Source organism: Eurosta solidaginis, chromosome 5 (genome assembly GCF_040869045.1).
Source record: "Eurosta solidaginis isolate ZX-2024a chromosome 5, ASM4086904v1, whole genome shotgun sequence".
In the NCBI taxonomy this organism is placed as follows: domain Eukaryota; kingdom Metazoa; phylum Arthropoda; class Insecta; order Diptera; family Tephritidae; genus Eurosta; species Eurosta solidaginis.
Genome location: NC_090323.1, coordinates 130,082,432 through 131,235,864, shown reverse-complemented (window position 1 = coordinate 131,235,864; position 1,153,433 = coordinate 130,082,432). Strand labels below are relative to the sequence as shown.

The following is a 1,153,433-nucleotide window of genomic DNA, read 5'->3' as shown; positions in this document are numbered from 1 at the left end:
TTTCTACAACAGCAGGTATAAAACTTAGAAAAAATTCGCGAGCTTTTATTGCAGTTTTATATTTTCATTTCTTTTGTTTATTTTATTATATTTACATTTCTTGTATTTATGTGCTCTTCTTCTTGCTTGCTTCGCTATTCACCGTGGATTTTTAAACGTCAAAATTACTTCCATACTACTATTTTTCACGCAAGAAAAAAGGCAAAATTTTTCTTGAGCAATTACTTGTGATCTGCGTACCAAGCTTTAGCCGTAAAAGGGAGCGAATTTTTCAACTTGCCTATTTATGTATAGATATTTCAGCTTTCATAAAATGTGATGTTTGTGACATTTTTCCCTAATTTCTCCTTGATATACATATATTTATGTATATGTAAATATCGTCGCCTCCTTTCTTGCTGTTATCCAAAAATCAATTGGGCTTTTCACGAGAATGTCATATTCACGTAAAATGTTAGGACTTAAGTTGCTTCCATGTTTTCCAATAGATCTTGTGTATTGCTTATGTATGTATATATATTTTTTTCACATCCGCCTTCTTCTGACCCTAAAAGTGTGTTTTTTCCTATTATGCTTGGTACTCGAAATTTTCATATACCTACATATGTACATACATATGTATTTACATTATATAAAACATTGCGTATTCAAGTTCCTGGCAAGAGGGTAACGATACTGAGATCAAACAGCTGGGTATATTATGTTCGCCCTCGCGCGAACTTTGGCCTCCTTACATGCCAACCTAATATAAACGCACGCAAGTCATTTTCTGTCAAAAATGTCTCATGCACATACAACTTGTATGAGAGCAACCCAAATTAAATTTGCTGCGTAAAAACCTAACTCGATTTCCAATTTTTGTTCTGCGTGACATTTAGATTTGACGTTTGCACACATGCTTTACATTGTCGCAGCGCATGCTTATTTGGGTTCGGGCAAAAACGCCGGTTGTTTGCGTGCGCTAAAAGAACGCAGTGCGGTTTTATTAGTTTGGCATGTTAAGCGTTTACAAATATTTACTATAAGTGTTTCCAATGCTTTGGCATGCTTGACAAAACAAAAACATGTGAACATAGGGTAATATGACCAATCATTTGAGTTTTATAGCCTGGACTAAAGACCAAATTACGTAAAGCAATGTTATACGATTGTTTTCTTGAATCAAAAACTTTGAACTACTTTGAGCAGATCAGGGTTGCCCCAAGAAGTCCAGAAAACTATTCGGCCTTTGTCTAAATGTCATGTGAGCACAGCGACTCAGACGTAACAAATCAAGCATTGAATCAGTTTTCGCTTGTATTTCAAACAGTAAACATCTTTATGCTCAAACTTTCTTTCACCCTTCTCTTTTCATACACATACTTATGTACATGCATACACAATACTACAAAATATGTTACGTTTGTATTAGAAGCTCTGCCGGCGTTGTGCACCACTGTTTTACAGCTTCGTATTCGCTAAAATTCAACCCAGTTTGATGGAGTCTCTGGAGTGTAGTAAACGAAACTTCTTATTTGCACCAAATTATGTATATCTAAGTATGTAAGTGCCCTCGCAGAATTTTTCTCAACCGGCTATCTTGGATCCCTTCCCCTCTTTGTTGTTATTTAGAGCATTTACTTCACTAATTTCGCTGCTCCTCAGACACAATATTCTCATTAGTTTTTACTACCATTTATAAATATTATGTACAATTAAAGTGCTTCAAAAAATCTGTAAAGATATCGATTATTAAGAGAAAAGATCGTTTCCTCCACTGTGGGTATACTGCATTTTCCGCCATATAAAAATAATACTGCTTATGTCTTGAAAAAGAGAATATTTTGGTCAAAAAAATTATAAAAATACGGAAACACTGCGTTATCGGGGTTTCTATTAAAGGGTTATCGAACCGTTTTTGAATTTTTAAAAGATAGGCACAAAATTTTGGACTTAGGTTGTACTAGTCTGAGCTAAGATTTCTATAACAAATATTTTGAAGTTAAACCGATACGAAATAAATGTTCAGCAAAAGCGGCGCGGGACATCAATTAATTGTGCGTAGGTATGGTATATACGCATATTTGCCGGCAATAAGTTCAGAAGCGCATTCGTGTACATAACTTTAATTTTAGAATTTTTAAATTATCTCCCTGTAGCTCTAGGTGTTCGCATTAATATCTTTTGGCCAATGTCTTACAAGAAACAAATTACAAAAATAAATTAAACGTTAAAGCTTTTTAACGAAATAATGAAACTTATAAATGGCATTTTTAAATTTGGCATTTTTTCGCAAGATACATATGTTGAAATGTAATAACTTATCCTATTTATGTATATTGTATACAAAGATGCATGCGCTTATGCCACTGACGTGGTTTCTTTAAAAAAAAAAATTTTAAAAACTGTTTTCATTAACTCAGTTTTGAAAGCATTTGTATACTTTGATATAAAGTACATCTTGATGGCATTTCTAGGATCGCAACATTTCTTAATAAGCCACCTTAATGCAAATGTAACCCATATGCACTAGAGGAATACGCCGATAATGTTGTCGGCGACGGCGACGTAGATTCCGCTGTCGTACCTTATGATTTTTATGGTGGAAAAAAGAAAAATGATAGAAAAGGTTGGGAATTATTAAAATGTATCAGCGAGCAAAAGACGCGCAACTAATTTTCGGAATTTTGGGATGATATAGTGATTGTATATTTAAAACGAAGACAAAAACGTCAGTTGTGTCGAAATCGATATTCCATTGTTGTTTTAGAGAGTATAGCCATAAATGTAGAAGCAGATGATTTTTTGCTTTGCGATTAGTCGGACTGTTAATATATGCGGGTACTACCACAACGATCTTGGCTTAATTCCTCACGGAAGGGGAGATGAAATTACCTAGATGGTCCGATGTGGCCATATCAAATCGATCTCGGAATTTTCGGATTAGTATATTAAATGAGTATGCGGCGGCCGCGGCAGTGTTTGGCAAGCACTGCGAGTGTACTTCTGCCATGAAAAGCTCTCAGTGAAAACTTATCCGCCTTGCCTTTCGGAGTCGGTATAAAACAAGTAAGTAAGTCCCATCCCGCCAATTTGTAGGACGCAAATTGGAAGAGAAGTTCTGCCTAAAATCTCTTCGAAGGCTATCACGCCTTACTTTTCTTTTTTATGTGCAAAAAAAACATATTCAAAAAGTTTTACTTCAAAAGTGCTGTTTATTTTATAAATAATTTCAAATATTTTACAAAATGTTCACCGCTTTGAGTATATTGGCCCGCCGCTATATTACGTTATGGTGAACTTCGTCGTGTCTTACTTTCCACATAATTACTTTTACATTCGAACATTTTTGACAACGTACCCTACCATTATGTAAGGGCCGCTATATAGCGGCACCGCTTTCGAGGAAACCAACACTTAGCAGTGCATAGCTATAAATCCAATGTCACTAATCAAATTCTGTTGAACGAGCCTAAAAATACTCTCTACAATTTCGATTCAAAGACATATGGTATATGTATATGTACATACATATGGCTGTACCAAATTGAATATAAAAGGAATAGCAACGAGAAAGGTAATACTAAGGACAAATCACATGTGCCATAATACCGGTATGAGATGCAGGTGATTTCCAGTTCAAAACTCAGTACTAGAAAAGCTAGCTGATAAAGAAGTGTAATTCAGAAACATATCCTAATAACGACGCCTTGTGCAAATTTTTAAATTTTTCTCTGATATCAATAACAAAAAAAGTGTAAAGCAATATGAACCTGTCTCGCTAATTACATACATATAAATAATACTATGTCTTCTAAAACTGCTAAAACAAATCATGGACGACAAGTATGGAAATATTTCTTCCTTAATATATTTTTATTTCAAGAAATTAGTTCACATTAAATTGGAGATTGATGTACGCAACATATTGTGTTGATTGGACCTTTTCAAAGGGTTAAATATGTAAATGGAGACATTTATAATGGTGGGGCTTTTTTCGAACGGTTAAAAATTGTTAAATTTCGCATTCAGTTTCTAAATACTGGCAGTGCTACATATTCGTGGATACCCATTTTAGATTAAACGTACCAGACCAACTAAAATATGAACAAAATCTGGACCTACGCCGAATGGCGACGCGGCGTAAACCTCTAATGCACACATGAGATTTTATTGTTATTTTTAGTGGAAATCATAAGCCTCCTTGGCTCTCATTGAGTATAAGCTACAGCAAAATCGATTAAACAAAATTGAACGCCTTGAAGTTAGAACTAAAAAAAATTGAGAGCTTGATCATTTCTTTTAACCTTGTGAAAGTTCACCTTAGTCAATAGTGGTATAGTGGTATACTGTGGATACCGTAACGCACAGAGCGGCGAAATTTTCAATGGGTACCGAATTTGGTAATCCCCTTAGCACCCTGAAAGTTTAAATGTTGGTGTGGCGTGTGGTGGTCACGTATGAGATTTTCTCATTTATTACATTTCCCTTTGGGTTTATTGCTTCCGTGTGCTTTCGACGTCATGTCCACTTGCATTCTTCTTGTTGCCGTCAGAGCTACAAAAGTACATACATACACCCTCTTCCTCAGATGTACTCGATGTATAGACGTCAAATGTACGTATGCATTAATACAAACTTATGCTCCACAAACAATTTGCACATTATATAAGGCTTATACCTGTTATCATTTAGGCTGTCACCAATAGGTCTGAATTAAGTAGGGAATTCATTGGGATTATATTTTTCTTATATCAGTTAGTTTGCATCAGATTATCTTTCCGCTTAGACGGCGAATCGCCTATTAATGATGGTGACGTTATTTTGAGTCCACCAGCGGGTTAGGGGGCTAAGAATATACTCGCAGCAGGTTTGCCTGTCGTAAGAGGCGACTAAAATATCAAACCGATTCAAGTAGTTGTGTTGCGCAAATCTTTCAAGTGGTTGCAAGCGCAATTTATAGCTTCTCCAACCCAATTGTCAACTTTACCCACCCGTGGCGAATCCTGTTTCTTTAAAAGTCGAGGCTCTGGCGGCCCCAAGTTCCACATGGATCTAAGAGACGGGGGGTAGTACGGCCTTGAAGGTAGGTTTCATGTGATCATACAAAATCTACTAATGCTAGTACCTTAATGGTGCTTGTTACCGGAACGTACCGGATCGACATCCGGCAAAGGACCATCAACATCGATAACACTCCCCAAAACCTTCGGTCAGTGTCCTTATCGCCACAGCAACAACAACATCTTATCTTGAACCTTATGGAATGTCATTCAACAGTCTGCTTAATCAATTAAATAGATTTTATATGCATTTTCGAGCGTACTTTGTTCATTAGCCAAATGAACGCAAAAGTTGAAAAGATTCACTTTTGAAAAATGAGTAAAAAAAATAAGGCTGGCAAAGTTCGGGTGTAACCAAACATTATATACTCAGCGTGAGTTTCAATTGTACAGTTCATTTCATATAAATTACTTTTCTAATTGATATGCTAATTTTTCTTAGAGTATAGCTCCCGAAACATAAAAAAATTGCTTGGTCAAAAAGGGGGCAGTGCCACACACATTTTCAAATTTTAATATTTTCTAGCCTTTTGTTATTCCAATTATAAAGTAAAGTACCATTGATATTTAAGTCTTTTTCGCATTGGTATAGCTTATTATATTCGTCCACAACCCTTTTCTAATTTTTTTATATAAAAGTGGGCGTGGCCCCAAACCGATTTCGTTAATCTTTCTGCGAAGCATTCATTTTAGTAAAGGCAACCTCTGCCGAATTTTGTTATGATAGATTTAACGGTTTTCGATTCAGTCTCAATGTGAGTCCACACATCAAATTTCAACATTCTAGGTGTATTAATCAAGTTTTTTGTGTTTTCCAAAATGTTATATACTCGCACATAAAAAGTGGGCGTGGCTATCATCCGATTTCACTCGTTTTAAACAGCGTTGAGAGATGAGTGCCACGGAACCCATTTACCAAATTTCAATGAGATATAAGATAAGGACGGTCAGCCGGATGGACGGACGGACGTGGCTATATCAACTCCTTTTTCATCCTGAGCAATTTGATATATGGAAGTCGATATTTATATCGATTCGTTTATGCCGTTATGTAACGAAAGTTAATTTACTCTGAGTGCAAGGTACGCTGAGTATAAAAATGACTATTATTGCCAGGTTAATTCCAGGAAACCCAGCCTCAAAATATTTTCTTACTTACGTTTATGCATATAAAGGGGGATTTTTATTCAGTCGAAAAAGTCAGGGTCAAACAATTGCTCCAGTTGGAAGTTTATAAGATCCCGGTGATACCATTGATATTGGTGATAGCATTTTCATGACGAATATCCACAGATAAAAGTTAAATTCAGACCTTTACTATTTAAGCACAGAAAATATATCCAGCCCCCATAACTACTGAACGGCTCATCGAAATAAAACGAATTTTTCACCAATCGATTCTCCTAAATATATGGTTTTGGAAACTATTTGAATACTTCAAACTGTTTGTTACTAATACTAGACATTTGTCATCGAAAAACATAACCACATAGTACTATACTTATACTTTTCTATAGCAAACTTGCACTTTTTTCGCCAAAAAATTTGATCAAATTGAGATATTGCTCTGAAAATTAGTACACCGCTTTCTGATGAAACAAGGATTCTGTTCGTTTTAAGTGGGATTAGCCTTTCCACAGTTAAAAGGGCTTAGTCACGTTAGTGCCCGCGATGTTTTGTACTTATGTATGTAAGTAGGGCATTGTATCTTTGACGCATTCGATATGCGGGTCATTACAATAAAATAAAAGTCCGACTCTAACGATTCATCCAAATACTTTCGTTATGCGGGTTCCAACATTTTGCTTAAAAATTAAAGTCCGGATTTAACTTTTTCGGAGTTATAAAATAAAAGTCCGGATTTATCAATTTCTTTCGGACTAAAAAATTAAAAGTGCGGGAAGGACTTTAACTATAAAGGGAACAACAGTTTAGATCCATAATATAAATGGTATTGTATTTACTAAACCGATCAGTGAATGTCGTTCCTTAGTCGGATCTAAGACGTATATACCAGTTGAAATAAGTATCACCTACAAAACCAAATTGTTGGTAGATGAAAAAAACCATGGTAGATCTCCAAAAGAATGGGGTCGAATTATGGAAAACTCTAAAGTACAAAAAAGCATAGGTGAATCCCAAATAATACTACATGTGGGCAATTCCCAGAAAAGAATGTCAAATACTGAAAATGTAAGGTGCCCTGGTTAAATTCATTTGAAAGACGTACAGTGTTAATTCATTAAAAACAGCGCCATTTTCAAGTTGCTATTACATCTAGGTTTCAACCGGTATCGATTGAAGGTGTACGAAGAAGAAGTTTCCTATTAGACAAATTAATTCAAATTTACTGACGTTTAGGTTTTTCTTTAGGCCTGCTAAAATAAAGGCTACGTACTATGTAAGTGACGCGAAAATATAGAACAATTTTTTTATTTTCAGAAATAATTTCGTAAATAATTTAATGTCTCTGAATGACTTGCAGCACAAAAGATTTACAGATTTAGTTACAAAAGTATTGCAAGTTCAAAGCTAAACCTAAGTCTCACATACAAAAAACTAGCTTATTATCTAAAAAAATAAAAAAAGATTATAAAAAAATTTTAACGACTACCTTTAGAGTGCGTGTCTCCACCTTTATAGTTTTAAGTCCCAAAATTCTTTTACAAGTGCTATTGTTAAAGTTTTTTAGTCAAAATTCAACAAGACTATGTCTGTATTAAAGGCAAAATTGCCTTCTATTTTTTGGTCCATTTATATAAAGGTAGTCCTTAAAATTATTTATCATCTTTTTATTTTCAATTTTTTAGCACTGCCTACAAAAAGGCAATTTCTACTTTGATTAGTAATTTAAGTAATTCCTAAGTGAAAATACTTATCTTTATTTGTTTGTTCAAAATAGCAAGATTTAAGAGAATTAGTGGAATTTTCGCTGACAACACTGTCAAAAACAACAGAATTCCACCTCGCATCATAACAAGAGAATTCCACCTCGTTTGTCAGCTACTTAATTTGCACAGCTGAAAATCGTGGTGAAATTCGCATACGCCTAAAAGTCTAAAAGAATCGTGGTGAAAGTCGTGTACGCGTAAAAGTATGCAAGGACGTGCTTGAGTTGGGCCTTCAACGAGGTGGAACTCTACAACGCCTGCAACACTCAGGAGGCTAGCCATGAAGGTATGACCTAATCTTCTAAATAGTTCGAGTTTTGCATTACGTAGCTCAAATTTGTTGATCAAATATCGCACTGTCACCGAGTTTTAAACTATATTTCAGGTTTCAAGTCTCTAGATATCCAGGAAGTTAGTTAAAAATCGATTGCAAGATTCCCAATTTAAAACCACTTTTCTCAATATCTCGATCCATGCGCCACCTAGCGGATTTTTTTGATAAAATATTGCATTGTCACCGGGTCCTGATTTACGGCCCAAATTTCATGTCTCTAGCTCATCGGGTAGTTACTCGAAAATCGATCGCAAGATTCCCCCTGTTTTTAAAGGATTTGCAGTTATCTTCACTAGCGCACCACCTAGCGGAACTTTGTTTTCTATAAGTTGCATTGTCAACAGGTCTCTAACTAAGTGCCAAGTTTCAAATCTCTAGGTAACCGAGAAGTTAGTTAAAAATGGATTACAATATTCCCAATTAAAATTAATTTTCCTAATATCTCGATCTATGCGCCACCTAGCGGAATTTTTTTTATAAAATATTTCATTAGCCGTGTTTTTTTTTTACACGTATACGTCTATACGCTTAAACTTTATATGGACTGCTAAGCGTCAAACTTTAAATACACCTCTGAAATTGCTGCGCATAAAATGTGTACTACTAAATTTCAATACGCATTATACTCAGATGTAACTGAAATATGTGTTTTTGTTTCACCCTCTACACCAATTCTATGTATTCTATGTGTGTCCACAATTCATCGCAACTGATTTAGCTATATGTTGTACCCTATGGCCATCAGAGGGTTGTGTCTCCGCTTTTCGCTACACCCTGTGGCTGTAGCTAGTTATTTAACCACTGCCGCTAGATGGGTCTCCTAAGCATTATCTAAGCGAGGATAGGCGTTTTTTTTCAAGCGCAAACGTAAACGTATACGCGTGTATACAAAAACACGGCTATTGTCACCGGGTTCTGACTTACGGCTCAAGTTTCATATCTCCAGCTCACCGGGAAGTTACTCAGAAATGGATTGCAAGATTCCCTGCGTTTTTCAGGGATTTCGTTTATCTCGATTCGTCTGCCACCTGGTGGCATTTTGTTTTCCGCGAATTGTAGTGCCATCGACTTGCAAACTATGTGCTAAGTTTCAAGTCTCTGGATCACCGAGAAGTTAGTTAAAAGTCGATCGCAAAATTTCCATTTTAAAAAAAATTTCTGTATATCTCGATCCGTGCGCCACCTAGCGGAGTTTTTTTCACTTGCATTGTAATGTCTCTCAGATCTGAACTATGTTCTAAGTATAAAGTGTCTAGCTCAACGGGAAGTTACCCAAAAAGACTTTTCCGTGGGTCAAAAATTCGTATGGAAATGAGGGGACAAACGTGAAAGCGGCTTAATGTAATGGTAAAAAAATTGAAAAAAAGATTACAGTATCATTCATCTTGGATTTTATAAAAAAAAGGAGAAATGATATTCTTTTTATCTTAAAATCCCTAAATGAATGTGAAAACCTCCCTCTCGCTCAAGTATTTCAATATTTTAATAGGAAAAACTTATACATATAACTCCATAAAGTTAGCGCCATCTATCGAAGAATTAGAAAACATATTCGACGTTAAAATGGGTTTTATATACCTGAAGCAATAAATTATGAGTAAAAATCTTGACATTCAAGTCATTGACACCTGGAACTACCACTAACTTTTGTTCCACACAAAATAATGGAGTTGAAAAATCTGCTTTGGAATGGTTTTTCTCAAAACTGATCCAGGGAATTTCAAATTGTATCTTCGCTACTGCTTAACGTTGCTCGTATTCACTAAGCCATTTAAGAAAATTAGCTAAATTCATTTCTATTTAAATTTTATCCTAATACTATGTTCAAACAGAAAAATAAATTGAGGCTATTTCGATTTAATTTGAGTGGTGTTCGTACAACTCTATTTAGCTTACACAATAGTAATTTGATAGCTGGTTGGCTCATCTCTACAGTAAGAACATATCTTTGTTGAGACTGTCAAAATGTGCGTGCTGGTATTAGGTGCATAGAATGAAATGAAAACATAAAATTTTGAAATTCTTGTGTTGTAAGAAAATGTGTTCAATGTTTTGGTTTCATTTTGATTTAGCCATCTTTTGACAATCCCTACTCCAGTGAAATGAAAGGCATAAAATCAGCTGATGAGATGAGCCAACCATATAGTTCAGCCATGCGTAACTGACTTTTAATATACTCAATAAACACACTTTACAATGTTGCATTTGCAGTTTTAAACAATTTATTACGCAATTGTTTTTAAATTGGCAATTTATTATATGACAAATTGCGTAATAAATTGCCCAAATAGTATAAATTGCCAATTTGGTGTGTGTTTGAACCTAGTATAAGAAAAATGTTTGAAGTCATTTGGAGAACGAGAAAAAACACGTCAAAAAATATTATTTACTATCGTAACGTTATCTACATCTATTAATATGTAATAAGTTGTAATAAGTATGTATTTGACAAGAAATGAATGCGTTGTGGTATGGATATGATTGAAAAATTGTACGAGTATAAATTCGTCATTGCGGGAACGCGGAAAACATGTAAAACTTTTTCATTTAAGATGCAGATTCCATTAATAAGCCTTTCTGAAAAGAATCTATCGTCATATTGAAACTAAGCTGATGAGAAAGATAAAGGAAAATAACATCAGCTTAAGTGCTATAACTGTATGTCATATGAACATAATGAATCATGCCGGAAACGATGATATAGAAGACATCGATATTGAAATCATCTTGGTATGGGTATTGATGGAAGGTATACCAAATTAAAACAAAAAATAGTTTTATATCATACCGAGAACAATATTTGCCTTAAACTCGTTCCGAGTTGACGAATTGACGAGCCTCATAAAATGATGATCAAAAGGATTTCAGCAACTTTTAGCCTAGTTTACACGAATATTTATTGATGTCAGATGCCGTGGTTACAATTAAACGTAAAAGGATTACAAATTAATCATAATTAGTATGTTTAACCCTCACTATAGCAGGCATCTTGCCGGGCTTAGCCGAACGACATAACTCCCGACTATGGGGCTTACCTGTTTAGGGGAGCCTGCATCTACGCCGTTTCGCTTCATAGGAGGGCGACGGGATGTCGATGACCAAGAACTACCAACCTTCTAATCCAGGGTGTAATGCGGACAGTGCTTATTGGATGATTTTCCACGGGTTATTTTCGGCTGTATTTGACCGGAGTCTTCCCGATACCGGGCCGGATCGGGAAGCAGTGACAGCATTACCACAGCAAGGCGCGCTGTTGTGGCGGACGGTTTTTATCCCCATTTTTAACATTAGACCGCTGAGTCCACCTTGTCGGGCTGGGGGTCGTACGACCAAGACGAACTCAAACACTTTAAAACACACTAAGGATGAAAAGGAAAAGGCTTGGGCGTCGCAAGCCAGGGAGGACGAAATCGCTATAAGCGATAATTCGGATGCAGATAGCGATAATAATATGCAGTCAGTGCGCTCGATGAAGGAGCGTCAATTAGCCCATCAAAGAACGAACGTTAGGACGGGAGCAACAGGATAAGGAACTTAAAACAACCCTATCAAAATATCGGGCAGCATTAAGAATTATACACTTCTTGGGTCCAGTGGTTGGCCCAACCAACTCCTCATCGTTGGTGGGCAGGGCCGGATTAACCATCAACGGGGCCCTAGGCAACCATCAATTTGGGGGCCCTTTTTCACGTCCGTTCTCTTCTTTTTTCGATTAAGAAATACAAACTTATATCTTTCATAAACATTTTTTTCTCACAATGTAATAATATCAATAAAATTACTATCTACATTTTAAACATGTCGTTTTCTACATTTGTTTCCGGCAAATTCATCAACTACCTCATCAAAATCGATTTTGTTCTGACTCATTGCAAAGTATGCCTAATATCTCGAGTCGCTCTTGTCGCGTTGTTGCAGCTTTGATTCTTTTTAATTGCAAGAAGGATCGTTCGGCAGAACAATTTGTGAGCATTAATGTTAAAAAAATCCGGAGAGCTATTTCTGTGTTAGGAAATGCGTCGGCTAATTGATCTTCCATTAGAATCTTATACAAATGACTATGAGTTTTTTGTGCATCAGTGTATCTGGAGTTCACGTAATTTTGGAATTTTTTCATTTTGATGAAAATCTCTTCTAAATCTCCAGAATAAAAAAGGGAACTGTATTGCTTCGTGGAGGTCTCCATCACTTGATGAAGAAATGCAACTTCCATCTATACTTTCGCTCGTGGTTTGATTTCACTGTGAACATTGTCGATGATTTCGAGGAAACCTTTTGCCTTAAAATCATCGCGAGGCGAAAATTCTACTTCTGGAGCATTTCCGTCATTATGTTGTTTTTTTCTACGACGAGTACGTTTTACGATTTCTATATAGCCTACACCAGGTAATAATTGTTTTGTTTTTTCCTCGAAATCATTGAACTTTTCACGGAATGAAACTAAACTCTTTTCTAACGATCCGTACAAAGAGCACACGTTTGCAAATCTGCTTTTTCACTTTGCAATTACTTACTCACTGAACGCGTAGCAGTCAAAATAGAGTTACATAAAATCAACATGGAACCAATCTCGAATATTCTCGAACATTCATGAAAAGGTATTTGTTAAATGATACTAAATGATACTGTGGAGAATATTAGCATCACCAAGCTGTTAGTAATAATCGCAACAACAAAACCCAGCAAGCAGAGACACTTATGTACAAGTCAACGAAGAACATTCCACAAATATAACCATCAGCTTGAAGTGAAGAGATATCTCACGCACACATATGTAGTCATCAGCCGAAGTAGTTACTCACACACACACGCGCATAAACTACAAATATACACCGAGAGTATATAAGTAGCGCAAGCTGAGGAATCAGTAACCAGTTTGATTTAACCACGCTTTTGTGAAGTATGCGATATTGAAGTATAATTGTACTAGACCCAAAGTAGATTAAAAATAAGGCCACCTTACAATACTGAATATTGGAGTTATTTATTCGACAGTTCAGCGATACGAATGTTAGCAGAAAGTGCAAACTATCAGAAAATCCGCAAAAACCGTTACAATATATTCATTTATTTGTCATCCATCATTAATCATTCACTCATTCATCATTCTAGTTGAAATTTCCGTTTGAAGGCTTCTACACCCTCTGTTCCAAAAATAGCCGAAAATTTTCAAAATAAAAAACAACGAGTGTACATTTTGAGATAATTCTTTTTTATTATTCAATATACTCCCGTTTCACTTCTATACACTTCTTTGCACGTTAATACAATTTGTCAAATGAGTCGAAAATGTCCTTTTTGGGAACCTTGTCTAGTTCGTCGGTCGTCGCCTTTTGAATGCGGTCAATTGAGTTTTATTTATTTGAGTAAAATGTATTTTCAGTTCTGATTATATTTTTCTTTCACTCTCTAGAATTTTATGTTTGTAAGAAAATTTTAGAAGTCTTCTTCATTTTTCGGGGGCCCAGGCAACTGCCTATTCTGCCTACTTATTAATCCGGCCCTGAGCATGGGCCCGTGAGACGTGTAAGAATGTCGAAAACAGTTCACTGATGAAAACTTTGCTACGAGCAACCCTAAGTTTTGCAAACACATCGAAGAGGAAGAAACCCCAAGAAGCAAGATGCAGCGATTTGCTGAACTGGACAAGCCTGCTTTTAAGAGGCAGAAGGGGGAGGGAAAATACCCCAGTCCCAGAACCAGGAAGCGAACTAGCCGGAATGGCAGGATCCAAACTTCAAAATGTGCCAAGCGAATCGAAGAGGGAAATATAAGGACTGGAAGCCATGCACCTCAAAAGCTGTAATACACGAAGTGCAAGGCAATAATGGCTTAAGAAAAAAAATACAAATGGTAGTAAACTAAGTGGAGATAACGAAGAGACTCCAGCTAACTCGATGATACTAAAGGAAGCTAACGCTGAGACTCCGGTTTTCACCGAGAAGAAGATGAACGAAGTTGTGAAGCAGTCCCTGGCTGTTGCACTACTGCGTTCCTAATGGGCAAATAGCAACCGAAAGGTAGCGATCCGTAGAAGGGGAGCTGATTAGTATCATGGTGCAGTGAAATAACTCCCAAATGGAATAACTCCCAACAAAAAAATGGAATAACTCCCAAATATTTTCCATACAAATTGGGACTTATTTCATAATTTTTGATGGTAATTATTTCATTATGAAATAACTCCCAAATGAAATAATCCCCAATAAAATTTCTTTGGTAGTTATTTCATAATTTTTTGGGATTGGGCGTTACTTCATTTTTATTGGGACTTATTTCATTGTTTGTAATTCAGGCATTGGGAGTTATTTAATTTTTGTTGGGAGTTATTTCATTTTCTTAAAAATACAATTTTATCAAACTTTGACGTAACTGGTGTAAAGAAATCTGTATCAAAAATCAATCTGTACGCCATCAGTTCTTGTTAGAATTTTACTAATATAGATCGGTGCTTAGTGAGAGTGTAAAAAAATGTCTACCGCCACGGTGATGTCCTTCTGCGTACAAATTTTTTCCAGTGCACAACAACATTACAACAACCACATGAAAATTGCCAACTTCAACTGCAAATATCCCCGCCTTATTTTCCGCCTTCGGATTATTGTTGTCGAGGACAATACGCGTCTTTTGACTCCTCTTTCGATATTTTTGGACACGTATTAGCAGTCGACCCCTTAAATAGACTTTTACAGAAATCTCATACATGTCTCGCGTATAGTTCGTTGTTGGTTTTGTTTTTTGCTTTTTATTTATATCGAATAAAGATTGGACCAGATGAAATATCAGTCTTTGCGACAACAACACGGACGACATCGGCCATCGAGGGATATAATGGAGCGCTGGCAAAAATGATACCAAAACAAGGAAACTTTTATAAATTTATCAAAATTTTGCAAATAGAGGAGTTCAATATGTGCCGAAATTTCGAAATGTTGGCTAATAGTAGTGGAGCTTTGGGAAAAACTAAAAAAAGACGGAAATTTATTGAAAAAGCTTAACTGATTGCAAAAGCCAACGAAAATCTACGTTCTGGAATCATAACAGCTACTGCGTTTGTTAATCGAATGGTGTATCCAAAAAATAAAATTGTCAGTGAAATGGAGCCAGAAGAAGATTTTTTTGAGGATCAACCGTATCTTGAAGAAGAGGAGGAGGAAGAACAAGATTCCGCATCAAAGCCATCAGAAATACCGCGCTCTCTTATTTTATGCGTAATTTGTTTCGAGGTTGAGCCCAATGTACTATTGATGCCGTGCAAAGCATTTAAAAATATGCAACGCTTGTGTTCTAATGCTGCAAGCTAAGAGTATTTCCGAAGGACTAGAAAGCTTTAACTGTCCAATTTGCCGTGAAAAGTTCGACGACACTATTCAAGTTTTCTTGCAATTGTAACTTTTACATATGGGTATTCTATCCCATTTCGACCAATTTTGAACCCGACCCCTTTAGAACTGGCTGAAAGTTTTTCTTCTTTTTCTAGCTTACGAAAGACGTTTTTCGGAATTTTTTCAAATTTTTTCATCCAACTCAAAAAAAGTTATGAATTTAAAAAAAACACCGTTTTTGTTTTCAAAATGCTATAACTTTTTCAAAATTGGCCATTTGGGATATTTTTTTTTAATTTGTTTTTAAATGTACTTTTCGGAAAAAATACAAAAAAATTTTTAAAGTTGTTTTTTTTTTAATTTTTTAGTTTTTCGAGATTTTTCGAATTTTGCCATTTTTTTCTCATAAAAAACTTCAACCAATTCTGCAATCATCCCCACTAATCCCGGAGTGGGCCGATTTTTTTTTTATATTTTTTTTAATTTAATTGAAAAAAAATTTTTCAAAAATAAAAATTTGTTTTATCAATTTTATTTATATAACAAAAAAATGTAAGAAAATGATTTTTAAGTATTCTTTTCTTTATATATTATGGTATCTAAAGATACCATTTCAAATTTTGATTTGGGATTTATTTAATTTTTTTGGGACTTATTTCATTTGGGAGTTATTTCATTTTTTTTTTTGGGACTTGTGGTTTCATTATGAAATAACTGGAAAATATTGGGAGTTATTTCATTTCCTTCTTTGGGAGTTATTTCATTTATTAAAGTTGGTAGTTATTTCATTTTTACTGGGACTTATTTCATTGGAACTTATTTCATGGGAGTTATTTCATTTGGGAGTTATTTCACTGCACCTAGTATCATTATCAAAATGACGCATGATGAACCAAACAGACGGCTACCAGCCTTCGAAACAGCTGAATGGCATAACGGGGTTAAACTGATGACCTGCACCAATAACGTGATTTAAGAATGGCTGCAGGTAGTTGTTCCAGACCTTCAAAAACAAGAAGGCGCATAGGTGGTGGATAGCGCCCTGATCACCACGACACCAACGCCGAAGTTCAATACCCCGAGTGGGGAAAGCGGAGGACACGCTTAACATGCTGAAGCGGCAGGACCCGAATATACCAACACGGGATTGGGAGGTACTACATGCAACCCCACTAGTGGAGAAGGGCCAGTACTACATCCTCTAAATTAATAAGGAATCGGAAGATCTGTTTCACTCACATCTTAGGAGAATGTCCTGGGATGCAGGTAGTATTTTTATGCGCCCAAAGAGAGTGGTCCTCAGGACACTAACCCTAATATGCTAAAAGCACCGGAGGTGGACCTCGAGAACCTGAAAGTAGCTATAAATGATGGGACAATGGCGCAGTGGCAGAGGTGCACAAGCAAATCAATGATGTTGAGAACCTTAACAAAAACCACAATATGCTAAAAGTAGGAGAGGTAGGAAAGGACATAAAGAGCCTGGCAGTAGCAGAAGGAGACAAGGGTATAAGCGTAGAGGCGGCGATGTTGGAAGGGGACAAATGACGCGATGATGCTGCGAATCTGGCATAGATGCTTCGTGCAGGGGTGGGGAAACGGAACTCCGAACTATGAAAACAGCTGAAAAATCCATTGCGTGAGCGCAGTGGCGATCAATTTGGAGAGAACAAGCAGCTCAATGGCGCTGCAAGTTTTACAGATAAACCTCCAACACAGTAAAGCGGCATCGAGCGAGCTCCTCCTGACTCTTGAGGAGGGTTCGTTTTATGTGTCGCTGATATAGGAGCCATGACTCTCTTCTGGAGGAAAGGTTTCTGGATTCAGCGCTTGCGAGTTCAGCGTTTATTACGCAAAGGTGGGAGGCAGGGTTAGAGCTGCAGTCATGGTAAGGAAACACCTATACTCGTGTATAATATCTAATTTCAGCACCGAAGACCTAGCGGTAGTCGCAATAGACGCGAAGAAAAAACCGTCGCTTATCTTGGCATCTTGCTAGATGGTCTATAACGTGGACGCCCCACCAGGGAATTCAAAAAGCGTGCAGAGGACGGCTTCTCATAGGCGCGAATGCGAATGCGCATCATAGCGTATGGGGAAGGAGAGGGGGCGATATTAAAGACAGAGGCGAGTCCTTTTCGATTATATACTACCGAGTAGTCTACAGGCGGAAAACAGGTAGTAGTGTGCCTACATATGTTGGGCCAACGTCAAGCAAAATGCTGGATATCATATTGAGTTCTAAGCAGAATATATCGGGTTATGAATGGAGGGTCCTTTATATGCCATCTTTTTCAGACCATGCATATATCAGCTTCAGAACACCCCAAAAGAGGGTAGAGAAGGGGAAAAACTTTAGAAACCATAGGGCAACGAACTGGTAAAAATTTGAGATATGTGTATCAAGAAGACTGGAGCAGCCTAATAGGTTACCACCATAGACGAGTTGGAGGAGTACAAAAACTTCTTATCAAGGGTGCTGAGAACTGCGTAGAACAAAGCCTATCCTCTTAGAAGATTCAAGGGGAAAGCAAACCCACCATGGTGGAGTAAGAATCTGAGTATTCTTAGAGGGCAGGTGAAAGAGATTTTTATGCTAGCAAAAGTTGCGGAAATCGAAAATTTGCAAATACAAAGACGTGTTGAGGATCTATAAACGTGAAATCACAAGCTCAAAGCGGGTTTCGTGGAAAAAATGCTGTGCCGACATAGAATGCTCCACCGCAACGGCGAGACTGACGAAAGTCCTACCTAAAATAAATGCAGTCCAGAGACTGATAAAAAATGACGACGGGGAATGATCACAAAGTAGTGAAGAGTCCCTTGAGGTACTTCTTAATACACTCTTCCCATCAAGAGATGATCCGGAAGAGTTATGTAAACACGTCTACAATCCTACTACGAAGCGAGAGGTCGCAGGATTGGTGACAAATGCCAAAATTGAATGGGCAGTAATAACGTTTTCCAAGTTCAAACCGCCGGGGCCAGATGGGATATTCCTTGCTACGCTGCGGATGACGGGTGGAACGATTATAGAATGGCTAAGAATAATCTATGAGGGTTGCATAAAACTGAACCACGTCCCGCTATTTTGGAGAACGGCTGGAATAGTCTATATACCGAAAGCTGTAAAAACCAGTCATCTGCACCCGAAAGACTAAAGGCTTATTAGTTTGACACTTTTTCTGCTTAAAACTCTAGAGAGATTAACAAATGGGTATATAAAATCAAATATGAACGAATAATTATTATCTTCAGCACAGCGTGCTTACACCAGAGGCAAGGATTCAAGGGGTTGTGTAGCGCAATATATAGCTTCTCCAACCCAATTGTCAACCTCACCTTCGAGCGGCAAATCCCGTTTCACTAATAGACGAGGCTCTGGCGACCCGAAGCTCCTCATGGAACTTGGGGGTGGGGAGGTAGGGATGGCCTGAAGGTTCAATGTGGCCATATAAATCGTTCCCGAGATGGTCGGGCCAGCACCTTAATGGTGCTGTGTTACCGGACAATGGACCATCACATCGATAACACTCCCCAAAGCCTTCGGGGAGTAACCTAATCGCTACAACAACAACAACAACCAGAGGCAAGTCAGTTGATACTGCATTGCATAGGGTGGTCATGAATATACAGAAAGCCCTGGAACACAAGGAATATGCCCAAGATGTTTTTGTGGACATAGCCGGAGCATTCAACAATGTCTCGAAAAAAAGCAAACATGAACAGTCTCAAAGCGGCTAAAACCAAAGAACAAAAAACACAAGGAAAGCTAGATGTCGAAAAGCTTCAATCACAACAGATTGCCAATGATTTCGCAACTCGACTCTCACACTTGCTCTCTGAGAGCACAACTCATCCTTAAGGAATACAGGAGCATTGGGAGCATATTTCCAAAACACTTCGTACTGCGCCGAGGAAAGAATTGGTTACCGGCGGCCACGAAAAAACAACTGGTACGATGAAGAATGCCGCGTTGCAACTGAAAGAAAAGACGCTGCCTACAGGGCTACGTTAAAAGCGAGCGCGACAAGACGAGAGTGTGAACGCTATCGTGAATTGAAAAAGGAAGCGAGACGCCTTTTCAGGAAGAAAAAAGCAGAAGCAGAAAGGCGTGAGTGCGAGGAGCTTGAGATGCTAGCCGCCAGGAATAACGGCCGAAAATTTTACCAAAAAATACGGCGACAGACGGAAGGTTTTAAGACCGGGGCAAACTCCTGTAGGAACGAAAACGGCGACCTTGTGATGTCCAGAGAGTGCTTAGATTATGGAGGGAACACTTCTCTGTTCTCCTAAATGGAGGCAGCAATTCACCGCGCAGAAATGAAGAACCCGATTCCGCAATCGATGATGATGGAATATATGTCCCCCCGCCCGATTATGACGAAGTTAGAATAGCAATAACCAGATTGAAAAACAATAAGGCCGTGGGCGCTGATGGATTGCCTGCGGAGCAGTTCAAATACGGCGGCGAGGAGTTGGTAAGACGCATGCAGCAGCTTCTTAGCAAAATATGGGCGGACGAGTGCATGCCCGGCGATTGGAATCTAAATGTTTTTTGTCCAGTCCACAAGAAGGGGGATACTGCAAAATGCACCAATTATCGTGGAATCAGCCTTCCTAATATCGCATATAAGGTCCTTTCAAGTGTATTGTGCGAAAGATTGAACCCCACCGTGAACCGGCTGATTGGACCTTATCAGTGCGGCTTCAGACCTGGTAAATCTACCATCGACCAGATTTTCACAATGCGCCAAATCTTGGAAAAAACCCGTGAAAAAAGAATCGACACACATCACCTCTTCGTCGACTTTAAAGCCGCCTTCGACAGCACGAAAAGGAGCTGCCTATATGCCGCTATGTCTGAATTTGGTTTCCCCGAAAAACTTATACGGCTGTGCAAAATGACGTTGAGCAACACCATCAGCTCAGTCAGAATTGGGAAGGACCTCTCCGAGCCGTTCGAAACAAAACGAGGTTTCAGACAAGGTAACCCCTATCTTTAATTTGATGCTGGAGAAAATTATACTAGCTGCAGAACTTAACCGCACTGCAACAATATACTATAAAAACGTGCAATTACTGGCATATGCTGATGACATTGATATCTTCGGCCTAAACACCCGCGCTGTTAATTCTGCTTACTCCAAACTGGAAAAAGAAGCGGTAAAGATGGGTTTGATGGTGAATGAGGACAAAACGAAGTACCTGCTGTCATCGAGCAAAGAGTCAGCGCATATGCGCCTTGGCAACCACGCTACTGTTGGCAGCCATAATTTCGAAATAGTAAAAGACTTCGTTTATTTGGGAACCAGCATCAACACTAGCAACAACATCAGCACTGAAATCCAGCGAAGAATCAATCTTGCCAATAAATGCTAATGAAAAGTAAAATCCTCTCTCGGCGAACGAAAATCATACTCTACAAGTGACTTATCGTACCCGTCCTGCTATATGGGGCAGAAGCATGAACCATGACAACAGCAGATGAAGCGGCTTTGGGAGTGTTCGAGCGAAAACTTCTTCGAAAGATTTATGGACCTCTACGCATTGGCGATGGCGAGTACCGAAGAAGATTTAATGATGAGCTGTACAAGCTATACGCAGACATCAACATAGTCCAGCGAATTAAAACGCAGCGGCTGCGCTGGCTAGGCCATGTTATGCGAATGAAAGATGATGCTCCGGCCAAGAAAGTGTTTCTATCGGAACCCGCTTATGGAAGCAGAGGTAGAGGGCTGCCCCCACTCCGTTGGAAGGACCAGGTGGAAAACGATTTAAACTCCCTTGGTGTGACCAATTGGCGCCGGTTGGCGGAGCGAAGGAGCGACGGACGCGCCTTGTTGGACGGCCATAACCGTTTAGACGGTTAAGCGCCAATTAAGTAAGTAAGTAAGAACAGTCTCAACTCGATTTAAGTTCACTTAGCTTTTAGAAACAGGATCGGCTCCATGTTAAGCTGCAGAATGATCACATCGCATTGGGGTCTATGCGAGGCAACGAAATCTATAAACAGAGGAACGCCGCAGGTTGGGGTTCTATCAAAAATCCTGTGGACACTGGTTATAAACCAATTGCTTAGGTGGTTTGACAGAGGACCTGCCAAACTTACGGCATAGCAGATCACGCTTCAGTCATCATAAGCGGCACATGCCTCACAACAATTACCTCTCTGATGGATCATGCCTCGGCATCTGGAGTCGAGCCTACCGCCAACGGGGAAAAACCGGAAAAAGGAAAAACTTCGATCAGGCCGGCCATAAAGGGATAGACGGTAACGAATATACTGATGAGTTGGCAAAGGTGGGTGCAGCACTCGCTGAAACGACAATAGACGTCCCAATCCATTTGGGAGAAATTAAAAGAAGACAGAAGCTGCATATGATCCATAAAGCGGGAAAGGCGTGGACAAAAGCGCGGAGCTGCATAATTTCTAACATCATGTTCAAAGCCTACGATACTAAACTCTCAATGTGGCTCATATCTCTGAAAAGAAGACTTAAGACAAAAATTACAAGTAAGGAGCTCAGATTTTTGTGTCATATTTCTCAAAAGAACTTTTTAACAAATAAAACGTAGATTACTTAATTACACTGGACCACGAATTTCAACTTTTTCTCGTTACCAGAAACGCCGTTATGAAATTCGTATGTAAAACCACCCCCTTGATTTCGAAAATCGAGTTCATTTTTTATTCTATGGTACCGTGTTTGAGATATTTGCAATTTACCGTTATTCGAAAAAACCAAAAAGATGGCTCCATTTAATTACGTATATCTCACGAACGGGTCAAGCGATTGCAAATAAGTTTACAGAGTCGGAAAGACGATAAAATTTGCTATAAATGCATCATACATTGTTTTTTGCTCAACCAGATAGTTTTCGAGATATTAGCTTATCATTTCATATCTTTGTTTTTTTTTTTATGAAAAAATATGAAAAAAATTACCTTTTGCGAGGGCAGCATTCCAAAACCACAACTTTTTTTCCAAATATTTTTTATTTACGTAAAGCTCTGTTTAATTAGAAAAGAAGAAAATCGATGCAAAACTACGTAAGTTATAAGCGATCAAATAAAAAATACCCAGGTTGCGCAATTTCAACGTATACCTCAAAACGTATGTATGGTATAAAGAAGAGTGAAATATCTAGCTATGCTCTGTTTCTATTTAGTTAAAAGTTCAATTTATGAATAAAATTACCCATATTTTTAACTTTTTTTTTAATTTATTTATGTTTGTACTATATTCTAACAATCTTTATCTTGATTTTATTTTACTATGTAGTCGAAATAATTATGTGTTCGACTTTGACGCTTATTCAGTTTAGGATCGGTTTCTCTTATGAGAAACCAGCAGTAATCACCCATCATTGCGACGTCCCAGAATCCTTGATATCGATTTTCAATTAATTTCATTTGCTGATGAAACTTTTCGCCATGTTCGTCACTTTCGTCGCCAAGATTTGCCGGAAAAAAGCTCAAATGTGAGTGCAGAAAGTGAATTTTTAACGACATGTTTACGCCTGGAAAGAAAATATTAGTTAGGTAAACAAGTTATAGAATTTTGGGAAATTAATTTTAATAGGCCTTTAATATTTACCCATTTTCGCATAATTATTGATTAAGTCATTCACTATCTGCTCGTAGTTAGGGCTTTTGTGTCTACCGAGAAAAGAAGCAACGACCTTTTCAAAGGATTCCCGCGTTGCTGCCTCAACTGATGAGAGTAGTCCTTTGAATTGATTATTGTTGATCAACTTTTTTATTTGTGGTCCGACAAAAATACCTTCCTTTATCTTGGCTTGAGAAATATCTGGAAAAATTGTTTTCAAATAGTCGAATGCTTCGCCTTCTTTGTCCAAAGCCTTAACAAAGTTTTTAATGAGACCGAGCTTGATGTGTAAGGGTGGAAGTATGATTTTCTCTTTCTTGATAAGAGGGGTGTATTTGATGTTATCCACACCAACGGTAAACTCGACTCTTTCCGACCAATCTTTCTGACGTAGTGGTCCTTACGAGTTTGGCTATCCCACTTGCAGAGGAAGCAGCAGTGCTTGGTGTAGCCACTTTGTAGACCGCATAGCATTGCAACGACTTTGAGATCAGAACATATTTTCCAATCATGCTCTTCATATTTGATAAATTTGAGTAGTTTTTGCATTTCCTCGTAGGATTCCTTTGTATTTACTGCATGTGCGATCGGGATAGAAGGCTTTTTGTTACCAATATGCAATAATACAGCCTTCAAACTCAGTTTATTGCTGTCTATGAACAATCGCCACTCTTTTGAATCATATATTTGACCAAACTCTTTGAATAAACCAGGAATGTCGTTGCAGTAGCATATACTGTCTTTCTTGGTATAGTGTTTGGAAAATGGTTCGTGACGAGTTCTACAATATATCACCTTAACATCGGATGACACAAATTTAAATTGTTGCATACGAGAAGTGTGGATCTCGGCCTTTTCCTTGGATAGTTCCAAATCTCTTATCCAATCATTAAGTTGTGCTTGTGACAGAACGTTTCTCTCGTTTCCCATGCGAAATTCAGTACAACTTGATTCCCCGCACTCAGATATTACTGTTGACAATGGAACTGGATCCGCAACTGCCGTTGAATGTAGTACTGGTAATGTCACTGTAGGTACGCTGGCATAGGTTACTCTTCTTGATCTTCCAACGCCAAGTACTTTTGTTTGACAAATATAACACTCTATTAAATGGCAAGTAGGTTCTCTCCATATCATTGGTGTATCAAATTTTATTATGAATCAATTCTACTCGACACGATGTACACAAAGTGTTCGGTGTCCATGGTTTTTCAGCATTTTTAGGCTCAATGCCAAAATACTTGGAGTATAAAGTTTTGATATGATCTGAGAACACTCGTCGTCGCCTTATGATAGTATATTGGCCACACATGAAACAGAACATATCTGGATCGTTATTACACTCAAATTCTCGCGTCCTTTTACTCATTTTATTTATTTTTTTTAATAAATCACGGTTTTGTAATTTGACTTATGAACTGAACTATCTCCGGCGAGCCTTGCAGATGTTATGAAGTTTAAAGGCGCATTAACTCATATTTATACTCGGAACAAGAATAAAATTGAAAAAATTAAATCTTACCTAGACAGAAAGGTTCCTTTTTATACGAAGTCGGGAAAAGAAAATACTACCTGATTTAGATGTAGGCTTTAAAAATTTTCTGTGTCTAATAGTTTTGAAAATCTACCTGGATACTTACCCATAAGTGACGGAAATACATGTTTATAACTACATGCCTACAGCAGGTTTCGAACCCAACCACTCTTCCTTTCGATGCAACCACTCTACCTACTATAAAACAATTCGAGTATTAAAAGTGCTAATTGATTTATTTAAAGAAAAAGTATTATCATTGCTATGGTGTTATTCGTTTATTCGGAAAATATCCCATTTGCACTTTATACCTTTTATATATGTATGTATACATACATTGAAGTTGCGCAACCTGGGTATTTTTATTTGATCGCTTATAACTTCGTAGTTTTACATCGATTTTCTTCAGTGATAGCTTATCTTTTTTCTAATTAAACAGAGCTTTATGTAAAGAAAAAATATCTGAGAAAAAAGTTGTGGTTTTGGAATGCTACCCTCGCAAAAAGTAATTTTTTTCATATTTTTTCATAAAAAAAACAAAAATCTGAAATGATGAGCTAATATCTCGAAAACTGTATGGTTGAGCAAAAAACAATGTATGATGCATTTATAGCAAATTTTATCGTCTTTCCGATTCTGTAAACCTATTTGCAATTGCTTGACCCGTTCGTGAGATATACGTAATTAAATGGAGCCATCTTTTTGGTTTTTTCGAATAACGGTAAATTGCAAATATCTCAAAAACGGTACCATATAATCAAAAATGAACTCGATTTTCGAGATCAGGGGGTGGTTTTACATACGAATTTCATAACGGCGTCTCTGGTAAATTTTGGCCGTCGACCAGTGTTATCTTTGGCATGCTCAACTTACTGTCGCGTAGTGTAATGTATCCAAAGTGAATGTATACATATCTACTCACATAACAAGCGCTGTCTCTAAGTTGTTTAGTCTGTAACTAAGAGTTTGCTGACACCCGCGTATTCCTCTACCCCAACATTTTCACACGCTTTCAGCAAGTGCATTGAAGCAACTTATGAATGTGTGTACGAATGTGTATGCATACGCTTGGCTACATGACTTTTGTTATTTTGTTAGACTTAGTAAGAATGTAAGAATTAGAGTAAATATGTATATGTTTATGTAGTAACTAAGTAGCGCATAAGAATTATGTATAAATACGCTGAAGTTTTTATTAATAAAGAAGATTCGGTATTCGGCACCCAAGGGTGCTACCTCTTTAAATAATCTTGTTTAATCATTTAGGGGTATTCGGCACTTAATGGTGCCTCCACCCAAATAAATAAATAAATTCATTTTACATGGCGATCCTGCCACTTGACAATCGGCACCAATAAAGGACATAAACATTACCAGTTCCTGAGAGCGACGGTTTCGAAAAATAAGGTGGTAATTTATATAGACGTGCCCAGTTCCTGAGAGTGACGGAATCAAACCCCAATGGGATAAAAATAGAGCTACATATTAAGCAAAAGCGTTCACAGTACACAACATTGAAGGGACATATGTAATTGAACATCCATTAACGTAATAACAGACAGAAAATAATAAGCGGCATACAAAGTAAAATAACACTAAAAATATTATGGCAACCTAGCGGCTGCCTATTGACTACCAAAAATTATATTTTTGCTGTAAAATTTTTTTTTCTTTTCTAATTTTTTCCCAGAAGAGGAGATACAAAATCAAAGCCAGTTTGACCAAGTATTTAATAAATTAATTAGATTAAGTTTAAATTTGCAAAGAAGCGAAAAAGAAACTACGAAACAAGTCAAGCAAGGCCCTAAGCCACTGACAATCGAGGAATATAGGAAGAGAAATAGGGTTCAAAAAATTGAGGAACCAAAAATCCCAAAGCCTGTCAAATTGAAGAGAAAAAGAGGAGGAAAGCAGGTAAACCTTAGAAGATCCATATCTAAGCTATACGAAGAAATAAACTTAAGTACAAATAGGGAAGAAAAAATTAAATTAAAGAAGAAAATACAGGAGTTAAAGAATAATAATAATAAAAAGAAAAATTAAATAATAATATAATTGTTATTAATTAAAAAGGATTGTTAAATAATGCCCCCTAAAAGCCAAATTGAAGACCTTAAAAACGAATTAGAAGTAATAGATTACAATAAAGAATTAAAATGGCTAAAAGAATTCTGGAAAACTATAGGAATGACTAGGGAGCTGTAGCCGTCAACTTAACGTGAGGTATCATTGACGGTGGTGATTATTAGGTGACTGGCTATGACCGCTTAAAATGGTAGGCAGCCACCCAGTGGTTCCTAGGTGGCAAGAGTAGGAACCGATATTTACCTAATGGCAGTAGAAGGGTCGCGGCGGGTGGAATCCTCTGTTGTCTTAGCTCTCGCGGCGTGGGGTGGGTTTTGCCTTGCGTCCACTGCATTCACATAAACTTTACATTTTCTAGGATTCCTAACAGAACTAAATGATTTAAACTACAAAGAAGTAGGGCCGCATGAAAGAATCGAAAAAAAAACGAACCCATTGAACGTTAATCGTGCGGATTGGTATACGATGTCCAAGATGATGTTCGACAATCGCATTCTTAACCCTTTCCCAACCATGATCCTCAATACAACTTGATGGTGAAGATCCCCTCTAAAATGAACTTCCTTACCTCTTTACGTCACCATATGCCTTCAGGAAAACTCAAAAAACTTAACACATTATAAGTAAGTTATAAACTGACTTTATAATTTTATTTATTAAAGGAAAAACCTTAAACTAGAGTGATAAGCGATTCTAAACAAATCGTTCAATTCTCATTAGATTTGGATAAATGCTGATGTTAATTAATCTTGCTCGTAAAGAGTAAAACTTGGCTTAGATATAGATTAACAATATTATTTACATGAAGGGTATCATTTTTGGGGTTGTATAGTATGCTAACCCAATTTAAAGACTATATTAGTTTTATTTGTTAACATTGTTGACACTTTTTAACAACATATTGGTTGAAATTAAAACTTATTTGAACTCTTCTACTCGGAAATCAGAAACGGAAGCTAACGGCAGTTGTGTTAGGGATCGATCTCGTAGCGTTAATCAAAGGAACTGGGCTGATTTCCCTTGTTGCTTTAGACTTAACAAAACAATCCATGTAACTTCAAGGTAACCCGCGTGAGCGTTATTAGGTTGACAGAATTATATAGCTAGGTATCAGCATAAATTGTACTGACTTACATACGTACGTACAAATGTATATGCTTATATCTTCAATATTTTAGGTATACCATTTACTAAAGATCTATGTACATAATTATGTCAATCCGCGAGAAAAAAATCAATCAAAGATAATAGGCAAAAAGGTAAAATTGACTTACATGCATGTGACCGTGCGTATGTAGATATGTTTGTCCATAATATCTCCCGTTGAAAGGCCTTTCAGCGTCGAGTATGCTGTAGCGGTCATTTAGTTGATGTTGTTTTAATTTTCGTGTAGCTAAAATTCTGGTTTTGATAACTGTGACGTCATTACTTTGGCAAAATTCTATGCAACCTTTGCCGGTTCAAAAAAACTGAAGTTCCTTTCTCGAAACTTTAAGATTGAATTTTTAAATTTGCACTTCTTTTGGCTTTCAACATAGGTAGTGGTTATAGAGTCATTTTTCCAAAAAAAGAGCCAAACAAGAACCCTAACACAACCACAATCGTCCTACTCTCCTCTCTCTAATTTCACATCTTAACATTGTATTGCAACTATAGGTATATAATAATTTTTTTTTCTTCTTTGTGTGAAATTATTTCCTTAAAATGATGTCACTTTAACTCATAACTTTAGCTTCATGCTATACATATTTTAATAAGAATTTTTTGTCTTTGAACATATTTTTGTTTAAAGATTGTAAAGTGTCTATTTCATATACTTCATATATAACAGTCCTAACTAGTGTTCCTACACTAGGTAATCCAAGATTTTTGTCTTGTGTATTTTGGACTTTTGTCCTTTTGTTAACCCACTTGCGGCTGACTGTACTACTAATGCGCGCCTGGTATGCACTTTATGAGGCGATGCACGTTGGGATGAAGGGTGATCCCTGAGGATCTAATGCACCCGTAGGGGAGTCATTACTCCAAGCAGGAATCTCTAGGTACTATTTTCCTCCCACCAAACCTTAGATGATGTACGGGTACATGGAATCAGATGCGTGGATTCCATAATGAACTAGCTCCTAAATAAATTGGTTCACACCTGTACCAATATGAAAATTGACGATTTGGTGAAGCGGCCTCTAGCCAGGAATCCTGTTAACAGGTGTGGTTGTTGTAATGATAATGACGTAGGTATTTAAATACGTGAAATTGAAAATGATGATGAGTGATTGAAGTTGGTGGACAAGAAGAAGTTTTTACTCCGACCAGAGCTATCTTTCCAGCACGTGGTTTTCCGATTTTTCAGGATATATCGCGGGAATAGGATGTCGCTGGTTCGTCTTCTGTAAGACCACTATATATTTTCTTTTTTGCTGCTACTATTGCTTTTATAATTTCGCGATAACTGACGGAATATATCAATAACTCACTTGTTCACTTGGTAGAGAAACTTTCCAAAAAGAGAGGCTAACTGTAGCTGTGTGAGCCCTTTTATACCTTCCGGTTTCATGATTTTTGGTTTCCAATTTTGACATTTGCTTCTATTCTTTCTTAGGTTCAGCAAATTGGAGCTTTCGCTGGCTTGCTCTTCTTAATTCAGCACCTTAGGCTGACCGGATGCTCAATTTTATCGCATGCAACTTTTTTTTTTGTTGCGAAATGAAGGCTTTGATGAAAAGTGACCATTACCGAGCCAACTATTAATGATGTTATTAGTCCTACAACTAGAGAGGATGAAACTAGGCTTATGATGATATTGTATAACAAAAAAAAATATAAAAAATAAAACAATTTGTATATCTATGTTTCGACAATGGCGGCCAAGAATCGAAAGTCACTAATCTAACTGCTAACGTGGCAACACAGTCCAAATAATAGACCACACTGAAGGCTTGGAAACCATAACAATTTATCTTCTGGCTATTGCCATTATTGGCGCTATGAACTTATTTTTGAGATGTTATTCAATACATAAATAAATTTGAAAAAGAGGTATCATAGGCGTTCTGACGGCATAGATAAAATATAAAAACCTAATTTTTTTTCTCTTTTTACCTCAATGGGTAAATGGGAAACTATTTTCAACACACTTTTTGAAGAAAAAGCTTTGGCCGAAAAGGCTTATAAATGCATTAATAAAAATTCAAGCATAAGATATGACAATGTCTTGAAGCATGTCACGATAATATTACAGTAGTTGAATAACATAGGCAAAGCTATACAAGAGTTAAATAGCCTATTAAGAGACAATCGTCAGCTGGAAGCACAACAAAGTTTTTCCAGTGTTAGGGATAAATTAGTATCCTTACAAGCAAGATATAATATAGAGGCAACCGTCCCAATCACATTTAAAAACGTAATAGAAATAGACTTCAGTACCCTCTTGGAATCTCGATCCAATTTAGAGGACACTCCGAAAATTGAAACAAAAAATTACAAACAGAAAATTTCCAAACGAAAAAGATGGCGCAAACAACAGTAGGATTTTTGAAAACAGCTTCGTCAATTCTGCCTGAGTTTGATGGTAGACCTGGTTTCTTAGACGCACTAGATATCCTAAAACAAATTAAGGATATTCATGAGACCATAGCAGTCTCCATGATAAAAACTAAGCTGAAGGGAACAGCTAGAAACCTTTTGAGCACTGAAAATTCAATACTAGCAATAAGGCAAAAGTTGTGTTCAGCAATTAAAGCTGAATCTGTAGAGGTTTTGACAGCAAAACTCTTAAACGTCCAACAGCGCAGTAAAATAGCTAACCAGTACACTGCAGAAATCGAAAAATTTACAAAATCGTTGGAGGGTGCTTACATATCTGATGGTCTTGCATCTGATTTGGCAATCAAATATGCTACACAATCAGGTGTAAAGGCTATGTGTAAGAACTCGGCTAACGAAAGAGTTAAATTGATAATGCAAGCAGGAACGTTCACATCTAAGTATGAATGAGGCTATTTCAAAATTTACGAATAGCTGTACTGAAGTCACGGGTAACTCAAATACAGTGTTAAGTCTGACGCGCTCACAAGGCAATTACCGGGATAACTTCCGAAGAAGCTACCAAAATAATAATTATCGAAGTAACCAAAACCGAAGATATTATAATAACTCTAACCGGTATAATAATAATAACAATAGACAAAATAAAAATTTCCCAAGACGCAATGGAGGTCAGTCAAGATCTTCTAATCAAAGTAACACGCGAAATCTCCGTAATATAAATCAACAGGAAAACCAGCAAACTCCACTCCAACAGTAAACTTCAAGGGTAATAAAGCATGTACATTCAACTTGAATCTGAACAGCTACATATATTCCAATACTACTCTAAATAAGTCAACTTCAATATTTCTGATAGATCCACGAGCGGATATTGCAGTTATAAAGAAGGGTCAAATTGACAGTAATGCCACAATAAATAACTCACAGATCACAGATTTAAAAGGTATTGGTCGAGGCATAACAAGCACACTTGGAACAGTAAAAGCAGATCTAACAGATGATAGTATATGACACAAATTTCACATAGTAGAAAATGATTTCCTAATCCCATGTGATGGAATTTTGGGACTCGATTTCATTAAAAAATATAATTGCATTTTAGATTATAATAAAAATGGGGACAGCCTAATACTACGACCATATGATTATTCAGAAGATATAGTTATAACAATGACGAAAAAACCAACAATCAATAGCATTACAATACCCGCAAGATCCGAAGTAATTAGACAGGTTCATACCAACAGTAACAATAACGAACTATTAGTACCTCATCAAGAATTGACTGGTGGCATTTTTTTAGCGAACACGATAGTAAACTCAAATCAAGCTTTAATAAGAATAATAACTACAACAAATAAATTTGCAATCATTTAAGATTATGACATCGGAACAGAAAATTTAGAGGATTATGTAATAATTGAAAATACATCTCACAATAAAGCTAATAATAAGGAAAAATTAGAAAGATTGAATAAAAATTTTCCGCCATTCGCTAGTAAATCACTCAACACATTATGCTCAGAATTCGTTGATATATTTTCATTAGAAACATAACCAATCACGAACAACAACTTTAACAAACAAAAGTTGCATATGAAAGATAATACTCCTGTCGATATTAAAAATTTTAGACTACCTCAACACATAGGAGTGAGATAAACAAACAAGTAAACAAATTAATTCAAGATGATATTGTAGAGCCATCAACTTCAGAATATATATATATATATATATATATATATTCCCGGTAAACAAGAAAAAAGGTGGAGATTAGTTGTTGATTTCAGACAAATAAATAAAAAATTAACAGCTGATAAATTCCCTTTGCCTAAAATAGATGATATTCTGGATCAATTAGGAAGAGCGAAATATTTCTCATGCCTAGATTTAATGTCAGGATTTCACAAAATAGAACTCAGCCAAGAATTAAGGGATATTACATCCTTTACATCGGATAACGGTACTTATCGTTTCAAAAGATTGCCTAATGGCCTCAAAGTTACTCCAAACTCATTCCAGAGGATGATGAAATTAGCGTACGTAGGTCTAAAACCATCACAAGCATTTTTATACACGGACGATTTAGTCGTATTGGGCTGCTCAGAAAAACATATGATACAAAATTTAAGAAATGTCTTTTCAACTTGCAGAAAATATAATTTAAAATTACATCCCGGTAAATGTTTATTCTTCAGTCAAGAAGTTACTTATCTTGGACATAAATGCACAAGTACGGGAACTTTACCAGACCCAAATAAATTTAAAATTGTTAAAAATTACCCAACTCCCAAAACTGCAGATGAAGCAAAAAGATTTGTCGTATTTTGTAATTATTATAGAAGATTCATACCAAATTTTGCGGAATACGCTAGGATACTAACAAGGATTAGTAAGAAAAATGTCTTCTTCAAATGGACCGACGACTGCGAAAAATCTTTTAACTACCTAAAAAATGCATTAATTAGTCCAAATATCCTACAATATCCCGATTTTGATAGAGAGTGCTGTATTACAACTGACACAAGTGGTTATGCTTGCGGTGCTGTGCTAAGCCAAGAGTATGAAGGAAAACAATTACCAATTGCCCATGTCTCAAGGTCATTTACAAAAGGCGAAATAAATAAAGCCACGACCGAAAAAGAATTGGCGGCCATACATTGGGCCATTATAGTATTTCAGACCATATGTTTATGGCAGAAAATTCACAGTGAAAACGGATCATCGACCTTTAACATATTTATTCTCAATGACAAACCCTTCGTTTGGAAGAGTATGACTTTGGGGTGGAGTACATAGCTGGAAAAGAAAATTACGTGGCAGACGCTCTGTCACGAATAGATATCAATGATATGAAGGAAATGTCAGTACAGGCATGTAAAATAATGAAAGTTACGACAAGATCGGAAACTAAAAAGAATTCCATTAATAACAGTAATAAACATGAAGAGAAGAAAAGTCACACAGAGAACTCTATAGTATATGAAGCGCTTTATAAATGTGAAGTAAAAAGACTAGTCCAGCTCGTTTTCGGTCCTCCGAAATTATATTTCAAAAAAGGAAGGAAAATTGGCAGTGAAATAAATATAGATAATCAAATTGTTGAGGCGAAGATTGACCTAGATCAATTTTTTACCAGGCTTATGAAAGAAGCCGGCAAATTAAAAATAAATAAAATTCAGTTGTCCTTATGAGACAAATTGTTTAATTATACTCGAGTAAACACATTTAAAGAGATTGGTATCAAAGTTCTCAGAAACTTAACTATTCCATTAACTCCGGAGATTGTGCATGTGAGGGAAAATGATAAAATTAAAAAGATTCTTCAAAAATATCACGATGATCCTGGTAATGGTGGCCACCGAGGAATCAATCGTACAACTAATAAAATTAGACAAAAATATTACTGGCAAATATGAAAAATGATATAAGAAAATATATAAAGAAATTCGTAAATTGTAATAAAAATAAAATTAATAAAAATTTAAAAGAACCAATGATTTTGACTGAAACACCACCGAAGGCGCTCTGATATGTGATTTGACTAAATACCCAGTTGCAATTCCTATACAGAGCAAACATGCAAAAACAGTAGCCAGAGCCATATTCGAAAATTTCATCTTAATTTATGGAAGTATGAAAACAATAATAACGGATATGGGATCTGAATATAAAAATAGCTTGTTTGAGGAACTATGTAAGCTTCTCAATATTGAGCACAAAACATGTACGCCGTATCACCACCAAACTTTAGGCACTGTTGAACGTAGCCATAGAAATTTCAATGAATATGTGCGTTCTTACATATCCATTAACAAAGATGATTGGGATGAGTATCTCAAATATTTCGCATATTGTTACAATACAACCCCATCTACAGTTTATTATTATTGCCCGTTCGAACTAGTTTTGGGTAAACACCCCCCCAATCTTACGAATTTTTACAAGAAAATACGGTAAGCCCATTACACAATTATGAGGCTTACGATAAAGAAATTAAATATAGGTTACAAATAGCACTGGATAGAGCCTTTAAACCAGTAAAAGAAGCTAAAGAAATACAAAATATTAGTTATGATAAGAATATTCATTATAAGGAAATAAATATAGAAGATTCAATGTTAGTTAAAAATGAAGCAGGCCATAAGTTACCCTCCTAGTAATACCCTATAAGGTAGAAAATATGCATAAAAATAATAATTCTACTCTAATACCCTATAAGGTAGAAAATATCGATAAAAATAATAATTTTACTCTAATACCCTATAAGGTAGAAAGTATAGATAGAAATAATAATAATTACGCTTTAAGAAATGAAAATAAGAAAATTATAATACACAAAAATAGACTTAAATTACTTAAATAAAAACATCTGATCTCGACTTAAATGTTCACTTTATTCAATTTCTACTAAACATGTACAAACAAATATATAAATAAAGAAAACTATTGTACGCAAGATAGCCACAAATCATTAAAAATAAAATCATTTCATTTTTTACTATCATAATCATAACCCTATGCTTAAGCAAAATGTTCAAAAAAAAAAACAAGCAAGGAAGGCTAAGTTCGGGTGTATCCGAACATTACATACTCATCTGAGAACTTTGGAGAAAAAATAAGGGAAAATCACCATTTAGCAAAATTAACCTAGGGTAACCCTGGAATATGTTTTTATGACATGGGTATCAAATGGAAGGTATTAAAGAGTGTTTTAAAAGGAATTGGCCATAGTTCTATAGGTGGAGACCATTTCGGGATATCGCCATAAAGGTGGACCAGGTGTGACGAGAATGCATTTGTACGATATGGATTTCAAATGAAAGGTGTTAATGATTATTTAAAACGTAGTGGGTCTTAGTTCTATAGGTGGACGCCTTTTTGACCCAGAACATCATCTATTGGGTACCGCTAATTTACTTATACATATAATACCACGAAAAGTATTCCTGTCAAGATTCCAAGGGCTTTTGATTTCGCCCTGCATCACCTTTTAATTTTTTTCTACTTAATATGGTAGGTGTTACATCCATTTTACAAAGTTTTTTCTAAAGTTATATTTTGCGTCAATAAACCAATCCAATTACCATGTTTCATCCCTTTTTTCATATTTGATATAGAATAATGGCATTTTTTCATTTTTCGAAATTTCGATATCGAAAAAGTGGGCGTGATCATAGTCGGATTTCGCGCAGTTTTAATACTAAAATAAAGTAAATTTAGTAAAGATATATCGATTTTTGCTCAAGTTATCGTGTTCACGGCCAAGCGGAAAGACAGACGGTCGACTGTGTATAAAAACTGGGCGTGGCTTCAACCGATTTCGCCCATTTTCACGGAAACTAGTTATCGTCATAGAATCTGTTCCCCCCATCAAATTTCACATGGATTGGAGAATTTTTTTCGACTTATGGCGTTAAAAGTATTCTAGACGAATTAAATGAAAAAGGGCGGAGCCACGCCCATTTTGAAATTTTCTTTTATTTTTGTATTTTTTTGCACCATATCATTACTGCAGTTGAATTTTGGCATAATTTACTTATTATATACTGTAAAGATATCCAATTTTTTGTTAAAATTTGACTTAAAAAAAAATTTTTTTTAAGTGGGCGTGTTCATCATCCAATTTTGCTAATTTTTATTAAGCAGACATATAGTAATACGAGTAACGTTTCTACCAAATTTCATCATGATATCTTCAACGACTGCCAAATTACAGCTTGCAAAACATTTAAATTACCTTATTTTAAAAGTGGGCGGTGCCACGCCCATTGTCCAAAATTTTACTAATTTTCTATTCTGAGTCATACCAAGTTTCTTAGTTTTATCCGTCTTTGGTAATGAATTATCGCACTTTTTCTGTTTTGCGAAATTTTCGATACCGAAAAAGTGGGCGTGGTTGCACTCAGATTTCGTTCATTTTAAATAGCGATCTGAGATGAGCGCCCAGGAACCCACATACCAAATTTCATCAAGATACCTCAAAATTTACTCAGGTTATCGTATTTACGAACGGACGGACGGACATGGCTAAATTAATTTCTTTTTTAGCCCAGATCATTTTGATATATAGAAGTCTATATCTATCGCGATTAGTTTATGCCGTTACGGATTGCCGTTAAGCGAACAAAGTTAATATACTCTGTGAGCTCTGCTCAGCTGAGTATAAAAAAGGCAAAAATACAAAGTAGCAAAAACAAAGTAAGAAAAATGTATCGCATGAATAAATATATAAACAAATAAAAAACTGAAATAAATAAAAATTACCAAAAGCCATTATTAAACTTCTTTGGATACTCACCTTCGGCATTACGGACAGGACAATGTATCTTCCACAGAACCTCTCCCTCGAGTACTCGAAGAGCCATGTTGTCTTCTCCCGACACCGTCCATGATTCCGAGCCATACATATAGTATGACGAGAGACTTTTAGTGCGTCATTTTTATTCGTCGGGAGATAACTTTACTTTTCAATTGACAACTCTGTCCAATGTAACACTTCTGACAAGAGTTATTATACTGTAACGAATTTTCTGCAAATCCTCTTATTTGCAATCCTCTGCTAAGTTCGAATCACTAAACTGTTGAATAAATAACTCCAATATTGGATAATGGAAAAATGGCCTTTATTAAAGTACTTCACAATAACACTTATACTTTGCTACTCGCTGGCTTAATAACCAAACTGATTGATAACTCAAATGTAACTCTACTATTGGCCGCCAGATCGCGTGCTTAATTAAACTGATTGATAGCTCAACTCAAACTGAATTACAGCGCCTTTACATCTGTCGCCTTTTATACTCTTTGGTTTCCTCGTTCGCATTTTTCTAGAATCTACTAGCATTGTCCATGAGCTCTCAAACTTCTCAGCTATAACTAAAATTGCACAATTTTATACACCTTTTAGACGCTTCCAAGATCTACTAGTCCAGTAGCTCTCAAACTTCTCAGATATATGCATGTGTTAGTGTATTGACTCTCCGCTGCTCGTATACGTACATGGTACATATATGTAGACGCAGTTATTGTTTCGTTTATGTAGATACATAATGATTGAATTATTGATGTGCATTAACGTCAGTGCTTAGCATCGGCTTAGAGACGATAGCATCGCTCAGTGCTGCTAACATTCGTTACACTGCCCTCCCCTAAGTCTGATCGTCCCGATTAGACAAATCTCTCGATCTAAACGCTGCTAGCATCGCCAAATGTACCACTCTTCTATTTCGTGATTTCCCAATTGCTTGTATGCGGTAGATGACATCACTGATCGTCTTCACAACTCTGTACGGGCCTTCCCAAGTGCACCGATATATGGATGGAACACCTTTCCGCCGGTGAGGGTTGTATAGAAGTACCAAATCTCCCTCCCGGAAACCTTCCGAATTATTTTCCTTGTCGTACCTGTGTTCCATCTTACTACTCATTATTCTGGATCGTTCTCTCGCTTTCTGTTGTTTGGCCAATGAAGAACTACTTTGTAGAGCTTGCTCTTGACGGATTAACTTCACATACTCAGTATCGTTCCGATGTTTCCCAACAGAAGTGCGCGCCAGTGAAACCATCCTTGCATTCTTTCTGAAAAATTCTTTCAGTCATTTTAGTGCATCCATTAGGGTTTGTCGATGCCGGTCTTTTTCTCGCAAGTACTTTTAATTTCGCTTTATTTGGCACATTCGATCCATCAACCTTTCCTTTTGACTTTCGTGGCCTTTGTCGAGTCTTCTCCACCAGCACTCGCTTACTGCTGAACCCTTTTTCCAAACTGAAGTTAAGTGGCACATCTTGGTTCTCATAATGCATCACCCTTCTCTGCATATCGATCTTGATGTCATGGTCAACCAAGAAATCCACTCCCAATATAACTTCATCAACAATCTCCGCCACAACGAATTTGTGTAAAACCATGACTTTTCCAATTAATACCTCACATACCACTTCGCCTTGGACTTGATTATACTCGCCTGTGACCGTACGCAACCTTGCTCCAGGTAATGACTTTACTCTCCTATAGACCAAATCAGATCGAATCAAGGAATGAGATGCCCCATATCAACAGTCAGTACACGCTCTTTACCATCCACATTCCCTCTGATGGTAAGACTGCTTGATTTCCTTCCAATCTGCGACACAGATATCACAGGACATTCAATAACCGGGGCAAGTTTTCGTTCTTTACATCCGATACGCTCTTGCTCATTTCCGCCAGCTTTGCGTTTACGGCCACCCACATTGTTGGAACTATTAGGACCAAGATCGCAATGACGTGCAATGTGACCTGGGTTGCCGCACTTGAAACATTTAATAACTCCGGCATTCTTCTGTTGAGATCCCTTCAGTGCTTCCAAAATTGTGTCTACCCACTCTGGCCTTTCTACTTCCACACGGCGTGCTTTGTATGCTGGTTTACTCAATAGTGAGGCCGTTTCCTGAGTCAATGCATGTGATACCGTTTCAGCAAATGTCAGCTTTGGGTTTGCGTATGTAGCTCGCTTCGTTTTCACGTCCCTATTCCATTTATGAAACTCTGGATTTTTACACTTTCAGTGTATTCCACGGGTGCGTCCGCATTTGCAAGATGAGCCAATCTTTCAATATCTGAAGCAAACTCCTGCAATGTCTCATTTGCTTTTTGGTAGCGGTTTTGCAACTCAATTTGGAATATCTGTTTTCTATGCTCGCTTCCATAACGTCGTTCTACAGCAGCCATCAATGCTTCATAATTGTTCCGCTCTCCTTCGGGAATCGTCTGTAGAATTTCCGCTGCTGGCCCCTTCAATGACACGAACAGTGCAGCAACTTTATCTTCCGCATTCCAGTTGTTCACTGCTGCGGTCTTCTCAAACTGTAGCTTAAAGACCTGGAAAGGAACAGAACCGTCAAAGGATGGTGTTTTTACCTTTGTATTGCTTGCTGAAACAGCTGGGCGGTTTAATTGCAACTCTTGTATACGACCTCTCAAAGCATCCACCTCGGCTTCGATTTTTTTCTCAAACTGCGTTATTTTCTCGTCCATACGTGCTTCGAGTTTTGATGATATACGCGCCTCTTGCGCTTCGAGTTGTACTGTTATGCGTGCCTCTTGTTCTTACAGTTGTGTCTCCATCTTTGATGTAATCTGTGTCGACATTTCTGCCATACGCGTTTCTTGTGCTTCAATCTTCGATGTAATCTGTGTCGACATTTCTGACATACGCGTTTCTTGTGCTTCAAACTTCTATGTAATATGTGTCGACATTTCTGACATACGCGTTTCTTGTGCTTCAATATTGGATGTTATGCGTGTCTCCTGCGATTCCAGTTGTAATGACTTAGATTTCTTCTGTTCTGCCAGTTGAGATGTTATATTTGTCTTTTGTTCTTCGAGTTGAGATGATATTTCGGTTGATATTTGTGACGACATTTGCTTCAACACTGCTAGTATCGCGTTAGTATCAACACTTGCCAATGGATTTGGAGTCTCTATGTTCTCCTCCATTTTAGTCGCTGACTCTTCCACTTCACTCCACTTTGCCATGTCCTTCTTGTACTCTGCAACTCTGATATTTATTCAACAATTCCTCTTCTGACGCCTATTGTAACGAACTAAGGGAAAATTCGCTTATTTGCAACCTTCTGCTGACGTTCGTATCACTGTTGAATAAAACACTCCAGTGTGTTACTTGTTAAGCCTACACATTTTTACATAAGGGCAGTATTTTACAGATTTTGCTTTTTTCGTAATGAAATAACTCCTTATATTTGTGAAACTATTGTTACGAATATTAGCAACACTAGTACCCTTAATGTCATCTCTAAGCCAATGCTAAGAGTGACTTGTATGCACATCCATAAATTAATCATTATGTATCTACATAAATAATTCAATCATTATGTCTACACATATGTATGTACTCGCAGCGGAGAAGCAACGCACAAACACATGCAGATATCTTATCTCAGATATGCATTATAATTGTGGAAGTGTCGCTCACAAACACACGCGCATGAGCTGTGAGAGAAGCTATAAAAATTGTGCATCTGTAGTTATAGCTGAGAAACTTATAGCAGATAACCAACTAGTAGATTCTAGAACAGAACGGCCTAGAAATGTCAATGAGTAAATCAAACAGTATAAAAGGCGACACCAGTAGAGGCGCGGAAATCAGTTTCGATTAAGCACGCCATCTGTCGAGCAATAGAAGTGTTATTTTGAAAGTACTGGAATAAAGGCCATTTTGCATTATTAGATATTGGAGTTATTTATTCAACAGCTTAGTGATTCGAACGTTAGTAGAAGATTGCAGATAAGAGGATTTGCAGTAAATTCGTTACAATTGGTGTCAGAAGAGGAATTGTTGAATAAATTCTGAAGATTTTGAATACAACTTGGACATGGCAAAGTTCAGTGAATTGAAGATCCAGCAAATGAAGAAGGAGTTGGAGAGCCGTGGATTGAATACAACCGACATTAAACTGGACCTTCAGGCACGACTTCGAGAAGATATGGAAGCAGAAGGAATTAACGTGGAAGAGTATGTCTTTCCTCTTAATGGCGAGGAGACAACAAAAATTGAAAAGAAAAATTAAACATCGCAGACGGTTACGAGCACAGACTTGAACATGATATTGGCTGCAATATCTGCACAAACATCGACAGTAACATCAATGTCGTCGCAAATGTCCTCTCAACTGGAAGAACAGAAGACATATTTGGTATCTCAACTGGAGTCGCAGGAGACACGAATAACATCTAACATTGAAGCACAGGAGACGCGTATTTCCTAAATGTCGGCACAAATTTCAGCACAGATATCATCTCAGATCTCCGCACAACTAGAAGAGCAGGAAGTCCGTATATCATCTAAACTGGAAGCGCATATGGAAGAAAAACTAACCCAGTTTCATGAAGGCTTCAGTGGTCGACAAGATAAAATAGCGGCAGAGATGGTTGCTTTGAAAGATAGGATCCAGGAATTACAATTGAACCGCCCAGTCACTTCAACGTCTCATCCGAAGGTAAAAACTCCATCCTTTGACAGTTCTGATCCTTTCCAGGTATTCAAGCTTCAGTTTGAAAAGACGTCAGCAGTGAACAACAGGAATGCGGATGATAAAGTTGCTGCATTGTTCGTGGCATTGAAAGGAACAGGTCCCGAAATCTTACAGACTATTCCAGAATACGAACGGAACAGTTATAACGCATTGATGGCTGCTGTAGAACGAAGGTACGGAAGCGAACACAGGAAACAGATATATCAAATAGAATTGCAAAACCGTTACCAAAAAGCTAATGAGACTTTGCAAGAGTTTTCTTCGGATGTTGAAAGGTTGGCTCAGTTGGCAAATGCGGAAAATGCGGACGCACCCGTGGAGTACACCGAGAGGGTAAAAATCCAGAGTTTTATAAATGGCATGCGGGACATAGAAACGAAGCGTGCGACATATGCAAACCCAAAACCCACATTCGCAGAAACGGTATCCCATGCACTGACTCAAGAAACAGCGTCACTTTTGATTAAGCCCGCATTCAAAGCTCATCGCGTGGAAGTGGAAAGGCCAGACTGGGTAGACACAATTTTGGCATTAAAAGGAACGCAGCAGAAAAACGATAGTGCCGTCAAATGTTTTAAGTGTGGAAAGCCAGGCACATTGCACGTTATTGCAGTACCAATCCCAATAGTTCCAACAATGTGGGTGGCCGTAAACGCAATCGTTAAACTAAAGCGAGTCAGCCGCAAGGGGCGACAGCTATCTCCCTCATTTGAATGCCCCATAATCTCTATCTCACAAATTGGAAGAAGGTCAAACAATCTTACTGTCGGAAGATATGTTGATGGAAAGGAACGTTTACTGACTGTAGATACGGGTGCATCTCATTCCAAATACGACCACTGCATGGAGCAAGATTGCGTACAGCCACTGGAGAAGACACCACGGTTCTAGGAGAAGTATCATGTGAAGTCGCAATTGGGAATGTCACGGTAGTACACAATTTTATAGTGGCAGAGATTGTTGATTAAATCATAATTGGAGTGGACTTCTTAATTGACCAGGGCATCAAGATCGACATGCAAAGCAAGGCGATGGATGTACCACTTAATTTCGGCTACAGCAGTAAACGAGTGCTGGTGGAAGAGAGCCAGCAAATACCACCAAAATCAGAAGCAGTCATCTGGGCAAAGGTTGATGGAGATTGTGGGACAAACAAATTGTGGGTTGTCGAAGCAGCAAACAAATCAGCACTGAACATATTTGTAGGAAAAACCCTGGCTATGACAAAACAAGATGGACGTAATCCGGCAAGAGTACTCAATGAATTCAAGTCACCACTCAGACTGGCCAAAGGAGCTATTTGGGAAGATGCCAAGAGGCTGAAGTAGTTATTAACTTTAAACAGCTCCAGGAACACGTTTCATACTGGTCTTCCTAATGACATCACGGAATGGACGGAGGGGCTAGAGGAAGATTATCAGAGTAAGGCAAAGCAACTGCTCCTAAAGTACGCAAACATATTTGACCAGGATGGTTCCAAACCAGGCCGCACCAATATTGTGAAACATCAAATTGACACTGGAGACGCGAGGCCGATACGTCAAGCTCCTCGTAGTGTTCCACTGGCAAAACGGGAAGTTGTTAGTCAAATCGTACAAGAAATGAGCGACAGCGGCGTCATCGAACCATCAGCTAGTCCATGGATCTCACCTGTGGTACTTGTGAACAAGAAGGATGGCAAAATGAGGTTTTGCGTGGACTACCGCAAGTTGAACGACGTAACGAAAAAGGATAGCTACCCATTGCCAAGAATTGACGACACTCTGTACTCGCTATCTGGTACAAAATGGTTTTCCACACTGGACTTGAAAAGTGGCTACTGGCAAGTGGAGGTGAAGGAGGAAGACAAAGAAAAAACAGCCTTTAGCGTCGGAGATGGTCTTGGTCAGAACAGATCAATCAGAGTTGAAATAGCTTCTGCAGTTCCGTAATCCAGAAGGACAATTGGCACGGTGGATCGAGCGGCTACAAAGCTATGACTTTTCCATTGAGCATCGGAAAGGTAGTACCCATGGGAGTGCCGATGCAATGTCACGAAGACCATGTAGTTTGAAATGCAAGCACTGTTCAAAGGCCGAGGCTAAAGAAGACATTATAGATGTCCGGCTAATGACTATAACGTGTGCGGATGAATGGGACAAGGAACAACTAAGGAAGTGTCAGCTAGAAGATACAGATCTGTCACATGTTATGCAAGGGCTCGAAAGAAACGAAAGACCAAATAGAGAGGAGATGTCAGCAGAGAGTCCCATTTTCAAGTCATATTGGGCACAGTGGGACAGTTTGGAATTGATATCCGGTTGCTTGCATCGAGTATGGGAGAGTGAAGATGGTCAATACAAGAAGAAACTGATATTTGATCCCAGAAAGAGGATTCCTGACGTACTCAGCGAGCTGCATAATGGTCCACGCGGAGGTCATCTTGGAATCAAGAAGACGCTCGAGAAGATTAAACAGAGATTCTATTGGGTTGGTTGCCGTCAGTCGGTCACTGAGTGGATTGCGAACTGCGAGGTTTGCAGCAGAGCGAAAGGGATTAAAACCCGAAGTCATGGCCAGCTGAAGCAATATAACTCAGGTGCGCCATTTGAAAGGATCGCTATGGATGTCGCAGGTCCATTTCCTACTAGCAACTGTGAAAACAAATATGTACTGGTAGTTATGGATTATTTCAGCAAATGGCCAGAGGTATACCCAATCCCAAACCAAGAAGGGGAAACAGTAGCAGAAGTGTTTATAAACAATTGGGTTGCAAGGTATGGTGTACCAATGGAGTTACATTCCGACCAAGGCAGGAATTTCGAATCAGCTGTTTTCCAGGAAATGTGTAAGTCAATGGGCATTCGAAAAACACGGACAAATGCATTGCATCCTCAGTCCGATGGTATGGTGGAACGATTCAATAGAACATTGGAAGAGCACTTAAGGAAAGTAGTGGACAAGTACCATAAGGAGTGGGATACCCGCGTACCATTATTATTGATGACTTACCGATCAGCAGTGCATGAGACAACGGGCCAAACCCCTGCAAAAGTAATTTTTGGCAATGACCTTCGACTGCCAGCTGATTTGAAGTTTGGGATAGATGCACGAAAGTCAACTGTGTTATACAAAACACTAATTGGAATAAGTAAGACTACTAGTGCAATAAAACGAATAAAGTCATATCAGTCTCCTGACGCTAGCGACACAACGATGTACACGAAACTAAACTGAATACAGCGCCAAAGTAAAACCGATGATAAACGAAGTATACAGTGTAATCAAAGTGCTACTGAGTTAAAGCAACTATGACATCAGTTTATACCAGGGATGCACCTTAACGTTAAGCTAATCGTTTATCAAAAAATTTCCACCGTTTCCGTTGAAACACTTCGAAATATTATCGATAAAGAAATTATCAAGATAAATTGTATCTCGTTTTTAACCGAAACGAAAAGCTTTCGTTAACGTTAAAAACGTTAACGAAAACGTGATACTTTATGTTTGAATTGTGCTGGCAATGCTATAGCCATGGTGAAGCCGTAAGGTGGCAACAACGAGCGCACATACACACACAAACTCTATGTAATTTGTTTGTGTAATTCGTTGGTGGTAATGTCAAAAATACTCTGAGAAATGTTCGTACTGTCAAAATTCATGAGAAAAGTTGCAATCAGCTTGGATAATGCTTTCACCTTTAATGACTCCGCAATCAATCAGCTTTGCCAGCATAGTTTGAAATTAATAATCAACATAAACGATTTGATTTCGTTTTGATATGGCAGAAAACGAAACGAAATCATTTCGTTAATTTGACGATCTTAACGTTAATAAACGAAACGAAATGACTTCGTTTCGTTTATTAACGTTGATTATCGTAACGAAATGATATCGTTTCGTTGGTTAAGCATGCCTGGTTTATACTCAACAATGTCATATATGTATGAGACATATGTGCTACGGGGCACTCGTATGTATTTTCTATTTTATGTGCTAATCATTCATGGTATTTGTCTGTACTTGACTAAGTACACATTTAGCATGCACTAATTTTATTAGTACTGAAAGCAGATCTCTGGTGTGTAGATGATTGATTTATTTACGTACATACTGCTTAGTATCGGCTTAGGGGTGGTAGTAGCGCTTAGTGATACTAATATTCGTCACAATATTTTGTCGGGCATAACTCCCGAAAATTACAAAAAACTCTATTTTGGGTATTTTCGATGGGAATGTGCCACGTCTTAACCTGGAGTAGTCTGAATACAAAGGCCTAATTTGGGGGGTGGTACAGTATTTTTGTGGAAAGAAAATTTTTGAGTCCACTCCAATATACATACGTATGTATGTGTAATACGCTTTATATGTTTACAACCGTGCTTTACTAGAAACTATTCTTGTCTAGAGCTTACCCACAGGACAAAATGAACAGACGACGCAAATATCTCAAGCGGAAAAAGTTGAAAATTAAACTTAAATGTTTCAGGATATGGCAGCAAGTAAATACAACAACAACAAATAAGGAAGCCAATGTTCGAGCAAAATCGAAAATTATATACCCAGCTGTGTGTTCCCACATATATATAAGAATTAAACGAGAAAATACAATAAATAAATAAATGAAATAAAAGCTGAAATATTCTACTTATACTTGGCCATTCTACACATCCTGCCTGCAGACCTAATGGCCAAAAGCATCGGGCTAGCAACGGAAGCTTGCGTATAGCGCCATCTAATATCGGGCAAACGGAATATATGGTCCCATACCTGAGCTTCGAAAGAGATCTTGGGGCCACAACTGAGCCGGAGGATTGGTCCCAGGGTGCAGAAATGGCAGAAAATACTATACATGTGCGTACGGGTGGTTCCAAATTAATGGAAGGGGTCGAGCCTGCTGTTGGCTGCGTCGATCCAGAAATAAATAGATCCTACAGCTGCCAGATTATTGCAGCGTATTTCAAGCAGAAATTATAGCAATGAAAAAGCAGCAGAAAGTCTGGATAAAGCGTGTTTAAGATGCAGTCGCTTCAATATATACATATATTGATAGTGAGGCGGCGATGAAGGCAATATTCTCACACAGTACTTCATCAAGAAGTGTTCTGGAATGCAAAGAAGCATTGGAAAAACTTTGCTCAGGCCGAACCATACTGGGTTTCCAGCCACAAAGAGATAAAAGGTAACGAAAATACCCATGAGTTAGCAAAGGAGGGTGCAACACACGCTGAAACGACAATAGGCGTCGCAATCCGTTTGGGAGTAATTAAAAGAAACAAGAGCTGCATATGATCCGGTAAGCATGAAAAGCGCGGGGCTGCAAAATTTCTAAGATCATGTGCAAAGCCCACGATATTAGACTCACAAAGTGGCTCATATCTCTGAAGAGAGAAGACTTAGGTCTCGTAAGTAACATCAGGTGAAGGAAGTGAGAGCTGCAGGAAAAAACGGTTGAGCACGTTCTGTGTTCGTGTTCTGCGCCCGCTAGGTCAAGGCTCCAGTTATTAGGGGTGGTGGAGTTGCCAGATCTTGAGGCAGCAATTAAGCTAGGTCCTAGAAAACTTCTAGTATTTGCCAAGAGGACGGAGTTATTCTATAACATAAGTCCTGGTACCTGATTTGGGTTCTTCCGTTGGTCGTCAAACAAATTCTGGTAACACTATGGACACATTCAATCTATGTGAGGTCTTTATTGAACGGCCAGTTCAACCTAACCTTACCTACTTATACTTATACAAATATCATCTTCCGTAAAAAACTATAAAGCATCTGCCGTCATAGAAACAATATTCTTAAATTTGGAAGATTTGTTATCGCCTTTGAGATTAAACGTTTTGTTAAGATTTTAACAAAAAAGAGCGGACCCGCAGCATTTAAAATATTTTCAATTACAGTTTGCACTAACGTTTGTACATATAATGGTGATGTTAAATATATTGCAAATTTTGTGAAGGTTAATACGTTAAGCAGTTTTCTTTTAAAGTTAACAAAGTCCTTTCCGAACCACGACCAAGATCCGTTATTCTGCAAAAAAAGATGATTTACGACTAGCGAAACTTTTAAATATTCTTTTCCTAACATTAGGTTCAATATGCAGCCATCTGTTGACTTCGGTAATTTAGTACTACCTTTAAAAGACTTTTTCAATAGTATTATTCGGCTTCCCTTGCCAACGAATACCGATGGTGATAATCTGTCTGCAATTTTGTTCAATGTGATTCCCTAGCCTATCCATTGTTGTTCACTTTCAATGATTCTTTAATTAAACCTATTTTCAAGAGCGGTAATAAAAATTCCATTTCTAGTTTTAGGCCTATTACAAAACTTTCCACCACTGCAAAGATCTTTGAATGCATTATCCAAGATAATTGTTTTTCTTTGTTTAAAATAGCTATTGAGCGAGCAGCACGAATTTTTTCCGGGATGCTAAACTGTGTCTAACTTAGCTATTTCTATGATGACTGCATCGCAACTTTTCATTCAGTATATCAAAATGACACTGTATACACTGACTTTTCAAAAGCTTTACATTAGGTGCCCCATGTTATTCTGAGTAAAAAGTTAGCCTGTATGGGTTTCAACTCAGGGGTTTTGAGTTGGATTGAGTCCCACTTATTTGATCGTGATTGCATGGCTGTAGCTAATAATGTCAGGTCTCATCAATTCGCTGATTGCTCTGGTGTTCCACTACGAAGCATTCAGGGCACTGTTATTTGTCTTGTTTATCAATGATATTCGTCCTTGCTTTTCACCTATGAAGCACGGTGCTTATTGATTAACTTAAAATCATTGCAGAACAGAGAACAATTTTGTAGCTGTCGTTCATTTTATACTTGTTGCGTATGGCTGTTGATTGCCCTGTGCTCCTTGAGAGGATTTTCATTAATAATCCGGCAAGAGCTATTCGAGGTTCCAAGTTTTTTCATATATGTGTTTTTAACCATTATTACCAGAAAGATCGCTTTCTGAGTATTTTAAATACTACTTTAAGGTAAAGTAGTTTATTCTAAGATTTATTACTATGTTGTGACTTTTTTACTTAGCCTATAAGATTCTTTACTAATTGGCTTAAAGAAGGAAATAAATATAAAATTTTTAATTTGCGCTACAAGTTAATCAAAACGTAAAGCTCATAACTTTACCAGTATTTTTTAATACATTGCTCCATTTTTTCCATTTTTCGAAACATCCGAGCATGAGTGGTTGTTATATGATTTCGACCATTTTCAATGCAATTATAAGTTGAGCTCCGATAAGCTCTTTCTTCTAAATTTGGTGAAGATATTTTAATATAATTTAGTTATGTACAACAAAGCTGTTGAGTTATTTGATAAAATTAGCCTCGGAAAACTTTGTTTAAAAGTGGGCGTGGTAGCCAACCTATTTTGTTATTATTCATAGAGTATAATAGCAAGCACAATATACATGCCAAATTTGGAAATGATATCTCTAACGGCTTTTGGTTTAAGGCTATCAAAACTTTAATTTTCTTCTTCAAAATTTGGGCGTCCATTTTCAATCATTTTACCATACTTCTATGTTTTTACCATAAGGTTAACCCACGTTTAAAGTTTCATCATTTAATCGGTAGCTGATAATGAATTATCGTATTTCCATTTTTCAAAATTTTGATATCGAATTTTTCAAAATGTGCGCGGTAGCCACCTTATTCTATTAATTAAGCAAGGACAATCTCTGTGCCAAATTTCGACATAATATCCTCAATGGCTTTTGATATACGGCCTAAGAACTTTTAAGCTTTCTTCCTTTAAATGTGGGCGGTGTCAATACCATTATCCTAAGTTTTACCAAATTTCTTTTAATTGTCATAAAGTCAACCAACAAATCTAGTTTCATCACATTACTCCTTTTGGGGCAGAATTGTTGCATTTTTGAAATTTTTGAATATCGATATCGAAAAAGCTCGATTTTTAATACAATCTATTCTGGGTCGCATTAAAGATATCTCAATTTTTGCCCAAGATATCGTGTTTACGAACGGACATGGATAGCTTAATAAAAATCTTTGTCGATGCTGATAATTTGATAAAAAGGAAGTCTATAACTTTTCCGATTTCTTTATTCAATTGCGCACGACCGTTATCCAATCAATGTAATAATACCCTTGAATAGACGCTGGATATAAAAATAGCCTAAACAAATAAGGAAGCCTAAGTTCGGGTGTAACCGAACATTACATACTCAGCTGAGAGTTTTGGACACAAAATAAGGGAAAATGACCATTTAGCAAAATGAACCTAGGGTAACCCTGGAATGTGTTTGTATGTCATGGGTTTCAAATGGAAGGTATTAAAGAATATTTTTAAAAAGTGAACGGACCATAGTTCTATAGGTGGACGCCATTTCGGGATATCGCCAATAAGGTGGACCAGGGGTGACTCTAGAATGTGTGTTGTACGATATGGGTATCAAATGAAAGGTGTTAATGAGTATCTTAAACAGGAGTGGGCCTTAGTTCTATAGGTGGACGCCTTTTCGAGATATCGCCATAAAGGTGGACCTGAGGTGACTCTAGAATGTGTTTGTATGATATGGGTATCAAATGAAAGGTGTTAATGAGTATTTTAAAAGGGAGTGGGCCTTAGTTCTATAGGTGGACGCCTTTTCGAGATATCGCCATAAGGGTGGACCAGGGGTAACTCAAGAATGTGTTTGTACGATATGGGTATTAAATTAAAGGTATTAATGAGGGTTTTAAAAGGGAGTGGCCCTTAGTTGTATATGTGAAGGCGTTTTCGAGATATCGATGAAAATGTAGACCAGGGTTACCCAGAACATAATTTGTCGGGTACCGCTAATTTATTTATATATGTAATACTACGGACAGTATTCCGGCCAAGATTCCAAGGGCATTAATTTTCTACTTAATATGGTAGATGTCACACCCATTTTACATAGTTTTTTCTAATTTTATATTTTGCGTCAATAAACCAATCCAGTTACCATGTTTCATCTCTTTTTTCATATTTGGTATAGAATTATGGAATTTTTTTCTTTTTTGTATTTTTTGATATCGGAAAATTGAGCGTGGTCATAGTCGGATTTCGGCCATTTTTTATACCAAGATAAAGTGAGTTCAGATAAGTACGTGGACTAAGTTTAGTAAAGATATATCGATTTTTGCAAACGTTATCGTGTTAACGGCCAAGCGGAAGGACAGACGGTCGACTGTGTATAAAAACTGGGCGTGGCTTCAACCGATTTCGCCCATTTTCAGGGAAAACATTTACCGTCATAGAGTCTATGCCCCTACCAAATTTCACAAGGATTGGTAATGTTTTGTTCGACATATGGCATTAAAAGTATCCTAGACGAATTAAATGAAATAGGGCGGAGCCACGCCCATTTTGAAATTTTCTTTTATTTTTGTATTTTGTATATCATGAATGTTGACAATATTTACTTATATACTGTAAAGATATTACATTTTTTGTTAAAATTTGGCATACAAAAAATTTTTTTTTTAAAAGGTGGGCGTGTTCGTTATCCGATTTTGCTAATTTAGTTAGCACACATGCAGTAATAGTAGTAACGTGCCCGGCAAATTTCATCATGATATCTTCAACGACTGCCAAATTACAGCTTTCAAGACGTTTAAATTATCTTCTTTTAAAAGTGGGCGGTGCCACGCCCATTGTCCAAAATTTTATTAATTTTCTATTTTGCGTCATAAGTTTAACGCACCTACCAAGTTTCATCGCTTTAGCCGTCTTTGGTAATGAATTATCGCACTTTTTCGGTTTTTCGAAATTTTTGATATCGAAAAAGTGGACGTGGTTGTAGTCCGATTTCGTTCATTTTAAATAGCGATCTGAGATGAGCGCCCAGGAACCTACATACCAAATTTCATCAAGATACCTCAAAATTTACTCAAGTTATCGTGTTTACGGACGGACATGGCTAAATGAATTTTTTTTCGCCCAGATCATTTTGATATATAGAAGTCTGTCTATATCTATCTCGATTAGTTTATGCCGTTACGGATTACCGTTATGCGAACAAAGTTAATATACTATGTGAGCTCTGCTCAGCTGAGTATAAAAATAGTCTGAATGCCCGAGAATAGTAACGACAAATATAAGAACAAAGAGAATTTTGTGTGCAACCAGACTGTTATTGAAGTATTGGAATGTTGTGAATTCTTGAATATAAACACAAACACATTCTCGCTTTGTCTTTAAGAAATACATATATTTATTTATATATATTTATATATTAAGATACATATATTTTGGTTACATGAAAATGCTAGCGAAAATCCATTGTTCATTGCCACTGACCACATCGGCAGCACAATTTGCAATTTTGGTATTTTGTCGTTATTTGGTCACACAATTTTAACTAAATATATGATGATATAATCATTTCCGGTGATTTAGTGTTGAGAATGAATGAGTATGTATATGGGGAACCACCAAAAATGTGTACCTTCTATAAGGCTTATTTCATTTGGCCAAAAAACTTATGTCATCAGTAGCCTGTTTCATAGACGTGAGAGTTGCCGTTTTAATGAAAAATTGTATGAGAGAAAATTATTGCAGACATATTTTTTTGTTTCATAGATACCTGTACGACAAACCTTGAAAATCGATAGTTACTAAATCGACAACTGTTGGATAATGAAGGCTGACAATTGTCGGTCTGACGAAATTGTCGTCATAACAGTGACAAAACATAATAAAAATCGTAGAGATCGGTCATATATAATATAACTTATATCACATGTTTGCAAAGCATCAGCAAAAATAAACTACGGTTTTTGAGGTTGCGTATTTGCCATGACGTAGCAAATGCAAAGCCGTATATAATTTTTTGGAGAATGCAATGCTAAATATCTATTGCTATTGGAATGCAATCCACAAAGCATGTTTTCGATCCAATTTGTGTAGTATATTTACAGGCGCGCATCAACAGATCCTAGTTACGTTGGATTTTTAGCAGCGCTTTATTTAACAATGCCTCCGCTGTTCACTACCTCTTACTTACTTACTTACTTAATAGGCGCTTAACCGTTTAAACGTTCAAAAGCTATAAAACAACGAATTATTTTTTATGTACTAGCTTTGTGGGAAGCAAAAGGAAAGCAAACTTTGCAAATTGCATGATAAATAAAAAAAAATAAATGTAAGGCGCGATAACCTCCGAAGAGATCTAAGGCCGAGCTTCTCTTCCAATTTGCGTCGTGCTCCTCTTGATTTTTCCCTACAAATTGGCCGGACGGGACCTACATGTTTTATGCCGACTCCGAACGGCATCTGCAAGGCAGATGAGTTTTCACGGAGAGCTTTTCATGGCAGAAATACAATCGGAGCGCTTGCCAGACACTGCCGAGGGGCGACCCCGCTTAGAAAAATTTGCTTCTAATTGAAAAATCTTATTTCTAAAATTTTGATGTTGCTTTGCCCGGGAGTTGAACCCAGGGCATACGGTGTGATAGGCGGAGCACGCTACCATCACACCACGGTGGCCGCCGCATTCAAAAATGATTCAAAAATCTCAACCAAAACGATTGAAATATATTCACGGATATGATCAGAAAATGACTGAAAAGCAGTCAAATATTACTCTAAAACTATTATAGCTCAATTTTACAATGATATCAATTATGAATAAGAAGCGTTTCGAAATAGGAATCATAAATGACAAGAATAATCACATTTATGGTATATTTTTCTACCGACGATACGTTGATTTTCGAGCAGAAGATGCTTTTAAATTTGAACGTTTTTAATCATCTTGGGGTATGATACTTAAATATTTTTTGATCAAAATTTTCAAAAAATGTTGGCTGGGTGAGTACTGGGCTGGCTGCTATTGGTGTTGAAATAATATCAATTTTTTTTTATTTTTTTTTAACGTACTCTTTTCCGTCCGTGCTTTTTTTCGTTTCAAAAAACAAACGAATATCCAAATAAAAACTTATTGCTTCCTAACACAGCTGTGTCCGGTGATCATTAAAGATGTCATTGCTAAATAAATGTACAATACTGATAGAAGCAAGACGGCTTGTTGAAATATGCATATATTTAAGCCCCTTTTTTACAAAAATTTAACGACAGCCTTGAGATTTTGTGTCCTTCTCTCATTGCATATCTGTACTGTAATGTTTGAGAGACTGCACAGTTCAGTAGTAGTGATATAGAAGTATTACATATATGTTTCCACTGCAGTTCGCGCATGCAACATCTTTATATAAACTCTTTGAACGTACTGCACGCTGCTCCGCAGTTTTATGCAGACGATGGCAGTTTCCTATATGCAACAGATACATTGGAAGAATTAATCTGTAATAATGTGGTTTACCAGAAACCTTCTGCATATAAATGTGTCGAAAACCAATTTCATAATTTTCAACAATTAAAAAAAATCCCTCCTAAAAGTGAGCTACCTGGAATCATTTATTTCAAGATTAGAAAAGTTAAAATATTTGGGTATTTGGTTCGACGAAAATCTTAATTGGAATGGACAGATCAATAAGGTAAAAATGAAAGTAGGTAGCACTAAACTAAACTTTTTCAAATGTATATAGAAACCATAAGAAAGAAGGAACTATGGCTTCTATAAGACTCCTTCTTTTCTCTCATATTAATTATCTAAACCCAATTTGGAATAGATAGTCAGAAGAAAGATTAAGTAATATTGTTATTATCACCACAAATAGTGCATGCAAAAAGGGATCTTCTTTGAAAATTGCGTTTTGAGATTTTCGTGTTTTAAACATTTAATATAGCATTTTTGTTGTTGCAGTATTTAAAATATTTTCTTAATATAAAGTTTATTTTATACATAAAATTTCCAATGTAAATGTTGACAAAATCCATTTCTTACAATATTCGCCAAAAAGTACGAAATGCATTTGGGATAGATGTTACCCCTAGAAGCAACAATGGTACGTTAATGAAATTTCTGTATGTCTCGCTTCTCATGTTAAAAAGCGCAAATATAAAATTTCAGCGAAATCGGGAGACGTTTACAAAGCATATATTGGGAGGCACATTATATGGGCGTGTGAGGAACTTGATTTTTTTTTAAGAACAAAGAGAACAAGTAAAGGTTTCTAAGTTTGGGTGTAACCGAACATTATATACTCAGCGTGAGTTTCAATTGCACATTTCATTTCAGATAAATTACTTTTCTACATAACACGAGGCACCGACCGTTTAAACAAAAAAATGCCTCCCCATTTCCTCTTACAATAAAACTTGATAAGAGAAATACATATCATTGATTCAAAACTATTTTTTGCTAAGTTATAGCTTATTATTCTAATTTGCGACCCTTTAAAACTTGTTTTATATCTAAGTTGCCGTGGTCTTTAACCGATCCCGTCCAGTTTTACTAGAAATATTCTCTATTATAGGGAAAATTTGTGTACCCAATTTTATTATGATCCGTTAATTGTTCTTCGAGTTATGGCTCCCTAAACATAGAAAATTGCTTAGTCGAATGTTATAATTCAATTTAAAAAGTAAAACTCCGTTGATACAAAGCTCTTTTTCGCTAAGATATAGCTTATTATTTTCGTCTACGACCCTTTTAAAAATCTTTTATATAAAAACGGGCGTGGTCTTTAACCGATCTTATCCATTTTTTTCTAGAAATATTTCCTGCTATAGGGAAAATCTGTGTACCCAATTTTATTACGATCCGTTAATTTTTCTTCGAGTTGTGGCTCCCGAGACTAGAAAATTGCCCAGTCCGAAAGGGGCGGTGCCACGGCCATTTTTTAAAATTTGAAGTTTTTCCTATTTATTGTTATAAATCCATTTGGGAAATGAAATATTTAAAAATATAAAATTCTTTTATATAAAAGTGGGCGTGATCCTTAACCGATTTCGTTAATTTTTCTTCAAAGCACGGACGGACAGACGGACGGACGGACATGGCTCAATCACATTTTTTTTCGACACTGATGATTTTGATATATGGAAGTCTATATCTATCTCGATTCCTTTATACCTGTACAACCAACCGTTATCGAATCAAAGTTAATATATATATCAAAATTAATATATAAAAACTAGCACATAGTTTTACAGTTGTCACGAAGTCAGTTTAGAGACATAACAAAAATTTATAATACTCGAACTCTTCTTCGTATTGAGTTGTTTTGCACAAAAAAGGATATTCGATTGATCCCTTTTTGCAAACTCCTCAATTATAATTCACATATTTTAAATGTTTATTTAACTATCCAAACTACTAATTAGGAATATTTCCTCTAACCACAACTGATTGGTGTAAAATGAGAAAATAGTATTCGCTGTTCTCTTGATGTACATACATGCATAAATGTATATACTGCATATCAAAATTGTTAATAAATGAAAAAAAAAAAAAAATAAACAAGTAAGGAAGGCTAAGTTCATGTGTAACCGAACATTACACACTCAGCTGAGAGCTTAGCTGCGTTGATTTCGTAGATGGTTTATAAGTGGTTTTTAATTCCATATCACATACATTTGGGAAATATCGACCAAACTGTAGACCAAGGGTGACGTTTTTTGGAACGATAGTCCTTCATCCTTTGTCGAATAAGGGAAAATCCCCATGTACGAAAATGAACCTAAACCCTGGAATGTGTTTGTATGACATGGGTATGAAATGAAAGGTATTAAAAGTGGAGTGGGCCTTAGTTATATAGATGGACGTCTTTTCGAGATATCGCCATAAGGGTGGACAAGGCGTGCCTCCAGAATGTACCATATGGTTATAAAATGAAAGATGTTAATGAGTATTTTAAAAGGGAGTGGGCCTTAGTTCTATAGGTGGACGCCTTTTCGAGATATCGCCATAAAGGTGGACCAGGGGTGACTCTAGAATTTGTTCGTATGATATGGGTATCAAATTAAAGGTATTAAAGAGGGTTTTAAAAGGGAGTGCCCTTAGTTGTATATGTGAAGGCGTTTTCGAGAAATCGACAAAAATGTGGATCAGGGTGACCCAGAACATCATCTGTCGGGTACCGCTAATTTATTTATATATATAAAACCACGAACGGTATTCCTGTCATTATTCCAAGGGCTTTTGATTTCGCCTTGCAGAACTTTTTCATTTTCTTCTACTTAATATGGTAGGTGTCACACCTATTTTACAAGGTTTTTTCTAAAGTTGAATTTTGCGTCAAAAAAACCAATCCAATAACCATGTTTCATTCCTTTTTTCGTATTTGGTATAGAATTATGGCATTTTTTTCATTTTTCGAAATTTCCGATATTGAAAAAGTGGGCGTGGTCATAGTCGGATTTCGCCCATTTTTAATACCAATACAAAGTGAGTTCAGATAGGTACGTGAACTGAGTTTAGTAAAGATATATCGATTTTTGCTCAAGTTATCGTGTTAAGACCGAGCGGAAGGCAGACGGTCGACTGTGTATAAAAACTGGGTGCGGCTTTAACCGATTTCACAGTTATCGTCATAGAAGTTATGCCTTTACCAAATTTTACAAGGATTAATATATTTTTGTTCCACTTATGGCATTAAAATTATTCTAGACAAATTAAATGAAAAAGGGCGGAGCCACATCCATTTTGAAATTTTCTTTTATTTTTGTATTTTGTTGTACCATATCATTACTGGAGTTGAATGTTGACATAATTTACTGATATACTGTAAAGATATTAAATTTTTTGTTAAAATTTGTCTTTAAAAAAAAATTTTTTTAAGTGGGCGTGCTCGTTATCAGATTTTGCTAATTTTTATTTAGCACATATACAGTAGCAGGAGTATCGTTCCTGCCAAATTTCATCATGATATCTTCAACGACTGCCAAATTACAGCTTGCAAAACTTTTAAATTACCTTCGCTTTTAAACGTGGGCGGTGCCACGCCCATTGTCCAAAATGTTACTAATTTTCTATTCTGCGTCATAGGGTCAACCAACCTACCAAGTTTCATCACTTTATCCGTCTTTGGTAATCAATTATCGCACTTTTTCGGTTTTTCGAAATTTTCGATATCAAAAAAATGGGCGTGGTTATAGTCCGATTTCGTTCATTTACATAAATACCGATCTGAGATGAGTGCCCAGGAACCTACATACCAAATTTCAACAAGATACCTCAAAATTTACTCAAGTTATCGTGTTAACGGACAGACGGACGGACGGACATGGCTCAATCAAATTTTGTTTCGATACTGATGATTTTGATATATGGAATTCTATATCTCGATTCCTTTATACCTGTACAACCAACGGTTATCCAGTCAAAATTAATATACTCTGAGTGCAAAGCACGCTGATTATAATAATAATAATAAGGCGTTATTACAAGGCATATGATGTAGAATATATATCTTGTTATATAGGGCACACATATACATATGTACATACCAGGAGTAACAGCAGCGCTGTCGCCGTATTCCTTATTGCTTTCAACAGATTTTTGGGGGGTACCTAAGCCGGTCGCATTGTTCATAATCATTTTACCGTCGACTCAGTTCTTTATTGTGTGGGACAAAATAAATATTTTATAACAAAAAGCTTCCTGTAAATTATATAAGAATGGTCAGTAAGTTTCCTTATAGATCTTGTTGAAGAATTCAAGGAATTTACCAAAATCACTTTTTCCGGTTGTTTTATGCGCAGTGACAAATGGTACAAAATAGACAAAGTGGATGGAGTACTTGTCAAATTGTATGCTCATCCTTATGAGCATAGGGAGTACATAATTTGACCATGATCTACTTAATACCAGTTAACTACTGGGCAATTATGGCAGTGAATATGAATACGCCCGACATGGTTGCCACGCTTCATTTTTATTCGGAACCGTACTTCAATATGAAAACGGACTAAAATGTATAACTTTTAGGAAATATTTAAAATAACACTGGCACACAAAAAAAGCTTTGTGCATTGGACCAAAGCCACATACCTGTATATTCTGGAGCGCTGATTCCAAATTTATAGTGGGAATTGCCAATATACGCTTAGAGTCTCAAGATATTTTTAATTTTCCATTTAAAATAATGATATTTCTAGTTCATTTAAATGTTCTGAAGAGGCACATTGTTTCTTATCGAGCGAAAAATTGCTAAAAAAATTGAGCCGAAAGCTGACAACACCACTTCGTTTCAGATTTTCTCCTGGTTCTGTTGAAGCGAAAATCTCAGCTGATCCTTTTTGAAAAATATGCGTATTTTTAAAATTTCCACAAGAATAATGCTGTAAAATGTAATAAGATAGAAATCATGTCTTCATCTTATTATAAAAGCGAGGAAGTCATGGCTTGCATTACCAGTGAAAGAAAAAAAATTGATTCGTATCATACCGAAAAAAAATTTTACATAAGGAATGCAAAATCGACATTTTCGTTAAGTTCCAGCAACGGAGAGTGTACCCGAAAAGGCGATTAACAACGCCTTTTGAGCTTGGATTAAAAACAAGTAAGGAAGGCTAAGTTCGGGTGTAACCGAACATTACATACTCAGTTGAGAGCTGTGGAGACAAAGTAAGGGAAAATCACCATGTTGTAAAAAGAACCTAGGGTAACCCTGGAATGTGTTTGTATGACATGAGTATCAAATGGAAGGTATTAAAAAGTATTTTAAGAGGAAGTGGGCCATAGTTCTATAGATGGACGCCATTTAGGGATATCGCCATAAAGGTGGACCAGGCCTGACTCTAGAATTTGTTTGTACGATATGGGTATCAAATGAAAGGTATTAATGAGTATTTTAAAAGGGCGTGGGCCTAAGTTCTATAGGTGGACGCCTTTTCGGAATATCGTTACAAAAAAGGACCACGGTTGACTCTAGAATGCGTTTGTACAATATGGGTATCAAATGAAAGGTGTTAATGAGTATTTTAAGAGGGCGTGGGCCTTAGTTCTATATGTGGACGCCTTTTCGAGATATCGCCATAAAGATAAACCAGGGGTGACTATAGAATTTCTTAGTACTATATGGGTATCAAATGAAAGGTGTTAATGAGTATTTTAAGAGGGCGTGGGCCTTAGTTCTATAGGTGGACACCTTTTCGAAATATCGCCATAAAGGTGGACCAGGGGCGACTCTAGAATTTGTTTGTACGATATGGGTATCAAATGAAAGGTGTTAATAAGTATTTTAAAAAGGAGTGGGCCTTAGTTCTATGTGTGGACGCCTTTTCGAGATATCGCCATAAAAGTGGACCAGGGGTGACTATAGAATTTGTTAGTACTATATGGGTATCAAATGAAAGGTGTTAATGAGTATTTTGAAAGGGAGTGGGCCTTAGTTCTATAGGTGGACGCCTTTTCGGAATATCGTTATAAAAGTGGACCAGGGTTGACTCTAGAATGCGTTTGTACATTATGGGTATCAAATGAAAGGTGTTAATGAGTATTTTAAAAGGGGGTGGGCCTTAGTTTTATAGGTGGACGCCTTTTCGAGATATCGCCATAAAGGTGGACCAGGGGTGACTCTAGAATTTGTTTGTACTATATGGGTATCAAATGAAAGGTGTTAATGAGTATTTTAAAAGGGAGTGGGCCTTAGTTCTGTAGGTGGGCGCCTTTTCGGAATATCGTTATAAAAGTGGACCAGGGGTGACTCTAGAATGCGTTTGTACAATATGGGTATCAAATGAAAGGTGTTCATGAGTATTTTAAAAGGGCGTGGGCCTTAGTTCTATAGGTGGACGCCTTTTCGAAATATCGCCATAAAGGTGAACCAGGGGCGACTCTAGAATTTGTTTGTACAATATGGGCATCAAATAAAAGGTGTTAATGAGTATTTTAAAAGGGAGTGGGCCTTAGTTCTATAGGTGGATGCCTTTTCGAGATATCGCCATAAACGTGGACCAGGGGTGACTCTAGCATTTGTTTGTACGATATGGGTATCAAATGAAAGGTGTTAATGAGTATTTTAAAAAGGAGTGGGCCTTAGTTCTATAGGTGGATGCCTTTTCGAGATATCGCCATAAACGTGGACCAGGGGTGACTCTAGAATTTGTTTGTACGATATGGGTATCAAATGAAAGGTGTTAATGAGTATTTTAAACGGGAATGGGCCTTAGTTCTACAGGTGGATGCCTTTTCGAGATATCGCCACAAACGTGGACCAGGGGTGACTATAGAATTTCTTTGTACTATATGGTTATCAAATGAAAGGTGTTAATGAGTATTTTAAAAGGGCGTGGGCCTTAGTTTTATAGGTGGACGCCTTTTCGAAATATCGCCATAAAGGTGGACCAGAGATGACTATAGAATTCGTTTGTACGATATGGGTATCAAATGAAAGGTGTTAATGAGTATTTTAAAAGGGCGTGGGCCTTAGTTCTATAGGTGGACGCCTTTTCGAAATATCGCCATAAAGGTGGACCAGGGTGACTCTAGAATTTGTTTTTACGATATGGGTATCAAATAAAAGGTGTTAATGAGTATTTTAAAAGGGAGTGGGCCTTAGTTCTATGTGTGGACGCCTTTTCGAGATATCGCCATAAACGTGGACCAGGGGTGACTCTAGAATTTGTTTGTACGATATGGGTATAAAATGAAAGGTGTTAATGAGTATTTTAAAAAGGAGTGGGCCTTAGTTCTATATGTGGACGCGTTTTCGAGATATCGCCATAAACGTGGACCAGGGTGACTCTAGAATTTGTTTGTACGATATGGGTATCAAATAAAAGGTGTTAATGAGTATTTTAAAAGCGAGTGGGCCTTAGTTCTATGTGTGGACGCCTTTTCGAGATATCGCCATAAACGTGGACCAGGGGTGACTCTAGAATTTGTTTGTACGATATGGGTATCAAATGAAAGGTGTTAATGAGTATTTTAAAAAGGAGTGGGTCTTAGTTCTATGTGGGGACGCCTTTTCGAGATATCGCCATAAACGTGGACCAGGGTGACTCTAGAATTTGTTTGTACGATATGGGTATCAAATGAAAGGTGTTAATGAGTATTTTAAAAGGGAGTGGGCCTTAGTTCTATAGGTGGATGCCTTTTCGAGATATCGCCATAAACGTGGACAAGGGTTGACTCTAGACTTTATTTGTACGATATGGGTATCAAATAAAAGGTGTTAATGAGTATTTTAAAAGGGAGTGGCCCTTAGTTCTATAGGTGGATGCCTTTTCGAGATATCGCCATAAACGTGGACCAGGGGTGACTCTAGAATTTGTTTGTACGATATGGGTATCAAATAAAAGGTGTTAATGAGTATTTTAAAAGGGAGTGGGCCTTAGTTCTATAGGTGGATGCCTTTTCGAGATATCGCCATAAACGTGGACTAGGGGTGACTCTAGAATTTGTTTGTACGATATGGGTGTCAAATGAAAGGTGTTAATGAGTATTTTAAAAAGGAGTGGGCCTTAGTTCTATGTGGGGACGCCTTTTCGAGATATCGCCATAAACGTGGACCAGGGTGACTCTAGAATTTGTTTGTACGATATGGGTATCAAATAAAAGGTGTTAATGAGTATTTTAAAAGGGAGTGGACCTTAGTTCTATAGGTGGATGCCTTTTCGAGATATCGCCATAAACGTGGACCAGGGGTGACTCTAGAATTTGTTTGTACGATATGGGTATCAAATGAAAGGTGTTAATGAGTATTTTAAAAAGGAGTGGGCATGCCTTTTCGAGATATCGCCATAAACGTGGACCAGGGGTGACTCTTGAATTTGTTTGTACGATATGGGTATCAAATAAAAGGTGTTAATGAGTATTTTAAAAGGGAGTGGGCCTTAGTTCTATAGGTGGATGCCTTTTCGAGATATCGCCATAAACGTGGACCAGGGGTGACTCTAGAATTTGTTTGTACGATATGGGTATCAAATGAAAGGTGTTAATGAGTATTTTAAAAAGGAGTGGGCCTTAGTTCTATGTGGGGACGCCTTTTCGAGATATCGCCATAAACGTGGACCAGGGTGACTCTAGAATTTGTTTGTACGATATGGGTATCAAATAAAAGGTGTTAATGAGTATTTTAAAAGGGAGTGGACCTTAGTTCTATAGGTGGATGCCTTTTCGAGATATCGCCATAAACGTGGACCAGGGGTGACTCTAGAATTTGTTTGTACGATATGGGTATCAAATGAAAGGTGTTAATGAGTATTTTAAAAAAGAGTGGGCCTTAGTTCTATGTGTGGACGCCTTTTCGAGATATCGCCATAAACGTGGACCAGGGTGACTCTAGAATTTGTTTGTACGATATGGGTATCAAATGAAAGGTGTTAATGAGTACAAACAAATTCTAGAGTCACCCCTGGCCCACCTCTATGGCGATATCTCGAAAAGGCGTCCACCCATAGAACTAAGGCCCTCTCCCTTTTAAAATACTCATTAACACCTTTCGTTTGATGCCCATATTGTATAAACGCATTCTAGAGTCATCCCTGGTCCACCTTTATGGCGATATCTGGAAAAGGCGTCCACCTGTAGAACTAAGCCCACGCCCTTTTAAAATACTCATTAACACCTTTCATTTGATACCCATATCATACAAACAAATTCTAAAGTCAGCCCTGTTCCACCTTTATGGCGATATCTGGAAAAGGCGTCCACCTATAGAACTAAGCCCACGTCCACTCATTAACCCCTTTCATTTGATACCCATATCGTAAAAACAAATTCTAGGGTCACCCCTGGTCCACCTTTATGGCGATATCTGGAAACCTATAGAACTAAGCCCCACGTCCTTGTAAAATACTCATTAACACCTTTCGTGTTCACTAAAAGCCTTCAGCTGCGATAAGACTTTGGTTTCCTGTGCCTCCAGCTGCGTTGAGATACGCTCTTCCTGTGCTTCGAGTTGTAATGTTATGCGTGCCTCTTGCTCTTTTGATTGTTCTGCAATTTGTGACGCCAAGTGTGCTTTCTTTTCGTCTAATTGTGGTTCAATCTTCGATGTGATGCATGTCTCCTGCGATTCCAGTTGGGATGACATTTGTGACGACATTTCTGAAAAGCGTGCCTCCTGTACTTCCAATTGTGATGCCATATATGTCTTCTGTTCTGCCAGTTGAGATGTTATATCTGTCTTTTGCGATTCCAGTTGGGATGACACTGTCGATTTTTGAGCAGATATTGCAGCCAAAATCGTGCCTGTCAAGTCTGTGCTGGTAACTGTCTGCGATGTTTCGTTTTTCTCTTCAATTTTTGTTGTTGTCTCGTCGACATGAAAGACATACTCTTCCACGTTAATTCCTTCTACTTCCATTGCCTCTCGTAGCCGTGCCTGAAGTTCCAGTTTAACGCCGCTTGTATTCAATCCACGACTCCCCAACTCCTTCTTCAGTTGCTGGATCTTCAATTCACTTAACTTTGCCATGTCCTTGTTGTATTCGAAATCTTCGGAATTTATTCAACAATTCCTCTTCTGACACCAATTGTAACAAATTTACTGCAAATTCTCTTATTTGCAATCTTCTGCTAACGTTCGAATCACTAAACTGTTGAATAAATAACTCCACTCTTCAATTATGCAAAATGGCCTTTATTAAAGTACTTCAAAATAACACTTATATTTCGCTTACTTGCTTAAATCAAACTGATTGATAGCTTAAACGAAACTGACTTTCAAAATAATACTGCTATTGCTCGCTAGATAGCGTCTTAATCGAAACTGCCCATAGCGCCTCTACCGCTGATGCTTTTCTACTCTGTGATTTCCTCGTGGCATCTCCTAGGCGCTTCCAGAATTTTACTTAGTTAGTTACAAATTTCTCAGCTACAACTACAGATGTATAATTTCTCATTTGAGTAATACTTGCACAAATTATTGACCTCTCTTGTGACAACTGAGATAAGATATATGCATGTGTTTGTGCATTGCTTCTCCGCTGCTCGTATACGTACATATGTGTAGACGCAATTATTGATTCGTTTATGTAGATACATAATGATTGAATTATTGATGTGAATTCACGTCACTGCTTAGCATCGGCCTAGAGATGGCAGCACCCCTCAGTTTTGCTAATATTAGTAACAATATATTATATTATAAATAATTATTTTAATTCACATAAACCAACTACAACAAATAAACACTAACACCAATAACAACTTATAGTAATCAATATACACTGTAAATTAACATTTAAAAATAAATTTTCCGTTTCACTGGAGGGGGAGTAGATATAGGGTTATTTAGGTACTTGTAATAAATATACTTTGTTTTATTATACTCAGTTGAGCAGAGCTCACAGAGTATATTAACTTTGATTGGATAATGGTTGGTTGTATAGGTATAAAGGAATCGAGATAGATATAGACTTCCATATATCAAAATCATCAGTATCGAAAAAAAATTTGATTGAGCCATGTCCGTCCGCCCGCCCGTCCGTCCGTTAACACGATAACTTGAGTAAATTTTGAGGTATCTTGACTAAATATGGTATGTAGGTTCCTGGGCACTCATCTCAGATCGCTATTTAAAATGAACGATATCGGACTATAACCACGCCACTTTTTCGATATCGAAAATTTCGAGAAATTGACAAAGTGCGATAATTCATTACCAAAGACGGATAAATCGATGAAACTTGGTAGGTGGGTTGAACTTATGACGCAGAATAGAAAACTTGTAAAATTTTGGACAACGGGCGTGCCCACTTTTAGAAGAAGGTAATTTAAAATTTTGCAAGCTGTAATTTGGCAGTCGCTGAAGATATCATTATGAAATTTGGCAGGAACGTTACTTCTATTACTGTATGTATGCTTAATAAAAATTAGCAAAATCGGAGAACGACCACGCCCACTTAAAAAAAAAAATTTTTTTAAAGTGAAATTTTTACAAAAAATTTAATATCTTTACAGTATATAAGTAAATTATGTCAACATTCAACTCCAGTAATGATATGGTGCAACAAAATACAAAAACAAAACAAAATTTCAAAATGGGCGTGGCTCCGCCCTTTTTCATTTGATTTGTCTAGGATACATTGAATGCCATAAGTCGAACAAAAATTTACCAATCCTTGTGAAATGTGGTAGGCGCTTAGATTCTAGGACAGTAACTGTTTTCTGTGAAAAAGGGCGAAATCGGTTGAAGCCACGTCCAGTTTTTATATACAGTCGATCGTCTGTCCTTCCGCTCGGCCGTTAACACGATAACTTGAGCAAAAATAGATATATCTTTACTAAACTCAGTTCACATAATTATCTGAACTCACTTTGTATTGGTATAAAAAATGGCCGAAATCCAACAAAGACCACGCCCAATTTTTCGATATCGAAAACTACGAAAAATGAAAAAAATGCCATAATTCTATACCAAATACGAAAAAAGGGATGAAACATGGTAACTGGATTGGTTTATTGACGCAAAATATAACTTTAGAAAAGAACTTTGTAAAATGGGTATGACACCTACCATATTAAGTAGAAGAAAATGAAAAAGTTCTGCAGGGCGAAATCAAAAGCCCTTGGAATCATGGAAGGGATACTGTTCGTGGTATTACATATATAAATAAATTAGCGGTACCCGACAGATGAAGTTCTGGGTCACCCTGGTCCACATTTTGGTCGAAATCTCGAAAACGCCTTCACATATAAAACTACCACCACTCCCTTTTAAAATTCTTATAAATACCTTTAATTTGACACCAATATTGTACAAACACATTATAGAGTCACCCCTGGTCCACCTTTATGGCGATATATCGAAAAGGCGTCCACCTACAGAACTAAGGCCCACTCCGTTTTAAAATACTCATTATCACCTTTCGTTTGATACCCATAATGTACGAACGTTTTCTAGAGTCAACCCTGGTCCACCTTTATGGCGATATCTCGAAAAGGCATCCACCTATACAACTACCACCACTCCCTTTTAAAATACACATTAACACCTTTCATTTGATACCCATATCGTTCAAACAAATTCTAGAGTCACCCCTGGTCCACCTTTATGGCAATATCTCGAAAAGGCGTCCACCTATAGAACTAAGGCCCACTCCCTTTTAAGATACTCATTAACACCTTCCATTTGATACCCATATCGTACAAACAAATTCTAGAGTGACCCCTGGTCCACCTTTATGGCGATATCTCGAAAAGGCGTCCACCTATAGAACTAAGGCCCACTCCCTTTTAAAACACTCATTAACACCTTTCGTTTGACACCAATATTGTACAAACGCATTGTAGATTCACCCCTGGTCCACCTTTATAACGATATCCCGAAAAGGCGTCCACCTATAGAGCTAAGGCCCACTCCCTTTTCAAATACACATTAACACCATTCATGTGATACCCATATCGTACAAACAAATTCTAGAGTCACCCCTGGTCCACCTTTATGGCGATATCTTGAAAAGGCATCCACCTGTAGAACTAAGGCCCACTCCTTTTTAAAATACCCATTAACACCTTCCATTTGATACCCATATCGTACAAACAAATTCCAGAGTGACCCCTGGTCCACCTTTATGGCGATATCTCGAAAAGGCGTCCACCTATAGAACTCAGGCCCACTCCCTTTTAAAATACTCATTAACACCTTTCATTTGATACCCATATCATACACACGCATTCTAGAGTCACCCCTGGTCCACCTTTATGGCGATATCTCGAAAAGCCGTCGGCCTATAGAACTAAGGCCCACTCCCTTTTAAAATACTCATTAACACCTTTCATTTGATACCCATATCGTACAAACTAATTCTAGAGTCACCCCTGGTCCACGTTTATGGCGATATCTCGAAATGGCATCCACCTATAGAACTAAGGCCCACTCCCTTTTAAAATACTCATTAACACCTTTTATTTGATACCCATATCGTACAAACAAATTCTAGAGTCACCCCTGGTCCACGTTTATGGCGATATCTCGAAAAGGCATCCACCTATAGAACTAAGGTCCACTCCCTTTTAAAATACTCATTAACACCTTTTATTTGATACCCATATCGTACAAACAAATTCTAGAGTCACCCTGGTCCACGTTTATGGCGATATCTCGAAAAGGCGTCCCCACATAGAACTAAGGCCCACTCCTTTTTAAATGAAAGGTGTTAATGAGTACTTTAAAAGGGAGTGGGCCTTAGTGTTATAGGTGTACGCCTTTTCGAGATATCGCCATAAAGGTGGACCAGGGATGACTCTAGAATGTGTCTATGCAATATGGGTATCAAACACAAGGTGTTAATGAGTATTTTACAAGGACGTGGGGCTTAGTTCTATAGGTTTCCAGATATCGCCATAAATGTGGACCAGGGGTGACCCTAGAATTTGTTTGTACGATATGGGTATCAAATGAAAGGGGTTAATGAGTATTTTAAAAGGGAGTGGGCTTTAGTTCTATAGCTGGGCGCCTTTTCGAGATATCGCCATAAAGGTGGACCAGGGGTGACTCTAGAATATGTTTGTACGATATGGGTATCAAATGAAAAGTGTTAATGAGTATTTTAAAAGGGCGTGGGACTTAGTTCTATAGGTGGACGCCTTATAGAGATATCGCCATAAAGGTGGACCTAGAATGTGTTTGTGCGATATGGGTATCAAATTAAAGGTATTAGTTATGGTTTTAAAAGGGAGGGGTGGTAGTTGTATATGTGAAGGCATTTTCCATATATCGACCAAAATTTGGACCTGGGTGACCCAGAACATCATCTGTCAGGTACCGCTAATTTATTTATTAAATATGTAATACCACGAACAGTATTCCTGCCAAGATTTCAGGGGTTTTTTATTTCGCCCTGCAGAACTTTTTCATTTTCTTCTACTTAATATGGTAGGTGTCCCACCCATTTTACAAAGTTTTTTTTTAATTTATATTTAAACCATGTTTCATCCCTTTTTTCGTATTTGGTATAGAATTATGGCATTTTTTTAATTTTTCGTAATTTTCGATATCGAAAAAGTGGGCGTGGTCATAGTCGGATTTCGGCTATTTTTTCTACCAATACAAAGTGAGTTCAGATAGGTACGTGAACTGAGTTTAGTAAAGATATATCGATTTTTGCTCAAGTTATCGTGTTAATGGCCGAGCGGAAGGACAGACGGTCGACTGTGTATAAAAACTAGGCGTGGCTTCAACCGATTTCGCTCTTTTTCACAGAAATAAGTTATCGTCGTGGAATCTAAGCCCTTGCTAAATTTCACAAGGATTGGCAAATTTTTGTTCGACTTATGGCATTAAAATTATCCTAGACAAATTAAATGACAAAGGGCGGAGCCACGCCCATTTCGAAATTTTCTTTTATTTTTGTATTTTGTTGCACCATATCAATACTGGAGTTAAATCTTAACTTAATTTACTTATATACTGTAAAGATATTAAATTTTTTGTTAAAATTTGACTTTAAAAAATTTTTTTTTTAAAAGTGGGCGTGGTCGTTCTCTGATTTTGCACATTTTTATGAGTAATACATATAGTACTAGGAGTAACGTTCCTGCCAAATTTCATCATAATATCTTCAACGACTGCCAAATTACAGCTTGCAAAACTTTTAAATTACGTTCATTTAAAAGTGGGCGGTGCCACGCCCGTTGTCCAAAATTTTACTAATTTTCTATTCTGTGTCATAATTTCAACTCACCTACCAAGTTTCATCGCTTTATCCGTCTTTGGTAATGAATTATCGCACTTTTTCTGTTTTTCGAAATTTTCGATATCGAAAAAGTGGGCGTGGTTATAGTCCGATATCGTTCATTTTAAATAGCGATCTGAGATGACTGCTCAGGAACCTACATAACAAATTTCATTAAGATACCTCAAAATTTACTCAAGTTATCGTGTTAACGGACAGACGGACGGACGGACGGACATGGCTCAATCAAATTTTTTTTCGATCCTGATGATTTTGATATATGGAAGTCTATATCTATCTTGATTCCTTTATACCTGTACAACCAACCGTTATCAATTTAATATACTCTGTGAGCTCTGCTCAACTGAGTATAAAAATTGGATGTACTATTGTTAATTTGAATAACTTAATGAAACCAAATATGTGTAAGAAATTATTAAACGACGTAAAACAAGTAAGGAAGGCTAAGTTCGGGTGTAACCAAACATTACATACTCAGTTGAGAGCTATGGAGACAAAATAAGGAAAATCACTATGTAGGAAAATGAACCTAGAACCTAACCCTGGAAAGTGTTGTTTGTACGATATGGGTATCAAATGAAAGGTGTTAATGAATATTTTAAAAGGGCGTGGGCCTTAGTTCTATAGGTGGACGCCTTTTCGAGATATCGCCAAAAAGGTGGACCAGAGGTGACTCTAGAATTTGTTTGTACGATATGGGTATCAAATGAAAGGTGTTAATGCGTATTTTAAAAGAGAGTTGGCCTTAGTTCTATGGGTGGACGCCTTTTCGATATATCGTCATAAAGGTGGACCAGGGGTGACTCTAGAATTTGTTTGTACGATATGGGTATCAAATGAAAGGTGTTAATGAGTATTTTAAAATGGAGTGGGCCTTAGTTTTATAGGTGGACGCCTTTTCGATATATCGCCATAAAGGTGGACCAGGGATGACTCTAGAATGCGTTTATACAATATGGGTATCAAACGAAAGGCGTTAATGAGTATTTTAAAAGAGAGTGGGCCTTAGCTCTATAGGTGGACGCCTTTTCGGGATATCGTTATAAAGGTGGACCAGGGGTGACTCTAGAATGCGTTTGTACAATATGGGTGTCAAACGAAAAGTGTTAATGAGTATTTTAAAAGGGAGTGGGCCTTAGTTTTATAGGTGGATGCCTTTTCGGGATATCGTTATAAAGGTGGACCAGGGATGATTCTAGAATGCGTTTGTACAATATGGGTGTCAAACGAAAGGTGTTAATAAGTATGTTAAAATGGAGTAGGCCTTAGCTCTATAAGTGGACGCCTTTTCGGGATATCGTTATAAAGGTGGACCAGGAGTGACTCTAGAATGCGTTTATACAATATGGGTATCAAACGAAAGGTGTTAATGAGTATTTTAAAAGAGAGTGGGCCTTAGCTCTATAGGTGGACGCGTTTTCGGGATATCGTTATAAAGGTGGACAAGGGGTGACTCTAGAATGCGTTTGTACAATATGGGTGTCAAACGAAAGGTGTTAATGAGTATTTTAAAAGGGAGTGGGCCTTAGTTTTATAGGTGGATGCCTTTTCGGGATATCGTTATAAAGGTGGACCAGGGATGATTCTAGAATGCGTTTGTACAATATGGGTGTCAAACGAAAGGTGTTAATAAGTATCTTAAAATGGAGTGGGCCTTAGCTTTATAGGTGGACGCCTTTTCGGGATATCGTTATAAAGGTGGACCAGGAGTGACTCTAGAATACGTTTGTACAATATGGGTGTCAAACGAAAGGTGTTAATGAGTGTTTTAAAAGGGAGTGGGCCTTAGTTCTATGGGTGGACGCCTTTTCGAGATATCGCCATAAAGGTTGCCCAGGGGTGACTCTAGAATTTGTTTGTACGATATGGGTATCAAATGAAAGGTGTTAATGAGTACTTTAGAAGGGAGTGGGCCTTAGTTTTATAGGTGTACGCCTTTTCGAGATATCGCCATAAAGGTGGACATGGGATGACTCTAGAATGTGTCTATACAATATGGGTATCAAACGAAATGTGGTAATGAGGATTTTAAACGGGAGTGGGCCTTAGTTCTATGGGTGGACGCCTTTTCGAAATATCGATATAAAGGTGGACCAGGGGTGACTCTTGAATTTGTTTGTACGATATGGGATCAAATGAAAGGTATTAATGAGTATTTTAAATGGGAGTGGGCCTTAGTTCTATAGGTGGACGCCTTTTCGGGATATCGTTATAAAGGTGGACCAGGGTTGACTCTAGAATGAGTTTGTACATTATGAGTATCAAACGAAAGGTGATAATGAGTCTTTTAAAAGGGAGTGGGCCTTAGTTCTATAGGTGGGCGCCTTTTCGATATATAGCCATAAAGGTGGACCAGGGGTGACTCTATAATATGTTTGTACAATATGGGTGTCAAATTAAAGGTGTTAATAACGATTTTAAAAGGGAGTGGTCTTAGTTGTATATGTGAAAGCGTTTTCGAGATTTTGACCAAAATGTGGACCAGGGGGACCCAGAACATCATCTGTCGGGTACCGCTAATTTATTTATATAGATATGTAATATCACGAACAGTATTCCTGCCATGATTCCAAGGGCTTTCGATTCCGCCCTGCAGAACTTTTTCATTTTCTTCTACTTAATATGGTAGGTATCACACCCATTTTACAAAGTTTTTTTCTAAAGTTATATTTTGTGTCAATAAAGCAATGAAATTACCATGTTTCAACCCATTTTTCGTATTTGGTATAGAATTATGGCATTTTTTTCATTTTTCGTAATTTTCGCAATCGAAAAAGTGGGCGTGGTCATAGTCGGATTTCGGCCATTTTTTATACCAATACAAAGTGAGTTTAGATAAGCAAGCGAACTGAGTTTAGTAAAGATATATCTATTTTTGCTCAAGTTATCCTGTTAACGGCCGAGCGGAAGGACAGACGATATTCTGTGTATAAAAACTGGGCGTGGCTTAAACCGATTTCGCCCTTTTTCACAGAAAACAGTTACCGTCCTAGAATCTAAGCGCCTACCAAATTTCACAAGGATTGGTAAATATTTGTTCGACTTATGGCATTAAATGTATCCTAGACAAATCAAATGAAAAAGGGCGGAGCCACGCCCATTTTGAAATTTTGTTTTGTTTTTGTATTTTGTTGCACCATATCATTACTGGAATTGAATGTTGACATAATTTACTTATATACTGTAAAGATATTAAATTTTTTGTAAAAATTTCACTTAAAATTTTTTTTTTTAAAGTGGGCGTGGTCGTTCTCCGATCTTGCTAATTTTATAAAGCATACATACAGTAATACAAGTAACGTTCCTGCCAAATTTCATCATGATATCTTCAACGACTGCCAAATTACAGCTTGCAAAACTTTTAAATTACCTTCTTTTAAAAGTGGGCGGTGCCACGCCCATTGTCCAAAATTTTACTTATTTTCTATTCTGCGTCATAAGTTCAACCCAACTACCAAGTGTCATCGCATCATCCGTCTTTGGTAATGAATTATCGCACTGGACATGGCTCAATCAAATTTTTTTTCGATACTGATGATTTTGATATATGGAAGTCTATCAGACCAATTCTAAATATTCTCGCGGAATTTTGTTCACGCAGATTTTTTTATTCCCGCGGAAAAATTCCTCCAATTCTGTTCTCCTAGGGAGAACAATAATTGGGGAATAGGAATTTCGAATTTTCGAAGTCAGCTGTTTTGTCAATTGAAATTTCGTTGCACATTTCTTATTTTGTTTAAAAAATTGAAAAGTTTAATTATTGTTGCAAATTTGTTGGAAATTAAGAAATAAAATATAAACATTGCACAGTATTTATTGCATTTCATGTGGTATTCACTGAAATGAGTAATGAATTGGTGCCACAGCAACATCAACAGCGGAACATAAGAAGAAGACGGCCGCATAACACAAATCTGCCGGAGTTGCCTGCTTCCATTCAGCAAAGCAATTTTCTGGCGGCCAAGTTGAGTTGAATTCGTCCTTTATCATATGCCAAAATCTATTTAAGCCTTATTAAAAAATCCTCGCGCAATTTCTGGATGGCTGCATCAAATTTGTATACCAAGAGCTCTACCGTTGCTTATGATATACTTTTCAACTTAAAATAAAGAATATTGTGGTTGTAGTTGTTGTTGTATTAGAAGTGAGAATATTGTGGTAGAATATAAATACATCTTTTAGCACAAATTTGTACAAATAAGTGTTCTTTCTTAAAATAACCAATTTCCTTTAACTATTTTGATGCATTCCCTTTAATTTAACTAGTGAAAAAACTCCTATGAAATGGCAAAGAAATCTCCCTCTCCCCCATATTCATAATACCTACTTTTCTCCCGTAACCGGTTTCCGCTTTTTCGAACATTGTTCAGAATAGGAGGAAAGGGAGAAGTGAAAAAACTCACAAGGAATTTTTATTTAGAATACGAGGAATGGGAGAAGGGAGAAAACCCGCACGGAATTTTCGTTTAGAATTGGGCTGTATATCTATCTCGATTCCTTTATACCTGTACAACCAACCTTTATCCAATCAAAGTTAATATACTCTGTGAGCTCTGCTCAACTGAGTATAAAAATACTAATAAATTTAGCCCTAAAAAATAACGGTCTGATATACGTTTCCCTTGTTGTTTTGTCTTGCATTTTCACGTATAAAGTATATTGAAGTGAACTTTGTTCAAAACACATCAGCTATTGGGAGAAACAATTACTGACTGAAATCGCCCCGGATAACGGTTGGTTGTACAGGTATAAAGGAATCGAGATAGATATAGACTTCCATATATCAAAATCATCAGTATCGAACAAAATTTGATTGAACCATGTCCGTCCGTCCGTCTGTTCGTTAATACGATAACTTGAGTAAATTTTGAGGTATCTTGATGAAATTCGGTATGTAGGTTCCTGGGCACACATCTCAGATCGCTATTTAAAATGAACGATATCGGACTATAACCACGCCCACTTTTTCGATATCGAAAATTTCAAAAAATCGAAAAAGCGTGATAATTCATTTCCAAAGTCGGATAAAGCGATGAAGCTTGGTTGAATGGGTTAAACTTATGACGCAGAATCGAAAATTAGTAAAATTTTGGACAATCGGCGTGGCACCGCCCACTTTTAAAATAAGGTAATTTCAAAGTTTTGCAAGCTCTAATTTGACAGTCGTTAAAGATATCATGGTGAATGTTGGCAAGAACATTACTCCTATTACTATATGTGCGCTTAATAAAAATTAGCAAAATTGGATGAAGAACACGCCCAATTTTTAAAAACAATGTTTTAAAAGTCAAATTTTGGGAAAGAATTCAATATCTTTACAGTATATAAGTAAATTATGTCAACAATCGACTCCAGTAATGATATTGTGCAACAAAATACAAAAATAAAAGAAATTTTCAAAAAGGGCGTGGCTCCTCTCTTTTTCATTTAATTTGTAGAATATTTTTAATGCCATAAGTCGAATATAAATTTACCAATCCTCATGAAACTTGGTAAAGGCCAAGCTTCTCTGACGGTAACAGTTTTCTGTGAGAATGGGCGAAATCGGTTGAAGCGACGCCCAGTTTTTATACACAGTCGACCGTCTGACCTTCCGCTCGGCCGCTAACACTATAACTTGAGCAAAACTTCACGTACTTATCTGAACTCACTTTATCTTGGTGTTAAAAATTGGCGAAATCCGACTATGACAACGCCCACTTTTTCGATATCGAAAATTTCGAAGAATGAAAAAAATGTCATAATTCTATGCCAAATACGAAAAAAAAAATGAAATATGGTGATTGGATTGGTTTATTGACGCCTCCACATATCCAACTAAGAGCCACTCCCTTACAAAACCTTCAATAATACCTTTAATTTGCTACCCATATCGTACAAACACATTATAGAGTCACCCCTGGTCCACCTTTATGGCGATATCTCACTCCCTTACAAAGCCTTCAATAATACCTTTTATTTGATACCCATATCGTACAAACACATTATAGAGTCACCCCTGGTCCACCTTTATGGCGATATCTCGAAAAGGCGTCCACCTTTAGAACTAAGGCCCACTCCCTTTTAAATAATCATTAACACCTTTCATTTGATACCCATATCGTACAAATGAATTCTAGAGTTACCCCTGGTCCACCTTTATGGCGATATCTCGAAAAGGTGTCCACCTATAGAACTAAGGCCCACTCCCTTTTAAAATACTCATTAACACCTTTCATTTGATACCCATATCGTACAAACACATTCTAGAGTCACCCCTGGTCCTCCTTTATGGCTATATCTCGAAAAGGTGTCCACCTATAGAACTAAGGCCCACTCCCTTTTAAAATACTCATTACCACCTTTCATTTGATACCCATATCGTACAAGCGCATTATAGAGTCACCCCTGGCCCACCTTTATGGCGATATCTCGAAAAGGCGTCCACCTATAGAACTAGGGCCCACTCCCTTTTAAATCATCATTAACACCTTTCATTTGATACCCATATCGTAAAAACGCATTACAGAGTCACCCCTGGTCCACCTTTATGGCGATATCTGCAAAAGGCGTCCACCTATAGAACTAAGGCGCACTACCTTTTAAAATACTCATTACCACCTTTCATTTAATACCGATATCGTACAAAAACATTCTGAGTCACCCCTGGTCCACCTTTATGGCGATATCCCGAAATGGCGTTCACCTATAGATCTATGGCCCACTCCCTTTTAAAATACTGTTTAATACCTTCCATTTGATACCCATGTCATACAAACACATTCCAGGGTTACCCTAGGTTCGTTTTCCTATATGGTGATTTTCCCTTATTTTGTCTCCAAAGCTCTCAGCTGAGTGTGTAATGTTCGGTTACATCCGAACTTAGCTTTCCTTACTTGTTATACCCAGTTGAGCAGAGCTTACAGAGTATATTAACTTTGATTGGATAACGGTTGGTTGTACAGGTATAAAGGAATCGAAATAGATATAGACTTCCATATATCAAAATCATCAGTATCGAAAAAACATTTTATTGAGCCATGTCCGTCCGTCCGTCCGTCTGTCCGTTAACACGATAACTTGAGTAAATTTTGAGGTATCTTGTTGAAATTTGGTATATAGGGCACTCTTCTCATATCGCTATTTAAAATGAACGACATCGGACTATAACCACGCCCACTTTTTCGATATCGAAAATTTCGAAAAACCGAAAAAGTGCGATAATTAATTACCAAAGACGGATAAAGCGATGAAACTTGGTAGGTGAGTTGAACTTATGACGCAGAATAGAAAATTAGTAAAATTTTGGACAATGGGCTTGTCACCGCCCAATTTTAAAAGAAGGTAATTTAAAAGTTTTGCAAGCTGTAATTTGGCATTCGTTGAAGATATCATGATGAAATTTGGCAGGAACGTTACTCCCATCACCATATGTATGCTTAATAAAAATTAGCAAAATCGGAGAACGACCACGCCCACTTTAAAATAAAAAAATTTTTAAGTCAAATTTTAACAAAAAAATTTATTTCTTTACAGTATATAAGTAAATTATGTCAACATTCGACTCCACTAATAATATGCAACAAAATACAAAAATAAAAAAAATTTCAAAATGGGCGTGGCTCCGCCCTTTTTCATTTAATTTGTCTAGGATACTTTTGATGCCATAAGTCGAACAAAAATTTACCAATCCTTGTGAAATTCCGTAGGTGCTTAGATTCTCGGACGATAACTGTTTTCTGTGAAAAAGGACGAAATCGGTTGAAACCACGCCCTGTTTTTATACACAGTCGGCCCTCTGTCCCTCCGCTCGGCCGTTAACACGATAACTTGAGCAAAAATCGATATATCTTTACTAAACTCAGTTCACGTACTTATCTGAACTCACTTTGTATTGGTGTAAAAAATGGCCGAAATCCGACTATGAGCACGTCCACTCTTTCGATATCGAATGTTACGAAAAATGAAAAAATGCCATAACTCTATACCAAATATGAAAAAAGGGATGAAACATGGTTATTGGATTGGTTTATTAACGCAAAATATAACTTTAGAAAAAAACTTTACAAAATGGGTGTGACGCCTACCAGATTAAGTAGAAGAAAATGAAAAAGTTCAGCAGGGCGAAATCAAAAACCCTTGGAATTTTGGCAGGAATACTGTTCCTGGTATTACATATATAAATAAATTAGCGGTACTCGACAGATGATGTTCTGGGTCACCCTGGTCCACATTTTGGTCAATATCTCGAAAACTCCTTCACATATACAACTACTACCACTCCCTTTTAAATACTCATTAACACGTTTCGTTTGATACCCATATTGTACAAACGCATTCTAGAGTCACCCCTGGTCCACCTTTATGGCGATATCCCGAAAAGCCACCTATAGAACTAAGGCCCACTCCCTTTTAAAATACTCATTAACACTTTTCATTTGATACCCATATCGTACAAACAAATTCCAGAGTCAGACCTGGTCTACCTTTATGGCGATATCTCGAAGAGGCGTCCACCTATAGAACTAAGGCCCACTCCCTTTTAATATACTCATTATAACTTTTCATTTGATACCCATATCGTACAAACAAATTCTAGAGTCACCCCTTGTCCACTTTTATGCCGATATCTCGAAAAGACGTCCACCTATAGAACTAAGGCCCACTCCCTTTTAAATACTCATTAACACCTTTCATTTGATACCCATATCGTACAACACACATTCTAGAGTCACCCCTGGTCCACCTTTATGGCGATATCCCTAAATGGCGTTCACCCATAGAACTATGGCCTACTCCCTCTTAAAATATTCTTTAATACCTTCCATTTGATACACATGTCATACAAACACATTCCAGGGTTACCCTAGGTTCATTTTCCTACATGGTGATTTTCCCTTATTTTGTCTCCATAGCTCTCAGCTGAGCATGTAATGTTCGGTTACACCCGAACTTAGCCTTCCTTACTTGTTTTTTATTCACTCCTCTCTGCGTCTCCTTCGCCTACTCCGTGAAATTACAGAAGGCAAACAAACCAACAAAGTTAAACATTTATTAAAATCAATTGAAATTCAATATTCTATGGGTGTTGTGCCTGAATCGCCATGCGTGGTTAAACGTCAAAATTTCTAAGCTGCTCCTATTCCCAATCAAAAGAAAGCGTTTACTTAAGAGCTGCGAAGGGCCTTAATAAAAAATGCACAATCAATTATGTGCTAGCAAAACCAGAGTTGCCGGGTGAATTTGTTCCTAAAAATATTCAAAAAATAGTAGTAGAAATTGCCTAAGAGCTGCGTACTGGATACGAAAATTTGATCAACCAAATTATTTAAGCATTTCTTGAAAATCATAATGCATGGATTTTTTCGCTTTCTTTAGAACTGCAAATCTAAGCATTGATAATCGCATTTCGAAAATTCGTATGGCGGATGCTTAAATATGACATTTGTACCATCCCTAATGTGCACCGTGCCGCAATGCTTTGTATCGTGCACAACTTAAACGGCTTAATATGAGTTCGTTTTCTTTTCTAATTGGAATATGCACATTCTTCTTGTCCAATTGAAATATACAGCAACATTAACGCACTACATGATTCCTAGATGGCGCTTAAAACAGTAAAAAGCAGTGATTGCAGCAAGGGTAGTCAGAGCGCTAGGAAAAAAAGATATTGCACGAACAACGAAAAAAGGTGAATCGTAACACAACTATAGTAGGACACATTCACCACAGTTCTTAATTTTTATACTCAGTTGAGCAGAGCTCAAAGAGTATATTAATTTTGTTCGCATAACGGTACCCCGTAACGGCATAAACTAATCAAGATAGATATAGACTTCTTATATATCAATATGATGTGGACGAAACATGAAATTTATTTAGCCATGTCCGTCCGTCCGTCCGTCTGTCCGTTAACACGATAACTTGAGTAAATTTTGAGGTATCTTAATGAAATTTGGTATATAGGGCACTCATCTCAGATCGCTATTTAAAGTGAACGAAATCGGACTATAACCACGCCCATTTTTTTGATATCGAAAAACCGAGAAGTGCGATAATTATTTACCAAAGACGGTCAAAGCGATGAAACTTGGTAGGTGGGTTGGCCTTATGACGCCAAATAGAAAACTAGCAAAATTTTGGACAATGGTCTTGGCACCACCCACTTTTAAAAGAAGGTAATTTAAAAGTTTGGCAAGCTGCAATTTGGCAGTCGTTGAAGATATCATGATGAAATTTGGCAGGAAAGTTACTCCTATTACTATATGTGTCTTAAATAAACATTAGCAAATCGGATAACGAACACGCCCACTTAAAAAAAAATTTAAAAGTCAAATTTTTACAAAAAATTTTATATCTTTACAGTATATAAGTAAATTATGTCAACATTCGACCACAGCAATGATATGATGCAACATAATTCAAAAATAAAAGAAAATTTTAAAATGGGCGTGGTTCCGCCCTATTTCATTTAATTTGTCTAGAATACTTTTAATGCCATAAGTCGAACAAAAATTTACCAATACTTGTGAAATTTGGTAGGGGCATAGCTTCTATGACGATAACTGTTTTCTGCTTTCTTTTATACACAGTCGACCGTCTGTCCTTTCGCTCCGCCCTTAACATGATAACTTGAGCAAAAATTGATATATCTTTACTAAACTTAGTTCACGTACTTATCTGAACTCACTTTATCTTGGTATTAAAAATGGGCGAAATCCGACTTATGACCACGCCCACTTCTTCGATATTGAAAATTTCGAAAAATGAAAAAAAAAAAATGCCATAATTCTATACCAAATACGAAAAAGGGATGAAACATGGTGATTGGATTGGTTTTTTGACGCAAATTTCAACTTTAGAAAAAACTTTGCAAAATAGGTGTGACACCTACCATATTATGTAGACGAAAATGAAAAAGTTCTGCAAGGCGAAATCGAAAGCCCTTGGAATCTTGGCAGGAATATTGTCCTTGGTATTACATATACAAATAAATTAGCGGTACTCGACAGATGATGCTCTGGGTCACCCTGGTCCAGATTTTGGTCGATATCCCGAAAACGCCTTCACATATACAACTAAGGGCCACTCCCTTTTAAAACCCTCTTTAATACCTTTAATTTGATACGCATATCGTACGAACAAATTATAGAGTCACTCCTGGTCCACCTTTATGGCGATATATTGAAAACGCGTCCACCTATAGAGCTAAGGCCCTTTTAAAATACTCATTAACACCTTTCATTTGATACCCATATCGTACAAATACATTCTGAGCCACCCCTGGTCCACATTTATGGCGATATCTCGAAAAGGCGTCCACCTATACAACTAAGGTCAACTCCCTTTTAAAATACTCATTAACACATTTCATTTGATACCCATATCGTACAAACATATTCTATAGTCACCCCTGGTTCACCTTAATGGCGATATCGCGAAAAGGTGTCCACATACAGAACTAAGACCCGCTCCCTTTTTAAACACTCTTTAATACCATTCATTTGATACCCATGTCATACAAACACATTCCAGGGTTACCCTAGGTTCATTTTCCTACATGGTGATTCTCCCTTATTTGACAAAGGATGAAGGAATATCGTTCCAAAAACGTCACCTTCGTCATCACGTATGTGATATGGAATTAAAGACCACTTATGAACCATCTACGAAACCAACGCAGCTAAGCTCTCATCTGAGTATGTAATGTTCGGTTACACCCGAACTTAGCCTTCCTTACTTGTGCATAAATAAAAATGTATGCAAAATGTATTGTTAACTTTAAAACTCAATATCGAATGAACCGATTTGAAATATTCGTATAGTTTCGTAGATGTTTTTTAAGTGCGTTTCATTGCGATCAGTTTTCAGAGATATCGACCAAAATGTTGACCAATGGTGACCCAAGAATGTGTTTGTATGTTACAATGGATGTCTTTACTGGGAGAGGAGATACATTGCAGGCAGGAATATTAATCGGCCTGGAGAAAGTCTGAGTTGTCTGTCTATATATGTATATCTTATATATATGAAAGCTGCAAGCGATTTTAAAACTGTGCCTTCGTTAATTTCAACAGAATTGAACAAGAGTAAGAAGAAAAATGAAATATAAAGAAGAAGAGAATTGGATGAAAGTGAGGAGGGGAAACGAGACTATCTTTCTAAATGTTAGCAAACTAATTTTCGGGCAGAGTAAAATCTGATGGATACTTTAGCTATTTATGTACTCAAAACTTTCCAAAACTCTAATTCGTTTGTGCTTTGTGATAAATTATGTTAAAAATTGTGTTTAAATTTTAGTGTTGTGAAAGTGTTATTCTAGAAATTTCCACTTGAAAATGGAATGATATTCAACAACTTACATCTTTATAAATGATATTTTCATATATGCATAAATACGATCAACTGAACCTTAATTAGGTTATGCTACGCCTCACGATTTTAGAAATTTCACGCGCCCAACGCTTTTATTTATTTTTCTGATCAACGCCCTAGATTGGTGAGGAGTGAGATGACCAGTAACTAGGACCTACCTAATTATTTTATAGCTTTTAGTATTATCTTATAACTTTAAACGAGCAATTCCTGTATATTTGTATGTTTGTATAGCCGAACGATCTCGGGAACGGCTCAATCGATTTAAATGAAATTTGGCACAGAGATAATGCGTCACCTTTTAAGACTTTCTACCCAGGTGTTGCCACTCAGAATGTCTCACAAGGATGCCACCTATTCGAAAAAAAAACAAGTAAGGAAGGCTAAGTTCGGGTGTAACCGAACATTACATACTCAGTTGAGAGCTGTGGAGACAAAGTAAGGGAAAATCACCATGTTGTAAAAAGAACCTAGGGTAACCCTGGAATGTGTTTGTATGACATGTGTATCAAATGGAAGGTATTAAAAAGTATTTTAAGAGGAAGTGGGCCATATTTCTATAGATGGACGCCATTTAGGGATATCGCCATAAAGGTGGACCAGGCCTGACTCTAGAATTTGTTTGTACGATATGGGTATCAAATGAAAGGTGTTACTGAGCATTTTAAGAGGGAGTGGGCCTTAGGTCTATCGGTGGACGCCTTTTCGAGATATCGCCATTAAGGTGGACCAGGGGTGACTCTAGAATGTGTTTGTACTATATGGTTATCAAATGAAAGGTGTTAATGAGTATTTTGAAAGGGAGTGGGCCTTAGTTCTATAGGTGGACGCCTTTTCGGAATATCGTTATAAAAGTGGACCAGGGTTGACCCCAGAATGCGTTTGTACAATATGGGTATCAAATGAAAGGTGTTAATGAGTATTTTAAAAGGGCGTGGGCCTTAGTTCTATAGGTGGACGCCTTTTCGAAATATCGTTATAAAAGTGGACCAGGATGGGCATCAAATAAAAGGTGTTAATGAGTATTTTAAGAGGGCGTGTGCCTTAGTTCTACAGGTGGACACCTTTTCGAAATATCGCCATAAAGGTGGACCAGGGGCGACTCTAAAATTTGTTTGTACGATATGGGTATCAAATGAAAGGTGCTAATGAGTATTTTAAAAAGGAGTGGGCCTTAGTTCTATGTGTGGATGCCTTTTCGAGATATCGCCATAAAGGTGGACAAGGGGTGACTATAGAATTCGTTAGTACTATATGGTTATCAAATGAAAGGTGTTAATGAGTATTTTGAAAGGGAGTGGGCATTAGTTCTATAGGTGGACGCCTTTTCGGAATATCGTTATAAAAGTGGACCAGGGTTGACCCCAGAATGCGTTTGTACAATATGGGTATCAAATGAAAGGTGTTAATGAGTATTTTAAAAGGGCGTGGGCCTTAGTTCTATAGGTGGACGCCTTTTCGAAATATCGCCATAAAGGTGGACCAGGGGCGACTCTAGAATTTGTTTGTACGATATGGGTATCAAATGAAAGGTGTTAATGAGTATTTTAAAAAGGAGTGGGCCTTGGTTATATGTGGGGACGCCTTTTCGAGATATCGCCATAAACGTGGACCAGGGTGACTCTAGAATTTGTTTGTACTATATGGGTATCAAATGAAAGGTGTTAATGAGTATTTTAAAAGGGAGTGGGCCTTAGTTCTGTAGGTGGACGCCTTTTCGGAATATCGTTATAAAAGTGGACCAGGGATGACTCTAGAATGCGTTTGTACAATATGGGTATCAAATGAAAGGTGTTAATGAGTATTTTAAAAGGGCATGGGCCTTAGTTCTATAGGTGGACGCCTTTTCGAAATATCGCCACAAAGGTGGACCAGGGGCGACTCTAGAATTTGTTTGTACGATATGGGTATCAAATGAAAGGTGTTAATGAGTATTTTAAAAAGGAGTGGGCTTTAGTTATATGTGGGGACGCCTTTTCGAGATATCGCCATAAACGTGGACCAGGGTGACTCTAGAATTTGTTTGTACTATATGGGTATCAAATGAAAGGTGTTAATGAGTATTTTAAAAAGGAGTGGGCCTTAGTTCTATGTGTGGACACCTTTTCGAGATATCGCCATAAACGTGGACCAGGGGTGACTCTAGAATTTGTTTGTACGATATGGGTATCAAATGAAAGGTGTTAATGAATATTTTAAAAAGGAGTGGGCCTTAGTTATATGTGGGGACGCCTTTTCGAGATATCGCCATAAACGTGGACCAGGGTGACTCTAGAATTTGTTTGTACTATATGGGTATCAAATGAAAGTTGTTAATGAGTATTTTAAAAGGGAGTGGGCCTTAGTTCTATAGGTGGATGCCTCTTCGAGATATCGCCATAAACGTGGACCAGGGGTGACTCTAGAATTTGTTTGTACGATATGGGTATCAAATGAAAGGTGTTAATGAGTATTTTAAAAAGGAGTGGGCCTTAGTTCTATATGTGGACGCCTTTTCGAGATATCGCCATAAACGTGGACTAGGGGTGACTATAGAATTTCTTTGTACTATATGGGTATCACGCGGCCACCGTGGTGTGATGGTAGCGTGCTCCGCGTATCACACCGTATGCCCTGGGTTCAACTCCTGGGCAAAGCAACATCAAAATTTTAGAAATAAGGTTTTTCAATTAGAAGAAAATTTTTCTAAGCGGGGTCGCCCCTCGGCAGTGAATGGCAAGCGCTCCGAGTGTATTTCTGCCATGAAAAGCTCTCAGTGAAAACTCATCTGCCTTGCAGATGCCGTTCGGAGTCGGCATAAAACTTGTAGGTCCCGTCCGGCCAATTTGTAGGGAAAATCATGAGGAGCATGACGCAAATTGGAAGAGAAGCTCGGCCTTAGATCTCTTCGGAGGTTATTGCGCCTTACATTTATTTATTTTTTTTTTTTTATATGGGTATCAAATGAAAGGTGTTAATGAGTATTTTAAAAGGGCGTGGGCCTTAGTTCTATAGGTGAACGCCTTTTCGAAATATCGCCATAAAGGTGGACCAGGGATGACTCTAGAATTCGTTTGTACGATATGGGTATCAAATGAAAGGTGTTAATGAGTATTTTAAAAGGGCGTGGGCCTTAGTTCTATAGGTGGACGCCTTTTCGAAATATCACCATAAAGGTGGGCCAGGGGTGACTCTAGAATTTTTTTGTACGATATGGGTATCAAATGAAAGGTGTTAATGAGTATTTTAAAAAGGAGTGGGCCTTAGTTCTATATGTGGACGCGTTTTCGAGATATCGCCATAAACGTGGACCAGGGGTGACTCTAGAATGTGTTTGTACGATATGGGTATCAAATTAAAGGTATTAATGAGGGTTTTAAAAGGGAGTGGCCCTTAGTTGTATATGTGAAGGCGTTTTCGAGATATCGACCAAAATGTGGATCAGGGTGATCCAGAACATCATCTGTCGGGTACCGCTAATTTATTTATATATGTAATACCACGAACAATATTCCTTCCAAGATTCCAAGGGATTTTGATTTCGCCCTGCAAAACTTTTTCATTTTCTTCTACTTAATTGGTAGGTGTCACACCCATTTTACCAAGTTTTTTTCTAAAGTTATATTTTGCGTCAATAGACCAATACAATTACCATGTTTCATCCCTTTTTTCGTATTTGGTACATAATTATGGCATTTTTTCATTTTTCGTAATTTTCGATATCGAAAAAGTGGGCGTGTTCATAGGCGGATTTCGGCCATTGTTTACGCCAATACAAAGTGAGTTCAGATAAGTACGTTAACTGAGTTTAGTAAAGATATATCGATTTTTGCTCAAGTTATCGTGCTAACGGCCGAGCGGAAGGACAGACGGTCGACTGTGTATAAAAACTGGGCGTGGCTTCAACCGATTTCGCCCTTTTTCACAGAAAACAATTATAGTCCTAGAATCTAAGCCTCTACCAAATTTCACAAGGATTGGTAAATTTTTTTCGACTTATGGCATTAAAAATATCCTAGACAAATTAAATGAAAAGGGGCGGAGCCACGCCCATTTTGAAATTTTCTTTTATTTTTGTATTTTGTTGCACCATATCATTACTGGAGTTGAATTTTGACATAATTTACTTATATACTGTAAAGATATTAACTTTTCTTTTAAAATTTGAATTAAAAAAAAAAAATTTTTTAAAAGTGGGCGTGGTCGTTCTCTGATTTTGCTAATTTTTATTAAGCAGACATATAGTAATACGAGTAACGTTCCTGCCAAATTTCATCATGATATCTTCAACGACTGCCAAATTACAGCTTTCAAAACTTCTAAATTACCTTCTTTTAAAAGTGGGCGGTGTCACGTCCTTTGTCCAAAATTTTACCAGTTTTCTATTCTGCGTCATAAGTTCAACTCACCTACCAAGTTTCATCGCTTAATCCATATTTGGTAAAGAATTATCTCACTTTTTCGATTTGTCGAAATTTTCGATATCGAAAAAGTGGGCGTGGTTATAGTCCGATATCGTTCATTTTAAATAGCGATCTGAGGTGAGTGCCCAGGAACATACATACCAAATTTCATCAAGATACCTCAAAATTTACTCAAGTTATCGTGTTAACGGACGGACGGACGGACGGACATGGCTCAATCGAATTTTTTTTCGATACTGATGATTTTGATATATGGAAGTCTATATCTATCTCAACTCCTTTATACCTGTACAACCAACCGTTATCCAATCAAAGTTAATATACTCTGTGAGCTCTGCTCAACTGAGTATAATAAAAATTGCACGAGATATGCCGATATGGGTATCCAACGAAAGGTATTTCACTCCGCATTACAATAGGGACATTTTTGAGTAGGGTTGCCATATAGGGTTTTGGCTAGCAAAGCTCGGCTGCCCAGGTACTTATTACTTAATGTAAATATTGTTTTCAATAAAACCGTTTAACTTAAACATTTTTTTAATTATTTTATTTTCAAGTTTTTAGTCTTTATTTAATTGTCCATTATTTCTCATTCTATTTAGTTCATTTAGTGACTCATTATTACATTGTCTCTTTCCTTACAATTTGTTACAATCTAAATCCTCAATACATAATCCTTCCAAAGACTTTACTCGACTCAGCGCCACGTATGTTTGTCCTCGTCGAACTCCAAAGTATACTGATGTCACTTCTACCGAACTGTATGTAATATTTATACCAAAAATGAGCCAAATAGAGTATTTTTAATATCTCGATCCTTGCGCCACCTGGCGGCGATTTTTTCATAAGTCGTTTTCTATTCATGTATGTATTATGTGTCCCAAATATGAGCCAAATCGGATCAAAAATAAAATTTTTTTAATATTTCGATCCATGCGCCGACTAGCGGCGATTTTTTTCATAGATCGCTTTCTTTTCATGTGTGTATTATGTGTTCCAAATATGAGCCAAATCGGACCACAAATACGATTTTTTGAAATATTTCGATCCAATGCCACCTATTGGAGTTTTCTTCTTATTATTGCATTGTCATCGGGTTCTGAACTATATTCCAAGTTTGAAGCTTGTATCTTATCGGGAAGTTACTTAAATTTTAATTACAAAATTCGTGTCGGCCGGCCGGCCGGCCTGTCAAATCAAGCTAAATAAAACCGTTTAAAAATAACAATTTGTATACGCATACCCAATTTTTATTTATATTTTACTTTATAATATCAACACCTTCACTTAAAATATATATAGAAAAAAGTACTTCCGGGAATTTTCCACCTAATACAGTATTAGCCAAAGTTAAGAATAATGAACGCCGGGTCTTCGACAGATGCGAACTGTCGGATGATATTACTGCGGCGTGTAGCACTGCATTGCATTCCAGTTATGGTGTATACTAACGTTTATTAAGTAATTTGATATCTGTATAGCTATGCATCTAAGCATGTATGTACATACAATATACTTTGTAAAATATTGTTACGAATGTTGGCGGCACTAAGGGGTACTGACATCTCTAGGCCGATGCTAAGTAGTGACGTGAATTCCATTAATAATTCAATCATTATGTCTACACATACGCGTGCACGCAGCGGAGAAGCAACGCACAAGCACATGCAGATATCTTATCTGAAATGCTCCTAAAGGTATGCAATTGTGATTGTGGAAGTGTCGCTCACACATACAAGCGCATGGGGTATGACAGAAACTATAAAAATTATACATCTGTAGTTGTAGCTGAGAAATTTGTAACTAACTAAGTAAATTCTGAAAGCGCCTAGAAGTTGCCACAAGGAAATCACGGAGTATAAAAGCACCAGCGGTAGAGGCGCTATAAACAGTTTCGATTAAGACGCTATCTAACGAGCAATAGCAGTATTATTTTGAAAATCAGTTTCATTTGAGCTATCAATCAGTGTGGTTATTAAGCAAGCTATTCGTTGCAAAGTATAAGAGTTATTGTGAAGTACTTTAATAAAGGCCATTTTTCCATTATTCAATATTGGAGTTATTTATTCAACAGTTTAGCGACACGAACGTTGGCAGAAATTTGCAAATAAGGGGAATTGCAGCAAATTCGTTACAATATCTTAGAATGATTCTTTGGCCCAAAAAATGTCTATCACAAATAATAATAATCAAAATAATATCGGAGTTATTTATTCAACAGTTTAGCGACACGAACTTGGCAGAAAATTGCAAATAAGGGAATTGCAGCAAATTCGTTACAATATCTTAGAATGATTCTTTGGCCCAAAAAATGTCTATGACAAATAATAATAATCAAAATAATATCCAGCTGCTTAAGAGACATTTTCTTCTAATTGAAAAACCTTGTTTCTAAAATTTTGATGTGGCTTTGGCCGGGGCGTGAACCTATGATCTTCGGTGTAGTAGGTGGCGCACGCTACCATCACACCACGGCGGCTAACCTATCTATTAAAACCAGATGTACCAAGCTGGCTTTATCAGAATGTTTCAACAATGATTAAATATTGCGTACAACTGTCCCACCCGTGACGATGGAACATTCCTACATAAATAAAAAGTGTGCATTTTACAACTCACACTTACTGCATATACCCACAGGGCTCCTCCCGGAGTAATTTGAGGCTAATTTCGGAAACTCCATGGGAATCTTCCCGGTGTCAATTCGAAATGAATTTAAGACCCCTCGGGATCTTTCTGGGATAATTTGGGCAACCTTTCGTGATGATTTGGGAGATGCTCTTGGGGCCTCCCGGGGTCATCTCTGTTTGATTTTGGGGACTCCCACAGGGTCATTCCAAGATATTTATGGGGACTTTTTCAGGATCTGGCTGGGGTCCTTTGGGGATAACTTCGGGGCCGTTCCGGGCTTATTTCGGGTTAATTTCGGGGATTTTTATCGGAGTTCTCGCAGCGTCATTTCAAAAAGATCTTGTGGACTTTTTAGGACTCCTTCCAAGGTCATTATAAAATAATTTAAGGGACTCTCTCGGGAGCTTCTCGGGTAATTTGGGGTCACTTTGGGTTCGTTACGAGGTCATTTCGGGGATTCTCTCGGGGCGTCCAGCGTTTATTTAGGGATCATTTTGGGTTGACTTTAAGGACTTCTTCGGGATCCTCCCGGGGCCATATGAGGATCATTTCGAAAAATATTGTAATATTTTATTTTATTAAGGTGCCACGCCAGCCGCCGTTTTTAGAAACAAGTTTTTTCAATTAGAAAAAAGTCTTTATAAGCAAGGTCGCCCGTCGGCAGTGACTTGGCAAACACTCCGAGTGTATTTCTGCCATGAAAAATTTCTCAGTAAAAACTCATCTGCCTTGCAGATGCCGTTCGGAGTCGGCATATAAACATGAAGGTCCCTATTGAAAGAGAAGCTCGGCCTAAATCTCTTCGGAGGTATATGGCGCCTAGTTTCTATTTTTTTATTTTTTATCATTTTGCCATATTTAGTTCCTATCGCAATCTTTTCGTTTCTGCATAATTATTTTAGAAAATAATGTCGACGTTCCACATCTGCCATTTATAAGGACTACCCTAAGACTGCATATATACTTTACGTTTTTCTGTCCAGAGTATCATCGAAGGAACAGAAAAGGTAAAGTTTTCGTAGATTTGTCTTTAAGAGAGTAATAATCCTGCAAAAATTGTGATTAGTCTGGATAGCCGGTTTTGATATCTTTTTATGCGTTGAAGAGATCCCTTTTGTTTGTCCTATGGAAAGATCAATTGTACCTTTTTATGCCCGAACGGGTAGTGTCGTACGGGTTCTCTTTATACCCTTACAGGTACTGTCGGACAAAACTTATTTCTACCTGTATGGGAATTCTTGCATATTTATAATTTTTTCAATCTCCAATTCACTTTTTTTATTGATACTATAGAAAACTAAAAAACAAAAAAATACTACGATACTGAAATATATGGTACTACTAGTGTTCGAGCGCAACATGAAGAATGTGTGAACACTACAGCGAGTTGAGGGGAAAAAAGAGACGCCTCTTCAGAAAGAAAAAAAAGCAGCGGAAAATAGACGTGGCGACAGGCGGATGGTTTTTAGACCGGGGCAAACTCCTGTAAGAACGAAAGCGGCGACCTTGTAACCGATGTCCAGAGAGAGATTATGGAGGGAAAACTTCTTTGCTTTCCTAAATGGAGCCAGCGATAGGGATAATGAACCCGATCCCGCAATCGATGATGATCGAGTTAAAGAACCCCCACCCGATTATGAAGAATTCAGTATAGCAATAACTAGATTAAAAACAAAAAGGCCGCGTGTGCTGATGGATTGCTTGCGGAGCTATTCATATACGGCAGCGATTGGTTGGTAAGGCGCATCCATCAGCTTCTTTGCAAAATATGATCAGGCGGGTGTATGCCCGACGATTGGAATCTAAGTGTTCACAAGAATGGGTCTTCTGCTAACTGCACCAACTATCGCGGAATCGCATATAAGGTCCAGTCAAGTGTATTCTGCGAAAGATTGAAGCCCACCGTGAATCGGCTGCAGGCCTGGTAAATCTGCCATCGACCAGATTTTCACAATGCGCCAAATCTTGGAAAAATGTCTGACTTTTGTTTCTCCACACTTATACGACGTTGAGCAACACCTCAACTCCGTCAGAATTTGGAAGGACCTTCCGAGCTGTTCGAAACTAAACAAGGTTTCAGACAGGGTGACCCCTATCATGCGATTTCGTTAATTTGATGCTGGAGAAAACTATAATAGCTGTAGAACTTAACCACTTTGGAACATAATTCTATGAAAGCGTGCACTTTCTGGCATATGCTGAAATTGATCTCATCGGCCCGAAAACCCCCGCCGTAAGTTCTGCTTACTCCAAACTGGAAAAAGAAGCGGAAAATATGGGTTTGGTATTGAATGAGCACAAAACGAAGTACCTGTCGTCGTCGAGCAAACAGTCAGCGCATTTGCACCTTGGAAACCACGCTACTGTTGGCAGTCATTATTCCGAAAAAGTAAAAGATTTCCTTCATTTGGGAACTAACACAAACAACAACATAAGCTTTGAATTTCAGCGAAGGATCGCTCTTGCCAATAAACGCTTCTTTGGACCAGGTAGGCAATTGAAAAGTAAAGTCCTCTCTCGGCAAACGAAAATCATGCTCTACATTTCACTTATGTACCCGTCCTGCTATATGGTGCAGAAGCGGCTCTGGGACGATTTAAACTCCCTTGGTGTGACCAATTGGCGCCAGTTGGCAGAGCGAAGCGACTGCGCGCCTTATTAGACGGCAACACTCGTTTAAATGGTTAAGCACCACTTAAGTATTTATTATTATTTATTATACAATTCGTGTAAATTCCATCAAATTTTGTTTTATTTTACCCATTCAGGTTTTCAGAAATGATCGCAAGAACAGCTAGAGCTAAAGGTTTCGAACTTTAATTGTACACTTTTTCAGTCTATTGGAAAAATATGATCCCAAACGTAAATATTCCTATGATGAACGCAAGCTTGGTTCACTGAAGAGCTCAAATCCTTAAAAAACAGAAAAACGCGATCATTCAATTTATATAAAAAATCAGGATTAAATAGACATTTTTGCGTCAGAAATACTACGAATTGAAAAAGTGTTACAAAGCTTATATCTGTAAGACGGGAAATAATATCATCTCCAACCCAAAGTCTTTTTATGGTTTCGTAAACTTTAAACGTATATTGTAAGGATTTTCTGCAACCATGAACATAAGTACATCTAGCGATACCCTTAGCATTTCAAACTTCTTTGCAAATTTTTTCAAATCGAACTATTCCGCTAAGGCCAATTCTCTACCCCGCAGTTATCCATGTCTGCAGCACTCGAACATCTCAGCATATTACCCGAATGTTTTACTTTATCTTAAAACTTTAAAAGAATCTTTTAAATACGGTCCTGTTAGTATCCCTACATGTATATTTAAAAATTGTGCTGTCCACATCTACCAGGCACTATCTGACTTATCCAATCTATCTGTAAAGCAAGGCGTTTTTCCATGGAGAGAATATTTTCGTATACCTCTTCACAAGAGTGGGAGTCGGCCTGCTATTGAAAACTTTAGCGGAATTGCAAAACTTTCCGCCATTCAAAAATTGTTCGAAGCTATAGTTACCGATCAGATACTGTTTCTATTTCTACAATGATTGCTGGCTGCCAACACGGATTTTGTAAGGACAAATCAAGTGTCACCAATTTACTTGAATTCATAACACTTGTATCAAATGGATTTAGAAAAGGCATGCATACGGACGTTATTTATTCTGATTTCAGTAAAGCGTTTGACCAAGTTTGTCACTCGTTACTCATCTATAAACTTGACCAGTTTGGGGTTCAACCGAGTTTAACTCGTTGGATCTCTCTTTATTTTCTTGGCAGGACCCAAAGAGTGATATTTAAAAATACACTGAAACAATGTAGGACCAATTTTGAATTAAATGAGCCCTTTCGCAGTCTGTGTCAGGATTATAACTCTCACTTAAGCATAATTGATAGTTCGGAATCAGTTTCTAGCATTTAACAATATATTATTTCCTCTCGTAATAAATAACAATTCACTAATCCTTCTAACCTGATTATTATTATTTTCTAACTTCTTTAATAATTTGGGAAAAATTTAAACAACGTGACATCAGGACGGACAAGGCGACAGCTGTTTCGATTATACCTTGTAAATCTCTTCAAAGCCTTTTCTCCCGGGAGTGGGATTTGAACCCGCACTCCTACGATGGTTGAATTGTTACCAACGCATTCAGCTAAAATATCTTAGAAATAAATTTTACAAAACATTTCAGAAATCTAAATGCCAGAGTTTTTTTTTCATGTATCAGCGGTACTCAAAAGAATTCACTAGGGTAGATAAACTTCTTCGAAAAAATTACATCTGCTGAGTCCACCATTAAACATAATCCTAAATTCTTTTGGACTTATATCAAATCCAAGAGATCGTGTTCAATCATCCCTAAATCGGTTTGCTTAAATGATAATTTCCGGAGGTTCCTAAAGGCGTGGCTGACATCTTCTCTGAGTTTTTTAACTCCAACTTCGTAGCGGATGATACCGATGCTTTACTAAGCTTTTCTTCTGACGAAAACAGGTGCCTCAACTTCGGGCTATCGTTGCTAAAGCCCTCTTCGGAAACTGATGTCGATCGCTCCTCTTGAAAAGTTGTCCAGCTTTTGCTGAGCCTTTGAAAATCTTATTTAATAAGAAAGAAAAATAACGAGTACAGGCCCATTGCTATCCTACCATTTTTGTCTAAAATTGTTGAGCGTATCCTTCATAAGCAAATAATGTCATATGTGCATGATAACAGACTTCTAACAGACCGTCAGTCCGGTTTCAGAGCGAAGCGAAGTAGCATTTCGGCTCTGTTGGATGTTATAGAAAGCATTAGGATGGAAATTGATGGTAATAATCTTGCTTGTCTAACTCTACTCGATCATTCCAAGGCGTTTGACTCAGTTGATCATGAGCTTCTATGTCGCAAACTACAAAATCTTTTTAATTTCTCTTCTCGTGCCACTGCTTTGATTAGGTCCTATCTCGTGCAGAGATCTCAGGCTGTGTATGTTGGTGGAAATAGGTCTAATTTTGTACCTGTACTCAGGGGTGTTCCGCAAGGTTCAATCCTGAGCCCTTTATTGTTTGTGTTGTATGTTAATGACTTACATAATGCGCTAAGATATTGTAATGTTCATATTTATGCTGATGATGTTCAACTATATGTGTGCTGTCCTCTTGATCGTGTTGGCATGTGTATTAATGATATTAACTCTGAATTGACGAATGTAAGTGCATGGGCATCTGCAAATGGTTTATCAATTAATCCTGCCAAATCTAAATGTATTGTCATTCGCAGAAAAGCCTTCGATACACGAAACTTAGACAAGGTAATGCTAGACGGTGCAGTTATTGAATATGTTGACTCAGCGAAAAACCTTGGTTTGGTATTTAATCAAACTCTGATATGGAAAATCATATTATTAGTAGAGTAGGTAGAGTGTATTGAATGCTTCGTACACTATGGCTAACACAGTAGGGGGACTCATGATAGCATATAAACTTATAAGGTGTAAAATTATATCCATTTACACACGCGGTTATATGAACGCACCTAGTAATACTCTTGATAAACTTGATTGTTTTTCAGCTGTATTATTTCCAAAAAAAGTTTTTTGATTGTTATACAAATTAAAAAATACCAAGATTAAGTGAAAAATCAAAACTAAAACGCCTTTACTTGCTGATGTTGGATATTTTTGATGAAAATGCCGTCTGTAATGTCTGCAAGGTTGCATTCCTTTGAGTTTATCGCGTTTACACAATGAAATGTGCGCGTAAATTTATACAAATTATGTAAATGATTTTTCATACAAAATTTGACAGCTCGTGCGTAAACTAGATAAATTTATACGTTTACACACTTTATAAGGCATTTATACGGTTACATGAGTCCCCCTAGTATTTCACTCCTTTACACATTAGACTTCTTCTTGCAAAAGCGTACTTAATACCTACGCTACTGTATGGCTGTGAGATTTCTGCTAATTGCGACTCTGTATGTAAAACTAAGCTTAATGTTGTTTATAAAAACATTGCCAGATACGTATTTAGGCTAAAATGACTTGACCACGTGTCTGCGAATGCCGTAAAGTTGTTAAATATTTCTTTTGAAAATTTGTTAAAATTCAGAACAGTGTTGTTCATACATAAGGTTATTCATACGCAGGAACCAAACTATACCAGAGGCTTCAGTTTCTTCAATCGTCAAAGTAGGCACTGCTTATTTACACTAGACACCAAACTCTGACATCTGAACGTCAATTTTTTATCTACGCGGTACGTCTTTGGAACTCACTTCCAGTTAATTTAAGGATTATTACTAATACACTGCAATTTACAAATAAAGTGTTTAGTTTTTACAATGATTGTTAACCATGTAACTATTTCTCTTTTTCTTACTTCCCCCTTTTTTATGTTAAGTATTTTTAATTATCAAAATACCTTATTGTATCACACGTGACTGGCACTGTTAAATAATTTTTTCAAAATTGTTGTGTCAGGATGAATATATATGTTAATAAATAAATGTAAATGTAAATAAGTCGCTGGCGTCTGGTATATTCATTGATGAATGGAAAGTCACTTCTATAACTCCCATTCTAAAAAGGGGTTGAAGAATGACGTTAGAAACTATAGGCCCATAGCAAAGCTTTTGCTACAAAGTCCATTATATGCCATAACCAACATAGCTTTGTTCCCGGAAGGTCTACAGTTTCAAACTTAGCGGTTCTTAGTGACTACTGCATAACAGCGTTTTCTGACGGTCATTAAGTAGATTGTGTATACACAGACTTTTCAAAAGCTTTCGATAAAGTTTCGCATAAAATTCTAGTTAAAAACTTGCTTGTTTAGGTTTTCATTCCTACTTCTTGGAATGGATTAAATCCTATTTATAGAATAGACGCTACGTTGTTATTATTGACGACGTGTGTTTCGTGGCCACTTCAGGCGTCCCGCAAGGAAGCGTTCTTGGACCTTTACTCTTTGTCCTATTTATTAATGACATTGGTAGGAGTTTTTCATTCGCTAAGTTTTTGCTTTATGCAGATGATCTTAAGTTATTTGCTGTAGTCAAAGATTATTTCGATGAAGCCAGGCTGCAGCAGGATGTTGATGCTCTTTTTCTATGGTGTAGTAAATCAAATTTATCTTCAAATATCAAGAAGTGTTTCAAAATGACCTTTGCGGAAACTTTGAATGTACGAAATACGTCTTACAACATTTCAAATGATATTCTGCAGAATGTTAATGAAGTTAAAGACTTAGGAGTTATATTTGACACAAAACTCTCTTTCAACAGCCACATTAATTTCATTATCGCGAAAGCATATTCAGTTCTGGGGTTTTTACATCGTAACAGCGCTAATTTCTCAGACCCATATACTTTGAAACTATTATTTACAAACTTTGTGCGCTCGCATCTTGAGTATGCCGTCTTCGTGTGGAGGCCCTATAATCAACTCCCGATTAAGAGGATAGAGCATGTACAAAAGGGTTTCCTTAAATTTGCCTTACGGTCTCTGAAATTTGAAAACCCGGTTCCGGCATATACAGCTCGTCTTCAGCTGATAAACTTGCAACTTCTGGAAAGTCGTAGATCAGTCTTGTTTTTAAAATTTACGTAAAACTTGATTCAAGGCATCGTTGATTTCCCATATCTCTTGGATAAAATAAGTTTCAATGTCCCCAGACGTAACCTTCGTGTATCTTACCTATTTTATCTACCCAAAGTAAAAACGACATTTGCTGGAAATGCACCTTTGGTGCGCTCTTTGAGAGAATTCAATATTTTGTCAGAAACTACTGTCATTGATTTAACTATGACAAAACAAGCTGTTTTAAATCTTCTTTACTCTATTTTGTAATGTATTGTAATAATTATTAGCAAACTTTGTGTTTATTATTAGTCTGTAAGAAATTATGTTTCATGTTTCATTGACTAAAATTAAATTAAATAAATAAATAAATAAATGTTTTCATACATTTAAAGCAGTACGGGCAATCCCCGCTTAACTCATACAAACATGTTTACTTAGCTGATGAGCTAAGATCTTCATAAGGCGTATAACACACACGGATTATAATTATCTTTCAATCCTTTCTATGATTTTATGTTGGGTATGTGTATTTACACACCAAGAGCTCCTCGCCTTTTTGGGTATTGTCATTGTCATCAGTTGAACCAATAAAAACCACGTTGGCAGAAAAAACATTCGTCAGCAATTTAAAGAAGCCGTTATCATTCTTTCTTACCTGCGACCTTTCAACTATTTATTGGTTGTATACTGTTGCACATAAGTATGCTTATATGTATGTATGCGTGCGTATGAATTTATGACATACTCAATATCATATACGGTGTGGTAAAAAAATCAACAATCTCCAACTAAGAGTGGAAGGGATATATACATATATGTATGTATGAACATGTTTTTATGTACCTATCACACTTTTTTTTACTTTCCAGCCTTTTCATTTGATTGTTCCTGTTGTCACTTAACAACACCCTCGAGTCCTGTAGAATCAGCTCGATGCAAATCCACTCCATGTCAATTTCTTCAAATTTGATTTTTTTTTGCATTGGGTCCAATATTTGTTCAACGTTGTTTTATCTTCTTTGTTTTTAAACCTATCATAGGTGAATTTAGTATTTTTTGCTGACATTTGAAACATTCCAGTGATTGGCTTTTCCTACAAAATGACATTGTAAATAAACTTTGGTTGTTGTATATCGCAAGTGGAAATAATGCTTCTCTAATGTCCTTCGGAAAAGTTGCTGACATGCAAAATCATTTACGTAATCGACTTGTAACCCCTTTTATTTGCAATTGCTTTCACATTAAGGTATGATTTTATATAGAACGGTATGATCGCATTCAAAGCAATCAAAGAGCGTAGCACACAATTGTGCTACATACAATTTTGATTATATCTAAAAAAAGGAATTTGTTGCTAAAGGGGTTTAAAATAGCCAGAATCCGTTTTTGGTTTTGCCAACAAATAAGTAGTGAGGTACATTTTTAAAAATTACCACATCTATTATTTTTGAAAGTTTTGAGCATAAATGTATAATAATATTTTGGGAGTCTCATGCCAAAATTGTATCAAAAATTGTAACGTCTTAGTACAAATCAAATAATAATCTACATAAGTTATCTTTATTAGCCTTATAGCCTTCACGACCTATTATGTTGACATTGCAATGGAGGATACGATTACGATAAAATCCGAAAAGAATTCCTCATTCATAACTTTTTAATGGCTTTAGAATATTTTAATTTTTTTTTGTATTTCAACACTAAAAAAAATTCCTGAAAACGAAGAAAAAATGTGATTTACTTTGCGCCATAGAAACGCTTTCCTAAATCTAGACAATTAATTTTCTCAAAAACTAAATGTTTTTTATTGGCAGACGTTGTTCTGCCCCAAACCAAATTTGGTCTATCTGCATACATTTTAATAAGATTTTTCCGTATAACTCTGCCCTTGTCCCTCTACACTTTTTCCTGGGCCTTTTATTCACTCCTCCCTCCGTATTTTTCGCTTCATCTATCTCCATCTTCGTCTCATTCTATCTGTTTCTCAGTCTCCTTCTCTCTTTTCTCTTCTCTCAAGTTTTTCTCATTCTTCTTCATATCTTATTGCCAGTCCCAGAGGGTGGTCTGTATTTTGTTCCAGTCCCATTCCGAGTCTCAGTCCCAGTCCTAGTCCTAATCCCAGTCCCAGTCAGGCGCGGATCTACGGGGGCTTGGGGGAATAGGGGAAAAAGAGTACTTTTATTCACTGAGCTTACTCGTACACATTGTGAATTTATACAAGTGAAAAATCTTTCTATTTCTCCATTGCCATACCTACCTGTCAAATAATAGCTGACAGGGTGAACGGGTGTTGCGAATGGCCGGAAAATGGAAGGAAGGTTTGTTCTTTGCTCGCGGTTAATAAATGAAAGTGTCATGAATTGCCCATTCATGTTTCAAACGAATTTTTCTTTTACATGAGTCTACAGAAAATGGGACTACAAATTAATATTGACTTTAAAAATCTAGTTAATACAGAAAATATGAGCATCCAGCTAAGCAAACATTAATAAATATATGAGTAGCGCAATGTACCAGCCGTTTATAAAAATGTTTGAAAACACTATTGAGCAAATGATTTAAGTAATCGAACAGAGATTGAACAGGTGATCGAGGCTGTGTACTATTGTGAACGTTTTTTTCAAATATTCGCAACTTGTATGAATTCACAATGCTCGTACATATAAATATTGTGAGAAATATTCAATCAAGTATTCTTGACTAAAAAAATTAAAAAAAAAAATTGTTCCTCAAATTAATAAAAAACTGTATACAAAAATCAGAAATTCTCAATATAAGAGATTTTTTTAGAAAATTTTTTCCTCATTTTGGGTTAGTGTTTTTTTGAGTGTACCTTCTTTAAAATGAGTTACATAATAAAGAAAATCAGGGATACTCTTTTGGCAGGCACAACTTATTAATTGTTTTCTTTTTATCGACCTATTGAGAAAAGATTCCAGGCTTGGTTCGAGCTCAAGGTCAGAACAATAATATTTATAACAATTATTGTTTTTTTTCTGTAATTGAAAAATTATTTTTTTATTTTTGGAATAGAAGATAGAACATTTTTCAGATACCTGCCGTAGCTGCGCAGATAGATTCATTTCGTTGCTAAGCCTTCATCATCAGCACCGCTTAAGGCTCCATTACTGATACTTAGCATAGACTTGACTTGACTTGGCGTAAACTTGGCAACTTAGCCACGATTATACTCCACTTAGCGCATACAATCTGGCATCATAATCAATAAATGTCAATTTGTATGACAAAATGTCAAAACGAAATGGTAACAAACAAATGGCATCTCAAATATAAACGTCACTTAGAACTTACATAGAAAATCAAAATTCAACAGACTTCTAAGTCAAGTTAAGTGTTGCGAAGTTTTGAGTAATCAGTAACATGCAATGTTCATTTAACAGAATTTTAAGTGACAGTTCTCAAGTCAAGTCAAGTCTATGCTAAGTATTAGTAATGGAGCCTTTAGGCACACTGCGCTTACAATTTCTATTCCAAAAACAAAAACTAATTTTTGAATTATAGAAAAATTAGAAAAAAAAATTATCATAAAAATTATTGTTCTGAGATGGAGCTCGAAGCGAAAACCTGGGCACAACTTACTTTTATTTTGCTTTTTAAGAAAAGCCATTCTCAAGAGCAGGACTGTTCAAAAATCTTTATATTGAATTGCAAATCACAATACTTATACAAAATTATATATACACTGAAACTTTTTTAAACTGAAAAAAAAAAAAAAAATTTTCATGTTTAATAAATGTTGATGGTCCCCTTAATGAATAGATTTTGAATTAAAAATTTTCTCTGTGCTACAATATTTTTGAAATATTTTGTTTTGTCAATTTGCTAGTGTAAATTAAAAATCTTACCGAAGTGCCTGGGCTTCATATGGTAGTGCTTTTTCTTTGCACTTTCATGTCAATCCAATTTATATGTGAGGACATATGGCAGTGCTATAACATTTTTTTTCTATTCAAAGTGAATTTGTATCTGTGCCTATTCTTCAGCGCAAAACAAAAACAAAAGTGTTATAAGTGCATAGGGGTTGAGCAACTCTGCTCAAGGGCACTTGGACGGTGGGGAAATACATGGGGATGCAACGATACTAGCACAAGTAGGAATCTATACTTTTGGTTCGATACGAAGAAAATTTGTAATCGTAACTTTTGTACCGAGTATTGAGTAGGTATAGAAAAAAATATTTGTATTGAAACACGTTTTATAGAAAAATTGATTACTGAACATTTTTCTGCGCTTCATGTATTATTGGGAATATTTGGAAATATTTTGCGGATATAAACCGCATGAAGTCTCTAATAGAAGTCTACAAATACAAATTCGAGGGGCTCGCTCGATCCACCCGCATAAATTAATTTAAGGAGGTTTAAGATGCTTATTAAGGGACATACGCAGTTCTAAGCCAAACGCTCAAGAAATATTTGGAGTTTTTTGCTTTGCATGCAAATAGAAGCAGCCAAAAAACAATTCACATTTCTATGCGTTTCTTGGTTTTCTTACAATCCAACCTAATATAAACGCACGTAAGTCATTTTCTGTCAAAAATGTCTCATCCACATACAACTTGTATGAGAGCAACCCATATTGAATTTGCTGCGTGAAAACCTAACTCGATTTCCAATTTTTGTTCTGCGTTACATTTAGATTTGACGTTTACACACATGCTTTACATTGTCGCAAGGCATGCTTATTTGGGATTGGGCAAAAAACGCCGGTTGTTTGCGTGCGCTAAAAAAACGCAGTGCGGTTTTATTAGGTTGGCTTGTTACGAACTGCGTACGGCTCTTTAAGGAAAATTCCTTAAAACTTGGAATTGTTTCACAAATCTGTTGAATACATTCTAAAACAAATTCAATCTAAGTGCTTCCCCACTCATTCTAGCTAAGGTAAGTGATATGTTTTTTACCTATAATCTCAAGATTTTTGCATTATGCAAAAACAAGTTGCACGTTTTCATGTGCTTGTTGTCTTCCGTAGAAATGTGTTTTGCGGAGAAGCCTTTTTGCATTGGCGGACTTCGGTGGCTCCTTAAAAAATAACCCTGGGTGGGTACACCACTGGGTGGGTACACCACTGGGTATGCGATCCATAACTAACTTACAACTGTTTGTCAAATATATGTTTACATAAGTGCATTTTTTAATTTCCGCCTTCGGATTATTGATACCAAGGTCAAAATGCCTGTTTTAATACATTTTTGGACGTGTTTTATCAATCAAGCTATGTTATAAATGCTTACCAAAAAAGTACCGATATAAGGATCAATACTTTTGGCCGATTCTTAGTAGGTATCGATACTTTCACGGTATCGTTTCATCCCAAGAAATACAAAATATTCTAATAAATGCTTTTGTGAGCATTGTAGGTAGGCGGGATATCGCATTCTTTGATAATATCGGCGAATTAGAATTACAAGGCGTGCAGCCTTTCGTTTACGATCGGAGTATTTTTACTTTCTCCTATCGTTGTCGTATCGAGATTCTTTTTATCCGATCGTTATAAACACAATGAATAAAAATTTGCAATCGAAATTTTCTATGCTGGAAGAAAACATCCTTGTTTTCACACCGCGCATGAAAAGTTCCCTTTTTGACCTCAGATTTAAGTCTATAAAACGTCAGAATTGATCCATGCGCCCCTGGCAGCAAAAAGGGATAGTATGAATGGAAGAATAAATGCATGAAGATGTGTAACTTAAACATAATCCCAAGTTTTTTTAGCCACTCTTTGTTGAACTAGGTCAATATTTCAAGTTCATTAAAAGTGAAATTATACGCTAACGTGCATAGTAACTAATCTGCACAACAAAAGCGAAGTCATAGATTGACACTATAACAAAATCAACAAAACAAACAAACTTAAATACACAAGTATAGTCGACAGCAGACAGACACAAAACTGCAGGACCTCCATGCGTCAGACAGTAGCGACAACAACCATACTCGGCACAATCTTCACGCTTTCATAAATAAGTTGTTGGTCAAAAACCAAAAACTCTGAAAGGTTTATAGAAAATAACACATAATCATCATAATATAACAAAACATATACATAAGCAGGGGAGAAAAGGCACGACAAGAAGTCAAAGTAAAGTAAAAAGCCCAACCAAAAATTAACATAAAAATTAGAATTGCTAATTAGAATTGCGCGAAGTTGAGTGGCATTTAACCCATTTTAAAAGTGCATAAAATTATTTCCTTATGCAGCGTCTATACACATCTATGAATCTCTTTATTTGCGAGGCGGGCGTTAAGTGGTACAATAAGATGGGTACTTGCAGAGGTGCGTCGCGCATGCGCCTTAATTAAAATGCAAGCCTCGCATAAAGGTTCTCTGAAGGCAATCATATGGGCAATAATAAATACAAATGTAGGCATAAAATTACAACTTTTTTCGAACTGGATATATGTTGTTATGTGGATCAACGACCTCTTTAGAATCCGAAATGAATTTTTTCCATAAACACTATTTTATAAGATTGAGGTCATAAAGGAGCAAAAAAAAAAGAAATAAATAAAAAGCATGACATACCTTTTCTTTCAATTTCAGTATTGCTCCTGTTTAATTTTTTCTACAAATTGGCTGGAGAGACCTACATGTTTTATGCTCCGAACGGCATGTACAAACAGATTAATTTTCTTTGAGAAGCTTTTCATTGCGGAAACACGCTCGTAGTGTTTGCCAAACCACTCGACGAATCTACATAGAAAAATGTTTTGTAATGAAAACTACTTTCTATGGTTTTAATAATCGGGGATTGCCCGTATTGCTTTTTTAAATGTATGAAAACATTTATTTGAAGCAATTTTTTAATTTTTAAAAAAATTTTTCCCAAATTATTAAGTAAATTATGAAAACTACTTTCTTCTAAAGATTTTGTTTGATGTTGCTTTTTCCGGTACTGCAGCCTAGCGCCTTTGGTGTGGTAGGCGAGCGCTCCCTCCATATCATGGTGGCTGCTCGTGGTCTTAAATCGGAGGGATTCACGATTGACAAAGGTAGACTTGAGTCGCATTGAATCAACTTTAATAAGGATGATGTCACACGATAAACACCTACTTTTAATGTCTGTGCTGAGCAAGCGCTTCTAGCATCAACATCTTTGTAGTCAACAATTGTCTAAGCAATGAAGGTGCTACTACAACATTCACCCGCCAGTCATCTCTGATGTGATCATTTTACAGATGCCACTTCTGAAACTTAAAGAAATGCTCCAATTTGTTCCCCATTTTTACATTTCCCTTCAAAGGCAAATCCTTTCCTGTGTATTGCTTTTTTCAGCTATTAAACTAAAAAGTATTAAACAGATCTTGAAAAAACTAACGACGCTAAATCACATAATCCCACAAAAAATTGCGGATCTGCATTTAATGCTCTGAATTCAAATTTGCAATCAGAATTGGCGAATTCGATTTGGCTAACCCTTTCTGGCATTAGTGTCAAATAAAATAATTTTAAAAAAATTTTATGTTAAACGGTTTTATTGAAAACAATATTTACATTTAGTAATAATAATACTAAAACCTAGAAAATAATTAGGTAGGTCCTAAGAACTAGACATCACACTCCTAATCAATCTAGGGCGTTGATCAGACAACTAAATAAAAGCATTGGACGCGTGAAATTTCTATTGATAGTAATAAGTAAGACCAACTGAACTTTAATCAGGTTATGCTACGCCTCACATTTTTAGAAATTTCACGCGCCCAACCTTTGATTTAATTGTCTGATCAACGCCCTAGATTGATGAGGAGTGTGATGACTAGTACCTAGGGCCTACCTAATTATTTCTAGCTTTTAGTATTATTATTACTTAATGTAAGTATTGTTTTCAATAAAACCGTTTAACTTAAAATTTTTTTTCTAAATTATTTTATTTTCAAGTTTTTAGTCTTAATTGCCTATTATTTTTCATTCTATTTAGTTCATAAGGACTCTTTCCTGACAATTTTTTATAATCTAAGTCCCCGAACTCCAAAGTATTTTGATGCCACTTCTACCGGACTCTATGTAATATTTGTTCCAAATATGAGCCAAATCGGAGCACAGATACGAGTATTTTTAATATCTCGATTCTTGAGCCACCTATCGGATTTTCCAAGTTTCAAGCTCGTAGCTTTTCGGGAAGTTACTTAAATTTTAATTACAAAATTCGTGCCGGCCGGCCTGTCAAGTCAAGCTAAATAAACCCATTTAAAAGCGCTTAATTGCCAACAATTTTTTTTTCTTGTTTTGAGGTTAGGTCAGAACCATAACTTGCTAGGCCATATCTGAACGCAGGTTTGGATTGAGTGCATCAAAATGCATGATAAAAGATATGTCGCATTACCGCATCTGCTAACTATTTTTATATACTTGTGTAGTTTATCCCTTATAGTTTTTTCGATAATATGACATTTGACTACTTATAATACCTGATATATAAGTTTGGAAGAAAAAAAATGTGTACAGTTCAAACAAGAAAAGAAGGCAGACAGTGCCTAGGTGTTTACTTTTTGAGTCTTTTATAAACACAATATATAAAAAAGTATATTTCGAGCTTCGAAACATAATACTTGCATTTTTGAGGCTAACTTCTTACTTCTTTATTATGATCCAATCTCTACCAGAAAATTGGCTTGGTCCAACATTCATGTTAATGTTAATATTTTGATGATAGATCGGCAGATTATCTATACATTTTTTAACCAATAAGATCATTAAATTATAGTTTTTTTAACAAACCCCTTTTTGCCTCAATTTAAGTTATTTATGGTTATTTGTTAGCGCGTTTGTTCGAGGTCAGTATCGCGTCATACCACTAGGGACAACGCGTATTCAATAGACCCATAAAATATTATTATTTTTATACTCAGCGTGCTTTGCACACAGAGTATATTAATTTTGATTGGATAACGGTTGGTTGTACAGATATAAAGGAATCGAGATAGATATAGACTTCTATGTATCAAAATCATCAGTATCGAAAAAAAATTTTATGAGCCATGTCCGTCCGTCCGTCTGTCCGTAAACACGATAACTTGAGTAAATATTGAGATATCTTCACCAAATTTGGTATAGAGTAGATTGGTATTGAAAATGAGCGAAATCGGATGATAACCACGCCCACTTTTTATATATATAACATTTTGGAAAACACAAAAACCTGATTATTTAGTAAATAAGACACCTAGAATGCTGAAATTTGACATGTGGACTGATATTGAGACTCTTGATAAAAAGTTGAAAAAAATTTTTAAATGAGCGTGGCACCGCCCACTTGTGATAAAATCAATTTTACAAATATTATTAATCATAAATCAAAAATCGTTAAACCTATCGTAACAAAACTCGGCAGAGAGGTTGCCTTTATTATAAGGAATGCGTTGAAGAAAAATTAACGAAATCGGTTAAGGCCACGCCCACTTTTATATAAAAGATATTTAAAAGGGTCGTGGACGAATAAGATAAGCTATATCTTAGCGAAAAAGAGCTTTGTATCAATAGAATTTTACTTTCTTAATTGAAATATAACACTAAATTGGAAAATACTTAAATTCGAAAAAATGGGTGTGGCACCGCCCCTATTTTGTATAAGCCATTTTCAATGTTTCGGGGGCCATAACTCGAAGAAAAATTTACATATCGTAACAAAATTGGGTACACATATTTTCCATATAGCAGAAAATATTTCTAGTAAAAATGGACGGGATCGGCTAAAGACCACGGCAACTTAGATATAAAACAAGTTTAAAAGGTTTAAAGGGCCGCAAACTAGAATAGTAACCTATAACTTATTAAAAAATAGTTTTGAATCAATGATATTTCACTTATCAAGTTTTATTGTAAGAGAAAATGGGGAGAAATTTTGTTTAACGGACGGTGCTACGTGTTATGTAGAAAAGTAATTTATCTGAAATGAAATGTGCAATTGAAGCTCACGCTGAGTATATAATGTTCGGTTACACCCGAACTCAGACACCTTTGCTTGTACTAAATAGTTTGATAGCATCATTTTTATCGCTTGAGTGAAAATAGTTTTCGAATCGTGATCGTAAGTGACGATGCGGCCCCTGGACTTTTGGTGAAAAACTACATAAATAATGGACGGGGTAGGGCATGCGGTGTACTATCAGTGGCGTAACTATACCATCTGGGGCCCATGGCAAATTCTTTCGATGGACCCTATCAATAATAATTAGTATCGCCCGTGGTCGAAATTCGACCGACTTCTTTTTTTTTCAACTCACTCTATGCATCCAGTGTTGGGGCTAGCGCAATACTGCGTTAATAGTTGAGCAGTGCGTGGAAATATAGCAAACTGGTCAAACTTACTTAAAGTTTGAAAACACATTTTCGGGCAAATTTTCAATTAATTTTTATAAATTAATTTAATTAGTTTCAACAACAGTTAACTCATTATTTGTGATTTCATGTTTTTTGAAAGCAACTCAAATAAAAAACAAAGAATCTGTTAAATAAAGACCTATGCATTTAGGGGTAAGTGTGATTTGCCAAAAAATGGGCCGGTTGAAAATTACTTATTTTTATAGTTTTTTTTTTGTGCGCTAACAATTATTTTGGAACAATTTTTTAGAATTTTGGTACAGGCCACTATAGGTAAGTGGCAACCATAGGGAAACCATGTTTTATTCGAACTCGAAATGAGTAAGAGAGTAGTTTTCTCACCGTCTGGCGCGCACGCATATGTATGTAGGTAAAACATTTGAGCAACACGACTACGCAACTTTCCGAAATTCGAATTAGAGCAGGCTTACCATATATATAATACTTCTATATCAACACCTTCCTATCTTCCTAATGTGCAAAATTTCTGTTAATCATTATTTGCTGAAACTGTGGAAATGTATGTTCTGCGCATGCGCGGGCGTTGTTAGTGTTAGTGAATTGTAGTAGCGTGTGTAAAAAAGTATTAAAGGGGTAACAACGGGTCATCGCCCCCTTTACCCAACTTCTGCATACTAATTATTATAAAATCTCAGTTTAGTCGATTAAACAATGAAAAGGCCAACAATACAATACAAGGCTTGATGTATTTATTATTTAAACATGGGATGCAGCCATACAAAGTACATTATTTACATAAATATTAAAAAAAAAAACAAGGCGAAGAATTCATATTTTTAAAATGAAAAAAATTCAAATATACATGTATAAAAATATACTTATATACATGCATCCCAACAAGCATTTCTTTAAACGTTTTGAGTTTTTTATGGAGTAAATTTTTGATGAAGTAAACAAAATATGAGTCCAGTACTCACTGGCTGCTATTGGTGTTGAAATAATATCAATTTTGTAAAATTTTTTCAACATACTCTTTTTCGTCCGTGCTTTTTTTTTTGTTTCAAAAAACAAACGAATATCCAAATAACAATTTATTACTTCCTTACACAGCTGTGTCCGGTAATTATTAAATAAATATAAATGCTAAATAAATTTTCGATGGCTATGTGATCGTCCATGATACTAGCCGTGTTTTTTAACACGCGCGTATACGTTTCGTTTGCGCCTGTTAAAAAACGCCTATCTTCGCTTAGATACTGCTTAGGAGACCCATCTAGCGGCTGTGGTTAAACAACTAGCTACAGCAACAGGGTGTACCGAAAAGCGGAGACGCAACGCTCTGATGGCCATAGGGTATAACATATAGCTGAATCAGTTGCGATGAATTGTGGACACAGATAGAATACATAGAATTAGGGTACAGGGTGAAACAAAGACACATATTTCAGTTACATCTGAGTATAATGCGTATTGAAATTTAGTAGGACAAAATTTATGCGCAGCAATTTCAGAGGTGTATTTAAAGTTTGTCGATTAGCAGTCCATATCAAGTTTAAGCGTAAACGACTATACGCGTGTTAAAAAACACAGCTACTATTGGAGAATGCATCACTTGTATTTTGAAAAATTTTATATATTAAACTTAATTTTGCATTTCCAATTGGGCATGCCTTGAGAACTTGTCTTAAAGCTTTCTCTGACACTATACAAATATTAAATACGTCCACAGATGGTGCGACAAACGGACCTTTATTTTTGTGCGCTGAAAGTAAAGGTATTTCTTTACCTATCAATTGCCTTTGATATGTGGAACATTTTATTTTCTTTTGTACCTTCATTTTCCCTTTTGAACGAAATAGCCTAATGTAAAATATTGACGGCTTGTTAAAATATACATATATTGAAGCGCCTTTTTTACAAAAATTTAACGACAGCCTTGAGATTTTGTCTCCTTCTCTCGTTGTATATCTGTACTGTAATGTTTGACAGGCTGCGCAGTTCAGTAGTAGTGATATAGAAGTATTACATATATGAGGCTTACATAAAAGGTTTGTGGCTTTAAATTTCTGAGAGACGCCATAAAAATTGTTCGATCCTACAAATGATGTGCTTTTGGGCACGAAAGTAAATTATGATATTTGGAGAGATTGTTCGAATTTGCAAACAACTTTTTCTATTAATTATAAACAAATAGAGCAATATTTGTTTACAAAATAGGCGTATGCCCTGCGGCTGATCCACACGAATCGATTCATATAGGTTAGGTTAGATTAAAAGGACTGGGCCAAGAACACTGCTTCCCAACCCAACACTTAGGCCACCAATGGGCCCACTGTGATGCCCTAGAAACGGTTTAATCAACCCTTGCTCTATCAGCTACTGCGGTTCGAACCACTTTGTGGAAACAATAAATTCAACTAACGCCCTAATATCCAGCCTGGAAACCTCAGCGAGACCAGTTAAAAATTGTTGACCGAAAGCGACCAACCTCCTTTTGCTCAGTGCCGAACAGTGGCACAGCAGGTGCTGCACGCTTTCGTCCTCCTCCATGCATCTGCAGCTGCGGAAATAATCGTGCGATATGACGCCCATCCTAGCGGCGTGAGTACCTATCAAGCAGCGACCGGTAAGAACCCTTATCAGGGTCGAAAGTCCTGATTTATTCAGGGTAAATAGAGTGTTAGTGCGACCTTTATCATAGGATGGCCACACCAACTTTGGTGTCTCGCATGTAGGAAGCGCTGATCAGAGCATATTCGCCCTACCTATAGTGTTCGTGCTCACACGGAATTTAAAAGAGGCCATTGGTATACCTACCTAGTCATTTTCAGAAAGGATGTGGGCAGTCGTACCTTTCCTGGCCAGCTCGTTAGCTACACTGTTGCCTTCAATAACCCTGTGACCAGGTATCCATACAAGGCTAATCCTGAATTGCTGGGCCATCTCATTACGAGATCTGCGGCAATCAGTGATCGACTTTGTGTTGTCGACACATGAGTTCAAGGCCTTTAGCGCGGCCTGGCTGTCCGAGAAATTATCACCCTTCTCCCATCTTTAGGCACAAGTGCCAGCTGATTTACAGCACTGCGTATTGCTAAGACTTCCGCTTGATATACGCCACAATGGTCAGGAAGCCGGAAGGAGATATCCAGTCCCAGGTCCGGTGAAAAGATACCACCCCACCTTCCCGTCGAGCTTGGAGCCATCAGTAAATATGTTGATGGCACCACGAACAGCGTGCTGCATGCTCGCCCATTTATGTCGTGTGGGAATGCACACTGTGTAATACTTAGTGGAAATGTTGCAGGGAGTGCAATAGTCAGTGAGTACTGGTATTAAAACTGGGGCTTCAGTGCTCAAGATATTAGAGTGGCCACCACCTCTATTCCTCCAGCCACCAGTTTCTCTAATCCGTAGGGCCACGATAACGGCTAGATGTTTAGCCATCAAATCAAGTGGTGGCAGGTGCAGAATAGTGTTGAGTGCATCCGTGGGAGTGGAAACAAGAGCGCCGCTAATACAGAGCTCCGAACTCCTCTGGACTATTTGTAAGCGTTTGAGGTTCGTGGCCTTTGTGAGCGCAGGCCACAAGACCAGAACTCCTTACAATAGAATTGGCCCACAATGGCTGTATAGATCCAATGTGCTAATTTTGGAGAGAAACCCCACGAGACTCCAATTACCCTTTTGCAAGAAAATAACGCAGTTGTTGCTTTCTTTACCCTGTCCTCTATATTGTCTCTCCAGAGTAGTTTCCTATCCAGAATGACTCCCAGATACTTCACCTTATCGCTGAAAGCTAGGTTTACGCTGTCAACCTTGGGAAGTATGAGGTTCGGCATTTTGTACCTTCTTGTGAAGAGGAAAAGTTCAGTTTTATCCGGATTTACCCCGAGCCCTGAGCTTTTTGCCCAGTTACAAATGGTTAATGAAGAAGTCTCCATTATGTTGCAGAGTGTTTGAGGAAATTTGACCCCGCATAACACAAATATCATCTGCGTAGGCAATCACCTTATGACCACTCAGATCCATGATTTGTAGTAGTTGGTTGACCGTCACCACCCAGAGCAATGGACAGAGAACACTTCCTTGCGGGGTGCCTCTATCTACCATCCTCTGGATCGTATGTCCACCAAGCTCCGTGCAAATATTTCTTTGAGTAAGAAGTTTGTATATAAACTCAACTAGACATGCGTCTATGCTCAGATTCGTTAAAGACGAGGTAATTAACTTCGTACTAACCTTATTAAAGGCCCCTGTTATATCCAAGAAAACCACCAATGTATATTTTTTGAGGTCGATGGACCTTTAAATTACAGATACCAGTGAGTGCAGAGCAGTTTCGGTTGATCTGCCTTACAATACGCATGTTGAGCTTGTAAAAGAAGCGATGGGTCTATCGATCTTCTGGAAAAATTCTGAAAAAGTCTTTCTAAGGTCTTAAGGAGAAAGGAGGATAGGCTTATGGGCCTGAAATCATTGAGTTTAGAGTGATAGGCTTTCCCCGCCTTTGGTATAGACTATACCATCCATAAAGCGGGTACGTAATTAAGACGTAGGCAGGTTTTAAATATAACTCTTAACCATGGCATTATTAGTTCGGCAGTGTGTTGCAGTTGGGCCGGGAAGAAGCCATCCGGCCCCTCTTATTTGAAGGGCCCAAAAGTAGATAGGGCCCAGTCTAGCTTTCTATCATCCGTAATATAATCAATTAACTGTTGCGAGGGTGCCGCTTCGCTGATTACGGTTGCAGACACATCCTCGCATGCTGGAAAGTGTGTATCTAGGAGGTAGGTTCAAGGTGTCCGTGCTAGAAACGGCCCAGGTGCCATCTCCTTTTTGGACCCAACCTAATGGTGTTTGCGTTTTGGCGAGCACCCTCCTCAAATGGGAGGCAGCAGAGTGGATTCAATCCCGCTACAGAGGCTTGTCCAGGAAGAGCGCAGGATAGATTTTTTGTAAGAATTCAAGTTGGTCTTGTAGAGTACCCACTATGATTCGTGGCCGTCATGCTTAGCTTGTTAAAAGCCCCTCTGAAAGTTGTCCTGAGTTTATTCAAGTCAGAAGACCACTAAGGTGGCTTATGCGATTTCTTCATCCTCTTGATGGGACAAGCTCTATCTAGAACAGACTTACACCTCTGACTAAAGTATTTACGAGCTTATCAAGCTCTTCCTTATTTCTGGGTTGGTGCACCACCTCACCCCTTAAACTTTTATCAATGAGTTTCAGTCACCAAAGTGATATCAAGCACCTCCCTTCGGTTGCTTGTAATAAAAGTGGGGTCATTCCATTTATTGCATATACTAAGATTTGTGCTCAATAAGTATTTATAGAGTAACTCACCTCGCTCATTTGAGTCAGAGCTGACCCACCGATTGTGGTGGGCATTTGCGTCGCGTCCTAGCTCTAGAACTTCGTTCCGTGGGTTTTCACATCCCACGAACTCTTTGAACGTCGCCGATGGGGGTGGTCCCTGGTGATCGTGGGCCAGATAAAGGATGCTACCTTGTAATTCCTCTCCGGTCATTTGCTGATAATCGCTGTCATATCACCGTCACTAAATTGAGTTAAAAAGAAAGCATTTAGATTAGCCTTAGCTAAAATACATCACCCTTATTACCTACGAGTCGACGCTTTGGGATGACGCTGTAGTGTGCAAAGCAAAGAATTCCATCAAAGGCACCCATCGATTCCTATAACGTATTTACGTATGCTAAGTATACGAAACAGCCTGCTAGTTGATTGTATGGAAAATTTGTTAGCGTATTAATATATAGATAATAAAATACAGTTAAAAAAAAAACTAAACAACACGCCGTAGCACAGAGTTTTGTGTCTCAGCTATTAAGCGTAACTCGTTATGTAGCGAGTTATTTAACCACTGCCTTCTTCAATAATTCTTCAATACAAGTGAAGCTAATATAAGCGTATTAAAAATCGTCACGTTGTACTCAGTTTAGTTTTAATAAACTTCGGGAAACGTTGTATATGTCCCACTAAAGACCATAGGCCACCTCTATTAGGCGAGAGAGAATGGTCTTTAGGCCATGCTAGTCCAATGCGGAGTCCCGAATACATTTGCAATGAAATAAAAATAACAATTTAATTTCAGTAAGATATGTCTTTATAAAAAAAAAATGTTTTTCCAGATTTCTGTTCCGCAAAAGCGCCTATAACTTCATTAAAGTTTAAAGATCGGGCTATAGAATTTTCAATAGACAGAATAGCCAAGTTACATAACCTGCCTTGTGCCACAGAGTTTCTTTGGTAGGTTTTTATCAATTTTAGTTTTGAAAAAGATCCTTCACCACTGGCTGTAGTTACAGGAATTGTAAGAAATAAAAGTAATGCAGGCAAAAGTACTTCAGGAAAATTGCTAGACATAAAATAATATTTTACCATTCATAAATCAGCAAAGTGTCTAACACACGACGATTTTTCTATTTCTTTGTCTTTCTCTGTCTTTTTTATGCATATATCTCAACAAATTCTACATAGAGCTTTTTAATAGATCAGTGCCATTTAAAAAGTGGATGGCTGCAAAACACTGGAATTTGAAACAATTTCATTAATTGGAATCAAACGCGATTTCAGTTGGTTTATATTAATGTTCAATACTCAATAAAAATATGTTTATTTTGAACAAACTTTCCGGATCTTGGAGACGCTCATCTTCGCATAGCTGATCAAAATGGCGTTTTCCTATTCTCTGGCGAGTTTTAGAAAATTCAGGGGTGATGGACCATTTAGGTGCTACACTACTCGCTTCTATTTTTAAATGGTTTTATTTAGCTTGACAGCTGGCTGGCTGGCTGGCTGGTAAGAATTTTGTAATTGAAATTTAGGTATCTTCCCGATAAGCTACAAGCTTGAAACTTGGAATATAGTTCAGAACCCGATGACAATGCAATAATAAGAAAAAAATCGCCGCTAGGTTGCGCAAGGATCGAGATATTCAAAAAAATCGTATTTGTGGTCCGATTTTGCTCATATTTGGAACACAAAATACATACAAGAATAGAAAGAGACTTCTGAAAAAATCTCCGCTAGGTGGCGCGAGGATCGAGATATTCACAAAAATCGTATTTGTGGTCCGATTTGGCTCTTATTTGGAACATATAATACATCATGAATAGAAGACGGCCTGTGAAAAAGTCGCCCCTAGGCGGCGCAAGGATCGAGATATTCCAAAAAATCTTATTTTTGGAACACATAATACATACATGAATAGAAAGCGAGCCATGATGATATTACATATAGTCCGGTAGAAGTGACATCAAAATATTTAGGAGTTCGAGGAGGGACAAGCATACGTGGCCCAGAGTCGAGTAGAGTCTTTGGAAGGACTTGAGGACAAATTGTCAGGAAAGAGTCCCTGTAATAATGAGTCACTAAATGAACTAAATAGAATGAGAAATAATAGGCAATTAAATAAAAACTAAAAACTTGAAAATAAAATAATTAAAAAAAAAAATAATTTAAACAAATATGTATTTCTTCAGCGACTTAAAAATTATGTTGTAAAAAATTATGAACTAAATAGAATGAGAAATAATAGGCAATTTAATAAAGATTAAAAACTTGAAAATAAAATAATTTAAAAAAATTTTAAACAAATATGTATTTCTTCAGCGACTTAAAAATTTTGTTCTAAAAAAATTTTAAGTCGGTTTTATTGAAAACAATACTTACATGAAGTAATAATAATACTGAAAGCTAGAAAATAATTAGGTAGGTCCCAGGTACTAGTCATCACACTCCTCACCAACCTAGGGCATTGATAAGACAATTAAATAAAAGCGTTGGACGCGTAACGGCTATGTGATCGCCCATGATACTATTGGAGAATGCATCACTTGTATTTTGAAACATTTTATATATTAAACTTAATTTTGCATTTCCAATTGGGCATGCCTTGAGAACTTGTCTTAAAGCTTTCTCTGACACTATACAAATATTAAATACGTCCACAGATGGTGCGACAAGCGGACCTTTATTTTTGTGCGCTGAAAGTAAAGCCATTTCTTTACCTATCAATTCCCTTTGATATGTGGAACATTTTATTTTCTTTTGTACCTTCATTTTCCCTTTTGAACGAAATAGCCTAATGTACAATATTGACGGCTTGTTAAAATATACATATATTGAAGCGCCTTTTTTACAAAAATTTAACGACAGTCTTGAGATTTTGTCCATTGTTTACTATATAGTTTGGCAGCTTAAGTAGAGGTTATGTTGCGAATAGAGTGGAAGGCAGTGGACTAGGCAGTCGAATGTCATATAATGAAGGAATGGTGTTCGGAGATTTTTCAAAGTTAAAAAAAAAAAATGATAAAAGCTTAATATAAATAAAACTATTGTTTTAATAACAACAAAAACGCCATATATATTCTGTATACATAAATTTGTAAGGATTATCTCACTTTAAAATTTCAATTAAATAATCTAAAGTTTTGTTTTGAAACTGAGTCGAGAACTGTGCGTGTGAATGTGCGAATTTTCGCCGATCAGCTGTTAGTTGCGCTACTTGGTAAAATTTACAATGATTTTGTCTCCTTCTCTCGTTGTATATCTGTACTGTAATGTTTGACAGGCTGCGCAGTTCAGTAGTAGTGATATAGAAGTATTACATATATGAGGCTTACATAAAAGGTTTGTGGCTTTGAATTTCTGAGAGACGCCATAAAAATTGTTCGATCCTACAAATGATGTGCTTTTGGGCACGAAAGTAAATTATGATATTTGGAGAGATTGTTCGAATTTGCAAACAACTTTTTCTATTAATTATAAACAAATAGAGCAATATTTGTTTACAAAATAGGCGTATTCCCTGCGGCTGATCCACACGAATCGATTCATATAGGTTAGGTTAGATTAAAAGGACTGGGCCAAGAACACTGCTTCCCAGCCCAACACTTAGACCACCAATGGGCCCACTGTGATGCCCTAGAAACGGTTTAATCAACCCTTGCTCTATCAGCTACTGCGGTTCGAACCACTTTGTGGAAACAATAAATTCAACTAACGCCCTAATATCCAGCCTGGAAACCTCAGCGAGATCAGTTAAAAATTGTTGACCGAAAGCGACCAACCTCCTTTTGCTCAGTGCCGAACAGTGGTACAGCAGGTGCTGCACGCTTTCGTCCTCCTCCATACATCTGCAGCTGCGGCAATAATCGTGCGATATGACGCCCATCCTAGCGGCGTGAGTACCTATCAAGCAGCGACCGGTAAGAACCCATATCAGGGTCGAAAGTCCTGATTTATTCAGGGTAAATAGAGTGTTAGTGCGACCTTTATCATAGGATGGCCACACCAACTTTGGTGTCTCGCATGTAGGAAGCGCTGATCAGAGCATATTCGCCCTACCTATAGTGTTCGTGCTCACACGGAATTTAAAAGAGGCCATTGGTATACCTACCTAGTCATTTTCAGGAAGGATGTGGGCGGTCGTACCTTTCCTGGCCAGCTCGTTAGCTACACTCTTGCCTTCAATAACCCTGTGACCAGGTATTCATACAAGGCTAATCCTGAATTGCTGGGCCATCTCATTACGAGATCTGCGGCAATCAGTGATCGACTTTGTGTTGTCGACACATGAGTTCAAGGCCTTTAGCGCGGCCTGGCTGTCCGAGATTTTATCACCCTTCTCCCATCTTTAGGCACAAGTGCCAGTTGATTTACAGCACTGCGTATTGCTAAGACTTCCGCTTGATAGACGCCACAATGGTCAGGAAGCCGGAAGGAGATATCCAGTCCCAGGTCCGGTGAAAAGATACCACCCCACCTTCCCGTCGAGCTTGGAGCCATCAGTAAATATGTTGATGGCACCACGAACAGCGTGCTGCATGCTCGCCCATTTATGTCGTGTGGGAATGCACACTGTGTAATACTTAGTGGAAATGTTGCAGGGAGTGCAATAGTCAGTGAGTACTGGTATTAAAACTGGGGCTTCAGTGCTCAAGATATTAGAGTGGCCACCACCTCTATTCCTCCAGCCACCAGTTTCTCTAATCCGTAGGGCCACGATAACGGCTAGATGTTTAGCCACCAAATCAAGTGGTGGCAGGTGCAGAATAGTGTTGAGTGCATCCGTGGGAGTGGAAACAAGAGCGCCGCTAATACAGAGCTCCGAACTCCTCTGGACTATTTGTAAGCGTTTGAGGTTCGTGGCCTTTGTGAGCGCCGGCCACAAGACCAGAGCTCCTTACAATAGAATTGGCCCACAATGGCTGTATAGATCCAATGTGCTACTTTTGGAGAGAAACCCCACGAGACTCCAATTACCCTTTTGTAAGAAAATAACGCAGTTGTTGCTTTCTTTACCCTGTCCTCTATATTGTCTCTCCAGAGTAGTTTCCTATCCAGAATGACTCCCATATACTTCACCTTATCGCTGAAAGCTAGGTTTACGCTGTCAACCTTGGGAAGTATGAGGTTCGGCATTTTGTACCTTCTTGTGAAGAGGAAAAGTTCTGTTTTATCCGGATTTACCCCGAACCCTGAGCTTTTTGCCCAGTTACAAATGGTTAATGAAGCAGTCTCCATTATATTGCAGAGTGTTTGAGGAAATTTGACCCCTCATAACACAAATATCATCTGCGTAGGCAATCACCTTATGACCACTCAGATCCATGATTTGTAGTAGTTGGTTGACCGTCACCACACAGAATAATGGACAGAGAACACCTCCTTGCGGGGTGCCTCTATCTACCATCCTCTGGATCGTATGTCCACCAAGCTCCGTGCAAATATTTCTTTGAGTAAGAAGTTTGTATATAAACTCAACTAGACATGCGTCTATGCTCAGATTCGTTAAAGACGAGGTAATTAACTTCGGACTAACATTATTAAACGATGGCATTATTAGTTCGGCAGTGTGTTGCAGTTGGGCCGGGAAGATGCCATCCGGCCCCTCTGATTTGAAGGGCCCAAAAGTAGATAGGGCCCAGTCTAGCTTTCTATCATCCGTAATATCATCAATTAACTGCTGCGAGGGTGCCGCTTCGCTGATTACGGTTGCAGACACATCCTCGCATGCTGGAAAGTGTGTATCTAGGAGTAGGTTCAAGGTGTCCGTGCTAGAAACGGCCCAGGTGCCATCTCCTTTTTGGACCCAACCTAATGGTGTTTGCGTTTTGGCGAGCACCCTCCTCAAACGGGAGGCAGCAGAGTGGATTCAATCCCGCTACAGAAGCTTGTCCAGGAAGAGCGCTGGATAGATTTTTTGTAAGAATTCAAGTTGGTCTTGTAGAGTACCCACTATGATTCGTGGCCGTCATGCTTAGCTTGTTAAAAGCCCCTCTGAAAGTTGTCCTGAGTTTATTCAAGTCAGAAAACCACTAAGGTGGCTTATGCGATTTCTTCATCCTCTTGATGGGACAAGCTCTATCTAGAGCAGACTTACACCTCTAACTAAAGTATTTACGAGCTTATCAAGCTCTTCCTCATTTCTGGGTTGGTGCACCACCTCACCCCTTAAACTTTTATCAATGAGTTTCAGTCACCAAAGTGATATCAAGCACCTCCCTTCGGTTGCTTGTAATAAAAGTGGGGTCATTCCATTTATTGCATATACTAAGATTTGTGCTCAATAAGTATTTATAGAGTAACTCACCTCGCTCATTTGAGTCAGAGCTGCCCCACCGATTGTGGTGGGCATTTGCGTCGCGTCCTAGCTCTAGAACTTCGTTCCGTGGGTTTGCACATCCCACGAACTCTTTGAACGTCGCCGATGGGGTGGTCCCTGGTGATCGTGGGCCAGATAAAGGATGCTACCTTGTAATTCCTCTCCGGGCATTTGACGATAATCGCTGTCATATCACCGTCACTAAATTGAGTTAAAAAGAAAGCATTTAGATTAGCCTTAGCTAAAATACATCACCCTTATTACCTACGAGTCGACGCTTTGGGATGACGCTGTAGTGTGCAAAGCGAAGCATTCCATCAAAGGCACCCATCGATTCCTATAACGTATTTACGTATGCTAAGTATGCGAAACAGCCTGTTAGTTGATTGTATGGAAAATTTGTTAGCGTATTAATATATAGATAATAAAATACAGTTAAAAAAAAACTAAACAACACGCCGTAGCACAGAGTTTCGTGTCTCCGCTATTAAGCGTAACTCGTTATGTAGCGAGTTATTTAACCACTGCCTTCTTCAATAATTCTTCAATACAAGTGAAGCTAATATAAGCGTATTAAAAATCGTCACGTTGTACTCAGTTTAGTTTTAATAAACTTCGGGAAACGTTGTATATGTCCCACTAAAGACCATAGGCCACCTCTCTTAGGCGAGAGAGAATGGTCTTTAGGCCATGCTAGCCCAATGCGGAGTCCCGAATACATTTGCAATGAAATAAAAATAACAATTTAATTTCAGTAAGATATGTATTTATAAAAAAAAATGTTTTTCCAGATTTCTGTTCCGCAAAAGCGCCTATAACTTCATTAAAGTTTAAAGATCGGGTTATAGAATTTTCAATAGACAGAATAGCCAAGTTACATAACCTGCCTTGTGCCACAGAGTTTCTTTGGTAGGTTTTTATCAATTTTAGTTTTGAAAAAGATCCTTCACCACTGGCTGTAGTTACAGGAATTGTAAGAAATAAAAGTAATGCAGGCAAAAGTACTTCAGGAAAATTGCTAGACATAAAATAATATTTTACCATTCATAAATCAGCAAAGTGTCTAACACACGACGATTTTTCTATTTCTTTGTCTTTCTCTGTCTTTTTTATGCATATATCTCAACAAATTCTACATAGAGCTTTTTAATAGATCAGTGCCATTTAAAAAGTGGAAGGCTGCAAAACATTGGAATTTGAAACAATTTCATTAATTGGAATCAAACGCGATTTCAGTTGGTTTATATTAATGTTCAATACTCAATAAAAATATGTTTATTTTGAACAAACTTTCCGGATCTTGGAGACGCTCATCTTCGCATAGCTGATCAAAATGGCGTTTTCCTATTCTCTGGCGAGTTTTAGAAAATTCAGGGGTGATGGACCATTTAGGTGCTACACTACTCGCTTCTATTTTTAAATGGTTTTATTTAGCTTGACAGCTGGCTGGCTGGCTGGTAAGAATTTTGTAATTGAAATTTAGGTATCTTCCCGATAAGCTACAAGCTTGAAACTTGGAATATAGTTCAGAACCCGATGACAATGCAATAATAAGAAAAAAATCGCAGCTAGGTTGCGCAAGGATCGAGATATTCAAAAAAATCGTATTTGTGGTCCGATTTTGCTCATATTTGGAACACAAAATACATACAAGAATAGAAAGAGACTTCTGAAAAAATCTCCGCTAGGTGGCGCGAGGATCGAGATATTCACAAAAATCGTATTTGTGGTCCGATTTGGCTCTTATTTGGAACATATAATACATCATGAATAGAAGACGGCCTGTGAAAAAGTCGCCCCTAGGCGGCGCAAGGATCGAGATATTCCAAAAAATCTTATTTTTGGAACACATAATACATACATGAATAGAAAGCGAGCCATGATGATATTACATATAGTCCGGTAGAAGTGACATCAAAATATTTAGGAGTTCGAGGAGGGACAAGCATACGTGGCCCAGAGTCGAGTAGAGTCTTTGGAAGGACTTGAGGCCAAATTGTCAGGAAAGAGTCCCTGTAATAATGAGTCACTAAATGAACTAAATAGAATGAGAAATAATAGGCAATTAAATAAAGACTAAAAACTTGAAAATAAAATAATTCAAAAAAAATAATTTAAACAAATATGTATTTCTTCAGCGACTTAAAAATTATGTTCTAAAAAATTATGAACTAAATAGAATGAGAAATAATAGGCAATTTAATAAAGATTAAAAGTATAGGGAGCCATAAATATAAAGTAGAAAAGAATTGGATACAAGTGAAGAGGTGAAGGCAAATAATTTTCGGGCACTCTAGTTGTAGCATAAAAATTAAATTATTTGTACGGGACACGGCCGCAATTCAGAGTACAGAAAAAGTGATGCTGTCGTTACAATAATTTTAATTTACATAGCAAACATTCGAAGTCAGAAAAGAATCAGAAAAGTTATTTAAGTCAAAGGGTTTACACTCTTTATGAGCTCATTTGGGAGACCGGAATAAATGCATTTCCCTGGTTGCGATGGTCGTCCTATATGAACCTATTTTCATTTATCATACCAGCCTAAATAAACGTCCGATATAATTCCTAAAACACTCATAAACAGCGGGTATTTCGTCTCTTATCCTATTTGGCATATTTACTGGGCATTTTGTATATGTGCAAAATTATTAGAGAAATTTCAAAAAGTATGGTAAAGGACACATTTTCGGCACTGGAGTTGAAGAAGTATACCTGGAAGTCTTGTTTAGACAAAATATTTAGGAAGAAACCCTTAAAGGTAGGTTATACCGACGTCAGCGCTCATTGGAGGCATACACCAGAACAAAGTGCGGCAGTTTTGCGGTTCCATTAAAAAATTTTCAAAAAACTTACATTTCTGAAATGTAAATGACTATAGAGAAGCGCATATAGAAATAATAGGCAATTTAATAAAGATTAAAAACTTGAAAATAAAATAATTTAAAAAAATTTTAAACAAATATGTATTTCTTCAGCGACTTAAAAATTGTGTTCTAAAAAAATTTTAAGTCGGTTTTATTGAAAACAATACATGAAGTAATAATAATACTGAAAGCTAGAAAATAATTAGGTAGGTCCCAGGTACTAGTCATCACACTCCTCACCAACTTAGGGCATTGATAAGACAATTAAATAAAAGCATTGGACGCGTAAAATTTCTATTGATGATCATAAGTAAGACCAACTGAACCTCAATCAGGTTATGCTACGCCTCACATTTTTAGAAATTTCACGCGCACAATGCTTTGATTTAATTGTCTGATCAACGCCCTAGATTGATGAGGAGTGTGATGACTACTACCTAGGACCTACCTAATTATTTTCTAGCTTTTAGTATTATTATTACTTCGAGAAAGTATTGTTTTCATAAAGCTGTCTAACTTAATTTTTTTTAAATTAATTTATTTACATTTTAAAATTCATGTCGGTACCTTTCCAATTCTTCTAGACAAATTTTCAAACGTTTTGAGGCATTTGACTGAAGACTGAAGTAAGTAGGATCTTGCAATGGAAAACCAGTAACAACAAAATTTTAGTTTTCGATCTTCTTTTTGAGTGAAACAGATTTATTTCTTTCATCCGATTTACAATTTAACAGAATATTTTTGCAAACGCATTTTGAATTTCAACAAACCGCATTTAAATATCCTCTCTAACGTGTAGCATGTACATCTCTAAAAATGAATCAATATATTTTTGTTTAGTTTGTTTGAAATGCCTAACGATTAACTTGAAATTGTATTATGGTTTTTGGTCCTTAGTCTTTGCATTTTAAGCAAAAGTTACAAAAATATACTTTTCAAAGAAAATAAAAAAACTCAGGTACAATGTGAGTAAATATTTTTGACCTTGTGGCCTCTTGTTGCGGGCCCTCTTGGGTCAGGAGCCCGTGGAATTTTCCCAGCCCTGCCAACCTATTGTTACGCCACTGTATATTATACTAATCCGGAAATAAACAGATCGTTTAAGCTAATAGCCGTGATCAAAGCAGCAGGAACACTGGAGGGAACCAGCTTAAACTGCAGTCGTGTCAGAATTTATATTGTCAACCAAGCAGCGAATAAGGCAATAATCTAAAAGTATGTTAAAGGGCTAGCAGCCCCTCGAATGAATAGGGATAGGTATAAACATACATTTTTATTGGGTCCTCGAGCATGTTGGAATAGATGGAAATGTGTCGGTGTTTGTGCCGTAGACATCACTACCATATTTTGCGAGATAAAAAGAAGGCAAGAGTTGCACATCGAGTTTTACGATCGAAATTTTTTGAAACTTCAAAATGATGATTCGGATAGGTGAGATATAAGATCCATAATTTATTTCTAGATTTTGTTGGCCTTATTTGGTATGATTAAATATGTTGGTTTGATGAGCTTGAGCCCGTAAGGTAAATAAAACGCGTTTATTTTCATTTTTTTTTTAATATTATTTGGTCGATATTTCGACTTCAACCTGAAGTCATCATCAGGAACGCAAAGATGTGCTTGATCGACTCGATATAAACGAACTCGAAACTCGAAAACAAACGTGTTTTATTTACTTTACGGCCTAAAGCTCATCAAAGCAACATATTTATCCATAATTTATTTTATAATCTATATCTATAAAATTCAATGTCTCGTCGTTTCGGCACTTACTTATAACTTTTGAACCACAACATGGAATGCCATGAAAATTTGTATAGTGATTCTGTGCGTTCTTGGAAATAACATAGAAAAAACCTTAACCACTCCTTAAAAAACATCGGCTAAGCCGATTAGATTCGAATCGAAAACCAGCTCTACGTTACTTTACATAATAGATCTTAGTTTATCAGTAGAACATATAGTTTGTCTGAAATTGGAAAGTGAGGGCATTCACTCACGTAGTTACGTTAAATTTCCGTGTAAATTACACACTGCAATTGTATATTTCATAAGTATTGGTTCTAAATGAAAAGAATTTCAAAAATTCTATAAAGAGAAATTATTCAAAGTCGAGTGAAAACGTCCCACCCATCACTATGTAGTGCTCCATATGTATTGACCTTGTAAGCGAAAATATTTAAATTAGGTGGATAATTTAGAAATCCAGGAAATTTTTAATTTTATCTAGATTTCTAATTCACGTAGGCGCTATTCAGCGACACTGGCCGTGCGCTGTGGTGTGGTGGTAGTGTGCTCCGCCTACCACACCGAAGATCCTTAGCTCAATTCGTAGGAGAAATTAAAAAAATAAGGAGCACGACGCAAATACGAAGAGAAGCTAGGCATAAAATCTCTTCGGAGAATATCGGGACTTGTATTTATTTATTTTTTTATTTAGCGATACATTTAAGAATCTAATCTAATATATCTAATATATGTATATATTATAAATGGGAAAGTTTGGATGTTAAGATGTTTGGATGTTTGGATGTTTGGATGTTTGTCCAGACGTTTGTCTTTGTGACTCAATAACGCAAGAACGGCTGGACCGATTTGGATGAAATTTTGCACACATATAGCCAATAGTCTAGAAGGATCTACTAGCTATATATTTTTCAAAAGGGGCGTGGTCCCCGCCCCCTAGGAACAGTTATAATTTAATTATTATATTTTTTCGTTTTTGCGACTGAATCACGCCAGAATGGCTACACGGATTTTGATGAAATTTGGGACACAGACAGTAGTCTACTAGCGAAATTTTTTTCGAACATGGAAAGAGGGGTGGGGTCCCACGACCCTTTCGAGAAATTATTTTTCATAATTTTTACACATTATAACTTTACGTATACTGGCCTTCACCAATATCACAGACTCAAGGGGTCAAATAAGTCGAGAGCTTACAAAGTAAGCAGTGACACCCTCCGCCCGCCCCCCTTTATCTCCCCCTCTGGTGTAAAATCCATAAATTGTTATAACTCAATCTAAATTTTCTCCTAAATCAATAGTTTTTGGTATCTGGTACATACAGAACGATATCTAGACAATTTTGGAGGAACGATCAGTGGTCCTCTCCTCTACTCCCGCCATCCGCCCTCCATCAATTGTTTTTATTAGCACGCTTTTATTAGCTTTACCTGTATGTTTCTATCTAACTTTTTATTCGCTCCAATACGCCTGCTGCCTTATTAACATGGTTTTATAATTAGCTTCACCTTATTTGTAATCCCGTAAGGGTCATATCGAGACCCTTCCGGGATCATTTCTGGATGGTTTTCGGGATCGGTCCGGGATTACGCCGGGGTAATTTCGGGACCTTTTCGGGACTATTTCGGGATCATTTTGGGACCCTTCCGGGATCATTTCTGTATAGTTTACGGGATCCGTCCGGGATCCCGTCGGGGTTATTTTGGAACATTTTCGGGACTATTCCGGAATCATTTCGGGACTATTTCGCGATCATTTGGGGACCCTTCCGGCATCATTTTTGGATGGTTTTCGGGATCCGTGCGGGATGTCGTCGGGGTCATATGGGGACTTTTTCGGGATCATTTGGGGGCTCTTCCGGCATCATTTCTGGATGGTTTTCGGGATCCGTCCGGGATATCGTCGGGGTCATTTGGGGACTTTTTCGGGATCATTTGGGGGCTCTTCCGGCATCATTTCTGGATGGTTTTCGGGATCCGTCCGGGATCTCTTCGTGGTCATTTGGGGACTTTTTCGGGATCATTTTGGGGCTCATCCGGCATCATTTCTGGATGGTTTTCGGGATCCGTCCGGGATCCCGTCGGGGTAATTTCGGGACTTTTTCGCGACTAATACGGGATCATTTGGGAACCCTTTCGGCATCATTTCTGGATGGTTTTCGGGATACGTCCGGGATCCCGTCGGGGTCATTTCGGGACTTTTTCGCGGCTAATACGTGATCATTTGGGAACCCTTTCGGCATCATTTCTGGATGGTTTTCGGGATCCGTCCGGGATCCCATTAGGGTAATTTCGGGACTATTAGGGGATCATTTGGGAACCTTTCCGGCATCATTTCTGGATAATTTTCGGGATCCGTCCGGGATGCCGACGAGGTCAATTCGGGACTATTTCGGGATAATTTGGGATACCTACCGGCATCATTTCTGGATGGTTTTTGGGATTCGTCCGGGATCCCGTCGTGGTCCTTTCGGGACTTTTTTTCGACTAATACGGGATCATTTGCGGACCCTTTCGGCATCATTTATGGATAGTTGTCGGGATCCCGTCACGGTCATTTCGGGACTATTAAGGGATCATTTGAGGACATTTCCGGCATCATTTCTGTATTGTTTTCGGAATCCTTTCGGGATCCCGTCAGGGTCATTTTGGGACTTTTTCGGGGCTAATACGGGATCATTTGGGGATCCTCTAGGGGTCGTTTCGTGACTTTTCTCTTTTATTTCGGGATCATTTGGGGACCCTTCCGGCATAATCTCTTGATGGTTTGCCGGATCCATCAGGGTCATTTCGGGACCATTTTGGGATCATTTGGGGACCTTTCCGAGATCATTTCTGGATCCGTCCGGGATGCCGTAGGATCCATTTCGGGATTTTTTGTTACTTTTCCGGAATAGTTTTTGGACCCTTCCGGGATCATTTCTGGATCTGTGCGGGATCCCATCTGGGTCATTTCCGGACTATTTCGGGATCATTTTGGGATCCTTCCGGAATCATTTCTGTATGGTTTTCGCGATCCGTCGTTGATTCCCTCGGAGCCATTTCGGAACCTTTTCTGGAGTATGTCGGGGTCATTTGGGGACTTTTTCGGGATCATTTGGGGCTCTTCCGGCATCGTTTCTGGATGGTTTTCGGGATCCGTGCGGGATCTCGTCGTGGTCATTTGGGGACTTTTTCGGGATCATTTGGGGGCTCTTCCGGCATCATTTCTGGATGGTTTTCGGGATCCGTCCGGGATATCGTCGGGGTCATTTGGGGACTTTTTCGGGATCATTTGGGGGCTCTTCCGGCATCATTTCTGGATGGTCTTCGGGATCCGTCCAGGATCCCATCAGGGTAATTTCGACACTATTAGGGGACCATTTGTGGACCTTTCCGGCATCATTTCTGGATAATTTTCGGTATCAATCCGGGATGCCGACGAGGTCATTTCGGGATTATTTCGGGATCATTTGGGATACCTACCGGCATCATTTCTGGATGGTTTTTGGTATTCGTCCGGGATCCCGTCGGGGTCATTTCGGGACTTTTTCTCGACTAATACGGGATCATTTGCGGACCCTTTCGGCATAATTTCTGGATAGTTGTCGGGATCCGTTCGGGATCCCGTCACGGTCATTTCGGAACTATTAGGGGATCATTTGAGGACCTTTCCGGCATCATTTCTGGATAGTTTTTGGAATCCTTTCGGGATCCCGTCAGGGTCATTTCGGGGCTTTTTCGGGATCATTTAAGGATGGCTTTCAGGATTCGTCCGGGAACCCGTCAGGGTAATTTCTGGACTTTTCCGAGACTATTTCGGGATCATTTTGGGACCTTCCCAAGATCATTTCTGGATGGATTTCGGGATTTGTCCGGGATGCCCTCAGGGTCATTTTGGGACTATTAGGTGAGCATTTGAGGACCGTTCCGGCATCACTTCTGGATGGTTTTCGGTATCCGTTCAGATTCCCGTCGGAATAATTGCGGGACTTTTTCGGGATCATTGTGGTCCCTTCCGACATCATTTCTGGATGGTTTTCGGGATCCGTCCGGCATCCCGTCGGGGTCATTTCGGGACTTTTTCTCGACTAATACGGGATCATTTGCGGGCCCTTTCGGTATCATTTCTGGATAGTTGTCGGGATCCGTTCGGGATCCCGTCAGGGTCTTTTCGGAACTATTGCGAGATCATTTGAGGACCTTTCCGGCATCATTTCTGGTTAGTTTTCGGGATCCTTTCCGGGTCCCATCAGGGTCATTTCGGGACTTTTTCGGCATCATTTAAGATTGGTTTTCAGGATTCGTCCGGGATCCGTCAGGGTAATTTCTGGACTTTTCCCAGACTATTTCGGGATAATTTTGGGACCCTCCCAAGATCATTTCTGGATGGATTTCGGGATCTGTCCGGGATGCCGTCAGGGTCATTTTGGGACTATTAGGTGATCATTTGAGGACCTTTTCGGCATCACTTCTGGATGGTTTTCGGTATCCGCTCAGGATCCCGTCGGAATTATTGCGGGACTTTTTCGGGATCATTTGGTGTCCCTTCCGGCATCATTTCTCGATAGTTTTTGGGATTCGTCCGGCATCCCGTAGGGTTCATTTCGGGACTTTTTCTCGACTAATACGGGATCATTTGCGGGCCCTTTCGGCATCATTTCTAGATAGTTGTCGGGATCCGTTCGGGATCCCGTCAGGGTCTTTTCGGAACTATTAGGTGATCATTTGAGGACATTTCCGGTATCATTTCTGGATAGTTTTCGGGATCCTTTCGGGGTCCAGTCAGGGCCATTTCGGGACTTTTTCGGGATCACTTAGAGATGGCTTTCAGGATTCGTCCGGGAACCCGTCAGGGTAATTTCTGAACTTTTCCGAGACTATTTCGGGATAATTTTGGGACCTTCCCAAGATCATTTCTGGATGGATTTTGGGATCAGTCCGGGATGCCGTCAGGGTCATTTTGGTATTAGGTGAGAATTTGAGACTCCTTTCCGGCATCGCTTCTGGATGGTTTTCGGTATCCGATCAGGATCCCCTCAGAATCATTGCGGGACTTTTTCGGGATCATTTGGGGTCCCTCCCAAGATCATTTCTGGATGGATTTCGGGATCTGTCCGGGATCCCGTCAGGGTCATTTAGGGGTGCGTTCGAGATCCCGTCAGGGTCATTTCGGGACTATATCGGGATCATTTCTGGATGGTTTATGGGATCCGTCCATGACCCCTTAAGGGTCATTTCGGGACTATTAGGTGATCATTTGAGGACCTTTCCGGCATCACTTCTAGATGATTTTCGGTATCCGTTCTGGATCCCGTCGGAATCAATGCGGGACTTTTACGGAATCATTTGGGATTCCTTCCGGCATCATTTCTGGATGGTTTTCGGGATTTGTCCGGGATCCTGTCGGGTTATTTCGGGACCTTTTCGGGGCTAATACGGGATCATTTGGGGAACCTCTGGGGGTCGTTTCGTGACTTTTTCTGTATTATTTCGGGATCATTTTGGGACCCTTTCGGCATAATTTCTTGATGGTTTGCCGGATCCATCAGGGTAATTTCGGGACCATTTTGGGATCATTTGGGGACCCTTCCGAGATCATATCTGGATCCGTCCGGGATGCCGTAGGAGCCATTTCGGGATTTTTTTGCACCCTTCCGGGATCATTTCTGGATCTGTGCGGGATCCCATCTGGGCCAATTCCGGACTATTTCGGGATCGTTTTGGAATCCTTCCGGAATCATTTCTGTATGGTTTTCGCGATCCATCGTGGATCCCCTCGGAGCCATTTCGGAACTTTTTCTGGAGTTAGTCGGGATAATTTAGGGACCCTTCCTGGATATTTTCTGGATGGTTTTTGAGATCCGCCCGGGAGCCCGTCAGGGACTATTCGGGGAACTTTTGGAGACCCTTTCGGGGCATTTCTGGATGGTTTTCGGGATCCGTCCGCGATAGCGTTGGGGTCATTTCGTAGCTTTTTCTGGATAATTTCGGGATCATTTGGGATACTATCAGGTTATCAGCTCATTTAGTTCTTTTTTTTACTCAATTACAAAAATAAAATGCATTAGACAGAAAACAAAATTTTAAACAGATAATAAGCAGGCTAACGCGAATAGCCCATATATTTAAAATTTTCCTTGCGGACGGGGCCGCGGGTAAAGGCTAGTCTAATCTAATATATATTATAAATGGCAAAGTTTGGATGTGAAGATGTTTGGATGTTTGGATGTTTGGATGTTTGGATGTTTGGATGTTTGTCCAGACGTTTGTCTTTGTGACTCAATAACGCAAGAACGGCTGGACCGATTTGGATGAAATTTTGCACACATATAGCCAATATTCTAGAAGGATCTACTAGCTATATATTTTTCAAAAGGGGCGTGGTCTCCGCCCCCTAGGAACAGTTATAATTTAATTATTATATTTTTTCGTCTTTGCGACTGAATCACGCCAGAATGGCTACACGGATTTTGATGAAATTTGGGACACAGACAGTGGTCTACTAGCGAAATTTTTTACGAACATGGAAAGAGGGGTGGGGGTCCCACGACCCCTTCGAGAAATAATTTTTCAATAATTTTTACACATTATAACTTTACGTATACTGGCCTTCACCAATATCACAGACTCAAGGGGTCAAATAAGTCGAGGGCTTACAAAGTAAGCAGTGACACCCTCCGCCCGCCCCCTTTATCACCCCCTCTGGTGTAAAATCTATAAATTGTTATAACTCAATATAAATTTTCTTCTAAATCAATAGTTTTTGGTATCTGGTACATACAGAACGAGATCTAGACAATTTTGGAGGAACGATCAGTGGTCCTCTCCTCTACTCCCGCCATCCGCCCTCCATCAATTGTTTTTATTAGCACGCTTTTATTAGCTTTACCTGTATGTTTCTATGTAACTTTTTATTCGCTCCAATGCGCCTGCTGCCGTATTAACATGGTTTTATAATTAGCTTCACCTTATTTGTAATCCCGTAAGGGTCGTATCGAGACCCTTCCGGGATCATTTCTGGATGGTTTTCGGGATCGGTCCGGGATTACGCCGGGGTAATTTCGGGACTTTTTCAGGACTATTTCGGGATCATTTTGGGACCCTTCCGGGATCATTTCTGTATAGTTTTCGGGATCCGTCCGGGATCCCGTCGGGGTTATTTTGGGACATTTTCGGGACTATTCCGGAATCATTTCGGGACAATTTCGCGATCATTTGGGGACCCTTCCGGCATCATTTCTGGATGGTTTTCGGGATCCGTCCGGGATCCCGTCGGGGTACTTTCGGGATCATTTGCGTACCTTCGAGAGATAAATTCTTGATGGTTTCCGGGATCATTACGGGACTTTTTCGGGGTTAGTTTGGGTCCCTTTAGACATCATTTCTGGATGGTCCTCGGGATTCGTCCGGCATCCCGTCGGGGTCATTTCGGGACTTTTTCGCGACTAATACGGGATCATTCGGCATCATTTCTGGATGGTTTTCGGGATCCGTCCGGGATCTCGTCGGAGTCATTTGGGGACTTTTTCGGGATCATTTGGGGGCTCTTCCGGCATCATTTCTGGATGGTTTGCGGGATCCGTCCGGATCTCGTCGGGGTCATTTGGGGACTTTTTCAGGATCATTTGGGAGCTCTTCCGGCATCATTTCTGGATGGTTTTCGGGATCCGTCCGGGATCTCGTCGGGGTCATTTGGGGACTTTTTCGGGGTCATTTTGGGGCTCTTCCGGCATCATTTCTGGATGGTTTTCGGGATCCGTCCGGGATCCCGTCGTGGTAATTTCGGGACTTTTTCGGGATCATTTTGGGGCTCTTCCGGCATCATTTCTGGATAGTTTTCGGGATCCGTCCGGGATCCCGTCGGGGTCATTTTCGGGACTTTTTCGCGACTAATACGGGATCATTTTGGAACCCTTTCGGCATCATTACTGGATGGTTTTCGGGATCCGTCCGGGATCCCATCAGGGTAATTTCGGGACTATTAGGGGATCATTTGGTAACCTTTCCGGCATCATTTCTGGATAATTTTCGGGATCCGTCCGGGATGCCGACGAGGTCATTTCGGGACTATTTCGGGATCATTTGGGATCCCTACCGGCATCATTTCTGGATGGTTTTTGGGATTCGTCCGGGATCCCGTCGTGGTCATTTCGGGGCTTTTTCTCGACTAATACGAGATCATTTGCGGACCCTTTCGGAATCATTTCTGGATAGTTGTGGGGATCCCGTCACGGTCATTTCGGAACTATTAGGGGATCATTTGAGGACCTTTCCGGCATCATTTCTGGATTGTTTTCGGAATCCTTTCCGGATCCCGTCAGGGTAATTTTGGGACTATTTCGGGGCTAATACGGGATCATTTGGGGATCCCCTAGGGGTCGTTTCGTGACTTTTTCTGTTTTATTTCGGGATCATTTGGGGACCCTTCCGGCATAATTTCTTGATGGTTTGCCGGATCCATCAGGGTCATTTCGGGACCATTTTGGGATCATTTGGGGATCCTTCCGGGATCATTTCTGGATCTGTGCGGGATCCCATCTGGGTCATTTCCCGACTATTTCGGGATCATTTTGGGATCCTTCCGGAATCATTTCTGTATGGTTTTCGCGATCCGTCGTTGATTCCCTCGGAGCCATTTCGGAACTTTTTCTGGAGTATGTCGGGGTCATTTGGGGACTTTTTTGGGATCATTTGGGGGCTCTTCCGGCATCATTTCTGTAGGGTTTTCGGGATCCGTCCGGGATCTCGTCGGGGTCATTTGGGGACTTTTTCGGGATCATTTGGGATACCTACCGGCATCATTTCTGGATGGTTTTTGGGATTCGTCCGGGATCCCGTCGGGGTTATTTCGGGACTTTTTCTGGACTAATACGGGATCATTTGCGGACCCCTTCGGCATCATTTCTGGATAGTTGCCGGGATCCGTTCGGGATCCCGTCACGGTCATTTCGGGACTATTAGGGGGTCATTTGAGAACCTTTCCGGCATCATTTCTGGATAGTTTTCGGAATCCTTTCGGGATCCCGTCAGGATCATTTCGGGGTTTTTTCGGGATCATTTGAGGATGTCTTTCAGGATTCGTCCGGGAACCCTTCAGGGTAATTTCTGGACTTTTCCGAGACTATTTCGGGATCATTTTGGGACCTTCCCAAGATCATTTCTGGATGGATTTCGGGATTTGTTCGGGATGCCGTCAAGGTAATTTTGGGGCTATTAGGTTTGCATTTGAGGACCTTTCCGGCATCACTTCTGGATGGTTTTCGGTATCCGTTCAGGATCCCGTCGGAATAATTGCGGGACTTTTTCGGGATCATTGGGGTCCCTTCCGACATTATTTCTGGATGGTTTTTGGGATTCGTCCGGCATCCCGTCGGGTCATTTCGGGACTTTTTCTCTACTAATACGGGATCATTTGCGGGCCCTTTCGGTATAATTTCTGGATAGTTGTCGGGATCTGTTCGGGATCCCGTCAGGGTCTTTTCGGAACTATTGGGAGATCATTTGAGGACCTTTCCGGCATCATTTCTGGTTAGTTTTCGGGATCCTTTCCGTGTCCAATCAGGGTAGTTTCGGGACTTTTTCGGCATCATTTAAGATTGGTTTTCAGGATTCGTCCGGGATGCCGTCAGGGTCATTTTGGGACTATTAGGTGATCATTTGAGGACCTTTCCGGCATCACTTCTGGATGGTTTTCGGTATCCGTTCAGGATCCCGTCGGAGTAATTGCGGGACTTTTTCGGGATCATTTGGTGTCCCTTCCGGCATCATTTCTGGATGGTTTTTGGGATTCGTTCGGCATCCCGTCGGGGTCATTTCGGGACTTTTTCTCGACTAATACGGGATCATTTGCGGGCCCTTTCGACATCATTTCTAGATAGTTGTCGGGATCCGTTCGGGATCCCGTCAGGGTCTTTTCGGAACTATTAGGAGATCATTTGAGGACCTTTCCGGCATCATTTCTGGAAAGTTTTCGGGATCCTTTCGGGGTCCAGTCAGGGTCATTTCGGGACTTTTTCGGGCTAATTTAGAGATGGCTTTCAGGATCCGGTCGGGGTCATTTAGGGGCGCGTTCGAGATCCCGTCAGGGTCATTTCGGGACTTCTTCGGGACTATATCGGGATCATTTCTGGATGGTTTATGGGATCCGTCCATGACCCCTTAAGGGTAATTTCGGGACTATTAGGTGATCATTTGAGGACCTTTCTGGCATCACTTCTGGATGATTTTCGGTATCCGTTCGGGATCCCGTCGGAATCAATGCGGGACTTTTTCGGAATAATTTGGGATTTCTTCCGGCATCATTTCTGGATCGTTTTCGGGATTTGTCCGGGATCCCGTCGGGGTTATTTCGGGACCTTTTCGGGGCTAATACGGGATCATTTGGGGATCCTGTAGGGGTCGTTTCGTGACTTTTTCTGTATTATTTCGGGATCATTTTGGGACCCTTTCGGCATAATTTCTTGATGGTTTGACGGATCCATCAGGGTCAATTCGGACCATTTTGGGAACATTTGGGGAACTTTCGAGATCATTTCTGGATCCGTCCGGGATGCCGTAGGAGCCATTTCCGGATTTTTTGTTACTTTTCCGGGATAGTTTTTGCACCCTTCCGGGATCATTTCTGGATCTGTGCGGGATCCCATCTGGGTCATTTCCGGACTATTTCAGGACCATTTTGGGATCCTTCCGGAATCATTTCTGTATGTTTTTCGCGATCCGTCGTGGATCCCCTGGGAGCCATTTCGGAACCTTTTCTGGAGTATGTCGGGGTCATTTGGGGACTTTTTCGGGATCATTTGGGGCTCTTCCGGCATCATTTCTGGATGGTTTTCGGGATCCGTGCGGGATCTCGTCGGGGTCATTTGGGGACTTTTTCGGGATCATTTGGGGGCTCTTCCGGCATCATTTCTGGATGGTTTTCGGGATCCGTCCTGGATATCGTCGGGGTCATTTGGGAACTTTTTCGGGATCATTTGGGGGCTCTTCCGGCATCATTTCTGGATGGTTTTCGGGATCCGTCCGGGATCCCATCAGGGTAATTTCGGGACTATTAGGGGATCATTTGTGGACCTTTCGGCATCATTTCTGGATAATTTTCGGTATCCGTCCGGTATGCCGACGAGGTCATTTCGGGATTATTTCGGGATCATTTGGGATACCTACCGGCATCATTTCTGGATGGTTTTTGGGATTCGTTCGGGACTTTTTCTCGACTAATACGGGATCATTTGCGGACCCTTTCGGCATAATTTCTGGATAGTTGTCGGGTTCCATTCGGGATCCCGTCACGGTCATTTCGGAATTATTAGGGATTATTTGAGGACCTTTCCGGCATCATTTCTGGATAGTTTTTGGAATCCTTTCGGGATCCCGTCAGGGTCATTTCGGGGATTTTTCGGGATCATTTAAGGATGGCTTTCAGGATTCGTCCGGGAACCCGTCAGGGTAATTTCTGGACTTTTCCGAGACTATTTCGGGATCATTTTGGGACCTTCCCAAGATCACTTCTGGATGGATTTCGGGATTTGTCCGGGATGCCCTCAGGGTCATTTTGGAACTATTAGGAGAGCATTTGAGGACCGTTCCGGCATCACTTCTGGATCGTTTTCGGTATCCGTTCAGATTCCCGTCGGGATAATTGCGGGACTTTTTCGGGATCATTGGGGTCCCTTCCGACATCATTTCTGGATGGTTTTTGGGATTCGTCCGGCATCCCGTCGGGTTCATTTCGGGACTTTTTCTCGACTAATACGGGATCATTTGCGGGCCCTTTCGGCATCATTTCTAGATAGTTGTCGGGATCCGTTCGGGATCCCGTCAGGGTCTTTTCGGAACTATTAGGTGATCATTTGAGGACATTTCCGGCATCATTTCTGGATAGTTTTCGGGATCCTTTCGGGGTCCATTCAGGGTTATTTCGGGACTTTTTCGGGATCATTTAGAGATGGCTTTCAGGATTCGTCCGGGAACCCGTCAGGGTAATTTCTGAACTTTTCCGAGACTATTTCGGGATAATTTTGGGACCTTCCAAAGATCATTTCTGGATGGATTTTGGGATCAGTCCGGGATGCCGTCAGGGTCATTTTGGTATTAGGTGATCATTTGAGGACCTTTCCGGCATCACTTCTGGATGATTTTCGGTATCCGTTCGGGATCCCGTCGGAATCAATGCGGAATTTTTACGGAATCATTTGGGATTCCTTCCGGCATCATTTCTGTATGGTTTTCGGGATTTGTCCGGGATCCCGTCGGGGTTATTTCGGGACCTTTTCGGGGCTAATACGGGATCATTTGGGGATCCTCTAGGGGTCGTTTCGTGGCTTTTTCTGTATTATTTCGGGATCATTTTGGGACCCTTTCGGCATAATTTCTTGATGGTTTGCCGGATCCATCAGGGTCATTTCGGGACCATTTTGGGATCATTTGGGGACCCTTCCGAGATCATTTCTGGATCCGTCCGGGATGCCATTTCGGGATTTTTTGTTACTTTTCCGGGATAGTTTTTGCACCCTTCCGGGATCATTTCTGGATCTGTGCGGGATCCCATCTGGGTCAATTCCGGACTATTTCGGGATCATTTTGGAATCCTTCCGGAATCATTTCTGTATGGTTTTCGCGATCCATCGTGGATCCCCTCGGAGCCATTTCGGAACCTTTTCTGGAGTTATTCGGGATAATTTAGGGACCCTTCCTGGATATTTTCTGGATGGTTTTTGAGATCCGCCCGGGAGCCCGTCAGGGTCATTTCGGAACCTTTTCGGGATCATTTTGGAACACCTTCAGGGATCATTTCTGTGTGGTTCTCTGGATACGTCTAGAATCGTGTCGCTCTCATTTCGGGTTTTTTTGGGACTATTCGGGGAACTTTTGGAGACCCTTTCGGGGCATTTCTGGATGGTTTTCGGGATCCGTCCGCGATAGCGTTGGGGTCATTTCGTAGCTTTTTCTGGATAATTTCGGGATCATTTGGGATCCTATCAGGTTATCAGCTCATTTAGTTCTTTTTTTTTACTCAATTACAAAAATAAAATGCATTAGACAGAAAACAAAATTTTAAACAGATAATAAGCAGGCTAACGCGAATAGCCCATATATTTAAAATTGTCCTTGCGGACGGGGCCGCGGGTAAAGGCTAGTATATTATAAATGGGAAAGTTTGGATGTTAAGATGTTTGGATGTTTGTCCAGACGTTTGTCTTTGTGGCTCAATAACGCAAGAACGGCTGGGCCGATTTGGATGAAATTTTGCACACATATAGCCAATAGTCTAGAAGGATCTACTAGCTATATATTTTTCAAAAGGGGCGTGGTCCCCGCCCCCTAGGAACAGTTATAATTTAATTATTATATTTTTTCGTTTTTGCGACTGAATCACGCCAGAATGACTACACGGATTTTGATGAAATTTGGGACACAGACAGTAGTCTACTAGCGAAATTTTTTTCGAGTATGGAAAGAGGGGTGGGGGTCCCACGACCCCTTCGAGAAATTATTTTTCATAATTTTTACACATTATAACTTTACGTATACTGGCCTTCACCAATATCACAGACTCAAGGGGTCAAATAAGTCGAGGGCTTACAAAGTAAGCAGTGACACCCTCCGCCCGCCCCCCTTTATCTCCCCCTCTGGTTTAAAATCCATAAATTGTTATAACTCAATCTAAATTTTCTCCTAAATCAATAGTTTTTGGTATCTGGTACATACAGAACGAGATCTAGACAATTTTGGAGGAACGATCAGTGGTCCTCTCCTCTACTCCCGCCATCCGCCCTCCATCAATTGTTTTTATTAGCACGCTTTTATTAGCTTTACCTGTATGTTTCTATCTAACTTTTTATTCGCTCCAATGCGCCTGCTGCCTTATTAACACGGTTTTATAATTAGCTTCACCTTATTTGTAATTCCGTAAGGGTCATATCGAGACCCTTCCGGGATCATTTCTGGATGGTTTTCGGGATCGGTCCGGGATTACGCCGGGGTAATTTCGGGACTTTTTCGGGACTATTTCGGGATCATTTTGGGACCCTTCCGGGATCATTTCTGTATAGTTTACGGGATCCGTCCGGGATCCCGTCGGGCTTATTTTGGAACATTTTCGGGACTATTCCGGAATCATTTCGGGACTATTCCGCGATCATTTGGGGACCCTTCCGGCATGATTTCTGGATGGTTTTCGGGATCTGTGCGGGATCTCGTCGGGGTCATATGGGGACTTTTTCGGGATCATTTGGGGGCTCTTCCGGCATCATTTCTGGATGGTTTTCGGGATCCGTCCGGGATATCGTCGGGGTCATTTGGGGACTTTTTCGGGATCATTTGCGGGCTCTTCCGTCATCATTTCTGGATGGTTTTCAGGATCCGTCCGGGATCTCGTCGGGGTCATTTGGGGACTTTTTCGGGATCATTTTGGGGCTCATCCGGCATCATTTCTGGATGGTTTTCGGGATCCGTCCGGGATCCCGTCGGGGTCATTTCGGGACTTTTTCGCGACTAATACGGGATCATTTGGGAACCCTTTCGGCATCATTTCTGGATGGTTTTCGGGATCCGTTCGGGATCCCGTCGGGGTCATTTCGGGACTCTTTCGCGACTAATACGGGATCATTTGGGAACCCTTTCGGCATCATTTCTGGATGGTTTTCGGGATCCGTCCGGGATCCCATTAGGGTAATTTCGGGACTATTAGGGAATCATTTGGGAACCTTTCCGGCATCATTTATGAATAATTTTCGGGATCCGTCCGGGATGCCGACGAGGTCATTTCGGGACTATTTCGGGATCATTTGGGATACCCACCGGCATCATTTCTGGATGGTTTTTGGGATTCGTCCGGGATCCCGTCGTGGTCCTTTCGGGACTTTTTTTCGACTAATACGGGATCATTTGCGGACCCTTTCGGCATCATTTCTGGATAGTTGTCGGGATCCCGTCACGGTCATTTCGGGTCTATTAGGGGATCATTTGAGGACCTTTCCGGCATCATTTCTGTATTGTTTTCGGAATCCTTTCGGGATCCCGTCAGGGTCATTTTGGGCCTTTTTCGGGGCTATTACGGGATCATTTGGGGATCCTCTAGGGGTCGTTTCGTGACTTTTTCTGTTTTATTTCGGGACCATTTGGGGACCCTTCCGGCATAATTTCTGGATGGTTTTCGGGATCCGTGCGGGATCTCGTCGGGGTCATTTGGGGACTTTTTCGGGATCATTAGGGGGCTCTTCCGGCATCATTTCTGGATGGTTTTCGGGATCCGTCCGGGATTCCGTCAGGGTCATTTCGGGACTATTTCGGGATACCTTCCGGCATCATTTCTGGATAGTTTTCGGGATCCACCCGGGATCCCGACGGGGTCAATTCAGGACTTTTTCTCGACCAATACGGGATGATTTGGGGACCCTCTCGGCATTATTTCTGAGTGCTTTTCGGGATCCGTCAGGAATCCCGTCGGGGTCATTTCGGGACTTTTTCGGGACTAATACGGGATAATTAGGGGAGCCTTTCGGCATCATTTCAGGATGGTTTTGGGATCCGTACGGGATCCTGCCAGGGTCATTTCTGGACTATTTCGGGATCATTTGGGGTACCTTCCGGCATCATTTCTATATGGTTTTGAGGATCCGTCCGGGATCCCGTCGGGGTTATTTCGGGAATTTTTATCGACTGGTATCGGATCACTTGGGAACCCTTTCGGCAGAATTTCTGGATGGTTTTCGGTAATTTCAGGACTATTAGGGAATCATTTGAAGACATTCCGGCATCATTTCTGTATAGTTTTTGGGATCCGTGCGGGATCCCGTCGGGGTAATTTCTGGACTTTTCAGAGATTGTTTCGGGATTATTTTGGGCCCTTCCAAGATCATTTTTGGATGGATTTCGAGATCTGTCCGGGATCCCGTCAGGGTCATTTGGGAGTCCGTTCGAGATCCCGTCAGGGTCATTTCGGGACTATTAGGGGATAATTTGAGGACCTTTCCGGCATCATTTCTGGATAGTTTTCGAAATCCGTCTGGGATCCCGTCGGGGTCATTTCAGGACTTTTTCGGGACTAATACGGGATCATTTTGGGACCCTTCCCGAATCATTTCTGTATGGTTTACGCGATCCGTCGTGGATCCCCTAAGGACCCTTCCTGGATATTTTCTGGATGGTTTTTGAGAACCATCCGGGAGACCGTCAGGGTCATTTCGGAACTTTTTCGGGACTATTTCGGGATCATTTTGGTACCCTCCAGGCATCATTTCTCTGGATAAGTCTAGAATCGTGTCGTTGTCATTTCGGGTTTTTTGGGACTATTCCGGGAACTTTTGGAGAACCTTCCGTGGCATTTCTAGATGGTTTTCGGGATATGTCCGCGGTAGCGTCGGGGTCATTTCGTGGATTTTTCTGGATAATTTCGGGATCATTTGGGGATCCTATCAGGTTATCAGCTCATTTAGTTCTTTTTTTACTCAATTACAAAAATAAAATGTATTAGACAGAAACATCTTTTTAAACAGATAACTTGATAAGCAGGCTAACGTGAATATCCCATATATTTAATTTTCTCCTTGCGGACGGGGCCGCGGGTAAAGGCTAGTATATTATAAATGGGAAAGTTTGGATGTTTGGATGTTTGTTCAGACGTTTGCCTTTGTGACTCAATTACGCAATAACCGCTGGATGGATTTGGATGAAATTTGGCAAACATATAGCCAATAGTCTAGAAGGATCTACTAATATACATATATATTAATCTAATATCTAATCTAATATATACTATAAATGGGAAAGTTTGGATGTTAAGATGTTTGGATGTTTGGATGTTTGTCCAGACGTTTGTCTTTGTGACTCAATAACGCAAGAACGGCTGGACCGATTTGGATGAATTTTGCACACATATAGCCAATAGTCTAGAAGGATCTACTAGCTATATATTTTTCAAAAGGGGCGTGGTCCCCGCCCCCTAGGAACAGTTATAATTTAATTATTATATTTTTTCGTCTTTGCGACTGAATCACGCCAGAATGGCTACACGGATTTTGATGAAATTTGGGACACATACAGTAGTCTACTAGCGAAATTTTTTTCGAACATGGAAAGAGGGGTGGGGGTCCCACGACCCCTTCGAGAAATTATTTTTCCTAATTTTTACACATTATAACTTTACGTATACTGGCCTTCACCAATATCACAGACTCAAGGGGTCAAATAAGTCGAGGGCTTACAAAGTAAGCAGTGACACCCTCCGGCCGCCCCCCTTTATCTCCCCTCTGGTGTAAAATCCATAAATTGTTATAACTCAATCTAAATTTTCTCCTAAATCAATAGTTTTTGGTATCTGGTACATACAGAACGAAATCTAGACAATTTTGGAGGAACGATCAGTGGTCCTCTCCTCTACTCCCGCCATCCGCCCTCCATCAATTGTTTTTATTAGCACGCTTTTATTAGCTTTACCTGTATGTTTCTATCTAACTTTTTATTCGCTCCAATGCGCCTGCTGCCTTATTAACATGGTTTTATAATTAGCTTCACCTTATTTGTAATCCCGTAAGGGTCATATCGAGACCCTTCCGGGATCATTTCTGGATGGTTTTCGGGATCGGTCCGGGATTACGCCGGGGTAATTTCGGGACTATTTCGGGATCATTTTGGGACCCTTCCGGGATCATTTCTGTATAGTTTACGGATCCGTCCGGGATCCCGTCGGGGTTATTTTGGAACATTTTCGGGACTATTCCGGAATCATTTCGGGACTATTTCGCGATCATTTGGGGACCCTTCCGGCATCATTTCTGGATGATTTTCGGGATCCGTGCGGGATCTCGTCGGGGTCATTTGGGAACTTTTTCGGGATCATTTGGGGGCTATTCCGGCATCATTTCTGGATGGTTTTCGGGATCCGTCCGGGATCTCGTCGGGGTTATTTGGGGACTTTTCGGGATCATTTTGGGGCTCATCCGGCATCATTTCTGGATGGTTTTCGGGATCCGTCCGGGATCCCGTCGGGGTCATTTCGGGACTTTTTCGCGACTAATACGGGATCATTTGGGAACCCTTCCGGCATCATTTCTGGATGGTTTTCGGGATCCGTCCGGGATCCCATTAGGCTGATTTCGGGACTATTAGGGGATCATTTGGGAACCTTTCCGGCATCATTTCTGAATAATTTTCGGGATCCGTCCGGGATGCCGACGATGTCATTTCGGGACTATTTCGGGATCATTTGGGATACCTACCGGCATCATTTCTGAATGGTTTTTGGGATTCGTCCGGGATCCCGTCGTGGTCCTTTCGGGACTTTTTTTCGACTAATACGGGATAATTTGCGGACCCTTTCGGCATCATTTCTGGATAGTTGTCGGGATCCCGTCACGGTCATTTCGGGACTATTAGGGGATCATTTGAGGACCTTTCCGGCATCATTTCTGTATTGTTTTCGGAATCCTTTCGGGATCCCGTCAGGGTCATTTTGGGACTCTTTCGGGGCTAATACGGGATCATTTGGGGTTCCTCTAGGGGTCGTTTCGTGACTTTTTCTGTTTTATTTCGGGATCATTTGGGGACCCTTCCGGCATAATTTCTTGATGGTTTGCCGGATCCATCAGGGTCATTTCGGGACCATTTTGGGATCATTTGTGGACCTTTCCGGCATCATTTCTGGATAATTTTCGGTATCCGTCCGGGATGCCGACGAGGTCATTTCGGGATTATTTCGGGATAAATTGCGATACCTACCGGCATCATTTCTGGATGGTTTTTGGGATTAGTCCGGGATCTCGTCGGGGTCATTTCGGGACTTTTTCTCGACTAATACGGGATCATTTGCGGACCCTTTCGGCATAATATCTGGATAGTTGTCGGGATCCGTTCGGGATCCCGTCACGGTCATTTCGGAACTATTAGGGGATCATTTGAGGACCTTTCCGGCATCATTTCTGGATAGTTTTTGGAATCCTTTCGGGATCCCGTCAGGGTCATTTCGGGGCTTTTTCGGGATCATTTAAGGATGGCTTTCAGGATTCGTCCGGGAACCCGTCAGGGTAATTTCTGGACTTTTCCGAGACTATTTCGGGATCATTTTGGGACCTTCCCAAGATCATTTCTGGATGGATTTCGGGATTTGTCCGGGATGCCCTCAGGTTCATTTTGGGACTATTAGGGGAGCATTTGAGGACCGTTCCGGCACCACTTCTGGATTGTTTTCGGTATCCGTTCAGATTCCCGTCGGAATAATTGCGGGACTTTTTCGGGATCATTGGGGTCCCTTCCGACATCATTTCTGGATGGTTTTTGGGATTCGTCCGGCATCCCGTCGGGGTCATTTCGGGACTTTTTCTCGACTAATACGGGATCATTTGCGGTCCCTTTCGGTATCATTTCTGGATAGTTGTCGGGATCCCGTCAGGGTCTTTTCGGAAATATTGGGAGATCATTTGAGGACCTTTCCGGCATCATTTCTGGTTAGTTTTCGGGATCCTTTCCGGGTCCCATCAGGGTCATTTCGGGACTTTTTCGGCATCATTTAAGATTGGTTTTCAGGATTCGTCCGGGATCCGTCAGGGTAATTTCTGGACTTTTCCCAGACTATTTCGGGATAATTTTGGGACCCTCCCAAGATCACTTCTGGATGGATTTCGGGATCTGTCCGGGATGCCGTCAGGGTCATTTTGGGACTACTAGGTGATCATTTGAGGACCTTTTCGGCATCACTTCTGGATGGTTTTCGGTATCCGCTCAGGATCCCGTCGGAATTATTGCGGGACTTTTTCGGGATCATTTGGTGTCCCTTCCGGCATCATTTCTGGATGGTTTTTGGGATTCGTCCGGCATCCCGTCGGGTTCATTTCGGGACTTTTTCTCGACTAATACGGAATCATTTGCGGGCCCTCTCGGGATCATTTCTAGATAGTTGTCGGGATCCGTTCGGGATCCCGTCAGGGTCTTTTCGGAACTATTAGGTGATCATTTGAGGACATTTCCGGCATCATTTCTGGATAGTTTTCAGGATCCTTTCGGGGTCCAGTCAGGGTCATTTCGGGACTTTTTCGGGATCATTTAGAGATGGCTTTCAGGATTCGTCCGGGAACCCGTCAGGGTAATTTCTGAACTTTTCCGAGACTATTTCGGGATAATTTTGGGACCTTCCCAAGATCATTTCTGGATGGATTTTGGGATCAGTCCGGGATGCCGTCAGGGTCATTTTGGTATTAGGTGATCATTTGAGGACCTTTCCGGCATCACTTCTGTATGGTTTTCGGTATCCGATCAGGATCCCCTCGGAATCAATGCGGGACTTTTTCGGGATCATTTGGGGTCCCTCCCAAGATCATTTCTGGATGGATTTCGGGATCTGTCCGGGATCCCGTCAGGGTCATTTAGGGGTGCGTTCGAGATCCCGTCAGGGTCATTTCGGGACTTCTTCGGGACTATATCGGGATCATTTCTGGATGGTTTATGGGATCCGTCCATGACCCCTTAAGGGTCATTTCGGGACTATTAGGTGATCATTTGAGGACCTTTCCGGCATCACTTCTGGATGATTTTCGGTATCCGTTCGGGATCCCGTCGGAATCAATGCGGGACTTTTACGGAATCATTTGGGATTCCTTCCGGCATCATTTCTGGATGGTTTTCGGGATTTGTCCGGGATCCCGTCGGGGTTATATCGGGACCTTTTCGGGGCTAATACGGGATCATTTGGGATCCTCTAGGGGTCGTTTCGTGACTTTTTCTGTATTATTTCGGGATCATTTTGGGACCCTTTCGGCATAATTTCTTGATGGTTTGCCGGATCCATCAGGGTCATTTCGGGACCATTTTGGGATCATTTGTGGACCCTTCCGAGATCATTTCTGGATCCGTCCGGGATGCCGTAGGAGCCATTTCGGGATTTTTTGTTACTTTTCCGGGATAGTTTTTGCACCCTTCCGGGATCATTTCTGGATCTGTGCGGGATCCCATCTGGGTCAATTCCCGACTATTTCGGGATCATTTTGGAATCCTTCCGGAATCATTTCTGTATGGTTTTCGCGATCCATCGTGGACCCCCTCGGAGCCATTTCGGAACTTTTTCTGGAGTTAGTCGGGATAATTAAGGACCCTTCCTGGATATTTTCTGGATGGTTTTTGAGATCCGCCCGGGAGCCCGTCAGGGTCATTTCGGAACCTTTTCGGGATCATTTTGGAACACCTTCAGGGATCATTTCTGTGTGGTTCTCTGGATACGTCTAGAATCGTGTCGCTCTCATTTCGGGTTTTTTTGGGACTATTCGGGGAACTTTTGGAGACCCTTTCGGGGCATTTCTGGATGGTTTTCGGGATCCGTCCGCGATAGCGTTGGGGTCATTTCGTAGCTTTTTCTGGATAATTTCGGGATCATTTGGGATCCTATCAGGTTATCAGCTCATTTAGTTCTTTTTTTTACTCAATTACAAAAATAAAATGCATTAGACAGAAAACAAAATTTTAAACAGATAATAAGCAGGCTAACGCGAATAGCCCATATATTTAAAATTTTCCTTGCGGACGGGGCCGCGGGTAAAGGCTAGTATATTATAAATAGCAAAGTTTGGATGTTTGGATGTTTGTTCAGACGTTTGTCTTTGTGACTCAATCACGCAAGAACGACTGGACGGATTTGTATGAAGTTTGGTATACATATAGCCAATAGTCTAAAAGGATCTACTAGCTATATTTTTTTGAAAAGGGAGGAAGTCCCCGCCCCCTAGGAACAGTTATAATTTAATTATTATATTTTTTCGTCTTTGTGATTGAATCACGCCAGAACGGCTACACGGATGTTGATGAAATTTAGGACAGAGATAATAGTCTACTGGCGAAATTCTCTTCGAACATGGAAAGGGGGGAGGGGGTCCACGACCCCTTCGAATAATTACTTTTTAACAATTTTTACACATTATAACTTTACGTATACTGACCTGCACCAATATTACAAACTCAATGGGTTAAATAAGTCGGGGGCTTACAAAGTGAGCAGTGATACACCCCCCCCTCTCTCACCCTCTGGTGCAAAATCTATAAATTGTTATAACTCAATGTAAATTTCCTCCTAAATCAATAATTTTTGGTATCTGGCTCATACAGATCGAGACCTAAACAAGTTTGGAAAAACGATCAGTGGTACTCTCCTCCTCCCGCCATCCGCCCTCCTTCAATTGTTTTTATTAGCACGCTTTTGTTAGCTTTACCTATATGAGCCTTTTATTTTGAAAGTGGCATAAGTCATTTCATGTCGTTTAGGTTCAGTGATAATTTGTTTGTATCTCTCCTCGCCTCCAGTTTGTTAGAGTCCAATATCCAAAAGATGCAATTCTTATTATTATTTTATAATTGTAGAACCATCTATATATGCATTCGTTCAAAAATAACAATGCATTTAAGACCATGAGTTGGAAATGACTTATGGCCACTTTCAAAATAAACGGCTCATATGTTTCTTTGTAACTCTTCATTCGCTCCAACGCGCCTGCTGCCTTATTAACATGGTTTTATAATTATCTTCACCCTATTTGTAATCCCGGTAGGGTCATATCGAGACCCTTCCGGGATCCTTTCTGGATGGTTTCCGGGATCCGTCCGGGATCCCGTCTTGGTCATTTCGGGACTTTTTCTCGACTAATACGGGATCATTTGGGAACCCTTTCGGCATCATTTCTCGATGGTTTTCGGGATCCGTCCGGGATCCCATCAGGGTCATTTTGAGACTTTTTCTCGACTAATACGGGATCATTTGGGGACCCTTTCGGCATCATATCTGGATGGTTTTCGGGAACCGTCCGGGTTCCTTTCGGGACTTTTTCTCGACTAATACTGGATCATTTGAGGTACCTTCCGGCATCATTTCCGGATGGTTTTCGGGATCCATTCGGGATCCCGGTAGGGTAATTTTGATACCTTTTCTCGACTAATACGGGATCATTTGAGGTACCTTCCGGCATCATTTCTAGATGATTCTCGGGATCCGTCCAGGATCCCGTCGGGGTCATTTCTGGACTTTTTTTCGACTAATACGGGATCATTTGGGGGCCCTTTCGGCATCATTTCTGGATAGTTTTCGGGTTCCGTCCGGGATCCCGTCAGGGTCATTTCGGGACTATATCCGGGATCATTTAGGATATCTTCCGGCATCATTTCTAGATGGTTTTCTGGATCCGTCCGGGATCCCGTCGGGGTCATTTCGGGACTTTTTCTCGACTAATACGGGATCATTTGGGGTACCTTCCGGCATCATTGCTAGATGGTTTTTGGGATCCGATCCCGTCTTCGTCATTTCGGGACTTTTTCTCGACTAATACGGGATCATTTGGGGACCCTTTCGGCATCATATCTGGATGGTTTTCGGGATCCGTCCGGGATCCCGTCGGGTCATTCCGGGACTATTTCGGGATCATTTGGGGTCCACTCCGGCATCATTTATACAACAACAATAACATGATTTTCGGGATTCGTCCGTTATCCCGGCGGGGTCATTTCAGGACTTTTTCGGGATCATTTGGGGTACTTTCCGGCATCATTTGTACATGGTTTTGGAGATCCGTCCGGGATCTCGTCGGGGTCATTTCGGGACTTTTTCTCGACTAATAAGGATCATTTGGGGACCCTTTCGGGATCATTTCTGGATGGATTTCGGGATCTGTACGGGAACCCACCAAGGTAATTTTGGGACTTTTCGGGACTATTTCGGAATCATATGGGGACCCTTAAGTGGTCATTTTGTGACTTTTTCAGTATTATTTCAGGATCATTTGGGGACCCTTCCGGCATCATTTCTTGATGGTTTGCCGGATCCATCAGGGTCATTTCAGGACTATTTCGGGATCACTTTGGTACCCTTCAGGGATAATTTCCGTGTGGCTCTCTGGATAAGTCTAGAGTCGTGTCGTTAGCATTTCGGGTTTTTTTGGGACTTTTCCGGGAACTTTTGGAGACCCTTCCGGGGCATTTCTGGACGGTTTTCGGTATCCGTCCGCGATAGCGTCGGGGTCACTACGTGGCTTTTTCTGGATAAAATATGGATCATTTGGGGATCCTATCAGGTTATCAGCTCATTTAGAAAAAAATTTTTAACTTTATAAGCAGGCTAACGTGAATAGCACATATATTTCATTTTCTCCTTGCGGACGGGGCCGCGGGTAAAGGCTAGTAGTTAAAATAAGTTCGTTCTATTTAAATTTTATTCGAAGAAACATGCTTGAAAAATCATTTCGAAAACGCTAAAACTTGGGTTGTTACAATAGAAAATAAATTTTCAGTGCAAATATATTTTAAACATATCACACGTCAACGAAACAAGGAACAAGAATTCTCAATTAATATCAGGTTGATAAAAAAAATTAAAAAAAAAAAATATAATATAAAATAAAATAAAATAAAACTGGTATAAAGAAATGAAAAAAAAAAAAAATTGAAAACTCAAAATGTTTTCAAAAAGTTTTCAAAATTTCCGCAAAAATGCTGAATATTTCTTTCTGAAAATAGATTAAGCCTGTATCTGGCATATACATATATGTGAATATAAGTAAACTGGAGTAAATTTCCAGAAGAGAATTTAGGCGGATCTTCTCTTCTAATGTACGTCGTGCTCTTTTGAATTTTTCCTACAAATTGGCCGGATGGGACCATCATGTTTTACACCGATTCCGAATGGCATTTGCAGGCAGCATTCTACGTTACTAAGTAAAAGAGAAATTTAAAAACTGATTTTCACACGCGTACAAACAATTTATTTGTAAATCAAATTGTTTTTTCGAACAAACCTTTTTTAATTTTTTTGTTATTTTAACAAACCTTGATACAACTACTATCATGTAGTATTTGTTTCTTTTTACCATATATGTTATAGTGTCGCTGAAGTTTCACCTGACTAACTATGACCAAATAATTTGGTGATTTTTTGCTGTCCCGTACAAACTTAGGCTTACCGGCGATTTCTCACACACATATACAAATATTTCAAGAGCAGGTTTCTATTTTGATTTAGACGGGTACCACACAATATTAATGCACTAAATAGTTTGTCTGAAAAAGTTACGGGTTTTCCGTTAATTTAAGGTGTAAAAAATGAAAAAAAAGTTGAACGATTTTTCCAGTACCAACCGTCGAATGCTCCAGCAGCAATTATTGTGAAGAGCGAGTGAAATATTATCACTTTCACTGGGTGCTTTATCGCTGCCACATAGACATAGACGACTTCCCTCTAGAATCTAAGCAATCTCTGAGCATTGGTTATTATAGTGTTAAGTACTTTGTATTCTTTACTTGAATTTTTAAAATAATTTTTAATTGAGTTTTCGTGTTAACTTAAAATTTTTGAATAACTTCAAAAAAAAAAGAAAATTCTAATTAGTTAGAAAATATCTAAACTCAAAAATAAACAAAAATAAATTTTTAAAAATAAAATAAATATTTGGCTTATTACCAAATATAATAGTGTTAAGTACTTTGTATTCTTTACTTGAATTTTTAAAATAATTTTTAATTGAGTTTTCGTGTTAACTTAAAATTTTTGAATAACTTCAAAAAAAAAGAAAATTCTAATTAGTTAGAAAATATCTAAACTCAAAAATAAACAAAATATAAATTTTTAAAAACAAAATCAAAATAAAAGATTTTTTAAATATCAACTTGAATGTTGATATAGTTATCAGGTCGCCATTTTCGTTCTTTCAGAAATTTGACTCGGCCTTGAAACCTTCCGTCTTTCGGCGAACTTTTGGTAACATTTAAAAATTTTCCTATACTCTTTTTCGATCGGATGACAGCCAAGTATGTAGCTTTATGGATCTTTTAATATTTAAACTTTAAGCTGGATATGACAACATACCAGAAGGAGCGATTCGATCGTCCTCACTCCAATTGGGAAGTCACCTTAAAACCGATCTCAAGATTCAAAGCCTAATATGAATTTTTCAATTATATTAAGCCGTGCGTCACCAGGCGGTAATTTTTTCTAATTTTGATGCACTGTCACTGTGACCTGAACGCACAGTTCAAGGTTCTAGCTTAATAGAAAGTTAAATATCTCTAAATGTTTAGGTCCCTGTCTTTCTAGTAGGTTTTTTTATTCCAAACATTGCGTTTTAATAGGGCTCAAAGTTTTATGCATTTAGCACATCGGGAAGTTCTTAAAACTTCCTCGCAAATTTTCCAAATTCGGAAATTTTTTTGATTTTCACGATATCAGCGCAACCTAGTAGTAAATCGGGTTCATCGAGTTCTAAAAAGTGTCAAGACCCTGCTCCACGGGAATATGGTGCCGTTTTAGTATCTACAATCCACTCAGATATTTGATGTTCATAGCACCGTAGCACAGAGGTTCGTGTCTCCGCTATTAAGCACAACTCGTTTTGTAGCGAGTTATTTAACCACTGCAGCGAGTTTTCAGTAATTGCCGCTAGATGGGTCTAACTCTCCATTGCGCGCCTAGCCTAGAGAGTTAAGCGCCAAATACACGACGCGAACATTTACGCGAACATTCCCGTTATGTCATGTTTCTGCGACCTTTTCTGTCGTGTATGGTGGTGTTTGCCAGTTTGCGCAAATGTTCGCCAAAAATCAAAATATTTTAATTTTTGGCGAACATTTGCGCGAACTGTTCGTGCGTGTATGGCGAAATAGCTCATAATCGTAGTAATTTCTGAACGGAACAGACGTGCGCGGAAAAGCAAAATGGACAATAAACAAGTAAGGAAGGCTAAGTTCGGGTGTAACCGAACATTACATACTCAGTTGAGAGCTATGGAGACAAAATAAGGGAAATCACCATATAGGAAAATGAACCTAGGGTAACCCTGGAATGTGGTTGTATGACATGTGTATCAAATGGAAGGTATTAAAGAGTATTTTAAGAGAGAGTAGGCCATAGTTCTATGGATGGACGCCATTTAGGGATATCGCCATAAAGGTGGACCAGGGCTGACTCTAGAATTTGTTTGTACGATATGGGTATCAAATGAAAGGTGTTACTGAGCATTTTAATAGGGAGCGGGCCTTAGGTCTATCGGTGGACGCCTTTTCGAGATATCGCCATTAAGGTGGGCCAGGGGTGACTCTAGAATGTGTCTGTACGATATGGATATCAAATGAAAGGTGGTAATGAGTATTTTAAAAAGGAATGGGCTTTAGTTCTATAGGTGAACGCCTTTTCGAGAAATCGCCATAAAGGTGGACCAGAGGTGACTCTAGAATATGTTTGTACGATATGGGTATCAAATGAAAGGTGTTAATGAGTATTTTCAAAGGGAGTGATCCTTAGTTCCATAGGTGGACGCCGTTTCGAGATATCGCCATAAAGGTGGACCAGGGGTGACTCCAGAATGTGTTTGTACGATATGGGAATCAAATTAAAGGTGTTACTGAGCATTTTAAGAGGGAGTGGGCATTAGGTCTATAGGTGGACGCCTTTTCGAGATGTCGCCATTAGGGTGGGCCAGGGGTGACTCTAGAATGTTTGTACGATATGGGTATCAAACGAAAGGTGTTACTGAGCATTTTAAAAGGGAGTGGGCATTAGGTCTATAGGTGGACGCCTTTTCGAAATATCGCCATTAGGGTGGGCCAGGGGTGACTCTAGAATGTGTTTTTACGTTATGGGTATCAAATGAAATGTGGTAATGAGTATTTTAAAAGGGAGTAATCCTTAGTTCTATAGGTGGAAGCCTTTTCGAGATATCGCCATAAAGGTGGACCATGGGTGACTCTAGAATGTTTGTACGATATGGGTATGAAACGAAAGTTGTTACTGAGCATTTTAAGAGGGAGTGGGCATTATGTCTATGGGTGGACGCCTTTTCGAGATATTGCCATTAGGGTGGGCCAGGGGTGACTCTAGAATGTGTTTGTACGATATGGGTATCAAACGAAAGGTTTTACTGAGCATTTTAAGAGGGAGTGGGCATTAGGTCTATAGGTGGACGCCTTTTCGAGATATCGTCATTAGGGTGGGCCAGGGGTGACTCTAGAACGTTTGTACGATATGGGTATCAAACGAAAGGTGTTACTGAGCATTTTAAGAGGGAGTAGGCATTAGGTCTATAGGTGGACACCTATTCGAGATATCGCCATTAGGGTGGGCCAGGGGTGACTCTAGAATGTTTGTACGATATGGGTATCAAACGAAAGGTGTTACTGAGCATTTAAGGATGGAGTGGGCATTAGGTCTATAGGTGGACGCCTTTTCGAGATATCGCCATTAGGGTGGGCCAGGGGTGACTCTAGAATGTTTGTACGATATGGGTATCAAACGAAAGGTGTTACTGAGCATTTTTAGAGGGAGTGGGCATTAGGTCTATAGGTGGACGCCTTTTTGAGATATCGCCATTAGGGTGGACCAGGGGTGACTCTAGAATGTTTGTACGATATGGGTAAATAACGAAAGGTGTTACTGAGCATTTTAAGAGGGAGGGGGCATTATGTCTATAGGTGGACGCCTTTTCGAGATATCGCCATTAGGGTGGGCCGGGGGTGACTCTAGAATGTGTTTGTACGATATGGATATCAAATTAAAGGTATTAATGAGGGTTTTAAAAGCGAGTGGCCCTTAGATGTATATGTGAAGGCGTTTTCGCGATATCGACCAAAATGTGGACCAGGTGATCCAGAAAATCATCTGTCGGGTACTTCTAATTTATTTATATATGCAATACCACTAACAGTATTCCTGCCAAGATTCCAAACGCTGTTGATTTCGCCTTGTAGAACTTTTTCATTTTCTTCTAGTTAATATGGTAGGTGTCACACCCATTTTACAAAGTTGTTTCCAAAGTTATATTTTGCGTCAATAAGCCAATCCAATTACCATGTTTCATCCCTTTTCTCGTATTTTTTATAGAATTATGGCATTTTTTTCATTTTTCGTAATTTTCGATATCGATAAAGTGGGCGTGGTTATGGTCGGATTTCGGCCATTTTTTATACCAAGATAAAGTGAGTTCAGATAAGTACGTGGACTAAGTTTAGTAAAGATATATCGGTTTTTGCTCAAGTTATTGTGTTAACGGCCGAGAGGAAGGCCAGACGGTGGACTGTGTATAAAAACTGGGCGTGGCTTCCACCGATTTCGCCCAGAGCAGAGCTCACAGAGTATATTAAGTTTGATTGGAAAACGGTTGGTTGTACATATATAAAGGAATCGAGATAGATATAGACTTCCATATATCAAAATAATCAGGATCGAAAAAAAATTTGATTGAGCCATGTCCGTCCGTCCGTCCGTCCGTCCGTTAACACGATAACTTGAGTAAATTTTGAGGTATCTTGATGAAATTTGGGATGTAGATTCCTGAGCACTCATCTCAGATCGCTATTTAAAATGAACGATATCGGACTATAACCACGCCCACTTTTTCGATATCGAAAATTTCGAAAAACCGAAAAAGTGCGATAATTCATTACAAAAGACAGCTAAATCGACGAAACTTGGTAGATGAGTTGAAATTATGACGCGGAAGAGAAAATTAGTAAAATTTTGGACAATGGGCGTGGCACCGCCCACTTTTAAAAGAAGGTAATTTAAAAGTTTTGCAAGCTGTAATTTGGCAGTCGTTGAAGATATCATGATGAAATATGGCAGGAACGTTACTCCTATTACTATATGTACGCTTAATAAAAATTAGCAAAATCAGAGAAGCACCACGCCCACTTTAAAAAAAATTTTTTTAAAGTAAAATTTTAACAAAAAATTTAATATCTTTACAGTATATAAGTAAATTATGTCAAAATTCAACTCCAATAATGATATGGTGCAACAAAATACAAAAATAAAAGAAAATTTCAAAATGGGCGTGGCTCCGCCCTTTTTCATTTAATTTGTCTAGGATACTTTTAACGCCATAAATCGAACAAAAATTAACCAATCCTTTTGAAATTTGGTAGGGGCAGAGATTTTATGCCGTTAACTGTTTTCTGTGAAAATGGGCGAAATCGGTTGATCCCACGCCCAGTTTTTATACACAGTCGTCCGTCTGTCCTTCCGCATGGCCGTTAACACGATAACTTGAGCAAAAATCGACATATCTTTAATGAACTTAGTTCACGTGCTTACTTGAACTCACCTTATCTTGGTATGAAAAATGAACGAAATCCGACTATGACCACGCCCACTTTTTCGATATCGAAAATTACGAAAAATGAAAAAAATGCCATAATTCTATACCAAATACGAAAAAAGGGATGAAACATGGTAATGTAATTGGATTGTTTTATTGACGCGAAATATAACTTTAGAAAAAACTTTATAAAATGGTTGTGACACCTACCATATTAAGTAGAAGAAAATGAAAACGTTCTGCAGGGCGAAATAAAAAACCCTTAAAATCTTGGCAGGTATTACATATATATATATAAATTAGCGGTATCCAACAGATGATGTTCTGGGTAACCCTGGTCCACATTTTGGTCGATATCTGGAAAACGCCTTCACACCACTCCCTTTTAAAACTCTCATTAATACCTTTAATTTGATACCCATATCGTACAAACTCATTCTAGAGTCAACCCTGGTCCAGCTTTATGGCGATATCTCGAAAAGGCGTCCACCTATAGAAATAAGCCCCACGCCCTTTTAAAATACTCATTAACACCTTTCATTTGATACCCATATCGTACAAACATATTCTGAAGTCACCCCTGGTCCACCTTTATGGCTATATCTCGAAAAGGCGAACACCTATAGAACTAAGGCCCACTCCCTTTTAAAAATACTCATTAGCACCTTTCATTTGATACCCATATCGTACAAACAAAGTCTAGAGTCCCCCTGGTCCACCTTTATTGCGATACCTCGAAAAGGCGTCCACCTATAGAACTAAGGGCCACTCCCTTTTAAAATACTCATTAACTCCTTTCGTTTGATACCCATATTGTACAAACAAATTCTAGAGTCACCCCTGCTCCTCCTTTATGGCGATATTTCGAAACGGCGTCCACCTATAGAACTAAGGCCCACTCCCTTTTAAAATACTCATTAACACCTTTCGTTTGATGCGCATATTGTACAAACAAATTCTAGGGTCACCCCTGGTCCAACTTTATGGCGATATCTCGAAACGGCGTCCACCTATGGAACTAAGGATTACTCCCTTTTAAAGTACTCATTAACACCTTTCATTTGATACCCATATCGTACAAACGCATTCTAGAGTGACCCCTGGCCCACCTTTATGCCGATATCTCGAAAAGGCGACCACCTATACAACTACCACCACTCCCTTTTAAAACCCTCACTAATACCTTTAATTTGATACCCATATCATACAAACAAATCCAAAGTCACCACTGGTCCACCTTTATGGCGATATTTCGAAACGGCGTCCACCTATAGAACTAAGGCCCACTCCCTTTTAAAATACTCATTAACACCATTCGTTTGATGCCCATATTGTACAAACAAATTCTAGGGTCACCCCTGGTCCACCTTTGTGGCTATATCTCGAAACGGCGTCCACCTATGGAACTAAGGATTACTCCCTTTTAAAATACTCATTAACACCTTTCATTTGATACCCATAACGTACAAACGCATTCTAGAGCCAACCCTGATCCACCTTTATGGCTATATCCCTAAATGGCGCCCACCTATAGAACTATGGCCCACTCCCTCATAAAATACTCTTTAATGCCTTTCATTTGATACAAATGTCATACAAACACATTCCAGGGTTTCCCTCGGTTCATTTTCCTACATGGTTATTTTCCCTTATGTTGTCACCATAGCTCTCAACTGAGTATGTAATGTTCGGTTACACCCGAACTTAACCTTCCTTTCTTGTTTTTAAAATAATTTTGTGACGTGAATTCCAGTTCTTTAATAAGCTCACTTTGTCCAAGAATTGCTCGTTTTTTAAACCATTCTTTGCACCAAATTCTTTTTTTGCGATCTTCTCTCTTTTTTTTACGCTTAATTGCCACAGCGAGCAATATTGCTGCAGCACAATTGTTATCCGTATTCATCGCTGTCTGAAAGAGAATTAATGTTCGGCCAAAAGTTCATATGGTGTATGGCCAAAGCTGCGAACAAGATTGCGGAATGTTCGCGGAAATGTTCGTGTCGTGTTTTTGGCGCTTTACAAACAAACATGTATATGTACAAGTGAAGCTAATGTAACCGTGTTAAAAAATAAACTTTTAGTCTTAATTAAAAATCGTGTCTGAGATTAAAAAGAAATTTTTTAGGGGACACGGGTTAATATTTTATTATAAAAATTTACTGTATTGTCAATCTAAAGCTTCCCTCTATATATCTTACTTATAGCACATCTCCACCTAGAGCTTTCACTGTAAAGATTTATTAAATCTATTTTACTCTATCTATTTTAACCTATACTGTCTCCATTGTAGTTTTGTTTGGCGTTTTATTTTTTCATGTTGAAAAAAGTATAAAGTGGGACCTCATGCACAGTTTAAATTTTAGTGAAGTTTATCATCCCCAAAAATAATTAACATTTTTGATCTAAACACATAAATTTTCAGAAAGCAAAAACATATCTGAGTATTTTATTTTGAAACATTTTTCATTGTACTACGTTTGGCAATAAAAATCCAAATTTGAAAATCTTTCCTAAAATATTGTAATGATTGATAAATTAACAAAGATTTTGCATTAATCTTCTGCGTCTTCCGTCAAATCAATCTTCAGCACTCTAAGGCGGCTTCGCAAATTTGTTGCCCTGCCTTGAAAAAGGCTGGGTGGATATAGTCCTTGTCCAGGAGCCGTGGCTGAGTAGTAACGGCAGAAAGATTTCTGGATTAAGGGCGGGAAAATTCCACACCTTGGTGCATGGGCGAGGCAGGTAAGCCTAGATCCTGTGTGCTTGTTAAAAAGGAATTTAAAGCTTTTATTCTCTCTCATTTCAGCAATGCTGACGTAACCACGGTCTGCCTCAAGCGTGGCAGTAACGAAATGTGGGTGGCGGAGACCGCGGGACCACCACCTGCGATACTGGGCGAAATCACCGCTGAAGCAAGGGAGAGGTGTTGGCGTGATCATAGGTGCCGATGCTAATGCTCACCATAGCATCTGGGATAGCTCGGATACGAACACCAGAGGTAAGTTTTTCTTTACTTTTATTGTAGATGAGGGACTTTGTATATGTAATAGGGGGAGTCACGCGACTTTTATTGCTGCATTAAGGGAGGAGGCCCTGGACCTCACGCTGGTTAGTAGAGAATTGGAAGATCGGATAACTGGCTGGAGGGTTCTCAACGAGCACTACTTCTCTGGTCATCGATATATTCAGTTTTCGGTGAACGAAGAACGTCTCGGTAAAATATCTTCCAGGAACACTAAAAGTACTAACTGAGACTTGTATTGTAGGAAGCTGGGAGAGCTGTTGCCTGCGGCGCCTACCGTTAGTTCGGACCTGTCCGAATCTGAGATAAACGTTCTGGTGGAAAACTTCACCTCGGCAAGCAATAGCGCCTTTCAACTGTCCTGCCCATTGAAAACTTACAGGGGGAAAGGCAAGCCGCCCTGGTGGTCTGATTCTCTTGGCGACTTAAGAGCGTCCAGTAGGCGGCTCTTCAACAGAGCCAGGAGGAGTAAATTACCCTCGGACTGGGAGCAATATAAGGTGAGGGATTTATAAATATGAAATAAGAATAGCCAAGCGAGATTCATGGCGAAGGTTCTGCGAAAACGTAGAAGGATGCAATTAATCCGCGAATTAGAAGAATACTCTCTAGAAATCCCGTCCCTCTGAGGTAGCTGAGAGATGATGGTGCGGACTGGTCTATGAGTAGCTAAAGCTAAAGCTCTTATGGGACAATCATTTTCCCGATGTCCCAGTTGCGCAGGGATCTTCGCCTGCTTGGTCGGCGGTCGTTGGGCATGGAGAAATGCCTGCCATCCCACTACGGGAAAGTCAAAAAACCTGGGCTATAGGCTCGTTCAAGGTCTATAAGTCTCCGGGCCCGGATGGCATCATTCCTGTGCAATTTCAAAAGTCTTTAGGGATTTCCTGCCGCTGGTTGGCCATCATCTACACTAACTGCCTCAGGCTTAATTATATCCCGAAGTCTTGGCACACGGATAGGGTCACCTTCATTCCGAAGGCCGGCAGAAGCTCTCATGTATCACCTAAGGATTTCAGGCCATTCAGTCTCTCGTCGTTTCTTTTTAAGACGTTTGAGCGGTTGACTGACCTGTACCTACGGGAAAGGATTCTTCGGGGGTTACTGTCGGCTTCACAGCATGCCTACTGCAAGAGCAGATCGACGGAAATGGCTCTCCATTCGATTTTAAAGCAAATAGAGGGGTCCCTAGAACACAAAGAGTTTGCTCTGGGTGCCTTACTAGACATCGAGGGGGCTTTTAACAATGTCTAACCGGAGGCAACCGAAAGAGCTCTGGTGGGTTTAGGAGCCAAGGCGGCTCTGGTTGAATTTATTAGCAAACTTCTATGCATCAGAATTGTCGCAGAGGAGTGGAGAAGGACCATAAATGAGAGGAAGGTGTGCAGGGGCACGCCACAGGGGGGTATCTTCTCTGATCTGGGTTGTGGTAGTCAACGAGCTTCTTGTGGAGCTGGAAGCCAATGGCTGTCGGGTGGTTGCCTATGCAAATGACTTCGTTATCCTAGTCAGAGGCAAATTTATGGACACCCTGTGCGATGTTCTGCAGGGCTGCCTGGATACTGTGGCTAGGTGGGCTGAATCATGTGGATTGGCTGTCAACCCCGGAAAAACGGAATTGGTTCTTTTTACAAGGAGATATAAGATGCACGATTTCAGAACTCCCTCGATTTGGTACCTTCTGATAGGGTCAAATATTTGGAGATTGTTTGGGAAAAGCAACTGTCCTGGAGGCCCAATGTGGAAGATAGGGCCAGGCAGGCCGCGGTTGCATTGTACTGCTGCAGGGGGCTATCGGAAAGAGATGGGGACTCTCGCCAAGAGTAGTATACTGGATTTATGAGATGGTGGTCAAACCGATTCTATGCTATAGGGTCTGATCTGGTGGAAAGCACTGGACACGGCGAGCACCTCCAAAATGTTAGTGTCAGTGCAACGGACGGCCTTGGCACTGAATGTCATGCTGAACGTACATCCAGTAGATATTACGGGAGAGGCAGTCGCGGCCGGTCGTTGGTCAGGCTTCGTGGGCTTTCTGACTTCGGACACTCTAGCCTTCTTACTATGTTCGATTAAGGATGCGGTGAATAAAATGCTATCCAGTGTTATCTACTTTGATAGCCAAGCGGCTATCAAGGCCTTGAGTTCGACTACAGTGGGATCGAGGGTGTTCTAGCATTCTTCGCTTGCGATTGCATCGAACTATTTTATAATTAAGATTATCTGGGTCCCGGGATATAGTGATATCCCGGGCAAGTACCAAGCGGATCTCATAGCCCGCATCGGTACAACTGAACCGGACGAAGATGGCTGTAGGGATCTCGGGATTCAGCTGGTCACCTGTGGTTTGCTCTTCCATAGCTGGGCATCGAGTCAGCTCAGAAAACGTTGGGCGGACACCACCTCTTGCAGGGTAGCAAGATCTTTCTGGCCGAAAGTGGATCGGTTCACTAGGGCTCACCTATCAGTGGTCATTGGCGTTTTGACAGGGCACTGTCCCATGGGTATCCATGCAGTACGTCTCAATATACTGGAAACTCCATCCTGCTGCAGCTGTATGGAGTATGATGAGGTGGAATCATCAAATCACTTTATGCTTGATTGTCCAACTTTTGCCAGAACAAGGCGAAAGTACTTCGGTCGCGACTCACTTGGATCTCCCGAGGATTTATCCATAGTTGAGATCGGTATCATTCGGAACGTTATCGTTGCTACACAACGATTCTCTAAGTAGCTAGATCTACGTCACCGTTATTTTAGTTTTTTGTATGCGGTATCACAACGGACCTTCACGTTGGCCAAGTGAGCTTCCCCTATCAGGGTAGCTACCACCAAACCTAACCTAAGTATATGGGTATTTTCAACCATACAGACGTACACGTACCTCATATTTGAGGTAACTTAATGTTTTCTTGGAATTTATCGGAACGGTATATGCTACATAAAAACAAGTAAGGACGGGACTGCCTTCGGCTGCGCCGAAGACTTCATATCTTTCATGAATGGGGCTGAACAATAATCTTATCCGATTCGTAATATCCAAATAATCGGCTGTATAAGATAAGAAATATATAGTGAACAGATGTACATACCTAAACGATTTTTAAGATAAATATAAAATAAACAAGTAAAGGTGTCTAAGTTCGGATGTAACCGAACATTATATACTCAGCTTGAGCTTCAATTGTACATTTCATTTCAGATAAATTACTTTTCTACATAACACGTGGCACCGCCCGTTTAAAAAAATGTCTCCCCATTTCCTATTACAACAAAACTTGATAAGTGAAATATCATTGATTCAAAACTATTTTTTGCTAAGATATAGCTTATTATTCTAGTCTACGACCCTCTTAAATTTGTTTTATATCTAAGTTGCCGTGGCCTTTAACCGATCTCGTCCATTTTTACTAGAAATATTCCCTGCCATAGGGAAAATTTGTGTACCAATTTTTTTTACGATCCGTTAATTTTTCTTCGAGGTCTGGCACCCGAAATATAGAAAATTGTTTAGTCATAAAAGGGGCGGGGCCACGCCCATTTTTTAAAATTTGAAGTTTTTCCTATTTATTGTTATAAATACAGTTGGAAAATGAAATACCGTTGATATAAAGCTCTTTTTTGCAAAGATATAGCTTATTTTATTCGTCCACCACCCTTTTAAAAATCTTGTATATCAAAGTGGGCGTGGTCCTTAACCGATTTCGTCCAATGCCTTCCCTATAGTTTGATTTTATCACAAGTGCGCGGTGCCACGCCCATTTTAAAAATTTTTTTAAATTATTATCAAGAGTCGCAGTATCAGTCCACACGTCCAATTTCAACATTCTAGGTGTATTATTTACTAAATAATCAGGTTTTTGTGTTTTCCAAAATGTTATATATATAAATAGTGGGCGTGGTTATCATCCGATTTCGCTCATTTTCAATACCATTCTATTCTGGGTCCAGATAAGCGCGTGTACCAAATTTGGTGAAGATATCTCTATATTTACTCAAGTTATCGTGTTAATGGCAGACGGACAGACGGACGGACAGACATGGCTCAATCAAATTTTTTTTCGATACTGATGATTTTGATATATGGAAGTCTATATCTATCTCGATTCCTTTATAACTGTACAACCAACCCAATCAAAGTTAATATACTCTGTGTGCAAAGTACTCTGAGTATAAAAATAGGTAGGTACTTTGTGTGAGGATGCAAAGTTTCACGTTTTTGTGGTCTGCATGTAAAAACGATGACTACGAATCACGTATCTCAACAATATATGACGTAAACATAAGTATTTGATGAAATTTGATGAAATTTTAAGCTTCTATCCGTAAAAAAGGGGCAAAAATGACAGTTTATATGGGGTATATAATATATATACAACCGATCTCTATGATTTTTTTCAGACAACATATATGCTATATACGTAAGCATTCGTTGAAATTTGAAGTTTCTAGCTCTTAAAATGGGGCAGTAATTACGAAAAGTTTGTTATTTGAACAATCGGTTGTGGGGAATATATACTTTATATAGACCGATCTCATCCATTTTTCAGACAACAATATGTGCAATATACGAAAGCATATGTAGATGTTTGAAGCTTCAATCTGATAAATTGAGGAAGATATGACAAAAATCCTCTTTTTCTGAAAAATCGGTTGTATGGAGGATATATGCTATAGTGGTCCGATCCGGCCGGTTCCGACAACTGTCTAATCGGACACCTAAATACACCCGCTCACCAAATTTTATCAAGTTATCTCAAAAATTGAGGGACTAGTTTGCATACAAACATACAGACGGACAGACGGACATGGCTAAATCAACTCAGCTCTTCATCCTGATTATTTCGGTATACTTGATGGTGGGTCTATCTATTTTCCTTTAAGGACTTACAATTTTGAGATTCGTGCCAAAGTTAATATACTATTTCATTTTCATGAAAGGTATAATAATGGATAAATGGTAAATGGAGGAATATACAAGGATTATAATCGCATAGCTTTTAGCTCTACAGCGATGTTTTGGGTCGGTAAAATATCAAATTGAATCTCTTCGAAATTCCGATTTTTTTTTCGTAGCAAACCCTGGATTTTGAATGTATGTAAATAACAAACGGTATGTTCATATTTTATTGTAAATAAATCTGCAAAATTATATCGAAAATTCCATAATTGCGTCCAAACGCTTTGCAAAAAATTAAGTATTGTGAAAACATCTCAAGCTTTAACACGGATGTTTTAATGCGTTTTTTTATTAGTTTGACGGAACATATTGTGTACTAAATACATATACATATGTAGATAACTATAGACGATTTGGTGAAGCTTGCTTAAAAAAATTCTAGTAGTTTTCTTCTGACTAGGTTAAGTTAGGGCCTCCGCTGCCCAAGAGGATTATATCACTTTGGAAGTAAAATAGTGTTGATTCAACCAAAGTATGGTTATAGATATTGCCTGTTATATAGCGGCCGCCGTGTTGTGGTGGTATCATGCTCCGCTTACCACAACGAAGGTTCTGTGTTCCATTAATTTTTTTTTTAGTTTGAAAAGAACATTTTCTGAGCGTGGTCGCTCTACGGTGGTGATTTGGCAAACAATCCGAGTGTATTTCCGCCATGAAAAGCTTCTCAGTGAAAACTCATCTGCCTTGCAGATGCCGTTCGGGGTTGGCATAAAACATGTGGGCTTCGTCCCGCCAATTTGTAGGAGCATATCGCGTCTTGCATTGCGTGTTATATAAGATCCACGCAGCGGAAATACAGTCACGCAAAGCACCAGTTTTGCACTAGAGGTTTAATTACTACCTCCGAACTGGTGATAATCGTACGCAGAGTTGGACTGTTATTAGCCACACTTGTACAAAGAGCGCTTGAGTCTGAGATATAAGTATGCAAATTGATTAATCAAAGGCTGTGACTATTTAAGAACCGCATACGACTGAATCAGTTCAGAAGGTGTTCGAAAGGTCTGTAAAGGGTACAATTGCTGTTTCCCAGGACATCAACCTGGTTAAATAGTCAGTTGAAAGCACTGCTACGGGACAAAACTAGTACCGTCTCTAAATGCGATAGTTCTGCGCAAGTTTGGAAGTAGTGCGATACGCTGCAGGGGTCATTTCCTCTTCCATATTTTTTCTAAACATTTTACTCCATTTAAAGGAGATATTTGTACCCAATTTTTTGTTGTTTTAATTTTTTTAACTTTCGCCGAGAAAATGATTATTTATAGTTATCGGTAAACAGGCACATTATATAAGTATGTACATATATATTTTATTATTTCTCCATACACGACAACCTAGCTATATACACACGGGCTCTGTGGACCTAAGGATGACAGCGTAGATTAACCTCGGAGGTTATACGAGGCAAAACAATTTCCTCAAACGAGCGTCGGGCCAGTACCACATTCTTATCAGGCAAAGGACAGACAAAGGAGATGATACCGCCATAAAAGTCAGCAATAATAAGCACATAATACATTCTCACCTCAAACTTTCCGTTAGAAAATTTTGCAGAGCACTGTTATTAAATCTGCAAAGGCAACATCCAAACACCGTGAAAAGAGTTACTCTACTGATAGATAGACAAAAAAAAGTACGTTATCTGTCGTTAAATAAATCGATTAACCCTTTTCGCAAAATAGGTTGCAAGTAATTTGCATTTCTTTAGCAGCGTGGGAAAAATTTGCGAAGCTGAGGCAAAAAAAAATTATAATAATATAGAATAAATAAAAGGCGAAAATATATACATATTTGTGATTATCATGTCTTTGCTTTGCAAAAGGATGCGCCTCATGTAACCTTTAATCAATAATAAGAAAGTTAGATAAAAAAAACAATAAGAGGAATTTTACTATCATTGCGACCTATTTGCAAAAACCCGTCCCTACCCATGGAAGCATAATCAAGCTAAGCATAAAAAGGTGCAAGAGTATGATGGAAACAATTTTTACTTGCATACAAAAACTACATATTGTCATACATTTGCACATCCTGCCCAAGTGTTCGGCGTCAAATTCAAATTTCGTTATCATTACCCTTCGCTTAATGTGGCGGTGCTGGGCTGACATTAATTTGAATGCGCCGAAACGTCACATGCAAAGTCGGTTGCGCAGCCGTCGTTTTTTATTTTTGAAAATTTCATATTATCCTTGATTGTATCATCTGTTGAACTGTCTGCTGCGTTTTGTTGTCTTTGCCAGGATCATCGATTGATGCTTTAATGAGCAGAGACACATGCACTCAAATACCCAACCAAAAATTGTATGAGCGATTATAAGATAAAAGGAACATTGCGGCAGCAATGCTTTGTAATTGTAAGGGAATGAGGCGAATTTTATAGCATGAAATAAACTTATATTGGTCCTTAATATAAAGGCAGTCAACTTCCTTTACTTTCTCTTATGAATTTCGATGATAGCCATAACTGAACTAAAAGAAATAGTAATAGTCAAAATAAAATAGGTTAGTAAAGGAAGTTAATGGTAGCTTTTTAGGCTATGTGTCAAAAAAGCTGCAACTAAGAACCTGTTTTTTTACTATGACTATGCGCCATTTTCTTCAAAAATTAATATTAAAAAATAAAACAAAGTTTTAAGTGTGATGCATATTTGAAATGTATCAAATTTCCCAAGCATAAAAGCAGTAAATCAATTGTCAAAGACAAGAAAGAAGCATTGAATAAATTATCTGACATTTTTTTACATAGTAAAAGATATTTTAATAGCGTTATTCACATATAGCTCGTTAAATCGTTAGTCAGCAGTCGGTAGTCTTTTTATAGATATGTATTTTTTATTTTACAAAGGTAAGTCGATACTACTCACAACTTAACAAGCCAAGTGCGATTTACGCTAAAAAAAATTATTGTAAATATAATCGGATCGGTAATTTAATAACTAGATTTCCAAAAAAAGGGGTTTTTGAACAAATTTCAGAGATGACGAATTTTTTCCTGGCCTAGCAAAAATCTCTAGGGTTCATCTATAAATCTATGCACGAAAGAAAAGAGAAACGTAAAAATTTGACAACTGATAGTCCTCTTATATCGTTAAAACAAATTAGACTTCAGGGTAATATTTCTAGATGTGGCTACATACATTGTTTTCTTAACATAACAGTTACATATAAAAGTTAGGAGTTGCCTAACTTATTTTTCGAGGAAAATTTGTTGAGAACTTATGCAGAAATAACCACCCCTGCCTTATTTTCCGTAATTGCCATACAAAAGAAGTTAGCTTTTTCGAAGGGTAGTTTACCGGTCAATTTTCATAGTTTTAGGTAGAGCCGGTACTAACAGCCTTCTAGTTGATCTTTCCGATTATGTAATAGAACGTATGGACATAATGGACATTGCTTCGAACTATATTTGTAGCTTGTAATAACTGTAAAACGTTAAATATGAGGGCAACTTATGAAAGGTCGCAAAGCCCATGAGCCGTGTTTACCTAATAAACTTATATGAAAAGTTGCTTGAATTACGAGGTTTCTACGCAACTGCGACTTTGAGTGACTTGCCATTTTTGTTGTATCACTAAACTTAAATAAATCTAAGATTTGTTAAGCATTTGATTTTTAACTCAAGTGGACGAAAAAGCTAGTGCATATATAAAAATAAGGTCTTATGGTCCACGTTATACATACAATAGCACTCCTCAGAAAAGTCAGGTTAATGTCCTTTGTCAAATTAAATCAGCCTTCTCTAAGGCACACATTTTTTGGTTACTATAATATACATGTGTATGCCAATATGAAAATTTTCATGGGAAAAATTGTTCGAATTTCCTTTTCTAAGCTTTTTTTAACCCTTCATTCTTCTATACGTAGTAGAGCTAGGTGTTGTTGATTATTTGAAGATCAACGATCGGCTGCTGAGAAAATTAAATAATATGCAAAACCCCTGTCGATGCCTGCCCCGCACGCATACAACCACATTTACACTTACATACAAACGAACTAGCATTTGTTGTGTGTCATCTTGCGTTGTTGAAAGGACATTATCTACAACAACATATGTAGTTAAATAGGGCAATCAGAAAACAACCCTTTCGTAAAGTGATCTTTTCTTTAAGAGGATCCCTTATTTGAATACTCATCCTTTGACCCGCAACTGTGGATTGCAAAAATCGCAAGACATGAATAATTTTCACAATGTGCATACGCAAATACGACATGTTTGCCAGTTTTGTTGTTTGCTGCGAAATTTCACCCTTTTGTCTGCTCGTTGCGCCGTTCTATCGTTTACCATTTACTTACCGAGTCACCCTGAATACACAGATTCTTCATTTCCTAAGCGATCCGAACCAAATATCAATTTTCCTTTTCTCATGCAAATCAACTAAGATTTCTTAACGATTTCACGAGACAAACAAAAGATGAAAATCATTGAAAATAATGGTACAGCGTAAGGTCTCCTTCGAGGTTAATGCCAACCACACAACTCCCTCTTCCTCATCGTAAGTCTTTTTGCTACGGCATTGATACCGAAGCATAAATTCCACCCTTAAACCTTCTCCATGCATACAGGAAAACCCGGGTGTGCGGCGAAGTGAATGTTTTGGGTGTTCTTTTGCGAAAACTAATGCCTATGATTATTATTTTAAATTAATGAAAGGAATTCATTATATAATATTGCTGATCGTAAATTCGCGATCACCCCTCCGGAGGAATCGCTTTGGTGATCTAAAGGTAAGGATAGGTACATACATTGTTTAAAAGGCTTATATTACGCATGAATGTACACACACACATTTATATTTATATACAGATATATATGTATATATGCACGTTTGTCGTTATTTTCACCTTACAACGCTTTTTTAAAAGGATTTCGTCAAGTCGATTCCGCAAAAATTTGTGTTTGATATGCAAATATTTCACACCACATGTATTGCAAAGCACGGTCCTTATTATGTGTTTGGATGTATGTAAACGTCTTTTTGTATATACCTTGTTTGCTCACTGAGCAATATTTATAGAAAGGATTGATCCTTAATTCATGAATAAATGCGTTTCACCGTTGGCAGCAGTGAATTAATAAAAAAAAGTAACCATAAAAAAATTGGCAACAAACATACAACTTCCTTGAAGGAGTTTATTCAATGTAGCTAAAGCAGGAAATGTGCAGTACACTCAGAAAAAATCGTTCCTAAACGAAAGACACAAGTCAATGTTTTATGGGTCAAATTGGACGGGTACCAAAATTATACATAGCTTATGTTTTAGCTGGTTACCAAACGCAGCTCTTGTGAAAATTTGTGAAAAACCGGTTAAGGGTCCTGCATGCCTACAACGAACACACACAAATGAAACATTTAAATATCAACCTATCCAATAGCAAGGTCGTAACTTAAAAGTTTTGTTAAGAAGGACATATCTCACACATTCTGTTAATAGGGCCGTATTTGACCGAAGTCGTTAATAAAGTCCTATCTCACGAGACCGGTTAAAAAGGTTGAAACTGAAAGGCCTTTCTGTTAGGATAGGTCGATATGTATGTATATCGAACAGAAAGGTCTTGAATACTGCAGATAATAACTTTCACCTTTATCATAAAAATACCTTCATGAATATATCTGGTCCACATGTTTGCATGGATAAAAGCTTGAGCATAGATCTGAAAATGTTTGGTACTATTTATATTGAAAACGCGAAAAACTTAGGTTTGGGCCTCGCACAGTGATGCAGCTCTATACAAATAGTGGGCAAAAATATACGGTTTCAACTAAAACTTCGTTTCTAAGTGGATTAGCGTGTTCGAAATATTAAATTTGTTGTCTCTTTTATATTTTTAATGGAATACACCATTCTCAGTTGTAAGTAAGAAAGAATATACACAACAACACACACGCTCATGTGCATGTACGAGAGATTAATAAATGTGTTGCACATGTGCGTGCATCTACGAACCCCGCTTGAAAACAAGAAAAGGCACTTGTAAATGAGAAACCGTCATATGGAAATAATATTTGTTAGTTAGAACGCGTCAAATGTAAACGAGAAAGTATCTCATCGATATGAAAATAGTCATTTGTTTAGGCAGTGACACAATGACATTTTTCATAAAGATGCGCTTAACACAAGCTTATGCATTCCAATAACATCGCCACAATCAACTAAGATGTTGCGTATGTAAATATGCAAGAACTTCAGACTTGGAAATTGAATTTTATTTCGCCTTGCCCATTCACATAAAAAGTTTTGCAAAGCACTGGTATAAACATTATTCCTATAGAACAAAAATACTTGCTAACATATTTTGTGTCGTATTCATTTGTTATATTACAGTTTTTACTTGCGGAAAATGTTAGAAAATTTACCAACCAGTGGGAAAAATAATGTCACTTGCAAGTGTGTCAACACCCTTAACCAAAACAAATGTCACATTCTTCTTCTTACGCTTCCCTTGTAACAAAAGTTGGGAGATGGCTACTTTTCAATATCAGATGGCGCCAGTGTCGCTCATTCTAAATTAAAAGGATCACGACGCAAATTGGAAAAGAAGCTCGGTCTTAATCTTTTCGGAAGTAAATCGAGATTTGTATTTTATTTTTTATTTTTATTTAATTCTTCTATCGAGTTGCCGGGTTTGCTTTCCCAATTGACTACTCTCATTTCTTTATGACCATATGGTGCTTTCTCATTTACAACTGGAAACGATGCAGATTGAAATTTAAACTTGTTATTGCTTTGTAGCAGGTGTAGCCGCAGTATATATACTTCATATTCGCTTTTAACGCTGGCATATCTTTGTCCTGCCATACAGTGCAGACTTTAGGTCACATATTTTCTCAACATGCCACAAACTACAGACTTTAGGGTATATTTTCTATAAATATCGCCCACATTGTAAACTAAATGCCTTGAGAAATATCCACCGAAGGGGTTTATTAATGGGCGTGGTAATGGGGCCATGAGCGAGTGCTTGGAAATTTGGATATCTTGCCACTGCTAGAGAAACAGGGATTACTTCAATACAAAGTAGGTTCCTACACATTCACTTTTATGAGTATCAGAGATAAAGTGCGTTTAGGCAACTTCAAAATCAGATAGCATTGCCGCTTCTTATACATCAACTAAATAGTTTTTCTCTCTCTCTTCTTTCATGTGATTATGCAAAGACTCCAGAGATTGCTCAAAAAGATGGTCTGTAAGGGTAAACTTGTATAAAAGTAAACGACAGTAAAGCACCGAACGGTGTTTCTTACCAATTGGTAGATCAAAATACTTAGTAACTTCAGAACCATGCATGAATATTTTATACACTCTGTGGCACCATTTCTAATGAGTCAAGTACAAAAGTAGCACTTATGGCTTTGAGGAGCTCCTTAAAAGCGGCGGTTGTAATAATTTTGAATTAGTTCTACGTTACTGCTGGTAATAGACGTTTTTTTCACGGATCTACGTTTACGTTTGTGCGTAAAAAAATGCTTATCCTATCTTAGATAATGCTTAGGAGACCCACCTAGCGGCAGTGGTTAAATAACTAGCTACAGCACAAGGTGTACCTAAACTCTGAGACACAAACCTCTGGTGGCCATAGTCTATAACATATAACTGAATCAGTTGCGATGCATTGTGAACACGCACCATTTTAAGAGGTGATACATAGAATTAGTGTTGAGCTATTGTCAAAATCCATTTCTATATTTGAAAACAGTTTTCGAGACATGTTTCTATCATAACTTGTCCCGAATTCTGTTTTTACTGGATGCACTTTTAAGCTTAGTTTAGCCCTACACTGAGGGGGGCAAACAGTATAACATCAAGAAAAACGATCTTATTTTAAATTCAAACGTTTTTAATAGTCTGTTAAGCTTGAAATATCTTAATATAATAATGAAAATCTTATTTTTAGACTACTTAAATACAAAATAATTTCGGTCTCTTTTTAAGAACCAAAAAAAGATTGATCGATCTTGTTATAAGTTTGAGGGATTCCTTACTTCATGAACGTGTATTCTTGATACTTTCCTGCTTTGTTCTTAGCTCTCACTTTGGAAATTCGAATTCCGAAATATAGCTTACTCTGTAGGAATGGAATAAAAACAATTCCAGAGGTTGAACTTCACATTCATTTAATTCAAGTATTTATAGAAAAAATTACATACAATGTTTATTCATATAAACATACCTCAGTCTTACAAAGGTTTTGCCATTATTTACATACAATGCATCGGAGGGCCTATAAACTTATATATATTTATTATTCGTGAAGTCTCAATAGTAGAGCCTACTTCGTATGACTGAAAATGATTGCTGAAATTACAATTACTATTGCAGTTAAAAAAAAAAATAGCTTAACTTAATGTTGTTGGCATGTATTACACAAATTTTAGAAGAAAGAACCTATCAAGCTTCAAAACGACGGTTAAAGTAAACTGTCTGCAGCCAAATAGTGAAATAAAAAAAATTGTGTCTTTCTAGTTCATTTTCCGTTTTCCGGATATGGTCACTCTTGAAACTGGTCGCAATTAAGTTGTACTTGCCCAAAAACTAGATATTTTATGCGCCTATTACACGGGTCAACACAAAATTTGACTTTGACTTCAAAGCATTAAATTTTAATTCTTTATGGCATGAAAAAGTTTGCCTTCCTCTTTAGGAAACCGCTTGAACGAAATTTTTAAAAATCTGTGGTTTTAATTTTTACTTGAAAATTAAACAATTTATTTATTTATTAAAAAGTAGCCTACGGCTAATTTAATTAATTTCAATACAATTATTATTTCTTATTAAGTTTAACAGCCAGCTGTATATAAAATTTAAAGTTAAGTATTATTAAAAACTAAAATAAATAGATTTATTAAATATTATTTTATATCACATTAATCATCAGCCATTGCATTGGCATCTAACTAGAGACCTTTTCCCTAAACAATCCAACGGTTCTTACATTTTTTATTTCATCTGGGACGGCATTATACATTGCTAGTACATTATTAAATACTGATTTTAAGCGCTTAGTTGTACGTGCAGGCTCCAAGTGAAACTGATTTGCCTGTCTAGTTAGGTACTGATGTACATCAGAGTTTCTTCTAATTAAAGATCATAAATATTCAGGCAATAGGCCATTTTCAACCCTATAGATCAAAGTTAGTACATCTCTTTTCACTTCATTTTCTATCGATAAATATCCTAAATCTCTTAACATATTTTGAACACGTTCAGTATGAATTTTGTTCAATACTGCCCTCATAACTTTATTAAAATTTTTTTGCAACTTGCATATTGCTTGTTTACTTGCCATTAATAGTATTGTAGAACAATACAATATGAGCACCAAAATCATTTTAAATAATGTAGTTTTTCCTTCTTTCGAAATATTTTTTCTCAATCTACGCAGCAAGTTGACTTTCTTTGCTATTTTTCCACTTATAAATTCAACGTGTTTTTTGAAACTTAAACTATTATCTATAATTACCCATAGATACTTGTATCTTAGGACCCATTCCAGCTGTGACCCTGAAAGTAAAACTGATCTCATTTCAGCTTCTCCCTAAATCCAGGCTTTTGTAATACCATACATTTTGTTTTCTGCACCTTAACACACAGTTGGTTCATATACCATTCGTATACAGTAAGTAAATCTTCATTAATCTTTCCAAGCCCAACTTGCACATCCTTTTCCATTAAATAAATTAGTGTATCATCCGCAAATATATGTATTTTGCAATGATGTAATACTCCTGGCAAATCATTGATATACATTATGAACAACAACGGACCAAATTTACTTCCTTGTGGACCACCATATTTTACTCCTATCACCTGTGAAACTTTATTATTAAATCTTACAGTTTCATATCTGTTACTTAGATAATCTTCTATCCATTCATAAACTCTTCCAGTGATGTTATATAATTTCCTTAACCTTTTCAACAACAGATTCCTATTAATAGTTTCAAATGCTCTTTTGTAGTCTAGAAAAACTGCTAATACGCCTTCACCTCCATCAATGGCTATTAACCAGTCTTCTATAACTAGTTGCAAAGCCGATTCTGTGCTGTGTTTCTCTCTAAAGCCTGAATTGTGCTTTGCAAGTAATCTATTTTCAGATAAATGCTTAAGCAATGTTTCTTGTACAATAGTTTCAAGGACTTTTTCTATCACTGGAAGGGTATCATTGGCCTTAGATCATTACAATACACACTTCCCTAGATTTTGACGCTGGGCACAATCATTGACGTTTTTAGTGCATTCGGCATACTTTTCTGTGTAAGTGACTGATGTAGTTATTTCCCACAGTTTTTTAATTGTATCACAACCTATTCCATCAGGGCCATTTGTATTTTTTAATTTTTTTACTATTTTTGTAATAGATTCCTAATATACTTCTGGGAATTCACATAATGCAGCATATACAGCTCTTTCTATCCATTTCGTAGCTATTTACATTAGGTATATTTTGAACTATCTCCTCCACACTACCGACAAAAAACTGATTTATTCTATTAGCTATTTCAGAAGCATCAAATACCTGTTTGTGTTCAATTATCAGGCTATTCATTGGCTTAGACTCAACTTTATACAACATTTTAAGATATTTCCAAAGTTTCTTCGGATCTTTCTTCAGTTTTTCAAAACTATTTTCATGATACTTCCTTTTCGCAATTCTCCAGACGCTAATAAATTTATTTCTTTTTTGCTTATATTGCCCCCACGCTTCAAATTGCCCATATCCCGTTTCTTTCAACAGAAGAAACCTGTTATAAGCAATATCCCTTTCCACCATATGTTTATTTATTTATTTATTTATTATTTAAAGTGGACGACAAATTATGGTCGAATGCATATTATAAAAGACATATAAATATACAACTCAAAAGATAAAATTTAAGATATATCGAGATTTCAACAATGTTATATTACAAACAAAGAAATATTAATGAACATTACTCTTTAATTTAAGAATATAATAATAATAAGAAATATGAGCAGAAATAAGATCTTATGCCGAAATCTTATACTGGAGGAATGCATCAGATTCCACTCAGCATGAATTCGGAATGCAGTGGATTCCAATCTTCCTGTTGGAATGCAACAAGATTCCAATCAGCATGTCATGGGAATCCGGCAGTGCTAAGAGTAGTGTGATGAGGATACGCCATCACAAGGCATAAAAAAGTAACATGACCTGTGTTGTTGGAATGCACCGGATTCCAATCAGCTCGATGCCTGGCCCATAAGATTATACTGCCGGAATGCATACGATTCCGGTCAGTGACTCATGAAAAAGCATGTTTTTTACATTGTTGGAATTCACCAGATTCCAATCAACACAGTACTGCCTTGTTCCTTCTTAATGATACATGTTGATAAATGTTCTTCCATCCTTAAGTGAGATAGTTCCTGTTTTTTGTGGAAGGAATAAAATGCCGGCAAATTACATTAGCTTGTATCTCTTAAATTAGATAGGCAAGTATTGCACTACGTATAGTGGCAAAAGTACATTCAAGACTGACACAGCTATACAAGTCATTGTAGTGCGCGCACCAGATAAGAGGAGGATTATTTTTAACAAAGTTTCGTCGACAAAGGGGTAAGGTAGAAAGGAACGTAGTGTCTGGATACTCTAGGGGCAACCGCAAAAAACAAGCGGCTGAGGAGGTCCGCAATCAATTTCTCCAATAATGAGCTTATGGATGAACAATACTCCCAGTAATATTCTCCGATTTTCCAGAGTGGGTAAGTTAATAAGAAGAAGTCTATTTCTGTATGGAGGAAGGTGGAGACTTGAGTCCCAATTAAGGCCGCGCAATTCAAATATCAAAAATTGCTTTTGAACTGACTCAAGACGCTTTATATGCTTTTGAGAAACAGGGGACCAAACGCATGAGCAATACTCGAGTATTGGACGAACCAGCGATGTGTAAAGAGACTTAGTGAGGTACGGATCATCGAACTCTTTAGCCCATCTTTTAACAAATCCAAGTAAACCCAACGCTTTGTTGGCTATAGATGAAATATGCATGTTAAAATTCAATTTTGGATCAAAAAGGACACCTAGATCATTTGCAATAGATATACGATCCAAAGGCGTACCATCTATTACATAAGATTTCAATGCTGGCTTCACTCGGTGAAATGTCATATGCTTACATTTAGAGCAATTTAAAGCTAGTAAATTTGTTGTGCACCAACATTGGAACGAGTCCAAGTCGGCCTGAAGAAGATCCAAGGAACTCAAATCGGTAGGACAGTAAGTGTAGCAAAGTTTTACATCATCCGCATACATTATAGTATGGGAATATAATATTGTCTGTGGCAAGTCATTAATGAAAGGGCAAAGAGCAAAGGGCCTAGATGACTTCCCTGGGGTACACCGGAGGAAACACCGAACGATTCCGATTGCACTTGAACAGGACTTTTTGGGTCCGGTTAGAAAGATAGCTTTTCAGCCACATTAATAGGTGAAACGGAAAGCCCAGTAAATCAAGCTTATGAATAAGCAACTCATGGTTGACGGTATCAAATGCTTTGCTGAAGTCCGTGTAGATGACGTCCGTTTGCTTGTTCGCTATAAATCCTTCCATAACTATAGAGGTGAATACAAGCAAATTTGTAGTGGTTGACCTTTGAGGAATAAAACCGTGTTGGCATGGAGACAAAATACTAGAACACTGATATTGGAGTTGACTGGTAACAATCTTTTCAAAGACTTTCGGAATGACTGAAAGTTTAGCAATACCCCTGTAGTTTTCAACTTTTGACCTACTACCTTTTTTATGCAGGGGTATAATAAAAGGCTGTTTCCAAAGTGCCGGGAATGACGCAGATCCCAGAGATAGCTCAAATAATTTTAAAATTTTTTAATGTTTTCGGCGCAGTACCTAAGGACGCAACTAGGAACACCGTCCGGTCCCTGAGAAAAGGTGGGCTTCAAAGATTGAAGACTCTGAAGAACAATATTACCATCAATAATAGGATTCCTAATGTAATTCGAGCTATCTAAGCGATAGGGTTATTGACCGGAATGAAAACCACTGGATGAATAAGTGGACTTAAAGAACTCAGAAAATAGTTCAGCAACGTCGTCACCAGTGCAAGCTTTTTTACCTCCAAAGGTTAATGAGGAAAGATACCCAGAATTTTTCCGCTTTGAATTTACGAAACTGTAAAACTTTTTTGGATTTCTAAAAAATTGGGCTTTACAACAACTCAAGTAATTTTTATTGCAAAGCTGATTAAGACGGTGAAATTTAGAACGAGCTATTAGATATTTAGAGAGGTCTGCAGATGCTCCAGATTTCTTGAATCTCTTATAAAGCCTAGATTTAATGTTATTAAGTCTGATAAGTTGCCTTGAAAACCAAGGGGGTTTATTCGAACATAGGGTGTAGCGAGTAGGAATGCAGGTATCAAAGAAGCCATCAAGTGTACTGTAAAATATAGAGACAGCCGAATCGACATCAGTGCAAGCATAGAGATCCGACCAATCATGGGAAGCCAACAGATCATTGAGCATAATGAAATTCGCTTTGTAGAAGCATCTAGATCGGGGACGAGACTGTACTTGAATCCTACGGGGTAGGCTGATATCAAGTGATATCTCTAGCGTAGGGTGAAGGGATAAAGGTGGTATTTGCGTAAGAGCAGTACCCACCGAGCCATCCACAAATACTAAATCCAGCATTTTATTTCCACTATTTGGAACATTGTTAATTGAGAAACTCATGTTGAGCAGTGGGAGTTAGAAAGTTTGAATCACTTATATTAACCCAATTAACTGTTGGAAAGTTAAAGTCACCAACAACAACAAGTCGATCGTTATCTCCCAACTGCGAATGCAAATCGCAGATGGCCGAGCTATGACTAGCATAAACATCCATATCCGAACGAGGTGGTATATACGAACAGCAAACAATTACGCTATAGCTACCGACTGAAAGCCTAACTGCTATGAATTCGATATGAGAGATATTGTCCAGCAAAATCAACTCAGATGATAGGTTAGATTCAACAGCAATTAGGACACCTCCCGCTCTAGAGATGCGATCACGCCGATAAACAGCATATTTATTTGAAAAAATCTCAGAATTGTAATTATCAGGCTTTAGCCAGGTCTCCGTAAAAGCTACAACTTGTGCAGAAAAGTTGAAAGAATTAAGGAAGAATGGAAGAAGTTTTGATCGTAAACCACGAACATTTTGGTAATCAATGAGAAGACGGAATAGATCAGCAATTACCTTTGTGTTGTTATTACTGTGTTCGTCATACCGTTTTTTGGCTGTAATAAAACAGGTTCGGCCCTCGCCTTTCTTGTGAACAAGTGAACCACAGTATGCTTAGGCCAAAAAGAGGAATCAAGTACCTTATCGAAATATTCATCTGAAAGGGATATTTTAAATGAGAAGATGTCTCTCTCATATTTAAAGTTAAATTTATACACATTGATGTTACTAGTGGGTGTAACACCAAGTCTAGAGCAAACGTAATGAGCAATGTCATTTTCGGTAAGCGAGGCGTGTAATCGGGACGCAAATACAGCCCTACGAGGTGGCACGGCAGTCACCTGCAAAGGAGTAGCGGGTAGCGCACCAGAGAGCTGGGAAGGTGCGGCCGTTATAGAACAGTTGACAGAAAACGCATTGCTTGACCTAGCGTTGGTTATCGAGCCCGTCAAAGAAGTACTATTTTTTTCAGGTACACTTGTATCGCCAGCAACAACCCCAGTATCGGTAACTGTTATTGTTGGAGCTAAAGATACCGGTGGAGAAGTAGGATGAATTGGGGAGTCCAGCGAAATCAACATTGGTGACGTAGAACAAATAGCCGCAAAGGTACCACTATTAGTTCGTGCATCGTTTAATTTGCCAGAGATCGTCTCACTCGAAGTTTCCACACAGCCTTGTGGAGATTCTTGTGGAGATTCCTGAGCTGCATTGTTCATAACGTCTTTGGTAAGCCTGTTCGTATCAGTCAACGCGGTTGAAGGGACATTCGTAGGAGGACAGCTATGCCCCTGACTCGAAGACAAGTTGGAGTCATTGTTGGGCATACATTTCTTACGTTTTGGGGATTCAGATATCACTTTCAATTTTTTAAAGTGAGCCTCCATCATTTTGAATCTTTCGTTAAGGTCACGAAACCCAATAAAAATGTTGTTGAACTCTTTCTGAGTTTGCCTCATGAAAGCTCACATATCATTTTCTACGGAACGACAATCATGACATGTCCAGTTCAGTCCAATTTTGCTGGATATTAGGTCAACCACCCGACCGCCTATGTGAGAGAAACCGGCACAGATAACATGTGCCATATTATCACAGGGCCAACAACAAACATAAGTATCACCACGGGAAATTTTCTTTTGATTGGTGCACTTCTTGACACAGCAATCCAACATAATTGCAAAGTTAAACAAACCCAAAAGAAAAATCGGCAAAAGAAACTATAAGTATAGAATAAATTGAACAGCTGTTCAAAAAATATAGGCGAGAGTTATTTTGGAGCACTGGATGCAAAAATCCACTGTGTATATTGCACTGTGTAAAGATTTAATACGAAATTAAACTTATAAACTGTTTTCTATTATATTAATGAATATTTATAAAAGATAAAATTGTTTACAAAGTAAAAAGAATAACAATTCGAAGAGCGATCAAAAACACGTCCGCGCACGGCAAGGTTACCAGATTGTAATATGTTGTTTTATGTCTGCTGAATACCATGAACACGGTTTACTTTTAACCCATATATTTGGTTTTCTCCCCTGCTGTATACCCTTAGCTAGTATTTGTTTTAACACCTGATACCTACACCCACAATCAGTACTCAACCTTTCTTCATTTCTTAACTTATCCTGTACTACTCTAAACAATCCTTCCCTTCATAAGAAACTATATTTGGTTATCTTTATAATAGTTAATTAACCCTCCAATATCCATATCAAGTATATAATGATCCGATGTCCTTGGCGTTTGTAATACTGTACATTCTATGTTTCTATTATCAGTTATAATCAAGCCAATCAGGGTTTCACTGTCTCGGGTCACTCTAGTAACATTTGACACAATTTGTTTTCATACCTATTCCCCTAACATATGATTTAAACTTTCTGGTATAGTAATCATCTTCTTTCAGCCAATCGATATTAAAATCTCCTCCAATAAAATAATCCTTTATACTACTATCGAATAGCTCTTCTATTATCATATAATCCTTTATACTACTATCTAACAGCTCTTCTATTATCAAACATAACTGATCAATAAATTCACTTTTACTAGAACTTGGAGATTTATAAACACCCACAAGCGTATATATTTCGTCTCCCTTAAAAAGTACCTTATTGGCCAATATCCACCATCCGTTTGGTTTGCTTTGATTTTGTACTACTTCATTCGACAATTCTTGATTTGCATATATGACTATTCCTGCTGTATGTACAGAATCTGAATCGCATCTTATACTAGTGTATCCATTAATGTCTACTAACGCATCATCATCAACATCAGTTACGTGAGATTCAACAATTATTGCAATGATCGGCCGAACTTCATAAAGAAATACCGATACAATTTCTCTTTTAGCAACCCTCACTAGGGTAGGCACCTTGTCGTTGGTGTGAGGGCTTAGCCGAACTCCATTGCGCCCGACTATGAGGCGGAGCTGTTTAGGACTGACATCTACGCCGTTTCGCCTCATAGGAGGGCGGCGGGATGTCGGTGACCAAGAACTACCAACCCCCTAATCCAGGGTGTTATGCGGACCGTGCCTATTGGACGATTTGCAGCTAGGGATAAATTCGGCTGTATTCGAACGGAGCCTTCCCGATACCGGGCCATCTCGGGAAGTATTTATGGCCTTACCGCAGTAAGGGGCGCTGCTGTGGCGGACGGTTCTTTCCCCGTATATAATACTGGACCGCTGAGCCCGCCTTGTCGGGCAGGTGGTCGTACGACCAATATGAACAACTCATTACCTGAATGTAATAAGGAGGATGTAAAGAGGAGGACTGAGTCGCAATCCAAGGACGACAAATACGAATTAAGCGATGCGTCGGACTCGGGGAGCGAGAGTAGTGCTGATTCAATGAACTCCGTGTTGGAGAAGCACACAAATGAAAACGGAGTAGAAGAGTGGAGAAGGGTACGGAGCAGAGGAAGTAAAAGAGCTCTCTCGCAGTACCGTGCAGCACTAAGAATTGTACAACGCTTGGGAGCAGTGGTCGACCCAACAGAAGTGGAGATCGAGCGCTTGGAATGGGCCCATGAAGCGGTAGAAGTAGGTCGAAGGCAGTTCAAAAGGTTTGCTGCGAGAAACCCTCGGTTCTGCAACCGGTACGAGGAGGAAGAAGCGTCGAATGGCAGAATGAAGAGGCAACGTTCGGCAGAAGGCGACAAGCCTGCTTTCAAGAGGCAGAAAGGACCCAGTCCTAGAGCCGCGAGGCAGGGCAGTCGCATAGACAAGACAAGTAGGCCCAAAGCTGTAAGACAGATGGGTTCCAATAGCGAGGTAGCAACTACCTCGAAAGCTGCCAGTCAGAGGGAAGTTCCAACTACGGAAGTAGGAGATAAGCCAAAGGGAGATAACGCTAAGACTCCGGCTTTCTCGGAGGCGCTAAAGGGAGTTAACGCGAAGACTCCGGTGTTCTCGGAGGTTCCAAAGGGAGATAACACAAAGACTCCTGCTTTTCCCGAGAAGATGAGTGATGTGGCAAAGCAGTCACTGACTGTGGCGCTGGTTGATCGTAGCAGTCCGTTCGGACAAATGACTACTGAAAGGTGGAGATCTGTGGAAAGGGAGCTTATTAGCTTAATGCTTAAGATGATGCGGGAACAACCAAGTAAGCCCCTTCCAACCTTTGATTCGGGGGGATGGTATAATGGTGTGAAGATGATAGCGTGCGACAACATCGCGAGCTTGCGGTGGCTGGAGGAAGTCGTTCCAAACCTCCAAAGGCAAGGCACGAACGCGCGGTTTGAGGTGGTGGATAAAGCGCAAATCCCCACGGTACCAAAAGTTAAGGTTTGGATACCATGCGTGATGAAGTCGGAGGATACACTGCGACTTCTGCAGAATCAGAATCCGAACATACCGACACAGGATTGGAAGGTACTTACTGTACCTCGGCCTACCGAGGATGGTCAGTTCTACATCTTCCAAATAAACAAGCAGGCGGAGGATATTTTGTACACGCAGCTTGGTAAAATGTCCTTTGGCACTGGCAAAATTTACATGCGACTCAGGAAAAGAAGTCCCGAGGATAAAAATCCTAACACGCTGGAAGTGGGCGAAGTCGAAAAGGACCTCAGAAGCCTAAGGGAAAAAAGACAGGTGGAGGTCCCCGACGTCACCACGAACGTGCTAGAAGAGGACCAACCGCTAAATGGTGCTGTGACTCGCACAGAGGAACACACGGCACAACATTCACGAGGGGCTGAAGGGGGCCTCGAATACTCTAAACCAAAAGGGCAAGAGGAGGACGACGACGTCAAGACGAAGGTGCTGGAGGGGGACAAACAACCCAATGGTGCTGCGAGTCCTACAGATAAACCTCCAACACAGTAAAGTGGCGTCGAGCGAACTCCTCCTAACCCTTGAGGAGGGTTCGTTTGACGTGGCGCTGATCCAGGAGCCGTGGCTCTCATCGGGAGGAAAGGTTTCTGGACTTAGCGCGCGCGGGTTTGGCGTTTACTACGCACAAACGGAAGGACGGGTGCGAGCTGTAGTAATGGTAAGGAAACAGCTGCATTCATATATGCTGCCTAATTACACCACCGAGGATCTCGTAGCGGTGGCCGTTGAGCAAAAGAATAAGCAGGCATTTATCCTGGCGTCCTGCTACATGGCCCATGCTGCGGAGGTTCCACCGATGGAGTGCAAAAGGCTAGAACAGGAGGAAGGGCGCAAAGGGCGGTTGGTCATAGGCGCAGATGCAAATGCGCACCACAATGCGTGGGGAGGAGCAGATACGAACGAGAGAGGCGAATCTCTATTTTGTTACATCCTGCAAACCAATTTGCAGATAGCCAACAGGGGAAATGTTCCTACATACATTGGTCCAACATCCAGCAATGTTCTGGATATTACATTGAGCTCCGAGCGTGATATATCAAGGTATGATTGGATGGTTCTCGATAGACCATCCTTCTCCGACCATGCGTATATAAGCTTCAGCATCCCACTAAAGAGGGTAGAGAAGGGAGGAACCTTTAGAAACCCTAGGGCAACGAATTGGACTAAATTCCAGAAACATGTAGAAACGAAACTGGGACAACCCAAAGAGGTTGCTAATGTAGAGGAACTGGAGGATTCGAATGAATTCCTAACAAGGACGCTTATGACTGCGTATAACAAAGCTTGCCCTCTAAGAAGATTCAGAGGAAAAACAAAGCCGCCATGGTGGAGCAATGAGCTGAGTCTTCTAAGAAGACAGGTAAAAGAAATGTTTAAACTCGCAAAGACCGCGGAAAGCGAAGCGTGTCGGGACGAGTACAGGGATCTACTGGGAATCTACAAGCGTGAAATTACCAGGGCGAAGAGAAACTCATGGAAAAGTTTCTACGGACATAGAGTGCTCCAGTGAAACAGCACGGTTGAAAGAAGTCCTAGCAAAGGGAAACATAGTCAAGGGACTAATAAAGAAAGAGAACGGGGAATGGTCACGTGATAGTGAGGAATCCATTGAGGTGCTTCTCGATACACATTTCCCATCGGGAGACGGTTTAGAAGAACCAGCAGACATCACTCACACTTCGATCAAGGAGCTAGTGGTGCCGGGCTTGGTGACCGATACCAAGATTGAGTGGGCAGTGAAGACGTTTTCTAAGTTTAAATCGCCGGGCCCAGATGGTATATTCCCGGCCATGCTACAAGTCTCAAGTAGGGCGGTCGTGGAATGGCTTAAAATAATATTCGATGGGTGCATAAGACTGAATCATGTACCGCACTCTTGGAGAACTGCTCGTGTAGCTTTTCTACCAAAGGCGGGGAAGATCGGTCACGTGTATCCCAAAGACTATAGACCCATTAGCTTAACATCATTTCTGCTCAAAACCTTTGAGAGGCTGATAGATGTGTACATAAAGTTCAACGTGGATGAAAAGCTGCTCTCCACAACACAGCATGCGTACACCAAAGGCAAGTCGGCAGACACCGCATTGCATAGGGTGGTAATAAGCATAGAGAAATCCCTGGAATATAAGGAGTATGCTCTAGGAGTCTTCTTGGACATTGCCGGGGCTTTCAATAATGTTGCAAAATGGGCGATTATGGATGGTCTTAATTACATTAAAGTACATCCTGCCTTAATCAGATGGATCGGCTGCATGTTAAATTGCAGAAAGATTACATCACAATGGGGATTGTACGAGGCCACGAAATCAGTGTACAGGGGCACGCCGCAGGGAGGGGTGCTATCACCTCTGCTGTGGACACTGGTCATCAACCAACTGCTCAGGCAATTCGATGAGGGACCCGTAAAACTTACGGCTTACGCAGATGACGTTGCAATTGTCATAAGTGGAAAATGCCTTCCAACGATTAGTTCTTTGATGGATCGGGCGCTTCGGGATATTCATACCTGGGCATCTAATGTCGGGCTGAAAGTCAATGCGGAGAAGACGGATATGGTCTTGTTTACAAAGAGGTACAAGGTCCCAAATTGGACCAGGCCTAAGTTAGGAGCGGTGACCTTACAGGAGAAACCTTGCACAAAATATCTAGGAATCATCCTAGACAGTAAGCTGTCATGGAGGCTCAACGTGGAGGAGAGGGTCAAGAAGGCCTCAACGGCACTCTATGCATGTAAAAGAATGCTGGGGTGTACGTGGGGCCTATCGCCCTCTCTTTCTCATTGGGTTTTTACAGCGATTGTAAGCCCTATTCTATACTATGGAGTTCTTGTTTGGTGGAAAGCCACACAAAAAACAACATACCTCAAAAAATTAGAGGGGGTATGCAGACTATCGATGCTTTGCATTACGGGAGCCCTGAAAACAACCCCGACGGCTGCACTGTATGCCATTCTGCACATTCCACCTGTAGACCTGGTAGCAAAGAACAAAGCGTTAACTACCGCAACCAGGCTCGATGCTTCGGGGCAGCTTGAGCGCCGACCATATGGCCATAGTAGTATAGCGTCCTCAGTCACAAGACGAACAGACTACATGATTCCCTACCTGCACTTTGAGGGAGATCTTAAGGCCACAATAGAGGTGGACGGTTGGCGCAAGGGTGCGCAAATGGCGGACGAGGCGATACATGTGTACACCGATGGTTCCAAAATAGTGGAAGGAGTAGGGTCTGCGGTATACTGCGCTGATCCGGAATTAAGCAGATCCTACAGGCTGCCGGATTACTGTAGCGTTTTCCAAGCGGAAATATTAGCCGTAACCAAAGCAGTGGAAACCCTGGAAGAGAATAGCTTAAGCTGCAACCGTGTTAACTTTTATATTGACAGTCAAGCAGCAATTAAGGCAATAATCTCGCATAGCACAGCATCTAAATGCGTGTTAGAGTGTAAGCAGTCTCTGGAGAGAATCGGAACAGGGAGAAGCATACATCTATATTGGGTCCCAGGGCATATGGGAATAGATGGGAATGAAAAAGCGGACGAATTATCTAAAAAGGTCGCATCCCTTGAAGCTTGCTCCGTAGACGTCCCAATTAGATTGGGCGAGATTAAGCGAAGGCGAGAGGTGCACATGATCGACCAAGCAGAAAAGGCGTGGGTTCAAGCGCGGGGCTGTAAAGTGTCGAAGATTATGTGTAGGTCTTACAACCTTAGACTAACACAGTTGCTTCTATCATTAAAAAGAGAGGACTGTAGACTCATGACGGGTATTCCGACTGGACACTGCCTTCTGGCGTCACATGCCTTTAAATTAGGCTTGGTCAGTGATAGCAGGTGTAGGAAGTCCGGGTTGGAGGAGGAAACGATCGAGCACGTTCTGTGCTCGTGCCCTGCACTTGCCAGGCTAAGACTCCAGCTATTAGGAGTGATACAGCTGTCAGATCTAGAAGCAGCAAGTGGCTTAAGTCCTAGGAAGCTTCTAGTATTTGCCAAGAGGACGCAGTTATTTTATAACATAGGTCCTGGTTTTTGATAGGGTTTTTCAGTTTGGTCATTAAAACAAACTTCTGGTAACACTACGGACTCAATCAGTCTATGTGAGGTCCTCATGGACCGGCCAGTTCAACCTACCTACCTCTCTTTTAGCAATCAAACCGTTAACATTTAAAACTATTAGACGTTTATTAAATTCTTCTACATTGCGCCATTTGATTTTTACTTTTCCCTCCTCCATTATTCTTCGAAATGTCAGTTGATCATTTTCCAGCACAATTATGTTTGCATTCCCTGGTTTCTTATTTCTCTTTACTTCGATTTCTGACTCTGTAGTGATTAATTCTGGGTTTTGATTTTTTATTGCCTTTAATAACTCGCCATCATCCAATGCATCTTCGACGCCGTATATTCTTAACTTTGGTTTCTTCCATTCTGGTATCTTAGCTTCATATTCTTTTCCCATCTTCTTTACAATTTCAGCATTTATTTTCTGAATTTCATCCTTGGTCTTGCAAGTTATTGCAATGCCACCATGTTTTATTTTTCTAACATTTTCAATTCCAACTTTCATTTCTGTTGGATTGAATTTTTCTTTGCATGCCTTCTTAGTAACTTCACTTGTTTGACTTTGTTTTTTTGGTTGTATAAGGATAACTTCTTCATTTCTCTCCGCAACCTTCTTTGCATATAATGGTGAGTTTTCCTTGTAGTTTTTGCCAGTGTTTTTGTGTTTCTTCATTATCTCGGTTAACTTGCTTGTCACCATTTTTTCCATAGCTACCTTCATGGTTTCCATCATCTCACTCATAATTTTCTTCACGGAAGTATCTACCATATTTACATTCTGGCGATTGCAGTCATTGCACATCCATTTTAGGTTTTTTTTTTTGAGATCATCCTCATCTCCGTTGCTGTTAGGGAACGTACCCAAATTACGTGACCCATTTAGGGGGGAGTGGGGTTTCTTTAGTTATTACAACTGGTCACAGGGAGGAGGGGAGGGATTGAGAAATTGTCACGTAGTCAATAATCTCTAGAAAATCTTGCAATTTTTGTGTGGAATTTATTTTGCATCAAAAATTGCCATGAAAAAATCATCAGAAATACGTGCACGGTAATGCAGTGGACGACGTGGCTCGCGTGCGACCTCTGCAGGTCCTCTCCAGGAGACCAAAATAGATCTTTTGTATCATGGAGCAAAGCGCGCAGTGGATACATCGAGGCTGTCGACGAGGAAAAAATAATTACGTCTGAGGAAACTCCTGATGCTACTGCTCCCATAATCTACGCTGTATCCCAGTGGATTGATGCTGGAAGCGTTATCGTTAAAGTTGAATTAGATGAAAAGAAAAAGACTTTATAAGTTAAGTTGTTGTTCGAATATGTTTTTAAATACATTTTTTCTTCTTAATATTATTAACTTATAATTATATGTATCAAATAAAATAAATCAAATAAATTTTTTTTTTAAATTAGCAAAAAATAATTTAAAATCATACTTATGAAATACTACGTGAAAACTAAAGGGGGAGGGAGGGCATCTTAAAATATACTACCTGTGGTCACCGCGGAGGGGGAGAGGGATAAAAAGTTGGAGAAAATGGGTCACGTAGTTTCGGTACGTTCCCTTATGTTCACGCAATTAGCATGAAACCACTTTTGGCATACCCGTTCACAACCAATATATTCGTCGTTTGTAAATTTCTTTTTGCATTTACCGAAAGTTTCACCTCCGCCGCCATCCATACTGTATCGAGTCAATGTCCCAAATTAAAGATTCTTGTTGATTTTTAATAATTTCATGTTACTTCATATAATTTCTCTTTTTTCGGTTTACTTATTTGTAATTTACTGTTTATACAAATATTACACTTTCTATTGCAATAATTTTTATATATTTTGCTGTTAAACATACAAGCGAAAAATTTTCCAAACAATTGTTAGTTAGAGTTGCCAGATTTCAAATAAATATTTTTATTAAGTTTTAATATCGAAATAACTTACAAAAAAGTGGAAAATGGTTTAAAAGTGTACACTTTTACTTTTTCTTTTATGTTCAGATGTACTATCCCTCAATAAACCCCAAATATAGTCTCCCATCATGTTTTCATTATATTGGCATTGATAACGGTGTTCGAAGAAGAGCCTAAAAGCTCTGCTTTACTTTTTGGTAAATTTAAATCTCTAATCAAATCACTAAAATCTTCAGTAGTGATGAAATGATGTTTTGGTTGTTCTGGTGTCGGTAAAAACTCCTTATCGGCATTGCTTTTATAAAAACTAAGAGATGATCCACTTCTCTTGAATAATTTTTTATTTTTTCGGTGCTCTGGTACTGGTCGTGTCACATCGTGTGCGACTGGAGCAGAAGAAGATTCAAGATCAGGATATTTGATAGGTTTTGCATTTTTACCTCTACGTCTTTTACTCGGATTCACAATGCAAAAGTAGGAGTCTTTAACGTGACCTTTTGCACTCGTCAGATTTTGGGTATTGCATATTTCATAAATCTTTTCTCACCTCGATACCAACCTAAAGTATAGAAAGAAAAATCAATATATCTACTTTATTTAATTTACTATTTAAGTAAAATTTGCTTCCAAACATCTTTTACAATAACTACAAGCAACATGTGGAGCCCATGTCTTGTCTTGATTCCAAACAGGACAGCCAAAATATGCTTCGTAGGCTTCAAAGAGGATGAGAGATTTATTTAATTCATATTTTATATCTCGAACTTTAATATATTGCCCACATATACATTTTAGGTTATTCTAGATTTGTACAAAACACCTCTAGCGCCATGAGTATTGTTACTATAATTATTACGAAAGCAAACTTTATACCAAAAAAGGTATTTTCTTTTCGTTTTTGTTTATAATAAAACAGAAAATCATGAAATGAATTTTAGGACAAAGAAAAAAATTTTTTTTTGTAGAGTCGTGTCAATTTGTTTTTTTTTTTTTGTTTAAAACACCTATAATAACTACGTTTATATTTGCGCTTTCAAGTTCGAATTCATTGAAGCAGGATCTATAATGTAGTGGTTAATAAATTTACAAATATTTATTTAAATAAAAAGAAATTTTATTTTCTCACTCCTAAAAATATGTTATTTTTATTTTTATATTTCACAACCGAATGAAAATGTTTGAAAGAATAATTTGAAAAATAAATATTTAAACAACTTGATAAATATTAAAACAGCTCAAAGTGAAACATGAGTTAAGTTGTGTTAAGGTTAAAATAACAAGAAAAATGCAATAAAAGTACCCTACAATGTGCTTTATTTTATAAACTTCAATAGTATTTGATATACTTATTGCTAAGTAGCTGCCACTTTTATAAAGTGTTCCTCTAATATAAACTTCTTTAAAAATTTCACAGTTATCAAAATTAAATCCGTTTTCTTGAATTAATATAGAATATAATTCTTGTTGAGCTAAATCAAGTTTAGCAGCTGAGTTAAAAAAAATAAAATTTGCTCTACCGAACTCTGATGATTTAGTAAAAATTCGGAAAGTTTTATTCCAGACTTAATAGCTAAAGAAAAGGACGGGTTAATTCTGAATGTTATATTACTGAAATATATTTTAGCATCCTTATGCTTCAAAACACATCAAAGGTATTTAAGAGAGCCACATTTTTTATTGCACTTGCTTAGTGCACTAAAAGTGGTGCAATAAGCCATATATGTATGTGCATAATTGTGTATTAGGCAGGGTCGATTTGTAGGGAGGCAAAAAAATCGCCCATTGCTCTGTGAAAATCATATTCTAGGGATAAAAATAAGAAACTTTGCCGAAGGAACCATACCTCTAAAACGAATTTTGATGCCCCCCTTTGGGTCGTAGGGGCAAATTTTGAAAAATCCCACTTTGAAATGCCTTTGTTTTTTTCTTTTTGGAGTTTATTTTTCTCTTTAGAAATTTATTTAGTCAGAACATATGTAAATGAAAAAATGAATTTAACTTAGTAATAGAAAAGAAATTAAAAAAAATATTAGAAATTAGCGTTTTTACAACCCCCTTTGCATTTCCATGTCGTAAACATAGTTGTGTGGGTTTTTTATTCAACCGTTTTAAAAAATGAAGGTATCACTGTGACACAATTGCAGATCGTAAAATTGCTTGTGTTGTTTTTTTAAGCCACCACAAGACACAGCAGGTAGAATTGAAATTGCTCTACCCAAAAGTTCGACCCAAAGGGGGGAACATCAGAATTCGTTTTAGAGGTATGGTTCCTTCGGCAAAGTTTCTTATTTTGATCCCTAGAATACGATTTTCACAGAGCAATGAGCGATCTTTAAATCGACCCGCCCTATTGTGTATATATGTATAGTATGGTGCGTTTCAACTAATATATTAAAGTGGACGATTTGCTCAACTACATACGGCTTTGAAGGAAAGTCAATTATTTCTAATAATTCAAATCGAATAAGAAAAGTTTTCTTGCACTAGTCGCATATTTCGGTCCAGACAGCACTATTTCTACTTAAAGAAGTTTTTAAGCCCATAGCGATAGATTCTTTTCTTTACATTTTTATACTCAGTTGAGCAGAGCTCACAGAGTATATTAACTTTGATTGGATAACGGTTGGTTGTACAGGTATAAAGGAATCGAGATAGATATAGACTTCCATATATCAAAATCATCAGTATCGAAAAAAAATTCGATTGAGCCATGTCCGTCCGTCCGTCCGTCCGTCCGTCTGTCCGTTAACACGATAACTTGAGTAAATTTTGAGGTATCTTGATGAAATTTGGTAAGTAGGTTCCTGGGCACTCATCTCAGATCGCTATTTAAAATGAACGATATCGGACAATAACCACGCCCACTTTTTCGATATCGAAAATTTCGAAAAATCGAAAAAGTGCGATAATTCCTTACCAAATACGGATAAAGCGATGAAACTTGGTAGGTGAGTTGAACTTATGACGTAGAATAGAAAACTAGTAAAATTTTGGACAATGGGCGTGGCACCGCCCACTTTTAAAAGAAGGTAATTTAGAAGTTTTGCAAGTTGTAATTTGGCAGTCGTTGAAGATATCATGATGAAATTTGGCAAGAACGTTACACTTATTACTATATGCCTGCTTAATAAAAATTTGCAAATCGGAGAACGACCACGCCCACTTTTAACAAATTTTTTTTTAAAATTCAAATTTTAAAAGAAAAGTTAATATCTTTACAGTATATAAGTAAATTAAGTCAACATTCAACTCCAGTAATGATATGGTGCAACAAAATACAAAAATAAAAGAAAATTTCAAAATGGGCGTGGCTCCGCCCTTTTTCATTTAATTTGTCTAGGATACTTTTAATGCCATAAGTGGAACAAAAATTTACCAATCCTTGTGAAATTTGGTAGAGGCTTAGATTCTAGGACGATAACTGTTTTCTGTGAAAAAGGGCGAAATCGGTTGAAGCCACGCCCAGTTTTTATACACAGTCGACCGTCTGTCCTTCCGCTCGGCCGTTAACACGATAACTTGAGCAAAAATCAGTTGACGTACTTATCTGAACTCACTTTGTATTGGTGTAAAAAATGGCCGAAATCCGACTATGACCACGCCCACTTTTTCGATATCGAAAGTTACGAAAAATGAAAAAAATGCCATAATTATATACCAAATACGAAAAAAGAGATGAAACATGGTAATTGTATTGGTCTATTGACGCAAAATATAAATTTAGAAAAAAACTTAGTAAAATGGGTGTGACACCTACCATATTAAGTAGAAGAAAATGAAAAAGTTTTGCAGGGCGAAATCAAAAGCCCTTGGAATCTTGGCAGGAATACTATTCGTGGTATGATATATATAAATAAATTAGCGGTACCTGACAGAAGATGTTCTGGGTCACCCTGGTCCACATTTTGTCGAAAACGCCTTCACATATAAAACTAAGGGCCACTCCCTTTTAAAACCCTCATTAATACCTTTAATTTGATACCCATATCGTACAAACACATTCTAGAGTCACCCCTGGTCCACGTTTATGGCGATATCTAGAAAAGGCGTCCACATATAGAACTAAGGCCCACTCCTTTTTAAAATACTCATTAACACCTTTCATTTGATACCCATATCGTACAAACAAATTCTAGAGTCGCCCCTGGTCCACCTTTATGGTGATATTTCGAAAAGGCGTCCACCTTAAGAACTAAGGCCCACGCCCTTTTAAAATACTCATTAACACCTTTCATTTGATACCCATATCGTACAAACAAATTCTAGAGTCACCCCTGGTCCACGTTTATGGCGATATCTCGAAAAGGCATCTACCTATGGAACTAAGGCCCACGCCCTTTTAAAATACTCATTAACACCTTTCATTTGATACCCATATAGTACAAACAAATTCTAGAGTCACCCCTGGTCCACGTTTATGGCGATATCTCGAAAAGGCGTCCACATATAGAACTAAGGCCCACTCCTTTTTAAAATACTCATTAACACCTTTCATTTGATACCCATATCGTACAAACAAATTCTAGAGTCACCCCTGGTCCACCTTTATGGCGATATTTCGAAAAGGCGTCCACCTATAGAACTAAGGCGCACGCCCTTTTAAAATACTCATTAACACCTTTCATTTGATACCCATATCGTACAAACAAATTCTAGAGTCACCCCTGGTCCACCTTTATGGCGATATTTCGAAAAGGCGTCCACCTATAGAACTAAGGCGCACGCCCTTTTAAAATACTCATTAACACCTTTCATTTGATACCCATATAGTACAAACAAATTCTAGAGTCACCCCTGGTCCACGTTTATGGCGATATCTCGAAAAGGCGTCCACATATAGAACTAAGGCCCACTCCTTTTTAAAATACTCATTAACACCTTTCATTTGATACCCATATTATACAAACGCATTCTAGAGTTACCCCTGGTCCACTTTTATAACGATATTCCGAAAAGGCGTCCACCTATAGAACTAAGGCCCACTCCCTTTTAAGACACTTATTAACACCTTTCGTTTGATACCCATATTGTACAAACGCATTCTAGAGTCAACCCTGGTCCACTTTTATAACGATATTCCGAAAAGGCGTCCACCTATAGAACTAAGGCCCACTCCGTTTTAAAACACTTATTAACACCTTTCGTTTGATACCCATATTGAACAAACGCATTCTAAAGTCAATCCTGGTCCACTTTTATAACGATATTCCGAAAAGCCGTCCACCTATAGAACTAAGGCCCACTCCCTTTTAAAACACTTATTAACACCTTTCGTTTGATACCCATATTGTACAAACGCATTCTAGAGTCAACACTGGTCCACTTTTATAATGATATTCCGAAAAGGCGTCCACCTATAGAACTAAGGCCCACTCCGTTTTAAAACACTTATTAACACCTTTCGTTTGATACCCATATTATACAAACGCATTCTAAAGTCCCCCCTGGTCCACTTTTATAACGATATTCCGAAAAGGCTTCCACCTATAGAACTAAGGCCCACTCCCTTTCAAAATACTCATTAACACCTTTCATTTGATACCCATATAGTACAAACAAATTCTAGAGTCACCCCTGGCCCACCTTTATGGCGATATCTCGAAAAGGCGTCCACATATAGAACTAAGGCCCACGCCCTCTTAAAATACTCATTAACACCTTTCATTTTATAGTCATTTCGTACAAACAAATTCTAGAGTCACCCCTGATCCATCTTTATGGCGATATATCGAAACGGCGTCCATCTATAGAACTTAGGTCCACGCCCTTTTAAAATACTCATTAATACCTTTCATTTGATACCCATATCGTACAAAATAAATTCTAGAGTCACCCCTGGTCCACCTTTATGGCGATATCTCGAAACGGCGTCCATCTATAGAACATAGGCCCACGCCCTTTTAAAATACCCATTAATACCTTTCACTTGATACCCATATCGTACAAAATAAATTCTAGAGTCACCCCTGGTCCACCTTTATGGCGATATCTCGAAAAAGCGTCCACCTATAGAACTTAGGCCCACTCCCTTTTAAAATTATCATTAACACATTTCATTTGATACCCATATCGTACAAACAAATTCTAGAGTCAGGCCTGGTCCACCTTTATGGCGATATCACTAAATGGCGTCCATCTATAGAACTATGGCCCACTTCCTCTTAAAATACTTTTTAATACCTTCCATTTGATACTCATGCCATACAAACACATTCCAGGGTTACCCTAGGTTCTTTTTACAATATGGTGATTTTCCCTTACTTTGTCTCCACAGCTCTCAACTGAGTATGTAATGTTCGGTTACACCCGAACTTAGCCTTCCTTACTTGTTATACACAAAAATCACGTGTCAGATTGTTTGTCCGCGATGGACTCCTAAACTACTGACCGATTTTGAATTTGTTTTGTACCCCGTATGTAGTTTCATCTAATTTGAAATATGGAATAGGCTATATCTCAGTATATAACCGCAATATTATTTAATTGCAAATTTTTTTATATATTTATACGTAATAATAAAATGTTACGTATACGCACCGGCACTCAGGTGGTGCGGATATACTTTCGTGTAATTGGTTGGTGTTTAATTAAACAACGTGCTTATCAATAAAAAATATTATAGCGAATGATATCAAGTATAGCACATCACATCATTTTGATACTCGATTTAGTCGCATTAACCTGGCAAAACTGATAAATATGCATGCGAAGCCGAAATAGAGACATGAATTAATAATACCCACATACCTATTTACATACGTCCTATGCGATTTGCCTGAAACTTGGTATATAAATTTGCCTATATTAGTATTTACGATGCTTTTTTCCGGGAAGTAGACCAGGGACGGACTGGGACTGGGATTAGGACTAAGACTGGGACTGAGACTTGGAGTGGGACTGGGACTGGGACTGGAACAAAATACATACCACCCTCTGGGACAGGCAATAAGGGATGAAGAAGAAGGAGAAGAACGTGAGAGAAGAGAAAAGAGAGAAGGCGAATGAGACTGAGAAAGGAATAGAATGAGACGAATATGGAGATAGATGAAGCGAAAAAGACGGAGGGAGGATTGAATAAAAGGATCAGGAAAAAGTGAAGAGGGGTGGGGGAGGGCAGAGCTAGACGGAAAAAGCTTATTAAAATGTATGCAGATAGGCCAAATTTAGGGCAGAACAACGTCTGCCGGGTTTGCTAGTATATATATATATATATATATATACATATATAAATGGATTTGTGAGCGTTAGGACGTTCAATGCTGAAAAACGACTATACCTGCCGATTTTAGTAATTTTATCTCTGTTATTTTCGAACTTATTCTGGGATCATTTAAGGCAAAGAATTTTTTTAAAGAACCCTCAATTGAAAAATATTTTAGCTAGTACTCAAAAACGGGTTCACCGATTTCAATAATTATTCATTTCCTTTATTCAAACGGAACAAGTGTTCATTTATAGCAAAAAAAATTTTGAAAAGCCTTAATTTATTAATGTTTTAGCTAATAGAACTAATTTGGCTGTTATTATCTGCTGCTTTGGCTATTTTTATACCTGCTGTTTGTTACACCCCTTTCGTATATGCAACATTTCTCTATTTCGTTTATAAGATGTGATATAAATTAAACTTTTTCTTATGCAACCACTGCTGCAGCTGACATATTTTTCTTCGTATCAAAAAACGGACCAAAACGCTTTTGAGAGTACCAAAATAATTTGTTCCCAGTTGTAATATTGTTAATATATATAAATTTCGTGTCATTCAATGTACAACGTGTGAACTTTGATCCGACTTGAAGATAGGATAGCGTTCTTAGGAATTTTATTTCCGGGAAGTGGATCAGGGACCGATCTATTCGGCCAAATTCTATTCACGGTTCGATTTGCCTGAAATTTGGTATATATAGTAGTATTAGTATTTGCGAAACTTTTTTTCCGGGAAGAGGAACAGGGACCGATATTTTCGGACAAATTCTGTTCTTGGTTAGATTTGCCTGAAATTGGGCGTATAGGTAACCCTTTGCCTAAATTAGTATTTATGATTTTATGGAGCAGGGATCGATTGGGGACTGGGACTTGGACTAGAACTGGGACTTGGACTTGGGGTGGGTAGAGAAGGGAAGGGAGATTTAGACGTAAAAACTGCTTTAAAGTTATGCAGATAGAGCAATGCTGGGCAGACTACCGTCTGCGGGGTCTGCTAGTTCTAAATAAATATTTAAAAAGTGGTAAATTATGAATAATAATACCGGCAAACAAAAAAGTGCCTTTGAACCAGTCATGTATTTTCGATAGCACCACCATTGTTTCGTCTTCAATTCAAAACTTAAAAAATATACCATAATTATTTTTTCATACATTTGTACATCAGTTTCATAAACATTGTTCTATTTAGCTTTTGCTTTCTCCAATCGAATAACTTTTCACGAAACTCTATGCGGAGGCCAAAATGTGGGACTGTTACCTTCAATTCCTCTTTTTGAACATATTACAGGGATTTGTGCAGCTCAAAAACATTTATTACTTTCGACTCTTCATGTATCTATGTACATGTATCACCAAGTAGGCAATACCTTTCAAGTTGTCAAAAACACATTCCAGATTTAATTCATTCAGCTAAGTTTTAATATTTACATCATCTTCGATAGTTGTTTTTTCTTTCGTTGTTTTTCGGCAAAACCGAACTTCCTGCAGTTTCCATTGCCCCTGGGGATCGGTTTGCGCTTTCTTTGGAGGTAACTGGTTGCTCCGTCGTTATGAAAATCCAATCACCAACTAAATTTTCATCACAAATAATATTATTTTAATAAACACAATCTTTTTCCATTTTTATACTCAGCTGAGCAGAGCTCACAGAGTATATTAACTTTGTTCGCATAACGGTAATCCGTAACGGCATAAACTAATCGAGATAGATATAGACTTCTATTTATCAAAATGATCTGGGCCAAAAAAGAAATTCGTTTAGCCATGTCCGTCCGTCGGTCCGTCCGTCTGTCCGTCCGTAAGCACGATAACTTGATTAAATTTTGAGGTATCTTGATGAAATTTGGTATGTAGGTTCCTGAGTGCTCATCTCAGACCGCTATTTAAATGAAGGAAATCGGACTCCAACCACTCCCACTTTTTCGATATCGAAAATTTCGAAAAACTGAAAAAGTGCGATAATTCATTACCAAAGACTGGAAACTTGGTAGGTGCGTTGACCTTATGACGCACAATAGAAAATTAGTAAAATTTTGGACAATGGGCGTGGCACCACCCACTTTTAAAAGAAGGTAATTTAAAAGTTTTGCAAGCTGTTTCTAATTTGGCAGTCGTTGAAGATATCATGATGAAATTTAGCAGAAACGTTACTCATATTACCACTTGTGTGCTAAATAAAAATTAGCAAAATCGGATGACGAACATGCCCACTTATAAAAAAAAAATTTAAGTAAAATTTTAACAAAAATTGAATATCTTTAGAGTATATAAGTAAATTATGCCAACATTCAAATCCAGTAATGATATGGTGCAATAAAATACAAAAATAAAAGCAAATTTCAAAATGGGTGTGGCTCCGCTCTTTTTCATTTAATTCGTCTAGAAAACTTTTAATGCCATAAGTCGAACAAAAATTTACCAATCCTTGTGAAATTTGGTAGAGGCATAGATTCTATGACGATAACTGTTTTCTGTGATGGGCGAAATCGTTTGAAGCCACGACCTGTTTTTATACACAGTCGGCCGCCTGTCCTTCCGCTCGGCCATTGACACGATGACTTGAGCAAAAATCGATATATCTTTACTAAACTTAGTTCACGTACTTATCTCAACTCTCTTTATCTTGGTATAAAAAATGGCAAAAATCCGACGCCCACTTCTTCGATATAGAAAATTACGAAAAATGAAAAAAATTCCATAATTCTATACCAAATATGAAAAAAGATACGAAACATGGTAACTGGATTGGTTTATTGACGCAAAATATAACTTTAGAAAAAACTTTGTAAAATGGGTGTGACACCGACCATGTTAAGTAGATGAAAATGAAAAAGTTCCGCAGGGCGAAATCAAAAGCCCTTGGAATCTTGGCAGGAATACTGTTCGTGGTATTACATATATAAATAAATTAGCGGTACCCGACAGATGATGTTCTGGGTCACCCTGGTCAACATTTTGATCGATATCTCGAAAACGCCTTCATATATACAACTAAGGGCCACTCCATTTTAAAACCCTCATCAGTACATTTAATTTGATATCCATATCGTACAAACACATTCTACAGTCACCCCTGGTCCACCTTTATGGCGATATCCCGAAATGGCGTCCACCTATAGAACTATGGACCACTCCCTTTAATACCTTCCATTTGAAACCCATGTCATACAAACACATTCCAGGGTGACCCAAGGTTCATTTTACTAAATGGTGATTTTCCCTTATTTTGTCTCGACAGCTCTCAGCTGAGTATGTAATGTTCGGTTACACCCGATCTTAGCCTTCCTTACCTGTTCTATTTATTTACTTCCATTAAAACGCGCAATGTCGCAAAAACAAATGACCACACAAAGTAAATTGAAGTTATGTATAACATCACAATTGCAAAATCCAAAGCCAACTGAGATAAGTGATAGTTTTGAGCACTATCGTTTATAGTTTATTAATATTGTAGCGTTCTTAAATTAAGAACGCAGTATATATTCAAGAACGTATAGACGATATTTAAGAACGGGTATTCTCAAAATAAGATTGTATATTTTATAAATAAGAATTTTGTTCTTCATACTAGAACTGAGGTCTTATATTAAGAATTCTCTCCTAATTTAAGACCGTCTCCTTTGGAAACAAAACACTGTAAAATTAAGCCTAAGGGGCTTAAATTTTGAACGTAATTTTTCTCTGGGTGTAAATGAATTATTGCCTTGTTTTCTAAAATGCAACTTTGTTGTCTTTTCGCTTTTGTATTCGCGAATTTGAAATATTTTTAAATATTTGGTACAGATCCATCAATTTTGGAGCAATGCATTTCTTAAGAGACTTTATTCAGGGCCTGATTAACCCTCAACGGGGCCCTAGGCAACCATCAATTTGGGGCCCTTTTTTCACGTCCGTTCCCTTCTTTTTTCGAATAAAAAATACAAACTTATATCTTTCATAAACATTTTATTGTCAGAATGTAATAATATCAATAAAATTACTTTCTACATTTTAAACATGTCGTTTTCAACATTTGTTTTCGGCAAATTCATCAATTATATCATCAATGTCGATTTTGTTCAATAAATCTGACTCAATGCCAAGTATACCTAACATCTCGAGTCGCTCTTGTCGCGTTGTTGCTCTTTCAGCAGCTTTGATTCTTTTTAGTTGCGGGGAGGATCTTTCGGCAGAACAAAGTTATTTATTGCTTCGTGGAGGTCTCCATCACTTAGAGAAAAGTTGATGAGAAATGCAAACTCCCTGAAGCTTCCACATACACTTTCGCACGTGGTTTGATTTCAATGTGAAGATTTTCGATGATTTCGAGGAAACCTTTTGTCATAAAATAATCGCGAGGCGAAAATTCTACTTCTGGAGAATTTCCATTATTAAGTTGGTTTTATCTACGAAGAGTACGTTTTACGATTTCTGTGTAACCTACACCAGGTAATAATTGGTTTGTTTTTTCCTCGAAATCATTGAACTTTTCCCGGAATGAAACTAAACTCTCTTCCAACGATCCGTACAAAAAATCATACTCACTGAACGCACAGCAGTCAAAATAGAGTTCCGTAAAATCAACATGAAACCAATCTCGAATATTCTCGACCTTTTCATTGACTTCTATTCTCGAACATTCACGAAAAGGTATTTGTTAAATGATACTGTGGCGAATATTAACATCACTAAGCTGTTAGTAATAATCGCAACAACAAAACACAGCAAGCAGCGACACTTATGTGCAAGTCAACGAAGAACATTCCACAAATATAACCAGCAGCTCGAAGTGAAGAGATATCTCACGCACACACATGTAGTCATCAGCCGAAGTATTTACTCACACATACGCATAAACTACAAATATATATGTATATATGTAGCTGGTAACCAAGCATGACTTACAACTGTTCGCGAAATTACTAGATCTTAGGAGAAATGGGTAAACGAGAAAGCCGAGAGTATAAAAGCAGCGCAAGCTAAGGAATCAGCAACCAGTTTGATTTAACCACGATTTTGTGAAGTACGCGATATTGAAGTATAATTTTACTAGTCCCAAAGTATTGGAGTTATTTATTCGACAGTTCAGCGATACGAACGTTATCAGAAGGTGCAAATATTAGGAAATCCCCAAATTCATTATAATACATTCATTTATTTGTCATCCATTATTGATCATTCACTCATTCATAATTCTAGTTGAAATTTCCTTGAAGGCTTCTACACCCTCTGTTCCAAAAATAGCCGAAAATTTTCAAAATAAAAACAACTAGTGTATATTTTGAGATAATTCTTTTTTATTATTCAATATACTCTCCTTTTACTTCGATACACTTCTTTGCACGCTCATACAATTTATCAAATGAGTCGGAAATGTCCTTTTTAGGAACATTGTCTAGTTCGTCGGTCATCGCCTTTGAATGCGGTCAATTGAGTTTTATGTATTTGAGTAAACTTTATTTTCAGTTCTGATTATATTCTTCTTTCACTCTCTGGAATTTTATGTTTGTAAGAAAATTTTAGAAGTCTTTTTCATTTTTGGGAGGCCCCCTAAAATCGGGGGCCCCAGGCAACTGCCTATTCTCCCTACTTGTTAATCCGGCTCTGACTATTAATATTTTGTTAGATTCTTGTTTCGGCTCTTCAAAATACGTATCAGAAAGATATTTATTAAGTGTTAAGCACAGTATCCAGATCAGAAGAAAATGCTAAATAAATTTCTTTACTTTTCTCTTATAAGCGAAACTTAAAAACCTTTTATTTGAAAATAGGGGAGTTCAGTATTTTGTTAAAATGTCTAGCATCATTGCATTTGCAATCTGTTGTAATATATTTAAACAATTCACTAACAAAATATACGTCATATCAAATACTCAACATCAAAAACTGGAGTATATTATTTCAACATAGAATAACAGCATGATTCAATAACAGGAGGTTGCTCGGCTGACAAATTTTTGACAATTACAGCCATTTGGCTCCCAAATCGAGTTGACATCCGTTAACTGTGTTGTTTCTTTGCGATTTTTCGAATAATATTACTAGTAGAAATAGGAAGCAATCAGTTTACAAATACCCGATAAGTACTGAACTGCATAATTCCTTAGAACAATTCTTTTATTATACTCAGCTGAGCAGAGCTCACAGAGTATATTAACTTTGTTCGCATAACGGTAATCCGTAACGGCATAAACTAATCGAGATAGATATAGACTTCTATATACCAAATTAACTGCTGGGTGAAAAAATAAATTAATTTAGCCATGTCCGTCCGTCTGTCCGTCCGTCTGTAAACACGATAACTTGTGTAAATTTTGAGGTATCTTGATGAAATTTGGAATGTAGGTTTCTGGGCGCTCATCTCAGATCGCTATTTAAAACGAACGAAATCTGACTACAACCACGCCTACTTTTTCGATATCGAAAATTTCGAAAAACTTCAAAAGTGCGATAATTCATTACCAAAGACGGATAAAGCGATGAAACTTAGTAGGTGCGTTGACCTTATGACGCAAAATAGAAAATTAGGAAAATTTTGGACAATGGGCGTGGCACCGCCCACTTTTAAAAGAAGGCAATTTAAAAGTTTTGCAAGCTGTAATTTGGCAGTCGTTGAAGATATCATGATGAAATTTAATAGGCACGTTACCCCTATTACTATATGTGTGCTAAATAAAAATTAGCAAAATCGGATGACGAACACGCGCACTTAAAAAAATTTTTTTTAAGTCAAATTTTAAAAAAAATTTAATATATTTACAGTATAAAAGTAAATTATGTCAACATTCGACTCCAGTAATGATATGGTGCAACAAAATACAAAGATAAAAGAAAATTTCAAAATGGACGTAACTCCGCCCTTTTTCATTTAATTCGTCTAGAACACTTTTAATGCCATAAGTCGAACAAAAATTTACCAATCCTTGTGAAATTTGGTAGGGACATAGACTCTATGACGATAACTGTTTTTTGTGAAAATGGGCCAAATCGGTTGAAGCCCAGTTTTTATACACAGTCGACCGTTTGTCCTTCCGCTCGGCCGTTAACACGATAACTTGCACAAAAAACGATATATCTTAACTAAACTTATTTCACGTACTTATCTGAAACCACTTTATCTTGGTATAAAATATGGCCGAAATCCGACTATGACCACGCCCTCTTTTCCAATATCAAAAATTACGAAAAATGAAAAAAAATGCCATAATTCTGTACCAAATACGAAAAAAGAGATGAAACATGGTAATTCGATTGGTTTTTTGACGCAAAATACAACTTTAGAAAAAACTTTGTAAAATGGGTGTGACACCTACCATATTAAGTAGAAGAAAATGAAAAAGTTCTGCAGGGCGAAATCAAAAGCCCTTGGAATCTTGGCAGGAATACTATTCGTGGTATGATATATATAAATAAATTAGCGGTACCTGACAGAAGATGTTCTGGGTCACCCTGGTCCACATTTTGTCGAAAACGCCTTCACATATAAAACTAAGGGCTACTCCCTTTTAAAACCCTCATTAATACTTTTAATTCGATACTCATATCGTTCATACACATTCTAGAGTCAACCCTGGTCCACCCTTATTGCGATATCTCGAAAAGGCGTCCTATAGAACTAAGGCCCACTAAGTTTTAAATAATCATTAACGCCTTTCATTTGATACACATGTCATACAAACACATTCCAGGGTTACCCTAGGTTCATTTTTCTAAATGGTGATTTTCTCTTATTTTGTCTCCAAAGCTCTCAGCTGAGTAGGTTAGGTTAGGTTAGGTTAGAGTGGCTGCCTCCGCTGTCCGAGCGGAGACTCACGTAGGCCGTTGTGGCCCGTTGTGCTACCACGCGGGGGGGCCCCTATTTCCTATTACCCTACTTTCGAAGAAGAGGAGAGTTTAGACCCCAGTGAGGCTAAACCAGCGCGTTTGCCTAATGAAACGCAAGATATCGATTGGGTTTATAGATTCAAGCTCCGCAAGGCACCCAAAAGAGTGTCTGTGGAGGCATTGGTACCTGGTTTTTGACAGTGCGGGACAGTGGCACAGATAGTGCTCAACGCTTTCTATATCCTCCTCGTCCCTACAGCTGCGGCAGAAGTCATTTGTCTGCAGGCCCATATAGGCACCGTGAGTGCCCATGAGACAGTGACCTGTAAGAAGGCCCACTAGTGGGCTTATAGAGATACGGTTTAATAATATCACCGATCGTGATCTCTTTTCATCCAGCTTAGGCCAGATTTGCTTGGATATACTACATGTAGGTTCCCGCGCCCATCTGGCGTTTGCCTGATCCGTGAAAAGAGATCGCAGGTGGTATTTGCAAGTGTTTAGAGGAGGCTGGCCCAATCCGCGGAGGTTGTTGTTTGCAATTTGGTGCCTTCCCTAGCTAGCTCATCCGCAGCGCAGTTTCCTGAGATGTCACAGTGGCCAGGAACCCATATTATGCTTAGGTTGCAATTTTCAGCTAGTTTGTTGAGGGTTTCTCTGCACTTCAATGCCACTAGTGACGAGGTGTTACTGCATTGCAGGGATTTTATTGCAGCTTGGCTGTCAGAGAAAATTGAAATAGAATTGGTTACCTGCAGGTTAGCCAGATAGCGGGCTGCTTCCCAGATAGCTATGAGTTCAGCCTGAAAAACACTGCAGTGATCAGGTAGGCGAAAGCTCTCGCTTAGATTGAGCTTCTCCGAGAATATCCCGCTGCCGACTCTGTTGTTTAGTTTAGAGCCATCTGTAAAAACGGAGATTTCGTGTGATTCCGGCTCTACGCCGTTTGCCCACTCGTTCCTCTCTGGGATTCTTGTGGAAAATTTGTTGTCCCAGTAAGGGGGCGATGTTGTATGATCCAATTTCAAGAAGGTTTCAGGGACTTGCTTCAGGATCCGGGTGTGACCAAACCTGCAATCCCTCCAGGGTTCGATAGCGTTGAGCCTCGCCGCGTTGCAGGAGGCACAGTATCTGCCATATAGATCAGTTGGGAGAAGGAATAATATGGTTTCAAGAGCTTTGGTGGGAGTGGAGGGAAGGGCACCGCTGGTGAGCATTGCCGCCATCCTCTGCACTCTCGTTACTTTACTCCTGTTAGATTCGGTATCGAGTGCCGTCCACCATACGGTGACGGCGTAGAAGAGTATGGGTCTCACCACTGCCGTATAGATCCAATGGACTATGCGTGGCTGGAGACCCCACCTTTTTCCGATTGCCGACTTACAAGCGTAGAGAGCCATTGTGGCTTTCCTGGATCGTTCCTCCACATTTCGCTTCCAGTCAAGCTTCCTGTCTAGAATAACTCCGAGATATTTAACCTCGGTAGAGAGTTTGATTTCCTTCCCGTTTAGGGATGGGAGGGTAAATTCCGGTATACTGCGTTTGCGGGTAAAAAGCACCATCTCAGTTTTTTCACTGCTGATGCTGAGTCCGCATTTCATAGACCATGTGTTTGTTAGATTAAGAGCATTTTGCAGGAGTTCGCCAAGCACCGGAAGGTGTTTGCCTGTAACTGTCAAGGCTACGTCGTCGGCATATGCAATGACTTGGCATCCGGTGGGCCGTAGTATAGATAACAGAGCGTTCACCGTCAGGTTCCATAGTAGAGGAGAAAGAACGCCCCCCTGGGGGTTCCTCTGTTGGTATACCTTATTAACGATGAGCTGCCCAGCTCAGAGATAATGATTCTCTTGTTTAGAAGGAGCTCGACGAAATTCACAAGAGGCTCTTCCACCCCTAAAGAACGTAGAGATTTTGTGACCGCTGCTGGGAGAACGTTGTTGAAGGCTCCTTCTGTGTCGAGAAAGATACCCAGCGTAAATTCTTTAAAGGCAAGACCCTTCTCTATCTTAGTAGTGATAGCATGTAGAGCTGTCTCTACGGGTTTGCCCTTAGAGTAGGCGTGTTGGTTGTTGGAGATGAGTGCCTTATTTGCCGATCGTCTAATGTAGGCGTCCAGCAATCGTTCTAGAACTTTTAGGAGGAAGGAGGTCAGACTTATTGGTCTGAAATCCTTTGGACTGTTGCCCGATATCCTGCCTCTTTGGGTATGAAGACTACCTTTGCCTTGGTCCATTCCGTGGGGATATAGACCAGGTTGAGGCAAGCCTTGTAGATTTTAGCTAGCAGCGGGCTTATAACATCGCTTGCAGCTTGCAATTCAGCGGGAAATATTCCATCCGTTCCCGGAGATTTGAAGGGTTTAAAGGACTTGGTCCAGGGGTTGAAATGGCCCTGGGTTAGATTGCGTGTTTAAGATGTATGGTTGAGATCTGCAGCCCGGAAAGTGAGTGCTGATCAGGGTTTCGAGAATTTCCGTACTAGAAGTGGCCCATTCTCCGCTCGTTGTGCGAATGCAGCGTGGAGGTATGGGGTTTTTGGAGAGGACCTTTCGTAGGCGATTGGCCTCTGAGACTTCTTCGATGTCATTAGTGAAGTTCTTCCAGGAGTCCCTTTTGGCCTTCTGGATTAACTTCTTAAAAGATTTTAAGGCGTCCCTATAATGGGACAAGATTCCCGTGCGCTTAGCCTCGTTAAAGAGTTTTCTGCTGTTTTTCCTCTGCTCGGAGATTTCTTGGTTCCACCAATAGGGTTTCTTCTTTCCCCTCACCTTAATCTCCGGGCAGGCTACTGTGAAGGCAGCGTTACAAGATTTGGTGATAAGATCTACTGCTTCTTCTATTTTTGACGATGAGTCTAGCTCACCTAGAGAAGCAAATGTTGTGTCTAAAGGAGGCGCTTCATCAGTTGTTAGCGGTAGGCTCGGCCTACCGTGAGAAGCGTTCTTTAGGAGAGTAGAGGATAGGACTTTTTTATAAAGGTTCCAGTCCGTACGTCTCCTATTCCTGTAAGCCACCCTAGGCGGTGTACGCAAGAGCAGAGTGAAAATGATATACATAGGATCAGAGTAGGAGTTTTCGTTGGAAACTCTCCAATTTTTGACAAGGTCAGAGAATGCCCCAGAAACTAGAGTAACATCTAGAACCTCCTTCCTATTTGAGGTGATGAAAGTTGGTTTGTCTCCAGAGTTGCATATACTTAGATTGTTACTTATAATAGAATCAAAAAGAGACTCACCCCTACTGTTAATGTCGGTAGAGCCCCAAGCAGTGTGATGTGCATTGGCATCGGCCCCAATTATTATCGGGAACCCTTTACTGTGGGCCTCCCGTACCGCTTTGCAGAGCCGGTCCTGCACAGAAGTTGGGCGATCGTGCGATAGATATGCGGACATCAGCCAGATTGTTTGCCCCTGTAGCTCGAGGCTAATACAGGTAAAGTCCTCGTCGCTAAAAAGAGATAGTAAAATAAATACTAGATTTTTCTTTACTAGAATACAAGATCTGATTCTACCTGTCACGGGCGGTGTCACCAGCCGGTAGTCCTTAGAAAAGAGTCCACAGACCTTGCTGCCAACGACCCAAGGTTCCTGGACTAGAACGACGTCCTCATACGTAGCGCTGAGGCGTAATATTAGGGCAGCCGAGGCTGCCTTAGAATGGTGCAGGTTTATCTGTAGTACCTGCGCGCCCGTTACGATTCGTTTGTGGCATCGACGTCCATCCTCTGCTGATCCGCATCGTCGGATGCCTCCTCTACGATAATATCGTCGAATTCGGCATCCGACGGGTCGGATTCCAGCAAAAGCTGCTCGTCCATGCCCGTAAAGAACTGGCCCGCAAACTCAGATACCGAGAGTGTATCGCTCTCGGCATCCGGAGTGCTGCGTGCCAGTTCGATATCGGCCCCATGTCCACTCAAGGCGTTGCATGGGTCCGTGAGATTCAATGTGGCGATTGCGGGTTCGCTCGAGGCGGTATCCCCGATCACCAGATCCTCCGGAGCGGTGGCGGTCCCTTCCGCAGTGCCATGGGCAGCAGATCCACTCGGGGTGTTTCTGTCTGACCCCTCGCCTTGCGGTACAGGCTCACCCTCGTCCGGTGTTTCCTCCTTCGCACCATCCCGTCGAATTTTCAACGTGATGGAGTAGAAGCCGTAGCTTAATACTCCACCACATTCGTCAAGACAAGGGAGAGAAGCCTCGTTTATGATGAAACCAACATAACGCTGCTTCGCCCTTGTCTCGCCGACCCGGACTATCCTCCAATCGCTCGAAGGTAGCCCCGGATTCGACTCCGCGATGGTATCAAGGATCTCGCCAGGATCCGCTATGCCGTCTGGGACCCAGGCCCAGGCTCTCGGTCTGTTCGGAATTTCTTCCACACCGACCTCATCCAACCTGGCCCCAGGCCACAGCTGTCCCAGCGAAGCTATGGCGAGTTTGTAGAGCTTGCACGAGCGCTCATCGACGCAGGAAACAAGTTTGACCCTACCCTGGTACCAGCCGGTATCACGGATAGTGGGAGCCGGCCCCGGATGCTTGGTCATGATGTCCTTAAAGATCTTGAGAAGGCCGTTAAGGACATCCTTCCAGTTATCCGGGGTCATGTTCCCGTCCGGGTGACCGCGGTTCAAAACCGCCAGCGTAAAGTTGGCCTTAGCCGCCTCGCTGAAGGTTTTGGTCAGGGCAGGGGGAGTAGAGGCCGAAGGCCGGTGCCTTTTGGGATCGCTCGAGGCATTTCCCATAGACCTTTGCCTCTTAAGGGCCGGCATCTTCGGGTCAGAAGTTTGTTTGGTGGCAGAAGAGGAAGGGGTGGGGTTGTTGTTGCTGCTCTTCTTGGCAGCAATAATCTTCCTGGCCCAGGCCAGAGAACTCTTTTGCTCTGCCGTCAACTTGTCGCTGGGAGAGTTGCCAAGTTTCTCAACGATTTTGACGGCATTGCGAATGTTCCGCTGGTTGCGGACCGAAGTCGGGATTCGCTTATTTGCCTTGGAACCCTTAAGGGGTTCAGCCGGCTTGCGAGGTAACTTTGCAGCGGTGGAGGCAGTACTTTTGTCCGTGGAGGATTTAGTGCTGTTACCAGCCACCTGCTGACAAGAGGTGCCCGGTACGGGCGTGGGACGGGCCTCCTGTGCTTGCTCAGTCGGACGTTGCTTTCCCTCTTTGGGGCTAGCTTTGCCGGCTGCTGCGGAATTGGACTTGCCCTCAAGGGGTTTAGTTCTTCCGCTAGCTTGCACAGTTGGCCGAAGATTTTTTTGTTGCCGTGAAGGCCTGGTCGGCGCCGTCGGTGCGGTTCCCGACGAATTGTGGACTTTTTTAATGCCTAGTCCAAGGGCGGCATCTTTACCCGTGCAGGGATCCGAGGCCAGGTTTTTGTTATTCATTAATATATCTTGTTCTTTAGCTGCCTACTAAGGTGAGACCGTTCGGCAGCCTGAAGTTAAAGGGATAGGGGAAACAATGCGGTCGACTGCGGTAGAGCCCCATACCGCAGCAGGTCGCCGTTACTCCCGGAGGTGGACCGGTATCCGGGAGGCTCCGTAAGAATACAGTCGGATGCCCCTGACTGCAAACCATCCAATGGGCACGGAATCGCATAACACCCTGGATTAGGGTTGGACCACCTTTTCAACTGGGCGGGGTCCAGTTCCCACCTTGAGGCCACGTTTAAAAACCATTTCCATATGCCTAAGCTATTGAGGAGCTGGGGCACAAATGGAGATGATTCCTAAACTTAGCTAGCACTCCCCTGGAAGGGGAAACTGTTGTGCATATTACCAGCCGGCACCCTCTGGGAGGGTTCAGCCCAAGGATTTGCGCCAGCCTCTCAGCTGAGTATGTAATGATCGGTTACACCCGAACTTAGCTTTCCTTACTTGTTTTTATGATGAATTTATTAACTATGCCATGATCTTTTATTGTGGCTGAACATAGGTAATTTTATGAAAAGTACGGGCACGAAGGAATGGTGCACTGTCGTAAACCTATGAACATCCGAAACCGAAACCAATTTAAAATTCATCATTCCACGTCAAAAACTCGACTAGTAAATCGATTCACCTAAAAATGTCATTAGTAAATAATCATTGTGTATGTTAACTTATTCATTACGTATGTTCGGAACATTCGTCTGCATTTAAGAATTTGCTTTATATTTGGAATATTATGTATGTATTTATTTGGAATATTCAGACCTCGTGAGGTAGTACCAAACGAACGCGTTCCGAATAATCTAAATTAACGGTTTATCCGGAACACTTCCATGAACACTTAACGGAAAAGAGCTTTCCGAAATTTCAGAATAAAAAGGTGAATACTCCCTGTGTAGCACGAAAGCTTAACTCTTCTGACAAAATCAAGGCAGGAATATAAAGTTATAGGACAATAAGCCATTTTGTTTTATTCTTTTTTTGACAGTTCATTGCGGCTGCTGAGTAGAGTATCACCCCATGTCGGCTGCCAGTTCGAAATCGTCCTATCAAAAAATTTTCAAAAATTTCCCATTTCAAGATTTTTCACAAAAGCGCCCTATACCAGAATTAGGTTTAAGAACTCCCACTTATGTCAAAGTGGATTGAACGTATGCTCAGATAGGAAGTTTTTGAAACAAATTTTGAGATTGTGTATTTTTGAATAAAATTCTAAAGTACAGCATTCTTCAAACAAATACTGAAAGAATGACCAAACCAACATGCCTTTTTATCAATTAGCGAAATATTTAATAGAAAATGAATTATTTCCTCCAAAATCTATTGGCATTTACAAATTTATTATCACTACTTATATACTACTAAAGGTAATTTTCTGCTACAATTTTCGCTGAAGGGGACTGGTTTCCTTACTTCGCAAAAGCAACACGTCCAGATTTTTAAATTTGGGAGTGTCAAGGCTATGTCATCATTGGAGAACAAACCTCTAGTAATTGAATCATGAAATAGCAACTGTAAATACAAAACAAAATGTGCTAAGAAAAAATTAAAAATATGAAATATACAACGTTTTCAATATCAAATACACAAAACTCTGAACTGCCTTAATATGGTTTTTCCCTTTTTTCATTTTCTTTACAAAATTGCCTCTGATATGCGTGCAAGCTTGCAAGTATTTTTTGAGCACTTCTTGGAGCCTTGAATGAATGCCCAGGAAATATTTGCCCGTTTCAATTGAAACATGCAGAACGCATTTCGAAAGAAATTTAGTAAAGAAAATAATATAAACGGAAAATACAAATTTAAAATTAAACAAGTAAGGAAGGCTAAGTTCGGGTGTAACCGAACATTACATACTCAGTTGAGAGCTGTGGAGACAAAGTAAGGGAAATCACCATGTTGTAAAAGGAACCTAGGGTAACCCTGGAATGTGTTTGTATGACATGTGTATCAAATGGAAGGTATTAAAGAGTATTTTAAGAGGAAGTGGGCCATAGTTCTATAGGTGGACAGATATCGCCACAAAGGTGAACCAGAGCTGACTCTAGAATTTGTTTGTACGATATGGGTATCAAAAGAAAGGTGTTAATGAGTTTTTTAAACGGGCGTTGGCCTCAGTTCTATAGGCGGACGCCTTTTCGAGATATCGCCATAAAGATGGACCAGGGGTGAATCTAGAATTTGTTTGTACGATATCAGTATCAAATGAAAGGTGTTAATGAGTATTTTAAGATGGCGTGGGCCTTAGTTCTATATATGGACGCCTTTTCGAGATATCGCCATAAAGGTGGACCAGGCTTGACTCGAGAATTTGTTTGTACTATATGGGTATCAAATGAAATGTGTTAATGATAATTTTAAAAGGGAGTGAACCTAAGTTCTATAGGTGGACGTCTTTTCGAGATATCGCCATAAAGGTGGACCAGGGGTGACTCTAGAATTTATTTTGTACGATATGGGTATCAAATAAAAGGTATTAATGAGTATTTTAAAAGAGCGTGGGCCTAAGTTCTATAGATGTACGCCTTTCCGAGATATCGCCATAAAGATGGACCAGGGGTGACTCTAGAATTTGTTTGTACTATATGAGTATCAAATGAAAGGTGTTAATGAGTATTTTAAGAGGGCGTGGGCCTTAGTTCTATATGTGGACGCCTTTTCGAGATATCGCCATAAACGTGGACCAGGGGTGACTCTAGAATTTGTTTTTACTATATGGGTATCAAATGAAAGGTGTTAATGAGTATTTTAAAAGGGAGTGGGCCTAAGTTCTATAGGTGGACGCATTTCGGAATATCGTTATAAAAGTGGACCTGGGTTGACTCTAGAATGCGTTTGTACAATATGGGTGTCAAAGGAAAAGTGTAATAAGTGTTTTAAAAGGGAGTGGGCCTTTGTTCTATGGGTGGACGCCTTTTCGGGATATAGCCATATACGTGGACCAGGGGTGACTCTAGAATGCGTTTGTACGATATGGGTATCAAATGAAAGGTGTTAATGAGTATTTTAAAAGGGCGTGGGACTTAGTTCTATAGGTGGACGCCTTTGCGAGATATCTCCATAAAGGTAGACCAGGGGTGACTCTAGAATGCGTTTGTACGATATGGGTATCAAATGAAAGGTGTTAATGAGTATTTTAAAAGGACGTGGGTCTTAGTTCTATAGGTGGACGCCTTTTCGAGATATCTCCATAAAGGTAGACCAGGGGTGACTCTAGAATTTGTTTGTACGATATGCGTATCAAATGAAAGGTGTTAAGGAGTATTTTAAAAGGGTGTGGGCCTTAGTTCTATAGGTGGACGCCTTTTCGAGATATCGCCATAAAGGTGGACCAGGGGTGACTCTAGAATTTGTTTGTACGATATGGGTATCAAATGAAAGGTGTTAATGAGTATTTTAAAAGGGCGGGGGTCTTAGTTCTATAGGTGGACGCCTTTTCGAGATATCTCCATAAAGGTAGACCAGGGGTGACTCTAGAATTTGTTTGTACGATATGGTTATCAAATGAAAGGTGTTAATGAGTATTTTAAAAGGGAGTGGGCCTTAGTTCTATAGGTGGATGCCCTTTCGAGATATCGCCATAAAGGTGGGCCAGGGGTGACTCTAGAATTCTTGTGTACGATATGGGTATCAAATGAAGGCGTTAATGAGTATTTTAAAAGGGTGTGGGCCTTAGTTCTATAGGTGGACGCCTTTTCGAGATATCGCCATAAAGGTGGACCAGGGGTGACTCTAGAATTTGTTTATACGATATGGGTATCAAATGAAAGGTGTTAATGAGTAATTTGAAAGGGTGTGGGCCTTAGTTCTATAGGTGGACGCCTTTTCGAGATATCGCCATAAAGGTGGACCAGGGGTGACTCTAGAATTTGTTTGTACGATATGGGTATCAAATGAAAGGTTTTAATGAGTATTTTAAAAAGGCGTGGTCCTTAGTTCTATAGGTGGACGCCTTTTCGAGATATCGACATGAAGGTGGACCAGGGGTGACTCTAGAATTTGTTTGTACGATATGGGTATCAAATGAAAGGCGTTAATGAGTATTTTAAAAGGGTGTGGGCCTTAGTTCTATAGGTGGACGCCTTTTCGAGATATCGCCATAAAGGTGGACCAGGGGTGACTCTAGAATTTGTTTATACGATATGGGTATCAAATGAAAGGTGTTAATGAGTATTTTGAAAGGGCGTGGGCCTTAGTTCTATAGGTGGACGCCTTTTCGAGATATCGGCATAAAGGTGGACCAGGGGTGACTCTAGAATTTGTTTGTACGATATGGGTATCAAATGAAAGGTGTTAATGAGTATTTTAAAAAGGAGTGGGCCTTAGTTCTAGATGTGGACGCCTTTTCGAGATATCGCCATAAACGTGGACCAGGGGTGACTCTAGAATGTGTTTATACGATATGGGTATCAAATTAAAGGTATTAATGAGGGTTTTAAAAGAGAGTGGCCCTTAGTTGTATATGTGAAGGCGTTTTCGAGATATCTACCAAAATGTGGACCAGGGTGATCCAGAACATCATCTGTTGGGTACCGATAATTTATTTATATATGTAATACCACGTACAGTATTCCTTCCATGGTTCCAAGGGCTTTTGATTTCGCCCTGCAAAACTTTTTCATTTTCTTCTACTTAATATGGTAGGTCTCACACCCATTTTACCAATATTTTTTCTAAAGTTATATTTTGCGTCAATAGACCAATACAATTACTATGTTTCATTGCTTTTTTCGTATTTGGTATATAATTATGGCATTTTTTCATTTTTCGTAATTTTCGATATCGAAAAAGTGGGCGTGGTCATAGTCGGATTTCGGCCATTTTTTACACCAATACAAAGTGAGCTCAGATAAGTACGTCAACTGAGTTTAGTAAAGATATATCGATTTTTGCTCAAGTTATCGTGTTGAGGGCCGAGCGGAAGGACAGACGGGCGACTGTGTATAAGAACTGGGCGTGGCTTCAACCGATTTCGCCCTTTTTCACAGAAAATAGTTATCGTCCTAGGAGCTAAGACTCTACCAAATTTCACAAGGATTGGTTAATTTTTGTTCGACTTATGGCATTAAAAGCATCCTAGACAAATTAAATGAAAAAGGGCGAAGCCACGCTCATTTTTAAATTTTCTTTTATTTTTGTATTTTGTTGCACCATATCATTACTGGAGTTGAATGTTGGCAGAATTTACTTATATGCTGTGAAAATATTAACTTTTATTTTAAAATTTGAATTAAAAAAATTTTTTTTTAAAAAGTGGGCGTGGTCGTTCTCCGATTTTGCTAATTTTTATTAACCAGACATATAGTAATAAGAGTAATGTTTCTGCCAAATTTCATCATGATATCTTCAACGACTGCCAAATTACAGCTTGCAAAACTTTTAAATTACCTTCTTTTAAAAGTGGGCGGTGCCACGCCCATTGTCCAAAATTTTACTAGTTTTCTATTCTGTGTCATAAGTTCAACTCACTTACCAAGTTTCATCGCTTAATGCGTATTTGGTAAAGAATTATCGCACTTTTTCGATTTTTCGAAAATTTCGATATCGAAAAAGTGGGCTTGCTTATTGTCCGATATCGTTCATTTTAAATAGCGATCTGAGATGAGTGCCCAGGAACCTACATACCAAATTTCATCAAGATACCTGAAAATTTACTCAAGTTATCGTGTTAACGGATAGACGGACGGACGAACGGACGGACATGGCTCAATCAAATTTTTTTTCGATACTGATGATTTTGATATATGGAAGTCTATATCTATCTCGATTCCTTTATACCTGTACAACCAACCGTTATGCAATCAAAGTTAATATACTCTGTGAGCTCTGCTCAACTGAGTATAAAAACATCAAGTTTGGCTTACAAGGACAAAATAAAAAAGTAAGGAAGGTTAAGTTCGGGTGTTGCCGAACATTGCATACTCAGTTGAGAGCTATGGTGACAACATAAGGGAAAATAACCATGTAGGAAAATGAACCGAGGGAAACCCTGGAATGTGTTTGTATGACATGCGTATCAAATAAAAGACATTAAAGAGTATTTTATGAGGGAGTGGGCCATAGTTCTACAGGTGGACGCCATTTAGGGATATAGCCATAAAGGTGGATCAGGGTTGACTCTAGAATGCGTTTGTACGATATGGGTATCAAATGAAAGGTGTTAATGAGTATTTTAAAAGGGAGTAATCCTTAGTTCCATAGGTGGACGCCGTTTCGAGATATCGCCATAAAGGTGGACCAGGGGTGACCCTAGAATTTGTTTGTACAATATGGGCATCAAACTAAAGGTGTTAATGAGTATTTTAAAAGGGAGTGGGCCTTAGTTCTATAGGTGGACGCCGTTTCGAAATATCGCCACAAAGGTGGACCAGGGGTGACTCTAGAATGTGTTTGTACGATATGGGTATCAAATTAAAGGTATTAATGAGGGTTTTAAAAGGGAGTGGTGGTTGTTGTATAGGTGGTCGCCTTTTCGAGATATCGCCATAAAGGTGGACCAGGGGTGACTCTAGAATGCGTTTGTACGATATGGGTATCAAATGAAAGGTGTTAATGAGTATTTCAAAAGGGAGTAATCCTTAGTTCCATAGGTGGACGCCGTTTCGATATATCGCCATAAAGGTGGACCAGGGATGACCCTAGAATTTGTTTGTACAATATGGGCATCAAACTAAAGGTGTTAATGAGTATTTTAAAAGGGAGTGGGCCTTAGTTCTATAGGTGGACGCCGTTTCGAAATATCGCCATAAAAGTGGACCAGGGGTGACTCTAGAATGTGTTTGTACGATATGGGTATCAAATTAAAAGTATTAATGAGGGTTTTAAAAGGGAGCGGTGGTTGTTGTATAGGTGGTCGCCTTTTCGAGATATCGCCATAAAGGTGGACCAGAGGTGACTCTAGAATGCGTTTGTACGATATGGGTATCAAATGAAAGGTGTTAATAAGTATTTTAAAAGGGAGTAATCCTTAGTTCCATAGGTGGACGCCGTTTCGAGATATCGCCATAAAGGTGGACCAGGGGTGACCCTAGAATTTGTTTGTACAATATTGGTATCAAAAGAAAGGTGCTAATGAGTATTTTAAAAGGGAGTAATCCATAGTTCCATAGGTGGACGCCGTTTCGAGATATCGCCATAAAGGTGGACCTGGGGTGACCATAGAATTTGTTTGTACATATGGGCATCAAACTAAAGGTGTTAATGAGTATTTTAAAAGGGAGTGGGCCTTAGTTCTATAGGTGGACGCCGTTTCGAAATATCGCCACAAAGGTGGACCAGGGGTGACTCTATAATGTGTTTGTACGATATGGGTATCAAATTAGAGGTATTAATGAGGGTTTTAAAAGGAAGTGGTAGTTGTTGTATAGGTGGTCGCATTTTCGAGATATCGCCATAAAGGTGGACCAGGGGCGACCCTAGAATTTTTTTGTACAATATGGCTATCAAAAGAAAGGTGTTAATGAGTATTTTAAAAGGGAGTAATCCTTAGTTCCATAGGTGGACGCCGTTTCGAGATATCGCCATAAAGGTGGGCCAGGGGTGACTCTAGAATTCGTTTGTGCAATATGGGTATCAAACGAAAGGAGTTAATGAGTATTTTAAAAGGGAGTGGGCCTTAGTTCTATAGGTGGACGCCTTTTCGAGGTATCGCAATAAAGGTGGACCAGGGGTGACTCTAGACTTTGTTTGTGCGATATGGGTATCAAATGAAAGGTGTTAATGAGTATTTTTAAAAGGGAGTGGGCCTTCGTTCTATAGGTGTTCGCCTTTTCGAGATATCGCCATAAAGGTGGACCAGGGGTGACTTTAGAATATGTTTGTACGATATGGGTATCAAATGAAAGGTGTTAAAGAGTATTTTAAAAGGGCGTGGGGCTTAGTTCTATAGGTGGACGCCTTTTCGAGATATCGCCATAAAGGTGGACCAGGGGTGACTCTAGAATGAGTTTGTACGATATGGGTATCAAATTAAAGGTATTAATGAGAGTTTTAAAAGGGAGTGGTGGTAGTTGTATATGTGAAGGCGTTTTCCAGATATCGACCAAAATATGGACCAGGGTGACCCAGAACATTATCTGTTGGATACCGCTAATTTGTTTGTATATGTAATACCTGCCAAGATTTTAAGGGTTTTTTATTTCGCCCTGCAGAACATTTTCATTTTCTTCTACTTAATATGGTAGGTGTCACAACCATTTTGTAAAGTTTTTTCTAAAGTTATATTTCGCGTCAATAAAACAATCCAATTACCTTACCATGTTTCATCCCTTTTTTCGTATTTGGTATAGAATTATGGCATTTTTTTCATTTTTCGTAATTTTCGATATCGAAAAAGTGGGCATAGTCATAGTCTGATTTCGTTCATTTTTCATACCAAGATAAAGTGGGTTCAAGTAAGCACGTGAACTAAGTTCATTAAAGATATGTCGATTTTTGCTGAAGTTATCGTGTTAATGGCCATGCGGAAGGACAGACGAAGGACTGTGTATAAAAACTGGGCGTGGCATCAACCGATTCCGCCCATTTTCACAGAAAACAGTTAACGTCATAAAATCTATACCCTACCAAATTTCAAAAGGATTGGTTAATTTTTGTTCGACTTATGGCGTTAAAAGTATCCTAGACAAATTAAATGAAAAAGGGCGGAGCCACGCCCATTTTGAAAATTTCTTTTATTTTTGTATTTTGTTGCACCACATCATTACTGGAGTTGAATGTTGACATAATTTACTTATATACTGTAAAGATATTAAATTTTTTGTTAAAAAGTGGGCGTGGTCCTTCTCCGATTTTTCTAATTTTTATTAAGCGTACATATAGTAATAGGAGTAACGTTCGTGCCAAATTTCATCATGATATCTTCAACGACTGCCAAATTACAGCTTGCAAAAGTTTTAAATTACCTTCTTTTAAAAGTGGGCGGTGCCACGCCCATTGTCCAAAATTTTACTAATTTTCTATTCTGCGTCATAAGTTCAACTCATCTACCAAGTTTCGTCGCTTTATCTGTCTTTTGTAATGAATTATCGCACTTTTTCGGTTTTTCGAAATTTTCGATATCGAAAAAGTGGGCGTGGTTATAGTTGTATCGTTCATTTTAAATAGCGATCTGAGATGTGTGCTCAGGAACCTACATACCAAATTTCATCAAGATACCTCAAAATTTACTCAAGTTATCGTGTTAACGGGCGGACGGACGGACGGACGGCCGGACATGGCTCAATCAAATTTTTTTTCGATCCTGATTATTTTGATATATGGAAATCTATATCTATCTCGATTCCTTTATATATGTACAACCAACCGTTATCCAATCAAACTTAATATACTCTGTGAGCTCTGCTCAACTGAGTATAAAAAGTTTCTTCAGAGTTTTCTCATGACCTGGATACCGTGCTTTAAATGAGAAAATTATTATTGACTTAAACGAGCGATGGGTAAAACGGCTCGTATGAGCCTATTGCTCATACGGGCATGCTTTGTACACTTAAGTGCTAGGTGAAGGACAATCAAGTGCAGGTATGTGGCACAGAACACAGAAAGAGAATAATATACAAACACACATAAGATTAATAAAGAGAGAGTATTTGGCTTTATACACTGCTCATCTTGCTTAGTTCATATTGCGACGAATATTAGTACCCTAAGTGAAACTTACATCACTTGTCTGATGCTAAGTAAATCAAGCCACAACAACAATAAAGCAGGCAGTCACTTGTATCTACATAAACGAATCAATCATTATGTCTACACATATGTACTTACACGCAGAGGAGAAGAGACGCACAAACACATGCATATATTTTATCTGAGATGCTCCCAAAAGTAGGAAATTATCTGTGGAAGTGTCACTCACATATACACGCGCATATGAGAAGCTATAAACGTGCATCTGTAGTTATAATTTTGTAGCAGTAACTAAGTAAATTCTGGAAACGCTTAGAAGTATGGAACGAGGAAATCGAAGAGTATAAAAAGCAGCAACAGTAGAGACATCACAATCAGTTTGATTTAAGCAAGCTATCCGTTGCGAAGTATAACTGTTATTGTGAAGTACTTTAATAAAGGTCGTTTTGCATTATTGAATAGTGGAGTTATTTATTCAACAGTTTAGTGATTCGAACGTTAGTAGAAGGTTGGAAATAAGCGGAATTTCAGTAAATTCGTTACAATTGAATGAATTCCGAAGCTTTCGAGTACAACAAGGACATGCCAAAGTGGAGTGAATTGAAGATCCAGCAATTGAAGAAGGAGTTGGAGAGTCGTGGACTGAATACAACCGCAATAAACTCGAACTTCAGGCAAGACTACGAGAGGCGATGGAAGCAGAAGGAATTAACTTGGAAGAGTATGTCTTTCATCTTGATGGCGACGAGACAACAACAAAAATTGAAGAGAAAAACGAAATATGGCAGACAGTTAGCAGCACAGACTTGAACATGATATTGGCTGCAATAACTGCTCAAACATCGACAGTGGCATCTCAGCTGGAATCGCAGGCGACACGTTCAACATCCAAGATGGAAGCACGGGAGACACACATAACAGAAATGTCATCACAAATATCCACAAATATGGCATCCCAACTGGAATGACAGGAGACACGTATAGCATCTCAACTGGAGTGCTGAAGATAAAGTTGCTACACTATTCGTGGCATTGAAAGAATTTTTTTTCTCGGACGTTGTGGCAGCGCACTGTTTTCAAGTGGCCCGATGAAACCAGGCTAATCCTGTTTTTGATTTTCATTCATACATACTTTTTTTTCTCTTTTTTTTTTTTTTGTTTTTGTATCCTAATTCTTATTTATGTGTTATTTATAATTTCTTTTGTTACCGAGTCTTTGAGAGCCAGTGGCTTCTTAAGCGCCGAGATCTAAAACAGCTCAGCTACAGAGAAACTCATCAGCTGAGAAATATAGATTCACAAAATACAATAGATTAAAAGTATAAATATAATTTTTTAATTATTAAGAGAAGATAGAACCGTCTTTTTTATGGGAAAGAGCGAGTCCGAAACAGCAATTATTCTCGAGTGAGAGTTATAATCTTCACACAAACATTGAAAAGGTTCGTGTAGTTGAAAATTGCTTCTGCATTGTTTAAGAATTATAGGTTTATAATGCCTTGAAGCTCGGCATGGAACATTCAAGTTTACTTCGTTCAAAAGAAATGGGCTTGAAATCGAACCATTCAAAAGTCTAGCCATAAATAGTACACCTAGCATTTCTCTACGACTTGCAAGGGTAGGAAGATTTATTAGTTTTAATCGATTAGTGTAAGGAGGAAGATTATACGGAGAGTCCCATTGAAGATTTCTCAAGGCGAAAAGTAAAAACTGTTTTTGAATTGATTCTAGTCTATCCACATGAAGTTGATAATGCGGATTCCAAATTATCGATCCATATTCTAATATAGGCCTCACCAATGATGTAAAAAGGGTTGTAACGTAAGGATCACTAAACTCTTTTGCCCATCTTTTCACAAATGCTAAAACTACTCTCGCTTTATTGACTGTGGCATTAATATGAGGGTTGAAACTAAGTTTGCAATTCATTGCAACTCCCAAGTCGACAAAAACATCAACACTTTCCAGAGTTTGGCCATTAATTGTATAGGAAGCTGGCTGTATGCTCCTACGTGAAAAACACATGGATTTACATTTTTCTATGTTGAGAGGCATAAAATTCGCATTACACGAAGTAACTAAACGATTTAAATCCGCCTGGAGTACAGAACTGCTGCTGCTGAAATCCAACAGACTATTCCCGGGGGGAGCGGAACAACTACGAAACATTGATGAGCGCTCTAAAGGGACGATACGGAACTGAGCATAGGAAACAGATATACCAAATGGAGTTACTGAACCGTTCACAGAGGCCTCGTGAAACATTGCAAGAGTTTGCGTCGGATGTTGAAAGGCTGGCACATTTAGCGAATGCGGACGCACCCGAGGAATACACTGAAAGCGTAAAGATTCAGAGCTTTATAAATGGCATACGGAACGTCGAAACAAAGCGAGCTACTTACGCAAACCTAAAGCCAACATTCGCAGAAACGATATCACATGCTCTCATTCAGGAAACAGCGTATTTTCTGTGTAAGCCAGTTTTCAAAGCACGCCATGTGGAAGTAGAAAGGCCAGAGTGCGTAGACGCAATTTTAGAAGCTTTAAAAAGAACGCAACAGAAGAATAATGGTGCAAAAAATGTTTCAAGTGCGGTAATCCAGGTCATATTGCTCGTCATTGCAGCTCTGGTCCTGGTAGTTCCAACTTGGGTACCCGTAAATGCAAAGCTGGAGGAGATAAGCAAGAGCGAGTCAGATGTAAAGATCGAAAAGTTGCCCCAGATATTGAATGTCCTGTGATATCTATCTCGCAAATTGGAAGAAAATTGAGCAGTCTTGCCATCAAAGGAAAGGTTGATGGCAAGAAGCGTGTACTGACTGTAGATACGGGTGCATCTCACTCCTTAATCCGATCTGATTTAGTCAACAGGAGAGGTAAGCCATAACCTGGAGCAAGGTGCGTACGGTCACTGGCGAGTACAACCAACTCCGAGGAGAAGTGATCTGTGAAATCTTAATTGGGAAGGTCATGGTTCTACACAAATTCATTGTGGCGGAGGTTGTTGATAAAGTCATATTGGGAGTGGACTTCTTAGTTGGCCATGACATCAAATTGATATGCAGAGAAGGATTATGCGTTATGAGAACCAGGATGTGCCACTTAACTTCAGTTTGAAAAAAGGGTTCAGCAGGAATCGAGTACTGGTAGAAGAGTCGACAAAGACCACGAAAGTCAAAGGTAAAGGTTGATGGAACGATGGGGCCAAACAAATCAAAATCGAAGGTACCTGCGAGAAAAACACTGGGATTTACGTATCCTAATGGACGCACTAAAACGACTGAAAGAATTTCCCAGGGTGCAAATGGATGGTTTCGAGCCAGCGCGTACTACTGTTGGGAAACTTCAAAACGATACTGATTACGCAAAGCCAATTCGTCAAAATCAAGCCCTACGAAGTAGTTCATTGGCCAAACAACAGAGTGTGAGTGAACGAACCAGGTTAATGAGTAGTAAGATGAAACACAGGTACGACGAGAACAACAATTCAGAAGGTTTCTTGGATTTGTTACTGTTATACAACCTTCACCGTCGGAAAGGTGGTCCATCCAAATTTTGGTGCAGTTGGGAAGGCCCATACAGAGTTGTGAAGAGGATCAGTGATGTCATCTACCGCATACAAACAATTGGGAAACCACGAAATAGAAGGGTGGTTCATTTGGAGAGGCTAGCAGCGGTTAGATCGAGAGATTTGTCTGATCGGTACGATCAGACTTAGGTGGAGGGCAGTGTGACGAATATTAGTGGCACTAAGTGATACTCACATCATAAGTATGATGGTAAGTAAATGAAGTCACAACAACAATAAAGCAGGCAGTCACTTGTATCTACATAAACGAATCAATCATTATGTCTACACATACGTAATTACACGCAGCGGAGGAGACGTAAAAACCATTGCATATATCTTATCTGAGATGCTCCCAAAAGTAGGAAATTATCTGTGGAAGTGTCACTCACATATACACGCGCATATGAGAAGCTATACACGTGCATCTGTAGTTATAATTTTATAGTAGTAACTAAGTAAATTCTGGAAACGCCTAGAAGTATGGAACGAGGAAATAGAATAGTATAAAAAGCAGCACAGTAGAGGCACGACAATCAGTTTGATTTAAGCAAGCTATCAGTTGCGAAGTACATATAAGTGTTATTGTGAAGTACTTTAATAAAGGTAATTTTGCATTATTGAATAGTGCGGTTATTTATTCAACAGTTTAGTGATTCGAACGTTAGTAGAAGGTTGCAAATAAGCGGAATTCCAATAAAATCGTTACAAAATTTATCAGTTATCAAGCTATGTGGAAAATAGGGCTGCCACCGCTCTAATCATGTTCAAATTGTTAAGTGTTTTAGGATAAACTAGCCTTTACCGGCGGCTTCGCTCGCACTAAAGGCCACAAATATGTAATGTCGCTTTTGTGATTCACAACTCGAACTGAATTTTCAGTTGTAATTTTAAAAGTTCCTTAATGATTCAAATCATAAACAAAGCATGTTTTAAAATTAGAAAATGGTCGCCGTAAACTAAACACACATGCAACACATGCTCCAACAATTTTTGCAGTGTGGATTTAACTATATATGTATGTGAGCTGAAGAAATTTGAAAATTCCTCCATAATTTAAAATTTATAAATGAAAGCAGTTATGTTTATAATAAAACTGGTAAAATTAGTCGTTGTTTATGCGATTTGTACCTTTTTTTATTTGTAAACTGATACATTTATTTCCATGCTCACGGCAACACTGCCAACAAATCTGAAAAGGGTTTCGTTTTCCCACGATTGTATACGAAACGTGCATTAGTACGTTTTTCTATTACTACTTCCTCTAATGCTACCAATTTAAAAATACTTTTTTAAATACTTTTATGTATATATTGCAAAATGAATCGGCCTGCATATAATTAAATGTATGTGAAGGCGAAATGAAGGTCAATAATGCGCTGCTTAACATAAAGTGGACTTCAGTCTATGGTTATTCCGTTTTCGTATTTCGTGCCAAAAAATGTGTGTTTTTCTTTTCGTACTATTGCAACACAGTTTGGGAATTGGCAAGGTGATATAACCATCTATCTGAAAAATTTTCACCAATATTGTCCCCGAAAAAGTGTTTTTTTTTTGCATTTTTCAGGAGTAAAATATGGTACTTTTAGTATTTTTTTCACATAACCAGTAGGTGAATATCGATGGACCTTTACCGGATTTAATAACAGAGATTCATATTTGGGTATCTTTGGTGTTGGTCTTGCTTAACTATTATATTCAGTTTTTTAGTGTTCCCGCAACCTTCTTGCTATGAATATCGCTTGAGACGAAGCGTACGATATTTCCAATGTATTTTTTTACTCCCTTAACACCCCAAAACACACAAACGTCTCACCAAGCACTCGCTGGCACTGAAACTGATTTAGGAGCCCAAAATAGGCCCATCCCTGATTTAAACTATAGTCAATATTTAAGCTACGTTAGAACTTACTGATCTAATGTCTTTTCTTACAACCCTTGGCATATCTTGCAAAATGTGATTTGTAAAGTGTTGTTGCCTTAAAGAAACTGGAGCAATGACAAACTTTAACTTGTGAGGATATTATTCGCGATGAAATTTTGTTTGAACCGGCTATGGCCTGAGTCATGGTCATATTCAGATAATTTACGCTGTTTTACACAATATATAAATGCTACACATCAGCTTCTGCGGAATGGTCAGCAGAAGTTGTCGTAAGCAATAAACTCTTTTTTGATTGCAATGTTTTTAAACTTGGTATACAATCTTTATCACGTACAATATTATTTTTACATTCCTACAAATCCGCTTTTTCCTTTTTTTTTTAAATGAAGGTCAATATATTTTATTGAAAGAATAAAAAAAACATAATTTTACACAAGTTTTAGATAAACCTCTCAATATGCTTGTTAACCTGGGTCGATTTGTATGGACGAAGAAAGTTAACCGATATCGCGCCATTGATTTTTCGATAGGATTTGGGCTCAGGAAAAAGTTCCACTACGCATACCCAAAAAAATAATTTTGGAGCTTGCGAAATTTAATTTTTTTGACTTTTCCACTTTGATTTTTAACGTTTTTTCGCAGGCTCGAAAATTATTATTTTTTAGGGCACTTAAGTGGGTAGCTAATTTTCTGTAAAAGAATATTTTTATAATAGTTTGAAGAATTTGTTATAATTTTCCTCTGCATTTTTCATTAAAAATTAATTGACTTTACTATAAAAAATTTCAGAATAAATTCAAACGGAGTATTTCTGAATACATCGGTTTAGTATAAAAATATAGTAATAAATCATGTTTTTATGGTGTTTCATATACAGATTTATTTCGGGTTGATTCATCTTACATTTAAAAATCAAAGCATTTTCAATTACCAAAATTTATAAAACAAAGATGCATAGACATCTATTTCCGCTAGTTTCGTCTCATTGTGTGTAATACGAGACTGAACATAATGTCGTCAGCCAGTTCATAATATTGTATCATAATATCTCAGAAAATTAGAATTTCAAAATGCATCAGTTTACAATAAAAGGTACATATTTTTTCTTTTTATTCCAATTGTGGTTCATATATTCTGTATACTAAACTAAATTAATGTATAACATTCAATCTACTCCGGTAAACAAACTTAAACATTCCTTTTTTATATCCAACTTATTAAAAGTAAATTGAAGCGATCGCTATAGCTATAAAAAATAGCTATAAATAAAAAATAGCCGCGATTCAAAAATATCCATCACTATTTCACTGATACTTCAAAATCGCTGTATCGGTCATCACTACTGGGTGCTTCATCGCTGCCTCCGTTTAATAGGACATAGAATATTTCCCTCTTGAATTTAAGCACGACATTAGTTAGCTGGTCGCCCTATTCTATCTGACAGAAATTTAACCCGGGCTTGAAAACTTCTGCCTCTCGACGAATTTTTGTTAACATTCTACATTTTTTTACGATCGGGTGACATCCTTGTAGCTTTATGGATTTTCTAGTGTTCAAATTTTGAGCTGGAATTGAAATTGCTCTCTTAATGTATTTTTATGAACAACACATTTTGTCATATACGTACATGGGAATACGCGGTAGAGGTACAGATTTCGAATTTGTATGTGTGTTCTATATATGTATTTCATTTATTAATAAAAAAATAATTGTTAAAAGAAATTCTTTTTAGTACAACAATAGTAATTTAAATATTTTAACACATATCAAGGAACATTATTAGACAAAAGTGAAATAAAACAATAAATAAATAAAACAATAGTAATTTAAATATTTTAACACATATCAAGGAACATTATTAGACAAAAGTGAAATAAAACAATAAATAAATAAAACAATAGTAATTTAAATATTTTAACACATATCAAGGAACATTATTGAGCAAAAGTGAAATAAAACAAGTAAGGAAGGCTAAGTTCGGGTGTAACCGAACATTACATACTCAGCTGAGAGCTATGGAGACAAAATAAGGGAAAATCACCATGTACGGAATGGAACCTAGGATAACCCTGGAATGTGTTTGTATGACATGAACAATGAAAGGTGTTGATGAGTATTTTAAAAGGGCGTGGGCCTTAGTTCTATAGGTGGACGCCTTTTCGAGATATCGCCATAAAGGTGGACCAGGGGTGACTCTAGAATTTGTTTTTACGATATGGGTATCAAATGAAAGGTGTTAATGAGTATTTTAAAAGGGAGTGGGCCTTAGTTCTAAAGGTGGACGCCTTTTCGAGATATCTCCTTAAAGGTGGACCAGCGATGACTCTAGAATTTGTTTCTACGATATGGGTATCAAATGAAAAGTGTTAATAAGTATTTTAAAAGGGAGTGGGCCTTAGTTCTATAGGTGGACGCCTTTTCGAGGGATCGCCATAAAGGTGGACCAGGGATGACTCTAGAATTTGTTTGTACGATATGGGTATCAAATGAAAGGTGTTAATGAGTATTTTGAAAGGGAGTGGGCCTTAGTTCTATAGGTGGACGCCTTTTCGAGATATCGCCATAAAGGTGGCCCAGGGGGACTTTAGAATTTGTTTGTACGATATGGGTATGAAATGAAAGGTGCTAATGAGTATTTTAAAAGGGCGTGGGCCTTAGTTCTATAGGTGGACGCCTTTTCGAGACATCGCCATAAAGGTGGACCAGGGGTGACCCTAAAATTTGTTTGTACGATATGGGTTTCAACCGAAAGGTGTTAATGAGTATTTTAAAAGGGAGTGATGGTAGTTGTATATGTGAAAGCGTTTTCGAGGTATTAACCAAAACGTGGACCAGGGTGACCCAGAGCATCAAATCGATTTCGCCCTTTTTCACAGAAAACAGTTATTGCCCTACAATCTAAGTCCCTGCCGAATTTCACAAAGATTGGTAAATTTGTGTTCGACTTATGGCATTAAAGGTATCCTAGACAAATTAAATAAAAAAGGGCGGAGCCACGCCCATTTTGAAATTTTATTTTATTTTTGTATATTATCCCACCATATCATTACTGGAGTCGAATGTTGATATAATTTACTTATATACTGTAAAGATATTAAATTTTTTGTTAAAATTTGACTTTAAAAAAAATTTTTTTTTAAGTGGGCGTGGTCGTTCCCCGATTTTGCTAGTTTTTATTAGGCATACATATAGTAATAGGAGTAACGTTCCTGTCAAATTTCATCATGATATTTTCAACGACTGCCAAATTACAGCTTGCAAAACTTTCAAATTAACTTCTTTTAAAAGTGGGCGGTGTCACGCCCATTGGCCAAAATTTTAATAATTTCCTATACTGCGTCATAAGTTCAACTCACCTACCAAGTTCTATCGCTTTATCCGTCTTTGGTAATGAATTTTCGCACTTTTTCGGTTTTTCGAAATTTTCGATATCGAAAAAGTGGGCGTGGTTATGGTCCGATATCGTTCATTTCAAATACTGATCTGAGATGGGTTCCCGAACCTACATACCAAATTTCATCAAGATTCCTCTAAATTTACTCAAGCTGTCGTGTTAACGGACAGACGGACGGAAGGACGGACGGACATGGCTCAATCCAATTTTTTTCGATACTGATTATTTTGATATATGGAAATCCATATCTATTTCGATTCCTTTATACCTGTACAACCAACCGTTATCCAATCAAAGTTAATATACTCTGTGAGCTCTGCTCAACTGAGTATAAAACAAGTAAGGAAGGCTAAGTTCGGGTGTAACCGAACATTACATACTCAGTTGAGAGCTGTGGAAACAAAGTAAGGGAAAATCACCATGTTGTAAAAAGAACCTAGGGTAACCCTGGAATGTGTTTGTATGACATGTGTATCAAATGGAAGGTATTAAACAGTATTTTAAGAGGAAGTGGGCCATAGTTCTATAGATGGACGCCATTTAGGGATATCGCCATAAAGGTGGACCAGGCCTGACTCTAGAATTTGTTTGTACAATATGGGTATCAAACGAAAGGTGTTAATAAGTGTTTTAAAAGGGAGTGGGCCTTAGTACTATGGGTGGACGCCTTTTCGGGATACCGCCATAAACGTGGACCAGGGGTGACTCTAGAATGCGTTTGTACAATATGGGTATCAAATGAAAGGTGTTAATGAGTATTTTACAAGGGAGTGGGCCTTAGTTCTATAGGTGAACGCCTTTTCGAGATATTGCCATAAAGGTGGACCAGGGGTGACTCTAGAATTTATTTTGTCCGATATGGGTGTCAAATGAAAGGTGTTAATGAGTATTTTAAAAGGGCGTGGGCCTAAGTTCTATAGATGGACACGTTTTCGAGATATCGCTATAAAGATGGACCAGGGGTGACTCTAGAATTTGTTTGTACGATATGAGTATCAATTGAAAGGTGTTAATGAGTATTTTAAGAGGGCGTTGGCCTTAGTTCTATATGTGGACGCCTTTTCGGTATATCGTTATAAAAGTGGACCAGGTTTGACTCTAGAATGCGTTTGTACAATATGGGTATCAAACGAAAGGTGTTAATAAGTGTTTTAAAAGGGAGTGGGCCTTAGTTCTATGGGTGGACGCTTTTTCGGGATACCGCCATAAACGTGGACCAGGGGTGACTCTAGAATGCGTTTGTACAATATGGGTATCAAATGAAAGGTGTTAATGAGTATTTTAAAAGGGCGTGGGCCTTAGTTCTATAGGTGGACGCCTTTTCAAGATATCGCCATAAAGGTGGACCAGGGGTGACTCTAGAATTTGTTTGTACGATATGGGTATCAAATGAAAGGTGTTAATGAGTATTTGAAAAAAAAGTGGGCCTTAGTTCTATATGTGCTCGCCTTTTCGAGTAATCGCCATAAACGTGTACCAGGGGTTACTCTAGAATGTGTTTGTACGATATGGGTATCAAATTAAAGGTATTAATGAGGGTTTTAAAAGGGAGTGGCCCTTAGTTGTATATGTAAAAGTGTTTTCGAGATATTGACCAAAATGTGGACCAGGGTGATCCAGAACATCATCTGTCGGGTACCGCTAATTAATTTATATATGTAATACCACGAACAGTATTCCTTCCAAGATTCCAAGGGCTTTTGATTTCGCCCTGCAAAACTTTTTCATTTTCTTCTACTTAATATGGTAGGTGTCACTCCCATTTTACCAAGTTTTTTTTTTAAGTTATATTTTGCGTCAATAGACCAATACAATTACCACGTTTCATCCCTTTTTTCGTATTTGGTATATAAATATGGAATTTTTTTCATTTTTCGTAATTTTCGATATCGAAAAAGTGGGCGTGGTCATAGTCGGATTTCGGCCCTTTTTTACACCAATACAAAGTGAGTTCAGATAAGTACTTGAACTGAGTTTAGTAAAGATATATCGATTTTTGCTCAAGTTATCGTGCTAACGGCCGAGCGGAAGGACAGACGATCGACTGTGTATAAAAACTGGGCGTGGCTTCAACCGATTTCGCCCTTTTTCACAGAAAACAGTTATCGTCCTAGAGGCTAAGCCTCTACCAAATTTCACAAGGATTGGTAAATTTTTGTTCGACTTATGGCATTAAAAGTATCCTAGACAAATTAAATGAAAAAGGGCGGAGCCACGCCCATTTTGAAATTTTTTTTATTTTTGTATTTTGTTGCAACATATCATTACTGGAGTTGAATGTTGACATAATTTACTTATATACTGTAAAGATATTAACTTTTCTTTTAAAATTTGAATTAAAAAAAAATTTTTTGTTAAAAAGTGGGCGTGGTCGTTCTCCGATTTTGCTAATTTTTTATTAAGCAGACATATAGTAATAAGAGTAACGTTCCTGCCAGATTTCATCACGATATCTTCAACGACTGCGAAATTACAGCTTGCAAAACTTCTAAATTACCTTCTTTTAAAAGTGGGCGGTGGCACGCCCATTGTCCAAAATTTTACTAATTTTCTATTCTGCGTCATAGGTTTAACTCACCTACCAAGTTTCATCGCTTAGTCCGTATTTGGTAACCAATTATCGCACTTTTTCGATTTTTCGAAATTTTCGATATCGAAAAAGTAGGCGTGGTTATTGTCCGATATCGTTCATTTTAAATAGCGATCTGAGATGAGTGACCAGGAACCTACATACCAAATTTCATCAAGATAACTCGAAATTTACTCAAGTTATCGTGTTAACGGACGGACGGACGGACGGACGGACATGGCTCAATTGAATTTTTTTTCGATACTGAAGATTTTGATATATGGAAGTCTATATCTATCTCGATTCCTTTATACCTGTACAACCAACCGTTATCCAATCAAAGTTAATATACTCTGTGAGCTCTGCTCAACTGAGTATAAATAAAAATGTAAATAGAACAAAATAACAAGAAAATACTTTAGGTTTTAGGAAGCACATCTCAGGGTAAAAAGAGCAAAGAATCAATCAAACAAAAATCTGTTAACTTACAAGGTTACTGTAATATTAGGCTAAAATAGCATTAATGTTGCTCTTATTTAGACTACTGCGTAGAGTAAAACGGATTGAGTTCGATAAACGACAAGCATTGATGAAAAATAGTTTAGCAGATGAGAGAAAGTTATATTGTGGCACAATCAGATCATAAGAACGAGCAGAGCTAGGAAATATAAGCTTTTCATAGACATGACTAGGCGAATTCTCCCTTAGAAGGTGAAAGAGAAATATACAATTTCCAGATCAGAGTTCACATCGGAATAGACCTGTCCTCCAGGCAGAAATGTGAGCAAATCTCGTTAGCCCGAAGACATGCCGCGTAGCATGGTTGAAAGTTACATCCAATTTGTGTGCAGACTGAGATCGCATTAAGAAACTATTGGTATTATAATTTGAGTGGCGGCTGATATCCAAATACTCCTTAGGTAATAGTATATCTTGCCAACAGAAGAACTTAAACGATCCATGCAGGTAAATTCAGTGTAAATTACATAATAATTTCATCTCCAATGTATAGAGGAGAGACAGTTACGAAACGTTTTTTTACTTATTGGTAACACATAATACTTATCAACATTGAGCCGTATGCCCAGGACTTAAGAGAAGATAGATCTTCAAATAAATTTACGCACATTTTAGTTGGTTGGGCAAGAAGGCAGGACATATATAATTCGATATCATCCGCATATGTATGCTTACTTGCATGTTGGCATTCAGAGAACACGTCATTAGCAAAAAGACTAAATAGAAGGGGTCCCAGAATAGACACCTAGGGAACACCAGACGGCAGTGGACCTAACATAGCCAGTTTCAAGTCAACCTTCACACGCTGGGACATATCTGTAAAGCATTGTCGCTTTATTTAATGACGGATATATGTATCCCGTTAAGTATTGCATTATAACAGAATTAAATTTATTTTGAAATAATATTTGATTTACATATAAAAGAGTGCCTATTACGCCCATTTTTAGCAGGAGTATTAGTCGCGGTCAGAAGAAGTTGTAGGTTGAATCTCATTCCAATTCTTTCCTTTAAATGAAATTTATTTCGAAAAAATATGTGATAATAACCCCTCAGATAAATAGGCTGACAGATATACCAATGAATGGCTGAACAGTGCTAATTTTAACTTTTTTTCATTTGTGGCTAATGATTTTTTCGATTGACTTAAATAGATTATCAAATAAAAAATAGGTAGGCGCTACCCCCGATGAAGTCGATAGTGGCTACAGACAAAATCTCTCTGGATCGGCCTATGGGAATATGCTTGGTTGCTTGTACTTATCTAGCCCTGCTGCCACCTTGAACCATTCCGCTAGATTGTGAGGAATTAGAAACCACTGAAGGCCCACTTGCAGCTGACTTTTGAAACTTTTGAATCGCTTTTACTCAACAAGCAGGTTTTCGTGTAAAAACATTTTACGAATTTTTCAGATTTTGCGCTTCACTTAACTTCCAAATTTTAATCTTAAACAAGCATACTTAATTCTCATCCAGTTTACTTAATTTTAATCCGTTCCATATCTAATCAAAAGTAAAACCGCTCTCAGTTGAACGAAAACAAACAATCCGTGCCTATTCATATTCTATTATTTGTTGAATTATAAACCCCTCACCGATATTTCTGAATTAGACCTGCAACAGAATCATTTCGCTAATTCACCGCAAATAATAATAATGAACTTTAACATTTTGTGCTTACGCCCTCTTCCACCGTGTTTGTTTGTAAATACAATGTTCTCTTACTACTTAAATTGCTTCTGCATGGCGTTTACAGTTGTTCATTGGCTCACCGCAAATCTGGCAAAAAGTCAACAATTGCAAACGTCAACAAAACCTTTTAAATTATTATTTATTTTACTGTTTTGTTGTTTCATTTGACTTATCATCCCCCCAAACCATGTACCTTGCAAGTAAATGAACGAACATGCAGACAAGAACTCAGTTGAGATATCTAGCCCCGTTTATATTAAGAGTTCACCCTTCTGCTGAGCTCAAGAGCATATTTACCCCGTTTCACAACCAAAATCCTCTATATACCCTGTAGTAGAACACCAAAGTAGTCAAGAAAACTTTAAAGTAATTCGAATGTGTCTAAAGTTGGAAGAATAAGAGGAAAAGGGGGAAGATTTACGGTAGAATGAAAAAGATAGGGAAGTTGAAGAGGGCAGATTATGGTAAGCTGGAAAACACGGAGGAGAGGGGAAATAAAGAGGAAGACGGGGATGAAACAGAGGAAATGCTGGTAGATAAATACAGAAAGTCAAAGCAACGTCTGTCGGATTTGATCGTAAGGCTAGAGGTATTTCATGCAGTTCTAAACGCTTCCAAAGCTAGCCAGAACTGTTTAAAATAACAATATTTTGGTACATCTATAAGCTGTGATTTTTTGAAGCATTGTTGCTGTGAAACCTTTTCCGCTATATGTTTTTACACCAATCACCACTTTCTGCTCAATAAGCCTATCTGTTAACAGATCGTCGGTCATTTCATTGACATTCCTTCCTTATTCCTGAGTTGTTGACAAGTGATACTCTGAAATCCCAACCATTCAGTTCCGTTGACTAAAACTTTTTCATCTCCTATCAGGAGCTAAGTGAATCTGGTGCAATTAAAAAAACCCTCGGGATTTACGCCTGAAAAATGAAAACTATAGCCTTATTTCATATATTTATGTAGGTTTTAAGGTACAATTAGTTGTTTTCACTGCAGGGTATGAATGAGCATATTTACGACATACAGATATATGTGTGTATTTATAATCACAAAGCTATATATTGTAATATTCTAAGAAGTTGTTGTACCATTCTTTTATGGCAAGTGCTTTCGTAACTACTCTTCCTAATGTACTTCAACTTTTTTGTTTTATTATCCCCCAGTTAAACGTAACAGCCTTAAATTCAGTAAAACTGGGGCTTGCTCGGTTAACGACATAACTCTTTGGGTCTAGGCCTTATAGCTGTATCACTCCTAAATAGCTGCAGTCTTGATCTGGCGATGATATATTTAGGTATGATTGGCGAGTCCTTGATAGGTAATCCTTCTCAGACCATGTATATATCGGCTATAGCATCCCACTAAAAAGAGGCTAGAAAAGGGAGGAATCTTTAGAAACCATGGTGTAGCAAAGAGCTAATTCTTCACAGGGGAAATGTTAAGGAAATGTTTAAGCTGAAAGCGTGGTGTACAGGGACGAGTATAAGAATCTGTTAAGGATCTAAAATCGCAAAATCTACAGGGAAAAGAGAGCCCCAGTGAAACATAGTGGTCGAGGAAAGTCCTAGCTAAGGCAAACAAAGAGAGAGAACAAGAAAGGGTCACGTAGTAGTGAAAAGTTACTTGAAACGCTTATCGACATATATTTCCCATCGGGGGATGATGCAAAGTGTGCTCTGCAAAACCTGATGATATTGGTATTATTATCCTTCACAAACGCGCTGTCAATTCTGCGAGTGGGTCTTGCGGTAAACGAGGATAAGACGAAGTACTTGCTGTCATTCAAGAAAGAATCAGCGTATTCCCGCATTGGCAGCCACGTCACTGCTGACGGATATAAATTCGATACTGTGCAGGATATCGTCTATTAGGGAACCAGCATGAACAGCAAAAAATAATGTCAGTTTAGAAATCAAACGGAAAATAGCTCTTTCAGTCCTGCCGACGGCGAGTATTGAATGAGGTATAATGATGAGCTGTATGAGTGTTACGCAGATACAAGATAGTGTAGCGAATGAAGACCAACGACTTCGCTGCTAGGTTATGTTATGCGAATGGAAGAAAACACTGCGGTCCAGAAAGTATTTCAATCGACACCGCAGTTTGGAAGCAGAGGAAGGAGGAGAGTTGGGAGAGGCAGGTGGAAGAAGATTTGACTTCCTTGGCGGTCTTAATTGCCGTCAGTTATCGCGAAGCAGGAATAGCTGTCGTAACTTGTTACGGTAAAAATCGCTAAGGCCATTCAGCGCCAGTTAATGATGATGATGTTGATGAAAAGAGCCAGCAGACAACACTTAAACTTCTCTTACGGAGTGGGTAGTGCAAGGCTTGGTGACCAAGATCAAATGGGCAATGACGGCATTTTCTAAATGTAAATCGCTTTAAAACGCGAGTAGAACGATCGCGGAATGGCAGGGAAAAATATTCGACGGGTGCATAATACTGAACCCTGTACCCAACACTTGGATTGCTGCTCGTCGTTTTCCTACCAAATGCGGGGAAGATCAGTCATATATATGTATCCGAAAGACTACAGACCCATTAGATTAACATCAGTTCTGCTCAAAATCTTTGAGAGGCTGATGTATGTGTATATAAAGTCCAACACGACAATGCACCGGGTGGTTATAAGCATAGAGAAAGAGTTGGAGTTTAAAGAGTACGTTGTCGAAAGTTGTCGTGAAAGCTCAACATGGAGGAGAGTGAGGTATGCTCGGGTCTATTGCCCTCTCTCTCTCTCATTAGATAATTACAGCGATTGTCAAGCCTATCCTGTACTATGGTGTCCTTGATTGGTGGGCGGTCATACAAAACAGAAAGAACCTCAAACAATTTGAGGGGGTATGAAGGCTACCAATGCATAGCATAACGGGAGCCCTGAACACAATAACGACTCCTGAATAGTATGGTATTCTGCACATTCCACCTGTAAACCTAGTGGCGAAGAGCATAGCCCCAACCACTGCAACCAGAAGCAATGCTTCGGGCAACTTGGATCGCACACCATACTGCCAGTTTACCTTGTTCCCCACCTGCGATTCGATGGGTCCCTTAGAGCCATAATAAGAGGTGGCATGTTGGCGCAAGGGCGCTCAAATGGCAGACCAGTCGATACACGTGTACACCGATGGTTCCATAGTAATGGAAGGAATAGCAACTGCAGTATATTGCGCTGATCCGGAAACAAACTAATCCTACGAACTGCCAGATCACTGTAGTGTTACTTCAGGAAGAAGTAGTAGCCGTGACTATTCGGAAAAAACAGTGGAGGCAAATAGCTTAAACGTTAGCCGCTTAAGTTTTTTTATTACCAGGAAAGCAGCAATTAAGGCAATAATCTCTCATAGCATAACATCTAAGAGTATGTTAGAGTGTAACCATTCACCACTGCGTAGTATCGTGATAGGGAGATGTATATATCCGTAATGGGTCTATTGGCAAACAAGAATAAGCATCCGTCGAAGCTTGTACTGTAGACATTCCAATCAAGCCCGGGGCTGCATAGTGTCGAAGATCACGTGCAGGTCTTACAATCTTAGACAAACAAAGCTTATCTTATCATTTCACCATGCCTTCTTAGTGCTAGATATGTATAGGAAGTACGGGTTGGGGGAGAAAACGATCGACCACCTTTTGGGCTGGTGTTCTGTACAGCTATCAGATCCAGAAGCCACAAGTAGAATAGGTCCTAGAAAGCTTTTGGTATATACCACCTCTTGATCCCTTTATATTCTCACAATATTCGACGGTTTCTCCCTTCTTAGTTACCTCATTTGCTTTCATTTTCATTTATTCCCGTGTAAATGGATATTTTTCATTATCCCGATTCCTTCTAGGGACTGTTTACACTCTGTACACACTTTTATGTGTTGTGTGATATTATTTCCTTAAATGCCGATTGGTTTGGCTACAGTTGAAGATTTTTCCTATTTTCATTTCCGAATCAGCTCAATATACCACAGACTCGACCCATTTCCGTGTTCTTGCGCCAACCTTCTGGCCTTATTGTAGTACATTCGCATTGAATTGTTTTAATCTGAGGCTTTGTGTGCGAAACAAAAATTTTAATATTTAAGAAAATTGATTGAGGGTCATTTTTCACAGTGATCTAAGAAAATACTTCGGTAGGGTGTGTTGATACATTCTTATACACAGAAAGATACGATGACAATCCCATCCCCCCAGCGGGTTAAGGGATCAGAATATACCCGCGGTAGGTATGCCTGTCGTAAGAGGCGACTAAAATACCAGATTGAAGGGGCTGTGTAGCGCAACCCTTCAGGTTGCCAGCGCAATATATAGCTTCTCCAAACCCAATTGTCAACCTCACCTATCCGCGGTTTCTATCTGTTTCACTAACAGACGAGGCTCTGGCGACCCCAAGCTCCTCATGGAACTTGGGGGTGGGGAGGGAGGGAATGGCATGAAGGTTTAATGTGGCCACATAAATCGTTCCCGAGATGGTCGGGCTAGCACCTTAATGGTGCTATGGTACCGGAGCGTACCGGATATGTATCCGGAAAAGGACCATCACATCGATAACACTTCCCAAAGCCTTCGGGGAGCAACCTTATCGCTACAACAACAACAACAACAACAACAATATGACAATCCCATACTCCCAAGAGATCCTCCCACTCTATTCAAACAATGCGAAATTGTTTCTTGTAGTTTGTTCGGTACAAATGGTTGTGTGGTTGTTCGAGTCAGTCCAAGAGTACTTGATTTAATATTTCTCAAAATATTAGCGTGCGCGCGATAGCTCAGTGGGTAGAAGCACTGGACTATGAAATAAAGCACCACAACTGAAAATCCACTGCGGGGACAGTTACCCAATTTAGTTTTTAATACGATTTTTCGTAATAAAATGATCTCGAAAAACAATTTCTAAGCAAAGAAAATAGTTTTTATTTTTAAGAAAATAACTTGCCTATTGTCCTTATTTTAAAACGCATTGTCAATTTCTACAAGTGAATAATCTTTCTATTTCTCCTGTTTCGGACAAGTCAATCCAGCAACCCCGGTTTCGCGATAACTTACGACAATCGGGAGTACCAGGGGAGGTCGCGTCTTCCTCCACCTGCCTCTCTTAACTCAGTGGAGGTCCTTTCTTCGGTGTCGACTGAAATACTTTCTTGGCCGGAGCGTTTTCGTCAATTCGCATAACCTGACCTAGCAAGACAGCGATGTTTTGGGTCTTTTTTCGCTGCACTCTCGTCATACTTGCGTAAAGCTCATACACCTCATCAATGTACCTCCATCGATACTTGCCGTAGAACCATAAATCTTCCGGAGAGCTTTTCTCCCGAACGCCACAAGAGCCATCTCATCTTATCTCGACACCGTCCACGATTCCGAGCCATACATACAAAGTGAGGTAATACATTGAAGGAATTGCAGATAAAGGTTTTCTTATTTTCCAACCGGTTTCTATTGTTCTATCAAAATGTTTCATAGTACCGTTTATGGTTTTGGTTTGGGAAAAGGAAACGATTCCAACTGTTATGGCTACGGTGTCGGTTACTAATCTTTAATAAAATACATTAGACTGGGTCAAAAAAAAAGTTGCCAATGTCCGACCCTAAATTTGAAGACTATGTTGAGAGGGTTTTGGAAAAATTTTTTAAAATTTTGTTTTTGACACATTTCCGGTTAATGTCCTTTTAAGCTATGTAGTCGGTTTCACATGATTAGAATAGCTAACAAAATTTTACCCCTAATGTATGCTTTTTTCCTTACCAAACGAAAGTACTTAGAAATTCAAGAAAATGTTGATTTGAAACCATATTACTAAAATAATGAACAAAGAAGTTATAGCACTTTCAATATTTATTGCAACTGTTATTTTACCTGGCTCTTATTATACTTGGGAAACTCATGATATTTTTGGAGGAAAAATTGCAGGGTTTGCATTGAAAAGTTAACAAAGATATGACAAATATCATGAATAAGGGAAGATAAAGTAAATAAGTGAGTCAAACCTGTTGTTTCGTATTTATAATAACTAGTATCGCCTGTGGGCGAAATTCGACCAACTCTTATTTTTTTCAACTCAGTCTATGCATCCAGTGTTGGAGGTAGTGAAATAATGCGTTAATAGTTAAGCAGTGGACGGAAATATAGCAAACTGGTCTAACTTACTTAAATTTTTCATTAAGACATTGTAATTTTTATTGTATTTTCTTAAATTTTCTACAAAATTTTCAAATGTAATTATAACCTTTTGGTATGGAGCTCCTTAAACAAAGATATAAAAAATATGTAAAATCAAAAGAAATTGACATAGAATTAAGGTGAAATTACTTGACATTTAATTGAAAAATAGGTTTTTCCACACCACCCGGGAGGTCCCCGTTGGGGCGCTACCGAAGTTAGTTTTGTGTGCTCGGTTCCCCAGTAGGCCTATATCTCCCATATACATATATCGCCCATTTACTTCAATAGTGTCATAATTCAAAACATGAACTTTTAGTTAAAAACGAAGAAATGTGCTTAAGGAATTTAGCCTATTTCACGCCACCCGTTAGGTATGCAATTGGCGCTTTACCGAGTTTAATTTTGTATAAATACATATGTATGTAGTATGTACATAAGTGTGACACAAAACGAAAATTTCGAATAGAATAGAGGATACCTTCATAAAAAATAAAAATATAAAAAAATTATGTAATGAGAAAGAAGACAGAGTTTAATAAAAAAATTTAAATGAAAGAAAAAAAATAAAGTACTTAAAGTGCGACAAAATTAAGTGATGTGAATAAACAGTTCCATATAAAAACGCAATAAGTGCACTTGGACCTTTTTCCGGGTTTTAATGTTATCATTGTGGAAATATGAAGATTATAATATTCGGATATTTAATGTTGAGATTCTCATTGAGATCTATGTACGTAATTAATTTGTAAACATTCATATTCATGAAATGGAGATAAATATATATGACCATATCTACCATAAAATATCGTCTGTGAACGATATAATACTAAGATATAGCAAAGCAGAATAAATTAGAAAAAAAAGAAAAAGAAACAAAAACATTGAAATTATTCACGCAAACATATTTACTAAAATAAAATTGATTTCATAATTTTAAGCGACATAAACAAATTAGGATTATGGGATCTAAGCATCCGATTAATGGGCATATAATCAAACAAAATTAGCCTAATAATAAATATATACTGCCTATGCAATATTTCGACCTAAAATCGAAAACGTTTTTGGGTCGTTTTTTTCGTTTAATATACAACGTGAAATTTTCCGATTCAATCAAGTTGCATTTAAGTAATAATAAACTAAGTTGAAATAAAAGATAATATAATAAAATAAAATAAGAAATATCAAAATAAATTAGCATAAAAGACAATATTCAAATTTTAATGTAATATCTTTGTAGCAAATTTATTTATTTTTTGTTCACTATAAGACGTGCTATATCTAAAATGAGCATAAAATCTGGAAATGAAAAAACATTTGGGTCAAATTTGCAATTAATTGTTATAAATAAATAAATTTAGTGAGTTTGAACAAAAGTTGACTCATTATTTCTGATTTCATTTTTTTAAAGCACCTAAAATGAAAAACAAAGAATCTGTTAAATAAAGACCTATGCTTTTACGTGTAAGTAAAATTTGTCCAAAAAAATAGGCCGGTTAAGTTATTAAATAAAAAAATAAATAAATGTAAGGCGCGATAACCTCCGAAGAGATCTAAGGCCGAGCTTCTCTTCCAATTTGCGTCGTGCTCCTCTTGATTTTCCCTACAAATTGGCCGGACGGGACCTACATGTTTTATGCCGACTCCGAACGGCATCTGCAAAGCAGATGAGTTTTCACTGGGAGCTTTTCATGGCAGAAATACACCCGGAGTGCTTGCCAAACACTGCCGAGGGGCGACCCCGCTTAGAAAAATTTTCTTCTAATTGAAAAATAAGTTATTACTTCTCTCTAAAGTTTGTTTGTGCGCTAATAATTATTTTAGAACAATTTTTTAAGGATTTTGGTACAAACCAATATAGGTAATTGGAAACAATGGGAAACAATATTTTATTTCAACAGAAAATGAACGAAGTAGTAGATCTCTCACCGTTTGGCGTGTACAAATATATACATATGTAGAGATGAAACATTTGAGCAACGCAACAATTGGAATTTGGAGCCATATACTCAGGGGGGTTTGTGAACATAATGCGTCCTACAGATGGCAATTTCGATAGTTGCACAGATTTTCGAATTTACAAAAAACTTTTTCTATTAATTATAAACAAATAGAGTAATATTTGTTAACAAAAATAGGCCTATGTACTGCGGCTGATCAATACGAATCGATTCATATAACTTTTATATGATTTTACGTATGATAGGTAGGCGAAACAGCCTGTCAATTGATTGTATGGAAATTTTGTTAGCGTATTAATATATAGATAGTAGAGTAATATACGGCCTATGCAATATTTCAACCTAAAATCGAAAACGTTTTTGGGTCGTTTTTTTTTCGTTTAATATACAACGTGAAATTTTCCGATTCAATCAAGTTGCATTTAAATAATAATAAACTAAGTTGAAATAAAAGATAATATAATAAAATAAAAAAAGAAATATCAAAATAAATTAGCATAAAAGCCAGCACACAAATTTTAGTGTAATATCTTTGTAGCAAATCTATTTATTTTTTGTTCACTATAAGACGTGCTATATCTAAAATGAGCATAAAATCTATGCTTTTACGTCTAAGTAAATGTTGCCCAAAAAAATAGGCCGGTTAAGTTATTACTTCCCTTTAAAGTTTTTTTGTGCTCTAACAATTATTTTAGAACAATTGTATAAAGATTTTGGTACAAACCAATATAGGTAATTGGAAACAATGGGAAACAATATTTTATTTCAACAGAAAATGAGCGAAGCAGTAGTTCTCTCACCCTTTGGCGTGTACAAATATATACATATGTAGAGATGAAACATTTGAGCAACGGAACAATTGAGAATTTGGAGCTATGTACTCAGGGGGGTTTGTGAACATAATGCGTCCTACAGATGGCAATTTCGATAGTTGCACAGATTTTCGAGTTTACAAAAAACTTTTCTATTAATTATAAACAAATAGAGTAATATTTGTTAGCAAAGATAGGCCTATGCACTGCGGCTGATCAATACGAATCGATTCATATAACTTTTATATGATTTTACGTATGCTAAGTATGCGAAACAGCCTTTCAATTGATTGTATGGAAATTTTGTTTGCGTATTAATATATAGATAGTGGGTAATATACTGCCTATGCAATATTTCGACCTAAAATCGAAAACGTTTTTGGGTCGTTTTTTTTCGTTTAATATACAACGTGTAATTTTCCGATTCAATCAAGTTGCATTTAAATAATAATAAAATAAGTTGAAATAAAAGATAATATAATAAAATAAAATAAGAAATATCAAAATAAATTAGCATAATAGACAATATACAAATTTTAATGTAATGTCTTTGTAGCAAATTTAATATACAACGTGATAAAAGATAATATAATAAAATAAAATAAGAATTATAAAAATAAATTAGCATAAAAGACAATATAAATAAAAAAAATAAAAATAAATGTAAGGCGCGATAACCTCCGAAGAGATCTAAGGCCGAGCTTCTCTTCCAATTTGCGTCGTGCTCCTCTTGATTTTTCCCTACAAATTGGCCGGACGGGACCTACATGTTTTATGCCGACTCCGAACGGCATCTGCAAGGCAGATGAGTTTTCACTGAGAGCTTTTCATGGCAGAAATACAATCGGAGCGCTTGCCAGACACTGCCGAGGGGCGACCCCGCTTAGAAAAATTTTCTTCTAATTGAAAAATCTTATTTCTAAAATTTTGATGTTGCTTTGCCCGGGAGTTGAACCCAGGGCATACGGTGTGATTGGCGGAGCACGCTACCATCACACCACGGTGGCCGCCAATATCTTTGTAGCAAATTTATTTATTTTTTGATCACTATAAGACGTGCTATATCTAAAATGAGCATAAAATCTTGAAATGCAAAAAACATTTGGGTCAAATTTGCAATTAGTTGTTATAAATAAATAAATTTAGTGAGTCTGAACAAAAGTTGACTCATTATTTCTGATTTCATTTTTTTTAAAACACCTAAAATGAAAAAGCAAGAATCTGTTAAATAAAGACCTATGCTTTCACGTGTAAGTAAAATTTGTCCAAAAAAATAGGCCGGTTAAGTTATTACTTCTCTTTAAAGTTTTTTTGTGCGCTAACAATTATTTTAGAACAATTTTTTAAAGATTTTGGTACAGACCAATATAGGTAATTGGAAACAATGGGAAACAATATTTTATTTCAACAGAAAATGAGCGAAGCGGTAGTTCTCTCACCGTTTGACGTGTACAAATATATACATATGTAGAGATGAAACATTTGAGCAACGCAACAATTGAGAATTTGGAGCTATGTACTCAGGGGGGTTTGTGAACATAATGCGTCCTATAGATGGCAATTTCGATAGTTGCACAGATTTTCGATTTTACAAAAAACTTTTTCTATTAATTATAAACAAATAGAGTAATATTTGTTAACAAAAATAGGCCTATGCACTGCGGCTGATCAATACGAATCGATTCATATAACTTTTATATGATTTTACGTATGCTAAGTATGCGAAACAGCCTGTCAATTGATTGTATGGAAATTTTGTTAGCGTATTAATATATAGACTAGTATCGCCTGTGGTCGAAATTCGACCAACTCTTATTTTTTTCAACTCAGTCTATGCATCCAGTGTTGGGGGTAGTGAAATAATGCGGTAATAGTTAATCAGTGGACGGAAATATAGCAAACTGGTCTAACTTACTTAAATTTTTTATTAAGACATTGTAATTTTTATTGTATTTTCTTAATTTTCAAATGTAATTATAACCTTTTGGTATGGAGCTCCTTAAACAAAAATATAAAAAATATGTAAAATCAAAAGAAATTGACATAGAATTAAGGTGAAATTACTTGACATTAAATTGAAAAATAGATTTTTCCACACCACCCGGGAGGCCCCCGTTGGGGCGCTACCGAAGTTAGTTTTGTGTGCTCGTTTCCCCAGTAGGCCTATATCTCCCATATACGTATATCGCCCATTTACTTCAATAGTGTCATAATTCAAAAACACGAACTTTTAGTTAAAAACGAAGAAATGTGCTTAAGGAATTTAGCCTATTTCACGCCACCCGTTAGGTATGCAATTGGCGCTTTACCGAGTTTAATTTTGTATAAATACGTATGTATGTAGTATGTACATAAGTGTGACACAAAACGAAAATTTCGAATAGAATAGAGGATACCTTCATAAAAAATAAAAATATAAAAAAATTATGTAATGAGAAAGAAGACAGAGTTTAATAAAAAAATTTAAATGAAAGAAAAAAAATAAAGTACTTAAAGTGCGACAAAATTAAGTGATGTGAATAAACAGTTCCATATAAAAACGCAATAAGTGCACTTGGACCTTTTTCCGGGTTTTAATGTTATCATTGTGGAAATATGAAGATTCTAATATTCGGATATTTAATGTTGGGATTATAATTGAGATCTATGTGCGTAATTAATTTGTATTAAATTTGTAAACATTCATATTCATGAAATGGAGATGAATATATATGACCATATCTACCATAAAATATCGTCTGTGAACGATATAATACTAAGATATAGCAAAGCAGAATAAATTAGAAAAAAAGAAAAAGATTGAAATTATTCACGCAAACATATTTACTAAAATAAAAATGATTTCATAATTTTAAGCGACATAAACAAATTAGGATTATGGGATCTAAGCATCCGATTAATGGGCATATAATCAAACAAAATTAGCCTAATAATAAATATAGTGGGTAATATACTGCCTATGCAATATTTCGACCTAAAATCGAAAACGTTTTTGGGTCGTTTTTTTCGTTTAATATACAACGTGAAATTTTCCGATTCAATCAAGTTGCATTTAAGTAATAATAAACTAAGTTGAAATAAAAGATAATATAAAAAAATAAAATAAGAAATATCAAAATAAATTAGCATAAAAGACAATATTCAAATTTTAATGTAATATCTTTGTAGCAAATTTATTTATTTTTTGTTCACTATAAGACGTGCTATATCTAAAATAAGCATAAAATCTGGAAATGAAAAAACATTTGGGTCAAATTTGCAATTAATTGTTATAAATAAATAAATTTAGTGAGTTGGAACAAAAGTTGACTCATTATTTCTGATTTAATTTTTTTTTAAAGCACCTAAAATGAAAAACAAAGAATCTGTTAAATAAAGACCTATGCTTTTACGTGTAAGTAAAATTTGTCCAAAAAAATAGGCCGGCTAAGTTATTACTTCTCTTTAAAGTTTTTTTGTGCGCTAATAATTATTTTAGAACAATTTTTTAAGGATTTTGGTACAAACCAATAAAGGTAATTGGAAACAATGGGAAACAATATTTTATTTCAACAGAAAATGAACGAAGCAGTAGTTCTCTCACCGTTTGGCGTGTACAAATATATACATATGTAGAGATGAAACATTTGAGCAACGCAACAATTGAGAATTTGGAGCCATATACTCAGGGGGGTTTGTGAACATAATGCGTCCTAAAGATGGCAATTTCGATAGTTGCACAGATTTTCGAATTTCGATAGTAGAGTAATATACGGCCTATGCAATATTTCGACCTAAAATCGAAAACGTTTTTGGGTCGTTTTTTTTTCGTTTAATATACAACGTGAAATTTTCCGATTCAATCAAGTTGCATTTAAATAATAATAAACTAAGTTGAAATAAAAGATAATATAATAAAATAAAAAAAGAAATATAAAAATAAATTTGCATAAAAGACAATATACAAATTTTAGTGTAATATCTTTGTAGCAAATTTATTTATTTTTTGTTCACTATAAGACGTGCTATATCTAAAATGAGCATAAAATCTATGCTTTTACGTGTAAGTAAAATTTGTCCAAAAAAATAGGCCGGTTAAGTTATTACTTCCCTTTAAATTTTTTTTGTGCTCTAACAATTATTTTAGAACAATTGTATAAAATTTTGGTACAAACCAATATAGGTAATTGGAAACAATGGGAAACAATATTTTATTTCAACAGAAAATGAGCGAAGCAGTAGTTCTCTCACCGTTTGGCGTGTACAAATATATACATATATAGAGATGAAACATTTGAGCAACGGAACAATTGAGAATTTGGAGCTATGTACTCAGGGGGGTTTGTGAACATAATGCGTCCTACAGATGGCAATTTCGATAGTTGCACAGATTTTCGAGTTTACAAAAAACTTTTTCTATTAATTATAAACAAATAAGGTAATATTTGTTAACAAAGATAGGCCTATGCACTGCGGCTGATCAATACGAATCGATTCATATAACTTTTATATGATTTTACGTATGCTAAGTATGCGAAACAGCCTGTCAATTGATTGTATGGAAATTTTGTTTGCGTATTAATATATAGATAGTGGGTAATATACTGCCTATGCAATATTTCGACCTAAAATCGAAAACGTTTTGGGTCGTTTTTTTTCGTTTAATATACAACGTGAAATTTTCCGATTCAATCAAGTTGCATTTAAATAATAATAAAATAAGTTGAAATAAAAGATAATATAATAAAATAAAATAAGAAATATCAAAATAAATTAGCATAAAAGACAATATACAAATTTTAGTGTAATATATTTGTAGCAAATTTATTTATTTTTTGTTCACTATAAGACGTGCTTTATCTAAAATGAGCATAAAATCTGGAAATGCAAGAAACATTTGGGTCTAATTTGCAATTAATTGTTATAAATAAATAAATTTAGTGAGTTTGAACAAAAGTTGACTCATTATTTCTGATTTATTTTTTTTTTTAAAGCACCTAAAATGAAAAACAAAGAATCTGTTAAATAAAGACCTATGCTTTTACGTGTAAGTAAAATTTGTCCAAAAAAATAGGCCGGTTAAGTTATTACTTCTCTTTAAGGTTTTTTTGTGTGCTAACAATTATTTTAGAACAATTTTTTAAAGATTTTTGTACAAACTAATATAGGTAATTGGAAACAATGGGAAACAATATTTTATTTCAACAGAAAATGAGCGAAGCAGTAGTTCTCATCGTTTGGCGTGTACAAATATATACATATGTAGAGATGAAACATTTGAGCAACGGAACAATTGAGAATTTGGAGCTATGTACTCAGGGGGGTTTGTGAACATAATGCGTCCTACAGATGGCAATTTCGATAGTTGCACAGATTTTCGAATTTACAAAAAACTTTTTCTATTAATTATAAACAAATAGAGTAATATTTGTTAACAAAGATAGGCCTATGCACTGCGGCTGATCAATACGATTCGATTCATATAACTTTTATATGATTTTACGTATGCTAAGTATGCGAAACAGCCTGTCAATTGATTCTATGGAAATTTTGTTAGCGTATTAATATATAGATACCGCTATGCGACAAAATCAACTTTTTTTCTGGGTATTGGACAAAACCCACTTTTTTGTAGCGATTAAGGCTTAAGTAAACAAAGTACTATCTCCGTTTTTAGAACTTAGCCTCCAAAAAGTAGATATCGGCTTACGAATTTTGAAATTCTACATTTCGAAATTTAATTTTTTTGTTAACGCGTTCAGCAAATTGAAAAAGTAAATTTCTCAAAAAAAGAATTCAGCCCTTCAAATAAGGGAAAGGAGCGGACCACGCCCACATTTTTACTTTTTCAATTTTCTGAACGTGTTTACAAAAAAAATAAAATAAAATTTCGAACTTCGAACTTCGTAAGCCGATATCTATGTTTTAGAGGCTAAGTTCAAAAGCGGAGATAGTACTTTGTTTACTCAAGCCTCAATCTCTACGAAAAAGTGGGTTTTGTCCAATACACAGACAAAAAGTTGATTTTGTCGCATAGCGTTATTATTATAAATACGAAACAACAGGTTTGACTCACTTATTTACTTTGACTTCCCCTATTCATGATATTTGGCATATCTTTGTTAACTTTTCAATGCAAACCCTGCAATTTTTCCTCCAAAAATATCAGGGGTTTCAGGTCTAAGTACAATAAGAACCAGGTAAAATAACAGTTGCAATAAATATTGAAAGTGCTATAACTTCTTTGTTTATTGTTTTAGTAATATGGTTTCAAAGCAAAATTTTCTTGAATTTCTAAGTACTTTGGTTTGGTAAGGAAAAAAGCATACATTAGGGGGGTAAAATTTTGTTAGCTGACCTAATCATGTGAAAACGACTTCATAGCTTAAAAGGACATTAAACGGAAATGTGAAGTGTCTCAAGGCCAAAATAATGACATATCAATTTTAAAAATCGGATGTCAAATAACCAAGTTACAACGAAAAAACATTTCGGCTGTATTTCGAAAGATGAAAAAAATGTAAAAAAATTTTACCGAAGCCCTCTCAACATAATCTGCAAATTTAGGGGCGGACATTAGCAACTTTTTTTTTTGTATGGGGACCAACCCAGTCTAAAATACATGTGCACATGCGCACCGCTAAATATGTATGTATATAAATTTGTGCGTGATGTACTCAGGCGGCAAACGCAACAAGCAACCAAGAATAGCAATAAATATCAAGAGTTAAATAAAATCAAATGAAAAATCTAAAAAAAAAACATACACATCACGGATTCAGAAGGCACGTCTGTTGGCGTGGCAGTGACAGCGACAGCGACAAAAACAGTGAAAACATCAACGGTTGACTGTTTCCTGGCAATGTAGCCGCATTCACATCATGCAAAAAGAAAAAAATGGAAGACAGTCACGCAAAGCAGCAGTTTCGCACTAGCTTAATGACTACCTCCAAACTGGCGCTAATAGGGTGCATAGCGGACCAACAACGGTTAAATCTGAGCCATATGCATTAAAATGAATCAATGAAAGGCAGAGCCTATCTCAAAACTATCTGCAACTCAGTGGCGGATCCACGAGGAGGAGGAGGGGGGGGGGGGGGGGGGGGGGGTGAATCAACCTATTTTGAAAAGGAAAGATGTTATAAATAAAATCACAACAACTTCAAACGTGTTTAAAGTCGATTTTTAAAAGATTCGGACAGCCTTAATGGGCCAAGCGCATTTTTTTTAAGATAGATAAATACAGTTTTTAAATCAACCCTACGAAGTTTCTCATATTGAATTATCACAGAATTATATTTCATTAAAAAAAATAAATTTTTTTTTACAGTAGTATTCGTCGCAATCAAAAGAAGTAGTGTGTTAAAATTCATTACAATACATTTATCTAAATGATGACCTCACGGAAAAATTGATTTTTTATTACTAGTCACTACCACCGATAAAGTTGATAGTGGCAACCGAAAAAATCTGATTTTTTTGCGTAAAGTTCCCAGAACTTGCAGAAGTGGAACACACTCTGCCTAGGGAAACGCGCGACACTCTAGGTCAACTTCGATCTGGATACTGTAACAGGTTAAACCCTTACCTGTCCAGAATCAACCCCGACATACAAAATGTAAGTCCTCCTTGCAATGTGTCCCCACATGACACCATCCAACAACCATCTCTTCAATTGTAATGTGGAACCAACGCCTCTAACACCCCTATCACTATGGTCCACTCCTGTTGAAACTGCAAGTTTCCTTGGACTCCCGTTAGAGGACATTGATGAAATTTGTGATCGATCGCACCTGTTGGATGGGGATAAGCACTGCTACAACAACAACAACAAATATCAAGACAAGTTTTAAAATCATCAATGGCATCCAAAAGTGCCGACGCTGCTTAGAATTAGGTCAAGTATTTCTAAGTGTTAGGTAATCAATAACATACTTATTAAACAGAACCGTAAGTGACAGTTCTCAAGTCAAGTCAAGTCTATGCAAAGTGTGCGAGAGTACTCCGCATTAGGGAGATAAATGAAATTCTCAACAAACTATTTCTATCGAATACCCAGAAACCTCGGCATCCGAACAGAAATCTGATTGAAGAGGCCCCACTTCCCAGGGCCTTAATAAGTGATGATCACATGCATTATGAGCAAATACGACACTTATGAAAAAAAAAACACAAACAGGTTTCAGTTATATCCAAAAAAAGGCGTAGTATCTCTGTGCGAGAAATTGCCCTGAACTTGCAGAACAGGAAAGCAGTCTCCCTAGGAAGACACGCGTTAATCTATCTCAACTTCCATCTGGATACTGGAACAGGTAAAACTCATACCTATCCAGAATAAGCCCCGACGTTCATTACTTGTCCTCACATGACACCAACTATCTATTTAATTGCAATGTGGAACCAACGTTTCTCCATGTGGTCCACCTCAGTTGAAACTATAAGTTTCCTTTGAATCCTGTTAAAGGATATTGATGACAATTTGTGAGTGGTCCGGACCGTACGTCGGACTACCGGAGCGAAAGTAGTGGAGAGCCAATGAGTTCCTTGATTAAATGGGAGGTTAACTTAAAGGAAGAAGTAAAGTGTGGAAGCATACCTGGAGAGTTAGTGCCAAGAATGGGTTCGTCAGGTGGTAGAAGTAGGTCCCAAATAGCTAAAGGATTTTTGCTGCGAGGAATCCTCGGTACTGCAACCGGTATGAGGAGTCAAGAGACAGAAAGAACTAAGTCCCAGATCTGCAAGGCAGGCCAGCCGCATGCACAAGTGGGCCCAAAGCTGTAAGACAGATGTAAATCGATGTGAAATGTGGCGATTTGCCAACACCGCTGTTGAAGGAGGAGATAAGCCCAAGGAACGTAACGCTAAGACTCCGGTTTTCTCGCAAGGACCAAAGAGAGGTAGTACTAAGAATCCGGCTGCTCCTGAGAGGATGACTGGTGTGGCTAGAAGAGTCTAGAAGAGTAGTTCCCAACCACCAAAGGCAACGCAGATCATCACGATACCAAAAGTCAAAGTATGGACATCATGCTTGATGAAGTTGGAGAGAACGCTGCAACTTCTATATAGTCAGAACCCGAGTATAGCGATACAGGATTGGAAGGAAGTTACTGTAAATCAGCCTACTGGGGAGGGTCAGCACAACATCTTCCAAATAAACAAGTAGGCTGATAATAGTTGTTGGAGGGAGACAAACAGCCCAACGGTGCAGCGGTGTAGTGAGTTTTACAAATGAACGTGCAACACAGTAAAGTGGCGTCGACCGATCTCCTTCTAACTCTTGAGGACTGTGGCGCTGATCTAGGAGCCAAAGCTTTCATGGGGATTCTGAGCCCAGTGCGTGGATTTGTCATGTACTACGCGCAATCTAAAGGAAGAGTGCGAGCTTCAATCATGGTAAAGAAGCAGATACTCTCATCTATGCTGCACAATTACACTACTCTACCTCGCAGTGGTGGCAGAAGAATAAGCAGGAATTTACCCTGGCATCCTACTATAAGGCCCATAATGTGGAGGTGCCACCAAGGGAGTGCAAAAGGAAGGGTGCAAAGGGCTGTTGGTCATAGGCGCGGATGCAAATAAGCTCCAAAAAACGTAGGGAGGAGGCGATACCAACGATAGAGATGAGTCTGTATTTGGTGACAAACTCCAAAGCTTGTCGACACCGGATTCTGGCATCTAGTGAAGCAAATAGATAATACGACTTTCTGCACAATAAACGGCGATGCCCCCACTCGAATTGACAGGTAACTGTCACAGCTCGTCAGGCATTTCCATCGTAAGCGCAAGGCTCATAAATCGCATCGATGCTTACTTTAGCATCTGACCACCTGCCCATACTCTTTTCAATACAGCGTCCTGCTAATTTTACCACTTTTGAAAAACGGACTTTTATTAATTTCAAAAAAGGTAATTGAGAAACTTAACAAATCAATCTTTTGCTGCACTCCCCATTCCGACTGATGTCCGGCACGGCGAGTATGCCTTCCGGAAGGTCATTGCTTCCGGCCGGTAGAATACCAGATATCATACCCTATTTCCCGGCTGAAGCTGCAAACCTAGCAAGAGAATGTGACCTAGGTAGACAACTCGACCCTTGAGACCCCTATATTTGGAATCTAAACTTGGGTATTATGCGGCTGAGAAATGAACACAAACGTGCCAAATGGGATGAGCATCTATCTCTGTGGGTTTTGGTAAACTGTGGCTATCCGTAAAATCCTTGTCCACTCCAACAAAACACAATGATAAAGTATCCATCGCTTTCTGCGATAAAACTATCGGGTTCGAATAAATACGCGAGAGCCTTTTTTTTTCTTTTGTAGTACATCCTTCAGTGGAAAAGGCCAGACGACGTGCAAGCAGACGAGCACATAAACACAAACATGACGTGCCACCACTACAGAGGTTGAAGAAGCCATCCAAAAAGCCAAGCCCTCTAAATCAATAGACCCAGACGGTATAGCCATGCCAATGCCAAAAAACCATAGCGTTGAGGGAATGAACTACCTAACGCACGTTTCCAACTTGTCGTTGAAGTCCTTTGTTATTCACGAACAATGAAAAATGGCACGGATAATTCCACTACTAGAGTCTGCTAAACCAGGTAACGAAGGCGAGTCAGACATACAAAGCTCCCTTTCTCACAAGAAGGTGTTACAATCATTTCGTATGCCGACGGCTGAACGATTATGGCAACGGGACCTGGTATTCCAATGAAATAAAAAGCTATCTCCCTAGTCTTTCTGGTTTCTTCAGCTCGGGTAACCTGGCATTATCGCCGACAAAATCCACGGTCTCTCTGTTAACTTCGTGGAAGGAACAGATGACGCAAATATTGAACGTTCACGTCGATGGTGTTACACTACCAACAGTCAGTCACCCAAAGATCATAGGGGTAACGTTCGATAATACTCTCACCTTCAAGGCGCATACCACCGAAATTGTATCTAAATCACAAAGCCGCAACAAATACCCAAGTCGCTTGCCCTCAGCATTTAGGGAAAAGATAAAGAAACGTTGCTTACCACGTACAAAGCAATTGGTCGGGCGCTCATGTGCTACACACACTGGAAAAGGTCTGTCAAAATGCTGCACTCAGAACTGACGCGGAATGTCTCCTTTTGACATCTGAACATCTCCTACATATTGAGACCAAATATCTGAATATTAAAGAGCCTAACGAAATGCTGAACAGGCAGTTTTTTGTAAATTGATAGCATCGCCACCAAGATGGTTGATAGAACATCTCCATGAGCACTATGATAAGATACGGCACCTGATAACATAGCCGTTTGATCCAAACGAGCATAAAGAAGCTCTAGGCAAAGTACCCACAGAATGCGTAAACACCTTTACCAGAACGCGCACGGCGAACCCCGTTTTCAATATACAATATCCTACTCTTGCAGGAGAAGAAAGCACGCTACCAAGATAGATACGAGTATTACGGACCCAACTTCGTTCTGTATACTGTAAGCGGTTAAACTCTTACTTGTCGAGAATAAACCCCGACATACATAATTAAGTCCTGCATGCGATGTGTCCCGACATGACACCAACTTTCTTTTCAATTGTAAAGTGGAACCAGAACCTCTAACAATCTTTTCACTCTGATCCACCCCTATTGAAACTGCCATTTTTGTTAAAATTCCGTTAGAGGATTTTATGAAAATTTGTGAGTGGGTGCATCATTTGAATGGGGCGAAGCACTGTTAGCACAACAAAAACAGGATATTTAGAAAGTCAAGGTCAAGAAAGCACGAACTTTTCTATACAATGACGTACCATCTTAATACAATACAATAAGCAGGGCACGATTTCTAGATTTGTATTGTCCTTGAGAGTTTTAGGAATTGGACTTAAATCGGTCAGGTTTTAAACCCCAAGAAGAACTGGTTAGTAGCTCTGCCAGATAATCAATTATTCTTTCAGTGCAGTAACTTATTTCTTCCTATTATGTAAAGCATAAAACAATTCTCGGCGTTCCTATGCCCAAAAATTTACAAGCTTGAATAAATTAGAGTATTACAGCAAAGGTCAAGAGTAAGGTTGTAGTTTAGGTAATTGATATCTTATTGAAATTTGGTATATTGGGTTCCTTGGCACTCATCTTCCTTCGCTTTTAAAATGAGCAAAATTGGGTGATAACCACGCCCACTTTTTACATATATAAAATTTTGGAAAACACAAAAATCCAGATTTTTTAGTAAATAATACACCTAAAATGTCGAAATTCGATGTGTGGGCTGATATTCAGACCCTCGATAAAAATTAAAAATTTTTTTAATGGTCGTGGCACCGCCCACTTTTGATATATTCAATTTTACAAATACTATTAATCATAAATCAAAAACCCGTTAAACCTATATAACAAAATTCGCAAAGAGGCTGCGTTTGCTATCAAAAAAATGCTTCGAAAAAAACTTAACGAAATCGGTTAAGAACCATGCCCACTTTAATATAAATGATTTTTAAAGTGGTCACGAATGAATAAAATAAGTTATATCTTTGTCAAAAAGGGCTTTACATCAATAGTATTTCTTTCCCCAAGTGGAATTATAACAAGAAAAAGAAAAAAATTAAAATTTTGAAAATGGGCGTGGCACCGCTCCTTTTATGACCAAGCAATTTTCTACATTTCGGGAGCCATTACTAGAAGATAAATTAACGCGTCGTAATAATATTGGGTACATATATTTTCCTTATACCATGAAATATTTCCAGAAAAAATGGACGAGATCGGTTAAAGACCACGCCCACATTTATATTAAAGATAATTGAAACCCTAGACTAGAATAATAAGCTATATTTTAACGAAAAATATTTTTGTATTAACGATATTTCACTTACCAAGTTTTATTCCAGGGGGAAAATGGGAGAAATGTTTTCCTAATGGGCGGTGCCACGCCCCTATTCTGGTCAAGCATTACAAAACATTTATAGAGCCTCAAATATCCCCTTGTTATTAAATTTCGAAGAAGTAATTTATCTGAAATGAACTGTAAAATTGAAACTCACGCGAGTATATAATATGTTCGGTTACAGCCGAACGTTGACACACTTACTTGTTTTTTTTTTTTAGAAATATTCCTCTGCATGAAAGAAATAAGTGTATCACATTTTTACGGTCCATTCTTCTTCAAGTTGTGGCTCCCGAAACGTTAAAGAATTATTGCCTAAAACTGATGCGCTGACCATTTTCAAAATTTTTTTATTTATTGATTTTATTGTTATAATAAATATACTTATGAAGTAAAATAGCATTGAAATTAAGTAATTTTTCGGAAAAATGGCCTATTATATTCGTCTACGGGCCTTCTAAACCTCTCTTATATAAAATGGGCATAGTACTTACCTATTTTTACTTACTATTTTGTCCATTTTTTGCAAAATTGCTGAGGCTATAAGCGAAATAAGTGTACCGAATTTGGTCAACCCACATTAACTGGCCTTCGAGAGTTGTGGCTCCCGTAGGCTGAAAAAATACTTGATATAAAAAAGGCGGTGGGACGCCAATTTCCAAAATTTTTTTATATATTTTAAAAGTGGTTTTCACAAAGATATTTCCTATTATATTCATCTAAAATCCATTTGGAAATCTGTATTTAAAAAAAAGGACGTGCCCTTCCCGATTTCTTTCATTTTTTCCATACTCAGTCCCTACGACAAAATTAATCAGTTTACCAAGTTTTGTCGTCAGAACTCAAACCGTTTTTGATTTGTGCGCCCGTATATGCTCAGAATGTGTCCTTCTCCTCGATTGGTTCAGGAGCACTGCATTTCATTGATATCAAAAATTAACTAACTGCGTAACTTAAATGCGCAGAGTGAGCCTCTGCAGCTTATTTAACAGTGCGTGCGTACCACGCGACGCGACATATAGCGGTAGCTGCGCTACACTTTTTTGTTTATTTGATCAACATTGTCCCTCATTGTCGTGTACCGTAATGCTGCTGTACCTCGGTGTGAATTGCTTCATAAGAATGCACGCAAAAACATTTTGCTGTATACAGGTTAGTAATTTGAGCCTAAAATTTAAACCATTCATCATTAAACCATTTTTGAAACTTTTTTGTATTAAATTGGAGACTTCTCAATTTACTACTGTATTCGTATATCGAATTCAATCAAAACTTATTTGAACAAATAAGGAAGGCTAAGTTCGGGTGTAACCGAACATTACATACTCAGCTGAGAGCTTTGGAGACAAAATAAGGGAAAATCACCATGTTGTAAAAAGAACCTAGGGTAACCCTGGAATGTGTTTGTATGACATGTGTATCAAATGGAAGGTATTAAAGAGTATTTTAAGAGGAAGTGGGCCATAGTTCTATAGATGGACGCCATTTAGGGATATCGCCATAAAGGTGGACCAGGCCTGACTCTAGAATTTGTTTGTACGATATGGGTATCAAATAAAATGTGTTAATGATAATTTTAAAAGGGAGTGGGCCTAAGTTCTATAGGTGGACGCCTTTTCGAGATATCACCATAAAGGTGGCCCAGGGGTGATTCTTGAATTTATTTTGTACGATATGGGTATCAAATGAAAGGTATTAATGAGTACTTTAAAAGGGCGTGGGCCTAAGTTCTATAGATGGACGCCTTTTCGAGATATCATTATAAAGATGGACCAGGGGTGACTCTAGAATTTGTTTGTACGATATGAGTATCAATTGAAAGGTGTTAATGAGTATTTTAAGAGGGCGTTGGCCTTAGGTCTATATGTGGACGCCTTTTCGAGATATCGCCATAAAGGTGGACCAGGGGTGACTCTAGAATTTGTTTGTACTATATGGGTATCAAATGAAAGGTTTTAATGAGTATTTTAAAAGGGAGTGGGCCTTAGTTCTATAGGTGGACGCCTTTTCGGTATATCGTTATAAAAGTGGACCAGGTTTGACTCTAGAATGCGTTTGTGCAATATGGGTATCAAACGAAAGGTGTTAATAAGTGTTTTAAAAGGGCGTGGGCCTTAGTTCTATAGGTGGACGCCTTTTCAAGATATCGCCATAAAGGTGGACCAGGGGTGACTCTAGAATTTGTTTGTACGATATGGGTATCAAATGAAAGGTGTTAATGAGTATTTTAAAAGGGAGTGGGCCTTAGTTCTATAGGTGGATGCCTTTTCGAGATATCGCCATAAAGGTAGGACAGGGGTGACTCTAGAATTTTTGTGTACGATATGGGTATCAAATGAAAGGTGTTAATGAGTATTTGAAAAAAAAGTGGGCCTTAGTTCTATATGTGGATGCCTTTTCGAGATGTCGCCATAAACGTGGACCAGGGGTGACTCTAGAATGTGTTTGTACGATATGGGTATCAAATTAAAGGTATTAATGAGGGTTTTAAAAGGGAGTGGCCCTTAGTTGTATATGTGAAGGCGTTTTCGAGATATTGACCAAATGTGGACCAGGGTGATCCAGAACATCATCTCTCGGGTATCGCTAATTTTTTTATATATGTAATACCACGAACAGTATTCCTTCCAAGATTCCAAGGGCTTTTGATTTCGCCCTGCAAAACTTTTTCATTTTCTTCTACTTGATATGGTAGGTGTCACACCCATTTTACCAAGTTTTTTTCTAAATTTATATTTTGCGTCAATAGACCAATACAATTACCATGTTTCATCCCTTTTTTCGTATTTGGTATATAATTATGGCATTTTTTTTCATTTTTTGTAATTTTCGATACCAAAAAAGTGGGCGTGGTCATAGTCGGATTTCGGCCATTTTTTACACCAACACTAAGTGAGTTCAGATAAGTACGTGAACAGAGTTTAGTAAAGATATATCGATTTTTGGTCAAGTTATCGTGTTAACGGCGGATCGGAAGGACAGACGGTCGACTGTGTATAAAAACTGGGCGTGGCTTCAACCGATTTCGCCCTTTTTCACAGAAAACAGTTATCGTCCTAGAAGCTAAGCCTCTACCAAATTTCACAAGGATTGGTAAATTTTTGTCCGACTTATGGCATTAAAAGTATCCTAGACAAATTAAATGAAAAAGGGCGGAGCCACGCCCATTTTGAAATTTTTTTATTTTTGTATTTTGTTGCAACATATCATTACTGGAGTTGAATGTTGACAAAATTTACTTATATACTGTAAAGATATTAACTTTTCTTTTAAAATTTGAATTAAAAAAAAAATTTTTTAAAAAGTGGGCGCGGTCGTTCTCCTATTTTGCTAATTTTTATTAAGCAGACATATAGTAATAAGGGTAACGTTCCTGCCAAATTTCATCATGATATCTTCAACGGCTGCGAAATTACAGCTTGCAAAACTTCTAAATTACCATCTTTTAAAAGTGGGCGGTGCCACGCCCATTTTCCAAAATTTTATTAATTTTCTATTCTGCGTTATAAGTTCAACACACCTACCAAGTTTCATTGCTTAATCCGTATTTGGTAACGAATTATCGCACTTTTTCTATTTTTCGAAATTTTCGATATCGAAAAAGTAGGCGTGGTTATTGTCCGATATCGTTGATTTTAAATAGCGATCTGAGATGAGTTCCCAGGGACCTACATACCAAATTTCATCAAGATAACTCAAAATTTACTCAAGTTATCGTGTTAACGGAAGGACGGACGGATGGACGGACATGGCTCAATCGAATTTTTTTCGATACTGATGATTTTGATATATGGAAGTCTATATCTATCTCGATTCCTTTATACCTGTACAACCAACCGTTATCCAATCAAAGTTAATATACTCTGTGAGCTCTGCTCAACTGAGTATAAAAAGAAGTCGAAAATATTAAAACTGTTTTAAGACAAAACCAAAAATGTTTCAAATATCAAAAAATAGAAATTTTTAGTCAGTTCTGGGCTTCAAACAAAACCAAAGAGTTTCAAAAATCTTAAAATTGAAGCTCGTATATGCGTCTGGTCTTAAAGCAAACCCAAGGAGTTTAAGCTTGGTGCTGAAAAATTAAAAATTTAATTTCTGAAAAGTGTCGCAACTCATCGATTCTTTTACGAAACATTTTTATACTCAGTTGAGCAGAACTCACAGAGTATATTAAGTTTGATTGGATAACGGTTGGCTGTACAGGTATAAAGGAATCGACATAGATATAGACTTCCATATATCAAAATAATCAGGATCGAAAAAAAATTTGATTGAGCCATGTCCGTCCGTCCGTCCGTCCGCCCGTTAACACGATAACTTGAGTAAATTTTGAGGTATCTTGATGAAATTTGGTATGTAGGTTCCTGAGCACTCATCTCAGATTGCTATTTAAAATGAACGATATCGGACTGTAACCACGCCCACTTTTTCGATATCGAAAATTTCGAAAAACCGAAAAACTGCGATAATTCATTACCAAATACAGATAAAGCGACGAAACTTGGTAAATGAGTTGAATTTATGACGCAGAATAGAAAATTAGTAAAATTTTGGACTATGGGCGTGGCACCGCCCACTTTTAAAAGAAGGTAATTTAAAACTTTTGCAAGCTGTAATTTGTCAGTCGTTTAAGATATCATGATGAAATTTGGCAGGGACGTTACTCCTATTACTATATATACGCCTAATAAAAATTAGCAAAATCGGAGAAGGACCACGCCCACTTTTAAAAAAAAAATTTTTTTAAAGTAAAATTTTTACAAAAAATTTAATATCTTTACAGTATATAAGTAAATTATGTCAACATTCAACTCCAGTAATGATATGGTGCAACAAAATACAAAAATAAAAGAAAATTTCAAAATGGGCGTGGCTCCGCCCTTTTTCATTTAATTTGTCTAGGATACTTTTAACGCCATAAGTCGAACAAAAATTAACCAATCCTTTTGAAATTTGGTAGGGGCATAGATTTTATGATGCTAACGGTTTTCTGTGAAAATGGACGAAATCGGTTGATGCCACGCCCAGTTTTTATACACAGTCGTTCGTCTGTCCTTCCGCATGGCCGTTAACACGATAACTTGAGCAAAAATCGACATATCTTTAATGAACTTAGTTCACGTACTTACTTGAACTCACTTTATCTTGGTATGAAAAATGAACAAAATCCGACAATGACCACGCCCACTTTTTCGATATCGAAAATTACGAAAAATGAAAAAAATGCCATAATTCTATAGCAAATACGAAAAAAGGGATGAAACATGGTGAGGTAATTGGATTGGTTTATTGACGCAAATATAACTTTAGAAAAAACTTTGTAAAATGGTTGTGACACCTAGAAGAAAATGAAAAAGTTCTGCAGGGCGAAATAAAAAACCCTTAAAATCTTGACAGGTATTACATATATAAATAAATTTGCGGTATCCAACAGATGATGTTCTGGGTCACCCTGGTCCACATTTTCGTCGATATCTGGAAAACATCTTCACATATACAACTACCACCACTCCCTTTTAAAACTCTCATTAATACCTTTAATTTGATACCCATATCGTACAAACACATTCTAGAGTCACCCCTGGTCCACCTTTATGGCGATATCTCGAAAGAGCGAACACCTATAGAACGAAGGCCCAGTCCCTTTTAAAAATACTCATTAACACCTTTCATTTGATACCCATATCGTACAAACAAAGTATAGAGTCACCCCTAGTCCACCTTTATTGCGATACCTCGAAAAGGCGTCCACATATAGAACTAAGGCCCCCTCCCTTTTACAATACTCATTAACACCTTTCGTTTGATACCCATATTGCACAAACGAATTCTAGAGTCACCCCTGGTCCACCTTTATGGCGGTTTCTTCGAACGGCGTCCACCTATGGAACTAAGGATTACTCTCTTTTAAAATACTCATTAACACCTTTCTTTTGATACCCGTATTGTACAAACAAATTCTAGGGTCACCCCTGCTCCACCTTTATGGCGATATCTCGAAACGGCGTCCACCTATGATACTAAGGATTACTCCCTTTTGAAATACTCATTAACACCTTTCTTTTGATACCCATATTGTACAAACAAATTCAAGGGTCACCACTGGTCAACCTTTATGGCGATATCTCGAAAATGCGACCACCTATACAACAACCACCACTCCCTTTTAAAACCCTAATTAATACCTTTAATTTGATACCCATATCATACAAACACATTCTAGAGTCACCCCTGGTCCACCTTTATGCCGATATTTCGAAACGGCTTCCACCTATGGAACTAAGGCCCACTACCTTTTAAAATACTCATTAACGCCATTCGTTTGATGCCCATATTGTACAGACAAATTCTAGGGTCACCCCTGGCCCACCTTTATAGCGATATCTCGAAACGGCGTCCACCTATGGAACTAAGGATTACTCGCTTTTAAAATACTCATTAAAACCTTTCATTTGATACCCATATCGTACAAACGCATTCTAGAGTCACCCCTGGTCCACCTTTATGGCGATATCTCGAAAAGGCGACCACCTATACAACAACCACCACTCCCTTTTAAAACCCTCATTAATACCTTTAATTTGATACCCATATCGTACAAACACATTCTAGAGTCACCCCAGGTCCACCTTTATGGCGATATTTCGAAACGGCGTCCACCTATAGAACTAAGGCCCACTACCTTTTAAAATACTCATTAACGCCATTCGTTTGATGCCCATATTGTACAGACAAATTCTAGGGTCACCCCTGGTCCTCCTTTGTGGCGATATCTCGAAACGGCGTCTACCTATGGAACTAAGGATTACTCCCTTTTAAAATACTCATTAACACCTTTCTTTTGATACCCATATTGTACAAACAAATTCTAGGGTCACCCCTGGCCCACCTTTATGGCGATATCTCGAAACGGCGTCCACCTATGGAACTAAGGATTACTCCCTTTTAAAATACTCATTAACACCTTTCATTTGATACCCATATCGTACAAACGCATTCTAGAGTCAACCCTGATCCACCTTTATGGCTATATCCCTAAATGGCGTCCACCTATAGAACTATGGCCCACTCCCTCATAAAATACTCTTTAATGACTTTCATTTGATACACATGTCATACAAACACATTCCACGGTTTCCCTCGGTTCATTTTCCTACATGGTTATTTTCCCTTATGTTGTCACCATAGCTCTCAACTGAGTATGTAATGTTCGGTTACACCCGAACTTAACCTTCCTTACTTGTTTATACATAACAATGATGCATATGTTCTCCTACAAAGATGTAAAAGCTCAGTAGGTAACAAGGCCAGCGCCCACTAGATATTTTTATACTCAGCTGAGCATATTAACTTTGTTCGCATAACGGCAATCCGTAAAGGCATAAACTAATCGGGATAGATATCAAAATGATTTGGGCGAAAAAAGAAATTAATTTAGCCATGTCCGTCCGTCCGTAAACGCGATAACTTGAGTAAATTTTGAGGTATCTTGATGAAATTTGGTTCCTGGGCGTTCATCTCAGATCGCTATTTAAAATGAACGAAATCGGACTGCAACCACGCCCACTTTTTCGATATCGAAAATTTCGAAAAACAGAAAAAATTCCATAATTCATTACCAAAGACGGATAAAGCAATGAAACGTAGTAGGTGAGTTGACCTTATGACGCAAAATCGGATGGCGAACACGCCCACTTTTAAAAACAAATTTTTTTTAAATCAAATTTTAACAAAAAATTTGATATCTTTACAGTATATAAGTAAATTATGCCAACATTCAAATCCAGTAATGATATGGTGCAATAAAATACAAAAATAAAAGAAAATTTCAAAATGGGCGTGGCTCCGCTCTTTTTCATTTAATTCGTCTAGAATACTTTTAATGCCATAAGTCGAACAAAAATTTACCAATCCTTGTGAAATTTGGTAGAGGCATAGATTCTGTGACGATAACTGTTTTCTGTGATGGGCGAAATCGTTTGAAGCCACGCCCTGTTTTTATATACAGTCGGCCGCCTGTCCTTCCGCTCGGCCATTGACACGATAACTTGACCAAAAATCGATATATCTTTACTAAACTTAGTTCACGTACTTATCTGAACTCACTTTATCTTGGTATAAAAAATGGGCGAAATCCGACTATATCCACGCCCACTTTTTCGATATAAAAATTACGAAAAATGAAAAAATTCCATAATTCTATATCAAATATGAAAAAAGGGATGAAACATGGTAATTGGATTGGTTTATTGACGCAAAATATAACTTTAGAAAAAACTTTGTAAAATGGGTGTGACACCTACCATACTAAGTAGAAGATAATGAAAAAGTTATGCAGGGCGAAATCAAAAAGCCCTTGGAATCTTGGCGGGAATACTGTTCGTGGTATTACATATATTAATAAATTAGCGGGATCCATAAGATGATGTTCTGGGTCACCCTGGTCCACATTTTGGTCGATATCTCGAAAACGCCTTCACATATACAACTAAGGGCCACTCCCTTTTAGAACCCTCATTAATACCTTTAATTTGATACCCATATCGTACAAACGCATTCTAGTCACCCCTGGTCCACCTTTATGGCGATATCTCGAAAAGGCGTCCACCTATAGAACTAAGGCCCACTCCCTTTAAAAATACTCATTAACACCTTTCATTTGATACCCATATCGTACAAAAAAATTCTAGAGTCACCCCTGGTCCACCTTTATGGCGATATCTCGAAAAGGCGTCGACCTATAGAACTAAGGCCCACTATCTTTTAAATACCCATTAGCGTTTTTCATTTGATTCCCATATCGTAAAAGCACATTCTAGAGTCACCCCTGTTCCACCTTTATGCCGATATGCCGATATCCCGAAATGGCGTCCACCTATAGAACTATGGCCCACACCCTTTTAAAATACTCTTTAATACCTTCCATTTGATACTAATGTCATACAAACACATTCCAGGGTTACCCTAGGTTAATTTTCCTACATGGTGATTTTCCCTTATTTTGTCTCCAAAGCTCTCAGCTGAGTATTTAATGTTCGGTTACACCCGAACTTAGCCTTCCTTACTTGTTTTTTTAACATCACTGCAAATATAGACTTCTTTAATTTCCTAAAGGCAAAGAAGTTCGCGCAGCTGCGGGTATACATATGTATGTCGCGTCGCTTAATGTGCACGAACTTTAACGTTGAACGATTGTAAAATATATGGTGCAAAAATAATTAAAACGTCTTAATTATGATAATTAGTTAAAGTAATACTCAACTCCTTAATTCAAAATCTTAATTTGTGTGGGAATAATGTATAGATACTTAAATCTCAAAGTAAGGCTTATTTTAAAATATCAGGATTAGAAGTGTCATTAATCCGTTGTTATTCAAACTAACACTTTCATTATAAGCGAACGTGTATTTAAATTAGAGCTTACGATTTCTCGAACTTGTTCGAGAAGAGATTTTTCGCGAGTCTCGCCTTCTCGCGAGATTCTCGAATCTCGAAATACTCGTAAGGCTCGCGAAATTCTCGACATTCAGCTTATTTGCTGAATTGACAGTACTATATATTATGATTTTTTCTCGAACACAAGAACCGAGAACTTCGGGACTCGAGAGCTCGAATCTCGCGAGAAACGAGAATATGTTCGGCACTCGAGAACTCGAGTTCTCGTTTCAATCTCGGGTACCGTTATTCTTGCAAGCATTTCCGAGACAAGTAATAAGCAGAATTCATTTATTTATCAATTAAAAAAGAGAATGCAACACATAGCATTTGATAAATATGCATACATACATATATGTATACATTTTTTTGTATAGAAAACAGTAATATGGGTTTTAATTTTAGATTATTAATATGTATGTAATTTGAATTAAATTTTAGTCAATATATTTTTTGTAGCTGAGCACCGCCACTTCCATAAATTTTTCAAATCCTCTGCTCGACTCAAATGAATTAGGCAGTTGGTTACGTACTATAAGCTTAGCCTCTGCACCGTGTATATGCTCCAATTTTTCGCTGGGAATGTGTTCTTTTGCTGTTTTTTTGTAAGGCACTGCCCGGGTATGTGTATGTATATACATATTATCATCAAGAGTTCCAACAACACCCTTTCTAGAAAACTTACCCATTTCGGCTAAAATCTCTTGAAATTTTGTGAATACTTTGAATATGCCGTGCAATTCCTGTTGTGCTACTTCCTTTACAGGCAATGGCTGCATTGCGCAGACAGCAATTGGCCCCAGTATTCGTTTTTGTTGCATACTGCTATACCCAGCTTCTTTCTGGAGGCATTGTAAATATTATTTAATATTAATATTAAAATATTAAATATTGTACGCGTTGTTTTAAAATATGGATATGTATGAATTATGCCTCTGAGTTGGAAAATAAAAATGTTATTAAAAAATTTTACACGTGAAATGTCATAGCCAACGCAATAAAGTAACAAAAAAAATCCCAAGTAAAAAAAAAAAACAGAGTACATATTATACTACTGCAGCGGCTAAATTCTATGTCGAGAAGCTCTCGAGCTTAATGATAATTTCGAGATCCGAGAATCTCTGAGACTCGAGAATCTCGTGATCTTTACGAGTATTTCGAGATTCGACAATCTCGCGAGAAGCTGAGAACTCGATTTCTCGAGTCTCGAAATTCTCGTTTGTGTTCGAGAAGAAATCGAAAGCTCTAATTTTAATATATCCTACTTAATTTTGTGAACACCGCAGTTTCGAGAAAAACTGTTGGTTGAGGAATTATGGAGTTCTGATAATCCCGAGAGATAAAATATCCCGAAAATCGACATCCCTAGTAGGTACATAGTAAGCAGTCAAGCCGCAATGGAAGTCTGAAATTTCTTACTGTGCTTTGATCTTCGTTATGAATGAAAGAATGAATGAAGTTAACATAAATGTAGCCGGTTTTATGCGGCTGGATCGGTTGCGAGATGACTTCTTTGTTTTTATTTTTTAAACTCCAGACGTAAATCATGCTCATCCAAATCGCCTCTAAGACAGGCAATGAAGCCATAAGGCGCGTGCGCATTTTGTGCGTTAATTCATAGCTTTTTGTTATTTTGTATACCTTTAATTGACATGAGATGGTATATTAGCTCTATCCGCAGCCCGAAAATTTAAAGAAGTGTTTAATTATTACAAGTACGATTTGGCCATACCAACTCTATGGAATTTGGTAAGCGGGAAAATACATCATATTAATTAATTGCTGGAACCGACAGGATAGGATCACTCAAGCATATACATATGCCCCTACAACCGATTGTTCAGTTATAATGTTTTCTGCCATTTAGGGCCAGATTCACCTTCGCCACTATATAAAAAATAGTTTTTTAAGAATTAATGAGCTTAACACCGGTAAATAATAATTGTTATTTAATTATGCCACAAATTGTGCGGGAGCGTGAAAATGGGATAAAACTGAAATTAGCAAAGAAAGCAAATACAACACAATAGCCCAATGGTTAGGTGCTTGTGATTAAAGCAGTTGGACCGCGGTTCGATTCCCGGTGAAACCTGTTGAAATAAATAATAACATTACGAAATTGCATGACAATGATGACGTGGCGGTTTTCGAAATGGTACCCTCGCAATATGTCAGTAAATGTTTCCTTCTTTTCAGTTTTTCCCAATAAAACCAAAATAATAATTGAATAACAATTATTATTTACCGGTGTTAAGCTTATTAATTCTTAAAAATCTTAAGTAAAACCATTAAACATACAAACATATAAATACAAAAAAATTCACAATGACATTCAGGCTTACTCTCACTAACTGTAGTGAATTAATGCTCTTATATTATACGAAGTTCGTTAACTTACTTAATTAATTGGGGCTTAACCGTTTAAACCGTTATTTTCATTCAACAAGTCGCTTCTTGAGGGAGTTCCACAGGTGGGTTCCGATATAAAATATTTTCTTAGCCGGAGCGTCATCTTTCATTCACATAACATGGCCTAGCCAGTGCAGCCTCTGCATTTTAATTCGCTGGACTATGTTCATGCCTGTCTGCGTATGCCCCTTATTCTGAATTTTCAAATCAAAAGAAGTATAGTTTCAGGAACAGTTTAAGAACATACGGCCGGGAGGTTTGGTGAGCGCTTTCCAAATTGAAGAACTTTAGAAAAAGGTTTTCTGCCATGAAAATCTTCTCAGAACAAAATCATCTGCATTGCAGACGACGTTTGGAGTCGGCATATAACATGTAGGTCCCGCCGAATTGTAGGGAAAAGTTAAAAATGGAGCGCCAACAAATAAAAGAGAAGCCTTAAAATCTTCGGATCGGTTATTTATAAAGTATGTCTGCTATACTATTGATTATACAAAAAGAATGATTTCGATGTCGCTCCCTCATAAAGAGTATTACAGAAACTTTTTCAGCAAAAAGGCTAGATGGACCAAAAAAAAGCTAAATAAAAATTTGTAAGGTTTAAATAAATCAATTTTATTCATAAAAAACATAACAGTATAAACATTTTACACATGTGGTAAAAAATTAAAATTAATTTGTATTCCATTTCATAAAAAATATACAAAATAGTTTACAGATGTAATCTGTGTTTATAAAGATTCCATATCTGAGTAGTTGGCATACCCTGTAGGGGGTCCCTATTTCAAAACTGGTGCGTTTCTAGTGCATTCGACGATACGAGTTTGCCATTTATCTCTTTTTCATACTTTCAATTGGCGAATTTAACATGGCGATGTCCGAGGTGTTGGAAATTGTCCCCGCTGCATTACCTTTTCTCTAGTTCTAGTAGATACAAATTTCCACTTTAGAATTAGTTGCTTTATTGATTTTTCGATATTTCCCACCTAGTGCAAAAATGTACAGTTTGGATCAAGTTATTTTTTGGTAATATTTCACTGGCTCGAACAGGACCGGAATTCGCCATGTTGATTCTAGTACGATATTATTCCTTTTTTCGACAGTTCCGAACCAGTGGGAAAGTGCGAGAAAAGAAGCCATACGCATAGTAAAATCTTCTTAAAGTTAGCTGCACTTTTCTCAAATATATGTTAAATATGAAATATAAAAATCCAAGCTTTTGATTTTACATCTGAAAAGAATCTAGTAACTATGGAACTGGTACTTATTTCGCACTATAGTTCAAGTTCCGAACCAGACATTTGTATCACTAGGTACTGACATTCCTTAAGGGCCATACTCTTGTAAAACAAAAAACAATACTCTTCTTAATAGGTTTCAAATAGCTATGGAGTTCCTGCAAAGGTAAAATAACATTCGGCAAAATTGCGCCCAATATTTCCTCTTTTTTTAAAAGCCAAACAATTTTTAAAAATTTTGAAATACCAAAAAAAAAAATGTGTGTTCTGAGTAAATTAGTATTGTAGTCCCCGAAGGATAAAAAGGTTCTGCAAAATGTGATAATTCTGCGTAATTTTGCAGAACTTTTCTCTTATTTTCAGGAACTCCAGAACGATTCACAACACCAATCTTTTATTTACAATTTTCTTTTTAAATTTTCGACGTTTGAAAAAATGTTTTCTCATACGTTTGGACTCGATTCACAATAGTTCGAGCTCGTTCTTAATGGCAGTCAACTTAGAAAACCAGTTGAATGGTTTTGAAATCAAAAATTCAATTTCGCTCGGAAGAAGTTTTGAAGCAGATGAAACAGCCAATTGAATCAAATGGCAAACACACGGAACTAAAACAATATTAGGTTGATTTTGCTTAAGTACAGTTACTATATCTCGATATCTGCCTACCATAACTCTAGCATTATCTGTTATTAAGCCCCTCAAAACTTTAACATCCAGCCCATATTCATTAATCTAGTTCGAAAAAAGCTAAAATGGCAACACTGTTCATAAACTTTCATATTGTTGAATCATAGAGCTTTGTGGAAGAATTTCCAATAAATTATGAAAATATTACATGTTGAATACATAGATTCTAATATCGGGTCTACTTCTGATTGTTTAGATATTACGAGTTTTTGTCACGGCCTTCGTTGAAACGAACAAAAGATCCGATTTTAACGCGACTAAGACAAAATTCAATCAAATATTCTAGTTGCTTCATGTAAGGTATAAGCTCTACGTGTCATACGGACACTTCCGTCCGTGCTTCTTTTATAAAGGTATGTAAGTGCGTTTTGACTTTTTTGTAATGAGACCACGCACTGTCTTAACAGATTTTTTTATTTGCACAAAGCCTTTCTTTAGCTTTTGTATATAATTTTATTGGACTATTTTTTGTCTTTTTATCATGGAAGTTTTAGTCTGGTGAGATAAGTATTGCAAAAATGGGTAACAAAAATATCTTTGCACATATATCTCTTGACAGTTTTCAAGGTGTGTATATTGCTGGCGTGGCAGTCATCCCACTATGTGTACAGTTAAAACAAATTTCAACAAGTAAGAAAGGCTAAGTTCGGGAGTAATCGAACATTACATACTCAGTTGAGAGCTATGGAGACAAAATAAGGGAAAATCACCATGTAGGAAAATGAAGCTCGGGTAACCCTGGAATGTATTTGTATGACATGCGTATCAAATGGCAGGTATTAAAGAGTATTTTAAGAGGGAGTGGGCCTTAGTTCTATAGGTGGACGCCTTTTCGGTATATCGTTATAAAGGTGGGCCAGGGGTGACTCTAGAATGCGTTTGTACAATAAGGGTATCAAACGAAAGGTGTTAATGAGTGTTTTAAAACGGAGTGGGCCTTAGTTCTATGGGTGGACGCCTTTTCGATATATTGCCATAAAGGTGGACCAGGGGTGACTCTAGAATTAATTTGTACGATACGGGTATCAAATGAAAGGTGTTAATGAGTATTTTAAAAGTGGGTGGGCCTTAGTTTTATGGGTGGACGCCTTTTCGAGATATCGCCATAAATGTGGACCAGGGATGACTCTAGAATGCGTTTGTACAATATGGGTATCAAACGAAAGGTGTTAATGAGTATTTTAAAAGGGAGTGGGCCTTAGTTCTATAGGTGGACGCCTTTTCGAGATATCGCCATAAAGGTGGACCAGGGGTGACTCTAGAATTAATTTGTACGATATGGGTATCAAATGAAAGGTGTTAATAAGTATTTTAAAAGTGGGTGGGCCTTAGTTCTATAGGTGGACGCCTTTTCGAGATATAGCCATAAAGGTGGACCAGGGATGACACTAGAATTTGTTTGTACGATATGGGTATCAAATGAAAGGTGCTAATGAGTATTTTAAAAGGGAGTGGGCTTTAGTTCTATAGGTGGACGCCTTTTCGAGATATCGCCATAAAGGTGGACCAGGGGTGACTTTAGAATTTTTTTACGATATGGGTATCAAATGAAAGGTGTTAACGAGTATTTTAAAAGGGAGTGGGCCTTAATTCAATAGGTGGACGCCTTTTCGGGATATCGTTATAAAGGTGGACCAGGGTTGACTCTAGAATGCGTTTATACATTATGGGTATCAAACAAAAGGTGATAATGAGTATTTTAAAAGGGAGTGGGCCTTAGTTCTATAGGTGGACGCTTTTTCGATATATCGCCATAAAGGTGGACCAGGGGTGACTCTATAATGTGTTTGTACAATATGGGTGGCAAATTAAAGGTATTAATAAGAATTTTAAAAGGGAGTGGTGGTAGTTGTATATGTGAAGGCGTTTTAGAAATATCGACCAAAATGTGGACCAGGGTGACCCAGAACATCATCTGTCGGGTACCGCTAATTTATTTATATATGTAATACCACGAACAGTAATCCTGACAATATTCCAAGGGCTTTTGATTTCGCCCTGCAGAACTTTTTCATTTTCTTTTACTTAATGTGGTAGGTGTCACACCTATTTTACAAAGTTTTTTTCTAAAGTTATATTTTGCGTCAATAAACCAATCCAATTACCATGTCTCAACCCTTTTTTCGTATTTGGTATAGAATTATGGCACTTTTTTCATTTTTCGTAATTTCCGATATCGAAAAAGTGGCGTGGTCATAGTCAGATTTCGGCCATTTTTTATACCAATAGAAAGTGAGTTCAGGTAATTATGTGAACTGAGTTTAGTAAAGATATAACTATTTTTGCTCAAGTTATCGTGTTAATGGCCGAGCGGAATGACAGACGGTCGACTGTGTATAAAAACTGGGCGTGGCTTCAACCGGTTTCGCCCTTTATCACAGAAAACAGTTATCGTCCTAGAATCTAAGCCGCTACCAAATTTCACAAGGATTGGTAAATTTTTGTTCGACTTATGGCATTAAATGTATCCTAGACAAATTAAATGGAAAAGGGCGGAGCCAGGCCCATTTTGAAATTTTCTCTTATTTTTGTATTTTGTTGCAACATATCATTACTGGAGTTGAATGTTGAGATAATTTACTTATATACTGTAAAGATATTAACTTTTTTGTAAAAATTTCACTTTAAAAAAAAATTTGTTTAAAGTGGGCGTGGTCGTTCTCCGATTTTGATAATTTTTTTTAAGCATACATATAGTAATAGGAGTAACGTTCCTGCCAAATTTCATTATGATATCTTCAACGACTGCCAAATTACAGCTTGCAAAACTTCTAAATTACCTTCTTTTAAAAGTGGGCGGTGCCACGCCCATTGTCCAAAATTTTACTCATTTTCTATCCTGCGTCATAAATTCAACGCACCTACCAAGCTTCATCGCTCTACCCCTCTTTGGTAATGAATTATCGGAATTTTTCGATTTTTCGAAATTTTCGATATCGAAAAAGTGGGCGTGGTTATAGTCCGATATCGTTCATTTAAAATAGCGATCTGAGATGAGAGCCCGGGAATCTACATACCAAATTTCGTCAAGATATCTCAAAATTTACTCAAGTTATCGTGTTAACGGACAGAAGGACGGACGGACGGACATGGCTTAATCAAATTTTTTTCGATACTGATGATTTTGATATATGGAAGTCTATATCTATCTCGATTCCTTTATACCTGTACAACCAACCGTTATCCAATCAAAGTTAATATACTCTGTGAGCTCTGCTCAACTGAGTATAAAAAGGGACTGGATTCATCACATCCGCACGTCGATTAAGGCGCATGATATACCATTTAGATTTAAGTTTTTGCTATGCATTGTGCCCTGTAAGTGCATATGTACATATTAAATTGTAAAATTGAATGAGCGTAAATTGTTTCCTTGCTGGCAATCCGCAAATAATGTCAATTAAAGTAATTATGCTGTATTATAAAATATTATGACGTTGGCAATTGTTCATACAAGTCGCTTGATTGAATTGTACCTTTATAAGTTTTCTTCTAGTGACAGTGCTGCTGAAAGAACTATGAGCTGCTGATACATATGTATATGGCTCCGAATAAAATATCTGCTGATCCGGAATTCAACATATGCTAAAAGCTGCCAGAACAGATGTGTTTTTCAGGCGGATGTAGTAGTCGGGACCACAGCAGTAGAAACAGTAGAGGAAAATAGATCAAACCGCTGCCGTGACAGGTTTTATATTGACAGCAATCACGACAATGCGATATGTACTGCACAACATCGAAAAGTGTGTTAGAGTGTAAGCAATATCTAGAATTTATCGAGATAGCGCGAATCATGCATCTATACCGGGTCCCAGGGCATTAGGAATAGTGGGAAGCGAAAAAGTGATTAGTTAGCTTAAAAGGCTGTATTCCCCCAAAGCTTGTACCGCAGACGCCCCAACATGATTCGGCTAGATTAAGAGAGGACGAGAGCTGCACATAATCGAACAAGAAGGAAGTGCGTGGACCCAAACGCGGGGCTGTAAGGTTATTTGTAGCTCTTACATCTTTAGATTAACAAAGTTTCTCTTATAACTAAAAAGATAGGACTATAAGCTCATGACGGGCATTCTGAGTGGGCATTGCTTTCTGAGGTCACATGCGTTTAAGTAAGGCCTCGTCAGTAATAGCAGGTGTAAAATGTGCGAGTTGCAGGAGGACACTATCGAGTACGGTTTGTCATTGTGTCCTGCTTTTGAATTGTCTTTGACAATGTCGGTGTCAATTTTATGAAACAGGCCCAGGACATTTGCGTACTGCATTGAGAATTGAAAAAATTCGGTACAGACACTGAAAATTCAGTAAGGTCCTTCAAAAATCAGTACGTCTGGCAACCGTATTTCCAACACATTTAGTACGCTGGTCCTTTTTTCTAATTTAGATCCTTTTTAGGCCAGTAATCACGATTTTCGTACTTTTCTTTCACACTAAGCTAAGGATATTCTGAGGGGCGCGAAATTTATTGGCGGCGGCGCTTCACTTTATCGCCAATTTGATCAACATTGCCATTCATGGCAAAGAGTGCATGCAAAGAATATTTTGCCGCGCAGTTTTGTGCAGCTCGGTGTGTCCTAAGGTTTAATATGAAGTTATTATTCTAATAGATATTGCCTATTATATTCGCCTACCGTCCTTTTAAATATATTCTGAAATTTCCTGTTTCACACCTTTTTTCGGGAATTTCCAAAAGTTTTAAATAAGAGTCATCTCATCATCCCACACATGAAATTTTATTAATTTAGGTGTATTTTTTGTTGAATAATTTCGTTTTTTTGCGTTTTCAAAAGTTTTATATATCAAAAATTGGGCGTGATAATTGGTCATCCTAAATAGTGATGAGAGATCAGTGCCAAGGAATCCTCATACCAAGTTCATTAAGGTATCTCAAAATTTACTTAAGTGTTCACAAACAGATGAAATTGACAAAATTAATTTCTTTTTTCACATTAATCATTCTATCTACATTAGAGCTTACGATTTCTTCTCGAACACAAGTGAGATTTTCGAAACCCGAGAAATCGAGACTCCACTTCGCGCGAGATTCTCGTGTCTCGAAGTACTCGTAAATCTCACGAGCTTCTCGACAAAAACTTAATTGCTGTATGGACAGTATTTATACACTTGGTTTTTTTTACTTGTGAATTATTTTTTTTTTATTATACTGCTTTCCTATGACATTTAACTCAAAACATATTTATTATACATATTGTGGCGAATTTTAACATCACTAAGTTGTTAATAAATAGCGGCACAACAACAATAAAACAAGGTGCTAATCTTGTGTACGTAAACAAATCAATCATCATTTAAACACATACATACAAGGCAACGGAGAGATACTCACAAACACATGTAATCATCAGCCGAAGTAGTACTCACATATATACACGCATATGGCTACAAACTACAAATATTGATGTATATGGCTGGTAACCAAGCATGAAGTTCGCGAAATTACTAGAACTTTGGAGAAATGGGTGAACGAGGAAACCCAGAATATAAAAGCAGCGCAAGCTGGGGCATGACTAATCAGTTTTGATTCAAGCACGCTATTGGTTGTGAAGTATAAGTGTTATTGTGAAGCACTCTCAAAGTAGTCTAATAAATACCATTTTGAATTATTGAATATTGGAGTTATTTATTCAACAGTTTAGCGATTTGAACGTTAGCAGAAGGTTTGGAATAGGCGGAATTCCCCAAAAACCGTTACAATTGGTGTCAGAAGAGGAATTGTTGAAAAAATTCCAGAGGACACCAGGGACATGGCCAAATTGAATGAATTGAAGATTCAGCAACAAAAAAAGGAGTTGGAATCCCGTGGATTGAATTCAACCGGCAATAAGATTGAACTTCAAGCACGGGTACAAGATGTAATGGATTCGCAAGCAATTAATGTGGACAAGTATGTTTTTCATCCTAATGGGGACGAGACAACAACAAAAATGGAAAAGAAAAACGAAACATCGCAGACAGTCAAGAGCACAGACTTAAACATGATACTGGCTGCAATATCTGCACAAAAATCGACAGTAACATCCAAGATGGAAGCACAGGATGTACGCATTTCCGAAATTTCGTTGCAAATGTTGGCCTACTGGAATCGCAGGAGACACGTATAACATCGCAACTGGAATCGCAAGAGACCCGCATAACATCAAAGATTGAAGCACAAGAAACGCGTATTTCTGAAATGTCGACACAGATTACATCCAAGATTGGAGCACAGGAGGCACGAATACCCGAAATGTCGAAGCAAATTAAACACAGATATCTCACAGATCTCTGCGCAACTGAAAAAGCAAGAAGGACGTATTTCCTCGAAGTTGGAAGCGCAGGATACAAAAATTTTACAACTCGAGGACAAAATCGATGCCGAGATTGAAATATTGAGAGGTCGTATACAGGAGTTGCAACTAAATCGACCAGCAGTTTCAGAGAGTAATCCAAAGGTAAAAACACCATCCTTTGATGGTTCTGTTCTTTTCCAGGTATTTAAGCTCCAGTTTGAGAAGACCGCAACAGCGAAAAACTGGAATGCTGAAGATAAAGTTGCTGGACTATTCGCGGCATTTAAAGGACCAGTTGCAGAAATCTTACAGACTATTCCAGAGTACGAACGGAACAGTTATGATACATTTATGGCCGCTGTAACATACCTGTTCATAAAGTGTGTAATCTTGCTCCTTTGCATTAGAAGAATCCCGAAGATTGCCCAAAAATAAAAGTCAAGTCAATAAACACTTGGATTTATATCTATGAAAACCACTAATGATTGTTATGGGCCACTTGTGAGGATTCACATTTCGACATACTGGTGGCTAGTAATAGGTGAAAAGGTCAGGATTCACCCTCACTCATGTCTGCCTGGGGTGGTCAAAACAAATTTTTTTTAATTTCGCGTGGGTTTCCCATTAACGGCAACCACCATGGCGTAACACCCCAGCGGGTAAGGGGGTCAGAATATACCCGCGGTAGGTATGCCTGTCGTAAGAGGGGACTAAAATACCAGATTCAAGGGGTGTGTAGCGCAACCCTTCAGGTTGCCAGCGCAATATATAGCTTCTCCAAACCCAATTGTCAACCTCACCTATCCGCGGCGAATCCTGTTTCACTAACAGACGAGGCTCTGGCGACCCCAAGCTCCTCATGGAACTTGGGGTGGGGAGGGAGAGGATGGCCTGAAGGCTTAATGTGGTCACATAAATCGTTCCCGAGATGGTCGGGCTAGCACCTTAATGGTGCTGTGGTACCGGAGCGTACCGGATCTGTATCCGGCAAAGGACCATCACATCGATAACACTCCCCAAAGCCTTCGGGGAGCAACCTTATCGCTACAACAACAACAACAACAACAACCATGGCGTAACTATACAAGGTGACAGCGGACTAGCAAGTTTTTACAGGATTTAACTCTTCAACTTTTGGCGCGGTACGATTTTGACATTAGTCCATCGGTTCACAAAAACAAGGTACATGGAGCTTTTAATAATGGCGTAGACATATCGCCGTGGCCACCACCTTGTATGGTTCCACCATGGCAACCACAGTTAAATCATGCCATTTAACGGCGGTTCTCCATGGCGCAGTCACAGTAAGGACTGGAAATTTTGGCTTCCTAACGGCATGACGGCGGAAGCGCCATTTTATAAATCATTAAGAAAGTGTAGCTCGAGTGCGCGGTCGACCGGGAAATTCGAAATATTCCGAGTAAACTTGTGAATAATGCAATAAGTTGCTAATTATACACCTAAGTGGAATCGTTATGTAACGTGTAAAAGAACAAAGAAAAATTCTATCCGAAATAATTAAAAACATTTCCGTAAAAGCCAACAAAAAGTTAAAAAAAAGTAGGGGCTGAGGCACTGATATAGTGAAACGCGGCTTCTGCATTGTGTGCTACGTACCGCATTGCCGTGGGAACGCGTCCCATTGAAACGAAACCTTTACACTAAAAAACGCCACTTATTTTACTTTTTTCCCCTTTTCCAGGAACACCCAACTACCACCATCAACCACGCCTACCAAAACCTGCAACAAAAAGGCAGAGGCCCATCTAAACGGCCTCCCGCAACCTCAACGGTGTCAACAAAAAGGCAGAGGCCCATCTAAGCGGCTTCCTGCAACCCCAACAGTGTCAACAAAGAGGCAGAGGCCCATCTAAACGGCCTCCTGCAACCCCAACAGTGACAAAAAAAAGGCAGAGGCCCATCTAAACCTGCAACCCCAACAGTGTGAACAAAGAGGCAGTGGCCCATCTAAACGGCCTCCTGCACCACCAATAAAAAAAATAAAAAAAATGTAAGGCGCGATAAACTCCGAAGAGATCTAAGGCCGAGCTTCTCTTCCAATTTGCGTCGTGCTCCTCTTGATTCTCCCTACAAATTGGCCGGACGGGACCTACATGTTTTATGCCTACTCCGAACGGCATCTGCAAGGCAGATGAGTTTTCACTGAGAGCTTTTCATGGCAGAAATACACCCGGAGCGCTTGCCAAACACTGCCGAGGGCCGACCCCGCTTAGAAAAACCTTATTTCTAAAATTTTGATGTTGCTTGCCTGGGAGTTGAACCCAGGGCATACGGTGTGATAGGCGGAGCACGCTACCATCACACCACGGTGGCCGCCCATAGTGACAACACCAATAGTGACAACAAAAATGCAGAGGCCCATCTAAACGGCCTCCTGCAACCCCAACAGTGTCAACAAAATGGCAGATGCCCATCCAAACGGCCTCCTCCAACCCCAACAGTGTCAACAAAGAAGCAGTGACCCATCTAAACGGCCTCCTGCACCACCAATAGCGACATCAAAACGCAGAGGCCCAACTAAACGGCCTCCTGCACCACCAATAGCGACACCAAAAGGCAGATGCCCATCTAACCGGCCTCCTTCAATACCAACAGCGTCCACAAAAAGGCAGAGGCCCATCTAAACGACCTCCTGCAACCCTAACGGTGTCAACAAAGAGGCAGAGGCCCATCTAAACGGCCTCCTGCACCACCAATAGTGACAACAAAAATGCAGAGGCACATCTAAACGGCCTCCTGCAACCCCAACAGTGTCAACAAAAAGGCAGAGGCCCATCCAAACGGCCTCCTCCAACCCAAACAGTGTCAACAAAGAGGCAGAGGCCCACCTTAACGGCCTCCTGGACCACCTGCAACGACAACGGCGAGCAACAACAATAGCCTGCAGCCTGACTTGGGTGAGTTCGTTCCAAAGAAAAAATTATAAAAACTGAAAATGACATTTTAAAATAAACAAGTAAGGAAGGCTAACTTCGGGCGTAACCGAACATTGCATACTCAGTTGAGAGCTATGGAGACAAAATAAGGGAAAATCACCTCGTAGTAGAATGAACCTAGGGTAACCCTGGAATGTGTTTGTATGACATGTGTATCAAATGGAAGGTATTAGAGAGTATTTTAAGAGGGAGTGGGCCATAGTTCTATAGATGGACGCCATTTAGGGATATCGCCATAACGGTGGACCAGGGATGACTCTAGAATTTGTTTGTATGACATGGGTATCAAATGAAAGTGTTAATGAGTATTTTAAAAGGGAGTGGGCCTAAGTTCTATAGGAGGACGCCTTTTCGAGATATCGGCATAAAGGTGGAACAGGGGTGACTCTAGAATTTGTTTGTACGATATGGGTATCAAATGAAAGGTGTTAATGAGTATTTTAAAAGGGAGTGATCCTTAATTCCATAGGTGGACGCCGTTTCGAGATATCGCCATAAGGGTGGACCAGGGGTGACCCTAGAATTTGTTTGTATGATATGGCTATCAAATGAAAGGGGTTAGTGAGCATTTTAAAAAGGAGTGGGGCTTAGTTATATAGGTGGACGCCTTTTCGAGATAGCGCCACAAAAGTGGACCAGGGATGACTCTAGAATGCGTTTGTACAATATGGGTATCACACGAAAGGTTTTAATGAGTATTTCAAAAGGGCGTGGGGCTTAGTTCTATAGGTGGACGCCTTTTCGAGATATTGCCATAAAGGTGGGCCAGGGGTGACTCTAGAATGTGTTTGTACGATATCGGTATCAAATTAAAGGTATTTATGAGTGTTTTAAAAGGGAATGATGGTAGTTGTGTAGGTGGTCGCCTTTTCGAGATATCGTCATAAAGGTGGACCAGGGGTGACTCTAGACTTTGTTTGTACGATATGGGTAACAAACGAAAGGTGTTAATAAGTCTTTTTAAAAGGGAGTGGGCCTTAGTTTTATAGGTGGTCACCTTTTCGAGATATCGCCAAAAAGGTGGACCAGGGGTGACTCTAGAATATGTTTGTACGATATGGGTATCAAATGAAAGGTGTTAATGAGTATTTTAAAAGGGCGTGGGGCTTAGTTCTAAAGGTGGTCGCCTTTTCGATATATCGCCATAAAGGTGGACCAGTGGTGACTCTAGAATGTGTTTGTACGATATGGGTATCAAATTAAAGGTATTAATGAGGCTTTTAAAAGGGAGTGGTGGTAGTTGTATATGTGAAGGCGTTTTCGAAATATCGACCAAAATGTGGACCAGGGTGACCCAGAACATCATCTGTCGGGTACCGCTAATTTATTTATATATGTAATACCACGAACAGTAATCCTGCCATGATTCCAAGGGCTTTCGATTCCGCCCTGCAGAACTTTTTCATTTTCTTCTACTTAATATGGTAAGTGTCACACCCATTTTACAAAGTTTTTTTTTTAAGTTATATTTTGCGTCAATAAACCAATGAAATTACCATGTTTCATCCCATTTTTCGTATTTGGTATAGAATTATGGCATTTTTTTCATTTTTCGTAATTTTCGAAATCGAAAAAGTGGGCGTGGTCATAGTCGGATTTCGGCCATTTTTTATACCAATACAAAGTGTGTTCAAATAATTATGTGAACTGAGTTTAGTAAAGATATATCGATTTTTGCTCAAGTTATCGTGTTAACGGCCGAGCGGAAGGACAGACGGTCGACTGTGTATAAAAACTGGGCGTGACTCCAACCGATTTCGCCCTTTTTCACAGAAATAATTTATTGTCCCAGAGTCTAAGCCCCTACCAAATTTCATAAGGATTGGTAAATTTTTGTTCGACTTATGGCATTAAAAGTATCCTAGACAAATTAAATGAAAAAGGGCGGAGCCACGCCCATTTTGAAATTTTCTTTTATTTTTGCATTTTGTTGCACCATATCATTACTGGAGTTGAATGTTGACATGGCGCGGTCGTTCTCCGATTTTGCTAATTTTTATTAAGCATACATATAGTAATAGGAGTAATGTTCCTGCCAAATTTCATCATGATATCTTCAACGACTGCCAAATTACAGCTTGCAAAATTTTAAATTTTCCAAAAGTTTACTAATTTTCTATTCAGCGTCATCAGTTCAACTCACCTACCAGGTTTCATCGCTTTATCTGGCTTTGGTAATGAATTAGCGCACTTTTTCGGGTTTTCGAAATTTTCGATATCGAAAAATTGGGCGTGGTTATAGTCCGATATCGTTCATTTTAAATAGCGATCTGAGATGAGTGCTCAGGAACCTACATACAAAATTCCATCAAGATATCTGAAAATGTACTCAAGTTATCATGTTAACGGACAGACGGACGGACGGACGGGCATGGCTCAATCAAATTTTTTTTCGATCCTGATGATTTTGATATATGGAAGTCTATATCTATCTCGATTCCTTTATACCTGTATAATCAACCGTTATCCAATAAAAGTTAATATACTCTGTGAGCTCTGCTCAACTGAGTATAAAAAGAAGAAAAATGTACTTAACGTAATTGAGCACAATATAATTAAATAATCGTAATTTAGAAGTTAGGAAACTAAAATAAATTGAAATGGATTTGGGAAAATCTACTAAATACAAACAAGAGGATAATTTGGGGTTAGACAAACTAAAATTTAAAATAGATTTGAAATAAGAAAAGCTAACTGAATACAACCAAAGGGTAAATTTGAAGTTTGAAAAACTATAATTAAAATAGATTTGAAATAAGAAAATCTAACTAAATCCTAACAAAAGGAAAAATTTAAGTTAGAAATAAGAAAGTTTAATCAAAGGCCAAACAAAAAAAGGAAATTAGGATTAGAAAACTAGGTTTAGAAAACTAAAATTTCTGATAAATTAAAATAATGAAACCTAAGATAAATTGATGAACAAAGGAAATAATTATAAATAGGTAACTTTTTTTGGAAATAACAACATGGTATACACATACCTATGTAAAAGAACACACAATAAACCAAATATACCAAAAATAAAAGGAACTATAATAAGCTACAATACAATTGAGAAAAATTTAATGAAATAAAAGATTACAAATAATAATAATAAAAATAAAATAAAATAAAATATAATACAATAAAATAAGATAAAGTGAAATAAAACAAAATAAGATAAACTAAGATAAGCTAAAATAAAATAAAGCAAAATAAAATAAAATGAAATACACTGAAACGAAATAAAATAAAATCAATTTCAACAAAATTAATTTAAATATATCAAAAACAAAAGCAGCCTACGATCAAACAAAATATAATAAAATAATAAAGATCGCCAATAAAAGAGATGAAATAAGATAAAATAAAATAAGTATGGCAGTTTTTTTGTTATCAACGTTGGTGAGGGGGTTAACCGTTAAGCGGATCACGTAATTCGGTCAGATTTCCTCACATTTTGGTACTACATACAATTTTGATTGTTTTTTTTTTTTTTTTTTTTTTTGCTTAGGGCTTTCCTTATGACCTTTCAGATATGCTCTTAGTATAAGGGCAGCTGGTTTTACGACAATCACGTAAGGAATTATATCGGAACAGTGGTAAGGAATATGGTCTTACAAAATCAATATCCAACGGATTTAAAATTTGTTTTTCTCCTTAACGACGGGAGACCTGAAGAGGATATAGAATCAACTTAGCTATAAGTAATGAACCCGGTTGATCTTGATTTTGACCATTATGACCATTAGTTAGTTTAATCTCCAGAGGTTTACCTCGTATTGATTTTAGACTAAGTTTTATTACAATGAATTGTTAAGCAATTTTGTATTATAAATGGGAATGCTGATTTTGCTTATGAGTTAGAAGACACGTAGGTATTCCAGGTAAGGGGTCACCGAAATATAGGTGCTTCGGTGGCCACGCATTTGAGGGTGGGAACAACCACGGGGCGTCGCAACAACACCCGCGGCACTCCCTATGTATATTCGGCCTATTTTTTTTCCTTTTCAACTTTCAGCTTTTTTTATTTTTGGATTTTCAGCTATTATAACCGGTCATTTCCGGTTCGGTTAATTTTATCCCTTTTTTTTGCGTTAGTTCCTTTTGAAACTGTTTTCTTTGATTTATTTTTGGAATTCGTTTTGAATTTAACGGTCTGTCCGTGACATCCGGTTCGGCCGGATGTTGCTTTAGTGTGAATTATAGCGTTTTCAGTTGGCTCTGCGCTTTTGACAGTTGTTTTGAATAGGCATGATAGGAACTTTCTGTTTATGGCGCAGGAAAGCAAGGTTGGCAAGAACCCAGCCAAGCCGACATGATTAGCCACAGTGCATCCCCCGATCATGCCGACTGCCTTCCTTGCTGATCCATTGTGGATGCGTAACTATAACATGATGTAGTGTCTTTATTAATAAAGATTTTGAGTTGAACTACAACATTGTTTCAATTGTATTGGAAAACTATAAAAATTGATGGTGGTCTTTTCAGCTGCAAGTTTTTAATGGCCGAACCACTCACGCACCGGGCTGCATTCGCCCGTGCGAGCGTGTTCGGTCAACTAGTCCATGAACAGCTGATGTATGTTTGATGTGGTGAATTGCGCTTAGGGTGTCATTACATGACCCTCCCAAATTTCTAAAAACAAAAATTACCATATCTTTTTCTTTTATTGTTCTTAGGCCGAGCTTCTATACGGGGCATAATTTATGCCGACTCCGAAAGGCAAATGAATTTTCGCTGAGAAGCTTTTAATGGCAGATTTAAAATGGGAGTGTTTGACAAATAACTGCAGAGGGGAGACCCCGTTTAGAAATAGCTTTTTTAAAGTATATTGATGTTGCATTTTCTGGCACTTGAATCCGATGTGGTACGCGAGCACGCTGATTTAACAACTTAACACATGCTTATGTTAAAAAATAGCAAAGTCCGCTGCCTCCCATTCTTTATTTATATCTACATTCGATCAAATTTCTTTAGTGAATGGCCACTAGTAAAAGTAAAGCTAAGTATCGCGCCCGACTTAATAGAGTTGGAATTCCTTGAACTTTTTGATTTGACTCGGGCTGTGTGCGAAAAATGTATATATCGACGTGACACACCAAAAGTAACTTTTTAAAATTTTTTTGCAAAGTCCTTCCTACAGAACACAAACACGTGGCTGAATGCGTTTGTAAGGAGTGCGGGTTCTAATCTCACTCCCGGGAGAAAAGGCTTTGAAGAGATTTACAAGGTATAATCGAAACAGCTGTCGCCTTGTCCGTCCTGATGTCACGTTGTTTAAATTTTTCCCAAATTATTAAATAAATTATAAATTCAGTGAGTTGCAAGTGCACTTACACATTGCCTGAAGGACTGATTCTAGGATTTCGAAAAAAATAGGATAAGTCGTTTGTTCCTAACAGCCCTATTTATATGGATGTATGTATGCACGTATGTATGTATGATGTACAAAAGCAAGTAAAAACATAAATTAAGAAGGGGATGTATTTTAACTGGTCATTCATATGTTCTTACTTAACCTACGTTATTTACGTTGGAATTTGTCATATGAATGTGCATTGAAATTGCCAAGTTACCTCCTGAGAACCCGTAGAGGGTGACGATACAATGCGGCTAACACCTTGTCAATACCTTAACGAAGACGGCAATAGGAAAACCAGTGTTGTCCCACATGTGATGGCGACTGCCATTAGCGGTTAGGGTGTTAACGGCCATAATTGTAGTGGTGTGTTAAAAAGTTGGCAATGATATGATACGTGGTAGCTTTTGGCGGTTCCATCGTACCTAGTGACTTTATAAATATGTTGAGTTCACATTATATACATTTGACTTACTTTCAGGCTAACTACTAGTTGTACTTCCAATCAAATTATTTTTCTTTGATACCAACCCTCGTTACTGTCCCTTTAGTCTTGTTAACTGATAACACTAGTCAACAAGAGAAATTACTTTGAAGTCTAACTATTTAATTTCGATGTATTATGGCCCCTAAGTACAATAACATGCAAAATTTAAAATTATATGGATACGATTTTTTGTTTTTTCTCTTTCTAAAATCACGAATTTTCACAGAGGTCTTTCCATTTATTTTATCATATCTTGGAAATTACTTATCTAAATTCGTTGAGAGAAACACTAGTGGATTCACCGCAAAATTTTCTTCAAGTCATGATAAGAAAATTTTTTTATATGATCGACGGTTGTGGAGTTATATATTGCGAAATCGAACATTTTTTTATTTTTCAAAAATTCATAAAAAATCGAAGGTTTTAAAAACTTACCATTTTTATTTCACGGTCTTAAAACTGTAAATATTATAAATAATTGAAACCGTATTTCATGAAAATGCATGAATAAATGTTGGTTTTATTGACAATAAAGTGAAAATACCCAATTTAGCGAAAATTTTGCATATCAAGCCTATTATTGTTTTTGACAAACAAATTATTTAGGTATGACATTTTGTGCAACTTTGTCTTTTTAAAACTTAACCAGAAATGAGAAAACTCCATAATGACACTCAAGAAATATTTCCCCGTCAATTTTTCTTAAGGCAAAACGCAGATCATAAGAAAAATGCCTCATACTGTATGGAAAATTTAAGTTGCCAACGCGGGTTTTCGTAAGAAAGAAGTATGGTCATATATATTTGTTATCAAATATATACAACTTTTTCCTTGAGGCATTCCTTGCGATGTTCTTAGAATGTTTAAATCATAAAAACAAAAAAATCAAATTATCACTCCGTCATAGAAACTGTTATACCTACCTACTGAACATCCCAGCCTGCACAGGCCATTTCCTATAGCATATGAATGTTTTTTGAAAACCCCTTTTTTTCAAACCCTTTCGCAGGTAATGGTCAAAAAATTTACAGACTTATTAGATGCCTGCCTTATATGGTATATTGTCGACGATTGTGACAAACTTAACGAAAAAAAGGTACATGCTTTTGAAAATCGAAGTGGCCTGCGACTCTTTAAAGTAATTCATTTAGTTCATTCAATGTTATTTAACTAGCATTCCTGATCGCGAAAAGTCAAGTTGTCAACAACAGCAAAAACTATTAACTGGTTAGTGAATTTTAAAAAAATGAATAATACCAGTAGAAAATTTGTCTGCAAAAATTACCCGAATATATTTTTTTATGTATGTGGTCTTTACACTACAGCAAAAAGGCGGAGAAATTTCACTATTTCACTACAAAATTCATATAAGGATTATTTTAAAATAGATGATGAGAATTTGAGCCAATATTGGACGCCAAATTCAATTTGCGATAGCTGTATATATATTTTAAAGAAATGGAAATCCTACCCTCAGTAAGTAACAATTACATTTATTAATTAAAAATATTTATGATACTCATTTTTCACAGAGAAAACGTGCAAATTGAAAAACCTATGATGTGGAGAGAAACATGTGATCATGATGCTAACTGTTACTTTTGTATAAGTAAAAAAGCATATGGAAAACATATGATTTGGTCTTATCCCACGATTTCAGCTGGTGGTTTTAGTCTTCCCGTGCTAGATTCAGATGGAGTTCCATGTCCTGAAAATCAACATAATACGTATACTGAAGTTCCTCCATCGCCTATTTCTTCGTCTTCAAAAATCTACAGCGTATCAGATGGATTTTGCCCAAAGCCTCTGACACAGTCCTTGTTAAACGATCTTATAAGAGACCTAGAGCTTCCAAAAGATAAGTAGGAGCTACTTGCATCCCGTATAAAAGAAAGAAATTTATTAGAAAACAGGTTACGATAACTACCTATCGTGATCGATATAAGACATATGCTTGCTTTTATAGAAATAAAGACAATATATGTTTTTGCTATGATATAACTGGACTTTTTGGAAAGCTTGGCCAAACATATGACGCAAGTGAATGGAGATTATTTATTGATAGTAACAAAGAAAGCCTTAAAGCAGTTTTATTACACAATGGCAATCAGAAGCCATCAATACCCATCGCACACGCCGTAACCGTAAATATGAAGGAAACTTATGAAACCATGTCCAAACTTTTAAAATATATTCATTATGAAAAACACGATTGGAAAATATGTTGCGACTTGAAAGTGGTAGCTTTACTAACTGGACTATAAGGTGGTTACACAAAACATTGTTGTTTTCTTTGCCTTTGGGATAGCCGGGATCGAAGCGCACATTATGTAAGGAAGGACTGGCCAGCAAGAACCAATCACAAAGTAGGCACACACAATATAAAATATGCTGATCTAATAAAAAAGGATAATGTTATTTTTCCGCCATTAAACATCAAGCTTGGATTAGTAAAGAATTTTTTTAAGGCGCTAAACAAAAATGAAAAAGCGTTCGATTATATTCAAACAATATTCCCAAAATTATCCGCTTCAAAAATTTCTGAAGGAGTTTTGATGGTCCACAAATCCGAAAACTACTACAGAGCTCAATATTCGAGACGTTACTATCACCCGATGAAAAGGCTGCTTGGAACTCTCTTAGGCTGATTGTTTCAAACTTTTTAGGAAATAATCGGGGTCTAAATTATAAGGAAATCATTTCTGATTTACTAACCAACTATTCGAAAATCGGTAAGTAGGAATATGATATGATTTTTGTATATTCATCATAATTGTAACCTCTAAATTACATATACATAAAATTTCAGGTGCAAACATGTCTCTAAAAATGCATTTCTTACACTCCCATTTGGATTTTTTCCCTTCAAATCTTGGTGATGTCAGTGACGAGCATGGAGAACGATTTCACCAACAACCTAAGTCAATGGAGGAGCGTTATCAAGGATTCTGGAACGAAAATATGATGGGGGATTATAATTGGTTTCTTATACGAGAATAAAACTCAGAAAATTACAGTAGACAAGCAAAAAGTAGAAACTATTTTTAAATATTTCAAGTACTAAATTTTGTAGAATTTCTTTAATAAAGGTATCTTAAATAGCTAAATAATACTGTTTTCACACAGAAACTTAATGATCCCATTTCACCTTCTAATGAAATCGTAAATTTTTTGCTTTCATACATAAGTAGCTGCTCGATTAGTAGGAAGGATGAAATGTCAAGCGAATAAAATGACAATGCTATATGACAGACAATGACATTTACTTTGACAAATGACATTTTTAAGCACTGACCATACCAAAAACTAAGAAACTGAAGTCTCCCAACAGAGTTGCATTGTGCTTTTGACTTCATTAGGCATTCGATTAGTCACTAATGAAATAATTATAGACTCGAATTTTGTAGGGAAGATTCAGCTCAATAAACCTCTTAATGTAGAAAACTGCCTTTATTATTCAATAAGCCGTCTGTGTGAAAATAGTATAAACAAAAATATTAAAAATACGTATTTTCCCTTCATTCACTTAATTGTTAATAATATTACCGTTTATCTATGGATTTTCATGAAATAAAGCTTGTCTTGTTTGGAATGTTCACAGTTTTACGATCATCTAATAAAAGTTGTAAGCTTTTGTCTCTTTCGATTTTTTACGAATTAAAGAAAATAAAAAAATGGAAATTTTTAATACAAAAAATCAATTTTTTTAAAATGTGATGCGAATAACTCTGAAACCAATAAGTATTTAAAAAAGTGGTATTTAAGCAATTTTAAGGTAATTTCATTTGCTATTATATGCTGTCTTTTCCAACAAATCGGACAACCCGTTCAAGAGATATGATAAACTCAATGGATCTCTCTTTTCAAAAAAGGCAAATTTTAGAAAACCAAAAAAAAAAACAAAAACGTATCCATAGAATTTGAAATTTCGACCATTTTTATAATTAGGGGACTATAGCAAAAAAGAATTGTGGTGATCCAGGGTAATGCAAAAAGTTTAATTTTGTAGAGCAGTGTAATAGACCGAGAAATTATTGTGTACTAATCAACGCAGAAAGGCATTGAAACCACCACGAAATTACAAACTTAACTGGCTTATATGTAGATAAAGTAGCCGTTAGCATTGGGGCTCTTTACTAACATTACTTTCCATTTTCCTGTAGCACACATACATATGTAGGCAGATATTAACCTGGCAAATTACTGAATGGTTGAGTGTCCAATGCTAGTCAACGCCGTCTTTGAGGTGCGTTGTCGACGTCATGAAGCGCATGTCATTCTGATACGCGAGCATAATTAATGAGTTTTTTATGGTTTATTGAACCACAAGAAACAACAACAAATAAAGTGGAACTCAAGTTAGGCAGCTGATAAACTAGTACAAGTTTAGTAGGTACCATGAAATTATATCTTCAAAAACCATGGTGGCAATTTTGAGTTTAAAGGCTACATATACATATATATATAACACAAAGCTTATACATTTTATATATATAATCGCTACATAAAGTTGCCACTACTTCGCAGAAGCAGGTTCTCAGAAAAAACAACATACTTTTGCGCTATAGTTTTTTCTTCTTATTTCAAACTACAGGTATAAAAAACAATCGTTTCTTACGATAACTGTTACTTAATTAGGAATGGGTATTTATTGGTGCCTAATGTCTGACTGACTGACTATCGTTCAGGAAAAAAGGTATATTGTTGCGCTTGGCTGATTCCGCCGCAAAACGCTTGACAAATAAATTTATGTTATTATTGTTTTTATTATATTAGACTCTTTTTGTTTCTTAACCTAGATACGAATACGAACTCAAATAAAGTCAATGTCCACTCAACCAAACTAGTTTTGAACTACTCCTAAGAACTTCATAACTCTCCTCTCATAGATAGTTGTAAAGTGAATAATTGCAACATTTAATGTACATATCAAGCACTCCATATTTTTACTTTAAACGGGATTATTCTGTTAATAATAAAATTTAAGTTATTGATTTTATTTTTAGGTAATTAACTATGATTGGCAGTTCGACCTTCCACTACTATGATATAAACTCTTTGTGATTAAGAGCTATTTTCTAATTTTAAGTTCGATTATTTTTTTATTTTTTTTTTATTTTTATTTTGAATTTTTAGTAACTATATGGATATCAGGATAATTAGGAAATCAGGATAATTATAAAATTATTGCATTGTCATCTGTCCTTGATACTCACGTGTGCAAGGTTTCAAATTAATCAAACTCCTGAAAATTATACTATATAAAGAATCCGTTACATACGGACATACATAAATATGTACATACAACCCAAAACATTATTAAAACGCATCATCATCTAACTGACGCTTGACCACGTGACTTTGTCCGTTTCGTAATATTTCACGGCAGCTATTTCTTTTTCGCATTAACTGACGCCAATTAAGAGCAACAAGGGTGGTGAAGTTTACATTCACCTGTCTCTCCCAAATCTGTGGAGATCTAATCTTTCCTCTGGTTTCAAACTACGGTTTTGATTTAAATACTTTCTTGGCCAGAACATCTTCGTCCATTCGCATAAGACAAACTACCCAGCGAAGCCTTAGGCTTTTATTCACTGCACTTGATATCTGCGAAAAGTTCATAGAGCTCACTATACCTCCTTTGATACTTGCCATCGGCATTACATACAGGATTATCTGATCTTCTCTCGACACCGTTCAAGATTCAGAGTCATACATCAGGACAGACATTATAAACGACTTGCAGAGCGTGAATTTTGTGCGACAGAGGACTTTATTTTTCGACTGCGTAATCAGTTCAAAAGAACACTTGGTGGTAAGTGTTCCTGCAGAAAAAGTACACGGAAAATACCGTCTTTGAAAGTCTTGCATTCCATGACTTATCTGCAGACCAATGGCTTCAATCTGGTATATAATTTTTGAAATTACCGGAGACCGTAGATTTAATCGTAAAAAGAGGAATTTAAAAGATGTGGAAACCTTTTTTTGTTACTCCAAAAAACTTAACTCTATACTCTCATATATGTACATAGGAACAATAAATATCCGTTATCGAAATTAACTTTTGTTTGGCAATTCCTTTTTGATAATCAGCGAGACAAAATTATAATCTTTATGCAGGTCTGTTTAAATCGGAAAAGTCTGAAGCAGTGATTCAAATCACCAGCATAAATTAGCTTTATTTAAAAATCACAATAGCCAATTTCATTGCGATTGTAAAATCACAGTTTAGCTCAACACTCTAACGCGCAGAGAGAATATACATACGGAGCTATTTGTAATTGTAATATAGGTTTTTTAAGCAATATATTTAAATAAATATTATATAACTTCTGAAGTAAACATATAACATCGACATTAATTATGTTTCGGAAGCCATAACTGGAAGAGAAACTGACGTATCTTCAAAATAAGAGGTAGAGATATTTTTCTTAAACAGCTAATATTTAAGCTAAAAATTTATGAAATCGGTTAAGGACGACGCCTACTTTTACGTAAAAGGTGTTTTAAAAACGTACGTATACGTATATAATAGGAAATACCTTTGCGAAAAATAATTTTATTTCAATACTGTTTTAAATCCAAAATACCATTATAACAAGCGGTTTGAATAATTAAAGTAATTTTAAAATGTGGCGCTACTTTTTTATGTTTCGTGGTCAGACCATCCATTTCAAAGAAGTATACAAGTTTTGAAGAAACTCTAGCTAGTTAGAAATCTAGTTGCATACTGGTTATTTCATCCGACCAGTTTGGTTCTTTACTGCAGAGACATTTTTTTTTTTTGTTTGGGACGTTGGTTAAGGTTGCGCTTTAGTTTTTATTTATGTACGTACATTCTAGTATTTCCTATTTTGGCTCATTATTATCCAACTATCCCTCCCCTTCTAAAATTATTTCAATTGATAATTTTTTTCCACATAGCATTTACAACATCCGAACTCTGTCTTAAAGTTTATATATTACTCAGCTAAACATACGCATTGAAGACATTAAAAATATGTGTAGTTTCAACTTAAAACAAGTAAGGAAGGCTAAGTTCGGGTGTAACCGAACATTACATACTCAGCTGAGAGCTTTGGAGACAAAATAAGGGAAAATCACCATGTTGTAAAAAGAACCTAGGGTAACCCTGGAATGTGTTTGTATGACATGTGTATCCAATGGAAGGTATTAAAGAGTATTTTAAGAGGAAGTGGGCCATAGTTCTATAGATGGACGCCATTTAGGGATATCGCCATAAAGGTGGACCAGGCCTGACACTAGAATTTGTTTGTACGATATGAGTATCAATTGAAAGGTCTTAATGAGTATTTTAAGAGGGCGTTGACCTTAGTTCTATATGTGGACGCCTTCTCGAGATATCGCCATAAAGGTGGACCAGGGGTGACTCTAGAATTTGTTTGTACTATATGGGAATCAATTGAAAGGTCTTAATGAGTATTTTAAGAAGGCGTTGACCTTAGTTCTATATGTGGACGCCTTCTCGAGATATCGCCATAAAGGTGGACCAGGGGTGACTCTAGAATTTGTTTGTACTATATGGGTATCAAATGAAAAGTGTTAATGAGCATTTTAAAAGGGAGTGAGCCTTAGTTCTATAGGTGGACGCCTTTTCGGTATATCGTTATAAAAGTGGACCAGGTTTGACTCTAGAATGTGTTTGTGCAATATGTGTATCAAACGAAAGGTGTTAATAAGTGTTTTAAAAGGGAGTGGGCCTTAGTTCTATAGGTGGACGCCTTTTCGGGATATCGACATAAACGTGGACCAGGGCTGACTCTAGAATGCGTTTGTACAATATGGGTATCAAATAAAAGGTGTTAATGAGTATTTTAAAAGGGCGTGGGCCTTAGTTTTATAGGTGGACGCTTTTCGAGATATCGCCATAAAGGTGGACCAGGGGTGACTCTAGAATTTGTTTGTACAATATGGGTATCAAATAAAAGGTGTTAATGAGTATTTTAAACGGGCGTGGGCCTTAGTTCTATAGGTGGACGCCTTTTCAAGATATCGCCATAAAGGTGGTCCAGGGGTGACTCTAGAATTTGTTTGTACGATATGGGTATCAAATGAAAGGTGTTAATGAGTATTTTAAAAGGGAGTGGGCCTTAGTTCTATAGGTGGATGCCTTTTCGAGATATCGCCATAAAGGTGGGCCAGGGGTGACTCTAGAATTTTTTTGTACGATATGGGTATCAAATGAAAGGTGTTAATGAGTATTTGAAAAAAAAGTGGGCCTTAGTTCTATATGTGGACGCCTTTTCGAGATATCGCCATAAACGTGGACCAGGGGTGACTCTAGAATGTGTTTGTACGATATGGGTATCAAATTAAAGGTATTAATGATGGTTTTAAAAGGGAGTGGCCCTTAGTTGTATATGTGAAGGCGTTTTCGATATATTGACCAAAATGTGGACCAGGGTGATCCAGAACATCATCTGTCGGGTACCGCTAATTTATTTATATATGTAATACCACGAACAGTATTCCTTCCAAGATTCCAAGGGCTTTTGATTTCGCCCTGCAAAACTTTTTCATTTTCTTCTACTTAATATGGTAGGTGTCACACCCATTTTACCAAGTTTTTTTCTAAAGTTATATTTTGCGTCAATAGACCAATACAATTACCATGCTTCACCCCTTTTTTCGTATTTGGTATATAATTATGGCATTTTTTTCATTTTTCGTAATTTTCGATATCGAAAAAGTGGGCATCGTCATAGTCGGATTTCGGCCATTTTTTACGCCAATACAAAGTGAGTTCAGATAAGTACGTGAACTGAGTTTAGTAAAGATATATCGATTTTTGCTCAAGTTATCGTGTTAAAGGCCGAGCGGAAGGACAGACGGTCGACTCTGTATAAAAACTGGGCGTGGCTTCAACCGATTTCGCCCTTTTTCACAGAAAACAGTTATCGTCCTAGAAGCTAAGCCTCTACCAAATTTCACAAGGAAATTAAATGAAAAAGGGCGGAACCACGCCCATTTTGAAATTTTTTTTTGTTTTTGTATTTTGTTGCAACATATCATTACTGGAGTTGAATGTTGACATAATTTACTTATATACTGTAAAGATATTAACTTTTCTTTTAAAATTTGAATTTAAAAAAAATTTTTTTTAAAAAGTGGGCGCGGTCGTTCTCCGATTTTGCTAATTTTTATTAAGCAGACATACAGTAATAAGGGTAACGTTCCTGCCAAATTTCATCATGATATCTTCAACGACTGCGAAATTACAGCTTGCAAAACTTCTAAATTACTTTCTTTTAAAAGTGGGCGGTGCCACACCCATTGTCCAAAATTTTACTAATTTTCTATTCTGCGTCATAAGTTCAACTCACCTACCAAGTTTCAGCGCTTAATCCGTATTTGGTAACGAATTATCGCACTTTTTCTATTTTTAGAAATTTTCGATATCGAAAAAGTAGGCGTGGTTATTTTCCGATATCGTTCATTTTAAATAGCGATCTGAGATGAGTGCCCAGGAACCTACATAACTCAAGCTATCGTGTTAACGGGCAGACGGACGGACGGACGGACATGGCTCAATCGAATTTTTTTTTCGATACTGATGATTTTGATATATGGAAGTCTATATCTATCTCGATTCCTTTATACCTGTACAACCAAACGTTATCCAATCAAAGTTAATATACTCTGTGAGCTTTGCTCAACTGAGTATAAAAATTAGCATGCATTTTAATTAATTTTTAGTGAGGTAAAGTATGTGAGAGTTTATTGCATTAAAACACAAACAAAATTACTTATAACTTATATAGTCGGCAAAAGTTATCAATTATTTGGTTGAATTGCTTGAAATTTAGGTAATACATTTAGTTAGCATTTTTTTTATTCCGATCATGAAAAGGTGATAGCATATTAAGTTTGGCCCGAACCTCGAAAATTTTAAGTCCTTAAAAGAGAAGAGATAGACCCACTAATAAGTATACCGAAATGATGAGGAAGACGAGCTGAGTAGATTTGACCATGTCTGTATGTCTTTTGGAGCTTCATTCTGGAAAGTATGAGGTCTTCGGTACGGAAGGAAAGCAGCAAACCTTCTTCAAAAATATATTTTAATTAGCATCACATGTATTTTTGCAATAACCTTAATTTGAACAAAAGTGTCGTAATGCAATTCTTATGCCACAGTTAATGTTACTATAAATGGGTTTAATTGGCCGCCGTGGTGTGGTGCTAGCGCGCTCCGACCACCACACCGAAGATCCTAGGTTCCCGGGAAAAGCAACATCAAAAATTTAGAAAAAAGCTTTTTCAACTAGAAAAAAGATTTTTCTAAGCGAGGTTACCCCTTTGGCGGTGATTTGGCTAACACTCTGAATGTATTTCTGCCATGAAAAAAGCTTCTCAGTGAAAACTTATTTACCTTGCAGATGCCGTTCGGAGTCGGAGTAACACAAGTAGGTCCCGCCCCGCCAAGTTGTAGGAAAAAACAAAAGGGAGATTCATGTTAGATTTCAAACACAACTCCGAACCAAGAAGAAGAGAGTAATTGAACTATGAGGATACAACCATTGTTAATATAGATAATATCTGCTTTCGTAATCTTCACACTTGAGGCGCAGTGAGCTGATTTGTAGGCACAAGCTAGAAATATGTATGTATGTACATTGTGCATGTATGGAGTAAAAAAAATTAAAAAAGGACGTGTGGCACTCGGGGACTGCCGCGGTAAAGCTATCGCATATTATCAACTTATGCAATTATAATATTTATGCAACCTTTTGTTTTCTTTGATATTAATTCAAGTTTTGTCTGCGATATTAATTCAAGTTAACATTTTTAAGCGTGGTGACCGATAAGAAAACAAATTTTTTACTAGTTAATATTTAACTTTCACTTTAACTTTAACATTCACTTTAACTTTAACTTTATTTTTAACTTTAACTTTAAGATTCACTTTAACTTTAACTTTGACTTTAACTTTCACTTTAACTTTAACTTTATTTTTAACTTTAACTTAACTTTCACTTTAACTTTAACATTCACTTTAACTTTAACTTTATTTTTAACTTTAACTTTAACTTTAACATTCACTTTAACTTTAACTTTAACTTTAACTTTAACTTTAACTTTAACCTTAACTTTAAATTTGACTTTAACTTTAACTTTAACCTTAACTTTAACTTTAACTTTAAATTTAACTTTAAATTTAACTTTAACTTTAACTTTAATTTTAATTTTAACTTTAACTTTAACTTTAACTTTAACTTCAGCTTTAACTTTAACTTTCGCTTTAACTTTAACATTCACTTTAACTTTAACTTTAATTTTAACTTTAACTTTCACTTTAACTTTAACTTTAACTTTAACTTTAACTTTAACTTCATGATCCGGGGTGGGCGTGAGCTTAGCACCTGCTAACAAGCCAACCTAATATAAACGCACGCAGGTCATTTTCTGTCAAAAATGTCTCATGCACTTACAACTTGTATGAGAGCAACTCAAATAGAATTTGCTGCGTGAAAGCCTAAATCGATTTCCAATTTTTGATCTGCGTGACATTTAGATTTGACGTTTGCACACAAGCTTTACATTGTCGGAACGCATGCTTATTTGGGTTAGGGCAAAAAACGCCGGTTGTTTGCGTACGATAAAAAAACACCGTGCGGTTTTATTAGGTTGGCTTGTAAGCGACCATATATGTATACGATAAGCGATAGCACAATGGCTACTTCGTGAACATCAACGACATCTCTTTTAGTTTGATTTCGATGGTCGTATATAAAGAAGTGTCGCACGCGCGCTTAAAACAGAGTATCAAAGAGTGCGTGTGACATGTCTTTAGCGCTCAAGCATTGAAATCAAACTAAATAAATAATTGATTTTGCTTTCGTGCTCGCTACGCGTTCGTGTTTACTAACACATTCTCAATTTGGTAACCGTGTAAATATAGTGATGCCCACCGCTGTTTATGATAGAGATCCAATTTTATGTATTTGGCCTGTTGCTAACACCGAAAATTTGCGAACCTTTTCAAACCTTTTCGAACCTTTTCGAGCCTTTTCGGATCTTTTTTGACAAATATCCGTTACGGTTTTTTTGATTTAGTCGCCAAGCCTGCGATAAAATCTATGCAATAGCTTAAAAATATGCCTTTCGGATTTGAACACTTAAGCTTGAAACACAATGCCCTGACGCCGCGAAATAAACGCGACGAACATCGCCTGGTCAAAAATAGAATCCCCATAATTACATGAAGGTGAGCACGTCATTTTGCGACGATAGATTTAATTCTATCGTCGCCGCCGGGCGATGACGATAATTTATGCCAAAGGTGACCATATTTATTTATAATATTAATATTATTTTGCTTCAACGCTCACATTAAATTTAAACTAAAAATACATTTATCTCGTTCTTTAAAAAGCACAAACATACACTTCCAAACTCTGACCACCCTTAGTATAGTCAAATCAGCTGTTTGTGTAAAATTATTTTGTGAAAATTTTGTATGCAAATTGAAAATTGAGAAAAATTCGCGATTAAAATGGATATAAGTGAATATATCATAGAAAAAGTTAAGGAAAACGATTGTTTATATAATCTTGGTTCTTCAGATTATAAAAATTTAAATAAAAAGCAGTCGATATTTGAAAATATTGGCATAGCATTGAACTTGGATGGTAAGTATTTATATGTTTGGATGTGGGTTCTTCTCATATGTTTAAGTATATTTTTTATGAGAAACATGTCGTAAAAGTGGAAAAGTCTGCGAGACACTTATAAAAGGCGTAAGCGCTGTGCGCTATCTCCTTCCGGGAGCGTCGCAGGAAGTCCTATAACTTTGTTAGACTAAAATTGATTGCACTACAAGGCTGCATACTTAAAGAAATTCAGAGAACTCTAATAAAAGCTTTGAAATTTTTGTAAAATTCTCTCGAATTTCGAATTTTTCGTAAACTTTTTTGCGAATGGTTTGCATAGTTTTAGCAACAAAATTCATTGAAGCTTTTTCTTCAAATATCGAAAAAAAAGAGATTTAATTGGCGAATTTAATTTGATTGCCACTGCTATTTTTCTGTTCGCTGCTGTTAATACAGAAAACTTATTTAAATTAACTTATTACATACTAAAAATATTACATTTTGAATGATTGAATGATATAATGAATTATGCTGCATACTAAATTTTCAATATATATTTGGAAATTTTTATAGAGATTTTTAAAAACATTTAAATTAACATATTTCATACTAAATATTACATTTTCAATGATTGAATGATAAAATGAATTATACTGCATACTAAATTTTCAATATATATTTGGAAATTTTTATAGAGATTTTTAAAAACATTTAAATTAACATATTTCATACTAAATATTACATTTTGAATGATTGAATGATAAAATGAATTATACTGCATAATAAATTTTCAATATATATTTGGAAATTTTTATAGAGATTTTTAAAAACATCTAAATTAACATATTTCATACTAAATATTACATTTTGAATGATTGAATGATAAAATGAATCATACTGCATACTAAATTTTCAATATATATTTGGAAATTTTATAGAGATTTTTAAAAACATTTAAATTAACATATTTCAACTAAATATTACATTTTCAATGATTGAATGATAAAATGAATTATACTGCATACTAAATTTTCCCAAAATTTTCAAAACCATTTGGAAAGTTTCATTAAGAATTTTAAAAACCTATCGAATTTTCAAGCATATTTGAAAGTTTTCGATTTTTCATAGACATAGTTTTCGTTATATAATTGATAAAATTTCTTTTTAATCAATGGATATAAAATACAAAAATATGTGTTAAAATTTGCAAACTATTCTTGCTGTTATTACTAGCAGATGTATCTAGTCGATGCCTTTGCAAAATCACCTATCGACCAATTGCAATTCCGCCTCTCTCGCGGAACTGAAACTTAACATGGGAGCAGTGAAACTTATTACAGACCACTTTTTTTTTTGAGGTTTTTGCTATGATAATAAAGTTATCCGTTTTCTAAATACCTAATAGCATTTAGTTCATGTGAATTTCAATATGCCTGCGGTTTTCCCCTAAGCTCGCTTATTTTAACAAAAAGAGCTTATATTCAATTTTGAAATGAAAACCTAATTTAACCGTTATTTTAAACAATTAGTACTCAAATATCAAATTAATGTTTTTTTGGATCGAGTTAGATGTCTGCAGCTCTGGGTTATCAAATCTCACTTTTGCGAATTGGACGGTTTTGCAAAACATCGACGATCTATGAATGCGATAAGAATGAGCAACCTCAGTACAAATAAAAGATAATTATTTAACATTATCTCTACAAAATTTAAAGGCTAATATAGCAACGTAAATAAATACTTATAATAAATTAGAATGTGTGTGTTTCTTTCTAAATTGAGGAAAACCGTTTATTGGCTGGGTACATAACTAGGCTAAATATTATTTCGGAAAAAGCACCAAATGACACCTTATGTGGAAAAATATAGTTTTGAATAGTCACTCGATTAGTTAATAAAAGATTTTCCGTACAAATTTCCAATTATAAGAATTTTATTAGCCATTCAGGCCCTCTTGAAAAGTAGGTGGCACCCTCCGAAAACGCTAATATTATTATTTTTTAGCTCCCGTTGGCAGTGAAGTCCAATAATTGGTACATATCGACAGGTGGCAACAAATAGGAGATTTGTATAAGGACTAAATGAGAGTGGAACTCTAAAACATATCAGTAAAAAGACGAAAACAAGTTTTGTAAAAAGAGAGACAGCTCATTCAAACTTAATACAAAAGCTGTAGGATAAGAGGACATTTTACTGCACTTAAATTATTCCAACAGCTACATATGTCCGCATTTGTATTTTAAGGTACGTTTGCTGATTTCACACAGATCAAATTGGCCTTTCTAGTAAGTATTCCGCTAGTTCCTCTCTAAAACTAAATGCTTCATTTGTTGATCGATTGGAATGAGCAATTCGAATAGATGTCATTCTTGTTGAAAGTTGTCCACAATCGAAATTCCCATTTTCATCACTGCTGGCTCTGTTCGGAACGAAGTATCCACTACTACTGTTAAGCATTAAATAATTGTGCAAGACTATAATTGCTAAAACAATTTTGTCCACATTTTCTGGAGTAGCGTGAATCGTTGTATGAAGAACTCTCCATCTATTTGCTAATATAAATGTGCTCTCGTACGGAGGATAACCTTTTGTTATAATTTCGTTTGGCGGGTGACAAATTTCGACCAGGGTAAGGGCGCATGAGATTAGGCTTCAGAGGAAATGCGCTGTCACTGACGAAAAAATATAGAAATATTTGGTCCGTACCTATTTGAAATATGGCATCAATTAACTGATACCTTATCTGTTATAAAAATTTTACCAGGAAGGTTATCTGGGGGAGGAATTTCCAGGTCGTTTCTTAGAATCATGTTACCAAATACGCTTCGTGCCAAAATTCCCCCATCGCTTTGGCTTCCCAACGCACCAACGTCTACAAATGAAAACGTATAGCTGTCATCGCATATTGCCATCAGAACTACACTGAATGTCTTTTTGTAATTAAAAAAGAGTATACCACTACGTTTGGGGCAAACTACTTTCACATGTTTACCGTCCACGCGCCGAGACAATGTGGCATTCCAGTTTTTGCATAGAACCTGTCCAAAATATAAATAATATATGAGTATATATAGTTACTAAATACCATACTTCAATTGGAGCAAACCTGTCGGCAATGTTTTTCAATTCGGTTTGATTTGGTTGGGCAAGGTAAATTTCGCGTAGTCCATGCCAAATTGCATCGCATGTCTCGTATATTATTTTCCTAACTGTAGAAACACTCAATTTATATGACCAAGCTAAATACTGTGAATTACAGCCTTGTGCCGAGAACCTGTTGAAACTCCATTTTTACACAGATATGTAGTTTATAAAATTACTTACATCAAAGTGATACCCAAACGGATTTCTTCACTTATTGGTTCTCTTATGGAAAAACGTTGAAGTCGCTCTCGTAACAAATTCCGTAGCGCATTAAACTTTGCAACATTCATACGTGTTGCCTTGAAGAAATGTTCTTCATCTGAGAGTTTAAACTGTGCGAAGGAAGTTTCGTGGAAGCTCAGAGTCCTCCTTGTACGATTAACTGGCCGCACCCACCATCGCCGCTTCAACTGCTGGAACACCTCGCGATATATATTCACCATTACAAAAATGATGTTTATAATTTTAAAAATTTCCCACAAGAAATGGTCACTAATATAAGAAATTATTTTCCATTGAAGAAATGACAGAAAATGTCAGAAAATATCGCCGCCGCTGTCTATTGTGTTTAACTGGACGAAATATCTGAGCGTAAATTTGAAAAATGTCATCGCCCGACGCGGCGTATATCGTCGTCGCTCGGCATTGTGTTTCAAGCTTTAGACCAAAGCCGGCCAAAAGTTGCACATTGTGCAATTTGAGTTCGTATTTTCACACAGACACTAACGATGTGTGATCACGATCGTTTGCTTTCGCTTGTCACTCACTAAAATCAACAGTGAATGCAAAAGGAAAAGTCCATGCTACAATATGCTGCAAAGTTAAAGTGACTTTTAATACGTTTTAGTTAGTATTATTAAGTTCCTTTGAACATACATATTAATATTAACAATTTAAATATTAATAATAATTAATTATTAATAAATATTGAAAATTTAATATAAGTAACTTTTTATACGTTCTACTTAGTTTTATTAATTTTTTTATTGAAAAACTTTATGTTTTGAAAATATATATTTCTATATTAACATTTACTTTGTTTTATAGTTCTTTCTTAATGAAAAAGCGAATTTTTTAAGTAAATTATGCATTGAAGAAACACCATACCTTCTTTTATAAAAAGTTTTATCTGGCTAGCTCGACCTCCGCGTTCTTAGTGAATATAAGTAAATATTGTTAGGATTAGCTTGAAATCAAATAACCAGAGTCCTCGCGGCACTCGCATGTTTTATTCCGACTCCGAACGGTATCTGCAAGGCAATTGAGTTTTCACTGGAAAGCTTGTCATGACAGAAATGCACTCGGAGTGCTTGCCAAATCACTGCCGAGGGGCGACCTCGCTTAGAAAAACTTTCTTCCAATTGAAAGAACTTGTTTCTAAAATTTTGATTTTGCTTTGCCCGGGGCGTGAACCCAGGATCTTTGGTTGGGTAGGCGGACCACCAAAAACGTGGCTATACAGCAAATAATGCAGCTACAATAATAATAACTTACTTTACTTTTTAGGTGTATTTCTAACAAGTAGAATAAACAGGTTTTTTGCTTATAACCATCAGCAATTTTACAAAAGACTGGACAAAATCGGATGAGGAAAAGGAACGTAGACGAGTACAACAGGCTATAACCTTGCGAAAAATAACTTTATATCAATTCTAATTTATTTCAAAGCGCTTAGATAGCAACAAAACTAATAAAACGACAACTTCGGAAATGGGCGTGGCACCGCCAATATTTTGAGTATTCAGTATTGTAGATTTTGGGAGAGATAACTGAAACAAAAACTCGATTTTCTTTATAAAGTGGAATATCTGTAATAAAAGCGGGCAATATCTGAAGCTAAATAAACTGTGCAATAGAAGCTCTTAGCACTGCATTGGTTGAGGTAGTAGCAGTGTAGTGGTCAAATGCTGGAATTAAAAAAATTTTAAGATTCAGATTGCAGTTTTAAGTTACTGTATTTATTATTTATAAAATTGGATTACAGATACATTTTAATTTTTTACTATATGCACACATGAAATGTTTAAACTGTTATTTTTATAAAAAAAAAAAATTAATAAAACGCTGGAAAAATAGCCATAGACTTTTTGGTTTTTTATCCGAAAACCATGGTTCAAATATATGGTTGGCTCACCTCTACAGCAACAACATACCTTTGTTCAGACTAACAAAATCTGCGTGTTGGTTGGTGTTAGGCGAATGGAATGGAGAGAAAACATAAAACTTTGCAGTTGTTGTGTGTTGTGGGAAAATAATGCGCTAAATTAGATGAATTTACTACAAAAATAACTTAAAGTGATGTGAACCTATTTTTTATAAAAAATTTACCATCACGGCAGTAAGTAATTGTCAATGTGTTGGTGACATTTTGCCTTTGCCATCTCCTTTTGAACATCCCTACGCCAATGGAATGAAAAAAATAAAATCAGCTGATGAGATGAGCCAACCATATAATTGAGCCATGCCCTAAACATTTTATTAGATTTTCGTTTACACTTAGCTTTTTTCCTGAAAACATACTTTCTCTTAAAATTGCTGGCAAACTTGCCATATCCATAACGTCTTAACCATAACCGAACTTTATACTTAACCATATCTATTGACATTGATTATACAAATATCTTTGAGCCTAAATTTTAAGCCCATTTAAGCAATTTTTGAAACTTTTTTGTACTAAATTGGAAACCTCTCAATTTATTATTATAATTTTTTTTATTTTATTCAGTTTCAATTTAATACCAACTTCACATAGAAACTAAATGAAAACATAATTTTGTTTAATGAAATGATACTTTTTTACTTTTCATTCAGGGCCATTTGTTCATTAACGAACATCAGCTGGCAGGCCTAAAAATTATTACGCATTTAATTAAAAAAAGTTAAGATGGATACCAAGCGTTTCCTCCTCAACTTCAGAAGAAATCAAAATATATTAAATGCACAACTATTCATAGATGTTTCACCTAACCAAATATGTGCCCATTTCTGTTATTTTTTGCTGAAAACTCTACGGAAATAAAATTTTGATTTTTTGTTTGGCGTTTTTCTATTTTTCATAACTTATTGAAAATAATAAATTTTTGATTGTCATTTGTTACACTAACAATTAAAAAAGAAACACCAAAGAAAACTGACTAGATTTTGGACTCCATTGCGCATTCAATAAAGCAATAATGAGATAATTAAGAATTTTTATTTTGTATAGAAATATGAGTTCAATGAGGACTTTAATGTAGAAAAATTTACTAAATATTTCGTTAATCCTCTGTGTGAAATTTGCATAAAACTTATTTCAACAATAAGTTTAAAATCTTAAAATTGTTTTAAAACAGCACCAAACCAGTTTCATTAATCTAAAAATAGAAACGTGTATAAAGTTTGGGTTTAAAACAAACTGGGCGCTGAAAATTTAAAATGAAAATTTGTGAAATGTGCTGCAAGTCATGGATTCCTCTCGAAACATTTTGTTATATATAACAATGATATGTTGTTTTTACATAGATGTGATAGCAGAGCAGGTAGAGTAAGCTACTAGAATCCGTGGCACGTCGGCTCGAAACCAGGCTACAAATTTCAGGAAGACCGATATAATCTAATTTGGTTTAGGCTTATATGTACTAGATTGCGGAATGCAGTGCTCCAAAAACGAATAATGACTAACATTTTTTATTCACTTTACGGACTGACGAAAAGGTATTGCAATCTTCTGGGGCTGCAATCAAAGGAATAATTATGACACATGGAATGCATTCCCTAACAACTCTGATATGTAGAACCAAAAAGTTTCATATCTATGCTCAAACATTTAACACTGTATTGCTGCCTTAGCCCCAAACAATTGATAATTTCATAAAGAAAATGAAAGTGATAAATATTGCTATCAAGTTACACAAATACTAACTCACCTGTGTGGATAGCGTATTATTTATACCCGACATTTCAAAACGCCTACCGAATTCTTCAAATTGTGAGAAAATTCGTGGTCTCCAAAAATGTATTGATTATGGATATGGCCCAAAACCAAAAAAAAATTTGCTGGCTATAAAATTGTTATGAATGAAGCGTTATGGAATGTTATCGATTGGTTGGTTGTATCAGATATTTTATTTGCTTATGGTATGTCGAGTTTAAATGGTCTTTAATAGAGGAAACCCCTTCTATCCGTACTGCTTATTAATAAAGCTACGCGACGTGTTATATTTGCAATTTAATTTGATTGCCACTGCTATTTTTCTGTTCGCTGCTGTTAATACAGAAAACTTATTTAAATTAACTTATTACATACTAAAAATATTACATTTTGAATGATTGAATGATATAATGAATTATGCTGCATACTAAATTTTCAATATATATTTGGAAATTTTTATAGAGATTTTTAAAAACATTTAAATTAACATATTTCATACTAAATATTACATTTTCAATGATTGAATGATAAAATGAATTATACTGCATACTAAATTTTCAATATATATTTGGAAATTTTTATAGAGATTTTTAAAAACATTTAAATTAACATATTTCATACTAAATATTACATTTTGAATGATTGAATGATAAAATGAATTATACTGCATAATAAATTTTCAATATATATTTGGAAATTTTTATAGAGATTTTTAAAAACATCTAAATTAACATATTTCATACTAAATATTACATTTTGAATGATTGAATGATAAAATGAATCATACTGCATACTAAATTTTCAATATATATTTGGAAATTTTATAGAGATTTTTAAAAACATTTAAATTAACATATTTCAACTAAATATTACATTTTCAATGATTGAATGATAAAATGAATTATACTGCATACTAAATTTTCCCAAAATTTTCAAAACCATTTGGAAAGTTTCATTAAGAATTTTAAAAACCTATCGAATTTTCAAGCATATTTGAAAGTTTTCGATTTTTCATAGACATAGTTTTCGTTATATAATTGATAAAATTTCTTTTTAATCAATGAATATAAAATACAAAAATATGTGTTAAAATTTGCAAACTATTCTTGCTGTTATTACTAGCAGATGTATCTAGTCGATGCCTTTGCAAAATCACCTATCGACCAATTGCAATTCCGCCTCTCTCGCGGAACTGAAACTTAACATGGGAGCAGTGAAACTTATTACAGACCACTTTTTTTTTTTGAGGTTTTTGCTATGATAATAAAGTTATCCGTTTTCTAAATACCTAATAGCATTTAGTTCATGTGAATTTCAATATGCCTGCGGTTTTCCCCTAAGCTCGCTTATTTTAACAAAAAGAACTTATATTCAATTTTGAAATGAAAACCTAATTTAACCGTTATTTTAAACAATTAGTACTCAAATATCAAATTAATGTTTTTTTGGATCGAGTTAGATGTCTGCAGCTCTGGGTTATCAAATCTCACTTTTGCGAATTGGACGGTTTTGCAAAACATCGACGATCTATGAATGCGATAAGAATGAGCAACCTCAGTACAAATAAAAGATAATTATTTAACATTATCTCTACAAAATTTAAAGGCTAATATAGCAACGTAAATAAATACTTATAATAAATTAGAATGTGTGTGTTTCTTTCTAAATTGAGGAAACCCGTTTATTGGCTGGGTACATAACTAGGCTAAATATTATTTCGGAAAAAGCACCAAATGACACCTTATGTGAAAAATATAGTTTTGAATAGTCACTCGATTAGTTAATAAAAGATTTTCCGTACAAATTTCCAATTATAAGAATTTTATTAGCCATTCAGGCCCTCTTGAAAAGTAGGTGGCACCCTCCGAAAACGCTAATATTATTATTTTTTAGCTCCCGTTGGCAGTGAAGTCCAATAATTGGTACATATCGACAGGTGGCAACAAATAGGAGATTTGTATAAGGACTAAATGAGAGTGGAACTCTAAAACATATCAGTAAAAAGACGAAAACAAGTTTTGTAAAAAGAGAGACAGCTCATTCAAACTTAATACAAAAGCTGTAGGATAAGAGGACATTTTACTGCACTTAAATTATTCCAACAGCTACATATGTCCGCATTTGTATTTTAAGGTACGTTTGCTGATTTCACACAGATCAAATTGGCCTTTCTAGTAAGTATTCCGCTAGTTCCTCTCTAAAACTAAATGCTTCATTTTTTGATCGATTGGAATGAGCAATTCGAATAGATGTCATTCTTGTTGAAAATTGTCCACAATCGAAATTCCCATTTTCATCACTGCTGGCTCTGTTCGGAACGAAGTATCCACTACTACTGTTAAGCATTAAATAATTGTGCAAGACTATAATTGCTAAAACAATTTTGTCCACATTTTCTGGAGTAGCGTGAATCGTTGTATGAAGAACTCTCCATCTATTTGCTAATATAAATGTGCTCTCGTACGGAGGATAACCTTTTGTTATAATTTCGTTTGGCGGGTGACAAATTTCGACCAGGGTAAGGGCGCATGAGATTAGGCTTCAGAGGAAATGCGCTGTCACCGACGAAAAAATATAGAAATATTTGGTCCGTACCTATTTGAAATATGGCATCAATTAACTGATACCTTATCTGTTATAAAAATTTTACCAGGAAGGTTATCTGGGGGAGGAATTTCCAGGTCGTTTCTTAGAATCATGTTACCAAATACGCTTCGTGCCAAAATTCCCCCATCGCTTTGGCTTCCCAACGCACCAACGTCTACAAATGAAAACGTATAGCTGTCATCGCATATTGCCATCAGAACTACACTGAATGTCTTTTTGTAATTAAAAAAGAGTATACCACTACGTTTGGGGCAAACTACTTTCACATGTTTACCGTCCACGCGCCGAGACAATGTGGCATTCCAGTTTTTGCATAGAACCTGACCAAAATATAAATAATATATGAGTATATATAGTTACTAAATACCATACTTCAATTGGAGCAAACCTGTCGGCAATGTTTTTCAATTCGGTTTGATTTGGTTGGGCAAGGTAAATTTCGCGTAGTCCATGCCAAATTGCATCGCATGTCTCGTATATTATTTTCCTAACTGTAGAAACACTCAATTTATATGACCAAGCTAAATACTGTGAATTACAGCCTTGTGCCGAGAACCTGTTGAAACTCCATTTTTACACAGATATGTAGTTTATAAAATTACTTACATCAAAGTGATACCCAAACGGATTTCTTCACTTATTGGTTCTCTTATGGAAAAACGTTGAAGTCGCTCTCGTAACAAATTCCGTAGCGCATTAAACTTTGCAACATTCATACGTGTTGCCTTGAAGAAATGTTCTTCATCTGAGAGTTTAAACTGTGCGAAGGAAGTTTCGTGGAAGCTCAGAGTCCTCCTTGTACGATTAACTGGCCGCACCCACCATCGCCGCTTCAACTGCTGGAACACCTCGCGATATATATTCACCATTACAAAAATGATGTTTATAATTTTAAAAATTTCCCACAAGAAATGGTCACTAATATAAGAAATTATTTTCCATTGAAGAAATGACAGAAAATGTCAGAAAATATCGCCGCCGCTGTCTATTGTGTTTAACTGGACGAAATATCTGAGCGTAAATTTGAAAAATGTCATCGCCCGACGCGGCGTATATCGTCGTCGCTCGGCATTGTGTTTCAAGCTTTAGACCAAAGCCGGCCAAAAGTTGCACATTGTGCAATTTGAGTTCGTATTTTCACACAGACACTAACGATGTGTGATCACGATCGTTTGCTTTCGCTTGTCACTCACTAAAATCAACAGTGAATGCAAAAGGAAAAGTCCATGCTACAATATGCTGCAAAGTTAAAGTGACTTTTAATACGTTTTAGTTAGTATTATTAAGTTCCTTTGAACATACATATTAATATTAACAATTTAAATATTAATAATAATTAATTATTAATAAATATTGAAAATTTAATATAAGTAACTTTTTATACGTTCTACTTAGTTTTATTAATTTTTTTATTGAAAAACTTTATGTTTTGAAAATATATATTTCTATATTAACATTTACTTTGTTTTATAGTTCTTTCTTAATGAAAAAGCGAATTTTTTAAGTAAATTATGCATTGAAGAAACACCATACCTTCTTTTATAAAAAGTTTTATCTGGCTAGCTCGACCTCCGCGTTCTTAGTGAATATAAGTAAATATTGTTAGGATTAGCTTGAAATCAAATAACCAGAGTCCTCGCGGCACTCGCATGTTTTATTCCGACTCCGAACGGTATCTGCAAGGCAATTGAGTTTTCACTGGAAAGCTTGTCATGACAGAAATGCACTCGGAGTGCTTGCCAAATCACTGCCGAGGGGCGACCTCGCTTAGAAAAACTTTCTTCCAATTGAAAGAACTTGTTTCTAAAATTTTGATTTTGCTTTGCCCGGGGCGTGAACCCAGGATCTTTGGTTGGGTAGGCGGACCACCAAAAACGTGGCTATACAGCAAATAATGCAGCTACAATAATAATAACTTACTTTACTTTTTAGGTGTATTTCTAACAAGTAGAATAAACAGGTTTTTTGCTTATAACCATCAGCAATTTTACAAAAGACTGGACAAAATCGGATGAGGAAAAGGAACGTAGACGAGTACAACAGGCTATAACCTTGCGAAAAATAACTTTATATCAATTCTAATTTAATTTCAAAGCGCTTAGATAGCAACAAAACTAATAAAACGACAACTTCGGAAATGGGCGTGGCACCGCCAATATTTTGAGTATTCAGTATTGTAGATTTTGGGAGAGATAACTGAAACAAAAACTCGATTTTCTTTATAAAGTGGAATATCTGTAATAAAAGCGGGCAATATCTGAAGCTAAATAAACTGTGCAATAGAAGCTCTTAGCACTGCATTGGTTGAGGTAGTAGCAGTGTAGTGGTCAAATGCTGGAATTAAAAAAATTTTAAGATTCAGATTGCAGTTTTAAGTTACTGTATTTATTATTTATAAAATTGGATTACAGATACATTTTAATTTTTTACTATATGCACACATGAAATGTTTAAACTGTTATTTTTATAAATAAAAAAAAATTAATAAAACGCTGGAAAAATAGCCATAGACTTTTTGGTTTTTTATCCGAAAACCATGGTTCAAATATATGGTTGGCTCACCTCTACAGCAACAACATACCTTTGTTCAGACTAACAAAATCTGCGTGTTGGTTGGTGTTAGGCGAATGGAATGGAGAGAAAACATAAAACTTTGCAGTTGTTGTGTGTTGTGGGAAAATAATGCGCTAAATTAGATGAATTTACTACAAAAATAACTTAAAGTGATGTGAACCTATTTTTTATAAAAAATTTACCATCACGGCAGTAAGTAATTGTCAATGTGTTGGTGACATTTTGCCTTTGCCATCTCCTTTTGAACATCCCTACGCCAATGGAATGAAAAAAATAAAATCAGCTGATGAGATGAGCCAACCATATAATTGAGCCATGCCCTAAACATTTTATTAGATTTTCGTTTACACTTAGCTTTTTTCCTGAAAACATACTTTCTCTTAAAATTGCTGGCAAACTTGCCATATCCATAACGTCTTAACCATAACCGAACTTTATACTTAACCATATCTATTGACATTGATTATACAAATATCTTTGAGCCTAAATTTTAAGCCCATTTAAGCAATTTTTGAAACTTTTTTGTACTAAATTGGAAACCTCTCAATTTATTATTATAATTTTTTTTATTTTATTCAGTTTCAATTTAATACCAACTTCACATAGAAACTAAATGAAAACATAATTTTGTTTAATGAAATGATACTTTTTTACTTTTCATTCAGGGCCATTTGTTCATTAACGAACATCAGCTGGCAGGCCTAAAAATTATTACGCATTTAATTAAAAAAAGTTAAGATGGATACCAAGCGTTTCCTCCTCAACTTCAGAAGAAATCAAAATATATTAAATGCACAACTATTCATAGATGTTTCACCTAACCAAATATGTGCCCATTTCTGTTATCTTTTGCTGAAAACTCTACGGAAATAAAATTTTGATTTTTTGTTTGGCGTTTTTCTATTTTTCATAACTTATTGAAAATAATAAATTTTTGATTGTCATTTGTTACACTAACAATTAAAAAAGAAACACCAAAGAAAACTGACTAGATTTTGGACTCCATTGCGCATTCAATAAAGCAATAATGAGATAATTAAGAATTTTTATTTTGTATAGAAATATGAGTTCAATGAGGACTTTAATGTAGAAAAATTTACTAAATATTTCGTTAATCCTCTGTGTGAAATTTGCATAAAACTTATTTCAACAATAAGTTTAAAATCTTAAAATTGTTTTAAAACAGCACCAAACCAGTTTCATTAATCTAAAAATAGAAACGTGTATAAAGTTTGGGTTTAAAACAAACTGGGCGCTGAAAATTTAAAATGAAAATTTGTGAAATGTGCTGCAAGTCATGGATTCCTCTCGAAACATTTTGTTATATATAACAATGATATGTTGTTTTTACATAGATGTGATAGCAGAGCAGGTAGAGTAAGCTACTAGAATCCGTGGCACGTCGGCTCGAAACCAGGCTACAAATTTCAGGAAGACCGATATAATCTAATTTGGTTTAGGCTTATATGTACTAGATTGCGGAATGCAGTGCTCCAAAAACGAATAATGACTAACATTTTTTATTCACTTTACGGACTGACGAAAAGGTATTGCAATCTTCTGGGGCTGCAATCAAAGGAATAATTATGACACATGGAATGCATTCCCTAACAACTCTGATATGTAGAACCAAAAAGTTTCATATCTATGCTCAAACATTTAACACTGTATTGCTGCCTTAGCCCCAAACAATTGATAAGTTCATAAAGAAAATGAAAGTGATAAATATTGCTATCAAGTTACACAAATACTAACTCACCTGTGTGGATAGCGTATTATTTATACCCGACATTTCAAAACGCCTACCGAATTCTTCAAATTGTGAGAAAATTCGTGGTCTCCAAAAATGTATTGATTATGGATATGGCCCAAAACCAAAAAAAAATTTGCTGGCTATAAAATTGTTATGAATGAAGCGTTATGGAATGTTATCGATTGGTTGGTTGTATCAGATATTTTATTTGCTTATGGTATGTCGAGTTTAAATGGTCTTTAATAGAGGAAACCCCTTCTATCCGTACTGCTTATTAATAAAGCTACGCGACGTGTTATATTTGCATATCTACACATTTAATCAACGCAATGTTAGAAAATTTTTATTTTAATTTTCACTCAAAATTAATTTGTCCCAATTCACACACACTCAAATATTAAGCAAGAGCATACGCACATTCATATCGCTATATTTAACATCATTAAAAGCGTAAAACACTAAAAGCCACCCCAAAAAGCTCTGTCGCTATAGTGTTTCACCCTTAGCACTTAACCCTTTAGCGCAATGAATTGAAATTGCTTAGAGGAGGCTGAAAAATGCGTTGGCAGCTTTGGGTTACCAGAGATTGTTCTCGCTTTGTTGATCTTTGCGTTATCAAATGTTATATACATATTATGTGCCTTTTTATGTTACGCTTTCATTTCATTAGTGTCTTACGCCTTCAAAATATTTAAACCGATGCAGTCTTTGTTGTACTGAAGGGTTTTGGTGACCCATGCCTAACCCTTTCATGAACTGCTCGTTTACAGTATATTCAAAATGATATCGAGTGCAGAAAAGAGTCAAGTGACCCCGAAAACTTTTTATTACGTGAACAGAAAATTGTATATTGTCTGATTACGCTATGCTGATAAAAGTGCGATTTAATGTGCACAACAACAAAATACAGAACGTCAAGTCAACATTTATCGCCTGCAACACAATTCGTATTACTCTATCACCACAAAGTTTGAAAATAATTTAATGTGGTACCATATTCAGCTGAAGCTTAGAGGGATGCGCCCTTTTTAGCTAAAGAGCTCAACCGACTTTTCCTTTCCATCTATTCCCACACAGCCAAGGATGTGTATATATCTCCCTATCCCGAAGAAGATGAATATGTGCCCTGACGCGGCTGCAGTTTCAGCTATTTTCCTCCAGTGTTTCCACCGCTTTGGTCACAGCCTCTACCTACGTCTGAAAAACACTACGGTGATCTGCAAACTTTTAGGATATGCTTATTTCCAAATCAAGGCAGTACACCGAAGAACCCAGCACTTCCCTTACTTTGGCATCATCAATATGTTGCTGTTGTCCCGAAGGTTTTGGGAGTGTTATCAATGTTGATGGTCGGATATAGATCTGGTACGTTCCGGTAACAAGTACCATTAAGGGAAAAGCCCGACCATCTCGGGAACGATATGATATGATCACATTCTAGGCCATCCCGCCCCCTGCCCCTTGTTCCATGAGGAACTTGGCTTGCGAAAGAAACGGGATACCCCACGGGTAGGAGAGGTTGACAATTGGATTGGATAAGCTATAAATTGCTCTGGAAAGGGTTGCGCTACACAAACTCTTGACTCATTTGAGTACCCCTACGCCAACTTTTCACCTCTATTGGGCCTCTAAGAGCCCCATCCTAGTAGAAATAGGGAATAAATTATTCTCTTCGTCCAGTAATTTATGACGCTATACAACTATGGTCATATGGACTCTGCGCTACCTGCCCAGTGCCCTTTAGTCTCGTTGTTGTTGTGTTAACAGAGCTTCGCCCCATTAAATGGATGCGACCGCTCACAAACTGTATTCAAAATCCTCTAACGGGAGTCCAAGGAAACTAGAAGTTTTAACAGGGGTGGCCCATAGGGAAGTTGGTGTTAGAGACGTAGGTTCCATATAATAATTGAAAAGATGGTTGGTATCATGTTGACAGACATCGCATGCAAATCATTAATTACGAATATCGGGGTTGATTCTGCAAAAATTAAAGTTTAAACTGTTACACTTTCCATAACGAAGTTGATCCAGTGTCACTCGTTCCTCCCTTGGTGCTTTCTTCTTCTGCGAGGGTTGGATAATGTATATTGATAACTGGCTTCACCGAGCTCGTCCTGGCAAATGCGTACTTATGCTTGCCTGGATCAAGCGGTTGTGTTGGCAGGTGCCGAATCTCACTTAAGAAGATGTTCCCTTAATCCTCTTGGAGGCGTGGCTAGATCAAGCAGTAGTCTGCTAGGGTGTTTGTGACTACAAAGAAAAAACTGTCTGTTCAGCATTTCGTTGTGCTCTTTGGCCTCACTATAAAGATGATGTTCAGGGGTCATAAAAAGACATCCGGTGGCAGTTCTGAGTGACGCATTTTAGCAGGCCAGTGTGTTTTTGTAAGACCAGGCCACCAAACTGGCGACGCGTAGCACATGGGCGGCCGGCCAATTGCTTTGTACGTGGTTAGCAACGTTTCTTTGCCTTCTCCACACGTGCTGCTGGCAAATGTCTTGTGGATTTTCTTGCGGCCTTGTACTTTAGATACAATTTCGATCGAACTTTACCGCTGAGATCTTTGGGTGGTTGGTAGTAGGTAGCGTCACCATCGACATGAACGTCATATGTTATTTCCACGCCGAGGTAAAGAAACTAGAAAGATTAGGGAGATAGCTGATTATTCTAGAAACTAATTCGTCTATTGGAGGGTCAGGTCCAGTTACTTATTAGGAAATGTTAGTAACTCCTTCTGGTGGGGCCGCGAGCTTTGCTATAAGAGCATTGCTAAGAAATTAAACAGAAGCGAGGATAGCCTCGTTGCAGTTGTTAGCGCTACACTCAGAAAACGCCACTTGTCTAAAAAGAAAAAAAAAATTCCTCAAAAAATTGAGGAAAAGTTCACTTTAATGATACCTATATGACATTACTTTATTATGTGTGTAAACCATATTTCAAAAAACTAACAAAATACAAGAAAAATGCAAACTAGTTCTTCAAAAACAAACGAGCCAGTTTATATTTCGATAGGTTTTTTGACATTCGGCCCTGTTTTCTTTATTTTTTCTGACAAATGAAAATTTTGTAAAGAAAAAACAAAATTTAAAACATAAACTAAAACATGTCAAACTGACTAATTTTGGGAGAATAGTTATCTCGCTTTCTCATGGTAGAAATTGTTTTTGTATTTTGAAGTTCCGACAAAGTTTCGTCAGTTTTTCTAGCTTGGAATCCATGACAAAATAAAGTAGTGTAATTATACCTTTAATGAAAATGAAATGGTGTATTAATTTCGTCACGAAACCCAAAATTGTAAGTCCTTAAAGGAAAATAGATAGACCCAACATTAAGTATACCGAAATAATCAGGATGAAGAGCTGACTTGATTTAGCCATGTCCGTGTGTCCGTCTGTCTGTTTGTATGCAAACTAGTCCCTAAATTTTTGAGATATCTTGTTAAAATTCGGTGAGCGGGTGTATTTGCGTGTCCGATTAGACATTTGTCGGAACCGGCCGGATCGGACCACTATAACATATATCCTCCATACAACCGATTTTTCAGAAAAAGAGGATTTTTGTCATATCTTCCTCAATCTTAATCTTAACAGATTGAAGCTTCAAACTTCACCATTTACTTTCGAATATTGCACATATTTTTGTCTGAAAAAATTGATGAGATCGGTCGTATATATAGTATATATTCCCCACAACCGATTGTTCAGATAAGAAACTTCGTAATTACTGCCCTATTTTAAGAGCTAGAGGCTTCAAATTTCAACGAATGTTTACGTATATAGCATATATTGTTGTCTGAAAAAATCATAGAGATCGGTTGTATATATAGTGTATATCTCATACAACCGATTGTTCAGATAAGAAATTTTCGCAATTTCTACCCCATTTTAACAGCTATAAGCTTCAAATTTCACCGATTACTTACGTATATAGTATATATTGTTGTGTAAAAAAATCATAGAGATCGGTTATATATATATTTATATAGTATATATATATAGTATATATAGTATATATATATTTTTTGCAATTTCAGCCCCATTCTGACAGCTAGAAGCTTCAACTTTCACCAAATGCTTACGGTTATGGCATATATTGTTGTCTGAAAAAATCATAGAGATCGGGGGTATATATATTAAATACCCCATATAAACTGTCATTTTTGCCCCTTTTTTACGGCTAGAAGCTCCAAATTCATCAAATAGTTATGTTTAAGTCATATATTTTTGAAATACGTGATACGTAGTCATAGTTTTTACATGGAGACCACAAAAAACGCGAAGCTTTGCATCCTCACAGAAAGTACCTACTTTTATTTTATTTTATATTTATCTTAAAAATCGTTTAGATGTGTTCAAATTTCACCAAATGCTTACATGCATAACATATATTGTTGTCTGAAAAAATCATAGAGACCGGTGGTATATATAGTATATCTCATACAACCGATTCTTCAGATAAGAAACTTTGCGCAATTTCTCCCCATTTTAACAGCTAGAAGCTTCAAATTTCACGAAATGCTTACGTATATAGCATATATTGTTGTCTGAAAAAATTATAGAGATCGGAGGTATATATATTATATACCCTATATAAACTGTCATTTTTGCCCCTCTTTTACGGCTAGAAGCTTTAAATTTCAACAAATTTCATCGAATAGTTACGTTTACGACATATATTGTTGACATACGTGATTCGTAGTCATAGTTTTTACACGCAGACCACAAAAAACCTGAAATTTTGCATCCTGACACAAAGTACCTACCTATTTTTATACCTTTCATGAAAATGAAATGGTATATTAATTTCGTCACGAAACCCAAAATTGTAAGTCCTTAAAGAAAATAGATAGCTCCACCATTAAGTATACCGAAATAATGAGGATGAAGAGCTGAGTTGATTTAGCCATGTCCGTCTGTCGTCTGTCTGTTTGTATGCAAACTAGTCCCTCAATTTTTGAGATATCTTGATAAAATTTGGTAAGCGGGTGTATTTGCGTGTCCGATTAGACATTTGTCGGAACCGGCCGGATCGGACCACTATAACATATATCCTCCAAACAACCGATTTTTCAGAAAAAGAGGATTTTTGTCATATCTTCCTCAATCTTAATCTTAACAGATTGAAGCTTCAAACTTCACCATTTACATTAGTATATTGCACGTATTGTTGTCTGAAAAAATTGATGAGATCGGTCGTATATATAGTATATATCCCCCACAACCGATTGTTCAGATAAGAAACTTTTCTTAATTACTGCCCTATTTTAAGAGCTATAACGAATGCGTACGTATATAGCATATATTGTTGTCTGAAAAAATCATAAAGATCGGTGGTATATATAGTATATATATATATAGTATATATATATATATTTTTTCGCAATTTCAGCCCCATTTTAACAGCTAGAAGCTTCAAATTTCGCCGAATGCTTACGTATGTAGCATATATTTTAGTCTGATAAAATCATAGAGATCGGTGGTATATATATTATATACCCCATATAAACTGTCATTTTTGCCCCTCTTTTACGGCTAGAAGGTTCAAAATTCATCGAATTTCATCAAATAGTTACGTTTACGTCATGTATTTTTGAAATACGTGGTTCGTAGTCATAGTTTTTACACGAAGACCACACAAAACCTGAAACTTTGCATCCTCACACAAAGTACCTACCTATTTTTATACCTTTCATGAAAATGAAATGGTATATTAATTTCGTCACGAAACCGAAAATTGTAAGTCCTTAAAGGAAAATAGATGGGCCCACCATTAAGTATACCGAAATAATCAGGTTGAAGAGCTGAGTTGATTTAGCCATGTCCGCCTGTCCGTCTGTCCGTCTGTCTGTTTGTATGCAAACTAGTCCCTCAATTTTTGAGATATCTTGATAAAATTTGGTGAGCGGGTGTATTTGGGTGTCCGATTAGACATTTGTCGGAACCGACCGGATCGGACCACTATAGCGTATATCCTCCATATAACCGATTTTTCAGAAAAAGAGGATTTTTGTAATATCTTACCCAATTTAACAGTTTGAAGCTTCAAACTTCACCATATACTTTCGTATATTGCGCATATTGTTGCCTGAAAAAATTTATGAGATCGGTCGTATATATAGTATACATCCCCCACAACCGATTGTTCAGATAAGGAACTTTTCGTAATTACTGCCCTATTTTAAGAGCTAGAGGCTTCAAATTTCAACGAATGCTTACATATATAGCATATATTGTTGTCTGAAAAAATCATAAAGATCGGTGTTATATATAGTATATATATGGCGATATATATAGTATATATATATAGTATATATATATATATATATATTTTGCAAATTTTAGCCCCATTTTAACAGCTAGAAGCTTCAAATTTCACCGAATACTTACGTATATAGCATATATTGTTTTCTGAAAAAAGCATAGAGATCGGTTGTATATAGTATATATCTCATACAACCGATTGTTCAGATAAGAAACTTTTCGCAATTTCTACCCCATTTTAAAGCTATAAGCTTCAAATTTCACCGATTGCTTACGTATATAGCATATATTGTTGTCTGAAAAAATCATAGAGATCGGTTGTATATATAGTATATATCTCATAAAACCGATTGTTCAGATAAGAAACTTTTCGCAATTTCTACCCCATTTTAACAGCTATAAGCTTCAAATTTCACTGATTGCTTACGTACATAGCATATATTGTTGTCTGAAAAAATCATAGAGAATGGTTGTATATATAGTATATATCTCATACAACCGATTGTTCAGATAAGAAACTTTTCGCAATTTCTACCACATTTTAACAGCTATAAGCTTCAAATTTCACCGATTGCTTACGTATATAGTATGTATTGTTGTGTCAAAAAATCATAGAGATCGGTGATATATATAATATATATATAATGGTATTGTTTGAGCGACTGTCGTAGTCGCCAACAGCCAACCCTTCTATTTAATAGAACTTAGGCTTAAGAAAACCTAAACATGAATTTAAATGAATTTAGCTGAATTTTATATTGAAGTTTTTTACATATGTACCCTTTACGTATAAGTACGCATTCTGAATTATTTGCACGTACGAATACGTAATATCATATATTACGTACATATTTATTAAATTTAAGAATTTGAAATGTTTGTATTTTACGCTAACACGCTAGCGTATTTCACACCTCTGGCAACCCCAACAATGGGTTGACAGATGTGACTATGTACGTACATACATACATTTATATTATTGTTTTGACACTTCTTTTTATTATTCATTCGAAAATTTTCTTCATCCCGTGTGTGACACAAAGTTGTAAATCTCTTTTAAATTCAAAGAAATAGTTCTTTAAAATAAGAAAGCCCAGTTGCCTTTTATTTATTTCTGCAACATAGTTTCAGTGCAAAGTGTATATCGTTTCCAACGAGTATTGCAGTGCATTACCCCCAACCGCTCCAGTAAGTTAGAGCAAAAATCATACTGCCGGTGATAGCAGCAGACACAACCACCGCCACCATCACCACCACATCATAGCCATCAACACCGCAGCAGCCGTATCCATCAGCTACACCCCACCGCAGAAAAAGGAAGGTAAATTTTATCCTGCCAACCCCCTAAACAGTGGTCCTTCGACGCCACTAAGGAAACCAGCGCAATAAAAACGCAAGTACCTTCGCCCTTTTTGTAAACCGTGAGTATTAAATGAGATATAATACAACCCAATCACGGAAAAAATATACATAAAAGAGAAAAATCAAGGCAATTTTCATTTACGAGGATTAGAATTTCCCGCCAATAATCCTCATTTCCCGCCAAATTTTCTCAAGTTCCCACTAAAATTGCACATACCATTTCGTATATATATATATATATATATATATATACATATAGCAATAACCCCATATTGCAAAACTCAGTACGGTATATGTCCAAAGCAAAATAAGAAAAACTCAGTAGTTAGCTACAGTGAGCACACTTGCTAAAAGCACCCCTTATATTTTAATGCGACAAATCTCTTAATAATTTAAAATTTCCTCATTTAAATTAAAATATCTCTTGTCGTTAATTAAATATATTGCACAACCTCTGCTAACTTCTGATTTCTCCCCATTGAATTAATAAAAAAAAAAAAAAAAAAAAACGCAAGCAAACTTTCTCGGTTTCCTCATTTGCGTATACAAGAAAGCGACATAAGCGGTGAAACAAAATCTCATACAGTGGTACAAGAGTGGTTCAGTGCGTACACTAGCGTTTGAAAAATATATCTCTCTTGTGTAAAGCTAAAAAATTTTCCCGAGTAATTTAGTATTTCACTCTGTATCCCCATTTATACAGTCCACAAAAATATCGATAGTGAAAATCTTAAAAAATAATTACTCATATTTACATATATATATATATTTGTATTTTTCCCACGTATATTTAACCCTCACGCATATATACATATTAAATACAGTGCACCGCGGCACAGTGGTCAACTTTGTCTCGTCATACCCTCAAATTTCAAATTAATTAAAACCTCTTTACTTCGGAAATTTGTCCCCCTCTCCCTATTAGGTTTTACACATACTCAAACCCCTCAAATAAATTTAACTAAAAAACTTTTTTTGGTTTTGAAAAGTATTCTCTCTTGCTATTTAACGTGAATATTTAAACGTAACTCCCTCACATAGTTAAAAGCAAATACTCTCTCTTCAAAAAAAAAAAAAGTTTTCTCTCTGAAGTTAAATTTTTTGTTGATTCTCAACTCTAAGCGACATAAAACAAAGCTCAAAAATGAGTGACGATGAAACCAAAAAAGGTGGCTCCAAAACTCAAGGAGTTAAAAAATTTAAAATCTCGTCTGCCCCCAAAAAATTTACATCCGAAACGGACAATTTTTTGGAATATTGTGCTCGGTTTAGGTCGACGTCGCTCCAAGACAACACGGAGTCCTCACTCAAAATAAAAAACGCCAATATAGACAAATTTTGGAATAGAGTCCAAACCGTCTTCGATAAGATTGTCGAAACCCCAGATCAGGACCTGCCCGAAGATTTTCCAACATCTGCTAATAGCATATACAGGTCCTGTCTCATAGCATACGAAGACACAAAAGCCCAGATAGAAGACCAGCTTCACTTGCTTAAACAAGCAAATGCCCCCGCTCCCCCTACCGTCACACCAGCTCCATCTGACAACTCCGGTATTTCGCTAAAAATCCCTCCCTGCGATACCGAAATATTTTATGGTGGTTATGAAAAATGGCCCTCATTTCGTGACATGTTCACAGCCGTTTATATTAACCACCCGAAACTCTCCCAAGCGCAAAAATTGTATCACCTCAGATACAAAACCCAAGGAAAGGCAGCTCAAATAGTCAACCAATTTCCCTTGACTGACGACAACTTTGCCTTAGCGTGGGAAGCCCTAAAGGCCCAATACGAGAACAGCCGAGTTCTCGTAGATAACCAAATACGGGCCCTGATGAACTTAAAAACTATCACTACCGAAAACAGTGAAGACATTCAAAGGTTGCAATCGTCGGTAAATAATTGCCTTCAAATTCTCGCCACGCAACAAGTCTCCACAGATAACTGGGACCCCATACTTATTTATCTGGTTACCTCTAAACTCCCAGAAAATACAGTCACGTTGTGGGAGCAATCTCTAACCTCAAGAAGAGAACTTCCCAACTGGTCCCAAATGGACCAGTTGCTCACAACGCGATACGAAGTGGTAGAAAGAGTTGATCAATGGCGCCCAAGTAAAAGTAAATTCACTCCTCCTCAAACTAGGCCGCCATTTAAACCCCAACAGTCGCATCCCTTTCAAAATAGATCGACCTCCCACACCCAATCTCATATGACAGAGCAGCGAACAATGTACAAGTGCGCTATGTGTAAAACCTCATCTCACCCCCTTATAAGTTGCTTCAAATTTAAGAAGCTGTCGACCTCTGATCGCAGAAGGTTTGTGAGAGAAAACAATATGTGTTTCAATTGCCTCTCTCAGTCACACATATTGAAAGACTGTTCCAGTACTCAAACTTGCAATCAATGTCAAGATCGGCACAACTCAGTTCTTCACGAAGACTCATCTCAAGTGCCGAAAAGACAACCCTCACGATTGCAAAGGACAGCCTCACAAGCCACCACCACGAATTCCACAGTCTCACCCGGCAATACTCCCGATCAAGCCAATGCTCTGGATGAAAGCCCTTCATGCTCGCAGAAAAGCCAAGTGCAATCGTTTTATTCCGAAAACGATTGTGAAATAATTTTACCCACGGCTATCGTTCCCGTAGAGCATAAAGGAGAAATTTTTAAACTACGAGCTCTTGTGGATCAGGGATCTGAACGAACCTTTATCTCTACCAGAGCCCAAGATAGACTCAAACTCCCATTCAAACCCTCTAGATTTGAAATATCAGGGATGGGCGGCAAGGTAGTTCAGACCTCAAACAAATTGTGCTCTCTGACTTTGGTATCCCCCGATTTCAAAACCAGAATAAGTGCAGAGGCAATAGTATTACCCCGGCTAACTAAAATGCTCCCCTCGCTTAAGCTCACTAGCGAGCTTCAAGCAAAATGGGCACACCTCAACCTCGCAGACTCGAACTGTCACTCCCCCTCGCAAATAGATCTCGTCCTAGGCAGTGATGTAATACCGCAAATCATCCAAAATGGCGTTGAGAAACTTTCCCCCCATCTTCTAGCGCAGAAAACCATTTTTGGATGGATTCTGAGCGGTAGAGCTCCTGTGTTGGTAAACGCTTTCTGCATGCAAGTGTCAGAAGTGTCCAACGAAGATCTTAACTCTTTATTGCGTAAATTCTGGGAATTGGAGGAAGTTCCCACCAAACCCCAAATAATCCCAGAAGACGAGTTTTGCGAAAATTTCTATGCAGCCACAACCTCACGCGATGATAACGGTCGTTATATCGTAAGGCTGCCGTTTAAACCCAGCTTCCCAGAGTCAATCTCATTATCCCACTCTCGGTCTTCAGCTCTAAGCCAGTTTCTTGGAATGGAGAGAAGTCTGCAGAAGAAAGGGGATTTAAAGACTCAATATGATAGTGTTCTAGAAGAATACCTCACCCTCGATCATATGGAGGAAACCGGCTCCTATGAAAAATTTGACGGAGGAAAATGCCTCTCATTTTATCTTCCTCATCACGCAGTTGTCAAACCCGAGAAAAAGACATCAAAGGTGCGGGTCGTGTTTAACGCCTCAAAGAAGTCGGCATCTGGACATGCGCTCAACGACGTTCTTTATACCGGCCCTACTCTCCAGCCCGATCTGATGCTTCTGATTCTCAAGTGGCGTACCTACCAATTTGTTTTTAACGGAGACGTAGAAAAAATGTATCGTCAAATCATAATGCATGAAGACGACAGAGACTATCAGAGGATCGTCTTTCGCTCATCTCCGAGCGACCCCATAAAAGACTATCGTCTGAAAACAGTCACATTTGGTGTGAACTGTGCCCCCTACCTCGCCATACGTACTCTTCACCAACTGGCCAAAGATGTAAAGGAAACTTTCCCCAAAGCCGTCCCTGTTTTGACGAAAGAAACATATGTAGATGACATTCTCTCTGGCAGCCATGAAATTCTCTCTGCTGAAACATCTCTCTCCCAAGTCATCCAAGTGTTAGCGTCAGCAGGATTTCCATTACGGAAAATAACGGCCAATCACCCCAGTATAATAAAAAACATCAAAGAAGAGGACTTGCTAAATACCAATCTTTTGGAATTCGAGAAAGCAAGCAACACCAAAACTCTCGGCATACAGTGGAACGCTCTGACCGACACGTTTTCGTATACAGTGGACTCAATACCCCTCTCGTCCGCTAATACAAAACGACAAATTCTCTCCTCGGTCGCAAAACTTTTTGACCCCGCAGGGTGGCTTACGCCGATTATGATTCAGGCCAAGATTTTACTCCAAGAGCTATGGATAGACGGAACTGGCTGGGACGAACCAGTGAAGCCCCTCCGCTTCATTAAATGGACGCAGTTCGCAAAAAATTTACCCAACATCTCAGAGATAAAGATACCTCGATGGGTTGACTACATGCCGAACCAGCAGGTTGAACTGCATGGTTTCTGCGATGCGTCAGAAAAGGCCTATTGCGCCACTATATATCTGCGAACAACCCACGGTGCCACCACTTCGTCCCACCTTCTGGTCGCTAAAGGCAAGGTTGCCCCTCTTCGCACTACCAGTCTTCCAAGACTAGAACTATGTGCAGCTCTACTCCTTGCCCGACTAATCGCCGTCGTACAATCCCATCTCGAGCTCTCTCTTACAAATCTTTACATGTGGTCTGACTCGGAAATTGTGTTAGCATGGCTCGAAAAGCCTCCCCACGCTTGGAAAACTTTCGTATCCAATCGAACAGCTGAAATTATGGATCTCGTCGGAAGCGCCTCCTGGAAGCATGTAGGCAGTCGCGACAATCCAGCAGACATGGGCACTAGAGGATGCAAACCCATGGACTTGGCAAATTCTTCGCTGTGGTGGAATGGCCCTGCGTGGCTGACCCAGCCCCCCGAAGCTTGGCCAAACCCATCTACCCGCAGCATCAACCCGCCTGAAATGCGCCGAGTCGAAGCACTATACTCAGCTGGAGATGACCCCGATGTATTGGATCGATTTTCCTCATTTCCTCGCGCCCTCAGGGTCATGGCATATGCCTTCAGGTTCATTAATAATCTCAAGGACCGAATTCGAGGCATTAAACCCGCTTACACTCCCTCTCTGTCTCATGAAGATCTCCGTAAAGCGAAAAATAAACTTGTGACGTTAACACAAACCCGATATTTTCCTCGCGAAAGAGCATGCTTGGAAAATGCAAAACCCATTGATCAAAGAAGCTCTCTACTAACCCTCAACCCATACCTCGATGAAAACGGGCTCCTCAGGGTTCATGGTAGACTAGTTCATTCGACGTTGACTTACAATGAAAAACATCCCGTTATTATCCCAGAAAAATCAAGATTCGCTGTCCTCTATATACAGTACCTCCATGAACTTCTTCTCCATGCCGAAATACGTCTCATGCAGCAATGCCTCAGACAGGATCTCTATATTCCACGACTTAAACCACTCATAAAGAGATGCATACATCAGTGCAAAACTTGTACCCTCCACAAGCAGCAAATGCGATCGCAAATCATGGCGGCTTTGCCCCCGGAACGATGCACATATGCTCCGCCTTTCACCACTACCGGTGTCGACTTTGCGGGGCGTTTTCAAATAAAAGCCTCCTTGCTAAGGTCTCACACCTTACTGAAAGGCTACGTGGCCGTTTTTCTCTGTTTCGTGACAAAAGCTGTCCACCTTGAGCTGTGCTCGGACCTAACAACAAATGCATTTCTCGCAGCATTCGCTCGCTTCGTCGGACGTCGTGGATATCCTGCCACAGTGATGAGTGACAACGGCAAAACGTTTATTGGAGCTAAAAGAGCGACGGAAAAAGAGTTCGTTGACTTCATGAAAACTGCCTCTCAAGAAGTAATCGCAAAATACTCTCCCCAGGGCATTAATTGGAAATTCATTCCACCCGGAGCTCCCCACATGGGCGGCTTGTGGGAGTCTGCAGTGAAGAGTTTCAAACTGCACTTCAAGAGGACTGCAGGAACCCACAAGTTCACATTTGAAGAATTTACCACCCTCTTGGTAAGAATTGAAGCCGTATTAAACTCTCGTCCTATCTCACCTTTATCCCAAGATCCCACAGAGTTTACCGCGCTGACCCCCGGCCACTTTCTCCGAGGTAGCCCCCTCCTCGCTATCCCTGAAGTGGATCACGCGGATTTATCTCTTATAAACCGATGGGACAGGGTAAAAAGTTTACAACATCAGTTCAGCAAAAGGTGGAAGGAAGACTACCTAAAGGATCTCCAAAAAAGGCAGAAGTGGAAAAATCCACAACCCGAACCCAAGGTCGGTGAGTGTGTCTGCATTCACGACGACTCACTTCCCCCGACTGAATGGCGCCTTGGACGTATTGAAAAAATACATCCAGGTCCTGACGGCCATATACGTGTTGTTGACGTTCGTACTCAAACCGGCACCCTCACACGACCACTTGTCAAGCTCTGTTTCCTCCCTCAGACTGAAAGCCCACCCTCTCGGGCAACCCCGGAGAATTCGTAGCTACTCTCAAACTACCTCTGTCCACTCTTACCACATCACCGTCACTAATATGTCGTATTTTGCAACATAAGGCCAGCTGAAATCCCCTGTATCAGTATTTCTATCCACTAAAATACTTTTACAACTGTAATTACAGATCGCTATGGATCGTGCAAATCAGTCGTCGTCACGAAGACCAGTGCGGTCGGGGATCGTTGCTCCCAACCGCGCCAATGAATCACGCAGCTCGACACTTATAACGGATTACCGACGGTGCCGCATATGCACCCGTCAGCACGCTCTTCGGAACTGCGTCATATTCAAAAAAATGAAACCACCCCAGAGATGGATGCTTGCACGAGCCCATGAGTTTTGCCTGAATTGCTTGGCATTATCTCACATCACCAGCGAGTGCAGCTCATACGACAGATGCCGGATCTGTGGAGCGCGACATCACTCCCTACTCCATCGGCGGGACGCTACCCCAAGCGCCCAGCGCGCCATCCAGGCACCCCGGCCTGGCAGATCCGCCGTACCGGACCCTTAAGGAGCTACAGGAGGCTCTAGCCGCTGAACGCGCCTAGGGCGGGGACGATGTTTGAGCGACTGTCGTAGTCGCCAACAGCCAACCCTTCTATTTAATAGAACTTAGGCTTAAGAAAACCTAAACATGAATTTAAATGAATTTAGCTGAATTTTATATTGAAGTTTTTTACATATGTACCCTTTACGTATAAGTACGTATTCTGAATTATTTGCACGTACGAATACGTAATATCATATATTACGTACATATTTATTAAATTTAAGAATTTGAAATGTTTGTATTTTACGCTAACACGCGAGCGTATTTCACCCCTCTGGCAACCCCAACAATGGGTTGACAGATGTGACTATGTACGTACATACATACATTTATATTATTGTTTTGACACTTCTTTTTATTATTCATTCGAAAATTTTCTCCATCCCGTGTGTGACACAAAGTTGTAAATCTCTTTTAAATTCAAAGAAATAGTTCTTTAAAATAAGAAAGCCCAGTTGCCTTTTATTTATTTCTGCAACATAGTTTCAGTGCAAAGTGTATATCGTTTCCAACGAGTATTGCAGTGCATTACCCCCAACCGCTCCAGTAAGTTAGAGCAAAAATCATACTGCCGGTGATAGCAGCAGACACAACCACCGCCACCATCACCACCACATCATAGCCATCAACACCGCAGCAGCCGTATCCATCAGCTACACCCCACCGCAGAAAAAGGAAGGTAAATTTTATCCTGCCAACCCCCTAAACAGGTATATATAGTATATATATATTTTTTTTACGATTTCGGCCCCATTTTAACAGCTAGAAGCTTCAAATTTCACCAAATGCTTACGTGTATAGCATATACTGTTTTCTGAAAAAATCATTGAGATCGGTGGTATATATAACATATATCTCATACAACCGATTGTTCAGTTAAGAAACTTTGCGCAATTTCTGCCCCTTTTTAACAGCTAGACGCTTCAAATTTCACCATATGCTTACGTATATAGCATATATTGTTGTCTGAAAAAATCATAGAGATCGGTGGTATATATATTATATACCCCATATAAACTCTAATTTTTGCCCCATTTTTACGGCTAGAAGCTTCAAAATTCATCACATTTCATCAAATAGTTACGTTTACGTCATATATTGTTGAAATACGTGATTCGTAGTCATAGTTTTTACACGCAGACCACAAAAAACCTGAAACTTTGCATCCTCACACAAAGTACCTACCTGTTTTTTATTTTATATTTATCTTAAAAATCGGTAAGGTATGTAGATCTGTTCACTATATATTTCTTATCTTATACATCCGATTATTCGGAGATTACGAACGGGATAAGATTATTGTTCAGCCCCATTCATGAAAGGTATGAAGTCTTCGGCACAGCCGAAGACAGTCCCGTTCTTACTTGTTTATTTTATATTTATCTTAAAAATCGTTAAGGTATGTAGATCTGTTCACTATATATTTCTTATCTTATACATCCGATTATTCGGAGATTACGAACGGGATAAGATTATTGTTCAGCCCCATTCATGAAAGGTATGAAGTCTTCGGCACAACCGAAGACAGTCCCGTTCTTACTTGTTTATTTTATATTTATCTTAAAAATCGTTTAGGTATGTACATCTGTTCACTATATATTCTTATCTTATACATCCGATTATTTGGAGATTACGAACGGGATAAGATTATTCTTCAGCCCCATTCATGAAGGGTATGAAGTCTTCGGCAGAGCCGAAGACAGTCCCGTCCTTACTTGTTTTTTATCTATATATATAAAAATGAATGCCATTTTCCGTGTAATTTTATAACTCAAGAACGGGCTGACCTATCCAAACCAAATTTTTAGGCTTTGTTCTGACTATTCAGTAGATGGTTTGTGTTTTGAAATCCCGGTAACCCTAGGATGTGTTTGTACACTATGGGTATCAAATGGAAGCTGTTGATGAATGCTATAGTATAGATTATTTTTAATGCCCATCCGTGACTAGGGTCTCGAGATATAGACCAAAACGTGGACCGGGATAACTTACGGGATGTGTTTGTATAATATGGGTAGCAAATGGGAGCTGTTGATGATTGCTATAGTACAGATTATTTTTCATGCCCCTCCGTGATTATAGTCTCGAGATATAGACCATAATGTGGACACGGATATGTTTGAACCACATGAGTATCCATTGTAAGTTGTTGATAAATTCTAATGAAAAGAGGGCTTTTCTTTTCCCTGGGTAACTAAGGACTCGAGATATAGACCAATTGGGAACTCGCCTTCAGGTTAAGAGATTGCATTCTTCTGTACTACAGCCAGTTAAAATGGTATATTCAATCACATAACAATATAATCTTTTTATCTGAGGGCGCTGAAAGGCGCTCAATGTATGGTGAAATTATTTTGCACAACACACCAAAAAACCCATTTGTTTGGTCAGATTCATCCCACTTATCCAGCGGATTATACGCTTTCATATTAACATACATACATCAATAATAGTTTAATCATTTACTAAACGATTTGTTACCTACTTAGCTACGCTTTTTCGCTCTCAAAGTTTATGTACTTTCGTCTTATCTAGCTTACTTATTATTCCCACCTACAAACTTACTTGCATTCTATTTATATAAACATGTATGTATCTAGCAGGCAGATCGACAAAAAAAGTAGGCTTTGAAAAGACATCGAACAATATTATGGTGCATTTTTTTGTGCATAGAGAAATACATGAATATTTTGTATAGATAGGTATATAGAGCTTTGGCTCTTAGCATTAAGAAAATTCAAATTAGGAGAACAAATGACATTGGAGTGTAAACATCACTGGAGCGTTTTCCTTGGCCTCAACCCATTCGTTAGCAGAATAAACGAAGCAGGCCAATACGTTCAGTAGTGTCCGAAATTACCGCGGTGCAAATTATTACATAAAAATGCAAATAGTGTTTTTGTTTAATAATTATTGAAGTTTGTGCGAATTTGTGAAAAGAAGAAATATAGCGCAAAGCGAATTTCCGAGCAAAAAACGGTAAGATTTGAACTGTTGAAGTGAATTACACGAATGTACGTGTGTTTCCTTATTTGAAAAGACATATGGTGTACCACTATTAATGTAGACATTTTTTTAAATTTAATTCATTCTTTTTTAATTGATAGGAAAATGTCACGACCCACACGAGGAAATATAGGTCGCCGAACGCGTCATACAAATGCTTCGGCATTACAAAGGCGATCACAGACTCCAGATGAACGAGCCAAGCTAATGCATCGCAGAGTGAACGTAAGGCACGAAATAGATGTGTTGTACCTGAAATTATGCGTGCTGCTTTTATTTACAACAGTCAGATTGATTACAGTATGTGCGGATATATTGGAATAATGGATGCAATATGTCCACATTGTGATGCGGCTAAATTTCCAGGTGAAACGCCCGGCATGTGTTGTGCTTATGGCAAAGTGAGATTACCAGTATTAGAAACTCCACCCGAACCATTGTCTTCATTAATTTTAGGGACTTCTGAAAATTCGAAGCACTTTTTGAGTCATATTCAACAATACAATTCGGCATTTCAAATGACTTCTTTTGGTGCTACTAACATTATTAGAGATAATTTTATGCCGACGTTTAAGGTAAATACTTAAACAGGATTGTCCCAATCAATCTGAATCATAAAAGCATTCTATAGCTTTAAAAATTATTATGCAACATATACCTAAAATTGCATACATGTTGCAGATTCAGGGCCAAATTTATCATCAAGCTGGTTCGCTATTGCCATATACCGACGCTGATTATAAATTTTTGCAAATTTATTTTATTGGTGATGAAAACCGTGATTGGATCAACATTGTGCAATTGCTTTGAATACAAGACGAGAAATTATTTGTAAGCTACAAAGGTTTTTCCATCAGCATAACGCATTAGTTCAATTGTTCAAAATTGCTCTCCATCGTATGCCATCTGATAATCACAAAATTGTAATAAAGGCTGATAGAACACCTTTTGGAGAGCATGAAAGGCGATTCAATGCACCGACAATTCATGAGGCTGCAATTGTAATTCTTGGTGATCAGTTTCAATCTCGTGATATTATACTTCATCGCAGAAATGAGCAATTGCAACGACGCATTAGTTACGACGCATTACAATACCCAATATTGCATTGGAAAGGTGACGATGGCGAAAAAAAAAATAAATGTAAGGCCCGATAACCTCCGAAGAGATCTAAGGCCAAGCTTCTCTTCCGATTTGCGTCGTGCTCTTCTTGATTTTCCCTACAAATTGGTCTGGCGGGACCTACATGTTTTATTCGGACTCCGAACGGCATCTGCAAGGCAGCCCGGAGCGCTTGCCAAACACTGCCGAGGGCGACTCCGCTTAGAAAAATTTTCTTCTAATTGAAAAACCTTATTTCTAAAATTTTGATGTTGCTTTGCCCGGGATGCGAACCCAGGGCATACGGTGTGATAGGCGGAGCACGCTACCATCACACTACGGTGGCCGCCAACGGTGACGATGGTGACGATAGCTACCATATCAATATACCAATGATTGATCCACGAACAGGTAAATAATATTTTCAGTGTGTTGACATTTCATCATTTGTATAAATTTCTGAAGTCATATTTATAACTTTCATGAAAATGAAATGGTATATTAATTTCGTCACGAAACCGAAAATTGTAAGTCCTTAAAGGAAAATAGATAGACCCACCATTAAGTATACCGAAATAATCAGGTTGAAGAGCTGAGTTGATTTAGCCATGTCCGTCTGTCCGTCTGTCTGTTTGTATGCAAACTAGTCCCTCAATTTTTGAGATATCTTGATAAAATTTGGTGAGCGAGTGTATTTGGGTGTCCGATTAGACATTTGTCGGAACCGACCGGATCGGACCACTATAGCATATATCCTCCATACAACCGATTTTTCAGAAAAAGAGGATTTTTGTAATATCTTACCCAATTTAACAGATTGAAGCTTCAAACTTCACCATATACTTTCGTATATTGCACATATTGTTGCCTGGAAAAATCTATGAGATCGGTCGTATATATAGTATATATCCCCCACAACCGATTGTTCAGATAAGGAACTTTTCGTAATTACTGCCCTATTTTAAGAGCTAGAGGCTTCAAATTTCAACGAATGCTTACGTATATAGCATATATTGTTGTCTGAAAAAATCATAAAGATCGGTGGTATATATAGTATATATATGGTGATATATATAGTATATATATATAGTATATATATATAGTATATATATATATATTTTCGCAAATTTTAGCCCCATTTTAACAGCTAGAAGCTTCAAATTTCACCGAATATTTACGTATATAGCATATATTGTTGTCTGAAAAAATCATAGAGATCGGTTATATATATAATATATATCTCATACAACCGATTGTTCAGATAAGAAACTTTTCGCAATTTCTACCCCATTTTAACAGCTATAAGCTTCAAATTTCAACGATTGCTTACGTATATAGTATGTATTGTTGTGTCAAAAAATCATAGAGATCGGTGATATATATGATATATACATATATGATGGTATATATAGTATATATATATAGTATATATATATTTTTTTTACGATTTCGGCCCCATTTTAACAGCTAGAAGCTTCAAATTTCACCAACTGCTTACGTGTATAGCATATATTGATGTCTGAAAAAATCATTGAGATCGATGGTATACATAGTATATATATCATACAACCGATTGTTCATATAAGAAACTTTGCGCAATTTCTGCCCCGTTTTAACAGTTAGAAGCTTCAAATTTCACAAAATGCTTACGTATATAGCATATATTGTTGTCTGAAAAAATCATAGAGATCGGTGGTATATATATTATATACTTCATATAAACTGTCATTTTTACCCCTTTTTTACGGCTAGAAGCTTCAAAATTCATCAAATTTCATCAAATAGTTACGTTTACGTCATATATTTTTGAAATACGTGATTCGTAGTCATAGTTTTTACATGCAGACCACAAAAAACGTGAAGCTTTGCATCCTCACACAGATTACCTACCTATTTTTATACCTTTCATGAAAATGAAATGGTATATTAATTTCGTCACGAAACCGAAAATTGTAAGTCCTTAAAGGAAAATAGATAGACCCACCATTAAGTATACCGAAATAATCAGGTTGAAGAGCTTAATTGATTTAGCCATGTCCGTCTGTCCGTCTGTCTGTTTGTATGCAAACTAGTCCCTCAATTTTTGAGATATCTTGATAAAATTTGGTGAGCGGGTGTATTTGGGTGTCCGATTAGACATTTGTCGGAACCGACCGGATCGGACCACTATAGCATATATCCTCCATACAACCGATTTTTCAGAAAAAGAGGATTTTTGTAATATCTTACCCAATTTAACAGATTGAAGCTTCAAACTTCACCATATACTTTCGCATATTGCACATATTGTTGCCTGGAAAAATTTATGAGATCGGTCGTATATATAGTATATATCCCCCACAACCGATTGTTCAGATAAGGAACTTTTCGTAATTACTGCCCTATTTTAAGAGCTAGAGGCTTCAAATTTCAACGCATGCTTACGTATATAGCATATATTTTTGTCTGAAAAAATCATAAAGATCGGTGGTATATATAGTATATATATGGTGGTATATATAGTATATATATATTATATATATATATTTTCGCAAATTTTAGCCCCATTTTAACAGCTATAAGCTTCAAATTTCACCGAATATTTCCGTATATAGCATATATTGTTGTCTGAAAAAATCATAGAGATCGGTTGTATATATAGTATATATCTCATACAACCGATTGTTCAGATAAGAAACTTTTCGCAATTTCTACCCCATTTTAACAGCTACAAGCTTCAAATTTCACTGATTGCTTACGTATATAGCATATATTGTTGTCTGAAAAAATCATAGAGATAGGTTGTATATATAGTATATATCTCATACAACCGATTGTTCAGATAAGAAACTTTTCGCAATTTCTACCCCATTTTAACAGTTATAAGCTTCAAATTTCACCGATTGCTTAGGTATATAGTATGTATTGTTGTGTCAAAAAATCATAGAGATCGGTGATATATATAATATATATATGATGGTATATATAGTATATATATATAGTATATATATATTTTTTTTTACGATTTCGGCCCCATTTTAACAGCTAGAAGCTTCATATTTCACCAACTGCTTCCGTGTATAGCATATATTGATGTCTGAAAAAATCATTGAGATCGGTGGTATACATAGTATATATCTCATACAACCGATTGTTCAGGTAAGAAACTTTGCGCAATTTCTGCCCCGTTTTAACAGTTAGAAGCTTCAAATTTCACAAAATGCTTACGTATATAGCATATATTGTTGTCTGAAAAAATCATAGAGATCAGTGGTATATATATTATATACTTCATATAAACTGTCATTTTGACCCCTTTTTTACGGCTAGAAGCTTCAAAATTCATCAAATTTCATCAAATAGTTACGTTTACGTCGTATATTTTTGAAATACGTGATTCGTAGTCATAGTTTTTACATGCAGACCACAAAAAACGTGAAGCTTTGCATCCTCACACAGATTACCTACCTATTTTGTATTTTATATTTATCTTAAAAATCGTTTAAATATGTTCAAATTTCACCAAATGCTTACGTGTATAGCATATATTGTTGTCTGAGAAAATCATAGATACCGGTGGTATATATAGTATATATCCCATACAACCGATTGTTCAGATAAGAAACTTTGCGCAATTTCTTCCCCATTTTAACAGTTATAAGCTTCAAATTTCACCGATTGCTTACGTATATGGTATGTATTGTTGTGTAAAAAAATCATAGAGATCGGTGATATATATAATATATATATGATGGTATATATAGTATATATATATTTTTTTTACGATTTCGGCCCCATTTTAACAGCTAGAAGCTTCAAATTTCACCAACTGCTTACGTGTATAGCATATATTGATGTCTGAAAAAATCATTGAGATCGGTGGTATACATAGTATATATCTCATACAACCGATTGTTCAGATAAGAAACTTTGCGCAATTTCTGCCCCGTTTTAACAGTTAGAAGCTTCAAATTTCACAAAATGCTTACGTATATAGCATATATTGTTGTCTGAAAAAATCATAGAGATCGGTGGTATATATATTATATACTTCATATAAACTGTCATTTTGACCCCTTTTTTACGGCTAGAAGCTTCAAAATTCATCAAATTTCATCAAATAGTTACGTTTTCGTCATAAATTGTTGAAATACGTGATTCGTAGTCATAGTTTTTACATGCAGACCACAAAAAACGTGAAGCTTTGCATCCTCACACAGATTACCTACCTATTTTTTATTTTTTATTTATCTTAAAAATCGTTTAGATATGTTCAAATTTCTGCCCCTTTTTAACAGCTAGACGCTTCAAATTTCACCATATGCTTACGTATATAGCATATATTGTTGTCTGAAAAAATCATAGAGATCGGTGGTATATATATTATATACCCCATATAAACTCTAATTTTTACCCCCTTTTTACGGCTAGAAGCTTCAAAATTCATCAAATTTCATCAAATAGTTACGTTTACGTCATATATTGTTGAAATACGTGATTCGTAGTCATAGTTTTTACACGCAGACCACAAAAAACCTGAAACTTTGCATCCTCACACAAAGTACCTACCTGTTTTTTATTTATATTTATCTTAAAAATCGTTAAGGTATGTAGATCTGTTCACTATATATTTCTTATCTTATACATCCGATTATTCGGAGATTACGAACGGGATAAGATTATTTTTCAGACCCATTCATGAAAGGTATGAAGTCTTCGGCACAGCCGAAGACAGTCGCGTTCTTACTTGTTTGCACTTATTTTCAGCTCTAAATGTACAGAAAAAAGTTAGTGCCATGAATTTTTATTCGTACCGATTGATGGTTCGTCCACAAGAACAAAATTATATCTTGAGATGTGGTAAACTTTATCATCAGTACATCGTTGATATGTATGCCAAAATAGAAACAGAACGTCTTAATTTTATTCGTTTCAACCAAGCAAAATTAAGATCTGAACAATATATTCATTTACAAGATGCGATAGCGAATGATGCTAATATTAATGACATCGGACGTTTAACTATATTGCCATCTTCGTATATTGGTAGCCCACAGAATATGAATGAACATGCACAAGATGCAATGTCTTATGTACGAAAATACGGTCGACCGGATTTGTTCATTACATTTACATGTAATCCGCCGTGGGATGACATCAAAAACAATTTATTTGCAGGACAGTCGACAACCGATCGTCATGACATTGCTGCGCGTTTTTCGGCAAAAATGTAAAGCACTTATGGATTTAATTGTGAAATTATATCTACTTGGGGAGGTGCGTTGCCATATGTACTCCGTCGAATGGCAGAAAAGGGGTTTGCCGCACGCACATATACTAATTTGGCTGGTACATAAAATAACTCCGGATCAAATCGATAACCTTATATCAGCTATAATTCCTGAGTTATTTCAAGTTGTCGTTAAAAACATGATACATGGAACGAGCGGTGAACTAAATGTGAATTCACCATGATGAAAAGTGTTCGAAACGATACCCAAGGCAATTTACTTGAGACACAATAACGGGCAATGACGGATATCCGTTGTATCGACGTAGATCACCTAATGATAATGGCAAAAACGGTAACCATTAGAATGCATAACCAGGAAGTTGAAGTTGATAATCGTTGGGTGGTTCCGTAATGTCCATTATTATCGAAAATATTCAATGCTCATATAAATGTGGAATATTGTAATTCTGTCAAATCTATTAAATATTTTTGCAAGTATGTAAATAAAGGGAGCGATATGGCAATTTTCGGTGTTGCTGGTGATAATACATATGATGAAATTACTCAGTATCAAATGGGGTGCTATATTAGTAGCAATGAAGCTGTCTGGAGGATTATGTCGTTTCCAATGCACGAAAGACATCCTGCGGGTTTTCACTTGGCTGTATATCTTGAGAAGGGCCAACGTGTTTATTTTAATGCAGCAAATGTATTGGAAAGAGCAGCACAACCACCAGCAACTACGTTAACAGCTTTTTTCAAATTATGCGAAACTGATACATTTGCGATAGCTTTGCTATATTCTGAAGTGCCTCAGTATTACATATGGAATGTGTCTTCGAAAAAATTTCAAAGACGTAAACAAGGAACAGCAGTTCATGGGCATCCTGGAATTTTTCAAACAGATGCAGTTGGGAGAATATATACAGTACATCCAAACAATGTTGAGTGTTTTTATTTGAGATTGTTATTAGTTAGCGTGAATGGCCCAAAATCATTTCAAGAATTGAGAACAGTCAACCGTCATTTGTGTCAAACTTACCGTGAAGCATGCCAACTTTTGCATTTGTTGGAGGATGATGCACATTGGGATTCAACACTTCATGATGCATCTATTTCGGCTCATCCTCAACAAATACGAATGCCACTTGCCATTATATTATCAACATGTATGCCATCAAATCCACTTGAATTATGGAACAAATATAAACATTATATTGCAGAAGATATTTTAATTCGTATGCGTCATCATACAAGAAATCCTGATTTGTTGATAACTTTGGAAATATACAACGAAGCTTTGATAATAATTGAAGATATGTGTCTAACGATTGCAAATAAAACATTAGTACAATTGGGTATTATCGCACCAAATCGTGAGATACATGACCTATTTGATCGTGAATTGCAACGTGAGCAGGAATTCAATTCTAATGATTTGCGTTTATTTGTACAATCGAATATAACCAAAATGAATATTCAGAAAAACATGTATATGACACAATCATGCAAGCCATTTCCAATAATGCAGGTGGATTATATTTCTTGGATGCACCTGGTGGTACAGGCAAAACGTTCGTTAAATCACTGATTTTAGCGACTATTCGATAGGAACAGAAAATTGCAGTGGCACTCGCATCTTCGGGAATTGCTGCTACATTATTAGAAGGTGGTCGGACAGCACACTCTGCATTAAAATTGTCATTGAATATACAGATGACTGAAACTCCAACTTGCAATATTTCAAGCAATTCTGCTATAGCAAAAGTTCTGCGGTTAACGTCAATTATTTTATGGGATGAGCGTACAATGGCGAATAAAAAATTACTAGAAGCATTTAATCGAACAATGCAAGATTTACGTGGTAATCAATAGCTTTTTGGTGGTGCTTTGATATTACTCTCAGGAGATTTTCGACAAACATTGCCTGCATTCCTCGATCAACTCCTGCTGATGAAAGAAATGCCTGTTTGAAGTCATCAGTTATTTGGATATATGTACAAAAATTGACACTGAACATTAATATGCGTATTCACCTACAAAATGATCCAGCAGTTTTCAAAACAATTGTTAGAAATTGGTGATGGCAAAATACAAATCAACAGAACCAACGGATTGATCACTGTACCGAACAATTTTTGTACAATTACGAAATCGGTAGATGAATTGATTGAATGTGTTTTTCCAAATATTCTTCAGAATTACAGAAATCATGATTGGTTGAGAGAACGTACCATTTTAGCACCGAAGAACATTCATATCGATGCCATTAATTTACAAATTCAAGCAAAACTCCCAGGTGTAGTCACGACATATAAATCAATTGACAGTGCTATGAATCAAGATGAGGCAATGAATTATCCAAAAGAATTTTTAAATTCATTAGAACCGGCTGGTATGCCACCGCATTGTTGAAAGTGGGTTCTTTGATTATATTATTGCGAAATATTAATCCGCCAAAACTGTGTAATGGCACCAGATTGACAGTGAAAAATTTATTGTCAAATTTGATTCAAGCTACGATCTTAACTGGTAAATCAAAAGGAGAAGTTTGTTTAATACCGCGTATCCCTATGATTCCAACTGATATACCATTTGAATTCAAACGATTACAATATACTGTGCGTTTATCATTTGCGATGTCCATCAACAAAGCTCAAGGGCAAACACTTAACGTTTGTGGTGTGAATTTGGAGGAATCATGTTTTTCACATGGCCAACTTTATGTTGCCTGTTCCAGAGTCGGTACCCCAGCCGTTTGTTTATTCATGCTCAAAATGGAAAAACAAAAAATATTGTTTATCCAAATGTTTTGGATTAAGTTTTAAAATAGCTAGCAAATAATAAAATATCTTTTTTTTTTGGTAATAAATGAGTTTGGTTTAATATTTCACTTTATACCTACGCCACAGTGTTTCGTGTAGAACAAGCTAGCTGGACAAAATTATTTTATGAGATTTTCCGTTTCATATGCAGTCATTTATTACAACTACGTCATTTTTTTCAGCCATATGTTCTTTTTTTTATTTTTTTCCAAAATTTTACTTCATATGCATACATTTGCTTATTTCATATACAGTAACTGATGTGAATAAGTGACATAGATCCAAAAAAATTTAAAGGACTTAAGAATATTACTTTATTGTACTTAAATTGAATGGACTATAAATCTCAATACTCTAAAAAATTCGGAAAATTCGGAAAAAAAATTCGTCGAATTTTTCAAACATTTTTTATATATAATTAAGTTTTTGTTATAGATCGTGACAAATTTTCTTATGGGAAATTAGTTAAAATATGAAAATTCGTAGAATTTTTCAAACATTTTTTAAAATTTAGTTTTTGTTATAGATCGTGACAAATTTTCTTATGGGAAATTAGTTAAAATAAATTTGCGAAAGCGAAAATTGTAAGAATTGTCCAAAAAGAGGTGTCTACTTATTTATGTGAGTGACTGTACATATGTACATACATATATTGTATTTATTTGAGTATTTATCCTGGCACTACAATTTTTGCAAAATTATTTTATAGTACCAGTCAGGAATGTAAAAGTGAATTACAATAATAATAATAACAATGTAAATAATTAAATTAATTATGTGAAAATTACTTATTACAAAAACTTAAAAGTAAAGTAGCATACAAAGTAGAAAAGACAATAGATTTAAATTAAATTAAACCTGATCCAACAAAAAGTTATAGGGTAGGTCTTTTATAATTATGTTATTATTCGCTATCATCACTTTCATTCGATGAGTCACTTGTGGAATAGTCATGAGCATCAGCAACACTACTGTGAAAGCTTGAAACAACTGGGGTATTTATTGACTCCTCAACATTATCGGGGGACAGTAAATTTAAGACTTCTGAAGTCAGACTTATAAATTTTTTCTTAGGTATCTCCCTAAAACTGTTAACTAAAGGATCCGATGTTATAAGAAACATATTCATAAGATCTCTATTCGTGGCTTCACCGACTGCTTTTGTGTGTTATCATCCCTGAATCGTCTCAAATCTTTGTTACGGGCTTCCTGTGCTTCCTCAGAAAGTTGAAAAATAGGTAAAATTGCTGATTTTATAATATCAGTACTATGCACTAAGATTTTATGAACTGTAACAGGCATATTAAACAATGGATAGAGATTTATGTATAGTTTTTTAGCCTCGACCACAAATTTTTAAAATCTTTGGATATTTATATTGTACCCAGATGCTAATGCGCGAAGGAGAGTGTCGAACTTTTGATGAGCGTTACATCCAATCCCTTAATCTCAGCACTATCCTCAGAATTTTCAAAAAACCTACGAGCAGTGTTGCCGTCATTGGTATTGCCGAAACATGGTTTTGGTTTATCTACTATCAATCCAAGTACACTTTTAAATTTATTCCGGATTTCGTTGGAACGTAGCTTTACACTCTCTTTATCTGCCTCATTCCTAAGCTGCCATTTCTTTACTTCGAGGCGATAACTTATGTGAAGCAAGCATTCAAAACATCTTATCCATGCATGGAGAGTAGACAAACCACAACCAAGATTATCTCGGTTAGTCGTAAAGTCCGGTAACTCATTATTCATATCTTTTGGAGTGGCACCACAAATATAACACTTTTGTGCGGAAGAAGTTTCAGTCAAAGCATTGCAAACTTTTCCGTCAATCATTGTTAGAAGCATATTGTGATTTACGGAAACTTCGTATTTTTCGAGCATGTTCTTTGTTGGCAACAACGCATTTATCTCCTCTAAAATTTTGTTCGTTTCAAAAACAATAAAATCTTTTGTTTCTTTAGAAAAAAAAAATTTAATTGGACGACAATACATGGTAGAAGAAGCTCCAGGATTCTGCCAAACAATGTTACCTTTTTCATCCTGTAATTGAAGAGGAACGAAAGAAAATATAAACAAAAACTCATCAGTGTCAGAAATGCATGTAAACTTTTGCTTATATGTGCTATGGCCAGAGCTTCCATCGCAACCCCACTTGCTGGCTAAAGTATACGTCAAGTTTGTAGGTAATAAACTAACAAAAACTTCTTGATTTGCTGAAACTAAACGCTCAACATTTTTATCTAATACGGACTGGACTTTAATTTCCGCACGTGTTTCACCCACATCAATTTCATTTGGATATCATTCTGCCTTAGCTTTTCTTAGACTATAAAATGATGGATAAACCTTATGACCTGCCTTGATGCTCCACTTCCGAGTCGTTTTGTACCCATGAGTCGTCGACTTGCTATCTACGTAGTATGCTAAAGCTTCTACATTGCTCAAGTATCTTGCATCTGGCTCACATGTTGCCGGATCTTTGAGTGGTTTCCTGTAATTTTTTTTATAATGTTAGCAACATTTCTGTTGCTGGACATACGCGTTGATACTACTGCCGCATAAAGTAACTCACCAGGACTTCTAGATTGCAAGAGGTCATCCACTCGGCGCCGTTTGGTTTTTTCACTGCAGCTAACAAAGTCCTTCTTTCGTCTTCCGGGGTCGGGGTTACCTGAAGAAGTGGTTGGTTGGTCTGGTGGCAACTTTAAATCCACCGTTATTGTAAATGTGAAGTCTGGAGCCGAAAGCCACTCCGAGTTTTTATTCAAAAATCGCTCCTTATGTCTTCCAGAAGTGTTCCAATTTTGATCCAGCTTCGACGAATTTGCCGATATTTGTAAGCTTAAACTTTTTATCAAATACTCGGCTGCTTCGCTTAAATCGTACTTCAGTACAACAAAACTCAATAATTCTTTATATCTGGTTTCCTTCGAATGTTGAACCGAAATGTCAAGAAACTACGTTCTTGGTACGGTTATACCTAAACTGCTTTGTGTTGTTGATTTTCCGACAGGGTGAATAGTTGATGATTGTTGTGCTGCCATCTTAAGTGTCGTTGATCGTTCTGATTTATTATCGGTTGTGCAGTATTTATATTACATTCAGGTATTGGCGTAGATGCTACCAAATGGGGTTGTTTTGTGTAGCGTTCCTGTGTGGTTATACCTGCATTAGGATTGCTTTGTATGTACCTGTTTTTACGCTTTGGTGACTGGTGCGGTAGGTTGTGGCAGGTTGAAGTCAGTGATATTCGCCTTTTTGCTTTTGGTGTGCTCTTGTTGACCTTGCGCGTTTATTTTTGTGTGTGTTTATGGCTACGTATTTGTTCCCTGTACCTGGGAATTGTTCTTGCCTTTTGTAGATCAGCTTTAAATATCTCGTCAGAGCTGGTACGTACATACATCCTATTTTATATGTAGAGATAACTAAATCTACAAAAAAAATTAAAAATAGATGTGCAAGGAATTCGCAATGGTTTTTTCTTTCGGCTATTAGAGAATACTTGCGACTAGAACATATGTAAAATTTAGCCCGGATGTCCGCGGATGTATGTAACTTTTTTGTCCCTAAATTTAAAAATATAGAGAAAAAATAAATTTTCTTCTTAATAATGGAATGTTAAATATATTGAAAATACTCTAATTGCGAAAGAATTACTATAAAAAAATTTTACTTACCTTCGAGCTTAGAATCCATCAAAAAAATTATATAAAAGTGTTCACTTAAAAGAAATATAAAGCTTAATATTCAACAAGAATTTTGCAAATTAATCAATGCATTTTACGGTCACTCCTACCTTCGTACTTCAATTACTCAATACATATGAGCAAAAATATCAAAAAAAAAGCAAAAATCCCGTTATTTTGTTTGTTTCCTTTCATTCCTCATTACACTTTTCTTGGAATAAGAACTTAGTTTTTGTCCAGCTAGCTTGTTCTACACGAAACACTGTGCTACGTAGCGAAGCACGTACGGGGCCGCTATTTTTTTATAAAACTTTTCATTATTTTTGTGGGAAGTTTTTCTTACATTTTTTCAATCAAATGGTTAGATCAGTGAAAAGGAGCACTCGATTCTGAAGTTGAGCGCCTTGACTAGAAATCCACTACCGTAAGAGCTCCACGAATTAATTTTTTTTATACAATTCTGGCAATTTTTAAGAAAATTACAGCAAACAAATTTTTTTAACTTTTATGAAAATTACTTATCCAGATTTATGGAAGGATTTCAATGGTGAAATTTTATCTTATTTTTACAGCTATTTTTGTCGTTTTTATTGATTGTTTTTGAGTGTACAAATGGCCGTAGCTAAAATTCCGCTTTTTTTATAAAAATATGTAATAATTTCATTAGAAGCAATTTAGAAAAAATGTAATAATAATAAAAGTGTGATTGTAATTTGATATCAATGAATTTTGTAAAACTTTCGCCTCATTCATTGTCCGTTTGAAAAGGTTCTTGCGTAGCAAATGGCTTTGAATGTGCACGTTTTCCCTTTGGGTATGTGCTTACTGTAAGCAGCACCTTATCTACTTACACGAAGACATATACAATGTGTATCCTTGCATAGCAATAAAAGTTATCGGATGATATGAATGTTTCTACTTTGATATCCTGGCTTATCAGCGTTGTATCACCATAATTGTGGCCTGTTAACCCCTACTCCTTCTATCTATGTTGCCGTCCGCCTGCTATTTATTCACTCGTCTGTTCTTTTACTGGTATTTAAATTCGCTTTTGCTTTCCATTTCTACTCTTTGCCAAAGATTGTGGGTTGTTAGTAGGGTTGCCAGATTTTTATTTCGGCTTCCCGGGACAAACCTCAAATTTTATCCAAATTCCCGGGATTTTTAAAAATTTCCAGGGACATTTGAAAAATAAGAAACACCTATATATTTGTATGGGTTGCTCATTTCGGCGAAATAATTTTTAGATAGAACTAAACTTTTTCAAATCTATTATATATAACAAATATTTACATAAAACAGGCTAACGTACGAAACAGGTTATACATTTACCGTGTTTAATGCGAATTCAATATTCTATGGATTCATTTTGCAAACGTTATTTTAAAACACAACACTTCCCCATGCAAAATGAATATTTTATAGCGTTTTCTTTTCTGAAATAAATTGTTGCCTAATAAATGGTAAATCCTTAATAGAGTTACTCCTACCCCAGAAAATTTTCAACATTTATAGTGCATGCAAAGAACATAAATGGCTACCCCGTGTATTATCTGATTTTCACAAACGCGCTCAATGATAATAAAAATTCATTAGAAATTATTTATTTCATTTCAATTTTCTTCGCCTAAAAATATGTGAAGTTACGAAAATAAATTGTCACGATCAGCTAGTTTAGCAGACTTGCACTGCCACACCGCCATTTTATGCGGGGTAAAAGTGTAACGCTTTTGCGTTGCGAGCAGGCAACAATTTTCACAAAAGAACGAAATACCCCATAAAGACGGTACCTGCTTTTTAGAACAGAACAAAATATTGTAACGATTTTATTTGCAAATCCTCTTATTTGCCCTTTTGCTAAGTTCGAATCGCTAAACTGTTGAATAAATAACTCCAATATTGAATAATGGAAAAAATGGCCTTTATTAAAGTACTTCACAATACACTCAAACTTTGCAACGAATAGCTTGCTTGATAACCAAACTGAATGATAGAACAAATGAAACTCTACTATCAAAATAATACTGCTATTGCTCGCTAGAATCTGAATCGAAACTGCTTGATAGCTCAACTCAAACTGAATTCCAGCGCCTCTACATTTGCTGCCTTTTATACTCTCTGATTTCAACGTTCGCATCTTCTAGGTGCTTCCAGAATCTACTAGTTGCCATCAGCTCTCAAACTTCTCAGCTGTAACTGCAATTGCACGATTTTATAGCTTCTCTCATTGCATACTTTCAGGAATATCTCAGATATATGCATGTGTTTGTGCATTGACTCTCCGCTGCTCGTATACGTACATGGTACATATGTGTAGACGCAATTATTGTTTCGTATATGTAGATACATAATCATGGCGCAACGATACAAGGTGGTAGCATGGGACAGCTGATTATAAAATTTTTTTATTTGAATTGATACATCAACTTCCGACGCAGTACGATTTTGACATTTGTCCATCGAATTTACAAAAACAAAGTACATCAAACTTTTATTTATGTTTGTAGGTATGTCGCCATGCTGCCACCTTGTATCGTTCCGCCATGTACATAATTATTGAATTATTGATGTGAATTCACGTAACTGCTTGGAATCGGCTTAGAGATAGCAGCACCCCTTAGTTTTGCTAATATTCGTAACAATATATTTACAACCCTTGCGCGGCGTACAAAAAGCGTATCACTTTTGCCAGAAAAGAAAACGCTATAAAAGCGCGAAATGTCAAACATTGACAATATTCAGAACCACAGTAGGAATGAATTTTTCCTCTTTACAGAGTTGCATGCAATATGCTAATGACCTGAATGCAATCGAAGCCGCAAATATGGCCATGTTTCGTATCAGATTATAATTATTAATTTTGATATTGTGAAAATGCCGGGACATAGCATTTCCCGGCGGGACACCTTAAAATTTGTGCAAAATACGGGATGTTCCGGCCAATACGGGACATTTGGCAACGCTAGTTGTTAGCCTCTTACCATATGTACCGTGAGTTGTGTTCAACAAACCGTAAGTCGTTTTGAATGCACACACATACGTAAGTACTAGAAATGTGTACATTGTGCATCGCCCTTAAGCGATCATAAAAAAAAACTCAAGAAATTTTATTCTGTTCCTCCTGTAAGTCAAAAGAAGATTTTTTCATTAGAAAACTTGTATATAGTTTCATTTCTTTATACATCTTCTTTAATTTTTTTTTTATATTTTATTTATTTATCAAGGCGAATTCAGTATCCGGTGTTGTTATCCCAACAGCTGATTGCTACTTCTTGATTATTTTCCTTACAACGCCTTGTACATTAATATGTCAGTTAATCGAAATCAATTGAAATTTACTTTTGACTAGACATTCTTCTGCACAGCGAATTGGTTGAATTCGCTATGCCACCACCTGGTATGGATTCGCCTTGTTTATTTATTGTTCATTCGAGTCATGGGCAAATCAAAATAAGTTGTAAAATAAGGTTCAACTATTTGACATAAATAAAAAAATAAATGTAAGGCGCGATAACCTCCGAAGAGATCTAAGGCCGAGCTTCTCTTCCAATTTGCGTCGTGCTCCTCTTGATTTTCCCTACAAATTGGCCGGACGGGACCTACATGTTTTATGCCGACTCCGAACGGCATCTGCAAGGCAGATGAGTTTTCACTGAGAGCTTTTCATGGCAGAAATACACCCGGAGCGCTTGCCAAACACTGCCAAGGGGCGACCCCGCTTAGAAAAATTTTCTTCTAATTGAAAACCCTTATTTCTAAAATTTTGATGTTCCTTTGCCCGGGGTGTCAACCCAGGGCATACGGTGTGATAGGCGGAGCACGCTACCATCACACCACGGCGGCCGCCAACTATTTGACATATATTTCTATTATTTTAAAATTATGGATAAAATAAGTGTGATATTATATCCGTCAACTGCCTGACAGGATGTTCACGATCGCTACTTTTTAGCGTTTTGGCAGCGTTTTGACAGGATGTTCAATATGGCGGCGCAAAGGACTGGGTACCTTCAGCGGGTGATAGAAAGAGATAAAGAATGAGATAGGTTCTATTTGTAATTTTGACGTGTATGCAGATGATCACACTTATCTTATCCACAATGATTTTAAAGCTTATCTAGCACTATCGGCTATTGAAAAATTTTCTTTTGACTTGCGTGTTGCTAAAAAGCACAGCCCTTTTACTGAGCATTTTCAAACAGTTCTTCAGCTTGTCACTTTGTGAAGTTTCAAGGACGGGTTAGAAAAGAGAAGCCATCCTCTGGAGATCTGTGTTCAGCAACGGTAACATCGAGTGTGGTAGTAGAGATGGGCCATAGCATTTTCTAGTCAGCATGCAGTTTCTTTAATTTGCTTACTCATCGCCGATTCACTCTAGACGTCACAAGGTAGTGGCTGGCTCTGCGAGAATTAACTCTGATCACTAGCTTTACGAGAGTCGTAATAAATAGTACAGGTTGGAGTCACCCAGGGTGAAATGCAGTTGGTTGGCTTTGTATGACCAAATTATATGTCCCTTTGGAACTACTTCTGGGTTTTATCCCCTAACCAGATACTGGGTAACAGAAAACACATCTTCATAATAAAATCCTTTCTTGTATTTAAAGGTTTCCCCCAGTGAGAAATCTTAATTTATTATAACACACGTTTCTTTCATTGAGAATAAAAATAATAACAATTTGACACGCTATGCTATGTTACTTTGAATGCACTACGAGCTACTTACATACGTCGTATTTTAGAGCGGAGCAAATAGCAGAATAAAAACTCCACACGAAATGCTATTTGTAGTGGAGCGAGAGCAAAAATGTATTGCTTTTTACTCTGTTGGGCATAGTTATGTAGAACCTCGTCTTTTCTGGCGCTCTTTCTCATCTACAACAACTTGAATGCAACGTGAGTGTCCGCATGTGGTAAAAATAACTACAAAACCAGTAAAAATGGGATTGTCTTCGGCTGTGCCGAAGACTTAATACCTTTCATGAATGGAGCTAAACAATAATCTTATCCCATTCGTAATCTCCAAATAATGGGCTGTATAAGATAAGAAATATATTGTGACGACCAGATGTAAATACCTAAGCGATTTTTAAGATAAATATATAATAAAATAAATAAAACCGTTTAAAAATAGGTAGGTACTTTGTGTCAGGATGCAAAGTTTCACGTTTTTTGTGGTCTTCATGTAAAAACTATGACTACGAACAACGTATTTCAACAATATATGACGTAGGCGTAGGTATTTGATAAAATTTGTTGAAATTTGAAACTTCTAGCAGTAAAAAAGGGGCAAAAATGGCAGTTTATATGGGGTATATAATATATATACAACCAATCTCTATGATTTTTTCAGACAACAACATATGCTATTTACGTAAGCCTTTGGTGAAATTTGAAGCTTCTAGCTGTTAAAATGGGGCTGAAGTTGCGTAAATATATATAAATGCTATATATATGTATATACTATATATATACCACCATATATCTTTTCTTCTATATATATAAAAATGAACGCCATTTTTCGTTGTGATTTTATAACTCAAGAACGGGCTCACCTATACAAACCAAATTTTTAGGCTTTGTTCTGACTATTCAGTAGATGGTTCGTGTTTTGAAATTTTCAGAATCGGATATCAGGGTCTCGAGATATAGGCCAAAACGTGGACCCGGGTAACCCTAGGATCTGTTTGTACAATATGGGTATCAAATGGAAGCTGTTGATGAATGCTATAGTATAGAGTATTTCTCATGCCGCTCCGTGACTAGGGTCTCGAGATATAGACCAAAACGTGGACCCGGATAACTTTAAGATGTGTTTGTACAATATGGGGATCAAATGGGAGCTGTTGATGATTGCTATAGTATAGATTATTTTTCATACCCCTCCGTGACTAGGGTCTCGAGATATAGACCAAAACGTGGATCCGGATATCTTTAGGGTGTGTTTGTACAATATAAGTAGCAAATGGGAGCTGTTGATGGTTGCTATAGTATAGATTATTTTTCATGCCCCTCCGTGACTAGGGTCTCGAGATATAGACCGAAACCATAACCCTAGGATGTGTTCGAACCACATGACTATCCATTGTAAGTTTTTGATAAATGCTAATGAAAAGAGGACTTTTCTTTTCGCTGGGAACTAAGGACTCGAGCTATAGACCAATTGGGAACTCGCCTTCAGGTTAAGAGATTGCATTCTCATGTACTACAACCAGTTATAATGGTATATTCAATCACATAACAATATAATCTTTTTACCTGAAGGCGCTGAAAAGCACTCAATGTATGGTGAAATTATTTTGAAAAAACACACCAAAAACCCATTTGTTTGGTCAGATTCATCCCACTTAGCCAGCGGATTATAAATTTTCACATTAACATACATACATCAATAATAGCAGGGATGCACCTTAACGTTAAGTTAATCGTTTATCAAAAAATTTCCACCGTTTCCGTTGAAACACTTCGAAATATTATCGATAAAGAAATTATCAAGATAAATTGTATCTCGTTTTTAACCGAAACGAAAAGCTTTCGTTAACGTTAAAAACGTTAACAAAAACGTGATACTTTATGTTTGAATTGTGCTGGCAATGCTATAGCCATGGTGAAGCCGTAAGGGGATAACAGCGAGCGGACATATTCACAAACTCCATGTAATTTGTTTGTGTAGTTCGTTGGTGGTAATGTCAAAAATACTCTGAGATATGTTCGTACTGTCAAAATTCATAAGAAAAGTTGCATTCAGCTTGGCTAATGTTTTCACCTTAATGACTCCGCCATCAATCAGCTTTGCCAGCATAGTTTGAAATTAATAATCAACATAAACGATTTGATTTCGTTTTGATATGGCAGAAAACGAAACAAAATCATTTCTTAATTTGACGTTCTTAACGTTAATAAACGAAACGAAATGACTTTGTTTCGTTTATTAGGGGGACTCATGTAACCGTATAAATGCCTTATAAAGTGTGTAAACGTATAAATTTATCTAGTGCGTAAACGAACTGTCAAATTTCGTATGAAAAATCATTTACACAATTTGTATAAATTTACGCGCACATTTCATTGTGTAAACGCGGTAAACTCAAAGGAATGCAAGTCATTTACAAGAATATCTTAGTAAAGACGTTTTAGTTTTGATTTTTCACTTAATCTTGGTATTTTTTAATTTGTATAACAATCAAAAAATTTTTGTTTGGCAATAATACAGCTGATAAACAATCAAGTTTATCAAGAGTATTTCTAGGTGCGTTCATATAACAGCGTCTGTAAATGGACATAATTTTACACCTTATAAGTTTATATGCTATCATGAGTCCCCCTATTAACGTTAATTATCGTAACGAAATGATATCGGTTCGTTGGTTAAGCATGCCTGAATAATAGTTTAATCATTTACTAAACGATTTGTTACCTACTTAACTACGCTCTTTCGCTCTCAAAATTTATGTACTTTCGTGTTAACTAGCTTACTTATTCTTCCCACCTACAAACTTACTTGTATTATATTTATATCAACATGTATATATGTAGCAGGCAGATCGACAAACAAAGTAGGATTTGAAAAGACATCGAACAATATTACGGTTCATTTTTTTTTTTGTATAGAGAAATACATGAATATTTTGTATAGATAGGTATATAGAGCTTTGGCTCTTAGCATTAAGAAAATTCAAATTAGGAGAACAAATGACATTGGAGTGTAAACATCGCTGGGGCGTTTTCTTTGGCCTCAACACCATTCGTTAGCAGAATAAACGAAGCAGCCCAATACGTTCAGTAGTGTCCGCCTCTAACACCCCTGTCGAAACAGCAAGTTTCCTTGGACTCCCGTTGGGGATATTGATGACAATTTGTGATCGGTCGCAGCTATTAGGTGGGGCGAAACATTGCTACAACAACAACAACAACATGATTATTTGACACAACAATATATGCTTTATACGTAAGGAATTGGTGAAATTTTAAGCTTCTAGCTGTTAAAATGGGTCAGAAAATGCGAAAAGTTTGTTATCTGGACCATCGGTTGTATGAGATATATACTATATATACCACCGATCTCTATGATTTTTTCAGACAACAATACATGCCACGGTGCATTTGGTGAAATGTGAAGCTTCTAGCTTCTGCTAAATGGGGCTGAAATTGCGAAAATATATATATCTATATATTTATAATTCAAATTATGTATGTAGGTATAGATCGAGTTGCGTCCTAAACGGATCAACCGATCACAACCAAATTTGCACAACCCACTAGGAACCTTCCAAGGATGGTCACAAGCTAAAAATTATATCGATATATAGAAGGGGCGTGGCACCTCCCATGCAAAATTAATATTTGGTACTACATAACTTTGAGGGTATTTATGCAAGAACGTTGAAATTCGGTAAAAAGTTATATGAGGTCAATCCCTAACACCCCCAAGAAAATTTAGGGTGGCGTGGCACTTCCCATATAAATGGAGTTTCTCATACTGCATATCTCTGCATGTAGTAATGGTAGGATAATGAAAATTGGTAAGGAGCTATATGAGGTTAAGTTCTAACACCTCCAGTGAAATGTGGAATTGGGGAAAAGAGGGCGTGGCACCTTCCCTACAAATGGGATTTTCAGAACTATGGCTGCCGTACAAACTTAGGTTATTATAACAGCTAAAGTTTGACTACAGTGTTGTTTGGCTGTTATTCCTTTTGGATGTTTATTAATCTTCCACCGTTAAAATTTTTTGTTAACTTCAGTCTATCCACATCTTCTATCTATATATATATATAAACTTAAAATTATGAATATTTGTATGTACCTATAAATCGGGTTGCGCCCTGAACGGATCGGGCGATCACAACTAAATTTGAATCACCCACTAGAAACCTTTCAAAGATTATCATAGCCTAAATATAACTGCAATATAAAAAAAGAGGGTGGCACTTACTATAAAAATGGAATAATGAAAATTTGTAAGGAGCTATATGACGTTCAATCCTAACAGCACCAGTAATATATGGAATTGAAAAAAAAAAACAAGACAAATGGGACTTTCAGAACCATGGCTGCCTTAAAAACTTAGGTTATTTCAACACGTAAACAAGACAAAAGGGACTTTCAGAACTACGGCTGCCATAAAAACTTAGGTTATTTCAACACGTAAAGTTTGATTGCAGAGTTGGGTTTAGCTGTTTTTTGTTTTTATTTAGTATTCTTTTATGTTATCTTTAGGGTTGGTATTTTTGGATACGCCTGGAGGAAGCGGAAAAAACATTTCTGTTTAATTTGATTAATTGTTGTAAGAGCAAAAAGAGAAATAACTATGGCAGTTGCTTTCTCAGATACCGTGGATACTCTTTGTGTGGTGGACGTACAACTCCGCATTTAAATTACCACTGTCTGCAAACATATGATAGACCGATGTGCAACATAAGCAAACGGTCAGGCCAAATTGAGGGTGTACGATGTGTGCAGCATGGCTCATAAACCGGCGCTGCAAGTTTTAGACCGAACCCTTAAGAAATTGAGGTCTAATGATCATCCCAAAGTTGGCACTTTCTGGAACAGCGGCAGTTGAAGTAAATGCGTGCTTTTTCGTCTATAGACGGCTTTACGTACAAAAATTTACTCTCCTTAGAAATATGTAAGGGCAGTTTGACGGAAACACTTCAGCAGCAACTTTTGCTAAACAACTTCTTGAAATTAATTATGACAAAATTACTATTTCTTTACTAACAGATTGGATTTCTTTTCCTGCAAGTTTTTGAGAAATTATGACATCACCTGAAGCTTTAAGAGCTAATCTTTCTTCCAAATATTGAATCTATCTATACAAACGTTAAATGACTTTGAGAAAATGCATTTTAGGCACCTTAAAATGAGGATGTTAATATCACTAGAACCAAATCGTGGAAGAGTCCCAAGCTGTGCATATCCGATTGAGTTTCTTAGCTCTTTTGAGCCATCATAAATTTCTCCTCATTGATTGATCCTTAAAGAAGGGCCCTTAATATCATAATATTTATGCTTTGTTATTTCGATTCTCCACGCTTATGTAGTGGGACAGGGGCGTAGCGACGGGGATTTGGGGATTTAAACCGCCCCCTTGCCTCAGGATCATTTGATTTTTTAGGTCGTTACAATTCAAATATTTGATGTTTTTATGTCTATGTTAATAAATTTCCTTCTGCTACGTATTTACTTTGTTGGTGATATTATATTTTTAATATGCAAGCATATGTATGTACGAAGTGAACACATATTTTAATCATATTCTGTTCATAATAATTCTGCAATTTATTAAATATACAAATATACATGTTAACTTTTACTATATTTTCATAAAGAAGTTTCCTTGTAAATTTGCATAACGACCATCTACATACATACATATAAGAGAACAGCAGAAATCGAACACAACAACGTTCGATTACATTCGGCAACATGATCGTGTTCAATGATCCAACTTGCTTAAACGAACATAATCGACATTGATTTAAAATCAACCAACTTACTGCATGCGTGAATATAATCTAGTGATGGACGATATGGCTATTTTGAGCTATCAGTGAAAATATATATGGCTATTTTTTATAGCTATAGCGATCGCTTTATTTTAGCAAGCTCTTCTATACAGAAGATATGATGAGGGATACAGCGATTTTGAGCTATCAGTGAATATAGATATGGCTATTTTTTACAGCTATGGCGATCGATTTCATTTATCTTTGATAAGCGAATCTGCAATTATTTGTATACTTGGATATAAAAAATGAATGTTTAAGTTTGTTTACCGGAGTAGATTGAATGTTATACATTAATTTAATTTAGTATACAGAATATATGAACCAAAATTGGAATAAAAAAACAAAAAATATGTACCTTTTATTGTAAACTGATGTAATGTGAAATTCTAATTTTCTGAGATGTTATGATATATATCATTAACGGGCTTACGATAATATGTTCAGTCTCGTATTACACACAATGAGACGAAACTAGCGGAAATAGATGTCTATGCATCTTTGTTTTATAAATTTTGCTAATTGAAAATGCTTTGATTTTTACATGTAAGATGAATCAACCCGAAATAAATCTGTATATGTAACACCATAAAAACATGATTTATTTACTATGTTATACTACACCGATGTATTCAGAAATACTCCGTATGAATTTATTCTGAAAGTTGTATTTGGCTGCATAATATTTGTATAGTAAAGTGAATCAATTTTTAATGAAAACTACAGAGGAAAAATATAGAAAATTCTTCAAACTATTATAAAAATATTCTTTAGCAGAAAATTAGCCACCGACTTCAGTGCCTTAGAAATTAGCCAGAGAATTCAATATGACAAAGCTTGAATTGCATTCTCCCAAAAAACTTAAATTTTGAGTTAATCTGTCTACAATAAGACGAGTGATATATGTTTCTATAATTCTTTTATTTTTCCATCAAAAACACAAATTTTATACAACTGTTAACGGCTAAAGCCTAGAAGTATTAACTTATGAATAACACATGCATTAGTTTCATGTCCGAATCATTTTTAGCAAGCGTAAAATATGCTATTGTTTTGTTGTTTAGGCCAACGTCCCACCTTATTTCTATACCCTCCTGTGTTTGCGATTTTTTAAATTTTTATCGTATTCTGTTTCTAGGCGCACAAGTGGACCAAAAACTTTCTCGTATTGATAACCATCTTCATAACGCAATAGCACTTGTGATGGTTCAGTATCTATACCTGGCTTCTCTAAATCCTGAAATGTTGCATCAATATTTTCCTTCCATAATTCCTCTAATTTGTTTATTTGTGCTGCTGATATTTGTCGTGCATGCCACTGCTCTTGCTCTGTAGGCACCTTAACCAACCACGGCAAAAACGAACGGTCAGTTATAAGTGGCTTCCATTGTTCTTGATCCCAATTCATATTTTTCAAAGAGTTTTGTGCTGCACATGGTTGACTAAAATTTAAATTTATTCGTTTAAATACACCTTTTAATATTTTCTCCATTTTCAGCTTACCGGCATAACAACACTACAATAGATTCCTGTGCTGTGCCTGTGGTGGAATGAATCCTAATACCAATACATTACTTACACCACACGAGTAACATTTTTAGTACTGTTTCTCCAAGTGGACCTTCAGAATGTAGGGTGACTTCCCTATGTTTAGTCCTCACCGAAAGATTAACAATTTGGGATCCAGATGTGCTTCCACGCCCATTGCCAAAACCATTTTTTGCAATTATTGTACATCACTTTGTCGTCGAAATTGTTGTTGCACAAGTTTGCCTTGTTCCGTTCGCCGTTTCCACAATTTCTCTGCACAAAAAGCACACTTTTTTCGCCCTTATTTTTTCGTTCTGCAGTTCCTAAGACAACTATCCCCATTTTTCGATAAAGCTGGCAAACTTTTGTAAAAGTATATTTTTTCCAATTTTCGAGAAAATTATTCCTTTTTGTATCCAAAAAACTTTTTTACTCAGTCGGAAAGTAAAGAACACAGATGAGTAATGATGAACGATATTTGACTATCGATGATTGCATCCCCGCTATCACTATTAGTATTGGTATTTCATGCTGAAGGAAAATCGCCAATTGCTATAATCGCTATTGGCGATATTCTGCCAGAGGTGATTATCATTCAAAAGAATCGAATGAAGGAAAGTAGCCAATCACTGATATTTTTGGATTGCAATAGCTATAGCTATTAGCGATTTGTCAATAGCGGCGATGCAATCACCAATAGCGAAATATCGTTCCATCACTAATATAATAAATTCAGGCGTTTGCTCGTTTGCCCCAACCGCGATTACATTCATCGGAATGTAAAGGCAAATATGAAAACTCCATGACCCATAATCATAGTCAAAATAAAATAGGTTTTAAATTTAGTTTCAGCTTTTTTGACAGATAGCTCATAGAAAATTCTGTCAAACAGCTGCTAATAAATTTAAAATCTATTTTATTTTTACTATGATTATGCGGCCATGCGTTTGAATATTTGCATGAATCTTCTGCCCTTACGTCACGGCGACAAGCTACATATAAACATACATACATATAAACATTGCTTACGGTTCTGTTTGTTTGCCGAACTAAACGATACTAATTCCCGTGCTTTGACTTTATTCTGACATTTAAATAATGTTAAATTTACAGCATTTTTTCGAAGTAAACATTTCCTATTTTGAAATATAATGCAAATTTGAGATTATTTTCCATGTGGAAAACACATTAGGGGGACTCATGTAACGTTATAAATACCTTATAAAGTGTGTAAATGTATAAATTTATCTAGTGCGTAAACGAGCTGTCAAATTTTGTATGAAAAATCATTTACACAATTTGTATAAATTTATGCGCACATTTCATTGTGTAAACGCGGTAAACTCAAAGGAATGCAACCTTGCAGACATTACAGCAGGCATTTTCATCAGAAATCTCCAACATCAGCAAGTCATTTACAAGAATATCTTAGTAAAGACGTTTTAGTTTTGATTTTTCACTTAATCTTGGCATTTTTTAATTTGTAAAAAATTTTGTTTGGCAATAATACAGCTGATAAACAATCAAGTTTATCAAGAGTATTTCTAGGTGCGTTCATATAACAGCGTGTGTAAATGGATATAATTTTACACCTTATAAGTTTATATGCTTTCATGAGTCCCCCTATTATTATAATGTAATATCTACATTTTTTTTTCATGTCAAAAACACATTCCAAAAATGTAAAATTTAAATTATTTGATACATGAAAAAATAATGTGTTTTTCACATTTTAAGATGTAAAAAACACATTATTGTTTTTTTCCGTGTAGATATGACTTTTTTAAATTAATTTGTTTTCTATTCGGTCAGTTTCTTTCTTTTGAATTTTATATACGGATCGGATACTAAAAACTGCGCGAGCGCTTTCTGCCGACAATATGTAATGCATCGTACGGTTGACAAAGCCAGACGGCGTGCCAACAGACGCGCACTCAAGCATAAACACAGCGCGTCCTCTATTACCATAACCGCTAAAGAGGTCGAAGATGCCATCGTTCATGCTAAACATCTAAAGCAGTAGGCCCAGACGGCATAACCATGCCGATGCTTAAAAAACTTGGCAAAGAGGTATTTTAATATCTAGCGCATGTCTTCAACGTGTCGTTGTCTACCTTCGCCATCCCCGAAAAAGGGAAAATGACGAGGGTAGTTCCGCTACTACCTAACGCAAGAGAATCGTGTTGTCCGATATTACTCCTATCGCCAGTAGCCAAGACATTTGAAGCTATTCCGCTTCCCTACTTCGCTACAAACTTACGTCTTGCCAATCATCAGCCCGGCTTTCGAAAACTACATAGAACTTCCACCGCGCTAAACGCCATCAACACGCAGACACATTTCGGATAGAATCAAACTCCCCACCACAAAACAGTGCTCGCAGAACATTACCTATGAAAAGCTTTCGATACAGTCAGCCACGGCATGTTATTGCAAGACTGGGAAGGGTCCTCCCTTCCACCAAGTCTCCAAATTTGGATCGCCAACTATCTGTCTGGTCGGCAAGCATCGGTGCAATTCAGGAACGTAACATCTAAACGCAGAAGGATTAAACAAGAAGCCCTACAGGGTGGTGTTCTATCCCCGCTTTTGTTTAACTTTTACATATCAAAGCTACCTTCGCCACCAGAAAGAGTCACCATTGTATTGCCACAGTCCAGGCCCACCCATCGATGAGCTATGTACTAAAATAAACAGCTATCTCCCCCATCTACTCAGTTTTTTCGCGTCGCGAAATCTTGACATTGTCAACGATCAAATCATCGGCGACCTTATTTTTAACATGGACATTGCAAATGTCTACCAAATTGGACATCCATGTCGATGGCATTACGCTACCGACTGTCTAACCCCCAAAAACACTGGATGTGAAGTTCGATGAGGATCTACATTTTGGCGAGCATACAAACGCAATTGTACCTAAAATCCAGAGCCGTAATAAAATCCTCAAATCTCTTGCCGGCAGCACTTGGGGGAAAGACAAAGAAACGCACCACTTACAAAGCAACTGGCCGGCCGCCTACTGGCCGCTTGGTCGCCAAGATCTAAACACTGCTCTCAGAATCACAACGAGCTGTCTTTTTATGTCCCCAGAACACCACCTACACAATGAGGCGAGAGCACTCCCCATTAGGGAGAGAAATGAAATACTGAACAAACAGTTTCTGTTGAATACCCAGAAACCTGGGCATCCCAACAGACATCTGATTAAAGAGGCCACACCTCCTAGGCGGTTAAGAAGTTATCTCCGTCAGCATCATGAGGAAATACGGCACCTGAGAATACAGCGTTCGGGTGTAACCGAACATTATATACTCAGCGTGAGCTTCAATTGTACATTTAATTTCAGATATATTACGTTTCTACATAACACGTGGCACCGCCCGTTTATAAGAAAAATGTCCCCCCATTTCCTCTTACAGTAAAACTTGGTAAGTGAAGTATCATTGATTCAAAACTATTTTTTGCTAAGTTTTAGCTTATTATTCTAGTCTACGACCCTTTTAAACTTGTTTTATATCTTAGTTGCCGTGGTCTTTAACCGATCCCGTCCATTTTTACTAGAAATATTTTCTGCTATAAGGAAATACATATGTGTACACAATTTCATTACGATCCGTTAATTTTTCTTCGAGTTATGGCTCCCGAAACATAGAAAATTGCTTAGTCATAAAAGGGGTGGTGCCACGCCCATTTTTTTAAATTTTAAGTTTTTCCTATTAATTGTTATAAATCCACTTGGGAAATGAAATACCATTGATATAAAGCTCTTTTTTGCAAAGATAAAAATCTTTTATATAAAAGGGGGCGTGGTACTTAACCGATTTCGTTAATTTTTCTTCAAAGCATTCCTTATAGTAAACGCAACCTCTCTGCCGAATTTTGTTACGATAGGTTGAACGATTTTTGATTTATGATTAATAATATTTATAAAATTGATTTTATCACAAGTGGGCGATGCCACGCCCATTTTAAAAATGTTTATCAAGAGTCTCAATATCAGTCCACACGTCAAATTTCAACATTCTATGTGTATGATTTACTACATAATCAGGTTTTTTATGTTTTCCAAAATGTTATATATATTAAAAGTGGCGTGGTTATCATCCGATTTCACTCATTATACTCAGCTGAGCAGAGCTCACAGAGTATATTAATTTTGTTCGCATAACGGTACCCTGTAACGGCATAAACTAATCGAGATGGATATAGACTATATAGAAGTCTGGGCAAAAAAGAAATTCATTTAGCCATGTCCGTCCGTCCGTCCATCCGTAAGCACGATAACTTGAGTAAATTTTTAAGTATCTTGATAAAATTTGGTACGTACGTTCCTGGGCACTCATCTCAGATCGCTATTTAAAATGAAACAAATCGGACTATAACCACGCCCACTCTATCGATATCAAAAATTTTGCAAAACAGAAAAAAAAATCATTACCAAAGACGGATAAAGCGATGAAACTTGGTAGGTAGGTTGACCTTATGACGCAGAATAGAAAATTAGTATAATTTTGGACAATGGGCGTGGCACCGCCCACTTTTAAAAGAAGGTAATTTAAAAGTTTTGCAAGCTGTGATTTGGCAGTCGTTGAAGATATCATGACGAAATTTGGCAGAAACGTAAACTCCTATTACTATATGTGTCCTAAATAAAAATTATCGGATGACAAACACGCCCACATTTAAAAAAAATTTTTTTAAGTAAAATTTTTACAAAAAATTTAATATCTTTACAGTATATGAGTAAGTTATGTCAACATTCAACTCCAATAATGATATGGTTCAACAAAATACGAATATAAAAGAAAATTCCAAAATGGGTGTGGCTTCACCCTTTTTCATTTGATTTTTCAAAAATTTTTAATGCCATAACTCGAACAAAAATTTAACAATACTTGTGAGATTTGGTAAGGGCACAGCTTCTATGGCGATAACTGTTTATGTGGACGAAATCGGTTGAAGCAATGCCCAGTTTTTATACACTGTAGACCGTCTGTCCTTCCGCTCGGCCGTTAACACGGTAACTTGAGCAAAAATCGATATATCTTTACTAAACATAGTTCACGTACTTAGCTGAACTCACTTTATCTTGAAGTAAAAATGGATCAAATCCGACTATGACCACGCCCACTTTTTCGATATCGAAAATTTCGAAAAATTAAAAAAATGCCATAACTCTATACCAAATACGAAAAAAGGGATGAAACATGGTGATTGGATTGGTTTTTTCATGCAAAATATAACTTTGGAAAAACTTTGTAAAATTGACGTGACACCTACGACATTAAGTAGAAGAAAATGAAAAAGTTCTGCAGGGCGAAATCAAAAGCCCATGGAATCATGGCAGGAATAATGTTCATGGTATTACATATATAAATAAATTAGCGGTACCCTACAGATGATGTTCTGGGTTACCCAGATCCATATTTTGGTCGATATCTCGAAAACGCCTTCACATATACAAATAACGGCCACTCTCTTGTAAAACCCTCATTAACACCTTTCATTTGATACCCATATCGTACAAACACATTCCATAGTCACCCCTGGTCCACCTTTATGGCGATGTCTCTAAAAGGCGCCCACCTATAGAGCTAAGGCCCACTCCCGTTTAAAATACTCACTAACACCTTCTATTTGCTACCCACGTCGTACAAACACATTCTAGAGTCACGCCTGATCCACCTTTATGGCGATATCTCTAAAAGGCATCCACCTATAGAACTAAGGCACACTCCCTTTTAAAACCCTCATTAATACCTTTCATTTGATACCCATGTTATACAAGCACATTCCAAGGATACCCTAGGTTCATTTTCCTACATGGTGATTTTCCCTTATTTTGCCTCCAAAGCTCTCAGCTGAGTATGCAATGTTCGGTTCCACCCGAACCTAGCCTTCCTTACTTGTTTTCAATACCAATCTTTTCTGGGTCCAGATAAGCTCGTGTATCAAATTTGGTGAAGATATCGCAATATTTACTCAAGTTATCGTGTTAACGGATAGGCGGACAGATGAACAGACGGACGGACTGACATGGCTCAATCAATTTTTTTTTCGATACTGATGATTTTGATATATGGAAGTCTATATCTATCTCGATTCCTGTATGCGTGTGTGCAAAGCACGCTGAGTATAAAAACAGTGATATCCACAAAAAGGCATCGGACTTCTATGCCAGGAATTAGCCGGCGAATCCAGTTCTTAAAGAAAAATACCCAGAACTTGCAGAAGAGTAACGCACTCTTCCTAGGGCCAAGTGCGTCACTCTAGCGCAACTTCGGTATGCATACTGTAACATAATCAACCCCGACGTACATAATGTATGTCCTGCTTGCAATGTGTCCAAACGTGGCACCAACCATCTCTTTAACTGCAATTTGAAACCAACCCGTCTAACACTCCTCTCATTCTAGCCCACCCCTGTTGAAACTGCAAGATTCCTTTGATTCCCTTTACATGATGTTAATGACAATTTGTGATCGTTCGCGCGTATTGGAGGAGGCGCTACTACATCAACAACAAAACACACCAATAGCCATCGTTTGGATACCTTAACATGGGAACGCTTAACATGCTGCAGCTTCAAAACTCGAATATACTAACACAGGATCGGAAGGTACTTCATATATCTTGACCCACGGAAGGGGGGTCAGTACTACATCCTCCAAGTTAATAAGGAATCGGAGGATGTGTTGTACTCAGAGCTTGTGAAAATATCCTGTGGAGCAGGTAGTATTTATATGCGCCTTAGTATAGGTGTAGAGGTGGATGTGTTGAAAGTGGAAAAACAGCTAAATAACGACGCGAGTATTACAAACAGTCTTTGAGTTGGAGAGGGAGAAACTGACTTCCAGGGTCTGAAGTCAGCAGAAAAAATCCATTGCGTGAGCGCAGTGGAGGAGACTTTGGGACAAAAAGCTCAATTGCACTGCGGGTCTTACAAATATAGAACATAGCGCTCGCCGATTTAGCGTTTGTTACGCAAAGACGGAAATCAAGACTAGAGCTGCAGTTAGGGTAAGGAAACAGAATACTCGTGGATACCATCTTACTTCACGACCGAACACCTATCGGTGGTCGCTATAGAGGGAAAAAAGAACCGTCCCTTATCCTGGCATCCTGCAACATAGCCCATAACGTGTAGACCGCTGTGCTTGATATCACATTGAGCTCTAAGCATGACATATCAAGGTATGATTGGCGGATCCTTAGCAGGGATCCATCTCAGACCATTCATATAGCAAATTTAGAGTCGCCCTAAAGAGGGTAGAGAATTTAAAAACCTGTAAAATCCCTAGAGCACAGGAGTGCTACAAATTTCATAAATAAGTAGCAGGAAGGCTGGGGCAACCTTAAGAGGTTACCACCAAAGAGGTGTTGGAGAAGTGCAACAATTTCTTTTCAAGACGCTACCAACTGCGTACAGCAAAGCTTTTCTTCTGAAAAGATTGAAGGGGAGAACAAAGTCAGTACAGTGGAGCAAGGAATTGGGTCTTCTGGGAGCGCCAATAAAAGATATTTTTAAGCTGGCTAAAGTTACAGAAAGGAAGAAGTGCTAGGACGAATATAGATATCTGTCGAGGATCAACAGGTCGAAGAGGGTTTTCATGGAAACATTTCTGTGCGGAGATAGAATGCTCCAGCGAAACGATGAAACTAAGGAATATCCTAAGGAAGATGCAATCCAGGGACTGATAAAAAACGACGACGGTGAATGGTCACACACTAGTGAAAAGTTCCCTGAGGTACTACTTAATACACTCTTCCTAACAGCAGAAGATGCGGAAGAGTTACGTAACGTCCACACTCCTAATACAGAGCGAGAGGTACCACTATTAGTGACAAATGCCATAATTGAATGGGCAATAAAAAGTTTTTCCAAGTTCAAATCGACGGGACCAGATCGGATATTGCCTGCTATTCTGCAGATGTCAGGTGGAACGATTGTAGAATGCCTTTCAATCATATTTAAGGGGTGCATAAAACTGAACCACGTCCCGAAATCTTAAAGAACGGCTCGAATGGTCTTCATAACCAAAGTGGGAAAAAGCAGTCATCTGCATCTTAAAGACTACAGGCCTAGTAGTTTGATATCTTTTCTCCTCAAAACCCTAAAGAAATTAATAAAACTATTTAAAAAATCAAATATGGATGAAGGAGTATTCTCTTCAGCCCAATATACTTACACGAAAAGCAAGTTAGTCGAAACTGCATTGCATAGGGTGGTTATGAATATAGAAAAAGCCCTGGAATACCAGAAATATGCCCTGGGTGTTTTCCTGGGAATGCCGGTCCCCCCCCCCCCCCCCCCCCCCCCTTAGTTCTATAGGTGGATGCCTTTTCGGGATATCGCCATAAACGTGGACCAGGGGTGACTCTAGAATGCGTTTGTACAATATGGGTATCAAATGAAAGGTGTTAGTGAGTGTTTTAAAAGGGCGTGGGCCTTAGTTCTATAGGTGGACGCCTTTTCGAGATATCGCCATATAGGTGGACCAGGGGTGTCTCTAGAATTTGTTTGAACGATATCGGTATCAAATGAAAGGTGTTAATGAGTATTTTAAAAGGGGCGTGGGCCTTAGTTCTATGGGTGGACGCCTTTTCGGGATATCGCCATAAACGTGGACCAGGGGTGACTCTAGAATGCGTTTGTACAACATGGGTATCAAATGAAAGGTGTTAATGAGTATTTTAAAAGGGCGTGGGCCTTAGTTCTATAGGTGGACGCCTTTTCGAGATATCGCCATAAAGGTGGACCAGGGGTGTCTCTAGAATGTGTTTGTACGATATGGTTATCAAATTAAAGGTATTAATGAGGGTTTTAAAATAGAGTGGCCCTTAGTTGTATATGTGAAAGCGTTTTCGAAATATTACCAAAATGTGGCCAGGGTGATCCAGAACATCATCTGTCGGGTACCGCTAATTTATTTATATATGTAATACCACGAACAGTATTCCTTCCAAGATTCCAAGGGCTTTTGATTTCGCCCTGCAAAACTTTTTCATTTTCTTCTACTTAATATGGTAGGTGTCACACCCATTTTACCAAGTTTTTTTCTAAAGTTATATTTTGCGTCAATATACCAATCCAATTACCATGTTTCATCCCTTTTTTCGTATTTGGTATATAATTATGGCATTTTTTTCATTTTTCGCAATTTTCGATATCGAAAAAGTGGGAGTGGTCATAGTCGGAATTCGGCCATTTTTTACACCAATACAAAGTGAGTTCAGATAAGTACGTGAACTGAGTTTAGTAAATATATATCGATTTTTGCTCAAGTTATCGTATTAACGGCCGAGCGGAAGGCCAGACGGTCGACTGTGTATAAAAACTAGGCGTGGCTTCAACCGATTTCCCCCTTTTTAATAGAAAACAGTTATCGTCCTAGAATCTAAGCCTCTACCAAATTTCACAAGGATTGGTAAATTTTTGTCCGACTTATGGCATTAAAAGTATCCTAGACAAATTAAATGAAAAAGGGCGGAACCACGCCCATTTTGAAATTTTCTTTTATTTTTGTATTTTGTTGCAACATATCATTACTGGAGTTGAATGTTGACATAATTTACTTATATACTGTAAAGATATTAACTTTTCTTTTAAAATTTGTATTTAAAAAAAAAATTTTTTAAAAAGTGGGCGTGGTTGTTCTCCGATTTTGCTAATTTTTATTAAGCGGACATATAGTAATAAGGGTAACGTTCCTGCCAAATTTCATCATGACATCTTCAACGACTGCCAAATTACAGCTTGTAAAACTTCTAAATTACCTTCTTTTAAAAGTGGGCGGTGCGACGCCCATTGTCCAAAATTTTACTAGTTTTCTATTCTGCGTCACAAGTTCAACTCACGTATCAAGTCTCATCGCTTAATCCGTATTTGGTAATGAATTATCGCCCTTTTTCGATTTTTCGAAATTTTCGATATCGAAAAAGTGGGCGTGGTTATTGTCCGATGTCGTTCATTTTAAATAGCGATCTGACATGAGTGCTCAGGAAACTATGTACATACCAAATTTCATCAAGATACCTCAAAATTTACTCAAGTTATCGTGTTAACGGACATGGCTCAATCGATTTTTTTTTCGATACTGATGATTTTGATATATGGAAGTCTATATCTATCTCGATTACTTTATACCTGTACAACCAACCGTTATCCAATCAAAGTTAATATAATCTGTGAGCTCTGCTCAACTAAGTATAAATATAGCACAATACATATATCTAGGAGTTATAAGAGCTAGTAAGTTGTCCTGGAAACTTCATGTGCATGCAGGAGGATGCTGGGATGCACGTGAGGCCTATCACCCAAACACTCTCATTTGATATTAACGGAGATTGTCAAACCCTTCTTTACTATGGGGTTCTTGTTTGATGGACAGCCATACAAAAAAGTACGTACACCAAAAAACTAGAGGTGGAGTTCATCGAAAGATGTATGGGCCTCTACGCGTTGGCGATGGCGAGTACCGAAGAAGATTTAACGATGAGCTGTACGAGCTCTGCGCAGACATCAACATAGTCCAGCGAATTAATACGCGCTGCGGCTGCGCTGGCTAGGCCATGTTATGAGAATGAAAGATTACGCTCCGGCCAAGAAAGTGTTTCTGTCGGAACCCGCCTATGGAAGCAGAGGTAGAGGGCGACCCCCACTCCGTTGGAAGGACCAGGTGTAAAACGATTTAAGCTCCCTTGGTGTGACCAATTGGCGCCGGTTGGCGGAGAGAAGAAGCGACTGGCGCACCTTGTTGGAAGTCCATACACGTTTAAACGGTTAAGCGCCAATTAAGTAAGTAAGTCAGGTATGCATATTATCATTGATTAACATAACAGGCGCTCTAAAACCAACCCCGGCAGCAGCATTGCATTCTATTCTACACATCCAACCGCAAACTCAATGGCCAAAAATATCGCGTTAGCATCTGCAAAAGCTTTGGGGCAGCTTGAGTGCACGCCTTATGGCCATGGCAATATAGCGCCATCTAATATCGGGCAAACGGAAAATATGGTTCCGTGCCTGAGCTATGAAAGAGGTTTTGGGGTCACAATTAGGGCGGAGAGTTGGCGCCAGGGTGCAGAAATGGCAGAACATACTAAACACATGTCGATCCAGAAATAAGTAGATCCCACAGACTGCCAGATTACTGAAGCGCCTTTCAGACGGAAAACATAGCCGTAAAGAAAGCAGCAGAAGTTTTAAAGGATTATATATTGATAGTCTGTTGGCGATTAAGGCAATAATCGCAGACAGTACTTCGTCAACAAGTGTCCTGGAATGCTAAGAAGCATTGAAAAAACTACGCTGAAGCCAGACCATACATCTGTACTGGGTTACTGATCATAAAGGGAGAGAAGGTAAAGCAAACCGTAAACGTGCCAATCCATTTGGGTGAAATCAAAAGGAGGCATGAGTTGCATATGATCGATCAAACAGGAAAGGCGTGGACAGAAGCGTTGCAACATTTCTAAGATCATATCTCTGCACAGACAATAATTAAGGCTCAGGATCGGTATACTAACTGGAGACTGCCTTCTGGCGTCACATGCTTAAAGTTCGTCCTCGTCAGTGAAAGTAAATGTAGGAAGTGCGAGCTGCAGAAAGAAACGTTGAGCACGTTCAGCGGTCGTGTCCTGCGCTCGCCAAGTCAAGAGTTGCCAGATATCGGGGCTTCAGTTATGCTAGTTCTTGGAAAACTTCTAGTATTTGCCAAGAGGACGGAGTTATTTTATAACATAAGTCCGTCTTTGCACCTGATTGAGGTTCTTCCTTTTGGTCGTCTAACAAATTTTTTGAAGTCTATCTGTTCGTATACATTACGAGTAACCTTGCCATATGGATTAAATTTGAAAATGGAAGTTTCGAAATATTTTTGTGGGAGTGATACTTTTCTGTTTCGCTGACTTGGAAGAAAAGCAATGAAACAAAGCGATCATGCTCTCCTATTTCACCGCAAAGCTGCGGCTAGCCATCAGCATGGCTTTCGAAAGTTACATAGCACTGGCTCCGCGCTAAATGCCATTAAATTTCAAATAAATTGCAGGTTGAACCAGAAGTTCACCATAGAACACTAGTCGCGGCGCTTGACCTATCAAAGCGTTTGATAAGGACAATTACGGCGCGTTACTTCAAGACTAGGATGGGTCTACCCTTCCCCCTAGTGTCAAATGGTACCGTAAACTATTTGAAGGGTCGGAAATCATCGCTCCAGTTTAGAAACTCAACATCAAAACCAAGAAGAATTAAACAAGGGGTTACCTCAGGAAGATCTCCTTTCTTTACTTAGAGTCACCGTTATTTCTTACCCCGATGACTTATAATGAGCACAGGTTCTGGCCCTTCAATAGACAACGCAGCCGCAATTGCTCCTACAGCTTAAATCCGTAACAAAATCTTCAAGTCACTTGGGACAAAAACGGAGAAACGGTAATAGCTACTTAGAAAGCAATTGGCCAATCGCATGTGTGCTGCGCGTCTCATTTTTGTCGTCTAGCTTAAGATAAATAGTGTGAAACAAGCTGCAGGCCTGTTAAAACCTGGCATTTAGAACTGCCACGGGATGTGTACTTATGAAGTCAGACCATCATCTACACAACGAGGCGGGAATACCCCTCACAAACAATCAATTTTTTTTAATTTCAAGAAAATTGACTATCACTACTTGGAGATCCGGCAAAAAAGAACTCAGCCATTTAAACAAAAAGAGCATAAAAAGGCCCTTAGCCTCATTTATGCCGATAAATATGCCCCAAAATCTAATATGCGAAACTCACAGCAGAGGAAAGAATACTTCCCACTTAAGCACAACTTCGATCTGGATACTGTAAAAGGTTAAATTCTTACTTATCTAGAATCTACGCAATATATGTCCTGCACGTAATGAGTCTTCAAGTCTTTTCAACTGCAATCTGGAACCAAAGCCTCTTACACCCACGACTTTTTGGTCCAGCCCCGTTGAAACTGCAAGTTTCCATGGGCTCCCGTTAGAGTATAACGATAAAAATTTTTGATTGATTGCACCCATTTGATGGAGCGAACTACTGCTACAAAAATAATAATGGCAAATAGTACGATATAAGTAGTAAATGAAAGGGTTAAGACCTACGTAACTGAACAGAAAGTGTGGAAGTATTTGGCAGGAAGCCTATATGGGCCCATGCCCTTGAACAATAGCGCAGCTAAGGAAATCATCTCCCGCATAAGCAGACGTTTGTTCATACAATGAAAAACTTTTTGGAAAATACATCCCATTGTGGATAAGACAAGTGTGATAACTTCTGCATAGACGTCAAAATTACAAATAGAATGGATCACCTGATTTGTAATTGACTATCGCTATCTCATTCTGTATCTCTTTCTATCACCCGTTGAAGATAGCCGATCCTATGCGCCGCCATATTGAACACCCTGTCAAAACGCTAAAAAGTAGCCATATTGAAAATCCTGTCAGGCGGTTGACGGTTAAGATATCACACTTGTTTTATCCACAATGATACATCCTTTGTACCTGTTGAAAACGTAGCTCATTTCTTGTTAAAGCTGGAGACATTGGTGCTTTATCGGTAACCGTATCTGTAACCTTATAACAGCTGATTCGACCAATCTTATGAGAATCAATGCAATCGATTATTGGTGCCGCTAAGGTCGTAACCGTATCGTAGCCAACCAATTGGGGTTTGGTTTACCGTCGTAAAGATAAACAGCTGATTACGTTATGGATACGGATACAGCGATACGACATACGGCACCAATGACTCCGCCTTAAGTTGTCACAATTTTTTTATTTTCATAAATATATATTTGAATGAACTTATGTTGATATTAATTATTTTGTTCTACCACCAACGTCAATTTACGAACCAAAATTAATTTGTTGATATTCACTCTGATAGCATGAAATGCCATCTTTCTAGCTAAAGTCAAATGGTTAAGGTGGCTGCTTACGTCAAAGAGTAAATTTACCTCGTTTACTTGTACCAGGATCTATATTGCTCCAGTTTAATAATCAGCAGGCTCACCAAACAAAAGGGGATTAACTCAGAACATTGTGTCATTGGAGCAGCTCAATAAACGAAACTATGAATTCCAAATTTAAAAAATTCAAACAAAAGTAAATCAAATAGAAAATTTTAAAAGCTAACAGTTTATTGGGAATTTTTGTTATCGTTAGTTTTGCGCATATTTTAGCTAGGGGAGGTTTAATGAGAAAGTGAACCTCGGTGCGGAGATATTTTTATACTCAGTTGAGCAGAGCTCACAGAGTATATTAACTTTGATTGCATAACGGTTGGTTGTACAGGTATAAAGGAATCGAGATAGATATAGACTTCCATATATCAAAATCATCAGTATCGAAAAAAAATTCGATTGAGCCATGTCCGTCCGTCCGTCCGTCCGTCCGTCTGCCCGTTAACACGATAACTTGAGTAAATTTTCAGGTATCTTGATGAAATTTGGTATGTAGGTTCCTGGGCACTCATCTCAGATCGCTATTTAAAATTAATGATATCGGACAATAACCACGCCTACTTTCTCGATATCGAAATATTTCGAAAAATCGAAAAAGTGCGATAATTCATTACCAAATACGCATTAAGCGATGAAACTTGGTAGGTGAGTTGAACTTATGACGCAGAATAGAAAAATAGTAAAATTTTGGACAATGGGCGTGGCACCGCCCACTTTTAAAAGAAGGTAATTTAAAAGTTTTGCAAGCTGTAATTTGGCAGTCGTTGAAGATATCATGATGCAATTTGGCAGAAACATTACTCTTATTACTATATGTCTGGCTAATAAAAATTAGCAAAATCGTAGAACGACCACGCCCACTTTTTAAAAAAAATTTTTTTTAAATTCAAATTTTAAAAGAAAAGTTAATATCTTTACAGCATATAAGTAAATTATGCCAACATTCAACTACAGTAATGATATCGTGCAATACAAAAACAAAAGAAAATTTCAAAATGGGCGTGGCTCCGCCCTTTTTCATTTAATTTGTCTAGGATGCTTTTAATGCCATAAGTCGAACAAAAATTAACCAATCCTTGTGAAATTTGGTAGAGGCTTAGCTCCTAGGACGATAACTCTTTTCTGTGAAAAAGGGCGAAATCGGGTGAAGCCACGCCCAGTTTTTATACACAGTCGACCGTCTATCCTTCCGCTCGGCCGTCAACACGATAACTTGAGCAAAAATCGATATATCTTTACTAAACTCAGTTCACGTACTTATTTGAACTCAATTTGTATTGGTGTAAAAAATGGCCGAAATCCGACTATGACCACGCCCACTTTTTCGATATCGAAAATTACGAAGAATGAAAAAAATGCCATAATTATATACCAAATACGAAAAAAGGAATGAAACATGGTAATTGTATTGGTCTATTGACGCAAAATATAACTTTAGAAAAAAACTTGGTAAAATGGGTGTGACACCTACCATATTAAGTAGAAGAAAATGAAAAAGTTTTGCAGGGCGAAATCAAAAGCCCTTGGAATCTTGGAAGGAATACTGTACGTGGTATTACATATATAAATAAATTAGCGGTACCTGACAGATGATGTTCTGGATCACCCTGGTCCACATTTTGGCAGATATCTCGAAAACGTCTTCACATATACAACTAAGGGTTACTCCCTTTTAAAACCCTCATTAATACCTTTAATTTGATAGCCATATCGTACAAAAACATTCTAGAGTCACCCCTGGTCCACGCTTATGGCGATATCTCGAAAAGGCGTCCACATATAGAACTAAGGCCCACTCCTTTTTAAAATACTCATTAACACCTTTCATTTGATACCCATATCGTACAAACAAATTCTAGAGTCACCCCTGGTCCACCTTCATGTCGATATCTCGAAAAGGCGTCCCCCTAGAGAACTAAGGCCCACGCCTTTTTAAAATACTCATTAACACCTTTCATTTGATACCCATATCGTAAAAAAAATTCTAGAGTCACCCCTGGCCCACCTTTATGGCGATATCTCGAAAAGGCATCCACCTATAGAACTAAGGCCCACTCCTTTTTAAAATACTCATTAACACCTTTCATTTGATACCCATATCGTACACAAAAATTCTAGAGTCACCCCTGGCCCACCTTTATGGCGATATCTCGAAAGGGCATCCACCTATAGAAATAAGGCCCACTCCCTTTTAAAATACTCATTAACACCTTTCATTTGATACCCATATCGTACAAACAAATTCTAGAGTCACCCCTGGTCTACCTTTATGGAGATATCTCGAAAAGGCGGCCACCTATAGAACTAAGACCCACGCGCTTTTAAAATACTCATTAACACCTTTCATTTGATACCCATATCGTACAAACAAATTCTAGAGTCACCCCTGGTCCACCTTTATGGCGATATCTCGAAAAGGCGTCCACCTATAGAACTAAGGCCCACACCCTTTTAAAATACTCATTAGCACCTTTCATTTGATACCCATATTGTACAAACGCATTCTAGAGTCACCCCTGGTCCACGTTTATGGCGATATCCCGAAAAGGCGTCCACCCATAGAACAAAGGTCCACTCCCTTTTAAAACACTTATTACACTTTTCGTTTGACACCCATATTGTACAAACGCATTCTAGAGTCAACCCAGGTCCACTTTTATAACGATATTCCGAAATGCGTCCACCTATAGAACTTAGGCCCACTCCCTTTTAAAATACTCATTAACACCTTTCATTTGATACCCATATAGTACAAACAAATTCTGGAGTCACCCCTGGTCCACGTTTATGGCGATATCTCGAAAAGGCGTCCACATATATAACTAAGGCCCACGCCCTCTTAAAATACTCATTAACACCTTTCATTTGATACTCATATCGTACAATCAAATTCTAGAGTCACCCCTGGTCCATCCTTATGGTGATATCTCGAAAAGGCACCCGCCTATAGAACTGAGGCCAACGCCCTTTTAAAAAACTCATTAACACCTTTCTTTTGATACCCATATCGTACAAACAAATTCTAGAGTCAGCCCTGGTCCACCTTTATGGCGATATCTCGAAAAGGGTCCACCTATAGAACTATGGCCCACTTCCTCTTAAAATACTCTTTAATACCTTCCATTTGATACACATGTCATACAAACACATTCCAGGTTTACCCTAGGTTCCTTTTACAACATGGTGATTGCCCTTACTTTGTCTCCACAGCTCTCAACTGAGTATGTAATGGTCGGTTACACCCGAACTTAGCCTTCCTTACTTGTTTCTTATATAACTAGAGACAGTGTTAACACAAATGTTGTAAAAACTTTAATCAACCTACCAATATAAAATTTAATCTTCAAATGCATTTTCAGAAATGTTTTTTTCCTCTTAAAGTAAAGTATTCCTTTAATTATTTCAGTTAGGTTGAAGTATCTTATTCTGAAAAACTGTCAAGCAATTTGTAATTTATTACTGGTGTGATTAATAAGAAAAATAAGTACCATAACTAATCTTTGTTTAGTTAAACAGCTTTTAATATCAAATTATATAAGCCCTATATTCTTTTTAGTCGATGTCTCGAACACCTATTAACTTAACCCCAACCTCGACAAAAAAAAAACTGAAAAGTTATTAGTCTAAATTTTGCAGGTGGTTCGTTCATTTCATATTTGTTATAAAATGCTAGAAACTCATTTTAAATATTTCCAAGGAATCAGGTTTAACTTCTTTCAAAGTTTTTAAGGAATTATGCAACAAATGAGTACGAATTTCTAATACGCCTTATATATCTAAAAGACATGTCATCTATTTAGGTCCAGTGGAAAAATGTATCACTTTTATGCTACTGGATTCCCTACAAGCTCGTGTATCTAAAAGTATTTAAACAAAACAGGTACTTCCATATATTGGTAGAGTTTTTATAATACATACATATTGTGGCGAATATAAGCAGTTTCGATACGTCACTATGCTGCTATTTAATGAATGCTGCACAACACCAGCAGCTAAGAACGAAGAGAATATTTCACAAATATAAACACAGCAATAGCCTTACATAAACTAAAGATATACACACATGTATGTAGCCAAAGCAACTAACAGATACAGAAACGAGATATTCATAAGCAACTAATCGAGACGGGTTTTTCGCGAAAAATCTAGACCCTCGGAGAAATTGGGGAACTGAGAGTATAGCATTCCAAGCGATGATCGGTCAGTTTGATTTTAACACCCTATAAATAAGAATGTGACTTATTTAATTATGAAGTGCTACTACCAAAGTAATTGTGCTATACCGTATATTTCAGTTATTTATTCGGCAGTTCAACGATGCCAACGATAACAGAAGGTGCAGAACTATTGTGATTTCGTAAAACTATATAACTGCACTAATGGATAGAGTCCATTCTTTGTGCCACCCGTGATAATTATAAAACTTATTATAATTTGCATATGTATTGAGATATTGTGAGTTTTATTTACATAGTGGTAATGACTGAATGTTGAGTGTCTCAACCAGGGGCGGTATAAAGATTTACGAGGCCCGAGACTAAAATGAATATGGGGCCCCCTTAAGGGGAGCAAAATAAGATCTTTTTTTTTTACATAAATAAAAACTGATATAATTATTAAGCTATTGCATAGATTTTATCGCGTGCTTGGCGACTAAATCAAAAAAAACCGTAACGGATATTTGTCAAAAAAGGTTCGAAAAAGATTCGGTGTTAGCACCAAGCCAAATACATAAAATTGGATCTCTATCATAAAGTTAAAGTTAAAGTGGAACTTAAAGTTAAAGTTAAAATGAATGTTAAAGTTAAAAATAAAGTTAAAGTTAAAGTTAAAGTGAATGTTAAAGTTAAAGTGAATGTTAAAGTTAAAGATAAAGTTAAAGTTAAAGTTAAAGTGAATGTTAAAGTTAAAAATAAAGTTAAAGTTAAAGTGAAAGTTAAAGTTAAAGTTAAAGTTAAAGCTAAAGTTAAAGTTAAAGTTAAAGTTAAAGTTAAAGTTTAAGTTTAAGTTTAAGTTTATGTTTAAGTTTAAGTTAAAGTTAAAGTTAAAGTAAATGTTAAAGTTAAAGCGAAAGTTATAGTTAAAAATCAATTTAAAGTTAAAGTTAAAGTTAAAGTTAAAGTGAAAGTTAAAGTTAAAATTAAAGTTAAAATTAAAGTTAAAGTTAAATTTAAAGTTGGAGTAAAAGTTAAAGTTAAAGTCAAAGTTAAAGTGAATGTTAAAGTTATAGTTAAAGTGAATTTTAAAGTTAAAGTTAAAGTTAACAAGTAAGGAAGGTTAAGTTCGGGTGTTACCGAACATTACATACTCAGTTGAGAGCTATGGTGACAACATAAGGGAAAATAACCATGTAGGAAAATGAACCGAGGGAAACCCTGGAATGTGTTTATATGACATGCGTATCAAATGAAAGGCATTAAAGAGTATTTTATAAGGGAGTGGGCCATAGTTCTACAGGTGGACGCCATTTAGGGATGTAGCCATAAAGGTGGATCAGGGTTGACTCTAGAATGCGTTTGTACAATATGGGTATCAAATAAACGGTGGTAATGAGTATTTTAAAAGGGAGTAATCCTTAGTTCCATAGGTGGACGCCGTTTCGAGATATCGCCATAAAGGCGGACCAGGGGTGACCCTAGAATTTGTTTGTACAATATGGGCATCAAACGAATGGTGTTAATGAGTATCTTAAAATGGAGTGGGCCTTAGTTCTATAGGTGGATGCCGTTTCGAAATATCGCCATAAAAGTGGACCAGGGGTGACTCTAGAATGTGTTTGTACGATATGGGTATCAAATTAAAGGTATTAATGAGGGTTTTAAAAGGGAGCGGTGGTTGTTGTATAGGTGGTCGCCTTTTCGAGATATCGCCATAAAGGTGGACCAGGGGTGACTCTAGAATGCGTTTGTACGATATGGGTATCAAATGAAAGGTGTTAATGAGTATTTTAAAAGGGAGCAATCCTTAGTTCCATAGGTGGACGCCGTTTCGAGATATCGCCATAAAGGTGGAGCAGGGGTGACCCTAGAATTTGTTTGTACAATTTGGGTATCAAAAGAAAGGTGTTAATGAGTTTTTTAAAAGGGAGTAATCCTTAGTTCCATAGGTGGACGCCGTTTCGAGATATCGCCATAAAGGTGGGCCAGGGGTGACTCTAGAATTCGTTTGTGCAATATGGGTATCAAACGAAAGGAGTTAATGAGTATTTTAAAAGGGAGTGGGCCTTAGTTCTATAGGTGGACGCCTTTTCGAGGTATCGCAATAAAGGTGGACCAGGGGTGACGCTAGACTTTGTTTGTGCGATATGGGTATCAAATGAAAGGTGTTAATAAGGGTTTTAAAAGGGAGTGGTGGTTGTTGTATAAGTGGTCGCATTTTCGAGATATCGCCATAAAGGTGGACCAGGGGTGACTTTAGAATATGTTTGTACGATATGGGTATCAAATGAAAGGTGTTAATGATTATTTTAAAAGGGAGTGGGCCTTAGTTCTATAGGTGGACGCCGTTTCGAAATATCGCCACAAAGGTGGACCAGGGGTGACTAGAATGTGTTTGTACGATATGGGTATCAAATTAAAGATATTAATAAGGGTTTTAAAAGGGAGTGGTGGTTGTTGTATAAGTGGTCGCATTTTCGAGATATCGCCATAAAGGTGGACCAGGGGTGACCCTAGAATTTGTTTCTACAATATGGGTATCAAAAGAAAGGTGTTAATGAGTATTTTAAAAGGGAGTAATCCTTAGTTCCATAGGTGGACGCCGTTTCGAGATATCGCCATAAAGGTGGAGCAGGGGTGACCCTAGAATTTGTTTGTACAATTTGGGTATCAAAAGAAAGGTGTTAATGAGTTTTTTAAAAGGGAGTAATCCTTAGTTCCATAGGTGGACGCCGTTTCGAGATATCGCCATAAAGGTGGGCCAGGGGTGACTCTAGAATTCGTTTGTGCAATATGGGTATCAAACGAAAGGAGTTAATGAGTATTTTAAAAGGGAGTGGGCCTTAGTTCTATAGGTGGACGCCTTTTCGAGGTATCGCAATAAAAGTGGACCAGGGGTGACTCTAGACTTTGTTTGTGCGATATGGGTATCAAATGAAAGGTGTTAATGAGTATTTTTAAAAGGGAGTGGACCTTCGTTCTATAGGTGTTCGTCTTTTCGAGATATCGCCATAAAGGGGGACCAGGGGTGACTTTAGAATATGTTTGTACGATATGGGTATCAAATGAAAGGTGTTAATGAGTATTTTAAAAGGGCGTGGGGCTTAGTTCTATAGGTGGACGCCTTTTCGAGATATCGCCATAAAGGTGGACCAGGGGTGACTCTAGAATGAGTTTGTATGATATGGGTATCAAATTAAAGGTATTAATGAGAGTTTTAAAAGGGAGTGGTGGTAGTTGTATATGTGAAGGCGTTTTCCAGATATCGACCAAAATATGGACCAGGGTGACCCAGAACATTATCTGTTGGATACCGCTAATTTATTTATATATGTAATACCTGCCAAGATTTTAAGGGTTTTTTATTTCGCCCTGCAGAACTTTTTCATTTTCACTACTTAATATGGTAGGTGTCGCAACCATTTTATAAAGTTTTTTCTAAAGTTATATTTCGCGTCAATAAAACAATCTAATTTCCTTACCATGTTTCATCCCTTTTTTCGTATTTGGTATAGAATTATGGCATTTTTTTCATTTTTCGTAATTTTCGATATCGAAAAAGTGGGCGTGGTCATAGTCTGATTTCGTTAATTTTTCCAAGATAAAGTGAGTTCAAGTAAGCACGTGAACTAAGTTCATTAAAGATATGTCGATTTTTGCTGAAGTTATCGTGTTAACGGCCATGCGGAAGGACAGACGAACGACTGTGTATAAAAACTGGGCGTGGCATCAACCTATTCCGCCCATTTTCACAGTTAGCGTCATAAAATCTATGCCCCTACCAAATTTCAAAAGGATTGGTTAATTTTTGATCGACTTATGGCGTTAAAAGTATCCTAGACAAATTAAATGAAAAAGGGCGGAGCCACGCCCATTATGAAATTTTCTTTTATTTTTGTATTTTGTTGCACCACATCATTACTGGAGTTGAATGTTGACATAATTTACTTATATACTGTAAAGATATTAAATTTTTTGTTAAAATTTTACTTTAAAAAAAATTTTTTTTTAAAGTGGGCGTGGTCCTTCTCCGATTTTGCTACTTTTAAGCTATTGCATAGATTTTATCGCGGGCTTGGCGACTAAATCAAAAAAAACCGTAACGGATATTTGTCAAAAAAGATCCGAAAAGGCTCGAAAAGGTTCGAAAAGATTCGAAAAGGTTCGTAAAGGTTCGGTGTTAGCAACAGGCCAAATACATAAAATTGGATCTCTATCATAATCAGCGGTGGGCAGGTTACCAAATTGAGAATGTGTTAGTAAATACGAACGCGTAGCGAGCACGAAAGCAAAATCAATTATTTATTCAGTTTGATTTCCAGTGTTGCCAGGTTAGCCTTTTCGAGGCTAGATTTAGCATTTTTTTTTGCCTTTAGCCTCGAAATTTTGGGTTTAGCTTCGTGACTTTTTTCTAGCCTTTTTTACTCCGAATGTATTTTTAAACATTTCTAAAATAAAATAATTTCAATAGTTCCTGTGAACACCTAATACCTAATAATATTATTTCTCTACAAAAGATTACTTCTTTTTCTGCTGAAAATTCGTTGAAAATTTCAAAGCCAGATGTATTTTCTTACTTTGCAAAAGAGAAGTATAGTTATTCTTCAAGTCAAATAGCATTAATAGAGCTGCAGTGGCGAAAACTTATAACTATACAATGGAAAAATGTACACTCCACCATGGAATATTGGTCGGAAGTCCGAGAACATAAAAATGCATTAAACGAACCTCCTTTTTTAGAACTTGTCGAATTCATATTTAGTTTTTTAGTATTACCACTCAGTAACGCGAAGGTTGAAAGAATTTTTAGTGGCATGAAAATTCTGAAAACTAAATTAAGGAACAAACTAAAAATTAAAATGCTTAATGCGCTGCTTAATATTAGATGCTCGTTAAAACGCCTATCTAAATGTTGTAATGACTTTGAAATTACCGATGATCTCATATCTATGGTAAATAGCCAAACTTTATACCCAGACTTACGCTCTTCTGATTCTTCAGACGGGGAATATTTGATATAAATAATTAGTTTGTAATATTTTTCTTATGTATATACACATATGCAATCATTTAAAGTACTTCCATGTGCTAGTCAAGGAAAATGTGCTTGATATGCTTAAGTTATGTTTATAAGTATTTATTTACAAATGTGTAAACTAAAATATAAAAAAAAATTTAATCAATTAACCAAAAAATTTAATTAATTAACGAAAAAATGTCTGGCCTTTTTTTAGCTTCTTTTTTTTCTAAATTTAGCCTTTTCTAACCTTTTTTTTTTTGCCAATCTAGCTTCTTTTTTTTGCATCACCTGGCAACACTGTTGATTTCAATGCTTGAACGGTGAACATGTGTCACACGCACTCGTTGGTACTCTGTTTTAAGCGCGCGTGCGACACTTCCTCATCATACGACCATCGAAATCAAACTAAAAGAGCTGTCGTTGATTTTCACGAAGTAGCCATTGTGCTATCGCTTATCGTATACATATATGGTCGCTTACAAGCCAACCTAATAAAACCGCACTGCGGTTTTTTAGCGCACGCAAACAAGGGGCGTTTTTTGCCCTAACCCAAATAAGCAGGCGTTGCGACAATGTAAAGCATGTGTGCAAACGTCAAATCTAAATGTCACGCAGAACAAAAATTGGAAATCGAGTTAGGTTTTCACGCAGCAAATTCAATTTGAGTTGCTCTCATACAAGTTGTATGTGCATGAGACATTTTTGACAGAAAATGACTTGCGTGCGTTTATATTAGGTTGGCTTGTTAGCAGGTGCTAAGCTCACGTCCACCCCGGATCATAAAGTTAAAGTTAAAGTGAATGTTAAAGTTAAAGCGAAAGTTAAACTTAAAAATAAAGTTAAAGTTAAAGTGAAAGTGAAAGTTAAAGTTAAAGTTAAAGTTAAAGTTAAAGTTAAAGTTAAGGTTAAAGTTAAAGTTAAATTTAAAGTTAAAGTTAAAGTGAATGTTAAAGTTAAAGCGAAAGTTAAAGTTAAAAATAAAGTTAAAGTTAAAGTTAAAGTTAAAGTTAAGGTTAAAGTTAAAGTTAACGTTAAAGTTAAAGTTAAATTTAAAGTTAAAGTTAAAGTGAATGTTAAAGTTAAAGTGAAAGTTAAAGTTAAAAATAAAGTTAAAGTTAAAGTTAAAGTGGAAGTTAAAGTTAAAGTTAAGGTTAAAGTTAATGTTAAAGTTAAAGTTAAGGTTAAAGTTAAAGTTGAAGTTAAAGTTAAAGTTAAATTTAAAGTTAAAGTGAATGTTAAAGTTAAAGAGAAAGTTAAGGTTAAAAATAAAGTTAAAGTTAAAATGAAAGTTAAAGTTAAAATCAAAGTTAAAGTTAAAGTTAAAGTTAACGTTAAGGTTAAAGTTAAAGTTAAAGTTAAAGTCAAAGTTAAAGTTAAGGTTAAAGTTAAAGTTAAATTTAAAGTTAAAGTTACAGTTAAAGTTAAAGTTAAAGTGAATGTTAAAGTTAAAGTTAAAGTGAATGTTAAAGTTAAAGTTAAAGTTAAAAAAAAGTTAAAGTTAAAGTTAAAGTGAATGTTAAAGTTAAAGTGAAAGTTAAAGTTAAAGTTAAAAATAAAGTTAAAGTTAAAGTGAAAGTTAAATATTAACTTCTCATTTATTCAATAAAAGTAAAAAATTTGTTTTCTTATCGGTCACCACGCTTAAAAAGGTTAACTTGAACTAATATCAAAGACAAAACTTGAATTAATATCAAAGAAAACAAAATGTTGCATAAATATTATAATTGCATAAGTTGATAATATGCAATAGCTTTACCGCGACAGTCCCCGAGTGCCACACGTCCTTTTTTATTAAGCATACATATAGTAATAGGAGTAACGTTCCTGCTAAATTTCACCATGATATCTTCAACGACTGCCAAATTACAGCTTGCAAAAGTTTTAAATTACCTTCTTTTAAAAGTGGGCGGTGCCACGCCCATTGTCCAAAATTTTACTAATTTTCTATTCGCGTCATAAGTTCAACTCATCTACCAAGTTTCGTCGCTTTATCTGTCTTTTGTAATGAATTATCGCACTTTTTCGGTTTTTCGAAATTTTCCATATATCGAAAAAGTGGGCGTGGTTATAGTCCGATATCGTTCATTTTAAATAGCGATCTGAGATGAGTGCTCAGGAACCTACATACCAAATTTCATCAAGATACCTCAAAATTTACTCAAGTTACCGTATTAGCGGACGCACGGACGGACGGACGGACGGACATGGCTCAATCAAATTTTTTTTCGATCCTGATTATTTTGATATATGGAAGTCTATATCTATCTCGATTCCTTTATATATGTACAACCAACAGTTATCCAATCAAACTTAATATACTCTGTGAGCTCTGCTCAACTGAGTATAAAAATAAAGTTAAAGTTAAAGTTTCTTATCGGTCACCACGCTTAGAAAGTGTAACTTGAATTAATATCAAAGACAAAACTTGAATTAATATCATAACTTTACCGCGGCAGTCCGCGAGTGCCACACGTTCTTTTTTTTATAATTTATTCTCGCAAATATTTTTTCTTTGGTACTTATAAAAATCGTCATTTCTATTTTCACTGATAGTTCACAATCGCCATATCGTCCATCACTAGTACGAACTTCATCATTTCGTCTTTCGTTGTTTTTCCGCGAAAATAAACATTAAACAAGTATCGAGTGGTGCCCGCTCGCCGAACGGCGGTGCCTTCCGAAGCGCCGCAACTAGGAAGTTTTTCGCGAACTAAAACATACATCGACGTTCGGCCGGCTTCTGCGGTAAACCCCCAAATGTCATCGATGGTGTTTTTGTGATAATCTAAGCAAGTGGGTTCAGATTACAATGAGTATATGTCATGATATACTTACTATAGTCCGAAATCTGAACGTGCTACTCTTATACTTAACGAGTGCGTGTATTCTTTTCCATATTACTATTGTATATAAATTTTGAGGTGCAAAATTTAATTATGTATCTGTATGCAAAAACGTAATATGATATTATTTATTCGAGCTCGCGGGGCCCTCCCGATGCTGGGGCCCGGGGCTATAGCCCCTGCTAGCCCCTCCTTTAATCCGCCCCTGGTCTCAAGCTATATACATATTAGAACCAGAAATCCCCTTCTAGTTTCTGCAGAATGCCCCAAGATAAAATATTACGTAAAATTGTCACACCCGTTACGATGGAACATCCCCTAAATAAAGCATTAAATTCTTTTCCTGGCGGCTGCTCTGCACTAATTTTGGGATCGATAAACAGACTTTCATATTTGATATAAATAACTAATTTAAAGTAAGTTTAAATAAAATAATAAAAAAAAATAAAAAATAAATGTAAAGAGCGATACCCTCCGAAGAGATCTAAGGCCGAGCTTCTCTTCCAATTTGCGTCGTGCTCCTCTTGATTTTCCCTACAAATTGGCCGGAGGGGACCTACATGTTTTAAGCCGACTCCGAACGGCATCTGCAAGGCAGATGAGTTTTCACTGAGAGCTTTTCATGGCAGAAATACGCCCGAAGCACTTGCCAAACACTGCCGAAGGGCGACCCCGCTTAGAAAAATTGTCTTCTAATTGAAAAACCTTATTTCTAAAATTTTGATGTTGGTTTGCCCGGGATGTGAACCCAGGGCATACGGTGTGGTGGCTACCATCACACCACGGTGGCCGCCAAAATAAAATAAAAATAATAGTTATGGATTTATGAGTCAACCTATAGCAAAACCAACTGCGTGCTAAACCGAAGACCAACAGCGGTCTGTTATGCAGAAAAGGCGTTTGGAGCATTTCGAAGCTGAGACGTGATGGCCGGTTCAACCATCACTGGCATTGTATCATCATGCTTTTGTAACGATATTTGGACGAATATGAGGGTGGAGGCGAATCGTATGATATGCACATGGGTATATGTGTAGGTATGCATGTGTGTTAATCTTACACATGTAGTTTATATATATAGTGGCGTTGGAACACATCAACCGGAAGCCTTAAGCAAACGTGAACGTGATCTACTGTATAGGCAGCGGCTGAGGGCGTAAATAAACGCAATGTTAAGTACAACAAGAACCAAAGCAGCGACAGAACTGAGCGAACATGACAATAAGGGAATTTATATTCGGACGAGGGTAGAACGAATGAGTAGGCGACTGAGACAACATTTGCGATCACTTCAATGTGATACGTTGACGATGACGTTGATTCTGACTACGTTCAATGGATGGATAGATAGATGGAAGGCTCAGTGGTGGGTTTGAAGGTTTACTGCTGAATGTCTGTATAGATATGAAAATGTATGTATATTATGACTTTTTTAGTTTTTGTTGTCGATGTTTTCAGCAAGCGTTTATTGTTGGGGCCATAGTCTGACAAACGCGTCGTTCAACGTCCGTACCAGGCTACGTGCCTCTATAGAAGGAGCGTTGACTTTAAAGTCCCCACATATTTTATCAAACACATAGGTACGTATGTACGTTTATTGTAAGTATGTAGTTAACGCAATAACCCAATATAACCATTTAGAAAAAACAAAATGCTTTTGACAAAACTAAATAAAAACAGCTAACTAAGCAATAGCAGCTACCACAACAACAAAATACGGGCACGTTGTTAAATGTCATCAAAAAATGTTTCAATACAATTCGTCTTCGTCTGGTTTAGTGTGACGTTTGCTTTGTCACTGTTTCTAGCAACGTCCGCCGACCGCGCTTGTCTACTTCTTGGCACTGTGCTTCAAGCATATGTACATATGGGCATTTCCTGCGTTACGCGTTCCTTTCTAGAACAGTCATATGCAGACATGTTTCGGTTTTCGAGTTCGAGAAGATTTTCTGGTAATCAGTAGATCCTAATATATTAATTGTTTTCTTAAAAATTTAATGCAGCTGGATGGGCTACATAGTGAACCACGGAGACCACGAAAGATCATCAAAACTCTATAGCTACATCTGCAATTTTCGTCAGATTTTGGTATAATCATATTCTTCTTTTGAATACCAATAGCTGTGTTTTTTTACATCTATAGACGTTTACGCTTAAACTTTATATGGCGTCAAACTTTAAAAACACCTCTGAAATTGCTGCGCATAAAATTTGTACTACTAAAATCCAATACGCATTATACTCAGATGTAACTGAAATATGTGTCTATGTTTCACCCTCTATACTAATTATATGTATTCTATGCGTGTTCACTATTCATCGCAACTGATTCAGCTATATGTTATACATTACGGGCACCAGAGGTTTGTGTCCCCGATTTTAGGTACACCCTGTTGTGTAGCTAGTTATTTAACCACTGCCGCTAGATGGGTGTCCTAAGCACTATCTAAGCTAGGTTAAGCGTTTTTTTATGCGCAAACGTAGACGTATGCGCTTGTAAAAAAAACACGGCTAATATTATAGTTCTTGAAGGGTATAAATAAAAGGTCTACCATAAAATTTTCATTACAAACTAAAATTTCAACAATTTTCCTGCTCGCGTAGAAAAAAATTTCAATTGAAAAGCAATAACCATGGTGGAATCACCGCAATAACAAATTACACAATCGCTTAATTTGTTTTCCTATTGTAATTTTTTTTCTAAGCTAGAAAAAAAAAATTTAAAGCTTTAGCAAAAATGCCCATAAATTACATTTTTTAATATATTTTATAAGGAAGGAAGAAAAATAAACACTCTACTGGCTCTTGTCAGTTATCTTCACGTACTAGTGAATATCAGGCACAGAACTTTAACTTTGTGTTGTCGGATCTAAGGGCGGTATTAAAATGCTCCATAACGATCTAATCAAAGTTTAGGCGCAATAAATATACGCACAGATTATAACAGTTCAATAAAATAAGTGGTTCCAGGGCCGAACTTGGGCCAGTATCGTGTTTTCCGATCAGTGATGGAAATCAAATTTTAAGATTGAAATAGCTCTGAAGTATGTTTTAATACAAAGTCAGACCACCACAGAGTTTTTTTGAGATTCCTGTTTTGTTAGCTATGTAAATAAGCTCAGCAATGACATTTTACGAAAATTCCCCGTACGCTTTTTGAGAAAATTGTATTTTAGTGCATCATCATGCAACATCATCGGCGAGATATACGGCAATTATAGGTCTAATCGAATCTCGATATACCCTCGCACTCTGGAGTTAGGGAACCAAAACAGCATTTTCATTCGTCTACGAACCAAAATTGTATGTCATCAGAAAACGGATATTTTTGCTCTTCCAACAATGTATAATTTGTAAATTTGATTGTAGGAATGCAAGAGAAACCTTATTAAATATATTGAAAATCCAACGTAATGCATCATTATTCATTTCGTACAACGGTTTTCTGGACTATTTTGGTTACGTGTATATTTAGAAAGGATTATTGAAGAAAATCCACAGTCAATTCTGCTGCCACCAAGAAACGAATTTCAAAGATAAGTCGTAGAATACAGATTTCATAAAAAAATAAAAAATAAAACCTCGATAACCTCCGAAGATATTTTAGGCCGAGCTTCACTTTCAATTTCCGTAGTGCTCCTTTTTTAAACGGTTTTATTTAGGTTGATTTGACAGGCTGCACGGCTGCACACGTTGTGAACGAATTTTGTAATTAAAATTTAAGTAACTCCCCGATAAGCTACAAGCTTGAAACTTGGAATATAGTTCAGAACCCGATGACAATGCAATAATATGAAGAAAAAACTCCGATAGGTGGCGCATGGATCGAAATATTTCAAAAAATCGTATTTGTCGTCCGATTTGGCTCATATTTGGAACACGTATTGCATACATGAATAGAAAGCGACGTATGAAAAAATCGCCGCCAGGTGGCGCACTGAATTAAAAGAACTGGTTAAATCAACCGAATTATGGGTCATTTCAACCGAATTTTCTCTAAATTGTTATCCATCGCAAATAGCTGTTGATTCTAAATCACCGTTTTAGCAATCAAATCAACAAAAAAAAAGGCCATCAAATGAAAGCTGTTAAAAAAAAATACGAATAATAAAATGTGGCCTTTTTTTAGTAGATCTTGAAGATCTAAGAATGACTGCATACAAGATCTCCCCGGATACCTCTAAAATCGTGAGTAACGGGTAAATAGCCGGTTTTCGTAGCTTTCAACCTTTACGAGCCTATAACTTTGTTGGTTATAAACCAATTCTCAGGTCATTTCCGGATATTTTAGGAAGAGATTACAACCTTTTCAATATACATATCAACTAGGTATACTTAACAAGACTGGGAAATTTTTGCAATGAACCAATTTTTTCCACCCTTTTTTGGGTTTCGTCAACTTTGGTGCTCTCTGTAAGCACTAATTTATAGGCAGACTGCACCAACCCGCACTGGCATTAGAATTTAAAATTAATTATGAGCTCAATTAGAATTGATTTTTATACTCAGCTAAGCAGAGCTCATAGAGTATATTAATTTTGTTCGCATAACGGTACCCTGTAACGGTATAAACTAATCGAGATAGATATAGACTTCTGTATATCAAAATGATGTGGGCGAAAAAAGAAATTCATTTAGCCATGTCCGTCCGTCCGTCCGTCTGCCCGTTAACACGATAACTTGAGTAAATTTTGATGTATCTTAATGACATTTGGTATGTAAGTTCCTGGGCACTTATCTCAGATCGCTATTTAAAGTGAACGAAATCGGACTATAACCACGCCCACTTTTTCGATATCGAAAGTTTGGAAAAACCGAAAAAGTGCGATAATTCATTACCAAAGACGGCTAAAGCGATGAAACTTGGTAGGTGGGTTGGCCTTATGACGCAAAATAGAAAACTAATACAATTTTAAACAATGGGCGTGGCACCGCCCACTTTTAAAAGAAGGTAATTTAATTGCACCATATCATTACTGTTTTTTTTGTTGCACCATATCATTACTGGAGTTGAATGTTGACATAATTTACTTATATACTGAAAAGATATTCAATTTTTGTTAAAATTTTACTTATAAAATTATTTTTTTAAAAAGTGGGCGTGTTCGTTATCCGATTTTGCTAATTTTTATTTAGCACACATATAGGAAAAGTAGTAATGTTCCTGCCAAATTTCATCATGATATCTTCAACGACTGCCAAATGAAAGCTTGCAAAACTTTTAAATTACCTTCTTTTAAAAGTGGGCGCTGCCACGACCATTGTCCAAAATTTTACTAATTTTCTATTCTGCGTCATAAGTTCAACCCACCTACCAAGTTTCATCGCTTTATCCATCCTTGGTAATGAATTATCGCAATTTTTCGGTTTTTCGAAATTTTCGATATCGAAAAGTGGGCGTGGTTATAGTCCGATTTCGTTCATTTTAAATAGCGATCTGAGTGATTGAGTATTGAGATACCTCAATATTTACTCAAGTTATCGTGATTACGGACAGACGGACTCAGTTGATCAGAGCTCACAGAGTATATTAACTTTGTTTGGATAACGGTTGGTTGTACAGGTATAAAGGAATCGAGATAGATATGGACTTCCATGTATCAAAATCATCAGTATCGAAAAAAAATTTGATTGAGCCATGCCCGTCCGTCTGTCCGTTAACACGATAACTTGAGTAAACTTAGAGGTATCTTGATGAAATTTGGTAGACGGATAAAGCGATGAAACTTGGTAGGTGAGTTGAACTTTTGACGCAAAATAGAATATTAGTAAAATTTTTGACAACGGGCGTGGCACCGCCCACTTTTAAAAGAAGGCAATTTAAAAGTTTTGCAAGCTGTAATTTGGCAGTCGCTGAAGATATCATGATGAAATTTGGCAGGAACGTTACTCCTATTACTATATATGCTTAATAAAAATTAGCAAAATCGCCCACTTTTAAAAAGAAAATTTTTTTAAAGTCAAATTTTAACAAAAAATTTAATATCCTTACAGTATATAAGTAAATTATGTCAACATTAAACTCCAGTAATAATATGGTGCAACAAAATGGAAAAATAAAAGAAAATTTAAAAATGGGCGTGGCTCCGCCCTTTTTCATTTAATTTGTCTAGGATACTTTTAATGCCATAAGTCGAACAAAAATTTACCAATCCTTGTGAAATTTGGTAGGGGCTTAGACTCTATGACGTTAACTTATTTCTGTGAAAAAGGGCGACATCGGTTGAAGCCACGCCCAGTTTTTATACACAGTCGACCGTCTGTCCTTCCGCTCGGCCGTTAACACGATAACTTGAGCAAAAATCGATATACCTTTACTAAACTCAGTTTACGTACTTATCTGAACTCACTTTGTATTGGTATACAAAATGGCCGAAATCCGACTATGACCACGCCCACTTTTTCGATATCTAAAATTACGAAAAATTAAAAAAATGCCATAATTCTATACCAAATACGAAAAAGGGGATGAAACATGGTTATTGGATTGGTTTATTGACGCAAAATTTAACTTTAGAAAAAAACTTTGTAAAATGGGTTTGACACCTACCATATTAAGTAGAATAAAATGAAAAAGTTCTGCAGGGCGAAATAAAAAACCCTTGAAATCTTGGCAGGAATACTGTTTGTGGTATTATATATATAAATAAATTAGCGGTATCCAACAGATGATGTTCTGGGTCACCCTGCTCCATATTTACGAAAAATTAAAAAAATGCCATAATTCTATACCAAATGCGAAAAAGGGGATGAAACATGGTTATTGGATTGGTTTATTGACGCAAAATTTAACTTTAGAAAAAAACTTTGTAAAATGGGTTTGACACCTACCATATTAAGTAGAATAAAATGAAAAAGTTCTGCAGGGCGAAATAAAAAACCCTTGAAATCTTGGCAGGAATACTGTTTGTGGTATTATATATATAAATAAATTAGCGGTATCCAACAGATGATGTTCTGGGTCACCCTGCTCCATATTTTGGTCGATATATTGAAAAGACGTCCACCTATAGAACTAAGCCCCACGCCCTTTTAAAATACTCATTAACAACTTTCGTTTGATACTTATTGTACAAACGCAATCTAGAGTCACCCCTGATCCACCTTTATGGCGATATCTCGAAAAGGCGTCCACCTATAGAACTAAGGCCCACGCCCTTTTAAAATACTCATTAATACCTTTCGTTTGATACCCATATAGTAGAAACGCATTCAAGATTCACCCCTGGTCCACCTTTATGGCGACATCTCGAAAAGGCGTCGACCTATAGAACCAAGGCCCACACCCTTTTGAAATGCTCATTAACCCCTTTCATTTGATACCCATATTGTACAAACAAATTCTAGAGTCACCCCTGGTCCACCTCTATGGCGATATCTCGAAAAGGCGTGCACCTATAGAACCAAGGCCCACTCCCTTTTAAAATGCTCATTAACCGCTTTCATTTGATACCCATATCGTACAAACAAATTCTAGAGCCACCCCTGGTCCACCTTTATGGCGATATCTCGAAAAGGCGTCCACCTATAGAACTAAGGCCCACTCCCTTTTAAAATACTCATTAACACCTTTCATTTGATACCCATATCGTACAAACAAATTCTAGAGCCACCCCTGGTCCACCTTTATGGCGATATCTCGAAAAGGCGTCCACCTATAGAACTAAGGCACACGTCCTTTTAAAATACTCATTAACACCTTTCATTTGATACCCATATCGTACAAACACATTCTAGAGTCACCCCAGGTCCACCTTTATGGCGATATCTCGAAAAGGCGTCCAACTATAGAACTAAGCCCCACGCCCTTTTGAAATACTCATTAACAACTTTCGTTTGATACTTATTGTACAAACGCAATCTAGAGTCACCCCTGATCCACCTTTATGGTGATATCTCGAAAAGGCGTCCACCTATAGAACTAAGGCCCACGCCCTTTTAAAATACTCATTAATACCTTTCGTTTGATACCCATATAGTACAAACGCATTCAAGATTCACCCCTGGTCCACCTTTATGGCGACATCTCGAAAAGGCGTCGACCTATAGAACCAAGGCATACTCCCTTTTGAAATGCTCATTAACCCCTTTCATTTGATACCCATATCGTACAAACAAATTCTAGGGTCACCCCTGTTCCACCTTTATGGCGATATCTCGAAACCGCGTCCACCTATGGAGCTAAGTATCACTCCCTTTTAAAATACGCATTAATACCTTTCATTTGATACCCATATCGTACAAACAAATTCTAGAGTCACCCCTGGTCCACCTCTATGGCGATATCTCGAAAAGGCGTGCACCTATAGAACCAAGGCCCACTCCCTTTTAAAATGCTCATTAACCCCTTTCATTTGATACCCATATCGTACAAACAAATTCTAGGGTCACCCCTGGTCCACCTTTATGGCGATATCTCGAAACCGCGTCCACCTATGGAGCTAAGAATCACTCCCTTTTAAAATACGCATTAATACCTTTCATTTGATACCCATATCGTACAAACAAATTCTAGAGTCACCCCTGGTCCACCTCTATGGCGATATCTCGAAAAGGCGTGCACCTATAGAACCAAGGCCCACTCCCTTTTAAAATGCTCATTAACCCCTTTCATTTGATACCCATATCGTACAAACAAATTCTAGAGTCACCCCTGGTCCACCTTTATGGCGATATCTCGAAAAGGCGTCCACCTATAGAACTAAGGCCCACTCCCTTTTAAAATCTCACTAACCCCTTTCATTTGATACCGATATCGTACAAACAAATTCTAGGGTCACCCCTGGTCCACCTTTATGGCGATATCTCGAAACGGCGTCCAGCTATGGAACTAAGGATCACTCCCTTTTAAAATACTCATTAACACCTTTTGTCTAAGCTTTGGGCAATTGAGGGCGAGCAGTTTAATAAGAGTTATAAACGAGTAATTTTATGTGCTTGTAAGCGTATGAGTCGTGGCACAGTGGCTGACGTACCCGACCAAACGCCCGGGGTTGCGGGTTCAACTCCCACCAAGCATTCCTTTTTTTAAATTTATAAATTATTATTATTAATGGACTGTATTGAGTTTATGGGGTTTTTGATTTAATGTATTCCATTTATTGAGTTGGGTGGTTTTAGTGTTATTGGTGTGTTTAAGTCATGGGAGGATGCATAGCATCAGTACACCTTTTATTTATTTAATGTGGGGGCGAGCACTGGGGGGCTCTGAGGCTTCGCTCTACTGAGCCACCTCATCCTCTATTTGAAGAACCCTTTAAAATGTGATATGGAGGCGAGCACGGGACGGCTCTGAGGTATTGGCACCCCATTTTCTACAAGAAAAACCTCTATTTATTTAATTTGGGGCGAGCGTTGGGCACTCTGAGGTTTCGCTCTAATGAGCCACCTCATCTTCTATTTGAAGAACCCCTTCAAAGTGTGATATGGAGGCGAGCACTGGGCTCTGATGTATTAGCTCACCATCCGAAGAACCTCCCTTTTAATTAAAAAACTCAAACTATGTCTTTAGAATATTTCACTAACCAGTTGAGAATTACAAGCACACTCAATGGCTACTGAAACAAACGAACGAAAAATGTTCATAGTTTAAGTCGCTTAAACATACTCCCCCCTTAGACGGCTTAGTCGTCTAATGAAACTTCCATACGAGCCAGTTATCCGGCTCGAAGGACCATGTCTAAGCTTTGGGCAATTGAGGGCGAGCAGTTTAATAAGAGTTATAAATGAGTAATTTTATGTGCTTGTAAGCGTATGAGTCGTGGCACAGTGGCTGACGTACCCGACCAAACGCCCGGGGTTGCGGGTTCAACTCCCATCAAGCATTCCTTTTTTTAAATTTATAAATTATTATTATTAATGGACTGTATTGAGTTTATGGGGTTTTTGATTTAATGTATTCCATTTATTGAGTTGGGTGGTTTTAGTGTTATTGGTGTGTTTAAGTCATGGGAGGATGCATAGCATCAGTACACCTTTTATTTATTTAATTTGGGGCGAGCGTTGGGCACTCTGAGGTTTCGCTCTAATGAGCCACCTCATCTTCTATTTGAAGAACCCCTTCAAAGTGTGATATGGAGGCGAGCACTGGGCTCTGATGTATTAGCTCACCATCCGAAGAACCTCCCTTTTAATTAAAAAACTCAAACTATGTCTTTAGAATATTTCACTAACCAGTTGAGAATTACAAGCACACTCAATGGCTACTGAAACAAACGAACGAAAAATGTTCATAGTTTAAGTCGCTTAAACACCTTTCATTTGATACACATGTCATAACACATTCCAAGGTTACCCTCGGTTCATTTTCCTACATGGTTATTTTCCCTTATGTTGTCACCATAGCTCTCAACTGAGTATGTAATCTTCGGTTACACCCGAACTTAACCTTCCTTACTTGTTTTACATAACATGAAATATTTGTTCTTAGAATATGTATCGGAATAAAAGCTTCATTATACGTTAATTCATTCATTTTAATATTTCAAATTAAGCGGTGCTGAAAGTTAAACGTTTAGAAGAAATATGCAAGATATAAATTAGAGAACCATACATTTCTCAAAATTTCTCTTGGGTTGGAGAAAAATTAAATGATGTTGGGGATCTACTCCAGAAGTAACTTTCTCAAAATATATCACAGGTTGGAGAGCAAATGGAGAAAGATGCTGGATATCAAAGCTGGAGAAGTATTTTTTCATTCATTGTTATCATTCAATGTATTTTTATAAACCTTAATAATCTGCATTGATAATAGAATTTTTTTAAATATTTTAAAGAAAAAAATTATAAATCAACGATAAGAAAAGTCCCCTCTGTAACTTCAGCAAACTCTGTTCTTCGACAGGTCGACCTTAACCTGTCAACAGGAATTTCGGTTAAAAACGTCAGGAGGATATTGCACTCAGGCCTAAAATCGGAGAGAAGTAATAGTCATATGTCTGTTTCAATCTCAACACGATGGGAGAGGTTATATCATCCTTGCCGAACCCAGCTTTAAAGACGTTGGCATTAAATGCGTCCTTGTCAAATAAAGTCGTAATTTAAAAAACATCGCCTTCATGCGTTTCGTAAAAGACAGTACCTGGCGGGAAGTCTCTATCAGACCATTAAACCATTATCCTGGCTGCGTCTTGTGTTTCCCTCCTTCTGCTCATTGTGATAGATGTCACAATGTCCTATTGTCCTGATGCCTTACCTCGTACGTACTGTTAGCAGTATGGCAGTGATGCCAACGTTTGTATTCACTTAGCCGAGCATCGGTACTCGAAACATAGTTCTTAAAATGTTTTTTTGGTCTTCATCAGAAAAAACGTTCTCGTCTGAGGCTTTGCTACCTTATTCGTTACAAGTTGGTGTTGCAAGGCAGGTCCCGAGTCCAGCGACGACCCAGTTGCAGGATATATACTGACATAACTTTTTAGTTCGGCGATAACCAAAATTTAATCATGATTAACATCATTAATTGGCGCTTAGCCGCCTAAGCGATTTCGTTTCGTAATAAGTCACCGCAGCTATAATTTTTTCGCAATTGGGAGCAATAAGGGAGGTCAAGTCTTCCTCCACATGCCCCTCCCAGTTCAGTTTAGGTCTTCCCCTTCCTCTGCTCCTAAACTGCTGTTCGACTGAAATATTTTCTTGGCCGGAGCGTCTTCGTCCATTCGCATAACATGACCTAGCCATTGTCAGCCGCCGTCGGCATCACGGACAGAACCACAAATCTTCCGGAGAACTTTTCTCTCGACACCGTCTATGATTCAGAGCCAGGACACGTATGATGAGAGTGATATTTGTTCGTAGAGAGATGACTTTACTTTTCATATGCCTACTCTGCTCAAAGTAGCACTTGTTGCCAATTGTTATTTTCTGCTTGATTTCTAGGCTGACATGGTTTTTGCTGTTAATGCTGGTTCCAAAATACACGAAATCCTTCACAGCCTCGAATTAATAATCGTCAACAGTGACGTAGCTCCCAAGGCGCGAATGCGCCTGATTCTTACTTGGATGACGGCGAATACTTCGCCTCGTCCTCATTTACCGCAAGACCAACTTTTTTTCTTCTTTATCCATATTATTCGTAACACGACGTGTATGCACTCGTCTGCACACCATATTTCGTTTTATAAGGTCCTTTAATAAACTTTGCTAAGAGATAAAAATTTCAGAGATATTAATATAAAAGCGCTAAAAATTTGTCGCCAATTGGCCCAACCGCGACATAGATGACAAAGCACTATTAATTGCGTGGTAATTGTTCCTTTTTGTAAGCCAACAACTAAGTGTGCAACAATAAAAAAAACAATAACAAGTAAGGAAGGCTAAGTTCGGGTGTAACCGAACATTACATACTCAGCTGAGAGCTATGAAGACAAAATGAGGGAAAATCACCATGTAGGAAAATGAACCTAGAGTAACCCTGGAATGTGTTTGTATGACATGAACAATGAAAGGTGTTGATGAGTATTTTAAAAGGGCGTGGGCCTTAGTTCTATAGGTGGACGCCTTTTCGAGATATCTCCATAAAGGTGGACAAGGGATGACTCTAGAATTTGTTTGTACGATATGGGTATCAAATGAAAGGTGCTAATGAGTATTTTAAAAGGACGTGTGCCTTGGTTCTATAGGTGGACGCCTTTTCGAGATATCACCATAAAGGTGGACCAGGGGTGACTCTAGAATTTGTTTGTACGATATGGGTATCAAATGAAAGGTGGTAATGAGTATTTTATGAGGGAGTGGGCCTTAGTTCTATAGGTGGACGCCTTTTCGAGATATCTCCATAAAGGTGGACCAGGGGTGACTCTAGAATTTGTTTGTACGATATGGGTATCAAATGAAAGGTGCTAATAAGTATTTTAAAAGGACGTGTGCCTTGGTTCTATAGGTGGACGCCTTTTTGAGATATCGCCATAAAGGTGGACCAGGGGTGACTCTATAATTTGTTTGTACGATATGGGTATCAAATGAAAGGTGGTAATGAGTATTTTATGAGGGAGTGGGCCTTAGTTCTATAGGTGAACGCCTTTTCGAGATATCGCCATAAATGTGGACCTTGGGGTGACTCTAGAATCTGTTTGTACGATATGGGTATCAAATGAAAGGTGTTAATGAGTATTTTAAAAGGACGTGTGCCTTAGTTCTATAGGTGGACGCCTTTTCGAGATATCGCCATAAAGGTGGACCAGGGGTGGCTCTAGAATTTGTTTGTACGATATGGGTATCAAATGAAAGGTGTTAATGAGTATTTTAAAAGGGAGTGGGCCTTAGTTCTATAGGTGGACGCCTTTTCGAGATATCGCCATAAAGGTGGACCAGGGGTGACTCTAGAATTTGTTTGTACGATATGGGTATCAAATGAAAGGTGTTAATGAGTATTTTTAAAGGACGTGTGCCTTAGTTCTATGGGTGGACGCCTTTTCGAGATATCGCCATAAAGGTGGACCAGGGGTGACTCTAGAATTTGTTTGTACGATATGGGTATCAAATGAAAGGTGTTAATGAGTATTTTAAAAGGACGTGTGCTTTAGTTCTATAGGTGGTCGCCTTTTCGAGATATCGCCATAAAGGTGGACCAGGGGTGACCCTAGAATTTGTTTCTACGATATGGGTATCAAATGAAAGGTGTTAATGAGTATTTTAAAAGGGAGTGGGCCTTAGTTCTATAGGTGGACGCCTTTTCGAGATATCTCCATAAAGGTGGACCAGGGGTTACTCTAGAATTTGTTTGTACGATATGGGTATCAAATGAAAAGTGTTAATGAGTATTTTAAAAGGGAGTGGGCCTTAGTTCTATAGGTGGACGCCTTTTCGAGATATCGCCATAAACGTGGACCAGGGATGACTCTAGAATTTGTTTGTACGATATGAGTATCAAATGAAAGGTGTTAATGAGTATTTTAAAGGGGAGTGGCCCTTATTTCTATAGGTGGACGCCTTTTCGAGACATAGCCATAAAGGTGGACCAGGGGGACTCTAGAATTTGTTTGTACGATATGGGTATGAAATGAAAGGTGCTAATGAGTATTTTAAAGGGGAGTGGCCCTTAGTTCTATAGGTGGACGCCTTTTCGAGATATCGCCATAAAGGTGAACCAGGGGGACTCTAGAATTTGTTTGTACGATATGGGTATGAAATGAAAGGTGCTAATGAGTATTTTAAAAGGGCGTGGGCCTTAGTTCTATGGGTGGACGCCTTTTCGAGACATCGCCATAAAGGTGGGCCAGGGGTGACTCTAGAATTTGTTTGTACGATATGGGTATCAAATGAAAGGTGTTAATGAGTATTTTAAAAGGGAGTGGTGGTAGTTGCATATGTGAAAGCGTTTTCCAGATATTGACCAAAACGATATTGACCCATAACATCATCTGTCGGGTACCGCTAATTTATTTATATATGTAATACAGTACTCCTGCCAACATTCCAAGGGCTCTTGATTTCGCCCTGCAGAACTTTTCATATTCTTCTACTTAATATGGTAGGTGTCACTCCCATTTTGCAAAGTTTTTTTCTTAAGTTATATTTTGCGCCAATAAACCAATCCAATTACCATATTTCATCCCTTTTTCGTCTTTGGTATAGAATTATGGCATTTTTTTTTTCATTTTTCGTATCTTTCGATATCTAAAAAGTGGGCGTGGTCATAGTCGGATTTCGGCCATTTTTTACACCAATACAAAGTGAGTTCAGATAAGTACGTGAACTGAGTTTAGTAAATATTTATCGATTTTTGCTCAAGCTATCGTGTTAACGGCCGAGCGGAATGACAGACGGTCGAGTGTGTATAAAAACTGGGCGTGGCCTCAACCGATTTCGCCGTTTTTCACAGAAAACAGTTATTTTCCTACAATCTAAGCCCCTACCGAATTTCACAAGGATTGGTAAATTTTTGTTCGACTTATGGCATTAAAAGTATCCTAGACAAATTAAATGAAAAAGGGCGGAGCCACGCCCATTTTGAAATTTTCTTTTATTTTTGTATTTGATTCCACCATATCATTACTGGAGTCGAATGTTGATATAATTTACTAATATACTGTAAAGATATTAAATTTTTGTTAAAATTTTACTTTAAAAAATTTTGTTTTTAAAGTGGGCGTGTTCGATCTCCGATTTTTCTAGTTTTTCTTAAGCATACATATAGTAATAGGAGTAACGTTCCTGTCAAACGTCATCATGATATCTTCAACGACTGCCAAATTACGTCTTGCAAAACTTTCAAATTAACTTCTTTTAAAAGTGGGCGGTGCCACGCCCATTGTCCAAAATTTTACTAGTTTCCTATTCTGCGTTATAAGTTCAACTTACCTACCAACTTTTATCGCTTTATCCGTCTTTGGTAATGAATTATTGCACTTTTTCGGTTTTTCGAAATATTCGATATCGAAAAACTGGCCGTGGTTATAGTCCGATATCGTTCATTTTAAATAGCGATCTGAGATGAGTTCCCAGGAACCTACATACCAAATTTCATCAAGATACCTCTAAATTTACTCAAGTTATCGTGTTAACGGACAGACGGACGGACGGACGGACATGGCTCAATCAAATTTTTTTTCGATACTGATGATTTTGATACATGGAAGTCCATATCTATCTCGATTCCTTTATACCTGTACAACCAACCGTTATCCAAACAAAGTTAGTATACTCTGTGAGCTCTGCTCAACTGAGTATAAAAAAAATGTAGGCATGATTTTTTTAGCAATATGTCCAATATTTGCACCATCGTTAGCATCCAACGAGTAAAGGACATCATCATGCTATTGACTTTATATCCAAAACAATAGCATCAAAGTGCGATCTTCGAACAAAAAGATCATTATCGCTTTAGCAGGTAAAATATATGCCACAACCGAAACAGAAAACACTTTAAGGGCAGTTAAACCTAAAGTCATACCGGACAAAGTCGGCAGGATTACTTGCGATCAATGGACTGGGTTTATTTTTGTGTTTTTTTGTTTTTACAAAACGGGTCATTATGTCGATAACACCGTAACACGCCCAAAGCGTAACAAAATAATTTGTGTAAAGTATAGTCTACGAAATGCACAGCAGCGGCGATCACATGCAATTGTCAAGCGCTCTATTCCGGCCAGTCTTATTACTGGTTATAAAACTTAAAGAGCAATTACACAGCCTAGTCGCTACATAACAAGTTTTTTCAGTAACACCTATTTTTTTTTCGAAAACATACATTTTGTGTGAGAAGATAGCTTAACGTTGTAAGTCATATTTGCTTACTAAGCTGTCAACTACATTAGTTATGTATATCAAATTCACATTTACAATAATTTATAAATAAATATACGTGGCTTATACAAGTTTTTTAATTTACCTATAAAATTAAAGTTTGATTTCAGGTAAGTATTTATTGAGTTCTTACTTATTAAAGTGATAATTGTGATAAATTTTACTGTTAATGTTTTATTATATGGTTTACAGATCAAAATTATAATTGTGTAGAAAGGAGAATTTTAACTTGCCTCTTGAAGTCGGTCAAATTAACACATATCTTAACATTATCAGGCAGTTTATTAAACAATCTTACACCATTCCTACGTATAGAATGTGTGCTTCTTTGCGTTCGGAAATAGCAACTCCTTATATTCAATGTGTTTCTGAATTGATATGTTGAATTTTCTATGAAGTTTAGGTCAAGATTATGTTTTATTAGATTATTTCACGATTACTGGCGACAAGGGAGCTCAAAGTTTCCTCCACTTGTCTCGGCAAACTCAGTGGAGATCAGGAGTGCCGATAAGAATAATTGGTATTAAGCTCCAACTCAAAATTTCAAGCTTTAGCTGGGCCCGTATCGTGTGCTACGATTCGTATCGAAATCAAGTTGAGTCCGAATAACGACATATGTCAACTAGAGAGTTCGCGTACTAGTTGGATTTATAATTTATCATAGCTTGTATAAATAGTTTGGCAGTTTCATATTTATAAATTGAGTGAAAAATGGATTCCAATACGAATCGTGACACACGATACGGACGCTGAACTCGGAATAAAAAAAAAAAAAAAAACTTTGCTCAAACATTTTACCTCAAACTGTAAGCTTAAACTCACGCTGCGAGATGAAGCCCTTAAAAAATTCTTCTAACTTCTTGAACTCAAAATCATATGTATAAAAACCGAAATTAAGTTAAATCCATTGTTTTTGTGAGTAAAATATTTTTTTAGTAACAAAATTTTTAAACGGCCTCCTTAGATTCGACTTTATTAACATATTGTTTGAGATACGGCCTTGTTAACAAAACTTTTCAGTTAGGACCTTTCTATTAGGATAGGTCGGTATTATTAAGAAAAAAATACAAACTATCAGCGGAATTTTTTTTAAATTAAGTATTACATTCATTTCTCATTTTCTAAGTCTTTAAGCCGGTCATAAAAACCTGAAAAATAGATTTGAAATAATGAAACAACATATTATTATGTCGTTATGTCATATATTTAGGTCATAATTAAAATTGAGCTTCACCAACAAATGTATTAAGGCTTTAACCTTTTTCATTGTACTATCTTCGTCTCAACTTTATGCATACAAAATTTAGACGAAGATGAAGCTTATGCTTGAACTTCGAGACTTGGGCTGAGCTCACGATTTTCATCTCCAAGTTCAAGCTAATTTTTATGCCCAATACCCATCATCTCCACTGCAGGTCTTCATTCATCTTCATAACATTACCGAGCCAGCGCTCAGTTGCATAATGTCCATATCTGCCTAAAACGATAATTCATTACCAAAGACGGATAAAGCGATGAAACTTGGTAGGTAGGTTGGCCTTATGACGCAGAATAGAAAATTGGTAATGGGAGTGGCACCGCCCACTTTTAAAAGAAGGTAATTTAAAAGTTTTGCAAGCTGTAATTTGGCAGCTGAGTATGTAATGTTCGGTTACACCCGAACTTAGCCTTCCTTGTTTTTTTTTTTTATAATTTATGGAAACACCAAAAATATGCATAATTTTATTTCTGCAGTATTTGCAGCAAAATATAATATGGCTTTTTAAAAAATAGGCACATATTTGGATGCAACATTTATGAATAGTTGCAAATATATTTTATTTTGATTTGTTTAAATTTAAATAGGATATGGCTAATTTTGATTCTAACTATTTTTTGTAAAAACGTGGTATTTTTATGGAGCTGCTGACGAATGTTCGTTAATGAAACCAGTAGCCTTGTGTGAAAAGGAAAAACTAATTAATTAATTAATAAAATTGTGAATTCCATCAAGCTTCTGTATGAAATTGGTATTAAAGTATGATTATAATACAAAAAATAAAATTTCTATTAGCTTAAATTAACGAGTTTCCTAGAAATTATACGTGGTGACGTACCTGCGATTTTATGCTTTACGGTTTCCCACTATTCATTCCGTTGAATGTTCCCTATAATTTGATTTCTGTGCTTTGCTAGAATCGCAGCAATAAGTGGTAACAATTTTCGGTAACTAAATTTTCCAGCCACAATATGAACAATTAACAAGAAGAATATGCCTGTAAATATGTTTTAAAGTAGGCATGTGTGTAAAAAGTCCAATACATTTTTATATGCAAGAGGATCAGTAGTATGGCAGATAGCGGCAATAATATTTATAAAAACAATATCAAAATGCTTAAAGGAAAAGGACTCAATTTTTTTTTTCCAAAGGCCCCAAGGTAGCAACGTTTAATGCCATGAAACTTCAGTACGTAATTTGAAAGGTCGATAATTAGTTTATAATGCAAGGCAACTACTAATGTATTACCAACTACACACCGCTGCGCATGCAAAGTGTTAAGGACTATTGCAAAGAAATCGAAAGTGGTTATTAAAATGACTACACGCAATGTGCAATAGCATGAAAATGCAGAAACCACATAAATACTGTGACTGTACATGCGTTCATGGTCTGCTAAGGGAGAATGTTAGGTTCATACCATAAAGTATGTAAAATATAATATACTGATCATAAAGATAGATAAACATAAACGTATTATTCCGAGCAGGTGGAATTATGGTCTTCAGTACATGTTTAACCCGAATGGAAAAAAGCGTAGTAGAAAACTGAATAGAATTGAAATTTTGTACAAAGAAGTATTAACAATTGCTTAATCGATGAATGGTTTTAAAAGTTATTTATTCCGTGACGTTTTACCATCTCCAGTTAAGTTAGATTTTACCTGAAGGATAGAAATCTATCAGATAGCTTCATTTGACATTATCGGACGCCCAACCCCCGTGTACATCGATAATTGGCAATCTTTTGCAGAAGAAATGCAAAAATCTATTGTAAATACACGAAAACTGGCCAAACAGCTGACTTTTGTTTACACTTGTTCCTTGGACTTAACTGAGACGCAAAGTTTCCCTTAGCATGGAGAAAACGAAAACTTCGATACTTTGAGATAAGTGACTAACTGCAAGCTTTCTTATGTTGTCGTTGTTGTTGTGTTAACAGGGCTTCGCCCCATTCAATGGACCACTCACAAATTGTCATTTAAGTCCTCTAGCGGGGGTCCAAGGAATCTGGCAGTTTCAACAGGGGCGGGTCATAGGCAGATTGGTGCTAGAGGCGTAGGCTCCACATTACAATTTGAGAGATGGTTGGTGTCATGTGGGGACACATTGCATGCAGAGCATACATTACGCTTCCCACGGCATCCGGTTCTATGTACCGGAGCGACACGGGATTTTTCCCCGGCCAAAGGCTGTCATTTCAGTGTAACCCTATTTAATTTGTTTTGTCCCTCTCACAAATTGTCATCCTCGGAGCAGCTCCTTACAGCTGGACTGGTCCATACCCTCCTGCTCCCGGAAGGTATTGAACTTAACCCCGTTCCCAAGCCGTGGTCCTGTAGCATATGTCGAAAAAGGATTTACCCTAGACGGTCATATTCTTGCTAGTGTGTCGCGTGTAAAAGATGTTTGCACCGTTCCGACTGTTCTGGGTTAGAACCCAACGTTCGTCGCCCCCGAAATTTCTACAAAATCTTTGCTGCCCACTGCTGTTCGCGTCCAAGGACGTCCCGTGGTAAACTCTCAAGCTTGTAAACATCTTTTTACAGAAAGCGATCCTTATATCTTTATGTATAATAGTTCACAGAATGCAATCGTCTTTAAGTTATTCGAATAGAAATTACTAACAGTGAACGCCAAAAGTCTAAGTGGCTACTTACTTGTTGGCTCTTAGCTATTAAAAGTGTTTTGGGCGTCTAGCAAATCTTGTCACATCGCTTCTTCGCTGAACGAATTGAAACACCTCTTTTGTTGGTTTTCTTTGGAAGGTGGTTTTACGTGGCGACTCCCAATCCCAGTGAGAAGACAGAGGGAAAGGCACAAGGAGAGTATTGACAGCGATAATTTTCCCACAGTTTATTAGACCGCCAACTAAATTACTTTGGTAAAAAATGTTATTAGCGTGAGTAAACTACTACCAAAATTATTCCCAGGAGGTGTCAATGCCCACTTTTCCAAAATTAGTTATTATTCTACTTATAATTAATTTATCATTACAACTAAAATTTTTTTATTCGCAGGGGGCCTACGACTCTCGCCCCATTTTCAAAATATAAAGCCAGTAGATCTACGGTTGATCGATCAGCAATCAAGTCACTCCTCGAAGATTTTGTTGGAGTGTTGTTGTTGGCGATGGTCCTCTACGGGATATTGGTACGGTAGGTTCCCGGACCGCACCGCTCAATTAGGGCTATAGGGGGGCTAAGATGGTTGGGTTGTATATCATACGTAGCATACGAGTTGTCACGCGCGATGAGTTGTCACGTCCTGCAAGAGGTGCTCCGCTTCTTCTGATCATGATGGATCTAGAGAGGACAACTCGATAAAACCCACAACCCTGAGTCACTGTGCTGAGCCCGTTCAAATCGTGGCAGGAGTGAAAATACGCTTCGGCTCCGGCTCCGTCGCCAATAATTTGGTGGTGTAGGTGCTGTTGATATTCCTCCAGCTTTGCGCCCGGTCTGGCTCTGAACGCTTGACCTGTGAGGTCATGCGTCAACCATCGAGTGGCCTTCCTGCTTAGCATAGATAGTCACGAGGCCGTGGAACGGAAACTACACATTTGGCTCCGGACAGCGGTCTTGAGGGGTAGTTATAAAGGGGTGATTGTCATATAACTCAACTGTTATCGAGATGCTCTTTGTAAGGGGGACGGCTCCTTTGTGGTATAGATGTGGTTGGGCACGGCAGTAATGGCGCTTTGACGGCAGTGTTGGCGATGATTTGGTGGTGTTTTGTTGCTTATATCAAGCTTACGCCTTGTACCAGAAGGGTGTCCAGCAAATTGCTACTATAATCACTCAAATTTGTGGTTGTACTGGATTGTGGTGCACTGTTTTCTCCAAAATTTTGGTGATCTTTCTTCACGCATTCGATAGAGGTTTCACGACAAGGCTTGTTTTCTCGGCTTGAAGTTACTCACCAGTCCCAATGGAAGTGTAAAATGCGGATCTGTTTAGCCAAACAAACCCAAATAAAAACTCCTTTAAATCGATAGATGCTTTATAATATATTTGGCCATGAACCTTTTACAAGTTAGATTGCATTTCACTATAACAACGTATCGGTTTCGGCTTTTCGCGATATTCAGAGAAATTACTTTAATTCAATTTATACGAGAACGACTTCACTTCGCAATTATTTTAATATAATCAATTATAAATTGGGTGCAGCAAAGGCGAGAAAACCACAGCGATTTTTCTTGCAAACGAAAAACGATGGCGGATTTGCAAAAAGAAGAAAATTATTAAAACTACGACAAATTTGCAAACTATATGAATAATAATGAAAAACGATGGCCGCTCTGACAGCTGGCGGTGATATCAGATCGCCCCATCTTCATTGCGGCGAATTCATTTTGATCGATTTACGCGACAGAGGCTGCCACACGTCCATGGACACCCCAAATGGGGAATTTAAACGCTAAGTGCAATTCATTGATTTTGGGGAGTATAATAAAATATAATACAATAGATCCAATGTAATACAATATGGGTTATAAATAAAATTCATGGATACATATGTATAATGGGAGTTGGGACGCGTGACAGCCTATGCCGCGTAAGCATCCTGGCCCGCCTAGGCGTACTAAGCGCCTAACGTGTACTGCAACTCATGTAAGGCCCGAACTGCTCCGTTAATAAGAATTTTGCCCACTTTAATTTTGTACGCGGACGTGCGCAGGCCGCTGGCGGTACACCGTATTGTGCGGTCTCCAACGTGTTATGGCCGCTGATGTTGGCGTACATGAGGTGCGGGAGTAGGACGGCTCTTCTCCGGACGACCTGGTTGCAAACGAGGTGGTACGGCGTGCGACGGCTGGCGACCTCCGGTTTCTCGGTGTAGCAATGTGTAATGAGGTTGCCCGAAGACGTGGCAGCGCTCGCGTGACGTACACACGCGTGTGTGATGGGACAATGCAAGGCAATTAGTGCAGTATTTGTTTCCCCGTGGCAATCAAGTCACGTTGTTGGCGTTGCATGGCCGTAAACAATGGGCACGTCGATAGCTCGTGGTGCCGCATACACAGACGGCATCGTCGATAGTCGGATACGACATCATCACTTCGCGGTGAGGTCGGTGGCATTGTTATTTGAGATGCCAAGGAGCGGCGCGGTGTGAGCACCGGGGTACGATGGTGATTCATCTGCGAACGAGACAAGAAAAAAAAATAACACAATCATGTTGGGAGTGGAGTGTTGGTAAGGTGTTCGCGGGATTTGTTTCGAGTAGAGGAGGTCGTTGGGCCAAGTCAGCAAGTGCTGATTCTGCTTAACGAAGAGCCCACCGGTCCGCTGTCTGACACGAGGGGAGTTATCTTCTATGGCCTCAAGAGTGTGATCCTCAAGAGCTACCATGCCGATTCCCCCAGAGACTGTTTGGGGGGACGAAGGTATCTGCAGGGGAGCCAGCCCCATGATTGTCGATGCTGACCTCGCTAATTCGGACAGCGAAAATACCGTTGGCGCTTCGTCCATGAGGGGATCTGTCATCAGTGTTGGTCTTCTGGCTTAATGGGCAGAGGGGGAACTCCAGCAGCATGGGGTGCGGAAGAAGAGTGATGATGACGGGTATCTGTCAGATCAATGTTCAGCACTCTAACGCGGCTACCGCTAATTTTTTGCTCTGCCTTGAACAGGACGGAGTAGATATAATCCTTGTCCAGGAGCTCTGCTAGTTAAAAAGGAGATTAAAGCCTTTATTCTACAGGGATGTTGCGAGCACACCACCTGCTATGCTGGGTGAAATCGCCGCCGACACAAGGCGGAGAAGTGCTGGCGTGATTGTAATTGCCGGTGCGAACGCTCACCAAAGCATCTGGGGGAGCTTCGAAACCAAAACGAGAGGAGAGTTTTTATTTACTTTTATTTTAGATGAGGGACTCTGTATATGTAACAGGGGGAATGACCCGACTTTTGTTACAGCAGTAAGGTAGGGGGTCCTGGACTTCACCCTGGATAGTAGGGAGCCGGATGATCGGATATCGGGTTGGAGGGCTCTGAACGCGCACTCATTCTCTGATAAACCGTATATTCAGTTCTCTGTGAACGTAGAACATCCTCGTAAAATAGGAACCCTGAAAGTACTAACTGGGGCTTGTATTGTCCAAACCTGGGAGACCTATTGCTTGCGGCACCTGCCGTATGTTCGGACCTGTCCGAACCTGAGGTAAACTTGGAAAACTTCACCAAGTAATAGCGCCTATTAACTGTCCTGGCCGTTGAAAACTTACAGGAGGAAGGGCCTGCCGCCTTGGTGACCTGATTGTCTTGACGACCTAAGAGCGTCCAGTAGGCGGCTCTTCAATAGAGCGAGGAAGAGGAAACTACCCTCGAACTGGCACCTCCATAAAGCGAGTCTGGGGAATTACAAATATGAAATAAAGCCAGCGAAGCGAGATTGAGAAGCTTCTGCGAAAACGCATAAGGTCGCATTGAGTCCGCGAGGCTTAGAAAAATACTCCCAAGGAATCCTGCCCCTTTAGGGAATCTGAGGGCTAATAATGGGGGCTGGTCGATTAGTAGCGAGGAATTCCTAAAGCTTCATTTTCCCGAAATCCCAGTTGCGCAGGTTGGCAACTTCAAAGCTCTTTAGGGATTTCCTACCGCTGGTTGGTCATTATTTACACTAACTGCCTTGAGCTTTGCTATTTTCCGAAATCTTTGGAACACGGGCAAGGTTATCTTTATTTCGAAGGCTGGCAGAAGCTCTCATGTATCACCTAAGGATTTCAGGCCAATCAGTCTCTCGTCGTTTTTTCTTAAGACGTTTGAGCGGTTGATTGACATGTACATACGGGAAAGGATTCCTTGGGGGCTACTGTCGGCATCGCAGCATGCCTATTGTAAAGGCAGATCAACGGAAACGGCTCTCCATTAGATTGCAAAGCAAATAGAGAGTCCCTAGAACTTGAAGCTGGAGCCAATGGCTGTTGCCTATGCAGATGACCTGGCTATCCTAGTGAGGGACAAACTGGGCGGAACTGGTTCTTTTTACAAGGGGTATCAGATGCCCGCTTTCAGAACTCCCTCTATTGAAGGGATACCGTTGGTACTTTCTAATAGGGTTAAATATTTGGGGATTTTCTTTGGACAATAAACTGTCCTGGACACCCAAGTGGAAGATAGGGACAGGAATGCCACGGTTGCCTGTACTACTGCAGGGGGGCTATTTGTAAAGAGCTAAATGTAAACCGTAAGTTTAAGTAAGCTGATCAGTGCAACGTCTGTCAAGCGGCCGCGGTGGATGAAATGCTATCCAGCGATACTAAAGAAAAAGAATTTAACATCTACTCTGATTGCCAGCGGCTATCAAGGCCTTGAGTTCAACTATAATGCGTTCGAGGGTGATCTGGGAGTGCCTGCATCGAACTATTTTGTGATTAAAATTATCTGGGTCCCGGGCCATAGTGATAGCAACTGTACCGGATTTCTTAGTCCGCATCCGTACATCTGAACCGGATGAAGATGACTGTAGGGATCTCGGGATTCCGCTGGCCACCTGTGGTTTGCTCCTCCATAGCTGGGCCTTGAGTCAGCTCAGCAAACGTTGGGCGGACACCACATCTTGCAGGGTAGCAAGATCTTTCTGACCGGAAGTGGATTGCAGGAGGTCTGCCGAAATAATGGGTTCATCTATCAATGGTCATTGGGGTTTTGATAGGGCACTGTCCAAAGGGAATCCAGGCGGTACGTCTCAATATACTGGACACCACATCCTGCCGTAGCTGTTTTGAGGATGATGAGGTGGAATCATCGAATCACTTTATGCTTGATTGCCCAGCTTTTGCCAAAACTTCAGTCGCGACTCACTTGGATCTCCGGAGGATTTATCCAAGGTTAAGATCGGTCTCATTCCAAACTATATCGATCCTACGTAACGATTTTCTAAGTAGCTATAGCTAAGTCACCGTTATTTTATTGTATGTAGTATAACAACGGGTCTTCCTGTTGTACAAGTGAGCTTCCCCTATCAGGGCAGCTACCACCATACGTAACCTTACCTAACTCGGGAACGATTACATATGATCACGTTGAAAACTCACGGTTACTTAGTCACAAATTTTAGTGAAATTTAACCATTCCCTGGGGTCATTGGACTCCTTCTTTTCAAAAATAGGGAGATTATTTCAGTAGATTAGCTCTCTGCATACCAAATTGGACAAAAAAAATCCGGATTTTTTTGTAGCCACTATCGACTTGATCGACCGAAAAAAAAATATGGCAATTAGCATTGCTCATTGATCGGTCTATAATATTCTAATGAAATTTAACACACTATTTCTTCTTACCGCAAATAATACTACTGTAAACAAGTAAGGAAGGCTAAGTTCGGTTGTAACCGAACATTACATACTCAGCTGAGAGCTATGGAGACAAAATAAGGGAAAATCACCATGTAGGAAAATGAACCTAGGGTAATCCTGGAATGTGTTTGTATGACATGAACAATGAAAGGTGTTGATGAGTATTTTTAAAGAGCGTGGGCCTTAGTTCTATAGGTGGACGTCTTTTCGAGATATCGCCATAAAGGTGGACCAGGGGTGACTCTAGAATCTGTCTGTACGATATGGGTATCAAATGAAAGGTGTTAATGAGTATTTTAAAAGGGCGTGTGCCTTAGTTCTATAGATGGACGCCTTTTCCAGATATCGCCATAAAGGTGGACAAGTGGTGACTCTAGAATTTGTTTGTACGATATGGGTATTAAATGAAAGGTGTTAATGAGTATTTTAAAAGGGAGTGGGCCTTAGTTCTATAGGTGGACGCCTTTTCGAGATATCTCCATAAAGGTGGACCAGGGGTGACTCTAGAATTTGTTTATACGATATGGGTATCAAATGAAAAATGTAAATGAGTATTTTAGAAGGGAGTGGGCCTTAGTTCTATAGGTGGACGCCTTTTCGAGACATCGCTATAAAGGTGGAACAGAGGTGACTCTAGAATTTGTTTGTATGATATGGGTATCAAACGAAAGGTGTTAATGAGTATTTTAAAAGGGAGTGGTGGTAGTTGTATATGTGAAAGCGTTTTCGAGATATTGACCAAAACGTGGACCAGGGTGATCCAGAACATCATCTGTCGGGCACTGCTAATTTATTTATATATGTAATACCACGAACAGTATTCCTGCGAAGATTCCAAGGGCTTTTGATTTCGCCCTGCAGAACTTTTTCATATTCTTCTACTTAATATGATAGGCGTCACTCCCATTTTGCAAAGTTTTTTATTTAAGTTATATTGTGCGTCAATAAACCAATCCAATTACCATGCTTCATCCCTTTTTTCGTCTTTGGTATAGAATTATGGCATTTTTTTTATTTTTCGTAACTTTCGATATCGAAAAAGTGGGCGTGACCGTAGTCGCATTTCGGCCATTTTTAACGCCAATACAAAGTGAGTTCAGATAAGTACATGAACTGAGTTTAGTAAATATATATCGATTTTTGCTCAAGTTATCGTGTTAACGGCCGAGCGGAAGGACAGACGGTCAACTGTGTATAAAAACTGGGCGTTGCTTCAACCGATTTCGCCCTTTTTCAGAGAAAACAGTTATTGTCCTACAATCTAAGCCCCTACCTAATTTCACAAGGATTGGTAAATTTTTGTTCGACTTATGGCATTAAAAGTGTCCTAGACAAATTAAATGAAAAAGGGCGGAGCCACGCCCATTTTGAAATTTTCTTTTAGTCTTGTATTTTATTCCACCATATAATTACTGGAGTCTAATGTTGATATAATTTACTTATATACTGTAAAGATATTAAATTTTTGGTAAAATTTGACTTTAAAAAATTTTTTTTTGAAAGTGGTCGTGGTCGTTCTCCGATTTTGCTAGTTTTTATTAAGCATACATATAGTAATAGGAGTAACGTTCCTGTCAAATTTCATCATGATATCTTCAACGACTGCCAAATTACGTCTTGCAAAACTTTCAAATTAACTTCTTTTAAAAGTGGGCGGTGCCACGCCCATTGTCCAAAATTTTACTAATTTCCTAGTCTGCGTCATAAGTTCAACTCACCTACCAAGTTTTATCGCTTTATCCGTCTTTCGTAATGAATTATCTCACTTTTTCGGCTTTTCGAAATTTTCAATATCGAAAAAGTGGGCGTGGTTATAGTCCGATATCGTTCATTTTAAATAGCGATCTGAACCTACTACCAAATTTCATCAAGATACCTCTAAATTTACTCAAGTTATCGTGTTAATGGACAGACGGACGGACGGACGGACGGACATGGCTCAATCAAATTTTTTTTCGATACTGATGATTTTGATATATGGAAGTCCATATCTATCTCGATTCCTTTATACCTGTACAACCAACCGTTATCCAATCAAAGTTAATATACTCTGTGAGCTCTGCTCAACTGAGTATAAAAATAAATATCATTTCCAAATGAAATATAATTCTGTGATAATCCAATACTTAACGTAATTTTTCCGTCATTTATAAAGCTACAATGCTAAAATTTTATATGTTCAACTTCGCAAATTTGACTTAAAAACTGTATTGAACTATTTGAAAAAACGGGCGTAGCTTCCTAGAGCCGCTCGAATCTTTTGAAAATCTTTGCATCGACATCGAAAACGGTTCAAGATATACTGTTTTTATACCTTTCATGAACATGAAATGGTATATTAACTTTGGTCCGATGTTTGTAACGTTGAGAAATATAGAAGATAGACTCACCGTTAAGTATACCGAATTGATCAGGGTGACGAACTGAGTTGATATAGACATTTCCGTCCGTCCGTCTGTCCGTCTGTCAAACTAGTCCCTCAAATTTTGAGATATCTCAATGAAATTTGGCACAAGGATGTATTTTTGTATTATATTAGACATATGTCGGATCCGGTAGGATCGGACCACTATAACATATATCTCCCATACAACCGATCGTTCAGATAAGACGATTTTGGTCATTCCTGCCGCAATTTATAAAGTAGAAACGTGAAATTCGGTGAAATATATTCTAATATATCGTAGAAGATATCCTGAAAAAATCACTTTGATCTGAGCTATATATAGTATATATCACATACAACCGATCGTTCAGATAGAAAGGTTTTTGGCCGTTTCTCCTTAGTTTCCAATATAAAAACGTGAAACTTGGTGATATATATTCTAATATATCATAGACGATTTCCCGTAAAAATCATTTCGATCGGAGCTATAGATAATATATATCCCATACAACCGATCGTTCAGATAAGGGGGTTATCTTATTCATCCGATAATTTGTAGATTACGAACAGGATAAGATTATTGTTCAGCCCTATTCATGAAGACAGTCCCGTTCTTACTTGTTATTAATAGCCATCTTTCCTTTTCAAAATCGGTTGATTGCCGCGCCCCCTTTCTATATAAAAACGAAAAATACAATTACGCGTAGAAATTCGATATCTTTAGGATCTTCCGCATTTTCCCATGTATTTGGCGATAAAAAAATTACATACATTGTTCATAAAAATACACTTAGGCAGCAGTTTCAGATATTCGTTAACGGATGTTTTCATATCCAGCTCAAAATTTAAACATTAAAAGATCCATAAAGCTACATCACTGTCACCCGATCGAAAAATACGGCAAAGAGTATAGGAAAAATCTAAAATGTTACACGAATTTCGGCGAAAGACCGAAGGTTTCAAGCCCGGGTCAAATGTCTGTCTGAACCAAATGGGAGACCTGGTAACCAATGTTCAGAGAGAGCTTATATTCTGGACGGGAGTTGTTCACGTCATCCTAAACGGAGGCAGCTTAAAAGCACCCAGCGAAGGAGATCATGTTCCTCCCGCTCTTTACAATAACTGCTACAGGAGCATTCCACGATTGGTAAGGGACAAATCGTACACATATTTTTTTTTTTGTTTTAAATTAACTCCAGTTAACAGGCTCTGTCTACTTTCAGAACATTTTGCATTTTTTCAGCTAATAAATGTGAAGGAATAAAAAATTGTTGCTAAGGATTTGATTTTTTAATTGTTTTTTCCCCTTTTCTATACCAATTTCGTTTTTTAATTTTTTTTCTCAAAGTGATTTTAAATTCTTCCTTCTTGGTTCGATAGGGTATGATATATTTAAAATAAATTGGCATTGTAAATTAATAAGGAGAGCAATTCGAAAATCGGCGAAAATTTACGATTTTCCATGAAATGCTCATACTGTAGACTTTTTAAGCGGTTTTATTTAGCTTCAGTTGACAGGCAGGCCGCATGCACGGCCGCACGGCCGTTGTGAACGAATCTTGTAATTGAAATTTAAGTAACTTCCCGATAAGCTACAAGCTTGAAACTTGGAATATAGTTCAGAACCCGATGACAATGCAATAATAAGAAAAAAATCGCCGCTAGGTGGCGCAAGGATCGAGATATTCGCAAAATTTGCATTTGTGGTCCGATTTGGCTCATATTTGGAACACGTAATACATGCAAGAATAGAAATCGGCCTGTGAAAAAAATCGCCTCTAGGTGGCGCATGGATCGAGATATTCACAAAAATCGTATTTGTGGTCCGATTTGATTTGGTCCATATTTGGAACACATAATACATACATGAATAGAAAGCGACCTATGATGCCCGATTTGGCTCATATTTGGAACAAATATTGCATACAGTCCAGTAGAAGTGACATCAAAATATTTTGGAGTTGGAGGAGGGACAAGCATATGTGGCGCATAGTCGAGTAAAGTCTTTGGAAGGATTATGTATTGAGGACTTAGGTTGTAACAAATTGTCAGGAAAGAGTCCTTGTAATAATGAGTCACTAAATGAACTAAATAGAATGAGAAATAATAGGCAATTAAATAAAGAATAAAAACTTGAAAATAAAATAATTAAAAAAAAATTTTAAGTTAAACGGTTTTATTGAAAACAATACTTACATGAAATAATAATAATACGAAAAGCTAGAAAATAATTAGGTAGGTCCTAGGTACTAGTCATCACACTCCTTATCAATCTAGGGCGTTGATCAGACAATTAAATAAAAAAAATTTTAAGTTAAACGGTTTTATTGAAAACAATACTTACATGAAATAATAATAATACGAAAAGCTAGCAAATAATTAAGTAGGTCCTAGGTACTAGTCATCACACTACTTATCAATCTAGGGCGATGATCAGACAATTAAATAAAAGCGTTGACGCGTCATATTTCTATTGATAGTCATAAGTAAAACCAACTGATCCTTAATCAGGTTATACTACGCCTCACATTTTTAGGAATTTCACGCGCCCAACGCTTTTATTTAGTTGTCTGATCAACGCCCTAGGTTGATAAGGAGTGTGATGACTAGTACCTAGGACCTACCTAATTATTTTCTAGCTTTTCGTATTATTATTATTTCGTGTAAGTATTGTCTTCAATAAAACCGTTTAACTTAAAAATTTTTTTTAAATTATTTTATTCATTATACTTCTAAGGCAGATTTTTATTCGACATACGTAAGCAAAATACATATGTATGTACGTTTAAGAACTAGCGGTCGTGGCTACCAATGTGACAGATATTAAATAAACACTAAAAAAAAAAACTTCCTCAGAAGGTAAACATTGGAACGAGTTTTTGCAATAGGTAAAGAAAATTTATTGTATGAATTTTTATAATAATAAAGAAAATTTCCATGGATATAAGACAGTGTTTTCTTTTTATTTACCTGAGGAAAATAAAATATTTGAGTGTAGAAGTGATATCTGTGTGACAGATTAACAGAGCTTCGGTGGCCCTTGGGGGTGGAACGCTCCCCCAGCTTAATCTAAATATTGAGTCAGATTTGAAATTCTGTTCTTGTGTTCAAAATATAAATTTTTAAAAGCTCGAAAATCACGTTTTTCAACTGTATTAATATGTAATTTGACCACGAAAACAAATTTTCATTGAACATATCACATGATTTAAAAGTAAATCATACATGATTTAAAAATACGGTAACTTCACTTACAAGCGGCTTTTAAATATTTCCGATATCTTCCTTTGACTAGAGTTCGCCCAGTGGTTGGAATTGATATAAAACAATAAATACAATAACCCAAGGGTTATTATCACTTCTTACCATTCTTATGTTTTCTGTTTTCTTTCAATTTCATTCCTTTTTCTCTTTTCTCTAAATTTCCTTTCCTCTCCCCTCCTTCCTTTTCTTTTCCATTCTTTTCTTTTCCTTTCCTTCTTGTTCCCTTTCTTTTTTCTTTCTCATTGTAGCGTTTCGTTTCCTTAACATTCGCTTCTTTTCCTTTCTTTGCCATCTTTCTTTTTTTCCCTTGCCTTTCGTTTCTTTCCTTTTCTTTCTTTACCTTTCCGCTCCTCTCCTCTCAACAACTCTTAGCTCTTCTCCTTTCTTTCTACTCCTCCCCCACCTCTCCTTTCCTTCTTTTCTTTTCGTTTCCTTTCCTCTCCTCTTCACTCCTTTATTTTGTATTATTTTATTTGGTATTTTGAAACTATCTTTTCATATAAATCATCCCAATAATGGTACAACCAACTAAAATCTTCCAATAATTTCAACATGAACACTTTAAGTTATAGATGGGGTGCTTGTGTTTAGTACAAAAGCAAAACACTCCTTTCTTACTGAGAAAATACTCTTTCTATGCATACAATAAAGCAATTGCTTTAATACTATGTACAAACACACAGCAAATTGGCAATTTATACCATTTGGGCAATTTATCATATAATAAATTGCCAATTTAAAAAAAATTGCATAATAAATTGTTTCAAACTGCAAATGCAACCTTGTAAAGTGTGTTTATTGAGTAGATTTAAACGTCAGTTACGCATGGCTCAACTATATGGTTGGCTCATCTCATCAGCTGATTTGATTTTTTTCATTTCACTGGAGTTGGGATTGTCAAAAGAAGATGGCAAACTTAAAATGAAACCAAAACATTGAACACATTTTCTTACAACACACAAAAATTTCAAAGTTTTATGTTTTCATTCCATTCCATTCGCCTAATACCAACATGCACATTTTGACAGTCTGAACAAAGGTATGTCGTTGCTATAGAGATGAGCCAACCAGCTATCAAATTACTATTGTGTAAGGTAAATTTAGTTGTATGAACACCACTCAATTTAAATCGAAATTGCCTCAATTTATTTTTCTGTTTGAACATAGTAAAAGTGTACATACACAGCGGTAACCATATAGATACACTTATAGCGTCTGTGTTGGCATATGTAGGAGTATAATTTGAAATTTGTTTTTTTAGCACTATATTTAATCTTTTTGAAATTCGTTTAATGGCCTGCACTGGTCTTTAAGAAGATCTATTGATAGATATATGTGTAATTGTTTATACTTTAGAATTAAGCTTTGACCGCAAAAGCGACGCGAAATTTCCAGCTCTGCCTATTTATATAATAGGTGTATTGATAAATATTTTTTTTTACCATACGTTCTTGGTAGCTGTAAACTCGGATTTCATGAATGAAAAATGAGCTGACAACGTACTGTTTACACCTGACGTTCACTCCTTGGAATTAAATCGGACAGTCGCTGTTGGCCTGAGTACGACTATAAGGAGCGACTTCTGAGAAGTGTTCCGTTTCCAAGTATTTCTGGGCTGAACCCGGAAGTCCTGTTTGGATGAGGAAGTTTTCCGAAATTGTTTCAAATGTAATAGAGAATGGTGTTGCACGGTTGAAATGTTGTAGGCGCTATTGCACTTGGACCTCAAGGCAAACAGTTTACACACCGATTGTTCTTTCTCACATGGAGGAAGCGTGAGCAGAATCAAATGTGGTGAGCGCCATGACTACATAGGTCGCATTCGATACGCTTGCCTGAAAATGATTCAATTCTTTGCTGTTCCTTATACTACTTACTCTTTGCAATTATTTATTCTCCGCTGAAGCTGTTTGATTGCACTTCCAAGGTGGTTTCCTACGGAGGGAGGTTGGAAAATATCGTCAACTAGCAGACCCGACAGACGTCGATCCGCCCTAGCGTTGGTCTATTTGCATAACCTTTAAGGACTTTTTAACTATTACTGTCCCTTCCCCTCTCTCCCCCTTTTCCTAATATCTTTATTCACTCTTCGCTCTGCCTTTCTCTTTTCATTTTTCTTCCTTTGCGTCTTTTGCCTTCACTTCTTCTCCGCTCCATCTATCCATATCCCTTTGTCTTCGCCTAACTCAATATCTTTCTCCTTCCATTTTTCTCTTCATCCTAGTTCTTCTCCATCCCTTTTTCACAGTCTCAGTCCCACCCCAAGTCCAAGTCCCGGTCCCAGTAACAGACTCAGTCCCAGTTTCAGTCCAATCCCAATCCCAGTTCCAGTCTCATTCCCAGTGTCAGTGCCGGTCCAAGTTCCAGCCTCAGTCGGTCCCTGTTCCATTTCCCAAAAAAAGTGTCGACTTGGATCAAACTGCACACGGTGTGCAAATTTGACTGAAATCGGCTAAGTAGCTTAGGAGTCCATAGCGGACAAACAACGTGACATGAAATCTATATACATTAAGATTAACTTTCAACTGAAATTCGTTTATTTTCGTCACGATTGGTAAGGTTTTTCCACGCATTTGGGAAAACTTCATTTGTAAGTGAGCATTTTCTGACTATTTCTTTTGCTGAGTTTTTTTCATTTAGTGGCATAATATTTCTACTGAGGTGAGATCTTGATTCTTTATGTAAATAGCCGTTAATAAGTTACGGAATTTTTGCCATTACAAATAATTAGATCACATGGGCGAAATCCGAAAAATGCCTAAAATTTTTAGCCGCGCAAAATAGCAAGATGTTTGACAAAGTAGTACTGTGGTGCTTCAAATTCCCGTTTCTTTGTTAAAAATAGTGAACTTGTAATATATGTATCTTAATATTTTAGGGGAAACACCATCAAAAATCTTGGAATAAATTACCAAATCTAGTAATATTAGTATTGAAGAACTAAATAAGCAATTAGAAAAATAAAAAACTTCGAATACTTTGTACAAATATATACATATTATAATTATGTTCGTAAATTATTTGGAGAATAGTTCCACACTTTGTATGAATTAAGCGGGGATTGCCCTTATTACTTTTTTTATATGTATGAAAACATTTCTTTGAAACAATTTTTAATTTATAATTTATTGAATAACTAGCCTTTACCCGCGGCCCCGTCCGCAAGGAGAAAATGAAATATGTGGGCTATTCACGTTAGCCTGCTTATAAAGTTATCTGTTTAAAATTTTTTTTCTGTCTAATGCATTTTATTTTTGTAATTGAGTAAAAAAAAAGAACTTTATGAGCTGATAACCTGATAGGATCCCAAAATGATAACGAAATTATCCAGAAAAAGCCACGAAATGACCCCGACGCTATCGCGGACGGATCCCGAAAACCATCCAGAAACGCCCCGGAAGTGTTTCCAAAAGTTCCCGAAGTAGTCCCAAAAAAACCCGAAATGACAACGACACGATTCTAGACTTATCCAGATAACCACACAGAAATGATGCCTGAAGGGTACAAAATTGATCCCGAAATAGTCCCGAAAAAGTTCCGAAATTACCCTGACGGGCTCCCGGACGGATCTCAGAAACCATCCAGAAAATATCCAGGAAGGGTCCCTAAATTATCCCGACTAACTCCAGAAAAAGTTCCGAAATGGCTCCGAGGGATCCACGATGGATCGCGAAAACCATACAGAAATGATTCCGGAAGGATTCCAAAATGATCCCGAAATAGTCCGGAATTGACCCAGATGGGATCCCGCACAGATCCAGAAATGATCCCGGAAGGGTGCAAAAACTATCCCGGAAAAGTAACAAAAAATCCCGAAATGGCTCCTACGGCATCCCGGACGGATCCAGAAATGATCTCGGAAGGGTCCCCAAATGATCCCAAAATGGTCCCGAAATGACCCTGATGGATCCGGCAAACCATCAAGAAATTATGCCGAAAGGGTCCCAAAATGATCCCGAAATAATACAGAAAAAGTCACGACACGACCCCTAGAGGATCCCCAAATGATCCCGTATTAGCCCCGAAAAGGTCCCGAAATAACCCCGACGGGATCCCGGACAAATCCCGAAAACCATCCAGAAATGATGCCGGAAGGAATCCCAAATGATTCCGTAAAAGTCCCGCATTGATTCCGACGGGATCCCGAACGGATACCGAAAATCATCCAGAAGTGATGCCGGAAAGGTCCTCAAATGATCACCTAATAGTCCCGAAATGACCCTTAAGGGGTCATGGACGGATCCCATAAACCATCCAGAAATGATCCCGATATATTCCCGAAGAAGTCCCGAAATGACCCTGACGGGATCTTGAACGCACCCCTAAATGACCCTGACGGGATCCCGGACAGATCCCGAAATCCATCCAGAAATGATCTTGGGAGGGACCCCAAATGATCCCGAAAAAGTCCCGCAATGATTCCGAGGGGATCCTGATCGGATACCGATAACCATCCAGAAGTGATGCCGGAAAGGTCCTCAAATGATCACCTAATACCAAAATGACCCTGACGGCATCCCGGACTGATCCCAAAATCCATCCAGAAATGATCTTGGGAAGGTCCCAAAATTATCCCGAAATAGTCTCGGAAAAGTTCAGAAATTACCCTGACGGGTTCCCGGACGAATCCTGAAAGCCATCTCTAAATGATCCCGAAAAAGTCCCGAAATGACCCTGACTGGACCCCGAAAGGATCCCGAAAACTATCCAGAAATGATGCCGGAAATGTCCTCAAATGATCACCTAATAGTTCCGAAAATACCCTGACGGGATCCCGAACGGATCCCGACAACTATCTAGAAATGATGCCGAAAGGGCCCGCAAATGATCCCGTATTAGTCGAGAAAAAGTCCCGAAATGAACCCGACCGGATTCCGGACGAATCCCAAAAACCAGCCAGAAATGATGCCGGAGGGGACACCAAATGATCCCGAAAAAGTCCCGCAATAATTCCGACGGGATCCTGAGCGGATATCGAAAACCATCCAGAAGTGATGCCGAAAAGGTCCTCAAATGATCACCTAATAGTCCCAAAATGACCCTGACGGCATCCCGGACAGATCCCGAAATCCATCCAGAAATGATCTTGGGAAGGTCCCAAAATGATCCCGAAATAGTCTGGGAAAAGTCCAGAAATTACCCTGACGGATACCGGACGAATCCTGAAAACCAATCTTAAATGATGCCGAAAAAGTCCCGAAATGACCCTGATGGGACCCGGAAAGGATCCCGAAAACTAACCAGAAATGATGCCGGAAAGGTCCTCAAATGATCTCCCAATAGTTCCGAAAATACCCTGACGGGATCCCGAACGGATCCCGACAACTATCCAGAAATGATACCGAAAGGGCCCGCAAATGATCCCGTATTAGTCGAGAAAAAGTCCCAAAATGACCCCGACGGGATGCCGGACGAATCCCAAAAACCATCCAGAAATGATTTTGGAAGGCACCGCAATGATCCCGAAAAAGACCCTGAGGGCATCCCGGACAAATCCCGAAATCCATCCAGAAATGATCTTGGGAAGGTCCCAAAATGATCCCGAAATAGTCTCGGAAAAGTCCAGAAATTACCCTGACGGGTTCCCGGACGAATCCTGAAAGCCATCCTTAAATGATCCCGAAAAAGCCCCGAAATGACCCTGACGGGATCCCGAAAGGATTCCAAAAACTCTCCAGAAATCATGCCGGAAAGGTCCTCAAATGATCCCCTAATAGTTCCGAAATGACCGTGACGGGATCCCGAACGGATCCCGACAACTATCCAGAAATTATGCGGAAAGGGTCCGCAAATGATCCCGTATTAGTCGAGAAAAAGTCCCGAAATGACCCCGACGGGATCCCGGACGAATCCCAAAAACCATCCAGAAATGATGCCGGTAGGTATCCCAAATGATCCCGAAATGACCTCGTCGGCATCCCGGACGGATACCGAAAATTATCCAGAAATGATGCCGGAAAGGTCCACAAATGATCCCCTAATAGTCCCGAAATTACCCTGATGGGATCCCGCACGGATCCCGAAAACCATCCAGAAATGATGCCGGAAGAGCCCCCAAATGATCCCGAAAAAGTCCCCAAATGACCCCGACGATATCCCGGACGGATCCCGAAAACCATCCAGAAATGATGCCGGAAGAGCCCCCAAATGATCCCGAAAAAGTCCCCAAATGACCCCGACGAGATCCCGCACGGATCCCGAAAACCATCCAGAAATGATGCCGGAAGAGCCCCAAATGATCCCGAAAAAGTCCCCAAATGACCCCGACATACTCCAGAAAAGGTTCGAAATGGCTCCGAGGGAATCAACGACGGATCGCGAAAACCATACAGAATTGATTCCGGAAGGATCCCAAAATGATCCCGAAATAGTCCGGAAATGACCCAGATGGGATCCCGCACAGATCCAGAAATGATCCCGGAAGGGTCCAAAAACTATCCCGGAAAAGTAACAAAAAATCCCGAAATGGCTCCTACGGCATCCCGGACGGATCCAGAAATGATCTCGGAAGGGTCCCCAAATGATCCCAAAATGGTCCCGAAATGACCCTGATGGATCCGGCAAACCATCAAGAAATTATGCCGGAAGGGTCCCCAAATGATCCCGAAATAAAACAGAAAAAGTCACGAAACGAACCCTAGAGGATCCCCAAATGATCCCGTATTAGCCCCAAAAAAGTCCCAAAATGACCCTGACGGGATCCCGAAAGGATTCCGAAAACAATACAGAAATGATGCCGGAAAGGTCCTCAAATGATCCCCTAATAGTCCCGAAATGACCGTGACGGGATCCCGACAACTATCCAGAAATGATGCCGAAAGGGTCCGCAAATGATCCCGTATTAGTCGAAAAAAAGTCCCGAAAGGACCACGACGGGATCCCGGACGAATCCCAAAAACCATCCAGAAATGATGCCGGTAGGTATCCCAAATAATCCCGAAATAGTCCCGAAATGACCTCGTCGGCATCCCGGACGGATCCCGAAAATTATCCAGAAATGATGCCGGAAAGGTTCCCAAATGATCCCCTAATAGTCCCGAAATTACGCTAATGGGATCCCGGATGGATCCCGAAAACCATCCAGAAATGATGCCGAAAGGGTTCCCAAATGATCCCGTATTAGTCGCGAAAAAGTCCCGAAATGACCCCGACGGGATCCCGGACGGATCCCGAAAACCATCCAGAAATGATGCCGAAAGGGTTCCCAAATGATCCCGTATTAGTCGCGAAAAAGTCCCGAAATGACCCAGACGGGATCCCGGACGGATCCCGAAAAGCATCCAGAAATGATGCCGGATGAGCCCCAAAATGATCCCGAAAAAGTCCCCAAATGACCCCGACGAGATCCCGGACGGATCCCGAAAACCATCCAGAAATGATGCCGGAAGAGCCCCCAAATGATCCCGAAAAAGTCCCCAAATGACCCCGACGATATCCCGGACGGATCCCGAAAACCATCCAGAAATGATGCCGGAAGAGCCCTCAAATGATCACGAAAAAGTCCCCATATGACCCCGACGAGATCCCGCACGGATCCCGAAAACCATCCAGAAATGATGCCGGAAGGGTCCCCAAATGATCGCGAAATAGTCCGGAAATGATTCCGGAATAGTCCCGAAAATGTTCCAAAATAACCCCGACGGGATCCCGGACGGGTCCCGTAAACTATATAGAAATGATCCCGGAAGGGTCCCAAAATGATCCCGAAATAGTCCCGAAAAAGTCCCGAAATTACCCCGGCGTAATCCCGGACCGATCCCGAAAACCATCCAGAAATGATCCCGGAAGGGTCTCGATATGACCTTTACGGGATTACAAATAAGGTGAAGCTAACTATAAAACCATCTTAATAAGGCAGCAGGCGCATTGGAGCGAATAAAAAGTTAGATAGAAACATACAGGTAAAGCTAATAAAAGCGTGCTAATAAAAACAATTGATGGAGGGCGGATGGCGGGAGTAGAGGAGAGGACCACTGATCGTTCCTCCAAAATTGTCTAGATATCGTTCTGTATGTACCAGATACCAAAAACTATTGATTTAGGAGAAAATTTAGATTGAGTTATAACAATTCATCGATTTTACACTAGAGGGGGAGATAAAGGGGGGTGGGCGGAGGGCGTCACTGCTTACTTTGTAAGCCCTCGACTTATTTGACGCCTTGAGTCTGTGATATTGGTGAAGGCCAGTATACGTAAAGTTATAATCTGTAAAAATTATGAAAAATAATTTCTCGAAGGGGTCGTGGGACCCCCACCCCTCTTTCCATGTTCGAAAAAAATTTCGCCCGTAGACTACTGTCTGTGTCCCAAATTTCATCAAAATCCGTGTAGCCATTCTGGCGTGATTCAGTCGCAAAGACGAAAAAATATAATAATTAAATTATAACTGTTCCTAGGGGGCGGGGACCACGCCCCTTTTGAAAAATATATAGCTAGTAGATCCTTCTAGACTATTGGCTATATGTGTGCAAAATTTCATCCAAATCGGTCCAGCCGTTCTTGCGTTATTGAGTCACAAAGACAAACGTCTGGACAAACATCCAAACATCCAAACATCCAAACATCCAAACATCTAAACATCTAATATACTAGCCTTTACCCGCGGCCCCGTCCGCAAGGAGAAATTTAAATATATGGGCTATTCGCGTTAGCATGCTTATCAAGTTATCTGTTTAAAATTTTGTTTTCTGTCTAATGCATTTTATTTTTGTAATTGAGTAAAAAAAGAATTAATGAGCTGATAACCTGATAGGATCCCAAATGATCCCGAAATTATACAGAAAAAGCTACGAAATAATCCCCACGCTATCGCGGACGGATCCCGAAAACAATCCAGAAATGCCCCGGAAGGGTGTCCAAAAGTTCCCGGAATAGTCTCAAAAAAACCCGAAATGACAACGACACGATTCTAGACGTATCCAGAGAACCACACAGAAATGATCCCTGAAGGAGTTCCAAAATGATCCCGAAAAGGTTCCGAAATGACCCTGACGGGCTCCCGGGCGGATCTCAAAAACCATCCAGAAAATATCCAGGAAGGGTCTCTAAATTATACCGACATACTCCAGAAAATGTTCCGAAATGGCTCCGAGGGGATCCACGACGGATCGGGAAAACCATACAGAAATGATTCCGGAAGGATCCCAAAATGATCCCGAAAAAGTCCGGAAATGACCCAGATGGGATCCTGCACAGATCCACAAATGATCCCGGAAGGGGTCGAAAAACTATCCCGGAAAAGAAACAAAAAAACCCCGAAATGGCTCCTACGGCATCCCGGACGGATCCAGAAATGATCTCGGAAGGGTCCCCAAATGATCCCAAAATGGTCCCGAAATTACCCTTAAGGGATCCTGGACGGATCCCGTAAACCATCCAGAAATAATCCCGTTATAGTTCCGAAGAAGTCCCGTAATGACCCTGACGGGATCTCGAACGCATCCCTAAATGACCCCGACGGGATCCCGGACAGATCCCGAAATCCATCCAGAAATGATCTTGGGAGGGACCCCAAATGATCCCGAAAAAGTCCCGAAATGACACAACGGGATCCCGGACGGATCCCGAAAACCATCCAGAAATTATGCCGGAAGAGCCCCAAATGATCCCGAAAAAGTCGCCAAATGACCCCGACGAGATCCCGGACGGATCCCGAAAACCATCCAGAAATGATGCCGAAAGGGTTCCCAAATGATCCCGTATTAGTCGCGAAAAAGTCCCGAAATGACCCCGACGGGATGCCGGACGAATCCCAAAAACCATCCAGAAATGATGCCGGAGGGACCCCGAATGATCCCGAAAAAGTCCCGCAATTATTCGGACGGGATCCTGAACGGATACCGAAAACCATCCAGAAGTGATGCCGGAAAGGTCCTCAAATGATCCCCTAATAGTCCCAAAATGACCCTGACGGCATCCCGGACAGATCCCGAAATCCATCCAGAAATGATTTTGGGAAGGTCCCAAAATGATCCCGAAATAGTCTTGGAAAAGTCCATAAATTACCCTGACGTGTTCCCGGACGAATCCTGAAAGCCATCCTTAAATGATCCCGAAAAAGTCCCGAAATGACTCTGACGGGATCCCGAAAGTTTTCCGAAAACTATCCAGAAATGATGCCGGAAAGGTCCTCAAATGATCCCCTAATAGTCCCGAAATGACCGTGACGGGATGCCGAACGGATCCCGACAATTATCCAGAAATGATGCCGAAAGGGTCCGCAAATGATCCCGTATTAGTCGAGAAAAAGTCCCGAAATGACCCCGACGGGATCCCGGACGTATCCCGAAAACCATCCAGAAATGATGCCGGAAGAGCCCCAAATGATCCCGAAAAAGTCGCCAAATGACCCCGACGAGATCCCGGACGGATCCCGAAAACCATCCAGAAATGATGCCGGAAGAGCCCCCAAATGATCCCGAAAAAGTCCCCAAATTACCCCGACGAGATCCCGGACGGATCCCGAAAACCATCCAGAAATGATGCCGGAAGAGCCCCCAAATGATCCCGAAAAAGTCCCCAAATGACCCCGACGAGATCCCGGACTGATCCCGAAAACCATCCAGAAATGATGCCGAATGATCCCGTATTAGTCGCGAAAAAGTCCCGAAATGACCCCGATGGGATGCCGGACGAATCCCGAGGACCATCCAGAAATGATGCCTAAAGGGACCCAAAATAACCCCGAAAAAGTCCCGTAATGATCCCGCAAACCATCAAGAATTTATCTCTCGAAGGTACCCAAATTATCCCGAATGTACCCCGACGGGATCCCGGACGGATCCCGAAAACCATCCAGAAATGATGCCGGAAGGGTCCCCAAATGATCGCGAAATAGTCCCGAAATGATTGCGGAATAGTCCCGAAATGATTGCGGAATAGTCCCGAAAATGTCCCAAAATAACCCCGACGGGATCCCGGACGGATCTCGAAAACTATACAGAAATGATCCCGGAAGGGTCCCAAAATGATCCCGAAATAGTCCCGAAAAAGTCCCGAAATTACCCCGGCGTAATCCCGGACCGATCCCGAAAACCATCCAGAAATGATCCCGGAAGGGTCTCGATATGACCCTTACGGGATTACAAATAAGGTGAAGCTAATTATAAAACCATGTTAATAAGGCAGCAGGCACATTGGAGCGAATAAAAAGTTACATAGAAACATACAGGTAAAGCTAATAAAAGCGTGCTAATAAAAACAATTGATGGAGGGCGGATGGCGGGAGTAGAGGAGAGGACCACTGATCGTTCCTCCAAAATTGTCTAGATCTCGTTCTGTATGTACTAGATACCAAAAACTATTGATTTAGAAGAAAATTTATATTGAGTTATAACAATTTATAGATTTTACACCAGAGGGGGTGATAAAGGGGGGCGGGCGGAGGGTGTCACTGCTTACTTTGTAAGCCCTCGACTTATTTGACCCCTTGAGTCTGTGATATTGGTGAAGGCCAGTATACGTAAAGTTATAATGTGTAAAAATTATTGAAACATTATTTCTCGAAGGGGTCGTGGGACCCCCACCCCTCTTTCCATGTTCGAAAAAAATTTCGCTAGTAGACCACTGTCTGTGTCCCAAATTTCATCAAAATCCGTGTAGCCATTCTGGCGTGATTCAGTCGCAAAGACGAAAAAATATAATAATTAAATTATAACTGTTCCTAGGGGGCGGAGACCACGCCCCTTTTGTAAAATATATAGCTAGTAGATCCTTCTAGAATATTGGCTATATGTGTGCAAAATTTCATCCAAATCGGTCCAGCCGTTCTTGCGTTATTGAGTCACAAAGACAAACGTCTGGACAAACATCCAAACATCCAAACATCCAAACATCTTCACATCCAAACTTTGCCATTTATAATATATATTAGACTAGCCTTTACCCGCGGCCCCATCCGCAAGGAGAAAATTAAATATATGGGATATTCACGTTAGCCTGCTTATCAAGTTATCTGTTTAAAAAGATGTTTCTGTCCAATACATTTTATTTTTGTAATTGAGTAAAAAAAGAACTAAATGAGCTGATAACCTGACTGGATCCCCAAATGATCCCGAAATTATCCAGAAAAATCCACGAAATGACCCCGACGCTATCGCGCACAGATCCCGAAAACCATTTAGAAATGCCACGGAAGGGTCTCCAAAAGTTCCCGGAATAGTCCCAAAAAACCCGAAATGACAACGACACGATTCTAGACTTATCCAGAGAACCACAAAGAAATGATGCCTGAAGGGTACCAAAATGATTCCGAAATAGTCCCGAAAAAGTTCCGAAATGACCCTGACGGGCTCCCGGACGGTTCTCAAAAACCATCCAGAAAATATCCAGGAAGGGTCCTTAGGGGATCCACGACGGATCGCGAAAACCATACAGAAATGATTCCGGAAGGGTCCCAAAATGATCCCGTATTAGTCCCGAAAAAGTCCCGAAATGACCCCGACGGGATCCCGGACGGATCCCGAAAACCATACAGAAATGATTCCGAAAGCGTCCCCAAATGATCCCGTATTAGTCCAGAAAAAGTCCCGAAATGAACCCGACTGGTTCCCGGACGGATCCCGAAAAGCATCCAGATATGATGCCGAAAGGGTCCCCAAATGATCCCGTATAAGTCGAGAAAAAGTCCCGAAATGACCAAGACGGGATCCCGGACGGATCCTCAAAATCATATAGAAATGGTGCCGGAAGGTAACCCAAATGATCCCAAAATAGTCCCGAAATGACCCTGATTGGATCCTGGACGGATCCCGAAAACCATCTAGCAATGATGCCGGAAGGTACCTCAAATGAACCCGTATTAGTCGAGAAAAAGTCCCAAAATTACCCTGAAGGGATCCCGAACGGATCCCGAAAACCATACAGAAATGATGCCGAAAAGGTCCCCAAATGATCCCGTATAAGTCGAGAAAAAGTCCCGAAATGACCAAGACGGGATCCCGGACGGATCCCGAAAACCATCCAGAAATGATGCCGAAAGCGTCCGCAAATGATCCCGTATTAGTCGAGAAAAAGTCCCGAAATGACCCCGACGGGATCCCGGACGGATCCCGAAAACCATCTAGAAATGATGCCGGAAGGTACCCCAAATGATCCCGAAATAGTCCCGAAATGACCCCGACGGGATCCCGGACGGATCCCGAAAACCATCCAGAAATGATGCCGAAAGCGTCCCCAAATAATCCCGTATTAGTCGAGAAAAAGACCCGAAATGACCCCGACGGGTTCCGGACGGATCCCGAAAACCATCGAGAAATGATGCCGAAAGGGTCCCTAAATGATCCCGTATAAGTCGAGAAAAAGTCCCGAAATGACCAAGACGGGATCCCGGACGGATCCCTAAAACCATCTAGCAATGATGCCGGAAGCTACCCCAAATGATCCCGTATTAGTCGAGAAAAAGTCCAGAAATGACCCCGACGGGATCCCTGATGGATCCCGAAAACCATCTAGAAATGATGCCGCAAGGTACCTCAAAGGAACCCGTATTAGTCGAGAAAAAGTCCCAAAATGACCCTGAAGGGATCCCGAACGGATCCCGAAAACCACACAGAAATGATGCCGAAAAGGTCCCCAAATGATCCCGTATTAGTCGAGAAAAAGTCCCGAAATGACCCCGACGGGATACCGGACGGATCCCGAAAACCATTTAGAAATGATGCCGAAAGGGTCCCCAAATGATCCCGTATTAGTCGAGAAAGGGCCCCGAAATGACCCTGACGGGATCCGGACGGAACCCGAAAACCATCCAGAAATGATGCCGAAAGGGTCCTCAAATGATCCCGTATCAGTCGAGAAAAAGTCCAGAAATGACCCCGACGGGACCCGGACGGATCCCAAAAACCATCCAGAAATGATGCCGAGAGGCTCCCCAAATGATCCCGTCTTAGTCGAGAAAAAGTTCCGAAATGACCCCGACGGGATCCCGGACGGATCCCGAAAACCATCCAGAAATGATGCCGGAAGGGTCCCCAAATGATCGCGAAATAGTCCCGAAATGATCCCGGAATAGTCCCGAAAATGTCCCAAAATAATCCCGACGGAATCTCGGACGGATCCCGAAAACTATACACAAATGATCCCGGAAGGGTCCCAAAATAATCCCGGAATAGTCCCGAAAAAGTCCAGAAATGACCCCGGCGGGATCGCGGACGGATCCCGAAAACCATCCAGAAATGATCCCTGAAGGGTCACGAGATGACCCAAACGGGATTACAAATAGGGTGAAGATAATTATAAAACCATGTTAATAAGGCAACAGGCGCGTTGGAGCGAATGCAGAGTTACAAAGAAACATACAGGTAAAGCTAATAAAAGCGTGCTAATAAAAGCAATTGAAGGAGGGCGGATGGCGGGAGGAGGAGAGTACCACTGATCTTTTTCCAAAATTGTTTAGATCTCGATCTGTATGAGCCAGATACCAAAAATTATTGATTTTAGGACAAAATTTACATTGAGTTATAACAATTTATAGATTTTGCACGAGAGGGGAAAGGGGGGGAAAGGGGGTGTATCACTGCTCACTTTGTAAGCCCTCGACTTATTTCACCCATTGAGTTTGTAATATTGGTGAAGGTCAGTATACGTAAAGTTATAATGTGTAAAAATTGTTAAAAAGTAATTATTCGAAAGGGGCGTGGGACCCCCTTCCCCCTTTCCATGTTCGAAAAAAATTTCGCCAGTAGCCTATTATCTCTGTCCCAAATTTCATCAAAATCCGTGAAGCCGTTCTGGCGTGATTCAGTCGCAAAGACAAAAAAATATAATAATTAAATTATAACTGTTCCTAGGGGGCGGAGACCACGCCCCTTTTGAAAAATATATAGCTAGTAGATCCTTCTAGACTATTGGCTATATGCATGCCAAATTTCATACAAATCCGTCCAGCCGTTCTTGCGTGATTGAGTCACAAAGACAAACGTCTGGACAAACATCCAAACATCCAAACATCCAAACATCCAAACTTTGCCATTTATAATATACTAGCCTTTACCCGCGGCCCCGTCCGCAAGGAGAAAATGAAATATGTGGGCTATTCACGTTAGCCTGCTTATAAAGTTATCTGTTTAAAATTTTTTTTCTGTCTAATGCATTTTATTTTTGTAATTGAGTAAAAAAAAGAACTTTATGAGCTGATAACCTGATAGGATCCCAAAATGATAACGAAATTATCCAGAAAAAGCCACGAAATGACCCCGACGCTATCGCGGACGGATCCCGAAAACCATCCAGAAACGCCCCGGAAGTGTTTCCAAAAGTTCCCGAAGTAGTCCCAAAAAAACCCGAAATGACAACGACACGATTCTAGACTTATCCAGGTAACCACACAGAAATGATGCCTGAAGGGTACCAATTTGATCCCAAAATAGTCCCGAAAAAGTTCCGGAATTACCCTGACGGGCTCCCGGACGGATCTCAGAAACCATCCAGAAAATATCCAGGAAGGGTCCCTAAATTATCCCGACTAACTCCAGAAAAAGTTCCGAAATGGCTCCGAGGGAATCCACGATGGATCGCGAAAACCATACAGAAATGATTCCGGAAGGATTCCAAAATGATCCCGAAATAGTCCGGAATTGACCCAGATGGGATCCCGCACAGAAACAGAAATGATCCCGGAAGGGTGCAAAAACTATCCCGGAAAAGTAACAAAAAATCCCGAAATGGCTCTTACGGCATCCCGGACGGATCGAGAAATGACCTCGGAAGGGTCCCCAAATGATCCCAAAATGGTCCCGAAATGACCCTGATGGATCCGGCAAACCATCAAGAAATTATGCCGAAAAGGTCCCAAAATGATCCCGAAATAATACAGAAAAAGTCACGAAACGACCCCTAGAGGATCCCCAAATGATCCCGTATTAGCCCCGAAAAGGTCCCGAAATAACCCCGACGGGATCCCGGACAAATCCCGAAAACCATCCAGAAATGATGCCGGAAGGAATCCCAAATGATTCCGTAAAAGTTCCGCATTGATTCCGACGGGATCCCGAACGGATACCGAAAATCATCCAGTAGTGACGCCGGAAAGGTCCTCAAATGATCACCTAATAGTCCCGAAATGACCCTTAAGGGGTCATGGACGGATCCCATAAACCATTCAGAAATGATCCCGATATATTCCCGAAGAAGTCCCGAAATGACCCTGACGGGATCTCGAACGCACCCCTAAATGACCCTGACGGGATCCCGGACAGATCCCGAAATCCATCCAGAAATGATCTTGGGAGGGACCCCAAATGATCCCGAAAAAGTCCCGCAATGATTCCGAGGGGATCCTGATCGGATACCGATAACCAGAAGTGATGCCGGAAATGTCCTCAAATGATCACCTAATACCAAAATGACCCTGACGGCATCCCGGACTGATCCCAAAATCCATCCAGAAATGATCTTGGGAAGGTCCCAAAATTATCCCGAAATAGTCTCGGAAAAGTTCAGAAATTACCCTGACGGCTTCCCGGACGAATCCTGAAAGCCATCTCTAAATGATCCCGAAAAAGTCCCGAAATGACCCTGACTGGACCCCGAAAGGATCTCGAAAACTATCCAGAAATGATGCCGGAAATGTCCTCAAATGATCACCTAATAGTTCCGAAAAGACCCTGACCGGATCCCGAACCGATCCCGACAACTATCTAGAAATGATGCCGAAAGGGCCCGCAAATGACCCCGTATTAGTCGAGAAAAAGTCCCGAAATGAACCCGACGGGATGCCGGACGAAACCCAAAAACCAGCCAGAAATGATGCCGGAAGGGACACCAAATGATCCCGAAAAAGTCCCGCAATAATTCCGACGGGATCCTGAGCGGATACCGAAAACCATCCAGAAGTGATGCCGAAAAGGTCCTCAAATGATCACCTAATAGTCCCAAAATGACCCTGACGGCATCCCGGACAGATCCCGAAATCCATCCAGAAATGATCTTGGGAGGGTCCCAAAATTATCCCGAAATAGTCTGGGAAAAGTCCAGAAATTACCCTGACGGATACCGGACGAATCCTGAAAACCAATCTTAAATGATGCCGAGAAAGTCCCGAAATGACCCTGATGGGACCCGGAAAGGATCCCGAAAACTAACCAGAAATGATGCCGGAAAGGTCGTCAAATGATCTCCCAATAGTTCCGAAAAGACCCTGACGGGATCCCGAACGGATCCCGACAACTATCCAGAAATGATACCGAAAGGGCCCGCAAATGATCCCGTATTAGTCGAGAAAAAGTCCCGAAATGACCCCGACGGGATGCCGGACGAATCCCAAAAACCATCCAGAAATGATTTTGGAAGGGACCCCAATGATCCCGAAAAATGATCTTTCCAGAAATGATCTTGGGAATTGACCCATTTTTTTTTCCCAATTGATCTTGGGAAATGATCCCGAAATAGTCTCGGAAAAGTCCAGAAATTACCGTGACGGGTTCCCGGACGAATCCTGAAAGCCATCCTTAAATGATCCCGAAAAAGCCCCGAAATGACCCTGACGGGATCCCGAAAGGATTCCAAAAACTATCCAGAAATGATGCCGGAAAGGTCCACAAATGATCCCCTAATAGTCCCGAAATTACCCTGATGGGATCCCGGACGGATCCCGAAAACCATCCAGAAATGATGCCGGAAGAGCCCCCAAATGATCCCGAAAAAGTCCCCAAATGACCCCGACGATATGCCGGACGGATCCCGAAAACCATCCAGAAATGATGCCGGAAGAGCCCCCAAATGATCCCGAAAAAGTCCCCAAATGACCCCGACGATATGCCGGACGGATCCCGAAAACCATCCAGAAATGATGCCGGAAGAGCCCCCAAATGATCCCGAAAAAGTCCCCAAATGACCCCGACGAGATCCCGCACGGGTACCGAAAACCATCCAGAAATGATGCCGGAAGAGCCACAAATGATCCCGAAAAAGTCCCCAAATGACCCCGACATACTCCAGAAAAGGTTCCGAAATGGCTCCGAGGGAATCAACGACGGATCGCGAAAACCATACAGAAATGATTCCGGAAGGATCCCAAAATGATCCCGAAATAGTCCGGAAAAGACCCAGATGGGATCCCGCACAGATCCAGAAATGATCCCGGAAGGGTCCAAAAACTATCCTGGAAAAGTAACAAAAAATCCCGAAATGGCTCCTACGGCATCCCGGACGGATCCAGAAATGATCTCGGAAGGGTCCCCAAATGATCCCAAAATGGTCCCGAAATGACCCTGATGGATCCGGCAAACCATCAAGAAATTATGCCGGAAGGGTCCCCAAATGATCCCGAAATAAAACAGAAAAAGTCACGAAACGACCCCTAGAGGATCCCCAAATGATCCCGTATTAGCCCCAAAAAAGTTCCAAAATGACCCTGACGGGATCCCGAAAGGATTCCGAAAACAATACAGAAATGATGCCGGAAAGGTCCTCAAATGATCCCCTAATAGTCCCGAAATGACCGTGACGCGATCCCGACAACTATCCAGAAATGATGCCGAAAGGGTCCTCAAATGATCCCGTATTAGTCGAAAAAAAGTCCCGAAAGGACCACGACGGGATCCCGGACGAATCCCAAAAACCATCAAGAAATGATGCCGGTAGGTATCCCAAATGATCCCGAAATAGTCCCGAAATGACCTCGTCGGCATCCCGGACGGATCCCGAAAATTATCCAGAAATGATGCCGGAAAGGTTCCCAAATGATCCCCTAATAGTCCCGAAATTACCCTAATGGGATCCCGGACGGATCCCGAAAACCATCCAGAAATGATGCCGAAAGGGTTCCCAAATGATCCCGTATTAGTCGTGAAAAAGTCCCGAAATGACCCCGACGGGATCCCGGACGGATCCCGAAAACCATCCAGAAATGATGCCGAAATGGTTCCCAAATGATCCCGTATTAGTCGCGAAAAAGTCCCGAAATGACCCCGACGGGATCCCGGACGGATCCCGAAAACCATCCAGAAATGATGCCGGAAGAGCCCCCAAATGATCCCGAAAAAGTCCCCAAATGACCCCGACGATATCCCGGACGGATCCCGAAAACCATCCAGAAATGATGCCGGAAGAGCCCTCAAATGATCCCGAAAAAGTCCCCATATGACCCCGACGAGATCCCGCACGGATCCCGAAAACCATCCAGAAATGATGTCGGAAGGGTCCCCAAATGATCGCGAAATAGTCCCGAAATGATTCCGGCTAGTCCCGAAAATGTTCCAAAATAACCCCGACGTGATCCCGGACGGATCCCGTAAACTATACAGAAATGATCCCGGAGGGTCCCAAAATGATCCCGAAATAGTCCCGAAAAAGTCCCGAAATTACCCCGGCGTAATCCCGGACCGATCCCGAAAACCATCCAGAAATGATCCCGGAAGGGTCTCGATATGACCCTTACGGGATTACAAATAAGGTGAAGCTAATTATAAAACCATGTTAATAAGGCAGCAGGCGCATTGGAGCGAATAAAAAGTTAGATAGAAACATACAGGTAAAGCTAATAAAAGCGTGCTAATAAAAACAATTGATGGAGGGCGGATGGCGGGAGTAGAGGAGAGGACCACTGATCGTTCCTCCAAAATTGTCTAGATCTCGTTCTGTATGTACCAGATACCAAAAACTATTGATTTAGGAGAAAATTTAGATTGAGTTATAACAATTTATGGATTTTACATCAGAGGGGGAGATAAAGGGGGCGGGCGGAGGGTGTCACTGCTTACTTCGTAAGCCCCCGACTTATTTGACCCCTTGAGTCTGTGATATTGGTGAAGGCCAGTATACGTAAAGTTATAATGTGTAAAAATTATGAAAAATAATTTCTCGAAGGGTTGTGGGACCCCCACCCCTCTTTCCATGTTCGAAAAAAATTTCGCTAGTAGACTACTGTCTGTGTCCCAAATTTCATCAAAATCCGTGTAGCCATTCTGGCGTGATTCAGTCGCAAAAACGAAAAAATATAATAATTAAATTATAACTGTTCCTAGGGGGCGGGGACCACGCCCCTTTTGAAAAATATATAGCTAGTAGATCCTTCTAGACTATTGGCTATATGTGTGCAAAATTTCATCCAAATCGGTCCAGCCGTTCTTGCGTTATTGAGTCACAAAGACAAACGTCTGGACAAACATCCAAACATCCAAACATCCAAACATCCAAACATCCAAACATCCAAACATCCAAACATCCAAACATCTAAACATCCAAACATCCAAACATCTTAACATCCAAACTTTCCCATTTATAATATATATTAGATATATTAGATATTAGATTTTGGGAAAAATTTAAACAACGGGACATCAGGACGGACATGGCGACGGCTGTTTCGATTATACCTTGTAAATCTCTTCAAAACCTTTTCTCCCGCTTTTCACTTTATTTTAACTGAATACCAGTAAACATTTATATTTAAACTTCCTTCTTGAGGCTTCGGGATTTGCACTCCTATTTTCATATGTTGCTCACCACCCATCACTCTAATGCAGGTATGTATGCCAATTAATCGTGTTTTGTATTTTCCTTTTTTTTATACTTGCTTTTAATACTGCTATAGCAAATCGCTATTACTTTAACTTTTATTTGTATAAGTATCTATCGAATTTTGTTTAAAAAATAATAAGAATAATTATTATAAATAAATAAAAAATAACAAGCACTCACTGCACAGCAGTTTTCTTTGTATGTCCGCTCTGACGGATACAATTAATTAAGATGGCGCGAGCCGAAGACCTTTGGAAAAATTCTAAACGCAAAATCGCACACTCAAAATATTTTTTATATTACTTAATCTTTATATTAACCGTAATATCGCGTAAATCACTTGATTAATTTATATTTTATTTATTATTGCATCTAGAACAAGTAAGGAAGGTTAAGTTCGGGTGTAACCGAACATTACATACTCAGTTGAGAGCTATTGTGGCAACATAAGGGAAAATAACCATGTAGGAAAATGAACCGAGAGTAACCCTGGAATGTGTTTGTATGGCGTGTGTATCAAATGAAAGGTATTAAAGAGTATTATAAGAGGGAGTGTGCCATAGTTCTATAGGTGGACGCCATTTAGGGATATCGCCATAAAGGTGGATCAGGGTTGACTCTGGAATTTGGTTGTACAATATGGGTATCAAACGAAAGGTGTTAATGAGCATTTTAAAAGGGAGTGATCCTTATTTCCATAGGTGGACGCCGTTTCGAGATATAGCCATAAAGTTGGACCAAGGGTGAACCTAGAATTTGTTTGTACGATATGGGTATCAAATGAAAGGGGTTAATGAACATTTTAAAAGGGAGTGGGCCTTAGTTCTATAGGTGAACGCTTTTCGAGATATCGCCATAAAGGTGGACCAGGGGTGACTCTAGAATGCGTTTGTACAATATGGGTATCAAATGAAAGGTGTTAATGAGTACTTTTAAAAAGGAGTGGGCCTTAGGTTTATAGGTGGTCGCCTTTTCAAGATATCGCCATAAAGGTGGACCAGGGGTGACTCTAGAATATGTTTGTACGATATGGGTATCAAATGAATGGTGTTAATGAGTATTTTAAAAGGGCGTGGGGCTTAGTTCTATAGGTGCGCGCCTTTTCGAGATATCGCCATGAAGGTGGACCGGGGGTGACTCTAGAATGTGCTTGTGTGATACGGGTATCAAATTAAAGTTATTAATGAGGGTTTTAAAAGGGAGTGGTGGTAGTTATATATGTGAAGGCGTTTTCCAGATATCGACCAAAATGTGGGCCAGGGTGACCCAGAAAATCATCTGTCGGGTACCCCTAATTTATTTATATATGTAATACCACGAACAGGATTCCTGCCAAGATTTCAAGGGTTTTTTAATTCGCCCTGCAGAACTTTTTCATTTTCTTCTACTTAATAAGGTAGGTGTCACACCCATTTTACAAAGTTTTTTTCTAAAGTTATATTTTGCGTCAATATACCAATCCAAATACCATGTTTCATCCCTGTTTTCGTATTTGGTGTAGAATTATGGCATTTTTTTCATTTTTTGTAATTTTCGATATCGAAAAAGTGGGCGTGGTCATAGTCGGATGTCGGCCATTTTTTATACCAATACAAAGCGAGTTCAGATAAGTACGTGAACCGAGTTTAGTAAAGTTATATCGATTTTTGCTCAAGTTATCGTGTTAACGGCCGAGCAGATGGACAGACGGTCGACTGTGTATAAAAACTGGGCCAATTTCGCCCTTTTTCATAGAAATAAGTTATCGTTCCAGAATCTAAGCCCCTACCAAATTTCACAAGGATTGGTAAATTTTTGTTCGACTTATGGCATTAGAAGTATCCTAGATAACCACCTACCAAGTTTCATCGCTTTATTCGTCTTTGGTAATGAATTATCGCACTTTTTCGGCTTTTCGAAATTTTCGATATCGAAAAAGTGGGCGCGGTTATAGTCCGATATTGTTCATTTTAAATAGCGATCTGAGATGAGTGCTCAGGAACCTACATACCAAACTTCATCAAGATACCCCAAAATTTACTCAAGTTACCGTGTTAACGGACGGACGGACGGACATGGCTCAATCACATTTTTTTCGATCCTGATGATTTTGATATATGGCAGTCTATATCTATCTCGATTCCTTTATACCTGTACAACCAACCGTTATCTAATCAAAGTTAATATACTCTGTGAGCTCTGCTCAACTGAGTATAATAAACCAAAACACTCACCCTGGTTATTATTTTCCGTTGTTTTGATGGGTATATGACGATATGATGAGAATGTGTAAATAATGATATGTTTGTTTTTGTTGAATATGATTTATTTTTTCCGGGATATGTTGTCTGGCGGTTTTTCTAAAGTTCGGTTTGTTTTTGGATTTTCGTAGAAACTTTGGTTAAAATATATGTTGTTGTTTTCGCTATTTCGTAGAACGGCTACGAAGGACCAACGACGCTCATGGGGCAGATGGAAATCGCTTACGCTTTTTGCGAGAAATAAAGAAAAACACTATAATTCGTAGGTATCAATACGTAGAGCTATGCACAATAATAATTTATATCAATGTTTATTTCGTATTTTTGTGAATAAATAATATCGCAAAAAATGGAATAAATGTACATAGTTACTAACGTTTTAGTTGACAGAAATTTCCGAACTGAAACGCAGCAACAGCTGTGGACTCTTTGTTAGGTAAACTGGTTCAGAGCCGATGGCAACTTCCAAATCAGCAACGGACCCCCATTTTCTCTCATATCGAAAGACAGCATTGAATCAATAGAATAATTGGCAGTTAGCTCTTGCTTGCTGTCAAAAGAAAAAAATATTAAGGGAGTGGCAACCCGGTAGGGAATTAATTAGGCTTCTTTACTAGACACCTACCAAATCAAAGAACTCAAAAAATGATTGGGACTACCCCAAAGAAATATAAGGTTGTTTCCATTAACAACAAAGCTATTCCGTCTTTACCACTGGATGGAGCCTAACATTTATATACCATTCATTAAAATTAAATGGTGTATTAAGTTTGGTCCGAATCTCAAAATTGTAAGTCTTTAAAGGAGACGAGGTGGACACACGAATAAGTATACCGAGATGATCAGTATGACGATATGAGTTTATTTAGTGATGTCCGTTTGTCTATTTGAACGGAAACTAGTTCCTCAACTTTTAAGATACATATCTTGATGAAATTTGGTGAGCGGGAATGTTTTGGTGTACGATAAGATGTTTGTCCAAACCGAATTTTCAGAAAAGAGGCTTTTTTGACATATCTTGCCCCCTTCATCAGATAGAAGCTCCAAACTTCACTTTCGTATATAGCATATATTGTTGTGGAGATCACATCAGATATATACATATGTGTAATATACATACCTATCTCATACAACCTGGCGATATTACGAATGGCATAAGGTTATTGCCTAGCTCCATTTATGAAAGATATATCTTCGACTAGAGAAGTGTGTTCAGATTTTTTCAATATATGTACATACATAAGTACATATGCCTCGAAAAAAGATTGAACATATGTATGCATTTTTGTTTTACATCCGCTAGAAACAGCTTAATCGCGGTTTTTGTCTGTTGTCCGATCTTTAAAATCATCATGCCGGAGGACCCCTTTGGGACGGTTTTTTTATCCTATTTATAACTGGAATAGGACCAAAATTGGAGAAGTAGCTCAGTATCTGAAAATTTTGATTAAAAACTGCTATTTTTATTCGACTTAACAAAGATATAGAGCACAAAAACAAGACGTTACTTTAATTCAACTTTTAATAACATTTTGATACGTGGGGGTGCAAACCAAAATAATTGACCTTGCGAAAAATAAGAGTCGACTTTATAGCGGAAAGCTAGGATGGCCATTTCATATGACCTCAACTTCAATTGACTTTGTGGACATTGATGTGGTCATAAGTTCAATTGACATTGTTGCTTCTAACGAGTATTTCAAAAACGTCCTTTATCAGATTTTTTTCATAAACACTTTACGTCAAAATGTATTGAATTTATGCTCAAATGCGGCTTTGTGAAAAAAATTCCGAGATATGGCTTTTAAAATAAAATTCTGAAATAGAGCGTCCCTCAAACGATTTCTGAAATAGTCAGTTTATGATATTACATTGGTCATAAATTTTAAATATATTGTAAATAAATGAATTAGAATGCAAATTTATATTTTCCAGCAGTTTGTTTCGCGGACCACTTCGCGTCCATTTGTGAGTGGCGTCCGGGGTATGATAGCTCCCTTTTTCCCTCAACGCTGGAGCCTGGTATTATAGATGATTTAGGCTGAAATGGCAGTTTTTATTAAAAAGTGGTAATGCATTTAATTATGTTACCTATGTACATATGTAAAATTTCAAAATCGTATTCAACTACATATGTGCATACATATGTGTATACGAATGTAAGAATTTTTTTAAATTCTCTATTCATCTTATTTTCCTTTTAGCTGCCTATTTTTTCAATTGTTTGCAAATACCTTTTGTAATGCTTTTTTTTTATTTTGCGGCGTACTGTTTTTTTATTCTTTGTTTAGTGCCTATTCTCGTATAATACATAATACGTATGTATGTTTTATATAAGTGTTCACACTGTTGACTGTGTTCACAGCCGCTGCCAGCGGTGTTTGGAATTGTCGTTTACAATTGTTGATATTTGCCCATCATAAACAACACGAATTCGTTGCTTCTGCGAACGTGGCTATCGCCATCCAAACCTTTCCCCCTATGACGTGGTTATCAACGAACCATTAGTTTGCCGCCTTTCCCGTTGTCAACACACAGAAGGTCCAACGCCCATGTCCCAAAAACGATTGAACGTCTGATTTTTGATTTTCATAGGAATTTCAGCACCGATATAATCGTACATAAGTACATACATACATTTTTACATACGCATGTAAGTAGGTAAATATATTTGTATGGATTTACCCGACAAAAAATTTGCACTTTTTATAAGGCTGAGTTAGTTTGATCAAAGGCTTACAGTAGGAGACCTAAAATTTGTAAAACGTTCGCTTGTATGCAATGTTTATTTTGTACTCTCCCCATAAGACAAAAGGCTTAACCCTCTCCCTTTATTAAAAAATATGCTAAACAGTCAATCCAGCTCTACCTGACAGGAACGAATGGAAAACATGACGAGCAGCGACAGACTAGCAATCAAAATTTGCTGATAGATCGTCAACTTAAGCTGGAGACATTGGTGCTTTATCGGTAACCGTATCGGTAACCTTTTAACAGCTGATTCGACCAACCTTATGAGAATCAATGCAATCGATTATTGGTGCCGCTAAGGTCGTAACCGTATCGTAGCCAACCAATTGGGTTTTGGTTTACCGTCGTAACGATAAACAGCTGATTACGTTAGGAGTACGAATACAGCGATACGACATACGGCACCAATGACTCCGGCTTTACTTACTAACAACGCAGTAAATCCTACAGTTGAAGCAGCAGTGAGATCATAGAATCCAAAGACAACAGCAACGAAGGTGCAAAAGGCGAGTGCTTGTCGAGACGTAATCTTCCGAAAAGTTTAACAACAAAACGTACTAGCGTCACAATATGGACATACAGGAGGCGGATGCAATTGAAGCCCGTACAAAAAAAGTTCAGAGAGAAGGAATTGGACGTAATCGGGAAAACAGCTCTGCCAATGGTTTTACCACAATTTAGGTAAAGAAGAAAGATGGCTGGAAGACGTGGTGCTGCGATTTTCGACGTCTGAAATAAAACGTCGTTAGAGATCCCTACTCGATTTCGCGAAATGTTTATGTCATGAAGCTGTACAAATATTTACTATGCTAGGCGGGCGCAAGGAATTCTTCCACTTGATTCTGCCATATCCATATATGAAAACTATAGCTCGAGTAAATTTTGACATTTCCCATTGAAATTTGGAATGTATCGTATGTACAGTCGCTATTTAAAATGAACCTCATCGAATAACAAGCACACTCAATTTTTATTCATATATAATATTTTGAAAAATACCAAAACCGTGGCATTCAGCGAATAAAGCACTTACAATAACAAACTTTTAAATGTGAATTGAAATGGAAGCTTCTTTTTAAAACGTTTGGAAAATATTTAAAAGTGGCTTGGCATCGAAAAATACATCAAATCCCTTCGAGTCTAAGTGTCACTCTTACCTCGGCCTATCATGGTGACGGAACATTAATCCTATAGGAGTGCCAATATATAGGAAAAATAAGATTCGGCACACCAACATCAGGAAGAAAAGGGGGCGGACCCCTATATGTATACTTGAATACATATAAAAATTATAACTTTTTTATTTAGAAATTAAAGTACCGAGGTACGGATTTCTTGAAATCTGCCAAGCCGCTGATACGAGAATAGTTAAACTGTGATTAAACTATAAAACTTAAAGTGTTGCTGTCATTAAAATTACACTGGATCACAAATTCCAACTTTTTTTCTGCACCAGAGACACCATTATGAAGTTTCTATGTAAAATCACCCCCTGATTCAGAAAATCAAGGTTATTTTTAATTATATGGTAACGTTTTTGAGATATTTACGAATTACCGTTATTTCAAAAAAAAAAAAATTTGGGTCCACTTAATCATATGTATATATCTCAAGAACGAATTGAGCAATTCCAAAACGGTTTGAAGCTTTTGAAAGGTAATAAAACTATGCTATAAACTGTGCATACAAAACTTTTTGCTAGGTCCTGCAGATCCAAAGATAACGAACAATCATTACGGATTTTTTCAATTTTTTTTTTGTAAAATTATAAAAAAATTTGTACTTCGCCAGGAAGGATCTCGAAAATTTTTTATTTTTTTGCAGATTTTTTTTCTCCCTAAGCTCTGTTTTATTACAAAAAAAGCTTTCATTCAACAAAATCGATGGACTAATATAGAAGATATAAGCATTCAAATAAATATATCCATTAAATACTTAAGTACCCTACTGGAACATATGTGTTACTTAGTATTCGTATATCAGTTAGTTAGCAAGTAGATTTTCGAAGAGTTATTAGATAAAAAACCTGTTAGTGTCGTTTTCTCAAACCCAAGTACATTTCAAGCAAGAGCATATTTTTAAGGCAGGTAGTGTTTTCTTTGTAGAACTAGGGAACCTTTTTGTCTAGGTAGGCTTATATTTTTACTTGATCTAAGTATAAATAATAGTGCATGCGCCTTGTTCCTTCATAATATCTGTAAGGCTCGCCGAATACTCTTCTGTTTATAATTGCAGTTTATAAATCGTCGCTTACTTAAAAATATAATATGAATAAAAGGACGCGAGAATTTGAGTGTACAAATGATCCAGATATGTACTGTTTCATCTGCGGTCAATTTATCGTTAAAAGGATGGACGTTTGTTTTCAAATCCTTTGAAAGTTACATACTATAATTATTTTGGAATTGAGCCTAAGAACCATGGACACCGAATACTGTGTGCACCACATGTCGAGTCGAATTGATTTTATCGGAAACCGGAACAAAGAGGTGAGTTGTAAAAATAAGGAATTTGCTCCCTTTTAATGCATAGCGGACTAATTTCAGAAACTGTCTATTTAGGCGACATATGAAATTTATTACACCAATGAAGTAGAGGGAACCAACTTGCCATTCAACGGACTGCTATATTTGTACTACAAAAGTACTTGGGGTTGGAAAGTCAAGAAAAGTAACCTATGCGAGCGTATCTACACTGTCATTACCAGAACTAAATTCAACGGAAGCTACATTACCAGAATCAAATTTAGCTTTAGTTCCGGCTCCAGTTTCATTGTCAACAGCAGTATCTGATTACGCGGAGTCATGTTGTACTGGATTTGAAACGGAAAACGAAAGAAACTCTTTGTCACAAGCATAACTCAATGATAGGATAAGGGATTTGGAATTGTCAAAGGAAAAGGCCGAACTACACGCCTCTCGTATGCAACAATTTAAATTTGTTTCCTCCGATATTAAGGTAACATATTATAGAACTCGTCACCAACAATTTTCCCGTACTATACGAAGGAGGACAGTGTTTGTTACTGCAAAGACATTGCTGGTCTATTCAAACAGTTTGGTGAACCATATGATTCAAAAGAGGGGCGATTGTTCATATACGGCAATAAATTAAGTTTAAAGGCCGTATTATTGCATATTGGTAACAAAAAGCCATCTATCTCGATCGCGCATGCAGTAAATACGAAGGAAAGGTATGAGATAGTGCAAACATTCCTCAAATTAATCAAATACGAAGAACATGATTGGAAAATATGTGCCGATCTTAAAGTCGTTGGAATGCTATGTGGTCTACAAAGTGGATACACAAAATACTGTTGCTTTCTATGCAAATGGGATAGCCGAGCTCGTCAAGACCACTACATCATAAAGGATTGGCCAGAAAGAATCGAGTTTCAAGTTGGATTAGATAACATAAAAAACTCCCCACTTATAAAGAAGGAAAAAATAATTCTACCTCCCCTCCACATCACGCTCGGCCTTATCAAAACTTTGTCAAGGCTTTGGACAAAGAAGGCGAAGCTTTTCATCATTTGAAGACAATCTTTCCAGAGATTTCAGAAACAAAAATAAAAGAAGGGATTTTTGTGGGACCGCATAAAAGGAAAATGATGACCAATAACCATTTCAAAGAACTATTGTCACCATTGGAGGCAGCAGCGTGGGATTCTTTTGAAAAGGTCGTTACTTCTTTTTTAGGCAAACACAAAAGTCCTAACTACGAGATGATAGTGAACGACCCAATCAAAAACTAATGGGTAAATTAAAAAAAAACATATTTAAAACCGTTTTCTCAGTTAACTTAAAAACCTATTTGTCCGATAAACAAAAAATGTATATGAAATTTTTTAAATTTACATGAGAATATATATCCCTAAATCTGAATTCATCCGAACACACAAGAACGAGAGAAATGTACACAAAAAATTTGTTCTGAATTGAAAGATAAATCCAGCCTAACAAAATGATATACTAATGTGTCACTTATGCATTTATCTAATATACTTTTTTATTTTTTTTAGGAGTAAATATTTTTTTAAAAATTCATTTTTTACACTCCCATTTAAATTTTTTCCCGCAAAACTTTGGCGACGAAAGTGACGAGCATGGCGTAAGGTTTCACCAGCAAATGAAAATGATTGAAAGTCGGTACCAAGGATTCTGGGATGTCGCTATGATGGGCGACTACAGTTGGTTTCTCGTAAGAGAAACCGATCCTAATCTAAATAAGCGTAGAGTAAAGAAAGAATCATATGTACATATGCTTTAATTGTAGGGTACTTAAGTTTTACTATATGGATATATTTATTTGAATGCTTTTAACTTTTGTATTAGTTTATCGATTTTGTTGAATGAAAGCTTTTTTTTTTTTGTAATAAAACAGAGCTTAGAGAGAAAAGAAAAAAATCTGCAAAAAATAAAAAGTTTTTGAGATCCTTCCTCGCAAAGTACAAATTTTTTTAAATATTTACAAAAAAACTTTTTAAAATCCGTAATGATTGTTCGTTGTCTTTGAATCTGCAGGGCCTAGCAAAAAGTGTAGTATACACAGTTTATAGCAAATTTTATTACCTTTTAAAAGCTTCAAATTATTTTGGAATTGCTCAATTCGCTCTTGAGATATATATGATTAAGTGGCCCTATTTTTATTTTTTTGAAATAACGGTAATTCGTAAATATTTCAAAAACGTTACCATAGAGTTAAAAATATCCTTGATTTTCAGAATCAATGAGTAATTTTACATAGGAAATTCATAATGGCGTCTCTGGTGCATTTTGGCTGTGTTATTTGTGAATTTCTAGGTTAAATGCTACAGAAGTTAACAACCGTGTCGATTGGTGTTTTAGGGTTTCCTACTGTTCGTACTGTTCATTGTTCTCCGTTAGTATAGATAATTTCTCTATCATAATTTAAACTATTTTTTGGTAGTTATGGGCGTTATTACATTGTCGTTGTTGTTTTTATTGTTCTTTGTTGAATTTCGCTCGCTGGTAAATTTTTATTAATAGTTATTTACAGTGTATGGTTATTTGTTTGGAATATTGCTGTTTTACATAGTACCTTAAGTTTTTCCGTACAATACCTTCGATTTTTTTTACCTTTCTCTTACCTGCTGTTTTTATGTAGGAACCTATTTACATTGACACAAAGGTTGATTATTTTAGGTTCAAGTTTTAACAACTCCAGTTCCGCGTCGGCATAAATATATATGTAGGTCCCGCCGATTTGTTGGAAAAATTAAAAAGCGAATCATCTAAAATTTGGAAAAGACCCTCGGATTTAATATCCTCTGAGTTATATCGCGGCGATTTATTATTATCAGTATTATTTTATACGATATCCAGTTGTAATACTCAACACAAGGGCTCCAGGTCTTCACCTTATAATGCGCGCACGTATGTCTTTTTGTAATCACTTTTTTATAACGCGAAATCCTTCTTTTTATATATATTTATACTTAGGAGAGTTTAACTCAATACACAATGTATGTGACAGGAAATTCTAAAGTTTGGTTCATTTCAAGATATATGGGATAAAATAACTAATTAATTTCATCACCAATGGAATGTAACATAAGCGTTAAGGTAGAAATGTGAAAGTCCATATAATAAATTGTTTCATTATACCTAGCTGTACCTGCATACAGGGTATTATAACTTTGATTGGAGAACGGTTGGTTGTACAGGTATGAGCCTGGCACCCCCACATTTAGAAGAGAACATTCGGAAGTTTAACAAGCTGTAAATCAAAAGCCGTTTAAGATATTACATTGAAATTTGGCAGAGACACCATCTTTGCCAAATTTTATAGACTGTGTGAAGATGATCAAAATCGGTTAAAGGCCACGCCCACTTTTCCTAAAGGTCTAACCTTAACAAAGTTTGCAATAACTCTATGGTATTTAACTACACACAAAACAAACATCAACACCGTTTGAAGTGCACAGCTGGGTATGTAATGCTCGAATTCAACCGAACTTAGACTTTCTTACTTTTTTCATATGCTCTTGAATTGGCTACCATGATTTTAAGCGCCAATAAGGGGCACCATTAGCCTCTCCGCTGCGCTAACTGGCGCCGATGGTAACACCGAGGGATTTAAATCATTTTCCACCTGATCCTTCCAGCTAAGTGGGTGTCTCGCTCTTTCTCTGCTTCCTACTTCCCCCACACAAGCCGCCTTATCTGATCTTGTCACCGTCCCTGCTTCTGCACCACAAAGCAGGACTGTTACGATATATTAAATAGCGTGACATGAGGACTTTACTTTTGAATTCCATACGTAATCCGAAATAGCATTTCTTGGCAAGAATGACTCTTCGCTAGATTTCCAACTGACGTTGTTGTTTGTGTTAATGCTGGATCCTAATAAATGAAATCTTTTTACTATTTCGAAATTTTGGCTGTGAACAGTGGAGTGATTGCCAAGCCGGGAATGCTTACACTTCGGTTTGTCCTCATTCACACTAAAGCAGGACTTCGGCGCGGGTGTTCAGGCCGAAGATGTTAATATCGGCAGCAAACATCAGTAATTGCACGCTTTTATAGAATATTTCCAGACCGGTTAAGTTCTGCAGCTTGTATTATTTTCTCCAGCATCAAATTAAAGAAATCGCACGATAGGGAATCACCTTGTCTGAAACCTCGTTTAGTTTCGGACGGCTCGGAGGGGTCCTTCCCTATTATGACCGAGCTGTTGGTGTAGGCCAACGTCATTTTGCACAGTCGCACACACTTTGCGTGGAAACAAAATTCAGGCATAGCGGTATATAGGCAGCTCCCTTTCGTGCTGTCGAAGGTGGCTTTAACATCGACGAGGTGACTTGTGTCAATTCTTTTTTTGCGGGTTTTGTTCCAAGATTTGGGCCATAGTGAAAATCCGGAAGATAATCGGATTCTGTTATAGTTGGCGCAGTTTGCAGAATCCCCCTCCTTGTGTACTGAACAAAGAACACTTAGGTTCCAATCGTCAGGCATGCATTCGTCCGTAATATTTTGTAAAGAAGCTGATGCATGCAATCTACCAACTCCTCGCCGATGTACTTGAATAGCTCCCTGCGGTCTTGTTGTTTTTAAATCTCTTCTTACTTTTCTATAATCGGCAGTATTACCAACTAATCGTGTATGGACTATATTGAGACAGAGTTATTATATTCTTAGCTTGCAAATGATCCTTGTCATCGAATGCTAAACTAGAACCGATTTCATATATATATATATATTAGGGCGGGTAGATTTAAAATTCGCTCATTGCTCTGTGAAAATCATATTCTAGTGATCAAAATAGGAAACTTTGCCGAAGGAACCATACCTCTAAAACGAATTCTGATGTCCCCCCCTTTGGGTCGAACTTTTGGGTAGGGGCAATTTCAATTCTACCTGCTGTGCCTTGTGGTGGCTTAAAAAAGCAACACAAGCAATTTTAGGATCTGCAATTGTGTCACAGTGATACCTTCATTTTTTAAAACGGTTGAATAAAAAACCCACACAACTATGTTTACGACATGCAAATGCATCACAGTGATGCCTTGGTTTTAAAAGGGGGTTGTAAAAACGCTAATTTCTAATAATTTTTTTTAATTTCTTTTCTATTACTAAGTTAAATTCATTTTTTCATTTTTTCTATTACTAAGTTAAATTCATTTTTTCATTTACATATGTTCTGACTAAATAAATTTCTAAAGAGAAAAGTAAACTCCAAAAAGAAAAAACATAGGCATTTCAAAGTGGGATTTTTCAAAATTTGCCTCTACGACTCAAAGGGGGGGACATCAGAATTCGTTTTATGGTATGGTTCCTTCGGCAAAGTTTCTTATTTTGATCCCTAGGATATGATTTTCACAGAGCAATGGGCGATTTTTTTGCCTCCCCACAAATCGACCCGGCCTAATATATATATATATATTATATTTGTTATGTATATTTCTCAGCTGATGGGTTTCTCTGTAGCTGAGCAGTTTAATGATCTCAACGCTTAACAAGACACCGCTTTTAAAAGAGGCGGCAAAAAACAAAAGTATAAATGACCATCTCCAGATAACCAAAGATGGTAAAAACGGTCCTTAATATGAATGATTGTTGGATCGTGCAGTCGGTGTTGCACAACTCCGGGGCTATTTTTTTGGAGGGTGTGTTCTGCGCAAGAATGCGAAATACAACCGATCATCAACACCAGAATAACCATCACCGGAAGGGAGTGCAATGCATCAAACCGATAGGTTATTTACCAAATTACCTACCTGAAGATTATCAAAAAAAACACGGAATTTTAGTATAATTTAATCGATTGGAAAACTGTTTATTACTTATTGTATTATTACACCTATAACAAATAAAATGGATTAATTTAAGGCATTTAAGCTAATAGTTTCAAGTGTAATTGTTACAGTGGTGAATTTCCTATCCACAATTTGATGATTTTAAGCATGGTATAAAAAAGAAGGTAGTTCCACTCAAAATTTTTTGACGTATTTTAGGATTTTTGAAGTTTCATAATGTTTGTTGTTTTGCTAGAAGCATTGCGATACTGCTACTGTTTAAGACGTAATTGTGGATGAAAGCGCAATGGTCATCTGAGACAATAATAATATGCTTTAGCACGATTTATATGCATACATATCGATTGAGAATACACTAAAACGTGTAATTTTATTGAAAAATAGTGGATAATGACTCATACATTGATAAATGACTCATATTTTTATGGCAGCTTGACCCCTACACAGAAAAAAAATACACGGAAAATCCTGTTGTTCTAGCATGGCCCCATTATCATGCTTCTACAGTGGATATTTCTCAAGGCATCGCATTTAATTTGTTACGTTTGTGAAACGCCGCATCCATGTCAATGCTAAAAGGGCACAGAATGTGTATAGGCGGGGCTTGTCCCAAGGTCACCACTGCACTATAGCCGAAATTGCGATTTTAGCGGCAAAAAGTCAATTTTTCAAATTTAAATTTTGGCAATTATTTTGATGGTGTTCAATACCCAACATATTGATAAGAAAAAATTAAAAAAAATTTACTGTTGGCAACCCTGTTTATGTACAAACAGCTGGTATTGTTTACAAATTTTTTAGTACGTGTTAATACAAGTGAAGCAGCAAAATTTTTATAAAATTAAAAACTATTTTTTAATAATATATTCTTGTAAAAAAACTTTGTAAATATGAGTTCTATTACTCGAGGTGAGTAATTTTACTATATACAAATATAGTTTGCTAAATGTTTTTATTTCGTACTTATTTTGGTAGTTTCCTGTATGTATTTTTTTGTGAAACTCTGAAGCGTTTTATCGGTTTTCGTGGAGTAAAACTAAAAATGTTTTGAAGTGTCATTGGAACTATTTACATGTGATTGTTTGTAGAAAACTCAAGTTTTATGTCATGGTAGAAGTGTATGCATTTGACTGCTAATGAACGAATTTTTAATACTTTTGTAGAAACACTCAGGTTCAAAAATTCTGAAATATTTGAGTTTTGGTTGAGAAACAACAGGAATGTTTCGAATTACATAAAAGGAAAGATTTCATACGAAATTGACAGTGAATTAAGTAAATTGATATGTACTAAAGCTCGGAACTTATCTAATTTTATTAAACTTAAATGGAATAAACAAACCAGAAATGAGAATGCATTTAGAAAATATAATAAGAAATGGTTGGGTCCAGAAACAATTTTTGCAATACCGAAAAATATTAATACTATTGGGCGACCAAAACTGACGTATGATGATAGCTGCGAAAGAAATAAAAGGAGATTAGCCTCCGAATTAGCTTCCCAACAAGGAGACAATGCGCAATTATTAGTTCATGCAGCCTCTATATCTGCCAAAAAATCCCACGCAACGGATTTGAAATTTGTCCTACAACAAGTTGCTATATCTCCAAATCGGCCATCCAAAATTCGATAAGTTCTTAATACTAGCCATAAAGAAGTTACGCCAGTATCACCTGATGAAGCTCTAATGTTTGTGTTAGAAAACGGATTAACTAAAAAGGTGTACTCAAATATGCGGCAATTAAACATAAAACACAATTGTAGTATTTATCCGACTTATGATAAAGTTTATAAAAGCAAATTGAAATGTAGACCGGATGAAATCAAAGCGAATGAAAGCTCTGTCGAAGTGTAGTTGCAAAATTTGTTAGACCACACAGCTAAAAGAATTATTGAATATCAAGATGAAGTATTGTGTACAATGGATGTTGAAGAATCGATCCTAATTTCGAGCTACGGGTTTGATGGTTCTACCGGTCACAGCTTGTTTAAACAAAAATTTGTGGAAAATACTTCGGAAAGTTTCGATCATTCCCTTTTTGTGACATCAGTCATTCCAATAAAAATAATTTTATCAGCAGGGTATATTATTTGGGTAAACCGTACACCTCAGTCAGTACGCTTTTGTAGACCTTTAAAAGTGGAGTTTGTTAAAGAAACAAAAGAGCACATTTTAACTGATAACCACAACATAAAGAAACAGATTGAGGAGTTGAAACCACTACAATACACACTAAGTAATGGGAAAAAAAATTAAAGTAAACTATAATTTATATATGACATTAATAGATGGGAAAGTCTTAAATGTGTTGACAGAAACTAAAAGTGCACAGCAATGTCCCATCTGTCATGCCGGTCCAAAGGAATTTCGAACTATAAGAAACATTGATTCTCCTAATTTTGAACCGAAGACCGACGCTTTCAAATATGGATTAAGCCCTTTGCATGCGTGGATTCGTAGTTTCGAGTTCGTTTTAAAATTTTCATACAAGCTAGATTTGAAAAAATGGCAAGTTCGTGGAGCAGAAGAGAAGAGAGTCCTGGCAGAAAAGAAACAAAAAATTCAAAAAGAGTTTTTGCTTCAAATGGGGCTTCATGTCGATAAGCCGAAAGCAAATGGCAGCGGCAACACCAACGATGGCAACACAGCTAGAAGAGCATTTTCTCGCACTGACCTTTTAGCATCTATTACTGGTATAAATATTGATTTTTTAAACATTTACACATAATCTGAATTGCTCTCTCCTCTGAATTTGAAATTGATGCTCAAAGGTTTCGTGATCATTGCATTAAAATCAGTGAAGTATTTTTCCAAACTACGAATGGTACTCTATGTCTGCCACAATACACAAAATATTAGTGCATTCGTCACAAATAATTGAGGCTTCAGTAGTACCCGTAGGTGTCCTGTATCCACCTTTAAAGAAAACTCATACATAGCTTTATGAGTTTGTTATGGTTGACATTGTTTTTGGCACTTGTGTTTTGTTGGTGTTTGGCTTTTGATCAATCCAATAACCACAAGAAGAAATATTCACTATGATTTGATAATAATAAAGTTGTATCCAGGCCATAAGAAAACACTCAAGAGCTTTTTGTATTATCGTTGTAAGCCAAGCTTGCAGGCTTTTTAAGTTAGAAAATAATATTTTAATAAAAAAAAAGCAAAATTCGTCAAATTTAAATTTAAAAGCGTTTCTTGTGCGATTTCTAATGACCTGGAACAATTATAAATTTTTGACTTCCCTACTTGATAACTCGGAAAATGGTAATATCAAAAACCGTTTTATTTAGAATTACATTATTTTATTTTTTATTATTGTGACGAATATTAGCATCACTAAGCTGCTACTAAATAAATGGGCAACTACAATAAAGCAGCCACTCTTATGTAGAATGCGACGAAGAGATATCTCTCATACAAAAACATGTAGTCATCAGCCGAAGTAGTTACTCACACATACACACATATGGCTATAAACTACAAATATACATGTACTTATATAGCTGGTAACCAAGCATGAGGTACAACTGTTCGCGAAATTACTAGACCTTAGGAGAAATGGGTGAACGAGGAAACCGAGAGAGTTTTGATTTAAACATGCTATTGGTTGTGAAGTACTACTCTCATAGTAATCCAAATAAAGAATAGTTTGCAATACTGAATATTGGAGTGACTTATTCAACAGTTTAGCGATTCGAACGTTACCAGAAGGTTTCAAATAATAATAAAATTAGTTACAATTGGTGCCAGAAGAGGGATTTTTGAATAAATTCCAGAGTTGCAGAGCACAACAAGGACATGGCCAAGTTGAGTGAATTGAAGATTCAGCAACTGAAAAGGGAGTTGGAGTACCGTGGATTGGTTACAACCGGTAATAAAACAGAACTTCAAGAACGACTACGAGGGGCTATTGTAACGAATTTTAGTGGTATTCCTCTTATTTGCACCCTTCTACTAACGTTCGTATCGCTACACTTTTGAATAAATAACTCTGATAACACTAATACTTTACAACCAATAGCTTGCTTAAATCAAACTGATTCTGCTTACTCAGCTTTTGCTCCTCTCTGCGCAACTGGAGGAGCGAGAAGGACGTATTTCCTCGAAGTTGGAGGCGCAGGATACAAAAATTTTACAACTCGAGGACAAAATCGATGCCGAGATTGAAACATTGAGATTTCTTCTAAAGGAGTTGCAACTAAATCGGCCAGCAGTTCCAGCGAGTAATCCAAAGGTAAAAACACCATCCTTTGACGGTTCTGTTCCTTTCCAGGTGTTTAAGCTTCAGTTTGAGAAGACCGCAACATTGAACAACTGGAATGCTGAAGATAAATATGCTGCACTATTCGCAGCATTGAAAGGATCTGCTAATGAAATCCTACAGACTATTTCCGAGGGAGAGCGGAACAACTACGAAACATTGATGAACGCTCTAGAGAGGCGATACGGAAGCGAGCACAGGAAGCAAATATACCAAATAGAGTTTCAAAACCGCTACCAAAAAGCTAATGAGACTTTGCAGGAGTTTGCTTTGGATGTTGCTCATCTCGCAAATGCGGACGCACCGTGGAATACACCGAGAGGGTTAAAATTCAGAGCTTATAAATCCAAAACCAACATTTGCTGAAACGGTATCCCATGCACTGACTCAGGAAAAAGCGTCACTTTTGAGTAAGCCCGCATACAAAGCTCATCGCGTGGAAGTGGAAAGGCCAGACTGGGTAGACACAAATTGGAAGCATTAAAAGGAACGCAGCAGAAAAACGATGGTGCCGTCAAATGCTTTAAGTGTGGTAAGTCAGGGCACATTGCACATTATTGCAATACCAAGCCTAATAGTTCCAACAATGTGGATGGCCGTAAACGCAGAGCTGAAGGAGATTAGCAAATCTCCAAGACCACTCAATCGTTAAACTAAAGCGGGTCAGCCGCAAGGGGCGACAGCTGGCTCCCGCAATTGATTGTCCCATAATCTCTATATCGCAAATTGGAGGAAGGTCAAGCAATCTTTCTGTCGGAAGACATAAAGATTTAAAGGAACGTTTACTGACTATAGATACGGGCGCATCTCATTCCATTATTCGATCGGATTTATTCAACAATATAAGACCATTGCATGGAGCAAGATTGCGTACAGCCACTGGAGAGGACACCCACGTAATGGGGGAAGTTGCATGTGAAGTCGCAATTGGGAACGTCAAGGTATTACACAATTTTATAGTGGCAGAGATTGTTGATGAAATCATAATTGGAGTGGACTTCTTGATCGACCAAGGCATCAAGATCAACGTGCAGAGCAAGGCGATGCGATATAAGAACATGGATGTGCCACTTAATTTCGGCAACGAGAAAGACTACAGCAGTAAGCGAGTGCTGGTGGAGGAGATTCGACAAAGACCACAAAAGTTAAAGGCTGTAGATCGGGCAAAGGTTGATGGAACGAATAGGTCAAACAAGTCAAAATCAAAGGTACCCGCGAGAAAAACACTGGCATTGACAAACCCAAATGGACGCACTAAAAAGAAGGAAAGAATTTCCCAGAAAGAATGCAAGGGTGGTTTCAAGCCAGCGCGCACTACTGTTGGGAAACTTCAAAACGATACTGATTATGCAAAGCCAATTCGTCAAAATCAAGCCCTACGAAGTAGTTCATTGGCCAAACAACAGAGTGTGAGTGAACAAACCAGGTTAATGAGTAGTAAGATGAAACACAGGTACGACGAGAACAACAATTCAGAAGGTTTCTTGGAAGGAGATTTGTTACTGTTATAAAACCTTGACCGTCGGAAAGGTGGTCCATCCAAATTTTTGTGCAGTTGGCGTACAAAGTTGTGAAGAGGATTAGTGATGCCATCTGTGGCATACAAACTACTGAAAAACCACGAAATAGAAGGGTGGTTCATTTGGAGAGTATAACAGCGGTTGGATCAAGAGATTTGTCTGATCAGGGCGATGAGACTTAGGTGGAGGGCAATGTGACGAATATTAGCATCACTAAGGTGCTACTAAATAAATGGACAACAATAAAATAGCCACTCTTATGTAGAAGGCGACGAAGACGTTTGCAATACTGAATATTGGAGTGATTTATTCAGCAGTTTAGCGATTCGAACGTTAGCAGAAGGTTTCAAATAAGCGGCATTTCACAAAATTCGTTACAAAATAAAGGCTGGTATGAAGTCGTACCTTAACTGACTAAAATCATTCCGACAGCACGCATAAAATTTGGTACAAAATAGGGGACATTTTCAGCGTTGCTATTGACTCGTCACTGACTCAATACCAAATCATTTGGTTAGCTGGTTTTATTGTGGCCAATGAATATTGCGGACAATGAATATTGTGAACTCTTCAAGTACTGTTGCTGTGATTGTTATTTTTACTTTTGTTACCTATATGTACTTACGAATAGTTGGCTTTATTGCAGGTGTTTCTATTACTATTTGCTTTGTTGAGAACCTGTAAAAGGTTGACGCTACGTTTTTGAGCAATGAATTCGCAAAAAAAAGAAGAAAGAATACCCAAAAACAAGTGATTAAAACGCTCATTATTTGCATGTAATTGTCATTAACTATTAATGATGAGTACCAAAAATGATGTCACGAACCATTGATACCAAAGCGAAGAATTTTGTACCTTCTGTAGGCATTTTGAATACTAACTTTGATAAGAGGGTAAAAGAGATTTCAGATAGTTTAAGGTATAAAAAGTGGGAATTTTTTAAATAAATACTTTTTTGGTGCTCAGTACTATCTTTTCTTTACCTATTTGATTTTTGTTGAATATATTTTTCAATATAAATGAAAATATTGTGACTAATATTAGCATCACTAATTGATGCTCACATCATTAAGGTTATTAAATAAAGGCACAACAAAATTAAAGCAAGCTACATAAACACATTAATCATCATTTACACATGTACATACACGGCAGCAGAGAGATACTCACCATCAGCCGAAGTAGTACTCACATATACATATGCATATGGCTATGCGAGAGACTATAAACTACAAATATATATGTACATATACCAGGCATAACGTTCGCGAAGTTACTAGACCTTAGGAGAAATGGGTGAACGAGGCAACAGAGAGTATAAAAGCAGCGAAAGCTGAGTAGTCAGGAAGCAGTTTGATTTGAACACGCAATTAGTTGTGAAGTACTCTCAAAGTAGTCTAATAAAGACGTTAGCAGAAGGGTTGGAATAAGCGGAATTCCCTAAATTCTACAATTGGTGTCAGAAAAGGAATTGTTGAATAAATTCCAGAGTTGCAGAGTACAACAAGGACATGGCAAAGTGGAGTGAATTGAAGATCCAGCAACTGAAGAAGTAGTTGGAGAGCCGTGGATTGAATAGAACCGGCAATAAATTCGAACTTCAGGCACGACTACGAGACGCAATGGAATCAGAAGGATTTAACGTGGAAGAGTATGTCTTTCACCTTGACGGCGACGAGACAACAAAATTGGAGGAGAAAAATGAAACACCGCATACAATGGCGAACACAGACCTGAAAATGACATTGGCTGCAATATCGGCACAAATTTCATCACAAATATCCACCAGCGTAGTATCGCAACTCACAGGAGACACGTTTAACATCCAAAATGGAATCACATGAGACACGCATGTCCGAAATGTCGTCACATATAGCATCCAGGATTGAAGCACAAGAGGCACGTATATCCGAAATGTCGTCACAAATAGCATCCAGGATTGAAGCACAGGAGGCACATATATCCGCAATGTCGGGACAAATTTCAGCAGAAGTATCATCGCAGATCTCTGCACAACTGGAAGCCCGTAAGGACGAAAAAGTAATGCAGTTTGAGAACAAACTCAAGGCCGAGGTAAATGCTTTAAAAGGTCGTATACAGGAGCTGCAACTAAATCGCCCAGCTGTTTCAGCAAGCAGTCCGAAGGTAAAACTGCATCTTATGACGGCTCTGTTCCTTTCCAGGTATTTAAGCTTCAAATTGAGAAGACGTCAGCAGTGAACAACTGGAATTCGGAAGATAAGTTGCTGCACTGTTCATGGCATTGAAAGGGCCTGCAGCACAAATCTTACAGACTATTCCAGAGTACGAACGGAACAGTTATGAAGCATTGATAACCGCTGTCGAGAGACGTTATGGAAGCGAGCATAGAAAACAGATATACCAAATTGAGTTGCAAAACCGTTACCAAAAAGCGAATGAGTCATTGCAGGTGTTTGCGTCGGATGTTGAAAGATTGGCTCATCTCGCAAATGAAGACGCACCCGCGGAATACACCGAGAGGGTAAAAATCCAGCGATTTATCAATGGAATACGGGACGTTGAAACGAAGCGAGCGACATACGCAAATCCAAAGCCAATATTTGCTGAAACAGTATCCCATGCGCTGACTCAGGGAACGGCGTCGCTTCTGTGTAAGCCAGTTTTCAAAGCACGCCGTGTGGAAGTAGAAAGGCCAGACTGGGTGAACAAAATATTGGAGCCGCTGAAAAGATCGCAAAAGCGGAGTAAGAGAGTAATCAAATGCTTCAAATGCGGGAAGCCTGGTCACATTGCACGTAATTGAAGCACCGGTCCTGGTAGTTCCAACTTGGCTTGTCGTAAGCGCAAAACTGGAGAAGATAACCAAAAGCGAGTCAGGTATAAAAATGGAGAACCTTCCCCAGCTATTGAATGTCCTGTGATATCTATCTCGCAAATTGGAAGAAAATCTAACAGTCTTACCGTCAAAGGAAATGTGGATGGCAAAGAACGTGTATTGACTGTAGATACGGGCGCATCTCATTCCTTAATCCGATCTGATTTGGTCAACAGGAGAGTAAAGCCATTACCTGGAGCAAGGTTGTGTACGGTCACTGGCGAGTATAACCAAGTCCAGGGAGATGTGGTATGTGAAGTCTTAATTGGAAAGGTCACGGTTCTACACAAATTCGTCGTGGCGGAGATCGTTGATGAAGTCATATTGGCATTGGATTTCTTAGTTGACTATGACATCAGGATCGATATGCAGAGAAGGAATATGCAGTATAAGAACAATTACCACTCAACTTCAGTTTGGAGAAAGGGTTCAGCATTAAGCGAGTGCTGGTGGAGGCGATTCGACAAAGACCACCAAAGTCAAAGGCAGTAGATCGGGAAAAGGTTGATAGAACGAATGGGCCAAACACTGGCATTGACAAACCCTAATGGACGCACTAAAACGAGGGAAAGAATTTCCCAGAAAGAATGCAAGGGTGGATTCAAGCCAGTGCGCACTACTGTTGTGAAACGTCAAGACGATACTGATGATACAAAGTCAATCCGTCAAGATCAAGCTCTGCGAAGTAGTTTACTGGCCAAACAACAGAGTGTGAGGGAGCGGTCCAGGATAATGAGTAGTATGATGAAACACAGGTACGACAAGAACAATAATTCGGAAGGTTTCCCGGAGGGAGATTTGGTACTGCTATACAATCATCATCGGCGGAAAAGTGTTCCATCCAAATTTTGGTGCAGTTGGGAAGGCCCGTACAGAGTTGTGAAGAGGATCAGTGATGTCATCTACCGCATACAAACCATTGGGAAACCACGAAATAGAAGGGTGGTTCATTTGGAGAGGCTAGCAGCGGTTAGATTGAGAGATTTGTCTGATCGGGATGATCAGACCTAGGTGGAGGGCAGTGTGACGAATATTAGCATCACTAATTGATACTCACATCCCTAAGGTTATTAAATAAAGGTACAACAAAATTAAAGCAAGCTACATAAACACAATAATCATCATTTACCCATGTACATACAAGGCAGCAGAGAGATACTCACCATCGGCGGAAGTAGTACTCACATATGCACATCATATGGCTATGCGAGAGACTATAAACTACAAATATACATGTACATATACGACTGGTAACCGGGCATGACGTTCGCGTAGTTACTAGACTTTAGGAGAAGTGGGTGAACGAGGCAATAGAGAGTAAAAAAGCAGCGAAAGCTGAGTAGTCAGTAATAAGTTTGATTTAAACACGCAATTAGTTGTGAATTAAGAGTTATTTTGAAGTACTCCCAAAGTAGTATAATAAAGACCATTTTGCATTATTGAACAGTGGAGTTATTTATTCAACAGTTTAGCGATTCGAACCTTAGCAGAATGGTTGGAATAAGCGGAATTTCCCTAAATTCGTTACAATATTAAGGCCTACCTATTATAATGGGACCGAATTGTCCTATCGGGCCGGTTAGTGAACAGTTCCGTCCCATATTTCGGAGTCAGGTTCGGCTAAAATATACGTAAATTTTTGCCCCAAAATCCACCAGGCAAGCCATTGAATGTGTATTGTGGTTCAAGTAGTTCCGCAAAGAGTCAAGTCCTGTACTTTCACAATAAGTGGGTGCTCACCGGGTGAGTGGGTATACCGGTTAGAGGTTAACGCCAATAAAATATCCGCTTTACCACAATAGATTAGTTTTTTTGAATTTAAAATACTAAGTAGTATGACATAGGTTGTTAAGAACAGTGTATTAAGGTATAAAATAAATAAATAAATGAAAGCGCGATAACCTCCGAAGAGATTTAAGGCCGAGCTTCTCTTCCAATTTGCGTCGTGCTGAACAATCGGTTGTATGTGATATATAATATATATACGACCGATCTCTATATTTTTTTAATATAACAATATATGCTATATATACCTGAAATTTGAAGCTTCTAGCTGTTAAAATGGTGTAGAAATTGCGAAAAGTTTCTTATCTGAACAACCAGGGGGACATATGCTCTATATGCGACCGATCTCTTCGATTTTTTCAGACAACAATATGTGCAATATACGAAAGATATGGCGAAGTTTGAAGCATCAATCTAATAAATTAGGAAGATATGACAAAAATTTTCTTTTCTGAAAAAATGTCTAATCGGACACCTAAATATACCCGCTAACCAAATGAATATGAAAACAATAAAGCTACTTATTTTTAGTTAAAATTTGTTCTTAAATTCAGTAAAAAAAAGTAGTTTTTTGTAACAATGAAGTATAGGCTTTAATGTCTACAGCACGGAATCTGGTATATCATAACGTAATTACTTATTTTCGTTCATCGCTAACTTGAAATTAATCTTACAGCTTAGACTTAGCCACACCGAAAAAGTCCAAACCGTTCAATCGTTCGCATATAAAGCTTTACAGGACGTTATATACAATCAGTTGCGTAAATATACCATCTGGGGCCTTTGGCAAGTTCTTTTGATGAGACCCTATCAATAAAAATCTTCACGTTGTACTCAGTTTTATTTTAATCAACTTCGAGATTTTCAGCGTACTCAATTACACGTTTTATATGTTCCACTTATGGCCACAAGCCTTCTCTCTTAGGCAAGCGAATGGTCTGTAATAATTGCTAGCCCAATGCGCATTGGAGACTTCACATTCATCCATAGAACATAATATCTCAATGCATTAATCATCAATTCGCTATCTTTTCGATGAAGAAACAACATCGTAAGGGAACCTGCATGCATTTACAATAATAATAATAATAATAATATAAATAACAATTTAATTTCAATAAGATAGTTATTAAGAAACATCTTTTTTTCGAGATTTCTGTCCCACAAAAGTGTATATAACATCATCAAAGTTTAAAGATCGGACCGGAGGATTTCCAATAGACAGAATAGCCAAGTTACATAACTTTTCTTGTCCATAGAGTTTCTTAAATGATAGTTCAGCACAAGCTGCAGTCACAGGAATTGTAAGAAATAACATTAATGCAGTGTATATTTCAGGAAAGCTGCAGGCCATAAAATTATTTTTATACTCAGTTGAGCAGAGCTCACAGAGTATATTAAGTTTGATTGGATAACGGTTGGTTGTACATATATAAAGGAATCGAGATAGATATAGACTTCCATATATCAAAATAATCAGGATCGAAAAAAAATTTGATTGAGCCATGTCCGTCCGTCCGTCCGTCCGTCCGTTAACACGATAACTTGAGTAAATTTTGAGGTATCTTGATGAAATTTGGTATGTATGTTCCTGAGCACTCATCTCAGATCGCTATTTAAAATGAACGATATCGTACTATAACCACACCCACTTTTTCGATATCGAAAATTTCGAAAAACCGAAAAAGTGCGATAATTCATTACAAAAGACAGATAGAGCGACGAAACTTTGTAGATGAGTTGAACTTATGCCGCAGAATAGAAAATTAGTAAAATTTTGGACAATGGGCGTGGCACCGCCCACTTTTAAAAGAAGGTAATTTAAAATTTTGCAAGCTGTAATTTGGCAGTCGTTGAAGATATCATGATGAAATTTAGCAGGAACGTTACTCCTATTACTATATGTAAGCTTAATAAAAATTAGCAAACTCGGAGAAGGACCACGCCCACGTTTAAAAAATTTTTTTTTAAAGTAAAATTTTAACAAAAAATTTTATATCTTTACAGTATATAAGTAAATTATGTCAACATTCAACTTCAGTAATGATGTGGTGCAAAAAAATACAAAAATAAAAGAAAATTTCAAAATGGGCGTGACTCCGCCCTTTTTCATTTAATTTGTCTAGGATACTTTTAACGCCATAAGTCGAACAAAAATTAACCAATCCTTTTGAAATTTGGTAGGGGCATAGATTTTATGACCTTAACTGTTTTCTGTGAAAATGGGTGGAATCGGTTGATGCCACGCCCAGTTTTTATACACAGTCGTTCGTCTGTCCTTCCGCATGGTCGTTAACACGATAACCTCAGCAAAAATCGACATATCTTTAATGAACTTAGTTCACGTGCTTACTTGAACTCACTTTATCTTGGTATGAAAAATGAACGAAATCAGACTATGACCACGCCCACTTTTTCGATATCGAAAATTACGAAAAATGAAAAAAATGCCATAATTCTATACCAAATACGAAAAAAGGGATGAAACATGGTAAGGTAATTGGATTGTTTTATTGACGCGAAATATAACTTTAGAAAAAACTTTATAAAATGGTTGTGACACCTACCATATTAAGTAGAAGAAAATCAAAAAGTTCTGCAGGGCGAAATAAGAAACCCTTAAAATCTTGGCAGGTATTACATATATAAATAAATTAGCGTTATCCAACAGATAATGTTCTGGGTCACCCTGGTCCATATTTTGGTCGATATCTGGAAAACGCCTTCACATATACAACTACCACCACTCCCTTTTAAAACTCTCATTAATACCTTTAATTTGATACCCATATCGTACAAACATATTCTAAAGTCACCCCTGGTCCACCTTTATGGCGATATCTCGAAAAGGCGAACACCTATAGAACGAAGGCCCACTCCCTTTTAAAAATACTCATTAACACCTTTCATTTGATACCCATATTGTACAAACAAATTCTAGGGTCACCCCTGGTCCACCTTTATTGCGATATCTCGAAAAGGCGACCACCTATACAACAACCACTGCTCCCTTTTAAAACCTTCATTAATACCTTTAATTTGATACCCATATCGTACAAACATATTCTAAAGTCACCCCTGGTCCACCTTTATGGCGATATCTCGAAAAGGCGAACACCTATAGAACGAAGGCCCACTCCCTTTTAAAAATACTCATTAACACCTTTCATTTGATACCCATATTGTACAAACAAATTCTAGGGTCATCCCTGGTCCACCTTTATGGCGATATTTCGAAACGGCGTCCACCTATAGAACTAAGGATTACTCCCTTTTAAAATACTCATTAACACCTTTCTTTTGATACCCATATTGTACAAACAAATTCTAGGGTCACCCCTGGTCCACCTTTATGGCGATATCTCGAAACGGCGTCCACCTATGGAACTAAGGATTACTCCCTTTTAAAATACTCATTAACACCTTTCATTTGATACGCATATCGTACAAACGCATTCTAGAGTCACCCCTGGTCCACCTTTATGGCGATATCTCGAAAAGGCGACCACCTATACAACAACCACCGCTCCCTTTTAAAACCCTCATTAATACCTTTAATTTGATACCCATATCGTACAAACACATTCTAGAGTCACCCCTGGTCCACTTTTATGGCGATATTTCGAAACGGCATCCACCTATAGAACTAAGGCCCACCCCCTTTTAAGATTCGTTTGATGTCCATATTGTACAAACAAATTCTAGGGTCACCCCTGGTCCACCTTTATGGCGATATCACGAAACGGCGTCCACCTATGGAACTAAGGATTACTCCCTTTTAAAATACTCATTAACACCTTTCATTTGATCCCCATATCGTACAAACAAATTCTAGGGTCACCCCTGGTCCACCTTTATGGCGATATCTCGAAACGGCGTCCACCTATGGAACTAAGGATTACCCCCTTTTAAAATACTCATTAACACCTTTCATTTGATACCCATATCGTACAAACGAATTCTAGAGTCACCCCTGGCCCACCTTTATGGCGATATCTCGAAACGGCGTCCACCTATGGAACTAAGGATTACTCCCTTTTAAAAAACTCATTAACACCTTTCTTTTGATACCCATATTGTACAAACAAATTCTAGAGTCAACCCTGATCTACCTTTATGGCTATATCCCTAAATGGCGTCCACCTGTATAACTATGGCCCACTCCCTCATAAAATACTCTTTAATGCCTTTCATTTGATACGCATGTCATACAAACACATTCCAGGGTTTCCCTCGGTTCATTTTCCTACATGGTTATTTTCCCTTATGTTGTCACCATAGCTCTCAACTGAGTATGTAATGTTCGGTAACACCCGAAATTAACCTTCCTTACTTGTTTATTATAAATAAATCAGAAAAGTCTCTAATACACGACGATTTTCTATTTCGTCTCTGAAAGTTGATTGAAAAATGAGGTTTTCTCTGGCAATTGATGGAATTGATTAATACTTTGCGGAGTAATATCATAACTAATTTTGGTGTACTTTCAAATTGAGCACCAAAATAGAGTAATGTGGAAAAGTGTGGTGTTATCGTACACATTGCACTTATCAGAGTGGTGGTAGCGGGATCCGCCTTTCACACCGAACGTCTTGAGTTCAAGTCCCGGTCGACGCAATATCCCAATTTTTTTATACTCAGCGTGCTTTGCACACAGAGTATATTAACTTTGATTGGATAACTGTTGGTTGCACAGGTATAAAGGAATCGAGATAGATATAGACTTCCATATATCAAAATCATCAGGATCGAAAAAAAACACGATAACTTGAGTAAATATTGAGATATCTTCACCAGAATAGATTGGTATTGAAAATTTGCGAAATCGGATGATAACCACGCCCACTTTTTATATATAAAATATTTTGGAAAACACAAAAAACCTGATTATTTAGTAAATAATACACCTAGAATGTTGAACTAGTGGACTGATATTGAGACTCTAGAAAAAATTAAAAAAAAAATTGTAAATGGGCCTGGCACCGCCCACTTGTGATGAAATCAATTTTACAAATACTATTAATCATAAATCAAAAATGGTTAAACCTATCGTAACACAATTCGGTAGAGAGGTTGCCTTTACTATAAGGAATACTTTGAAAAAAAAAATTTACGAAATCGGTTAAGGACCACGCCCACTTTGTATAAAAGATTTTTGAAAGGATCGTGGACGAATAAAATAAGCTCTATCTTTGCGAAAAAGAGTTTATATCAATGGTATTTCAATTCCCAAGTGGATTTATAACAATGAAGAGGAAAATCTTCAAATTTAGAAAAATGGGTGTGGCACCACCCCTTTTATGACTAAGCAATTTTCTATGTTTCGGGAGTCATAACTCGTAGAAAAATTAACGGATCGTAATGAAATCGTGTACACATATTTCCTTATAGCAGAAAATATTTCTAGTAAAAATGAAGGGATCGGTTAAAGACCACGGCAACTAAGATATAAAATAAGTTTATAAGGGTCGTAGACTAGAATAATAAGCTATAACTTAGCAAAAAATAGTATTCAATAAATGATATTTCACTTATCAAGTTTTTTTGTAAGAGGAAATGGGGAGACATTTTTTTTTTAACGGGTGGGGCCACGTGTTATGTAGAAAAGTAATTTATCTGAAATGAAATGTACAATTGAAGCTCACGCTGAGAATATAATGTTCGGGTACACCCGAACATAGACACCTTTACTTATTATTATTATTATAATTTAAATTATATCTTTAAAATAGTTTTTTCAAGCCCTTCTTGGGAATGAGTTCACATTATTTTATATTGAATGACATTACAAATTGCGGTTTTTATGAGATAAAATGCTATATTGAGTTTGATCCGATTCTCGAAAATTGTTAGTCGTTATAATTATACCGATATGATCAGGATGACAAGCTGAGGTGATTTAGTCATGTTTGCGAAATAGTCCCTCAATTTTTGAGATATCTTTATGTTTTAATTTCACCAGATGTCTACATATACGGCATGTGTTGGAGTCTGCAAAAACTGTCAAGATTGGTGATATATATAATCTAATCCCACACAACCGACTGTTCAGATAAGAGGTCTTTCGATACTCGCTCGAAACTCGTTCCTTGTTCAGCTACTGTTTGTCATTTTTTTTTTTTTTCATTATCGTGCATTCCCTTATTTAATAACAAATATTATAAATAAGCGCAATCCATTCGTGTAGTTATGTATATAAAAAGTACCTCAATCAACTGAAATATGACTTTCATAAAGAAATCTGTCCCCTTTTTGGCAAAAAAGGGCGACATCTCTATTACCTGGCCAAGTGCTTATGTTGTCCCCAGCTCTAATAATGAAAACCTTTAATACTAATCAGTTAACGTTTACTTACACATTAAGGGCATTTTATTAGCTGACTTTTACATGAATCATTTTCAGTTTTCAAAGATCTTAGCACCGTGTATTTAAAGTTTGTAAAACTTAAAAATAAGGGGCTGGCAAAAAAGTTGAAAGGAAACAAGTAAGGAAGGTTAATTTCGGGTGTAACCGAACATTACATACTCAGTTGAGAGCTATGGTGGCAACATAAGGGAAAATAATCATGTAGGAAAATGAACCGAGGGTAACCCTGGAATGTGTTTGTATGACATGTTTACCAAATGAAAGGTATTAAAGAGTATTTTATGAGGGAGTGGACCATAGTACTATAGGTGGACGCTTTTTCGAGATATCGCCATAAAGGTGGACCAAGTGTGACTCTAGAATGCGTTTGTACAATATGGGTATCAAACGAAAGGTGTTAATGAGTATTTCAAAAGAGCGTGGGGCTTAGTCCTATAGTTGGTCGCCTTTTCGAGATATCGCCATAAAGGTGGATCACGGGTGACTCTAGAATGTGTTTGTACGATATGGGTATCAAATTAAAGGTATTAATGAGGGTTCTAAAAGGAAGTGGTGGTAGTTGTATAGGTGGTCGCCTTTTCGAGATATCGGCATAAAGGTGGACCAGGGGTGACTCTAGAATGCGTTTGTACAATATGGGTATCAAACGAAAGGTGTTAATGAGTCTTTTTAAAAGGGAGTGGGCCTTAGTTCTATAGGTGGTCGCCTTTTCGAGATATCGCCATAAAGGTGGACCAGGGGTGACTCTAGAATATGTTTGTACGATATGGGAATCAAATGAAAGGTGTTAATGGGTATTTTAAAAGGGCGTGGGGCTTAGTTCTATAGTTGGTCGCCTTTTCGAGATATCGCCATAAATGTGGACCAGGGGTGGCTCTAGAATGTGTTTGTGTGATACGGGTATCAAATTAAAGGTATTAATGAGGGTTTTAAAAGGGAGTGGTGGTAGTTGTATATGTGAAGGCGTTTTCCATATATCGACCAAAATGTGGACCAGGGTGACCCAGAACATCATCTGTCGGATACCGCTAATTTATTTATATATGTAATACCAAGAACAGTATTCCTGCCAAGATTTCAAAGGTTTTTTATTTCGCCCTGCAGAACTTTTTAATTTTCTTCTACTTAATAAGGTAGGTGTCACACCCATTTTACAAAGTTTTTTTCAAAGTTATATTTTACGTCAATAAACCAATCCAAATACCATGTTTCATCCCTTTTTTCGTATCTGGTGTAGAATTATGGCATTTTTTTAATTTTTTGTAATTTTCGATATCGAAAAAGTGGGCGTGGTCATAGTCGGATTTCGGCCATTTTTTATACCAATACAAAGTGAGTTCAGATAAGTACGTGAACTGAGTTTAGTAAAGATATATCGATGTTTGCTCAAGTTATCGTGTTAACGGATAGCGGAAGGACAGACGGTCGACTGTGTATAAAAACTGGGTGTGGCTTCAACCGATTTCACCCTTTTTCACAGAAATAAGTTATCGTCCCAGAATCTAAGCCCCTACCAAATTTCACAAGGATTGGTAAATTTTTGTTCGACTTATGGCATTAAAAGTATCCTAGACAAATTAAATGAAAAAGGGCGGAGCCACGCCCATTTTGAAATTTTCTTTTATTTTTGCATTTTGTTGCACCACATCATCGCTGGAGTTGAATTGTGACATAATTTACTTTTATCCTGTAAAGATATTAAATTTTTTGTTAAAATTTGACTTTAAAAAAATTTTTTTTTAAAGTGGGCGTGGTCGTCCTCCGACTTTGCTAATTTTTATTAAACATACATGGAGTAATAGGAGTAACGTTCCTGCAAAATTTCATCATAATATCTTCATTTTTTAAATTTCTTTCTTTTAAAAGTGGGCGGTACCACGCCCATTGTTTAAAATTTTACTAATTTTCTATTCTATTCGAAAAAGTGGGCGTGGTTATAGTCCGATATTGTTCATTTTAAATAGCGATCTAAAATACCAAATTTCATCAAGATACCTCAAAATTTACTCAAGTTATCGTGTTAACGGACGGACGGACGGACGGACATGGCTCAATCAAATTTTTTTTCGATCCTGATGATTTTGATATATGGAAGTCTATATCTATCTCGATTCCTTTATACCTGTACAACCAACTGTTATCCAATCAAAGTTAATATACTCTGTGAGCTCGGTTCAACTGAGTATAAAAATTCAAGTTTGATAATTTTGGAGTAATGAGCGATGAGCACGTTTGCAAGTACTCGTGCCTTGAAAGCCCGGACTGCCCGAAAATCGGGAGCTCTACTTATTACACAACAATTACGTGTTTTAATGCGTTTAATTACGAACCACATGGTTTATACCTAGTTTATGAGGTTTATCTTTCACCAGAGTAAGCAGAGATTTTCCTGTTTTTCTCATATCTTGCACACGCTTGTACGATTTCTTGCGGGGTAAAAGCAGAATTGACAAACACTTGTCCATTTGTATGAATGGTTTGGTTTTGTTTACTTGCCCACATTGTTCCATCAGACTGTAACAGTAATTTTCTTCAGAAGCCTGACATATTATTGTGTACTTGACAATTCATCGGAAATAGAGTTATGTGTGATATTTCCTGCGTCTAATTCAGTCTAAGTTTGGCCAATCCCTCTTTAAAATGCTTTACTTCAAAATGAAACGAAATTGGCTGCGACTTAAAAAGTTATATTAGTATGTTATGTGTTTATATGTAGATACTTATATTACAATAACACAGCGTAATATCATTTCATTTCATTGATTCATTTAATTGATGAAATCGATGTTAAAAAGGTAAACTCGATTTTTACAAGGCACATTTACATTGCTGACAAAAACTCACAATAAGAACATGACTACTGGCATATATACCTACTTAGGTTTAACAAAAAGTGCCTGGAACTTTAAATGCTTTGCTTACTTGATAATTTTTTTTGTTAAGCTTCACAAAGAACTCAGTTGGTAGAGCGCATGTTGGAAGAGAGACTTAATCCTTTTATCATCAATATGTTTCAAAACAGCAGTTTTCACAAATTTTGATAAGATATGTTTAAATTTTAAATTTTTAGTGTGAGATATAACATATGGGCTAAACCATCGAAGCTTTAACTTTTCTGTTTCATTACTTTTGACCGAATTTAGAAATTTGATACTGATGGATACATTGTGCCTTAAAACGAGATTCAATGCTGGGTTGTTATTTTTGAATAAAAATTTAACTTGTTATGTTTAATTGAATATTATAGTAGAAGTTCGAAATATTCTAACATCGTTCTATTCAAACACTTTAACTAACGAACGTCTTAGAAATAAGTTTCTAATAAGATTTGTTTATTAGTTTATTATTATTTATAAATTTGCTGCCACAACATCCGAGAAGACATAAATGCTTGAAGCCCTGTAGGAATTTCATGGAAAATTGGGGATTTTTTTCGAACATCTGTCGGTAATTCCACAAAGTTTATCTGGCATTATTGCCATATATGAAAGATGAGTTATAGATCATTTTAACATCTTAAACTCATTTAAAATCGCTGATGAAGGTTATTGCATAATAGCTTTATAAAAAATATTTAATCAGTATTCCATTGTTAAAAGATGGATAACTTTAAGACCATTACAGGCCTGATAGGGATGTTTTGACCCACTCAGCATTTAGGTGATAAAATTTTGAATTTCCCTACATATCAATATAATTTGATTACTCCTTCTGGCTAAGAAATGAGTTATCATACAATTGAACAAAAGAAATAATCAAATATTAATACTTTTGCAGATCAAAAACTGTATATAGTTTTTCAATCATATTTTGGAATCATATTTGAATTAAATGTGTGTACTTTAGGTGATCGGAATTTTTTAATCATTTTTCATTTAGCTTTCTGAATCTTTTCTGACAATCTTTGTTGACTGAATAATGAATTTTATACTTGTTAAAATTTTACTTTTGATTGAAGATCTTATTTTTTCGCATACACACATTTTTTCAATCATGAAGTTAAGAAAAAATATATTAAAATTTTATTCTTCAAGACAAGAAATAATGTATATACTGCTCCTAACAAAAGATGTCCCCAACCATTCCTCCACCTTCGGCTTCCCAGAAAATACAAATCCAACCATTAGACAATACAAAGGTTGTGAATTATTTGAACCCCAGGTAAGTGAAACTCTCTTGACATATCTACCTGGATATGGCTTCAACATCCCGTACCTTATGGTATTTTAAGATGTTAACAATCATATCTGATGCTGGATGTTGTAGTCACAGGTGTATATTGGTCTATTTTGCTTGCGAATTACCTATGGTTCAAATAGCTTACTTCCGCATGCTTTCTTCCCCTGATGAAATAGGATTAGCATGTAGTATCTTATTTTGTATGAGATATGAAGAATAAATGCATGATTATCGCATTCAAAAATGATTGAAAAATCTCAACCAAAATGATTGAAATATGTTCACGAATATGATCAGAAAATGACTGTGAAAAGCAGTCAAATATTATACTAGGTTCAAACACACACCAAATTGGCAATTTATACTATTTGGGCAATTTATTACGCAATTTGTCATATAATAAATTGTAATAATAAATTGCCAATTTAAACAAAATTGCGTAATAAATTGTTTCAAACTGCAAATGCAACATTGTAAAGTGCGTTTATTGAGTATATTTTAACGTCAGTTACGCATGGCTGAACTATGTGGTTGGCTCATCTCATCAGCTGATTTTATGTCCTTCATTTCACTGGAGTAGGGATTGTCAAAAGAAGATGGCAAACTCAAAATGAAACCAAAACATTGAACACATTTTCTTACAACACACAAAAATTTCAAAGTTTTATGTTTTCATTCCATTTCATTCGCCTAATAATGTGCGTGTTCATTTTGACAGTCTGAACAAAGGTATGTTCTTGCTGTAGAGATGAGCCAACCAGCTATCAAATTACTATTGTGTAAGCTAAATCGAGTTGTATGAACAGCACTCAATTCAAATCGAAATTTCCTCAATTTATTTTTCTGTTTGAACATAGCCGTGTTTTTTAACACGCGTATATCCGTTTACGCTTAAACTTTATATTGACTGCTAAGGGACAAACTATAAATACACCTCTGAAATTGCTGCGCATAAATTTTGTCCTACTAAATTTCAATACGCATTATACTCAGATGTAACTGAAATATGTGTCTTTGTGTCACCCTCTACACTAATTCTATGTATTCTATGTGTGTCCACAATTCATCGCAACTGATTCAGCTATATGTTATACCCTATGGCCATCAGAGCGTTGCGTCTCCGCTTTTCGGTACACCGTGTTGCTGTAGCTAGTTGTTTAACCACAGCCGCTAGATGGGTCTCCTAAGCATTATCTAAGCGAAGATAGGCGTTTTTTAACACGCGCAAACGAAACGTATACGCGCGTGTTAAAAAACACGGCTAATATATGAAGAAAAAGCGTTTCGAAATATGAGTCACATATATATGTATATGTAATACTCCTATATTGCTACAAAAGGCTAGGTACATTCCCAAACATCAGAGTGCCGATATATTGCTGTTTAAATGTTTTTGTTTTTGTATTCAATAATCGAATGTACCTAAATTTAAATTTTTTCTTGTCACACTTATGGTGCTACAATCACAAAAATTTTATAGGCTGTCTTGTTTTGATTTCGAACTCAAAACACATTGCGAGCATTTTCTATTAGCAATATAGGAGTATTACATATATGATGAATCATAAATGATTATTCAAGAATAATCACATTTATGGTACATTTTTCTACCGACGATATGTTAATTTTCGAACAGAAAATGCTTTTAAATTTGAACGTTTTTAATCATTTTGGGGTATGATATTTGAATATTTTTTGATCAAAATTTTCGAAAAATGCTGGCTGGGGAGTTTTTAGAAAGGAAGCTGCTAGAAATACAAAGATAATAAAGTTCTAAGTTAATTAAAGATTAACTAAGTCCGCAGCTACCGTGGCTTAGTGGTAGCGTGCTCCGTCTACCGTATCGAATATTCTGAGTTCAAGCCCCGGGCAAAGCAACATTAAAAATTTCGAAACATGTTCTTTCAATTAGAAAAGTTGGTTTAAAAGGGTTTGCCCTCGGCAAACACTCCGAATGCATTTCTGCCATGAAAGGCTTCTCAGTGAAAACTGATCTACCTTGCGGATGCCGTTCGGAAGCGGCGTAAAATGTGTAGGTCCCGTCTCTTCAATTTGTAGGAAAACCCAAAAAGGATAACGACGCCAATTGGAAGGGGAGCTCGGTCTTAAACCTCTTCGAAGGTTATCGCACTTTGCATTTCTTAATTATTTTTATTTTTTTTGTTGTTATATCGCCCGCGATCTATTTTTATTTTTGTTAACTAAGTCCGCTATACACATAGTCCGTAGCAGCTTAGCCAAGATTGTGCCAAGCGAGCCTTGTTTAAATGGGAATTTATTTCAATCAACAAAGCAAAACCAGGTCTTCAACGTCTGGGCGGAGAAAGTCTGAAAAATATAATATATTGGACAATGTAAAACTGTTATTATTTTTATTATTTTCGATGTAGTCCTTCATATTTTATATGCATATTACTGTTAACTACATTGCTTGTAAACCAATGCTCCTTTGCGAAGACTTCCTTTTATTTGAGATTTGGTCCTTTTTCACTGGATTTTGGTTCCAAATGAAAGCTTGGTGTGGCAACCATGTTAACATTGTTGCCAAGACTAAAATGCGCTTTACTTCCTTTTGTCGTCATTCAATATCAAACCAACCAGTGGCCGATTCAGGAGGTGTTTTACGAAAAAGGTAATTAGTCATCGCAGTTACTACGCGAAAATTTAGTTAATGTAGTACACGTTTTGTCTTTTGCACAAAACTGGATGTTAGAATCGCTGATTATGAAAAAAGATAATTATATTAGAACTTCAGTAGCGCGATTCACTAACTTTTTTATCCCCGTAAAAGAAGCTTCTGGGAAAGGGTTAGCGAAAGCAATAATTGATTATCTTCTAAAAGTTGACATTGACTGCTCTTTTTGGTATAGCCAAGGTTATGATGGAGCGCCAGCAATGAGTAGGGAATTCCATCCCTCCATTACCGATGTACGTACGCATAGCCCAATCTGACAATCAACATAGCCTGCGAAGTTGTTGGCATCAGAAATGCACTAAGACTAATTGAATTGTCAAAAAACTAGTTTCATTGGAGCGCAAAGGATTAAACGTGGTGAAAAGCAAGATTGAAAAGTCTAAAAATGAAAGTCGCAAACAAAAACTCAAATCTGAATGCCCAACAAGATGGGTTGAAATCCACTAAGCCGATTCTACCTACATCGAATTGCATCCGTTCGGGAATAAAGAATCGAAAACAAGTAAGGAAGGCTAAGTTCGGGTGTAACCGAACATTACATACTCAGTTGAGAGCTATGGAGACAAAATAAGGAAAATCACCATGTAGGAAAATGAACCTAGGGTAACCCTGGAATGTGGTTGTATGACATGTGTATCAAATGGAAGGTATTAAAGAGTATTTTAAGAGAGAGTAGGCCATAGTTCTATGGATGGACGCCATTTAGGGATATCGCCATAAAGGTGGACCAGGGCTGACTCTAGAATTTGTTTGTACGATATGGGTATCAAATGAAAGGTGTTACTGAGCATTTTAAGAGGGAGTGGGCCTTAGGTCTATCGGTGGACGCCTTTTCGAGATATCGCCATTAAGGTGGACCAGGGGTGACTCTAGAATATGTTTGTACGATATGGGTATCAAATGAAAGGTGTTAATGAGTATTTTAAAAGGGCGTGGACGCTTTTTCGAGATATCGCCATAAAGGTGGACCAGGGAAGAATTTGTTTGTACGATATGGGTATCAAATGAAAGGTGGTAATGAGTATTTTAAAAGGGAATGGGCTTTAGTTCTATAGGTGAACGCCTTTTCGAGAAATCGCCATAAAGGTGGACCAGGGGTGACTCTAGAATATGTTTGTGCGATATGGGTATCAAATGAAAGCTGTTAATGAGTATTTTGAAAAGGAGTGATCCTTAGTTCCATAGGTGGACGCCGTTTCGAGATATCGCCATAAAGGTGGACCAGGGGTGTCTCTAGAATGTGTTTGTACGATATGGGAATCAAATGAAAGGTGTTACTGAGCATTTTAAGAGGGAGTGGGCATTAGGTCTATAGGTGGACGCCTTTTCGAGATATCGCCATTAGGGTGGGCCAGGGGTGACTCTAGAATGTTTGTACGATATGGGTATCAAACGAAAAGTGTTACTGAGCATTTTAAGAGGGAGTGGGCATTAGGTCTATAGGTGGACGCCTTTTCGAGATATCGCTATTAGGGTGGGCCAGGGGTGACTCTAGAATGTTTGTACGATATGGATATCAAACGAAAGGTGTTACTGAGCATTTCAAGAGGGAGTGGGCATTAGGTCTATAGGTGGACGCCTTTTCGAAATGTGGCCATTAGGTTGGGCCAGGGGTGACTCTAGAATATGTTTGTATGATATGGGTATCAAATGAAAGATGGTAATGAGTATTTTAAAAGGGAGTAATCCTTAGTTCTATAGGTGGACGCCTTTTCGAGATAACGCCATAAAGGTGGACCAAGGGTGACTCTAGAATGTTTGTACGATATGGGTATCAAACGAAAGGTGTCACTGAGCATTTTAAGAGGGAGTGGGCATGAGGTCTATAGGTGGACGCCTTTTCGAGATATCGCCATTAGGGTGGGCCAGGGGTGACTCTAGAATGTTTGTACGATATGAGTATCAAACGAAAGGTGTTACTGAGCATTTTAAGAGGGAGTGGGCATTAGGTCTATAGGTGGACGCCTTTTCGAGATATCGCCATTAGGGTGGGCCAGGGGTGACTCTAGAATGTGTTTGTACGATATGGGTATCAAATGAAAGGTGGTAATGGGTATTTTAAAAGGGAGTAATCCTTAGTTCTATAGTTTCGAGATATCGCCATAAAGGTGGACCAAGGGTGACTCTAGAATGTTTGTACGATATGGGTATCAAACGAAAGGTGTTACTGAGCATTTTAAGAGGGAGTGGGCATTAGGTCTATAGGTGGACACCTTTTCGAGATATCGCCATTAGGGTGGGCCAGGGGTGACTCTAGAATGTTTGTACGATATGAGTATCAAACGAAAGGTGTTACTGAGCATTTTAAGAGGGAGTGGACATTAGGTCTATAGGTGGACGCCTTTTCGAGATATCGCCATTAGGGTGGGCCAGGGGTGACTCTAGAATGTGTTTGTACGATATGGGTATCAAATGAAAGGTGGTAATGGGTATTTTAAAAGGGAGTAATCCTTAGTTCTATAGTTTCGAGATATCGCCATAAAGGTGGACCAAGGGTGACTCTAGAATGTTTGTACGATATGGGTATCAAACGAAAGGTGTTACTGAGCATTTTAAGAGGGAGTGGGCATTAGGTCTATAGGTGGACACCTTTTCGAGATATCGCCATTAGGGTGGGCCAGGGGTGACTCTAGAATGTGTTTGTACGATATGGGTATCAAATGAAAGGTGGTAATGAGTATTTTAAAAGGAAGTAATCCTTAGTTCTATAGGTGGACGCCTTTTCGAGATATCGCCATAAAGGTGGACCAAGGGTGACTCTAGAATGTTTGTACGATATGGGTATCAAACGAAAGGTTTTACTGAGCATTTTAAGAGGGAGTGGGCATTAGGTCTATAGGTGGACGCCTTTTCGAGATATCGCCATTAGGGTGGGCAAGGGGTGACTCTAGAATATGTTTGTATGATATGGGTATCAAATGAAAGATGGTAATGAGTATTTTAAAAGGGAGTAATCCTTAGTTCTATAGGTGGACGCCTTTTCGAGATATCGCCATAAAGGTGGACCAAGGGTGACTCTAGAATGTTTGTACGATATGGGTATCAAACGAAAGGTGTTACTGAGCATTTTAAGAGGGAGTGGGCATTAGGTCTATAGGTGGACGCCTTTTCGAGATATCGCTATTAGGGTGGGCCAGGGTGACTCTAGAATGTGTTTGTACGATATGGGTATCAAACGAAAGGTTTTACTGAGCATTTTAAGAGGGAGTGGGCATTAGGTCTATAGGTGGACGCCTTTTCGAGATATCGCCATTAGGGTGGGCCAGGGGTGATTCTAGAATGTTTGTACGATAGGGGTATCAAACGAAAGGTGTTACTGAGCATTTTAAGAGGGAGTGGGCATTAGGTCTATAGGTGGACGCCTTTTCGAGATATCGCCATTAGGGTGGGCAAGGGGTGACTCTAGAATGTGTTTTAGGGAGTGAACCGTGTTGTGATCCACAATGATAATTGCGCTCATTTGTGTCCGCAATGTTCACATAAGCAAATCACATTCCCAATACTATTTTATATTATAGACCACAAGTTTATGGACCCAGGCCACACCCACATGGAGTGCGGCGTTGATCACGAGCTTATTGAAAGAAAGAAGAAAATTCCAAATGCTACAATGCATTATCCCCATGATTGCTGTAATTTTGTTGATTGTACAGGTACAAAAAACGTTTTTAATGTTATAGAAATGGATACAGTTAATTTCTATACATTTTCCACGCTACTAAAGTCAAAATATAAATGGTAACTTAGTAATCAAGATAGCGAAAGATTTCTTTCGAAAAATGTTAAATGGTTCCGATATAAAAAAAGGAAATTCGCTAAAATTTACTATAAAACTAGTCTTAATGAAATTGGCCTTTCAAAGTTTTAAATATCCTAAATATATCATATACAATTTATTAAAAAAAATTCCATTGCTTAATGAAAGGGTTATAATGAAACTTAGCTCACTATATTAAATATAAACATAGATATGAGTGTAATTACCCCGAAATTTTCCTTTTACTTTTTCTAATTTATGGACTGAGCTTATGTGGTAAACATTTTTTTTATTGTTAAATAAAACTAACAATTGAAATATATATTTCCAGACTGTATATTTCCGTTTTGAGTTAAGTCGTTAAGTTTGTTCGTTTACTGTTTGCAATAACCCGTGACGATATAAGTTAGGCTGATATTTAAATCAAAATCCGCAATAGAGGCTTAAGTCGATGTAAGATGTAAGTGTACATATTTTAAAATTTGCAATACCCACTAAGTCATTTAAGTGCAAAAATTTCTTGTAATACACATACGTTTTAAAAAAGAGTTGGTGGCTTTTATTAACCTTACTTTAAGCCATCTGATTCACGAACTTTTAATTGAGCTCCTGTTTGAAATTTTTTCAAATATGCATTTTAACCTTAAATATCAATTTGCGGCAAAGCAACATAAAAATTTTAGAAACAAGTTTTTTCAATTAGAAGACAACTTTTCTAAGTGGGGTCGCCTCTCGGCAGTGCTTGGCAACCACTCCAAGTGTATTTCTGCCATGAAAAGCTTCTCACTGAGAACTCATCTGCCTTGCAGATGCCGTTAGGAAAAATTAAAAGGAGCACGACCCAAATTGGAAGAGAAGCTCGGCCACATATCTCTTCGGAGGTAATCGCACCTTACATTTATTTTATTTTTATATTAATGTAAGTTTGTATGTTAGTATTTTATTATTTCCGTTTGAATATCCTTCTCTTTGGTATTGTTATAATATTGGAATGCACGCACTTTGCTGTTCACACACATACATTTTTTATACTCAGTTGAGCAGAGCTCACAGATTATATTAACTTTTATTGGATAACGGTTGGTTGTATAGGTATAACGGAATCGAGATAGATATAGACTTCCATATATCAAAATCATCAGTATCGAAAAAAAATTTAATTGAGCCATGCCCGTCCGTCCGTCCGTCCGCCCGTTAACACGATACCTTGAGTAAATTTGGAGGTATCTTGATGAAATTTGGTATGTAGGTTCCTGGGCACTCATCTCAGATCGGTATTTAAAATGAACGAAATCGGACTATAACCACGCCCACTTTTTCGATATCGGAAATTTCGAAAAGCCCAAAAAGTGCGACAATTCATTACCAAAGAGGGATAAAGCGATGAAACTTGGTATGTGAGTTGAACTTATGACGCAGAATAGAAAATTAGTTAAATTTTGGACAATGGACGTGGCACCGCCCAATTTTAAAAGAAGTAAATTTGAAAGTTTTGCAAGTTGTAATTTGGCAGTCGTTGAAGATATCATGATGAAATTTGGCAAGAACGTTACTCCTATTACTATAAATATGCTTAATAAAAATTAGCAAAATCGGAGAACGACCACGCCCACTTACAAAAAAAAATTTTTTTAAGTAAAATTTTAACAAAAAATTTAATATCTTTACAGTATATAAGTAAATTATGTCAACATTCAACTCCAGTAATGATATGGTGCAACAAAATACAAAAATAAAAGAAAATTTCAAAATAGGCGTGGCTCCGCCCTTTTTCATTTAATTTGTCTAGGATACTTTTAATGCCATAAGTCGAACCAAAATGTACCAATCCTTGTGAAATTTGCTATGGGCTTAGATTCTAGGACGATAACTATTTTCTGTGAAAAAAGGCGAAATCGGTTGAAGCCACGTCCAGTTTTTATACAGAGTTGATCGTCTGTCCTTCCGCTCGGCCGTTAACACGATAAATTGAGCAAAAATCGATATATCTTTACTAAACTCAGTTCACGTATTTATTTGAACTCACTTTGTATTGGTATAAAAAATGGCCGAAATCCGACTATGACCACGCCCGCTTTTTCGATATCGAAAATTACGAAAAATTTAAATAATGCCATAATTCTATACCAAATACGAAAAAAGGGATGAAACGTGGTAATTGGATTGGTTTATTGAAGCAAAATATAACTTTAGAAAAACACTTTTTAAAATGGGTGTGACACCTATCATATTAAGTAGAAGAAAATGAAAAAGTTTTGCAAGGCGAAATCAAAAGCCTTTGGAATCTTGGAAAGAATACTGTCCGTGGTATAACATATATAAATAAATTAGCGGTACGACACAGATGATGTTCTGGGTCACCCTGGTCCACATTTTGGTCGATATATCGAAAACGACTTTACATATACAACTACCACCACTCCCTTTTAAAATACTTATTAACACCATTCATTTCATACCCATATCGTACAAACACATTATAGAGTCAACCCTGGTCCGCCTTTATAACGATATCTCGAAAAGGCGTCCACCTATAGAACTAAGGCCCACTCCCTTTTAAAATACTCATTAACACCTTTCGTTTGATACACATATCGTAGAAACAAATTCTAGAGTCACCCCTGGTCCACCTTTATGGCGATATCTCGAAAAGGTGTCCACCAATACAATTAAGGCCCACTTCCTTTTAAAATACTCATTAGCACCTTTCATTTGATACCCATATCGTACAAACAAACTCTAGAGTCACCCCTGGTCCACCTTTATGACGATATCTCGAAAAGGCGTCCACCCATAGAACTAAGGCCAACTCCCTTTTGAAATACTCATTAACACCTTTCATTTGATACCCATATCGTAGAAACAAATTCTAGAGTCACCCCTTGGCCACCTTTAAGGCGATATCTCGAAAATGCGTCCACCAATAGAACTAAGGCCCACTCCCTTTTAAAATACTCATTATCACCTGTCGTGTGACACCCATAATGTACAAACGTGTTCTAGAGTCAACCCTGGTCCACCTTTATAACCATATCTCGAAAAGGCGTTCACCTATAGAACTAAGGCCACTCCCTTTTAAAGAACTCATTAACACCTTTCGTTTGATACCCATATCGTACAAAAAAATTCTAGAGTCACCCCTGATCCACCATGATGGCGATATCTCGAAAAAGTGTCCACCTATAGAACTAAGGCCCACTCCCTTTAAAAATACTCATTAACACCTTTTTTTTGATACCCATATTATACAAACGCATTCTAGAGTCACCCCTGGTCCACATTAATGGCGATATCACGAAAAGGAATCCACCTATAGAACTAAGGGCCACTCCCTTTTAAAATACTCATTAACACCTTTTATTTGATACCCATATCGTACAAACAAATTCTAGAGTCACCCCTGGTTCACCTTTATGGAGATATCTCGAAAAGGTGTCCACCTATAGAACTAAGGCCCACTCCATTTTAAAATACTCATTAATACCTTTCATTTGATACCCATATCGTACAAACAAATTCTAGAGTCAGCCCTGGTCCACCTTTATGACGATATCCTTAAATGGCGTCCACTTATATAACTATGGCCAACTCCCTCTTAAAATACTCTTTAATACCTTCCATTTGATACACATATCATACAAACACATTCCATGGTTACCCTAGTTTCATTTTCCTACATGGTAATTTTCCCTTATTTTGTCTCAATAGCTCTCAACTGAGTATGTAATGTTCGGTTACACCCGAACTTAGACTTCCTTACTTGTTATATTTGTTTTCTTATGAACGAGCACGCAAGCGCATACTTACCTACAAGTCAGGATATGATCCTTCGTATTTGGGCGCTTAATTTATGACATCCTCAAAATAAGACAGGCAGAAATATTTGTTTTGGTAAAATATCATGCAGGTGACAACATCACCATCACAAACCACGACTACTCGTACATCTATAGGTAATTTCGAATGAAACAAGTGTGACTTCACGATACCAATCATAAAATAAATGCGGATCTGGGACCTTTGTACTGAGTACATTCACCTGATGTTCGTGGCCGATAACGATTTATGGCACCTAACGACACTCCTAAAGCATTGTCTAACATTTGCGTTGTATTTTGGTTTTCTTTGTAACGACAATACCACAAAGGCATAAATAAAGGGATACAAGTAAAATTGGAAAATAAAAAATCCAAGCGAACTACTGAAGACAGGAGGTAAGTGTAACGATAGAAGATGGAAGGAAATTCGATGTTTATCTTATGTGGGAGCTGCGCTCTAGGCCGCTTTGACAACAACAACATATTAGATAATATTCGTATATCTGTCATCATGTAAGCATGTGTGAATATGTGTACATATGAATGTATGTGCTAGGGTCGGACGGAGGCTCCAGTTTTGGACGATGACAATTCATCGGCAGGTAAATAAAGAATCGGCCAAAGCCGATTCTTATATACTTTAATGAATATAAAACAACTAAGGAAGACTAAGTTAGAGCGAAACTGAACTTTATATTCCCAGCTGTGTGCTCTCATATATATGTAAATATATTAGGGACACATTTAGGGAGAAATATCACGCACATGAAATGATATGAGAGCTGAAATATACTACTTACATATATACATACATGCAAATATCGTCTTTGGTAAGAGGCTATAAAGCAGTCATAGAAACAATGTTCTTACTAAATCTCGTTTAAATTGGTCGCTTTTTGTTCGACTTTGGTATTGAAAGTTTTGTGAAGAGCTTAACAAAAAGAAGAGTACAGGACCATTTCAAATATTTTTAAAATTTTTATATTTTGTACTGATATATCTATAATGGTAACGTAGTTACGAGCCATAAATACGATGCACCTTTTTGGGAAAAGGTGGGCGTGGCTGTTAAGAATTTTCCTGGCATCTATATATGTCTAACAACTATAATTTTGTAAAGTTGCAAAGCGGTACTAGCGGCTTTTGATTTACCGCTTGCAAAACTTTTAAATTTTCTTCTGTAAAATGTGGGCGATGGCACGCCCATTTGCCTAAATTTTACTAAATCTTTATAAAGGTTTTATTCAAAAATAATCCTTATACCAAATTTCGTTAGTATTGGTCGATTTCTGTTTGATTTATGACATGCATTAATGCTTTTATAGAGAGAAAACCTAAGGAAGGGGCGGCTCCACGCCCTCTTTCCCAAAATTTGAACACTACTGAGTTGATGTATGAGTCAAATCTTGTTGTAAACCGAAAAGATGTTCAACTTTTTATTGCCATTGGTTTCAAAAAAATGTATAAAGTGGGCGTGGTCATCAACCGATTTTGTTAATTTTTACAAAGTGTAGATATAATAGCAAAGTCAACCAGGTTACCAAATTTCAACATTAAATCTCGATTTAATTCTGACTAGCGGCTTGCGAAACTTTTATATTTTCTTCTGCAGCACGCCCATTTTCAAAAAATTTACCGAATAAAAATTTTTTCAAATGTCTCATCCATTTTTCTCTCTTTGATAATCGCATTCTTTACATTTTTCGAATTTTCTATATCGATTTTTTCAAAGTGGACGCAGTCGCCTGCCGATTTTGCTAATTTTCGCAATGTATAAGAGAAGGTTTCACCGAGATTCGAACTACGGATAATTCGGTGAAACTGTGAGATGCCTTAAACACTAGGCTATCCTGCTTGTAGCTGTTTTCTTGCATATTTCAATTTATCTCATCTTTACTTCCTTTATATTAGTTTCTTTTGATGAAAGAAGCTTACTGGATTGCTAGAGTCTAGAAACTTGGAACACCCATTGGAACCCGATGACAATCTGACATGAGGCAAAAAAAAAAGATTTGATAATAGCACACAGAGGTATTTGAGCAATCTGGGCGACCAAAAATTTATTTCTCAAAACGCAGCAAATAAAAAGAAAAATATATTTAGTAGGCCAATACTCTATCCTATTAGAATCAATAATTAAATTGGTCCCTCTTATTCCCACTTTTTGAAAAAAATTGGTAATTTTGAGCGTTGTGCAGTGCTGCCATCTCCATAGGGTGAGCAATAAAAAACAGTAAACATACTCCAATTTTGTTGAAATTCGGCGCGTGATCTTGTTGTAGCATAAAAAGAATATATATGCAATATGGTGATGAGTGGTGGTTGTATTAAAAGATGTCTGATTTTTATGAAACTCAGTTTGGACATTAATCTCACGTTTAGAAACGCAATTTTATAATTTTATCTTGTTTGGTGAATCAATGTGCTGATACCGAATCCTAGATCTATTTGGCCAATGTACCCCAAAAACTGCTATCGATGACTAACATTTTTTTTATATGTTCTGTATATAGCTGTATTAAGATTTTTTTTAATTAAGGATTCTCTGGTCGAGTAATCACCCGTAACGAATTATTCAATCACATGAAAGAATTAGATGTGAAAAGTATTAACGAGAAATTAAAGAGTTTAGATAAATACCTTATAAGCTTCGGACCTTATTCACGTAAGCCATGTATAGAAATTCGCTATTTTTCCGCAGGCTTAAATTTTTTTGATAAATACTTAATAAATTGTGTTAGAATTCTCGATTCCAGGCATATAAAAATAAATGCCAAAAATCAGCGAAACGTGCGATCTGCTTATTATATTAGAATGAATGATTATACTAGAAAGTCCGTAGACTTTTTTGGACCACTGTATATACAATAAAATAAAATAAATAGTTAAATATAACTGAAATCACCATGAGTAACATAATTAAACTATTTAAAGCCAAAAAATAATTTTGGCCGCCCAGATTGCTCAAATACCTCTATGCAAATTCTAGAAATTATAGGAATTTGGAAATATTGCTTTCAAGTTTTAAGAACTGAAACTTTGAACGAGAGTTCTGAAACTTTGAACGAGAAATCGTCCGAACTTGGAAATTTTGCTTTCGAGTTTTCAGGAACTCCACGATAAAACAGAAATCTGAAATTTTAAACGAAACCTTGGGCTCAATAGGTTTGTAATATTCAGTATAGAAAAATTTCTAGATGGGACGGGGATCGAGATATTCAGAGATATTTAGAAAGTCCATTTACAACATTTGGAATCGTCCTTTGCCGTTAAAAAAATATCAAATTTCGTTAATCCAAGAATATAGAGTCTTCTTTGATATACAGTCTATCTTTGCAAGGAATATACAAGCTTCGCTAAGTTTTGCATACTTCAACAAGCTTTAAAAAAGTGATGTATAGTGGAACGATATTCCGTCATCCCTTGTCAAATTTGATTTCGAGACAAACCGGTTTCGACGTTGTGTTATCATCAGTGTCGATTTTCGTTCTGATCTGTTGTTGTCGTTTTTTCTGTATTTACAGTTCGTAGGTACATGAACCGGTATTTTCAAAATTGATGCTTGTGTATATTTAGTTATGTGTATGTGCTGTGTGCTCATTCAGAAGCGAGGGTGAGTTTTACTGATCGATTTGTGTGGCTGACTGAGGCATGTAAAAGTCCGTAATTTTAGTCGTTTGACCATCTTTGTGCGTTTGTTGTTTTGGTGCTTTAACTGTTTTGTGCTTATTTGTTGTTGTGTGTTTTTCTGTTGTACCTGTGCCATTTATGTTTCTTGTAAACAAGTTTTAAAGGCTCGAATATTGTGTTTGTTTCAGAATAGAGAATAATTTATAAAATTGAACCTTCACAATATCACCATATGCTTTCGTTTACTGCACATATTATTGTGTGAAAAAATTCTGTAGATCTGTTGTATATATGTATAGTATATGTATATCTCATGCAACCTATTATTGAAATAAGAAACTTTTCGTAGTTTCTGCCCCATTTTAACAGCTAGAAGTTACAGCAAATGATTGCATATAAAGTATTTGTTGCTGCATAAAAAATCGTACAAATTAGTCGTACATGTTTCTGTTGTTGTAGCGATGAGGACCCTCACCTAAAGCCCAAGGAGCTTTTCGTATTTCTGCCCCATCTTAACAGCAAGAACTTTAAATTTCGTAAAATACTTACGCATACGTCATATATAGTTCACACAGGTGATTATTCATGGTGATAGCTATCTCATAAATACAACAAGAAACGTAATACTTAGTTAGAAGCTTACCGATCTTTTTTATACCCAGCTGTGTACAAGTACAGTATTATAACTTTGATTGGATACCGGTTGGTTGTACAGGTATAAAGGAATCGAGATTGATATAGACTTCCATATATCAAAATCATCAGTATCGAAAAAAATTTGATTGAGTCATGTCCGTCCGTCCGTCCGTCTGTCCGTCCGTCGGTCTGTCCGTTAACACAATAACTTGAGTAAATATTGAGATATCTTTACCAAATTTGGTATACGAGCTTATCTGGTCCCAGAATAAATTGGTATTGAAAATGAGCGAAATCGGATGATAGCCACACCCATTTTTTATATACATAACATTTTGGAAAACACAAAAAACCTAATTATTTAGTAAATAATACACCTACAATGCTGAAATTTGACGTCTAGACTGATATTGAGACTCTTGATAAAAAAATTTTAAAATGTGCGTGGCACCACCCACTTGTGATAAAATCAATTTTACAAATATTATTAAAATTTGGCAGAGAGGTTGCCTTTACTATAAGGAATGCTTTCAAAAAAAAGTAACGAAATTGGTATAAGGACCACGCTCACTTTTATATAAAAGGTTTTTAAAAGGGTCGTGGACGAATAAAATAAGCTATATCTTTGCCACCGTGATGTGATGGTAGTGTGCTCCGCCTACCACACCGTATGCCCAAGGTTCACACCCCGGGCAAAGCAACATCAAAATTTTAGAAATAAAGTTTTCCAATTAGAAGAAAATTTTTCTAAGCGGGGTCGCCCCTGGGCAGTGTTTGGCAAGCGCTCCGGGTGTATTTCTGTCATGAAAAGCTCTCAGTGAAAACTCATCTACCTTGCAGATGCCGTTCGGAGTCGGCATAAAACATATAGGTCCTGTTCGGCCAATTTGTAGGGAAAATCCAGAGCAGCACGACGAAAATTGGAAGAGAAGCTCGGCTTTAGATCTCTTCGGAGTTTATCGCGCCTTACATTTATTTTTTTTATTTATATCTTTGCAAAAAAGAGCTTTATATCAATGGTATTTCATTTCCCAAGTGGATTTATAACAATAAATAGGAAAAACTTAAAATTTAAAAAAATGGGCGTGGCACCGCCCCTTTTATGACTATGCAATTTTCTATGTTTCGGGAGCCATAACTCGAAGAAAAATTAGTTCAGAATAGAACCATATGTATATGTATTATTGCGAAGCCGTGTAACGCTATTAAGCACACAAAACAAACAACAACAGCATTTCAAGTGTACAGCTGGGTATGTAGTGTTCGGTTTCGCCCGAACTTAGAATTCCTTACTTGTTTAGTTTGTATTTATCGCAAATTTCGCTTACGTATATCTGTTCTTTATATATTTCTTTTCTTATATAGCCGACTATTCGATATTACGAATGGGATAGGATTATTTATCAGCTCCATTCATGAAAGGCTTGAACATTTTTGCCTTCAAATCTCTTCTACCAGAAACAGGCATACTCAGACAATTAATCATCAACTTGGAAGGAGGGAAAAAATGTATATCCTTATTTTCACAGTTTTGTTTTTACCAGCTTCGATTTAGTTTTGTACGCCTCTTTCGAGAATAGCAACATTTGTTTTTCTAATATCTTTTCAAGTTTTGTGACATTATGGAACACCCACGCTTACTTGTACATATTATTGATATAGGAGAAATATTACAAAGTTAACAAACAAAAGTTTACATTGGACATGTTTCTGAATTTCAGCTAATGTTCCGGAGGTCAGTATTGACTTCGAAAACTCCAATATTCATACTTCATACTAGTGTTAAGGTAGATGCTTTTATCCACTCAGCCATATGAATGCCCGGCTGCATGCTTTGCAACTAGTCTCTAAGTATTGCCTTTTTTGTTGCTATTCTTTTATACACCATTTGATATATATATACTAGTACATATTATGCATGTCATTAACGCAGTACCGTTCCATTGGACAAAGCCTTTTTGAGTAACTGCTCTACCGTTTTTGGTTAGCAATCCTGCTGTTGATCTGATTAAATGTATAAAGCCCAATTCCGGTCAAAATAAAGCTGACGCAATATGCTGCAATAAAAAGGTGTCAGACATTACTTGGAACCGAATATGTAATATTTCTATATAGTTAGTACAGACAGAGTACACTCGGAAATATTGGGGTACCGATATATTGCTGTTAAAATGTTTTTGTCTTTGTTTTCGATAATGCAAATTGCCTAAATTAAAATTTTTTCTTTGTCATAATTAGACTTTTGCAATCACAAACATTTTGAAGGGTGTTTTCTTTCAGTGTGAACTCAAAACTTATTGCGAGCATATTGTTATACATTACATATTCTTTGATAGATTGCCTATATACGACTATTACAGGCAATCCTTTAGCTGTTAGTAAAAATGGGTTATCATAATTGTTTTAAAGTTTGCACTCTGTTTTCGGAACAGTCCTTAGTTTGTGCTGCTTTTTTTTTATCTTCGTACAAATTTGATGAATACAAAAACTTAATCCAATGTAATCCTTATAGTTCTTATCTGTTTGAAAGCGGAATTGATTGTAGATTATCCGTAATCATTTGTATAACCTCGCAAACAAAATTGTGAAGAAACACATTCTACAAAATGTAAAAATTATGTATGCAAAAATGCAAGTCTTCGATATGTTTTGTTAAATTTCCCAGATATTTTGAAAAGTAAATTAACATTTTGTAAACGGCTTAAATAAAAACATTATCTGAACGATCGGTTGTATTGGATATATATTATATATAGCTCCGATCGAAATGATTTTTACAGGAAATCTTCTATGATATATTAGAATATATCACCAAGTTTCACGTTTTTATATTGGAAACTAAGGGAGGAATGGCCAAAAATCTTTCTATCTGAACGATCGGTTGTATGCGATAGGTATATACTATATACATATAGCTCCGCTCAAAGTGATTTTTTCAGGAAATCTTCTATGATATATTAGAATAAATACCACCAAGTTTAACGTTTTTATAATGGAAATTAAGGGAGAAATTGCCAAAAATCTTTCTATCTGAACGATCGGTTGTATGGGATATATACTATATATAGCTCCGAGAAAAGTGATTTTTTCATGAAATTTTCTATGATATATTGGAATAAATATCACCAAGTTTGACGTTTGTACTTTCTAAATTAAGGGAGAAATGGCCAAAAATATTTCTATCTGAACGATCGGTTGTATGGGATATAACTATATATAGCTCCGAGCAAAGTGATTTTTGAAGGATAACTTCTATGATATATTAGAATATATATCACCGAGTTTCAAGTTTACACTCTCTAAATTGCGGCAGGAATGACCAAAATCGTCTTATCTGAACGATCGCTTGTATGGGAGATATATGTTATAGTGGCCCGATCCTACCGGGTCCGACAAATGTCTAATATAATACAAAAATACATCCTTGTGACAAGCTTCATTGAGATATCCCAAAATTTGAGGGACTAATTTGCGGTCAAACAGACAGACGGACGGACAGACGGACGGACGGACAGACGGACATGGCTACATCAACTCAGTTCGTCGCCCTGATCAATTCGGTATACTTAATGGTGAGTCTATCTTCTATATTTCTCAACGTTACAAACATCGGACCAAAGTTAATATACTATTTCATGTTCATGAAAGGTATACAAATTTTGTTCTTTCGGTGGCAATGGAGCCTTGTTTGTAGAAGAAATAAAAATAACGTTGTAGGACATAATATGATTCAACCTATGAAAAAAGAGTTACGGACGCCACAAATTGTAGACACCAATAAAACAAGTTATCCCAGTGTTCAAGAAAAATTTATTTTATTTCAAAGAAGTACACAAAGCTATTAGAATATGAAATCTCTTTGAATTTCAAGTCCACGTCAACTTATTAGAAAACTTTTTGTAGTTTTTTGGTAACGGACGCGACACAAGGTTAAGGTTAGGAGTTAGTTATAAAAAACTCCATTTCCAAAGTTTCTTATCCTTTTTTTCAATCTTAAATTAAATTCTAGACAAACTGAAGTTAGAGCTAATTTATGGATCTGGGTTGAACAACAAATATATATAGAGGAAGGAACTTTTTAGAAAAACCGATAAAGAATTTTTTGCAAACATATTTCTCTCCACAGGATAAGGAAGAACAATAAACTATTTTAATTCCTTACTATACACATATTTAAACTTAATTGCGAAGTGAGAGAAATACAGTGTGATCATTTATATTTTTCGTGGTGGAAATTCTCTAATATTCACCTATATATAATTTGAACGATTTACACAATTTGAGAGGCATTTGCGAGTTTGAGCCTTAATTTTTTTTCATACCGAAAATCGTCAATCGAATGCAGCGTATTTAATACAAATTCAGTTAAAGAAATTAAACTATTTAGGGTATTATCTCTCTCTACAAACCAATTTTTCATTTTACTGTCAAAGGTTTTCCACACGCAAACAACACTTTTGTTTCTATATTTTCCATATCCATTAATAATTAAGTATGATACAAGTGGTGTTAATGACAATGACGACGAGTTATCGATTTGTATTCGGAATGTTAACAGTTTGTTACTGGCGATTTATCGCAGTTTCGTCGGTATGTTATATATAGCATATAGTTATTCAACAGGTGCCCAAAATAGTTTATCAAGTCAATAATGCATCGATAACCCCTCGATAACAAGCCGATCAGAAACCAATAACAACCCCACGACTCGACAATAACAATCCAATAACAAACCGGTACCTCGTAGATAGTGTCGCTATCGATAACAAACGGATTACTCGTCGATATCGTTTGCTGCCGATAACGAGCTGATTAAGCTCTTCTGAAAGAAATTATACCGACTGTTTTACGGACATTTCTGATATAAGTTTATTTTGAAACGAATCAAAGAAATAAAAAGTAGCATCGGTGGACGGGTGCAAATAATCAGCAAAAACAGTAGCCGATGCCGAGTAATCGGCCGGGCCTTAGTGTGTACGCCAACACAAGTAAGTGCGTGAATCGTAAAAAGTGCGTTTTTTTCCCGAAAGCGAGGCTCAGGAGCAGTGTAGGCAGGCGCTCAAATTCTTAAGACTATTGACGTTTTTCTTTTGTGTTCAACACGTTGTGACGCGTAAGAAACGTGCCATTGCAATGACAACCTTATCGTCGAGGTAAACAACATTTTTATTGGTATATATATTTCTTTCTTGTTGAACACACTTTTTCTAGTACGAGTTTTAGCATGTTAAACATTTCTGATATTCTATGAATTTTAGGCATAATACATAATTTGTTTCCGTCTTGTTTTTTTATGTTCACCTATACTACTTGTCACCAAATTCATCTGTGTCTGCCACCAACAAGCATACATTCTAAAATCAAACCAGCTTTAGCTACCACAACTTGTAAGAATTTCAGCCCGCCAGTACACTGAACCAGTGAGCAAATCTCTCGCTACTTGGTGAACAGGTAAATTGACATTTTCGTCATTTAAGTCGGTCAATTAATCGGCAATCGATTTGTCTTGGACCCCACACCTGCGCTTGCTGCTCGAGCCACAAGGCTCTTAAAAAATATGCAAACATATAAATATGTGTACAGTGTACACGGTTAAAAGTTTGAGCCTAAATCTGAAACTTTTTTCATACTACTTTTATGACCAAACCAAATTTGGTTAAAAATTTATATTATACTGGTTCTCGTGAAAATGGGTGTGTAGAATTAGGTTTCAATTTTACACCAATAATAAATATTCTACTCGACGGTGCAAGGTTTCGAACCGACGTGTTTCGGATTACAGTTGTTTGCTCAATCCATTGAGCTATCACGTCTGTGTAACATAACTCTTCATACCCATAAAAGAGAGTTTCTTATGTTACAGAAATATTGTGATTTTCCATTAGAATTCTAATGTAGTTCTCTAAAGCATCTCATCGAACTAGGTTATAATTCGATTAGAGAATGATTTGGGAAACACTAGAAATGCGATGTTGTCACAGGTGCCGATTATTTGTACGGCATAATAACTCATCATGTTACAGTATCCATACCGAAGTTGAACTAGAGTGGCGCGCGTTTCCTTAGGGAGAGTGCGTTCCTATCCTGCGAGTTCTGGGTATTTTTCTTTAAGAACTGGATTCGCCGGGCAATTCCCGGCATAGAGGTCCGACGCCGGTTTGCGGATATCACTGAGGACCTGCTTGTGCTCTTTTGCTTCAATCGGCTGTGTTCTCAGGTGCCGTATTTCCTCATAATGCTTACAGAGATTACTCCTTAAGCCCCTGGGCGGTGTTGGATCATCAATCAGATGTCTGTTGGGATGCCCAGGTTTCTGGGTATTCAACAGGAACTGTTTGGTTGGCATTTCATTTCTCTCCCTGATGGGGAGTATTCTCGCCTCATTATGTAGATGGTGTTCTCGGGAAATAAGATGACAACCCATGAAGGTTCTGAGGGCAGTATTTTGGCGGGCCTGTAGCTACTTCCAGTGAGTAGTCTTTAGGCTTGGCGACCATATCGGGGACGCGTAGCATGCAATCACCTCACCAATTGCTTTTTAAGTGGTAATGAGCGTTTCTTTATCTTTTCCCCAAGTACTGCCAGCAAGAGATTTGAGGATTTTATTACGGCTCTGGATTTTCGGTACAATTGCGGATGCATGCTCACCAAAATGTAGATCCTGATCGAACGTCAGCCCCAAGATTTGGGGCGTAAGGCAGTCGATAGCGTAGTGCCAATGACGTGGATGTTCAAAATGGTCGACATTTGGGACGTCCATATTGTAAATAAGGTCGCAGATTATTTATTCGGTGATAATGTCAGGTTTCGCTAGGTGAAAAAACTGGAGAGATCGGGTGTAACCGAACATTACATACTCAGCTGAGAGCTTTGGAGAGGAAATGGTTGTTGTTGTTGTAGCGATAAATACACTCCCCGAAGGCCTTGGGGAGTGTTATCGATGTTGATGGTCCTTTGCCTGATGCAGCTCCGGTACCAAGCCCGACCATCTCGGGAACAATTTGTTATGACCACATGCGACCTTCCAGGATATACCACCCTCCCACCCCCTAGATCTATGAGTATCTCGGGGTCGCCAGAGCATTTGCTGTTAATGAAACAGGATTCGCCACGGATAGGTGAGGTTGACAATTGGGTTTGGAGAAGATATATATTGCGCTGGCAACCTGAAAGGGTTGCGCTACACAACCCCTTGAATATATTTCGTACTTTAGTCGCCTCTCACAACAGACGAAATTGCCTTTTTCGTGGATACATACAAACGGTAATACTAAAAAGTGGAGCAACTTGCCTCTGCTATCTTTCTTCAGCTATCAATTCGTTTTATTTGAATATTTTTTTAAATATGAAAATTTGGTTAAATTTCAACGCATTTCTTTATCATTTTTTTAAATAATCCCTGGAATATTTTCGAAGCGCTCTTAATTATGAGTCCGATATCCCATATCACATACGTTTGGGAAATAACGACTAAATTGTAGACCGAGGGTGTCATTCATGGTACGATTTTCCTTCATCCTTTGTCAAATAAACGAAAATCACCATGTAGGAAAATGAACCTAGGGTAACGCTGGAATGTGTTTGTATGACATGGGTATCAAATGAAAGGTATTAAAGAGTATTTCCACTAGATCCATAATTTATTATTATTATTACGAATAGTTTGAGATATCTATTGTTTGCATGAAATTGTTTTTCCGTACGCGATTGTATAATACGAAATTGGCTCAGGTGTTACTCGTGGACGGGATTGGCAATCCCAAAGAAAGGCGTGAAAGACAATAAAATTTTATCAAAGAAATCGATTAATAATTCCAATTTTCAAAAAGCAGTGTTATTTTAAAATAGAGCCTAAATTGGAAAAATTTGAAAGAAAAACTTGAAAAGTGCCAATATACCTAGTGAATTTAATTTGTTATTTCCAAACTAGCTAATTTTAACGATATCCCCATCATCACGATCAGGTGTTTCACATTTCCCAAATATTTAGGTGGAATCTCTAAGTGCCAAGTTCTCGATCGATAGGCACTTACTATAATTCTTGTGTCGAAATATCACCCAATGATCAAAGGAATGATGAATGTAATTTAACTGAAGACCGCGGCACAATGACATTTTTCATATAGATGCGTTTAACACAAGCTTAAAGGCTAATTAAACTTCCTTAACCTTAACGCCATAGTCATAACCATACCCATATCCATAACCATCTCCTATGTGATCGATTAATGGTGCCTTAACCTAAAAATCGTGAAAATTTCATAAAAATGAAGAAAACGCAAAAAATTACAAATATATTCCACAAAAAATAAGTCTCTTAGTCATAACGTATCCAAAACAATGAATAAAATCTACAAAAAGATATTAAATTCACCAACTCAAATGTTTTTAGGTTATGGATATGGCGAGAAACCAAAAACCAATTGGTTGGTTATGGTACGGCTATGGAGTTAGCGTTATGGTATGGCACCATTAATCGATTACATTGATTTCCATAAGGTAAGTTCGATCAGATGTTTTATCTGGTTATGGTTGTATGGTTATAAGTCACCATTAATTGGCCCTTTATGCATTCCAATAACATAGCCACAATCAACCAAGATGTTGCGTTCGTAAATATGAAGGAACTTCAGACTTGGCAATTGAAGTTTATTACGCCTTGCCCATTCACATACAAAATTTCGCGAAGCACTGTTATAAATATTCTCCCTATACAACAAAAATACTTGCTAACATATTTTGTGTTGTAATCGATTGTTATATTGCAGATTTTAACTGCGAAAAATTTTAGAAAATTTACCAACCAGTGGGAAAAATAATTTCACTTGCAAAGTGTGCCAACACCCTTAGCCAAAGCAAATTTCAAATTCTTCTTCTTATGATTTGCTTGCAACAAAATTGGGGAGTTGACTATTTTTCAATATCGAATGGCGCCAGTGTCGCTCATTCTACCGTTCTCCATAAAAATACGTGCAATCTACTCATAATGCATAAGCTTGTGTTAAACTCATCTATATGAAAAACTGCTTATGTGTCGGGGCTTTGATATCCGCCGTCGAGGGAAACCGAGATATGAAATAACTTCTATATGTATATGATATGTTACAGCACTCTACATTATATTAAAATTCTACCCGTTTTCAGGTTTCAAAAAAAGAAAACAACAAAATAACAGCGTGGCGGCAGGGTGACATACCTACAGACAAACATATGCTTTTCATACATTTTGTTTTTTGTAATTCTCTGGATTAGTGTCAAAAACGTACTGCGTCAGAAGTAGACATGTCAAAGCAGCCAAAAAAATACCAACAAGCTGATTTCCTTCCACCGCCTGTATGGTTCCCCGAAGATGAAAGTGTTTAGCCAGTTGAAGCGCTTTTTTCAAGCTCGCTTAAAAGTTTGGATGTTTAGATGCTTAAGTGTTCAGTTATCCAGACGTTTATTTTGGTTACTCAATCACGTCAGAACGGCCCACCGAATTAAAATGATATTTTGCACGCAGATAGCCAATAGTCTTAAATCTACGGTTTTTTTTTTACCGAAAAGGGAGGTCTTGCACCTCCTTATAAAAGTTAATTTTGAGTAGTTTTTTCATTTTGTTACTCAATCACCCCAGAACGTCTGAACAGATTTGTATTAAATTTCACAAAGAGACAGACGTAAGTATGGAAGGATCTGACTATATTTTCTTTTAAGTGGGGGTTGGGGACATTACCTCTTTAATTACTTTTAGCCAATGAAACTTTAATTATATTGATTTTGACAATGATATTAAGTCTAGGGACTTTATAGTGGCATACAAATTTTGGAAAAGTTTGCAGATACACCCCCTACCAACTCTTCCTCTTTGGAATGGTATTTTTAAATTGCTATAACTCTTCGTGTATTCGTCCTAGGCCAATAAAATTTGGTATCATGGTTATATATGTAGATAGAGTTATTTACTAGAAGAATTGCGTATAAAAATTGAGTAGTCAATGTGCGGCCAAAATCTAAAATCTTAAGAACTTAAGATTTCTCACATTACCTACACATTTATAATGAGCGGTCCAAGTAGATAGATGTAATTAACATTCATATGTAATATGTATGTATGTATGTATGTATGTAAGTGAATATGTAGTTCTAACGTTGCACTAGATATCAGTTGCTACTAAAATTTATTGATACAACAGACATTGGACGGCATATCCAAAAAGAAAGCAAACTAAAAAGTGTACAAAAAACCCACAACCGAAGAATGGATATTCAGTCACACAAATCAAGCCGAGGGATGTTAAACTAAAGATATGTCCCTTAAAAACTTAAATAAATCCACTGAGTTGTAATATCAGATGAAACTACAAAAGAAAAATATAATAATACATAAATTGTATAGTGGACTTTCGACACACTCTTAGTAGAGAAGGTGAAATGAAAAGGCATAGGAAATACACACTATGCACATGCATATGGCCCGCGGAGTCCACCAATGGGTCCGAACAATGGCGAAGCACTGCTACAACAACAACTGGATACTAAGCAACAGTGCAGACAAAAATGTTATCACCGCTAGTGAAACAAAATAATAACAATCAAAAAAAATTTATTCTAATTGCCACTTCACCGATCCCCCGACTAAATAAGAGGCAAACCATCTCAGTGCAATATCAATGAGCAAGAGAATACCGACCACAGGGAAAAGGGTATGCGTTCAAACAAAAAATGCCGAAAACTCATAAATTTGACTTTTCACCGGTTTAATCTGTGGAAAGAAATTCCCATTTGACAGCTACCAGTGGGTGAAAGAAAACTGAACAAAAAGTATATACTAAGTAAAAAGCAGTTAGTAAGGTGGATCAAGGAAGAGCAAAGTACAAAAGATAATTTTAGATGAGGGAAACTAATGAAAATGGCTTGGATACACAGAAATACAAATACGAACAATTGAAGTAAAAATATTACATTGAAGCGGTACATATTTACAATGTTCATACATTATATATTAGTTTGCTTCAAAAATTAATACATATTTTTAATCTTCGGAAGATCTCTAGTTGATCAATTTGATTAAAATTGAACCTATAGGTAGCCATCGGCACACATCGGATTAATTTGTACTGCGATCCGGAAGAAATTTAATATCTACGTCAGCTTTCAATATAGTCAATTATCATTAATTTGCGTTTAACCGTCTAGACAATTAAAGATCATGTCCTCGATGCAGATCGCGCCGATTCAAAGCCGCAAACGATTGTAGGTACATGACGGCGAAGCTGCTTTCCGAACCACACCTTAGATCATAATTGCTCTTCTGTCCATAAGGTCACTGTAGTAGACGTCGTAAAACAATTTCGTCCCGTTCATCTGCTTTCTGATATGGAGTGTGCAAGAGTGCAAGTCATGAGTACAGAATTTGGATTTTTATCGCCTCTTATCTAATCTGACACCAATTTAAAAAAAAATCATAGTTGGTGATCCAAAATTGTTTTAAATATCCGGATTTAATTGATGATTAGTAGGTGTGAGGTTTTTTTTAACAATTTTCGCCAACGGTATACTATCCAGCTTATGAAGGTTAATTTTAATACGTCTTACTAAATTGTGAGCATAAAGTCGGATTTTCACTAAAATTTGCTAAAGTTGTTATTTGTATGGCGTTATAGTTGTTACGACAAAGTAGAAAGTCTTCATCATCTCCATATATTGGGACCCCGGGCATATGGGAACAGATGAAATGAAAAATCAGATGAGCTACCAAGAAGGGTTCACCCCTCGAAACTTGTGCCGCATACGACCCAATCACAGCGGGTGGTATATAAAGAAAGAACTAGTTGTACATAATCAACCAAGCACGAAAGATGTTGAACCGGGCAAGGTCTGCTAAAAGGCGAAGATCATTTACTGGTCTCAGCACCTTAGACCAACAAAGTTACTATTATCACCGAAAACATGCGAATGTAGGCTCATGACGGATATCTTTACTGAATACTCAGTTGAGGTGCAACAGTGATACCAGTGCTCGTGTCCTGCGCTCGACATACTAAAGCCTTGTTTTCATTCTGGCATATATATTGTCAAATGTTGCCAAACTAATGAAAACGGGCTGCCAAATAGTGTCAGTTGCGTTTGCAGTCAGGTTTGACAGCTCATTGTCAGACAAAATGGGATCCAAGTGAAAACGACCAAATTTCAGTTTGACAGCGCAGTTGGTAACGTTTGACACAAAAAATAGTTGGCAACATGCTCGCAAATCTGTCATTAAACGTGCACACAGCTGATTTCACACATCACATATAAAAGGTAAATTTTATAAAATTTGTAAAACAGTTTATTTATTAATATGTTGCATTGTGCTTTTTAGTTTCAAGTTAAAATGGAGGACGTAATGGATGAGTCAGCTTCAAATTCTTCAATTTTTGTTCACTCAGTCGGTAGTACCACTGAAAAAAGAAGCGGGTGAGAAAACTGACCGAAAAATGGACAGCCGAGCAAACGGAGAGGCTAGTGCAGGAAGTAGAGGTCAGGGAAGCGACCTGGAATTTTCTTTCGCCTCAATACAGGGACCGGAATTTGGGGGAGGCTCAATGGCAAGATGTGGCGGATATTTTAAAGATGGTGCGATCTGAGGTATATGCCAAGTGAAGCAGCCTGCGCTGTTCTTTCCGCGTGAGTTATTTTTATACTCAGCGTGCTTTGCACACAGAGTATATTAACTCTGATTGGATAACGGTTGGTTGTACAGGTATAAAGGAATCGAGATAGATATAGACTTCCATATATCAAAATCATTAGTATCGAAAAAAATTTGACTGAGCCATGTCCGTCCGTCCGTCTGCCTCTTAACACAATAACTTGAATAAATCTTGAGGTATCTTGATGAAATTTGGTACGTAGTTAGCAAAATCGGATGAAGAACACGACCACTTAAAAAAAATTTGTTTAAAAGTCAAATTTTAACAAAAAATTGAATATCTTTACAGTATATAAATAAATTATGTCACCATTTGTGTCTGATCAAAGAAATGAAATACTCACTTTTAAAAAGTCGTCTTTCAAAGCTTCAACAAGTAAGGAAGGCTAAGTTCGGGTGTAACCGAACATTACATACTCAGCTGAGAGTTTTGGTGACAAAATAAGAGAAAATCACCATGTAGGAAAATGAATCTAGGGAAAGCCTGGAATGTGTTTGTATGACATGGGTATCAAATGGAAGGTATTAAAGAGTATTTTAAAAGGGAGTGGGCCATAGTTTCATAGGTGGACGCCATTTCGCGATATCGCCATAAAGGTGGACCAGGGGTGACTCTAGAATGTGCTTGCACGATATGGGAATCAAATGAAAGGTATTATAGAGGGGTTTAAGAGGGAGTAGCCCTTAGTTGTATATGTGAAGGCGTTTTCGAGATATTGACCAAAATGTGGACCAGGGTGACCCAGAACATCATCAAATGAATCTAGGGAAACCCTGGAATGTGTTTGTATGACAGGAGTATCAAATGGAAGGTATTAATGAGTATTTTAAAAGGTAGTGGGCCTTAGTTCTATAGGTCGACGCTTTTTCGAGATATCGCCATAAAGGTGGACCAGGGGTGACTCTAGAATGTGTTTGTACGATATGGGTATCAAATTAAAGGCATTATAGAGGGATTTAAAAGGGAGTGGCCCTTAGTTGTATATGTGAAGGCGTTTTCGAGATATTGACCAAAATGTGCACCAGGGTGACTCAGAACATCATCTGTCGGGTACAGCTAATTTATTTATATATGTAATACCACGAATAGTATTCCTGCCAAGATTCCAAGGGCTTTTGATTTCGTCCTGCAGAACTTTTTATACTCAGTTGAGCAGAGCTCACAGAGTATATTAACTTTGATTGGATAACGGTTGGTTGTACAGGTATAAAGGAATCGAGATAGATATAGACTTCCATATATCAAAATCATCAGTATCGAAAAAAAATTTGATTGAGCCATGTCCGTCCGTCCGTCCGTCCGTCTGTCCGTTAACACGATAACTTGAGTAAATTTTGAGGTATCTTGATGAAATTCGGTATGTAGATTCCTGGGCACTCATCTGAGATCGCTATGTAAAATGAACGATATCGGACTATAACCACGCCCACTTTTTCGATATCGAAAATTTCGAAAAACCGAAAAAATGCGATAATTCATTGCCAAAGGCGGTTAAAGCGATGAAACTTGGTAGATGAGTTGACGTTATAACATAGAATTGAAAATTAGTAAGATTTTGGACAATGGGCGTGGCACCTCCCACTTTTACAAGAAGGTAATTTAAAAGTTTTGCAAGCTGTAATTTGGCAGTCGTTGAAGATATCATGATGAAATTTGGCAGGAACGTTACTACTATTACTGTATATGTGCTAAATAAAAATTAGCAAAATTGGATGAAGAACCCGCCCACTTTTTAAAAAAAATTTTTTTAAATTCAAATTTTAACAAAGAATTTAATATCTTTACTGTATATAAGTAAATTAAGTCAAAATTCAACTCCAGTAATGATATGATGCAACAAAAAAAAAACAAAAATAAAAGAAAATTTCAAAATGGGCGTGGCTCCGCCCATTTTCATTTAGTTTGTCTAGAATACTTTTAATGCCATAAGTCGAACAAAAATTTACCAATCCTTCTCAAATTTGGTAGGGGCATAGATTCTATGACGGTAACTGTTCTATGTGAAAATGGGCGAAATCGGTAGAAGCCACGCCCAGTTTTTATACACAGTCCACCGTCTGTCCTTCCGCTCGACCGTTAACACAATAACTTGAGCAAAAACCGATATATCTTTACTAAACTTAGCCCACGTACTTACCTGAACTCACTTTATCTTGGTATAAAAAATGGCCGAAATCCGACCATAACCACGCCCACTTTATCGATATCGAAAATTAGGAAAAATGAAAAAAATGCCATAATTCTATACCAAATACGAAAAAAGGGATGAAACATGGTAACTGGATTGGTTTATTGACGCAAAATATAACTTTGGAAAAAACTTTGTAAAATGGGTGTGACACCTACCATATTAAGTAGAAGAAAATGAAAAAGTTCTACAAAGCGAAATCAACAGCCCTTGGAATCTTGGCAGGAATACTGTTAGTGGTATTGCATATATAAATAAATTAGCAGTACCCGACAGATGATTTTCTGGATCACCTGGTCCACATTTTGGTCGATACCGCGAGAACGCATTCACATATACATCTAAGGGCCACTCGCTTTTAAAACCCTCATTAATACCTTTAATTTGATATCCATATCGTACAAACAAATTCTAGAGTCACCCCTTGCCCACCCTAATGGCGATATCTCGAAAAGGCGTCCACCTATAGACCTAATTCCCACTACCTCTTAAAACGCTCAGTAACACCTTTCGTTTGATACCCATATCGTACAAACATTCTAGAGTCACCCCTGGCCCACCCTAATGGCGATATCTCGAAAAGGCGTCCACCTATAGACCTAATGTCCACTCCCTCTTAAAATGCTCAGTAACACCTTTCGTTTGATACCCATATCGTACAAACATTCTAGAGTCACCCCTGGTCCACCCTAATGACGATATCTCGAAAAGGCGTCCAACTATAGACCTAATGCCCACTCCCTCTTAAAATGCTCAGTAACACCTTTCGTTTGATATCCATATCGTACAAACATTCTAGAGTCACCCCTGGCCCACCCTAATGGCGATATCTCGAAAAGGCGTCCACCTATAGACCTAATGCCCACTCCCTCTTAAAATGCTCAGTAAAACCGTTCGTTTGATACCCATATCGTACAAACATTCTAGAGTCACCCTTGGTCCACCTTTATGGCGATATCTCGAAAAGGCGTCCACCTATAGAACTAAGGATTTCTCCTCATTACCACCTTTCATTTGATACCCATATCGTACAAACACATTCTAGAGTCACCCTGGCCCACCCTAATGGCGATATCTCGAAAAGGCGTCCACCTATAGACCTAATGCCCACTCCCTCTTAAAATGCTCAGTAACACCTTTCGTTTGATACCCATATCTTACAAACATTCTAAAGTCACCCCTGGCCCACCCTAATGGCGATATCTCGAAAAGGCGTGCTCCTATAGACCTAATGCCCACTCCCTCTTAAAATGCTCAGTAACACCTTTCGTTTGATACCCATATCGCACAAACACATTCTAGAGTCACCCCTGGCCCACCCTAATGACGATATCTCGAAAAGGCGTCCACCTATAGACCTCATGCCCACTCCCTCTTAAAATGCTCAGTAACACCTTTCGTTTGATACCCATATCGTACAAAGATTCTAGAGTCACCCTTGGTCCACCTTTATGGCGATATCTCGAAAAGGCGTCCACCTATAGAACTAATGCCCACTCCCTCTTAAAATGCTCAGTAACACCTTTCATTTGATACCCATATCATACAAACATTCTAAAGTCACCCCTGGCCCACCCTAATGGCGATATCTCGAAAAGGCGTCCACCTATAGACCTAATGCCCACTCCCTCTTAAAATGCTCAGTAACACCTTTCGTTTGATACCCATATCGTACAAACACATTCTAGAGTCACCCCTGGCCCACCCTAATGACGATATCTCGAAAAGGCGTCCACCTATAGACCTAATGCCCACTCCCTCTTAAAACGCTCAGTAACACCTTTCGTTTGATACCCATATCGTACAAACATTCTAGAGTCACCCCTGGCCCACCCTAATGGCGATATCTCGAAAAGGCGTCCACCTATAGACCTAATGTCCACTCCCTCTTAAAATGCTCAGTAACACCTTTCGTTTGATACCCATATCGTACAAACATTCTAGAGTCACCCCTGGCCCACCCTAATGACGATATCTCGAAAAGGCGTCCACCTATAGACCTAATGCCCACTCCCTCTTGAAATGCTCAGTAACACCTTTCGTTTGATATCCATATCGTACAAACATTCTAGAGTCACCCCTGGCCCACCCTAATGGCGATATCTCGAAAAGGCGTCCACCTATAGACCTAATGCCCACTCCCTCTTAAAATGCTCAGTAACACTTTTCGTTTGATACCCATATCGTACAAACATTCTAGAGTCACCCCTGGCCCACCCTAATGGCGATATCTCGAAAAGGCGTCCACCTATAGACCTAATGCCCACTCCCTCTTAAAATGCTCAGTAACACCTTTCATTTGATTCCCATATCGTACAAACACATTCTAGAGACACCCCTGGTCCACCTTTATGGCGATATCTCGAAACGGCGTCCACCTATGGAACTAAAGCCCATTCCCTTTTAAAATACTCATTACCACCTTTCATTTGATACCCATATCGTACAAACAAATTCTTCCCTGGTCCACCTTTATGGCGATATCTCGAAAAAGCGTCCACGCCCTTTTAAAATACTCATTAACACCTTTCATTTGATACCCATATCGTACAAACACATTCTAGAGTCACCCCTGGTCCACCTTAATGGCGATATCTCGAAAAGGCGTCCACCGATAGACCTAAGGCCCACTCCCTCTTAAAATGCTCAGTAACACCTTTCATTTGATACCCATATCGTACAAACAAATTCTAGAGTCAGCCCTGGTCCACCTTTATGGCGATATCCCTAAATGGCGTCCATCCATAGAACTATGGCCTACTCTCTCTTAAAATACTCTTTAATACCTTCCATTTGATACACATGTCATACAACCACATTCCAGGGTTACCCTAGGTTCATTTTCCTACATGGTGATTTTCCTTATTTTGTCTCCGTAGCTCTCAACTGAGTATGTAATGTTCGGTTACACCCGAACTTAGCCTTCCTTACTTGTTCATTTTGTTCTACTTAATGTGGAAGGTGTCACACCCATTTTACAAAGTTTTTTCTAAAGTTATATTTTGCGTCAATAAACCAATCCACTTACAATGTTTCACGCCTTTTTCATATATGGTATAAAATTATGGCGTTTTTTTAATTTTTCGTATTTTTCGATATCGAAAAAGTGGGCGTGGTCATAGTCGGATTTCGGCCATTTTTACGCCAAGATAAAGTGAGTTCAGATAAGTACGTGAACTAATTTTAGTAACGATATATCGATTTTTACTCAAGTTATCGCGATAACGGCCGAACGGAAGGATAGACGGTCGACTGTGTATAAAAACTGGGCGTGTCTTTAACCGATTTCGCCCATTTTCACAGAAAACAATTACCGTCATAGAATCTATGCCCCTACCAAATTTCACAAGGATTGGTAAATTTTTGTTCGACTTATGGCATTAAAAGTATTCTAGACAAATTAAATTAAAAAGGGCGGAGCCACGTCCATTTTGAAATTTCCTTTTATTTTTGTATTTTGTTGCACCATGTTATTACTGGAATTGAATGTTGACATAATTTACTTACATATATACTGTAAAGGTATTAAATCTTTTGTTAAAATTTGACTTTTAAAATTTTGTTTTTTTAAAAGTGGGCGTGTTCGTCATCCGATTTTGCTAATTTTTATCTAGCTCACATATAGGAATAGGAGTAACGCTCTTGCCAATTTCATCATGATACCTTCAACGACTGCTAAATTACAACTTTCAAAACTTTCAAATTACCTTCTTTCAAAAGTGGGCGGTGGCACGCCCATTGTCCAAAATTTTACTAATCTTCTATTCTACGTCATAAGGTCAACCCACTTACCAAGTTTCATCGCTTTATCCATCTTTGGTAATGAATTATCGCACTTTTTCGGTTTTTCGAAATTTCCATATCGAAAAAGTGTGCGTGGTTATAGTCCGATTTCGTACATTTTAAATGGCGATCTGAGATGAGTGCCCAGGAACTTACATAACAAATTTCAACAAGATACCTCAAAATTTACTCAAGTTATCGTGTTTAAGGACGGACGGACGGACGGACATGGCTACATACATTTCTTTTTTCGCCCAGATCATTTTGATATATAGAAGTCTATATCTATCTCGATTAGTTTATGCCGTTACGGATTACCGTTATGCGAACAAAGTTAACATACTCTGTGAGCTCTGCTCAGCTGAGTATAAAAATAGCACGACATGTCTCACGCATTGCATGAGAGATGGTAGTTTTTCCCAACGGGAAACAGTCATCGGGCTGGAAAAGCTATCTCCTGTTGCCAAGTAAAGTAAAGTTACTGCCAACTTTTCCCCTGCCGGGATAGCTTCCTGGAACTTTGTATTAGCTTTGTAAACATATGCAATCCACAAGAAAGTCAAAGTCCTCCAGAGTCATCCTCAAAAAAACTGTTACACCATTTTGGATCTCGCACGAACAGCTTAGAACGCAGTGTAGAACCCACATGTTCCTCTATCCCGAAGCCCTGGCCCAACCCACCACTGCTTCCGTTCCCTTAGTTGGTTCCGCTTTCTTGTCCATTCCCTTAGGCTTGTCACAAAACAAAGGGTCGCAGCAGCTATCGCCATTTGTTTATTTTTCCAAATTTTTTTGTATAAATTAATTACTGATCGGCATTTACAAAATTTAGTTCACTTTCGCACTTCTTCTATTTTAATTTTTTAATTTTTTCTCTTTTGTTCAAGAGAATGTATCAGCTGATGGGCTGTCAAAAATATTTACTTAACGTTTGACATCAGTGGTGAAAACTGGATGTCAATCGACTGACACCATAATTTGATGAGAGCCTTTGGCACACACTGCTATATGGCTGATTCTCCGCATACTCTGTTTTGTGAGTGCAAAATTGAAAAAAAAAAATAAACGTGCGAGTTTTGAATATTTTTTGATATTTTAAAGTTCATTTATACTTGTGAAATGGACTGTCAAAGTTAAAGTATAAAGTTATAGATTTGACAGGTAAATCTCTGAAATTCGTTTCCACGGTTGTGAACGGATTGCCACGGTTGTGACATTAGTAACAATCGATATAAAAAAATACATTACAGGACATAGTTAACATTCTTCGCTTTCTTTATATAAAAGCTTAATAATATTTAACCAAAATCAAGTAATTTTTCTTTGTTATTTGGTGTAGTTCGCGCCAGGAGAAATACGGGGTAAAATTGGCGTCACTTCATTCATTTTGGTGTTGCATCTGGATTATGTTTATTTTTTTATTGTACTCGCGATTTTTGTTTGCGTTCATTTTGATCTTTTCTTCTGATCATCTTTTCTCTTTCTATCAATTCACTAACAAGTGTTATCTTATTAGCGTCTTTGCGCTTCCAAGCCCTTTCCTTTTCTTTGCGAAGGTAATCATTATATAACATTGGATCTTGCTTTATCTTTCGTCTTCTTGCTCTTTCTGCTTCTATTTTCTTCTCAAGACGTTCTCTCGTTCCCTGTGACCTTCTATTTTGTTCGCCTTTTTACTGGACTTTTTTTCATATACTGCTTCTTTTTCTTAGCATCCTCCATTAGTTTTTGACGACGAATTCGCGTTTTGTGACGCGCTATTACTCTAAAAATATTTATAATATTTAACCGAAATTTCACGACAACTAGTCAGCAGTTAATTGAAAAAAAATATTATGTTTAATAGTAACAAAAATGATAAAAATTTTATACAGCTTAACTTTGATTCGAAATGAGCGAACGCAATGGCCGACACCGTTTCCAGTTTAACCTTGACTAACTTTATTAAAAAAAAATCAATAAGCAAATGAGTACATGAAGTAATGAGCATCACATGTAAATATGCATGCATATACATTCATACATACGCGTGTACATATGTGCTATATATTAATTAACGTACATATTGTAACGAATTTACTTGCAATTTCCCTTATTTGCAATCTTCTGCTAACGTTCGAATCACTAAACTGTTGGATAAATAACTCCAATATTGAATAATGGAAAAATTGCCTTTATTAAAGTACTTCGCAATAACACTTATACTTTGCAACGAATAGCTTGCTTAATTAAACCAAACTGATTGATAGCTCAAATGAAACTGATCTCTCGCCTCCACTGTCCGACCTCCTCAATGCATATTTCTAGGCTTTTCTAATTCCAGAACTTACTAGTTAGTTATAAATTTCTCAGCTACAACTACAGATGTATAATTTTTATAGCTTCTCTCATACCCCATGCGCTTGTATGTGTGAGTGTCACTTCCACAACACAATTGCATACCTTTAGGAGCATTTCAGATAAGATATCTACATGTGCTTGTGCGTTGCTTCTCCGCCTCGTGCACGCGGATGTGTAGACATAATGATTGAATTATTGATGTGAATTCACGTCACTGCTTAGCATCGGCCTAGAGATGTCAGTACCCATTAGTGCCGCTAACATTCGTAACAATATAATTAAAAGTAAGAATTAAGAAGTAAAGAATTAGATAGTTACAGATTACAAATGGTGTTGACTAACGACAGTAAATTATCGATTGTTAATTATTGAAGCGTTCAATTTCAATTTTATAAGCAAAGCAATATCAGCCATAAACAATTAGTTTACTTATACTTAGCTTAAAATATCTTACGAGATGTACCAAAATACTGAACAATCATTTAGAACTAGAGAAAATATATTCAAGTATTTCGACTGCACTAATATTTCGGGAATGTATTTCTGTCTTTATCATCAGAAAGACTATATTTCAATTGATATTAACACTGAGTTATACATAAGAACCTCACGAAATTGTGACATTTTCCTCAAAAGTAGACAACGAATAACTGTACATTACAAAAATGCAATTCAAGCTAAAGGATTTTCCGACCGTTTTGAAGGTTGTGTTAGCGAACGTGTTGAAAAACCCGAAAATTGCAGCACACACAATGTACCCTTTCCGAGTGGCAAGTGCCACGGTTGTGACGTGCACTTTCGAAACATACCGTTTTTGGTTTTCGATTATATATAAAAAAAGACCGGTGTGATTAAGAACGCTATATTAACAAAAAAAAAACATTCAGTGACGCCTGCTGATTGAAACTGAACCCTGCATGGTGCAGGCAAGCTCGCACTGTAGTAACACTCGCATAAACAATTGGACAACATTATTTTTTTCAAACCTAATCGACACTTTTCAAAGTAGAGTTAGGAATCGAGAAATGAATACCAGCAACTCAGAAATGTGAAATATTTATCAGTGAATAACGTATTTAATATAAATAAAAACTATTATTCCCATTATTAGTGATTTGAGTCTGAACCAAATTAAATCATTCAAGAATTGAAGTTGGCGACATGCCACGGTTGTGACATTCGTATAGTATTGACAATGAAAACTTGATAAAATTTTAATATGATGCAACAATTTATCCTAAACTATTTGAAGAAAGTCACTTTTAAACATTTAGCGTGCATAGTTCATTGATAATGCTTAATGAGTATTAGAAATCGCCAAGCGACACAAAACTGAACGTTTGCAGAGAATCGCCCATATCGACTTCATGCCAGTTTTTAATATGTAATGAAAACACATTTGACACCAAATCGCCATGGTGACAGTTAAGTCAGTATTTGATGTCAGTGATTATGACATAGTGAAAGCCAAGCATAAGACTTCAGCTACTAGACATAGAAGCAGCAAGAAGTATAGGTCCAAAAATGCTTCTAGTATTAGCCAAAAGACGGAATTACTTCATAATATGGGTCCTGGTTTTTGATAGGGTATTTAAGTTTGTTTGTCAAGCAAACTTCAGGTAATATAATGCATACATCCAGTTAAACCTAACCTAAGATGAAAAGGTATAATTTCGAGTTCTAATAGAATAATATTAGAACAATAAATATAGTTTAAAACTAGATTAACAAGTAAGGAAGGTTAAGTTCGGGTGTAACCGAACATTACATACTCAGTTGAGAGCTATGGTGACAACATAAGGCAAAATAACCATGTAGGAAAATGAGCCGAGGGAAACCCTGGATTGTGTTTGTATGACATGAAAGGCACTAAAGAGTATTTTATGTGGGAGTGGGCCATAGTTCTATAGGTGGACGCCATTTAGGGATATGGCCATAAAGGTGGATCAGGGTTGACTCTAGAATTTGTTTGCACGATATGGGCATCAAATGAAAGGTGTTAATGAGTATTTTAAAAGGGAGTAATCCTTAGTTCCATAGGTGGACGCCGTTTCGAGATATCGCCATAAAGGTGGACCAAGGGTGACCCTAGAATTTGTTTGTGCGATATGGGTATCAAATTAAAGGTATTAATGAGGGTTTAAAAGGGAGTGGTGGTAGTTGTATAGGTGGTCGCCTTTTCAGAGATATCGCCATAAAGGTGGACCAGGGGTGACTAGAATGCGTTTGTACAATATGGGTATCAAACGAAAGGTGTTAATGGGTATTTTAAAAGGGAGTGGGCCTTAGTTCTATAGGTGGAAGCCGTTTCGAAATATCGCCATGAAGGTGGATCAGGGGTGCCTCTAGAATGTGTTTGTACGATATGGGTATAAAATTAAAGGTATTAATGAGGGTGTTTAAAGAGAGTGGTGGTAGTTGTATAGGTGGGTCGCCTTTTCGAGATATTGCCATAACGGTGGACCAGGGGTGACTCTAGAATACGTTTGTACAATATGGGTATCAAAAGAAAGGTGTTAATGAGTATTTTAAAAGGGAGTGGGCCTTAGCTCTATAGGTGGACGCCTTTTCGAGGTATCGCAACTTAGACTTTTTGTACGATATGGGTATCAAATGAAAGGTGTTAATGAGTATTTTAAAAGGGCGTGGGGCTTAGTTCTATACGTGGACGCCTTTTCGAGATATCGCCATAAAGGTGGACCAGGGGTGACTCTAGAATGTGTTTGTACGATATTGGTATCAAATTAAAGGTATTAATGAGAGTTTTAAAAGGGAGTGGTGGTAGTTGTATATGTGAAGGCCTTTTCCAGATATCGACCAAAATGTGGACCAGGGTGACCCAGAACATCATCTGTTTGATACCGCTAATTTATTTATATATGTAATACCTGCCAAGATTTCAATGGTTTTTTATTTCGCACTGCATAACTTTTTCATTTTCTTCTACTTAATATGGTAGGTGTCACAACCATTTTACAAAGTTTTTTCTAATGTTATATTTCGCGTCAATAAACCAATCCAATTAACATGTTTCATCCCTTTTTTCGTATTTGGTATAGAATTATGGCATTTTTTTTAATTTTTCGTAATTTTCGATATCGAAAAAGTGGGCGTGGTCATAGTCGGATTTAGGCAATTTTTTATACCAATACAAAGTGAGTTCAGATAAGTACGTGAACTAAGTTCAGTAAAGATATGTCGATTTGTGCTCAAGTTATCGTGTTAAGGGCCATGCGGAAGGACAGACGGACGACTGTGTATAAAAACTGGGCGTGGCTTCAACCAATTTCGCCCATTTTCACAGAAAACAGTTAGCGTCATAAAATCTATGCCCCTACCAAATTTCAAAAGTATTGGTAAATTTTTGTTCGACTTATGGCATTAAAAGTATCCTAGACAAATTAAATGAAAAAGGGCGGAGCCACTCCCATTTTGAAATTTTCTTTTATTTTTGTATTTTGTTGCACCATATCATTACTGGAGTTGAATGCTGACATAATTTACTTATTTGCTGTAAATATATTAAATTTTTTGATAAAATTTTACTTTAAACAAATTTTTTTTTTAAAAGTGGGCGTGGTCCTTCTCCGATTTTGCTAATTGTTATTAAGCGTACATATAGTAATATGAGTAACGTTTCTGCCAAATTTCATCATGATATCTTCAACGACTGCCAAATTAAGGCTTGTAAAACTTTTAAATTACCTTCTTTTAAAAGTGGGCGGTGCCACGCCCATTGTCAAAAATTTTACTAGTTTTCTTTTCTGCGTCATAAGTTCAACCCACCTACCAAGTTTCATCGCTTTATCTGTCTTTGGTAATGAATTATCGCACTTTTTCGGGTTTTCGAAATTTTCGATATCGAAAAAGTGGGCGTGGTTATAGTCCGATATCGTTCATTTTAAATAGCGATCTGAGATGAGTGCTGAGGAACCTACATACCAAATTTCATCAAGATACCTCAAAATTTATCAAGTTATCGTGTTAACGGACGGACGGACGGACGGACATGGCTCAATCAAATTTTTTTTCGATCCTGATGATTTTGATATATGGAAGTCTATATCTATCTCGTTTCCTTTATACCTGTACAACCAACCGTTATCCAATCAAACTTAATATACTCTGTGAGCTCTGCTCAACTGAGTATAAAAACTAAAAACACTCAAATAGGGTGCAGTTTTTATATCTACAATAATTATATATTTGATGTTGATAGCACCGTAGCACAGAGGTTCGTGTATCCGCTATTAAGCACAACTTGTTTTGTAGCGATTTATTTAACCACTGTCACGACTCTTCAATAATTGCAGCTAGATGGGTCTAACTCTCCTTTGCGCGCCTAGCCTAGAGAGTTACAAACACGCATACATACATGTGAAGCTAATATAAGCGCGAAACACAAGCACTTTATTATATGTACCTAATATTTACAAAAAAAACCCGAAAACGGAGGTTCATATTTTAACGAATTCTAAGGAATTTCTGATATTTATGCGCCTTCTGCTAACGCTCGAACCGCTAAACTGTTGAATAAATCACTCCAATATTCAGTATTGAAAACTGTCTTTATTTAGATTACTTTGGGAGTAGTACTTCACAATTATACTTCACAACCAATAGCGTGTTTAAATCAAAACTAAACAGTTATAACTCTTAAATTGTCTAGACTTTTCACCTTCTAGAAATCTTGTATCTCCTGTTTGTAAAGAGCTAAATACATGTATATCTGTAGTCCACGCCTCTCCCATAGCCATATTCGTATGTATGTGAGAGTAAATACTTCGGCTGATGACCACATGTGTGTGCGTGAGATATCTCTTCGTTGCCTTGTATGTATGTGTGTAAATGATGACTGATGTATTCATGTACACAAGGCTGACTGCTTCATGGTTTTGTTGCTGCGTGATTATTTACGAACAGCCTAGTGATGTCAACGTTCGCCACAATATTTAAAAAATTTTAGTTTACTTTAAGAATTTTTAAGAAATAGTTGGGAGCTAACTTAATTTTAAATAATTTTGGCAAAATTTTATTTTGAACCAAGCCGAAACTTTTCTTTTGTGTGGTTATTGGTTCAGCTCGAGGATTTTAAAATGATCTCGTAGCTCGTGCCAAGGTCCCAAAATAGCGGGTGGCTCGCTTTGAAAACCGGTTTGATCAGGGTTTGCCTTATTTTTACAAATTTAGTTTTACCGTCTACCATGAAACAATAAAAACAGACATCTGAAGTCAGTCGCGCAACAACAAAAATTTAACGGTCATGGATTTTAAAGTAGTAGGGAGGGAACATTTTTGTACTAATTTCCTCCTTTTTTACTATCTTTGTGATGTATTGTGCTGAAAAAACCCAAAAACGTATATCTCCACCACATCAGCACAGAAGAGAAGAGAAGAAAAGAGAAGAGAAGAGAAGAGAAGAGAAGAGAAGAGAAGAGAAGAGAAGAGAAGAGAAGAGAAGAGAAGAGAAGAGAAGAGAAGAGAAGAGAAGAGAAGAGAAGAGAAGAGAAGAGAAATGGGAAGTAAACGTAGAGGAAGTTGGAGGGAAGTCGAAAAGGTAAAGATAACAAAAAAAGATGGAGTGAGAGTGAAAGTAAGTTTAAGGATAATAGATTGAAATAAAGTGGTAAAAAGAGGTTAACCGGAAGATAAAGAATAAGTATAACATTAAGAGTAATAGTGAAAGTAAGACTTGGATAAGAGCAAGAGGGGAAAGAGTAAGAGGAAAAGCGGGAAGATTTACTGAAGAATGAATCAGCTGATTAAGGTAGACTATAAAATGCAGAGAACAGAGGAAGAAGGTTAAACAGGGCTGATGCAGGTGAATAGACAGAGAAAGTCAAAACAATCTCTTTCGGGTTCGATCATACGGTTGGAAGTATTTCGTATTTGTTTTAACTTTTCCATGTTTAGCCAGAGCTGTTTAAAATAAAGTTGTAATAACCAAAGTATATTTAGACATCAGGTTAATCTACAAGTTCTGATTTGTTGAAGCATCGTTGCTGTAAAATCGCTGCCGCTATATGCTTTCACACCATCCATCTCTTCTGCTCAATAAGCCTACCTCAGCGCTTGATTTACATATAAAAATGTTGGGTCGTGGGGCCGTATACCGTCAATCTGGAGTTTTCGTATTACAAGCCTCCCAGATACACATCCGCAGCTTCATAACTTTTTTCAAGATGCTCAATCATCTCAGCAGTATGTTTCCATATTCACTAATTGTAGACAATGTGATAATCTGAATATCCAGCCATTCAACTCCGTTGAATAAATCTTTTCCATTTCCTTTCAGGAAAAGGAAATAAAACATGTTTCAGAAAGGCATAAATGTAGTATTTTTTTATGATACTGGAAAATCAATGGTGCAGAAAAATCAAGAAGCAACGCTTGAATTTATGAAGGGGAATATTGCCAAATGCGTTTCCATTTTGTTATAATGACTTCACCTGTCTGGTTTTATTGCGTCATGCCGTCCATGATAAAAGTATTAGAAAGTAAAACCCATTGTGGATAAAACAAGTGTAATAACTTCTGCATAGACGTCATAATTACAAAAAGAATGGATCACCTGATTTTTATTTGACTATCGCTTTCTCATTCTGTATCTCTTTCTATCAACCGCTGAAGATAGCTGGCCCTATGCGCCGCCATATTGAACACCCTGTCCAAACGCTGCCAAAAGGCGAAAAAGAAGCCATATTGAACATCGTGTAAGTCAGTCGACGGATAAGATATCACACTTGTTTTATCCACAATGGTAAAACCATTCTCTACTCGGTGGTCATAATTGTTTTTTGATTTTTAAAGAAATTTTAAAATCACTCTCCAAAACTTTGTGGAAATGCCAAAAGAAAAGAAACGAACAAAAATATTTCAATGCTTGGCATTGTTCAGATAGGTAAAGTTTTACATATATGTAATACTACTATATTGCTACAAAAAGCTAGGTACATTCCCAAACATCAGAGTGCCCATGATGAAATGAATATTCAGGTGTTCTCATCCCATTGACGTTTTCCCTTATTTTAATTTAATTTTTAATTTTAATTTTATTTATTTATTTTATTCTGACAAGTTCGGCATGCATAATTTAGAGGGTTGTCTATCATACAGAACTTTGAGTTCTACTACGATCGTAGCAGATTTTACTATACGTTTAGGGGGACTCATGAAAGCATATAAACTTATAAGGTGTAAAATTATATCCATTTACACACGCTGTTATATGAACGCATCTAGTAATATTCTTGATAAGCTTAATAGTTTATCAGCTGTATTATTGGCAAACAAATTTTTTTTTGATTGTTATACAAATTAAAAAATGCCAAGATTAAGTGAAACATCAAAAATAAAACGTTTTTACTAAGATATACTTGTAAATGACTTGCTGATGTTGGAGATTTCTGATGAAAATGCCTGCTGTAATGTCTGCAAGGTTGCATTCCTTTGAGTTTAACGCGTTTACACAATGAAATGTGCGCATAAATTTATACAAATTGTGTAAATGATTTTTCATACAAAATTTGACAGCTCGTTTACGCACTAGATAAATTTATACGTTTACACACTTTATAAGGTATTTATAACGTTACATGAGTCCCCCTATTATAATTATGTAAGCCGTTACTAGAACTGTTTAGCCAAAAATATTAACGTAACTTTGTATTCCCTAACAGACTAGACAAAGTTTTGCAGAAAATCAAATTATTTGAAGAATTTGTACGAAAAATTAAGCAATCCAAAATTATTACTTTTGAAATACACGTAAATACTGGCATTTAGAGCTGCAGATTGCTGTTTAAATGATTTTGTTTTTGTATTCAATAATCGAATGTACCTAAATTTAAAAAGTTTTTCTTGTCACACTTACATATGCTGCTACAATCATAAAAATTTTATAGGCTGTCTTGTTTTGATTTCGAGTTCAAAACACATTGCGAGCATTTTCTGTTAGCAATATAGGAGTATTACATATGTATATGAGTTTTTATGATAAATTAAACGTAAATTTTTTTGAATTGGTTACAATTCGGGATCCTTGTGTGGAGGACGCATCTTCTTAAAAGCTTCATAATGTACATATAATGGCTCAGTGTTTGTGAATATTCATTGACGGATGAAAATGTTGTGCCGGCTGATGAAGTTTGGGCATAGTAACCGATGCAACAGTATATGCCTATCGAGAGTAACAGTGTTTAATCGGAAGGACATCGCCTTACAGCTTCATTATAATTTTCCCATATCAGCAGGCAGCTTACTTGCTATCACCAGCAGCACTTGCAACATCGTCACAATAACCGATTCACCCTTTTCTTTGAGGTTTAATTTTTCAACTATGAGGCCAGATTCCTAAACCTACCTTAATCCAAAGTAGGATGTTTTGCTAAGGGTAACGCCCTTATGTTTTTTCTAGTTTATCGCGCAAGGAGCCCTTTTTGGCGTCAACAGAAGTTGGTTGCGGAGTTTCTTTCTATCCTGTCCAGAATTAGAAGGCATAGATGCTTGGTGTCATGTGAAGACAAGCCACATGTGGAACATACATCACTAGGGGAATCATTCTGAATAATTAAGAGTTTAGCCTGCTACACCAGATCGAAGATCTCACGTTCTTCCGCGCTGTTTAAAAAACTTAGTTTTTATAATGCTTTTCATTGAGCCGCATCAAGCAGTAGCCCGTTGGTATACCACGTATGTAAAAAATTTAGCAGGAGTTGCGTATTCGCCATCTCATGACCCGGACGCCATTAGGAGCCTGGTAGCTCTAAGAGCAGAGTTTCGATATGCCTACATCTTTCTCCAGTAATGCATTGTAGATCGGGTTCCATATTGGCGACGCGTGTCACAAGATCAGCAACAAAACTACATCTTCTTTCACTTATTATTAAGAATTCATGAGCTTAACACCGGCTTATAATAATTGAATATTCAATTATTATGTTTTTGTAAGAGAAACTGAAAAGAAAGAAAGAAACATTTACTGGCACTCGAAAACCGCCACGAATTCATCGTCAGGCAATTTCGTAAAGTTATCAAAGGTTTCACCGAGATTCGAACCACGAATCACACGATGAAACTGCAGTTGCCTTAACTACTAGGCTATCCTGCTTGTATTTGTCTCCTTGCTTAATTCAGTTATCTTATTTCTACACTAACAACACAACTGAGATATTTTGTCTCTATATTAATTTGTGTGCCATGTAGATTTGTTTTTGTAAAGTTCTTCTTCGTTGCGAATGAGAAGCTTTGTAAACTCGGGCTCAGTTTTACATATTTATGTATGTTTGTTTAATGGTGTATTCAGTTTATACCTATATTTAAGAATTCATGAGTTTAACACTGGCTTATAATAATTGAATATTCAATTCAAGCTATGGAGACAAAATAAGGGAAAATCACCATGTAGGAAAATGAATCTAGGGTAACCCTGGAATGTGTTTGTATGACATGTGTATCAAATGGAAGGTATTAAAGAGTATTTTAAGAGGGAATAGGCCATAGTTCTATGGGTGGACGCTATTTAGGGATATCGCCATAAAGGTGGACCAGGGCTGACTCTAGAATTTGTTTGTACGATATGGGTATCAAATGAAAGGTGTTAATGAACATTTTAAAAGGGCGTGCGCCATAGTTCTATAGGTGGACGCCTTTTCGAGATATCGCCATAAAGGTGGACCAGGGGCGACTCTAGAATTGCTTTGTACGATATGGGTATCAAATGAAAGGTGTTAATGAGTATTTTAAAAGGACGTGGGCCTTAGTTCTATAGGTGGACGCCTTTTCGAGATATCGCCATAAAGGTGGACCAGGGGCGACTCTAGAATTTGTTTGTACAATATGGGTATCAAATGAAAGGTGTTAATGAACATTTTAAAAGGGCGTGGGCCATAGTTCTATAGGTGGACGCCTTTTCGAGATATCGCCATAAAGGTGGACCAGGGGCGACTCTAGAATTTGTTTGTACGATATGGGTATCAAATGAAAGGTGTTAATGAGTATTTTAAAAGGGCGTGGGCCATAGTTCTATAGGTGGACGCCTTTTCGAGATATCGCCATAAAGGTGGACCAGGGGCGACTCTAGAATTGCTTTGTACGATATGGGTATCAAATGAAAGGTGTTAATGAGTATTTTAAAAGGACGTGGGCCTTAGTTCTATAGGTGGACGCCTTTTCGAGATATCGCCATAAAGGTGGACCAGGGGCGACTCTAGAATTTGTTTGTACGATATAGGTATCAAATGAAAGGTGTTAATGAACATTTTAAAAGGGCGTGGGCCATAGTTCTATAGGTGGACGCCTTTTCGAGATATCACCATAAAGGTGGACCAGGGGCGACTCTAGAATTTGTTTGTACGATATGGGTATCAAATTAAAGGTATTATAGAGGGGTTTAAAAGGGAGTGGCCCCTAGTTGTATATGTGAAGGCGTTTTCGAGATATTGACAAAAATGTGAACCAGGGTGACCCAGAACATCATCTGTCGGGTACCGCTAATTTATTTATATATGTAATACCACGAACAGTATTCCTGCCAAGATTCCAAAGGCTTTTCATTTCACCCTGCAAACATTTTTCATTTTCTACTTAATATGGTAAGTGTCACACCCATTTTACAAAGTTTTTTTTCTAAAGTTATATTTTGCGTCAATAAACCAATCCAATTACCATGTTTCATCCCTCTTTTCGTATTTGGTATAGAATTATGGCATTTTTTTTTTTTCATATTACGTAACTTTCGATATCGAAAAAGAGAGCGTGGTCATAGTCGGATTTCGGCCATTTTTTACACCAATACTAAGTGAGTTCAGATAAGGACGTGAACTAAGTTTAGTAAAGATATATCTATTTTTGCTCAAGTTATCGTGTTAACGGCCGAGCGGAAGGACAGACGGTAGACTGTGTATAAAAATTGGGCGTGGCTTCAACCGATTTCGCCCTTTTTCACAGAAAACAATTATCGTCCTAGAATCCAAGCCCCTACCAAATTTCACAAGGATTGGTAAATTTTTGTTCGACTTATGGCATTAAAAGTATCCTAGACAAATTAAATGAAAAAGGGCGGAGCCACGCCCGTTTTGAAATTTTCTTTTATTTTTGTATTTTATTGCACCATATCATTACTGGAGTTGAATGTTGACATAATTTACTTATATACTGTAAAGATATTAAATTGTTTGTTAAAATTTGACTTTATTATTATTATTAACATATAAATGTTTATCCTGACACAACAATTTAAAACAAAATTATCTTAAAGTGCCAGTCACGTGTTATACTTTTTAACTTCTTAGGTGTAATTAATTAAACAGAAAGAGAGGATGAAAGTAGTAGCAGAAATAGAGGGAAGGAAAGTGAAATATACCAATCATAATTAAGATTAACATTTTAGAGAAAATAGATATATATATAGATTGTAAAAGAATACATATGTGTTCATATATACTCATGCTGTACATAACTAGTATTTATCCATTATTGTAATTATTGTAAAACATGGTCACCTCGTTTTTGAAAAGCAGTGTATTAGTCAGTTGCCTTAATCTAACAGGTATTCCAAGTTCGTCGCGAATTTATTGCTATACTAAACTTTTTACTATAAAACAAGGTTTTGGCTGCTCTAATTGCTTTGTAGGCCACACATCGGGCAGATTTAAATTTGTTAAATGTATGCATGGTACCGTATCTCTTCCATCGCGAATAAGCTTTATTCCGCACATTGATTAAGCGTTTGATATTGGCATTAAACCAAGGCCCACTGGAGCGATTTATTACTTTGCTTTTTAATGGGACATAATTATCAAAGAGCCAGTTTGTCTTATCTTGCAGAAAGCATGTTCGATCTTCAATAGATATGAAGCTTCGGATGAGGCTCCAGTCCACCAGATCTACGGCGAGTGTAAGTGATTCATAATTGATTCTATTAAAGTCGCGATAAGTTACATAGACAGGTGTTCTAGTTGCTTGAAAGTCATAGATCATGAAGATCAAGTCATGCTTTGAGAAACTAGGGGCTGATAACTGGTTGTAGTGGAAAGACTTTTGAAGATCACTGACAAAGAATAAATCGAGTAGGGTGCTACTTCTGCGAGTAAAATACGTTGGCGAAGAGGTATTGGTAGGATATAGTCCAAGAGATTCCATGGAAAGTCTTAAACAATTGTCTTCGAACAGGTTGCTGTTGAAATCACCAGCTATTATAATGCTACTGTAGTTGTTTAGCAGTGGCTGAATGAATTCTGAAAAATCCAGAAAGTCAACTTGGCGATTGAACGGTATACACACCCAATAAGAAGCTTGTTTTGATCTGAAAAAACCTCAACAAATACATATTCCACGGAGTTAACATCACTAGAAGTACAACATATTCTACAAGATAAGCCGTCTTTTACATATATTGCAACACCACCACCATGACCACTCCGATCGGCCCTGAAAGGTTGATAACCATTAACTTTTACCAGACCATTGATGTGCCGTGACGTAAACCATGTTTCTGATACACACAGAACGTCAATTTCAGAATCTTCAAAAAGGTATCTAAACTCGTCAATCTTTTTATACAAACTTTGCGTATTAATGTGAATAAGACTTAACCCGCTAGCTTGTTTGCTAAGTATACGCAGCATTGTGTGAGTAGAGTCTTTGGAGCTCTTTACATTACAGTTAGATATCATAGACAATAGGACTCACTTAAAATCAAAAACAACAAACATAGACTGCTATATGACTCAACCAAACTTACACTTAACCAGTAGAATATAGAAGTAACGTACATTAATAGATAAGAAAAAGATATAGAATAATAAAAGTAATATATGGATAGATCAAAGATATTAGTGAGTACCCTGCTGACCAGCGGAAGTATTTTGCTCTCCACGAAAGGATCGGTCGCATTCATAAATGGTATTTGCAAACTCCTTAAGGGAATCTAGAGAGTGAAAAGGGCGTGGTTCATCGGCTTTCCTACACTTGATGTAGACAATTCCCCTTCTCGTGAATACGGAAGCCACCTTTTTTCGTTTTTTAGTCTTAGAGCTGATTTAAAAATGTCATGATTGTGTTTAGTCAATGACTCATTTATATAGATGCGGGAATCGGAGTTAAGTCCCAAATGGGTTAATCGTAGCCCGTTGTTGTTTATCCGCCTATAATCTGCCACAGTTTTCAATAGCAGATTTTTTTTTTTTTTTAAAGTGGGTGTGGTCGTTCTCCGATTTTGCTAATTTTTATTAGGCATACATATAGTGATAGGAGTAACGTACCTGCCAAATTTCATCATGATATCTTCAACGACTGCCAAATTACAGCTTGCAAAACTTTTAAATTACCTTCTTTTAAAAGTGAGCGGTGCCAGGCCCACTAATTTTCTGATTTTCTATTCTGCGTCATAAGTTCAACTCACCTACCAAGTTTCATCGCTATATCCGTCTTTGTTAATGAATTATCGAACTTTTTCGGTTTTTCGAAATTTTCGATATCGAAAAAGTGGGCGTGGTTATAGTCCGATATCGTCCATTTTAAATAGCGATCTGAGATGAGTGCCCAGGAACGTACATACCAAATTTCATCAAGATACCTCAAAATTTACTCAAGTTATCGTGTTAAAGGACAGACGGACGGACGGACGGGCATGGCTCAATCAAATTTTTTTTCGATACTGATGATTTTGATATATGGAAGTTTATATCTATCTCGATCCCTTTATACCTGTACAACCAACCGTTATCCAATCAAAGTTAATATACTCTGTGAGCTCTGCTCAACTGAGTATAAAAATTGAGAACGGCGAGACTTCTAAAATTTTGCTAAACGTCATTTGCCTCTCACTGGTATTTTTGTTATTTACATAAAACTTTGTCAAAACGGGATTGATGACGTGCGAAATGATTTTTTATAGGATAGAAATAAAATTTGATGACATCTTCATTCCAATTGGATATCGCACAAGCCGAATTCAATAACAGGTGTTGTTATCCCAACAGCTGATTGCTTCTTCTTGATAACTTTCCATACAAAACCTTGTACAATAATATGTCAGTTAATCGAAATCCATGACAATTTTCTTTTGACTTGAGATTCTTCCGCACGGCGAATTGATAGAATTCGCTTTGCCATCACCTGGTATGGATTCGCCTTAGATATTGCATGAAATACGTCGATATCAATAGCGAGGCACAGCAGCCATAGCTATTTCTGAGCATTTTAAAAGTTTACAAGTAGAATATGTAGTAGCACGCACACACACACCCACGCTCACCTGATAAATATTGTAACGAATTTACTTGCAAATCCTCTTATTTGCAATCCTCTGCTAAGTTCGAATCACTAAACTGTTGAATAAATAACTCCAATTTTTAGTAATGCAAAATGGCCTTTATTAAAGTACTTCACAATAACACTCCAACTGTACAACGAATAGCTTAATAACCAAACTGATAGCTTAAAGGAAACTGACTTTCAAAATAATAGTGCTCTTGCTCGCTAGATATCGTCTTACTCGTAACTGCTTGACAATTCAAATCAAACTGAATTCTTCTTACTCGCCTGCACTGCTTTTATAGTTTACGCTGCATACTTCTAGGCTCTTCGATTTCCAGAAGTTACTAGTTGTTTCGGCTACAAAATCGCCAGCCACAACTACGTGCACAAATTATTGCTCTCTCTTGTGACAACTCAGATAAGATATATGCATGTATTTGTGCATTGCCGCTCAGATGTTCGTATACGTACATATGTGTAGACGCAATTATTTATTCGTTTATGTAGATACATAATGATGAATTATTGATGTGCATTCACGTCACTGGTTAGCATCGGCTTAGAGACGATAGCATCGCTCAGTGCTGCTAACATTCGTTACACTGCCCTCCACCTAAGTCTGATCGTCCCGATCAGACAAATCTCTCGATCTAAACGCCGCTAGCATCTCCAAATGAACCACCTTTCTATTTCGTGGTTTCCCAATGGTTTGTATGCGGTAGATGGAATTACTGATCTTCTTCACAATCTTGTACGGGCCTTCCCAAATGCACCGAATTTTGGCTGGAACACCTTTCCGCCGGTGAGGGTTGTTTAACAGTACCAAATCTCCCTCCAAGAACCCTTCCGAATTATTGTTCTCATTGTACCTGCGTTTGATCTTACTACTAATTATCCTTAGTCGTTTCCTCACACTCTGTTGTTTGACCAATGAACTACTTCGCAGAGCTTGCGCTTGACGGATTGGCTTGACAATATCGTTCCGCCGTTTCCCAACAGAAGTGCGCGATGGCTTGAAACCACCCTTGCATGCTTCCTGCAAAATTCTTGCAGTTGTTTTAGTGCGTCCATTAGGGTTTGTCAATGCCGGTGTTTTTGTCGCAGGTACTTTTGATTTCGCTTTGTTTGGCCCATTCGTTTCATCAACTTTTACCTTTGACTTTCGTGGCCTTTGTCGACTTTTCTCCACCAGTACTCGATTACTGCTGAAACCTTTTTCCAGACTGAAGTTAATTGGCACATCCTGGTTCTTATAAAGCATCACCCTTTTCTGCATATCGATCTTGATGTCATGGTCAACCAAGAAGTCCACTCCCAATATGACTTCATCAACGATCTCCGCCACAACGAATTTGTGTAAAACCATGACCTTCCCAATCAGTACTTCACATATCACTTCTCCCTGGACTTGGTTATACTCGCCTGTGACCGTACGCAACCTTGCTCCAGGTAACGGTTTAACTCTCCTGTTGACTAATTCAGATCGAATCAAGGAATGAGATGCGCCCGTATCTACAGTCAGTACACGCTCCTTGCCATCGACATTGCCTCTGACGGTAAGACTGCTCGATTTTCTACCAATTTGCAACACAGATATCACAGGACATTCAACAGCCGGGGCAAGTTTTCGTTCTTTACTTTCGACACGCTCTTGCTCATTTTCGCCAGCTTTGCGTTTACGGCCACCCACATTGTTGGAACTATTAGGACCAAGATCGCAATGACGTGCAATGTGACCTGGGTTGCCGCACTTGAGACATTTAATAACTGCGGCATTCTTCTGTTGAGATCCCTTTAGTGCTTCCAAAATTGTGTCTACCCACTCTGGCCTTTCTACTTCCACACGGCGTGCTTTGAAGACTGGCTTACACAAAAGCGACGCTGTTTCCTGAATCAGAGCATGCGATACCGTTTCTGCGAATGTGGGTTTTGGGTTTGCATATGTCGCTCGTTTCGTTTCTACGTCCCGTATGCCGTTTATAAAACTCTGGATTTTTACCCTCTCGGTGTATTCCACAGGTGCGTCCGCATTTGCAAGATGAGCCAATCTTTCAATATCTGAAGCAAACTCCTGCAATGTCTCATTTGCTTTTTGGTAGCGGTTTTGCAACTCAATTTGGAATATCTGTTTCCTATGCTCGCTTCCGTAACGTCTCTCTAAAGCGCTCATCAATGTTTCGTAATGGTTCCGCTCGTACTCTGGGATGGTCTGTAAGATTTCCGCGGCTGGCCCTTTCAGTGCCACGAACAGAGCTGCAACTTTATCTTCAGCATTCCATTGGTTCACTGCTGCGGTCTTCTCAAACTGTAGCTTAAAGACCTGAAAAGGAACAGAACCGTCAAAGGATGGTGTCTTTACCTTTGGATTACTCGCTGAAACAGCTGGGCGATTTAGTTGTAACTGCTCCATACGACCTTTTAAATCATCTACTTCTGCCTGAAATTGAGCCATTTTTGCATCCTGCGCTTCCAGTTTTGATGATACCTGTTCCAAAATTTCTGCCGAAATTTCAGACATACGTGCCTCTTGCGCTTCCAATTGAGATGCCATATATGTCTTTTGGTCTTCCAGTTGAGATGACACTTGCGACGTCATTTCTGAAATACGTGCCTCCTGTGATTCCAGTTGGGATGCCATATATGTCTTCTGCTCTGCCAGTTGAGTTTCCATCTTGGATGTAATACGTGTCTCCTGTGATTCCAGTTGAGATGACATATACGTTTTCTGTTCTTCCAGTTGAGATGACATATACGTTTTTTGTTCTTCCAGTTGTGATGCCATATATGTCTTCTGCTCTTCCAGTTGTGATGACATTTGTGACGACATTGATGCTACAGTCGATGTTTGTGCAGATATTGCAGCCAATATCATGTTCAAGTCTGTGCTGGTAACCGTCTGCGATGTTTCGTTTTTCTCTTCAATTTTTGTTACTTCCTCGCCATCAAGATGAAAGTCATACTCTTCCACATCAATTCCTTCCGCTTCCATTGCCTCTCGTAGCCGTGCCTGAAGTTCAAGTTTAACGCCGCTTGTATTCAATCCACGGCTCTCCAACTCTTTCTTTAGTTGCTGGATCTTCAATTCACTGAACTTTGCCATGTCCTTGTTGTCCTCCGGAATTTATTCAACAATTCCTCTTCTGACACCAATTGTAACGAATTTACTTGCAAATCCTCTTATTTGCAATCCTCTGCTAAGTTCGAATCACTAAACTGTTGAATAAATAACTCCAATTTGTAGTAATGCAAAATGGCCTTTATTAAAGTACTTCACAATAACACTCCAACTGTACAACGAATAGCTTAATAACCAAACTGATAGCTTAAAGGAAACTGACTTTCAAAATAATAGTGCTCTTGCTCGCTAGATATCGTCTTACTCGTAACTGCTTGACAATTCAAATCAAACTGAATTCTTCTTACTCGCCTGCACTGCTTTTATAGTTTACGCTGCATACTTCTAGGCTCTTCGATTTCCAGAAGTTACTAGTTGTTTCGGCTACAAAATCGCCAGCCACAACTACGTGCACAAATTATTGCTCTCTCTTGTGACAACTCAGATAAGATATATGCATGTATTTGTGCATTGCCGCTCAGATGTTCGTATACGTACATATGTGTAGACGCAATTATTTATTCGTTTATGTAGATACATAATGATGAATTATTGATGTGCATTCACGTCACTGGTTAGCATCGGCTTAGAGACGATAGCATCGCTCAGTGCTGCTAACATTCGTTACAATATGCTTGCTCTTGTTCGATTTTTTGTCGATGCTATTTTGGCACTGTTGTACTTCATATGGCCCAAAAAAAGTGTAGTAGCCGCTAACGAAATATGCGTAGAAATTTAATTGTAAATTTACAAAGAAATACCCTTTTTTTATTTCCAAACGAGCACTTAATTACGTCTCTCTTTAAAATCCATATGTTTTGGACCATTTTAGTTAACAAATTGTGATACTTTATTACCGGAGACGATTGCTAGAACACGACCAAAACCGTCGGGGGAGGAATTATTAGACGCGTTTTTTCCTCGCTTTCAATAATTCGATGCCTGTTTGCCTTTGGATTATTGATACCAGGACAAAACGCGTCTTTTCATATCTCTTCCCACATTTTTGGACGGGTTATTGCAGTCGACCACGGTTTCAAACTGTTTTTCGCGGAGAACTTTTGAACGGGTAGAAAAACTTAGGACCCGTGTTTGTATTCTTAATGCTGGAATAACTACGCGTCCTCAGATACCCAAATTGAAGACTTTTGTATAATTTTTTGTAGGACCCATATAGGTGCACTTTACATTTTCATACTAAATTCGTTCAAAAAAACGTACGATCACAGCAACCCATATATGATATTCCGCTCCTTTTTTTCCCTGCGCCGCTTTTGACGACAGCAACCCCGGTAATTTTGACACTTTATTCAGTGTCAAACTCATATTCCACGCAGGCTTCACTGAGTTCCACGCTAGTTTGACAATGACCGAAGTGACAAATGACAGTGTGTTAGAAAGAGAAAGGGATTATTTCCTTCTCACACATATCATACTTGTAAACCTGCACAATATTTCTGAGTAATCGTAAAATATGGTTGGACACATTTTCTATTGCAGGAAATATTAAATTTTTCGTATTGTACCTATCTTGGACCGAAATAATAATTAAAGTAGTTTAAATTTACCAGCAATGAATAAAATAAATTAATTTATTTAAAGACATTCCATGACACTGCCTTGTAGAATATACATACATAATTAGTACCCTTAGACCGGTTACCAATTTTTTGATGGGGTGTGATCACCTGCACGACCGGGCACAATGCCGTTCAGTCGGTGGTAAGGCAATGATAAACAAGTTTTTGCATAAACAAACTAAAAGAGGAGGGAAGTTTATCGCATACCTACTACTATTAGCTGTCGATAACACGAATTTAATTACGGGACAAATAAATTAAAATAATAAATATAAAATGCAGTTACAACAAACACTACAGACAAAATTCAAGGGAGAAAAAATATTAAACAACAATATTATTACACAATACATGTATGAGAAAAAGTGCAAATAACTCACTATTAGATACATAAATAATATTTTATCACATGTAGGTATGTATATGCATACATACCCAGCAAAAAATTGTGGAAAAGATCATACAAATGTTTGCTCTAATGACAGATAAACCGCATGCCGATATAGTGCCATAATAATAAGTTTTACTAACTTTAATGTAATATAAAAGGAGCTTTTCAAGTTATACTTCTCTAGACGCGTTATGAAAAAATTATGAGAGTGAAATCTTGAGATGCGCGCCCTTCATTGTAATACAAAAGTAACAAGCTGAGGCCAAATCGTAACATCCGTGATCGTATAACTCGTCACGTAAAAACATGATTTTCGGATTATGACATACGTGAATGTACTACTTCGATCGTAATTTTGGATCGCAACATACGTGACGGAACGTACACGTTACGTGCCACCTTCATTCGAACACAAACTAGCGATCGTATACACACAAATTTCATTGAAAATGTAAGACCATTTTTAAAATAGGTGAAGAAATAAAATATAATAACAAATTTCAAACTCTAAAAAAAGGTCGAATTCAAACAAGCTTAATACAAGCCAAATGAAAATATTGGCGGAATTCATGGCGAGGCACCCGCTTTGGTATCGGCTTGCTTCAAATTTAACTTCTCCGGAAAGAAACTAAAAGCCTCTTAAGTTAAGCGAAATCTCTTCAAGAAACTGCAATATTTTTTTGTTATAAAGAAATAATACATGAATGATATGCTTGCTAGGGTGTATGGACGAAAGTCAACCGATATCCCGCCATCGATTTTTCGATAAGATTTGGGCTCAGGAAAAAAAGTTCCACTACGCATACCCAACAAAATAATTTTCGAGCTTGCGAAATTTCATTTTTTTTTACTTTTTTTCGACTTTGATTTTTAAGGTTTTTTTCTTGACCTACTATAAAAATGTTCATGTAAGTCCAACCCAAAACTGTCCACTAAAAACTTTGGCGATAACAGTTTTTTGAAAAAAAAAAAATTTTTTTTATTATATATACACCGTTTTAGCGGATATTTTTGGGTCGGACAGGGTATACATGAAGTAGGTCATGAAAAAAAAATCTTAAAAATCAAAGTCGAAAAAAAGTAAAAAAAATGAAATTTCGCAGGTTCGAAAATAATTTTTTTGGGTATGGGTAGTGGAACTTTTTTTTCCTGATCCCAAATCCTATCGAAAAATCGATGGCGCGATATCGGTTAATAAATCGACCCAGTCTAATGATTGCGCTTTGTTCAATAAGTCCAAAGGGTTACTGCACTCTCTTAACAGCCTTCGGACTATCTTTTCATCGCCTTCGCAATTACAAACAAAACAATAAAATTGGATCCATCGCAGTTATTTAGTTTATTTTTATATTTTTGGCAACGAATTTGACAGTTAAAAATCTGTTGTGAGCTAAAACTACAATGCAACCTAATGTGGATCGTAAAATTTTTTGTGAATTGAAAATAAATAACTTTCCGTTTGCTTTCGTATGTTATTAACCCATTTTGTTTATACGTTTGACGTATCACGTAATTTTCTTGCGTATTGTTGCCGATCCGTGATCGTATGTTAGAGCCTTCTGCGATTTACAACCAGATTGACTGAATTTTTGTATGTGTGCGTGTCGGGTATTTGACGCTTGCCCCGCGACTATCAAATAAAAATCCATCAATCAACATTTGCATTGAGAAACCGTAGCGTTCGGTCGTGAATATGTCGTCATCGGATGATGACTTTTTTTTACTTGCAACTACAGCAGTTTTATTAAATAATAAAAAAATTAATAAAATTTTTATTAAATAATAATAAAAGCTTTACACTCCATAAAGCTGGTAAACATTGATATTTTCAATAAATTTTAATATGAATTACTGTTCTTCCACGCACTTGTTCACTTTGAATGTCAATACAAACTAAATACAACACTGCGTTTTGTCAATCACACCCCGCGACTATCAAATAAGCTAGCGTCAAATGAAAAAACAAAATTTTTTTATTTTCATCAACGTGTAGCCGACAACAAATACGTGTGTCACGAAGCCACCCGACTGCACTAACACACAGAAAATTCAGTCAATCTGGTTGTAAATCGCAGGAGGCTCTTACGATTCGAGCCCTGAAAATGCAGTTCGTGTTTATGTTCGCTGGCAACTATACGAGCAAATTTGCTTTCTTGCACACATACTTATACATATCGCTCATTTGCTGCAACGTCATCATAACTCAAAAAATATGACTTTTGAGTTAATAACACATAAACGTACCCAATATCATCATCTATCTTATATAAAACAAGTAAGGAAGGTTAAGTTCGGGTGTAACCGAACATTACATACTCAGTTGAGAGCTATGGTGACAACATAAGGGAAAATAACCATGTAGGAAAATGAACCGAGGGAAACCCTGGAATGTGTTTATATGACATGTGTATCAAATGAAAGGCACTAATGAGTATTTTATGAGGGAGTGGGCCATATTTATATAGGTGGACGCCATTTAGGGATATAGCCATAAAGGTGGATCAGGGTTGACTCTAGAATGCGTTTGTACGATATGGGTATCAAATGAAAGGTGTTAATGAGTATTCTAAAAGGGAGTAATCATTAGTTCCATAGGTGGACGCCGTTTCGAGATATCGCCATAAAGGTGGACCAGGGGTGACCCTAGAATTTGCTTGTACAATATGGGCATCAAACGAATGGTGTTAATGAGTATTTTAAAAGGGAGTAATCCTTAGTTCCATAGGTGGACGCCGTTTCGAGATATCGCCATAAAGGTGGACCAGGGGTGACTCCAGAACTCGTTTGTGCAATATGGGTATCAAACGAAAGGAGTTAATGAGTATTTTAAAAGGGAGTGGGCCTTAGTTCTATAGGTGGACGCCTTTTCGAGGTATCGCAATAAAGGTGGACCAGGGGTGACTCTAAACTTTGTTTGTACGATATGGGTATCAAATGAAAGGTGTTAATGAGTATTTTTAAAAGGGAGTGGGCCTTCGTTCTATAGGTGTTCGCCTTTTCGAGATATCGCCATAAAGGTGGACCAGGGGTGACTTTAGAATATGTTTGTACGATATGGGTATCAAATGAAAGGTGTTAATGAGTATTTTAAAAGGTCGTGGGGCTTAGTTCTATAGGTGGACGCCTTTTCGAGATATTGCCATAAAGGTGGACTAGGGGTGACTCTAGAATGAGTTTGTACGATATAGGTATCAAATTAAAGGTATTAATGAGAGTTTTAAAAGGGAGTGGTGGTAGTTGTATATGTGTAGGCGTTTTCGAGATTTCGACCAAAATGTGGACCAGGGTGACCCAGAACATCATATGTTGGATACCGCTAATTTATTTATATATGTAATATCTGCCAAGATTTTAAGGGTTTTTTATTTCGCCCTGCAGAACTTTTTCATTTTCTTCTACTTAATATGGTAGGTGTTACAACCATTTTATAAAGTTTTTTCTAAAGTTATATTTCGCGTCAATAAAACAATCCAATTACCTTACCATGTTTCATCCCTTTTTTCGTATTTGGTATAGAATTATGGCATTTTTTTCATTTTTCGTAATTTTCGATATATGTCGATTTTTGCTCAAGTTATCGTGTTAACGGCCATGCGGAAGGACAGGCGAACGACTGTGTATAAAAACTGGGCGTGGCATCAACCGATTTCGCCCATTTTCACAGAAAGCAGTTAACGTCATAAAATCTATGCCCCCACCAAAGGGGGGGGATTGGTTAATTTTTGTTCGACTTATGGCGTTAAAAGTATCATAGACAAATTAAATGAAAAAGGGCGGAGCCACGCCCATTTTGAAATTTTCTTTTATTTTTGTATTTTGTTGCACCATATCATTACTGGAGTTGAATGTTGACATAATTTACTTATATACTGTAAAGATATTAAATTTTTTGTTAAAATTTTACTTTAAAAAAAAATTTTTTTTTAAAGTGGGCGTGGTCCTTCTCCGATTTTGCTAATTTTTATTGAGCGTACATATAGTAATAGGAGTAACGTTCCTGCCAAATTTCATCATGATATCTTCAACGAATGCCAAATTACAGCTTGCAAAAGTTTTAAATTACCTTCTTTTAAAAGTGGGCGGTGCCACGCCCCTTGTCCAAAATTTTACTAATTTTCTATTCTGCGTCATAAGTTCAACCCATCTACCAAGCTTCGTCGCTTTATCTGTCTTTTGTAATGAATTATCGCACTTTTTCTGTTTTTCGAAATTTTCGATATCGAAAAAGTGGGCGTGGTTATAGTCCGATATCGTTCATTTTAAATAGCGATCTGAGATGAGTGCTCAGGAATCTACATACCAAATTTCATCAAGATACCTCAAAATTTACTCAAGTTATCGCGTTAACGGACGGACGGACGGACGGACGGACATGGCTCAATCAAATTTTTTTTCGATCGTGATTATTTTGATATATGGAAGTCTATATCTATCTCGATTCCTTTATATATATACAACCAACCGTTATCCAATCAAACTTAATATACTCTGTAAGCTCTGCTCAACTGAGTATAAAAATCTTCCTGATCAGTTAAAAATTTAGCACGTGTTATAAAAATGAAAATATGCCTTTATATGCGCAACATATGGCAGTTAAAATCTTTGAATGGCTCTCCTGGAAAATTGTGTTTTTTGAGCTATGACGACGTTGCAGCAAATGAGCGATATGTTGAATTAGATCAGGGATGGGCAAAACGGCTCGTATGAACCTTTTGCTCATACGGGCACGCTTTGCACTTTTAAATGCTAGGTGAGGGACGATCAAGGAAGAGAATAATATATAAACACACATAAGATTGATAAAGAGAGAGTATTTGGCCTTATACACTGCTCATATTGCTTAAAAGCCTTCCGCGATTTACAACCAGATTGACTGAATTTTGTGTGTGTTAGTGCAGTCGGGTGGCTTCTTGACACACGTATTTGTTGTTGGCTACACGTTGATGAAAATCAAAAATTTTTGATTTTTTCATTTGACGCTAGCTTATTTGATAGTCGCGGGGTGTGATTGACAAAACGCAGTGTTGTATTTAGTTTGTATTGACATTCAAAATGAACAAGTGCGCGGAAGAAAAGCAATTCATATTAATATGTATTGAAAATTATCAATATTTACCAGCTTTATGGAATGTAAAGCTTTTATTATTATTTAATAAAATTTTTATAAATTTTTTTATTATTTAATAAAACTGCTGTAGTTGCAAGTAAAAAAAGTCATCATCCGATGACGACATATTCACGTCCGAACGCTACGGTTTCTCAATGCAAATGTTGAATGATGGCTTTTTATTTGATAGTCGCGGGGCAAGCGTCAAATACCCAACACGCACACATACAAGAATTCAGTCAACCTGGTTGTAAATCGCGGAAGGCTTTAATACATATTGAACAGTTACCAAGCTATGTGGAAAATAGAGCTGCCACCGCTATTATTATGTTCAAATTATTAAGCGTTTTAGGATAAACTAGCCTTTACCAGCGGCTTCGATCGCTCTAAAGGTCGCATATATGTAATGTCGCTTTTATGATTCACAACTCGAACTGAATTTTCAGTTGTAATTTTAAAAGTTCCTTTATGATTCAAATCATAAACAAAGCAAGTTTTAAAACTAGAAAAATGGTCGCCGTAAATTAAACACACATGCTCCAACAACTTTTGCAGTGTGGATTTAACGATATATGTATGTGAGCTGAAGAAATTTGAAAATTCCTCCATAATTTGAAATTTATAAATGAAAGCAGTTATGTTTATAATACAACTGGTAAAATTAGTCGCTGTTTATGCGATTGGTACCTTTTTTATTTGTAAACTGATACAAGTCTGAAAAGGTTTTCGTTTTTCCACGATTGTATACGAAACGTGCAATAGTACGTTTTTCTACTACTACTTCCTCTAATGCTACAACTTAAAAATACTTTTTTAAATACTTTTATGTATATATTGCAAAATGAATCGGCTTGCATATAATTAAATGTATGTGAAGGCGAAATGAATGTCAATACTGCGCTGCTTAACATAAAGTCGACTTCAATCTATGGTTATTTCGTTTTTCATATTTCTTGCCAAAAATGTATGTTTTTGTTTTCGTGAAAACGGGCGAAATCGGTTGATGCCACGCCCAGTTTTTTATACACAGTCGTTCGTCTGTCCTTCCGCATGGCCGTTAACACGATAACTTGAGCAAAAATCGACATATCTTTAATGAACTTAGTTCACGTACTTACTTGAACTCACTTTATCTTGGTATGAAAAATGAGCGAAATCCGACAATGACCACGCCCACTTTTTCGATATCGAAAATTACGAAGAATGAAAAAAATGCCATAATTCTATACCAAATACGAAAAAAGGGATGAAACATGGTGAGGTAATTGGATTGTTTTATTGACGCGAAATATAACTTTAGAAAAAACTTTATAAAATGGTTGTGACACCCACCATATTAAGTAGAAGAAAATGAAAAAGTTCTGCAGGGCGAAATAAAAAACCTTTAAAATCGTGGCAGGTATTACATATATAAATAAATTAGCCGTATCCAACAGATGATATTCTGGGTCACCCTGGTCCACATTTTGGTCGATATCTGGAAAACGCCTTCACATATACAACTACCACTACCCCCCTTTAAAACTCTCATTAATACCTTTAATTTGATACCCATATCGTACAAACACATTCTAGAGTCACCCCTGGTCCACCTTTATGGCGATATTTCGAAAAGGCGAACACCTATAGAACGAAGGCCCACTCCCTTTTAAAAATACTCATTAACACCTTTCATTTGATACCCATATCGTACAAACAAAGTCTAGAGTCACCCCTGGTCCGCCTTTATGGCGATATCTCGAAAAGGCGAACACCTATAGAACGAAGGCCCACTCCCTTTTAAAAATACTCATTAACACCTTTCATTTGATACCCATATCGTACAAACAAAGTCTAGAGTCACCCCTGGTCCACCTTTATGGCGATATCTCGAAAAGGCGAACACCTATAGAACTAAGGCCCCCTCTCTCACAGTTCGCCAGATATATCAATCAGGACTCGTAAACTGCGTCAACTGGCAGTCGATGGTAACATTGGCATCCGACCATCTGCCAATAATCATTTCGCTCGAGCGTACCGCCGACTTCATCGTCTCTGAAAAACGCACTTTCATAAACTTTAATAAAGGAAAGTGGGAAGAATATAAATCCTTTACAGAGAGCGGCTTTGCTGCCCTCCCTATCCCGACTGATGCTCGCCAAGGGGAACGTGCTTTCCGCAATGTCATTGAATCCGCTGCGGCTCGCTTTATTCCCGCCGGAAGATTTCCCGAAATTCGGCCTCACTTTCCGACGGAGGCCGTAAATTTAGCGAGAGAACGTGACCTTATAAGACAGCTCGATCCCGGCGACCCCCAAATAAGGGACATAAACCAACACATCAGATTTTTTGTGGATGAATGCAAGCGGGCGAAATGGGAGGAGCATCTAAGAAGCTGTAACCTCTCTGCCGGTGTGGGTAAGCTTTGGTCCACCGTAAAGTCCCTATCGAATCCGTCCAAGTACAACGACAAAATTTCCATCGCCTTTGGCGATAAAGTGCTGTCGGATGCGAAAAAATGCGCGAGCGCCTTTTGCCGACAATATATAATGCATTCTACGGTTGACAAAGCCAAAGTCCAACAGACACGCGCACAAACATAAATTCAGCACGTCCTCAATTACCATCACCGCCAAAGAGGTTGAGGATGCCATCGGCCAAGCTAAACCATCTGCCCTGACGGCATAGCCATGCCGATGCTTAAAAGCCTAGGAAATGAGGGTTTTAAATATTTAGCGCATGTCTTCAATCTGTCTCTTTCCACCTTTGTCATTCCCGAAAAATGGAAAATGGCCAAGGTGCTCCCGCTACTACCTGGGAAGCCAGCTAACATAGGAGAGTCATATCGCCCGATATCTCTCCTATCGCCAGTAGCTAAGACGCTTGAAGCCATTTTACTGCCCCATTTAAAGGCAAATTTGCCACTAGCCTCTCATCAGCATGGCTTTAGATAACTACACAGCACTACCACCGCGCTAAATGCCATTAGCACCCAGATAAATTACGGTTTAAATCAAAACCCCCACCATAGAACAGTACTCGTTGCGTTAGACCTATCAAAAGCTTTTGATAAGTTCAACCATGGCACGTTACTGCAATACCTGGAAAGGTGTATCCTTCCCCCAAGTCTTAAAAGGTGGAAAATTATCTGGGTGCACGGCAGGCATCGGTGCAATTTCGAAACGAAACATCTTAACCAAGGAGAGTTAAACAAGGTGTGCCACAGGGTGGTTTCCTATCCCCATTTTTGTTTAACTTTTACATATCAAAGCTACCTTCGCCACCAGAAGGAGTTACTATCGTTTCCTACGCCGATGACTGCACAATAATGGCCACAGACCGAGGCAAACAAACCGATGAGCTATGTAACAAAATAAACGGCTACCTCCCTGATCTCACCAGTTTCTTCACCTCGCGAAACCTGACATTATTACCGACTAAATCATCGACGACCATATTTATAACATGGACGTCCGAAATGTCGACCATTTTGAATGTCCACCTCAATGGCACTACGCTACCGACTGTCTTATACCCCAAAGTCTTGGGTGTGATCAGGATCTAAATTTTGGTGAGCATGCAGCCGCAATTGTACCCAAAATCCAGAGCCGTAATAAAATCCTCAAATCTATTGCTGGCAGTACTTGGGGAAAAGCTAAAGAAACGCTCATTACCACTTACAAAGCAATTCGCCAGCCGATTACGTGCTACGCGTCCCCTATATGGTCGCCAAGCCTAAAGATTACCCACGGGAAGAAGCTACAGGCCTGGCAAAATACTGCCCTCAGAGCCACCACGGTTGTCCCCTTATTTCCCCAGAACACCATCTGCATAATGAGGCGAGAATACTCACAATAAGGGAAAGAAATGAAATGCTAATCAAATAGTTTCTGTTGAATAACCAGAAACCTGGGCATCCCAACAGACATCTCATTGATGAGCCAACACCGCCCAGGGGCTTAAGGAGTCCGTAAGCACTATGAGGAAATACGGCATCTGAGAATACAGCCGTATGAAGCCAAGAAACGTAAGCAGGTCCTTGGTGAACTCCATAAACAGGCGTCGGACCTCTATGTCAGGAATTGCCCGGTGAATCCAGTACCCAAAGAGCAATACCCTAAACTTGCGGAAGAGGAACGCACACTTCCTAGGAAAATGCGAGTCACTCTAGCTCTACTTCGTTCTGTATACTGTAACAGGCTAAACTCTTACCTATCCAGAATTAACCCCGACATACAAAATGTATGCCCTGCTTGCAATGTGTCCCCAAATGACACCAACCATCTCTTCAATTGTAATGTGGAACCAACGCCTCTAACACCTCTCATTTTATGGTCCACCTCCGTTGAAACAGCAAATATCCTCGGACTCCCGTTAGAGGACATTGATGACAATTTGTGATTGGTTAGACCTATTTGATGGGGCGAAGCACTGCTACAACAACAACAATGCGTACATCTCTTGAAAAATACTCTTTCATTCAAAGTTTTAAACGTTTCGTTAAATCTTAAATAAAAGTTCTATTTTTTGGATTGTTGTGTGCATGTACATATGTATGTATATGATAATGTTTGTGCACTAATCTATATGCACTTATTTATGTATCTAATCAGGGCTTTTCAAAACTTAAACTGTTACTGTATCTGTAAAAGCTCCGTCACATAAGCAGTTTTTCATATAGATGCGTTTAACTCAATCTTATGCTTTATGAGTAGAATGCACGTATTTTTATAGAAAACGGCAGATTGAGGCACTAGCGCCATCTGACATTAACAAGTAGACAACTCCCAGCTTTTGTTGCAAGCAGAGCATAAGAAGAAGAATTTGACATTTGATTTGGCTAAGGGTGCCTTCACACTTAGCAAGTGAAATTATTTTTCCCAATGATTTGTACTTTTCTAAAATTTTTCACAGTTAAAAACTGCAATTTAATAAATATATACGACACAACATATCTAAGCAAGTACTTTTCTAGTGTAGTGAGAATGTTTATAACAATGCTTGGCGAAATTTCTATGTCAATGGGCAAGGCGAAATAAACTTCAATTGCCAAGTCTGAAGTTTCTTCATATTTACAACCGCGACATCTTGCGTGAATGTGGCGATGTTGCATAAAGCCCCGACACATAAGCACTTTTTCATATAGATGAGTTTAACACAAGCTTATGCATTATGAGTAGATTGCACGTATTTTTATGGAGAACGGCAGATTGAGCGACACTGGCGCTATCTGACATGAAAAAGTAGCCAACTCCCAGCTATTGTTGCAAGCAGAGCATAAGAAGAAGAACTTGGCATTTGATTTGGCTAAGGGTGCCTTCAAACTTTGCAAGTGAAATTATTTTTCCCACTAGTTGGTAACTTTTCTAACATTTCTCATAGTTAGAACCTGCAATTTAACAAATGAATACGACACAAAATATGCTAGCAGGTATATATTACTATATAGTTATAATGCTTATAACAGTGATTCGCAAAATTGTGTACGTGAATGGGCAAGGCGAAATAAACTTCAATTGCTAAGTCTGAAGTTCCTTCATAACCTTAGGGATGTGCGTATCAATTAGTGATGCTAATATTCGTCACAACATTTGAATTTATATTGAAAAATATATTCAGCAAAAGTCAAATAGGTAAAGAAAAGATAGTACTGAGCACCAAAAAGTATTTATTTAAAAAATTCCCACTTTTTATACTCAGCTCAGCAGAGCTCACAGAGTGTATTAATTTTGTTCGCATAACGGTACCCTGTAACGGCATAAACTAATCGAGATAGATATAGACTTCTTGATATCAAAATGATCTGAGCGAAAAAAGAAATTCATTTAGACATGTCCGTCGGTCCGTCCGTCTGTCCGTGAACACGATAACTTGAGTAAATTTGAGGTATCTTAATGTAATTTGGTATGTAAGTTCTTGGGCACTAATTTCAGATCGCTATCTAAAATGAACGAATTCGGACTATAACTACGCCCACTTTTTCGATATCGAAAAACCGAAAAAGTGTGATAATTCATTACCAGAGACAGATAAAGCGATGAAACTTGGTAAGTGGGTTGACATTATGGCGCAGAATAGAAAATTATTAAAATTTTGAACAACGGGCGTGACATCGCCTACTTTTAAAAGATGGTAATTTAAAAATTTTGTAAGCTGTAATTTGGCAGTCGTTAAAGATAGCATGATGAAATTTGGCAGGAACGTTACTCCTATTACTATATGTGTTCTAAATAAAAATTAGAAAAATCTGATGACGAACACGCCCACTCAAAAAAAAAAAATTTAAGTAAAATTTTAACAAAAAATTGAATATCTTTACAGTATATGTAAATTATGTCAACATTCAACTCCAGTAATTATATGGTGCATCAGAATACAAAAATAAAAGAAAATTTCAAAATGGGTGCGGCTCCGCCCTTTTTCATTTAATTTGTCTAGAATACTTTTAATGCCATAAATTGAACAAAAATTTACCAATGTTGTGAAATTTGGTAAGAACATAGCTTCTATGACGATAACTGTTTTTTGTGAAAATGGGCGAAATCGGTTGAAGCCACGCCCAGTTATTATACACAGTCGACCGTCTGTCCTTCCGCTCGCCGCTAACATGATAACTTGAGCAAAAATCGTTATATCTTCACTAAACTTAGTTCACGTACTTATCTGAACTCACTTTATCTTGGTATTAAAAATGGGCGAAACCAACCTTTTTGTCGATATCGAAAATTTCAAAAAATGAAAAAAATGCCAAATTCTATACCAAATGCGAAAAAAGGGATGGAATATGGTGACTGGATTGGTTTTTGAACGCAAAATATAACTTTAGAAAAAACTTTGTAAAATGGATGTGACACCTACCATATTAAGTAGAAGAAAATGAGAAAGTTCTGCAGGGCGAAATCAAAAACCCTTGAAATAATGCAGGCCCGACAAGACGGGAGGGCTGAGGGGGTCATTTACCCCGGGACCGGGCTTTGGAGGGGCCCGGGAGTCTCAAAATGCTATACAAGCTTTTTACTTTCAGTAAATAAACAAACCACACTTTTAATTACCTTTCATAGATAGCAATCATTTTAAATTTCAACAAAGTTTATAAATCTCTTAACGTGTCTGCACCCCGCATAAGGTGTTGTTGGTTTTTGGCGTCGGCTTTGTAGCATTAACATACGCGGAAACAAACGAAGCTTGCGAAGCTAAAATGTTTGCTTTAAAAATGCTTTTTATTGCATTCCTTGTCGTCTGATGAGTACCAACACCATAAATCGTTCGAAACTTTGGCGCCCTCAAGGATATTCAAAAATGCAACCATGGAAAAAGCTTCGTGATAAGCTGCCACACTTTGATTGATTGATTGACTTCTGGACAAACAGTTGATCAGCGAAGCTCAAAAATGGAAGGAAATATTATATCGGATCTTACACACAATTTTATTTCTAGGTGAAAGGGGTCTAGCATTTCGATGTGAGAGCAATATTCTTGGCGAACGGAAAAATGGTAACTTTTTATGCGTTCCCGAACTTATAAGTCGTTACGATCCGGTACAGAGAGAGCAAGGCAGGAAGCAAGGCAGTTAGCCGCAAGGTATAAAGAAAAATGCAAGCAAATTAAGAAGTCTGCTAGAAAAGACAAGAGGGAATGGGCTGACACATTAGCAAGTCGAGCTGAAACGGCAGCCAGATTAAATAATATGAGGGAACTCTATGAGATTAGTAGGGAACTCACCGGAAAATACAGGAGTGGTCAAAAACCAGTAAAAGACTTAAACGGAAATCTTATTACTGAAAGCGAACAACAAATGAGTGTATGGGTGGAACACTTCAAGAAAGTATTAAATAATCCTGTAGGTGAAGCGACCTTAAATTCCAACACTATTGCTGCAAACTACAACAGCCAACCCCACTTCAATGGGGTAAACAGCGCGCCCCCTACGAAAAATGAAATAATTTCAGCAATCAAGTCCTTAAAAAAGGGCAAGGCCCCAGGAACTGATGACATATATGCTGAATACCTCATAGCAGATCCAGATACCGCAGCTGAAACCTTACTTCCAATCTTCCGTCAGGTATGGGAAGAAGAATCCTACCCTCGTCAGTGGAATGAAGGCATACTTGTAAAAGTCGCAAAAAAGGGAGATACCTCTGATTGTAACAACTACAGAGGTATCACCTTACTCTCGATTCCTAGCAAAGTATTCTCCACGATCTTACTGTCCCGAATTGAAGAGGCGGTGTATCGAACTCTAAGAGAAAATCAGTTTGGCTTTAGACAAAACCGATCCTGTGTTGATCTAATAAATACCGTCCGAATCATTGTTGAACAATGCTGTGAATACAGAACATCAGCTTATTTACTTTTTATCGACTTTAAAAAGGCTTTTGATAGTCTCGACAGGAAATATATTTGGGAAATACTACGAAAACGAGGGATGCCCAATAAAATAATCAACATTATAAAGGCAATGTATGCCGAATTTAAGTGCCGGGTCAGTCACGATGGGCGCCTCTCAGAACCCTTCGAAATTAAAAGCGGGGTGCGACAGGGATGCATACTCTCCCCGCTCTTGTTTATCTTGGCATTAGACGAGATTATGAGGAACGCAGAAAATGGTGGACACGGTGTACAGTGGACGCCTTTCACTCAGCTAGGGGATTTAGAATATGCAGACGATGTCTGTCTGCTAAGCCACAGAAGTACTGACCTTCAACACAATTTAGAAGCTGTCAACACACATGCAAAGGAGGCCGGACTAAGCATCAATACAGCGAAAACCAAAGTCATAAGATGCGGCTATAGTATTTCATCAAGGCCATTGACGCTTACGGTTGACGAAAATGAAATCGAAGGTGTAGAGTCCGTTGTTTATCTTGGTAGTATTGTCTCAAATAAGAGCGGTGCAGATGAGGACGTTCAGTCTCGCATAAACAAAGCAAGAATGGTTTTTGGGCAACTGGCAAACGTGTGGAGGTCCAGCCAAATATCTTTAAAAACGAAGCTTCGACTGTTTAATTCGAATGTTAAATCAGTACTGTTTTATGCTTGCGAGACGTGGAAAAGCTCAACTTCAATTCAGAAACGTCTACAAGTTTTTATTAATAAATGTCTGCGCCGAATCCTGAAAATTCGATGGCCGGAAAGAATTTCAAATGACGACTTATGGTCTAGAACAAATCAACCTAAGGCTACCACAGAAATAACCAAGCGTAAATGGTCGTGGATTGGTCACACTCTCAGAAGACCTCCAGTAAATATAGCCAGACAAGCATTGCGATGGAATCCACAAGGAAGCCGACGACCTGGTGCACCTGCGAAAACTTGGCGCAGAACTGTGGATAAAGAACTCGAAGACGCAGGATATACGTGGAATGACATCACAAGAACTGCACCTAACAGAATAAGATTTAAGTCGGTGGTCGAGGCCCTATGCTCCAATAGGAGTTGAGGAGGATGATGATGATGATGATGACAGAGAGAGCATTTCGAGAAAGCCAAGATTTCTCAACAGCAACAAAAACGGCTACAGGTGCATTATCTTTCTGCTGATATCCAAAACGAATTTATTGAAATTTGTGCACAACACGTAAGAACAGCGATATTGAAAGAACGGAAAAAAGCTAAATATTTCGCCATCATTGTCGATTCTGCTCCCGATTCAAGCCACGTTGAGCAAACTACTTTCATTTTACGGTACCTCGACTTTAGTGTTGAAACCAGAAATTTTAGTATCCATGAAAGGTTTTTAACTTTTGTTGATTGCTACAAAAAGACGGTTCAAGCGATTGCTAACTCAAATCCCTTTGGAAGATTGTCGTGCACAAGGATACGACAACGGTGCTAATATGAAAGGGGCATATAACGGGGTACAAATCCATATTCTTAAAAAAACTCGAATGCTGATTATTCTACTTGTGCAACACACAGCCTGAATTTATGTTGTGTCGATGCTGCGCAATGTTGTGCAGCAACTATTACATTTTTCGGAGTTGTCCAAAAGTGTTACTCGTGCTTCAGCAGCAGTACACAACGATGGGATATCCTTAGGCATGACGTTCCAAGTTTTCTCCACAAACTTTCAGACACAAGAGGGTCAGCTAGAGTTGAGGCAGTTAAGCCTTTTACAAATCATAGCCAAGGATTGAAACAGGCACTAAACGAGTTACTTGGGTTAAATTTTACAGCGGAAACATATGGCGATGTTAATGGCGTTCTTCAGTACATCAGCAAGTTTGAATGTATTTTGTTATCCTTCATTTGGCTCAAAATTTTTACAACTATTAATGAAAGAAACATTATTCTGCAAGCCAGGGATAATACGATCGATATCGAAGTTAAAAACTTAGAAAGTTTGATCTCTGATTTAAATCTGATCAGAAATCAATGGGAAACATTTTACGCGAATGAAATACAGTCGCCACTAGATTGGTAATATCACCAAAGTTTCCTGAATTTCGAAAAATGAATCACAAAAGACATTCTTATGAATGTGAACAGAACGAGACGATCAACGCGGATCACGAGACTGATTTCAAAAACAACACCTTTTTGGTGATAGTTGATTCGGTTATTGCAGGTATTACCGAACGATTTGCTGTCATGAAAAATTTGAAGAACACCTTTTCTTTTTTGTGGCAATTTGGATACATGGATGAGGTTTCAATACGAGAAAATGCCGTCCAATTTGTCAGCAAATACAATTCAGACCTTTCCGAGAGTTTAGGAGATGAAATGATTCACTTGAAGCACATTTACTCAGACTCTGTTGCCTTAGCTCTTGCGGCGTGGGGTGGGTTTTGCCTTGCCTCCACTGCATTCACATAAACTTTAAATTTATTAGGATTCCTAGCAGAATTAAATGATTTAAACCACAAAGAAATAGGGCCGCATGAAAAAATCGAAAACGAAAAAAAAAACCAACCCATTGAACGTTAATCGTGCGGATTGGTATGCGATGTCCAAGATGATGTTCGACAATCGCCTTCTAAACCCTTTCCCAACCATGATCCTCGATACAACTTGATGGTAAAGATCCCCTCTAAAATGAACTTTCCTTACCTCTTTATATCACCATATGCCTTCAGGAAAACTCCAAAAACTTAACACATTATAAGTACGTTATAAACTGACTTTATAATTTTATTCATTAAAGGAAAAACCTTATACTAGGGTGATAAGCTATTCTAAACATATCGATCAATTTTCATTAGATTTGGATAAATCCTGATGTTAATTAATCTGGCTCGTAAAGAGTAAAACTTGGCTTAGATATAGATTAACAATATTATTTACATGCAGGGTATCATTTTTGGGGTTGTGTAGTATGCTAACCCAATTTAAAGACTATATTAGTTTTATTTGTTAACATTGTTGACACTTTTTAACAACATATTGGTTGAAATTAAAACTTATTTGAACCCTTTTACTCGGAAATCAGAAACGGAAGCTAACGGCAGTTGTGTTAGGGATCGATCTCGTAGCTTGAATCAAAGGAACTGGGCTGATTACCCTTGTGGCTTTAGACTTAACAAAACAATCCATGTAACCTCAAGGTAACCCGCGTGAGCGTTATAAGGTTGACAGAATTATGTAGCTCGGTATCAGAATAAGTTGTACTGACTTGCATAAAGATCTATGTACATAATTATGTCAATCCGCAAAAAAAATCAATCAAAGAAAATAGGCAAAAAGGTAAAATTGACTTACATGCATATGATCGTGTGTATGTAGATATGGTTGTCCATGATATCTCCCGTTGAAAGGCCTTTCAGCGTCGAATATGCTGGAGTGGTCAGCTGGTGTTTTTTTTTTAATTTTCGTGTAGCTAAAATTCTGGTTTTGATAACTGTGACGTCATTACTTTGGCAAAATTCTATGCAACGTTAGCCGGTTCAAAAAAAACTGAATTTTCTTTCTCGAAACTTTAAGATTGAATTTTTGAATTTGCACTTCTTTTGGCTTTCAACATAGGTAGTGGTTATGGAGTCATTGTTCCAAAAAAAAAGAGCAAAACAAGAACCCTAACACAACCACAATCGTCCTACTCTCCTGTCTCTAATTTCACATCTTAACAGTGTATTGCAACTATAGGTATATAATAATTTTTTTTCTTCTTTGTGTGAAATTATTTCCTTGAAATGATGTAACTTTAACTTATAAATTTAGCTTCATGCTATACATATTTTAATAAAAATTTGTTGTCTTGGAACATTTTTTTTTTGTTTTTTTTTTTAGATTGTAAACTGGCTACTTCATATACTTCATATATAACAGTCCTAACTAGTTTTACTACGCTATGTAATCCAAGATTTTGGACTTTTGTATTTCGGACTTTTGTCCTTTTGTCAACCCAATGGCGGCTGGCTGTACTACTTATGTGCGGCTGGTATGCACTTTATGAGGCGATACACGTTAGGATGAAGGGTGATCCTTGAGGTCTTAATGCGCCCGTAAGGGAGTCATTACTCCAAGCAGGAATCTCTTTATACTGTTTTCCTCTTACCAAACCTTAGATGATGTACGGGTACATGGAATCAGATGCGTGGATTCCACTGAACTAGCTCCTAAATAAATTGGTTCACACCTGTACCAATATGAAAATTGATGATTTGGTGAAGCGGCCTTTAGCCAGGAATCCTGTTAACAAGTGTGGTTGTTGTAATGATAATCACGTAGCTATTTAAATACGTGAAATTGAAAACGATGATGAGTGATTGAAGTTGGTGGACAAGAAGAAGGAGTTTTTACTCCCCCCAGAGCTATCTTTCCAGCACGTGGTTTTTCTATTTTTCAGGATATATCGCGGGAATAGGATGTCGCTGATTCTTCTTCAGTTTAAGACCACTATATATTTTCTTTTTTGCTGCTAATATTGCTTTTATAATTTCGCGATAACTGACGGGATATATCAATAACTCACTTGTCCAACTGTAGCCGCGTGAGCCCTTTTATACCTTCCGGTTTCATGATTTTTTGGCTTCCAATTTTGACATTTGCTTCTATTCTTTCTTAGGTTCAGCAAAGTTGAGCTTTCGCTCGCTGGCTCTTCTTAATTCAGCACCATAGGCCGACCGGATGTTCAATTTTATCGCATGCAATTTTTTTTTTTTTTGTTGCGAAATGAAGGTGATAAAACTACCATACTTGCTTTGATGAAAAGTGACCATTACAAACATTTGTGTTGCTCTACGTATTTTTTGCACCATACCCGTTACAGTAAGTAGTGCTGAACGTCCCTTCAGTGTTCTTGCAAGGACAAAGAGCTTCCATCGTTCTTGTTCAACTCAAGAACTCGCTACAGGACTTGGCATGCTCTGTATTGAAGCACCAACAGCGAGATAGTTGGATGTTGACATTATCATAGATAATTTCGCAGCTGTTAAGGCCAGGAACGCCCACTTGTGTTAATTAAACTCTTTTAATATACCAAATTACTACCAAAAAATATTTGTATTGCAATTTAAAGAAATTTGTTTCATACAATTAAAGCAATATTAAATAAAACTCTATAAGTAATAATCTGTACTTACTTTTTCATTAGTTTTCACACCTCTATTCACCGATTTTTAAAGTGTAATATTTCTCGCAGTCAATATAATAATTTATTTTCAATTGTTTTTGAATGATAATTTATTTTCTACAAATATATTTATACTTTATGAAGAATATGTATATTTCTATGTAAACATGTTTACCCATATGTTGATCTGTATGAATGTGTAGATAAATTACAGTTCGAAACTATATATTCATTGAATATAATATATACATATGTATGCATGTGTACGCTTTAATATACATGTATATACAAATGCATATAAATATGTAAAAGATGGTAATTTTGATTTTGAGAATTTGTTCATTTTAGTATGTGGCCCGTATTTTTTTTGCCCCTGGGCCCGGATTTTATCTCGGTGGCCCTGGAATAATGGCAGGAATACTGTCCGTGGTATTACATATATAAATAAATTAGCGGTGCCCGACAGATGATGTTCTGGTTCTCCCTGGTCCACATTTTGGTCGATATCTTGAAAACGCCTTCACATATACAACTAAGGGCTACTCCCTTTTAAAACCCTCATTAATACCTTTAATTTTATACCCATATCGTACAAACATATTATAGAGTCACCCCATGTCCACCTTTATGGCGATATCTCGAAAAGCCGCCCACCTATAGAACTAAGCCGCACTCCCTTTTAAAATACTCTTTAATATCTTCCTGCCATGATTGCAAGGGCTTTTGATTTCGCCCTGCAGAACCTTTTCATTTTCTTCCACTTAATATGGTAGGTGTCACACCCATTTTACAAAGTTTTTTCTAAAGTTATATTTTGCGTCCAAAACCAATCCCATCACCATGTTTCATCTTTTTTCGTGTTTGGTATAGAATTGTGGCATTTTTTTTTTCATTTTTCAAAATTTTCGATATCGAAAAAGTGGGCATGGTCATAGTCGGATTTCGCCCATTTTTAATACCAAGATAAAGTGAGTTCAGGTAAGTACGTGAGATAAGTTTAGTAAAGATATGCCGATTTTTGCGCAAGTTATCGTGTTAACGTCAAAGAAGCTATGCCCTTACCAAATTTCACAAAGATTGGTAAACTTTTGTTCGACTTCTGGCGTTAAAAGTATTCTAGACAAATTAAATGAAAAAGGGCGAAGCAACGCCCATTTTGAAATTTTCTTTTATTTTTGTATTTTGTGCACCATATCATTACTGGAGTTGAATGTTGACATAATTTACTTATATACTGCAAAGATATTCAATTTTTTGTTAAAATTTTACTTTAATTTTTGTTTTTTAAAATGGGCGTGTTCGTCATCTGATTTTGCTAAATTTTTTTAGAACACATACAGTAATAGGAGTAACGTTCCTGGCGAATTTCATCATGATATCTTCAAGGACTGCTAAATTACAGCTTGGATTACCTTCTTTTAAAACTGGGCGGTGCCATGCCAATTATCCAAAATTTTATTAACATTCTATTCTGCGTCATAAGTTCAACCAAGTCCTACCAAGTTTCATCGCTTTATCCGTCTTTGGTAATGAATTATCGCACTTTTTCGCTTTTTCGAAATTTTCGATATCGAAAAAGTGGGCGTGGTTATAGTCCGATTTCGTTCATTTGAAATAGCGATCTAAGGTGAGTGCCCAGGAACTTACATACCAAATTTCATTAAGATACCTCGAAATTTACTCAAGTTATCCTGTTTACGGACAGACCGACGGACGGACATGGCTAAATGAATTTATTTTTTTGGCCCAGATCATTTTGATATATAGAAGTCTATATATATCTCGATTACCTTATGCCGTTACGGGGTACCGTTATGCGAACAAAATTAATATACTCTGTGAGCTCTGCTCAGCTGAGTATAAAAAAAAGTTATAATAACTACTTGGCGCGATTTACCTCCGATGAGATTTAGGCCGAGCTTCTCTTCAAATTTGCGACATGCTCCTTTTTAATTTTCGCTTAAATTTGGGTACCGGATCTACATGTTTTATGCCGATTCCGAACGTCATCTGAAAGCCAGATGAATTTTCGCTGAAAAGCTTTTAATGGCAGGAATATACTCGGTGTGTTTGGCAAATCACTGCCGAGGGGCGACCCCGCTTAGCAAAGCATTATTCTAATTGAAAAAGCTTATTTTTAAATTTTTGATGTTACATTGCTCGGTAGTTGAACCCAAGACCTTCGGTGTGGTGGGTGAAGCACGCTGCCATCACACATCAAAGTCAACAAAAAAAGTTATTGCAATTTGAATTTTTCAGGCTGTTGCTGGCCATACTTTTTACGTACAGCAGTTGCAAAAAGTGGATATAAAAGATATTATCTTAAAAATTAGTTCTGCCAAATTTCCATATTCCCTTTTCATGACATTTGCTCATAATTCACAAGATCTAGCCCAGAATACTAAAAATTAATAAAATTGCTGCTTTGGTGAAATGCAAATTTTGTTAATTTTCTGCACCATTTTGTTGAACTGAAACGGTTCTACCTCGTAGTTCTTTTATATGGGTTGCAGCAGCGCCACAGCCTGATATACTTATGAAGGTACCTACATACATATCGACCCACTACATTATCTGGTATGAATAACATTCGTGCCAATTTACAAAGTGTCCTAATGATTGGCCACATCACTTCTGCAGTATTTCAAAAGCTTTGTGATCACCTCTATACTCTTCACCAACAATATGTACATTTCTGTGTTTGCACTTAATTGACCACTCGCTAGACGTACTTACTACATATTTATGTAAATACATGCATACATAAGAATATGCTTACGATCTTGAACACTGTGCTGGTTTCTACACTTTGCATGTTTGTGGACCAACTTACAACTTTTTCCTTCTTGCGTTGATCCTTTGACATTTCCATGTTGTTGAGAGTCTGCCAACGACGCCATCAGCAATAAACATATTGAAACAAGCGTCTAGAGTGGCATGGTTAGCACTCATTCACGAATTTATTACTGGCGGATTAAAGGGATTTGGGGCTGATTCCTGCGGTAGATGAACATACAGGCACAGAGGCTTATAAATCGGCATGCAATGCCCGCCACCAAGAGGCCTGTTCCTGAAAATACATATTATATGTATTTAGAAAAAATATTTACATAAATACTTTATTTTTTAAACTTTATTTATTAACTTAATTCAAAAAACCTTTTCATAATCAACATACCTAAATAGGTTTTAGGCCATTCTACAAACTTGCATGCGAAAGAACAAGCTACTAAATTTTAAACGCATAGAGCATCTGAAGATATAACTGAGCAATTAAAAATTACGTAGTTTTTTTGTTGTATTCATAGTGCTTCGCTCCATTCAATAGGTGTGACCACCCACATTTTTAGCCCCATTAAAAATTGCACAGTGGGTGACTACTATGATTGTTATTTGATAATGACAATTTCTGTGTCTAATTTCCCGCGAAGGATTCTCTAAAGGGTTAAATTTGTAAACGATGTAGTTGACGAGCTTCAAATAATATGGTAATATGGAACTCAAATGAAATGAAAGCTACAACTCTATGAAAATCATCTCCATTATTGCTTTGTTTTTATGTATGTAGGTATACACTTTCTAATTCGATTTTTGGGTTTGAAGTTTTGTCCCCTGAAAAAATATCTTTTACAATTTTCAAAAGAGATGATTTTGGAAATTAGGGGGCGGATCTACGACTCGTCATTATTGTCCCTCAATTTAAATCATCATTTGCAGTGAACTGACAAAAACTGCGGAGGTCTGAAATTTATTTAATCAAAAAACGAAGATAAGGGCCTAGCTATGAATGGTGGCCGACGTGGCTGAGGTAACGTGCTCACCTACTACACCGAAGGTCCTGGGTTCAATTCCCGGGAAAGACAAGATCAAATCTGTTGAAAAAAGGTTTTCTAAACGGGGCTGCCCCTCTGCAGTGGTTTGAAAAATTCTCCGAGTGTATTTTTTTCAAGAAAATCTGTTAAGTAAACTGCCTGTTCGAGGCCTGGAAGAGGCCGTCGAGAGGGGGGGGGGGGGTAATTTACCCCGGGCCCGGGCTTTGGAGGCGCCCGGGAATCTCAAAATGCTATCCAAGATTTTTGCTTACAGAAAATAAACAAACCACACGTTTAATCACCTTTCGTAGATATCAATCATTTTAAGTTTCAACAAATGTTGTTGGTTTTTGGCGCCGGCTTTGTAGCATAAAGTTTAATTCGTTGTCTGTTGCAGCAGAAAAATCCAGTATGATGCAAATCCTTATACAGCGATATACATGTATGTATATATGTAAACAGCGATACGCAGAAAACAAACGAAGCTTACGGAGCTAAAATTTTGCTTTCCTGACGTTCGAAAAAGGAATCGCAAAAGACATTTTTATGAATGTGAAGAGAACGAGACGATCAATGCGGATCACGAGACTGATTTCAAAAACAACACCTTTTTGGTGATAGTTGATTCGGTTATTGCAGGTATTACCGAACGATTTGCTGTTATAAAAAATTTGAAAAACACCTTTTCTTTTTTATGGCAATTTGGATACATGGATGAGGTTTGCCATTCAATTTGCCAGCAAATATAATTCAGACGTTTCCGAGAGTTTAGGAGATGAAATGATCCACTTGAAGCACATTTACTCAGCAAATTTTAACGAAAATCTGTCACCCATTGAATGCTATCTGTGCTCTAAATCTAGCTAAAAATGGCATGCTTCGTATTGAAGCACCAACAGCGACAAAGTTGGATTTTGACACTATCATGGATAATTTCGCAGCTGTTAAGGCCAAGAACGCCCACTTGTGTTAATTAAACTCTTTTAATATACCAAATTACTACCAAAAAATATTTGTTTTGTTTTTATTTCAAACAATTAATGCAATATTTAAATAAAACTCTATAAGTAATAAACTGGACTTATTTTTTCATTAGTTTTCACACCTCTATCGACCGATTTTTTAAGTGTAATATTTCTCGCAATCAATATAATAATTTATTTTCTACAAATATATTAATACTTTATAAAGAATATGTAAATTTCTATCTAAACATATTTACTCATATGTTGATCTGTATGAATGTGTAGATAAATTAAAATTCGTAACTATATATTCATTGAATATAATATACATGCATATACAAATGCATTTAATATGTAAAAGATGGTAATTTTGATTTTGAGAATTTGTTCATTCTAGTATGGGGGCCCGGATTTTCCCTGGGCGGCCCTGGCTGGCAGATGCCGTTTGGAGTCCGCATTAGACATATATGTACTTTTGTTATATTGTAGCAGTTCTTCGCCGCATCTTTAGGAAGGGCGTGCACCGGGTAATCCTTAATATAATATTTCTTCTTTATACACTAAAAAAAATTCCTAAAAATTCCTTAAAACGAAGAATAAATGGCATTGATTTTTCGTCATAGAAACGCTTCCCTTAATATAGACAAGTAATTCGCTCAAAAACTAAAAGGAATAACTTTCCTTAAAATGGAGAAAATTGTCGAGATCAGCTACTTTACAGTAGAGTGCTCTTATTCACTGAGCAAACTCGTTGATGTAAATATTACTTTCCCTCCGCCGATTTTCGTAGTTTTTCGCACGAATGTCAAAAACATCGGCGCTTTACTATATCTTCTACTCATTTAAGACTGTTTAGGCCATTTATTGTTCATGTCGAAAATTGGTCCGATATAGTCGAAAGGGGTATCAACCGATTTTTCAAAAATTCTATATCCCAGTTGGCTATAAGAATAAGCGAAATCAGTGATGCAAAATCCTTTGGTAAGTTCCAGGGGTTTAAACACTCCTATGAAGTGATTTTCACCTCATACTTAAGTTGAAGGTACATGTACGTATGAGAAGGGTATAAAAAATTGCTCGGCCTTATATTCACACATCTGCTGTTTTTTGCGATCTTTCAAATAGCGTCTGAAATGATTATTTAGCTCTTCGCAGTTCATCATTCAACACCCAAGGCTCCAGGTTTCATATTTTCTAAAGTTGGCGGCCCTATCCCAACTAGTCCCTTGGAGTGAATCACCCAAGTATAAATGTCACCTACACGTTACGGTTCCTGTTACACATTGTAACGAATTTTGGGAAATTACGCTGATTTCAAATCGTCTGCTAATGTTCGAATCTCTAAACTGTTGAATAAATCACTCCAATATTCTGTATTGCAAAATGGTGTTTATTAGCCTACTTTGGGAGTAGTAAAATTATACTTCACAATTATACTTCACTTCGCAACTGATAGCGTGTTTAAATTAGCGTGTTTAAATCAAACTGATTAGTCATTCCTCAGCTTGCGCTGCTTTTATACTCTCTGTTGCCTCGTCAGCATATTTCTCCAAAGGTCTAGACGTTTCACCTTCTACAATCTCCTGCTTGGTTACCAGCTATATACATGTATATTTGTAGTTTATACTGTAACGAATTTACTTGCTAATCCTCTTATTCGCCCTTATGTTAAGTTCGAATCACTAAACTGTTGAATAAATAACTCCAATATTGAATAATGGAAAAATGGCCTTTATTAAAGTACTTCACAATAACACTTATACTTTGCAACTAGCTGGCTTAATAAGCAAACTGATAGCTCAAATGAAACTGACTTTCAAAAAAATACTGCTATGGCTCGCTGGATAGCGTCTTAATCGAAACTGCTTGATAGCTCAAATCAAACTGAATTCCAGCGCCTCTATATTTGCTGCCTTTTATACTCTCTGATTTCAACGTTCTCATCTTCTAGGCGCTTCCATTTCTAGAATCTACTAATTTCCACCAGCTCTCAAACTTCTCAGCTGTAACTACAATTGCACGATTTTATAGCTTCTCTCATTGCATACTTTCAGGAGTATCTCAGATATATGCATGTGTTTGTGCATTGATGCTCCGCTGCTCGTATACGTACATGGTACATATGTGTAGACGCAATTATTGTTTCGTTTATGTAGATACATAATGATTGATCTATAGATGTGCATGATATCATTGTTTAGCATCGGTTTAGAGATAGCAGCACCCCTTAGTTTTGCTAATATTCGTAACACTGCCCTCCACCTAAGTCTGATCGTCCCGATCAGACAAATCTCCCGATCTAAACGCCGCTAGCATCTCCAAATGTACCACTCTTATAATCCGTGGTTTCCCAGTGGTTTGTATAGGGTAGATGGTATCACGGATCTTCTTCCCAACTGCACCGAAATTTGGCTGGAACACCTTTCCGCCGGTGAGGGTTGTTTAACAGTACCAAATCTCCCTCCAAGAAACCTTCCGAATTTTTGTTCTTATTGTACCTGCGTTTCGTTTTGATACTCACTATTCTTGATCGTTCCCTCGCACTCTGTTGTTTGGCCAATGAATTTCTTCGCAGAGATTCCACTTGACGGATTGACTTTGCATCATCATTATCGTCTGGACGTTTCACAACAGTAGTGCGCGCTGGCTTGAAACCATCCTTGCATTCTTTCTGAAAAATTCTTTCAGTCGTTTTAGTGCGTCCATTACGGTTTGTCGATGCCGGTCTTTTTCTCGCAGGTACTTTTAATTTCGCTTTATATGGCCCAATCGATCCATCAACCTTTTCTTTTAACTTTCGTGGCCTTTGTCGAGTCTTCTCCACCATTACTCGATTACTACTGAACCCTTTCTCCAACTTGAAGTTAAGTGGAATATCCTGGTTCTCGTAACGCATCACCCTTCTCTGCATATCGATCTTGATATCATGGTCAACCAAGAAGTCCACTCCCAAAATGACTTCTTCAACGATCTTCGCTACAACGAATTTGTGTAGAACCGTGACCTTTCCAATCAAGACTTCATATATCACTTCTCCCTGGACTTGGTTATACTCGCCAGTGACCGTACGCAACCTTGCTCCAGGTAACGCTTTTACTCTCCTGTTGACCAAGTCAGATCGGATCAAGGAATGAGATGCGCTCTACTGTCAGTACACGTTCTTTGCCATCCACATTCCCTATGACGGTAAGACTGCTCGATTTTCTACCAATTTGCGACACAGATATTACAGGACATTCAATAGCTGGGGCAAGTTTTCGTTCTTTACAACTGACACGCCCTTGCTCATCTCCTCCAGCTTTACGTTTACGGCCACCCACATTGTTGGAACTATTAGGACCAAGATCGCAATGACGTGCAATGTGACCGGACTTCCCGCATTTGAAGCATTTGGTAACTTTTCCACTCCGCTTTTGCGATCCTTTCAGCGCCTCCAATATTGCGTCAACCCACTCTCGCCTTCCTACTTCCACACGGCGTGCTTTGAAAACTGGCTTACACAGAAGCGACGCTGTTTCCTGAATCAGAGCTTGTGACACCGTTTCTGTAAATGTTGGCTTTGGGTTTGCGTATGTAGCTCGCTTTGTTTCGACGTCCCGTATGCCATTTATAAAGCTCTCAATCTTTACCCTTAAATGTGCTAGCTTTTCAATATCCGACTCAAACTCTTGCAATGTTTCACCAGGCCTCTGGAAGCGGTTGCTATTGGAGTTGCTATTTGGTATATCTGTCTCCTATGCACAGTTCCGTTTCGTCTCTCTAGAGCGCCCATCAATGCTTCATAACAGTTCCGTTCGCCCTCTGGAATGGTTTGTAAAATCTCAGCTGCGGGCCCTTTCAGCTCCATGAACAGTGCATCAACTTTATCTCCGCACTCCAGTTGTTCACTGCTGCGGTCTTCTCAAACTGAATCTTAAACACCTGGAAAGGAACAGAGCCGTCAAAAGATAGAGTTTTTACCTTCGTATTGCTTGCTGAAACAACTGGACGAATTAGTTGCAACTCCTGTATACGACCTCGCAATGTTTCAATCTCGGCAACGATTTTGTTCTCAAGTTGCAAAATGTTTGTGTCTTGCGCCTCCATCTTGGAAGAAATACGTCCTTCTTGCTCTTCCAGTTGTGTAGAGATCTGCGCTGATATTTGTGCCGACATTTCGGATATTCGTGCCTCTTGTGCTTCAATATTCGATGTTATACGGTTCTCCTGCAATTCCAGTTGAGATGCTATACGTCTCTCCTGTGATTCCATCTGTGATGACATATACGTTTTCTGTTCTTCCATTTGAGTTTCCATCTTGGATGTTATACGTGTCTCTTGTGATTCCAATTGTGATGACATATTGGTAGCTATTTGTGATGATATTTCGGACATTTGTGCCGATGTTGCAGCCAATATCATGTTCATGTCTGTGTTCGCCATTGTCTGCGGTGTTTCATTTTTCTCCTCCAATTTCGATGTCTCATCGCCATCAAGATGAAAGTCATACTCTTCCACGCCAATTCCTTCTAATTCCATTGCCTCTCTTAGTCGTACCTGAAGTTCGAGTTTAATGCCGGTTGTATTCAATCCACGGCTCTCCAACTCCTTCTTCAGTTGTTGGATCTTCAATTCACTTAACTTTGCCATGTTCTTGTTGTCCTCTGGAATTTCTTCAACAATTCCTCTTCTGACACCAATTGTAACGAATTTACTTACAAATCCTCTTATTCGCCCTTCTGCTAAGTTCGAATCATTAAACTGTTGAATAAATAACTCCAATATTGAATAATGGAAAAATGACCTTTATTAAAACACTTAACAATAACACTTATACTTTGCAACTAGCTGGCTTAATAACCAAACTGATAGCTTAAACGAAACTGACTTTCAAAATAATACTGCTATGGCTCGCTAGATAGCGTCTTAATCGAAATTGCTTGATAGCTCAAATCAAACTGAATTCCAGCGCCTCTACATTTGCTGCATTTTATACTCTCTGATTTCAACGTTCTCATCTTCTAGGCGCTTCCATTTCCAGAATCTACTAATTGCCATCAGCTCTCAAACTTCTCAGCTGTAACTACAATTGCACGATTTTATAGCTTCTCTCATTGCATACTTTCAGGAGTATCTCAGATATATGCATGTGTTTGTGCATTGATTCTCCGCTGTTCGTATACGTACATGGTGCATATGTGTAGCCGCAATTATTGTTTCGTTTATGTAGATACATAATGATCGATCTATGGATGTGCATGATATCACTGTTTAGCATCGGCTTAGAGATAGCAGCACCCCTTATTTTTGGTAATATTCGTAACAATACGTTTCTCATAGTCATATGGGTGTGTATGTGTGAGAAACTACTTCGGCTGATGACTACATGTGTGTGTGTGGGATATCTCTTCGTCGCCTTCTATGTATATGTATAAATGATGATTTATGTGTTCATGCACACATGTGTGGATCGCTTTAATGTTTTTGTTATTGCGTGATTATTTACTAACAGCCTAGTGATGTCAACATTCGCCACAATATGTACATTTACAAGGTGAGGCTTTGTCTTTCGCAAAAACACTCAACGTCGTACCGCAAAAGGTTCCCAAGACAGTCGAATAAATGAACCGGTGTGATACTACCCTAACGTAGTGGACAATCGAAATAGTTTGGAAACTGAAGCTACGTGGTTATTTATAATCAACTCTTTTATTAAATGGCCGGAAAACAACAGTTTGGACTGAGCATATAACCTTAACATCTTTCAACTTAAAATTGGTCGACTTTCATTCTCAAATATCGTTTTGGTTTAACGAAGACTATTGAAATCAATTTTTCGAACACAAACGTCTTCAAATTTTGGTCTACATTTTAAAAATTTTATTCAGGGTCCTTGTAAAATTTAAATTATGTAGATGCGCAGAGCCGCCGGGGATTATACTATTTCCACCCATGAGTTAAGTATTGGTATCCACTTGGACTGCTTATGATTTCGACGGCGGCATCCTTGGCCGAATAGTTACTCCCGAACGTTTCAAGGTGTTTCTCTGGTAGTGCTCTGCAGCATAGCGCGACAAAAAACATCCGTTAGAAAGTCTTTGAAGCTACACCTAGAGCTTCTAGGAAACTAACGTCGATGTAGGTATGAGTTGGAAGACATACACAGGCAAAAGTCTGACCATTTTAAGTATTTAAATTTTTTTGGAGTAAGTGAACGAAGAAAAGTCCCTCCGCATGGAGCTACTCCAGAAATTTGTTGAACGATTTCCTGTTATCATCAGTTCTAATCGCCAGTTAAGTAATCCTTGAAACTTCCTTCTTTATCTATTTTTTATTTCACAACACTGCTGCGCGTTATTATTATTACTGACGCAATCGGATGTTCGTTAAACTGTTAGCAGTTGCACTGGCCACCCATACAAGAGGTAGCCAATTAACTGACCGCTAAGCCGTCTTGTGGGGTAAGCATATACGAAGCGACGTACAAGTTAATTAAGGCACATTTGCATGTTTCGCAACTATCGACAGAGCAGTGGGCAAGGAAACAAAAAACATCAGCGTAAATAAACACTTCCATTTGCTGATTTGATGCGATTCGAGTTGGACTTTTTATAAATTTCGACAACTGATTTTTCTTAAATAAGTACTTTTTGGCATCCTTTTCAAGCATCGTTGTTTTTACGATATAGTGTTTTTTGTTTTTTTTTTAACTAGATTTGTGTACCTATTCTTCATTTTGAGCTCAAAGCCATCGAACGTGTTGCAAATGCTTTTTTTAATAAACCATCATCGATCACATGCTGAGGGATGCGGTAATCCGCAGCACCACGCCTTAGAGTCATTTCGCACATTTCACTAAAACTTTGCAACTACATCTTCTGAACACATTCAAATGTAATAAGCATACAAACGTAAGTGTGTGTGCGAATTTATGTGCACATATGTCCTTTAAATGATTCTTGGCTAGTTTCTGATAGCTTTGTGGTTACTCCTGTCGACGCTGACTCTGCAATACGTTTTTGCTCTATGTTCCTTTTATAATTATTATTTTCGTGCAATGGCTTTTAGTGTCGCTTATTTATGATTGATTGCAAATAAAAACAAGTAAGGGTGTCTCAGTTCGGGTGTAACCGAACATCATATACTCAGCGTGAGCTTCAATTGTACATTTCATTTCAGATAAATTACTTTTCTACATAACACGTGGCACCGCCCGTTTAAAAGAAAAATGTCTCCCCATTTCCTCTTACAGTAAAACTTAATAAGTGAAATATCATTGATTCAAAACTATTTTTTGCTAAGTTATAGCTTATTATTCTAGTCTACGACCCTTTTAAACTTGTTTTATATCTAAGTTGCCGTGGTCTTTAACCGATCCCGTCATTTTTACTAGAAATATTTTCTGCTATAAGAAAATATGTGTACACAATTTCATTACGATCCGTTAATTTTTGTTCGAGTTATGACTCTCGAAACATAGAAAATTGCTTAGTCATAAAAGGCGTGGTGCCACGCCCATTTTTTTAAATTTTAAGTTTTTCCTATTTATTGTTAGAAATCCACTTGGGAAATGAAATACCATTGATATAAAGCTCTTTTTTGCAAAGATATAGCTTATTTTATTCGTCCACGACCCTTTTAAAAATCTTTTGTATAAAAGTGGGCATGGTCCGTAACCGCATTCGTTAATTTTTATTCAAAGCATTCCTTATAGTAAAGGCAACCTCTCTGCCGAATTTTGTTACGAGAGGTTTAACGATTTTTGATTTATGATTAATAATATATGTAAAATTGATTTATCACAAGTGGGCGGTGCCATGCCCATTTTTAAAATTTTTTTAAATTTTTATCAAGTGTCAATATCAGTCCACATGTCAAATTTTAACATTCTAGGTGTATTATTTACTAAATAATAAAATTTTTTGTGTTTTCCAAAATGTTATATATATAAAAAGTGGGCGTGGTTATCATCCGATTTCGCCCCTTTTTAATACCAATCTATTCTGGGTCCAGCTCATTACAAAATTTGGTGCAGATATCTTAATATTTACTCAAGTTATCGTGTTAATGGACAGACGGACGGACGGACAGATGGACATGGCTCAATCAAATTTTGTTTCGATACTGATGATTTTGATATATGGAAGTCTATATCTATCTCGATTCCTTTATAACTGTACAACCAACCATTATCCAATCAAAGTTAATATACACTGTGTGCAAAACACGCTGAGTATAAAAATTGCTAAATACATACATGCGTAAAGATAAAAAGTGCCATTTATTCCTCTTTCCTTTTTTTTTTAAATAGGCTACATATATATCTAGTAGATATTATCTACCCTTGCCAAATTTTCTTGAATATATGTTTGTAGGTGTACATATATACGATCTTGTGTTTGCTCTTCACACGACTGATGCAACCCTTACATATGTCATCGTCTCGAACTGAGAAATCATTCTTTCTTTTATTTAGAAATATTAATATAAGGACGGTCATTTGGAAAATAGAGAGTTGAGAAAAGCCCTATTGTTCACGCATTTAAAGACTTTTAGTACATTGACCTCACTCCACCTAATAAGAAATATAAGCCTGCTTAATATCGTTAACAAGGGTCTATCTAGCATATTGTCCGAAATACTGAAGCCCAAAGACACCGTACTTACTGCGCCAGGCCTGATAAATCTACCCCTTCACTTTTAATATACCGAACATGTTTGCATTTACGATGCATTGCTTGACTTGGAAGGACTTCTCCGACCCATCCAGGTCCAATCGATTCTTCAGAAAAAGCTTCTCCCTATCGTGCGATTACCATAAACTGATCTTGGAAAGATATTTCCAGCAGAAAATCCAAAGCTTGATAATAAAATTCATTAAAGAGCGTGCGAATACGCTGATGGAATTGATTGGATTGATGGAATTGGCATTAACAACGCGCATGTTTTTTTTTACACACTGAGAGAAATCTATAGCTAGATAGTTCGCACCCATGGAAACTACAACAAATAAGACTCTATAATCTGACATTATATTGATATGCTAACCATGTCCTCCTCAGGGTTAGAGAATGTTTGAAACATAATTTTTTTCACAAATTATTCTTTGTAGTAAACACTTGCCTCGAATTTTTTTTGTTCTCATCATTCCTAAACATTTGAAATGTATTGAAAGATTTATACAGCTGGAGTACAGGTTCAACTACTATCACAAATAAAAATTTTAAAAATTCAGAAAGCACAAAAATTTGTTCTCAAACGATTGTTTGTTTTATTTATCTTTCCGTTTGTAGTACGAGTTAATTGAAAAACAGACATTAGTTTTCATTTTCCAAAGAGTTTCCTTCATTGCTCATACATAAACATTTCTTACACGGCGTTTTTGGAATGTGCAGAATTTCACATTTCGCAATAGTAAAAGACTTCGTTTATTTGGGAACCAGCATCAAAACAAGCAACAACATCAGCTCTGAAATCCAGCGAAGAATCACTCTTGCCAATAAAGGCCACTTTGGACTAGGTAGGCAATTGGAAAGTAAAGTCCTCTCTCGGCAAACGAAAATCATGATCTATAAGTCACTTATCGTACCCGTCCTGCTATGTTGTGCAGAAGCATGGACCATGACAACATCAGATGGAACGGCACTGGGAGTGTTCGAGAAAAAAGTTCTTCGAAAGATTTATGGACCTCTACGCGTTAGCGATGACGAGTACCGAAGAAGATTTAATGATGAGCTGTACCAGCTATACGCAGACATCCACATATTCCAGCGAATTAAAACCCAGCGGCTGCGCTGGCTAGGCCATGTTATGCGAATGAAAGATGACGCTCCGGCCAAGAAAGTGTTTCTATAAGAGCCCGCCTATGGAAGCAGAGGTAGATGGCGGCCCCCACTCCGCTGGAAGGACCAGGTGGAAAACGATTTAAACTCCCTTGGTGTGACCAATTGAAGCCGGTTGGTAGAGAGAAGGGCGCGCCTTGTTGTAAGTAGGTAAGAATTTCACATATTGACAAAACAAAGTTAGTGCAATACAATGCAGACACAAATTTGTCCAAGTGTCTTCGTTGTGAAAAATAATTAAAAAGACATCTCTAGCGAAACATAAAACGCCATTATGAAGCAGTTCATAAGCATAATTTTGGCACGAATTTCATCGACACAGATCTGGCAACAAGGTGTAAGCTAACGAATGCACCATTAAAGTTAAGCGGGAGTTTTGGAACTGTTGTGTTGGCTTAGTAAGAATTAAAACATGCCCTTCAAGAGTGTTTAACGATCAAAAATTATTTAAGAGATTTCTTCAGCCATATAGCGATATCTACTGTTTAACTATAAATTCAAAAAACATTACTGAGCATTTAAGTTTGTGTGCTACTAAAATAAATACACAATCAAGACATCTTTTAAAAGATAGAACTATAAGTATTTACATAGATGTGGAAAGCCAATGGGTAAGAGCATATTAAGAATAAACGTTCAATACAAAAAAGATTATAAAATTATGATCCATACAATTGGTATGATTCAATTACGACAAAGCTCAAGTTTCAACAAGGATGAAATATCAAAGTGCGTAATATGCCTAAAACAAATATATTCAACAACCGCTGACTATGCTTGAGACATAGAAGACGAATACTATACAATGCAAAAGTTTGCTGAGAGGATAGAATCTTTATTGCCAGTTGTAAGATGCACTGCACACACGCTTTAGTTGGCTGCACATGACTGTGCATAAGGACTTAGAGGCTTGCAGATCAATTATAAGGAAACTAAGATCATCCGTCAAAAATTGCCACAACATAGCGAGTATTACGATGCTCCCAATAGATACAATAACTCGGTGGCACTCTACATTTGATATGATGGAAGCTTTATTAAATTTAAACAAGTAAGTAAGGCTAAATTCGGGTGTTGAAGACAAAATAAGGGAAAATCACCACTTAACAAAATGAACCTAGGGTAACCCTGGAATGTGTTTGTATGACATGTGTATCAAATGAAAGATGTTAATAACTATTTAAAACGTAGTGGGCCTTAGTTCTATAGGTGGACGCCTTTTCGAGATATCGCAATAAAGGTGGGCCAGGGGTGGCGGCCACCGTGGTGTGATGGTAACGTGCTCCGCCTATCACACCGTATGCCCTGGGTTCAACTCCCGGGCAAAGCAACATCAAAATTTTAGAAATAAGGTTTCTCAATTAAAAGAAAATTTTTCTAAGCGGGGTCGCCCCTCGGCAGTGACTGGCAAGCGCTCCGAGTGTATTTCTGCCATGAAAAGCTCTCAGTGAAAACTCATCTGCCTTGCAGATGCCGCTCGGAGTCGGCATAAAACATGTAGGTCCCGTCCGGCCAATTTGTAGGGAAAATCAAGAGGAGCACGACGCAAATTGGAAGAGAAGCTCGGCCTTAGATCTCTTCGGAGGTTATCGCGCCTTACATTTAATGAGGGTTTTAAAAGGGAGTAGCCCTTAGTAGCATATGTGAAGGCGTGTTCGAGATATCGACCAAAATGTGGAACAGGGTGACCCAGAACATGTTCTGTCGGGTACCGCTAATTTATTTATATATGTCATACCACGAACAGTATTCATGCCAAGATTCCAAGGGCTTTTGATTTCGCCCTGCAGAACTTTTTCATTTTCTTCTACTTAATATGGTAGGTGTCACACCCATTTTACAAAGCTTTTTCTAAAGTTATATTTTGCGTCAATAAACCAATCCCATTACCATGTTTCATCTCTTTTTTCATATTTGGTACAGAATTATGGCATTTTTTTCATTTTTTGTAATTTACGATATAGGAAAAGTGGGCGTGGTCGGATTTCGGCCATATTTTATACCAAGATAAAGTGATTTCAAATAAGTACGTGAACTATGTTTAGTTAAGATATATCGGTTTTTGCGCAAGTTATCGTGTTAACGGCCGAGCGGATGGACAGACGGTCGACTGTGTATAAAAACTGGGTGTGGCTTCAACCGATTTCGCTCATTTTCACAGAAAACAGTTATCGTCATAGAATCTATGTCCCTACCAAATTTTACAAGGATTGGTAAATTTTTGTTCGACTTATGGCATTAAAAGTATTCTAGACGAATTAAATGAAAAAGGGCGGAAATTTGAAATTTTCTTTTGTCTTTGTATTTTGTTGCACCATATCATTACTGGAGTCGAATGTTGACATAATTTACTTTTCTGCTGTAAAGATATTAAATTTTCTGTTAAAATTTGACTTAAAAAAATTTTTTTTTTTTTAAAGTGGGCGTGTTCGTCATGCGATTTATAGTAATAGGAGTAACGGGCCTACCAAATTTCATCATGCTATCTTCAACGACTACCAAATTACAGCTTGCAAAACTTTTAAATTACCTTCTTTTAAAAGTGTGCAGTGCCACGCCCATTGTCCAAAATTTTTCAAGTTTTCCATTTTACGTCATAAGTTCAGCGCACCTACCAAGTTTCATCGCGTTATCCGTCTTTGGTAATGAATTATCGCACTTTTTCGGTTTTTCGAAATTTTCGATATCGAAAAAGTGGGCGTGGCATTCTGAGACTAGCGCCCAGGAATCTACATACCAAATTTCATAAAGATACCTCAAAATTTACTCAATTTATAGTGATGTATATTGGAACGATTTTCCGTCATCCCTTGTCAAATTTGGTTTTGAGACAGTCTAGGGCGAAAACTAAGAACTAACATTAACTCAGAGGATCCGTTTAGCAGCCACGGCGTATACAAGCTTACCTGCGGATGCCAGCATAGTTACATAGGACAAACAGGACGGCAAATAAGAACGAGGTTCAGAGAACATATTAGAGATTACAACAAAAAAATACGGAATCCAAACATTATACCCGAGTCTAACTTCGCGAATCACATGGTCGAGAATGAATGTTCCCCAGCAAACATCAATAAAACAGTTAGGGTTCTTCACATACAAGAAAAGGGCCGACGTCTCAACGTACTCGAAAACATGGAAATCTACAAACAGAAAACATTCGACGGTAGAATAATAAACGAACAGATAAACACCATTTCTGACACAATATTCGAGCCTTTAAAACTTGTTTACAGGAAACAACTTAATCACACAGGTACAACAGACAAACGCACAACAACAAATAAACACAAAACAATTAACACACCAAAACAAAAAACCGACAAAGAAGGTCAAACGACTAAAATCACAGATTTCTACCTACCCCAGTCAGCCACACAAATCGATTAGTAAACCACCCTCGGTTCTGAACGAACCAGGGATGCACCTTAACGTTAAGCTAATCGTTTATCAAAAAATTTCCACCGTTTCCGTTGAAACACTTCGAAATATTATCGATAAAGAAATTATCAAGATAAATTGTATCTCATTTTAACCGAAACGAAAAGCTTTCGTTAAGGTTAAAAACGTTAACAAAAACGTGATACTTTATGTTTGAATTGTGCTGGCAATGCTATAGCCATGGTGAAGCCGTAAGGTGGTAACAACGAGCGCACATACACACACAAACTCTATGTAATTTGTTTGTGTAATTTGTTGGTGGTAATGTCAAAAATACTCTGAGAAATGTTCGTACTGTCAAAATTCATGAGAAAAGTTGCAATCAGCTTAGCTAATGCTTTCACCTTTAATGACTCCGCCATCAATCAGCTTTGCCAGCATAGTTTGAAATTAATAATCAACATAAACGATTTGATTTCGTTTTGATATGGCAGAAAACGAAACGAAATCATTTCGTTAATTTGACGTTCTTAACGTTAATAAACGAAACGAAATGACTTTGTTTCGTTTATTAACGTTAACTATCGTAACGAAATGATATCGGTTCGTTGGTTAAGCATGCCTGGAACGAACACACAGCACATACACATAACTAAATATACACAAGCATCAATTTGACAATACCTGCTCATATACCTACGAACTATAAATACAGGACAAATGACAACAACAGATCAGAACGAAAATCGACACTGATGATGGCACAACGCCGAAACCGGTTTGTCTCAAAACCAAATTTGACAAGGGATGACGGAAAATCGTTCCAATATACATCATTTACCCACCCTGTCGGAAAATCAACCAAACAAGATAAGTCAGTTATTGCTTGTCAGGCTTTTAACTTGAACGCGAACGGACTACTAACAATTTACAAGCGACGCCTACTGAAAATATATAAAGCAAAGGCGAGCATTTGGTTCAACAAACAATGCCTGGAATTGAATGTTACTCCGAAATTCGCAAAAATAACAATAAAGGCAAATACCAAATCTAGCAGGAAAACAGTTAGAAAAGCGGAAAAGGATTTTTTAAAATATGAGTTGGAAAGCTTATACTCGAAGAAGGATGAGATAAATGCCGAGTTATTATCTATCCATTTAAGATTGGCAGAACAACTACCTACGACTGTATTAATGGAATGCTTCGACCGCATTAAGACAGAGGTCGATCAGGAACTACAACAAAAATACAGGTCGCTGAACCGAAAATTGGACAAGCTGGCAGGACGACGAGAGGGTAACCAAAACCAAAACACTCACCAGTTTCATTACAAGTTCGTTAACCTCACAACAGTGGCCATTACCAAGGAAGAGGCACAACTTCTCGAAAAGGGCCTGAAGCACAATATCATGGACCAGAATACAGTAAGAAAAACGGAGCAAGCGATTGTAGATGCGGAGATCGCAATATCATTGATACCACAGGAAGAACAGGAGCACGCAAGACACATGTGCAGAGAAATCATAAGAAAGGAGGTGAAAGCACAGGAAGGACAAAAACCGAATACAGAGGAGAAAACAATAAAGAATCTTCGGCATAAACTAAGGAAAAACAATATTGTCACAACGAAAGCGGACAAAGGAAACACCACTGTGCTAATCGAAAAAGAGAAATATATATCCAAAACCGAGGATCTCATAGAGGAAATGAAATGTCGTAGAATGAGAGAGGATCCCACAGATGAATACCAAAAACAAATCAAAGTTGCTATAAAAAATGCAACAAATATAGTAGATTCTAACATGGCACATAGATTGGTCCAAATGAACCCTTCGGCTCCTCCACTGGTTGCGCTACCAAAAATCCACAAGCCGGACACGCCAATGAGGCCCATCATTAATTTTAAATCGGCACCATGTTACAAACTGTCCAAATATTTAAAAACGGTATTGATAGACACTCTGGAGCTAAGGAACGAATATGCAATAGCTAACACAACAGAACTAATAGAGAGACTCGAGACCGTAGAGCTAACAAGAAACAGCAAATTGGTATCTTTTGACATAAAAGATCTATACCCATCTATACCACTATCGGAGACTTTGGACATAGTTAGCTCAACAATAGGTCATAACACAAAAAACAAAGTAAAAAGTTTGCAAATCACAAATACGCTAAGAACCACTTTACGTCAAAACTATTTTAAATTCAACAATAAAATATATAGACAAACAAACGGTCTCGGAATGGGAAGCCCCACATCAGCAATTCTTATGGAAGTGTTCATGCAAAATCTGGAAGAAAAGTACATACAGGAGCTGAAGTCCAAATTAGGCGTGTCATTTTATGCTAGATACGTGGATGATATAATATGCGTTTTAACTACTAATAACGAAGAGCTCGTACTGGAGTACCTCAACAAACAGCACGGCAATATAAAATTTACAATGGAAACCGAAAAAGACGGAGGAATCAACTATCTAGACCTCACGATAAATACTGATAAAGAAGCCAAAAGATTTAACTATGACATATATAGAAAGTCAACGGCCACCGACACAATAATACACAATACCTCAAATCACCCTCAACATCATAAAAATGCAGCATTAAGGCACTTGGTACATAGACTTGAAAGAACACCTCTTACACAAGAGGCATATAAGAGAGAACTTGAGGTCATATATAATATCGCTGCAAACAACGGATATAAAAAAGCACTAGTAGATAAGCTCAGAAGGACAAATGGAGAACCAAAATAAATAATGAAAAAGAAAATAATAGCTGGACGACTATGACATATACTGGAAAAGCAACATATAAATTGGCAAATTTTTTTAAAAAATACAACATTAACACAGCATTCAAAACATCGGACAATCTAGGGCGAAAACTAAGAACTAACATTAACTCAGAGGATCCGTTTAGCAGCCACGGCGTATACAAGCTTACCTGCGGATGCCAGCATAGTTACATAGGACAAACAGGACGGCAAATAAGAACGAGGTTCAGAGAACATATTAGAGATTACAACAAAAAAATACGGAATCCAAACATTATACCCGAGTCTAACTTCGCGAATCACATGGTCGAGAATGAATGTTCCCCAGCAAACATCAATAAAACAGTTAGGGTTCTTCACATACAAGAAAAGGGCCGACGTCTCAACGTACTCGAAAACATGGAAATCTACAAACAGAAAACATTCGACAGTAGAATAATAAACGAACAGATAAACACCATTTCTGACACAATATTCGAGCCTTTAAAACTTGTTTACAGGAAACAACTTAATCACACAGGTACAACAGACAAACGCACAACAACAAATAAACACAAAACAATTAACACACCAAAACAAAAAACCGACAAAGAAGGTCAAACGACTAAAATCACAGATTTCTACCTACCCCAGTCAGCCACACAAATCGATTAGTAAACCACCCTCGGTTCTGAACGAACACACAGCACATACACATAACTAAATATACACAAGCATCAATTTGACAATACCTGCTCATATACCTACGAACTATAAATACAGGACAAATGACAACAACAGATCAGAACGAAAATCGACACTGATGATGGCACAACGCCGAAACCGGTTTGTCTCAAAACCAAATTTGACAAGGGATGACGGAAAATCGTTCCAATATACATCATTTACCCACCCTGTCGGAAAATCAACCAAACAAGATAAGTCAATTTATAGTGTTTACAGACGGACGGACATGGCTAAATGAATTTCTTTTTTAACCCAGATCATTTTGATATATAGAAGTCTATATCTATCTCGATTAGTTTATGCCGTTACGGATTACCGTTATTCGAACAAAGCTAATAACTCTGTGAGCTCTGCACTGCTGAGTATAAATACTGTAACGAATTTACTTGCAAACCCTCTTATTTGCCCTTCTGCTAAGTTCTAGTGAATCGAACTGTTGAATAAATAACTCCAATATTGAATAATGGAAAAATGACCTTTATTAAAGTACTTCACAATAACACTTATACTTTGCAACTAGCTTGCTTAACAGCCAAACTGATTGATAGCTCAAATGGAACTCTACTATTCAAAATAATACTGCTATTGCTCGCTAGATATCGTCTTAATCGAAACTGCTTGACAGCTCAAATCAAACTGAACTCCAGCGCCTCTACACTTGTTGCCTTTTATACTCTTTGATTTCAACGTTCGCATCTTCTAGGCGCTTCCAGAATCTACTAGTTTCCATCAGCTCTCAAACTTCTCAGCTGTAACTGCAATTGCACGATTTTATAGCTTCTCTCATTGCATACTTTCAGGAATATATCAGATATATGTACGTGTTTGTGCATTGACTCTCCGCTGCTCGTATACGTACATGGTACATATGTATGTGTAGACGCAATTATTGTTTCGTTTATGTAGATACATAATGATTGAATTATTGATGTGAATTCGCGTCACTGCTTAGCATCGGCTTAGAGATAGCAGCACTCCTTAGTGTTGCTAATATTCGTAAAAATACTGTTTCAATAGAAATGATAACGAAATTGAGTTCGGTGTTGAGATTAGTTGGCATTATGTCAGAATGCTGTAAACGTCTTCAGACGGAGCAATTTATTATTGGTAATTTTTACAGGGAATGGCTGGTATGCGAGATAAAATTGAAAAAGAAAGTGGAAAACGAATACGAGTTACAGTTGTGGGAGTTCATGCAAAAGAGGAAAGCAAAGTTACTGGAAAATATAGCATTTCTATCTACATTGTATTTCCATCCATGCTTCAATTTTTTCCAATCGTTGTATTAGAATGACAACCAACGAAAAGTAGCTCTGGTAACAACTACATCATATATGTATGTAATATAATGGTCTTTTTTCGATGTTCCCTATGCATTTAACCGGACTCTAGATGAGAAACTACGGAAAATTTTCTTTTAATTCAAGTACCAGTAAACGTTAAATGGGCATTGAACACAAGGCTCTGAAAAGTTTCGATCTCATTTCGCGTGTAATCTAATTTAAATAAAATTTTTGCAGGCACATATATTGAAGACTTGTGCAAATAAAATATCAGTAAACAACTTTTCCAATGAAGCATTCATGTAAATATACAGCGTGATAACCCGTATGGAGATTTAGAGGAAAAATATAATCTGCAAAAAAGTGATACAATACCAACAAACATAACCAAAAAACAAACACATAATCACTCAAAAGGACTGCTGTACTAAAAAGTACACCCTCAAAAGTAAACTTATAAAACTTTTTCGTAAATTTGTAATACAAAAGTTAATAAAAATGCTTTTTAAAGATAACTAATACAAATAGGTGTAAACAAATATTAACGGTCTCTGTTTGGGCCTAAGTGTATTACAAAATAAAAATAGTTTGACGTAAAAAAATAACATAGGTTATAGGGCTACACATGGTGAGTCTGACTCGGTAGTTATGTTGTCTTACTGCCAATATCAAAACAAATTAGCTGTTACAGCTGAGTTCAGTAAGCCGCCCCTAGTCACTATTAGAGAAAATTTGTGGTGAAAATAAGTTTTCAGATAATTTCTGTATTCTATTCTATTCTAATCTTTTCTATTCTATTCTATTCTATTCTATTCTAATCTTTTCTATTCTATTCTATTCTATTCTATTCTATTCTATTCTATTCTATTCTATTCTATTCTATTCTATTCTATTCTATTCTATTCTATTCTATTCTTTTCTATTCTATTCTATTCTATTCTATTCTATTCTATTCTATTCTATTCTATTCTATTCGATTTTATTATATTCTATAAGCTGTCTCACGTCACCAGTCCCATAATAAAGGACACTGAGTTGGGTCGGGGTAGATCAAAAATATAACAAGTAAGGAAGGCTAAGTTCGGGTGTAACCGAACATTACATACTCAGCTGAGAGGTTTGGAGACAAAATAAGGGAAAATCACAATGTAGGAAAATGAACCTAGGGTAAACCTGGAATGTGTTTCTGTGACCTGGGTATCAAATGGAAGGTATTAAAGAGTACTAGTATCGCCTGTGGTGGAAATTCGACCAACGTGTATTTTTTTCAACTCAGTCTATGCATCAAATGTTGGAAATATAGCAAACTGATCTAACTTGCTTAACTTTTTCCTTAAAATTTTGAATTTGATCTAAGACCTTGTACTTTTTGATTGTATTTTCTTAAATTTTCTACAAACTTTTCGCGTGTAATTATAACGTTTTGGTATGGAGTTCCTTAAACAAAAATATAAAAATTATGTAAAATCAAATGAAATTGACATAGAATTATGGTGAAATTACTTGAAATTGAATTGAAAAATAGGTTTTTCCACACCACCCGGAAGTTCCCCGTTGGCGCGCTACCGAAGTTAGTTTTAGGAGCTCGGTTCCCCAGTAGGCCTATATAACCCATATACATATATCGCCCATTTACTTCAATAGTGTCATAATTCAAAAAAAAAAACGAACTTTTAGTTAAAAACGAAGAAATTTGCTAAAGGAATTTAGCCTATTTCACGCCACCCGTTTAATTTTATATAAATACATATATAATATGTAAGTGCGACACAAAACAAAAATTTCGAGTAGAATAGCGGATACCTTCATAAAAAATAAAATTAAAATATAAAAAAATTATGTAATGAGAAAGAAAGCAGAGTTTACTAAAAAATGTTTAATTAAAGAAAAAAATAAAGTACTTAAATTGCGAAAAAATTAAGTGAAGTGAACAAACAGTTCCATATAAAAACGCAATAAGTGCACTTAGACTTTTTCTGGGGTTTAATGTGATCATTGTGGAAATATGAAGATTCTTACTTACTTACTTAATTGGCGCTTAACCGTCTAAACGGTTATGGCCGTCCAACAAGGCGCGCCAGTCGCTCCTTCGCTCCGCCAACCGGCGCCAATTGGTCACACCAAGGGAGTTTAAATCGTTTTCCACCTGGTCCTTCCAACGGAGTGGGGGCCGCCCTCTACCTCTGCTTCCATAGGCGGGTTCCGATAGAAACACTTTCTTGGCCGGAGCATCATCTTTCATTCGCATAACATGGCCTAGCCAGCGCAGCCGCTGCATTTTAATTCGCTGGACTATGTTGATGTCTGCGTATAGCTCGTACAGCTCATCATTAAATCTTCTTCGGTACTCGCCATCGCCAACGCGTAGAGGTCCATAAATCTTTCGAAGAACTTTTCTCTCGAACACTCCCAAAGCCGCTTCATCTGCTGTTGTCATGGTCCATGCTTCTGCCCCATATATCAGGACGGGTACGATAAGTGACTTGTAGAGTATGATTTTCTTCCCCGAGAGAGGACTTTACTTTTCAATTGCCTACCTAGTCCAAAGTAGCATTTATTGGCAAGATTGATTCTTCGCTGGATTTCAGTGCTGATGTTGTTGCTAACGTTGATGCTGGTTCCCAAATAAACGAAGTCTTTTACTATTTCGAAATTATGGCTGCCAACAGTAGCGTGGTTGCCAAGGCGCATATGCGCTGACTCTTTGCTCGATGACAGCAGGTACTTCGTTTTGTCCTCATTCACCATCAAACCCATCTTTACCGCTTCTTTTTCCAGCTTGGAGTAAGCAGAACTAACAGCGCGGGTGTTTAGGCCGATGATATCAATGTCATCAGCATATGCCAGTAATTGCACGCTTTTATAGTATATTGTTCCAGTGCGGTTAAGTTCTGCAGCTAGTATAATTTTCTCCAGCATCAAATTAAAGAAATCGCACGATAGGGGGTCACCCTGTCTGAAACCTCGTTTAGTTTCGAACGGCTCGGAGAGGTCCTTCCCAATTCTGACTGAGCTGATGGTGTTGCTCAACGTCATTTTGCACAGCCGTATAAGTTTTGCGGGGAAACCAAATTCAGACATAGCGGCATATAGGCAGCTCCTTTTCGTGCTGTCGAAGGCGGCTTTAAAGTCGACGAAGAGGTGATGTGTGTCGATTCTCTTTTCACGGGTTTTTTCCAAGATTTGGCGCATTGTGAAAATCTGGTCGATGGTAGATTTACCTGGTCTGAAGCCGCACTGATAAGGTCCAATCAGCCGGTTCACGGTGGGCTTCAATCTTTCGCACAATACACTTGAAAGGACCTTATATACGATATTAAGAAGGCTGATTCCACGATAGTTGGTGCATTTTGCAGTATCCCCCTTCTTGTGGACTCGGCAAAGAACACTTAGATTCCAACCGTCGGGCATGCCCTCGTCCGCCCATATTTTGCTAAGAAGCTGCTGCATGCGCCTTACCAACTCCTCGCCGCCGAACTTGAATAGCTCCGCAGGCAATCCATCAGCGCCCACGGCCTTGTTGTTATGAAGATTCTAATGTTCGGATATTTAATGTTGGGATTCCCATTGAGATCTATGTACGTAATTAATTTGTATTAAATTTGTAAACACTCCATTTCATGAATATATATGACCATATCTACGATAAAATATCGTCTGTGAACAATACAATACTAAGATATAACAAAGCAGAATAATATAGAAAGAAAAGAAAAACAAACAAAAACATTAAAGTTATTCACGCAAACATATTTACTAAAATAAAATTGATTTCATAACTTTAAGCGACACAAAAAAAAAATAGGGTTATGGGATCTAATCGTCCGATTAATGGATATATAATCCAAGAAAAGTAGCCTAATAATAAATATAGTGGGTAATATACTGACTATGCACGCTACGATATTTGTATGAATTGTTCGAATTTACAAAAAACTTTTTCTATTAATTATAAACAAATAGTGTAATATTTGTTAACAAAAATAGGCCTATGTACTGCGGCTGATCAATACGAATCGATTCATATAACTTTTATATGATTTTACGTATGCTAAGTATGCGAAACAGCCTGTCAATTGATTGTATAGAAATTTTGTTAGCGATTTAATATATAGATAGTGGGTAATATACTGACTATGCACGCTATGATGCCGGTTGCCGTTTTGACCTAAAATCAAAATCGTTTTTGGGACGTTTTTTTGTTTCGTTTAATATACAATGTGAAATTTTCCGATTCAGTCAAGTTGCAGTTAATTAAAAATAAACCAACTTGAAATAAGAGAATATATAATAAAATAAAATAAGAAGTAAAATAAATTAGCATAAAAGCAATATAAAAAATTTAATGTTATATTTTTGTAACTTTTTTTTTCGTTCAGTATAAGACGTACTTTATCTAAAATGAGGATTAAATCTGCAAATGCAAAAACATTTTCGGGCAAATTTGCCATTATTTGTTATAAATAAGTTAGTTTCAACAAAAGTTAACTCATTATTTGTGATTTCATGTTTTTTTGAAAACAACTAAAATAAAAAACAAAGAATCTGTTAAATAAAGACTTATGTATTTACGTTTAAGTGAAATTTGCCACAAAAAATGGGCCGGTCAAAAATTTATTCTATTTAAGATTTTTTGGTACGCTACAAATTATTTTGGAACAATTTTTTTGGATTTTGGTAGAGACTATTATAAGTAAGCGGCAACAATGGGGAGCCATATTTGTATGTAGGTGAAACATTTGTGCTTTCGAATTTAACGAGTATACATAAAATTTGAAATTCACATTAGAAAACTTAGATAATTGTTCCCAAAGACGGCGCGCTTGTGCATAAAGGCTTAGGTCTTTGAAATTCGCATTAGAACTCTTAGATAATTGTTCCCAAAGATGGCGCGCTTGTGCACGAAAACGACGTACGATATTTGTATGAATTTTTCGAATTTACAAAAAACTTTCTATTAATTATAAACAAATAGTGTAATATTTGTTAACCAAAATAGGCCTATGCACTGCGGCTGATCAATACGGATCGATTCATATAACTTTTATATGATTTTACGTATGCTAAGTATGCGAAACAGCCTGTCAATTGATTGTATGGGAATTTTGTTAGCGTATTAATATATAGATAGTGGGTAATATACTGACTATGCACGCTATGATGCCGGTTACCGTTTTGACCTAAAATCAAAGACGTTTTTGGGACGTTTTTTTGTTTCGTTTAATATACAATGTGAAATTTTCCGATTGAGTCAAGTTGCAGTTAAATAATAATAAACCAATTTGAAATAAGAGAATATATAATAAAATAAAATAAGAAGTAAAATAAATTAGCATAAAAGGCAATATAAAAAATTTTATGTTATATTTTTGTAACTTTTTTTTTCGGTCAGTATAAGACATACTTTATCTAAAATGAGGATTAAATCTGCAAATGCAAAAACATTTTCGGACAAATTTGCCATTAATTGTTATAAATAATTTAGTTAGTTTCAACAAAAGTTAACTCATTATTTGTGATTTCATGTTTTTTTGAAAACAACTAAAATAAAAAACAAAGAATCTGTTAAATAAAGACTTATGTATTTACGTTTAATTGAAATTTGCTACAAAAAATGGGCCGGCCAAAAATTAATTCTATTTAAGATTTTTTGGTACGCTACAAATTATTTTGGAACAATTTTTTAGGATTTTGGTAGAGAATATTATAGGTAAGCGGCAACAATGGGGAACCATATTTGTATGTAGGTGAAACATTTGAGTATACATAAAATTTGAAATTCACATTAGAAAACTTAGATAATTGTGCCAAAGACGGCGCTTGTGCATAAAGGTTTAGGTCTTTGAAATTCGCATTAGAACTCTTCGATAATTGTTCCCAAAGATGGCGCGCTTGTGCACGAAAATGACGTACGATATTTGTATGAATTGTTCGAATTTACAAAAAACTTTTTCTATTAATTATAAGCAAATAGTGTAATATTTGTTAACAAAAATAGGCCTATGCACTGCGGCTGATCAATACGAATCGATTCATATAACTTTTATATGATTTTACGTATGCTAAGTATGCGAAACAGCCTGTCAATTGATTGTATGGAAATTTTGTTAGCGTATTAATATATAGATAGTGGGTAATATACTGACTATGCGCGCTATGATGCCGGTTGCCGTTTTGACCCAAAATCAAAGATGTTTTTGGGATGTTTTTTGTTTCGTTTAATATACAATGTGAAATTTTCCGATTCAGTCAAGTTGCAGTTAAATAATAATAAACCAATTCGAAATAAGAGAATATATAATAAAATAAAATAAGAAGTAAAATAAATTAGCATAAAAGGCAATATAAAAAATTTAATGTTATATTTTTGTAACTTTTTTTTTTTCGTTCAGTATAAGACGTACTTTATCTAAAATGAGGATTAAATCTGCAAATGCAAAAACATTTTCGGGCAAATTTGCCATTAATTGTTATAAATAAATTAGTTAGTTTCAACAAAAGTTAACTCATTACTTGTGATTTCATGTTTTTTTGAAAACAACTAAAATAAAAAACAAAGAATCTGTTAAATAAAGACTTATGTATTTACGTTTAAGTGAAATTTGCCACAAAAAATGGGCCGGTCAAAAATTAATTCTATTTAAGATTTTTTGGTACGCTACAAATTATTTTGGAACAATTTTTTAGGATTTTGGTAGAGAATATTATAGGTAAGCGGCAACAATGGGGAACCATATTTGTATGTAGGTGAAACATTTGTGCTTTCGAATTTAGCGAGTATACATAAAATTTGAAATTCACATTAGAAAACTTAGATAATTGTTCCCAAAGACGGCGCGCTTGTGCATAAAGGTTTAGGTCTTTGAAATTCGCATTAGAACACTTAGATAATTGTTCCCATAGGTGGCGCATTTGTGCACGAAAATGACGTACGATATTTGTATGAATTGTTCGAATTTACAAAAAACTTTTTCTATTAATTATAAACAAATAGTGTAATATTTGTAAACAAAAATAGGCCTCTGCACTGCGGCTGATCAATACGAATCGATTCATATAACTTTTATATGATTTTACGTATGCTAAGTATGCGAAACAGCCTGTCAATTGATTGTATGGAAATTTTGTTAGCGTATTAATATATAGATAGTGGGTAATATACTGACTATGCACGCTATGATGCCGGTTGCCGTTTTGACCTAAAATCAAAGACGTTTTTGGGATGTTTTTTGTTTCGTTTAATATACAATGTGAAATTTCCCATTCAGTCAAGTTGCAGTTAAATAATAATAAACCAATTTGAAATAAGAGAATATATAATAAAATAAAATAAGAAGTAAAATAAATTAGCATAAAAGGCAATATAAAATATTTAATGTTATATTTTTGTAACTTTTTTTTTCGTTCAGTATAAGACGTACTTTATCTAAAATGAGGACTAAATCTGCAAATGCAAACACATTTTCGGGTAAATTTGCCATTAATTGTTGTAAATAAATTAGTTTCAACAAAAGTTAACTCATTATTTGTGATTTCATGTTTTTTTTAAAACAACTAAAATAATAACAAAGAATCTGTTAAACAAAGACTTATGTATTTACGTTTAAGTGAAATTTGCCACAAAAAATGGGCCGATCAAACATTAATACTATTTAAGCTTTTTGGTACGCTACAAATTATTTTGGAACAATTTTTTAGGATTTTGGTAGAGACTATTATAGGTAAGCGGCAACAATGGGGAACAATATTTGTATGTAGGTGAAACATTTGTGCTTTCGAATTTAGCGAGTATACATAAAATTTAAAATTCACATTAGAAAACTTAGATAATTGTTCCCAAAGACGGCGCGCTTGTGCATAAAGGTTTAGGTCTTTGAAATTCGCATTAGAACACTTAGGTAATTGTTCCCAAAGATGGCGAGCTTGTGCATGAAAATGACGTACGATTTTTGTATGAATTGTTCGAATTTACAAAAAACTTTCTATTAATTATAAACAAATAGAGTAATATTTGTTAACAAAAATAGGCCTATGCCCTGCGGCTGATCAATACGAATCGATTCATATAACTTTTATATGATTTTACGTATGCTAAGTATGCGAAACAGCCTGTCAATTGATTGTATGGAAATTTTGTTAGCGTATTAATATATAGATAGTGGGTAGTATACTGACTATGCACGCTATGATGCCGGTTGCCGTTTTGACCTAAAATCAAAGACGTTTTTGGGACGTTTTCTTGTTTCGTTTAATATACAATGTGAAATTTTCCGATTCAGCAAGGTGCAGTTAAATAATAATAAACCAATTTGAAATAAGAGAATATATAATAAAATAAAATAAGAAGTAAAATAAATTACCATAAAAGGCAATATAAAAAATTTAATGTTATATTTTTGTAACTTTTTTTTTTCAGTATAAGACGTACTTTATCTAAAATGAGGATTAAATCTGCAAATGCAAAAACATTTTCGGGCAAATTTGCCATTAACTGTTATAAATAAATTAGTTAGTTTCAACAAAAGTTAACTCATTATTTGTGATTTAATGTTTTTTTGAAAACAACTAAAATAAAAAACAAAGGATCTGTTAAATAAGGATTTATGTATTTACGTTTAAGGGAAATTTACCACAAAAAATGGGCCGGTCAAAAATTTATTCTATTTAAGATTTTTTGGTACGCTACAAATTATTTTGGAACAATTTTTTAGGATTTTGGTAGAGACTATTATAGGTAAGCGGCAACAATGGGGAACCATATTTGTATGTAGGTGAAACATTCGTGCTTTCGAATTTAGCGAGTATACATAAAATTTGAAATTCACATTAGAAAACTTAGATAATTGTTCCCAAAGACGGCGCGCTTCTGCATAAAGGTTTAGGTCTTTGCAATTCGCATTAAAACATTTAGATAATTGTTCCCAAAGATGGCGAGCTTGTGCGCGAAAATGACGTACGATATTTTTATGAATTGTTCGAATTTAAAAAACCTTTTTCTATTAATTATAAACAAATAGAGTAATATTTGTTAACAAAAATAGGCCTATGCACTGCGGCTGATCAATACGAATCGATTCATATAACTTTTATATGATTTTACGTATGCTAAGTATGCGAAGCAGCCTGTCAATTGATTGTATGGAAGTTTTGTTAGCGTACTAATATATAGATAGTGGGTAATATACTGACTATGCACGCTATGATGCCGGTTGCCGTTTTGACCTATAATCAAAGACGTTTTTGGGACGTTTTTTTGTTTCGTTTAATATACAATGTGAAATTTTCCGATTCAGTCAAGTTGCAGTTAAATAATAATAAACCAATTTGAAATAAAAGAATATATAATAAAATAAAATAAGAAGTAAAATAAATTAGCATAAAAGGCAATATAAAAAATTTAATGTTATATTTTTGTAACTTTTTTTTTCGTTCAGTATAAGACGTACTTTATCTAAAATGAGATTAAATCTGCAAATGCAAAAACATTTTCGGATCAAATTTTCCATTAATTGTTATAAATAAATTAGTTAATTTCAACAAAAGTTAACTCATTATTTGTGATTTCATGTTTTTTTTGAATACAACTAAAATAAAAAACAAAGAATCTGTTAAATAAAGACTTATGTATTTACGTTTAAGTGAAATTTGCCACAAAAAATGGGCCGGTCAAAAATTAATTCTATTTAAGATTTTTTGGTACGCTACAAATTATTTTGGAACAATTTTTTAGGATTTTGGTAGAGACTATTATAGGTAAGCGGCAACAATGGGGAACTATATTTGTATGTAGGTGAAACATTTGTGCTTTCGAATTTAGCGAGTATACATAAAATTTGAAATTCGCATTAGAAAACTTAGATAATTGTTCCCAAAGACGGCGCACTTGTGCATAAAGGTTTAGGTCTTTGAAATTCGCATTAGAACACATAGATAATTTTTCCCAAAGATTGCGCGCTTGTGCACGAAAATTACGTACGATATTTGTATGAATTGTTCGAATTTACAAAAAACTTTTTCTATTAATTATAAACAAATAGAGTAATATTTGTTAACAAAAATAGGCCTATGCACTGCGGCTGATCAATACGAATCGATTCATATAACTTTTATATGATTTTATGTATGCTAAGTATGCGAAACAGCCTGTCAATTGATTGTGTGGAAATTTTGTTAGCGTATTAATATATAGATAGTGGGTAGTATACAGACTATGCACGCTATGATGTCGGTTGCCGTTTTGACCTAAAATCAAAGACGTTTTTTTGTTTCGTTTAATATACAATGTGAAATTTTCCGATTCAGTCAAGTTACACTTAAATAATAATAAACCAATTTGAAATAAGAGAATATATAATAAAATAAAATAAGAAGTAAAATAAATTAGCATAAAAGGCAATATAAAAAATTTAATGTTATATTTTTGTAACTTTTTTTTTTCGTTCAGTATAAGACGTACTTTATCTTAAATGAGGATTAAATCTGCAAATGCAAAAACATTTTCGGGCAAATTTGCCATTAATTGTTATAAATAATTTAGTTAGTTTTAACAAAAGTTAACTCATTATTTGTGATTTCATGTTTTTTTGAAAACAACTAAAATAAAAAACAAAGAATCTGTTAAATAAAGACTTATGTATTTACGTTTAAGTGAAATTTGCCACAAAAAATGGGCCGGTCAAAAATTAATTCTATTTAAGGTTTTTTTGGAACGCTACAAATTATTTTGGAACAATTTTTTAGGATTTTGGTAGAGAATATTATAGGTAAGCGGCAACAATGGGGAACCATATTTGTATGTAGGTGAAACATTTGTGCTTTCGAATATAGCGAGTATACATAAAATTTGAAATTCACATTAGAAAACTTAGATAATTTTTCCCAAAGACGGCGCGCTTGTGCATAAAGGTTTAGGTCTTTGAAATTCGCATTAGAACACTTAGATAATTGTTCCCAAAGATGGCGCGCTTGTGCACGAAAATGACGTACGATATTTGTATGAATTGTTCGAATTTACAAAAAACTTTTTCTATTAATTATAAACAAATAGTGTAATATTTGTTAACAAAAATAGGCCTATGCACTGCGGCTGATCAATACGAATCGATTCATATAACTTTTATATGATTTTACGTATGCTAAGTATGTGAAACAGCCTGTCAATTGATTGTATGGAAATTTTGTTAGCGTATTAATATATAGATAGTGGGTAATATACTGACTATGCACGCTATGATGCCGGTTGCCGTTTTGACCTAAAATCAAAGACTTTTTGGGATTTTTTTGTTTCGTTTAATATACAATGTGAAATTTTCCGATTCAGTCAAGTTGCAGTTAAATAATAATAAACCAATTTGAAATAAGAGCATATATAATAAAATAAAATAAGAAGTAAAATAAATTAGCATAAAAGGCAATATAAAAAATTTTATGTTATATTTTTGTAACTTTTTTTTCGTTCAGTATAAGACATACTTTATCTAAAATGAGGATTAAATCTGCAAATGCAAAAACATTTTCAGACAAATTTGCCATTAATTGTTATAAATAAATTAGTTAGTTTCAACAAAAGTTAACTCATTTTTTGTGATTTCATGTTTTTTTGAAAACAACTAAAATAAAAAACAAAGAATCTGTTAAATAAAGACTTATGTATTTACGTTTAATTGAAATTTGCTGCAAAAAATGGGCCGGCCAAAAATTAATTCTATTTAAGATTTTTTGGTACGCTACAAATTATTTTGGAACAATTTTTTAGGATTTTGGTAGAGACTATTATAGGTAAGTGGCAACAATGGGGAACCATATTTGTATGTAGATGAAACATTTGTGCTTTCGAATTTAGCGAGTATACATAAAATTTGAAATTCACATTAGAAAACTTAGATAATTGTTCCCAAAGACGGCGCTTGTGCATAAAGGTTTAGGTCTTTGAAATTCGCATTAGAACTCTTAGATAATTGTTCCCAAAGATGGCACGCTTGTGCACGAAAATGACGTACGATATTTGTATGAATTGTTCGAATTTACAAAAAACTTTTTCTATTAATTATAAACAAATAGTGTAATATTTGTTAACAAAAATAGGCCTATGCACTGCGGCTGATCAATACGAATCGATTCATATAACTTTTATATGATTTTACGTATGCTAAGTATGCGAAACAGCCTGTCAATTGATTGTATGGAAATTTTGTTAGCGTATTAATATATAGATTTTAAAAGGGAGTGGGCCATAGTTCTATAGGTCGACGCCATTTTGGGATATCGCCATAAAGGTGGACCAGGGGTGGCTCTAGAATGCATTTGTACGATATGGTTATCAAGTGTTAGGTGTTAATGGGTATTTTAAAAGGGAGTTGGCCTTAGTTCTATAGGTGAACGCCTTTTCGAGATATCGCCATAAAGGTGGACCAAGGGTGACTCTACAATGCGCGTGTACGATATGGGTATCAAATGAAAGGTATTAATGAGGGCTTTAAAAGGTAGTGGCCCTTAGTTGTATATGTGAAGGCGTTTTCGAAATATTGACCAAAATGTGGACCAGGGTGACCCTCAACATCATCTGTCGGGTACCGCTAATTTATTTATATATGTCATAGCACGAACAGTATTCCTGCCAAGATTCCAAGGGCTTTTGATTTCGCCCTCCAGAACTTTTTCATTTTTTCTACTTAATATGGTAGGTGTTACACCCATTTTACAAAGTTTTTTCTAAAGCGTCAATAAACCAATCCAATTACCATGTTTCATCTCTTTTTTCATATTTGATACAGAATTGTGGCATTTTTAAAATTTTTCGTAATTTTCGATAACGAAAAGTGGGCGTGGTCAGAGTCGTTTTTCGGCTATTTTTTATACCAAGATAAAGTGAGTTCAGATAAGTACGTGAACTAAGTTTAGTAAAGATATATCGATTTTTTCTCAACTTATCGTGTTAGCGGCCAGCGGAAGGACAGACCGTCGACTTTGTATAAAACCTCGGCGTGGCTTCAACCGATTTTGCCCATTTTCACAGGAATCAGTTATCGTAATCGGATTGGTAAATTTTTGTTCGACTTATGGCCTTAAAAGGATTCTAGAGGAATTATAATGAAAAAGGGCGGAGCCACGCCCATTTTGAAATTTTATTTTATTTTTGCATTTTGTTGCACCATATCATTACTGGAGTTGAATGTTGACATAATTTACTTATATAATGTAAAGATATTAAATTTTTTGTTAAAATTTGACTTAAAAAAATAATTTTTTAAAGTGGGCGTGTTCGTCATCCGATTTTGCTAATTTTTATTTAGCACACATATAGTAGTAGGAGGAACGTGCCTGCCAAATTGCATCCTGATATCTTCAACGACTGCGAAATTACAGCTTGCAAAACTTTTAAATTTCCTTCTTTTAAAAGTGAGCAGTGCCACACCCATTATCCAAAATTTTACTAATTTTCTATTTTGCGTCATAAAGTCAACGCACCTACCAAGCTTCATCGCTATATCCGTTTTTGGTAATGAATTATCGCACTTTTTCGGTTTTTCGAAATTTTCGATATCGAAAAAGTGGGCGTGGTTGTAGTCCGATTTTTAAATAGCGATCTGAGATGAGCGCCCAGGAATCTACAAACCAACAAATTTCATCAAGATACCTCAAAATTTTCTCAAGTTATCGTGTTTACGGACGGACGGACGGACATGGCTAAATGAATTTCTTTTTTCGCCCAGATCATTTTGATATATAGAAGTCTATATCTATCTCGATTAGTTTATGCCGTTACGGATTACCGTTATGCGAACAAAGTTAATATACTCTGTGAGCTCTTCTCAGCTGAGTAAAAAAATAACAGCATAGTATTAAATTATTTGCCAAAAACGCTTTAAAGATTAGTATTTCTTATGAAACAAGTTCTGAGATAGGGCGTTATTAAGACGTTTTCTGAGATAGGGCGTTTTCGAAACGGTAGCCCCGATATTCCACTCAGTAGTCGATTTGGTTTTGTAATATTTTATGAAAAGTACAGATATTAACATTGGAGTATGGACATGAATAAGAAAAAAAAAATTAAGATAAAGTATAAGGGAATGGGATAGAGAGTGAAAAGGGGTAGCGATTCTCATCTGTTAAATGTATGCAAACCAATTTTCGGGCAGAAAATAAAATATTTTCACTCTTGACTAGACGCCTCGTGTGCAGACCCTATAACAGTTCAATCACCTACCACGGTATGTAAATTCATATGTATGTATATCTTAAAAGGGCACGCTCTACAACTTCAGACACTAGTCTATGTTGTTGTTGTAGGAGTACTTCGCCAACAAGAACAACAAAAATATTCCATCTTCGTTATCTATGCCTCAGTCATATATGTATGTAATATGTACATATGTATGTATATAAATACCGTGAAAACGTTGGAAAAAAGTTATTTTTCGTTTTTGGTGACACATACATAAATCATTTATAAAAAAATCTGTTCGTCGGATCAATTTCAATTATGTACAAACATACATATGTATATATATGAATGCAAATGCGTGTACATATGTATGTATGGGTGTTTAAATGTATCTTCCAGCTGCTGACCTTAAAAACAGGTATACAATTAAAGTCATGGGAATTTTTGTTTCGTAGAAAACACTACAAATTTATAAGAATACCACCTGTAGCACGCTTTGAATGTAAACCGCTTCGCTGTTGGAGCCAACGCATCTTTTTATAGTCAAATTAATTTATTAGAATGGCAGTCAAAGGTACATATCAGCGATAGAGACAAACAAAAAGAAATTTGGAAAAGAATGGAAAAAGCAGTCGAACAGCTACAGAAACGTTTTATAATCATACCTACATATGTATGTATATACGATATAAATTGAACATACCTACCAACGCACGTATTACAAACACAACGCCATGTTACTTAAATTAGAAAGTTTTAAGATCAGAGGATGCGACAGCTAAATAATCTATGCTTAACTAAAAGTAGGTTCCATACTACGGTCAATGCTACAATCTCCAATCATCGATGCCTTACCCAACTACAGTTGAAGTGAATAATGTCATGTTATCACCCTCCGCATGCACTTAAATTTTCCTTTAGACCTAGTTGAGGATTGATTTTCGGTGCATCCAGATATGGTCTTTTGCTTTATTTCTGTATACATTGGTCGCTTTCAGAAAACACAATTGTTGATGATTAGTCGTTGACTTACAACTTTCTGAACGCACCCTTGTTTATTTTCGATCCACTCAACGGTTGGAACTTTATGTCAAACTATGTACTTAGTGGAAATTCTTTTCGCTACATTCGCTCAACGTGTTTGTTCTTCTGTCTGGCAGTTCTTTGACATTTCGAAGTGTTGCTTAAGAATACAATTTTCCTTTAATATTATAGTGAAGGTTGAAAAATAATTTAAGAAGTTATTTTCCTTAAGGGCCCATTACTGATACTTAGCATAGACTTAACTTGGCTTGAAAACTGTCACTTACAGTTCTGTTAAATAAACATTGCATGTTACGATTACTCAAAACTTAGCATAGATACTCTACCTATGGCCAACCGATAACACTCTCCAAGTCGTTATCGTTAATGCAAAAACGACCATCCGACCCTTTTCCACTAGCCCCGTGATATCTCCGCAGTATTGACCATGTGACAGGATGGCAGGATAAATGCGCGCTTACTCTTCCAATCGGAGGCCAAAACTGCGAAGTCCCCATTATTATAATTAGGCAGCATATATGAGTGAAGCTGTTTCCTTACTGTAATTGCAGCTCGCAGTTTTTTCATAGTAGTCAACGCCAAATTCGTGCGTGCTGAGCCCAGCTAAAATTCTTCCCGATAAGGACCATGGCCTCTGGATCAGCGCCACGTCAAACGGACCCTCCTCAGGGATTTGGGAGAGTTCACTCGACGCCACTTTACTGTGTTGTTGTTGTCGTTGTTGTTTTAACAGTGCTTTGCCCCTTTCTAAGGGTGAGGCCACTAACAAATTATTATCAAAATCATCTAACGGGAGCCCAAGGAAACTAGTAGTTTCAACAGGGGTGGACCACAGGGAAGATGCCACCTTGTGGCATCCTCTGTTTGACTCTCCTAGCTCTTTCTGTGTGATAAGTTTATCTGTAAGGTTCGCAGCACCATATGGCTGTATGCCACGCTGCAACACGCTCGTCGTGACGTCTACGTCGTCCTCTGGAGTTTCCTTCCAGATGCGTACATGCTGTGTTGGAGATTCCTTTGTACGACCAGCAGCATTATTTTAACCCTCTAAGCCTACTTCGTGGCGTATGTATCCTAGAGTTGTGCTTTTTCGTTCATTTCAGAGATTCGGTTCTTTCGTCCTTTTTCTGATGAACGAATAAGTTGTTCTTTTTGTTCATCAGTTCCTTTTTTATACTCAGCTGAGCAGAGCTCACTGAGTATATTAACTTTGTTCGCATAACGGTAATCCGTAACGGCATAAACTAATGGCGATAGATATAGACTTCTATATATCAAAATGATCTGGGCGAAAAAAGAATTTTATTTAGCCATGTCCGTCCGTCCGTGTGTCCGTCCGTTGGTGTGTAGGTTCCTGGGCACTCATCTCAGATCGCTATTTAAAATGAATGAAATCGGACTACAACCACGTCCACTTTTTCGATATCGAAAATTTCGAAAAACACAAAAAGTGAGATAATTCATTACTAAAGACGGATAAAGCGATGAAACTTGGTAGGTGGGTTGACCTTATGACGTAGAATAGAAAATTAGTAAAATTTTGGGCAATGGGCGTGGCACCGCTCACTTTTGAAAGAAGGTAATTTGAAAGTTTTGCAAGCCGTAATTTGGCAGTCGTTGAAGATGTCATTATTAAATTTGGCAAGAGCGTTACTCCTATTCCTATACAAGTGCTAAATAAAACTTAGCAAAATCGGATGACGAAAAAAAAAAATTAAGTCAAATAATAACAAAAAATTTAATATCTTTACAGTATATAAGTAAATTATGTCAACATTCAACTCCAGTAATGATATGGTGCAACAAAATACAAAAATAAAAAAAAATTTCAAAATGGGCGTGGCTCCGCCCTTATTCATTTAATTTGTCTAGAATACCTTTAATGCCATAAGTCGAACAAAAATTAACCAATCCTCGTGAAATTTGGTAGGGGCTTAGATTCTAGGACGATAACTGTTTTCTGGAATAAAGGGCGAAATTGGTTGAAGCCACGCCCAGTTTTTATACACAGTCGACCGTCTGTCCTTCCGCTTGGCCGTTAACACGATAACTTAAGCAAAAGTCGATATATCTTTACTAAACTCACTTCACAAACTTATGTGAACTCACTTTGAATTTGCGTAAAAGAGTGGCCGAAATCCGACTATGACCACACCCACTTTTTCGATATCGAAAGTTACGAAAAATGAAAAAAACCACAATTCTATACCAAATATGAACAAGTAAGGAAGGCTAAGTTCGGGTGTAACCAAACATTACATACACAGTTGAGAGCTATGGAGACAAAATAAGGCAAATTCACCATGTAGGAAAATGAACCCAGGGTAACCCTGGAATGTGTTTGTATGACTTGTGTATCTAATGGAAGGTATTAAAGAGTGTTTTAAGAGAGAGTGGGCCATGGTTTTATTGGTTGACGCCATTTAAAGATATCGCCATAAAGGTGGACCAGGGCTGACTCTAGAATTTATTGTACGATATGGGTATCAAATGAAAGGTGTTAATGAGGATTTTAAAAGGGAGTTGGCCTTTGTTCTATAGGTGGATTCCTTTTCGAGATATCGCCATAAAGTTGGACCAGGGGTGACTCTAGAATGCGTTTGTACAATATGGGTATCAAACGAAAGGTTTTAATGAGTATTTTAAAAGGGAGTAGGCCTTAATTCTATTGGTGGACGCCTTTTCGAGATATCGCCATAAAGGTGGACCAGGGGTGACTCTAGAGTTTGTTTGTACGATATGGGTATCAAATGAAAGGTGTTAATGAGTATTTTAAAAGGGAGTGGGCCTTAGTTCTATTGGCGAACGCCTTTTCGAGATATCGCCATAAAAGTGGACCAGGGGTGACTCTAGAGTTTGTTTGTACGATATGGGTATCAAATGAAAGGTGTTAATGAGTATTTTAAAAGGGAGTGGGCTTTAGTTCTATTGGTGAACGCCTTTTCGAGATATCGTTGTGTGGGTGGACGCCTTTTCGAGATATCGCCATAATGGTGGACCAGGGGTGACTCTATAATTTGTCTGTACGATATGGGTATCAAATAAAAGGTGTTAATGAGTATTTTAAAAGGGAGTGGGCCTTAGTTCTATAGATATCGCCATAAAGGTGGACCAGGGATGACTCTAGAATTTGTTTGTACGATATGGGTATCAAATGAAAGGTGTTAATGAGTATTTTAAAAGGGAGTGGGCCTTAGTTCTATTGGTGGACGCCTTTTCGAGATATCGCCATAAAGGTGGAGCAGCGGTGACTCTAGATTTGGTTTCTACGATATGGCTATCAAACGAAAGTTTTTAATGAGTATTTGTGAGGACGTCTTTTCCATATATTATTATAAAGGTGGACCAGGGTTGACTATAGAATGCGTTTGTACAATATGGGTATCAACCGAAAGGTGATAATGAGTATTTTAAAACGGAGTGGGCCTTAGTTCTGTAGGTGGGCACGTTTTCGAGATATCGCCATAAAGGTGGACCACGGGTGACTCTATAAAGTGTTTGTACGATATGGGTATCAAATTAAAGGTATTAATGAGGGTTTTAAAAGGGAGTGGTGGTAGTTGTATATGTGAAGGCGTTTTCGAGATATCGAGGAAAATGTGGACCAGGGTGACCCAGAACATCATCTGTCGCGTACCGCTAATTTATTTATATATGTAAAACCATGGACAGTATTCCTGCCAAGATTCCAAGGGCTTTTGATTTCGCCCGGCAGAACTATTTCATTTTCTTCTACTTAATATGGTAGGTGTCACACATATTTTACAAAGTTTTTTTTATACTCAGTTGAGCAGAGCTCAGGTTGTACAGGTATAAAGGAATCGAGATAGATATAGACTTCCACATATCAAAATAATCAGGATCAAAAAAAATTTTATTGAGCCATGTCCGTCCGTCCGTCCGTCCGTCTGCCCGTTAACACGATAACTTGAGTAAATTTTGAGGTATCTTGATGAAATTTGGTTCCTGAGCACTCATCTCAGATCGCTATTTAAAATGAACAATATCGGACTATAACCACGCCCACTTTATCAATATCGAAAATTTCGAAAAACCGAAAAGTGCGATAATTCATTACCAAAGACAGATAAAGCGATGAAACTTGGTAGGTGAGTTGAACTGATGACGCTGAATAGAAAATTAGTAAAGTTTTGGATAATGGGCGTGGCACGGCTCACTTTTAAAAGAAGGTAATTTAAAATTTTTTCCAAGCTGTATTTTGGAAGTCGTTGAAGATATCATGATGAAATTTGGCAGGAACGTTACTCCTATTACTATATGTATGCTTAATAAAAATTCGAAAAATCGGAGAACGACCACGCCCACTTTTAAAAAAAAATTTTTTTTAAGTCAAATTTTAACAAAAATTTAAATCTTTACAGTATATAAGTAAATTATGTCAACATTCAACTCCATTAATGATATGGTGCAACAAAATGCAAAAATAAAAGAAAATTTCAAAATGGGCGTGGCTCCGCCCTTTTTCATTTAATTTGTCTAGGATACTTTTAATGCCATAAGTCGAACAAAAATTTACCAATCCTTGTGAAATTTGGTAGGGGCTTAGATTCTGGGACAGTAACTTATTTATGTGAAAAAGGGCGAAATCGTGAGAAGCCACGCCCAGTTTTTATACACAGTCGACCCGTCTGTCCTTCCGCTCGACCGTTAACACGATAACTTGAGCAAAAATCGATATATCTTTACTAAACTCAGTTCACGTACTTATCTGAACTCACTTTGTATTGGTATAAAAATGGCCGAAATCCGACTATGACCAAGCCCACTTTTTCGATATCGAAAGTTACCAAAGACGAAAAAAATGCCATAATTTTATACCAAATACGAAAAAAGGGATGAAACATGGTATTTGGATTGGTTTATTGACGCAAAATATAACTTTAGAAAAAAACTTTGTAAAATGGGTGTGACACCTACCATATTAAGTAGAATGAAATTAAAAAGTTCTGCAGGGCGAAATAAAAAACCCTTGAAATCTTGGCAGGAATACTGTTCGTGGTATTATATATATAAATAAATTAGCGGTATCCAACAGATGATGTTCTGGGTCACCCTGGTCCACATTTTGGTCGATATCTGGAAAACGCCTTCACATATACAACTACCACCACTCCCTTTTAAAAGCCTCATTAATACCTTTAATTTGATACCCATATCGTACAAACCCATTCTAGAGTCACCCCTGGTCCACCTTTATGGCGATATATCGAAAAGGCGTCCACCTATAGAACTAATAATTTGATACTCATATCGTACAAACATATTCTAGAGTCGCCCGTGGTCCACCTTTATGGCGGTATCTCGAAAAGTCGACCACCTATAGAACTAAGGCCCACTCCATTTTAAAAAGACTCATTAACACCTATCATTTGAAACCCATATCGTACAAACAAAGTCTAGAGTCACCCCTGGTCCACATTTATGGCGATATCTCGAAAAGACGACCACCTATACAACTACCACCACTCCCTTTTAAAACCTTCATTAATACCTTTAATTTGATACCGATATCGTACAAACACATCCTAGAGTCACCCCTGGTCCACCTTTATGGCGATATCTCGAAAAGGCGTCCACCTATAGAACTAAGGCCCACTCCCTTTTAAAATACTCATTAACACCTTTCGTTTGATACCCATATTGTACAAACGCAGTGTAGAGTCACCCCTGGTCCACCTTTATGCCGATATCTCGAAAAGGCGACCACCTATACAACTACCACCACTCACTTTTAACACCTTCAATTAATTTGATACCCATATCGTACAAAACACATTCTAGAACTAAGCCCCACGCCCATTTAAAATACTCATTAACACCTTTCGTTTGATACCCATATTGTACAAACACATTCTAGAGTGACCCCTGGTCCACCTTTATGGCGATATCTCGAAAAGGCGTCCACCTATAGAACTAAGGCCCACTCCCTATAAAATACTCATTAACACCTTTCGTTTGATAGCCATATTGTACAAACGCATTCTAGAGTCACCCTGGTCCACCTTTATGCCGATATCCCGAAAAGGCGACCACCTATACAACTACCACCACTCCCTTTTAAAACCCTCATTAATACTGTAACGAATTTACTTGAAAATCCTCTTATTTGCAACCTTCTGCTAGTTCAAATCACTAAACTGTTGAATAAATAACTCCAATGTTGAATAATGGAAAAATTACCTTTATTAAAGTACTTCACAATAACACTTATACTTTGCAACTAGCTTGATTAACAACCAAACTGATTGATAGCTCAAATGAAACTTTACTATTGCCCGCCAGATTGCGTGCTTAATCAATAACTTCTTGATAGCTCAACTCAAACTGAATTCAAGCGCCTCTACATTTGCTGCCTTATATACTCTCTGATTTCAATGTTCGCATCTTCTAGGCGATTCCAGAATCTACTAGTTGCCATTAGCTCTCAAACTTCTCAGCTGTAACTACAATGGCACGATTTTATAGCTTTTCTCATTGCATACTTTCAGGAATATATCAGATATATGCATGTGTTTGTGCATTGATTGAAAAAAACGTATAACTACTTTTGTCGGCGCAGCGACGAAATAAAGATAGACTTTTGCGTTGTCTTTGCGCTGGCGTTACTTTGAAATAATGCACGTTGAAAATCATGTTTGCTTTTTTGTTAATAGCAAAAAAATACAAATAAAAATTATTTTAGATAGAAAACGGAAGCATTGTCAAAAATCAAAACGCGGGTATTCAAAGTCAGCTGTTGGCGCAACGTAAGAGCCAAAACAACGCAAAAGTCGAATGTATTCGGGCCTTAAGTTTTTTAACTTTATTGTGCGCCATTTTGAATGTTATAAAAGTTATAGAACGCTTTGCTTTGAAATTTCTGTGATATGTTTTATAAGAAATTGTGTTTCAAACGTTTTTTAAAGAAGGGACGCACCCCTCATATTAATATATGCTATATGATATAAATCGTAGAAAGTTGATTGCAAAAGGTCAATTTGCTTAAACTAAGCGATGTTGATAAACATCTTACAAACACTTTGGCGACGCGAGGGAAATCGCTAGAAAAACTCAAATTTTTTACAGCTGTATGGGCCAGCTGATGAAGAAAGAAACTTCAGATTGACAGTGACAGGAGCAGACAAAAAAGTTTTGCATTTGTCGTGGAACTTCATTCTACACTAGTATATTATTATACTCTGCAACATATTTCTTTCCTTGTTTATCAAAAGCTGTCGATAGTTTAGATCGTTTTACTATACAATCCTTTGTAGTCTACGACTTTTTTTAATAGAAATAATTTTTGTTATGATATTATTCGCATGAACATATGTATGCCTATAGTCCTTTTTGCGCCTTACTCGAAGCCCTTATACATAAATATATGTAAGGAATTTGTATTACCACTCACACATTCTTTGAAAAAGTGTGAAAATCCAGCAGTTAAACCTTAGTCAAAAATCTATTCTATACTGCATAATTTGCTTAAAGAGGCGTGACTAGTTATCTCCAAAGAAGGTTTATAGGCGAAATACTGTTTTGCTCAGCCTGTGTTACGTGTCAGCCCGCCTGTGGTGTAGCGTTCCTTTAATTTGTTCTTTTGTTGTACGGGCCTATTTATCTGTATAATATTTTGCTTTTCATTGTGTCATGTTATGCATTCCATCAACAGGATATTAGTTGATTGATCGCTAATCTCACAATGAGCTACAGCTCTACAAATCTTAAACAATGGAATTCTGTACTAAGAGACTTGATCATATTATGAACTGGTACTTTATTTTGTCAACTTGCTTTTTGAGCCAAATAGTTGGTAAAATAAAAAAAAAATATAGGTAGCACTTCATTAGTTTCATGCTGTGTTTGCTTTCCTTTTTTATAACGGCAGAGGTATCTAATCTAAGCGAATCAGGCCAAAAATAATGTAAAACAAGTAAATAAGTCTAAGTTCGGATGAAACAGAACATTACATACCCAGTTGTACACTTGAATTTATATATTTGCTAAATAATTATCATTTTTCTTGGGTTTTTTGCAAATTCATCTAAAATTAAATCTTTTATCCCCGCATCGTTTTCCTGAACCAATTTTCTGTGCGCACTTAGCATGCATAAACCTTAAAAAAAAATACATGAATTTACAGTAAATATATTTTTGGAAAAGAAGTTTATTCACCATTAAGTCTAGATTCCGTCATTGTCGTTCTCAACCACGTTTTAACCCTCTTCAGAGTGCTGAAGGAGCGCTCCACCGTAGCGGTTGTACAGGGCATTGCCAGCAGTATTTCTTATTTTTGCATAAAATCCTGTATTCTCGAAGGCACACACAAGTTCTATTGTTTGTTGATTTTGGCATGCCATATACCACAATTCCACTTCATTGTCGATGCCATCTAATTCATAAAAAACTTTGGCATCCACAAGTTTGCTGCTAATGTCTTCAATACTCATATTTTTTGGATGGAACGCAGTCAATGAAAGGGCAGGATTATTTTGCTTCGAGAACCTCTTATTAAGGGAACATACTAGAGAGTCTAGATAAGGTTCAGAAACTGCTCGCCGGTAATACTCTAAAATAGATGTAAAAGGAACGTTCGATCTATTTGTTTGCCTTTCCACCACTCTCGGCATGCTCATTTCAACAGAAACACTTTCAGCCAGCTCAGAAGCATCTTTGAATATGTTATTGGATACAGTATCAGTGGTCGATCTATGCGCTTGCACTAGACCCAAATTTAAGTTATGTGTTCGGCGCATTTTATAATGTCATTTTCCTTCGATTGCATTTTATTCGCTACGGGCTCAAAAATAACAAAATATTTGGAAATTATGCAAAGGCATAAAATAAAGACAGATTTACATGACGCGCTGTGCAACTGATACGCGTGCTTTCTAGTGGCCGCATTTCCCTCTATACTTAGTTTTTCAAGAGACATAACTATTGGAACAAAGTGCTTTTTTAAATCGCTTATACTGGCATATTTTTCCCACCATCGGGTTTCACAAAGCGAATGGATATTGGGCACGTACTGTCTGCGTATAGGTGATTCTTTAAAGAAACCGATTATGTCTTTAATTGTGGAAATTGTGTTCCTTATTTCGGCAACCTTGTTCAAGTCATTGATTACTAAATTAAGTCTATGGCTTGCACAATGAAAATAAAGGATTTTCGGAAACGACTTCTTTAAAATTTGTTGGATACCATTGATTTTACCAGCCATGGTAGCACATCCGTCAAAGCCAAGTCCAACGCATTTTAGAGGGTCAAGGTCTAATGCAAAAATAAATTCCCTGATATTATCAGCTATTACTTCTGCCTTCATAAATTCTTCCCGAATAAGCATTTGCCTCTGATCAAAAAAACGAATCCCTATAGAAAGTTGCTCTTTTCCTGCCATGTCCGCTGTTTCGTCCGCCAATATATATGGTGCATTTTTTTTACCTTCAATCTTTGATTTTAGGCATTCATCTCCAGATTCTATTTTCAGCATCAGTAAGCCGTGGGAAAAGGACATCCAGTCTTTCAGTTTTAGATTCACACTTATTTACAAGAACATGTATCAATAAATTACCCAGAAAGTTCATGATATACATATCGTTACCTTAATTCACAAAGGCCATAACTGACACATTTTTCGAAAATGCGTTTTTCACATATTTTAGTATGATATATTTATATACACCCTCACTACAAATTTTAAAGTGTTACTAGCAATAATAACGGAGATATATCAAATTTACAAAGCTTTATTTGCATGCGTTCAATGTAAAAAAATTTTGTTTTTTGTTTCTGCTGTAAAATTTGTTTCATGTCAGTTAGGGCCTTTGTGAATTAAGGTAACGATATGTACATATATAAAATTGCCTTCATTGTTTAACTTTCCCCGTAGTGGAAGATCATTTGTACCACAAAAAATTATTGCAGACAAAATATATTTTAAAAAGGTTCTATTTTCCGCCACAATTTTATCGTGTCCACTTTGCATTTGTACATCAACTGGCTATTGATTTAGAAATAAGTGTGCTGACTGTGCTGCTTCCTTATGTACATTTGACGCGGTGTGGTTCTTGCTGTATTCATGTATATTCTTATACTTCACGAAAGGTCGAATAACAAAGGAACTTGAAATCCCACGTATTTTTTGTGGTTTAAATAAGACACAATACAAACAGAAAGTTCCTTTTAGCTTGCTTGAATATAACATCCATGGTTTATACATTTCGAGCCAATTATAATTAAACTTTCGTTGTAAATGCTCAGCATCAGCTGAAAAATCATAGTGCGCCGGTGGTACCCAACAGTTTAGAAAGAGCTCTCTTTTTCGGGAGAAAGTTGTTGAGTTCGGGCATTGACCCATTCCCCAATGTCATTGTGATGACAATTTACAACTCCAATATTACTTACCACAGATGATTCCGCTGGATATTCCACACTCTGATCAGAACTAGCTGGGCTATGTCTTCTTTTTGAAGCTGTATTAACAAACAAGGGTTATGGTCTAATAATTAAACCTTAACAAATAAAAAAATACTTACAATCAGAGGTGCAAAAAAACTTTCTTATATCCATAGCTTATATTTAATGTTGCACTTGCCAAAAAAATTACAAAGAGTGATCGCAATTGTTAGTTGTTTTAGCTATTTGCGTGTAATCGATGGTTATCGATTTTGTCAGAGATGTACAGCAATAGGTGCGTTTGTGCACTTTGCTAGTAAAATTGAAGAGTCAAATGCATTTTTCATTCGAAGATATCAAACCAAATCAAGATTAATTGAATTTGGCTGATCAAATTATGCAACTGCATGAAAACATACCAATTATTAATTGGACTTTTAAAAACTAATAAATTATAATATTATGTTTTATAAGAGAAACTGAAAAGAAAGAAACATTTACTGGCATTTGCGATGGAATCATTTCGAAAACCGCCAACGTAATCATCATCAGGAAATTTTGTATTGTTATCAAAGGTTTCACCGAGATTCGAACCGTGAATCACATGGTGAAACTGCAGTTGCCTTTAACCACTAGGCTATCCTGCTGGTATTTGTTTTCATGCTTAATTCAGTTTTTCTCATTTTTACACTAACAACACAATTGAGACATTTTGTCCCTATATTAATTTGTGTGCCATGTAGATTTATTTTTGTAAAGTTCTTCTTCGTTGCGAATGAGAAGCTTTGTAAACTCGGGCTCAGTTTTACATATTTATGTATGTTTGTTTAATAGTGTGTTCAGTTTATACTTATATTTAAGAATTCATGAGCTTAACACCGGCTTATAATAATTGAATTTCAATTATTATGTTTTATAAGAGAAACTGAAAAGAAAGAAACATTTACTGGCATATTGCGATGGAAACATTATATAAACTGAACACACCGTTAAACAAATATACATAAATATGTAAAACTGAGCCCGAGTTTACAAAGCTTCTCTTTCGCAACGAAGAATAACTTTACAAAAACAAATCTACATGGCACACAAATTAATATAGAGACAAAATGTCTCAATTGTGTTATTAGTGTAGAAATGGGAAAAACTGAATTAAGCATGAAAACAAATACAAGCAGGAAAGCCTAGTGGTTAAAGGCAACTGAAGTTTCACCATGTGATTCACGGTTCGAATCCCGGTGAAACCTTTGATAACATTACAAAATTGCCTGATGATGGTTACGTTGGCGGTTTTCGAAATGCTTCCATCTTAATATGCCAGTAACTGTTTCTTTTTTTTCAGTTTCTCTTAGAAAACATAATAATTGAAATTCAATTATTATAAGCCGGTGTTAAGCTCATGAATTCTTAAATATAAATATAAACTGAACACACCATTAAACAAACATACATAAATATGTAAAACTGAGCCCGAGTTTACAAAGCTTCTCATTCGCAACGAAGAAGAACTTTACAAAAATAAATCTACATGGCACACAAATTAATATAGAGACAATTGTGTTGTTATTGTAGAAATGAGAAAAACTGAATTAAGCATGAAAACAAATACCAGCAGGATAGCCTAGGGGTTAGGGGCAACTGAAGTTTCACCATGTGATTCACGGTTCCAATCCCGGTGAAACCTTTGATAACATTACAAAATTGCCTGATGATGATTACGTTGGCGGTTTTCGAAATGGTTCCATCGCAATATGCCAGTAAATGTTTCTTTCTTTTCAGTTTCTCTTAGAAAACATAATAATTGAAATTCAATTATTATAAGCCGGTGTTAAGCTCATGAATTCTTAAATATAAGTATAAACTGAACACACCATTAAACAAACATACATAAATATGTAAAACTGAGCCCGAGTTTACAAAGCTTCTCATTCGCAACGAAGAAGAACTTTACAAAAACAAATCTACATGGCACACAAATTAATATAGAGACAAAATGTCTCAATTGTGTTGTTAGTGTAGAAATGAGAAAAACTGAATTAAGCATGAAAACAAATACCAACAAGATAGCCTAGTGGTTAAAGGCAACTGCAGTTTCACCATGTGATTCACGGTTCGAATCTCGGTGAAACCTTTGATAACATTACAAAATTGCCTGATGATGATTACGTTGGCGGTTTTCGAAATGGTTCCATCGCAATATGCCAGTAAATGTTTCTTCCTATTCGTTTTCTCTTAGAAAACATAATAGTTGAAATTCAATTATTATAAGCCGGTGTTAAGCTCACGAATTCTTAAATATAAGTATAAACTGAACACACCATTAAGCAAATATACATAAATATGTAAAACTGAGCCCGAGTTTACAAAGCTTCTCATTCGCAAAGAAGAATAACTTTACAAAAACAAATCTACATGGCACACAAATTAATATAGAGACAAAATGTCTCAATTGTGTTGTTAGTGTAGAAATGAGAAAAACTGAATTAAGCATGAAAACAAATACCAGCAGGAAAGCCTAGTGGTTAAAGGCAACTGAAGTTTCACCATGTGATTCACGGTTCGAATCCCGGTGAAACCTTTGATAACATTACAAAATTGCCTGATGATGGTTACGTTGGCGGTTTTCGAAATGCTTCCATCTTAATATGCCAGTAACTGTTTCTTTCTTTTCAGTTTCTCTTAGAAAACATAATAATTGAAATTCAATTATTATAAGCCGGTGTTACGCTCATGAATTCTTAAAGCTAATTATTCAGACTTTGGACAGTTTAAAACACAGGGTGTCAGAGTAACAGGGTGCTTCACAATAATTCTTCAAAATTGAAAAATTGTAGAAAAATACAAAAAAAATTGTTAAAAACTGAAGGACAAATTTTTAAATTTTTTTAAGAGGATGTATTTGAACATGAAATCAGATAAGCTTATAATTTGTATGAAGGAGTGTGGCTCTACCCACTTATGATTAAAGGTTTTCTCTTAGTAGCAAGGTTATCAATCTCCACCAAACTTGATGGACGCATTACTTCTTTTAAGATATTATATTTTTATAAAAGTGAAATGTGTACGCTAGGGAATAAGTATTGCTTTGACATTACATTGCTTGAAAATTCATTGAATAAATTTACTTCAATATTTTGAAAAATTCAAAAACCAAATATTTTATTAATACCTAACTAAGGAAAATTATTAAAGTTTTTCAATATTATTGTATCTGAGCCAAAGATGAACAACTAATACATTTTTGAGCACTGCCCACTTATGATAAACAGTATTATCTTAATAACCGCTTTACTAATTTTATTGATTTCTGTAAAAAATTATTACTCTTCTGGTAGCCAAATCCTAAGCTTTAAAAAAAATATACATAAATGGTGCTTCAAAACTCACCTTAAAATTTGATAAATTTTAAAAAGATGTAAAAACGAAAATTATATCGTTATAATTACTAACTAAAATAACTGTATTATTTATAATAAATAATAAATTTGTATTCATTGATTTCTTCTTTTTTCAATAAAATAACAAAACTAAGTACTAAATAATCTTTTTGTTGTGATAGAAAAAGGTGGATCATTTATTTAATAATAACGTAGACTTCCTCACTTGAAAATATATCTAACAAGGAAACCATTTCTGAGCCATAGGTGTCTGTGAGATCTTTTTGTGATCTTAGATGACTCATGGATGATATGACTGGATCAGAAGAGATAGCCAACATGTTGAAAAGGTCCTCGTTTTGCCTAACTCGTGAGATTTTGCAAGCGTTAGGACTTCTATATCTTTAGTAGTTCTTGTTTTTAGATTCTTGAGCTTTTTCAGACAATTCTCCTAATGGTAAACACTGGTCTTCTATTAAATCTTTTCCATGGGCCAAAATTTTATGTACCGTTGGTGTGAACTTTTTCTCAGGATACTTTTGAAGCAGCAGCTCTGCAGTTTTCGATGCATATTCTCCAAATTTAGGTCCATTAATTTTTTCATGGCAATTTAAAATATCTAAAATTACTTCCAATTGTTTGACAATATCTCTATCGACTTCAGTAATGCGAGCAGTTATTTCATCGTGTTCAAAAAATCTTCTTGAGGAGTTTCCATCATTTCTGTTGCCGTATCCATACTTTGGGCAGTCAAGTCTCAGGCAGAGCTCACAGAGTATATTAAGTTTGATTGGATAACGGTTGGTTGTACTTATATAAAGGAATCGAGATAGATATAGACTTCCATATATCAAAATAATCAGGATCGAAAAAAAATTTGATTGAGCCATGTCCGTCCGTCCGTCCGTCCGTCCGTTAACACGATAACTTGAGTAAATTTTGAGGTATCTTGATAAAATTTGGTATTTGGGTTCCTGAGCACTCATCTCAGATCGCTATTTAAAATGAACGATATCGGACTATAACCACGCCCACTTTTTCGATATCGAAAATTTCGAAAAACCGAAAAAGTGCGATAATTCATTACAAAAGACCGATAAAGCGACGAAACTTGGTAGATGAGTTGAACTTATGACGCAAAATAGAAAATTAGTAAAATTTTGGACAATGGGCGTGGCACCGCCCACTTTTAAAAGAAGGTAATTTAAAAATTTTGCAAGCTGTAATTTGGCAGTCGTTGAAGATATCATGATGAAATTTGGCAGGAACGTTACTCTTATTACTATATGTACGCTTAATAAAAATTAGCAAAATCGGAGAAGGACCACGCCCACTTTAAAAAAAAAAATTTTTTTAAAGTAAAATTTTAACAAAAAATGTAATATCTTTACAGTATATAAGTAAATTATGTCAAGATTCAACTCCAGTAATGATTTGGTGCAACAAAATACAAAAATAAAAGAAAATTTTAAAATGGGCGTGGCTCCGCCCTTTTTCATTTCATTTGTCTAGGATACTTTTAACGCCATAAGTCGAACAAACATTAACCAATCCTTTTGAAATTTGGTAGGGGCATAGAATTTATGGCGTTAACTGCTTTCTGTGAAAATGGGCGAAATCGGTTGATGTCACGCCCAGTTTTTATACACAGTCGTCCGTCTGTCCTTCCGCATGGCCGTTAACACGATAACTTGAGCAAAAATGGATATATCTTTACTAAACTCAGTTCACGTACTTATCTGAACTCACTTTATCTTGGTATGAAAAATGAACGAAATCCGACTATGACCACGCCCACCTTTTCGATATCGAAAATTACGAAAAATGAAAAAAATGCCATAATTCTATACCAAATACGAAAAAAGGGATGAAATATGGTAAGGTAATTGGATTGTTTTATTGACGCGAAATATAACTTTAGAAAAAACTTTATAAAATGGTTGTGACACCTACCATATTAAGTAGAAGGAAATGAAAAAGTTCTGCAGGGCGAAATAAAAAACCCTTAAAATCTTGGCAGGTATTACATATATAAATAAATTAGCGGTATCCAACAGATGATGTTCTGGGTCACCCTGGTCCACATTTTGGTCGATATCTGGAAAACGCCTTCACATATACAACTACCACCACTCCCTTTTAAAACTCTCATTAATACCTTTAATTTGATACCCATATCGTACAAACTCATTCTGGAGTCACCCCTGGTCCACCTTTATGGCGATATTTCGAAAAGGCGAACACCTATAGAACGAAGGCCCACTCCCTTTTAAAAATACTCATTAACACCTTTCATTTGATACCCATATCGTACAAACAAAGTCTAGAGTCACCCCTGGTCCAGAAAGGCCCACTCCCTCTTAAAATACTCATTAACTCCTTTCGTTTGATACCCATATTGCACAAACGAATTCTAGAGTCACCCCTGGTCCACCTTTATGGCGATATCTCGAAAAGGGGTCCACCTATAGAACTAAGCCCCACGCCCTTTTAAAATAATCATTTACACCTTTCATTTGATACCCATATCATACAAACAAATTCTAAAGTCACCCCTGGTCCACCTTTATGGCGATATCTCGAAAAGACGAACACCTATAAAACGAAGGCCCACTCCCTTTTAAAAATACTCATTAACACCTTTCATTTGATACCCATATCGTACAAACAAAGTCTAGAGTCACCCCTGGTCCACCTTTATTGCGATACCTCGAAAATGCGTCCACTTATAGAGCTAAGGCCCACTCCCTCTTAAAATACTCATTAACTCCTTTCGTTTGATACCCATATTGCACAAACGAATTCTAGAGTCACCCCTGGTTCACCTTTATGGCGATATCTCGAAAAGGGGTCCACCTATAGAACTAAGCGCCACGCCCTTTTAAAATAATCATTAACACCTTTCATTTGATACCCATATCATACAAACAAATTCTAAAGTCACCCCTGGTCCATCTTTACGGCGATATCTCGAAAAGGCGTCCATCTATAGAACTTAGGCCCACGCCCTTTTAAAATACTCATTAACACCTTTCATTTGATACCCATATCGTACAAACAAAGTCTAGAGTCACCCCTGGTCCACCTTTATTGCGATACCTCGAAAATGCGTCCACTTATAGAACTAAGGCCCACTCCCTCTTAAAATAATCATTAACTCCTTTCGTTTGATACCCATATTGCACAAACGAATTCTAAAGTCACCCCTGGTCCACCTTTGTGGCGATATCTCGAAAAAGGGGTCCACCTATAGAACTAAGCCCCACGCCCTTTTAAAATAATCATTAACACCTTTCATTTGATACCCATATCATACAAACAAATTCTAAAGTCACCCCTGGTCCACCTTTATGGCGATATCTCGAAAAGATGAACACCTATAAAACGAAGGCCCACTCCCTTTTAAAAATACTCATTAACACCTTTCATTTGATACCCATATCGTACAAACGCATTCTAGAGTTAACCCTGATCCACCTTTATGGCTATATCCCTAAATGGCGTCCACCTATAGAACTATGGCCCACTCCCTCATAAAATACTCTTTAATGCCTTTCATTTGATACACATGTCATACAAATACATTCCAGGGTTACCCTAGGTTCTTTTTACAACATGGTTATTTTCCCTTATGTTGTCACCATAGCTCTCAACTGAGTATGTAATGTTCGGTTACACCCGAACTTAACCTTCCTTACTTGTTTTTTTTCTAATGTTTTGTTTTTCCTTAGATGTTGTATTGTCGTCGAAAGCTTCTCCTTGTTGTGGTAGTGTATAAGCCAGTTTCAAAACGAATTCCATGCACCTTATCCTCGCATGCAAAAGAGATATTCCATACTCATAATTTAGTTCGTCAATAATTGAATACCCAAGATTTTCAAAGTCTTTTTGACTTTTGTTACATATTGGACATTTCAATGATGTGTTTGTTAGTAAGTTTAAACTTTTTCATCAACCATTGTTAGAAGAAAATCTTGCTTTATGGTAATGACATTCCCGTCTTCGATTTCAATTATTGTTGGTTCTAATTTTGCTTTTTTATATCAATCACTGTAACTTTTATGAGTTGCGAAGACTCCTTCTCATATTTAAATAATCTCGGCCGGCACTATTTAACTGATGAAGGCCGTGGATTTTTCCAATATTCTGAAGCTTCATCTTTTCAACGAAGGGGAACAATAGAAGCCATAAACATATTACCATCTGTAATTGTTTCATCGTCTACATTTATTCTTTTTTATATGCGCTTTGTCCTCATGATCCATCACGGCCCCATTTATTTTTCAATGTTAGCCTTTTTGGCAGTGATTTCAACTTCTCTTCAGAAAAACTGTTCAAGTGTCGCATAGACGTATGATCCATTAAGATTTGAAGCTCAACTTCAGCTGATACTTCGGTTATTTTGGCTCTTCGAGGAACTGCTTCTTTCTTGGCTTGAGTGATTTGTTTGTATTCAGGGAAAAGATCGGCATTATGTTGCAATAATGACTCACCCAATATATTATATTTATCCTTCGATAACCCGAGATCTGTAAACAGCGCCAAAGACTCTTCAGGAGTGTATCTCCTATGTAGCGCATTTGAGAGTGTGGGAATGCTGTGTTTGATCCTTCCCAGTCGCACTGGACTTGCTAAAGCAACTGCTCCTATGATATGAGACTTGGTGTTTTCTTCATCCTTTTTATATTTAATAGCCAATGTTTCTGAAAGATGAGTCGTCGCGATAGTTCTATTATAATCTGACAGAAGCTTGTGTAGGTCGAACATTCTTCTATGGGATTTGTTGGTCTTCTCTAGTACGATTGGTTGATGTGCTAGGCATTATTCGTCCAAAAAACGTTTACCAGCTAGCCAGCTTTCATGCTTACTTTTAAACATTGAAGTAGAACGACCGACTGCTTGCCATTTTCTTTGTATTGGAATGTAGAGGAAGCCAATTTTTTCTTTCAAGTCTTCGTCTTCTTTATTGCATGCTTCATTTGGTAATTCTGTCATAATAGCCTCAACGCCTCAACGAACTCCGATTTTGTCTATGAAGCTTTGAACACCTCAAAAAGCTTGAAGTTTTCTAGACATATTAAAATTTGCCATTGAGTATATCTTAAAAAAAAAATATGTTAGCTATATTTATGTTTATTTAAATAAACAGAATACTTTATTCTATAGACTCCAAAAAAAGACTGATTTTGGGCGTTGTATTGACCTTTGCTTTATATACTCAAATTATGGAAATGACTTCCATGTATATTATGCAGCTTGTAACCGAAAAACTTGGTTTTATTAACAAATTCCAACAACAACAAGTAAGGAAAGCTAAGTTCGGGTGTAACCGAACATAACATACTCAGCTGAGAGCTATGGAGACTAAATAAGGGAAAATCACCATGTAGGAAATTAACCTAGGGTAACCCTGGAATGTGTTTGTATGACATGCGTATCAAATGGAAGGTATTACATAGTAATTTAAGAGGGAGTGGGCTATAGTTCTATAGGTGGACGCCATTTAGGGATATCGCCATAAAGGTGGACCAGGGGTGACTCTGGAATTTGTTTGAACGATATGAGTATCAAATGAAAGGTGTTAATGAGTATTTAAAAGGGCGTGGGCTTAGTTCTATACATAGGTGGAAGCCCTTTCGAGATACCGCCATAAAGGTGGACCAGGGGCGACTCTAGAATTTGTTTGTACGATATGGGTATCAAATGAAAGGTGTTAATGAGTATTTTAAAAGGGAGTGGGCCTTAGTTCTATAGGTGGACGCCTTTTCGAGATATAGCTATAAAGGTGGACCAGGGGTGACTCTAGAATTTGCTTGTACGATATGGGTATCAAAGGTGTTAATGAGTATTTTAAAAGGGAGTGAGCCTTAGTTCTATAGGTGGAAGCCTTTTCGAGATACCGCCATAAAGGTGGACCAGGGGCGACTCTAGAATTTGTTTGTACGATATGGGTATCAAATGAAAGGTGTTAATGAGTATTTTAAAAGGGAGTAGGCCTTAGTTCTATAGGTGGACGCCTTTTCGAGATATCGCCATAAAGGTGGACCAGGGGTGACTCTAGAATTTGTTTGTACGATATGGGTATCAAAGGTGTTAATGAGTATTTTAAAAGGGAGTGGGCCTTAGTTCTATAGGTGGGCGCCTTTTCGAGATATTGCCATAAAGGTGGATGAGGGGTGACTCTATAATTTGCTTGTACGATATGAGTATCAAATGAAAGGTTTTAATGAGAATTTTAAAAGAGAATTTGTTTGTAAGATATGGGTATTAAATGAAAGGTATTTTAAAAGGGCGTATGCCTTAGTTCTATAGGTGGACGCCTTTTCGAGATATCGCAAAAAAGGTGGACCAGGGGTGACTCTAGAATTTGTGTGTACGATATGGGTATCAAAGGTGTTAATGAGTATTTTAAGAGGGAGTGGGCCATAATTCTATAGGTGGACGCCTTTTCGAGATATTGCCACAAAGGTGGATCAGGGGTGACTCTATAATTTGTTTGTACAATATGGGTATCAAACGAAAGGTGATAATTAGTATTATAAAAGGGAGTGGGCCTTAGTTCTATAGCTGGACGCCTTTTCGAGATATCGCCATACAGGTGGACCACGGGTGACTCTAGAATTTGTTTGTACGATATGGGTATCAAATGAAAGGTGTTAATGAGTATTTTAAAAGGGCGTGGGCCTTAGTTCTATGGGTGGATGCCTTTTCGAGATATCGCAATAAAGGTGGACCAGGGGTGACCCTAGAATTTGTTTGTACGATATCGGTATGAAATGAAAGGTGTTAATGACTATTTTAAAAGGGAGTGGGCCTTAGTTCTATAGGTGGACGCCTTTTCGAGATATCGCCATAAAGGTGGACCAGGGGTGACTCTATAATGCGTTTGTACAATATGGGTATCAAACGAAAGGTGATAATGAGTATTTTAAGAGGGAGTGGGACTTAGTTCTATAGGTGGACGCCTTTTCGAGATATCGCCATAAAGGTGGACCAGGGGTGACTCTTTAATGCGTTTGTACAATATGGGTATCAAACGAAAGGTGATAATGAGTATTTTAAGAGGGAGTGGGACTTAGTTCTATAGGTGGACGCCTTTTCGTGATATCGCCATAAAGGTGCACCAGGGGTGACTCTATAATGCGTTTGTACAATATGGGTATCAAACGAAAGGTGATAATGAGTATTTTAAAAGGGAGTGGGCCTTAGTTCTATAGGTGGACGCCTTTTCGAGATATCGCCATAAAGGTGGACCAGGGGTGACTCTATAATGTGTTTGTACGATTTCGGTATCAAATGAAAGGTGTTAATGACTATTTTAAAAGGGAGTGGGCCTTAGTTCTATAGGTGGACGCCTTTTCGAGATATCGCCATAAAGGTGGACCAGGGGTGACTCTATAATGCGTTTGTACAATATGGGTATCAAACGAAAGGTGATAATGAGTATTTTAAGAGGGAGTGGGACTTAGTTCTATAGGTGGACGCCTTTTCGAGATATCGCCATAAAGGTGGACCAGGGGTGACTATAATGCGTTTGTACAATATGGGTATCAAACGAAATGAGTATTTTAAAAAGGAGTGGGCCTTAGTTCTATAGGTTAACGCCTTTCGAGATATCGCCATAAAGGTGGACCAGGGGTGACTCTGTAATGCGTTTGTACGATATGGGTATCAAAGGAAAGGTGATAATGAGTATTTTAAAAGGGAGGGGGGCTTAGTTCTATAGGTGGACGCCTTTTCGAGATATCGCCATAAAGGTGGAGCAGGGTTGACTCTATAATGTGTTTGTACGATATGGGTATCAAATAAAGGCATTAATGAGGCTTTTAAAAAGGAGTGGTGGTAGTTGTATATGTGAAGGCGTTTTCGAGATATTGACCAAAATGTGGACCAGTTTGACCCAGAACATCATCTGTCGGGTACCGCTAATTTATTTATATATGTAATACCACGTACAGTATTCCTGCTAAGATTCTAAGGGCTTTTTATTTCGCCTTGCAGAACTTTTTCATTTTCTTCTACTTCTTATGGTAGGTGTCACACACATTTCACAAAGTTTTTTTCTAAAGTTATATTTTGCGTCAATAAACCAATCCAATTACCATGTTTCATCCCTTTTTTCGTATTTGGTATAGAATTATGACATTTTACTAATTTTTCGTAATTTTCGATATCGAAAAAGTAAGCGTGGTCATAGTCGGATTTAGGCCATTTTTTATACCAATACAAAGTGAGTTCAGATAAGTACGTGAACTAAGTTTAGTAAAGATATATCAATTTTTGCTCAAGTTATCGTGTTAAGGGCCTAGCGGAAGGACATACGGTCGACTTTGTATAAAAACTGGGCGTGGCTTCAACCGGTTTCGCCCTTTTTCACAGAAAACGTTATCGTCCTAGAATCTAAGAACCTACAAAATTTCACTAGGATTGGTAAATTTTTGTTCGACTTATGGCATTAAAAGTATCCTAGACAAATTAAATGAATTAATGGCAGCCACGCCCGTTTTGAAATTTTCTTTTATTTTTGTACTTTGTTGCACCATATCATTACTGGAGTTGAATGTTGATATAATTGACTTATATAATGTAAAGATATTAAAGTGTTTCTTAAAATTTGACTTAAAAATTTTTTTTTTAAAGTGGGCGTGGTCTTTCTCCGATTTTGCTAATTTTTATTAAGCATACATCTAGTAACAGGTGTAACGTTCCTGCCAAATTTCACCATGATATCTTTACCGACTGCCAAATTTCAGCTTGCAAAACTTTTAAATTATCTTCTTTTAAAAGTGGGCGGTGCAACGCCCATTTTCCAAAATTTTTGTAATTTTCTATTTTGCGTCATAAGTTCAACTCACCTACTAAGTTTCATCGCTTTATCCGTCTTTGGTAATGAATTATCGCACTTTTTCGGTTTTCGAATTTTTCGATATCGAAAAAGTGGGCGTGGTTATAGTCCGATATCGCTCATTTTAAACAGTGATCTAGGATGAGTGCCTATGAACCTACATACCAAATTTCATCAAGATACCTCAAAATTTACTCAAATTATCGTTTTAACGGACAGACGGACGGACATGGCTCAATCAAATTTTTTTTCGATGCTGATGATTTTCATATATGGAAGTCTATATCTATCTCGAGTCCTTTATACCTCTACAACCGACCGTTATCCAATCAAAGTTAATATACTTTGTGGGCTCTGCTCAACTGAGTATAAAAATTACCGTACTAAATTCGCCTCCTTCTTACCTATACCTGCTCAGGCGCGTATTTATACCCAAGTGTGCTTCACTTTAATTGATGTAACAAGTGAAATCGCAGCTTGACGCAAGTAGACCTAATGAATACAGGTAACTGAATATGTAGAAAAACTCTACTATAAATTTCACGGAAACCTTTTTTGTCCTTTTTTTTATTTTCCATCAAAGTTCGAAAAAGGTCCTAAAATAGGCTTTTAGAAAAAAAGGTAGATCTGACAACTTTTATAAACAAAAAAAAACAAATTTTATGTATTGCTTCAACCTAGAATTAAATATTCTTGCCTTATAATACAGGAAAGCAGTAGCAGGCCATTTTGTTTAGAGACAAAACAATTTTTAATACAACAAAAAAGAACAAAAAACACAAATTTTTCTAAGTGTTAAAAATTTATCAATTTTGAGCGGCTCTACCTTCTAAAATATAATTTTCTGTTTAAGAAGAGTTATATGTTCGTAATCCCTGGAAAATTCTCCATTAAATACATGGATTACGTTTATCGAAAGCTTTCATGGAATTTTTGATTTTTGCCAGGCTTTTCGGACAGAGGCGCTATAGTGCGACGTGAGATGAAGCGATAAGGATACAACCATGCAAAGTCTATCTTGCAACTTATTTTTAAATGCTTTGCCGTGGGTGGGTTTCTGCGGTGTCTGTAAACGACGAAGAGCAACTGTAAGCTGACGTCCGCCTGCAATTGAAATAAGTTCCTTCCAGTGTAACCTAAAACAAGAATCATTAAGACATTGAGACTACCTTATATTTGTGACAACCACTAAAAACTAACTACTATGCTTTGAAAAATCGCTCATGGCTAGACTTTTTGGCGTGCGCCGTGGACTTTGACAGGGCTGCCGGAATTGGTACTTTCGACCCAAAACTGGTACTTCAAAAAGATTTGGTACGTTGGTACGTTGTTTTTGATTTTGGTACTTTTTCCTAGAAAGCAATTTTATGTTGTGCTATTGGATCAAATCAAAATGCGGTTTGATTTTAATCGAAAAGATCTTGAATTATTAAAAATTATATCACCTCCAGAAGTTTTGTCTGATGGTGATAGCTGTTTATTTGATCTTATTTTAAAATTTCAACATTTAAATGATGACGATGATAAAATCATTAGCCAATGGACTTTGCTTAAGTTAAGTGACCATAATTTGAAAAGCGATTTCGATATAAATTCTTTTTGGCAATGGGTAGGGAGCTTTAAAAATGGATTGGGAGAGCTAAAGTTTGCTTTTTGTTTGTTATCTTTGTCGTATAGCTCTGCAGCTGCAGAAAGAAAGTTTTCATCGCTTAACCTTATAAAAACAAAACTTAGAAATAGTTAATAGTTAGCTAGAAAAGAAATGCATTATGTATGGTCTGCTGAAAGAGACTATATACATATAAAATAGTTAGTTCATGCTACAAGAAAAAAACATGAAAATATCTGACATCTGATATATGTAAGAAAATGTTAATTTTTGAACTCAGTATTGAAATTATAGTTCCTTTTAATTTTTGAATTTCAAGCTTTAATATGCTAAATATTTTTCTTTAGATTATATATACATGTATTTAATGAAGTTAATTTAAGTTGTTTATGCGTTGTTCCTTTATTGAAAATAATAAATGATAAAATAAAAATAAAATAAAAAAATTTTAAGCACTTCCTTTATATAAATGGACAAAAATCAGCGAAAAATATATCCTTATATAAAGACTTATTCTTGCTAAACTTTAATTTTTAAATTTTAACACAGAAATTGCAAAAATATTTATGAGAAGTAAAAATACAAAACTAGAGCGCACATTACTTGGATTGGAAAGTTGGTAGGAAAGGAGATATTATTAATCAATCAACTGCGCTCCACCTTTATATTTTTACTTCTCATAAATATTTTTGCAATTTCTATGTCAAAATTTAAAAATCAAAGTTTAGCAAGAATACGTCTTTATATAAGGGGACATTTTTCGCTGATTTTTGTCCATTTATATAAAGGAAGTGCTTAAAATTTTAAATTAATTTACATTTTTTTATTTTATTTTTTTTTTTTCCCCTTTTCTTACATTTTCTCAGTGTCTTAACCTATCTGTTAAGTTTTAGGCTTGTAGCTCAATGAGAACTTACATAAAAACAAATAAAGAAGGCTAATCGGATTTTGCTCAAGTTATCGTGTTAAGGGCAGAGTGGAAGGACATAAGGTGGACTGTCTATAAAAACTGGGCGTGGCTTCAACCGATTTCGCCCTTTTTCACAGAAAACAGTTATCGTCCTAGAATCTAAGAACCTACCAAATTTCACTAGGATTGGTAAATTTTTGTTCGACTTATGGCATTAAAAGTATCCTAGACAAATTAAATGAATTAAAGGGAGCCATGCCCGTTTTGAAATTTTCTTTTATTTTTGTACTTTGTTGCACCATATCATTACTGGAGTTGAATGTTGATATAATTGACTTATATAATGTAAAGATATTAAATTGTTTGTTAAAATTTGACTTAAAAAAAAAATTTTTTTTTAAAGTGGGCGTGGTCGTTCTCCGATTTTGCAAATTTTTATTAAGCATACATATAGTAATAGGAGTAACGTTCCTGCCACATTCCATCATGATATCTTCAACGACTGTCAAATAACAGCTTGCAAAACTTTTAAATTATCTTCTTTTAAAAGTGGGCGGTGCCACGCCCATTGTCCAAAATTTTAGTAATTTTCTATTTTGCATCATAAGCTCAACTCAGCTACCAAGTTTCATCGCTTTATCCGTCTTTGGTAATGAACACTTTTTCGGTTTTTCACAATTTTCGATATCGAAAAAGTGGGCGTGGTTATAGTCTGATATCGTTCATTTTAAATAGCAATCTGAGATGAGTGCCCTTGAACCTACATACCAAATTTCATCAAGATACCTCAAAATTTACTAAAGTTATCGTGTTAACTGACAGACGGACGGACGGACGGACATGGCTCAATCAAATTTTTTTTCGATGCTGATGATTTTGTTATATGGAAGTCTATATCTATCTCGATTCCTTTATACCTGTACAACCACCGTTATCCAATCAAAGTTAATATACTATGTGAGCTCTGCTCAACTGTGTATAATCAATCCCAAATTCCCTCCGTTCCGTTTGATTTTTCTAAATATCTCAGTCCGTGCGCTTTTTGTATTGTGTCATCATCGGCTGCCTCTGAATTAAGCTCAAAATTTCTAGCCTCAAACTCATCATCCGAAATTACTTAAAACCCGGTTTCAAATTTCCAAATTATTATCTAATTTTTTCGATCCGTGCAATTTTTTTCTTCTTTTGTTCCTTTGTCACGGTGTCTTAACCTGTCTCTGAGGTTTCATGTTTGTAGCTCAATGAGAAGTTAAATAAAAATCGATTACAAGATTTGTATGAAAAGCGGACAAACATTCAACCGACCTAATATTAAGGAAGTAAAAACCATTTGTCTTTTATTACTGGGAAACATTTTTTTGGTACGCTCAAAAGCCTTTTGGTACGTTTTTTGGTACGAATGAGTATGAGTGGCAGCTTTGGACTTTGATATCATTGGATTCAACGAACGCTTAGAACAATACTCTGCAGAAAAAAAGCCCGAGATTCCAAGGGCGATATGAGTCTCATGGAAAATGTTCTGTGTGGACAACGAGTGCTACAGCAAAGCGGTTGAGGTAAGTCTCAGGTAGTGGAAATATAGTCCAAAGACTAATAAAGGAATAGATAGAGGGAATGGTCACGAAGTAGTAATGAAGGAGAGCCATCATACAGCACTTATATACATTTCGATCACGGAGCGAAGAGTGCAGGGCTGGGTTATTGATACCAAGATCGAAGGGGCGGTGAAGACTTTTTACAAGTCAAAGTCGCCGTGCTCGGATGTTATATTATCTGCCAAACCAAAATTATCGAATAGGGCGATTGTGGTATACACCACTCTAGCTCGAGTCCTTTTCCTACCAAACGGAAGTTCAGTTATATGTATCCCAGGGACTACAGACCCACTAGCTTAACATAATTTCAATTCAAAACCTTTTGGAGGCTGATAAATGTGTATATTAAGTTCAATATGGATGGAAACTGTTCTCCACATCACAACATAGTACACCAACGGCAAGTTGGTAGACACGGTACTAGATGCGGTGGTTATAAACATATAGAAAGCCCCGCAATATAAGGAGTTGGCCTTGGGAGTCTTTTAAGACATTTTCGGCTATTTCTCTCTAAACAGGCGATCTTGGATGACCTTAATTAAATATAAGTACATCCAGTCAAAATAAAGTGGATCGACTACTTGCTAAATTGCAGGAAGATTACTTCGCACTATGGGCTGTATGAGGCCACAATGAACTCTGCTGTATACGCTGATTATGAACCCACTATTCAGGTGGTTCAACGAGGGACCTACCAAACTTATGGCGTACACATATGACGTTGCAGTTGTCCTAAGTGGAAAGTTCTTTCCAATAATTAGCTCTTTGAATCGGGTTTTTCGCGTCATATGTACATACCTGGACATCTAATGTCTCTCATGTTGGTATTTGCAGCGCCACACAAAAAAGATCCTACCTAAAAAACTTAGAGGGGCATGCACGCTGTCAATGCTTCCCATTATCTCAAGCTTGAAAGCAAGCCTGATGAGACAAGAGCGCTTAAATGGTAGACGAGGGGATACATAAGTACAAGTTCCAAAGTAATGGAAGGAGTAGTAAATTTCAGGCGGAAGTAGTAGCTGGAGGGGCCTGCATATGACGTTTTCCCCGGGGCCCGAATCTTCTCTCTACGGCCCTGAGTACGTGTATGGAACGTTTCAGTCCAGTTGATTTCTAATTTAACGCGAGACGGGTCAACGTAAAAAATCACAAATAAACGACACCCACGAATGGAAGCAAACATAATTCTCTTTGCGAAAATCAAGCGTTCACTGCCTCTCAATTTTCCAAATTGTGCTGCCTTTTGTGCGGTCATTAAGTCCATCCGCTTACTATTAGTAGGCAAGCAACAATATCCGTTCATACGGATACAAAATAGTTACTTACTTGCAGTTCATTCAAGCTCCTCTACATTGTCAACATTTATAAATGTCAATTATTTTCATTGTGTACTAGCATCACTCGTATTTGTCAACAGCACCGTCGTATACAGCTTGTTAGATATAGTCAAGTATTAGATAACGCAACCAACTAGTTGCAAACTATCTCATGACTAGTGTAGATCCCAGCCCAAATAGGGAGTCAACTCCGTCTGTCATTAAATACTAACACTTGAGTCAAATATCAGTTATTCATCGCAATTTAAGATGACTACACTTTCACCGAAATGAAGCATAATGACTAGTTTAATAAGGTTTTTTTCAAAACAACAAACATGTATGACCATTTGAACAGAGAAAAACTTTTGATATCAGGACAGATTTTCAACCAATCTAACTAGTTTCCTTGTTAAAAGGAAAATGTGTTTAATACCAACAGCCACTTTTATATTTTAACAGTTTTTATTGGTATTTTTGGGATGACATTAATAATTGTTAGCTAACAGAGCTAGGGTGCCAGTGTAGTGCGATGGGAGCGTGCAACAACGCCTACCACATAGAAAATTCTGGGATCTAGGCCTAGAAAAAGCAACAAGAAAATCTTAAGAAAACAATTTTTTTATTTGTATTTTCTATCAGAGTTGTGGTTTAATTTTGGGAACTTTTTTATTTAATAATTTGGGAAAAATTTAAACAACGTGACATCAGGATGGACAAGGTGACATCTGTTTCGATTATACCTTGTAAACCTCTTCAAATCTTTTTTTTCCCGGGAGTGGGATTTGATCCCGCACTCCTACGATGGTTGAAGTGTTATCCCAATTGCCTTCCTTCCATAATTTATTCTTTTGCACAGTACATACTTTGTATGTTGAAATCCCACTCCCGAGATAAAAGGCTTTGTCGAAGAGATTAACAAGGTATAATCGAAACAGTTGTCACCTTGTCCATCCTGATGTCACGTTGTTTATATTTTTCCAAAATTATTAAATAAATTATAAATTAAAGATTGCATTTAAACGCAATGAGGGCAATCCCCGCATACTTCATACAAATTAATGAATTTTTTTTTTGTTGGTTTCCCTGTTAAAACGGATAATTCTGAATCAACATTTGTGTGAAGTTGGTTCAAAAGTTAGGTGGATAAAAATTTACAGAAATATCGATTGAACTGACTCATAGTCCGGTTGATTTTGTCAGCTTTTTTTCTTTCAGTGTGCTTTATAAATGTATAATGGGCGTTTTTATAGCCAGCTGTACTTGTACACAGGTTATTGCAGACTTGATTGGATAACGGTTGGTTATACAGGTATAAAGGAATCGACATAGATATAGACGTCCATATATCAAAATCATCAGTATCGAAAAAAAAATTATTAAGCCATGTCCGTCCGTTCATCTGTCCGTTAAACGATAACACTGGATCACAAATTCCAACTTTTTTCTGCACCAGAAACGCCATTATGAAATTGCTATGTAAAATCACTCCCTGATTCCGAAAATCAAGGTTATTTTTAATTCTATGGTAACGTTTTTGAGATATTTACGAATTACCGTTATTTCAAAAAAATAAAAAATTGGGTCCACTTAGTCATATATATCTCAAGAACGAATTGAGCAATTCCAAAACGGTTTGAAGTTTTTACGGATTTTTTAAATTTTTTTTGAAAGAATATAAAAAAATTTGTAATTTGCGTGGAAGGATCTCGAAATTTTTTTATTTTTTTGCTGATTTTTTCCTTTCTCTCAAAGTTCTGTTTTATTACAAAAAAAATAAGCTTTCACTCAACAAAATTGATGGACTAGTACAAAAGTTATAAGCATTCATATAAATATTCCCATTTAATACTTAAGTACCATACTGGTACATATCTTATATCAGTTAGTTAGTTTTTGCAGATCTTTTTGTTTTATCTCTAAGCTCTGTTTTATTACAAAGAAAATAAGCTTTCATTCAACAAAATCGATGGACTAATACAAAAGTTATAAGCATTCAAGTAAATATATCCATTTAATACTTAAGTACCCTACTGGTACATATTAATATTCGCTAACTAACTGATATCCGAATACTAACTACCAGCAGGATACTTAAGTATTAAATGGATATATTTACTTGAATGCTTATAACTTTTGTATTAGTACATCGATTTTGTTGAATGAAAGCTTATTTTTTTTGTAATAAAACAGAGCTTAGAGAGAAAACAAAAAAATCTGCAAACACTAACTAACTGATATAAGATATGTACCAGTATGGTACTTAAGTATTAAATGGGAATATTTACATGAATGCCTGCAACTTTTGTACTAGTCCATCGATTTTGTTGAATGAAAGCTTGTTTTTTTTTGTAATAAAATAGAGCTTAGAGAGAAAACAAAAAATCCGCAAAAAATAAAAAGTTTTCGAGATCCTTCCTCGCAAAATACAATTTTTTTTTATATTCTTGCAAAAAAAATTTAAAAATCCGTAAGGATTGTTCGTTATCTTTGAATCTGCAGGGCCTAGCAAAAAGTATGTTATGCACAGTTTATAGCAAATTTTATTATATTTTAAAACCTTCAAATCGTTTTGAAGGTGCTCAATTCGTTCTTGAGATATATATGATTAAGTGGACCCATTTTTTTATTTTTTTGAAATAACGGTAATTCGTAAATATCTCAAAAACGTTACCATAGAATTAAAAATAACCTTGATTTATATAGGAATTTCATAATGGCTTCTCTGGTGCATTTTGGCTGTAAACCAGTGTAATTTGAGCAAATATTGAGATATCTTCACCAAATTCGGTATACGGTCTTATCTGGACCCAGAATAGATTAGTATTGAAAATGAGCGAAGTCGGACTATGACCACGACCACTTTTTCGATACTGAAAATTTAGAAAAATGGAAAAAAATAGATAGTTCAAAAACGAATACCGCCAAGCTAATGAAATTTGATAGGTGGATTGGTTTTATGACGAAAAACATAAATTCTAAAAAGCCGTTAGAAATATTATACTGAAATTCAGCAAAGACACTATCCTCGCCAAATTATGAAGACTGTATAAAGATAATAAAAATCGGTTAATGACCACGCCCACTTTTCCTAAAGGTCTAACCTTAACTAAGATTACAATAACTCTATGATATTTAACTCCATTTGATTGGTATTCTACCTCAGTAGTGGTATGGTTGAGCTAAGACCAAAACTTAAACAAATTTTGAAAATGACCCGCCCCTTTTTTTGTTACTCTTTCCAAAATCTTTTATTGCCATAAGTCGAACAAAAATCTCCCAATCCGAGCGAAATTTGGCATAAACATTTTTTCATAGCTACAACTGTTAAACTGCATTTTTACCCGCCCAAGTTCATAAGTGGTGGGTCTGCATCCTTTTTGTTTCTTTTGAACGAAAATGAGTTCAGAATAGAACCATATAAATATTGTTACTCATAACTATAATAACGACACAAAGCAAACAACAGCGTTTCAAGTGCACAGCTGGATATGTAATGGTCGCTTTCACCCGAACTTAGACTTTCTTACTTGTTTTTCTAAAGCTTCAAAATTTTTTCTGCTCGCTTAGAAAAAAGTTCAATTAGAAAACTAAAACAAATTAAGCGAGCAAACAAAATTTTAAAGCTTTAGAAAAAAATCCAACTGTTTTGGAAAAACACACAAAAAACGTAACAACAGATCTGCAATGACGAAACTTCATCAGTGAGTTGAAACAGCCACTTCTAATAATAGAAATATATTTATATGTTTTAAAAGGAGGAGCACAACCACTTTTGAGGAAAAAAATTTCCATGGCGGAACCATACAAGGTGGCAGCACGGTGACATACGTACAAACATAAAAACAAATTCCATCTACTTAAAAAATAAATTAATGTAAGGCGCGAGCACCTCCGAAGAGATGTTAGGCCGAGCTTCTCTTCCAATCTGCGTCGTGCTCCTTTTAATTTATCCTACAAATTTGCGGGACGGGATACCTATACTTGTTTTATGCCAACTCCGAACAGCATCTGCAAGCAGATGAGTTTTCACTTAGAGCTTTTCATGGCAGAAATACACTCGGAGTGCTTGCAAAAACAGCTGAGGGGCGACCCCGCTTAGAAACATTTTCTTCTAATTGAAAAATCTTGTTTCTAAAATTATGATATTGCTTTACCAGGGGCGTGAACCCAGGACTTTCGGTGTGGTAGGCGGAGCACGGTACCGCCACACCACGGCGGCCGCTTGTACTTGGTTTTTGGTAATCCATGGCCTAATGTCAAAAGGGTATTGCGCCAGAAGTTGAAGTGTCAAATCATATTAAAAAGTTAATATCAGCTGATTTCCAGCTCTCATCTGTTCCTGGTTCCGCCATGGTTTCCCTGAAAGCGGTGCAGCTATATAGGGGTCGTTATATGGCGGTAAGTACGTTGCCAAAAATGTTACAATGTCAAAGGAACTACGTGGAAACTAAGAAGACGGCGAAGTTCACTGTAACGTAATATAGCGGCGGGACAATAAATATTACGACCATCATGACGGTAAAAACTCGTTAATCCAAGTTTTTCTCACCGCTATACTCAAATCGGTGAACATTTTGTCAAATTTTGGAATTTTGGGTGGATCCCCTGGGCCCGGGATTTCTCAGGGGCGCGCGTTAGAGGTACTAACACATCTTTTTTTAATTCAGGAGAGTCTTTAGTTGTTCCATGTGCAAATTACATCAAACAAAAATGTATGTATATTTATATGAATCCGAAATCGTAAAGTTTTCGTGGTGACACTGATAAAGGTTCATCTTCAAAAAGTCTTCCAGTAATACCACCAACTCTGTATCAAAGTCCAGATTATTTAAACGACTTCGATATCGGTATCGTGAATAATGAGTTGTTGCGATCTGAAGTAGTCAACGAAATAATTCGTCGAGGTCATCAAAAGTGTCCTGTTATTTTTCTTCGTGAGTGTCATGACGAGGCATTTCCTACCTGGTTGTTAAACAGAATCTTGCCAAATGGAGAGAAAGTGGAGCGTGACTGGTTAGTGTGGAGTGCCAATAGCAATGCTTTTTATTGCTTACCATGTCGTCTGTTAAGTACCAATACTTTAAATCGACCTAAAATTTGTTGTCCTGGCGGATATTCGAAATTCCAGGTATGGAAGAAGCTATACGATATACTAAACTGCCATCACACGAAAATACTCAAGATCACATTAAATGTTATATTCAATGGCGATCTTTACAAAATCTAATTCAAAAGGAGGCTACAATTGATACACTTATCAATGAACAGCTAATCACTGAAACTCAAAAGTGAAGAGAAATTTTATATAGAATTTTGGACATTATTTTATTTTTGTGTGAAAGAGGTCTAGCTTTCAAAGGCGAAAGTACATATCTTGGTGAACGAAACAATGGACATTTTTTGGGCATCTAAGATCTCATAAGCAATTATGATCCGATACTTAGAGATCATTTGGAGAAAGTTAGGATTTCACAACAGCAGCACAAACGTTGACAAGTTCACTATCTTTCCCCAGACATTCAGAACGAGTTTATAGAAATTTGTGCGAAGCACGTGAGGGAAACTATATTAGATCAAGACAAGAAAGCCAAGTATTTTGCTATTATCGTTGATGCTATGCCTGATGATAGTCACGTTGACTACGTTCATTTTGCGCTAACTCCATCTCAATTCGGAAGCAACAAATTTTACAATTCAAGAACCGTTTTTGACCTTTGTGAATTGTAACCAAAAAACTGGTCAGAAAATCTCTGATCTCATTTGCCATACTCTAGGTAAACATGAAATTCTCTTAAAAGATTGTCGTGCACAAGGGTACGATAACGGCGCCCATATGAAAGGAGCTTACAACGGAGCACTGCGTCACATTCTCGACAAAAACTCGAATGCTGATTACTCGCCTTGTACAACCCACAGTCTCAATTTCTGTGGTGTTGTACGGCAGTAATTACTTTCTTCGTAGTTGTACAAAAATGTTTTACTATTTTCAGCAGCACTCCACAACGATGGGACATACTCAAACAAAAAATGTACCGAGCTCTCTTCATAGTCTTTCAGCCAAAAGCCAAATTTAACTGCGCAAGCATACGGAGATGTTACCAGCATTCTCAAGTACATCAACAAGTTCAAATGTATCTTGCTGTCCTCAATTTGGTTCAAAATACTGACTACCATTAATGAAAATATAAGCTAGAGACGCCACCATAGATGTTGAGGTTCGACATCTTGATGCCTTATTAGCTGATTTGAAATTGATCAGGAACCAAGTGGAAACAATTTTAAATGAATGCGAAACAGTTGCTATTCAATTGAACATCTCGCCAAAGTTTCCGGACATTCGAAAGAGAAAACCCAAAAGACGTCTGAAGATAATTTAAATGAGATGATTACGGATGACCCAGAGTCTGATTTTAAAAACAATACATTCCTGGAAATCATTGATTCGGTAATAACTGGCATTACTGAACGATTTGCAGCTATGAGAAATTTGAACGAAACGTTTTCCTTTTTGTGGCAATTTGAAGACATGGATGAAACTACAGTTCGGGCGAGCGCAGCAAAATTTGTCGAAAAATACAAGTCGGACGTTTCTCAAAACTTAGAATGCGAAACAATTCCCTTGAAAAACATCTACGAAGCAAATTTTGATAAAAGTCTGTCACCATTGGAATTGCTAAATGCCGTCTATGTTCAAAATCTGTATACAATTTTCCCCAACATTTGTGTTGCTTTACGTATCTTTTGCACTATACCTGTCACTGTAGCTAATGCAGAACGTTCCTTTAGCGTCCTTTAGCCATCTCAAGAGCGAGTTTCAGGAATTGCCACGCTTTGTGTTGAATCCGTTTTGACAAGACAGTTAAATTTTGATATTATTATAAAAAATTTTGCAGCGAAAAAAGCAAGAAAAGCCACTCCTTGATATCCGAGCGTTCTATATTGAATAATTAAAATTTATAATCATCATTAAATTTATCAGAAATGTATTGAAATGTTACCAAATAACTAGAAAAGATTATTTAAAACAATATGTGGCTGTTAAAGGAGAATTTAATTCTACGTTACAATAAAATAGTATAAATAGTAAATATTCTGTGTTAATTTTATTATCAGCTCTTAGTCCAAAAATCATTTAGTTGATGTGGCAAACATTTTTTTTTTTGGTGTAATCCATCAATAATGACTCATGAATGAGACGTCATTAATTCAAATTAGTCAAATGTATTAGTGGATTTTTTATAGGGGGCCCGTAAATTGTTTAGTCCCGGGCCCGGATTTTTTCTCTACGGCCCTGTATAGCGGCACTGCTTTTGGAGGAAACCAAGCCTTTAGAAAACAAAAAAGAGAGTCCCAGTTCGGGTGAATCGGAACATTACGTACCCAGCTGTGCACTCGAAACGCTGGTGTTGTTTGCTTTGTGTGGTTAATAGTGTTATAAGGCTGCGCAATAATACATATGTAAATGGTTCTATTCTGAACTCATTTTCGTTCAAGAGAAGCAAAATGGATACAGAGGCTACCACTAATGAACTTGAGCTGTTTATTTTAAGATAAAGATATAACAGAACATTTTAAAAATATTTTTATTTGCCTTCAAATATTATAGTTTATTAAATTTTGATGAGCTCGAGGCAGTTTAAAAAATTGAAACACAGTTTAAATGTTTCTATTTCTAATTTTATTTGGCCAATATTTCGATCTCATTCTGAGATCATCTTCAGGAAACAATTGAATAGTCGGTAAAACATATTCGATTGTTTCCTGAAGATGATCTCAGAATGAGATCGAAATATCGACCAAATAAAATTAGAAATACAAACATTTAAACTGTGTTTCAATTTTTTAAACTGCCTCGAGCTCATCAAAATTTAATAAATTGTGATATAACAGAACAATAAACATAAAAACACAAGATCCGTTGTACTAAAAAGCATTATTGCCCGTTAAGGGTTGTTTATTTACCTAGCTATGCAAAAAAGTTAGAGTGGCTTTCAGGCGATTTTGGTTATTTTCAGAGCAAAAAGTTGTAGCTATGAAATAAAAATTTGCATACCAAATTTCGTTCGGATTGGGAGATTTTTGTTGGACTTATGGCATTAAAAGTATTTTGGGAAGAGCAACAAAAAAAGGGGCGGGTCATTTTCAAAATTTGTTTAAGTTTTTGTCTAGCTCAACCATACCACTACTGAGGTAGAATATCAGCCAAATGTAGTTAAATACCATAGAATTATTGCAAAATTTTCCAAGGTTAGGCCGCTAGAAAAAGTTGTTCTTGTTGTTGTATCAGTGCTTTGTCCCCTTCGCTTCCTCGAACGGAGTCCAAGGAAACTTACGGTTTCAACAGGGTTGGACCATAGTGAGAGGGGCGTTAGAGGCGTTGGTTCCACATTACAATTGAAGAGATGGTTGGTATCATGTGGCGACATACGTTGATTATGGATAGGTAAGAGTTTAACCTGTTACATTACCCAGATCGAAGTTCACCTAGAGTGACACGCATTTCCCTAGGGAGAGTGCGTTCCTCTCCTGCGAGTTCTGGGTATTTTTCTTTAAGAACTGGATTCGCCGGGCTGTGTTGTCAGGTGGCGTATTTCCTGATAATTCTTACGGAGATGACCCCTTAAGCCCCTGGGAGGTAAGGCCTCATCAATGAGATGTCTATTGAGATGCCCAGGTTTCTGGGTATTCAACATAAACTGTTTGTTCAGCATTTCATTTCTCTCCCTAATGGGGAGTACGCTCCCCTAATTGTGTAGGTGGTATTCTGGGGACATAACACTGCCGGTAGCGGTTCTGAGGGCAGTGTTTTGGCAGGCCTGTATTTTCTTCCAGTGGAGGAAGGGCGTGTGAAAGTGGGTGTGGTCTTTAACCGATTTTGATTATCTTCATTCATTCTATATAATTTAGCAAGGATTGTGTATCTGCCAATTTCAATGTAATATCTTTAAGGGCTTTTGATTTACGGCTTGGTAAACTTCCAAATTTTCTTCTTCTAAATGTGGGTGGTGCCACGCCCATCTTACAAAAATTTATAAAATGTATTTCTGCGCCATAAAGCCAATCCACCTACCAAATTGCATTAGGTAGGCGGTATTCGTTTTAGAATTAATTACTTTTTAAATTTTTCTAAATTTTTGATTTCGAAAAAGTGGGCATGATTATCATTCGATTTCGCTCATTTTCAATACCAATCTATTCTGGATCCAGATAAGCCCGTACCCAATTCGGTGAAGATATCTCAATATTTGTCAACGGATGGACAGACGGACGGACGGACATGGCTTAATCAAATCTTTTTCGATACTGTTGATTTTGATATATGGACGACTATATCTATCTCGATTCCTTTATACCTGTACTGCCAACTGTCATCCAATTAAAGTTATAAAACCCCGTGTACAATTACAGCTGCGTATAGAAAAAATCGTGGCGCGACTTACCTCCGAGAAGATTTATACCGAGCTTCACTTCAAATTTACGTGGCGCTGCTTTTAAATTTTTCCTACAAACTGGCGGGACGGGACCTACATGTTCTAACCGTACCGACTCCTAGCAGCAGCTGAAAGGCAGATGAATTTTGAATGATGAAGCTTTTAATGGCAGCAATACACTCAGAGCGTATGCAGAACCACAGTCGAGTGGCATCCTCGCTTAGACAAATTTAGTTGTAATTGAAAAAAACATTTTTCTAAATTTTTAATGTTGCCTGGGCCGTGACTTGAACTCAGGATCTTCGGCGAAGCACGGTACCACCACACCACGCCGATTGCCAAAAATAATTTATGATTCCATGAAAAAGAATTTTTTTTTTTAAAGTGGGCGTGTTCGTCATCCGATTTCGCTAATTTTTATTTAGCACACATATAGTAATAGGAGTAACGTGCGTACCAAATTTCATCATGATATCTTCAACGACTACCAAATTACAGCTTGCAAAACTTTTAAATTACCTTCTTTTAAAAGTGGGCGGTGCCACGCCCATTGTCCAAAATTTTTCTAATTTTCTATTTTGCGTCATAAGGTCAACGCACCTACCAAGTTTCATCGCTTTATACGTCTTTGGTAATGAATTATGGCACTTTTTCGGTTTTTCGAAATTTTCGATATCGAAAAAGTGGGCGGGGTTGTAGTCCGATTTCGTTCATTTTAAATAGCGATCTGAGATGAGCCTCCAAGAACCTACATACCAAATTTCATCACGATACCTCAAAATTTACTCAAGCTAAATGAATTTCTTTTTCACCCAGATCATTTTGATATATAGAAGTCTATATCTATCTCGATTAGGTTATGCCGTTACGGATTACCGTTATGCGAACAAAGTTAATATACTCTGTGAGCTCTGCTCAGCTGAGTATAACAAAAACAAAATAAAATACAAATTATTAAAAAATTAAATGAATTCGCCACAACAAAACTGTTGAGTTATGGACATGGCAGAAAACTAAAAACCAATTGGTTGCAAATGGCATGGTTAGACGAGGATGATATTGTGTTACCAATAATTGATTACATTGGTTTCGGTATGGTTGGTTGGATCAGCTATTTCATATTGATATGGTAAGAAAAACATCATTTAAAGACGTTAATTATCATTGCTAAGATGGGTGAGTATAGATATGACCAAACAGACCATTGTATACCCAACCCTGCTATAAGAAACTTGATAAGAAGGCTTATTTTAAAAAAAATGAACACATCATTGTGAACGCTAATTTATTCCATTTATATTGGTCGCGTCAAAACTTTGAATGCTTAACAACAAGGCCCAAAGTGCCTGCATAAGTTTTTTTTTATTTTTCGTAGACAAAATAAAAACTAACAAATTGAAAAAAAAAACTTGAAACTTTTATTTTTTAGTTTATTTTTAATTTATTTAAAACATCTTTGCCCTATTATTATTAAAATTTTCTTATATTTTATGCCGACAACTGCTTTTAAATTGCGAACTGCAACATATCGTCGCCCGCTAGCCAGAAGCATGAATGTTCAATTTTTCCGATTTTGTGTTAGAGGCCTCTTTGGACTACCCTTTAGATTCTCTAGTTTCTACTTAAATCTAGAGCTTCCTACGTACATGGAAACGCCAATAGTTTGCAATGACATTTTCACGAATGTAAAATTCAATCACACAAAGCTGAGCCAGGAAATGAATGTGGCACATTTCTGTTTCTGGCTGACAACAAGGTAATGATGTTCCTGTTTGTATGACACATTCGTTGATATGGCTCAACAATTTTTGAAAAAAAGTAAGAACAGCACACATTCGTATGTTCGAATGTTCGGGTATACGTGCCTGAATGTTGGACACCAACTCGTAACTCACCAAAACTTTTCGAGGTTCATACACAATTGTATGACGATTTTTTTTATTTGTAATTATTTTACTCAGGGAGCTATAAAACTAGCCATGCGATATACATATACATATGCTAGTTGAGATACCCAAAAGATGTGCTGTATAAGGTATTCTTCATAAAAAATTATACCGATGAACAATTTTTAATAGCAGAATATCCGAAGAAAAGATAGTTGTTTAATTGAAGACAAACCGGTTTATTGTAAGTCGTTGCCTTTTCTCGAATCAAAACTAAAATACTTGAAAAAATTGTGTGAAAAACTGGTTATACCAAAAGAATATAATTCTTTTTATAAAAATCTTGAGGGCAACGCTTTACTGTATCCAACATTTCAGAAGATTCTGATGCTGACGAGAATAAGAACTAGTTCTAAGTTTGCAATAATATCTTAAATAAAAACATATTAGTGTATATGAAATTGAATTGAATGTGTAACTTTTTTCATTCACATACATACTTTCGATAAGTCAAAGCTGCGGATGTTTTCCCAAGTACTGTGATGCTCCGTATACCAATCCGCCAACGGAATTGGCCTAGAAGATTGTGGCTGGCCCTAACGTTATTTAAAAAATCAATCTGCAGTGAATTTTTTACGTCTTTTGAGGTTAAGGCCATATCATGACCAGTTGGGCTAATTCTTATAGCGTATTCGGATTCAGCGCATCAAAATGCATAGAAAGCATGAGCCGCATTACGTGATCCGACTACTTTTAATTTTTTTGTATAGATGTGTTAACAAAAAATTAGATCAGCTTTTTAAATTTTTGTTGTGCCAGAAAAATGAATATGCTAAATCTCGGAGAAGAGAAGGTATGCGAGCTGAACAATTATCTCAGTTGAAAGAGCATAGTGTGAGTATAATATATAAGTACATTTTTACACTAGAAACTAATTCCTCTAATTTTGAGGGAGCACTAAATTTTGAAACTCGATTTCCCAACATTTTCATTTTGGCACATTCATGCTTCTGGCAAGCGGACTACGATATGTAATACAGAACAATGAAAGTTTTAGAGACATGTGGCCATTTGCGCCAACTTCGAATAACGCTAACTGGAACTTTATTCGATAGAAATCGTTAGCAATAAGTGAGGATGGTGAAAACAGTTCTAAAAATATTTACGTTCTATTCTTCAAGTAAATATTTTCAACCATATTTCTTAATTATAATAAAAGGTAAAAATTTGAGTAAAAATTGTTTATTGAAAAACTGACGTACATCTATTTTGTAGGATAGACCAAACTGCCTGGTGCCCTCTCTGTAGAGCACTATTTAAATATCTCCTATGTCGATTACAAGCCCCACAACTAAATAATTCGATAATACCATCGCCTTTTTTAAGTGACAGCAGAACGAAATTTTTGTTTGTTTACCTTTGAATTAAAGTATGTAGATAAAATGTTGGAACGTTCCACAATTGCCCAAAAAAATGAAGCTTTCTTGGCGTGAATGGATTGCTGTAGCCAGCTGAAATTCAACCACTGCAGACGGCTCTATACATGGAATTATGGAACCAAACAAATTTTCGATTCGTTGCGCTAGGACTGAGATATCTGCATTATTTTAATTGATGGTCTACATTGAATTAATTATGAATTTTATTAAGGTAGAGTAACTCTGCGCAGTGTTGTGTTATTGATTTGATTCCGAGCCGACATCTGTAATTCGGTAATCGAATATTCAATAACAAGTATTGTATGCATTCTGAATTAATAAAAGTAAGTTTTTCACCTTGTAATAAATAAGGCACTACTCTTTCCACCTAGAAAAAAAGTAGGAAATAAAAGAAAAATAAAATAAGTAAGGAAGGCTAAGTTCGGGTGTAACCGAACATTACATACTCCGCTGCCAAATTACAGCTTGGAAAACATTTAAATTACCTTCTTTTTAAAAGTGGGCGGTGCCATGCCGATTGTCCAAAATTTTACTAATTTTCTATTCTGCGTCATAAGGCCAACCCACCTACCAAGTTTCATCGCTTTATCCGTCTTTGGTAAAGAATTATCGCACTTTTTCGGTTTTTCGAAATGTTCAATATCGAAAAAGTGGGCGTGGTTATGGCGCGATTTCGTTCATTTTATATAGCGATCTGAGACGAGTGCCCAGGAACTTACATACCAAATTTCATTAAGATACCTCAAAGTTTACTCAAGTTATCGTTATTCCGGACAGACGGACGGACGGAAGGCCATGGCTAAATGAATTTATTTTTTTCAACCAGATCATTATGATATATAGAAGTCTATATCTATCTCGATTAGTTGATGCCGTTATGTGCGCTCTGCTCAGATGAGTATAAAATTGTTAAGCACTTCCTTTATATAAATGGACAAAAATCAGGAAAAAATGTGTCATTATAAAAAAAACATATTCTTACTGCACTTTGATTTTAAAATTTTTACATAGAAATTGTAAAAATATTTATGACAGATATAAATATAAAAATTGAGCGCAATTAATAGACAATTTATTGATAAGTTGACTCCTTTCTTGCCAACTTTCCAATCCAAGTAATGTGTGCTCCAATTTTATATTTTTATCTCTCATAAATATTTTTAGAATTTCTATGTAAAAATTTTTAAATCAAAGTTCTGCAAGAGTATGTCTTGTATAAGGACACATTTTCGCTGACTTTTGTCCATTTATGTATATTGGGGTGAATATTAACATCACTATGCTGTTAGTAAATAATTGCAACAACAAATACAGTAAGCAGCCAAACTTATGTACATACACATACATAACCAGCAGCTCGAAGTAAAGGGATATCTCCCACACACACATGTAATCAGCCGAAGTTATTATTCACACACACACTCGCATATAGCTCAATTGCCAAGCAGGAGATACAACAGTTCTAGAATGCAAAACCTCTAGACCTTAGCAGAAATGTGTGGACGAGACAACAGAGAGTATAAAAGCAGCGCCAGCTGAGGAATGACTAATCAGTAATTTAATAAAGACCAGTTTGCAATGCTGAATATTGGAGTTATTTATTCGACAGTTTAGCGATTCGAACGTTAGCAGAAGGGGCATAATAGCCAGGATTCTCCCAAAATTCGTTCAATATAAAGGAAGTCTTTAAAAAAAATTTATTTTCATTTTTTTTTGCTTTGTTGATTGAAATAGATTAAATTAGGAAATTATTATTTTTCTAACAGTTTACTTTTTTCCCAAAAATTAAAACACCCTATCAAGCATGAAATTACAGTTCAATAGTCTTAAAAGTCTTCATTTTGTAATCAATGCTATCCAAAGTTTACGATTGTTTTCATTTCAGGTTAACTGGGTTGGGTCAATAGTCTGCAGTACCTTAGGAAAAGCAAAAACATTTCATAAGAAACAAAGACTTACTTTTTTTTTGTTTTCAATGTACATCAAACAAAAAAGACAAATGTTATACGAAGCACTGTTCTTATTGTTTCCGGAAGCAAGCAGAACCGAAGGAACGAAGCTGAAATCTGGGCAGAACACCACACTCAGAAAATCGAGGGATACTTCTTCGAGCCAGTTGGTAAAAACTCCCAGGCAGACCGATAAAATTGAGCAATATATAAATCAGCTGTATTATTAGTCGGTTTATCGATAGGCGGTGTGGAATTGAAGTACTTATCTCCTATCGCAGATAAAGAATGCAGCACTGGCAAAGAGACCCTGCCACAATCTTTGTCGCTTATGCCGGAAGCCACAGAATCATATTATAAGTTCGATGTGAATTTTAACATACAAGTTATAAATTGAGCGTCTTGTCATAAGTATGTTGTTTTACATGTGTGGAAACAATTCCTAACAGCCAAAGTCGAGTCACGATGAAATTAAGTAATTGCCAGCATTGAACTCAGATCTATGTACGCACAAAATAATTTTATAGTTTTCGCTAAAATAATTAAGCCAAACATTTTAAATTTAAAAAATTGGCTTTGTGATAGAAACTTTTGTATGTAGTAGTAAACCATCCTCACAACCGTGTAATACATTTTAGAACCAAATCGTAGAATAAATTTTTATACTCAGTTGAGCAGAGCTCACAGAGTATATTAATATTGATTTGATAACGGTTGGTTGTACAGGTATAAAGGAATCGAGATAGATATAGACTTCCATATATCAAAATCATCAGGATCGAAAAAAATTTGATTGAGCCATGTCCGTCCGCCGTCCGCCCGTCTGTCCGTTAACACGATAGCTTGAGTAAATTTTAAAGGTATCTTGATGAAATTTGGTATGTAGGTTCCTGAGCATGCATCTCAGATCGCTATTTAAAATGAACAATGTCGGACTATAACCACGCCCACTTTTTCGATATCGAAAATTTCGAAAAACCGAGAAGTGCGATAATTCATTACCAAAGACGGATAAAGCGATGAAACTTGGTAGGTGAGTTGAACTGATGACGCTGAATAGAAAATTAGTAAAATTTTGGACAATGGGCGTGGCACCGCCCACTTTTATAAGAAGGTAATTTAAAATTTTTGCAAGCTGTAATTTGGCAGTCGTTGAAGATATCATGATGAAATTTGGCAGGAACGTTACTCCTATTACTATATGTATGCTTAATAAAAATTACAAAAATCGGAGAACGACCACGCCCACTTTTAAAAAAAACTTTTTTTTAAGTCAAATTTTAACAAAAAATTTAATATCTTTACAGTATATAAGTAAATTATGTCAACATTCAACTCCATTAATGATATGGGCGTGGCTCCGCCCTTTTTATTTAATTTGTTTAGAATACTTTTAATGCTATAAGTCGAACAAAAATTTACCAATCCTTGTGAAATTTGGTAGGAGCTTAGATTCTGGGACAGTAACTTATTTCTGTGAAAAAGGGCGAAATCGGCTGAAGCCACGCCCAGTTTTTATACACAGTCGACCGTCTGTCCTTCCGCTCGGCCGGTAACACGATAACTTGAGCAAAAATCGATATATCTTTACTAAACTCAGTTCACGTACTTATCTGAACTCACTTTGTATTGGTGTAAAAAATGAAATCCGACTATGACCACGCCCACTTTTTCGATATCGAAAATTACCAAAAACGAAAAAATGCCATAATTCTATACCAAATACGAAAAAAGGGATGAAACATGGTATTTGGATTAGTTTATTGACGCAAAATATAACTTTAGAAAAAACTTTGTAAAATGGGTGTGACAACTACCTTATTAAGTAGAATGAAATGAAAAAGTTCTGCAGGGCGAAATAAAAAACCCTTGAAATCTTGGCAGGAATACTGTTCGTGGTATTATATATATAAATAAATTAGCGGTATCCAACAGATGATGTTCTGGGTCACCCTTGTCCACATTTTGGTCGATGTCTGGAAAACGCCTTCACATATACAACTACCACCACTCCCTTTTAAAAGCTTCATTAATACCTTTAATTTGATACCCATATCGCACAAACCCATTCTAGAGTCACCCCTGGTCCACCCTTATGCCGATATCTCGAAAAGTCGACCACCTATAGAACTAAGGCCCACTCCCTTTTAAAATACTCATTAACACCTTTCATTTGATACCCATATCGTACAAACATATTCTAGAGTCACCCCTGGTCCATCCTTATGGCGATATCTCGAAAAGTCGACCACCTATAGAACTAAGGCCCACTCCCTTTTAAAAAGACTTATTAACACCTTTTATTTGATACCCATATCATACCAACAAAGTCTAGAGTCAGCCTTGGCCCACCTTGATGGCGATATATCGAAAAGGCGTCCACCTATAGAACTAAGCCCCACGCCATTTTAAATTACTCATTAACACCTTTCGTTTGATACCCATATTGTACAAACGCATTCTAGAGTCACCCCTGGTCCACCTTTATGGCGATATCTCGAAAAGGCGTCCATCTATAGAATTAAGGCCCACTCCCTTTAAAATACTTATTAACACCCGAAAAGGCGACCACCTATACAACTACCACCACTCCCTTTTAAAACCCTCACTAATACCTTCAATTTTATACCCATATCGTACAAACACATTCTAGAGTCACCTGGTCCACCTTTATCGCGATATCTCGAAAAGGCGTCCATCTATAGAACTAAGACCCACGCCCTTTTAAAATATTCATTAACACCTTTCGTTTGATACCCATATTGTACAAACGCATTCTAGAGTCACCCCTGGTCCACCTTTATGCCGATATCTCGAAAAGGCATCCACCTATAGAACTAACACCCACGCCCTTTTAAAATACTCATTAACACCTTTCGTTTGATACCCATATTGTACAAACGCATTCTAGAGTCACCCCTGGTCCACCTTTATGCCGATGTCTCGAAAAGGCGACCACCTATACAACTACCACCACTCCCTTTTAAAACCCTCATTAGTATCTACCTTTAATTTGATACCCATATCGTACAAACACATTCTAGAGTCACCCCTGGTCCACCTTAATGGCGATATCTCGAAAAGGCGTTCACCTATAGAACTAAACCCCACGCCCTTTTGAAATACTCATTAACACCTGCCGTTTGATACCTGGTCCACCTTTATGGCGACATCTCGAAACGGCGTCCACCTATGGAACTAAGGATCACTCCCTTTTAAAATACTCATTAACACCTTTCATTTGATACTCATATCGTACAAACGAATTCTAGAGTCAACCCTGATCCACCTTTATGGCGATATCCCTAAATGGCGTCCACCTATAGATCTATGGCCCACTCCCTCATAAAATACTCTTTAATACCTTTCATTTGATACACATGTCATACAAACACCTTCCAGGATTACCCTCGGTTCATTTTCCTACATGGTTATTTTCCCTTATGTTGTCACCATAGCTCGCAACTGAGTATGTAATGTTCGGTTACAACCGAACTTAACCTTCCTTACTTGTTATTCATACATTGCAACAATAAGAGTCATAATTTCGCTCATCACCTCGTTCTAATGTCGATACGTAGGTATTACATAAGTAGATATGTATGAATCAAAGTCACAGAAGGAGAGGCGAAAATTGCAAGCCATTGCACTCCAAGCAGAGATACAGAGATGAAGAAGCATGCAAAGTGGGTCAGGCAGCATTTAAGGTACACTCCAAGGCATTATTGCTTCCACTCATTGCTAAATGAAATAGGCGATTGCAGAGGCCCACAATTGTCGAGAATTGAAACGAATGTGCAACACAGCAAAATTAACTTTAAGCGTTTTATAATAAAAAATAAAAAAATTAAGTCAACCACAAACAACAAATGTAAATGCATTGTACTATCTCTTAAATTGTTACTGTTTTACTTACTTACCTATTTAGAGCACTTCTGCAGCTTGGAAATTATCGATCTCTATTACGTTTGTTGATCGCTGATTTCGGACAGGTACTGATTGTGCGTTGGAGGATTTACCAAATCGTTTAAAAATAATTTTATAACAGCAACCAGTGATTTCATTGTATATAGTGAGAATGGCAAGCGTGATTAACTCAGAATTATCCTTTTCCCATGGTCCTATGTACCGCGTTAGACCTGTTAAGAGCTTTTGTATAAAAGAGGAGCCATCTTTTCTTATGCAGTCGACTTCGCTATAATACTAGCGGACCAGTGCCCAGTTATTTGCCTTGTCTCTATGATTTTTCAAAGCACGTGAGTCACGATGGTTGAATAAGCAACATTTCTTGGTGTAATGCCCGATCATAATCCCTGCTTGGATATGACCCAACCCAGTTAATCCGCAACTGCATCCAAAGTGCAACGTCGTAACAAAAGCCTCAAGTCGCTTGCTGGTGGCAATTGGGAAAAGAACAAGACGTATAAATAAATTGGCGTGTCCCACGCCACACGAATATGACCCCCGATCATTCACTGGCCAAACCGCTGCATTTGGAACTTACAAGGGATATCTCTCTGCGACGTCTTAACACCATCTACATAACAAAGATAAAATGCTCCCAGTTAAAGACCGTAACAAGATGCTGAACAAAAAGTTCCTGCTAGTTTGGTCACAACCGTCGCGTCCCAACAGACAATTTATTGATGTGGCTGCGCTTCCAAAAATGCTTAGTAATCGAGCTTTAGACTAAAAATTTTTCATCTCAATGCACAAAGTTTAGTGCACAAGATTGATGATAGATATTTGTTCGAAGGGTCAAACATCGACATTATATGTGTCTCTGAGACTTGGCTTTCCTCATGGCATAGTGATCAATTAGTACAAGTGAATGACTGTAGGTTTTTCGGGTTTGATAGAAGGGGCATGGTGGTGGTGTTGCTGTGTACGTTAAAAGCGGTCTATCCTGTAAATTAAAAGGTGTTTCAGATGATAGTAATGCTTTTGAATATGCGTTCGTTGACGTATATTCTAACAAAGACAAAATGCTTAAAGGATGTGCATATCGGCCGAACCGTAATATAGATTTTTCTCAACTCATTGAATATCTTCATCCCACACTTTTGGACTATACTAATAATGTTAAATCAGGAGACTTCAACAGTAACCTGCTAGCCGAAAGGAGCTTAAGATTAACCACGGAATCGGTTGCCATTTTTCCGACTAATGTTTCTCTACCAACGCACTTCGCGCAGACAAGCAGCACACTCTTAAGTACTTTTTTTATAGGTGACCAAAGCAAGTCATTATACCCAATTATGTGTGTCATGCTTTTCGAACAACGACTTAATTTTTCTAAGTTATGACCTCCAATCCACTAAGCCATGGCAATCATATACATATCGGGATTTTAAAAGCATTAACCTTATATTATTGAGCACTGCGGTTCAATAAATTAATTGGTGGCAAATCCGTACATTTATTTGTAACCAACGAAAATCGGATAACTTCCGTGCATTAATATATAAATGCTCTCTTCGATCACTTGTTCCGCTAAAGGAAAAAACGATAGAGCCTAAGGACAGATCGTGGTTTAGCCGGACCATGTAAAAGTGAAATGAAAAAAAACCAGGTCTACTCTTAGTAGAGACGTTATAAAACTCATCAAAAACACCCCAGATTTAAATTGGCCAGGCTCAACAGGACAATCATGTTGACTAACCCATCTTACTATAAGCAAACATTCGGTACTTTTGACTGTTGACACAAAATAAAGCTGGAAAATAATTAAAGAAATTAGAGTAGGTAAATGCAAAGAATTCGTACCTCCAACACCTGACGTAAATGAGCTAAGTAAGGTATTTGTTAAATTGAATCTACCAGATATCAGTTTATGGAGTACGTACTGTCATTACGTGAATGTTGATGCTAGTCCTTTGGGCTTTATATCTGTTGATGACTGTGATGTTGTGCCAGCTGTACTGTTCTAAGTCGAATGCGGTTGGATTTTGGTGGTATTCTTCCTCAATATTATTTTACTAAAAATCCTTCCACATCTGACTTATGTGTTTAATAATATTCTAATGAAATCTATGTATCCTGAATGTTTTGAAGTTGCCAGAGTAATTGCTGTCCTCAAAGCAAACAATGACTGCAGATCCATAGTCATATTATCTTATTATTCAAAAGTATTTGAAAGGATTGTGTATAATGAAATAAGTGAGTATGTTTACACCAACAATTTAATAACTGATCGACAGTCAGGCTTTAGCCCTAATCGAAACTGCACCACGGCCCTTGTTATTGTTGTAGCGATAAGGACACTCTCCGAAGGTTTTGGGGAGTGTTATCGATGTTGATGGTCCTTTGCCGGATGCAGATACGATACGTTCCGGTAACAAGCACCATAAAAAAACTAGCCAGACCATCTCGGGAACTATTTCGTAAGCAACCTTCTAGGCCATTCCGCCCCCTAGATTCATTAGGAGTTAGGGGTCGCCAGAGCATCGGTTGTTAATGAAACAGGATTCGCTAACACAACCCCAATTTGATATTTTAGTCGCCTCTTACGACAGCCATACCTACCGCGGGTACATTCTAAGCCCCCTAACCCGCTGGGGTAGCACTACGGCCCCTTAGACGTATGTGATACCCTAATATCAGAAATAAATGAAAATAATGTTGTGTTCTTAACGCTCCTAGATCTCCCGAAGTCTTTTGACACAGTAGATCACACTGCATATTGGTTGCCCGCTTGATGGTATTAGTAAATGTATAGTAGACCTTAACTCAGAGTTGACACATGAATAGGTTATATTTAAATCGTGAAAAATCTAAATGTCTGGTCATTCACAGATGATTTTTCATACTAGTATTTTGATAGTATTAAGTTGAAAAACTCTGTGATAAAATACGTAGACACTGTCAAAAACCTTTGCATCGTTTTTAATAAAACACTATCTAAAAGTATATGGTATGCTTTGCTCATTAGATACTCGCCCACTATTAGCTTAAGCGTATCTCATCTCCGCGCTACTTTTGGTTGTGAGTTTATACAAACAGTGATCATAAGACTGGGTCGATTTATTAACCGATATCGAAAAATCGCGATAAGATTTGGGCTCAGGAAAAAAAGTTCCACTACGCATACTCAAAAAAATAATTTTCGAGCCTGCGAAATTTCATTTTTTTTACTTCGATTTTTATTTATTTTTTTTTACTAAACAAATTTTCATTTCATTGTAAAATTTTCATGTATACCACCTCTGTCCGACCAAAAAATGTCCGCTAAACTGAGAGCTTTTCATGGCAGAAATACATTCGGAGTGCTTGCCAAACACTGTCGAGGAGCGACCCCGCTTAAAAAATTGTCTTCTAATTGAAAAAACTTGTTTTTAAAATTTTTGATGTTGCTTTGCCCGGGGTGTGCACCCAGGATCTTCGGTGTGGTAGACGAAACAAGTTACCATCACACCCCTGCGGCCGCGTGTCAGTGGCTAGCACAGTAAAAATAATTTAAATAACTGTTGTGCTAGGATGAAACAAATAAATAAACAAACATACATTCAAACAAATACATGCCACCTCTGTATTTTTTTTATACTCAGTTGAGCAGAGCTCACAGAGTATATTAACTTTGATTGGATAACGGTTAGTTGTACAGGTATAAAGGAATCGAGATAGATATAAACTTCCATATATCAAAATCATCAGTATCGAAAAACAATTCGATTGAGCCATGTCCGTCCGTCCGTCCGTCTGTCCGTTAACACGATAACTTGAGTAAATTTTGAGGTATCTTGATGAAATTTGGTATGTAGGTTCCTGGGCACTCATCTCAGATAGCTATTTAAAATGAACGATATCGGACAATAACCACGCCCACTTTTTCGATATCGAAAATTTCGAAAAACCGAAAAAGTGCGATAATTCATTACCAAATACGGATTAAGCGATGAAACTTGGTAGGTGAGTTGAATATAGGACGCAGAATAGAAAACTAGTAAACCTTTGGACAATGGGCGTGGCACCGCCCACTTTTAAAAGAAGGTAATTTAGAAGTTTAGCAAGCTTTAATTTGGCATTCGTTGAAGATATCATAATGAAATTTGGCAGGAACGTTACTCTTATTACTATATGTCTGCTTAATAAAAATTAGCAAAATCGGAGAACGACCACGCCCACTTTTTAAAAAAAAATTTTTTAATTCAAATTTTAAAAGAAAAGTTCTTTACAGTATATAAGTAAATTATCTCAAAATTCAACTCCAGTAATGATATGTTGCAACAAAATACAAAAATAAGAGAAAATTTCAAAATGGGCCTGGCTCCGCCCTTTTCCATTTAATTTGTCTAGGATACTTTTAATGCCATAAGTCGAACAAAAATTTACCAATCCTTGTGAAATTTGGTAGAGGCTTAGATTCTAGGACGATAACTGTGTCTTGTGAAAAAGGGCGAAATCGGTTGAAGCCACGCCCAGTTTTTATACACAGTCCACCGTCTTTCCTTCCGCTCGGCCGCTAACACGATAACTTGAGCAAAAAGCGATATATCTTTACTAGACTCAGTTCACGTACTTACCTGAACTCACTTTGTATTGGTGTAAAAAATGGCCGAAATCCGACTGTGACCACACCCACTTTTTCGATATCGAAAAAAATACCATAATTATATACCAAATACGAAAAAAGGGATGAAACATGGTAATTGTATTGGTCTATTGACGCAAAATATAACTTTAGAAAAAAACTTGGTAAAATGGGTGTGACACCTACCATATTAAGTAGAAGAAAATGAAAAAGTTTTGCAGGGCGAAATCAAAAGCCGTTGGAATCTTGGAAGGAATACTGTTCGTGCTATTACATATATAAATAAATTAACGGTACCCGACAGATGATGTTCTGGATCACCCTGATCCACATTTTGGTCGATATCTCGAAAACGCATTCACATATACAACTAAGGGCCAATCCCTTTTAAAACCCTCATTAATACCTTTAATTTGATACCCATATCGTACAAACACATTCTAGAGTCACTCCTGGTCCACGTTTATGGCGATATCTCGAAGAGGCGTCCACATATAGAGCTAAGGCCCACTCCTTTTTAAAATACTCATTAACACCTTTCATTTGTTACCCATATCGTACAAAAAAATTTTAGAGCCACCCCTGGCCCACCTATATGGCGATATCTCGAAAAGGCATCCACCTATAGAACTAAGGCCCACTCCCTTTTAAAATACTCATTAACACCTTTAATTTGATACCCATATCGTACAAACAAATTCTAGAGTCACCCTGGCCCACCTTTATGGCGATATCTTGAAAAGGCGTCCACCTATAGAACTAAGGCCCACGCCCTTTTAAAATACTCATTGACACACTTTCATTTGATACCCATATCGTACAAACACATTCTAGAGTCACCCCTGGTCCACCTTTATTGGCGATATCTCGAAAAGGCGTCCACCTATAGAACTAAGGCCCACGCCCTTTTAAAATACTCATTACCACCTTTCATTTGATACCCATATTGTACAAACGCATTCTAGAGTCACCTCTGGTCCACGTTTATGGCGATATCCCGAAAAGGCGTACACCTATAGAACTAAGGCCCACTCCCTTTTAAAACACTCATTAAAGCATTTCGTTTGATACCCATATTGTACAAACGCATTCTAGAGTCAATCCTGGTCCACTTTTATAACGATATTCCGAAAAGGCGTCCACCTATAGAACTAAGGCACACTCCCTTTTAAAATACTCATTAACATCTTTCATTTGATACTCATATCGTACAAACAAATTCTAGAGTCACCCCTGATCCACCTTTATGGCGATATCTCGAAAAGGCGTCCACATATAGAACTAAGGCCCACGCCCTCTTAAAATACTCATAACACCTTTCATTTGATACTCATATCGTACAAACAAATTCTAGAGTCACCCCTGGTCCATCTTTATGGCGATATCTCGAAAAGGCGTACATCTATAGAACTTAGGCCCACGCCCTTTTAAAATACTCATTAATACATTTCATTTGATACCCGTATCGTACAAAATAAATTCTAGAGTCACCCCTGGTCCACCTTTATGGCGATATCTCGAAAAGAACTTAGGCACACTACCTTTTAAAATTATCATTAACACATTTCATTTGATACTCATATCGTACAAACAAATTCTAGAGTCACCCCTGGTCCACCTTTATAGCGATATCTCGAAAAGGCGTCCACCTATAGAACTAAGGCCCACGCCCTTTTAAAATACTCATTACCACCTTTCATTTGATACCCATATTGTACAAACGCATTCTAGAGTCACCCCTGGTCCACGTTTATGGCGATATCCCGAAAAGGCGTCCACCCATAGAACTAAGGCCCACTCCCTTTTAAAACGCTTACTAGGGCATTTCATTTGATACCCATATAGTACAAACAAATTCTAGAGTCACCCCTGGTCCACCTTTATGGCGATATCTCGAAAAGGTGTCCACATATAGAACTAAGGCCCACGCCCTCTTAAAATACACATTAACACCTTTCATTTGATACACATATCGTACAAACAAATTCTAGAGTCACCCCTGGTCCACCTTTATGGCGAAATTTCGAAAAGGCGTCTACCTATAGAACTTAGGCCCACTCCCTTTTAAAATTATCATTAACACATTTCATTTGATACTCATATCGTACAAACAAATTCTAGAGTCTCCCCTAGTCCACCTTTATGGCGATATCTCGAAAAGGCGTCCACATATAGAACTAAGGCCCACGCCCTCTTAAAATACTCATTAACACCTTTCATTTGATACACATATCGTACAAACAAATTCTAGAGTCACCCCTGGTCCACCTTTATGGCGATATCTCGAAAAGGCGTCTACCTATAGAACTTAGGCCCACTCCCTTTTAAAATTATCATTAACACATTTCATTTGATACTCATATCGTACAAACAAATTCTAGAGTCTCCCCTAGTCCACCTTTATGGCGATATCTCGAAAAGGCGTCCACATATAGAACTAAGGCCCACGCCCTCTTAAAATACTCATTAACACCTTTCATTTGATACACATATCGTACAAACAAATTCTAGAGTCACCCCTGGTCCACCTTTATGGCGATAACTCGAAAAGGCGTCCACATATAGAACTAAGGCCCACGCCCTCTTAAAATACTCATTAACACCTTTCATTTGATACTCATATCGTACAAACAAATTCTAGAGTCACCCCTGGTCCACCTTTATGTCGATATCTCGAAAAGGCGTCCATATATAGAACTAAGGCCCACGCCCTCTTAAAATACTCATTAACACCTTTCATTTGATACTCATATCGTACAAACAAATTCTAGAGTCACCCCTGGCCCATCTTTATGGCGATATCTCGAAAAGGCGTCCATCTATAGAACTTAGGCCCACGCCCTTTTAAAATACTCATTAATACCTTTCATTTGATACCCATATCGTACAAAATAAATTCTAGAGTCACCCCTGGTCCACCTTTATGGCGATATCTCGAAAAGGCGTCCACCTATAGAACAAAGGCCCACTCCCTTTTAAAATGCTTATTAACACCTTCCATTTGATACACATGTCATACAAACACATTCTAGGGTTACCCTAGGTTCTTTTTACAACATGGTGATTTTCCCTTACTTTGTCTCCACAGCTCTCAACTGAGTATGTAATGTTCGGTTACACCCGAACTTAGCCTTCCTTACTTGTTTTATACTCAGTTGAGCAGAGCTCACAGAGTATATTAACTTTGATTGGATAACGGTTGGTTGTACAGGTATAAAGGAATCGAGATAAATATAGACTTCCATATATCAAAATAAAAAAAATTTGATTGAGCCATGTCCGTCCGCCCGTCCGTCCGTCTGTCCGTTAACACGATAATTTGAGTAAATTTTCAGGTATCTTCATGAAATTTGGTATGTAGGTTCCTGAGCACTCATCTCAGATCGCTATTTAAAATGAACGATATCGGACTATAACCACGCCCACTTTTTCGATATCGAAAATTTCGAAAAACCGAGAAGTGCGATAATTCATTACCAAAGACGGATAAAGCGATGAAACTTGGTAGGTGAGTTGAACTTATGACGCAGAATAGAAAATTAGTAAAGTTTTGGACAATGCGCGTGGCACCGCCCACTTTTAAAAGAAGGTAATTTAAAATTTTGCAAGCTGTAATTTGGCAGTCGCGTGGCTCCGCCTTTTTCATTTAATTTGTCTAGGATACTTTTAATGCCATAAGCCGAAAAAAAATTTACCAATCCTTGTGAAATTTGGTAGGGGCGTAGATTCTGGGACAGTAACTTATTTCTGTAAAAAAGGGCGAAATGGGCTGAAGCCATGCCCAGTTTTTATACACAGTCTACCGTCTGTCCTTCCGCTCGGCCGTTCTCACGATAACTTGAGCAAAAATCGATATATCTTTACTAAACTCAGTTCACGTACTTATCTGAACTCACTTTGTATTGGAATAAAAAATGGCCGAAATCCGACAATGACCACGCCCACTTTTTCGATATCGAAAATTACCAAAAACGAAAAAAGTGCCATAATTCTATACCAAATACGAAAAAAGGGATGAAACATGGTATTTGCATTGGTTTATTGACGCAAAATATAACTTTAGAAAAAAACTTTGTAAAATGGGTGTGACACCTACCATATTAAGTAGAGTGAAATGAAAAAGTTCTGCAGGGCGAAATAAAAAACCCTGGAAATCTTGGCGATAATACTGTTCGTGGTATTAAATATATAAATAAATTAGCGGTATCCAACAGATGATGTTCTGGGTCACCCTGGTCCACATTTTGGTCGATATCTGGAAAACGCCTTCACATATACAACCACCACCACTCCCTTTTAAAAGCCTCATTAATACATTTCATTTGATACCCATATCGTACAAACAAAGTCTAGAGTCACCCCTGGTCCACCTTTATGGCGATATATCGAAAAGGTGTCCACCTATAGAACTAAGGATCACTCCCTTTTAAAATACTCATTAACACCTTTTATTTGATGCCCATATCGTACAAACAAATTCTAGAGTCACCCCTGGTCCACCTTTATGCCGATATCTCGAAAAAGCGACCACCTATACAACTACCACCACTCGCTTTTAAAAACCTCATTAATACCTTTAATTTGATACCCATATCGTACAAAGACATTCTAGATTCACCCCTGGTCCACCTTTATGGCGATATCTCGAAAAGGCGTCCACCTATAGAACTAAGCCCCACGCCCTTTTAAAATACTCATTAACACCTTTCGTTTGATACCCATATTGCACAAACGCATTCTAGAGTCACCCCTGGTCCACCTTTATGCCGATATCTCGAAAAGGCGACCACCTATACAACTACTACAACTCCCTTTTAAAACCCCCATTAATACCTTTAATTTGATACCCATATCGTACAAACAAATTCTAGAGTCACCCATGGTCCACCTTTATGGCGATATCTCGAAAAGGCGTCCACCTATAGAACTAAGGCCCACTCCCTTTTAAAATACTCATTAACACCTTTCTTTTGATACCCATATTTTACAAACGCATTCTAGAGTCACCCCTGGTCCACCTTTATGCCGATATCTCGAAAAGGCGACCACCACCTATACAAGTACCACCACTCCCTTTTAAACCCCTCATTAATACCTTTAATTTGATGCACATATTGTACAAACGCATTCTAGAGTCACCCCTGGTCCACCTTTATGCCGATATCTCGAAAAAGCGACCACCTATACAACTACCACCACTCGCTTTTAAAAACCTCATTAATACCTTCAATTTGATACCCATATCGTACAAAGACATTCTAGATTCACCCCTGGTCCACCTTTATGGCGATATCTCGAAAAGGCGTCCACCTATAGAACTAAGCCCCACGCCCTTTTAAAATACTCATTAACACCTTTCGTTTGATACCCATATTGCACAAACGCATTCTAGAGTCACCCCTGGTCCACCTTTATGCCGATATCTCGAAAAGGCGACCACCTATATAACTACTACAACTCCCTTTTAAAACCCCCATTAATACCTTTAATTTGATACCCATATCGTACAAACACATTCTAGAGTCACCCCTGGTCCACCTTAATGACGATATCTCGAAAAGGCGTCCACCTGTAGAACTAAACCCCACGCCCTTTTGAAATACTCATTAACACCTTTCGTTTGATACCCATATTGTACAACGCATTCTAGAGTCACGCCTGGTCCACCTTTATGGCGATATCTCGAAAAGGCGTCCACCTATAGAACTAAGGCCCACTCCCTTTTAAAATGTTCATTAACCCCTTTCATTTGATACCCATATCGTACAAACAAATTCTAGGGTCACCCCTGGTCCACCTTTATGGCGATATCTCGAAACGGCGTCCACCTATGGAACTAAGGATCACTCCCTTTTAAAATACTCATTAACACCTTTCATTTGATACCCGTATCGTACAAATAAATTCTAGAGTCAACCCTGATCCACCTTTATGGCGATATCCCTAAATGGCGTCCACCTATAGAACTATGGCCCACTCCCTCATAAAATACTCTTTAATACCTTTCAGTTGATACACATGTCATACAAACACATTCCAGGATTACCCTCGGTTCATTTTCCTACATGGTTATTTTCCCTTATGTTGTCATCATAGCTCTCAACTGAGTATGTAATGTTCGGTTACACCCGATCTTAACTTTCTTTACTTGTTAGAAGAGCGTTTAGTTCCATTCCGTGCAAAGTTCAATGATTTCGAGAAAAAACAAAACAATTATTACCTGGTGTAGGTTATACAGAAATTGTAAAACGTACTCGTCGTAGAAAAAACCAGCCTAACGGCAGAAATACTTCAGAAGTCCCGAAGTAGAATTTTCGCCTCGCTATGATTTTAGGACAGAAGTTTTCCTCGAAATCATCGACAATCTTCACAGTCAAATCAAACGACGCGCGAAATTGTTCATGAAAGTTTCAGAGAGATTTGCATTTCTCATCAACTTTTCTCTAAGTCATGGAGACCTCCACGAAGCTATAAATAACTTAGTTCGTTTTTATTCTAGAGATTTGGAAGAATTTTTCATTGAAATAAAACAACTCCACAGTTACGTGAACTCCAGATACACTGATACACAAAAAAGTCATAGTCATTTGTATAAAATGTTAATGGAAGATCACCCGATGTATTTCCTAGCATAGAAATAGCTATTCTGATTTTTTTAACATTAATGATCACAAATTGTTCTGCCGAACGATCCTTCTCGCAATTAAAAAGAATCAAAGCTGCTGAAAGAGCTACAACGCGACAAGAGCGACTCGAGATGTTAGGTATACTTTGCATTGAGTCAGATTTATTGAACAAAATCGATATTGATGATATAATTGATGAATTTGCCGAAAACAAATGTAGAAAACGACATATTTAAAATGTAGATAGTAATTTTATTTATATTATTACATTGTCACAATAAAAATTTCATGAAAGATATAAGTTTGTATTTTTTAATCGAAAAAAGGGAACGGACTTAAAAAAGGGCCCCCAAATTAATGGTCGCTTAGGGCCCCGTTGAGGGTTAATTCGGCCCTAAGTATTATGTAGGAGTAATAATAGCTTGGTAGTTTGACTTCAAAATAGAACGATCCTCTAAGCTGTCATCCTTAATTATGATCAGTTGTTTAACCAAAGGTTGTTATTGTTAGATTATAATTGTTATTGGCTTTCTTATCCGTCGTATGTCTTCCTCAATTGTTATTGGATTTCTATGAGCATACGTCTATATCATACGATTCATGGTGTGTACAACAAATGTATGGATTATTATATTGTATAATAAATTGTAATGCAACGAGTTTTTTCTTCTACTGCTTAAAAAAGGTAACAGTTATATGATATAATTGTATACATATATACTAATTATATAAAAGTACCTAACCGATTTTGATGAACTTTTTTAGAAGAAAATAAGAAAATATTGGCGCAAATAAATAGAGTGGCGTTTTTATTTTATCCATTTTCAAAAATTAAACCCCCTTGTTTTTAGGATAAAATTGATTAAAAGTCTCAAATAATACAAGCACATTTTAACTTGATTGTATTTTGCTTTATGTAGGAGAGCTGCATCATTCTGATTCTATGTGGTACTCTGTGCACAAGGCTTTTTGGGTTGTTGCTTTGGTTAAGTACTCTGGCCTAGTTATGATCTTTAACTAAATCGTTTATTCATTTATTGAACTCGTGAATTTTAATGTGTTTGAGACGAATTCACGATAATTTCTTCTATTAAAATATTGTAATTTTTATTATTATGATGGAAAACTGAAAGGAATTAAACACATTGACTGATATTATAGCTTTCATTTATTTAATTTAACGAATTGTTTATACTTTAGAGTTATAGCGGCGCGAAAATTGCCTACCTAGAAAACCTAGAAACCTAGAGGTCTGAAATGGCCAAAACGAGGATAATTTTAAAAACACCTTAACAAAACCTTTCCTAAATATTATTCTTTCAATAGAAAAACAACTTATGCATGGTTAATACGCCGGGGAGTGCTAGCCGATATACTATGTATTTACGCCTCCGTGACCGACCTTCATCTACAATATAAATGTGTTTGGCTTTGTAGGAAAAGCCTCGATTGTGCCTTCTTGAACTAAGTTATCCTGCTAAGTAGTAAAATAACTAAAAATCAATGTTTTTACTCTACACTACTTGAAACCATAGCCTTTATATTTTATTCTGGATACAACCATATGTATACAAAGGTATACTTACTTACTTACTTAATTAATTGGCGCTTAACCGTCTAAACGGTTATGGCCGTCCAACAAGACGCGCCAGTCGCTCCTTCGCTCCGCCAACCGGCGCCAATTGGTCACACCAAGGGAGTTTAAATCGTTTTCCACCTGGTCCTTCCAACGGAGTGGGGGCCGCCCTCTACCTCTGCTTCCATAGGCGGGTTCCGATAGAAACACTTTCTTGGCCAGAGCATCATCTTTCATTTGCATAACATGGCCTAGGCAGCCTAGCCGCTGCGTTTTAATTCGCTGGTCTATGTTGATGTCTGCGTATAGCTCGTATAGCTCATCATTAAATCTTCTTCGATACTCGCCACCGCTAACGCATAGAGGTTCATTAATCTTTCGAAGAACTTTTCTCTCGAAAAATCCCACTCACTTCATCTGCTGTTGTCATGGTCCATGCTTCTGCCCCATATAGCAGAACGGGTACAATAAGTGACTTGTAGAGTATGATTTTCGTTCGCCGAGAGAGGACTTTACTTTCAAATTATTGGAAAGATTCATTCTTCGCTGGATTTCAGTCCTGATGTTGTTGCTAGTGTTGATGCTGATTCCCAAATAAACGAAGTCTTTTACTATTTCGAAATTATGGCTGCCAACAGTAGCGTGGTTGCCAAGGCGCGTATGCGCTGACTCTTTGCTCGATGACAGCAAGTACTTCGTTTTGTCCTCATTCACCATCAAACCCATCTTTACCGCTTCCTTTTCCAGTTTGGAGTAAGCAGAACTAACAGCGCGGGCGACATAGAATAAGTTAAGAATAAACACACTGTATACAAAAATACCAATAGATAAATGGTAGCAAATGCTTGGCGAGGTAATGAAATTATAGCGCTATCACTTAACCTCACGTTGCACGCGCGAACGTTTATGATCAACCAATAGTCTGTATGCTACTGTTACCGCAGTGCCAAAAACAAACTACCGCAAAAATAATGCAACAGCGCTTGCACTGGGCAGCAACAGATTGGCGATAAGCTTAAATCACAAGTAGCAAACCAAGTTGCGGGTACATCGGTTTGCCACCGATTTAACTCCTGCAATATCCACTCCGCCTCCACTAGCCATTGTTTTTGATCACTCAAGTATGCGCATGTACCAAAATAATTTTTATTGAATAATTTTTCATTATTTCAAGAACATCCAAACACCAAAAATAAAAATACAAATTTAAAGCTACGAAAAAAACTAAAACTGTTATTGAGAATACACACAAACAATAATCAGTGTTCCGGCAATAAATGGCAAGTCATGATTTTGCTGTTGCGCCGTTAAAAGGCGGCGCTCTCCGTCCAACACGATCAACGCGCCGATCAATGAGTCAAGCAATCCAAAGTTGGTGAAATAATCAGATACTGAAGTGGCTTCACCAAAGGAACCAACAGAATATTTCCGTTGTTAAGTAGGTATATGATCGTATGTACGTATGTTGGTTTGTAAGAGTGTATGTTTGATATTGCTATTGTGAGTTGGATCTCCTGAGGTTATCCACTAACGTGGTCGGAAAATATACTAGTTTCTAAGTGGTAGCTTTATAATCGTAATCAAGCAGTCCAACTATCGAAGTGTTCAGAGCGAAAGTCCATGAGTAGAGAACAGAAACAAAGTTTAAACCAAGTGGGGATTTATATCCAATGGCAATAAGGCGAAATCACAATCCTTGAGAAAATCGGTAAGTTATCCGAAGAAAAATGATTGCACCATAAGCTTATATTAGCTGTGTTTTATTGCACATCTATATACGTTTACGCTTAAACCTTATATGGACTGCTAAGCGACAAACTTTAAATACACCTCTGAAATATCTACGCATAACATTAGTACTACTAAATTTCAATCCGCGTTATATTCAGATGTAACTGAAATATGTGTCTATGTTTCACCCTCTGCACTAATTCTATGTATTTTATGCGCGTCCACTATTTATCACAACTGATTCAGCTATATGTTATACACAGAAATACAACGGAGGGTTGTGTCTCCGCTTTTCGGTACACCCTGTGCTGTAGCTAGTTATTTAACCACTGCCGCTAGATGGGTCTCCTAAGCATCATCTAAGCGAGGATAAGCGAACGAAACGTATACGCGTGTAAAAAAAAAACACGGCTATTGTAGTGTGTCCCTCTAGAGATGGCAGCCACACAAAGCGGAACCCTGTATTTTACCGCCAATATAACAAACTTCCGTGGCTATTATGCTACTATGTTGAGAAACATATAGCAATGGGTTACAGTTAATAGCAATGGGTTTAGATCATGGGTCGCCAAAACAGAAAAGTGTTTGCACGTTCTCATACTGAATGAAAGCACAATTGTATTAGGGAGTCTCCCAGAAGTAAGACTAAGCTATAAACATAAGCCGCCACTACAGAACACAATCAATAAGTAGTTTACAACTAGTAGGATGGACGGTAGTGCTATGTATGCAAGTACGGACGAAGTGTGATTCTACTAGGTATGGGTAAAATTCATATCTGCATGATCTTCAGCTTACGCTGTCGAGGTCAATTTCCGCAATTGTTGTTGTTCATAGAACTATACGAACATACGTGGTTGCATCTTTATGCGGCCTTTTGATTGTGTTTACCAATTCACGGTGTACAAACATCCCACAAAACAGTCAACATTTAGGCATAATACCCAGCCATGCTGCACCAACAACAAAATCACTAACAGTAGCATTTACAGCAAATCAAGTAATGATTGGAGATCAAGCTCGATTAGGGTAGGGCATTCAATCCCGAGATCACGTAAATTTTATACCTCTAAAAAGGCTATTATTATTAAGGTTTTTTGTTGTGTTCTAATTTATAAAAATGCGAACGCGACTAGCACCTTAAAATGCGTGAAAACCTGTAAAGATTCATATTTTAACTGGGAAAATATCGCATTTATTTATTTTGTACATCCCGGTAATGAACAAGCCCTCCAACAAATAAATAAAAGAAATGCTGTACAGTCTACGAACTTGCATATGGCTAAAGATTCGGCCATTGTGGATAGGATAAGTGTGTTATCTTAAGCATGGACATTAAAATAATGAGGATACATGCTCATCTGATTTTTATAGTAATAGTGATCTCCGAGGAGATTTAGGCCAAGCTTCTCTTCCAATTTATGTCGTGCTCCTGAAATTTTTCCTACAAATTTGCGGGACGGGACTACATGTTATACGCCGACTTCGAACGGCATCTGCAAGCTATATCAGTTTTCACTGAGAAGCTTTTCATCGCAGAAACATACTCGGAGTATTTGCCAAATCACTTCCGAGGGACGACACCGACTAGAACTTGGTGATATTTATTCTAATGTATCATAGAAGATTTCATGAAAAAATCATTTCGATCGGAACTATATATAATATATATCCCATACAAACGATCGTTCAGATAAGGGGGTTTTTGCCATTTTTTTATATTTATCTGAAAATCGTTTGGGTATGTACATCTGTTAACTATATATTTCTTATCTTATACAGCGCATTATTTGTAAATTACGAATGGGATAAGATTATTGTTCAGCCCCATTTATGAAAGATATGAAATCGTCGGCACAGCCGAAGACAGTCCCGTCCTTACTTGTTTTTAATTATTTTATTTTCAAGTTTTTAGTCTTTATTTAATTGCCTATTATTTCTCATTCTATTTAGTTCATTTAGTGAATCATTATTACAAGGACTCTTTCCTAACAATTTGATAGAATCTAAGTCCTCAATACATAATCCTTCCAAAGACTTTACTCGACTTAGAGCCACGCTTGACCCTCCTCGAACTCCAAAGTATTTTGATGTCACTTCTACCGGACTGTATGTAATATTTGATCAAAATATGAGCCAAACCGGACCAAAAATACGAGTATTTTTAATATCTCGGTCCTTGCCGCACCTAGCGGGATTTTTTTTCATAATGCGATTTCTATTTCTGTATGTAATATGTGTTCCAAATATGAGCCAAAACGGACAACAAATACGATTTTTTTTAATATATCGATCCTTGCGCCAGCTAGCGGCGATTTTCTTTCAGAGGTCGCTTTCTATTCATGTAGGTATTATGTGTTCCAAATATGAGCCAAATCGGACAATAAATAAGATTTTTTGAAATATTTCGATCCATGGGCCACTTATCGGAGTTCTCGTTTTCTCGATAAAAAGTTAGAGTATTATGAAAAAAATTATATTAATATGTTTTAAGTGAAGTATTATTGGAAAGGCAATATAATTAACAAAAAACCCACAAGTGAAAAAAGAGATACGATCATCTCGCGAGAAGAGGAGTTCTCGATTTCTCGTTTCTCTAAACTCTCGCTTGTGTTCGAGAAGAAATCGTAAACTCAACTGAAAACTATTTTCTTTTTTTTTTTAATATTTTTTATAGAGGTTTTTTTGCAGAGCAAAGCAAATATTAGTTTTGTGAATGTTTGAGTTTATGTTGAACCATGGTTTGAACGTTATGCCTTGGAATAGTGGGTCAAGTGCTAATGTGCCATATCGAAGACCATGATGTCGGCTCTCAAAGCAGGTATTATGTTGTTGTTGTTGTTGTTGTTGTTGTTGTATTAACAATGCTTGACCCCACGCGAAGCAAATTAAATGGGGCTACACTGAAACGGACGGACAGGTGGACCTGGCCAAATTAAATTCTTGTTCGACACTGTTAATATTCATATAAGGCAAATTATGTTTACATCAGACCTTCCACATCATAACACGCCAAAGTTATCCGATTAAAGCTATATTATGAACAAGTATAGCTGGATATGGAAATATTTTCTGATTCAAAGTTCGAACACTCATTTATGCTAACCATGATCATAAACGCACCTAGGACTGTATAATTGGCCTTCAACAGTGGAATGACTCAAATCAGAATTGTCAAACAAAGGAATTGACAATAAACAAATCCAGCATTGTCAGTGATTTGCAACAGATGGGCAGCGCTGATTAAACACAGTTGGTAAAGGGGAATAGAAGTAGCAATTTATCAGTCAAACAAGCCACCGCTGTATAGGTAGAGTGCCTAAAGCGTACTGATGATGAAGGCTTAGCACCTTTCGAAATGGATCTATCTGCACAGCTATGGCAGGTTGTCTGAAAAAATTTCTACTTAAAATTCCAAAAACAAATTACAATTTTTCAATTATAAAAAAATTTAAAAAAAAAAAACAATAATTATCATTAAAAATATATATATATATATATGTATATGTTTTTGGCCTTGAGCTGGAATCGAACCATGAATCCTTTATCAATGGGCCGATAAAACAAAAGGAATTGAAATACTTTCTGTTGAAAAAAGTGTAATTGCTGAAAGGTTTAAAATGATAATTATATAAATCCATTTGAGCTATGTTTCAAAGCTGGCAATAATTATATATATGAAAAAATGTCAGAGATCATTTCACCACCTAAAACTCATTTTCCTTGAAATCACTGATGTGAGGTATTGAATACAAGCCGACGATATTAATCGTCTAAGTATCCGGAATTTTCACGTAATATTAGCAAATGGAAACGAAGATAAAAGCATATATAATGCTTTAGATAACCACAAAAACTTTTCTGCAAAGGAGATGGGGAAATCACAATTTATATATGAATGGCGGGCGATTAAGGGCGTATTTATTTTTAAGAGTGAATAAAAGCCAAACTTCTAAACATATTTGTAAAAGTATAAACATAAAAATGCAGGAAAATTTGGACTTATTATTTTCTCCCTTAAAACATGGACACATCGATTTATACAATAAAACATAGACCAATCTTTTATTTAGATAAGAAGCACACATACCGGATTTTTCAATTTGGAACAATTTCAGGATGACTTCGGAATAATTTTAGGTATCATTTCGGGAAAACTTCAAAACCATTTCGAGACTGTTTCTTAACAATTTTGAGGCAGTTGAAACATCCTTTCGGGTACACTTTATTTCTCAAAATCTAAATAAAAAATTCTTGGTTGTAGTCCCAAAGGTCACATTTTATTTAAGAAACAATGCGCAATCAATTATTTCTACGAAAAATCAGAATTCCCACATGAACGTAAAGTCTTTAAAAGATAGGGGATAATTAAAATTTCATATGAGCCGCGAACAAAAATTTGAATTACATAGGCTGAATGTGTCCAGTGTTACCGGAATTGTTTTGACGACCGAGCAGAAATCCCTAGTTACGCCAGAGGGTAGTGTGCCATTAGTACTCCCATCGTGAGGCTTAAGTATATCTTTAGAGATATCAGCCGCTTCGTAAGTCTAATATCGAAGGATTTGACCATGATCATACACATTTTTAGCCCCTGCGCTTCGATGCACGCTTTTCCTGTCACCTTTTAATTTTTTCCAATCGGATTGGGACGACAACCGTATATCAACGAATGCTGCACAATCCTTGGTCAACTTATCGGCCTTTTTGTTACACTCTAGCTTTTTACATTTATTTTAATAGAATGGTAGCAAAATTCGTTTTCATTGGTTATAAGTACCAACATTGGGAAATTGGTTTAAATAAATTTTAAGTACATTATGCGATACAAATAAGAATCAAACTACAAAATCACATTCTAATTATTGTTATTGCTTTTTTATACTCATCAGAGATTATATTAACTTTGTTCGCATAACGGTAATCCGTAACGGCATAAAGTAATCGAGATAGATATAGACTTCTATATATCAAAATGATCTGGGCGAAAAAAGAAATTTATTTAGCAATGTCCTCCCGTCCGTAAACAAGATAACTTGAGTAAATTTTTAGGAATCTTTGTGAAATTTGGTATGTAGGTTCCCGGGCACTCATCTCATATCGCTGTTTTAAATAAACGAAATCGGACTATAACCACGCCCACTCTTTCGATATCGAAAATTTCGAAAACCCGAAAAAGTACGATAATTCATTACCAAAGACGGATAAAGCAATGAAACTTGGTAGGTGGGTTGACCTTATGACGTAGAATAGAAAATTAGTAAAATTTTGGGCAATGGGTGTGACACCGCCCACTTTTGAAAGAAGGTAATTTGAAAGTTTTGAAAGCCGTAATTTGGCAGTCGTTGAAGATATCATGATGAAATTTTGCAAGAGCGTTAGTCCTATTCCTATATGTGTGCTAAAAAAATTACCAAATCGGATGACGAACACGCCCACTTTAAAAAACACACTGATGATGGCACAACGCCGAAACCGATAGTTTCAAAACCAAACAAGGGATGACGGAAAATCGTTCCAATATACATCATTTATCCACCCTGTCGGAAAATCAACAAAACAAAGTAAGTAAAATGAAAAAGTTCTGCAGGGCGAAATTAAAGGCACTTGGAATCTTGGCAGGAATACTGTTCGTGGTATTACATATATATATATAAATTATCAGTACTCGACACATGATGTTCTGGGTCACCCTGGTCCGCCTTCACATATATAACATTTAAAAACCTCATTAATACCTTTAATTTGATACCCACATCGTACAAACACATTCTAGAGTCACCCCTGATCCACCTTTATGTCGGTATCTCGAAAAGGCGTCCACCTATGGAACTAAGGCCCACTCTATTTAAAAATACTCATTAACACCTTTCATTTAATTCGCATATCGTACAAACACATTCTAGAGTCACCCCTGGTCCACCTTTATGGCGGTATCGAAAAGGTGTCGACCTGTAGAACTAAGGCCCACTACCTTTTTAAATACTCATTAGCGCCTTTCATTTGATTCCCATATCATACAAGCACATTCTAGAGGCAACCCTGGTCCACCTTTATGGCAATATCCCGAAATGGCGTCCACCATAGTTCTATAGGCCCACTTTCTTTAAAAATACTCTTTAATACCTTCCATTTGATACCCATGTCATACAAACACATTCCAGGGTTACCCTAGGTTCATTTTGCTACATGGTTATTTTCCCTTATTTTGTCTCCAAAGCTCTCAGCTGAGTATGTAATTGTAGGGTACAGCCGAACTTGGCCTTTCTTACTTGTTTCAAATCGTTTGGTTTTGGTATCTTGAAGTATGTGCATTAATCAAATACCCGATCTTTCTAGTTTCGCCCGTTCAAACAGTAAGACTAAGGTAAAAGCATATCATGGCATATCGGCAGGCGATTCATCCAGCTAGAAATAAGTCTCCGTCGATGCCAATATATTATGACGACAAATTCAAACACGAATAGACCTCCTACTACCAGGAGATAGAATCGTCAATATGGAGCGAAAGCCTCCGATGAAAACTTTTGCAGTTTGAGACCGAGTTTCAGCACGTGACTACATGTCTTCTAACAAGTGGCAATTCGGTAAAATCGTCAGGCTGGTTGGTGACCTGCACTACGATATTCAATTGGACGATAATCGAATACGGAAGAGGCATAGAGGCTCTCCATCAAGGGGGTTCGTGGGGGAAAAAGGTATAACCAATATAATATTTCTTTTGATGTTTCCGACAGGAATAGCGATGCAATCACCAATAACGATGCACCAAATATAGGTACAACTACGGAAAGCAAAAATACCATGGCCGAAGTACAGGCACCGTTGGCCCACTATCCCGGGGAAGGCTCAAGTAGGCGTTCCGAGAGGTTTCGTAAACAACCAGATAGACTGCAATACACTAAAATTTGAGGAAGCGATGGGAATTGTAATTTTTTTGTTATAAAAAAAAAATAATGAAAGTGGCTTTTGCGTCGTTTTGTCACTTGCGTTGCGTCTAAATCCAAAGATTGATCGAAGAGTAAAGATGTTGCAGGAACGAAAAATAGTGTGAAGCAAGCTTCACAAAACTCTAGTAGGTCACATTCACCACTTACCACAGCAGAATTTGTAAACTACCACTGTCTGTATTTGTTATTTAAGAATTATTTGTACACTTTTTATTCAGCTAATGGGTTCAGAATTTTCATTTTTACACTCTAAAACTACAATACGTGTATTTTGTGTGCTTAAATTATGTTAAAACTTGTGTTAAAGTTTGTGGTGTGGTGGAAGTGACCTACTAGAATTTTGTGAAGCTCCACTGATTTCCACTGAAGTTCGCGCATGCAACACCTTTACTCTTCGATCAATATTTGCTACATCTGATTTTGAACACACGCGCTTTAATTGCTTCAATCCATAAGCAAAGCAACGCCAACGTCAAAGCAACACACAAATTATTAAAAACTTACGTTCTTCTTGAAGTTTCTTAAATTTTAGAAAAAAAAGACGTGTGGCACTCGGGGACTGCCGCGGTAAAGCTATTGCATATTACCAACTTATGCAATTAAAATATTTATGCAACATTTTGTTTTCTTTGATATTAATTCAAGTTTTGTCTTTGATATTAATTCAAGTTAACCTTTTTAAGCGTGGTGACCGATAAGAAAACAATTTTTTTACTTTTATTGAATAAATGAGAAGTTAATATTTAACTTTCACTTTAACTTTAACTTTATTTTTAACTTTAACTTTAACTTTCAATTTAACTTTAACATCCACTTTAACTTTAACTTTATTTTTAACTTTAACTTTAACATTCACTTTAACTTTACTTTAACTTTAACTATAACTTTAACTTTACCTTTAACTTTAACATTAACTTTAACTTTATGATCCGGGGTGGGCGTGAGCTTAGCACCTGCTAACAAGCCAACCTAATATAAATGCACGCAAGTCATTTTCTGTCAAAAATGTCTCATGTACATACAACTTGTATGAGAGCAACTCAAATTGAATTTGCTGCGTGAAAACCTAACTCGTTTCCAATTTTTGTTCTGCGTGACATTTAGATTTGACGTTTGCACACATGCTTTACATTGTCGCAACGCATGCTTATTTGGGTTAGGGCAAAAAACGCCGGTTGTTTGTGTGCGCTAAAAAAACGCAGTGCGGTTTTATTAGGTTGGCTTGTAAGCGACCATATATGTATACCATGGCGCAACGATACAAGGTGACAGCATGGGACAGCTTATTTTAAGCTTTTTTTATTTGATTTGATACATCAAATTACGGCGCAGTACGATTTTGACATTTGTCCATCGAATTTACAAAAACAAAGTACATGAAATTTTTATTTATATTTGTAGGTATGTCACCATGCTGCCACCTTGTATCATTGTGAATGATGACAAAGTGTGATCTCTTATCTGTCAACTGCCTGACAGGCTGTTCAATATGGCTACTTTTCAGCGTTTTGACAGGCTGTTCAATATGGCGGCGCCTATCTTCAGCGGGTGATAGAAAGCGATACAGAATGAGACAGCGATAGTCAAATACGAATCAGGTGATCCAATCACTTTGGAATTTTGACGTTTATGCAGAAGAGATCACACTTTGTCATCATTCACAATGCCTTGTATCGTTCCGCTGTGATGTATACGATAAACGATAGCACAATGGCTACTTCGTGAAAATCAACGACAGCTCTTTTAGTTTGATTTCAATGGTCGTACGGTGAGGAAGTGTCGCACGCGCGCTTAAAACAGAGTATCTAAGAGAACACGTGTCACACGCTCAACCGTTCAAGCATTGAAATCAAACTAAATAAATAATTGATTTTGCTTTCGTGCTCGCTAAGCGTTCATGTTTACTAACACATTCTCAATTTGGTAACCGTGTAAATGTAGTGGTGCCACCGCTGTTTATGATAGAGATCCAATTTTATGTATTAGGCCTGTTGCTAACACCGAACTTTTTCGAACCTTTTCGAGCCTTTTCGGATCTTTTTTGACAAATATCCGTTACGGTTTTTTTTGATTTAGTCGCCAAGCCCGCGATAAAATCTATGCAATAGCTTAAAACGATTTTCTATCGCCGCTCAATTAAATAAAAAACATAATTTGTATTCATGTCGATTTCGTGATCGATCAGCGAAGACGGCGGAACATAACCTCCTAGAATGCGACGCAATCTGATGAGGGCAACAACAGACCAATGTTCGCAGTGCAATTCTCAATAAATTTTCGATCTATCTGTGGCAGGGAAACTTTAACCGTGCTTTATTTCAAAGTGACACTTTATTTGCCAAATCACTGAACGATTTCTTTCAAATAAAGTGCTTGTTAGCGTTAACCGAAGATGGGGAAAACGGCCCCTGGAATTGTTACCTTATATAGCGAGAAAGTTAAGATATAATGTATAGGTATAAAATGCTTGTATGCATAAAATCATTTTTATTATATAAAAGTAATATGACATTGAGATTTTAGTTCTGCTATTTTTAACACAGAGTTATTTTTTAACATAAATTAAGAAGTAAAAAACATGATTAGTGACTACATTTATACGAGTTTCATTTATTTTCATTAAGGAATAAATCTTAAAAATAAAAATCATTTTATTATAAAATATATGTGAAGCCCCATAGATAAAATGAGTAATAAAATGAACATTGGTTTATAAATTACATTTTTAAATTGAAAATCTCCTGCTAAAAAGGAGCAAAACCTAACTACATATTTTCATATTCGTACTTAACTACACTCCCTTGTGTGATTCCGGATTTTGGACAAATTTTGAAAAAACTCCGAACATCATTCCTTCATTACACTTCATTCGAGTGCCTTTTTTCACGGCCTTCGAGCGCCTTCCACTCTATTCGCAACATAACCTCAATTTAAGCTGCCAACCTATATAGTAAACAATGGATTCCACCATGGTAGCGTGCGGCAGTTTAAACACTAATTGAACTTAAAACCGTATCAAACTTTGCATTTTCCTTAAGCTGGTATTTTCCATTCTATGTATATTAGCTTTAAATTGATTAAATATCCATTCCATTTTACAAATCCTGACTAAATAGTGAGAGCTCATTCTTTAAGACCTTGACAAAAATAAATAGGTACTTGAAATCATCAGCCTAGTTCCGTTCCGATTTCATAAGAATGTTAGATGTTTATCACAGCAGTAATAGTCCACAACTTCTGGCTAGCATTTAGAATATGACTTACCAGTCAAGTGACTTTTCTTAGTCACGAGTAAAACAAATTGAGGTCGTGTATTTAACCAGTAGCAAAAATCGGTATCAATATATGTATAACGTTTTTGAATTATGCCGACAATACGTAAATTCTTAGGTGAGCAATATCCTCGAAAACGCAAATAGCCACGGAAGTCCGTGGCACGATGATATTGAAACCAACAACGAAATCTCCTAGCTACCAAGAGATAAAAAAAGCTTAAATGAAACAAAAAGAATCAACAATGGCTATAAGGTATGGTTCAACAATTTTTTTTTGTTTTTTTTTTTTTATGAAAAATATATAAAATAAGACCAGGGAGGAATCTTGACCTTGGTTTTTTAATATAGTGCGCTTTGCGTTGAGAAATGCCATAAGCTTTTAAAGGTACACAAACAAAAATCGGTCGACAAAAAATGCGTTCAACTGACTTTTAAACGATTTAGCCGCAAGCGGTACCGTTTTGTGCGAATGCGTTGCAAATGAAATGAGCGACACAAAGGCGAGCCGCCACAAACGCATTCGCTTACCAGCCGGCACTGCCAAAAAATTAGCCACATCGCGCTACGAATGGAGTACAAAACCTACAGCTGCAACCACTTTTACTGTGAATATAAACTGAGTTACCTCCATCAATATGTATGATGGAGCTTTTCAACAACAAATTTAAAAAAAAAAAAAACGAAAAGTAGGTATACGCGAAACAATCATACTAAGGATGGTTAAAGAAAGCTTGTTGAATGAATTGGCCAGAAAATTTACGCGCGTGTGCTAAACACGAGACTTCCACGAACCACAAACTCAGTTCTCCACTCTTCTGTTTGCGGGCAATATACAATCGTGCATCAGTCCATACATAACACGCGTTAACCTTAATGCCATCTCACATCATTTCGGTTGTGATGAGGCATGGCAAATGCTTTATTGCCATACAACAATATGCGACAAATGTGACAAAGCGCACAAAAACGCATTGCTGCTCTCTTACCAAGTTTTCGTGGAATCATGGTGACGTGGTGGTTACTTTTTCATTGTTCTTGCCGCCTACATTTTTAATATTATTACTATTGTTGTCACCAAATAGGCTCGGGTTAGGTTAGGTTGAAGTGGCCGGTCAATGAAGACTTCACATGGACCGAATGTGTCCATAGTGTTTTCAGAATTTGTTATAACATAACTCCGTGGAGGCTAAAAGTTTTATTGGACCTACCTTAATTGCTGACCCGAGAGCAGGCTGAACCTAGCGGGCGCAGGACACGAACACATAACGACCTCCATCGTTTCTTTCTGCAGCTCGAACTTCCTACATCCGCTGCTACAGAAGAGGCCTTACTTGTGAGCTTGAGCCGACAGAAGACAGTGCCCAGTTAGTACGCCCATCGTGAGCCTGAAGTCTTCTTTAAACATGATCTTAGAAATTTTGCAGCACCGCGCTTCTGTCCACAACTTTCTTTCCTAATGGATCATATGCAATTCCTTATCTGTCTTTGATTTCTCCCAAACGTATTGGGGAGTATACCGTCAATTCATGTATTGCTGCACCCTCCTTTAACAACTCATCTGCCTTTCCGTTACCTTCTATTCCTTCATGACCGGGAACCCAGTATAGATGTATGGTGCAGTCTGAGCGATGTCTATCGAATGCTTCTTTGCATTCCAGAACATTTCTTGATGACTATAAATATATATATTGACACTACCGCAGCTAAAGCATGCTTACTCCAGAATTGCTGCTGCTTTCTTCACCGCTACAATATCCGCCTGAAAGACACAGAACTTATCTGGCAGTCTGCAAGATCTACTTTTTTCTGGATCGACACAATAAGCAGCGGACCCTTCACTTTATTTGGAACCATCGGTAAACAGGTGTATAGTATGTTCAGCCATTTCAGCCCTCCTGCGCCAACCCTCCGGATCTATTGTAGCGTAAATATATATTTCGAATTTCAAATTTCAAGATTTAATGCCGCTATACCACACCGAGGGTCTAGTGCTCAACTCCCTGCAAAGTAAATCAAAAATGTTCTAAAAAAATAAAATAAAATGTGTATTAAGGGTCGCTCTCGGATGTGATTTGACAAACACTCCCAGTGTTTTTATACTCAGCGTGCTTTGCACACAGAGTGTATTAACTTTGATTGGATAACGGTTGGTTGTACAGGTATAAAGGAATCGAGATAGATATCGACTTCCATACATCAAAATCATCAGCGTCGAAAAAAAATTTGATTGACCCATGTCCGTCCGTCCGTTCGTCGGTCCGTTAACACGATCAATTGAGTAAATATTGAGATATCTTCACCAAATTTGGTACACGAGCTTATCTGTATCTAGAATAGATAGGCGTTGAAAATAAGCAAAATCGGATGATAACCACGCCCACTTTTTATATATATAACATTTTGGAAAACACAAAAAACCTGATTATTTAGTAAATAATACACCTAGAATGTTGAAATTTGACGTGTAGTCATATTGATAAAAATTTGAAAACAATTTTTAAAATGGGTGTGGCACCGCCCACTTGTAATAAAATCAATTTTACAAATATTATTAATCATAAATCAAAAATCGTTAAACCTATCGTAAGAAAATTCGGCAGAGAGGTTGCCTTTACTATAAGGAATGCTTTGAAGAAATATTAACGAACTCGGTCAAGGACCACGCGCACTTTTACATAAAAGATTTTTAAAAGGGTCGTTGACGAATACAATAAGCTATATCTTTGCAAAAAAGAGCTTTATATCAATGGTATTTCATTTCCCAAGTGGATTTATAACAATAGATAGGAAAAACTTGAAATTAAAAAAAAGGCGTGTGGCACCGCCCCTTTTATGACTAAGCACTTTTCTATGTTTCGGGAGCCATAACTCGAAGAAAAATTAACGGATCGTGATAAAACTGGGTACACAGATTTTTCCTATGGCAGGAAATATTTCTAGGAAAAAAGGACGAGATCGGTTAAAGACCACGCCCACTTTTATATAAAAGATTTTCAAAAGGGTCGTAGACGAAAATAATAAGTTATATCTTAGCGAAAAAGAGCTTTGTATCAATAGAATTTTACTTTTTAATTTAATTATAACATTAAATTGGAAAACACTAAAATTTTTTAAAATGAGTGTGGCACCGCCCCTTTTATGACTAAGCAATTTTCTATGTTTCGAGAGCCATAACTCGAAGAAAAATTAACGGATCGTAATAAAATTGGGTACACAAATTTTCCCTATATTAGAAAATATTTCTAGTAAAAATGGACGGGATCGGTTAAAGACCACGGCAACTTAGATATAAAGCAAATTTAAAAGGGTCGTAGACTAGAATAATAAGCTATAACTTAGCAAAAATTAGTTTTGAATCAATGATATTTCACTTATCAAGTTTTATTGTAAGAGGAAATGGGGAGACATTTTTTTTAAACGGGCGGTGCCTCGTGTTATGTAGAAAAGTAATTTATTTGAAATGAAATGTGCAATTAAAGCTCACGCTGAGTATATAATGTTCGGCTACACCCGAACTTAGACACCTTTACTTGTTCTGGCATGAAAAGCTTCTCAATGAAACTTCATCTGTCTTGCAGATGCCGTTCGAAATAGGCATAAAACATCCCTCCAAATTGAAGGAAAAATTAAAAAGAAGCACGACGCAAATTGGAAGAGAAGCTCGGCACAAAACCCCTTCGGAGGTTATCGCGCCTTGCATTTATTTAATTTTTTACTCTAGTGCTAAGTTGCTAGCACTATCTTTTTAAAATTAGGTCTGCAAGATGTTCAGAATGGCAATGTTGCTGTCGGGGCACTTTACAGGGCTTCCGCTATGCTAATCACTGATAATCTGCATTCCCCCAAGAATTTTGGTATACGCACTTTCTTGTGTGGCTATCCATCAAACAAGGACCCCATAGTGAAGTATGGGATTGACAAATGCCAAAATACTCATTGTTAGAGTTTGGGCGATACGCCCAACGTGCATCCTACCATCCTCTTGCATGCAAACAGTACCACGGGGCTTTCTTCGCTTTGTATTCCACATGGAGTTGACAGCCAAGCAGCAATTAAGGCAATAATCTCGCATGGCACAGCATCTAAAAGTTTGTTGGAGTGTAATAGCGTTTTCATTTCTGAAATAAATTGCTGCCGAAGTAAATGGTAAAGCCTTAATTGAGTTACTCCTACCCCAGAAAATTTTCAACATTTATAGTGCATGCATAGAACATAAATGGCTACCCCGTGTATTAGCTGATTTTCACAAACGCGCTGTCAATGATAATAAAAATTCATTAGCAATTATTTCCTTCATTTAAATTTTCTTCGCTAAAAATTTGTGAAGTTACAAAAATAAATCGTCACGATCAGCTGGTTTAGCAGAGTTGCACTGCCACACTGCCGTTTTATGCAGGGTAAAATATTAACGCTTTTGCATTGCGAGCAGGCAACAATTTTCACAAAAGAACGAAATACCCCGCAAAGGCATTGCCTGTTTTTTAGAACAGAACAAATTATATTTACAACTCTTGCGCCGCGTACAAAAAGCGTAACACTTTTGCCAGAAAAGAAAACGATATAAACAATCCCTGGTCTCAGTGCATATGGGAACAAATGGGAATGAAAAAGCGGATGAACTAGCTAAAAAGGGCACATCCCTTGAAGCTTGCTCCGTGGACGTTCCAATCAAATTGGGCGAGAATAAGAGAAGGCAAGAGGTGCACATGATCGACCAAGTCGGAAAGGCGTAGGTCCAAGCGCGAGACTGTAAAGTGTCGATGATTATGTGTAGGTCTTAAAACCTTGTGCTAACAATGTTGCTTCTATCTTTAAAAAGAGAGGACTGTATACTAATGACGGGTATTCTGACTGGGCACTGCCTTCTAGCGTCACATGCCTATAAATTAGGCTTGGTAGGAAGCGCTGGTTGGAGGAGGTATCGACCGAGTACGTTTTGTGCACGTGCTCTGCGCTTTCCAGGCTTAAGACTCCAGCTATTAGGAGTGATACAGCTGTCAGATCTAGAAACAGCAAGTGCCATAGGTCCTAGGAAGCTTCTCGTATTTGCCAAACGGACGGAGTTATTTTATAACATAGGTCCTTGTTAAGCTATTGTATAGATTTTATCGCGGGCTTGGCGACTAAATTAAAAAACCCGTAACGGATATTTGTCAAAAAAGATCCGAAAAGGCTCGAAAAGGTTCGAAAAGGTCCGTAAAGGTTCGGTGTTAGCAACAGGCCAAATACATAAAATAGGGTCTCTATCATAAACAGCGGTGGGCACCACTACATTTACACGGTTACCAAATTGAGAATGTGTTAGTAAACACGAACGCGTAGCGCGCACGAAAGCAAAATCAATTATTTATTATACTCAGTTGAGCAGAGCTCACAGAGTATATTAACTTCGATTGGATAACGGTTGGTTGTACAGGTATACAAGAATTGAGATAGATATAGACTTCCATATATCAAAATCATCAGTATCGAAAAAAAATTTTATTGAGCCATGTCCGTCCGTCTGTCCGTCCGTCCGTCCGTCCGTCTGTCCGTTAACACGATAACTTGAGTAAATTTTGAGGTATCTTGATGAAATTTGGTATGTAGATTCCTGAGTACTCATCTCAGATCGCTATTTAAAATGAACGATATCGGACTATAACCACGCCCACTTTTTCGATATCGAAAATTTCGAAAAACCGAAAAAATGCGATAATTCATTGCCAAAGGCGGCTAAAGTGATGAAACTTGGTAGATGGGTTGACGTTATAACGTAGAATAGAAAATTAGTAAGATTTTGGACAATGGGCGTGGCACCGCCCACTTTTACAAGAAGGTAATTTAAAAGTTTTGCAAGCTGTAATTTGGCAGTCGTTGAAGATATCATGATGAAATTTGGCAGGAACGTTACTACTATTACTATATATGTGGTAAATAAAAATTAGCAAAATTGGATGAAGAACCCGCCCACTTTTTAAAAAAAAATTTTTTTTAATTCAAATTTTAACAAAAAATTTAATATCTTTACTGTATATAAGTAAATTAAGTCAAAATTCAACTCCAGTAATGATATGATGCAACAAAATACAAAAATAAAAGAAAATTTCAAAATGGGCGTGGCTCCGCCCATTTTCATTTAGTTTGTCTAGAATACTTTTAATGCCATAAGTCGAACAAAAATTCACCAATCCTTCTCAAATTTGGAAGGGGCATAGACTCTATGACGGTAACTGTTCTATGTGAAAATGGGCGAAATCGGTTGAAGCCACGCCCAGTTTTTATACACAGTCCACCGTCTGTCCTTCCGCTCTGCCGTTAACACAATAACTTGAGCAAAAACCGATATATCTTTACTAAACTTAACCCACGTACTTATCTGAACTCATTTTATTTTAGTATAAAAAATGGCCGAAATCCGACCATAACCACGCCCACTTTATCGATATCGAAAATTAGGAAAAATTAAAAATGCCATAATTCTATACCAAATACGAAAAAGGGATGAAACATGGTAACTGGATTGGTTTATTGACGCAAAATATAACTTTGGAAAAAACTTTGTAAAATGGGTGTGACACCTACCATATTAAGTAGAAGAAAATGAAAAAGTTCTACAAGGCGAAATCAACAGCCCTTGGAATCTTGGCAGGAATACTGTTAGTGGTATTGCATATATAAATAAATTAGCAGTACCCGACAGATGATTTTCTGGATCACCTGGTCCACATTTTGGTCGATATCGCGAGAACGCCTTCACATATACATCTAAGGGCCACTCGCTTTTAAAACCCTCATTAATACCTTTAATTTGATATCAATATCGTACAAACACATTCTAGAGTCACCCCTTGCCCACCCTAATGGCGATATCTCGAAAAGGCGTCCACCTATCGACCTAATGCCCACTCCCTCTTAAAATGCTCAGTAAAACCTTTCGTTTGATACCCATATCGTACAAACATTCTAGAGTCACCCCTGGCCCACCATAATGGCGATATCTCGAAAAGGCGTCCACCTATAGACCTAATGCCCACTCCCTCTTAAAATGCTCAGTAACACCTTTCGTTTGATACCCATATCGTACAAACATTCTAGAGTCACCCCTGGCCCACCCTAATGGCGATATCTCGAAAAGGCGTCCACCTATAGACCTAATGCCCACTCCCTCTTAAAATGCTCAGTAAAACCTTTCGTTTGATACCCATATCGTACAAACATTCTAGAGTCACCCTTGGTCCACCTTTATGGCGATATATCGAAAAGGCGTCCACCTATAGAACTAAGTATTACTCCCTTTTAAAATACTCATTACCACCTTTCATTTGATACCCATATCGTACAAACACATTCTAGAGTCACCCTGGCCCACCCTAATGGCGATATCTCGAAAAGGCGTCCACCTATAGACCTAATGCCCACTCCCTCTTAAAATGATCAGTAACACCTTTCGTTTGATACCCATATCGTACAAACATTCTAGAGTCACCCTTGGTCCACCTTTATGGCGATATCTCGAAAAGGCGTCCACCTATAGAACTAAGGATTACTCCCTTTTAAAATACTCATTACCATCTTTCATTTGATACTTAATGCCCACTCCCTCTTAAAATGCTCAGTAACACCTTTCGTTTGATACCCATATCGTACAAACATTCTAGAGTCACCCCTGGCCCACCCTAATGGCGATATCTCGAAAAGGCGTCCACCTATAGACCTAATGCCCACTCACTCTTAAAATGCTCAGTAACACCTTTCGTTTGATACCCATATTGTACAAACACATTCTAGAGTCACCCCTGGCCCACCCTAATGACGATATCTCGAACGTCCACCTATAGACCTCATGCCCACTCCCTCTTAAAATGCTCAGTAACACCTTTCCTTTGATACCCATATCGTACAAACATTCTAGAGTCGCCCTTGGTCCACCTTTATGGCGATATCTCGAAAAGGCGTCCACCTATAGAACTAAGGATTACTCCCTTTTAAAATACTCATTACCATCTTTCATTTGATACCCATATCATACAAACATATTCTAGAGTCACCCCTGGCCCACCCTAATGGCGACATTTCGAAAAGGCGTCCACCTATAGACCTAATGCCCACTCCCTCTTAAAATGCTCAGTAACACTTTTCGTTTGATACCCATATCGTACAAACATTCTAGAGTCACCCCTGGCCCACCCTAATGGCGATATCTCGAAAAGGCATCCACCTATAGACCTTATGCCCACTCCCTCTTAAAATGCTCAGTAACACCTTTCATTTGATTCCCATATCGTACAAACACATTCTAGAGACACCCCTGGTCCACCTTTATGGCGATATTTCGAAACGGCGTCCACCTATGGAACTAAGGAGCACTCCTTTTCAAAATACTCATTAACAGCTTTCATTTGATACCCATATCGTACAAACATATTCTAGAGTCACCCCTGGTCCACCTTTATGGCGATTTCTCGAAAAGGCGTTCACCTATAGAACTAAAGCCCCTTCCCTTTTAAAATACTCATTACCACCTTTCATTTGATACCCATATCCTACAAACACATTCTAGAGTCACCCCTGGTCCACCTTAATGGCGATATCTCGAAAAGGCGTCCACCGATAGACCTAAGGCCCACTCCCTCTTAAAATGCTCAGTAACACCTTTCATTTGATACCCATATCGTACAAACAAATTCTAGAGTCAACCCTGGTCCACCTTTATGGCGATATCCCTAAATGGCGTCCATCCATAGAACTATGGCCTACTCTCTCTTAAAATACTCTTTAATACCTTCCATTTGATACACATGTCATACAACCACATTCCAGGGTTACCCTAGGTTCATTTTTCTACATGGTGATTTTCCTTATTTTGTCTCCATAGCTCTCAACTGAGTATGTAATGTTCGGCTACACCCGAACTTAGCCTTCCTTCCTTGTTTAGGTAGGTAGGTTGAACTGGCCGGTCCATGAGGACCTCACATAGACTGATTGAGTCCGTAGTGTTACCAGAAGTTTGTTTTAACGACCAAACTGAAAAACCCTATCAAAAACCAGGACCTATGTTATAAAATAACTCCGTCCTCTTGGCAAATACTAGAAGCCTCCTAGGACTTAAGCCACTTGCTGCTTCTAGATCTGACAGCTGTATCACTCCTAATAGCTGGAGTCTTAGCCTGGCAAGTGCAGGGCACGAGCACAGAACGTGCTCGATCGTTTCCTCCTCCAACCCGCACTTCCTACACCTGCTATCACTGACCAAGCCTAATTTAAAGGCATGTGACGCCAGAAGGCAGTGTCCAGTCAGAATACCCGTCATGAGTCTACAGTCCTCTCTTTTTAATGATAGAAGCAACAGTGTTAGTCTAAGGTTGTAAGACCTACACATAATCTTCGACACTTTACAGCCCCGCGCTTGAACCCACGCCTTTTCTGCTTGGTCGATCATGTGCACCTCTCGCCTTTGCTTAATCTCGCCCAATCTAATTGGGACGTCTACGGAGCAAGCTTCAAGGGATGCGCCCTTTTTAGCTAATTCGTCCGCTTTTTCATTCCCATCTATTCCCATATGCCCTGGGACCCAATATAGATGTATGCTTCTCCCTGTCCCGATTCTCTCCAGAGACTGCTTACACTCTAACACGCATTTAGATGCTGTGCTATGCGAGATTATTGCCTTAATAGCTGCTTGACTGTCAATATAAAAGTTAACACGGTTGCAGCTTAAGCTATTCTCTTCCAGGGTTTCTACTGCTTTGGTTACCGCTAATATTTCCGCTTGGAAAACGCTACAGTAATCCGGCAGCCTGTAGGATCTGCTTAATTCCGGATCAGCGCAGTATACCGCAGACCCTACTCCTTCCACTATTTTGGAACCATCGGTGTACACATGTATCGCCTCGTCCGCCATTTGCGCACCCTTGCGCCAACCGTCCACCTCTATTGTGGCCTTAAGATCTCCCTCAAAGTGCAGGTAGGGAATCATGTAGTCTATTCGTCTTGTGACTGAGGACGCTATACTACTATGGCCATATGGTCGGTGCTCAAGCTGCCCCGAAGCACCGAGCCTGGTTGCGGTCGTTAATGCTTTGTTCTTTGCTACCAGGTCTACAGGTGGAATGTGCAGAATGGCATACAGTGCAGCCGTCGGGGTTGTTTTCAGGGCTCCCGTAATGCAAAGCATAGATAGTCTGCATACCACCTCTAATTTTTTGAGGTATGTTGTTTTTTGTGTGGCTTTCCACCAAACAAGAACTCCATAGTATAGAATAGGGCTAACAATCGCTGTAGAAACCCAATGAGAAAGAGAGGGCGATAGGCCCCACGTACACCCCAGCATTCTTTTACATGCATAGAGTGCCGTTGAGGCCTTCTTGACCCTCTCCTCCACGTTGAGCTTCCATGACAGCTTACTGTCTAGGATGATTCCTAGATATTTTGTGCAAGGTTTCTCCTGTAAGGTCACCGCTCCTAACTTAGGCCTGGTCCAATTTGGGACCTTGTACCTCTTTGTAAACAAGACCATATCCGTCTTCTCCGCATTGACTTTCAGCCCGACATTAGATGCCCAGGTATGAATATCCCGAAGCGCCCGATCCATCAAAGAACTAATCGTTGGAAGGCATTTTCCACTTATGACAATTGCAACGTCATCTGCGTAAGCCGTAAGTTTTACGGGTCCCTCATCGAATTGCCTGAGCAGTTGGTTGATGGCCAGTGTCCACAGCAGAGGTGATAGCACCCCTCCCTGCGGCGTGCCCCTGTCCACTGATTTCGTGGCCTCGTACAATCCCCATTGTGATGTAATCTTTCTGCAATTTAACATGCAGCCGATCCATCTGATTAAGGCAGGATGTACTTTAATGTAATTAAGACCATCCATAATCGCCCATTTTGCAACATTATTGAAAGCCCCGGCAATGTCCAAGAATACTCCTAGAGCATACTCCTTATATTCCAGGGATTTCTCTATGCTTATTACCACCCTATGCAATGCGGTGTCTACCGACTTGCCTTTGGTGTACGCATGCTGTGTTGTGGAGAGCAGCTTTCCATCCACGTTGGACTTTATGTACACATCTATCAGCCTCTCAAAGGTTTTGAGCAGAAATGATGTTAAGCTAATGGGTCTATAGTCTTTGGGATACACGTGACCGATCTTCCCCGTCTTTGGTAGAAAAGCTACACGAGCAGTTCTCCAAGAGTGCGGAACATGATTCAGTCTTATGCACCCATCGAATATTATTTTAAGCCATTCCACGACCGCCCTGCTTGAGAATTGTAGCATAGCCGGGAATATACCATCTGGGCCCGGCGATTTAAACTTAGAAAACGTCTTCACTGCCCACTCGATCTTGGTATCGGTCACCAAGCCCGGCACCACTAGCTCCGTGATCGAAGTGTGAGTGATGTCTGCTGGTTCTTCTAAACCGTCTCCCGATGGGAAATGTGTATCGAGAAGCACCTCAAGGGATTCCTCACTATCACGTGACCATTCCCCGTTCTCTTTCTTTATTAGTCCCTGGACTATGTTTCCCTTTGCTAGGACTTTTTTCAACCGTGCTGTTTCACTGGAGCACTCTATGTCCGTACAGAAACTTTTCCATGAGTTTCTCTTCGCCCTGGTAATTTCACGCTTGTAGATCCTCAGTAGATCCCTGTACTCGTCCCGACACGCTTCGCTTTCCGCGGTCTTTGCGAGTTTAAACATTTCTTTTACCTGTCTTCTTAGAAGACTCAGCTCATTGCTCCACCATGGCGGCTTTGCTTTTCCTCTGAATCTTCTTAGAGGGCAAGCTTTGTTATACGCAGTCATAAGCGTCCTTGTTAGGAATTCATTCGACTCCTCCAGTTCCTCTACATTAGCAACCTCTTTGGGTTGTCCCAGTTTCGTTTCTACATGTTTCTGGAATTTAGTCCAATTCGTTGCCCTAGGGTTTCTAAAGGTTCCTCCCTTCTCTACCCTCTTTAGTGGGATGCTGAAGCTTATATACGCATGGTCGGAGAAGAATGGTCTATCGAGAACCATCCAATCATACCTTGATATATCACGCTCGGAGCTCAATGTAATATCCAGAACATTGCTGGATGTTGGACCAATGTATGTAGGAACATTTCCCCTGTTGGCTATCTGCAAATTGGTTTGCAGGATGTAACAAAATAGAGATTCGCCTCTCTCGTTCGTATCTGCTCCTCCCCACGCATTGTGGTGCGCATTTGCATCTGCGCCTATGACCAACCGCCCTTTGCGCCCTTCCTCCTGTACTAGCCTTTTGCACTCCATCGGTGGAACCTCCGCAGCATGGACCATGTAGCAGGACGCCAGGATAAATGCCTGCTTATTCTTTTGCTCAACGGCCACCGCTACGAGATCCTCGGTGGTGTAATTAGGCAGCATATATGAATGCAGCTGTTTCCTTACCATTACTACAGCTCGCACCCGTCCTTCCGTTTGTGCGTAGTAAACGCCAAACCCGCGCGCGCTAAGTCCAGAAACCTTTCCTCCCGATGAGAGCCACGGCTCCTGGATCAGCGCCACGTCAAACGAACCCTCCTCAAGGGTTAGGAGGAGTTCGCTCGACGCCACTTTACTGTGTTGGAGGTTTATCTGTAGGACTCGCAGCACCATTGGGCTGTTTGTCCCCCTCCAGCACCTTCGTCTTGACGTCGTCGTCCTCCTCTTGCCCTTTTGGTTTAGAGTATTCGAGGCCCCCTTCAGCCCCTCGTGAATGTTGTGCCGTGTGTTCCTCTGTGCGAGTCACAGCACCATTTAGCGGTTGGTCCTCTTCTAGCACGTTCGTGGTGACGTCGGGGACCTCCACCTGTCTTTTTTCCCTTAGGCTTCTGAGGTCCTTTTCGACTTCGCCCACTTCCAGCGTGTTAGGATTTTTATCCTCGGGACTTCTTTTCCTGAGTCGCATGTAAATTTTGCCAGTGCCAAAGGACATTTTGCCAAGCTGCGTGTACAAAATATCCTCCGCCTGCTTGTTTATTTGGAAGATGTAGAACTGACCATCCTCGGTAGGCCGAGATACAGTAAGTACCTTCCAATCCTGTGTCGGTATGTTCGGATTCTGATTCTGCAGAAGTCGCAGTGTATCCTCTGACTTCATCACGCATGGTATCCATACCTTAACTTTTGGTACCGTGGGGATTTGCGCTTTATCCACCACCTCAAACCGCGCGTTCGTGCCTTGCCTTTGGAGGTTTGGAACGACTTCCTCCAGCCACCGCAAGCTCGCGATGTTGTCGCACGCTATCATCTTCACACCATTATACCATCCCCCCGAATCAAAGGTTGGAAGGGGCTTACTTGGTTGTTCTCGCATCATCTTAAGCATTAAGCTAATAAGCTCCCTTTCCACAGATCTCCACCTTTCAGTAGTCATTTGTCCGAACGGACTGCTACGATCAACCAGCGCCACAGTCAGTGACTGCTTTGCCACATCACTCTTCTCGGGAAAAGCAGGAGTCTTAGTGTTATCTCCCTTTAGAACCTCCGAGAACACCGGAGTCTTCGCGTTAACTCCCTTTAGTGCCTCCGAGAAAGCCGGAGTCTTAGCGTTATCTCCCTTTGGCTTATCTCCTACTTCCGTAGTTGGAACTTCCCTCTGACTGGCAGCTTTCGAGGTAGTTGCTACCTCGCTATTGGAACCCATCTGTCTTACAGCTTTGGGCCTACTTGTCTTGTCTATGCGACTGCCCTGCCTCGCGGCTCTAGGACTGGGTCCTTTCTGCCTCTTGAAAGCAGGCTTGTCGCCTTCTGCCGAACGTTGCCTCTTCATTCTGCCATTCGACGCTTCTTCCTCCTCGTACCGGTTGCAGAACCGAGGGTTTCTCGCAGCAAACCTTTTGAACTGCCTTCGACCTACTTCTACCGCTTCATGGGCCCATTCCAAGCGCTCGATCTCCACTTCTGTTGGGTCGACCACTGCTCCCAAGCGTTGTACAATTCTTAGTGCTGCACGGTACTGCGAGAGAGCTCTTTTACTTCCTCTGCTCCGTACCCTTCTCCACTCTTCTACTCCGTTTTCATTTGTGTGCTTCTCCAACACGGAGTTCATTGAATCAGCACTACTCTCGCTCCCCGAGTCCGACGCATCGCTTAATTCGTATTTGTCGTCCTTGGATTGCGACTCAGTCCTCCTCTTTACATCCTCCTTATTACATTCAGGTTATGAGTTGTTCATCTTGGTCGTACGACCACCTGCCCGACAAGGCGGGCTCAGCGGTCCAGTATTATATACGGGGAAAGAACCGTCCGCCACAGCAGCGCCCCTTACTGCGGTAAGGCCATAAATACTTCCCGAGATGGCCCGGTATCGGGAAGGCTCAGTTCGAATACAGCCGAATTTATCCCCTGGCTGCAAATCGTCCAATAGGCACGGTCCGCATAACACCCTGGATTAGGGGGTTGGCAGTTCTTGGTCACCGACATCCCGCCGCCCTCCTATGAGGCGAAACGGCGTAGATGTCAGTCCTAAACAGCTCCGCCTCATAGTCGGGCGCTATGGAGTTCGGCTAAGCCCTCACACCAACGACAAGGTGCCTACCCTAGTGAGGGTCCTTCCTTGTTTAGTTTGATTTCAATGCTTGAACGGTGAACGTGTGACACGTGTTCTCTTTGATACTCTGTTTTAAGCGCGCGTGCGACACTTCCTTACTGTACGACCATTGAAATCAAACTAAAAACATTGTGAATGATGACAAAGTGTGATCTCTTCTGCATAAACGTCAAAATTCCAAAGTGATTGGATCACCTGATTCGTATTTGACTATCGCTGTCTCATTCTGTATCTCTTTCTATCACCCGCTGAAGATAGGCGCCCCATATTGAACAGCCTGTCAAAACGCTGAAGAGTAGCCATATTGAACAGCCTGTCAGGCAGTTGACAGATAAGAGATCACACTTTGTCATCATTCACAATGACTAAATGAGCTGTCGTTGATTTTCACGAAGTAGCCATTGTGCTATCGCATGGCGAAACGATACAAGGTGGCAGCATGGAACAGCTGATTATAAACTTTTTTTATTTGATTTGATACATCAACTTTCGGCGCAGTACGATTTTGACATTTGTCCATCGAATTTACAAAAACAAAGTACATGAAATTTTTATTTATGTTTGTAGGTATGTCACCATGCTGCCACCTTGTATCATTCGCGATGGCTTATCGTATACATCATAGCGGAACGATACAAGGTGGCAGCATGGTGACATACCTACAAACATAAATAAAAATTTCATGTACTTTGTTTTTGTAAATTCGATGGACAAATGTCAAAATCGTACTGCGCCGTAATTTGATGTATCAAATCAAATAAAAAAAGCTTAAAATAAGCTGTCCCATGCTGCCACCTTGTATCGCTGCGCCATGGTATACATATATGGTCGCTTACAAGCCAACCTAATAAAACCGCACTGCTTTTTTTTAGCGCACGCAACCAACCGGCGTTTTTTGCGCTAGCCCAAATAAGCATGCGTTGCGACAATGTAAAGCATGTGTGCAAAGGTATAATATAAAAACCCACGAAATACAAGAAAAATACAAAGTAGTTCTTTAAAAACAAACAAGCCAGTTTGTATTTCGATAGGGTTTTTTGACATTAGGCCGTTTTTTCTTTATTTTTTCTAACAAATGGAAATTTTGTTTTTAGTTTCAAAATTTTGTGAATAAAAACACAACTAAATTCAAAGTGTAAATTGTGTGTGCAAATGAGTTTTCAATAAGTGCACATTTTTCAGTTTTTCATAGTTAAGGAATTGACCTCCAGATTCTTGTGTTACACAAATATAGTAAACTTGGGTACAGAAATTCAAATTAAAAAGTTTTTCACAATAATTAGAAAAACTCCACGTTTTCTCAGCTTTTTACACTTAAAGGAGTAACCCTCCGTAATAAATTAAACTTTTAATGAAAATAAATAACTCTGAACTGAACACTCTTCGCCATGATCTAAAATTAAAATGCTGTGGAACAGGAGCAACACTTTTGTGACTACATAAACCCTGTTTCAATCTTTTACGTCTCTGCACAAAACCCTAATTGACCGTTTTCAACCGAAAAAACAATGGCAACCCAGATTTTCCCGTTATGCTCACTTAAGCGAGTGCCTGTCAGAAAGAAGTCAACACACTTGTACTTGTACACTATGATTGAAATCAAACTAAATAAATAATTGATTTTGCTTTCGTGCGCGCTACGCGTTCGTGTTTACTAACACATTCTCAATTTGGTAACCGTGTAAATGTAGTGGTGCCCACCGCTGTTTATGATAGAGATCCAATTTTATGTATTTGGCCTGTTGCTAACACCGAACATTTACGAACCTTTTCGAGCCTTTTGGGATATTTTTTGACAAATATCCGTTACGGTTTTTTTTGATTTAGTCGCCAATCCTGCGATAAAATCTATGCAATAGCCTAAAAACTCCGATAGGTGGCGCATGGATCGAAATATTGCAAAAAATCGTATTTGTGGTCCGATTTGGTTAATATTTGGAACACATAATACATATTCGAATAGAAAGCGACCTATGAAAAAAATCGTTGCTAGGTGGGCTAGGGGTCAGAATATTCCCGCGGTAGGTATGCCTGTCGTAAGAAGTGACTAAAATACCAGATTCAAGGGGCTGTAACTCAACCCTTCAGGTTGCCAGCGCAATATATAGCTTCTCCAAACCCAATTGTCAACCTCACCTATCCGCGGCGGATCCTGTTTCACTAACAGACGAGGCTCTGGCGACCCCAAGCTCCTCATGGAACTTGGTGGTGGGGAGGGAGGGGATGGCCTGAAGGTTTAATGTGCCCACATAAATCGTTCCCAAGATGGTCGGGCTAGCACTTTAATGGTGCTGTGGTACCGGAGCGTACCGGATCTGTATCCGGCAATGGACCATTACACCGATAACACTCCCCAAAGCCTTCGGGGAGCAACCTTATCGCTACAACAACAACAACAGGTGGCGCAAGGATCGAGATATTCAAAAATCCGTATTTGCGGTCCGATTTAGCTCATATTTGCAGCACATAATACATACAAGAATAGAAAGCGACGAAAAAATCGCCGCCAGGTGGCGCAAGGGTTAACTTATTAAAACTACTCGTATTTGTGGTCCAATTTGGCTCATATTTGGAACAAATATTACATACCGTCCTGCAGAAGTAACATCAAAATACTTTGGAGTTCGAGGAGGGACAAGCATACGTGGCGCAGAGTCGAGTAAAGTCTTTGGAAGGATCATGTATTGAGGACTTAGATTGTAGCAAATTGTCATGAAAGAGTCCTTGTAATAATTAGTCACTAAATAGAATGAGAAATAATAGGCAAATTAATAAAGACTAAAAATTTGAAAATAAAATTATTAAAAAAAAAAAATTTTTAGTTAAACGGTTTTATTGAAAACAATACTTACATGAAGTACTAATAATACTAAAAGCTAGAAAATAACTAGGTAGCTTGGACGCGTCAAATTTCTATTGATAGTCATATATAATACCAACTGAACCTTAATAAGGTTATGCTACGCCTTACATTTTTAGAAATTTCCAATCATCCTTGAGCTGTTTGTTGCTAATTCCCGGTTCTCGGGATCCCATTCTTCCTACACTGCGTCCACCCTCGTCATTAACAGCTTCTTTCAGGTCCTCGAGGCCTTTTTCTATCTCTGTTACTTTTAGCGTATTGCGGTAATTGTCCTTGGGGCCTCTCTCTCTAAGGCGTATATAAATACTACCAGCGCCCCAGGACATTCTCCCCAGCTGTACGTGCAACGCATCTTCCGATTACCTCCGATGAAGCACCTTCCAATCCCGTGTTGTTTTTTTTTGGGTTTTGATGCTGCACCATATTCAGTACCCTCCAACTTCACCATACGTCGTATCCAAACCTTTCCTGGCCTTTGAATCGAGCCCTCTTTTTTTTGCATTGCAGCTTTTGAGGTACACAACTTTTCGGTGTTAGATGTCCATGTTCGCTTTGCTTTGTAGGGTTAGAAGTGTAGCCCCTGCCATTCCAAGTATGTCCCTCTTTTTTCTGGGACTAGGGCGTTTGCCCTTCCCATCTGCCATTTAAAAGTATTCTTGTATGGTTCAGCTGATCGCTGCATCTTACCTATAGGGGCTTTTTTCTCCACGATGCGGTTGTAAAATTGAGCATTGCTCGTAGCAAAGTATTTGTCAGTGAACTGTCTTCGAAATTCTTCCACTGTATCACAGGCCTATGCCAAACGCTCCATTCTGCGGTTGCTTGGCTAACTACTGAGCCTACAAGGTCTGCATAATTCTAAATGCTGCCCGGTATTGTGAGAAGGTTATCCTAAACTGCCTGTCTCGTTCCCGTCTTAAAGTTAGTTCTTTGTCCGGGTTGGCAGACCGCTCTTTACTGAGCGCACTGACTGCACAACATCACTGACATGAATCATCAATGATAGCGATTTCTTCTTCCCCGACTTGCGATGCCATCGCCTTTTACTTCTCATTGTTGTCGTTGCGGATGTAGCAGTGTACATCCAATAGGTGAGACCACTCACAAATTTTCATCAATATCCTCTAACGGGAGTCCAAGGAAACTTGCAGCTTAAACAGAGGTGGACCAGAGAGAGAGGGATATTAGAGACCTTGGTTCTAAATTGCAATGGAAAAGATGGTTGGTGGCATGTTGGGACACGTTGCAAGGACTTGCATTATGTATGTCGAGATTGATTCTGGATAGGAACAAGTTTAACCTGTTACAGTATCCAGATCGAAGTTGAGCTAGAGTGGCGCGTCTCTCCATAGGAGGGGTATTTACCTCGAAGAACGGGGTTTGCTGGGCCATTCCTGACATAGATTTCTGACGCCTTTTTGTGGATATCACTGAGGAACTTTCTGTGCTTTATTTTCTACACATGGCTGCGTTGCGTATTTCCTCATAGTTCTTGCGAAGACGACCTTAGGTCCCTGGGAGGCGGAGCCTCTTCAATCAGATGTTTGTTTGGATGCCCAAGTTTCTGGGTATTCAACAGAAAATGTTTGTTCAGCATTTCATTTCTCTCCCTTATGGGAAGACCTCTCATCTCACTATGTAGATGGTGTTCTGGGGAAATAAGAAAACGGCCTGTAGCGCTTTAGAGAGCGGTATTTTGGCAGGCCTGTATTTTATTCCAGTGAGTAACCTTTAGGCCCTTCGATCATATCGGTAATGAGCGTATCTTTATCTTTACCCCAAACGCTGCCGGTAAAAGGATTACCGATTTTGTTACTGCTTTAGATTTTAGGTACAATTGCAGTTTTTCCTTAGTGTTGAATCTTTTGAGCTCATATTGGTAGTACCGCCACCTGCCACCTGCTGGCGGACTCAAAGGTGCCCAACAGTACCGCCCCTTGCTGTGGTAAGGCCATCACTATTTTCCAGTATCCGAAAGTCTTCGTTCAAATACAGCCAAAAATACCCCCGGGCTGAAAATTGTTTAATGAGCATAGCCCGCATATTCCCTGGATTAATAGTAGGCAGTTAATAATTTCTCAGTCCTAATTAAAAAATGCTCAAGGGATATATGATAAAACAAGTAACGAAAGCTAAGTTCGGGTGTAACCGAACATTCCATACTCAGCTGAGAGCTTTGGAGACAAAATAAGGGAAAATCACCATTTAGCAAAATGAACCTAGGGTAACCCTGGAATGTGTTTGTATGAGACGTGTGTCAAATGAAAGGTGTTAATGATTATTTAAAACGTAGTGAACCTTAGTTCTATAGGTGGGCGCCTTTTCGAGATATCGCAATAAGGGTGGACCAGGGGTGACTCTAGAATGTGTTTGCACGATATGGGTATCAAATTAAAAGTATTAATGAGGGTTTTAAAAGGGAGTAGCCCTTAGTTGTATATGTGAAACCGTTTTCGAGATATCGACCAAAATGTGGACCAGGGTGACCCAGAACTTCTTCTGTCGGATACCGCTAACTTATTTATATATGTCATACCACGAACAGTATTCCTGCAAAGATTCCAAGGGCTTTTGATTTCGCCCTGCAGAACTTTTTCATTTTCTCCTACTTAATATGGTAGGTGTCACACCCATTTTACAAAGTTTTTTCTAAAGTTATATTTTACGTCAAAAAACCAATCCAATTGCAATGTTTCATCCCTTTTTTCATATTTGGTATAGCATTATGGCTTTTTTCATTTTTCGTAACTTTCGATATCGAAAAAGTGGGCGCGGTCATAGTCGGATTTCCACCATATTTTATACCAAGATAAAGTGACTCCAAATAAGTACGTGAACTAAGTTTAATTAAGATATATCGTTTTTTGCGCAAGTTATCGTGTTAACGGCCGTGCGGAAAGACAGACGGTCGACTGTGTATAAAAACTGGGCGTGGCTTCAACCGATTTCGCCCATTTTCACAGAAAACAGTTGTCGTCATAGAATCTATGTCCTTACCAAATTTCACAAGGATTGGTAAATCTTTATTCGACTTAGGCAATTAAAAGTACTCTAGACGAATTAAATGAAAAAGGGCGAAGTTACGCCCATTTTGAAATTTTCTTTTATCTTTGTATTTTGTTGCACCATATCATTACTGGAGTCGAATGTTTACATAATTTACTTTTATACTGTAAAGATATTAAATTTTTTTGTTAAAATTTGACTTTAAAAAATTTTTTTTTAAAGTGGGCGTGTTCGTCATCCGATTTTTTATAATTTTTATTTAGTACACATATAGTAATAGGAGTAACGCGGCTACCAAATTTCATCATGATATCTTCAACGACTGCCAAATTACAGCTTGCAAAACTTTTAAATTACCTTCTTTTAAAAGTGGGCGGTGCCACGCCAATTGTCCAAAATTTTTCTAATTTTCAATTTTGTGTCATAAGGTCAACGCACCTACAAAGTTTCATCGCTTTATCCATCTTTGGTAATGAATTATCGCAATTTTTTGGTTTTTCGAAATTTTCGATATCGAAAAAGTGTTCGTGGTTGTAGTCCGATTTCGTTCATTTTAAACAGTGATATGTGATGAACACCCAGGAACCTACTTACCAAATTTCATCAAACTACCTCAAAAGTTGCTCAAGTTATCGTGTTTACAGACGGACGGACATAGCTAAATGAATTTCTTTTGTCACCCAGATCATTTTGATATATAGAAGTCTATATTTATCTCGATTAGTTTATGCCGTTACGGATTACCGTTATGCGAACAAAGTTAATATACTATGTGAGCTCTGCTCAGCTGAGTATAATAATGAACCGAATTACGGTTCGGGTTAATACTATATTTTTTAATCAAGGACGTACCGTGTTTTTGTATACTCAGGTTGCTTTGCACACAGAGTGTATTAATTTGATTGGATAACGGTTGGTTGTACAGGTATAAAGGAATCGAGATAGATATAGACTTCCATATATCAAAATCATCAATATCGAAAAAAAATTTGATTGTGCCATGTCCGTCCGTCCGTCCGTCCGTCCGCCCGTTAACACGATAACTTGAGTAAATATTGAGATATCTTCACCAAATTTGGTACACGAGCTTATCTGGACCCATAATAGATTGGTATTGAAAATAGGCGAAATCGGATGACAACCACGCCCACTTTTTATACATATAACATTTTGTAAAAAACAAAAAATTTTATAATTTATTAAATAATACACCTATAATGTTGAAATTTGACATTTGATCTGATATTGAGACTCTTGATAAAAATGTTGAAACATTTTTTAAAATGGGCGAGGCACCGTCCACTTGTGATAAAATCAATTTTACAAATATTATGAATCCTAAATCAAAAATCGTTAAGCCTATCGTAACAAACTTCGGCAGAGAGGCTGCCTTTACTATAAGGAATGCTTTGAAGAAAAATTTACGAAATCGATTAAGTACCACGCCCACTTTTATATAAAATATTTTTAAAAGGGTCGTGGACGACTAAAATAAGCTGTATCTTTGCAAAAAAAAGCTTCTAGTAAAAATGGACGGGATCGGTTAAAAACCACGGCAACTTAGATATAAAGCAAGTTTAAAAGGGTCGTAGACTAGAATAATAAGCTATAACTTAGCAAAAAATAGTTTTGAATCAATGATATTTTAATTATCGAGTTTTATCGTAAGAGGAAGTGTGGAGACATTTTTTTTTAAACGGGCGGTGGCACGTGTTATGTGGAAAAGTCATTTATCTGAAATGAAATGTACAATTGAAGCTCACGCTGAGTATAGAATGTTCGGTTACACCTGAACTTAGACACCTTTACAAGCCAACCTAATATAAACGCACGCAAGTCATTTTCTGTCAAAAATGTCTCATGCACACACAACTTGTATGAGAGCAACCCAAATTGAATTTGCTGCGTGAAAACCTAACTCGATTTCCAATTTTTGTTGTGCATGACATTTGCACACATGCTTTACATTGTCGGAACGCTTGCTTATTTGGGTTTGGGCAAAAAACGCCGGTTGTTTGCGTGCCCCAAAAAACGCAGGTCGGTTTTATTAGGTTGGCTTGTTACTTGTTCATAAATACACTTGAGCTCTTTTAAATGATTTGCACAACTAAAGAGAACTTGAAAAAAGTATAGCGTTTTCAATATTTTTCATGTAGAAATATATATATATATTATATAATTATAAAATAATTTAAAAAATATGTTTAATTTAAACGGTTTTTTGTTTTTTTTTTTGAGTTCTTGGCGACCTTTCTTCTACCTTGTTGTTTGGCTGGCTTGAGGTCCGATTTTTAAATTAAAAAACCAAAATTACTTTTTCATTGTACCAATATATTTCGGTTATCCACGGTAACCGTCTTCAGGGCTGAATTATTTTACACGTCTTCAGTGATTGGCGTGGAGGTTCGTATGAAACTGGTTTTTTAATTTAACAAGTAAGGAAGGCTAAGTTCGAGAGTAACCGAACATTACATACTCAGCCGAGAGCTTAGCTGCATTGGTTTCGTAGATGGTTTATAAGTGGTTTTTAATTCCATGTCACATACGTTTTGGAAATATCGACCAAATTGTAGACCCAGGGTGGCATTTTAGAACGATTTTCCTTCATCCTTTGTCAAATAAGGGAAAATCACCATGTAGGAAAATGAAGTTAGAGTAACCCTGGAATGTGTTTGTATGATATGGGTATCAAATGAAAGCTATTAAAGAGTATTTTAAAAGGGAACGGGCCTTAGTTCTATAGGTGGACGCCTTTTCGAGATATCGCCATAAAGGTGGACCAGGGGTGACTCTATAATGTGTTTGTACGATATGTGTATCAAATTAAAGGTATCAATTAATTGTGTTTTTTAAATGGGAGTGGCCCTTTGATGTATAAGTGAAAGCGTTTTCGAGATATCGACCAAAATGTGGACCAGGGTGACCCAGAACATCATCTGTCGGTTACCGTTAATTTATTTATATATGTAATACCAAGAACAGTATTCCTGCCATGATTTCAAAGGCTTTTGATTGCGCCCTGCAGTACTTTTTCATTTTCTTCTACTAAATATGGTAGGTTTCACACCCATTTTACAAAGTTTTTTCTAAAGTTATATTTTGCGTTAAAAAACCAATCCAATCACCATGTTTCATCCCTTTTTTCGTATTTGGTATAGAATTATGGCATTTTTTTCATTTTTCGAAATTTTCGATATCGATAAAGTGGGCGTGGTCATAGTCGGATTTCGCCCATTTTTAATACCAAGATAAAGTGAGTTCAGATAAGTACTTTAACTAAGGCTTTTCTCAAGTTATCGTGTTAACGGCCGAGCGGAAGGACAGAAGGAGGACTGTGTATAAAATCTGGGCGTGGCTTCAACCGATTTCGCCCATTTTCACAGAAAACAGTTATCGTCATAGAAGCAATTCCCTTACCAAATCACAAGTATTGGTAAATTTTTATTCGACTTATGACATTAAAAGTATTCTAGACAAATAAAATGAAAAAGGGGGGAGCCACGCCCATTTTCAAATTTTCTTTTATTTTTGTATTTTGTTGCACCATTTCATTACTGGAGTTGAATGTTGACATAATTAACTTATACACTGTAAAGATATTCAATTGTTTGTTAAAATTTGACTTTTACAATTTTTTTTAAGTGGGCGTGTTCGTCATCCGATTTTGCTAATTTTTATTTAAAACACATAACGTTCCTGCCAAATGTCATCATAATATCTTCAACGGCTGCCAATTTACAGCTTGCAAAATTTTTAAATTACCTTCTTTTAAAAGTGGGCGGTGCCATGCCCATTGTCCAAAATTTTACTAATTTTCCATTCTGCGACATAAGGTCAAGCCACCTACCAGTTTCATCAATTTATCCATCCTTGGTAATGAATTAACGCAGTTTTTCGGTTTTTCGAAATTTTCGATATCGAAAAAGTGGGCGTGGTTATAGTCCGATTTCGTTCATTTTAAATAGCGATCTGAGATGAATGCCCAGGAAGGTACATACCAAATTTCATCAAGATACCTCGAAATTTACTCAAAATTTACATGGCTAATTGAATTTCTTTTTTCGCCCCGGTCATTTTGATATATAGATTAGTTTATGCCGTTACAGGGTACCGTTATGCGAACAAAATTAATATACTCTGTGAGCTCTGCTCAGCTGAGTATAAAAATCGGACCTCAAGCCAACCAAACTACAAGTTAACCAGTTTTATTGAAAACAATACTTAATTAAGTAATAATAATACTAAAATCTAGAAAATAATTAGGTAGGTCCTAGATACTAATCATCACACTCCTCATCAGTCTAGGGCGTTGATCAGACAATTAAATCAAAGCGTTGGGAGCGTGAAATTTCTAAAAACGTGAGGCGTAGCATAACCTGATTAAGGTTCAGTTGGTCTTACTTATACATATATGAGAAACATAATATGATTTGAAAAGATATGAGCGGTTGACTATCAAAAGAAATTTGACGCGACCCTCGCTTTTATTTATTTGTCTGATCAATGCCCTAGATTGATGAGGAGTATGATGACTAGTACCTAGGACCTACCTTATTATTTTCTAGCTTTTAGTGTTATTATTATTTAATTAAGTATTGTTTTCAATAAAACCGTTTAACTTAAACATATTTTTAATTATTTTATTTTCAAGTTTTTAGTCTTTGTTTAATTGCCTATTATTTCCCATTCTATTTAGTTCTTTGAATGACTCATTATTACAAGGACTCTTTCCTGACAATTTGTTACAACCTAAGTCCTCAATACATAATCCTTCCAAAGACTTTACTCGACTATGCGCCACATATGCTTGTCCCTCCTCGAACTGTAACAAATTTTGATGTCACTTCTACCGGACTGTATGTAATATTTGTTCCAAATATGAGCCAAATCTGACCACAAATACGATTTTTTGAATTATTTCGATACATGCGCTACCTATTGGAGTTTTTTTCTTATTATTACATTGTCATCGGGTTCTGAACTATATTCGAAGTTTCAAGCTTGTAGCTTATCAAGAAGTTATTGAAATTTCAATAACAAAATTCTTTTCGCCCGCTCATGTCAAGCTAGCAGGTGTGAACGCTTACCTTAGGGGTTCAAAACAAAAAAAAAATAAATAAAATAAAATTGTCTTAGTTCCGATGTAACAGAACATGACATCAGCTGTGAGCTTTGTCGTGCTTGCAGTGCGTTCAATTTCAGTTAGACTAAGTTATTACCCCCAAAATGTACAAAAATGCTTGGCCAAAAAAGGGGCGATGACACTCCCTTTTTGTAAATTTTGCCAATATATTTTCAGGGAATCTTTTAGTCAAAAAACAAGTGAGTGTTGTTCACGCCTATAAAAACAAAAGAGATTCATTCAAAGCCAACATTTCTTTATATACTGGAAATTTTTAGTTTTGCAGCTTTAATTTTTTAGATAATCTGGCAGTGGCCCCTTATTTAATGTTCTGTTTTAAAATTGTATAGCTTTTGCCTCTGCCTCTGCATGAATTCAGAATTTATAGAAAAGGCATATTAAAGTGTGCATATGTATGTGGAATGTGTGCACATCAATACCTTGAAGGTCGACCGCTTAACTATCATCTATGTATGTACATATATACATTTGTATACACCCTTCATCATAATCACTTCCAGCACCTGTTCGATCACATCGCGTTAATCATTACGATCTCCACCAGCATCATATTAATCACTAAGCAAAAACTTTCAAATAAACATTAGGCCTTTGCGTGTCAGCAAACTGACAGTCAACAGTAGGAGGAAGGTAGGCAGCCTCAAGCAATGGCAATAAATAGTTCGGCGATACCTAGTAATACTTTGAAGAAAGTACCTAAATAGATTTAAATGTATTATGGCATTAAATCGCAGATACACTACACTTGTCAGTGGCTTAAATACCGGGATTATTGATCCAGGCTCGCGAGATTTATAATGCACTTAATTATAAGTTGCTTTAAGAAGAAAGTTAAAAGCTTAGATTTTCAACATACATATAAGCTGGTCGTTTGAAGTACGTTGTGAAGAATATGGAATGTAATTACACTTTATAACAAAAATTTCGCAAGAAATTAACCATGGTATTTTTCTTAAAGGTGGCATAGCAGGGCATGTACGCAGGATCCTCAATAATTTAATAAAATCCTCCTAGGGAATATTGGTCCTAATAAAATAAGTCACATTTCATATTAGTAGTTGGAGAAATAGAAAAAAGTTCTATTCTTATTGAACATACTTTGTTTATTTTCTGTAAATACGAACATTTGAGAAAATTTAAAAGATTTTTCTTCTAGCTTTTTTTATGAAGGCTGTGGTTGATGAAATAGATATATTTCTTTCTGTGTGGCACTTCCTACGATTTGGTATAAATGACGGGTTTGAACTCACTAATATGTATGTATTAGATTAGGGGGTATTAAAAACAACTTTTGGATTTGTTTGAAGAACTTTGAAAAAAACGTCAGGATATTCATAGAACATGACCCAGTAGATATAATAGCTCATAATAGTCTTGCTTAGAGAGGGTGTTTTTAGTTTTCTAGTTTCCATACAAAATTTGTTGAAAATTTTCTCAACTTTGTAAAATCGTGTAACGTGGCAACAGAGTACTTAATGACATATAAAGCATCAAACTAAAAACTCATATCGATTGCTACCCCTGCAAAAATCGTTGGATCATGTGGTCCACTGGAGTACTTACCATTGTACTCCATTGTAATGCAGCAATGGACCAACTCATATTTCTACACGAACATATTGTAAGCCGATCATTGCTCGTTTTTAACGATTGTAATCACTACACGATGGTTATTGAACTGTGGGTACTCCATGGATTACTCTGATGTAATGCGGAGCTGGAGTATATGGTCCCGTCCTAGGACATCGCAATGTTAATTGGACCATATTTTTTATATGAATTGTGGTTAATTTGGGAGCACTCGGTTGGTCCATAGCGAGTACTCCATACATGCATGCATGGAGTACTCGCGATTTTTGCAGGGATGTTTATACAAACACGTAAAGCGCTTTCACTCATAACAAAAAATTTAAAAACTCAGGTTCTTAAAGCTCGTTGTCGAATATGTATTATTTGAAACGGCCTGACTTACGCAAAATATTAACCATGTAGTCCTCTTTTATAAGTAGCGAATTTCTTATAAGGGTATGATTTTATCGTACTTATCAAGTAGGTCTTAATGAAAAAAACGACGTTAAATGATAACTTTCGAAACGCACCGTTTATATATTTATTGTATTCACACAACGGTTTGACCATTGGCTAAACTCGTCGTTCATAATACCAAATTTCTATTAGTCAACTGACGAAACATATGTCCAACTCTTGTTCTGTGAAACGGTGAAATGCAAAAAGATCTGTATGCATTTGAATACATATTTATTTGAAATTTGTTTTCATTTCACTTTATTTGGAAGATTTATATAAAGTGATATGATTGTGAATGCAACCAATTTTGTGTAAAAATATCTCGAAATCCAGAAAAAGTTAAAAAATCTAACTCAGAGAACCGAATACCTCCAGAAAAGTGAAAGCTCATATTTGGCTCTGAATATTTGTTTTATTTCAATGGGCCATTTTATAGAAATACTCTGATTATTTTTCGAAGTGCCTCATAGAAACTTAAAAACTCTTTTGATACACTCTAGTCTACATATGGACTATTTGAAGCATTCCACGTGCAGCGTTAAATCTGTAACACCCCAACCCAATATAATCGCACTCCGGCAATTTTATATTAAAAATTCTGATGCACATACAACTCCTGTAGAGAATAGCACCGAACTATCGCATTAAGAGGAGGTACTAGCCTAGCAGAGCTTTCAATTGACACTTTAAGCATTGTGATTTCCTACGTTATAGCAATTGCCGCCATTTGCAGACCTTTTGAAAGCGTTGTTAATTGGTTCAGTCGCAGGTGGCCTTCGATTAATTAATGTATATTCGTATGAACTATAGATATTAAGCGCTATTGGCACAAATGTGGCACCGAATATCGACAGTTTGGAGGAGTCTTAAAACCTGTAGAGCGAAACTGTCGCTTTATTTCTGTAGGGAGAGTAACTTTAATTGTACGCACGGGGTAAAATGCTGTATCAAATTTTGTTTTGCGTAACATTTCGGTTTGACGTTTCTAAATACGTACATTGTAGTAGCGCACGCCTCCTACGGTTAGGGCAAAAACGTCATACATTTTACGGTGCTGGAAAACGTGGTGCCCTTATAATTGGACGGGCTGCAAAGCGCAAATAATGTAGCTTTTATAACGGTAGCACGCGCTATTTGACTGCTGGCAACGCTTAACAACTGCAACAACATCTAATTAACCAAGAGCTACCGTAAGTAACATAAATCATGCTGCTGGGGAAATTTAGAAAAGCGCAACAAAACAGTCAAACAGTGCACCAACAAATGCTCAAATATTAAGGGGTGTAAGCCTCTCACTAGGGCGGGCACATTGTCGATGGTGTGAGAGCCAGGCATAACTCTATAGCGCCCGATTATGCGAATGAGCGGCTTAGGAGCCTGCATCTACGTCGTTCCGCCTTAAACGAGGGCGGCGGCAAGTCGGTGACCAGTAGCTGCCAGCCCCTAAAACAAGGTTGCAATGTGGACCGTCCCTATTAGATGATTTGTTGCCAGGAGGTATGTTCGGCTGTGTATCAACAGAGCCTTTCCGATCGTGAAGTAACGGCGGCCTTAATACAGTAATGGGTACTGCTGTTACGGACGTTTTTTATTATTATATAACGTTATACTGCTCATCCCGATTTTTCGGGCTATGTGTCGTAAAACCAAGATAATTAATTCAATCCCTAATGTCGATAGTAACCGGCGGACGTGTGCTGTAAAAAATACAAACTCATGCAAGTTTATTGAAACGTACCTAACGTGTGCCTTATAAATGTAATTTGTTTTTAAGTAAAGGGTGATAACACTACTGTTCAATTAAGATTCCTGGGGACCAAACGTGTCTTTCGATACAGCTCTTAATATTTTGGGCGTGTTTTAGCAGTCAAGTGCTAAAGCAAAGATATAAACAAATTTTAATTGTTTTCATTTTTTTTCTGTATATGGAAATCTGAATAAAAAAAGGGTCAGAAAATTTCGCGCGTATTGTGTTTTGAGTACGCGAAATATATATGGGCGTAAGTTTAAAAATGTCAGCGCCCGACGCCGCGAAGATCGTCGTCGCCCGACATTGTGTTTAACATTTTATGCATTTTTAAACGTTGAAATCGACAACAAATCGTTCGCGAAGCTTGAGAACAAAAAATGTTAAATCAAGAACAAATAGTGCTTGAAATGAGCACAGACGGTTCATACATCAACAACAAACTGGTCATAAAATACGAACGGCGTGCGTGGAAAAACTGTTCCTTAAACAAGCCCCATCGGTCAGGAGTTAAGAAAAAATGTACTCAACAGACTTTTCTTTTTTTTTTCTTAATTTTGAATTTGTTTCGTTCCTTTTAGAACGATTTTTTCTCTGAGTGCATAGCGCGGAGGCACAATCAGAGGAGTGCAAAAGGAAGGACGCAAAGAGCGGTTGGGCATAGGCGCGGATGCAAATGTGCACCACAATTTCTAGAAATTCTGCTACATTTCAAGCTCATCTATATAAACTAGCTTTATCTGCATATTTTAGGAACCCTAGATGCGGTTATAAATGCACAAAAATTCCATGCTTTGAAACTGCATTTGAGAATTCCATCACGTCGATATATCCTTTTGATCTGACAATACAATTACTTTACTTCTCTTATGATTTCTTCTAAAAAAATATGCCCATTTTTTCAAGTACTGCCGTATGTCAAGCCAAAATTTTTATTTTTTACATTTGGTTGTTACTGTCGGTTCTCTAATACACTGTGCCCATAAAAGCAATTCAGCTGAGTGTGAACAGCATTTGAGTGATAGCATAAGTTACAATTAATGTGTAGTGAGTGAAAACAACCACGAGATCAATTGACTGTGCAACTTTGAACTTTGTGATCTTTTCGCAAATTGAAGAAAATAAACTGTCTGCTGCAGCCCATTTGAAGCCATGGAGAAATAAAAATCTCCATGTAATAACTGTGAAACTTACTCTACCTCTACCACTACACATTGCATTAAATATTACGACATTGTGAGTTGATCGTTTGATGAATAAGGTATGGACTACTGACGCTCGATTTCGAAGTACGCATGTAGGTCAAGTCAAGCCTATGCTATTATGCAAGTCACTACACGGTTGTGAGGTAGAATTTTCTCCACAACTTTGCATTTTCAGTAAAACTTTTGCATCATTGTTTACAGTTCGATTTAAATTGAAGCTGCTACACAAAAAATTTGGGAAATGGATCTGTCACCGCTCCTTTGCTGAGTATTTCACGATATTTCGGCATCTGTGATTTCGCTAAAGATCGCAAAAATATTTGGTAAAGATGTGTCGTATATCGTCGACTTATATTAAATAACATCAGCCCTTGGCACCTTAGGTGAAGTGCTTACGTTCCATACCGAAGGCCATGATGTCTGTTCTCAAGGCAGGTATCATCAGAAATGTTTACAAGAGTGCCATCCTCTGAAAATTTTTGGTTTTTTTTTTGTAAGAAGATGCGCAGCAAATGCGGCTAGCTAATTTGTGAAATCGGTATGATATTTATTAAATTTATGCATCATCTTCTAGATATCTTAATTTGTTCAAGTTGTAGTGTTAACTACGGAAGTTTATGTCTATCATCGGAAAAAATCGTTAAAGGCCACAGATCGTAATTTTGCAAGTAAGTTTTTCATTTTTATATAGAAAGTGGGCTGGGTTATCAAGCGATTTTGGGATTCTTGTCTAGGAGTAATTTTTTTCGATAGAAAACATGCATAACAAATTCCATTACTATACCGTTAATTAGCGACTTAGTAGGCGTTGACACGCCCGTTTTTTCAAAATAGTTAAATAGTTGTTCCTCTAAAATTTTAGCGCTGTAGTATTATAAATAAGATATCGCTTCAAGTATTGAATCATCACAGAATATAATTTATAGGAAATTTTTCATATACTTATAAAAAGTGGGCGTGATTACATGCCTATTACAGTCATTATTAGTAGGAGTCCTAGTCCCGGTCAGAAGAAGTATGTAGTTTGTTGAATTTCATTACAATTCTTTAAATGAAAGTTATTGAAGGCAACCAAAAAACTCGGTTGGAGCTATCAAAAAACAAAATCGCTAGACGCTACCACCGGTTTTAATTTGATTCCATATTAAAAATTCCGGTTTCTATGAAACTGATGATTTTCGAATGACTCGATGGCCCGGTTTCGAAAAACTGTCGAATAATCAAACACTGTGATATGTATATACATTAACCTTGGTTATGAAGGCAATGAATTAAGCTTGTTGTCGCGACAAACACATGTTTTGCTCCATTGTAGCTATTTTCAATCTACACGTCAGTAGGCCGATATAGCAACAAAAATTATTTTCGCTCTTATTTTTCTAAGGACACACCACTTAAACATTAATTTGATAACACAATATATCTTTATCAAAGACTTGGGAAAAGGTAAACTCATCTAGAATATCGGAGCCATTTCAAATATGTGAACAAATATGTTGGAGTTTGTAATAAATTATCAGAGTAAATTGTTGCAAAAAAAAATAGTTTTCATATTTTACTTAGTACGGCCAACAGTGGTGTTTAATTATATTTTGTTAATTCAATTCACATCTGCGCGTAATGTCTACGTACCACTTGAGACCTCGAATAACCACACGACTGCAATTGCAATATTTTTATAGGACAATGACCAAAGGCAATCAAGAAAAACGAAATCAAAACATACTCAAATGTTGTGAGATCTACTATTGTAAAGACATTTAATCAATTAATGCAACAATCATAAAATAGTGATTGTAGGTTAGTCTGTCATTCCATCCATCGGCATGCACTGTGACATTCTGCACAGTCACTCAATTTAGTACCACAGCCGCTGCATTATTACGCACATTGATAGTAAACACGTGCATATGCATTCCTCTATCCGCGGTGAAATGATTTGACCTAATTTTTCAAACCCACAACTCGTGCATGCGTTTTCGGTTCGTTCGGTTGTGGCTTTGTGGAATTAAAAGCGATATCAAATACTTAAATGACTATACGTACATCAGAATTATAAATAACTACATATATTTAAGTTTTTACCCATCAAAAAACCTCCGCTTTACGTAAAGCAAAGTCATTAGATCAAAAGCCTTACAATTTAAGGCATGTGGAGACTATTTTTAAAGAGGTCGGTTTTGAGCAAGGAGAGAGACAGGGCGTTTTCCAAATGTTTTCTACTCAGCAGTCGATATCCTGCAGTCAAAAAAAGTATCACTCGTATTTTAATGCACTTTGTGCGAAAATCAAACTGCATACATATGTATAAACTGTATAGTTTTCCTAGTATAAAACATTAATTATTTTGCACACAAAAAACCTGATTATTTAGTAAATAATATACCTAGAATGTTGAAATTTTATGTGCAGACCGCCCACTTCTGATAAAATTAATTTTACAAATATTATTAATCATAAATCAAAAACCCGTTGAACCTATCATAACAAAATTCGGCAGAGAGGTTGCCTTTTTTAACGGTTTTATTTAGCTTGATAACTAATTGTCTGATCAGAGCCCTGGATTAATGAGGAGTGTGATGAGTAGTATCTACGACCTACCTAATTATATTCTAGCTTTTAGTGTTATTATTACTTAATGTAACTATTGTTTTCAATAAAACCGTTTAACTTAAACATTTTTTTAAATTATTTTATTTAAAGGAGTGTTTCGAAAAAAAATTAAAGAAATCAGCTAAGGACCACGCCCACTTTTGTATAAAAGATCTTTAAAAGAGTCGTGGACGAATAAACTAAGCTATATTTTTTGCAAAAAAGAGCTTTATAACGATGGTTTTCCTTTTCCAAGTTGAATTATAACAAGAAAAAGGAAAAATTTCCTAAGCCATTTTCTATGTTCTATGCCATAACTCGAAGAATAATTAACGGGTCGTAATAAAATCGGAAATATATACTTTTTATAGCAGGAAATAATTCTATTAAAAATGGACGGGATCGGTTAAGGATCATGCCCACTTGTATATAAAAGATGTTTAAAAGCGTCTTAGATTAGAAAAATAAGCTTTATTTTAGCGAAAAATAGTTTTTTATGTTCGGTGCCACGCCCCTAATTCGATCAAGCATTACACAACATTTCTACTCTTATTTAAGAGATTTTGGAAAAGTTCGTAGATGAATGTAATGTGCAAAATATATTCGAAACATTGTTTTATATCAGTGATATTTTACTTTCAATATGTCATTAGTTATAACAAGAAAAGTGAAAACTGAGAAAAAGTGAATGGGCATGGCACCGTCCCAATTTTTGTCCAAGCAATATCTTTTTGGAGCCGTCACCCGAAGAGGAGTTGACGTATACATAAGTTGGTACACACATTTCCCTTATAGGAATAATATTAGGTAATAGCCACACACTCTTTTTATACTCAGTTGAGCAGAGCTTGATTGGATAACGGTTGGTTGTACAGGTTTAAAGGAATCGAGATAGATATAGACTTCCATATATCAAAATCATCAGGATCGAAAAAAAATTTGATTGAGCCATGTCCGTCCGTCCGTTAACATGATAACTTGGGTAAATTTCGAGGTATCTTGATGAAATTTGGTGTGTAGGTTTCCGAGCACTCATCTCAGATCGCTGTTTAAAATGAACAATATCGGACTATAACTACGCCCACTTTTTCGATATCGAAAATTTCGAAAAACGGAAAAAGTGCGATAATTCATTACCAAAGACGAATAGACCGATGAAACTTGGTAGGTGAGTTGAACTTATGACGCAGAATAGAAAATTAGTAAAACTTTGGACAATGGGTGTGGCACCGCCCACTTTTAAAAGAAGGTAATTTAAAAGTTTTGCTAGCTGTAATTTGGCAGTCGTTGAAGATATCATGATGACATTTGGCAGGAACGTTACCCCTATCACTATATATATGCTTAATAAAAATTGGCAAAATCGGAGGACGACCACGCCCACTTTTAAAAAAAAAATTTTTTTTAAGTAAAATTTTAACAAAAAATTTAATATCTTTACAGTATATAAGTAAATTATGTCAACATTCAACTCCAGTAATGATATGGTGCAACAAAATGCAAAAATAAAAGAAAATTACAAAATGGGCGTGGCTCCGCCCTTTTTCATTTAATTTGTCTAGGATAATTTTAATGCCATAAGTCGAACAAACCTTTACCAATCCTTGTGAAATTTGGTAGAGGCTTAGATTCTGGGACGGTAACTTATTTCTGTGAAAAAGGGGGAAATCGGTTAAAGCGACGCCCAGTTTTTATACACAGTCGACCGTCTGTCCTTCCGCTCGGCCGTTAACACGATAACTTGAGCAAAAATCGATATATCTCTACTAAACTCAGTTCACGTAATTATCTGAACTCACTTTGTATTGGTATAAAAAAAATTGGTATAAAGAAAATTACGAAAAACGAAAAAAATGCCATATTTCTATACCAAATACGAAAAAAGGGATGAAACATGGTATTTTGATTAGCTTATTGCCGCAAAATATAACTTTAGAAAAAAACTTTGTAAAATGGGTGTGACAGCTACCATATTAAGTAGAATGAAATGAAAAAGTTCTGCAGGGCGAAATAAAAAACCCCTGAAATCTTGTCAGGAATACTGTTCGTGGTATTATATATATAAATAAATTAGCGGTACCCAAGAGATGATGTTCTGGGTCACCCTGGTCCACATTTTGGTCGATATCTGGAAAACGCCTTCACATATAGAACTACCACCACTCCCTTTTAAAATACTCATTAACACATTTCATTTGATACCCATATCGAACAAACATATTCTAGAGTCACCCCTGGTCCACCTTTATGGCTATATCTCGAGAAGGCGTCCACCTATAGAACTAAGGCCCACTCCATTTTAAAATACTCATTAATACCTTTCGTTTGATACCCATATTGTACAAACGCATTCTAGAGTCACCCCTGGTCCACCTTTATGCCGATATCTCGAAAAGGCGACCACCTATACAACTACCACCACTCCCTTTTAAAACCCTCATTAATACCTTTAATTTGATACCGATATCGTACAAACACATTCTAGAGTCACCCCTGGTCCACCTTTATGGCGATATCTCGAAAAGGCGCCCACCTATAGAACTAAGCCCCTCGCCCTTTTGAAATACTCATTAACACCTTTCGTTTGATACCCATATTGTACAAACGCATTCTAGAGTCACCCCTGGTCCACCTTTATGGCGATAACTCGAAAAGGCGTTCACCTATAGAACTAAGGCCCACTCCCTTTTAAAATGCTCATTAACCCCTTTCATTTGATACCCATATCGTACAAACAAATTCTAGGGTCACCCCTGGTCCACCTTTATGGCGATATCTCGAAACGGCGTTCACCTATGGAACTAAGGATCACTCTCTTTTAAAATACTCATTAACACCTTTCATTTGATACCCATATCGTACAAACAAATCCTAGGGTCACCCCTGGTCCACCTTTATGGCGATATCTCGAAACGGCGTCCACCTATGGAACTAAGGATCACGCCCTTTTAAAATACTCATTAACACCTTTCATTTGATACCCATATCGTACAAACAGATTCTAGAGTCACCCCTGGTCCACCTTTATGACGATATCTCGAAAAGGCGACCACCTATACAACTACCACCACTCCCTTTTAAAACCCTCCTTAATACCTTTAATTTGATACCCATATCGTACAAACACATTCAAGAGTCACCCCTGGTCTACCTTTATGGCGATATCTCGAAAAGGCGTCCACCTATAGAACTAAGGCCCACTCCCTTTTAAAATACTCATTAACACCTTTCGTTTGATACTCATATTGTACAAACGCATTCTAGAGTCACCCCTGGTCCACCTTTATGCCAATATCTCGAAAAGGCGACCACCTATACAACTACCACCACTCCCTTTTAAAACCCTCATTAATACCTTTAATTTGATACCCATATCGTACAAACACATTCTAGAATCACTCCTGGTCCACCTTTATGGCGATATCTCGAAAAGGCGTCCACCTATAGAACTAAGCCCCACGCCCTTTTAAAATACTCATTAACACCTTTCGTTTGATACCCATATTGTACAAACGCATTCTAGAGTCACCCCTGGTCCACCTTTATGTCGATATCTGGACCACCACTCCCTTTTAAAACGCTCATTAATACCTTTAATTTTATAACCATATCGTACAAACATATTCTATGTCACCCCTGGTCCACCTTTATGGCGATATTTCGAAACGGTTTCCACCTATAGAACTAAGACCCACTCCCTTTTAAAATACTTATTAGTACCTTTCGTTTGATGCCCATATTGTACAAATGCATTCTAGAGTCACCCCTGGTCCACCTTTATGGCGATATCACGAAAAGGCGTCCACCTATAGAACTGAGCCCCACGCCCTTTTAAAATACTCATTAGCACCTTTCGTTTGATGTCCATATTGTACAAACGCATTTTAGAGTCACCCCTGGTCCACCTTTATGGCGATATCTCGAAAAGGCGTCCACCTGTAGAACTAAACCCTACGCCCTTTTGAAATACTCATTAACACGTTTCGTTTGATGCTCATATTGTACAAACGCATTCTAGAGTCACCCCTGGTCCACCTTTATGGCGATATCTCGAAAAGGCGACCACCTATACAACTACCACCACTCCCTTTTAAAACCTTCATTAATACCTTTAATTTGATACCCATATCGTACAAACACATTTTAGAGTCACCCCTGGTCCACCTTTATGGCGATATCTCGAAAAGGCGACCACCTATACAACTACCACCACTCCCTTTTAAAACCTTCATTAATACCTTTAATTTGATACCCATATCGTACAAACACATTTTAGAGTCACCCCTGGTCCACCTTTATGGCGATATCTCGAAAAGGCGACCACCTATACAACTACCACCACTCCCTTTTAAAACCTTCATTAATACCTTTAATTTGATACCCATATCGTACAAACACATTTTAGAGTCACCCCTGGTCCACCTTTATGGCGATATCTCGAAAAGGCGTCCACCTGTAGAACTAAACCCTACGCCCTTTTGAAATACTCATTAACACGTTTCGTTTGATGCCCATATTGTACAAACGCATTCTAGAGTCACCCCTGGTCCACCTTTATGGCGATATCTCGAAAAGGCGTCCACCTATAGAACTAAGCCCCACGCCCTTTTAAAATACTCATTAGCACCTTTCGTTTGATGCCCATGTTGTACAAACGCATTATAGAGTCACCCCTTGTCCACCCTTATGGCGATATCTCGAAAAGGCGTTCACCTATAGAACTAAGGCCCACTCCCTTTTAAAATGTTCATTAACCCCTTTCATTTGATACCCATATCGTACAAACAAATTCTAGCGTCACCCCTGGTCCACCTTTATGGCGATATCTCGAAACGGCGTCCACCTATGGAAATAAGGATCACTCCCTTTTAAAATACTCATTAACGCCTTTCGTTTAATACTCATATTGTACAAACGCATTCTAGAGTCACCCCTGGTCTACCTTTATGGCTATATCTCGAGAAGGCGTCCACCTATAGAACAAAGGCCCACTCCCTTTTAAAATACTCATTAATACCTTTCGTTTGATACCCATATTGTACAAACGCATTCTAGAGTCACCCCTGGTCCACCTTTATGGCGATATCTCGAAAAGGCGTTCACCTATAGAACTAAGGCCCACTCCCTTTTAAAATGTTCATTAACCCCTTTCATTTGATACCCATATCGTACAAACAAATTCTAGAGTCACCCCTGGTCCACCTTTATGCCGATATCTCGAAAAGCCGACCACCTATACAACAACCACCACTCCCTTTTAAAACCCTCATTAATACCTTTAATTTGATACCCATATCGTACAAACACATTCAAGAGTCACCCCTGGTCTACCTTTATGGCGATATCTCGAAAAGGCGTCCACCTATAGAACTAAGGCCCACTCCCTTTTAAAATACTCATTAACACCTTTCGTTTGATACTCATATTGTACAAACGCATTCTAGAGTCACCCCTGGTCCACCTTTATGCCAATATCTCGAAAAGGCGACCACCTATACAACTACCACCACTCCCTTTTAAAACCTTCATTAATACCTTTAATTTGATACCCATATCGTACAAACGCATTCTAGAGTCACCCCTGGTCCACCTTTATGGCGATATCACGAAAAGGCGTCCACCTATAGAACTAAGCCCCACGCCCTTTTAAAATACTCATTAGCACCTTTCGTTTGATGCCCATGTTGTACAAACGCATTATAGAGTCACCCCTTGTCCACCCTTATGGCGATATCTCGAAAAGGCGTTCACCTATAGAACTAAGGCCCACTCCCTTTTAAAATGTTCATTAACCCCTTTCATTTGATACCCATATCGTACAAACAAATTCTAGCGTCACCCCTGGTCCACCTTTATGGCGATATCTCGAAACGGCGTCCACCTATGGAAATAAGGATCACTCCCTTTTAAAATACTCATTAACGCCTTTCGTTTAATACTCATATTGTACAAACGCATTCTAGAGTCACCCCTGGTCTACCTTTATGGCTATATCTCGAGAAGGCGTCCACCTATAGAACAAAGGCCCACTCCCTTTTAAAATACTCATTAATACCTTTCGTTTGATACCCATATTGTACAAACGCATTCTAGAGTCACCCCTGGTCCACCTTTATGGCGATATCTAGAAACGGAGTCCACCTACGCAACTAAGGATCAGTCTCTTTTAAAATACTCATTAACACCTTTCATTCGATACCCATATCGTACAAACAAATTCTAGAGTCACCCCTGGTCCACCTTTATGCCGATATCTCGAAAAGGCGACCACCTATACAACAACCACCACTCCCTTTTAAAACCCTCATTAATACCTTTAATTTGATACCCATATCGTACAAACATATTCAAGAGTCACCCCTGGTCCACCTTTATGGCGATATATCGAATAGGCGTCCACCTATAGAACTAAGGTCCACTCCCTTTTAAAATACTCAATAACACCTTTCGTTTGATACTCATATTGTACAAACGCATTCTAAAGTCACCCTGGTCCACCTTTATGGCGATATCTCGAAAAGGCGTCCACCTATAGAACTAAGCCCCTCGCCCTTTTGAAATACTCATTAACACCTTTCGTTTGATACCCATATTGTACAAACGCATTCTAGAGTCACCCCTGGTCCACCTTTATGGCGATATCTCGAAAAGGCGTTCACCTTTAGAACTATGGCCCACTCCCTTTTAAAATGCTCATTAACCCCTTTCATTTGATACCCATATCGTATAAACAAATTCTAGGGTCACCCCTGGTCCACCTTTATGGCGATATCTCCTAACGGCGTTCACCTATGGAACTAAGGATCACTCTCTTTTAAAATACTCATTAACACCTTTCATTTGAAACCCATATCGTACAACTAAATTCTAGGGTCATCCCTGGTCCATCTTTTTGGCGATATCTCGAAACGGCGTCCACCTGTGGAACTAAGGATCACGCCCTTTTAAAATACTCATTAACACCTTTCATTTGATACCCATATCGTACAAACAGATTCTAGAGTCACCCCTGGTCCACCTTTATGGCGATATCTCGAAAAGGCGACCAATTATACAACTACCACCACTCCCTTTTAAAACCCTCCTTAATACCTTTAATTTGATACCCATATCGTACAAACACATTCAAGAGTCACCCTGGTCCACCTTTATGGCGATATCTTTGAAAAGGCGTCCACCTATAGAACTAAGGCCCACTCCCTTTTAAAATACTCATTAACACCTTTCATTTGTTACCCATATCGTACAAACGCATTCTAGTGTCACCCCTGGTCCACCTTTATGGCGATATCTCGAAAAGGCGACCACCTATACAACAACCACCACTCCCTTTTAAAACCCTCATTAATACCTTTAATTTGATACTCATATCGTACAAACACATTCTAGAGTCACCCCTGGTCCAGCTTTATTGCGATATTTCGAAACGGCATCCACCTATAGAACTAAGGCCCACTCCCTTTTAAAATACTCATTAACCCCATTAGTTTGATGTCCATATTGTACAAACAAATTCTAGGGTCACCCCTGGTCCACCTTTGTGGCGATATCTCGAAACGGCGTCCACCTATGGAACTAAGGATTACTCCCTTTTAAAATACTCATTAACACCTTTCATTTGATACCCATATCGTACAAACGCATTCTAGAGTCAACCCTGATCCACCTTTATGGCTATATCCCTAAATGGCGTCCACCTATAGAACTATGGCCCACTCCCTCATAAAATACTCTTTAATGCCTTTCATTTGATACACATGTCATACAAACACATTCCAGGGTTTCCCTCGGTTCATTTTCCTACATGGTTATTTTCCCTTATGTTGTCACCTTAGCTCTCAACTGAGTATGTAATGTTCGGTTACACCCGAACTTAACCTTCCTTACTTGTTTATTCTCAGTTGAGCAGAGCTCACAAAGTATATTAACTTTGATTGGATAACGGTTGGTTGTACAGGTATAAAGGAATCGAGATAGATATAGACTTCCATATATCAAAATCATCAGAATCGAAAAAAAATTTGATTGAGCCAGGTCCGTCCGTCCGTCCGTCCATCCGTACATCCGTTAACACGCTAACTTGAGCAAATTTTGAGGTATCTTGATGAAATTTGGTATGTAGGTTCCTGGGCACTCATCTCAGATCGCTATTTAAAGTGAACGATATCGGATTATAACTACGACCACTTTTTCGATATCGAAAATTTCGAAAAACCGAAAAGGTGCGATAATTCATTACCAAAGACGGCTTTATCCCATGAAGCTTGGTAGGTGATTTGAACTTATGACGCAGAATAGAAAATTAGTAAAATTTTGGACAATGGGCGTGGCACCGCCCACTTTTAAAAGAAGGTAATTTAAAAGTTTTGCAAGCTGTAATTTGGCAGTCGTTGAAGATATCATGATGACATTTTTCAGGAACGTTACTCCTATTACTATATGTATGCTTAATAAAAATATCGGAGAACGACCACGCCCACTTAAAAAAAAAAAATTTTTTTTAAGTCAAATTTTAAAAAAAATATTTAATATATTTACAGTATATAAGTAAATTACAAAAATTACAAAAATAAAAGAAAATTTCAAAATGGGCGTGGCTCCGCCCTTTTCATTTAATTTTTCTAGGATAATTTTAATGCCATAAGTTACCAATCGTTGTGAAATATGGTAGGGGCTTAAATTCTAGGACAATAACTCTTTTCTGTAAAACAGGGTGAAACCGGTTGAAGCCACGCCCAGTTTTTATACACAGTCGACCGTCTGTCCTTCCGCTCGACCGTTAACACGATATATCTTTACTAAACAAAGTTCACGTACTTATCTGAACTCACTTTGTATTGGTATAAAAAATGGCCGAAATCCGATTTTGACCACGCCCACTTTTTCGATATCGAAAATTAAGAAAAATGAAAAAAATGCATAATTCTATACCAAATACGAAAAAAAGGATGAAACATGGTAATTAGATTGTTTTATTGACGCAAAATATAACTTTATAACGCTTTCACATATACAACAAAGGCCCACTCCCTTTTAAAACACTCATTAATACCTTTAATTTGATACCCATTAATACCTTTAATTTGATATCCATACAGGCTGCTGTAGAATGAAGGTACGGAAGCGAACACAGGAAACAGATATACCAAATTGAGTTGCAAAACCGTTACCAAAAAGCAAATGAGACATTGCAGGAGTTTGCTTCGGATTTTGAAAGGCTGGCCCATTTGGCAAATACGGACGGGCCCGTGGAATACACTGAAAGGGTAAAGATTCAGAGCTTTATAAATGGCATACGGGACGCCGAAACAAAGCGAGCTGCATACGCAAACCCAAAGCCAACATTTCCAGAAACGGTATCACATGCTCTTATTCAGGAAACAGTGTCGCATCTGTGTAAGCCAGTTTTCAAAGCACGCCGTGTGGAGGTAGAAAGGCCAGACTGGGTGAACACAATATTGGAGGCGCTGAAAGGATCGCAAAAGCGGAGTGAAAGGGTTATCAAATGCTTCAAATGCGGGAAGCCCGGTCACATGGCACGTCATTGGGATCTTGATCCTGGTGGTTTCGACAGCATGGGTGGTCGTAATAGCAAAGCTGGGGGAGATACGCAAGGGCGTGTCAGATGTAAAGAACGAAAACTTGCCCCATCTATTGAATGCCCTGTGATATCTGTGTCGCAAATTGGAAGAAAATCGAGCAGTCTTGCCGTCAAAGGAAAGCTGGATGGCAAGGAGTGTGTACTGACTGTAGACACAGGCGCATTTCATTCCTTAATCCGATCTGATTTGGTCAACAGGAGAGTAAAGCCATTACCTGGAGCAAGGTTGCGTACGGTAACTGGCTAGTATAACCAAGTCCGGGAAGAAGTGATCTGTGAAGTCTTAATTGGGAAGGTCATGGTTTTACACAAATTCGTTGTGGGGGAGATTGTTGATGAAGTCATATTGGGAGTGGGCTTCTTAGTTGACCATGACATCAAGATATGCAGAGAAGGGTTATACTTTATAAGAACCAGAATGTGCCACTTAACTTCAATTTGGAGAAAGGGTTCAGCAGTAATAGAGTGCTGGTGGAAAAGACTCGGCAAATACCACAAAAGTCAAAGGTAAAGGTTGATGGATCGAATGGGCCAAATAAAGCGAAATCAAAAGTACCTGCGAGAGAAACACTGGCATTGACAAAACCAAAGGGACGCAAAAAAACGAACGAAAGAATTTCCCAGAAAGAATGCAAGGGTGGTTCCAAGCCAGGGCGCACTACTTTTGGGAAACGTCGGAACGATACTGATTATGTGAAGCCAATCCGTCAAGAGCAAGCTCCACAAATTAGTTCATTGGCCTAACAGCAGATTGTGAGGGAACGGTACAGGATAATGTGTAGTAGGATGAAATACAGGTACGACTAGAACAATAATTCGGAAGGTTTCTTGGAGGGAGATTTGGTACTGCTATACAACCCACAACGAAAAAAAGGTTTGTCCCCGAAATTGCAGTATATTTGGGAAGGCCCAAACAAAGTTGTAAAACGGATCAACGATGTAGTGTACCGCATACAAACCATTGGCAAACCACGAACCAAAATGAAAGTGGTTCATTTGGAAACGCTGGCAGCGTTTAGATAGAGGGATTTGTCTGATCGGGACAACACTAAGGGATACTATCTACTAAGCTATCAGTTGCGAAGTATAAGTTTATTGTGAAGTACTTTAATAAAGGCCATTTTCATTATTGAATAGTGGAGTTATTTCTTCAACAGTTTAGTGATTTGAACGTTAAAAGAAGGTTGCAAATAAGAGGAATTGCACATTCGTTACAATATTAATGCATTTTCGCTTTTTGAATTTTAAAAATTATTGATAGAAGTATTTTCGTTTTTATTGATATTCTTCAATACGTTATCAGCTAATTTCATTAATTTATGTATGTCACTAGAATTTGAACTAGTTAAAATTACATTTAAGTTCTTTGGTAGTTTTCTCATCCAAAGTTTCTTAAGAACTTCTTGGTTGAAGTTAGTACCAGAGAGTAATACCAAAGACCAATAAAATTCAGATGGTTTGCGATCTCCCATCTCAGAATCAGATAAAACCCTATCTAATTTGGCATTCTCACTTAAAGAAGGTCGTTCAATCAAAATATGCTTTAATGCACAGAATTTATTTGTCTCAGGAGGATTTTGAACGAAATCTAAAATTGTCATAATTACATCTTGAGGAAGCGCAGTTATGACATATTCATATTATGTTACTTCCTGAGTTATATTCTTTCTATTAAATTGCATTTCGGCATGGATGAACCATGCCCCTGGGGAACTCGTCCCAAATTGGGGAAGTTTAACTGATGTTGCAAAAAGTTCATTATTGTTCTTATTCGCCTATGGATTTATCAATTCATCTTGAAAATTTTTATTTTGTAGATCGATAAGCGAATCATTCTGTTGATGTGTTGGTGTAGATGGATGTGTGCTATGTGGTGGAGGATGAAACATAATTATTTAAAATAAATAAAATAGTATATCGTTAGCTTAATGTGAAAATGTGCTAAGTCACTTTTTACGAATTTTAAAGGAGACGAAAAAAACTGAATAATTTTTTAAATAAACTTTTTTTTCAAAACTGTGAATGAGGATACCTTAGTTGCAATACCTTTGAGTGTAAAAGCTTTGAAAAAGATAAATAAAAGTCATGTATGCTAACCCAGCTGCTATTTTATGACTCAGCAAAATTTCCTCACTCAAAACAAATTTTTTCTCCTGACTTAGCACTTTTTATTCAATATGTTTCCTCATCACTCCTCCCCTTTAATGATTGAAATATAACATTAAAACTATATATTTCACAAAAAATACTATTTATTTGTCAAACCATTTCTAACTATTGGCCGCCGGCGTGGTGTGATGGTAGCGTGCTCCGCCTACCACACCGAATGCCCTGGGTTCACACCCCGGGCAAAGGAACATCAAAATTTTAGAAATAAGGTTTTTCAATTAGAAGACAATTTTTCTAATCGGGGTCGCCCCTCGGCAGTGTTTGCAAGCACTCCGAGTGTATTTCTTGCATGAAAAGCTCTCAGTGAAAACTCATCTGCCTCGCAAATGCCGTTCGGAGTCGTCATAGACATCTGCCACACACATACTTTATTTACAAACTTAATGCTAAATCTCTTAATTGTTGTCAAGAGAGTAAATACTTGGGTGTAATTTTTGACTCCAAACCTCTTTTTCTAGTCACATTGATTTCGTTGTTTCAAAATTTGTTGCAATTTTTGGGTTCAGTAGACGTAACACCAGTGACTTTAAGGACCCTATGACGTTAAAGGCACTTTATATATCCTAGGTCAGAAGTGGTCTTGAATATTGCTCAATAATATGGAAACCTTTCTATGAATCTAACTCCTATAGAATTAAAAGAGTTCAAAAAATGTTTACAAATATTGCTTTACGCATGCTTCACTGGCCAGACGGGCTCCCATCACATACCAGCAGGCGCAAGTTGCTTGGCTTTCAGGCTTTGCATGACAGAAGAACTTTTATATAACCTCATGCTTTCCTATAATGTAATAAACTTTAGCACGAATTGCTCTGATTTATCTACTTTGTTCATTCCATATATTCCACTGCGTGCTCTTCGGCATAGTAGATTATTTAGCGAAATAACTCATAAAACGAATTATGCTATGAATGAACCTATAAATAGGACTATACATCTAGCAAATCGATTCAGTAGTGTTATTAATTTTAATAACAGCTTATATAAGTTTAAGCTTGAATTGTTTTCTATTTTGAACTAGTTTGTAAGAAAGCATGTAGTTATCGACATGTAAGAATTGAAGTAGATTATAGTCAGCGCAAAGCATTTATCATACACCAAAGGCATGTCTCAATTGGGTAAATGCAATTTCAAGGGGTTGTGTTCGCAACCCTCTAAAGGGGTTTCCAGCACATATATAGCTTCTCCAACCTAATTGTCAACTCACCTAACCTTGGCAAATCCTGTTTCTTTGACAGTCGAGGCTCTGGCGACCCAACTTCCTCATGGAAGTAGGGGGTGGGGAGGGCGGGATGGCCTAGAAGGTTTAATGTGATCATATAAATCGTTCCCGAGATGGTCGAGGTGGTAGTACCTTAATAGTGCTTCGTTACCGGAACGTACTGGATCTATATCCGGCAAAGGGCAATCAACATCGGTAACACTCCCCATATTCCATGATATTATTCACAGGTTGACGTAGCACATTTTTTTTAACAGCTGACGACTTAGCACATTTACACATCATTGCCCACAGCACGTAAAACTGAAAAATTTAAATATTTTTTTTTTTTTTTGGTGATCGATGTATTTTGAATTCAGTTTTAAAACTGCATTAAAATATAGTTTTTCAAAAAAATTAACTTAGCACATTTTCACATTAAGCTAACGATATTTACAATTGTTTTTGTTTTTTATCGGCCTATTGATAAAGTATTCAAGGTTCGAAACGAGCTCAAGGCCAGAACAATAATTTTTTGTAATGATTATTGTTTTTTAATTTTATTTTGGTTTTGGAATAGTAAATAGAAAAATTTTCAGACAAACTGCCATAGCTGCGCAGATAGATCCATTTCGAAGGGTACTAAGCCTTCATCATCAGTACACTTTGGGCATGCTGCGCTAACCATTTAGCTATACAGCGGTTGATTGTTTGACTGACAAATTGCTACTTCTAAGTATTCCTTCTTACCAACTATATTTATTCAGCGTTGCACCGTCTGTTGCAAGACACTGATAATGTTAGATTTGTTTATTGTCAATTACTTTGTTTGACATTTCCCAACTGCTCATGGTTTATTAACAATTGTTTGTAACGTTTCTGCCAAATTTCATCATCATATTTTCAACGACTGCCAAATTACAGCTTGCAAAACTTTTAATTTACCTTCTTTTAAAAGTGGGTGGTGCCACATCCATTGTCCAAAATTTTTCTAATTTTCTATTCTGTGTCATAAGGTCAACCCACCTACCAAGTTTCATTGCTTTATCCGCCTTTGGTAATGAATTATGCACTTTTTCGGTTTTTCGAAACTTTCGATATCGAAAAAGTGGCCGTGGTTATAGTCCGATTTCGTTCATTTTATATAGCGATCTGAGATGAGTGCTACATACCAAATTTCATCAAAATACCTCAAAATTTACTCAAGTTATCGTGTTTACGGACATACGGACGGACGGGCATTGCTAAATGAATTTCTTTTTTCGCCCAGATCATTTTGATATATAGAAGTCTATATCTATCTCGATTAGTTTATGCCGTTGGTAGGGGCACAGATTTTATGACAATAACGGTTTTCTGTGAAAATGGGCGAAATCGGTTGAAACCACGCCCAGTTTTTATACACAGTTAACCACCTGTCCTTCCGCTCGGCCGTTAACACGATAACTTGCGTAAGAATAGATATATCTTTACTAAACATAGTTCACGTACTTATCTGAACGCACTTTATCTTGGTATAAAAAATGGCCGAAATCCGACTATGACCACGCCCACTTTTTCGATATCGAAAATTACGAAAAATGAAAAAAATGCCATAGTTCTATACCAAATACGAAAAAAGGGATGAAACATGCTAATTGGATTTGTTTATTGACGCAAAATATAACTTTAGAAAAAACTTTGTAAAATGGGTGTGACACCTACCATATTAACTGGAAGAAAATGAAAAAGTTCTCCAGGGCGAAATCAAAAGCCCTTGGAATCTTGGCAGGAATACTATTCGTGGTATGACATATATAAATAAATTAGCGGTACCCGACTGATGATGTTCTGGCTCATCCTGATCCATATTTTGGTCGATATCTCGAAAACGTCTTCACATATACAACTAAGGGCCACTTCCTTTTAAAACCCTCATTAATACTTTTAATTTGATACCCATATCGTGCAGACGCATTCTAGAGTTACCCCTGGTCCACCTTTATGGCGATATCTCGAAAAGGCGTCCACCTACAAACAAATTCAAGAGTCACCCCTGGTCCACCTTTATGGCGCTATCTCGAAAAGGCGTCCACATATAGAACTAAGGCCCACTCCCTTTTAATATACTCATTAACACCATTCATTTGGTACCCATATCATACAAACGCATTCTAGATTCATCCCTGGTCCACCTTTCTGGCGATATCACGAAAAGGCGTCCACCCATAGAACAAAGGCCCACTCCCTTTTAAAACACTCATTAGCACCTTTTATTTGATACCCATATCGTATAAACATATTATAGAGTCACCCCTGGTCCACCTTTATGCCGATATCTCGTAAAGGCGTCCACCTATAGAACTAAGGCCCACTCCCTTTCAAAATATTCATTAACACCTTTCATTTAATTCCCATATCGTACAAACGCATTCTAGAGTCACCCCTGGTCCACTTTTATGGCGATATTTCGAAACGGCGTGCACCTATAGAACTAAGGACCACTCCCTTTTAAATAAGCATTAACATCTTTCATTTGATACCCATATCGTGGAAACATTTTCTAGCGTCACCCCTGGTCCACCATTATGGCGATATCTCGAAAAGGCGTCCACCTACAAACAAATTATAGAGTCACCCCTGGTCCACCTTTATGGCGATATCTCGAAAAGGCGGCCACCTATAGAACTAAGGCCCACTCCCTTTTAAAATAATCTTCAAAACCTTTCATTTGATACCCATATCATACAAACGCATTCTAGAGTCACCCCTGGTCCACCTTTACGGCGATATCTCGAAAAGGCGTCCACCTACAAACAAATTCTAGAGTCACCCCTGGTCCACCTTTATGGCGATATCTCGAAAAGGCGTCCACCTATAGAACTAAGGCCCACTCTCTTTTAAAATACTCTTCAAACCCTTCATTTGATACCCATATCATACAAACGCATTCTAGAGTCACTCCTGGTCCACCTTTGCGGCGATATCTCGAAAAGGCGTCCACCTACAAACAAATTCTAGAGTCACCCCTGGTCCACCTTTATGGCGAAATCTCGAAAGGGCGTCCACCTATACAACTAAGGCCCACTCCCTTTTAAAATACTCATTAACACATTTCATTTGATACCCATATCATACAAACGCATTCTAGAGTCACCCCTGGTCCCCTTTTATGGCGATATCTCGAAAAGGCGTCCACCTATAGAACTAAGGATCACTCCCTTTTAAAATACCCATTACAACCTTTCATTTGATACCCATATCGTACAAAGACATTCTAAAGTCACCCCTGGTCCACCTTTATGGCGATATCCCGAAATGGCGTCCACCTATAGAACTATGGCCTACTCCCTTTTAAAATACTCTTAAATACCTTCCATTTGATACCCATGTCATACAAACACATTCCACGGTTAACCCAGGTTCATTTTCCTACATGGTGATTTTCCCTTATTTTGTGTCAAAAGCTCTCAGCTGAGTATGTGATTTTCGGTTACACCCGAACTTAGCCTTCCTTTCTTGCTTCTATCCTTGTCATACATGACATTCTGCATTAGCTTCTATGACGGATTCTCTGACTGCCTGATTCGATCGACTCCTTGCTTAGTTATTTCATATGAGTGATTGCGGATAATTTCTTATCGACCGCTTACGCTATTACCCAATCGAATTTAGCTGTTAAGTCAGCCGCCCATCGTCTCACTAAAGGTCTGTTATTTAGGAATTATGACGAAAGTGATGATGGGCTGTACGAGCTTTACGCGGATACGTATATGGACAGCAAAACAACCCGTTCACTGGCCAATTTTTTCGGTTACGAGTGCATGAAGACGTTCCTGCCCAGAAAGTATTCCCCTATCGACACCAGAAATTGATAAATATTTTCTCCTCTTTCTCTTGATCGAAGCACACGGACAAAATCGTTCACGCCATGACTGGTGGCAAGCACACCACTAATATCCTTATTAGCGCACTCTAGAGATTCATGAGGTTAATAAACGCAGTTCAAAGCATTATAGATTCATGGCTTCTGCAACCCAATTTTTAACAATACCTGAGGGAAAATCTGTTACAAATATGAACGTATCATACACATATTTAGTAGGCGAGGCTCTGGCGACTCCAAACTCATATAGGAAACTAGGAGGTGGGGGCGAGATATCCGGAGAAGGAGCATCAACGTCAATAACAAACACTAAACACCTAAGATGTGTCTTTATAGCAACAACAGCAAAAGGAAAGTTGCCTTCTAGAAGCTGTTCATAAAACAGAGACGTTTCCTCCTCTACGCTTCCTTCCCTGTTTACTCTAATCTTTTACCTGGCGATTTAGCCAAGCAGTGGGAGCGGAATTCTCCCTCACTTCATGTCGCCGCTGAGAACATATTAAGTTTCCTTAGACAAACAACTAGTACTAAAAGGATTGTCGCGCTAACCCAAAAGAAGAGGACGGTGCCTATAGGGCCCAGATGCGGATTGGTGAAACAACATGCGGTATATGGGAGCGTTATCTTGATACAAAGGAGGAACTTACCCAGCAGAGAAGGAGAATCGCTGCTTCGATTGATTTCAGCGGATGGGGGCTTAGAATATACCAGCGGCAGGGATACCTTTCGTGAGAGGGGACTAAAATATCCAAATATTCAAGGTTCTGTGTAGAGCAGCCTTTCCAAGGAGTCGCCAGCACAATATATCCAACCCAATTGTCAACCCTACCTACCCGTGGCGAACATCGTTTCCTCAGGAGGCGAGGCTCTAGCGCACCCAAGTTCCTTACGGAACTAGTGGGTCAGTGGCGGGAAAGCCTGCAAGTTTCAATATGATCGTACCTTACTGATGGCTTGTACCTTAATGGCTCTTGTTACCGGACCATTAACGTTGAAAACACTCAGTTTTAAGAACTACTGCAAGTCATAGAATTTTCCTGCAATGGAGAAAAAAGATGTGCGAAATTGCACCAAATACTCACATTTCAAAAAGCTAAAAATAAAGAAAAATAAAATTTTTTTTTTGACAATTCTAAAGGGCCTGAAAAGCGGAAAAAAGCTCTCCAAATATAAATAGTCCTAGTATCTACCTACTTGGGGTTTTCTGTTTGGTTGTCAAACAACTAGTCAAATGTTGGGTGGTATATCACTCTTTTTCGCATGACAGTTCAAAAGCGACCTATCTCAGAAAATTTTGAAAACCTCTGTATTTCAGAAATTTTTTAAAGTGCGCCCTTTTCATATTTTTTTTATTAAAAACGCCAAATGTCTTTAAAACCTGGACTATCTGAGCAAAAATTTAAAATTTTTTGGACATGAGGTAGGTCGAATATGCAAAAGAAAAAAGATGGGCCGCTGTTAGACCGGATTATAAGATAAGACGTTTTAAAACAAATCATGAGGTAGAATGTTTTTGAACTGGCAGCCGAGGTATTGTGATATTCCACTCAGCTGTCGATTTTCGATATTAACCTGTCATTATTCAAATCTATTTTCAAGAAATGGATTTTAATAAAACTAAAAACTTCCAGCATTTTTTGTTTTGCGAACCATTTGCATGAGCAGCGCCATATAGCTCCCAACTACAAAATTTACATCTTCTTTATATGGCTGGAGCAGAAAGACACCTATCAAGGCACAAACGCTTTATATCTTTAAGGGCTAAATGGTTGGAAAGTTATACGAATGTGTGCTAGCACGCTAAGCTCCAGCTTCATTTATTATTTCTTCAACTTTGCCAGTCGGCTTCTAATTTTATATTTCATATTTAGTATTTATTTTAATATTTTGGCTTCCCTATCCGGTGTTCCACTACATCGACATGTATTTATATTTGTGATTTAAATAGCAAAAATCACATAAAAGTGTGTTATTGCTTCCTTGCACTCATCCACATTAATATCTCTTCAATAAATTAGCCGATGATTTGGAATGATTTAAATTTGGAAGAAAAAAACTGCAGTACAACTTGCAACAAAACGTCAAACATCATTTCCAAAAATGTTCGCAATTATTTAAGTTAATATATAGTTGAACAGCGGAAACACACATGGCTACACTCTAAAGCGGAGCTTTCCTCCTACAATTCTACCCACACCTCTTAAAGCCGCACGCAGCTCACTTTAGCAACAAAACGCCCCGTCAATTTAGTGCAAAAGATTTATACACTGCGCGGCTGTCATTTATTTGCACCATATCCGTGGACACTGCGAACCTCCTACCAACAAAATAGGAACTCGCTTCCTACAATCCTTTCATTCATTCAGTCATCAATTGGTTGGTGGGCAGCTGTCCCTGCTCTGATTCAATACGTTGAAACCAATTGGGCTCAACATATAAATTTACTTCTACGTGGCGTTATGCTGATGTTGGTAATTCAATTGCATAAGAAGTGAGAAAAAAGTGGTTTTTGCAGTTTAAAATTTATGTGGCATGTAGCAACATTCACTGTAATACAGTACTGGATGTTTGAAAGTGGTATCGATGTGTGGCACCGGAGAGCCAAGTGCCTACTTGGGAGAAGCTTTGAAGTCATTTGTATAAATATCAAAATGTTTTGCAGAGGTGAATGCAAATAACAACATTGAATTTCAATTCTCATCTCATAAGTAATGCTTAAGAGCTTAAATTATTTTGATAAGTATATACAACATTTATATTAGAGTGGCTTAACAGTTTTGGTACTAATCATACACTCAAAAAAGTATTCCTAAAACCTAGGAAAATATGAAAATAGTTGGAAAAATTGGTATGATATTTCACCATATACGCGATTTTCTCAAAAACTATCCTGTTTTTCCCCTTGGTTATAGGAATAATTTTGTTAAGAATGCATAAGATTTTGCTTAAAACAAGTAAGAAAGTCTAAGTTCGGGCGAAACCTAAAGAGTAATGTCGCGAATATTAAATGATATGAAAGCTGGAATAGGATAGCGTAGCTCACTTGGACAACACGAAGGTCCGTTGTGATACCACATACACCAAAAATAACGGTAATTAGACCTAGCTACTTAGCAACTGTAAAGCTCGGAATGATACCGATCTCAACTTAGGATATATCCTCCGGAGATCCAAGAGAGCCACGACCGAAGTACTTTCGCCTAGTTCTGGCAAAAGCTGGACAATCAAGCATAAAGTGATTTGGTGATTCCACCTCATCATGCTCCATACAGGCGCAGCAGGATGGAGTTTCCAGTATATTGAGACGTACCGTATGGATAGCCATGGGACAGTGTCCTGTCAAAACCCCAATGACCATTGATAGGTTAGCCTTAGTGAACCCAATTATTTCAGCAGACCTCCTGCCATCCACTTTTGGCCAGAAAGATCTTGCTACCGTGCAAGACGAGGTATCCGCCCAACGTTTGCTGAGCTGATTCGAGGCCCAGCTATGGAGGAACAATCCACAGGTGGCCAGCGGGATCCCGAAATTTCTACAGCCATCTTCATCCGGTTCAGTTGTACCGATGCGGGCTAAGAGATCCGCTTGACAGTTACCCGGGATATCACTATGGCCCGGGACCCAGATAATCTTAATTGTAAAATAATTCGATGCAATCGCAAGCGAGGTCAGGCACCCCCAGACCACCCTCGATCACACTGTAGTTGAGCTCAAGGCCTTGACAGCCGCTTGGCTATCAGAGTAGATGTTAAATTCCCTAACCGTAGTAGCAATGGATAGCATTCCATCCACCGCATCCTTAATCGTAGCAATTTCCGCTTAGAATACACTGCAGTGATCAGCCAACTTAAACTTGCGGCTTAAATTTAGCTCTTGACAAAAGACCCCCCCCCCCCCCCCCAACCTTTCCATCCAGCTTCGACCCATCCGTGAACAAGTTAACCGGTCCCATGCCCCAGATAATTCCTCTTCCCCACTTCTCTCTCTCTGGAATAATTGGGGTGAAGGTTGTATAGGGAGCAGTTATCGGCATACAGTAGTCCGTTCTGTGCGGAATGAAGTCGAAACTGGTAAGAAGGCTAGAGTGTCTGCGGTCATAAAGTCCATATCCCATTTCACGAAGCCTGACCAACGACCTTGCCGCGGCCACCTTTCCCGCAATATCTACTGGGTATATGTTCAGCATGACGTTCAGTGCCAAGGTAGGTGTTGTTCTGAGAGCGCCACTGATACCGATCAGCGCCGTCCGTTGCACTGACACTAACATTTTGGAGGTGCTCGCTGTGTCCAGTGCTTTCCACCAGACCAGCACCCCATATAGCAGAATCGGTTTGACCACCATCTCAAAAAGCCAGTGTATTACTCCTGGCGAGAGACCCCATCTCTTTCCGATAGACCCTCTGCAGCAGTACAAGGAAACACATTGGGTCTCCAAGACAGTTTCTTGTCCAAAATAATCCCCAAATATTTAACCCTATCAGAAAGTACCAACGGTACCCCTCCAATCGAGGGAGTTCTGAAATCGGGCATCTTATATCTCCTTGTAAAAAGAACCAATTCCGTTTTTCCCGGGTTGATCGCCAATCCACATGATTCAGCCCACCTAGCCACAGTATACAGGTAGCCCTGCAGAACATCGCGCTCGGTGCCCAGAAATTTGCCTCTGACTAGGATAGAGAGGTCATCTGCATAGGCAACCACCCGACAACAATTGGCTTCCAGCTCCACAAGAAGCTCGTTGACTACCACAACCCAGAGGAGAGGAGATAGGACACCTCCCTGTGGCGTACCCCTGCACACCTTCCTTTTAATTATGGCCCTCCCCACTCCGCTGCGACAATTCTGTCGCATAGAAGTTTGCTAATAAATTCAACCAGAGCCGCCTCGACTCCTAAACCCACCAGAGCTTTTTCGATTGCCCCAGGTAAGACATTGTTAAAAGCCACCTCGATATCTAGAAAGGCACCCAGAGCATACTCTTTGTGTTCTAGGGACCCCTCTATTTGCATTACAATCGAATGGAGAGCCATTTCCGTCGATCTGCCCTTGCAGTACGCATGCTGTGAAACCGACAGAAACCCCTGAGGTATCCTTTCCCGTAGGTACAGGTCAGTCAACCGCTCAAACGTCTTAAGAAGAAACGACGAGAGACTGATTGCCCTGAAATCCTTAGGTGATACATGAGAGCTTCTGCCGGCCTTCGGAATGAAAATAACCCTAACCGTGTGCCAAGACTTCGGGATATAGTTAAGCCTGAGGCAGTTAGTATAGACGATGGCCAACCAGCGGCAGGAAATCCCCAAAGACTTTTGAAGTTGCGCAGGAATGATTCCATCCGGGCCCGGAGACGTATAGGGCTTGAACGACGCTATAGCCCAGGTTATTTGACTTTCCCGTATTGGAATGGCAGGCACTTCTGCATGACCAACGACCGCCGACCATGCAGGCAGGCTTCGCAATTGGGACATCGGGAAAATGATTGTCCAGTAAAAGCTTTAGGGACTCCTCGCTACTCATCGACCAGTCCCCACCATCCTCTCGCAGATACCCCAGAGGAGCGGGATTCCTAGAGAGTATTTTCCTAAGCCTCGCGGATTCATTGCAGCCCTCTACGTTTTCGCAGAAACTTCGCCATGCATCTCGCTTGGCTATCCTTATTTCATATTTATAAATCCCCAGACTCACCTTATAGAGCTCCCAGTCCGAGGGTAATTTACTCCTCCTGGCTCTATTGAAGAGCCGCCGACTGGACGCTCTTAGGTCGTCAAGAGAATCCGACCACCAGGGCGGCTTGCCCTTCCCCCTGTAAGTTTTCAATGGGCAGGACAGCTGAAAGGCGCTATTGCTTGCCGAGGTGAAGTTTTCCACAAGAACGTCTATCTCAGATTCGGACAGGTCCGAACTAACGGTAGGCACCGCAGGCAATAGCTCTCCCAGCTTCCTACAATACAAGTCCCAGTTAGTACTTTTAGGGTTCCTAAAAGATATTTTACCGGGACGTTCTTCGTTTACCGAGAACTGAATATATCGGTGACCAGAGAAGGAGTGCTCGTTGAGAACCCTCCAACGGAATACACTACTTATACAAATGAAAATGCCGCCTGCCGTCAGCAGCTATAAAACACTAAAGGCCGTGATCACCATGTCCTGTTAAGTTAGATTTTACCTAAAGTATAACAATCTATCAGATAGCTCCATTTGACGTATTCGTTTTCACAACCACAGGGTGACCAAATCGATAATTGTGAATATTTCTTAGAAGAAATCGGGAAAATTTATTGTGAATACACGAAAACTAGCCAAGCAGCTGACCATTGTTCACACTCTTTCCTTGCCCTTAGTGTCATAAAACAAATGGTCTTTTTTCTTTTTGTTCGACTTTGGTTTTAAAAGGTCTGTGAAAAGCTTAATTAAAAGGAGCGAACCAGGACCATTTACAGTTTTTTTTAATTTTCGTACTTTGCTCTAACATATCTATAATAGTAGTGCATTTACGTGCCATAAATGTATTCCAATTTTGTGATGGTTAAACCATGCACCAAATTCAAAAAAAAAACAAAAAAAAAACAAGTAAAGGTGTCTAAGTTTGGGTGTAACACGTTTAAAAATCTTGTGTATAAAAGTGGGCGTGGTCTTTAACCGATCTCGTCCATTTTTTCTAGAAATATTTCCTGCTATATGGAAAATTTGTGTACCTAATTTTATTACGATCCGTTAAGTTTTCTTCGAGTTATGGCTCCCGAAACATTGCTTAGTCATAAAAGGGGCGGTGCCACGCCCATTTTTTTAAATATGAAGTTTGTCCTATTTATTGTTATAAATCCACTTGGGAAATGAAATATCATTGATATAAAGCTCTTGTTTTCAAAGATATAGCTTATTTTATTCGTCCACGGCCCTTGTAATTTGTATTTATATTTGTACTAGCAGACCCGGCAGACGTCGTTCTGCCCTAAATTTGGCCTATCTGCATACATTTTAATAATCTTTTTCAATCTAAATCGGCCCTCCCCCCTCTTCACTTTTTCCTTATCCTTTCATTCACACCTCCCTCTGTCTTTTTCGCTTCATCTATCTCCATCTTCGTCTCATTTTATCACCTTCTCAGTCTCCTCTCCTTCTCTCTTTTCTCTTCTCTCAAGTTCTTCTCATTCTTCTTCATTCCTTATTGCCTGTCCCAGAAAGCGGTATGTATTTTATTCTAGTCCCAGTCCCAGTCCTAGTCCTAATCCCAGTCCGTCTCTGGTCTACTTCCCGGAAAAAAGGATCGTAAATACTAATATAGGCAAATTTATATATCACATTTCAAGCAAATCGAATAGGACGTATGTAATTAGGTATGTGGGTATTATTAATTCATGTCTTTATTTCGGCTTCGCATGCATATTTATCAGTTTTCCAGGTTGATGCGACTAAATCGAATATCACAATGAAAATTACTTTAGAGCTCTCAGCAACAGCTTTCGTTTGATATCTATATTACCCACACATTCTAAGGTTATCCGGGTCCACGTTTTGGCCTATATCTCGACACCCTAGTCACCCAGCGGTATAATATATTACTCTTTACTAAAGAACTCATCAACAGCTTTCATTTGATATCCATATTGTATAAGCACTGTCTAGGTATTCACGGGCCCACGTTTTGGCCTATATCTCGAGATTCTACTCACCCAGGGGTATGATTACGCTATACTAAAGCACTCATTAACAGCTTTCATTTGTTATCCATATTCTATAAACACATTCTAGGGGTAGCCGGGTCCACGTTTCGGCCTATATCTCGAGACGCTGTACGTCGATCGCAACTAAACCTATGTAATAACAACCGCGTGAGGTATACGCAAGTTGTGTGAAAGTTTAAACAAAATCGACTTACGCATTTCTTCAAACACCGGCGGCCAACTAACACACATTTTAGCCTTTCTTTTAATATATATATATTATTAAAACGAAATGCAGATATTCGTTGCTTTTGAAATTCGGCTTAGAAATTGCACATGGAACAACTAAAGACTCTCCTGAATTAAAAAAATGTCTTAGTACCTCGAAATCGCGGGCCTCCTCAGAAACCCCGTGCCCAGGGTAATCCTCCATCCCAAAACAAATTCAAAATCGGTTCAGTAGTTTAGGAGTCTACCGCGGACAAACAAAGTGACACGTGATTTTTATACTCAGTTGAGCAGAGCTCACAGAGTATATCAACTTTGATTGGATAACGGTTGGTTGTACAGGTATAAAGGAATCGAGATAGATATAGACTTCCATATAACAAAATCATCAGGATCGAAAAAAATTTGATTGAGCCATGTCCGCCCGTCTGCCCGTTAACACGCTAACTTGAGTAAATTTTGAGGTATTTTGATGAAATTTGGTATGTAAGTTTCTGGCCACTCATCTCAGATCGCTATTTAAGATGAACGATATCGGACTATAACCACGCCCCCTTTTTCGGTATCGAAAATTTCGAAAAACCGAAAAGTGCGATAATTCATTACCAAAGACGGATAAAGCGATGAAACTTGGTAGGTGAGTTGAACTCATGACGCAGAATAGAAAATTAGTAAAATTTTGGACAATGGGCCACTCCCTTTTAAAGTACTCATTATAACCTTTCGTTTGATAACCATATTGTACAAACGCATTCTAGAGTCAACTCTGGTCCACCTTTTTAACGATATCTGGAAAAGGCGTCCACCTATAGAATTAAGCCCCACTCCCTTTTAAAATATTCATTAATACCTTTAATTTGATACCCATATTATACAAACACATTATAGAGTCACCCCTGGTCCACCTTCATGGCGATATCTCTAAAAGGCGTCCACCTTCAGAACTAAGGCCCACTCCCTTTTAAAATACTCATTAACACCTTTCATTTGATACCCATATTGTACAAACGCATTGTAGGGTCACCCCTTATTCACCCTTATGGCGACATCTCGAAAAGGCGTCCACATATAGAACTAAGGCCCACGCCTTTTTAAAATACTCATTAACACCTTTCATTTGATACCCGTATCGTACAAACAAATTCTAGAGTCAGTCCTGGTCCACCTTTATGGCGATATCCCTAAATGGCGTCCACCTCTACAACAATGGCCCACTCCCTCTTAAAATACTCTTTAATACCTTCCATTTGATACACATGTCATACAAACCCATTCCAGGGGTACCCTAGGTTCATTTTCCTACATGGCGATTTTCCCTTATTTTGTCTCCATAGCTCTCAGCTGAGTATGTAATGTTCGGTTACACCCGAACTTAGCCTGCCTTACTTGTTTTTAATTATAAAGATGTATGTCACCCTGCTGCCACCTTGTATGGTTCCGCCATGATATCATTAAAACCAGGAATTGGAAAAATCGGCGATTTCCGAAAATGGCATGGAACTGCCACTTATTTGGCCAAGCATTTTCTAACGTTTCGTTATCGTAAAAAACTTCGGTACCCTTATAATCACGGTTGCCACACCATGATTTCATTTGGGACAAAAATTCATTGGCAAAAAGGACCAAATCTCAAAGAAATGGACCAAATTGTTGTAGTTTTAATTGGCTTACAAACAATTCAGCAATTCACGAATGTGTCGAATTCTTTGTAAAATCTTTGATTTCAGGTTTTGGTAAAGTCCAAAGTCACACACATTTTCATTCTAACAAAAAGCCTTATATAAGTAATTGTTTTAACGAAAAAAATTAGAGCAAACCCGTGCCGCAAGCCAAACTAGGTCTGTTTTATTTACATAAAAATCTTATTTTTAAACCAAATTACTCCAGGGCTCGGTTGCATCAACTTTATTATAAAATCAGACAAAAAGTTAAAAAAAAATTGTTTCCAATATCTGGGTGCTGCACTTTTTTTAAATTTGATTCTTTACTCTTCCGTTTGCCAGTGCACGCAGTGCCACGCTTCAATTTTCCCATCTAGATCCTAGATTCAGTAAGTGCGGGTTTTGAAATGTACATTACTTCCATGTAATTTGTGGTAGAGAAAAATGTACATTTCAAAACTCACACAACTTGAATCTAGCCACAATCCCCAGATTTACTATTGAAAAGTCTTAGAAATAAAAGTAAACTGTGTAGGAATGGTCGAATTTTCATTTGACGAGGTACGAGAAATTAGTTATTATTAACAATGTTATTATTAAAGTTTCTGGGGTTCTGCTCTCCAACGGGAATAATTTGGCACAAAGCAGTTATATCACATCTACGTTGAGCATTTGTTAAGTTATCGCTTTCCAAAAATATTGCTGCCTTTATTCCAATAAAAATATTCCTTGGGTTAAGATACTTAGTATTCTAAATTATGTACACTGACATTTTTTAAATATCCAATATTTTGATATAATCAGTGCACCTAAAATTACTCATACTGATGGAATAATATCAGCAGACTAAAGTTTTCTGATTGAATTCTTTAGCGCAGGTCGGAAATATATAAATAAATAAGTAAATGTAAGGCGCGATAACCTCCGAAGAGATCTAAGGCCGAGCTTTTCTTCCAATTTGCGTCGTGCTCCTCTTGATTTTCCCTACAAATTGGCCGGACGGGACCTACATGTTTTATGCCGACTCCGAACGGCATCTGCAAGGCAGACGAGTTTTCACTGAGAGCTTTTCATGGCAGAAATACACCCGGAGCGCTTGCCAAACACTGCCGAGGGACGACCCCGCTTAAAAAAATTTTCTTCTAATTGAAAAATCTTATTTCTAAAATTTTTATCTTGCTTTGCCCGGGCTTTGAACCCAGGGAAGACGGTGTGGTAGGCGGAGCACGCTACCATCACACCACGGTGGCCGTCGGAAATATATAGAAACTTTTAATTTTGTAACTGATATTGAATTTGCCGGTTGTATAGCAGAATGCTATTAACTTCCAGACACAAAAATAGAAAACATAGCCGCATCGCAGTGTGAAGAACATAATAGCCGTGGAATTCCTAAAACTCATCAATTTGTTTTGTGCTGTGTGAGAAAAATTTAAAAACTCTCATTACCTATCGAAGCATCTCGCATGAGTTGACCATAAAACAGTGGTAAGTGCACTTATTATAAAAAAAATTAGTCTCCTTAATTTATTCAGTTTTCAATAAAAGAATGTCTTCATCAGTGGACAACTCCGTCAAATTACTTTGAGATGTACGTGCATTTGCAACACCTTTTTTTAAGCTCAAACAGTGACAAAAGTCTATCACGAAAAGTTTTTGATAAACGATCGAAATACCTAGCCACCAAAACAAGATTTTCTGATTGACCGCTTACTTCACCAGCAATTAACGAAAATTGGTTTGCTTAAAGATCCAACACTTTTCTAAACTATCTGCTAGGTGAAGTGCCATTGTTTTGCTACATTTTGTTGACATAAATTTTTTTGTAATAAATCCTGAGGTAAATTATAAATTATATAAGGGTTAATGAAGGTGTGGAAAATTTTGTGGGCAGTGTTGAACATTTTTTCCTCAGTGAAAACAAACAATCTTGATTACAGCCTAAACAGGACCAAAATTGGAAAAAAGGGACCAGCGGGCCAAATGGGGTTGGAAAGGACCATTTTAGCCTTTTTAGTTATTTGTTTACATTTGTTATAGCTAAAATTTTGAAATTCATTTCTAACTTTATGGTAGGACACATTTTCTGGTCCATTTATTTAAAGGCAGTCTTTGAAATTTGTATGTCATATTTTTGTTAATATCGATATCGTTATTATTTTAAAGTAATTCAACGTCCCGTAAGACGAAAAAGTACCCAGTGTGCTAGCACAGTTAAGTATAAAAAAGTGCATTTGTATATTTAACGACAAATACTTGACTTATTTTTCAATAAAACTGCCTGCAGTACTGCGAAAATTGGTCGTAAAACTAATTTACATTGCCATCTGACAAGTCCGAGTAGGTGGCAAGTAGTTCTTTTACAATTTATTGATTTAGAGTGACGGTAATGCGCAATTTTTTCGACAATACAGTGGCATACAAAAAGTAAATTCGTGCAGTTAGGTTATTTAAAGCACCTCGTATTTTAGAGCCGAAAGGTGTTATTAAAAACTATTGAAATATTTGTTTATATACGCCGGTATTCACATTCACATATCTCATATTCAGATAACTAAAGTAAAAACGTGCAAAAACATCTACTTAATTTTGAAAAGTACATACATATATGTATATGTACATATTTAGTTATTTTAAACTTAATTTAGTGCTCTGCTCATTATGTTTATAGCATTTTAATGTTATGTCAACCTCATATTAGAGGGCATTAATATAAAGTTTAGGTAATCGTGGTCAATTAAATTAAATATGTAGGCTATATGATAGCGATGGCATACCAGCTAAGACCAAAACCGGACACGTACTTACGGACTGACTTAGCGCTGGTGCGTTTAATATAGTTTTTTTGATTTTGACCTTCCACTATCGATATAATTTATAGGCTAATAATTATGTGTTTTTGGCAAGTCGATCGTAAGCTCGCTTCAGAGCTCTGTTTGCTTTTTGTAGTTGTCACCTTAAGTAAATTATATTGCGGCATCGCTTTAAGATGCTCAAATTAATTTTTGGACAAACAGTTTCTGGAAAAAAATATTTAGCTCATTTGTATTCATTGTGATTTTTATTTAAGTTTTCTAAAGCTCTTTCAGTTATTCGATTTATAGTTTTCAATATCTATTGTTGCCTATCTTACCAAACTTGTATTTATTTTAGGTTTATTGTTATTTTGCTAATATTGGTGACATTTTTCCTGAAAGCTGTTTAATATCCATTTTATAGTGAGCTGCGGAGGTTTTTAAGATTTCCGTTTTTGCCGGTTATATTCGTACTTGTTAAAGGTAACATTAAATTTTTTAATTGAAAGCATCGAGCTGCTAAAACTAGTATTGTGGCAGCCCAGAAAAACATGATTTTTAAGATACCAATTTGTAAAAATTAAATGAAGTAATAGTCTGGAGTGAATTTAACTCTCACGAAGTTTAGGTATACCTTTCCCAATATCTTTTTACTTTTTCCCTACAAAATGGCTGGGTCTTTGTAACCATTTGTAGGTTTGTAAGTTTTCTGGGTAATATTTAGAAACAACATGCAATTGGAAAATTTTTTATAATTCCCTCCTTAATAAAATTCCTTCGAATGTACGAGTTTTACGATTATTTTAATAAATAAATATTTTTATTTGCTACGCAACAAAAATTAATTAATATCGAAGTTACATGAAAAAGTGAACCTTGCTGCGGAGATAATCTATATATATAAAATCGGATGTATGTATGTATGTATGTTTGTATGTTTGTTTGAGGCTTATGGACTCCGAAACTACCACGCCGATCTTATTCAAATTTTCAGGATAACTTAGTAGGAACCCGGAGAGTGTTTGTGAAAAGTTTTTTTCCGAGAAGTGGACCAGGGACCGACTTATTCTAAATTATCGTATATATGCCTCGATTTGCATGAAATTTGGTATGTAGGTAGCGTTATATCTAGAATAAAATTTCGGATAATTTTTCTTCCGGGAAGTGGACCAGGATACATATTGGTGACTAGGGTCTCGAGATATAGGACAAAAAGTGGACCCGAGCACCCCTAGAATGTGTTTATACAATATGGATATCAAATGAAAGCTGCTGATGAGTGCTTTAGTACAAGGTGGTTTTCATACCTATTGGTGACTAGGGTCTCGAGATATAAGCCAAAACGTGGACCCGGGCAACCCTAGAATGTGTTTATACAATATGGATATCAAATGAAAGCTGTTGATGAGTGCTTCAATACAGGGTAGTTTTCATACCTATTGGTGACTAGGGTCTCGAGATATAGGCCAAAACATGGACCCGGATATCCCTAGAATGTGTGTGTATTTTGGATATCAAATGAAAGCTGTTGCTGAGAGCTTTTAAATAATTTTCATTGTGATATTCGATTTAGTCGCATCAACCTGGCAAAACTGATAAATATGCATGCGAAGCCGAAATAAAGACATGAATTAATAATACCCACATACCTATTTACATACGTCCTATTCGATTTGCCTGAAATTTGGTATATAAATTTGCCTATATTAGTATTTACGATGCTTTTTTCCGGGAAGTAGACCAGAGACAGACTGGGACTGGAATTAGGACTGGGACTGAGACTTAGACTCGGAGTGGGATTGGGACTGAGACTCGGAATGGGACTGTAACAGAATACATACCACCCTCTGGGACTGGCAATAAGATATGAAGAAGAATGAGAAAAACTTGAGAGAAGAGAACAGAGAGAAGACTGAGAAAGAGATGGAATGAGACGAAGATGGAGATAGATGAAGCGAAAAATACGGAGGGAGGAGTTAATAAAAAGATTAGGAAAAAAGTGTAGAGGGGCGAGGGCAGTTAGACGGAAAAAGCTTATTAAAATGTATGCAGCTATACCAAATATAAGGCAGGAAAACGTCTGCCGGGTCTGCTAGTTTTTATATAAAATTGAACACAATGTAGATAAAAATTTTGTAAAAACCTTCAATCAACCAAAAAATATTAAAATTAATCTTTAAATACATTTTAAATGCCTTTATCTCATAGAGTAAAGTACTGATTTAACTACATACATATTTCAATTAGGTTGAAATAACTTGTTTTGAAAAAGTTGTCAAAAATTTTTTTGTTTATTACTCGAGTCATCAATAAGAAAAATACTCAACGTCTCTCAACATTATTCAGTGAAGACGATTTAAATACAAAATTATATAAGCACTATATTCTTATTATTAGAGATGGAACTGTATTAGCTTTGTTCGACCCGTGACAAAAAAAGTCGAAACACGTTCTTTTATTTCATATTTGTTAAACAATGCTAGAAACTCGTTTCAAGTATATCCAGCAACTCAGTTTTGAGCTTCTTGAAGTTGTTAAGAAATAATTTAACAATGAAGTTTTTCCCACCCGTGACAAATACGAAGAAATAGTTGTCATAAGTGATTAGGCTAATACGCTTTATAATCCTAATAAATATATGAAATAATACAGCCAGTAGAAATTTTGATCAAAATACGACCTCTATGAAGTAAATTCTCTTATAGCCCTTGAGGCTGCCTTCACTAGGGTAGGCACCTTGTTGTTGGTATGAGGGCTTAGGAGAACTCTATAGCGCCCGACTATGAGGCGGAGCTGTTTAGGACTGACATCTACGCCGTTTCGCCTCATAGGAGGGCGGCGGGATGTCGGCGACCAAGAACTGCCAACCCCCTAATCCAATGTGTTAAGGGACCGTACCTATTGGCTGATTTGCAGCCAGGGGTAAATTCGGCTGTATTCAAACGGAGCCTTCCCGATACCGGGCCACCTCAGGAAGTATTGATGGTCTTACCACAGTAAGGGCCGCTGCAGTGGCGGACGGTTCTTTCCCCGTATACAATACTGGACCGCTGAGCCCGTCTTGTCGGGCAGGTGGTCGTACGACCAATATGAACGACTCATTACCTAATTATAAAAAGTACGATGATAAGAGGAGGACTGAGTCGAGAGCCAAGGACGACAAATACGCATTAAGCGATGCGTCGGACTCGGGGAGTGAGAGTAGTGCTGATTCAATGCACTCCGTGTTGGAGAAGCACACAAATTAAAACGGAGTAGGAGAGTGGAGAAGGGCACGGAAGTGTAGGAAATAAAAGAGCTCTCTCGCAGTACCGTGCAGCACTAAGAAATGTACAACGCTTGGGAGCAGTGGTCGACCCAACAGAAGTGGAGATCGAGCGCTTGTAATGGGCCCATGAGGCGGTAGAAATTGGTCGAAGGTAGTTCAAAAGGTTTGCTGCGAGAAACCCTCGGTTCTGCAACCGGTACGAGGAGGAAGAAGCGTCGAATGGCAGAATGAAGAGGCAACGTTCGGCGGAACAAGCCTGCTTTCAAGAGGCAGAAAGGACCCAGTCCCAGAGCCGCGAGGGAGGGCAGTAGCATAGACAAGACAAGTAGGCCCAAAGCTGTAAGACAGATGGGCCCCAATACCGAGGTAGCAACTACCTCGAAAGCTGCAAGTCAGAGGGAAGTTCCAACTACGGAAGTAGGAGTTAAGCCAAAGGGAGAAAACGCTAAGACTCCGGCTTTCTCGGAGGTGCCAAAGGGAGATAACACTAAGACTCCGGGTTTTCCCGAGAAGAAGAGTGATGTGGCAAAGCAGTCACTGACTGTGGCGCTGGTTGATCGTAGCGGTCTTTCAGATAGTTGACTACTGAAAGGTGGAGATCTGTTGAAAGGGAGCTTATTAACTTAATGCTTAAGATGATGCCAAGTGAGCTCCTTCCAACCTTTGATTCGGGGGATGGTATAATGGTGTGAAGATGATAGCTTGCGACAACATCGCGAGCTTGCGTTGGCTGGAGGAAGAGGTTCCAAACCTCCAAAGCAAGACACGAACGCGCGGTTTGAGGTGGTGGATAAAGCGCAAATCCCCACGGTACCAAAAGTTAAGGTATGGATACCATGCGTGATGAAGTCGGAGGATACACTGCGACTTCTACAGAATCAGAATCCGAATATACCGACACTGTAGGTAGGAAGGTCAGTTCTACATATTCCAAATAAACAAGCAGGCGGAGGATATATTGTACACGCAGCTTGGCAAAATTTACATGCGACTCAGGAAAAGAAGTCCCGAGGATAAAAATCCTAACACGCTAGAGGTGGGCGAAGTCGAAAAGGACCTCAAATGCCTAAGAGAAAAAATATAGGTGGAGGTACCCGACGTCACCATGAAGGTGTTAGAATAGGACCAACCGCCAACCGCTTTGAGCCGCACAGAAGAACACCCGGCACAACAGTTACGAGAGGCTACAGGGGGCTTCGAATACTCTAAACCGAAAGGGCAAGGGGGGACGACGACGTCACCATGAATGTGCTGGAGGGGCACAAACAGCCCAATGGTGCTGAGAGTCCAACAGATAAACCTCCAACACAGTAAAGTGGCGTCGAGCGAACTCCTCCCAACCCTTGTGGAGGGTTCCTTTGACGCGGCGCTGATCCAGGAGCCGTGGCTCTCATTGGGGGGAAAGGTTTCGGGACTTAGCGTGCGCGGGTTTGGCGTTTATTGCACGCAAAAGGAAAGACGGGTGCGAGCTCTGTAGTAATGGTAAGGAAACAGCTGCATTCATATATGCTGCCCAATTACACTATTGAGGACCTCGCAGTGGTGGCCGTTGAGCAAAAGAATAAGCAGGCATGGCCCATGCTGCGGAGGTTCCACCGATGGAGTGCCAGAGGCTAGTGCAGGAGGAATCGCGCAAAGGGCGGTTGGTCATAGGCGCAGATGCAAATTCGCACCACAATGCGCGGGGAGGAGCAGATACGAACGAGAGAGGCGAATCACTGCAAACCAATTTGCAGATCGCCAACAGGGGAAATGTCCCTACATACATTGGTCCAACATGCAGCAATGTTATGGATATTAAATTGAACTCCGAGCGTGCTATATCAACGTATGATTGGATCGTTCTTGATAGACCATCCTTCTCCGACCATACGTAATCAGTTTCAGCATTACCCTAAAGAGGGTAGATAACGGAGGCACCTTTAAAAACCCTAGGTCAACTAACTGGAGTAAATTCCAGAAACAGGTAGAAACCATTGAGGTGCTTTTCGACACACATTTCCCATCGATAGACGGTTTAGGAGAGCCAGCAGACATCACTCACACTTCGATCACGGAGCGAGTAGTGCCGGGCTTGGTGACCGATACCAAGATCGAATGGGCAGTGAAGACGTTTTCTAAGTTCTAAGTTTAAATCGCCGGGCCCGGATGGTATATTCCCGGCAATGCTACAAGTTTCAAGTAGGGCGGTAGTGGAAAGGCTTAAAATAATATTCGATGGGTGCATAAGACTGAATCATGTACCGCACTCTTGGAGAACTTCTCGTCTAGCTTTCCAACCAAAGGCGGGAAAGATCGGTCACGTGTATCCCAAAGACTATAGACCCATTAGCTTAACAGCATTTCTGCTCAAAACCTTTGAGAGGCTGATAGATGTGTACATAAAGTCCAACGTGGATGAAAAGCTGCTCTTCACAACACAGCATGCGTACACCAAAGGCAAGTCGGTAGATACCGCATTGAATAGGGTGGTAATAAGCATAGAGAAATCCCTGGAATATAAGGAGTATCTCTACGAGTGTTCTTGTCCATTCCCGGGGCTTTCAATAATGTTGCAAAATGGGCGATTATGGATGGTCTTAATTACATTAAAGTACATCCTGCCTTAATCAGATGGTTCGGCTGCATTAAATTGCAGAAAGATTACATCACAATGGGGATTGTACGAGGCCACGAAATCAGTGGACAGGGACACGCCGCAGGGAGGGGTGCTATCACCTCTGCTGTGGACGCTGGTCATCAACCAACTGCTCAGGCAATTCGATGAGGGACTCGTAAAACTTACGGCTTACGCAGATGACGTTGCAATTGTCATAAGTGGAAAGTGCCTTCCCACGATTAGTCCTTTGATGGATCGGGAGCTTCGGGATATTCATACCTGGGCATCTAATGTCGGGTTGAAAGTCAATGCGGAGAAGACGGATATGGTCTTGTTTACAAAGAGGTACAAGGTCCGAAATTGGACCAGGCCTAAGTTAGGAGGGGTGACCTTACAGGAGAAACCTTGCACAAAATATCTAGAAATCATCCTAGACAGTAAGCTGTCATGGAAGCTCAACGTGGAGGAGAGGGTCAAGAATGCCTCAACGGCACTTTATGCATGTAAAATAATGCTGGGGTGTACGTGGGGCCTATCGCCCTCTCTTTCTTATTGGGTTTTCAGCGATTTTAAGCCCTATTCTATACTATGGAGTTCTTGTTTGGTGGCAGGCCACACAAAAAACAACATACCTCAAAAAATTAGAGGGGGTATGCAGACTATCGATGCTTAGCATTACGGGAGCCCTGAAAACAACCCCGACGGCTGCCCTGTATGCCGTTCTGCACATTCCACCTGTAGACCTGGTAGCTAAGAACAAAGCATTAACGACCGCAACCAGGCTCGGTGCTTCGGGGCAGCTTGAGCGCCGACGATATGGCCATAGTAGTATAGCGTCATCAATCACAAGACGAACAGACTACCTGATTCCCTATCTGCGCTTCGAGGGAGATCTTAAGGCCACAATAGAGGTGCTCGGTTGGCGCAAGGGTGCGCAAATGGCGGACGAGGCAATACATGTATACACCGATGGTTCCAAAGTAGTGGAAGGAGTGGGGTCTGCGGTATACTGCGCTGATCCGGAAATAAGCAGATTCTCCTGGCTGCCGGATTACTGTAGCGTTTTCCAAGCGGAAATATTAGCCGTAACCAAAGCAGTAGAAACCCTGGAAGAGAATACCTTAAGCTGCAACCGTGTTAACTTTTGTATTGAGAGTCAAGCAGCAATTAAGGTAATAATTTCGCATAGCACAGCATCTAAATGCGTGTTAGAGTGTAAGCAGTCTCTGGAGAGAATCGGGACAGGGAGAAGCATACATCTATATTGGATCCCAGGGCTAGCTGAAAAGGACGCATTCCTTGAAGCTTTCTCCATAGACGTCCCAAATAGACTGGGCGAGATTAAGCGAAGGCGAGAGTTGCACATGATCGACCAAGCGGGAAAGGCGTGGGTTCAAGCGCGGAGCTGTAAAGTGTCAAAGATTATGTGTAAGTCTTACTACCTTAGACTAAAAAAGTTGCTTCTATCATTAAAAAGATAGGACTGTAGACTCATGACGGGTATTCTGACTGGGCACTGCCTTCTGGCGTCACATGCCTTTAAATTAGGCTTGGGCAGTGATAGCAGAAGTAGGATTTGCAGGTTGGAGGAGGAAACGATCGAGCATGTTCTGTGCTCGTGCCTTGCACTTTCCAGGCTAAGACTCTATCTAGAAACAGCAGGTGGTTTAAGTCCTAGGAAGCTTCTAGTATTTGCCAAGAGGACGGAGTTATTTTATAACATAGGTCCTAGTTTTTGATAGGGTTTTTCAGTTTGGTCGTTAAAACAAACTTCTGGTAACACTACGGACTCAATCAGTCTATGTGAGGTCCTCATGGACCGGCCAGTTCAACCTAACCTAACCCTGAGTCCGAGTCATAAGCCTCAAAAAAATGCTTAGCTGTTTTCGTAATTCAAATTGTAATGATTCAATAGCGTGACGCATATTTTTAATATTTGGAATAATTTGTTTACTATTAACGAATTCATTATATACTTTTGATTCGAACATGTACCACACGTCACAAAAGCTGTCCCATCCGTCCACGTTTATACTTTAGATTACAACAATAAAATCATTTAAAAAATAAATTATTTTTACAGCATTTGATTTCCCAAATACTCTTTTATCTAGGTTTTATAAAGCCACAAGCACACAAATCCGTTGTATGAATATGCCTCCATTTAGGAAAGAGAAGAGAAAGCAAATACTATGACTTTTTAATTTTGAATGCCTCGTAAAAGGCAATAGGTGAAACTGAGATTACACCTTTCCTAAGCATTGAAATATTTTAGGTGCCATGAAATATGCAATGTTTCAGAGGACACAAACCGGAACTTGCTTCGAACATGAATGCAAAATAGAAAAGTAATCAGCTCAATTCTAAATATTCCGTCGGAATTCCTCCAATTATTTTCACCTAAGGAGAACAATAATTGGGGAAGAGGAATTTCGAATTTTCGAAGTCAGCTGATTTTCCAATTGAAATTTTGTTGCGCATTTCTATTTTTGTTTGACAATTTGAAAAATTTAGTTCAGCGAATTTGTTTAAAATTGAGAATTAAAATATAAATAAAGCACAGTATTGCATTTCATATGGTATTGACTGAAATGAGTAACGAATTGGTGCCATAGCAACGCAAACAGAAGAAGCCTGCGCGAGAACGCTAATCCACTGAAGTTGCCTGCTTCCATTCAGCAAAACAATATTTTCGCGGCCCAGACGAGTTGAATTCCTCTTTCATATATGCCAAACTCGATCGAAACCTTTCCTAAAAAATCCTAGCGCAAATCTGAATGACCGCATCAACTTTGCCAAGAACTCTCCGTTGCTTAATTAAATACATACTTTTGTAATGTAGCAAATAGTTTGTTTTGTAGTAGAATGTTAATGTATTTTAGAACAAATTAGTGTTTTTCCGTATAAGAAACACTAAACTTAAACTATTTTGATGCATTCCCTTTAATTCAACATGTGAAAAAGCTCCTAAAAAATGGCAGAGAAATCTCTCCTTTCAATCACATTCATAAAACCTACCTACCCATTAACCGGTTTTCTCTTTTTCGAAGATTGTTCAGAATAAGAGGAAAGGGAGAAGTTGAAAAACTCACAAGGATTTTTTTATTTAGAATACAAGGAATGGGAGAAGGGAAACAACTCGCAAGGCATTTTTGTTCAGAATTGGGCTGAATATTTACGCCATAAATTTCTGAAAAAAGCCATTACATAGGCTAGCCGTTCTTTTACCTGTTGTGTTGCCAGAAAATTGGTCAAATACCAATCGTAAAACCCCCGTCAAGATACAGGATTCGCGTTGTAAAATTCCTCCGTGCTCTTAGTAAATACTGAAATAATTATAGTACCTACCCTCCTTGCTGTTTCTAGATCTAATTACTGTGGCCCTTCCAATTATTGATAGGTCTGGAAGTACTGCGACATTTGTGCAGATCTATTGTGCAAAGGCGCTTCCAATAACTGGAGTTTTAAATTGGCGAGCGTATAACATGGACACAGTAACGGAACGTGCTCAGTTGTTTACTTCAGCAGGGGGTCTCCTACAACAACTGCCACTGATGATATTTAAATTATAAGCATGACCTGCCGTACTTACGTCTATCATGGGCCTATTTTTTAGTGATGAGAGACGCTTTGTTAGTCGAATGTCGTAAGATGTCCACATTATCATCGAGCGAGTCGACTCGCGACTCTATATTCGATATAACAACAACAATTATAATACTTATGCCTCAAAAAAGACAAATTAAATCAAGTAAAGGTTTTTTGCCACAAAGTATTGCCAAAAGTGGACGTGTTTATAAATCGATTTTGCCTACTTGTATAATAAATACTCCTCTTTATAAAAGAAATAAGAGTACTGAGTTTTTTTCACGGTAGGCCGACTCCTTTTCCTTAATGGTTCCCGAAATGTAGAATAGTGATTGCTCAAAACAGGCGCGGTGCCACTCCAAATTCCGAAATTTTTTTTATCAATTTTCTAGCGATAAATACACTTTTAAAATGAAATAGGATTGATGAATTATTATTATTACAACGAATTAGCCCTTTGAATTCGTTCCAGGTCATTTTAAATTAAAGTGGGCGTTTTCCTTTATCCTATTTTTTCACAAATATTTGGGTTTTAAGACCATCATATGTACGAAAGTTTTTCAAGATACAACAACTGTACTTGGAGTTATGGCTTCCGAAACGTAGGTCTAAGAAACGACGGTGCCCCGCCCATTTCCAATTTTTTTTATTATTTCATTTTCTTATTATAAATACACTTTAGAAGTAAAACACCATTGAAAGCCAAGGATTTTGCCGATTACTTTCGGCTAAGATCCCTTCAAGAATCTTTTATATATCATATATCAACATACCAAGTTTTGTGATGACAACTTAAAATGTGTTTGACTTAAAACCAATTAGATTTGAAAAATTGATTATATGAGAAGTGGGCGGTGCCACGCTCCTTTTAAAAAATGTAACAAAGTTTAAATTATGGCTTAGTATTTTAACCTACACCTGAAATTTGGTAGGTAAAAACCTTAAATGTAGTTAAAAACCAAGCTTCAACTGGTTTCCTAGGATGACGTTATGACAATGGCACTAATAATTGTTTATAATGCTTTCGAAAACGTTGGTTTGATCGGCTGTTTTAAATGGCTTTGGAGATAACAAAATTCTAAAAAGGTTAGTTCGTTCAAAGAAAAAATAGTTATTTTCTTCCGTTTCGATAAAAGTTATTTAACGTAAATCGAGATTACTGGAGTATATAATACAAATCCGCTGAAAGCGTTCATGACTAAAACCATGATATACAATCGTACCACACCCACAAGCAGGCATAAACATCAAACTAAATAAACTAACAAGTGGCAAATGTAAATTAAAAGCAACTCCATTAACGTTTTGTGGCGTTCAACAAGTGAGCAATCAAGTTCTATGACATTCGGGCAGTCAGTCCATGTACCAGCAACTCACCCAGTTGTTGAAATTATTTGAAAACATGTTTTGGCCAATAAAGTATCGCAACATTGCGTGAGACTACACGCTACGTAGTTAAACAGCCATCGCCAGCCAAAAATTGAAATCGTATTTGCACAGGCGCATTTGTAGGCTCAGCCGCAGTGGCAGGCAATTTTCAATTCCATTTGCCAACAGTGGCAGTGGTAATGATATGAGAATCTCAATCCAGCGCCACCACAAACACCACAAATCATGCATTTAACGCCTTCTTAACGCACAGCTATAAAAATAAAATTACAATACCATACAAAAAAAATGTGTGGAAGCAGCGGACAGAGATGCAAATATCTGGCCAGCGTATTTTACAAGTAGCCGACAATTTTTGCGAAGATGTAAAATTTATTTTCATTCATCGCCTGTAGTTCGATTAAGTTGCAGTGCTTCAGCATGCAACAAAGCTTGCCCCTGGCAATTAATGGTAGATAGTTGGTTACGGCATATGGCGTGCTATTGTAAGTCTTTGAACCGTCCAGCACTCACACGAATGCATATACATATATGTATATAGTTAGTTTTTATGAAGTCATCTGACAAGCCATTTTTGTGGTCACCTGCTTGGTTGACTGTCTGGACCATGACACTTAAGTCACGTAATCGGCTCAAACAAAATCATTCGGCCAAATGATCTGCATCTAACGTCACTAAATAAAAAACACCTATTTCAAAGCCATTATCAAATAATAATGAATTAGAGGCGGATGCATTATAACCGGTCATACATACACGGTAGAGATATACGCCGCCGATGAACGCCGCCGCCGCCGCCGATTTTGGTCGTTTTTCGCACGCCGCCGCCGAATGTCAAAAATATCGGCGCGGCGTCCGGCGCGTTACTATATTTTCTACTCGTTTAAGACTGTTTAGGCCATTTATTGTTTATGTCAAAAATTGGCCGGATATGGTCGAAAGTGGTGTCAACGGATGCGCATCACTGCCAGTTATAAAAAACTAATTGCGAAATTTAACTCTATAACTATTCAAAAGTTATTTAAAATAACAGGCGCTTTCGATGTCAGCTTAACACGGACTCTGCATCACCCAATTCAGCAAGTTATTAAAACAAAACACTAAAAGAAAAGTTATATAATAAATTTATATGCTCACTTTGCATTTTTGAAAAAATTAATAATGAACAATTAATTCAAATAAAATGACCTAAGGCGAACATGTTTTTAAATTTTCCTCAAGAATAAGCGAAATCAGTGAAGCAAAATCCTTTAGTAGGTTCTAGGGGCATAAAAACTCCTTTGAAATTATTCTTACCTCATACTTAAGTTGAGGATATATGTACTTATGAGAACGGTTTGAAAAATCACTAAGTGTTGCATTGAAACATCTGTTGTTTATCTGTGAAACTATACAATAGCGTCTGAAATGTTAATTTTGATTTTCACACTTCATCCTTCAACACCCAAGTCTCCCGGTTTGATATTTCCTAAAGTTGGCGGCCCTATCCAAAACTAGTCCCTTGGAGTGAATCACATTGATTATAGCCTATCAACCAAGTTTAAATATCACCTACACGTTATGGCTCCTTTTACAAATGTGAATACGTAGGCACATATATCTACCAGGTGAAGCTTTGTCCTTCGCAAGAACACTCAAAGTGGTGAAGCAAAAGCTTTCCTAAGACAGTGGAACTAATGACCGTGTGTGATACTACCCTAACGTAGTGGACAGTCGAACTTGTCTGAAAACTGAAGCTACGCGGTCATCCATAATGAGCTCCTATATCGTAAGGCCGGAAAACAGTAGTTAACAACTTTCAACTTAAAATCCGTCGACTTTCATTCTAAATTTGATTTAACGAAGACTATTGAAATCAATGTTGTGAACACAAACGTCTGCAATCTTTGGTCTACATTTTAAAAATTTTATCCAGGGTCCTTGTAAAATTTTAATTATGTAGATGCGCCGAGGTTTATACGATTTTCACCCATGACGCAATGACATCCACTTAGACTGCTTATGATTTCGAGGGCGGCATCCTTGGCCGAATAGACACTCCCCAACATTTCATGGCGTTTCTCTGGTGTAGCTCGGCAGCATCCGTTGGAAAGTCTTCGGGGCTATACCTAGAGCTTCTAGGAAAGTGACGCCGACGAAGGTATGAGTTCGAAGTCGCAGTCCTATAGCCTCTGTACTGGCATATGGTGTGAGGCTCAGGAGGCGTGGTAGCGACTGGTGGTAGGGATTCCTACTGTTCGCACATCGGGAATTGTAGCTCTTAAAACCAGCCGAAAAAACTGGAGGCGCCCTGTGCCACGAGAGTCATGAGTATTAATAGACCATTAATAGCAACCCTAAGTCGCCTTTATGCGTGACCGCCAAGGAGCGACAAATGATTTAAAGAAATTGTGTTCGCGACGATTAGGAGTTAACCCTAGGTGAAACTACGCTTTGCACGAGATATACAAGCAAAAGTGTGACTATTTTATGTATCTCTATTTCTTTTCAGCAGACGTAGCAGTACCAATTGCAAAGACCGGGGTTAGGTTCGAAGCCTCTCTGGAGCAAGCGAACGAGGGACAATCCCTTCGCAAGGAGCTACTCCTGAAAATTTTTGAACGGTCTGCGAGATTTTGATGCAAAAACCCCGGATCTTTCCGAAATGTACAACACGTTGATTTCCTTAAATACGTATAAACAAAACCTTTCCTAAATATTATTTTTTTAATAGAAAAATCTAGCTTTTAAAGTAAGAACACCGGCGTACGCCGGCGCGCCGCCTACGCCGCCGCCGCCCTAAAGTGATCGGGGTAAACCTCTAATACACGGTAACAAATTCGAGTCTAAATTTCAAACTTTTCGTAGGTAAGACCTAGGTAAAGTTAGGTTAGATTTGAGTGCCGGGTGACGGCATATTCCTCCAACCATATTACTTCGTAGTAGTTAGTCCTCAACGAACCGCTTGTTCCCTCTGATGATCTTAACTACACTTTAAAACTTTTTTACGAAATTAAGATTAAAATGGGGGTAAATTCCTGTTGAAATAATTTGTTGGTGTAAAAGTGCCCATTTTGTGTATGTATTCATCTTGAAAATAAAAAAATGGATGATATTACTATTAAAAAACGTGTATTATTTTGATTTACACCCAAAAAATACGTAGTTTTACGCAAGAAGTGTGCAAAAGTATACATCCTTTGTAATTTCACACAACAATGTGTAAATTTCGGTCACTTACTATCGTATTTTGCTTCAGGTAACTGAATAAGCTATAAAATATATGTAAATATAAATAAGTGTTAAGCTTCAAAATATATGTAAATATAAATAATTGAATAAGCTTTACAAATATACTGGAAATGTGTGTGTAAAGTGTGTGCAAAGCAGTTCTGCAAATTAAGGAGTTATCATCTGCATTTATATGCGCATAGGAAACTGAGTTCCAATTTGTTTGAATGTTTGTTTCCAAAATGCAATAAAAAGTTTTCAAGCTCAATGTCTGTGCAGTCCGTTTTTCAAAAAATCCTTCTGCTAAAGACGCCCGTGGTTGAAGGTGTCACCACTATGTACCACAAATTCAATTGTTCGATGGCTTCTTGCGACTTTTTCGCTATAAGCATACATGAAGTATGTATGTATATTCACATATTTTAAAACATTTAGGCGCATAGTCATAGTCAAAATAAAATAGGTTTTGAATTAAGTTGCAGCTTTTTTGACAGATAGCTCATAGAAAATTATGTTAAAAAGCTGCAACTAAATTTAAAACCTATTTTATTTTGACTATGATTATGCGCATTAGTGTTTAAAATCGTGCCCTTAGTGTTAAAAATTGCGCTCTTGGGGTGTAAATATAAGCAACTGGTGCGTACAATTTTAGGCATATAGTGTCTAAAGTATTACACATTTTTGGCGTAAAATTCAACAAGAGATTTGTAAAAATAAAGATGTGTAATATTACACATTTATAGTGGTTAAAGTGTTGCCTACCATTTTGGTAGTAAATTTACGATTTTCGCTTTACAGTGTAGGGGCACATAACAACCTCTGCCAGGATGTCGAAAAACCGTGCGCCCAGAAATCTGAGTCGTCTTGTTTGCAGTCCTAGCCAAATTATGTTCAAAATTTAAACTGATTGCGCAAAAATGATTAATGTATAATTAAAAATAAAATATAAGGCCCGATAACCTCCGAAGAGATCTAAGGCCGAGCTTCTCCAATTTTCGTCGTGCTCCTCTTGATTTTCCCTACAAATTGGCCGTACGGGACCTACATGTTTTATGCCGACTCCGAACGGCATCTGCAAGGCAGATGAGTTTTCACTGAGAGCTTTTCATGGCAGAAATACACTCGGAACACTTGCCCAACACTGCCGAGGGGCGACCCCGCTTAGAAAACCTTTCTTCTTATTGAAAAACCTTATTTCTAAAATTTTGATGTTGCTTTCCTGGAGTGTGAACCCAGGGTATACGGTGTGGTAGGCGGAGCACGCTACCATCACACCACGGTGGTCGCCGATATTTAATAATTAATCCCTTTAAAAATTACACCACCGTGGTGTGGTGGTAGCGTGATCTGCCTACCACACCGAAGATCCTGGGTTCGCGCCCCGGGCAAATCAACATCAAAATTTTGGATCGAAGTTTTTTTCAATTAGAAGAAAGTTTTTTATAACGTGGTCGCCCCCGGCAGAGATCTGGCCAGCACTCCGAATGCATTTCTGGCATGAAAAGCTTCTCAGTGAAATCTCATCTGCCTTGCAGATGCTGTTCGGAGCCGGCATAAAACATGTGGGACCTACCAACAATTTGTAGAAAAAATTAAAACAGAACACGATGCAAATTCGAAGAGAAGCTCGGCCTAACATCTCTTCTGAGGTTATCGCGCCTAATATTTTTTTATAAAAATTTAAGGATTTTAGACTTACTGGTAAATGATCTAGCGTGCGATATCTAGTGCGCACGACTCTTTAGCCGAATTTCTTGAAAAAATAGTCCACAAATCAAGTGACGAGAAAGCAAGCTTCTAAGTATTTTGAACATTTTTCTAAAACGGAGTTTCCTCTATACAGTGGTTTGACAAGCCCCTGGAGTATATTCCTGTCATAATGCCGTTTGGAGTCGGCATAAGGTCTACAAAACTGTATATAATAAATAAATAAAGATGTAGGCCGCCACTTTGTAGAACAAATGAAATAATATACACAGTCACATTACACATTATTATGCTTATTATTAAATATAATGGTTGCAGCGATTGCCGTGTCAAAGAAATCCCAAGTTCATATGAGTTGCTAAATAATATAAAAATACTTAAATAAAATTTTCTAAACGGGGTCGTACCTTGACAATGGTTCGAAAAGCCCTATGGTGTATTTCTGCCAGCTAAAGTTCATCAGCCTTGGCAGATGTCACACAAAAAAATTTTTTACAGGGATATCATCTTGAAATTAACTAAAATTCCATTCTCATCAAGTGATCCAAAAATTTTTTCTAATGTAATCGAAAATTTGTTTTTCTTTCGGAAATTTTTTTTTTATGAAATTTTAGCCCGACGCCCGATGCCATTATCAAGACAATTTTTTTATCATTTTAAAAACAAAACGACATACTGATTGTAATTAGTTCTCTATTTATATTTCAATACATACATACATAAACGTATAATGTTGGATTCAATTACAAGGCCCTAACCAACAAAATTTTAATTTTACAGAAGAAGTAAAACATTTTATTTTCACATTCACTACATGGCACCTATGGCTTTTTAAAAGTGGCATGACCCCACTGCTATTGCTGCTAACAATTCAAAATTTTTAATGCATTTTAATATAAAATCTGTGGAGATGTGCTTTATGAATTAAGCACTGATTCTGATAAAATGAATAAACTCTCAATTTGCGTCCTCTCGGACTATTCAAAAGCGATCCTTTGTGAAGATTTCTAGGTATTTTCAAAGTAAAATACTGGAGAAATCCGGTAAGGAATATTTGTAAAAAATGAAGAAATACATACACATATAGGCAATCTTAATCAGTTTTGCTTAAAACAGCAGCCAAAATATTATTAAAAAAAATATGTATGTAATCTCTATACCAAATATTGGATACATGCTTCACCGACCGACCGATTTCAGTAACACTACGAAACTACAACTATTAAAATGGTATTCCTTTTTATAAGCAGGATATAGATAGATAATTGAGACAATCTTCTTCCCGGTAGTATTCCTCCCTGCAATATACCTACTCTCCCAGTAAACATAGGCATTTTGTATCCCTTTGTTTCTCGATTTTTCGCTCTTCTTCTTACCATCCATATTGTGAGAACATATTCTAGAGTCACTCCTGGTCCACATTTTAGTGGGTATCTCTAAAACGAGATCCACATACGAAATTTAAAACCATTTGCATCCCATCTACGAAACTATAAGAAACCAATGCAGCTACATACATATAATTCCTAAAATCTGTTCATCCGATATTGAGTTATAAAGTAACCACAAGAATGTACATATATAATAAATTTTATCTTTGCTAAAAATAACTTTATATCTATGTTTTTTTTTACTTCATTAATACCATTATAGCCAGGATTTGGAAAAATTAAAAATATTTGAATATATAGATCGCGGGTTCGAATCGAGCTCAAGGCCTAACAATAATTTTTTATTATTATTATTGTTATGATAAATTTTTTCTTAATTGAAAAAATTTTTAAATTAGAATAGAAGAAAGAAAAAATTTTAGACAACTGCCAAAGCTCGTTGTATAGATCCATTTCGGGAACTGCTAAATTCCTTCATCGGCAACGTTTAGGCGCCGCTGCTATAACCATTCAGCCACCACAGCGGTTTTTTGTTTGTCTTCATTAATCCTACTTCTATTCTGGTTCGTGCCAATTGATATTCACACCACTGCGACATCTGTTGCAGAATAGCTGTGAAAATTGGACTTGTTTGTTGGCAATGCTGCCATAGTGTCAAATTTTATTGACACTTTTTATCCCCGTGCTCTGGGATGTATTAACAACAAATATTGTTATTTGAATATATATTTATTCTACGTTTCGAAAGCCATAACTCGAAGAAGAATAGAACTATCATGCAAAAACTCAGTGCAGTTAAAATGTCTAATCCGACACTAAAATATATATATTTCATCAAGATATCTCCAAAATTGAGAGAATAGTTTGCGTTCACGGACGGCCGGACAGACGACATGGCAAAATCCACTCAGATCGTTATCCTGATCAATATACTTATTGCTGGATCTATCTTCTCTCCTTTAAGGACTTACAATTTCGAAATTCGTGAAAAACTTAATATACCATTTCATTTTCATGAAAGGTATAAGAACTGGAAGTAAATGACTATAAAACTCTCAGCTGAGTGTGTAATGTTCCGTAACGCCCGAATTGAGACAACCTTACTTGTTTTGAAATCAAACTAATGAATGTTTTATAATACAGTTCTTATAAAAATTATAAGACACTCTTAAAAGTTTTATTATTAGCTATGACAAATAATTATTATAAACATTTTGTTACTAAAAATTATACAGAACTGAACCATGGTGCACGCATACCTAAACTAAGCTATTTGAAATTTCAATAAGGCGTACTATGAGTTTTTCATTGTCACTTGGTGCAAGCATTCGTGCATTCGTACACAGTGGTTTTAGGAAAGCACCGCTTTTGCTCTTGTCAGAAGTTCATCTAGATTAGAATCATACAATTTCTGAAAATGCAATAATGACAAAATTCTAATAAGTTTGAATTAATAATCCCGACTACTGCTTTCTGGCACCATAAACAAATAAACAAAATCAGCAATATATGTAGATTGAACTGGGCCGATTTATTAACCGATATCGCGCCATCGATTTTTCGATAGGACTTGGGCTCAGGAAAAAAAGTTCCACCACGCATACCCAAAAAAATAATTTTCGAGCCTGCGAAATGTTTTTTTTTTTTTTTTTTAATTTTTAAGGTTGTTTTCATGACCTACTAAAAAAATGTTCACGTATACCCTTCTCGACCCAAAAATGTCCGCTAAAACGTTGTCGATAACAGTTTTTTGAAAAAAAAAAAACAAAAATACATTTAGCGGGCAGGTACTTCGGCTTGTTCGCAGTACCCATTATTTGTCTCTTTACGGAAGCTACATTAAGCTTTAAACTGAATTTTATACTGAATTTTTGATTGAATTTATTTCTATCTACCATTTATAACTACATGAACTAAGCTACATACATGTAAATATGTATATTGAGAAATTTATACACAAATATGTATAGCCCTATAATAGTTAAGGGTCACGACTCATACTTATCAGTTGGGGTTGCCAGAGAGGCGAAATACAAACTGGTATAAGAAAAAAGTGTGGAAAACCTTCTCCGTAAAACATCCGGGACAAAATGATGGGACTGTAGTTATCTAAAACCCCCTACGTGTGCCTGTTAAGTACTGTAAGGGCCAATGGCAGAACGGCATGTTGTCCTTTTAACCCAGAGTTAACTTAGAACTAGGAAGCTTTCCCACGTATGCAAAAAGTAGTCGAAGCTCATACAGTAACGCATTACTCAACCTAATAAGTGCATCGGCATTCAGATGTTGCCTTCGCACTTTAAATCAGAGGCCGGCACGGCGAGAGGACGCAATATGTGAGAATATTAGTGTGTTACGCTCAAAAATGCTTATGTGTTGGTGGTATTGCACCGGAAAAAATTTATATGTTGTATGAGTTAACAGATAATGCGGCAGTTACTCACGAACGTACGTACCAAAAACGTGTCAGCTGACACGACCTATCTTATGAGTGTGCAATGTAAACAAAAACTCACCGACGGCCAACGCCCGTACGTACGTAGCCCGGAACGTAGAAATCAAAACAATTTTGATTTTTTCCGTAAGAACGTGTCAGCTGATCGCTCTCTCACTAGACAGAGTTGCCTAGCAAACTTTTGTGCGCTAATTTTTGACCGTTTGCAATTTTATGCAAAAACACCTAATTAAAGTTTGAAAAATTGTGAAAATAATTCGAAATAATTATGTAAAAGTGCTGACTATAAATATGTAATCTATTTATACTTATTTAATATGTATTCCGGCCTTTTACAATATCAAAAATTAAATTGGAAAAAGTTGATGTTTCATGAGCATGCATGCAAACTGGCCAATGGCAACAGTGCTTGGTTGTAAACAAAACACACACAAATATGTTATGTGCATGTACACAGACGCACACATTGATTCCTACGGGCTTGAGAGTTCGGTGAAACGTGCTTCGTACGACAAACGTCCGTACGTACGCCACACTGCCGCATAAATCTTGACGTGGTCGACGAAACTTAAATTGACAGGAAAACATAAACATCTTATGTTTTGTGTCTACTTGAACTTTTTTTAAAATTTTTTGGAGGGTGATTTTTTTGGAAAATAAAATTTTATTTTGGTTTTAAGCTATTGCATAGATTTTATCGCGGGCTTGGCGACTAAATCAAAAAAAACGTAACGGATATTTATCAAAAAAGATCCGAAAAGGCTCGAAAAGGTTCGTAAAGGTTCGGTGTTAGCAACAGGCCAAAAACATAAAATTGGATCTCTACCATAAACAGCGGTGGGCACCACTACATTTACACGGTTACCAAATTGAGAATGGGCTAGTAAACACGAACGCGTAGCGAGCACGAAAGCAAAATCAATTATTTATTTAGTTTGATTTCAATGCTTGAAGTGTGAATACGTGTCAAATGCACTTTTTGGTACTCAGTTTTAGCGCGCGTGCGACACTTCCCCACCGTACGACCATAGAAATCAAACTAAAAGAGCTGTCATTGATTTTCACGAAGTAGCCATTGTGCTATCGCTTATCGTATACATATATGGTCGCCAACCTAATAAAACCGCACTGCGTTTTTTTAGCGCACGCAAACAACCGGCGTTTTTTGCCCTAAAGGCCGCGGTACATATTTCATATAGATGCGTTTAACGCAAGCTTATGCATTCCAATAACATCGCCACAATCAACCAAGATGTTGCGTTTGTAAATATGAAAGAACTTCAAGCTGGAGACATTGGTGTATCGGTAACCTTTTAACAGCTGATTCGACCAACCTTATGAGAATCAATGCAATCGATTATTGGTGCCGCTAAGGTCGTAACCGTATCGTAGCCAACCAATTGGGTTTTGGTTTACCCTCGTAACGATAAACAGCTGATTACGTTAGGGATACGGATACAGCGATACGACATACGGCACCAATGACTCCAGCTTCAGACGTGACAATTGAAGTTTATTACGCCTTGCCCATTCACATACAAAATTTCGCGAAGCACTGGTATAAACATTATCCCCTTACAACAAAGATACTTGCTAACATATTTTATGTCATATTCATTTGTTATATTACAGTTTTTACCTGCGAAAAATGTTAGAAAATTTACCAACCAGTGGGAAAAATAATTTCACTTGCAAAGTGTGTCAACACCCTTAACCAAAACAAATGTCACATTCTTCTTCTTATGCTTTGCTTGTAACAAAATATGGGAGATGGCTACTTTTCAATATCAGATGGCGCCAGTGTTGCTCATTCAACCGTTCTCCATAAAAATGCGTGCAATATACCAATAATGCATAAGTTTGTGTTAAACTCATCGATATGAAAAAGTGCTTATGTGTCGGGGCTTAACCCAAATAAGCATGCGTTGCGACAATTTAAATCATGTGTGCAAACGTCAAATCTAAATGTCACGCAGAACAAAAATTGAAAATCGAGTTAGGTTTTCACGCAGCGAATTCAATTTGAGTTGCTCTCATACAAGTTGTATGTACATGAAACATTTTTGACAGAAAATGACTTGCGTGCGTTTATATTAGGTTGGCTTGTTAGCAGGTGCTAAGATCACGCCCACCCCGGATCATAAAGTTAAAGTTAAAGTGAATGTTAAAGTTAAAGTGAAAGTTAAAGTTAAGATTACAGTTAAAGTTAAAGTTAAAGTGAATGTTAAAGTTAAAGGGAAAGTTAAAGTTAAAGTTAAAAATGAAGTTAAAGTTAAAATGAAAATTAAAGTTAAAGTTAAAGTTAAAGTTAAAGTCAAAGTTAAAGTTAAAGTGAATGTTAAAGTTAAAGCGAAAGTTAAAGTTAAATTAAAAAATAAAGTTAAAGTTAATGTTAAAATGAAAGTTAAAGTTAAAGTTAAAGTTAAGGTCAAAGTTAAAGTTAAAGTTAAGGTTAAAGTTAAAGTTAAAGTTAAAGTTAAAGCGAAAGTTAAAGTTAAAGTTAAAAACAAAGTTAAAGTTAAAGTTAAAGTTAAGGTTAAAGTTAAAGTTAAAGTTAAAATGAAAGTTAAAGTTAAAGTTAAAGTCAAAGTTAAAGTTAAATTTAAAGTGAATGTTAAAATTAAAGCGAAAGTTAAAGTTAAAGTTAAAAATAAAGTTAAAGTTAAAATGAAAGTTAAAGTTAAAGTTAAAGTTAAGGTCAAAGTTAAAGTTAAAAATAAAGTTAAAGTTATAATGAAAGTTAAAGTTAAAGTTAAAGTTAAGGTTAAAGTTAAAGTCAAAGTTAAAGTTAAAGTTAAGGTTAAAGTTAAAGTTAAAGTGAATGTTAAAGTTAAAGTTAAAGTTAAAAACAAAGTTAAAGTTAAAGTTAAAATGAAAGTTAAAGTTAAAGTCAAAGTTAAAGTTAAAGTTAAAGTTAATGTTAAAGTTAAAGTTAAAGTTAAAGTTGAAGTTAAAGTGAATGTTAAAGTTAAAGCGAAAGTTTAAGTTAAAGTTAAAAATAAAGTTAAAGTTAAAGTTAAAATGAAAGTTAAAGTTAAAGTTAAGGTTAAAGTTAAAGTTAGTGTCAAAGTTAAAGTTAAAGTTAAAGTTAAGGTTAAAGTTAAAGTTAAAGTTAAAGTTAAAGTTAAAGTTTTTTTTTTTTTTTTTTTTTTTTTTTTTTTTTTGTGTTTCGTGGAAGGAGGAAATGCTTTATGCACTGACCGGGATATTTAAGCCTCACTGCGAGACTCTCCGAGTGTAGGACTCCCTTCTGCCATGAAGGCCTACCCACTAAAACCTAAACTCCCACGGCCCGCGCAAATCCCCGTACCTGGGACCGCGTTTAGCATTACTTCGGGTACGGGTGTGCGCTACGTGAGCTCTATGGCTACTCTCACGCTAATGGGCTAGGCATCCGTCTTCTCGTTTAATGGTAAGTATATGCCTCACATATGTGCTGACCGTATCCCATCTGTCTCTTCGACAGGTCATGTTATTAATGACACTGCCCGGGGATAGGTCGCCAAGTACCTCTTCTACCCTCCTTCGCTGATGGGAGAAGTGCCTGCATTCGAAGAAGGTGTGGCGTACATCGTCTATTTCCCCACAGTACAGACAGCTCGGGCAATCAACCTTACCCATTCTGTGTAGGTATTTGCGGAAGTAACCATGTCCCGTTAGAAACTGGGTCAGGTAAAAGTCTACCTCTCCGTGCGGTCGCTTCAACCATGGATCAAGTTCAGGGATTAGTTCCCTAGTCCACTTTCCTACGATGCTGTTGCTCCACTGATCTTGCCAACGTCGGATCGATTCTTCTCGCGCCTGCATGGCAACAGCAGCTCTACTTGCTTGCGATCCGTTGTCATATATTGTTTTTCTTTCCTCAACGAGAAGATATATCGGTATGGTTCCCGCAACGACCAGGACAGCTTCAGCTGAGACCGTGCGGTAAGCCGAAGATATTCGCAGCGCCTCTGCGTTGGACCGAGGTGAGGGCGACTCGGTTCTTCCGGTATTTCATTGCGTCCGCCCAGATTTCTGCACCATATAAGAGTATAGAATCCGAGGCTGATGCAAGCAACTTCCTTGTGCATGGTTTTGGGCCACCTGTGTTTGCCATTAATCTACTCAACTGCGCTATTATGCGCGCAGCTCTTTCGCAGGTCCCTCGTATGTGATCCGAGAAGTTGAGTTTGCTGTCTAACCTCACTCCCAGATATTTCGCTGAAGCGAGTGTTTCTATTGGCTGGTCCCCAACCATCATGTTCCTGGTAGTGGGAATACGTCTCTTTGTGAGGATGACGATCTCCGTTTTGGCTGTTGCTAACTGGAGACCGTGCTCAGCCATCCACCTATTTACATTACGCATGACCTGGTTTAATTTTAGCTGTGCCAGCTCGCAGCTTGGTGCTGTTATCACAGCTGCCACGTCGTCTGCAAATGCAACGAGGAAGGTGCTTTCTGGCATGTCTAACCGAAGAAGACTGTCGTAAGTTATATTCCAGAGATCGGGACCTAGTACCGAACCCTGGGCTGCTCCACCTGTTATTTTTACCTTTTTTTGACCGTGAGTACTTTCATATATTAGATACCTCTCTCTTAGGTAGTCCCTTAAAATTTCTAACAAATATTGCGGTACTTTGAAAGTGCTTTCTAGTGCCTCAAGCATGTCCTCCCACCTAGCTGAGTTAAAAGCGTTTTTGACGTCCAGCGTGACCAGCAACACTATAGGTCTTGCTCTGTGGCACGCTGTCTCGGCTTTCTTGACTGCGTCTATAACTTCTGCTATGGCATCCATTGTAGAGTGCCCTCTCCGAAAACCATGCTGTCTGGGCGACAGTCCTCCGGCGTCCTGTAACGCTCTGGTGAGGCGTTGCTTCAGGAGACTCTCCATCAATTTCCCTGCTGTGTCCAACATACATAGGGGACGGTAGGATGATGGAGAGTTGGGATCTCCTTTCCCTTTTGGAATGAGAACCAGTCGTGCTGTCTTCCATATGGTGGGGAAAATTCTTTCTTCGAGACATTTGTTGTACATGTGCAACATAAGTTCTGGGCAGTCGTTTGCAGCTAGTCTAATTGCCTCCGCGGGTATTCCGTCGGGCCCAGATGCTTTCCTAGGTTTCATAGTTCGCACGGCAGTTTTAAGCTCTTCTTCTTGGAATGGTTCCACGTTGCGATCTTCATGGGTAACGTACCCGCCCTCCCTAGGCAGTTGGGTGGGAAACAGGCCATCCACAATGTTCCTTATTTGGTTCTCGTCCATCAGCTGGTTTGGCGGACGGAACTTCTTCATTACTATCTTATATCCCTGCCCCCATGGGTCTCGATCCACTTCCTCGCAAAGCGCTTTCCAGCACTTAAGCTTGCTTTGCTTAATGACAGCACTAAGAGCTTTCTTCGCTCCTTTGTACGCTTCCGACTTTTCTAGAGCCTCAGGCCTGCCGCGCGCGCGAGTTGCTATCCTTCGCATCCTGTGGCATATTTTCCGCAGCTCCGCGATTTCGCTATTCCACCAGTATACCTGCTTTTTACCCCTCCACACTCCCCTCCGTGGCATAGAGAGGTTGCAAGCGTGGCGAAGACAGCTCATTGTCTTTTCAACCGTCTCTTCCGTCGGACTGGAGTTGTTGATTATCCGTCGGGCATCCCCCAGTACTGATGCGGAGAACGTGGCAGAGTCGACCTTGGATGCGTCCCATGCTTTTGTTCTGCGTGGCCCGTTCGGAATCTGCCTCTGACCGGGATCGTTTAGGTGGAAAGTGATGTAGTTGTGATCGCTGCCAGTCAGATCCTCTATGACTCTCCATCCAGCAGCGGTCAGCAGCAGGCTTTCTGACACTAGTGTTACATCGGGGATCGAGTATCCAAAGCCTGGCCGTCGGTATGTAGGGGTCGTACCAGTGTTAAGCACGTTCAAACCGAGCCTGGCTGCCATCTCAAGGATTAACCTTCCACGGGTGTTAGTCTGCGGCATTCCCCATTCGACGGATCTTGCGTTAAAGTCTCCCGCCACAACCAGGTTACTAGTTAAGTCCCTCAGGTCGTCTTCAATAAGTTCAAGCTTCTCCCTGAACGTTTGAATGGGATCATTCGGGGACAAGTAGCAGCTTACTATTGTGGTATTATTCGTAGTTAGGCGGACGTAGCCTTGTCCGGCAACACGGTTCACAATATTGGCGTTTGCATCTGTCATCCAGATTGCGGCGGTGCCGGTGTTGTCTATATGCCAATCATTTCGGGCTCTATAGGGTTCGCTGATGATAACGCTGTTAGCTTTATGGTCTAAGACCAACTGTTGTAGTAGCTCATCAGCAAGTCTGCTCCGGTTTAGGTTGCCTTGGATAAAACTAATCACTATTGAATTGAGACTTTGGCCTTTGCAACAGCGAGTGCCGCTCTGAAAATGCTGCATGCTCCAGATCCAGGGACATGATCGAGCTTCTGTGTATTACACAGGTAACATTTTGGAGCTGCGGTACAGGCCGAAGCTTTGTGGCCGCTTTGCCCACACTTCCAGCAGGCGTTACTCCTGTCTGGACCCTTGCATTCTGCCTTCCGGTGTCCGTAGCCGAGACACCTAAAGCAGCGTTGTACTTCTGCTCGCTGTCTGATTCGGCACTGTATCCATCCGATCGGAATTTTACCTTTTTTGAGTAGGGCGTTGCCAATATTCTCGTCCACTTCGACGACCGCCATTTTCTGTTCTCTTTGGTTTGCTGCGAACACAGAGACACGGAGAGGTCTAGTGATTTCTTCTTTTCCGACCTCCCTCCTTATTGCGTCTTGGATTTCTGTTTCAGTTGTGAGACAGTCCATGCCAAGTACTTCCAACTTCATCCGCTTGGAGAGCTGTTGTGCTTCACCGACCTCTCCTACTGCACTACCTATAGCTGCTCTGAAGGCCGTCTGGTCACTGCAGCGCGCCGTTTCAATCAGTACGTTACCAGATTTGGTTTTTCGTACTGACCGTACCACCGTACCTGTGTCATTAGGGCGGAGCTGGCCGCGTATGGCCCCTAGTACCTGGGCATAGCTTTTGCCTTCCACAGGTTTTACCACAAAAGTTGCTGCTTGTCTCCTCTTTCTCGCCCGTTTTTGAGCTTTAGGAGCTTGGACGGGGGTTGCCTGCTTGGCTGGCTGGGCCCGCTGTTTCAGCCTCCGGCGCGCTACATTGGACCAAGACTCACCTTGTGAAAGCGTATTTGTTCTTTCATCTCGTTTCTTTTTGGCTTCCAAGTCCTCCGAGTGGGAATCTGAGCTCGTTCGTGCCCTCTTGCTTTTTCGGCCCGATTCTCTGCTCTCATCTACCTTTTGGGCCCTTAACGATCCCATGCAGCTTAACGCTTCCTCGAGAAGAGCCATACCGGTTTTTATGTCCTTGGACACGGTCTTCTGCTTGAGAGCGGTTTCCTGCATCTCGCGCAGCACTGATACCGCGTACTCCAGCAGTTCGTCTTGGCTCTTCCCTTCGAGGCTTGTGTATGAGAGTGAGCCTCTTGGCGGAGTCGCACGTTTCTCCTTCCCAACAGCGCGCTGTGCAACGACATTGGGTGAGCTGACCGACGCTTTTTCCCTTGCAGTAGCAGGTGTTGACTGGCTGGGGTTATTGCGCAGCTGTGCTTTCGCTGCCTTTGTCTTTTCCGCCGATTCGGTGCCTTGTGTGGGCATTACCGACAAGGTCGCTTTAGCGGGGGTTGTTAAAACCGGCGATCTCAGCACTTTAGTGCTCTTCTTGAACACCGCTTCATCGCCCCTTTCTTTCTCGCTTTCTCTACTTTTATCTTCCTTTGTTGTTTTTATTTTGTTGCTCATTTGTTCTATTGGGTCTCCGCTTCAAGCCGCTATCTCCGCACGATGTGCAGTCGCCGTCTTCAATTCCCGTGGTTATCTTTGCAGAAGCAGGGAGGCCACGCGTGGGTTGACACAGGTCCTTATGGGAGTCTGTGTTCAGAGCCAGAATACAGCGTTAGTCAGGAGTCGTCTCAACTGAGCCTGCACCACCAACTTAATGGCGACGTGCTTCGAAACGTACTTGAAGACCTGCCAAGGTTTTAACGAGACGGAGACGATGCCGATATTAACCTACCAGCCGTTTCGGCAAGGTGTCACCCTTGCTTATTAAGGTAGTAGCCTATCGTCATCGCCAGCCCGTAGCAATCAGTTCATAATCATATTTCCAGTTTTGGTCAACAGGATCTTACTGGTCTCGATCCTGTGGATGCTTGATGGGGTATTTTAGGGCGGCATCCTATCGCCCTTCCACCGGAACTTTGGGATGTGTTGCCCTTAGAGCAACACATTCCCATTTTTCCACTGGATTGCTCGTTTTGGTTCGCCCTGAGTACTTAATTCACTCAGTACCTCCCGTCTTGTGGGAAGCGTTCCTCTATCCACCACCTGAGGAGGCGCCCGGTAGGGGACCGATACCCCCGCGGATAAAGTTAAAGTTACAGTTAAAGTTAAAGTTAAAGTTAAAGTTAAAGTAAAGTTAAAGTGAATGTTAAATCTAAAGTTAATGTTAAAGTTAAAGTTAAAAAATAAAGTTAAAGTTAAAGTTAAAAATAAAGTTAAAGTTAAAGTTAAAAATAAAGTTAAAGTTAAAGTTAAAGTAAAAAACTAAAAAGGTTAACTTGAATTAATATCAAAAACAAAACTTGAATTAATATCAAAGAAAACAAAATGTTGCATAAATATTATAATTGCATAAGTTGATAATATGCAATAGCTTTACCGCGGCAGTCCCCGAGTGCCACACGTCCTTTTTTTTTAATTCATATGTGGGTTTTTAAAGAAATCAAGCTAACGTGCTTCAAGCACATTTTCGGAATTCAAAATGTACCTATGTATCTATTGTATTAATAGTTAAATTATGAAGGTGGCTTAACTCAGATATTAATAAGAAAAAAAACATGTGTGTATGCTTTGTGCTTAGTTGTTCTTAAGTTGTTTATCAATAAATAAATAACTATTTTTTTAATTAAAATATGGGTTTTCAACGAAATAAAGCGATTGCTTCAAGCGCTATGAATTTAAGTAAGTTCGTTAATACGAAAAGTATCTGTTGTAGGCATAACTTAACAGATAAAAATACCTAAATATAAATAGAAATTTTTTTGATTTTTTTAACTTTTTTTTTTGTCAAAAATTAAAAATAAAATTTTTTTTTTAAATTCATATGTGGGTGTTCAGAAAAATAAAGCTAACGTACTTCGTGTATCTACTATGAATATTCAAAATAAGTTAGGTAATTCAAAAAAGAAAGTAGCATACCTATATATGTATATGTAATTTTTACGTGATCGTAGTAAACTTTTCCTTAGGGGAGTATGTATTAATTATTTAAGTTTTTTACATTTTGAAATCAATATTAATTTTTTGATGAAATATAAACTAATAATGTGATGATAATGATAGTTACAAAGTACAGAAAGTTTAAAAAGTTAACTATTTACATAAATTGTGAAACTCTAATAATTTTTCAATTTGAATTTCCTTATCGTAGCACTTTATTTTGAGCAATGTTTCCAAGTGCTTGTCCGTTAGCTGGCTTCGATGTTTGCGATGTTTTCACATATATATGTTGTCGAAAACATTGAATACATGTTTAATACAAGGACCCTAGTGGCCCTGTATTTGTTAGGGCAAATATCTTTCCAAAAAGGAATGCCGGTTTCCAATGGAATAGCTAAATCCTCCCTCATTGCTAATAGCTCATCTTGAATATTTATAGGTACATTCTCTAGTGAGCAAGTCAATGGACTATTAAAAATGTTTATAACCTATTTCATTGAAAAAACATCTTTAAATCTACTGTCAAAGTTTGTTATAAGATTAATTATTTCTTCCATGAATTTATCTAATTTTTGGGGACTTGGAAATTTTGAATATATTTCGGAAACTTTTGGAAAGTTAACAAAGTTTTGGCAAACCATTTTTTTCTTGAAACTAATTAGCTTTGTGGAAAACTCAATTATTGCTTGAAGCAAGTCGCATATGCTTTTATTTCCTCCCTGCAAAACTAGATTTAAATTTTTTTTTTGCAACGTAATATCTGTAAGAAAAGCTAGCTGTAATAAAAATTCGGGACATATAATTGTATTAATTATTTGAGCATCCTTTGGAAAAGCCTCGGACTCCAAAAAACGAGCTATTTCTTCTCTAAGAAAAAATAAACGATCTAAACTTTTTCCCCGACTGAGCCACCTGACTTCTGTAAATTGTAACACATCCTTGTGTTCTGAATATATTTCCTTCAAAAACGCTACCAGCTTCCTATGTGTAAGAGCGTGTGTCCACCTTTCAAACGTTTGATTATTTGCACAGCAGTTTTCATTACTTCGACAAGGCCAATTGATTTTGCAAATAGAGCTTGTTGGTGTATAATACAATGAAACGTGGGAACATTTATTTCGGCTTTAATTAATTGCCCTACAACACCCCGCTTACGGCCAACCAAAACAGATGCTCCCTCTGTACATATAGCTGAAAGCTTCTCTTGCCTACTATTGATAAAACATTGCGCTCGAAAGATTCGTAAATTTTTTCCCCAGTAACATTGCCATAAATTGATTGCAGATTTAAAATATCTTCAGAGGCATTAAAAAAGTTGTCAACTGATCTTATGCATACAATCATCTGGCTAGTGTCGCAAATATCGAGGCTTTCATTAAAGCAAACCGATACATATTTAGCATTTTCTATACGTTCTTTGGTCTCCGCTTGTAGGAAATTCCCAATAATTTCACTTCTTCGAGTCATAGTTCTGGCTGACAACTGAAGACCATTTACGTTTGCAGTCATTTGCTTCCCTATGCTTCCGAAAAACGGAAATATTTCAAGCACATTTCTTTAAAAAAAACCCCATCCTCAAAAGCCTACCTTTCTTTGCTAACGCTAAAGCTATTGCATATGTTGCCTTCAGTTGACTGTCTTCCAATGCATTATAGTCAGCATGCTCTGTATTCAATAATTTACTATATTTTATCCTAAAACAGTCTTCAAGTTTAGCAATAAACTGATCTCTCTCTTTTCCTCTTATTAACTGGAGATCAGGATGACGAGCGTTATAATGGCGCTTAAGGTGAAATTCGTCTTTGCATTTTAAAACTTGGCTGCATACAAGACACTCAGCATCATTAAAAATATTTAGACAAAACAAAAAATCGTTTTCAAACTCCATCTTCCTGATCAATAAAATATAGTTTGGGTGTCATTCGTCTCCTACCTATCTCTCACTCCATTTGGGCCGTCAATAGATTCATATAAATAACTTAGATTATATATAAATTACTGTATATACATAGGTTTAAGCCAGGCTTAATATAAGCTGTAAGAAATAAATAAATAAATAAATAAAACTTCTCTTGAGGGGTTAAACAAACGCGGGTTTGACAATTTTTTAAGTTTGATTAGTTAAAAAGCTCTGCAAGTAAGCCTAAGCTACAAAATCTGAAAGTCTTGATTAGTTTTCAGTGAGTACGTGCGCGTGCGTAGTTAATACGCCCTTATGTACACGTTTTCCGCCTTAATATGGATGGCATTTGGTATAATTGCTTGTTTTCATTATTTCACTAAAAAACTAAAAGTTAATAAATGTGTATAAATCCTATACGACAATCTGATCAGGAGCAACTTCGCGATTTTGTAACGCTTTGCAAAGCCGGCGGCACTTTCGTTCCAGATTATTGCCGGTTTGCAGTGCAAGATTAATAGCTCTCTGTTTGTTTTGGCTTTAACTTCTTTTTATTGGCACATGCTTTGAACTTAACTACGTATTCACATACATATTTATGTATATATATATATGTATTTCTTTGTAGCTGTTGTCTTTGATGGTGGATCATACGCAAACGATTTTCAATTTGCGCCAACGCTACTTTGAAATGCACTTCCCCCTTTCCCCTTAGTTCGCACATGGTCAGCATGACGGCATTTTTTATAGCTCGAGTTCGCACTTGGCCGTGGCGGATGCCCAGACCTTAGCTAGCTAAAATGTCGCTTTTTTGTATTTAATATTGCAACCGCAAAGTGCATACAACAATAAAAAGTCTTTCAAATACTCAGCACTTGGCAAACAAATGCATCGGAGCCAAGTCAAGCCGCAAATTCCACGATCACTTGCCAAGCATTTTGTACCCCGCTACCGCATACTTGTGGACATATTTACTTACCTAAGTATAAATATATAAGAAAGTACATATAAACATAAATACCCTCAAACAATTGTGTAACTGGTTATAAGAAACCTTATTTATGCATATTCAAAGCAACCCCAGGAACGGCTCAACCGACTTGAATGATTTTGTAATATATTTCATAAGTTTATGACGAACCCTTCAAACGTTTGAAGACATATAATACACCCAATATGTCCGTTCCCTAAATATGATTGGTGCCGATGTGCGGCTGGTTTACTATGTCCTTCTGTCGTTCAGGCAAATGTATGAACGTTTCGCCGCTATCCGCGGTGCCTGACGCCTTCAACGCCAGGGTGTGCAAACCCCGATGCCGAAACATGGTCATATTCCGCGCCAGCTTTAAGCATAAACATCAAGCTACATACCTGTCCCCCGAGCAAAACACAGTTAATCAGATCGACGACGTCGCGATAGAAGGCATTCCTCGGTGTTTTAGATGTGCTCATGATTCTAGGTCCCAACATTGTTTCGGATCACATTCTGCAAACCATTACGCAACTCGGCTCTTCCATCTGATCACAAGTCATCCCCACGGAATGCAGGAGCAGAGGCATCATATCTCTGGGGCACTTCGTATCGTCGCCGAGGAAAGAAATTTTTTACAGAGTAGAGGAAGAGGCGTGAGAACGAGCTTTATCTGCTAGCCAGCAGGAATAAGAGCCGGAAATTTTACCAATAAATTTGGCGACAGTGAGAAGGTTTCGAGCACGGGGCAAATTTCTGCAAAGAACGTAAACGCTGACCTAGTAAACGATATCCAGGGAGTACTTAGGTTGTGGATGGCGCTCTCTTCTGCCCTCTTACATACACCGGTGAGGATCTCGAAAGGCGCAACCATCAATTTCTATGAAAAACATGGTCGGATGGGTGAATGCCCGATTAATTAGACAACTTAATATCGCATTTAAGGTACTGTCACACATATTCATCAGCTTGACCAGAATTTGGAAGACCTAGGAAGCAGTTCTAAATTAACGGGGAGACCTATTCCTATCGTGCAATTACCAATTACTGGCGTATGCGGCGCTGTAAATTCTGCTTACTCCAAACTGGAAAAAAATAGGTTTGCTGGTGAATGAAGGCAAAACAATGTACCTGCAATCATCAAGTAAGGAGTATTGCGCCTTGTCAACCATGCTAATGAAATAATTTGGAAATAGTAGAGGACTTTGTTGTTAACACAAACAGCCACGTTGGCTTAAAAATCCAGCTAAAATTATAAAATGCTAATTACGAATGGGTGGAAAATTGAGAAGTAAAAACCTCTCTCGGAAAATGGATAGCATCCTCTAAAAGTCACTTATTTTCCCCGTTCTGCCGCAGAAGCAGAGACTGACGATGTATGTGGGCATTTCCAGAAAATGGTAAACCAGAAAGGAAAACTAAAATGTTAATAAACTGCAAATTTTATAAAATAAGCCTTCTCTTTATTATGTAAAGAGGCAAACAAGTGGGCCTCGCAGTAAATGAGGATAACACAAAGTACTTCCTGTCATCCAAGAAAGAATTGGAGCAATCGCGCCTTGACAGCCACTTCACTATTCATGGACATAAATTCGAGACTGTGAAGGACTCCTTCTACCTGGGATCCAGCATTAACAGCTAAGAAATCAAATTTATAATAATTCTTGCCTATCTCTCTTTGGACAGAGTATGCAATTGATGAGTAAAGTCCTCTTCGCACGAACAAAAATCATGCACTAAAAGTCGATCTTCAGCCTGTCCTGATGTAAGGCTCGAAATCCTGTGAGTGATGCTAACGGCGAGTATCGATGGAGGTATAATGATAGGCTGTATGAGCTTTAAGCAGATATGAATACAGTGCAGCGATTAAGAACCCGATGGTCTGGCTGGCTAGGTCATATTATGCGAATGGACGAAGACACTCCAACCAAGAAGGTATTTCAATCGACACCGCAGTTTGCAAGCAGAGGAAGTGGGAGACCTCCACTGAGTTGGGACTGAAGAGTTGACCTCCCTTAGTGCTTAAAATTTTGTCACACTAATTGGCGCCGGTTGGCGGAGCGAAGGAGCGACTGGCGCGCCTTGTTGGACGGCCATAACCGTTTAGACGGTTAAACGCCAATTAAGTAAGTAAGTAAGTAAATAGGGATAGTGGCTTCCACTTTTTACGAAACGGGCCAAATCGCTTAGACGATTAAGCGTTAATAAATGATGGTGATGAATGTTAAAGTCGTACTTCCTATTCATGGATTACTAATTTCAGGTCTCATGTTTTAAACCTTTGATAAAACGATATAGCTCCACATAAGGTCTTATTTTTTTGAGGGTATGTATTAATGCTCATGCGCGTCTTTTGAATATAAGAACTTTTTAGGTCACCATTCAAGCCTGGTACCAATAGTCGTAATACCGGTAGCAAAAACTACAAGCATCTTCATTTTATAGCAGTTTGTTGCCAAGCAGAATTGATTTATTAATACCTTCCTATTGTAACCTCGATGTTGATAAAGGAAATTAGTCTTTTAACGTTAGAATATTCCATTTATTGAATTCATTTGCATAATAATATTTTAACTATAAAGAGAGTGATAAGTACGTCGCTCGAGTCGTAGGAAAAAACCGGAAGTTCCGATGAGCTCGTGTAAGCGTTGCCACTTAATTGTTTGCACAAATAATATTTCTGTGCTACCAACACCTTCCCTTTTCAATATATTTATTGGATAAATTTTCTCCAAGTTGGCTTAAAACGGTCGACGGGTTTACGAACACGAGTTTTAGACGTATCTGCCTTCCAATTAAAACTTCTGCAGGCGATTTTCTGTCATCATTCTGCTTGTTTGGTGTGGATCTGTAAGCCTGTAAAAATACTAAAAGATTGTGTGCTGTTGTCCCTTCCCCGTTCAGCTTTTTAGTGCCCGTGTGAACGTATCCACAAACCTCTCAGCCTGTCCGTTCGACGTGGGATAGTAGGGACTACTACGAATATGTTCAATGCCCTGTTCAGCTAAATATTGCTGGAACTCATGGCTGGTGAACTGTGTGCCATTATCCGATACTATTGTTTTCGGCAATCCAAATCTAGAAAAGATCTCATTCAAAATTGAAATTGTTTGCGTTGTTGTAATCGATTTGGTTTTTATTATTTCTGGCCACTTTGAAAACGCGTCGATAACGATGAGATAATAACATGAATCAATTGGACCAGCATAATCAATATGAAGCCGTTCCCAAGGCCCGGAAGGCTTCGACCAGGGTTGTAAATTTGTTTTTGTTGGCATCTTAGCTGCTGCCATGCAGTTTGAACAACCTTTAACCAAAGTTTCAATGTCAGCGTCAATGCTTGACCAGTAAACGTAGTTGCGTGCGATAGCTTTTGTATACTGTTTGCCAGGGTGCCCAAGATGAAGTCCTTTGAGTACACGCTTTTGGACAATTTTTGGTATTATGATCCGGCTACCTAACATTAAGCAACCTTCGACGATGTTTATGCTATCTTTTCGATTCAAGTATGCCTTGAAGTCATTATGGTGTAATTTGGGTGGCCATCCGTCGGTTACATATTCAAAAATTTTCGAAAGGACACTGTCTTTCGCGGTTTCAAATCGCACCATTTTGGCTGTAAGGGGTAATTTGCTAATTGAATCACCTAAAATTTGCTTTATTTCAGATTTAATTGCTGTGATGACGAATTCTTCTGAAGGGTTGAGTGTGTTCAAATTAATTTTTTCGGCTTCTGTGTCCAATTTAGTTAACATTTGGGTTCTTATTTCGAAATCTGATTCGGCTTTAAGTCCCATTACGAATATTAAACATTTGAATTGATCCCAATGTAATGCTATTTAACTTGAAATTTTGACATTGCTTGTTGACCTCAGCAGCGTATGTGGCAAAATCCATGTGTTGCGCTTTTGTCATTTGTAAACAATTGTAGCGCATGCTGAATTGGGATTTTCGATTCCCTTGAATGCTTGGGTAAAAAGTAGTCAATATACTTGCTGTGAACGTTTGTGTTGAGCTTCCTTAATAAGAGCCTGACTTTAGCTGCGTCATCGAGCTTATTTGCATCTATTAAAAACAAATCCTCGTAGCGAGCGTACCACGTTTCAAAAGTTAGGTTATGTTCTGGGTCGTATATGAATTCAGTGATGCTAGATGCTAATGTGCCCATTTTTCGCTCTGGTTGCAAATTTACCTCTTGACCATCACATGTATTCCCAGATTTCGATGTAAAAAGCTCTATTATAAGAGCTTGCATAGCCGCATTATCTTGCTCTCGCTGCTTTTGCAATTCGATAAAAAACATTTGTATTTGCTGTGCATCCATTTTACAGCGTGTTTTTTTTTCTGGTGTGTATAAAGAGAAAAATTTTCACTACCTCGTCGCCACTATTGCAACCTCGATGCTGATAAAGGAAATTAGTCTTTTAACGTTAGAATATTTCATTTATTTAATTCATTTACACAATAATATTTTAAATATAAAGACAGTGATAAGTACGTCGCTCGAGTCGTAGGAAAAAACCGGAAGTCCCGATGAGCTCGTCTAAGCGTTGCGTCTTAATTGTTTACACACATAATGTTTCTGTGCTACCAACACTTCCTGAAAATAAAAGAGGATAATTTGATATGTTCAGTACACAAAGTGATGGAATCAACTACTTCTAGACCTGAGAATGGTATGACATTATGTGCAATGATTCTTTACAGTATCTTATGATAGTTAACATTTATATTGTGGACGGGATATTCCTATATTTAATGTCTTAAACAGTCTATAAAATTTGTAATGTCACCATACTAAATTACAAGAATTTATAAGCAATATAAGAACGTTTTCCCGCAAAACTCTATTGATGATTTGGTTTTATTGATTACTGTCATTTTTTTTTTTAATTTTTTTTAATATCGATACATTGTGAATCAGAATCCTGAGATATGGTTACAAATTTCTTGCTGGTAACAGTTGGAATAAAAAATGTAGGAGCAAAATAATAGCCACCCGTTCTACAGCTTGACCTTGTCGTATTTGCGAAATGTCAACTAAGACAAGCTTCTATTGTCGCACACGATTGGTACTCAATAATTATTTGTGCATTTATGTACATTAGACTGCCCCAATATTTCTATTAAAAAGGCTGTTTCTAATTACATCGATTTAGAAAATATTTCACATATGGTAAAATTAAACTTTTACCTAGGATAATTTCATGAATGTTAATCGAAAGCCGCATATGTTGTCCTCTAACACTCAAAATATTGGTTAAATTATATGGCTAATATCTTTTTTTGACAAGCTTCAAAAAATCGTTCATAATATGGATATAAACTTAGAAAATAATGATATTGTCTATATATTTGCTTAGAACGCAATATGTTCCGTCAAACTGGTATTGAAAACCGCATTAGAATGTAAGAGTTGAGGCTTGAGATGTTTACAAAAAAGACGTAATTTTTTACAAGTGTGCGGACGCAATTTTATATTTTAAGTTTTAAATTATAAGTCTTAGCAGCGATTTTACTTGTAAAAATTTTACTATGAAACGGCATTTACAGGTATCCTTATGATCCCATATCTTGTTTCCCTAGAAGCATTAGTGACACAATTTTTAAGCGGACCACCTAAAACAATTTTTACTTAGATAATAAGTACCTTGTTTGATAGACGTTAAAATATTAGCATGTTCCCTGTACGTTTTTTTTTCAAAAAATTCCACACTTAAAAAATTAAAAAATTATAACCTCTTGTTATTAAAAATTTTGTTTCATTAGCAGTCAAGATTGTCGAAAACCGGAACGTTTGAACATTTATAGAAAATGTTCTCACATCTCTGTACAAATTCATTTGACATTCAATTTTCTCATGTCCGAGTGGTGAAGTTGAAAAACTACTTTTACAAGAATTAATGCCATTTGTTATTTGCATTGAATATTCAGGGTTTATTATTAAAAAGGTGAAACTTCCGAGCAGGAGATAAAAGTTATGCATGTGTAGGTTAATAGCGTTTTCTTTCCTGAAATAAATTGTTGCCTAAGTAAATGGTAAAGCCTTAATAGAGTTACTCCTACCCCAGAAAATTGTCAACATTTATAATGCATACAAAGAACATTTCAACTCACCATATTTACTCATATTAACAGAGTATACGTGGAACTTAAGAGCGAATTGAGAGTTTCACAGAGTTGCACTGCCACATCGCCATTTTATACAGGGTAAAAGTGTAACGCTTTTGCGTTGCGAGCAGGCAACAATTTTGACAAGAGAACGAAATACCCCGTAAAGACGTTGCCTTTTTTTTTAGAATAGAACAACAACCCTTGCCCGGCGTAACACTTTGGCCAGAAAAGAACACGCTATAAGTTAGGTTGGGTGTGTTTACCATTCCCACGACATTTTCAAACAGCGTAAGCCATTTGGCTAATTTCTAAAGAGCAAATTAATGGTGACTTATAACCATAAAATCATAACCAGATGAAACAGCTGATCGAACCTACCTTATGGAAATCAATGTAGATGATTAATGGTACCATACCATAACGCTAACGCCATAACCATACCATAGCCAACCAATTGGTTTTTGGTTTCTCGCCATATCCATAACTTACAAATATTTGAGTTGGTGAATTTAATAACTTTTTGTAGATTTTATTCATTGACTAAGAGTCTTATTTTTTGTGGAATATGTTTGCAATTTTTTACGTTTTCTTCATTTTTATGAAATTTTCACGATTTTTAGGTTAAGGGACGATTAAACGATCACATTGGCGATGGTTATGGATATGGGTATGGTTACGACTATGGTGTTAGGGTTAAGGAAGTCTAATTAGCCCTTAAGATTAAATTATGTGCCCTCAAATATGAGGTAGGTACATACCTTTTCGCAAAGTCCGAGCAGCAACTCTGAGTCGCCATCATGGCGGAAGCATAAGGAGACGGCCGAAAAACTTTACTTCGGCCAGTACGATTTTGAAATTAGTCCATCGAGTTACAAAAACAAATTAAATGGAAAATACCAAAATTGAATGGGCGATAAAAACGTTTGCCAAACTCGAACGAACGATTGTAGAATGTCTTGAAACAATCTTTGAGGGTGGCAGAAAACGGAACCACGTTGCGCAATCTTGGAGAATGGCTCGTCTTCATACCAAAAGCGGGAAGAACCAATCATCTGCACCCAGTGGCGGATACACCGAGCTCTGTAAATCTGTAACACAGACATCAATTCTACACTCAAACAATATTTTTTTTTTCAATATGAGAATGATTTTTCGCCATAGGAATTTCTTCTCAAAACAACATTTTTCTAAAAACAAAATACAAACCTTTTAATATGGATGGAAATTTTTTCCATTATTATAAAAATTAAAATAATAAATTGAGAAAAAATGTATTTACTTACTGCAAAAAATCCCTCCACCTTCTGAGAAAGTTCAAAGTGTTCACCTTCTGAGAAAGTTTTTTTAGTGCTTATTTCGTGACGCATTGGTACCCACAACCGCTAGTGCTTACGTATTTTGCTTAAGTTTGGCGAGTAACAAATAAGAAAGGCTAAGTTTGGGTGTAACCGAACATTATATACTTAGCTGAGAGCTTTGGAGACAAAATAAGGGAAAATCACCATAGAGGAAAATGAACATAGGGTACCCTGGAATGTGTTTGTATGAAATGGGCATCATATGAAAGGTGTTAATGATTATTTATAAGGGAGTGGGCCTTAGTTCTATAGATGGACGCCATTTCGGGATATCACCATAAAGGTGGACCAGGGGCGTTTCTGTAATGTGTTTGTACGATATGGGTATCAAATTAAAGGCATTAGTGCGGGGTTTAAAAGGGAGTGGGCCTTAGTTGTATATGTGAAGGCGTTTTCGAGATATCGACGAAAATGTGGACCAGGGTGACCCAGAACATCATCTGTCGGGTACCGCAAATTTTTTTATATATGTAATACCAATAACAGTATTCCTGCCAAGATTCCAAGGGCTTTTGATTTCCTGCAGAACTTTTTTATTTTCTTTTACTTAATATGGCAGGTGTCACAACCATTTTACAGAGTTTTTTCTAAAGTTATATTTTGCGTCAATAAACCAATCCAGTTACCATGTTTCATCTCTTTTTTCATATTTGGTATAGAATCATGGCATATTTTTCATTTTTCGCAATTTTCGATATCGAAAAAGTAGGCGTGGTCATAGCCGGATTTCGGCCATTTTTTTATACCAAGATAAAGTGAGTTCAGATAAGTGCGTGAACTAAGTTTAGTAAAGATATATCGATTTTTGCTCTATTTATCGTGTTAACAGCTGAGCGGAAGGACAGACGGTCGACTGTGTATAAAAACTGGGCGTGGTTTCAACCGATTTCGCCTATTTTCACAGAAAACATGTATCGCCATAGAATCTATGCCCCTACCAAATTTCACAAGGATTGCTAAATTTTTGTTAGACTTATGGCATTAAAAGTATTCTAGACAAATTAAATGAAAAGGGCGGAGCCAAGCCCATTTTGAAATTTTCTTTTATTTTTGTATTTTGTTGCACCATATCATTACTGGAGTTGAATGTTGACATAATTTACTTATACACTGTAAAGATATTAAATTTTTGTTAAAATTTGACTTAAAAAAATTTTTTTTAAAGTGGGCGTGTTCGTCATCCGATTTTGCTAATTTTTATTTAGCACATATATAGTAATAGGAGTAATGTTCCTGCTAAATTTCATCATGATATCTTCAACGACTGCCAAATTACAGCTTGCAAAAATTTTAAATTAAAAGTGGGCGGTGCCACGCCCATTGTCCAAAATTTTACTAATTTTATATTCCGCGTCATAAGGTCAACCCACATACCGAGCTTCATCACTTTATCCGTCTTTGGTAATGAATTATCGCACTTTTCCGTTTTTCGAAATTTTCGATATCGAAAAAGTGGGCGTGGTTATAGTCCGATTTCGTTCAATTTAAATAGCGATCTGAGATGAATGCCCAGGAACCTACATACTAAATTTCATCAAGATACCTCAAAATTTACTCAAGTTATCGTGTTAACGGACAGACGGACCGACGGACTGACGTGGCTAAATGAATTTCTTTTTTCGCCCAAAATCATATTGATATATATAAGTCTATATCTATCTCTATTAGTTTATGCCGTTACGGATTACCGTTATGCCAGCAAAATTAATATACTCTGTGAGCTGTGCTCAGCTGAGTATAAAAATATGTTTTAGAAGTACAATGACAAAGTCTACAGTATGAGCATTCTGTGGAAAATCGTTAACTTTCGCCTATTTTCGAACTGCTCTCCTTATTAATTTTCAATGCTAATATACTTTAAATATAACACAACTCAACGTACCAAGGAGGAAGAATATAATAGGAAGAAAATCGCTGCCGAAAGGCGAATCCGCTTATAAAAACTTTCTAAATGAAAAAAGTTGTTTCTGAATTGTTGAAGTTGCTTTGCCTGGGGTGTGAACCCAGGCTTTTTGGGAGGAGGTGGAGCACGCTACGATATATAGTATAGGGGAAATCGAAATTTGAAAGGTGAGTTGCATACGTGTCCCGTAAAAACAATTTATTTTTGAACACAATTTTTGTTTTGGCATAAACGTGTTAAAATTGTGTTTGTTATTTCAACAAACCTTGATACAACTACTACCAAATATGTTTGCTTTCTTTTTTTCTTAATATTAATAGTTTCGCTGAAGTTTCACTTGACTGATTGGTTTCCCTAACAAACGGATGCTTTTTTGCGATTTTTCAGACACATATACAAATATTTCAAGATCAGGTTTCTATTTTCTATTTTTATTTACACATGTACCATACAATCCTAATGCACAAATCTTTGTATGAAAAAGTTATAGTTTTTCTTTATTTAAGGCCTGAAAATGAAAAAATGTGTACGATTTGTCCCGTACCAACCGTGGAATGCTCCAGTAGAAATTATTGTGAAGAGCGGGCTTAACATTATTCTCATCGCTACAAAAGGCTCCACCCCCAAAATTCATTTCTGGATCCACCCATGTCTGCACCCGAAAGCCTAAAGATCTATTAGTTTGATATCTTTTCTGCTCAAATCCCTAGGGTAAACATTTTCGCTCATGTAAATTGCACCTAAAACGATGGCATACATTTTGTTGGTACTTTTCGGGAAAACTATTGTTTGAACAATTGTATATATTTTTTTACATACTCGGATTCAGCATCTCAAAATGTACATATAAAAAAAATGTGGTTTGGAATGAAAAAATTGTCTAATTTTTTTATTTTCCAATTAAAAAGAGCAAAGAACGACAAAGTTACGTTTGTAAACACGTTTTTCAATACTGATTTTTGAAATTTTTAATTGCATTTGCCCTTTTTCATATTGGAAACTGTGTGAACTTTAAGACAGTAGTTCATAATTTTTCAGATATAATAGGTAATTTTTAACGTTTTATATAGTTCATATTAATTGTACCACAGACCAATATCTTAAGCTTCATTCGTACTTTAAGTGAACATTTTTGTGAGAAGCGATACCCCATTTTTACATATTCGACCTCAGCATCTCAAAATCTAACAAAAAAAAAAAAAACATTTCGTTTTTCATTTCGTTAAAAAAACGCAAAATCATTTTTTTTTAATCTTTCAATATTTTTATTTAACATTTTTTCGAATATCCGATTTTTGTCATATCTCGTACAAAATTGACCTTTTAACCATTTTTTGTTTGATAAGTCTAGCCTTAATCGTTGCGCAGAAATTTGATTTTGAGATAAATTTTTTCAGCCTACCCCATAGTGCGTCAGTTCGAAATCTGTTTTTAACTGCAAATAAACAAGTTTTTAACTGCAAGTGTAGATCTCTCTTGTTTCAAATTGGGACACAGATCTGTGCACTCATTTTAGGAAGACCGGTATAATCTATATTTGAATTTGGTTTGGTCATGTATGTATGTAGTACAAAATAGTAAACTCCACATTTTCCACAGTTTCCTCTGAAATTTCAATAGCATCGTAAGAGCTAATATATGTAATATTTTAAAAATTGGAAAATTCCGAAAAATTTTAGTATTTTTATAAAAATATGATTAATTAACATTTTGTTCAGTAAAATTAAGTTGAAATATTAAATTGTTTTAGCAGGAAACGAAAAACTTCTCCTGTAAAATTTGCCTTTTGGCACTTACAATAACATTGTAAAACTGCCTCGATATATACCTTGTATTTGGCGTGGTTCATAATATATTTAGGAGTGGTTCATAAAAATCAGTTACAAGCTATTTAAATTATCTGTTGTAGCGGGTCTGGTACGATAAAACGAAAATAAAAATTCCGCAACTAAAAAAACCGAAATAATGTGGAGAAATTAAATGTGGAATTTTAAACATCATCCATTACATTGTTTTTACATCTTTTGTATACACGCGATGCTGTAGAGAAATACTTTTCTTTCTGTTTGTACAAGGTTGATTATTTTTTGCTACATTTAAGGGAGCTTACAGTAAATTTTTATATTTTTAGAAAGTCCTGCAAAAAATAGTTACAAAAACACTAACAATTTAAAGGCTGTATGCAAACAACTAAAAATATTCATTGAAATCGTATAAAATTTTATATTCTTCGTGTTCATCATTCATCGTGCTTAAGTATTTCTTATTGATATGTACCGAGCGTTTATGCAGGAGATTCTTAAGAAGCCTCAGGGGAACATCTACTCATATATAATTGTTTCGATATATAAATATCCGAAACACGATGCATGATTTTTTTCATTCGAGCTAGTTTCGCCAGGAGTATCTTTAGCATGGTTTGTTCAAGGAGACAGCGGTAATTTTCTTGAAATCAGCAGCACTAACGCCCGTTCTTCTCATCACCAGTTAACGAAAGTCGGCAGATTATTTGACAAATCGCCGAACGATTTGCGCCGAAAGAAGCTGTCAGTAACCAGAGTTGTAAAAAATGGTATAAATGGTTCACTTTATGGTTTTGTCAAGGCTTAATCCATACTAAATTTGTTACGTTGCAATCGAGAGAGATACAAAACTGCGCTCTAAAAACTTCTAATAAGTTTTGATAAAAAGCCAATGGCGTAAATATACCGCCTGGGCCCGTGGAAAATTCTTTTGACGGGACCCTATCAATAAAAATAGTCACGTTGCACTTAGTTTAATTTTAATGAACTTCGAGATTTTCAGCATACTCAATTACACGTTGTATACATATGTATGTCCCACTAATGGTCATTGGCCTCTTCTCTTAGGCTATAGAGAATGGTCTGTAGTCCATGCTGGCCCAATGCGTAAACCTCAATGCATTTACAATGAAATAAAGATAAAAATTTGATTTCAATTAAATATTTATTTAAAAAAAATTTTTTTCGAGATTCCTTTTCCGCAAAAGTGTCTATAACATCATCAAAGTTTAAAGATCGGGCTGTAGAATTTTCAATAGACAGAATATCAACTAAGATAATGCACATAAATGCCGAGTTACTATCTGTCCATTTAAAGTTGGCAAAACAACTACCTACGACTGCATTAATGAAATGCTTTGACCGCGTAAAGACAGAAGTCGATCAGGAACTGCAACAAAAATACAGGTCGCTGAACCGGAAATTGGATAAGCTGACAGGACGACGAGAGTATAACCAAAACCAAAAAACTCATCAGTTTCATGACCAGTTCGTTAACCTCACAACACTGGCCATTACCAAAGAAGAGGTACAACTTGTCGAAAACGGCCTGAAGTACAATATCATGGACCAAAATAAAATAAGAAAAAACAGAGCAGGCGATTGTAGATGCAGAGATCGCAATATAATTGATACCAAAGGAGGAACAGGAGCACGCAAGACACATGTACAGGGAAATAATAAAAAAAGGGGGTGAAAGCACAGGAAGGACAAAAAGCTAATGCAGAAGAGAAAACAATAAAGAATCTACAGCATAAACTAAGGAAAAACAATATTGTCACAACGAAAGCGGACAAAGGAAATACCACTGTGCTAATAGAAAAAGAGGAATATATAGCAAAAACCGAAGAACTTATAGAGGAAATAAAATGTCGTATAATAAGAGAGGATCCCACGGATTAAAACCAGAAACAAATCATCATGGATTTGTCCAAATGAACTCTTCCGCTCCTCCACTGATTGCGCTACCAAAAATCCACAAGCCGGACATTCCAATGAGGCCCATCATTAATTTTAAATCGGCACCATGTTACACACTGTCCAAATATTTAAAAACGATATTGAAAGATACTCTGAAGCTAAGGAACGAATATATAATACCTAACACAACAGAATTAATAGAAAAACTTGAGACCGTAGAGCTAACAAAGAACAACAAATTGGTATCTTTTGACATACAAGATTTATACCCATCAATACCACTATCGGAGACTTTGGACATAGTTAGCTCAACAATAGATCATAATACAAAAAACATAGTGAAAAGTATACAAATCACAAATACGGTAATAACCACTTTACGCCAAAACTATTTTCAATTCAGCAATAAAATATACATATAGACAAACAAACCGTCTTAGAATGGGAAGCCCCACATCAGCCATTCTTATGGAAGTGTTCATGCAAAATCTGGAAGAAAAGTACATACAGGAGCTGATACGTGGATGGCATAATATATGTTTTAACCAGGGCTGCAAACCGCCTCGAAAATCGAAGCGGTTCGATTCAGTGGTTCCAACCACTCAGGCAAAACTTGAACCTGTTCGTGAACCGGTTCGGTTCAAGTGGTTAAAACGTTTAGTACTAAGTTTTGATAGTATACAAAATCAAATCCATGTATGTATTTATTTATAAAACTTATCAAAACGGTTTGTTGATCATTATAAAATGTAAGGAACGAAAATGGTAGAAATCATTTTTATACCAGTTATCACACCCGTAATCCCAATACTAACTAATGGCGCACCCTTTACTCACGTTGCCGTGCATGTGACTTCTTCATTGCCCCAAATAGCACTTTCGCTGACTCAGTACACGCGCAAGCGATCGGTAACACAATACAACCAATAAGACGTGAGAAGTGCAGCATAAGCAGTATTGGCCTATACGCGCAACTCATCGATTGTGAAATGTCGGTTGGTGGTGGGATCTGCAACGTAGGCATAAGTAAGTTAGACTTAAAAGTTAGTTGGTAACAAAAGAATATGTTTTAGATTAGTCGTATTAGTGAGTGCAACGAGTGCACAATAAATCAAGCTCAGTATCAACTTAACTAAATTTGTGTATTTCCTTTGGTCGGTGAACAATGAGTTCACCGCAAATTTAATTTTTTAACAGTTCCCCTTTCGAGAACTGTAAGTGGCGCCCGAGACAGAGGGTGCAAAGTGGACAAAAACTGTTTAAGTGTTCAGTTGAGAATACACAAAAAATTAAATCCCCAAAGAACTAAGTGAACTATTCAAAAAAATTTTTTTTCAAAAAAGCGTTTAAGTGGAGAAAAACAAAAAAAAGGGCAAAGAAATTAAAAGCCTAGTAATTAAGTGAACTATTTTAGAAAAAAGGGACAAACGCCCTTCAAGAAGAGAAATATAAAAAAGCAAATAGTTTTAATCCAATGAGAAACTGGCTTTTGTGAGTATAATCTAATCACATTATATTTCCCTTTTCTTCTTCTATTTTTACAGTAATAAAATCATGGACTCTGAAGAAATCAGGAAGACACTAACGGAGACGAATGGGGCTATCAATGCCATTCTCTCCGAACTGAAGAAAATGGACCAAAGGCTCAAAAGTATCGAGTCGAAAAATAACGATGAGTCTTTGTCAGGGCTCAGTATTAATCGGGAGAGGCTAGAAGCCCAAGTTGAGGAAGTGCGCAGGCAGTCATTGGATAGCAGGCCAGAACCGGCTGTAGTAGTAGTCCTCGGACGGAGGTCGAGCTAGCGTAGGTGGCTAAGCTGCCGGACTGCGTAAAAGAGTTGCAGGTATTCGATGGATCACGGGAGCACTACGGCTCTTGGGTCCATAGTGTAGAACAGGTAATAAAGAATTACGAAATAGTGCGCAGCCATCTTGAGGCACATTAGGGGGAAGATTAGGGGCGCAGCAGACTCTGCATTACTTGCGCACAATATACTAAATTCCGACTGGGGCAGGGTAAAGGAAATTCTTTCCCTGCATTACGCTGATATAAGGGATATAGAAACGTTGGAGCAGCAATTGACGTTAATGTCCCTAATGATTAATACCATAAAGGCCGAAAAGTATGCACACGGGGAAACAGTAGAGGCATTGGCAGAGGCACATCGTCGAAGAGCATTAGATGTCTTCATTAGGGGCCTAAACGGGGATCTGCCTGCCTTTCTCCTAGTTGAGAACTTGAAAACACTACCCGAAGCATATTCGGCATGTCTGAAAATTTTAAATGTAGACCGCAGGAACTCTATTTACCGCCCACCCTTCCACAGGGATAATAAAAATGTTAATGACAACTACCAACCTTCAGCCTCAAAATTTTTTAAAAGGAATTATTCCAACCCCGACCAGGGTTATCCCGCTTAAAGAAATTCAGTTCAACCAAATGGCAACCGCGTGTGGCAGATTGGCAACCAACAAAGGCCCAGACCTTCCTACTCAGGATCAGCGCAAACCCGAATAAGCAATCAGTCTACCCAAAATTGGAGAAGCAACAGCACCCCATTGGCGGTGGTAAGAGCAGAAGCAGAACCATCAACTCAAACCCGCCAGACAGGTGGCACTCGATTTTCAAGATATGACAGCGCCAAGAGGGGTACAAGTTCCCCAGGATATTCAGACAGAAACCCTAGCAAGCAGCAGAAACTTTTCCATCTAGTACCGGTTGATGAAGAACAAATCGAAACCAACAAACCACGGGGGACCAAGTAAATTTTACCATGGGAGCCTCGTGTCCGGCGTACCTCATCTAGAGTACGCAACGCAGGATTTAGGTATTTTAGAATTTCTAGTGGATACAGGGGCGAACAAAAATTATATAAGCGAACGCGTAGCTCAAAATACTACGCCAGTAGAAAAACCGTTTAAGGTAACTTCCGCAGGAGGAACTATAAATGTAGACAGGAAAATATGCGGACATTTTTTTAAATTCGTAGGCATAGATATTCCCACCACATTTTTTGTTCTTCCAGGGCTTAGATCATTTGATGGGATAATAGGGGATGACACGCTGTCGGAAATTAAAGCAGTCCTAGACAGGAAGCTCAACACTCTCATTTTAAAACCAGATATTGTGATGCCCCTTAAGCGGAAGGAGGCGCAGCAGGTCAACAGCATTACCTTAAACATTCCTTTCGGCAATGATATCACGAACCTTACAAAAAATAAACTCTACGAGATCCTACATCGATATGAAAATTTATTCGGCCCAGTTGACCGAGGCATGGAAATCCAAACCAATGTCCAGGCAGAAATCAGAACCACAACCGAAAACCCCATTTACACTAAAAGCTACCCCTACCCCGTTAATATGCGCGAGGAGATGGAAAAGCAATTCCGAGACTTACTAGCAGAAGGCATAATTCGTCCTTCAAAAAGTTCCTACAACTCACCCATATGGATTGTCCCAAAGAAATCCCAGGCAGATGGGGAAAAAAAGTATAGAATGGTGATAGAATTCAAACGGCTAAATGCCGGAACCATCCCTGACACCTATCCCATACCTGACATTAATCGCACCATTGCGAGTCTCGGTAGTGCAAAGTATTTTACGACACTTGACCTAACTTCGGGATTTCACCAGATCCCAATGAAAGAAAGTGAAATACCAAAAACGGCATTTTCCACCATGAATGGAAAATACCGATTTTTTCGGCTTCCTTTTGGTCTCAAAAATGCACCCTCTATCTTCCAGCGCATGATAGACGACGTGTTAAGAGAATTTATAGGTCGTATTTGCTTTGTATACATCGACGACATTATAATCTTTAGTAAGGATGAAACCACTCATCTAAAGGACATTGAGGCTATCCTTGCCAGGCTCATAGCCGCGGGTCTCAAGGTTAACCTTGAGAAGATGCACTTCCTAAAAACAAGCTTAGAATTTCTTGGCTATATTGTGACCTCTGAGGGAATACTTCCTGACCCAAAGAAAGTAAATTCCATTAAAAACATGCTGCCTCCGTCTAACTTAAAGGAGCTTAAGAGCTTCGTAGGACTAACATCGTATTATCGTAAATTCATTCGAGATTACGCAAAAATTGCAAAACTTCTTACCAACCTCACACGAGGAGAACACGCACAGGTAAGGGCAACACAATCGAAAAAGGTACCCATTAACTTGAACAAGGAAGCACAGGAAGCGTTCGCGAATCTCAAAGAGATACTGACGACCTCCGAGGTCCTGACTTTCCCTAACTTCGACAAATCTTTTAATCTTACGACCGATGCCTCTGATTTCGCTATTGGAGCGGTGCTATCACAAGACTATGATGGCAAAGGCAAGCCCATAGCATTCATATCAAGAAGCCTAACCACTACAGAAGAGGCGTACGCAACAAACGAAAAAGAAATGCTTGCTATCGTGTGGGCTTTGGATAACCTTCGGAACTACCTGTATGGAGCAAAAAAAATACGAATATTTACAGATCACCAACCCCTAACCTTCTCTTTAAGTAACCGAAACTACAACGCCAAGCTAAAACGTTGGAAGGCCAGGATCGAAGAATATAATTACGAAATAATTTATAAACCTGGCAAGTCTAACGTCGTGGATGACGCACTGTCCCGACTCAAAACTCATGCAAACACCCTTACAACGTCCACATACGATGCCGCTAGTCAAAATGCAACCACAGGGTCAACAGCGGATTCTGGAAGCGAGGCCGGTGATACCGTACATAGTGCAGAACAGGACAACTCCGACCTTATACCCTTCGTTGAAGTTCCCATAAACGTATTTAGAAATCAGATTTTATTTGGGGGTAGGCTAGAAATATTTGAAGAACCCCATCCAGGTTACTCGCGACATTATTTAAAGATAGATGGAGACGGCGAAGAGGAGCTCATTAATGTTCTGAAGGAAAAACTTAGGCCAAACGTTATTAACGGAATTAAAATGCCAGAGAGTAAATTAGGACTTCTTCAGAAAGTATACCTGGAAAATTTCATGTAATATAAGATCCGAGTAGCTCAGTGCATTGTAGAGGATTTACGAGATCCCGACAGAATCTGTGAAGTAGTATGGGCGGAGCACAAAAGAGCTCATCGCAACGCCAATGAGAATAAAAAACAAATTCTAGAGAGGTACTACTTTCCAAGAATGAGCAGCATAATCAGGGGCTATGTCTCGTCTTGCGAAACTTGTAAAATCAGTAAATATGACCGACGTCCCAATAAACCGGAGTTACAAAACACACCTATCCCATCGCGTCCTTGCGAAATAATTCACGTCGACATATTCGAAATACAAGGAGAAAAATTTCTGAGCTGCATTGACAAATTTTCTAAGTTCGCAAAACTCTTTCACCTAAGAAATAAATCCACTTTGCACCTCAAGGACAAAATAGTCAAACTCTTGCACTACTTTACGACCCCAGATATCCTTGTGACCGACAACGAGCGCGGTCTTATTAGCCCAATAATAAAAAATCTTTTAGAGTCATTGGGAGTTATGCTGTATCGTACACCCTCTCAGAGAAGCGAGGTGAACGGTCAAGTCGAAAGGCTTCATTCCACTTTAATCGAAATTATCAGATGCCTGAAGATAGATAGCCCTAGGTTAAAAAGCAAAGAGCTAGTAAATATAGCAGTAGATCGCTATAATAATTCCATTCATTCGGTTATAAACCGGAAACCCACTGAGGTATTTTTCAATCGCGCAAAAGCGGCTAATTACCAGGAACTCCTCGAAAAAAGCAGGAAAACAAATGAATATTTAAAAACCTTACTGACTCAAAAACAACTAGAGTATATTGAACGGCACAATAAAAGAAGATCTCTACCGGAGCGTTATGATGAAAGTGATATCATATACGTGAAGGACAAACAGATCAAGGGAAAACAAAAACCCATATACAAAAAAGAAATTGTCGCAAAAACAACAAGGTGTCCGTAACCACAGTTAGTGGGAAAAAAATCCACAAAACCCACATTAGAAATGTCAAACGCAGGAATACGCATCCTAGCACTTGAAAAAAAAACAAGTAAGGAAGGTTAAGTTCGGGTGTAACCGAACATTACATACTCAGTTGAGAGCTATGGTGGCAACATAAGGGAATATAACCATGTAGGAAAATGAACCGAGGGTAAACCTGGAATGTGTTTGTATGACATGGTATCAAATGAAAGGTATTAAAGAGTATTTTAAGAGAGTGGGCCATAGTTCTATAGGTGGACGCCATTTAGGGATATCGCCATAAAGGTGGATCAGGGTTGACTCTAGAATTTGTTTGTACGATATGGGTATCACATGAAAGGTGTTAATGAGTATTTTAAAAGGGTGTGGGGCTTAGTTCTATAGGTGGACGCCTTTTCGAGATATCGCCATAAAGGTGGACCAGGGGTGACTCTAGAATGAGTTTGTACGATTTGGGTATCAAATTAAAGGTATTAATGAGAGTTTTAAAAGGGTGTGGTGGTAGTTGTATATGTGAAGGCGTTTTCCAGATATCGACCAAAATGTGGACTAGGGTGACCCAGAACATTATCGGTTGGATACCGCTAATTTATTTATATATGTAATACCTGGCAAGATTTTAAGGGTGTTTTATTTCGCCCTGCAGAACTTTTTCATTTTCTTCTACTTAATATGGTAGGTGTCACAACCATTTTATATAGTTTATCTAAAGTTATATTTCGCGTCAATAAAACAATCCAATTACCTTACCATGTTTCATCCCTTTTTTCGTATTTGGTATAGAATTATGGCATTTTTTTCATTTTTCGCAATTTTCGATATCGAAAAAGTGGGCGTGGTCATAGTCGGATTTCGTTCATTTTTCATACCAAGGTAAAGTGGGTTCAGATAAGTACGTGAACTGAGTTTAGTAAAGATATATCGATTTTTGCTCAAGTTATCGTGTTAACGGCCATGCGGAAGGACAGACGGACGACTGTGTATAAAAACTGGGCATGGCATCAACCGATTTCGCCCATTGTCACAGAAAACAGTTAGCGTCATAAAATCTATGCCCCTACCAAATTTCAAAAGGATTGGTTAATTTTTGTTCGATTTATGGCATTAAAAGTATCCTAGACAAATTAAATGAAAAAGGGCGGAGCCACGCCCATTTTTAAATTTTCTTTTATTTTTGTATTTTGTTGCACCATATCATTACTGGAGTTGAATCTTGACATAATTTACTTATATACTGTAAAGATATTAAATTTTTTGTTAATATTTTACTTTAAAAAATTTTTTTTTTTAAAAGTGGGCGTGGTCCTTCTCCGATTTTGCTAATTTTTATTAAGCGTACATGCAGTAATAAGAGTAACGTTCCTGCCAAATTTCATCATGATATCTTCAACGACTGCCAAATTACAGCTTGCAAAAGTTTTAAATTACCTTCTTTAAAAAGTGGGCGGTGCCACGCCCATTGTCCAAAATTTTACTAATTTTATATTTTGCGTCATAAGTTCAACTCATCTACCAAGTTTCGTCGCTTTATCGGTCTTTTGTAATGAATTATCGCACTTTTTCGGTTTTTCGAAATTTTCGATATCGAAAAAGTGGGCGTGGTTATAGTCCGATATCGTTCATTTTAAATAGCGATCTGAGATGAGTGCTCAGGAACCTACATACCAAATTTCATCAAGATACCTCAAAATTTACTCAAGTTATCGTGTTAACGGACGGACGGACGGACGGACGGACATGGCTCAATCAAATTTTTTTTCGATCCTGATTATTTTGATATATGGAAGTCTATATCTATCTCGATTCCTTTATATATGTACAACCAACCGTTATCCAATCAAACTTAATATACTCTGTGAGCTCTGCTCAACTGAGTATAAAAATTGTTAATCCTGTCCCATCAATAAATATGGATATGCTATCACTGTACGAATGATGAATCAGTATTGAACTGGTGTCCAAACAAGGTATGCGTGAGAAATCAATTAACTATTGATAAATTCCACATTCTTAAATTATTATTAATAAATTAAATTTGACATCTGGCTTCAGCATGATTCGAACCCTGTTCGTCTGGGCTATGAGCCCAATGCTCTACATTAGGCTACGGCATTTCACGAAATTTCCAGAGAAATATTCAAATATATGAAATATAAAAAAATTGTAAATCCAAAAAGCATTTCAACAAGTTGTAATATTGCTCTCACGCCAATATGAAATATTATAGTGCCGTCCATAAATATTTTTCTTATACAAATAAAAAAAGTAAAGTCCCATCAAAAAAAATTCTTAAATTGCGATATGACTTTTTATTAGATGCAAATAAGATTTGATAGTGGATCCATTCCAAATAGATATCGCACGAAATACGTCGCTATCAATAGCAACAATGAAATAGGTCGCTTTCAATAGCAAAAATGATATAGCAGCCCAATCATTTCCCTCAGTGCACGATTCTTAAACGGTTTTATTTAGCTTGACTTGACAGGCAGGCCGCAAGGCCGCATGCACGGCCGTTGTGAACAAATTTTGTAATTGAAATTTAAGTAACTTCCCGATAAGCTCCAAGCATGAGACTTGGAATATAGTTCAGAACCCGATGACAATGCAATAATAAGAAAAAAATAATTAGGTAGGTCCTAGGTACTAGTCATCACACTCCTTATCAATCTAAGGCGTAGCATAACCTGAACACGGTTCAGTTGGTCTTATGACTATCAATAGAAATTTGACGCGTCCAACGCTTTTATTTAATTGTCTGATCAACGCCCTAGATTGATGAGGAGTGTGATGACTAGTACTTAGGACCTACCTAATTATTTTCCAGCTTTTAGTATTGTTATTATTTCATGTAACTATTGTTTTCAGTAAAACCGTTTAACTTAAACATTTTTTTTTAATTATTTTATTAGATGTGTAAATTGAATAGCTGAAAGCTGTGAAACTAACAGTAGTAATACACAATGCAAATACAAGGCCTCTTGACCGGGGTCCTCTTGAGTCGGGGCCCGTGGTTTTTTGCCAGCCCACCACCCTATTATTACGCCACTGTAAAAAGCTTTAACATATTATACTCAGCTGAGCAGAGCTCACAGAGTATATTAATTTTGTTCGCATAACGGTAATCCGTAACGGCATAAACTAATCGAGATAGATATATATCCTATGATCAAAAACCTATATATCAAAATGATTTGGGCGAAAAAGGAAATTCATTTAGACATGTGCGTCCGTCCGTCTGTCCTTAAACACGATAACTTGAGTAAATTTTGAGGTATCTTAATGAAATTTGGTATGTAAGTTCCTGGGCACTCATTCATATCGCTATTTAAAACGAACGAAATCGGACTATAACCACGCCCACTTTTTCGATATCGAAAATTTCGAAAAACCGAAAAAGTCGGTTAATTCATTACCAAAGACGGCTAAAGCGATGAAACTTGGAAGGTGGGTTGAACTTATGACGCAAAATAGAAAATTAGTAAAATTTTGGACAATGGGCGTGGCACCGCCCACTTTTAAAAGAAGGTAATTTAAAAGTTTTGCAAGCTGTAATTTGGCAGTCGTTGAAGATATCATGGTGAAATTTGGCAGGAACGTTACACCTAATACTATATGTATGCTTAATAAAAATTAGTAAAATCGGAGAACGACCACGCCCACTTAAAAAAAATTTTTTTAAAGTCAAATTTTAACAAAAAATTTAATTTCTTTACAGTATATAAGTAAATTATGTCAGCATTCAACTCCAGTAATGATATGGTGCAACAAAATACAAAACTAAAAGATATTTTCAAAATGGGCGTGGCTCCGCCCTTTTTGATTTAATTTGTCTAGGATATTTTTAATGCCATAAGTCGAACAAAAATTTACCAATCCTTGTGAAATTTGGTGGGGGCTTAGATTCTAGGACGATAACAGTTTTCTGTGAAAAAGGGCGAAATCGGTTAAAGCCACGCCCAGTTTTTATACTCAGTCGGCCGTCTGTCCTTCCACTCGGCCGTTAACACGATAACTTGAGCAAAAATCGATATATCTTTACTAAACTCAGTTCACGTACTTATCTGAACTCACTTTGTATTCGTATAAAATGGCCGAAATCCGACTATGACCACGCCCACGTTTTCATGGTGATTTTCCCTTATTTTGTCTCCATATCTCTCAACTGAGTATGAAATGTTCGGTTACATCCGAACTTAGCCTTCCTTACTTGTTCGTTTTCTTCTACTTAATATGGTAGGTGTCACACCCATTTTACAAAGTTTTTTTCTAAAGTTATATTTTGCGTCAATAAACCAATCCAAATATCATTTTTCATCCCTTTTTTCGTATTTGGTATAGAATTATGTCATTTTTTCATTTTTCGTAATTTTCGATATCGAAAAAGGGGGCGTGCTCATAGTCGGGTTTCGGCCATTTTTTATACCAATACAAAGTGAGTTCAGATAAGTACGTGAACTGAGTTTAGTAAAGATATACCTATTTTTGCTCAAGTTATCCTGTTAAGGCCGAGCGGAAGGACAGACGGTCGACTGTGTATAAAAACTGGGCGCGGCTTCAACCGATTTCGCCTTTTTTCACAGAAAACAGTTATCGTCCTAGAATCTAAGCCCCTACCAAATTTCACAAGGATTGGTAAATTTTTGTTCGCATTAAAAATATCCTAGACAAATTAAATGAAAAAGGGCGGAGCCATGCCCATTTTGAAATTTTCTTTTATTTTTGCATTTTGTTGCACCATATCATTACTGGAGTTGAATGTTGACATAATTTACTTATATACTGTAAAGATATTAACTTTTTTTTTTTTTAATTTGACTTTAAAATTTTTTTTTTTAAAGTGGGCGTGGTCGTTCTCCGATTTTGATAATTTTTATTAGGCATACATGTAGTAATAGGAGTAACGTTTCTTCCAAATGTCATTATGATATCTTCAACGACAGCCAAATTACAGCTTGCAAAACTTCTAAATTACCTTCTAGTAAAAGTGGGCGGTGCCACGTCCATTGTCCAAAATTTAACCAATTTACTATTCTGCGTCGTAAGTTCAACTCACCTACCAAGTTTCGTCGCTTCATCCGTCTTTGGTATTGAATTATCGCACTTAATCGATTTTTCGAAATTTTCGATATCGAAAAAGTGGGCTTGGTTATAGTCCGATATAGTTCATTTTAAATAGCGATCTGAGATGAGTGCCCGGGAACCCACATACCAAATTTCATCAAGATACCTCAAAATTTGCTCAAGTTATAGTGTTAACGGGCGGACGGACGGACGGATATGGCTCAATCAAATTTTTTTTCGATACTGATTATTTTGATATATGGAAGTCTATATCTATCTCGATTCCTTTATACCTATACAACCAACCGTTATCCAATCAAAGTTAATATACTCTGTGAGCTCTACTCAACTAAGTATAAAAATTTCCGCAGGGCGAAATCAAAAGCCCTTGGAATTTTGGCAGGAATACTGTTCGTGGTATTACATATATAAATAAATTAGCGATACCCGAAAGATGATGTTCTGGGTCACCCTGGTCCACATTTTGGTCGATATTTCGAAAACGCCTTCACATATACAACTAGCAGCACTCCTTTTTAAACCCTCATTAACCTTTAATTTGATACCCATATCGTACAAACACACCTCTGGTCCCCTTTATGGCGATATCTCTAAAAAGCGTCCACCTATAGAACTAAGGCCCACTCCCTTTTAAAATACTCATTATCACATTTCGTTTGATACACATATTGTACAAACGCATTCTAGAGACAACCCTGGTCCACCTTTATAACGATATATCGAAAAGGCGTCAACCTATAGAACTATGGCCCACTCCCTTTTAAAATACTCATTAACACCTTTCATTTGATACCCGCATCGTACAAACAAATTCTAGTGTCACCCCTGGTCCACCTTTAAGGCGATATCTCGAAAAATCGTCCACCTACAGAACTAAGGCACACTCCCCTTTAAAATACTCATTAACACCTTACATTTGATACCCGTATCGTACAAATAAATTCTAGAGTCACCCTGGTCCACCTTTATGGCGATATCTCGAAAAGGCGTCCACCCATAGAACTAAGGCCCACTCCCTTTTAAAATACTCATTAACACCTTTCATTTGATACCCGTATCGTACAAACAAATTCTAGAGTCACCCTGGTCCACCTTTATGGCGATATCTCGAAAAGGCGTCCACCTATAGAACTAAGGCCCACTCCCTTTTAAAATACTCGTTAAAACCTTTCATTTGATACCCATATCGAACAAACAAATTCTAGAGTCACCCCTGGTCCACCTTTATGGCGATATCTCGAAAAGGCGTCCACCTATAGAACTAAGGCCCACTCCCTTTTAAAATACTCGTTAACACCTTTCATTTGATACCCATATCGTACAAACAAATTCTAGCGTCACCCCTGGTCCACCTTTATGGCGATATCTCGAAAAGGCGTCCACCTATAGAACTAAGGCCCACTCCCTTTTAAAATACTCGTTAACACCTTTCATTTGATACCCATATCGTACAAACAAATTCTAGAGTCACCCCTGGTCCACTTTATGGCGATATCTCGAAAAGGCGTCCACCTATAGAGCTAAGGCCCACTCCCTTTAAAAATACTCGTTAACACCTTTCATTTGATACCCATATCGTACAAACAAATTCTGGAGTCACCCCTGGTCCACCTTTATGGCGATATCTCGAAAAGGCGTCCACCTACAGAACTAAGGCCCACTCCCTTTTAAAATACTCGTTAACACCTTTCATTTGATACCCATATCGTACTAACAAATTCTAGAGTCACCCCTGGTCCACCTTTATGGCGATATCTCGAAAATGCGTCCACCTATAGAACTAAGGCCCACTCCCTTTTAAAATACTCGTTAACACCTTTCATTTGATACCCATATCGTACAAACAAATTCTAGAGTCACCCCTGGTCCACCTTTATGGCGATATCTCGAAAAGAACTAAGGTCCACTCCCTTTTAAAATACTCATTAACACCTTTCATTTGATACCCGTATCGTACAAACAAATTCTAGAGTCACCCTGGTCCACCTTTATGGCGATATCTCGAAAAATCATCCACCTACAGAACTAAGGCCCACTCCCTTTTAAAATACTCATTAACACCTTTCTTTGATACCCATATCGTACAAACAAAATCTAGAGTCAGCCCTGGTCCACCTTTATGGCGATATCCCTAAATGGCGTCCACCTATAGAACTATGGCCCACTCCCTCTTAAAATGCTCTTTAATACGTTCCATTTGATACACATGTCATACAAACACATTCCAGGGTTACCTTAGGTTCATTTTCCTACATGGTGATTTTCCCTTATTTTGGCTCCATAGCTCTCAGCTGAGTATGTAATGTTCGGTTACACCCGAACTTTAGCCTTCCTTACTTGTTATAATTCAATTCGAGAATTTTTATCATCCCGCGTGTGACGCTAAGTCCCCTTGTAAAATCATTGTATATTAAAGCAGTTTCCTTAAAGTTGAATGAAATAAACTTATCAGGAAACAGGATTTATGAAAACTTAAAAACGAGCAGTAAAAAGAGAATTGCGAAAAATTCCTCGCGCATTTCGCCCTATCCAATTGGAAATAACATTCGAGAATCGTGAATTAAATACCAACAACTGTGCCGCTAGCAGATTCCAATTGGAGGGTTTTCTTTGCTTTTTACTCATTCCATGCGTGTGAACAAATTACAAAAAAAAACCGTGTTGATAGAATTTTGCAAAAGGGGAGCAGAATCTTTTCATAGACGAGTGAAAGTTAGAGCCCCGCCGTGTCCAGCAACCACATCAACCTCATCAAAGCACCACCACCACATCATCGCCATCACAGCGGTATCCGCAGCAGCCACATCGAACCAAAGGAAGGTAATCGTATTATACCATCCCCTAAACAGTGGTACTTCGAGGCCAAGAAGAAGCCAGCGACCAAAACCGGACACAAATTCATAAAAGAAGCACCCATTCTGACCGTGAGTATTAAATGAGATTTTAATACACCCCCAAACACAAATATATATTAACAACGAAAAATTAAGTAGCAATTTCCCGCCAAAAGTTATCATTTCCCGCCAAAATTGTAGATCCCATTTGGTATATATGTATATATATATATATAATTTTGATAACTGTATACAGGGTCGTGCGCAGGGGGGGGGGCATTGAACGCCCATGGGATTATATCTACTGAATTTTTTTCATAAAAAGTGGTAGATGGGAGAGTGAATTTGTTGACTGATAGCCAATAAATATGGTAAATGTTTCTCTTTACTCCCGTTTCTATTAATTTTTACCGCAAAACAAGTCTTGACAATAACGGATGCTTACTACGAACTTCCATATGTTCAAAACCCCCCATAGACAATTCCTGCGCACGCTCCTGACTATATGTATCATATGTAGTGTCATGGAAATGACCATCTAACATATGTTTTTCCGTATATATATTTGACTATGTAACATGGTCATACTGATAACTGTATATATCATATATAGCATCATGAAAATGACCATCTTACATATGTTTATAAACAAAAATATTTCTAGTGTCATGAAAATGACCATCTCACATATGTTTTTTCATATATATGCAGGGGCGGATCATGACATTGTAGGGCCCAGGGCTCATCTTACTCGGGGCCCTGTTTTCTATGGTGATGCAGTATATAGTTATCAGAAAAAAAAATCAGCTTATAAAAACATTTATTTTCGTTCAGCGTCTTCCTTTATTTGCTCATCAACTGCTAAATCCTTTGTTAGATCAAAATTTATAGAAAGAAGAGATAAATGATTAAGTCGATCGTTCGACATTGTTGTCCTGTACTTACATATATTCAATATATGACATCCTGGAGAAAGAGCGCTCCGCTTCGCAGCTGGTGATGGGCAACGTAAAAAAAATTGTTTAAATTGTCTAACAATTAGGAAATACACCAACAAGTTCCTTCTCATAGATAAGCTTATAAATTGCGCTGCAAGAGGTGTAGCAGTCTGATTTAGATTGTAGTAAATATGATTTTAATTGAATGCATTCATTTACTAAATTTTTATCTACGTCATCTGAATAATATTTTACAATATTGCGTACACTTTCCAGATCCACGCTTTCCTGGTTTTTATTCTGCAAATCCATTAAAAAATTTAATTTTTGCTGGTTGTCTCATAGACTTGACCCCTTTAATTTAAATCCATAATCGGCTTATCCAATGCAACGTTTAGCTTGTCTCTTTTAAAATTTTCTGCGCCGCACACTGAGACTTCAGCTGTAGACTTATTGGGAAATGTTGAAGTAATTTGTCTCTGGTAAACGTCGCTGTAATTTTTTTCCACACTAGTACTTAATTTTTTAGCTTTCTCTTCGTACTCTTTTAGCTTCTGATTTGAATGCCGTCGTATGTTGTATACGAACTCTTACAACGAAATAATTAATTTATTGCCTTCGCAAATATTTAAGCCAGAGCTCTGTATTTTTTTATTTACTACATGAAATTACTCCAAAATTTCTTCCCAAAATGTGATCAAAATTGCAAATGAGAGTTTCGCCAGTTTATTAAATAAACTGCGTACCTCTTTTCTGAAATCAGCTGTCTCATCCTCATTTTCGCTAAAAGTTTTTAAAATTTTCATAATTTCAGAATAATGATTTTTTAAAGCTTTGACAGCCTCATAATGATAAGACCATCTACTTTGGCTTCAAGTTTTTAACGTAATTTTTAGTTGCATTTCACGATGTAACAATTCCCACCTATGGGTTGAAGATGAAAAGAAAACATATATCTATTTTTTGCACCACTCCAAAAAATTTTGCAATTTCGGTTGCAACTTTAACACAGTCTTCACCAACTATGTTAAGGGAATGTGCAGCACATGGTACATAATCCGCCCTTTTATTTTTTTGTTTAATTAATGCTTGGGCACCTTTGTACTGACCCGACTTATTGGCTGCGTTGTCATAAGTCAATTATCCAGTGGGAGTGCCACGAATTCCCCCAAAAAAAAATACCCAGACACAAAATCCCCAAAGAAAAAAAATACCCAAACACATAATCCCCAAATTCAAAATCCCCAAAATCTAAATCCCCAAACACAAAATCCCAGTGCTATGATAAACATCATGACCATGTAAAAAATAGCAATATATCTTTCCTCTTTCATTCTTATTTATGTATGTATAACTATATATTCACGTTTTGGCAATACATAATTTTACTTATCCATATATAGGACTGCTAGTCGCTCTAATTCGAACAACAACAGAAGCGTGTACTACGCAGAAGGTTATACGAAGAAGGTTATACGACACACCCGGACTTGGCATGGCGTAGCCCAGGGTTATTTTTTATAAGCGCGGCCGAAGGCCGCCTATGCAGAAAGTTGGTATGGATTATTAGCCTTTTTTAGTCGCGGCGATTTTAAACCTTATTTGAATTTATTTCACACATAAAATGGGGATTTTGTGTTGGGGATTATGAGTTTGGGGATTTTGATTTTGGGGATTTTGATTCTGGGGATTTTGATTTGGGGATTTTGTTTTGAGGATTTTGATTTTGGGGATAACGTGGTAGACCCTTATCCAGTATCAGCCTATTTTTTTCTAAAAAGTCTTGTAGAATATTAAATAAATGTAAACCAGTATGACTACTAAATTTGATGAACGAGACACATCTTTCATACACATTTCCCTGAAAACAGTGTCGTAATACAATAGCAAGTTGGTCATTGTGAGACAGATCTGGAGTTGAATCCATCGTTATTTATTTGATTTATAATTTGTTTCACTATATGTTTGCCCATAATATCAATAACTTCCGCATATACTGATTTTGATAAGTACGATATTGTTCATTTCGGTCGCAGCTCTCGTTGTTCAATATGTTCCCGAATGAATGGGTCAAACTCTGCCAATAGATCCAGAGCTCCCATGAAATTACCATTATTTGGTGAACCAAATACTTTTTGGAACCTCTAAATGCTAAGCCTCTTATACTCAAAAATTTTATCACTGCAATAACCCGTTTCATGACATTATGATAGTACTCTGTTTCTTTCTTTGATTGATCCTGGAGCTGCTTATCTACAATAGAAGACTTATTTTCTTTTCGTGTCAGCCAATCTAATATAGAAATTTTATGTTCATTAGAATTTTAGTGATTTTCTAAAGACGTTCCTATGTGTTTCCAATCAGGAAATCCCGTTTAAACGATTCTGGCCGTCTAGTGTTTGTCGTAGTAAAATAATGTGAGTGTGGTAGTAAAATATTAGTGCGTCTTGTAGGGCATTCGTCTTTTATTTTTATTGGTGGCTGGGGCCCTTTGCATCCTCGGGGCCCTGAAGCCCAAAAAGCCATTATGTAGATCCGCCTATGTATATATGATTATGTAAAACGATCATTTTGATAACTATATATATGATATATAGCGTTATGGTAATGACCATTTGTTATCTGTCGTTTATGTTTAATGGCTAGTACTGTGACTTAAGATATAAATATATCTTATTACTAGAAGACCCGGCAGACGTTGTTCTGCCATAAATTTGGCCTATCTGCATACATTTTAATAAGTTTTTTCCGTCTGACTCTGCCCTCCCCCTTCTAACTTTTTCCTAATCCTTTTCTTCACTCCTCCCTCCGTTTTTTTCGCTTCATCTATCTCTATCTTCGTCTCATTTTATCTCTTTCTCAAAATCTTTCTCTCTTCTCTCATTTTCTTCTCATTCTTCTGCATCCCTTATTGCCTGTCCCAGAGGGTTGTATGTATGTTATTCCAATCCCAGTCCTAGTCCTAATCCCAGTCCCAGTCCGTCTCTGGATACTATATTACTCTGTACTAAAGCACTCATCAACAGCTTTCATTTGATATCCATATTGTATAAAAACTGTCTAGGCATTCACTGGCCCACGTTTTGGCCTATATATCGAGTCCCTAGTCACCCAGGGGTATGAAAATTACCCTCTACTAAAGCATCCATCAACAGCTTTCATTTGGTATCCATATTCTATAAACACATTCTAGGGGTACTCGGGTCCACGTTTCGGCCTATATATCGAGACCCTGTACTTCGATCGCAACCAAACCTATGTACTCTAACCACCGCGTGAGGTTTACGCAACTTGTGTGAAAGTTTGAACAAAATCGACCGACGCATCTCTTCAAACACCGGCGACCAACTAACACACATTTTAGCCTTTCTTTTTATATATATAGATTTTTATTTTTCACACTTCACTATAATATTAAAACGAAATGCAGATTTTTTGCCATAGTACCTCTAAATCGCGGACCCCCTCAGAAACCCCGGAGCTGGGGCTAATCCCCCCTCCACCTTCTCGGAGGGCCTGGTGATGTGCTATACTTGATATCATTCGCTATAATATTTTTTATTGATAAGCATGTTGTTTAATTAAACACCAACCAATTACACGGAAGTATATCCGCACCACCTGATAATGTGAGTGCCGGTGCGTATACGTAACATTTTATTATTACGTATAAACAAATAAAAAAATTTGCAATAAAATAATATTGCGACTATTAACTGAGATATAACCTATCCTTTATTTCAAGTTAGATCGAACTCCACACAAGGTGCAAAACAAGTTCAAAATCGGTTCAGTAGTTTAGGAGTCCATCGGGAACAAACATAGTGACACGTGATTTGTAAATATTAAGGTTATAAATATGAAAGTTTGGACGGAATGGTGCAGAAGGATCTAACGGCTATACTTTCTTGATAAAGGAGGGTCCTATGCTCTCTGCAAACAGTCACTTTTTAATAATGTTTTAATTATTTTGTGACGCAATCATCACAATCACACAATTCCAGGTGAAGCAATTCTGAAGAAGTCTTTATTACCTCTTAAAATTATGAAAATAATTAAATTTCATAAACACAATAGGGCTTCTCAGGCAAGCATGGTAATTACACAAGGATTTTCTATAAAATCAAAGAATAGTATAAAAAATCTGACCCCAGGTAACTCCTTAATTTCACTTATTTATGGTGTACGGAAACATAATTTGATATGTTAATTGCAAGATTTTGATATAATACGGTATTCGACAACGGTATTACAATTTTCTGTGGTAAATTTCAATTCCATCCGCACTAGGCAACGGATTTCGAAATTTCTAGATGAACTTTGGTCTCTCCATCACGATCCATCGATATCCCGTCCTACAAATGTGATAATTATTGCGATCCAAAAATCCATCAAAACTTATTGAACGTATGGCACTCGCCATAGATTGCCCTATAATTAACCACCACAAATCACACCCAGAAGATTGCGTAATGCAATGATCTAATGTTTACATGCGCATTACGCAATCTTCTTGTGTGATTTGTAGTAATTGATAATTCTTTATCGACTTCATCGAACTTTCCTACCGAAGTCGATAAAATTTACCCAATTTAGACAAAATCAAAACTAAAGGCCATTTCTGATAAAACTTTTAAGGCGCGTCAACGACCAGACTTAACCAAGCCTTATGACTTAGCGTTGATTGGTATAAAATCTGATTTAATTTGGTCATTTCCTGTAAATGCTTGCGCTTTTTTATTGCGTGCTTTTAATTTGATGTGTAAAAACGAAAATAATACTTGGCGCGATTTACCTCCGAGGAGATTTAGGCCGAGTTTCTCTTCCAATTTGCATTATGCTGCTTTTTAGTTTAACCTAGAAATTGCCGGGACCGGACCTACATGTTTTATGCCGACTCCAAGCGGCATCTGCAAGGCAAATGAGTTTTCACTGAGCTATTCGGGGAAGAAATACACTCGGCGTGTTTGCCGAACCACTGCCAAGGGTTGACGCTGCTAAGAAAAACTTTTTTCTAATTTTCTAAATTTTTGATGTTGCTTTGGCCAGGACTTGTCTTCGATAAGTAAAAGTGTAACCTGTTGCAATGTCCAGAGCGAAGTTGAGCCAGAGTGACGCGAGACTCCCTGGGTAGTATTCTTTCCTCTCTTGCAATTTTGAGGGTTTGGTAGGGTTAATGGCTAGTTTGCATCTCCGAAGGTTCTGGCAATGAGAGACTCGTTATGTTTGTGTGCCCGTCTGTTTCCAAGTCGTCTTACCCTGTCAATCGAGAGGTGCATTACAAATTGCCAGCAAAAAGAGCTTTCGCATTTTCTCGATTCCGACATTTGCAGTTTACCATAGTTTACCTACACTTGCTGAGGTTACATTTCCTGAAGTTTCTTGTCACGTTTCCGTCCATTGACCAGTCGCATGAGGCTAATGTTGAGTTCCCTAATTTGGGGATCTCCAGGGCTACTTAGTCACGTACTATTTCCAGGGCAGCAACTGCGGCGGGGCAACGAAGCCTTCTTTCAGGTATTCTAGCCGGGATAATGCGGGCCGTAGTAAAATAGATGACCTAGCGAAACATACGTTCACCCTATCGGACGAGGTGGGTAGGCATTCTGGCTGCCTTACAGCAGCGATTCCAAAATCAATGCTATCAACAGGGCATCATCAGAAGCTACCTCAGTGATCGCATCCCTATTGTAACGAATTTTCTTGCAAATCCTCTTATTTGCAATCCTCTGCTAAGTTCGAATCACCAAACTGTTGAATAAATAACTCCAATTTGTAATAATGCAAAATGGCCTTTATTAAAGTACTTCACAATAACACTCAAACTGTGCAACGAATAGCTTGCTTAATAACCAAGCTGACTGATAGCTCAAATCAAACTGAATTCCAGCGCCTGTACATCTGCTGCCTTTTATACTCTCTGTTCGCATCTTCTAGGCGCTTCCAGAATCTACTAGTCCATCAGCTCTCAAACTTCTCAGTGTAACTACAATTGTATAATTTGTGTAGCTTCTCTCACACCCCATGCGCTTGTATGTGTGAGCGACACTTCCACAATTATAATTGCCTACATTTAGGAGCATCTCAATAAGATGTCTGCATGTGTTTGGGCATCTCATCTCCGCTCCGTGTATGTACATATGTGTAGACATAATGATTGAATTGTTGATGTGAATCACGTCACTGCTTAGCATCGGCTTAGAGATAGCAGCACCCCTTAGTTTTGCTAATATTCGTAACACTATATACCAAACCTCAGAGGCGCGCGGACTATGAATGTGCCACACGGAGCAGAACATGGATCATTTCTTGGTCCGGACCCATGGAACGTCAGTTATGATGAAATTATCAATCGTGAAAGCTCAATCAGGTCATATTGGCTGCGAACTGTTGCCAAACATACTTCAGAAGGACTGCTATAAACTTCTAACATCTGTAGAGCGAATAGCAGCTCTAAGAGTAGCCTCCGCTCATCGCACTGTATCAGGACCAGTCATGCAAGTGATTTCCGGAACAGTTCCTTATTAACAGAAAGAACAAGTAAGGAAGGCTAAGTTCGGATGTAACCGAACATTACATACTCAGCTGAGAGCTATGGAGGCAAAATAAGGGAAAATCACCATGTAGGAAAATGAACCTAAGGTAACCCTGGAATGTGTTTGTAGGACATGTGTATCAAAGGTAGGTATTAAAGAGTATTTTAAGAGGGAGTGGGCCATAGTTCTATAAGTGGACGCCATTTAGGGATATCGCCATAAAGGTGGAACAGGGCTGACTCTATAATTTGTTTGTACGATATGGGTATCAAATGAAAGGTGTTAATGAGTGTTTTAAAAGGGCGTGGGCTTAGTTCTATAGGTGGACGACTTTTCGAGGTATCGCCATAAAGGTGGACCAGGGGTGGCTCTAGAATTTGGTTGTACGATATGGGTATCAAATGAAAGGTGTTAATAAGTATTTTAAAATGGAGGGGGCCTTAGTTCTGTAGGTGGACGATTTTTCGAGATATCGCCATAAAGGTGGACCAGGGGTGAATAGAATTTTTTTGTACGATATGGGTATCAAATGAAAGGTGTTAATGAGTATTTTAAAATGGAGTGGGCCATAGTTCTGTAGGTGGGCGATTTTTCGAGATATCGCCATAAAGCTGAACCAGGGGTGACTCTAGAATTTGGTTGTACGATATGGGTATCAAATGAAAGGTGTTAATGAGCATTTTAAAAGGGAGTGGGCATTAGTTCTATAGGTGGACCCCTTTTCGAGATATCTCCATAAAGGTGGATCAGGGTGACCCAGAACATCATCTGTCGTGTATGTTTGTATTGTTTTATGACCCATCATTGTACCTTAATACTTATTGTGCTACTTTTGTTATTTATAACGATACTCGGTACTACAAAACGTCGTTTAGGCTCAAATTCTGGAGTTTTACATTCAGGGCCGTTTTCACCAACTCGACTTAGGCTAAACTTAGTTGCAACTTAAGTGACCAGTAGCGGCGGTTGCGGGTGGCGGCTTCCTGCGAGGACGTTGTCTCAGTGGCGGCGGCGGACGGACCTGCGAGGAATGAATAGAATTATGGTTAGTGCCGGTCCGCTAGCTGGACACCACCGCCTCCATGCCCGCACGATGGCAGGGCTGGGCGCGGAGTTGTACCAGCCGGAACTCCGTAGGCCGATCCGTGGGCTGGGGGGAAGTGCACCTTACGGCACAGCGGTAGGCCCTTAACAGACGAATCGCTCTACTGCCGGAGCCAGGACTGAGGAGGAAGTGGTCAGTTGGCGAAAGGCGGCGAGCCCCCTCTTATTTAGCTTGGACAAGGGCGAGAAAACCATAAAGGCGACGACCCGTTGTCCCCGCAAGCAAAAGGTGGCCCGTGCTAAGGCAGCAACCTATCCACTCAGCTAGTCAGGAGGAATGACTGGGCTGCTTAATAAAGCAACCACTTCCTCTGACTAACCTGACAAATCTGAAGTGCCAACAGCAAATTCATTCTCTTTTATACTGCTTCTGCTATGATGCGAGTGAGAAATGAACCGCTAATTGGGCACTTCAGTGTGAGCGGGCGTGCTATGTGCATATTATTGTTGTCGCCAAATGCTATTCGCATGCATTGGTATGTAACTGCTGTTGTTGGCTACCTGTTAATGTACAATGTATGTATACACTCAGGTGTGGGTGAAAAGCATTACTGTGGGGGTAGCAGGCGTAGGAGAAAAAGGGTTACAGTGGGTGTTTATGCCTACGAGCCAAAACATAAATATTTGCGGCAGCTCTAGGAACATAAATGTTTTCGCCAGCCTTAGTATGCATTCTGTTAACCTTATGTTAACAGCAACTGTTTGACTACTTTTGTCAAACAGTTAACTACAATAATCGTTCGATCTTACCGTTTCGCGAGTTAGAGAATTTTATGCAAAAGAAGGCTCTTTCACTTCTTTTGCGATCATCCAAGGAACAGCAGTCTGCAGCCACCACGATTTCCGTAAGTTGAAAATAAAATTATTAATATACACATATATACACGTACATATACACGTACATATACACATACACATTACAATTTCATATTGTAGTTAATAAAAATTTTTGTATATTTAATTAATTAAATAAAATATTTTTATAACGTGAATCTAATTCTCAATTTTTGTCAATCTTTCATTTATTTCGGCGGACGAGCCCAAGGTCTCCTGCTCCCTCGAACATGGTCCTTCGGAACCGTTAAATGAGAAACAAATTTATTTTCCAGTGACCAAACATTTTCAACTTTGTAAGGATATAATTTCATCCAACTTTAATCGGTGGTCCAGCATTAAATTTCGTGATCCAGCAGAATATCAAAAATTATTGGCGGTTCAGCGTACCAAAATAATTTATTGGAAAAATCCAGCAAATAATATTGCAAGCAGCCATCCAGCGATTTACAATATAAATCTACAGTTTTTATTGAAAAGGTACGTGTAAAAAAAAAAATTTCAGTGCACTTCAAAATTACTGGTTACCCTTTTTAAAAAAAAAAAAAAAAAATAAAAGTTAATTCAATTTAAATTTCATTAAAGAAGTGATAGTGATTGCGTAAATTAATTAAAGTGATAAGGGTTGATTTTTGTTTGTGATACACGTATATACATATGTACATATGTACATATATACGTTTTGCTTTAATTTTAAATTTTTCTGAAAAGTGCGCGGGAATGCCAAAATAAGTGTTAAAAGTTTCATTTCCAGTGATCCTTGAACATTTTTTTTTTTTGATAAGTTTTCAAAGTAAAGTGTTTAAAAGTAAAATTTTCAAAGGTGTAAAGAATTTTTCATTTTTTCCATTGCACCATTTTCACTTAACCTCACTTTTTAACACTTGGCCCGCGCAAAATTTTTCATTTTATAATTGTTCACTTTCTGTTTGATTTCTCCCTTTTATAAAGTTTTATTATTTTGCAAAATCACTATACTTGTATTTAAATTATTTCAATTATTTGGCTGGCGAGCATTTTACATAGGCTGATTACATTGTATATACATATATATGTGCGATTAGTACGGGCGGTCATATATTTATACAAACATACGTTGTGCATCATTACAGGGTGTCCGGTTGTGTTAGCTATTGTGAAATTCTGTGCGTTTAAAATCTATCTTGTACAAAAAGCCTTTTGCTATCGATTATTTCCCCATACTCTGGTAAGAAATATTCGACACAGCCTAGGGTTGTACAAGGAAAATTTCACTTATATATATATAGACCTCGTACATCAAAGCTCTTTGCTATCGGTTATTTCCCCCTACCCTGGTAAGGAATATCCGACACAGCTTAGGGTTGTACAGGCAACAAAGAAACTGGTTTCTATAACCACGAAATTTTTGCACAGCAATACAAAGCTTTCACTAAACCACTCCAACTGGTGCGCAACTGGTCTCGAAAGACCCACTTTACAAAATTTTCGCTAAATACGGTTCTTTTTGGTTTGTTAGTATTACACTGTTTCTGGGTGTGTTAGTTATTGTAAAAATGTGTGCTATTAAAACCTATCTTGTACAAAAAAGCTTTTTGCTATCGTTTATTTTCCCATACTCTGGTTAAAAATATTCGACACAGCTTAGGGCTGTACAAGGAAATTTTTCATTTACATATATATATATATACATATAGCGACCTCGTACATAAAAGCTCTTTGCTATCGGTTATTTCTCCCTACCCTGGTAAGGAATATCCGACACAGCTTAGGGTTGTACAGGCAAAATAAAATCTGGGTTCTAGAACCAACAAATTCCTAGCACAGCAGTACAAAATATCAAAAAACCACCCCTCGACTGGTCCGCAACTAATCTTGAAAGGACAACTTTACCAAATTTCAAAATAAATACCGTTGTTTTTTTTCTTGGTTTTTTAAGTAACAATAAAATATTTTTCTGGCTGGAAATATTTTTTTTTTTGCGTGTTACATCTGTGGTGGCAATTAGTAAACCCGTCAAATATATACGTTTTTTCATAACCTTTGCTTAATTTCATCTCATTATAAGCTTTTCATTCGTTTTTTGTAACAAAATGGAAAACTTTACCAGACTTACTGATTCAGTAGTAGATTTCGACAAAGATTTTAATGAAATTCCTGCAAAAAATCATACAATCCATGCGCTGAAAATTCAGCAAGCCGATTTTAAGGCAATGTATGAAAAAGTGAAAGAAGCATTTGACGGATTGTTGGCAGATGAAACCATTGACCAAAAAGCGGTTTCATCAATTCGCAAAAAGCATAAAATGTGCTATGCAACTTATATCAGAACTATGTCAAAAATACATACTTTATGCGAATCGCTTGAAGAGGAAACGAAAAACAAGGAGAAAGAGAATATCGTTCACAAGCATCATAATCTCCGCCTGCCTCCTTGCGATACCATAACTTTCAAGGGCGATTATATTTCATGGCCAACTTTTCGTGATATGTTCACGGCCATTTATAAAAGCAATGAATCACTTGACGGAGTTCAAAAACTATATTACCTTACGCAAAAGACACAAGGTGAAGCAAGGGAAATTGTTGAAAAATGTCCGTTGACCAATGAAGGTTTTGACACTGCTTGGAAAAACCTTAGCGATAGGTATGAGAATAAGAGAATTCTTATTAATTCCCAATTGAAAATTCTCTTCAATTTAGATTCAATAGAGTCAGAGTGTGGGACTTCTATTAAAAAATTGCAGAGGGATATCAACAATTGTATATCCGCCCTTAAATGTCACAAAATTGACATTACTAACTGGGATGCAATTATCACCTACTTATGTTCAACAAAATTACCTGAACTAACACTATCGCTTTGGGAGCAGTCGGTCGAAAATAAGACGGACATATCTAAGTGGGAGGACATGGACAAGTTCCTCACTAATAGATTTCAGACTTTGGAAAGCGTTTCAGGTCTCCGAGGAGCCAAACCAAAGAGTCAGAAATCGAATAGTACACATAAATCCTCCCCCGAACCTTCACAAAAGAAGCTTGGCGCACATCAATCTAGTGTTGCCAATAATGCGTGCAAGATGTGCAAATCAAAAGAGCACAAACTTCATAGATGTCCCAATTTCAAAAGGTTAGAGGTTAGCAAAAGGATTAGTTTTATTAAATCCAATGGCTGCTGCCTCAATTGCCTCTCTTCGGGACATTCGGTGTCGAGATGTACTAGCCCGTACAATTGCGGCACTTGCCACTCTCGACATCATTCTTTATTGCATTTACAGAATCAACGGTCGAAACCGTCTAGCAAATCACAGAAACCTTCGGATAATATACAGTCCACTTCTACACAAGTCCAACAAACGCGCGACTCCACTAGCAGTAACAAACCATCTGCTAGCAATGTACAATCCCATCATGCTAATACAAGCAAAGGGATTTTATTAGGTACGGCGCGCGTTAACATACATCACAATGGTACAAACTTTTCTGCCAGAGCACTTATAGATTCAGGATCAGAGTGTTCCTTCATTACGGAGAGGCTCAGACGCAGAATAAACCTGCCAACACGTAAAATGCATGCTCAAGTTTCGGGCATCAATAATATGGTTTCTGCGCAGGTAAAGGAAGCGTGCATGATCCAACTGCGGTCACCTGTCGACCCACTGATTGCTATCGAGGCTATGGTTCTTGTTTTGCCACAAGTAACTGGGAACTTGCCAACATGCCAAATTTCGGCGTTGACACAACAAGCTTTTCCAGACCTTATCTTGGCGGATAAGCGGTTCTTCATCAACGAGCAAGTTGATCTTGTTTTGGGCGGAGACGTTTACCCACAAATAATATTAGAGGGTATTAGGAAAAACGTGCTTAATACACTTTTAGCTCAAGAAACTGTGTTCGGGTGGATTTTAACTGGTCACGCGGACGCAGTAAAACCATCTAACCATCGGGCATCCTATTTCAATGAAGTGTCATTAGTGAAACAATTAGGAAGCTTTTGGGAACTGGAAGATGTACCAAAAACAAAAATTCGTACGCAAGATGAGCAACAATGCGAAGAGCTCTTCAAACGTACAACAGTGCGGAATGATCAGGGAAGATATATCGTTTCACTTCCTTTCCGATCAGATTTCCCAAATAACATTAATTTAGGCCCTTCTTTAGGAAAAGCCTGTTCACAATTCTATTCAAACGAATCACGACTAGCAAAAAGGCCCGAGTTACGACAGGAATATAATAGGGTGGTCATGGAATATGAATCCATGGGCCACATGTCCAAATTACCTGGAATGCAGTCAGCTAATGCTACTGACAATTATTACTTGCCTCATCATGCGGTAATCAAAGAGGAAAGTACAACAACAAAGGTTAGGGTGGTTTTTAATGCCTCGTCTGCAACAGCAAATGGCAAAAGCCTTAACGACGTTCTCCTTCCAGGGCCGGTGCTTCAGTCTGATTTAACTATGCTGTTATTGCGTTGGCGACTTTTTAAATATGTCTTCAACAGCGATATTGAGAAGATGTATCGCCAGATTCTGGTCAATAGCGACCATACCAAATATCAGAGAATAGTTTTTCGTTCTAGTCCGCATGAACCTATCAGTCTTTATGAATTGATGACTGTGACTTTCGGAGTTAATTGTGCTCCTTACTTAGCAATTAGAACTTTATTACAGCTAGCTGATGACTCGGAACCCGTATACCCAATCGCATCAAATATTTTGAGAAATTATATGTACGTCGATGACGTCCTTGCTGGAGGTCATTCCATAGAATCGACAATTAAAGCGCGAGATCAAGTTAATACGGTTTTGAAATCAGCTGGTTTTCCATTACGAAAATGGACTTCGAATTTCAGTGAAATTTTAGGCGGGATTCCAAAAGCGCATCTTTTGCATGAAGATTTTCTCGAATTCGAAGATACGAGCAGTGCCAAAGCACTTGGTATTAGATGGAATGCTCATGCGGATCATTTCTATTTTAAAGTCAAATCTATTGAAACTAACCAAATTCTAAGTAAGAGAGAAATACTTTCGGCTATTGCCAAGCTTTTCGATCCATTAGGGTGGCTGGCACCAATTATTATAGTTGCTAAATTTTGATGCAAAACATCTGGTTAGAGGGTACTAATTGGGATGAACCAGTTTCGCCACCTACGCAGGATCAATGGAACATTTTCGCGCAAAATCACATTGCAATCGAGCAAATGAGGATTCCGCGATGGGTACTATTTTCACCAAAGGACAAAGTCGAGATTCATGGATTTTGCGATGCATCGGAGAAAGCATATGCTGCTGCTGTATATCTACGCGTGGAAAGGGAAGACGGGATACACGTCAACTTACTTTTAGCGAAAACCAGAGTTGCTCCAGTTAAAACTATTTCTCTGCCACGCTTGGAGCTTTGTGGGGCCGTTCTACTCGCAGAAATTATTGAATCGGTTATCAATAATCTTGATTTCGGTAACTTGAAATTGCATCTTTGGACCGATTCTACGATAGTTCTCGCATGGATACGCAAACCTCCATGCTCATGGTCTACCTTTGTGGCCCATCGCATTACAAAAATCCTAGATAAAGTAGGAAATTCAAGTTGGTCTCATGTAGATTCCGCAACTAACCCAGCAGACTTAGCTAGTAGGGGTGTATTAGCACACGAGTTGCTTAACAATTCCTTGTGGTGGCAGGGTCCTTCTTGGCTTCAAGAAGGTAAAGAAAAATGGCCGCCACAAAATACAAACTATACTACTAATAGCGAGGAAAAAAGGTTCAAAGTACATACTACAACCACAGGCAATGTTAGTGATATTCTTGAAAGATTTTCTAGCCTACCCAGAGCTTTGAGAGTGATTTCATATATTTTTAGGTTTTCTCAGAGAACAAATCCAAAAACAAAAGCCTCATTTAAACCAACGCCTTGCTCAGTTGCAGCAGGCGAAATTAAATTAACGATTACTCGATTGATAATCATTGCACAGAGGCAACACTTTAGTTCGGAAATCAACAAACTTAAAGCAGGAGAATTAATAGATTCAAAGAGTGAAATACTTTCTCTCAATCCATTTATTCACGAAGATAATATTTTGCGGATAAAGGGGCGTAATGAGGCATCTGAAGATTTACCTTTCAACGAACGTTGTCCGATTATTCTCCCGTATAATTGTAGGTTATCACGTCTGATAGTTCAATTTATCCATGACATATCACTTCATGGTGAAAACCAACTAATGTTGCGACTTATCAGAACGCAATATTGGATCCCCAGAGTGAAAACAATGATTAGGTCTGTCATTCATAATTGTAAGATCTGCACGATCTATCGGAAACGATCGCAAAACCAACTTATGGGTGCATTGCCGAAGGAGCGAACTACCTTTTCGCGAGCGTTTACCAATACAGGGGTTGACTTTACAGGACCATTTGATATTAAAAGTTATCGCGGCCGTGGTTGCCGCATTTCGAAAGGTTACGTTTGTCTATTTGTTTGCTTTGCTACCAAAGCTATTCATTTAGAAGCCACAAATGACTTAAGTACCGCATCCTTTTTAGCAGCCTTTGACAGGTTCATTGCTAGACGAGGATGTCCAAAAAATATCTATTCAGACAACGGAACGAACTTTGTCGGAGCCTCAAGGGCTCTTAAAAAAGAACTTAAGGTCTTTATCGCTGATGCGCGTGATAGAACTTTATCAAAGTATGCACATCAATTACTTGAATGGCATTTCATACCGCCATCTGCGCCGCATATGGGCGGCCTCTAGGAAGCGGGCGTTAGAAGCTTTAAGACACACTTCAAAAAGATTGCATTAGTGGGGAAATATACATTTGAGGAGTTTAACACGCTTCTATGTCGAATAGAGTCATGTCTCAATTCGCGACCTTTGAGCCCTGCTTCTAGCCAACCTTCTGACTTAGAACCTCTTACCCCGGGTCATTTCTTAGTAGGAGGACATCTATTAGCCCCACCAGAATTAGATATGAACGAGAATCCTGCTTCGATTGTTAATCGATGGCAGAAACTGAAAACTATACACCATAAATTTTGCCGAAGATGGAAATCCGAGTATTTAGCTGAACTACACAAACGGAATAAGTGGAAGCAATCTCAAACTAACATAAAGGTCGGAGATCTTGTCGTCATCAAAGAGGATAATTTGCCACCTAACGAATGGAGAATGGGCAGAGTGATCAATTTATACCCCGGTTCCGATAACCGAGTTCGCGTCGTAGACCTTATTACAGAATATGGTCAGGTTACTCGACCGTTAGTGAAGTTGGTACTACTACCAACAGATACCATTGAAAATGAGGAACCTACTTCAAGGGAAACTAGATCTAGGAAAAACCCTAATCAGCAAATTAGCTGTTAGGCAAATTTTAACAAAAAAAAATTTTCTTTCCTTTTACTTAAATGTCGAGGTGCATTCATTCGCATTTTTGTTGTTCAAAACATTTTTTTCTCATCGCATCTCGGTCATTTTACCCAAAAAATACAAACACTTTGTTTTATTATAATGCTGTAATCCAAATTACCAATGGTATTGGAGTTACCCATAAAATTCATTTTTTTTTCATATAAACTTTTCGCGTTTGCATATCTTTTGATTTAAGTAATTTTTGCATTCGTTGAAAGTTAATCGAACTTCACAAAAATTCCGAAAGGTTCAAAAGAAAAAAAAAATTTAATTGTTTTTTTTTTTTTTTCCAAACACACTCCAACTCATAGCAGCTTTCGGCGGATTATACGCCTTGTTTAGCGCAAATCCAAAATAAAAACCCATCTGTGAAAAATATTTTCACGTTCCTTCAAAAATTTTTTTTTCTAGGAATTTTTTGTTCAAAGGCACCGACCCACTCTAATGCTCATTCTGATTTTGCCAATTTATTTAAATAAGCATAACACGCGGCCTATTATTAAAATAACATTAAAATTCAGAAATTATCGCATTTCTGAACTTGGGCCATTGCACTTGGGTACATTTTCCAGCACCCTGTTTTTCTTGCATACAAATCTACCACTTACCGGCACTTTGTTTTGATTTTGTTCTTCTTTTATTCCCGGACATCATGAAAGTAGTGGTGCGTGGTGAATGCATTTTTTTCAATTCGATAAGTGCACCAAAGGTATCGACAGGTGTGATAATGCAGCGTTCACAACCTGCAACTAGTTGTGTGGGCTGACTGCAAGATACCGGAATCGATATAAAATGTATGAAAACGTTGTAAAATTTACTATTTTAGTCCGTATAAAGGCAAATTTAATGAAAAATTAAAGGGGGAGGATACTAAATGCTTCAGATTAACAAAAATCGCTCCAAAATATGTCAAGTGTTAATGCTGAAGATTTAATTTACTTATTTGCAGAAGGGTCGTACGAAATCTTTTACTTTTCTTTTTGGATCGCATATTAAATAAAGCAACATACATATGTATATGCTCGAGTATAATGAGCTATAAAATTTTGGTTTCTGGGTAAAAATACATACTTGCCACCCAGAATACTCACTTTAGCCACAAGTCGCAGCCGCTAATATTAAAGCGGCTTAAACCACCTCAGTTTCTAATCGAGGTAATCGGTAGAATTATTGCTCGCCAGCATATATACATGACATTTTCCATTATACCATTGTTACCTCAACGGGGAAAAATGTCATTACAGCACAACATGACCCGTTATTCTGCTATGCGCAAACGCATTGAGTTCGGAGGACAATACAGCCTCAAGTGCAAATTCTGCGGCCGATATCATCCGATTCGGCTTTGTCCAATCTTTCGAGCCAAAAAACCGGAAGATCGTTTACGTGCGGTGCTCATACACCGCTATTGCACAAATTGCCTGGCAGGCACTCATCGAACAGAGAGTTGCTCAAATGAGGGAAGATGTCGTCGATGCAACGACGACCACCACACTCTTCTCCATATTGACACCTCTGCCGACCCGCGAAGAACAACGCACAAACCATTAAGGTATTCACACCACGAAGACGACGACGATGACGATATCATTTCGTTAGAAGCATCAGTGGTCGAAGCTGAAAATAATGCGCCTGTAGAGTTGGAGGAAGGTGAAATATCTGTCTCGCAAGCGGGAACTAGTGCTTCCCGCAGAGACACCAACGAGGAAAGGGAGTTAGATGCACTCCCAACCGCACGAGGCAGCGATATGACCGACCGCCGACTTAGACCGTTGTTGAATCACGAAAAAAGGCAACAAGATGCGTCACGAGCGATTAAGCCGTACCGTCGACAAAAAAATGCCCAAGCACATCGCCAAAAGCAAAACAAACCCCGGAGGAGAGTGGAACCTTACGCTTTCCAGCCTCTGGTTCGCAACAATTTTCGATCTGGTGTTCAGGAACCTGCTGCGTTAATGAGCATACAGTACACCACCGCGATTACACCGACTGCAGTCGTCAAGGTCGAATCCGGAGGGCGATTACATTTAGTTCGTGCGATGATTGATCCAAGCGCCAGTACCTCAATTATCGCGGACGGCCTTGTAAAAGATTTAAACCTATCTCCGACAGCGACAAATAAGCAAAAAGGTTGCTTTATCAAATTACGAGGGAACTACGGGCACGCGAGTACGGTAACAACACATGCTAGTGCAATCGTCAGAGCGTACTCCAACCTAAAGCTTGCCGACGCGCGGTTTCATAGTCCTGCCCCGGTACGCCTAGTACTAGGAGCAGACGTGTTCCCTCAAATATACAGGGGCACCATCCCAGCAGGCACTCTTGGTCCGCTACTAGCCCAAGACACCGTCTTTGGGTTCGTGCTATCTGGGGCCTGCTAAAAACATATACGTCGACATTCTTTTTTTTTCCCCTTTCATTTTTCAAACATTCAACTTTTGAATTTATATACATATTAAGTGTTGAATTTATACTACATCAAATTTTATATATTTTATACGCTAACCAATTGAATTTCGTAATAAACCAGTGCATCTGAAATTTTTAATACACGTCCATACATTTTCTTTCCTTTTTGAATTTCTTTCCAACAGTGTACCATTGGAAAACTCGTAAACTTGGATCTTGGTGGCTGGCTGTTGTTCTGCTAGGAAATTGCTTATCGCAAGGGGGCCGGCATGTTTATGCCTACGAGCCAAAACATAAATATTTGCGGCAGCTCTAGGAACATAAATGTTTTCTCCAGCCTTAGTATGCATTCTGTTAACCTTATGTTAACAGCAACTGTTTGACTACTTTTGTCAAACAGTTAACTACAATAATCGTTCGATTTTACCGTTTCGAGAGTTAGAGAATTTTATGCAAAAGAAGGCTCTTTCACTTCTTTTGCGATCATCCAAGGAACAGCAGTCTGCAGCCACCACGATTTCCGTAAGTTGAAAATAAAATTATTAATATACACATATATACACGTACATATACACGTACATATACACATACACATTACAATTTCATATTGTAGTTAATAAAAATTTTTGTATATTTAATTAATTAAATAAAATATTTTTATAACGTGAATCTAATTCTCAATTTTTGTCAATCTTTCATTTATTTCGGCGGACGAGCCCAAGGTCTCCTGCTCCCTCGAACATGGTCCTTCGGAACCGTTAAATGAGAAACAAATTTATTTTCCAGTGACCAAACATTTTCAACTTTGTAAGGATATAATTTCATCCAACTTTAATCGGTGGTCCAGCATTAAATTTCGTGATCCAGCAGAATATCAAAAATTATTGGCGGTCCAGCGTACCAAAATAATTTATTGGAAAAATCCAGCAAATAATATTGCAAGCAGCCATCCAGCGATTTACAATATAAATCTACAGTTTTTATTGAAAAGGTACGTGTAAAAAAAAAAATTTCAGTGCACTTCAAAATTACTGGTTACCCTTTTTAAAAAAAAAAAAAAAAAATAAAAGTTAATTCAATTTAAATTTCATTAAAGAAGTGATAGTGATTGCGTAAATTAATTAAAGTGATAAGGGTTGATTTTTGTTTGTGATACACGTATATACATATGTACATATGTACATATATACGTTTTGCTTTAATTTTAAATTTTTCTGAAAAGTGCGCGGGAATGCCAAAATAAGTGTTAAAAGTTTCATTTCCAGTGATCCTTGAACATTTTTTTTTTTTGATAAGTTTTCAAAGTAAAGTGTTTAAAAGTAAAATTTTCAAAGGTGTAAAGAATTTTTCATTTTTTCCATTGCACCATTTTCACTTAACCTCACTTTTTAACACTTGGCCCGCGCAAAATTTTTCATTTTATAATTGTTCACTTTCTGTTTGATTTCTCCCTTTTATAAAGTTTTATTATTTTGCAAAATCACTATACTTGTATTTAAATTATTTCAATTATTTGGCTGGCGAGCATTTTACATAGGCTGATTACATTGTATATACATATATATGTGCGATTAGTACGGGCGGTCATATATTTATACAAACATACGTTGTGCATCATTACAGGGTGTCCGGTTGTGTTAGCTATTGTGAAATTCTGTGCGTTTAAAATCTATCTTGTACAAAAAGCCTTTTGCTATCGATTATTTCCCCATACTCTGGTAAGAAATATTCGACACAGCCTAGGGTTGTACAAGGAAAATTTCACTTATATATATATAGACCTCGTACATCAAAGCTCTTTGCTATCGGTTATTTCCCCCTACCCTGGTAAGGAATATCCGACACAGCTTAGGGTTGTACAGGCAACAAAGAAACTGGTTTCTATAACCACGAAATTTTTGCACAGCAATACAAAGCTTTCACTAAACCACTCCAACTGGTGCGCAACTGGTCTCGAAAGACCCACTTTACAAAATTTTCGCTAAATACGGTTCTTTTTGGTTTGTTAGTATTACACTGTTTCTGGGTGTGTTAGTTATTGTAACGCTACGTTACAAGCTCGCCCAGATTTGAGGCTAAGTTTTTTTTCGGTTTCACCAACTTTGCTACTAAACCCATTTGACATACCCATATGAGCGCGACCAAAACTACTTGTCGTGCTGCAATTTCGCTATAATTCATCATGGAGCCTACATTTACTGTAGATAAAAAAAAGTTTAAATATAATCAAAATTGGACGACTGTCACGCCCACTACACTAGTAGGCGGTAAAACTAAAACTGCAGTGATTATAATGAAACTTGCTACATATATTTGTGCTAACCTGAAAAGTCAACAAGTAGAGATCGAGCTTAAACACGCCCACAAAAATAAAAATGTTTTGGGGAAAAGTGGATAATGCAATCTTTTAAAACGAAGTCTCATTCACGTTCTTATTCTGCTTCAATATGCATGCTACTAACGTTTATCCTTTTAAATTCGAAAAACTCAATTTTTAGAGGTTTTTGTTTTTTTTTTTTGAGGTTTTTTTCTGGTCTGCTTTAAAATTTATTAAATTTGTAATATGTGTAACAGAATTTGTAAACGTCATTTCTTTGCAAAAGAAAAACCACACGTTACAAACGTCGCCAACCGTAATAGCAGATATCAGTATAAACTAAAAAAATTTAAATATCGCAAATTATCGCACATTCTCATTAGTCTTAATTTTGAGCTAACATTACTTGTGACAATATATCCAAAAATTGTGGTGGAGTTAGGATGAGTTTTTTTATTCTCTTCTAAACTTTTAACTTCGAATAAAAATTCACTTAATTTTTCCCACTTATAAAAAGTAACGGTACTCACCAACTGATCGATGAATACATAAAAAAGTATGGTTTCCATGTACGGAAAACTTCCAAATATAATAAAAAACTCATTTGAGTTATTCACGTTTACTAACAAGCTCTCAATTTAAGTTTGTTTCAGCGACCTTTTTTATAAAACACCGTGCGCAAAATCAATTAACAAAATTCCAGGTTTAAGGAAGTTCCGACAAAAGCACGCAAGTCTATTAATAACAAGTAAGAAAGGCTAAGTTCGGGTGTAACCGAACATTACATACTCAGCTGAGAGCTATGGAGACAATATAAGGGAAATCACCATGCAGGAAAATTAACCTAGGGTAACCCTGGAATGTGTTTGTATGACATGTGTATCAAATGGAAGGTACCAAAGAGTATTTTAAGAAGGATTAGGCCATAGATCTATGGGTGGACGCCATTTAGGGATATCGCCATAAAGGTGGACCAGGGCTGACTCTAGAATTTGTTTGTACGATATGGGTATCAAATGAAAGGTGTTGGTGTTAATGAGTATTTTAAAGGGGCGTGGGCCTTAGTTCTATAGGTGGACGCCTTTTCGAGATATCGCCATAAAGGTGGACCGGGGGTGACTCTAGAATTTGTTTGTACGATATGGGTATCAAATGAAAGGTGTTAATGAGTATTTTAAAAGGGAGTGGGCCTTAGTTCTATAGGTGGACGCCTTTTCGAGATATCGCCATAAAGGTGGATCAGGGGCGACTCTAGAATTTGTTTGTACGATATGGGTATCAAATGAAAAGTGTTAATGAGTATTTTAAAAGGGCGTGGGCCTTAGTTCTATAGGTGGACGCCTTTTCGAGATATCGCCATAAAGGTGGACCAGGGGTGACTCTAGAATTTTTTTGTACGATATGGGTATCAAACGAAAGGTGTTAATGAGTATTTTAAAAGGGAGTGGGCCTTAGTTCTATAGGTGGATGCCTTTTCGAGATATCATCATAAAAGTGGACCAGCGTGACTCTAGAATTTGTTTGTACGATATGGGTATCAAATGAAAGGTGTTAATGAGTATTTTAAAAGAGAGTGGTGGTAGTTGTATATGTGAAGGCGTTTTCGAGATATTGACCAAAATGTGGACCAGGGTGACCCAGAACATCATCTGTCGGGTACCGCTAATTTATTTATATATGTAATACCACGAACAGTATTCCTGTCAAGATTCCAAGGGCTTTTGATTTCGCCCTGCAGATCTTTTTCATTTTCTTCTACTTAATATGGTAGGTGTCACACCCATTTTGCAAATTTTTTTTCTAAAGTTATATTTTGCGTCAATAAACCAATCCAATTACCATGTTTCATCCCTTTTTTCGTATTAGGTATAGAATTATGGCATTTTTTTAATTTTTCGTAACTTTCGATATCGAAAAAGTGGGCGTGGTCATAGTCGGATTTCGGCCATTTTTTACACCAATATAAAGTGAGTTCAGATAAGTACGAGAACTGAGTTTAGTAAAGATATATCGATTTTTGCTCAAGTTATCGTATTAACGGCCGACCGGAAGGACAGACGGACGACTGCTTAAAAAAACCGGGCGTGGCTTCAACCGATTTCGCCCTTTTTCAAAGAAAACAGTTATCGTCCTAGAATCTAAGCCCCTACAAAATTTCACAAGGATTGGTATATTTTTGTTCGACTTATGGCATTAAAAGTATCCTAGACAAATTAAATGAAAAATGACGGAGTCACGCCCATTTAGAAATTTTCTTTTATTTTTGTATTTTATTGCACAATATCATTACTGGAGTCGAACGTTGACATAATTTACTTATATACAGTAAAGATATTGAATTTTTTGTTAAAATTTTACTTAAAACAAGTAAGGAAGGTTAAGTTCGGGTGTAACCGAACATTACATACTCAGTTGAGATCTATGGTGACAACATAAAGGAAAATAACCATGTAGGAAAATGAACCGAGGGAAACCCTGGAATGTGTTTGTATGACATGTGTATCAAATGGAAGGCATTAAAGAGTATTTTATGAGGGAGTGGGCCATAGTTCTATAGGTGGACGCCATTTAGGGATATAGCCATAAAGGTGGACCAGGGGTGACTCTAGAATGTGTTTGTACAATATGGGTATCAAAAGAAAGGTGTTAATGAGTATTTTAAAAGGGAGTAATCCTTAGTTCCATAGGTGGACGCCGTTTCGAGATATCGCCATAAAGGTGGAGCAGGGGTGACCCTAGAATTTGTTTGTACAATATGGGTCTCAAAAGAAAGGTGTTAATGGGTATTTTAAAAGGGAGTAATCCTTAGTTCCATAGGTGGACGCCGTTTCGAGATATCGCCATAAAGGTGGGCCAGGGGTGACTCTAGAATTCGTTTGTACGATATGGGTATCAAATTAAAGCTATTAATGGGAGTTTTAAAAGGGAGTGGTGGTAGTTGTATATGTGAAGGCGTTTTCCAGATATCGACCAAAATGTGGACCAGGGTGACCCAGAACATCATCTGTTGGATACCGCTAATTTATTAATATATGTAATACAATCCAAGATTTTAAGAGTTTTTTATTTCGCCCTGCAGAACTTTTTCATTTTATTCTACTTAATATGGTAGGTGTCACAACCATGTTACAAAGTTTTTTCTAAAGTTATATTTCGCTTCAATAGAACAGTCCAATTACCTTACCATGTTTCATCCCTTTTTCGTATTTGGTATAGAATTATGGCATTTTTTTCGTTTTTGGTAATTTTCGATATCGAAAAAGTGGGCGTGATCATAGTCGGATTTCGTTCATTTTTCATACCAAGATAAAGTGAGTTCAAGTAAGCACGTGAACTAAGTTCATTAATGATATGTCGATTTTTGCTCAAGTTATCGTGTTAACGGCCATGCGGAAGTACAGACGGACGACTGTGTATAACTGGGCGTGGCGTCAACCGATTTCGCCCATTTTCACAGAAAACAGTTAACGTCATAATATCTATGCCCCCACCAAATTTTAAAAGGATTGGTTAATTTTTGTTCGACTTATGGCGTTAAAAGTATCCTAGACAAATTAAATGAAAAAGGGCGGAGCCACGCCCATTTTGAAATTTTATTATATTTTTGTATTTTTTTGCACCATATCATTACTGGAGTTGAATGTTGACATAATTTACTTATATACTGTAAAGATATTAAATTTTTTGTAAAAATTTTGCTTTAAAAAAAAAATTTTTTTAAAAGTGGGCGTGGTCCTTCTCCGATTTTGCTAATTTTTATTAAGCGTACATATAGTAATAGGAGTAACGTTCCTACCAAATTTCATCATGATATCTTCAACGACTGCCAAATTACAGCTTGCAAAAGTTTTAAATTACCTTCTTTTAAAAGTGGGCGGTGCCACGCCTATTGTCCTAAATTTTACTAATTTTCTATTCTGCGTCATAATTTCAACTCATCTACCAAGTTTCGTCGCTTTATCTGTCTTTTGTAATGAATTATCGCACTTTTTAGGTTTTTCGAAATTTTCGATATCGAAAAAGTGGGCGTGGTTATAGTCCGATATCGTTCATTTTAAATAGCGATCTGAGATGAGTGCTCAGGAACCTACATACCAAATTTCATCAAGATACCTCAAAATTTACTCAAGTTATCGTGTTAACGGACGGACGGACGGACATGGCTCGATCAAATTTTTTTCGATCCTGATTATTTTGATATATGGAAGTCTATCTATCTCGATTCCTTTATATATGTACAACCAACCGTTATCCAATCAAACTTAACCCATTAAGTCCTGAGCATAGAAGGGCTGGCGCGATTTCAACGAAATTTTCTGTGGCCATATAAATTAGTCCAATTAAGAATAAAAAACCAAAAAAAATGTGCGGTCCTAACCCATTGCGGTGGTAAGGCACGTTGCGTACACGCAACCTTAGGCCTTAATGATATACAAATTTTTAATTTTAAGTTAATTTTATTTTTAAAAAATTTATTTCGTTTGTGTGAAAATTCAAAAGCAGTGAATAAAATATATTTATGTTGAAAGCAAATTAAATATGTTTTAATAATTTGGTAAAAATTTAAAGAACGTGACATCAGGAGGAAAAAGCTTTGAAGAGATTTCAAGGTATAATCGAAACAGCTGTCGCCTTGTCCGTCCTGATGTCACGTTGTTTATATTTTTCCCAAATTATTAAATAAAAATTATAAATTAAAAATTGCCTCAAATAAATGTTTTATACATTTAAAAGCAATGAGGGCAGTCCCCGCTTAATTCAAAATATGTTTTAATTGTGATATTTCTGAAATCATTTTGGATGTAAACCGATTTCACATATATTGCATACATATTTGGTTTGATTTGTGCAAGATCGATAGCGTAAACGCTTTTCTGTAAAAACAGGTAGGTGAACCAAGCGAGGCTTTTTTGGAGCAGTGCTGTCAGCTTGTTTGCGTTTAAGCTTCCTTACAGGAGCTTGAAGCAAATTTTCCACAACAAAAGCTCGAAACTCTAGCTGTGCCATAATAGGAGCGTTTTCCAGTTTTTTCAACAGACAGTGTATTTTCCTGGCATTCACCATTGCTGAATCTAGTGCATTTGTTATAAGTGGCCAATACCGTTTTTTCCACGAATGCGAATTCTGTAATTGCTCATTGCGTTGTCAAAAAGATCCACATCACCCGTGTTTCTATTACACTCATGTATAGGAAATGGGATCGATATTCCGTGTTTTTTCACCTTTCTATCATATCTATTTACTTTATTAGTAGCGCTTTTCTCCAAATGATTGGAAAGAATAGTCACCACAGAATTGTCGTTCCATCATACTGCATTAATTTTATTATTTTTATCGAATGTAAGTTCTGCACCACCAGCTCGATTTTCACGCACAGTAACCCATTGTAGTTAGTTGAGATATAAACTTATAAGATATGAAAAAGTTGTCAAACAAAATTCGGTGTTGGTTTCGCTTACACGTGTCAATATTTTCAAGAAGTTGTAACACAATAGACTGGCCAAGACCTAAGTTTGTACCTCTGATAAATGAAGCCCCGGAATAGGATATAAAAGCAAGCAGGTATCCCTCTGCGGAACATAGACAAAAGTATTCGTATCCAAATCGAATTGGTTTGGATTTCTAAAATATTTTACATGAATGCCTGCCGAATTATGCTATCATTTGTTCATCTAAGCTCGTAAGGGTTTAGTGTTTCTAAAATTCAGACGGTTACATATTGCACCACCACCGTCGTGGTGTGATGGTAGCGTGCTTCGTGTAAGATCCCGGGTTCACACCCCTGGCAAAGCAACATCAAAATTTTACGAACAAGTTATTTCAATTAGAAGAAAAGTTTTCTAAGCGAGGTCGCCCCTCGGCAGTGTTTGGCAAGCACTCCGAGTGTATTTCTGCCATGAAAAGCTCGCATTGAAAACTCATCTGCCTTGCAGATGAGTTTTAGGAGTCGGCATAAAACAGGTAGGTCCCGGCCTGCCTGCTGGAAAAAATCCTCGTCCATCTCTTCTGTGTCACTAACTGCATCTACAGTCTCAGGCGGCAGCAATATCATATCAACTGAATCCGCGTTTTTTATATTATTTACGACTTCATCCTCCTCGTCCGATTCATTAACTATATTTTCTATTTCTCTTTTAGATAAATATTTTTTAGAAAACATTTTGCAAAGAAAGAACGTCACACTCTTTCTTAACAGAAAAGGTAAATAAAGAGTATCAGCTGCTCACAGGGCTGAGTGCTGCCGATTGAAAAAATGTATAGCGTTAAGTCCTAACGTTGCATTTGCGCAACGTAAACTTTTAATTTAATATATTTGCTATATGGTGCAATATAAACTTTGCCAAAATTAATTTTCAGGTAATGTGCTAAGGCAAAATACTGTTAACAAGGAGATTTTTTTTACTTTTAAATCGAAAGTATTTTTTAATAATTTAAGAAAAAACACCAAAAAAATTGCGGGAATTCAAACGAATATAAATGTGTATAAATCTTTACTAGATTCAATTATAAGTATAACACATTTTAAATAAGTTCACTTTTATTAAATTTTAGTTGTTTTTTCGTAAAATTTTCTTAAAATCTGTGTAATATATGCGAAGTCGCAAACGTTGCGCAGACGCAAAGTGCCGGGCTTAATGGGTTAATATACTCTGTGAGCTCTGCTCAACTGAGTATAAAAAAAATTGTTTTTTAAAGTGGGCGTTTATTATTATTATTTAAATTTTAGAAATAAGGTTTTTCAATTAGAAGGACATTTTTCTAAGCCGGGTCGCCCCTCGGCAGTGTTTGGCAAGCGCTCCGGGTGTATTTCTGCCATGAAAAGCTCTCAGTGAAAACTCATCTGCCTTGCGGATACCGTTCGGAGTCGGCATAAAACATGTAGGTCCCGTCCGGCCAATTTGTAGGGAAAATCAAGAGGAGCACGACGCAAATTGGAAGAGAAGCTCGGCCTTAGATCTCTTCGGAGGTTAACGCGCCTTACATTTATTTTATTTTTTATTTATTTTAAGATTATTTAAAATTGAATAACTTTTCCTGTCATAATATTGAACCGCAAATAAATATGCTAAAAAAATGAACGCAAAAATGTATAACTAAGGAACTAAAATGATATAGGAGTTTATGCGAGGTTCAATTTGAGCTCAAAGAAAACAAAAGCAAAATAATTGTTAAAATTACTGAAAACAAGTACCTTTTGTATGTAATACAAAATTTATCTTTTAAGACGTTTTTGTTATATATAAAATAAAACGAAATGAATTAAACATGAGTTTATATGTTGTATGTGGTAACAAAAAATAACAATCAAGGACAATTTTCAGAAAAGCGCTTTTAAAGTTAATATTGTTTAATGAAATCCGGCGATCTCATTTTGATTTCCGGCGAATACAATCGTACGTCCCCTGGTAATAACCCAACTTCGTCCTAACTCAACTTTAGTTGTTATTGGTTGTTGCCATAGATATGACGATTTTTGACAATTTTTTGGGCGGCGTATGACGACTTGGAAAAAAAATATATGGCAACGCTGTGTGGGAGCAATAAATTCTGCTCTTAGCTGCTGCCTACATGTATTTATGTGAAATATTCTCTTTGCTGTTAGCTTTGATGGCTGCTTGCTTTATTGGTGTTGTACATTTATTTAGTAGCAGCATAGTGATGAACCAAAATGCTATTATTCGCAACAATATATACTGTGGCGAATATTAGCAGTTTCGATAAGTCACTATACTGCTGGTAAATAAATGCGCAAAAATTGGAGCTGTGGCTGTTTAGTAAGACTAAGATCATGGTAGTGGTTCTGGATTGTTTGTTAACACACAAAAAATAGTTCATAAATATGCCTTACAAATAGTTCCATATTGCTTGTGTCGAACGAAAATAACAGCCAAAAGTGCAGAAGTTGTTACTCACACATATACACGCATAAAACAAAGGACAAACATGAATATGAGCACAGAAATTAGAAATATATAAGCAACTGTTCGATAAGGTTGTTCGTGAAAAGACCATACCCTAGAAGAAGTGGACGAACGAGTCAACAGAAGATATAAATGCAGCGCAAGCACAGGAAGAATCAACCAGTTTGATTTTAACACGCTATTAGTGAAATACGCGAGTATTGTAATTGTCAAGTACTACTACAACAGTAGAGTTGTAAATAAAGAACATTTTGCTTTACTCAATATTTGAGTTATTTATTCTACAGGTCAGAGTTTCGAACGTTAACAGAAGCCGCAAAATAATCAGAATAAGTTCCGGAGTTTTAGGGGACAATAACAACATGACCAAGTTGAATGAATTTAAGATCCAGCAATTAAAAAGGTATTAGAGAACCGTCGATCGAATACAACCGGCAATAATTCCGAACTTCAAGCACTGCTACGATACATTACGGAGTCATGGCGATGAGACAAGCAAATTGGAGCAGAAAAACGAAACACTGCAGACAATGCCGAACATACACTTGAACATGATATTGGTTGCAATATAGGCACAAATATCCGTAATGTCATCACAAATATCAACAAAGATTTTATCGCAGCTGGAAAAACAGAAAAATTGTATGTCATCACAGCTGGATAAACAGAAGACATACATGGCATCTCAACTGGAATCACAGGAGACACGTATCTAGAAGATGTGGTTCAGAAATAATATCTAAAATTGAAGCACAAGAGGCAGGTATATTCGAAATGTCGGCACAAATTTCAGCCCAGGTACCATCGCAGAACTCTGCACAACTGGAAGCGCGTATAGAATAGAAACTAAAGCAATTTCAGGAAGGGTTCAGTGGTCGACAAGATAAAATGGAGGACGAGATTGATGTTTCAAATCATAGGATTCAAGAGTTACAATTGAAGCGTCCTATAACTTCAACATATTTTCTGAAGGTAAAATCCCCAACGTGTGATGGTTCCGTTCCTTTCCAGGTATTTAAGCTCCAATTTGAGAAGACGTCAGCAACGAACATCTGGAATGCCGAAGATAAGGTTGCTGCTTTCTTCGTGGCTAAAAATGCAGAACATTATCAATGGAAAACGGGATTTTGTAGAAGCGAGCAGCATACGCAAACCGAAGACCTACATTCGCAGAAACGGTTTGACGTACATTGACTCAGGAAACTGCAAATTTGAAGGAGATGAGCAAATCTCCACACCCACTCAACTGTAAAACTAAAGCGAGCCAGCCGTAACAACTCCGACACGTAAGCAGTTTTATGAGTTATGCGTAGATTGCATGTATTTTTATGGAGAATGCTAGCATGAGCGACACTAGCGCCATCTGATATTGAAAAGTGGCCAACTCCCCAATTTTGTTTCAAGCAAATCATAAGGAGAAGAATCCACTCGCAAGTATATCGCTGAAGAAGCAACATCGTGTTTCGTTTTAAAATGTCGGTGTAATTATTACATTTTCGTTTAATGTAATGTTGTGCTAAGAAAAAATGTTTTGTGGAACTTTAAAGAATTATGGTTTAAAGAAATAAACTTTCGTTTATGATTATAGAAATGTTGTACTTATGTGAAATATTAAAATCAAATTTACTATAAAGATATTATCATAATCGTATGATAAAATGGAGATACAAAGCGGTAAACTTATCATAAATACATGATATAACGGAGCTATAGAACTGTATAATGAAAATTATTTGATGACTAACGGAATATTCATAATAGAAAAAGAAAAATAAAATAAGTGATTAAATATATGCAACAATTAATACAATATTTTAAATAAATACATTAAATATGTTATAAAAATCATTAATCGACATAAATAATGCACCAGCTGGAGTTTTTAACAAATATAAGTGACATATTTGTGATCACAGACATGGGCTAATTTATATATGGACACATACACATGCATTATACTTAGTTTAACATAAAATGAAATTAACATGTGACTATGTAACCTATAATTTACTAAACTTAAAATCTATGCTATTATCGAAACAAGAATATGGACACAGCAACATGACATGAGTACAAATCTATTTCAATTTCCCAGTCTTTGTATGAAGCTAAATGGTTAACTAAAACATTATATTTATGAAAAATATTAATTAACTGAATTGGATTAAAATACAAACAAACATATTTGCTACTATTATAATTGTATTATAAAATGGAGTTACAAAGCGGTTAAATTAGACATGCATGAATTATTCACAAGGAGAAAGTATACTAAACTTAAAATTTATGCTACTATGTAAATAGAAGGAAAAATTAAGACTTAACTAAATTTCGGAGACACTGAGAATAAAGGAGAGATACAAAAATTTTTACACAGCAACATGACTTAGGTATCCAAAACTTATTTCAACTTCCCAGTCTTTGCATGAAGCTAAATGTAGTATGAATAAATGGAGTGACTAAGCGGTAAATTTATCAATGGCGTTACAATACTGTAAAATGAAAATATTTCTATAAAAATTGAAAGATTCTATATAATTTCTATTCAACATTTAATACAAATACATGAAACATTGTATAAAAATTAATAATTACATGTATAAAACAAATTATCACATATCGTACCAGCTGGATTATTTAACAAATCAACATGACACATTTCTAACAACAATGGCTAAATGAATATTTCCATAACAATTGGAGGATGTCTAAGACCACTGGCTTGGGCATGATGGGAGTACCACTTGCTGGAGGGGAGTGAATTTATAATACCGATATATAAATATAATTTGCGAAGAATTACAAATCTTGAAAAAGCACATGGCAACAAGTCATATATTTAACAATTAAAAGGAAAAAATTTGTGCTACGGGTTTTTACTTTGCGACATATGTTAGCTGCTTATTTATGCACGTCTAATTGTTGCAAGTATATTACCCTTATACGTTTGTTAACCTGGCGATTTAAGAGGCAATTTAAGGGTCCTCTTGCCATTTATTGGAATTGAAAGATTCAATTCCCAAAACTGGAAAAAAATAAGAAGAAGAATTTGACATTTGCTTTGGCTAAGGGTGCTGGCACACTTTGCAAGTGAAATTATTTTGCCACTGGTTGGTAAATTTTCTAACATTTTTCACAATTAAAAACTGCAATATTACAATAAAATACGACGCAAAATATGTTAGCAAGTATTTTTTTGTATAGAGAGAATGTTTACAACAGTGCTTCGCGAAATTTTTTATGTGAATGGGCAGGGCGTAATAAACTTCAATTGCGAAATCTGAAGTTCCTTCATATTTACAAACGCAACATCTTGGTTGATTGTGGCGATGTTATTGGAATGTATAAGCTTGTGTTAAACGCATCTATATAAAAAATGTCATTGTGCCACCGCATTAAGGGGCGGCGATAGCTAGCTCCCGCAATTGAATGCCCCATAATCTCTGTCTCATAAATCAGAGGAAGGACGAGCAATCCTACTATTTGAGGACATGTGGAGAGGAAGGAACGTTTACTTAGTGCAGATACGGGCGCATCTCATTCCATATTACATCTGATTTGGTCAACAAGAAGATAAGTCCATTGCATGGAGCAAGATTACGTGCAGATACTGGAGAGGACACCCAGGTCCTGGGAGAAGTATGACATGTCAATTGGAAACGAGTTTTTTGATGAAATCGTAACTGAAGTGGACTTCTTAATCGACCAAGTCATCAATATCTACATGCAAAGCAAGACGATGCGACATAAGAACATGGATGTGTAACTTAATTTCGGCTATGAGAAAAGCTACAGCAGTAAACGAGTGCTGGTGGAGGGGAGGCAAATAATACCACCAAAATCGGAGGCAGTAATCTTGGCAAAGCTTCAGGGAGATTATGGGACAAAGAAATTGTGGGTTAGCCTCTGCAAATACACATCAACGCCAAATATACTTGCAGGAAAAACCCTGGCTATGACAAAACATGACGGACGTATTCCGGTAAGAGCAATGAGTTCAAGTCACCACTCAAACTTGCCAAATGAGATATATAAGCAAGATGCCAAGAGGCTGAAGCAGTTATTAATTGTGAACAGGTCCAGGAAAACGTTTCAATTAGCAAGATTGGTCTTTCAAATGACAACACGGTATTGACAGAGGAGAGAGAGGAAGACTATCAGAGGAAAGCAAAACAACTGCCATATATATATATATATTTTGGCAGGATGGTTCCAAAACCAGGCCGAACCAACGTTGTGAAACATCAAATGGACACTGGAGATTCGAGGCCGATATGTCAAGCTCCTCGTAGTGTTCTACGGGCCAAGCGGGAAGTTGTGAGTCAAATCATACAACAAATGAGTGACAGCGGGTAATCAAACCATCAGCTAGTCCATGAAGTTCACCGGTAGTACTTGTCAAAAAGAACGATGGAAAAATTAGATTTTGCGTCGGAAGTTGAATGACGCAAAGAAGAAGAATAGCTACCCATTGACAAGAATTGACGACACTCTGGACTCGCTATCTGGTACGAAATGGTTTTCCACACTGCGCTTGAGAAGTGGCTACTGGCAAGTGGAGGTTAAGAAGGAAGACAAAGAGAAAGCAGTCTTCAGTGTCGGAGATGGTCTTTGGCAATTTACGGTTACGTGCTTTGGACTTTGTAATACACCTAATTTTTTTGTGGGAGACTTATCGATCAGGTATTGAAAGGACTATATTGAAAAACATGCTTGGTATGCCTAGATAACATCATCGTATTGCGAAAGAACTTTGATGAACATCTAAATAACTGGGAAGAAGTTTTTCAAAGAATAGTGGCGTTGGTCTGAAACTTGGTCCCAAAAAGTGTTCACTGTTTAAAAAGGGAGTAAGTTATTTGGGTCACAACGTAACGAAGAAGGGCATCTGCAATGCGAATGGAAAGATAGAAGCTGTAAACGATTGCCCAAGACCACAGAACCTGGATGAATTAAGAAGTTTCTTTGGCTGTGCACATATTACCGCCGATTTGTACCAAACTTTACCTGCGTAGTCCTTAGCCTCCACGAAAAAAGTTAAAGCTTTTGAATGGAAGAAGGAGCAAGAAGTGGCTTTCCAAACATTGAAAGAGCGTTTGTGCACTGCACTTATGTTGGCATATCCGATTCCAGGAACAACGTTTATTCTATATCCAGATGCGAGTGCATATGCTATAGGAGGCGTTTTGTCGATGGTCGATGGACAGTAGAAGGTAGTTCCCTATTACAGCCTATCATTTGGAAAACCAGAGGGAAACTATTGCGTTACAAGGGGAGACATTGGCAGAGTGTATCAAACATTTTTACAAGTACCTCTACGAGCAGCGATTCCGCGAGAGACAGATAACGCCGCGTTGAAACGGCTCCTGCAGTTCCGTAATCCAGAATGTCAATTGACATGGTGGAATGGGGCATGGAACAACTAAGGAAGTGACAGCTAGAAGATACAGATCTGTCACATGTTATGCCGAGACTCAAAGGAAACGAAAGACCAAATAGAGAGGAAATGTCAGCGGAGAGTCCTATTTCGAAGTCATATTGGGCACAGTGGAACAGTTTACAAATGATATCCGGTTGCCTTCATCGAGTATGCGAGAGTGCAAATGGTCAGTGTATGAAGAAGTTGATAATTGTCCCAAGTAAAAAGATCCTTGACGTTCCCAGTGAGCTACACTACGGTCCAAGTGAAGGTCATCTTGGAATCACGAAGACGCTGCAAAAAAATTAAGCAGAGATTCTTTGGGTTGGTTGTCGGCGGTCGATCACTGAGTGGATTGCAAATTACGAGAGCAAAAGCGCCAAAATCCCGGAGTCATGGCCAGATGAAGCAATAGTTGTATTGCTTCACTATTTGAAAGGATCTTCATGGATGTCGCAGGTCCACTTCCTCCTTGCAACTACGGAAAAAAATACGTACTGGTGGTTTTGTATTATTCCAGCAAACGGCCGGAGGTATACCCAATCCTAAATCAAGAAGAGGAAAAGGAGCAGAAGTATTTACAAACAATTGGATTGCAAGGTATGGTCTAACAATGGAGCTTTGTTCTGACCAAGACAGGAATTTTGAACCAGCTGTGTTCCAAGGAATGTGTAAGACAATTGGGCATTCTAAAAACTCGTAAAACTGCATTGCTTCCACAGTCCGATTGTATGGTGGAAGGATATAATAGAACCTTGGAGGAGCACTCAAGGAAAGTAGTGAACAAGTTCCATAAAGAGTGGGATATACACATATCCTTATTTTTGATGGCTTATCGATCGGCAGTGAATGAGACAAAGGGCGAAACTCCCCCAATCGTAATTTTTGGCAATGACCTTCGAATGCCAGCTGACTTGAAGTTTGGGATGCGGACAGAAATTCCAGAAAATCCTCTAATGTATTGGAGGAAGAAATGAGAGATATACACGATCTTGTAAGACGACGAACCAGGATTATGAGTGACAAGATGAAAACCAGATACGATAAAGCAATTAACTCGGAAGGTTTTCTGGAAGGAGATTTGATGCTGTTATACAACCCACAACGAAAAAAGGGGTTGTCCCCGAAATTTCAGTGTAACTGTGAAGGCCCCTATAAAGTTTTTAAACGCTTCAATGATGTTGTTTACAGCATACAAAATATTGACAAACCACGAAACAAAATGAAAGTTATTCATTTGGAAAGGCTGGCAGCGTTTAGATCCACTTAGATGTATGGCAATGTGGCGAATATTAGCATTTTCATTAAGTCACGTTATTACAAAATAATACATGTAAACAGCAAATAAAAGTACAGAAGTTATTTCCCTCATATACGATATACACGCATATAATAAGACAAACGTGAATATGAGCACTGAAATAAGAAACAAATAAGCAACTTTTCGAGAAGGTTGTTCGTGAATAGTCTAGACCCTAGGAGAAGTGGGCGAACGGGGCAACTGAGGGTATAAAAGCAGCGCAAGCTGAGGAAGAATCAACCAGTATGATTTTAACACGCTATTAGTGAAGTACACGAGTATTGTAATTGTGAAGTACTACTACAACTATAGAGTTGTAAATAAAGCGCATTTTGCTATTCTGAATATTTGAGTTATTTATCCAACAGTTCAGAGATTCGAACGTTAACAGAAGCTTATTTTGCTGGAATTTTCCAATTATCGGCGAAATAATAAAGTCTATGATCATACACATTGTACATGCTTGTGCAAGAGAGGTATACACTGCTGTTTTGTTAGGTAATTAGGTTTAAGTTGAAATTTGTTCCTTTCTAGGGTTTTATTGGACGTAACATTTTGTATATTATTTGGTTGGATTTATATGAAATAATAATTGATCAAAGAAAAAAACCAAAATATTTTAAAATCATATACATATTTAATAATACTCCTATATTGCTGCTATACAATATATAAGCTAGATCATTGTGAATCCATACAAGTGAAAAATCTTTCTATTCCTCCATTGCCATACCTACCTGTCAAATAATAGCTGACAGGGAGAATGGCTGTCGCGAATGGCCATAGAATGGAAGAAACGTTTATTTTTTTCACAAGGTAAATAAATTGCATAGACATGAACTCCCCATTTTTTGTTTCAAACCAAATTTTCTTTTAAAAGTTTCTACCGGACTACATATTAATATTCTTTTCCAAAATTTAGCTAATACAGAAAATATGAAAAGCCAATAAAGCAAATATTTAAACAAGTAAGGAAGGCTAAGTTCGGGTGTAACCGAAGAGGGAGCTTTGGAGACAAAATAAGGTAAAATCACCATATAGGAAAATGAACCTAGGGTAGCCCTGGAATGTGTTTGTATGGCATGGGTATCAAATGGAAGATATTAAATAGTATTTTAAAAGGGAGTGGGCTATATATCTATAGGTGGACGCCATTTCCGGATATCGCCATAAAGGTGGACCAGGTGTGACTCTCGAATGTGTTTGTACGATATGGGTATCAAATGAAAGGTGTTAAGAAGTATTTTAAAAGGGAGTGGGTCTTAGTTCTATAGGTGGATGCCTTTTCGAGATATCGCCATAAAGGTGGACAAGGGGTGACTGTAGAATGTGTTTGTACGATATGGGTATTAAATGAAAGGTGTTAATAAGTATTTTAAAAGGGAGTGGGCCTTAGTTCTATAGGTGGACGCCTTTTCGAGATACCGCCATAAAGGTGGACCAGGGGTGGCTCTATGATGTGTTTGTACGATATGGGTATCAAATTAAAGGTATTAATGAGGTCTTGAAAGGGAGTGGCCCTTAGTTGTATATGTGAAGGCGCCAATGAACCAATCCAACCATCATGTTTCATCCCTTGTTTCATATTTGGTACAGAATTATGGCATTTTTTCATTTTTCGAAATTTTCGATATCGAAAAAGTGGGAGTGGTCATAGTCGGATTTCGCCCATTTTTAAGACCAAGATAAAGTGAGTTCAGATTAGTACGTGAACTAAATTTAGTAAAGATATATCGATTTTTGCTCAAGGCTTCAACCGATTTCGCCCATTTTCACAGAAAGCTGTTATCGTCATAGAAGCTTTGCCCTTACCAAATTTCATAAGGATTGGTAAAGTTTTGTTCAACTTATGGCATTAAAATTATTCTAGACAAATTAAATGAAAAAGGGCAGAGCCACGTCCATTTTGAAAATTTCTTTATTTTTGTGTTTTGTTGCACCATATAATTACTGGCGTTGGATTTTGACATAAATAAATAAAATAAATGTAAGGCGCGATAACCTCCGAAGAGATCTAAGGCCGAGCTTCTCTTCCAATTTGCGTCGTGCTCCTCTTGATTTTCCCTACAAATTGGCCGGACGGGACCTACATGTTTTATGCCGACTCCGAACGGCATCTGCAAGGCAGATGAGTTTTCACTGAGAGCTTTTCATGGCAGAAATACACCCGGAGCGCTTGCCAAACACTGCCGAGGGGCGACCCCGCTTAGAAAAATTTTCTTCTAATTTAAAAACCTTATTTCTATTATTTTGAAGTTGCTTTGCCCGGCGTGCGAACCCAGGGCATACGGTGTGGTAGGCGGAGCACGCTACCATCACACCACGGTGGCCGCCATTGGATTTTGACATAATTTACTTATATACTGTAAAGATATTGAATTTTTTCTTAAAATTTGACTTTAAAAAACTTTTTTTTTTGTAAAGTGGGCGTGTTCGTACTCCGATTTTGCTAAGTTTTGTTAAGCGCACATACAGTAATAGGAGTAACGGTCCTGACAAATTTCATCATGATATCTTCAACGACTGCCAAATTACAGCTTGCAAAACTTTGAAATTCTCTTCTTTTAAATGTGGGCGGTGCCACGCCCATTGTCCAACATTTTACTAATTTTCGATTCTGCGTCATAAGTTCAACCCACCTACTAAGTTGCATCGCTTTATCCGACTTTGGTAATGAATTATCGCGCTTTTTCGATTTTTCGAAATTTTCGATATCGAAAAAGTGGGCGTGGTTATGGCCCGATATCGTGCATTTTAAACAGCGATCTGAGATGAGTGCCCAGGAAACTACATACCAAATTTCATCAAGGTACCTCAAAATTTACTCAAGTTATCGTGTTAACGGGCAGACGGACGGACGGACGGCCATGGCTCTCTCAATTTTTTTTCGATACTGATGATTTTGATATATGGAAGTCTATATCTATCTCGATTCATTTATACCTGTACAACCAACCGTTATCCAATCAAAGTTAATATACTTTGTGTGCAAAGCACGCTGAGTATAAAAAAATGTAAATAATACAATATACCAGTCGTCTACAAAATTGCTTGAAAAACGATATTGAGCAAATTATGTAAGTAATCGAACAGCGATTTAACAGGTGATCCAGGCTGTTTACTATTACACTCACAAACATCAGAGTCCCGATATATTGCGGTTTAAATGTTTTTGTTTTGTATTCAATAACACTACTCGACAAAAAAATTTCCAAAAATAAAATAGGCCTTTTCTAAAGTAAAATTTTCTCCTGATTTCGAATATGACTTCCATTTTCCTGTGGCATATCTAGTTTCCGAGATATCGGCGAAAATATGAAAATTCCCATTTTTGCAGAACACTACTTTATATAGGTACGGCAAAAATTTGTATTTTTAATTTTTTCGTTTTAAACTGCTGAATTATACATTACACTAATTCCCATAAACATTTCTTGCCTTCACCTCCTTTCAGTATCTTCAGTGGTTTGGCCACTATGCCAAAAAACGTTGAAAAAATTTTGAGAAAAAAAGAAATTTTTTACAAAATTTCAGATTTAACCACTTTAAAATCGGAAAAATTCTATGGACGAAAAAAAGTTAGACCTCCTATGTTGTATGCAATTTAACTACGAAAATGTTAGGCATACCAGTCCAAGAATCGGACGTGCCGTTGAGACTATAGCCCCGTTAACTTGCAAGCGTCTATCCCACAATTTTTTATAGAGACAATTTTTATTCAAACTACGTTTTTATTATACTCAGTTGAGCAGAGCTCACAGAGTATATTAACTTTGATTGGATAACGGTTGGATGTACAGGTATAAAGGAATCGAGATAGATATAGACTACCATATATCAAAATCATCAGGATCGAAAAAAAATGTGATTGAGCCATATCCGTCCGTTAACACTATAACTGGAGTAAATTTTGAGGTATCTAGATGAAATTTTGTATGTAGGTTCCTGGGTGCTCATCTCAGATCGCTATTTTAAATGAACGAAATCGGACTACAACCACGCCCACTTTTTCTAAATCGAAAATTTCTAAAAACCGAAAAAGTGTGATAATTCGTTACCAAAGTCGGATAAAGCGATGACATTGGTAATGACGTTAAAATAGAAAATTAGTAAAATTTTGGACAAAGGGCGTGGGACCCCCCACTTTTAAAATAAGGTAATTTAAAAATTTTGCAAGCTGTAATTTTAAAAGTCAAATTTTAATAAAAAATTGAATATCTTTACAGTATATAAGTAAATTATGCCAACATTCAACTCCAGTAATGAAATGGTGCAACAAAATACAAAAATAAAAGAAAATTTCAAAATGGGCGTGGCTCCGCCCTTTTTCATTTAATTTGTCTAGGATACTTTAAATGCCCTAAGTCGAACAAACATTTACCAATCCATGTGAAATTTGGTAGGGGCTTAGATTCTAGGACGATAACTTATTTCTGTGAAAAACGGCGAAATCGGTTGAAGCCACGCACAGTTTTTATACACAGTCGACCGTCTGTCCTTCCGCTCGACCGTTAATACGATAACTTGAGCAAAAATCGATATATGACTCATCTTGTTTTGTTGATTTTCCGACAGGGTGGATAAATGATGTTTATTGGAACGATTCTCCGTCATCCCTTGTCAAATTTGGTTTTGAGACAACCCGGTTTCGGCGTTGTGCCATCATCATTGTCGATTTTCGTTCTGATCTGTTGTTGTCGTTTGTCCTGTATTTATAGTTCGTAGGTACATGAGCAGGTATTGTCAAAATTGATGCTTGTGTATATTTAGTTATATGTATGTGCTGTGTGTTCATTCAGAACCTAGGTTGGTTTACTAATCGATTTGTGTAGCTGACTGGGGTAGGTAAAAATCCGTGATTTTAGTCGTTTGATCTTCTTTGTGGGTTTGTTGTTTTGGTGTGTGAACTATTTTGTGTTTATTTGTTGTTGTGTGTTTGTCTATTGTACCTGTGTGATTACTTTGTTTTTGGTAAACAAGTTTTAAAGGCTCGAATATTGTGTCAGAAATTGTGTTTATCTGTTCGTTTATTATTCTACCGTCGAATGTTTTCTGTTTGTAGATTTCCATGTTTTCGAGTACGTTGAGACGTCGGCCTTTTCTTGTATGTGATGAACCCTAACTTTTTTATTGATGTTTGTTGGGGAACATTCATTCTCGACCATGTGATTCGTGAAGTTAGACTCGGGTATAATGTTTGTATTCCGTATTTTTTTGTTGTAATCTCTAATATGTTCTCTGAACCTCGTTCATATTTGCCGTCCTGTTTGTCCTATGTAACTATGCTGGCATCCGCAAGTAAGCTTGTATACGCCGTGTCTGCTAAACGGGTCCTCTGAGTTAGTGTTAGTTCTTAGTTTTCGCCATAGATTGTTCGATTTTTTGAATGCTGTGTTAATGTTGTATTTTTTAAAGAAGTTTGCCATTGTATATGTTGCTTTTCCAGTATATGTCATAGTCGTCTAGCTATTATTTTCCTTTTCATTAGTTCTTTTTGGTTCTCCATTTGTCCTTCTGAGCTTATCTACTAGTGCTCTTTTATATCCGTTGTTTGCAGCGATATTATATGTGACCTCAAGTTCTCTCTTATATGCCTCTTGTGTAAGAGGTGTGCTTTCAAGTATATGTACCAAGTGCCTTAAAGCTGCATTTTTATGCTGTTGGGGGTGATTTGAAGAATTGTGTATTATTGTATCGGTGGCCGTTGGCTTCTATATATGTCGTAGTTAAATCTTTTGGCTTCTTTATCAATATTTATCGTGAGGTCTAGATAGTTGATTCCTCCGTCTTTTCGGTTTCTAATAAGGTTCATAGAACATATTAGAGATTACAACAAAAAAATACGGAATCCAAACATTATAGCCGAGTCTAACTTCGCGAATCACATGGTCGAGAATGAATGTTCCCCAGCAAACATCAATAAAACAGTCAGGGTTCTTAACATAAAAGCAAAAGGCCGACGTCTCAACGTACTCGAAAACATGGAAATCTACAAACAGAAAACATTCGACGGTAGAATAATAAACGAACAGATAAACACTTTTTCTGACACAATATTCGATCCTTTAAAAGTTGTTTACCAGAAACAAAGTAATCACACACGTACAATAGACAAACACACAACAACAAATAAACACAAAACAATTAACACACCAAAACAACAAACCCACAAAGAAGGTCAAACGACTAAAATCACGGATTTTTACCTACCCCAGTCAGCCACACAAATCGATTAGTAAACCACCCTCGGTTCTGAATGAACACACAGCACATACATATAACTAAATATACACAAGCATCAATTTTGACAATACCTGCTCATATACCTACGAACTATAAATACAGGACAAACGACAACAACAGATCAGAACGAAAATCGACACTGATGATGGCACAACGCCGAAACCGGTTTGTCTCAAAACCAAATTTGACAAGGGATGACGGAAAATATTTCCAATATACATCAACTCGAAATATCTTTACTAAAATAAGTTCACTTACTTATCTGAACTAACTTTGTACTGGTATAAAAAATGACTGAAATCCGATTATTCCCACGCGCACTTTTTCGATGTCGAAAATTACCAAAAATGAAAAAAATCCCATAATTCTATACCAAATACGAAAAAAGGGATGAAACATGGTAATTAGATTGGTTTATTGACGCAAAATATAACTTTAGAAAAAAAACTTTGTAAAATGGGTGTGACACCTACCATATTAAGTAGAAGAAAATGAAAAAGTTCTGCAGGGCGAAATAAAAAGCCCTTGAAATCTTGGCAGGAATACTGTTCGTGGTATTGCATATGTATGTATGTATGTATTTATTTAATGATCACAATTATTAGTACAACATGAAAGGAAAGATAGTTACAAGTAGTAATACAAAAAGAAAATAAACAGTTACATGATACTGATATAAACAGATATATATATATATAAGCAGCGGAGCGTAACAAAATTCTAGTAGGTCACTTTCACCACGCCAAAAACTTTAACACAATTTTTAACATAATTTAAGCACAGAAATACACTGATTGGAGTTTTAATGAGTAAAAGTTAAAATTCTGAACACATTAGCTGAATAAAAAGTGTACAAATAATTATTAAATAACAAATACAGACAGTGGTAGTTTAACAAATTCTGCTGTGGTAAGTGGTGAATGTGACCTACTAGAATTTTGTGAAGCTTGCCTCACATTCTAGAGTCATCCCTGGTCCACCTTTATGGCGATATCTCAAAAAGGCGTCCACCTATAGAACTAAGCCCCACGCCCTTTTAAAATACTCATTAACACCTTTCGTTTGATACCCATATCGTACAAACAAAGTCTAGAGTCACCCCTGGTCCACCTTTTTTGGCCATGTCTCGAAAAGGCGACCACCTATACAACTACCACCACTCCCTTTTAAAACTCTCATTAATATCTTTAATTTAATACCCATATCGTACAAACACATTTTAGAGTTACCCCTGGTCCACGTTTATGGCGATATCTCGAAAAGGCGTCCACCTATAGAACTGACCCCGCGCCCTTTTGAAATACTCATTAACAGCTTTCGTTTGATACCCATATTGTACAAACGCATTCTAGAGTCACCCCTGGTCCACATTTATGGCGATATCTCGAAACGGCGTCCACCTATGGAACTAAGGAGCACTCCCTTTTAAAATACTCATTAACCCCTTTCATTTGATACCCATATCGTACAAACAAATTCTAGAGTCAGCCCTGGTCCAACTTTATGGCGATATCCCTAAATGGCGTCCACCTATAGAACTATGGCCCACTCCCTCATAAAATACCACTTAATACCTTTCATTTGATACATATATCATACAAACACATTCCAGGGTTACCCTCGGTTCATTTTCCTACATAGTTATTTTCCCTTATTTTGTCACTATAGCTCTCAAAATATGTGTATAAATCAGCAATTCAGTAAAAAACAACAACGACAACAACATTAAATACATCCATATCTACATCTAAAAAAAGTCAAATTGAGCGATTTTACCGTGGTGGTCAATTGTGAGGGACGTGGCTACTTTTAACTACCCGTTTATAATTTTCTGGGTTTGTCTCCCGTATTATTGTCCAGCAATAATCTCCCATAATTTCTTAATTACAAAAACCTTGGTAACGCTTTTCAAAAATTATGAGGTCTTGGTGAAACCTTTCCCCCTGTTCATCACTTTCAGCACCTAGGTTTGCGGGAAAATTATCCAAATGTGAATGCAAAAAATGCATTTTGAGGGACATGTTGCATTTCATAGCACTGTAGGTTTTCAACAAGGCGTTGACCATCTCTCTATAGTTGGGATCTTTTTTGTTGCCAAGAAATCCACTAACGACTTGCTTAGAGCTATCCAAAGCCGCTGCTTCTATTGATGATAAATGATTCGCAAAATTTTCGTCTTTTTGCAACTTTCTAATTTGGGGACCAACAAATATACCTTTTTTTAATTTGGCTTGAGTTATTTTAGCGAAAAATTTCGTTAGGTACTGGAACAATGGCGCGTCTTTATTTAAAGCCTTTACAAAATTTTTCGTTAATCCTAATTTGATGTAAAGTGCTGGCAAAATAACTCGTTCGGGATTTACTAAAGGCGGGTTTGCGATATTGAAGGCACCTGGTTCGTACTCATCTCTTGGTGGCCAGTTTTCCTGAATATAATGGGTTTCTCTAGCACGGCTGTCCCAAAGACAGAGAAAACAGCAATATTTAGTGAAATCTCCTTGAAGTCCGAGAATTATAGCTACAACCTGGCATGTATTTCATATACTATTTACTTTAAATTGTGCCACCGAAACTGCTTACCTTTAAGTCCGCACAAATTATTCAATTAAATTGTTTATATTGAATGAGCTCAAGTAAATTGGATATGCTTAAATAAGTTTCTTTAGTATTCTCAGAACGTGTTACTGGTATTGACGGTAACGAATTTCCTTTATGGAGTAATGCTGCTTTTAAACTATGCTTTGAACTGTCCATAAACAAGCGCCAATCATCCACTTTATTTTCTAATTTTTTTTAGTGCTTCAAATAAACCTTGAACATCATTGCAGTAGCAAATATTTTAACTTTTAGTAAAAAAAGAAGAGAAAGTCTTGTGTCTATTTCGAAGTTTGGAAGTGCTTTTCGAAGGGCCCAGGCTGCCCCATTGCTGCAAACGAGATCCTAGAACTTCGCTATCAAATTTCGATAATTTCAAATCTCTGGCCAAGTCATTAAGTTCGGCTTGTGAGACTCGATATGGGACCTCTCCTTCTTGTCCACTGTCTGAATTATCTGCCTCGGAATCACTTTCGCTTGAGGCTTCAAAACTTATAGGCGGCCTAGGTATGGGTAAGGTATGGTCATGTAATTTTGGTTTTTAGCTGATGCCACATTTGGATAACTTATTAATTTCCTCTTTTTTCTCGTTTTACCTTTAAGGTCTATCACGCAAAATAGCATTGGTCGTGGTTAAAGGGTTCAGTCCACATCATTGGAACACCAAACTTCATGTTATAACCTTTCCCCGATACCCATCTCATTAAAGTTAATCTACAGGAGGCGCAAATAAAATGAGGTGTCCAAGATTTATCGAGATTTTTTACACGGAAAACGAAATAATGAAAGTATGCATCCTTCACAGAATTAGTTATTTTCCGAGCTGAGTTTCCGAAAATATAATGTCCGCAAATAAAGCAAAAATCTTCCGGATTATTTTTACATTTAAAATCTCTTTTGCAACAAGCCATTTCCTAAACACATCTACCGATATAGTATGTATAAATTTGCAATACAATTTGCAAAACAAAATTTACAACAAACAGTAGTGACAATTAAATACTTGATGTCTTTTTAAATTTATTAGACCCTAAGGTAGAGGGACCAAATGAAATGCTCGCCAATTTTATCAAAGTAGTACTAAAATTTTAGGATAGACGCTTGCAAGTTAATGGGGCTATAGTCTCAACAGCACGTCCAATTGTTGTACTGGTATGCTTAAAATTTGAATAAATAACTCCACATTCTGTGTCGCAAATTGAAAGGAAATCAAGCAGTCTTACCGTCAGAGGGAATGTGGATGGCAAGGAGCGTGTACTGACTGTCAATACGGGCGCATCTCATTCCTTGATTCGATCTGATTTAGTCAACAGGAGAGTAAAGCCATTACCTGGAGCAAGGTTGCGTACGGTCACAGGCGGGTATAACCAAGTCCAAGGGAAGTAATATGTAAAGTCTTAATTGGGAAGGTCATGAGGTCGTGTGGCCTTGTGGCGGAGATTGTTGACGAAGTCATATTGGGAGTGGACTTCTTAGTTGACCATGACATCAAGATCGATATGCAGAGAAGGGTTATGCGTTATGGGAACCAGGATGTACCACTTAGTTTGGAGGAAGGGTTCAGCAGTAATCGAGTACTGGTGGAGAAGACTCGACAAAGACCACGAAAGTCAACGGTAAAAGTTGATGGATCGAATGGGTCAAATAAAGCGAAATCATAAGTACCTGCGAGAGAAACACTGGCATTGACAAAACCAAAGGGACGCACGAAAACGAAGGAAAGAATTTCCCAGAAGGAATGCGAGGGTAGTTTCAAGCCAGGGCGCACCACTGTTGTGAAACGTGGGAACGATTCTGATTATGCGAAGCCAATCCGTCGAGCGCAAGCTCTGCGAAGTAGTTCATTGGCCAAACAACAGAGTGCGGGGGAACGATCCAGGATAATGAGTAGTAAGATGAAACGCAGGTACGATGAGATCAATAATTCGGAAGGTTTCTTGGTGGGAGATTTGGTACTGTTATACAACCCTCACCGGCGGAAAGGTATTCCATCCAAATTTCGGTGCAGTTGGGAAGGCCCGTACAAAGTTGTGAAGAAGATCAGTGATATCATGTACCGCATACAAACCATTGGGAAACCACGAAATAGAAGAGTGGTACATTTGGAGATGCTAACGGCGTTTAGATCGAGAGATTTGTCTGATCGGGACGATCAGACTTAGGTAGAGGGCAGTGTGACGAATATTAACAACACTAAGGGATACTATCATCTCTAAGCCGATGCTAAGCAGTGACTTGTATGCACATCAATAGATGAATCATTATGTCTACACATATGCACGTACACGCAGCGGAGAAGAGACGCACAAACACATGCAGATATCTTATCTGAGATGCTCCCAAAAGTATGCAATTATAATCGTGGAAGTGTCGCTCACAAATACACGTGCATATGAGAAGCTATACACGTGGATATGTAGTTATAATTTTATAACAGTAACTAAGTAAATTCTGGAAGCGCCTAGAAGATGCAACGAGGAAATCACAGAGTATAAAAGGCAGCAACAGTAGAGGCGCGACAATCAGTTTGATGTAAGACGCTATATGGCGAGCAATAGTAGTGTTATTTTGAAAGTAGTCTAATAAAGGTTATTTTGCATTATTGAATAGTGGAGTTATTTATTCAACCGTTTAGTGATTCGAACGTTAGCAGAAAGTTGGAAATAAGGGGAATTGCAGTAAATTCGTTACATTATTAATTAATGTAGTGAGGGCGATGGGCTTCCCTGTTTCCCGAAATATTGTCACATCCAGCTCAAAGTTGAAACATTAAAAAATCCAGAAAGCTACATGTTACCAAAAATTCGCCGAAAGAAAGAAGATTTCAAGGCCTGGTCAAATTTCTGCCATAACGAAAAGGTCGACCTGGTAACCAATGTTCATAGACCGCTTAGATTCTAGAGGGAAATAGCCTATGTCCACTTAAACGGAGGCAGCAATGAAGCACCCAGCGATGATGATAAAGTCCCACCCACTCATGACAATAATTGCTACTGGAACATTTCCTGCTTGCTATCAGGCAAATTGTACGTATTTTTTCATTTTTAGAGCTTAAGTGAAGCGAAACTACATCATTTTGAGACAAAATTATTAGTGAGTTTATATTGTGTGGTATGCTTCTAAATAAAAATAGAAGCCTGCTCTTGAAATATTTGTATAGGTGTGTACGATATCCCAAATAAGCATGCGTTTGTAAGGGACAGAAAAAAAAGTTCGTGGTTACAGTCAGTCAGTAGAAATTTTAGTGAAACTATTAATATTTAAATAATATTTGGTGGCCACCGTGGTGTGATGGTAGCGTGCTCCGCCTACCACACCGTATGCCCTGGGTTCGCACCCCGGGTAAAGCAACATCAAAATTTTAGAAATAAGGTTTTTAAATTAGAAGAAATTTTTTCTAAGCGGGGTCGCCCCTCGGCAGTGTTTGGCAACCGCTCCGGGTGTATTTCTGCCATGAAAAGCTTTCAGTGAAAACTCATCTGCCTTGTAGATGCCGTTCGGAGGCGGCATGAAACATGTAGGTCCCGTCCGGCCAATTTGTAGGGAAAATCAAGAGGAGCACGCAAATTGGAAGAGAAGCTCAGCCTTAGATCTCTTCGGAGGTTATCGCGCCTTACATTTTTTTTTATTAATATTTGAAAAAAAAAATTATAAATAAAATACTAAATTTGGCAGTACTTGCATCAAGCTTTGTTAAAAAACAAAAAAAAAAACAAAGTATTGAAAAAAAATTGTTTTCTACAAGGCACGTACGAAATTTAGATTTAAATTCCGATTTTCTTTTATACTATATAGAAAAATGCATGCAGTAATTATCTAAAGCAATGTTTATTCATGGAAATTTACTACAGTTTGCTTATACTACGCGAAATTTACATATTCCAGCTACTGGCTTAGTCTATTTCTAGAAATCAACATTCAGCATTTTTTAAGCTCATTAATATGAAGGAATAAAAAAATGATTGCTAAGGAAACTAGGGTTGGTGCTTATTTGATTTCTTATTTTATTTTTTTTTTTTTTTTGTTTTTCTATACCAATTTTTTTTCTCTTTATTTTTTCTAAAGCTGATACTAGTTTTAAATCTCTCTTCCTTGGAACATTGAGGAGTGATATATTTAAAATATAGTGGCATTAAGGAGATCTATTCGAAAATCGGCGAAAGTTTACGATTTTCTATGGAATGCTCGTACTATATACTTTGTTATCGTACATTCTAAGCCGCAAGTAGGCAAAATACATTTAAGTACTTGCGGTCGTGGTTGCCAATGCGCAAAGTATGAAATAAACATTAAAAAAATAATAATAAAGTATAGGCTACGGGTTGTAAACAACTTTTTTTATTTTGAATTTTCCTTTTTAAACAGTTTTATTTATCTGCAGCGAGCGTTGTTTACGAATTTTGTAATTGAAATTTAAGTAACTTCCTAATAAGCTACACGCTTGAAACTTGGAATATATTTCAGAACTCGACGACAATGCAATAAAAAGAAGAAAAAACTCCTCTAGGTGGCGCATGAATCGACATATTTCAAAAAATCGTGTTGTTGGTACAAATTGGCTAATATTTGGAACACATATTACATACAGAAATAAAAATCGCTTTATGAAAAAAAATCCGCTAGGTGGCGCAAAGATCGATATATTCAAAACAAATAAAGTTGTCTAAGTTCGGGTGTAACCGGACATTATATACTCAGCGTGAGCTTCAATTATACATATCCTTTCAGATAAATTACTTTTCTACATAACACGTGGCACCGCCCGTTTAAAAAAAAAATGTCTCCCCATTGCCTCTTACAATAAAACTTAATAAGTGAAATATCATTGATTCAAAACTATTTTTTGCTAATTTATAGCTTATTATTCTAGTCTACGACCCTTTTAAACTTGTTTTATATCTAAGTTGCCGTGGTCTTTAACTGATCCCGTCCATTTTTACGAATAATATATTTTCTGCTATAAGGAAAATATGTGTACAAAATTTCATTACGATATGTTAATTTTTCTTCGAGTTATGGCTTCCGAAACATAGAAAATTGCTTGGTCATAAAAGGGGCGGTGCCACACCCATTTTCAAAAATTTTAGTGTTTTCCAATTTAAGGGTAAAATTCAATTTAGAAAGTAAAATTCTATTGATACAAAGCTCTTTTTCGCTAAGATATAGCTTATTATTTTCGTCTTCTAACCTTTTAAAAATCGTTTATATAAAAGGGGGCGTGGTCTTTAACCGATCTCGTCCTTTTTTCGAAGAAATATTTCCTGCTATAGGGAAAATATGTGTACCCCATTTCATTACGATCCGTTAATTTTTTTCGAGTTATGGCTCCCGAAACATAGAAAATTGCTTAGTCATAAAAGGAGCGGTAAAACCCCCTCCAAAAACTCCTGGTCATTATTTGAGTAAAAGCAATTTAAATAATACGTACATATATATTTTGGTATGTCGTGTTTTCTAATTGCCAGTTGCCAGGCAAAAAAACAGAAATAATGACATTAAAAAGAGTATCTATGTATATTAAGCTGGGCCGATTTATTAACCTATATCGTGCCATCGGGTTTTCGATAGGTTCTTGGCTCAGGAAAAAAAGTTCCACTAATCATACCCAAAAACATAATTTTCCAGCCTGCAAGATTTGAGTTTTTTTACTTTTTTTCTTTGATTTTTAAGGTTTTTTTCATGACCTACTTAAAAAATTTGTATTTGATTTTAAAATTTTCATGTATACCTCAATTTTTGAGATATCTTGATGAAATTTGGTAAGCAGGCATATTTTGATGGGGGGATTTGACATTTGTCGGAATCGACCGGATCGGACCACTATAGCATATACCTCCCATACAATCGATTGTTCAATAAGAGGGTTTTCGTCATTTCTGCCTCATTTTAACAGCTAGCAACATCAAACAAGCTTACGAATTGGGCATAGATTGTTGTCTGAAAAAATCATCAAGATCGGACTAAAAATCGATTTCGACAAAAATGATGAAAATCCTCTTACCTGAGCAGTCGGTTGTATGGTGTTTTGAATTGCGAGACTTCAGCAGTACCTTGCTCAAGACGCTTTCAAATTTTTCGTTGGAATTTGAGGTTCGTTCAGTTCGAGGTCAGCAACTATTTGAACGCTTTTTTTTCCAAATATCTTCAAATTTAGAATCACGAACAGCATCAATCTGACACTGCTTTAATCTTTTTGTATGATTCAATGACGCAGAGATTCGACTTTAGCAATTCCTTGTTTAAAATTTCCACGCGATCGAAAATTTCAATCATCATAATTAAATAAAATTCACACTCAATGAATCCATGTATGTAGTCGTAAAACCCTGACGCTTTCGCTGATACGGCGCTGTCGATTTCCTTATCTACAGATCGGTCGTAGAAAAATTGCATCAGCTCTGCATAGTTTGCCTTTGCGACTTTCAGAGACTTTATTCTTACCACCCATTTGTAAAATTAAAAAAAAAATATATATATATATACCTCAATCATGATAAGATACAATTTTTGGAGATTCTCTGACAAAATTTATCAGTCCTTTTATTGTCCCAATAAATCTTATTGCGAGTAGAATTTTCTCGATTGCGTCTTGAACAACTAGATTCAAGCTATGTGCATTGCAATGCCGGAATAAGGCTCGTGGTTCTGCTTCACGAATTTGTTTTTGCAACCCTGAAATCCTGCCTGAAACATTCGATGCCCCATCGTAACTCTGACCCCTGAGTTTGGAAAGCGATAGTTGGTATTTGTCGAAAATTTCACTGATGAGGTTGAATAAAGTTGTTGCCTTAGTGTCAGGAGTTGAAAAAAATCCAATAAAATTTTCACTTGCTGTTAAATTTTCTGAAACAGTTCTAAGGCAAACGGACACTTGTTTAATTCGAGATACATCGGAAGTTTCATCTAAAGAAATCGAAAAATATTCCGTGTGTTTCGTTTCGTCCATGATTTCCGATAATACAATTGTGGCTATAAGTTGGAGAATTTCAATTTGACTTTCATGATGAAGCCATTTGTGAGCATCCCTCTGCAGCCAGGATTTCAATTCCACCACGTCTTCTGCGCGAGACTTCAAAAACGTCATGAAATTGGGGTTTTCGTCATTATTGTCTCCTCTCATAGGCAAGCCCTGTTTCGCTAGTGATTTTAACGTGCTGAATACTTTTAATAATGCTGTGCGGTTCTCCGTCATTTATTTTGAGTGCATTGTTGATATTTGTTGCACCACGTTAACTTTTGCAACATTTCTTAATTCATCAGCGCAATTAAGATTTTGGGGAATAGAAGCGCAAGCACTAGCAAAATCAAATAAAGTGGCCGAAATTGCAGATTTCATGTGTGCGTAGCAGCGAAAATAAACAAACTTCGAAGCTTGCTCATGCGGAGCGAATACACGGGGAGGGCGCTCTACCCACCATACCCACATTGTCAGGAAAGAGTCATTGTAATAATGAGGAACTAAATGAACTAAATATAATGAGAAATAATAGGCAATTAAAATTAAGTTAAACGGGTTTATTGAAAAGAATCCTTACATTAAATAATAATAATACTAAAAGATAGAAAATTATTAGGTAAGTCGTAGTTACTCCTCATCAATCTAGGACGTTGACCAGACAAATAAATAAAAGCATTGCGCGTGTGAAATTTCAAAAAACGTGAGGCGTAGCATTACCTATGTTAAGGTTCAGATGATCTTACTGATACATACATACATATATGAAAATATCATATGTAAAGATATGAGTGGTTGACTATCAATAGAAATTTGACACCCCCAACGCTTTTATTTATTTTTCTGATCAACGCCCCAGATTGATGAGGAGTGTGATGACTAGTACCTAGGACCTACCTAATTATTTTCTAGCTTTTAGTATTATTACAACTTAATGTGAGTATTCTTTTCGATAAAACCGTTTAACTTAATTTTTTTTTTTAATTATTTTATTTTTATTTTGTTTTGCTTTGTCAATTGCTCAATTGCGTATTTGCAATGACGTAGCACATGCATAGTCGTATATTGATGCTAGACCATTTATTCAAAATCCTGAACTCCCCTTATATGATTTTTTATATTAATAAAGAAAATTTGTTTTGTGGGAGAAATTCCTATGGCGAAAAAATCATTACATTGCGATGTCTTGGGCAGGGATCACCTACTTCAGCTCGAGTACTCCATGGAATATCTACAATCGATAACTCTCCAAAAAATCCTAAATAATTAATTAATGGGCTATTCATAACAAAGCTGGAGCCGGACCATGTACTTTATATTGGAGTACTAATATGACAAAAATGTAGAGCTGGATTTCGATTCGATTTTTAATCGATTATATCAATATTTTTTTAATAAATGAAGAATCGATTTTCTTTTAGAATCGTTCGATTTTTTTAGCCTTCGGGGTTTTGATCATCTTCCAGCAGCTGTACCTATTTCAAATGTATTGATAAAAACGTGCAGAAAATATATTTGTTGTAATTTTTTATAAATTTAGCTTTATTGGCGCGTATTCACAGACCAAATAAAATAGTGTTTAAATTTTCAAAAAGCTCCACTTTATTAAAAACCATAAACTAAGACTATACGCCATTATGATGGTGGCTATGAGTAAAAGGAGAAATATGAAGAAATTTTATCATCACCAACAATTGGCGCTTTGCCGCCTAGGAGATTTTGGTATTGCAGTTGTGCAAGTCAGCCTAGCTATCCCGGCTTAAACATAAGTGAAACCAATTGCGACCACCAAGGGAGATCGAGTCTTCTTGGCGGAGGTCTTTCGCTTCGTCTGTTTCCAAATACGGATGCCGAAAGGAACACTTTCTGTACCGAAACTTTTCATGGATTCATAACAAGACCTATCGGCTGGTTCGACTGAGATGGCCATAATTCATCGGCACGACTTTTCTCTTGGAAAGGGTCATGCCATCGACTCTCGATACCGCAGCTATGATGAGATATTAATAGAGGGTTATAGCCAAAAGTTGTTTTCCTTGTGATTTCTAAGCTAACATTTCAGAGAAGACAGAACTAACTGAAGAAATGTCTGCGCATAAAATTGGAATATCTGGAAAAAAACACAGAAAGCATGATATTTAGGTATCGAATACACTATCAATCTCATTTCGATGGGAGGAACCAGTGAATAACCCTGTGGTACTCCTTGATTTTGCCAAAGAGCCTCAGTCAACGAAACGATAAAGAAACTGCCGAGCTTTTTTAGTGATACAACCTTGGTAAACAATTGGACAGCATTCTACTATTTCCAGCTCGATTTAATCGATTAAATTAATTTTTTTTTTGAGAATCGAATCGAAAAAATCGATTCTCCAAAAAATCGAATCGAATCCTGCTCTACAAAAATGGTACATAGTCCAACCATTTTTTTGCAGGGACGCTCAAATTATGGTATACAACCTTTTTTTCTATAAAAAGCTAATATTAATCACACCGAACTGCTCTAAAACTAATAACTACCAAGCCAAATCGTAATAATAAAATTTCATCAGACCAAAACGCTATAACTACCAACAACTATAGCTGTTTTTTTACATGTATATACATCTACATTTGCAACTAAAAAAAGACGCTCATTCAGAATTACACATAGTAGTAACGTATGGAGACACAAATCTTTAGATCGTAGTGTATATCGCATACCAAAATTTAAAGTTGATAATAGTGGAGACACACACTTCTTAGTACGAATTTTATGCGCAACAATTTCATAAGTGTAGATAAATTTATGCACTAAGCAGTACATATAAAGATTAAGTGCATATGTACATAAATGTAAAAAAACACAGCTTATATGTATGTAGATATGGTGAACCTCAAATCTAGTTGTCCTATAAATGGGATTTTTGGCGCATGTGCGTTCTTCCATAATTGCTTTAATATCATAAGTAATTTATGTAGGAATTTGTTATGAGTCACTTATTGCGTTTTAATTTGGAGCTCCTCAATTAGGCCTTTAAAAATATCTTAATAATTTACTCACCTTTAAACAGTTAAAATGGGTAAGGTTCCGGATTCTTAATATTGAAAACGCGTTCAAGTTTCAAGAGCACCCCATAAACTACCTAATTCACAAACTTGGTTTTTATTTAGGTTTTGTGAAATGTACATACAACTTTTGTTTTTGTGTGCTGGAGTGTCATTTAAATGTGGGTCGACCTTTTTTGTACCAGCTAGTTTATAGCAATATTCTCAAAATCTATCGTTTTTTAGGTAGATTTTCCTTACGAGAAAGACTGGCTAATGGATGAAAACGCTCTGGCCTAGAAAGGATTCCTATCGGCACCCGTGTTGGAAAGCAGAGAAAGAGGGACGAAGACTTGACATCCCTTGGTGTTCTCAATTGGCGATATTTATCACCTAGGTGGTTAAGCGGCAATTATTTATAATAATTTCTTCTGATAGTCAATTTAAGAGCGGAATGCAATATTATTTTTGGAACATTTTTATGTGTGAACACAAAATTGCCAAATGTGCAAATCTCAAAATAAAATTTTACGGCAATTATCCGAGCAAAATTTAGACAAATACAGGAGGAGTTTTTTGATTTGAGTAATCGATACTCGATACTGTGCGCATGTGTGCGATACCTCAGAAGGTACTTATGTATGTACTCGAGTATGTACGCTTAGTTCCTCGCATCGGAACAACACCACTGATACATGCATTAATGCAGTAGCGTGTAGGTGGTAGCGCAGACAAGGTCTGATTAGGTAATATTTTTTATGCAGTCCCATACGTACTCAACTATTTACTTGATTATAACCAGATTTAAGATTACTAGCAACAGTGTGGATGGATGATAAAAAAGTGGCAAAGTAGTCAAAAAAAAAAAACACAAAGCTAGGCGGCAAAAATATGAGCTACAAAAATAGAGGTCAGAATTTTAGCTTTTATTTAACTTCATTCCTATGTATGAATGTATATATGGCATATTGTAACGGTCGCGACAATTTTGTGCAAATATTTATTATTTTTAACAAAACTGTTAAAGTAATGTGTATGTATCAGTGTTGCCATTTTAGTGCTTTTGGAGCCAGATCTAGCCCTTTTTTGCGTTTAGCTCCAAAAATTCCGGTTTAGCTCCTAGCTCTTTTTTTGGCCCTCTTTAAAATGTTTGCCCCTTTTTGGCTCCAATTCTATTTCGGCAATACGTATTGTGAAATTTGTAATATGTTTTATGTGTGTCGAAGTTTTATTTTATAATGGTTTATTTAAAATTGGGCCAAAATTTCAGTTTCTATATGTGCTGATTTGGAGCTTTACGACCGATGAATTTAAGGCAAGAAAATTTTTTCCTTTTTTAAACGCGTAGGAGGGAACAGGAGGGAAAACATTTTTTAAAAGAGGAAACAATTTTCTTGCCTTAAATTAATCGGCCGTAAAGCTCCAAATCAGCACATATGTATAGAAGTTTTATTTTATTTGTTTCGTTATGTATGATGTGGCAACTCGGTACTCAACTGATAACAAAAACTTTAATCGATAAACTGTGTCATGAGGTTGTATATTTGCTTTCCAGCTTGTGCAACAGCATAGTGCCACCTTCTAAGTGTTTCGACCCTTTAACTTCAGATTATAATAAATTTTCGTCTCCCGCACCTTATTTTCATTATATCTTTTAAGAATATAGACGAATTAAAAAATAAGATAAATTAAATTTATAGACGCTTGCCGCACAATATAGAAACGCTTAGCAAAATAGATTTCTTTTCGGTTGAAAACACATTGAGAATTGTAAAACCTCAAAAGTTTTCATATTTCACAAATGAAAAAAAAAACAAGTATAGCACTGATTAAATAACGAGATTACAAATGCAGTGAAAAAATATCTATCTCCAAAGTTGGAAAAAATGTGACTATAATTGCAAATGCTTGTCCATTTTGTGCTGCCACTAAGTAATGCCGAAGTTGCAAGAACGTGGGTTTGATTAAAAGTAAACATAGAAACAAAATGAGTTTAGTTATGTTGAATTCGCTTCTGACAATAAGAAGTGGTCTTAAGCGGCTGAATAAATGCGAAATAAACAACGATATCTTAAAATAAATGAACACAAAAAATATTTATGAGTGTAGCAAAAATGATAATTCATCTTCTGAGGCCGAAATCATAGATTTTGAAGTCTAAAGCCCTTCAAATATATCTCGTCCCAACATAAACTTGAATATCGCACACATGTATTTTTATGGTGATTCGTATACCTGTAGGACGTTAAAAATTGAATACAAAAATTGGAAAAAATTTAAATTAATTTTCATCGGCCAACATTTTGGCAAGTCATATTTTTTGCGAACCTATGGCCGTGCCGTCATTTTAGTAGTGTGAAAAATATTTCTTAATTTTTAGCGACCTCTTACCGCCAAATGGCAAAACAAAAGTTAAAAAAAAAACGTATTTTGGTTATTAAAAAAAACAAAACGAAATATGAAAACAGTATTATTTATGTAAATCTTTTGTACCTTATTTTTTTTTTTTTTGTTAGTTTACTGTAGCTTTTTTATAACTTTGTTTAAGTTTGATTTGAAATGAATGTGAAAACTTTCATTGAAAAATATACATATACATTTAGCTCTTTTTTCAGCTCTTTCTAGCCCTTTTTTTCTAGAATCTAGCCCCAAAGAAATTTTTTCTGGCAACACTGGTTAGCATTTTCAAATGTAACGGTCGTCGCGACGTGGTTGTAGTGTATTTTGGCGCTACCTATCTTCACTACCGTTTGCTGTATGTAAATGACATACATCCTGTCTTGATAGTCTAAAAATCTACTTTCATGTGACACCCATGTGGCGTAAAACCTTTTACTATCATTTTGGTCCAAACTTTGTTCAATATCTCGAAAACTAGAGCTAACATAGAAAAACGTTTAGCACCACTGATTTCATTGAACATGAAATAGTTGTTACTGGTCCCTTACCCAATTGACCGGTTTAAAAAAGGCGCCTTAATTATCAAAGAAAATTACGTGGTTTAACAGTTTTATACCCATCTGTACTTGTACACAGGGTATTATAACTTTGATTGGATAACGGTTGGTTGTACAGGTATAATGGAATCGAGATAGATATAGACTTCCGTCCGTCCGTCCGTCTGTCCGTTAACACGATAACTTGAGTAAATATTGAGATATCTTCACCAAATTTGGTATACGGCCTTATCTGGACCCAGAATAGATTGGTATTGAAAATGAGCGAAATCGGATGATAACCACGCCCACTTTTTATTTATATAACATTTTGGAAAACACAAAAAACCTGATTATTTAGTAAATAATACACCTAGAATGTTGAAATTTGACGTCTGGACTGATATTGAGACTCTTGAGAAAAATTTGAAAACTTTTTTTTAAATGGGTGTGGCACCGCCCACTTGTGATAAAATTAATTTTACAAATATTATTAATCATAAATCAAAAATCGTTAAACCTATCGTAACAAAATTCGGCAGAGAGGTTGCCTTTACTACAAGGAATGCTTTGAAGAAAAATTAACGAAATCGCTTAAGGACCACGCCCACTTTTATATAGAAGATTTTTAAAGGAGTCGTGGACGAATAAAATAAGCTATATCTTTGCAAAAAAGAGCTTTATATCAATGGTATTTCCTTTCCCAAGTTTATTTATAACAATAAATAGGAAAAACTTCACATTTTAAAAAATGACTAAGCAATTTTCTATGTTTTGGGAGCCATAACTCGAAGAAAAATTAACGGATCGTAATAAAATTGTGTACACAGATTTTCCCTATAGCAGAAAATATTTCTAGAAAAAATGGACGAGATCGGCTAAAGACCACACCCACTTTTATACAAAAGATTTTTAAAAGGGTCGTAGCGAAAAAGAGCTTTGTATCAATAGAATTTTACTTTCTAAATTGAATTATAACATTAAATTGAAAAACACTAAAACTTTTTTAAATGGGTGTGGCACCCTCCCCTCCTTTTGTTTAAGCAATTTTCAATGTTTCGGGAGCCATAACTCGAAGAAGAATTTACATATCGTAACAATGTTGGGTGCACATATTTTCCTTATAGCAGGAAATATTTCTAGTAAAGAAATAATAAGTTAAATCTTAGCGAAAAATAGTTTTATACCAATCGTATTTTGTGCCATTATAACAAGAAATGGGAAAAAATCAAATCTTGAAAAATGGGCTTGGCACTGCCCCTTTCTTACAGTGCATTCATTTCCCAACGTTTCTGGAGCCATAACTCGACGAAAAATTTGGTGCACATGTATGCCTTTTAACAAGAAATATTTTCAGTAAAAATGGACTAAATCGGTTAAATCGCCTTCTTTTATATAAAAGATTTTGTAAAAGTGCGTAGATACAGGTAATAAGCTATTTCTAGTAAAAGTTGGAAAATTTCGTTAATAACCCTGCACTTTTTTTTTGTAATAACGCATTTTAGTACAATGGCACTTGTGTGTTTATGTTAATTGTCCTGTTATATCTTTATTTTAAAATAAACAGTAGGAAAATCCCCATATCTGAAGGAAAACTGCATTATTACACGCTCAAGATCATTGGTGTTAGTCTCTGTATCCTTTTTGCTTCTTTTAAATGAAAATTAGTTCAGAATAGATCCATATATGTATGTATTATTGCGCATCCTTGTATGTAAAACTATTAAGCACACAAAACAAACAACAACAGCATTTCAAGTGTACAGCTGGGTATGTAACGTTCGGTTTCACGCAAACTTAGACTTCCTTACTTGTTTATTAAAATTTTGGTATTCAACGATTTATGCAAAAGAAAAATAGTTAAAATATCTTTACCGACTCAGAAAATATGGCCTATAGAAGAAATGATAATGCCACTTTAAATTCGCAAATTCTAGTATTTTTATTTGCAAAGTATATATTTGACCCTCTGTCAAACAGTTATCCAAGTAAAAATTGTTTTGGGTAATCCTTTTTAAAAATGTTGTCCCTATGTGAATATTAACCCAATATGAAAAACAACTTTTTAAAAAAATCCTTAGAGTTTAGCGAATTGCCAGTGTAAGGACTATTCCTTAGGAAACTATTGTGCTCTATAAGAATAATGGAAATATCTTCTGTCTGTGAAAAATTTTCATATTTGAGAGTTACTCATTATGAAAGATGTAAAAACACTAAACAACCATAAGATTATAAAAGCACGAAGAAGTTCGATAAATATTTATTAACCCAGAACCTTAACAAATGGTTTATCTTAGAACATTTAAAAATTGGGGGAAAAGGAAATCGGGATCACCATAAATTATACTAAAAATGAGCAAAATCGGGTGACGGTACCATGAGCTACATATGTATATAAACTGACAAGTTCAACTTGTTCAGGAAATCAGTGTTATAGTGTCGAAAAAAACGAATACCGTTTTCGAAACTTAATCGAATCACAATTCTGTTTTAAGTTTTAAGTTTCCCTTTTCATACAGGGCCTTTTGCTACATTAAGCGAACATCTTTCAGCAGCCCCAAACAAATATTTCGCTTTTACAAAAAATAGTTAAAATGGAAAGGAGCCGTTTCCTTCTTAACTATAAATACAATGAAAATAAAATGCATGCGCAACTACCCATAGATGTTGCAACGAACCAAATATGTCCCTATTTTCGAAAAAACCATATTACCTTTTAATAATTTGGGAAAATTTTAAACAACGTGACATCAGGACGGACAAGGCGACAGCTGTTTCGCTTATACCTTGTAAATCTCTTCAAAGCCTTTTCTCCCGGGAGTGGGAGTCGAACCCGCACTCCTACGATAGTTGAAATGGTTATAAACGCATTCAGCTACATACGTCATGCCTTAGTTGTTGTAAAGTTTTTCCCAATTGCCTTCTTTTTTTGCATATTTTAATCTTTTACACATTGCATACTTCGTATGCAATTATGTGTTTGTTAAAGCTATGCTTGGTACGGCGGTTTTCAAAGAAACTTTGGTTTTGTTGCTGTTTTTGTTCTATTTATAGAACTACAACGAATTAACCAATTTTGTCTGTTTGTATGATTTGATAATCGGGGACTGCCCGTATTGCTTTTTTTTTAAATGTGTGAAACCATTTATTTCAAGCAATTTTTTAACCAAAAATGCAAATGCAGCAAAAATTAAATATTTATACTCAGTTGAGCAGAGCTCGCAGAGTATATTAACTTTGATTGGATAACGGTTGGTTGTACGTATAAAGGAATCGAGATAGATATAGACTTCCATATACCAAAATCATCAGTATCGAAAAAAAATTTGATTGAGCCATGTCCGTCCGTCTGTCCGTCTGCCCGTTAACACGATAACATGAGTAAATTTTAAGGTATCTTGATGAAATTTGGTATGTAGGTTCCTGGGCACTCATCTCAGAACGCTATTTAAAATTAACGATATTGGACTATAACCATGCCCACTTTTTCGATATCGAAAATTTCGAAAAACCGAAAAAATGCGATAATTCATTGCCAAAGACGGATAAAGCAATGAAACTTGGTAGGTGAGTTAAACTTATGACGCGGAATAGTAAAATTTTGGAAAATGGGCGTGGCACCGCCCACTTTTAAAAGAAGGTAATTTAAAAGTTTTACAATCTGTAATTTGGCATTCTTTGAAGATATCATGATGAAATTTGGCAGGAACGTTACTACTATTATTATATATGTGCTAAACAAAAATTAGCAAAATCGAATAAATAACACGCCCACTTTTCAAAAAAAAATTTTTAAAAGTCAAATTTTAACAAAAAATTGAATATCTTTACTGTATATAAGTAAATTATGTCAACATTCAACTCCAGTAATGATATGGTGCAACAAAATACAAAAATAAAAGAAAATTTCAAAAAGGGTGTGGCTCCTCCTTTTTTCATTCAGTTTGTCTAGATACTTTTAATGCCGTAGTCGAACAAAAATTTACCAATCCATGTGAAATTTGGTAGGGGCATGGATTCTATGACATTAACTGTTTTCTGTGAAAATGGGCGAAATCGGTTGAAGCCACGCCCAATTTTTACACACAGTCGACCATCTGTCCTTCCGCTCGGCCGTTAACACGATAACTTGTGCAAAAACCGATATATCTTTACTAAACAAGTCCACGACTATAACCACGCCTACTTTTTCTATATCGAAAATAACGAAAAATGAAAAAAATGCCGTAATTTTATGCCAAATACGAAAAAAGGGATGAAACATGGTAATTTGATTGGTTTATTGACTCAAAATATAATTTTAGATAAAACTTTTACACCTACCATATTAAGTAGAAGAAAATGAAAAAGTTCTGTTCGTTGTATTACATATATAAATAAATTAGCGGTACCCGACAAATGATGTTCTGGGTCACTCTGGTCCACATTTTGGTCGATTGGTCGCCTTTACATATAAAACTAAGGGGCACTCCCTTTTAAAACCCTAATTGGTGCCTTTAATTTGAACCCATATCATACAAACACATTATAGAGTCAGCCCTGGTCCACCTTTATGGCGATATCTGGAAAAGGCGTCCACATATAGAACTAAGGCCCACTCCCTTTTAAAATACTCATTAACACCATTCATTTCAAACCCACATCGTACAAACACATTCTAGAGTCACCCCTGGTCCACCTTTATGGCGATATCTCGAAAAGGCGCCCACCTATAGAACTAAGGCCTTTCATTTGATTCCCTTATCGTACAAACACATTCTAGAGCCACCCTTGGTCCACCTTTATGGCGATATCTCGAAAAGGCGTCCACCTATAGAACTAAGGCCTTTCATTTGATTCCCATATCGTACAAACACATTCTAGAGCCACCCTTGGTCCACCTTTATGGCGATATCTCGAAAAGGCGTCCACCTATAGAACTAAGGCCCACTCCCTTTTAAAATACTCATTAGCGCCTTTCGTTTGATACCCATATCGTACAAGCACATTCTATAGTCACCCCTGGTCCACCTTTATGGCGATATCTCGAAAAGGCGCCCACCTATAGGACTAAGGCCTTTCATTTGATTCCCATATCGTACAAACACATTCTAGAGCCACCCTTGGTCCACCTTTATGGCGATATCCCGAAATGGCGTCCACCTGCAGAACTATGGCCTACTCCCTTTTAAAATACTCTTTAATACCTTCCATTTGATATCCATGTCATACAAACACAAGCAGATGAAGCGGCTTTGGGATTGTTCGAGAGAAAAGTTCTTCGAAAGATTTATGGACCTCTACGCGTTGGCGACGGCGAGTACCGAAGAAGATTTAATGATGAGCTGTACGAGCTATACGCAGACATCAACATAGACCAGCGAATTAAAACGCAGCGGCTGCGCTGGCTAGGCCATGTTATGCGAATGAAAGATGATGCTCCGGCCAAGAAAGTGTTTCTATCGGAACACGCCTATGGAAGCAGAGGTAGAGGGCGGCCCCCACTCCGTTGGAAGGACCAGGTGGAAAACGATTTAAACTCCCTTGGTGTGACCAATTGGCGCCGGTTGGCGGAGCGAAGGAGCGACTGGCGCGCCTTGTTGAACGGCCATAACCGTTTAGACGGTTAAGCGCCAATTAAGTAAGTAAGTAAGTCATACAAACACATTCCAGGGTTACCCTAGGTTTATTTTCCTGGTGATTTTCCCTTATTTTATTTCCAAAGCTCTCAGCTGAGTATGTAATGTTCGGTTACACCCGAACTTAGCCTTCCTTACTTGTTAATTTTTTCGTGTTTTTCTATATTTCGTAAATTTTTTAAAATAATTTATCATTGTTTTATCCACAATGTAATTTTCATTTATTACATTGGCAATGAAAATTGAAGCAACAAGCAAAACCGACTTGATTTTTCACTCGATTAGGCATTCAAAAAGCAATAATGAGATAATTAAGAATTCTTGTTTTGTATGGAGGATTTAGTTAAATTAGGGCTTTAATGTAGAAAACTTGATTGATAATTATTTCATTAAGCCTCTGTGTGAAATTGGCATAAAATTCCGAAGAAAACATCAACACATTGTTTTATTTATTTATTATACCTAAAACAATCCGATATACTTCAGTAAATTAAACCTTAATTGCAACCCTCCTAGGTTTTTTATTTTCTACGCAGGAATACTGTGGATAGCGTAGTCGGTGCTGGGTGGGCTAAGTGTTATTTCATTAAAGTTATAGAGACAGGTTACACTATAGAATCTAGTACAAATAGCATACTACAAAAAGGCTATTTACCAAACTTCTCACTGATATTTATTAAATTTTCGTTTCAGCTTTTTGTCCGCGAAACACATTTTTCCGTTTATTGGATAACCTCAGGTTTACAGGTCCTCCTGAATATAATAAAAGATTATTATTTACCCCTTCTACATCTCATAATGCAATTTTAGCGGCATTTATGTATATACAGATATTTATTTTTACTAAGGAAATTATACAGAATTGTTTAATGATCTGTTGTTGTTGCAGCAGTGCTTCGCCCCATCCAATAGGTGCGACCGATCACAAGTTGTCATCAATATCCTCTAAGGGGAGTCCAAGGAAACTTTCTGTTTCAACAGGTGTGAACAATAGTAAGAGGGGTGTCAGAGTCCTTGGTTCCACAATACAGTTAAAGAAATGGTTGGTGTCATGCGGGGACACATTACAAGCAGGACATATGTTTTGTATTTCGGGTTTGATTCTGGATAGGTAAGAGTTTAACCTGTTACAGTATCCAGATCTAAGTTGAGCTAGAGCAACTCGCGTTTCCCTAGGGAATGTGCGTTCCTCTTACGCAAGTTTTGGGTATTGTTCTTTAAGTACAGGATTCACCGAGCAATTCCTGACATAGAGGTCCTACGCTTGTTGTGGAGTTCACTTAGCTTCATACGGCTGTGCTCTCAGGTGCCGTATTTCCTCATAATGCTTACGGATATGACACTTTAAGCCCCTGGGATGTGGGCTCATTTATCATGCGATACCCAGGTTTCTGGGTATTCAACAGGAACTGTTCGGTTAACATTTCATTTCCCCCCCTAATGGGGAGTATTATGGCCTCATAATGTAGATGGTGTTCTGGGGACATATGCAGACAACACGTGGCGGTTCTAAGGGCGGTATTTTGGCAGGCCTGTAGCTTCTTCCTGTGAGTAGTTTTTAAGCTTGGCGAACATATCGCGGACACGTAGCATGCAATCGGCTGGCCAATTGCTTTGTAAGTGGTATTGAGCGTTTCTTTATCTTTACCCCAATTACTGCCAGCAAGAGATTTGAAGATTTTATTGCGGCTATGGATTTCCGGTACAATTGCGGCTGCATGCTCACCAAAATGTAGATCCTGATTAAACGTCACGCCCAAGATTTTGGGGTGTTAGACAGTCGGTAGCGTAGTGCCATTGATGTGGATGTTCAAAAGGGTCGATATTTGGGACGTCCATGTTTTAGATAAGGTCGCCGATTATTTAGTCGGTGATAATGTCAGGTTTCGCGAGGCGAAAAAACTGGAGAGGTCAGGGAGGTAGCCGTTTATTTTGTTGCAAAGGTCATCGATTTGCGGGCCTGGGCCTGTGGCCATTATTGTGCAGTCATCGGCGTCGAAAATTATAGTGACTCCTTCTGGTGGCGAAGGTAACTTTGATATGTAGAAATTAAACAAAAGTGGGGATAGGACACCACCCTCTGGTACCCTTGTTCACTTCTTCTTGGTTCAAGGGTCTTGACTACTAGGAGAGATATCGGGCGATAAGGACCTCCTATGTTAGCTGGTTTCCCAGGCTTTAGTAACGGGACCACCTTGGCCATTTTCCATTTTTAGGGAATGACAAAGGTGGAAAGGGACAGGTTGAAGACATGTGCTAAATATTTCAAACCCTCTTTACCTAGGCTTTTAAGCATCGGCATGGTTTAGCATGGGACGCGCTGAATTTATGCTTATGTGTGCGTCTGTTGGCTCGCCGTCTAACTTTGTCAACCGTAGAATGCATTATATATTGTCGGCAGAAAGCGCTCGCCCATTTTTTCGCATCCGACAGCACTTTATCGCCAAAGGCGATGGAAATTTTCTCATTGTGCTTAGACGGATTCGATAGGGACTTTACGGTGGACCAAAGCTTACTCACACCGGCAGAGAAGTTACAACCACTTAAATTCTCCTTCCATTTCGCCCATTTACATTCATCCACGAGCATTTTGACAAGCTGATTTATAGCCCTTATTTTAGGGGTTGCCGGGATCGAGCTCTCTTATAAGGTCAGGTTCTCTCGCTAAATTTGCGGCCTCCACCGGAAAATAAGGCCGGATTTCCGGAATTCTTCCGGCGCGAATAAAACGAGCCGAGGTGGATTCAATGACCTTGCGGAAAGCGCGTTCCCCTTGGCGATGTAGATGTTGATGAGTTCTAGGTTTACATCGCCTGACCGGACAGAAAAGCCGTTAAGTTCTAAGACACTGTCCCTGTGGCCGATGTCGGGATCAAATATATTATATTGCACTGAGTGGTGTATGATAAACGCGAGACCGCCTCCATTTCCGCTCTTGCGATCTTTTCTGTGGAAATTATACCCAGAACAGGTCTGCAGTGCAGATCTTGCCGTGAGTTTAGTCTCTTGAATCGCAGCGATGCGAGCGTAGACTACGGGACGAACTTGTGCGTGAACAGCAAGGAGCCACAAAAATTTATGAAAGTTACGAGGACGTCGGGTTTTGGAATCTAACCCAGATCAACTGTCCGCTGCAACCATCCCTTGCACGTGACACAGTGACAAGAGTATCACCGTCCGAAAAAGATTATTTTCCGGCAAACGCAGCAAAACCATTTCTCAGGTCCGGGGTCAGGAGAAGGACACAGATTGGATTCGATACCTTCCTGGAGCAGGAGAGTATGGCGCAGTCCCGCTGCAAGGAGCTGCTGGGAGGATGACAATTTGTGGGAGAGAGGCAACAAATTAAATGGGGTTACACTGAAATGACAGCCCTTGGTCGGGAAAAATCCAGAGTCGCTCCGGTACATAGAACCAGCTGCCTTGGTAAGCGTGTTTCATGATCTTGTTCTTCTTAACATATTATTGGTTAGAAGTTTATAGCCTAAATCTGAAGCTTTTATGTACTACATAAATTACCAAACTAAATCAAATATAGATTATACCGGTCTTCCTTAAAATGCGTGCACAGAATGGGGTTTCAATTTTCAGTAATAAAAATAAAAGAAAAAGCTTTGAACCGACGTGCCACGTATTCCAGTAACTATTGAGCCATGACGTCTTTGTAAGAAATCATGTTATAACACCTTTTATGTATAACAAAATGTTTCAAAACAGAATTCATGACTTGTAGCACTTTTTATACTCAGTTGAGCAGAGCTCACAGAGTATATTAACTTTGATTGGATAACGGTTGGTTGTACAGGTATAAAGGAATCGAGATAGATATAGACTTCCATATATCAAAATCATCAGTATCGAAAAAAAATTCGATTGAGCCATGCCCGTCCGTCCGTCCGTCCGTCTGTCCGTTAACACGATAACTTGAGTAAATTTTGAGGTATCTTGATGAAATTTGGTATGTAGGTTCCTGGGCACTCATCTCAGATCGCTATTTAAAATGAACGATATGGGACAATAACCACGCCCACTTTTTCGATATCGAAAATTTCGAAAAATCGAAAAAGTGCGATAATTCCTTACCAAATACGGATAAAGCGATGAAACTTGGTAGGTGAGTTTAACTTATGACACAGAATAGAAAACTAGTAAAATTTTGGACAATGGGCGTGGCACCGCCCACTTTTAAAAGAAGGTAATTTAGAAGTTTTGCAAGCTGTAATTTGGCAGTCGTTGAAGATATCATGATGAAATTTGGCAGGAACGTTACACTTATTACTATATGCCTGCTTAATAAAAATTAGCAAAATCGGAGAACGACCACGCCCACTTTTTAAAATTTTTTTTTAAATTCAAATTTTAAAAGAAAAGTTAATATCTTTACAGTATATAAGTAAATTAAGTCACCATTCAACTCCAGTAATGATATGGTGCAACAAATTACAAAAATAAAAGAAAATTTCAAAATGGGCGTGGCTCTGCCCTTTTTCATTTAATTTGTCTAGGATACTTTTAATGCCATAAGTCGAACAAAAATTTACCAATCCTTGTGAAATTTGGTAGAGGCGTAGATTCTAGGACGATAACTGTTTTCTGTGAAAAAGAGCGAAATCGGTTGAAGCCACGCCCAGTTTTTATACACAGTCGACCGTCTGTCCTTCCGCTCGGCCGTTAACACGATAACTTGAGCAAAAATCGATATATCTTTACTAAACTCAGTTGACGTACTTATCTGAACTCACTTTGTATTGGTGTAAAAAATGGCCGAAATCCGACTATGACCACGCCCACTTTTTCGATATCGAAAATTACGAAAAATGAAAAAAATGCCATAATTATATACCAAATACGAAAAAAGGGATGAAACATGGTAATTGTATTGGTCTATTGACGCAAAATATAAAAAAATAAAAAAACTTGGTAAAATGGGTGTGACACCTACCATATTAAGTAGAAGAAAATGAAAAAGTTTTGCAGGGCGAAATCAAAAGCCCTTGGAATCTTGAAAGATACTGTTCGTGGTATTACATATATAAATAAATTAGCGGTACCCGACAGATGATGTTCTGGATCACCCTGGTCCACATTTTGGTCGATATCTCGAAAACGCCTTCACATATACAACTAAGGGCCACTCCCGTTTAAAACCCTCATTAATACCTTTCATTTGATACCCATATCGTACAAACAAATTCTAAAGTCGCCCCTGGTCCACGTTTATGGCGATATCTCGAAAAGGCATCCACCTATAGAACTAAGGCGCACGCCCTTTTAAAATACTCATTAACACCTTTCATTTGATACCCATATAGTACAAACAAATTCTAGAGGCACCCCTGGTCCACGTTTATGGCGATATCTCGAAAAGGCGTCCACATATAGAACTAAGGCCCACTCCTTTTTAAAATACTCATTAACACCTTTCATTTGATACCCATATTATACAAACGCATTCTAGAGTCACCCCTGGTCCACTTTTATAACGATATTCCGAAAAGGCGTCCACCTATAGAACTAAGGCCCACTCCGTTTTAAAACACTTATTAACACCTTTCATTTGATACCCATATTATACAAACGCATTCTAGAGTCACCCCTGGTCCACTTTTATAACGATATTCCGAAAAGGCGTCCACCTATAGAACTAAGGCCCACTCCCTTTTAAAACACTTATTAACACCTTTCGTTTGATACCCATATTGTACAAACGCATTCTAGAGTCAACTCTGGTCCACTTTTATAACGATATTCCGAAAAGGCGTCCACCTATAGAACTAAGGCCCACTCCGTTTTAAAACACTTATTAACACCTTTCGTTTGATACCCATATTGTAAAAACGCATTCTAAAGTCACCCCTGGTCCACTTTTATAACGATATTCCGAAAAGGCGTCCACCTATAGAACTAAGGCCCACTCCCTTTCAAAATAATCATTAACCCTTTCATTTGATACCCATATAGTACAAACAAATTCTAGAGTCACCCCTGGTCCACCTTTATGGCGATATCTCGAAAAGGCGTCCACATACAGAACTAAGGCCCACGCCCTCTTAAATTACTCATTAACACCTTTCATTTGATACTCATATCGTACAACCAAATTCTAGAGTCAGGCCTGGTCCACCTTTATGGCGATATCCCTAAATGGCCTCCATTTATAGAACTATGGTCCAATTTCTCTTAAAATACTCTTTAATACCTTTAATTTAATCATTTGATACCCATATAGTACAAACAAATTCTAGAGTCACCCCTGATCCACCTTTATGGCGATATCTCGAAAAGGCGTCCATCTATAGAACTTAGGCCCACGCCCTTTTAAAATACTCATTAATACCTTTCATTTGATACTCATATCGTACAAAATAAATTCTAGAGTCACCCCTGGTCCACCTTTGTGGCGATATCTCGAAACAGCGTCCATCTATAGAACTTAGGCCCACGCCCTTTTAAAATACTCATTAATACCTTTCATTTGATACTCATATCGTACAAAATAAATTCTAGAGTCACCCCTGGTCCACCTTTATGGCGATATCTCGAAAAGGCGTCCACCTATAGAACTAAGGCGCACGCCCTTTTAAAATACTCATTAACACCTTTCATTTGATACCCATATCGTACGTTATGGCGATATCTCGAAAAGGCGTCCACCTATAGAACTTAGGCCCACTCCCTTTTAAAATTATCATTAACACATTTCATTTGATACCCATATCGTACAAACAAATTCTAGAGTCAGGCCTGATCCACCTTTATGGCGATATCCCTAAAAGGCGTCCACCTATAGGACTAAGGCCCACGCCCCTTTAAAATACTCATTAACACCAACACCTTTCATTTGATACCCATATCGTTTATGGCGATATCCCTAAATGGCGTCCACCCATAGATCTATGGCCTACTCCTTCTTAAAATACTCTTTGATACCTTCCATTTGATACACATGTCATAAAAACACATTCCAGGGTTACCCTAGGTTCTTTTTACAATATGGTGATTTTCCCTTACTTTGTCTCCACAGCTCTCAACTGAGTATGTAATGTTCGTTTACACCCGAACTTAGCCTTCCTTACTTGTTTATACTCAGTTGAGCAGAGCTCACAGAGTATATTAAGTTTGATTGGATAACGGTTGCTTGTACATATATAAAGGAATCGAGATAGATATAGACTTCCATATATCAAAATAATCAGGATCGAAAAAAAATTTGATTGAGCCATGTCCGTCCGTCCGTCCGTTAACACGATAACTTGAGTAAATTTTGAGGTATCTTGATGAAATTTGGTATGTAGGTTCCTGAGCACTCATCTCAGATCGCTATTTAAAATGAACGATATCGGACTATAACCATGCCCACTTTTTCGATATCGAAAATTTCGAAAAACCGAAAAAGTGCCATAATTCATTACAAAAGACAGATAAAGCGACGAAACTTGGTAGATGGGTTGAACTTATAACGCGGAATACAAAATTAGTAAAATTTTGGACAATGGGCGTGGCACCGCCCACTTTTAAAAGAAGGTAATTTAAAACTTTTGCAAGCTGTAATTTGGCAGTCGTTGAAGATATCATGATGAAATTTGGCAGGAACGTTACTCCTATTACTATATGTACGCTTAATAAAAATTTACAAAATCGTAGAAGGACCACGCACACTTTTAAAAAAATTTTTTTTTTTAAGTAAAATTTTAACAAAAAATTTAATATCTTTACAGTATATAAGTAAATTATGTCAACATTCAACTCCAGTAATGATATGGTGCAACAAAATACAAAAATAAAAGAAAATTTCAAAATGGGCGTGGCTCCGCCCTTTTTCATTTAATTTGTCTAGGATACTTTTAACGCCATAAGTCGAACAAAAATTAACCAATCCTTTTGAAATTTGTTGGGGGCATAGATTTTATGACGTTAACTGTTTTCTGTGAAAATGGCCGAAATCGGTTGATGCCACACCCAGTTTTTATACACAGTCGTTCGTCTGTCCTTCCGCATGGCCGTTAACACGATAACTTGAGCAAAAATCGACATATCTTTAATGAACTTAGTACACGTGCTTACTTGAACTCAATTTATCTTGGTATGAAAAATGAAGGAAATCCGACTATGACCACGCCCACTTTTTCGATATCGAAAATTACGAAAAATGAAAAAAATGCCATAATTCTATGCCAAATACGAAGAAAGGGATGAAACATGGTAAGGTAATTGGATTGTTTTATTGACGCGAAATATAACTTTAGAAAAAACTTTATAAAATGGTTGTAACACCTACCATATTAAGTAGAAGAAAATGAAAAAGTTCTGCAGGGCGAAATAAAAAACCCTTAAAATCTTGGCAGATATTACATATATAAATAAATTAGCGGTATCCAACAGATGATGTTCTGGGTCACCCTGGTCCACATTTTGGTCGATATCTGGAAAACGCCTTCACATATACAACTACCACCACTCCCTTTTAAAACTCTCATTAATACCTTTAATTTGATACCCATATCGTACAAACGAATTCTAGAGTCACCCCTGGCCCACCTTTATGGCGATATCTCGAAACGGCATCCACCTATGGAACTAAGGATTACTCCCTTTTAAAATACTAATTAACACCTTTCTTTTGATACCCATATTGTACAAACAAATTCTAGGGTCACCCCTTGTCCACCTTTTTGGCAATATCTCGAAACGGCGTCCACCTATGGAACAAAGGATTACTCCTTTTAAAATACTCATTAACACATTTCATTTGATACACATGTCATATAAACACATTCCAGGGTTTCCCTCGGTTCATTTTCCTACATGGTTATTTTCCCTTATGTTGTCACCATAGCTCTCAACTGAGTATGTAATGTTCGGTTACACTCGAACTTAACCTTCCTTACTTGTTTATTTTTAAATTCTCATCACCAGGTGTAAACTCTTCGGGTTTAAAACCAGACGTGTATATTTTTGAAACTTTTTGGTTGTGTGTCAAAACCAGAACGGATTACAAGTTTATTTTTTTAAATATTTGAAACAGTTTTGGGTTTGTTTGAATACAGTTTTATGATTTTAGACTTATTATTTAAATAATTTTTAAATTGAAACAGAATAACTGACCAAGACTTGCGTTGGCACATCTAAGACTGATTAACCTTTTGGTAAGTTAACTTCCTCAGCAAGTAAGGAAAAATGAAGGGCTAGCAGAACACCGCCGCCGACTCTTTTAGCGTAAATTTGATGATGTCCAATATTTTGATAACAAATGCCCACTGTCCTTACACTTGGTTTTTTGGAGCGTCATTATTAAGCAAAGTTTTTGCCTGAGATTTTGCATTCGGTCTTTACTCAAATTAAAGTTAAATATTTAAACAGACATAAACTAATTTAAAAATATATAGCATTTAGGTCACCTTATTTGCAGTAACTAAGAGATAAAGTTTGCTTGTATTTTATTATTTAGTCATTATTTTTAATTCTATCTGTAATATTGATTAGTTTTCCTGCTGTTCATTTTCATTTCACTGCCTTCTTTAACCACCCTGCAGTCAAACCAACTAGTTGTATACTAGAATAATACTGATTTGCAAAAAATCTCAACTAGTATGAGTTCTGTCTTTTTTCCATATTAGCAACTGGTATTTTTAACACGACGATGTCCTCTGCATCAGCATCATACCAATTGACAAACTAGTCATTATATACACCAACATCATACTAGATGACATACTAGTCAGTGTATTCAACATCAACATACCAGTTGGCATACTACTCAGTCTATGCACCAATGTAATAACAGTTTACATACTAGCATACTAGTCGATATTTGCATCAGCATCCTACTATTTAATATACTAGTCTCAGTTGGGTTGAAAAATTACTTGAAAATTGATAAATTAGCTCAAAGTTCTGTTATTCACTTCAATACATTATACTTTGGAATAAATTTTAATAAAAATACGTACATATATATGAAAACTAAAAAGTAACGGAATAACACACGAATGTGACGCAATCTCAAGATGCAGGGCTAAGTTTATGGGTTCACCATGGCCAGAACATTCCCACATTAAATCTCTCAAGCCAAGAGAACTGTTAGGGTTCATCATGGAAGTCGGATGGGATGGGGTGCTGACCAAAGGTCGCAGTGCAATCCTCAATAAATTATCTATCTATCTAACGGAGAAGGAAGGAACCAGTAGTGGTTGACTTTGTCAAAACAGGCCAAGCTGCACTAGCGCCATCCTGTTATGAGTGTTAATGTAGTTCAGAATCGTGGTAGTGATATGCACTTTACGGAAGTCATGCTGATGGCTGGATAACAGGAACAATTTCATTTAATTGAGGGAATCATAGCGGCTTTAAACGTTTTCGTTACTGACTAAAGGGATAATATCGGTAGATACAGGCTGGGTTTCCGGTCTTTCTCTGTTATTCTGGAAAGGCATAGGCTTTTAACGACTAGTAGAAAAAATGTCCTAGGCTACTGATGCCCTCATAGCCAAGGTGTTTTGGCATCGGTATAGGTCTTCCTTCTGGGACTGTTGATATGGAAGGCTTGGCCTTTTCAATAACTTCTTTAACCTCTGTTGAGGTAACGGTGAAGGTTGACTCGTCATGCTTTTTTTTATGTGCCCGTTGATTTGGACGATATCTAGCATTGTCAACTGAAGTATGCATTGCAAATTGGCTACAGAAAGCACTCGTGCATTTTCTCGAGCCGACAGACGAAATTCTAGTCAAATGAATTATTTAAATACTAACTAGTATGAATAACACCACAAAATTATAGTCAATGAACTATTCAAAAGCTGACTAGTATGAATAAACCCAGAAAATTCTAGTTAATGAACTAGAATGTTTGCTGACTACTTTGGCTTTTGACTGCGGGGTACCTTCCACTCAATTCGCTTCATAGCCTCAATTTAAGCTGCCAAACTAAATAGTAAACAAAAACATACATACCCTATTTTCACTTTTTAGAAAAGACAAACACATTGCGGGAAAATGTGTACATGTTTGTTTTCACCCTTTTTTAATCGTTTTACCTTAAACAAATCCGTCCTTGAAAATGGAACCACTAAGTTTTGGGGAAAAACGCATTACTAGCTTTGACAAAAGTGTTGTACTAACCAGAAAGTACTGTTTACTTAGTTTAATCCTTTTTTCATAATTGTTGCTTTGCTGATATTGATTTTAGTTGCGGTTCGATCACTTATACATCAACAAAGCCTCCTAGAAACGTAATATCGGTTGCCGTAAGAAATTTGGTTGTAACTACAGCCCAGAAAAGAAAAAAAATCAGGGGGTGAAATTGTAAAAATTGTAAATTTGAGTCGAGCAAGAGTACATATCATTGTAGTAAATTTTTAAAAAAGTCGTTCTACCGACAATTTGAAGCCCAGGGGTCGTCAGAGCAAACTACTTATCTCGCCGAGACATCATATTAATTTTGAAAAAAGTTAATAAAAATCCAGAAGTTTCTGCTCCAAAATGAGCCGAAGATATAGTGCCCATCCAGGAACAGTCCAAAGAGCTCTGAAAAAAAAACCCTTTATTTCTGAAAACCCCGCAAACTTCGTTTGAGTTCGCGAAAGTACAAAGGATAAGGTGTTCAACTCCACGACGGCTTCAAGCTGGTCGTGATGCTACTTGATCTTACTGGTATGCCGACTGATCTCGAAAAATTGCCGACTCTTTTTTATAGGTATAATAATGGATTAAAACTGAATTCAGGTGAGTGCGTATTCGAGGGTACTTACGAATTTTAGCGTATTTGGAAAACAAAAAGGCTTCTTACACGATATATATTTGTTATATGTATATATCACTTTTTACGGATGAAAAGCAACATACCGTGTAAACGTAAAATAAATTTTTTTTGTACAAGTCAGGAACCTGCACATACGAAATAGAAACCTTTCTATTAAAAAAAAAAAAAAAACAAAAAAAAAAAAAACAAGGAAAGCTAGAAGTCGAAACTCGACTCTCACACCTTCTCTCTGAGAGCACAACTCATCCTGAAGGAATACAGGAGCAGTGGGAGCATATCTCCAAAGCACTTCGTACTGCCGCCGAGGAAAAAATTGGTTACCGGCGGCCACGAAAAAACAACTGGTAAGATGAAGAATGCGGCGTTGCAACCGAAAGAAAAGACTCAGAGTGCTTTTCACACAAAGTATATTAACTTTGATTGGGTAACGGTTGTTTGTACAGGTATAAAGGAATCGAGATAGATATAGACTTCCATATATCAAAATCATCAGTATCGAAAAAAAATTTGATGAGCCATGTCCGTCCGTCTGTCCGTTAACACGATAACTTGAGTAAATATTGAGATATCTTCACCAAATTAGGTACACGAGCGTATCTGGACCCAGAATAGATTGGTATTGAAAATGAGCGAAATCGGATGATAACCACGACCACTTTTTATATATATAAAATATTGATAAACACAAAAACCCCAATTATTTAGTAAATGATACACGTAGAATGTTGAAATTTGACGTCTGGACTGATATTGAGACTATTGAGAAAAATTTAAAAAAAAAAACAAGTAAGAACGGGACTGTCTTCGGCTGTGCCGAAGACTTCATACCTTTCATGAATGGGGCTGAACAATAACCTTATCCCGTTCGTAATCTCCGAATAATCGGATGTATAAGCTAAGAAATATATAGTGAACAGATCTGCATACCTTAACGATTTTTAAGATAAATATAAAATACAAAACAGGTAGGTACTTTGTGTGAGGATGCAAAGTTTCTGGTTTTTTGTGGTCTGCGTGTAAAAACTATGACTGCGAATCACGTATTTCAACAATATATGACGTAAACGTAACTATTGATGAAACTTGATGAATTTTGAAGCTTCTAGCCGTAAAAAGGGGGCAAAAATTAGAGTTTATATGAGGTATATAATATATATACCACCGATCTCAATGATTTTTTCAAACAACAATATATGCTATACACGTAAGCATTTGGTGAAATTTGAAGCTTCTAGCTGTTAAAATGGGGAAGAAATTGCGCAAAGTTTCTTATCTGAACAATCGGTTGTATGGGATATATACTATATATACCACCGGTATCTATGATTTTCTCAGACAAAAATATATGCTATACGCGTAAGCATTTAGTGAAATTTGAACATATCTAAACGATTTTTAAGATAAATATAAAATAAACAAGTAAGGAAGGCTAAGTTCGGGTGTAACCGAACATAACATACTCAGTTGAGAGCTATGGAGACAAAATAAGGAAAATCAATCTGGGGTAACCCTGGAATGTGGTTGTGTATCAAATGAAAGGTATTAAAGAGTATTTTAAGAGAGAGTAGGCCATAGTTCTATGGATGAACGCCATTTAGGGATATCGCCATAAAGGTAGACCAGGGCTGACTCTAGAATTTGTTTGTACGATATGGGTATCAAATGAAAGGTGTTACTGAGCATTTTAAGAGGGAGTGGGCCTTAGGTCTATCGGTGGACGCCATTTCGAGATGTCCCCATTAAGGTGGACCAGGGGTGATTCTATAATGTGTTTGTACGATATGGGTATCAAATGAAAGCTGTTAATGAGTATTTTGAAAAGGAGTGATCCTTAGTTCCATAAGTGGACGCCGTTTCGAGATATCGCCATAAAGGTGGACCAGGGGTGTCTCTAGAATGTGTTTGTACGATATGGGAATCAAATGAAAGGTGTTACTGAGCATTTTAAGAGGGAGTGGGCATTAGGTCTATAGGTGGACGCCTTTTCGAGATATCGCCATTAGGGTGGGCCAGGGGTGACTCTAGAATGTTTGTACGGTATGGGTATCAAACGAAAGGTGTTACTGAGCATTTTAAGAGGGAGTGGGCATGAGGTCTATAGGTGGACGCCTTTTCGAGATATCGTCATTAGGGTGGGCCAGGGGTGACTCTAGAATGTGTTTGTACGATATGTGCATCAAACGAAAGGTGTTACTGAGCATTTTAAGAGGGAGTGGGCATTAGGTCTATAGGTGGACGCCCTTTCGAGATATCGCCATTAGGGTGGGCCAGGGGTGACTCTAGAATGTTTGTACGATATGGGTATCAAACGAAAGGTGTTACTGAGCATTTTAAGAGGGAGTGGGCATTAGGTCTATAGGTGGACGCCTTTTCGAGATATCGCCATTAGGGTGGGCCAGGGGTGACTCTAGAATGTGTTTGTACGATATGGGTATCAAATGAAAGGTGGTAAGGAGTATTTTAAAAGGGAGTAATCCTTAGTTCTATAGGTGGACGCCTTTTTGAGATATCGCCATAAAGGTGGACCAAGGGTGACTCTAGAATGTTTGTACGATATGGGTATCAAACGAAAGGTGTTACTGAGCATTTTAAGAGGGAGTGGGCATTAGGTCTATAGGTGGACGCCTTTTCGAGATATCGCCATTAGGGTGGGCCAGGGTGACTCTAGAATGTGTTTGTACGATATGGGTATCAAATGAAAGGTGGTAAGGAGTATTTTAAAAGGGAGTAATCCTTAGTTCTATAGGTGGACGCCTTTTTGAGATATCGCCATAAAGGTGGACCAAGGGTGACTCTAGAATGTTTGTACGGTATGGGTATAAAACGAAAGGTGTTACTGAGCATTTTAAGAGGGATTGGGCATTAGGTCTATATGTGGACGCCTTTTCGAGATATCGCCATTAGGGTGGGCCAGGGTGACTCTAGAATGTGTTTGTACGATATGGGTATCAAATGAAAGGTGGTAATGAGTATTTTAAAAGGGAGTAATCCTTAGTTCTATAGGTGGACGCCTTTTCGAGATATCGCCATTAGGGTGGGCCAGGTGTGACTCTAGAATGTTTGTACGATATGGGTATCAAACGAAAGGTGTTACTGAGCATTTTAAGAGGGAGTGGGCATTAGGTCTATAGGTGGACGCCTTTTCGAGATATCGCCATTAGGGTGGGACAGGGATGACTCTAGAATGTTTGTACGATATGGGTATCAAACGAAAGGTGTTACTGAGCATTTTAAGAGGGAGTGGACATTAGGTCTATAGGTGGACGCCTTTTCGAGATATCGCCATTAGGGTGGGCCAGGGTGACTCTAGAATGTGTTTGTACGATATGGGTATCAAATGAAAGGCGGTAATGAGTATTTTAAAAGGGAGTAATCCTTAGTTCTATAGGTGGACGCCTTTTCGAAATATCGCCATTAGGGTGGGCCAGGTATGACTCTAGAATGTTTGTACGATATGGGTATCAAATGAAAGGTGGTAATGAGTATTTTAAAAGGGAGTAATCCTTAGTTCTATAGGTGGACGCCTTTTCGAAATATCGCCATTAGGGTGGGCCAGGTATGACTCTAGAATGTTTGTACGATATGGGTATCAAACGAAAGCTGTTAATGAGCATTTTAAGAGGGAGTGGGCATTAGGTCTTTAGGTGGACGCCTTTTCGAGATATCGCCATTAGGGTGGGCCAGGGGTGACTCTAGAATGTTTGTACGATATGGGTATCAAACGAAAGGTGTTACTGAGCATTTTAAGAGGGAGTGGACACTAGGTCTATAGGTGGACGCCTTTTCGAGATATCGCCATTAGGGTGGGCCAGGGGTGACTCTAGAATGTTTGTACGCTATGGGTATCAAACGAAAGGTGTTACTGAGCATTTTAAGAGGGAGGGGGCATTAGGTCTATAGGTGGACGCCTTTTCGAGATATCGCCATTAGGGTGGGACAGGGGTGACTCTGGTATGTTTTTGTACGATACGGATATCAAATTAAAGGTATTAATGAGGGTTTTAAAAGCGAGTGGCCCTTAGATGTATATGTGAAGGCGTTCTCGCGATATCGACCAAAATGTGGACCAGGTGATCCAGAAAATCATCTGTCGGGTACTGCTAATTTATTTATATATGCAATACCACTAACAGTATTCCTGCCAAGATTCCAAGGGCTGTTGATTTCGCCTTGTAGAACTTTTTCATTTTCTTCTACTTAATATGGTAGGTGTCACACCCATTTTACAAAGTTTTTTCCAAAGTTATATTTTGCGTCAATAAACCAATCCAGTTACCATGTTTCATCACTTTTTTCGTATTTGGTATAGAATTATGGCATTTTTTTCATTTTTCGTAATTTTCGATATCGATGAAGTGGGCGTGGTTATGGTCAGATTTCGCCCATTTTTTATACCAAGAAAAAGTGAGCTCAGGTAAGTACGTGGGCTTAGTTTAGTAAAGATATATCGGATTTTGCTCAAGTTATTGTGTTAATGGCCGAGCGGAAGGACAGACGGTGGACTGTGTATAAAAACTGGGCGTGGCTTCCACCGATTTCGCCCATTTTCACAGAGAACAGTTACCGTCATAGAATCTATGCTCCTACCAAATTTGAGAAGGATTGGTAAATTTTTGTTCGACTTATGGCAATAAAAGTATTCTAGACAAACTAAATGAAAATGGGCGGAGCCACGCCCATTTTGAAATTTTCTTTTATTTTTGTATTTTGTTGCATCATATCATTACTGGAGTTGAATTTTGACTTAATTTACTTATATACAGTAAAGATATTAAATTTTTTGTTAAAATTTGAATTTAAAAAATTTTTTTTTTAAAAAGTGGGCGTGTTCTTCATCCAATTTTGCTAATTTTTATTTAGCACATATAGAGTAATAGTAGTAACGTTCCTGCCAAATTTCATCATGATATCTTCAAAGACTGCCAAATTACAGCTTGCAAAACTTTTAAATTACCTTCTTGTAAAAGTGGGCGGTGCCACGCCCATTGTCCAAAATCTTACTAATTTTCTATTCTGCGTCATAACGTCAACCCATCTACGAAGTTTCGTCGCTTTATCTGTCTTTTGTAATGAGTTATCGCACTTTTTCGGTTTTTCGAAATTTTCGATATCGAAAAAGTGGGCGTGGTTATAGTCCGATATCGTTCATTTTAAATAGCGATCTGAGATGAGTGCTCAGGAACCTACATACCAAATTTCATCAAGATACCTCAAAATTTACTCAAGTTATCGTGTTAACGGACGGACGGACGGACGGACGGACGGACGGACGGACGGACGGACATGGCTCAATCAAATTTTTTTTCGATCCTGATTATTTTGATATATGGAAGTCTATATCTATCTCGATTCCTTTATATATGTACAACCAACCGTTATCCAATCAAACTTAATATACTCTGTGAGCTCTGCTCAACTGAGTATAAAAATAGGTAGGTAATCTGTGTGAGGATGCAAAGCTTCACGTTTTTTGTGGTCTGCATGTAAAAACTATGACTATGAATCACGTATTTCAGAAATATATGACGTAAACGTAACTATTTGATGAAATTTGATGAATTTTGAAGCTTCTAGCCGTAAAAAAGGGGCAAAAATGACAGTTTATATGAAGTATATAATATATATACGACCGATCTCTATGATTTTTTCAGACAACAATATATGCTATATACGTAAGCATTTTGTGAAATTTGAAGCTTCTAGCTGTTAAAACGGGGCAGAAATTGCGCAAAGTTTCTTATCTGAACAATCGGTTGTATGAGATATATACTATGTATACCACCGATCTCAATGATTTTTTCAGACATCAATATATGCTATACACCTAAGCATTTGGTGAAATTTGAAGCTTCTAGCTGTTAAAATGGGGCTGAAATCGTAAAAAAAATATATATATACTATATATACCATCATATATATATTATATATATCACCGATCTCTATGATTTTTTGACACAACAATACATACTATATACGTAAGCAATCGGTGAAATTTGAAGCTTATAGCTGTTAAAATGGGGTAGAAATTGCGAAAAGTTTCTTATCTGAACAATCGGTTGTATGAGATATATACTATATATACAACCGATCTCTATGATTTTTTTAGACAACAATATATGCTATATACGTAAGCATATGGTGAAATTTGAAGCGTCTAGCTGCTAAAAACGGGCAGAAATTGCGCAAAGTTTCTTAACTGAACAATCGTTTGTATGAGATATATACTATATATACCATCGATCTCAATGATTTTTTCAGACAACAATATATGATATACACGTAAGCATTTAGTGAAAGTTGAACATATCTAAACGATTTTTAAGATAAATATAAAATAAAAAATAGGTAGGTAATCTGTGTGAGGATGCAAAGCTTCACGTTTTTTGTGGTCTGCATGTAAAAACTATGACTACGAATCACGTATTTCAAAAATATATGACGTAAACGTAACTATTTGATGAAATTTGATGAATTTTGAAGCTTCTAGCCGTAAAAAAGGGGCAAAAATGACAGTTTATATGAAGTATATAATATATATACCACCGATCTCTATGATTTTTTCAGACAACAATATATGCTATATACGTAAGCATTTTGTGAAATTTGAAGCTTCTAGCTGTTAAAATGGGGTAGAAATTGCGAAAAGTTTCTTATCTGAACAATCGGTTGTATGAGATATATACTATATATACAACCGATCTCTATGATTTTTTCAGACAACAATATATGCTATATACGTAAGCATTTGGTGAAATTTGAACAAGCGGTTGTATGAGATATATACTATATATACAACCGATCTCTATGATTTTTTCAGACAACAATATATGCTATATACGTAAGTATTCGGTGAAATTTGAAGCTTCTAGATGTTAAAATGGGGCTAAAATTTGCGAAAATATATATATATATATATACTATATATATATACTATATATACCACCATATATATACTATGTATACCACCGATCTTTATGATTTTTTCAGACAACAATATATGCTATATACCTAAGCATTCGTTGAAATTTGAAGCCTCTAGCTCTTAAAATGGGGCAGTAATTACGAAAAGTTCCTTATCTGAACAATCGGTTGTGGGGGATATATACTATATATACGACCGATCTCATCAATTTTTTCAGGCAACAATATGTGCAATATACGAAAGTATATGGTGAAGTTTGAAGCTTCAATCTTTTAAATTGGGTAAGATATTACAAAAATCCTCTTTTTCTGAAAAAGCGGTTGTATGGAGGATATATGCTATAGTGGTCCGATCCGGTCGGTTCCGACAAATGTCTAATCGGATACCCAAATACACCCGCTCACCAAATTTTATCAAGATATCTCAAAAATTGAGGGACTAAGACGGACAGACGGACAGACGGACATGGCTAAATCAACTCAGCTCTTCAACCTGATTATTTCGGTATACTTAATGGTGGGTCTATCTATTTTCCTTTAAGGACTTACAATTTTCGGTTTCGTGACGAAATTAATATACCATTTCATTTTCATGAAAGGTATAAAAATTAAAATGGGCGTGGCACCGTCCACTTGTGATCAAATCAATTTTAGAAATATTATTAATCATAAATCAAAAATCGTTAAACCTGTCGTAACAAAATTCGGCAGAGAGGTTGCCTTTACTACAAGGAATGCTTTGAAGAAAAATTAACGAAACTGGTTAAGGACCACGCCCACTTTTATATAAAAGATTTTTAAAAGGATAGTGGACGAATAAAATAAGCTATATCTTTGCAAAAAAGAGCTTTATATCAATGGTATTTCATTTATAACAATAAATAGGAAAAACTTCAAATTTCAAAAAATGGGCGTGGCACCGCCCCTTTTATGATTAAGCAATTTTCTATGTTTTGGGAGCCATAACTCGAAGAAAAATTAACATATCGTAATGCAATTGTGTACACATATTTTCCTTATAGCAGAAAATATTTCTAGTAAAAATGGACGGGATCGGTTAAAGACCACGGCAACTTAGATATAAAACAAGTTTAAAAGGGTCGTATAAATAGTTTTGAATAAGATAAACTTTTTTTCTAACTGAAAAAACTTGTTTATAAATTTTTGATTATACTTTGCCCGGGAGTTGAACCCAGGACCCTCGGTGTGGTTGGCGAGGTACGCTGGCCAATATACCTCAACCATTCGAAACATTTTGAAATTTCAACGTTTTCATTCTATTACGTTTTTCCTTAGGAACCATTTTGAATGGAGTTAGCAGCTCTTACCGCGGCATCGACGAAATAATGCAATAAGCATTCTTATTAAATAAATTGAGTGTTACCAAATATGTAATATGTTGCCGGTATTAAATTTCTTATTATGTTTGTTGTTGTATTAACACCTATTTGGTAAGATCGCTGTTGTACTAGCAGTGGCAAAATACCCATTTCGACAAGCACTTTCTCATGGCCCTATTACCATGCTCAATATCAGGTCTCTTCGGTGCATATTTCTGAAGGCATTAAGTTTACAATGTGAGCGATGTTGAGAAAAAGTATACCCCAAAGTCTGCAGTGTGTGGCATGTTGGGAAAAGGTTGATCCTAAGGTCTGCAGTATGTTGTAAGGCCTAGAGTTTGATGTTTTCCAAGGTTTTTATTATGCTACGTGTGGCCGCCACCTTCAATGGCACATCAATATTAAACGGTTGTAGTTGTTTCCAAAAGCGTGCATGAGTTTCAATTTCTGACAGCTCACGTTCTCGGGTTAAAGCTAAGGCCACACTAAGCGGCGCGGCATGTAGCGGCAGCGGCGTTTCACTTTTTCCTATTTGGTCAACATTGCGGATCATGGCCGCGCCGCGCAGTGTTGCTGTCGCTGAGTTTGAATCGTTCAATAAAAACACATACAAAGAATATTTTGCAGTGCAGCTCAGTGTGTCCTTAGCTTAAGGCTCAAAAGCGGTGGCGTTACATAACGGTAGAGTAAAGCGACAGTTACTCACGAACGTAATAAGAAAAAACGTGTCAGCTGACACGACCTAACTTATGAGTGTGCAATGTAAACGAAAATTCACCGACGTTGAACGCACGTACGTATGTAGCCCGGAACGCAAAAATCAAACCAATTTTGATTTTTTCCGTAAGAACGTGTCAGCTGATCGCTCTCTCACTAGACAGAGTTGCCTAGTAAACTTTTGTGCGCTAATTTTTGACCGTTTGCAGTTATTATACGAAAAGGCCTAAAGATTGTTTAAAATTTTGTTGAAATATCCTAAAATTATTATATAAAATTGGAGGTTAAAAATAAATGAACTAGAAATTCTTATTCAATATTTGTTTCTGCCATTTGAACCATGAAAAATTGTAATTTCAAAGTTGATGTTTGCATAAGCATACATGCAAACTGGTCACTGGTAACAGTGCTTTTCTCTAAACAATACACACACAAATATGTTATGTACATGTACACAAACGCACACATTGATGTCGTGGAAAGCGACACAGGGAAACAAAAAATGGAGCGGAATATCAGATATGGGTTGTTGTGATGGTAAATTTTTTGGAACCAATTTAGTATGAAAATGTAGTGCACCTATATGGGTCCTACAGAAAATTCTATAAAAGTATTGAATTGGGGTATATGAGAACGCGTAGTTATTCCAGCATTAAGAATACAAACACGGGTGCTAAGTTTTTGTACCCGTTCAAAAGTTCTCCGCGAAAAACAGTTTGAAACCGTGGTCGACTGCAATAACCCGTCCAAAAATGTGGAAAGAGAAATGAAAAGACGCGTTTTGTCCTGTTATCAATAGTCCAAGGAGAAAAAGTATTCGAATTATTGGAAGCGAGGCAAAAACGCGTCTATTAATACCTCCCCCGACGGTTTTGGTCGTGTTTTAGCAATCGTCCCCGCTAATAAAGTATCACAATTTGTTAATTAAAATTGTCCAAAATATATGGACATTAAAAAGAGATGTAATTAAGTGCTCGTTTGAAAGTAAATAAGTATATTTCTTTGTAATAAAAAAAAATTTTAAGCAGTTTTCGATAGCAGCTACTAAACTTTTTTTGGTCCTAAGAAGTACAACAGTGCCAAATAGCATCCACAAAAAAAACGAACAAAAACAAGCATTTTATCAGGTGAGCGTGACTGTGTATGTGCGTGCTGCTACATATCCTACTGTAGACCTGTACTATGACTGCCGCTTTAAGCGGGAGTCATAGGTGCCGTTGTCGTATCGCTGTAGTCGTATCCCTAACGTAATCAGCTGTTTATCGTTACGACGGTAAACCAAAAACCAATTGGTTGGCTACGATACGGTTACGACCTTAGCCATTGTAAATTTTACCAAGTAGCGCAACTAACAGCTGATCGGTGAAAATTCGCACATTCACACGCACAGTTCTCGACTCAGTTTCAAAAAAAAACTGTAGATTATTTAACTCAAATTTTAAAGTGAGATAATCCAAACGAATATATATATGGGGTATTCCATCCCATTTCGACCAATTTTGAACCCGACCCCTTTAGAATTGGCTGAAAGTGTTTCTTCTTTTTCTAGCTTACGAAAGACGGTGTTTTTTTTTTTCAAAATGCTATAAATTTTTCAAAAATTGACCGTTTGGGATCTTTTTTTTTTAATTTGTTTTTAAATATACTTTTCGGAAAAAATACAAAAAAATTTTTAAAGTTTTTTTTGTTTGTAATTTTTCAGTTTTTCGAGATTTTTCGAATTTCGCCATTTTTTTTCTCATAAAAAACTTCAATCAATTGTGCAATCATCCCCACTAATCCCGGAGTGGGCCGATAATTTTTTTTTTGTTTAAAAAATCTTTACAAATTTGTTTGTATTTTTCCGAAAAGTACATTTAAAAACTAATTAAAAAAAAAGATCCCAAACGGTCTATTTTTAAAAAAGTTATAGCATTTTGAAAAGTTATAGCATTTTATTAATAAATGTCTGCGCCGAATCCTGAAAATTCGATGGCCGGAAAGAATTTCAAATGACGACTTATGGTCTAGAACAAATCAACCTAAGGCTACCACAGAAATAACCAAGCGTAAATGGTCGTGGATTGGTCACACTCTCAGAAGACCTCCAGTAAATATAGCCAGACAAGCATTGCGATGGAATCCACAAGGAAGCCGACGACCTGGTGCACCTGCGAAAACTTGGCGCAGAACTGTGGATAAAGAACTCGAAGACGCAGGATATACGTGGAATGACATCACAAGAACTGCACCTAACAGAATAAGATTTAAGTCGGTGGTCGAGGCCCTATGCTCCAATAGGAGTTGAGGAGGATGATGATGATGAAAAGTTTGGAGAAAGACGGAAGGTTTGAAGCGCGAGTCAGACCGAAAAGGACGACCTGGTAACCAATGGTCAGAGAGAGCTCAGATTATAGACGGAAGTCGTCTACGTCATCCTAGAAGGAGGCAGCGTCGAAGCATCCGTTCCACCCGCTCTTCATAATAATTGCAGCTGGAGCACTCCACGGTTTATACGTGACAAATCGTACACATTTTTTTCAGAAGCTCAGTCTAAATTCTCTTCGGCCTCTTATATTTTATATAGAAAAATTCATGAAGTGGTTATCTAAAACAATGTTTATGCATATACTTATATTCTCATATGTATTCCATATACCGGCTTAGTTTATTTTCAGAAATGAACATTCCACATTTTTCAGCTTATTAATATGAATAAATAAATATTTGATGCTAAGGAATTATTGAGAATTTTTTGATTTTTCAATTTTTTTTTCTATACCAATTTTTTATTTATTTTTTTTCTTACTCAAGCTGATTCTAATTTTAAATTCTTCCTCCTTGTTACGTTGAGCTGTGATATATTTAAAAGATATTGGCATTGAAAATTAATGAGGAGAGCGATTCGAAAATCGGCGAAAATTACGGATTTTCCATGGAACGCTCTTACTATAGAATTTGTCATTATACTTCTAAGATAAATTTTTATTCGCCGCACGTAAGCAAAATACGTTCAAGCAATAGCGGTCGTAGCCATAGTACAGGTTTACAAGTGTGATATGTGTGAGAACGAAACAATTCCTTTCTCTTTCTAACACACTGCCGTTTGAAACTTCTTTGTCAAACTATTGTGGAACTCAGTGGAACCTGCGTGGAACCTGCGTTTGACACTGAACAAAGTGTCAAAATTACCGGGGTTGCTGTCGTGGAAAGCGACGCAGGGAAACAAAAAAGGGGCGGAATATCAGATATGGGTTGCTTTGATGGTAAATTTTTTTGAACGAATTTAGTATGAAAATTTTGTGCATCTATATGGGTCCTACAGAAAATTATACAAAAGTCTTGAATTGGGGTACCTGAGGACGCGTAGTTATTCCAGCATAAAGAATACAAACACGGGTGCTAAGTTCCCCGCGAAAAACAGTTTGAAACCTAGGTCGACTGCAATAACCCGCCCAAAAATGTGGAAAGAGAAATGAAAAGACGCGTTTTGTCCTGTTATCAATAGTCCAAAGTCGAAAAAGTATACGAATTATTGGAAGCGAGGCAAAAACGCGTCTATTAATACCTCCCGCGACGGTTTTGGTCGTGTTTTAGCAATCGTCCCCGCTAATAAAGTATCACAATTTGTTAATTAAAATTGTCCAAAACATATGGATTTTAAAGGCAGATGTAATTAAATGCTCGTTTGAAGGTAAAATAAGGATATTTCTTTGCAATTTTACAATAAAAATTTTACTCAGTATTTGTTACAGGTACTACACTTTTCTTGGACCTAAGTACAACAGTGCCAAATAGCATCCACAAAAAAACGAACAAGAACAAGCATTTTATCAGGTGAGCGTGACTGTGTATGTGCGTCCTGCTACATATCCTACTTGTAGACCTCTACAATGGTCGTGGCTACCAATGTGCCAAACAAACTTTTCAAAAGATAAACTCCGGAGGGATTTCATGCAATAGGGAAAGATTTTTTTTAAATTTGCTATATAAATTTTTATAGCAATGAGGAAAATGTCCAAGTATATAATATACGTTTTTCTTTTGCTTTTAGAAAAATGTTATTGTTTTGAGGAAGAAATTCCTATATTACTATGGCGAAAAATCATTCCCATTTATTTGAGATTTGATTTGATAGCTGTGCACAGATTTAAACGAGAGCTTCGATGGCTTTTGGGGGAGAAACTCGCCCTCAGTTTCCTACTGAAAAACGTTTATTTTTTCAATAGATTACTTCAACACAAATTACTAATTGTTAAAAAGCTTAATGGTAAGTTCTACAAATTTTCAGTTTTTCGCTTGTGCTTTGAGCTGGAAGCTAACTGTCGAAATTTCGTGAAGCTGTGACTTTAACAAATCCCTCCTTGAATAATGGGTATGCCGATGATCGTTATACATTTTCCCTTGCGCGAGCCGTAGGAAATGCCGGACAGTAAACAGCCATATAACAATGTGTATTACATCAAATTTAATATAATTTACTGTACTTTAAAAATTGTTTGGGTATTTTTGATAAAATAATGAAATGAGTTCGTCAAATTGATGTACAGTTCCTTTTTATACGATAATATTATATCATGACTAAATTGTATAAGCAATTTACCAAAACATAAAACGTAAACAATACGAATATAAAAAAAATAAGTGCAAGCATTCGGACGCATTTTATATTTTAAATTCTAAATAATGTGTCGTATCGGTTTTACTAGTAAAAATATCAACACTAAACGGCATTATAACGTATATTTATCGAGCCATAATTTGTTTTTCGAGAAGCATTGGCAGTCAAGGTTGTAAGGATGTCAAAAACTGAACTTCCGAATGCTTATATAAAATGTAGAGCTTGCGATTTCTCGAACTTGTTCGAGAAGAGATTTCTCGCGAGGCTCGCCTTCTCGCGAGATTTCGAATGACTCCTAAAGCTCGTATGGCTCGCGAGCTTTTCGACATTCAATTTAATCGATTCATCGACTGTTTTATTTAGAGCTTATGATTTCTTTCGCACAAGCGAAAATTTCCACAAAACCACAACTAAAAACACCGAAATGTATGGAATACTGCCAATGCAGGGACTGAATTGAAGGTTGAGAAGCTCGCGAGTATTACGAGTATGTTCTCGATTTCTCGGGTCTCGAAAATCTCGCGTGTTCGAAAATAAATCGTAAGCTCTATTAAAATGTTCCCTTATTTGAAACAGATTTTCTCATATCTTTTGGATATAATTTTGCATATAAACAATTAAATATGAATATGTCGTTTTTTGTTTGCATTTAAAGTTCTGAACTTACATACACATAACAAACAAGTAAGGAAGGCCAAGTCCGGGTGTAATCGAACATTACATACTCAGCTGCCAAATTACAGCTTGCAAAACTTTTAAATTACCTTCTTTTAAAATTGGGCGGAGCCACGCCCAATGTCCAAAATTTTACTAGTTTTCTATTTTGCGTCATAAGGTCAATACACCTACTAAGTTTTATCGCTTTATCCGTCTATGATAATAAATTACCGCACTTTTTCGGTTTTTCGAAATTTTTGACATCGAAAAAGTGGGGAAATTTACTCAAGTTATCGTGTTTACGGAGAGACGGACGGACGGACATGGCTAAATGAATTTCTTTATTCGCCCAGATCATTTTGATATATAAAAATCTATATCTATCTCGATTAGTTTATGCCGTTACGGGGTACCTTTATGCGAACAAAATTAATATACTCTGTGAGCTCTGCTCAGCTGAGTATAAAAAGTAGAACGCCTGAAAAGGTTCAATTCGATTTTCGACCAACAAACATCCCTGCAGAGAAAAAAATTTATGCATTTTGAGTCCTTATATACATACATAGGTATCCTTTAAAAATTATTCCAACAACATCGTAATTTCGCAAAAGTAATCGTAAATTTAAACAGTCTAATTACGATTACTGTATTCTTAATAGTCTTGTAATCGTAGTCCTTATCGCACCGCTCTGATATTAAACATGTTTGAAATTCGGCAGGTTTGGACAGGGGACTCACTTCGGATAACCAGCACAACCCCACATAAAAAATCTCTTTCACGCTTTTATAGTAGTAAACTTTCCATCTTTATGATTAAAAATTTCAGTTCTTTTAAGCGCAACAGATTTGACGGTATGAAGAGCCTTTTAAAAGCAATGGCAAATAAAAAATCTGGAAAATTTACTACATACAAATGTTTTGACTAAAATCAGTATGCCGCGGCCTTCAGTATAAGTTTTAATTTATAGCAAAAAAAAACTAAAATTTCCAAAAATTTAAGTTTTATGTATATAATATTGCGATTTTTTTATGTTATTTACATCAATGGTTGTTAGCATTGCTCGCGCAATGCCGGTTTTAGTATCTGGTTTTATTACGTTTTCCATACGAACACATACTGCATACTTTAAATCAAAATTTACAGTAAATGGTGTGACATGCGCCTTTTTAGAATTCCATGTTGCCAATATGTTACGTATTGTTCCAGGACTTGAAAGCAGGAAATTTGGAATTACAGGAGTTTTTGCAACTTCATGTAGGAAATATATTTCTTAAGTTTACCACGTGGAAAAATAACACGAGAGCACAATACCAGCCCTATTTTTACATCATAGCAGAGAACGTGAGGAATTGGTTGCAAATTGGGATCAAGAGTGGATGATCCCTTTTTGCATAAAACAGCTCAGTAGGGAGAATAGGCCCAGTTTAATACCCACACCAAATATTGCTTCTATTTTATTTGCAAAAATATCTATCCGAAATGTATTTCCCAATTTTTTGCGAAAATTGTGAAAATCGGATTTTGTCAACATACACTGTTAGAAATTTGAGCCTAAATTTTAAATCATTCATCGGTTTAAGCAATTTTTCAAACTTTTTTGCCTTAATTCAAAACGTCTCAATTTACTACTCTGTTTTCTAATATTATTGGTTTTGAAACATATGTAAGTTTTAAAACCAAACCTAGAAAGTTCAAAACAATATACATAAAAAGAGAAACTTGTAATCCATTCTAGGTTTGAAACAAAACCGAAAAGTTTCGAAAAACTAAAAATAGAAACTTGTATACTCGTCTGTTTTAAAACAAACCCTAAGAGTTTAAACTTGGTGCTGAAAATCTAAAAATTAAAAATTTAATTTTCGAAAAGTGCTGCAATGCATAGATTCTTTTTCGAAACATATTGTTATACAGGTGTGATGGCTCAGTAGGTAGAGCAAGCTAATAGAATCCGTAGCACTTCGGTTCGAAACCAGGCCACCACCAATAGATTTTTCTTTTTTTTTTTTTGTAACTGCAAGTGTAGACATCGCTGGTTTCAAATTGACCCTAGTTCTGTCTACATAGTTTATGGTTCACCCTTATCCTGAAAATAGAAACATGATTTCAAAGAAAGGCTTTATCGGTTTTTCGAATTCGGTTTTTTACTAACAATATATAACGTCCTTTCTTCATATAGTTGTGATGTTCAACCCAAAACTACAACTTTTCTTTTATTTAAATTGTTTCTAGATTTTTATTTAGCATAAAAAAAGTATACAAAATTTTGGAAGACGGCATTTTTATAAATTGATCCTACTCTTATCCTCGTGTCGCTTCCGTTACCAAAAAAGTACAAAAACATTTTAATTAAGCAAACGTGAACGTAAAATTAAAAAGCTTTCAGATCTTAAATAGTAATGTTTACTTGTTTACAAAAATAAAATAAATTTTTACAAAAGGTTCGGGTAACATACATATTTTATTGGTGTATTTGTATTGGTTGATCTATATATTGGCCTATAATTTTATTATTTGTTTAGCTAAAAAAAAAAAAGAAATAGGGAATTTCTGCGCTTTCAGAAGTGTAAAAGCTGTCGATTTATTACTGGAAATGTAAGATAAATCTTACAAAATATAACGAAAACTGGAGAAAAGACTTTGAAGAGATTTACAAGATATAATCGAAACAGCTGTTGCCATGTCCGTCCTGATGTCACGTTGTTTAAATGTTTCCCAAATTATTAAATAAATCTAAATTGTTTTCATAATTTTTTTTATGTATATGTACATATATACAAAGGATTACTTGAGAAAAACCTTAAATCAGTTGTGATTCCAACAAGATACGAATTTTAAAGGTTTTATTGGTGTATTCAACAATTTCGTATGGATACACAAAAGAAAGCAGAACAAACTACCTTGCACTTTTTTTTAAATCTTACCGGCTTAAAAAATTATTTGTCAACTAGGTATGGTCAAGTGGGAATATTTCAGCCAAATTTCAATGGATTTATTATATTCGTAAGTTTTTGACCGAAAATTTATTTATGGCGTCTTAGTTAATACTCTTTTGTGCATTGTGACAAGCAAAATAGCAAAAAAAAAAAAACGGTTTCCCGAAAACCTCCGAAGAGATTTTAGGCCAAGCTTCTCCTCCAATTTGCGTCGACTCCAAACTGCATCTGCAAGGCAGATGAATTTTTACTAAGAAGCTTTTCATTACAGAAATACACTCGGTGTTTTTGCAAAATAACTGCCGAGGGGCGACCCCGCTTAGAAAAACTTTCCTCTAATTTAAAAAACTTTTTTCTAAATTTTTGATGTTGCTTTGCCCAGGAAGTGAACCCAGGATGTTCGGTGTGGTATGCGGAGCATGCTGTCGCGACACCACGGCAGCCGCTGATGTACCCTACTTTAATCTTCGGAACTGGATGCGCCTTGGGTTGCAGTCTCTGCGGTACTAGCCCCTTTTGTGAATCATGTATGCAGAAGTATGTATGTACATTTAAGCGTACCGCAATGTATGAAGAAAAAAAAGTTGAAAATGTACGCTAGCAATGTCGAGATTGGGTTGGTGAATAACGCAGTTGTTGTCGGAAGTGAAAAATCGTTACTTAAAATATTGATAAGGTGCATCTTTCAAAGTTAGAGAATTCGCCCACAGATTGCCTAATGACTTCGTCAGACGAATTGTGCCCTGAGTGAATTCCTTTACAGCAATATAAATTCGGTGTTTTTACATGTTGCTGCAAAAAATGTGTAGGTATTTAAAAGTATTCGAACCAGGGGCACGTTTTTAAGTTTTGTAAGTGATACCCTCGTACCTGAAGCCATTTTCATATATTTCTGAAAGCCACAATGAGCCTCGGCCAAAATAAATCAGTTTTTATGACAGATCAATTGGATGTACGAACTAACCAACCAATTTCTTTTTTGTTCGTTATTATTGCTTTATATAACAAATAAATTGACCACAAATGCATGTTACCAGAAAAGTAGATGCCAACTTAAATTTTTTTCCATCGGTGATTTACACATAAGAAAGTTGTTTTAAAAAACGTTTATGCTTAATCTTGCTATGTTACGACTTTACTGTGTGAGCAAAAGTGTAAATAAAAAATCCCGGCAAAATGCGTTAAGGGAATTAACACGATGGCTTCTGTTAACACAACAACAACAGCAACGATGGCTTCCACCGTAAACTATTATACTTCTTTCCTTCACGTGAGGTCGCACTGTTAACTCTAAACATATTTTTGAGGACAAGTAAGCCTGGTGAACCGACCCGCTACCATAAGGTGCTAGCTACATGAGCGTACCGGATTCATATCTGGCGATGGGCAGACAACTCAGTCGGTATCACTCCAACGACAACAAAAATAATAAAAAAAAAATTTACTGCACCTGTTGGATACACCCATGTAAATAGAGATATATACATACATATATATTCACCCAGTAGAATATTAGCAGCATTGTTCCATATACCAGTAGGCGTGTCAAGCCGAATATATTTATATATACATTTATACAGCGATCTTCGCTTGACAGTTGCGATAACTGGATTTTCGATAACCAGTTATTTTATTGTGTTTAAAAATAATAAATTATTGAATTTCGCTCCATGGTATCTACATATGTAATAAAAATTCAAATTCCAGTGTTTATGATTATGTAAATATTTCAAATATTTAGATGGAATGAAAAAAGTAAGTCTTTTAATGTTTTTCGATTGCAAATATTTAAATGAATTTATTTTACGACTTCATTGTATATACTATATTTATGTACACGCGGCTTGTTTGCACTTATGAGAAAAACTAATTTATTATTAGACCTAATTTACAATTAACAATAATGACTTCCCTCTTAAGATAAATAAAATAAAATTTTGTTGAACAGATCAAAACGAATTAAAATCTTTGAACTACTATGACTAAAATATTTTTATCTAATATTTAAATTTTATTCATACTCATGTATGTATGTATGTACATGCATATGTACATTGGAGATAAGTTTTAAGAAGAAAGTATTCATTGCAATTTTTCCACTGAATTTATCACAAAAAAATTCACTGTTGCATAAAAATTTATTGACACATCTTTCAAAAATATATCGTCGCCCGCTTGCCAGAAGCACGAATGTGCCAAAATGAAAATGTTTGGAAATCGGGTTTCAAAGTTTTTTGCTCCTTCAAAATTAGAGGAATCAGTTTCTAGTGTAAAAATGTACTTATATATTATACTAACACTATGCTCTTTCAACTGAGATAATTGTTCAGCTCGCATCCCTTCTCTTCTCCGAGATTTAGCATATTCATTTTTCTGGCACAACAAAAATTTAAAAAGCTGATCTAATTTTATGTTAACACATCTGTCTATACAAAAAAAAAATTTAAAGTAGTCGGATCACGTAATGCGGCTCATGCTTTCTATGCATTTTGATGCGCTGAATCCGAATACGCTATAAGAGTTGGCCCAACTGGTCATGGTATGGCCTTAACCTCAAAAGACGTAAAAAATTCACTGCAGATTGATTTTTAAATAACGTTAGGGCCAAGCCACGACCTGCTAAGCCAATTCCGTTGGCGGATTGGGATACGGAGCATCACAGTACTTGGGAAAACATCCGCAGCTTTGACTTATCGAAAGTATGTATGTGAATAAAAAAAGTTACACATTCAATTCAATTTCATATACACTAATATGTTTTTATTTAAGATATTATTGCAAATTTAGAACTAGTTCTTATTCTCGTCAGCATCAGAATCTTCTGAAATGTTGGATACGGTAAAGCGTTGCCCTCAAGATTTTTATAAAAGGAATTATATTCTTTTGGTATAACCAGTTTTTCACACAATTTTTTCAAGTATTTTAGTTTTGATTCGAGAAAAGGCAACGACTTACAATAAACCGGTTTGTCTTCAATTAACAACTATCTTTTTTTCGGATATTCTGCTATTAAAAATTGTTCATCGGTATAATTTTTTATGAAGAATACCTTATACAGCACATCTTTTGTGTATCTTGACTAGCATATGAGCCGTTTATTTTGAAAGTGGCATAAGTCATTTCCAACTCATGGTCTTAAATGCATTGTTATTTTTGAACGAATGCATATATAGATGGTTCTACAATTATAAAATAATAATAAGAATTGCATCTTTTGGATATTGGACTCTAACAAACTGGAGGCGAGGAGAGATACAAACAAATTATCACTGAACCTAAACGACATGAAATGACTTATGCCACTTTCAAAATAAACGGCTCATATATGTATATCGCATGGCTAGTTTTATAGCTCCCTAAGTAAAATAATTACAAATAAAAAAAATCGTCATACAATTGTGTGTGAACCTCGAAAAGTTTTGGTGAGTTACGAGTTGGTGCCCAACATTCAGGCACGTATACCCGAACATTCGAACATACGAATGTGTGCTGCTCTTACTTTTTTCAAAAATTGTTGAGCCATATCAACGAATGTGTCATACAAACAGGAACATCATTACCTTGTTGTCAGCCAGAAACAGAAATGTGCCACATTCATTTTTCTGGCTCAGCTTTGTGTGATTGAATTTTACATTCGTGAAAATGGCATTGCAAATTATTGGGGTTTCCATGTACGTAGGAAGCTCTAGATTAAAGTAGAACCTAGAGAATCTAAAGGGTAATCCAAAGGGGCCTCTAACACAAAATCGGAAAAATTGCACATTCATGTTTCTGGCTAGCGGGCGACGATATGTATCTATGTGTGTATTTCTAAACTTTCTAAGCACTGATTTAACAAAATAAAAATGAATAGCCAGGAATAGTTATGGATACTAATTTATGATATTCGCATTTTATTTACTTTATTTTGCAACTTAATAATGTATGCATATATGTACATACATACATATCTATGTAGAATTTTGATTATTAATTTGTGATGAGTGAAGGCCGGTATTACCGCGCTCTAACTTTTGGCCTACACAAAATTTGATTGAAAACTATAGGTTTGTGTTGTTGGTGTATTGTTGTATACAAGGAAAAGTGCCGAAAAGTGTTAGCTAATACTAAGTAATTTAGAAATTAATAAATTTCTATTTTTATTTTTAAGCAAATATTGCTTTTGTGTATTTCTTACAAATATTTGAAATATATCTATTAAAAATTTTAATTTTGGGGGTAAATATAATGTTATTCCACTTTCTATTTAATATTTCAATTCTAGAATATTTGTTGATCGTGTATTATTTTTGTTAACGAAGATTTTGTATATGTATTTCAAAATAAAAATTATTGAATAAAATGATAAGGAGAAAAAATTTTTGACTTACTAAAGTGAAATATTTAGGCAACTCACAATCTCTTATTGTCTTATGGAGAATTGTTTGTAAAAACGGCCCCTGTAAACACTAAAATGAGCCGTATGTCGTATTTAAATACATCTGGGAGAAAGGCCATCAAGTAAAAGCATTAAAAAATTTATTTCATTATTTTCGGGTGTTTTTTTTTTTGGATTTTGTTACGAAACTCTTGAACATTTTTAAAAATAAACAATAAATTGTTTGACAATAATTTAGACAATAATTACCCGACATAAATATGTATATACATAGACTGCAGAAATATTTTTTTTTACTAGAAACAACAACAAAGCACACATGACAGGTGTTAAATCATAGCACATACGTTGAATAGGAAACCTTGTAAATTGTCTGATTGCTCAACTACAAAATATAAAATAATTTATGTATGGATACTTAATTTAGAAATTAATGATTTTTTTTATTTTTTAACAAATATTTTTTGTTTTTTAATATGTAAATCAAAAATATTCACTAACCAAATTAATATACGATCAAGAAATATTTAAAAATCAAAGTAGAAAACACAAAGAAGAATGACACTATGTATACATACCTAAATAATCATAACCAAACGCTCTGAATTTTTATAAAATGTTTACCTTCGCCTTTGGAAAGCAATCAAATAAAAACATGATGACCGGAGCCACTGTGAACAAATAAAACCAATATGATACTTATTTTGTTGCACACTTTTCGACACTTTTTCGCCCTTTATTACTATTTTTGTTTCTGTAGTTTTTCATAGTTATACAAACTTTAGTTATGTAATGTGTGTAGTCATTTGACAATATAACAAAATTTGATTTTTTTTTCGTTTTCTTTTTTTGGTCCATAATTAACAGTATGGATTTTATACTAATTATTTTTATTCTATTCGGATTCTCACTGTTGCACTCGTTTTAAAGAAATATACAATAAACATTTATAAAAAATTATAAGCTCTTGAATCCGTTAATTGTTTTATTTTATCGACTTACTAATTTCTCTCACTTTTTATGCGAAACGAAAAAACTATGTTTTCAATTTTTTTTCTAAAACATCACCTTAGTTTTTTGTTTGATTTAATTTACATTCATGTTTGCAAGTTTTGGAAACTCTCAACTTTTTCTGTGTTTGTTTTACATTTGACATATTAAAGACTGATGTTGTAGTATGATTGTACATAACATGAAAAATGGAGCTTAAGCCGGTCGTTTCTGCTTTCATACCTTTATCAGTATTCAGAAAAATTGTTACTACTTAACTCAGTTATTTTTTATGATTGTTTATTTTTTTCTATACTTCATTTACTTAACTAATTTTTAGTTAACACAGATTAATGCACTGGTATAGCTCTGGCAAATGGCGTACAAGAGTCCGCTTATTTAACACATCTATGTATGTTCCTACATAACTCATCCACTATCCCTTAAACGGTATAGATACTTTGATTTTGTAGGTTTGGTTTATGACTCGGTCGTTGATTCTTCGGTCCCTGCGATTATACATACATACTTTTTCACTAAATAATTAATTAGAAATTAATATTTTCACCTCCTCTTCATTTAAACCGCAATTCTTTTTAATCTTTGCAACTCGCCGCAGCTTGAAATCGTATCTAACTCTAGGCTCTGATAATTGTCGATGAGCTTTAGTCTTATGACGACTCATACCCGAACCAGGCTGCTGACGCTGCCGCTGCGGCGGACGTATGCTATTCACCTCCTCCGCCAAATGAATTAAAATGTCTTACACCGGGCGCAGCAGCACCAAACTGCAGACTCCATTCGAAGAGTCTACGCGCATGTAGTTGTTGTTGTTGTTGCTGATGATGTTGCTGTTGCTGATGGTGATGGTGATGCTGGTGCAATGAATGTGGGTTTAAGTTAAGGTGATGCATACCAGCCGCGCTACCTACTCCTAAAACAGAGGATGCCGACGAGGGTGACGAAGAAGGTGCTTGTAGGGCGCCACTACTGCCGCCTGCCCCTGGTGATGTTTGCGGTTGTTGCAGATGTTGATGATGAGTGGCGGGATGTTGCAATGCTGGGTGCTGCTGATCGCTAGTGTGAAAGAGGTGTGGATGATGAACTGGATTTAGGTGCGGATGTTGGTGCGGGTGATGATGTTGATAGCGCATCGGGTCGATGTACATTGCGGCGGCTGCAGCTGCCGCTATTGATGATGCTTGTTGATGTTTCACATGATTTAAATGGTCGCTATCGTTGTTATTGTTATTGTTATTACTATTATTCGTATTGTTGTTATTGTTCGCACCTAAACCCGCGCCGATAGGTGATTGCGGCGATAGCACATTGCTTGTCATCGTTGCTGAAGAGCCCGCGGACGACGACGGCGTATTCGGAGCATGTTGGTTATGTGATTGATGCTGCTGTTGTTGTTGCTGTTGATGCAACGATGCAGGAGTGGACGCAGCTGCAGCTGAGTTCGACTCCTGGATTTCTGATTGCTAGTGAGCCGTTAATTGATGTCCCCCCGCAGACTGCATGTTTTGTGGGCTCAGCATAGGCGGGCTGTGGCTATGGCTATGTGTGCCCATTGGGCTTCCATGCATATCGTGGTGAGAATGGTAACCACTGTGCGGATGCATATGACCTGGTGGCATACCGTCCATCATATCGCCTCCCATCGTGTTCGGTGGTGTCATTCGTTTCTCCTTTTGTCGTCGATTGCAGAACCAAACTCTAACAACCTCCTTTTCAAGCTGCAATGAATCCGCTAATGAAGAAATCTCTTGTGCCGACGGTTTCGGCTGCTTGTGGAAATGTTGTTCTAGCGCACCTTTCACACTCACTTCTATGCTTGTTCGTTTCTTTCGCTTGCGGCCCTGTGCCGCGATTTTGTCGATACTAGTGGGTGAGCCAGTTGTTGAATCAGCCTCCTCTAGCCATTTCTGCAGTAGCGGCTTTAGTTTGCACATATTCTTGAAACTTAATTGTAGAGCCTCGAAACGGCAGATTGTAGTCTGCGAAAAGACATTTCCATATAGGGTACCAAGGGCAAGCCCTACATCAGCTTGTGTAAAACCAAGTTTAATGCGACGCTGTTTGAACTGCTTTGCGAACGCCTCTAAATCATCTGAGGTGGGGGTATCCTCTTCACCACCTGACACGTCGCGATCACCCTGCAAATGGTGTGGGTGTATGTGCAGTTGTGGTGACTCTCCGCGAAGAGCATGATGCAGAGGTGTAACGCCTTGATGGTGCGCTGGATGAGCAGGGTGGTGTAGCATGCCATTCATCGCATGATGATATTGTAAAGGAGAACCGCTCGTCGGCGCATAGTGCGCTGTATGAACTGGTGCATGCCACGTATGTGGTGATGCCAAGCCTTGTTGAACTCTAGATTGCTGGGACAAATGTGACATCTCCTGTTTCACTGCATCCGCGGGATGGTGGTGTGTATGATGTGTCATTGACGCCCATGGATCTGAAGGGTGTAACGCTGTCCAGGGATTTGATCCCAAGTTGCCTGTAGTAGTAATAGAACTAAGCCCAGCTGAGGAGACGCCCAAGCCTCCAGTTCCACTACCACCTGCTCCACCGACAACTGCATTCGGGCTAGGAGAAGAGGGTAATTGATGATGGGCGGCAGCGGCAGCGGCATGATGATGGTGATGTTGCATGTATTTCATTTCACCCGCATCAGCTGCAGACCGAGGCGATGACGTGTGATAGCCACCACCCCCCAGCGCCATTTCTAGGTCGCCACTGGACGGTGTCATGTATGAGGTGGCGGCCATCCCCACCGCTCTAGGGCTATTTAAGCCCTCCACGCTGGCGGGGTAGGGCTCCAAGTTTGGGCTCAGTTTAACGACCTTGAAAACCGATCTGTCAAAAGGAAGACCAGAGTCCCTATGTTCATTCCACTCAAACCGTGAGGCAACCGTCTTGAAGTCTTTGCGTTCAACGTACACAGGAGAGAATTCGATGACTATATTTATGGGAGCAGCTCTTAACGGCTGCTCGACGCAATCAGGGTTGAAAGATCTACTGAAATAGCACGTATTTCTGAAACTATTGACACAATAGCCTTAAAAAAGTTTCAGTCACTGCTTGCTCTAAATTTTCAGGATTTGTACGCAACAATTTGGAGGTGTGTTTGTAAAAATGGCTACTGGTTTGTAAAAGCTTTTTTGACTAGCGTTAATTGAAGCCAGGAACAAGTCACTCACATTATTTTTAAATGTTTTGGATAACGTATCTATCTGTATGTAACACGTATTTGAAATTGAATATTATTGGTGTTTTTGACAGGATTTAGCTGGATTAACAGCTAACTTTTTCGTTTCAAAGCCGCTTTCCAGTCACTCACAATTTCACATCATTAATAAACCGGGTTTTTTTTTATTTTATTCATAATTTGTGTAGCAAATTCAAGTAGCCTTTAATTTCGTTCGCAATAACCACTTATGTGTATGTATGTTGGTTTGTGTCACTAACTTTTTCCAGAACCGCACGTTATAAAAACACTGTTATCGCGATCTCGGCGTTCTGATATTATCTTTAGCACTTTTCGTTTTTTTTAGTATGATAAACACAAGCTGCCTAAATTAAAAATCATTAAACTGGCTTAGTTATTTGACTAACTGGCTATTGTCCGCACAGTAAATATTTTTTACTTAAGTTTTCGCTTCGAACACGCAGAGACAAAAACATTTAACGTATTAACTGATAGAGCTATCGAAGTAAACTAACGTCATGCATCGTCAGCCGAAGGCATCGGAGAGCAGCGTGCGGCAGCCCTATGCAATCATACACGCACACTCAATTTACACAGCAGACAACGAGTAATAGAAACAGTACGGGCAACGAAAACCTACAATGTAAACAACATCGACTCAGCAACAGAGATAGCACACCACATCGGTTGAGCTACAGGCAAATGCAATGAAGGCAACGGCAGTCAACAAACCACCAGCAAAGAGAGCAGGGCTTGATTCTCTGATTAGTTATCAAACGAAGCGCATGAAACTCAGTTAAAACAAATGAGCGAGTGAGCAAACCAAGTAATGGCAAATTCATACCGCAATAATAGGAACGACATAAGCACTAGCCGTCACATACATTCTTATGTACATATATACAGCATAATATTTGTAGCCATCGAAATAAAGCACAAAATGGTCGAAGAAGCTGTTAGAAGGAAGAGTGTCACTAATGAAGAACTTCTAAAAATATAACACAGGGCAGGTAACCAAAAAGCACGTTCAAAGCAAGGTGGAGTAAACAGAACAAAATAATATTTTTTGCATTCCATCGAGTTAACTGTGTGAGTGAATGAATAAAAATATGACTGCTTTTACTGTTTGTATAAGAACAACAACTACTCCCACAAGCACTCTCTTAACAAAACTGGCTGTTCTTTAAAGAGAAACTACTTCAATTAAACAATGGTCGATGGACAAAGAGTATTTGCGACTCGCGCCCAATTAACCTAATAAAGGGGACGTTAGACAGAGATGGAAGGCATTTACGTTACGGCGTTAACACAATGCGACTGCTCACAAGTTCATGTTTGTTGAAATTCCAATGGAACGCCCACAAGCAATTGGATGAGAGATTCCAATGAAGCCACGACCGGTATATTGGAATGGGAATTCGCTGTCTATATGCTGAACACTATAGTTTTCCAATTGGATGCAAATGCTTATGTTTGATACGCTGTTTTTTTTTGTTGTAGCAAAGCGCTAGCATTCCATAAGTTCTATTAGAAGAACATATCTGAACGCAATGTATACAAGTCTTCATATCCGTCCAGATAACGGTAGAACAGGCAGTCCTTTTGTTCAATCCGTACACTCGATTTCTACAAGGAACTACGCGGTGTCCTTAACTGCGATTTTGTTTTGCGAAGTTTTTAACTTATAAGTTGCAGAAGTCCATCTGGAACGCTATCAACTGGCACAGGCTTACAATGCCCACTTGACAAGCACTTAAAAAATACTGAAACAATAATAAATACCTAAAAATGTACCTACCTATGTACATACATTCTTATAGTAAATCTATGCCAGGATTAAACAACCTTCACAGTTGCTGGAAGCAATGATTCAATTGATTAAAATTTAGGACATACTGTACATATGAATGTAGAGTGTATTTAAGTGAATTTAGTAGCAAATTATTTTATGTCTACATTATCTATCTAGGGTGCGACGTCGGTGGCACCTACTAGGAGATGTTCCTTTCGGTTGCGTAGGCGCCTTTGGACGCATCTTATTGGCTTTTAAGAGCGGTAATAGCATAATAAAATATTTCATGCACATGTAGAGTAGACGTTGTGCATATGTGGCATGGAGAGTGGCCAATTATCGTCCAAGAATATCGGTAGAGGTGTCAAAAGATATTTGCAAAATAAGTTGAAAATTTGCATGCCGTTATTGTAATACTGTGATACACAGAAAAAAAAATTGTGTGTAAAGTGATTGTGCACCGATTTAGTTTTGATCCCAAACCACTGTTGGACCGGCCAAGGTAATTTTTTACAAGCGCGGCCAAATGCCACAAACCGGTCCGGGGTTATATTTCGGTGTTTTGAAAATATCTTTTGACACAAATACAATTTTTTAATATTCTTTTTCGGATTCGCGGTCTTGGTTCCAAAGCGCATCTTTTGACAATCCTTCAAATATTTTTGGGCGAGTTTTTTGCAGTTGTGAGGCAAACTAAAGAATAACCAAATCTATTTAACCATGCACAGATGCATACAAACACATATTTATGTGCCATAATTATAATGCGGTGCTTTATTTATCTTATGTTGGCCTTATAACTTTGTTAAATATCGGTTATTGTAGTTGTTTAGCAGTGTTCTGATATCTACTTTAATTTGAACTTGAGACTAAGACTTAAGCGGTTATGGAAAAGCAGAGTAAGCAAGAGTACTCTCCCATGATTTACAAGTGCAAATATTTTTCAAACTCATTTCAATATCCATTTCTACAGTTACATCCATGAAGCGTGCTCTCAGAAAGATTGAGTTATGTTTGCAATTCTTTGCGAAATTTGATTTTAAAAGTTAAATTGGAAGTCCTTTATTTTACTTTTTTAGCCCTACTTGCAGAACGGCAAGTTATTTTTTGCGCTCAGAAAAAAAAAATCACGAAAAAAATCTGATTTTTTTGGTAGCTGCTATCGACTTGATTGGTGGCGCCTATCGATTTTTTTGATATCCTACTTAAGTAAACCGAAAAAATCAGTAGTATCAATCAACAAAAAATGTTTATGTTTGTATTGCTCATCCATTAATCGGTCTATCCGTCAGTCTTTTTGCCCTAGGGGTCATCATCATACGGGTTTTTGCAAGAACTTTCATTTATAGAATTGTAATGAAATTCAGCACATTACTTTTCCTGACCGACACTAATACTCCTGTAAAAAATAAATATTATTTCAAAATGAAATATAATTCCGTGATGATTCTATACTTAACGGGATATTTCCATCATTTGTAACGCTACAATGATAAAGTTTTATATGATCAACTTAGTAAGGTCGACTTAAAAACGAATCTTATGAAAATCTGTGCATCGACTTCAAAAACGGTTTAAGATGTGATATTATTTATAGCCATCTTTTCTTTTCCAAAGAGAAGACAACGATCACAAAATCGGTTGATTGTCACGCCCACTTTCTATATAAAAATGAAAAATTCACAAACAGATGGCACATGCAAATTCGAGATCTGTAGCATCTACCTTTTTATACTCAGTTGAGCAGAGCTCACAGAGTATATTAACTTTGATTGGATAACGGCTGGTTGTACAGGTATAAAGGAATCGAGACAGATATAGAGTTCCATATATCAAAATCATCAGTATCGAAAACAAATTTGATTGAGCCATGTCCGTCCGTCCATCCGTCTGTCCGTTAATACGATAACTTGAGTAAATTTTGAGGTATCTTGATGAAATTTGGTATATAGGTTCCTGGACACTCATCTAAGATCGCTATTTAAAATGAACGAAATCAGACTATAACCACGCCCACTTTTTCGATATCGAAAACTTCGAAAAACCGAAAAAATGCGATAATTCATTGCCAAAGACCGATAAAGCGATCAAACTTGGTAGGTGAGTTGAACTGATGACGCTGAATAGAAAATTAGTAAACTTTTGGAAAATGGGCGTGGCACCGCCCACTTTTAAAAGAAGGTAATTTAAAAGTTTTGCAATCTCTAATTTGGCAGTCGTTGAAGATATCATGATGAAATTTTGGCAGGACCGTTACTCCTATTACTATATATGTATGTGCTAAATAAAAATTATGAAAATTGGATGAAGAACACGCCGACTTTTTAAAAAAAATTTTTTTTAAAGTCAAATATTAACAAAAATTAGAATAACTTTACAGTATATAAGTAAATTAAGTCAACATTCAACTCCAGTAATGATATGGTGTAACAAAATACAAAAATAAAAGAAAATTTCAAAATGGGCGTGGTTCCGCCATTTTATTTAATTCGTCTAGAATACTTTTAATGCAATAAGTCGAACAAAAGTTTACCAATCCTTGTGAAATTTGGTAGGGACATAGATTCTATGACGGTAACTGCTTTCTGTGAAAATGGGGGAAATCCGTTGAAGCCACGCCCAGTTTTTATACACAATCGACCGTCTACCCTTCCGCTCGGCCGTTAACACGAAAACTTGAGCAAAAACCGATATATCTTTGTTAAACTTAGTCCACGTACTTATCTGAACTCACTTTATCTTGGTATAAAAAATGGCCGAAACCGACTATAACCACGCCCAATTTTTCGATATCGGAAATTACAAAAATGAAAAAAATGCCATAATTCTATGCCAAATACGAAAAAAGGGATGAAACATGGTAAATTGATTGGTTTATTGTCGCAAAATATAACTTTAGAAAAAACTTCGTAAAACGGGTGTGACACCTATCATATTAAGTAGAAGAAAAGGAAAAACTTCTGCAGGGCGAAATCAAAAGCACTTGAAATCTTTTTAGGAATACTGTTCGTGGTATGACATATATAAATAAATTAGCTGTACCCGACAGATGATGTTCTGGGTCACCCTGGTCCACATTTTGGTCGATATATCGAAAAGGCGTCCACCTATAGAACTAAGGCGCACTCCCTTTTAAAATACTCTTTAATACCTTCCATTTGATACCCATGTCATACAAACACATTCCAGAGTTATCCTAGGTTTATTTTCCTACATGGTGATTTTCCCTTATTTTGTCTCCAAAGCTCTCAGCTGAGTATGTAATGTTCGGTTACACCCGAACTTAGCCTTCCTTACCCGTTTATCATGTATTTCAGATATTAATTAAAGAAGTAAGGACAATCGACTTCGCTGTTTCCCGTAATGTTTTCATATTCAACTCAAAGATTGAACATTCAAATATCCATAAAGCTATATGGCTGTCACCCGATCGAAATATACGGCACAGACTATAGGAAAATTTTTAAACGTTTCCAAAAATTTGGCAAAATATGAATGTTTCAAATTTCTGTCAGAACGAAAAGGGTCAACTAAAAATAAATAAATGTAAGGCGCGAAACCCTCCGAAGAGATTTTAGGCAGAGCTTCTCTTCCAATTTCCGTCGTGCTCCTTTTTAATTTTTCGTACAAATTGGCTGGAGACGGGACCTACTTGTTTTATGCCGACTCCGAACGGAACGGAGAAGCTTCCATGGCAGAAATACACTAGGGGTGCCAAACACAGCCGAGGGGCTACTTCGCTTATAAAAATTTTCATCTAATTGAAAAACTTTGTTCTAAAATTTTGATGTTGCTTTGCCCGGGGCGTGAACTCAGGATAGTCGGTGTGGTAGGCGGAGGACGTTACCATCACACCACGGCGGTCGAGAGAGAGAGAGAGTGCTAAGATTCTAGATGGAAGTCGTCTAAGCCATTTTAAACGGAGACAGCGCTGAAGCAGCCATCGAAAGTGATAATGTTCCATCCGCTCTTGTTGTTGTTGTTGTAACACTGCTTCCACCCATTCAATAGGTGCGACCGATCACAAATTGTCATCAATGTCATCTAACGGGAGTTCAAGGAAACTTCCAGTTTCAGCAGGGGTGGACCATAGCTAGAGGGGTGTTAGAGGTGTTGGTTCCACATTACAATTGAAGAAATTGTTGGTGACTTGTGGGGACACATTGAAATCAGGACATGCGAGGTCCAACGCCTGTTTGTGGATATCACTGAGGACCTGCTTGTCCTTTTTTGCTTCATACGGCTGTGTTCTCAGGTGCCGAATTTCCTCATAATGAGTTACGGAGATGACCCCTTAAGCCCTGGAAGGTGTAATCAGATGTCTGTTGGGATGCCCAGGTTTCTGGGTATTTAATAGAAACTGTTTGTTTAGCATTTCATTTCTCGCTAATGCGGTGTACTCGCGCCTCATTGTGTAGATGGTGTTCTGGGGATATAAGACGGCAGCCCGTAGCGGTTCTGATGGCAGTATTTTGGCAGATCTGTATTTTCTTCCAGTGAGTAAATTTCAGTTAGTTTTTAAACTTCGATTTTTCCTTATTCTATATAGCGTAGCGTGCTCCGCCTACCACACCGAAAATCACGTGTTCCCAAGGCCCGGGAAAAGCAACATTAAAAATTTAGAATTTAGTTTTCTCAATTAGAAATATTTTTCTAAGCGGGGTCGTTCCACGGCAATGATTTGGCAAACACATCGAGTGTATTTTAGATGCCGTTCGGCTTCGACATAAAACATGCATGTTCCATCCCTGAATTTCTTCGGTATATCGCACCTTATATTTTATATAAAAAAATATGTTCACATAAATATTCCATGTATTTTTTCAGAAATGTATATTCTTAATTTTTTCAGCTTATTAATATAAAGGAATAAAAAAATGGTTGCTGAAGAATTTTTGAGAACTTTTATTCTCAAGCTGTTTTTAATTTTAAATCCTTCCTCCTTGGTACTTTGAGGTGTGATATATTTAAGATATATTGGCATTGAAAATTTAAGGAGAGCAATTCGAAAATTGGCGAAAATTAACGATTTTCCATGGATTAGCCAGATTTTTATTCGCCACACGTAAGCAAGATACGTTTAACCACTAGCGGCCGTAGCTACCAATACCCTGCAAAAATCGCGAGTACTCCATGCATGCATGTATGGAACAACCGAGTGCTCCAAAATTAACCACAATTCATACAAAAAATATGGTCCAATTAACATTGCGATGTCCTAGGACTGAACCATATACTCCAGCTCCGCATTACATAAGAGTAAAGGCCCCATTACTGATACTTAGCATAGACTTGACTTGACTTGACTTGGTGTAAACTTGGCAACTTAGCCACGATTATACTCCACTTGGCGCATAAAATCTGGCATCATAATCAGCGTTGAAATTTATTTTTAAATAAATGTCAATTTGTATGACAAAATGTCAAAATGAAATGGAAACAAACAAATGGCATCTCAAAATGTAAGCGTCACTTAGAACTTACATAGAAAATCAAAATTCAACAGACTTCTAAGTCTAGTTAAAGGGCGAATTAATGGTGACTTATAACCATAAAGCCATAACCAGATAAAACAGCTGATCGAACCGGCCTTAAGGAAATCAATGTAAGCGAGTTAGCGTTATGGTATGACACCATTAATCGATTACATTGATTTCCATAAGGTAGGTCCGATCAGCTGTTTTATCTGGTTATGGCTTTATGGTTATAAGTCACTATTAAGCTGGAGACATTGGTGCTTTATCGGTAACCGTATCGGTAACCTTATAACAGCTGATTCGACCAATCTTATGAGAATCAATGCAATCGATTATTGGTGCCGCTAAGGTCGTAACCGTATCGTAGCCAACCAATTGGGTTTTGGTTTACCGTCGTAACGATAAACAGCTGATTACGTTAGGGATGCGGATACAGCGATACGACATACGGCACCAATGACTCCGGCTTTAATTCGCCCTTAAGTGTTGCTAAGTTTTGAGTAATCAGTAACATGCAATGTTAATTTAACAGAACTGTAAGTGACAGTTCTCAAGCCAAGTCAAGTCTATGCTAAGTATCAGTAATGGGGCCTTAATCCATGGAGTACCCACAGTCCAATATAGAACGTGTAGTGATTACAATCGTTAAAAACGAGCAATGATCGGCTTACAATATGTTCGTGTAGAAACATGAGTTGGTCCATTGCTGCATTACAAGCCAACCTAATATAAACGCACGCAAGTCATTTTCTGTCAAAAATGTCTCATTCACATACAACTTGTATGAGAGCAACTCAAATTAAATTTGCTGCGTGAAAACCTAACTCGATTTCCAATTTTTGTTCTGCGTGACATTTAGATTTGACGTTTGCACACATGCTTTACATTGTCGCAACGCATGCTTATTTGGGTTAGGGCAAAAAACGCCGGTTGTTTGCGTGCGCTAAAAAAACGCAGTGCGGTTTTATTAGGTTGGCCTGTTACAGTGGACCACATGATCCAACGATTTTTGCAGGGTATGCAAAATATGCAATGAACACTCAAAACAAACTTCCTCGGAAGATAAACATTGGAGAGATTTTTTGCAATAGGCAAAAACATTTTCCTTCAATTTATTACATACATTTATGAATATTTATAATAATGAAGAAAATTTCTTTTCTGTTTTTAGAAAAATTTGATTAACAATTTTTGTGGTTAATTTTATTGTTTTGAGAAGAACTTTCCATGCCGAAAAATCAATCAAATTTTGGAACAACATTTATTTGTAGTGTAGAATTGATATCTGTATCAGAGATTGACATAGCTCATAGAGCTTCGATGTTCGAAGAGTTGCATACATGCCGAGTACTCTACGCTGGCACTAGGAAGGTTTCCCACGTATGCAAAAAGTAGCCGAAGCTCATACTGTAACGCATCACTCAACCTAAAGCTGGAGTCATTGGTGCCGTATGTCGTATCGCTGTATCCGTATCCCTAACGTAATCAGCTGTTCATCGTTACGACAGTAAACCAAAACCCAATTGGTTGGCTACGATACGGTTACGACCTTAGCGGCACCAATAATCGATTGCATTGATTCTCATAAGATTGGTCGAATCAGCTGTTATAAGGTTACCGATACGGTTACCGATAAAGCACCAATGTCTCCAGCTTTATAAGTGCATCGCCGTTCGGATGTTGCCTTCGCACTTTAAATACGTTAACAGTGTTAGATACAACTGGTACAAACCTTTCGTTGGTGTCATTCGTCTGCTACGTATCTCTCACTCGATTTGGGCAGTCAATAGATTCATATAAATAACTTAAATTAGATTATATTAATTACTCTCTATAGGTATAAGCTAGGCTTAATATAAGCTGTAAGAAATAAATAAATAAAAATTTTAAATGACACTGATCTATTAAAAAAGAGTTTGTTGAGGTATACATATAAAAAAAAGACAAGAAAGACAAAGAAATAGAAAAATCGTCGTGTATTTTATGTCTTGCAGCTTTCCTGAAGTGTGAACTGCATTACTGTTATTTCTTACAATTCCTGTGAATACAGTGCTGAACGATCATTTTCAAAACTAAAATTTAAATTAAATTAATTTTAAAAAGCCTACTTAAGAAACTCTATGAGACAAAACAGGTTATGTAACTTGGCTTTTTTTGTCTTTTGAAAATTGTATAGCCCGATCTTTAAACTTTGATGATGTTATAGAGACTTTTGCGGAACAGAAATCTCGAAAAAAAACAACATTTTTCTTAATAAATATCTTATTGAAATTAAATTGTCTAGTGGGACATATACAACGTGTAATTGAGTATGCTGAAAATCTGGAAGTTTATTAAAATTAAACTGAGTACAACGTGACGATTTTTGCGAATAGGGTCCCATCAAAAGAATTTTCCACGGGCCCTAGATGGTATAGTTACGCCACTGTTGAAGTTCATAGTTAGATACACTGTATTTTGTAGACAAAATGTTAGTTGATTTTGAATAAATAATTTGAAGCATTAGACGTATCCAAAGATAGACGGGAACAGTAGACCTGTCAGCAACAAACCCGTGCCGGGGGGGGGGGGGGGGGGGGGGGGGGGGTATAACAGCAAAACTTAACTTGGCATTCACAGCATGCTCAAAAATTTTAGTGATCGTAGACAGCTTGGATATTGGTCTATATTTACGCACATCGTTCTTATTGTCACTTTTGATGTAATAGAGATGAGCTTCCAATCATCGATGAAAGTCCCAGATGATGATTTATGGAAAATCAACCTCAAAGGGTAAACCAAGACTTGATAGCTTTTTAGCAAGACGGAAGAAAACGTCAGTTTGAGAGGAAGATTTAAGTATAAGAATAGCTTTACTAACATTCTCACAAGAGACACTAAGTGCATCGAAGTTCAGGACTGAAGCGGCATTCTAAAATAATCATATATTATAATTAGGAGAACATTTGACTTAAAAACTCAGTAAATATGTTGCCTCACTTAGAGATCACGCAGACTGATCATCAAGGAAAACTATCGAGGGTACACTGGATCCACCTTTTTTTGACTTTATATAGTTTCAAAAAGTTTACGGATTCGATTTAATATTCGACTCAGTATTATCAATACAATTATTGTACAGAAACTTATCTAAATGAAGAAATATCTTTTATTAATGCTTGTACTTAGTGAATAATGTTATTCATTTTTTTTTAATTCTTTTGACTACCAAGGAAGTTTATAAGGCCTCTTTCGCTTTGCCGAAATTTTAACAGTGACTAAATAGAATGGATTTGAACGTGGAGAAGCAGATAGAGGTATAAAAGTCTCTCCAGTAATTCCTCCCAGTTTATTTTCATTAAAAATTGTTAAAACTAGGAAAATTGCACAAATTGAGATTGAAAGTTAATCTGCTATCAGAAGTATCCGACGTGTAATAATAAATGCTACAAACTGAGACCAGAGGTAGATGATGCCTGTCTTTGGGAATAATTGCATTTGAGAATTCACTGACTTCACAATCTATGTTGTCATTTATAAATACTAGATCCAATCATGAATTTAGAGCAATGACACTAATACTTATTTTCTTTTAATTTAGACTTAATGAATTATCGATGAAATACAGTTCGTGATTTGCAGAAAGATATTAGGCGTGAGACCATAATTGAAACATTAGTTGACCAGTGAATATTACATAGGTTGAAGTCACAAAGCACGCATAGGTGGTTATCATTTACGTTTCGTAAACCAAGAGAAGAGAGATTATATTATCAGCATGTGCAAACACAGAGTCTGTGATTTCCTTCAAACTCAGGCTCCCGCCTTTGCAGACATCGCCGAAGAAGAATGCACACTTCCGAAGGAAATGCGCGTTACTCTGCCCCAACTTCGATCTCTATGTATGGCCCCAGCCTGGTGTATAGCACAAATCATGTATTCGTCTGTAATGTGGAACAACAATCTGTAATTGCAACTTTTTTTGCTAAAACCATATTGAAACTGCTCGATTCCTTTGACCCCCGTTAGATGAATTTATTTAAAGTTTCCTGAGTGCTCTAGCCTATTAACCCAGGCGAGGGATTTGTACAAAAAAAAATAAGAACCATACATGGGCGGACGGGAAAAGAATACGCCGTCTAGTTCTGTCGATGATAAACAGGAAAATGTATATGTGCGCTGCTCTCTGCATGTCATCGCCTTTTCTTTGTCCCTTTGCAAAAATAGGACGTGTTGAGTCATCCATTATATTGGTAACTAATTTTTTTGCGATATACATAAAAACCGATTTCAAAACTTTTCGAAATATTTTTTCACTTATTTCATAAGCATTTTATTTATTTGGCATTAAAAAAAAAAAAAAAATTTAAATGCCAACCAACAATTTTTTTGCGTTTACTTTGGTTTGGCATTTCCACAAAGTTTTTGAGAGAGATTTTAAAATTTTTTTAAAAATCAAAAAATCATTACGGCCGCCGAGAAGAGAGAATGGTTTTACCTTCCTATATTTTTATCATGGGCTGAAGATACCATCTATAAATATACTCAAATACATATTTAATAATAATATTATTAGATATAATACATTAGTAATAATATAACTTAGTAATACTGAGATAGTCAAGTTTGGAAAAACATCTTCTCCATACGAGATTATACAAGTAAGTAATTCTAACGGAGTTTTAGGTTCAATTTCTTTTCTATTGCGAAGTAATATTTTGCATACACATATTTCGATAAAAAGTTCTGTTCCATCGAAATCTGTATTATAAAATTCACCCAAGTTCTTACAATTTCGTCGTTATTATCCCTGCTTAACAAATTTCCAACTTCTAAGAGAAATCCAAACATAAAATTAAGGTAATTTAGCCGTGTAAGTCTTGTACGTTGGGGATGATCGAGAACACTTTTCATGACGCGAGAAATTTAACATTCTGCTGAAAGACCAATATCTCTAGCCGATTTTGCGGTGCCTCCTTTCACGTTTTACTATATCAATATCCCATTTTTCACAAAGAGACTTCGCTTTTTCTATTGCTTCTTCACAGAGAGTGTCTCGAATTTCGGATTCACGTTTTACAGTTTTTGTTAAAGCATTTTTTAATAATTCCTATCGTAACGTTGAATATGAGAAAAAAAGATATATGCTTTAAATTATTCCACAACCTGTCGCAAGTGTTCTGGATATATGCATGAATTTTTTGGTATAGATAATTTTTCCCAGAAATCAGTTATAATAAAATACAGACTATCCAGGAAGTTCTGCTTTACGGACCTTTTGACGCCCGCCTGTGAGTAGCTCTCTGGGCAAGATGCCTCCCCCCCTAACTACGCCACTGCACATTTTTTAAATACGCATTTGCACCGTAAATATCTATTTGTGACCAACTAATATATAAGATTTAAGAAGTTATTGCAAAACAGCTGAAACTGCTGCACACAATGGGCGCTTGAAGCGAACAATATTTTTAACATGCTTATTAGACTGGGTCGATTTATCAACCGATATCGTGCCATCGATTTTTCGATAGGATTTGGGCTCAGGAAAAAAAGTTCCAAGTGTGGAGTATACCCAAAAAAAAATTTTCGAGCCTGCGAAATTTCATCGATTTTTTATGCATTTTTTTTTTTTTTTTTCATTTTCAAGGCTCCAAATCATTTTGTGTGTATTTTTTTCGTGTCAATTGGCAAATGCAAAATTGGTAAATGCAGTTTTTTGAAAAAAAAAAAATTTTTTTCTTTTATGGAGATTTAGAAGAAATTCGATCGAAAAATCGACTTTTTTTCGCATTCTCGAAAAATATTTTTTTGGGTATGCGTAGTGCAACTTTTTTCCTGAGCCCAAATCCTATCGAAAAATCGATGGCGTGATATAGGTTAACTTTCGTCCATACAAATCGACCCAACCCAATGCTTATATTAGCTTCACTTGTTAGGTTAGGCGAGCAAAGGAGAGTTAGATACATCTAGCGGTAATTATTGAAGACTCGGCAATGGCTAAATAACTCGCTACAAAACGAGTTAATAGCAGAGACACGAACCTCTGTGCTACGGTGCTATCAACATCAGATATCTAAATGCATGTTTTTATACTAAGTTGAGCAGAGCTCACAGAGTATATTAACTTTGATAGGATAGCGGTTGGTTGTACAGGTATAAAGGAATCGAGACAGATATAGTCTTCCATATATCAAAATCATCAGTATCGAAAAAAAATTTGATTGAGCCATGTCTGTCCGTCCGTCCGTCCGTCTGTCCATTAACACGATAACTTGAGTAAATTTTGAGGTATCTTGATGAAATTTGGTATGTAGGTTCGCTATTTAAAATGAACGAAATCGGAATATAACCACGCCCACTTTTTCGATATCGAAAATTTCGAAAAAACCGAAAAAATGCGATAATTCATTGCCAAATACGGATAAAGCGATGAAAGTTGGTAGGGGGGTTGACCTGATGACGCAGAATAGAAAATTAGCTAAATTTTGGACAAAGGGCGTGGCACCGCCCACTTTTTAAAGAAGGGAATTTAACACTTTGAGCCCCGCGTGCTCCACCGGTGGACATTTATGTTTTGACGATTTGGAGCAATGTGACCACCCGTGGGCATTGGTGGACTTACGTTATGGGACATCGTGACCACCCGTGGTCATGGGTCGTGTTTGATTTACCGACATTGTGATCACGGGTGGAAACGTTCTGCATACATTTACCATTGAAATAAAATTAGTTCGGTCCCAGGATGTAAACATTTTTGACTTGGACTTTGGAATTTGGTCTGCCAAAGCCTAAAAAATAGTGAACTAAATTTAGGTAAGAAAAATTGATTTTAAGTTTTAAAAATTAAGAAATATATTATATATTTTAGATAAATATATTTTATTTTACTTGTAGAGCATTACAAAAAAACTCTCAATGAAAACAAGTCCAATTCAATATAACTATTCAAAAAATTAATTTTAGGACTTAAAAAGTGAGATATATATTATATAAAAAAAACAGATGAATATAACTATTCCAAAACTATTCAGAAAAAAAGAATAAATCTAATAATGATTTATCTGTGGCTTTGAAAACAAACAAAACACATTGCTTCTTCACACTGCTCACAACGTGTGTCTTTGGGGATCAACGACATCAGGATTCACGCCTGAACACATCGGAGACTCAACAAACGTCAACCGATCTCCACCAGCAGGCCCCCAAGTTCGACTATTTATCAAGTTTGCAAGAGGAACTTCTTTGTCAGGATCTTCATTCAAGTCCATTGCTATATCTTCATCACTATCGTGGAAATCTTCGTCATCAGATTCTGAATCAGAACTTTCAGAATCTGGCTCAAAGTCATTGTCAACAAATGAATCGTCTGAAAATCCTGTAACTTCGTCTACACTCGATTTTTCGAGCTCGGCAGCAATGTCATCACGTGTTAAAAGTTTTCTAGACATCTTAAATTAAATCTGTAAAACAAATAAATGAAAAAAATATAAAAATAAAAATGATAAATACATAAAAATATAAAATTAGAGTATGTCCACTGGTGGCCACTTGGGTCCAATATGTATTTTGACATTCTGGGACAACATGACCACCGGTGGTCACAAAAAAAAAAACAGGAAACAAACAACAAAAATACATTTGGTTTATCAAAAATAAATATCACAAGGTCACCCCAATTGCAAAAAATCAATAAAACTAAGTAAACAAATTTTGGTCCCAGCTTATCAACTAAAGCACAACCCTTCGTCAGCACGCGATCCATCGGTGCAGAAAAAAAATGACCACGGGTGGGCACGCGGGGCTCAAAGTGTTAAAAGTGTTGCAATCTGTAATTTGGCAGTCGTTTACGATATCATGATGAAATTTGGCAGGAACGTTACTACTATTACTATATATGAGCTACATAAAAATTTGCAAAATCGGACGAAGAACACGCCCACTTTTTAAACAAAATTTTTTAAAAGTCAAATTTTAACAAAAAATTTAATATTTTTACAGTATATAAGTAAATTACCGCAACATTCAACTCCAGTAATGATATGGTGCAACAAAATACAAAAATAAAATAAAATTTCAAAATGGGCGTGGCTCCGCCCTTTTTCATTTCATTCGTCTAGAATACTTTTAATGCCATAAGTCGAACAAAAATTTACCAATCCTTGTGAAATTTGGTAGGGGCATAGATTCTATGACGGTAACTGCTTTCTGTGAAAATGGGGGAAATCGGTTGAAGCCACGCCCAGTTTTTATACACAGTCGACCGTCTGCCCTTCCGCTCGGCCGTTAACACGATAACTTGCCAAAAACCGGTATATCTTTACTACACTTAGTCCACGTACTTATTTGAACTCACTTTATCTTTGTATAAAAAATGGCCGAAATCCGACTATAACCACGCCCACTTTTCGATATCGGAAATTACGAAAAATGAAAAAAATGCCATAATTCTATACCAAATACGAAAAAAGGGATGAAACATGGTAGCTTGATTGGTTTATTGACGCAAAATATAACTTTAGAAAAAACTTTGTAAAACGGGTGTGACACCTACCATATTAAGTAGAAGAAAAGGAAAAACTTCTGCAGGGCGAAATTAAAAGCCCTTGAAATCCTTGTAGGAATACTGTTCGTGGTATTACATATACGACAGATGATGTTCTTGGTCACCCTGGTCCACATTTTGGTCGATATCTCGAAAAGGCGTCCACCTATAGAACTAAGGCTAACTCCCTTTTAAAATACTTATTACCGCCTTTCATTTGATACCCATATCGTACAAGCACATTCTATAGTCACCCCTGGTCCACCTTTATGGAGATATCTCGAATAGAACTAAGGCCTTTCATTTGATTCCCATATCGTATACCATATGGTCCACCTTTATGGCGATATCCCGAAATGGCGTCCCCCTATAGAACTATGGCCTACTCCCTTTTAAAATACTCTTTAATACCTTCCATTTGATACCCATGTCATACAAACATATTCCAGGGTTACCCTAGGTTTACTTTCCTACATGGTGATTTTCCCTTATTTTGTCTCCAAAGCTCTCAGCTGAGTATGTAATATTCGGTTACACCCGAACTTAGCCTTCCTTACTTGTTTAAACTATATTTATTATTGATAGATTGCAAATATGTTTCCGTCAGTTGAGTGATAGAAATTTTGTTTTATGAACGACGAATCGAGCCAACTGAAATAAATATCCTAAAATTGTAAGGAAAACGACGTCTTAATTATTTTTCACACTTCACTATAATATTCTGAGGAAAAATTGTATTCAGGGGCGGATCCAGGAACGTTTAAGAAAATGTAAATACTAAAAATACTAAATGCTGAATAAAGACAGTTTTCTCTTATGTTTCCTACTGAAGATGTTGAGCACCTCATCTTCTGTCATCCTGTTACGAAGATGAAATCATATCGCCGTAATGTGGAGAAGGAGCGCTCGGCAGTGCTGGTAGTCACTAGAAACGTGCACAGTGATTGGCAAAGTGTTCCTATATTTGGCAGCATTGCTGAACGTTTGAAAGCATCTACAAGAGATAGTGAAATATCAATAAATAAAACAAGGAAGGACTTCCTTATACATTTCCGCGCCTTGTAATACACGAACTGCATCTTCGTCGCTGAAGTTATGTGACAACAACTTTTGCAAATTTCCTATTCCTTGCATTGGCGCACTACGGAACCTGGATTTCATTTGACTCAGCATATTGTCTAGAAACGTGATGTATACTGAAAGTCGGTAATAATCTTCAACTGACTCAGTCTGAATGTTTGGCCGATTTTCTTGACGGCTTGTGATTCTGCGGACTGTGATTGCTGTACGAATTTCATTTGCGATGCCCTCAGCTTGATTGAAAAGTTTTTTAAATGTGACTGTGCTAGTTTCACGTTGCCTCTGCAAACTCGCTGTGGTCATATCGACAAGCTGAATTGCAGAAAGTATATCAATTTCTTTCCGTTGTAATGATCGGGATAAGGGCAGCGTGATTCCCAAAATATCAGGGATGATTACCAAGCTTATCAGAAATTCCGATGAGGTTATAGACTGGAGCAATGAAAATGGAGGTGTAGCAGTTTTTATGTTTCCTTCATCCGAAATTTTTTTGCAATATTGCCGAAAGACATGGCAATAGGTCCAAAAATGTCAAAACTGCTTCATGTCTTTCAACCCATCTAGTCTCACACAATTTTTTTTAACATATTCTGTTTTTCATTCGGCAGATGAGATTTCATTTCTTCTCTGACGATATGTATTCGTTGAGCTGATTCTCGAAACAAATTTACTACCCTAACCCCTACGGCATTTCTTATGCCCGGTACGGTGCAGGCTGTACTAAAAGCTAAGTTGAGTCGGTGGCTTGCGCAGTGGGTAAAAAAGGCCAAAGGTTGAATGTTGCATATACGTGCCTGGACACCTTTTATTTTCCAAAGTCTTTAAAATATGGTGAGCAACGTTTTCCCCAGTAGTTTCAACAGCTTCGACAAACATTAGAAAGTCTTTTCTTTTTCGTTTGTATCTACATCGAAATAGCGAATACAAATGGCTATTTGCGCGTGAATAAAAACATCTGTGGTCTCATCGGAAATAATGGTAAAATATTTTGCCTTTTTAATTTAGGCCACTATTTTGTTCGTGATCACTTCCCGCAGCATTCAATTAAGTAATTTTGAGTGGTCTTGCTGATAAAGGGGCGTTTCGGGCACACTTGTTTACATTTTCTTGCAGTATTTCATCTCCAGCATCGATTCGAAATTTCAGCAACGCTCGGAAGTTTCCATCTCCGTGCTCGTTAGAGCTTAGAGGATCGTCATCTCTGTGACCTCTTAAAGATATGTTTTGCCTTCCACAAAATATTACGGTTTTTATGATTGATATCATTTTTTCCGTTTACTTTCGGCTGTTTGCATTTCTTGGGATTTGATTTGTTCAACAACATCCATAGTTTTTCCCTCCATTACCTTACCAAAAAAAATTTTTAGAAGCTACCACGTTCGCTATATGGTAGTTCGTGCTTTCATGTTGTGTAAACGATTGGATTGCTTTCTTATATTTTTTGAGTGGTTCCGACACCAATCTTCCCAATTTCACATCATTTGTACCCGCTTCACGTCGTCCAAAGAGAATACATATTTTGCATAATCCGCCACCAGCACTTTTCACTTTTTTACTCAATAATAAAATAAATAACGCACTATCAGTGCGCAAAGCTATTAAACAGATCCCGCATTAAAAAATGAGAGCAAAAAAAATCAGTTGGCTGGGAAAGAAATTTCTGGGCGTGACGTCACGCTTTTGACAACATGTTTCGTTGCTGACCCAGTGCTCAGACTTTATTCCAATCGGAGTATTTTGCTCCGCTCTTACCTCCTACTACATTTTTATCTTAAAGGTTTATTTGGGTCGAGTTGAAAACTAAATAGTATTACTACCTAATATCTTTTGGTTGAAGTTTTCAATGCATATGTACGTATGAAAAGCTGATTGTTTACAAGTCACGATTGGACGAAATGATTGTTCGTGTCTTAAGACACATTTTTCGTATGGAATCAGAATAGAGGGAGTAAAATGCAAGCAACAAATGTGTCCGGACGCGATCTGTAAATCCTGCCCAAATTCAACATACTGCTCTTCTTGAAGTTTTATATAAAAATGAGTCAGTGAGGTCAGCTAACCCTGTTTTGCGATAACAGTCGCCAATTGGGAGCACCAAGCGAGGTCAAAGCTTCCTCCAACAGTATTTCCAAACTCAGTGAAGGTCTTCTCTTTCCTATGTTTACAAACTGCCGGAGCGTATTCTTTCATCCGTTTAACATGACCTAGCTAGCGAAGCTTTCCGTTTTTATTGGCTGCACTATCGGCATATCTGCGAATAGCTCATATAGCTCATCATTATACTTCCTTCGATACTCCCCGTCGACATCACGGATAGGACTATAAATCCTCCGGAGAACTTTTCTCTCGAATACTCCAAGAGCCATCTCATCTTCTCTCGACACCTTCCATCATTCCGAGCCATACATCAGGACAGTTATGATGAGTGGCTTATAGAGCGAAAATTTTGTTCGTAGAGACAGGACTTTATTTTTCAATTACTTAAAGAAGCACTTGTTGGCAACAGTTATTCTCCGTTTGATTTCTAGGTCGACATTGTTTTTGCTTTTAATGCTGCTTCCAAAATAGACGAAATCCTTCATAGTCTCCAATTTTGTATCCGTCAACAGTGACGTGGCTACAAAGCCACGATGACAGCAAGTACTTCGTCTTGTCCACATTTACTGCAAGACCCACGTTTTTTGCTTCTTTATCTTATACCAGTTCTTCGCCTCCATGTTTGAAGAGCCCGGCGGGTATCCCGTCATTACTTGGCACCTTGTGATATTTTAGCCGTAATATTGCCATTCTCACTTCGCCAAAGTTGGATGCCGGAGCGTGTTTTTCACCATCGGCAATCGGGGAATCGGGTTTGTCTTCCCCACACTCCGTACGTCAGTTACCAGGTCGCCATTATCATTCCTACAGGAATCTGCCCCGGTCTTGAAACCTTCTGTCATTAAAAGAGTACGAAAAATTTATGATAAACAAGAAATAATAACAATATTTTTCGCGATATATATCCGGGGAGATAGAGCCCACTTTTCTTCCAGAATGTTGTGTGCTAATGGGAGCATTATTTAGTAATCCTACACGTTTTACGACGACTCCATGTGCATCTGATAAGGCAGATAACTTTTTTGCTGAGAAACTTTTCATGACGAAAGCACAATCGAAGCGATTGCCAAGCCACCAAACCAATTTGATGTTAGTTGTTCGCCCGCTTTCAAAAAGGAAAAAATATGCTCCGAAAATTTTATTTTTACTCCGCCATAGTCGTTTACTCAGGTAACAGTTTTAAATACTCCGAACACTGGTAGCCAAATATGAGAGAAATGTAATAAATCGAAAAACTTCAAAAGCGCTACGTCATCAAACTTTTTTTTCAAATTCGATTACAAATACAACAATTCCGGAATGCGGGATCTTTGCTGATTTGTTTATGATTGAGCATAGCGGTAAATATAAACTATGTAGACAATGCGCAAAGAGCATAAATCAACAACAGCCATCACTTAACATGTTTGCTTCGAACCCAAACTACTCGCTGATTTAGATTGTGGTTACTGACATTTCTTTTTAAGGCTGTCTGCAAAAACACGGCGAAAACCACGGTTGCCACTTCGGACTCTGTTTGGTGCGCTGGTACTTTTTCTCAATTTTGGTGCTTTTTAAGCAACGATTTGATATTTTTGTCTTTTTCACTACTGCACAGATTCAAAAATCGTTCAATCATTTAATTGTGGCAGAACAAAGGCTATTCCGGCACATAAAAGAGTAATGTCGGATTTTACAAAAAACAAATTTTGTAGATAGTTGATGAAACAACGGACTTGTCAGAACGAGAGGTCATGTTTTGGTAGTTAGATATTTCGATCGATTAAATTAAAAATTTATTTCAAAATCACGTGTGCCTCTTGGTAATTTTATCGAGCTTGCCACTGATGGAGCCAATAAGATGGCCAGCAAAAAAATTAATTGAAAAAAAAAATTTTACATTTAGTGCATTCAAGCGAATTGACTTGAACTAGGTAACCTGTCACTCTGCAAAATGGCTGATATTTTCCCCTTTTTCTTATTCTGTAAGAAATATTGCCACGATTTTGTTATGCCATAATTTGTATGCTGCCACGACTTTGGGATGAGAAATTATCTCATTAATTCTCATACATCAGATGATGAATAGCACTGTGATATTGAAATATTTTGGGTCTTATTTATGTATATGGGCAAGTAGCCTTTAACTTTTAGCTTTTATTCTTAGTGACGGCCACCGTGGTGTGATGGTAGCATTCTCCGCCTATCACACCGAAGATCCTGGGCTCACGCCCCGGACAAAGCAACATTAAAATTTTGGAAATAAGGGTTTTCAATTAGAAGACAATTTTTCTAAGCGGGGCCGCCCCTCGGCAGTGTCTGGCAAGCACTCCGAGTGTATTTCTGCCATGAAAAGTTCTCAATGAAAACTCATCTGCCTTGCAGATGCCGTTCGGAGTCGGCATAAAACAAGTAGGTCCAGTGCCGCCAATTTGTAGGAAAAATTAAAAAGGAGCACGACGCAAATTGGAAGAGAAGCTTGGCCTAAAATCTCTTCGGAGGTTATCGCGCCTTGCATTTATTTATACTTATTCTTAGCTTTGAAAAATTTTATTTCGCTTCTTTTAGCCATTAATTTTTGTCCATATAGATTTTTTCCGCAAAAAAGTTCTGGCAACACTGCTCTAGTGTTTTGAGATGCGGCGAGAATTAGAATGAAAAGTGGGAATCAACTGTCAGTAACCCCAATCTTTTGTAGCCAGTGTTTGATATCATACATACGAACTGACTTCTCTTGTTATGTATGTTCTTTGCTATGCGTCGCGCTTTCAAACAAACAAGTTGCAAGCAATTCCATGAAATTTTCGATCACGTTTAACGAAAATTTGAATTTTAAATTGTAATAATAACTATGGTGGAAAATTGTTGCAAATCAAAGCTATACACATACTAGCGTTGCCAAATGTCCGGTATTGGCCGGGACATCCCGTATTTTCCACAAATTTTAAAGTGTCCCGCCGGGAAAACTTTGAAAACTTCAACGCGCAATAAAATAAACAGAGCAAGAAACGAGTTTTATGGAAGCCAGATAGAACAAAATATCGAATCTAGTGCTAAAATATGGAGAGTTCATAATCAGATTATATATGGGCAAAAAAATGCATCGTCTCTGGAAATCTCTCAAATAGAATACAATGAGAAAGTCTTAACAAAACATTCTGAAATAGCCGATACTTTTAATAACTATTTTATAAACATTACAAACACTCCGGAAAACTTTGAGTACTCCCCAGAGTCCGAAGCTGAAATACTTCATCCTTTTGATATGAGTGACTGCAATATCGAGGAAGTAAGCCGTGCAACTTGCAGCCTTAAGATAGATACGAAAAAATATGTTGCAATGCTCTCAATAGATCTCAGCAAAGCGTTTGACACAGTAAATATCTATATTATGATCCAAAAGCTTAAGGAGTTGGGAGTTATTGGCAGTGCTATTAACCTCTTCGAAAGCTTTTTACTAATAGAAAACAATTTGTCCAAATCAAAGATACAAAAAGCTCAATTAAAAATGTTAAATCTGGCGTTCAACAAGGATCGAACTTAGCTGCCACATTATTTTTATTATATATAAACAACATATTTAAACTTGACTTGAATGGAATTCCGCAATTCTATGCCGATGACGGGACCTTTTTGTATGATACTGATACTCTCTATGACCTCTTGGCTAATATGCAAAGAGATCTTAAGTTAATTTCACAATGGTTTCAGCGTAATTTTGTAAAAATTAATCTATCTAAAACTAACTTTATAATATTCAACAATTGTAAAAATATACCTAGTTTGAATGATTTGAAGGGAATTTATCTGAAGGGCAGCTTTATTTCGAGAGTCGACAATTTAAAGTACCTCGGAATTTGGTTTGATGCCAATTTAAACTGGCGAGAACATATAAACAAATTGAAAATGAAATTAATTCCACTAAATTTTGCTATTTATAGAAATCGAAAACTTATTCCACAAAAGCACATATGGCTTCTGTACAGCGCCTTGGTTATGTCACATATTAATTATTTAAATCCAATTTGGAACACTTGTTCTGAACAGCTAACAAACGAAATAAAAAGAAGTCAAAATAAAATAATAAAAAACATTTTAAATTTGCCGCTAAGGACACCAAGTGAATTGCTATACCAAGACATGCTTGATGTACGCAAGAACTCTATTCTTCAAACTTTATAAAATTAAAAATAACTTAATAAAGCATAATTTAGACATTCCAGAAGGATCAACCCCAGAATATACACTTAGAGTTAGAATAAATATGAAACCACGTATCTTTCGAACGGAAAGATGTGCAAAATCACTAAGACATTTAATTTAATTTTTTCAACAAACATCCAGTTGAAGTTAAAAATGCAAGAAATGTGTAATGCTTTAAATTTGAGGCCAAACGGCTACATCTTACAAATTTTGATTTTAATATCTGAATCAGGGTTGAGTCTTTTTGAAATTAAACAAATCAAAATAAAAAATTATTCACCATTTTAAATTTTTTGATTGATGAATAAAAAGTTATTCGTTATTCAAAATATCCTGATTGATGATAATCGGTCATACTTATTTTTGTAAATTTTGAGTAAAGTGGTGTGTTATTATTCCTTGTTTAAAAAATTTGGAATAACAATAGTTTCAATTTTTATTCAGTTATTCAAAAATAAAAAAATAAACACTCGAGATGCCCCCTGAAAATATATCCATATGCGTAACAAGTTCGCTTGTAGTTCTGATGCTTCTTATGGTAATATTGAGATGATTTTGGGGAGTATTCCCAGGATTTTTGGGGTAATTTCGGGGACACCCTCTGGATCCTCCCGGGGTCTTTCGGATTTCACTTTGGGGACATTTCGGGACTCCCTCGGGGTCATTTGGGGTTCGTTCTGCGATGGTTTTTGGGGACTCCATCGGGGTTATCTGTGGGCCATTCAGGGATCTTTTTGGGGACTCCCTCGGGGTCATTTGAGGGTCATTCTGGGATGGTTTTGGAGACTCCTTCGGGGTCATTTGGGGGTTATTCCGGGATGGTTGTAGGGACACCTTCGGGGTCATTTGGGGGTCTTTCCGGGATGGTTTTGGGGACTCCCTCGGGGTCATTTGGGGGTCGTTCCGGGATGGTTTTGTGGACTCCTCCAGGGTAATTTGGGGGTTATTCCGGGATGGTTTTGGGGACTCCCTCGGGGTCATTTGGGGGTCATTGCGGCATCTTTTTGGGGACTCCCCGGGGGTCATTTGGGGTCAAAAATAATTTCAATGTTAAAAGTGTACTGCGGTAGTTTAATATATCGAAGGCCGAATGGAAGATCACCCAATCTCGGCTGCCGATTCGAATGCGCCACATTCCAGAAAACTTTTAAAACACACCCTTTTCCAAAATTTGTTCGAATAATGTTTTAAATCAGTCTTTCATTATAAAAGTTCCTATCCCAAAATGTTTTTCAAAACTGCCCTCTGTGGGAATAAATTCAAAACATTTTTAGAAGAAATAGGGCGTTTACGAAAAAACTGCTTAGACAAGGCGTTCTTCAATCGAATTCTAAATAAAGGCTAAAAAATGTTAGCAAACCAAGTTAACAGAAAACTTCTTCACTCTTTCTAGCCACCGGCCAATATGTGGGGACCCCAAATGACGCTGGAGGAGTCCCAAAAACCATCCTGGAATGACCCCCAAATGACCCCGAGGGAGTCCCCAAAACCATCCCGGAATAACCCCCAAATAACCCCGAGGGAGTCCCCAAAACTTATTCGGAATGACCCCCAAATGATCCTGGAGGAGTCACCAAAACCATCCCGAAAAGGCCCCCAAATGACCCTGGAGGAGTCCCCAAAACCATCCCGGAAAGACCCCCAAATGACCCTGAGGGAGACCCTAAGGCCATCCCAGAATGACCCTCAAATGACATCCGAGGGTGTCCCCAAAAAGATCCCTGAATGACCCACAAATGACCCAATGGAGTCCCAAAAACCATCGCAGAACGACCCCCAATTGACCCCCGAGGGAGTCCCGAAATGACCCCAAAATGAACCCCGAAAACCCCGGGAGGATCCAGAGGGAGTCCCCGAAATTACCCCAAAAACCCTGGTAATACTCCCCAAAATCGTCTCAATATTATCATAAGAAGCACCAGAACTACAAGCGAACTTGTTGTGCATATGGGTATATTGTAACGAATTTACTGCAAATCCTCTTATTTGCAACCTTCTGCTAAGTTCGAATCACTAAACTGTTGAATAAATAACTCCAATATATTTAATAATGCAAAATGGCCTTTATTAAAGTACTTCACAATAAATAACTCTACTATTGCACGACAGATAGCGTGCTTAATCAAGACTGATTCTCGCGCCTCTACTGGTGTCGCCTTTTATACTGCTTGGTTTACTCGTTGACATTTCTAGGCGGTTCTGTTCTAGAATCATCTAGTTGGTTATCTGCTATAAGTTTCTTAGCTATAACTACAGATCATGGCGGAACGATACAAGGTGGCAGCATGGAACAGCTGATTATAAACTTTTTTTATTTGATTTGGTATATCAACTTCTGGCGAAGTACGATTTTGAAATTTGTCCATCGAATTTACAAATCCAAAATACATGGAATTTTTATTTATGTTTGTAGGTATGTCACCATGCTGCCACTTTGTATCGTTCCGTCATGCTACAGATGCACAATCAAGTCACTGCTTAGCATCGGCTTAGAGATGGCAGTACCCCTCAGTGTTGCTAATATTCGTAACGCTGCCCTCCACCTAAGTCTGATCGTCCCGATCAGACAAATCTCTCGATCTAAACGCCGCTAACATCTCCAAATGTACCACTCTTCTACTTCGTGGTTTCCCAGTGGTTTGTATGCGGTAGATGGTGCCACTGATCTTCTTCAAAACTTTGTACGGGCCTTCCCAACTGCACCGAAATTTGGATGGAACACCTTTCCGCCGGTAAGGGTTGTATAATATTTGATACTCCCTGATCTCCCTCCAAGAAACCTTCCGAATTATTGTTCTCATCGTACCTGCGTTTCATCTTACTACTCATTATCCTTGATCGTCCCTCGCACTCTGTAGTTTGGCCAATGAACTACTTTGTAGAGCTTGCTCTTGACGGATTGGCTTCACATACTCAGTATCGTTCCGACGTTTCCCAACAGAAGTGCGCACTGGCTTGAAACCACCCTTGCATTCTTTCTGGAAAATTCTTTCAGTCATTTCTCCGAAGGTACTTTTAATTTCGCTTTATTTGGCCCACTCGATCCATTCAACCTTTGACTTTCGTGGTATTTTTCGAGCCTTCTCCACCAGTACTCGATTACTGCACAACCCTTTCTCCAAACTGAAGTTAAGTAATATATCCTGGTTCTCATAACGCATCACCCTTCTCTGCATATCAATCTTGATGTCATGTTCAACCAAGAAATCCACTCCCAATATAACTTCATCAACAATCTCCGCCACAACGAATTTGTGTAAAACCATGACCTTCCCAATTAAGACTTTACAGATCACTTCTCCCCGGACTTGGTTATACTCGCCATTGACCGTACGCAATCTTGCTCCAGGTAGTGACTTTACTCTCCTGTAGACCAAATCAGATGGAATCTAGGAATGAGATGCGCCCGTATCTACAGTCAGTACACGTTCTATACCATCCACATTTCCTCTGACGGTAAGACTGCTCGATTTTCTACCAATTTGCGACACAGATATCACAGGGCATTAAATAGGTGGATCTAGCTCTCGATCTCTACATCTTACTCCCTCTTGCTCATCCCTTCCAGCTTTGTTATTAAGACCACTCTTGCTGTTGCAACCACTAGGATCAAGATCGCAATGACGTGCAATGTGACCGGGCTTCCCGCATTTGAAGGTTTTGATAACTCTTTCACTCCGCTTTTGCGATCCATTCAGCGCCACCAGTATTGCGTCTACCCACTCTGGCCTTTCTACTTCCACACGGCGTGCTTTGAAAACTGGCTTACACAGAAGCGACGCTGTTTCCTGAATCAGAGCATGTGATACCGTTTCTGCGAATATTGGCTTTGGGTTTGCGTATGTAGCTCGCTTTGTTTCGACGTCCCGTATGCCATTTATAAAGCTCTGAATCTTTACCCTTTCAGTGTATTCCACGGGTGCGTCCGCATTCGCTGAATGTGCCAGCCTTTCAACATCTGACGCAAACTCCTGCAAAGTCTCATTAGCTTTTTGGTAGCGGTTTTGCAACTCTATTTGGTGTATCTGCTTCCTGTGTTCGCTTCCGTATCGCCTCTCTAGAGCGCTTATCAATGTTTCGTAGTCGTTCCGCTCTCCCTCGGGAATAGTCTGTTGGATTTCAGCAGCATATCCTTTCAATGCCACGAATAGTACAGCAACTTTATCTTCAGCACTCCAGTTGATCACTGCTTCGGTCTTCTCAAACTGAATCTTAAACACCTGGAAAGCAACAGAGCCGTCAAAAGATGGAGTTTTTACCTTCGTATTGCTTGCTGAAACAGCTGGGCGATTTAGTTGCAACTCCTGTATACGACCTCTCAAAGCATCCACGTCGGCCTAGATTTTTCCCTCAAACTACGTTGTTTTCTCGTCCATGCGCGCTTCGAGTTTTGATGATATACGCGCCTCTTGCGCTTCGAGTTGTACTGTTATGCGTATCTCTTGTTGTTTCAGTTGTGCTTCCATCTTTGATGTAATCTGTGTCGACATTTCTGAAATACGCGTTTCTTGTGATTCAGTCTTCGATGTTATGCGTGTCTCCTGCGGTTCCAGTTGAGATGCCATATATGTTTTCTGTTCTTCCAGTTGAGTTTCCTTCTTGGATGTTATGCGTGTCTCCTGTGATTCCAGTTGGGATGCCATATATGTCTTCTCTTCTGCCAATTGAGATGACACTGTTGATGTTTGTGCAGATATTGCAGCCAAAGTCTGTGCTCGTAACTGTCTGCGATGTTTCGTTTTTCTCTTCAATTTTTGTTGTTGTTCCGTCGCCATCAAGATGAAAGACATACTCGTCCACATCAATTCCTAGCGACTCCATTACCTCTCGTAGCCGTGCTTGAAGTTCGATCTTATTGCCGGTTGTATTCAATCTACGGTTCTCCAACTCCTTTTTCAGTTGCTGGATCTTTAATTCACTACTCAACTTTGCCATGTCCAAGTTGTATTCAAAATCTTCGGAATTTATTCAACAATCCCACTTCTGACACCAATTGTAACGAATTTACTGCAAATCCTCTTATTTGTAACCCTCTGCTAAGTTCGAATCACTAAACTGTTGAATAAATAACTCCAATATTTAATAATGCAAAATGGCCTTTATTAAAGTACTTCACAATAAATAACTCTGCTATTGCTCGACAGATAGCGTTCTTAATCAAAACTGATTCTCGCGCCTGTACTGGTGTCGCCTTTTATAGTGTTTGGTTTACTCGTTGACATTTCTAGGCGGTTCTGTTCTAGAATCTACTAGTTGGTTATCTGCTATAAGTTTCTCAGCTATAACTACAGATGCACAATTTTTATAGCTTCTCTCGCAGCTCATGCGCGTGTGTTTGTGAGCGACACTTCCACAATTACCCAGTTGGAAATGGTAATGTTTGGTAATGCATAAAGTAATCTATCACGTGCACTATGTACGCATTACAGCATTCATGACTCCTAACACAGCACGTGTCCTACGAAAGTAATGTGTCGCTTAAAAGGCAAAGCGACACATTACCGTTTCGTATAGGAATTCATGTATGAATTGGTGTTCATTACAAGAAGCATTCCAAATTAATGCGTATTTTTCACATCTTTACATGCCAAATAAAAATAGGGGTATTCAGTTCAAGTGCGGCACTTACAAATTCGATATTAACTAAAATTTCATTTTTGCGGGAGTTAAACGATGTATCCAGTTAACAAATACCGAATTACCAAGTCACCGAAGTTGAGCTGAATATACCAAATAAGTTTTTTAAGAATATTTGAATTTTATTGAATAGAAAAATATACATTTATTCATTCATACGTTGTCTTGTATATTTTTATCACCTTGTAATTTCTTGTTTTTTTTTTTAATAATACATTGTTTTTTAAAGTAGCTTCCTTTTACTAGCTTTATTGCAGTGCGAACATCGTTTTCATAAGTTTTCTGATCATATCCCTCCTTCTGAAGAAAACCTAGAAATAATATATAAAAAATAATAATATAAATAAACAAAAAAAAAAAAAAAACGAAATAAAATAAAAAAGGTAAAATAAAATAAAATGAAATGAAATGAAATGAAATGAAATAAAATAAAATAAAATAAAATGAAATAAAATAAAATTAAATTAAATTAAATTAAATAAAGTGAAATAAAATAAATTAAAGTAAAATAAAATAAAGTGTAATAAAATAAATTAAAGTAAAATAAAATAAAATGAAATAAAATCAAGTTAAATAAAACTAAAATATAATTTGATTGAGATCTAAAAAAAAGTATAATACTAAAAAATAGAACTAAGTTTAATTAAAATCGTCAAATAAAATTGTATGACCTAAAAGTAATAAAAATTAATTTAAAAAAACTTACTGAATAATATTTCATTTAAATTCTTTAAATTTTTAAAAGATATCATATCCTTAACTCCGCCGTAGTTTAGCTTTAAAATTACGTCCTCACTGACAAAGATTGTGAAGTAAATTAATAACATAAGAAGTTAAAGAATAAAAAACAAAACTTTAAGAGCACTCATTTCATTTTTTAAATCTGCTGGTAAAGGTCCTTCTGATACTAAATGTGCTTTCTTTTGCATGTTTTCATTATTTTTTAAAATATTCATGGATGCTTGGAATTTCTTCATTTTTAATTGTAATTAGCTCTTGTGTGAATTATTGGAATATACAAAAATGTGTTATTGTAAGGCAACCGCATTAATTTATGCGAAACTAAGTCAAAACTAAATGTATTAATTGTGGTGTCTTCCTGGTCCGATACAAAAATATCTAAAACCTCCATGGAGCAAAACGGTTCTGTAAAAAAGTTTTGCGGGTTCAGCAATATTTTCCCAGATATAAAGAGTTCCCCTTGAATAGTTCCAAAACCTGTGATAACAATAGCTTTGCCAGTCTTTAAGAAACAATATTTATTACTAGGCTTTAGATTTAGACAGAATTTAGACGTATTGACTTCTACTATTTTTCCCGTTCTACTAAATTTTATGTCACTTAGTGTTTCCTCAATTTTTTCTTCATAAAATTCCCGTTGTATTTTGTTGTTTATTTGCTCTAGGATTTTAGAAGGCCGTTTCACATATCGCTTAAGTTTTTGCATGTAATTTTCGAAGGCATACGCTGAGAATGAGCTTATGAACTCGATTTCCCTAATACATTGAGTTTAAGTGGTGGAGAGAATGGACATTATAACTCATTTGGTCTTCAATATATCATATATATCTGGAAACATTTCGACGAAATAGTTTATCATATTCGAAGCTACATCTAAATTTTTTTCGTAGGTTTCCTGAACAGACAAAAGTCTATAAGCGCAATGTAGCAGACAGAAGTGATAATAAAATGTTTCATTGACTATATCTTTCAGCGCAGCGGTTCCAGTATACAATATGAACTGGCGGAACTCAGTTGCTTTCCACCTCGGTGTTTCATCAATACTTCTTGGCTTTCTCGCGAACTCTTGTGGAATAAACGATCTGAAAGAAATCAACCTTGAAGATATTGTATTTTTTTCTTCAGGCTTTAACTTAAAGTTCTTTGTTTTTCCGCTGAATAAGCACACCATCATCTTTTTTACGACCCCCAAATCTATAAGGTGCATCGGCTCTAATGGAAATTGGGTGACCATTTTTATGCCTATGACTTCCAACGACACACACTCGTCTGAAGGACATTTGTGGTAGCTTTCATCCTGACGGTTTTTGAATTCCTCATCTGTCCGAGGACGTCCTGCTGTTGTTCGATATGTAGTGGTACCATTTATTCTCTGACTTTCCTGCGTACATTTACTGCACCCATGAAAGGAATTGTGCCGGCTGTCTGGCAAATATACGCCCTTGCCGGAGCGTCGCAAATAAAACATCTAATTGAGATAGGTATTACTTTATTGCCTATTGAAAGTCCGTCTAGATTTAGTCTTTTATATTCAAAAATAAAATCGTGAAGGAACGTAGAAACATCATATGGTTTTTTATTTCCCAGAAAAATTCTAATGGGAAATACATTTTCTTTCGGATCGTTAACTATCTTTCCTAATATCGGCCACAAGGATAAAATACTGTTTTTGAATATAGGAAGACCATCGATATTTATATCTAAAACTACGGAATCAATTTTTTTTAGCAACTCAGACAATTTCATCAATTGTTTTTCAATGCCTATGTCGATGTAATACCCTGGAGATACCGTACGTAACGTTGATAACTCATTTTTCATTAAAGTTTTAGAAGATTGTGGTACGCAAATATTTTCAGATAGTAATATTGCCAATAATTCATCGAAGCACAACCTGCCGAGCCCAAACTTTGCACCCCACATGGAAAGCTGTTGGCATAGGTTCAAATGCTGTGCATTGTCGAACAGCTCATCGGATTTATCCTTATTGCTGCTATCTAATAACAAACATCCATCTTGCACACTTATCACTTCTAATGCATTAGAATATGGAACATTTTGCGCCGTTTGGGAGCAGGAGTCACTTGCACCAAAGCTTTTTTCCATACAAATATTTCTTTTTCGTTTTTTTAGCAAACGACGCCAATGGGGTCTCGAGTACATGTTTTTTTCTTATATTCTTAATTCTTATACTTTCAATGTTTAATCATTACAAATTCATTTATCACATTCATTAATCATTTATAAAAACACTTTTACACTTAGTTTCAAACACATTTATCAACTTACTAATTTATTTATATTGTTTTTTACACTTTTTAATTTTTCACGCCCACACGGCAGAAATGTTTTACTGAAAATGCAAAATTGCATCAGCCAAACACGCGACAAATAGAAAAAGATATAAAAGAAACATAACTGTCAAGGCATGTATCGAAGAGGTCAATTGCACATTACCATTTCGCTTACATTGGCATGCATGTTTTCGTTCATAGGGATTCGTGAATGTATTCATATACGAAAAAAGTAATGTATTACTCATTTTCCAACTGGGTATATTGCATATCTCTGATAAGATATCTGCATGTGTTTGTTCGTCGCTTCTCCGCTGCGTGTACGTACATATGTGTAGACATAATGATTGAATTATTGATGTGTGTGCATCAAGTCACTGCTTAGCATCGGCTTAGAGATGGCAGTACCCCTTAGTGTTGCTAATATTCGTAACAATATTTTCAGGGCATCTCGAGGGTTTATTTTTTTATTTTTGAATAACTGAATAAAAATTAAAATTTTAGATTTGATTAAGCTGGTCAACACTTTTTGAATATGTATGTAATAGAAATAGGCTGCAATGACCAAAATTTGCTTTAGTGCAAGTCAAAGGACTCCACCATTCAAGCCCTACGTTTCGCTAATCTTCTTAGCTTCTTCAGGGGCAGACTGCATTTATTAAATAATAGTATAATACACCACAAACAACAACGTTGAACATGAAACATGAAAATAGAAAATTATAGAACTTAAAATTGAAGAACTTTTTGTGTAAATATCACATTAAGATAAAAAACTTACAATTTATGTGTATAAATATGTAATTATAATTTACATAATGCACAGTTGTAATTAATACATAAATTAAATTCAAGTCAAAATTTAAAATGTTTAGATACCCTTCTCTTTAGGTATACTTGTCAAATTGGACTTTGATCCATAAGTAGAAAAAACCAACAATTATAAACATAATAAATAAGCGGATGAAATGTCATAAGTGTCCTCTTTCCTGTTTACAGTTCGGCTTCTGTTTTGCATTATTCGCAAGCTTTCCAGTGTCAATCTGACTTTTCCTCTTTTTTCTTTGTCTAAGATTTTCGCATTGCTTATGTCAGCTATGTGGCCAGTGGCTGTTGTATGTTGCGATAGTGCTGTGCTGTTTTTGTTGTTTTTAATGTCTGCAGCATGTTCTTTTAATCTTACGCCTAGTGTACGTTTTGTTGTTCCTATGTATGTTTTATTGCATGTTTGGTTTTCTGTTCCCTTACATTCGATTTCGTAAACTACATTGTTTTGTTGTGACGTTGGAATCGGGGTTTTTGTTTTGGTGTAGATACTTGACAGGGTTATGTTAGATTTATATGCCAAACATACGTTGTTGTTGCTTTTGATTAAGCTTTTGTTAAAATTGTCTGTTAGCCTAGGTATGTATGTTACACTGTAAAATTGTTTAGGTCTGCCATCGGTATTTTCTGTAGTGTTGTTGATTTTTGTGTGTTTAATCTGTTCCATTTCCTGTTTTATTAGATTTTGTATGAGTGTGTGAGGGTAATTATTTTGTATTAATATATTAGTGATTTTTTTCAAATTTTTATCCCAGAATTTTTGGTGGCAAATTTTCAGCACTTTGTATATGAGGTTTTTTGCGGTATTCACTTTATATTTAGAGGGCTGGGCTGAAAGATAATTAATTAAACGCCCAGATGAAGTGGGTTTGGTATACCAATCTAGCACAAGTTTATTGTCCATTCTGAAGATACGTGTGTCTAGAAAGGGGATGCTGCCATTATTTTCAACTTCCACCGTGAAATTGAGTTTGTTGTGGTACTTGTTGAGGGTATGTAGGATTTGATCTAAGTCCCTTCTCTTCACGATAGCAAATATATCATCCACGTATTTGCATAAGAATTTTATATTTATATTTGACTTTTCTTTAAGTTCTGCCATAGCGTAATTTAATAGGTCATCCATCACCAAGTCGGCTATAGTAGGAGAGAGTGGGTTTCCCATCGGCATTCCATAGGTTTGAGCGTAAAGCTTATCGCCCCACAGAAAATAATTATTATCTTTTAAACAAAAGTTCAGTAATCCCAGAAATTGTTTTTTTGTGATAGAGTTTCTTCTGGAGATCTCATCCCATTTTTTCATTATTATCTTGATCGCGAGCATCGTAGGTATATTCGTGAACAATGATACTACATCAAACGACACCAGTATGTCGTCGTCGGAAAGATTTATATTGTTGATTTTTTCTTTGAGTTCAAAGGAATTTTTTATATTAAGTTCATCAGATATTAAATCTTTGAGGATATCTCCAACATATCTAGATAATCTGTAACATGGTACATTTATGGACGATACTATTGGACGGAATGGATGAGCAGGTTTGTGTATTTTAGGCAAGCCATACATTCTGGGGGCATTAGCAGTTGAGCACATAAGCTGTTGTTTTTCTTTTAAGGTAATGGCTTTGTTTTTGTATTAGTAGAAGACTTATACAAAAACAAAGCCATTACCTTAAAAGAAAAACAACAGCTTATGTGCTCAACTGCTAATGCCCCCAGAATGTATGGCTTGCCTAAAATACACAAACCTGCTCATCCATTCCGTCCAATAGTATCGTCCATAAATGTACCATGTTACAGATTATCTAGATATGTTGGAGATATCCTCAAAGATTTAATATCTGATGAACTTAATATAAAAAATTCCTTTGAACTCAAAGAAAAAATCAACAATATAAATCTTTCCGACGACGACATACTGGTGTCGTTTGATGTAGTATCATTGTTCACGAATATACCTACGATGCTCGCGATCAAGATAATAATGAAAAAATGGGATGAGATCTCCAGAAGAAACTCTATCACAAAAAAACAATTTCTGGGATTACTGAACTTTTGTTTAAAAGATAATAATTATTTTCTGTGGGGCGATAAGCTTTACGCTCAAACCTATGGAATGCCGATGGGAAACCCACTCTCTCCTACTATAGCCGACTTGGTGATGGATGACCTATTAAATTACGCTATGGCAGAACTTAAAGAAAAGTCAAATATAAATATAAAATTCTTATGCAAATACGTGGATGATATATTTGCTATCGTGAAGAGAAGGGACTTAGATCAAATCCTACATACCCTCAACAAGTACCACAACAAACTCAATTTCACGGTGGAAGTTGAAAATAATGGCAGCATCCCCTTTCTAGACACACGTATCTTCAGAATGGACAATAAACTTGTGCTAGATTGGTATACCAAACCCACTTCATCTGGGCGTTTAATTAATTATCTTTCAGCCCAGCCCTCTAAATATAAAGTGAATACCGCAAAAAACCTCATACAAAGTGCTGAAAATTTGCCACCAAAAATTCTGGGATAAAAATTTGAAAAAAATCACTAATATATTAATACAAAATAATTACCCTCACACACTCATACAAAATCTAATAAAACAGGAAATGGAACAGATTAAACACACAAAAATCAACAACACTACAGAAAATACCGATGGCAGACCTAAACAATTTTACAGTGTAACATACATACCTAGGCTAACAGACAATTTTAACAAAAGCTTAATCAAAAGCAACAACAACGTATGTTTGGCATATAAATCTAACATAACCCTGTCAAGTATCTACACCAAAACAAAAACCCCGATTCCAACGTCACAACAAAACAATGTAGTTTACGAAATCGAATGTAAGGGAACAGAAAACCAAACATGCAATAAAACATACATAGGAACAACAAAACGTACACTAGGCGTAAGATTAAAAGAACATGCTGCAGACATTAAAAGCAACAAAAACAGCACAGCACTATCGCAACATACAACAGCCACTGGCCACATAGCTGACATAAGCAATGCGAAAATCTTAGACAAAGAAAAAAGAGGAAAAGTCAGATTGACACTGGAAAGCTTGCGAATAATGCAAAACAGAAGCCGAACTGTAAACAGGAAAGAGGACACTTATGACATTTCATCCGCTTATTTATTATGTTTATAATTGTTGGTTTTTTCTACTTATGGATCAAAGTCCAATTTGACAAGTATACCTAAAGAGAAGGGTATCTAAACATTTTAAATTTTGACTTGAATTTAATTTATGTATTAATTACAACTGTGCATTATGTAAATTATAATTACATATTTATACACATAAATTGTAAGTTTTTTATCTTAATGTGATATTTACACAAAAAGTTCTTCAATTTTAAGTTCTATAATTTTCTATTTTCATGTTTCATGTTCAACGTTGTTGTTTGTGGTGTATTATACTATTATTTAATAAATGCAGTCTGCCCCTGAAGAAGCTAAGAAGATTAGCGAAACGTAGGGCTTGAATGGTGGAGTCCTTTGACTTGCACTAAAGCAAATTTTGGTCATTGCAGCCTATTTCTATTACATACAAATTAAAATTTTATTGTTATTCCAAATTTTATAAATAAGGAAAAATAAATCAACTCTTTACTCAGAATTTACAAAAATAAGAATGACCGATTATCATCAATTAGGATATTCTGAATAATGAATAACTTTTTATTCATCAATCAAAAAATTTAAAATGATGAATAATTTTTAATTTTTTCGTCAACCGTTATTTAAATTTTTTGATCTAGATGCAAAGTACATTCTACAATATATTTTTAATTGTACTCATATAATATTAAATTATTAAGCTAAATTTTAGCTTTAATTAAATTTTAATTATTACTGTTGTCTTTCATTGTATCCTCTCATAATAATTGATAACAAATAGAGTAAGTTAGAAATAAGCTATTTTCTCTCGCAAAAACTTCGCTTTTTTTGAGAAATCTTGTAATACTTTTAAACTTTGTTGTCAATAAAGAAAAAAAACGCTATGTCCCGGCATTTTCACAATATCAAAATTAATAAATTATAATCTGCTACGAAACATGGCCATATTTGCGGCCTCGATTGTATTCAGCTCATTAGCATATTGCATGCAACTCTGTAAAGAAGAAAAATTCATCCCTACTGTGGTTCTGAATATTGTTAATGTTTGACATTTCGCACACCTACATATACATATTTACATTTTGCATGGTGAAGTGTTGATTGGATAACGGTTGGTTGTACAGGTATAAAGGAATCGAGATAGATATAGACTTCCATATATCAAAATCATCAGTATCGAAAAAAAATTCGATTGAGCCATGTCCGTCCGTCCGTCCGTCTGTCCGTTAACACGATAACTTGAGTAAATTTGGAGGTATCTTGATGAAATTTGGTATGTAGGTTCCTGGGCACTCATCTCAGATCGCTATTTAAAATGAACGATATCGGACAATAACCACGCCCACTTTTTCGATATCGAAAATTTCGAAAAATCGAAAAAGTGCGATAATTCATTACCAAATACGGATTAACCGATAAAACTTGGTACGTGAGTTGAACTTATGACGCAGAATAGAAAACTAGTAAAATTTTGGACAATGGGCGTGGCAACGCCCACTTTTAAAAGAAGGTAATTTAGAAGTTTTGCAAGCTGTAATTTGGCAGTCGTTAAAGATATCATGATAAAATCCGGCACGAACGTTACTCTTATTACTATATGTCTGCTCAATAAAAATTAGCAAAATCGGAGAACGACCACGCCCACTTTTTAAAAATTTTTTTTTTTTAATTCAAATTTTAAAATAAAAGTTAATATCTTTACAGTATATAAGTAAATTATGTCAACATTCAACTCCAGTAATGATATGTTGCAACAAAATACAAAAATAAAAGAAAATTTCAAAATGGGCGTGGCTCCGCCCTTTTTCATTTAACTTGTCTAGGACACTTTTAATGCCATAAGTCGAACAAAAATTTACCAATACTTGTGAAATTTGGTAGAGGTTTAGATTCTAAGACGATAACTTTTTTCTGTGAAAAAGGGCGAAATCGGTTGAAGCCACGCCCAGTTTTTATACACAGTCGACCGTCTGTCTTTCCGCTCGGCCGTTAACACGATAACTTGAGCAAAAATCGATATATCTTTACTAAACTCAGTTCACGTACTTACCTGAACTCACTTTGTGTTGGTGTAAAAAATGGCGGGACTATCGGACTATGACCACGCCCACTTTTTCGATATCGAAAATTACGAAAAATGAAAAAAATGCCATAATTATATACCAAATACGAAAAAACGGATGAAACATGGTAATTGTATTGGCCTATTGACGCAAAATATAACTTTAGAAAAAAACTTGGTAAAATGGGTGTGACACCTACCATATTAAGCAGAAGAAAATGAAAAAGTTTTGCAGGGCGAAATCAAAAGCCCTTGGAATCTTGGAAGGAATACTATTCGTGATATTACATATATAAATAAATTAGCGGTACCCGACAGATGATGTTCTGGATCACCCTGGTCCACATTTTGGTCGATATTTCGAAAACGCCTTCACATACACAACTAAGGGCCCATTTTAAAACCCTGATTAATGCCTTTAATTTGATACCCATATCGTACAAAAAAATTCTAGAGTCACCCCTGGCCCACCTTTATGGCGATATCTCGAAAAGGCATCCACCTATAGAACTAAGGCCCACTCCCTTTTAAAATACTCATTAACACCTTTTATTTGATACCCATATTGTACAAACGCATTCCAGAGTCACCCCTGGTCCACGTTTATGGCGATATCCCGAAAAGGCGTCCACCCATAGAACTAAGGCCCACTCCCTTTTAAAATACTCATTAACACCTTTTATTTGATACCCATATTGTACAAACGAATTCTAGAGTCACCCCTGGTCCACGTTTATGGCGATATCCCGAAAAGGCGTCCACCCATAGAACTAAGGCCCACTCCCTTTTAAAATACTCATTAACACCTTTCATTTGATACCCATATTGTACAAACGCATTCTAGAGTCACCCCTGGTCCACGTTTATGGCGATATCGCGAAAAGGCATCCACCTATAGAACTAAGGCCCACGCCCTTTTAAAATAGTTATTAACACCTTTCATTTGATGCCCATATTATACAAACGAATTCTAGAGGCACCCCTGGTCCACGTTTATGGCGATATCCCGAAAAGGCATCCACCTATAGAACTAAGTCCCACTCCCTCTTAAAATACTCATTACCACCTTTCATTTGATACTCATATCGTACAAACAAATTCTAGAGTCACCCCTGGTCCATCTTTATGGCGATATCTCGAAAAGGCGTCCATCTATAGAACTTAGGCCCACGCCCTTTTAAAATACTCATTAATACCTTTCATTTGATATCCATATCGTACAAAATAAATTCTAGAGTCACCCCTTTATGGCGATATCTCGAAAAGGCGTCCACCTATAGAACTTAGGCCCACTCCCTTTTAAAATTATCATTAACACATTTCATTTGATGCCCATATCGTACAAATAAATTCTAGAGTCAGGCCTGGTCCACCTTTATGGCGATATCCCTGAATGGCGTCCATCTATAGAACTATGGCCCACTTCCTCTTAAAATACTCTTTAATACCTTCCATTTGATACAAATGTCATAAAAACACATTCCAGGGTTACCCTAGGTTCTTTTTACAATATGGTGATTTTCCCTTACTTTGTCTCCACAGCTCTCAACTGAGTATGTAATGTTCGGTTACACCCGAACTTAGCCTTCATTACTTGTTTAAAATAACGTTAGCAAAATGAATCCATAGAATATTTAATTTGCATTAAACACAGTAAACGTATTAATTATTAGCCTGTTTCATAAAAATATTTGTTATAAATAAATGAGTTTAAAAAGTTTAATTCTATATAAAAATTATTCCGCCGAATGAGCAACCCATACAAATATATAGGTGTTTCATATTTTCCAAATGTCCCGGGAAATTTCTCAAAATCCAGGGATTTGGCTAAAATTTGAGGTTTGTCTCGGGAACCCGAAATAAAAATCTGGCAACCGTAATACATACATATTTATAGCGCACGTTAGCAAAATTAGGTAATCAGTTAGATCCCAAATATTTGCTAAATTTTAACTTGAAAGTTGCGTAATTTTCATAATTTTGATATTTCGTATAATTCTACGAATTATGTACTGTGATGGAATCTCATCATGAAGTACAAAATCATGAGTACAAAAAAAATTCTGTCTGGGGGGGGGGGGGGGGGGGGGGGGGGGGGAGGGGGCGTGCCGCCGTGCTTTTCTCTCGAACACTCTAGGAACCATCACATTTTCTCTCGACACCTTCCATTATTCCGCGCCATACGTCAGAACAGGTATGATGAGCGACTTGCAGAGCGTGAGTTTTGTTCGTCGAGAGAAGAATTTACGTTTCAATTCGGTCCAAAGTACCATTTGTTTGCAAGAGTTATTCCCCGTTTGATTTCTAAGCTGACATTGTTTTTGCTGTTAATGCTGCTTTCCAAATAAAAAAAATTCATCAACAGTGACGTGGCTACCAAAGCGCGAATGCGCCGATTCTTCCTTGGATAATAGCATGTACTTCGTCTTGTTCTCATTTACCGCAAGACCAACATGTTTTGTTTCTTTCTCTCATCCGAAGAAGGCAAAACTCACGGCGCGTTTGTTATGGCCAATAATATTGTTACCAATATTAACAACACTAAGGGGTACTATCATCTCTAAGCCGATGCTAAGAGTGACTTGTATGCACATCCATAAATCAATCATTATGTATCTACATAAACGAATCAATCATTATGTCTACACCTATGCACGTACACGCAGCGGAGAAGCAACGCACAAACACATGCCGATATCTTATCTGAGATATGCAATATAATTGTGGAAGTGTCGCTCACAAACACACGCGCATGAGCTGTGAGAAAAGCTATAAAAATTGTGCATCTGTAGTTATAGCTGATAAACTTATAGCAGATAACCAACTAGTAGATTCTAGAACAGAACCGCCTAGAAATGTCTCCGAGTAAAACAAACACTATTAAAGGCGACACCAGTAGAGGCGCGAGAATCAGTTTTGATTAAGCACGCTATCTGTCGAGCAATAGTAGAGTTATTTATCGTGAAGTACTTTAATAAAGGCCATTTTGCATTATTAAATATTGGAGTTATTTATTCAACAGTTTAGTGATTCGAACTTAGCAGAGGGTTGCAAATAAAAGGATTTGCACTAAATTCGTTACAATTTGTGTCAGAAGAGGAATTGTTGAATAAATTCCGAAGATTGGGAATACAACTTGGACATGGCAAAGTAGAGTGAGTTGAGGATCCAGCAACTGAAAAAGGAGTTGGAGAAGCGTGTATTGAATACAACCGGCAATAAGATCGAACTTCAAGCACGGCTACGAGAGGTAATGGAGTCGCAAGGAATTGATGTGGACGAGACAACAACAAAAATTGAAGAGAAAAAGAAACATCGCAGACGGTTACGAGCACAGACTTGAACATGATTTTGCCTGCAATATCTGCACAAACATCGACAGTAACATCAATGGCGTCGCAAATGCCATCTCAATTGGAAGAACAGAAACCATATATGGCATCACAATTGGAAGTACAGGAGGCACGCATTTCAGAAATGTCGTCACAAATGTCATTCCAACTGGAATCGCAGGAGACGCGCATCATGAACAGAAAACATACATGGCGTCACAAATTGCAGAACAATTAAAAGAGAAAGAGGCACGAATAACATTACAAATCGAAGCACAGGAAGAGCGTATCTCAACGAAGCTGGAGGCACAGGAAACAAAAGTCTCATCGCAGCTGGAGGCTTTTAGTGAACGACAAGATAAAATGGAGGCCGAGACGGATGCTTTGAAAGATCGTATACAGGAGTTGCACCTAAATCGCCCAGCAGTTTCAGCGAGTAATCCAAAGGTAAAAACACCAGCCTTTGACGGTTCTGTTCCTTTCCAGGTCTTTAAGCTACAATTTGAGAAGACGTCAGCAGTGAACAACTGGAATGCTGAAGATAAAGTTGCTGCACTGTTCGTGGCATTGAAAGGGCCTGCAGCTGAAATCTTACAGATAATTCCAGAGTACGAACGGAACAACTATGAAACATTGATGAGCGCTCTAGAGAGACGTTACGGAAGCGAGCATAGGAAACAGATATATCAAATTGAGTTGCAAAATCGTTACCAAAAGGCGAATGAGACTTTGCAGGAGTTTGCGTCGGATGTTGAAAGATTGGCTCATCTCGCAAATGCAGACGCACCCGTGGAATACACCGAGAGGGTTAAAATTCAGACCTTTATAAAGGGAATACGGGATGCTGAAACGAAACGAGCTACATATGCGAACCCAAAGCCAACATTTGCTGAAACGGCATCCCATGCACTGACTAAGGAAACAGCGTCACTTTTGAGTAAGCCCGCATACAGAGCTCATCGCGTGGAAGTGGAAAGGCCAGATTGGGTAGACACAATTTTGGAAACACTGAAGGGATTACAACAGAAAAATACCGGAGTTATGAAGTGTTTCAAGTACGGTAACCCAAGTTACATTGCACGTCATTGCAGCACCGGTCTTGGTAGTTCCAACTTGGCTGGTCGTAAACGCAAAGCTGGAGGAGATAAGCAAGAGCGAGTCAAATGTAAAGATCGAGAACTTGCCCCAGCTATTGAATGTCGGGTGATACCTATCTCGCAAACTGGAAGAAAATCGAGCAGTCTTCCTGTGGATGGCAAGGAGCGTATACTGACTGTAGATACGGGCGCATCTCATTCTTTAATCCGATTCGATTTGGTCAACAGGAGAGTAAAGCCATTACCTGGTGCAAGATTGCGTACGATTACTGGCGAGTATAACCAAGTCAAGGGAGAAGTGATCTGTGAAGTCTTAATTGGGAATGTCGTGGTTCTACACAAATTCGTTGTGGGGGAGATCGTTGATGAAGTCATTTTGGGAGTGGACTTCTTAGTTGACCATGACATCAGGATCAATATGCCAAGAAAGATTATGCGCTATGAGTTCAGTTTGGAAGAAGGGTTCAGCAGTAATCGAGCGCTGGTGAAAGAGATTCGACCGCAAAAGTCAAAGGCAGCAGATCGGGCAAGGGTTGATGGAACCAATGGGACAAACAAATCAAAATCAAAGGTACCTGCGAGAAAAACACTGGCATTGACAAAACCTAATGGACGCACTACAATGACTGAGAGAATTTTCCAGAAAGAATGCAAGGGTGGTTTCAAGCCAGCGCGCACTTCTGTTGAGAAACGTCGAAACGATACTGATTATGTGAAGCCAATCTGTCAAGAGCAAGCTCTACAAAGTGGTTCATTGGCCAAACAACAGAGTGCGAGGGAACGATCAAGGATACACAGGTGACGGAAAGGTGTTCCCTCCAAATTTCGGTGCAGTTGAGAAGGCCCGCATAGAGTTGTGAAGAGGATTAGTGATGTCATCTACCGAATACAAACAATTGGGAAACCACGAAATAGAAGGGTGGTTCATTTGGGGAGGCTAGCAGCGGTTAGATCGAGAGATTTATCTGATCGGGGCGATCAGATTTAGGTGGAGGGCAGTGTTACGAATATTAACAACACTAAGGGGTACTATCATCTCTAAGCCGATGCTAAGAGTGACTTGTATGCGCATCCATAAATCAATCATTATGTATCTACATAAATGAATCAATCATTATGTGTACAACACGCAGCGGAGAAGCAACGCACAAACATATGCCGATATCTTATCTGAGATATGCAATATAATTGTGGAAGTGTCGCTCACAAACACACGCGCATGAGCTGTGAGAGAAGCTATACAAATTGTGCATCTGTAGTTATAGCTGATAAACTTATAGCAGATAACCAACTAGTAGATTATAGAACAGAACCGCCTAGAAATGTCAACGAGTAAACCAAACAGTATAAAAGGCGAAACCAGTAGAGGCGCGAGAGTCAGTTTCGATTAAGCACGCTATCTGTCGAGCAATAGTAGAGTTATTTATTGTGAAGTACTTTAATAAAGGCCATTTTGCATTATTAAATATTGGAGTTATTTATTCAACAGTTTAGTGATTCTAACTTAGCAGAGGGTTGCAAATAAGAGGATTTGCACTAAATTCGTTACAATATCAATATTATGAGCATACGCCAGTAATGTATGCTTTTATAATAGATTGTACCATCACGGTTTAGTTCTGCTGCTAGAATTACCCGTATCTTCTCCAGCATTATATTGAAAAAAGCGAACGAAAGAGAGTCTTGTCTGAAGCATCGTTTGGTTTCGAATGGATTGGAGAGGTATTTCCCAATCCTTACGGAGCTGGTGGTGTTGCTCAACGCCATTTGGCAGAGCTTTATTTACTATTACTTTGACCGATTGTCTTAAATCTTGACTATTACTAAGACAACTGTTTACAAAAGTACCATAAGCCCTTTTTAAAAAATTATAATGCAGCTGTTGTGGGCACTCTCAAAATAGTCTATTTATGAACACGCTCGCGTTAGTGAGGACGATTAGCGAAGAAGACTCGTGGAAGAGCTGTATGATGCGCCATTCCACGGGTGGTATGGGACAAATCTTACGGATTTTACAACTAAAGGCAAACTAGTTTTATAAGACAAAGTATTTAGAGCATTAACATTAAGTGGTATATTTCCAAATAAAAATATAACTTTCTTTGAAGTATTTTTAAGTGTTTGTATACGTGAGTTTTGCATTCTGATTTTTTTCAGCCATTCAATATTTAAGAATGTCTACAAATAATGGTTGTTAAAGAAAGTAAGGTTAGAGCTTACGTGGTCATGCAGAATTTTTTCATACCAACGTATTTCATACTTTTTTTGCTTTAAAGTTAATATCTTAATATTCTTTACTCGACAGATTCATTATATGTATTCTGATCCCATAAGAGTACCCAGCTTTTCGGTACTTTGAGTCCTGGCCTCAACACTTGTCAGTAAAAATGAGTAGATTTGGCAAAACTCCTAATATTGATATAATAGTGAAGAGCGGAAGCATTGCTAAAAAAGCACTCCTATACAAATCCATGAACGCACCAAAAACTATTCCCCACAATTTGGATAAAAACATATTGCATATGTGTCCTAAACAAGGAATAACAATCGCCGTGTGCAAATTTTTCTCTAGTATAAATAACACAAAACTCCTAAAGTTTCATTAATTTTTATAAAGGTCCTTAAAACTGCCTTGCATGCTAAATTTAAGAAAACCGCATTAAAAATTTGTATTTGTTCTTGAGCGATTACATATTTATGTACATACCGATCACCATACAAACAAAAATCCTGGTTACGTCACTACTTGCTATATACATATGTATGTACATACACCTGCACGTATATTTGAGATTTTATGCGCACGCGTCATACTCTAAAAAATACGATAATGTAAATAAGTAAAAGAGAGCACAAGCCAACATAAAAACAACAAGGACTTGTTTCATAATTATACCCGCCACGAAAATGCTACAACAACGAACTAAAAAATGTATGAATGAAAAATTCTCACAACACCGCACAATTCACACAATTCTTTCACTTGATCCAATTGTACGTGTATGGTCTGTTGTTGGCACTGTTTTGGCAGCATATCATCCCAAATCGCATCAAAGGTGAAATTATGGTGGTAGTGTTGATGGTGATGATAATGGGTCAAATTAACGTTTTTTTCTAACTTTTTGGCGAATCGCATTAACCACATAAACCTAAGAAGTGGCCACAAAGGCTCAGCTTCCTCCGAGTTGTTGTTTGTGATCCAAGCAACTTATTTTATTGCAACAAAAATTTCGTATGTTTGTGTTTTCATTACCTGGTTTGGTATTAGTCATTTAAGATGCTTTAATTGAAATATCGATGAAATAAATGGTTTTTCGTTGTACAGGTTTGCAGTGCCTGTAGCTCAGCGGAGAGGTTCATATTTCTCTGTGGATTTTAAAAATTCGGCAAAAATTGATGGTTAAGTTAGGTTGGTTGAACTAGCCTAGCCGGTCAATAAAATCTCACACAAACTGAATGTGTCCATTGTGTTACCAGAATTCGTTTGACGACCAATCGGAAAAACCTTAATTAGGTACCAGGATTTAAGTCATAACGAGCCTTGACCACAGGACACGAACACAGAACGTGCTCCATCGTTTCGTTCTGCAGCCAGCACGACCTAACTCTGGTGTTACTGAAGGAAGTGTCCAGTTAGTATGCCCATCATGAGCCCTCAGTAATCTCTCTTTAGAGATATGAGCAACTTTGTGAATCTATCGAGTCATTGCACCCTTATTTACCAACTCATCGCCTTCTCATTAACTTCTTGTCCTTTATAACCGAAAGCCCAATATAGATTTATCGACCGCCTGATAGAAAGAAGGGCACTTCTTGATGAAGTACTATGTGAGAATGTTGCTTTAATGGCCGCCTGACTATCAAATTTTTATATGGACGCGACTGTAGCTTTGGACCGCTCCTCCAAAGTTTCTGCTGCTTTCTTCACGGCAACAGTTTGCGCCTGAAGGCACTACAGTGATCTCAAAGCTTGTAGGATCTATTTATTTCTGGAACCATCGGTATCCTTACGCCAAAACCGTGTGGAATTTTACTGCAAAATTTTAGTAACTTCCTTTTAAGCCAATGACTTGAGACTGAAAGTTCAGGTTTCGATAATTATGCAACATGAGAGAGACACAAATCCGATAGTAAGTTGTCTGGAACTTTTGTTTAAGTGTTATTTTTCCTCACTTTTCCGCAGTTTAAGCTTGCTGCCATTTTATTTCATTACAATTATTGATGAAATTATCAGTAGAAAGAAATTTTAGGTCTGATGAGAGGTAAGCATAAGACTGCAGCTTACTCGGTGATACTAAAGGCAGCTAACGCTGACTTTTTACAGAGAAGAAGATGGACGAAGCTGCGAAGCACTCCCTGACTATGGTACTTACATATTTATTGCAGCATCTACAATGGTCAGATATTTATCGTAAGGTTGAGATCTTCAGAAGAGGAGTTGAATAGCATCATGATAAAATGTTGCATAATGAACCAAATAAACAGCTACCCGCCATTTAGACAGTGGGATGATACAATGGGGTTAAGCAGATGACCTGCACCAATAAGGCGACTTAAGAATGGCTGTTACCCCAGCGGGTTAGGGAGCTTAGAATATACCCGCGTAAGGTATGCCTGTCGTAAGAGGCGACTAAAATACCAAATGGATTCAAGGGGTTGTGTAGCGCAATATATAGCTTCTCCAACCCAATTGTCCACCTTACCTACCCGTGGCGAGTCCTGTTTCTTTAACAGCCGAGGCTCTGGCGACCCCAAGTTCCTCATGGATCTAGGGGTCGGAGGGCGGGATGGCCTAGAAGGTTTCATGTGATTATACCAAATCGTTACCGAGATGATCGGACTATTACATTAATGGTGCTTGTTACCGGAACGTACCAGATCTGTATCCGGGAAAGGACCATCAACATTATATACTACAGATCAAGCATCAGTTGGATGACATTGGTACCTTTTCTACATTTGTTGAGGTAATGTACATTGAGTTCTAAGCATGATGTATACATACACAGCTTCAGCATCCCCCTTAAGAGGGCAGAGAAGGGAAAACCCGTAGAAAGCCTAGGAGGACGAACTACTATAAATTTTTGGATAGCTTAAAGAGGTTGACACCGTAAAATAGCTGGAGAAGTCCAACAACCTGTTATCAAATGTGCTGACAACTGTGTATAACAGAGCTTGTCTTTTAAGAAGACAAATGAAAAGCAAGGCCTCCATGGTGGAGTAACATGCTGAGTCTTCTTAGATGGCAGTTAAGGGAGATTTTAAAGGTGGTAAAAGTTGCAGAAATCAAGAAGTGGGGGAGAGTTCCCTCCGAAAAGCCATCGGAGCTCTGTAAATATGTGACACAGGTATCAATTCTACACTCAAATACATTTTTTTTTTTCAAAATGGGAATGATTTTCCGCCATAGGAAATTCGTCTAAAAACAAAAGAAAAACCTATCTAATATACATACAAGGAAACTTTCTTCATTATTATAAAAGTTCATATAATACAACATCGGCGGCCACCGTGGTGTGATGGTAGCGTGCTCCGCCTACCACACCGAAAGCAACATCAAAATTTTAGAAATAAAGGTTTTCAGTTAGAAGAAAATTTTTCTAAGCGGGGTCGCCCCTCGGCAGTGTTTGGCAAGCCCTCCGAGTGTATTTCTGTCATGAAAAGCTCTCAGTGAAAACTCATCTGCCTTGCAGATGCCGTTCGGAGTCGGCATAAAACATGTAGGTCCCTTCCGGCCAATTTGTAGGAAAAATCAAGAGAAGCACGACGCAAATTGGAAGAGAAGCTCGGTCTAAAATCTCCTCGGAGGTTATCGCGCCTTAAATTTATTTATTTTTTTCATATAATAAATTGAGGAAAACATTTCTTTGCCTATTGCCATTCCTACGTGTGGCGAATGAAAATATGGCTTAGAAGTAATGACAAAGCCTATAGTACGAGCATTTCATGGAAAATCGTAATTTTTGCCGATTATCGAATTGCTCTCCTTATTAATTTACAATGCCAATTTATTTTAAATATATTGCACCTCAACTTGCCAAGGAGGAGGAATTTAAAATTAGTATCAGCTGGAGAAAAAATAGTTTAAAAAACAAGTAAGGAAGGCTAAGTTCGGGTGTAACCGAACAATACATACTCAGCTGAGAGCTTTGGAGACAAAATAAGGGAAAATCACCATGTAGGAAAATTAACCTAGGGGAACCCTGGAATGTTTTTATACGATATGGGTATCAAATTAAAGGTATTAATGAGGGGTTTAAGAGGGGGGGACCCTTAGTTGTATATGTGAAGGCGTTTTCGAGATATCGACCAAAATGTGGACCATGGTGACTCAGGACATCAACTGTCGGGTACCGCTAATTTATTTATATATGTAATACCACGAACAGTATTCCTGCCATGATTCCAAGGGCTTTTGATTTCGCCCTCCAGAACTTTTTCATTTTTTTCTGCTGAATATGGGAGGCGTCACACCCATTTGACAACGTTTTTTCTTAAGTTATATTTTGCGCCAAAAAACCAATCCAATCACAATGTTTCATCCCTTTTTTCTTGTTTGGTAAGGAATTGTGGCATTTTTTTTATTTTTCGAAATTTTCGATATCGAAAAAGTGGGCGTGGTCATAGTTGGATTTCGCCCATTTTTAATACCAAGATAAAGTGAGCTCAGATAAGTACGTGAACTAAGTTATATCGATTTTTGCTCAAGTTATCGTGTTAACGGCCGAGCGGAAGGACAGACGGTCGACTGTGTATAGAAATTGGGCGTGGCTTCAAACGATTCCGCCCATTTTCACAGAAAACAGTTATCGTCATAGAAGCTTTGCCCTTACCAAATTCCACAAGGATTGGTAAATTGTTGTTCGATTTATGGCATAAAAAGTATTCTAGACAAATTAAATGAAAAAGGGCAGAGCCACGCCCATTTTGAAATTTTCTCTTATTTTTGTATTTTGTTGCACCATATCATCATTGGAGTTGAATGTTGATATAATTTACTTATATACTGTAAACATATTCAATTTATTGTTAAAATTTGACTTAAAAAAAATTTTTTTTTTGAAGTGGGCGTGTTCGTCATCCGATTTTGCTAACCTTTATTTAGCAAAAAATAAAAAAAAGCACACATATAGTAATTTAACGTTCCTGCCAAATTTCATCATGATATCTTCAACGACTGCCAAATTACAGATTGCAAAACTTTTAAATTACCTTCTTTTAAAAGTGGACGGTGCCACGCCCATTGTCCAAAATTTTACTAATTTTCTATTCTGCGTCATAAGGTCAACCCACCTACCAAGTTTCATCACTTTGTCCGTCTTTGGTAATGAATTATCGCACTTTTTCGGTTTATCGAAATTGTCCATATCGAAAAAATGGGCGTGGTTAAAGTCCGATTTCGTTCATTTTAAATAGCGATCCGAGATGAGTGCTCAGGGACTTACATACCAAATTTCATTAAGGTACCTTAAAATTTACTAAAGTTATCGTGTAATGACTCTCTCGGTAATGACTACCCTATAGAATATAGTACCGACCAGTGTTGCCAGAAGAAAATTTTCTTTGGGGCTAAAATCTAGAAAAAAGGGCCAGAAAGAGCTAAATTTCTTCAGGAAAATCCAAAACCCGTTGCAAAAAGAGCTACCCGTATTTTTATACTCATCTAAGCAGAGCTCACAGAGTATATTAATGTTGTTCGCATAACGGTACCCCGTAGGCATAAACTAATCGAGATAGGTATGGACTTCTATATATCAAAATGATCTGGGCGAAAAAAGAAATTTATTTAGCCGTGTCCGTCCGTCCGTCCGTCTGTCCGTAAACACGATAAATAAAATAAATGTAAGGCGCGATAACCTCCGAAGAGATCTAAGGCCGAGCTTCTCTTCAAATTTGCGTCGTGCTCTTCTTGATTTTCCCTACAAATTGGCCGGACGGGACCTACATGTTTTATGCCGACTCCGAACGGCATCTGCAAGGCAGATGAGTTTTCACTGAGAGCTTTTCATGGCAGAAATACACCCGGAGCGCTTGCCAAACACTGCCGAGGGGCGACCCCGCTTAGAAAAATTGTCTTCTAATTGAAAAACCTTATTTCTAAAATTTTGATGTTGCTTTGCCCGGGGTGTGAACCCAGGCCATTCGGTGTGGTAGGCGGAGCACGCTACCATCACACCACGGTGGCCGCCAATTTTGGTCACTTACTATCGTATTTTGCTTCAGGTAACTGAATAAGCTTTAAAGTATAATTATAAATAGGTGAATAAGCTATAAAATATATGTAAATATAAATAAGTGTTAAGCTTCAAAATATATGTAAATATAAATAATTGAATAAGCTTTACAAATATACTGGAAATGTTTGTGTGTAAAGTGTGTGCAGATCAGTTCTGCAAATTAAGGAGTTATCATTTGCATTTATATGCGCATAGGAAACTGAGTTCCAATTTGTTTGAATGTTTGTTTCCAAAATGCAATAAAAAGTTTTCAAGCTCAATGTCTATGCAGTCCGTTTTTCAAAAAATCCTTCTGCTAAAGACGCCCGTGGTTGAAGGTGTCACCACTGTGTACCACAAATTCAATTGTTCGATGGCTTCTTGCGACTTTTTCGCTATAAGCATACACGAAGTATGTATGTATATTCACATATTTTAAAACATTTAGGCGCATAGTCATAGTCAAAATAAAATAGGTTTTGAATTAAGTTGCAGCTTTTTTGACAGATAGCTCATAGAAAATTATGTTAAAAAGCTGCAACTAAATTTAAAACCTATTTTATTTTGACTATGATTATGCGCATTAGTGTTTAAAATCGTGCCCTTAGTGTTAAAAATTGCGCTCTTAGGGTGTAAATATAAGCAACTGGTGCGTACAATTTTAGGCATGTAGTGTCTAAAGTATTACACATTTTTGGCGTAAAATTCAACAAGAGATTTGTAAAAATAAAGATGTGTAACATTGCACATTTATAGTGGTTAAAGTGTTGCCTACCATCTTGGTAGTAAATTTACGATTTTCACTGTAGAGTGTAGCAGCTACAAGGCAACCATCATATGATGATCGGTTCATTTCTTGAATTCTTTATAACGCAGGCCGTATAAAAGAAAGGAATTTGCTGTTTGCATTTCAGTTTCGCAGGTAAGCCAGCGGGAGTTGATGTCATGTTAAAGATATAATTACTGATTCTGCTAGCTAAGTGAGTGGAACGCACTGTCATGGCACGGGTCATCTTTCACTTAGGTAAGGACGATGGGGGTGCCCTCGGGCTACCTAACTACCCCCGCTGCCCGCCAAGGTGTTGAATGGTCCGACTCCTTAATGACCAGATAACCCCTTCTCTTCAGCTCTGGCTCTGGCCGTAAGCCGACCCATTTGAGTAAGGGGGACCGCTGTGCTCTTCCGAATACACCCCTCCCCCGCTCACCCGAACTTGAATAATCGCTAGGGCATATTTAACCGCTCCCACTAGCTATATGGGGAGAAGGGGTGCAGTTGTGGCGCAAGTCCCCCTTCGTTTTTCCTGGATGAGGGGGCGGGCACCCTTGGGCTACTTGTCCCACCGCCACCCTGGTCAGGAGAGGATTAGTCTGCCGTCCGAATCACCACACGACAATCTATCCACGGCTCTGGCTTCGGACGTTAACTGATGCGTGTGAACAAGGGGCTACCACTGTGCCACTTCCACTTCACACACGGATCGATCCACGGAGTCTCGGCTGGCGCAGTTCCGCCTTCAATGAGCACCTTTTACCTAGCGTACAGACATAGATGCGGGGGTGCCTACCGGTGAAGCCAGCACTGCCCGACTCCTGGCAGTCTTTATAGGTACCACCCACGACGACCCGTGAAGAAGCAACCGGCCGCCGAAAAGGTAAATTCCAAAACATGTATTAATCCCCTTCCGCCTACTCCCTGGTACACGCTGCGAAGTCCGATGTCGTCGCCGTCCCATCGTCGCTCATCTGGTACTGCCAGTGCTACCATGCCACCATGCTGATATCGCCGCTGCCACCACGACCGTTGGGCGTGTGAATGTTTCAAATACATTTCGAAATCATGTTCAAAACTGAGGCGACAGGTGGTATTTTCAAATGTCCATAGTTTATTTATTTATTTAAGTTGAGCCTTTAAATTTATAGATTCTTACAGACTATATTATGCAAATTTTTACATTTACTTAATGCTAAGAAAAATAAGATCTTAAATAGCTATTTTAGGAAGCATAGAGAAAAGTGATGAGTTTGAAAAATATTCAGATAAGCACAAGTCTTAGAGGTAGGAGCATTAACACCATTAATAGTTCTGGAAACCACAATGTTTAAGGCAGGGTCGTGCACAAGAGGGGAGGGGAGGATTGGGAGTTCAAACCCCCATGGGCTTATAACTACTGAATTTTTTTCATAAAAAGTGGTAGATGGAAGAGTGCATTTGTTGACTGATAGCCAACAAATATAGTAAATGTTTCTCTTTACTCCCGTTTCTATTAATTTTTATCGCAAAACTAGTCTTGACAGTAACGGATGCTTATTATGAGCTTCCATATGTCCAAAACCCCGAAGAATCGAAGAGCAAATCGTAAACAAGATCGTGAAGACGTTCAAGCCATTTAGAGAGGCCAATTTAGTAGGATCTCCCTATGACAGCAGCATACTCCAACCTCGATCTGACAAAGGCGCAATATAGTGACTTCATAGTGTAGGGGCTAGTGAATGCGGAACAGTTACGACGTATGAACGCAAGCATTGCGTAAGATGGAGTACATAGTTTACATGCGTAGTGAAATTAATTTTAGTGTTAAAATGCACCCTCTGGTCTTTGATTTCATCAACAGATTTCAATGTATATCCAGCGATACTATAGCAAGTACGAAGGGTATTAAGTGACTTTAAGTTTTGTGGTCTTTGTCGAGTCTCCTCCACCAGCATTAGCTTACTTTTGAACCCTTTCTCAAAACTTAAGTTAAGTAGCACATACTTGTCCTTATAGCGCATAATCCTTCTTTGATGCCATGGTCAACTAAGAAGTCTACTCCCAATATGACTTCATCAACGATATCTGCCACATCGAATTTGTGTCTACGAAGTGGTGCCACTTCTCCCTGTACTTGGTTGTACTCGCCAGTGACCGTGCGCAATCTTTCTCCATGTAATACCTTTACTCTCCTGTTGACCAAATTAAATCGGATTACAGAATGAGATGCGCCCGTATCTACAGTCAGTAAACGCTCCTTGTCATCCACATATCCTCTTACGGTAAGACTGCTCGATTTTCTTCCGATTTGTGATACAGAGATAACGGGACATTCAACAGTTGGAGCTAGCTCTCGATCTTTACATCAGGCTCACTCTTGCCCATTTTCATTTCCTCCAGCTTAGTACTTAAGACCACAGATACTGTTGGAACTACTAGGGTCAAGACCGCAATGCCGCGCAATGTACCTGGCTTCCCTTATTTGAAGCATTTGATTACTCTGTCACTCTGCTTTTGCGAGCTGGCGTACACAGAAGCGATGCTGTTTCCTCAATCAGTGCATGTGATACCGTTTCTACGAATGCAGGTTTTGGGTTTGCGTATGTTGCTCGCTTCGTTTTGACATACCGAATTCCATTTGTGAAAGTTTGAATTGTAACTCTCTCAGTGTATTCCACAGGTGCGTCCGTATTTGAAAGGTGAGATAGTCTTTCAATGTCCGCCGCGAACTCTTGAAATGTTTCACCAGCCCTCTGGAAGCGGTTAAATAACTCCATTTCGTACATCTGTCTCCTATGGTCGCTTCTATAAGGTCTTTCCACTGCGGCCATTAATGATTCATAATTGTTTCGTTCATCCTGTGGAATGGTCTGTAAGATTTCAGCAGCAGATCCTTTTAACGACACGAACATGCAGCAACTTTATCTTCAGAATTGCAGTTGTTCGCTGCTGACGTCTTCTCAAATTGGAGCTTAAGTACCTGGAAAGAAACAGAGCCATAAAACGTTGGGGATTTTACCTTCAGAGTACACGTTGAACTGATTGGACTTTTCAGTTGTTACTCCTGGATTCGATCCCTCAAAGCATCCACCTCGACCTCAATTTTATCTTGTCGTTCACTAAAAGCCTCCAGCTGCGACGAGACCTTTGTTTCTTGTGCCTCCAGCTTTGATGAGGTACGCTTTTCTTGTGCTGCGAGTTGTATTGTTATGCGGGTCTCTTGTTCTTTCAATTGTTCTGCAATCTAATACGCCATGTGTGTTTTCTGTTCATCCAATTGAGATGACATATATTTCTTTTGGTCTTCCAGTTGAGATGACATGCAGGTTGATATTTGTGACGACATTTGCTTCAGCATTGCTAGGATTGCGTTAGTGTCCACTCTTGCCAATGGATTCGGGGTCTCTACCCTCTCATCCATTTTAGTGGCTGACTCTTCCACCTCAGGATGAAAAGTGTGTTCATCAACGTCGATTCCTTCCGATTCCATAGCTTCCCTTAGTCGTGATTGTAGCTCGGATTTATTGCCAGTAGTATTCCATCCACAGGCTTCCAACTCCTTGTTTAGTTGCTGAATCTTCAATTGACTCAACTTGGACATGACCGCGTTGGCCTCTGGAATTTATTCAACAATTCCTCTTCTCGCACCAATTGTACCACTTTGGGGAATTCCTGATTTTTATATACCTTCTGTTCTGTTCGAATCGCTGAACTGTCGAATAAATAACTCCAATATTCAGTAATGCAAAATTGTTTTTATTTACAACTTTACTGTGGCAGTAGTACTCCACAATTACAATTATCGCGTACTTTACTAATAGCGTATTTAAATCAAACTGATTCATTATTCCTCAGCATGCGCTGATTCTATACTCTCTGTTGCGTCATTCGCATATTTCTCCTAAGGTCTAAACTTTTCACGAACATGCTTTCTTTAACAGTTGTATCTCATACTTGGTTATTTAGCTATATGCGCGTGTATGTGTGAGTAAAAACTTCTTAGCTGATGATAACGTGACGTGCAATTGTTTCTCTTTCTTCTACACTCTTTTCTGCTGACAACATATGCGTATATGAAATAATCTTTCTGCTTCAAGCTGCTGGTTGTGTGGCTGCTTGCTTTGACGTGTTCATGTACATAAGTGTGCCTGCGTGTTTTATTTTTGTTGTGCATTTATTTAGTACAAGCATAGTGTATAGAGCTGCTAATATTCGACACAATATCATACGTATGAAAATATGCTTAAACCGATGACTAGTTTAAAACTAAGCTGAAATTTGTAACAGTGTATCTGTAGAGTAAACATTTCGCGACGAATTTCTTACAGGGTTATTACATTATGGACAGGCTACGTGAGATCTCAATTGACAAGAAAATTTTATTTTCGAATAAAAATCATATTAAATTTTTATAAAAACTATTCGGATAAAATAAACGCAAATTTTACTATTGAGGTACCCACACGTAGTCCTTGGAAAGTGTTTGCCCCCAACTTTGGGGCTGGCTAAGCCCTGTGAAAGAACCCCATATATTAATTTATTTATTCTAAAATTTTCCAGACAGTAAATTTTGACCCTGAGTAGACTAGAGTGCTTTATCAATTAAGCTTTCGTATAGTACTTAATTCGTGGCAAAATATAAAAAACAAAAATTTGAAATTACATGTAGTATAACTAGCAGAGCCAGTAAACGTTGTTCTGTTCCAATTTTAATCTATTTGCATAACTTTTAATAAGTTTTTACCTCTTACTCTCCCTTCCCCTTTTCTTTATGCTTTTATTCACTCCTATCTCTGCATCTCTTTTTCCCGCTCCTTCTTTTCCAACCCTTCTTTTCTCCCTAGCTTCCTCTCCTTCTCCCTACCTCACTACATGTATCCCTATCTCTCTATCTTCGTCTAACTCTGTCTTTCTCAGTCTCTTTCTCCTTCCTAGGTTTTTATTCCTTCTAGTTCTTTTTATTCTTCACCATCCTTTATTCCCAGTCCCAGTTATATCAACATTCAAGTTGATATTTAAAAAAAAAATCTTTTATTTTCCGTTTGAAATATATAAAAATTTATTTTTGTTTATTTTTGAGTTTAAATATTTTCCAACTAATTAGAATTTTCTTTTTTTGAAGTTATTCAAAATTTTAAGTCAACACGAAAACTCAATTAAAATTATTTTAAAAATTAAAGTAAAGAGTACAAAGTAGTTAACACTATATTTACTCCCCCTCCAAGAAAATTTGAAACAAACAAATTATTAATTAATATTAAATGTAACCTTTTTTTGTTTTTTGTTGTTTAATGTATTTGTATTTAAATTAGTGTTAATAAGTATGTTTGCTGGTTTAAGTAAATCAATTGAAATATTTTTAATAGTATTTTTGTATTGAATTGTAAATGTTTTATGTTTCTTAGAGATAACTTTAAAAGGTCTTTCATAAGGTGATTCTAAATTAGATTTACGAAGAACTTTAACAAAAACATACTCACAATTTTCTAATTGTTTAGGAACGAAAAAATTTTCTTTGTTATGATGAAAAACTTTAGAACGAACAAGCGAAAAATATTCTCTTATTTTATGAAGAGCGTCATTAGAAAAATCATGTTCTTTATTACTATTTGAAATAATTAATTCACCAGATATTCTAAGTGTTTGGCCATAAACAAGTTCAGCAGATGAACATTTTAAATCTTCTTTAATAGAAGTTCGTAAACCAAGTAGAATGAACGGTAAAATGTCAGACCAATGAACCGAGTCGTTTGATGCTATAATTGCTGCTTTTAAAGTTCGATGAAATCTCTCTATCATGCCATTTGCTTGGGGATGGTAAGGAGATGTATGAATTTTATGAGAACCTAAAAGTTTAGTTAATTCTGTAAAAATTTTTTAGGTGAATTGTGAACCTTGATCTACTGTAATATTTAATGGTATACCAAATCGTGGTATATAATTTTGAATAAAAGTTTTTACTATAGTATTTGTTGAAATATCTTTAAGCGGATAAGCTTCAGGCCAACGTGAAAATCTGTCAATAATTGTTAAAATATAACAATTTCCATTTCAAACTGGAAGAGGTCCAACAATATCCATATGAATATGTTCAAAACGGCCTGATGGTATTTGAATTTTTTGGATAGGAGATTTAGTATGTCTTGAAATTTTGGATTTTTGACAATTGATGCAAGATGAAGTCCAATCGTTAATCTCTTTACGCATGTTAGGCCAATAATATTTATTTTGAATTAATTTTCTAGTTGTTCTTATACTTGGATGAGATAATGAGTGAATTTTGTCAAATATAATTCTTCTCATAGAATGTGGAACATAAGGTCGAAAAGGTTGTAGAGAAACATCACACCATATATTTAAATTAATAACTGGAATATGAATTTCTTTTAAATTATTTTTAGAATTTTGATCAGAAATGGTTTTTTGTAAAAATGTATCAGTTTGCTGTTCTTTATATAAAGTTTCTAAATTTATATCTTGAGTTGAAATTGTATTTATTTCTGGAATACGGGAAAGTGTGTCGGCAACTATGTTGTCTTTTCCACGTATATATTGAATATCATTTGTAAATTGAGCAATATATTCAAGATGACGTAGTTGACGAGGAGATCTATCTACTTTAGAATTTAGAACATGAATTAAAGGTTTATGATCAGTATAAATTGTAAAAGTTCTACCTTCAAGAAAATGTTTAAAATGTTTAATTGAATTATAAATTGCCAAAAGTTCACGATCAAATGTTGAATATTTAGTTTCTGTTGTAGTTAATTTTCTTGAAAAATAAGCTAAGGGTTCTAGTATATTATTGCTAGTTTGTTGAAGAACTGCTCCAATAGCAACATTTGATGCATCTACTGCTAATGATAAAGTACCATTTTTGTCGAAATGTGTAAGTAAAGTATTTTTAGCAAAAAGTTTTTTAACATTTTCGAAAGCTGTTGTGGTTTCATTTGTCCAATTTAATTGTTTTTAATTGCATGTGTTAACATTTCATGCAGAGGACTAAGTTCTGTTGCTAACATTTTAATATATCTGTGATAGTAATTTATCATACCTAAAAATTTTTGTAATTTATTTATAGAAATTGGTTTTTCAAAATTTGTTATGATTTCAATTCTATCTAAAGATGGTTTAATATCTTCGCCTGAAATTTCGTAACTTAAAAAATTTAATTTATTTACACCGAGAGTACATTTTGAAGGTTTGATATTTAAATTATATTCTTCAAGTCTTTTGAAAACTGATTTTAAATGATTTATATGTTGATCTTCATTGTCACTGGCAATAAGAATGTCACCAATGTATGTAAATACAAAATCGAAATCAGAAAATACTTCATTAATAAAGCGTTGGAAAGTTTGAGCACTGTTTCGTAAACCGAAAGGCATTCTTACGAATTCAAACATTCCAAAAGGGGTAGTTATTGCAGTTTTATGAATGTCTTCTTCTGCCATTGGAATTTGGTGGTAAGCACGCACAAGATCAATTTTGGAAAAAAATGGTTTGTTTTTTAAATCAATTGTTAAATCGTGAATATGTGGTAAAGGATACTGATCTGGTGTAGTAATAAAATTAAATCTTCGATAGTCTCCGCAAGGTCTCCAATCATTTGGTTCTTTTTAAGGAACGAGATGAAGTGGAGATGCAATAGGAGAATTTGAGGGTCTGCATATACCCGTTTTAACTAAAAATTCAAATTCAGCTTTAGCAATTTTAAGTTTGATTGGATCAAGACGTCTTGGTTTCGAAAATGGTAAAATATCTTTTGTTTCTATCCTGTGAACCGTATGGTGTTTAACTTTTTTAGTATAATCTGGTTCACAGGTAATAGACGGAAATTCATTAAGTAATTTTGAAAACTTATTTTCGACAATAGGAATTTTGAGTGAGAAAATATCAGAAAATCCAGAAGATCCAGCAACTTTAATTTTTGTAGTAGAATCCATTATTTCTTTATTTTTAATATTGACAATAATTCCGAATTTTTCTAAAAAGTTTGCTCCTAAAATTGGTGTATCAATGTTCGCAATAATGAATGGAAATTCAAAATCTCTTCTTAAACCTAAATCAATTTTAAGTAGTTTTGTACCGAAAGTTTCAATTGAAGAACCGTTTGCTGCGGTCAAAGTAAGATCCGAATTTATTTTATACATTTTAAATTTAGAAAAAGGAATAACTGATACAACTGCGCCGGTATCGATAAGAAAATTAAGTTTATTGAATTTATCAAATATGAATAGGCGACGAGTAGGTTTAATAATAGTTCCATTATCCGTCACCGTCATAATGGATCGTTTCAGTTTAAATTTTGTTCGCAATTTGAATTATGATTTTGATTAAAATTGCATGGGGGTATACATTTAAGAGCGTTATTCTTAAATTTTTTGTGATACCAACAAATAGTTGTTTGTGAATTAAATTTACGATTGTTTGAAAAATTTCTTGATCTTGAAAAATTTCGAGATTTAGATCTATCTCTATCTTTAGATCTTGAACGGATTTGTAATTGATTAATATCATTAGAAATTTTATTTAAATTTTGATAAATAGCCGTAGTTAATTCAGTTAAATTTTTAACGCATTGTTCTAAAATATTATTATTTATACTTGAGACTACAGGAGATTTGGAAGAATGAGGTTTATTGATTAAATCAAAAAGTTTGTCAGCTAAAATAATAATTTCATCTCTGTTTTGATTATTATTGGAAGTCAAATGAATTTGTATTTCTTGTGGTAATTTACGAATCCACAATTTAAAGAGTAATTCTTGGATAACTATGGAGTCAGAACCTATAAGTGATTTCATAAATCTGAATAATTCAGATGGTGAACGATCACCAAGTTCAGTTTTTGAAAATAATTGTTCTAATCGTTTTTCTTCGCTAAGAGAAAATATTTCACATAGAATTTTTTTGATTGTATCATATTTATTAAAAAGAGGAGGAGGGTTAATAACATCTAAAATTTTAGATATAGTATCTCGTTGAAGAGTAATTAGAACATTTTGAAATTTTAAATTATCATCATTGATATTGTTAATTTCAAATTGTCCTTCAACAAGCAAAAACCAGGCATCAGGACAATATTGCCAAAATTGTGGTAATTTAATAGATTTAGTAGAAGGAAAGTTTGTAAAGTTATCTTGTGTTGAAGTATTTTGTGTTGTTTTAGAGATGTTGTTTTGGGTTGTATTAATGTTAGAATTTTGAGTTGTATTGTGAGTCATGATGTTATTTGTATGGTTGATATTTTGATTTTCTGAATTTGTAAAATTACGAGTTCGTATTGGTGAACGTAGAACCATATGAAAAGAAATTTCAATGAAAAATTTGAAAATAAGAAAATATTTAAAATTTTTTTTGGAAAGGGAGTTAACAATTTAAATAAAATATTAAATTTTATATAAAAAATAAGTAAATTTAAATAATTTATATTAAAATTGTTAAAATATAAAAATAATCTTAAAATAAATTTGAAAGTTTAAAAGGTTTAAAATTTTAATTTAAATTATAATTGGAAAATTTGTAATATGATATTAAAATAAAAATTATACTTACATAAAATTAAATTAGTAAAAAAATATTAAAATTAATAAGTATTTGATTGATGATTGTAGAGATTTTGAGGGAATAAATGGCGTTTTTTGGACGTGATAACAATTAAATTCATTGCTGTTGCTGTTTATGCAATGGCTTTGTTGTTTTCTTTATAAATCTCATCATTTTCATCGTGATGTCTTATACTTTAAATCCGTTCTTGTGTGTATTTTGCGTAAAATTGTTGTAATAGCTCTTGTTGTAGTGAAGTGGAAAACTTAACCATTGTTTTAAGCGTAGTATGTTGTTTTTTAGAGTTCTTTATTAATTAACGATTCGCAGAAAAATTTTATTTTTATTTATGTTTCATAAAATTTATAGCATGTCTACTAGTAAATTTTTGCTATAAGTACTTTATGTTTTTATTTGATTGTCCGCACTTATTTTTTGTTTTTGTTTCGTATATAGAATTTACAGCGACTGTTGTATGCAATTTGCACAAAATATTGTTTATTAATTGAAGTATATTTAAGTTTCATTTTTTTTTTTATCGATGTGCGATTTACAATTATGGTACTATGATTTTACTTTTTAATTTTTTATTGTTTCTTTAAAAGTTTTAACAATTGGTTAAACTATTTTGTTCATCAAATCTGCTAAAATTTGGTTTCCGTTTTCGGGTGTTTCCACACAGTCACATCTACGAATGTCTATGGACTTTCACTTATTTTCACAATAGTAAATGTTTTAGGCACTTTCAAAACGAAATACTTTTAAAGTTAATTATAGCTTCGTATTATAATCACTAAATTCATAATTTTTTGTTTCTGTTTTCAAGTGTTGATTCTCAAATAATTTTTGTTTTTTGTTGATGCCGAATGTATTTCCAAATTGGATTTTAAGTAATCAAACTGATACAAACGTTTAGTCTGTTTCGCACAACTATTTAAGTCGTTGTAAATATGACGGAGTAGTTACTTTAAAATTGCGAAATTTTTTGTTCAAAAATCATTTATCACAAGCACGAGGTATTATATATACAAGCACGGACAGATATAGATTCAGATAATAAATGCATTTTAATTAAAAAATAGCGAATGGAAATTTTCGTAATCATTACAGTCATTAATGAAATAAAATATTTGCGCAGGATCGTCGGTAGGATCGCCAATATATCAACATTCAAGTTGATATTTAAAAAAAAAATCTTTTATTTTCCGTTTGAAATATATAAAAATTTATTTTTGTTTATTTTTGAGTTAAAATATTTTCCACCTAATTAGAATTTTCTTTTTTTGAAGTTATTCAAAATTTTAAGTTACCACGAAAACTCAATTAAAATTATTTTAAAAATTAAAGTAAAGAGTACAAAGTAGATAACACTATACCAGTCCCAGCGCCATTTCCAGTCCTAACCCCAGTTCCAGTCCCAGAGGGCTGTATGTATTTTTGAATGCTGTACCATAAAAAAATTAAAACAAAAAATTTTGTCTAAAAAGGGGGAGGACCACCCTTATGATTTGGGGTACGAAACATATATAAGATCTGATTCTCAGACCTTCTAAATATGCTCACGAAATTTCATGACAATAAGGAAATTATCGCTCAGCGGTCGTCTAACTTCTGTGATCGACACTCACAATAGGAACGTAATTTTAACAGCAGCTTAAACTCGCACAGAAAACTTCGGCGTTAGCATTAAAAAATTTGGCATCTGGAACAAATTTTGGATCTTGAGTTTTTAAAACCCTTATATATACTTATATTCATGGTATAAGTATAAGAGGTAATATCAGTCTTTGACGTAGTCCAGGGCGTAGCCAGAAATTTGTTGGGGGGGGGGGGGGGGGGGGGGGGAGGGGAGGGGCTCAAAAATTTTTTTATTATTTTTTTTTTCAGTTAAGTAAATAAAAAATAAATGTTGTCTTTAGCCTTAACATTAAAGTACGTGTATTTAGAATATGATATGAAAAAGGTTACATTAAAAACTCAAGCGCATGCGTCGGCTTTTCTTTGCCATTTCATCTAAAACTTCATCAACGGTAAAAATTTGATCACGGTGGATGCTTAGTGATGCACAGCTTTTCAATCGATTTTCACTCATCGTATTTCTCAAATAGTTTTTAATCAGCCTAAGAGTTGAAAAAGATCTCTCGTTCGTTGCCGTTGTTGCTGGAAGCGTACAAAAGATTTTCAACAACATGTGAACATTAGGAAAAGCCACAGAATTGCATTCCTGTAATATTAATCATAGATAAATTGATAATAAAAAAACCGAAGTACCCCCTACAGAAAGAAACCGATCGAAAAGAAAAAAATTTAATTTAAAAAGTCATATCTACACGGAAAAAACACCAATGTGTTTTTTACATTTTAAAATGTGAAAAACACAATATTTTTCATTTATCAAATAATTTGAATTTTACATTTTTGAAATATGTCTTTAACATGCAAAAAATGTAGATATTACATTATAATAATGTGTTTTCCACATGGAAATTAATATCAAATTTGCATTATATTTCAAAATAGGAAATGTGTTCTTCAAAAAAATGCTGTAAATTTAACATTATTTAAATGTTAAAAATATTTGCCTTTTCATTCCGATGAATGTAATTGCGGTTGAGGCAAACGCTTGAATTGATTATATTCACGCATGCAATAAGTTGGTTGATTTTAAATCAATGTCAATTATGTTCGTTTAAGCAAGTTGGATCATTGAACACGATCATGTTGGCGTTGTTACCGAACTTGGTTGTGTTCAATTTTTGCTGTTCTCTGATATGTATGTAGATGGTCGATAGGCAAATTTACAAGGAAACTTCTTTATGAAATTATAGTAAAAGTTAACATGTACATTTGTATATTTAATAAATTGCAGAATTATTATGAAACAGAATATGATTAAAATATTGTAACGAATTTACTGAAATTCCGCTTATTCCAAATCTTCTGCTAACGTTCGAATCGCTAAACTGTTGAATAAATGACTCCAATATTGAATAATGCAAAAATGGCCTTTATTAAAGTACTTCACAATAACACGTATAGTTCGCAACTAATAGCTTGCTTAAACTAAACTGATTCTCGTGCCTCTACCGTTGCTGCCTTTTATCCTCTGTGATTTCTCGTTCCCATACTTCTAGGTGGTTATCGGCTATAAAATTACTACGTTTAAAGCTTCTCATATGCGCGCGTATGTGTGAGTGCTACTTACTACCACAATTATCATTGCCTACTTTTGGGAGCATCTCAGAAAAGATATCTGCATGTGTTTGTGCTTCTCTTCTCCGCTGCGTGTAAAAAATAAAATATCACTAACAAAATAAATACGTAGCAGAATTATAAAGAAATTTATTAACATAGACATGAAACATCAAATATTTGAATTGTAATGACCAAAAAAATCAAATGATCCGGTGGCAAGGGGGGGCGAGGGGTTTAAACCCCCATGTAGCATTCTTGCTACATATAAATATATATGTACGCACTTAGCAACCGAACTTCAACTGGGAGAACATCAAGTATGCTGGCACACATTAAACATTATAAACTTTATTATTATTATTTTTTATTAAACGCACTTTCCCCAAATTTAATATTGTCACGGATATTAGCATCACTAAGCTATACCATCACTAAGGCGATACTAAGGCCATGCCAAGCAGTATTTACGTCAATAATCAAATCATGTATACACATATATAAGGCAGCCGAAATAAGTCACACACAGATGCATTTACTTATACGCCTATGTATGCGCGAGAGACTGTAAACTACAAACATTCCCATCAATAATTCAATCATTATGTATCTACATAAACGAATAAATAATTGCGTCTACACGTACGTATACGAGCAGCGGAGCGGCAATGCACAAACACATGCATATATCTTATCTGAGTTGTCACAAGAGAGAGCAATAATTTGTGCACGTAGTTGTGGCTGGCGATTTTGTAGCGAAACTAACTAGTAACTTCTGGAAATAGGAGAGCCTAGATTTATGCAGCGTAAACTATAAAAGTGGCGCAAGCGAGTAAGAAGTAATTCAGTTTGAGTTGAGCTATCAATCAGTTTGATTAAGCACGCTATCTGGCGGCCAATAGTAGAGTTTCATTTGAGTTATCAATCAGTTTGGTTATTAAGCCAGCGAGTAGCAAAGTATATGTGTGATTGTGAAGTACTTTAATAAAGGCCATTTTTCCATTCTTCAATATTGGAGTTATTTATTCAAGAGTTTAGTGATTCGAACTTAGCAAAAAGGCAAATAAGAGGATTTGCAGCAAATTCGTTACAATATTTTATAATTTATTTAATTTATAGTTTTGAACTTTGCTTTGCAAATAGAAATGAAAATAGTATTCACAAAACTTCAATTATTTCAGTTGCGGCTCAGCTCATTCTCAATTTCTGCTCTCGCATGTAGTTGCCACACTTGATTGTTTCGAACAAAACTTGCATAAATGTTTGACATACAATTTTAAATAGCGAACTTGTAATTTATAGTAAAGTAAAGAATCAATTCGCAGGAAGGTAATTCACCACAGGAGTAACTTTACATGTAATTCGGCAAGTTTAATTTTCGTAACACTTTAATTTGAAACGATTCCAAAACAACACAAACTTTTATGTTGTCGGAAACATCAATATTAAAAAAGGATGTTTTTATTATCTTATTAGATTCGTTCGCGTGAGTGAAAATTCGTAAAAACTTGAACAAAATGTTACTAACTTTGGAAAAATTCTGTTCGTTCAAATAAAACTTTGCCAACAAGAGGGCCCAATTTTGCACTTCGGTTGGAGGAGAAGTTGCAAAATTGTACCCGATAAATAGGTGTCCCGGTAACTCATAATTTTTTGCACAGTAAATTCAAAAAAGGGTTTTTCGTTTTGTATTGGTAACTGAAAAACTAGGGTTTTGTTGTTTTCCCATTTTATGTGTTTTTTCAATTTGGTGGTTTTCTTATTTTGGGGTTTTTTTTAACAAGTGGCACCATCGTCATAAGTAAAAATTAGAGAGCGCAGTGAGCGTAAAATTCTCTTTGAAATTTGCTCATGTATTGACTGTTGATCGCTGCTGAAATGACTAGTGCGATCAGTTCTGTTTACAGAAAAACCAGTTAGACTGATTAGGAATCTGTTAATTTTACAGAATTTTGTTAACTTAAGAGCGACAATTTCTCTTCTGCAGAAATGACTAAACTAATTTGTTCGCTTCACAAAGAACTCGGTCGAATTAACCATAATTCGATCAATTTCACCGAATCTCCGTTAAGGCAAGAACAACGGACCGATTTGTTGATTTTACTAGCACCATTTCTTTCAGTGTAGCAAACAGCAGGATTGTGATGAGATACGGGAGCACAACGGATCTGTTTGTTTGGTTTTCTTTAAAGTATTCGCAGTAAAAAAGTATCACTCCAACAAAAATTGTTTAAAATTGCTCATTTTCAATTTAAACTATATGGTTAGCAAGGTTAGTCGTAATGTTTACAAACAATTAGAACTAAATTTCTGTTTCTGTCAAAAATTTCCAAATCAATTAACCTTTAAATTCTTATACCATGCTCATATTTGCAGATATATATGAACGTATGTATATGTAGTTAAACGAAGATATTGAATTACTGCGTAGGCAAATGGGTTTTATACGTATGTATGTATATGTACATGTATTTGATCAACCTGTTATACTTGCGCCGCATTTTTTAATAATATTAGAAATTTCACAGTAAATGGTAGGGTCGACAACTTAGACCGGTCTACACTGAGCGCTTTGCCCATTGCTTTATTTTGTTGACGAATAAGTTCACTGATGCGGTTTTGCTACACAGAGTTTGTGGAACTCAAATCGATTTAAAAAGTAGAGTTATTTTGAATACCTATGTATATGTATGTCGCGCTTATCTATCAATGTAAAAAATGTCTATGTATGTATGTATATAAACCATTTATACTCAATACAAAAGTAAATGTAATAGAGCTTCGACTGCGAGGCCGATATGTTGGAACTTCCAATTCCAACTTAGATTCCGACTGTTTCGTTTCCCACGGAAACTCATGTACCATAACCAAGTCAAAACCTTCCGGCGAGGTAATGTTGACCTAGAAATAATTAACATCTATATTCCTCCTGCCACCTGCTCTCAAAGTGGCTATAGCCCTGATATCAGTGCGCTACTCAGTGGCGAAAACCGTCTTATTCTTGGCGATTTCAATGCTCACCACGACCTCTGGCATTCCAGCTTGCCGGTCGATACCAGAGGCAGGCAGTTTGCACAGCAAATTGACAATACGTTTTTCTGTACGATAAACCGCGATGCCTCCACTCGAATTGCAGGCAACTGTCACAGCTGGCCAGATATTTCTATCGTCAGCGCAGGGGTCATAAACTGCGTCGAATGGCAGGTGATGCTTTTTGGCGTCTGCACACCTGCCCATTCTCCTTTCAATACAGCGACCCGCTAATTTTATCATCTCTGAAAAGCGGACTTTTATTAATTTCAAAAAAAGCCTACTAGGAAGCCGACACAACCTTCACAAATAAATATTTTGCTGCTCTCCCCATTCCGACTGATATCCCTCCAGGCGAGTGTGCGTTCCGCAAGGTCATCGCTTCAGTTTTGGCACACTTTGTTCCGGCCCGTAGAATACCAGATATTATACCGCATTTCCCGACAGAAGCTTTAAACTTAGCTAGAGAACGGGATAGATCCCCATATTAGGAATCTCAGCTTGGATACTATGTGTTTGGTAAATGAACACAAACGTGCCAAAAGGAAGGATCATCTAAGGAACTGCAACCTTTCAGAGGGTGTTGGTAAACTGTGGTCAACCATAAAATCCTTGACCAATCCAAAAAAACACAATAGTAAACGTGCAAAAAGACGGGCACATAAACAAAAACTTGAAGTCTCAACTATTACCATCACCCCCCACAGAGGATAAAGAAGCCAACCAAAGACCAAGCCCTCTAAATCAAGCGGCCCAGAAGGAATAGCCATGCCAATGCTAAAAAAACCTTGGCGCAGAGGGATGGTGCTCGCGGAACATGACCTGTCAAAAGCTTTTGAGACAGTCAAGCAATGCACACTACTCCAATACATAGAATGTTCGCCTCCTCCTTACTTACTTACTTAATTGGCGCTTAACCGTCTAAACGGTTATGGCCGTCCAACAAGGCGCGCCAGTCGCTCCTTCGCTCCGCCAACCGGCGCCAATTGGTTACACCAAGGGAGTTTAAATCGTTTTCCACCTGGTCCTTCCAACGGAGTGGGGGCCGCCCTCTCCCCCTTGTCTAAAAAGATGAATTGCAAATTATCTGAATGGTCGGCCAGCGTCGGTTCAATTTAGAAACGAAATCTCAAAGCCTAGGAGAACTAGACAGGGGGTGCCACTGGGTGGTGTCCTATCCCCGCTTCTGCTTAATTTCTACATATCAAAGCTCCCTTCCCCACCAGAAGGAGTTAAAATCATTTCCCATGCCGACGACTGCAGGATTATGGCAACGGGACCTGGCCCTTCAATAGATGAAGTAGTTTCTAAAATAAACAGCTATCTCCCTAGTCTTTCTAGTTTCTTCACCTCGGGCAACCTGACATTAGCACCGGCGAAATCCACGGCCACTCCGTTTACGACGTGGAAGGAACATATGACGCAAGTACTGGGCGTGCACGTCGATGGTGTTACGCTACCAACTGCCAATAACCCAAAGATCTCAAGGGTAACGTTCGATAATACTCTCACCTTTAAGGCACATTCCACCGAAATTGTATCTAAAGCACAAAGCCACAACAAAATCCAAAAGTCGCTTGTCGTCAGCACTTGGGGAAAAGATAAAGAAACGTTGCTAACCACGTATAAAGCAATTGGCCGGGCGCTCATGTGCTACGCGACACACATTTGGCCACTTGGTCTTAAAAACACACATACTGGGCAGGCTGCAGGCCTGTCAAAATGCTACAATCAGAATTGCCATGGGATGTCTCCTTATGACTCCTGAACATCACCTATAAAGCGAGGCCAAAGAGCGCAACATTAAAGGACACAACGAAATGCCGAACAGTCAGTTTTTGCTAAAATCTCCATAAACACTATGATGAGATCTGGCACCTGCCAACACCACCGTTTGATTCAAAAAAGCATAAGGAGGCCCTAGGCAAAACCCACTCAGAATCGGTAACTGCATTTGCCAGGTGGCGCCAGTCAACCCTGTTATCATAATATCAAAATTCTCATCCTAATATTGCAGAAGATGAAAGTACTCTACCAAGGGAGGCACGATTCACCCTAGCACAACTTCGTTCTGAATACTGTAACAGGTTGAACCATTACTTGTCCAGGACCAATCGCGACATACGTAATGTATGTCCTGCATGCGATGTGTGCCCACATGACACCAACCCTCTGTTCAATTGTAATGTGGAACCTACGCCTCTAACACCAATCTCCCTATGGTCCGCCTTTTGACAATTTGTGAGTGGTCGCGCCCATTCAAGGAGGCGAAGCACTGTTAACACAACGACAATATTCCGACTGTTTGGAATCGGATGTATAATATATTAATTAACGAGAGTCGATCAATAGAAGAGTTTAATGGAAAAATTGTTGTTGTAGCGATAAGGACACTCCCCGAAGGCTTTCGGTAGTGTTATCGATGTTGATGGTCCTTTGCCGGATACGTTCGGGTAACAAGCACCATTAAAGTACTAGCCCGACCATCTCGGGAACGATTTGGTATGACCACATGAATCTTTTTAGGCCATACCGCCCTCTGACCCCCTAGATCCATGAGGAAATAAGGGGCTGTTAAAGAAACAGGATTCGCCACGGGTAGGTAAAGTTGACAATTGGGTTAAAAAATAAATGTCAGGCGCGATAACCTCCGAAGAGATTTTCGGCCGAGCTTCTCTTCCAATTTGCATTATGCTCCTTTTTTAATTTTCCCTACATTGGCGGGACGGAACCTACATGTTTTATGCCGACTCTGAACAGCTTTTCGTGGCAGAAACACAATCGAAGTGCTTGCCAAAAACTGTCTAGGGGCGAACAGGGTTAAAACAATTGTCTTCTAATTGAAACAATTTGTTTCTAAAATTTTGATGTTGCTTTGCTCACGCGTGAACCCAGGATCTTCGGTGTGGTAGGCGGAGCCGCTAGAGATAAGCTATGTATTGCTCTGGAAACCCTTTGAAAGAGTTGCGCTACACAACCCCTTGAATCAATTTGGTATTTTGGTCGCCTCTTACGACAGGCATACCTGCCGCAGGTATATTCTAAGCCCCCTAGCCCGCTGGGGGAATGGGAAAATTGTCTTTCACATATTCAGTTTCTCAGGAAATCATATTAAAGAAAACTTTAATATCATCATAAACACACTGTTAAAAGTTTGAGCCTAGATCTTAAATTTTGTTTAAAAATTAAACTTTTTGTTACTGAAGAAAATAACATTGAAACATTTGGTTTGCATATAAAAATTTCGTTTAAAAATATAAAAATTAAATTTTGTTTAAATTTGAAACCATATTGTTTCAAATTCAAACTAGGGAACTTCTTGATATTAAACCAAAAAGTTTTTGAATCGAAACATTATTACATTGAAATTTTTTCCAATTTTTGGAGAATAATAGTTTCGCTGAAATTTCACTTGTCTGACTGGTACAAACGGATGCGTTTTTGTAATTTTCACACACATATGTATACAAATATTTAAAAGCAGGTTTCTATTTTTATTTAGACATGTATGTAGGTTAGGGCGGGTCGATTTAAAAATCGCTCATTGATCTGTGAAAATCGTATTCTAGGGATCAAAATAAGAAACTTTGCCGAAGGAACCATACCTCTAAAACGAATTCTGATGTCCCCCCCTTTGGGTCGAACTTTTGGGTAGGGGCAATTTCAGTTCTACCTGCTGTGTCTTGTGGTGGCTTAAAAAAAAACAACACAAGCAATTTTACGATCTGCAATTGTGTCACAGTGATACCTTAATTTTTTAAAACGGTTGAATAAAAAACCCACACAACTATGTTTACGACATGCAAATGCATCACAGTGATGCCTTGGTTTTAAAAGGGGATTGTAAAAATTTTTTTAAATTTATTTTCTATTACTAAGTTAAATTCATTTTTTCTTTACATATGTTCTGACTAAATAAATTTCTAAAGAGAAAAATAAACTCCAAAAAGAAAAAACATAGGCATTTCAAAGTGGGATTTTTCAAAATTTGCCCCTACGACACAAAGAGGGGGGGGGGGGGGGCATCAGAATTCGTTTTAGAGGTATGGTTCCTTCGGCAAAGTTTCTTATTTTGATCCCTAGAAAATCGACCCGGCCTAATGTAGCTACTACACAATATTAATGCACTAAAAAGTTTGTCTGAAAATATTATAGTTTTTCTTTAGTTAAGATCTTAAAATGATAAAATGTGTTTGATTTGTCCCGTACCAAGCAGCAAATGCTCCAGTTGCAATTATTGTCAAGAGGGTGCGACATTGTCATCTTCGCTGGGTGCTTCATGGCTGCCTTCGTTTAAGAGGACATAGACGACTTCCCTCTAAAATCTAAGAACTCTCTGAACATTGGCTACCAGGTCGCCCTTTTCGTTTTGACAGAACTTTGACCCGGTCTGGAACCCTCCGTCATTAAATATTTCCTATGATCTGTGCTGTATTTTTCGATCCGGTAACAATCATATAGCTTTACGGATGTTTTAGTGTTTACATTTTGAGGTGGATATGAAAATATTTCGTAAAACAACGAAGGCGATCTTCCTCACTCTATTAATTAATATCTAAAAGTGCTATGTAAATGTATTTTTATGAACAATATAAATTTTTTCATCGCCACATATATGGGAAAAAGCGGTAGATACTACAGCGTTTGTAGGTTTATATTGATTTAACACAGAATTATATTTGTGTTGTAAAGAATTATAGTGTGCCGGATTTTATTACAATACATTTCTTTAAATGGAAGTTATTGCAAAAAAACGTGTGATCATGACTCTTCGGACAAATAGGCTGACGGATAGAGCGATCAATGGATGAGCAATGTCAACATGCACCTTTTTCCGGTTGTCTTAACCCTCTAACCGACAACTGGGAAATACTAACCCAAAATTGTTGGGAATTTTTGTCTAGCATAATTATGGCACGAGGAACTTAAAACAATCATCCGTTTGTCGCTGGTCGATTCGTTTGCCTTCCACATGCGATTAAAGAAACAGTGCCTAGAGGCACTCTTATCGGTTGGTGTCAAAAATAGAAACAGATACAAATTTTATTGAGCATGGTTTTATTGCAAAAGTTTAAGATAACAATGAAATGAATATTTTCCCTTCATCAAAGGACACATAACTGGAGGTATTCAACTTATCCGTGTGAATTCGACGACATAGAATATAAGGGTTTTTTGCAGCCCTATCAATGAAGTGATAACAAGGACGTGTCACTGCATAACGAGTCTTGGCTTTTATATGGTATCGTCCCATTAAACCATCCATAAGGTCAACGCCCCCCAGATGGCTGCTTTTTCTTTCTATCATACCGTTTAGCCTTAGCCACCTGCTCATCCGGATTGTGTCGATCAAATTTCTCTACGCCTACATAAAACGAAGCTGGCCTGACCGGCGCATGGTCCTTCCACAGAACAGTACTAACATCGAACCCATATGCGGACCCCACATGCTCTGTTGAAAAGCACCGCTCTTTTTTTGCTACCTCGATATCCAGTGGTAGCTTACAATTTGCTCAAAAATGAGGGAGAAGTTCTTATTTCCAATGAAACCACCATTGGTTGGCCCAACTTCTGGACCAGTGGCTTTCGGTCTCTTATCCTTGGAAGTGGAGTGGAAGTAAATGGAATCGCATCCGTCGGTAAAGTGATTACCTTATCGGAAGTGACAGTATCTCTAGCGGTTCGTCCTCTAGTCTAATTACACCTGGATCTTAGTTTTTATCACTAGAGTCAATGAATTCACGGATTTCTTCATTCGATAGCCTGGACAATTTCACATTATGCAATGGTTTTTGATAATATTTGGAAATCTCTGAGCTCTGACCGACAAGAGTGCCCTGAGGTACATTTAGTTTTTTTCTTGATATAAAAACACGAAGTTTATGAATTTAACTTAACGAAAAAAAAAAATTATGAGACTAAAAGCATTTCTTTTTATAAAACTTTTATATGATCATCAGAAATTTGTTACGACATACAAATTACCGTTTCTGCCACCAGTTCGCAAAAAACTGGCTACAAAATTAAACGGTATTTTGGATTAGATTCTAATTTGAGAAAGAAATATCACCAAATGTATCATAAGGAGCGTGGAACTAACTTTCGCAAAAAAACATACATTTTCATATTCGAAATGTGATTTTTGTAATGCGTGCCCTGAGGCACTCATACCGGTTAGAGGGTTAGCCCTCAATCAATCAAAAAACGCCACGCGCTATCACCGATCGAGTCGATAGTACTTACTTACTTAATTGGAGCTTAACCGTTTAAACGGTTATGGGCGTCGAACAAGGCGCGCCAGTCGCTTCTTCTATCTGCCAACTGGCGCCAATTGGTTACACCAAGGGAGTTTAAATCGTTTTCCACCTGGTCTTTCCAGCGGAGTGGGGGCCGCCCTCAACCTCTGCATCCATAGGCGGGTTCCGATAGAAACACTTTCTTGGCCGGAGCGTCATCTTTAATTCGCATAACATGGCCTAGCCAGCGCAGCCGCTGAGTTTTAATTCGCTTCTATGTTGATGTCTGCGTATAGCTCGTACAGCTCATCGTTAAATCTTCTTCGGTACTCGCCATCACCAACGCGTAGAGGTCCATACATCTTTCGAAGAACTTGTCTCTCGAACACTCCCTTAGCCACTGCATCTGATGTTGTCATCGTCCATGCTTCTGCACCATATTGCGAGGACTTTACTTTTCAATTGCCTACCTGGCAAGAGTGATTCTTCGCTGGATTTCAGAGCTGATGTTGTTGGTGACAGCAGGTACTTCGTTTTGTCCCCATTCACCATCAAACACATATTTACCGCTTCTTTTTCCAGTTTGGAGTAAGCAGAACTAACGGCGATGGTGTTTAGGCCGATGATATAAATGTCATCACCATATGCCAGTAATTACACGCTTTTATAGAATATTGTTCCAGAGCGGCTAAGTTCTGCAGCTAGTATAATTTTCTCCAGCGCCAAATTAAAGAAATCGCACGATAGTGGGCCACCCTGTCTGAATCCTCGTATAGTTTCGAACGGTTCGGAAAGGTCCTTCCCAATTCTGACTGAGCTGATGGTGTTGCTCAACGTCATTTTGCACAGCCGTATAAGTTTTGCGGGGAAACCAAATTCAGACATAGCGGCATATAGGCAGCTCCTTTTCGTGCTGTCGAAGGCGGATTTAAAATCGACGAAGAGGTGATGTGTGTCGATTCTTTTTTCGCGGGTTTTTTCCAAGATTTGGCGCATGAAAATCTGGTCGATGGTAGATTTACCAGGTCTGAAGCCGCACTGATAAGGTCCAATCACCCGTTTCACGGTGGGCTTCAAGCTTTCGCACAATACACTTGACAGGATATTATATGCGATATTAAGAAGGCTGATTCCGCGATAGTTGGCGCAGTTTGCAGTATCCCCTTTCTTGTGGACTGGACAAAGGACACTTAGATTCCAATCGTCGGGCATCCGTTCGCCCGACCATATTTCGCGAAGAAGCTGATGCATGCGCCTTACCAACTCCTCGCCACCGTATTTGAATAGCTCCGCATGCATTTAACAATCCAAAAAAGGTTCAAATCAAAAATTTAGCTATTCCAGCTTGTTCGCAAGTTTTTTTTTTTTTTATGATGCTTACTATTCCAGCTTGTTCGTTAGTACCAAAAGAGTAATTAAAGAAATCTCCAAATATACATATAGGTATGACCAAAAAAAAAACTAAAAAAAAAAAAACAATTTTTATCATTTTAAGTAAATGTTGCGTTTCATATGTAGTGGCCAATTAAAACTGAGAAACTAAAATATTTAGTTTCCTGTATCATAGTCGAGGTTTTGCAGTAGGAGTAGTAGAGATTTAACTTCTTCGGATATTTCCTCATGCTTACTAGGTAATTTCGATCTCCTCGATGAAATAAATGGGTCAGAAGTAACTAACAAATTATTTAAAATGTCCTCATTTGTGGCTTTGCGGCTAATTTTTCTTGCATGGTTTCGACGATATGCTCTATAATCTTTATTTCTGGATTCAGCGGCTTCTTCGGACAACTTTCCGATAGGAATGGAACCAAAATGCTCTATTATTTAAGCTCCGTGTACTAAAATTTTATGTACACTTGAAGGCATGTAATACCATTCATATAGTTCGACCTAAACTCGAATGGTTTCTCTGGCGTACATGTTGAACTTTGTACATTTATTGGCCACCCACATGAAAGTGCCCCTAATCTTTGAATGAGATTTTACTAACACCAGTTATAGAGGCGGTAATTTTAATGTCAACGAAAAATCGTCTAGCGGTATTTCCATCATTCGTTGTACAGTGCCCTTGCTTTACCACGTCTACCAATGAACCAGTCTGAATAGTAAAAATTATTTTAGTGAAGCCAAAACTGCTGGAAATTGGAAAAAATACCTAGATGTACACATATGCTCGTTAGGGTATTATGATATGAAACCCGGTTACTAAAAGTGTCATAACTTTTTTAAATTAGGCTTTACGAAAAAATGTTATATAACAATAAATTATGGAAAAATATCACAGAATACGAAAATGTACATTTAAAGTCCTATGTTCAATTTCGTTCCACTGTGCGGCGCGCTGCAGCTTGTGTGCTGCTATATTCAACAACTATCTTCTTTCTCTAAAGTTATCCCTTCTTATATAGCCGGTATCCATAAGGGACACCGTTTTATCTCGTCATCCTCAAACCAACCACAACCATTTCCACCCTATATCCATCCTTTTCCGATTTTCACCACACCGTTACCGCTCATCCGGCAACGCTTGGAATCGAGCTTTTGTAAATTTCCCCATATTGGGAATTTTGTTGGTTTTCCTTAAGGGTGAATTAATGGTGACTTATAACCATAAAGCCATAACCAGATAAAACAGCTGATCGAACCTACCTTATGGAACTCAATGGTGCAATACCATAACGCTAACTCGATTACATTGATTTCCATAAGGTAGGTGTGATCAGCTGTTTTATCTGGTTATGGCTTTATGGTTATAAGTCACCATTAATTCGCCCTTTAATTTGACATTTCGTGTTTGTTTATCTGTCTTTTGTAATGAATTATCGCACTTTTTAGGTTTTTCGAAATTTTCGATATCGAAAAAGTGGGCGTGGTTATAGTCCGATATCGTTCATTTTAAATAGCGATCTGAGATGAGTGCTCAGGAACCTACATACCAAATTTCATCAAGATACCTCAAAATTTACTCAAGTTATCGTGTTAACGGACGGACGGACGGACATGGTTCAATCAAATTTTTTTTCGATCCTGATTATTTTGATATATGGAAGTCTATATCTATCTCGATTCCTTTATATATGTACAACCAACCGTTATCCAATCAAACTTAATATACTCTGTGAGCTCTGCTCAACTGAGTATAAAAAACACAGCTAATAACAGTGTAAATACCAGAGCTGGGCTAAAATGATCACGACTACGATTGTAGTAATCGCAGTTTCAGCTTTTTTAAAACGATTTCAATTTTAAGTAATTGTTACCGTAATCGTAATTTAAAAAAACATTGATCCCTATTATGAGATAAATTCGATCTACGACTGTGGTCGAAAGAGCTAATCGAACGAATTTTCATTCGGTATTATGACACTCATTCGATCAAGACTAGTTTCATTGTTCAATAAATTCAACCGTTCAGAAAAGCACATTCCCATCAGGTGTCAAATAAAATAAAAGCAAAACAAGCTTAAGTACTGGAACTAGCCAGAAGTATAAAACGCTAAAATGAATTTCAACGTGTAATTGTAGCTTTCTAAACATGTAACTTTCTAAACATATTGTTACATGTGTTAAAAACTAAACTTCATAATGACCATAGAAGCGTTCATGGACTTGCTATCCAGTAAAGATGGTTGGCTGCAAAATTGCACAAGAGCCAAGTCTATTCCAACCATTTTGAAATTGGCAACAATTCTCAGATTTTGCGCTAGGGATTGTCTCAACTGAACATCGGGTACGAGAATGCACTCGGAATTTTTTCCACCTGATCATTTCTGCAGTTCCTTTTGTTATAAACGGATTTTGTCCAATTTTTGAAATCAGTCTTCCAAGCATTTGTTTTGTATTCACGACCTTGGACCTATATGTAGGCTTCTTAAATTATATTGACTCAATTATTTTTATTTAACTTTGTTGTTATGTTACTTTGAACTTTGTAATTTTAATATGTTTTACAATATTTTAATTTTCAATATTGATTTTTCTATTTTCAAAAATTTTCATTATTATTCAATTTTGCATCATGAAAATATAACATTTCCTTTTAAATAATTTTTGTGTGGATATTCATTTTAATAAAAATAAAGCATCCTATACTATATACGTACGATTAATACAAATAGTGTGAAATTACTATTAGGTACATACATAGCAAAAAATAGAGAATAAATACAAAAAACTTAATTACTTACGTAATTAGGTAGGTCCTAGGAACTAATCATCGCATTCCTTATCAATCTAGGGCGTTGATCATACAATTAAATAAAAGCGTTGGACGCGTCAAATTTCTATTGATAGCCCTAAGTAAGACCAACTGAACCTTAATCAGGTTAAGCTACGCCTCACATTTTTAGAAATTCCACGCGCCGAACGCTTTTATTTAATTGGTTGATCAACGCCCTAGATTGATAAGGAATGCGATAATTAGTACCTAGGACCTACCTAATTATTTTCTAGCTTTTAGTATTATTATTACTTAATGTAAGTATTGTTTTGAATAAAACCGCTTAACTTAAACATTTTTTTTATTATTTTATTTTCAAGTTTTTAGTCTTTATTTAATTGCCTACTATTTCTCATTCTATTTAGTTCATTTAGTGACTCATTATTACAATGACTCTTTCCTAAAAATTTGTTACAATCTAAGTCCTCAATACATAATCCTTCCAAAGACTACTCGACTCGGCGCTACGTATGCTTGTCCCTCCTCGAACTCTAAAGTATTTTGATGTCACTTCTACCGGACTGTATGTAATATTTGTTCCAAATATTAGCCAAATCGGACCATAAATACGATTTTTTAATATCTCGATCCTTGCGCCACCTGGCGGCGATTTTTTTCATATTTCACTTTCTATTTATGTATGTAATATGTGTTCCAAATATGAGCCTAATCTGAGCACAAATACGATTTTTTTAATATCTCGATACCTGCGCCACATAGCGGCGATTTTTCCATAGGTTGCTTTCTATTCATGTATGTATTAAGTGTTCCAAATATGAGCTAAATCGGACAACAAATACGATTTTTTAGAATATCTCCATCCTTGCACCACCTAGCGGCGATTTTTTTCATAGGTCCCTTTCTATTCATGTATGTATTATGTGTTCCAAATATGAGCCAAATCGGACCACAAATACGATTTTTTGAAATATTTCGATCCATGCGCCGCCTATCGGAGTTTTTTTTATCCTTTTAATGCATTGTCATCGGGTTCTGAACTGTATTCCAAGTTTCAAGCTTGTAGCTTATCGGGAAGTTACTTAAATTTTAATTACAAAATGAAACCGTTTAAAAACAAAGTCGGCGTCTATTTTAAAACCCATGACGGTTTATCATCAGCGATCCACACATTGAAGGCTTGACGTTTTAACGGATCAAGCCATCAATGCCCATTGAAAGTTTTTATTTATAACTAATAAAACATTACTTCACAAGCTTCTGAATATTTTGTGACTATTCTCATAAAGCTTACGGCAGTGTTTACAGGTTATTTGGAATGACTTTGCAAACGTTCTGTAATAAATTCTGGATTTTTTTCTTAATGATGTCTGTATTGTTTCATAGTCAGTTCTGATTTCGTCGATATCCTATCGGGCCTACTCTTAGCAACATTAAGGTAATCCCTTTGGGTATTGTTTTCAGATTTACTTCGACCAGTCAATTAATTTGAAGATGTTGAAACCACGATAACGCCAATGTGCGATGGCGAAAAAATCTAAAGGGGTGTACGAATCGATCAACTTGGAAACTGGTTGGTTGTGGCTTCACATACGAAATACTGGAACTTATATCTGCATAAATGACGAGCACTTCCCAAAAGTTTGTATAATGGCTATTGATTCGCTCTGTACACCTTCGCTTCAAACTTCAAAATCGATATATGTTTTGCTCGCCAACCATGTTACCTTATTTTAGGCGATTCGCCATTAAAGTCGCTATTTTTAAAAGGGCTTTAAAATAAAATGTTCCATGATATGAAAACATTGGCCCAGGGATGAATAACGAAAAAACTATTTTTGGTGAATTCGAAAAATTATTAAACTCGATGTTTTTTTAAATTTGTTTTTCCTCAATGGACATATGAAAGCAGGTATGTGTTACATGCGCTGTTTATAATAATTACACCATTGGTTATGCGGTCTTTTAATCTATTAAAAAAGCACACTTTTCCGCCTATCGAAATTCGAGACACGACTTTGTACCACAATAGCTGTGTTTTTTTTACACGCGTAGGTATACGTTTACGTTTGCGCGTAAAAACAACGCTTATCATCGCTTAGATAATGCTTCGGAGAGCCATCTAGCGGCAACTAGATACACAACATGTTGTAGCGAAAAGCGCAGCCACAAACCTCTGGTGGCCATAGTGTACATACGGCTGAATCTGTTGCGATGAATAGTGGACACACACTATTTGTTGAGGTTGATACATAGAATTAGTGTAGAGGTGAAACAAACGCACATATTTCAGTTACATCTGAGTATAATGCATATTGAAATTTAGTAGTACTAATTTTATGTGCAGCAATTTCAGAAGAGTAGGTAAAGTTTGACGGTACATATAAAGTTTAAGCGTAAACATCTATAGATGTAACAAGAAAGGAAGGCTAAGTTCGGGTGTAACCGAACATTACATACTCAGCTGAGACCTTTGGAGGCAAAATAAGGGAAAATTACCATGTAGGAAAATGAACCTAGGTTAACCCTGGAATGTGTTTGTATGACATGGGTATCATGTGAAGGTATTAAAGAGTATTTTAGACGGAAGTCCATAGTTCTATAGGTGGACGCCTTTTCGAGATATCGCCTTAAATGTGGACCAGGGGTGACTCTAGAATGTGTTTGTACGATATGGGTACCAAATGAAAGGTGGTAATGAGTATTTTAAAAGGGAGTGTCCCTTAGTTCTATAGGTGGACGCCTTTTCGAGATATCGCCATAAAGGAGGACCAGGGGTGACTCTATAATGATACGATATGGGTATTAAATTAAAGGTATTAATGAGGGTTTTAAAAAAGAGTGGCTCTTAGTTGTATGTGTGAAGGCGTTTTCGATATGTCGACCAAAATGTGGACCAGGGTGACCCAGAATATTTTAATTTATTTATATATTTATATATGTAATACCACGAACAGAATTCCTGCCATGATTCCAAGGGCTTTTGATTTCGCCCTGCAGAACTTTTTCATTTTCTTCTACTTAATATGGTAGGTGTCACACCCGATTTACAAAGTTTTTTCCAAAGTTATATTTTGCGTAGAAAAAACCAATCCAATCACCATCTTTCATCTCTTTTTTCGTATTTGGTATAGAATGATGGCATTTTTTCCATTTTTCGAAATTTTCGATATCGGATTTCGCCAATTTTTAATACCAAAATAAGGTGAGTTCACATAAGTACGTGAACTAAGTTTAGTAAATATATCTATATCGGTGTTTGCTCAAGTTATCGTGTTAACGGCCAAGAGGAAGGACAGACGGAGAACGTGTATAAAACTGGGCGTGGCTTTAACCGATTTCGCCCATTTTAACAGTTACCGGCATAGAGGCTATGCCCTTACAAAATTTCACAAGGATTGGTAAATTTTTTTTCGACTTATGGCATTAAAAGTATTCTAGACAATTATGAAGGTTTGTGTTATTTTTGTATTTTGTTGCACCATAGCATACTGGAGTTGAATGTTGACATAATTTACTTATATACTGTAAAGATTTTCAATTTTTTTATTAAAATTTGACTTTAAAAATTTTTATTTTTTTAAAGTGGGCGTGTTCGTCGTCCGATTTTGTTAATTTTTATTTAGCACACATATAGTAATAGGAGTAACGTTCCTGCCAATTTCATCATAATATCTTCAACGACTGCCAAATTACAGCTTCTGCGTCATAAGTTCAACTCACTCAATTTTTTTGCTTTATCCTTCTTTGGTAATGAATTATCGCACTTTTTCGGGTTTTCGAAATTTTCGATATCGAAAAAGTGGGCGCTGCTCAGCTGAGTATAAAAAAAAAACACAGCTAATAACAGTGTAAATACCAGAGCTGGGCTAAAATGATCACGACTACGATTGTAGTAATCGCAGTTTCAGCTTTTTTAAATCGATTTCAATTTTAAGTAATTGTTACAGTAATCGTAATTTAAAAAAACATTGATCCCTATTATGAGACAAATTCGATCTACGACTGTGGTCGAAAGAGCTAATCGAACGAATTTTCATTCGGTATTATGACACTCATTCGATGAAGAATAGTGTCATTGTTCAATAAATTCAACCGTTCAGCAAAGCACATTCCCATCATGTGTCAAATAAAATAAAAGCAAAACAAGCTTAAGTACTGGAACTAGCCAGAAGTATAAAACGCTAAAATGAATTTCAACGTGTAATTGTAGCTTTCTAAACATGTAACTTTCTAAACATATTGTTACATGTGTTAAAAACTAAACATCATAATGACCATAGAAGCGTTCATGGACTTGCTATCCAGTAAAGATGGTTGGCTGCAACATTGCACAAGAGCCAAGTCTATTCCAACCATTTTGAAATTGACAACAATTCTCAGATTTTGCGTTAGGGATTGTCTCAACTGAGCATCGGGTACGAGAATTCACACGGAATTTTTTCCACCTGATCATTTCTACGAGTTCCTTTTGTTATAAACGGATTTTGTCCAATTTTTGAAATCAGTCTTCCAAGCATTTGTTTTATATTCACGACTTTGGACCTATATGTAGGCTTCTTAAATTATATTGACTCAATTATTTTTATTTAACTTTGTTGTTATGTTACTTTGAACTTTGTAATTTTAATATGTTTTACAATATTTTAATTTTCAATATTGATTTTTCTATTTTCAAAAATTTTCATTATTATTTAATTTTGCATCATGAAAATATAACATTTCTTTTAAATAATTTTTATTATGAATTTATGAATTTTTTGGTGACCTTTTATCTTTAAATATGTATATATAGCTGGCTTTAGGTCCGTGTTTTATAATTGAAAAATTAAAAACACCCTTTGATTCTTCTTTTAAATCGATATATTTCGATTGCTCAACGGCAATCATCTTCAGGATTGCAGCAATTTTATTAACACGTGTGCTTTGTCTGACGTGGAGTATGGTACTGATATACATATTTAAATAATTTTTGTGTGGATATTAATTTTAATAAAAATAAAGCATCCTACACTATATACATACGATTAATACAAATAGTTTGAAATTACTATTAGGTACATACATAGCAAAAAATAGAGAATAAATACAAAAAACTTACGTTTCAAATAATTTTCTTCTAATTCGATACAGCGTCGACAACAAATTTCTATTCGATTCAAATGTAGATACACAACGAATATTTCAACAGAGATTAGATGTCATAACACCAATTTCAAATTCGATGTTCGATGTTCGATAGACAGTAACGTTTTACAAGACGGTGCACTACCTAATTTTTATTAAAAATTATCAAAGGTGGTATCAAAAGACGCGTTTCGACCTCTTTTTTAGAATCCGAAAGCAAAACTTTAAATTTTTATTTCTGTTAAGTGGCAGCAATGGGGAAACTATATTAGTATGTAGGTGAAGGATTTGAGCAACACGACTACGCAGCTTTCGAATTGAGCGGGGTTACATAATATGTAGGTTTGTGGCTTTGAATTGAGCACTTACAGATGATGCGCTTTTGTGCACGAAAGTAAATTTCGATATTTGGAGAGATTGTTCGAATTTACAATAAACTTTGTTTATTAATTATAAACAAATAGAGTAATATTTGTTAACAAAAATAGGCCTACGCACTGCGCACATAGGTAGATTTTCAAGTTTTAGGCGGCCAAAAATATTTTATTGCCTATATCTTCTTAAAATTGTTAATAAATGAAAAATTATACTAATTTGTTTAATTAATCGGTTATATTAAAAAAATATATATTACACTGTGTAACACTAAAAAATTTCTGCGCAGTGAGGCTATTTTTCTTGTTGTACAGCAAGAAGTGTCATAACTTAATTCTGTCTTTATCTAGGGTAAATTTTTAATAAGTTTTATGAAAAGTTGTAATAATTTGTATAATCGGTTACATTAGAATAAATATTACACTGTGTAACACTAAAAATACCTGCGCAGTGAGGCTATTTTTCATGTTCTACAGCAACAAGGATGTATCAAACCCTCTATCTAACCTTCTATCTGCAAGTATCTGCAGCTAAATTTAATACAGTTGGCAAGCTAATTGTGCCAAGGACAATGTTCAAAACTAATTTTCACTTGGACGGACTTGGAAACATAACAAAACTGGGTTTGAACACCAAATATAAAAAAATAAATTTTTTTTTTTAACATCCTAAATAAAATAAATTCTTTATCAATTTATAACTTTTAAAAATCATAAACACCATTAATAATGTTAGTATTTACCTGAAATATCAGAATCCATCACAATTACTCAATTCATTTGTCTTAAAACTTAAAATATTCACGTTAAAACATGCGATTTCACATAGGTTAGAAAAACAACCATAACACGCGTTTCAGAAATAGCTAAATTCCTATTACTTGGCAGCTAACGCCAGATATCGATGGATGGAAAGGGGTAGAATTATTGTTCCCCTGTCTATTCTTAAGCTGTAGGAGTGCTTTTTTTTGTAATTGTGGCAACTTTCAGAAATTCAATTATGGCCGCCTAAATGTCTAAAATCTACCTATGTGCTGCGGATGATCCATACGAATCGATTCATATAACTTGTATATGATTTTACGTATGCTAAGTATGCGAAACAGCCTGTCAATTGATTGTATGGAAATTTTATTAGAGTATTAATATATAGATTCTAAGGAAAATAAAGTAGTTCCTGACGTATATTTGCTTGTAGTCGAAGCTCCCATTAAAGTTAAAACTTACATTATCTTAGCGCATATGCCAATTATAAGAAGTTTCATTATTGTCATAGGTGGACAAAAAAAAAAAGACGCTACCCGTTAATGATATAAAAGCTCTGCGATTATATGCAAGTAGCTCTTTTTGTTTGAATACTTTAAGATATACGAACATTTGGGGAATCAAATGCCGTAAAAATGATTAATTTTATAAATTTTTCTTAAATGATTTTATTGTTATAATCAAAAACACTAGAGTCACGGGTGGGAAATTTTCGAATTAAAAGCATTTAATAAACTTCTTTTTATAGTAAATAAAGTATTCTAAAGGTTCAAAATATGGTTAACGTCATGAAATCATTTCATGAATTTGAATCAGATTCGAGCGCCATGAAAAAACCTACTTCATAAATGTAATATTTTGATTAAGTTGTGTACTGGACGTAATTAGGATTATAAGGCGATGCCTACTTTTTCAAACAACTGCTTCTGCCTACTGAATTATTGGATGTTTTTGAAAGGAGTTTGTAACATTGAATTAAAAGTATGAAATATATGAACGAATTGCAAAATTTAGAATAGGTAGGTAGGTAGGTCTAATGGCTGCGACCATGGTCGCCCAAGTAGCTAATGAAAAGCCGTTTTGTTGCCATAAACTCGTCTGAACCTACTGAGTACTATATGGATATGTTTACAACCAAACTGAGTGGTTTATAAAATCAAGAATGTTTGCCACCCTTATTTCCTCTAATCTTCTAAGATCTGCCAAGAAAGGGCTCCCCAATGATCTTAAACGGGTTCTAGCCAGAGCCGGGAATTTACACAGAAAATGCTCGACAGTCTTTTTTTCATCTATGTCCTTACAACTTCTGCAGTGGTCGTTGTGCGGAATACCCATCTTTTCCCCATGCGTGCGTAAAGCCCAGTGACCAGCACAGACCGCTATAAGTATATTTGTGTAGGCCCTGGATCTCCCCAGTAGATACGTTGTTTTCCTTCGTTGCAGTCCTGCCAAATGGCTTTTGAAGTCGCGCAACCCGCGGTGCTCTTCCATTTTTGTCAGGCTCTGTTCACATAAAAATCTCGAATAACTCCCTTGGCCACCCCCAGGGGTATACCCCCCCTCTGCTTAGCTCCTATGTGCCAGTTCGTCAGCCATCTCATTTCCCTCGATTCCCCTATGTCCCGGAACCCAGATTGGAATTTAGAATAACATATTCCAACTTTTTTTGTCACGGGTGGGACAAAGCTAAAACTGTCCTATAAATCGAACAATAAGAATGCAGGGTTTATATAGTTTGGTATTTGAAACAGATTCATTAATTAAAGATGAGCTACGGTAGTTATTTTTCTTATTAATCACTCGAGTGTTAAACCACAAATCGTTTCAACACAAGCTATGTCAACCTAATTAAAATCATCAAATCAGGACTTTACTTTAAGAGTAAAAAAAGGTATTGAAAATTAGTTTTAACATTAAATTTAATAGCTTTGAGTTGACTGAATATTTTTACAACATTAGTATCCACACCGTTTCCAGATTTAAAAAAAAATTTCTCCGCATCAAGGTTCACTTTCTCATGGAACATCCCTGTTGTGGGCATCAATCTTTTGCAAGATATATCATACTCACCTGTGGCTTGCTTTAAACCAACAACACACATTGGGGACGAACTTTTCAAAACCATCTACATATCTCAAATATTAACCGGTTTTAATAATTTTTGTACAGAAATTTTTGTAATTGAATTCTGAAGAGACTCACATCGCCCGATTTTTAAAATTAATTAATTTAAACAATTTGTTGCAAAATTACCTCTTTTTGCAGAACTTTATATAATATATATTTGTGTAATCTCTTCGTGACCATGAAGTTTTTACCCAATATTTAATCGAGTGAAATTAAGGAGATCCGAAGCATTACTAATTTGAGATTTGATATTAATTTGACAAAATTCATTTGTTTAAACAATTGGTTGAACAAAATTCTGCAAAAATTTTTTTTTGTACAAAATAAGTGACAGATTACACAGGTCAACAAAATAAGAGTTTTGGTTTGGTAGTACTCGGTATCCTGATAAAAACTGTATATTTACTTTTTTAATGATAGGGTCAAAAACCCCTTTTAAGAGGTTAAGGCATGTATGGCTCCATAACTTTGTTTCTGTTTAATCTTTCAACACAGTTTTGATGTCGTTGAAAAGAGTACATTTCGTCGCTTCTATCAGTGTACAAGTTGTTAATATGTATTCACAAACGTCAGAGAAATTGCCAAAATAATGTGAAAATTTTAATTTTTTGTTAAATTTTTTCATTTTTAATCACGGTTTTCTCGAATAATTTATCAGCCAGTGCATATGTAAATTATTTTAAAACAATCTCCTATTAATTCTGTTTTCAACGACATTTAACTTTTTTTATATCCGCGTAGAACTTCCTGGGATTTTCTACTTTAGTACATTTCTACGGTAAAAAAAAATTATATTTTATAAACATTTTTTCCTTCCCCTTTATTTTTTAAATTTTCTGTAATGAGTACTTTCGGGAGCGCGGTTTCAAGTGTTAGTGCCTTTCTATAAATAACTAAAAAAATGTCAATATCATGTCTTCATCACGAGATAGTTGTGTCAATGGCCCAAATGTGTTTTGCTACGTTTGTGGGGAATACACAGTCCATAAATTCAGGAAAAGTATAACAGATTTTATAAAAAGTGCTTATTTTTGTAGTTTAAATTGCAAGTTGTAGACAAAAACAAGCCGTGGATACCTCGAATAGTTTGCAAAATGTGCTGTGAACACTTGAGACAGTGGGTCAATGGTAAAAGAAGCCATATGAGATTCGGGGTGCCTATGCAATGGAGAGAACAACAAATCGCTTCGATGTCTGTTACTTCTGCTGTGTCGATTTGCGTGGTGTTAATGTTAAAAAAATGATATATCCAAACGTTCAATCCGCTAAGAGACCTTTACTACATTCAGAGGAAGCACCTGTTCCAACATTTTATTCTACCCGTGAATCATCGAATAGTGAAGTGTCTAGCGATAGTGATATCGAAGAAATAACGTCTACTGAGCCAACAACTTTTACTCAAGTAGAATTAAACGATCTAATAAGGGATCTTGAATTATCTAAGGAATCTGCAGAAGTGTTGCCTTCTAGATTAAAAGAAAAAAACTTGTTGGCTACAGGTACGAAAGTGACTCTCTACCGTACAAGAAGAGAGCAAGACTTGCTGCCATTTTTTAATACGGAAAATGATATAGTTTTTTGTTCAGATGTGCAAGGCATCCTTCTCAAAATAGGTCTTTCAGAATACAACCCAAATGAATGGCGTCTCTTCATAGGCAGCCCTAAACGAAGCCTTAATTGTGTTCTTTTACACAATGACAACCAATATGGTTCAATTCCCATTGCTCATTCAACTAAATTAAAGGAAGAATATCAAAATATTGCACTTGTTTTAGACAAAATCAAGTATAACAAACATAATTGGAGTATTTGTGTAGATCTAAAGATGGTTAACTTTTTGTTAGGACAACAAAGTGGATACACCAAATACCTATGTTTTTATTGCCTGTGGGATAGTCGTGCCAAGCACCAACACTGGACAGAAAAGGACTGGCCTGTACGTGAGATGTTGGAAATGGGAAAGTAGAATGTGATAAACCCACCTTTAATTAATGGGTCTATTGAAACAATTTGTGAAGGCGTTGGATAAAAATGGACAATGTTTTTTTACATAACGAGAAAATTTCAGAGGCTAAGCATAGAAAAAATAAAAGCGGGTGTTTTTGATGGCCCACAGATAAGAATGTCGATAAAAGGTACTGATTTTTCAAATTCAATGACCAGTTTGGAACTGCTTGCGTGGAATTCGTTTGTTGAAGTTACTAAGAACTTTCTGGGAAATCACAAGTCAAGTAACTACTCTGATATTGTTAACAACATGCTAGAGAATTACAAAAACTTAGGATATAACATGTCCATCAAAGTCCATTATCTCCAAAGCCACATTGACCAGTTTCCGGAGAATCTTGATTCCTATAGCGAAGAACAAGGCGAACGGTTTCACCAGGACCTAAAAACTAGGGAAGAGAGGTACCAAGGCCGATGGGATCAGCATATGATGGCTGACTACTGCTGGGGAATGCAACGTGATTGTCTTGCCATACATCATTCATGAAAATCACGTAAACGAAAGTTTTTATGTAAATAAAAAGTTAATAATAAAATAAATAACAACAAACTTTTTTTTCACAGTAAAAATTTACTAAAATAGAATATATTAGGAAGATCTACGCGGATATAAAAAAGTTATATGTCTTTGAAAACAGAATTAATAGGAGATTGTTTTAAAATAATTTACATATGCACTGGTTGACAAATTACCGTGATTAAAAATGAAAAAATTTAACAATTATTTATGCAATTTCTCTGACGTTTGTGAATACATATTAACAACTTGAATACTGATAGAAGCGGCGAAATATACTCCTTTCAACGACATGAAAACTGTATTGATAGAGTAAACAGAAACAAAGTTATGGAGCCATACATGCCTTAACCTCTTAAAAAGGGGTTTTTGACCCTATCTAGAAAACTGTACATAGCATTAAATAAGTAAATATACAGTTTTTATCAGGATACCGAGTACTACCAAATTTGGTTACAAGTAGAGCTGCACCAAAATCACTGTTGACCAGTGTTATAATTTTATGGAAAAAGTGTGTTCGAAAAAGTAGTTTCCTTTTTTAAAAAATATAATTAGTTATAAACAAATTATTAAAGAAATAGTTTTGCAAATTTAACAAACCACTTAACATCTGTACGAAAATAAATAATAATATACCCATAAAATACATATATTGACTAAGGGCATTTATGGTTTATTGAATTCAAATGTTACTAAAAGATTTGCAAAATAAATTTGTTTAAATGAATAGCAATTTATTTAAATAAATTTTACAAAAATTAACTTTTTTAGCAAAATTAATGTCAAATTTACATTTTACGGAAAAAGTAAGTTTTAAATGAAAAGTTTTAAAGTCAAACTTTGGCCTTAATACAATATTTTTAGAACATTCTGTATCTCAGAATAATGAAGAAATATTTCAATTTAGTTTATTTTTAGCAAGTTCATTCATTTTTTTACTATTTAAGTTGGTTAAAATGTGAATAACCGCTATTTTGTTTTTTCTTTGAGGTTAGAGCCAACATTTGATTTTAATAAAATATTTTTACAACAGATTTAAGTTATATGCATGAAATAATATAGATATTTGGTATATATTTTTTTATATTTGGCACTTATTTAGAAAAAAAAAACAATTTTGCAAAATGTTCTTTAAAAAATATTTAGACAAATTAATTTTGCAAAACGAATGTCAAAATTCAGATTAGCAATACCTACTATATCTTAAAGTGTATATCATCCTCTTAAGTATTGAGCACAAAATTGTATGTCACGAAAGTGATACATAAATATGTATTATAATATATAGTTCGGCAAAGAATAGGCTATTTTGTAACAAATTGTTTAATAAACAAATTAATTTGAAGAATCAAGCGATGAGAGTCTCTTCAGAATTCAAGGACAAAAATTTCTATGTAAACATTGTTGCAATCGGTTGATTTTTCTAACCTGTAAGTGGTTTTGAATGAAATTGGTGCTTAATCCCCAATGTGCAACAGTAGTGCTTTATTTTCTGGGCTAGTGTTATTTGCCAACCGAAATACTATCATTTTTATCCGGTCGGCCGCCAAATCATATTCCTGCAAAATAATCATTTTTGAGTTCTTCATGCCCAAGATGATGGTGCCAGTCGGTATTTGTACACTGCAGAGTCCGTAAAAGCGGTCTCTGGAGTTATGCTCGGCATCGATCATGTTATCATTGATTAATCACTGAGCATAGATTTGGCTCTAGGCTTTTTGATCAGGAGATAGCCAAGTAGCTTGGTAGGTTTTTTTTCTGCTACTCAAAAATAATGATACCCATAGCTCGAGGCACGAGAAGGGCAATTAACCTCCTCAAATTGGAAGTATCAAATCGTGGAGGCTGATTTTTCCGAAATTAGTACCAAATACCTTGCCAACCCTTAGGGTGATATGTCAGCCTATCCGTCCTAATAGTCATCGTCTCATGTATTTTTGCAAACATTTTAATTTAAATAAAAATTTCGTGATAAAATTTGGTATAAGACTTTTTCTGGTCCTGAGTAATATTCCCACTAAAGCGGGTAAAAATGGGCATTGCAACACTTACTTAGGCATGTCAGACCTTTTAAAAACTTAGCGTCGACTTTCGGTAGCGATATCAGGAGAACGGTTGAAGCTATAGTGATGAAATTTGAAAGGAGAACCGCGCCAAGAAAAAATGGTTTATAATCACGCCCATTTAATGTATAATAATACCATATAAAGCCCCGTCGCCAACACGTAAGGGTCCATAAATCTTTCATCGAACTGTTCCCTCGAATACCACAAGAGCCTGTTATCTTATGTTGTCAGTGACTTCCCTGCAAAAATCGTTGGATCATGTGGTCCACTGGAGTACTTACCATTATACTCCACTGTAATGCAGCAATGGACCAACTCATGTTTCTACACGAACACATTGTAAGCCGATCATTGCTCGCTTTTAACGATTGTAATCACTACACGATGTTTATTGGACTGTGGATTACTCTGATGTAATGCGAAGCTGGAGTATATGGTCCAGTCCTAGGACATCGCAATGTTAATTGGACCATATTTTTTGTATGAATTGTGGTTAATTTTGGAGTACTCGTTTGGTCCATAGCGAGTACTCCATACATGCATGCATGGAGTACTCGCGATTTTTGCAGGGTTGCAGTGCTTTTGATCGCGGAGAAGGAACCTTTTCTTTTAATTGCCTACTTATTCCCTGATAAAGTCTACTAGTTCCCAGGTAAAGTCATTTAACATTCTGAAATTATGTCTGCAACATTAACGTGGTTGTTAAGATCAGATTTCAATGACTCTTCGCTTAATGGCTTTAGATAACGTAAGCATTATCTCAGACACCGTGGCTTATTGCAAAGTCTGAACCCAAGCGTAAATGAACTCATTCGGACAAATTTTCGTCATACTCAAAGTCTTAGAGAGCATTTAACATCTTGGTTAAAATAACCTTTAAAATCCCAAAAACGAGCTTGTTATAATCCGGTTTACCTTAAATTGTACATGAGACTTCGAGAGCTTGGCTGGATACGTGACCTTGGAACACACCGGTGGAAGCCTCCACTGCATTGGGATAGACAAGTTATTAAAACTTTGGTTTTCGTGCCACTCAATAAGTGTCTGCTATTTCTGAGAAGAGATTGTTGACGTGCTTTGTTGTGAACGGACTGTCGTCTCTACTAGCATATTGCATTTAATGCAAACAAATGAAAAAATTATCTTCTTTAAATTCTATTAAAACTACACTTTTAATGCCAACGAAAAAAAATATTAATTGATCATAATAATTATCAAGCAGCGTATAAAATAAACGTTGACAAGTGATTATTATTGAAAACACGTAAGGAAGACTAAGTTCGGGTGTAACCGAACATTACATACTCAGTTGAGAGCTGTTAAGACAAAGTAAGGGAAATCACCATGTTGTAAAAGGAACCTAGGGTAACCCTGGAATGTGTTTGTATGACATGTGTATCAAATGGAAGGTATTAAAGAGTATTTTAAGAGGAAGTGGGCCATAGATCTATAGATGGACGCCATTTAGGGATATCGCCATAAAGGTGGACCAGGCCTGACTCTAGAATTTGTTTGTACGATATGGGTATCAAATGAAATGTGTTAATGATAATTTTAAAAGGGAGTGGGCCTAAGTTCTATAGGTGGACGTCTTTTCGAATTGGTATCAAATGAAAGGGTATCAAATGAAAGGTGTTAATGAGTATTTTAAAAGGGAGTGGGCCTTAGTTCTATAGGTGGACGTCTTTGCGGAATATCGTTATAAAAGTGGACCTGGGTTGACTCTAGAATGCGTTTGTACAATATGGGTGTCAAACGAAAAGTGTAATAAGTTTTTTAAAAGGGGTGGGTCTTTGTTCTATGGGTGGACGCCTTTTCGGGATATCGCCATAAACGTGGACCAGGGGTGACTCTAGAATGCGTTTGTAAAATATGGGTATCAAATGAAAGGTGCTAATGAGTATTTTAAAAGGGTGTGGGCCTTAGTTCTATAGGTGGACGCCTCTTCGAGATATCGCCATAAAGGTGGACCAGGGGTGACTCTAGAATTTGTTTGTACGATATGGGTATCAACTGAAAGGTGTTAATAACTATTTTAAAAGGGCGTGGGTCTTAGTTCTATAGGTGGACGCCTTTTCGAGATATCTTCATAAAGGTAGACCAGGGGTGACTCTAGAATTTGTTTGTACGATATGGGTATCAAATGAAAGGTGTTAATGAGTATTTTAAGAGGGCGTGGGCCTTAGTTCTATATGTGGACGCCTTTTCGAGATATCGCCATAAACGTGGACCAGGGGTGACTGTAGAACTTTTGTGTACGATATGGGTATCAAATGAAAGGTGTTAATGAGTATTTTAAAAGGGTGTGGGCCTTAGTTCTATAGGTGGACGCCTTTTCGAGATATCGCCATAAAGGTGGACCAGGGGCGACTCTAGAATTTGTTTGTACGATATGGGTATCAAATGAAATGTGTTAATGAGTATTTTAAAAAGGCGTGGGCCTTAGTTCTATAGGTGGACGCCTTTTCGAGATATCGACATAAAGGTGGACCAGGGGTGACTCTAGAATTTGTTTGTACGATATGGGTATCAAATGAAAGGTGCTAATGAGTATTTTAAAAAGGAGTGGGCCTTAGTTCTATATGTGAACGCCTTTTCGAGATATCGCCATAAACGTGGACCAGGGGTGACTCTAGAATGTGTTTGTACGATATGTGTATCAAATTAAAGGTATTAAAGAGGGTTTTAAAAGGGAGTGGCCCTTAGTTGTATATGTGAAGGCGTTTTCGAGATATCTACCAAAATGTGGACCAGGGTGATCCAGAACATCATCTGTCGGGTACCGCTAGTTTATTTATATATGTAATACCACGTACAGTATTCCTTTCAAGATTCCAAGGGCTTTTGATTTCGCCCTGCAAAACTTTCTCATTTTCTTCTACTTAATATGGTAGGGTTCACACCCATTTTACCAAGTTTTTTTCTAAAGTTATATTTTGCGTCAATAGACCAATACAATTACCATGTTTCATCCATTTTTTCGTATTTGGTATATAATTATGGGATTTTTTTCATTTTTCGAAATTTTCGATATCGAAAAAGTGGGCGTGGTCATAGTCGGATTTCGGCCATTTTTATATCAATACAAAGTGTATAAAAACTGGGCGTGGCTTCAACCGATTTCGCCCTTTTTCACAGAAAACAGTTATCGTCCTAGAAGCTAAGCCTCTACCAAATTTCACAAGGATTGGTTAATTTTTGTTCGACTTATGGCATTACAAGCATCCTAGACAAATTAAATGAAAAAGGGCGAAGCCACGCCCATTTTGAAATTTTCTTTTATTTTTGTATTTTTTTGCTAATTTTTATTAAGCAGACATAAAGTAATAAGAGTAACGTTCCTGCCAAATTTCATCATGATATCTTCAACGACTGCCAAATTACAGCTTGCAAAACTTCTAAATTACCTTCATTTAAAAGTGGGCGGTGCCACGCCCATTGTCCAAAATTTTACTAGTTTTCTATTCTGCGTCATAAGCTCAACTCACCTACCAAGTTTCATCGCTTAATGCGTATTTGGTAATGAAATATCGCACTTTTTCGATTTTTCGAAATTTTCGATATCAAAATAGTGGGCGTGGTTATTGTCCGATATCGTTCATTTTAAATAGCGATCTGAGATGAGTGCCCAGGAACCTACGTACCAAATTTCATCAAGATACCTCAAAATTTACTCAAGTTATCGTGTTAACGGACAGACGGACGAACGGACGGACGGACATGGCTCAATCCAATTTTTTTTCGATAATGATGATTTTGATATATGGAAGTCTATATCTATCTCGATTCCTTTATACCTGTATAACCAACCGTTATGCAATCAAAGTTAATATACTCTGTGAGCTCTGCTCAACTGAGTATAAAAAGGAGTGGGCCTTAGTTCTATAGGTGGACGCCTTTTCGGGATATCGCCATGAAGGTGGACCAGGGGTGACTCTAGAATGCGTTTGTACAATATGGGTATCAAACGAAAGGTGTTAATAAGTATTTTAATAGGGAGTGGGCCTTAGTTCTATAGGTGGACCAGGGGTGACTCTAGAATGTGTTTGTACGATATGGGTATCAAATTGAAGGAATAAAGGGTTTTAAAAGGGAGTGGTTGTAGTTGGGTGACCCAGAACATCATCTGTCGGGTACCGCTTATTTATTAATATATATAATACCACGAATATTATTCCTGCCAAGGTTCCAACGGCTTTTGATTTCGCCCTGCAAAAATTTTTCATTTTCTTCTACTTAATATGGTAGGTGTCACAACCATTTTACAAAGTTTTTTCTAAAGTTATATTTTATGTCAATAAACCAATCCAATTACCATGTTTCTCCCTTTTTTCGTATTTCGTATAGAATTATGGCATTTTTTTCATTTTTCTTAATTTTAGATATCGAAAAAGTAGGCGTGGTCACAGTCGAATTTCGGCCATTTTTTATACCAATACAAAGTGAGTTCAGATAAGTACGGGAACTGAGTTTAGTAAAGATATATCGATTTTTGCTCAAGTTATCGTGTTAACGGCCGAGCGGATGGACAGACGGTCGACTGTGTATAAAAACTGGGCGTGGCTTCAACCGATTTCGCCCTTTTTCACAGAAAGCAGTTATCATCATAGAGGCTAAGCCCCTACCAAATTTCACAAGGATTGGTGAATTTTTGTTCGACTTATGGCATTAAAAGTATCCTAGACAAACGATATGAAAAAGGGCGGAGCTACGCCCATTTTGAAATTTTCTTTTATTTTTGTATTATGTTGCATCATATCATTACTGGAGTTGAATGTTGACATAATTTACTTATATACTGTAGAGATATTAAATTTTTTGTTAAAATTTGACTTTAAAAAAATTTTTTTTTTAAAGTGGGCGTGGTCCTTCTCCGATTTTTCTAATTTTCATTAAACATACATATAATAATAGTAGTAATGTTCCTGCCAAATTTCATTATGATATATTCAACGACTGCCAAATTACAGCTTGCAAAAGTTTTAAAATACCTTCTTTTAAAAGCGGGCGGTGCCACGTCCCTTGTCCAAAATTTTACTAATTTTTTATTCTGCGTCATAAATTCAACACACCTACCATCGTTTCACCGTCTTTGGTAATGAATTATCGCACTTTCTCGGTTTTTCGAAATTTTCGATATCAAAAAAGTGGGCGTGATTATAGTCCAATATTTTTCATTTTAAATAGCGATCTGAGATGAGTACCCAGGATCCTACATACCAAATTTTATCAAGATACCTCAAAATTTACTCAAGTTATCGTGTTAACGGGCGGACGGACATGGCTCAATAAAATTTTTTTTAGAAACTGATGATTTTTATAAATGGAAGTCTATATCTATCTCGATTCCTTTATACCTGTACAACCAACCGTTATCCAATCAAAGTTAATATACTCTGTGAGCTATGATCAACTGAGTATAAAAAGTTCAATTTTCATTCAAAAAATATTATGAAACAACTTTTATGCTATACAACTTATAGCCAACTTAATAAAACCTCGCTGCGATTTTTAGCGCACGCAAACAACCGGCGTTTTTTGCCCTAACCGAAATAAGCATGCGTGCGTGCGTAATTTGTAAAATAAAAATTAAACGTCAGCTGGCAGTAAACGTCAAATCTAAATGTCACGCAGAGCAAAAATTGGAAATCGAGTTAGGTTTCCACGCAGCAAATTCAATTTCGGTTGCTCTCATACAAGTTGTATGTGCATGAGACATTTTTGACAGAAAATGACTTGCGTGCGTATATATTAGGTTGGCCACTATGTCCCTTAACTATTTATTTGGACAAATTTTTAGCTTTTATGTCTCTTAAACATTTATTTGAAGCAATTTTTAATTTAATTAATAAGCAAATACCAGTTTCTATTAAATTGCCAACAACAAAAAGCCTAACTTTGACACGTGATTACGTACAAAGAATGTGCAAAGAATAAAATATGCAAGGAAGGCAATTGGGATGAGTTTACAACAACTAAGGCTTGACGTGGCTGAATGTGTCTGTAACAAATAAACCATCGCGGGAGTTCGGGTTCGAATCTCACTCCGGAGAGAAAAGGCTTTGAAGAGATTTACAAGGTATTATCGAAACAGCAGGCGCCTTCTCCGTCCTGATGCCAAGTTTTTTAGATTTTTCCCAGATTATTAAATACTTTTTTGGAAATAAAATAATGTTTAAGTTGGCTATAACAGACTTAATAAGATGTTTAACTTAAAACCATGCTTAAACGAATAAAACTCTATTTTAATACTCCCATGACTAGGGGCCAATATGTTTGATTATTTTTCAAAATTTGACTTTTTTTCGAAGTTTTGGTTTAGCGTTGATTGATTTTGCTTTGTTTTGGCACACTTGTTCGTGATTACTTTCAAATTCTGTTTTTTCTTTTTAAATAAAAAAATCTTGGTTTGGCGTAAGTTATGGGGAAATAATTTAGATATTTTTGTATTTTACCTGTCTTGTAATCAGCTGCTGTCAAAAAAAAAAAACACGAAAACTTTGTAACGGACACAAACTTTTTCCACTTTTCTTATAAAGCTCAACAGTTTTCTGGGGAATTCAAACTGTTCGGAAATATCAAGCACTTTACTACATCATTTTATGTTAACACTCATTATCAAAATTTTGTTGTTTTGAGAAAGAAATTCCTGTGGCGAAAAATCATTCACATTTTGGAAACAGAATTTATTTGAGTGTTGCTTTGGGGGCACTTCCCCAGAAAGATGGAATGCGTGGACAGAAACGCGGGGCTGCAATGTGCAAACCTAACGATATTAGATTCAAAAATTGGCTCAAATCTTTGAAGAGAGCAGACTTTAGGCTCACGATGGGCATACTAACTGGACACTCAGCACTAGAATACTTCTAACATTTGCCAAGAGAACGGAGTTATTCTATAACATAAGTAGTCCTGCCACCTGATTGGGGTTCTTACGTTTGGTCGTCAAACAAAGTCTGGTAACACTATGGACACATTCAGTCTATGAGAGGTTTTCATTGACCGGCCAGTTCAACCTTACCTAATATTTTATATTATTTTTATATTGAGGATAATCTCTCCACAGGTGTTGCTTCAGTAAAGGCCGACAGCATTTCAGACAGAGAGACCCCAGCGGGGTAGGGGGTCAGAATATACCCGTGGTAGGTATGCCTGTCGTAAGAGGCGACTAAAATACCAGATTCAAGGGGCTGTGTAGCGCAACCCTTCAGGTCGCCAGCGTAGTATATAGCTTCTCCAAACACAATTGTCAACCTCAGCTATCCGTGGCGAATGCAGTTTCACTAACAGACGAGGTTCTGGTGACGCTAAGCTCCTCATGGAACTTGGGGTTGGGGAGGGAGGGGATGACCTGAAGATTTAATGTGGCCACATAAATCGTTCCCGAGATGGACTGGCTAGCACCTTAATGGTGCTGTGGTACCGAAGCGTACCGGATCTGTATCCGGCAAAGGACCATCACATCGATAAAACTCCCCAAAGCCTTCGAGGAGCAACCTTATCGCTACAACAACAACAGCATTTCAGACCCAGAAACCAGGCTATATATTTCCGAAAGCTTGTGATGCGCTGAATCCAAATCTGGCCTCATAATTGCTCTATCAGCTCTGGTTTTCGAGATATCCTAAACTAAAAGTGAAAAAACACCATTTTTGCCCATATTTGAGGTTATGTAGCCTTGCAGATATATTCTTTCACCAAATTTAAAGGATGGCATCTTTAAACACAAGTCTTCTTCTTTCAAATGGCGTTGAGTTTGCTCAAATATCATTTTTTTCGCTGAGATATCGCATTTTGAAATTTTCATGTTTTCCTACACCTGGAAATCGATTGAGATAACATAGACATGTTATGGTCGATTACTAATTTTCTTGAATTAAGTATTATTTTTCTTAAAATTTTGTCTCACGCCATAACTGTGCTAACTCACCACACCCCTACACCATCTAACCCTCGGGTACCAAGTCCCCCTACCATACCGCAAGCAGGCTAACCCACTTAACCATGGGATAGCGTTTACTCGCATATTTTTCTTAAAATAAGTCTTATTTATCTAGATATCTCACACCACAAGTGAGCTAACTAACTTAACTGTTAACCCATCAACTCCCGTATCCCCTAACCCCTAGAAACCAAATTTCAAAATGCGATATCTCAGCAAAAAAAAATGATATTTGAGCCATTTGAAAGAAGAAGATTTGTATTTAAAGATGCTATCCTTTAATTGTGGTGAAAGAATATATCTAAAAAGCTACATAACCTCAAATATGAGCAAAAATGGTGTTTTTTCACTTTTAGGTTAGGATATCTCGAAAACCAGAGCTGATGGAGCAATTCTGAGGCCAGATTTGGATTCAGCGCATCATAAACCTTCGGAAATATGTATATAGTCTGGTTTCTGAGTCTGAAGATTTGTTAAATTTTGTCGGCCTGTGTAATTTACGAAACATCCTAAACATACTGGTGGGCGAAATGTACTAATAATAATAATATTGGCCGGTCGAATGTACGTTTTAGTTTACTTTGAAGTGCACCCAACGGCCATGGCCTTAGAATATACTCACCGCCTGCCATAAGAGGCGAATAAAATACCCAAATAATTCTAGTGATCCTGTAGCGCAAGCATTTCAAGGGGTTGGCATCGCAATTTACAGTTTCTTCAACCAAATTACCAACCTCACCCATCCATTCTCTTTCTTTAACAGGCGAAGCTCTGGCAACCCCAAACTCCTTATGGAACTAGGGGGTGGGATTGCCTAGAAGGTTCAATATGGTCATATTAGATCGTTTCTGAGATTGTCGGGCTTTTACCTTAATGGTGCTTGTAACCGGAACTTACCGGATCTATATCCGGCAAAGGACCATCCACATCGACAGCAATCCCTAAAACTTTCGGGGAGTGTCTTCATCGCTACAACAACAGCAATAACAACATGGATAATTCTCAAAGCAATTAGTTCACAATGTGGGGGTTGTTGAGAAAAAGTATACCCCAAAGTCTTCGTGTGTTATGTTGGGAAAAAGTGTTCCTTAAAGTCTGTAGTGTTTGGCAGGACGCCCTTGCCGTAAAGGCAAGAGTCTGATATCTGATATTTTGCTACTGTGGCCTCCAATGACATGCCAATGTAAAAAGAGTATATAATATGTATAGAGGGATGTTGCTTCTTCTACACCGGGTATAAGAAATCTCTCTTTCTAGTGGCAGACCTCAGTGGTTTATTTTGCTAAAACTTAAATTACTCTTGTACTTAACAAAAAATAATTTGTAGTGTTTTAGTTCCAAAAGTTATAAAGCTGTAAATATTTTCTTCACATATGACATGATGCTCTTTAAAACTATGTACTAACTAGCTTTATAATTTTTGTTTATTTATTTATCTAAATATTTTTCTGACACAGCAATTTGATAAATTATATTACAGTGCTATTCAGGGATTGTAAATAGTCAAATTTAAAATAAATTAGTATGACAATAGAATAGCAAAAAGTAAATAAAACAATAATATTAATATAAATGATACGTATACAAAATGATTATGACATTCAGCAGTAGAATAATATAGGGAAGGAAAAAAGGAAACATCAAAATAAGAATAAGATCGATCATTTAATAAGATAGTGCGATAATACATTTCCATTAGTAAGAATACGAGATAGTTTCGGCTCACAAATTATTATAAAAAACCGGTAGCTCATTTATGAAGTGTCGAGCATTTCCTTAGTCTTGTGGCAAAAGAGTTCCAAAGGCGTATAGTAAAGAGGTTAGCAGACGGTATTTTATGTGCGTGAGAAGAACCACTGATCTCGATGAATGAAAAAAGTAAGCCCCGATATAAATATTCAGGTTCCTTTGTATTTATAATTTTGTGAAGGAAAGTCAGTGTTTTAAATTTTAAAAGATTGTTAAAAGAAATGTTAAGCGACCTTTCAGCGTGATATGAAACGTGGTCAAATCTTTTCAACCCAAAAACATATCTAGCAATGTTGTTGTATGCAACATTAAGTTTATTTATAAACACATAGTCACAGTTTGAATAAATCTCGCATCCGTACGTAGTCTTATATGTATGTAGTCTTATATGTAAAAGGTGAAATATTGAGTTAGCCAGAGTGTACGAAGCATTCCATACAGTTTTCCTACCTTGTTAAAAACTACTCCTAGGTTCTTTGTCGTATCATCATATTCGATAACAGTATTGTCAATAGCTATATTGCCAAAATCATTAGTGGAGAGCGACTTTATATTAATAACGATGCATTCCGACTTTTTTAGGTTTATTCTTGGGCCGTTCTTAGAAGCCCCCACACCTATTTGATCAAAATCATAATTCAAATTATTTACACACACAACAAACAAGTTTACGTAGCAGACATACAATTGAGCTCACGGAGTATATTAACTTTGATTGGATAACGGTTGGTTGTACAGGTATAAAGGAATCGAGATAGATATAGACTTCAATATATATCAAAATCATCAGTATCGAAAAAAAATTTGATTGAGCCATGTCCGTCCGTCCGTCCGTTAACACGATAACTTGAGTAAATTTTGAAGTATCTTGATGAAATTTGGTACGTAGATTCCTGGGCACTCATCTCAGATCGCTATTTAAAACGAACGATATCGGACTATAACCACGCCCACTTTTTCGATATCGAAAATTTCGAAAAACCGAAAAAGTGTGATAATTCATTACCAAAGACGGATAAAGCAATGAAACTTGGTAGGTGAGTTGAACTTATGACGCAGAATAGAAAATTAGTAAAATTTTGGACAATGGGCGTGGCACCGTCCACTTTTAAAAGAAGGTAATTTAAAAGTTTTGCAAGCTGCTATTTGGCAGTCGTTGAAGATATCATGATGAAATTTGGCACGTTACTCCTATTACTATATGTATGTTTACTAAAAATTAGCAAAATCGGAGCACGACCACGGCCACTTTTAAAAAAAATTTTTTTCCAAATTTTAACAAAAAATTTAATATCTTTACAGTATTAAGTAAGTTATGTCAACATTCAACTCCAGTAGTGATAGGGTGCAACAAAATACAAAAATAAAAGAAGATTTCAAAATGGGCGTTGCTCCGCCCTTTTTCATTTAATTTGTCTAGGATACTTTTAATGCCATAAGTCGAACAAATGTATGTATACCAAATACGAAAAAAGGGATGAAACATGGTAATTGGAATTGGTTGGTTTATTGACGCAAAATATTTTGTAAGTTATTAAGTAGAAGAAAATGCCTTTGGAATGTTGGCAGGAGTACTGTATTACATATATAAATAAATTAGCGGTACCCGACAGATGATGTTCTGGGTCACCCTGGTCCACATTTTGGTCGATATCTCGAAAACGCCTTCACATATAAAACTAGCACCACTCCCTTTTAAAACCCTCATTGATACCTTCAATTTGATACCCATATCGTACAAACGCATTCTAGAGTAACCCTGGTCCACCTTTATGGCGATATCTCGAAAAGGCGTCCACCTATAGAAGTAAGGCCTACGCCCTTTTAAAATACTCATTAACACCTTTCATTTGATACCCATATCGTACAAACAAATTCTGGAGTCACTCCTGGCCCACCTTTATGACGATATCTCGAAAAGGCATCCACCTATAGAACTAAGCCCACGCCCTTTTAAAATACTCATTAACACCTTTCATTTGATACCCATATCGTACAAACAAATTCTGGAGTCACTCCTGGTCCACCTTTATGACGATATCTCGAAAAGGCATCCACCTATAGAACTAAGCCCACGCCCTTTTAAAATACTCATTAACACCTTTCATTTGATACCCATATCGTTCAAACAAATTCTAGAGTCAGCCCTGATCCACCTTTATGGCGATATCCCTAAATGGCGTCCACCTATAGAACTATGGCCCACTCCCTCTTACAATACTCTTTAATACCTTCTATTTGATACACATGTCATACAAACACATTCCATGGTTACCCTAGGTTCATTTTTCTACATGGTGATTTTCCCTTATTTTGTCTCCATAGCTCTCAGCTGAGTATGTAGTGTTCGGTTACACCCGAACTTAGCCTTCCTTACTTGTTAAACTTATGATTAATTGAGCAATGATTTTCTTTATCATTGTAATTCCACGAAGAAAATTTAAAAATTGCTGCTGTGTTAACCATTACGTAATCATAATTTTAAGAAGTCTAAAACTACGATCACTGTAATCGTAATCGTATATATCTAAATCATAATTGAAGAAAATTGTAATTCACCATTGCAGCAATCTTAATAGGCCGAAATTATTGTAATTGTAATCTTTGTTTCTATATTTTGCTGAAATTGTCATTGGCCCCGCAAATGTCAAGTAGCTAAAGTCACAATACCCTCGAGAAGGACAGACATCTTGCCGTGATGCAAGGGCTTAGTCGCTGACCACGGGAGTATACCACCCGGTAAGATGCAGGTTCGTATGGATCAACATGACTGTGGTAGCCTAGACCTAGGATGAGCGATGACCAAAACCTGCCCCCTACCAATCCAGGGTATTAAGCGGCACCGTGTCCATTGGATGTTTGCAGCCGGGAGGTTATGGGCTGTATTTTTACGGAGCCTCTCTAACACCGGGCCGCCTCAGAGAGTATAAATGGTCAGCCGCGCGGACGATACTTCCTCTCATTTTCCAATTAATTGACCTTAAGCTGTCCTCGTCTAGCAAGTGGTCGTACGAACAAGATGAACAATAAAAACAAAAAAGAAATTTCGTCCTCCTTCACAAGGCGAAGGACCATAAGGGAACACATACGCCTTAATGCACTAGGGAGGGCTACCGTAAACAGAGGGAAAAGCGACTTGGTGGGTGTCGGCACCAGTATGGCGCACAGTACCGCGAAGGCGGACAAAAATACAAAAATCGACTGTCGTGAAACTTAGATGTTTTGATGTAAAGTTACAGCTAAAATTCCAGCTAAGAGAAGTTCATAAGTTGTTTTGTGATAAAAACAACTTTCTGCCTCACACACCCCCTCAAAGTACACCTATTTTCTACATACTATTTCATTTTGGGGTTTCGCACATAAAAGTGTTCGCCGTTAAAAAATTTTTGAAAATACATTTTTATTCCTAGCAAAATCAACTTTTGCACTTTGATGAAGATGTATGCGACAAACCAAAAAATGTATGGATCATAAAAAAAACATTTACACAAATATTTTTTTTTATTAATAAATAAATATATGATTAAACATACCAAAATCCGGAAATTGGTAAACTTTGGAGACAAAGAAAACCCAAGTCGGTGAAAGTCGGTGAAATTTTTTTTTTGTTTGTGGTAGTTTGGGCCTTCTACTAACAGAAACAATTGAAATCTCTTCCGTCTTCTTCCGCCTCGCGAAAATATTCAATTTTGAAAATGTGACTAAATGCCTTTTTTTGGTACTGCTTTAGCATTAGACGAAAGGCGAACAAAAAGAAAATATAAAAATATGTGACATATTCATCTCATCTGCATATTTAGCTTAAGCACAAACAAAAAGAGCTTTGCGAAAATGCAAATTAGGGTGGTCCAATTGTTTTTTTTTTGATTGATCTCTTTTATAATTTTGTTCACCTAACTAATCACTTTATCTGTGAAAAATTTCATAGTTTTACTATTAGTGGAAGATGGTGCTCAACGCGAGTTTAAAATTTCATGTATAACTTATATTTGACATATTTTTTCTACCCATTTAACAAAAAAAAAAAATCAGGATTAAAAAAATATAAAACAGCAATGAGTACCCTTTATATCTTAACCGATTTTTCTTAAATTTAAAATTGAAAGTAAAGTATGAGTAACAATATACTGAAAAGGCCAAATTTGTTTTAATATAAACTTGAACCACCTTAATGCACATATGTACGTGTGAAAACAAGTGACCGCAGTAGGTAAATCAGCACTTGATTATCTCACTTCAAAATAAAGTGTCGAAAGCCAAAACATAAAACTTTTATAATAAATAAATAAAAATGTCAATTAAAATCAGAAATGGTGATTTGGTAGATTTATGGTTAGAAACACCCCTTAAAGAAAGAATATCAGTAATTTTTTCTTTTGTTTGTGAAAAGTTAACTAATGTTGAATTTGATAGAAATAATGTGAGGAAAATTGTTTATAGATTCAATTATGACATGAACAACAAGTGGAGAGAAGCTGCCTATAAAAAGAGCGATTTATTAAATGGAACTCTTCTTGGCTTCAATGGGCAGTCTTTCAAACTGAAGATCCCGATAATGTATTTAATGTATGCTTTGTAGTGTGAAAGTTTGTAATTTAATATAAATTTCAGATACCAAGCACCAGTACGGGAAAAAGAGGCAGACCGCAAGTATAGTTTTCAGTAGCTTCAGAAAAGTCAAAATCGCGAAAGATAAGTAAAATACTTGAAGAACATAGTAAGGAAGAACAAAATTCTCGGTGGAAGACCTCTCAGATGAATTTATTTTCGTAATTGCTTTGTTACCAATAAAGTTCGTATAAAATCAATTAGTTTCCAATGTATATATTGTAAATTCTTGAAATTTTTTTTTCACAATTTAAGGCTCATCGATTCCTCATCAGGTAACGAATTATGGGTCAACCGAACTCCTTCTTCTACTCTCTTCTGTAGACCAGTGAAATTTATTTATACGAAAGAAGGACAAGACTAATTCATTCTGATTATAATAAAATGGTTCAGATGATAGATGATTTGGAATGCGATATTTTCAAAAATAAGAAGGGAATAGCTGAAATTTCCTACGTCATGCACTGTACTATGATTGACGGTGCAGTAGCTAATATTTTAACAAACACCAATTCTTCGAGCAGATGTTTTATATGTCATGCAAGCCCAACGGAAGCCCAATATTGAACAAAACAAAATACCAAATCCAGATCATTATAAATTTGGGTTATCAACCCTCCATTGCTGGATTCGATTCTTTGAATGTTTACTGCACATAGCCTACCGTCTGCCTTTTAAGAAATGGCAAGTCAGAATAGAAAATAAGGCTAAATTTATTGAAACTAAAACCCGTATACAAAAAGAGTTCAAAGATAAAACAGGTTTGATAATTGATCAAGTCAAGCAAGGGTTTGGCACAACTAATGATGGAAATACAGCTCGACGTTTTTTTCAAAATATTGATGTTGCCGCAGAAATTACTCGTCTGGATAAGTCTCTAATCCATAATTTTTCTCTGGTGCTTAGAGTCTTCTCCTGTGGAAAAGAAATAAAAACCCAAGAGTTTAGTGTGTTGTTGACCGAAACAAGAGAGCTATACTTAAAAAATTATGGTTGGTATAATATGCCAAGTTCTGTGCATAAAGTTTTAGTACATGGATGTGATGTAATTAAATACTTTGATTTACCAATAGATACTGATTTTCAAGCTACGTTTTGATTTATTTGTCTTAATCTGTACTTCCACGTTTTTTATCAGGTTCTTTACCAGAAGAAGCCTTAGAATGTTCACACAAAATCATAAGAAAATATCGGCTTAATCATACACGAAAAACTGGAAGAGTACAAAGCAATACGGATTTAATGACCCGTTTGATATTATCATCAGATCCATTAGTTGCATTTAAAAGAAATATAAAACAGAGAAACAAATATTCGAAGGGTTCTGATCTCAGCTTTAAAAAATATATTGTTGAAAGTGATGAAGCAGACAACGACATGGAATCTTCTGAAGACTCTGAGCGACTCACCAGCGATTATGCTTTATTTTAAATCCATATCAAAATCAAAAGAATTTGGTTTTTTTACAGAACGGGTAAAATGTAAAAAAAAACCGAATTAATTTTTAAAATTACCGTAATGTATTAAATTACCCTAATGTAAAGGTGCGAAAAATTATAACTAAAAATTATATTTTCTGAACATTTACAAACAATTATATGCCACATTTCACTTTTATATAATAACGTGCAAAAACCCGGGGTTTCTTTCAATCAGTTCTGGCGAGTACTTCGCTTTTTATAAACATACTAGCAGACCCGGCAGACATTGTTCTGCCCTAAATTTGCATCTGCATACATTTTAATACGCCTTTTCCGTCTAACTCTGCCCTCCCCCCCTTCACTTTTTCTTAATCCTTTTATTCACTCCTCCCTCCGTATTTTTCGCTGCATCTATCTCTATCTTCGTCTCACTCTATGTCTTTCTCAGTCTTCTTCTCCTTACCTCTTTTCTCTTATCTCAAATTCTTCTCATTCTTCTTCATCATTTATTACCAGTCCAAGAGGGTGGTATCTATTTTGTTCCAGTCCCATTCCGAGTCCCAGTCCCACTCCGAGTCTCAGTCCCAGTCCGTCTCTGGTCTACTTCCCGGAAAAAAGGATCGTAAATACTAATATAGACAAATTTATATACCAAATTTCAGGCAAATCGAATAGTACGTATGTAAATAGGTATGTGGGTATTATTAATTCATGTCTTTATTTCGGCTTCGCATGCATATTAATCAGTATTGCCAGGTTGATGCGACTAAATCGAATATCACAATGAAAATTACTTTAAAGCTCTCAGCAACAGCTCTCATTTGATATCCATATTACACACACATTCTAGGGGTATCCGGGTCCACGTTTTGGCTTATATATCGAGACAATAGTCACCAGTAGGTACTAAAGCACGCATCAACAGCTTCAATTTGATACCCATAATGTAAAAACACATCCTAGTGTTACCCTGATCCACGTTCTGGCATATATCTCGAGACCCTAGTAACAAATAGGTATGAAACTTACGCTGTACTAAAGCACTCATCAACAGCTTTCATTTGTTATCCATATTATTTAAACACTCTCTAGGGGTACCCGGGTACACGTTTTGGCCTCAATCTCGAGCCCCTATTCACCAATAGGTATGAAACCTACCCTGTACTAAAGCACTCATCAACAGCTTTCATTTGTTATCCATATTCTATAAACACATTCTAGGGGTACCCACGTCCACGTTTTCGCTTATAGCTCGAAACCCTAGTTACCCGCGGGTACGAAAAATACCCCGTATCAAAGTACTCATAAACAGCTTCCATTTGATACCCATATTGTACAAACATATCCCAGGATTGTACAAGTCCACGTTTTGATCTCAAGACCCTAGCCAGAACGGGATAAAAATTATCCTATGTCTATCTCCTGGTTCTAAGCTACCCCTCCACCAATTTTCAGCCAAATATGTTCATCCGTTCCTTCCTCTTCAATCACTCTGTATCTATTAAAATAGCGCATCAAAATCCGTTAAGCATTCAAAGGGACAGAAAAAGCGACTTTGTTTTATATTATGTAGTGATGTACATCCATACATACCTATAAACCTACTCCCGAAGTTAAATAACGCAGCGAATGCTATATATGTACGTATGCATGTGTCGCATCAAGCCTCACTCAAAAGCAATTAGCGCGGACAGTTCACAGCGAACAACCATACAAACACATTTTTTGGTAAAAATGTTACTTTTGTTTAAACAATTTGGCTGATATAGGAAAGGAATCAATTATTTTTTTTTATGCAGATCAAAGGTAAATATTTCAAAGTTTTACTGAAAAGTAGAATTTTTTAAATCAGTCGATCCTTTTATGAGTTATAGCTGTGTAAATAAAAACTTTATGATTTTTTACTACATTTTGGCAATTTTCCACGCCGCTATAATATATATATTCAAATTATATTAACTGTACCATCTCACGTAGCTAAGCTTTCAAATGCAAAAAACCGTTTTAAAATCGGAGCATTCTGTGTGAAGTTATGTGCATACATGGCATTTAGCGACTTTATTTTATAAGATTTATAGAAGATATAGATATAGATAGATGTCTACGATGATTGTTTTAAATTAATTGGTAACCGGGATTGAATAACAGATTTTTTGTCTGAAATTGGCGTGATATAGGCCTTTGAGGTGTGAAGTTTCGGCCCATTCTGACGACTCATTCTACTTATATCAACACATGTCCGCAATAACTATTTTCATACAAAAATGCGAGATAAACTCGGTTTTCTTGGAATGAGTAACCGGTACAGAAAAACCGATTTCATTTTTGAAATTAGCGTGGCATAATAATTTAAGGTGTGAAGTTTCAGCCAATTCGGACCACTCCTTCTATTTTTGTCCATCTTTTGTATGGAGTCGGGGCACTGTATGGCGGCGAAGGTAGTTGCGCTGGCAACGGCGAACTCTGACGCGCCTGCTGATGTCAGACGCGCCCAAGGCCCGGAAAGGCAACCATTTATTCGACGGCTGTGGCAGAGGTCTCGCGACCTGGCCACTCCGAGCCAAGGGAAAAGGGGCCGCAAAATCATTTCCACCGGGGCAACGACTGCCTTGGAAACGACGGATCGGCTCCCCATGGACAACAAGAGGGCAACCTCGGTAAACTCGGCTTTTGGTGATCTGACGGGGGCAAGTACCAGTATGGCGGCGAAGGTAGAAGCGCTGGCAACGGCGAACACCGGCCCGCCTGCGTATGCTGAGCGCCCGTCTAATGCTGGTACGGCGACTGGTCCCCCCACGGCTGTGACAGGGGTCCCATGATCTGGTCACACTGAGCCAAAGGAGAAAGGAGCCATAAACAAGCCATCATGCGGGGTTTCGACCGCGAGGGAAACTACGGGTCGGACCGCTTATCAAGAAGAGTCCCCCAGGGGTTCGTTCCACAGGAACAAAAGGAGGGCTGCAAAATTCCTGTCAAGGCATGAGGGCGTTCCGCTGGAAACGCTGCCAGAGAATGTCTGGAATTCGGTGGAAAGGGCGCGAGCCCAGGAATTCTGGCCCGTCCGGAACGAAATCGGTAACGCCGTCCTCGACGTTCTGATAGAGTTTATGGGGAGTCCGCCGCGAGGTTCTGACGCAGGAAGGTTCCAGCGCCAGTTCAAAGTCCTCGCTTGCGAAGACACAAAGTCTGTTGCGCTGTAGAAGGCAGCAGCCGCAAAGCTGGATCAGGTCTATCCCGGGGCAATTATTGAGGTCCCCGACTGGAAGGATATTTCGGCTCGGCCAAGGGCTAGGGAATGGGTGCCATGTTCCAGAAGAACCTGAGAGAATTCTCAGGATGCTGCAGCTAATGAACCCGGCTCCCCCGACGCAGTACTGGAGTGTCATTCAGCTGTAGGACCTAGGAGGCAGGTCGTTTTGGCCCCTAGCTAAGGAAGATTTCGAGCCACTTAAACAGAGTAAAGGACGCGTGTTTTACGGCCTCGGCGAGGTCGTAATTAACGTATACCGTGGCAACGCCCAGCGCGCCTCCTTTTCCTTTGCCTCTTTGAACACGGACATCGAGGCACCCGAAGTGGAAGCGGAGCTCTCCGACGCAGAAGGCCTGATTTCCGTAACTCAAATTGCGCTGGGGCTCTATGCAACTTGTCGATGGAGGATGATCTGCTGGATAGCGACGGGGTCCTTTTGGGACCCTTCCGGGATCATTTCTGGATAGTTATCGGAATCCGTCCGGGATCCCGTTGGGGTCATCTCGGAATTTTGTCGGATTATTGCGCGATTATTTCTGGATCCGTGCTGGATCCCGTCGGGGTAATTTCCGGACTATTTCGGGATCATTTCGGGATCCTTCCGGGATTATTTCTGGAAGGTTTTCGGGATCTGCCCGGGATCCCGTAGTTGTCATTTCAGGACTATTGCGAGACCTTGTGGATGCCCTTCTGGGAGCATTTTCGCGGTTATTTTGGGACCTTTTGGGGACCCTATCAGGTTGTCAGCTCATTTAGTTCTTTTTTGTACTCTATTACAAAAATAAAATACATTAGACAGAAAAAAATTTTAAGTAGATAACTTAATAAGCAGGCTAACGTGAATAGCCTATATATTTTATTTTCTCCTTGCGGACGGGGCTGCGGGTAAAGGCTAGTTAGTATTATAAATCCGAAAGTTTGAATGTTTAGATGTTTGGTGTGCATACGTTTGTTTTTGTGACTCAATCACGCAAGAACGGCTGCACGGATTTGAGTGAAATTTTGCACACATATAGCCAATAGTCTAGAAGGATCTACCAGATATATGTTTTTGAAAAGGGAGGAGGTCCTCGCCCCCTAGGAACAGTTATAATTTACTTATATTTTTTTGTCGTTGTGACTGAATCACGCCAGATCGGCTTCACGCATTTTGATGAAATTTGGAGCCGGATAAACAATAGTCTACTCACTAAAAATTTTCGAAAATGGAAAGGGGGCGGTCCTACGCCCCTTCGAACTATGTAGTACTTTTTAATAATTTTTACACATTATAATTTTAAGTATACTGACCTTCACCAATATAAACTCAATGGGCCAAATAACTCGAGGGCTTACAAAGTGAGCGGTGACACCATCAGGGTTATTTCGGGACTTTTTCGGTGCTATTTCGTGATCATATCTGGATAGTTCTCGGGATCCGTCCGGGATCCCGTCGGGGTTAGGTTAGGTTCAAGTAGCTGCCGTCCACATTGGAGCGGCACACTTAGGCCTTTATAGGCCCATTGTGAAACCACACGGATTTGTTCCTACTCTCCTAATCAAACCACTTCGTTGAGTTTATGAAGCTAACTAAGCGTCGTGCATTGACCTCAGCTATATCAGTCAGATCTACGAGAAACATCTTGCCCATAAAACGTTCCTTTCTTCTAACGAGCGCTGGATATTCATAGAGTAGATGCCTAACAGTTTCAGGTTCTTCTTCGTTGCCGCAGCTTCTACAATAATCATTAAATGGAGCGCCAATCCTTTCCGCATGCGGTCCAATAAAAACATGACCAGTAAGAAGACCTACAACTAAGGAAACATTCCTCTTACGCAGGGTGAGAAGCTCTAGCGATCTCTTGTCATTCCATTCCGGCCATGTGAGTTTTGCCGTGTGACATCTATCATGATGCTTCTACCTGGCTCCTGCTTCCATCAGCAGAGCCTCCTTTATCTTGAGCTTGCAGGTGGGGAGGTTAGGTAAGGGTGAACTGGCCGGTCCATGAGGACCTCACATAGACTAATTGAGTCCGTAGTGTTACCAGAGGTTTGTTCTAACGACCAAACTGAAAAACCCTATCAAAAACGAGGACCTATGTTATAAAATAACTCCGTACCTTTGGCAAATACTAGAAGCTTCCTAGGACTTAAGCCACTAGCTGATTCTAGATCTGACAGCTGTATTACTCCTAATAGCTGGAGTCTTAGCCTGGCAAATGCAGGGCACGAGCACAGACCGTGCTCGATCATTTCCTCCTCCTACCCGCACTTCCTACATCTGCTATCACTGACCAATCCTAATTTAAAGGCATGTGACGCCAGAAGGCAGTGTCCAGTCAGAATACCCGTCATGAGTCTACAGTCCTCTCTTTTTAATGATAGAAGCAACTGTGTTAGTCTAAGGTTGTAAGACCTACACATAATATTCGACACTTTACAGCCCCGCGCTTGAACCCACGCCTTTCCGGCTTGGTCGATCATGTGCACCTCTCGCCTTCGCTTAATCTCGCCCAATCTAATTGGGACGTCTACTAATCAAGCTTCAAGCGATGCGCCCTTTTTAGCTAGTGCGTCCGCTTTTTCATTCCCATCTATTCCCATATGCCCTGGAACCCAATATAGATGTATGCTTCTCCCTGTCTCGATTCTCTCCAGAGACTGCTTACACTCTAACACGCATTTAGATGCTGTGCTATGCGAGATTATTGCCTTAATTGCTGCTTGACTGTCAATATAAAAGTTAACACGGTTGAAGCTTAAGCTATTCTCTTCCAGGGTTTCTACTGCTTTGGTTACGGCTAATATTTCCGCTTGGAAAACGCTACAGTAATCCGGCAGCCTGTACGATCTGCTTATTTCCGGATCAGCGCAGTATATTGCAGACCCTACTCCTTCCACTACTTTGGAACCATCGGTGTACACATGTATCGCCTCGGCCGCCATTTGCGCACCCTTGCGCCAACCGTACACCTCTATTGTGGCCTTAAGATATCCATCGAAGCGTAGATAGGGAATCATGTAGTCTGTTCGTCTTGTGATTGATGACGCTATACTACTATGGCCATATGGTCGGTGCTCAAGCTGCCCCGAAGCACCGAGCCTGGTTGTGGTCGTTAATGCTTTGTTCTTTGCTACCAGGTCTACAGGTGGAATGTGCAGAATGGCATACAGTGCAGCCATCGGGGTTGTTTTCAGGGCTCTCGTAATGCTAAGCATCGATAGTCTGCATACCCCCTCTAATTTTCTGAGGTATGTTGTTTTTTGTGTGGCTTTCCACCAAACAAGAACTCCATAGTATAGAATAGGGCTTACAGGTGGAGAGCGGCATGCCCAACCTCTTCCAGGATGGCGAAAGTGGAAGGGAGGTACCCTTTCTTGCAAGCTTATCTGTCATCTCATTACCTGGTATGCCCTTATGTCCCAGAACCCATACCACATGCAGAGTAAACTGTTCAGCTACCACGTTAAGTGATCTGCGACAGCCTACTACAGTTTCAGAATTAGCTGTGACAGGGTTAAGGCTTTCAGTGCTGCTTGACTGTCTGAGAAAATGTAAATGTGCTTCTGAGAGACTGCCTTCTCCCTTAGGCAGTCTACGGCGTCTTGTATGGCCGCAAGCTCGGCCTGAAATATGCTACAGTGATCCGGAAGGCGAAACGATCTTTGTTTCTCCAATCGTTCCGAACAGACACCCCCTCCGACCCTGTTATCCAGTTTAGATCCATCTGTGTAGATATGAATGCTGTTAGTGGGCCAATCAGGGTCATTCACCCACTGTTCCCTCTCAGGGATTAATATCTCGTATCCCTTGGTAAAGTTGGTATGTGGTTTGCAGAAATCTGTCCATTCTGGTATGCAGAATCTGTCGAGAATTTCAGTATGTTTGCAGTGCGACCATATGGTCAGTTTCCTTAGCCTAATAGCTGCACATGTTGCATATTTAATGCCTACTATATCTATGGATAGTAGGTTCAGTATTACATTCATAGCCTCCGTTGGCGTTGTGCGTATGGCCCGCTTATGCATAGTAGTGCAAATTTTTCCACCTTTTGAAGAGCAAGAACCGTCGAGGATTTATTTAGGGCGGGCCACCATAGCGCCACCACGTATAGCAATATTGGCCTAACTATGGCCGTGTATATCCAATGTACTATCATAGGGGACATACCCCATTTCCGTCCAATTGCCCCTTTACATGTGTAATATGTAGAGGGCAACCGTGGCCTTACGGACACGTTCCGTGGTATTTTGTGTCCAGTTTCATTTCTTATCAAGTGTGAGCCCTAGATAGTTGGCGGACTCACTTAACTTAAGCACTGTGCTTGCCAGCACTGGAGTTGAGAGACGTGGTATCTTATACCTCCTCGTAAAGAGCACCAGCTCCGTTTTATGTGGGTTCACGCCCAGGTCATTATCAGCGGCCCATGCTTCGACCCTTCTTAATTCCACCTGCATCATATCGCAGAGTTTGGGGAATTTCCCACTTATCACCAAGTCAAGGTCGTCAGCATATGCTATAGCTTCACAGCCCCTCCCCTCCTCCATGTCCCTTAGCAGCTGATTCCCGCCAAGACCCACATCAGAGGGGATAGGACTCCTCCTTGGGGAGTTCCCCTACTGACGAACCTGCTCACCGATACCCCTGCAAATTCTGCCTGTACTACCCTGCATAGCAGCAATTAGTGCACAAGACCCACCAGCTGAGATTCGATGCCCAGATCAGTCAGTACCTTAATGATTGAGTCGGGTTTTTTATTTATTTATTTATTATTTAAAGTCGACGACAAACTATGGTCGACTGCATAATATAAAATATATATAAATATACAACTCAAAAGATAAAATTTAAGATATATCGAGATTTCAACAATGTTATATTACAAACAAAGAAATATTAATGAACATTACTCTTTAATTTCAGAATATAATAATAGTAAGAAATATGAGCAGAAATAAGATCTTATGCCGAAATCTTATACTGGAGGAATGCATCAGATTCCACTCAGCATGATTTCGGAATGCAGTGGATTCCAATCTTCCTGTTGGAATGCAACAAGATTCCAATCCGGGATCCCGTCAGTGTCATTTCGGGACTATTTCGTGATCATTTGTGGGCCCGTCCGGGATCTCGTCAGGGTCATTTCGGGACTATTTCGGTATCATTTGGGGACCTTTCCGGCATCATTTATGGATGGTTTTCGGTCTCCCGCCAGGGTCATTTCGGGACTATTTGGAGATCATTTGGGGATCCTTCCGGACTTATTTCTGGATGGTTTCGGTATCCGTCCGGCATCCCGTAGGGGTAATTTCTGGACTTTTCCTGGACCATTTCGAGATCGTTTGCGGACTCTTTAAAGATCAATTCTGGATGATTTTCGGGATCCATGTGGTATCCCGTCGTGGTAATTTCGGTACTATTTCTTGATTATGTCAGGATCATTTGGGGACTTTCACGGTAACATTTTTAAATGGTTTTCGGGCTACTGTCAGGATCATTTCGGGTTTTTGCGCGTACATTTCTGTATGGTTTTCAGGATACGTTTGGGATCCCGTCAGAGTAATTTCGGGACTACTTTCGGATCATTTGGAGACCCTTCCGGAATATTTTTTGGTTGGTGTTTGGGATCCGTTTAGGAACGGGAACGGGGTTCCTTCCGGCATTATTTCTAGATGGTTTTCGGGATCCGTCCGAGAACCCGTCAGGGTTATTTCGGTACTATTTCGGGATAATTTGGGGACCCTTCCGTAATAATTTCTGGATGGTTTTCGGGATCCGTCCTGTATCCCGTCAGGGTCATTTCGGGACTTTTTCGACATCATTTGGGAACCCTTCCGGAATCATTTCTGGATGTTTTTCGGTATACGTCCGGGATCCCGTCGTGGTAATTTCGGGAATTTTCCTGGACTATTTCGGGATCGTTTGCGGACCCTTCTGAGATCAAGTCTGGATGGTTTTCGGTATATGCATTTCAGAAACCTGTCCTACTTGCCGTGTGTTAATTTTGTAAGTTTTCTCTAACATCAATAACAAAAACAATTGTATAAAGCAATATGAGCCTGTCTCGCAAATTAAATACACATTTACAAAAAAAAGCTTAAACGAGGTCAAAATGTATGAAAATAGCAAAGCAGAACCAGCTAGAAGCTAAATAACAATTTTTCAAGGCATACGGTGAAAAAAGGGGATTGATTTGCGCCACAGAAATCCTTCTCTCAATCTATACAAGTAATTTCCTTAAAAACTATAATTTTATAAAAGAAGAAGGGAAGTGTTTTTCCTCATTTTGGGTAAATATTTTTTCTGAATGTATGTGGAAAAAGCTAAAAAGCAACACTGATTATAATATTAAAGTTATGTACATATGTATTCAAATTAAATTTCTCACTATTTTATTTAACTGTTTGTCGTATGAGTAACTTTATATAATACTACACGGTTAAAAGTTTGAGCCCAGATAGGAACAATCCATATTTGGTCACAACTCGGTTTAAATATTAACCTCGCTGTAGCCACTGACCTATTAGACATATATGTAATACTCCTATATTGCTAATAGAAAATGCCCGCAATGTGTTTTGAATTCGAAATCAAAACAAGACAGCTATACAATTTTTGTGATTGTAGCAGCATAAGTGTGACAAGAAAAAATTAAAATTTAGGTACATTCTATATTGAATACAAAAACAAGAACGATTAAACAGTAATACATCGGTACTCTGATGTTTGGGAATTTACCTAGCCTCTTGTAGCAATATATGAGTATTACATATATGCTACTAGCGGACCGGTACGTGCTTCGCTACGTATAAAGTGAAATATTAAATCAAACTCATTTATTACAAAAAAAAAAAGATATTTTATTATTTGCTAGCTATTTTAAAACTTTATCCAAAACATTTGGATAAACAATATTTTTTGTTTTTCCATTTTGAGCATGAATAAACAAACGGCTGGGGGTACCGACTCTGGAACAGGCAACATAAAGTTGGCCATGTGAAAAACATGATTCCTCCAAATTCACGCCACAAACGTTAAGTTTTTGCCCTTGGGCTTTGTTGATGGACATCGCAAATGATAAACGCACAGGATATTGTAATCGTTTGAATTCAAATGGCATATCAGTTGGAATCATAGGGATAAGCGGTATTAAACAAACGTCTCCTTTTGATTTACCAGTTAATATCGTAGCTTCAATCAAATTTGGCAATAAATTTTTCACTGCCAATCTGGTGCCATTACACAGTTTTGGTGGATTATTATTTCGCAATAATATAATCAAAGAACCCACTTCCAGATTCAAACAATGCGGTAGCATACCAGCCGGTTCTAATGAATTTAAAAATTCAATTGGATAATTCATTGCCTCATCTTGATTCATAGCACTGTAAATTGATTTATATGTAGTGAATACACCTTTTTGCTTGAATTTGAAAATTAATGGCATTGATATGAATGTTCTTCGGTGCTGAAATGGCGCGTTCTCTCAACCAATCATGACTTCAGTAATTCTGAAGAATATTTTGGAAAACACATTCAATCAATTCATCTATCGATTTCGTAATTGTACAAAAATTGTTCGGTACAGTGATCAATCCGTTGGTTCTATCGATTTGTATTTTGCCATCACCAATTTCTAACAATTGTTTTGAAAACTCATGCAGCTGGATCATTTTGTAGGTGAATACGCATATTAATGTTCAGTGTCAATTTTTGTACATATCTCCAAAGAACTAATGACTTCAAACAGGCATTTATTTCATCAGAAGGAGTTGATCGAGGAATGACAGGCAATATTTGTCGAAAATCCCCTGACAGTAATATCAAAGCACCGCCAAAAAGCTGTTGATTACCACATAAATTTTGCATTGTTCGATTAAATGCTTCTAGTAATTTTTTATTCGCCATTGTACACTCATCCCATACAATAATTTACGTTAATCGCAGAACTTTTGCCATAGCAGAATGTTTTGAAATACTGCAAGTTTGAGTTTCAATCACCTGTACATTCAATGGCAATTTTAATGCAGAGTATGCTGTCCGACCACCTTCTAATAATTTAGCAGCAATTAGCGAAGATGCAAGTGCCAATGCAATTTTCTGTTACGATCGAATAGTCGCTAAAATCAGTGATATAACGAACGTTTTGCCTGTACCACCAGGTGCATCCAAGAAATATAATCCACCTGCATTATTGGAAATGGCTTGCATGATTGTGTCATATACATGGTTTTGCTGAATATTCATTTTGGTTATATTCGATTGTACAAATAAACGCAAATCATTATAATTGAATTCCTGCTCACTTTGCAATTCACGATCAAAAAGATCATGCATCTCACGATTTGGTGCGATCATACCCAATTATACTAATGTTTTATTTGCAATCGCTAGACACATATCTTCAATTATTATCAAAGCTTCGTAGTATATTTTCAAAGTTATCAACAAATCAGGATTTCTTGCATGATGACGCATACGAATTAAAATATCTTCTGCAATATAATATTTATATTTGTTCCATAATTCAAGTGGATTTGATGGCATACATTTTGATAATATAATGGCAAATAGCATTCGTATTTGTTGAGGATGAGCCGAAATAGATGCATAATGAAGTGCTGAATCCCAATGTGCATCATCCTCCAACAAATGCAAAAGGTGGCATGCTTCACGGTATTTTTGACACAAATGACCGTTGACTGTTCTCAATTCTTGGAATGATTTTGGGCCATTCACGTTAACTAATAACAATCTCAAATAAAAACACTCCACATTGTTTGGATGTACTATATATATTCTCCCAATTGCATCTGTTTGGCAAATGCCATTTAATGGATTTGACAGAATTACAATATTCCACATTTATATGAGCATTGAATATTTTCGATAATAATGGACAATACGGAACCACCCAACGATTATCAACTTCAACTTCCTGGTTATGCATTCTAATGGTTGCCGTTTTTCCATTATCTTTAGGTGATCTACGTCGATACAACGGATATCCGTCATTGCCCGTTATTGCGTCGGAAGTAAATTGCCTTGGGTATCGTTTCGAACACTCTTCATCAATCATACATGGTGAATTCACATTTAGTTCACCGCAAGGTCCATGTATCATGTTTTTAACGACAACTTGAAATAACTCAGGATTAGCAGTGTGATCAGGAATTTCAGCTGATATAAGGTTATTTTATGTACCAACCAAATTAGTATATGTGCGTGCGGCAATCCCCTTTTCTGCCATTCAATGGAGTACATATGGCAACGCGCCTCCCCAAATACATATAATTTCACAATTAAATCCATAAGTACTTTACATTTTTGGGGAAAAACACGCGCAGTAATGTCATGAGGATCGGTTGTCGACTGTCCTGCAAATAAATTGTGTTTGATGTCATCCCACTGCGGATTACATGTAAATGTAATGAACAGTTCCGGTCGACCGTATTTTCGCACATAACACATTGCGTCTTGTGCATATTCGTTCATATTCCGTGGGCTACCAATAAACTAAGATGGCAATATAGTTAAACGTCCGATGTCATTAATATTAGCATCATTCGCTATCGCATCTTGCAAATGAATATATTGTCCAGATCTTAATTTTGTTTGGTTGAAACGAGTAAAATTAAGACGTTCTATTTCTATTTTGGCATACATATCAACGATGTACTGATGATATAGTTTACCACATCTCAAGATATAATTTTGTTCTTGTGGACGAACCATCAATCGATATGAACAAAAATTCATGGCATTAACTTTTTTCTTTACATGTAGACCTGAAAATACGTGCAAAATGTGACTTAAGAAATTTATACAAATGATGAAATGTCAACACACTGAAAATACAATTATTGGTGTATTGATAGGGTAGCCATCGTCACCTTTCCAATGCAATATTTGGTATTGTAATGCGTCGTAACTACGATGAAATTCCGAAACACGTTGCAATTGCTCATTTCTGCGATGAAGTATAATATCACGGGATTGAAACTGATCACCAAGAATTACAATTGCAACCTCATCAATTGTCGGTACATTGAATCGCCTTTCATGCTCTCCAAAAGGTGTTCTATCAGCCTTTATTACGATTTTGTGATTATCAGATGGCATACCATCGAGAGCAATTTTGAACAATTCAACTAATGCGTTATGCTGATGGAAAAACCTTTGTAGCTCGCAAATAATTGCTCGTCTTGTATTCAAAGCAATTGCACAACGTTGATCCAATTCACGATTTTCATCACCAATTAAATAAGTTTGCAAAAATTTATAATCAGCGTCGGGGTATGGCAATAATGAACCAGCTTGATGATAAATTTGGCCCTGAATCTGCAACATGTATGCAATTTTAGGTATATGTTGCATAATAATTTTTAAAACTATAAAATACTTTTATGATTCAGATTGATTGGGGAAATCCTGTTTAAGTATTTACCTTATACTATGTTCAAACAGATAAATAAATTGAGGAAATTTAGATTTGAATTGAGTGCTGTTCATACAACTCGATTTAGCTTACACAATAGAAATTTGATAGCTGGTTGGCTCATCTCTACAGCAAGAGCATACCTTTGTTCAGACTGTCTGTGCGTGTTGGTATTAGGCGAATGAAATGGATTGAAAACATAACACTTTGAAATATTTGTGTGTTGTAAGAAAATGTGTTCAATGTTTTAGTTTCATTTTGAGTTTGCCATCTTGACAATTCCTACTCCAGTGAAATGAAAGACATAAAATCAGCTGATGAGATGAGCCAACCATATAGTTCAGCCATGCGTAAGTGACGTTTAAATATACTCAATAAACACACTATACAATGTTGCATTTGCAGTTTGAAACAATTTACTACGTAATTTTTTTTAAATTGGCAATTTATTATTACAATTTATTATATGACAAATTGCGTAATAAATTGCCCAAATAGTATAAATTGCCAATTTGGTGTGTGTTTGAACCTAGTATTAAACGTCGGTATAAAATTATTTCTAATGTTAGTAGCACCAAAAGAAGTCATTTGAAATGCCGAATTGTATTGTTGAATATGACTGAAAAAGTGCTTCGAATTTTCAGAAGTCCCAAAAATTAATGAAGACAATGGTTCGGGTGGAGTTTCTAATGCTGGCAATCTCACTTTGCCATTAGCACAACACATGCCGGGCGTTTCACCTGGAAATTTAGCCGCATCACAATGTGGACATATTGCGCCCATTATTCCAATATATCCGTACATACTGTAATCAATCTGACTGTTGTAATTAAAAGCAGCACGCATAATTTCAGGTACAACAGATCTATTTCGTGCATAACGTTCACGCTGCGATGCATTAGCTTGTGCTCGTTCATCTGGAGTCTGTGATCGCCTTTGTAATGCCACAGCATTTGCATGACGCGCTCGGCGACCTATATTTCCTTGTGGCATTTTTCTATCAATTAAAAAAGAATAAAGTGGTACACAATATGTCTTTTCAAATAAGGAAACACATATGCATTCGTGTAATTCACTTCAAAAGTTCAAAACTTACCGTTTTTTGCTCGGAAATTCGCCTTGCGCTATATTTCTTCTTTTCACAAATTCACACAAACTTCAATAATTATTAAACAAAAACCCTATTTGCATTTTTATGTAATAATTTGCACCGCGCTAATTTCGGACACTATTGAACGTATTGGACTGCTTCGTTTATTCTGCTAACGAATGGTGTTGAGGCCAAAGAAAACGCTCCAGCGATGTTTACACTCCAATGTCATTTATTCCCCTAATTTGAATTTTCTTAATGCTAAGAGCCAAAGCTCTATACAAAATATTCATGTATTTCTCTATGAAAAAAAATGCACCGTAGTATTGTTCGATGTCTTTTCAAAGCCTACTTTGTTTGTCGATCTGCCTGCTACATACATACATGATGATATAAATATAATGCAAGAATGTTTGTAGGTGGGAATAATAAGTAAGCTAGTTAAGAACAAAGTACATAAACTTTGAGAGCGAAAAAGCGTAGCTAAGTAGGTAACAAATCGTTTAGTAAATGATTAAACTATTATTGATGTATGTATGTTAATATGAAAACGTATAATCCGCTGGCTAAGTGGGATGAATCTGACCAAACAAATGGGCTTTTGGTGAGTTTTTCAAAATAATTTCACCATACATTGAGCGCTTTTCAGTGCCTTCAGGTAAAAATATTATATTGTTATGTGATTGAATATACCATTTTAACTGGTTGTAGTACATAAGAATGCAATCTCTTAACCTGAAGGCGAGTTCCAAATTGGTCTATATCTCGAGTCCTTAGTTACCCAGCGAAAAGAAAAGCCCTCTTTTCATTAGTATTTATCAACAACTTACAATGGATATTCATGTGGTTCAAACACATCCTAGGGTTATCCGGGTCCACGTTTTGGTCTATATCTCGAGACCCTAGTCACGGAGGGGCATGAAAAATACTCTATACTATAGCATTCATCAACAGCTTCCATTTGATACCCATATTGTAAAAACACATCCTAGGGTTACCCGGGTCCACGTTTTGGCCTATATCTCGAGACCCTGGTATCAGATTCTTAAAACTTCAAAACACAAGCCATCTACTGAACAGTCAGAACAAAGTCTAAAATGTTGGTTTGGATAGGTGAGCCCGTTCTTGAGTTATAAAATCACAACGAAAAATGGCATTCATTTTTATATATATAGAATATAGATTAGATCTGTATAACAACACATCATAACACTTTATGCGGATAACAAAATTTTATGAAAACTTCCGAAATTCGTTTTCAAACCTGAAATTGTACTTTCCAGATTTTAGGCAAAATTCTATATTTAGATGTTTAAAACTTATTGGAATTTGTTTTAAAAATTTAAGTCAAATTTTAAACTGAAAGAAATTAATTCTATACTATAGCAATCATCAACAGCTCCCATTTGCTACCCATATTGTACAAACACATCCTAAAGTTATCCGGGTCCACGTTTTGGTCTATATCTCGAGACCTAAGTCACGGAGGGGCATGAAAAATAATCTATACTATAGCAATCATCAACAGCTCCCATTTGCTACCCATATTGTACAAACACATCCTAAAGTTATCCGGGTCCACGTTTTGGTCTATATCTCGAGACCCTAGTGACAAATAATCTATACTATAGAAATCATCAACAGCCTCCATTTGCTACCTATATTGTACAAACACATCCTAAAGTTATCCAGGTCCACGTTTTGGTCTATATCTCGAGACCCTAGTCACGGACCGGCATGAAAAATACTCTATACTATAGCATTCATCAACAGCTTCCATTTGATACCCATATTGTAAAAACACATCCTAGGGTTACCCGGGTCCACGTTTTGGCCTATATCTCGAGACCCTGGTATCACATTCTTAAACCTTCAAAACACAAGCCATCTACTGAACAGTCAGAACAAAGCCTAAAAAGTTGGTTTGGATAGGTGAGCCCGTTCTTGAGTTATAAAATCACAACGAAAAATGGCATTCATTTTTATATATATAGAATATAGATTAGATCTGTATAACAACACATCATAACACTTTATGCGGATAACAAAATTTTATGAAAACTTCCGAAATTCGTTTTCAAACCTGAAATTGTACTTTCCAGATTTTAGGCAAAATTCTATATTTAGATGTTTAAAACTTATTGGAATTTGTTTTAAAAATTTAAGTCAAATTTTAAACTGAAAGAAATTAAAAAACAGAGAAGTTTAATATGTAGGTAGAAATTATTTAAAAAACTGCTTAGATGGGTTAAAATTTAGGCTCGAATTTCTGGCAAGAAAAAAGTTTTTATTTTTGATCTTAAATTTAAAAAATGCTAATTAGATATTTCTCATATTACAAGTTCATTATTTTCAAGATCGCGGGTTCGAATAGAGCTCAAGACCTAACATTAATTATTTTATCTAATTGTTATGATACATTTTTTCTTAAATGAAAAAATTTTTAAATTCGAAGAGAAGAAAGAAAAAATTTATACAACTGCCATATAGATCCATTTCGGGAACTTCTAAGTTCCTTCATAAGCAACGTTTAGACGTCGCTGCTGTAACCATTCAGCTTTCACAGCGGTTGTTTTTTTGTCGTCATTATTTCTACATCTATCGTGTTTCGTGCCAATTGATTTTCACAGCGCTGCGACATCTGTTGCAGAAACGATGTCAAAATCGGACTTTTTTTATGGCAATGATGTCATAGTGTCATATTCATTGACACTTTTCCCGTGTTCTGGGATGTACTAACAATTTTTATCGAGCTCAAGGCCTAACAATAATTATTATACTCAGTTGAGCAGAGCTCACAGAGTATATTAAGTTTGATTGGATAACGGTTGGTTGTACATATATAAAGGAATCGAGATAGATATAGACTTCCATATATCAAAATAATCAGGATCGAAAAAAAATTTGATTGAGCCATGTCCGTCCGTTCGTCCGTCCGTCCGTCCGTTAACACGATAACTTGAGTAAATTTCGAGCTATCTAGATGAAATTTGGTATGTAGGTTCCTGAGCACTCATCTCAGATCGCTATTTAAAATGAACGATATCGGACTATAACCACGCCCACTTTTTCGATATCGAAAATTTCGAAAAACTGAAAAAGTGCGATAATTCATTACCAAAGACAGATAAAGCGACGACACTTGGTAGGTGAGTTGAACTTATGACGCAGAATAGAAAAGTAGCAAAATTTTGGACAATGGGCGTGGCACCGCCCACTTTTAAAAGAAGGTAATTTAAAAGTTTTGCAAGCTGTAATTTGGCAGTCGTTGAAGATATCATGATGAAATTTGGCAGGAACATTACTCCTATTACTATATGTACGCTTAATAAAAATTAGCGAAATCGGAGAAGGACCACGCCCACTTTTAAAAAAAATTTTTTTTTTAAGTAAAATTTTAACAAAAAATTTAATATCTTTACAGTATATAAGTAAATTATGTCAACATTCAACTCCAGTAATGATGTGGTGCAACAAAATACAAAAATAAAAGAAAATTTCAAAATGGGCGTGGCTCCGCCCTTTTTCATTTAATTTGTCTAGGATACTTTTAACGCCATAAGTCGAACAAAAATTAACCAATACTTTTGAAATTTGGTAGGCGCATAGATTTTATGACGTTAACTGTCTTCTGTGAAAATGGGCGGAATCGGTTGATGCCACGCCCAGTTTTTATACACAGTCGTCCGTCTGTCCTTCGGCATGGCCGTTAACACGATAACTTGAGCAAAAATCAACATATCTTTAATGAACTTTGTGCACGTTCTTACTTGAACTCACTTTATCTTAGTATAAAAAATGAACGAAATTCGACAATGACCACGCCCACTTTTTCGATATCGAAAATTACGAAAAATGAAAAAAATGCCATAATTCTATACCAAATACGAAAAAAGGGATGAAACATGGTAAGGTAATTGGATTGTTTTATTGACGCGAAATATAACTTTAGAAAAAACTTTATAAAATGGTTGTGACACCTACCATATTAAGTAGAAGAAAATGAAAAAGTTCTGCAGGGCGAAAAAAACCCCTTAAAATCTTGGCAGGTATTACATATATAAATAAATTAGCGGTATCCAACAGATAATGTTCTGGGTCACCCTGGTCCACATTTTGGTCGATATCTGGAAAACGCCTTCACATATCCAACTACCACTACTCCCTTTTAAAACTCTCATTAATACCTTTAATTTGATACCCATATCGTACAAACTCATTCTAGAGTCACCCCTGGTCCACCTTTATGGCGATATCTCGAAAAGGCGTCCACCTATAGAACTAAGCCCCTCGCCCTTTTAAAACCCTCATTAATACCTTTAATTTGATACCCATATCGTACAAACACATTCTAGAGTCACCCCTGGTCCACCTTTGTGGCGATATTTCGAAACGGCGTCCACCTATAGAACTACGGCCCACTCCCTTTTAAAATACTCCTTAACACCTTTAATTTTATACCCATATCGTACAAACAAATTCTAGGGTCACCCCTGGTCCACCTTTATGGCGATATCTTGAAACGGCGTCCACCTATGGAACTAAGGATAACTCCCTTTTAAAATACTCATTAACACCTTTCTTTTGATACCCATATTGTACAAACAAATTCTAGGGTCCACCTTTATGGCGATATCTCGAAACGGCGTCCACCTATGGAACTAAGGATTACTCCCTTTTAAAATACTCATTAACACCTTTCATTTGATACCCATATCGTACAAACGCATTCTAGAGTCACCCCTGGTCCACCTTTATGGCGATATCTCGAAAAGGCGACCACCTATACAACAACCACCACTCCCTTTTAAAACCCTCATTAATACCTTTAATTTGATACCCATATCGTACAAACACATTCTAGAGTCACCCCTGGTCCACTTTTATGGCGATATTTCGAAACGGCATCCACCTATAGAACTAAGGCCCACTCCCTTTTAAAATACTCATTAACACCATTCGTTTGATGCCCATATCGTACAAACACATTCTAGAGTCACCCCTGGCCCACCTTTATGGCGATATCTCGAAAATGCGACCACCTATACAACAACCACCACTCCCTTTTAAAACTCTCATTAATACCTTTAATTTGATACCCATATCGTACAAACACATTCTAGAGTCACCCCTGGTCCACCTTTGTGGCGATATTTCGAAACGGCGTCCACCTATAGAACTAAGGGCCACTCCCTTTTAAAATACTCATTAACACCTTTCGTTTGATGCCCATATTGTACAAACAAATTCTAGGGTCACCCCTGGTCCACCTTTATGGCGATATCTCGAAACGGCGGTTCACCTATGGAACTAAGGATTACTCCCTTTTAAAATACTCAGTAACACCTTTCTTTTGATACCCATATTGTACAAACAAATTCTAGGGTCACCTCTGGTCCACCTTTATGGCGATATCTCGAAACGGCGTCCACCTATGGAACTAAGGATTACTCCCTTTTAAAATACTCATTAACACCTTTAATTTGATACCCATATCGTACAAACGCATTCTAGAGTCAACCCTGATCCACCTTTATGGCTATATCCCTAAATGGCGACCACCTATAGAACTATGGCCCTCTCCCTCATAAAATACTCTTTAATGCCTTTCATTTGATACGCATGGCATACAAACACATTCCAGGGTTTCCCTCGGTTCATTTTCCTACATGGTTGTTTTCCTTTATGTTGTCACCATAGCTCTCAACTGAGTATGTAATGTTCGGTTACACCCGAACTTAACCTTTCTTACTTGTTTTATTTTATTTTTGTTATGATACATTTTATCTTAATTAAATGATAGTCAATTGTACTTGTACAATTATAACTATGGTTGGATAACCGTAATATGTAATGGCGTAAAGGAATCGATATCGATATACATATACCTCAATATAACAAAATGTCCTTACGACCGTTAACACGATGACTTGAGTACAAATTGGGATACCTTTGCGAAATTTGGTATACCGGCTTATCTTTGCTCAGAATAGATTGGAATTGAAAACAAGGGCGTAGGCAGCGCGGGGGGGGGAGGGGCGCAAGGGGGGCAAGCGCCCACCCCTAAGTTCATGAAGTCCTATAATTTTATTTTATTTATACAATTGCTTTTATTTTTTTTGTCATTTTTAATTTTAGTGGGACGACTTTTTATTTTTTGCGCCCACCCCCCTCTCCCACCTAAACCCGATAACAATTTACCGAAAAAAAGTAAAAAAAATGGCAACAGTTTATCGGTTCAACTTTTTAGTTGGAGTACCAAACTTTGGTGAAGTTGCATGCAATTGATCCAGGCCCGACGATAGGGAGGGGGGAATGGGTATTCTCCCGGGCCCGGGGTTTATCAGGGGCCCGCGATTTAGAGGTACTAAGAGTTTTTTTTTTATTTGAGAAGAGCCTCTACTTGTTCTATGTGCAAATTTTAAGCCGAATTTCAAAACCAACGAATATTGATAGTGATTTCTTACCTGGGCCTTCGAACAGTGATGAGACAATGAAAATATCAAACGAAAATGTATATTTACATGAATCTGAAATGGTAAAGTTTTCGTGGTGACACTGATGAAGGTTCATCTTCAAAAAGTCTTCCAACAATACCACCAACTCTGTATCAAAGTCCTGAACGACTTCGATATCGGTACCGTGAATAATGAGTTTTTGCGATCTGAAGAAGTCAACGAAATAATTTTCGAGGTCTTCAAGAGTGTCCTGTTATTTTTTCACGTGATTGTCATGACGAGGCATTTCCTACGTCGTTATTAAACAGAATCTTGCCAAACGGAGAGAAAGTGGAGCGTGACTGGTTGGTGTGGAGTGCCAGTAGCAATGCTTTTTATTCCCTAAAACCAATACCTTAAATCGACCTAAAATTTGTTGTGCGGATATTCGAATTTCCAGGTATGGAAGAAGCTATACGATAAACTGCCATCACACGAAAATACTCAAGATCACATTAAATGTTATATTCAATGGGGATCTTTACAAAATCTAATTCAAAAGGAGGCCACAATTTATGCACTTATCAATGAAAAGCTAATCACTGAAATTTTATATAGAATTTTGGACGCTATTTTATTTTTGGGTGAAAGAGGCCCAGCTTTCAAAGGCGAAAGTATATATCTTGGTGAACGAAGCAATGGACATTTTTTGGGCATCTAAGATCTCATAAGCCATTATGATCCGATACTTAGAGATCATTTGGAGAAAGTTAGGATTTCACAACAGCAGCACAAACGTTTACAAGTTCACTGTCTTACCCCAGACATTCAGAACGAGTTTATAAAAATTTGTGGAAAGCACGTGAGGGAAAATATATTAGATCAAGGCAAGAAAGCCAAGTATTTTGCTATTATTGTTGATGCTATGCCTGATGCTAATCACGTTGACTACGTTCATTTTGCGCTAACTCCATTTCAATTCCAACGCCACAAATTTTACAATTCAAGAACGGTTTTTGGCTTTCGTGAATTGTAACCAAAAAATGGTCAGAAAATCGCTGATCTAATTTGCCATACTAGGTAACAGCGAAATCCCATTAAAAGATTGTCGTGCACAAGGGTACGATAACGGCGCCCATATGAAAGGAGCTTACAACGGAGCACTGCGTCACATTCTCGACAAAAACTCGAATGCTGATTACTCGCCTTGTACAACCCACAGTCTCAATTTATGTGGTGTTGATGCTGCAGAATGTTGTACGGCTTCACTTTCTTCGGGGTTGTACAAAAATGTTTTACTATTTTCAGCAGCACTCCACAACGATGGGACATCCTCAAAAAAAAATGTACCGAGCTCTCTTCATAGTCTTTCAGCCAAAAGCCCCCCAATTTGACTGCGCAAGCATACGGAGATGTTACCGCCATTCTCAAGTACATCAACAAGTTCGAATGTATCTTGCTGTCCTCAATTTGGTTTAAAATACTGACTACCATTAATGAAAAAAGCGTGGTCCTCCAAGCTAGAGACGCCACCATAGATGTTGGAGTCCGACATCGTGATGCCTTATTAGCTGATTTGAAGTTGATCAGGAACCAATGGGAAACAATTTTAAACGAATGCAAAACAGTTGCTATTCAATTGAATATCTCGCCAAAATATCTGGACATTCGAAAGAGAAAACCCAAAAAAGTTCTGAAGATAATTTATATGAGATGATTACGGATGATTCAGAGTCTGATTTTAAAAACAATACATTCCTGGTGATCGTTGATTCGGTAATCACTGGCATTACTGAACGTTTTGCAGCTATGAGAAATTTGAGCGAGACGTTTTCCTTTTTGTGGCAATTTGAAGACATGGATGAAACTATGGTTCGGGCGAGCGCAGCAAAATTTGACGAAAAATACAAGTCTGGCATTTCTCAAAGCTTAGAATGCGAAATAATTCACATGAAACACATTTACGAAGCAAACTTTGTTAAAGGTTTGTCACCATTGGAATTGCTAAATGCCATCCACATATGTTCAAAATCTGCATACAATTTTCCCAACATTTGTGTTGCTTTACGTATTTTTGCACTATACCTCTCACTGTAGCTAGTGTAGAACGTTCTTTCAGCGTCCTTTCGAGAATTAAAAACTATCTTAGATCGTGTTCATCTCAAGAGCGAGTTTCAGGACTTGCCACGCTTTGTGTTGAATCCGTTTTGACAATACAGTTAAATTTTGATATTATAAAAAATTATGCAGCGAAAAAAGCAAGAAAAGGAACACTTGATATCCGAACTTTCTATATTGAATAATTAAAATTTATAATCATCATTAAATTTATCAGAAATGTATTAAAATGTTACCAAATAACTAGAAAAGATTATTTAAAACAATATGTGGCTGTTAAAGGAGAATTTTATTTCTACTTTACAATAAAATAGTGTAAATAGTAAATATTCTGTGTTAATTTTATTCTCAGCTCTTACTCCAAAAATCATTCATTTGATATGGCAAACATTTTTTTTGATGTAATCCATCAATAATGATTTATGAATGAGACGTCATTAACTCAAATTAATGAAATGTATTAGTGGATTTTTTAGAGGGGGCCCGTAAATTGTTTGGCCCCGGGCCCGGATTTTCTTTCTACGGCCCTGAATTGATCACCCTGTAGTATTTCAAGTCCAAATATGACTACCTGAGCAATAGTTTTTATCACGTCGTTATTACAATTAAATTCTATTCTTGATGTGGAAAGTGTGTGATTATTACAATTACTTCGAATTGAATACAACATTCTAGGAATACATTTGGTTTATGGAGACTTAGTTCAAAAAAAAAAGTTGAATTGTTTAATAATAAATTACAAAGATGGACATACGCAGATTTTTTAAAGGTAAGATGTTTACTACTGATAACCTAAGCACTTTTAACCACAGTGGCTACCATTTAGTTAAATTTAGTCACATTTATAGAAAATTGCAGTCTGCAATTAACCTTGGTAATTCCAAAAAGAGGCGCCAACACGTTATTCGGGCAGAGTTTGCTGAAATTTTGGATGGTGAATTTTCTTCCGCCCGCTTTTGAAATGCATTTTACACACTTTTGTGATGTATTATTGTTTGTTTCGAGATATTGTATTAATTAATAAATCTATTCTATTTCATAAAATCGCGATGGCGCAAGGCGAAAACTCCAGAAAAATGCAAATTACCAGCGGGCGCCAGAAAATACATCGACCATAATACATATCTATATGCACATTACATATTACGGTGATACTGTAAAATCTTCCTGAACTTTGTCAGGGACCAGGCGCTTAGCCGGGTTTGACATCCACTATAATACATATATGCACTAGCTTATACAAATATATATATCCGAGGTCATTTTGTGTTTTTTGGTGAGTATCTTTTGACAAAGCAAAATTTTGGGCTCCCGCCTTCGGATTAATAATACTGAAGTCAAAACGCGTCTTTCGACAAATTTCCAGACGTTTTTGGAAATGTTTTTGAAGTTGATCGCTGTTCTAGAATATTACCAAAATAAGTTTTATCAATTAAAATTTTTCTAGTAAAAGCCAGGAGTTAAAGTATACAATGCATTTCCACACATAATCACAAAACTATTCAAATTGAAGGGACTCGCATTTGAAGCTTATCTTCCTCAACAAGTTCTGTTCTTGCTTCAACCCAAATTGTATACTTTGTGCAACCAAAACGAAAGATTGTGGAACCCGCCACGACTCGGGTTGAAGAAGTTGCTGCTTCCTGTTTGAGTCTGCAAGAGAAGCCTACATGTTCAAAATGTTTGAATGAATGATATAAATTTTTTCTGTTTTTACCAATCACAATATTTATTAGCATGTATACGCAGGTAATGTTCTAGGACCGTGGCCGAGTGCTAAAAAAATAGCTAAAAATCAGAAAGTGGTACCCAAAAACGCGTTTTGACCCTAGGATCTCGAATCCGAAACCATAAGGCCGATATCTCTGATAATTTTCGAGATATTTGCAAAACCAATTTGAAGTTTTCATGTGGTTGTTGTGTTTTTGTTGTACACACAAAAAAATTTGTGGGTAAAAGTGTTCTGCGCCGAAATGCTGTGCAAAACGCGTTCTTGGGTACAACTTTCTGACCTTCGACCTTCGAACTTCGACCTCTAGTCATCAACCTACAAATTCCTCCGATCGTGTTAAAAAAGTCCTTTCACTTCAGCATCATCAATTTTAAATGAAACAAGTTTGGAAGAATATCACTCACACGATTTAGGCTTTTGTGTTCACAGATATCAACTACTGACAAGATGGAATTTCTGAAGAGATGTACAAATATATATATCCGTCAGAAAATTACAATTTTAATGACGACGTCGAAGACTTAGGCCGAAAATTTAAATTTGAATGACTGAAAATGTATTCTCCTTGGATTCTGTATTCGAAAAAACTGAAAGGAGCATTGTTTTATATTGTGTTCTTTTTCCGCCGAAAAATGTTCAAGGTGTTCTAGGATCATTGATAAAAAAAGCTTGAGAGGAAAGAAAAATGATGATATTATCTTCACATTTTGAATTTTATGTATAAGGTAGAAGTATTTATTTTTAAAATGGCACCAGTTTTAAAATCATATCTAAAATTTTGATTGTGACTATATACATAAGCACGCTTCTCGCAAACAAATAAAAATACAAGTATCATTTGAGACTTGCTTGTTCTAAATTAAGCGCCTTTTGATTATCCTGCTCAGTAATGTGTACTTTGCAATGCATTTGTATTATGGAGATCAAGACTCATCCAGTGAAGCTTCGTAAATTACAGATTTATATAGAATTGTGTAACTTTATCACTTCAGTTAAATATCACTTTTCATTTTCAGTTGTGATAGAATAGAAGGGGTTTAAATAAGACAAATCTGAATATTACTACTCAAAGTATATTTAACAAAGTAATAGTGAACTTGACAGTTCTGACTTCTCTGTATGAATTGTTGTTTCAAATGAAAAAATGTTTAACCCGTTGACTTCCGAAAAATTTAATTTTTTTTGTAAACACACAAAATTTTCAATTTGAATACTTTTGTTGAAAAAAAAAAAAACAACAACGCGCATCCGCAATAAGTGATATCCTGGAATAAATCAGTGTGGGAAGACATTCCTAAGTTGTGCCGTTTACGGAGTTACTCAGAATATCAATTGTTCAATTCTTTAAGGTATCTAGTTCGGATGAAAAGCGACTCCAAGGAGCTCACGTTAAGGAAGTTTTCGCATATTTCGACCCGAGCTGGTTATATTTTTTTGTGAAACCTGGTTGCCAAAGTGGCGAAATATTTAGTTGGAAATCTACAATTTTCTGAAAACCTACTCGCATTTACGAATTTGCTAGCACTACTACTACTACATACTACTTTAAGTCTTTTCTATTTCAATTTCTGCTGAGAAAGATATAATTTCTCCCCCTTTTCCATGTTAAGTAAAAGCCACCTGTACTGATTTTTGATTTCGATTGATTCGAGTGAGCAAACCTGCAGTAGCTGAATCATGTGTAGGATCCAAAATATATGCTTAGGCCACAAAGGGTTAATGCGCTTGTTTGCAATTTTTTGAAGCAACAATTGATTTGGAGCAAACTTCGAAAACTATTTTATGCTTTAAGGTGTATTTTATGACCTACTCGGCCTCCAAATCAAAGCGGGTGATCAGCATCTTAAGCAGCATTTTTAAGAAGGCAAAAAATGCTACTTACACCTCGCCCCAAATCTAGAATGAAATCATCACTTTTTGTTGACATGTTTTTCAAGATGACATTATAAACGATGCAAAAAATGCTACAGCATTCAGTCTTATGGGGGACGAAAGTCGTGACATAGCAGGAAATGAACAATTATCAATTGGTATCAGACTCTACGAAGTTATTCGAGAAGAATTTGTAGATTTTGTTGAACTAGACGCTATGGATGCCAAGACAATTGCCACCGCGATAGATAATTTTATCACTGAAACAGGACTTGATCCTATGAAACTTAAAGGACAAGGGTATGACAGTTGTTCAACAAAGTCAGGAAAAGAAACTCCCCGAAATTCGCAACACCATTTCAACAATCAAAGACGTCATCAATTTTTATCGTGGTTCTCTTGCCAGAAGGAAATATGTTCCACATATTCCTGCTTTTTGCGAAACATGATGGCCAGAGAAATACAGGAGTATTTCGATCTTTTTACAGCACTTTGTCAGCATCGTTAATGGATTAAAAGAACTGTCCATCGAAGAAAACACTTCAACAAAAACAACCGCTTTCAGCAGTACTCAGCTGTCACTCAATCAACTTTCATCATATGTCTTTCTTTGATTTTGAAATACTCGTCTTATCTTGAGCCAGTGGTTAATATTTTACAATCAAAGCAGTTGGATCTTCTTTCGTGCAGAAAACAAATCCAGCGGATCATTCAATTAGCAAAAGATCATCGAATGAATGCGGCTTCTGGAATTTATGAATTTTTGACAAATTCAAAGTCGATTGCTGAACAACTAGGATTAGAACTAGAAAAAACCCAGGACCGTGGACCGTCAAAAACATAGCTCGAATCATCCTGCTTATGATGACGCTCAATTTTGGAAGATATCACTCTTAATTCCGTATTTAGATTCATTTGTCGCCTCACTGGAGCAAAGATTTCCTGAAGAGAACTTGCCAGCGTATACATTGTTTCACTTGCACCCAGCTAACATGTTGAAAATAAATTTCCAAGACTTCAAGAAAGCAACAGAAAATTTTATTCAATTTTACGGTCTTACAAGTTTTGCTGCCGAGGCCGAATTGTGATATTTTCATTGGAAGGACAAAAACTTAAAAGCTGAAGATCTTCATAAGTTAGACCTATGTGATGTCGTTCAAGAAACGGAAATGTTTTATGCAACGACGAAGCTTGCTTTGTATATTGCTATCGAATTACCTTGTACTACAAGTTCCATAGAACGGAACTTTAGCACGTTGAGAAGAGTAAAGACTTGGCTTCGCTCAACGATCGTCGAAAATCGTTTGAATTGTAAGAAAAGTGATGAAAATCCAAAAGTTATTCTCGGATTGTAATGATGAATACGATTAATTTTTTTTAGGGATTATGCCTGATGAGTGTACAAAGGAAAAATTCAGAGTTTTAGAACGATTTGCACAAGATCCCACGCCGTTTGGCACTTGTATAATTCTTCTTATAAAATAAAAACTAAATGTTTCTCTTTGTTAAAAATTAAAACCTTTATAGATTTTGAGATGCTGAACTCAAATAAATATGTAAAAATCGATTCTGAAAAAATTTATTGGTCTGTGGTAAAATTTATATGACCGAATTTTTATATCCTTACAAATTATATATAATAGTATCTAAATAACTTTAAAATACTGATTTAAAGTTCACATAGTTTCCAACTTGAAAAAAGGCAAATGCAGTTAAGAGTTTCTGGTATTAGTATGGAAAAATGCGTTTGAACGCGCAATTTTGTAATTTTTTAGCTGTTTTTAATTGCAGAATAAAACAAAAGAAAATTGTTTAATTAAATTAGGGGCTAAGATACTTGGGTTGGATATCATACGTTGTTCCAGGCTCTGGAGCAGGGACTGTTATCAGTCTTAGACGAATAGTGATTAGTTATCATTTCCTGCACGAAGTGCCCCTGGTTCTACTGATAATGGCGGATCTAGAGAGGACAATTCGATAAAACCCGAACCCCTGAGTCATTGTGCCGAGCTCTGGAGAGGGGGGACTCTGTTAAGTGTCAAGATCGGTATACAACGGTGACGAGCTGGAATTTTAGGGTTTTTCATATTTATTTCGCTGCTTAGCACAGATAACGACGAGACCGTCGAAGGGCGACTACACAGTCGGCTACGGATAGCGGCCTTGAGGGGACCTTTTTTAGAATGAAAACGGTCAACATAAATAAAAAGGAGGAGGGTAGTAGTGACGGCGAGGGTCGTCATGATGTGAAAGACGCGACGGGCACGGAGAGCGGTCCGAAGCAGGTTGCTGGTAGCCGGGAAAACTCCCTGCGGATCAGAAGGGCTGATCAGACGGATCAGCGCAGGGCTCTGGGTTCAAATCCCGTAGGTAAAGGTAGTTCGGGTAGTTCGAAACCCAATGCAGATCCACATGGTGCAGTTACTGGGAAAGGGAGACGTCCGGCGAATGCGACGGACCAGCCTGGCACCTGTAAGGAGGCCCTGTTGCGAGGAGCTTTCCCAACGGGAGTCCTGTGCTCGAAGCCTGCCAGGAAAGGTGGTCGATAGACGCCGCGTAGGAAAGCTCTAGGTGATCGGCGCCTGGCCGAGAAGATCCTGAAGCGCTACGTCGGAAGGGATGCAGATCAGATTTCTGAGAAGCATGCCCGGACGTTGGAGTGGGCCAGGAGCATCGTAGCTGGCGACGATCACACACCGGTGTCGAACGATGCCGTGAGCAGCAGGGTTTGGTGGCTAGGAAGCGGCAAACATCGGATGAAAGGAGTGCCTCAACGATCAAAAGTGCCCGAGGAGGTGGGGACGCACTTGCGTTTAACGAAACCGTTAAACGAGCGCGCTCCATCACCCTCGGTGTCTTGGATAGGAGTAGGGAGGATTGTGCCATCTCCTGAGAGGGGTGGCTGTGGGTCGCCAGCGCAATATTAGCGGCCTATATGGAGAGCCCAGGTCCGCGGCCAGGATTCGAATACTCGGGATGGTGTCATGGATTTAAACTGATGATTACTTGTGCCGACGAGCGGTGAGCCTGTATTTTTAAAATAATAATTTCTTTGGTTGCGGAAGTCTGGAGGGGAGCTAGGTTCGTAGCCTTGGAAGGGAGGGATCTCCACCTTCGACCGAGGGCTCGAGTGTGGTTGCCTGACGGACCTTCTCCTCCGGATAAAATCATGGAAATGATGCGATACTGCAACCCGAATCTTCCGACGTATAACTGGAGGGTCCTCAGAGTAGAGGACGCCGTTTAGCCACGTTGGCAAGTACTGATTCTGCTAACGCAGAGTCCACCGGTCCTCTCTCTGATATGAGGGGCTTGTCTCCTATGGCCTCGAGCCGGTGGGACCCAAGATCTACCACACCGATTCCAGGGGAGATGGCTCCTCTCGCCCAGAGACTGTGCGGGAGGGTGGGGCGTCCGCAGGGGAGCCAGTACCCATGGTTGTGGCTGCTGACCTCGCTAATTCGGACAGCGAAAACACTGCTGACGTCGTGTCGATGACGGGATCTGTAATCAGTGTTGGTCGTCTGGATTATAGGGCGTAGGAGGAACTCCTAGCCTCCGAGGGCGAATCATCGATGGCGGGATCCGTCATCAGTGTAAGTCATCTGCTTGGTAGGGAGGAGGATCTCCTAGTCTCCGAGGGCGAATCCGGACAGGATGGGATGCGGAAGAAGTGTAGTGACGATGGAAATCCGTCAAATCAATCTTCAGCACTCTAAGGCAGCTTCCGCTAATTTGCGCGGGGTTGTAAAGTGTGGAAGATTATGTGTAGGCCTTACAACCTAAGACTAACAAAGTTGCTTCTATCATTAAAAAGAGAGGACTGTAAACTCATAACGGGTATTCTGACTGGACACTGCCTTCTGGCGTCACATGCCTTTAAATTAGGCTTGGTCAGTGATAGCAGATGTAGGAAGTGTGGGTTGGAGGAGGAAACGATAGAGCACGTTCTGTGCTCGTACCCTGCGCTTGCCAGGCTAAGACTCCAGCAATTAGGAGTGATACATATGTCAGATCTAGAAGCAGCAAGTGGCTGGGAGTTATTTTATAAAATAGGTCCTATTTCTTGGTAGGGGTTTTCAGTTTGGTCGTTACAATCTTCTGGTAACACTAAGGACTCATTCAGTCTATGTGAGGTCCTCATCGACCGGCCAGTTCAACCTAACCTAACTTAACCGCTCATTTGTTGTTCTGCCTTGAAAAAGGCGTAGTGGATATAGTTCTTGTCCAGGAGCCGTGGCTGAGTAGTAACGGCGGAAGGTTTTCTGGATTAAGGACGGGAAAATTCCACACCTTGGTGCATGGGGCGGCAGGTAGGCCTAGATTCTGTGTGCTTGATAAAAAGGAGATTAAAGCTTTTATTCTCTCTAATTTCTCTCTAGTGCTGACGTAACCACGGTCTGTCTCGAGCGAGGTAGTAATGAAATGTTGGTGGTCTCAGCGTACATAAACCATGGGGATGTAGCGGGACCACCACCTGCGATACTGGGCGAAATCACCGCTGAAGCGAGGGGGAGACGGCCGATGCTAATGCCCACCATAGCAGCTGGGGTAGCTAGGGATACGAACTCCAGAGGGGAGTCTTTATTTACTTTTATTGTAGATGAGGGAATTTATTTTTATTACTGTGGTAAGAGAGGATCTCCTGGACCTCACCCTGGTTAGTAGAGCACTGAAAGTTCGGATATCTGGCTGGAGGGTTCTCAACGGGCACTCTTTCTCTGATCACCGATATATTCAGTTCTCGGTGAACATCCTGGTAAAAAATCTTTTAGGAACCCTGTAAGTACTAACTGGGACTTGTATTGTAGGAAGCTGGGAGAGCTATTGCCTGCGGCTACCGTTGGTTCAAACCTGTCCGAATCTGAGATAAACGTTCTGGTGGAAAACTCCACCTCGGCAAGCAATAGCGCCTTTCAACTGTCCTGTCCGTTGAAAACTTACAGGGGGAAGAGCAAACCGCCCTGGTGATCTGATTCCCTTGACGACCTAAGATGACGAATACCTAAGATGACAAATAACGTGGGCTATAAGTTCGTTCAATCCCCACAAGTCTCCGGGTCCGGATGGCATCATTCCTGCACAACTTCAAACGTCTTTGTGGATTTCCTGCCGCTGGTTGGCCATAATCTACACTAACAATCACGGTTAGGGTTATCTTTTTTCCGAAGGGTGGCAGAAGCTCCCATGTATCACCTAAGGATTTTAAGGCAATCAGTCTTTCGCCGTTTCTTCTTAAGACTTTTGAGCGGTTGATTGGCCTGTACCTATGGGAAAGGATTACTCGGGGGTTACTGTCAGCTTCGCAGCTTGCCTATTGTAAAGGCAGATTGACGGAAGCGGCTCTCCGTTCGATTGTAAGTAAAGCAAATAGAGGGGTTCTAGAACACAAAAACTTTGCTCTATGTGCCTTCCTAGACATCGCGGGGCTTCTAACAATGTCTTACCGTGGGCAATCGAAAGAGCTGTGGTTGGTTTAGGAGTTAAGGGGGCTCTGGTTAAATTTATCAACAAACTTCTCTGCAGCAGAACTGTCGCAGCGGAGTGGGGAAGGGCCATAATTTAGAGGAAGGTATGCAGGGGCACGCCACAGGGGGTGTCCTATCTCCTTTTGCTCTGGTAGTCAACAAGGTTCTTGTTGAGCTTGAAGCCAATGGCTGTCGGGTGGTTGCCTATGCAGATGACCTCGCTATCCTAGTCAGGGGAAAATTTATGGGCACTCTTCCCGATATTCTGCGGGCCTACCTGGATACTGTTGCTCGGTGGGCTGAATCAAACAGAATTGGTTCTTTTTACAAGGAGATATAAGATACCCGATTTCAGAACTCCCTCGATTGGAGGGGTACCGTTGATCCTTTCTTATAGGGTTAAATATTTGGTGATTGTTTTGGACAAGAAACTCTCCTAGAGACCCAATGTGGAAGATAGCGCCAGAAAAGCCGCGGTTGCCTTGTACTACTGCAGGGGGAAGAGATGGGGACTCTCGCCAGGAGTAGTACACTGGAGATGGTGATCAAATCGAATGTCATGCTGAACATACATTCAGTAGATATTGCGGGACGGGTGGCCGTGGGACGGTCGTTGGTCAGGCTTCGTGATATGGGCTATGGGCTTTCTGACTTCAGACACTCTAGTCTTCTTACAAGGTTCGACTTTATCCCGGACAGACGGACTATTGTAGGCCGATAACTGCTCCCTATATAACCTTCACCCCATTAGAAGAGGAATCATCTGGGGCAGGGGACCGGTTGACTTGTTCACGGATGGGTCGAAGTTGGACTGAAAGGTTGGTGCGAGGTCTTTGTCAAGAGCTAAATGAAAGCCGCAAATTTAAGATGGCTGCTATTAAGGATCCAGTGGATGAAATGCTATCCAGAGCTACTACGGTTAGGGAATTTAACAGCTCAACTACAGTGCGATCGAGGGTGGTCAGAGAGTGCCTGACCTTGCTTACGAATGCACCGAACTATTTTATAATTAAGATTATCTAGGTCCCGAGCTATAGTGATATCCCGGGCAACTGTCAAGCGGATCTCTTAGCCTGCATCTGTACAACTGATTCGGTATTCCGCGATCCTGCTGGCCACCTGTGGTTTGCTCTATAGCTGGGCCTCGAGTCAGCTCAGCAAACATTAGACGGACACCACCTCTAGCAGGGTAAGAAAGATATTTCTGGCCGGAAGTGGATGGCAAGAGGTCTGCCGAAAAAATTGGGTTCACTAAGGCTCACCTATCAGTGGTCATTGGGGTTTTGACGGGGCACTGTCCCATGGTATCCATGCGGTACGTCTCAGCTTTTGCCAGAACTAGGTGAAAGTACTTCAGTCGCCACTCACCTGGATCTCCCGAGGATTTATCCTAGGTTGAGATCGGTATCATTCGCAGCTTTATATTTGCTACCCAACGATTCTCTAAGTAGCTATATCTACGTCACCGTTATTTTATTTTATGTGGTATCACAACGGACCTTCATGTTGTCCAACTGAGCTTCCCTTATCAGGGCAGATACAACCTAACCTAACCTAACCTAAAACATATTGTAACCAATTTTGGGAAATTCCGCTTATTTGAAACCTTCTGCTAACGTTCGAATCGCTAAACTGTACGAATAAATCACTCCAATATTCAGTATTGCAAACTGGCCTTTATTTAGATTACTTTGGGAGTAGTACTTCACAATTATACTTCACAGCCAATGGCGTGCTTAAATCAAACTGTTTAGTTATTACTCAGCTTGCACTGCTTTTATACTCTCGGTTTACTCGTTCATCCATTTCTCCTAAAGTCTAGTAATTTCGCGAACATTTGTAGCTCATTCTTGGTTAGTTACCAGCTATATACATGTATATCTGTAGTCCACGCCTCTCCCACAGCTATATGCGTGTGTATGTGTGAGTAACTACTTCGGCTGATGACTACATATTTGTGTGTGTGAGATATCTCTTCGTCGCCTTCTACATAAGAGTGGCTGCTTTATTGTTGTTGTGCATTTATTTAGTAGCAGCTTAGTGATGCTAATATTCGTCACAATATTTTTTATAGATTTTGAGATACTGAACTCGAATATGTAAAAAATTAAATATGTTCCAGCAATAAATTTTACAATTTATGTGACCGAAACTGCCCGAGATTTTCTGGGTAATTTGTAAAGAGTTAAATGTTCGCTCATATAAACCTTATTAATCGCATGCATTTTGGCGTCTTTTAAAGTGAAAATTTCTGTTGTAACCTATACGTTTTCTACAAATTCTAGTTCAGCAACTCTTAGGAGGAATGATTTTAAAAAAATAAGCTTTTAGTTTATTAGTAATAATTAAAGAGGTAGTTAAAGAGGTATACAAAAAAACCCAGAATGATTTTTTTTAAAACGTTTTTCAATATTTAGGTTTGGATTTGTATCAATATCCGATTTTTCTCATATTGGCAAAGAATTGACCTATCAAGCTTTTTCGTTTAATAACTGTAGCCTAAGCCATTACAGAGAAATTTGATTTTTAAACAACCTTTTCCCATTTACACTATAGTGCGCCGCCGACATTTAGAAGAAGAATATTTAAAAGCTTTTCAACCCGTTAATTATACTTACTTAACTGGGGCTTATATCTGATAATACTTTCTTAGACGGAGCATCATCTTTCATTCCCATAACATGGCCTAACCAGTAGCCGCTGTGTTTTGATTCGCTGCTTCTCCTCGGTACTCGCCAAGGGTTCGGATAAGCTTTCGAAGAGATTTTCCCTCGAACACTCCCAGAGCCGCTTCATCTGATGTTGTCGTGTTTCATGCTTCTGCACCATATAGGACGGGTACGACAGGTGACTTGAAGGGTATGATTTTCGTTTGCCGAGAGGGGACTTAACTTTTCAATTGCCTACCCAGTACAAAGTAGCATTTATTGGCAAAAGTGATTCTTCGCTGGATTTCAGAGCTGATATTGTTGTTTGTGTCAATGCTGGTACCCAAATAAACGTAGTCTTTTACTACTTAGAAATTATGGCTGCCAAAAGTAGCGTGATCTCTTTGTTGGATGACAGCAAGGACTTCGTTTTGCCCTCATTCACCATCAAACCCATCTTTTCCGTTTGTTTTTACAGTTTGGAGTAAGTAGAACTTAAGGCGAGGGTATTCAGTCCAATGATATCAATGCCGTCAGCATACCCCAGTCATTGCACGGTATAGAATATTGTTCCAGAGCGGTCAAGTTCTGCAGCTAGCATAATTATTTCCAGCATCAAGTTAAAGAAATCCATCCCAATTCTGACTGAACTGATATTTTTGCTACGCGCCATTTTCACAGCCGTAAAAGTTCTGCTGGGATACTAAATTCAGACATAGCGGCATGGATGTGTGGCAATTTTTTTTTCCAAGATTTGGCGCATTGAGAAAATCGGATCGATGATAGATTTACCAGGCCTGCAGCCGCAATACATTTGACAGGATCGTATATGCGATATTAAAAGGGATGATTCCGCGATAGTTGGTGCAGTTTTCTGGAGCCCCTTCTTGTGGACTGGACAAAACCATATTTCAATAGCTCCGCAGGAAATCTATCCGCGGCCTTGTTTTTTCTATCTGGTTATTGCTTTTCTGACTTCGTCATTATCGGGTGGGATGTACCTGTGAAATACATCGCCGTCTCCATTGAGGAGAGCAGAGATGTTTTCCCTCCATATTCTAAGTACTCTCTGGACATCGGTTACAAGGTCGCTGTTTTCATTCTTACAGGAGTCTGTGATTGCGGCCTTTCGACGCCTAGCTTTCCTTGTGTTTTTTTGGTTCCTTGGTTTTAGCCGCATGGAGGCGGGTGCGTATTTTGGCTGCGACGTGATAATGGTCCGAGCCGATTTTAGATCCTCGGATCGTGCGCACCTCTAAAACACTGGAGGCATGCCGTCCGTCTATCACAACGTGGTCGATCTGATTGCGTGTATTTCGATCAGGGGACAGCCATGTAGCTTGATGTATCCTTTTATGCAAGAACCTCGTGCTGGATATGACCATGTTTCGAGCACCCGCAAAGTCAATCAGCCTCAGTCCATTAGGAGAAGTTTCATTGTGTAGGCTGAACTTTCCGACTGTGTGGCCAAAACATCTTCTTTCCCCACCCTGGCGTTAAAGTCGCCAAGCACGACTTTTATATCATGGCGCGCGACGTTCGTCCACAGAACGCGCTTATTTGTATGGTCACTCCAATAGATGTCACAATTTTCAATCTTCTTTCTGCCTTTCTTCGTCCAACGCATTCCTTGGATGGTGGTGACGCCGGATCTGACGAGGACATCCCACGACCGGACATCTGCACCAGTCCCATTTAGGGATCGAACGTTCCAGGTGCATGTCCTCAAATCATTATCCTTAAAACGTTTGCCCATTTTCGTGGACTTCCACACAATGCTCCACCCTACATAACTTGATATAGTGCCAACGTAATCGATACCCAAGGAACTAGCTATACAAGGTAATCGACTAAGAAAAATACTCGCGCAATTTTCTTGTAGTTTGTAGTTACTCGTATCGGAACAACACAGTCACAACCGCAGCTAGCCGTGGTCATTTATTAGCCGTGTTTTTTTTTAAATGTATATATCGAGCCCTTCCCACAATTTAAGTGTAACCAACAAAAATACAGATATTAGTTTTTTGCTGAAAACCCATATTTTTGCATGATTTGAATCATCTCACAAATTTTTATAATAGAGAATAGTACCGTTATCAAGCTAAATCAAAAAGAAATTTTAGTGTAAGTGAATTTTGAGGTTTGTTCACTTATTTTGTGACCGCAAATTGCTACTTACCTCAAAAGTGCTTCTCTGTGGTATCTTACGAGTAATGTTTATTTTCACTTTTATCGTGTATATTTATATTGTTCGCAAAAGGACTTGTTGCAATTATACTGTATATGCATGATCTAAGCAACCATTTTGCAAAAATAAAAAAATATGGCTGAAAACGAAAATATATATTTTAGTTTGATACAAATCATTTCTGCTTAAGTTCGTGAAATCCAATAAAATTGTTTTATTATTTTAATATGGAGCTTTTACAAAATAAGGTGATTAATTATTTTATATTATCTTTAAAATAAAATAACAAAACTGTGTTTTTATACCAATGAACGATCAAGAATAACTCACTGGTGCCATATAGCGATACTGAGTCTGAAAAGACATATTCTAGGGAATTAGAAAACGAGATATGCATTGGAACAAGAGGGTACAAGAAGAAACGAAAACTTCCTAAAATAAAAAAAAAAAATAAATAAATTTAAGGCGCGATAACCTCCGAAGAGATCTAAGGCCGAGCTTCTCTCCAATTTGCGTCGTGCTCCTCTTGATTTTTCCCTACAAATTGGCCGGACGGGACCTACATGATTTTTATGCCGACTCCGAACGGCATCTGCAAGGCAGATGAGTTTTCACTGAGAGCTTTTCATGGCAGAAATACACCCGGAGCGCTTGCCAAACACTGCCGAGGGGCGACCCCGCTTAGAAAAATTTTCTTCTAATTGAAAAACCTTATTTCCAAAATTTTTGATGTTGCTTTGCCCGGGGTTTGAACTCAGGGCTTCCGGTGTGGTAGGCGAAGCACGCTACCATCACACCACGGTGGCCGCCACTAACTTCCTAAAATACTTCGGGGTAAAAAGCGAAAGCTGTATGAAGTTAAACCAAATCCCTGGGTATGTAAAAAGTGTGGAAACAAGTGTTGTGAAAAGCTTAGTCAGCAAGATCGGTTGGTGCTAAATGAACACTTTTGGGGCTTAGGCAACAAGATACGGCAAAGAGATTGGCTTCTATCGTGCATGACCCGGAAATCCGTTCAAAGGAGAACATCAGATAGCCTTAAAAACAGTGGAGCTATGCATATTTCATTACCTATAACGAAAAGCGTTTTAAAGTTTGTCCGCAGTTTTTACTGAAAACTCTTAATATTTCCCAAAACACGTTCACAACGGCCGTGCGGCCGTGCATGCGGCCTGCCTGTCAACTCAAGCTAAATAAAACCGTTTAAAAAGGTATACAATCTCAGTACAATTGTGCGGTCAAGACGAAATTCTCTCATACTTAGTAAGGGTCCTGTTACCTTGTATGATCACTTTTTACACATTTCATTTTCAAAATATAACGACCTAAAAGCTCTTTGCGAAAAGAATATCATACCAAATAAATTTCACTATGAATATATTAGCTTATCGCATACTGGAAAGATAATAGATACATTGCCTGAGACAGACTAATATGACTGAATTATTTTGTTTTCAACAATACTGTTTAATATATTTTGTTCAAATTTGGAATTGTATAAGTTTCCTTTAATTTCAAATATACATATGTTCTAAAAAATTACAATAAATACGCCTTTAATGTGCCCCTATGTAATCTGAAAAATATAATTGAATAACTTAAAATTTAAGGTAACCAAAACAAATAGTGTTTGGAAAGTGAGCCAACATGACAGCAAAAAAAACGTAAGTATAGATAACAGGACTTTCGGTACAGTGTGGTCAAAAACCGAAGTATTAATTGTAGGCTCAAGAAATATTTTATATTTTATACACATACAATTACAAAAAACCTTCTACTGTAAAATTTAAATTTTGTTGGTTACACTTAAATTGCGGGAAGGGCTCGATATATACATTACATTTGCGGCTGGAAAAACGCTCATCGCTAATTCCGCAAAATTACACACCCACACAAAAATTCCCGAAAATTCCTGAAAAAAAAAACAAGTAAGGAAGGTTAAGTTCGGGTGTAACCGAACATTCCATACTCAGTTGAGAGCTATGGTGACAACATAACGGAAAATAACCATGTAGGAAAATGATCCGAGGGTAACCCTGGAATGTGTTTGTATGACATGTGTATCAAATGAAAGGTATTAAAGAGTATTTTATGAGGGAGTGGGCCATATTTCTATAGGTGGACGCCATTTAGGGATATCGCCATAAAGGTGGACCAGGGCTGACTAGAATTTGTTTGTACGATATGGGTATCAAATGAAAGATGTTAATGAGAATTTTAAAAGGCGTGGGCTTAGTTCTATAGGTGGACGCCTTTTCGAGATATCGCCATAAAGGTGGATCAGGGTTGACTCTGGAATTTTTTTGTACGATATGGGTATCAAATGAAAGGTGGTGATGAGTATTTTAAAAGGGAGTGATCCTTAGTTCCATAGGTGGACGCCGTTGCGAGATATCGCCATAAAGGTGGACCAGGGGTGACCCTAGAATTTGTTTGTACGATATGGGTATCAAATGAAAGGGGTTAATGAGTATTTTAAAAGGGAGTGGGCCTTAGTTCTATAGGTGGACGCCTTTCGAGATATCGCCATAAAGGTGGACCAGGGGTGAGTCTAGAATGTGTATGTACAATATGGGTATTAAATTAAAGGTATTAATGAGAGTTTTAAAAGGGAGTGGTGGTAGTTGTATAGGTGGTCGCCTTTTCGAGATATCGACATAAAGGTGGACCAGGGGTGACTCTAGAATGCGTTTGTACAATATGGGTATCAAACGAAAGGTGTTAATGAGTATTTTAAAAGGGCGTGGGGCTTAGTTATATAGGTGGACACCTTTTCGTGATATCGCCATAAAGGTGAACCAGGGGTGACTCTAGAATGTGTTTGTACAATATGGGTATTAAATTAAGGTAACAATGAGGGTTTTAAAAGGAGTGGTGGTAGTTGTATAGGTGGTCGCCTTTTCGAGATATAGCCATAAAAGTGGACCAGGGGTGACTCTAGAATGCGTTTGTACAATATGGGTATCAAACGAAAGATGTTAGTGAGTATTTTAAAAGGGCGTAGGGCTTAGTTCTATAGGTGGACGCCTTTTCGAGATATCGCCATAAAGGTGGACCAGGGGTGACTCTAGAATGTGTTTGTACGATGTGTGTATCAAATTAAAGGTGTTAATGAGGGTTTTAAAAGGGAGTGGTGGTAGTTGTATATGTGAAGGCGTTTTAAAGATATCGACCAAAATGTGGACCAGGGTGATCCAGAACATACCGCTAATTTATTTATATATGTAACACCACGAACAGTATTCTCAAGATTTCAAGGGTTTTTTTCGCCCTGCAGAACTTTTTCATTTTCTTCTACTTAATATGGTAGGTGCCACACCTATTTTACAAAGTTTTTTTCTAAAGTTATATTTTGCGTCAATAAACCAATCCAATTACCATGTTTCATCCCTTTTTTCGTATTTAGTATAAAATTATGTCATTTTTTTCATTTTTCGTAGTTTTTGATATCGAAAAAGTGGGCGTGGTCAAAGTCGGATTTCGGCCATTTTTTATACCAATACAAAGTGAGTTCAGATAAGTACGTGACATAAGTGTAGTAAAGATATTTCGATTTTTGCTCAAGTTATCGTATTAACGGCCGACCGGAAGACGGACGACTGCTTAAAAAACTGGGCGTGGCTTCAACCGATTTCGCCCGTTTTCAAAGAAAAGAATTATCGTCCTAGAATCTAAGCCCTACCAAATTTCACAAGGATTGGTAAATTTTTGTTCGACTTGTGGCATTAAAAGTATCCTAGACAAATTAAATGAAAAAGGGCGGATCCAAGCCCATTTTGAAATTTTCTTTTATTTTTGCATTTTGTTGCACCATATCATTACTGGAGTTGAATGTTGACATAATTTCCTTATATACTGTAAAGATATAACATTTTTTGTTAAAATTTGACTTAAAAAAAATTTTTTTTAAAAGTGGGCGTGGTCGTTCTCCGATTTTGCTAATTTTTATTAAGCATACATATAGTAATAGGGGTAACGTTCATGCCAAATTTCATCATGATATCTTCAACGACTGCCAAATTACAGCTTGGAAAATTTTAAATTACCTTCTTTTAAAAGTGTGCGGTGCCACGCCCATTGTCTAAAATTTTACTAATTTTCTATTCTGCGTCATCAGTTCAACTCACCTACAAAGTTTCATCGCTTTATCCGTCTTTGGTAATGAATTATCGCACTTTTTCGGTTTTTCGAAATTTTCGATATCGAAAAAGTGGGCGTGGTTATAGTCCGATATTGTTCATTTTAAATAGCGATCTGAGATGAGTGCTCAGGAACCTACATACCAAATTTCATCAAGATACCTCAAAATTTACTCAAGTTATCGTGTTAACGGACAGAAAGACGGACGGACATGGCTCAATCAAATTTTTTTTCGATCCTTATGATTTTGATATATGGAAGTCTATATCTATCTCGATTCCTTTATACCTGTACAACCAACCGTTATCCAATCAAAATTAATATACTCTGTGAGCTCTGCTCAACTGAGTATAAATATGGGAATGATATCGCGCCATAGGAACACTCTCTTCTCTTAATGTAGACAAGTAATTTTCTCAAAAAATAAGATTGTTTTTTTATTTTGGTTACACAAATGATTTTCTTAAAAATAGAAAAAATTGTATAAAACAATTTAATTGTGTAACTGTCAAGGCCGCGGATTTCTAGTCGATGTCCATAACTTTACAGTCGAGTACTCTTATTAACTAATAGCATTTTCTTTTCTGAAATAAATTATTGCTTAAGTAAATGGTAAAGCCTTAATAGAGTTACTCTTACCCAAGAAAATTTTGAGCATTTATAGTGCATGCAAAGAACATAAATGGCTACCCCGTGTATTAGCTGATTTTCACAAACGCGCTGTCAATGATAATAAAAATTCATTAGCAATTATTTCCTTCATCTCAATTTTATTCGCTAAAAATTTGTGAAGTTACGAAAATAAATTGTCACGATCAGCTGGTTTAGCAGAGTTGCACTGCCACACCGCCATTTTATGCAGGGTAAAAGTATCAGTAGCGCTATTCACTAACTTTTTTAACTACATTTGGAGACGTTAAATTAGCTTAACATAAATTTTAACACTTTTTCGATTCACTAACTTTTTGCCAACTCCAAATCCGATAATTTAACGTAGTCGATTTGGCATGTGTTATTTTAATGCAGATTTTGTGTAAGCTGTTAAAACATTGTTTACTTTCGTTTGCTTTGTGCAAAATTACATTTTATTTAAAAAAATATGGCTTTCGAGTTGAGAAATAAAAGCAGTAAATGATCTAAATATAAAATATATATCAAAAATACTTCCCTTTGTTAAAATAGCTGCATAAAATTATTGGCGCGTACAAGAAATTGATTGTTTTTTCGATTCCTCTTTGAACTTTTCGTAAATTTTGACATTTCACTACCAGCATTGTTAAAAATCTCGTATGTAGATACGTTAAAAGTTAGTGAATAGCGCTACAGGGTACGCTTACACAGCCACCGATAAACCGAAAATTGCAATCAGCTGATGGCCGGCCGGGCTGGTGAAAAAATTACAACCAATTATTGGCCGGCAGCTTTTTTTCTTACATTTCTTCTTCGCAAAAATACGCTTGCGTTTACGCTTTTATGTGCTTGTCCCATAAAGGGCGCCTGTTTTGCACAATTCAATTCAGTCCATCGTACAAATAAATAATTTTTAGCAGTAAATGCACGCAATTTATCGGACGATAAAATTGAACACGCGCAAATTTATCGGCAGTGAAAAACGACAATGGCCGACAACAACTCGGTGATCGGTTGAAATGTACACACGCTCATTTAAATGCATGTGTTTATTTTTATCGGACGATTACCACCGGCATCCGGCAATCAAAATCAATGGCTGTGTAAGGGTACTCTAACGCTTTTGCGATGCGAGCAGGTAACAATTTTCACAAAAAAACGAAATACCCCGTAAAGGCGTTACCTGGTTTTTAGAATAGAACAAAATATTGTGACGAATATTGCCATCTCTAAGTGTTTACTAAGTAAACAATGACGCAACGACAGAAAAAAACATTCAAGCGAGCCACACATGTACATGTACATAAACACATTAATCATTATGTCTACACACTTGTACATACAAGCAGCGGAGAGATACGCAAAAACACGTACATATATCTGAGATACTCACAAAAGTATGCAATCATCATTACTCACATATACACGCGCATATGGCTATGCGAGAAGCTGTAAACTACGGATGCACACGCGACGGGTATAGCTGGTAACCAAGTAGAAAATTCTAGCAGAAGAAACGCCTAGATTTATGGTAAAGAGAGAGCAGAGAGTATAAAAGGAGCGAAAGCTGAGTAGGCAGAAATCAGTTTTATTTAAGCACGCTATCAGTTACGAAGTATAAGTGTTATTGTGAAGTATTTTCAAAGTAGTCTAATAAAGACCATTTTGCATTATTGAATATTGGAGTTATTTATTCAACAATTCAGCGATAAGAACGTTAGTAGAAGGTGTAAAATAAGCGGAGTTTCCCTAAATTCGTTACAATATATTAACAGCGCGGCGTACAAAAAGCGTAACACTTTTGCCAGAAAAGGAAACGATATAAGCCAGCTCACCTGCAAATATTCAATTCAATTCAATTTATTCGAAACAATGTATTAGTGCAATAAGATCGATCGGCATCATCCGGATCCGTACCGCGCATAGCCCAATAAAACGTTTGGCAATACTGCCTCGCAAATGTCAAAACAATAGAACTACATTACAGCCGAACCTAATATAAATGCAGTGCGGTTTTATTAGGTTGGCTTGTTACTCATATTTCCGCTGTTGGCATTTCGCTTTTTAATAAGGTTGTAAAGCATTAAAAGAGTCGATAAAAACTACATAATGAAACTGGAAGTACCGCTTTTATCATCATCATATATATATATATATATATCATATATATTGTAACGTTTACTGCAAATCCTCTTATTTGCAACCTTCTGCTAAGTTCGAATCACTAAACTGTTGAATAAATAACTCCAATATTGAATAATGGAAAATTGGCCTTTATTAAAGTTATAAATTTCTCAGCTACAACTACATATGTATAATTTTTATAGCTTCTCTTATACCTCATGCGCTTGTATATGTAAGCGACACTTCCGCATTCACAATTGCATACCTTTAGGAGCATTTGCCGCGTGCACGCGTATGTGTAGACATAATGATTGAATTATTGATGTGAATTCACGTCACTGCTTAGCATCGGCCTAGAGATAGCAGTACCCCTTGGTGCCGCCAACTTTCGTAACAATATTATTCCTAATTGCTGTTATTAAGTACAGCTCCCCTTTTCGCTCTTATTTGGAATCCAAATCTATAAATAAAGTTTTGATTGTATAGACGGAGATTCGGGCTATTAGCGAGCTTTGGGCAATTTTGGTCGTATTTCTTTTGTTTAGCTATATTTTATTAAAATAATTTGTTAAAAATAAACGATTGTGAGCACACATAGAATTCTATTTATATTATGGCACTATTGTGAATATTTGCACTGTATTACCGGCAGTTGCTAACATACACCAGATGGCAGCGCAAGCTGTAAGTTTTAATTGATTGATAGAACATCTGTTTTCTGTTGATATTTGATAAGAGACTTTTATATTGGTTGCGCAAGATGCGCACGGGTCCGGCTCGTAAACATATATTTCATAAGTGTGGATAAGTTTTGCACTTCGCAACCATACAAAGTTTAAGTGCAGACGTACACCAGTCACCGGTCCATACGAGTCTTCAAGTCTTGCTGCCCTGGGCGCTATGGCCGTTTCACTGCGTTGGTAGTGTTCTTGAGATTCGCATGTCCGGAATAACCTTCTCAATTGTTGAATTGGCGAGCACAGCTACTTACCTAGATAAAAGATAAAATATGCTTTGTGCAAAAATCCTGAGACAAAACGAACATTCCTTTGCGCTCCAAAAAAAGTTTAAAAATAACAAGGATGGAAGTCTATGTTCGGGCGAAACCGAACATTATATACCCAGCGCGTTCTTATTTATATGAAGGCTGAAACATACTACCTACACATAAGCGAATAACGCCTTCCGTAAGCAGGTATAAAACAATTACTGTTAGAGAAACAGCGGTCTTACCAAATTTGTAGTTAAATTGGTCGCTTTTAGCTCGGCTTTGACTTTAAAACTTTTGTGAAAAGCTTAATTTAAAGGATCAGACCAGGAGCTCTAACAATTTTATTTAAATATTCGTACTTTGCGTTTACAATGGTAATGTAGTTACGTGTCATAAATATATTTCTCGTTCTGTTATAGTTTAAACTTAAAGCATTTCTCCTTATTTGCCTCAAATCTAAATATTGTTGCGAATATTAGCAAAACTAAGGAGTGCTGCCAGCTCTAAGCCGATCTAAGCAGTGACGTGAATGCACATCAATAATTCAATCATTATGTATCTACATAAACGAATCAATAATTGCGTCTACACATATGTACACATTCCGACGAGCAACATTTACATACAAGGCAGCGAGAGATGAGATGTCACACACCGATGAATTTACTTATACGCTTATGTGTGTGCGGGAGACTGTAAACTACAAACACATGCATATACCTTATCTGAGTTGTCACAAGAGAGAGCAATAATTTGTGCACGTAGTTGTGGCTGGCGATTTTGTAGCCGAAACAACTAGTAACTTCTGGAAATCGAAGAGCCTAGAAGTATGCAGCGTAAACTATAAAAGCGATGCAGGCGAGTAAGAAGTAATTCAGTTTGATTTGAGTTGTCAAGCAGTTGCGATTAAGACGATATCTAGCGAGCAATAGCAGTATTATTTTGAATAGTAGAGTTTCATTGAGCTATCAATCAGTGTGGTTATTAAGCAAGCTATTCGTTGCACAGTTGAGTGTATTGTGAAGTACTTTAATAAAGGCCATTTTGCATTATTACAAATTGGAGTTATTTATTCAACAGTTTAGTGATTCGAACTTAGCAGAGGATCGCAAATAAGAGGATTTGCAAGTAAATTCGTTACAATTGGTGTCAGAAGAGGAATTGTTGAATAAATTCCGAAGACTTCGAATAAACTTGGACATGGCAAAGTTCAGTGAATTGAAGATCCAGCAACTGAAAAAGGAGTTGGAAAACCGGGGATTAAATACAACTGGGAATAAGATCGAACTTCAAGCACGGCTACGAGAGGTAATGGAATCGCAAGGAATTGATGTGGACGAGTTTGTCTTTTATCCTGATGGGGACGAAACAACAACAAAAATTGAAGAGAAAAACGAAACATCGCAGACAGTTACGAGCACAGACTTGAACATGATATTGGCTGCAATAACTGCTCAAACATCGACAGTTGCATCTCAGCTGGAATCGCAGGAGACACGTTTAACATCCAAGATGGAAGAACAGAAAACGTATATGTCATCTCAACTAGAAGAACAGAAAACGTATATGTCATCACAGATGGAATCCCAAGAGACACGAATAACATCGAAGATTGAAGCACAGGAAACACAAATTTCTTCACAACTTGACGAACAGAAGACGTATATGGTATCCCAACTGGAATCGCAGGAAACCCGTATAACATCACAATTGGAAGAACAGAAGACACATTTGGCGTCTCAACTGGAAGCGCAAGAGGCACGTATATCTGCAATGTCGGCACAAATTTCGGAACAGGTATCATCGCAGCTCTTTGTGAAACTGGAAGAACAGGATGCAAAAATTTTACAACTCGAGGACAAAATTGATGCCGAAATAGAAGCGTTAAAAGGTCGTATGGAGCAGTTACAACTAAACCGCCCAGCTGTTTCAGCGAGTAATCCAAAGGTAAAGACACCATCCTTTGACGGTTCTGTTCCTTTTCAGGTCTTTAAGCTACAGTTTGAGAAGACCGCAGCAGTGAACAACTGGAATGCGGAAGATAAAGTTGCTGCACTATTCGTGGCATTGAAGGGGCCAGCAGCGGAAATTCTACAGACGATTCCCGAAGGAGAGCGGAACAATTATGAAGCATTGATGGCTGCTGTAGAACGACGTTATGGAAGCGAGCATAGGAAACAGATATTCCAAATTGAGTTGCAAAACCGCTACCAAAAAGCAAATGAAACATTGCAGGAGTTTGCTTCAGATATTGAAAGATTGGCTCATCTTGCAAATGCGGACGCACCCGTGGAATACACTGAAAGGGTAAAAATCCAGAGTTTCATAAATGGCATACGGGACGTGGAAACGAAGCGAGCTACATACGCAAACCCAAAGCCAACATTCGCAGAAACGGTGTCACAAGCTCTGATTCAAGAAACAGCGTCGCTTCTGTGTAAGCCAGTTTTCAAAGCACGCCGTGTGGAAGTAGAAAGGCCAGAGTGGGTAGACGCAATATTGGAGGCACTGAAAGGATCGCAAAAGCGAAGTGAAAAAGTTATCAAATGCTTCAAATGCGGGAAGTCCGGTCGCATAGCACGTCATTGCGATCTCGGTCTTAATAGTTCCAACAATGTGGGTGGCCGTAAACGCAAAGCTGGAGGAGATGAGCAAGAGCGAGTAAGAGGTAGAGAGCTAGATCCAGCTATTGAATGCCCTGTGATATCTGTGTCGCAAATTGGAAGGAAATCAAGCAGTCTTACCGTCAGAGGGAATGTGGATGGCAAAGAACGAATACTGACTGTAGATAGGGGCGCATCTCATTCCTTGATCCGATCTGACTTGGTCAACAGGAGAGTAAAACCGTTACCTGGAGCAAAGTTGCGTACGGTCACTGGCGAGTATAACCAAGTTCAGGGAGAAGTGATATGTGAAGTATTGATTGGGAAGGTCATGGTCCTACACAAATTTGTTGTGGCGAAGATTGTTGATGAAGTTATATTGGGAGTAGATTTCTTGGTTGACCATGACATCAAGATCGATATGCAGAGAATGGTGATGCGTTATGAGAACCAAGATGTGCCACTTAACTTTAGTTTGGAAAAAGGGTTCAGCAGTAATCGGGTACTGGTGGAGAAGACTCGACGAAGGCCACGGAAGTCGAAGGCAAAGGTTGATAGATCGAATGGGCCAAATAAATCAAAATCAAAAGTACCTGCGAGAGAAACACTGGCATTGACAAAACCTAAAAGACGCAGGAAAATGAAGCAACGAATTTTCGAGAAGGAATGCGAGGGTAGTTTCAATCCAGAGCGCACTACTGTGGGGAAACGTGGGAACGATACTGATTATGCAAAGCAAATCCGTCCAGCGCAAGCTCTACGAAGTAGTTCATCGGCCAAACAACAGAGTGTAAAGGAACGAACCAGGGTATTGAGTGGTACGATGAAACACAGGTACCATGAGAACAATAATTCGAAAAGTTTCTTGGCGGGAGATTTGGTACTGTTATACAATCCTCACCGGCGGAAAGTTGTTCCATCCAAATTTCGGTGCAGTTGGGAAGGCCCGTACAAGATTGTGAAGAAGCTCAGTGATACCATCTACCGCATACAAAGCATTGAGATACCACGGAGTAGAAGAGTGGTACATTTGGCGATGCTAGCAGCGTTTAGATCGAGAGATTTGTCTGATCGGGACGATCAGACTTAGGTGGAGGGCAGTGTTACGAATATTAGCAAAACTAAGGAGTGCTGCCAGCTCTAAGCCGATCTAAGCAGTGACGTGAATGCACATCAATAATTCAATCATTATGTATCTACATAAACGAATCAATAATTGCGTCTACACATATGTAAACATTCCGACGAGCAACATTTACATACAAGGCAGAGAGAGATGAGATGTCACACACCGATGAATTTACTTATACGCTTATGTGTGTGCGGGAGACTGTAAACTACAAACACATGCATATACCTTATCTGAGTTGTCACAAGAGAGAGCAATAATTTGTGCACGTAGTTGTGGCTGGCGATTTTGTAGCCGAAACAACTAGTAACTTCTGGAAATCGAAGAGCCTAGAAGTATGCAGCGTAAACTATAAAAGCGATGCAGGCGAGTAAGAAGTAATTGAGTTTGATTTGAGTTGTCAAGCAGTTGCGATTAAGACGATATCTAGCGAGCAATAGCAGTATTATTTTGAATAGTAGAGTTTCATTGAGCTATCAATCAGTGTGGTTATTAAGCAAGCTATTCGTTGCACAGTTAAGTGTATTGTGAAGTACTTTAATAAAGGCCATTTTGCATTATTACAAATTGGAGTTATTTATTCAACAGTTTAGTGATTCGAACTTAGCAGAGGATTGCAAATAAGAGGATTTGCAAGTAAATTCGTTACAATATAATACTAAGAACCATAATTCTGCAAAATTGCAAAGTAATACTAACGGCTTCTAACTTAAAAATCTTTTAGGTTTTCTTCTCCTTAATTTGGATCACGCCCATTTCCAAAATTGTTTTTTTTTTCAAATTTCTATTACTTGTCATAAAAAAGTCAATTCACATATCGCTCATTTATCTACTAATAGTGTCATAACTCAAAAAACATGACTTTTGAGTTAATAACATAAAAAAGTACCCAATATCATGATCTATGTTGTATAAAAAATCTTTTTTGATCAGTTAAAAATTTACCATGTGCTATAAAAATGAAAATATGCCTTTATATGCGCAACATATGGCAGTTGAAATTTTTGAATGGCCCTCCTGGAAACTTGTGTTTCTTGACTTATGACACTATAGAAGTAAATGAGCGATATGAAGTCTCATCGATTTTTGGGCGTGGTCACCAATCTTTTCCTAATTTTCATTAGACCTATATAATATAGCAAGGAAAGCCTCCAGACCGCATTTCAACGTGACATCTTCATTGACTTTTGTTTTAGGGCTTGCAAAACTGTAAAAGGCTTCTTCTAAATGTGGCGTAATCAGGCTCAAATTTTTATTTTTCGTCATAAGGTCAACCCAAACACCAAAATTCATTCATATATCGACCTTTGGTAATGAATTATCGCATTTTTCGATACATCGATCTCAATTTTTTTAGTGGGGATGGTCACTAAACCGATTCGCTAAATTTTCGCAATGTGTTTATACAAGAGCAACCCGCCAAATTTCAACGTCATGTCTTTAACGGCTTTTAATTTTCGGATTTAAACACTTTTAAAGTTTCATCTTCTAAATGAGGGCTTTGCCACTCCCATTTCCCAAATTTTTTCCAAATATATATTGCTCGTCATAGAGTCAACCAACATATAAAGCTTCTTAATTTATATGTCTTTGTTATTAAATTATCGCATGTTTTCTATTTTTAGAAATTTTCGATTCCGAAAAAGTGGGCGGAAATATATATTTATCTAGATTCCTTTACCATTACGTATTAAAGATTTCCAAGAAAGTTAAATACCCTTGTGTGCAAAGAGACGCTGGGTATAAAAATAGAAGACAACTCGTCAAATACTCGTATGTTGGCTTTGTAGCTTCACCCTTTTTTCCTTTTTATGTAAACAGACACTCAACATTGTGCCTTCATTGAATTCGTTTAAACCGCCCAACATAATTTTGGAAAGATAGCAAGCACCTAAAAGCAAATTAGGCAGTGCTACAACAACAACAACAAGAAAAGCAAATTAGGTGGTGAAAAAGAACAGTAACACACCCTTGAGATGCTGAAGTAAACAAGCAGGAATGTCGAAAATTATGACATTGCAAATTGCAAAATAAAATACAAAGAACAATATATACTTTTACTTTTATGTGACAGAATACAAAATAACGATAACAATCCTTTTACTTTCCAACTGCATAAAATTCCTTCGGTAGACTCTAAATATAGATGTGCTCACATATGTATGTATGTTCATTCATATACATATGTACATGTATAAAATCACTCGTTATACAATTGCATTACGCAAATTAAATGCGCCGTTTTGCAATGCTGTTTTTATAATCAGCTGAGCAGAGCTCACAGAGTATATTAACTTTGATTGTATAACGGTTGGTTGTACAGGTATAAAGGAATCGAGATAGATATAGACTTCCATATATCAGAATCATCAGTATCGAAAAAAAATTTGATTGAGCCATGTCCCTCCGTCCGTCTGTCCGTTAACACGATAACTTCAGTAAATTTTGAGGTATCTTGACGAAATTTGGTACGTAGGTTCCTGGGCACTCATCTCAGACCGCTATTTAAAATGAACGATATCGGACTATAACCACGCCCACTTTTTCGATATCGAAAATTTCGAAAAACCGAAAAAATGCGATAATTTATTACCAAAGACGGATAAAACGATGAAACTTGGTGGGTGAGTTGAACTTATGACGCAAAATAGAAAATTGGTAAAATTTTGGACAATGGGCGTGGCACCGCCCACTTTTAAAAGAAGGTAATTTAAAAGTTTAACAAGCTGTAATTTGGCAGTCGTTGAGGATATTATGATGAAATTTGGCAGGAACGTTACTCCCATAACTATATGTATGCTTAGTAAAAATTAGCAAACTCGGAGAACGACCTCGCCCACTTTAATAAAAAAAATTTTGTAAAGTCAAATTTTAACAAAAAATTTAATATCTTTATAGTATATAAGTCAATTATGTCAACATTCAACTCCAGTAATGATATGGTGCAACAAAATACAAAAATAAAAGAAAATTTCAAAATGGGCGTGGCTCCGCCCTTTTTCATTTAATTTGTCTAGGAACTTTTAATGCCATAAGTCGAACAAAAATTTACCAATCCTTGTGAAATTTGGTAGGGCCTAGATTCTAGGGCGCTAACTGTTTTCTGTGAAAAAGGGCGAAATCGGTTGAAGCGACGCGCAGTTTTTATACACAGTCGACCGTCTGCCCTTCCGCTCGGCTCTTAACACGATAATTTGAGCAAAAATCGAAATATCTTTACTAAACTTAGTTCACGTACTTATCTGAACTCACTTTGTATTGGTATACAAAATGGCCGAAATCCTACTATGATCACGCCCACTTTTCCGATATCGAAAATTACGAAAAATGAAAAAAATGCCATAATTCTATATGAAATACGAAAAAAGGTATGAAACATGGTAATTGGATTGGTTTATTGACATAAAATATAACTTTGGAAAAAAACTTTGTAAAATGTGTGTGATACCTACCATATTAAGTAGAAGAAAATGAAAAAGTTCTGCAGGGCGAAATCAAAAGCCCTTGGAATCTGTTCGTGGTATTACACACTGAACCAAAAAGGTACGTAATATTAATAAAAAAGTACATTGTCACAATTAAAATTTTATTAAAAATGAGCTAATAAATTATTTAATTGTCACAATACACATCGATGATTAAATTTAATAAAACTATTTATTAAATTTATTTTTTGAATTCTATTACGTATTTATTGGCAGGACGTACAATTTATTAATTTTAATAAATTAATTAATTAATTTTTCACACAGATTCAATAAAAAGTTCGCTACACCTATTAATATTTTTTTTGAATTTAATTAATTTTCTTATTAAATTTAATAAATTTCTAATAAAAAGTTCGCTATGCCTATTCATATTTTATTGCAGGCATGCTTAACCAACGAACCGATATCATTTCGTTACGATAATTAACGTTAATAAACGAAACAAAGTCTTTTCGTTTCGTTTATTAACGTTAAGAACGTCAAATTAACGAAATGATTTCGTTTCGTTTTCTGCCATATCAAAACGAAATCAAATCGTTTATGTTGATTATAAATTTCAAGCTATGCTGGCAAAGCTGATTGGTGGCGGAGTAATTAAAGGTGAAAGCATTAGCCAAGCTGATTGCAACTTTTCTCATGAATTTTGACAGTACGAACATTTCTCAGAGAATTTTTGACATTACCACAAACGAATTACACAAACAAATTACATGGAGTTTGTGTGTGCATGTCCGCTCGCTGTTGCCACCTTACGGCTTCACCATGGCTATAGCATTGCCAGCACAATTCAAACATAAAGTATCACGTTTTTGTTAACGTTTTTAACGTTAACGAAAGCTTTTCGTTTCGGTTAAAAACGAGATACAATTTATCTTGATAATTTCTTTATCGATAATATTTCGAAGTGTTTCAACGGAAACGGTGGAAATTTTTTGATAAACGATTGGCTTAACGTTACGGTGCATCCCTGTTTTATTGAATTCAATAAATTTTTTATTAATTATTATTAATATTTTTTGTAGAATATAAATAAAAAGACTGCGTTTTCGACTATGTTATTATTTGTAGTTGTATTTATTTTTATTACATTATTTAATATTTAATTGCATTACATAAAATGTTTACTTTCGGAAAATTTGACTTTACAGGCATTTCAAAATAACACATTTCTATAAAGGTCCAAAATGTTTCGCAAGATTTTGGGTATACCAAATTAAAAACATGAACTATTTAAAACATATGTCAGTAGCTCTTACTACACTTTTAAAAGGAAATTTTTACCGTCGAAATAGACAAATATCCCATTCACATTCTTTATATCCTTGCCGATAATGATAATGGAGGGCTGAATAGGGGTTTTTTCTTCAGTTAAAACTCTGATTCAAGAGCCTCGATTGATGGACGTATCATAAGAAACGCATTTTGCGAATCTTCTATTGTAAATCGCGTTACTTGTTTTACGCCGCCTACTCCTTTTCTCATAATTTTTTGCCACGGCACAAGGCAACCGTGTAGCGCCCAGAGTAGGCAGGCCTCTTGGCTAGCTGAAAATAAAAGAGAAAATAAAAAAAATTAATAAGACGCAGATTTTTTTGTTTTTTCATATTTTTTACTTTTACTTTTTACACTTTTATGCATGTCGCTCAGCATATCTTTGATAGTCTTGTTATTTAAATGGCCCTCTGACATCAATACGGTATACAACTTTTGTTGGTCCCAAGTATTTAAAATCGAAGACGCTGCCGGAAAAAGGACTGTAAAGTCTATCTCAATATATAATATAAAATAAAATAAATTATTAGAAAAATATTCAATCAATGACAAGGAAATAATATAATAAAAACACTTACAAGTCTCTATCCGAATGGCAATTTGTATTCCGGCCAACTTTCAAACACCTCCATCGTTGTTGCTGCAGTTTTAATATTGCACAGCCTATGTTTGCTGTATGCCTTCCAATATCTCTCAAATTCTTCGGCAGATAGAGTGTCGTGCTTTATTGTGTTTATTACAATTTCTGCATTTTCTTCAGGTTCTAAAAAATTATACATATCAGTTTCAGTATTACAAAAACAAAATACCATTAATGATGATAGTTTATAATTTACCTAACATTTTGCAGCGATCATCACCTTTACTACTCTCTGCAGGAATTTTGGTAGTCATATACAGCTGCTTTGAGTTAGCCTTAACATTTGCGTGCTTATGCGTGTGCATGATGGCTGGACACAACGAATTTCGTTAAAATGCTTTAAGCCATGAAAATTCTTAAAATGCCGAAAAAGAAAAGCATATGAACTAAATTTTTTTGCACATTTGAAACAAATCATTTTATCAACAATGTTCTGGGAAACAAATGCTTTTTTATTATTTTTTTTTTTATTTATTATTATAATTAAAATTATTGCTTCAATTTTAATTTAACTTTAAACTTTTTTATTTAATTTGTCACTTTAATTACACTTTTTTTGATTGCTGCTGCTTCGTTCGCTTTTCACTGAAGAATTATTCTTATTGTTCGTCATTACCGCGTATTATTTGATTTAATAAGGAAATTAATTACATTTAATAAACTATTTATTGTCACAATTAAACTATTTATATTCACAATTAAAGATTTATTGGAACACTTACTTATACTTACGCTATTTATGATAACCATAAATATATTAATTGTATTCAATAAATATTTAATTCTGACAATAAATTGTTTACTAAAACGTATTTCAACCGACAGACAGTTAGAGAATACGTCACAGAAATGTTTAATAAACTTTATTAATAACCGTTTATTAAAAATAATAAATGCATTTATAGAAATTTAATAAATATTTAATACAGACAATAAAATGTTAATTGTGACTATGTACAATCAATCAAAGAATCATTTTTATTAATATAGCGTACGATTCTTGGTTCAGTGCATATGTATATAAATTAATTAGCGGTACCCCACATATGATGTACTGGGTCGCCTTCACATAACAACTACTACCACTCCCTTTTAAACCCTGGTTAATGCCTTTATTTGATACCCATATCGTAGAAACACATTATAGAGTCACCCCTGGTCCACCTTTATGGCGATATCTCGAAAAGGCGTCCACCTATAGAACTAAGGCCCACTCCCTTTTAAAATACTCATTAATACCTTTCATTTGATACCCATATCGTACAAACAATTTCTATAGTCACCCTGGTCCACCTTTATGGCGATTACTCGAAAAGGCGTCCACCCATGGAACTAAGGCCCACTCCATTTTAGAATGCTCATCAACACCTTTCATGAGATACCCATACCGTACAAACAAATTCTAGAGTCACCCGTGGTCCACCTTCATGGCGATATCTCGAAAAGGCGCCCACCTATAGAACTAAGGTCCACGCCCTTTTAAAATACTCATTAACACCTTTCATTTAATACCCATATCGTACAAACAAATTCTAGAGTCACCCCTGGTCTACCTTTATGGCGATATCTCGAAAAGGCGTCCACCCATCGAACCAAGGCCCACTCCATTTTAGAATACTCATCAACACCTTTCATTTGATACCCATACCGTACAAACAAATTATAGAGTCGCCCGTGGTCCACCTTCATGGCGATATCTCGAAAAGGCGTCCACCTATGGAACTAAGGTCCACGCCCTTTTAAAATACTCATTAACACCTTTCATTTAATACCCATATCGTACAAACAAATTCTAGAGTCACCTCTGGTCCACTTTTATGGCGATATCCCTAAATGGCGTCCACCTATAGAACTATGGCCCAGTCCCTCTTAAAATCCTATTTAATACCTTCCATTTGATACGCATGTCATACAAACACATTCCAGGGTTTCCCTAGGTACATTTTCCTACATGGTGATTTTCCCTTATTTTGTCTCCATAGCTCTCAGCTGAGTATGTAATGTTCGGTTACTCCCGAACTTAGCCTTCCTTACTTGTTTTTAATGATGCTTTCCGTAAGTCAATTCCAAAATTCGTTCACTCTTATGAACCTATGTATGTATGGATGTATGTATATGTTGACTTTGATAAAATAGATTTAAGAATTAAACGATTATTGGAATACACACATAACTACGTACATAGATATACATGTACATATATAAGTAAATGTTTCCTTGTGTTAAGGTTTTTAGACAAAACTATCTATGTATTTTCAGGTACATGTAAAATATAAGTAATGAGTTAGAACCGTACTTCTGCGCCTCATTGGAATCGTTTGTAGCCGAGGGGTCCTTTAATTGGATGTCGATGACATCACAAAATATGCAAATTAGATGATTTTTGCGTGGATTTAACTCATTGCAATACTCAGTCAATATAGGGTCTATATTCTATTACTGGCGCGATAGCGCAGATGGCATCAAATTTTGTCTTCGTACAGTTGGCGAATGCGTGGATTTGTTTCCTTTTTGTATTTTGTGACATTACTAACGGAAATAAAGAAGGTGCCCAGGTGTGCACGAAATGCATACTTTCTTATATACATACATACATATGTGAATTCCCGCAGGAATTTAAAAAAGTTTTACTTCGGTGTAATTCACAATATGTTATTGTTATTTTTTAATTTTTTTTATAATAATTAAATCAGGTGTGAACCTAATTGTAATATTTCTTACTTTCATCAATTCTTTACATATGTAGTTCTATTATTACAAAAATATTAGTGAACGGAACTCGCGATTTTAATTCTCCCCTCTTAGTGTTGTTTCTATCCTAGAAACTACGAGTACATACTCGAGTACTTAGCTCAAACACCGAGTATTTGTTTGTAGTCGACTACCACGTATCGAGGTATCGATTACTCATGTCAAATTACGTCACCTGTATTTCGTTAGTTTTCTCTGAGAATCCCCATATAAAAATGTCCAAAAAAATTTTTGTTTTTTAAAAATACTGCATTCCTTTCATAATTTTATGTAGCCCATTTGATGCTCATTTCAATCCATTAATCCGGCATACAAAAATCAAAGTAGTCTGTACATGAAACTAAACTCACATGCAATTTAAAATAAAAGAAATAAAACTAAGTTAATTTTGAAGTTTAGGGAATGCACAGAAAACCGGGCCCACTTTTTTTTAAAAACAAGTGACGGTTATTGTGCTGAGTTGCGTGACAAAAGGTGGCGCTTCTGGTTTGCCTCCGTGATAGAGCGTGACGCAAACCTTAACATGGACCTGTCTGGATTTCTCGGCTGATATTCTTAATACTTACTTACTTACTTAATTGGGGCTTAACCGTTTAAACGGTTCCGTTACATACAGGCCAAGCTAATAAAAGCGTGCTAAAAATGAATTAAACTTAGTAATAGAAAAGCTTGGCCTGTATGTAACGGAATTTTTGAGCTTAATTTTCACCGGTTTATAGAAGTCTGATTAATTTGCAACTTTGCATACGTATCAAGGACCGATGACAATGCATTAATGTGATGGTGTGGTGACATAAGGTCAACGGCCATAAGGTCAATTGGCCTTATCACCACTTTGAATGGCAATAAGTTTGATTGCAACTTTGCACACCTATCAAGGCTCGATGACAATTCATTAATGTGATGGTATGGTGACATAAGGTAAACGGCCATAAGGTCAATTGGCCTTATTACCACATAGCCATTAAGCTGATTTTTTCATGTAAAGTGCAAAACCGGCGATTTTTTGAAATGTTTGTATGGTGAACCCCAGGTTCCAGGGGTGTGCCACTGGCATCGGTGGGTCGGGCCTCCAAAGTTAGTGGGGGTCGGTCATACATTTGGACTCGATTGGAGCACTCTAAATGGGTCAAAGTGGGATTTTTCAAAATTTGTCCCTACCCAAAAGTTCGACCCGAATTGGGGGACATCAGAACTCGTTTTAGAGGTATGGTTCCTTCGGCAAAGTTTCTTATTTTAATCCCTAGAATATTCGCAGAGCAATGGGCGATTTTTCTGCCTCCCCACAAATCGACCCGGCCTAATATATATATATATATATATTAATATATATATTCAAATTCCTTCTTTGTTCATAACAGGACGTTGCCCCTCTTTGTATGAAAGGATTCCGGAATATGGGTGGACTCAGAAACTTCAAATAATACATGCTGTTTAATTTTATACCTATTATTTCATAAGATTTATTTTTTTTTCTTTCATTTCATTTAATTTTTTTCCAGTTTATTTTATTTCTTTTCATTTCAAATTATTCCATTTCATTTCGTTTTATTTTGTTCTATTTTAAGTCATTTTATTTCGTTTCATTTCATGACATTGCGTTTCATTTCATTCCTTTCCATTTTATTCCATATCGTTGTTTACTTAATTTTTATTTTTACCTTATTTCATTTCTTTTCATTTTATTTTATCCTGTTTTATTTAATTTTGTTTAATTTTATTTCGTTTCATTTCATTCGTTTCACATTTATTCCATTTCATTTCATTTTATTTTTTTTTCATTTTATTGTATTTCATATCGTTACATTGAGTTCCATTTCAAATTTATTCATTCCATTTTGTTTCATAATATTTCATTCCATTCCACTTTGTTTCATTTCATTTTATTACATTTCTTTTCGTTCCATTTTATTTCCTTTCTTAATTTTTTCCGTTCCATTATAATTCTATACCATTCTATTTGATTTTATAATATAAAATTTTTGTTGTTTTTTGTTTTATTTTATAAAATTTCTATTTCGTTTAATTTTATTCCATTTAATTTCATTATACTATACTTTTAATTTCATTGAATGTTGTTTCGCTTCCTTTCATTACTCCTTATATTACTTCATTTAATTTAGCTTTGTTGCATCTCATCTCATTATGTTTTTTAATCATTTAGTTTTATTTCATTTCATTCCGTTTCATTTTGTTCTATTTCGTTTCATTTTATCTCATTTAATTTCTTTTCGTTTCATGCCATTTTATTAAATTCTATTTTATTTCATTCCATTTTATTTCTTTCTGTCAATTGGTTTAATTCTATTTCACTTTATTTATTTTCACTTCACTTCATTATGGCTCCCCCCATAAACAAAAATTGAGAAACACATTTTTTCAGAAAACATTAGTCAGAACCATGTCTTCAGAAAGCCAAAATTCAGAAGCCAAAACTCAGAAACAAAAATTTTGAAATCAAATTTCAGAAGTCAAAATTCGGAAGTCAAATTTCAGAAGTAAAATTTCAGAAGTAAAATTTCAGAAGTCAAAATTCAGAAAGTAATCAGACAGCAAAAAAACATTAAATTTTGCCCAAAATTTTTATCCGACTATAATTTAAAAGTTTTGTAAGCTGTAATTTGGCAGTCGTTGAAGATATCATGATGGAATTTGGCAGGAACGTTACTCCTATTACTGTATATATGCTTAATAAAAATTAGCAAAATCGGTGAACGACCACGCCCACTTTAAAAAAAAATTTTTTTAAGTCAAATTGTAACAAAAAATTTAATACCTTTAGAGTATATAAGTAAATTATGTCAACATTCGACTCCAGTAATGATATGGTACAATAAAATAAAAAAAAAAAGAAAATTTCAAAATGGGCGTGGCTCCGCCCTTTTTATTTTATTTGTCTATGATACTTTTAATGCCATTAGTCGAACAAAAATTTACCAATCCATGTGAAATTTGATAGGAGCTTAGATTCTAGGACGATAACTTTTTTCTGTGAAAAATCGGCTGAAGCCACGCCCAGTTTTTATACACAGTCGACTGTCTGACCTTCCGCTTGGCCGTTAACACGATAACTTGAGCAAAAATCGATATATCTTTACTAAACTCAGTTCACGTACTTATCTGAACTCACTTTAATTGGTGTAAAAAATGGCCGAAATCCGACTATGACCACGCCCCCTTTTTCGATATCGAAAGTTACGAAAAATAAAAAAAAAATGCTATAATTCTATACCAAATACGAAAAAAGGGATGAAACATGGTAATTGGATTGGTTTATTGACGCAAAATATAACTTTAGAAAAAAGCTTTGCAAAATGGGTGGGACATCTACCATATTAAGTAGAAGAAAATGAAAAAGTCCTGCAGAGCGAAATCAAAATCCCTTGGAATCTTGGCAGGAATACTGTTCGTGATATTACATATATAAATAAATTAGCGGTACCCGACAGATGATGTTCTGGGTCACCCTGGTCCACATTTTGGCCAATATCTCGAAAACGCCTTCACATATACAACTACCACCACTCCTTAACCCTCCAGCGGGTTAGGGAATCAGAATATACCCGCGGTAGGTATGCCTGTCGTAAGAGGCGACTAAAATACCAGATTCAAGGGGCTGTGTAGCGCAACCCTTCAGGTTGCCAGCGTAATATATAGCTTCTTCAAACCCAATTGTCAACCTCACCTATCCGTGCCGAATCCTGTATTACTAACATACGAGGCTCTGGCAATCCCAAGCTCCTCATGGAACTTGGGGGTGGGGAGGGAGGGAATGGCCTGAAGGTTTAATGTGGCCACATAAATCGTTCCCGAGATGGTCGGGCTGGCACCTTAATGGTAATGTGGTAGCAGAGCGTACCGGATCTGTATCCGGCAAATGACCATCACATCGATAACACTCCCCAAAGCCTTCGGGGAGCAACCTTATCGCTACAACAACAACAACAACAACAACACCCTTTTAAAATACTCATTAACACCTTTCGTTTGATACCCATATGGTACAAACACATTATAGAGTCACCCCTGGACCACCTTTATGGCGATATCTCGAAAAGGTGTCCACATATAGACCAAAGGCCCACTCCCTTTTAAAATACTTATTAACACCTTTCATTTGATACCCATATCGCACAAACAAATTCTAGAGTCACCCCTGGTCCACCTTTATGGCGATATCTCGAAAAGGCGTCCACCTATAGAACTCAGGCCCGCTTTTAAAATACACATTAACACATTTCATTTCATACCCATATCGTACAAACAAATTCTAGAGTCGCCCCTGATCCACCTTTATGGCGATATCTCGAAAAGGCGTCCACCTGTAGAACTAAGGCCCACGCCCTTTTAAAATACTAATTAACACCTTTCATTTAATACCCATATCGTACAAAGAATTTCTAGAGTCACCCCTGGTCCACCTTTATGGCGATATCTGGAAATGGCGTCCACTTATAGAACTAAGACCCACTCCCATTTAAATTACTCATTAACACCTTTCATTTGATACCCATATCGTACAAACAAATTCTAGAGTCACCCCTGGTCCACCTTTATGGCGATATCTGGAAAAGGTGTCCACCTATAGAACTAAGACCCACTCCCATTTAAATTACTCATTAACACCTTTCATTTGATACCCATATCGTACAAACAAATTCGAGAGTCACCCCTGGCCCACCTTTATGGCGATATCTCGAAAAGGCCTCCACCTATAGAACTAAGGCCCACGCCCTTTTCAAATACTCATTAACACCTTTCATTTGATACCCATATCGTACAAAGAAATTCTAGAGTCACCCCTCGTCCACCTTTATGGCGATATCTCGAAAAGGCGTCCACCTATAGAACTCAGGCCCGCTTTTAAAATACTCATTAACACATTTCATTTCATACCCATATCGTACAAACAAATTCTAGAGTCGCCCCTGATCCACCTTTATGGCGATATCTCGAAAAGGCGTCCACCTGTAGAACTGAGGTCCACGCCCTATTAAAATACTAATTAACACCTTTCATTTAATACCCATATCGTACAAAGAATTTCTAGAATCACCCCTGGTCTACCTTTATGGCGATATCTGGAAAAGGCGTCCACCTATAGAACTAAGACCCACTCCCATTTAAATTACTCATTAACACCTTTCATTTGATACCCATATCGTACAAACAAATTCGAGAGTCACCCCTGGCCCACCTTTATGGCGATATCTCGAAAAGGCGTCCACCTATAGAACTAAGGCCCACGCACTTTTCAAATACTCATTAACACCTTTCATTTGATACCCATATCGTAAAAAGAAATTCTAGAGTCACCCCTCGCCCACCTTTATGGCGATATCTCGAAAAGGCGTCCACCTATATAACTAAAGCCCACGCCCTTTTCAAATACTCATTAACACCTTTAATTTCATTTAATACCCATATCGTACAAAGAATTTCTAGAATCACCCCTGGTCTACCTTTATGGCGATATCTGGAAAAGGCGTCCACCTATAGAACTAAGACCCACTCCCATTTAAATTACTCATTAACACCTTTCATTTGATACCCATATCGTACAAACAAATTCGAGAGTCACCCCTGGCCCACCTTTATGGCGATATCTCGAAAAGGCGTCCACCTATAGAACTAAGGCCCACGCACTTTTCAAATACTCATTAACACCTTTCATTTGATACCCATATCGTAAAAAGAAATTCTAGAGTCACCCCTCGCCCACCTTTATGGCGATATCTCGAAAAGGCGTCCACCTATATAACTAAAGCCCACGCCCTTTTCAAATACTCATTAACACCTTTCATTTGATATCCATATCGTACAAACAAATTCCAGAGTCACCCCTCGTCCACCTTTATGGCGATATCTCTAAAAGGCGTCCACCTATAGAACTAAGGCCCACTCCCTTTTAAAATACTCATTAACGCCTTTCATTTGATACCCATATCGTACAAACAAATTCTAGAGTCACCCCTGGTCCACCTTAGTGGCGATATCTCGAAAAGGCGTCCACCTATAGAACTAAGGCCCACACTCTTTTAAAATACTCATTAACACCTTTCATTTCCTGCCCATATCGTACAAACAAATTCTAGAGTCACCCTCGTCCACCTTTATGGCGTTATCGCGAAAAGGCGTCCACCTATAGAACTAAGGCCCATGCCCTTTTAAAATACTCATTAACACCTTTCATTTGATACCCATATCGTACACACAAATTCTAGAGTCACCCCTGGTCCACCTTAATGGCGATATCTCGAAAAGGCGTCCACCTATAGAACTAAGACCCACTCCCATTTAAATTACCCATTAACACCTTTAATTTGATACCCATATCGTACAAACAAATTTTAGAGTCACCCCTGGTCCACCTTTATGGCGATATCTCGAAAAGGCGTCCACCTATAGAACTAAGGCCCACACCCTTTTAAAATACTCATTAACACCTTTCATTTCATACCCATACCGTACAAACAAATTCTAGAGTCGCCCCTGGTCCACCTTTATGGCGATATCTCGAAAAGGCGTCCACCTGTAGAACTAAGGCCCACGCCCTTTTAAAATACTCATTAACACCTTTCATGTAATACCCATATCGTACAAACAAATTCTAGAGTCACCCCTCGTCCACTGTTATGGCGATATCTCGAAAAGGCGTCCACCTATAGAACTAAGGCCCACGCCCTTTTAAAATTCTCATTAACACCTTTCATTTGATATCCATATCGTACAAACAAATTCCAGAGTCACCCTCGTCCACCTTTATGGCGATATCTCTAAAAGGCGTCCACCTATACAACTAAGGCCCACTCCCTTTTAAAATACTCATTAACGCCTTTCATTTGATACCCATATCGTACAAACAAATTCTAGAGTCACCCCTGGTCCACCTTAATGGCGATATCTCGAAAAGGCGTCCACCTATAGAACTAAGGCCCACGCCCTTTTAATATACTCATTAACACCTTACATTTGATACCCATATCGCACAAACAAATTCTAGAGTCACCCCTCGTCCACTGTTATGGCGATATCTCGAAAAGGCGTCCACCTATAGAACTAAGGCCCACGCCCTTTTAATATACTCATTAACACCTTACATTTGATACCCATATCGCACAAACAAATTCTAGAGTCACCCCTCGTCCACTGTTATGGCGATATCTCGAAAAGGCGTCCACCTATAGAACTAAGGCCCATGCCCTTTTAAAATACTCATTAACACCTTTCATTTGATACCCATATCGTACAAACAAATTCTAGAGTCACCCCTGGTCCACCTTTATGGCGATATCTCTAAAAGGCGTCCACCTATACAACTAAGGCCCACTCCCTTTTAAAATACTCATTAACACCTTTCATTTGATACCCATATCGTACAAACAAATTCTAGAGTCACCCCTGGTCCACCTTAATGGCGATATCTCGAAAAGGCGTCCACCTATAGAACTAAGGCCCACGCCCTTTTAATATACTCATTAACACCTTACATTTGATACCCATATCGCACAAACAAATTCTAGAGTCACCCCTCGTCCACTGTTATGGCGATATCTCGAAAAACAATATCGTACAAACATTCTAGAGTCACCCCTGGCCCACCCTAATGGCGATATCTCGAAAGGGCGTCCACCTATAGACCTAATGCCCACTCCCTCTCAAAATGCTCAGTAACACCTTTCGTTTGATACCCATATCGTACAAACATTCTAGAGTCACCCTTGGTCCACCTTTATGGCGATATCTCGAAAAGGCGTCCACCTATAGAACTAAGGATTACTCCCTTTTAAAATACTCAGTAACACCTTTCGTTTGATACCCATATCGTACAAACATTCTAGAGTCACCCCTGGCCCACCCTAATGGCGATATCTCGAAAAGGCGTCCACCTATAGACCTAATGCCCACTCCCTCTTAAAATGCTCAGTAACACCTTTCGTTGGATACCCATATCGTACAAACATTCTAGAGTCACACCTGGCCCACCCTAATGGCGAAATCTCGAAAGGGCGTCCACCTATAGACCTAGTGCCCACTCCCTCTTAAAATGCTCAGTAACACCTTTCGTTTGATGCCCATATCGTACAAACACATTCTAGAGTCACCCTGGCCCACCCTAATGACGATATCTCGAAAAGGCGTCCACCTATAGACCTCATGCCCACTCCCTCTTAGAATGCTCAGTAACACCTTTCGTTTGATACCCATATCGTACAAACATTCTAGAGTCACCCTTGGTCCACCTTTATGGCGATATCTCGAAAAGGCGTCCACCTATAGAACTAAGGATTACTCCCTTTTAAAATACTCATTACCATCTTTCATTTGATACCCATATCATACAAACACATTCTAGAGTCACCCCTGGCCCACCCTAATGTCGACATTTCGAAAAGGCGTCCACCTATAGACCTAATGCCCACTCCCTCTTAAAATGCTCAGTAACACCTTTAATTTGATACCCATATCGTACAAACACATTCTAGAGACACCCCTGGTCCACCTTTATGGCGATTTCTCGAAACGGCGTCCACCTATGGAACTAAGGATCACTCCTTTTCAAAACACTCATTAACAGCTTTCATTTGATACCCATATCGTACAAACATATTCTAGAGTCACCCCTGGTCCACCTTTATGGCGATTTCTCGAAAAGGCGTTCACCGATAGAACTAAAGCCCATTCCCTTTTAAAATACTCATTACCACCTTTCATTTGATACCCATATCGTACAAACACATTCTAGAGTCACCCCTGGTCCACCTTAATGGGGATATCTCGAAAAGGCGTCCACCGATAGACCTAAGGCCCACTCCCTCTTAAAATGCTCAGTAACACCTTTAATTTGATACCCATATCGTACAAACAAATTCTAGAGTCAGCTCTGGTCCACCTTTATGGCGATATCCCTAAATGGCGTCCATTCATAGAACTATGGCCTACTCTCTCTTAAAATAATATTTAATACCTTTCATTTGATACACATGTCATACAACCACATTCCAGGGTTACCCCAGGTTCATTTTCCTTATTTTGTCTCCATAGCTCTCAACTGAGTATGTAATGTTCGGTTACACCCGAACTTAGCCTTCCTTACTTTTTTATATAAAAAAGTGAATAAAAACTTTGGAGCATTTTTATGGTACCTTTTGGAGATTGTGGGATTTTTGGGTATTGGGAAAACGGTTTTTGGATGTTTTAGAGGACGGTCTGACGACACCGCACATCGACGTTCAAAGCTGTAATTTGCCCCTAAAAGTATGCATTAGTTGCAGACTGGCAGCTCACACGTACACGAAATATCCCATTTCACCATGGTTAATATCGGCGCCCGGCCGAACAAAATTATCCAACTCATTATCCAATTTTTATACTCAGTTGAGCAGAGCTCACAGAGTATATTAAATTTGTTTGGATAACGGTTGGTTGTACAGGTATAAGGAATCGAGATAGATATAGACTTCCATATATCAAAATCATCAGTATCGAAAAAAAAAATTCGATAAATTTTGAGGTATCTTGATGAAATTTGGTACGTAGGTTCCTGGGAACTTATCTCAGATCGCTATTTAAAATGAACAATATCGGAACATAACCACGCCCACTTTTTCGATATCGAAAATTTCGAAAAATCGAAAAAGTGCGATAATTCATTACCAAATACGGATAAAACGATGAAACTTTGTGGGTGAGTTGAACTTATGATGCAGAATAGAAAACTAGTAAAATTTTGGACAATGGGCGTGGCACCGCCCACTTTTAAAAGAAGGTAATTTAGAAGTTTTGAAGCTGTAATTTGGTAGTCGTTGAAGATATCATGATGAAATTTGGCAGGAACGTTACTCTTATTACTATATGTATGCTTAATAAAAATTGGCAAAATCGGAGAACGACCACGCCCAATTTAAAAAAAAAAAAAATTTTAAAGTCAAAATTTAAAAGAAAAGTTAATATCTTTACAGTATATAAGTAAATTATCTCAACATTCAACTCCAGTAATAGTCTAAGAGCTGGTAAGAATTTTTTAGCAGGTATTTGAGGCACAATGAAAATTATGTACAACGTTTTTTTAATGGTATCTAAGTATAGAAATGCAGAACTGGCGGGGCTGAGACTGCCCTTGAATTTAACAAAAAAATTTATTTTTGTATGCTAAAAATGTTTTTGAGGCACTTTGAAAATTAAATATGTTAAAATCTAGTATTTGAAAATTATAAAAATAAATAAGCCACATTATTAGGTTGGGTCTAAAACTGTGCCAGGTCAGTGCAAAATATTTTTTTTTAACTGAAAGAAGTATGGACGGGACTGTCCTCTGCTGTGCTGAAAACTTCATACCTTTATGAATGGGGCTGAACAATAATATTATACCATTCGTAATATCCAAATAATCGGGTGTATGAGATATGAAATATATAGTGAACAGATGTACATACTTCAGCGATTTCTAAGATAAATATAAAATAAAAAAAATAGGTAGGTAGTTTGTGTGAGGATGCAAAGTTTCACGTTTTTTGTGGTCTGCATGTAAAAGCTATGACCACGAATCACTTATTTCAACAATATGTGAGGTAAGCGTAAGTTTTTGATAAAATTTGATGCTTCTAACCATAAAAAAGGGGCAAAAATTACAGTTTATATGGGGGTATATAATATATACACTACCGATCTCTATGATTTTTCAGACAAAACTATATGCTATATACGTAAGCATTCGGTGAAATTTGAAGCTTATAGCTGTTAAAATGGGGCAAAAATTACGAAAAGTTTCTTATCTGAACAATCATTTATGAGGGATATATGCTATATATATGAGCGATCTCATCCATTTTTTAGGAAAACAATATGTGCAATATACGAAAGCATATGGTGAAATTTAAAGCTTCAATATGATAAATTGAGGAAGATATGACAAAAAACCTCTTTTTCTGAAAAATCGGTTGTATGGAGGATATATGCTATAGTGGTCCGATCCGGCCGGTTCCGACAAATGTCTAATCGGACACCAAAGTACACCCGCTCACTAAATTTCATCAAGATATCTCAAAAATTGAGGGACTAGTTTGCATACAAACAGACAGACGGACATGGCTAAATCAACTCAGCTCTTCATCCTGATTATTTCGGTATACTTAATGGTACTTCTATCTATTTTCCTTTAAGCACTTACCATTGTGGAATTCGTGACGAAATTAATATACCACTTCGTTATCATGTAAGGTATGAAGTTTTCGGCACAGCCGAAGACAGTCCCGTCCATACTTGTTTCAATTAAAAAAAAATATTTTGCACTGACCCAGCAAAGTTTTAGACCCAACCTAATAATCTGGCTTATTTCTTTTTATATTTTTCAAATATTAAAATTTAACATATTTAATTTTCAAAGTGCCTCAAAAACATTTTTAGCATACAAAATTAATTTTTTTTTTTAAATTCAAGGGCAGTCTCAGCCCCGCCACCCCTTAGCCAGTTCTACATTTCTATACTTAGATACCATTAAAACAGCGTTGTACATAATTTCCATTGTGCCTCAAATACCTGCTCAAAAATGCTTACCAGCTCTCCTACTATAATGATATGGTGCAACAAAATACAAAAATAAAAGAAAATTTCAAAATAGGCGTGGCTCCGCCCTTTTTCATTTAATTTGTCTAGGATACTTTTAATGCCATATGTCGAACAAAACATTACCAATCCTTGTGAAATTTGGTAGAGGCTTAGATTCTAGGACGATAACTTTTTTCTGTGAAAAAGGGGAAATCGGTTGAAGCCACGCCCAGTTTTTATAGACAGTCGACCATCTGTCCTTACGCTCGGCCATTAACACGATAATTTGAGCAAAAATCGATATATCTTTACCAACGTCAGTTCACGTACTTATCTGAACTCACTTTATATTGGCGTAAAAAATGGCCGATATCCGACTATGACCACGCCCACTTTTTCGATATCGAAAATTACTAAAAATGAAAAAAATGTCATAATAATATACCAAATACGAAAAAAGGGATGAAATATGGTAATTGGATTGGTCTACTACTAACGCAAAATATAACTTTAGAGCAACCGAGCTTGTTCGGCAATCTTCGAGTATGCCGCATAACATACTTTGTTCTACATGTCATCATTAATCAAACTCAACTTTTTTTATATGTACATATATTATATACTTTTACTTACCAATATTTGATTTCCTTAAATATAGATTTAAAAAACATATCAAACACTAACCGCAAAATGAACTGCATTGAAAAATTTTAAATGGGTAATTCCAGCCTATGGTATAAGGGATTGTTTTGATAATTAGTGAAGTTGTTTAGGTCGAGTATCTTCATGCGCCGAATTATTAATTTCAAGCATTCTTTTAGTTATACTTTCTCTCTTTCTAATAGTAATCTGTGAGAAATTGCAATCATATTTGCCAAAAATATGCATTTAAATATATTTTGCTAGAATTTGCCACGGCGCCTTTATATTGCATTTCAATTTTATAAGCGTGTGTGAAATTAAGAAAATTAAGTCGAATCATGTGTAAGATTTTTTTGCGAAGATGTTTAACTTTAATGTTCTCCTTTAAAGCTTTAATAGAATATGAGTAAGTAGAGTACTATTTCGTCTAACTGCCCCAACCCTAAATAGCAACCCTACTCAAAAATGTCCCTATTGTAATGCGGAGTGCAATATATTTCGTTTGATACCCATATCGGCATATCTCATGCAATTTTTTTTAAATTTCGAATAGGTGGCAACCTTGTGAAACATTCTGAATGGCAACACCTAGGTAGAGAGTCTTAGAAAGTGATACGTTATCTCTGTGCCAAATTTCATTTAAATCGGTTAAGCCGTTCCCGAGATCGTTCGGCTATACAAACATACAAATATACGAATATACAAGGATCGCTCGTTTAAAGTTATAAGATAGAGTACATATCTATAGTCAAAAGTGATAATCGCCTTAGTCGATATAGTATGACTTACTGATTCACATTAAAATGTTAATAATATTTGGACTAATTACTTAGAATGGATATTTGTGTATATTCGACTTTTATATTCGAGATTTGAAGCGTTTGGTACAACCTTTTCTATGGCATGATTTAAGACTTAGGCTTTTATCTCTTAAGATCGCTTACTTATAGGGGGACTCATTAAAGCATATAAATTTATAAGGTGTAAAATTATATCCATTTACACACGCTGTTATATGAACGCACCTAGTAATATTCTTGATAAACTTAATTGTCGATTATTGCCAAAAAAAATGTTTATTTGTCATACAAATTAAAAAATGCCAAGATTAAGTGAAAAATCAAAACTAAAACATCTTTACTAAGAAATTCTTGTAAATGACTTGCTGATGTCGGAGATTTCTGATGAAAAGGACGGAAATTATGTTTGTAAGGTTGCATTCCTTTGAGTTTACCGCGTTTACACTATGAAATGTACGCGTAAATTTATACAAATTGTGTAAATGATTTGTCATACAAAATTTGTCAGTTCGTTTACGCACTAGATAAATTTATACGTTTACACACTTTATAAGGCATATATAAGGTTAAATGAGTCCCCTAATGTTTTACACTGCACATTCGTTTTGTATAAGACATACTATTTTTCAATGTACTGCTATTTGCTATTTAATTTGTTTAAATTGCTCAATTTGTAGACTATTAAATAACTTGTGACCACAGATATAATACCGTTTCACAGTTCACAAACAATGGAGTTTGTAGGAGTGAATAGATTACTGTAACCAAATGCTAAATATTAAGACGAAGGCGGGATAGGAATTGGCGGAGGCCAAATATTGTTTAAGTTATGTTCCACCTCTGAGTATCATTATGTGAGAAAATGCTAGCGGTGAGTTGGTACATATTTTACTAGGTTGGTGTTTGGCTGCCGGGAAATAATCCGCGGTATTAAGCAAATGTATCGCGCAACAAAGCGAAATCATAAAGAAAAGGTGAATAGAAACATGAACTTCGGCACTTAGTACTTTAACAACGGACACATCAATACATCAAATGGCATAAAATAGGAAATAATGGCAGCGACAGCAAAGTTCAAATTGTGTTATGAAGCGAAAGTGCGTTTATTGTTTGTTCGAAAACAATCAACGCCGTCATTATCAGTATTTTAGTGTCATATAAATGCAAAAAAACGCCAAAAAGAAAGTAGTCCACAGAATTAAAAAAAAAAAACTGTCAGGCAGCTAGTCAAAGTGCACGATTTCGAACTCGAAAGGGGTGCATATCATTATCACGTAACACTGTGGCATGCATCCTAACGTTGCTCACTTTACATTTACCTAAGCAGATACAAATTTGTGTATGCACAGATGTTAAGTCAGAACTCCATAGCTACACTCAGAAAAAACCAACATTTACCTAAAATGAGGATAACATAGCCCAAAAAATGTTTTCCTTGAATTAAAGAAAATTTTTATGGAATTTTTTTTTTTTGAATAAAAGTGTTCACATTTTCTTTTATTTAATCCCAGCAGAGTTTGGGAGTGTTTCCTGATGAGCATCACTCCAAACCACTTATGAGTATGGTACCCATTACAGGTACTGCTCATGAAGTAATTGTTACCTGATAGTATCGAATCAAAAATACTCTTTTCTAAAAGAATTGATACTTAATTTATAAAACAAAGCTGTTCAATAATGGGATAATAGTTGCACCTCAAAATAGGCAAATGTCCAGCGTAAATCGAAGGTTGGGGTTTACTAGCAAATTCTAAAGTTAAGACACTCTCTGAGATTTTCATGAAGATGGGATGGGGGGCCTGACAGCCACAGTTGAAGGGCCACATTTGGCCCACTTGCATAGCATCTAGGGTTAAATATTAAAATTTAGAGTTAATTAACCCAGACTCATGTTGTTAGTTTTTTAACTCTAGGAGTTAGCGAGTTAACTTACTCTGGATTTTCTTTTCAAATTTTGATGCAGCACTTTAATTATACTCAGTTCTGCCGATAGAGTTCGTACAAAATAGGTCGAAGTTTCCGTAAAACGACTTTGTACATATATAAAAACTGGTCAGGTGCATCGAGGATATAGGCAAGACTCCCTGCACACAAACTGAGAAGGAATTAATATGAGCGTTTTGAAAATATATTGGAAAGTGCTTCATGTTGTGAAATGCTATACTGCCAGTAAGGAATCGATAAATCTCGCTTCCCACGGCAGCTGGTCCTATTTACCGGAGCGACACGGAAATTTTCCCGACAAAGGGCTGTCATTTCAGTGTGACCCCATTTAATTCGTTGCGTTCCTTCCAGCAGCTCCTTGCAGCGGGAGTGCTCCATATTCCCCTGCTCCGGGAAGGTGTTGAACCCAACCCCGATCCAGAGAAATGGGTTCGCTGCGTGTGCCGAAAACGAATCTGTTTAGGACGGTCACACTCGTGCCTGTCCGTCCGGTGCAAAGTATGGTGGCATCGCTTGGGGTTTTATGGGGTGAATCCCAACATTCGTCATGCCCAAGGATATCAGGTAGTCCGGTCTATCCAGTGACTTCCAGTCCCAGGACCCCAACAGTACTTGCAATCTAGTATTCCTCAACCCAGGCGGATTCACCCGTCTCTTCCCCCATAGGGACACCATCTTCCCGGTTGCACTTCAGAATAATGCAATTAAACTGCAATGGGTTAACTGGTAAGATCACGAAGATAGTCGACTTTATATAGCGGCACAACATCCAAATTGCTGAGACTAAGATCACGGCAAGATCTCCTTTGCAGGCTTGCCATGGGTACAACGTCCATAGAAAAGATTGTGCGAGTAGAAATGGACACGGACTCGCATTTATCACCCACCACTTAGTGCAATATAATCTATTTGATCTCGACATCGGCCGCAGGGACAGTATCCTCGAACGTCAAGCATATCTGTCCGATCAGGCGATGCGAATTTAGTATATATTAACATATACATTCGTTGTTGTTGTTGGTGTTGTAGCGATAAAGACACTCGCCGAAGGCCTTGGGGAGTGTTATCGATGTTGATGGTCCTTTGCCGGATGCAGATCCGGTACGTTCCGGTACCACGCCCGACCTTCTCGAGAACGATTTGTTATGATCACACCCGACCATCTAGGCCATACCGGCCTCCCATGCCCTAGATCCATGAGGAATTCGGGGTCGCCAGAGCCTCGGCTGTTAATGAAACAGGATTCGCCACGTATAGCTGAAGTTGACAATTGGGTTTGGAGAAGCTATTATTGCGCTGGCAACCTGAAAGGGTTGCGCTACACAACCCCTTTAATCTATTTGGTATTTTAGTCACCTCTTACGACAGGCATACCTACCGCGGGTATATTTTCATTTCATTTCATTTATTAAGGGAATATAGATCAGTACAGTAAGACAAATTGTCTTTTGTAGTACAACAAACATAATTCATTACGACTAAAGGGAAACATATTGTAACGAATTTACTGCAATTCCCCTTATTTGCAATCTTCAGCTAACGTTCGAATCACTAAACTGTTGAATAAATAACTCCACTATTCAATAATGCAAAATGGTCTTTATTAAAGTTCTTCACAATATAACGTACTTTACAGTAACACTACTATTGCTCGCCAGGTGGCTTCTCAAATCAAACTGATTGTCGCGGCTCTACCGTTGCTACTTTTATACTGTGTGATTTCTCGTTCGCATCTTCTAGGCGCTTCCATTTCCAGAATCTACTAGTTGGCCATCAGCTATATCTCGCATACGCTCGTGTATGTGTGAACACAATTATAATTGCATACTTTTGGGAGCATCTCAGATAAGATATCTGCATGTGTTTGTGCGTCTCTTCTCTGCTGCGTTTACGTACATCTGTGTAGACATAATGATTGATTTATTGATGTGCAGACAAGTCACTGCTTAGCATCGGCTTAGAGAAGATAGTATCCCTCAGTGTTGCTAATATTCGTCACACTGCCCTCCACCTAAGTCTGATCGTCCCGATCAGACATATCTATCGATCTAAACGCTGCTAGCCTCTCCAAATGAACCACTTTCATTTTTGTTCTTGGTTTGCCAATGGTTTGTATGCGGTACACTACATCATTTCGGGGACAAACCTTTTTTTCGTTGTTGGTTGTATAACAGCACCAAATCTGCTTCCTGAAACCCTTCCGAATTAATTGCTTTATCGTACCACGCTTTCATCTTGTCACTCATAATCTTTGCTTGTTGCCTTACCAGATCGTGTATCTCTCTCAGCTCTTCTTCTAAGACACCAGTGGATTTCTTGACATTTCTCTCCGCATCGGCATCTATCCCATACTTCAAACCAGCTGGCAGTCGAAGGTTATTGCCAAAAATTACTTTTGCGGGAGTTTGGCCCGTTGTCTCATGTACTGCCGATCGGTATGCCATCAAGTATAATCATATGTGTGTATCCCAGTCCTTATGGTACTTGTCTATTACTTTCCTTAAATGCTCCTCCAATGTTCTATTGAAACGTTCCACCATACCATCGGACTGAGGATGCAATGCAGCTGTCCGTGCTTTTCGAATTCCCAACTTCTTGCATATTTCTTAGAACACAGCTGATTCAAAATTCCTGCCTTGGTCAGAATGTAACTCCATTGGTACACCATACCTTGCAACCCAATCATTTGTAACCACTTCTGCTACTATTTCTGCTTCTTGGTTTGGGATTGGGTATACCTCTGGCCATTTACTGAAATAATTCATAACCACCAGTACGTATTTGTTTCCGCGGTTGCTAGTAGGAAATGGACCTGCGAAATCCATGGTGATCCTTTCAAATGGTGCACCTGAAATATACTGCTTCATCTGGCCATGACTTTGCGTTTTGGGCCCTTTCGCCCTGTTGTAAACCTCGCAGTTGGCAATCCACTCGGTGAGCGACTGACGGCAACCAACCCAATAGAATCTCTGCTCAATTTTCTCGAGCGTCTTCGTGATTCCAAGATGACCTCCCCTTGGACCATTATGCAGCTCGCTGAGTACATCAGGAATCCTCTTTCTGGGAAAAACTTTCAGTTTCTTCTTGCATTGACCATCCTCACTCTCCCATACTCGATGAAGGCAACCGGATATCAATTCTAAACTGTTCCACTTTGCCCAATATGACTTCGCAATGGGTCCCTCTGCTGACATCTCTTCTCTGTTTGGTCTTTCGTTTCGTTCGAGCCCTTGCATAACATGTGACAGATCTGTATCTTCTAGCTGACACTTTTTTAGTTGTTCCTTGTCCCGTTCATCCGTACACGTTATAGTCATTAGCCGGAAATCTATAATGTATTCTTTAGCCTCGGCCTTTGAACAGTGCTTGCATTCCAAACTACATGGTCTTCGTGACATTGTATCAGCATTTCCATGGGTACTACCTTTTCGATGCTCAATGGAAAAGTCATAGCTTTGTAGTCGCTCGATCCACCGTGCCAATTGTCCTTCCGGATTACGGAACTGCAGAAGCCATTTCAACGCTGCGTAATCTGTCCTGACACGGAATCGCTGGCCGTAGAAGTATTTCTGGATATATTTTATGCATGTTACAAATGCCAACAGCTCTCTCCGCCTAACGCAGTAGTTCCTCTCTGGTTTTCCAATCAAACGGCTGTAATATGCAACCACCTTCTCCTGTCCATCGACCAGTTGTGATAAAACGCCTCCTATAGCATATCCATTCGCAACTGTATCTAGAATAAATGTTGCTCCTGGAATCGGATATGCTAACATTGGGGCAGTGCATAAATGCTCCTTCACTGTTTGGAAAGCCACTTCTTGCTCCTTCTTCCATTCAAAAGCTTTATGTTTTTTTGTAAGCTAATGGAGGCTACGGGCTACGGTGGAAAAATTTGGTACAAATCGGCGGTAATGTGTGCACAGCCCAAGGAAACTTCTCAATTCATGTAGGTTCTGTGGTCTTGGCCAATCCTTTACAGCCTCTATCTTTTCGTTCGCAGTGCAGATGCCCTCTGTCGTTAACTTGTGACCCAAATAATTTATTTACTTTTCAAACAGCGCACACTTTTTGGGACTTAACTTCAGACCAGCGCCAGCTATTCTCTGGAAAACTTCCTCAAAGATCTTAAGATGTTCATCAAAGTTCTTGCCCAATACGATGACGTCGTCCAGGTACACCAAGCACGTTTTCCAATGTAGTCCTTTCAGTACCTGGTCCATGAGTCTCTCAAAAGTCGCTGGAGCATTAAAAAGTCCAAAAGGTATCACTGTAAATTGCCAAATACCATCACCGACACTGAAGGATGTTTTATCTTTATCTTCTTCCTTCACCTCAACTTGCCAGTAGCCGCTTTTCAAGTCCAGCGTGGAAAACCATTTCGTACCAGATAGCGAGTCCAGAGTGTCGTCAATTCTTGGCAATGGGTAGCTATACTTTTTCGTAACGTTGTTCAACTTCCGGTAGTCCACGCAAAACCTCATTTTTCCATCCTTCTTCTTTACAAGTACAACCGGTGAGCTCCATGGACTAGCTGATGGTTCGATGACGCCGCTTCGCTCATTTCTTGTATGATTTGACTCACAACTTCCCGCTTCGCCAGTGGAAGACTACGTGGAGCTTGACGGATCGGCCTCGCAACTCCAGCGTAAATTTGATGTTTCACAACGTTGGTGCGGCCTGGTTTGGAACCATCCTGGTCAAATATGTTCGCGTATTTTTGAGCAGTTGTTTTGCCTTACTCTGATAGGCTTCCTCTAGCCCATGCGTCCATGCCGTGATATCATTTGAAAGATCAGTATTACTAGATGAAACGTGTTCCTGGAGCTGTTCACAGTTAATAACTACTTCAGCCTCTTGGCATCTTCCCAAAATAGCAGTTTGAGTGGTGACTTGAACTCATTGAGTACTCTTACCGGAATACGTCCATCTTGTTTTGTCATAGCCAGGGTTTTTCCTACAAGTATGTTCAGTGCTGATTTGTTTGCTGCTTCGACAGCCCACAATTTGTTTGTCCCAAAATCTGCATCAACCTTTGCCCAGATGACTGCTTCGGATTTTGGTGGTATATGCTGACTCTCTTCCACCAGCACTCGTTTACTGCTGTAGCCTCTCTCGTAGCCGAAATTAAGTGGCACATCCATGTTCTTATATCGCATCGCCTTGCTATACAAATCGATCTTGATGCCTTGGTCGATTAAGAAGTCCAATCCAATTATGATTTCATCAAAAATACCTGCCACTATAAAATTGTGAAGTACCGTGACGTTCCCAATTGCTACTTCACATGCTTCTTCTCCAATTACCTGGGTGTCCTCTCCCGTGGCTGTACGTAATCTAGCTCCAAGCAATGGTCTTATCTTCTTGTTGACTAAATCTGATCGAATGATGGAATGGGATGCACACGTATCTACAGTAAGTAAACGTTCTTTTCCATCCACATGTCCTCCGACAGTAAGATTGCTTGACCTTCTTCCAATTTGCGAGATAGAGATTATGGGGCATTCAATTGAGGGAGCCAGCTATCGCCCCCTGCGGCTGACTTGCTTTAGTTTAACGATTGATTGGTCTTGGAGATCTGCTCATCTCCTTCAGCTCTGACTTTACGACCACCCACATTGTTGGAATTGTTAGGGTTGGTGTTGCAATAACGCGCAATATGCCCTGGCTTTCCACACTTAAAGCATTTGACTGCATCATTATTCTTCTGCTGTGTACCCTTCAATGCTTCCAAAATTGTGTCTACCCACTCTGGTCTTTCTACTTCCACTCGATGAGCCTTATATGCTGTTTTACTCAATAGGGAGGCAGTTTCCTGAGTCAATGCATGTGATACCTTTTCAGCAAATGTAAGCTTTGGGTTTGCGTATGTAGCTCGCTTCGTTTCCACGTCCCGTATGCCATTTATAAAACTCTGGATTTTTACCCTCTCGGTATATTCCACGGGTGCGTCCGCATTTACGAGATGAGCCAATCTTTCAACATCCGAGGCAAACTCCTGCAAAGTCTCATTTGCTCTTTGGTGACGGTTTTGTAACTCAATTTGGTATATCTGTTTTCTATGCTCGCTTTCATAACGTCTCTCGACAGCAGCCATCAATGCTTCATAGTTGTCTCGCTCTCCTTCGGCAATCGTCTGTAGGATTTCGGCTCCTAGCCAATGCTACGAATAGAGCTGCAGCTTTATCTTCAGCATTCCAGATGTTCACTGCTGCGTCTTCTCAAACTGTGGCTTAAAGACCTGGAAAGGAACAGAACCGTCAAAGGATGGTGTTTTTACCTTTGGATTGCTTGCTGAAACAGCTAGGCGATTTAGTTGTAACTGCTCCATACGACCTTTTAAATCATCTACTTCTGCCTGAAATTGAACCATTTTTGCATGCTCCAGTTTTGATGATACCTGTTCCAAAATTTCTGTCGACATTTCAGATATACGTGCCTCTTGCGCTTCCAATTGAGATATTATATATATCTTTTGGTCTTCCAGTTGAGATGACACTTGCGACGTCATTTCTGAAATACGTGCCTCCTGTGATTCCTGTTGGGATGCTATATATGTCTTTTGTTCTTCCAGTTAAGTTGCCATCTTGGATGTTATACGTGTCTCCTGTGATTCCAATTGTGATGACATGTTGGTAGATATTTGTGATGACATTTCGGATATTTGTGCTGATATTGCAGCCAATATCATGATCAGGTCTGTGTTCGCCATTGTCTGCGGTGTTTCATTTTTCTCCTCCAATTTTGTTGTCTTATCGCTATCAAGATGAAAGTCATACTTTTCCACGTCAATTCCTTCTAATTCCATTGCCTCTCGTAGTCGTGCCTGAAGTTCGAGTTTAATGCCGGTTGTATTCAATCAACGGCTCTCCAACTCCTTCTTCAGTTGCGGGATCTTCAATTCAATTAACTTTGCCATGTCCAAGTTGTATTCGAAGTCTTCGGAATTTATTCAACAATTCCTCTTCTGACACCAATTGTAACGAATTTGCTGCAATTCCCCTTATTTGCAATCTTCAGCTAATATACGAATCACTGAACTGTTGAATAAATAACTCCACTATTCAATAATGCAAAATGGCATTTATTAAGGTTCTTCACAATATAACGTACTTCACAATAACCCTAATATTGCACGCAAGGTGGTTTCTAAAATCACACTGATTGTCGCGCCTCTACTGTTGCTGCTTTTATACTGTATGATTTCTCGTTCGCATCTTCTAGGCGCTTCCATTTCCAGAATCTACCAGTTGGCCATCAGCTATACTTCTTATACGCTCGTGTATGTGTGAAACAATTATAATTGCATACTTTTGGGAGCATCTCAGATAAGATATCTGCATGTGTTTGTGCGTCTCTTCTCTGCTGCGTTTACGTACATCTGTGTAGACATATTGATTGATTTATTGATGTTCAGACAAGTCACTGCTTAGCATCAGCTTAGAGATGATAGTACCCCTTAGTGTTGCTAATATTCGTCACAAAATTACAAAAGCTCAATATAGCGTAAAATAAGACATAATATTTAAGTACATGTTACCGATATGGAAAAAATAGATAAATGTATGAATTAAAATATGTATGATTAAATAGATATGTATGTTTGCATATAAATTAATAAAAAAAATTCTAGATAACAAGCATACATATAAAAACAATACTACAAAACTTTAAATTTTTAAAATTTTAAATTATGGTTAAATTAGATTAGAATTTTTCTAACCCCTTACCCACTGGGTCGATCTACGTTCGTCCTGTCACCTGCTGTCCCAGTGGATTTCGCCCTGATATCAGCGCTCTACTCACTGACCGAAATTGCATTATTCTAGACGATGTTAGTACCCATACGATCTTTTTCTTTCTGATTTACAACCAGACAGCAGGGGTCATATATCGGCGGATCAAATAGAAGATGCGGCGTAAACGTAAACGCAGCACTTGTTAACTGCGTCAATGGGTAGCCGTTGGTATCGGACCCAAATTGATCACTTCTGAAAAAAGCACTTTCATAAACTTCAAAACAGGAAAGTAGGAAGATTATAAAACATATACAGACAATCGCTTTGCTGCATTCCCAAGCCCAACTGATGGCCGTCGGGGGGGAATGTGCTTTCCACAAGGTCATTGAATCTGAATCGGCTTGTTTTATTTCCGCTGGAAGAATCCCGGAAATCCGGCAACACTTTTCAGGGGAGGCCGCAACTCTAGCGAGAGACTGTGACCGTATAAGACAGCACGACCTCGCGACCTCCAAATAAGCGACATACACCAACGGATCAGACAGCTTGTGGATAACCACAATCGGGAGGACATTTAAAGAGTTGTAACCTCTCTGCCGGTTTAGGTCAGCTGCGGTCTAGCGTAAAGTCCATATCACTAAGCATGACGACAAAATATTCACCGCCTTTGGCGATAAGGTGCTGACGGATGCGAAGAAATGCGTGAGCGATTTGCCGACAGTACGTTGTGAATTCCACGGTTGCCAAATCTAGATGACGGGTCAACAGACACGCACATAAGCATAAACACAGCGGCCCTTATTACCATCGCCGCCAAAGAGGTTTAAGATGCCATCGAACAAGCTAAGCCATCTAAAGCAGTAGGCCCGGGCTTAAAAAATTTGTTTAAGAGCAGTGGTGAATCCACGGGGCAGAGTAGCCCCAGCCCCCCTCTAATATGTATCTTCTCAGGAAGTTTTTTTGAGTGTTTATATATTTTGCTTACGTGTGGCGAGTAAAAATCTGGCTTAGAAGTACAATGACAAAGTCTATATCAGACCTCAACGTACCAGGGAGGACGAGTTTAAAATTAGTATCAGTTTGAGATAAAAACTTTACAAAAAAAATTAAGTGAAATAATTTTCAAAAATTCCTTAGCAACCATTTCTTTATTCCTCACTATTACGTAGCTGAAAAAAGCAGACTATTCATTTCTGAAAATAGACTAAACCTGTACCTCGAATCTGTATGTGAATTAGTGATGGACGATGCAGCAATTTTGAACTATCAGTGAAAATAGTGATGGCGATTTTTGAATCGCAGCTATTTTTATAGCATAGCGATCGCTTTAATTTATTTTTAATAAGCGAATCTGCAATTTGTATACTTGGATATAAAAAATGAATGTTTAAGTTTGTTTACCGGAGTAGATTGAAGGTTATACATTAATTTAATTTAGTACACAGAATATATGAACCAAAATTGGAATAAAAAGAAAACAAGTAAAGGTGTCTAAGTTCGGGTGTAACCGAACATTATATACTCAGCATGAGCTTCAGTTTTAAATTTCATTTCAGATAAATTACTTTTCTACATAACACGTGGCACCGCCCGTATAAAAGAAAAATGTCTTCCCATTTCCTCTTACAGTAAAACTTGATAAGTGAAATATCATTGATTGAAAACTATTTTTTGCTAAGTTATAGCTTATTATTCTAGTCTACGACCCTTTTAAGCTTGTTTTATATCTAAGTTGCCGTGGTCTTTAATCGATCCCGTCTATTTTCACTAGAAATATTTTCTACTATAAGGAAAATATGTGTACACAATTTCATTATGATATGTTAATTTTTCTTCGAGTTATGGCTGCCGAGACATAGAAAATTGCTTAGTCATAAACGGGACGGTGCCACACCCAATTTAAAAAAGTTTTAGTGTTTTCCAATTTAATGTTATAATTCAATTTAGAAAGTAAAATTCTATTGATACAAAGCTCTTTTTGCTAAGATATAGCTTATTATTTTCGTCTACAACCCTTTTAAAAATCTTTTATATAAAAGTGGGCGTGGTCTTTAACCGATCTCGTCCATTTTTTCTAAAAATATTTCTGCTATAAGGAAAATATGTGTACCCAATTTTGTTACGATATGTAAATTTTTCTTCGAGTTATGGCTCCCGAAACATAGAAAATTGCTTAGTCATAAAAGGGGCGGTGCCACACCCATTTTTTAAATTTGAAGTTTTTCATTTTCATTGTTATAAATCCACTTGGAAAATGAATTACCATTGATATAAAGCTCTTTTTCGCAAAGATATAGCTTATTTTATTCGTCCACGACCCTTTTAAAAATCTTTTATACCTAAGTGGGCGTGGTCCTTAAGCGATTTCGTTAATTTTCCTTCAAAGCATTCCCTATAGTAAAGGCAACCTTCTCTGCCAAATTTTGTTACGATAGGTTTAACGATTTTTGATTTATGATTAATAATATTTGTAAAATTGATTTTATCAAAAGTGGGCGGTGCCACGCCCATTAAAATTTTTTTTTTCATCAAGAGTCTCAATATCAGTCCACACGTCAAATTTCAACATTCTAGGTGTATTATTTACTAAATAATCAGGTTTTTGTGTTTTCCAAAATGTTATATATACATATATAAAGTGGGCGTGTTTATCATCCGAATTCCCTTATTTTCCATATCTATCTCGATTTGTTTATACCTGTACAACCATCCGTTATCCAATCAAAGCTAATACACTCTTTGCGCAAAGCACGCTGAGTATAAAAATATGTACCTTTTATTGTAAACTGATGTAATGTGAAATTCAAATTTTCTGGGATATTATCTATCTAAATATGTGACCCGGTCTATGAAAAGGTAGCTTTTGACACAAAAAAGAAATTGCGAGAAACAGCTGTAAAAGATAAACAATGCATTTCTTCAGGACCGGGTCACATATATAAAGTTAAAATTATGAATGTTTTGTATGTATGTATAAATCGAGTTGCGCCCTAAACGGATCGGCCGATCACAACTAAGTTTGGATCACCTACTAGAAACCTTCCAAAGATGGTCATAGGCTAAACATAACTTCAGTATAAACAAGTAAGGAAGGTTAAGTTCGGGTGTAACCGAACATTACATACTCAGTTGAGAGCTATGGTGACAACATAAGGGAAAATAACCATGTAGGAAAATGAACCGAGGGAAACCCTGGAATGTGTTTGTATGATGACATGCGTATCAAATGAAAGGCATTAAAGAGTATTTTATGAGGGAGTGGGCCATAGTTCTACAGGTGGACGCCATTTAGGGATATAGCCATAAAGGTGGATCAGGGTTGACTCTAGAATGCGTTTGTACGATATAAGTATCAAACGAAAGATGTTAATGAGTATTTTAAAAGGGAGTAATCCTTAGTTCCATAGGTGGACGCCGTTTCGAGATATCGCCATAAAGGTGGGCCAGGGGTGACTCTAGAATTTGTTTGTACAATATGGGCATCAAACGAATGGTGTTAATGAGTATCTTAAAAGGGAGTGGGCCTTAGTTCTATAGGTGGATGCCGTTTCGAAATATCGCCATAAAAGTGGACCAGGGGTGACTCTAGAATGTGTTTGTACGATATGGGTATCAAATTAAAGGTATTAATGAGGGTTTTAAAAGGGAGCGGTGGTTATTGTATAGGTGGTCGCCTTTTCGAAATATCGCCATAAAGGTGGACCAGGGGTGACTCTAGAATGCATTTGTACGATATGGGTATCAAATGAAAGGTGTTAATGAGTATTTTAAAAGGGAGTAATCCTTAGTTCCATAGGTGGACGCCGTTTCGAGATATCGCCATAAAGGTGGACCAGGGGTGACCCTAGAATTTGCTTGTACAATATGGGTATCAAACGAAAGGAGTTAATGAGTATTTTAAAAGGGAGTGGGCCTTAGTTCTATAGGTGTTCGCCTTTTCGAGATATCGCCATAAAGGTGGACCAGGTGTGACTTTAGAATATGTTTGTACGATATGGGTATCAAATGAAAGGTGTTAATGAGTATTTTAAAAGGGCGTGGGGCTTAGTTCTATAGGTGGACGCCTTTTCGAGGTATCGGAAATAAAGGTGGACCAGGGGTGACTCTAGACTTTGTTTGTGCGATATAGGTATCAAATGAAAGGTGTTAATGAGTATTTTTAAAAGGGAGTGGGCCTTCGTTCTATAGGTGTTCGCCTTTTCGAGATATCGCCATAAAGGTGGACCAGGGGTGACTTTAGAATATGCTTGTACGATATGGGTATCAAATGAAAGGTGTTAATGAGTATTTTAAAAGGGCGTGGGGCTTAGTTCTATAGGTGGACGCCTTTTCGAGATATCGCCATAAAGGTGGACCAGGGGTGACTCTAGAATGAGTTTGTACGATATGGGTATCAAATTAAAGGTATTAATGAGAGTTTTAAAAGGGAGTGGTGGTAGTTGTATATGTGAAGGCGTTTTCCAGATATCGACCAAAATGTGGACCAGGGTGACCCAGAACATTATCTGTTGGATACCGTAATTTTCGATATCGAAAAAGTGGGCGTGGTCATAGTCGGATTTCGTTCATTTTTCATACCAAGATAAAGTGAGTTCAAGTAAGCACGTGAACTAAGTTCATTAAAGATATGTCGATTTTTGCTGAAGTTATCGTGTTAACGGCAATGCGGAAGGACAGACGGACGACTGTGTATAAAAACTCGGCGTGGCATCAACCGATTCCGCCCATTTTCACAGAAAACAGTTAACGTCATAAAATCTATGCCACTACCAAATTTCAAAAGGATTGGTTAATTTTTGTTCGACTTATGGCGTTAAAAGTATCCTAGACAAATTAAATGAAAAAGGGCGGAGCCACGCCCATTTTGAAATTTTCATTTATTTTTGTATTTTGTTGCACCACATCATTACTGGAGTTGAATGTTGACATAATACTGTAAAGATATTAAATTTTTTGTTAAAATTTTAAAAGTGGGCGTGGTCCTCCGATTTTGCTAATTTTTATTAAGCGTACATATAGTAATAGGAGTAACGTTCCTGCCAAATTTCATTATGATATCTTCAACGACTGCCAAATTACAGCTTGCAAAATTTTAAATTACCTTCTTTTAAAAGTGGGCGGTGCCACGCCCATTGTCAAAAATTTTACTAATTTTCTATTTTGCGTCATAAGTTCAACCAAGTTCCGTCGCTTTATCTGTCTTTTGTAATGAATTATCGCACTTTTTTGGTTTTTCGAAATTTTCGATATCGAAAAAGTGGGCGTGGTTATAGTCCGATTTCGTTCATTTTAAATAGCGATCTGAGATGAGTACTCAGGAACCTACATACCAAATTTCATCAAGATACCTCAAAACTTACTCAAGTTATCGTGTTAACGGACGGACGGACGGACGGACGGACATGACTCAATCAAATTTTTTTTCGATCCTGATTATTTTGATATATGGAAGTCTATATCTATCTCGATTCCTTTATATATGTACAACCAACCGTTATCCAATCAAACTTAATATACTTTGTGAGCTCTGCTCATCTGAGTATAAAAAGGGGGTGGCACCTACCATACAAATGGAATGTTTGATACAGCACAACTCTGGAAGTATTCATGCAAGAACATTTAAATCCAGTAAAGAGTTAAATTTGATCAATCCCTAACACCACTAACAAAATAAGGGGTGAGTAAAAAGGGGCGTGGCACCTCTTTAACATTAAGTCCTAACAGCACCAGTAATATATGGAATTGAAAAAAAAAACAAGACAAATGGGACTTTCAGAACTATGGCTGCCTTAAATATTTGGATTATTTCAACACGTAAAATTAGATTGCAGAGTTGGGTTTGGCTGTTATTCCTTTAGTATTCTTTTATCTTATCTTTAGGGTTGGTATTTTTGGATACGCCTGGAGGAACCGGAAAAAACATTTCTGTTTAATTTGATATTAGTTGATGTAAGAGCAAAAAGAGAAATCACTATGGCAGTTGCTTTCTCAGATACCGCGGATACCCTTTGTGTGGTGGACGTACAACTCCGCATTTAAATGACCACTGTCTGCAAACATCTGATACACCGATGTGCAACATAAGCAAACGGTCAGGTCAAAGTGAGGGTGTGCGATGTGTGCACCATGACTCATAAACAGTCGTTGCAAGTTTTAGACCAAACCCCTAAGAATTTAAGGTGTAATGACCATCCCAAAGGTGGTGCTTTCCTGTTACTTGCTGGCACAGCCGCAGTTGAAGTAAATGCGTGCTTTTTGGTCTATAGACGGCTTTACGTACAAAAATTTACTCTCCTTAGAAATATGTAAGGGCAGTTTGACGGAAACACTTCAGCAGCAGCTTTTGTTAACAAATTCTTGGAATTAATTATGGCAAAATTCCTGTTTCTTTACTAAGAGATTTGATTTCTTTTCTTGCAAGTTTTTGAGAAATTATGAGATCACCTGAAGCTTTAATAGCTAATGTTTCTTCCAAATATTGAATCTATCTTTACAAACTATTAATGGCTTTGAGAAAAGGCATTTTAGGCACCTTAAAATGAGGATGTTAATATCACTAGAACCAAGACAACTTATCACTCTATTAACACAGTCGTGGAAGAATCCCAAGCTGTGCATATCCGATTGAGTTTATTTGCTCTTTTGAGCCATCAGAAATTTCTCCTCATCGATTGATCCTTAAAAAAGGGCGCATAACACATACTATTTATGCTACCTTATTTCGATTCTCCACGCTTATGTAGTGGGAAAAGGCTTTTCATCACAAAACTTTTACGAATGTCATTGAAGCAATTCATTTTATCGGAAAATTTCGAAAACAAAAAGTTTAAAAGCAAGAATTCCATTGATACCGATAGATTTGCTTTTCAATTTTAAATGCCTCAAATTTACTATCCTTATCAATGAAGCTCAAGGACAATCATTAGTTGCGAATCAAGGGATTGATGAGCGCAATGCAAACCTTTCTAACTTCAGGGCTTCTGCAACTCAATTGTCAACCTCACCTACCCGAGGGGGATCCTGTTACAAATATGAATATCTCATACAACAACAGTCATTAGCTGTAGCAGAAGTCAATCTTATCAACTCATGTTTTACCCATGACCAGTTACGCGTAGCCTGCATATTTTTATAGAAACGTGGGGTAAAACCCACGGGCATAAGCTAGTGATATATATTATTAACTGGCTGACGACATTATATTCAGTCTGGTATTATATTCAGTGAGATGAAACTAGCGGAAATAGATATCTATGCACCTTTGTTTTATAAATTTTGCTAAGTGAAAATGCTTTGATTTTTAAATGTAAGATGAATCAAGCCGAAAAAAATTTGTATATGAAACACAGTAAAAACATGATTTATTTACTATTATTTTTATACTATACCGATGTATTCAGAAATACTCCGTATGCATTTATTCTGAAAGTTGTATTTAGCTGCATAATGTTTTTATAGTAAAGCGAATTAATTTTTAATGAAAAATACAGAGGAAAAATATAGCACATTCTTCAAACTATTATAAAAATATTCTTTAACAGAAAATTAGCCACCCACTACAGAGCCCTAGAAATTAGCCGGAGAATTCAACCATATAATATGACAAAACTTGAATTGTATTCTCCCAAAGAACTAAAATTTTGAGTTACATCTGTTTACAATAAGACGAGTGATATATATTCCCCCCCTAATCTCTTTTATACACTTCATGAAATATTTACATGAACAGGTACTTTTACAAATATCACCGGGATTTTCATGCGTTTCATTTATGGGCTCGTAAAATTGCCACATTTCACTTCTTTTTTTACTCTAATTTTCTGTCATCTTTCACTCGGTATTAAAACGGATTTTTAATAAATTAATACAACCAATTTGTCGCAGCCAACCAGATCAAAACGTCGTTTATAAAAATATCAATTCAAAATAACGTCGCCTGAAAGAGCAAACTAGCTAAAAGTAAACACAACCTTACTTACTTACTTACTTAATTGGCGCTTAACCGTCTAAACGGTTATGGCCGTCCAACAACGCGCGCCAGTCGCTCCTTCGCTCCGCCAACCGGCGCCAATTGGTCACACCAAGGGAGTTTAAATCGTTTTCCACCTGGTCCTTCCAACGGAGTGTCGGCCGCCCTCTAAATCTGCTTCCATAGGCGGGTTCCGATAGAAACACTTCTTGGCCGGAGCATCATCTTTCATTCGCATAACATTGCCTAGCCAGCGCAGCCGCTGCGTTTTAATTCGCTGGACTATGTTGATGTTTGCGTATAGCTCGTACAGCTCATCATTAAATCTTCTTCGGTACTCGCCATCGCCAGCGCGTAGAGGACCATAAATCTTTGGAAGAACTTTTCTCTAGAACACTTCCAAAGCCGCTTCATCTGCTGTTGTCATGGTCCATGCTTCTGCCCCATATAGCATGACGGGTAACATAAGTGACTTGTAGAGTATGATTTTCGTTCGCCGAGAGAGGACTTTACTTTTCAATTGTCTACCTAGTCCAAAGTAGCATTTATTGGCAAGAGAGATTCTTCGCTGGATAAACGAAGTCTTTTACTATTTCGAAATTATGGCTGCCAACAGTAGCGTAGTTGTCAAGGCGCGTATGCGCTGACTCTTTGCTGGATGACAGCAGGTACTTCGTTTTGTCCTCATTGACCATCAAACCCATCTTTACCGCTTCTTTTTCCAGTTTGGAGTAAGCAGAACTAACAGCCAGGGTGTTTAGGCCGATGATATCAATGTCATCAGCATATGCCAGTAATTGCACGCTTTTATAGTATATTGTTCCAGTGCGGTTAAGTTCTGCAGCTACTATAATTTTCTCCAGCATCAAATTAAAGAAATCGCACGATAGTGGGTCACCCTGTCTGAAACCTCGTTTAGTTTCGAACGGCTCGGAGAGGTTCTTCCCAATTCTGACTGAGCTGATGGTGTTGCTCAACGTCATTTTGCACAGCCGTATAAGTTTTGCGGGGAAACCAAATTCAGACATAGCGGCATATAGGCAGCTCCTTTTCGTGCTGTCGAAGGCGGGTTTAAAGTCGACGAAGAGGTGATGTGTGTCGATTCTCTTTTCACGGGTTTTTCCAAGATTTGGCGCATTGTGAAAATCTGGTCGATGGTAGATTTACCAGGTCTGAAGCCGCACTGATAAGATTCAATCAGCCGGTTCACGGTGGGCTTCAATCTTTCGCACAATACACTTAAAAGGACCTTATATGCGATATTAAGAAGGCTGATTCCAGGATAGTTGCTGCATTTTGTAGTATCCCCCCTCTTGTGGACTGGGCAAAGAACACTTAAATTCCAACCGTCGGGCATGCCCTCGTCCGCCCATATTTTGTTAAGAAGCTGCTGCATGCGCCTTACCAACTCCTCGCCGCCGTACTTGAATATATCCGCGGGCAATCCATCAGCGCCCACGGCCTTGTTGTTTTTCAATCTGGTTATTGCTATTCTAACTTCGTCATAATCGGGTGGTGGGACATATATTCCATCATCATCGATTACGGGATCGGGTTCTTCATCTCTGCGCGGTGAATTTCTGCCTCCATTTAGCAGAGCAGAGAAATATTCCCTCCATAATCTAAGCACTCTCTGGACATCAGTTACAAGGTCGCCGTTTTCATTCCTACAGGAGTTTGCCCCGGTCTTAAAACCCTCTGTCTGTCGCCGTATTTTTTGGTAGAATTTTCGGGCGTTATTCCTGGTGGCTTGCAGCTCAAGCTCCTCGCACTCACGCCTTTCTGCTTCTGCTTTTTTCTTCCTGAAAAGGCGTTTCGCTTCCCTTTTCAACTCACGATAGCGTTCACACACTCCTCTTGTCGCGCTCGCTTTTAACGTAGCCAGCGTAGCAGTAGGCAACGTCTTTTCTTTCGGCTGCAACGCGGCATTCTTCATCGTACCAGTTGTTTCTTCGTGGCCGCCGGTAACCAGTTTTTTCCTCGGCGGCAGTACGAAGTGCTTTGGAGATATGCTCCCACTGCTCCTGTATTCCTTCAGGATGAGTTGTGCTCTCAGAGAGCAGGTGTGAGAGTCGAGTTGCGAAATCATTGGCAGTCTGTTGTGATTGAAGCTTTTCGACGTCTAGCTTTCCTTGTGTTTTTTGTTCCTTGGTTTTAGCCGCGTTGAGGCGGGTGCGTATTTTGGCTGCAACGAGATAATTGTCCCAGTCGATGTTAGGTCCTCGGATCGTGCGCACATCTAAATCACTGGAGGCATGCCGTCCATCTATCACAACGTGATCGATCTGATTGCGAGTATTTCGATCAGGAGACAGCCATGTAGCTTGATGTATCTTTTCATGCATGAACCTCGTGCTGGATATGACCATGCTTCGAGCACCGGCAAAGTCAATCAGCCTCAGTCCGTTAGGAGAAGTTTCATTGTGTAGGCTGAACTTTCCGACTATAGGGCCAAAAATACCTTCTTTGCCCACCCTGGCGTTAAAGTCGCCAAGCACGACTTTTATATCATGACGGGGGCAGCGCTCGTATGTGCGTTCTAATTGTTCATAAAAAGTGTCTTTCACCTCATCGTCTTTCTCCTCTGTCGGCACATGGGCGCAGATGAATGATATATTAAAGTAAACACAACCGAGTGAAGAAATATCGCTTCATGAAGAAATATAGCTATTGGCGAAATGATGCCAGAGGTGATTGTCATTCAAAAGAATCGAATGAAGGACAATCACCAATCACTGATATATTTGAATAGCAATAGCTATCACTATTAGCGATTTTTCATTCGCGGCGATGCAATCACCAATAGTGAAATATCGTTCCATCACTAATGTGAATATAAACATTGCTTTAGATAATCACTGTATTAATTTTTCTATTCAAAATATAGGGCGAAATATACATCCAAAGAGAATTTAGGCCGAGCTTTTTTGCAATTATCGTCATGCTCCCTTTAATTTACAAATTACTAGGGCGGGACCTATATGTTTTACGCCGCCTCCCAACGACATTTGCAAGGTCAATGAATTTTCACTGAGAAACTTGTTTCTAAATTTTTGATATTTCTTTGTCTGGGACTTGAACCCAGGATGTTCGGTGTGGTAGGAAATTCACACCTGTCCCGTAAAAACAATTAATTTGTGAACAATTTTTTTTTTTTCAATGAGCGTATTTAAAAATTTTTGTTGTTTTAACAAACCTTGATACAACAACTAGCAATTTTTTTTAATATTAATATTTTCGCCGAAGTTCCACCTTACTGACTGGTGTCCCGTACAAATTGATACTTTTTGCGATTTTCGACGCACACATAAATTTCGAAAGCAGGTTTCCATTTTTATTTAGACATATACCACACAATATTAATGCACTAAATACGTTGTCTGAAAAAGGTATAGGTTTCTTTAGTTAAGGTCTAAAAGTTAAAAAAATCTGTACGAAGTATCCCGTATCAACCGTTTAACATTAACACCTTCGCTGTGTGCTTCAATGCTGCATGCGTTTAAAAGGACGTAGAAGACTTCCATCTAGAATCTGGCAGATATTTGACCCCGGCTCAAATTATTCCATCTTTCGTCGAATTTTTGGTACCATTTTAAAAATTTCCGGTCTTAAACTCTCAGTAGAGGAATCAACCTCCGGGAGGGATACGCGCGTCAATCTAGCTCAACTTCGATCTGTATACTGTTATACGTTAAAAACTTACCTATCCAGAATCGTCGTCGAAATATAAAATGCATGTCCTGTTTGTAACGTGTTTCCATATGATACTAACCATCTTTTTAATTACAATGTGGAACCAACGCCTCTAACATCCCTTTCTCTCTGGACCGCGCCTGTTAAAACTGCAAGCTTCCTCGGACTCCCGTTAAAGGATATTGATTACAATTTGTGATTGGTCGCACTTGTATGTGCGAAGTACTGCTACAACAACAACAACAAAAAGTGAGTGGCCACACCTTTTGAATGGGACAAAGCACTACCACAGCAATTAATCATGGTGCGGGGATGTTTCTCTTGGAGTAGTGCTGACCCGCTCCATAGGAATGATAGAATTCTAAAAAAGGATGAATATGTCATGCAATGCAATATTGTCGTGGGCTGCGGAAAATTGCATGTTATAAAGAAGTTTCAGCAAGATAACCATCTAAAGCTCACCATAAAGCTAAAGGAAAAGTTTTTCGACGAGAATTCTGGCTATGTTTTGGCGTATCCATCATCCAGTCCAGATTTTAACGTAACATAATAACTATGGGTGTTGTACAAAGCCCTTAAAGCTAAAAAGTTTTTCCTGGTTGGTTCCAGCCTAGCTTGGAATTCCCGATTAAATCAATGCACAATAGATGTGAGGCAGTCTTGAAACGAAGAGGTTATGCAACCAACATCTAACGTTATCTTTAAGTTGATCTAGTAAACTACATATTTTCGTTTCTTATTAGATGCCCAACCCAAATTTTAAAGCTCACATGTTTTTGAAATGCACAAATGAGGAGGTTCACACCAAAACGCAACATTTACACATTTTGAAATAATTGACCTTTTAATGCAGATCCCTTCCACTTGCAGATATTTATCGAAATTTCGAATGGCGAATTAAAAAAATTCAACCTAGTCTTCATTACGTTGACTTGAAACCATAATGGAAGACTATTTCTTACTAGTATAGATTTAAACTATTTTTTTTACTAAGGTATTAAACAACCAACTAACGACCTCGTTAATCTGGGAGTTAAATAATTTTCGCAACAATTTGATTTTTTCCTATTTATATGGAGATTCACTTCAAAACGACACATTTACATTTTTTAATAGCTTATGATGGCTAAAGGGACTTAGTAATTTGAAATACAGGTAACCCCTTCGTTTTATGCTTATTAAGGCAAACTCTAAATAAAAAAAAAAGTAACTTTCGTTTGGTATCAATGGCAAAAAAAATTTGTCGAAAATAATTATGAGGTAAACTCCACACATATTTTAAACAAATTAATGGGAATGAATTGCTTTCTATCTGTTTTTCATAAAATAAAATAAAACAAGTAAGGAAGGCTAAGTTCGGGTGTAACCGAACATTACATACTCAGCTGAGAGCTTTGGAGACAAAATAAGGGAAAACCACCATTTAGCAAAATGAACCTAGGGAAATCCTGGAATGTGTTTGTATGACATAGGCTTCAAATGGAAGGTATTAAAGAGTGTTAAAAGGGAGTGCGCCATAGTTCTATAGGTGGACGCCATTTCGGGATATCGCCATAAAGGTGCACCAGGGGTGACTCTAGAATGTGTTTGTACGATATGGGTATGAAATGAAAGGTGTTAATGAGTATTTTAAAAGGGAGTGGGCCTTAGTTCTATAGGTGGACGCCTCTTTGAGATATCGCCATAAAGGTGGACCAGCGGTGTCTAGAATGCGTTTGTACGATATGGGTATCAAATGAAAGGTGTTAATGAGTATTTTAAAAGGGAGTGGGCCTTAGTTGTATAGGTGGACGCCTTTTCGAGATAACGACCAAAATGTGGACCAGGGTGGCCCAGCACATCATCTGTCGGGTACCGCTAATTTATTTATATAAGTAATATCACGAACAGTATTCCTGCTAAGATTCCAAAGGTTTTTGATTTCGCCCTGCAGAACTTTTTCATTTTCTTCTACTTAATATGGTAGGTGTCACACCCATTTTACAATGTTTTTTTCTAAAGTTATATTTTGCGTCAATAAATCAATCAAATTACCATGCTTCATCTCCTTTTTCGTATTTGGTATAGAATTATGGCATTTTTTTCATTTTTCGTAATTTTCGATATCGAAAAAGTGGGCGTGGTCATGGTCGGATTTCGGCCTTTTTTATACCAAGATAAAGTGAGTTCAGGTAAGTACGTAAACTAAGTTTAGTAAAAATATATCGATTTTTGCTCAAGTTATCGTGTTAACGGCTGAGCGGAAGGACGTTCGACTGTGTATAAAAACTGGGCATGGCTTCAACCGATTTCGCATGTTTTCACAAAAAACAGTTATCGTCATAGAATCTATGCCCCTACCAAATTTCAAAAGGATTGGTAAATTTTTGTTCGACTTATGGCATTAAAATTATTCTAGACGAATTAAATGAAAATGGGCGGAGCCACGCCCATTTTGAAATTTTCTTTTTTTTTATATTTTGTTGCACCATATGATTACTGGAGTTGAATGTTGACATAATTTACTTATATACTGTAAAGATATTAAAATTTGACTTAAAAAAAAAATTTTTTTAAAGTGGGCGTGTTCGTCATCCGATTATGTTAATTTTTACTTAGCACACATATAGTAATAGGAGGAACGTTCCTGCCAAATCTTATCACGATATCTTCAACGACTGCCAAATTACAGCTTGCAAAACTTTTAAATTACCTTCTTTTAAAAGTGGTCGTTGCCATGCCCATTGTCCAAAATTTTACTAACTTTCCATTTTGCGTCATAAGTTCAACGCACCTACCAAGTTTTATGGCTTTATTCGTTTTTGATAGTGAATTATCGCACTTTTTCGGTTTTTCGAAATTTTCGATATCGAAAAAGTGGGCGTGGTTGTAGTCCGATTTCGTTCATTTTAAATAGAGATCTGAGATGATTGCCCAGGAACCTACATACCAAATTTCATCAAGATACCTCAAAATTTACTCAAGTTATCGTATTTACGGACGGACGGACGGACATGGCTAAATGAATTTCTTTTTTCGCCCAGATTATTTTGATATATAGAAGCCTATATCTATCTCGATTAGTTTATGCCGTTACGGATTACCGTTATGCGAACAAATTTAATATACTCTGTGAGCTCTGCTCAGCTGAGTATAATGAGGTAAAAGATATGAAAATAAGAGGCATTTCTTATTAGCTGTCAACAGCTGAATACTATTATACTAAGCTGAGTAAAACTTATAGTGTATATTAGTTTTGCCCGTATAACGGTAGCTTTTAGCGGCCGTCTGTGAATACGATAACTTGACTTAATCTTGACATATTTTATTGAAATTTGGTATTTAAATCACGTAGAACTCATCTCCCATCTATATTTAAAATGAGCCAAATCGCGTTTTAACCACTCGCTCTTTATTTATATAACATTTTTGAAAACTCCAAAATTAAATGCTAACCATTGTCGTGGAGAATGAGACCATTGGGTCGACCACAGATCCCAAGCGTTGGACACTCTTAGTGCGCCACGGTACTGTGAGAGAGCTCTCTTACCTCCTCTGCTTCGTACCCTTCTCCACCCAACTTTTTCGTTTGAATTCGCATGCTTTTCCATCACGGAGCTCGTTGACTCTCCAATAAACTCGTCTTAGTTTTAACGGATTTATTGTAAAAATATACATATATTGATATTAGAGAAAAATTGCAAAGTTTACAAACGTGCTGTGCAGAAGAATGTCAAATCAAAAGAAAATCTTCATTGATTTCGATTGACTGACACATTGTTGTACAAGGCGTTGTACGGAAAATAATTAAGAAAAAGCTATCAGCTGTTGCGATAATAACACCGTGCACAGAATTCGCCTTGCTTGCTTGATAATTATTATGATCAATACATTTTTTTTCGTTGGCAATAAAAGGTGTAGTTTTAATAGAATTTAGAGATTTGAGAAAGATTTTATCAATTTCGTTGCCTTATAACTTTTGGTTTACAATGCTGGTAGAGGTGACTGTCCGTCCCCAACAAAACACGTCATCAACCTCTGCCTAGCAATAGCTCGTAAACCAAGATTTTATTAACCAGTTTACATCAATGCAGTGGAGGCCACCGCCGGAGTGTACCAATATCATCTATCCTACGAAAACTGGCATTTGCTGTGTTCTGCACAGTTTAAGGTATACCGGTGGTATATAGATTGCTTGTTTTCTGGCCATCTAAAGTTATTTTGGCGAAGATGGCGGATGCTCTAAAAAATTTTGAGTATGATGAAAATCTGGTCGAATGAGTTCATTTACGGTTTCGTTCAGCCTTTGCAATAAGCTAGGCTATCTCAGATAAGGCTTATTTTATATAGAGTCATTATGCGAAGAGTGGTTGAACTTTATGCAAATCTTGTTATATAGTAAATGGGCGAGGTTATAAACAAATTTTTGTGGAGCGGTTCTCTTTTTAAATGTCATCACTAGAGCTTTAACCGTTCTATCGCTATCGAAAGTCGCCGCAAATCTTTTGAAAAAGTTTTGAGCTGCCTAAGTAAACATTTCAATTCCCATTTTTGAATTTGTTAAATACGTATTTTGAGTCGTCCTCACGATAGAGTTCCATAAATTTGTTGTATTGTAGCCTTAATTATTTATTTAGAATGTGTGGGTGTACGCTTAACAAAAATTAGCAAAATCGGAGAACGACCACGCCCACTTTAAAAAAATTTTTTTTTTAAAGTGAAATTTTTACAAAAAATTTAATATCTTTACAGTATATAAGTAAATTATGTCAACATTCAACTCCAGTAATGATATGGTGCAACAAAATACAAAAATAAAAGAAAATTTCAAAATGGGCGTGGCGTCGAAAATTACGAAAAATGGAAAAAGTGTCATAATTCTATACCAAATACGAAAAAATGGTTGAAACATGGTAATTGGATTGGTTTATTGACGCAAAATATAACTTTAGAAAAAAACTTTGTAAAATAGGTGTGACACCTACCATATTAAGTAAAAGAAAATGAAAAAGTTCTGCAGGGCGAAATCAAAAGCCCTTGGAATCATGGCAGGAATACTGTTCGTGGTATTACATATATAAATAAATTAGCGGTACCCGACAGATGATGTTCTGGGTCACCCTGTTCCACATTTTGGTCGATATCTCGAAAAAGCCTTCACATATACAAATACCACCACTCCCTTTTAAAATTCTTTTTAAAACCTTTAATTTGACACCCATATTGTACAAACACATTATAGAGCCATACCTGGTCCACCTTTATGGCGATATATCGAAAAGGCGTCCACCTATAGAACTAAGGCCCACTCCGTTTTAAAATACTCATTATCACCTTTCGTTTGATACCCATTATGTACAAACGCATTCTAGAGTCAACCCTGGTCCACCTTTATAACGATATCCCGAAAAGGCGTCCACCCTCTTTTAAAATACTCATTAACACCTTTCATTTGATACCCATATCGTACAAATTAATTCTAGAGTCACCCCTGGTCCACCTTTATGGCGATATCTCGAAAAGGCGTCCACCCATAGGACTAAGGCGCACCCACTTTTAGAATACTCATTAACACCTTTCATTTGATATCCATATCGTACAAATTAATTCTAGAGTCACCCCTGGTCCACCTTTATGGCAATATCTCGAAAAGGCGTCCACCCATAGAACTAAGACCCACTCCCTTTTAAAAAACTCATTAACACCTTTTATTTAGTACCCATATCGTACAAACTAATTCTAGAGTCACCCCTGGTCCACCTTGATAACAATATCCCGAAAAGGAGTTCACCTATAGAACTAAGGCCCATTCTGTTTTAAAATACTCATTAACACCTTTCATTTGATACCCATATCGTACAAACAAATTCTAGAGTCACCCCTGGTCCACCTTTATGGCAATATCTCGAAAAGGCGTCAACCCATAGAACTAAGGCCCACTCCCTTTTAAAACACTCATTAACACCTTTCATTTGATACACATATTGTACAAATAAATTCCAGAGTCACCCCTGGTCCACCTTATGGCGATATTTCGAAAAGGCGTCCACCTATAGAACTAAGCCCTACTCCCTTTTAAAATACTCATTAACACCTTTCATTTGATACCCATATCGTACAAACAAATTCTAGAATCAGCCTGGTCCACCTTTATGGCGATATCTCGAAAAGGTGTCCACCTATAAAACTATGGCCCACTCCCTCTTAAAATACTCTTTAATACATTTCATTTGATACGCATGTCATACAAACACATTCCAGGGTTACCCGAGGTTCATTTTCCTACTTGGTGATTTTCCCTTATTTTGTCTCCATAGCTCTCAACTGAGTATGTAATGTTCGGTTACACCCGAACTTAGCCTTCCTTACTTGTTTTTAGCATCGTTTTAATCACAAGTTTTTAGTTTAATACCTAAATTTTGTTTATTCAGAAATCTCTTTCTCAGAGAACTTAATATTAATAAATAGGTTCATATAATATGAATAAATATACATTAAATTTTCTCCAGAAAAAGTAAACATACTTAACTTCTAAAAAAAAAAAGAACGTGTGGCACTCGGGGACTGCCGCGGTAAAGCTATTGCATATTATCAACTTATGCAATTATAATATTTATGCAACATTTTGTTTTCTTTGATATTAATTATACCTTTCATGAAAATGAAATGGTATATTAATTTCGTCACGAAACCGAAAATTGTAAGTCCTTAAAGGAAAATAGATAGACCCACCATTAAGTATACCGAAATCATCAGGTTGAAGAGCTGAGCTGATTTAGCCATGCCCGTCTGTCCGTCTGTCTGTTTGTATGCAAACTAGTCCCTCAATTTTTGAGATATCTTGATAAAATTTGGTGAGCGGGTGTATTTGGGTGTCCGATTAGACATTTGTCGGAACCGGCCGGATCGGACCACTATATCATATATCCTCCATACAACCGATTTTTCAGAAAAAGAGGATTTTTGTAATATCTTACTCAATTTAACAGACTGAAGCTTCAAACTTTACCATATAATTTCGTATATTGCACGCATTATTGCCTGAAAAAATTGATGAGATCGGTCGTATATATATTATATATCCCCCACAACCGATTGTTCAGATAAGAAACTTTTCGTAATTGCTGCCCTATTTTAAGAGCTAGAGGCTTCAAATTTCAATTTTCCATACTCTATATATGGTGGTATATATAGTATATATCTATAGTATATATATATATATTTTTTAGCGCCATTTTAACAGCTAGAAGCTTCAAATTTCACCGAATGCTTACGTATATGGCATATATTGTTGTCTGAAAAAATCATAGAGATCGGTTTTATATATAGTATATATCTCATACAACCGATTTTTCAGATAAGAAACTTTGCGCAATTTCTTCCCCATTTTAACAGCTAGAAGCTTCAAATTTCACCAAATGCTTACGTGTGTAGTATATATTATTGTCTGAAAAAATCATTGAGATCGGTGGTATATATAGTATATATATGATGGTATATATAGTATATATATATAGTATATATATTTTTTTTTTGCAATTTCGGTCCCATTTTAACAGCTAGAAGATTCAATTTTCACCAAATGCTTACGTGTATAGCATATATTGTTGTCTGAAAAAATCATAGAGATCGGTTGTATATATAGTATATATCTCATACAACCGATTTTTCAGATAAGAAACTTTGCGCAATTTCTTCCCCATTTTAACAGCTAGAAGCTTCAAATTTCACCAAATGCTTACGTGTATAGTATATATTATTGTCTGAAAAAATCATTGAGATCGGTGGTATATATAGTATATATATGATGGTATATATAGTATATATATATAGTATATATATTTTTTTTTTTGCAATTTCGGTCCCATTTTAACAGCTAGAAGATTCAATTTTCACCAAATGCTTACGTATATAGCATATATTGTTTTCTGAAAAAATCATACAGATCGGTGGTATATACTCTATATATGGTGGTATATATAGTATATATCTATAGTATATATATATATATTCTTTTAGCGCCATTTTAACAGCTAGAAGCTTCAAATTTCACCAAATGCTTACGTATATGGCATATATTGTTGTCTGAAAAAATCATAGAGATCGGTTGTATATATAGTATATATCTCATACAACCGATTGTTCAGATAAGAAACTTTTCGCAATTTCTATACCATTTAACAGCTATAAGCTTCAAATTTCACCGATTGCTTACGTATATAGTATATATTGTTGTGTCAAAAAATCATAGAGATCGGTGATATATATAATATATATATGATGGTATATATAGTATATATATATAGTATATATATTTTTTTTTGCAATTTCGGTCCCATTTTAACAGCTAGAAGATTCAATTTTCACCAAATGCTTACGTATATAGCATATATTGTTTTCTGAAAAAATCATACAGATCGGTGGTATATACTCTATATATGGTGGTATATATAGTATATATCTATAGTATATATATATATATATTCTTTTAGCGCCATTTTAACAGCTAGAAGCTTCAAATTTCACCGAATGCTTACGTATATGGCATATATTTTTGTCTGAAAAAATCATAGAGATCGGTGGTATATATATTATATACTTCATATAAACTGTCATTTTTGCCCCTTTTTTACGGATAGAAGCTTCAAAATTCATCAAATTTCATCAAATAGTTACGTTTACGTCATATATTTTTGAAATACGTGATTCGTAGTCATAGCGTTTACATTCAGACCACAAAAAACGTGAAGCTTTGCATCCTCACACAAAGTACCTACCTATTTTTATACCTTTCATGAAAATGAAATGGTATATTAATTTCGTCACGGAACCCAAAATTGTAAGTCCTTGAAGGAAAATAGATAGACCCACCATTAAGTATACCGAAATAATCAGGTTGAAGAGCTGAGTTTATTTAGCCATGTCCGTCTGTCCGTCTGTCTGTTTGTATGCAAACTAGTCCCTCAATTTTTGAGATATCTTGATAAAATTTGGTGAGCGGGTGTATTTGGGTGTCCGATTAGACATTTGTCGGAACCTTGATTAGTCCTTTATTAAATAAAACATGAATTGTTAAGTTTTTAATAATGGTCTGAAATTCGTTGTTGTTGTTGCTTTACTTTGGGACATCTCATTAACATCTGAGAAGTCATGGTTGGGTGGGTTAAGAGCGGTAAGTAATTGGTAGGAGAACCGCTAGGCAAAAGACAAAGTGTTGTGTCGCTTTCTAAAAAGGTTAATCAACGGTCCTATTGAGTGATGAGGTAAGAAATTCCTTAACCCTTACATGTGCGTAAATTTTTTCTTGTTAGGCCTTGGGTTTGTCGTAACTGGTAGTTTGGTCGGTCGTTTGGTCAACGAACCCACATAAGTGGCTGAAGCTCCGGGACAGCTAGACGCACACGGGCAGACGCCGATCATCTTCTTCGTGCCACCAGGTAAACTTGGTACAACTGCGAAACAATTGTCAACCCAGAGTAAGTACGCTTGTCAAAGGTTCCATAACATTGTGTGAAAAAATCATTGAGATCGGTGGTATATATAGTATATATCTCACACAACCATTTGTTCAGATAAGAAACTTTGCGAAATTTCTGCCCCATTTTAACAGCTAGAAGCTTCAAATTTCACCAAATGCTTACGTATGTAGCATATGTTTATTTATTTTTATTTATTTATTTAAAACTTATTTGTACAAGTAAGACACTGTCTTTTAGGTAGTACATCAATCACATCAAAAAATTGAAGTTACATATAAATAAACTTAATAAAGAATGAGTACAAAATTTTGATTAAAAATAATAAAAACCTGATACGTATTTAATTAATAATAGTGCGATAGAAACAATTCCAGACCAATATTTGAAGAATGGAGGTTTGGGATATGTAAACTAGAGTAAGTTAAGAGTTTAGGAAATATAATACTGCTTGTTTGAAACATCCTGCCTTACGAATTGCTTTTGTCTTGGAAGGAAGTGAGTTCCATAGACGGATTGTACTGACAAAGAACATTCTAGAGGATGTGGAGTATTTAAAAGCCGGTATTAACAGATTCAATGTTCGAGTGAACTGACTCAAGGTTAGCTTATTAAATAGGTAAGGGGGATATTGAGAATGCAGAAGTTTGTGCAAGAAACATAGATTTCTCATTTTTAAGAAATTGCAGACGTCACTCCCGAGTATTTGCACGGCACACGAAGATATGTGATCGTACTTTCTTTTAGAAAAAACAAATCGGGCGGCATTATTTATGACCAGCTGAAGTTTGTTAAGCGATACCGAATCAAGGTTACCATATATAAGTTCACTGTAAGAAACTTGAGGTACTATAAGAGTTTTTACCAGCTTCAGTTTAGTGTCTCGCGGTAGTAAGTAGGCAGTTCTGTAAAGATGGCGAAGGGTGTTATAGATTTTACCCACCACAAAGCTGATATGGTTAGCACTAGTAAGACTAGAATTAATTCTGAAGCCTAGATTGGTAACCGCATCCTGGAAACCTATTTTATCATCATTTAGCAAAATTTCAGGAAGGCTGCTTAAATCGTATGCTGCGTTCGATATTGCAATCGCCTTAGATTTTGACGCGACCCCAGTTACTTATGCGCTTTAAATCATTATTCAGCCTAACAAATAAGTCTTCGGAGAGCCCGATCGCGCGACATGTAGAGTTGTAGAGTATCGTCAGCGTAAAGATGTATAGATGCGTGGCGGCAACAGGCGACTATGTCGTTGATAAAAAGTGTAAACAATACTGGTCCCAGGATGGATCCTTGTGGAACGCCCAACGTTATGGACTTTAAATCAGAGAGTCTATCACCGCACTGAACTCGCTGGAATCGGCCAGTGAGATAATTTTGCATTAACTTAATTGCAAAAGGGCTGAAATTATAGTAATTTTCGAGCTTGCGAAGTAGTATTTTAAAATCAACCATATCAAAAGCTCTTGAGAAGTCTAGAAGTACTAATACCGTAAGATCGTTGTTGTCGTAAGCTGGACGTATATCTTCCAGAATCTTCAACATGGATGTAGCACAACTATGCCCTTTTCTGAAACCTGATTGGACTTCAGACAGCAAGTGGTTGTCATGAATATTGTCAATTATCTGCTTTGATAGTAGCTTTTCGTATACTTTGGATAAAGCAGGCAGTAGGCTAATTGGTCTAAAGTCTTTGCAGGAATCAGGAGAATTTGATTTAGGAATGGGAATAACATTCGCCGTTTTCCATTCACTTGGAAATCCACTGGTTATTATAGAAAAATTATATATGTTTCAGAAAAGAGATGGCAAAGGGAAGTATAAGTTTGATAAAACGCAAGTTAATGCCGTCGATTCCCACGACATTAGACTTAATAGCCATAACAGCTCCTAGCACATCATTCTCAGTTACCACAGTGAAATCAAAAGTACCTGAGGTAGGCCGACTTTTAACCCCGGCTACAGCTATTTTACTATGATCGTTATCATCTTTATAAATAATAGCATTATTTTCACTATCATTTGATTGGCCGCGTAAAAAGAACGAGTTCATAACATTGGGGTCAATGCTGCACTCAAGACGATCTTTTTTGGATACTCCTAAGGAACGAAGATTTTTCCAAATCATTCTAGGAGGTAAATTAGTATCAAACTTAGCATTCAGATAAGCTACCTTAGCATCGCGGATGCAAAGATTAACCCGATTTCGCAAAACGCGATAAGCTTCCCAATGGGTTGCCTTTTGAGATCGCTTCCACTCCCTGTACGCTCTCCCACGCTTTTTTATTAAATTTAAAATTTCCGCTGTAAACCACGGCTTCTTATGGCTTTGAACTTTTATGGTTTTAAGGGGAACATGTGCATTAAAGAGGTAATTAACAATGTTATAAAAATATTGCAATTTTTCATCTAACGTAGAAAAATACACACATCTTCTCCAATCCAGACGAGAGGCCTCTTCATTTAGAACTTCTAAGTTAACACCGTTGTAGTTCCTATATGTTAATTCAAATCCAGATTCTTTAGTATTAAATTCCAAGTCATACGCTAATATCTGCATTTCATGGTCAGAAATGCCTTCCATGGGAAGTTGGTCAAAATGATTTACGAAATTGACATTATTAACACATACCTGGACTAGCAGATTAGGTTTACTGTTGGGAGCAACACAGGTCGCGAATTTATTTATAATGTGTAAATCACACGATTCAAAGCTATCTATGATGGACTTATTACGGGTGTTACTATTAAGAATATCTATATTGAAATCACCGCAAATAATAACGTGCTCATAACTTAGAGAAAACTCAGTCAACTTCTGAAATAAGTATGTTAGGTCATTGGATCTGTCAGGGTTGTAAACACAGGCAACGAAACACTTTGTCCGAGTGTCGCTTATCTCAATAAAAATGCTTTCCACTTCACTTCCAAGTTCTGACTGATACACTATTCTAGGATTTAAAACACCTTTGCAATATATAGCAACTCCTCCACCGCGAACATTGCCTTTTCTGTCATTTCTCAATAGTACATAATTACCCATTTTATAGGAGTGATCATCAACGCTGGACCTGAACCAGGTCTCAGTAATACAAATTAAATCAATAACGTTATCATCAAATATATATGAAAGATAATCTAACTTCGCAGCCGTGAGACTACGAGAATTTAAATGGCAGATATTTAAGGTTTTGCGTATTTTGATTATTTGGCCCAAAATACACCTCACATACCCACCGTTGTTGTCTGAAAAAATCATTGAGATCAGTGGTATATATTGTATATACTTCATATAAACTGTCATTTTTGCCCCTTTTTTACGGATAGAAGCTTCAAAATTCATCAAATTTCATCAAATAGTTACGTTTACGTCATATATTTTTGAAATACGTGATTCGTAGTCATAGCTTTTACATTCAGACCACAAAAAACGTGAAGCTTTGCATCCTCACACAAAGTACCTACCTATTTTTATACCTTTCATGAAAATGAAATGGTATATTAATTTCGTCACGAAACCGAAAATTGTAAGTCCTTAAAGGAAATTAGATAGACCCACCATTAAGTATACCGAAATAATCAGGTTGAAGAGCTGAGTTGATTTAGCCATGTCCGTCTGTCCGTCTGTCTGTTTGTATGCACTCTAGTCCCTCAATTTTTGAGATATCTTGATAAAATTTGGTGAGCGGGTGTATTTGGGTGTCCGATTAGACATTTGTCGGAACCGGCCGGATCGGACCACTATAGCATATATCCTCCATACAACCGATTTTTCCGAAAAAGAGCATTTTTGTAATATCTTACTCAATTTAACAGACTGAAGCTTCAAATTTCACCATATAATTTCGTATATTGTACATATTGTTGCCTGAAAAAATTGATGAGATCGGTCGTATATATAGTATATATCCCCATAACCGATTGTTCAGATAAGAAACTTTTCGTAATTGCTGCCCTATTTTAAGAGCTAGAGGCTTCATATTTCAACGAATGCTTACGTATATAGCATATATTGTTGTCTGAAAAAATCGTATAGATCGGTGGTATATATACTATATATATGGTGGTATATATAGTATATATATGGTGGTATATATAGTATATATATATAGTATATATATATATATTCGCAATTTTAGCCCCATTTTAACAGATAGAAGCTTCAAATTTCACCGAATATTTACGTATATGGCATATTTTGTTGTCATAGAGATCGGTTGGATATATAGTATATATCTCATACAACCGATTGTTCAGATAAGCAACTTTTCGCAATTTCTACCCATTTTAACAGCTATAAGCTTCAAATTTCACCGATTGCTTACGTATATAGTATATATTGTTGTGTAAAAAAATCATATAGATCGGTAATATATATAATATATATATGATGGTATATATAGTATATATATTTTTTTTGCGATTTCGGCCCCATTTTAAAAGCTAGAAGCTTCAATTTTCACCAAATGCTTACGTGTGTAGCATATATTGATGTCTGAAAAAATCATTGAGATCGGTGGTATACATAGTATATATCTCATACAACCGATTGTTCAGATAAGAAACTTTGCGCAATTTCTTCCCCATTTTAACAGCTAGAAGCTTCAAATTTCACCAAATGCTTACGTGTATAGTATATATTTTTGTCTGAAAAAATCATTGAGATCGGTGGTATATATAGTATATATCTCATACAACCGATTGTTCAGATAAGAAACTTTGCGCAATTTCTGTCCCATTTTAACAGCTAGAAGCTTCAAATTTCACCAAGTGCTTACGTGTATAGCATATATTGATGTCTGAAAAAATCATTGAGATCGGTGGTATACATAGTATATATCTCATACAACCGATTGTTCAGATAAGAAACTTTGTGCAATTTCTTCCCCATTTTAACAGATAGAAGCTTCAAATTTCACCAAATGCTTACGTGTATAGTATATATTGTTGTCTGAAAAAATCATTGAGATCGGTGGTATATATAGTATATATCTCATACAACCGATTGTTCAGATAAGAAACTTTGCGCAATTTCTGTCCCATTTTAACAGCTAGAAGCTTCAAATTTCACCAAATGCTTACGTATATAGCATATATTTTTGTCTGAAAAAATCATAGAGATCGGTGGTATATATATTATATACTTCATATAAATTGTAATTTTTGCCCCTTTTTTACGGATAGCAGCTTCAAAATTCATCAAATTTCATCAAATAGTTACGTTTACGTCATATATTTTTGAAATACGTGATTCGTAGTCATAGCTTTTACATTCAGACCACAAAAAACGTGAAGCTTTGCATCCTCACATAAAGTACCTACCTATTTTTTATTTTATATTTATCTTAAAAATCGTTTAGATATGTTCAAATTTCACCAAATGTTTACGTGTATAGCATATATTGTTGTCTGGAAAAATCATGGGACCCGGTGGTATATATAATCTCATACAACCGATTGTTCGGATAAGAAACTTTGCGCAATTTCTTCCCCATTTTAACAGCTAGAAGCTTCAAATTTCACCAAATGTTTACGTGTATAGCATATATTGTTGTCTGAAAAATGCATAGAGTTCGGTGGTACATATATTATATACCCCATATAAACTGTATTTTTTTGCTCCTTTTTTACGGCTAGAAGCTTCAAAATTCATCAAATTTCATCAAATAGTTACGTTTACGTCATATATTGTTGAAATACGTGATTCGTAGTCATAGTTTTTACACGCAGACCACAAAAAACCTGAAACTTTGCATCCTCACACAAAGTACCTACCTATTTTTATAACTTTCATGAAATTGAAATGGTATATTAATTTCGTCACGAAACCGAAAATTGTAATTCCTTAAAGGCAAATAGATAGACCCACCATTAAGTATACCGAAATAATCAGGTTGAAGAGCTGAGTTGATTTAGCCATGTCCGTCTGTCCGTCTGTATGTTTGTATGCAAACTAGTCCCTCAATTTTTGAGATATCTTGATAAAATTTGGTGAGAGGGTGTATTTGGGTGTCCGATTAGACATTTGTCGGAACCGGCCGGATCGGACCACTATAGCATATATCCTCCATACAACCGATTTTTCAGAAAAAGAGGATTTTTGTAATATCTTACTCAATTTAACAGACCGAAGCTTCAAACTTCACCATATAATTTCGTATATTGCACATATTGTTGCCTGAAAAAACTGATGAGATCGGTCGTATATATAGTAGATATCCCCCACAACCGATTGTTCAGATAAGAAACTTTTCGTAATTGCTGCCCTATTTTAAGAGCTAGAGGCTTCAAATTTCAACGAATGCTTACGTATATAGCATATATTGTTGTCTAAAAAATCATACAGATCGGTGGTATATATACTATATAATTTTAGCCCCATATTAACAGCTAGAAGCTTCAAATTTCACCGAATGCTTACGTATATGGCATATATTGTTGTCTGAAAAAATCATAGAGATCGGTTGTATATATAGTGTATATCTCATACAACGGATTGTTCAGATAAGAAAATTTTCGCAATTTCTACCCCATTTTAACAGCTATATGCTTCAAATTTCACCGATTGCTTACGTATAGAGTATATATTGTTGTGTCAAAAAATCCTAGAGATCGGTGATATATATAATATATATATGATGGTATATATAGTATATATATATTTTTTTTTGCGATTTCGGGCCCATTTTAACAGCTAGAAGCTTCAATTTGCACCAAATGCTTACGTGTATAGCATATATTGATGTCTGAAAAAATCATTGAGATCGGTGGTATACATAGTATATATCTCATACAACCGATTGTTCAGATAAGAAACTTTGTGCAATTTCTTCCCCATTTTAACAGCTAGAAGCTTCAAATTTCACCAAATGCTTACGTGTATAGTATATATTGTTGTCTGAAAAAATCATTGAGATCGGTGGTATATATAGTATATATCTCATACAACCGATTGTTCAGATAAGAAACTTTGCGCAATTTCTGTCCCATTTTAACAGCTAGAAGCTTCAAATTTCACCAAATGCTTACGTATATAGCATATATTTTTTTCTGAAAAAATCATAGAGATCGGTGGTATATATATTATATACTTCATATAAACTGTCATTTTTGCCCCTTTTTTACGGATAGAAGCTTTAAAATTCATCAAATTTCATCAAATAGTTACGTTTACGTCATATATTTTTGAAATACGTGATTCGTAGTCATAGCTTTTACATTCAGACCACAAAAAACGTGAAGCTTTGCATTCTCACACAAAGTACCTACCTATTTTTTTTATACTCAGTTGAGCAGAGCTCACAGAGTATATTAAGTTTGATTGGATAACGGTTGGTTGTACATATATAAAGGAATCGAGATAGATATAGACTTCCATATATCAAAATAATCAGGATCGAAAAAAAATTTGATTGAGCCATGTCCGTCCGTCCGTCCGTCCGTCCGTCCGTCCGTTAACACGATAACTTGAGTAAATTTTGAGGTATCTTGATGAAATTTGGTATGTAGGTTCCTGAGCACTCATCTCAGATCGCTATTTAAAATGAACGATATCGGACTATAACCACGCCCACTTTTTCGATATCGAAAATTTCGAAAAACCGAAAAAGTGCGATAACTCATTACAAAAGACAGATAAAGCGACGAAACTTGGTAGATGGGTTGAACTTATGACGCAGAATAGAAAATTAGTAAGATTTTGGACAATGGGCGTGGCACCGCCCACTTTTACAAGAAGGTAATTTAAAAGTTTTGCAAGCTGTAATTTGGCAGTCGTTGAAGATATCATGATGAAATTTGGCAGGAACGTTACTACTATTACTCTATATGTGCTAAATAAAAATTAGCAAAATTGGATGAAGAACACGCCCACTTTTTAAAAAAAAATTTTTTTAAATTCAAATTTTAACAAAAAATTTAATACCTTTACTGTATATAAGTAAATTAAGTCAAAATTCAACTCCAGTAATGATATGATGCAACAAAATACAAAAATAAAAGAAAATTTCAAAATGGGCGTGGCTCCGCCCATTTTCATTTAGTTTGTCTAGAATACTTTTATTGCCATAAGTCGAACAAAAATTTACCAATCCTTCTCAAATTTGGTAGGAGCATAGATTCTATGACGGTAACTGTTCTCTGTGAAAATGGGCGAAATCGGTGGAAGCCACGCCCAGTTTTTATACACAGTCCACCGTCTGTCCTTCCGCTCGGCCATTAACACAATAACTTGAGCAAAATCCGATATATCTTTACTAAACTTATCCCACGTACTTACCTGAGCTCACATTTTCTTGGTATAAAAAATGGGCGAAATCTGACCATAACCACGCCCACTTTATCGATATCGAAAATTACGAAAAATGAAAAAAATGCCATAATTCTATACCAAACACGAAAAAAGGGATGAAACATGGTAACTGGATTGGTTTATTGACGCAAAATATAACTTTGGAAAAACCTTTGTAAAATGGGTGTGACACCTACCATATTAAGTAGAAGAAAATGAAAAAGTTCTACAAGGCGAAATCAACAGCCCTTGGAATCTTGGCAGGAATACTGTTAGTGGTATTGCATATATAAATAAATTAGCAGTACCCGACAGATGATTTTCTGGATCACCTGGTCCACATTTTGGTCGATATCGCGAGAACGCCTTCACATATACATCTAAGGGCCACTCGCTTTTAAAACCCTCATTAATACCTTTAATTTGATATCCATATCGTACAAAAACATACCAGAGTCACCCCTGTCCCACCCTAATGGCGATATCTCGAAAAGGCGTCCACCTATAGACCTAATGCCCCCTCCCTCTTAAAATGCTCAGTAACACCTTTCGTTTGATACCCATATCGTACAAACATTCTAGAGTCACCCCTGGCCCACCCTAATGGCGATATCTCGAAAAGGCGTCCACCTATAGACCTAGTGTCCACTCCCTCTTAAAATGCTCAGTAACACCTTTCGTTTGATACCCATATCGTACAAACATTCTAGAGTCACCCCTGGCCCACCCTAATGGCGATATCTCGAAAAGGCGTCCACCTATAGACCTAATGCCCACTCCCTCTTAAAATGCTCAGTAACAGCTTTCGTTTGATACCCATATCGTACAAACATTCTAGAGTCACACCTGGCCCACCCTAATGGCGATATTTCGAAAAGGCGTCCACCTATAGAACTAAGGATTACTCCCTTTTAAAATACTCATTACCACCTTTCATTTGATACCCATATCGTACAAACACATTCTAGAGTCACCCTGGCCCACCCTAATGGCGATATCTCGAAAAGGCGTCCACCTATAGACCTAATGTCCACTCCCTCTTAAAATGCTCAGTAACACCTTTCGTTTGATACCCATATCGTACAAACATTCTAGGGTCACCCCTGGCCCACCCTAATGGCGATATCTCGAAAAGGCGTCCACCTATAGACCTAATGTCCACTCCCTCTTAAAATGCTCAGTAACACCTTTCGTTTGATACCCATATCGTACAAACATTCTAGAGTCACCCCTGTCCCACCCTAATGGCGATATCTCGAAAAGGCGTCCACCTATAGACCTAATGCCCACTCCCTCTTAAAATGCTCAGTAACACCTTTCGTTTGATACCCATATCGTACAAACATTCTAGAGTCACACCTGGCCCACCCTAATGGCGATATCTCGAAAAGGCGTCCACCTATAGAACTAAGGATTACTCCCTTTTAAAATACTCATTACCACCTTTCATTTGATACCCATATCGTACAAACACATTCTAGAGTCACCCTGGCCCACCCTAATGGCGATATCTCGAAAAGGCGTCCACCTATAGACCTAATGCCCACTCCCTCTTAAAATGCTCAGTAACACCTTTCGTTTGATACCCATACCGTACAAACATTCTAGAGTCACCCTTGGTCCAGCTTTATGGCGATATCTCGAAAAGGCGTCCACCTATAGAACTAAGGATTACTCCCTTTTAAAATACTCATTACCACCTTTCATTTGATACCCATATCGTACAAACACATTCTAGAGTCACCCCTGGCCCACCCTAATGGCGATATCTCGAAAAGGCGTCCACCTATAGACCTAATGCCCACTCCCTCTTAAAATGCTCAGTAACACCTTTCGTTTGATACCCATATCGTACAAACATTCTAGAGTCACCCCTGGCCCACCCTAATGGCGATATCTCGAAAGGGCGTCCACCTATAGACCTAATGCCCACTCCCTCTTAAAATGCTCAGTAACACCTTTCGTTTGATGCACATATCGTACAGACACCCCTGGTGGAACACCCCCTATGGAACTAAGGATCACTCCTTTTCAAAATACTCATTAACAGCTTTCATTTGATACCCATATCGTACAAACACATTATAGAATCACCCCTGGTCCACCTTAATGGGGACATCTCGAAAAGGCGTCCACCGATAGACCTAAGGCCCACTCCCTCTTAAAATGCTCAGTAACACCTTTCATTTGATACCCATATCGTACAAACAAATTCTAGAGTCAGCCCTGGTCTACCTTTATGGCGATATCCCTAAATGGCGTTCATCCATAGAACTATGGGCTACTCTCTCTTAAAATACTCTTTAATACCTTTCATTTGATACACATGTTATACAACCACATTCCAGGGTTACCCCAGATTGATTTTCCTTATTTTGTCTCCATAGCTCTCAACTGAGTATGTTATGTTCGGTTACACCCGAACTTAGCCTTCCTTACTTGTTTATATTTATCTTAAAAATCGTTTAGATATGTTCAAATTTCACCAAATGTATACGTGTATAGCATATATTGTTGTCTGAAAAAATCATAGGGCCCGGTGGTATATATAATCTCATACAACCGATTGTTCAGATAAGAAACTTTGCGCAATTTCTTCCCCATTTTAACAGCTAGAAGCTTCCATTTCACCAAATGCTTACGTGTATAGTATATATTGTTGTCTGAAAAAATCATTGAGATCGGTGGTATATATAGAATATATCTCATACAACCGATTGTTCAGATAAGAAACTTTGCGAAATTTCTGCCCCATTTTAATAGCTAGAAGCTTCAAATTTCACCGATTGTTTACGTATATAGTATATATTGTTGTGTCAAAAAATCATAGAGATCGGTGATACATATAATATTTATATGATGGTATATATAGTATATATATTTTTTTTTTGCGATTTCGGTCCCATTTTAACAGCTAGAAGCTTCAGTTTTCATCAAATGCTTACGTGTATAGCAAATATTGATGTCTGAAAAAATCATTGAGATCGGTGGTATATATAGTATATATCTCATACAACCGATTGTTCAGATAAGAAACTTTGCGCAATTTCTTCCCCATTTTAACAGCTAGAAGCTTCAAATTTCACCAAATGCTTACGTGTATAGTATATATTGTTGTCTGAAAAAATTATTGAGATCGGTGGTATATATAGTATATATCTCATACAACGGATTGTTCAGCTTTTACATTCAGACCACAAAAAACATGAAGCTTTGCATCCTCACACAAAGTACCTACCTATTTTTATACCTTTCATGAAAATGAAATGGTATATTAATTTCGTCACGAAACCGAAAATTGTAATTCCTTAAAGGCAAATAGATAGACCCACCATTAAGTATACCGAAATAATCAGGTTGAAGAGCTGAGTTGATTTAGCCATGTCCGTCTGTCCGTCTGTCTGTTTGTATGCAAACTAGTCCCTCAATTTTTGAGATATCTTGATAAATTTGGTGAGCGGGTGTATTTGGGTGTCCGATTAGACATTTATCGGAACCGGCCGGATCAGGCCACTATAGCATATATCCTCCATACAACCGATTTTTCAGAAAAAGAGGATTTTTGTAATATCTTACTCAATTTAACAGACTGAAGCTTCAAACTTCACCATATAATTTCGTATATTGCACATATTGTTGCCTGAAAAAATTGATGAGATCGGTCGTATATATAGTATATATCCCCCACAACCGATTGTTCAGATAAGAAACTGTGCGCAATTTCTTCCCCATTTTAACAGCTAGAAGCTTCAAATTTCACAAAATGCTTACGTGTATAATATATATTGTTGTTGTAATAGACCGCATAGACAAACTCCGACTCGTGCGTACTGAGTTGGCCAAGAACATACAAAACGCTTTTGAGAACTCAGCTCAACGCTACAACCTCCGAAGCAGAGTAAAACCATTCAGTGTATGTGAAAATGTATATCGGCGCAATTTCGTTCTGAGCGACAAAGCGAATAAGTTTAACGCCAAGCTAGCACCCGTTTTTGTTAAAGCTACAGTTCTCGCCACAAAAGGAAACTCCATGTATCAATTGCAAGACATACATGGTAAAATAGGGTGGTACCACGGAAAAGATATTAAGGAATGCAAGGGTTAAAACACAAGTTACCGTCAGATAATGTTCTATAAAAGAACTAAAAAAGGAGAAACCTATATAAATATCTATCTCCATCCCTATTTTTTAGAAAATGTAATAATTAAAAACGACAATGCATATGCGCACAAAAATTAGGTTATTGAAGTGAGATAAGAAAATGTATGCAATTTTTAAGCTAAATCACTGTTTTAAGTGGGATTGCAATTTTCGCACAAATGGGTAGAACCCAAAGCCAGGAAATTCCTGTTCAGGATACCACAGATCCTCATCCTCACTCGCACTTAATTTTGAAACCCTTTCAGGAACCAGGAACACTGCAACCAGGAAATCTGCAAATCAGGAACACCGCAGCCAGGAACACCCTTGCAATTTAATTTTAATTCGAAACGATTTACGCAATTTTTTTATTTCATTAATTTTTAGCAAAAAAAAGCTTAGCAAACTAATATACTTTCGACATGACTTTTTCGATCGCCAAAAAATATTTTCCCGAGAGTATACCTTTACTGCAAACTTTTTCCAGGAGAAGACCCCGCTATGTCTAAATCCGACGCTTTTATAGGCACGGAAAAACAAGTAAAAAAGGTGGCGTGATGCGGAACAGAGATTTAATTATCTTTTTATTCTTTTTTTTTTTAACTTCAACCTTAACTTTAACTTTAACTTTAACTTTATTTTTAAATTTAACTTTCGCTTTAACTTTAACTTTATTTTTAACTTTAACTTTCGCTTTAACTTTAACATTCACTTTAACTCTAACTTTATGATCCGGGGTGGGCATCAGCTTAGCACCTGCTAACAAGCCAACCTAATATAAACGCACGAAAGTCATTTTCTGTCAAAAATTTCTCATGCACATACAACTTGTATGAGAGCAACTCAAATTGAATTTGCTGCGTGAAAACCTAACTCGATTTCCAATTTTTGTTCTGCGTGACATTTAGATTTGACGTTTGCACACATGCTTTACATTGTCACAACGCATGCTTATTTGGGTTTGGGCAAAAAACGCCGGTTGTTTGCGTGCGCTAAAAAAACGCAGTGCGGTTTATTAAGTTTGTTTGTAAGCATGGCGGAACGATACAAGGTGGCAGCATTGGACAGCTGATTATAAACTTTTTTTATTTGATTTGATACAACAACTTCCGGCGCAGTATGATTTTGACATTTGTCCATCGAATTTACAAAAACAAAGTACATGGAATTTTTATTTATGTTTGTAGGTATATCACCATGCTGCCACCTTGTGTCGTTCCGCCATGCTTGTAAGCGACCATATATGTATACGATAAGCGATAGCACAATGGCTACTTCGTCAAAATCAACGACAGCTCTTTTAGTTTGATTTCGATGGTCGTACGGTGAGTAATTGTCGCACGCGCGCTTAAAACAGAGTAGCAAAGAGTGCGTGTGACACGTATTCATCGTTCAGGCATTGAAATCAAACTAAATAATTGATTTTGCTTTCGTGCTCGCTACGCGTTCGTATTTACTAACACATTCTCAATTTGGTAACCGTGTAAATGTAGTGGTGCCCACCGCTGTTTATGATAGAGATCCAATTTTATGTATTTGGCCTGTTGCTAACACAGAAACTTTACGAACTTTTTCGAACCTTCTCGAACCTTTTTTGACAAATATCCGTTACGGTTTTTTTAGATTTAGTCGCCAAGCCCGCGATAAAATCTATGCAATAGCTTAAAGAAAAATATACAGCGTAATAAAAGCTTTTAAAGCGTATTTTTAATTATCCATAACAGTCTTGAGGAAATTTCATACCGTTTGCATGAACCTTTTTGCAAAACATATTTTAAAAAATGACTTAAATTTTGAGGATAGAATGTGTTTAAAACACCTATGTCTCAATTTTCCTTAAAGAGGTCATTAATTTTTCTTAGCGTAAACATGTTTTTTTACTAGAATATATATATATGTGTACAAACATATATTTGGTGTATTCACGAAGGCCTGCTTATCAGGTTATCTGTTTACGTGCTTATATTTTGAACACAGTTTACAAAAACAAAATACACTGGAGAGAAATAATTTTTAAGCAGATAACTTTATATGCAGACTGTCGTGAATTGCAGAATTGTATTAATAGAATTTCGGTCTTATATATAAATTTCCATTTGGAAAACGATTTATATGTAAAGGTGACTTGTAAAATTCGGACGGCTGTAGAATTGTAAAATTACTTTCTTTCAGTGAAACCAAATATAACTGGAAACGTTCAGAAAAACATTCAATTTTGTGTTTGATGCAAAGAAAACCCACTTCGAAACTTTCTAGTAAAATTATGTCCTTAATATCGAAAATAACTAAAGTTTTGGAAAGTAAAAAATAACTCACTTTGTACAAAGTACTTTTTATAGTGATTCTATCTGTAAAATTATACGAACTATTTACAGATATATTTTGTGAAAGAAATTCAATACTCGAAACATTGCTTGCGTTACTGAAATATGTCTTACTTAAAATTGTGCCGTTATTAACAAATCCTGTTGTATACTTCTTTTCAAAACCTTTTTCGAGCAATATTCTATTAGAGAATTTAAGTAAACATTTAGTTGCAATTTGAATGGTCGTATTTTTTCTCGATGTTATTGAATTCATGTATGTTTTTAATTCCCTGTGTTTAGATTCGAATTTAAAGCACCAGAGATTTTTTAATGGTCCAGCATTTTTTATAAATTTTGGGTAGTGAATCAGGAAATGAAATTTGGGTTTTAACGAAGAACCAAAAAGTTCAATGTAAAGCCTATGGTGTTTCTCGATTTTTCCTGCATTTCGTTTAAAAGATTGTCATCAAATTCTGTCTTGACCAATAAATCTAATATTTGAATTAATAGACATAGCAATTGCCAATGCTTGCTATCTGTTGAAATTAAATCACCTATCATTAGTGGAAGAAAATGGCAGAGGGTCTACATTTCACGAGCAGACATGCTTAACTTACTTCTTTTTAAATGAGGAATGTTTATATTAGGAGCTATATTACCAATTTCGGTTTCGCATTTTGAAATATACTCTTTCTTGCATTCAAAGTAGCTATATCTAAGCATTTTTTGTTTCAATAAAATGAAGCCAGATCTTACAGATGTCATAGTGGCAAATTCCTTCGAAAACATCATGCATGATGTCTCCATACATATTTTGAGTAACATGAAAGGAGCTTATGGAATTAAAAATAGAGTCCTCTGATATACCAGATAATTTAATTCGCTTTTCGTATGTCTCATTTGAATGTAATCCTTGCATATAGTTCAATTCTGTTCGAAGCTTATCCTCACTTTCGCGTACCACGTAAGAACATTCTGTCTTGTTATATAAGCAACGCCTGCAGTAAAATATTGAAGAAAAACTTTTTGTGAAGCCGAGAACACTATTCAGCCCTAAATTATCCCCAGCGATAAGCAGTAGTACAAAGAAATATCGTCTTTCTGTGCCATTTACTATAATACATATACCATTCTCCTCTAGATCTTTTACTTCTTCCAATAAAATTTTCAGAGAGGCTTCATTTCCGTGGCTTTTATATCTACTTTTAAAAAAGAGAGCTGGAAATATATTTTCCAGTGAAGAAAGATGGTGCTCAGGTATTGAAGGAAAAGTATAATAGAAAGCAGCAACAGATTGATCTCCTTTATGATACCCTAGAGGGTTATTAATTTCGAAGTCGTCAAAATAAATACTATAGGAAATGACATCTTTGTTCGGAAAAAGCTTAATTTTTTCTTTCCATAATGCCCCGTGCACAATACTGCTCCATTTGTCTTCACTTTTATAAGTATTGCATAAGATATCTTTCAGAACGTTAGGTAGCTCAAAAAACCTTTTTATCTGAAATTTTATTGGCATGATACTACCTTTGCTTCGCTTTTCCATGAAAACTATTTCATTTTTCGAAATTAAGGGTTGGACGCTATTATAAATTTCGAATTCTTTAGCATCCTCCCACGCATCTTTATCTCTAAGAACTTTTAGCAACTTATGAAAAGTTTTAAATTTATAATATATAAAATATATACATTTATATATATATATATAATGGATCTTTTAGGAATGATAGGAGTTCCCTTATATTTTGAATATTCCCTTCTTTCTCATTGTTGAGTAAATCTTTTTCTAAAAAGGTCGCTATTGGTAAAAATAAAAGTTCAGTTAAATCATTCACTAGCATTTCTATATCTTTTCTGGTAAAATTTGATTTGCTGTGCAATTTAGTAAGACATTTTAGAACAACATTTTCAAAAAAATCTGTTGAAAATATAGTTTCACTGGGAGATTCTGCTTGACTTATACTTTGAGTATCTATAGTTTTATTGATGTTAGTCAATAAGTTATTGCTTATCAATGAATTAACCGAATGAGAAATACATGAATGCGCGTTTTTAAAGTGTTTTTTAAATGGCTTTAACCTCTCAAAATGGTGACTACAATGTACACACAAGAAGGTGCTTGAAGATGTCAAATTATATAAAAATTTAAAGTGAATTGCAAGAAAATTCACATTTTGAAAAACTTGTTCACACAAAAAGCACGATACCATATTGAATTAAATTACTATAGAATCTATTAGAATTTTACGTGCTGCGTCGTTCAGTTTTCCAGTGGCTTTGTAAGTCTGGTTGACATCGTATCCATTTGGATGACTTCCCAATACTAATTGAATATTCTAAATTTTGAAAATAAATTAAAATATTTTAACCAAGAGACACAATTTTTAGAATTGAACACACTGTTTTTTATCTACGTTATTTTTTTTACATATAATTGAATGTTTCTCTATTGTGGGTATTATACACTGAAGATATTTATATACCTACAATGGGGCCGCGGTACCCATGAGGATCGTTGATAACTTTTGAAGAAGTGCTTGTTGATTGGCTGAAGTTTAATTATGGTGAATTTTCAATGTCTTCCAGGAAAGTCGTATCAACAGATATTGTATCGCAGGCTTTAGCATCAACATATCCCTTAAATAAAAAAGTTTTATTTTGTTTACCGAATAAAATTCTAATTTTATGTTTGTACTTTCATTTGCGATTTTCCATTGCTGAAGCTTGAAACGAAACTCCACTTTTTCTCCTAATTTACGTTCCCGGAATAAGTATGTCAAGTCCTGCTCTTCCAAATATCTTAGCCGTTTAAGTGTAATAGATTCGTCTACAATTCGTCAAAATATTACACATTTAATAAGTTTTAATTATTCCTTTTACAAACTACAATCGATGCATGTAATTATTTCCACACTTTTTATGTGAGCAATAAAAGCAACAACACAACCTAAGCCAAATAACGGAATGGTTTATGGCGCAGTTACAGCAGCATATTTGTTAATTTACAAAACAAATTATTAATAAACTAACCTTGTAAGTTTTGCATAATGTCGCTGAATCCCCAAGTTTCTAATAAAGATTCTAGTCCGTCGTTTTCAGAAGATTCTAAAGTATTCTTTTCCATTTTTGTAATTTTGCACACAATACTCACGCACGACCGGTTTCCTCAAAGATTTCAACTAACTGATTGCAATCATCGTCGGATTCTATTATTGCAATCGTTTATTTTTTAACTGCTGTATCAATGGTTACTTTAACACAAGGAATAGTAGAGACACAATTTTCCATTGTCCAAATAACTTTTTAAAAGAGTTAAAAAGCAACAACAATTTCAGGGAGAAATATTTTAACCGATTGGTACTTGTATAATTAACCAAGGTTTATGGTTTGTTTAACGATTTTTTGAACTGAACAATTTCATAGTAAAATTAACCAAATAAGATCAGTTAAATCGCACTAACAAAATAACATTAGAAAAGATATCCCATCATTGTCTATAGCATTTGATTTAACCATAGTGAGGGATTTTAATACCTCAGAATCGGTTACTCCTTCAAATTGAAAATTTTCATTTGGTCTGTTTTCTACAAATATCTGTGCTGGGGGAATGGGCATATCTCGACTGGCACTTGCGAAGTAAATGTTCAGTACATTGGGGTCTATTTTACATTCCTCCTGAGCTTCACCATGAACATTCAGCCTTTTCAAATTGCTCCAGAGTTTCCTTGTCGGTAACGACGGACTAAATTTGGCATCGCAATACACTTTCTGTGCATTTTTTATAATTATGTTTGCTTTGTTACGGCCAATCTTATACTGTGCCCAATCATATGTTGTTCTAGTTCTTCTCCATCTGGCATATAATATATTTTTAGTTTTTATTGCTGACCTAACTACATTGTTGTACCAGGGGCAAGATGTATTTAAGGCTTTAACAATTCTAAGGGGTACATGCTCATTAAAAAATTGGGTTAAATTTGTATTTAAAAAATCAAGTTTTTCGTCTACAGTCTCATATAACCTTAGACCAATTAACATAAGACAGACTAGCGTGCAAATCACTGACGTTCACCGACTTCAAGTCACGATACACGAAAGTACTACAATTAGGACAATTAAATGACACGTCAAGTGAACAAAATAACAAGTCATGTTTCGATATAAAAAAACATTTGGTCAAATTTTAAAACATGGTCAGAACTGGATGTAATAACTAGATCTAACAGGCTAGGACTAGAGTTGTTGGCATATCTCGTTGGGATGAATCTGTTTACTACAGTGAGACCTGGAATAGATACATGGTCAAGTAGTTTAGCTGTGTAAGAGTCACTTGAACGAAGGTTTACATTAAAATCACCACATATAACATAACGCTCCTAATTAATTACATACGTAGATAAAACAACAAAAAACGAATCTAACATGCAAAACTTATGAGGGTTATACACATATGATACTAATACCTTAGTTCCGTTGTTAGAAATTTCTGCAATAATAAATTCCGTTTCAGTGGGATTTGAAACTGCCAAGGTTTTAATTGACAGGTTAGACCTACAATAAATTGCCACACCTCCGCCTCTTCTGTGTGAGCGGTCATGCCGTATTAAATTAAAGTGGGGAATACTGTAACGGAAGTCAGAAATAGCAGGGTTAAACCACGTTTCCGACACACAAATGACATCAACTCTAGAGTTTCCAAAAATATCCCTAACATAGTCCAACTTTTCGCTGTTGAGACTTCTCGCGTTAAAATGCATAACATTAAATCCATTGGACTGGATTTGGAGAGATATCACTTTGGAGAGATATCACTTTATGTGTGTATTTTTATATGGAAAGCTGTTCAACGTTTTCAAGATATCCCTGCCGCAAGCCGATCAAAACCTGCTTCAATAATGGGGCTTTGCCACGCCCATTTTTTTGGAGACTGAGTCAGCACTACACAGAGAACCAATGTGCCAAATTTTAAGAAAATAAATATTTGCTTTTGAAATATTTAAGAATTTTTGTATTGTATTGTATAATCTTTATTTTTACTTAAATATTTACAATTTTTAGAGTATTACAATATGAAATAAAATAAAAATAAGAAAATAGATAATGACATTAGATGTTCACTCAAAGAGCACAGGAAATGCCATTTCATTCGTTTAGTATTATAAATGCTTGTGGGCGCATAATAATAACAAATTGCAATTGCTTACAATTGAAAAGATATAAATATGCATAAAGAAAAAGTATAACTATTATATGCATGTATATTAAAAACAAAAAATTACATATGTCAAGGTAGTTTCATGAAACGGAAAAAAAACCTCGTTGCTAATGGACACAGGTACTTATTTTATAGGTCTCAAAAGAATTTCAATGCCCTCATGATTGAAACCAAGTAGCCACTGCTTCACTTCCCTCAGAAACGCTGGTAGCCTTCTAATGAGTCATATTTCATCAGGTAGTTTGTTATATAGATTACATGATACGATGGTGTAGAAGTTACGAAAAAGTGTGGTGCGAAAGCGAGGAACTTTTGTTTGAGATAACGTCTTATTTCTCAGATTGTAAAGGTTGTATATTGGGCTTTGCGTGTGCCCTCTCCTTAAAAAAAATGTTTTTTAAACTTTAAAATAGTATAAGTGCCGCACAGGAAGAATATTTAATTTTTTGAATAGATCCATAGAGTGTGTTAAACGACCAGCTTTACATATTCTTCGGATTAGACACTTCTGTAGGATTAAAAGCGGATGACTCCGTATTGCAATTTTGATTGGAGTAGTCCATGATACACCAATAACAATATTCTATTGGAACACAGTGTTCTTAAGTTATAGAAAGAACGAAGAGCTGATAACTTATAAGATTTGTTTGCAGAAATATGAGATGACCAATTTAGATTTTGATCGATTATAACACTCAAATATTTGAAATTACAAATTTACAATTACAAATATTTACTGTCACAACTTATTTTCTCATCAAAACTGACAACTTTGTTATTTTGAGTACAAGTAGTTGAACACAAACGATACCGCATACATATAGAGCTATGAAAGATAACCTCGTTCTTAGGTATTTCCTTCCCGCAAAGGTTAAAATACATCAACTTCGTTTTGCTGCTTACCACGAGCTTATGCCTTGCGAACCAATATTTTAAAAGGTAAATCGTGATTAAATACTTGAGTAGTTTATGTGCATCGTAAGTGTTTCCATAAAAAAATTATATGCTTTGTCTACATTGGATTCACTTAAAACTGTTTCCCATTTTTCAAAGCGTAGTGATTCATTTAAAACATAAAAATTTATTTTCCTATTAGTTGATAATATAACGCTCAAGTTATCGTGTTAACGCCCAGCGGAAGGACAGACGGTAGACTGTGTATAAAAATTGGGCGTGGCTTGAACCGATTTTGCCCATTTTCACAGAAAACAGTTATCGTCATAGAATCTATGCACCTACCAAATTTCACAAGGATTGGTAAATTTTTGTTCGACTTACGGCCTTGAAAGAATTCTAGACGAATTATATGAAAAAGGGCGGAGCCACGCCCATTTTGAAATTTTGAGTTGAATGTTGACATAATTTACTTATATACTGTAAAGATATTAAATTTTTTGTTGAAATTTGACTTAAAAATTTTATTTTTTTTAAGTGGGTGTGTTCTTCACCCGATTTTGCAAATTTTTATTTAGCACACATATAGTGATAGGAGGAAGGTTCCCGCCAAATTTCATCATGGTATCTTCAACGACTGCGAAATTACAGCTTGCAAAACTTTGAAATTACCTTCTTTTAAAAGTGGGCGGTGCCACGCTCATTGTCCAAAATTTTACTAATTTTCTATTTTTCGTCATAAGGTAAACGCACCTACTAAGTTTCATCGCTATATCCCCTTTTTGGTAATGAATTATCGCGCTTTTTCTGTTTTTCGAAATTTTCTATATCGAAAAAGTGGGCGTGGTTGTAGTCCGATTTCGTTCATTTTAAATAGCGATCTGAGACGAGCGCCCAGGAAGCTAAATACAAAATTTCACCAAGATAACTCAAAATTTACTCAAGTTATCGTGTTTACGGATGGACGGACGGACGGACGAACATGGCCAAATGGATTTCTTTTTTCGCCCAGATCATTTTGATACCTAGAAGTCTATATCTATCTCGATTAGTTTAAGCCGTTATGGATTACCGTTTTGCGAACAAAGTTAATATACTCTGTGAGCCCTGCTCAGCTGACTATAAAAAGAGAGAGATTCCTCATGGAACAATTTAAAAGTTAGCGAGTGAAATCTATACAGACATACAAAAGTGAAATTACATTGCATATTTGCAATGAAATTATTATTACATCAGCGCTTGATAGACTAAGGCAAGTAACTTCACACTCGTAAAAATCACGTATAAAAACTCCAACACCACCAGCAGTATACGAGTCATTTGTATTTGCAAATAAAACTATAACTAGGATTACCATAGTAATTTTTTTCATAAAAAAAAATCCAAATTTCTGAGACGAATATAATATCGGGAAGATTAACAAAAGCTTCGAGGTTGCAAACTAAGGAATCGAAATTCTGCCTGAGACTTCTTACATTTTGATGCAAAACTGTAAATGTGTTGTCTTTGGATGTTAAAATATTAGAGTCATTTATGACATTAATGGCTGGGCTGTTATTCGTAAGAACTGCTCTTATATTCATAATGTCGAATTAAAAATAAAACAATTATTATAATAATACAACTTATTTAAGATTGTTAACAGAATGATCATCAAATGTTCTTGTGATAACAGCTCTATCATTATCGTTTGTTTTCATTAAAAGTTTTGAATTATTTATCCATAGGTAATTAAATTTTCGTTCCTTTTTTACCTTACTAGCAGCTATGATCAATTTATTGGACATATTTGATACACAAAAAGGGGTGTGGTTATATCAATCATATATATTCGTTTTCCTGCGACGGGACCTACAATTTTTAAGCTTGTTTCTAAATTTTTGATGTTGCTTTGCCTGGGATGAGAACCCAGGATCTACGGGGAGGCAGGCGGAGTACGCACCACGCCAAGAAATGTATTGCAAAGTACATGTGGGGATCACTCTTAGGACGGATAAACTGACGGATCGCCCTTAGGGTGCCACAGTCGAAAAGTTTATACTCCACGAGTTAATACTTCCTAATTTGAGGAGGTTAATTGCATTCGTCGCACCTTGTTCCATGGGTACCAGTTATACCAGGTAGCAGATCGAAAAAAACTCCAAGCTACTTTGCCATCTCCTGACCAAAAAACGCGGAACTAAATCTATAGCTCAATGATCAATCAATGATAACATAATCGATTTGCCTTTTTTTCTTTGCTTAGCTTGAAAAATAGGGAATATAAAAAAACGTTTGAGAAACATCCATTTAGCAGTCTTTCCAGGTCTGTTCAAGAATTTTTAGTTTTGATATGAGGAGAGGGAATTTTAAGTACTATGAACAACGTGATGCTAAGCAGCGAAATCACATTCTTTATATAGGGCGAAGGGCTGAAAGGGCAAACAAAACAGAAAAAATGTTGCAGGTCAATATATAAATCAACCTATTAAAGAAGGTACGGACGCGAAAAATTTTTGACAACAATGAAATATGTTAGTAAAATTTTAAGGAAAAAATATATTATTTTTTTTAAAGAAGTACACATAAATATTTAACAGCCGAGAGGTTTTCGAATTTCATGTGCACGTTTGCTTAATAAAAAAAGTTTTGCAGTTTTCTGGTAGGAGCAATTTATAAAACTTAATTTTCCAAAGTTTCTTATACTTTTTATTCAACGCAAAGAGCAAATATATACATATATCTGGGCTGAACAACGCAACTATATAAAGAAAGGGCGTTGTAGTTTGTTAGTAAAACAGTCAAATGAGCGAAACCGACAAAACCGTTTTTTTGAAATCATATTTCTCTGACCTTGATAAGGAGAAACAATGAACCATCCTATTTCCATCATACACTATTTAACCTTTTATACGATGTGATAGAAATAAAATGTGACCACATTAATTTTCCGTTCGCGGTAGATATCATTTGGGATTTGCCTATATACATATTGTACATGTAATATTTTACAAGTAAAGCAAAAATATATAATATATCATACCAAATTCTGCGAAAAACGCAGTTTCGAAAAATTTGTTGGTTAGGGCCTTTGTGAATTAAGCTTACGATGTATTATCTCAAACATACTAACTTTTATGTAATAGTTGTAGTAGTAGTAGTAGAAGAGTGGGTACTTTAACCAATTTTTGTAAAACAAGGAATGCACCCGTAAATTATTTCATTTACTTTTTATTTAACTGAAATACATACAAGTTTTAATTTTTAAGAGATGTATGTACGGCGGCTGCCGTGGTGTGCCTACCCCACCGAAGATCCTGGGTGCACGCCCCGGGCAAAGCTCCATCAAAATTGTATAAACAAGTTCGAGGTCGCCACCTCGGCAGTGTTTGGCAAGCACTCAGTTCTGCTTCTTAGTGAAAACTCATCTTGCCTTGGCCTTGCAGATGACGTTCGGAGTCGGCATATACCAAGTAGGTACCGGCTGCCAATTCGTAGGAGAAATTGAAAGGAGTACGACGCAAATTGGAAGAGAAGATCGGCTTAAAATATCTTAGGAGGTTATCGCGCCTTTCATAATTTTTTTTTTATGAAATGTTTATTCTGTTATGTTTTTTATGAAAAAACTAGCAGGCCCGGCAAATGTTGTTCTGCCCTAAATTTGGTCTATATGCATATATTTTAATAAGATTTTTCCGTCTAACTCTGGCCTCCCCCCTCTACACTTTTTCCTAATCTTTGTATTCACTCCTCCTTCCGTATTTTTCGCTTCATCTATCTTCATTTTCGTCTCATTCTATCTCTTTCTCACTCTCCTTCTCTCTTTTCTCTTCTCTCAAGTTTTTCTCATTTTTCTTCATATCTTATTGCCAGTCCCAGAGGGTGGTATGTATTTTGTTCTAGTCTCATTCCGAGTCTCAGTCCCAGTCATACTCCGAGTCTCCGTCTCAGTCTCAGTCCCAGTCCCAGTCCGTCTCTGGTCTACTTCCCGGAAAAAAGCATCGTAAATACTAATATAGGCAAATTTATATACCAAATTTCAGGCAAATCGAATAGGACGTATGTAAATAGGTATGTGGGTATTATTAATTCATGTCTTTATTTCGGCTTCGCATGCATATTTATCAGTTTTTCCAGGTTGATGCGACTAAATCGAGTATCACAATGAAAATTACTTTAAAGCACTCAGCAACAGCTTTCATTTAATATCCATAATACACACACATTCTAGGGGTATCCGGGTCCATGTTTTGGCCTATATCTCGATACCCTAGTCACCCAGCGGTGTAACACTTACTCTGTATTAAAGCACACATCAACAGCTTTAATTTGATACCCATAATGTAAAAACACATTCTAGGTGTATCCGTGCCCACGTTTTGGCCTATATCTCGAGACCCTAGTCACCCAGGGGTATGAAAATTAAAATAAAAAATAAAAAAAATAAATGTAAGGCGCGATAACCTCCGAAGAGATCTAAGGCCGAGCTTCTCTTCCAATTTGCGTCGTGCTCCTCTTGATTTTTCCCAACAAATTGGCCGGACGGGACCTACATGTTTTATGCCGACTCCGAGCGGCATCTGCAAGGCAGATGAGTTTTCACTGAGAGCTTTTCATGGCAGAAATACAATCGGAGCGCTTGCCAGACACTGCCGAGGGGCGACCCCGCTTAGAAAAATTTTCATCTAATTGAAAAATCTTATTTCTAAAATTTTGATGTTGCTTTGCCCGGGAGTTGAACCCAGGGCATACGGTGTGATAGGCGGAGCACGCTACCATCACACCACGGTGGCCGCCACCGGTGGGTATGAAAATTACCCTCTACTAAAGCACTCATCAACAGCTTTCATTTGTTGTCCATATTCCATAAACATATTCTAGGGGTACTCGGGTCCACGTTTTGGCCTATATCTCGATCCTGAATTTTCTTTGCTATAAACTTCACGGAGCCCGAGACCTTACCAACGAATGCAAAACCGTGGAAATCGGTTCGATCGTTCTGAAGTTATAGCGTCAGGAAGGAAAACCGACTTATTTTTATATTATAGATGAATAAAACGCTTGAAAAGTTACATTAAACATTTAGCTTTTTTCTTTGCCTTAAAAGCTTTTTAAGCTTTTTCTTGTTTTGTCCATCTAACCTTTTTCCTGGCAACACTGCTACCGATGAAGCCGATTCTTCAATTCCGTAAGATGGAACATACCGTCGAGTTATTTATAAAGAAATAAAAATGGTAGTATTTCGATTGGCAAATAACACTGATCAGTGTGTTCGAACATAGAGACAAACAGTTGGTTAAAAGTAAACCACAGAACAATATGATCAGAATTGTGCAAAATATTGATGCCCACAACACCGTTATCTAGTAATAATAGATAGTATGAACCAAAGAAAAATTCAAATTACTTTCCTATTGCCAACGAAAAAAAAATATATTTGTCGTTCATAATAGTTTATGAAGCAACGTAACACTAATTTCACACGGAATTTTAAACGAATCACAATTTTGTTTAATGAAAGAATTAAGTTTTCCTTTTCACACAGGGCCACTTACTTCACATCTGTCAGCAACCCTAAACAAAAAATTCACTTTTCCAAAAAAAAAAGGTAAAAGAGATAGCAGCCGTTTCCTCCTTAACTATAAAGACAATCAATATAAAATGCATGCGAAACCACTCATAGATTTTCCACCTATTTCTGAAAAAGCCATATTATCTTTTGCTGCAAATGCAGCGAAAATAAAAATTTGAATTTTTTGGGGTTTTTGTAAATTTCGTAAATTATTGAAAATAAAATTAAATTATAATTAATTAAATTTATAAATCGTACCCATCAAGCAAAACGTACACGATTTCTAACTCCATTTGGCATTCAATAAAGCAATAATGAGATAATTAGGGATTCGTATTTTGTACGGAAAATTGTGTTCAAACACTGCTTTAATGTATATAACTTGACTAATTACACTGTGGAAAAAATTCAGGTTAGTTAGGTGAATTCTGAGAGTGAGGGGTGAAAATAGAGGCTAAATTAGAATACCCGTATCGCGGCGTTTGTTTATGTTAGTTCGAATTTTTTTTTAATCGGCCTTCGAACTTTGCAGTCAAATGCCGATTTTCAGCATATTGCTTCCATTTCAAATAAGTAAGGTAACTAGATTTTTTTAATATCTTTGTCAGAGTGCACAATTTAAACATGTTAACGATTGAAAACAATTTTCGTTTCAGGTACAGAGGAAAGAAATTTCCAGATGCAAAACTCGCTGAAATTTGTTGGTGGTATAAAAGCACCTTTGAAGAAGAGGAAGACGAGTAAAAAGAGGAAGAAGGGGAAGACAGAGATGAAATTCCAGAATATCAGTCGGACTAACATTTCAAAATTATATTTTTTTTCGTATTTTTATAATTTCTTTTCAATGCACGTACACATGTGTAGACATAATGACTGAATTAGTGATGTGCATCAAGTCACTGCTTAGCATCGGTTTAGAGATGACAGTACCCCTTAGTTTTGTGGAAAATATGTTTAAAAAGCATGAAAAAAAAATTCCGACATTTTACTTCATAAGCACTAAAAAAATTTTCTAAATCATTTTTTTTTTTTAATTTTAATTGTTGAACAGGTCTCAAAAAAAAACAATTATTCAACGAGTTATAGCCAAAAAACCATACAAAGAATATTCTGAAAATCGGCATTTGACTGCGAAGGTCGATTAAAAAAAATCCGAACTAACATAAACAAGCGCCGCGATACGCGTTTTCTAGTTTAGCCTCTAATTTCACCCCTAACTCTCAGAATCGACCTAACTTGCTAACCTGAGTTTGTTCCACAGTGTTATTTGATTAAACCTGTATGTGAAATTGGTATAAAAAATAAACATTGACTTATAATTAATATTTGAGAAATTGTTACAGAGCAACGTTTTTGATAAATATTTGAATACGTGTAACGTTTTCAATTTGAAACTTTTAAATAATAATAAAACTGGATCTCCGGTGATTACTCATAAAGACATTTTCTAAAGTACCAAGTAAAAATTTTTTAGATGCTAACGCCTTTACAATTTTTTCTCAGATTAGAGTCTATTTGAGCTAGACCAATAGTGTTTGGCATTTAGGTCATATATATTGCGGTCTTAGGAGTGTGAAAAAGCGAGCAGTCTCAGCCTCTCCTCCCGCTCGCGTACTATTTCCGGAACTTTTAGGGGTATCTTCTTACCTGCTTCTAATAATCACGGAACTTCTTTGAAATCATGTTTTGGGAGCATTTAGGGAACACTTTCTAATTTCGAGATTGCTTTCGGAATCGATTCAGTTCTATTAATGGAATGTTTTAGAATACTTTCCGGAACATTTTGGAAAAATTTTCGGGGTCATTTGGGAATTATTGCAGAAATATTTCGTTTGAACCGAACGTTTCTGCAATGTTTTCGGAATATTTTGGGTACTATTTCGGGATCATTTCGAAGCCATATCGGAACTATTTATTTCGTTAATTTTATTTAAATTTTCGTGGAGATTTCGTAAGCTCTACGTAGACATATAATAGCCTAGTTAAATATTGAAATATCGAGGAATTTTATTAATTGGAAATGTTTGATATATGTATTAAGAGGGCGCGATTATATATCGATTCCACCCATTTTAACTAAAAGCCTTAATCGTGCTAGTAAGAAAAAGTATGTCAAATTTCATTTCAATACCGTTGATTAAACGAAAGGTATTATACAAAAACATGTGAAGATAAACCTTCGGGGGGAAAGGCTGACGGATAGACGGACGGATGGATGAGCGATGGTAACTTAAATTTTTTCGGTGGAGGCTTCCAAATTTTTCGGTCGAAGTTTCCATTTTTTTCTGTAGTCGCGGCCGATCTGCATTAGTCAGAAACGTAATACAAGCAACGTCATGCTAAATAAAGTAAGGTAGAAAATTACAGAGGCAAAGGAGATAAATATTGTAACGAATTTATGGAAATTCCGCTTATTTGCAACCTTCTACTAACGTTCGTATCGCCAAACTGTTGAATAAATAACTCCAATATTCACAATAACACTGATACTTCACAACTAATAGCTTGCTTAAATCAAACTGATTGCCATGCCTCAGCTGATATTGCTTTTATACTCTTCGGTTTCCTCGTTTGCATATTTCTAGGCGTTTCTAGAATTTACTGTTTGTTTACCAGCTATAAACTGACCAGATATAACTACAGATGCACTATTACCTATACCTTCTCGCATAGCCATATGCGCGTGTATATGTGAGTGATACTTCCACCGATGATTGCCTACTTTTGGGAGTATCTCAGATATATGCATGTGTTTGTGCGTTTCTTTCCGCTGCTTGTATGGATATATGTGTAGACATAATGATTAATTTGTTACGTACATACAAGTGTGGCAGCTTGCTTTATTGTTGTTGTGGCTTTTAATGCCGTTTTGCCTGCATTACAAGTATTTTCTACATGCACCGCACTGTAACCAATGCACTGTCCCTATTACATACGCCACCACTATAACAGCTGGCTGCAAGCGAATGACTGGCACGGACAAATGCAGGTAATAATGGGCAAGCATTTCATTGGCGCACCGATCGTCTAGCTAGGAATGTGTCTAATTCTCAACTCTTTCCTATCCACTTCGACTTAAGTACAAATAATTTGCATTTCATAATGAGCTAGAGCTCAACCTTCAGAAAAGTAAGATCCGCACTCCATACGTGTGAGCGGATACCATTACCTTTTCTGCTACCTTTTATCCAGTTCGAAGTGGGCGACCTTGGTCGCTTCTTTTTGGTGTGTCCAGGGAGTAGTTAGTGAGGAGATTTTCACCTAACAGTTTCCCTCCGACACTGGTGAGTCATCTCCCCATCTACGGGAAGAAACCACCGAATAAATTGGGTTCAGTAACTAGCTCCCGGTTCACCGGAAGTCACCACCTTATTAATTGATGACGTGTATCGGTTTCACCAACCTTTGGTTGCTCGGAAATCGATCCACCATCCGGCTCACCATAGTCCACCAGCTTGTCAACCAGGGACTTGTATCGGTTTCACCAAACCTCGGTTCCTTGGAAATCTGCCGTCTCCACCGACTCACCGGAATCTACCAGTTGTCAACCAGTGACTTGTATCGGTTTCACCATCCTTCGGTTGCTTGGAAATCGATCCAACGATCCACCTTCCGTGTCCACCGACTCACCGGAATCCACCAGCCGTATTCACCGACCCGCCGTAATCCACCAACTTGTCAACCAGGGACTTGTATCGGTTTCACCAACCTTGGGTTGCTTGGAAATCGATCCAACGATGCACCTGCCGTGTCCACCGACACACCGGAATCAACCGGCCGTATTCACCGACCCGCCGTAATCCGCCAAATTTTCAACCAGGGACTTGTATCGGTTTCACCAAACTTCGGTGGCTTGGAAATCGATCCACCAAGCCCCCTCCGTATCCAACGATCCGTCGGAATCCACCAAATTTCTAACCAACGACGTGTATGGGTTTCACCAACCTTCTGTTGCTTGGAAACCGATCCAGCGTTCCACCAGCCATATCCACCGGCTGCTGCAATCCACCAGCTGCCCACTTGGGACTTGCATCCATTCCACCGACCTCCGGTCGTTTGGGGAAATCGATCCACCGACTTACCAACCTTCGGTTACAGTCCACTTTCCATTCCTCGGCCAGGTCTACCTCTCTGCAACGGTGTGTGTGTGTTTTACCGAAATACCAATAACAAATCGACGTGTGTTCTTTTCAAAAGGAAACAGGTGTCCTTTTTCGCTCTGGATTGGCTGAGTGCTACCCCAGCCTTCGACGAAACCCACCATACAGGCTTTATTTACTTAGTTTCAGATTAGTGATGTGAGTATCACTTAGTGTCACCAATATTCGTCACACTGCCCTCCACCTAAGTCTGATTGTCCCGATTAGACAAATCTCTCGATATAACCGCTGCTAGCCTCTCCAAATGAACCACCTTTCTATTTCGTGGTTTCCCAATTGTTTGTATGCGGTAGATGACATAACTGATCCTCTTCACAACTCTGCACGGGCCTTCCCAACTGCACCAAAATTTGGGTGGAACAGCTTTCCGCCAGTGAGGGTTGTATAAATAACAGTACCAAATCTCCCTCCAAGAAACCTTCCGAATTGTTGTTCTTGTCAAACTCATGTTTCATCTTGCTACTCATTACCCTGGTTCGTTCCGTCATACTATGTTGTTTGGCCAATGAACTACTTCGTAGAACTTGCGCTTGACGAACTGGCTTTGCATAATCAGTATCGTTCCGACTAGAGTTGTGCTTTTTCGTTCATTTCAGAGATTCTGTTCATTCGTTCTTTTTCTGATGAACGAAGTTGTTCTTTTTGTTCATCTGATCCTTTTTTTTTAAGCAAATTTGTTCACCCACGAAAAAAGTCAACAAATATAGATGGGGGTGTGTATGTAGCAATGCTTTGTGTTGGTATATTTAAATGTGTTATGAATAAATAAGTTAATATATATATGTATAATTAACTTCAAAAAAGTTAAAAATTTCGTAAAATCCAGGAAATTGAAAGAGTACAGACACAAATTGTAAATATGAACTTTTCAAGTTTAATAAATGTAATAATTAGTTTCTTACAAAAGATGTTTTTCATAAATACATCCACACATATCGCATAAGTGGCATCATCGACATTTGTGTTCACTGTGAAATTCTAAGTACATATGTATGTATGAATTTACAATGTTCGCGAACGAGAAGAGAGAAAGAACTAAAAGAACAAATAGAACTGAAATCGAAGATCTAGTTCACTTGCTCAGTTGAGAGACCCGGTTAATTGAACAAGTTCAGAACGAAACGACCCAACTCTAGCTCCGACGCTTCACAACAGTAGTGTGCCCTGGCTTGAAACTACCCTCGCATTCCTTCTGGGAATTTCTTTCCTTCGCTTTCGTGCATCCCTTTGGTTTTGTCAATGCCAGTGTTTCTCTCGCAGGTAATTTTGGTTTCGCTTTATTTCGCCCATTCGATCCATCAACTTTTACCGTTGACTTCCGTGGTCTTTTTCGAGTCTTCTCCACCAGTACTCGATTACTGCTGAACCCTTCCTCCAAACTTAAGTCAAGTGGTACATCCTGGTTCTCATAACGCATAACCCTTCTCTGCATATCGATCTTGATGTCATGGTCAACTAAGAAGTCCACTCCCAATATGAATTCATCAACGATCTCCACCACAACGAATTTGTGTAGAACCATGACCTTCCCAATTAAGACTTCACAGATCACTTCTCCCCGGACTTGGTTATACTCGCCAGTGACCGTATGCAACCTTGCTCCAGGTAATGGCTTTACTCTCCTGTTGACCAAATCAGATTGGATTAAGGAATGAGATGCGCCCGTTTCTACAGTCAGTACACGTTCTTTGCCATCCACATTTCCTCTGACTGTAAGACTGCTTCATCTCCTTCCAATTTGCGACACAGATATCACAGGACATTCAATAGCTGGAGCTAGCTCTTGATCTCTACATTTTACTCGCTCTTGCTCATTCCCTCCAGCTTTGTTATTAAGACCACCCATTCTGTTGAAACCACTAGGATCAAGATCGCAATGACGTGCAATGTGACCGGGTTTCCCGCATTTGAAGCATTTGATAACTCTTTTACTCCGCTTTTGTGATCCTTTCAGCGCCTCCAATATTGTGTTCACCCAGTCTGGCCTTTCTACCTCCGCACGGCGTGCTTTGAACGCTGGCTTACACAGAAGCGATGCTCTTTCCTGAAGCAGAGCATGTGATACCGTTTCTATGAATGTAGATTTTAGGTTTGCGTATGTCGCTCGCTTGGTTTCCACGTCCCGTATGCCATTTATAAAGCTCTGGATTTTTACCCTTTCGGTGTATTCCACGGGTGCGTCCGCATTTGCCAAATGAGCCAACCTTTCAACATCCGAAGCAAATTCTTGCAAAGTCTCATTAGCTTTTTGGTAGCGGCTTTGCAACTCTATTTGGTGTATCTGTTTCCTGTGTTCGCTTCCGTATCGCCTGTCTAGAGCGCTCATCAATGTTTCATAGCTGTTCCGTTTGTACTCTGGAATTGTCTGTAAGATTTCAGCTGCAGGCCCTTTCAATGCCACGAACAGTGCAGCAACTATATCTTCAGCATTCCATTTGTTCACTGCTGTGGTCTTCTCGAACTGTAGCTTAAAGACCTGGAGAGGAACAGAACCGTCAAAAGATGGAGTTTTTACCTTCGTATTACTCGCTAAAGCAACTGGGCGATAAATTTGCAACTCCTGGATATGTCTCCTCAAAGCATCCCCTCGGCCACAATTTTTTCCTCAAACTGCATTATTTCCTCGTCCATACCTGCTTCGAGTTTTAATGATATCCGCGCCTCTTGTGCTTCGAGTTGTACTGTTATGCGTGTCTCTTGTTCTTTCAATTGTGTTTCCATCTTGGTTGTTATACGAGTTTCCTGCGATTCCAGTTGAGATGCCATATATGTCTTCTGTTCTTCGAGTTGAGATGACATTTGCGACGACATTAATGAAATGCGTGTCTCCTGTGCTTCCATCTTGGATGTTAAACGTGTCACCTGTGATTCCATTTGCGATGACATGTTTGTGGATATTTGTGATGACTTTTCGGACATTTGTGCCGATATTGCAGCCAATATCATGTTCAGGTCTGTGTTCGCCATTGTCTGCGGCGTTTCATTTCTCTCCTCCAATTTTGTTGTCTCATCGCCATCAAGGTGAAAGACATACTCCTACACCTTAATTCCTTCTGATTCAATAGCCTCTCGTAGTCGTGCCTGAAGTTCAAGTTTATTGCCGGTTGTATTCAATCCACGGTCTTCCAACTCCTTTTTAGGTTGCTGTATCCTTAATCCACTTAACTTTGCCATATCCAAGTTGTATTCGAAGTCTTCGGAATTTATTCAACAATTCCTCTTCTGACACCAATTGTAACGAATTTACTGAAAATTCCGCTTATATGCAACCTTCTACTAACGTTCGTATCGCTAAATTGTTGAATAAATAACTCCAATATTCAATAATGCAAAATGGCTTTTATTAAAGTGCTTCACAATAACACCGATACTTCACGACTAATAGCTTGCTTAAATCAAACTGATTGCCATGCCTCAGCTGGTGTTGCTTTTATACTCTTCGGTTTCCTCGTTTGCATATTTCTAGGCGTTTCTAGAATTTACTCTTTGTTTACCAGCTATAAACTCACCAGTTATAACTACAGATGCACTATTATAGCTTCTCGCATAGCCATATGCGCGTGTATAAATGAGTGATACTTCCACCGATGATTGCCTACTTTTGGGAGTATCTCAGATATATGCATGTGTTTGTGCGTTTCTCTCCCCTGCTTGTATGGACATTTGTGTAGACATAATGATTAATTTGTTTACGTACATACAAGTGTGGCAGCTTGCTTTATTGTTGTTGAGGCTTTATTTACTTAGTTTCAGATTAGTGATGTGAGTATCACTTAGTGTCACTAATATTCGTCACAATATTTATGTTGCAGCACAGTTTACCTATAGAAAATCCGGGTCTGTTGGTTTTATTGTACGGTCGTCTGGTTAGGAGGCAATTGTGACAACGTTGAAAAGGGTGTGTGGACATGCAGAAGCTAAACCCCCACTTTTGTGGGCACTCTATGGCAGGCACTTTTTATTCTTCCTTCCTTTGATTTTTCGTTTTCTGCTTTCTGTGCTGTAATGTAGTAAACGATTCAATTTCACATCAATTGAAAACTTCGAGCAATAAATTTGTAAATGATGTATCAATACAAATAGTGGCCACTTTAAAACTCCTCAAATGCTCATTTATGGGAAAGGCATATCAGAGAGGAGTAGATTGTGACACACATTTTTTATGGTAGTGTTCCTAAGTTTTCAAACCATTTTATTGAAATAAATACTCATCAGAGCGTATTTGAATGGTTTTCCGAACCCTGCAGAAAGGTGCAGACTAAAAATTCATTTTTTTAATTTTTAATGAAAAGTTAAAACACGTAAAATGTACACCATAGAAATTATTCTGAAAGCCTGAAAAACATTTCTGAACTCTTTTTTGCAAAATGAAAAATAAAGTACTCATACCAAGGTATGGAAACAAAATGGTCTCGTCGAGTGATCGGTATCGAACTGAAGTATCGAACCGATGAGTGTCGACTATCGAATTATGGAAAGTCACTCCTGCAAGCTTTTTTTTGGAAGTTTTTTCTACAATTAAGAAACAGACAATTTTAGATGAAAAGGTACTGGAAAACATATCATTTACTAGTTTTTATTCGGGTTTTAATTGAGAAAGTTACTTAATAAATGGGTATTGTGCTCACAAGAAAATAAATAAGCATTTGAAAAAGATGAAAGCAACATTGATGTACCGCAATGGCGTTGACTTTAACGAGCGAAAGTTTAGTATAGTCAGCAACACGAAACATACATACATACATCTCGTAAATACTTCAGTAATAACAAAAAAGTTTAAAAAGACCAAGTCAATAAAACAAAAATGTTACCATGCGACAGGTACATCGAAGCAACAGATACTTTTCATACCAATGCCATTCTATTATAAATCCAAAAATAAAATAAACAAAGTTTTAGATAAGGAGGCTGAATTATAAGCTACAGATTAATGTCATCGATTTCTAAATATCTAGTGCCCATTTAAACGAGCTCTTTTTTAAATACATCTGTGTGTATATATATACATATTTATGTACATACATATGTATGTACGCCCATATGTGGAGAAATAAAACGTGATAGCCCTTTACGCGCTTAACTCGTTGTAGGAAATCAATAAAATCGTTAACATCAAATCAATGGTAACAAATTAACAAACTTAATTAAAACCTGTACCCCCACCCTTCAAATTTAGTTTCACGCTGATGTCGTTGTTTTCAACAAGTGGTACTACTTTGTCACACGTTTTGGGCTTGGATTTTTGCTGCTTTAATTCGTCAAAAACCGGTTTGAATCAATTCCTAGACTTGAATCGAAAAAAGTTACAAGCAATTTAATATTTTATTTTTCATTTAATGGCACGAACTAATATAAAAGAAAACCGAAAATACAATCAAATAGTCTTCAAATCAGACACATTTTTTAAGTATTGATTGGCCTCTCTTCTGTTATACGATTTTTTATACTCAGCTGAGCAGAGCTCACAGAGTACATTAATTTTGTTCGCATAACGGTACCCTGTAACGGCATAAATTTATTGAAATAGATATAGACTTCTATATATCAAAATGATCTGGGCGAAAAAAGAAATTCATTTAGCCATGTCCGTCCGTCCGTCCATCTGTAAACACGATAACTTGAGTAAATTTTGAGGTATCTTGATGAAATTTGGTGTGTAAGTTCCTGGGCACTCATCTCAGATCGCTATTTAAAATGAACGAAATCGAACTATAACCACGCCCACTTTTCGATATCGAAAATTTCGAAAAACCGAAAAAGTGATATAATTCATTACCAAAGACAGATAATGACGGACATCCCGGGAAAGCAACATCAAAATTTTAGAAATAAGGTTTTTCAATTAGAAGAAAATTTTTCTTAGCGGTGTCGCCCCTCGGCAGAGTTTGGCAAGCGCTCCGAGTGTATTTCTGCCATGAAAAGCTCTCAGTGAAAACTCATCTGCCTTGCAGATGCCGTTCTGAGTCGGCATAAAACACGTCCGGCCAATTTGTAGGGAAAATCAAGAGGAGCACGACGCAAATTCGAAGAGAATCTCGGCCTTAGATCTCTTCGGAGGTTATCGCGCCTTACATTTATTTATTTTTTTTTTTTAAGACAGATAAAACGATGAAACTTGGCAGGTGGGCTGACCTTATGATGCAGAATAGAAAATTAGCAACGTTTTGGACAACGGGCGTGGCAACGCCCACTTTTAAAAGAAGGTAATTTAAAAGTTTTGCAAGCTGTAATTTGACAGTCGTTAAAGATATTGTAACGAATCTGCCGCAAATCCTCTTATTTGCAATCCTCTGCTAAGTCCGAATCACTAAACTGTTGAATAAATAACTCCAATATTGAACAATGGAAAAATGGCCTTTATTAAAGTACTTCACAATAACACTTATACTTTGCTACTCGCTGGCTTAATAACCAAACTGATTGATAGCTCAAATGAAACTCTACTATTCAAAATAATTCTGCTATAGCTCGCTAAATAGCGCTTAATTGAAATCTCAAATCAAACTGAATTACTTCTTACTCGCCTGCCCCGCTTTTATAGTTTACGCTGCATACTTCTAGGCTCTTCGATTTCCAGAAGTTACTAGTTAGTTTCGGCTACAAAATCGCCAGCCACAACTACGTGCACAAATTATTGCTCTCTCTTGTGACAACTCAGATAAGATATATGCATGTGTTTGTGCATTGCCGCTCCGCTGCTCGTATACGTACATATGTGTAGACGCAATTATTTCTTCGTTTATGTAGATACATAATGATTGAATTATTGATGGGAATGTTTGTAGTTTACAGTCTCTCGTGCATACATAGGCGTATAAGTAAATGCATCTGTGTGTGACATCTTTCGGCTGCCTTAAATATGTGTATACCTGATTTGATTATTGACGTAAATACTGCTTATCGTGGCCTTGGCATCGCCTTAGTGATGGTATAACTTAGTGATGTTAATATCCGTGACAATATCATGATAAAATTTGGCAGGAACGTTGCTCCTATTATTAAATGTGTTCTAAATAAGAAAATAGCAAAATCGGATGACGAACACGCCCATTCTTTAAACAATTTTTTTTAAGTCAAATTTTAACAAAAATTTAAAATTTTACAGTATACTAGCAGACCGGGCAGACGTTTTTCTGCCCTAAATTTGGCCTATCTGCATACATTTTAATAAGCCTTTTCCGTCTAACTCTGCCCTACCCCTCTACACTTTTTCCTAATCTTTTTATTCACTCCTCCCTCCGTTTTTTTCGCTTCATCTCCATCTTCGTCTCATTCTATCTCTTTCTCAGTCTCCTTCTCTCTTTTCTCTTCTCTCAAGTTTTTCTCCTTCTTCTTCATCTCTTATTGCCAGTCCCAGACGGTGGTATGTATTTTGTTCCAGTCCCATTCCGAGTCTCAGTCCCAGTCCCACTCCGAGTCTCAGTCTCAGTCCCAGTCCTAGTCCTAATCCCAGTCGGACTGGGACTCTCTGGTATACTTCCCGAAAAAAAGCATCGTAAATACTAATATAGGGAAATTTATATACGAAATTTCAGGCAAATCGAATAGGACGTATGTAAATAGGTATGTGGGTATTATTAATTCTTGTCTTTATTTCGGCTTCGCATGCATATTTATCAGTTTTGCCAGGTTGATACAACTAAATCGAATATCACAATTAACTTTAGAGCTCTCAGCAACAGCTTTCATTTGATATCCATAATATCTATGATATTTGTTCGTTATATCAATGACTTACCCGATGTCCTTAAGTATTGTAATGTTCATATCTACGCTGATGATGTGCAGTTGTTTACGTGTTGTCCTTGTGATCAAACTAGCTTGTGCATAAGTAACTTAAACCACGATTTGAATCAAATATTTTAATGGGCTAATATGAATGGGTTATGTATAAACCCGAATAAGTCAAAATGTATTGTTATTCATAGAAGGTATTTTCCCACTAATGATTTAGAGAATGTAGTGTTCGACAATTCCGTTATAGAATACGTAGATACGGCGAAAATCTTAGGTGTAATTTTTAACAAAACATTGACATGGAAAGACCATATTTTTAGAACTGTTGGAAAAGGGTATGGAATGCTTCGTACTCTATGGTTAACACAGTATTTCACGCCTTTGCATATAAGACTACTTCTGGCTAAAGCGTACTTAATACCTACGATACTCCATGGTTGTTTGATTTACTCAAACTGTCACTATCTGTGCAAGAACAAACTTAATGTTGTTTACAACAACATTGCTAGATATGTTTATGGGTTGAAAAGACTTGACCACGTATCACAACATGCTGAAAGGTTGCTAAACATTTCTTTCGAAAATATTTTAAAAGTCAAAATACCGTCCTTCCTCCATAAATTTTTACACACGAAGGAACCTGACTATCTATATCGTAAACTTATTTTTCTGCAATCATCAAGATCGGTGCTTCTTCTTAAGCACATTAGATACCGCACGCTAACCTGTGAGCGCCAATTCTTTGTTACTGCAATACGTCTTTGGAACTTGCTACCTACAAATCTTCGACTCTTAAGTAATGCTCTGCACTTCAAAAAAGAGCTAACATCATTTTTTAATGACTCTTAAACTGGATCTCAAATTGTTGTTGTTAAAATGTTCATTTATAAATCATTTTCCTTTCTCTGTGTCTTCTTTCTTTATTTGTTAAATACTATTCGATCTATAACCAGCCAAAGGTTATCATCACTACTGTTGTCTTTTAATATTTATTAATTACTTTTCTTTAGTTTTAAGATTTGCATTTACATACATAAATATTTCACTATTATCCGTTATATTTAATTTAATTTGATTAATCTAATTTATTATTATTATAAATGTTCAATTTTTATAGCTCATGCTATTTATGACTAGCACTGTTAAATAATTTGTCAAAATTGTTGTGCTAGAAACAAATTTTCAAATAAATACATACATACATACACACATTCTAGGGGTATTTGATATCCATATTTTTTTGGCATATATCTCGAGACCCTAGTCACTCAGTGGCGTAAAACTTACTCTGTATTATAGCACACATCAACAGCTTCAATTTGATACCCATAATATAAAAACACATTCTAGGTATATCCGGGTCCATGTTTTGGCTTATATCTCGAGACCGTAGTCACCCAGCGGTGTAAAACTTACTCTGTACTAAAGCATACATCAACAGCTTCAATTTGATACCCATAATGTAAAAACACATTCTAGGTGTATCCTGCTCCACGTTTTGGGCTATATCTCGAGACCCCAGCCTCCCAGTTGTATGAAAATTATCCTGTATTATAGCACTCTGCAACAGCTTTCATTTGATATCCATATTGTATAAACACATTCTAGGGGTACCCGGGTCCACGTTTTGGGCTATATCTCGAGGTCCTAGCATCCCAGTTGTATGAAAATTATCCTGTACTATAGCACTCATCAACAGCTTTCATTCCATAACCATATTGTATAAACACATTCTCGGGGTACCCTTTTCCACGTTTTGGGCTATATCTCGAGACCCTAGCCTCCCAGTTGTATGAAAATTATCTTGTACTATAGCACTAATCAACAGCTTTCATTTGATATCCATATTGTATAAACACATTTTAGGGGTACCCGGGTCCACGCTTTGGGCTATATTTCGAGACCCCAGCCTCCTAGTTGTATGAAAATTATCCTGTACTATAGCACTAATCAACAGCTTTCATTTGATATCCATATTGTATAAACACATTCTAGGGGTACCCGGGTCCACGTTTTGGGCTATATCTCGAGACCCTAGCCTCCCAGTTGTATGAAAATTATCCTGTACTATAACACTCATCAACAGATTTCATTTGATACCGATATTGTATAAACACATTCTAGGGGTACCCGGGTCCACGTTTTGGGCTATATCTCGAGACCCTAGTCACCCAGGGGTATGAAAATTATCCTGTACTATAGCACCCATCAACAGCTTTCATTTGATATCCATATTGTATAAGCACATTCTAGGGGTACCCGGGTCCACGTTTTGGCCTATATCTTGAGACCCTAGTCACTCAGGGGTATGAAAATTATCCTGTACTATAGCACCCATCAACAGCTTTCATTTGATATCCATATTGTATAAGCACATTCTAGGGGTACCCGGGTCCACGTTTTGGCCTATATCGGGAGACCCTAGTCACCCAGGGGTATGAAAATTACCCTCTACTAAAGCACTCATCAACAGCTTTCATTTGATATCCATACTCTATAAACACAGTCTAGGAGTACCCGGGTCCACGTTTTGGCCTATATCTCGAGACCCTAGTCACCCAGTCACCTATCCTATATTTCAAGTTAGATCAAACTACATACGGGGTGCAAAACAAATTCAAAATCGGTTCGGTAGTTTAGAAGTCCATTGGCCTCAATTGTGTTACACGTGTTTTTTATTTATTAAGATAAGTAAATTATGTCAACATTCAACGCCAGTAATGATATGGTGCAACAAAATACAAAAATAAAATAAAATTCCAAAATGGGCGTGGCTCCGCCCTCTTTCATTTAATTTGTCTAGAATACTTTTAGAGCCATAAGTCGAAAAAAAATTTACCAATCCTTGGGAATTTTGGTAAGGGCATAGCTTCAATGACGATAACTTCCCTGTGAATATGGGCGAAATCGGTTGAAGCCACGCCCAGTTGTTATACACAGTCGGCCGTTAACACGAGCGATATATATTTACTAAACTGCACGTACTTATCTGAACTCACTTTATCTTGGTACTAAAATTGGGCGAAATCCGACTATGACCACGCTCACTTTTTCGATATCGAAAATTTCGAAAAATGGAAAAATGTCATAATACTATACTAAATACGAAAAAAGGGATGAAACATGGTGATTGGATTGGTTTTTGACGCAAAATATAACTTTAGAAAAAACTTTGTAAAATGGGTGTGACACCTACCATATTAAGTAGAAGAAAATGAAAAAGTTCTGCAGGGCGAAATCAAAAGCCCTTGGAATCATGGTAGGAATACTGTTTCTGGTATTACATATATAAATAAATTAGCGATACCCGACAGATGATGTTCTGGGTCACCCTGGTCCACATTTTGGTCGATATATCGAAAACGTCTTCACATATACAACTGAGGGCCACTCCCTTTTAAAACCCTCGTTAATACCTTTAACTTGATACCCATATCGTACAAACACATTATAGAGTCACCCCTGGTCCACCTTCATGGCGATATCCCTAAAAGGCGTCCACCTATAGAACTAAGGCCCACTCCCTTTTAAAATACTCATTAGCACCTTTCATTTGATACCCATATCATACAAACACATTCTAGAGTCACCCCTGGTCCACCTTTATGGCGATATCTCGATAAGGCTTCCACCTGCAGAGCTAAGACCCACTCCCTTTTAAAATAATCATTACCTCCTTTCATTTGATACCCATATCGTACAAACACATTCTAGACTCACCCCCGGTCCACCTTTATGGCGATATTTCGAAAAGGCCCACTCCCTTTTAAAATACTCTTTAATACCTTCCATTTGATACCCATGTCGTAAATGGGTTACCCTAGGTTCATTTTCCTAAATGTTGTTTTTCCCTTATTTTGTCTCCAAAGCTCTCAGCTGAGTACGTAATGTTCGGTTACACCCGAAGTTAGCCTTCCTTACTTGTTTTAGTGGTGCCGACTTTCGGACAGGAACCCAAATTGTTATTCCTTTTACAATAAAAGCCGTGTTTTATTACACGTATATACGTCTACGTTTGCACGTAAAAAAACGCTTATCCTCACCTAGATAATGCTTAGGAGAGCCATCTAGCGGCAACTAGCTACAGAACATGTTGTACCGAAAATCGGAGACACAAACCTCTGTTGGCCATAGTGTAAAATCTATAGCTGAATCGTTTGCGGTGAATAGTGGACACACACCATTTGTAGAGGCAAAAATAGAGACATAGATACATATGTATTTCAGATGCATCTGAGTATAATGCGAATTGAAATTTAGGATTAGGTACTAATTTTCTGCGCAACAATTTCAGAAGAGTAGATAAAGTTTACCGCTTAGCAGTCCATCTATATATATAAAAATAGGTGCACATTTTTGTTGTTACTTTATAACTTGAGACTGGCTCTACCAAATTCAACCAAATTTTTACAGTACATTTGGGATATCATGTAGATAGTTTCTGTAAAGTTTGATTGAATTTGGTCGAGCGGTTCATGAGATACATATATCACACCAAGCTACGGCTACGTTTCATACCAATAGATGATGCTTATTTGCATATTTGCGTTATTTCATGAAATGGAATAGGTGGAGCTTATTTACATTTTGCATTACTCAATGGAACTGACGTTTCTAGAATTATAATTTGACGTTCGGCATTTCTCAACTGAAAACCAAACCAAAAAAAAGAGTAATTTGCTTTTTTTTCATAAAAACTGTGCAAAAAAAAAATAAATCAACTCTGGATTTAAGTAAATTCGGTATATGCTGTGCTTTAATTTGGTGAGTAATGTCCCAATAAATTTATTAAGTGGGATTTTGTTTTGTCAAAGACACAACATTGTAATAGAATTGCGTTGCTTTTCTTCAGAAAGAACCATGAATACAGTTGAAATAATCTTGGAAATTGCTGACCGACTGCATTCTGATGAAGATGTCATACATTTCGCATCGGCAAATTCATTTTTGGCTGGGATTTTGGCAACAAGAATGAGGAGTATCGAGTTCATCGCATTTTTTACGACGAAGCGCTGATGCACTATTTCGGTCAATATTTTAGATTTCTCGAAACCAAACCCCGAAATTCCGCAAATTTCAAATGGTTCTTTTCAAATGGTCGCTTCCTTACTGAAAATTTACAACATCTCTTCATTTCACAACTGTGCCAACAAACAACGGTTCAGCGCAACGTGTTCAATCTTCTTTCACGACTAGAAATCGTTTATTGAGAAAACGAATATACAGAATCGTTGACTGTTGCCATTCAACTTGTAAATTTACGACTACCAAATCTGATAGCCATAAGATTTACATACATATACAATGTTTCTTCGAAATACGGATCAAGTCAACATTATAAACATTCGCCCACCTGTTTTCGAATCAATATCGCTACAACTATTTGATAACCTAACTCATAGATCCCTCGAGTTCAACGAATATATTCACCAACGTCCCGAAAATTGTTGTTCGTACACACTTGCTAACTTTTTTACTCTATTGCCTTACAAGCCAACCTAATAAAACCGCACTGCGGCTTTTTAGCTCACGCAAACAACCGGCGGTTTTTTCCTAACCCAAATACACATGCGTTGCGCAATGTAAAGCATGTGTGCAAACGTCAAACTGAAATATCACGCAGAACAAAAATTGGAAATCAAGTTAGGTTTTCACGTAACAAATTCAATTTGGGTTGCTCTCATACAAGTTGTATGTATGATATTAAGAATAAAAAAATTAAAAAAAAAAAGTAATGAAGAAATGTATTTATGATGTGTTGTACTGATTCATCTGCATCTGATCGAGTTTTGTTAAACAAGAGTATGAACAATGAACATGGCTGCCCTTTTGGCTATAGGGATTTTTCAGATACAATGGAAAGAGATACACCACAACACAACATATCTGTCACATCGGCCTTTCGGTGTATATTGACGTTAGGTCTTTTTGTTATGAACTATGGAGAATCTACACGTGTGTTCAATATTTATGTAAACAAACACAAAAACATAGTAGAAAATTGTGGAAATGATGTATCATGTTTTTCTCCTCAAATTTATTTTTTTAAATGTTCTTTCTTCCTTCATTTTACTGAATACATTTAGTGATCTCAACTGTATCTAATCGTGTGCACGTGTTTTATTATGTTTTTCATCATTTGCACGGTTTTTATTTTCGTTCTGTCTTTTGGACATATACGTGTGGGGAAGAGGGGGGAGGCTTCGACAGGTTAAGAGAAAATGATTTTTTTAGAGAAACTAGAATGAGAAATAGATAACTCCTTTCATAATTACTGATGCCATGTATGTTTATGACACTTCGGATTTGTGGTTAATATTCCACTTTTTTTGTTTTTAAGTTATAATCAAATAACCAAAAACAAAAAATATGACGAAACCTCCCTTTTTCAGGGAGGCTTCGTCAATCATCTGGGTAGCTTCGACATTGGGTGGGAGGTTTCGACATTTATCAAACATAGCAATTTAACCAGCAAAATAAAAAAAGGATGTTGAAAAAAAATCTAAATACGATTTTTAATTCATAGTTGATATTATTTATTTCAATACACTAACAAACTTTTCGAACAAAAACATAAGAAATGTTAGCATAAAATAAAGTATAACTGTACTTTTAACGAACATCTAAATTTGAAAAATCAAAGTTAAAAATAAACTTGCCTTGCGTGCGTGAACTTCCTGGTGGATGTTCAGGTGTGGGCAATATACGTATTATATCCTGCTTTGAAACCAAGTGTCTGTCTTCTACAATCGGTTCATAGAAATATTGGGTTTTATTTTGACGTCTGAGGAATTTCGCGACGCACGTCGAATTTTCAACTTTCACGACTACACCAATGTAAAAGAAATTTGTTTTGTCAGTGAACATAAAAACAAAAACAAAAACGAATCGTCTAGCCAATTCATACGTCAATCCATGATGAAGATTTAAACATTTCTTGAAGTAAACAGTTAATTCTTTTTCCTGGGCAGCTGTAAGTACTTGATTGGAAGAAAATTTCGACTGAAAATTTTTAACAGTTCCCAGATTTGTTTGCTCTTTTGAAATTCGAGATATTAGTGTTGTCCGCTTCAAGTTGTATTTCCGAACAGCGATTGATGGTGTTTCTTTTTTTTTTGTTGTTTTATCTCCCCGATGGATTTTTATACTCAGTTGAGCAGAGCTCACAGAGTATATTAACTTTGATTGGATAACGGTTGGTTGTACAGGTATAAAGGAATCGAAATAGATATAGACTTCCATATATTAAAATCATCAGGATCGAAAAAAAATTTGATTGAGCCATGTCCGTCCGTCCGTTAACACGATAACTTGACTACATTTTGAGGTATCTTAATGAAATTTGGTATGTAGGTTCCTGAGTACTCATCGCTATTTAAAATGAACGAAATCGGACCATAACCACGCCCACTTTTTCGATATCGAAAATTTCGAAAAAGACAATAAGTGCGATAATTCATTACCAAATACGGCTAAAGCGGCGAAACTTGGTAGGTGGATTGAATTTATGACGCGGAATAGAAAATTAGTAAAATTTTGGACAGTGGGCGTGGCACCGCCCACTTTTAAAAGAAGGTAATTTAAAAGTTTTGCAAGCAGTAATTTGGCAGTCCTTGAAGATATCATTATGAAATTTGGCAGGAACGTTACTCCTATTATTATATGTATGCTTAATAAAAATTATCAAAATCGGAGACCGACCACGCCCACTTTAAAAAATAAATTTTTTTTTAAGTAAAATTTTAACAAAAAATTGTATATATTTACAGTATATAAGTAAATTATGTCAACATTCAACTCCAGTAATGATATGGTGCAACAAAATGCAAAAATAAAAGAAAATTTCAAAATGGGCGTGGCTCCGCCCTTTTTCGTTTAATTTGTTTAGGATTCTTTTAATAACATAAGTCGAACAAAAATTTTCCAATCCTTGTGAAATTTGGTAGGGGCTTAGTTTCTGGGACGATAACTTATTCCTGTGAAAAAGGGCGAAATCGGGTGAAGCCACGCCCAGTTTTTATACACAGTCGACCGTCTGTCCTTCCGCTCGGCCGTTAACACGATAACTTGAGCAAAAATCGATATATCTTTACTAAACTCAGTTAGCGTACTTATCTGAACTCACTTTGTATTGGTGTAAAAAATGGCCGAAATCCGACTATGACCACGCCTACTTTTTCGATATCGAAAGTTACCAAAAACGGAAAAAATGCCATAATTCTATACCAAATACGAAAAAAGGGATGAAACATGGTATTTGGATTGATTTATTAACGCAAAATATAACTTTAGAAAAAAACTTTGTAAAATGGGTGTGACACCTACCATATTAAGTAGAATGAAATGAAAAAGTTCTGCAGGGAGAAATCAAAAGCCCTTGGAATCTTTGCAGGAATACTGTTCGTGGTATTAAATATATAAATAAATTAGCGGTATCCAACAGATGATGTTCTGGGTCACCCTGGTCCACATTTTGGTCAATATCTGGAAAACGCCTTCACATATACAACTACCACCACTCCCTTTTAAAAGCCTCATTAGCTCCTATAATTTGATACCTATATCGTACCAACAAAGTCTAGAGTCACCCCTGGTCCACCTTTATGGGGATTTCTCGAAAAGGCGACCACCTATACAACTACCAACACTCCCTTTTAAAACCCTCATTAATACCTTTAATTTGATACCCATATCGTACAAACACATTCTAGAGTCACCCGTGGTCCACCTTTATGGCGATATCTCGAAAAGGCGTCCACCTATAGAACTAAGGCCCACTCCCTTTTAAAATACTCATTAGCACCTTTCATTTGATACCCATATCGGACAAACAACGTCTAGAGTCACCCCTGGTCCACCTTTATGGCGATATCACGAAAATGCGTCCACCTATAGAACTAAGGACCACTCCCTTTTAAAATGCTCATTACCCTTTTCATTTGATACCCATATCGTACAAACAAATTCTAGAGTCACCCCTGGCCAACCTTTATGGCGATATCTCGAAACGGCGTCCACCTATGGAACTAAGGATAACCCCTTTTAAAATACTCATTAAAACCTTTCATTTGATACCCATATCGTACAAACAATTTCTAGAGTCACCCCTGGTCCACCTTTACGCCGATATCTCGAAAAGGCGACCACCTAAACAACTACCACCACTCCCTTTTAAAACCCTCATTAATACTTTTGATTTGATACCCATATCGTACAAACACATTCTAGAGTCACCCCTAGTCCACTTTTATGGCGATATCTCGAAAAGGCGTCCACCTATAGAACTAAGCCCCACGCCCTTTTAAAATACTCATTAACACCTTTCGTTTGATACCCATATTGTACAAACGCATTCTAGAGTCACCCCTGGTCCACCTTTATGCCGATATCTCGAAAAGGCGACTACCTATACAACTACCACCACTCCCTTTTAAAACCCTCATTAATACCTTTAATTTGATACCCATATCGTACAAACACATTCTAGAGTCACGCCTGGTCCACCTTTATGGCGATATCTCGAAAAGGCGTCCACCTATAGAACTAAACCCCACGCCCTTTTGAAATACTCATTAACACCTTTCGTTTGATACCCATATTGTACAAACGCATTCTAGGGTCACCCATGGTCCCACTTTATGGCGATATCTCGAAACGGCGTCCACCTATGGAACTAAGGATCATTCCCTTTTAAAATACTCATTAACACCTTTCATTTGATGCCCATATCGTACAAACAAATTCTAGAGTCAACCCTGATCCAGCTTTATGGCGATATCCCTAAATGGCGTCCACCTATAGAACTATGGTCCACTCCCTCATAAAATATCCTAAAAATTCATTTGATAAACATATCATACAAACACATTCCAGGGTTACCCTCGGTTCATTTTCCTACACGGTTATTTTCTCTTATGTTGTCACCATAGCTCCCAACTGAGTATGTAATGTTCGGTTACTCCCGAACTTAGCCTTCCTTACTTGTTTCATTTTGTTTTCGTTGATGATCTTTTCAGGGAACTTTCTTTTGTAGATATTTGGCATCTTGATGGCTGTAAAATATTACTTGCTAACTAAAAAAGCTAGAAAAACATATTTTCGAACCCTCCCCCGTGCACTTAATTCAGATTTTTCGCTCCAAAAAATACATCTTAGTGTTATTGAAAAAGTCTTTAAAAGCAATAAATCTTAAGTTTATTGCAATATTAATGGGCAGAAAACTCATGTTATATATTCTATATTGTACACTTTACACGCGAATACTTACCAGCAATTTTTACATCAACACTTTTCAAAAATAAATAATTTCGTCTGCATACTATCGTCGTTGAACAAGCACTGAATAGCCTTCATGACAGCGTCACACTCAATTTGGTTACTGTTTATTCGTGGAATAAGAACAATGGCAGTAATAACGGCGGCCAAATTTGAAAAAGTCGAAGCCCCCCTCATGTCGAAGCCTCCCCCTTCTACCTGGGTATATTTCGACCGCGCATTTTTTGTTTGCACATGTGCTTTTCTAAAATACCCTCTTCTAAATTACCCAATTCCACGTACTGAGGAATTATTCCAATCATTGCGTGGAAGTCAATTCTTTACCAAAGTAGACTTGTCTGACGCATACCTTCAAATAGAAATGGACGACGCTTCGAAGAAACTTACGGTAGTCAACAAACCAGCCGGTCTCTTCGAGTACCAACGACTGCCTTTTGGTATAGCTAGCGCGCCAGCCATATTTCAGCAGCTTCGAAACCCCAAATCAGGACCTGCCCGAAAATTTTCCAACATCTGCTAATAGCATATACAGGTCCTGTCTCATAGCGTACGAAGAAACAAAAGCCCAAATCGAAGACCAGCTTCAGTTGCTTAAACAAGCAAATGCCCCCGCGCCCCCTACCGTCACAACAGGTCCACCCGATAACTCCGGTATTTCGCTAAAAATCCCTCCCTGCGATACCGAAATATTTTATGGTGGTTATGAAAAATGGTCCTCATTTCGTGACATGTTCACAGCGGTTTATATTAACCACCCGAAACTCTCCCAAGCGCAAAAATTGTATCACCTCAGATACAAAACCCAAGGAAAGGCAGCTCAAATAGTCAACCAATTTCCCTTGACTGATGACAACTTTGCCTTAGCGTGGGAAGCCCTAAAATCCCGATACGAGAACAGACGAGTTCTCGTAGATAATCAAATACGGGCGCTGATGAATTTAAAAACGATCACCACAGAAAACAGTGAAGACATTCAAAGGTTGCAATCGTCGGTAAATAATTGCCTTCAAATTCTCGCCACGCAACAAGTCTCCACAGATAACTGGGACCCCATACTTATTTATCTCGTGACCTCCAAACTCCCTGAAAATACAGTCACGTTATGGGAGCAGTCTCTGACTTCAAGAAGAGAACTTCCCAACTGGTCCCAAATGGACCAGTTTCTCACAACTCGATATGAAGTCGTAGAGCGAGTCGATCAATGGCGACTAAATAAATTTAAAGCCACCCCACAAGCTAGGCCATCATTTAAACCCCAGCAGTCGCATCCCTTTCAAAATAGATCGACCTCCCACACCCATTCTCATATGACAGAGCAGCGAACAATGTACAAGTGCGCTATGTGTAAAACCTCATCTCACCCCCTTATAAGTTGCTTCAAATTTAAGAAGCTGTCGACCTCTGATCGCAGAAGGTTTGTGAGAGAGAACAATATGTGTTTCAATTGCCTCTCTCAGTCACACATATTGATAGACTGTTCCAGTACTCAAACTTGCAATCAATGTCAAGATCGGCACAACACAGTTCTTCACGAAAACACATCTCAAGTGCCGAAAAGACAACCCTCACGATTGTAAAAGACAGCCTCACAAGCCACGACCACGAATTCCACAGTCTCACCCGGTAATACTCCCGATCAAGCCAATTCTCTGGATGAAAGCCCTTCATGCTCGCAGAAAAGCCAAGTGCAATCGTTTTATTCCGAAAACGATTGTGAAATAATTTTACCCACGGCTATCGTACCCGTAGAGCATAAAGGAGACATTTTCAAACTCAGAGCTCTTGTGGATCAGGGATCTGAACGAACCTTTATCTCTACCAGAGCCCAATATAGACTCAAGCTCCCATTCAAACCCTATAGATTTGAAATATCAGGGATGGGCGGCAAGGTAGTTCAGACCTCAAACAAATTGTGCTCTCTGACTTTGGTATCCCCCGATTTTAAAACCAGAATAAGTGCAGAGGCAATAGTATTACCGCGGCTAACAAAAATTCTCCCCTCGCTTAAGCTCACTAGGGAGCTTCAAGCAAAATGGGCACACCTCAACCTCGCAGACTCGAACTGTCACTCCCCCTCGCAAATAGATCTCGTCCTAGGCAGTGATGTAATACCGCAAATCATCCAAAGTGGCGTTGAGAAACTTTCCCCCCATCTTTTAGCGCAGAAAACCATTTTTGGATGGATTCTGAGCGGTAGAGCCCCTGTGATGGTCAACTCTTTCTGCATGCAAGTGTCAGAAGTGACGAACGAAGATCTTAACTCTCTATTGCGAAAATTCTGGGAATTGGAGGAAGTTCCCACCAAACCCCAAATAACCCCAGAAGACGAGTTTTGCGAGAATTACGGTCATTATATCGTAAGGCGGCCGTTTAAACCCAGCTTCCCAGAGTCAATCTCATTATCCCACTCTCGGTCTTCAGCTCTAAGCCAGTTTTTTGGAATGGAGAGAAGCCTGCAGAAGAAAGGGGATCTAAAGACTCAACATGATAGCGTCCTATAAGAATACCTCACCCTCGATCATATGGAGGAAACCGGGTCCTATGAAAGATTTGACGGAGGAAAATGCCTCTCATTTTATCTTCATCATCACGCAGTTGTCAAACCCGAGAAAAAGATATCAAAGGTGCGGGTCGTGTTTAACGCCTCAAAGAAGTCGGCATCTGGCATGCGCTCAACGACGTTCTTTATACCGGCACTACCCTCCAACCCGATCTGATGCTTCTGATTTTCAAATGGAGGACATACCAGATTGTTTTTAACGGAGACGTAGAAAAATGTATCGTCAAATTATAATGCACGAAGACGACAGAGACTATCAGAGGATCGTCTTTCGCTCATCTCCGAGCGACCCCATAAAAGACTATCGTCTGAAAACAGTCACATTTGGTGTGAACTGTGCCCCCTACCTCGCCATACGTACTCTTCACCAACTGGCCAAAGATGTAGAAGAAACTTTCCCCAAAGCCGTCCCTGTTTTGACGAAAGAAACATATGTAGATGACATTCTCTCTGGCAGCCATGAAATTCTCTCTGCTGAAACATCTCTCTCCCAAGTCATCCAAGTGTTAGCGTTAGCAGGATTTCCATTACGGAAAATAACGGCCAGTCACCCCAGTATTGTAAAAAACATCAAAGAAGAGGACTTGCTAGACACCAATCTTTTGGAATTCGAGAAAGCAAGCAACACCAAAACTCTCGGCATACAGTGGAACGCCCTGACCGACACGTTTTCGTACACAGTGGACCGCAGGGTGGCTTACGCCGATTATGATTCAGGCCAAGATTTTACTCCAAGAGCTATGGATAGACGGAACTGGCTGGGACGAACCAGTGAAGCCCCTCCGCTTCATTAAATGGACGCAGTTCGCAAAAAATTTACCCAACATCTCAGATATAAAGATACCTTGATGGGTTGACTATATGCCGAACCAGCAGGTTGAACTGCATGGTTTCTGCGATGCGTCAGAAAAGGCATATTGCGCCACTATATATCTGCGAACAACCCACGGTGCCACCACGTCGTCCCACCTTCTGGTCGCTAACGGCAAGGTTGCCCCTCTACTCACTACCAGTCTTCCAAGACTAGAACTATGTGCAGCTCTACTCCTTGCCCGACTAATCGCCGTCGTACAATCCCATATCGAGCTCTCTCTTAAAAATCTTTACATGTGGTCTGACTCGGAAATTGTGTTAGCATGGCTCGAAAAGCTTCCCCATGCTTGGAAAACTTTCGTATCCAATCGAACAGCTGAAATTATGATCTCGTCGGAAGCGCCTCCTGGAAGCATGTAGGCAGTCGCGACAATCCAGCAGACATGGGCACTAGAAGATGCAAACCCATGGACTTGGCAAGTTCTTCGCTGTGGTGGAATGGCCCTGCGTGGCTGACTCAGCTCCCCAAAGCTTGGCCAAAACCATCTACCAGCAGCATCAACCCGCCTGAAATGCGCCGAGTCGAAGCACTATACTCAGCTGAAGATGACCCCGATGTATTGGATCGATTTTACTCTTTTCCTCGCGCCCTCAGGGTCATGGCATATGCCTTCAGGTTCATTAATAATCTCAAGGACCGAATTCGAGGCATTAAACCCGCTTACACTCCCTCTCTGTCTCATGAAGATCTCCGCAAAACGAAAAATAAACTTGTGACGTTAACGCAAACCCGATATTTTACTCGCGAAATAGCATGCTTGGAAAATGCAAAAACAATTGATAAAAGAAGCTCTCTACTAACCCTCAACCCATACCTCGATGAAAACGGGCTCCTCAGGGTTCATGGTAGACTAGCTCATTCGACGTTGACTTACAGTGAAAAACATCCCGTTATTATCCCAGAAAAATCAAGATTCGCTGTACTCTATATACAGTACCTCCATGAACTTCTTCTCCATGCCGAAATACGTCTCATGCAGCAATGCCTCAGACAGGATCTCTATATTCCACGACTCAAACCCCTCATAAAGAGATGCATACATCAGTGCAAAACTTGTACCCTCCACAAGCAGCAAATGCGATCGCAAATCATGGCGGCTTTGCCCCCGGAACGATGCACATATGCTCCGCCTTTCACCGCTACCGGTGTCGACTTTGCGGGGCCTTTTCAAATAAAAGCCTCCTTGCTAAGGTCTCACACCTTACTGAAAGGCTACGTGGCCGTTTTTGTCTGTTTCGTGACAAAAGCTGTCCACCTTGAGCTGTGCTCGGACCTAACACAAATGCCTTTCTCGCAGCATTCGCTCGCTTCGTGGGACGTCGTGGATATCCTGCCACAATGATGAGTGACAACGGCAAAACGTTTATTGGAGCTAAAAGAGCGACGGAAAAGGAGTTCGCTGACTTTATGAAAACTGCCTCTCAAGAAGTAATCGCAAAATACTCTCCCCAGGGCATCAATTGGAAATTCATTCCGCCCGGAGCTCCCCACATGGGCGGCTTGTGGGAGTCTGCAATGAAGAGTTTCAAACTGCACTTCAAGAAGACGCAGGAGCCCACAAGTTCACCTTTGAAGAATTTAACACCCTCTTGGTAAGAATAGAAGCCGTGTTGAACTCTCGTCCTATCTCACCTTTATCACAAGATCCCAGAGAGTTTACCGCGCTGACCCCCGGCCACTTTCTCCGAGGTAGACCCTCCTCGCTATCCCTGAAGTGTACCACGCGGATTTATCTCTTATAAACCGATGGGACAGAGTAAAAAGCTTACATCATCAATTCAGCAAAAGGTGGAAGGAAGACTACCTAAAGGATCTCCAAAAAAGGCAGAAGTGGAAAAATCCACAACCCGAACCCAAGGTCGGTGAGTGTGTCTGCATTCATGACGACTCACTTCCCCCGACTGAATGGCGCCTTGGACGTATTGAAAAAATACATGCAGGACCTGACGGCCATATACGTGTTGTTGACGTTCGTACTCAAACCGGCACCCTCACACGACCACTTGTCAAGCTCTGTTTCCTCCCTCAGATTGAAAGGCCACCCTCTCGGGCAACCCCGGAGAATTCGTAGCTACTCTCAAACCACCTCTGTCCACTCTTACCACATCACCGTCACTAATAGTCGTATTTCGCAACATAATGCCAACTGAAACTCCCTGCCTTAACATTTCTCTCACCTAAAAGGCATTTACAACTATACTTTCAGATTGTCATGAATCGCGATCAGCAACGGGCACCCCGAAACTCCTTGCGGTCAGCAGTGGTCGCGCGCAGCCCTTCGTAGCAAATCGACTACCGACGAATCCGCGTATGTATGCAAACCCACGCCCTTCGCAATTGCAGAGTCTTTAAGAAACTGAAGCCGCCACAACGATGGATTCTCGCGAGGGCGCATAAATTCTGCCTAAATTGCTTAGCGCTATCACACGCCACAGATGAATGCAGCTCACATGATCGCTGCCGAACTTGCGGCTTACGACATCACTCTCTGCTGCATCGACGGGATGCAACCCCGAGCATCCCACGTCATACCCAGGCACCCCGGCCTGGTCGCCAAGTAGTACCACCTCAGGTACCCTCTGCCCCCACCGTGCGTCCCCGTTCTCGCCCAGCTATCTCTCGGTCTCGTCCAGCTAACGAAGCACAACCGCCAGCATCTACTGCCGCTCGACGCACCGTTCGATGCACCGCACAACGGCTGCAAACTGCCACTTTCAGGGGAAAGGTGTCTGACCTCCTCGTACGAGATGCGCTACGGACTCTTCAAGAGCTGCAAGAGGCTCTAGCCGCTGAACGCGCCTAGGGCGGGGACGATGTTTGAGCGACTGCCGTAGTCGCCAACAGCCAACCTTTCTATTTAATAGAAATTAGGCTTAAGAAAACCTAAACATGAATTTAAATGAATTTACCTGAATTTTATATTGAATTTATTTACATATGTACCTTTTACGTATAAGTACGCATCTTGAATTATATGCATGTACAAATACGTATATCCTATTACGTACATATTCCTTATTAAATTTAAGTATTTGAGACGTTTGTATTGTACGCTAACACGCCAGCGTATTTCACCTCTTTGGCAACCCCAACAATGGGTTGACAGATGTGACTATGTACATACATACATATATTTATTATTGTTTTGACATTTCATTTTATTAATTCGAAGAATTTCTCCATCCCGGCGTGACAATAAAATTGTGAATTCATACGTAAATTGAAAACTAGTTAAAATTTTATAATTGTATTGAAAATTTAAAGCTTTATTTGGTTGAGTTAAAGTGCGAAAAAAGACCAGCTGACAAGAACTCTTCGGAAAATGAGTAAACAGTGTTACAAGATCGTCCTGCCACTATCCCACTAACATCAGCTCCGTTCGCCACCGCCGCAGCAGCCGTATACAGGGAAAAGCAGGTGAATCGTGTCCCAGCACAGCCACGTAAAGGAGCTACTCCCCTTATTGCCAGCCCCCCCCCCCCCCCCCCCCCCCGAACAATAACAATATTCAGCCCAGATAAACAGCTACCAGTTCTAACGATTCAACGACTTCAAAGGTGGCCCTTATTCTTATGGCATACAGTTATAAAATTCAATACAGAGCCACTGATAAACATAGCAATGCAGATGCGCTATCACGCTTACCTAAATGCCCCGATAGAGCCTTTGATGAATAAAATCTATGTCTTCAATTGGGAATTCAGCAACAACTAGAGGAATTTCTGTTAAATGCTCATCGCGATGTAGTCCTTAAAAGAGTAGGCAAGTTTATAGTAGAGGGATGGCCGGAATAGCTCTCAAACGCTGACGTGGCCTTACAGCCATATTTTACACGGGGATTTTCTCTGAGCATCGAAATGGGGATTATCGTTTTGCAAACAAATTACAGTCGCGTCGTAGTACCAGAATGTGTCAGGACTGATGTTTTAGACCTGCACATGAGGGACATTGGTGTGTTACCCGCATGAAGCAGATGGCTCGTAGACACTGTTGGTGGCCTCATTTCGATTCATATATTGAACAGCGCGTATCCAATTGCAAACCCTGTCAGGAAAATAGTGCATCTCCAGCGCGAGAATTCTCTTCGTGGCCTACTGCAGATCGACCCTGGCAGCGCATCCATTTAGGCTTTGCTGCCCCTTCTTAGACTCGATGTGGCTACTGTGTGTAGACGCATACTTTAAATTCCCGTTTGTTGTAAGGATGCAAAGCATAACAACCAATGCGACTATAGAAGCTTTAAACTAAATTTTCGCACTCGAGGAGTTTCCAGAAACAATCGTCTCGGATAAGGGGCGACAATTCACTTCCTCAACATTTAATGAATTTTGCAAACACCGTGGAATTAAGCACCTCACCACTATTCCATTTCACCCAGCATCGAATGGTGAAGCCGAGAGATTTGTGCGAACTTTTAAGCGAAGTCTTAAGAAAGCTGTAGCTGATGGTAGAAACAAAACTGATGGCCTTATAACGTTCTTAACCACTTTTAGAGCTTCGCCAAATCCAACCACTAGTAAATCGCCAGCTCAGCTTTTACATGGGCGACAACCAAAAGGATTGCTAACGCTATTTCATCCGTCCCCAAATAGTAATATTAGAGAGTGTAGTTCATCAGCAGTATTTGATACATCAGACTTGGTTTGGGTGAAGAACTTCGCGAGGGGTCCACCTTGATCCCGGGCACCATTACTTCCAAATGTGGAAGTGTCATGTACAAAGTAGAGACCAATCAAGACGTACTGAGGAGACATAAAAATCAAATTAAAGCCCGAAAAGAGAATGAAAGGTTTGTTTCCGTAACTAAAGAACAGTCTGGTTCAGATGAAGTGCCAATACGCCGATCAGCCCGTATCAGACAACGCAAGGGAACTCAAAAATAACTGCGGAGGAGATGATATATCGTAACGTGAAACTACAATACATCTGCAATACACTTTTTCATTGACGTTTTACTTTACCCGTCTTTCGCAATCTGTCGCTTATTTTCGAAGTCACTTCGTTCTTGCCTCCAACACGATAGCATCTTTAATTCCGCTACAATTCTTTTATTTAATCTAATATCTAATCTAATATATTGTTACGAATATTAGCAAAACTAAGGGGTGCTGCTACCTCTAAGCCGATGCTAAGCAGTGACGTGAATTCACATCAATAATTCAATCATTATGTATTTACATAAAGGAAACAATAATTGCGCCTACACATATGTACCATGTACGTATACGAGCAGCGGAGAATCAATGCACAAACACATGCATATAACTAAAATACTCCTGAAAGTATGCAATGAGAGAAGCTATAAAATCGTGCAATTGTAGTTACAGCTGAGAAGTTTGAGAGCTGATGGCAACTAGTAGATTCTGGAAGCGCCTAGAAGATGCGAACGTTGAAATCAGAGAGTATAAAAGGCACCAAATGTAGAGGCGCTGGAATTCAGATTCATTTGAGCTATGAATCAGTTTGGTTGTTAACCAAGCTAGTTGCAAAGTATAAGTGTTATTGTGAAGCACTTTAATAAGGGCCATTTTCCATTATTCAATATTGGAGTTATTTATTCAACAGTTTAGTGAATCGAACTTAGCAGAAGGGCAAATAAGAGGATTTGCAAGTAAAATCGTTACAATCTAATCTAATATATTGTAACGAATTTGCTGCAAATTCCTCTTATTTGCCCTTTTGCTAGGTTCGTATCGCTAAACTGTTGAATAAATAACTCCAATATTGAATAATGGAAAAATGGCCTTTATTAAAATACTTCACAATAACACTCAAACTGTGCAACGAATAGCTTAATAACCAAACTGATAGCTCAAATCAAACTCCACTATTCAAAATAATACTGCTATTGCTCGCTAGATATCGTCTTAGTCGTAACTGCTTGACAACTCAAATCAAACTCGAACTCCTCGCCTTTACTGTCGCGCCTTTTATACTTTTTGATTTCTAATTGCATACTTCTAGGCTTTTCCATTCCAGAACTTACTAGTTTGTTTCGGCTACAAAATCGCCAGCCGCAACTACGTGCACAAATTATTGCCCTCTCTTGTGACAACTCAGATAGATATATGCACGTGTTTGTGCATTGTCGCTCCACTGCTCGTATACGTACATATGTGTAGACGCAATTATTTATTCGTTTATGTAGATACATAATGATTGAATTATTGATGTGAATGTTTGTAGTTTACAGTCTCTCGAGTACACATAGGCGTATAAGTAAATGCATCTGTGTGTGACATCTCTCTGGGCTGCCTTATATATGTGTATACTTGATTTGATTATTGACGTAAATACTGCTTAGCATGGCCTTAGTGATGGTATAGCTTAGTGATGCTAATATCCGTGACACTGCCCTCCACCTAAGTCTGATCGTCCCGATCAGACAAATCTCTCGATCTAAACGCTGCTAATCTTTCCAAATGAACCACTTTCATTTTTGTTCGTGGTTTGGTAGTGGTTTGTATGCGGTACACTACATCATTGATCCGTTTTACAACTTTGTATGGGCCTTCCCAGTTACACTGCAGTTTCGGGGACAAACCTTTTTTTCGTTGTGGGTTGTATAGCAGCACCAAATCTCCTTCCTGAAACCCTTCCGAATTAATTGCTTTATCGTGCCTCGCTTTCATCTTGTCACTCATAATCTTTGCTCGTTGCCTTACCAGATCATATATCTCTCTCAGCTCTTCTTCCAAGACATCAGTGGATTTCTTGACATTCCTCTCCGCATCGGCATCTATCCCATACTTCAAATCAGCTGGCAGTCGAAGGTCATTGCCAAAAATTACCTTTGCGGGAGTTTGGCCCGTTGTGTCATGTACTGCCGATCGGTAGGCCATCAAGAATAATGATATGTGTGTATCCCAGTCCTTATGGTACGTGTCTACTACTTTCCTTAAATGCTCCTCCAATGTTCTATTGAAACGTTCCACCATACCATCGGACTGAGGATGCAATGCAGTTGTCCGTGTTTTTCGAATGCCCAACTTCTTGCATATTCCTTGGAACACAGCTGATTCAAAATTCCTGCCTTGGTCAGAATGTAACTCCATTGGTACACCATACCTTGCAACCCATTCGTTTTTAACCACTTCTGCTACTGTTTCTGCTTCTTGGTTTGGGGTTGGGTATACCTCTGGCCATTTACTGAAATAATCCATAACCACCAGTACGTATTTGTTTCCGCGGTTGCTAGTAGGAAATGGACCTGCGACATCCATGGCGATCAAAGGGTGCACCTGAAATATACTGCTTCATCTGGCCATGACTTCGGGTTTTGGTCCCTTTCGCTCTGTTGCATACCTCGCAATTGGCAATCCGCTAGGTGACCGACTGACGGCAACCAACCCAATAGAATCTCTGCTTAATTTTCTCGAGTGTCTTCGTGATTCCAAGATGACCTCCACTTGGACCATTGTGCAGCTTGCTGAGCACGTCAGGAATCCTCTTTCTGGGAACAACTATCAGTTTCTTCTTGCATTGACCATCCTCACTCTCCCATACTCGATGCAAGCAACCGGATATCAATTCTAAACTGTTCCACTGTGCCCAATATGACTTCGCAATGGGACTCTCTGCTGACATCTCCTCTCTGCTTGGTCTTTCGTTTCGTTCTAGCCCTTGCATAACATGTGACAGATCTGTATCTTCTAGCTGACACTTCCTTAGTTGTTCCTTGTCCCATTCATCCGTACACGTTATAGTCATTAGCCGGACATCTATAATGTCTTCTTTAGCCTCGGCCTTTGAACAGTGCTTGCATTCCAAACTACATGGTCTTCGTGACATTGCATCAGCATTTCCATGGGTACTACCTTTTCGATGCTCAATGGAAAAGTCATAGCTTTGTAGTCGCTCGATCCACCGTGCAAATTGTCCTTCCGGATTACGGAACTGCAGAAGCCATTTCAACGCTGCGTGATCTGTCCTGACACGGAATCACTGGCCGTAGAGGTATTTGTGAAAATGTTTAATGCACTCTACCAATGCCAACAACTCTCTCCGCGTAACGCAGTAGTTCCTCTCTGGTTTTCCAATCGAACGGCTGTAATATGCAACTACCTTTTCCTGTCCATCGACCAGTTGTGATAAAACGCCTCCTATAGCATATCCACCCGCATCTGTATCTAGAATAAATGTTGCTACTGGAATCGGATATGCTAACATTGGGGCAGTGCACAAACGCTCCTTCAATGTTTGGAAAGTCACTTCTTGCTCCTTCTTCCATTCAAAAGCTTTATTTTTTTTTGTAAGCTCATGGAGGCTATGGGCTACGCTGGAAAAATTTGGTACAAATCGGCGGAAATATGTGCACAGCCCAAGAAAACTTCTCAATTCATGTAGTTTCTGTGGTATTGGCCAATCCTTTACAGCCTCTATCTTTTCGTTCGCAGTGCAGATGCCCTCTGTTGTTACCTTGTGACCCAAATAATTTACTTCCTTTTTAAATGGCGCACACTTTTTGGGACTTAACTTCAGACCAGCGCCAGCTATTCTCTGGAAAACTTCCTCCAAGTTCTTAAGATGTTCATCAAAATTCTTGCCCAATACGATGATGTCGTCCAGGTACACCAAGCATGTTTTCCAATGTAGTCCTTTCAGTACCTGGTCCATGAGTCTCTCAAAAGTAGCTGGTGCATTACAAAGTCCAAAAGGCATCACTGTAAATTGCCAAAGACCATCACCCACACTGAAGGCTGTTTTCTCTTTATTATCTTCCTCCTTCACTTCAACTTGTCAGTAGCCGCTTTTCAAGTCCAGTGTGGAAAACCATTTCGTACCAGATAGCGAGTCCAGAGTGTCGCCAATTCTTGGCAATGGGTAGCTATCCTTTTTCGTTACGTCATTCAACTTCCGGTAGTCCACACAAAACCTCATTTTTCCATCCTTCTTTTTTACAAGTACTACCGGTGAGCTCCATGGACTAGCTGATGGTTCGATGACGCCGCTGTAGCGCATTTCTTGAATGATTTGACTCACAACTTCCCGCTTCGCCAGTGGAACACTACGTGGAGCTTGACGGATCGGCCTCGCATCTCCAGTGTCAATTTGATGTTTCACAACGTTGGTGCGGCCTGGTTTAGAATCAATATGTTCGCGTACTTTAGGAGCAGTTGTTTTGCCTTACTCTGATATGCTTCCTCTAGCCCCTGCGTCCATGCCGTGATGTCATTTGAAAGATCAGTATTACTAGCTGAAACGTGTTCCTGGAGCTGTTCACAGTTAATAACTACTTCAGCCTCTTGGCATCTTCCCAAAATAGCTCCTTTAGTCAGTTTGAGTGGTGACTTGAACTCATTGAGTACTCTTACCGGAATACGTCCATCTTGTTTTGTCATAGCCAGGGTTTTTCCTACAAGTATGTTTAGTGCTGATTTGTATGCTGCTTCGACAACCCACAATTTGTTTGTCCCACAATCTCCATCAACCTTTGCCCAGATGACTGCTTCGGATTTTGGTGGTATTTGCTGACTCTCTTCCACCAGCACTCGTTTACTGCTGTAGCCTCTTTCGTAGCCGAAATTAAGTGGTACATCCATGTTTTTATATCGCATCGTCTTGCTTTGTATGTCGATATTGATGCCCTGGTCGATTAAGAAGTCCACTCCAATTATGATTTCATCAACAATTTCTGCCACTATAAAATTGTGTACTACCGTAACGTTCCCAATTGCGACTTCACATTCTACTTCTCCAATTACCTGGGTGTCCTCTCCCGTGGCTGTACGTAATCTTGCTCCAAGCAATGGATTTATCTTTTTGTTGACTAAATCCGCTCGAATGATGGAATGAGATGCACCCGTATCTAAAGTCAGTAAACGTTCCTTTCCGTCCACATGTCCTCAAACAGTAAGATTGCTCGATCTTCTTCCAATCTGCGAGATAGAGATTATGGGGCATTCAATTGCGGGAGCCAGCTGTCGCCCCTTGCGGCTGCCTCGATTTAGTTTAACGATTGAGTGGTCTTGGAGATTTGCTCATCACTTTCTGCTCTGCGTTTACGACCACCCACATTGTTGGAGCTATTGGAACCGCTGCTGCAATGTCGTGCAATATGACCTGGGTTGCCGCACTTGAAACATTTAATAACTCCGGCATTTTTCTGTTGTGATTTGTGCTTCCAAAATTGTGTCTACCCAATCTGGTCTTTCCACTTCCACACGATGAGCTTTGTATGCTGGTTTACTCAATAGTGAGGCCGTTTCCTGAGTCAATGCATGCGATACCGTTTCAGGAAATGTCAGCTTTGGGTTTGCTTATGTAGCTCGCTTCGTTTCCACGTCCCGTATGCCATTTATGAAACTCTGGATTTTTACCCTCTCGGTGTATTCCACGGGTGCGTCCGCATTTGCGAGATGAGCCAACCTTTCAACATCCGAGGCAAACTCCTGCAAAGTCTCATTCGCTCTTTGGTGACGGTTTTGCAACTCAATTTGGAATATCTGTTTCCTATGCTCGCTTCCATAACATCGTTCTACAGCAGCCATCAATGTTTCATAACTGTTCCGTTCGTACTCTGGAATCGTCTGTAAGATTTCCGCTGCAGGCCCTTTCAATGCCACGATCAGTGCAGCAACTTTATCTTCCGCATTCCAGTTATTCACTGCTGCGGTCTTCTCAAACTGTAATTTAAAGACCTGGAAAGGGACAGAACCGTCAAAGGATGGTGTTTTTACCTTTGGATTGCTTGCGGAAACAGCTGGGCGATTTAGTTGTAACTGCTCCATACGACCTTTTAAATCATCTACTTCTGCCTGAAATTGAGCCATTTTTGCATCCTGCGCTTCCAGTTTTGATGATACCTGTTCCAAAATTTCTGCCGACATTTCAGATATACGTGCCTCTTGCGCTTCCAATTGAGATGCCATATATGTCTTTTGGTCTTCCAGTTGAGATGACACTTGCGACGTCATTTCTGAAATACGTGCCTCCTGTGATTCCAGTTGGGATGCCATATATGTTTTCTGCTCTTCCAGTTGGGATGCCATATATGTCTTCTGTTCTTCCAATTGCGATGTTATACGGGTTTCTTGCGATACCCGTTGGAATGCCATATCGGTTGATATTTCTGACGACATTTCTGTTATACGTGCCTCCTGTGATTCCAGTTGGGATGCCATATATGTTTTCTGCTCTTCCAGTTGGGATGCCAATTGCGACGACGTTGATGCTACTGTCGATGTTTGTGCAGATATTGCAGCCAATATCATGTTCAAATCTGTGCTGGTAACTGTCTGCGATGTTTCGTTTTTCTCTTCAATTTTTGTTGTTGTCCCCATCAGGATAAAAGACAAACTCGTCCACATCAATTCCTTGCGACTCCATTACCTCTCGTAGCCGTGCTTGAAGTTCGATCTTATTGCCGGTTGTATTTAATCCACGGTTCTCCAACTCCTTTTTCAGTTGCTGGATCTTCAATTCACTGAACTTTGCCATGTCCAAGTTGTATTCCCAATCTTCGGAATTTATTCAACAATTCCTCTTCTGACACCAATTGTAACGAATTTGCTGCAAATTCCTCTTATTTGCCCTTTTGCTAGGTTCGTATCGCTAAACTGTTAAATAAATAACTCCAATATTGAATAATGGAAAAATGGCCTTTATTAAAATACTTCACAATAACACTCAAACTGTGCAACGAATAGCTTAATAACCAAACTGATAGCTCAAATCAAACTCCACTATTCAAAATAATACTGCTATTGCTCGCTAGATATCGTCTTAGTCGTAACTGCTTTGCAACTCAAATCAAACTCGAACTCCTCGCCTTTACTGTCGCGCCTTTTATACTTTTTGATTTCTAATTGCATACTTCTAGGCTTTTCCATTCCAGAACTTACTAGTTTGTTTCGGCTACAAAATCGCCAGCCACAACTACGTGCACAAATTATTGCCCTCTCTTGTGACAACTCAGATAGATATATGCATGTGTTTGTGCATTGCCGCTCCACTGCTCGTATACGTACATATGTGTAGACGCAATTATTTATTCGTTTATGTAGATACATAATGATTGAATTATTGATGTGAATGTTTGTAGTTTACAGTCTCTCGGGTGCACATAGGCGTATAAGTAAATGCATCTGTGTGTGACATCTCTCTGGGCTGCCTTATATATGTGTATACTTGATTTGATTATTGACGTAAATACTGCTAAGCATGCATGGCCTTAGCGATGGTATAGCTTAGTGATGCTAATATCCGTGACAATCTAATATATATTATAAATGGGAAAGTTTGGATGTTAAGATGTTTGGATGTTTGGATGTTTAGATGTTTGGATGTTTGGATGTTTGGATGTTTGTCCAGACGTTTGTCTTTGTGACTCAATAACGCAAGAACGGCTGACCGATTTGGATGAAATTTTGCACACATATAGCCAATAGTCTAGAAGGATCTACTAGCTATATATTTTTCAAAAGGGGCGTGGTCCCCGCCCCCTAGGAACAGTTATAATGTAATTATTATATTTTTTCGTCTTTGCGACTGAATCACGCCAGAATGGCTACACGGATTTTGATGAAATTTGGGACACAGACAGTAGTCTACTAGCGAAATTTTTTTCGAACATGGAAAGAGGGGTGGGGGTCCCACGACCCTTCGAGAAATTATTTTTCATAATTTTTACACATTATAACTTTACGTATACTGGCCTTCACCAATATCACAGACTCAAGGGGTCAAATAAGTCGAGGGCTTACAAAGTAAGCAGTGACACCCTCCGCCCGCCCCCTTTATCTCCCCCTCTGGTGTAAAATCCATAAATTGTTATAACTCAATCTAAATTTTCTCCTAAATCAATAGTTTTTGGCATCTGGTACATACAGAACGAGATCTAGACAATTTTGGAGGAACGATCAGTGGTCCTCTCCTCTACTCCCGCCATCCGCCCTCCATCAATTGTTTTTATTAGCACGCTTTTATTAGCTTTACCTGTATGTTTCTATGTAACTTTTTATTCGCTCCAATGCGCCTGCTGCCTTATTAACATGGTTTTATAATTAGCTTCACCTTATTTGTAATCCCGTAAGGGTCATATCGAGACCCTTGCGGGATCATTTCTGGATGGTTTTCGTGATCGGTCCGAACTATTTCGGGATCATTTTGGGACCCTTCCGGGATCATTTCTGTATAGTTTTCGGGATCCGTCCGGGATCCCGTCGGGGTTATTTTGGGACATTTTCGGGACTATTCCGGAATCATTTCGGGACTATTTCGCGATCGTTTGGGGACCCTTCCGGCATCATTTCTGGATGTTTTTCGGGATCCGTCCGGGATCCCGTCGGGGTACTTTCGGGATCATTTGCGTACCTTCGAGAGATAAATTCTTGATGGTTTCCGGGATCATTACGGGACTTTTTCGGGGTTATTTTGGGTCCCTTTAGACATCATTTCTGGATGGTCCTCGGGATTCGTCCGGCATCCCGTCGGGGTCATTTCGGGACTTTTTCGCGACTAATACGGGATCATTCGTCATCATTTCTGGATGGTTTTCGGGATCCGTCCGGGATCTCGTCGGGGTCATTTGGGGACTTTTTCGGGATCATTTGGGGGCTCTTCCGGCATCATTTCTGGATGGTTTGCGGGATCCGTCCGGGATCTCGTCGGGGTCATTTGGGGACTTTTTCAGGATCATTTGGGGGCTCTTCCGGCATCATTTCTGGATGGTTTTCGGGATCCGTCCGGGATCTCGTCGGGGTCATTTGGGGACTTTTTCGGGGTCATTTTGGGGCTCTTCCGGCATCATTTCTGGATGGTTTTCGGGATCCGTCCGGGATCCCATCAGGGTAATTTCGGGACTATTAGGGGATCATTTTGTAACCTTTCCGGCATCATTTCTGGATAATTTTCGGGATCCGTCCGGGATGCCGACGAGGTCATTTCGGGACTATTTCGGGATCCTTTGGGATACCTACCGGCATCATTTCTGGATGGTTTTCGGGATCCGTCCGGGATCTCGTCGGGGTCATTTCGGGACTTTTTCGGGATCATTTTGGGGCTTTTCCGGCATCATTTCTGGATAGTTTTCGGGATCCGTCCGGGATCCCGTCGGGGTCATTTCGGGACTTTTTCGCGACTAATACGGGATCATTTTGGAACCCTTTCGGCATCATTTCTGGATGGTTTTCGGGATCCGTGCGGGATCCCGTCGGGGTCATTTCGGGACTTTTTCGGGATCATTTTGGGGCTCTTCCGGCATCATTTCTGGATAGTTTTCGGGATCCGTCCGGGATCCCGTCGGGGTCATTTCGGGACTTTTTCGCGACTAATACGGGATCATTTTGGAACCCTTTCGGCATCATTTCTGGATGGTTTTCGGGATCCGTGCGGGATCCCGTCGGGGTCATTTCGGGACTTTTTCGGGATCATTTTGGGGCTTTTCCGGCATCATTTCTGGATAGTTTTCGGGATCCGTCCTGGATCCCGTCGGGGTCATTTCGGGACTTTTTCGCGACTAATACGGGATCATTTTGGAACCCTTTCGGCATCATTTCTGGATGGTTTTCGGGATCCATGCGGGATCCCGTCGGGGTCATTTCGGGACTTTTTCGGGATCATTTTGGGGCTCTTCCGGCATCATTTCTGGATAGTTTTCGGGATCCGTCCGGGATCCCGTCGGGGTCATTTCGGGACTTTTTCGCGACTAATACTGGATCATTTTGAAACCCTTTCGGCATCATTTCTGGATGGTTTTCGGGATTCGTCCGGGATCTCGTCGGGGTCATTTGGGGACTTTTTCGGGGTCATTTTGGGGTTCTTCCGGCATCATTTCTGGATAGTTTTCGGGATCCGTCCGGGATCCCGTCGGGGTAATTTCGGGACTTTTTCGCGACTAATACGGGATCATTTTGGAACCCTTTCGGCATCATTTCTGGATGGTTTTCGGGATCCGTCCGGGATCCCATCAGGGTAATTTCGGGACTATTAGGGGATCATTTGGTAACCTTTCCGGCATCATTTCTGGATAATTTTCGGGATCCGTCCGGGATGCCGACGAGGTCATTTCGGGACTATTTCGGGATCCTTTGGGATACCTACCGGCATCATTTCTGGATGGTTTTCGGGATCCGTCCGGGATCTCGTCGGGGTCATTTCGGGACTTTTTCGGGATCATTTTGGGGCTCTTCCGGCATCATTTCTGGATAGTTTTCGGGATCCGTCCGGGATCCCGTCGGGGTCATTTCGGGACTTTTTCGCGACTAATACGGGATCATTTTGAAACCCTTTCGGCATCATTTCTGGATGGTTTTCGGGATCCGTCCGGGATCTCCTCGGGGTCATTTGGGGACTTTTTCGGGGTCATTTTGGGGCTCTTCCGGCATCATTTCTGGATAGTTTTCGGGATCCGTCCGGGATCCCGTCGGGGTCATTTCGGGACTTTTTCGCGACTAATACGGGATCATTTTGGAACCCTTTCGGCATCATTTCTGGATGGTTTTCGGGATCCGTCCTGGATCCCATCAGGGTAATTTCGGGACTATTAGGGGATCATTTGGTAACCTTTCCGGCATCATTTCTGGATAATTTTCGGGATCCGTCCGGGATGCCGACGAGGTCATTTCGGGACTATTTCGGGATCATTTGGGATACCTACCGGCATCATTTCTGGATGGTTTTTGGGATTCGTCCGGGATCCCGTCGTGGTCATTTCGGGACTTTTTCTCGACTAATACGGGATCATTTGCGGACCCTTTCGGCATCATTTCTGGATAGTTGTCGGGATCCCGTCACGGTCATTTCGGGACTATTAGGGGATCATTTGGTAACCTTTCCGGCATCATTTCTGGATAATTTTCGGGATCCGTCCGGGATGCCGACGAGGTCATTTCGGGACTATTTCGGGATCATTTGGGATACCTACAGGCATCATTTCTGGATGGTTTTCGGGATCCGTCCGGGATCTCGTCGGGGACATTTCGGGACTTTTTCGGGATCATTTTGGGGCTCTTCCGGCATCATTTCTGGATAGTTTTCGGGATCCGTCCGGGATCCCGTCGGGGTCATTTCGGGACTTTTTCGCGACTAATAGGGATCATTTTGGAACCCTTTCGGCATCATTTCTGGATGGTTTTCGGGATCCGTCCGGGATCCCATCAGGGTAATTTCGGGACTATTAGGGGATCATTTGGTAACCTTTCCGGCATCATTTCTGGATAATTTTCGGGATCCGTCCGGGATGCCGACGAGGTCATTTCGGGACTATTTCGGGATCATTTGGGATACCTACCGGCATCATTTCTGGATGGTTTTTGGGATTCGTCCGGGATCCCGTCGTGGTCATTTCGGGACTTTTTCTCGACTAATACGGGATCATTTGCGGACCCTTTCGGCATCATTTCTGGATAGTTGTCGGGATCCCGTCACGGTCATTTCGGGACTATTAGGGGATCATTTGAGGACCTTTCCGGCATCATTTCTGGATTGTTTTCGGAATCCTTTCGGGATCCCGTCAGGGTCATTTTGGGACTATTTCGGGGCTAATACGGGATCATTTGGGGATCCCCTAGGGGTCGTTTCGTGACTTTTTCTGTTTTATTTCGGGATCATTTGGGGACCCTTCCGGCATAATTTCTTGATGGTTTGCCGGATCCATCAAGGTCATTTCGGGACCATTTTGGGATCCTTCCGGGATCATTTCTGGATCTGTGCGGGATCCCATCTGGGTCATTTCCCGACTATTTCGGGATCATTTTGGGATCCTTCCGGAATCATTTCTGTATGGTTTTCGCGATCCGTCGTTGATTCCCTCGGAGCCATTTCAGAACTTTTTCTGGAGTATGCCGGGGTCATTTGGGGACTTTTTCGGGATCATTTGGGGGCTCTTCCGGCATCATTTCTGTATGGTTTTCGGGATCCGTCCGGGAGCCCGTCGGGGTCATTTCCGGACTTTTTCTCGACTAATGCGGGATCATTTGGGGACCCTTTCGACATCATTTCTGGATAGTTTTCGGGATCCGTCCGGGATCCGGACGGGGTCATTTCGGGACTATTTCGGGTTCATTTGGGATACCTACCGGCATCATTTCTGGATGGTTTTCGGTATCCGTCCGGGATCTCGTCGGGGTCATTTGGGGACCTTTTCGGGATCATTTGGGGCTCTTCCGGCATCATTTCTGGATGGTTTTCGGGATCCGTCCGGGATGCCGTCGGGGTCATTTCGGGACTTTTTCGCGACTAATACGTGATCATTTGGGAACCCCTTCGGCATCATTTCTGGATGGTTTTCGGGATCCGTCCTGGATCCTATCAGGGTAATTTCGGATATATTGGGGCTCATTTGTGGACCTTTCCGGCATCATTTCTGGATAATTTTCGGTATCCGTCCGGGATGCCGAGAAGGTCGTTTCGGGATTGTTTCGGGATTATTTCGGGATTATTTTGGGATCATTTGGGATACCTACCGGCATCATTTCTGGATGGCTTTTGGGATTCGTCCGGGATCCCGTTGGGGTTATTTCGGGACTTTTTCTCGACTAATACGGGATCATTTGCGGACCCTTTCGGCATCATTTCTGGATAGTTGCCGGGATCCGTTCGGGATCCCGTCACGGTCATTTCGGGACTATTAGGGGGTCATTTGAGGACCTTTCCGGCATCATTTCCGTCTGCGCTCTCGTACAGTTCGACGTGTTTTTAAAACGCTCCTTCATAAATCTATAAATCCACCGTGTTGTGAAAGTAAAAGTGCCTTTGCAATGGTAACACATTTGACAAATCGCTGACTTTTGGAAATTATCATTATTAATTCCAATTATTTAAACTTTTAATTAAAATGCCTTGTGTGTGCGGTCAAAAAGTTGATAGAAGTCAACCGAAAGTGCAGTGCGCTAAGTGCAACAATCTCTTTCACATAAATTGTGTTGATATCCGTCAGTCAGACGTCGATTTTTTATTGAACTCCCAGCAGAGTTTTTTTTGTAAAAATTGTGCTACTCAGCGTCGGAATTCCCTTCGCTCTCCTCCCCCAACTCTCATGATGGATGAAAAGGCTATTGCCAAAAATTCGAATTTGTCAGAAAGTAATTCTTTAGAATCTACGAAATCTAGGCCTGACAATGCGATAAAAAGTGACAACAGTAATAACAACGTCAACAAACAACAACCAACATTGGTATCTTTATTTAATATAATATCTTCTCTTAGAGCAGAGAATGCTCGTGTTTTTAATGTGGTCAGTGCTCTAAAAGATGACAACAAAAAACTCTCGTTAAAATTTGATAGCTTGCACTCAGCTCTACTGGCGTTTCAGCGCGATATGGTAGAAAAAGACAATACAATTGCTTCCCTCACCGCGGAAATAAATTGTTTACGCGGCTCTTTTGAAGTCGCAGTTAAACAAGTCATGAATAATGCCGATGTGTGGTACGGTAATCCCTCTCATCTGCCACCCTCAACTAATGAGAGTGCTAACATGTCAAATACTTCTAATACAACGAACGTTGTGACGTCAGTGCATGAGAATGCTCGCTCGCCTGTTGCTGTTGATGCTGCTGCTTGTGCCATTACAATCACGTCGCCTAGTGTTGTGACGTCAGTGCATGCGGATACAATAAATAATAATGTTGTGACGTCAGTGCCAGTGAGTGCCCAACCATCCGTACTATCGACAAGTGCTGCTGCTTGCACTACTAAAACTTCAACGCCTAGTGTTGTGACGTCAGTGCCTATGAATCCTCAATCATCTGTAGTATCGATTAGTGCTATCTCAAATATTAGTACTGCAGCTGCTTGCACTACTAATACAACGGTGTCCAATGCTGTGACGTCGACGCCTCAGAGTGTTATTTCAACTTCAAATAATTCTCGCAATACGTATGCATCCATAATTACGGCCGTGCCAACGACGGGTATTTCGGCTTCTTCTTCATCCACTCATGCGTCTATTAAGGATGATGGACAGGGGGCAAATGTGTCTAAAACTCGAACTAAAATGAAAAATACTAATTCTCGAATCCTTATTAGAGGATCTAACGCATCGAGCGATCTGGTGGTTGCTGATCGTTACAAATGGCTACATATATCGTCTTTTTCGCCATCTGTAACTGAAGATAATATAATTGAATATGTGGCTAGGCAAGCTAATTTAAATAAAACCGCATTAAGTTGTACGAAGCTAGTAAAAAAAGATGTTGCGTTGGCAAATCTGAATAGAGTTAGCTTCAAGTTGGGAGTTCCTGAGTCATCATTTGACAAATTGCTCAGCTCCGAAATTTGGCCGACTAATGTTACGGTGAAGCCTTTTCAGTTTTTTCGGAAGGCTCACAAAAAGCCTCCTCGCACACAGTAGGGAGAAATCGTCCCGCTAATAAAAGCAGTAACGACTTAAGGATATATTTTCACAATGTATCTGGCATGAGAACCAAGTCTGATCTTGTGTATAATTTTAGTGCGCAAATGGATTATGATATCTTTGTCTTCATCGAGACATGGCTCAATGAAAAATTTTTTGATAGTGAGTTCTTTGACCCAAATCTTTTCAATGTCTATCGCAAGGATCGGGATGCTGGGAAAACTGGTTGCATTCGCGGTGGTGGTGTTTTAATTGCTGTCAAGCGCCAGCTGCGTTCATTTTTATTTCCGCTCAACAATGACGACTCGCTACTTGACCAAATCTGCGTGTGTATAAATGGTTCTGGTTCTGGTGCGCATGGCTCCCTATATCTGCTTGCCTCTTATGTTCCACCAGGCAGCGCATTTGATGTATACAAAGCTCATGCTGATAACATAATCTCTCTTGTTTTACGAAACCTTAATGATAACCACCTCTGCGTGCTTGGAGACTTCAACCTTTGTAATATTCACTGGTCAACAAATAATTCTAGTTATGGTCTCACACCTAATAATCTTTCTTTGAATCACGAACTGTATTTCATTGATAATTTATTGAGTCTCAATTTAAAGCAAATTAGTAAAAGTGTTAATGCCCTAAATAGATTATTGGATCTAGTATTTATAAGTGACAACATTAATTGTGAAGTCAGCGAATGCTCTAATGCAGTTATTCCCAAGGATAGGCATCACCTACCACTGGTCATTACTTGTAGTTTTTACTGTTATGCGTCGGACACTTCAGATAGCAGATTAACATTCAACTTCAATTCGTGCGATTTTCCTAGATTTAACGATTTTTTAATGGAAATAAACTGGGACGAATTACTGGAGGGACTTGATACCTCTAACTGCTTCGCCACGTTCAAATCCACTCTATTTAATCACTGTTTGGATAAAATTCCGGTAAAGCGAAAGAGGCCGTATAAACTTCCGTGGTATTCGAAAGAATTAAAAAAACTGAAGAACATAAAAAATAAATATTTGCGTAACTTCAAACGGTCAAAGAATCATATATTCTTTACTAAGTACAAGCACTATTTAAAGATATTTAATCATTTGGATAAGTTTCTGTACAATAACTATATTTATAATATTGAGTCGAATATTAAATCGAATCCTAAAACTTTTTGGAACTATATAAAGTCAAAAAAAGGCGGCTCCATTGTACCCTCTGGAGTTTTCCTTGATGATCAACCTGCGCGATCTCTAAGTGAGGCAGCGAACTTATTTGCTGAGTTTTTTAAGTCAAATTTTTCTCAGGATGATAATAATAAAGCGGTTGATTTTTCATTGGATGCCGTTAGTACCCTGAACTTCGGTACGCTTACTCTCTCCTGTGAGGATGTTAGTAAGGCTATTATTATACTTAAATCCTCATCCCAAACTGACGTTGATGGGTTTTCTTCTGTCTTGTTAAAAAACTGTCCAGCCTTGGTCTATCCGTTGACTCTGATTTTCAATAAATCATTATCATGTGGGACGTTCATCGATGATTGGAAGCTCACCTCGATTACGCCCGTTTTCAAATGTGGAAATAAGAACGATGTGCGTAACTATAGACCAATATCCAAGCTGTCCACAATCTCTAAAATTTTTGAGCATGCTGTGAATGCCAAGTTGAGTTTTGCTGTTAAATCCCTTATATCACCCAACCAGCACGGGTTTGTTGCTGATAGGTCCACGATTTCAAATCTTGCTGTTTTTAGCGAATACTGTGTAGATTCTTTCTCTGCTGGACTACAGGTTGATTGCATTTACACTGACTTTTCCAAAGCTTTTGATAGAGTTCCTCACACAGTTCTGATAAAAAAATTAAGCTGTATCGGTTTTCATTCAACGTTTCTTTTGTGGATTCGTTCTTATTTAAGTAATAGACACTGCGTTGTTACCATTGATGGGAAAATGTCTAGTCCGTTCGTTGCGACTTCTGGCGTTCCCCAGGGAAGTATACTAGGCCCACTTTTATTTATATTATTTATTAATGACATCAGCAGTTGTTTTTCGTTTGCAAAGTGTTTACTTTATGCAGATGACTTAAAAATATTCTCAGCTATTAAATCGCAAGAAGATGCCATAAAGCTGCAGGATGATATAAATAAGCTTCACCAATGGTGCCTGAACTCCTGTCTCTCTTTAAATACGCAAAAATGCTTCCAAATAGTTTATTCAAAATCAACTAACAATTTCTCTACAAAATACAGTATATCTAACTGTGAACTTCAATGTGTTGACGAGATTAAAGACCTGGGTGTCGTTTTTGACAAAAGGTTTTCCTTCATTAATCACATTAACTACGTAACGTCGAAAGCATATTCTATGCTCGGATTTGTAAGGCGCAATGCTTCAAAATTCTCAGACCCCTATACCTTTAAGGTGCTCTACACGTCATACGTTAGATCTCACATTGAATATGCTGTCTTCATTTGGAGACCAAGCAACCAAACGGCCATTTGTAGAATTGAGAGAATTCAAAAAATTTTCCTTAAATATGCCCTTCGCCCGTTAAACTTTTCGGAGCCGATTCCTTCCTACTCTGCACGTCTTTTACTTTTAAGCCTCAAGTCTTTGGAAAATCGTAGATCTATACTGTGCTTGTCATTCATGTATAACGTTATTAATGGCTACATTGATTGCCCTTATTTGCTGGAAAGGATTCGATTTAATGTTCCCCAAAGATCTCTCAGAAATTCCTTTCCATTTTATTACGATTATTTCAGAACGAATTACGCTGGTAATGCTCCCATTACGCGTGCTATTCGGGAGCTTAACTCAATAAGTAATTCCGTTGCTCTTGATTTTTCTATACAAAGAGCTGAATTTATGAATATTTTGAAGTCTGCTTTCTAAGTAAACCGATTACTTTTAGGCATAAGTATTTTTTAAATTTTCCTTGTATCATAGTCTGTAAGGATTAAAATTCATAGACTTAAACAAATAAATATTAAATATTAAATATCATTTCTATATAGTTTTCGGAATACTTTCGGGATCCCGTCAGGGTCATTTCGGGGTTTTTTCGGGATCATTTAAGGATGTCTTTCAGTATTCGTCCGGGAACCCGTCAGGGTAATTTCTGGACTTTTCCGAGACTATTTCGGGATCATTTTGGGACCTTCCCAAGATCATTTCTGGATGGATTTCGGGATTTGTCCGGGATGCCGTCAGGGTAATTTTGGGGCTATTAGGTTTGCATTTGAGGACCTTTCCGGCATCACTTCTGGATGGTTTTCGGTATCCGTTCAGGATCCCGTCGGAATAATTGCGGGACTTTTTCGGGATCATTGGGGTCCCTTCCGACATCATTTCTGGATGGTTTTTGGGATTCGTCCGGCATCCCGTCGGGGTCATTTCGGGACTTTTCCTCGACTAATACGGGATCATTTGCGGGCCCTTTCGGTATAATTTCTGGATAGTTGTCGGGATCTGTTCGGGATCCCGTCAGGGTCTTTTCGGAACTATTGGAAGATCATTTGAGGACCTTTCCGGCATCATTTCTGGTTAGTTTTCGGGATCCTTTCCGTGTCCCATCAGGGTAATTTCGGGACTTTTTCGGCATCATTTAAGATTGGTTTTCAGGATTCGTCCGGGATGCCGTCAGGGTCATTTTGGGACTATTAGGTGATCATTTGAAGACCTTTCCGGCATCACTTCTGGATGGTTTTCGGTATCCGTTCAGGATCCCGTCGGAGTAATTGCGGGACTTTTTCGGGATCATTTGGTGTCCCTTCCGGCATCATTTCTGGATGGTTTTTGGGATTCGTTCGGCATCCCGTCGGGGTCATTTCGGGACTTTTTCTCGACTAATACGGGATCATTTGCGGGCCCTTTCGACATCATTTCTAGATAGTTGTCGGGATCCGTTCGGGATCCCGTCGGGGTAATTTCGGAACTATTAGGAGATCATTTGAGGACCTTTCCGGCATCATTTCTGAAAAGTTTTCGGATCCTTTCGGGGTCCAGTCAGGGTCATTTCGAGATAATTTAGAGATGGCTTTCAGGATCCGGTCGGGGTCATTTAGGGGTGCGTTCGAGTTCCCGTCAGGGTCATTTCGGGATTTTTCGGGACTATATCGGGATCATTTCTGGATGGTTTATGGGATCCGTCCATGACCCCTTAAGGGTAATTTCGGGACTATTAGGTGATCATTTGAGGACCTTTCTGGCATTACTTCTGGATGATTTTCGGTATCCGTTCGGGATCCCGTCGGAATCAATGCTGGACTTTTTCGGAATCATTTGGGATTTCTTCCAGCATCATTTCTGGATGGTTTTCAGGATTTGTCCGGGATCCCGTCGGGGTTATTTCGGGACCTTTTCGGGGCTAATACGGGATCATTTGGGGATCCTGTAGGGGTCGTTTCGTGACTTTTTCTGTATTATTTCGGGATCATTTTGGGATCCTTTCGGCATAATTTCTTGATGGTTTGACGGATCCATCAGGGTCATTTCGGGACCATTTTGGGAACATTTGGGGAACTTTCGAGATCATTTCTGGATCCGTCCGGGATGCCGTAGGAGCCATTTCCGGATTTTTTGTTACTTTTCCGGGATAGTTTTTGCACCCTTCCGGGATCATTTCTGGATCTGTGCGGGATCCCATCTGGGTCATTTCCGGACTATTTCGGGACCATTTTGGGATCCTTCCGGAATCATTTCTGTATGGTTTTCGCGATCCGTGGTGGATCCCCTGGGAGCCATTTCGGAACTTGTTCTGGAGTATGTCGGAATAATTTAGGGTTTTTGAGATCCGCCCGGGAGCCCGTCAGGGTCATTTCGGAACCTTTTCGGGATCATTTTGGAACACCTTCAGGGATCATTTCTGTGTGGTTCTCTGGATACGTCTAGAATCGTGTCGCTGTCATTTCGGGTTTTTTTGGGACTATTCGGGGAACTTTTGGAGACCCTTTCGGGCCATTTCTGGATGGTTTTCGGGATCCGTCCGCGATAGCGTGGGGGTAATTTCATAGCTTTTTCTGGATAATTTCGGGATCATTTGGGATCCTATCAGGTTATCAGCTCATTTAGTTCTTTTTTTTACTCAATTACAAAAATAAAATGCATTAGACAGAAAACAAAATTTTAAACAGATAATAAGTAGGCTAAAGCGAATAGCCCATATATTTAAATTTCTCCTTGCGGACGGGGCCGCGGGTAAAGGCTAGTATATTATAAATGGGAAAGTTTGGATGTTTGTATGTTTGTATGTTTGTCCAGACGTTTGTCTTTGTGACTCAATCACGCAAGAAAGGCTGGACGGATTTGGAAAAAATTTGGCACACATATAGCCAATAGTCTAGAAGGATCTACTAGCTACAATTTTTTGAAAAGGGGGGAGGTCCCCGCCCCCCAGGAGCAGTTATAATTTAATTATTGTATTTTTTCGTATATGTGACTGAATCACGCCAGAACGGCTTCACGGATTTTGATGAAATTTGGAACACGGACAGGAAGTCTACTTACGAAATTTTTTTCGAACATGGAAAGAGGGGTTGGGGTCCCACGACCCCTTCGAGCAATTACTTTTTAATAATTTTTACACATTATAACTTTACGTATACTGGCCTTCACAAATATCACAGACTCAATGGGTCAAATAAGTCGAGGGCTTACAAAGTGAGCAGTGACACCCTCCGCCCCCCCCCCCCCCTTTCTCTACCACTCTGGTGTAAAATCTATAAATTGTTATAACTCAATATAAATTTTCTCCTAAATCAGAAGTTTTTGGTATCTGGCACATACAGATCGAGATCTAAACAATTTTTGAAAAACGAGCAGCGGTCCATCTCCTCCCGCCCTCCGCCCTCCGTCAATTGTTTTTATTAGCACGCTTTTATTAGCTTTACCTATGTTTCTTTGTAACTCTTCATTCGCTCCAACGCGCCTGCTGCTGTATTAAAATGGTCCTACAATTAGCTTCGCCTTATTTTTAATCCCGTTGGGGGCATATCGAGACCCTTTCGGAATCATTTTTGGATGGTTTTCGGGATCTGTCCGGGATCCCGCCGGGGTCATTTCGGGACTTTTTCGGTACTATTTCGGGACCATTTTGGGACACTTCCGGGATCATTTCTGTATAGTTTTCGGGATCCGTCCGGGATCCCGTCGGGGTTATTTTGGGATATTTTCGGGACTATTCCGGGATAATTTCTGGATGGGTTTCGGGATCCGTTCGGCATCCCATCGGGGTATTTTCGGGATCATTTGCATATCTTTGAGAGATAAATTCTTGATGGTTTCCGGGATCATTACGGGACTTTTTCGGGGTCATTTTGGGTCCCTTCCGGCATCATTTCTGGATGGTTTTCAGGATCCGTCCGGCATCATTTCGGGACTATTAGGGGATCATTTGAAGATCTTTCCGGCATCATTTCTGCATAGTTTCCGGGGTGCGTCCGGGATACCGTCGGGTTAATTTCGGGACTTTTTCTCGACTAATACGGGATCATTTGGGACACCCTTTCGGCATAATTTCTGAATGGTCTTCGGGATCCGTCCGGGATCCCATCAGGGTCATTTCGGGACTTTTTCTCGACTAATACGGGATTATTTGGGGACCTTTTGGCATCATTTCTGAATGGTTTTCGGGGTCCGTCCGGGATCATTTCTGGGCTATTAGGGGATCATTTGAAGACCTTTTCGGCATCATTTCTTCATAGTTTCCGAGATCCGTCGGGGATATCGACGGGGTCATTTCGGGACCATTTCGGGATCATTTGGGGTTCCTACCGGGATCACATCTGAATGGTTTTCGGTATCCGTCTGGGATACCGTCGGAGGAATTTCGGGACTCTTTTTCGACTAATACGGGATCATTTGAGAACCTTTCCGGCATCATTTCTGCATAGTTTCCGAGATCCGTCGTGGATCTCGACGGGGTCATTTCGGGACTATTTCGGGATCATTTGGGGTACCTACCGGGATCACATCTGAATGATTTTCGGTATCCGGCCTGGATCCCGTCGGCATCATTTCGGGACTTTTTCGGGATCATTTTGGGTCCCTTCCGGCATCATTTCTGGATGGTTTTCGGGATCCGTCGGGGTCATTTCGGGACTTTATCGCCTAATACGTGATTATTTGGGGACCCTTTCGGCATCATTTCTGGATGGTTTTCGGGATCCCTCCGGGAACCGCTCGGGATCATTTCGGGACTATTAGGGGATCATTTGAGGACCTTTCCGGCATCATTTCTGCATAGTTTCCGGGATCCATCGGGGCTCTCGACGGGGTCATTTCGGGACTATTTCGGGATCATTTGGGGAACCTACCGGGATTACATCTGGATGGTTTTTGGTATCCGTCCGGTATCCCGGCGCGATCATTTTAGGACTTTTTCGGGATCATTTGGGGTCGCTTCCGGCATCAGTTCTGGATGGTTTTCGGGATTCGTCCGGGATACCGTCGGGGTCATTTCGGGACTTTTTCTCGACTAATACGGAATCATTTGGGGACCCTTTCGGTATCATTTCTGGATGGTTTTCGGGATACGTCCGGGATCCCGTCAGGGTAATTTCGGTACTATTAGGGGATCATTTGAGGACCTTTCCGGCATCATTTCTGGATGGTTTTGGTAATCCGTTCGGGATTCCGACGAGGTCATTTTGGGATATTTCGGGATCATTTTGTGGTACCAACCGGCATCATTTCTGGATGGTTTCGGTATCCGTCCGGGATCCCGTCGGGGTTATTTTGGGATATTTTCGAGACTATTCCGGGATCATTTCGGGACTATTTCGCGATCATTTAGGGAACTTTCCGGCATAATTTATGTATGGGCTTCGGAATCCGTTCGACATCCCGTCGGGGTATTTTCGGGATCATTTGCGTACTCTTCATTCGCTCCAACGCGCCTGCTGCCTTATGAAAATTGTCCTACAATTAGCTTCGCCTTATTTTTAATCCCGTTGGGGGCATATCGAGACCCTTCCGGAATCATTTTTGGATGGTTTTCGGGATCTGTCCGGATCCCGCCGGGGTCATTTCGGGACTTTTTCGGTACTATTTTGGGACCATTTTGGGACACTTCCGGGATCATTTCTGTATAGTTTTCGGGATCCGTCCGGGATCCCGTCGGGGTTATTTTGGGATATTTTCGGGACTATTCCGGGATAATTTCTGGATGGGTTTCGGGATCCGTTCGGCATCCCGTCGGGGTATTTTCGGGATCATTTGCATATCTTTGAGAGATAAATTCTTGATGGTTTCCGGGATCATTATGGGACTTTTTCGGGTCATTTTGTGTCCCTTCCGGCATCATTTCTGGATGGTTTTCAGGATCCGTCCGGCATCATTTCGGGACTATTAGGGGATCATTTGAAGATCTTTCCGGCATCATTTCTGCATAGTTTCCGGGGTTCGTCCGGGATACCGTCGGGGTCATTTCGGGACTTTTTCTCGACTAATACGGGATTATTTGGGGACCTTTTGGCATCATTTCTGAATGGTTTTCGGGGTCCGTCCGGGATCATTTCTGGACTATTAGGGAATCATTTGAAGACCTTTTCGGCATCATTTCTGCATAGTTTCCGAGATCCCTCGGGGATCTCGACGGGGTCATTTCGGGACTATTTCGGGATCATTTGGGCTACCTACCGGGATCACATCTGAATGATTTTCGGTATCCGGCCTGGATCCCGTCGGCATCATTTCGGGACTTTTTCGGGATCATTTTGGGTCCCTTCCGGCATCATTTCTGGATGGTTTTCGGGATCCGTCGGGGTCATTTCGGGACTTTATCGGCTAATACGGGATTATTTGGGGACCCTTTCGGCATCATTTCTGGATGGTTTTCGGGATCCCTCCGGGAACCGCTCGGGATCATTTCGGGACTATTAGGGGATCATTTGAGGACCTTTCCGGCATCATTTCTGGATGGTTGTGGGAATCCGTTCGGGATTCCGACGGGGTCATTTTGGGATATTTCGGGATCATTTTGTGGTACCAACCGGCATCATTTCTGGATGGTTTCGGTATCCGTCCGGGATCCCGTCGGGTCCTTTCGGGAATTTTTCGGGATTTTTTGGGGTCCCTTCCGACATCATTTCTGGATGGTATTTGGGATACCGTCGGGGTAATTTCAGAACTTTTTCGAGATCATTTGGGGTCCCTTCCGGCATCATTTGTGGATGGTTTTAGGGATCCGTCCGGGATCACGTCGGGTCCTTTCGGGAATTTTTCGGGATTTTTTGGGGTCCCTTCCGACATCATTTCTGGATGGTATTTGGGATACCGTCGGGGTAATTTCAGAACTTTTTCGAGATTATTTGGGGTCCCTTCCGGCATCATTTCTGGATGGCTTTAGGGATCCGTCCGGGATCCCGTCTGGGTAATTTCGGGACTATTTCGGGATTATTTTGTGCACCTTTGCGGCATCATTTATACATGGATCCGTCCGTTATCCCGTCGGGGTAATTTCGGGACTTTTTTTCGAATAATACGGGATCATTTAGGAACCATTTCGGCATCATTCCTGGATGGTTTTCGGGGTCCGTCCGGGATCCCGTGAGGGTCATTTCGGGACTATTAGGGGATCATTTAGGGACCTTTCCGGCATCCTATCTGGATGGTTTTCGGGATTCGTCCGGGACCGGTCGGGGTCATTTTAAGACTTTTTCGGGATAATTTGGAGTACCTTCCGGCATCATTTCCAGATGGTTTCCGGTACCCCGTCGGGGTAATTTCGGGACTTTTTCGGGATCATTTGGGGTATTTTTCAGCATCATTTCTAGATAGTTTTCGGGATGCGTCCGGGATCCCAGCAGGTTAATTTCGGGACTATTAGGGGATTATTTGGGGACATTTCCGGCATCATTTCTGAATAGTTTTCGCGATCCGTTCGGGATCCCGTCGGGGTCATTTCGGGACTATTTCGGGATAATTTTGGGGTGCCTTTCGACATCATTTCTGGATGGTTTTCGGGATCCGTCCGGAATCCCATCAGGGTTAATTCGCGACTTTTCGGGACTATTTCGGAATACGTTTGGGACCCCTCCTGGTTAATTTCTGGATGATTTTCAGGATCTGTCCGAGAATTTTAGTATCATCTTTCGACCGATCCGAGATCATTTTAGATCCCTTGTTCAGCACACTTGCCTTTTTAAATTATGAGCTTTTATGGCCGTGGATTTGCTGCTAATTATTCGT

At 37.7% G+C, this 1,153,433-nt stretch overlaps 1 protein-coding gene and 2 pseudogenes across 1 annotated transcript; 1 reads left to right on the top strand and 2 right to left on the bottom strand.

Moving 5' to 3' along the window:
- Positions 1-300,548: 300,548 nt before the first annotated feature.
- On the bottom strand, positions 300,549-301,867 carry LOC137254289 (uncharacterized; annotated as a pseudogene).
- A 138,109-nt stretch (positions 301,868-439,976) lies between these two features.
- LOC137254494 (uncharacterized) lies at positions 439,977-449,136 on the top strand (annotated as a pseudogene).
- Positions 449,137-858,216: 409,080 nt separating this feature from the next.
- vvl (ventral veins lacking) lies at positions 858,217-865,637 on the bottom strand. Its single transcript, XM_067791135.1, is given in 1 exon segment — positions 858,217-865,637. A coding segment is annotated over 1 exon segment (2,049 nt). The 5' UTR covers positions 864,600-865,637; the 3' UTR covers positions 858,217-862,550.
- Positions 865,638-1,153,433: the final 287,796 nt, after the last annotated feature.